Source organism: Tamandua tetradactyla, chromosome 24 (assembly GCF_023851605.1).
Source record: "Tamandua tetradactyla isolate mTamTet1 chromosome 24, mTamTet1.pri, whole genome shotgun sequence".
Lineage (NCBI taxonomy): Eukaryota > Metazoa > Chordata > Mammalia > Pilosa > Myrmecophagidae > Tamandua > Tamandua tetradactyla.
Genome location: NC_135350.1, coordinates 8,717,103 through 9,626,255, shown reverse-complemented (window position 1 = coordinate 9,626,255; position 909,153 = coordinate 8,717,103). Strand labels below are relative to the sequence as shown.

General features: G+C 36.7%; 2 protein-coding genes, 2 long non-coding RNA genes and 8 pseudogenes across 28 annotated transcripts; 6 read left to right on the top strand and 6 right to left on the bottom strand.

Moving 5' to 3' along the window:
- Window positions 1-22,309: 22,309 nt before the first annotated feature.
- On the bottom strand, window positions 22,310-22,596 carry LOC143668568 (DNA-directed RNA polymerase III subunit RPC10 pseudogene; annotated as a pseudogene).
- A 21,394-nt stretch (window positions 22,597-43,990) lies between these two features.
- On the top strand, window positions 43,991-45,496 carry LOC143668567 (structural maintenance of chromosomes protein 1B pseudogene; annotated as a pseudogene).
- Window positions 45,497-67,825: 22,329 nt separating this feature from the next.
- On the top strand, window positions 67,826-71,026 carry LOC143668442 (protein phosphatase Slingshot homolog 1-like; annotated as a pseudogene).
- Window positions 71,027-85,835: 14,809 nt separating this feature from the next.
- ANK2 (ankyrin 2) lies at window positions 85,836-853,156 on the top strand. 25 transcript variants are annotated; one of them, XM_077142502.1, is made up of 50 exons: window positions 631,485-631,835; window positions 662,788-662,889; window positions 689,839-689,937; window positions 693,527-693,625; window positions 720,750-720,848; window positions 725,825-726,010; window positions 729,532-729,630; window positions 730,944-731,042; window positions 738,509-738,607; window positions 740,549-740,746; window positions 742,894-742,992; window positions 743,157-743,255; window positions 748,008-748,106; window positions 753,876-754,073; window positions 756,906-757,004; window positions 757,531-757,629; window positions 762,030-762,227; window positions 765,864-765,962; window positions 766,680-766,778; window positions 770,269-770,367; window positions 771,294-771,392; window positions 778,990-779,062; window positions 780,251-780,304; window positions 786,928-787,072; window positions 793,248-793,350; window positions 793,952-794,055; window positions 800,242-800,277; window positions 806,743-806,967; window positions 808,487-808,585; window positions 809,557-809,711; window positions 811,949-812,160; window positions 812,476-812,680; window positions 814,793-814,889; window positions 816,875-817,103; window positions 817,860-817,985; window positions 819,172-819,294; window positions 821,173-821,205; window positions 822,704-822,725; window positions 825,415-831,660; window positions 833,232-833,306; window positions 835,115-835,246; window positions 835,697-835,840; window positions 838,186-838,471; window positions 840,145-840,436; window positions 842,743-842,835; window positions 843,323-843,406; window positions 843,517-843,681; window positions 845,093-845,275; window positions 847,008-847,099; window positions 850,855-853,156. In XM_077142502.1, exons 1-50 carry the CDS (start codon window positions 631,701-631,703, stop codon window positions 851,036-851,038), a joined length of 12,519 nt encoding a protein of 4,172 aa, XP_076998617.1. In that variant the 5' UTR covers window positions 631,485-631,700; the 3' UTR covers window positions 851,039-853,156. The 25 variants fall into 25 exon arrangements, with proteins under 25 accessions (XP_076998596.1, XP_076998600.1, XP_076998617.1 ...); XM_077142485.1 differs by lacking the exons at window positions 631,485-631,835; window positions 808,487-808,585; window positions 825,415-831,660 and adding exons at window positions 225,431-225,612; window positions 368,373-368,433; XM_077142481.1 differs by lacking the exons at window positions 631,485-631,835; window positions 808,487-808,585; window positions 825,415-831,660 and adding an exon at window positions 85,836-85,944.
- Window positions 239,538-249,562, bottom strand: LOC143668432 (large ribosomal subunit protein uL18-like; annotated as a pseudogene).
- On the bottom strand, window positions 276,734-277,218 carry LOC143668431 (large ribosomal subunit protein uL23 pseudogene; annotated as a pseudogene).
- Window positions 312,200-312,654, top strand: LOC143668493 (dnaJ homolog subfamily C member 24 pseudogene; annotated as a pseudogene).
- Window positions 502,515-505,251, bottom strand: LOC143668430 (epithelial splicing regulatory protein 1 pseudogene; annotated as a pseudogene).
- On the top strand, window positions 578,054-578,570 carry LOC143668429 (phosphatidylinositol N-acetylglucosaminyltransferase subunit Y). The gene has a single exon (XM_077143215.1). The coding sequence runs from the start codon at window positions 578,130-578,132 to the stop codon at window positions 578,343-578,345; it is 216 nt and encodes a 71-aa protein (XP_076999330.1). The 5' UTR covers window positions 578,054-578,129; the 3' UTR covers window positions 578,346-578,570.
- On the top strand, window positions 651,446-652,692 carry LOC143668428 (sentrin-specific protease 8-like; annotated as a pseudogene).
- On the bottom strand, window positions 703,426-707,184 carry LOC143668019 (uncharacterized). The gene is made up of 4 exons (XR_013168245.1): window positions 706,988-707,184; window positions 706,081-706,200; window positions 704,772-704,854; window positions 703,426-703,791 (listed from the first exon to the last, which is right to left on the bottom strand). It is a non-coding gene; the product is annotated as an uncharacterized LOC143668019 (long non-coding RNA).
- LOC143668020 (uncharacterized) lies at window positions 728,750-740,606 on the bottom strand. The gene is made up of 3 exons (XR_013168246.1): window positions 740,478-740,606; window positions 739,163-739,265; window positions 728,750-728,824 (listed from the first exon to the last, which is right to left on the bottom strand). It is a non-coding gene; the product is annotated as an uncharacterized LOC143668020 (long non-coding RNA).
- Window positions 853,157-909,153: the final 55,997 nt, after the last annotated feature.

The following is a 909,153-nucleotide window of genomic DNA, read 5'->3' as shown; positions in this document are numbered from 1 at the left end:
CCCATTGCTCTCTTTACCTACTGGATAAATGACAAGACTCTATTCCTTCTCCAACATTTTGTCTCCATAGACATTGATGTTTTACGGCACAGCTGGTGATTTTCCCATCAAGAGGCTGGATTCCAGATGGCACTATAAATTCTCAACTAAATTCACAGTGCTAACAGAATGCTCTAGCTCATCCCATGCACATCAACTTTAATGTAGGCCATCTTTAATTTTGTCCACTCTGATGTGGAATGACCTTGTTAGGTAGGGTTAAGTGGAGGAATAGAAAAGTTACACTGCAGGCTGGGACTCGAAGGGGAAATATACCCAAGGTTGGGAATGTGGAATTAACAGGCAACTACAAAAGGTATAACAGTTGAGAGCCAGAGTCCAAGCCAGGGTGTGAGCTGACAGAATCAAGTAAGAAACCAAGGGAAGAAAAGAAAGTGCAACTGGAATGAGTGTACAGCTGGTGGTGCACTTGTAAAAATCTTGTATTATTGCAAATTGCCAAAGTGAATTCAGTGTGATGCTGTATCTGGGACAGAAAAGAAACAGAAGAAACATTGGTCATTAAGCATTGTTGGATTAATGACAAAGAGTGGCAATAGGATTAACTTCCAGGTAAAAGGTCCCCCATTCTCAGGAGAGGCATAGTAGGTTATATTTTGGTTGTGAGGAACAAAATTAGGTCATGAAAAGGAAAAGAATTATATACAGAGATGCTATGGAAACCCTGGAAAAGCTACATAGTTAGGACCCAGGACAAGTAAGACTCCTCAGCAGCAGGTGTTCCTTACTCTGTATCTCATACAAATATTGTATGAGCTCACCAATATGAACTGATTATATACGTAAACTCAATTGGAATATAGATTACCAGGAGATAGAATGAGGTTAGAGAAGGGGCAGCAGTTGCTTAATATGTGCAGAATTTTTAACTAGATTGAATTTAGATGTTTGGAAATGAATAGAGGTGATGGTAGCACATTATTTTGAGTTGTTATTAACAGTGCTGATTTGTGTATAAATGTGGTTTGATAGGGGAAGTTTAGAGTCATGTGTTACCAGAAGAAAAGGTGGAAGTTAAAACATAGGAATGTAAAACAGCGAATTTGTGATTGGATGACAACTGTTACTAACAGTACAGATATAAAAATGTTTTCCATGAGCTCAAACAAATGCACAACTATTAAAAGGAGTAAATAATAAAGTTGTATATGGGAGAAATGTACCTATTGCAAACTAGACTTTTGGTTTTGGGGGTTTTTTTTTTTAATATTTTTTATTGAGAAGTCTTCACACACCAGACTATTTAACAGTAACAGTATCAAATATACCACACCAATGTTAGGGGTCAGTGATGGGGGGAATAGGAGTATGGGATGTTTTGTTTTGTTTTGTTTTGTTTTGAGTAATAAAAATGTTCTAAAATTGTGGTGATGAATTGCAACTGTGGTTCACTTTCTATTTTGGGTGGATTATATTCTGTGTGAATACATCTCAATGAAATTGCATTTTTTTAAAGACCCTAAAACTTTCTAGGAAAAGGAAGTTCAAATAGCCTTCTTGATGAGCATTATCACTTAATATAGAGGTAGCATGTGATTTATTGTATGCATCATTTAATTTTGAATTATGTGTTACAGCAGATGCTCACTCAGATAATATATTCTGTTGTTCACACTTTCTCTTCAGGGGACATTTGCAACATATTCATAAATAAACTAATACAGTACTGTTTCAGGGCACAGTTGCCAAGTGAGTTATATTTCAAGTTGAAAATGAATAGGTTTAATGCAAATAAAATTAATTACATATCTCTTTTTCCGCCTTCTTCATGTGATCCAAGCAATAGAATAAACAATTAAAATAAACTGAAGAGAAAAAAATCAATTTAAGCTTTTTCTATCTTATCCATAAGAAATATTCCTTGACATAAATAGAGCATTGTTGCATATAAATATGGATGTATGGCCTCTTGTGTTTTCCAGCCAAATTAGGGGTAAAAATACCAAATTACTTTATTTTTAAAGGGATTTAATTGTAAAGTTACATTAAATGTCTATTCAAAATCAATCCTTTATTTAGTCCAGTTTTGCCTGAAAGTATTAACAAATAGTGGAGACTCATGAAGGTGTGTGAAAATGGTAACTCACAACAATGTAGACTTAACTGTAAATTTTAATTTACAAATACAGTTAAGTACTTTGTGTATGACAACTGTACAAAAATAGTCTCAAAAATAAAAAAGACCATTGGAGACAGGAAGCAATTTAAAAAGGGCAAGGGAGAGAATTCTACAGATGGGTAATATGGAAACCCTAGAAAAGTTACATAGTTAGTTCCTAGGACAGCTCTGAGATCCTCAGCAGTAACCCTAACCCTAACCTATGTTCTAGAGTTCTTCCACTGAAAGTGTTTCATCTGTATAGCATAAGTCCACATTTTTTTCTATCCCAATGTTGGGATAATCTTATTTAAAAATCTCAAGAAAGTGTTCTGGGAAGCCATTGGGGTTCATTTGCCTTGGGCTCCATACCCAGTCCTGATTCTATAAACTTTGCCCTAATTTGGCTACCACTTGCATGAATTGTGGAGGGCCTACAATCAAGGATCTGTTTACTTCTATGGGCCAAAGATTTGAGATTAGCTGCCTCACCAGTTGGGGTGACAACAGCTTATTAAGACCAAAAATAAGAACATGGCAAGTCATCAACCAGTTCTTACTCGGTTTAGTCCCTTCAAAGCTTATATATACACACTCACGAGGGAAAGAAAGATCACTGAAGAGGTGCTAAGCCCTATTATAAAGCATTATATCTAAAGATGTTTGATTTTATCCAGAATTATCAGAAGAAGATGTATGTTTCAAAAATTCAGTTGATCTCAAAGAGGAACGTGTTAAGGAGACATTGAACATGTTGCCAAGTAAAATTGCAGAAATTCTTCCCTTGGCAGTCTTTAAAATAAGATACTCATTCAACAAATATTCTTTGTACATTTAGATCTGGGACACTGTAATAACACTTGGCAGATATTAGTGAACAAAATAGACAAAGATCCCTGCTCTCAAGAACCTGACAGACAAGCAATAGATAATAGACAATAAACAAAAGCAAATTACAGAGTTAGAAGATGAAAAGTGAACAGGGTAAACAAAAGAGAGAAGGGAGGAGAAACTCCATTCTTTCATCTATTTATTCTTTTTTCCCTTATTAGAGAAGTTATGGGTTTATAGAATAAGCATGCATAAAATACAGGATTTTCACATACCACCCTATTATTAACATCTTGCATTGGTGTGGAACTTTTGTTACAATTTATGAAAGCGCATTTTTATAATTATACTATTAAGTATAGTCCATGGTTTAACGGCATCTGTTGTGCTGTTCCATGGATCTTTTTTTTATACAAAAACCAGTTTTATTTCTTTACTATAGCAATAAATAATCAAAAACTGAAGTTACAACAACTCCACAACAGCATCAAAAATGTAAAATACTTAGGAATGAAATTAACAGAACTGTTCAAGAGTTGTGCACTGAAAACTACAGAACTTTAGTGAAATAAATTAAAGAAGATCTTAATAAAATGAAAGATATCCCATGTTCATGGATTAGAATGGCCAAAACAAAGTAAAAAAACAGCTGGATGACTCACACATCACAATTTCAAAACTTCCTACAAAGCTACAATAATCAAGATCATGTGGTGCCGGCATAAAGATAGGCATATAGATTAATAGAATACAATCAAGAGAGAAACATACATTTATCATCAACTGATTTTTTTATTTTTTATTTTTTTATGATCATTCTGTTCTACATATATAATCAGTAATTCACAATATCATCACATAGTTATATATTCATTATCATGATCATTTCTTAGAACATTTGCATCAATGTTTCTTAGAACATTTGCGTCAATGAAAAAGAAATAAAAAGACAACAGAAAAAATTCATACATACCATACCCCTTACCCCTCCCTTTCATTGATCACTAGCATTTCAATCTAAATTTATTTTAACATTTGTTCCCCTATTATTTATTTTTATTCCATATGTTCTACTCGTCTGTTGACAAGGTAGATAAAAGGAGCATCAGGCACAAGGTTTTCACAATCACACAGTCACATTGTGAAAGCTATATCATTATACAACCATCTTCAAGAAACATGGCTACTGGAACACAGCTCCACATTTTCAGGCAGTTCCCTCCAGCCTCTCTACTACATCTTGACTAACAAGGTGATATCTTTTTAATGTGTAAGAATAACCTCCAGGATAACCTCTCGTCTCTGTTTGGAATCTCTCAGCCATTGACACTGTATTTTGTCTCATTTCACTCTTCCCCCTTTTGGTGAAGGTTTTCTCAATCCCTTGATGCTGAGTCTCAGTTCGTTCTAGGATTTCTATCCCAAGTTACCAGGAAGGTCCACACCCCTGGGAGTCATGTCCCACATATACAAAGGGAGAGCAGTGAGCTTACTTATTGTGTTGGCTGGAGAGAGAGAGGTCACATCTGAGCAACAAAAGAGGGTCTCTTGGGGGTGACTCTTAGGCCTAATTTTAAGTAGGCTTGACCTATCCTTAGTGGGTGTCCTGGTTTGAAAGGATGTATATCCCCTAGAAAATCCATGTTTTAATCTAAATTCCATTTCATAAAGGCAGAATAATCCCTATTCAATACTGTATGTTTGAAACTGTGATCAGATCATCTCCCTGGAGATGTGATTTAATCAGGAATGGTTGTTAAACTGGATGAGGTGAAGACATGTCTCCACCCATTTGGGTAGATCTTGATAAGTTTGGGAGTCCTATAAAAGAGGAAACATTTTGGAGAACAAAGGAGATTTGGAGAGAGCAGAGAATGCTACAGCACCACGAGGCAGAGTCCACAGCCAGTGACCTTTGGAGATGAGGAAGGAAAATGCCTCCCGGGGAGCTTCATGAAACCAGAAGCCAGGAATGAAAGCTAGCAGATGACGCCATGTTCACCATGTACCCTTCCAGCCGAAAGAGAAACCCTGACCGTGTTCACCATGTGCCTTTCCACTTGAGAAAGAAACTCTGAACTTTATCGGCCTTCTTGAACCAAGGTATCTCTCCCTGGATGCCTTCGATTGAAAATTTCTATAGACTTGTTTTAACTGGGACATTTTCTCAGCCTTAGAACTGTAAACTAGCAACTTATTAAATTCCCCTTTTCTGTTTCTGGTATATTGCATTCTGGCAGCTAGCAAACTAGAACAGTGGGGTTAAGTTTCATATGAACAAACCCCAAGATTGGGGGCTCAGCCTATTGCTTTGGTTGTCCCCACTGCTTGTGAGAATATCAAGAATTCAACTTAGGTAAGTTGAATTTTCCTCCATTCTCACCATTCTCCAAAGGGACTTTGCAAATACTTTTTTATTCACTGTTCAAATCACTCTGGGATTTATCGGGGCATCACTCTGGACAAACCAACAAAATCTCATGTCCTATTCAAGGTTCCATGTATTTATGGTGTTCATTTAAGCTGTCTACATAGTTATATTAGGAAATGCACTAGTCAAAATATAATTTTTTTTACCAAATAAACAATTTTTGCTTTAGTCTCACACATATGTTAAAATTTGAAAATATTAATTGCTATCTATTTTCAACACCCTGCAGTAATGACATTCCTATGTTCTTCCTCATGCAAAAAGATTTTTTTAATTTGTATATTTAGTCACTATCATTATACACACTAGGCATTCCTAGATTATAACATCTCAGTCTTTATCATCTTTATTTCTGATTTCATTTGTGCCCCCAGCCCTCCTCCCTCTGTCATTCTCACATTCAGCTTCATTCAGTGTTTTAACATCATTGTATTACAGTTAGGTAGTACTGTGCTATCCATTTATGAGTTTTTGCACTCAGTCCTGTTGCACCATCTGTATCCCTTCAGCCCCTATTATCCAATATCTTACCCTATTTCTATCTCCTGATGGTCTCTGTTACCAACGAAATTCTCCAAGTTTATTCACTAATGTCAGTTCATATCAGTGAGTCCATACAGTATTTGTCCTTTTGTTTTTGACTAATCTCACTCAGAATAATGTCCTTAAGGTCCATCCATGTTGTTACATACTTCATAACTTTATTCTGTCTTACAGCTGCATAATATTCCATCATATGTATATACCACAGTTTGTTTAGCCACTCATCTGTTGATGGACATTTTGGCTGTTTCCATCTCTTTGCAATTGTAAATAATGCTGCTATAAACATTGGTGTGCAAATGTCTGTTTGTGTCCTTGCCCTCATGTCCTCTGAGTAGATACCTAACAATGATATTGCAGGGTCATATGGCAATTCTATATTTAGCTTCCTGAGTGTTCCAGTTTGCTAGCTGCTGGAATGTAATTTAACAGAAATGGAATGGCTTTTAAAAAGGGAAATTTAATAAGTTGCTAGTTTACAGCTCTAAGGCCGAGAAAATGTCCCAACTAAAACAAGTCTATAGAATGTCCAATTAAAGGCATCCAGAGAAATATACCTTGGTTCAAGAAGGCCAATGAAGTTCAAGGTTTCTCTCTCTCAAGTGAGAAGGCACATAGCAAACACAGTCAGAGTTTCTCATCTGGAAAGGCACATGGTGAACACAGTCACACGCTTCCTCTCACATCTGGAAGCGCACATGGCAAACATGGCATCATCTGCTAGGTTCTTCTCTTGACTTCCTGTTTCATGAAGCTCCCTGGGAGGCATTTTCCTTCTTCATCTCCAAAGATCAATGGCTGGTGGATTCTGCTTCTCGTGGCTATGTCATTCTGCTCTGCTCTCTCTGAATCTCTTTCATTCTCCAAAATGTTTCCTGTTTTATAGGACTCCAGAAACTTATCAAGATCCATCCAAATGGGTGGAGACATGTCATCACCTAATCCAGTTTAACAACCACTCTTGATTAAATCACATCTCCAGGGAGATGATCTGATTACAGTTTTGAACATACAATATTGAATAGGGATTATTTTGCCTTTATGAAATGGGATTTAGATTAAAACATGGATTTTCTAGGGGACATACATCCTTTCAAACCTGTACATTCCACCCTCTGGACCCTAAAAAAGACGTGTTTTTCTCATATGCAAAATACATTCATTCCATAACAATATCAGAGAACCTTAAACCATTTTACTAACATTACAAATATAATACAAGGTTAAAACTAGTACAAAATCTCAAAGTTAGTTACAAAGCATGGTCTGTTCTAAGGTAAAATTATCATCTGTCTCTGAACCTTTGAAAACTCATAACAAGTTATTTGCTGCCGACATACAAAGGAGGAACAGTCATGGGGTACATCTACACATCTCCATAGGAAGGAAGGAACACAGGGGTCACTGGACCCATACAATTTCGAAAACTTGCAGGGCAAAGTCCATCAGATTTCAAAGTTTGGGAATCATTTATTTTCAGGGCTTTAGAAGGATGCAGTCCCACTCTTTCCAAGGGCCTAATCAGAGGCTTGCCTCTCTCCAAACACAACTTTGGGGGACATTGAGGAGACCACCTTTTACTCAGCTCCACCCTCTCCAAGCATCAGGGCTGTACCCAGGCTCTCTGCCATCTCCAGGGCACGTGCTCAACCCCACCATGCAGTGGCAGCCAGGCTCTCCTCAAACCCCAAGAAATGTGCTTCACCCTCTCCAAGGCCTGAAGTGGCATGACTGTTCCACTGCAAGGAGGTGGAAGGCCCATCCTCTGCCTTCGGGGCAAACTCACCCTCTCCATGTGCTAGTATAGGTCCCTCTCTTGGCCTGAGGCTTCTTGACTTCAGACCCTGGCCTCCATGGTTTTGCCTCTGAAATTATTTTTCCTCCAATGTGTCTGGATTTTTAAAAAAATATTTTGTTATCATATATACAACCTAATATGCCCCCATTTAAACCACATTCAGTTATATATTTCAGTGTTGTTAATTATGTTCACAATGTGCTACGATCACCACCATCCATTGCCAAAACATTTCCATGGTTCATTTTAAGGATTAAATTCACATTTCCTATCCACATTGTGTCCTCTGGTAACCTACATTCTAGATTCTGACTTGATGAGTTTACTTATTCCACTTTATTATTCATATCAGTGAGATAATACAATATTTGTCCTTTTATGTCTAGCTGTTAAACCATTGTCAGATGTATAGTCTCCAAATATGTCCTCCCATTGTGTAACTTGTTTCATTTTCATGGAAAGGACCTTTGAGACACAGGAGTTTTACATTTTGATGAGGTTCATTTATCTATTTTTTCAGCTGCCTTTCTCAGTGAGTGATTTTGGGACCATCTACTTCAGAATCACCTGGGGAGTTAATTAAAATGCAAATCCTCTGTGATGTATGGAACTATTCTCAAATGTTTAGAAAGTATAAGTAGATGAGAGAGAGAGAGAGAGATGAGAGAATGATGTAGCAAAGGTGGCAAAATGTTAAAAGTTGATAAATCTGGGTATTTGTGTAGGAGGTATATTAGAGATCTATGTATTTTGGTACTTCCTCAGCTCTTTCCTGTCAGTTTTAGATTATTTGAAAGTCAAAGTTTGAATAAATGAAATTCTCTAGCCCTACCCTGACCTACTGACCACCTACCAGATCTCCAGACTTTCTACCCTAGTGATTCTATGGTGAAGCATGGAAACCTGCCATATTAATGCACACTCAGAAGATTTTTATGTATACCAAAGTTTCTGAACTAAGTAAAAAAAGGTGAATCATTGTTCTTAAAAAAAAAAGTGGGTAGAAGGAATAAAATGTTTTCTTTTTTGCCCTTAAGAAACTGTCAATATCGGTTGATTCTAGGGAGAAAAAAGTGTTGGGGAAGGCCTATATTCTATATATTGTTTGTGTACCATATGAATTTTGAATCAAGAATATTACTCATTTTAAAAATAACATCAAAATTAATTTTTTTCTAATAATCAGTTTTTCATTAAAAAAAATCATAAACCAAGAACTCATTTCCTAAGTATATACAGACCCTGGCTGAAAGGAAGACACCAGCAAAGATGAAAGATTGGCCTACTGAAGTGGTACAGCTCTGCAAGGAGGGCTCCTCTTCAATGTTGTTCTCTGAGTTGGCCGTGATGGATGTTGGAGAAAAGAAAACAATCTCAGGGGTCAGAGCCTGGGATAGTCAGGTGTGCTAACCCAGGGGGCTCTGCTAAGAGAGAAAACCAAAAAGCCTATGCACCTGAGAAAAGCTGGTTGATCACACGCCTAACCATCTGCAAGTAGGGGCTTTAGCATGTCTGGCAGATGAACAGGATGAAGTATGTTACACTGTTGGTTTCTTTCTTTTTCTTCTTGATTGAATTGGGACTTATACTGCTTTTTCTACATTTTTGTATTAAAGTAGTTTGGAGTTGTATATTTCATCTTCTGTTTTATAGGTTGTTGAAAATTTTAGAATAAGGCTTGGATAGGGTTCCCTTAGGAAATGGATATAGCTGGCCTCAAAAGAGACCTGAAATTATACTAGCTTAAAAAAGATAAGCCAAAATTTAAAAATTAAATTAAAAAAAAAAGATAAGCCAGTGAGATTGTAGGATGACAACCAAGAAAAAATGTCTTCAACATGTATAGTAAACAGAGGACAAGTTTCTTTATTTTGCAATGAGCTTACAAAAATCAATTTTTATAAAAAGTTAAACTCGTCTATAGACATGAAAATCAAAGATTATGTAAGCAACTCATAAATAAGAAATGCAAATGGCCAATAAACATGAAAAGATTAGCAACTTCATTCATAATTACAGAAAAATGACACAAAAAGCAAAATTTGGGGGGGAAATTAAAATTTTGGAAATGCTGAGTATTCACAAGCATATAAAGAAACAGATACTCCCATGCATTGTTGATTTAAATTAATGAACCTTTTTCTGAAAAGCAATTTGGCATATCTGTAAAACACACAAATTCCAAGGTTATATAAAATACACAAATACTAAGGTTACAGTTTTAAAAAACAACCTCAAAGTCATATGTTTCAGAGACACAAATTGAAATAATATTTATGGAAGAAAGGTCTGGAATTTGCTTTGATAACAATACATGCTAGGGACAAAATATGATAGTGTATATGTAACAGGATTGGCCATGAGTTTGTAAATGCTGAAGTTGAATGAAGGAGGCATGGGGTTAATTATACTAAAATTTATTATACCACTCTGCTTCCTTTTGTATATGTTTGATATTCTCTATAATAAAAAGATATTTATAAAATTATCTTTTGATCAAAACCGTAAAGAGATATCATCTCACACCCACCAGAATGGCCATTATCAATAAAACAGAAAATGACAAGTGCTGGAGAGGATGTGGAGAAAGAGACACACTTATCCACTGTTGGTGGGAATGTCAAGTGGTACAACCGCTCTGGAAGGCAGTTTGGCGGTTCCTTAGGAAACTAAATACAGAATTGCCATATAACCCGGCAATACCATTGTTAGGTATCTACTCAGAGGCATGAGGGCAAGGACACAAACGGACATTTTCACACCAGTATTTGTAGCAGCATTATTCACAATTGTGAAGAGATGGAAACAGCCAAAATGTCCATCAATAGACAAGTGGCTAAACAAACTGTGGTATATACATATGATGGAATATTATGCAGCTGTAAGACAGAATAAAGTTATGAAGTATGTAACAACGTGGATGGACCTTAAGGACATTATTCTGAGTGAGATTAGCCAAAAACAAAAGGACAAATACTGTACGGTCTTACTGATATGAACTGACATTAATGAATAAACTTGGAGAATTTTGTTGGTAATGGAGACCATCAGGAGATAGAAATAAGGTAAGATATTGGATAATTGGGGCTGAAGGGATACAGATTGTGCAACAGGACTGATTGTAAAAACTCAGAAATGGGTTACACAATACTACCTAACTGTAATACAATGATGTTAAAACACTGAATGAAGCTGAATGTGAGAACGATAGAGGGAGGAAGGCTGGGGGCACAAATGAAATCAGAAAGAAAGATAGATGATAAAGACCGAGATGGTATAATCTAGGAATGCCTAGAGTGTATAATGATAGTGGCTAAACGTACAAATTTAACAAATGTTTTTGCATGAGGAAGAACATAGGAATGTCATTACTGCAGAATATTGAAAATAGATGGTAATTAGTATTTTAAAATTTTAACTTATGTGTAAAACTAAAGCCAAAAATGTTTATTTGGTAGAATTACCAGGCATGAATTATAAAACAACTGTCTGTTTGAGTAAGAATAAAGAAATAAAAGTCAAGTTTAAAAAAAAAATTACCCTTTGACCTAACAATTTCCAATTCTATGCATTTACATTACCTATAAATTAGCAAAAGCCCCCAAAACACCTGCTGATTTATTTATTCCAGAATTGTTTCTAAAAGAAAAACCCTGAGTCATCATAAAGGAGACGTCATTTACATTATGTCCCCCTTATACAATGGAATGTTCTGCAGTGGGTAAAATAGAAATGGAAAAATGATATTATGGTCAGTATATAGTATGAGCCCACTTGGATAAACATGTATTATATGCTGGGGATTGACTCAGATCCCTAACTAAAGACATGAACAAATCCTCAAGTCTGCCCTATGGATGAACTCATTTGCAAAATAGGTCCCTTGGACATTATTAGTTAAAGTGAGGCCAAAGTGAGGATGGGCCTTAATCCAATATGACTGGAGTCCCCATAAGTGGAGGAAATTTAGATGACGTCAATTAATATAAACCAGAGAAGGAGAAACAAAGAGAATGATCACCATATGATGGAGACAGAGGTTGTGTGCCATCAAAATGCTACAGACTTTGGAGAAAACATGGCCTGCTGATGCCTTGATTTGGACTTCTAGCCCCAAACTGGGGATAAATTCCTATTGTTGAAGCCAACCAGTGTAAGATATTTGTCATAGTAGCCCTGGCAAACAAAGATATCACATATGTGCTGTTATATTCACACTCTAAAATAATATGCAGGAAATTGTTAACAGTGGTGCTTTAGGGAAGAGCTAAATTGAAGGAAAAGGCCTTTGTTTTTTAAAGATAAATAAAAAGTTTAAGAATTCTTCAAATACAGTCTTCACATTTACCATGAGGACCCATGTTGACTTTTGAGCAGCAAGACACTGGCCTTTGAACTTAAGCTGTAGTGTTGCAAAGTGAAAATTCTACAAGGAACTGGTGACCCACTAAGATTGTTGGTTTAAGCTCTGAAATAGGCTGCTTTCACGGTCATCATTTTCAAGCTCCTAGAATAAAATTGGAGTGATAATTAGTATGCCTATCTATTACTCAGGAAATCCAAACAGTTTTAAAAGAAAGGAATGGAAGAAACAAACAAAATAGAATGTTTGGGAGCTTTAACTGCTATTACTAAGGAAACCAGCTCTATTTGCCCTGTCTCTAGATTGAAAAAAAAAAAACAAAAACAGACAAAAAGTATGGTAACAGTTAAGGAAAAAAGACTAAATGCAGGTCTACTTCAAAATTATCTTAACTACTGAAAAACAACTTCATATTTGTTTTTAACTCCCTTTCTTGTACTTTTGTTACATAAATAACACAGATTTATTTACCACAAAGGTAAATATGTATGGAAAAAAATTAGAAAATACATAAGAGCAAAAAGGAAATCAGGTAGAATGCTTGCTTAAAGACTCAGGTTCAATTCCCAACCATGTACCCAAAAGAAAAAAAAAGAAATCACAAGAATACTGTGAAAATTTTTCTGTTAGTAAAATATCATTCTTATTCTCTCTAAATCAGGCACTTAATCTGTAAAATGGGGATAATAATAATATCTAAAGACATTAATCCAAGTAAACATCCAGCATGTGTTTGGCAAGTGACAATCATTCAACAACTGTTCATGCTCTGTCTCTGTGTCTCTTTTCTAAGAGCATCATTTTTAATAGCTATTTAGTGTGCCATTATAATCTTGTACTTTAATTTATTCATTAATTTGTTATTGCTTGGTATTAAGCTATTTTTTAATTACTATACTTTTTTTTTCATGTGCTTGACTGATTATTTCGCTACGGTAAATTCCTGGAAGTGTTCATGGTAAGTAAAAGGCAGAGTGTAAAGAAAATGGTACATGAATTTCTAAACAAGCGTCTGCTAAGTCTGCCTAAGGTGTTTTTTCTCCCTCCGTATAAAGTCAATATGGTTTGCGCCAAGCATTTCAAGAAGCTACCTTGCTAACCAGACTATAACAAAGGCAGGAGCCAAAGGTCAGGTGGGTGGGCTGGACCTGGAGGAGGCCAAGAATCTAGGGGGTAGGGTGTGGGGAAGCTGTCATTAGGTATGCAAATAGACCCTGCAGTTTCTCTCTTGGGTGGTAAATCTCTGGAGCAAACGAAGCTCCTGGTTTTCCCAGAGGACTACTTTCACTGCAGCCTTGACTAAAGGGCTGAGGAAATGACCACCTTTTTCATATGCTGTTGTAATCTGGGCATGTCTCTACCCATAACTTGTTTTTTGTTTGCTGTGTGGCAGGGTCACATTTCCTTATTTTTCCATGTGAGTATCCCGTTATTGCAGCACCATTTGTTGAATTTGTTGTTTGTTTGTTTTGCTTGTTTGTTTGTTTTGGGGAAGTGCATGGATCTGGAATCAAACCCACGTCTCCCTCATGGCAGGCTAGAATTCTACCCACTAAACTACACTTGCACCCCCCTCCTTCCCTATCATTTTAAGAAAACCAATCTTTCACCTTCAATAAAGAAATAGAAGATGTTGTTTGAAAGTAACTGTTCTCCCCACCTTATCAGACATTTCTAAGGCATTGAAACGTTTCCCTAACTCCAAACGTGCCTACCATGCTTCTAAGCACCAGCTGAAACTGCTGCTGTCTGCCCATGCCAGCGTGAACCCTCATGCATACTATTTCTCTCCTAGTTGTGTATTCAATGTTTAACGATCTAATTAAACAAACAAACACTGCCTTTCTAAAAATGAGCTGTCTGTGAGTTTCATAGATGCTATTCACTTGCATTCCCTGCTGACAGAACACAAGTCTTTTCTCTGCCTCTGTGGATGTATCCACATTTCAACGGAGCTGTCATTACAATCAGCCCCAATATTCCTTATATCAAATACTGTTATATAACTTTAAAGACGCAAATCTCGCCTCAATTATCAATTAATAAATAGGTTCACCATCTTAACAATGGGTCATATTCTCAGTTGCATATTTATCCTCTCTTACCAGAAACTATCCAATTTGGCTTTGCCTGAAAGTTATCCCCCTATTCATATTTGAAGATACGGTCAATATATGGGTGTTAATTTATATACAGTGTATTTAATCCTATATAATATATAGTGGATATTCATTTTTTTCTGATTATAATAAATATAGTTAAGTGAAAAGATAAGTTAAGGAACAGACTAATCCCTTTTAAGTAAAGCAATTATATATACACAAACATCTATCCATATAACATTTGTATATGCATATAAAATATTTAGACAAATATATACCAAACTACTGCATAACTGTTATGTCTACAGAGTGGAATGGGGATGGATTTTCACTTTTTATTTTATACACCTCTGGACTATTTAATAATAAAAGCTAATACTATAGCTTTTGCAGTGTGACTGTGTGATTGTTAAAACTTTGTGTCTGCTGCTCCTTTTATCTACAGTATGGACAGATGAGTAAAAAAATATGGATAAGAAATAAACAAATAATGGGGGAACAAAGGTTAAAATAAATTGAGAAGATTGAAATGCTAGTGGTCTATGAGAGGCAGGGAAGGGTAAAGGGTATGTATTAGTTTTCTCTCTTTTTTTCTTTTGCTGGAGAGAGGCAAATGTTCAAAAAATGATCATGATGATGAATACATAACTATTGATGATATTGTGAGCCATTGATTATAACCATTTAATTAATGTGTGTCAAGAATGATTGTATGTTTGTTTTTTGTTACAATAAAAAGAAATCTATATATAAACCTAGTACTAACAGGTGTTTACTATGCCAGATACTGCTATAAGCATTGTACATTTACTAACTCAGAGTTCTTCATAACAATCCTATGATGTAAGTGCATGTTACAGATAAGGAAGCTAAGGCTCAGAGAGATTAAGAAACTTGTCTAAGGTCATGTGGCCAGTAAATGGTAGAGCTGGAATTTCAAACCAGGCAGTCTGGCTCCAGACTTCCAGCATTCATAACTATACAATACTACTCTTGCTATTTATCTATTTTTACAATAAGCATGCTCCAATATTAATGAAAAATGAAAGAAATATTAAAACAGTAATATGTTTATTGTATAAAGTTCAGAAATTAATGAAAAATAAAATAAGAATTTCCCATAATGTCATTCTATTGATATCCAACATTTTTAATTTAGTGAATGCATTTTCCAGGTCACTACATAATAAAATGCTTTTTATAAGATATATAATTTCCACCCCTTACCTATCAATTCCTTATTGACAGACATTTTGGGTCTTCCAGTTTTTCTGGATTGCAGATATCTATATGCACATCCATTGCCACCTTGGGCTACAATTCATTACATATGTCTTTGAGGTGAGAGGTAAAAAGGTTTGGAATGCAATACACAGTCTTAATCTTCCATTTCCCTTCCAAATTACATTCTAGTAATAATAATAATGCATAGTGCAGCATAGTAATATAGTGTGTGTGTTTGTAAATTCTCCAATTAGAGTAAAACCTTCTCCAGAGCAAGATAATCTTGCTAAATATGTAGAATATCACATCATAGAGTGCAATATGTGCTCCAAGAACATTTATCAAAAGAATGATTAAATATCTATAGAAATAGAATAGTTATTTAGAGAAAATGGGTTTTTGATTTGAAACAAGAACACTAAAATAGGCTTACCAATTTCCTGATATAACTTATGTAGACAGCTTAATTGAACACCATAAGTACATAGAACCTTGAATAGGGCATGAGATTTTGCTGGTTTGGGGAATGGTGAGAAAGGGGAAAAATTCAACTTCCCCAAGTTGAATTCTTGAAATTCTCACAAGCAATGCGGACAACCAAAGCAATAGGCTGAGCGCCCAATCTTGGTGTTTGTTCATATGAAACTTAACCCCACAAAAGGTAGGTCAAGTCTGGTTGAGATTAGGCTTAAGAGTCACCCCCAAGAGAGCCTCTTTTGTCGCTCAGATGTGGCCCCTCTCTCCAGCCAACATGATGAACAGTCTCACCACCCTCCCCCTCTCTGCGTGGGACATGACTCCCAGGGGTGTGGACCTTCCTGGCAACATGGGACAGAAATCCTGGAATGAGCTGAGATTCAGCATCAAGGGATTGAGGAAAACCCTAGAATGAGCTGAGACTCAGCATCAAGGGATTGAAAAAACTTTCTCAACCAAAAGGGGAAAAAGTGAAATGACTTTCACTTTTAGTCATTGACTAAAGTGTCAATGACTGAGAGATTCCAAACAGAGTCGAGAGGTTATCCTGGAGGTTATTCTTACGCATTAAGTAGATATCACCTTGTTGTTCAAGATGTAGTGGAGAGGCTGGAGGGAACTGCCTGAAAATGTAGCGCTGTGTTCCAGTAGCCATGTTTCTTGATGATGATTGAACAATGATATAGCTTTCACAATGAGACTCTGTGAATGTGAAAACCTTGTGTCTGATGCTCCTTTTATCTACCATATCAACAAAAGAGTAGAACATATGGAATAAAAATAAATAATAGGGGGAACAAACATTAAAATAAATTTAGTTTGAAATGCTAGTGGAAAATGAAAGCGAGGGGTAAGGGGTATGATATGTATAACTTTTTTTTCTCTATTATCGTTTTATTTCTTTTTCTGTTGTCTTTTTATTTCTTTTTCTAAATCGATGCAAATGTTCTAAGAAATGATGAATATGCAACTATGTGATGATATTAAGAATTACTGATTATATATGTAGAATGGAATGATATCTTATTGTTTTGTTTGTTTGTTGTTAATTTTTTTAATTAATAAAATAAATAAATAAATAAATAAATAAATAATAGGGGGAACAAATGTTAAAATAAATTTAGATTGAAATGCTGGTGATCAATGAAAGGAAGGGGTAAAAGGTATGGTATGTATGAACTTTTTCTGTTGTCTTTTTATTCCTTTTTCTGAATTGATGCGAATGTTCTAAGAAATGATCATGATGATGAACATGCAACTATGTGATGATATTGTGAATTACTGATTATATATGTAGAACAGAATGATCATAAGTTAAGAATGTTTGCATTTGTTTTTTGCTATATTTTTTTTAAATTAAAAAATTAATTTAAAAAAATAAAATAGGCTTACCAGCTCTGGGGGCAGTCAGCTCTCATGGCCTAAGGACACTCAAGCAGCCTTAATGGAAGAGGCCCCGTGGCAAAGTTCTTAAGGCCTCAGCCCATGGACAGTGAGGAACTGCGGTTTCCTGCTAATGGCCACATAAGTGACCATATTGGATATGAATCCTCTAGTGACTTGACCTTTTGAGAAAAATAACATAGTGACCCATTTCTTCTACTCTACAGCAAATATCAGTTAAGTTAAAAGTAGAGTCCTGTATAAAATACAGCTATAAAATGGATTAGAATGAAAATAACATTAACCACATTGTATATCAGAACTACACTGGTTTTTAAAGGAAAATATGTTTCACAAGGAAAAAACATAAGAAAATAATTTAAACGAAATACAGTAAAATAAAGAATATACAAAGAACTAAATAAGAAGAAATTGAAGTCATTTAAATGAGCAAAGAACGATGAATAGTAAAAATAGAGCAAAGAAACGTGTAAAATGTGGCAAAGAAAGATTACTCGGATTTGCTATGGGTCCATCTATAAGCTTATATTGTTGTTCTTTTACTGTATACCTCAAAGTGATACATTTTACTTCTGGATCTGAAAAGTCTTTAAAAGCACTGAATAAATTTCACAAGTACTACACCAGAATACCTCATGTGAACCCATCCCTTCTCTCATGTCTCCTGTTAAAAGATTGTTGTATTATTTATATTGCTAGTTATATTACTAGTTACTAGTAACTATTAGTTACCACCAATTGAAATATAAAAATAATATTTTTAAAATAGATAAAATGTATTTTAAAAAAAAGTAGTATTTGATTTTGATTGTTATAGCAACACACATTTCAAAGCACTTGTTTTGTCAGGTATTGTACTAAGAACTTCATACCTATTGACTCATTTCATTCTCATAATCCAAATTTCCACTTTATAGCTGAGAGAACTAAGGACCAGAGAGGTAAAGTATCTTGCCCAAAAACATGTAGCTAGTGAGTGGCAGGGGCTGAGTTGTAACTCCAGGTTCATAAACATCATGTGATACTGGATGATTATTCTACCGAGATTGCTGTCTGTGATCAGAAATACTCAGTAGACAAACCTGGATCTATGCTTAATACACTTCTGTTACTTCGTATGTACCTAACATCACAAATTAATTTTCGTGGAGAAAACTGTCTGAATTAGTTAAAATTGACTTCAAAGAATAATTTAAACAAAAATACATTTTCTCTTTGACACACATTCATTAGCAGTAATTCAAGAAAGAATAGCAAAGCACAGGAAAAAAATCACTAAATTGGAATAATTTAATCACCTGTATGTAAGCAGATATTTCTTAAGTAATAAAAAGCAGTTTATTCTCAAATGGGCAAAAGATTTGAATAGAGATATTTCTTGAAAGAAGATATACATATGGCCAATAAGCACATGAAGATGTTCAAAATCATGGAAATGCAAATCAAAACTACAACGACATATCATTTCATATCCACTAGGATAGCTGTCTTCAAAAACCCGAAAGGAAGTATCGGTTAAGATGTGGAAAAATAGGAAACTGTATGCATTGCTGCTGGTGTGAATGTGAAATAGGTAAGCACTCTGGAAAACAGTTTGTCTGGTGGTTTCTCAGAAAGTTCCACTTAGAACTGCAATACCACCTGGCAAGCCCACTTCTAGGCGTGTACTCTGAAGAGTTGAAAACAGGAACTTGAACTAATATTTGCACACTAGTGTTCATAGTGACTTTACTCACAATAGCCAAATGGTAGAAGCAACCAAAGTGTCACCAACAGATGAATGGCTAAACACAGAATGCGGTATATACGTCACTTAGCTGTAAAAAGGAATGAAGTTCTGACACATGCGATAACATAGATGAAGCTTAAGACATCATATTGAGTAAAATAAGCCAGACACTAAAGGACAAATGTATAATTTCAGATACATGAAATAAGCAAAGTCATAGAGACAGAAAGAAGGTTAGAAATTACCAGGGGCTAGAGAGAGGAAGGAATGGGGCGGGGGGGATTGCTTAATGGATCAGAGTTTCTGTTTGGGGCCATGAAAACATCTTGGTAGTGCACAGGATGATGGCAGCACACCATTGTGGATGCAATTAATACACTGAGTTGTACACTTTAAAGTGTTTAAAATAGGAAATTCTATATTATAATTATGTTACCACAATAAAATTAGAAAATGAAATGAAAGAAACTCAGTTTCAAATCTATGCAGAGAATTAATTTATTTAGAAGACTTCTTTAATCCCTTTAATATGGATTTTCAATATTTTAAAATAATTGCCATCCTTTATATTTACTGTTGTGATCTAAACCAACTTTGAAAATCCTTCTCTCTCACAAACTTGGAGAACCTGGGAATGAACCAAATGAGTTCAGTGCTTCTATTCGTGGTTTCAAAGATAGAGATTCTTTCTGAGGCAGGAGCAGCAGGTCTGAGAAGAGAGGGATGAGTTCAGGGTAATCACAAAAACAAAGCTTTCATGTACAAGAAAGATACCTGAGCATCCTTTAATAAATGTTCCCTATTATTACAGCAGAGAAACAGACGCCTAGAGATATTGTAAAAATATTTTTATTGAGAAATAGCTGCACGTGTACAGTTCAACCATGTTATACAATCAGTGGCTCACAATATCGTCACATAGTTGTGTACTCTTTACCATGATTATTTTTAGAACACTTGCATCACTCCAGAAAAAGAAATAAAAAGAATTCATGTATCCCATACCCCTTAACCCTCCCTTTCATTAACCCACAGGATTTCAATCTACCCAGTTTTTACCCCTTATCTCTCCCTATTATTTATTTATTTATTTACTCATCTGTCCATACCCTGAATAAAAGGAACATCGAGCATCAGACACGAGGTTTTCACAATCACACAGTCACATTGTAAAAGCTACATAGTTATAAAGTCTTATTCAAGAATCAAGTCTATGGGAACACAGCTGAACAATTTCACACCATAAACTCAAAAGGGATATCTATATAATGCATAAGAATAACCTCCAGGATAACCTCCTGACTTGGTTTGAAATCTCTCAGCCAATGAGATGTTATTTTGTCTCATTCTCTTTTTCCCCTTTTGATCAAGAAAGCTTTCTCGTTCCCCTGATGCCAGGTCCCAACTCTTCCCAGGAATCAGGTCTTACATTTCTAGGGCAATGTATACCCCTAGGAGTCTAGTCTTACATAAGGGAGAGGGCAGTGAGTTCACCTATCAAGTTGTCGTAGAGAGAGAGCCACACCTGAGCAAAAAAAGAGGCATTCCAGGGCTGACTTTTAGACATAATTACCAGTAGGCTGAGGCTATCCTTTGCAAGAATGAGTTTCATAAGGGCAAGCCCCAAGATTGAGGGCTCAGCCTATTAAATTGGTAGTCACTATTGCTTGCAAGAATATCAGGAATTCCCCAGATGGCAAAGTTGAATATTTCTCCCTTTCTTGCCGGTTTCCCAAGGGAACTTTGGAAATATTTTTTTATTGTCTGCCCAAATTACTCTGGGATATATCAGGGTATCAGGCTAATTTGTATAAACCAACAAGATCTCATGCTCTATTCAAGATTCCATGTAATTATGGTGTTCAAGTAAACTGACCATACCAGTTAAATTAGATAATAGAGACTTTGCACCAAATAAACATCTGTCTCCTTGATCTCTCACAGACGTTGAAGTTTGAAAATATGGGGCATATCATCCTTTACCCTGTATTCTGATTTACCTTATCAGATCAGCTTCATTCATATCTCTAGACGATGTCTGGTCATGTTTTCAACTCTTTAAACAGTTACTTTATGGGATAATACTAACTTTCATAGCTTCCAAGCTCTAAATCTAGTCTCAGGTATCATGTAGATACCTGAAGTTTCAGAGAATAACCAGGTTATATACAAATAGCTCAGTATCTCAGAATTTAGAAATAACAGTTATAATTTCCAAATATGTGTGATTGCTGTAAGAGCTTACAATCTAGGACACTTTAAATAGGCCCGAACCTGATAACCCATGCTCTCGACTTCAATTCTCTGAGTTTGTGTATTATAGTTAATCCATGAGTGAGGCATGATAATATTTGACTTTTTGTTTCTGACATTTTAATCAACATACTGTCTTTAAGGTTCATAACCTAGTTGCATGCCTCACAACTTCATTCCTTCTTGCAGCTGCTCAGTAGTCCATTGTACGTATACACCACATTTCCCCTTCCTTAGCCACTGTACCCTTAGGCCACCTCCATCCACTGCAAATTATGAACACTGCCACCATAAACATCAGTGTGCAAGTGTCCATTCGTGTCCCACTCTCAGTTCCTTCAAGTACACACCTAGCAACGAGTTGCAGGATCACATGGCAACCCCATCCCTAGTCTCCCGTGGAACCACCACACTGCCCTCCAGAAGGGCTGCATCTCTCAGCTTCCATACCAACAGTGAATAGGTACGGCTCTTTCTCCACATTTTTTCTAGTGCTTGTTTCTCTCTGTACATTTTTATTTCAAAATTTTCATTTTAAATAAGTATTCAGAATAAATTGTGATTAAATAAGTTTGCAATCAACATTTAAATATTTAGGAATGTAGGAATGTCCTGCACTAAATTAACCAGCTTTACTTTATTGGTTGTATAAACAGCATTATACATTTGAGGGTGTTGGCTGATGGTAAGGGAATGTCAGGCCCTCGACGCAGGCAGCAATCCATGAACAGAACCACAAGTAGAGCACAGGGAGTTAGTTATGAGTGTCCCTCTCCACATGCAAAAACTCTCTGGACAGTAACGAATTTATCCCCATGACCTGCAGATGGGCTACATTTCCAGATATCCTGGCCTCCACTCCAACAGGGTTAGCTTCCACCACAATCAAGCACATAACCACTTATTTCCACAGCCCTTGTGATGCAGTTTGCACTCCCAGCTGGGAATCCATCAGCAGGGTGGGACAGGCGGCCCACACGCCAGGGCCTGGTCCCTTCAGCATTGTCCACACTGAGAATTGCAGCACTTGTGGAAGGTTGTCATTGGCTTATCCAAAGAGTAAGTCTGAAGTTGCATGAAGTAGGCATGAGGATGTTCACATTTGGGACATGGCTCTGCAGTAGAGTCAACATTCTCCCAAGCACATCATGTACTTCTTTCAGCTTTGGATACTTCTGGCTTGTGTTGTTGTGCCCATACGAGTAGGTGTTGCAGGCATAGTGATGGCAGCACTAACCCTCTACAATTAGCCCATTCCCATAGCCCAGACAGAAAAGAAACATGGTGGCAGCCTTTCTGTTCATTTTCAATCAATTTCATTCACACATCATACAATCCATCTTACGTAAATAGACATGACTTTGCCACCATAATTTATATGAAGACATCTCCTTTTCTTCCCCAAAGAATCCACACCCCTCCCTCCATGTCCCCTCATGTTGACACTTAGTTTTGGCATAATGCCTTTGTTACAGTAAGTGGAAGCATATTACAATGATACTATTGACTATAGACCCTAGTTTGCATTAATTTTACCTTTTCCTGTATACCATCCATTTTCAATGCCTTGCAATGTTGACATACATTTGCTCTCCCTCATACAGAGACCTAGAGATAGTAAGTTAACCCAAAGTCATAGGACAACAAGTGGAGACATCCTTTATGCTAGGATTAGGTTCTAGAGCCAACCACAAGGAAATGTTCATAGCAGTACTATTCACAATCACCAAAAGATGGAAACAATCCAAATTCCCATCAACAGACAAGTGGATTAACAAAATGTGGTATATACATATGATGGAATACTATGCAGATGAAATGATGTCCTGAAGTATATGACAAGATGGATGAGCCTTGAGAACAAAATGTGAGTGAAATAAGCCAGACATAAGAGGATAGATTCTGTATGACTCCACTTTTATGACCATGGTAAAGTTAAAATCAGAGGCTTATAATACAGAATATATGTTAGTGATACATAGAAGCTAGGGATGGGTGAATGATTAGCTAACGAGGTTGAACTCCAATGTAAGGGAATAGATGGAATTAAAGGCGGTTCTCTAGCGGGTCTATAAGCAATATCACCATACTGAAGATGAGCATGATTGAAAGGCATTGTATAGACCTATGTGTCCCATTGATTAACACTAGAAATACAATTAACAAAACAATTAGAAATCATTCCAATCTACATGTACAATCAGTAATTCTTAATAACATCACATAGTTGCATATTCATCATTTCTTAGTACATTTGCATCGATTTAGAAAAAGAAATAAAAAGACAACAGAATAAGAATTAAAACAATAATAGAAAGAAAAAAAACAAAAAAAAACAAAAACAAAAAACCTATACCTCACATGCAGCTTCATTCAGTGTTTTAACATAATTGCATTACAATTGGGTAGTATTGTGCTGTCCATTTCTGAGTTTTTATATCCAGTCCCGTTGTACAGTCTGTATCCCTTCAGCTCCAATTATCCCTTCTCTTTTTTTTTTTTTTTTAATTAACGGAAAAAAAGAAATTAACCCAACATTTAGAGATCATACCATTCTACACATGCAATCATTAATTCTTAACATCATCACATAGATGCATGATCATCATTTCTTAGTACATTTGCATTGGTTTAGAAGAACTAGCAACATAACCGAAAAAGATATAGAATGTTAATATAGAGAAAAAAATAAAAGTAATAATAGTAAAATCAAAACAAAACAACACAAAACAAAACAAAAACCTATAGCTCAGATGCAGCTTCATTCAGTGTTTTAACATGATTACTTTACAATTAGGTATTATTGTGCTGTCCATTTTTGAGTTTTTGTATCTAGTCCTGTTGCACAGTCTGTATCCCTTCAGCTTCAATTACCCATTGTCTTACCCTGTTTCTAACTCCTGCTGAACTCTGTTACCAATGACATATTTCAAGTTTATTCTCGAATGTCCGTTCACATCAGTGGGACCATACAGTATTTGTTCTTTAGTTTTTGGCTGGATTCACTCAGCATAATATTCTCCAGGTCCATCCATGTTATTACATGGTTCATAAGTTTATCTTGTCTTAAAGCTGCATAGTATTCCATCGTATGTATATACCACAGTTTGTTTAGCCACTCTTCTGTTGATGGAGATTTTGGCTGTTTCCATCTCTTTGCAATTGTAAATAATGCTGCTATAAACATTGGTGTGCAAATGTCCGTTTGTGTCTTTGCCCTTAAGTCCTTTGAGTAGATACCTAGCAATGGTATTGCTGGGTCGTATGGCAGTTCTATATTCAGCTTTTTGAGGAACCGCCAAACTGCCTTCCACAGTGGTTGCACCCTTTGACATTCCCACCAACAGTGGATAAGTGTGCCTCTTTCTGCGCATCCTCTCCAGCACTTGTCATTTTCTGTTTTGTTGATAATGGCCATTCTGGTGGGTGTGAGATGATATCTCATTGTGGTTTTGATTTGCATTTCTCTAATGGCCAGGGACATTGAGCATCTCTTCATGTGCCTCTTGGCCATCCGTATTTCCTCTTCTGAGAGGTGTCTGTTCAAGTCTTTTTCCCATTTTGTAATTGGGTTGGCTGTCTTTTTGTTGTTGAGATGAACAATCTCTTTATAAATTCTGGATACTAGACCTTTATCTGATATATCATTTCCAAATATTGTCTCCCATTGTGAAGGCTGTCTTTCTACTTTCTTGATGAAGTTCTTTGATGCACAAAAGTGTTTAATTTTGAGGAGTTCCCATTTATTTATTTCCTTCTTCAGTGCTCTTGCTTTAGGTTTAAGGTCCATAAAACCGCCTCCAGTTGTAAGATCCATAAGATATCTCCCAACATTTTCCTCTAACTGTTTTATGGTCTTAGACCTAATGTTTAGATCTTTGATCCATTTTGAGTTAACTTTTGTATAGGGTGTGAGAGATGGGTCTTCTTTCATTCTTTTGCATATGGATATCCAGTTCTCTAGGCACCATTTATTGAAGAGACTGCTCTGTCCCAGGTGAGTTGGCTTGACTGCCTTATCAAAGATCAAATGTCCATAGATGAGAGGGTCTATATCTGAGCACTCTATTCGATTCCATTGGTCGATATATCTATCTTTATGCCAATACCATGCTGTTTTGACCACTGTGGCTTCATAATATGCCTTAAAGTCAGGCAGCGCGAGACCTCCAGCTTCGTTTTTTTTCCTCAAGATGTTTTTAGCAATTCGGGGCACCCTGCCCTTCCAGATAAATTTGCTTATTGGTTTTTCTATTTCTGAAAAATAAGTTGTTGGGATTTTGATTGGTATTGCATTGAATCTGTAAATCAATTTAGGTAGGATTGACATCTTAACTATATTTAGTCTTCCAATCCATGAACACGGTATGCCCTTCCATCTATTTAGGTCTTCTGTGATTTCTTTTAGCAGTTTTTTGTAGTTTTCTTTATATAGGTTTTTTGTCTCTTTAGTTAAATTTATTCCTAGGTATTTTATTCTTTTAGTTGCAATTGTAAATGGGATTCGTTTCTTGATTTCCCCCTCAGCTTGTTCATTACTAGTGTATAGAAATGCTACAGATTTTTGAATGTTGATCTTGTAACCTGCTACTTTGCTGTACTCATTTATTAGCTCTAGTAGTTTTGTTGTGGATTTTTCTGGGTTTTCGACGTATAGTATCATATCGTCTGCAAACAGTGATAGTTTTACTTCTTCCTTTCCAATTTTGATGCCTTGTATTTCTTTTTCTTGTCTAATTGCTCTGGCTAGAACCTCCAACACAATGTTGAATAATAGTGGTGATAGTGGACATCCTTGTCTTGTTCCTGATCTTAGGGGGAAAGTTTTCAATTTTTCCCCATTGAGGATGATATTAGCTGTGGGTTTTTCATATATTCCCTCTATCATTTTAAGGAAGTTCCCTTGTATTCCTATCTTTTGAAGTGTTTTCAACAGGAAAGGATGTTGAATCTTGTCAAATGCCTTCTCTGCATCAATTGAGATGATCATGTGATTTTTCTGCTTTGATTTGTTGATATGGTGTATTACATTAATTGATTTTCTTATGTTGAACCATCCTTGCATACCTGGGATGAATCCTACTTGGTCATGATGTATAATTCTTTTAATGTGTTGTTGGATACGATTTGCTAGAATTTTATTGAGGATTTTTGCATCTGTATTCATTAGAGAGATTGGTCTGTAGTTTTCTTTTTTTGTAATATCTTTGCCTGGTTTTGGTATGAGGGTGATGTTGGCTTCATAGAACGAATTAGGTAGTTTTCCCTCCACTTCGATTTTTTTGAAGAGTTTGAAGAGAATTGGTACTAATTCTTTCTGGAACGTTTGGTAGAATTCACATGTGAAGCCATCTGGTCCTGGACTTTTCTTTTTAGGAAGCTTTTGAATGACTAATTCAATTTCTTTACTTGTGATTGGTTTGTTGAGGTCATCTATGTCTTCTTGAGTCAAAGTTGGTTGTTCATGTCTTTCCAGGAACCCGTCCATTTCCTCTAAATTGTTGTATTTATTAGCGTAAAGTTGTTCATAGTATCCTGTTATTACCTCCTTTATTTCTGTGAGGTCAGTAGTTATGTCTCCTCTTCCATTTCTGATCTTATTTATTTGCATCCTCTCTCTTCTTCTTTTTGTCAATCTTGCTAAGGGCCCATCAATCTTATTGATTTTCTCATAGAACCAACTTCTGGCCTTATTGATATTCTCTATTGTTTTCATGTTTTCAATTTCATTTATTTGTGCTCTAATCTTTGTTATTTCTTTCCTTTTGCTTGCTTTGGGGTTAGCTTGCTGTTCTTTCTCCAGTTCTTCCAAATGGATAGTTAATTCCTGAATTTTTGCCTTTTCTTCTTTTCTGATATAGGCATTTAGAGCAATAAATTTCCCTCTTAGCACTGCCTTTGCTGCGTCCCATAAGTTTTGATATGTTGTGTTTTCATTTTCATTCGCCTCGAGGTATTTGCTAATTTCCCTTGCAATTTCTTCTTTGACCCAGTCGTTGTTTAGGAGTGTGTTGTTGAGCCTCCACGTATTTGTGAATTTTCTGGCACTCTGCCTATTATTGATTTCCAACATCATTCCTTTATGGTCCGAGAAAGTGTTGTGTAAGATTTCAATCTTTTTAAATTTGTTAAGACTTGCTTTGTGACCCAGCATATGGTCTATCTTTGAGAATGATCCATGAGCACTTGAGAAAAAGGTGTATCCTGCTGTTGTGGGATGTAATGTCCTATAAATATCTATTAAGTCTAGTTCATTTATAGTAATATTCAGATTCTCTATTTCTTTGTTGATCCTCTGTCTAGATGTTCTGTCCCTTGATGAGAGTGGTGAGTTGAAGTCTCCAACTATTATGGTATATGAGTCTATTTCCCTTTTCAATGTTTGCAGTATATTCCTCACGTATTTTGGGGCATTCTGATTCGGTGCGTAAATATTTATGATTGTTATGTCTTCTTGTTTAATTGTTCCTTTTATTAGTATATAGTGTCCTTCTTTGTCTCTTTTAACTGTTTTACATTTGAAGTCTAATTTGTTGGATATTAGTATAGCCACTCCTGCTCTTTTCTGGTTGTTATTTGCATGAAATATCTTTTCCCAACCTTTCACTTTCAACCTATGTTTATCTTTGGGTCTAAGATGTGTTTCCTGTAGACAGCATATAGAAGGATCCTGTTTTTTAATCCATTCTGCCAATCTATGTCTTTTGATTGGGGAATTCAGTCCATTGACATTTAGTGTTATTACTGTTTGGATAATATTTTCCTCTAACATTTTGCCTTTTGTATTATATATATCATATCTGATTTTCCTTCTTTCTACACTCTTCTCCATATCTCTCTCTTCTGTCTTTTTGTATCTGACTCTAGTGCTCCCTTTAGTATTTCTTGCAGAGCTGGTCTTTTGGTCACAAATTCTTTCAGTGACTTTTTGTCTGAGAATGTTTTAATTTCTCCCTCATTTTTGAAGGATAATTTTGCTGGATATAGGAGTCTTGGTTGGCAGTTTTTCTCTTTTAGTATTTTAAATATATCATCCCACTGTCTTCTAGCTTCCATGGTTTCTGCTGAGAAACCTACACAAAATCTTATTGGGTTTCCCTTGTATGTAATGGATTGTTTTTCTCTTGCTGCTTTCAAGATCCTCTCTTTCTCTTTGACCTCTGACATTCTAACTAGTAAGTGTCTTGGAGAACGCCTATTTGGGTCTAATCTCTTTGGGGTGCGCTGCACTTCTTGGATCTGTAATTTTAGGTCTTTCATAAGAGTTGGGAAATTTTCAGTGATAATTTCTTCCATTAGTTTTTCTCCTCCTTTTCCCTTCTCTTCTCCTTCTGGGACACCCACAACACGTATATTTGTGCGCTTCATATTGTCGTTCAGTTCCCTGATCCCCTGCTCAAGTTTTTCCATTCTTTTCCCTATAGTTTCTGTTTCTTTTTGGAATTCAGATGTTCCATCCTCCAAATCACTAATTCTATCTTCTGTCTCTTTAAATCTATCATTGTAGCTATCCATTATTTTTTCTATGTTTGCTACTTTATCCTTCACTTCCATAAGCTCTGCGATTTGTTTTTTCAGTTTTTCTATTTCTTCTTTATGTTCAGCCCATGTCCTCTTCATGTCCTCCCTCAATTTATCGATTTCATTTTTGAAGAGGTTTTCCATTTCTGTTCGTATATTCAGCATTAGTTGTCTCAGCTCTTGTGTCTCATTTGAGCTATTGGTTTGTTCCTTTGACTGAGCCATATTCTCAATCTTTTGAGCGTGGACAGTTATCTTCTGCTGCTGGCGTCTGGGCATTTATTCAGATTTCTCTTGGTGTTGGACCCAGCAAGGTTGTAATATTTTTCTGTGAAATCTCTGGGTTCTGTTTTTCTTATCCTGCCCAGTAGGTGGCGCTCGTGGCACCCGTTTGTCTGCGGGTCCCACCAGTAAAAGGTGCTGTGGGACCTTAAACTTTGGAAAACTCTCGCCGTCCTGGGGGTTCGCTAGCCGAAACGGCTTGAGCTGGCCCGGGGTCCGAACGCAGGGAGGGTTGCTGGTCGCCGCAGCCAGGGAAAGAGCCCGTCCGAATTTCCTAGTCGGCCCTGGGCAACCAGCGTGGCGGGAGGGCGCCAGCGGCAGCGGCCCGCCCGAGAGAGTGCACGTTCCCCGGGAGTCACGGGGTCACAAGTTCTTGCAAGAACTACTTCAAAGGTATGATTCATATACAAATAGCGTTTAAGTTCAGGGTACGGGGCACAACTGCTATTGCATGCTATGGGCTATGTTTAACAGGAAAACATCAGCTCTACCACGGTAACAACAGGGGTAAATAACGGGGGGAGGGAGAAGAGTTAAGGGGAGGTTTAGATTTTGTATCTGGTAAGGGTGTACTTATTGTTTACCTTTCTCTTGGGAACAATGAAATTATCTAAAATTGAGAGTCTTGATGCACTGTGGACTTTGGGCACTATACATGATGCCTGATGAACGCAGGTGGCTGAAGAATGCAGGTACACTGACTGAGGAGTACATTGGGAAACGATGGTGTATACATATGATTGAATATTGTATACATGTGATTTTATATATGCATAACTTGGTACTTAGAGATAAGAGCAAAGCTGATCAGGGATCAGGTCAGGATTAAGATAATTCAGAACACAGGGGTAAGGAATGTGTTGTCTATATTTTAGAACCTCACCTACTCTTTGAGACCAAAGGAAGAAAGGTTTATTTTGTCCTGAACATAAATTTTCTGTAGCACATAATCTAACTCAACCTGTCTGGATAGATCATTTAAATATTACAAACACAGGGAGCCCAGAATAAGAATGAGGGCCTTTAATCCTGCATAGCTTAATATAATGCCTGGAATATATTAAGAATATATTAAGCAGATAATCAAAAAATATTGGCAAAGTCCCTTGAGGGATGGGAGGAAAAATATGAAACTATTAACTTTATCACCAGGGAAACCCCTGTACTGTGCCAAACATTTAGGGACACCCAAATCAATAGGCCAAGTCTTTGATCTTGAGGCTGACCCTTGCAAAGCTTATGTATGTAGCAGAAAAGCTTAGCTTACCTATTGGTATGCCTAAGCGTTACTTCTGGAGGACCTCTTTTGTTGCTCAGATGTGACTTCACTCTCTCTAAGACCAACCCTGCAAGTGAAATAACTGCCCTCCCCACTGTGTGGGGCATGACATCCAGGGATAAATGTATGGTGACATGGGAGATGACCGAGGGATGAGTCTGGCCCTGGTACCATGAGATCAACAATTTCATCCTGACTGAAAGGGAAAAAGAAGTGTAACAAATAAGGTATTAGTGGCCGAGAGATTTCAAACAGAGTCTAGAGGCTACCCTGGAGGTCCCTTTGATGCATGCTTCAGTTAGATATTCCTATCTATCATAACTTGCCAAACCCCAACCAAAACCATTCCAACCAATCCTAAAGAACACCTAGGGCAATATAGAAGATTCTACAAAGGTTCCATGTAGTAGGGTAACTTTCCAGAAACCTGCAACCTCCAGATGGGTCTCTGGTTCAGATAAGCCCTGAAACGTAGAGGGCCCAGCCTCTCCAGAACATCAGCTAGTTCCATTTCCCTAACCCATATTATTGAATAATTTCGTTATTCCAACATGAAAAAGTTAGAATGGGCATAACCCAAATAACCCCGGGCCCAGCCTCTCCAGAACATCAGCTAGTTCCATTTCTCTAACCCATATTATTGAATAATTTCGTTATTCCAACATGAAAAAGTTAGAATGGGCATAACCCAAATACCCCCTAAGAGTGGGAGAAAGATCAAAGGTGATGGTGGAATTATACAGAGACGTTAGGGTTTAACAAATGAGAGTACGATTGCTGAATCATTGTGTTGATATTTAAGTCTCCAGTATCTTAGAGCAGCTAGAAGTAAAAACCTAAAATTGTGGAATTGTAACCCATACCAAACTCTGAAATCTGTTCTACAACTGTTGCGTTGTGCTTTGAAATTTATTGCTTTTTTGTATATATGTTATTTTTCACAAAAAAGAAAAAAAGTCAATTGTGATGACAAAAAAATATTTATTCCTTCTAGTCTCCAGTGTTCTGGAGTAGCTAGAAGGAAAAATCTGAGATGATGGTATAGTAGTCCATGACAAACTCTGGGATCTGTCCTGTAACTACTTGTTGAAGAGTGCTTTGAAAATTATTGCTGTTTTCCTTCTTTGCTTTGTGTATAGGTTATATTATACAATAAAAAAAAATTAAAAAATAGAACTTGGCTAGCACATGACAGTTTAGCATCATATTTTTTCTTTTTGCTATATTTGGCATATTTAAAATATCAAGATTTTTTAAAGGTATATTCAGCTCTATCACTACTTCAGTTAAAGAAGATAAAATGTGAATATAGGTGCAATTGTCTTAAATGAAAATGAAACTGCATATGCAAAGAATATGGCAAACAGATATTTACTGGTTTTACTAGAGTTAGGAAGAACTGCCGTTAGCGCTGTGGCAAGGTGTGGGCAAAGATGCAGTTCAGGAATTCAGTGTGAGAATATATTCAAGAAAATCTGGACTGTCTTTTGTTGCTCAGATGTGGCCTCTCTCTCCAGCCAACACAACAAGCGATCCCACCACCCTTCCCCTGTCTACGTGGGACATGACTCCCAAAGGTGTGAACCTTCCTGGTAAGGTGGGACAGAAATCCTAGAATGAGCTGAGACTTAGCATCAAGGGATTGAGAAAACCTTCTCGACCAAAAGGGGGAAGAGTGAAATGAGACAAAGTGTCAATGGCTGAGAGATTCCAAACAGAGTCAAGAGGTTATCCTGGAGGTTATTCTTATGCATTAAGTAGACATCACCTTGTTATTCAAGATGTAATGGAGAGGCTGGAGTGACCTGCCTGAAAATGTGGAGCTGTGTTCCAGTAGCCATGCTTCTTGATGATGATTGAATAATGATATAGCTTTCACAATGTGACTGTGTGATTGTGAAAACCTTGTGTCTGATGCTCCTTTTATCTACCTTGTCAACAAATGAGTAGAACATATGGAATAAAAATGAAGAATAGGGGGAACAAATGTTAAAATAAATTTAGTTTGAAATGCTAGTGATCAATGAAAGCGAGCGGTAAGGGGTATGGTATGTATACTCTTTTTTTTTCTGTTTTCATTTTCTTTCTTTTTTTGTTGGCTTTTTATTTCTTTTTCTGAATTGATGCAAATGTTCTAAGAAATGATGAATATGCAACTATGTGATGATATTGTGAATTACTGATTATATATGTAGAATGGAATGATCATATGTTAATGTTTTTGTTTGTTGTTAATTTTTTTTAATTAATAAATAAATTAATTAAAAAAAGAAAACCTGGGCTATGAATGCTTGAGAGTCAGAACTTTGCATGTCAGTCAAAAGTTATGTTTTCCACCATAACTTTACCTTGGAATCATTTTACACTTTAATGCTGGGAAAATAGGACAGAGAGTTGTGAAATCACTTTAAGTACACAAACAACAGAAAAAAGACATACTGATGCAAATAATTATTAATTATACATATTATTCACAATAAATGTTGTTTTAAATTGCTAATATTGCCAACATTACAAGCCCATAAATTTTACTTCTATAAAAAATATTAATTTTGAATATCTACTTCTGTTTTTTTACAACACGATGCCTTGTTTGTGAATCTATCAAGATTCCCTGTTTACTGGTCACCATTTCTCTCAGTTTAGCTTCTGGCTCCCTGTCAACTCTCCAACTACATCTTTTGTTATTCCCTAACATGACCTTCGTCTTGAGCCAAGTTAATTGGCAGATTGCACCCAGCACATGACTTCCTAGTTCCTCCCTTTTGGCCCTTGGAAAGGCCAGTCCCTACACCTGGAATGGCTTTCCTTCTATCTTCAATCTGGATCTATCATTTTCTGTCACTGCTGATTCAAAATCTAATTTTCTTCAGAGAGCCCTCTCATTCTGATTACTTCTTTACTGCATAGTCCCTGATCACTTAAGCTCTCTCATTCTTCTTTATGTGGTCCTTTTAAATTTCCTTAAGTTTCTTCATGTCACTGTCCTCTCTGCAGAACTGGTATGGGACTGTTTTTTATAATAGTTGAGCTGAACGTAGCACATGGTGGCACTCAATGCTGTCTTCAGTAGATTTAAATGTTAATGCCATTGCTTGTCACAAAAAAATTCAGGTTTAGCTGTTTTATCTTTGCAAGTCATTGAAAAGGGAACGCATGAAGAGATTGCAAAGAATAAAGATGACAAGAATTCAGCTAAACTGATCCATGGAAGTATGCACATACGTTAAGTGGGGGGAAAAGCAGTCACCTCAAATTCTTTATAGATAAAAGCATAAATAAACAACAACAACAAAAAAATCACAACATAGTACCTAAACACTGATTTCAACCATGTAAATTATCTATTGTGTATATTTACTTCATACTGAGAAAATGGTATTAAACACTACTTGTTTCTGGTAATTTGTTTTGAGTATAATACAAATCCAAAATTTAGAGACGCATGATGGAGCCTTAGAAGTTCTGGGTTCTTTGATATATGTGAAGTTGGTTTTTTCCTTCCTCACCTCCACAAGTCCATGAGAACTGATGGAGCACTTATTCTGTGCACGGCACTGGTGAGTAGATCAGGGGATGTTTCTAATGCTATTGAATGATGCTCATTAATGCTGCCCTGGGCATAGAGGGATGCACTAGCTTAGTGGTTCTCAAACTTTAGTGTGCATTGGGATCACCTAGGGGGCCCTGTTGAAACACCCATTGCGGGGCTCCACCTCCAGAGTCTCTGATTCAGTAGGTCTAACAAGCCTAACAAGTTCCCAGGTGATACAGATGCTGCAGGTCCAGGAACTACACTTTGAGGAACACTGCTCTACTATTTCTCTGGCACTAACTATTGTATTGCTAGCTTATAATACTGCATATCATTTGGCTTCTTCTGCTTGCTTAAGCCTCACACTCCAATTACTTGTGAGCTAATGTATTATCTGCATCTGATATATCCGCTCCCTATTTGCACTTAATTTTCCTTCCCCCAAGGCCTCTGTGTAAAAATGATCTCTATCCTCCAAAATAGAATCTTCCCCCATCATTGCATCCTATCCAACTAAAAGAGAGAGCTATAATTAAAAGTTTTCCATAGCAAGTTTTTGGTGACTGTGCTTTACTTGGCATGCAAAGCTTATGTTTATGCCTAGAGCTGTGAGACCACCCTGCATAGACCTAAAGAAGTGTTTGGTTTCACCACCTAACTGGCCCTGAACTGCCAACCATTGCAATGTAATCTCTACTTATTATATACTTAGATTTGGGATGGTTTGAAAAAGTTGGAGGAACTTAAGCCCTTGCAATGTTCTGCTCTCAAAGGATTCTTAAGAATTTTCTTTATAGAGACACAGAAACTGTAGCAGGGGCCCTGGGTACTGGTTTGAGAGTGTGCATGGTATCAGAAGCGAGAATGCTGTCACCACATGACAAGTGTTCTTGCAGCAGCTGGGAAGGCATACATAGCCTCCAATATGATACAGTATATTTTTGTCTGGAGTCACGTAGTCCCTGCCTTTAAATATCCAGGGCTGCACTTTGAAAGGATGATCCACATACTAGATCATTTTAAACTTTTGAATATTATGTTTAAAATGGAGAATGGTGCATCTTAGTCTCGTAAGCTTTTGGCCTCCAGGTTGAAACCAGGAACAACATGATGTGTTCCTTGTTGATGTGATTTTATTTTGGCAGACTCACTTTATTTCTTACAGTATGATGTGACTATTTTTAGCTGGTCATGCCCTTCTGGGCCTTTGAAGTAAAATTTTTTGGCTCTAAGTGCCCTGAGAAGAAAAGGAACTACCTATTAACATGAATGAGAAATGGTCACAAAGGGTTTTAATAAAGCAGTGGAATTTCTGAGATTAAGTCTAGGTTTTTCTCAATTACTAGACTTAATGCACTATTGTTTCTGGCTCCCTGAAGAGAATTGACCTTCTCCAAAATGATCAGGTAGACAAGTTCATCTCCAGACCTTCAGCACTGCCCCATTCTGTGCCCTTTCCCGACTTGAGCAGTTACCCACTTGATCTTTTGCCCCACCTTACTGTTCATCTATTACCTCTATTAAAATATTTTCTTAGATTTCCCATTTACAAGATGAAGGTAAAATTTTATCAAATATTTATTGTGCACCTATTAAAGGCCAAGCATCAGTAACACAACAATTTACTGTCCCCAGTGATCTTATACTCTAGTGGAAGGTGACAGTGATCAATACATAATTACATAAAATATATACTTATGCTGTATCAGATTTTGATGCAGCCTATGGAGAAAAATAGGTCAGAAATGGAGGTCAAGGGGTGATGTGTGTACAGATACGGCAATTTTAAGTAAGGCTGTCAGAGTTGGTCTCTCTGAAAGGATGACATGTGAGCAAAGATGTAAAAGAAGTGAAGTAGGGAACAAAGCAGCTCTTTGGGGGTAAAAGCTTTTCAGGCCCAAGAGCAGCAAGAACAAACACCCTGAGGTGGTTTTGGGCCTTGGATGCTGAAGCACAAGGAGGCCACCGTGGCTGGGGTGCACTGAACGTGGGAAGAGTGGTAGGATCTGAGGCCAAGCAGAGAGCTAGAACACAGATGAGGCAGGGCTTTGGGGTCACTGTAAACATTTTTTATTTTGCTTCTGAGGGTAATAAGCCGCTGGAGGATTTTGAGCAGAATGACATGACCTAAAGCAGCTTAAGATACTCTCTCTTCTAGGGCTACATATTTGCAGAGATAAGATAATGATCTCGCAGTGTGGCTGTGTGATCATGAAAACCTTGTGTCTGATGCTCCTCTTATCTACCTTATGGGCAGATGAGTAAAACACAGGGATTAAAAATAAATAAATAATAGGGGGAACAAATGTTAAAATAAATTTAGTTGACTGAAATGTTAGTGATCAATGAAAGGGAGGGGTAAGGGGTACAGTCTGTATGAACTTTTTTCTTTTTTCTTTTTATTTCTTTTTCTGAATTGATGCAAATGTTCTAAGAAATGATCATGATGATGAATATATAACTATGTGATGATATTGTGAGTTATTGATTATATACCAAGAATGGAATGATCATATGGTTAAGAATATTCATGTTTGTATGTGGTTATGTTTAAAAATTTTTGAAAAAATAATGATACTGTGAAATATTATGGGTAACATATGGTAATGGAAATAGCCATCATAAATTGAACACAATATGTGCAGGCACTATGATAAGCATTTTACAAAGTGACTCTGAGATAGGATTTCAGGGACAGGAGGATATTTTTAGGCAGGGGTATATTCCTTGTGAAATCATGTCACTTTCTCTTTTTCCCTGTCTATGGACAATATCAGTAGGGCAATGATCTGCATTTTGCTGGCAATGTGAGAATGAGACATGTTTGTGACAAGAAGTAAAATAAGAAAGAGGTATGTTTCAGATTACATGGTTCCAGAAATATTATTACTCTAACCCATTATCAGAGGGGAGCCATCATTGCTAGCTCATAATAAAAAAATGCTGACCAACTCTTAGCACTTCATATTCAATGTTATGTGCATGCCTCTCTCTTTCTGGATCTGAAATTCTCTCTAGGATGATGTAGGGCAATTATTCTCTTCTCTTCCTTTTCTAAATTCCCTTTCCAAATTCTCTGTTTGAACCTGAAATTGATGTAACTTTGCTTTTGATTCAGGAGTGCTTGCGTTATGGCAGCATACTGGAAAATTCCTGAGTTTCTGTCCTATTGGCCATTCTCAAATTCTCCATGCCTTTCTTCTCTTTGGCATGCATCCAGGTAGACTCCACTGCCTGGGATATGCATAAGGGAATGACAGTGCTGGGCACTATTTTGTTCCATTGAAAGACCAAGGGGCTTTTTCTCTCCCTTGCAAAAATTCCCAGATATCTACTCTGGCTAAGAATTCAATTCTGTTTTTGTGTGCTCATCTCATTCACTCAGTTGTGACAATTACACCTGTAACATAATTCTGGATAGGAGAAGAGATAACAGTCAAAAAAAAAAGTTAATCATTTTTAAGCACATATTATCTGCCTGGCACTGTATTAGCCCTTTTGAATAATAGTTCATTTAACACTTAAAACAAATTTGTAGTTTATTTATTGTTAATCACATTTTGCCTAAGGAAGTTGCAGCTTAGAGAAGTAAAATGGTTTAAAGTTCCCACAACTAGAAAGTGGCAAAGTCAGGAATAAGAGAGTTCAAGCTTACCTGTCATTAAAGCCCATGTTTTACCAACATAAATGGCAATGTTTTTCCCTTAGTAAAATGTAAATATCAAGCATACAGTTCACATATAGCTTCATTATTCTGTGGAGCACTACACATATTTAAACTACTTAAATTGCACATTCTGGTGGCAAGAAGTTTCTTTGATCTTTTACTGAGGCAAGAATGGTGGCCAAACCCAGTGAAGTCCCCTAAGCATTGCTGATCACTAGAATCTCCTAAATCGAAATTGCTCAGTACCAGCTGCGGTGCTCAGCTTTTGCTTGTTGAGTTATTACAGAAGAGCTGGGGTTTAGGCTTATCACGTCTTAATGTGTCTCCTCAAGGGCAGGACAGAGTGCCGAGGTAAAGGGCAGGCTCTGGGTTTTCGGCAGGAGGCCAGGTGCAAGATGAGAAGGAATAGCAGCTGAGGACCCACGGAGAGGAGACACCGGGCCTTTGAAACCTGTCCTTCCTCTTTGACCTTGACATTTTTTTCACTTTCTTTTATACACACCATCAAACCTTCTCTTGCTTTGTGCTTTCTGTTTCCTGAACTGAATAGGTAAGGCTTCCTAACTCCCTTTGAGAAAAACATCCAAGGATATGAAACTTCAGTTTAAGGATGCACCTTTTATTTTCTCACAAGATCAAAAATGATTTTTTTTTCTCCATTTTTGACAACAAACAACACGGATAAACGCAGGTAAAGTTCAAGGGGCGGTTTAAATATATATACATGGAAAAAAGAAAACATATAGAATCATATACAGCAGGAGTTAGCTTTGTTGCTTGAATTATAGCTCTTTTGGATTTCTCTTTTTCTTCCCCTTGTCTATCGTCTAATGTTCTCAAGTAAACAGGTTTCACCTTTGTAATAAGCAAGATAAAGATTATTTTTAATTTAAAAGTATGTATCTAAGCATAATGATGACTTGCCAATATATTTACAAGGTGGAAGACCAACACATAAACTGGAAAGGCTACGTAAAGATAAGTGCAGCACAAAGATAGTATTAAAGAAACTCAAAACCATAGGTGAACCATTAAGGAACTCTGTAGAGGTCTAGCTTGATGGTTGTGCAAACCTACCTCCACTCTCAGGGAAACCCTGCTAAGGAGATCTCATGGGGTGCTGAGGAAGGACTAAGACAGCCACTTAACCTGCCAAATCAGCTTAACTGAGCTCTGTGATGGATGGGTTAACAATAGTGAAAACGGATCCTATTACCATACAAGTAAATTCCAAGATCATTACAGTCCTTAAACATATAAGTTTAATAAGTTTGTATTTAACTACGTGGGGAAATATTAAGCAAATAAGTCAGAACATAAAATTGTACTTGTAGTGTGAATACAAGTAAGTTTTTTAAAAATAAAAATAATCTAAACTGTTAAAAAAAAAAAAAGACGGAGAAATCCACCAAGAATTTAGCAGTGATTCTGACTGTGTGATGGAAACATGAGTGAACAGTTGTCTTCTTATTTCTATCTTTTTGTATTTCTAAATTTTTTTAATAAGCATGTTACATAGAAATAAACATAGCAATACAATGAAATTAAAAAAATGTATCATTTTCCCATATCCTATTTCAAATCAGATATTTTCTGATTGTTCTAATAGGATTTTTGACTGAAGAGGATTTAGAAGCCTAGACTTCCATAAAATGTTTATTTTGCCAAGTTTTCAGTTTTATTTATTTTTATTTTTATTGTTTTTGCATCGACAGGCACCACGAATCGAACGGGGGTCACTGGCATGACAGGCCAGAACTCTGCCTGCTGAGCCACCGTGGCGCCCCCTCAACTTTATTTTTATCTTCGTTTTCACAGATGTTGAAAAGGGAGCTATAATTAAAATGGATCTCAAGATATTAGACAAAACATTCATTCCAAATCTGAAATTTTGACCTAAAAATGTAACCCCAAAGATGAAACACCATAAGCATTATTTAAGCACTATTTACAATAAAGAAAAATAGGAAGAACCTGTCAGGGAATAATTATTTAAATTGTGATGTATATACTCTATATCATAGACACATTATAAACATTCATTTTGAATACTGTGTAGACAAAAGGCAAACCCAAATAAATATGCAATATGGTAAATATGTTACTCTCAATAATTTCATAATGTAAAAATATATATACATCTTGCAAAGTACCAGGAAAAGAATATAGAAAAAATGAATATTAGACTTAGAAATGTATGATTATGGATGACTTCCTCCCTATTTTTCAAACTTAAGAAAACTTTGTAATAAACGGGGCTTATTTTTTAATGGGAAAAAATTACCTACCTCTCTTTATATTTTGGGCTCTGAAGTCAGGATTCAGAGCCCAGCTCTGCCACTTGTTACTTGTGTGACTTTGGGTAAATCAGTTCACCTTTCACAGCTTCAGTTTCCTTACCTGTAAAACGGGAATGATGAAGATGATAATAGTGTCTATTTTATAAGGTTATTTGAGGATTATAAATGGAGTGCTGTTCTAGCTTGCAAGCTGCCAGAATGCAATATATCAGAAACGGAATGGCTTTGAAAAAGGGGAATTTAATAAGTTGCTAGTTTACAGTTGTAAGGTTGAGAAAATGTCCCAATTAAAACAAATCTATAGAAATGTCCAATCTATGGCATCCAGGGAAAGATACCTTGATTCAAGAAGATGGATGAAGTTCAGGGTTTCTCTCTCAAGTAGAAGGACATATGGTGAACACAGTCAGAGTTTCTCTCTCATCTGGAAAGGCACATGACAAACACAGTCAGGGTTCCTCTCTCATCTGGAAGGGCACATGGCGAACACAAGGTCATCTGCTAGCTTCTTCTCCTGGCTTCCTGTTTCATGAAGCTCCCTGAGAGGCATTTTCCTTCTTCGTCTCCAAAGGTCGCCGGCTAGTGGACTCTCTGTTTCATGGTGCTGTAGCATTCTCTGCTCTCTCTGAATCTTCTCCATTCTTCAAAATGTTTCCTCTTTTATAGGACCCCAGAAACTTATCAAGACCCACCCAAATGGGTGGAGACATATCGTCACCTAATCTATTTTAACAACCACTCTCAATTAAATCACGTCTCCAAGGAGATGATCTGATTACAGTTTCAAACATACAGTATTGAATAGGGATTATTCTGACTTCATGAAATGGGATATCGATTAAAACATGACTTTTCTAGGGGACATACATCCTTTCAAACCAGTACATTCCACCCTCTGGACCCTAAAAAAGACGTGTTTTCCCCATATACAAAATATATTCATCCCATAACAGTATCAGAGAACCTTAAACCATTTCAGTAACATTACAGATACAATACAAGGTTAAAACCAGTACAAAATCTCAAAGTTAGTTACAAGCATGGTCTGTTCTAAGGCAAAATTACCCTCTGGCTCTGGACCTGTGGAATTCAGAACAAGTTCTTTGCTGCCAACATACAAAGAAGGAACAGTCATAGGATACATATACCCATTTCCAGAAGGAGGAAGGAACACAGGGGTCACTGGACCCATACAATTTCGAAAACTTTCAGGGCAAAGTCCATTAGATTTCAAAGTCTGAGTCATTTATCTTTAGGGCTTTAGAAAGCGGCAGTCCCATCCCTTTCAAGGGTCTATGCAGTGGCCCACCTCTCTCCAAATACAACCTTGGGGGACACTGAGGAGACCACCTTTTTCTTGGCTCCACCCTTTCCAAGCTTTGGGGCTGCAACCAGGCTCTCTGCCATCTCCCTGGCTCACGCTCAACCCCTCCATGTGGTGGCAGCCAGGCGCTCCCCAAATCCCAAGGAATATGCTTGGCCTGAGGTGGCATGACTCTTCCACTGCAATGAAGTGGAAGGCCCATCCTCTGCCTTCGGGGCAAACTCACCCTCTTCACGGGTTTTGGGTGGGTCTCTCTCCTAGCCCAAGGCTTCTTGACTTCAGACCCCGACCTCCATGATTTTGCCTCTGAAGTTATTTTTCCTCCAATATATCCTTTCTCTGAACCCCCCAGTCCAGACTGGCAGCGGGTCTATTTATACAGGTCCCACAGCACTCTCATTGGTTTTCTATGCAGTAGCTTTGGATCACGCCCATCAGATATAAGGAGTTTCCACAAATCTTTCCTGGATAACTCCATGCCCAATCCTGGCTTTCTCTGAAATGCACACTGGTTTCACATTTGGCCAAGACTTCATGTGGGGCACTATTCTCTTGGGTCTCCCTTCCTGGAAGCCCAGAATTTTCCAGGTCATCAGTTTCTGGTTTCTTTGTACTCAGGAGTTCAGTTCTCAGCTTATCTCTTTCTGTCGTATTTCACTATAAGCTGTGAGGAGAAACCAGGCTGCACTTTCCACATTAATTTGGAGATCTATTCTGCTAAATATCCAAGCTCATGGCTTTTAAAATCTGCCTTCCAGCCAAAGCAGATACTTATGAACTTATGAACATAGTATACTTATGTTCATTTTTGAACAATTTTGCCAGGTTATCTGCCATTTTAAAACAAGGGTCGTCTTCCTTCCAGTCTATAATGGCACACGCCTCATTTCTGTCTAAGGCTGTATCAGAAGTGTCTTTAAAGTCCACATTTCTACCAACAGTCTCTCCAAAACATTCTAGGCCTTCTGTATCAGACTCTTCACAGCTCCTCCAGATTCTTCCCCTTATCCATTCAAAAAGCTGCTCCAACATGTTTGGTATTTGCAAACTGCAGCAGCACTCCAATTCTCTGATACCAAAATCTGTTCTAATTTGCTAGCTGCCAGAATGCAATATAACTCAACAAAATTAAAAACAAGTAGATAAGATAACACCCAGTGTCGGTAAGGGTTTGGGGAGTTAAAGCTCATAAAAACGGTGGGACTGTAAATTGATACACAGATTTTCTAGGGAGAAAGGAAAAAAAAAGACAATAGAAGATTTACAATATGCATACTTTTTACCCAGCAATTCCATTAACAGAGACTTTTCATAAGAAAGCAATAATATGCAGAAACATCTAATCACAAGGATGTGGCTATTGAAAGGGCTGCTTTGGAAGAGTATTGACATAACATGAAGACTTGTTCATAATGTATTAAGTGGAAAAGCAGGTTACAAAATACAGAAGTATTTAAAAATTTGTGTGTGTCAGTTTCCTGGCTGCTAAAACAAATAACCATACAATGGGTTGGTTTGACAACAGGAATATATTGGCTCATAATCTGGGGGCTAAGAGAAGTCCAAAACTGAGGCCTCAGCAAGGCTGTGCTTTCTCCCTGAATACTGTGGTGTTCTAGGACTGATTGCCTACGATTTTTTTTTTTTCACATGGGCAGGCACCGGGAATTGAACCCGGGTCCTCGGGCATGGCAGGTAAGCACTCTTACCTGCTGAGCCACCGTGGCCCATCCTGCCTAAGATTTTTGGTCCTTGGTTTTGCCATGGACCAAGTGTACATGAGGCATCTTCTCCCTTTTCTTCTGGGTTCCACTGACTTCCAGCTTCTGGCTTCTGGCTTCACCGTCTGTGGCCTTCTCTATGAGGCCTCCAGTAATAAGGTGAAGGTAGGCACATCCTCATTCAGTTAGGCACACCTAAATTGAAGTGACTACCAAAGGGCCCTATTTACCATGGGTACATACCCGCAGGAATGGATTAAAATTAAGAACATGTAGTTCTGGGGTACATTCCACAGTGTGTATATGGATAGCAAAGAGGATGAAAAAATACATACCCAAACGTCAGTACCATTATCTGTGAGTGCTGGCATTAAGGATATTTCATTGTTTTATTTCTTCTTTCTGCTAGTCTGAATTTTTCAAGTTTTCTATAATAAACATCTATTTGGTCATAATGAGGGGAAAAAAAACAGTTAAGTGTTTTTTTTTGTGCATGGGCAGGCACCAGGAAACGAACCTGGGTCCCTGGCATGGCAGGCAAGAACTAGTGCTTAGCATTGCATCTAATGCAGTATAACCCCACAAATGAGGGCCTTTCTTTTTTTTTTACACTCTCTTACCTAATTTCTTTCATTTGTTTATATATTCATCAATCTTTTTAAGTGCCCAGGCAGTCAGCGTTCTGACTAGGGAAAGGTCATTCTCTTGATTAAGACTGATGGGGGTGAGGGGAGGATAAAATCAATTGGGTAGATGAAAATACTAGTGGTCAATGAGAGGGAGGGGTTGGTATGTATAAATTTTTCTTTTTATTTCATTTTCTGGGGTGATGCAAATGTTCTAAAAAATGGTCACGGTGATGAACTCACAACTACGTGATGATATTGTGAGCTATTGATGGTAACCATGTATAAAATGAGTGTGAAGATTTCTTGATTAAAAAAAAAAAAAGACTGATGGGGATCTACACTTGCAGGTGGGGTTAGTTCTGTGTGAGGAAGTTCCCTGATTAGAAACCAGCTTTGTCTGAGGCTCTGTGAACGCCGCCATGGGTCGTCTGGAGTTGCTGCTTGTGGAGAATTTCAGATCATGGAGAGGCCACAGGTCATCAGCCCCTGCAGGATGCTCAGCGGCCCCAACAGCTCCAGAAAATCTAATGTAATGGGAGAAAAAATAGCTAATTTGAGAGTGAAAAATATTCAAGAACTCATTCATGGAGCACATATTGGAAGATCTGTTTCTTCTTCTGCAAGTGTAAAAATTGTATACGTGGAGGAGGGTGAAGAAGAGAAAACATTTACAAGAATTATTCGAGGGGAATGCTCAGAATTTCATTTCAATGATAACCCTGTGAGTCGTTCTGCTTATGAAGCAGAGTAGGCATAATAGTCAAAGCAAGAAACTATCTAGTTTTTCAGGGAACTGTAGAATTGATTTCAATGAGAAACCCATAGAAAGAACCCAGTTTTTTTGAGGAAATCTGCACTTCTGGAGAGCTTATAGGAGAATATGAGGAAAAGAAAAAAAAAGTTACAGAAGGCCGAAGAGGATGCACAGTTTAATTTTAATAAGAAAGAAAATGTAGCTGCAGATCGTAAACATGTAAAATTAGAGAAGGAAGAGGCAGAACGTTATCAGAGTCTCCTCAAAGAACTGAAAATGAACAATATACAGCTGCAGCTTTTCCAACTATATCACAATGACAAAAAAATTCATGTGTTGAGCACTGAGTTAGAGCATGTGGACAGGGCTCTGAGTGTCACAAAAGAGTCTCTTTCTCATCATGAAAACCTAATTAAATCCAAGAAGAAGGAACATGGACTGCTCACTAGACAACTACAACAAACAGAAAAAGAATTGAAATCTCTTGAAGCACTTTTAAATCAGAAGAGACCTCAGTACATTAAAGCCAAAGAAAATACTTCTCACCACCTCAAGAAATTAGATGTGGCTAAGAAATCAATAAAGGATAATGAGAAACAATGTTCTAAACAGGAAGAGGGATAAGAGCTCTGGAAATGGAACTGGCTGAGTTAGACAGCGCATGGAGAAGTTTTGAAAAGCAGATTGAGGCAGAAATCTTACATAAAGGGAGAGATACTGTACTGGAAGCAAGCCAGCTGGGTCGTTATAAGGAACTTAAGGAGCAAGTAAGAAAGAAAGTGGCTATAATGACCCAACAATTGGAAAAACTGCAGTGGGAGCAGAAGATTGATGAAGAAAGACTGGCATTTGAACAGAGGAGGCATGGAGAAGTTCAGGGAAATCTAAAACAAATAAAAGAACAAATAGAATAGAGAAGTTGGAGGAGTATACAAAGACATGTAGTGATTGTCTGAAAGAGAAAAAACAGCAAGAAGAAACCCTAGTGGATGGAATTGAAAAAACAAAATCAAGAATGTCTAAAGTTAATGAAGAAATGAATCTTATTAGAAATGAATTGCAGAATGCTGGAATTGATAATCATGAGGGAAGTCATCAGCAAAAGAGAGCAGAGGTTCTGGAGCACCTCAAAAGACTCTATCCAGATTCTGTGGTAAATAAAAATAGCTAAATAAGGAGAAAAAAAAAAAAAGAAACTGACTACTGATGAGATCAACGTGTCTGACTACAGGGTCAACTTCTCATTATGCATAGTGTAAAATGGGATGATAACTAGTAAACTTATTGTAGAAAATGAATCAGATACTATCTATAAAGCATTTAACTTTGCGCCTGTCACACTGTACATGCTCAGAAAATACCAGCTGTTATTATTATCACAAAGGCATATGTCAATGAGGAAAACAATCTTTTGGGTGCTGTCCTTGAGCTAAGGCCCCCAGGTCACAATCTTTCACCTATCAAACTGGCAAAGATAGAAGAAGATCAACGCACCAATTTATAAGAATATGGGGAAAAGAGCATTCATATACTCACTGCTTATTGGGGTAATAGTTTTTAAAGTCTTTCAATTTTTCTTATCATGTACTTAAAGTTTCAAAATGTATACAGCTTTTACAATGTTAGGAATGTATCCCAAGGCCATAGTGATGTGCTGAACATATAAGGATGTGTGTCACAATATAGCTTACAATAGGTCGTAATGAGATTAAAAATTAGAGACAACATGAAGGGCAAAAATAAAGAACTGAATAAATAATTGACTCAGATAATAGAATTTGATGCAGCCATAATAAGATGTAATAGAACGAGATTTATTGGCATTAAAAGGATAGTCATTAAATTAGAATGGGCACAGCCCAAATACCCCTAAAGATTAGGAGAAAGATCAAAGGAGAAGGTGGAGTTATAACAGAGAAGATAGGATATAACAAATGAGCATGACTGCTGAATCATTATATTGGTTTTCCTCTCCAATGTCGTGGAGCAGCTAGAAAGAAAAACCCAAAATTGTGGAATTGTAACCCATACAAAACTCTGAAATCTGTTCTACACCTAATTGTTGTGGTGCGCTTTGAAATTTATTGCTTTTTTGTATATATGTTTTTTTCACAATAAAATAAACAAAATGTAGAAAAGATATTCATAAAAAAGTTAAAATGGGCATAACCTAAATATCTCTAAAAATTGGAAGAAAGATCAAAGGAGAAGGAGAACTTACGACAGAAACGTTAGGATTTAACAAATGAGTATAACAGCTGAATCTCTATGCTGACATTTCATTTTAGTTTACAGTGTCTTGGAACAGCTAGAAGGAAAAACCCGAAATTATGGAACAGTAACCCATACCAAACTTTGAAATCCATTCTATAACCACTTGTTACAATGTACTTCTATATTTATTGCTTATTTTGTATATATGTTATATTTTACAATTTAAAAAGTTTAAAAAACTTTAAATGATATTCATAAGTTTTTATTTAAAGGCTAATAAATCAGATGATCCCATTTTTTAATGGTGAATATTGGTAGAAACACCTGTCTGGAAGAATTAACCAAGATGTTAGTAATAACAGTTGCTTAGAACTGTGGAGTATATATGTATATATATTTGCTTGTTGGTATTTAAAATTTTTTCTATTGATAATTCTACATTTCTTATAAGAAAGCACACAGAAAACATTTCTTGAACCAGAGAACAACAGTTAAGAGTTGTAGGCTCTGTGGGGTAAATGACAGTTTCAAACCGGTACAGGTTCCATGTACTATGGTTACTTTCCAGAAACCTACAACCTCCAGATTGATTCCTAGTCTGGATAAGTCCTGAAACATAGAGGGGCCAGCCTCTTCAGAACATCAGCTAGTTCATCCCCTATCTGATATTATTGACAGCTCCTTCCAACATGAAAAGTTAGAATGGGCAGAGTCCAAATATTCCCAAAGATTGGGATAAAGATCAAAGATGTTGATGAAAGTATATAGAGAAGGTAAGGTTTAACAAATGAGTATAATTGCTGAATCATTATATTGATATTCTTTTTAGTCTATAGTATTTTGGAGCAGCTAGAAGTAAAAGCCTAAAATTGTGGAATTGAAACCCATACCAAACTCTGAAATCTGTTCTACAACTAATTGTTGTGCTGTGCTTTGAAATTTATTGCTTTTTTGTTTATATGTCATTTTTCAAAAAAAAGTCAATGATGATGATAAAAAAAAAAATTAAGCCTTCTAGCCTTCTATATTGTGGAGCAGCTAGAAGGAAAAATCCTAGATGATGGTATGGTAACCCAGGACAAACTCTAGGATCTATCCTGTAACCACTGTTGAAGAGTGCTTTGAAAACTATTGTTTATTTTTTTTATTTCTTTACATTGTATATAGGTTATATTATACAATAAAAAACTAAAAAAAAAAAAAAAAGCGGATCACCTTAGTACTACATGGGCTCTCTATTTAGTTTTATTTTATTTTATTTTCCAGATTCATTTTATTTAATAGGTGCTTTAGGAGGAAGCAGAGACAGGAAAGGAACAAGTTATTACTGAACCACAGAATGGAAGACCAGAATCCAATTCACTGAATCTGTGGTCCTACTATGTGCCCAAAGGTCTTAGGCGCTTTATTTAGATTAATAATACAGTTGAAGTGCTCGGGATGTCTGACTTCCACCTTTATTCTGATACTAGTGGACTGAACTCGAGCAACTTGCTTAAACCACCATTGTCCCATAGAAGCACAGTGTGAGCTGTATCAGTAATTTTAAATGTCCTACTACTTGCAGAAACCAGTGAAGAAAGAAACAGGTGAAATTAAATTTTATAGAACCTAATGCCTATATCAAAAAAGAAGAAAGAACAAAAATCGAGGAATTAACTGTGCACTTGGAAGAACTAGAGAAAGAACAGCAAACTAACCCCAAAGCAAGCAAAAGGAAAGAAATAATGAAGATTAGAGCAGAAACAAATGAAATTGAGAGCATGAAAACAATTGAGAAAATCAACGAACCAGAAGTTGGTTCTATGAGAAAATCAATAAGATTGATGAACACTTAGCAAGGTTGGCAAAAAGAAGAAGAGAGAGGATACAAATAAATAAAATTGGAAATGGAAGAGGAGATATAGCCACTGACCCCACAGAAATAAACAAAGTAATGAGAGGATACTATGAACAACTTTATGCTAATAAACTTGACAATATAGATGAAATGGACAACTTCCTAGAAAGGCATGAACAACCAACATTGACTTGAGAAGAAATAGATAACCTCAACAAACCAATCACAAGTAAACAAATTGAATCAGTCATTAAGAAGCCCCACAAAAAGAAAAGCCCAGGACCAGAAAGCTTCACATGTGAATTCTACCAAACATTCAAGAAAGAATTAGTACCAATCCTACTAAAAAATCTTCAAAAAAACTGAAGAGGAGGGAAAGCTACCTAACTCATTCTATGAGGACAACATCACCCTCATACCAAAGCCAGACAAAGATATTACAAAAAAAGAAAACTACAGACCAATCTCTCTTATAAACATAGATGCAAAAATCCTCAACAAAATTCTAGCAAATTGAATCCAGCAGCACATTAAAAGAATTATACACCATGACCAAGTGGGATTCATCACAGGGATGCAAGGATGGTTCAACATAAGAAAATCATTTAATGTAATACATCATATCACCAAATCAAAGCAGAAAAACCATATGATCATCTTGATTGATGCAGAAAATGCATATGACAAAATTCAGCATCCTTTCCTGTTGAAAACACTTCAAAGGATAGGAATAGAAGGGAACTTACTCAACATAACAAAGGGAAAATATGAAAAACCCACAGCTAACATCATCCTCAGTGGGGAAAAACTGAAAACTTTCCCCTAAGATCAGGAACAAGACAGTGATGTTCACTATCACCACTGTTATTCAGCATTGTTTTGGAAGTTCAAGCAAGAGTAATTAGACAAGAAAAAGAAATACAAGTCATCAAAATTGGAAAGGAAGAAGTAAAACCCTCACTGCTTGCAGATGATATGATACTATATGTCAAAACCCCCCCAAAAATCCACAGCAAAACTGCTACAGCTATAAATGAGTACAGCAATGGGATAGGTTACAAGATCAACACTCAAAAATCTGTAGTGTTTCTATACACTAGTGATGAACAAGCTGAGGGAGAAATCATGAAAAAAATTCCATGTACAATTGCAACCAAAAGAATAAAGTATTTAGGAATAAATTTCACTAAAGAAACAAAAGACCTATACAGAGAAAACTGCAAGAAATTGTTAAAAGAAATCACAGAAGACCTAAATAAATGGAAAGGCATACCATGTTCATGGATGAAGACTAAATATAGTGAAGATGTCAATTCCACCTAAATTGATTTACAGATTCAATGCAATACCAATTAAAATCCTCAAACCTTACTTTTCAGAAATAGAAAAACCCTAACCAAATTTATCTGGAAAGGCAAGGGATCAAAATATCTAAAAGTATCCTGAGAAAGAAAAATGAAGTTGGAGGTCTCATGCTACCTGACTTTAAGGCATGTTAGGAAGCTGACACGTGTAGGCATGTAGCTACAGTGGTCAAAACAGCATGGTACTGCCATAAAGATAGGTACACTGACCAATGGAATCAAATAGAGTGCTCAGATATAGACCCTCTCACCTATGGACAATTGATCTTTGATAAGGCAGTCAAATCAACTCACCTGGGACAGAAGAGTCTCTTCAATAAATGATGCCTAGAGAACTGGATATCCACATGCAAAAGAATGAAAGAAGATCCATATCTCATACCCTACACAAAAATTAACTCAAAATGGATCAAAGACTTAAACATTAGACTAAGACAATGAAACTCTTAGAAGAAAATATAGGAAATATCTTATAAATCTTATAATAGGAGGTGGTTTCCTAGATCTTACACCCGAAGTAAGAGCATTGAATAAATAAATAAATAAATAAATGGGAATGCCTCAAAATTAAACACTTTTGTGCATCTAAGAACTTTGTCAACAAAGTAAAAAGATAGCCTACACAATGGGAGACTATATTTGGAAACAATATATCAGATAAAGGCCTAGTATCCAGAATATATGAAGAGATTGTTCAAATCAACAACAAAAGACAGACAGCCCAATTATAAAATGAGCAAAAGACTTGAACAGACACTTCTCAAAAGAGGAAGTACAAATGGCCAAAAGGCACATGCAAAGATGATCAACTTCCCTGGCTATTAGGGAAAAGCAAATCAAAACCACAATGAGATATCATCTCACACCCACCCAAATGACCATTATCAATAAAACAGAAAACAACAAGTGCTGGAGTGGATGTGGAGAAAGAGGCACACTTATCCACTGTTGATAGTATGTCAAATGGTACAACCGCTGTGGAAGGCAGTTTGATGGTTCCTCAAAAAGCTAAGTATAGAATTGCCATATGACCCGGAAATACCGTTGCTAGGTATCTACTCAGAGGACATGAGGGCAAAAACATGAACGACATTTGTATACCAATGCTCATAGCAGCATTATTTACAATTGCCAAGAGATGAAAACAACCCAAATGTTTATCAACAGAAGAGTGGCTAAACAAGCTGTGGTATATACATATGATGGAATATTATGCAGCTATAAGACAGAATAAAATTATGAAATTTGTACCAATTTTGTACCAAATTTGTACCAAATTTGTCCAATAAGGACATATGCTGAGTGAGATTAGCCAGAAACAAAAGGATGAATACTATGGTCCCACTGATATGAACTGATAATACTGAATGAACTTGGATAATTTCAGTTAAGAACAGAGGTCATCAGGAAATAGAAATAGGGTAAGATATTGGGTAATTGGACCTGAAGGGATACAGATTGTGCAACAAGACTGATTGTAAAAACTCAGAAATGAATAGCATAATACTACCTAACTGTAATACAATTATGTTAAAATACTGAACAAAGCTGAATGTGAGAATGATAGAGGGAGGAGGGATCGGGGCACAAATGAAATCAGAAAGAAAGGTAGACAATAAAGACTGAGATGGTATAATCTAGGAATGGTTAGAGTGTACAATGATAGTGACTACATGTACAAATTTTAAAAATGTTTTTGCATGAGGAATAACAAAGGAACGTCATAGGGTGTTGAAAATGAACAGTAATTAATATTTTAAAATTTCACCTTATGTGTGAGACTAAAAAACAAAAAAATGTTTATTTGGTACAAAATTTATATTTTGACCAGTGCATTTCCTAATATAACTTATGTGGACAGCTTAATTGAAAATCATAAGTACATGGAACCTTAAGTAAGGCATGAGATTTTGTTGATTTGTCCAGAGTGATGCCCCGATAAATCCCAGAGTGATTTGATCAGTGAATAAAAAAGTATTTGCAAAGTTCCCTCTGGAGAATGGTGAGAATGGGGGAAAATTCAACTTCTCCAAGTTAAATTCTTGATATTCTCACGAGCAATGCAGACATCCAAATCTATAGGCTGAGCTCCCAATCTTGGGGTTTGTTCATATGAAACTTAACCCCACAAAGGATAGGTCAAGCCTACTTAAAATTAGGCCTAAGAGTCACCCCCAAGAGAACTTCTTTTGTTGCTCAGATGTGGCCTCTCTCTCCAGGCAACACAACAAGCAAACTTACCACTCTCCCCCTGTCTATGTGGGACATGTCTCCCAGGAGTGTGGATCTTCCTGGCAACGTGGGACAGAAATCTTAGAATGAGTTGAGATTCAGCATCAAGGAATTGAGAAAAACCCTAGAATAAGCTGAGACTCAGCATCAGGGGATTGAAAAAACCTTCTCGACCAAATGGGGTAAGAATGAAATGAGACAAAATGCCAATGGCTGAGAGATTCCAAACAGAGTAGAGAGGTTATCCTGGAGCTTATTCTTACGCATTAAGTAGATATCACCTTGTTATTCAAGATGTAATGGAGAGGCTGGAGGGAACTGCCTGAAAATGTAGAGCTGTGTTCCAGTAGCCATGTTTCTTGAAGATCATTGTATAATGATATAGCATTCACAATGTGACTGTGTGATTGTGACAACCTTGTGTCTGATGCTCCTTTTACCTACCTTGTCAACAGACAATTAGAACATATGGAATAAAAATAAATAATAGGGGGAAAAAACGTTAAAATAAATTTAGTTTGAAATGCTAGTGATCAATGAAAGGGAAGGATAAGGGGTATGGTATGTATAAATTTTTTTTGTTTTCATTTTATTTCTTTGTCTGAATAGATGCAAATGTTCCAAGAAATGATCATGATGATGATAATGCAAGTATGTGATGATATTGTGAATTACTGATTATATATGTAGAACGGAATCATCAAAATAGGAATGTTTGCATTTGTTGGGTGTTTTTTTTGGTATTTAAAAAAATAAAATTAAAACAATTAAAAAAAAAAAAAGTAGTTACAAAGTCCCCTTCAGGGAATGGTGAGAAAGGGGGAAAATTCAACTTCTCCAAGTTGAATTCCTGGTATTCTCACAAACAGTGTGGACAACCAAAGCAATAGGCTGAGCCCCCAGTCTTGGGGGTTGTTCATATGAAACTTAACCCCACAAAGGATAGGTCAGGCCTACCTAAAATTAGTCCTAAGATTCACCCCCAAGAGAACCTCTTTTGTTGCTCAAATGTGGCCTCTCTCTCAACCAACATGACAAGCAAACTCACTGCCCTCCCCCTGTCTATGTGGGACATGACTCCCAGGGGTATGGACTTTTCTGGCAACGTGGGACAAAATTCCAGAATGAGCTGGGACTCAGCACCAAGGGATTGAGAAAACCTTCGCAACCAAAAGGGGGAAGAGAGAAATGAGACAGAATGAAGTATCAATGGCTGAGAGATTCCAAACAGAGTTGACAGGTTATCCTGGAGGGTATTCTTATGCACTAAATAGATATCCCCTTTTTAGTTAAGGCATAATTGAGAGGCTGGAGGGAAGTGCCTGAAACTGTAGAGCTGTGTTCCAATAGGCATGTTTCTTTTTTTTTTCTGTGCTTGCTCCATTAAAAAATTTTTTTTATTAATTAAAAAAAGTTTAATTCTTTATTAATTAAAGAAATAAATAAAAATTAAATGTTTTAAAATTTTTTATTAATTAAAAAATTACCCAAAAGAAACACAAACATTCTTAGTATATGATCATTCTGTTCTACATATATAATCAGTAATTCACAATATCATCACATAGTTGCATATTCATCATCATGATCATTTCTTAGAACATTTGCATCAATTCAGAAAAAGAAATACAAAGATAACAGAAAAATAAAATGAAACAGAAAAAAAAATTTTACATAGCATACCCCTTACCCCTCCCTTTCATTGCTCACTAGCATTTCAAACTAAATTTATTTCAACATTTGTTTCCCCTATTATTTATTTTTATTCCATATGTTCTACTCATCTGTTGACAAGGTAGATAAAAGGAGCATCAGACACAAGGTTGTCACGGTCACACAGTCACATTGCGAAAGCTATATCGTTATACAATCATCTTCAAGAAACATGGCTATGAAAACATAGAGCTGTGTTTCAGTAGCCATGTTTCTTGATGATTGTGTAACGATATAGCTTTCACAGTGTGACCGTGTGCTTGTGAAAACCTTGTGTCTGATGTTTCTTTAGTCTAACTTGTGGATAGACGAGTAAAACCCATGGATTAAAAATAAATAATAGTAGGGGGAACTAATGTTAAAATAAATTTATTAGATTGAAATGCTAGTGATTAATGAATGGGAGGGGTAGAGATTGTGGTACTTCCGAATTTTTTTTTTCTGTTTTCTTTTTCTGAATTAATGCAAATGTTCTAAGAAATGATCATGATGATGATGAAATGATCATGATGATGACTGATCTGTGTGATGAAAAAAAAGCATGTTCATATTGTACGTTGATTGGTTTTATTAATAAAATTTTAAAAATTAATAACATTTAAGCCAATCTATGCAAAATATTATAATTTTAACACACACTGATGGTAAGCCAATACGAACAAGATACTTTATATTCTTTTTCTGTGTATTAAATTGTTGAAATCTGTTGTGTGTTTTACGCTTTGCATCTCAATTCAGACAAGCCACATTCAAGTGTGTAATTGCCACATGCAGCTAGCAATTACCATATTGCACAGAGCAGGCTTACACTGCTGCCTCAGGTTTTCTTATCTGTAAAATGTGCAAAATAATAGTACCCACCTTATATGATTATATGAGTTGATTATATGATTATATGAGATAAAGTGGCCTCTATCTGTTTAGACAGATGCAGAATTTCAAAAGCAAAACTTCGTTACTTATAGTGATGACCTTGCAGGAAGTATGGAGGGGCATGCTCAGAGGTTGAGTTCACTACACAGCATTTCCGTAATAGTCATAGCTGCAGGGTTGCTTTATAGTAGAAGATAAGCTAAGACACATCCAAGAATGGTCTGATGGCTACAGGGGATAAGGACCTTCTTGTCATTCGAGTAGGATAGAGTAGGCAAAAATCTCCTAACAGGTGGCTGGCAATAGCTGCAATCAAGTTATCAAAGGTCACAAGGGTTACTTCAAAAGGGGAGCTGATAGCATACATTTGGAAGGGATCATAGGTTTGCCCCATAAACCATTTATGATCTATTATTTTCTGGATACTTTAGCTCTCTTTCTCTAATTATTGATACGTAGTCATATCTTATTTTGGAGGAGCTCCTTTCTGCCAAATAAGCAACTGCTTTCAAGTCATCATCTTAGTCAATTCTCAAACAACCCTGCAAGAAAAATGTTTATTTGTTGTTATTGCACAGACTAGTAATGGAACCCAGGTTTCCCGCATGGCAGGTGAACATTCTATCAATGAACCACCCTTATACCCCAAGAAGAGTGCTTTTAATCTCCATTTTTTGGTCTAGGGGTTTTATAGATGAAATTAAGACAAATAGCTAAGGTACCAAGGGCTACCCAAGTGGAAGAACAAGCCTTTGGATCTGGGTTCATATGAATCCAAAGCCCATGGTCTTGCATTTCAACATATTCTGAAGAGTACCACAGACTGTGGCAGATATCACAATCAAATAGATGTTAAATTTGGCTTTTTGCAACACCATATCTTACCACCATTTCCTAAAGAGGTAGACTATGTGTTTAAATGTCAACTGATACTTTTGTGGATTTTATCTTTTTTGAAAAGGTACTAAATTTATACATTCATACTACTCCTATCCAGTGCCCAAAGAACCATAAAGTAAGGAAAAAATTCTCAGTGGGCAAAATAGTGATCAGAATGTTCAGTGTTCTAGAATACAAGGCCATTCTCATAAGGAGATTTCAGGACCTCATTCCTCATCTATTTTCTTATATTTTGCATACAGTTACAGTGATTTTCATGATGTGACTTCTGAACCCATAACAGATCAGAAGAGTATTATAGAAAGAACAGCTCCCACAGGTGGCATATAGACAACAGCGATGAGACAAGTGATTTCCTGTCAGCAAGGAAGGAAAAAAGAAAAAATAAATAAATGAAAAAGAAACTTAAGTACTCAAAAGAATAACAACAAAGAGCTATTTTTAGTTGGGTCAAATAGCCCGATTTTTTAGAAGGCAGACAGGTTACAATATATCTTAGAAAATTTTCCAAAGCAAATTATTATTTTTGTGCTTAGAAAGAGCACTGTCAGTTTTCCTCAGAAGTTTCCATCCATTCATCCATCCATCCATCCATCCATCCATCCATCCATCCATCCATCCATCCATAAGACATTCTATCCTATTGAATCCTGTATCCAAGGAGTTTATGTTTTGGTGGGAAGGAGACATGTAATTCAATACAATATAGTGACAGTATAACACAATGCCAGGCACATGTTAGGTAGTCAAGAAATGTTTGCTGAATGAATGAATGAGTAACAGAGGTAAAATGGGAGCACTAAAGAAAGTCAGCATTACCCCCACACAGCTACTATTAAAAAAGTTGAAAAAGTAATGAAACGTTGACTAGAGATAGGTAGGAAGCTGATCTAGATAGGACTAAGATAAACCAGAATACAGAGTGCAGGATGATAAAGTCTATATTTTCAAACTTCAACTTCTATATGAGACCAAAGGAAGAGAGTTTAATTCAGGGCAAAAAAATATTTATTTTATTTTTTGTTTATTTTTCGTAATGCAATATCTAATTTAACTTGTATGGTCAGTTTACATGAATACCATAATTACATGAAATCTTGAATAGGGCATGATATCTTGGTGATTCGCTCAGGTTAGTGTGTTGCCCTGATATATTTGAGAAATGGGGCAGAGAATAAGAAAATATTTGCAAAGCCCCCTGGAAGGCTTGGGGAGAAATGAGGAAATATTTAACTTTCCCACCTGGAGAATTTCTGATATTCTTGCAAGCATTGTGGACAACCAATTTAATGCACTGAACGCTTGATATTGGGCCTCACCCCTTTGAAACTTATTCCTGTAAAGGGGAAGATAAGGTACTTTTAACTGTACCCTAAGTGTCACCCCCAGAGAACCACTTTTGCTGTTCAATGTGGCCTCTCTCTCCGAGCCAACTTGGCAGGTGTACTCACTGCCCTCCCTTGTATATGATGCATGACTCCCAGGGGTGTAATTTTTCCTGGCAAAATGTCATGGGACATGACTCCTGGGGATGAGCTGGGACCCGGTGTCATGGTATTGAGAAAGTCTTTTCGATTAAAAGAAGGAAGAGAGAAATGAGACAAAATAAAATTTCACTGGGGAGCACTGGCCACCCAATCTCCACAGTCTGGGCTGGCAGAATGCCGATCTTTTATAATTCTTTTACTCACCCAGTCCCTTCTTTTTGGTGAGATTTCTGTGAGGTCTGTTAGGTGTGCATCCGGCAGCTTACTGGCTTAAAATACACCCTCTTTTAGTGTGATCTCTTTTGGGGCGGATTGGGAGAAAAAGAAACCAACAATACAACTGTTTTGATATTGAAAATTGACAAAATTGGTTTTTGAGACAAAGAACCAGTCCCTCTAACCCTCAAAAAAAAATAAGTTTCAGTGGCTGAGAGATTTTAAATAGAGCAGATTTCAGAGTTTAGTATAGGTTACAATACCACAATTTTAGGGTTCCACTTCTAGCTGCTCTAAGATATGGTAGACTAACAGAAATACCAATATCAATTCAGCAATCATACTCATTTGTTAAACCCTACCTTCTCTGTATAACTCCACCATCACCTTTGATGTTTCTCCTACTCTTTAAGGGTATTTAGGCTATACCCATCCTAACGTTTTCATGTTGGAAGAGGCTGTCAATAATATGGGATGGGAGATGAAACTAGTTGATCTTCTGGAAAGGCTGGGCTGTCTGCATTTCAGGATGCACCTGGAGTCTGCTGGTTTCTGGAAAGTTACCCTGGTGCATGGAACCTTTGTAGAATCTTATATATTGCCTTAGGTGTCCTTTAGGATTGGCAGCAATGGTTTTGGTTGGGGGTTGGCAAGTTATGATAGGTTGCAGTGTCTAACTGAAGCTTGCATAAGAGTGACCTTCAGAGTAGGCACTTGACTATTTGAACTCTCTCAGCTACTGGCACATTATTTGTTACAGTTCTTTGCTCCCCCGTGGTCAGGATGGAATTGTTGATCCTACATTGCCAGGGCCGGAATGATCCCTGGAAGTCATCGCCTATGCCACCAGGGAGACTTTCACCTCTGGATGTCATGTCCCACGTAAGGGGAGGGCAATGATTTCACTTGCAGAGTTGGGCTTAGAGAGAGAGAGAGAAGCCACATCTGAGCATCAAAAGAGGTCATCTAGAAGTAACTCTTAGGCATACCTATAAATAGGGTAAGCTTCTCTGCTACATAAATAAGCTGCACAAGAGCAAGCGTCAAGATCAAGGGCTTAGCTTATTGATTTGGGTCTTCCTAATATTTGACACAGTATCAGGGGTTTCCCTGGTGTTAAAGTTTAATAGTTCCATTTTTTTTTTCTCACTCCTCAAGGGACTTTGCCAATACTTTTTGATTATCTGCTTAACATCCTCTGGAATGTATCCAGGCATTACATTATGCTCGTTCTCATTCCGGGCTCCCTAGGTTTGGGTTGTTTAAATGATCTGTCCAGACATACTGAGTTAGATTATGTGCTAAATAAAATTTAGGTTATTGACAAAATAAACTTTTCTTCCTTTGGTCTCATAGAGTAAATAAAATTCTAAAATACAGACAATGTCTTCCTTATTCCTGTATTCTGAATTACTTTAATCCCAACCTGTTTTACTTCATTCCTATCTCTAATTGAAGCCTGATCTCTTTTTCGATTTCCTCAACAGTTGTTGTATGTGGCAAAGCTGACTTTTACAACTGCAGCACTCTTACTCTGAGCCTTAGGTGTCACACAGGTACTCAAAGTTCCAGGGAAATACCAGATTATACATGTACAGCACAACCTCTCAAAATCTATAAATAACAATTACTGCCCTGGTCTAAATGTGACTGTTATAAGAGCTTACAGTCTAGGCCCCAATATTCTTATAAGTATTTTCTAAATGAGGCGATACAATATTTGCTCTAGACTTTCTTTTCAGAAAGATTATTCTAAGGTATATCACAAAGGGACACAATTAGAGTCCTAGAGCCCAGTCAGCTGGTCACTGCAGTAATACAGGAAAAAAATGGTTAGAATATGGCAATAGAAATATTGCCATAGAAATAGAAATAAGAATATGGCAATTACTAAGTCAGAGAAGGGGACTGATACAAAAGCAGTTAGAATTGATAGAATTCAATGACTGATAGGCCAAGATTAAAGGTAGAGAAGGGAACTAGGATAATTCCTATATTTCCGGTTGTCACTGGGAGAATGCAGAGAAGCAGCCGCTGAAGTAGTTTTGGCAGTGCTGGGTTTCAGATGATTAATGGGCCTGAATGGTTGTTCTATCCTCATCCTGGTCGCTTAGCATTACTATTCTCAGCTTCCTTATTTAAGTGAGAAAAAAAAAAAAAGAGTAGATCCTGAGAGGGGAAGAAACAATTTCAAGGTCACAAACTGAAACTTTGCCTAGATGTCAAATTAAAGATAATATTGAGGTAATTATCTTACAAGCTAATGAAAATATAGAGCACCTTTAGCAGAGAAAGCAAAATAATGGTTTAGTTTTCAGGTCTAGAACTTGTCTTTGTCATTGAAATAAACCACTCTCCATTTCTCTTCTGTTGTCTCTGATTTATTTTTGTAAACACACAGTGGTACACCATCTGCAAGCCAATGAAATTTGCTATTCAAATTTTCCTAGTTACCTATGATATTGTACTCCTATCTACAAGTCTTTGGATCACTTTTTTTTTTATGATCACAATCAACTTTTTTTGTTAAAAAATATATAAAAAAGCAATAAATTCCAAAGCACAGTGCAACAATTAGTTGTAGAACAGATTTCAGAGTTTGGTATGGGTTACAATTTCACAATTTTAAGCTTTTGCTTCTAGCTGCTCCAAGATACTGGAGACTTAAAGAAATATCAATATAATGATTCAGCAATCATATTCAATTGTTAAACTCTGCCTTCTCTGTATAACTCCACCATCACCTTTGGCTTTAGAAGACATTTTAACTGATAAAAACATAAAGGGTCAACCTTGAAGACATCATATTATGCGAAATAACCAGACAAATATTGCAAGAGTAACTAGAATATGCAAATTCATAGAGACAGGAAGTAGAGTAGGACTGGAAATGGGGTGGGGAGTAAAAAAAATTTTTTTAAGGTAATATATATATATATATATTACCTTAAATATATATATATATATATATAACCTTATATATTTGACATATATATATATATATATATGTCAAATGCACATTTCCCAACTATAAACCTATCTTTAACTTTATTTCTTCCTCTTACATTCCCACCAAGATTCCACCAAGAGCTAACATCTCAGTGGAAATAAATTTTATTATATTCTTAAGTATTTGTAAAGTTGTTCTATATTCTAGTTCCTCCTTTGACAAAATGTTCAAGATAAAGTCTTATTTCACATTTTCTGCAACACTATAAATAGCTGTTTCAGTAAGTATGAGGTTAATGTATCCTACATTTGCAATTTTCCTTTTTCTTTCACAGTTCCCTAAATGCTTTGAACGGGTAATATTATTTGAATATACTAAGATTCCCTCTGTCCTTCAACAGGAAGTGATTCCAAACACAATAAAAGAGTATTTTAGCCCTTTGACCTACTCAGATATCTGATTTTCATGTTGGCTCTTCGTGTACTAGGCATGCTGCCCTGGATGAAGTGGATAACATCCCAGTGGGGAAGGTCAAAGCTTCTTCTGGAGGTTTATTTCAACCCAAGATTACTGTTCTTGTCCTTTAAGGTCAAAGTAAATCATATTGACTAAATGATTAAAGGTGGTGGTATTTCTTTGCTTTATACATTTCCAATCGGAAAACTGTCCTAGGCCTCATCCAGGACCCAGATCTGGATGTAAACTACCCTTACACTCCTGATCACAGGGTAGGCCTATATTAATTTCATAATGCAATCCTTGGCTCTTAAAGTAATTTATATTTGGGTTCATACAATGTATTGTGGTAGAAGATGCAGTGGTGTCTGATAATGCCACATTATTTATGGTATTAAAATTTCAACTCATTGATTCGATCAGTGAGTGGAAAAGTATCTACAAAGCCCCCTTCGGGGAATGGTGAGAATGGGGAGAAATTCAACTTCCCCAAGTTGAATTCTTGATATTCTCACAAGCAGTGTGGACAACCAAAGCTATAGGCTGAGCCCCCAGTCTTGGGGTTTGTTCCTATGAAACTTAACCCCACAAAGGATAGGTCAAGTCTACTTAAAATTTAGGCCTAAGAGTCACCCCCAAGAGAGCCTCTTTTGTTGCTGAGATGTGGCCCGTCTCTCCAGCCAACACAATGAGCAGTCTCACCACCCTACCCCTCTCTATGTGGGACATGACTCCCAGGGGTGTGGACCTTCCTGGCAACGTGGGCCAACGATCTTGGAATGAACGGAGACTCAGCATCAAGAGATTGAGAAAAACCCTAGAATGAGCTGAGACTTAGCATCAAGGGATTGAGAAAACCTTCTCCACCAAAAGGGGGAAGAGGGAAATGAGACAAAGTGTCAATGGCTGAGGGATTCCAAACAGAATCGAGATGACCCGACCCGCGGGACAGACTAACCTGGACCTGAGGGAGGGAGTGAGAATGGGGGGACAAGAGACACAGAGAATGGAGACAAGACAGGATACTGATCAAGTCTCATTTATTGAGGGCGAATCCAGGGTATTTATGCAGTAAGAAAGGGGAGGTGACTTGTATCGGGTGCTAACAGAGGTTGGGCATTACTCTGCAGTTAAGCAACCAATCAGCAGAGACTAAGTTGGGAAAGGCAGATTAACCAAGACTGGTCAGCTGATTTCGGGCTAGGGCAGAGCAGAAGTGAGGAAATAGAAACTTAACTTGAGTTAGTATAAGATGGCGTCAGACCACAAGATGGCCGGCACACTGCCAGTGCCATAAGCAGTTTCCCACACTGAGAGGTTATCCTGGAGGTTATTCTTATGCATCAAGTAGATATCATCTTGTTATTCAAGATGTAATGGAGAGGCTGGAGGGAACTGCCTGAAATGTAGAGCTGTGTTCCAGTAGCCATATTTCTTGAGGATGATTGAATAATGATACAGCTGTCACAATGTGACCGTGTGATTGTGAAAACCTTGTGTCTGATGCTCCTTTTATCTACCTTGTCAACAGATGAGTAGAATATATGGAATAAAAATAAATAATAGGGGGAACAAATGCTAAAATAAATTTAGTTTGAAGTGTTAGTGATCAATGAAAGCAAGGGGTAAGGGGTATGGTAGGTATAATCTTTTCTTTTTTTTCTTTCTTGTGTTTGTTTTATTTCGTTTTCTATTGTCTTTTTATTTCTTTTTCTGAATTAATACAAATGTTCTAAAAATGATGAATATGCAGCTAAGTGATGATATTGTGAATTACTGATTATGTATGTTGTTTTATTTTGTTTCTTTTTTTAAATTAATAAATAAATTAAAAAAAAAATTTCAGCTCATGTGTTCCAGTAGCCATGCTTCTTGAAAATGACTATAATAATACAGCTTTCGCAATGTTACTGCGTGATTGTGAAAACCTTGTGTCTGATGCTCCTTTTATCTACGGTATGGACGGATGAGTAAAATATATGGATTAAAATAAATAAATAATAGGGGAACAAATGTTAAATAAATTTAGTAGATTGAAATATTAGTGATTAATGAAAGGGAGTAGTAAGGGGTTGTGCTGGTTTGAAGGGAAGTATGCCCCCTAAGAAAAGCCATGTTTTAATATGGATCCCATTTCTTAAAGGTAGAATAGTCTCTATTCAATGCTGAGTATTTGGGACTGTGATGGGATCATCTCCCTGGTTGATGAGATTTAGTTAAGAACGGTTGTTAAACTGGATTAGGGGATGACATGTCTCCACCCATCTGAGTGGGTCTTGATTAGTTTCTGAAGTCCTATAAAAGAGGAAACATTTTGGAGAATGAGAGACTCAGAGAGGGCAGAGAATGCTGCAACACTACAAAGCAGAGTTCACCAGCCAGCGACCTTTGGAGATGAAGAAGGGAAATGCCTCCCGGGGAGCTTCATGAAACCAGAAGCCAGGAGAGTAAGCTAGCAGATGACGCCGTGTCTGCCATGTGCCCTTCCAGCCGAGAGAGAAGCCCTGACTGCGTTCGCCATGTGTCTTTCCAGATGAGAGAGAAACTCTGAACTTCATCGGCCTTCTTGAACCAAGGTATCTTTCCCCGGATGCCTTTGATAGGACATTTCTATAGACTTGTTTTAATTGGGACATTTTCTTGGCCTTAGATCTGTAAACTAGCAACTCATTAAATTCCCCTTGTTAAAAGCCATTCCTTTTCTGGTATATTGCATTCTAGCAGCTAGCAAACTAGAACAGGGGTATAGAAAAAAAATAGGGGAAACAAAGACTAAAATATATTGGGAAGATGGAAATACTAGCAGTCAATGAGAGGGAGGAGTAAGGGTTATGGTATGTATGAGATTTTTTCTTTTTTCTTTTTATTTCTTTTTCTGAATTGATGCAAATGTTCTAAGAAATGATCATGGTAATGACAAATATACAACTATGTGATGATATCGTGAGTTACTGATTATATACCAAGAATGGAATGATCATATGGTAAGAATGCTCGTATTTGTATGTTGTTATATTTAAAAAAAATTTTTTAAAATTAAAAAAAGATTTCATTTTTGTAAAACTTTTTTTTATTGTATAATATAACATATATACAAAGCAAAGAAATAAAAAAGCAATAGTTTTCAAAGCACTCTTCAACAAGTAGTTACAGGACAGATCCTAGAGATTATCATGGACTGACATACAAGCCTCTCATATTTTTTCTTCTAGCTGCTCCAGAATATAGGACGCTAGTGGGCGTAAATATTTTTTTATCATCACAATCACAAATAACATATATACAAAAAAGCTATAAATTAAAAAGCACAGCAGCACAATTTGTTGTAGAACATATTTCAGTCTTTGACATGGGTTACAATTTCACAATTTTAGGTTTTTATTTTAGCTGCTCTAAACTACTGGAGACTAAAAGAGATATCAATTTAATGATTCAGCATTCATATTTATTTTTCAAATCCTATCTTTTCTGTATAACTCCAACATCACCTTTAATCTTTCCATCCCTCTCTTTAGGGGTGTTTGGGCTATGGCAATTCCAAATTTTTCCTATTGAAACGGTTTGTCACTAATATGGGTAGAGAGATGGAACTATCTGGAGAGGCTGGGCTAGGTTTCAGGACCTGTCTGGACCAGGGGCCCATCTGGAGGTTGTAGGTTTCTAGAAAGTTACTTTAGTGCATGGAACCTTTATGGAATCTTATATATTGCCCTAGGTGTTCTTTAGGATTGGCTGGAATGGTCCTGGTTGGGGGTTGGCAGGTTATGATCGGTAGTAAGGTCTAACTGAAGCTTGCTTAAGAGCAACCTCCAGAGTAGCCTAATGACTCTATTTGAACTCTCTCTGCCACTGAAACATTATTACACTTCTTTCCCCCTCTACATTATATCTTACAACTCTATCTAAATCAAAATTATCTCAATAAAAATTTCAATTAAAAATAGTATCAGATCACGGTGATGAACACACAACTATGTGATGATATTGTGAGCCGTTGATTGTATACCAAGTATGGAATGTTTGTATGTTAAGAATGTTCATGTTTTATGGAATAAAGATGAATAATAAGGGAAACAAATGTTAAAATAAATTTAGAGTGAAATGCTGGTGATTGGTGAGGGGGAGGGGTGGGGGCTATGGTATGTATGAATTTTTTTCTGTTTTCTTTTTATTTCTTTTTCTAAATAGAATCAAATGTTCCAAAAAATGATCATGATGATGAATATGCAACTATGTGATGATATTGTGAATTACTGATTATATATGTAGAATAGAATGATCAAAAGTTACGAATGTTTGCGTTTGTTTGGTGTTTTTTGCTATTTAAAAAAAAATTTTTAATTAAAAAAAAGAATGTTCGTGTTTGCATGTTGTTATGGTTTGTCAAAAAAAAAATAGTCTCAGAATCCAGTTTCATTATAGTTTCAATATAGTTCATCCTATTATGTTTTAATTTTTACAAATTTGTTATCTAAGTTTTTTGTAGGTTTCAGATATTATATTAAAATTAAAAATGAAATACATTTATATGTACTGATATGGAAAGACATCCATGTTATATTGTAAAGTGAAAAAAGCACTACATCAAGTAACATGTATAATATGATACCCCACATATACTTTTTATGTCTTTGCATATAAGTATGCCAGGAGTTCTGAAAGGATCAATAAGAAACTATTTGTATGGATATTTCTGGTGCATAGGTCTAGAAGACTAGAGAATGGAAGACTCATTTTTTCACTTTATATGCTCTGTACTGTTTACATGTTTTGTTTTGTTTTCAATATTATATATCCTTTTTTATTTTTTTTAAACATAACAACATATAAACACAAACATTCTTACCATATGATCATTCTGCTCTCGGTATATAATCAATAACTCACAATATCATCACATAGCTGTATATTCATCACTATGATCATTTCTTAGAACATTTGCATCAATTCAGAAAAAGAAATAAAAAGAAAAAAGAAAAAAACTCATAAATTCCATACCCCTTACCTCTCCCTCTCATTGACTGTTAGCATTTCCATCTACCCAATATATTTTAGCCTTTGTTTCCCCTATTGTTTCTATAGACCTTTCTATTCGCTTTCATTGATCACTAGCATTTCAATCTACTAAATTTATTTTAACATTTGTTGCCCCTATTATTTATTTTTCTTCCATATGTTTTACTCGTCTATTCATAAAGTAGATAAAAGGAGCATCAGACACAAGGTTTTCACAATCACACAGTCACATTGTGAAAGCTATATCATTATACAATCATCTTCAAGAAACATCGCTACTGGAACACAGCTCTACATTTTCAGGCACTTCCCTCCAGCCTCTCCAATATACCTTAATTAAAGAGCTGATATCTATATAATGCATATGAATAACCTCCAGGATAACCTCTCGATTCTGTCTGAAATCTCTCAGCCATTGACACTTTATTTTGTCTCATTTCTCTCTGCCCCCTTTTGGTTAAGAAGTTTTTATCAATCCTTTGATTGCTGAGTCTCAGATCATTCTAGGTTTTCTGTCCCATGTTGCCAAGAAGGTTTACACGCCTAGGAGTCATGTCCCATATAGAGAGGGGGCGGGCAGTGAGTTTGCTTGTCATGTTGGCTGAGAGAGAGAGGCCACATCTGAGCAACAAAAGAGGTTCTCTGGGGATGACTCAGGCATAATTTTAAGTAGGCTTAAGCTATCCTTTGTGGGGATAAGTTTCATATGAACAAACCCCAAGATTGAGGGCTTGGCCTATTGCTTTGGTTGTCCTCACTACTTCTGAGACTATCAGGCCTTATCCAAATAGGGAAGTTGAATTTTCCCCCTTTCTCACTATTCCCCCAAGGGGACTTTGCAAATACTTTTTTATTCAGTGTTCAAATCATTCTGGGATTTATCAGGGCATCACTCTGGACAAACTTACAAAATCTCATGCCCTATTCAAGGTTCCATGTTTTATACCATGAGCATGTATTACCTTTATAGTTAAAATATTTTTAAAGATTCCACCTTAATAACAACTTAGAATCTTAATAAAAGTTTGTGAAACATTGAAAAATACTTGTTAGAGGGTAAAATACCTGGGAAATAACTTCAAGCAATGAGGTACCAATAAGGCATTACCTTAAGACCACTGTCTTAAGGTAAGTTTGTCATCCTCCAAAACTTACCTCTCTCTACACTCTATTATTTTGAAGAAGCCAAAATGAGTAGAAAAGAGAAAAAAAGAATCCTTTTTCTTTAAAGTTCTTAGGTAGATATCATTCACTTGTGATTTTTCTGTTTCTAGTGGCTTCCTCAAATCATCAACAATTATCATTTATTTCATGACAGTAATGTGCAGAAACTGTGCTGGGTTTTGGTGATATAAACAAGTGTGTAACATAGACACTCCTGACGTCAAGAGGTTAATGACATAGCTACTGGGAATAAGGATGTAACATAAAAAAATAGCAATACAATATGCCGAATGAATAATATGATTGCTACAGACATTAACTGCTAATAAATGACCAGAGGATGAGGTAATTGCAGAATCTAGGAAAATCCAATAATGCTTTTGCTAGGAGACATAAATAAGTTTGGGGTTTCATTAAGAATGAATAGTCTGGTTCAGCCAAAGAGATAGGAAATAAAATTGGAGAGGAAGGAAGGAATCTTAATGTGAAGCATCTTGAAATTTCAGCCTCTTGACCTTCATTCATTCTATATTCAATATGAAATATTACTTGGATCAAGATCCATGTAGGCTAGAATATCTGGATTTTGGTTAATCCTTTGCCTTTTGTAGCTGAAATCCCTGTCTTTTTTGTTGATCAGTTCTTTGGGCCTTTTACATATGGGTTTATTATGTTTATTTGGGAATGTGTCCAATTCTCTTTAGAGAGTGATTATTCCTCTTAATTTCATCTGGATGCTGTAGACCCTTTTAATCTTAGTAAATTGTGTAGAAAGATAGGTTTAGAGCATTTAGACTACAAATCCCACCGAAGATGCCAATTGCACTGCGCTGAAACTATATTTCCCTCAACTTGTCTGGATGGGTCATTTAAACAACCCAAATACATGGAGCCCATAATGGGAATGAGGGCTTGTAGTTCTGAATAGCTTAATATAGTGTTCCGATGTGCCCAGAGTATGCTGAGCAGATGGTTAAGAAGTACTGAAGCGGGGGGAGGGAAAGGGGGTACAGTCAGGGGAGGGGCGTGGGCCCACCACGGTGGCTCTATGTCCCTGCTCTGCTGTCTGGCAGCCATGACCCTGGTGGCCCTAAAGCACCTGCCTACACCCAGTGCCACCCCTTCCTGGGCCAGCAACTGTGAGTTGCAGGCTGGCAGCGACGAAGATCTAAAGTTAAACCTCAGCTTAAGCAAGAATGTTTTCATGGGGAAAGCAGCAGCCATCTTCTTACAACAGGGAAACAGCACCCAAGTCCAGTGGCGTCTCTAGCATTCCCCAAAGCATGCAGGTGACTTGCCCCAACAGCTTCAAGTAATGATCAACCTTTTGTGTTGTGAAGATAGAATCAAGCTGGCGGTGTGCTTAGAAAGTACCTGGATGGACCAACTCTGGTACATGGTGTACAGAGTGTGCGCCAGGATACAGAAGAGAACATGTTGCTGGAAGTTGACTTTTCCAGTAAGCAAAGTAAGAGCTGTACCATTGGGATGGTACTTTAACTGTGGATGGCACAAAAATCCACTTTGATGGAGATGGTGGATTCAGCATGAGCACAGCAGGAAGGTTCACATCGGCAAGCCCTATCCATCCAGGCCACGTGCTTGTCTAAACAGGCTCATCCTAGAGCCTCCCTCTTCTGTGGATGGGTGCAGAGTACACATTTAATCAGCACAACACAGCAGTCTATTTTGAATCATCTGAAAAGGACTCAGGAGAGATCTGTTGACATCCGAAGAGAAGAGTTACATTTTCCTCTGGGACACTGAAAGTTACTCAGAACTCTCCTGCAGGCAGCAGGTCTGCACTGCAGGTCCTTTACAAAGCCTGTGAAGTGGCTCGAAGGCAAAACTACTTCCCCGGTGGCTCTGGTCTGAGCCACCCACTATGAGAACTACATCAGCTCCCAGCAGAGCTGCATCGACGAGTGCAGGACCTGGAGTCCACCCAGCCAGACTCCCTGCACTGTACGTCGACAAGCCAACTGAAGGGGAAAGAACTGAGTGCTTCATCAAAGCCAAACTCTGAAGCATCATGATGAGCCAGGATCTGGAAAATGTGACCTCCAAAGAAATATGTCATGAATTAGAGAAACAAATGAACTGTAACTTGAAAGAATCCAAGGAATTCACAGACAAGGAGATGCTCCTTATCTTGGGACAGATGGACAAGCCCTCCTTTCTCCATCTTTGATCATCTTTACTTCAGCTCTGAATGAAATGCATCCAATCTAGAAGAACTGGAGGGCTGAGGGGTTGACTACATTTTAAATTAACTACAGAAATAGATAATTTTTTTCCTGGCTTATTTGCATATCAGAATATCAGAGTCTATGGTGAAGAGACAACAGATTTGCTGGCCCACTGGAATGAAGCTTATCCCTTTATAAGCAAAGTGAAGAAGAATCACTCTAAGTGCCTGCTACATTGCAAAATGGGTGTCAGTCAATCCGCATCAATCATTATAGCTTATGCGATGAAGGAATCTGGCTGGCCTCTGCAAAAAGTAGATAATGACATGTAGCAAAAGTGTAGCATCACGTGCCCTAACGTGAATTTATGAGGCAGTTATCTGATAATGAAGACATCTTGGATGCAAGCAAACAACGGCACAACAAGTTGTGGCGCCAGCAGTCAGACTTCAGCTCCAGCAGGCTGTGGATGACCCTGCAGGGCCCAGAGACTTCTTGCCAGAGACCCTGGATGGTGCCCTGGAAGCCCAGCTGCCTGGCTCAGACAATGTTGTCCACCCTGGCTTCCCAGTCTACAGGGCCCTGTGCTGCTTCCAGTGACTCTACCACATCCCGCATTCCCCCATCCATGAAGCTGGTCGCTTGGTCCAGCTGGAGGATCTTAAAAGGTTGCCCTGCTGGTGGAAGCTGCTGAGTCAGCAGAGGCACACAAGCCAGCCAGCCAGCCAGCCTCAGGAAGGTCCTGGACTCTGTGAGAAGGAAGTGAAGAAGAAGCAAGTGTTTGGGGTCCCAAAAGCCCATAGCAGCCCCTTGCCCCAGGTGGAGGAGAGGGAAAGGGAGGGGAGTCCGCAGGCAGGGAGGTAGGGACTGCCCCAGCCCAGCTCAATGAAAACCTGCTCAACAGGGAAAAACCTAAACAATGACAGCAGCAACAGGAGCTGTGTGGAGGACTTTGAACATGATGCCATTTTGGGTATCCTTAAAGTGAAGCCTTCCTACAAGTCCTGTGCTAACTGTATGTACCCAATGACCAGCAGGGCTTCTGAGCCCTTTGGGGAGCAGTGTGAGATCCCACCACCTGCATTCCACCACCTTCCCCATGGCCCACATGTCCAGCAGGTCCCGAGCCTGGCGAAGCTGACCTCTGAACCTACCAAAGCTCTCCAGGAGGCCAGACATCAGTACCTCTGACTCTGGCTCTGAGACTGCCCCAGAGCCACCAGCTAGCCTTATGGAACCTTCCAGAGAGACCAAAAGAGTCCTGCCAAAGTCCTTCCTTTTGAAGAGTTCTCACTGTGATAAAAACCCTCCCAGCAAGGAGGTAGTGAAAAAAAGAAGAGCTTGCCAAGAAAGACCCGAAGCCAGCTAAGGACCTGCAGCTTCTGTTCAGTAAAGAATCTGATAAACCTACAGCCAACATCTATTTGATGCAGCACCAAGAATCTATCATTCAGCTGCAAAAGCTAAGCTTAGTCTGCAAGTACACCAAAGAGCTAGAAATATTAAAGAGTAGGCCAGCAGATATGGCATCACCCTTCAGAGAGGGCATCACCACCACGCTAGAGGCCAGCAACACCTACGAAAACCAGGATCTGGCCCCTTTCTATCAATTGGGCCCCCCAGTCTTACCTAGCCAAGTCAGGAGTGATGAGAAATCAGAGGCTGCCCTCCCACCCCCAGCCACCCCCTTGGAAGGAGCCCCTCTCAAGAGCTCCACTACCTTTCTTTGCAGCCTGGATCACACCAGCAATTTCTCAAAAGATTTCCAGAAGACCATCTGCTGCACTCCCACCTCATTTTCCATGAGCTCCAACTTGACCCACTGCTCCAGTGGTGACAGCATCCACAGCATCTGAGGGAAACCAGGCCTGGTGAAGCAGCAGATGCAAGAGATTGAGACCTGACTCCAGCTGGCCAGCCTTACTGTCTCCTCCCAGCTGAAGTGCTCACACTCTCTTGCCAAGCTTGGAAGTCTCAACTTCTTGACAGAAGACCTGTCCAGTGAGGCTGACCTGTCAACCATCGCTGACTCTTCTTCCCTCCTACATAAGTCCCACTCAACAGCAAGGAACCCCATTGCAACCTAAAACTGTTAGGTGAAGTCAGATGAAGGTACTGGATGCTGTTGTTGAACTGACTGCTGTGTGGCATCAGCGGTGGCAATGAGGTCTTCCTCCTGGTTTTATTGTTACAGCTGGGCCGTATGTGTTTGGCCAGTACCAGGGACAGGTTGGGGGAACGTATATGCAATGTTCTCAGTTGTTGCTAATGGTGAAGTTTAAATCGCCCTCAGTTTGGGGGAAGGAACCACAAAGCGTTATTGAGCCTCATCTGTTGCTGAACTGAGCGATGTTGGGTTTAGGTCCCAGAAGCACTGGGGTGTGGCAGGGCCCAGGGTTCTGAGACGGGTCGCCCTGCCAGGCACACAGGTGCGTTAGGTCTTCTGTTTGCATTTGGGGGAGGAAAAAGAGATTTCAGAAGTGAGAGACTATCAGTCCCTCTTCAAGAGCAACCTGGCCGGACCTTCTCTAAGAGATAGGAGACTGTTGAAAGCTTCACAGATGTTTACAGGCACCCCTTCCCAAAGTGGAAATGTCCCTTCCCATTTCTCTCCGATTCTTCCTAGAGGCCATGATAGGGTAAAGGAGGTTTCTGCAGTCGGTGCCTCAGCTCTACGGGCAGCCTCTGTGAGAATCCAGTGAGCTCAAAGAGTCGCTCTTGCACCCGGCTGGATGCAAGGGACGAATCTAGTGTCAGTCACTGAGGAGAGTGTCAAAATATTTTTGAGAGAGAGAGAAAGAACTCGGTAGATAGGCAGAAAGGTTTAATTTGGGGGCCATCGCATTATAGGATGCAGCTCTGTGAGCTAAGAGTGGTTTGTGAATTTTAAGATATTATAAAAAGAATTAATAAAATTAATATGCAGTAGAGGCCATATATAAACTGCAAAGCTAAAGATATTTACTATCTGGCCTTTACAAATAAAGTTTGCTGAACCCTAGGGGGAAAAAATAAGAAGAAGTTTTGGTGGGGTCCCTTGAGGGATGGGGAAAAAAATATGAAACTACTAAGCTTTACCACCAGGGAAACATCTGATACTGTCTTAGACATTTGCAACTCCCAAGTCAATGGGCCAAGCCCTTGATCTCAAGGCTTACTCTTGCGAAGCTTATTTCTGTAGCAGAGAACCTAAGTCTACCTATAGGTATGCCTAAGAGTTACTTCTGGAGGACCTCTTTTGTTGCTCAGATGAGTCCTCACTCTCTCTAAGCCCAACTCATTACCCTCCCCCACTATGTAGGATGTGATATCCAGGGGCAAAAGTCTCCCTGACAACATGGAACATGACTCAATAATGAGCCTGGCCCTGGTCCCATGGGATCAATAATGCTTGCCTGACCAAAAGGGGGAAAAGAAGTGTAACAGATAAGGTATCAGTGGCTAACAGAATTCAAACAGAGTCGAGAGGCTATTCTGGCAGTCACTCTTACACAGGCTACAGCTAGTTATTGCTGTTTACCACGGTTTGCCAAATCCCAACCCAAACCATTCCTGTCAACCCTTAAGAATGCCTTGGAGGTCTATCTGAGATTCTATAAAAGCTCCATGCTCTATGATTACTTTTTCTGCCCATCTCTACACTTGCTCTCAGCTGTTTCCATTCATACCAAACACTTTCCTATTCACATATTCTCCCCTTGGCATTGGATAGGCACCCACCCACCTCTAGTCTTAACGCCTACACATTCTTTGTTCTGCTAACCACTCCCTACTGGTAGGAGGAATTAATTTATGGAGTAAATGTGCTGTGAAATGTCTTTGCTACTTCAATGAAGTGCCTTAAAGAGTATTTTTTTTACAAGGCTTGGGGCATTTCCCCTGTCCCTAACATCTAGGTTCTCCCTTCCCACTCTTCCTATCGGAAAGTACTATGAGAAAGCATCCTCCATAAGTGAAGAGAGCTATGACAGCCCCATCCTTACCAAGACTGAGAGCACATTTTCTGTAGCCATGTGAACAACTTATCAGGCACGGGCGGGTATGCAGACCTGTACCTGTGCAAGGACTGAGTCCTGGATCCCAGGGACATAGTTAAGAGCCAACATTGGGCTGAGGACATCACCTGCCAAAACCTGATTGTAATCTCTCTTCTTTGGCTTAGCTGCCCCATGGAGGTGGGTGTTTTTATGGCTTTTTACAAATAAGAAGATGACTCTTAAGAGATTAATTTTCCCTCTCTTATGAACCATCAACTTTCCATTTCTCATGGATCTCCATACAAACATACTTGTGCTTAAAAAACACAAAGAAGGGGCGGGCCGCGGTGGCTCAGCGGGCAAGAGTGCTTGCCTGCCATGCCGGAGGACCCCGGTTCGATTCCCGGCCCCAGCCCATGTAAAAAACAAACAAACAAACAAAAACTAATAAAATAAAAATAACCTTTCTGCTCCCTCCCTTCTTTCTCACTTACTCCCTCTCTCTCTTAAAAAAAAAAAAAAACAAAAAAAAACACAAAGAACAAAAAACTTCCTAGGCCAGATAAGTCCTGAAACCCAAAGGGGCTGGCCTCTCCAGAACACCAACTAGTTCCAACCCCCTATTCCATATTAATCTACAGCCCTTCCCAACATGAAAAAGTTAGAATGGGTATAGCCAAATACACCTAAAACTTGGGAGAAAGATCAAGGAGAAGGTGGAGTTAGTGAAGATGGGACTTAACAAATGAGTATGACTACTGAATCATTATATCAATATTTCTTTAGTCTCCAGTGTCCTGGAGCAGCTAGAGGGAAAAACGTAAAATTGTGGAACTGTAACCCATACCAAACTCTGAAATCTGTTCTCTAACTATTGTTACAATATGCTTTGAAATCTTTGCTTTTTTGTATGTATATTTCACAATAAACAAGAAAAAGTGAAAAAAGAAAGAAAGAAATCTTTGAAAAAAGAAAAACAAAACATTATCTTTCCTTTATGAATAAGTGTAAATCCTTAACTCCATTCCCAGGTATAGGAAGAGGTAAAGGAGGAGAGAATGCCTATAAATTAAGCACAAACACTGCGGCCAGGTGGTATGCTGAGGGTAATGATGCCTGACGTTTGTGTTCCATTGATCATTTCAAATCACATATATTTGATCCTCTAGAAGGCCGTCCTTGATAAACATCAGAAGAAGTCTAGTAATGGCACATTAGTGGGAGACCCACAGTTTCTTAGGAAGTTGATTCAGCATTTTTCATGACTATAAATTGAATTTGAGCAAATAGGGAAAAGGCAGGCAGAGGGAAATCAAGCCTCAAAGTTAAAAAGAAAATGTTTTTCTATTCAGATTTAGAAAACACCTATAAGTTTTAATAAAGTGCTCTGGTAACCTGGAGCAGTTAATGTCTTCTGCCAAGGTTTCCACTATAGATGCATGGTAAAAAGATTCCTGTGCTTTCTGGATATCTGATTGTGGCAGCCAAGATTGAATAGAGGAATACAAAAATTTCTAAAAGCATGGGGAGGCAGAGATAATCTTTGTAATTGAAAAATAACCTCCTAAACAGCAAAGAGGCTTTTTACTTGACAAAAGGAATCTTAAAATTGAAGTGTTGGAGGATTATTTTTCCTAAACCCTTACCTTCTGGATGATTCCAATTTAAAAGTTTAAAGCTTTAACAACTTTAAGAGGTTATAAAAGAAAAAAAAAACTTGATTAGAAACAAGTCAGTGATTCTTAGAACATTGCATGAACACAAAGTAAATTTAGTGAATTGGACTTCTAAATCTTTTTAAAAAAGATTTACATCTTAGAAGGAGTGGAAAGTCATAGAAGTTTTCCAAAGATAAGACTAAGAAGCTCAGATGTATCAGAAAGGTTCCAGCAGTCGTGAGACACACTGGGATTGTAACGAGAAAGAAAAACAAGACCACTTTGAAGGCTCACAAGAAATTCAAGAGGGGAATTTTTTTTGTTTTATATTTTTACTTTTGAGCAGTTGTGGATTTACAGAAAATCATGCAGAAAGCACGGAACTCTCTTATACCCCCTCACACAGTTTTCCCTGTTAACATTTTGCCATTTTGCATTAGTGTGGGATATTTGTTACAATTGATGGACCAATATTAAGTAAAGTCCGTAGTTTACAAAACAAAACAAACAAATAAAAAACCAATCAAACAAAAAAACAGCAGAGAGAGTGTTAGGCAGGTAATGAGAAAACAGCACTTACTGGCTGTGCGGCTTGAGTAATAGTTATAAACTTCTTTGGATCTCATTTTCTTTATCTATAACATAAGCATCATACTGTCCTGCGACTTCACACAGTAGTTGTGAAGATCAAATGTGAGTGACAGATGTAAAAGCACTTTGTGAACCTATAAATGAAAGAGTAATTCTAAATATGGGCACTTCAGATTAAGGAAAAAATAACACAACATTTATTGGCACCTACTGAAAGCCCAGACAAAATATGTGCTTTCTATCCAATTTAGACGCTCCCCGCGAACACAGAAACCTAGAGGATTAGGCAGGTAACTAGCCCAACATCACAGATTATTAATAACAGGGTCCAAACTCAAAGTCAAATCAATGAAACCAAATGTGTGTCCTTAACTTTTTTTTTTGCATGGGCGGGCACTGGGAATTGAACCTGGGTCTCCAGTGTGGCAGGCGAGAGCTCTGCCTGCTGAGCCATCATTGCCTTGTCCTTAACTTTTTGACCTGCAAAAATAGCTACCTATTTTAGCAAAGATGATGATGAATTTCTGCTATGAGATAGGGATCAAGAGCTAATTGGAAGATAGATAATAAAGACTGAGATGGTATGAGCTAGGAATGCCTAGAGTGTATAATGATAGTGACTGAATGTACAAATTTAAAAATGTTTTTGCATGAAGAAGAACAAAGGAATGTCAATACTGCAGAGTGTTGAAAATAGATGGTAATTAATATTTTAAAACTTTAACTTATGTGTAAGGCTAAAGCAAAAAATGTTTATTTGGTACAAAATGTATATTTTGACTAGTGCATTTTCTAACACAACTTATATGGACAGCTTAATTGAACACCATAGTACATGGAAACTTGAGTAGGAGGGAAATTCAACTTCCCCAAGTGGAGAATTCTTGATATTCTCACAAGCAGTGGGGACAACCAAAGCAATAGGCTGAGCCCCCAATCTTGGGGGTTGTACATATGAAACTTAACCCTGCAAAGGACAGGGTAAGCCTACTTAAAATTAGGCCCAAGAATCACCTCCAAAAGAACATCCTTTGTTGCTCAGATGTGGCCTCTCTCAGCCAACATGACAAGCAAACTCACTGCCCTCCCCTTCTCTACATTGGACATAACTCCCAGGGGTGTGCACCTTCCTGGCAACAAGGGACTGAAATCCTGGAACGAGCTGGGACTCAGCACCAAGGGACTGAGAAAATCTTCTCGACCAAAAGGGGGAAGAGCGAAATGAGACAAAATAAAGTGTCAATGGCTGAGAGATTCTAAACAGAGTAGAGAGGTTATCCTGGAGGTTATTCTTACACATTAAATAGATATCACCTTGTTAGTGAAGATGTAATGGAGAGGCTGGAGGGAACTGCCTGAAAATGTGGAGCTGTGTTCCAATAGCCATGTTTCTTGAAGACGATTGTATAATGATATAGATTTTGCACTGCAGCTGTGTGGTTGTGAAAACCTTGTGTCTGATGCTCCTTTTACCTACCTTATCGACAGACGAGTAAAACATATGGATTAAAAATAAATAAATAATAGAGGGAACAAATGTTAAAATAAATTCAGTAGATTGAAATGCTAGTGATCAATGAAAGGGAGGGGTAAGGGGTATGGTATGTATGAATTTTTTTTCTGTTTTCTCTTTATTTCTTTTTCTGAATTGATGCAAATGTTCTAAGAAATCATCATGATGATGAATATACAACTATGTGATGATATTGTGTTATTGATTATATATCAAGAGTGGAATGATCATATGGTAAGAATGTTGGTGTTTGTATGTTGTTATGTTTAATAAATTGAAAAAAAAAGAGCTGATTGGAACCCATCTTAGCAACACTCTCTCACCCCAGCTCCTCCCAACCCCCCTCCACCCACCAATCCTCTCCCCCAACTCTAGCCCACGAAAACAAATCCCTTTCTGATTCCCTGGGTGAATCGATTCAACATCCTCAAGATCTCCTGAGATTTCATCCCAGAAAGAACCCGAAACCAGCTCCTGTGGAACGAGAATGTCGGGATTTGGACAACGACTACCTAGGAGCTGAAAGAGGAAAGTATGAGCAGAGAGGTCTATAAAAGGTTCTGAGGGCTTAAAGGAAGGACCCAGGTCCTGGAGTGCTGGTCCTTGGTGAGGGCAGAACAGACAGCAACCTGCCAGCGGGGCCTGGAGCAGGTGGCTTATTACGATACTTGGTATTCTTATATTAAAGCACTGTTACACATTCCTGGGACAAATCACCCTTGATCATGGTGGAAAAAACTGAATTTGTTGGTACCTGAAAAGAAATCAGCTCTAGCCCCATTACTGAAGAACTTAACAGTTGTGTCAGAAATGTTAAGGAGCAGCTGTCAGTGGCCTGGAATTGAATCAGGTTCTGAAGAAGAGAGTGACCACCAACTCCACAAGTCAAGTGATTGTCATGGGCCCAGGTTAGCCTGCTGGAGATGATACCTGTGGAGCAGATCACAGTCAGCCACCCTGGAGGCCTGAGAGATTCTATCCAAGATCAACAAACCATTACGCTGATCTGTTGCTCGCAGCAGACCCAAGGTGAGCCCCACCCTGCTGAGCTAGGTACTCATGAGCAAAAAATGAATGTCTGTTGTTGTAAGACACTGACTTTTGGTACATGCTTTTTATGCAGTAATGTGGTATTTGGTGACTGATACATTACTTATGAAGAGAATTAGCTTTTTTTTCTGAACTCCTTCTTTGGCTGCTAAATTGGAGTCTTTGTGTGGGCCGACACATCTGCTTTGGTCATTGGAGAATCCCTGTCACAGAGCACATAGTAGTCACTCAATAAACATTTGTTGAATAAATGTAAAGAAAAAGTTAATTGGAGACATTTGAGAGGTTAGGGTCCCGTGTTTTTGTAAGTTTGAAAACTTATTTATCTATATATTAAAAATATTTGTTAAATATGGTATGATGTATGTGGTAGTTAGATTCAGTTGTCAGCTTGGCCAGGTGAAGGCACCTAGTTCTGTTGCTGTGGACATGAGCCAATGGTATGTGAACCTCATCTGTTGCTGATTACATCTGCAGTCGGCTAGGAGGCGTGCCTGCTGCAATGAATGATGTTTGACTTAATTGGCTGGTGCTTAAATGAGAGAGTTCAATGTAGCACAGCCCAAGCAGCTCAGCATATCTCATCTCAGCACTCGCGGCTCAGCCCAGGCCTTTGGAGATGCAGAAAGAAATCACCCCGGGGACAGTTGTGGGAACACAGAGGCCTGGAGAGAAGGCCAGCAGAGACCATTCTGTGCCTTCCCATGTAAGAAAGAACCTCAGTTGAAAGTTAGCTGCCTTTCCTCTGAGGAACTCATGAAATAAATCCCCTTTTGTTAAAAGCCAATCCGTCTCTGGTGTGTTGCATTCTGGCAGTTAGCAAACTAGAACAATGTATATAATATTAATTTTTGCATATCTGAAAAAGATAAAAGATCATATGAAATATTCTTGAAGAAGTTATAATCTCCTTGAGGAAATAAGATATATATAGCTTGAGGGTGCACGGGTGGTTCAGAGATAGAATGCTCACCTTCCATAAAGGAGACCCAGGTTCAATTCCCAGACCATGCACACAGAACTCCCATCCCCCCAAAAGAAAAGGGAAAAAAAAAAAGAAAAGACATATATAATTTGAGAAGTGCTAAGTGTCTTCAAGGAATTATAACTTAGGAAGTACGCAGTTATTTTGCTTTGTATTTGATCCCATGCTTTCTCTAAATCATTTAGATACACACACACATATTTTGGCCAAACTTAAATTCAGTAAGCTAGCTGTATTTATAGCCTATAGTTCATTATTGTTTCCAGTTGTGATCGTCTTTTAAATCACAAGCTTTATTGAGCATTTATTAAAAGCCAGGATCTGTACTACGTACTGAGGATCCAGAAATAAAGAAAACCAAGTCTTAACTCTGAAGAGCTCTTGGTGTGGTTGGAGAGGAATTGTGTAAACAGACAAATCACCTAGATGCAAGTAACAATGTGCTGTGCGGGCACAGAGGACAGACACTAGTGTATCTGAGAGAGTAGGGAAAGGCTTTTTCATGATTGGGTCTTGTAGGATGAACGATGTGATGCTAAGTGAAGAAGAGAAGTGAGGGGATTCTGGACAGATGGAACTCAACATGTGTCAGACCAGAGTCACAGTCAAGGTGGTTTCTGGGCAGTTGAGAGTGGTGAAAACAGAGTAAATAGGAAGCAGAAGGAAACAGGCTCAGAAAGCCAGTTATGGAAAAGGTTGGGAAGGGGATGAGAAGGAAAAAAACGTCAAAGACTTGATTTTTTTATGATGGAGATTACTATATTTGAAATATTTACTTAAAATATTTGAATGGCTGAATAGCAATCAATTATACATTTCAGTACGTGGAAGTTCCATTAGGTATGTACTCAATTCCCTCTTCTAGAACATTTAGATGATTTCCAGGTTGTTGTTATTGTTTGTTGTGCTTTTACTATCAAAAACATTACTTTAATATATTTTATTAGGTTTTGCTATCGAGTGTATATAAAGAAATCCTACAGCTGAACAATAAAAGGGCAGACAACCCAATTATATATGGGCAAAGGATAAGAATAGGCATTTCTCCTAAAAGGAAATACAAATGGCTAAGAAGCATATGAAAAGATGTTCATCTTCATTAGCTATTAAGGAAATGAAAGTCAAAACCACAGTGAGATATCATCTTACATCTATAAGAATGGCTGCTATTAAACAGAGAGGAAACGGCAAATGTTGGAGAGGATGTGAAGAAATAGGAACAATTATTCACTGCTGGTGGGAACATAAATGGTACAGCCACTGTGGAAGACAGTTTGGTGTTTCCTCAGAAAATGAAATATTGAGTTGCCATATGACCTGGCATTTCTGCTACTTGTTATATACTCACAAAATCTGAAAGCAGGAACATGAATAGACATCTGCACACCAATAATCCAAGTAGCAATGTACACAAATGCCAAAAAATGGAAGCAATCCAAATATTCATCAACAGGTAAATGGATAAATAAAACATGGTATATACATATGATGGAATATTATGCAGCAATGACAAAATGAAGGGACAACATGGATAATCTTGAGGATATAATGCTGAGCAAAATAAGTCAGACAAAAGGACAGATATTGTATTATTTCACTAATATGAATTAACTAGAACATGTAATCTCAGAGTCTTAAAATGTAGAATATAGCATACTAGAAATAGACACTAGAGAAAAGGGAACGCTAACCTAATATGATCAGAATGTGTAGTGAGGTTGAACTTAAAATGTTTGAAAATAGATGTGTGTAATTGTGAATTACTGATTATATATGTAGAATGGAATGATCGTATGTTAAGAATGTTTGTGTTTGTTGTTATATTTTAAAAAATTAAAAAATTAGGATATAAAAATAAATAAATGAATAATAGGGGAAACAAATGTTAAAACAAATTTAGTAGATTGAAATGCTAGTGATCAATGAAAGGGAGTGGTAAGGGGTATAGAAAAAATATAGGGGAAACAAAGGCTAAAATATGTTGGGTAGATGGAAATACTAGCAATTAATGAAAAGGAGAGGTAAGGGGTATATGTATGAGTTTTTTCTTTTTATTTCTTTTTCTGAATTGATGCAAATGTTCTAAAAAATGGTCATGGTGATGAATATACAACTACATGATAATGTGAATTATTGATTATATATCAAGAACACATTATATACCAAGATTGAGAGGACCTTCTTGATGAAAAAGGGGAAGAGAGAAATGAGAAAAAAATAAAGTGTCAATGGCTGAGAGATTTCAGAGTTGAGAGTTTATCCTGGAGGTAATTCTTATGCATTACATAGATATCCCTTTTCAGTTAATAGTGTATTTGAGTGACTAAAGGGAAGTACCTGAAAGTGTAGAGCTGTGTTCCAGTAGCCTTGTTTCTTGAATATGATTGTATGAAGATATAATGTTTACAATATGACTGTGTGATTGTGAAAACCTTGTGTCTGAAGTTCCCTGTATCTAGGGTATGGACAGATGAGTAAAAATATGAATAAAAAATAAACAAACAATGAGGGAACAAAGGTTAAAATATTCAGTAGATGGAAATACTAGTGGTCAATGAGAGGGAAGGGTAAGGGGTACGGTATGTATGAGTTTTGTCTTTTTTCATTTTATCTCTTTTTCTGGAGTGATGCAAACATCCTAAAAAATTATCGTGGTGATGAACATACTACTATGTGATGATATTATGAGCCGTTGATTGTACACCATGCATGGAATGTTTGTATGTTAAGAATGCTCATGTTTGTATGTTGTTTTGATTTTATAATAAAATATTAATTTTAAAAATTTTATTCTAGTAACGTATATATAACCCCAGATTTCTCATTTTAAGTGCATTCTCATAAATAATTCAATGCTGTTAATTATATTTATAACATTGTGCTACCATTACCAAAACTTCATAATCAACCCAAATAGAAACTCTGTACAATTTAAGCATTAACTCCCCATTCCCTACCCCACCCTATTCCTGGTAAACTATATTCTGGATTCTGACTCCATGAGTTTGCTTATTTTAATTATTTCCTATTAGTGATGTCATACTGGCTTATTTCACTCAAACTGATGTCTTCAAGGCTCATTTATGTTGTCACATGTATCAGAACTTCATTCCTTTTTATGGCTGTATAATATTCCGTAGTATGGGTATAACCACATTTTGTTTATCCATTCATCAGTTGATGGACACTTGGGTTGCTTCCATCTTTGGTAATTGTGAATAATGCCTCTGTGAGCATTGCTATGCAAATATCTTTTTAAGTCCCTGCTTTCAAATAGCAAGAAGTAGAATAGCTGGATGTTCTAGTTTGCTAGCTGCCAGAATGCAACACACCAGAGACGGATTGGCTTTTAATAAAAGGGGATTTATTTTGTTGGTTCTTCAGAGGAAAGGCAGCTAACTTTCCACTGAGGTTCTTTCTTATGTGGAAGGCACAGGATAGTCTCTGCTGGTCTTCTCTCCAGGCTCCTGGGTTCCAACAACTTTCCCCGGGGTGACTTCTTTCTGCATCTCCAAGGGCCTGGGCTGAGCTGGTAGTGTTGAGATGAGGGATGCTGAGCTGCTTAGCAGTGCTACGTTGCAATCTCTCATTTAAGCACCAGCCAATTAAGTCAAACATCACTCATTGCAGCAGACATGCCTCCTAGCTGACTGCAGATGTAATTGGCAACAGGTGAGGTTCACGTACCGTTGGCTTATGTCCGCAGCAACAAGACTAGGTATGCTCACCTGGCCAAATTGACAACTGAATCTAACTAACACACTGGATTATATGGTAATTTGATACCTACCTTTTCAAGGAACTGTGAAACTATCTTCCACAGTGGTTGCACCATTTTACATTCCCAACAACAGTGAATGAGTGTTTCTATTTGTACAGTTCTGTCTTTTTAATAGTAGCCATTCTAGGGGGTGTGAAATGGTATCTCACGGTTTTTAATTTTTTTAAGCAGTTTTATTGAGATATCTTCATATACCATACAATCCACCCTAAGTGTATAATCAGTGGTTCACAGTTTCATCACATAGTTGTGCATTAATTACCATAATCAATTTTAGAACATTTTCATTACTTAAAAAAAGAAAGAAAAAAACCCAAAACATCACATACCACTTATATCCTTTTTAGTATGGAGCCTTAGCATTGGGGTGGTACATTTGTCATTGTTGAAAGAATACTAAAATATCACTGCTAAGTATAATTCATAGTTTTCAGCAGCTGCATTTTCCCATGTACCATTCAATTAACTACTTGTAATGGTTATGTACATTTGTTTTAGTTCATAAAATAATATTTTTATATTTATGTTGTTAGTCACCATTATCATCCACACAGAGTTCTCGGTGTACAGTCCCATGCTTCATCTTCTAGCTTTCCTTCTAGTGACATGCACAACTCCAAGTTTCCCTTCCAACCACAGTCACACTGTGATTCGGTTGTGTTTATTACAGTCACCATGATGTGCTACCGTCACCTCTATCCATTTCCAAAGATGTAAATTCAACCTAGATAAAAATTCTGCACATATTAAGCTTCTGTTTCCTATTTTCTACCCTCATTCCCATCTCCTGGTAACCTATATTCTAGATTTTAACTCTATGCACTTACTTATTACAATTAGCCCATATTAATGAAATAATATGATATTTGTCTTTTTGCATCTGACATTTCACTCAACATAATGTCCTCAAGTTTCATCCATGCTATTGCATACTTCATGCCTTCATTTCTTCTTTACTGCTGAATAATATTCCATTGACTGCATATACCACATTTTGTTTGTTCATTCATCAGCTAACAGATACTTGAGTTGCTTCCATCTTTTGGCAATTGTGACTAATGCCACTATGAATATCTGTGCAAATGTCTGTTTGTATCCATTCTTTCCGGTAGTCTGAGTATGTAACTTAAGGGGATATACCTTTGGAAGTTACCATTATATAGATTATATTGAAAGCTATAGAACTGTATGCTATCAATAATGGAATGAGTACACACAGAGAAGAAAAGGACCATTTGGCATTCCAAAATTTAGAGGTTTGGAAAATGGGAATGAGCTAGCAAAGGAGACTGAGAAGAAACAACCAGTGACAAAAGAAGAGAATTGAGAGATGTTTTAGTCATGGTTCTTCAGAGAAACAGAACCAAAGAGAGACTTATTACAAAGAATTGGTTCATGAGACCATCAAGCCCAACTTGGTAGTACAGGCTGCCTGCTGGAAATTCCTATAAAGTTGATATTAAAATCCTTAATTCAAATTTCCCAGGAAAAGCTGACTCTCTGGAAATCTTGGCAAGAGCCAATATTGCAATTGAGGAAGAAAATCTTCTTTTGACCTCTGCATCCCTCAGTTCTGGCTTTTAGGATCTTCAACTGATTGGATGAGATAACTCCAACTGCTTAGAAGGGATATCTCCTTTGTTGATTGTAGTTGCAATCAATTGATTATAGATGCAACTCCGACCTATGAAATACCTCATAGAAACAAGCAGGCTAGTACTTGGCCAAACAATCGGGGCACCATAACCTAAGCCAAACTGACGCACGAAATTTACCGTTGTAAGGGATAATGGTGTCCCAAGAAGCCAAGTGAAGATATTTTCAAGAAGAAGGGAGTGATTTTTGTTTTCCAAAAAATGCTTAGAGATCAGGCCAACTGAGGACTGAGATTAATCATTAGACCCCCACAATTTGGGGGTCATCATCACTGGGATCCTCATCAGAAGAAAATTTGGTGGAGAGTATGGAAGACAGCCTGTACGCAGTGGGTTCCACCCAAAATGTGAAGAGAGGAATTAGTTACTGAAACTTTTTAGAGGATCCTATTGAGAAGAGGTGTAGAGAAAGGGAATACTAGCTTGAGGTAAAGGGAAAAGGGGAAGTTTTTATTTTTTTTTATAGTGAAAGTATGTTTGTATGGAGAGCCATGAGAAAACGAAAACTGATGACTCATAAGAGAGGGAACAATTAATCTCTTAAGAGTCATCTTCTTACTTGTAAAAAGCTGTAAAAATACTCACGTTCATGGGGCAGATAAGTCAAAGAAGAGAGATTACGATTAGGTTTTGGCAGGTGATGTACTCAGCCCAATGGTGGCTCTTAACTATTTCCCTGGGATCCAGGACTCAGCCCTTGCACAGGTACAGGTGTGCATATCCGCTCCTGCCTGGTAAGTTGTTCACATGGCTACAGAAAATGTGCTCTCAGGCTTGGTAAAGATGGGGCTTTCACAAGCTCTCTTCACTTACGGAGGATGCTTTCTCATAGTACTTTCTGATAGGAAGAGTGGGAAGGGAGAACCCAGATGTTAGGGACAGGGGAAATGCCCCAAGCTTTGTAAAAAAACATACTATTTAAGGCACTTCATTGAAGTAGCAGAGGCATTTCACACCAAGTTTACTCCACAAATTAATTCCTCCATCAGTAGGGAGTGGTTGGCAGAACAAAGAATGTGCAGGCGTTGATACTCGAGGTGGGTGGGTGCCTATCCAATGCCGAGGGAAGAATGAGTGAATAGGAAACGCGTGTTTGGTATGAATGGAAACAGCTGAGAGCGAGTGTAGAGACGTGCAGAGAAGAACTGGACGGGCCCCCCGAGGGACTGTCTGCTGCCTGTGATGCGGGAGCGCCCGCCGAGGAGCGTCCTTATCCCCACCCACCTCCCTAACTCCAGCAGCCAGTGGTGCACATAGACATATTTCTGGGAGCTGTCCATGAGCTCATCGGTCTCCTGGCGATAGCTGCAATAGCGAGAAAAGCAGCCTCCTTTCTCCCGGCGCCGCTAGAATAAGCCCCGCCACTTGCACATTCAGTCACACGCGCCGCGCGCCGCGCTGAGGAGAGGTAGCCGGGCGCAGCCGCCGCCCGCCCAGCCCGACTGCCAAGGTCGCGCCCCGAGGCCGCCCGCCATGGCCCCGAGTCTCCCGGTCGGGAGGTAGGTGAGCGCGCGAAGGGGCGAGCCCAGCTGGCCAGGACTCCCCGCCGGCCAGCCCCGGTGGGCAGCCGCCTCTGGCACTCTGCGGCGGGGCACCCGGGCGGGTCCGCTGCGCCTTCCGACCGATTCCGGGACGCGCGGGACGCAGGCCCCGCGCCGAGGAGACGCAGGAGACACGGGAGGCGCGGGCGTGACAGGAGGAAGAAACCCGGAGCAGCAGGAAGATGGCTTCTCCTACCTCCCCGGCCCCGGAGGGCGGGGCCTCCACCCCGTCGAACCCGCCGCGTATTCGTCAGGTGGGTGCACCAAGTGCGGGGAGGGGCGCCCTCGCCCCATTGTCACAGCCTCCCCCAAGGACGGGGACCTCGGGCCCCCCTCCCCCCCAACACAGCTTGACCAAGAAGAGGGACCAACACTGGCATACTTGGCTCCATCGCCTGGTCCAGGACTATGCTCTCAATCTCTTTTTCTCACTCTCACTTCACCAACAGACAGAAATACACACACACACACACAACCCTAAAAAAGCACGTCTTCCAAGACTAGACGTGTAGCTTCTGCACCCCTAACCCCCCCCCCCCCATACACACATACACTCACACACCTCGAAAACTCATGTTCCCACCGCTCACGGAGGCACACACCCTGCAGTCACATGACTCACTGCAGAGCTGCAGTTCGGAGAAGCCCATGGTGCCCTCAGAAGGGGAAATGCACCCCAGATCCAAATCCTCTGAGGATCTTGAGAGCGATTGCTGGAAGCATGCACTTCCCACGCATAGGAGAAAAGGAACCTCGGCTAGAGGTTACTTAGCTGTTCTCAACTTTCAGGCAGAGCTACACCCAACAATTGCAGCCCTATTAGACATGCTGTGTTAGAAAACATGTGTGCCTTCTCTCCCCATGTCTACAGAGACACAGTTTCCCTGAACATTGCAAGGAGTAAATGCACATTTCTTTGGCGGTTTGAATAAGGATGTTTTCTGTTTGTGTGGTAGTATTAAAACAGGGGAGTATTCCATCTGGTTGTGATCTGTGATTAGGTGTCTAGAAGGGTTTTTTCACTACCATTGCCAGAAACTACAGCATTAGCACTTTCGATTGTCACAGTAGTATCGTTAAGTGTCAGCTTGTTCTGTTTCAGGGTAGTATATGAATGTGAGAGTATGATCCTCTGACTGCAAGAGTGGAACCTCTTTAGAATTGGCTTTCTGGTTAGAAATTAGGTAAAATTAATAGATGGAAAGAGACTATCTGGGGCTGAAGATAACGCTCAACAGAATGATCTTTCTCCAAGGCAGTGTAGATATTGTGAAGAATCCAGGGGCTCCAGAATATTAGGAAAACATTACAGTAAAATTTGTTTGACACTTACAAGGTCCTTGCCACAATTTGAATTTTAATATGCATAGATAGTGTTATTTTAGGGACAGCCTTTGTTTATGTGCAATGATTTTTATGCAATGACAAAAAAATTAAAATATACATTTTTGGGGGCAATATGCCCCAAAGGAATTGTTAGGATTTTAAACCTTTATAGAATCCAGGACACTAATTTTATGAAAGGGTGTTTTGAATTGCACCTGGAAGTATTTTTCCTCTAAGAAGTTCTGGTAACAGGTCTTATTAAATCTATATTTGTTATATTTATCTGTGTTTAAGAATGACAGTGAAATGATTGTGATTTGCAATATGATAAATCACATCCTATGCAAAAAAATATTTTATATCAGTTTGATTAAATAGACATGTATGTATGTGTGTATACATAGGTATGCATATGCATATATATAACTATATATAGGCATTGAGAAAATAAAATGTTAATTGAAATAGAATATATGTGTTCCTAAAAATCTCCATGAAATCTCATTCTATATTTAGAATATTTCTGTTGCTCTAAGAAATAGTACATATGAATATAGCTACTTGGAAAAATTTGCATGAAAGGTCATTATTTTGCAGAGAATTCTACTTAGGGGGCACTTTAATTAACAGTTGTTTAAAAAACATAATTCTGCAACATTCAAGTTAGTGACTGGTGTCCTCTGTTCAGGCTTTCCTTTGTATGACCTACAAAAGGAGCCTTTTAGTGATTGGTGCATTAATTTGCACAGGATGTAGAAAAAGGTTACTGGAAATTTTGGTCATTCCAGTCTACCTGATTCATTCAGTCAGGGGGAACAGAAGTGCTGACATCCTCTGGCTGCAGAATCACCATTTGCCTGCAAGTGATTTTAAGCAAATGAGAAATACAAAAACTGAAGGGATAAATAACATTATTGACCTGCTGAATCGTGAAATATTTTAGGTCCCAGTCATTGTGTTTTAACTGTGTGGCTGTCTCCTGTTTCTTCTGGTTCTTAAATAATTTTTCTTCAAGTCATTTCTCTATTAAATAAAAATTGAGTTAGAATCTGAATTATTTTCCTCTTTCTGATCTTTGGTTGGAAGAAAAATTATAATTGACAAAACACAGAAGAGTAATTCAAAGGAGTCAAAGATTTTAATTAAAGACATTATATGTATTTTAGCAATTCATAAATTCATCGGTCATCCTTTTAATTATGTAATGGAAATTTAGAAATAAAAATATTTTAGAAAGGCTTTTTGGGGAGTATAAAAATGACTGGTAAACGAGTACATTTAATTATTAATTTCACTGAAAATATTCTATATTAAGATTCATTTATTCAATGACTATTTATGCAACATAATGTTTCATGCCCTGAAAATAAAAAATAAAAAATAAAAAGGAGGGCAAAAACCTTGCTCAATAGCAGATATACTTATTTCTAAAGTAGACAAGCATTAAACTGTTGTAATTTGAATTCCTTATAGGGCCCTTTTCACATTATTTAAACAAAATAGTTCTCAGTTTTTTGTTTTGGTCATTCTTGAAATCACAAGCCTAAATAATACCTAAGTTGGCATATACCTAAAAAAATTCACTGTTTGACTGAATTTATGTTTGCATCTATTTGATGTATTTCTGTTCTCTTTTAACTATTTAGTGTATATATTATTAAAAATACTTATCAGAAACTGTTTTTACAACTTGATCTTTTGGACAAAGATTTTAAGCTTTTGGAAAATGCTGATATAGCAGGAAATATCTAATGTAGTTCTCACATAGTGTACTTAAAAATCTAGATTTCCCAAAATAAGGTAAAAAATAAATGACCTTCAACTTCATCCTATTGTGTCAGGGAAAGGAGGGAAAAGTGTATCAACTCTGCCGCCTCAGGCTCCTAAGATACCAGATATCTTACTTTTTATTTCCTGCTATGTAAAGGAGTATCTGTATTTTGTATGTAGAAAGAGGCACAAAAGTTTTGCCTATATTTCCAAATACATAAGTCAAATCAGTTACCAAACTAGAAAAACTGATTTTATGGATTTCAGCTTGTGTAAAAGAAATTTTGTAAAAGAAAAAGTTTTCCATCTTTGTAAAAGAAAAGATTAAGAAATGGCACTTTTGCAACTGAGCTTCAACAATGGTTGTTATGCGGGTGCGTGGGTGATTCAGTGGTAGAATGCTCCTCTTCCATGCTGGAGACCCGGGTTCGATTCCTGGACTATGCATCCCCCAACCCCTGCCCCCCCCCCAAAAAAAGAGAGAAAATGGTTGTTACATACATCATATACATTAATAGGCCCATGTGATTCCTTCGGCATTGCCAGAGAGTTTAAATCAATTAAATAAGTGGGATTTATGGAGATCTTGAAATGTAAGCTACTTTGCCAGCATCTTTCTTTTCTTACCAGCTCTCTAATGACCTCTGATGGGAACTTCTGTGGCATTTATGGCTATAAGACTTAGAGGAGCTCGAAGACATCCTCTGTCATTGGTGCCAGTAGAACTTAGTATCTTTCTCTTGTTTCATTACCAATACTTCTCCAAGAGTTTTGGGTCCTGGTATCATTTCATTTTTAGCAACAAACCACTGTTCCTTCTTTGTTTGTATAGAAACTTAGGCACCTTCCATATGACAATAAAATATTTACAGTGAGGAAGGCATGATGTTGATCTAGGCACAGTTCTCACAACAATCATATAAAAGAATATTGTTATTCCAATTTCCCATATGAGAAAGCATGGGGCTAGAGAAGTTAAGGTAACATACTCAAGGCCAGAGGTAGTAAGTGGTAACTCAGAGATTTACAACTTGGTCTTAATAATGTCTTACTTCTCAATCATTGTCATTTACTGTCTTCCTCGTCTCAATTTTGGGCATTATGGGCTATTGTGGGAACTCCTTTTAGCACTCTTGCTCCTCAAGGTTACTTATAACCATTCTCACAGAGTTCTCTTTTGGGTTACCTTGAATTAACTGTAGAATTTGGAGCAGAGTTGAAATAATTTGCCTTATTGTAATCCATCAAATGAGGATAACTTGAATTCCATTTTGACTTTTGTATTTTCTAAAGCAGCACTTCTCCAACATCCTGGTTCCTGAGAGGAGAGATGAAGTCCCTCACTTAGCTTTTGCTTCCACTGGGAACGCCTCAATTATTTCCTTCTGTTTCCATGATGGTTCTGAGAAAAATAACTCTGAGAGTTATTCCCAGTTGACTTAATGGAGAGTTTTCTTGAACTGGCAAAATACAAAAAAAAGAAGTAAGGCTTATATTATCAAGTTTTTCAGTTTCTTCTAATTTTAATTCCATTCTTTGTTTACTTTCTCAAGATAAGTTATGGTTGGAATTTTCATGTTATACAAAGTTTTTAAGTTACAAGAGAAGATAATTTAGGGAATGAAGGAGTGGGAGAAAGAGGCAATAAGTGACTATAACAGTGTTTTTTTATTATTCTTTTTTTATTAATTAAAGAAAAAAAAAGAAATTAACACAACGTTTAGAAATCATTCCGTTCTACATATGCAATCAGTAATTCTTAACATTATCACATAGATGCATGATCATCATTTCTTAGTACATTTGCATCGATTTAGGAAAAGAATTAGCAAAACAACAGAAAAAGATATAGAATGTTAATATAGAGAAAAAATAAAAATAATAATAATAATAAAAAAAGAAAAGGAAAAAGAAAAAAAACAAAAGACACAAACAAACAAACAGACAAACAAAAAAAACTATAGCTCAGATGCAGCTTCATTCAGTGTTTTAACATAATTACATTACAATTAGGTATTATTGTGCTGTCCATTTTTGAGTTTTTGTATCTAGACCTGTTGCACAGTCTGTATCCCTTCAGCTCCAATTACCCATTATCTTACCCTGTTTCTAACTCCTGCTGGTCTCTGTTACCAATAACATATTCCAAGTTTATTCTCGAATGTCGGTTCACATCAGTGGGACCATACAGTATTTGTCCTTTAGTTTTTGGCTAGACTCACTCAGTATAATGTTCTCTAGGTCCATCCATGTTATTACATGCTTCATAAGTTTATTCTGTCTTAAAGCTGCATAATATTCCATTGTATGCATATACCACAGTTTGTTTAGCCACTCGTCTGTTGATGGACATTTTGGCTGTTTCCATCTCTTTGCAATTGTAAATAACGCTGCTATAAACATTGGTGTGTAAATGTCCGTTTGTGTCTTTGCCCTTAAGTCCTTTGAGTAGATACCTAGCAATGGTATTGCTGGGTCGTATGGCAATTCTATATTCAGTTTTTTGAGGAACTGCCAAACTGCCTTCCACAGTGGTTGCACCATTTGACATTCCCCCCAGTAGTGGATAAGTGTGCCTCTTTCTCCGCATCCTCTCCAGCACTTGTCATTTTCTGTTTTGTTGATAATGGCCATTCTTGTGGGTGTGAGATGATATCTCCTTGTGGTTTTGATTTGCATTTCTCTAATGGCCAGGGATATAACAGTGTTTTGAAAATGACTCTATTGGTTTAGATTTTTAAAATTTGTTTTAAAATTTACATATGGTAACATTATATATAGTACCATTTATTCCAAAGATTATCCTTTACATATTTAATTTCCTTTGTATCTGGGTCAAAGGCGATATACTTTATCGACTTATATGAGCCTGTTCTTCTGGATTGACGTATTTTGAGTTTTACAGATTTTAGAAAAATTTTGTATCATATAGTTTTTAGAAAATTTTGAAACCATTAATATACTTTTGACCTTTTTTTATAGATTCAGAGTATCAGTTTATTAATTTGTAAAGGGAAAGCATATCTTCAAAGAACTACAATATTAGCATATAGTGGATTTTCTCACTATGTACAGACCTGGAGGAAATTAAAGTAAAAATAGAAGACCAAGTAATTAATTTAAATTGAAAGGTAATTTTATATATTAATTTAATGGTATAGGTTTTTATTATGAAGTTGGAATATATGATCACTCCTGAGCAATTGCTGTTCAGACTACCAGTCTGTAACAAAAAGGGGAATTTGTGCCAAAATTTAAATCTACAATCTCAAAGCATATATTATTTTTAATCAATTTTATTGAGATAGATTTGCACACCATATAATCCATCAAAAGTATACAACTAATGGCTCACAGTATCATCATATAGTTGTGCACTCATCCACACAATCAATTTTAGAACATTTTCATTACTCTGAAAATAATAATAATAAAAATAAGAAACAAGAATATTTAAAAAAAATCCAAACCATCCCATAGACCTTATCTCTCCTATTTTTGACCCTTAGTACTGGTATGGTACATTTGTTACTGTTGATGAAAGAATATTATTACTATTAACTATAGTCCATGGTTTGCAATAGGTACATTTTTTTCACATATACCACTCTATTATTAACTCCTTGTAACAGTGTAATACATTTGTTCTTGTTCATGAAAATTTTTTTTATATTTGTACTGTTAATAACAGTCATTGTCTGCCACAAGATTCATTGTTATACATTTCCATGATTTAACTTCTAGCTTGCATTCTGGTGACATACATGACTTTAAACTACCCCTTTCAACCACACTCACATACAATTAACACTATTAATTATATTCCCAATAAATGCTACCATCACTTGTATCCATTTTCAAACATTTAAGTGTGACCTAGTTAAAAATTTTGTACATATTAAGCAAAGGCTTCCCATTCTCCAGCCTTATTCTATCTTCTGGCAACCTTTATTCTAGATTTTATGTCTATGAGTTTACATATTATAATTAGTTCATATTAGTGAAATCATATAACATTTGCCCTTCTGTATCTGACTTATTTCACTTAACATAATGTCCTCAAAGTTCATCCATGTTGTTGCATGCTTCAAGATTTCATACCTTCCTACTGCTGAATAATAATCTATTCTTTGTATATACCACATTTTGTTTGTCCGTTCATTGATTGATAGACACTTGGGCTGTTTCCATCTTTTGGCAATTGTTAATAATGCCATTATGAGCGTTGGTGTGCAAGTGTCTGTTCGTGTCCCTGCCTTCAGGTCTTCTGCGTATATTCTATGTAGCAGGATTTCCAGGTGGTAAGGCAACTCTGTACTTAACTTCCTGAAATTGTCTTCTACAGGTGCTGCACCATTTTACGTTCCCACCAGCAGTGAATAAATGTTCCAATTTCTCCACATCCTCTCCAACACTTGTAGTTTCCTGTTTGTTTAATAGTGGCCATTCTAGTAGGTATGAAATGATATCTCAGTGTGGTTTTGATTTGCTTTTCCCAGTGAAGATGATCATCTTTTCGTGTGCTTTTTAGCCATTTGTATCTCTTCAGAAGAATATCTATTCATGTCCTTTGACCATTTTTAAATTGACTTGTAGGATTTCTTTATATATTCTGGATGGCAAACCCTTATCAGATATATCATATCACTGCTTTCTCACCTCCATATTGCCAGTTGAGTAGTCTGAACTGTCTTATGTGTTTTCCCCTGTAGTAGTAGATTGTTTTTCTCTTGCTGCTTTCAGGATTTTCTGCTTCTTTTCAACATTTGACAGACTGATTAGTATGTGTCTTAGGGAAGGCCTATTTGGGTTTATTCTAGTTGAAATTTTGTTAGGCTTCTTTGATTTTCATATTTATATCCTTTATAAGGATTTAGAAGTTTTCCCCATTATGTCCTCAACTAATCTTTCTATCCTTTATCCTTCTGTTCTCCTCCTGGGAAATGGATGATTCTGATATTTGTGTGCTTTGCTTTTTCTGTCATTTCCCTGAGATCCAATTCAAATTTTTCCATCTTTTTTGCTGTTTGCTCTTTTGTTTGTTCAAAATTAGTTGTCCTGTCCTCTAGCTCACTTATTCTTTCTTATGCCTCTTCAAATCTGCTGTTGTATGTCTCTAGTATATATTTTATTTGGTCTACAGCATCTTTAATCTCTGTGGTATCTGCTATTTTTCCATTTTTTCTTTCACATTCCTCCTTATGTTCTCCTAGTGTCTTCTTCTTTTTTTATCTTTTTGTATGCTGTATGGTGGGGGACATATTTCATTCTTTTTACCATGTGAGTATCCCCTTATTGCAGCACCATTTGCTGAATTTTATGTTTGGTTTTTTTGTTTGTTTGTTTGCTTGTTTTTTTTTTAATTTGGCAAGTGCATGGGCCAGGAAGTGAATGGGGTCTCCCATGTGACGTGAGGATTCTACCACTGAACTACCCTTGTGCCCCCTCCTAGTGTCTTCTTGATCTCCTTTATGTCATTAGCCATCCCACTGATTTTTTTTTAGTAGAATTATATGAACATCTTTGATTAGTTGCTCCAAAGTCTGTGTCTCCTCCGGTGTTTTAATTTGGTCATTAGGCCGGGCTATATCTGTCTGCATCTTGATATGCTTAGTGATCTTCTGTTGCCTTTGAGGCATGTAAATATCTTGATAGTGTTACTCTATCCATACCTTGGATAAAAGGAGCATCAGAGACAAGGTTCATAATCACACAGTCACATTAAAGCTATATACTTACACAATCTTCTTCAGGAATCGCGGCTACCGGAACACAGCTTTGCGGTTTCAGGTACTTCTCTCTAGCTGCTCCAATATGTTTCTGGCTATTTTGCATCACATAATGTCCCCCAGGTTCATTCACATGTTTGCATACCTCATGACTTTGTTCCTTTCTGTAGCAGCACGATATTCGATCATATGTGTACAACACAATTTGCCTTTCTACTTCTCAGTCAGTGCATCCTTTAGCCACTTCCATCCATTGGGCATCATGTATAATATCCAAAGGCAAAAGACCATATTGTGCGTTATCCTCACTCAACACTCTCAAATTTAGACAATTTTCACTTCTCCCGATAGAAAAAATAACAGATAAACACACCCTCACCAAACAGAAAATCCAAACCTCTCTTAACTGCTGTCTTCCCCCTCCCCCTGATTATATACCCTTGGCATTGCTGTGGTACTGTTGATGTCTTCCTGTTAAACATAGCCTATATATAGATGTAGAACGGAATGGTCAAAGAAAAAGAAAAAAAACATAGCCTATAGCAGGTATATTGGAGTGGCTGGAAGGAAGTACCTAAAACTGTTGAGCTGTGTTCCAGTAGCCTGGATTCTTAAAGATAATTATATAATGATATAGCTTTTACAATGTGGCTGTGTGATTGTGAAAACCTTGTATCTGATGTTCCTTTTATTCAGGGCATGGACAGATAAGTAAAAAAGAAAAAAGGTATAAAAAAAAATGAATAAATAATATATGGAGTTAAATGGTAAAAATTGGGTTGATTATAACCAGTCAGTGAGAGGGTGAGATAAAGGATATGGTATGTATAAATTTTTTCTTTTTTCTTTTTTTTTCTTTTTCTGATATGATGCAAATGTTCTCAAAATGATCATGGTAATGAATATACAACTGTGTAAAGCTATTGTGAGCCATTGATTGTACACCATGTATGGACTTTAAGTGTGTAAAGATTTCTCAATAAAAATATTTAAAAACAAACAAACAAAACATAATCCATTGGATGCAATAGCAGCTCACTCCCCATACCCTGGTATTATTTGCTCTTTGTACAAGATTCATACTTTTTGTATGTTTGTAGTAGTTCTTACAAGAACTTATTTATATTTGTAGTGTTAATCAGTGGGGTGTATGGCTCTATATAACCCCTTTCAATCCTGTTCACCTTCAGTATGGCAGAATTAATTATAGACCCACTAATGAGCTGCCTTCACTTGTGTCCATTTCTGTACATTTAAGTTCAACTCATTAGCTAATCATTCATCCATCGTTAGCTTCTGCGTATCTCTAGGTCCCCTATATTCTGTATTATAAGTCTCTGAGTTTACCTTTACCAAGGTCATAAAAGTGAAATCATACTGTACCTATCCTTTTGTGTCTGGCTTATTTCACTTAGCTTTATGTCATCAAGTTTTATGCATGTTGTCATATCATATGCTTCAAGAAATCTTTCCTCTTTTTGCTGCAAAATATTCCATTGTATGTCTGTACCACATTTTGTTTATCTACTTGTCTGTTGTTGGCCACTTGGATTGTTTGCGTCTTTTAGCAATTGTGAATAATGCTGCTATGAGCATTTGTGTGCAGATGTGTGTTTATATCACCATTTTCAGCTCCTCTGGTAGTAGTATTGAGTAGTAGTGTTACCGGGTGGCAGGGCAACTTGATATTTAGTTTTCTAAGGAACTGCCAAACTATTTTCCTTAGCGGCTGTACCAAAAGTACATAAGTATCCCAATTTCTCCACATCCTCTCCAACATTTGTAATATCCTGTTTGGTTAATGTCAGCCATTCTTATAGATGTGAGGTTGTGTGACCTTGTTTTTTAAAACAGTATTTCCATAATTTCCAATCTAAATGTCGTACTGTATTACAAGGCAAGTACTCATGTCTGGCAGGGAAGCTAGTTATGAAAGTAGTGAAAGTAAAATACACATGATTAAAGTATATCAAGAAAGTATATGGAAAAAAGACAAAATAAAATGTCACATTGCGTGCCCTACTTGATAAAAACAGTTTCCAGAGGCATTAAGAAAACACTATTTCTAAATCAGCTGTGTTGTATATTAGCAATAAGATGAGAAACAAATGGGAAATTTAAACTTTATTCATGATCTGTTTTGAAGATTAGCATTTGATATTTATAAAGAGTTATTATATGGGTAGATTGTGGTATATTAAGTAGCTAATTATTCCTAGTGGCATAAATTTTGAGTCCAATAGCCTGTAAACCTAGCTTTTCTTGCAAGGATATGTAGGGAGAGTTTAAGTTATCTGTTTCTATATAACATAGTGACCTTAAGCAACATAATTATGCATTTTGCTTATTGATCTGCATTTGGACAGTGTTTGGTGAGGAAAAATGCAGAATCATCTGGGGTAACTAGAAGTAGAGGCAATTTCCTGGCTGGGAAATGGAATCATTTAAGGTTTGCTCACATATAAGTCTGGTGACTGATGCTCACTCGGGCTAACAGCTGTTACCTTATGTGTGAGTCCTCTTGGCTTCTGCACAGCGTGGTGACTGAGATCCAAGAAAAAAGAGTCCCAGTAAAGCAAGGCAGAAGGAAATGTCATCTTTATGACTTAACCTTGACTGTCACACAGAATTATTTCTGACATAGGTCACTGTTTAAAATAGTCACAGGGGTTTACCCAGATTCAAGAAGATCCCACTTCTCAAAGATAGCTTAATCAACATCACATTATAAGGATAGCATGTGGGATGGAATTTTGGCCACCTTTGGAAATTTTACTATAAAGAGTGAGAACTAAGTTAATACAAAGTAAGTGGGTAGCAGATGCAACTTAGCACATTTTTGTCGTAGGAACAGGAGATAGCAACAATGAGAAACTACTACAGATGTGCCAATAACAAGTTAAAAAACGCATTTGATGTAGAACTGTGTTCCAGTAGCCATGTTTCTTTAAGATGATTGTATAATGATAAAGCTTTCGCAATGTGACTGTGTGATTGTGAAAACCTTGTGTCTGATGCTCCTTTTGTCTACCTTATTGAAAGATAAGTAAAACATATGGATTAAAAATAAATAAATAATAGGGGGAACAAATGTTAAAATAAATTTAGTAGATTTTTCAATCTAGTTTCTGCTAGTGATCAATGAAAGGAAGGGGTAAGGGGCATGGTCTGTGTGAATTTTTTTTCTGTTTTCTTTTTATTTCTTTTTCTGAATTGATGCAGATGTTCTAAGAAATGATTCATGATGATGAATATACAACTGTGTGATGATACTGTGAGTTATTGATTATATATCAAGAATGGAATGATCATATGGTAAGAATTTTGGGGTTTGTATATTATGTTGAATTAAAAAAAATGCTTTTTCACTTAGATCCTCATCAGTCACTACACAGGCACTATTTCTGCTTTTTGCCTGACCCTTAATTGTTCAGTACTCCTGGACTTGTGTGTAGAGACAGTTGTTGCCCAGTGCCATCCTTAGATGTAAGCGTAAGGGAACCTGGGTTCTAGAGGTTCCAACACTGAAGCTCTGCGACCACATCCTTCCCTATGGAGTGACGAGTGCATGGGGGCCAGGGACCTTGCTCATCTAGAATTCACACTCTCTCCTCAACTATGCTCAAGGGTCTGGAATTCCTGACCCAAGTGGCCTCAAGTTTGTTTCCAGAGTCAGAATAGCCTGTTTTCCAGGGGCCAAGCTGTGGAGTCGTGTGCACACCCAGGGCCCAAGATGGAGGCTTGTCTTAAAACTGACCTGTCTTTTTTTTTATTTTTTATTTTTTTAATTTTTATTAATAAAAGCAATCAACATACAATATGAACGTTCTTTTTGTTCATCACATAGTTGTATATTCATCATCATGATCATTTCTTAGAACATTTGCATCATTTCAGAAAAAGAAATAAAAGGAAAACTACCTTTACTGATAGTCTTCATTTCTACCCTCTTCTCCACACCTCTTTCTTCTGTCTTTTCGTATCTGTCTCTAGTGCTCCCTTTAGTATTTTTTGCAGAACTGGTCTCTTGGTCACAAATTCCCTCAGTGACTTTTTGTCTGAAAATGTTTTAATTTCTCTCTCATTTTTGAAGGACGATTTTACTTCCTTAATTAATTAATTAAGTGTTAATTAATTCCACAACTGGAGTTTGGTTGTGCTCAGCCCCTGCTGCTGGTAAACTCTCTTTCCTTTCCCTTCTGGGAAGCAGCCTTTTGGGGAGGGGCACCAGCCGCCGCAGCTTGGGGAACTCATGGTTCTGGGTGGGCTCACAGCCGGTCCAGCTGGTCCAGACTGGTATACACTGTATATCTGGTCACTGACGTGGCCCCAGCCTGACCTGTCTTTTTATACCATAAAACTATTAGAGTTCCTTGAGTTCTAGAAAATAGATTTTTAGGCTGATAGTTATCTGGTTTCCTGGTTAATGCCTAGCAATAAACTCTTTCTCTCTTTTGAAATCCCAGTGTCTCAGGAATTGGTCATTTGAACACGTTGCACAGAGAACCCACCACTTTGATCAGGTTCTTACCTACTGCATAAAGTTGGTTTAAGGATGAAATATTGTGATGCATGCGGTGCATTTTGCTCAATTCCTGTGTGGCTCTTAATAAATACAAAATTTTAGCTATTGTTATGTTATAAAGGTTCGATAAATATCAGCCTCCTCTCTTCCCTGAGGATGGCACTAGAAGGATTGGTAACCATTTTCCTAAGGAATAGATGTAGGAATCAGAAATGTGGCTTATTCAGCTCTTCCAGTTGCTATTTGAATAACTCTGGGTAAATATATCACTTGGTCTTGCTGAGCCTTAATTAAAGAAAAATAGTTTTTTATTGAGAAATCTTCACACACATACAGTCCATCCATAGCACACAATCAGTGGCTCACAATACAATCACATAGTTGTGTATTTATCACCATGATCATTTTTAGAACATTTGCAGTACTCCAGAAAAAGAAACATTCATATATCCTATACTCCTTACCCCTCCCTCTCTTTGACCACTAGTATTTCAATCTACCCAACTTTTTACCACTTATCTCCTCCTATTATTTATTTATCATCCTTATTTTTTTATTCATTTGTAAATAAAAGGAGCATCAGACACAAGGTTTTCACAATCACATGGTCACATTGTAAAAGTTGTATCTTTATATGATTGTTTTAAAAAGCAAAGGCTACTGGAACACAGCTCAACAGTTTTAGGTACTTCCCTCTAGCTACTCCAAGAAACCATGAACTAAAAAGGGATATCTATATAATATGTAAGAATAACCTCCAGGATTACCTCTTGACTCTGTCTAAAATCTCTCAACCACTGAAACTTTATTTTCTCTTATTTCTCTCTTCCCCCTTTTGGTCAAGAAGACTTTCTCAATCCCATGATGCCAGATCCCAGCTCATCCTGGGAGTCCTGTCTCAAATTGCCAGGGAGGTGTACACCCCTGAGAGTCATGTCCCATGTAGTGGGGAGGGCCGTGAGTTCACAGCTGAGTTGGCTTAGAGAGAGAGGCCATGTCTGAGCAACAAAAGAGGTTCTCTGGGCTGCTGCTACTGGGACTCAGTCTGTGGGCCAGCACCCCCCTGCTGACAGCTCTCCCACCATGGAGACATGAAGGAGTACAGCAACACAGAGGAATTTGAAGAGGGATCCAAGATTAATGTGAGCAAGAATCACCAGGATGACGGTAAAATGTTTATTATTGGCTTGATCTGGGATACATGCGAAAAAGATCTATTTGTCTAGATTTGGGGAGGGTGTAGGCTGCGCAATTAAAGTAGATCCAGTCACTGGAAGATCAAGAGGATTTGGATTTGTGCTTTTAGAAGATACTGCTAGTGTTGATAAAGTTTTGTAACTGAAACAACACGGCTGGATGGAAAATCGATAGGCCCCAAAAGGGAAAGAACCCCCCAAAAAGTTTTTTTGGGTGAATTGAGGCCTGATAGTTCTGAAGAGTAGATAAAAGAATATTTGGGGGCATTTGGAGAGATTGAACTTCCCATGAATACAAAAACAAGTGAAAGAAGAGGATTTTGTTTTATCACATATACAGATGAAGAGCCAGTAAAGAAATTATTAGAAAGCAGATATTAGATTGGTTTTGGGAATTGTGAGATCAAAGTTACTAAACCCTAGGAATTATATAGGCAGCAACAGCAACACCAGAAAGGAGGAGGAGGAGCTGCAGCTACTGGACGAGGTGGTAGTTGGGGTTATGGATGAAGTCAGAGCCAAAACTGGAGCTAAGGATTTAATAACCATTGTGATCAACGATATGGAAATTACAATAGTGCCTGTGGTGGTGATCAGAAATATAGTGGCTATGGCAGATATGGTTATACTGGGTATAACTTATGGGAACTATGGATGTGAACAGGGATATGCAGACTGCAGTGACCAACAGAGTACATAGGGCAACATATCTTGAGGGGGTGGCAATCACCAAAACAACTACCAGCCATACTAAAGAAGGACCTTTGAGAAAACAGAGGAAATGCTGAAGTAACCCATCTTGCAAGATGATGTTGAAGATTGGTTTTCTATTCATCTAAGGTGATTATATTGTAAAAGACTTTCTAGTGCACAAGACACAACTCTCCAACTGTATATAGCTGCCTGTTCTAGTTTGCTAGCTGCTGGAGTGCAATATACCAGAAACAGAATGGCTTTTAAAAGGGGAATTTAATAAGTTGCTAGTTTACAGTTCTAAGGCCGAGAAAATGTCCCAATTAAACAAGTCTATGTAAATGTCCAATCTTAGGCATCCAGGGAAAGATACCTTGGTTCAAGAAGGCCGATGAAGTTCAGGGTTTCTCTCTCAAGTGGAAGGGCACATGGCGAACACAGTCAGGGTTCCTCTCTCATCTGGAAGGGTACATGGTGAGATATGGCATCATCTGCTAGTTTCTTCTCCTGGCTTCCTGTTTTATGAAGCACCCCAGGAGACATTTTCCTTCTTCATCTCCAAAGGTCACTGGCTGGTGGACTCTGCTTCTCGTGGCTATGTGGTTCTGCTCTGCTCTCTCTGAATCGCTTTCATTCTCCAAAATGTTTCCTCTTTTAAAGGATTTCAGAAACTTATCAAGATCTACCCAAATGGGTAGAGACATATCGTCGTCACCTAGTTCAGCTTAACAACCACTCTTGATTAAATCACATCATCCAGGGAGATGATCTGATTATAGTTTCAAACATACAGTATTGAATAGGGATTATTCTGCCTTTATGAAATGGAATTTAGATTAAAACATAGCTTTTCTAGGGGACATACATCCTTTCAAACCATCACAGTGCCATTTAGTTTTCTTTGTTTTTACTTTGTCTTTTGCTATCTGTGTTATGCCTCGATGTGGATTTGTGTTTATACGAATTTTATTTGTATGATTTCATGTTAAACCTCAAATAAATGCTTCCTTGTGTGATTGTGAACAACAACAAAAAAAGATTCTCTGGGGGTAACTCTTAGGCATAATTAAAAGTAGGCTTAGCTTCTCCATTGCAGGAATAAGTTTCATAGGGGCAAGATTGAGGGCTCAGTGTATTGACTCACTTATCCCCATTGCTTGGAAGAATATCAGGAATTCCCCATATGGGGAAGTTTAATATTTCCTCCTTTCTCCACAGTCCCTTCAGGGGGCTTTGCAAATACTTTTTTATTCTCTGCCCAAATTACTCTGGAATGGATCAGACATCACAATAACCTGTAAAAACCAATAGGTCTCATGCCCTATTCAAGATTCCATGTAATTATGCTGTTTGAATAAACTGACCATACTAGTTAAATTAGATAGTGTGCTACCAAAAATATAAATTTTGTACCAAATAAACATCTCTTTTTTGGTCTCACATAGGAGTTGAGGTTTAAAGTATAGACCACTGATATGAAATTATATACCTCCTCACTAGGAAATTTCAGTGATATCTGGGTTCCAATTGTGGCCTGATCGTGTACTGAATCCCATATTATTCTTTCCTAATACTGTCTATGCTGTGGTTCCTAACTTGCTTGTTTTAGGGCCAATGTTATTATTTATACATTTATCTTATTCTCCACTAATGTGATTAAATTTTATTTAAAGTGCTAAATTTGTATTAACTGATTTTGATATTGTGTTGTTTCTATTAGTTTACTTAGCAAAATTCCACCATTATTGTCTTAGTTTGCTGGGGCCTCTGTAGCCAAGCACCACAGACTGGTTGGCTTAAACAACAGGAATTTATTGTCAGTCTTGGAGTCCTGAAGTCCGAAATCGAGGTAAGTTTGTAGCATTCTGGTGGTGGCTTGCCAACAATTCATAGCTCAATCTCTGCCTCTATCATGGCCATGTCTCCCCCTGTGATCAGATTTCCTCTGTTTATAAGGCTTTATTTGTACTGGATTAAGGCCCACCCTGATTCAATTCTGTCTTACCTTAAGTAATAGAGGGTCTTTGAAGATCCTGTTTACAGATGGGTTCAAATCCGTAGGACCAGGGGTTAGGTTTGAATATGTCTTTGTGGGGGATATGATTCAATCTGTAACAATATATGCATATTAACCAACAGTAAAATCTCTTTAACGAGTATCTTCTATGTTGAATATGCATATTTGGCCACGATAATCTGTGAGCTATGGATTATGGAACGGATATCTTAAATTACAGATTAATTGGTCATTTCTTGGTTAGACCTCAGGCTGAAAACAGAACCCTTTGGGCAGAATACAGAATCATTGCACTTCTTCAGTCACACTGAAATAGGACTTTTGAGAATGTACTCAGATTTAGAGTACAAGAGATGGAAAGAGTTGCCCAACAGGAAGCCAAGAGGATTCAGTCATGCTCAACTGAGAGGAAACATCAAGAACTGGGTTATTGGCAAGTGCTCTATCTGGAATTTATTTTTCCTTTTAATTAAACAAACATTATTTTGTTATACCTGAGCAGATTGGAAAGCTGATTTGTTCCTTTCAATACTTTATTGCTCATAGACTCATATAGTAACTAATCTCTTTGAATTTCCACTGTCTATTATATACAATTTCTTTATCTCAATAGTTTTCCTTTTGAATGGATGGTAACTTGCCAACCACTTGGCATTAAAAGCCAGACTCCTGGAAATGCAATTTTCCAAATCCATTAACATTTATTCATCTCTTATGGTAATGAATGTAGAAGGATCACATCATTTTTCTTCAGTGCATGATCTAATATAAATTGGGTTTGTTTGATCTTTTTTGACTGTCCTAAAGGATAGGCTTATAAAACTAAAAGAAATCTTATAAGACTTTTTGTCAATATTGAGTTTCCCTTTTGATGTCTATCTTTGCCTTAATATCAGAAGTGTTTTTCACCCTAATTCATTTTGGGTTCAAATAAGTCAAATAAACTGTTTCTGGAATGAGGTTTATCCTGGTTTAAACAATTTCCTGCCCCTTGTAATAGCGGATAAAACTGCACAAATATGAAGGAAAATGTTATATGGTTAGTGTTGTGATGTCACTTAGGCTGTGTGAGTTTAAATTTAAGTAGTGATAAATATATTTAATATAAATTATAAGGACTAATCACTTTTCTGATGGTAATTTATAAAGGAAGATGCTTATTTTATAAATATGTACCATCAAGCTAAAAATAAAGCCCAAGAAATCAACCTTTTAGTGCTATTACCTTTTCAAGATAGTCACCAAGTATTTGTATAGTTTTGTTAGGCATGCTCATACAGTTTACTTAGATACCAATGAATAAACATTTATTTAAAGCAAACATGCATTTTAAATATAAAAAGCAGATATATATAAATAGCAAGGCTATTGACTACATCAGGAGAGAAGGACCAGTAGAAACCAGCCATATGCCTTCCCACCTGACAGAGGTGTTCTGGATTCCAGCAGCCTGTCTTCAGAATCTAAGTATTACCCTGTTGCCGTGAGTTGGACATTTTCATGCCTAAGAACTGTAAATTGTAAATGAATAAATCCCCATTGTAAAAGCCAAAAAAATAAAATCTTATCCCTTTTTCTGATAAAAACTTAAATTGTGTAACTGAATTATTTCATTTAAGAGTATGCAATTGTTTTTCTTGAATGCCTCTTTTATAGCCATCTTCTTCAACTATAAAAGAAATTCAGAAGCACACACCTTAATCTCTCGTATTTTCACATATTCTTGCCATATTTCCTGTTGCAGAGAAATAATTATCATAATCATGATCAAATCTTTTCTTGCCTATTCTAGGACTTTGCTCTGTCCAGGAATTGCTCTCCTTTTCCTATTTTTTCATCCTTGATTCTAGAGATGGCCAAGGCTGAGCCTGCTAAGGTTAAAGTAGCCCAGTTGTTGGGGAGAGAAAGATGCTTTGGTTGAGAATTTAGCAACCTCACAACCCTAATCCTGCTAGACTTCTGAGCAGCTTTGATTCTGTTGCCCTTTCCCTCCTTCCTGAAACTCTTCACATTAGGATGTTCATACAGTCAATGATAATATTGAATTCCCTCTGAAGTAATGACGTCCACCTGCTGAACCTAAGTATGTACCAAGCTCTGTGGCAAGTTCTTTTCATGTATTATCTCATTTCATTCTTCCATCCATTCTATGAGATATAGGGTATAATAATTTACAGATACGGAAACTGAGACTTAGTAGTTTGCTCAAGCAAATGCCAGAGTAAGGGATTCATACTTACATGTATTAGACATCAAAGCCTGTGTCCTGAAATGGAATCTGTAATACCACCTCCTCATGCCAGATGCTGTGTTAGGACCTAGAAATAGAGGTGAAATACCTGAAACACTCAAGTGAAAATTCTCAGTCCTCATGGAACATAGGGTATAGTGGGAAAACAAACAGATAAATTGTGATAATTTTGATACTAGAGGTCTGATCCAGTTCCATGGTAGCCTTAATTTGCCTGGAGAAATCAGCAAAGGCCTCAAAGAGAAGCTGGTGCTTGAAGAAAGTGTAAGAGCTTGTGACATGATTAAAATAGGGGGGAAATTCTAAGCAGAGGAAGCAGCACATGCAAAGGCATGAAAGTAGGAAGCATAGTGCATACCGGGGAGTTATCAGAAGCTCTGGTGGCTGGAGCATAGCCTTTGAGGGGAGGTGTCAGGAGATGTAACTGATGAGTCCAAGAGGAGCTAGATTGTAAGGAGCCTCGTTCATGGTTCTCCTTTTCTGTTCTGTATCTTTTCCCCCTATTGCTTCCTCTTCCTTCATGTATTATTGTGATGAAATTACTAGTTTCTTCCAGGATTCCATCTTTCCATCTTTACTTATCTGAACTTACATATTTATACTTCCTCTCTGAACCAATCATCCATTACCATACCTTCCATTACCACCAGAAGCTGATGTCTGTTCAGGCAGCATCTTTAGTGCAAACCCTCCCTTGCTTTATTATTTTTCATCTGAATACTGTAAACCTCCTCCTTTTGATTTTTCCTGCAGTTCTTTCAAACTTAACATATTAAAAAGGATCTCATGATTTGTTCCCTACCCCACAAACCCTGTCCTCCTTTCCTGTCTTGGGTGATACCATAACCACTGGTCAGTCACCTGATTAGGAAATTTAGAACTGCTTTTGATTCCTGTCCTTTCTTGTTCTCTGTAGTTCCTGATGAGTTTCCTCTCTTGTTCTTTCCTCTTCTCCAATCTCTCTTTTACTGCCCTAGTTTAGGCTCACATTGTGTCTCACTGGACTATATTACAAAAGCTTCCAAATTGATCTCACTCTCTGTAGTATCTGCCTTTTACAAACTCTCTTTTATACAGCTAGCACATCTGATCATGACACTTCCTCCTGGAATCAGTTGTATATTACTTTGTTATATTATGAGGTGTTGAGATAAAAAAAAAACTATCTTTGTACTCGCAGTTCCTAATATTGTGCCTAATACATAAAAGGTACTCAATGACTAGATTAATTTAAAAAATTAGAATTAAAGCTTCACATGTGCAAGACCAGACAGAAGAAAAAATAATGGCGTTTGGTTTTTTGTTTTTGTTTTTTTTGCATGGGCAGGTGCTGGGAATCAAACCCAGGTCTCTGGCATGGCCGGCAAAAGCTCTGCCTGCTAAGCCACTGTGACCTGCCCTGGAGTTTGGTTTTATAATGTACTTTTAATAGTTAAAGTATTTCAAAGCCCTTTACTGTGTAATGGATAATTCAAATTTTGTTGTCTAAAGATTGTGTTACCAAATGGAAAAGCCATTATGTACTGAAAAATAACTTAAACATTTGGGTGTGACTATTATAGGAGAGAAGAGAATATAGTGGCTCATGATTCAGAAGTTTTGTTTTTCTGAAAGTGCTTTGGGATGCTAAATTTTTTTCAGAATATTTTCAGAAGAGAGGATGTGGAATCCATCATTGAGGTATAACACACAATTTAATGTATAAGGATTTTGTCTGTGGTTGTAGTGAGAATAATATATTATAGACAATATTATAGATAATGAGGCCATTAACAAATCCCATAAAGTGTATTATGAATTTCACCAGTTAACAAGAGCATTTAAACTTACAAACAAAAAATTTATGTAGGTACTTATCCTATCAGTTTTTATATCTAAGCATGAATAAGCTTATTTTAATCTGAAAAGTAAACCATCATGAGCACATATTTATCCTCAGTACCTAAATAAATTATCTCAATAATTTAGTTAATTAAAATTTAAAGAATATCAAATATTTTAGCATCCCTTCTTTTATAAGGTAAAAGAAGTTTTGTGTTACCTAGTAGCCATAAAAGAAACTTAAATATAGCTATAAAAGACATTTTGATAGTTTTATTATCCTGAATGTGGAATAGGCAAAATCAACAAGAGTTGTTAGAGGTGACAAAATATTAACGTAAGTTAAAGGAAGAAATATTTACCAGCAGAATTTGTTTAAACAGCATTAAAAAACCATGATTATTAGAGACTTTTGTTTAAAGTGATTTAAGGACAGGCCATAAAGAGAGTGTACAGAATATTTGGGTTGTAAAAAGATACCTTTGTTATCTGAGCACAAATTAAGTTGGTCTTTTTTAACGAAAAGAAAGCCCAAATTCTCCAATTAACAATTTGTAATAAAGGATCTATAGGCCTTTTTTCCTTATGAATAAACTCATCACAAGTAGCCAACTTCGTCCATAGTTTTAACATATATTATTCCTCCTTTAAATTCGTTATTATTAAATGAAGGAAAAACGAATAAATTATGGACTTTAACAGAAATTTAAAAATTCATTATTATTGTATTGTAGTTATAATTCCTAGGTACATAAATATCACTTTCCTTCCAAACCTTCTATACCTACTGTATAACTCCAAATTTATTTTTTATGTCCTTTCATATTCTGAACATAAGAAATGTATATCAGAATATATCATATCTGTATATCAGAATATACATATCTATATTCTGTACATATAGATAATTTTTACTTTAAGAAAAAATATATTGTCTTTTTTCCTAAAGACAAAACATACTTGCACATGTAAACTTCTACCTTCGTACACCTTTTTAACCTGTTAATAAGGGTTACTTTTTAATGTATTTTGTAAGAGCACTGGTATATAAGAAAATAAACCCAAGATTTGCATAAGTAGAATATTGTTCTAATATAATTTTCTTCCATGGTGATAAGTCAAGAAGAGAAAGGACAGTTTTTAAACCAAAATTATTAACTCAGTCTATTTGTCCAAAGAGTCATCTTAATAGAAATATTGTATGAAGTTTTTCTAATACAATTTATAAATGTTTATATATAAAAGCCAAATTCTTAAAGATTTTAAATTATGTTTGAAAGCTCAGAATGGTCCTCTTTCCTTCTTATATTGTAATCTTATAACCAAGACAATTAGTTAACTCTGTTAAAACCTTTTCCCAAAGCTGTGAATTAATAGTGCAGAGTTTCTATTTGAGGTGATGAAAAAGTTGGAGTACTGGATGTTGGTGATAGTAGTACAATATTTTGAATGTAATTAATATCACTATATTGTCCACTTGAAAGTACTTAAAATTGGAAATTTTGAGCTGTATATGTTACTACAATAAAACTTTTTAAAAGTATAAAAAAAATGCTATGGGATTATCTCAGTATTCAAGAACATCCTCCCACTCCATCCCCACCTGCATACATGGACTCCTTTTACTCTCATTACTGCAGAGAAATAGAATCTCTGAATCCCTAAAGTTCAGACAAAAGCCATGCTCCCAGGCACACTAAGGAAGGAGGAACGGTGCTGAGTAAAGAGTGAGATAGAGGAAGTAGAATGCCTTTACATTTTTTAGAGCTGAGTTTGCTGTTGAGATAAAGGTAATAGAGACTCCTTTATCACTGTGTTATTGACTAGGAATTTATCTACTCTGAAGAAGACAGTATCACTGTACACAATGAAAAAAGGCTATAAGCTTCCAAACAAGAGAAAGGAAAAAGGGCCAAGGAGGGAAAACGATTCTAAAGCTATTGCTGTTCTTCAAAGGGTAAAATAATGACATTGTGAATTCTGAAATGTCAGAATTTATTGTATCTAGCTAGCACCTCGAATTCAGGTGTGATGGAATTGAAATTGGGAGCATTGGAAAAGATAACAGAACCCTTGATCTTGGGTTTATGAGACTCATTCCTGCAAAGGATAGGCTAAGCCTACTTAACATTATGCCTAAGAGTCCCCCCAGAGAACCTCTTTTGTTGCGCGATATGGCTTCTCTCTCTAAGCCAACTTGGCAGGTGAACTCACTACCCTCTCCCCTACATGGGATATGACTTCTAGGAGTGTAAATGTCACAGGCAATGTGGGACAGAACTCCTGGTATGAGCAGGTACCCGGCATCAAGAAATGGGGGATAGCCTTCTTGACTAAAAGGGGGAAGAGAAAAATGAGAAAAAATAAAGTTTCACTGGCTGAGAGATTTCAGAATCGAGAGATTATCCTGGAGGTTATTCTTATGCATTATATAAATATCCCTTTTTAATTTATAGTGTATTGGAGTGGCTGGAGGGAAGTACCTGAAACTGTTGAGCTGTGTTCCAGTAGCCTTGATTCTTGAAGACAGTTGTATAACGATAGAGCTTTTACAACATGACCATGTGATTGTGAAAACCTTGTGGCTGATGCTCCTTTTATTCAGTCTGAGGATAAAGGGTAAAAAGAAATTGGGTAGATTGCAATACTTGTGGTCAATGAGAGAGGAGGGTAAGGGGTATGGGATGTATGGATTTTTTTCTTTTTATTTCTTTTTTTGGAGTGATAAAAATGTTCTAAAAATGATCATGGTGATGAATATACAGTTATATGATGATAAAAAAAATTGAATGTGGCGATGAACTGTGTGATGATACTGTGTGCCTTTGATTGCTTTGGATAGATTGTTTGGCATGTGACTATATCTCAATAAAATTGCATTAGAAAAAAAAAGCAAGTCATTGAGCAAGGGAACTACCAGGGATTATACTAATGTAAACTAATAGCATGTAGAGTGATGTCTAAAAGAGTTTCTCCTAGAAGTAAGAGCTTCACAGGAAGTTCACATGTCTTGTACACATTAAATTGGGCTTCATTTGTCATCCATGTAAAATTTAATAGAAAAAAAATGTAACCTCATAGTTTATTAACTTTTATTAAATGTCAGTAGGTTTCTGGCTCCACAATCACATTATTGAAGCCATTTCTAAATAGCTACCAGCATTTGGTATGCTCTGAATTGCTTTAAAGCAGCAGGGCAGCTCCAGCAAAGATTATAATATAGTTGCCATTTGTCTTGGTTCATGTCTTCAACTCTATTATCACTTTGGCCTCCAAAGCTTATGAGTTTGGAACACCTCTCTTCTTTCTTTAGTATCTCTCTCTCTTCTTTCTGTCTCCAAATGATGAGATTGTGAGTTGTGAACCAGAATCAGCTTTTTTAGTGGAAGATGCTGCCTAAGACATACCCAAGCACATGCACACAAGTGTTCATTTTCCTCCTGTCTCCCAAATCCTCACCTTTCCCCCATTTTTCATGTAGTTTGTTTCAAGTGACTGGGACTTAATCCATAGGGACATTTGCTGTTTACCTAACAAGGAGGCCAGAGGTCGTTACTCCCAGGACTATTGGTTCAGTGGCTCAATAATGTCATCGTGATTGAACCCTTCCTGGTATTTCTGCTTTGCCATCCTCAGTCATTAGTTATGTCATCCTTTGGTCACCAGATGGCTGCCACAGTTTCAATCATATCTTCACATAATAGTTTCCAGAACAGAAAGCAAGGATATTTGGAGGGTGGTGGTAGGTCTTTCTCTGGTCATACCTTTCTTATCAGGGAGGAAAATCTTCCTCAGAAATCTTCTTGCAAAGAGCCTCCTTTCATCTCATTGTCAAAACTTAGTATATGGTCTTTTTCTGAATTGATGCAAATGTGTGGGAAATGATCATGATGATGAATATGCAACTATGTGATGATATTGTGAATTGCTGAGTGTATGTGTTGGGAATGTTTGTGCTTCTTGTAATTTTTTTTTTAATTAATAAAAAATTAAAAAAAAACTTAGTATATGGTAAGAATGTTTGTGTTTGTATGTGGCTATGTTTCATAAATTTAAAAAACAAAACAAAACAAAAAACTTGTGCAGGCCACAGTGGCTCAGCAGGTAAGAGTGCTTGCCTGCCATGCCCGAGGACCTGGGTTCGATTCCCGGTGCCTGCCCATGTAAAACAAACAAACAAACAAAAAAAAAAAACAAAAAAACTTAACATTTAAAAAGAGAAAAAAAGAAGTAGTCATGTGCCCATCCCAAGAAAAATCCTAGCTATAGAGAACAGAATGCCCTGTTTTGAGTACATTGGGTACATTTGGGTACATTGCCATCCAACCAAAATCCATTATCATTTAAGAGCATTCTTTTAGAACCTAATGGCAAAGGGCATGGTTAGATGATGATCAAAGGAACAAACATATGTGGTCCTTGATGACTGCTTAGAACGTGTTTTGAAAGAATGTTTCTGTTGGTGAGATGTGTATATTACATTACTGAAATTATATCTGGGTTTAAATTTTAAAATATCAATACAAACGAGAGTGTAAATTTTAGAGTCTAAAAGTTCTAAGGAAATCTGTTTGGTTTTTATAATAATTCCTAGAATAACAATTTTCTTATCTTTTCGATTTGAATTATTGTGCTAAGATATACAAATCTTAAAGATGATCTTAAAAATCCTTAAGATTATTGGTTTGTTCAACAAATATTTATTGAATGCCTAAAATGTGTGAGTCAGAGTTCTAGGCTTGGGGAATATAATAGCCACAAAAGCAAAGTCCCTGCCATTATGGAGCTGATATTCTAGTAGGGAGAGGTAGAAAATAAACACATAAAAATAAATATATGTCGGGTAGTGATAAGAGCTATGAAGAAGATAAAGAAGGGTAGGAGTGAACGTAGGGAGAGAAATTTCCGTTTTATATTTGGTTGTCAGAAGTGTCCTCTCTGATGAAGTAACAGTTTAGCAGAGGCCAGAAGTATATAAAAGAGGAAGCATGCCTTTCATCTGAGGGAAGAGCACTTGGCAGATGTCAGAGCAAATGCAAATAGTTAAAGATGGGACCAGTTTGCTGAGTTCCAGGAATAAGGAGATAGTTGCAGGAATAGGTGTGGGCAAGGGAAAGAGTGGTAGGAAATGAGGTCTCAGGGAGGTGGGAGTTGGACAGATCATGTTTCAGATTATGACATTGAGTATCTAAGAGCATCCTGGTATGAATAAAATATAGGTATTGCATTTCTCTGTGATCATAGGCATAGTGTCTTTTTGAAAGCAGATGATTATATTGACTTATATAAAATTTCACTACCTTCTGTACTGCTACAAGTTAGATAGATGAATGTTTGTGGTGAACAAGCAGTCCCTATCCTATATGCAGTATGATTCTTCCCCCCTCCTTCCAACTGCCTTGTCATTTTTCTAAAGGGATTGTTTTCAAAAATTCCAAGTTATAGAGTGAATGCTCTACCTATATCTCCAGAGTTCGAAATTGAGCTTATTGTAAGAATTACTGTAAAAATAGATTAAAAATTGCATAAATCAGGGTAAGTCTCCTTGATTTCATACACATCACTAATTTACTAGACAATAAAAACTAAGATGAGTTTTCTCAGTATTCATAAATAGCTGCTGTAGCTTACTAGGGACTTTATATATGTAATTTAACAATACCTACGTGATATAGAGAGTAGCTGTAGTATGCAATATAGATATTGTTACAATACTATGTTATATGAATTGTTTAACCTGAGTTTTCACATGGAACTGTAAAAAACCCTCTTAATTATGGTGCAACTTGTGAGAGAAGTGAGAGTACAAGGTGTAGTTTCAAATGACCAGGTTCAAATATTTGTAATAATATTTACTACCAGTATAGCTTTGGAAAGTTGTAAATCCTCTCTGAGCCTCTCAGTTTATACAACTGAAAAAAATACCCACCTAACTTGGTGGGGATTAAAGGAGGTATTGTAAGTAGACCCTCACTGTTATGAAATTATAAATCAGATGTCATTAATAATATACCATTCAAATGGGAATCATTTGTGCATTTATAGTGGCTATGGTTCTATCTAGGAGGATTTTTTTTTAAACTTTTTTCTTGTATAACATATACAAAGCAAAGAAAGAAGAAAACAATAGTTTTCAAAACATCTTCAAAACAAGTTCTCTAAGAGGATATTAAGGGTAGAAACCTGTTTAGAATCAACAGAGGCATTGGAAGAGTTGTCTAGAAGCTGCATTTGTGCAATAAATCTATTGTTTTAATTAGGTTGTATGTTTATATTTGGGATCACTTGGGGAGGACAGCACTCTTGGCACTCATGCATACCAGAATGAATTTAGTTATTCTGAAAATTCCATTGTAGCTGAACATTTTCATAACAGAGAAAATGTTGTTATATATATTATATTTGTATATTTAGTAACTAATATCTATATATATCTCAAACTTAAATAGTATTCACCTTGTATCGGGCACTTTTTAAATGCTTTATGTGTAATGGCATGCTGTAGTTGGCTTGTACCACCAGCTCATGAGAGCTGCTTGTTAAAATGTCAGTAATTCTGTGAGTTGGTAGACCTCTTGTTATAGCTTGAAATCAACCTTGGTAGAAAACAATAAATGCTAAAGAGCACCCTTAACTCATAGGCTAGTAAAATATTTATCAGCACCTTATGTATACCAAATAATTTACTCTTGCAAGGACTCTAAAATGGATACTGTTAATATTCCCATTTTACAGATGAGAGAGCTGAGGCACAGGGTAGTTAAGGTCACTTACTCGTGGTCACATAGCTAGTAAGTGGCAGAATAGAGATTTTTTTTAATTTATTTATTTATTAATTAAAAAAATTTATTAACAAACGAACTAAAACATTAACGTGGTCATTCCATTTTACATATATAATCAGTAATTCACAATATCATCACTTAGTTGCATATTCATCATTTCTTAGAACATTTGCATCAATTCAGAAAAAGAGATAAAAAGACAACAGAAAAAGAAATAAAATGAAAACAGAAAAAAAAAAGATTATACATACCATATCCTTTACCCCTCGCTTTCATTGATCACTAGCATTTCAAACTAAATTTATTTTAACGTTTGTTCCCCCTATTATTCATCTTTATTCCATATGTTTTACTCATCTGTTAACAAAGTAGATAAAAGGAGCATCAGACACAAGGTTTTCACAATCACACAGTCACATTGTGAAAGCTATATCATTATTCAATCATCTTCAAGAAACATGGCTACTGGAACACAGCTCTACATTTTCAGGCAGTTCCCTCCAGTGTCTCCATTACATCTTAGATAACAAGGTGCTGTCTACTCAATGCATAAGAATAACCTCCAGGATACCCTCTCGACTCTGTTTGGAATCTCTCAGCCATTAACACTTTGTCTCATTTCCCTCTTCCCCCTTTTGGTGGAGAAGGTTCTCTCAACCCTTTGATGCTGAGTCTCGGCTCACAGAGTGGGGATTTTCATTGCTGCAGTCTGTATCTTGAGTTCATGGCCTTAACCTCTCTGCATTGTTGCTATTGATGCTCCCAAGGAGGCAGTCTCCTCTGTCTTAGGTTGTCAGGACTTCTATGACAGATGCCATAAACCGGTTTGTTTAAAAAAACAGGAATTTATTCTCTTTACAATTTTAGGGCTGGGAAAATCCAAAGTCAAGGAATTGCCAAGCCATGTGTTCTCCTGAAGTCTGTAGCCTATGGGTGCTGATTTGCCAATAATCCTTGGTGTTCCTTGGTTTATAGACACGTCTTTGCCTTTATCATATGGCGATCTCTCTCTCTTTCTCTGGCTTTTCCTAACTCAGCTTCTGTATCTCCTCTACTTATAAGGACTTCAGCCATATTGAATTATGGCTTTCTTAATTCAATTTGGCCTTATTCAAATAGGATCTTCAAATGTCCTGCTTACAAATGAGTTCACACTCACAAGACCAGGGATTAGGATTTGAAAATGTCTTTATGGGGCATGAGTCAATCAATAGCATTTTTTTTTAATGAAATTTTAAATTTAATTTTGCTATTTTTTTTTACTTATAGAAGTTGTGGGTTTATAGAAAATTCATGCATAAAATTCAGGATTCCCATATACTATCCGAAATTAACACCTTACATTGATGTGATAACATTTGTTACATTTGATGACAGCACATTTTAATAATGGTACTGCTAATTGTAATCCAGCCAATTTAACTTAAGGTTGATTCATTGTTTATATTGTACAGTTCCATGTATTTTAAAAAATTTATTCTAATACCACATGTGCTAGCTAACATTTCTCCTTTTAAGCACATTTAGATATATACATGACAATGCTGTTAATTATGTTCACAGTGTTGTGATATGATCACCACCAAAACTAAATCCATTACCAAAACTTTACGATCGACCCAGATAGAAACTCTGTAAATTTTAATCATTAACTCTTCATTCTCTACCCCAACTGCATCCCTGGTAACCTATATTCTCGATTCTGACTCTACAAGTTTGGTTGTTCTAATTGCTTCATATCAGTGAGATCATACAATATTTGTCCTTTTGTGTCTGGCTTATTTCATTCAACATGATGTCTTCAAGGTTCATCTATATTGTTGCATGTATCAGAACTTCATTTACTTTTCTGGATAAATAATATTCCATAGTATGGATATGCCACATTTTGCTTATCCATTCATTGGTTGAAAGACACTGGGTTGCTTCCACTTTTTGGCCATTGTGAAAAATGCTACCATGGATATGATGTCCTCAGAAGGAGAATTTTCTCAAGTTTTATTCTCACTAGAGTATAACCTGAATCTAATCATGTGAAAAAAGAAGTTCAAACCGAATTTTGGAACATTGTATGAAATATTTGGTCTTTGTTTCTCAAAAATATCAGTGGTGTAAAAGAAAAAAAAGGCTGAGAAAGTAACTATTCCAGAATAGGTAAAACTATATGAAGAGACGTGATAACTAAAGGTGTTGTACAGGATCTAGATCATGAACCTGTTCTAGAGCCTCTACAAGACCAAAAAATCATGTTATAAAGGACATTGGGATAATTGATGAAATTAGAATTTGAAATGCAGATTACATAAATATAATGATGTTAAATATCTTAATTTTGATAAGTAAAAAAAAACAATGCTACCATGAACAATGGTGTACAATATCTTTTCATGTCCCTGCTTTCAAATCTTACCTAGAAGGAGTATTGCCAGGTCATATGGTAATTGTATACTAAAGTTTCTGAGGAAGTGCTGAACTATTTTCCACAGTGGCTGCACCATTTTACAGTTCCACCAACAATGAATGAATGTTCCTATTTGTACACATCCTCTCCAACACTTGTAATTTTCTGTTTTTTAAAAAGTAGCCATTCTAACCTACAACCTCCAGATGGGTCCCTGGACCAGATAGGTCCTGAAACCTAGAGGGCCCAGCCTCTCCAGAACATCAGTTAGTTCCATCTCCCTACCCTATGTTAGTGACATGAAAAAGTTAGAATGGACATAGCCCAAAAACCTCTAAAGAGCGGGATAGAAAGATCAAAGGTGATGGTGAAGTTATATAGAGAAGGTAGATTTAACAAACGGAATATGATTGTTGAATCATTCAATTGATATTTCTTTCTGTCTCCAGTGTCTTGGAGTGGCTAGAGGTAAAAACCTAAAAATTGTGGAATTGTAGCCCATGCTGAGGTCTGTTCTACAACTAACTGTTGTGCTGTGCTTTGAAATTTATTGCTTTTATATCTATATATGTTATTTTTCATAAAAAAGAAGTTGATTATGATGATAAAAGAATATTTATTCTCTCTAGCCTCCTATATTCTGGACCAGCTAGAAGGAAAAATCTGAGAGGATTGTTTGGTAGTCCTTGACACACTCTGGGATCTGTCATGTGACTGCTCGTTGAAGACTACTTTGAAAACTATTGCTTTTTTTCTTTCTTTGCTTTGTATATATGTTATACAATAAAAATTTTTTTTAAAAAAGCAGGCATTCTAGTGGTGTGAAATGGTATCTCATTGTAATGATATCTCATTGTAATTTTGATTTACATTTCCCTAATGGCTAAAGATATTGAGCATCTTTTCATGTACTTTTTGGCCATTCATATATTCTCTTTGGAAAAATGTCTATTCGAATCTCTCATCATATATAAAAAGCAACTCAAATGGATCAAAAACCAAATAAAAGAGCCAGAACTGTAAAATTCCTAAAGGAAAATCTAGGGAAGCATCTTCAAGACATTGTGTTAGACAATGGTTTCTTAGAATTTATACCCAAAGCAGAAATAACAGAAGAAAAAAAAATAGATAAATGGGACCTCATCAAAATACAAAATCTGTAACATCTTACTACAAAACAGAATGCAGCATCACAATTGGGGGTTGTAATGTACTCTTAGAGATCACCTATGGGGGTCTTCGCAGCACCAGACAACATGGTTTAACCTGGAGTGGAAAGAGTCTGGGTCTTCAATGGCACTCATTATTCTACCTTGAGACTTACACCTTAAAGTAAGGAGCTTGGCTTTGATTATGTCTAAAACCTCTTTCAGGTACAAAATGCTGACTTAACCCAATCTTTTTTAAAATATATTTTTATTGAGAAATCTTCATGCACATACATTCCATACATGGTATACAACCAGTGGCTCACAATATCATCACATAGTTGTGTATTCATCACCGAGGTCATTTTTCAAACATTTACATCACTCCAGAAAAAGAAATAAAAAAGAAAAAACTCATACATATTGTACCCCTTACCCGCCCCTCATTGACCGCTAGTATTTCCTGCTAGTACCTGCTGTACCCCCTTTATTTATTTATTTATTTTTTATCTATATATTTTTTTATTTCTCTGCCTGTACCCTGGATAAAAGGGGCATCTGACACAAGGTTTTCACAATCACACAGTCATATTGTAAAAGTTATCTCTTTATACAATGGTCTTCAAGAATCAAGGCTACTGGAACATAGCTCAACAGTTTTAGGTACTTATATAGCCACTCCAATACACCATAAGTTAAAAAGTGATGACTATATAATGCCTAAGGATAGCCCCCAGGATAACATCTCGACACTTTGAAATCTCTCAGTCACCGACACTTTTTTTTTTTTTTCTCATTTCTCTCTTCCCTCTTTCGGTCAAGAAGACTTTTCAATCCCTTGATGCCAGGTCCTGGCTCATCCCTGGAGTTCTGATCCACATTGCTAGAGAGATTTACACCCCTGGAAGTCATGTCCCACATAGGGAGAAGGGCAGTAAGTTCACCTGCCGAGTTGGATTAGAGAGAGAGAGGCCACATCTGAGCAACAAAAGAGGTTCTCTGGGAGTGCTCTTAAGACTAATTTTTTTTGTGGGGGACCCAACACAACCTTTAATTCCAAGCAGAGTCCCCCTCCTCTAGCATTATCACACACAGAGTGGAAAGGGATGCCAGGGTCTGGGCAGGAACAAAACCCAAACCTGGGCAAAAAAAATATATATATATAGTTATATACACATATGTATTCATAGAGAAGAAAAACTGGGAATGTGAAAGGGTAGGGCAGAGTTAGGTCAGGAAAGCAGCTGGCAGCGGGAGGGTTGTGCCCCAATAAATTACATTCTTTAGCGAGTGTGTTATGGGATGCAAGGGTATAGGTGGGGCCTGGCAGCAAGGACACTCAGAAATGTCCCTGTAGCCTGGCCTCTGGGGTTCTATCTAGTGCCTGGGTTGGTGCTAGAAAATGGAATTCTAACTGACTTTGCCTGGATGCTGGTGGTGGGATGGGGATTTGATATAGGTGACATCTCCACTCTAAGCCAAGGCTTCTGGGGAAGCCATGGGGCTGGAGCAAGGGGCTTCAAAGCTTGGGGGTCGCACGTAGAGAACAGGGCAAGCTAGAGGGAAGGGCGACCTTCCTGCCGGAGGTCAGAACTCTAGCCTGCTCCTGCTCCAGCCAGAAAAGCAGAAGCCCTGGATACTGGGAAGCTGTGAAAAGTAAGGTGTGGAGGAGTGCTTGGGCATACACAGGGTTTTGGAGTTCTCCCTGCCTGGCCACTTCCCACCCCCATCCTCCTCCCACCAGGACAAAGAGTTCTACTCACTCATAGTTCAAGACAGCTGACAGGCATGACTACCAAGTCCCCACTTTCATTTCTCCTCTTCTGGGGACTTTATGTGGGGGTGAGCGGCAGGAAGAAGATGCAGACATTAACTCTTTGTGTGCTGGAATACAGCCTGGGTTTGCCCTTTACAGCAAGAACCAGGGACGAGAGATGGCTGTCCCCCTGGCTTGCTATGGGGAAGGCTGTCCAGCCCCAGGATGGCAGAGGACATAGCTTCCCCTCTACCTGGGGACTCACGCCAACCCCACCTCCCTTCTCCCTCAAGAGATGGGCACTCTGAGCCCATGAGGGAAAGGATTTGGAGCATCTTGGTACTCCAGCTCCAGAGACCAGAAGCAGCGGGGTGAGGGGTCAGTCACAAAGGGTGGGAGCGATCAGAAGAGAGAGGCCTTTTTCTTGAGTTCGTTCCGCTTCCTCAGAGCCATAGGCCTAATTTTAAGTAGGCTTAGCCTATCCTTTGTAGGAAAAAGTTTCTAGGGGCAAACCTCAAGATCAACGGCTGGGCCTATTGGTTTAGTTGTCCCTGCTGCTTGCGACGATATCAGAAATTCTCCAAGTGATAAAGTTGAATATTTCCTCCTTTTTCCCAGTCCCACAAGGGAACTTTGCCAATACTTCTATATTCACTGTCCAACTTACTCTAGGATATATCGGGGCACCACACTAACCTGGAAAAACCAACTAACTCTCACACATGATTCTATGTACTTATGGTCTTCAACTAAATTAACCATATAAGTTAAATTAAGAAATGTACTACCCCCTTTGGGGAATGGTGAGAATGGGGAGAAATTCAACTTCCCCAAGTTGAATTCTTGATATCCTCTACAAGCAGTGTGGACAACCAAAGCTATAGGCAGAGCCCCCAATCTTGGGGTTTGTTCATATGAAACTTAACCCCACAAAGGATAGGTCAAGCCTACTTAAAATTAGGCCTAAGAGTCACCCCCAAGAGAGCCTCTTTTGTTGCTCAGATGTGGCCTCTCTCTCCAGCCAACACAACAAGCAAACACACCACCCTCCCCCTGTCTACGTGGGACATGACTCCCAGGGGTGTGAACCTTCCTGGCAACATGGGACAGAAATCCTAGAATAAGCTGAGACTCAGCATCAAGGGATTGAGAAAACCTTCTCGACCAAAAGGGGGAAGAGTGAAATGAGACAAAATAGTGTCAATGACTGAGAGATTCCAAACAGAGTTGAGAGGTTATCCTGGAGGTTATTCTTATGCATTAAGTAGATATCACCTTGTTATCCAAGATGTAATGGAGAGGCTGGAGGGAACTGCTTGAAAATGTAGAGCTGTGTTCCAGTAGCCATGTTTCTTGGTGATGATTGTATAGTGATATAGCTTTCACAATGTGACTGTGTGATTGTGAAAGCCTTGTGTCTGATGCTCCTTTTATCTACCTTGTCAACAAATGAGTAGAACATATGGAATAAAAATGAATAATAGGGGGAACAAATGTTAAAATAAATTTAGTTTGAAATGCTAGTGATCAATGAAAGGGAGGGGTAAGGGGTATAGTATGTATAAAATTTTTTTTCTGTTTTCGTTTTATTTTTTTTTTCTGAGTTGATGCAAATGTTCCAAGAAATGAACAACCATGTTATGTACAAACAACTCGGTATCTCAGAATTTAGAAATAACAGTTACAACTCCTGAATCTATGTGACTGCTATAAGAGCTTACAATCTAGGACCCTTTACAGTAGGCCCCCACCTAATAACCCATGTTCTCAAGTTTTTATATTGTGTTTAGGTCATATGATTGAGGCATGATAATATTTGTCTTTTTGTTTCTGACATTTCATTCAACATATGATCCTTAAAGTTCATACACCTAGTTGCATGCCTCATAACTTATTCAAGTCTTGTCATCCCTTCTTTACCTATTGCCTTGGTGTTTGTAGACCTAGTATGTGCTCACACATAACCAATACCTCCATCAGTGATTGAACATTTGGGCCCATCAGTAGTTCTCCCCTGGTTGTCTCATTCATATCCAATTTTTTTTTCCCAGAAAATGGGTAGGTTCTAGACTAATAACCAATTAACGATTTTGCAAATGAGACCTTAAACTTCATGAAGTCATAGAGGAAACAAAGGCTAAAATATATGGGGTAGATGGAAATACTAGCAATCAATGAGAGGGAGGGGTAAGGGGTATGGTATGTATGAGTTCTGAATTGATGCAAATGTTCTAAGGAATTATATGATGGTGAATTTACAACTATGTGATGACATTGTGAGTTATTGGTTATATACCAAGAATGGAATGATCATATGGTAAGAATGTTCATTTTTATATGTTGTTATGTTTTAAAAAATTTTTTTTAATTTAAAAAACAAACAAAAAAAAAACAACTGGTTATCCTCTTATGTTCGGAACAGCTAGAAGGAAAAATCTGAAAGGATCATATGGTAGCCCAGGACAAACTCTGGGATCTGTCCTGTAGCTACTTGTTGAAGAGTGCTTTGAAAACTTTTGCTTTTTTCTTTCTTTGCTTTGTATATATGTTATGTTATACAATTAAAAAAAGTTAAAAGAAAAAAAAAAACTTCATGAAGTCAGAAACCCTGTCTGTTTTGTTCATTGGTATATGCCTAGTATCTATCTCAAATTAGACATTTGCTGATTGAGTTGAATCATTAAATAAAATTTCTTTGATTAAATTCAACAATTTTTTAGGCAACTTATTATGAACACAGAACTTTGTGATACATGGAACCGAACAAAAGGTCTAACAAAATTCATGCCGGAAGAGACATGAACTCCAGCTGGGACTCAAGGCTATATATGTATGTCTACTAATGCACAATGCAAATAGGGAGGGAAGAGAAGGGACAAGCACTGATGGTAATCTTTAGGAAGATAGGCTTGATCTAAGCATAAAGAAATGGGGGAGGTTATGCTAGATGAAGAGCATAATATGAGGAAAGCTATAAAGGTTGGAGTGAGCATCGTGTTTTGTTTCTTGGTATATATGCATATAATATGTACACAGAAATAAATTTTTAGTTTCATAAGTTTCTAAGTATTTTTAAGATATCTATATGTAACTATTTAATGATTTATATGGTTGTACTTATATATTTTATTTAAAAGACTGAAGTGGGATTATAACATTAATTCTGTGTTTGTGAATGGAGCTAAATTGTGAATAGCTTTAGATTCCAGAGTAATGAGCAGGAATTTGCAATGTGTGAGCACATTCCGAACGTTCAAGCTCACCGTTTACTCAAATACCTGTCCTGTCCCTTCTGAACCTCTCGCCTGCATCCATGTCTTCACTTTTCTGGCCACCAGTTGTGTCTACTGTTTTTTTGGCCTTTGGGACTTCTGTATCAGGTACATTCTTGCTTTTTCTTTTTCATTTGATTTCGTCTTAGAAAATCTTCAAGGTGTTACCTCTTCTGGCTCCATTTCACTTCTGGAACTTCCTCCTGGTCCTTATTTATCGCTCTCACCTGATAGCTTAATCAAGACTGTGTTTTAGGAGGATTAATACTTCAGATGTAGGTTGAATATATTCTGGAGAAAAGAAATAGGAAAATTGAAAACACAGACCATTTGTGTGGTTTGATGTGTGTCAGTGTATAACATGCATATTTGCGTGTATATGCACAGATTAGCCGTGGAAGGAAAGGAAGAAAGGTATAATGTTGCCTTCCCTTAGGAATAGAGAAAGTGAATTCAGTTTAAAGCCTCCTCACCGTTTCTCATTAAGAGGGGATGCCATATCTTCTACTCTTTTGGGAAAAGGACTAACCTCCATAGTTTGCTCACTGGATGGGACTCGACTTGTTTCTCCTTAGCTTAAAAGAGGTTGGAACATTCCTGTTATTCCCTCTTTCTAATTAAGTTAAAGGCCAAAGTGCATCCTGGGGCTTAGAGACTTAGAGCCTTTCTCTCTTCTGTGTTCAGAGTCAGTCATATTCAAGAAGTATTCCCTGAGAAGTGTGCTCGGAAGAGCCCTGTTTGAGATATGTAAATATCAATGGAAAACAAGGAGCTGGAATCCCCACTTCTCTTGATGATATCGAATTGTGGAGAATGACCTGAGGCAGTTGTTAGGAAATTTGACCAAGAAAATATGTCCCTTCACTTTCTGACAGAGGCTTCTCATCATTTTTTCTTTCAGGATCTCAAGGAATAATTTTGTTTTCCAGTGTGATTTATTATAATAGCAATTTATTTCACTAAATGCATTTTCCATTATAAAAGGTGCTCATGTTTATTTAAAAAATATAGAACTAGGAATGCAGAAAAGAAGGAAAATGTCACCCCAAAATAACCAACATTATTGTAAAACTTTTGTTTCCATTTTTACTTTTATAGTACATTGTTGGTGTGTGTAGGAAGCAATCTGGGCACTTTGCCCAGTTTGGTTTAATTTTTGTTTATTTGTTCAGTGTCTTAGATTTAATAATTACCCTTATTAAATCATTACTGTTATTAGCTGTTACTAATGATACATCATGGTGTGTTCTTATCATTCTAAAACTGATGCAATAAAAATTCATTACCTAAATATTTTATTCTTTTGGTTGCAATTACGGCAATCTCATGTGTTGTCTCAGTTATGGAAAAAATGGTTCACAGTGGAAATATGACTTTATAATGAATTTAAAATTTCCTGAATTCTGGTTCTTTAAGTGTTTCTTCTCTGTGGACATTGCTTCGTGTGAAATCAGATTGAGCCCCTTCCTATACCCCAATACGCTGTGGCCTATTGCATCTCCCCAGTTTTGTTCATCTTTTCTGTCTATAAAGGTCTATAAAGACCTTCATCACTGCCACCTAGGACAGTTTGCTGTGCCTCTTTGTTTTAATGTCTGTGACATTCCTGAGGTCTTGGAGCATGTCTCAGCCACCTTACTCCCCGTGTCTAAATGTCATAGAAGGCACAAGGTCTAGGCTTACCACATATAGGCTATCTGAATGGAGTAATAATTTTCTTGGGAAAATGCCTTTTTAATAATTAAAAATCTGGGTTGAACGTTGATTCTTTTGGCCTATTACATTTTCCAAATTCTCACCACCAACGTGTTCCTTTTAACTGTTAACTGTCGGCATTTGCAGACATCACTGTTCTGCTGACGGGTGGAAAAAAAAAAAAGAGGAAAAGCAAAGCAAATGGCTTTTACCAAAGAGGCAAGAACATAATTCTCTTAAGTGCATTATCACACACGCCGACCTCTCTCCCTAGCAACAACCATTTATCATACGCTTGTATATCCAGAGATCTGGTTTTGCCTTTTTCACCCAGGAAAAACACCCAGGAGAAACAGATTAGCTCATCTCTCTTCAGTTCAGTGATGTGACTATTCCCACTAGACTTTTCCCTAGCCAATAGGCTTTCATTCTTCCAACAGACCTTTCTTATAAGGTTTTCTTTTTCCAAGAAGCCCAGCATTTCTGTCCTTTGCCTTCCTAGAAATGGAGAACTTCCTTTTCTTCACAGGGTCATCTTGACAAAGCCAGCCCTGTCTGTTGGGAAATGTGGGTTAGAATGGGCAGGGCCCACCTTGGCCTTGAGTGAAGGGGAGTCAGGCTGTGATTCACAAAGCCAGCTCTCTCAGGGTGGTCTCTAAAGCTGCTTCGCATAACCATTCGTAATCAGATTTTGTAACTTCATAATTACAATTTGTTTTTGCTCTCCATTTCATTTGGGTTTCATTTCTATTCCTTTGACTTGGCTGGTTTATAAATCTTGAAGATTGGCATGGTATTTGAAACATTTCTCAAGTCTTTTTCCTAGTATACTGAAATAAACAATTGTGATGTAACTATGTTCCATATATTAGATGCTGAATACTTCAATTGGTTACTGTTTAGAGGAGAAAATGAGTATGTAAAAAAATTAGATACAATTTGATAAATGATATATAAACTTCAGGAAGACTTACAGAAGAGATGAAATAGACTCTGTAGTCAGTTTTTTCATCAGACTTTTCACTGAATTGTGTGTGTGTGTCTGTGTGTCTGTGTGTGTGTGTGTGTGTGTGTGTGTGTGGGTAGGGTGTGGAGTTCCTTGTTCTGAGGCTGTAGATAAAGCTGGTTAAGGTAGGTTGGGACCGCAGTGTTAGGGGTCTTGTTTGCCTTGATAAGGAGGAGTTTAGCATTATCCTATGTGCAATGGTTGCTCAATAGATGTGCAAGTTAGCAGAGTAATACGATCAGATTTACTTTGTTTCTTTTTGAAACAAAGCAAAACTAAAATGGAAGAAAACTCCCAACAAATGAAATGCCAGATGACCCCAAATTTCATTACATAATTTCATAAACCAGTCTTTGTGGGTTTTTAGTCCTCATCTTACATTGCCTTCCAAGATCTACAGGGCGGTTCCAAGTTAGGTCAAAACCCAAATGTAGACCCTGATCCTTTGCAGGTAGATTCAGGGACTTTAACCTTAGGCTGTTAAAAAAAGAAAAAGAAAAGAAAAAAAAACTGATCCCATATCATCTTCCTATATCGCTTGGCTAATAACGCTGCTATTAGCGAATTGGCTTCTTCCCCAAGGTCCCCGTTTTAATGAACTTCTAACCTATTATTTCTATTTTGCATGAAGAAATGAAAGTGGGAGCATTTCTCTCTGGCTGGTACTTGACAAGTCCAGTTTAGTAGAAACCCATATGAATAACTTTGTCATTAACTAATCACTACATTAACTAATTATTATTTACATGTTTTCTTTCATTTCTACATATTGATTTCTGAGTACACATAGCATATACTTGTAAAACTTCCAACTCTATACAAATGTGTTAACAGAAAGTACAAGTGTTTCATAGTCCTAGTCTCTAAAGGTAACTAGTATATAATATTTCAGCCTTTTTATTGTGTATTGCTTAAACTAACACATGCAGACATATATTCTGCATCTTATATCTCATTGAACATTATATCTTGGATAAAATAGTACAAATCTGTGTTTTCAAATATTTAATGGCTGCTAAGTTTTGGAAGCTTTTAGGTAAGGTTATGCAGACTGGGGATAAGAAGTAAGTTAGTTTGTAAGTTAGTTTAACTTTTAATGATCAGTAAAATGTATAGGAATTAAGAAAATTCAAAAATATATTAATTTAGAGTCATTTTCTAAATATATTTAAAGAATACACTGTTAATATTTAGCTTCAGTTAAAACTGTCTTTTTATATATTTTTAGCTCTTGCTTGTAATACAAAAAAAAGGAGACTCCAAATAGAATATTATTTGAATTACTGGTGTACCAGAGTTAACTTGGGCAAGGTGGGGGTGGGGTGGGGATGGGGGTGGGAGGCAGAAAATGTCTTTGCTTTTTGACCGCTTCCTAATATGCATATCTATCTGGATAAATAAAGACACAAAGTCTTTCTTAATTTAAAATGATGTACACATATGTGTACATGCTTTAATGTTAAATAATACTTAGTTTCATCTGAGGATTTGTAAAATAGGGACAAATATTTGACATATTAATCTAAAGGAATTTATCATTATTATAACTTTAAAATAGATTTTAAATGATTTATTAATTTAAATTTTAATCATATGCAATAGGAGAAGTCTGATGTTTATTAAAATTATTCCTTGGTGTATTCAGTGACAAAAAAGAAATGCTTTTATTATTTTTTCCCAATACTTCAAATATCAAATTTAAGCAGTTACTAGGCCTGTAACTTTTACATTTACATATCCCTAAAGCAAATTTTAATTTGTATTATATTATTTCAGGAATTGAGCACAGTTAACAGTGGTATCAGATTCACAGCAGCAGACATTACCTTTGTATTTGTTTAAAATAAGAGCGCAACAGTTACCAGATCTTTTAAGGCTGAGGAAATTCCTAACAGCATAAATTATAATGAAGGGTATCAACATCCCAAAGTGTTCCATTCTTCACCCAAAACTCTGTGGGGATTTTCTGAGTGAGAAATTCTTTTGTATCTTTGAAACAAAGGAAAAATCAAAGGAATTTCTTTTAATCTGGTTCACATCCAGGTCAGTGAGTGGCACTAATAAGGAACAAACACATTAGCACCAAAAGGAAATGATAATTAGAAAAGAAATCTTAATCCATAGCCCATAGGCTAGGATCTCTAAAGCCTGGTCTCTGGATTTTAAATGTAAAAATCACATTCCAATGTGCAAAACGGTAAAGTACAAGGAATTTGCATGTGAAAATGAGTAGTTTATGTGCATAATTGCTTAGTTGAATACCTTTTGTTGAGAGGGGAGGTTGTTGTTCTCTTAGGAACTGTTGCGGAAAAGAAGCAGCAAAGTTTTCTGCGAAAGCACCAAATTTAAGAGTAGATTTCTTTTTTTAATTAAAAATTAAATATTAAAAGCTATCAATTAAACAAATGGATTCTGCTGTAAAGTGATCTATGTCAATGCTGATTCTCTAATTTGTGATTCTACTTCTTGGAATCCAGCTGCTTTCCTAATAGTGAGAATTTAAAGAAGTTGGGGGAGGTGGGGAGGGTGATGGGATAGAAAGAACAATAGGTGTTAAAATCCTTTGAGTAGCTTAGAGTTGGAAAGAAGAAATAGAAATGTTTGGTAAAAGGTAGAAGTTGATAAGGCTTTCTGAAACACTTGATAATTGTTGATGTTATCAGGATAATCCTAGTGCGAGAGATTACATGGTGCTCTATTTTAGAGAGTTCTCTGAGATGTCTTCATATATATGAAATGATTTTTCATTGTCGAAAAGATCTGGCTATTATCCTGGAATATGAGTCTACATTAACTACTGAGATGTAGTAAAAGCTGTTTTCACACATACATTTTTTGTAAGGAATCCTCCAACTGCTTTCCTGATGCAGTGCATCAGGAAAATGAGGTATGAAATAGAATACTAAAAGGTCTTCTTGACCTTTTTATTTCTGAGTTTTGATACCAATTTACTTGGAGCTTGACCTGGACAAATTCCCAAGTGTTCAACCTGGAACAGAACACCCCGAAATTTATCTATTCAGACAAACATTTTTACCACATAATAGTGGTTAAGCAGCCACTTTAAATGGCCATCGTGAGTTTTATTAAGTGTGCACGATTCAGAAATCAATGTCAGGGGTTCCCAAGTGATGGTAGATCTAATTCAGACTTCTTAAACGTGAGCCTTCTATACAAATATAGAGGATATCCTCATAACAAGCCAGATGCAGCATACTTCTTTCAGGAATTTGAGTTACCTGGTGTTCTGAATTTCTGGAGAGGGCTTCTTCTCAATGATAAATTCTTATCTCTTTAAGTCTCCTTTTCTCTAATTATCTTTAACTGAAGGCTGACACTTAAAGGGTATGTTGATTTCATGCACAGGCAATACATTCCTGTTTGATTTTAATTACTTTTCCTCTAATTCCTGCTGCTGTTAGGCATGAAGTTTCTCCCAGTATAATATTGCTCAGGATGTACTTTGAAAATGGATGAATGCAAGATACTCAGATACTTGTTTGCGGGCTCCAGAAATGAGGCAATTAACAGCTGTTTGGATGAAGCATATTTGGAAACACCCCTAGGCTTTTCAAATACTTTGAATTATTGTAAACAAGAAAGACATCCTAATAAAAAGCAGTAAAATTAAGTACAGATCTTTAAAATAAAGGCATTGGACTGACCTTGATTCTAAGTCACTTTTCATCATGCATGGATTCTTTTATGACATCTGCAAGTGTATCACCATCTATAATGTCATTCCTAATGCATGTGTAGGGATTTCAAATTTTTGGCCAGAATGTGGTGGAGGGCTGGGTGATGTCTTAGGTGACTTGGTACTTAGGTATAAAATAGATCCATAGATATTAATGGGAAATACTTATTTTGCCCCAAATAAACTGTAAGCCAAACTAAACTTTGAAGTTTAGGTGAAAATATTAGATTCAGAGAGATGTATAGAAAAATCATGGATCATTTGCTGAAAATTTCTTCAAAAAATTGCAGAGTTTGTGAGCTAAATAGTCTGCTACTGAATTGGAATCACTGGATTGAACAAGAGCAATATTTTTCTGGCATAGCACCATGATGTTTGTGGAAGATGCTTGATAACAATGAAACAGCTTTTTGATACTGAGAACTGAATTATAAAATGTAAGAATTTGGTGTTCATTTCAAAATTATTGAACTGCATGTAACTTCTAATAACGCTTTTTTTATTTCCATAGTTTTTTCATAAATAAATACTTTTCCCCCCAAAATCATATCCTACATTTTTTCTGTTATAACAATTTTACATTTGTAGTTATTTGTTCACTTATCTGTTGGTCTCTCCCACTGACTCAAAGCTTCAGAAGGACAGAGCCCTTTTTTCTCTTTTTCACCACAATATATCTGGCATTATCCTAGTGTTCACCACATGGAATCCTGAAAATATATATTATGAACTTTTTTTTTATGTGAACAGATATATAGGAACTTGATTATTGTTTAAGGTTGTGTAGCATTCCATGCAGTGATTAACATAAATCGTTGAATTAATCTGTTATTGTATATTTAGATGAATTTTATTTCTTCCTTATATTTCTCAAGTGGTTCTCCTGCTCTCTTTATTGCATAGTTTTTTTTCAGCTTATCGTTTTTTTATTATATAACTTGTAGGGTTACAGAAAAACCGTGCATAATACATCCATAATTTTTTACATAGAAACTCAATAAGGATGCCTCCAAATAATTTTTTTTTTAAATCATAATAATCTTTTTATGGACAAAGAAATTTAAATGGAAAAAACAGATATATATGGTCAAGTAATATAGTTGTTAGAGTAATATTAGACCTGTTCATTAAGTATAAAGGGTTATAACAAGAACTATTAAAAAGACAAAGTTTTTGCTCTAATTTACTTACAAACAACTAATGAAGTTCATCTTCACTAGAAATATATAATGGGATGGGGGAGGAGGTAATAATTCCAGAATATGAAAACAATTTTTGTTTGATCTTTTGGAGGATTTCTTTTTCACATTTGAGAATAAATTTTGAATTATACATATATTTTTTTTGTTTGTTTGTGTTTGTTATTTTTTTAAAAAATTTAAAATTAATAAATTTATAAAATTAAAAATTATTTTTTTATTAAAAATTAATAAAAAAAGTGGTTACAGTAGATCCCAGAGATTGTCATAGTCACCATGCAATCCTCTCATAGTTTTCCTTTTAGCTACTCCAGAATATAGAAGGCTAGCGTGCTTTAATACTGTATCATCACAATCAACTTTTTTTCCTTCTTTTTTTGTGAGCAATAACATATATACAAAAAGGCTGTAGATTTAAAAATTAAAAAAAAATTTTGATTGTGGATGAGTAAAATCCAAACAGACCAACAGTAAACAGCAGATTGTTTGCATGAGGTATAAATACTATTATGTTTACTTTCTCTGTAAGCGTATTTTCTTTCTTTTGAAGGATGCAGATATTGAGAGGGTAAATCTCAGATTAATTCAAGAGTAATTATGGGAGGTGTCAGTGATTATAGAAAGATCCCAGGAAATAACTCTTCCTCCCTTCACTCCGATGTATTTGTGATTGAGCACATCAAGGAAAGTCAGAGAAATGGAAGCCCTTGGACAGAAACTTGCTAAGTAATGTCCACCTCTTTGCTTAGAAAAAACACCCTGAAGATAAGTCCTTAGAGCTGGATAAGTTACCATAGCTGTGGACAAGAATCTCACATACTGCTTTTTCATTGATTGTTTACTGTTATTTATATATATATCGCGGTTGTGATATCTATAGAAGGGCTTGGAAAATTCTCCAAAATTCTTGACGATTTGCCAGAGCTCTTCCTACTACCTGTCTACACAATCTTTCCAATCTCAGGAGAGTAAGCAGGACTTGACCTAACAGCCCAGGGGAAGCACCCATTTAACAGTGATAAGGAAAAGGGCCCTGGGCTAGAGGGAAAGAACAGGGGTAAGGTCTGAGGAGAGTGAAGGACTAGAGCTATTAGAAAGTTACAGAAAACAATGTTGATGTGAAGTGAAGAGTGGTAGTGGGGAAGAGATTGCCGTGGTGAGGCGGTGTTTAGTAGAGTGGGAGAGAAAGTTCGCCTATGTACTCCGGGACTGGTATGAAAATGAAGCAAGAGTTACCCATTGCATGAATTTTAACAATCCAGAGAGGAAGCACCTCTCTTGGCTTATCCTTTTCTGAACCTATGTCCTGGGTGAGAATGGAGCATTCATCTGTGTGTGTGCATCCATACGTACCGCTCAAGGAGGGCTGGGGGTGTGTGTGTCAAAGCAGATAGTAAAGAGCAGAGGGTGGTTTTAGTTGTCTAATAAGTACAAGGAACTCAAACTGAGGCTCCTGACACAGTGTCAGGCATAGAATAAGGGTCCAGTAGAGAAGTTATGAATGAATAGAGTTGACGTCCCCTTTCAATTTCTGTTTCCTAAAAACAAAAAGCACATAGTTCCTGGAAATGGGAATAGGGATTGTGTTATGTATTTACAAGTTCTGACTTCAGGGATCATTTACCTTCTCATAAAAGGTTCTGAGAATGGTAGCAAAAACCTGCCAGAGCATTCCCTGAACTACTTTCTTCATATTCTTTGCACTTTTAGTTCAAGTTAGCAACCTATGAAAAATCAACTCGCTAAAATTTCCGTCCACATCAAGCAGGTTTCCAGGCTCTGCTGAAGCACCCTGGTTGACAATCCAGCACGTCCTCTGCCCCTCACCCCTACCACCCCAGAAATGTTCCAAATTTCTTGAGTCCCTTACCACCTCCTGCTGGATTGTTTATGCAGATTTACCCATTTCCTACTTTATAGATAAGATCTCTGACATCTGGTGTGAACTCCCACCACACCTTAGCATATCGCTAGGTGCATTCCGGTCCCTACATTTTTACTAAAGCTGTTTCCTACTGCTTCTGACTACCCCGCCCCACCTCGCCCCACTTCTGACTCATCCCTGCCCCCCTGCTACTTAATCCTTTTCATCCTTTAGGACCTAATCTAAACCATAGCTAGTCCACAAAGTTTTCCCTGACCATTCCTGCCCAATGAAATTGATAATTTCATTCTTTGAACCTCACAGAAGTCTGCCATAAAAAGTCCTAGAATCACCGAACAGGAAGCACCTTAAGTTGTCCTGTAGTCTAACCTCATCTGTTGACATATTTGCCTGGCCTTCAGCTAGTTAAAGGCTAAACCAGGGCTAGACCTCTGCTTTCTGGTTTCCAGTGCTGTGCTTGGTATTCCACAGTATTTTAAAATTCAAAGGCTCAGCATCTAAGTTCTTCAGAGTTGTCTGATATTGGTATATGGCATCCTAAATACTGGTAGATATTCACTGCATTTGCATGTGTGGTGACATTTTTACATTTTGGCTTTTCCTTGGAGGAAAGGTTTGGTGTGGGTTTTGGTTTTTAACCAAGCGGAAGTAGGGGGTGTGTTAGGAAGAGCTTGGAGTTGGGGAGGCAGGAGCCCTAGTTTGTGGTGACTGGTATTAATTGGCTATCAGAGAGCTGACCACTTCTTTTTTTTTTGTCCTACTTTTGTTGCTTGTATGCATTTCTATTATTTGAATGAAAAATTCTCCCCAAGTATTCCCAGGTCCTTCCTTTTATAGACCATGGGTAACTGGACCCTGGCATCCATGTCCTCTGCCTGGAATAAGGGGTGGTGAATGGCCCCAGCCAACAATGTAGGTTGACTGTTACCCTGGAGCCACAGCCCTGCTCTGGTCGCCAGTTTCTTTTTCCCATAAAATGAAGTGTTTGCACCTGATGATTTCTGAATTCCTGGTCTGGTTCTAAATGCCTATGATCAGTCTAAAGTTTCTTGCAAATCAAAACCAGAGGTAGCTAAGACCTGCTGGCTGAATCAAGTTCACATTTTGTCTGTGTTCTTTTGTTTTCTGGTCTGCATTATATTAAGAACGTTTAATTAGTTTCCAATGGTTAAAATGCTTTATATAAAAGTATAGATTTCTAGATTCCATCAAAAAAAAACCCTGCACACTGAGTCTACTTTCCCTCGGGGCAGGAGTGCACTCTTCTCTTTTGGCTGCCACCACAGACTCTGTCACCTTCAGCAATATCCCTGTCACTCTTTCTTGTTATTTCTTAGCCATTTGTATGTACTGAGTCTGTAATCACTGCCCTAAAGTTGCCCAAGAAAATTTGCTAGAAAGGGAAGAGATAAAGAAAGAGTGAAAGGGTCATGTAAAGAACAGCAGGAGTGGGTAAAACACAGAAATGAGTGACAAAATTCTAACACAGTATAACAGGGGTTACACCTAGAAATAGAGACAGGGGAGGAGGGAGGAAGCCTTTCATTTTTTTACCTTAAATTCTTGTGTCCAGAAAACCACAAGGAGAAAAAAATCCAAGATGAAAATATAAAGAAAGGCATATCAACAACTTGAAAGTAACTAATATTTCCTTTGCCAGGATTTTACATCTGATGGTAGATTAACACATATGTATTGTGGCAGGAACAACATTCTGGTCACCTTTTTACTACCCTAGGACCCTGTAGAGAGTGCTAATTAGTACTGAATAAATGTTTATTGAATCAAAATAAAAGAAATATTCATATGAAGGGTATAGCTTTATGTAAGCAAGACTCATTCCTTGAATGAGTTCATGCCTACTTGGTTGACTGAGGTTTGTCTATGTGATTTGACTCTGGTATTTCTGATCATGAGTGTGTCAGCCCCTTATCTCCATCCTATGCTGGAGAGTGTTTACTTAAGGGGCCAATCATGTGGTAAGTTCCTCATAAATATTTGTTGAACAGACAACTGAAGTCTTTCTAGTATTACCTTATCGATACTATTATCTGTAGCTGTTTCTGTTACTGAGAACAGTGGAGGAAGTCAAGACCTTGACCTAAAAAATACATATACTTTAAATTTCAAGGAATCTAAATAATCTAACTATGCAAGCACCATTTCAGATTTATCTACATTCCCTGACCTTATTTAAAACGTAAAGCATTAACTCTTCAATCTCAGACAGATTCCATGTTATCATCAGGAAAGTCATCCAATTTGCTTCTGCGGCCCTGCATTATCTAATATTTAGAATAAATAATTCTTTTAATTTTGAGCTAAGGTGTTTTGAGCTAAGGTGTACTGTTACACTTGTAGGAAGTTTTGTTGGAAAAGTAGCGATGCAGCACTGGCCTTCATAAAGTCATAGACTATAAGAGTGAAAGGAGAAACTCATTTACAGTTTATAAAAAAATCAACTGAAATTCTGAGAGGTTCTCTTTGATACATCTTTGTCCATATCTGTATCCTGCAGCTCAAATGATGACAGTATGTTCCTGCTGTGTGTGAGAGGGTATAAGAAATGTAAAGACCATCCTTGCCCACGTAGATATGTGTAATTGAGCCGAGTTTGGAAAGGAGGAAAGGGACATGAAAAGAGAGTGGCAGTGAGGTATGGGATAATGGGTAGCCATATTTAAATAAGGCAGAAAGGGAAGATGTTGCAGTTGTAAAAGACTGGAACCAATGCAGCCAAAATGATTATTACTCAGGAGGTAGTTTGTATTATTTTTCTCCTCTCACTTGATTTACAATCTTTGCTAACCTTGCCAGTCTTTATGTGTAGGATAGCTGTTCTTTTATTATTTTCTAACAGTAATCTTCGTAAGTTTTCTACATTATTTATATCATATCATCTTTATTAGAAATGAGTTATTAAAATGAATCACTATGTTTCTGTATAGTTTTAAGCTAGGAAAAGGAAATGTGGTCCATTTCTTAATTACCCTCCTTGGCAAATAAAATCAAGGTAGAAAGACCTTTTAATCCTTTTATCAAAGGGCCTTCCTTCAGGGAAGGTGGGGGAGGGCAAAGGAGGAAGGAGGGCACTGCTGGCTACTGAGCCTGAGCTGATCCCTGAGCTAAGAGGGGATCCCTTTGGCAGGACAATATATGTAAAAAGGCTAGAAGAAAAGCACAGGTGTTTTTACTGTTTTTTCATTAAAACATTTCTTTTCCTTATTACAAAAGCAGTGCCTCTATTTTCTTGTAAATGCAGAGACTATTTCTTGTAAAATACCTAAGAAATTATTTTTTTTGCCTCTGGAGAGAGGAGATTGTATGGTGGGAGGTAGCTTTTGTGTGCTTTGAATTTGAACCATTTGAATTTGTTAACTAAGAAAAAAATTAAGTATTATGTTCTATTTGTAGAAAAATTGAAACTAAAAACAATGCATAAGCAAAAAGAAAAATAAATACTTGATTTTATAACCTGAGAATTATTGTTAACATTTAGACGAATGCCTTTCAGGCCTTTTTTCCCCCCATACATCTAATTTTTAAAATAAAAAACATTTTGTATATATTTGTGTGGCATTAGAAATATACTAAATGGTGAGAAAAATCAACCAATCTCCATCTCATTATGTCAAAAGACAGGGTAATTCTTGTTGTAAATACAGCCTTTATGTGCAAATTACTGGAAAATGAGCTAATTCTGCCACTTTTAAGAGTGAAGTTACAGAAAGCAAGTTCTAGTCAATCTATCAAGTACATGTGATAAACAGCTATCATATCAATGATTAAGGGAGTTTCACTCTTCCTGCAACTACAATTAAGAATATTTTGCAACTGAAAGGAATCTTAAAGATCCAGTTCACGTCTCTTGTTTTAGAAGTGAGTAAAGTGGGTCCTGAAAAGGACTTGGTGAGGGTGAATTCCACCACACCATGCTACCATCTCATTCTCCTAAAATGCTTGATTCCGAACATGTAGACAGACTGCACACAGGAGGACAGCATAGAAAAAAGCTGACTTCCTTGATATGGAAGAAACTCGATTTTAAGAGAGCTGTTTATTTAAGGAGGTTTGTTTAAGGAAAGTCCCAAATTATAATAGCAGTAGGACCAACAAAGAACAAAAGCAAAACTATGCTACTAAGGTGTTTACAAGTTTTTTAGCACTCAATAGATTCAACAGTAAGGAATAATCATTATATAGTTGTGTTTTTTTTATTTTTAAATTTAAAAAATTCTTATTAATAAAACTAATCAGCATACAATATGAACATCCTTTTTTCATCACAGAGTTGTAGATTCATCATCATGATCATTTCCTAGAATATTTGCTTCAATTCAGAAAAAGAAATAAAAGTAAAACAGAAAAAAAAATTCATACATACCATAGCCCTTGCCCCTCCCTTTCATTGATCCTAGCATTTCGATCTACTAAATTTATTTTAATATTTGTTCCCCCTATTACTTATTTATTTTTAAAAGAAGCATCAGACACAAGGTTTTCACAATCACACGGTCACATTGTGAAAGCTATGTCATCATACAATCATCTTCAAGAAACATGGCTACTGGAACACAGCTCTAGATTTTCAGGCAGTTCCCTCCAGCCTCTGTGTTATGCCTTAACTAAAAAGGTAGTATGCAGTTAATGTGTAAGAATAACCTCCAGGATAACCTCTCGACTCTGTTTGGAATCTCTCAGCCATTGACACTATATAGTTGTTAGAATGGTGTACCTCTTAATGCTTTAATGATTTTTTTTTTTTTTTACTTTACTACACAGAAGTAGAAAGAAGTTTAATAAACTTTAATATAACTATTAGAACCTTTTGACATACTTGCATTATCTATCCCCATTTTTTAATTGTTTTCTGCCCTTATTTTTGTGGCTCTAGGATTAAAAAAAATTCCTGACTTCATGTCATTTTACCTTTTCTGTATATATATTTGAAAATTAACACAGCATCATCAGTCTACTAAACAAAATTAACAATAGCAACGACCGGTCTATGTTGATTTCCTTGTTGGTCTCAACGATGTCTTTTAATAGTTTAACCATTTGAGTCAGTATCCAAGCAAGGTCTGCACATAGCATTTGAAAGCTGTGTTTTCTAAGTCTCTCTTAATCTAGAATAGTCCCTTGCCCTCCCTCCACTCTGTTGTGTAATCTTCTTGCCCTGTTGTGTAATCTTCTCCCCAACTCCCACCCACATATTACTGACTGATTAAAGAACCTGGGTGCATTGTCTTTTACAATGTTTCACATTCCTGAATATGTCTGTTTCTTTGTGGTATTGTTTACCCTCCCAAACCCACTTTTAAGATTGAATTATGAACTTTCCAATGAATTAGTTGTCCTGTAAGGGCTTCAGTGGACTGTTGTTGAGTTTGTACCATGCTGATAAAAATAGGATTGGTTCTCTAATATCAGAAGACTTGTGCTTTGGGTTGGTTTTCTAGAGGTGCAGCTGAATTTAGAACTGATCTATTCACTCCCCTTCTCTTATGCAACTCCTAGCACATTGAAGGAGGACAACTTGAATGTGTTATGCTTAGCTCACGGGGATAATGCAGCACAAAAATGATCTCAGTTGCCCCATCTTCTATCCTAGAATGTTATTGAATTTTTGTCTATAACACATTGGATACTTTGCAATCATTTGCTTGGTCTCTTGTCTTTGAAGAAAAGGTGAGCCAGTTTATTATAGTACCCACTCATTATTGAACATATTTAATTCTTATATTAATTTCACGTGTTTTAACTTTATTTGGAATTTAATTCAGTGAGCCTGGCTTGCTACATATAGGCTATGCACTATGGCTATCCATGAAATAGCATTAATGTCATTAAGCCATTTGACAAATATATTATTTAGAACTATTGTGTGCTGGGCGCTATGTAAATGCTGGAGTTGCATTTATCTTTCCTTTTTGCATCATCTCTAAGCTGTTGACTAAGGATAGGATAGATATGGTGAATTTTGAGAAGTCTTGGGAGCCTTTGGGGTCATCATCTGACTAGTTCATTCTAGAAATGGAGGAAGAGGATGCATTATGAAGAAAGAACAATATCTCATAATAATGGTGATCTTTACTATCACTAAGTATTGACTGTTCTTATGTGCCAGATGAATGCTCTGTGTTTAAAATAAATTTTCTGTCATCTTCATACAAATCTTGCAAGATAATGGTAAAAGAGCTAACATTATTGAATACTTAGTAAATATGAAGTACTATATTAGATACTCTGGGTAGATTTTCTCATTTATTTCTCACTGCAACTGCATGCAAGAGATAGATTTATTACTCTGCTTCCACAATCTGTCTCTCTGATCTCCTTCTGTGGCTTTCTGTGGCTGAGTCCGAATTTATTTCATTTATAAGGACTCCAGTCAGAAGGACTAAGGCCCACCCTGATTAAATTTGGCCTCATCTAAACAGGATCTTGGAAGTTACTAGTCACCAATGAGTCTTTATCTTATCTAATAACAACTTCTTCAATGTCCTGTTTACAAATGGATTCACACCCACAGGATTGAGGGTTAAGACTTGATTACGTCTATTGTGGGGTATGTGATTTAATTCCCGGCATTTAAGATTTAGTGATGGGAAGTGCTTTAGCTAAAGTCACCAATTAGTAATTAGCACTGTGGGAGTCAAGCTCAGAAGGTCTGATGGTAATGAAGTCCAAGCCCTTTTTTTTTCTACCTCTCCACTGGGTGCCATTGACAGACAATAAAAAGAGTGAGAATTACAAGTTCCTTCTCTTTTATTTAAGAATTGTAATGAAATATAAGTAACTTAAATTTTTGTTTCTTTTTACAATTGGAGAAGAGTAAGTGAAACCACGATATAAAAATCGAGGTCAAAACACCACGAAGAATTGTATCACAACATAACGTTTGGAGATTTATCCTTTCCTGCTTTCAACTTCACAGAATGTGTGGGTTGGATTCCTTAGCTTTTTCAGGTTGGAAACTATAGGTATCAAATCTTGTAGGATTCATGGTTTCACCAGATCGGTGTTGCTGGTTCAGAAGCTATTTGGTCATTAGTGCATGTAGAATTAATCAGACCGGGGGAATAGAGTCTCTAGAATTCCTAAGAAATTGATTTGTAAACCAAAATGCCAGCCTGTTTCTTCATGGTGGGACTGTGACTGACGTTCTAGACCAGGAATAACGATTTTGCTTACCAGGTATCAGACAAAATAAATAATCCACATGTTATTTGGAGGGGAATTGGTTTTGCGTGCAGGAAGTTGGCAGTGAGCAAATCTGAGGAACACTGAAATCTTCACCATAAAGAACACTTCACTACAGGTTCTTTGAGCTATGCTGGAAAAATACTGCAAAGTTAGATCTTGAGAAAATTTTCCGTATACATTCTGGCATTTGTGGTTACATCACCATGTAATTCCCACATTATATACTTGCATTGCTGACAGTCTAGTTCAGTACTTTCCTGAGGCCTCGTAGTTGCAGCAATGACATTTCTTAGCAGTCACTATCCAGTAGTATTAATATGAATTTATATTGATGAAGCCCCATGTGTCAGGTATGGGTCCAGGCCTTTTGAATGTTTTGATTTATGTAATCCTGACAACAACCCTGTGATGAGGGAACTTGCATCATTCCTGGTTTTATAAATGAGGAAATAGTAGGTCAGTGAGGTAGTTTCGAGTAGATTTACGTACGGGCAGTTAATTATTTATTTAATAAGCAATCCTCAATTATGAATTGTGAAACCTTAGAAACTGAAGTCATTAAGCTCCTCATTTGTGAATATCTTAATGCTTTTTTGCACTTTGCTAGATTTTAGGGTAGATTTTATTCTCACATCTTTAACCATCTCATTAAAACAGCAGTAAAGTTCCCTGCCCATGCATCAAACGAATATACAAACAAGACAAAACAAGGGAAAAAAAGCAGGAGTAAAGTCTGTAGATTGAGAAAGTGGTGTTTGTTAGTGAAAAAAACCAGAAGTATAAAAGGTGCCATAATGTTGGATTGTAACCCTCCAGAAGATGTGTTATTTTAGGTGTATGATTCTGAGTTACATATAAGTTTTAATATTAAGTTAGAAAAAAAATTTTTTTCTACATATAGTCTATTTTGGATTTGATATATAAGCCCCAATATATTTTCGTCTCTGATCAGTTTAAATTTCATATATCTATTTATTTTTCCGATAACAGTACCATGAATCTGATCTCCTATTAGGACAGCCCTTACAGGATAGCAAATCTTGGTATTTACCAAATTTGAATAGCTATTTTCTTTACTTTCCAAGCAAGTATTTTAAGACAATAAGAATAAAACCTAAGGTTGCATAAAAATAGAATTCCCTCTGGTTTGTTCCTTGGTGGTAAAAATCCATCTCAATACTCTAGAGAAGTCGGGGGTGAGTAAATTAGCATGTGAAAGGAAGCCCATTTTCTGTCTTCCCCTGAGCTTTTCTGTTTCTTTTTTTGCATGGGCAGACACCGGGAATCAAACCCTGGTCTCCCACAGGGCAGGTGAGAACTCTGTCGATGAGCCACCTGTTGCCTGTTACTTTTCTGATTTTGATTAGAGTTAGTAGTTTCTTTCCTTTATTTCAGCCCTTCATCCAGACTTGGAATCATTAGTAAAATTATTAAGGGTTATCATGCTCCTTACACTGTACAGGATTTTTGCTTTTCAAAGTGTTTCTACATGTGTGTTTATTTTGTTCCTCTCCTTCTTCCTTCCGATGTGCAGTAGGCCACTAAGTTCCTATTGATTCCTGGCTATAATGTCTTTCACAGTTGACTCTTCCATCCCAATAGCTGACAACCATAAAAGTAATAGCATAGTGATACTGGAAGGATCTTTGGCGATCAATTAATATGAACCCCTCATTTTTGAATGAAGAAACAGAAATTTGATGAGATCAAGAAACTTTGGCCAATTATAGGTCCCCTGACCCCTGTGTTTCAGGCCATAAGCCAACATCTGATTGCTTAATTCCCGCCACCCCACTTGTTCCACTGTAGTTCTTGTGCATTCTGCACAGAGCTGGAAGGAAAGTCTTTTCAAATTCTATTTTCTTAAAGTTGAGTTCCCTTCTCTAGACTTAATTGGATTTCTTATTTTCTGATCTGTGAACTCAAAAGTGCTTTAGTTAGGTTTATAATGTGTGTTTTTTTAAAATCCATTTCTTTTTTGTTTTTCTTGAATGCTTATGTATTTTCTTTATAGTTCATTAATTGCATTTGAATGTAATTTGCTTTTACAAGGTCCTGACTTTTTTTTTTTGATATATAACATACTTTAAATATCTTGAGCTGTATCATTTATTTCTTTTGTGTGCCTCTCCAAGGTATCTAATATACAGTGTTTGGAGTTGTTGCTCAAAAAATAAAAATAAAGTTTTCTTTCAAGGGGAGTGCACAGACAGTGTTTGGATATGTATTTTCAAAAATTGACGGATACTTAATTTTTACTGATCCTCCTCTGCTATAGTTCTTCAGGAACTATACACCTATTTTTACATGTAATTTTATTTTTTTTCTCATGTCAGTCACTCTTTTAACCTATAAATACCTTAAACTGAGCCTCTTGGACACTTGGCAAGTAATAGGTACTTAAAAAATATTGGCCTCATTTAATTGCATTGAGTACACCAAGTGTTGTAGGAGCACAGGAAGGAATTTTTAATTTTGCAGGTCATTGGTGTTTGATAAACCTGGACCAGCGTTGTAGTTGAGCCTTTAGTTTGCAGGGCTGGAAGGAAGTACATTCTAGCCAACAGGATTTTTATCACCACGGTAGGAAGAGTTCCAACATTTAGGTGTGACTTTCTCCAAGATGCCCCAGTTAATCCTTGCATTACAAGATTGAAACAGACCAAGGGCTAGTCTGTCTGTTCGAAATTCATTTTATTACTTAAATTTTCATTTAAAAAAATCTTGGAACATAAAAGGAGGCTGGAAAGATGTTAGTTAAGGAAAAATTACTAACTCAGATCTCTGCTCTCTTGGTAATTTAGTAATCTCTAAAATTACAACAAAGCTTAATAGTGTTATTCATTTGATTCTTTAAGAATTTAAAACATTTTGTGAAAAAGGACCAAACTGAGTCATGTGAGTGATTTTCGAATCATTTTGATGCTGTAATCAGTATTCTTTCATTTGTAATACTTCTAAATTGAATTGTGTTGCAACCCAGTTTTCTTATTCTTGCGGTTCTGAACATCTGGCGCCCCCTACTGACAGGAATGAACTGTTAAATCCTTAAAATTGTTTTGAACATGTTCTTTATTACTTGATATAGTTTAATTCTGTGCATATACATTATTTTATTAGGAGAAAATTAAACTTGCAACTAATGGGAAGAGATGATTAATTTGGTTTAATATAATGCACAACTCCTAGAAACCGTTTGAATATCTGATGAATGTTCATTTATGAAAAAAGTCATTCAGCGGGCTGCAATTCTGAAAAGGTATTAAGATACACAGTTTGGAGCTGTGCAGCCATGGAAACTTTAGGAAGCTAAGAGTATCAAATTAAGAGGACATCAAGCATGTACAAGCTGGAGTGATGATTTACATAATTTCATTTATAGATTTTAGATAATTAGGGATATTGTACTTAGGAGGGGATAGTCTGCTGCATTCAAAAGATAAGTAACTACACTCACATTATCTCATTTGATCTTACAACATCCTTTTAGAATAGATTATGCTGGTCCCAATTTATAGATGAATTTTGCAAACCTTTAATGGTGCTGGTGAGTGGCAGAACCAAGATTGGACTCCAGATCTCTGCGATTCTGGTTCAGGGTTCTTTCCACTGTCTCTTATCCTCTTTATCTCTTACATCTTCTATCTTTTCCCAAATGCCTGTGTACCCTCAGGCATTCTTCTAGGAAAAATGTTGAGCATTTTGTCTTTGAGTATTTTATATGCAATCACTTAATCTTCACAACCTTATGAGGAAGTTATTACTAAGACCCTTATATTCTCAATAAGGAACTGAGTGAAAGTAATGTGTAAAGAGTAAAGTAGTGTGTCCAAAATTATACAGTGTGAACCCAAGAAATCTGAGTCTACAGTTCTTGCTGGCCAACAGTGTTATTTGGGCTTATTTTCCTTAAAATCCTTCCTTAATCTTGTCCACATCTTGAGCTGTGATCCTTTTTCCTTTCATCTATTCCCTTATCACACTCACTCAACTCCTTGCATTCTGACTATCTCCTTTATCCCTATTATGCAGCTTTTTTTCTACCTCTCTTTTAAAATCAGCAACCACCAGTTGTCTAATGAAGTTTCTCTCTTTCTTTTTTAAGCCTCTTTAGTTCTTGACATTATTAAGCCTCCCCTCTTTTTTTAATTCTTTTACTTTATTTTTGTGTGTGTGACATATAAATCTCTTGTTTTAAAGCCATTGTTTTAGGGCATCTCAGGAGGAGTTTGCTTTTCCCTTCCAAGTTGCGGCTTATTAAACTGGAATGATTGCCTTTTTTTTTTTTTTATTGCTTTTGTCTTTAATCAAGAATTTGAATATGGTTTTATATGTGCCAGGTATTGTTTAAGTCCTTTAAAAATTAACTCACTTAATTTCACAACAGCATATGACATGTTATTCCTTATTTTACTGATGAAGAAATTGAGGAACAGAGATATTAAGTAATTAGTTCATGTTTTAGAATGAGGCAATTTGCCACTTACCATGTAGACCAGGCTATTTCTGTAGATTTTCAGACTTGACAGAGAACCACACTAACTGCATGTGTGAGAAGGGTTATGAGAACTCTGTATTTTTTAGATGATTTTTCTGTAAACCTACACCTTCTCTAATAAAATACCAAATAACAGAAACTAACACATGTCATTTCAGAAAACTGGGGGAAAAAGGAAATATATAAAATAATCGTACTTAATCCCATCTGGTCTTTTTTTCTAGGCATATGGTTTTAGTTTTTTAAGCTGTAGTATGTTTTTTAATGTTATTCATGCTCTGTGCCTTTAAATTGAACAAGCTATGTGATTATTTTCTTGTCATTAAACATTTTACTAACTTGAAAAAAAAAGGAGGCAAGCTGATAAAAAATATCATTGCACAGTCTATAATTTTTAGTATTTTTTAAAATGAAGTGAAGTTACTGATTTAAAAACAAATTAGTTGAATTAATTTTTAAATATAAACATCAGTTATATACTTTGTAGAGTAAGAAAAAAAAGCCATAAAATGGGTTTAAAATGGTTGAACTGTATTGTTTCTTCAATGAACTCTAATAGTGTTTTAGTTCTTTTTTTTAATTTTTATTAGATTGAGCTTTCATTATGAGAATTTCTTACATGAAGAAAAGAATAGTTCAGTGAAAGTCTCTATATCTCTTTGTCTATTTATCTCTATTTGCCTTTTATTTTCTGATATTAGATATCACTCTGTTCTGGCATCTGGTACAACTTTCCCTCCTCTGTTATTATTTTTTTTTTTCGTGGTATGGCTTTTCTACCGGATATGCTGAAAAGCTCTAAAGCCTTTGTTTTCTGATGTCATGGTCTCTTTCCCCCAATTCAGTGCATCTTAATTGGGTTAGTACTGCCCCCTAGGGGAGTTCTGGAAATGAGTGGCATTTTGGTTATCACAGCAACTGGGTTCTATTGGCATATAGTCCCAGGGGTCACGGATGCTAAATATTTTTCCCTACCTGAAATAGTTTTGAAAACTAAGAATTTGCAACAAATGCTAATAGTGCCTGCAGTGAAAAACATTATACAGATTATCTTTCTTTTTTTATTTTTAATTAAAAAAAATTTTTTTAAATACCAAAAAACACAAAGAAAATGCAAACATTCCTATTTTGATCATTCCGTTCTACATATATAATCAGTAATTCACATTATCATCACATCGTTGCATATTCATCATCATAATCATTTCTTGGAACATTGGCATCTATTCAGAAAAAGAAATAAAAAGAAAACAGGAAAAAAAAGATTATACATACCATATCCCCTACCCCTCCCTTTCCTTGATCACTAGCATTTCAAACTAAATTTATTTTAACATTTGTTCCACCTATTATTTATTTATTTATTTAACATTTTGAAAGGAATTTATTGAAATCAGATACCTAGAACATAGTAACTCAAAAAATAATATGAACTTTGTCTTGGCTTCCTCAAATTTTTTTTTGCACCAAGTTGGAGTGAAATTAATAAAAAAGAAGATGAAGCAAGAGGAAGGAGTGAATGAGTATTCTTCCCTGGTTTGGATTTTTAATGATTCATTTAACTTAATTGCCTTTTTAGGTAATAACCCATACATTTTACTTAAGGTGTTTCTGTTTAGTATGATAATACAATCTTACATGCCACAATTCAAACTGAACAGTGAACAAGTGGTTAATATGACTTCAGAAAGATTATTCAATTTTGGAAAAAAATGATTTAATATTTCTGTGTATTTTCGTGAACCCGGGCTTTTTAAAAATTGATTAAACAAAGCAATTAGTTAAAATATTATAGTATTTATAGAATGTGGAAGAAGTCACAAATCAATCCCAGGCAATACTTAACAGCATAGGTGCATAAGTCTTATATTTAGATAGATCTGAATTCAATGGATGCTTGTTCCTTTTGTTAATGTGGGCTATACATAATCTTCATTTTTTTTTTATTTTAACAATATCTTTTATTTGACCTATATATCCAAAATATTACCATTTTAAAATACAATCAATATAAAAATTATTAACGAGAAATTTTACATTCTTTCTTATGCTAAATCTTCAAAATCCAGTGTGCATTTTACATTTAAAGCACATCTCAATTTGAATGCTCAATTTTTCAGAAATACTTAGCTGACATTTAGCTTTCATAAAATTTATGGTAAAAAACACAGGTTCACATAACCAACCTCTTCCAAACATTCTTAAAAGTTTTCCAATAACTGAATAAAGTGTCAAATTCTTAAATTTGTATTTATATTAGTTTAAATTAATTCAGTTGGTGGCACAGGCTACATTTTAAATGTTCAGTAGCCAAATATGGCCAGTTCTTACTGTATTGGACAGTGCGGCTTTATAGGATCAACTTGCTTTCTTTGTTCCACCTATTATTTATTTTTATTCCATATGTTCTACTCATCTGTTGACAAGGTAGATAAAAGGAGCATCAGACACAGGTTTTCACAATCACACAGTCACATTGTGAAAGCTATATCATTATTCAATCATCATCAAGAAACATGGCTACTGGAACACAGCTCTACATTTTCAGGCAGTTCCCTCCAGCCTCTCCATTGCATCTTGAATAAGAAGGGGATATCTACTTAATGTGTAAGAACAACCTCCAGGATAACCTCTTGACTCTGTTTGGAATCTCTGAGCCATTGACACTTTATTTTGTCTCATTTCACTCTTCCCCCTTTTGGTTGAGAAGGTTTTCTCAATCCCTTGATGCTGAGTCTCAGCTTATTCCAGGATTTCTGTCCCATGTTGCCAGGAAGGTCCGCACCCCTGGGCGTCATGTCCCACGTAGACAGGGGGAGGGTGGTGCGTTTGCTTGTTGTGTTGGCTGGAGAGAGAGGCCACATCTGAGCAATAAAAGAGGCTCTCTTGGGGGTGACTCTTAGGACTAATTTTAAGTAGGCTTGACCTATCATTTGTGGGGTTAAATTTCGTATGAACAAACCCCAAGACTGGGGCTCAGCCTATAGCTTTGGTTGTCCACACTGCTTGTGAGAGTATCAAGAATTCAACTTGGGAAAGTTGAATTTCTCTCCGTTCTCACCATCCCCTGAAGGGGACTTTGCATATGCAGCTTATCTTAAGTAACTTATTTGGGGGTTGGCTGGCATGATGTGATGCACCAGCACACACAGTAGGTGTTCAGTAAATATTTGTGAATGAATGTTGAAATTTGACTGTTTAAAGCAGACTATTTTGCCACAAAAAGCAACATGTCATATGAAAGTAAAATATTTTGTTAGAACTCTTCATTGTAAGTGGGATAAACTGTTATTTAAAAAATTTTATTAGAGAATTTGTAGGTTTACAGAAAAATCATGCATAAAATACACAATTCTATATACCACCTGTGGTTGTTAGATTCCGTTGTCAACTTGGCCAGTGAAGGTACCTAGTTATATTGCTGTGGACATGAGCCAATGGTACATAAACCTCATCTGTTGCTGATTGCATCTGCAGTCGGCTAGGAGGCGTGCCTGCTGCAATGAATGATGTTTGATTTAATTGGCTGGTGCTTAAATGAGAGAGCTCAATGTAGCATAGCCCAAGCAGCTCAGCCCATGCTTTTGGAAGTGCAGAAAGAAATCACCCCAGGGAAAGTTGTTGGAACCCAGAGGCCTGGAGAGAAGGCCAGCAGAGATCGCCCTAAGCCTTCCCACGTAAGAAAGAACCTCAGATGAAAGTTAGCTGCCTTTCCGCTGAAGAAAATAATGAAATAAATCCCCTTTCATTAAAAGCCAGTTGGTCTCTGGTGTGTTGCCTTCCAGCAGCTAACAAATTAGAACACCACCCTATTATTAACACCTTGTATTGGTGTGGTACATTTGTTACAGTTTGTAGGACAGAACTTTTTTTGGGGGGTTGCATGGCTCAGGATTCGAACCCAAGTCTCTCACACAGCAGGTGAGAATTCTTCTGCTGAACCACCCATGCACCCCAAAAGCGCATATTTATAAATTTACTATTAACTACAGTCCATGGTTTAACTTAGGGTTCACTATTTGTATAGTGCAGTTTCATGGATTTTTAAAAATTTTTTATCCTATTACCATATATACAATGTAATAGTTCCCCTTTTTGCCACATTCAGATATTTATTTTAGTGCTGTTAATTATGTCCACAGTGTCATGCTACCATCACAATCATCTATTGCCAAAACATTTCCATCGTTCCAAATAAGAGCTCTGTATATATATTTTTAAGAAGATTAAAATAAAAGTAAAAGGAACACCTAAAACATCCCATAACAACCATCCCACAGATTGTTATTTATTTTTTGTGTTTCTTTTCTTATTCATCTCTCCTTACACTGGATAAAGGGAGTGTCAATCACAAGATTTTCCACAATCACATGGACTCACATTAAAAGCTCTATAGTTATTCAATAGTTTTCGATAATCAAGACTATTGCATTACAGTTCAATAGTTGTAGGTATTTCTCTCTAGCTACTCCAATACACCAAAAACTGAAAAAGGAAATCAATATACTGCGTAAGAATAACCCCCAGAATGGCCTCATGACTCTATTTGAAATCTCTCAGCCACTGAAACTTTATTTTGATTCATTTCTCTTCCCCCTTTTGGTCAAGAAGGCTTTCTCACTCCCATGTTGCCAGGGCTAAGCTCATCCTTGGGAGTCATGTCCCATGTTGTCAGGGAGATTTACACCCCTGGGAGTCAATGTCCTAGTAGGTTCATCTGCAGAGTTGGCTTAGAAGAGAGAGGCCACATCAGAGCAATAAAAGAGGTTCTCTGGGGGATACTCTTAGGCATAATCATAAGTAGGCTTAGCCTCGCCTCTGCAGGGATATGTTTCACAAGGGCAAGCCCCAGAATTGAGGGCTTGTGCTGGTCTGAATCTGTGGTGGACCCCAGAAAAGCCATGCCCTTTGATCTTCATTCAATATTGTGGGGTCAGAGCATTTTGATTATTTCCATGAAGATGTGACCCACCCAATTGTGGGTGGTAACTTTTGATTAGATGATTTCCATGGAGGTGTGTCTCTACCCACTGAAGGTGGAGTTGCTTGCTGGAATCCTTTAGAGAGGAAACATTTGGAGAGAGTCCCTTTTTGGTAGAGCCACGAGAAAGCCAGATTCAGACCAGCACAGGCCCTCAATCCTGGGGCTTGCCCTTGTGAAACAGATCCCTGCAGAGGCACTGCCATGTTCGCCATGTGCCCTTCCAGCTGAGAGAGAAATGTTGAATGTCATCAGCTTTCTTGAACCAAGGTATCTTCCCCTGGATGCCTTAAATCGGACATTTCTATTGACTTGTTTTAATTGGGATATTTTCTCAGCCTTAGAACTGTAAACTAGCAACTCCTTAAGTTACCCTTTTAAAAACCATTCCATTTCTGGTATATTGCATTCCGGCAGCTAGCAAACTAGAACAGGGCCTGGTGAATCAAATTGGCAGTCCCAAATGCTTGCAAGAATATTCGGTCTTCCCCAAGTCGGGAAGTTTAATATTTTCACCTTTTCCCCCTGTCCGTTAAGGGGACTTTGTTAATATTTTTAAGTCTTCTGCCTAGATTAGTATTGGGGCATCACACCACCAGGTACAAACCAACAAGATTTCACTCCTATTCAGTTTTCATTTAATTATGATTTTCAAATAAGTTGACCATAAAGTCAAATTATATAGTCACACTGGATTGTGTAATTGCAAAGTTCAGAAGAATCATCAGCCTTCAGTAATTGCTGCATCCTGAGGCTCAAATGATGTTGCCAGTATGATTTTCTTTTTATCTTTTGACTGCTCGCTGTTGGTATTGGTTTCACTTGCAGATGCACTCTCTCTGCAAGGTGGTGCCCAACAGCTCAAGGCTTACATCCTTTCACCTTCAAGTCCAGCAGAAAGGAGAATTATTTAGTTTCAACCCCAAATTTAATCTTATTGGAATCATATACATCATATGCTTGTACCTGGATCAATCACTGTGGTCAAAAGAGATAGGGTATGTTGACAGGCAGGCTGGATTGTATCTTTTCCCTCACCCAAGGCAGGATTTGAATCAGTTCTCATATTAGAATAAAAGGCAATGGATGTCGAACAGGAAGTAATAAAACAAATGAATAGACAACAATATACTTTCCATTATCCAGTACAAGATAACAGTCAAATATTCCTGTAGTTATTATCATTCAGCTGTGTCAAGCACTTTTTTAAAAAATTATTTTTATTAATTTTTAAATTAAAAAAATGTCAGGAAAGAAACACAAACATTCTTAACATATAATCATTCCGTTCTACATATATAATCAGTAATTCACAATATCATCACTTATTTGCATATTCATCATCATGATCATTTCTTAGAACATTTGCATCAATTCAGAAAAAGGAATAAAAAGACATCAGAAAAAGAAATAAAGCAAAAACAAAAAAAAATTATACATACCATACCCCTTACCCCTCCCTTTCATTGATCACTAGCATTTCAAACTAAATTTATTTTAACATTTGTTCCCCCTATTATTTATTTTTATTCTATATGTTCTACTCATCTGTTGATAAGGTAGCTAAAAGGAGCATCAGACACAAGGTTTTCACAATCACACAGTCACATTGTGAAACCTATATCATTATTCAATCATCTTCAAGAAACATAGCTACTGGAACACAGCTCTACATTTTCCAAGCACTGTATTTTTTTAAATGTAGTTATATAAAAGCAAATGTTAAGAGCTATATAAACATTAATATTTGCATTTTCTGAGTATCTTATAATATAAAGCATCATATCTTTCTTGCCAAAAAACTAGAACTTAAAGAGGAATATTCTGAATAGAACTGAATGCATCAATTGAATGCTACAAAGTATTTAATGAGGCCTACTTTGTGGTGTCAGATTTCTAAAAAAATAATTAAAGAGCAATATGTCAAAATGCTGAATTTAATAGAGGCTCTAAAATATAAGGTTCAGGTGGAAAGGGAATGGGCATAGATGCTGTTTAAAATTAAATGTGTGTTCATTTATATATTTGAGAATTTATAGTACTTTTGGCCATTATTATTATCTTAATTTAACAGATCCTAAGAGTAGCCTTTTTTTTTTTAAACTTAAAAAGGACTTACTGCTCAAAAAGAATGGGGTTTCTGACCCAGGCAATCAAATATTCCTATTACATAGGGATGCCTTTTCCCTTTCTTTCCAAACCTCCACCAAGGTCTGAAATACTTTTTTGCCTTTTATCTGAAAATAATCAGAAGAAGAAAGGGGTAGGGTGGGAAAAGCAGGTGGCAGAGAAGACAAAGGGGGAAGCAGACAGGGAGTGGAAAAGGGATGGCAGAGCTGGTGTACAAGGTTTGTTGAATGGCTCTCATTGAAAGAGAGAAGGGTTACATGGGTGTGAGGGATCTTTAAGTATTATCCTTTGTATATACATAGACAGTAGTCTGTAATTGATGGGAAGAGGTCAGTCCTTAGAAGCATTTGTTACTTTTGTTCAAAGTTTAGTAGTTTGTAAGCTCTGAAATGCGATATGCCAGAAACGGAATGGCTTTTAAAACGGGGAGCATATTAAGTTGCAAGTTTACAGTTCTAAGGCCATAAAAATGTCCAAATTAAGGCAAGTCTATAAAAATGTCCAAATTAAGGCATCCAGGGTAAGATACCTTGGTTCAAGAAGGCCAATGATGTTTGGGGTTTCTCTCTCAGCTGGAAAGGCACACGGCGAGGTTTGCTAGCTTTCTCTCCCGGCTTCTTCAGTGGTTTCCCCAGGAGTGTTTTCTGTTTTCATGCCCAGTGGTCTCTGGCTGGGTGGGCTCTGTTGGCTCTGGTGGCTCTGGTGGCTCTAAAGCTTTTTCCAAAATGGTTCCTTCTTTAAGGACTCCAGTAAGCAACCCCACCTTGAATGGGAGGAAACTCATCTCCATGGAAACCATCTAATCAAAAGTTACCACCCACAATTGGGTGGGTTACATCTCCACGGAATCAATAAAAAAGATCCCAACCAGCAATATTGAATGAGGATTAAAGGACGTGGCTTTTCTAGGTTACACAACTGGTATGCTTTCCTTCTTGAAATTCTTTTCCATTATTTTCTACAACATAATTTTTTCCTATATCACTACCTGTTCTTCTGCCACCCTTTAAATGGGTGTTTCCCAAGTTCCTTATTTTGCTCTTTTTAAAAAATCTCACTCTTCTGCTCTCCCAGATTAATTTTAACCATTTCATTGGTTATATGCTATGACCCAAATTTATGTTGCTTGTACACTATTTTGTGTTCTAGATTTGTGCTTCCACTGAATTTTTGGATGTCTTTACCCAGATACCCTGTAATTATCTTAAACTCAAGATGTCTAGACCTGAATTATCTTTCTCTTACCCACCTAATCTGCCTCTGTTCTAAAAGTCTATAAAAACAGGACAATTTGGGTTGATTAATATATTAGTTATCTGTTGCATGATAATGCCACATAACAAATCAACCCATAGCTCAGTGACTTTAAACAACTGTCATTGATTATGACTCACAAGTCTCAGCTGGTTTCATTTTGGTTAAGTGAGTTTATGGAGCCTTACTGGGTTCTTACATGTTGAGGGGTCAGCTGGGAAGACCCATCTCTTCTTTATTTGTCCCTCATAAGCACATGTTTCTCATAATCCTCTAGCAGGCTAGTCTGGACACGTTTCAAACTAGCATGGGAAATATGCTCATGGTGATCACAGAGAAGCAAGAGAAAGTGGAAATTCCTGCATGCTTTTGCAAACTTCTGCTTGTTTTATACTTGCTGTTGTCCCATTGGCCCAAATAAGTCACATCATCAAGACCAGAGTCAGAGTGGAAGAGGACCACATAAATTATAGGGTAAAGAGTGTGAATATGAGAGGATATTTAATTGGGACCATTAATGCAATCCATCTATTGTACTTGTACTTGATTTGGAGTCATCCTTGTTTCCTCTGTTTTCCTTACTTTTCATGCAGTTGATGGGCTGCCCTCCTCTTCATTCTTCCTCTGAAACAGGATCATCGTTTTTCTCCATCAGTGCCTATCAGAGCATGATTCAAGACCTAAACATCACTCTATGAATTACCACAATGGCCTCTGTACTGGTGTTTTAAATTTTCTTTTAATAAATTTTACACAAAATCACAACCAAACTGGTTCAGTTTCTCTTGAGCTCGCAGATCCCCATCTGTTGGTCTCTTCTTTCTCTGGCAGCCAAAACCTTCAGGATGTTTTGGCTTTCCCAGGCCTATCTCTCAGGAGTTCTGTAGAGTATGGAAACAGAGTTAGGGTGAAGCTGCTGCAAATTCCATTCTGTTTGTGCACTTAGCATTGGACAGGATATCAAAAGGCATCTCAAGGGTTCATGCTCATTTGCCATACCTCTAGTTAGGTTGGTTAGGTAGGAGGGAAGTGTTTATCATCAGAGTCACAAAAGCATTGGCAGTAGCCACTGTGGTCTTAGAAGGTAACTGACCTTGGTTGGATGGTATTGTCTCTTTGTGATATTTCCTCTTGAGGATGCCTGTGCTTTTCCCCCTTTTGGTTGGTACAGCATTATCAATTCCATGGTGCCAGGGCCAGGCTTATCCTTGAGAGTCACATCCCATGTGGCCAGGGAGACTTTCACCCCTGGATTTCATGTCCCACATAGTGAGGAGGGTAATGATTTTACTTGCAGAGTTGGGCTTAGAGAGAGAGAGTCCACATCTGAGCAACAAAAGACATTCTCAAAGCAACTCTTAGGCATACCTATATGTACGCTAAGCTTCTCTGCTTCATAAATAAGCTTTATAAGCCTCAAGAACAAAGGCTTGGTCTTTTGACTTGGCAATTCTTAATGTTGGCATTGGTATCAGGGGTTTCCCTGGTGGAAAGTTTAATAGTTCATTTTTTTTTCTCCCATCCCTCAAGGGACTTTGCCAATACTTTAAAATTATCTGCTTACCATACTCTGGTATGCAAGGATGGTTCAACATAAGAGAATCAATTAATGTGATACACCATATCAACGAATCAAAGCAGAAAAACCACATGATCATCTCAATTGATGCAGAGAAGGCATTTGACAAGATTCAACATCCTTTCCTGTTGAAAACACTTCTCAAAGGATAGGAATACAAGGGAACTTCCTTAAAATGATAAAGGGAATATATGAAAAACCCATAGCTAATATCATCCTCAATGGGGAAAAACTGAAAACTTTCCCCCTAAGATCAGGAATAAGACAAGGGTGTCCACTATCACCACTGTTATACAACATCGTGTTGGAAGTTCTAGCCAGAGCAATTAGACAAAAAAAAAGAAATACAAGGCATCAGAATTGGAAAGGAAGAAGTAAAACTATCACTGTTTGCAGATATATGTTACTATATGTTGAAAACCCTGAAAAATCCACAGCAAAACTACTAGAGCTAATAAATGAGTACAGCAAAGTGGCAGGTTACAAGATCAACATTCAAAAATCTGTAGTCCTTCTGTACACTAGTAATGAACAATCTGAGGGGGAAATCAAGAAACGAATTCCATTTGCAATTGCAACCAAAAGAATAAAATACTTAGGAATAAATTTAACTAAAGAGACAAAAGACCTATACAAAGAAAACTATAAGAAATTGTTAAAAGAAATCACAGAAGACCTAAATAGATGGAAGGGCATATTGTGTTCATGGATTGGAAGACTAAATATATTTAAGATGTCAATTCTACCTAAATTGATTTACAGATTCAATGCAATACCAATTAAAATCCCAAGAACTTACTTTTCAGAAATAGAAAAGCCAAAAAGCAAATTTATCTGGAAGGGCAGGGTGCCCCGAATTGCTAAAAGTATCATGAGGAAAAAAAGCGAAGCTAGAGGTCTCATGCTGCCTGACTTTAAGGCATATAATGAAGTCACAGTGGTCAAAACAGCATGGTACTGGCATAAAGATAGAAATATTGACCAATGGAATCGAATAGAGTGTTCAGATATAGACCCTCTCATCTATGGACATTTGATCTTTGATAAGGCAGTCAAGCCAACTCACCTGGGACAGAACAGAGTCTTCAATAAATGGTGCCTAGAGAACTGGATATCCATATGCAAAAGAATGAAAGAGGACCCGTACTCACACCCTATACAAAAGTTAACTCAAAATGGATCAAAGATCTAAGCATCAGGTCTAAGACCATAAAATGGTTAGAGGGAAATATCTTATAAATCTTATAATTGGAGGCGGTTTTATAACCTTACAACCAAAGCAAGAGCACTGAAGAAAGAAAGAAATAAATGGGAACTCCTCAAAGTTAAACACTTTTCTGCATCAAAGCTTTTTTTTTTATTAATTAACGGAAAAAAAAGAAATAAACCCAACATTTAGAAATCATACCATTCTACATATGCAATCAGTAATTCTTAACATCATCACATAGATGCATGATCATCGTTTCTTAGTACATTTGCATTGGTTTAGAAGAACTAGCAACACAACAGAAAAAGATATAGAATGTTAATATAAAGAAAAAAAATAAAAGTAATAATAATAGTAAAAACAAACAAACAAACAAACCAAAAAAAACCTATAGCTCAGATGCAGCTTCATTCAGTGTTTTAACATGATTACTTTACAATTAGGTATTATTGTGCTGTCCATTTTTGAGCTTTTGTATCTAGTCCTGTTGCATAGTCTGTATCCCTTCAGCTCCAGTTACCCATTATCTTACCCTGTCTCTAACTCCTGCTGGACTCTGTTACCAATGACATATTCCAAGTTTATTCTCGAATGTCCGTTCACATCAGTGGGACCATACAGTATTTGTCCTTTAGTTTTTGGCTAGACTCACTCAGCATAATGTTCTCTAGGTCCATCCATGTTATTACATGCTTCATAAGTTTATCCTGTCTTAAAGCTACATAATATTCCATCGTATGTATATACCACAGTTTGTTTAGCCACTCGTCTGTTGATGGACATTTTGGCTGTTTCCATCTCTTTGCAATTGTAAATGACGCTGCTATAAACATTGGTGTACAAATGTCCGTTTGTGTCTTTGCCCTTAAGTCCTTTGAGTAGATACCCAGCAATGGTATTGCTGGGTCGTATGGCAATTCTATATTCAGCTTTTTGAGGAACCGCCAAACTGCCTTCCCTAGTGGTTGCACCATTTGACATTCCCACCAACAGTGGATAAGTGTGCCTCTTTCTCCGCATCCTCTCCAGCACTTGTCATTTTCTGTTTTGTTGATAATGGCCATTCCGGTGGGTGTGAGATGATATCTCATTGTGGTTTTGATTTGCATTTCTCTAATGGCCAGGGGCATTGAGCATCTCTTCATGTGCCTTTTGGCCATTTGTATTTCCTCTTCTGATAGGTGTCTGTTCAAGTCTTTTTCCCATTTTGTAATTGGGTTGGTTGCCTTTTTGTTGTTGTTGAGTTGAACAATCTCTTTATAAATTCTGGATACTAGACCGTTATCTGATATGTCATTTCCAAATATTGTCTCCCATTGTGTAGGCTGTCTTTCTACTTTCTTGATGAAGTTCTTTGATGCACAAAAGTGTTTAATTTTGAGGAGCTCCCATTTATTTATTTCCTTCTTCAGTGCTCTTGCTTTAGGTTTAAGGTCCATAAAACCGCCTCCAATTGTAAGTTTCATAAGGTATCTCTTTACATTTTCCTCTAACTGTTTTATGGTCTTAGACCTAATGTTTAGATCTTTGATCCATTTTGAGTTAACTTTTGTATAGGGTGTGAGGTATGGGTCTTCTTTCATTCTTTTGTATATGAATATCCAGTTCTCCTGGCACCATTTATTGAAGAGACTGTTCTGTCCCAGGTGAGTTGGCTTGACTGCCTTATCAAAGATCAAATGTCCATAGATGAGAGGGTCTATATCTGAGCACTCTATTCGATTCCATTGGTCGATATATCTATCTTTATGCCAATACCATGCTGTTTTGACCACTGTGGCTTCATAATATGCCTTAAAGTCAGGCAGCGCGAGACCTCCAACTTCGTTTTTTTTTCCTCAAGATGTTTTTAGCAATTCGGGGCACCCTGCACTTCCAGATAAATTTGCTTATTGGTTTTTCTATTTCTGAAAAATACGTTGTTGGGATTTTGATTGGTATTGCATTGAATCTGTAAATCAATTTAGGTAGGATTGACATCTTAACTATATTTAGTCTTCCAATCCATGAACACGGTATGCCCTTCCATCTATTTAGGTCTTCTGTGATATCTTTTAAGAGTTTTTTGTAGTTTTCTTTATATAGGTTTTTTGTCTCTTTAGTTAAATTTATTCCTAGGTATTTTATTCTTTTAGTTGCAATTGTAAATGGGATTCGTTTCTTGATTTCCCCCTCAGCTTGTTCATTGCTAGTGTATAGAAATGCTACAGATTTTTGAATGTTGATCTTGTAACCTGCTACTTTGCTGTACTCATTTATTAGCTCTAGTAGTTTTGTTGTGGATTTTTCCGGGTTTTCGACGTATAGTATCATATCGTCTGCAAACAGTGATAGTTTTACTTCTTCCTTTCCAATTTTGATGCTTTGTATTTCTTTTTCTTGTCTAATTGCTCTGGCTAGAACCTCCAACACAATGTTGAATAATAGTGGTGATAGTGGACATCCTTGTCTTGTTCCTGATCTTAGGGGGAAAGTTTTCAATTTTTCCCCATTGAGGATGATATTAGCTGTGGGTTTTTCATATATTCCCTCTATCATTTTAAGGAAGTTCCCTTGTATTCCTATCCTTTGAAGTGTTTTCAACAGGAAAGGATGTTGAATCTTGTCAAATGCCTTCTCTGCATCAATTGAGATGATCATGTGATTTTTCTGCTTTGATTTGTTGATATGGTGTATTACATTAATTGATTTTCTTATGTTGAACCATCCTTGCATACCTGGGATGAATCCTACTTGGTCATGATGTATAATTCTTTTAATGTGTTGTTGGATACGATTTGCTAGAATTTTATTGAGGATTTTTACATCTATACTCATTAGAGAGATTGGTCTATAGTTTTCTTTTTTTTTAATATCTTTTCCTGGTTTTGGTATGAGGGTGATGTTGGCTTCATAGAATGAATTAGGTAGTTTTCCCTCCGCTTCGATTTTTTTGAAGAGTTTGAGGAGAGTTGGTACTAATTCTTTCTGGAATGTTTGATGGAATTCACATGTGAAGCCATCTGGTTCTGGACTTTTCTTTTTAGGAAGCTTTTGAATGAGTAATTCAATTTCTTTACTTGTGATTGGTTTGTTGAGGTCATCTATTTCTTCTTGAGTCAAAGTTGGTTGTTCATGTCTTTCCAGGAACCCATCCATTTCATCTAAATTGTTGTATTTATTAGCGTAAAATTGTTCATAGTATCCTGTTATTACCTCCTTTATTTCTGTGAGGTCAGTAGTTATGTCTCCCCTTCCATTTCTGATTTTATTTATTTGCATCCTCTCTCTTCTTCTTTTTGTCAATCTTGCTAAGGGCCCATCAATCTTATTGATTTTCCCATAGAACCAACTTCTTGTCTTATTGATTTTCTCTATTGCTTTCATGTTTTCAATTTCATTTATTTCTGCTCTAATCTTTGTTATTTCTTTCCTTTTGCTTGCTTTGGGATTCGTTTGCTGTTCTTTCTCCAGTTCTAAGTGGATAGTTAATTCCTGCATTTTTGCCTTTTCTTCTTTTCTGATATAGGCATTTAGGGCAATAAATTTCCCTCTTAGCACTGCCTTTGCTACGTCCCATACGTTTTGATATGTTGTGTTGTCATTTTCATTCGCCTCGAGGTATTTACTAATTTCTCTTGCAATTTCTTCTTTGACCCAGTCGTTGTTTAAGAGTGTGTTATTGAGCCTCCATGTATTTGTGAATTTTCTGGCACTCTGCCTATTATTGATTTCCAACTTCATTCCTTTATGATCCGAGAAAGTGTTGTGTATGATTTCAATCTTTTTAAATTTGTTAAGACTTGCTTTGTGACCCAGCATATGGTCTATCTTTGAGAATGATCCATGAGCACTTGAGAAAAAGGTGTATCCTGCTATTGTGGGATGTAATGTCCTATAAATGTCTGTTAAGTCTAGCTCATTTATAGTAATATTCAGATTCTCTATTTCTTTATTGATCCTCTGTCTAGATGTTCTGTCCATTGATGAGAGTGGTGAATTGAAGTCTCCAACTATTATGGTATATGTGTCTTTTTCCCTTTTCAGTGTTTGCAGTGTATTCCTCACGTATTTTGGGGCATTCTGGTTCGGTGCGTAAATATTTATGATTGCTATGTCTTCTTGTTTAATTGTTCCTTTTATTAGTATATAGTGTCCTTCTTTGTCTCTTTTAACTGTTTTACATTTGAAGTCTAACTTGTTGGATATTAGTATAGCCACTCCTGCTATTTTCTGGTTGTTATTTGCATGAAATATCTTTTCCCAACCTTTCACTTTCAACCTATGTTTATCTTTGGGTCTAAGATGTGTTTCCTGTAGACAGCATATGGAAGGATCCTGTTTTTAAATCCATTCTGCCAATCTATGTCTTTTGATTGGGGAATTCAGTCCATTAATATTTAGTGTTATTACTGTTTGGATAATATTTTCCTCTAACATTTTGCCTTTTGTATTATATATATCATATCTGACTTTCCTTCTTTCTGCACTCTTTTCCATACCTCTCTCTTCTGTCTTTTTGTATCTGACTCTAGTGCTCCCTTTAGTATTTCTTGTAGAGCTGGTCTCTTGGTCACAAATTCTCTCAGTGACTTTTTGTCTGAGAATGTTTTAATTTCTACCTCATTTTTGAAGGACAATTTTGCTGGATAAAGGAGTCTTGGTTGGCAGTTTTTCTCTTTTAGTAATTTATATATATCATCCCACTGTCTTCTAGCTTCCATGGTTTCTGCTGAGAAATCTACACATAGTCTTATTGGGTTTCCCTTGCATGTGATGGATTGTTTTTCTCTTGCTGCTTTCAAGATCCTCTCTTTCTCTTTGACCTCTGACATTCTAACTAGTAAGTGTCTTGGAGAACGCCTATTTGGGTCTAATCTCTTTGGGGTGCGCTGCACTTCTTGGATCTGTAATTTTAGGTCTTTCATAAGAGTTGGGAAATTTTCAGTGAAAATTTCTTCCCTTAGTTTTTCTCCTCCTTTTCCCTTCTGTTCTCCTTCTGGGACACCCACAACACGTATATTTGTGCGGTTCATATTGTCCTTGAGTTCCCTGATACCCTGTTCAAATTTTTCCATTCTTTTCTTGATAGTTTCTGTTTCTTTTTGGAATTCAGATGTTCCATCCTCCAAATCACTAATTCTATCTTCTGTCTCTTTAAATCTATCATTGTACGTATCCATTGTTTTTTCCATCTTTTCTACTTTATCCTTCACTTCCATAAGTTCTGTGATTTGTTTTTTCAGTTTTTCTATTTCTTCTTTTTGTTCAGCCCATGTCTTCTACATGTCCTCCCTCAATTTATCGATTTCATTTTTGAAGAGGTTTTCCATTTCTGTTCGTATATTCAGCATTAGTTGTCTCAGCTCCTGTATCTCATTTGAACTATTGGTTTGTTCCTTTGACTGGGCCATATTTTCAATTTTCTGAATGTGATCCGTTATCTTCTGCTGGTGTCTGGGCATTTAGTCAGATTTCCCTGGGTGTTGGACCCAACAGGTTGAAAGATTTTTCTGTGAAATCTCTGGGTTCTGCTTTTCTTATCCTGCATCAAAGCTTTTTAATGACTGATTAAATTTCTTTACTTGTGATTAGTTTGTTGAGGTCATCTATTTCTTCTTGAGTCAAAGTTGGTTGTTCATGCCTTTTTATGAAGTTGTCCATTTCATCTACACTGTTGTATTTATTAGCATAAAGTTGTTCATAGTATCCTTTTATTGCCTCCTTTATTTCTGTGAAGTCAGTGGTTATGTCTCCTCTTCCATTTCTATTCTTATTTATTTGCATCCTCTCTCTTCTTTTTGTCAATCTTGCTAAGGGCCCATCAATCTTATTGATTTTCTCATAGAACCAACTACTGGTTTTATTGATTTTCTCTATTGTTTTCATGGTCTCAATTTCATTTATTTCTGCTCTAATCCTTGTTATTTCTTTCCTTTTGTTTGCTTTGGGGTTAGTTTGCTCTTCTTTCTCCAGTTCTTCTAAGTGGACAGTTAATTCCCAAATTTTTGCCCTTTCTTTTTTATTGATTTAGGCATTTAAGGCAATAAATTTCCCTCTCAGCACTGCCTTTGTTGCATCCTATAAGTTTTGATATGTTGTGTTTTCATTTTCATTCGCCTCTAGATATTTACTGATTTCTCTTGTAATTTCTTCCTTGACCCACTGGTTGTTTAAGGGTGTGTTGTTGAGCTCCACGTATTTGTGAATTTTCTGGTGCTCTGCCTATTATTGATTTCCAACTTCACTCCTTTATGATCTGAGAAAGTGTTGTGTATGATTTCAATCTTTTTAAACTTGTTGAGACTTGCTCTGTGACCCAGCATATGATCTATCTTTGAGAACTGTCCATGAGCACTTGAGAAAAAAGGTGTATCCTGCTGTTTCGGGGTGTAATGTCCTATAAATATCTGTTAAGTCTATCTCATTTATTGTAATATTCAAATTATTTGTTTCTTTATCGATCCTCTGTCTAGATGTCTTGTCCATTGATGAGAGTATTGAATTGAAGTCTCCAGCTATTATGGTATATGTGTCTATTTCCCTTTTCAGTGTTTGCAGTGTATTCCTCATGTATTTCGGGGCATTCTGGTTCGGTGCGTAAATATTTATGATTGTTATGTCTTCTTGTTGAATTGTTCCTTTTATTAGTACATAGTATCCTTCTTTATCTCTTTTAACTGTTTTGCATTTGAAGTCTAATTTGTTGGATATTAGTATAGCTACTCCTGCTCTTTTCTGGTTGTTATTTACATGAAATATCTTTTCCCAACCTTTCACTTTCAAGGTTTGTTTATCTTTGGGTCTAAGATGTGCTTCCTGTAGACAACATATAGAACAATCCTGTTTTTAATCCATTCTGCCAGTCTATGTCTTTTGATTGGGGAATTCAATCCATTAACATTTAGTGTTATTACTTTTTGGGTAGTACTTTCCTCTACCATTTTGCCTTTCGTATTTTATGTCATATATAATTTTCCTTCTTTCTACACTCTTCTCCACACCTCCCTCTTCTGTCTTTTTGTATCTGTTTCTAGTGCTCCCTTTAGTATTTCTTGCAGAGCTGGTCTCTTCGTCACAAATTCTCTCAGTGACTTTTTGTCTGAAAATGTTTTAATTTCTCCCTCATTTTTGAAGGACCGTTTTGCTGAATATAGAATTCTTGGTTGGCAGTTTTGCTCTTTTAGTAATTTAAATATATCATCCCACTGTCTTCTCACCTCCATGGTTTCTGCTGAGAAATCTACACATAGTCTTATTGGGTTTCCCCTGTATGTGATGGGTTGCTTTTCTCTTGGTGCTTTCAAGATCCTCTCTTTCTCTTTGACCTCTGACATTCTGACTAGTAAGTGTCTTGGAGAATGTCTATTTGGATCAATTCTCTTTGTGGTGTGCTGCACTTCTTGGATCTGTAATTTTAGGTCTTTCATAAGAGTTGGGAAATATTCAGTGATAATTTCTTCCATTAGTTTTTCTCCTCCTTTTCCCTTCTCTTCTCCTTCTGGGACACCCACAGCACATATATTTGCACGCTTAATATTATCATCCAATTCCCTGAGTCCCTGCTCATATTTTTCCATTTTTTCCCCTATAGTTTCTATTTCTTTATCGGATTTCAGATGTTCTGTCCTCCAGTTTACTATTCCTATCCTTTGTCTCTCGAAGTCTACCATTGTAGGTTTCCATTGTTTTTTTAATCTCTTCTACTGTGCCTTTCATTCCCATAAATTCTCTAGTTTGTTTTTTCAGACTTTCAGTTTCTTCTTTTTATTCATTCCTTACCTTCTTCCTATCCTCCCTCAATTCATTGATTTGGTTTTTGATGAGGTTTTCTATGTTTCTTCATATATTCTGAATTAATTGTTTCAGCTCTTGTATCTCATTTGAGCTATTGGTTTGTTCCTTTGAGTGGGCCATATCTTCAATTTTCCTGGTGTGATTTGTTATTTTTTTGCTGGCATCTAGGCATTTAATTATCTTAATTAGTTTATTCTGGAGATTGCTTTCACTTCTCTTACCTAGGGTTTTCTTGCTCAAGGAATATGTTGTCTATCTGTTCTTTGACATTCAGTTCAGCTTTATATTGACCTCTATCTTAGGTTTTGTTTAACAGAGGATAAGTTTTCCATTCTTGTTTTCTTGTTTCTTTCCCTGCCTGTATGGTGCCTTTCCCCCCCCAACCCTCAGGAGGGTCTATGTAGGTATTCTATAGGCTCCAGCCATGTTTTCCCTAACCAAACTGGCCTCCTATCAGGGGGAAGGAGTCACCTGCATCAGTTTTCCCTGATGGTGTGACCCAGCAGATTAAAAGACTTTCCTGTGAAGTCTCTGGGCTCTGTTTTCTTATCCTTCCCGTATGTGGTGCTTATCTACCTGTGGGTCCCACCAGCATAAGATGATGTGGCACCTTTAACTTTGCAGACTCTGCATGTTAGGGGGGTGATGTAGACAGAGCAGAGGTTGTAGGCTGGTTTTAATTGCTTCAAATTACCAAGCCCTGGGGTCAAATTCCTTGAGCAAGGGCTTCCACCTGAGTTGGGTTTCACCTCTCCCCTGGGGAAGGCACAGGCGGGAGACAAGCCCTGAAAGCAGCTTGTTTCTGCCTGTGTCTGGGTCAGTTGCAGCCTGAGAAGTCCTGCAGCTGAATTCAGAGCCAGTTAAGCCTTTGTAGAAACACAGCCACAAAAACTTCTGTTTCTTTTCTTTTTTTCTTTTTCCCTTAGCCCAGTGAGTGACCTCTGCTTTGACCAGGTTCACCTGAGCTGGGGGCCTATTTTTAGTAGTCAGAATTTTTTAATTGATGCCACAATTGGTGTTTGGCTGGACTCAGCCCCTGCTGTTGTTAAAGCCTCTTTCCTCTTCCCCCTGGGAAGCAGCCTGTGGGGGAGGGGCGCTGGCCACCTCGACTTGGGGAACTCATGGTTCTTGGGGGGGCTCATAGCTGGTCCAGCTGGTTCAGACTGGGGTACGCTGTGTGTCCAGTCACTGACGTGGCTCTGGGAGCTGTTCTGTACTGTTTCTGGTTATTTAGTAGTTGTGTTGGAGGATGAACTAAAATGCGCACATTGCTAAGCCACCATCTTGGCCACTATTTGTTTTCTCCCTCATATTTGAAGGACAGTTTTGCTGGATATAGAATTCTTGGTTGGCAATTTTTCTCTTTTAGTAATTAAAATATATCATCCCATTGTCTTCTTGCCTCCATTGTTTCTGCTGAGAAATCTATGTGTTATCTTATTGGGCTTCCCTTGTATGTGATGGATTCCTATTCTCTTGCTGCTTTCAGGATTCTCTCTTTCTCTTTGACATCTGATATTGTGATTAGTAAGTGTCTTGGAGTGTGTCTATTTGGATCAATTATGTTTGAAATATGCTGCACTTCTTGAATCTATAATTTTAAGTCTTTCATAAGAGTTGGGAAATTTTCAGTGATAATTTCCTCCATTAGCTCTTCTCCTCCTTTTCCCTTCTCTTCTCCTTTTGTGACACCTACAACACGTATAAAAGTGGTGTGCTTCATGTTGTCATTCAGTTCCCTGAGTCCCTGCTCATACTTTTCCATTCTTTTCCCTATATTTTCTTTTGCTTGTCGGATTTCGGATGTACTGTCTTCCAGTTCATTAATCCTATCTTCTGCCTCTCAAAATCTGACATTGTAGGTTTCCATTGTTTTTTTTTCCATCTCTTCTACTGTGCCTTTCATTTCCATAAGTTCTGTGATTTGTGTTTTCAGACTTTCGATTTCTTCTTTTTGCTCATTTGTTGCCTTCTTTATATCCTCTCCAATTCACTGATTTGATTTTTGATGAGGTTCTCACATTCTGAATTAATTTTTTCAACTCCTGTATGTCATTTGGGTTGTTGGTTTGTTTCTTTGACTGGGCCATATCTTCAATTTTCCTAATATTATTCATTATCTTTTGCTGGTGTCTAGGCATTTAATTACCTTAATTAGTTTATTTTGGAGATTGTTTTCACTTATTTTTGCATGTGTGTGTGGAGGAAACTCCATTCATAAGAACTTCTGACTTCCCAATAGCATTATTTGCAAGCAGCATTAGTATTTTTCCCTGATATCTGATTTGCTACACTTACTTAAATTTTCTATTCTTTGCATCAAATTGCACCTGAAGGTTAATCTAATTTGTTCCAAATTGGTCAGAAATAAAAGCTTGCTCCTGTGCAAGTTTATTAGGTGTCATTTACATCCAGTTCGTGTGATCTTGCATCCCTTATTCACCAATGTAGGCTTCTAGGACCTGTGGATGCACCCTCTTGGTGAGGTTCTTTTATATTTCCTTTAACTACACATGTATTGTAATATAAATATGAAATAAATAGGCAATATTTTTTATTCCTCTGCTTTTTTTTCATTTGTTTACTTTTGCTGGTGAATTCTGTCTTTAACTTCTTTTTTTTGTTTTAAATTTTTATTAATAAAACCAATCAACATACAATATGAACATTCTTTTTTTGTCACATAGTTGTATATTCATCAGCTTGATCATTTCTTAGAACATTTGCATCAATTCAGAAAAAGAAATGAAAAGAAAACAGAAAAAAATTCATACATACCATACCCCTTACCCCTTCCTTTCAGTTATCACTAGCATTTCAATCTAGTAAATTTATTTTAACATTTTCCCCCCATTATATATTTATTTTTAATCCATATGTTTTACTCATCTGTCCATAAGGTAGATAAAGAAGCATCAGACACCAGGTTTTCACAGTCACACTGTGAAAGCTGTATCATTATACAATCATCTTCAAGAAACTTGGCTACGGAAACATGGCTCTTCATTTTTTTTTTTTTTTTTTTTTTAAAGGAAAGACAGAGAGAAGGAAGGAAGGAAGGAAGGAAGAAAGGGAAACATCTTCAAACACCTTCCTGTTCCATTGTATTCTGTTTCTCCGCCTTCGTTACATGGGTTGGGGCCGGGAATCGAACCGAGGTCCTCCGGCATAGCAGGCAAGCACTTTGCCCGCTGAGCCACCGCGGCCCGCCCGGCTCTTCATTTTTAAACAGTTCCCTCCAGCCTCTCTGTTAGGCTTTAACTAAAAAGGTGATATCTATTTAATGCATAAGAATAACCTCCTGGGTTACTTCTTGACTCTGTTTGGAATCTCTCAGCCATTGACACTTTTATTTTGTCTCATTTCACTCTTCCCCCTTTCGGTCAAGAAGTTTTTCTCAATCCCTTGATGCTGAGTCTGAGCTCTTTCTGGGATTTCTGTCAAATGTTGCCAGGAATGTCCACACCCCCTAGGAGTCACGTCCTACGTAGAGAGGGTGAGGAAAGTGAGTTTACTTGTCGTGTTGACCGAGAGAGAGAATTCCTCTGTTTTTAAAATCAGCTGTCTTATTCTTATTGATACTGCAGTATAACAGTGCATGAGTTTCTCATTTCTTCTCTTTCACTCCATTAAGCTCTCATTTGCACAAATGCATGAGAGCAAGCCTCAGATTTTACCACTGTAGTTAGCATTTTCCTCAAACTCCTGGAAAGTGGGGTACTCTATATGATTACTTTCCAAAGTTCACATAAATTTTAGTTTCATAAAATTTCACGATTATATTATCAATCTTTTTCTTGCCTTTACCTGAGCATAATTCTAAAGAGGGGAGAAATAAATTTATGATATAGGCTGACTTTCTGTTTTCCCAGAACAAGGAGTTTATTGCAATACATCATTCAAGGTTTCTTTTTTCCCAGGAACTCTGCCAAAAGATGGCATTGCACTCCCAGAGCAGTCTCTGCCCTGCGTGGAGTCATTAGCAGTCAGTGAACACACTGCAATTCGAAAGCCCATTAGCCTCCTCAAGGCTAACAGGAAATGAATTTGCTTTTGTATCTCCAGCCAAGGACAGTGCCATTAAGGAGGCAAAACTACAGTATCTCAGACTAAAAATTTTAAAATTCAATTGCTGGCTCACTGATAAAACACTTTCATTTCAATTTATAATGAAGGTTAGAAATCCAAGTAGTAAGAAGTGTACTCATACTCAGGCATATTATACTATAGTGAAGGTACATAAAGTGAAGATAAACTTAATTTTCATTTTCACTTGTTATTCCATGAAGCTTTTTTCCATAACAGAAATATTAATCTATCTCATTTTATTTAGGCCAGCTGCATGTTATCCATTCATTGTAAAGGTAAACTAAATTATTTAACCAATTCCCTACTGATGTACATTTAGGGTGTTTTCGTGTTTTTGTTGTGACAAACAATGCTCCTACAAATATATGTGGCATACTTGTATGTATTTGCTAAAAGGATAAATTCCTATCAACAGTGGCTATTTTTAAAAACATTTTTTATTAATTAAAAAAATATTACAAGAAAGATACACAACATTCCCAACACATACACTCAGCAGTTCATAATGTCATCGCATAGTTGCATATTCATCATCATGATCATTTCCCAGAACATTTGCATTAATAGTGGCTATTTTTAAAATTAGTGGATAAAAAGTTACATTAGTTATCTTTTCTTCTAGAAAAAATTTGATTGGATTTTATTTGGTCATCTTTGCAATATTCCAGATGGTTCTTACTGATTCGCATGACAGACTACATTTCATCTCTTTCTGCAGAAAAATACACCCTTAAGAGCAATTGGAAGTGTGCATAGATAGGCAAGGAGATAACGAGGCTGAGCTGGAAAATATTTTCTCAATTTGACACTGTGGCCGGTAAAATAAAATAAGAGGAAAAGAATAAAAAATATGGGAAGAAAGGGAGTCTTTAAAATAATAATGTATTATCTTGTAAGCAAATGTCCTTTATGAAGCTTTGGGGAAGTAGTTGCTCGCTCTAGAGTTAAGTCCATGTGGAAATTTCTGTGGACTGTGGATGCAAATGTTGGAAGAGTCTGTACATATGGCTGTTGGTGGAAGTATTTATCCTTTTGTACTCTCCATTTCCCTACACTTCTTTTGCTACCTTTCCTTGATTCCCTAACATGTTTTTGCCTCAGTCTGGATTATGAACAACCTCTCCAGGTACCCTCACTGATGGAGGCTCTTGGGAGCAGTGGCTCTTTCTCACGTGAAACCTGAAAAGGTGAAGGGAAGCTTTATAGTAAATAATAAGCATGGCACACTATGGTGAACAAAACCACAATCAACATATAAACATAAGTATTTGCTTCAGTACTGAACTGCTATTTACAGAACGATTACAGTAGTTGCTAGATTAACATTTGGTGTTGTTTTCTAATTGTTAGTTTAACTCTTATTCCAATATTAGCAATTTTCAGTGGTCAATGCTCCTGCATTGTGGGTGGATTATTAGTTGAGATCAACTTTTAACATTTTGACTAGTTATCCCTAAACACTTACTCACCACTTAGTAATTAATAGATCTTATATTATCCATGAATGAGTACTCCTTTTTTGTAGATGTCTTTTTTTAGTGCAATTTTATTGATATATATTATATATTCACATATCATATGTTTAGTTTGCTAATGCTGCTGGAACACAATGCACCAGAAATGGGTTGGTTGTTTCTTTTCTTTTTTTATTAATTTTTAAATTAAAAAAATATATAACAACAAACACAAAATTCTTAACTTATGATCATTCCATTCTATGTATACAATCAGTAATTCACAATATCATCACATAGTTGCATATTCATCATCATGATCATTTCTTAGAGCATTTGCATCATTTCAGAAAAAGAAATAAAAGACAACAGAAAAAAAATTCATACATACCATACCCCTTATCCCTCCCTTTCATTATCACTACCATTTCAATCTAAATTTATTTTAACATTTGTTCCCCCTATTATTTATTTTTCTTCTATATGTTTTACTCATCTGTTGATAAAGTAGATTAAATGAGTATCAAACACAAGGTTTTCGCAATCCCACAGTCACACTGTAAAAGCTATATCATTATACAATCATCATCAAGAAACATAGCTACTGGAACACAGCTCTAGATTTTCAGGCCTTTTCCTCCAGCCTCTCCATTTACATCTTTTAAAAAAATTTTTTATTAATTAAAAAAATTACAAGAAAGAAATGCAAACATCCTTAATATATGCTCATTCCATTCTACATATGTAATCAGTAATTCACAATAACATCACATAGTTGCATATTCATCATCATGATCATTTCTTAGAGCATTTGTATCAATTCAGAAAAAGAAACAAAAAGACAACAGAAAAATAAAACTAAAACAGAAAAAAAAATTATACATACCATACCCCTTACCCCTCCCCTTCATCAATCACTAGATTTCAAACTAAATTTATTTAGTTTATTTATTTATTTTTTTATTAATTAAAAAAATAAACAACAAACAAAATAATATGATATCATTCCATTCTACATATATAATCAGTAATTCTTAATATCATCACATAGTTGCATATTCATCATTTCTTAGAACATTTACATCAATTTTTTTTTACATGGGCAGGAATCGAACCTGGGTCCTCTGGCATGGCAGGCAAGCATTCTTGCCTGCTAAGCCACTGTGGCCCACCCTCAAACTAAATTTATTTTAACATTTGTTCCCCCATTACTTATTTTTATTCCATATGTTCTACTCATCTGTTGACAAGGCAGACAAAAGGAGCACCAGAAACAAGGCTTTCACAATCACACAGTCACACCGTGAAAGCCATATCATCATACAATCATCATCAAGAAACATGGCCACTGGAACACAACTCTACATTTTCAGGCAGTTCCCTCCAGCCTCTCCATTACATCTTGCATAACAAGGTGATATCTGCTTAATGTGTAAGAATAACCTCCAGGATAACCTCTCGACTCTGCTTGGAATCTCTCAGCCATTGACACTTTGTGTCATTTCACTCTTCCCCTTTTTGGTCGAGAAGGTTTTCTCAATCCCTTGATGCTGGGTCTCAGCTCATTCTAGGGTTTTTCTCAATCTCTTGATGCTGAGTCTCAGCTCATTCTAGAATTTCTGTCCCACATTGCCAGGAAGGTCCACACCCCTGAGAGTCATGTCACATGTAGACGGGAGAGGGTCGTGAGTTTGCTTGTTGTGTTGGCTCGAGAGAGAGGCCACATCTGAACAACAAAAGAGGTTCTCTTGGGGTGACTCTTAGGCCTAATTTTTTTTTTTAAACTTTTTTTTATTAATTAAAAAAAATGAGCAAACAAAACATTTAAATATCATTCCATTCTACATATACAACCAGTAATTCTTAATATCATCACATAGTTGCATATTCATCATTTCTTAGTACATTTGCATCGATTTAAAAAAAGAAATAAAAAGACAACAGAAAAAGAAATAAAATGATAATAGAGAAAAAAAAGACTATACATACCATACCCCTTACCCCTCGCTTTCATTTACCACTATTTCAAACTGAATTTATTTTAACATTTGTTCCCCCTATTATTTATTTTTATTTCATATGTTCTACTCTTCTGTTGATATAGTAGCTAAAGGGAGCATCAGACATAAGGTTTTCATATTCATAGAGTCTCACTGTGAAAGCTATATCATTGTTCAATCATCATCAAGAAACATGGCTACTGGAACACAGCACTACATTTTCAGGCAATTCCCTCCAGCCTCTCCACTACATCTTGAACAACAAGGTGACATCTACTTAATGCGTAAGAATAACCTCCAGGATAACCTCCAGGATTCTTAGGCCTAATTTTAAGTAGGCTTAGCCTGTCCTTTGTGGGGTTAAGTTTCATATGAATAAACCCCAAGATTGGGGGTGCAGCCTATTGCTTTGGTTATTCACACTGCTTATGAGAATGTCAAGAATTCAACTTGGAGAAGTTGAATTTTCCCTGTTTGTCACCATTCCCCGAAGGGAACTTTGCAAAGAGTTTTTTATTCACTGTTCAAATCACTCTGGGATTTATTGGGGCATCACTCTGGACAAACCAAGAAAATCTCATGCCCTACTCAAGGTTCCATGTACTTATGGTGTTCAATTAAGCTTTCTGCATAAGTTATATTAGGAAGTGCACTAGTCAAAATATAAATTTTTTACCAAATAAACATTTTTTGCTTTAGTCTCACACCTAAGTTGAAAGTGTAAAATATCAATTACCGTCCATTTTCAACACCTTCAGTAATGACATTCCTTTGTTCTTCCTTATGCAAAGACATTTTAAAAATTTGTACATTTAGTCACTATCAATATACACTCTAGGCATTCCTAGATTGTACCATCTCAGTCTTTATCATCTATCTTTCTTTCTGATTTCATTTGTGCCCCCAGCCCTCCTCCTTCTATCATTCTCACATTCAGCTTCATTTAGTGGTTTAACGTAATTGTATTACAGTTAGGTAGTATTGTGCTATCCATTTCTGAATTTTTACAATCATCAGTCCATTGCACAATCTGTATCCCTTCAGCTCCAATTAATGGGTTGGCTTTTATAAAGGTTATTTATTAAATTACAAGTTTACAGTTAAAAATGTCCAAACTAAGGCATCCAGAGAAAGAAACTTTGACTCAAGAAAGTCTGGTGGCATCTGGAGCATCTCTGTCAGCTGAGGAGGCATGTGGCTAGCATCTGCTGGTCCATTGGCTTCTGCTTTCAAACAGCTTCCCCAGGGGTGTTGTCTTTCTGCATTTCCAAATGTCTCTCTCTGTGTTGGCTCTGGTTCCTGTATAGCTTCTGTTAGCTCTCTCAGCTCCTGGCATTTGCCAGGGCTTCTGCATTTCCAAACATCTGGGTCTGCCTCTGCATCTCTATTGATACTGAAGCAACTGTGCTTTCTCCAAAATGTCTCTCCTCTAGGACTCCAGTAAACTAATCAAGACCCCTCTTGAATGGACAGAGTCACATCTCTATCTAATCAAATGTTTATATCCACAATTGGGTGCGTTAAATCTCTATGGAAACAACCTAATCAAAATGTTCCACACTACAATGTTGCATCATAGAACATGGCTCTCCCCACAAGATGTGATCAATATTGAAAGAACATAGCTCTTCTGGGGGAACATAACAGTTCCAAACTAGCACACCATGTAATCATCCAAATTGTACAATCACTGGTTCAGAGTATTATCATATGGCTGTGCATTTGTCATCACAATAGTTTTTTTTTTTAACTGTGTAAAACAACACTCACACATGAGCAATAAATGTCAAAGTACACTGAAACAATTAGTTATAGAACAGTCCCCAGAGTTTGGCATGGGCCTTAGTTTCACAACTCTAGGCCCTTCCTTCCAGCTGCTTCTAGACACCAGAGATCAAAGGAAACATTAATAGAATGATTCAGCAGTCACACTCATCTGTTAAATCCCATCTTCTCTGTTATAATTCCACCTTCTCCTTTGATCTTCTCCAGATCTTTAGGGGTATTTGGGCTACACCCATTCTAAATGTTTCATGTTGGAAAGGACTGTCAATAATATGGGATTAGGGGGATGGAACTAGTTGATGTTCTGGAGAGGCTGGCCACTCTGAGTTGCAGGACTTATCTGGCCTAGGAACCCATCTGGAGGTTGTAGTCTTCTTGAAAGTAATCTTCGTGTATGGAACCTTTCTAGAATCTCAGATGAAGACACGAGATTTTCACAATCACACGGTCATATTGTAAAAGTTATATCTTCATGCAATTGTCTTTAAGAATCAAGGCTCCAGTAGCCTTGTGTCTGATGCTCCTTTTGGACAGATGAGTAAAAATATATTGATAAAAAATAAATAAATAATAGGGGGGATAAGGGATGAAATAAATTGGGGAGATTGAAATACTAGGGGTCAATGAGAGGTGGGGGTAAGGGGTATGGGATGTATGAGTTTTTTCTTTTTGTTTATTTTTCTGGAGTGATGCAAATGTTCTAAAAATGATCATGGTGATGAATACAGAACAATGTGATGTTATTGTGAGCTATTGGTTGTACACCATGTATGGACTGCATGTGTGAGTATTTGTCAATAAAAATATAAAAAAAGAATCAAGGCAACAATATTTAATGTCTTCGGTTATATGTGACAAATAGATATAAAATCAAACATTTTTATTCATGTCATTCAAGTCACATATATATTTTGTAAATTAATTTAATCTATTTCAGTTTAGACTGTTCAGTGCCTTTATTTTTTTGAAGGTTTTGCCAAATGTGCAATGACGACATTAAAGCAAGGATATAGAAGGAAAAATATGTAGATTACCTCAATCTACTGTTCCAAACTCATTTTCTCTTTTCCTGGATCACCACTCTTCATTCAGGGTAGACTTTATGTATTGCTTGTTCTTAAAATACATTGCAGTAGGCCTTTTTGGTTTCACTCCTTGAAATTCCTCTCCTTCTCTAGGACCCCAGTAAACTAATCAAGACCCATCTTGAATGGACAGAGTCACATCTCTATCTGATCAAAACATTATACCCACAATTGGGTGTGTCACCTCTCTATTGGAAACAACTTAATCAAAATGTTCCACACTACAATATTGAATCATAGAACATGGCTGCCCCGAGAAGATTTGATCAGCATTGAAAGAACATGGCTTTTTCTGTCTCAAATCATCTTCAGACAAAGGGATTTATTGTAAATACTCAAGGCCTGGACTTGTCTTCTGGTGCCTTTCTTGGTATTCCTTCTTTTTGTTCTCCTGTTCAATTCTTTCTGCATTTCTTGTACAAATTCTGGAGGAAGATAGTCTGATAAGACTGATTTACATTGTCCCAGTAGGAAGAGTCCTTTAAGCCAGGGTACCGCATGGGTCAAGACTCCAGCTGCAGAGAATTGCCCACGTGCCAGGTGCCCACTGTGATCCAATTAGTGGGCATACCTGTCACAGAGGAGCAGTTTGAGTTGGAAGGAGGGAACTATCTGTGTGACCCTGGAACTGTCATGTCTAGGACATATCCAAAGTATTTCCACCTTCCAGTCTTTGCTTATATGTAATCTCTCATGTCTAGGACATATCCAAGGTATTTCCACCTTCTAGCTTTTGCTTATATGTAATCTCTCATCTATAGGATGCTCTTGACTAATATTCCAATATTGCTTAACTCAAATTTCAATGAATTAAATGAAGTTCACTCCACATACTGCAGTATACTGCCATTTTCCACCTATGATCTTTCATTGGATCATCACTGAGCACATACCATATGTTGCCTAATATTATTTGTTATTTATTAAAACTATATATTGTATCACCTCAAGAAGAGTAAAAACTTTGAGGTTGTGGCCATGTTTTATATATGTTTACTTTCCTCAACATGTTTAGGGCATACAGTCATCTATGTAGTAGATTCAGGTTTGGTGCTTTTTACCAATTTTTAAAAATTCACATTCATTTCTAAAAAAATGTATTATACATTTACTTGCAGTAAAATAATACTCTCACTAATCGGTTATTGTGTATGGAGGGTTCTCTGATATAAAAAGGCAGAAGATATACCACTTCATACCCACTAGGTTTTTTTTTTTTTATTTTAAAAGAACTAGAAGTATTGGCAAGTATGTGGAGAAATTGGAAACTTCAGACATTAGTGTTGGGAATGTAAAGTAGTATACCCATGATGGAAAACAGTTTGGAGGCTTTTTGAAAAGCTTAACACACCTTCCAGGTCAAGATGGCGGCTTGACAGTGTGCACATTTTAGTTCGTCCTCCAGAACAACTACTAAATAACCAGAAACAGTACAGAACGGTTCCTGCTAAGTGGGGCTGACAGAAGTCTTTCTTCCTGGATCGGTGACCTCGTTGTCTCTTTCCTTTTAGGGAAAAAGACAGGGTGGGCAGAAAGCAAAAGTAGCTTTTTCTCTAGTAAATGTTTTTACATTAGGATTAGTTAAGCAAGGTATATTATCCCTGTATTATTCAGACTTATGTAGAGATCTGAGGGATATTTCTGTATATCACATTTGATAAATCAGAGCCTGTTTGAGAAAGAAAGTTCTGAAGGATAGATATGGAAAGAATTGTGAGAATATTTGGGACTCTTTATTTTTGAAAAAAATATTTTATTGAGACAAAAGGTTTATATTTATTCCATGTAGTTCCAGAAGGCAGAAATTGGATGATTAGGTTGAGGTTGAAGGAAGCAGATTTTCGCATAAAGTAAGAACTTTCTTACACTTAGAGATGTTTGAGAGTGGAATTGGCCATTTGTGAAGCAGGGAGAACCCAGTGCTTGGAGTGTTTAAGCAGATGCTGTTTAGCCATTATCAGGAGTGTTGTAGAGGGGATTCCCACAATAGGAGATAGACTTGATCAGATGATCTCAAAGTGTCCTTGAAACTGAAGGAACCAGGTGAGCTATAGATTTTTGGGAATACACACATACAGGGAATATGTACTTGTAAAAAGGTTTGACTTATTCTGGGACCTTCTTAGGAACCAAGGTCTATAGGTATTGGAAAATATAGGTAAAAATAATTTCTTCTGACCTTTATATCTGCCTGTTCTTGATTAGTTATGAGAATTGAAAACATTAGACTTTACCCAGATAGAATTTCCAAATACCCTAATTTTCATAGATAATAGAAATAATGGTATACATATATATTTGTTACACAATTCTTTTTTTTTTTTTAACCTTTCCACTGTATAATATAAAGACACACAAAGCAAAGAAAGAAAAAATCAACAATCCACAGAGAAATCTTCAACAAGTAGTCACAGGTCAGATCCCAGCGTCTGCCATGGGCCACCACACCACCATCTCAGACCTCTCCCTCTAGCCACTCCTGAACACAGGAGGCCAGAAGGAACAAACATTTTCCTACCATCACAATGGACTCTTTCCCTCTCTTCTGTGAAAAATAACATATACACAAAAAAAGTAACCAGTTACAAAGCACAGCACAATGATCAGCTGCAAAACAGACCCCAGAGCCTGGCATGGGCCACAACTCCACAAACCCAGGCCTCCAGGTCCAGCTGCTCCAAGAAACTGGAGACCAAAAGTAAAACCAATCCAATGATTCAGTAATCATATTCGTCTGTTAAACCTCACCTTCTCTGTACGACTCCACCATCACCTTTGATCTTTCTACCCCACTCTTCAGAGGTATTTTGACTATGGCCATTTCAACTTTTCATGTTGGAAGGGGCTGTCAATTACATTGGGTAGGGAGATGGAATCAGCTGATGCTCTGGAGAGGCTGGGCTGTCCAGGACTCAGAACTTATCTGGTCCTGAGCCTGCAGGCCTCTGGAAAGTTACCCCAGTGCCATAGCTGTTTTTTAAAAGACAAATTAATTATAATATTATAGATCATATAATCAACAGATGGCCTCTGGAAAATTACCCCAGTGCCATAGCTGTTCTTTAAAAGACAGATTAATTGTAATATTATAGATAGTATAATCAGCAGATGATACTGGTAACAACTTTTAGGGGATATAAACTATTTTTATTTTCTTTCTTCAACACATTCTAACATAATTCCTTTTTCAATAGGCACCGAGGTGAATTTTGCTTTAGGCAGGATATTAGAATTGGACCTAGTAACTAAACAATTGAACTAAACATTTAAAGGATTTGAACACATTTAAAAAAAATTTTATTAATCAAACCAATCAACATACAATATGAACATTCTTTTTTGTCACATAGTTGTATATTCATCATTATGATCATTTCTTAGAACTTTTACATCAATTCAGAAAAAGAAATAAAAATAAAACAGAAAAAAATTCATACATACATACCCCTTAACCCTCCCTTTCATTGATCACTAGCATTTCAATCTACTAAATTTGAACACATTTTTCTATACAGGTATTATTGCTGTGAAATGGAAATCCTTTTAAAAATTGATAATAGTCTATATTGATCGGTGTTGTTAGGACTATAAAATGATTTCTAGTATAAGACGTCCTTATCTTTGGTGTTTGGTATTCACTGTGAGTCTCAAAAAAATTAATACTTTTTTGCTAGTTACAGCAGAAAAAATGTTTGGTCTGATATAAGGTATATAAGAGAGTAGTATGGTGTGTGTGTTAGTTTGTAAGCTGCTGGAATGTGATATACCAGAGATGAAATGACTTTTATAAAGAGAAATTTAGTAAGTTACAGGCTTACAGTTCTAAGGAAGTGAAAGTGTCCAAATTAAGGCACCAACAGCAGGTTACCTTCATTCAAGAAAGGCTGATGTGTCTGGAACAGCTCTGTCGGCTGGGAAGTCACACGGCTGGCATCTGCTGGCCCCTTGCTCCTGGGCTCCGTTGCTTTCAGCCTCTGTCCCTGTGGTGGTTCCTCACTTTGCTTCTGCAGGGCTGGCTTTCATCTCTCGGCTTCCCTGGGCTCTCTCCAGGTCTGGCTTGCTGAACATCTCATGGCGACGTCTGCTGGGCTCCAGGCATCTCCAAACACCCATGTCTCTGTTCTCTCTGTGTCTGCATTTATGTCAGCTCTACTCAGAGGTTTCTGTTTGTTCTGAGGCTTCTGTGTTTCTGTCATTTCTGACTCTCTCCAAAATGTTTCCTCTTTTAAAGAATTCCAGGAAACTAATCAAGATCCACCTAAATGAGTGGAGTCACATCTCCCTCTAATCAAAGGCTAACACCCACAATTGGGCACTCACATCTCTGCGGAGATAATCTAATCAGGTTCCCAATCTACTGTGCTGAATAATGATGAAAAGAAACACTTGCTCTTACAAGATGGACTCAGGATTCAAACATGGCTTTTCTGGGGTACATAATATTTTCAAACCAGCACAATCTGAAAAAAGATATATAAGAAAACGTATGGATCCTACACATTGTTTAATTTTGTATAGTTTCACCTCTTTCCACTTAGTTGATTTGTTCTCATTTTAGAAATCTGGAGAAATGAAAAGCCAAAAGGAAGGAGAGAAATAGACAAATTTTGTTCTGATAATGTGAATTTTATTTGTATGGTATTCTATTTCATTTGTTTTTGTCCTTTATAAAGCTGATACGTGTTTATTATAGAATGCTATGAAGAAGAGTGCGTTTTTTTTATTAATTAAAAAAATTAACTGACACAACATTTAGAAATCATTCCGTTCTACATATACAATCAGTAATTCTTGATATCATCACATAGATGCATATTCATCGTTTCTTAGTACATTTGCATCGATTTAGAAAAAGAAATAGAAAGACAACAGAAAAAGAAATAAAATGATAATAGAGAGAAAAAAATAAAACAATTAAAAAAATAAAAAAAAAAGGAAAAAAGAAGAAGAAAAAAAAAGAGTGCGTTTTTTTTAAACCAACCATCTGTTATCTCAAACCTACATTTTATTTTTAGGATAACGTGAACTAACCATTTCTTTTTTGGAGGGGGTACAATGGGCCGGGAATTGAACCCCGGTTTCCTGCATGGCAGGTGAGCATTCTACTACTGAACCACCCTTGCACCCTCACCATTCCTTTTGACACCCCCTATTTTTAAATTAAACCATAAGACTGTGGTTTACCTCAAGGAGAACTTCAGTTGATACTGATAACTTAAAAGTATTAAAAAAGTAAGAAAATCTTCAAATTAAATTTTATATTTTGTGATGTTTTGTCCAAGAAATTAAAACAAGTCATGAATGAGCCAAAAGTTAAGATGTTAAGGTGAGATGAAATTATTGATATGAAAGATTAGAATAATATTTATATTTTGTCCAAAGAAGGTCATTAAAGCATATTATTTATCAAATAATAATATAGCAAAGTACTTATAAGACAAATAGTTCTGAATGTGATTTTTTAACCTGCATACCTCTTATTAAGCATTTTATTGCATCATGCCATTACTTTCTAAAAATTGAATAAAAACTATTTTGTATTTTGGTTTATCACATTGCTGAATAACCAAACCATAAACAAAAGACTGAAATAACTTCAGAGACGATTTTGTTCAATTTCGTCTTTCATAGATTAGAAAAATAAAGCTCAATGGAAGTTTGAATTTTCTGTTTGGTGAGGGTGTGTTTTTTGGATATTTTTCTTTAGGGAGCAATGAAAATTGTCTAAAATTGAGAGTGTTGATGATTGTATAACTAAGTGAGAATAATGCGAGACATGGATTGTTGATTGTGGACATTATACATGGCGCCCAATAGAAGGAGGTGGCTGAAGGGTACACTGACTGAGAAGTAGAATGTCGAACTGTGGTGTATGCATATGATGGGATATTGTGCTTCTACAGAAAGGAATGAAGTCATGAGGCATGCAGGGAGATGAATGAGCTTTGGGGACTCACTATGGTACAAAGTAAGCCAGAATCAAAAGAATAAATACTGTATGGTCTCTTTTAGAAAATTAGGTCCTAGATTGTAAGCTTTTATATTAGTCACATTTAGTCCAAAGCTGTAAATGTTATTTTTCGATTTTGAGAGGCTGTACTATATATATGTATAACCTGGTAATCTCCCTGGAATTTTGGGTACATGTGTGACACCTAAGAGTCCAAGTAGGAATTCTGCAGCTCTGAAAGTCAGCATTGCTACCTACAGCAACTGTTAAAGAAACCGAAAAAGAGATCAGGCTTCTATTAAAGATAAGAACAAAGCTGATCGGGTAGGACTAAGGTGAATCAGAATACAGGGGTAAGGATGCCATTTTTGGTATTTTAGAACTTCACCTACTGAATGAGACCAAAAGAAGAGAGGTTTAAGTTGTCCAAAACCTAAATTTTCTGTAAAACATTGTGTTAGCCTGTTAAAGTTGCCAAAATGCAACACACCAGAGATGGATTGGCTTTTAATAAAAGGGGATTTATTTAATGAAAAACTTATAGTTTTTCAGAAGAAAGGCAGCTAACTTTCATCTGAGTTTCTCTGTTACATGGGAAGGCACGGGACCATGTCTGCTGGCCTTCTCTCGTGGCTTCTGGGTTCCAACGGTTTTCCCAGGGCTGACTCCTTTCTGCATTTCCAAACATCTGGGCTGAGCTGTGAGTGCTGAGATGTGGTATGTTGAGCTGCTTGGGCTGGGTTGCATTGAGCTCTCATCTGACCCCTCTCTTTTAAGCCTCCAGCTAATTAAGTTAAATATCACTTATTGTGGAAGGCATGCCCCTTAGCTGACTGCAGATGTAATCAGCCATAGATGAATTTCACATACTAAAAGTCCACAGCAACAGAACTAGGCACCATCACTTGGCCAAGTTGACACCTGAACCTAACTACCACAAACATAATTTAGCTCAACCTGTCTGGCTACTTCGTTTAAACAACCCAATCATATGGAACCCAGAATGGGAATGAGAGCTTATCGTTCTGTAGAGCTTAATGTAATGCCTGGATGCAACCCAGGTTATGTTGAGCAGATAACTAAAAAGTACTGGCAAAGTCCCTTGAGGGATGAGAGAAAAAATACGGAACTATTAAGCTTTACCATAGGGAAACCCCTGATACTGTCTCAAACATTAGGAACTCTCAAGTCAATAGGCCAAGCCCTTTATCTTGAGGCTTGCTCTTGTGAAGCCCGTTTCTGTAGTGGAGAAGCTAAGTCTACCTATTGTTATGCCTTAAAGTTACTGCTAGAGGACCTCTTTTGTTACTCTGATGTGGTTCTTCTCTCTCTAAGCCCAACTCTGCAAGTAAAATCATTACCGTCCCCACTTTGTGAGACATGACATACAAGGGTGAAATTCTCCCCTGCAATGTGGGACATGACTTCCAGGGATGAGCCTGTCCTTAGTACTGTGGAATTGACAATGTCTTCCTGACAAGGAGGAAAAGAAATGTAACAAAATAAGTTATCAGTGGTTGAGAGAGTTCAAATAAAGTCTAAAGACTGTTCTGGAGTGTACTGTTACTCAAGCTTCAGCTAGATATTGCAAATTGCCAGGGTTTATCAAACCCCAACCCAAACCATTTCTATCAACCCTAAAGAACACCAAGGGCCCTACCTGAGATTCTACAAAATTTTCTTGAACTGAATTTACTTTTCAGAAACCTATAACCTCCAGTTGGGTTCCTAGGCCAGATAAGTCCTGAAACCCAAAGGGGCCAACCTCTACAAGAACATCAACTAATTCCATCCCTTCTCCCATATTATGAACACCCCTTTCCAACATGAAAAAGCTAGAAAGGGTATAGCCCAAATACCCCTAAAGATTGGGAAAAGATCAAAGGAGAAGAGGGAATTATAAGAGAGAAGACAAGATTTAACAAATGAGTGTAACTGCTGTATTATTATGTTGATATTTCGTTCAGTCTCCAGTGTCTTGGAGCAGCTAGGAGGAAAAACCTAAACTTGTGGGACTGAAACTCATCCAAACTCTGAAATTTGTTCTATAACTACTGTTACAAAGAACTTTACCCCATTCAATGTGTTAGAAGATATATTTAATCATGGAAATAAAATCTCCGAAGGGTTTCATGATGAAAGTGAATTTCATTTTAAAATAATGTGTAAAAAGCCATGAAAACCCTTTGAGAAATTTTAGGCTTTCTAGTTTATTTGCACAGTTCTAACTTGGGTGTCTTAAATAATCAATTTCTATTTGTTAACATTTCATTTATAAGAATTTGATAGAGTTGATAGAGCATTATGGCAGACAAATCTCCTTGTTGTCTGGAAGAGGAATCCGGTCACTGGTTGGAAGATATTTAATTGATTAAATGATTAATAAAAGCAGAGTATGTGGTCATCTTATTTATATATTATTTTGATTATTCCTTGCCAATAAAGTAAAATTAATCCCATAACAAATTCTCTTGGAAAACCAATATAAGTATAATTAAATATAAGTCTATAAGGTCTCATGTGAGGAAATACAATATCTAAGCCTGAATGAATATATATAGTGATTTCTGGGCATCAGGTTTAATTTCCTTCATCAATGTTAGTTAGTAGCTGTTTTCCTCTTTCAGCCAAAGGAGGTGCTGAATGCAGAGGTAAAAAGCCCTTCCCCTAATTATTCTATTCTGTTTTAATTATTCTAGCTGGGAATATGTCTTAAGTGCCTTCAAGAAAGAATGAACTTAGTCAGCAGCCTCTTTTGCCTGCCAACATGAGACTCTGAGTATAAATTTTTGATTTCAAGCTAACGTAGCTCTTTCCAAAGGGGAGCCGATGGCATAAATTGGCTCTATAGGAAACTGTGAGTAGAATAGAACAATAGAATAAGCCTGGGCTATAGAGTCAGAAAAAAAGTCTTAATTTCATCTGTATCCCCAACAAATGTAAGTTGGATGTAAATGTAACTTTACATCATTTGAATTCCTTTGAAGACTAAATTACAGAATGTTTGAAGTGGTGATAGAAACTTGGGGTGCTCCAGAAGCCATCTTACCTTGGGACATTACTTTCCAATGTATGTATGAGAGGAACAGTATTACCACTTTCCACTGTGCCCTATTCTTAACACCTCCTCTCACTGCAAACAATGCATATCCAATTCCCAGAAGCCTCATCTTTGGATATATTTTTCAGAGACTTGACATGATGATAACGAGCTCAGCATTCCAGGATGAGGTAATCCAATACAGCCACTACTTGCTCACAGAATTCCAGGGCTCTGGTAAAGGGGTGGGGGGACTGTTCTTCTCTGTGAAATTTGAACAAGAGCTGCAGAATCTAAAGTTAGATAGAAAAAGGTGTAACTAGATTAATCTTAAAAGATTTGAATTGTGACTTAAAGAGCATAACTTGTCTCTATTCTGAACCTAGAATCCATTCACATAGTAGGTGCTTGTTGAATGAATGAGCAAGAATCCATAGATTATATATGAGATTAACTATTAAAAGAAAATAATCTAAGTGAGTACAGTGCAGTTTATTCATTCATCTATCCATCTGCCTATTCAGTCAACGAACTCGAATATGTACCATGTGTTATGTTAATGTTACAAGTTCAAATTTCAATAAAATGTGAAGCCATGACAAATACAAATCCTTTGCTCAAAGAGCTCTAGGGAGGAAGGCTCAATGCTAGGATATGATAGCTCAATGAAAGTATCCTTTAAAGCATTTAACCTATTTGACTCTAAAAGTCCATATTTTTCAAGCAACCTTATGATTGGTAATGATACCGCATTCTAGTTTTGTCTACAGAGATAGTTTCTTTTATTAATGGGTGGATCAACATATGCTGGGGCTTGAATCATGCTCCCCGCAAAAGACATACGTAAGTCCTAATCTGTGTTCCTGTGGGTGTGAACCCATTTGTAAATAGGACCTTTGAAGATATTATTATCATTTAAGTTGTGGAATCATTTGTGAATAGAATCTTTGAAGATCCTATTTAACCTATGTGGCCAAATTTAATAAGGGTGAGTCTTACTTTATATGGCTTGAATCCTTATGAAGAGAGGAAATCTAGACAAAGACAAAGATAACTGAGTAGGAGAGACACCAGAAGGAGAAGCCATGTAATAGAGGCAGAGATGCAAGTCAAGGAACCTCAGGGTTAAGGCAAATCAGTACCAGAATGCTACAGAGTCTAGAAGAAAGAATGGCCTGTCCAGACTTTGGTTTTTAACTCCTGACTCCAGAACTATTAAAAAGAAAGCCATACCTGAAAGAGAATAAATGCTCACCTGACTGTGGAGAAGAAAAGAATTTATTCATGATCTTGCAAGAATGGGTGACCAGCCGAAAAATAGTGGCTGGCCCGCCAACAAACAAAAGCAGTGATATTTTTCTCCTAAACCTAACCCACAGGTCCCTCCCCTGTTTATCTACTGATTGAATACTCCAGAGATTGCAGTTTATCTGGATAGTCTAGCTAATTCAAATTACACTTTACATCTCAATGACCCTGGCCGTTATTTATTTAAACTTGTTTCTAACTATTTGGCACCAATTCTAGTCTTGTGTTAGAGACTCTCTCCTTCCCCACCTGCAAGAATGGTTTGAGCTGTTCTGCAGCCCTTTCCTGCGCCATCTTGTGTGATAGCTAAACTTAATTTTCATACAGAACCATGAGACTATTAATAAATTCCCATTGTTTAAGCCAAGCCATTTTCTGATATTTGTCATAGCGTCCCTGGCATACTAAAACTTTGTATGTGCAATATGTATATCACAGGCGTGAACTTCATCTGATTCAAGTCCTCCAGAGCCCAGAGAGCAAAATAATCCTGAATGGCTCTAAAGCATTCATTTGTCTATAATGAATTAACTTCTCTTTATGCCCCTGGAATGGTACTAGTAATGCATCATCCTTGGGAGAATTGAGAAATAATTACTCAAGTAGTTTTCTGTATTCTGAGTTCAGATAAAGAACCCCTGTTGAGAAAGTTTGCCTCAGTGACTCCATTTCAGTCTCAAAACCTGCAAAGCTGAGGATTGTTTGCCGGACTATGGTAAAGATAGAAATATGCAGGATGCCAAAATAGACTTTTGGCTCTACCCTTTATATTACGGCTACTGCCTTCTGTGTAAATTTAGAAGGATGAGAAGGACATACGTTTGCAATTGAATCTCAGTCTGATATTTGTTCAATAGAGAGGAGAATGAGGCTTATTATGTGTGTGTGTGTGTGTGTGTGTGTGTGTGTGTGTGAGACTTGTTTGTCCTAAACTCAAGTTACTCCTTAATTGTCATGAAATGCTGTAGTCCATTATGCTACCATTAAAAAACATTTTAATTGTATAATTCAGTACAATCAGTGTACAATTCAGTGGCATTAATTGTATTCACAGTGTTGTGCTACCATCACCACTATCTCTTAGGAAAACTTTTCATCACCCTAAACAGAGACTCTGGATCTATTAAGCAATAATTCCTCACTGGCCTTCCTTCTAGTCCCTAGTAATCTGTAATTTAACTTTCTGTCTGTATGACTGTGCTTATTCTAGATATTTCATATAAATGAAATTAAATAATATGTGATCTTTTGAGTCTGTCTTATTTCAATAGGCATAATGTTTTTAAGGTTCATCTATGTTGTAGCATGTAGTAGAACTTCATTCCATTTTATGGCTGAAAAACATTCCATTTTATTTATACACCGCATTTCGTTTATCCATTCATCTGTGGATGGAAACTTGGGCTTGTTTCTGCTTTTTGGCTATTTATGAATAATGCTGCTTTGAACATTGGTGGACAAAAATCTGTTTGAGCTCCTTCTTTGAGTTCTTGTGGGTATGTTCCTAGGAGTGGAACTGCTGAGTCAAAGTTCAATGTTGAACTTGTTGAGGAACTGCCAACTGCTTTTTGCAGTGGCTGCACCATTTTACATTCCCTCCATAATGCACAAGAATGTCAATTTCTCCACATCCTCACTGACACTTTTTATTTTCTGTTTTAAATAATAACCATCCTTGTGGGTGTGAAATGGTATCTTATTGTGGCCTTGATTTGCATTTTCCTAATGGTTAATAATGTTGAACATTGTTTCAAAGTGCTTAGTGACCATTTGTATATCTTAGGAGAAATGTCTGGAGGAATGTCCTTTGCTTGTTTTTTAGTTGTCTTCTTTTTGTGGAATTATGGGAGTTCTTTATATATTCTGAATATTAAACCCTTATACAGATGATCTTCAGCTATTTTTTCTCCATTTTGTAGGTTGAGTTTTTCTTTTTTTGCTTTCCTGATCATTTTCTTTGATGCACAAAAGTTTTATATTTTGATGAAGTTTCATTTATCTATTTTTTTCTTTTATTTTGGTATCAGATTTTTGTTATTTTGTTCATGACACTCATGTCATGCATTGAGCTGCTTCCTGAGCTCAGTAGCTTGCTGCTGAGTATATGCATTACATTTTCTACCTATTTAATGCCATTTATTTAACAATTATTTACTCAGATCCTACCATGTGCCTAGAATTGGGCTAGGAATTGATAATATAAGGGTGAACTGATCCTATGGTTTAGGGGTGACAAAAGACAATGGAACAGACACTTATAATTGATAATGATGGAGAAAGCACAGGAAGCTGTGGTAGCTCAGAGAAGAGAGACTCCCAAATCAGAGTAAGAGGATTAGGGGGAGGCTTCCTAGAGAAACATATCTAAATTAAGACCTGTAGTTTGATTAGGAGTTAGCTAAGCAAAGAAGCAGAAAACTGTTTTTAGTCAGAGGAAATAGCATGTGCAAAGTCCTAGTATGAGTCAGCATGCATTTTTGGGAAATTGATAAAAGATGAGTTTGGTTTAAAAACAGATTGTGATGACAAGAGGGTTAGAGGTGAAGCCAGAGAGATAAGCAGGGCTCTCTCATGTAAAATACCACAATCCCTCTTCAGGACTCTAGTCCATCAAAGAGCTTGAAAAAAGGGCACGTCATAATGAGATTTATTCTTTGGAAAGATAACTGTGGTTGAAATGTGGAAAATGGGTAAGGATAGGGTAAGGTAGAAGTCTAGTAGACCCGTCGTGAATTTTTTGCAAGCAATCAAGAGATGGAGAGAAATGGATACAGTTGAGTATTCTTTTCCAGATTTAATGACTTTTGAAATAGATGGAGGTGGGTAAAGGGTGACTCCCTTGTTTCTGACTTTGGCCACTGGGTGAATCGGGAAACAGGAGAAGGATTATGTTTTCTGGGGGAAGAATATAGATTCAATTTTAGACCATTTAAATTTGAGGTACCTATAGGACTACCACAAGAAGACATTTTTGGGTAGACAGTTTAGGAAGAGATTAGGAAGAGTGCTTTTGATGTCTTAATTGTTATTCTCATCTCCAATTCCTCCTTTAGAATAATACCACTATGGATTTAACAATTTATGTATTAGAGCTATTTCCTCTGGGATTGCACCAAACTGTACAACAGGAAGGGCCATTGAATTTGCCGCTTCTTTGAAGCATAATGGACTGAGGTAGCACTGTTTTGATTTTCATTTTCTGCCAACAAATTATTGCTGTGTTCCAATTTATTTAAAAATATATTTATATATACATTGAGAGAGTCTTGTAAGATGCATACTTTAAAGCATCTGTTTTGCCTATTTTGGGGAAGTGGAATTAGGTGGAGGAGGGACAATATTACATTATATACTTTCATATTTTTTAGGAGTTTTATTTTTACTTAAAACATTTTATTTTTGTGGAAAATTAATTAAATAAAAATTGTTATTTGAGTAGGGGTTGATAAAAAATAAGCAAAGGGGTTGGAAGTTTTAAAAGGTATGTAGGAGGTATAGAAAGAAAAAACAATGACTAACAGTTGAGATGGGAAGTTTTGGGATACTCCCTGAACTATTCCCTGAACAAGTCTTCTTGCCTTCTTAACCTCCCTGTATCCTTGGGCAGTATAATAGGAATCATGTACAAAGAATTTTTGTCAGCCAGTTGCTATTTCTTATTTATTTGCCTTTAAAATTACTTCATATTAAGTGTTATTCTCATTTTTTTAAACAAAGCAAAAAATATGATGGAGCTTAAAGTCTTAGTCAAAGCTTAAAGAAGCAATTACAAATAAATTCCTGACATCTACTGTAATCTGCCAATAGCACATATATTCGCAGAACTTACATTCAACTGGTCTCACTGAGAGCCTAGTGATTATGTGGTGTCTGTTCTGATTAGTCTGACTACTGGTTGTAACTATCACTATTGCTTTAGTAATTTACACTCTCTGATGCCATTGCTTCAGGAAGACTTATTTTTTTCATCCATGTTGTCAAGTTTATTGGCATAAAGCTGTTCATAATATTCCATTTTGATAACTGCATGATCTGAAGTGATATACTTTTCTTTTATTTCTAATATTAAAAAAATGATTGCTCTTTTTTTTTTAGAAAAAATTTATTAAAGAGATTATGGGTTTACAGAAAAGTCATGCATAAAACACAGGATTCCCATGTACCACTTTGCATTGGTGTGGTACATTTATTACATTTGGTGAAAGCACATTTTAATAATTGTACTATTAGCTGTAGTCCAGTGTTTAACTTAGAGGACACTGTATGTGAAGTGCATTTTCATGGATTAAAAAAGTTTTTTTTAATTCAATTATCATATAAGCAATATAACATTTCCTCTTTTAACCACATTCAGATATGATTTCAGTGCTGTTAATTCTGTTCACAATGTTGTGTTACCACAACACCATTCATTACCAAAACATTTCCATCATTCCAAACAGGATCTCTGTACATTTTTTTAAGGAAAAAATGAAAGTTTTTTTTAAAAAACACCCCAAGCCTCCCATCCCCTCACTTCCCTATTGTTTATTTGTTTTTTGTCTTTTTTCCTTACTAATCTGTCCTTATGCTGGATAAAGGGAGTGTCAGTCAGAAATTCTTCACAGTCACACAAACAGACCTTAAATGATGCCAATTCTACCCAAATTGATTTACAGATTCAAAAAATATGAATCCAAAGTCCAGCAACCTACTCTGAAACCTGGAAAAGTTAGTTATTAAATTGCTACTTGGAAGGGAAATTTATATTTTGGGTAGGGCTTACCTAATTTAACATGTATGGTTAGTTCAGTTAACCCCATAAGTATATGAAATCTTGACTAGGGCATGAGATGTTTTGGTTTGTCCAGGTTAGGATCAAAGCCTCTGGGGAAGGGGACCAAGATGGCCCAAGTATGGAATGTTCATATGTTAAGAATGTTTGTATTTCTATCTTGTCATATTTAAAAAAAATTTTTTTTAGTTAATAAAGAAAATTAAAAAAAAGAAGATGTAATGGAGAGGTTGGAGGGAACTGCCTGAAAATGTAGCGCTGTGTTCCAGTAGCCATGTTTCTTTTTTTTTAAAATTAAATTTATTTATTTATTAATTAAAAAATTAAGAACAAACAAAAACATTAACGTATCATTCCATTCTACATATATAATCAATAATTCACAATATCATCACATAGTTGCATATTCATCATTTCTTAGAACATTTGCATCAATTCAGAAAAAGAAATAAAAAGACAACAGAAAAAGAAATAAAATGATAACAGAGAAAAACAAAGATTATACATACCATACCTCTTACCCCTCACTTTCATTTATCACTAGCATTTCAAACTAAATTTATTTTAACATTTGTACCCCCTATTATTTATTTTTATTCCATATAGTTCTGCTCGTCTGTTGACATGGTAGATAAAAGGAGCATCAGACACAAGGCTTTCACAATCACACAGTCACACTGTGAAAGCTGTATCATTATTTAATCATCATCAAGAAACATGGCTACTGGAACACAGCTCTACATTTTCAGGCAGTTCCCTCCAGCCTCTCCATTACATCTTGGATAACAAGGTGATGTCTACTCAATGTGTAAGAATAACTTCCAGGATAACCTTTCGACTCTGTTTGGAATCTCTCAGCCATTGATGCTGTCTCTCATTTCACTCTTCCCCCTTTTGGTCAAGAAGGTTTTCTCAATCCCTTGATGCTGAATCTCAGCTCATTCTAGGGTTTTTCTCAATCCGATGGGACTAAGGGAAGGGGACTTCGGAAATACTTTTCCACTCACTGATCGAATCACTCTGGGATTCAGCGGGGCATCACTCTGGACAAACCAACAAAATCACATGTCCTACCTGAGATTCCAAGTACTTATGGTGTTCAATCAAGCTATCTACATAAGTTATATTAGGAAATGCACTAGTCAAAATATAAATTTTGTAACAAACATTTTTTGCTTTAGTCTCGCACATAAGGTGAAATTTTTAAATATTAATTACCATCTATTTTCAGCACCCTGCAGTAATGACATTTCTTTGTTCTTCCTCATGCACAAACATTTTTAAAATCTGTGCATTTAGTCACTGTTATTATACACTCTAGGCATTCCTAGATTATACCATCTCAATCTTTATCATCTATCTTTCTTTGTGATTTCATTTATGCCCCCAGCCCTCCTCCCTCTATCATTCACACATGCAGCTTCATTCAGTGTTTTCAAATAATTGTATTACAGTTAGGTAGTATTGTGCTGTCCATTTCTGAGTTTATATATTCAGTTCTGTTGCACAATCTGTATCCCTTCAGCTCCAATTACCCACTATCTTACCCTATTTCTATCTAACAATGGTCTCTGTTCCAACAAAATTCTCCAAGTTTATTCACTAATGTCAGTTCATATCGGTGAGACCATACAGTTTTTTTCCTTTTGTTTCTAGCTAATCTCACTCAGCATAATGTGTTCAAGATCCATCCATGTTGTTACATACTTCGTAACTTTATTCTGTCTTACAGCTGCATAATATTCCATCGTATGTATATACCACAGTTTGTTTAGCCACTCGTCTGTTGATGGACATTTTGACTGTTTCTATCTCTTTGCAATTGTAAATAATGCTGCTGTAAACATTGGTGTGCAAATGTCCGTTTGTGTCCTTGCCCTCATGTCCTCTGAGTAGACACCTAGCAATGGTATTGCTGGGTCATATGGCAATTCTATATTCAGCTTTTTGAGGAACTGCCTTCCATAGCACTTGTACCATTTGACATTCCCACCAACAGTCAATAAGTGTGCTTCTTTCTCCACATCCTCTCCAGCACTTGTCATTTTCTGTTTTGTTGATAATGGCCATTCTGGTGGGATGATATCTCATTGTGGTTTTGATTTGCATTTCTCTAATGGCCAGGGAAGTTGAGCATCTCTTCATGTGCCTTTTGGCCATTTGTATTTCCTCTTCTGAGAAGTGTGTGTTCAAGTCTTTTGCCCATTTTGTAATTGGGTTGGCTGTCTTTTTTGTTGTTTAGTTGAACAATCTCTTCAAATAAACATTCTTAACATACAAACATTTCATTCACGGTGTACAGTCAAGACTCACAATATCATCACATAGTTGTATTTTCATCATGATGTTTTTTTTAACATTTATGTCGCTTCAAAAAAAGGAATCAAAAAGAAAAAACTCATACATATCATACTTACTGTCCTTCTCACTGATCACTAGTATTTCCATCTACCTTATTTATTTTAACCTTTGTTCCCCCTATTATTTGTTTATTTTTATCTTATATTTTTTACTCATCTTTCCATACCCTAGTTAAAGGTGCATCAGACACAAGATTTTCACAATAACATAGTCATAGTGTAAAAGCTATATCATTATATAATCATCTTCAAGAAATAGGGCTACTGCAACATAGCTCTACAGTTTTATCTACTTTCTTCTAGCCACTCCAATATACCATAAACTAAGAATGGGTATCTATATAATGCATCAGAATAACCTCCAGGGTATCCTCTTGACTCTGTTTGAAATCTCTCAGCCACTGACACTTTATTTTTTTCTCATTTCTCTCTTCAGTCTTTTGGTTAAGAAGTTTTTCTCAATCCCTTGATGCAGGATCCCAGCTCATCCCGGGATTTCTTTCCTGCATTGCCAGGAAGATTTACACCGCTTTGAGTCATATCCCATGTAGGCAGGAGGGCAGTGAGTTCGCTTGCTGAGTTGGCTTAGAGAGGCCACATATGAGCAACAAAAGAGGTTCTCAGGGGGTGACTCTTAGACCTAATTTTAAGTACGCTTAGCCTGTCCTTTGCAGGAATAAGTTACATACCTGCAAACTCCAAGATTGAGGGCTCAGCCTATTACTTTGGTTGTCCCCACTGCTTGTGAGAATATCAGAAATTCTCCAAATGAGAAAGTTCAATATTTCCTCTTTTCACCCCAGTCCCCCAAGAGGACTTTGTAAATACTTCTTTATTCACAGCCCAAATTATTCTGGGGTGAATATAGCTCAAATATTGTGGGGTGAATGTAGCCCAAATATTCTTGGGGCATCACACTAACCTAGACAAACCAAAAATTATCATGCCCTGTTCAAGATTCCATATACTAATGGGGTTAACTGAACTAACCATTCATGTTAAATTAGATAAATATTACCCAAAATATAAATTTCCCTTCCAAATAGCAATTTAATAGCTAGCTTTTCCACGTTTCAAAATAGATTGCTGGACTTTGGATTCATAGTATTTGAATTTGTAAATCAATTTGTGTAGAATTGGCATCTTAATGATATTTCACCTTCCTATCTATGAACATGAATGCCTTCCCACCTATTTAGATTTTCTTTGATTTCTTTTAGCAATGTTTTGTAATTTTCTATGTACAGGTTCTTTACATCCCTGATTAAGTTTTTCCTAGATATGTGATTCTTTTTTTTTTAATTGTTAAACATTTATTTAGTGCCAGGTACTGTAGGAGTTAAAAGGTTTACAAGTGTTGCTTCATTTCTCCTGCCCATACCCTATGAATGGGCATCATAATACACGGTCCAGTTTTCCTGATAATGTGAAAGTCGCTTAGAGAGTCAGAATAACTTGTGCACAATGGCACAGAGAGTGCATGCTGAAGGCAACCCAAAGTGGTCTGATTCTAGAGCCTGTGCTTTTATTTTTTATTAGTAAAATCTATCAACATACAACATGAACATTCTTAATGTATGAACATTCCATACTTGGTGTACAATCAATAAAGAGCCTGTTCTTTTTTTTTTTTTTTTTAACAGACAGCAGAAGTTAATGTTTATTTTAAAAGACATGGCTAGGAGTTTTTTTTTATTATTAAATTTTTAATTTTTTAAACATAACAACAAACAACACATTCTTACCATATGATCATTCCATTCTATATATATAATTAGTAACTCACAATACCATCACATAGTTGTATATTCATCATCATGATCATTTCTTAGAACATTTGTATCAATTCAGAAAAAGAAATAAAAAAGAAAACAGAAAAAAATTCATACATATCATACCTCTTACCCCTCCCTTTCATTAATCACTAGCATTTTAATCTACTAAACTTATTTTAACATTCATTCCCCCTATTATTTATTTTTAATCTATATGTTTTACTCGTTTGTCGAAAAGGTAGATAAAAGGAGCATCAGACACAAGGTTTTCATAGTCACACTGTGAAAACTATATCATTATACAATCATCTTCAAGAAACATGGCTACTGGAATACAGCTCTATATTTTCAGGCAGTTCCCTCTAGTCTTTCTGTTATGCCTTAACTAAAAAGGCGATATCTATTTAACATGTAAGAATAACCTCTCAACTCTGTTTGGAATCTCTCAGCCATTGATACTTTATTTTGTCTCATTTTGTTCTTCCCCTTTTGGTTGAGAAGTTTTTCTCAATCCCTTGATGCTGAGTCTCAGCTCATTCTAGAGTTTTTCTCAGTCCCTTGATGCTGAATCTCAGCTCATTCTGGGATTTCTGTCCCACGCTGCCAGGAAGATTCACACCCCTGGGAGTCATGTCCCACATAGACAGGGGGAGGGTGGTGAGTTTGCTTGCTGTGTTGGCTGGAGAGAGAGGCCACATCTGAACAATAAAAGAGGTTCTCTTGGGGTTGACTCTTAGGCCTAATTTTAAGTAAGCTTGACCTATCCCCTGTGGGGTTAAGTTTCATATGAACAAACCCCAAGACTGGGGGCTCAGCCTATCGCTTTGGTTGTCCACACTGCTTGTGAGAATATCAAGAATCCAACTTGGGGAAGTTGAATTTCTCCTCACTCTGACCATTTCCCGAAGGGGGCTTGTAAATACTTTTCCAGTCACTGATCAAATCACTCTGGGATTCATCGGGGCATCTCTCTGGACAAACCAACAAAATCTCCTGTCCTACCTGAGATTCCAAGTACTTATGATGTTCAATCAAACTATCTACATAAGTTATATTAGGAAATGCTCTAGTCAAAATATAAATTTTATAACAAATAAACATCTTTTGCTTTAGTCTCACACATAAGGTGACATTTTAAAATATTAATTACCATCTATTTTCGGCACCCTGCAATAATGACATTCCTTTGTTTTTCCTCATGCAAAAACATTTTTAAAATTTGTACATTGTACATTTCACAACACTACAGAGTTTTGAATGTTGATCTTGTATCCTGCCACTTTGCTGTACTCGTGTATTACCTCTAGTAGTTTTGCTGTGGATTTTTCTGGGTTTTTGACATATAGTATCATATCATCTGCAAACAGTGAGAGTTTTATTTCTTCCTTTCCAATTTTGATGCCTTGTATTTCTTTTTCTTATCTAATTGCTCTGGCTAGAACTTCCAACACAATGTTGAATAACAGTGATGATAGTGGACATCCTTGTCTTGTTCCTGATCTTAGGGGGAAAGTTTTCAGTTTTTCCCCATTGAGGATGATGCTAGCTGTGGGTTTTTCATATATTCCCTTTATCATTTTAAGGAGGATCCCTTGTGTTCCTATCCTTTGGAGTGTTTTCAACAGGAGAGGATGTTGAATCTTGTCAAATGCCTTCTCTGCATCAATCGAGATGATCATGTGATTTTTCAGCTTTAATTTGTTGATATGGTGTATTACATTAATTGATTTTCTTATGTTGAACCATCCTTGCATACCTGGGATGAATCCTACTTGGTCATGATGTGTAATTTTTTTAATGTGTTGCTGGATTCGATTTGCTAGAATTTTGTTGAGGATTTTTGCATCTATATTCATTAGAGAGGTTGGTCTGTAGTTTTCTTTTTTTAATATCTTTGTCTAGTTTTAGTATGAGGGTGATGTTGGCTTCATAGAATGAATTAGGCAGCTTTCCCTCCTCTTCAATTTTTTTGAGGAGTTTGAGATGGATTGGTACTAATTCTTTCTGGAATGTTTGGTAGAATCCACATGTGAAGCCATCTGGTCCTGGACTTTTATTTTTGGGGAGCTTTTTGATGACTGATTCAATTCCTTTACTTGTGATTGGCTTATTGAGGTCATCTATTTCTTCTTGAGTCAAAGTTGGTTGTTCATGCCTTTCTAGGAAGTTGTCCATTTCATGTACATTGTTGTATTATTAGTATCAAGTTGTTCATTGTATCCTGTTATTACCTACTTTATTTCTGTGGGGTCAGTGGTTAAGTCTCCTCTTCCATTTCTGATGTTATTTATTTGCCTCCTCTCTCTTCTTTTTGTCAATCTTACTAAGGGCCAATCAATCTTATTGATTTTCTCATAGAACCAACTTCTGGTTTTATTGATTTTCTCAATTGTTTTCATGTTCTCAATTTCATTTATTTCTGCTCTAATCCTTGTTATTTCTTTCCTTTTGCTTGCTTTGGGGTTAGTTTGCTGTTCTATCTCTGGTTCTTCCAAGTGGAAGTTAATTCCTGAATTTTTGCCCTTTCTTCCTTTTTAATATAGACATGTAGGGCAATGAATTTCCCTCTTAGCACTGCCTTTGCTGCATCCCATAAATTTTGATATGTTGTGTTTTCATTTTCATTTGCCTTGAGATATTTCCTGATTTCTCTTGTAATTTCTTCCTTGGCCCACTGGTTGTTTAAGAGTGTGTTGTTGAGTCTCCACATCTTTGTCGATTTTCTGTCACTCTGCCTATTATTGATTTCCAACTTCATTCCTTTATGATCTGAGAAAGTGTTATGTATGATTTCAATCTTTTTAAATTTATTGATACTTGCTTTGTGACTCAGCATATGGTCTATCTTTAAGAATGATCCATAAGCACTTGAGAAAAAGGTGTATCCTGCTGTTGTGGGGTGTAATGTCCTATAAATGTGTGTTAAGTCTAGCTTATTTATTGTAATATCCAAATTCTCTGTTTCTTTATTGATCCTCTGTCTAGATGTTCTGTCCATTGATGAGAGTGGTGAATTGAAGTCTCCAATTATTATGGTAGATGTGTCTATTTCCCTTTCCAGTGTTTTCCTCATGTATTTTGGGGCATTCTGGTTCAGTGCATAAATATTTATGATTGTTATGTCTTCAGGCTGAATTGTTCCTTTTATTAGTACATAGTGTCCTTCTTTGTCTCTTTTAACTCTTTTACATTTGAAGTCTAATTTGTTGGATATTAGTGTAGGTACTTCTGATCTTTTCTGGTTGTTATTTGCATGAAATATCTTTTCCCAACCTTTGACTTTCAACCTATGTTTCTTTGGGTAGAAGATGTGTTTCCTGTAGAAAGCATATAGAAATTTCCTGTTTTTTAATCCATTCTGCCAGTCTATGTCTTTTGATTGGAGAGTTCAGTCCATTAACATTTAGTGTTATTACTGTACAGGTAGTATTTTCTACTACCATTTTGCCTTTTGGATTTTATATGTCATATCTAATTTTCCTTCTTTCTACACTCTTCTCCACACCTCTTTCTTTTGAGTTTTCGTATCTGTCTCTAATGCTCCCTTTAGTATTTCTTGCAGCACTGGTCTCTTGGTCACAAATTCTCTCAGTGATTTTTTGTCTGAAAATGTTTTAATTTCTCCCTCATTTTTGAAGGACAATTTTTCTGGGTATAGAATTCTTGGTTGGCACTTTTTCTTTTTTAGTAATTTAAATATACCATCCCACTGTCTTCTCACCTCCATGGTTTCTGCTGAGAAATCTACACATAGTCTTATTGGGTTTCCCTTGTATGTGATGGTTTGCTTTTCTCTTGCTGCTTTCAAGATCCTCTCTTTCTCTTTGACCTCTGACATTCTGATTAGTAAGTGTCTTGGAGTACATCTATTTTTATCTATTATCTTAGGGGTATGCTGCACTTCTTGGATCTGTAATTTTAAGTCTTTCATAAGAGTGGGTAATTTTCAGTGTAATTCCCTCCATTAGTTTTTCTCCTCCTTTTCCCTTCCCTTCTCCTTCCAGGACACCCACAACATGTATATTTGTGCGCTTCATATTATCATTCAATTCCCTGAGTCCCTGCTCATATTTTTCCCTATAGCTTCTGTTTCTTGTCAGATTTCAGATGTTCCATCCTCTAGTTCACTAATCCTAACCTCTGTCTCTTGAAATCTACCATTGTAGGTTTCCATTGTTTTTTTCATTTCTTCTACTGTATCTTTCATCCCCATAAGTTCCGTGATTTGTTTTTTCAGACTTTCCATTTCTTCTTTTTGTTCATTCCTTGCCTTCTTCATATCCTCCCTCAATTCATTGATTTGGTTTTTGATGAGGTTTTCTATGTCTGTTCGTATATTCTGAATTAGTTGTTTCAGCTCTTCTATCTCATTTGAACTATTGGTTTGTTCCTTTGACTGGGCCATATCTTCAATTTTCCTGGTGTGATTTGTTATTTTTTGCTGGCATCTAGGCATTTAATTACCTTAATTAGTTTATTCTGGTGATTGCTTTCACTTCTCTTACCTAGGTTTTCTTGCCAAATGAGTTTGTTGTCTATCTGTTCTTTGATAGTCAGTTCAGCTTTTTCTGGACGTCTAGCTTAGGTTTGTTTAACAGAGGATAATTTTTCAGTTCTTGTTTTCTTGTTTCTTGTCCAGCTTGTATGGTGCCTTTTCCCTCCCCACCCTTAGGAGGGTCTACGTAGGTATTATAGACTTGAGCCGGGTTTTCCCGGACTAAACTGGCCTCCTATCAGGGGCAAGGAGTCACCTGCATCAGTTTTCCCTGAGGATGAGACCCAGTAGGTTAAAAGACTTTCTTGTGAAGTCTCTGGGCTCTGTTTTTCTTATCCTGCCCAGTATGTGGTGTGTCTGCCTGTGGGTCGCACCAGCAAAAGATGTTGCAGCACTTTTAACTTTGGAAGACTCTCTCTGCTGGGAGCATGGTGGAGACGGAGGATAGGTTATAGACTCTCCTGGGGAAGGCATATGTGGGAGACAGCCCTGAAAGCAGCCCATTTCTGCCTATGCCTGTGGCAGTTGCAGCCTGAGAAGTCCCGCCACTGAATCCAGAGGCTGCTAAGTCTCTGTAGAGACACAGCCACTAAAGCCTCCATTTCCTCCCCTTTCCTCTTTTTCCGTGAGCCCAATATTCGACCTCTGCCTTGACCAGGTTTAGAGTCTCTTTACTTTCCCTCTGGGAAGCACCTGTGGGGGAGGGCTGCTGGGCGCCGGCTGCCGCGGCTTGGGGAACTCACGGTTTTGGGGAGGCTTGCAGTCAGTCCAGCTGGTCCCGACTGGGGTACACTGTGTGTCCAGTTACTGACGTGGCTCCAGGAGCTGTTTCTGGTTATTTAGTAGTTGTTCTGGAGGACGAACTAAAACGCGCACATTGCTAAGCTGCCATCTTGGCCCCTCCTCCCTGGAATGATTTTCTTAATTGTGTCCAAAGTTAGGTCATTACTTGTGTGTAGAAACATTACTGATTTTGGTGCATTAATCTTGTATTCCGGCACTTTGCTGAATTTGTTTATAAACTCAAGTATTTTTGTCAGAGTTTTCCAAGTATAGGATCATGTCATTGGAAATAATGAAAGTTTTACTACTTCCTTTCTGATTTGGATATCTCTTATTTCTTGCCTGATTGCTCTAGCTAGAACTTTTAGCACAATATTGAATAATAGTGGTGACAGTGACAGTGGGTATCCTTGTCTTATTCCCAATTTCAGAGGAAGCGCTTACAGTCTCTCACTGTTGAGTATGATGCAGGCTGTAGGTTTTTCATATATGCCCATTATCATACTGAGGAAGTTTCCTTCAATTCCTACCTTTTGAAGTATTTTTATCAGAAAAGGATACTGAACCTCATATTTAGAGATAAGAATGAAGCCAATTGGGTTGGGATTAAGATAATTCAGAATACAAAGGTAGAGAATATTGCCTGTATTTTAGAACTTCACCTACTCTTTGAGACCAAAGGAAGAAAGTTTTATTATGTCCAGAACCTTAGTTTTCTGTAGTACATAATTTAACTCACCTTGTCTGGATAGATCATTTAAACAATCCAAACACAGGGAGCCCAGAATAAAAATGAGAGCCTTTAATCTTGTATAACTTAATGTAATGCCTGGATATATCCCAGAGTATATTAAGCAGATAATCCAAAAGTTTTGGCTGAGTCCTTTGAGGGATGAAAGAAAAAATTTGAACTATTAAACTTTACCACTGGGTAAACCCTGGATACTGTGTCAAACATTAGGGACACCCAAATCAATAGGCCAAGCCCTTGATTTTGAGACTTGTTCTTGTGAAGCTTATGTATGTAGCTGAGAAGCTTAGCCTACCTATAGGTATGCCTAAGAGTCACCTCCAGAGGCCTCTTTTGTTGCTCAGATATGGCCTCTCTCTCTAAGCCCATGTCTGCAAGTGAACTGTTGTCCTCCCCACTATGTGGGACATAATATCCACGGGTGAAAGTCTCCCTGGCAGTATGGGAGATGGTCCCCAGGGATGAGCCTGGCCCTGACACTATGGGATCAACAGTGCCATCCTGACTGAAAAAAAGAAAAGAGGAGTAACAAATAAGGTATCAGTGGCTGAGGGAGTTCAAATAGAGTTGAGAGGCTATACTGGAGGTCACTCTTATGCATGCTTCAGTTAGACATTGGCAACTTGCCCAACCCCAACCCAAACCATTCCTGCCAATCCTAAAGAATACCTAGGGCAATATGTAAGATTCTACAAAGGTTCCATGCACTAGGGTAACTCTCCAAAACCTACAATCTCCAGATGGGTCCCTGGACCAGATGAGTCCTGAAATGCAAAGGACAACCTTTCTAGAACATCAACTAGTTTCATTTCCCTACCCCATTTCATCAACGGCCCCTTCCAACATGAAAAACGTAGAATGGGAATAGCCCAAATACCCCTAAAGAGTGGGAGAAAGATCAAAGTTGATGGTGGAGTTATACAGAGTAGGTCAGTTTTAACAAATGGGTATGATTGCGGAATCATTGTACTATTATTTCTTTTAGCCTCCAGTACCTTAGAAGAGCTGGAAATAAAAACCTAAAATTGTGGACTTGTAACCCATACCAAACTCTGAAATCTGTTCTGCAACTAATTGTTGCGATGTAGTTTGAAGTGTATTACTTTTAATTATATATTTTATTTAAAGAGTAGTAGGAGTGTAACAGAGAAGATAGGATTTAGCAAACGGGTATGGCTGCTGAATCATTATATTGATATTTCTGTTGGTTTTCAGTGTCTTGACACATCTGGAAGTAAAAAATGAAAAATCTTGGAACTGTAACCCATACCAAACTTTAAAATCTGTTCTATAACTACTACTTGTCAAAATGTGCTTGGAAATTTTTGCTTTTTTTGTGTATATGTTATATTTCACAATAAAAAAGTTAAAAAGAAAAGATGCTGAACTTTGTGGAATGGTATTTCAATGTCAATAGAGATAATCTTTTGATTTTTCCCTTTTGACTTGTTAATATATTGCATTATCTTGATTGATACTCTTGTGTTGAACCACCCTTGCACGCCTAGATTTAACTCCACTTAGTTATGGTGTATAATTTTTAATGTGCCATTGTATTCAATATGTAGGTATTTTATTGAGAATTTTTGCATCTATATTCATTCGGAAAATAGGCCTGTAGTTTTCCTTTCTAGCAGTATTTTTATCCAGCTTTGGTATTAGAGTGATATTAGCTTCATTAAATGAGTTAGACAATGTTCCTTTTTCCTTAGTTTCTTAGAAGAGTTTGAGAAAGAATGGTGTTAGTACTTTTTGGAATGTTTGGTAAAATTCTGCTGCGAAGCCATCTGTCCCTAGGCTTTTCTTTGTAGGAAGATTTTTGGTGACTGATTGTATCTCTACCTATAATTAGTTTGTTGAGGTCTTCTGTTTGTCTGTAAGTCAGTGTAGGTTGTTTGTATGTTTCTAGGAATTTGTCCATTTTATCTAAATTGTCTTTTTTGTTGGTGTATCGTTATTCATAGTATCCTCTTACGATTCTTTTTTATTTCTTCAGGGCCTATGGTAATGACCCCTCTCTCATTTCTGTTTTTGTTAATTTCTATCCTGTCTTTTATTTTTACTCTCTGCCTAGCTAAGAGTCCATCAGTTTTATTGATTTTTCTGTAACGACCAATTTTTGGTTTTATTGATTCTTTCTATTGTTTTTCTTTTTTGTACTCCATTTCATTTATTTCTGATTTAATATTTGTTATTTCTCTTCTTCTATTTGCTTTGGGATTGGTTTGCTGTTCTTTCTGTAGTTCCTCCAGGTGAGCCATTAAGTCCTCGATTTTTGCTCTTCTTTTTAAATATAGGCATTTAGGGCAATAAATTTCTTCTCAGCACTGTTTTTGCTGCATCCCATAATTTCTGTAATGTTTGTAATCTCATTTTCATTTGTCTCCAGGTATTTACTGATTCTCTTGCATTTTATTCTTTGATCCACTGATTGTTTAAGAATGTGTTATTTAATCTCCGTATTGGTGAATGTTCTGTTCTTTGGTGGTTATTGATTTTGTTTTATTCCATTATGGTCACAGGAAGTGCTTTGAATAATTTCAATCTATTAAAAAATTTAAAGATCTGTTTTGTGCACCAGCATATGATCTATACAGGAGAATATTCCATGAGCACTAGAGAAGGATGTATATCCTGGTGTTTTGGAGTGCAGCAATCTATGTATGTCTTTTGGGTCTAGTTCATTTATCATATTGTTTAGTTTCTCTGTTATCCTATTGATTCTCTGTTTGGTTGTTCTGTCTATAGAAGACAGTGGTGTAATGAAGTCTCCCACTAGTATTGTTGAAACATCTATTGCTCCTTTTAGTTTTTTTTTTAATTTTTATTAATTAAAAAAAATTACAAGAAATAAACATTCCCAACACATACACTCAGCAATTCACAATATCATCACATAGTTGCATATTCATCATCATGATCATTTCCCAGAACATTAGCATCAATTCAGAAAAAGAAATAAGAAGACAACAGAAAAATATAACAAACAGAAAAAGAATTTTTACAGGCCATACATACCCCTTACTGATCCCTTTCATTGATCACTAGCATTTCAAACTAAATCTATTTTAACATTTGTTCCCCCTAATATTTATTTTTATTCCATATGTTCCTCTCATCTGTTGACAAGGTAGATAAAAGGAGCAGCAGACACAAGGTTTTCACAATCACACAGTCACATTGTGAAAGCTATATCATTATACAATCATCATTAAGAAACATGGCTACTGGAACACAGCTTTACATTTTCAGGCAGTTCCCTCCAGCCTCTTCATTACATCTTGGATACCAAGGTGATATCTACTTAATGCATAAGAATAACCTCCAGGATAACCTCTCGACTCTGTTTGGAATCTCTCAGCCATTGATGCTTTGTCTCATTTCACTCTTCCCCCTTTTGGTGGAGGTTTTCTCAATCCCTTGATGCTGGGTCTCAGCTTCATTCTATAGTTTTTCTCAGTCCCTTGATGCTGAATCTCAGCTCATTCTGGGATTTCTGTCCCACGCTGCCAGGAAGATCCACACCCCTGGTAGTCATGTCCCACGTAGACAGGGGGAGGGTGGTGAGTCTGCTTGCTGTGTTGGCTGGAGAGAGAGGCCACATCTGAGCAACAAAAGAGGTTCTCTTGGGGGTGACTCTTAGGCTTAATTTTAAGTAGGCTTGACCTATCTCCTGTGGGGTTAAGTTTCATATGAACAAACCCCAAGACTGGGGGCTCAGCCTATAGCTTTGGTTGTCCACACTGCTTGTGAGAATATCACGATTCAACTTGGGGAAGTTGAATTTCTCCCGTTCTCACCATTCGCCAAAGGGGACTTTGCAAATGCTTTTCCACTCGCTGATCAAATCACTCTGGGATTCATCAGGGCATCACCTGGATAGACCAACAAAATCTCATATCCTATACATAGTTCCATGTACTTAAGGTGTTTAATCAACTATCTACATAAGTTATATTAGGAGATGCACTAGTCAAAGTATAGATTTGTACCAAATAAACATTTTTTGCTTTAGTCTCACACATTAGTTGAAATTTTAAAATATTCAGTACCATCTGTTTTCAGCACACTGCAGTAATGACATTCTTTTGTTCTTCCTCATGCAAAAACATTTTTTAAAATTGTACATTTAGTCACTATCACTATACACTCTAGGCATTCCTAGATTACACCATCTCAATTTTTATCATCTATCTTTCTTTGTGATTTCATTTATGCCCCAGCCCTCCTCCCTCTATCATTCTCATATGCAGATTCATTCAGTGTTTTAACATGATTGTATTACAGTTAGGTAATATTGTGCTGTCCATTTCTGAGTTTTTATATTCAGTCCTGTTGCACAATCTGTATCCCTTCAGCTCCAGTTACCCAATATCTCACCCTATTTCTATCTCCTGATGGTCTCTGTTACCAAGGAAATATTCCAAGTTTATTCACTAATGTCAGTTCATATCAGTGAGACCATACAGTATTTGTCCTTTTGTTTCTGGCTAATCACACTCACCATAATGTCCTTAAGGTCCATTCATGTTGTTACTTTATTCTGTCTTACAGCTGCATAATATTCCATCTTATGTAAATGTCCTAGTTTGTTTAGCCAACTGTCTGTTGGTGGACATTTTGGCTATTTCCATCTCTTGGTAATTGTTAATAATGCTGGTATAAACATTGGTGTATAAATGTCCATTTGTGTCCTTGGCTTCGTGTCCTTTGAGTAGAGACAACATATATGGGTCCTGTTTTTTAATCCATTCTGCCAGACTATGTCTTTTGATTGGGGAGTTTAATCCATTAACATTCAGTGTTATTACTGCATGGGTAGTACTTTCTTCTACTATTTTGCCTCCTGGATTTTATGTGTCATATCTAATTTTCCTTCTTTTTTCCTTTACTCATAGTCTTCCTTTCTAGACTCTTCTCCACACCTCTCTCTTCTGTCTTCGTATCTGTCTCTAGTGTTCCCTTTAGTATTTCTTGCAGAGCTGGTCTCTTGGTCCCAATTCTCTCAGTGATTTTTTTCTCTGAAAATGTCTTAATTTCTCCCTCATTTTTGAAGGACAGTTTTGCTGGATATAGAATTCTTGGTTAGCAGTTTTTCTCTATTAATAATTTAAATATATTATCCCACTGTCTTCTCGCCTCCATGGTTTCTGCTGAGAGATCTGCACATAGTCTTATTGGGCTTCCCTTGTATTTGATGGATTGCTTTTCTCTGCTGCTTTCAAGATCCTCTCTTTCTCTTTGACCTGTGACATTCTGATTATTAAATGTCTTGGAGTATGTCTATTTGGATCTATTCTCTTTGGGGTACGCTGCACTTCTTGGATCGGTAATTTTAAGTCTTTCATAAGAGTTGGGAAATTTTCAGTGATAATTACCTCCATTAGTTTTTCTCCTCCTTTTCCCTTCTCTCCTCCTTCTGGGACACCCACAACACATATATTCATGCGCTTCATACTGTCTTTCAATTCCCTAAGTCCCTGCTCATATTTTTCCATTTTTTCCCTATAGTTTCTGTTTCTTGTCGGATTTCAGATGTTCTGTCCTCCAGTTCAGAAATCCTATGTTCTGTCTCTCGAAATCTACCATTGTAGGTTTCCATTGTTTTTTTCATCTCTTCCACTGTGTCTTTCATTCCCATAAGTTCTGTGATTTGTTTTTTCAGACTTTCAGTTTCTTCTTTTTGTTCTTTCCTTGCCTTCTTTAAATCCTCCCTCAATTCATTGATTTGATTTTTTTTTTTTTTTTTTTTTTTATGTGGGTAAGCACCGGGAAGTGAACCCAGGTCCTCTGGCATGGCAGGCAAGCATTCTTGCCTGCTGAGCCACTGTTGCCCTCATTTATTTGATTTTTGAGGAGGTTTTCCATGTCTGTTCTTACATTCTGAATTAATTGTTTCAGCTCCTGTATGTCATTTGATTTGTTGGTTTGTTCCTTTGACTGGGCCATATCTTCAATTTTCCTAGTGTGATTTGTTATTTTTTGCTAGTGTCTAGGCATTTAATTACCTTAATTAGTTTATTCTGGAGATTGCTTTCACTTCTTTTATGTAGGGTTTTCTTGCTGGATGAATTTGTTGTCTATCTGTTCTTTGACATTCTGTTCAGCTTTATCTGGACCTTTAGCTTAAGTTTTGTTTAACAGAGGATAATTTTTCAATTCTTGTTTTCTTGTTTCTTGCCCTGCTTGTGTGGTGCCTTTCCCCCGACACACTTAGAAGGGTCTACCCCAGCCAGATTTTCCCAGACCAAACTGGCCTCCTATCAGGAGGAAAGAGTCACCTGCATAGGTTTTCCCTGAGGGTGATACCCAGCAGGTTGAAAAACTTTCCTGTGAAGTCTCTGGACTCTGTTTTTCTTATCCTGCCCAGTATGTGGCGCATGTCTGACTGCAGGTCCCACCAGCATAAGATGATGTGTTACCTTTAACTTTGGCAGACTCTCCCTGCTGGGGGTGTGGTGGAGACAGAGGAGAGGTTGTAGGCTGGTTTTAATGACTTCAAATTACCAAGCCCTGGTGTCTGAATTCCTTGATGGAGGGATTCCACCTGGGTCGGGCTTCACCCCTCCCCTGGGGAAGGCACAAGCTCCAGATAAGCCCCCAAAAGAGCTCACTTCTGCCTATGCCTGGGGCATTTGCAGCCTGAAAAGTTCTGCCGCTGTATCCAGAGGCAGTCAAGCCTTTGTAGATACACAGCCACAAAAACCTCTGTTTCCTTCTTTTTTTTTTTCCCCCTTTTTCTGTCAGTCCTGCCCCCTTGGCACCAGGGCAAAAATGAGCAACCTCCGCTTTGATCAGGTTCACCTAAGCTGGGGGCCTATTTTTAGTAGTCAGAATTTGTTAATTAGTTCCACAATTGGTGTTTGATTGTGCCCAGTCCCTGCTGCTGGTAAAGTCCTTTCCTTTCCCCTCTGGGAAGCAGCCTGTGGGGGAGGGGTGGTGGCTGCTGCAGCTTTGGGATCTTATGGTTCTGGGGGGTGCTCGCATCCAGTCCAGCTGGTCCAGACTGGGGTACGCTGTGTGTCTGGCCACTATCATGGCTCCAGGAGCTGTTCTGTACTGTTTCTGGTTATTTAGTAGTTGTTCTAGAGGATGAACTAAAATGTGCACGTTGTTAAGCCGCCATCTTGACCTGGAAGTCCCCCTTTTAGTTTTTTTTTTTAATATTTTTATTGATAAAACAACATACAAACATACAATCATTCCATATATGGTGTACAATCAAGCTGCCTTTAGTTGAGTTTTTTTTCCTTTGTATGGTGTATATCAGGGGTCACATTTCATTCTTTTTCCATGTGAATATCCCCTTATTCCAGCACCATTTGTCAATTTTTTTTGTTTGTTTTGCTTGTTTGTTTGCTTAGGAAGTGCATGGGCTGGGAATCCAACCCTGGTCTCCTGCTTGGCAGGCGAGAATTCTGCCACTGAACTGTCCTTGCACCCCTCAAGCTCCCTTTAGTTTTGTCAATATTTGCCACATGTTCTTTGGATTTCCTGTATTGGGTGAATAAACACTTGTGACTATTTTTTTCTTGTTGAATTGTCCCTTTTATTAATATGTAGTGTCCCTCCTTGTCTCTTATGATGTATAAGTCTGTTTGTCTAATATTGGTATAGCTGTTCCTGCTTTCTTTTGGTTACAACTTGTGGGGAATGTCTTTTTGCATTCTTTTGCTTCAATCTATTTGTATCTCTGGGTCTAAGATGAGTCTCTTTGTAAGCAGCATATAGATGGGTCATATTTTAAAATCCATTCCTTTAATCTGTATATTTTAATTAGTGAGCTTAGTCCATTAACATCCGAAGTTATTACTGTAAAGGCAGTTCCTGAATCTACCATCTTACTCTTTGGTTTTCATATGTCAGTCCTATATATTTTTTCCATCTCTTTCTTTTTATCTTTCAAGTTGCTGTTACTAGTTGTTCTTGTTTACTAGCTGCCAGAATGCAGAAATTGAATGGCCTTTAAAAAGGGGAATTTAATAAGTTGCTAGTGTATAGTTCTAAGGCCGAGAAAATGTCCCAGTTAAAGCAAGTCTATAGAAATGTCCTATTTAAGGCATCCAGGGAAAGGTACCTTGGCTCAATGAGGCCAATGAAGTTCAGGGCCTTTCTCTCTCTCAAGTGAGAAGGCACATGGTGAACACAGTCAGGGCTTCTCTCTCAACTGGAAGGGCACATGGCGAACACAGCATCATCTGCTAGCTTTCTCTCCTGGCTTCCTGTTACATGAAGCTCCCCGGGAGGCGTTTTCCTTCTTCATCTCCAAAGGTCGCTGGCTGGTGGACTCTGCTTTGTGGTGCTACAGCATTCTCTGGTCTCTCCACATCTCTTTCATTCTCCAAAATGTTTCCTCTTTTATAGAACTCCAGAAACTTATCAAGACCCACCCAAATGGGTGGAGACATGTCATCACCTAATCTAGCTTAACAACCACTCATGATTAAATCACATCTCCAGGGAGAGGATCTGATTACAGTTTCAAACATACAGTATTGAATAGGGATTATTCTGCCTTTACAAAATGGGATTTAGATTAAAACATGGCTTCTCTAGGGGACATACATTCTTTCAAAGCAGCACACTAGTACTCTTCAATTCTCGGCTCTCCTCCAGACCACTCTTTCTTGTCTGCTTTTTTTTTTTCCAGTTGACACAACTCCCTTTAGTATTTCTTGCAGGGCCAATCTCTTGTTAAAAAATTCCATCAGCATTTGTTTTTCTGTGAAAATTTTAATCTCTCCATCACTTAAAAAAATTTTATTAGAGAAATTGTGGGTTAACATAAAAATCATGCAAAAGATATGGGATTCCCATATATTATCCTATTATTAACACCTTGCATTGGTGATGATGCACTTATTACAATTGTGAAAGCACCTTTTTATAATTGCCCTATTAACTAAAGTCCATGGTTTAACTTAGGGATCCTGTTTGTATAGTACAGTTTCACTGATTTTTATAAATTTTTTTATCTTATTACCATATATGCAATATAACATTTCCCCTTCAGCCACTTTTCGATATTCAGATATATATTTCAGTCCTGTTAATTAAATATCTTGCCATCCATTACCAAAGCCATCCATAACTGCCATCTATTGCCAAAACATTTACATCATTCCAAATAGGAGCTCTGTACATTTCTTATTTTAAAGAAGGAAAAATAAAAATAAAAGTAAAAAGAACACTGAAAAGATCCTATCTACCCCCAACCCCCCTTATTACTTATTTATTTTTTGTCTTTTTTGTCTTAATTATCTGTCTTACACTGGATAAAGGGAGTGTCAGTCACAAGATTTTCACAATCACACAGACAGACCTTTAAAGCTCTGTAGTTATTCAGTCATCAAGAATCAGAGCTACTGATAGATTGTGCACCATGTATGTTAAGAATGTGTGTGCCTGTAGGTTGTTGCATCAATAAAAATAAAAATAAAAATAAAAGTCAAGGCTACTGAATTATAGTTCAATAGTTTCAGGTATATCCCTCTAGCTACTCCAATATACCAAAAACTGAAAAGTGTTATCTATATATTACATAAGATTAAACTCCAGAATGACCTCTTGACTCTGTTTGAAATCTCTCAGCAACTGAAACTTTTTTCTGTTTCATTTCTCTTACCCCTTTTGATCAGGAAACCTTTCTCATATCCATGTTGCCAGGGTCAAGCTCATTCCCAGGAGTTATGTCCCATGGTGTCAGGGAGATTTACACCCCTGGGAGACATGTCCCATGTACAGTGAGGGCAGTGAGTTCACCTGTGGAGTTGGCTTGGAGAGAGAAACCACATCTGAGCAACAAAAGAGGTTCTTGGGCAGTGAATCTTAGGCATAACTATCAGTAGGCTTATCTTCTCCTTTGCAGGAATAAGTTGCAAAAGGGCAAGCCCCAAGATTGAGGGCCTGGCCAATCAAATTGGAAGTCCCCAGTGATTGCGAGAATATCAGGTTTTCCACAGATAGGGAAGTTTATTATTTCCAGCTTTTTCCCTAGTCCCTCAAGGGGTCTGTAAATACTTATAGTCTTCTGCCCAGGTTACTCTGGGATGTATTGGGGTATAACACCATCCTGTGCACACCAAACAAGATCTCAGTTCCTATTTAAATTTCCATGTAATTATGGTGTTTGAATAAACTGACCATACAAGTTAAATTTCTTTTTATTGTGAAAAATAACATATATACCAAAAAGCAATAAATTTCAAAGCACACCACAACAATTAGCTATAGAACAGATTTCAGAGTTTGGTATGGGTTACACTTCCACAATTTTATGTTTTTCCTTCTAGCTGCTCCAAGACACTGCTCAAAGAAGTGTGAATTTAATGATTCAGCAGTCATACTCATTTGTAAAATCCTATCTTTCTTTTATAACTCTAACTTCTCTTTTGATCTTTCTCCTAATCTTTACGGGTATTTAGGCTATACCCATTGTAACATTTTCATGTTGGATAGGGCTGTCATTAATGTGGGATGGGGGATGGATATTCTAGAGAGGCTGGCCTCTCTGGGTTTCGGGATTTATCAGGCCTAGGAACCCATATGGAGGTTTTAGGTTTCTGGAAAGTAATCATAGTGCATGGAACCTTCATACAAGTTAAATTATGTAGTGTGCTACCAAAAAACTGTATTTTGTACCAAGTAAACATTTCTTCCTTTAGTCTCCCACAGAAGATGAAGATTTAAAATACAGTCAATATCATCCTTTACCTTGTATTCTGTTTTATCTTAGTCCTATCCAGATCAGCTTCATTTTTATCTCTAGTTGAAGTCTGATCACTTCTTCAACTTTTTTTTAACAGTTGCTATACAGAGTTATGCTGACTTTCATAGCTGCAGAACGCTAGCTCTCAGCCTTAGGTGTCATACAAATACCTGAAGTTCCAGGAAATGACCAGGTTATATGCGAAGAGCTCAGCATCTCAGAATTTAGAAATAACGTTACCACTCTGGAATAATTGTGACTGCTATAAGAGCTTACAATGTAGGAACTCTTAGTATGCTTTCCCCTGATAACTTATGCTCTCAAATTCAGCTCTCGGAGTTTGCGCATTGTAATTATTCCATCTTAGTGAAACGTTACAATATTTGCCTTTTCGTTTCTTGTTTGTTTCATTAAACATACTGTCCTGAAGTTTCATTTGTGTAGGTGCATTTCTTAGACCTTCATTCCTTCTTGCAGCCACTCAGTAGTCCATTATATGTATACATCACAGTTCCCCCTTCCATTGCACAGTTGATATACCCTTCAGCCACTTCCACCCATTGCAAAATGCAAAGACTGCCAGCATAAGCACCAGTGTGCAGATGTCCATTTGGGCCCCTCATAAGTTCCTCCAGCTAACTACGGTGTTGTAGGATCATATGGCAACCCCACTGCTAACACAAAGTAATATTGACACTTCACTATCAAGAATGAATCTTGGGCAGTGGGTTTGTTTCATGGCTTCTGATGCTAGGTCATAATAGGTCATACAACTTCTATCTGGCTCTCTTTCTCAGGACACATACTTTTGGAGTAGTCCAGCCACCATGAAGTCACTATGTTGGAGAGAGCATATAGAAAGATAATTTAGAGATAGAGATAACTAAGGAGCACTAGTTCTCCATCCCTTAGCTGTTCAAATTCAGACCCCAGATATGTGACTGAGTGAGCCCTTGAATGATCCTGGCTTGTAGCTTTTGATGCTTAGTTCATGCTGAGTAGAATAGAAACAAGCTGACCCTCTGAGCGCTGCCCAGACTGCAAAACTGAGTAAAATCCAGGTTGTTGTTTAAGCAGCTAAATTTGACAGAGTTTTTTCTTGCATGGTAACTGGAGCAGATGCTCCAATGAAGTTGGCCCTCCTCAAGTTGACTGTCATGTCCTTTTTTGTTCTTGTTGGGTACATGGTCCGGGAATTGAACCTGGGTCTCCTGTGTGAAAGGCAAGCATTCTACCACTGAACTAACTACCCATGCATTCTGTCACGTCCTTTTGAAATAACCCTGATGCTTTCTGAAAGTTTCCCTGCTTTCTGGCATAAGAAAATGTCCTACACTCACTGTTCTAGTTTGCTAGCTGCCAGAATGCAATATACCAGAAAACAGAATGGCTTTTAAAAAGGGGAATTTAATAAGTTGCTAGTTTACAGTTCTAAGGCTGAGAAAATGTCCCAATTAAAACAAGTCTATAGACATGTCCAATCTAAGGCATCCAGGGAAAAATACCTTGGTTCAAGAAAGCTGATGAAGTTCAGGGTTTCTTTCTCAAGTGAGAAGGCACATGGTGAACATAGTCAGGGTTTCTCCCTCAGCTGGAAGGGCACATGGTGAGCACGGCGTCATCTGCTAGCTTTTTCTTCTGGCTTCCCATTTCATGAAGCTCCCCGGGAGGCGTTTTCCTTCTTCAACTCCAAAGCGCTGGCTAGTGGACTCTCTGCTTCACAGTGCTGCAGCATTCTCTGCTCTTTCTGAATCTCTTTCTTCTCCAGAATATTTCCTCTTTTACAGGACTTCAGAAACTAATCAAGACCCACCCAAATAGGTGGAGACATACCTCTACCTATCCAGTTTAACAACCAGTCTTGATTAAATCACATCTCCAGGGAGATGATCTAATTAGTTTCAAACATACAATACTGAATAGGGATTAGAAGAAATGGCTGCCTTTACAAAATGGGATTAGGATTAAAACATGGTTTTTCTAGGGGTCATACATAATTTCAAACCAGCACACTCACCTTATACATTCTCTGCCTTAGACCTGAAATCAGCCCTTTCCCAAAAGAGCCTGGTTTGTTTTAGGGAGTTACAGTATTTAGGGTCCAAAAAAGCTGGGCATTACAATGGAGACATTATAAATTTGATCATAACAAAACATTTCAACATGTTTCACAAAAACACTGTTGAAAGCAAACAATGAGGTTCAATAGAATATAATAAAAGTGCAAAAAAATCCAATAAATATGAAAAGCACATGAGCAAACAATTCTCAAAAGATATAATATCAATGAATAATACATAATACATATTGAATTATGTTCAACTTCTAATAGTAAAAAAGAGACTATATACTCTCTTTCCTTTATTGATTTAATATATTTTATTTAAAAGAAATAAGCCTCAGTGTTGAGAAAACTGTAATCATGTGCACCACTGGTCACTTGATTATAGACTTCCTGCCAAGTAATTGGGCAAAACAAATTGGGGGTCTTAAAAAAGTTCAGACATTTTTTATTAGTTAGGATGGAGTCTAAGATGCTGTAACAAAAAAGGACCAAAAGTTAAGTGTCTTAAAAATAAATTTGTTTTTCTCTCATAAATATTTCAGAGTGAGGGCTCAAGTTTAACAGGGCAGCTCTGCTTTCTGCAGTCATGTAGTCGTCCCATTTTCTTTCATTCTTATGCTCTGCCATCCCCTAGGTGTTAAAGCTGTGTGGTTGAAGCTAGGTTAAGGGTCTGTTTGTTCCAGCTTGCATGAAGAGGAAAGAAAGAACGTTAAGACAAGCAATTTTCTTTTAAGCAGGAGAGGTAGAAGTTGCTCACAAGGTGACTTGCAGTGTGGAAGGTTGGGAAGTCGGGAGCTGTGAGCTTTGGACAGGCAACCACATATCTAGCTTTAATGTTCTTCTTTTGGAAGAAGGCCACATCCTTTGGATCAATAATTCCATCCCTGATAATCTATCCTAATGAAATTAATTAAAGGAAATAAGTGCTAATTAAAGAACAGTAACTCAGTTTAGGAGAATAACTCTCAGCTTGTTACTACCAGAGAAGAAAATCACTTGAGAAACATCTATATGCTATAGGAAGGGTCCTCAAGGCCAAAGTAAGGAATTAAATGCCATGAGAAACCACCAGAGGCTTTGATTTTGCTTTATGAAGGTTTAAGCAAGAAGAGTAGAAGGAGAAGAGTGATTCAATTTGATTAAGAACATTCTGCTTGCTCTGTGGAAACAGTTGTCTCAGCCCAGGAGACAAATGGTGATGGCAGTTGAACTTAAGGTTTTAGCAATAATAGTGAAGGGTTTTTGAATATTAAACTATTCTTGGCTGTATAGATTTTTCTTTTTTCTTTTTGCATGGGCAGGCACCAGGAATCGAACCCGGGTCTCCAGCATGGCAGGTGAGAACTCTACCTGCTGAGCCACTGTGGCCCACCCGGCTGTATAGATTTTTTTTTTTTTTTTTTCATATTTTTTTTTTTATTAATTAAAAAAAGAATTAACAAAACAATTAGAAATCATTTCAATCTACATGTACAATCAGTAATTCTTAATAACATCACATAGTTGCATATTCATCATTTCTTAGTACATTTGCATCGATTTAGAAAAAGAAATAAAAAGACAACAGAATAAGAATTAAAACAATAATAGAAAGAAAAAAAAAACAAAAAAAACAAAAACAAAAAACCTATACCTCACATGCAGCTTCATTCAGTGTTTTAACATAATTGCATTACAATTGGGTAGTATTGTGCTGTCCATTTCTGAGTTTTTATATCCAGTCCCGTTGTACAGTCTGTATCCCTTCATCTCCAATTATCCCTTCTCTCTTTTTTTTTTTTTAATTAACGGAAAAAAAGAAATTAACCCAACATTTAGAGATCATACCATTCTACACATGCAATCATTAATTCTTAACATCATCACATAGCTGCATGATCATCATTTCTTAGTACATTTGCATTGGTTTAGAAGAACTAGCAACATAACCGAAAAAGATATAGAATGTTAATATAGAGAAAAAAATAAAAGTAATAATAGTAAAATCAAAACAAAACAACACAAAACAAAACAAAAACCTATAGCTCAGATGCAGCTTCATTCAGTGTTTTAACATGATTACTTTACAATTAGGTATTATTGTGCTGTCCATTTTTGAGTTTTTGTATCTAGTCCTGTTGCACAGTCTGTATCCCTTCAGCTTCAATTACCCATTGTCTTACCCTGTTTCTAACTCCTGCTGAACTCTGTTACCAATGACATATTTCAAGTTTATTCTCGAATGTCCGTTCACATCAGTGGGACCATACAGTATTTGTCCTTTAGTTTTTGGCTGGATTCACTCAGCATAATATTCTCTAGGTCCATCCATGTTATTACATGGTTCATAAGTTTATCTTGTCTTAAAGCTGCATAATATTCCATCGTATGTATATACCACAGTTTGTTTAGCCACTCTTCTGTTGATGGAGATTTTGGCTGTTTCCATCTCTTTGCAATTGTAAATAATGCTGCTATAAACATTGGTGTGCAAATGTCCGTTTGTGTCTTTGCCCTTAAGTCCTTTGAGTAGATACCTAGCAATGGTATTGCTGGGTCGTATGGCAATTCTATATTCAGCTTTTTGAGGAACCGCCAAACTGCCTTCCACAGTGGTTGCACCCTTTGACATTCCCACCAACAGTGGATAAGTGTGCCTCTTTCTCCGCATCCTCTCCAGCACTTGTCATTTTCTGTTTTGTTGATAATGGCCATTCTGGTGGGTGTGAGATGATATCTCATTGTGGTTTTGATTTGCATTTCTCTAATGGCCAGGGACATTGAGCATCTCTTCATGTGCCTCTTGGCCATCCGTATTTCCTCTTCTGAGAGGTGTCTGTTCAAGTCTTTTTCCCATTTTGTAATTGGGTTGGCTGTCTTTTTGTTGTTGAGATGAACAATCTCTTTATAAATTCTGGATACTAGACCTTTATCTGATATATCATTTCCAAATATTGTCTCCCATTGTGAAGGCTGTCTTTCTACTTTCTTGATGAAGTTCTTTGATGCACAAAAGTGTTTAATTTTGAGGAGTTCCCATTTATTTATTTCCTTCTTCAGTGCTCTTGCTTTAGGTTTAAGGTCCATAAAACTGCCTCCAGTTGTAAGATCCATAAGATATCTCCCTACATTTTCCTCTAACTGTTTTATGGTCTTAGACCTAATGTTTAGATCTTTGATCCATTTTGAGTTAACTTTTGTATAGGGTGTGAGAGATGGGTCTTCTTTCATTCTTTTGCATATGGATATCCAGTTCTCTAGGCACCATTTATTGAAGAGACTGCTCTGTCCCAGGTGAGTTGGCTTGACTGCCTTATCAAAGATCAAATGTCCATAGATGAGAGGGTCTATATCTGAGCACTCTATTCGATTCCATTGGTCGATATATCTATCTTTATGCCAATACCATGCTGTTTTGACCACTGTGGCTTCATAATATGCCTTAAAGTCAGGCAGCGCGAGACCTCCAGCTTCGTTTTTTTTCCTCAAGATGTTTTTAGCAATTCGGGGCACCCTGCCCTTCCAGATAAATTTGCTTATTGGTTTTTCTATTTCTGAAAAATAAGTTGTTGGGATTTTGATTGGTATTGCATTGAATCTGTAAATCAATTTAGGTAGGATTGACATCTTAACTATATTTAGTCTTCCAATCCATGAACACGGTATGCCCTTCCATCTATTTAGGTCTTCTGTGATTTCTTTTAGCAGTTTTTTGTAGTTTTCTTTATATAGGTTTTTTGTCTCTTTAGTTAAATTTATTCCTAGGTATTTTATTCTTTTAGTTGCAATTGTGAATGGGATTCGTTTCTTGATTTCCCCCTCAGCTTGTTCCTTACTAGTGTATAGAAATGCTACAGATTTTTGAATGTTGATCTTGTAACCTGCTACTTTGCTGTACTCATTTATTAGCTCTAGTAGTTTTGTTGTGGATTTTTCCGGGTTTTCGACGTATAGTATCATATCGTCTGCAAACAGTGATAGTTTTACTTCTTCCTTTCCAATTTTGATGCCTTGTATTTCTTTTTCTTGTCTAATTGCTCTGGCTAGAACCTCCAACACAATGTTGAATAATAGTGGTGATAGTGGACATCCTTGTCTTGTTCCTGATCTTAGGGGAAAAGTTTTCAATTTTTCCCCATTGAGGATGATATTAGCTGTGGGTTTTTCATATATTCCCTCTATCATTTTAAGGAAGTTCCCTTGTATTCCTATCTTTTGAAGTGTTTTCAACAGGAAAGGATGTTGAATCTTGTCGAATGCCTTCTCTGCATCAATTGAGATGATCATGTGATTTTTCTGCTTTGATTTGTTGATATGGTGTATTACATTAATTGATTTTCTTATGTTGAACCATCCTTGCATACCTGGGATGAATCCTACTTGGTCATGATGTATAATTCTTTTAATGTGTTGTTGGATACGATTTGCTAGAATTTTATTGAGGATTTTTGCATCTGTATTCATTAGAGAGATTGGTCTGTAGTTTTCTTTTTTTGTAATATCTTTGCCTGGTTTTGGTATGAGGGTGATGTTGGCTTCATAGAATGAATTAGGTAGTTTTCCCTCCACTTCGATTTTTTTGAAGAGTTTGAAGAGAATTGGTACTAATTCTTTCTGGAACGTTTGGTAGAATTCACATGTGAAGCCATCTGGTCCTGGACTTTTCTTTTTAGGAAGCTTTTGAATGACTAATTCAATTTCTTTAGTTGTGATTGGTTTGTTGAGGTCATCTATGTCTTCTTGAGTCAAAGTTGGTTGTTCATGTCTTTCCAGGAACCCGTCCATTTCCTCTAAATTGTTGTATTTATTAGCGTAAAGTTGTTCATAGTATCCTGTTATTACCTCCTTTATTTCTGTGAGGTCGGTAGTTATGTCTCCTCTTCCATTTCTGATCTTATTTATTTGCATCCTCTCTCTTCTTCTTTTTGTCAATCTTGCTAAGGGCCCATCAATCTTATTGATTTTCTCATAGAACCAACTTCTGGCCTTATTGATTTTCTCTATTGTTTTCATGTTTTCAATTTCATTTATTTGTGCTCTAATCTTTGTTATTTCTTTCCTTTTGCTTGCTTTGGGGTTAGCTTGCTGTTCTTTCTCCAGTTCTTCCAAATGGATAGTTAATTCCTGAATTTTTGCCTTTTCTTCTTTTCTGATATAGGCATTTAGAGCAATAAATTTCCCTCTTAGCACTGCCTTTGCTGCGTCCCATAAGTTTTGATATGTTGTGTTTTCATTTTCATTCGCCTCGAGGTATTTGCTAATTTCTCTTGCAATTTCTTCTTTGACCCAGTCGTTGTTTAGGAGTGTGTTGTTGAGCCTCCACGTATTTGTGAATTTTCTGGCACTCTGCCTATTATTGATTTCCAACATCATTCCTTTATGGTCCGAGAAAGTGTTGTGTAAGATTTCAATCTTTTTAAATTTGTTAAGACTTGCTTTGTGACCCAGCATATGGTCTATCTTTGAGAATGATCCATGAGCACTTGAGAAAAAGGTGTATCCTGCTGTTGTGGGATGTAATGTCCTATAAATGTCTATTAAGTCTAGTTCATTTATAGTAATATTCAGATTCTCTATTTCTTTGTTGATCCTCTGTCTAGATGTTCTGTCCCTTGATGAGAGTGGTGAGTTGAAGTCTCCAACTATTATGGTATATGAGTCTATTTCCCTTTTCAGTGTTTGCAGTATATTCCTCACGTATTTTGGGGCATTCTGATTCGGTGCGTAAATATTTATGATTGTTATGTCTTCTTGTTTAATTGTTCCTTTTATTAGTATATAGTGTCCTTCTTTGTCTCTTTTAACTGTTTTACATTTGAAGTCTAATTTGTTGGATATTAGTATAGCCACTCCTGCTCTTTTCTGGTTGTTATTTGCATGAAATATCTTTTCCCAACCTTTCACTTTCAACCTATGTTTATCTTTGGATCTAAGATGTGTTTCCTGTAGACAGCATATAGAAGGATCCTGTTTTTTAATCCATTCTGCCAATCTATGTCTTTTGATTGGGGAATTCAGTCCATTGACATTTAGTGTTATTACTGTTTGGATAATATTTTCCTCTAACATTTTGCCTTTTGTATTATATATATCATATCTGATTTTCCTTCTTTCTACACTCTTTTCCATATCTCTCTCTTCTGTCTTTTTGTATCTGACTCTAGTGCTCCCTTTAGTATTTCTTGCAGAGCTGGTCTCTTGGTCACAAATTCTTTCAGTGACTTTTTGTCTGAGAATGTTTTAATTTCTCCCTCATTTTTGAAGGATAATTTTGCTGGATATAGGAGTCTTGGTTGGCAGTTTTTCTCTTTTAGTATTTTAAATATATCATCCCACTGTCTTCTAGCTTCCATGGTTTCTGCTGAGAAATCTACACAAAGTCTTATTGGGTTTCCCTTGTATGTAATGGATTGTTTTTCTCTTGCTGCTTTCAAGATCTTCTCTTTCTCTTTGACCTCTGACATTCTAACTAGTAAGTGTCTTGGAGAACGCCTATTTGGGTCTAATCTCTTTGGGGTGCGCTGCACTTCTTGGATCTGTAATTTTAGGTCTTTCATAAGAGTTGGGAAATTTTCAGTGAAAATTTCTTCCATTAGTTTTTCTCCTCCTTTTCCCTTCTCTTCTCCTTCTGGGACACCCACAACACGTATATTTGTGCGGTTCATATTGTCCTTGAGTTCCCTGATACCCTGTTCAAATTTTTCCATTCTTTTCCCGATAGTTTCTGTTTCTTTTTGGAATTCAGATGTTCCATCCTCCAAATCACTAATTCTATCTTCTGTCTCTTTAAATCTATCATTGTAGCTATCCATTATTTTTTCTATGTTTGCTACTTTATCCTTCACTTCCATAAGTTCTGCGATTTGTTTTTTCAGTTTTTCTATTTCTTCTTTATGTTCTGCCCATGTACTCTTCATGTCCTCCCTCAATTTATCGATTTCATTTTTGAAGAGGTTTTCCATTTCTGTTCGTATATTCAGGATTAGTTGTCTCAGCTCTTGTGTCTCATTTGAGCTATTGGTTTGTTCCTTTGACTGAGCCATATTCTCAATCTTTTGAGCGTGGACAGTTATCTTCTGCTGCTGGCGTCTGGGCATTTATTCAGATTTCTCTTGGTGTTGGACCCAGCAAGGTTGTAATATTTTTCTGTGAAATCTCTGGGTTCTGTTTTTCTTATCCTGCCCAGTAGGTGGCGCTTGTGGCACACGTTTGTCTGCGGGTCCCACCAGTAAAAGGTGCTGTGGGACCTTAAACTTTGGAAAACTCTCGCCGTCCTGGGGGTTCGCTAGCCGAAGCGGCTTGAGCCGGCCCTCGGTCCGAATGCAGGGAGGGTTGCTGGTCGCCGCAGCCAGGGAAAGAGCCCGTCCGAATTTCCTAGTCGGCCCTGGACAACAAGCGTGGCGGGAGGGCGCCAGCGGCAGCGGCCCGCCCGAGAGAGTGCACGTTCCCCGGGAGTCACGGGTTTGGAAGGGGCCTCCCCCACCCGTCACCGTTCTCCGCGGCCTGGGGGTTTCCGATCCAATTCTCTCAGTTGGTCCGGGGGCTGCGCGTGGTGTGGGCGCCAGCCGTCTTTGTTTCAGGGGACCGCCTCTCCAATTCTCCCAGCCGGCCCGGGAAGGGGGAAGGGAGTAACTCCGGCCGCTTGCCACCCCGCCCGGTAAGGCCCGCGGGCCTCGGCGATCTCACCCGAGCTGCTTCTCTCAGCCAGCCAGCCGTTCCCGGATGGGGTACGCTGTCTTTTTTATCTCTGTTGTGGCTTTGGGCGCTTTCTGTATCGTTTCTACTCCCCTAGTAGGTGTCCTGGAGAAGAAACTAAGATCCGCGCGTCTTACTAAGCCGCCATCTTTCCCGGCTGTATAGATTTTTAAAAAATATTTTTATTTAAGAAAACGAACAATACGTTTAGAACCACAAAAAAAATGGATATCTTAGTTAGCTTATCCATAGGCATATTTAAATAAAGTATCTAAATTGTCATTGTAATACCTGTGTTTGCACAGTAAGTTTCATAAATCAATTTAAAATTAAGGCAACAAGGAAAAAATCTACAAATTCAGATATCAGAATTTCTTAAATTCTAAATATTAAACACTAACTTAAATACCATCTGATCAGCTGTCAAAACTGAATGTTCTCAAAATATCAAGTAGAAAGTTATAAATATCAATGTTGCTATAGCAATGACCAACATTTTCCTGATTTCAGGAAAATATAAAGATACAAATGTTTTTACAATTAACATAGGAAAATCTTAACCACCAAAAATGGATATCTTAGTCAGCTTATCCATAGGCATATTTAAATAAAATATCTAAATAATCATTGTAAAGCCTATTTTTGTGCAATATGTTTCATAAACCAATTTAAAATTAAAGCAAGCAGGGAAAAGAATCGATAGATACAGATATCAGAGTTTCTTAGATTCTAAATATCAAACGCTATCATAAATACCATTTAATTAACTATCAAAACTGTGTACATTCTCAAAATATCAAGTAGAAAGTCACAGTAACTATCAGTTTTGCTATATTATGACCTATGTTACTAAACAATTTCAAATTTTTTATTTCAGGAATCTATCTTATCTAATATTACTATAGCTATCTATAGTTTTTTTTCAATACATGGGCAGGCACTGGGCATCGAACCCGGGTATCCGGCATGGCAGGCAAGAACTCTACCAATGAACCACCATTGTCCGCCCTATATTTGTTTTTTAATGTTTTTTTTATTTGTAAAAAATAACATATATACAAAGCAAAGAAAGAAAAGAGCAATAATTTTCAAAGCTCACTTCTACAAGCAGAACAGGTCCTAGAGTTTGTTTGATTCCTAACAAACTTCAAAAGTTAGGAATCAAAGGAAACTTTCTCAATATCATAAAGGGCATATATGAAAAACCCATAGCCAGCATCATACTTAATGGTGAGAAATTGAAAACATTCCCCTTAAGATCGGGAACGAGACAAGGATGCCCATTGTCCACACTATTATTCAAAACTGTATTAGAAATCCTAGCTGGAGTGATTAGACAGAAGAAAGAAAGAAAAGGCATCCAAACAAGATTGGAAGAAGTAAAACTTTCATTATTTGCAGATAACATGATCATGTATCTAGAAAACCCTGAGAAATCTATAGCAAAGCTACTGGGGTTAATAAATTCAGCAAAGTGGTGGGGTACAAGATTAATGTACAAAAATCAGTAATGTTTCTAAACACAAGCACTATCTGAAGTGACAGTTAAGGAAAAAATTCCATTTAAAATAATGACCAGAAGAATCAGGTATCTAGGAATAAGCTTAACCAGGGATGCCAAGGACGTATACACAGAAAATTACAAAAAATTGCTAAAAGAAATAAAAAATGAACTAAATAGATGGACCGACATTCCATGCTCATGGACAGAAAGGTTGAATGTCATCAAGATGTCAATTTTATCCAAACTGATCTACAGATTCAATACAATACCAATAAAAATTCCAACAACCTACTTTGAAGACTTGGAAAAGTTGGTTATAAAATTTATATGGAAGGGAAAGAGACCCCGAATATCTAAAGATATCCTTAAAAAGTAGAGTGAAGTGGGAGGACTATCACTTCTGACTTCAACACTTACTATAAAGCTGCAGTGGTCAAAACAGTATGGAACTGGCACAAAGATAGAAGGATGGACCAATGGAATAGAATCGAGAGTGCAGAGATCTTCAAATTTGTAGACATTTGATCTTCAATATGGCTCCCAAATCTACTGAACTGGGACGGAATAGTCTTTTCAATAAATGTACATGGGAGAACTGGATTTCAATAGCCAAAAGAATGACGGGAGTACCCTCTATCTTATACCCTACACAAAAATTAATTCTAAATGGATTAAAGAACTAAATATAAGAGCTAGTACCATAAAACTTCTAGAAGAAAATGCAAGGATACATCTTCAAGATCTAGTAATAGGAGGCAGCTTTTTAAACTTTATACCTAAAGTACAATCAGTGAAAGAAAAAACAGACAAATGGGAACTCCTTGAGATCAAGAGCGTCTGTGCCTCAAAGAACTTCGGTAAAAAGGTGAACAGGCAGCCAATTTCACTCAGCATTATGTCCTCATGGTTCATCCACATTGTCATATGTTTCAGGACATCATCTCATCTTATTGCTACATAATATTCCATCATATGTATATACCAAATTTTGGAAGAAATGGAAGAAAGTATTTGGAAACTACATATCAGATAGAGGCTTGATATCCTGTGTACATTGATAAATTATATAGCTCAACAACAAAAGTACAAACAACCCCATTATAAAATGGGCAGAGGATATGAATAAATACTTTTCTGAAGAGCAAATACAGATGGCTAAAAAGCACATGAAGAGCTGCTCATCTTCATTGGCTATAAGAGAGATGCAAATTAAGACAACAGTGAGCTATCAACTCACACCTATAAGAATGGCTGCTATTAAACAAACAGGAAACTACAAATGTTGGAAAAGATGTGGAGAAATTGGAAGACTTATTCACTGCTGGTGGGAAAGTATAATAATGCAGCCACTGTGGATGTCAGTTTAGTGATTTCTCAGAAAACTAAATATTGAGTTGCCCTATGACCTGGCAATACCAACACTCAGTATATACCCAGAAGAGTTGATGGCAGTGACATGAACAAACATTCAGTGTTCATAGTGGCACTATTCACAATTGCCAAGAGATAGAACAATCCAAGTGCCCATCAACAGACACATAAACAAAATTTGGTATATATATATGATGGAATATTATGTAGCAATAAGATGAGATGATGTCCTGAAACATATGACAATGTGGATGAACCATGAGGACATAATGCTAAGTGAAATAAGTCAGATACAAAGGACAGATACTGTATGATCTTATTATTATGAATCCAGTAAAGGTAATCTCAGAGATTACACTGTAGAATACAGCAGACCTAGAGATACACAGAAGCTGGAAATGGGAGAAAGGCTTCCCAAAGAGGTTTAATCTAAATGCAAGGAAATGGATAGAAGTGATAACTAATTAACAGGTTTGTAAGTAACATTGCCATATTGAAGGTGAATATGACTGAAAGGGGATGTATAGTGCCATATTCCCAATGGTTAAATTTATGATTATAAATAAGTTCTCACAAGAACTATTTCAATGGTTCAATAGTGGATAAGGAGTCAGTGGTAGAGGGTTATAGGGGGAAAACGAAAAATGCATGCTATGGCCAATAGTTAACAGGCGGTTAGAGAGTGCTAACGGTCATAATTTGCTAAACCCCAATCAATAGCACTCCTGCTGTCTCTCTTTTATTTTTATTTTTTTTAGTCTTCAAGAAAGCTTTTAATGAAAAGATCATAAAATAACAGTTTCTCATCACTGTACATTAACTGCAAGCTTCTGAATGGAGAGGTCAGGCATCGGTGACTTGCTTTTCTGTGACACTTCTGCAGCTCTGCAGAAGTTATTTAAACTCTGAGTTAATAAACTCTGGAGGGAAAGGAACTCAAGCTCATGGTGATGCTGCCTGTGGCCAGTACAGGAGTGTGATCCTGGGTGTCCCGCCCCCTTCTGGGAGGACAGAAAATAGGATGTTATCCCTCCCCAGTTCTAGTCGAACACAATACTCTATCCTTTTCTCCCTTCCTCCTCCCGGCATTCCATATGGGTCAGTGCTCAACCTGGGCCCCCCAGGGAGCATGGGGAGAGCAAGTGATGGGCAGAGTACAGGGAGGGTCCCCTTGGCCCATGGTGACCCGCCAAGTGGACGGGGCGGGGGGGGGGGGCCTGGAGACCCTCCCTGCCCCAAATGAGGTCTATCATGCAGCAATAAATAGCAAGGCGAAGTGGGGGAGGGGCGCACGGTAGAAAATCAAGCTGGGTGACTGAAGCTTGCGGATCCTGGGGAGGGGTCCTGGGCAGCCTCAATCCTCACAGTTCATCCTCTCCCACCCTGTCCGTCCCAGACCCAGGCTCCGGTTGGGCCCTGCCCACCCCACCTCCTGGCATCAGATCCACAGGTTCCATTCAGGCTGAGTGGCACCTGCCCGGGACACGGTTCTGGACCACAGCAAGGAGCCTGGCCGCAGCGGGCGGCAGCGCGGAGACCCCTGCTCCTCTGCCGCGGCTCCCAGCCTGGATCCTCCTCCTTATCCTCCGAGTCTGCCCTCTTGCCTGCCCAGGCCTCCCCCATTGCAGGACGGCCCAGCGGCCCGTAGGCCCAAATCGCACTCCTGCAGAGGCCTGAGGTCCGGTAAATACTGACGGGGGGCCGTGGTGATGGGGGCAGACTGGGCCGCCCCGGTGGTGGCCTAATGGGAAACACACATACGTGCCCACACACTCACGCGCACGCTGACACGCACGCACATGGCTTATGAGGGCAGAACGTTCCTGTTGTCTCTTAGGAGCACCGAGGGCTTGAACTGAGACTCAATAAAGGTTTCCTGCGCTAGGTCTGCCTTCCTGGGACATATAATTCCCTGAGAGTTCCTAGGTCAGGTAAATCCTGAAACCCAGAAGGACCAGCCTCTCCAGTATTATCAATTGATTGTATCCTCCTGGCCTTCAGTGTGGACATGTCTTCTCAATATGGGAGCCAGAATGGGCTTTCCCCAGGGATCCTATAAAGTGGGAGAGGGATTAAAGGAGAGGGAGGACGTACAGCAAAATGTGATTTAACAAATGAAAATGGCTACAATCACCATATTATTATTCCTTCTAGCTGAATCACCATATTAATAGTCCTTCTAGCCTCCAGTCTTTTGGAGCAGCTGGAATAAAAAATCTGAGATGATGGAATTCCAGCTGCATAGATTTTAAAGAAGCATTTTGTCTGTGAGGCCAAATTTCCAACTTTGCCATGTAGTAAGAAATCATACAAAGGTTTGCTTATGTGGGGTGTTGGTGCAGATTTGAAAAAAATTGTTACTTAAAAATGTTTAGAGTTATAAAGTTATAGGTCAGAAAATGTCAGGAATCCCTAAGCAAAAAGACATCTTCAAGCAGAAGATTATTTCTTGTTTATTTCATATTCATTTTCTGGTATCTCAGTTTAAGAATAAGCTCTTTCCCACAGAATAATCACAAAATATGAAAGCTCTTGGTCTCCACTAGTATTTTGTCTATATTCCTTACATTTAAAGTGGATTATATTATTTTCCTTTAAGTTTAGGAATACTTTCAGATTAGCATTTAGAAAGTAAATACATGACCTCTTTGTTTGGAAATAATGCGTCTGTTTGTAATTTTATATATAATGTTTAAATCATCTATTTATTTTGTAACAAGCTTATGATATTTTCCCCCTGGGAGGGTTACCAGGTGCTGTGATTTGTGACTGCGAGGGTTCCATTGGGCAACAAATTTCCACTTGTGCTCTCTTGGGAATAAGTCAGAGAAGACTAAAACTGATTACGTCAGTTCATTTATTCTGAATGTTTACTAAACACTATGTTTAAATCACTGTAAATGATTCAAATGTATATAATATTCAGTGGATGTATTGGTTTGATAGGGGCATCCTCTTTTACACAAATATCTGAAATACAGTTGATAAAGGAAAAACACAGGAAGTAATATAAAGTAGGTAAAGAAAGTGGATTTTTCTATCCGCTGGGAAAAACTTATATTTCTGATCACTTGCTACCTAATGTGGCTATAATTTTGCTTCATAAAAGTTTGATGATTTTGGAAATAAAAAAGTAACCTAACTTTTATTTCCATCTATTATAATGAAATTGTAGTAAATAGGACATTTTAAAAAGAGCCTTGATAAGGATATTGCTTCCTTTTTTTCTCTTTTACCACAGAAGTAGAATTAGAAGCCACGTACCCCTCCTCTCCCTGAAAAAAGCTTATCTGAAACTGTGCATGCTGTTAAAATATAGAGTCCCCCATCCGATTCTGATATTGGATGAGTGCAAGCATGAACAGATCCTGGGTCTCCTGTCACCTGCCTGTCTGTCAGTCAGGGAGTGTGGGTCTGTTTCTGTCGGCTTGTATTTAGGTCCCCTCACAAGGGAATTATAGGGCACGGAGTCTAGTGGCTAATCTCCCAGAGATTTTCCCTAAACCAAAAGCTGTGGCAATCAGATTTAAAAATCCGCAGAAAACTCACCAAATTTTATGATTTACACTTGCTCTAAAAGATGATCTACGAAAGATGGGGTTGGTGGTAGTGATTTGCAGATGAAATCACTCCCACGGTGGTTGGCATCTTGGTTTATCCCATGGCTTCCCTGAAGTGAACGTGGAACTCCAGTTACCTCCCATATATCTGCTAAATTCTGGCTGCAAACAAATCCGTGTAATTTTCTTGCTAATTTTTCTTTTCCTTCTGTTTTTGTTACAATTTTTTTTGGGAGAAAACAATTCCTTACTCTTTACCACCTGCTTAAATGCAAGTCAAAGCCACACCAATGATGCAACCCGTGCGTGTGGAAGAGGCTGGCGGGTGGGCTGTCACGTCGGGCTGATCTGATGTCAGAGCGGATCATGTGGTACTCCGTGGGCAGCTGGGACTGGCCCGCCGAAAGCACACGGCTTCCAGTCTGAGGCTGTAATGGGAAAGTCGGCTCCCAGGCTGCTGTCTCGCAGACATCAGCCTGCGGAAAAGCGGAGGGTGCTCCGATTTGCCTTGCTCGGGGGCGGGAAGGGGACGCCCTCCTGCTGCGTGACTCACCCGCACTGTGCAGACAGAAGCCGGCGCTTCCCGTAAGTGCTTAAAGAAGGTCTTCTTTATGCAGAGCGTTTTGGAGGCTGGGAGGAAGTGGTGGTGTTGAAAGGGGCTTCTGGAAGTCCGTTGTAAAATACCCTCCCAGGACCTGGGCTGGGCAGCGTTGCTTTCCGTGCCATCCTGGAGTTCACAGGCAGAGCTGATGGGCAAATGTTGCCTAGCCCTGATTTCAAGTTTGTGCTCCATGTGATGTTATGTTCTGATTTGCGTTTTCTGTTTTTGTATTTGTAAGGCAGATGTTTAGATCAGGTTAAAGAGAATTGATTTCAGATCGCCAGATCGTGAATGGACTTGGTTTTCCCTGTGTGGTAAGCAGCGGTATCCGAGAGAGAGGGTGGTACCTCCCTTGGTTCGGCTGGCTACTCCTGCCTAGGATATTGGCAGTGTCTGGGCAGGAGAGGTATTTAGCTGGTTGCCACACCTTTCCTGCTTTGGGCAAGAAGGTGGTGGGCGAGAAAGCAGAGTGAACCAGCAATGCGGGGCACACAGATTTGGTTAGTTTCTAGTAAAGAGCAGTGCAATTATTGTCTTTTTTTTATGGTCAAAATTTCTATTAGGGAGTGTCAGCTGGCAGAACAGGTGTATACAATCAAAGGATGATGGAGTTCCCCCTTTTTTTTCCAGTAAGCAATTTGTCTTTCCTGTTTCAAAAACTCAAAGACTAGTGAGAAGAGAGAGGTACAGATTTCTAAGCACTGGGGTTTTTTTGTTGTTGTTAGTGCCGCTGTTTGTTTGCTGGTAAGAAGAAAAGAATTATCTTTGGGAAAAGGATGGGTGCCACAGGAAATTGAATCATTCCCACACTCCTGCATCAGGAGAGATCCTCATCTCAGCGATGTCTTAGGTGTGGCCTTTTTGGAAGGGTAGGGAATAAATCCAGTAACATCTTATGTTTCTTCCAAGCTATAAAACTAAATTTGTTTCGGCGACTGAAAGTGTGTGTGACTGAAAGGGACAGTAAAGGGGGAATTTAGTAGAACAGATTATTTGCCCTGGCATTTTTCAATGAACGTTTTAGGTCAAAGTGTAAGGTATCCCCTGAAAGACAATAGGTAAATAATTAGACTGCCTAAAAACATTAGAAATTCTTTATTTATTTTATTTTTACTTTTAGGAATACTGTCTAGTTTTCTGTGGGTCTCTCCATAAAGGTTTTGGGGTCAAAGACTGATTCTAGAAACATTTAGACATTGATGGAAACTTTTCAGTGGAAAGATGATGGGGTGGAAGGAAAGAAAGCATGCCTAGATGAGGTCTTTTTTTTTGTAGCCTTTTGCAATAAATGGATTAAAGCACAGAAGACCCAACAACAGCAAGAGCTTGCCCCACCCAGCATATTGTGAACATGAATTATTCACTTGTCGTTTTATTCCACTGAACTGCATGTGCACTAATGTAGAGGAGGTTCTGATTTGTCCTTTGAGCCCTGTGACAGAGTGCAAGCCGTATGTCTTCTAGGTCATTGAAAAATGAAGATTCCCACCCCATTCCACCTTGCCCTCCTTCCATTTTGTTGAGAGAAGCTAGCTTTATTCTGGAAAGGTTTCCTGTTGCTGCTTATCATTTTGTTAACCATTTCACAGAAGCTGACAAAGGAGCATGGGATATGCAGCTGATACTTGCTGGGGGAGAGAAAGTGAGAATATTGTGAGGAATGCTTTGACGTGACTTTAAAAAAAAAGATTTTTATTGAGATATCTTCAGGCACCATAAGTCTATCCAAAGTATACAATCAGTGGCTTACAATATCATCACATAGTTGTTTATTCATCTCCATGATCATTTTTAGAACATTTGCATCATTTCAGAAAAAGAAGTAGAAAGAAAAAAAAAACTCATACGTTCCATACCCCTTACCCCCCCGTCTCATTGACCACTGTTATTACAATCTACCCCAATTTTTCTGCATCTTACTCCCTCATAGTTTATTTAATTTTTGTCCTTATATATTTTTTAATCATCTGACCAGACCAGCCACAAGATTTTCACAATCACACAGGTTGAAGTGAATTTTTTGATCAGTCCTCTCTCCCTACCCTTTCCCAAACAGCTCTGGACCACATGTCAAGGACTCTCTACCTGGAGAGGAACCCCATAAAATAATGACCATGCTTGGGAACATTGATTCTTTGTTCACAAAGCTGAGGAGCCCTCCTTTCTCTGCAGATACACACCACCTGATTCTTAGGGTGGAGACGCCTATTTATTAAGAGGTCTAAAACTTCTTCTTTTTTTTTAAAATATGAAAAGAAACAGAAGGAAATTACCCATTTTCACCCCTCACTCACGTGAGCCCAGTTTTATGTCTTTGTGTTCCCTTCTTGTCTTCATAATTGTCACTTTAGGCAGTCTATGTTTAGAACAGAGGGACCATATGCACCACAGACTTTTACTTCTCAGGGAAATCTCTTGCATTTAGAGACGTTGAGCTGGAATAGACCTGAGGACTGAACTACTTTGTCCCCTTATTTTATAAAAGGGAAAACTGACCAGACTTATACATCTGATGAATCTCTTGACTCCCAGCCCAGTGCGTTATGCAATCATGCAACCTAATTCCATTTCCTATTAAATTAGATTTTTTTTCAGTTTCAGGTTATTTTTCATTTTATTTGCCTGTGGTATTACTCAAACAGTAAAATCACTGTGACTTCACCTCCATTCCCTAAAATGTCATGAAATAAATGGGGAAGTCTTTAAAAAGAAAATTAAATTTGCTTTGTTAAGGCCAGTGGTAGGTATATATTCTTTGTGGGCCCTGTGATAAGATCTCGAATACTTGAATGTAAGAAGAGTTTGTTCATGACAAATCATATACCATGAGAACATTTAGAAGCTTTTTCCCACTTGAGTGGTTTTTAGAGGCACATAGTGCTCTTTCTTTATGCAACCTCTATTTGTGGTGATATTTAAAACCATTTACTTGTTCAATTTAAAATAGTTTCAACTCAACTTTTCTGCCTTTAGATTAATGCTAGACCCACAAGTAATGTTCAAAATGTACTTATTGATTGGATCATAGAACAGATATACAGAACATTGTAATGCCTATTTATGAGTATAATGAAATTTAAAATATAATGCAATATTATTCTGTACCATAATGGTATTAGAATGTACATCTGCTAATTATTCAATCTAATTTTGGCCAAGGTGAGATTCACATATTTGTTTGAAATCAGTTTAAATATGAATAAACGTCACATGTAATTTATCTATGTTAATACTGTTTATAAAAGCAATAAACACAAAATTAGATTGGGTGTTGTTTAATTACATTTTTTTGGAAATCTTGACTATAATTCAGAGGCCCTCTGATTATACCCTTAATGTGCAATAATCAGTTTCTACTGGCCCAGGGAGGGCATCTTTTCATTCTAGACATTAAACTATAGTGATGTATTGGGAGAAATTAGTTCTGGTAGCTTTGAGTGGTTTCGAGAAGAATAATTGAAACACTGTTCTAAACAGCCTGCACTCTCTAGCTCAGAAACAAATGGCTGCATGTGTGACATTTCTAAATGGTGACATCTTCATGGAACCCTTTAAATGATTGCTTATTTCCACCTTCAGGTTATGAAGGGGATCAAAAAAAAAAAAGGCAGAAAACAGGAAAGGGAAATTAGGCGTTAAAGTTCCAAATATGCACAGACGGAGCCTCCAAATGAAGATATCTCTTATTTTAAAAACATGTAACAAAGAGGAAATGCAAAAAAGTTGTTCAGTGCAAGTTCAGTATAGTGAATTGCTGCTGTGCCCACTGTAAATTTCACTTTTTAGGTCTTGGGTCCTTTCACTGAATCCATTTAGGCAGAAAGCACAAGCAAATATCTCTTTTTGTAAACAAAGCAACAGATTTAAGTTAATGCTAATGTGTTCACAGCCCGAGCCAAAAGCTTTTCAGGGTTATTATAACACACTGGGCTCTTAGCCCATCCATCTAAATGTCTAAAGTAGGCTAAAGTTATGGATCAGCCCATTGTACACACCATCCCACATGAGAGCCAGATGCTACTGTTTACCATGCTTGTGACTTAGCCAAATTCAATGTGAAATGTGAGATTGCTGTTTTGGGGTCAATGGAAATTATAGATTGATTTTTCTGATCTTGGATTTAAACAACTTCCCTCCAATCTGTTTGGATTAATGCTGATTTTTTAAGAACAATCTTTTACACCTGATTTACACCCAACTGTCTAAACTGTTTAGATGGAAGGCTTCCTCATGAAAACTGTGTTTATTTATTGTCTCTTGGCCATTGGTTTGATGTAGATCTTGAGCGTATTTTTGGTCCTTTGTCTTGAGTATGGAAAAGACGCCATGAAAATCTATTGCACAACAACCACACTTTAAGATACAGCTATAACACAGTATTTGAGATGATTTGATAGAAAAACAGTTGTATGTGTATTGATTTAGAGAAGACTATCTACTGTCCTTTGTTGAAAAAAACATTCCATTGTTCAAATTTCAGTGTTGAGTTTTGTTGAAGTTCCTTTATCCCTTAACTTTTCCTTATTTGACTTGTTTGTGCCTTTTGCATCAGATTGAATTGTTTTTTGAGAAAGTATCACAAGTAAGAATAATAATAATAGTAGTATTTGTTACTATTGCAACTGCCATATACCTAGCACTTCCCACGTGCAAGACCCTATAGTTACTCTATTTTTGGACATTTCACAGTTGGAAAGGCAAATTTACCTCAGATTTCATAAATTGTAAGCTGAGATTCCAGCCTGGTCTTTCTCAGTCTACAGTGCTACCTTTTATACCCCATGGCTATTTATTTATTTTTGTGTGTGTGTGTGCTCTATGGTGGGGTCACATTTCATTCTTTTCCATGTAAGTATCTAGTTATTGCAGCACCATTTTGCTGAATTTTTTGTTTGTTTGGTTTTTGTTTGTTTTGCTTGCTTTTTTTTTTTTATAAGTTATAGCTTAATGCTATCCATTAAGCAATAACTTCCCATTATACCTTCTCTTGTCTCCTGGCAATCATTAATCTGTTTATTCTAGGTATTTTATATAAGTGGATTCATATGCTATGTAATCTTTTGAGTCTGGCTTCTTTCATATAGCATAATATTTTCAAGGTTTATTCACGTTGTAACGTGTATCAGAATTTCATTCATTTTATGACTGAATAATATTCCATTATGTGTATATACCACAATTTGTTTATCCATTCATCTGTTGCTGGACTTTTGAATTGTTTCCATTTTTTGACTACCACAAGGAATACTGCTATGAAAATTGGTATTCAACTATCCATCTGATTCCCCATTTTCAAGGTTATGATTAGGAGTGGAATTGCTATGTCTTGCCTTAAATTTTAGCAAAGAAATTTCACAAATCCTTGCAACCATCCATTCAGAATACTCATTGTCAGGGGTCTGGTTTGTGCCATTTAAGAGTATATTCTTGGATTGAGAAAGCCTTCTTGGCCAAACGGGGGAAAAGAGAAATGGGACAAAGTTTCAGTGGCTGAGAGATTTCAAACTGAGTTGAGAGGTTATCCTGGAGGTTTTTCGTATGCATTATATAGATATCCTTTTTAGTTTATGGTGTATTGGAGTGGCTGGAGGAAAGTACCTGAAACTATTGAGCTGTGTTCCTGTAGCCTTGATTCTCGAAGACGATTTTATAACTATATAGCTTTTACAGTGTGACTGTGTGATTGTGAAAACCTGGTCTGATGCTCCTTTTATCCTGGGTATGGACAGATGAGTGAAAAAACATGGATAAAAAATAAATGAAAGGGCAGTGCACCAGTGGCTCAGTGGCAGAATTCTCGCCTGCTATGCCGGAAACCCGGGTTTGATTCCCAGAGTCTGCCCATGCCAAATAAATAAATAAATGCAAAAATTAATTAATTAAAAATATATACCCTTAAATGTGATATTCAAAAGTGCTAATGAAAAAATAGAATCCTAGAATTTTTAGCTCTTTTAGATCTTTATCTCTTCTTGGTACTGTAATTCATAACATTTCCAGTGGCTTAATATTGTTGGGTTTTATAATTAAAAAAAAAAACCATAACACAGATTGAAGCTGAGATTTTGTATCATTTTATTGCACAAAAATTATTTTGCCCAGAAAGCACTGTTTTTCCATATTGTACACTACGCATGCACTTATTAAAACTTTGTTGATATGTATAAAAGCAGATTAATTTTAATTGTATAGTTACTTGTAGAATAGTACTTGAGAATTTTAAATACCCCATTCTGGTATTGTGTGGTATTCAATTTCAGAATAAACTAAGTTCTGTGAGAACATTTGGCCCAGATGTTGCTAAAAATAATTGTTGCTCTAAAATTTCACACAAAGAATAACATTCCATGTTCTTCTACTTGTTATGCACTCTAGCTTCATTTTCCAATTTACAACTGAAAAGAACAAATTCAGAAAAGATATTTTAAGCAGAGATGTATTGTTACTTTAGAAGGCCCCAATATGTTCCTTCAATTAAATCTAAATTGCTGCTGTAAACAGGCAACTATATCCTTGTGTTTAGGTATCAATTTGTCTAAATTATTTAAGTTGGAAAAAAAGTAAATCTTCTTTTAAGACCGCTAGCCTGGTTTTTATGATAATTAATCACTTCTTAGCTCGGACAAGTAAGTTGTGAAGGACAGAAAGCGATTTGCAGCAGCTGGATTCTAAGGCAAGTCTCATTTGGACATCCGACAGTTTTGAATGGTGGTCTTGATTTCAGCATGGACCACCAGATGAGGCTTTGGTGTTTTGACAGTGAAGGAAATTCACCAGTAACTCCACCAAAGAAAGTGTCAGAATAGAGAGAAGTTTTTTTTTTTACTCAGAATAGGCCCTGTTAAAGACTTTTCAGGGACTCAAACTTGAGGAGAAGATAGTAAGCTGAAGGGACAATCTCTTGACTCTAATACCCAGAACTAGAATATTGGATTGGACAGATGACTGGAGATCTCTGATTTTAGAGCTGTTGGTGCAATTTCACAATGGAAGTCTGAAAGATACCAGGGTTAGATTAGTTTTAGCAGTGACTGATAATTATTTGCATTAATGATTTTTTTAACTTTTTTTATTGTATAGTATAACATATATACAATGCAATAAAATAAAAAAGCAATAGTTTTCAAAACACTCTTCAAAAAGTGGTTACAGGATAGATCCCAGAGTTTGTTATGGGCTGCCATACGATCCTCTCATATTTTTCCTTCTAGCTGCTCCAGAATATAGGATGCTAGTGGGGTTAAATATTTTTTATCATCACAATCAACTTTTTTTCCTTCTTTTTTTGTGAGCAATAACATACATACAAAAAAGCTATAAATTTCCAAGCACAGCACCACAATTAGTTGTAGAACATATTTCTAGTCTTTGACATGGGCTACAATCTCACAATTTTAGGTTTTTACTCCTAGCTGCTCTAAAATACTGGAGACTAAAAGAAATATCACATTAATGATTCAGCATTCATATTCATTTGTTAAATTCTATCTTCACTGTATAACTCCACCATCACCTTTCATCCTTCATCACTCTTTTTAGGGGTGTTTGGGCTATGGCAGTTCTAAATTTTTGATATCAGAAGGGTCTGTCACTAATTTGGGGTAGGGAGATGGACCTATCTGATGTTCTGGAGAGGCTGGGCTAGGTTTCAGGACTGATCTGGACCAGGGACCCATCTGGAGATTGTAGGTTTCTGGAAACTTACTCTAGTGCCTGGAACCCTTGTAGAATCTTATTAATTGCCCTAGGTTTCTGTAGGATTGGCTGGAATGGTCCTGATTGGTGGTTGACAGGTTATGATTGGTAGCAAAGTCTACCTGAAGCTTGCATAAGAGCAACCTCCAGAGTAGCCTCTCAGCTCTATTTGAGCTCTCTCTGCCACTGATACTGTCTAATGACACTTCTTTTCCCCCATTTGGTCAGGATGGAATTGCTGATCCCAAGGTGCCAGGTCTGGATTCATCCCTGAGAGCCATCTCCCACATCGCCAGGGAGACTTCCACCCCTGAATGTCTTGTTCCATGTAGCGGGGAGGGCAATGATTTCACTTGCAGTGTTGGGCTTAGAAAGATTGAGGCCATATAAATGATTGGTTTTGATGATCTATAATGCACCCAAGTGGTTGTATATTTTGTTTTTTTCTTTTAATTTATAAATGATTTGTTTTTTTAATTCATAATATACTTTCCCTAATTCAACGGGTACAAAAGGGTAAATGAGCCTTTCTTTTCTCCTGGTGTTCCAGTTCTCTTTTTCAGAGGCGATCACTGTTTTTCAGTTCCATGTACATCTTCCAGTTATAGAGTATGACTATATATGTATTTTTTAAACAAAAATATTGTAGCACAGTACATACATTATTCTCTGTCATTTCCACTTAATATATCTTGTTCATATTAGTGCATGCAGTATTGGCCTATTTTTAAAAATTTATTGTGAAAAATTTCAAATATACAGAAAATTAGAATGTATGATGAACACCCAGCTTCAACACATCAATATCTTGACAATCTTACTGGATAATAGATGATATTAAGGGATTATTATTATTATTATTTAAGTTTCCACAAGCTTTTTATTGCTAAAATTCAAAATATAATAATTGTAATTTTTATAATTCACATATGCTAATAATTAGAATGAAATTATCTGGAGATAGGAACATTAACTTAATTGAGGCTTAAAGTTAGTATTCCCTACTGTCAAAACTAATTGCATATATTCATCTGCCAATGGTGATCTGTAATGAGATTTTATGTATTTCATCTCTGAAAATGTCTTTTTACACAGCTAGGTGCTACCAAATACTGATATCAGTCCACAAGCATAGTATTTAAATTGAGCGTATTCATTGTTTGGAAGGCAGCATTTCTAGAATTCTATTAGATTCTTCTTTTGATGTTAGTTGTTTAGCCTATAATGACATTGCAGAATAATTATTTTCAATTAAAGGTTAGGTAGAGACTCCTCAATTGTACAGTTACATGGATTTTGAAATATGAAAGTTCCTTTGCATTTGCATCAGGGTTTAAAAAAATTCTGCTGGAACTGTAGTTTGAGCTTGGAAAATATATCCACTGTAAATCTGTGTGGGAATAGAGATGCCACTTTTTTAAAACAGTTTTATTGAGGTTTATTCACATACCATACAATCCATCCAAAGTATACAATGAATGGTTTTCAGTATATTCACAGAATTCTGTATACATCACCACACTCAGTACAGAACATTTTCATTACTTCAAAAAGAAAAGCTCCATACCTGTTAGAAGTTATCTCTTGATCCCTTTATCCTTCTCCAGCTCTAATAACCACTAATCTATTTCTATCTATACAGATCTCTTTATATATATATTTTATATAAGTGGAATCATACAATATGCAGAACTCTGTGTCTGATTTAAAAAAATTATTAGTTTTTTAAATTAGAGAGGTTGTATGTTTACAGAAAAATCAGTAAAAAAATACTATGTCCCCATATATCCCTGTATTGTTGATACTTTGTTGGTGGTATTTTTGTTACGGTTGATGAAATAATATTAAAATATGACTAATAAATATATTCCATGGTTTACATTAGGTGTATTTGTTCCCCCTTTTATCACCCTATTATTAAACCTTTTATTAGTGCGGTACATTTGTTATAATCCGTGAAAGAGCATTCTTATACTCGTACTATTAACACTAGTCATTGTCCACAACACGGTTCACTGTGTTATACAGTCCCATGTTTTATCTTCTAAGCTTTCATTCTGGTAAGATACAGGGCTTCAAATTTCCCCTTTCAAAGTCAGTGCTGTTAATTACACTCACAGTATGCTACCATCACAACCATCCATTTCCAAACCTTTATAGTCAACCTAAATAGAAATTCTGCTCAAATTTAGTAATCCTCCAATCTATCCCCTCATAACCTATATTCTAGATTCTAACTCTATGAGTTTGCCTGTCATAATTAGTTCGTATCAGTGAGATCATACAATATATGTCTTTTGTGCCTGGATTATTTCAGGCAATAAAATGCCCTCAAGGATCACGCATGTTGTTGCATGCTTTGGGACTTCATTCCTTTTCCCAGCTGAATAATAGTCCATCATATGTATATACCACATTTTGTTTATGCATTCATCAGTTAACGGACACTTGGGTTCCTTTTATCTTTGGCAGTTGTGAAAAATGCTGCTGTGAACATCATTGTGCAAATATCTAATCGAGTCCCTGCTTTCAGATCTTCTGGCTATGTACCTGGTAGTGTGATTGCCGGGTTCTGTGGTAATTTTATGTTCAGCTTCCTGAGGAACTGCCACACTGCCTTCCACAGTGGCTGCACCATTTTATTTTGCCTCCAGCATGAATGAGTGTTCCTATTTCTTCACATCCTTTCCAACACTTGTAATTTTCTGTTGTCTTTTTTTTTTTTTTTAATATTAGCCATTCTAGTGGGTGTGAAATGATATCTCATTGTGGTTTTGATTTGCATTTGCTCTATGGCTAGTGATGTTGAACATCTTTTCGTGTACTTTTTAGCCATTTGTATATCCTCTTTGGAGATATGTCTATTTAAGTCTTTTGGCCAATTTTTAATTGAGTTGTCTTTTTTATTGGTGAGTTGTAGGACCTTTTTTTAAAAAATATATTCTGGATATTGAACTCTTATCAGATATGTACTTCTAAATATTTTCTCCCATTGAGTAGGTTATCTTTTCACTTTCATGACAAAGTTCTTTGTCATGAAATTAAAAGGTTTAAATTTTGAGGACATCCCATTTGTCTATTTATTCTCTTGTTGCTTGTGCTTTAGGTATTAAGTTTAAGAAACTATTGCCTAACACAACAGCCTGAAGATGCTTCACTGCATTTTCTTCTAGGAGATTTATAGTCCTGGCTCTTATATTTAGGTCTTTGACCCATTTAATTTATTTTGTATAAGAGCTATAAGATAGGACTTTTCTTTCATTCTTTTGCATATGGATATCCAGTTCTCCCAGCACTATTTGTTGAAGAGACTATTCTTTTCTATTTCAGCCTATCAAAAATCATTTGACCATAGGTGTGAGGGTCTATTTTTGAGCTCTAAATTCAATTCCATTATCTATATATCTATCCTTGTGTCAGTAACATACTGTTGTAACCACTGTAGCTTTGTAATATACTTTAAGCTCAGGAAATGTGAGTCCTCCAACATGTATTCTTTTTTTCATGATGTTTTCGGCTAGTTGGGGTCCCTTATAGTTCCAAATAAATTTGATGCTTGACTTTTCCATTTCTGCAAAGTAGGCTGTTGGAATTTTTTTTTTACATGGGCAGGCACTGGAAATCAAACCCGGGTCCGCTGGCATGGCAGGTGAGCATTCTTGCCTGCTGAGCCACCGTGGCCCGCCCGGCTGTTGGAATTTTGATTGGGATTTCATTGAAGGACTAGATACAAAAACTCAAAAATGGACAGCACAATAATACCTAATTGTAAAGTAATCATGTTAAAACACTGAATGAAGCTGCATCTGAGCTATAGGTTTTTTTTTTTTTTACTATTATTATTACTTTTATTTTTTTTCTCTATATTAACATTCTATATCTTTTTCTGTTGTGTTGCTAGTTCTTCTAAACCGATGCAAATGTACTAAGAAACAATGATCATGCATCTATGTGATGATGTTAAGAATTACTGATTGCATATGTAGAATGGTATGATTTCTAAATATTGGGTTAATTTCTTTTTTTCCGTTAATTAATAAAAAAAAAATCGTTTGGGGTAGAATTGACATCTTAACAATATTCAGTCTTCCAGTACATGAAACACTGAATGTCCTTCTGTTTATATAGGTCTTTGATTTCTTTTAGCAATGTTTTGTAGTATTCTGTACAAGTCCCTTACATGCTTGGTTAAATTCATTCCTAGATATTTGATTCTTTTAGTTACTATCGTAAATGAATTTTTTTTCTTGATTTCCTCCTCATATTGCTCATTACTAGTGTACAGAAACATACTTATTTTTGCCTATTGATCTTGTACCCTGCCACTTTGCTGAACTAATTAATTATCTCTAGTAGCTTTGCTGTAGATTTCTCAAGATATTCTATACAAAAGATCATGCCGTACTATATGATTTTGCTTTTATGACCTCAGTAAAGGTAAACTCAGAGGCTTATAATACAGAATATAAGGGACCTATAGATATGCAGAAGTTAGAGGTGGGTGAACTGTTGGCTAATGAGGTTGAACTTAAATATATGGGAATGGATAGAAGTGAAGATAGTTCATTAGTGGGCTTATAAGTAATATTGCCATATTGAAGGTGAACATGATTGAAAGGGGTTGTGTAGAGCTATGTATCTCACCAATTAACACTGCAAATATAAATAAGTTTTTTTTTTGGCTATTATAAAGGGAATTTATTGTTAAAAGTTTACAGTTCTAAGGCCATACAAATGTCCAAACTTGGGCATCCAAGGGGGAAAAGAATTATAACAAATAAGTATCAGTGGCTGGGAGAGTTCAAATAAAGTTGAGAGGCTATTCTGGAGGCTTCTGTTGCACAAGCTTCAGCTAGTATTGCTGTTTATCGTGGTTTGCCAAACCCCAACCCAAACCATTCCTGCCAACCTGAAAGAACACCTAGGGCTCTGTCTGGGATTCTACAAAGGTTACATACACTATGGTTACTTTCCATAAACCTACAGCTCTCCCAATGGGTTCCAAGGCCAGATAAGTCCTGGAACCCAGAGGGGACAGCCTCTCCAGAACATCAACTAGTTCCATACCAGTATCCTGTATTATCGACAGCCCTTTCCAACATGAACAAGTAGAATATCCAAAAAGATTGGGAGAAAGATTAAAGATCAAAGGAGATCATGGAGTTTTGACAGAGAAGATAGGATTTAACAAATGAGTATGACTGCTGAATCATTATATTGATATTTCTTTTAGTCTCCTGTGTCCTGGAGCAGCTGGAAGGATAAACCTAAATTGTGAAACCTTAACCCATACCAAACTCTGAAATCTGTTCTATAGCTAATTGTTTTGGTGTGCTTTGAAATTTATTGTTTTTTTTATCGATGTTATTTTTCACAATAAAAAAAGAATAATACATAGAAATAAAATGTTGCCCATCAGACAAATATAATTCTCATAGCAGAAATTTTTGCTTTAAATAACCAGGACTTCAAGCTGAAACATGTTTTTATGATCTGTTGCACTTAAGAAAAGTAAAATATCATGTCATTTGCAAATAGTGAACATTTTACGTCATCTTTTCCAATTTTCATGCCTTTCATTTCTGTTTCTTGCCTATTTGCTTTTGTTAGAACTTCCAGTACATGATGAATAACAGTGGTGACAGCGGCATCTTTGTCTTGTTCCTCGTTTTTTTTTTTTACATGGGCAGGCACAGGGAATCAAACCCAGGGCTCCAGCATGGCAGGCGGGAACTCTGCCTGCTGAGCCATCGTGGCCCACCCTTGTTCCTCATCTTAGCAGGAAAGCTTTCAGTCTTTGATCATTAAGTATGATATTGTGGGTTTTTCATATATGCCCTTTATCATATTGAGGAAGTTCCATTATATTCCTATTTTTCTAAGAGTTTTTATCAAGAAAGTATGATGAATTTTTTCAAATGCTTTTTCTGCATCAATTGAGTGATCATGTGATTTTTTCTTTTTGTTTTGTTGATGTGATGTATTACATGAATTGATTTTCTTATGTTGAGTCACACATACTTGGGATACAATCTACTTGATCATGGTGTATAATTCTTTTGATGTGCTGTTGGATTTGATTTTCAGGTATTTTTTGAGGCTTTTTGGATCTATATTCATAAGAGAAATTGGTCTGTGATTTTCTTTTTCCTTAGCAGGTTGGTAAATTTATTGTTTTATTTGAAAAAATCTTCCTAGAAAATTCTGGTTTGGTTTAGCTTTCAACAGCCCACTTCTGAGCTCTGAGGAAACTTGCCTTCTCCTCAGTTACCCAGTCTTTCTTTTGGGCAAGAGACATTTTGGGACAATTCCACTTCTTCTTTTTAACTTCTTTGTTAGGCTTTTTCGTGTAGAGTGAATTGTCTCGTCTGCATGGCTTTGTTGTATACCTCCACCATCATTACGTTGTTCATTGTATATTGAGAGAATTGTTTCTTGTAAGCATCTTCATTTTCCTCCGTTAGGTAACACATATACTCCACAACATTCTGACCTATGATGTGTTTTCTATGTACTTCTACATAAAATTTCTTGTTTTCTGAATCTTAATCAGGGAATTGTTTGGTATTGTGAGGAACAGACAAGCCTCCAAACTATAACTCCCTTCGGAGCCACCCAAACTTTACTTCCAGTGGTAGTTCTGCATCCAATTAGCAGGAAAGGTGCCAAGGTGACCACTGATACTTTCTACATTGTACTGATTTCCTGTTACCTCCACTTGGCCTTCATATATCTCATCCATGCCTAACCTACTGAGAAGCCTCTGGGCAAGCAGCAGGCCAGTAAAATAAGCTGTGGCATAATTTGTCTGGCCAGCTTTCACCCCATACTCTGGGAGCTAGTGAACATAAGCTGCACAGACTAGCATAGCCCCTTCTACATGGGCATAAGCAATGTGATACATGACGTCCCTGTTAGTTATATGAACTATCATCCTGTATTTGGGGTTGTTGTACTTATTTTTGTATTAGATTACTGAGCATTTCTGAGCAGAGTAATTGGTTTCACCCTCTTATCTTCATCCAGATTCCACTAGGTATCTCTTGAGATAAGCCTTCTTTTTTTTTTTTCTTTTGAGTTTTTGATTGATTGCATGTGAAAATAAGATTATTTTAGATTAGGCTAAAGTAGATAATTAAAATTAATCCCATTGGTTTCTTTTTACTTTTTTTTACATATGGCTACTAGGAAATTAAAAAATGCATATATAGCTTGCATTATATATATATATATTTGTTTTTCCTTTCTTTTTAATGATCATTACATTCTTTTTTAATTAATTAAAAAATTTTTAAACATAACAAATGCACACATTCTTACAATATGATCATTCCATTCTACATATATAATCAGTAATTCACAATATCATCACATAGTTGATTATTCATCATCACGATAATTTCTTAGAACATTTACATCAATTCAGAAAAAGAAATAAAAAGAAAATAGAAAAAAATTCATACATACCATACCCCTTACCCCTCCCTTTCATTGATCACTAGCATTTCTTTCTACTAAATTTATTTTAACATTTGTTGCCCCTATTATTTATTTTTAATCCATATGTTTTACTTGTCTGTCGATAAGATAGATAAAAGGAGCATCAGACACAAGGTTTTCACAACCACACTGTCACATTGCGACAGCTATATCATTATACAATCATCTTCAAGAAACATGGCTACTGGAACCCAGTTCTACATTTTCAAGCAGTTCCCTCCAGCCTCTCTGTTATGCCTTAACTAAAAAGGTGATATCTACTTAATGCATGCGAATAACCTCCAGAATAACCTCCTCAACTATGTTTGGAATCTCTCAGCCATTGACACTTTATTTTGTCTAATTACTCTCTTCCCCCTTTCAGTTGAGAAGGGTTTTCTCAATCCCTTGGTGCTGAGTCCCAGCTCGTTCTAGGATTTTTGTCCCACATTGCCAGGAATGTCCGCACCCCTGGGGGTTATGGCCCACGCAGAGAGGGGAAGGGCACTGAGTTTGCTTGTCGTGTTGGCTGAGAGAGAGAGGCCACATTTCAGCAAAAAAAAAGAGATTCTCTTGGGGGTGACTCTTAGGCCTAATTTTAAGTAGACTTAATCTATCCTTTGCGGGGTTAAGTCATATGAATAAATCCCAAGATTGGGGGCTCAACCTATTGCTTTGGTTGTCCCAGTGCTTGTGAGAATGAATTCTTCACTTGGGGAAGTTGAATTTTCTCCCTTTCTCACCATTTCCCAAAGGGGACTTTGCAAATACTTTTTTATTCAATGTTCAGATCACTCTGGGTTTATTGGGACACCACTCTGGACAAACCTACAAAATTTTATGCTCTCAAGGTGCCATGTATTTGTGATGTTCAATTAAGCTGTCCACAGAAATTATATTAGGAACTGTACTGTCAAAATATAAATTTTGTACCAAATAAACATTTTTTCTTTACTCTCACACATGTTAAAATTTTTAAAGATTATTTACCATCTCTTTTCAACATCCTGCAGTATTGACATTCTTTTCTTCTTCCTCATGCAAAAACATTTTTAAATTTGTACATTTAGTCACTATATTATACACTGTAGGCATTCGTAGATTATACCATCTCAGTCTTAATCATCTATCTTTCTTTCTGGTTTCATTTGTGCCCCCAGCCCTCCTCCCTCTATCATTCTCACATTCAGCTTCATTAAGGGTTCTAACATAATTGTATTACAATAGGTAGTATTGTGATATCCACATCTGAATTTTTGCAATCAGTCCTGTTGCACAATCTATATCCCTTCAGTTCCAATTACCCAATTTCTTACCATATTTCTATCTCACTAGGCCTTATTCTTTTTCTTAAAATTAATTTATTTTTTTTTATTTTTTAAAAAAATATTACAACAAATGAACGCAAACATTCTTAACTATGATCATTCTGTTCTAATATATAATCAGTAATTCACAATGTCATCACAGAGTTGCATATTCATCATCATGATCATTTCTTAGAACATATACATCAATTATACAAAAAGAAATACAAAGACAACAGAAAAAATTCGTACATACCATACCCCTTACCCCTCCCTTTCATTGATCAGTAGCATTTCAATCTAAATTTATTGTAGCATTTGTTCCCCCTATTATTCATTTTTATTCCATTTGATTTACTCGTCTGTTGATAAGGTAGGTAAAAGGAGCATCAGACACAAGGTTTTCATAATCACACAGTCACATTGTGAAAGCTATATCATTATACAATCATCTTCAAGAAACATGGCTACTGGAACACAGTTCCACATTATCAGGCAGTTCACTACAGCCTCTCCACTACATTTTGACTAACAAGGTGATATCTATTTAATGCATAAGTACAACCTCCAGGATAACCTCTTGACTCTGTTTGGAATCTCTCAGCCATTGACATTTTATTTTGTCTCATTTCTCTCTTCCCCCTTTCAGTCGAGAAGGTTTTCTCAATCCCTTGGTACTGAGTCCCAGCTCATTCTAGGATTTTGTCCCACGTTGCCAGGAAGGTCCACACCCCTGGGAGTCATGACCCATGTAGACAGGGGGAGGGTGGTAAGTTTGCTTGTTGTGTTGGCTGGAGAGAGAGGCCACATCTGAGCAACAAAAGAGGTTCTCTGGGGGTGACTCTTAGGCCTAATTTTAAGTAGGCTTAGCCTATCCTTTGTGGGGTTAAATTTCATATGAACAAACCCCAAGATTTGGGGCTCAGCCTATTGCTTTGGTTGTCTGCACTGTTTGTGAGAATATCAAGAATTCAACTTGGGGAAGTTGAATTTTCCCCTTTCCCACCATTCCCCAAAGGGGACTTTGCAAATACTTCTTTATTCACTATTCAAATCACTCTGGGATTTATCAGGGCATCACTCTGGACAAACCAACAAAATCTCATGCCCTACTCATATGGTGTTCAATAATGGCCATTCTGGTGGGTGTGAGATGATATCTCATTGTTTTGATTTGCATTTCCGTAATAGCGAGGGAAATTGAGCATCTTTTCTTGTGCCTTTTGGCCATTTGTATTTCCCCTTCTGAGAAGTGTCTGTTCAAGTCTTTAGCCCATTTTGTAATTGGGTTGCCTGTCTTTTTTTTTGTTGAGTTGAACAATGTCTTTATATATTGTGGATACTAGTCCTTTACCTGATATATTGTTTCCAAATATTGACTCCTATTGTGTAGGCTGTCTTTTTACTTTCTTGATGAAATTCTTTGATGCACAAAAGTGTTTAATTTTGAGGAGTTCCCATTTCTTTCTCTCTCTCTCTCTCTCTCTCTCTCTCTCTCTCTCTCTCTCTCTCTCTCTCTATCCCTCTCTCCCCCTAACCCCCCCTCCCTCCCTCTCTCTCTCTTTCTTTCTTTCTTTCTTTCTTCAGTGCTCCTGCTTTGGGTGTAAGCTCTAGGAAACTGCCTCCTACTATAAGATTTATAAGATATCTCCCTACGTTTCCTTCTAACAGTTTTATGGTCTTAGATCTAATGTTTAAGTCTTTGATCCATTTTGAGTTAATTTTTGTGAAGGGTGTGAGATATGGATCTCTTTCATTCTTTTGCATATGGATATCCAGTTCTCTAGGCACCATTTATTGAAGAGATGGTTCTGTCCCAGGTGAGCTGGCTTGACTGCCTTATCAAAGATCAATTGTCCATAGATGAGAGGGCCTACATCTGACCACTGTATTCTACTCCATTGGTCAGTATATCTATTTTTATGCCAGTACCATGCTGTTTTGACCACTGTAGCTTCATAATATACCTTAAAGTCAGGTAGCGTGAGACCTCTGACTTCACTTTTTTTTCTCAGGATACTTTTAGCTATTCTTGGCACCCTGCCCTTCCAGATAAATTTTGGTAATTGGTTTTTCTATTTCTGGAAAGTAAGTTTTTGGGATTTTAATTGGTTTTGCATCAATCTGCAAATCAATTTAGGTAGAATTGATATCAACTATATTTAGTGTTCCAATCCATGAACACAATATGGCCTTTCATTTTTTTTTTTTTATTAATTAAAAAAATTAACTAACACAACAATAGAAATCAATCCATTCTACATATGCAATCAGTAATTCTTAATATCACATAGGTGTATGGTCATCATTTCTCAGTACATATGCATCGATTTAGAGAAAGAAATAGCACTACAACAGAAAAAGAAATAAAGTGATAACACAGAGAGAAAACACAAATAAAAATAAAAAGTACAAAAATATATAAGAGAAAACAAACAAACAAACAAAAAAAAAACTATAGATCAGATGCAGCTTCATTCAGCGTTCCAAGATAATTACATTACAATTAGGCAGTATTGTGCTGACCATTTTTTTTTTTTTTAGACGTCATACCATTCTACATATGCAATCAGTAATTCTTAACATCATCACATAGATGCATGATCATCGTTTCTTAGTACATTTGCATCGGTTTAGAAGAACTAGCATTATAACAGAAAAAGATATAGAATGTTAATATAGAGAAAAAAAATAAAAGTAATAATAATAAGAACAAAACAAACAAAACAAAACAAAACAAAAACCTATAGCTCGGATGCAGCTTCGTTCAGTATTTTAACATGATTACTTTACAATTAGGTATTATTGTACTGTCCATTTTTGAGTTTTTGTATCTAGTCCTATTGCACCGTCTGTATTCCATCAGCTCCGATTACCCATTATCTTACCCTGTTTCTAACTCCTGCTGAACTCTGTTACCAATGACATATTCCAAGTTTATTCTCGAGTGTCGATTCACATCATTGGGACCATACAGTATTTGTCTTTTAGCTTTTGGCTAGACTCACTCAGCATAATGTTTTCTAGGTCCATCCATGTTATTACATGCTTCATAAGTTTATCCTGTCTTAACGCTGCATAATATTCCATCGTACGTATATACCACAGTTTGTTTAGCCACTCGTCTGTTGATGGACATTTTGGCTGTTTCCATCTCTTTGCAATTGTAAATAACGCTGCTATAAACATTGGTGTGCAAATGTCTGTTTGAGTTTTTGCCCTTAATTCCTTTGAGTAGATTCCCAGCAATGGTATTGCTGGATCGTATGGCAATTCTATATTCAGCTTTTTGAGGAACCGCCAAACTGCTTTCCACAGTGGTTGCACCATTTGACATTCCCACCAACAGTGGATAAGTGTGAATATGGCCTTTCATTTATTTAGGTTTTCTTTGATTCCTTTTAACAATTTCTCTTAGTTTTCTTTGTATAGGTCTTTTGTCTCTTTAGTTAAATTTATTCCTAAATATTTTATTCTTTTGATTGCAATTGTAAATGGAATTTTTTTCTTGATTTTCCCCTTAGATTGTTCATTACTGGTGTATAGAAACACTACAGATTTTTGAGTGTTGTTCTTGTAACCTGCCACTTTGCTGTACTCATTTATTAGCTCTAGTAGTTTTGCTGTGGATTTTTCGGGATTTTGACATATAGTATCATATCATCTGCAAACAGTGAGAGTTTTACTTCTTCCTTTCCAATTTTGATGTCTTGTATTTCTTTTTTTGTCTAATTGCTCTGGCTAGAACTTTCAACACAATATTGTAAAAGTGGTAATAGTGGACATCCTTGTGTTGTTCCTGATCTTAGGGGGAAAGTTTTCAGTTTTTCCCAATTGAGAATGATGCTAACTGTGGGTTTTTCATGCATTCCCTTTATCGTTTTGAGGAAATTCCCTTCTATCCCTATCCTTTGAAGTGTTTTCAACAGGAAAGGATGTTGCGTTTTGTCAAATGCCTTTTCTGTGTCAATCGAGATGATCATGTGATTTTTCTGCTTTGATTTGTTGATATGGCGTATTACATTAATTGATTTTCTTATGTTGAACCATCCTTGCATCCCTGGGGTGAATCCTACTTGTTCATGGTGTATAATTCTTTTAATATGCTGCTGGATTCGATTTGCTAGAATTTTGTTGAGGATTTTTGCATCTATATTCATTAGAAAAATTGGTCTGTAGTTTTCTTTTTTGTAATATCTTTGTCTGGCTTTGGTATGAGGGTGATGTTGGCTTCGTAGAATGAATTAGGTAGCTTTCCCTCCTTTTCAGTTTTTTTGAAGAGTTTGAGCAGGATTGGTACTAATTCTTGAATGTTTGGTAGAATTCACATGGGAAGCCATCTGGTCCTGGACTTTTCTTTTTGGGGTGCTTCTTAATGACTGATTCAGTTTCTTTACTTGTGATTGCTTTGTTGAGGTCGTCTGTTTCTATTTGATTCAATGTCGGTTGTTCATGCCTTTCTAGGAACTTGTCCATTTTATCTACAGTGTCGAACTTATTAGCATAAAGTTGTTCATAATATGCTGTCATTACTTCCTTTATTTTGGTGGGGTCAGTGGTTATGTCTCCTCTTCTGTTTCTGATATTATTTATTTGCATCCTCTCTCTTCTTCTTTTTGTCAACCTCACTAAGGGTCCATTGATCTTATTGATTTTCTCACAGAACCAACTTCTGGTTTTGTTGATTTTCTCAATTGTTTTCATGTTCTCAGTTTCATTTATTTCTGTTCTAATCCTTGTTATTTCTTTCCTTTTGCTTGCTTTGGGGTTAGTTTGCTGTTCTTTCTCCAGTTCTTCCAAGTGGACTGTTAATTCCTCAATTTTTGCTTGTTCTTCTTTTTTTATATAGGTATTTAGGGCAATAAATTTCCCTCTTAGCACTGCCTGTGCTACATCCTGTAAATTTTGATACGTTGTGTTTTCATTTTCATTTACCTCGAGATATTTATTGATTTCTCTTGTAATTTCTTCCTTGACCCACTGGTTGTTTAAGAGTGTGTTGTTGAGCCTTCACAAATTTGTGAATTTTCTGGCACTCTGCCTATTGTTGATTTCCAACTTCATTCCTTTATGATCTGAGAAAGTGTTTTGTATGATTTCAATCTTTTTAAATTTCTTGAAACTTGCTTTGTGACCCAGCATATGGTCCATCCTTGAGAATGATCCATGAGCACTTGAGCAAAAGGTGTATCCTGCTGTTGTGGGGTGTAATGTTCTATAAATGTCTGTTAAGTCTAGCTCATTTGTTGTATTATTCAAATTCTCTGTTTCTTTATTGATCCTCTGTCTCGATGTTCTGTCCATTGGTGAGAGTGTGGAATTGAAGTCTCCAACTATTATGGTAGATGTGTCTATTTCTCTTTTCAGTGTTTCCCTCGTGTATTTTGGAGCATTCTGGCTTGGTGCATAAATATTTATGAGTGTTATGTCTTCTTGTTGAATTGTTCCTTTTATTAATACATAGTGTCCTTCTTTTTCTCTTTTAACTGTTTTACATTGAAAGTGTAATTTGTTGGATATTAGTGTAACTACTCCAGCTCTTTTCCGATTGCTATTTGCATGAAGTATCTTTTCTCAACCTTTCACCTTCAACCTATGTTTATCCTTGAATCTAAGATGTGTTTCCTGTAGACAGCATGTAGATGGGTCCTGTTTTTTAATCCATTCTTCCAGTGTATGTCTTTTGATTGGGAAGTTTAGTCCATTAACATTTAGTGTTACTACTGTATGAGTAATACTTTCTTCTACCATTTTGCCTTTTGGATTTTATATGTCATATCTAATTTTTCTTCTTTTTACCTTTACTCATAGTCTTCCTTTCTACACTTTTCTCACACCTCTCTCTTCTGTCTTCGTATCTGTCTGTTTTGCTCCCTTTAGTATTTCTTGCAGAGCTGGTCTCTTGGTCACAAAATTTCTCATTGATTTTTTGTCTGAAAATGTTTTAATTTCTCCCTCATTTTTGAAGGACAATTTTGCTGGATATAGATCTTGGTTGGCAGTTTTCTCTTTTAATAATTTAGATATATCATCCCACTCTCTTCTTGCCTCCATGGTTTCTGCTGAGAGATCTACGCATAATCTTATTGGGCTTCTCTTATATGTGATGGATTCCTTTTCTCTTGCTGCTTTCAAGATTCTCTCTTTCTCTTTGATCTTTGACATTCTGATTAGTAAATGTCTTGGAGTATGTCTATTTGGATCTATTCTCTTTGGGGTACACTGCACTTCTTGGATCTGTAATTCTAAGTCTTTCATAAGAGTTGGGAAATTTTCAGTGATAATTGCCTCCATTAGTTTTTCTCCTCCTTTTCCCTTCTCTTCTCCTTCTGGGACACCCTCAACACGTATTTTCATATGCTTCTTGTTGTTATTCAATTCCCTGAGTCCCTGCTCATATTTTCCCATTCTTTTCACTATATTTTCTTTTGCTTATCAGATTTCAGATCTTCCATCCTCCAGTTCACTAATCCTCTCTTCTGCCTCTTGAGATCTGATATTGTAGTTTTCCATTGTTTTTTCATCTCTTCTACTGTGCCTTTCATTCGCATAAGTTCTGTGATTTTTTTCAGACTTTCAGTTTCTTCTTTTTTTCATTCCTTACCTTCTTTATATCCTCCCTGAATTCATTGATTTTATTTTTAATGCACTTTTCCATGTCCATTCAAATATTCTGAATTAATTGTTTCAACTCCTGTATGTCTTTTAAATTGTTGGTTTGTTCCTTTGACTGGGCCATATCTTCAATTTTCCTAGTGTGATTCTTTTTTTTTTTTGCTGGTGTCTAGGCGCTTAATTAGTTTATTCTTGAAATCATTTCCACTTCTTTTACCTAGGATTTTTTGCTGGAATAATTTGTTGTCTTTCTGTTCTTTGACCTTCAGTTCAGCTTATTCTGGACTAGTAGCTTAGTTTTGTTTAACAGAGCAGAATTTTTCAGTTCTTGTCTTGTTTCTTACCCTGCCTGTATGGTGCCTTTCCTCCCCACCCCCACCCTTAGGAGAGTCTACTTAGGTATTATAGACCCCAGCCAGATCTTCCCAGACCAAACTGGCCTCCTAGCTGGAGGAAAGAGTCACCTGTGTCAGTTTTCTTTGATGGTGAGACCCAGCTTGTTGAAAGACTTTCCTGTGAATTGTCTGTACTCTGTGTTTTTCCTATCCTGCCCAGTATGTGGCGCTTGTCTGCCTGCTGGTCCCCCCAGCATAAGGTGATGGTTTACTTTTAACTTCAACAGACTCTTCCTGCTAGGGGCGTGGTGGAGACAGAGGAGTGGTTGTCAGCTGGCTTTAATTGCTTCAAATTTCCAAACCCAGGGGTCTGAATCCCTTGAGGGAGGGAATCCACCTGAGTTGGGCCCCACCCCTCTCCTGGGGAAGGCACATGCTCCATACAAGCTCTCCAACAAGCTTGTTTCTTAGGCCTTATTCTTGACAACTGTAACAACCCCCATCCTGAGGGACAGAGGCCAGCATCTGCAGCTCACCACAGACCTGTGGCCCAGGTGCACTGTGTTGGGGTTTCGCTTGGGGATGGGGTGGAAGGAGAAGCTGTAATTTTCTTTCCTTGTTGTATCTTTATATGGCATTTGTATAAGGTCATGTTGGCTTCATAGGATGCATAAGGTAGTGTTTCCTCCTCTTCGAGTTTTTGAATGTATTTGAGTAAGATTGGTCTTATTTCTTCTTGGAATGACTGGTAGAATTCACCCATGAAGCCATCTGTCCTGGGCTTTTGTTTGTTGGGAAGTTTTGATGACTGGGTTGATCTCTTTACTTGTGATTGGTCTGTTGAGGTCTTCTAGTTCTTATTGAGTCATTGTAAATGTTTGTATCTTTCTAGGAATTTGTCCGTTTCATCTAGGTTGTCTAATTTGTTGGCATATAATTGTTCAGAGTATCCTTTTATGATCTTTTTTATTGTTTCAGAGTCAGTAGTAATGTCTCCTCTTCTCATTTAGTTATTTGCATCTTCTCTCTCTTTTCTTTGTCATTTAGTTAAGGGTTTACCAATTTTATTGATCCTCTCAAGAAACGAACTTTTGGTTTTTGAGTATTTTCTCTATTGCTTTTTTATTCTTAATTTCATTTATTTCTACTCTAAACTTTGTTATTTCTTTCTTTCTGCTTGCTTTGTGTTTAGTTTACCCTTCTTTTTCTAGTTCTTCAAGTGTCTTATTTGTTTTTTGATGTTAGCTCTTTCTTTTTAATGGAAGTGTTTAGGACTATAAATTTTACCCTCAGCACTTCCTTCACTGCATCCCATAAATTTTGAAATTTTATGATTTATCTCAAAATATTTACTGATTTCCCTTGAAATTTCTTCTTTGACCAACTAATTGTTTAGAAAATGGTACTTAAATTCCATGTATTTGTGCATTTTTCAGTTCTCCGCCTGTTATTGATTTCCAGCTTCATTCTGTTATGGTGAAAGGAGATACTTTATATGATTTCAATCTTTGAAATTTATTAAGACTTGTTTTGTGACCCAATCTGGCATCTGTCCTGGAGAATGAGCCATGCGCACTGGAGAAGAATGTATATACTGCTGTTTGGGGTAAAATGTCTGTATATGTCTGTTAAGTCTAGTTCATTATCTCATTATTCCAGTTTTCTGTTTCCTTACTGATCTTCCATCTCAACTTTATTTATTGATGATAGTAGAGTATTGAAGTCTCCAACTGTTATTTTAGAGATGTCTATTTCTCCCTTCAGTTTTACCTTATGTATTTTGGGGCATTGTGGTTAGGTGCATAAGTATTTATGATTGTTATTTCTTCTTGGTTGATAGAGCCTAACCCTTTTATAAATATGTTGTGTCGTTCTTTGTCTCTTATAACAGCTTTTGATGTAAAGTCTATTTTGTCTGATGTTATATAGCCACCCTAGTTCTTTTTCCATCTTTTTACTTTCAACCATTTTGTGTCTTTGCATCTAAGGTGAGTCTGTTGCAAACAACATATGGTTGGTTCATGATTTTTTATCCATTCTGCTGACTTGTTTCTTTTGATTTTGGGATGTTTAATCCATTGACATTCAGTGTTAATACTGGTTTGTAATTTTATGTGCTGTCTATGCATCTGATTATCTTGATGAGTTAACTCTGAAGGTTCATTTCTCCCTCTGTCTAGGGCTTTATTATTGATTGGCTTTGTGTTAAGGCCCTTATTTGATATTTTATCCAGCTTATTTAAACCTTTAGCATGGTCTGTGCTTAACTGTTCAGATTTTCTCAGCTCTTCTTCATCTGACTCTTGCCCTGTATATTCAGTACAATTTTTTCACCCTCAGGAGAGAGCTTCATTTCCTATATTCTTTTTCCAGGAATCAATCTATTCTGTGTATTTTTTTTCTTTGCAGACTGTTTCCCCCAGCTCCTATGATTTGTTTATATTGCCTCCCTCATTCAGTGCCCCATTTTCTTTACACTTTTTAGTTCTGAGACCTGTCCTATCTTACAGGAGTTCAGTTTAAACACATTCTCCCATTCTCCTTTTTTTTCCCTGTCAGGCTTTTCTGTCTCCGTTTCCCCCCCCCCCCCCCCCCCCCCCATTAAAGTATCTCACCCTGGAGAGCTAGATGGGGTCAATCTGGAAAAGTGGGTCATTTCAGAAAAGGCCAATTTACCTGTAGTTGTCCAGCTGAATGAAACTTGATTCAGGGTACAACAGTTCTTACCAGCCTTTCTACTATCATTGCTTTTTTTCTTTTTTAACTCCTGCCCCTGAGGGCCCTTTTATATGCAGCACTCCTCTAGCGTCTGTGTTGTTCCCTGGGTCTCTGCAGACTTAGGTGCTTGTGCCTGGATAAGTGTTGAGTTCTAGCCTGCTGTTGTGAGCTTCTCTACAGTCTCAGCCCACGGTGCTAGGGACCCGGTCTGTGCTGTCTCTGTGTGACTTGCAAGCTGCGCAGGACCGAGTAAGGGAGGAGAAATGTCTGGTATCCAGGACAGAATTCTCCTAGCTGAGATTGTTCTGTTTCTTTGATTCAGCATTTGTGGAGTCTTCTCCAATCTCTACTGCCCTCCAGAGTTCTAAGCAAGTGTGATTTGTCCTTCCTTTTATTAGCTAAATTTCTGGGGAGGCTTTTTCAGGGAATGTCTTAAGTTGCCACTTTGATGTCATTACTGAAGGGATTATAATAACTTTGTCAGGTGTGATAGTGGCATTGTGATTATGTTAAAAAAGTCCTCATCAATTAGAGATGCATAATGAAATTTCCGTGTGTGAAATGATAGGTTGTCCGATGCTTTAGATTTACTTTAAAATACAGCAGAAAAACAGTATGTGTGGGAGAAATAGCTTGAAACTAGACTGGTAAAATGTTGAAGGTGGGTGCATGTAGATTCATTATATCATTTTGCTGTTGGGTATGTTGGAAATTTTCTGTAATAACAAAAAAATACATTTGGTAATCTAGCTTCATCCATGGCTTCCCCTTTTTTAGAGTATTCAAAAATAAATCCCAAATATTGTATAATTTCACCCATGAAAACTTCAGTATGTATTTCTAAGTGATAAGGGTTTTAAAAAGTATGGCTACAGGATACATGTATTTTCCCACTTCCCTGATTTTCTTAAAAATATCTTTTTTTGTTTGTATTTAAGAGTTAGATTAGAGCCACATATGGCATCCATTAAATCTCTTTTGATCTTTAATAGTTTTCTTCCTTTAAAAAATAAAAGCCTTTTGTTGAAGAAACCGTGTTATTTGTCCTGTAGAGGACTCCACCTCCTGGATTTGGTGGATTGTTTATTCCAGGTGCTGTTCAATTTGTTCCTCTCTTTCCCTTTTATTTCCTGTAAACTGGCTGGCAGATCTAGAGGCTTGATTAAATTCACTTTTGATATTTTTGTCAAGACTCCTGCCTAGATGGTGCTGTGTTTTTCCTGATGTATCATCTCAGAAGGCCCGTAAGTCTCATTTTCACTTAGCGATTCTAAGACTGAGCAGGGGATTCAGGTGGTGTCAGCCTGATCAGCCCATTACAAAGCTCCCCATCAACATTTCTACTAATATTTTTGCATCCTGTGATTAGTATTGTTGAGTCCATTATACCATTAAGGGCTGCAAAATGATTTTCTAATTCTTCCATTCCTTTTGCATTTATTGTCTGGGATTCTTCTATAAAGAAGTTCCCCTTATTGACTATTTGATTAGCTTATGCGAAGTTGGCTTCTTCTTTTTTAAAGACCACATTGCATCATTACATTCTGTTGTACCATAATTTAACTTGTCACTTGTTAACTTGTAAATATATGGATACTTACAATGTTTCTTTTGCTATTTCTTTTTTAAATTTATTTATTAATTTAAAAAATTAACAAACCAAATAAAACATCAACGTATATAATCAGTAATTCACAACATCATCACTTAGTTGCATATTCATCATTTCTTGGAACATTTGCATTAATTCAGAAAAAAAATAAAAAGACAATAGAAAAAGAAATAAAACGAACACAGAAAAGGAAAAAAAAAGATTATACCTACCATATCCCTTACCCCTCGCTTTCATTGATCACTAGCATTTCAAACTAAATTTATTTTAACATTTGTTCCCCCTATTATTTATTTTTATTCCATATGTTCTACTTGTTTGTTGACAAGGTAGATAAAAGGAGCATCAGACACAGGTTTTCACAATCACACAGTCACATTGTGAAAGCTATATCATTATTCAATCATCCTCAAGAAACATGGTTACTGGAACACATTGTTACTGGAACACAGCTCTACATTTTCAGGCAGTTCCCTCCAGCCTCTCCATTACATCTTGAATAACAAGATGATATCTACTTAATGCATAAGAATAACCTTCAGGATAACCTCTCGACTCTGTTGGAATCTCTCAGCCATTGACACTTTGTCTCATTTCACTCTTCCCCCTTTTGGTGGAGAAGGTTTTCTCAATCCCTTGATGCTGAGTCTCAGCTCACTCTAGGATCTCTGTCCCATATTGCCAGGAAGGTCCACACCCCTGGGAGTCATGTCCCATGTAGACAGCGGGAGGGTGGTGAGATTGCTTGTTGTGTTGACTGGAGAGAGAGGCCACATCTGAGCAACAGAAGAGGCTGTCTTGGGGTGACTCTTAGGCTTAAATTTTAAGTAGACTTGACCTATCCTTTGTGGGGTTAAGTTTCATATGAACAAACCCCAAGACTGGGGGCTCAGCCTATAGCTTTGGTTGTCCACACTGCTTGTGAGAATATCAAGAATTCAACTTGGGTAAGTTGAATTTCTCCTGTTCTCACCATTCCCTGAAGGGGGCTTTGCAAATACTTTTCCACTCACTGATTGAATCACTCTGGGATTCATCGGGGCATCACTCTGGACAAACCAACAAAATCTCATGTCCTCTCTGAAATTCTTAGTACTTATGGTGTTCAGTCAAACTATCTGCATAAGTTATATTAGGAAATGCACTAATCAAAATATAAATTTTGTAACAAATAAACATTTTTTGCTTTAGTCTCACACATAAGGTGAAATTTTAAAATATTAATTACCATCTATTTTCAGCACCCTGCAATAATGACATTCATTTGTTCTTCCTCATTCTTTTGTTATTTCTTGAATTATCTAAATTATTTTTCTTATAGTTTTTTCATATAGTCATGTTTTTAGAATGAATAAAGTCTGAAATTTTATATTTTTATAGAAAAATACCTTTTTTTTTTACTCTATGCATGCTAATTTAATGCATTTATGAGAGTTAGAGTGAGATAGACTTATATTTTAACCCTGAATCAATTACTTATTAACCACATGACCTTGGGCAAATTATTTATCCTTTGTAAACCTCTTCATTCAAATACTGGAAATAATAATAAAAATATTGATTTCTAGATTGTTTTATGGATTAAATAAAATCATCTATAAAAATGTTTGGTACAGAGGCTAGCATAAGTGTTCATTAAAATGAACTTTTATTAATATTTAAGGATTAACTTAAGAAGCACTTGCAAAGTACATTGCACAGGGCTTGGCAAATAGATGCTCCAATAAATAGCATTACTGTTTTCCCTTTCTTCAATTTACTCCACTCTGAGAAGTAATGAAATTGCTCTTTTTACCTAGACTGTTTTAGGAATCAGGAAAGTAAGAATTCAGTGACCCTGAACTTTTTGCTGGGAGAAGTTATTCTGCTAGCTAGCTTCTAAGGAGACCTACGTGGAGTTGCTGAAGACACAGCTCTGTATCCCAGAGGCCTTATTGCATACTGGAAGATGCTTAGTTTTTAAGGATGTCTCAGACCAGATGGGACAAGGAAGCCTGTAACCATCATTGCATTTTAGCCTCATGCTGTGGAAATAGGGTGACCATTCCTTTGCTTCCTTGCCTTGTCCAACTTGTCTGGTATATTTTTAGATTAGAAAATCATCCTGATGAATTTTTGTTTTGCATGGGTAGGCACCAGGAATCAAACCCGGTCTCTGACATGGCAGGTGAAGACTCTGTCTGCTAAGCCACTGTGGCCCACCCCATTCTGATGAAATTTTAGCTCTGTATTACCTCCAATACTCTGTCTAAACCCAACGTGGGAATTCAAACTACATAGAGTGATGAAAAATTACTGTTCCGATCACACATTCATTTAGAATAAATGACATTTGCCTCAAAGTTGATATGCCAAATTATATTTTTCTAGCAACTCATGAGAATTACTATTTCTCCTGCCCTCCCATTTCTTTCCATTTTATCCTTCATTTTTGTAATTCCCCTGTCAAATAATGTCCATATTTTTTCTTCTTCCTCTATGGTCTTCAGGCTTCTAGCATATCCTTTACTTACTTCTTGCCCTCATTTTATAACTTCTCAATTCTCAGATGCGCCGTCTATTCATGATGTAAGGGAGACATTTTGCACCACTCCTTGGATAATGCTGTGTTCACTGGTTGGATAATTTAGCCTTCCTCCAGAATTGCCTCACGTCTCCTTCCTGTGTTCCTATGTAATAACTGACAACTTCTGTATTTTGATTTACCAATGACACATTTTCTAGGTATATAGAAGTTTATGTGAATGATTTTCTGAAAATAATATGGAATTAGCACCGCAGACTGGAAAAGAACAGTTAGCTCCCCAATGCTAAAGAGCAGACTCTTTTTCAATGAAATCTGCTGAAGGATCACACACATATTTTAGTAACAGTGAGGAAAACAAAAGATGCTTTTGGTTATTCTCGTGATGTTCTTTGGGTTTACTTTGATGTAAGGGTATCATAAAATCTCTGCCCAGAATGAGCAGAGCTTCCCAGGGTGTGGTTTGGTAGAGCACCGTCAGAGTCTCCTGGTGCCCTACTTCAGATCACTGAGTCAGAATCTGGGTCTGGTTTCAGAATCTATATTTTCATCAGGTGATTCTTATGCACTAGAGTGTGATAGGAGTGAGGTGGTTAGTGGAGAGAATAGCAGCCAGCAGGAGATGCTGTGGTCTCCTTAGAGCTTTCTATTAAGCACCAGTGGCTCTGGGAGTCTTTAAAGAGTAGGTGATGCCAAATATTTTAACACGTTTGTAAGGTTGTCCTAAAGTATTAAAGAGTGGTTTAGTTAAGATGTATACCACCAATTTAAGTACCAGTGTATCAAATGAGACGTGGAGCATCCCAAATCTTGCAGAATGACACTGCTGCTTTTTTGTTTTTCAAAGGCAATTTTATTGAGATATATTTTATGCCATATAATCATCCAAAGTGTACAATCTGTGGTTCACGGCATTATCACATAGTTGTGCATTCATCACCACAATCAATTTTTAAACATTTTCACTACTCCAAAAAATTAAAAATAAGAATAAAAATAAAAATTAAAAAAACACCCAAAACATCCCATACTTCTTTTCCTACACCCTATTATTTATTTATTTTTTTACCCTTCTGTCCATGTACTGGATAAAAGGAGTGTCAGCCACATGGTTTCCACAGTTACATGGTCACACTGTAAAAAGGCACTGCTTCTTTTTTTATTTTTAAATTTTTATTGACAAATCTTCACAAACATACAGTCCATACATGGTGTGTAATCAATGGCTCACAATATCAAGGGCACTGCTTCTTAAATAAAAAGTAAAGTACAAAGTAAATACCAAGGAGGTACTTATTTTTAAAATTACTGTGATGGTAATCTATGATTAGTCAGTTCAGAATTCACTGGTCAGCAATAAGGCAATAATGAACCATGTCTACCTGAATGTAGAGATTATTTTGAATGATAACCTTAAAAAGAATTATATGCAGCAGTCAAAATCCTAAGCTTTCACATTCTCTGTATCTGGGATGCCTTTAGGGATAACCTTTTAAGCATGCTTATTTGTGACCTTTTTCCTGCCATATTTATTCCTCTGTCTGTTGGGACTAGACTTTTGTTCCCATTTATGAAAGACAAATGTTTTTCCTGTCACTTTCACTTATTCATTCAAAAATAATCGATTAAACAACTACTGTATGTTAAGTTCTGTGCCATGTGCTGGGAGTATAAAGATGAGTAAGATGTGGTCCTGGTTCCTGTCTTTTCTTTAATCGGTGGAACGAGGTCAAATGTCTTTGCCTGGAATGAGCAGACCTTCCCAGGGTGTGGTTGGTGGAGCACCACCGGAGTTTCCTGGTGCCCTACTTCAGATTACTGAGTCAGATTCTGGGTCTGGTTTCAGAACCTGTTTTTCATCAGGTGATTCTTGTGCACTGGCCTAGCTCGTGATAGGAGTGAGGTGGTTAGTGGAGAGAGTGGCAGCCCGCAGGAGATGCCGTGGTCTCCTTAGAGCTTTCTATTTAGCTCCAGTGGCTCTGGGAGGCTTCATAGGAGGAGAATGTCTTGGCTGGCTTGATAGAGCTTTCTCTGGAGGGGGCTGGCTGAAAGCTAGTGTGAAGGTTTCTGAGAATGGGTAGGAGTTCTGTCCTTCCAGAAGGGCGTAGTCCTGGATGGAGAGAGAGCTTCGGGGTGAGGTCAGGTCAGGGCAAAGGGACTTTTGTCCCTAGAGAGTCCATAACATAGCCTGTTGGGTGTCCAGTGGGGAGAGTACATGTGGTAACAAGTCTAATATAGTTAGGATTCATTTAAGGACAGAAAAATGTAAACATAAAACAATAAGAGCTAACATATATGGTTTCTTATCATGTCTAGGTACTGTTTAAGCACTTTATATGCTCTAAGTCATTTTATCCTAACAACCATCCTGTGAGGTGGTTACTAGTACTGTCATCCTTGTTTTACAGATGAGGAAATGAGAACACAGAGAGATTAAGTAATTTGCTTGAAGTTACCCAACAGAGCTGGGATTCTCAGCCAGGCAGTGTGGTGCAGTGTAAGCTCATCACCAGGGCATTAAATTGCCTCTCAGAAGCAACATCATTTTACATGGTCAAAGCAGAACAGTCGTGTTTTAAATTCATAGTGTTCACACTGTTTTTACTTGAACACTGATTTCTTTCCAACTTTTTACCAGAATAACACTCCTGTCCCCAATGGGCCACATAAAGAATAACTCAGGAAGACTTGACAACCGCTGTCTTAAATGCCTTCAGTTCCGGTTTCTTCTGTTTTAGAGAATAAATTTACATTTCTTTTTGTTGTTACCTTAAAAGCTAGATGTATATGCACATCCCTTTTATTGCAGCTGTTGTTCCTCACTTTACTACATGAAGTAAAGATGGTGCACTATTTTTACAGATGAAGCCGCAACATTTTAGTCTTTAAACTGTGTGATACGAAAAAAGTCCAAGTGTATATTTAGAAGGCTGAACAATTTTTCAATTTCTTTTTATTTGCTTTTAATTTCAGATTTGGTATCTAAACTCTTTCATGCTGTGTGCTCAGTAAATGTGGATAATTATGAGCAAGTTTAAAAAATGTTAACAAGGAGAAATACATTTGAACTGTGCCTGAGCTTCCAACATGAAGAGAGTTTAATAGATTATTTGACTTGTGTCCTTTCTCAGGAGCTGTTTAACACTTGTACATATTGTATCAGATGACAGAGGCCAAGTTTACAAGCAGATCTGAAGGTGTCTTGTGTTAGAAGGAAATTGGTAGGCTTTGAGATTGCTCTTTTTTTCTGCAGAATGGGGAACAAGCGGCCTGCCATTTCTTGGAATGGCAAAATTGGAAGAATTACACCCAGAAAACATTATCTCTCTGACCAGATTCTTCTCAGATAGAGATTTGTTGCATAAATACTTATTCTTTGACTCAGCAAATATTTTGCCTAGCTAAATCAGCACTTGTAGTTTTACTGGTGGGTTATTTCTGGCTATGGAAAGATATATGATGCTGTCATAGGTCAGGCATTACTACAGACCCCATGGAAAATCCAAATTCAAATGTTTTTTATTAATTTAAACTAATTGTTTTTTTCTATTAAAATAATACTTGCTTCTTATTAAAAAAAATCAGTGAAAGCAGACATGTTTGAAGAAGTGAATTACCTTCACCCGTAAGTTATTTTCAATGTCAACAGATACCTGATACTTCTTTTAAAGTGATTTTCCCATTGGAGAAAGCAATAGTTGAAATCTCTGAAAGCTAGGTTAATGATTCATAAAAGTAATTCAATTACTTTTAACTATTAAGAGGTTTATTATTGTCCTATTGTTGTTGTGACAAATGACCACAGACAGTGGCTTAAAGCAACATTAATTTATTATCTTACGGTCTGGAGGTCAAAAGTACCAATTGGGGCTTCACTGGGTCAAAACTGAGATGTCTGCAGGGCTGTGCTCCCTCTAAAGGCTTTAGGGAAGGATCCTTTTCTATACCTTGCCTGTATTCCTTGGCTCTTTACCTCTTCCTTATCTTCAAAGTGTATATCACTCCACATTCTGGTTCTGTCAGTGCATCACCTTCTCCTCCTTTGACTCTTTTGCCTCTCTCTTATAAGGACCCTTGTGATTATATTGTGCCTGCCTGGATGATATAGGATGATCTCCCCATCTAAAGGTCCCTAATGTAATCATGTCTGTAAAGTCTCTTTTGCCATATAAGGTGACACTGTTGGGTTCCAGGGATAGAGACATAGATATCTTTGTAGGTCCATTATTCAGCCTAGCACAGAGATAGATAGCTCAGATTTGCTAAGAGATTTTGTGCTGGAGAAATTCATATTAAATTAGCACTTCCACCTCAACTATCTTTCTGTTTTCATTCAAATACCATAAATTCTTGAATGTCTCAAATATGATGTATCTGAGAACTCCCAACAGAAGTGTGAAGAAGGCCCTAAAGCAGTATTTTCCAAGCTGGGCCTCTAGTGGCCCATGAAAAATTAAGAGAGAAGGGTTACAAAGTCACCTGGGTCAAATTGGATTGAGAAACATTGTGCATGTCCATTCTACACTCCATCCCACCTTCACTCTTAACGCTCATTAGCATATGGGAGAGGTGCTGAGAATTTTCACTGTTACCCTTTGATTCTGGATGTATTTTACAATTAAATGTTTTTTTTTTTTTTAGAATGTTTATTAGCAATCTTCTCAAAGGATATCACTAAATTATGTTTGGGAAGTACTACCCTTAATGCCTTTTTCATTCTATATCTTAGCTTATTTGAAAAATAATGAGTAAAATAAAAAGTTGACTCTAAATATTTCCTAGTTATCCTTCTATCTCCTATTTATTCTTCTTTCTCTACTATCTATAATCCAGACTTTAAAACAACCAGCTTTCATAATTTAAATTGAAAACCTGATATTAGGAATAACATTTCTATAAACAAATATTCAGGATAATATTAATACACACACAATGATTTTGTGAATTTGGCAACACATTTTCAAGATGCATACCCAAATTTACAATTTTGAGTACTATCTGATAATCACAGGACCGGAATAAATCTTCAAAAGTTGTATTCTTCTTTTCCGTATTTTGAGAAGATATTGCCTTTAAAGTGATCCAGAATGGCTCATTGAATGAATGAACTAATTTAGGATAGAAGTTGTCATCTCAATCATTTATCAGTTGAAACATACGTTTATATCCATTCACACCTAAAATTTGAGGAAATTCACAAAAAATACAGATAGAGCAAGGAATAATTTAAATTTAAATTAAAAATAGAGAAGACAGAGTACACAGATGATTCAGTGGTAGTATGCTCACCTTCAATGCAGGAAATCTGGGTTTGATTTCTGAATCATGCAATCTCCCTTACTCACAAAATAGGTAAGATAACTAAGGCAAATAAAACATAAAGATCAAAAAATAACATGGATGTAGGAATGAACCTAGTTCTGAAAAATATATATCATCAAATCTTATGCATTTGTAGGAGAAGCCTATTAAATTTAATAGAAGCCAAAGAAGGAAGCAGTTGATTATTTGATTTTCAGTGTCCAGAAAATTATAATCAGTCAGGCTCTCTCAGATGAAGCACAGCTATTTCTGGAATTAGGACCAGAGAGAAATTCCTCTCATGGGATCTTGGAAGGAGTTTACTGTATAACGTAGGGAACAAAGTGTTCATCTCATCTTTACACTAAACATGGCAATGCATTTCAGAGGGAAATTTGTTATATTACCTTTGGTTTAAACTGATAGTATTCCCACTATCGTGAAATAACCTTGGTAAGGAGTGAAGCTTTAGAAAAGGTAAATGGTGATTCGTGAAATCCTGTAATGCTAACAGAATTATAGAACAGATTTCAAACATAGTTTTGGAAGATCTGTACTTAGCAATTAATGTGAGTATAAAATATCACTAGCAGGTAAAAGCAAAAAATATGGAGTAATGCAACATCTATTGCCTAATTGTTAGCATAAATAAATTGTGGCCAATTAACATAATCAATTTTCTGAAGATAGTGCTCAAATATTAATGAGCATCATATACGTAAGTACATGCCTTTTCTCTTTGTGTATATATATATGTATGTATTGCCTTTTCTCTTTGTGTGTGTGTATATATATATATATACACATACATATATAACTACAGAATGTAGCAAATAGGAGTAGTTATTGAACAACAGGGACAAAGTCAAAGTACATATTTCTTCCATAGGTTGCCATTTAAGGTCCTTTTCTATAAATGGAAAATCTACTCTAGTGGAAGTTCACAGATATCCCAGAAAATGATGACTTAAAAAGAAGATGTATGAAAAGAAACCAGTTAAAGAAGAGCATACACCTGGAGCCTCCTTTTGTGGAGGCGAAAATTGGATGTGAATATTATAATTGCCCGAAAGTAACAGATGGAAATAGTGTGTCTTCTGGGAAATTAACCACCACTTGCTTTTCCTTTTTGCCTATATGGCTTTTATACCACTATCATGTAACTGAGGTACTACCAATATCAGTTGGAAATACATGTCAGTACACAAAAATGTATTGAAAAGGGTTCACAAAATGGATTTTCAAAAGCTATTTTTAAATTGGGGGAATTTTCTTGAGGTGTTATTTTAATATTAGAGGTTCTGGGTGGGCCACAGTGGCTCAGCAGACAGAGTTCTCGCCTGCCATGCGGAGACCCGAGTTCAATCCCCAGTGCCTGCCCATGCAAATAAATAAATAAATAAAATAAAAATAAAAATACCACTCCTCCATTCACCTTTTAGAGGCTGTTGTTCACGGCTGTGCTCCTTGAAGTTTTCTTTCTCTCTGTTTCTGGATGATTTCATTTGTCTTCATGCTTCAACTATTGTGCTTGTGACCCTGCATTAGTCAGGGCAGGCCTACCGTGTTCACAGAGAGGTAGCGAGTAATTCTGCTCCATGAGTTTACCCAGGAACAAAGGTTTCCTTTCTCTTGTTGCTTCACCGTCTGCATGATCCAGAGTTGTTTAACAGTGCTATGTCTGTGTTTCAACCCCCAGGAAGGTGGTCAAGAATATCTTTTGAAGGGATAGAGAAAGGCGTTGTAGACAACAGTCCCTCTCAAATGGCATAGACAAGGATGTAGTCACATGGCCACAGGTAGCTTCAGGGGAGGGTGGAAAATACAGATACCAGGTGTATGGTGACATACTTTGTGAAACTGTTGGTTTAATAACTACAATGAAAAAAGGGAAGGGAAATATATAGGCAAACTTAGTGGGCTCTGCTAAAATATCTTCAGTTTCACTCTCCAATGCTCCAGATCTATAGGTCTGGCTACTCTGTAATGCCTTCTTTTGTGTGTATTGCAGGAATCTCAAACTCAACATATCAAAACAAAAACTGTTTTCTCATCAAAACAAACAAAACAAAACTGTTTTCTTCTATGCTTATTGCTCGTACTGCTTTCCCTACCTTAAGTTAGTGGCATCACTAGTCATTAGCTTGAACCAACAATCTCAGTCTTTTTTTTTTTTTAATATTTAAAAAAATATATTTTTATTGAGCTATCTTCATATACATAACAGTCCATCCAAACTACATATCCATCCAAAGTGTACATATCATCAAAAACTGTATTGATCACCATGATCGTTTTTAAAACATTTGCATCACCCCGGAGAAGGAAATTAAAGGAAAAAAGAATAAATTCATACACCCCATACCCCTTACAGTTCCCTCCCATTGACTACTAGTATTTCAATCTACCCAATTTTTTTTGCCCCTTATCCCTCCCTATTATTTATTTATTTTTGTCCTTATTTTTTTACTCATCTGTCCGTACCCTGGATAAAAGGAGCATTAGCCATAAGGTTTTCACAATCACACTCACAACATACAAGCCATATAGTTTTACAGTCATCTTCAGGAGTCAAGGCTACTGGAATACAGTTCAACTATTTCAGGTGCCTCCCTCTAGCCTCTCCAATAAACTGTAAACTAAACAGGATATTTATATAATGCATAAGAATAACTTCTAGGATAACCTCTTGAATTAAATCTCACAGCCACTGAAATTTTATTTTGTCTCATTTCTCTCTTCCCCCTTTTGGTCAAGAAGGAATTTTCCATCCCATGATGCAAGGGAGATTTACACCACTGGGAGTCGTGTCCCACATAGTGGGGAGGGTGAGTTCACCTGCTGAGTTGGCTTAGAGAGAGAGAGGCCACGTCTGAGCAACAAAAGAGGTTTACTGGGGTTGATTCTTTGCATAGCTTCTCTTTTGCAAGAGCAAGTTTCATAGGGGCGATCCCCAAGATTGAGGGCTCAGTATCCTGAATTGGTTTCCTCTCTGCTTGTGAGAATATCAGAATCTGCAGATAGGGGAGATGAATATTACTCCCTTCTCCCCAGTCCCAAAGGGGCTTCTATTTTTTCAGTCACATGGTCACATTGTAAAAGCTATATACTTATACAATTGTCTTCAACGATAGAGGCTACTGGAATACAATTCAACAGTTTCAGGTACTTCTCTCTAGCTACTCAATACACAATAAACTAAAAAGGAATAACTGTATCATCCATGAGAATAACCTCCAGGGTAACCTCTCAACACCATTTGAAATCTCTCAGCCACTGAAACTTTATTTTGGCTCATTTCTCTCTTCCACCTGTTGGTCAAGAAGGCTTCCTCAATCCTGAAATGTGAGGTCCCAGCTCATCCTGGTATTTCCTGTCCCTCATTGCCAGGGAGATTTACACCCTTGGGAGTCATGTCCCATCTAGGATGAGAGGGCAGTGACTTCACTTACTGGGTAGACTTAGAGAGAGAGAGGCCGCATTTGAGTAACAGAAGAGTTTTTCTGGGGGTGACTCTTAGGTATAATTATTAATAGGCTTAGCTTCTCCTTTGCAGGAATAAGTTTAATAGGGGTGATTTAGGGCTCAGCCTATTGAATTAGATGTCCCCACTGCTTGCAAGAATATCAGGAATTCCCCAGATGGGGAAGTTGAATATTTCCTCCTTTCTCCCCAGTCCCCTAAGGGGACTTTGCAGATAATTTTTTTATTCTCTGCCCAAATTACTCTGGAATGTATTGGGGCATCACATTAACCTTTGCCAAATAAACAAGATCTTATGCCCTGTATGAGTTTCCATGTAATTATAGTGTTCAGCAAAACTGACCATACAAGTTGAATTAGATAATGCACTACCCAAAATATATATTTTGCACCAAATAAATATCTCTCCCTTTGGTCTCACACAGAATTTGAAGTTTAAAAATATGGACCATATCATCCTTTACCCTGTATTCTGATTTATATTAGTCCTATCCAGATGAGCTTCATTCATCTCTCTAGTGTAAGTCTGATAATTTTTTAAAAAACAACAACAAACACACACGAACATTCTTGGCATTTGATCATTCCATTCTTGGTATATAATCAGTAACTCACAATATCATCACAAAGTTGTATGTTCATCACCATGATCATTCCTTAGATCATTTGCATCAATTCAGAAAAAGAAATAAAAAGAAAAAAGAAAAAAACTTATACATAACATATCCCTTACTCCTCCCTCTCATTGACTGCTAGTATTTCCATCTACCCAATATATTTTAGCCTTTGTTTCCCTTATTTTTTTCTATAACCTTTACCACTCCCTTTCATTGATCACTAGCATTTTGATCTACTAAATTTATTGCAACATTTATTCCCCCTATTATTTATTTATTTTTAATCCACATGTTTTACTCATCTGTCCATACTGTAGATCAATGGAGCATCAGACACAAGGTTTTCACAATCACACAGTCACATTGTGAAAGCTATACTAAGTCTGATCATTTTTTTAAATTTATGAAACATAACCACATATAAACACAAACATTCTTACCATATGATCATTCCATTCTTGTTATGTAATCAATAACTCACAATATCATCACATAGTTGTATATTCATCATCATGATAATTTCTTAGAACATTTGCATCAATTCAGGAAAAGAAATAAGAAGACAACAGAAAAATATTCATACATACCATACCCCTCACCCCTCCCATTCATTGATCACTAATTTCAATCTACTAATTTTATTTTAACAATTGTTCCCTAGTATTTATTTATTTATTTATTATTTATTTTTAATCCATATGTTTTACTTGCCTGTCAATAAGGTAGATAAAAGGAGCATCAGACGCAAGGTTTTCACAAGGTCTGATGATTTTTTCAGCTTTTTAAACAGTTGCTGTATGTGGTAATGCTGACTTTTCATAGCTTCAGAGCTATAACTGAGTTTCAGGTGTCACATAAATCCCCCAAATTTCAGGGAGTGACCAAGTTACAAATAGCTCAGTATCTCAGAATTTAGAAATAACAGTTACAACTCCAGTATAGATGTGACTGCTGTATGAGCATACAATCTAAGACCCTTTACAATAGGCCCCAACCTGATCCCCCATGTTCTCGACTTCAGTTCTCAGAGTTTGAATATTATAGTTAGTCCATATGAGTGAGGCATGATAATATTTGTCTTTTTGGTTCTAACATTTTGTTCAACATACTGTCCTCAAGGTTTGCTCACCTAGTGGCATCCTTCACAAGCTCCTTCCTTCCTGCAGCCCCTCAGTAGACTGTTGTATGTTTACACCATGGTTCTTGGCTCTTCCTTCTGTTCCTCATTTGTTGTACCCTTAGGTATCCATTGTGATTTGCTAATGCTACTACCATAAACACCAGCGTGCAAATGTCCATTCATCTCTCCACTCTCAGTTCTTCCAGGTATCTACCTAGCAACAGGGTTCCAGGGTCATATGGCAAACCACCCCCTCCTATCCTCCTGTGGAACCACCACACTGCCCTCCAAGTGGCTGCACTTCTCAGTTTCTCTATTGACAGTGAATAGGTACACCTCTTTCTTTGCATTTTGTCTAGTGTTTGTTTCTTTCTGTTCATTTTTGAACAGTTTTATTCACCCACCATACAATCAAATCTAAGTAAAAAAAACCAGTGGTTCCTGGTATAATAACATAGCCATGCCTTCATGATCAGAGTCTATATGAAGACATTTCCTTTACATTTGCAAATAATCCCATGGCTCTCTCCCATGTCCCTAGTTTGTTGACATTTAGTTTTGGCATAATGCCTTTGTTACATTTAGCGGAAGCATACTGAATTGTTACTGTTGACTGTAGACATTAGTTTACATTAAATGTCTTTTTTCCTGTATACTATCCTATTTTCAACACCTTGCAATATTGACATTTGTTCTCCCTCATGCAAAACTGTTAATCACCATTATTCTCCACTCTAGGCATTCCTAAGCTATACTGTCTTAGTCTTTATACTCTATCTTTCCGTCTGCTGTCATTTGTGCCCCCAGACCTTCCTCCACAACCATATTCACATTAGGCATTCAGTGTACTTATACTACTTTTCTGCTACCATCAGGTAGTATTGTGCTATTGATTTCTGAATTTTTACAGTCAATCCTGTTGCAGATTCTGTATTTCTTCAGCACCAAACGCCCAATCTCTACCCTCTTTCTATCTCCTGATAACCTGTGTTCTTAACTTTAACTCTCAAAGTTCACTCATTAATGTTAGTTCCTTTTAGTGAGAACATATAGTATTTGTCCTTTTGTTTCTGGATAATTTCACTCAGCATAATGTCCTCAGGTTTCATTCTCATTGTTACATATTTCATGACTTTATTCTGTTTTACAGCTGTGTAATATTCCATCATATGTATATGCTACAGCTTGTTTAGCCACTTGTCTGTTGATGGACATTTGTACTGTTTCTATTTGTTTTTTTCATTGCTTGTGCTTTGGGTGTAAGGTCTAGGAAACCACCTCTTATCACAAGATTTATAAGATTTTTCCCTACATTTTCTTCTAAAAGCTTCATGTCTTAGCTCTAATATTTGGGTCTTTGATCCATTTGATTAATTTTTGTATAGGGTGTGAGATATGGGTCTTCTTTCTTTCCTTCTCTTGCATATCGATTTCCATTTCTTCAAATCTATTTATTGAAGAGGATGTTCTGTTCAGTTGGCTTGGCTTGACTGCCTTATCAATGATCAGTTGTCCATAGATAATAGGGTCTACTTCTGAACACTCAGTTTGATTCCATTGGTCAGTGTATCTATTTTTATGCCAATACCATACTGTTTTCACCTGTGTAACTTTGTAATATGCTTCAAAGTCAGGCAGTTTGAGATATCCCACTTTATTTTTCTTTCTCAAAATATTTTTCGCTATTTGGGGCACTCTGCCCTTCCAAATAAATTTGGTTATTGATTTTTCTATTTCTGCAAAGTTGGTTGTTGGAATTTTAATTGGTATTGCATTGAATCTATAAATCAATTTGGGTAGAATTGGCATCTTAACTCTATATGTCTTCTAATCCATGAATATGGCGTGTCCTTCCATTTATTTAGGCCTTCCATGATTTATTTTAGCAATTTCTTATAGTTTCTGTGTATAGGTCTTTTCTGTCCTTGGTTAAATTTACTCCTAGATATTTGATTCTTTTGGCTGCAATTGTAAATGCAATTATTTTCTTGATTTCCTCCTCAGATTGCTCATTACTAATGTACAGAAACACCACTGATTTTGGAGCATTGATCTTGTATCCTGTTACTTTGCTGTACTCATTTATTAGCTCTACTAGCTTTGTTGTAGATTTTTCAGGATTTTTCACATATAGTATCCTGTCATCTGCAAGCAGTGAGAATTTTACTTTTTCATTTCCAATTGGGATCCCTTTATTTCTTTTTCTTGTCCAGTTGCTCTGGTTTGAACTTATAGCACAATGTTGAATAACAGTGGTGACAGTGGACATCCTTTTCATGTTCCCCATCTTAGGGGGAAAGCTTTCTGTCTATCCCCATCGAGGCTGAGGTTATATATTCCCTTTATCATGTTGAAGCAGTTCTGTTCTATTCCTATCCTTTGAAGTGTTTTCATCAAGAAAGGATGTTGAATTTTGTCAAATGCTTTTTCTGTATCAATTGAGATGACCATGTGTTTTTTTCCACTTTCACGTAATGATATGGTGTATTACATGAATTGATTTTCTTGTGTGGAACCAGCCTTGCATACCTGGAATAAATCCCTCTTGGTTATGTGTGTAATTCTTTTAATGTGCTGCTGGATTCGATTTGCAAGAATTTTGTTGAGGAATTTTGCATCTATATTCATTAAAAAAATTGGTCTGTAGTTTTCTTTTCTTGTAGTCTCTTTGTCTGGCTTTCGTATTAAGGTGATGCTAGCTTCATGGAATAAACTGGGTAGCTTTCCTTCCTCTTCAATTTTTTTGAAGCATTTGAGCAGGACTGGTACTAATTCTTTCTTGAGTGCTTGGTAGAATTCACATGTGAAGCCATCTGGTCCTGGACTTTCCTTTTTTGGGGGAACTTCTTGATGACTGATACAATCTCTTTACTTGTGATTGGTTTGTTGAGGTTGTCTCTTTCTTCTCGAGACAATGTTGTTTGTTCATGCCTTTCTAGGAAGTTGTCCATTTCATCTACCTTGTCTAGTTTGTTAGCATAAAGTTGCTCATAGTATCGTCACATTACTTCCTTTATTTCTGTGGGGTCAGTGGTTATGTCTCCTCCTCCATTTCTGATTTTATTTATTTGCATCATCTCTCTCTCTCTCTTTTTTTTTTGTCAGCCTAGCTAAGGGTCCATCAATTTTACTGATTTTCTCATAGAACCAACTTCTGATTTAGTTGATTTTCTAAGTTGTTTTCATGTCCTCAATTTCATTCACTTCTGCTCCAGTCTTCGTTATTTCTTTCTGTTTGCTTACTCTGGGGTTAGTTTGCTGTTCTTTCTCTAGTTCTTTGAAGTGAACAGTTAATTCCTCGATTTTTGCTTACTCTTCCTTTTTGATATAGGCATTTAAGGCAATAAATTTCCCTCTTAGCACTGCCTTTGCTGCATCTCATAAATTTTGATATGTTGTGTTTTAATTTTCATTTGCCTTGAAATATTTACTGATTTCTCTTGTAATTTCTTCCTTGACCCACTGTTTGTTTAAGAGTTTGTTGTTTAGCCTCCATATATTTGTGAATTTTCTGGCCCTCTGCCTGTTATTGAGTTCCAGCTTCATTCCTTTATGATCCAATAAAGTGTTTTCTATGATTTTAATATTTTTAAATTTATTGAAACTTGCTTTGTGACCCAGCATATGGTCTATCCTTGAGAATGATCCATGAGCACTTGAGACAAAGGTACATCCTGCTTTTGTGGGGTGTAATGTTCTATAAATGTCTGTTAAGTCCAGTTCATTTTTCATGTTATTAAAAATCTCTATTTCTGTATTGATCCTTTGTCAACATGTTCTATCCATTGATGACAATGGGGAATTGAGGTCTCCAACTATTATGGTAGAGGTGTCTACTCTCCCTACTGTGCTGTCAGCGTTTCCCTCATGTATTTTGGAGTGCTCTGGCTCAATGTGTAAATATTTGTGATTGTTATATCTTCTTGTTGAATTGTTCATTTTATTAATACATAGTGTCCTTCTTTGCTCTTTTAATTGTTTTACATTTGAAGTCTAATTTGTTGGATAATAGTATAGCTATCCCTCCTCTTTTCTGGTTGTTGTTTGCATGAAACCTCTTTTTCCAGTCTTTCACTTTCAATATTTTTTTGTCCTTTAGTCTAAAATGAGTCACCTGTAGACAGCACATACATGGATCCTGTTTTTTAATCGATTCTGCCAGTCTATGTCTTTGATTGGGGAGTTTAATTCAGTAACATTTAATGTTGTTACTGTAAAGGCAGTACTTTCTTCTATCCTTTTGTCTTTTAGATTTTATATATCATATCTAATATTTTTCTCTTTTTACCTTTACCAATAGTCATCATTTCTACAATCTTCTCCAGACATCTCTGTCCTCTTTTTTCTTATCTGCCCCTTTTTTTTGTAAAGCTGTTCTCTTGGTCACAAATTCTCTCAGAGACTGTCTGTCTGAAAATATTTTATTTTCCCCCTTGTGTTTTTTTAAGATACATTAATCATTTTTCTCCTTTTTTTGTTGAGAGATCTTCACAGATACATTCTATACATTGTGTACAATCAGTGGTTCAAAATATCTCCTTGTTTTTGAGAGACACTTTTACTGGGTAAAGAATTCTTGGTTGCAAGTTTTTCCCTTTAAGAATGTTAAATATATCATACCAGTGCCTTCTCACCTCCGTGGCTTCTGCTGAGAAATCCACAGATCTTACTGAGCTTCCCTTGTATGTGATGAATTGCTTTTATCCTGCTGCTTTCAAAATTCTCTCTTTGTCTTTGATATTTCCCAATCTGATAAGTAATTGTCTTGGAGTAGGCCTATTTGGCTGTGTTTTGTTCGGGGTGAAATGTACTGCTTGGATCTGTAATTTTTCAAAAACTTTTTATTGTATTAATATAATGTATACAAAGAAAGGAAAGAAAAAGCAATAGTTTTCAAAGCACTCTTCAACAAGTAGTTACAGGACTGATTCCAGAGTTTGTCATGGGCTACCATACCATCATCTTAGATTTTTCCTTCTAGCTGCTCAAGAACATTGGAGGCTAGAAGAAATAAATATTTTTTTATCATCACAATTGAATTTTTTTGTGAAAAATAACATATATACAAAAAAGCAATTTTTTTTTTACATTTCTTCTAGTATGCCTTTCATTCCCATAAATTTTGTGATTTGCTTTTTCAAACTTTCAAGTTCTTTTTCTTCATGCAATGTCTTCTTTATATCCTTCACCTCTTTTGCCATATCTTTCCTCATCTATTGATTTGATTTTTGATGAGATTTTGCATGTCTGTTCAATCATCCTGAATTAGTTGTTTCAACTCCTGTATCTCATTTGAAATGTTTGTTTGTTCTGTTGACTGGGCCATATCTTCGATTTTCCTAGTATGACTTGCTATTCTTTGCTGGCATCTAGGCAATGATTTCCTTAAGTAGTTTATTTTGGAGGTCCATTTCACTCTTTTACCTAGGGTTTTCTTGTTTTATGACTTTGTTCTCTATCTTTTCTTTGCTATTCAGTTCAGTTTATTCTAGACTTCTAGCATAGGTTCTGTTTAACTGATCAGAATTTTTCAGCTCTTGTTTTTCTGTTTCTTGCCCTTCCTATGTGGAACCTTTTTTTTTTGAGGGAGATCTCCTCATATATAATCTTAGTCAGATTTTCCTATACCAGACAGGCCCACTTCTCAGGAGGCTAGAGTAGCCAGTATCAAGTTTCCCTGAGGGTGAGACCCAACAAGTTGTCAAACTTTCCTATGAAGCCTCTAGAGTCTAGCTTGACCAGCATGTGGCACTTGCCTGCCTGACGGTTCCCACCAGTGTTGTGTTGTGTTTCCTTTAATTTCAGCAGCCTCTCCCTGCCAGTGGTATGGGTGAGACAGAGACTGAAGTAGAAGTGGCCTTAAGTTGTTCCATTTTCCAGTCCCTGATGCCTGAATTCCTCGAATGAGGGCTGCTCTTGAGGTGGGTCTTGCCCCCTTTGGGGGAAGCTATACCCTTTAGGGAATTAGCCCCATTCACTTGACTAGTTACTTTGTCTCTCAGACATACCTTAATTCTGCTCTTGCCCAGGGCAATGCTGGAGCCTGAGAGTGCTTGCAGTTTTATCTAATGAGCTGTTAAGAAAAAAAAGTCTTTTCAGAGCTGGACCCCTGTTCCCCCAGTTTCCTAATCAAGAACTGGAGTTAGCTGTGCCTCTATGTGTCCTAGGTTCTATGTGCTACCTTTCCTTGGGGTCCAGACCTTTTTCAGTATTTTGTACTGTTCAACTCAAAAAGCCTCTGTTTTTTTTTTCATCAACCTTGCCCTCTCTCTGCCAGGGTGAAAACTCCTGGTTCCTTTAATGCTTACTCCAGGTTTATCTGTGCTTGGTACCTGTATTCAACCATTAAAATTTGTGAATTAATTCTGAAATTGGACTTTGGTTGAGCCCCTGCTACTAGTAAAATCTCTTTATTTTCCCCTTGGGGGACCATGGGACCATCCTGCCATGACCGTGGGGAAGGGATGCCTGTCTCCATGACTTGGAAGACTTACACTTTTGTGTGGAATTTCAGCCATTCCACCCATTCCAGACTGATGTACAATTTGTGTATGATTCTGATATCCTCCCAGCAGTTGTTCCTTACAGTTCCTGGCTATTTGCCAGCTGCTCTGGAGGATGAACTAAATTCCACACCTTGGTTTGCTACCATCTTGCCCTTCCTCCTCAGTCATTCTTGATTTCTCTTTATATATCTTACTCCCTGTGCTGGTTTGAAGCTATTATCTACCCCAGGAAAGCTGTCCTTTAAATTTCATTCAGTATTACTGGGTAGGATCTTTTTTAGTATTTCCATGGAGATGTGTCTCCACCCATTCAAGGTGGGGTTGTTTACTAGACCCTTTTAAGAGGGAACCATTTTGGAAAAAGCTTGAGAGCCACCAGAGCCACCAGGGCCACCAGAACTGACAGAGCCAAGAGAATGGACAGAGCCTGGGGAAGCCATTGAAGAAGCCTGGAGAAATAGCTAGCAGATATCACCCTGTGCCTTTTCAGCTGATAGAAAAATCCTGAATATCATCAGCCTTCTTGAGCTAAGGTGTCTTTCCCTGGATGCCTTAATTTGGACATTTTTGTGGCCTTGGAATGGTAAACTTGCAATTCAATAAATTCCCCCTTTTAAAAAGCCATTCTCTTTCTTGTATATTGCATTCCAGTAGGTTTTTACAAGCAAATACATTCCCTCAGCAAATCTGACACCAAGTTCTATATACATTAATTCTTCAACCCTTCCTGTCACCGCTGATTCTGTCTTTCTAAAAATTTCTATCTTGTATCATTTGAGAAGCCCACTAACTATTCTTCTGCCATGAGTCTTTTCCTTAGACACTTGTCTTCTACCGAGCCACCATATTTATCTTTCTAAAATACATATGATGATATGTTTCCCATTCTTAACACTGTCTCTGCACTTCCTACCACAGGTTTTCTATAATATTCTTTGAAGATATGGAGCTCTTTTTTCCCCTAAAATAAATTGCACCAAAAAAAAAAAAATGCAACCCACTGTGAACCATAGTTTTTACTTAGGTTGGATTGTATGATGTGTGAATAAAATGCTTAAAAATGAACCGAGAATACAAGTGCTGGAGAAAGTGTGGAGAAAAAGATGTACCTATTCTGTTGGTAAGGAAGCAGAATGGTGCAGCCCCTCTGGAGGGTGGTGTGGTTGTCCCACAGGAGGCTGGGGTGGGGTTGCCATATGATCATGCAACCCTGTTGCTAGATATATACTTGGAGGAATTGAGAGTGGGGGCATGAGTGGACATTTTCACACTGGTGTTTATGGTGGCAGTGGTTGCAATTTTCAACTGATGGATGGAGGTGGCCTAAGGGTACATTGACTGAGGAATGCAAGAGGGAACTCTGGTGTAAATGTACAATGGTATACTGAGCAGCTGAAAAAAAGGAATGATGTTGTGAGGCAGGTCACTAGGTGAATGAACCTTGAGGGCAGTGTGTTGAATGTAATGTCTGAAACAAAAAGACAGATAATATGCCCCACTCATATGTATGAACTATATTATACAACTTGGAGAATTGAAGTTGAGAGCATGGGTTATTGGGTTGTGGCCTATCATAAAGTTTCCTAGATTGTAGCCTCTTGCAGCAGCCACATCTATTCTGGAATTCTGTTATTTCTAAATTCTGAAATGCTGAGCTATTTGTGTATAACCTGTTAATTCCCTGGAATTTTGGGTATTTGTGTGACACCTGAGACTCAGAATTAGAGCTCTGTCATTGTGAAAGTTAGCATTACCCCATACGGCAACTGCTAAAAATGTTGGAAAAGTGATCAGACTTCGACTGGAGATACGAATGAAGCTGATCTGTATAGAACTAAGATAAACCAGACTAAAATGTAAAGGATGACATGGTCCATATTTTAAAACTTCAGCTTCTGTGTGACACCAAAGGAAGAGATGTTGATTTGGTGCAAAGTTTATATTTTGGGTAGTACATTATCTAATTAACTTATATGGTCAGTTTATTTGAACACCATAATTACATGGAGTCTTAAATATGGACTGAGATCCTTTGGTTTGAAAGTTTAGTGTGATGCCCCAATATATCCCAGAGCAGTTTGGGCAGAAAATAAAAAAGTACTTGCAAAATCTCCTTGGGGAACTGGGGAGAAAGGAGGAAATATTAAAATTCTCTATCTGGGGAATTTCTAATATTCTCACAAGCAGTGGGGAAACCAATTCAGTACACTGAACTCTTGATCTTAGGGATCATCCCTATGAAACTTGTTCTTGCAAAGGAGAAGTTAAACATACTTGTAATTATGCCTAAGTGTCACCCACAGAGAACCTCTTTTGTTGCTCAGATATGGCCTCTCTCTATGTATCTATTCAGAAGGTGAACTCATTGCTCTCCCCCTACGAGGGACATGACTCCCAGTGGTGTATATTTCCTGGCAATATGGGACATGATTTACCAAGGATGAACCAGAACCCAGCATCATGTGTTTGAGAAAGACTTCTTGACCAAATGAGGGAAGAGAAAAATGAGACAAAGTAAATTTTCAGTGGCTGAGAGATTTCAAACAGAATTGAGAGGTTATCTTGGAGTCTATTCTTATGCATTATGTAGATATCCCTTTTTGGTTTATGGTATATTGGAGTGGCTAGAGGGAAGTACTTGAAACCGTTGAACTGTATTCCAGTAGTCTTGATTCTTGAAGATGATTGTGTAACCATATAGCTTTTATAATATGACCATGTGATTATGAAAAGCTTGTAGCTAATGCTTCCTTTATCCAGGCTATGGGTAGATGGGTCCTTATAAAAAATAAGGACAACATATAAATAAATAATGGGGGAGAGATGGGTTAAGAAAAAATGGGGTAGATTGCAATACTAGTGGTCATGAGAGGGAGGGGCAAGGAGTATGGCATGTATGAGTTTTTTTCTTTTTTCTTTATATTTCTTTTTCTAGAGTGGTGTAAATTTTCTAAAAATAATCTTGATGATATACAACTATGTGATGATACTGTGAGCTATTGTTTGCATATTTTGGATGGACTGTATAGAATATAATGATATCTCAATAAAATATAAAACAAAACAAAATAAAACTAAAATACTCCCCAATATAAAAAAAAGTATGTGAATACAAAATTTCTCATGGGCATTGCTTAATTGAAATTGCCATGGGCTTCTGGGACTCATTAAAGCATAGTTTGCTATAGGATTTTTTTTTTAAAAATTTATTGATAAAACAACATACAAACATTCTTAACATACAAATGGTATGCAATCGATGGCTCACAATTATAGGTTTTTTTATAAATGCAAAGAACCTCCTAAACTCTAAAGCTATTTAAATATATAAAACTACCTTTCTTTAAAAAAATATTTTTGTTGGGAAATAAAAAACATACAGTCCATAAATGGCTTACAATCAAGAGTTCACAATATCATCACATAGTTGTATATTCTTCACCATTTTTAGAACATTTGCATCACTCCAGAAAAAGAAAGAAAAAGAAACAGAAAAAAATTCATACATTCCGTACCCCTTACCTCTCCCTTTCATTGAGCATTAGTATTTCAATCTACCCAATTTTTTACCTTTCATCCCCCCATTATTTATTTTTTTATCCTTATTTGTTTTTCTTTATCTGTCCATACCTTGGATAAAAGGAGCATCATACACAAGGATTTTACAATCACATGATCATGTTGTAAAAGATATATAATTATAAAATCATCTTCAAGAAGAAAATTGCTATAGGATTTTTTTTTTTTTTATGTTCAAAAAGCTCATATTTAGAATTTGCCAGCTGGACTCAGTTTAGATGATCCCAATTTTGTTGGCAACATCCAAAGTGTCATAGTCAGGAGCCAGTTGAACATATGCCTTCTTCTCTCTGTGAGACCTGATCAGAGTGCTGACCTTGGCTGTGTCAGTGTCAGCAAACTTCTTCACAGCCTGTCTGATCTGATGTTTGTTGGCCTTGACATCCACAATGAATGCAAGTGTGTTGGTATCCTCAATCTTCTTCATGTCTAATTCAGTGGTCGGGGGACTTGATGATGGCATAGTGGTCAAGCTTTTTTCTCCTGGGGGTGCTGTTCCAAGGATATTTGAGTTGCCTTCTGAGACCCAGCATTTTGAGCTGGCAGAATGTGGGTGAAGTGCGGGTCTTCATTTTTTTTTTTTTTTTATGGCTGTGGATGCCTTTCGGTCCTGCCTTTCTTGACTTTCAAAGTTTTTGCTTTGGCTTAGATTTTGGGAAGGGCAGGGGCTTCCTTCTTTGCTTTCAGCACCTTCTTCATGAAAAGTGGTATAGAATTTTAATTCAGATTATGTATCAGGAATTAGAAGGCCCTTCACAAACTGGCCCCAGCTAACTTTCCCAAATATCTTTAGCCAATCCCATCATTGTCCTAGCTGTAGTTACGTTGCATTAATCACTTCTCTCAAACATGGTAGGCACTCGTTCTGCATTTGTTCCTGTTTCTCCAGTCACAAATGGTAACTCCTCATTGTTCATTGGGTACACCATTATGCAACTGAAAGAGCAGGCTTTGGAGATAGGCAGAACTATTTTAAGAGCTCAGCTCTCTGAGCCTTAATTTTCTCATCTGAAAAATGGGAATTTAATAAGAGAAACTACCCAAAGTGTCCAGGCCATAGTACACCAGTAAGGGTCCGTTCCTTTCCTCTCCTTTGTGAATATCACCTCTATTCTGTAATTTTGTGATTCCTCCAGGAAGAGGTAAAAGTCTCTTAACCTGTGTTCTAGTTTGCTAGCTGCCAGAATCCACCAGAGATAGATTGGCTTTCAATAAAAGGGAATGTGTTTAGTTAACATATAGTTCTTCAGAGGAAAGGCAGCTAACGTTTAACTGAGGTTCTTTCTTATGTGGGAAGGCACAGGATGGTCTCTGCTGGCCTTCTCTCCAGGCCTCTGGATTCCAACAACTGTCGCTGGAGTGATTCCTTTCTGTATCTCCAAAGGCGTGGGCTGAGCTGTGAGTGCTGAAATGAGGTATGCTGAGCTGCTTGGGCTGTGCTATGTTAAGCACTTTCATTTAAGCACCAGCCAATTAAATCAAACATCATTCATTGCAGCAGGCATGCCTCCTATATGGCTGCAGATGTAATCAGCAACAGATGAGGGTCACATACCATTGGCTCATGTCCACAGCAATGATCTAGGCAATTTCACCTGGCCAAGTTGACAACTGAATCTAACTACCACAACCTGTGTTTTTTTTCCAGCATATTATAATGATACTAATATAACTTATTTATTATTATTTTTATTTATATATATTGTTTCACTTGCTAGATTTTGAGCTCTTTAAAGGTAGGAGTCTAGACTCACTCATTTTTGTATACTTCATGCCTGGCAAACAATAGACATGAAATAAATGTCTGTTAGATTGAATTGAATTAAATTGAACTGAAATGGATTTAAAGTAGAGAAATAAAGGTCAACCAGTTTCCTTGGCTCTGACTCATCCTCTCCATAAGGAATTGAACAAGAGTTTGATGGATGTGCTTATGCCGTTTTATAATAGATAGGAGCAGTCTTCTGATTCTGAACATGAAATAGCAACTGCTGGACTGTGAAACAATCTGCAAAATTTCATTTCTCCTGGAGTGTTTTGTTTTGGCATCAATGGGGTAGAATGTTGTTGCACAGTCCGTGTTTACTGAGCCGTGTAAAGGATTTACAGGGGCATCTGTATGGAGGCCAAAGTTAAAGTGGGGCACTGTCCCAAAAAAGCGACATGTGAGATAAATTGCTAGATTTAGTCATTCAGAGTTGACAACATAATCTGCTATTTTTATAGAGGGCATTTGGCACTAGATGCAGGTTGTGTATGTAAGTGGCCAAATCAAGCTCAGTATTAACCTCATACCCCCAAGCAAATTCCTATTAATTCCCTATATCTTTTAATGACATTATTTGTCTTTGTGTTATCCAAGTTTGAAATCTTAAAATTATTCCTTTTTCTTTTCCTTGCACCCTATACTAAAAGTTGCATAAGCCCACTCAGTTCTGTAGTCATACTCATATTCAAGTTCTGTCTCTCTCCCTCTCTGTTTCACTTACTTTTCCAGCTTTATCATCTGTTCTTATTCCATTCCACTTATTCCATTCCAGAATAACCTCTCAACTCTATTTGAAATCTCTCATCAACTGAAGCTTTATTTCTCTTTCCTCTCTTGGGTCAGGCTTTCTCGCTCCCACATTGCCAGGGCCAGACTCATCCCCAGGAGTCATGTCATATATTTCCAGGGAGATTTACACTCCTGGGAATCATGTCCTCCAAAGTGGGGGAGTGTATAATATTTCACAACACTCTCCAGCATGAATATTGCATTTAGAAAAGATGATACTTTGGAACACACCATGCTCATTCCTACATGACGTATCTCTGTCTGAAAACCAGTCTATTTTTTACCCCAGTTGACATATCTCTGCCTGAAAATCAGTCTATTATATTCATATTCTTAGCTAGCCCATTCATATTCCTCGATTTCCAATTCAGCTTCCATTTTTCCCTTGTAGCACTGGTCTACATCTCTGTTACTGTAACTAAAATCATACAATGAAGATTTGGTTGTTCTCAAATTGTTAATGGCTTGGTTTTATCTCTCAACTAACTTTCTTAAGAGAGGGAGGATTTCTTATACTTACGTAGGCCCTGACATGTCTGGCCTAGACTAAATACGTGGTGAATCATCAATAAATTTGTCTATTGATCAATAGAGAAATTTAAAAGAGCATGAATTATCTAACAGATTTGAAGTTAAATTTCAGAGCCAAGATGTGAATCTTTTGAGGAGAAACAATACCAACAAAATTCCCCATGTTTCCTAATTTGGAATCTCTATAAATGAATAGATATTTGATATATCTTATGTAAAATGCTTCCCTGGTATATAATAAGATTCTTTTCTTTGGTGAGAGTATTGGAATGGAAAACTGACAGAAAAAATTACCTCAAGATAACACATGGCCTCAATCAGAAAGCACCGAAGAAATTAAGCAGACATTTGGAGAAAAGACAGATTGTTGTCTTGGTTCATTGATTTTAAAAGAAAACATTTGGGTGCATGTAATATTTAAAGGCATTCTGTGGATCTCTCTTCTTGGAAAATAAAATAAGTTAATTTATAATGACTCTGATTTGTCTCTGATGTGTGTAATGGGAAATTTGAATCAATTGCACACAACAACATTAAACATATGATGGGATGATGGAAAGTCCAACAAAACTCTATTAATATATACTGGAATTTGATTTCCCAAAAGAAGAAGATTTTGTCTTACCTACATCTACTCAGTTCTTTACTTTAATGAAGACAGAACAAATTTAGAGAGGTGGATTTCCTAACCCCTTTTTTTGAGCTGAATAATATTCCATTATAATTGAAATACTTTTATTTATTCATTCATCAGTTGATGGACACTTGAGTTGCTTCTACCCTTTGACACATGAATAATGGTGCTATGAACATCAATGAACAAATATCTGTTTGAGCACCTGCCTTCAGTTCTTTTGGTTATATACCTAGTAGTGGGATTGCCAGGTCATATAGTAATTCTATACTTAGCTTTTTTCTAAGGAACCGCCAAACTGTCTTTCACAGTGGCTGCCTCATTTTCCACTGTCACCCAGCAATGCATACATGTTCCTGTTTCTCTGCATTGTCTCCAACACTTATTTTCAATTTCTTAAATTGCAGTCGTTTTAATGGGTGTGAAATGGTTTCTCCTTGTGGCTTTGACTTGTATTTCTCTGATGGTCAATTGTGTTGAGAATCTTTTCATGTGCTTTCTAGCATTTCTATATATTCTTTTGAGAGCTGTCTGTTCAAGTCTTTTGCCCGTATTTAAATTGGGCTGTTTATCTTTTTGTGTTAAAGTATTTTTTATATATGTTAGATATTAATATTTTATTGGATATGTGGTTTCCAAATATTTTCTCCCATTGTGTTGGTTGTCTTTTTACTTTCATGATAAAGTCCTTGGAGGAACAAACGTTTTTTATTTTGATGAGGTCCCATTTATCTTTTTATTTCTTTTGTTGCTGTGCTTTAGGTATAAAATTTAATAAACCACTGCCTAACCAAAAGGTCCTGAAGATGCTTCCCCACATTTTCTGCTAGGAGTTTGATAGTTTTAGCTCTTATATTTAGGTCTTTGATTAATTTTTAAAAACTTTTAAAAATTGTATAATATAATATAGATACAAAGCAAAGAAAGAGAAAAGGAATAATTTTCAAAGCACTCTAACAAGTAGTTACAAGACTGATCCCAGTTTGACATGGGCTGCAATTCCATCATCTCAGGTTTTCCCTTCTAGCTGCTCAAGAACATTGGAGGCTAGAAGGAATATATATATATTTATCAGCACAATCAATTTCCTTTTTCCTTTTTTTAAAAAATAATGTATATACAAAAAAAAAAAGCAATAAATTTCAAAGCACAAGACAACCATTAGTTATAAGACAGATTTCAGAGTTTGGTATGGGTTACAATTACACAATTTTAGGTTTTTACTTCTAGCTGATCTAAGATACTGGACACTAAAAGAAATAATTTTATGATTCAGCAATCATATTTGTTAAACTCTACCTTCTCTGTATAACTCCATCATCACCTTTGATCTTTCTCCCACTGTTTAGGGGTATTTAGGCTATGGCCATTCTGACTTTTTCGTGTTGGAAGGGGCTGTCAATAATATGGGGTAGAGAGATGGAACTAGCTGATGTTCTGGAGAGGCTGGGCCCTCTAGGTTTCAGGACTTATCTGGTCCAGGGACCCATCTGCATGTTGTAGGTTCTGGAAAGTTACCCTAGTACATGGAACCTTTGTAGAATCTTATATTTTGCTCTAGGTGTTCTTTAGAATTGGCAGGAATGGTTTTGGTTGGGGTTTGGCAAGTTATGATAGGTAGTAATGTCTAACTGAAGCTTGCACAAAAGCGATCTCCAGAGTAGCCTCTTGACTCTATTTGAATGCTTTCAGCCACTAATACCTTATTAGTTACACTTATTTTCCCACTTTGGTCGGGATGGCATTGTTGATCCCATGGTGCCAGGGCCAGGCTCATCCCTGGGAGTCATCTCCCATGCTGCCGGGGGACTTTCACCCTGGATGGCATGTCCCACATAAGGGGAGGCAATGATTTCACTTGCAGAGTTGGGCTTAGAGAGAGTGAGGCCACATCTGAACAACAAAAGAGGTCCTCCAGAAGTAACTCTTTGGCATACCTATAGGTAGGCTATGCTTCTCTGCTATATACATCTTTGATTTATGTCAAATTTTTAATTGATTTTTTTTAGTCATGACCGTCTTATCTATATTTTTAAAAAATATTTTTATTGAGATATCTTCACACACATACAGTCCATTCAAAGTGTATGATCAATGGCTCATAATATCATCACATGGTTGTATATTCTTCACCACGACCATTTTTAGAACATTTGCAACACTCCAGAAAAAGAAATAAAAAATCAAAGAACAACCTCCCTCTCATTGACCACTAGTATTCAATCTACCCAATTTTTTGACCCCTTATCCCCCACCCTATTATTTATTTATTGTCCTTATTTTTTACTCATGTGTCCATACCCTGGATAAGGGAAGCATCAGCCACAAGGTTTTCACTCTCACACAATCACTTGTAAAAGCTATATAGCTATACAGTTGTCTTAAAAAATCAAGGCTACTGGAATACAGTTCAACGCTTTCAGGTACTTCCCTCTAGCCACTCCAAAACACCACAAATTAAAAAAGGATATCTATTTAATGCATAAGAATAACTTCCAGGGTAACCTCTTCACTGTATGAAATCTCTGAGCCACTGAAACTTATAAATTGATTTGATTTTTGTAGTAAGTGTGAGGTATGGATCCTCCTTAGTTTTTTTTTTTTTTTGCCAATGGAGATACAGCTTTCTTAGCACCATTTGTTGAAGAGACTATTCTTTCTCAGTTGAGTAGTCTTTGCACCTTGTCAAAAACCAGTTGGCCATAAATGTGATGGTTGGTTTCTGAGCTCTTGATTCTATTCCATTAATATATATCTCTGTCCTTGTGCCAGTATTATGCTGTTTTGATTAGTGTGGCTTTATAATAAGATTTTAGATTGGGAAGTATGAGTCTCCACTTTTTTTTTTCCTTCTTTTTTTTCAAGATAGATTTAGCTGTTCGGGGCTCCTCACCCTTCCATATAAATTTGATGATTGGCTTTTCCATTTCTCCAATGTAAGATGTTTGAATTTTTATTGGGATTGCATTAAATCTGTAAATGAATTTGGGTAGAATTGTCATTTTAACAATATTTAGTCTTCCCATCTATGAACACAGAATGTTCTTCCTTTTATTTAGGTCTTCTCTGATTTCCTTTAGAAATGTTTGTAGAATTCTGTGTTCACATCCTTTACAACTTTGCTTAGATTTATTCCTAGATATTTGATTCTTTTAGTTGCGCTTGTAAATAATTTTTTTTCTTGATTTCTTCCTGAATTGTTCATTACTAGTGTATCAAAACATTGCTGATTTTTTCATACTGATCTTGTGCCCTGAAGTTTGTTGAATTCAGTATTAGCTCTAGTAGTTTTATTACAGATTTTACAGGACTTTCTATATATAAGATCCTGTCATTTATAAATAGTGAAAGTTTTACTTCTTCCTTTCCAATTTGGATGACTTTTATTTATTTTTCTTGTCTAATTGCTCTAGCAACAACTTCTAGTACAGTGCTGAAGAACAGTGTGAAGTAGGCATCTTTTTCTTTTTCCAGATCATAGAGGGAAAGCTTTCAATTTTTCACTTTTGAGTACAATGTTAGCTATGGGTTTTTCATATATGCCTTTATCATGCTCATGAAGTTTCCTTCTATTCCTACTTTTCTCTGTTTTTATCAATAAATTATGCTGGATTTTTTCCAATGCCTTTTCTGCATCAGTGGAGTTGATCATATGGCTTTTCCCCTTTGATTTGTTGATGGGGTCATTACATTAATTGATTTTCTTATGTTGAACTACCTTTGCATACTTGGGATAAAACCCACTTGATCATGCTGCATAATTATTTTGGGGATTTTTGCATCTATATTCATTAGAAAGATAGGTCTGTAATTTTCTTTTCTTGTAGTATTTTTATGTGGCTTTGGTATTAGGGTGATGTTGGCTTCATAAATTGAGTTAAATCATGTTCCCTCCTCTTCAATTTTTTTTGAAGGATTTGAGCAGGATTGGTCTTCTTGGAATAATTGGTAGAATTCAACTGTGAAGCCATACTGTCCTGTGCTTTTCTTTTTGGGGCAGTTTCTGATGACTGATTCAATATCTTTACTTATAATTGGTTTGTTGAGGTCTTTTGTACGGCCAATGTAGGTTGTTCATGTGTTTCTAGGAATTTGTCCATTTCATATCTAGGTTGTCTAGTTTGTTGGCATAATGTTGTTCATAGTATCCTCTTATGATTCTTTTTATCTTTGTGGGGTGAGTAATAATATCCCTTATATCATTTCTGATTTTACTTATTTGTGGCTCCTCTCTTTTTTTCTTTGTCAGTCTAGCTAAGGGTTTGTCAATTGTATTGATCTTCTTAAAGAACCTATTTTTGGTTTTGTTAATGTCCTGTATTGTTTTTTAATTTACTTTTTTATTTTTGCATGGGCAGGCACTGGGACTCGAACCTGGGTCTCTGGCATGGCATGGCAGGCAAGAAGTCTTAAAAAACAATTTATTGTTTTTTAAATCTCAACTTCATTTATTTCTGTTCTAAACTTTTTATTTCTTTCCTTCTGCTTGCCTTGGGTTTAGTTTGCTGTTCTTTTTGTAGTTCCTCTCAGTATTTGATTAGGTCTTTTTTTTTTTTTTTTTTTTTTTTGCTGTTGTTGTTGTTTGTTTGTTTTTATGGGACCAGGAATTGAACCTGGGTCTCCTGCAAGGCAGGAGAACCTTCTACTACCAAACCACCTATACACCCAAAGGTCTTTGATTTTAGCTTTTTCTTTATTAATGTAAGTATTTAGGGCTATACATTCCTCTGTATATTACCTTCACTGCATCCCATAAATTTTGAAATGTTTTCTTGTTTTTGTTCATTGCAAGATATTTACTGATTTCCCTTGCAATTTCTTCTTTGGCCAACTAATTGTTTGAATGTTATTTAATTTTAATATATTTGTGGATTTTCCAGTTCTCTGGCTGTTATTGATTTCCAACTTCTTTCCATTATGGTCAAAGGCAATGCTTTGTTTAATTTCAATCCTTTAAAATTATTAACTTGTTTTGTGACCCAACCTGTGGTCTCTCCTGGAGAATAATCCATGTATACTTGAGATGATGCATATCCTGTTGTTTTGGGATGCAAGGTTTTGTGTGTGTGTGTGTGTATATATATATATATATTAGGTCTAGTTTATTTATCATATTAAGTTCTTTATTTCCTTTTTGATCTTCCATCTATTGATGAAAGTGGAATATTGAAGTCTCCAATTATTATTGTAGTGGTGTCTATTTCTGCCTTCAGTTTTGTTAGTGTTTGTCTTATGTATTTTGGGGCATCATGGTTAGGTGCATACATATTTATGATTGATATTTCTTTTTGATGGATAGACCCTTATATGAATATATTATGTCCTTCTTTGTCTCTTGCAACAGCTTTTTTTAAAAATTATTTTTATTGACAAATTTTCACACATATACTCCATACATGGTATAAAATCAGTGGATCACAATATCATCACATAGTTGTGTATTCTTCATCTTGATCAGTTTTAGAACATTTGCATCACTCCAGAAAAAGTAATAAAAAGGTAACAACTCATACATCCCATTTTCTTTCCCCTTCCCTCTCATTGACTACTGGTATTTCCACCTACCCAATTTATTTTACCCTTCTCCTGCTTCTATTATTTATTTATTTTGTATCCATATTTTTAAATTAATTTGTCCATACCCTGGATTAAAGGGGCATCAGACACAAGGTTTCAAAAATCATGCAATGTTCTAGTTCGCTTGCTGCAGGAATGCAACACACCAGAGACCAATTGGCTTTTAATAAAAGGGAATTGATTTCGTTCTTCAGAGGAAGGGCAGCTAACTTTCAACTGAGGTTCTTTCTTATGTGTGAAGGCACAGGGTGAACTCTGCTGGCCTTCTCTCCAGACCTCTGAGTTCCAACACCTTTCCCCAGGGTGATTCCTTTCTGCATCTCCAAAGGCCTGGGCTGAGCTGCGAGTGCTGAGATGAGGTATGCTGAGCTGCTTGGGCTGTGCTATGTTGTGGGCTCTCATTTAAGCACCAGCCAATTAAGTCAAACATCATTCATTGCAGCAGGCACACCTCCTAGCTGACTGAAGATGTAATCAGCAACAGATGAGATTCACGTACCATTGGCTCATGTCCACAGCAACAGAACTTAGGTGCCTTCACCTGGCCATGTTAACAACTGAATCTAACTACCACATGTCCACCCCTTGTCAACTTGGCAACTATATGCATCACCTTGAACAATATTGAAGCGCAAAAAATTCTCTTCTAGCTGTGGACCTGTGAATCTCAAACAAGTTGTCTAGTGCCAATATGCAAAGGAGGGACAGTTACAGGATCCATAGGGAGAAATTGGAAGGAAAATCTATAGGACAAACACCATTGGATTTCAGTCTGAAAGTCATTTATCCTTCAGCTTTAGAAAGTGGCAGTCCCACATTTTCCAAGGGCCTATGCAGTGGCACCTAGTTCTGTTGCATTGGCTCATGTTGCACATGAGCCAATGGTACGTGAACCTCATCTGTTGCTGATTACATCTGCAGTCGGCTAGGAGGCGTGCCTGCTGCAATGAATGATGTTTGACTTAATTGGCTGGTGCTTAAATGAGAGAGCGCAACGTAGCACAGCCCAAGCAGCTCAGCATTCCTCATCTCAGTACTCATAGCTCAGCCCAGGCTTTTGGAGATGCAGAAAGAAATCACCCCAGGGAAAGTAGTTGGGACCGAGAGGCCTGGAGAGAAGGCCAGCAGAGATCACCCTGTGCCTTCCCGTGTAAGAAAGAACCTCAGTTGAAAGTTAGCTTCCTTTCCTCTGAAGAACTAATGGAACCTCGGGGAACATTGAGGAGACCACCCTTTTCTTGGCTCCACTCTCTTCAGGCATTGCGGCCATACTTGGGCTCTGCCATTTCCTGGGCACATGCTCAACCCCTCCATATGGTGGCAGCCAGGCTCTCCCCAGTCCCCAAGGAGCATGCTGTACCTCCTCAAATGCCTGAGGCAGCACAACTTTTCCACTGCAATGAGATGGGAGACTCATCCTCTGCCCTCAGGGCAAACTCACCCTCTCCTGAGAGTGGGTGGATCCACTCTCCTGGGGCCGAGGTTTTTTGGCTTCAGACCCAAGCTTCCATGGTTCTCACTCTGCAAACTCCAATTTGTTCCTTTTGTGTCCCCCTTTGTCCAGATTGGCAGTGGTTCCATTTACACCAGCAGTCTCTTCAAGCACTCCAGGACTTCTCCATCATTCTCTTCACAGTTCCTCCAAATTCTTCCCCTCAGCTATCCAAAAAACCATTCCAGCATATCTGGTATTTGTAAACTGCAGCAGCACCTCAGTCTCCGGTATCAAAATCTGTTCTAGTTTGCTTGCTGCCAGAATGCAACACACCAGAGATGGATTAGCTTTTAATACAAGTGGATTTGTTCCATTAGTTCTTCAGAGGAAAGGAAGCTAACTTTCAACTGAGGTTCTTTCTTACACGGGAAGGCACAGGGTGATCTCTGCTGGCCTTCTCTCCAGGCCTCTGGGTCCTGACAACTTTCCCTGGGATGATTTCTTTCTGCATCTCCAAAGGCCTGGGCTGAGCTGCAAGTGCTGAGATGAGGTATGCTGAGCTGCTTGGGCTGTGCTACATTGTGCTCTCTCATTTAAGCACCAGCCAATTAAGTCAAACATCATTCATTACAGCAGGCATGCCTCTTAGCCGACTGCAGATGAGGTTCACGTACCATTGGCTCAGGTCCGCAGCAACAGAACTAGGTGCCTTCACCTGGCCAAGTTGACAACTGAATCTAATTGCCACAGTCACATTGTAAAAGCTATAGAGTTATACATTCTTTTTGAAGAATCAAAGCTAAAAATTCGACAGCTTGAGGTACTTCCCTCTAGTCACCCCAATACATCATAAACTGAAAAGGGATATCTATATAGTGCATAAGAATAACCTCCAGGATAACCTCTCAGCTCTGTTTGAAACTTCTCAGCCACTGACACTTTATTTTGTCTCATTTCTTTCTTTCCCCTTTTGATCAAGAAGGCTTTCTCATTCCCTTGATGCCAGGTCTTGACTCATCCCCAGGAGTCAGATCTTATATTGCCAGCGAGATTTTCTCCCCTGGGGACTCATGCCTTACATGGGAGGGAGGGGAGTGAGTTCACCTGCCAAGTTGGCTTAGCGAGAGAGACCGCATCTGAGCAAGAAGAGAGGATCTCTGGGGGTGACTTCTCCTTCTTCTTTTTTTTTTTTTTTGCATGGACAGGCAGCGGGCATTGAACCCAGGTCTCTGGCATGGCAGGCGAGAACTCTGCCACTGAGCCACCATGGCCCACCCTCTCCCTCATTTTTGAAGTAACGTTTTGCTGGATAAAGAATTCTTGGGTGGAAGATGGAAGCAACTTGTGTCCAGCAACCAACAAATGGATAAACAAAATGTGGTATACATATGATAGAATATTATTCTGTTGTGAGAAGGAATAAATTCCTGATTCATGTGAGGACATTATGTTGAGCAAATGAGTCAGACACTTAAGGACAAATATTGTACGGTCTCCCTAATATGGATTAATTATAATGGACAAGGTCATGGAGTTAAAATAGAGAGTATGAGTTACCAGGAGTGAGAGTGAGGGTAGAGAACGGGGAGCTGATGCTTAATTTGTGTAGTATTTATAAGGTTGATTGTAAATGTTTCTAAATGGATAGAGGTAATGGTAGAACATTATTGTGAGTGTAGTTAAATTCTGAATATGGTTGTGATTGTGGTTGAAAGTTAGGGTCATGTATTTCACTAGATGGAAAGCTATGAATAAAATATGCATAACATAGTGAATGTTGTTGATGACTATGGTTAATAGTACAAATACAAGAATGTTCTTCCATGAACTAGAACAAAAGTACATCGCTATTTTAAGGTGTTAATAATTGGGTGTTATATGGAAAAAAACAACTAATGCAAATTATGGATTATAGTTAACAGTAGTATTGTGATATTCTTTCATCAATTGTAACAAATGCACCACACCAATGTGAATTGACGATAACAGAGGGATGTTAGAGGTTTGGGATTTTTCTTTTTGTAGCAATGATAATGCCCTGGAATTGATTGTGGTGATGAATACACAACTCTGTGTTTATACCAAGAACCACTGAGCTACTTTGGATGCATTGTATGGTGTGTGAATAAAATTTTTTTTAAAAAAAGAATTCTTGGCTGGCAGTTTTTCTCTTTCAGTACTTTAAACACATCGTATCACTGCCTTTTCATCTCCATTGTTTCTGATGAGAGATGAGCACTTAATCTTATTGCAATTTCCCTGTATGTGATGAATTGATTTTCTCTTGCTCCTTTCAAGATTCTCAGTTTGTCTTTGGCACCTGACATTCTCTTTTTTTTTTTTATTGTGAAATATAACATTATACAGAAAAGCAGTACATTTCAAAATACATTGTAACCGGCAATTGTAGAACAGATTTCAGAGTATGGTATGGGTTACTGTTCCACGATTTTAGGTTTTTCTTTCTAGCTACTCCAAGACACTGGAGACTAAAAGAAATACTCAGCAGTCATAGACATTTGTTAAGTCCTAAATTCTCTGTTATAACTTCTTCTTCTATTTTGATCCTCCTTCCAATCTTTAGGGGTATTTGGGCTCTGTCCTTTTTAACTTTTTCATGTTGGAAAGGGGTGTCAATAAGATGGGATAGAGGGATGGAAGTGGTTGATATTCTTCGAGAAGTTATCCCCATTCACATTCTTATTTGTATGTGTCTCAGAGTAGACCTATTAGGATTTATTGTTTGCAGTAGGTTGCACTCTTGGACAAGTATATTTATGTCTTTTGTAAAAGTTGTGCAATTTTTACCCCTCATTTCCTCAAATGTTCTTTCTGCTCCTTTTCCCTTGTCTTATCCTCTGGGATATCCATGATGCATATGCTTGTGTGCTTTGTGCCATCATTCAATTCCCTGATATCCTGCTCATTTTTTTTCACATTCTTTTCTCTACCTGTTCTTCTGTCTGTGAGATTTTGATTGTCCTGCCTTATAGTTCACTGATTGTTTCTTCGGTTTGTACAGATCTGCTGTTGTATTCTCTAAGGTGCATTTAAACTCTACTATTGTGCATTTCATTCTTATGAATTCAGTTATATTTCTTTTCATTCTTAGAAATTTCTTTATGTTCACCCAGTGTCTTCTTAATATCCTTTATATTTTTAGCCATATTTTCCTTCATCTCCTTGAATTGATTTAGGAATTTGTTTGAACATCTTCGATTAGTTCTTCCAAATTCTGTATCTCCTCAGAAGTTATAATTTGTTCTTTCAACTGAACTATGTCTTCCTGTTTCTTGGTTTGGCTTGTAATTTTTTTCCTGATGTGTAGGCATCTGATTATCTTGAAGAGTTTATTCTGAAAGTTAATTTCTTTCTCTTGTCTAGGGTTTTAGTTTTGATTGGCTTTATGTTAAGTCTCTTCATTGACATTTGCTTCAACCTATTATAGTCCTTTAGACTTGCCTGGGCTTAGCTATCAGATTTTTTTGAGTTGTTCATAATCTGATTCTTGCCCTGGGTATGCGGTACAATTTTTTAAGATCACACTATTTTTGCATTTGTTTTACCCCCAGGAGAAGACTTGTTTCCTCTGTTCCTTCTATGGGAATCTTGATCTGTTCTGTTTATTTTTTCTTTGCCTCTATTATTTTTTACTCTTCTTTTGTTGCCCTAGCTTACCTGGAGTGTAATTTCTGGGAGTAGGGTCACTCTTGGAGAGGACTTTCCCAAGTCGATGATTTCCCAGCGAAAGTGGGGCCAGGGACTCATGTATGGGGCACAGACCAGTTCCAAAGAGCCCTGGGGAGAGGCCAAGAAAGATATAAAAAAACCTTTTAGACTCCCAAACCTATGCTTTCCTGGCCTACCCAGAAATTGGTTTGTTCTGTTTGGTTTTTTTGGGGGGGTGCATGGGCCAGGAATTGAACCCAAGTCTCCTGCATGGTGAGCAAGCATTCTACCACTGAGTCACCCATGCACCCTTGCCCAGAAGATGGTTCTCTTCAGCACACTTTTCCCAACAGCCCTAGGGAGGTCTTATGCTTTGAACCTCCACTGTCTTCACCTCTGTGGGGCTGGCGTTTAAACAGTGGCCATGGCGGTCCTCGTCAGGGGCATGCTAAAACAGCAGTTCAGAGCTGGGACCCAGCAATCTAAATTTGCCGAGCAACACCGTGATCCGTGCTAAGCCACACTCCCGTATTTCTTGGGAGGAGGGTTTCTACACCGCTGCCTATCTGCAGCAGCCAGTCGGGCACCAGATCTGAGGCCCCTCACCTCAGGAGTGTGGGATGAGTGCCAGCAGCTGCCAGGGAGTGAGCGTTCCGGTCTCTTTGTCCTGCTCTTCCTGGTTGCTGTACAATGCTCTCCTGGAGTCTGGAGCCCCAGAACAGTTGTTTCAGACAGTTTCTCCCAATCCACTCGCTGTTTTTGTAGAAGTGAGTCTTGTACCTCCCTACTCTGCATCTTCCATGGAAGTTTTCCTTCATTAGTGTTTTCTTTATTTTTATGGGTCGTCTTTTCTTGTTTCTTTTTTTTTTTTTGTCTTCTACTCTTTTGTGGCATAGTGTACATCTTAAAATTTAAAATGTTACCTCTGGTATTTACTCCCTGGGATGTCTGTTTTCCTGTTTGTAACCAGCTGGTGAGGGGACAGAGATTTTCTTGAGCTTCAGCCCTCCTTTCAGAAAGGTTTATCCAAGATAAATTCCCTATGCAGGGATTTACCTGTCTTACTGGACCTGTGTTGTCCTGGGCTGTTACTTGTTAGTTGCTTTGGAGTTCTGTTTACAGGTGTTTGGTTTTCCCTTCTATTTCCCAGGGTACAAACCTCTTTCTCCTGGGTATCAAGCCAGAATGCAGGCCTTTGTCTCAGACCATCCTCATCCTCCTTTATAGTTTTTTATACTCCTTTCATTGTCTCAGGCTGCTATTGCTTGGAGGGAAAATTTTGGGATTGGGGTCTCCCAACTCAGTCTATCACAGCTAAAACAGGGCCAGGGACCCAGGAAGAGGGCACCAGTTCCCACCAAGTGCCCTATGGAGGGACTCAGAAAGGGTTCCAGAAACTTCTTCAGTAGCTCTCCAAAGCTGATTTTTTGGCCTGCTAAGCAAATACAGCCACCCAGTTTAACTTTCTCCTGAAGCCCTGAGGGAGCCCTCCCTTTAAAAATCTCCTCCACTTCCACCCCTGTCCAAGCAGGGCTAAAACAATGGCTTCTCTCTCTTTTGTCCTGATTGGGGTTGAAACAGTGGCTGCTGCTGCCTTTGTCTTCAAAGGGTTGAAACAATAGCTACCCTCAGCTGGAACCCAGCCATCCAAATTTGCTAGTCAAGAGCTATAATAAGCGATTAGCTGTGCATGCCCCTCTTCTTGGGGAAGAGGATTTTTACATCCCTTACTCTCACCAGCAGTTAGTCAGGGACTGGAGCCGAAAGTGTAGGAGATGGAAGCAGCTGCATGATTTGCCATAATTCATCAGCCTCTTCTTTCTGCACTTCCCTGGTTGCTTCTGACGTCTGGAGTTTCAAAATCATTGTTTCAGACAGTTCCAGCCTATTTAATAGTTGTTTTGGTGGAAGGACTGAGTCCTGGAGCTCCTTACTCCACCATCGTCCTCAGAATTTCCCTCTCTAAGCTAGTCTTGTTCTTGATTTTCATTTCTTAAAAAATATTTGCCTCATAATGGTAGAAGAACAACTATTATAAGTTAGCGAATTTGTTGATCCTTCCTTCCTTATGAATATTTGGACAGTTGGGAAAGGGGGAAATAGAATTAGGAAATTGTTAGGTATAGAGTTGTAAGGATTTCACATGGGACAGTGAGTCAAAGCTTAACGGTTTATTGAGGAGAGAAAGCAGGGAGAAAGCAGGCAGGTGGGAGCCAGCAAAATGAAAAGAAAATGGCTCCAGCTCTCTTTCTGAGAGCTTGTGATTTTAAAGGAAAACCTGTGCTGGGAGGGAAGAGTTATCAAGCAGGGACAGGTTTTGACCACATGGCTGTTTATCATTTTCTGATCGGTGCAGTGCCTTCTCATGGATATGGCATGGGCATGCCTGGGGATCTTGCTGCCACATCTGGTTCTGTAAAAGAAACTAAGGGACTCCCTCCCTAAAAAGTCCCTTTTATATGTTAAGTTCTTTTTCTGAGACCTGACAGAATTGGGAATGTTTCTTCATTCAGAGGATTTGAGAATTCTGGAGAAGGTACCATTTCTAGGAACTGCTACAAGATGTTATACAAAATATAACTTAAATATACATAGGCATCATTTGTTCATTCATTTATTCAATAAACAAGCAATAAATAATCCCAACTACATGCCAGGAATAATGTTAGGCATAGGATAAAATGAAATGATGTCGATACAGTTCCAGAAATCACAGAACCTATAGTCCATGGAGAAAGATGTGCCTATAGACAAATAAGGACAATAGAGTATTAGAAGGATTATGCTAGAGCTGCATTTGACAGAGAGAGAAGAGATCCAAAGGAAGGAATGGGTGGGTGTGGATTTGTAAAGGCACAACAGAAGAAAAGATTCTTTTTTTATCTTTTTAAAATTTCTATTAATAAAACCAATCGACATACAATATGAACATTCTTTTTTCCCCACTTAGCTGTATATTCATCATCATGATCATTTCTTAGAACATTTGCATCAATTCAGAAAAAGAAATAAAAAGAAAACAGAAAAATATTCATACATACCATATTCCTTATCCTACCCTTTCATAGATCACTAGTATTTCAATCTAATAAATTTATTTTAACATTTGTTCCCCCTATGATTTATTTATTTTTAATCAATACATTTTACTAATCTATCCATAAGGTAGATAAAAGAAGCATCACACACAAGGTTTTCACAATCACACAATCACATTGTGAAAGCTATATCTCTATACAATCATTTTTAAGAAACTAGGCTACTGGAACACAACTCTACATTTTCAGGCAGTTCCCTCCAGCCTCTCTGTTAGGCCTTAACTAAAAAGGTGATATCTATTTAATGCATAAGAATAACCTACAGGATAACTTCCTGACTGTTTGGAATCTCTCAGCCATTGAAGCTTCATTTTGTCTCATTTCTCTCTTCCCCCTTTTGGTTGAGAAAATTTTCTGAAACCCTTGGTGCTGAGTCCCAGCTCATTCTAGGATTTCTGTTCCATGTTGCCAGGAAAGTCCACACCCCTAGGAGTCATGTCCCACAAGGAGAGGGGGAGGGCAGTGAGTTTGCTTGTCATGTTGGCTGAGAGAGAGAGGCCACATCTGAGCAGCAAAAGAGGTTCTCTTGGGAGTGACTCTTAGGCCTAATTTTAAGTAGGCTTAGCCTATCCTTTGTGGGGTTAAATTTCGTATGAACAAACCCCAAGATTGGGGGCTCAGTCAATTGCTTTGAGGATTTTTGCATCTATATTCATAAGGGAGATAGGTCTGTAGTTTTCTTTTCTTGTAATATCTTTGTCTGGCTTTGGTATGAGGGTGATGTTGGCTTTGTAAAATGAGTCAGGTAGCTTTTCCCTCCTCTTCAAATTTTTGAAGAGTTTAAGCAAGATTGGTACTAATTCTTTCTTGAATGTTTGGTAGAATTCACATGTGAAGCCATCTGGTCCTGGCCTTTTCTTTTTGGGGAGCTTCTTTATGATTGATTCAATTTCTTTCCTTGTGATTGGTTTGTTGAAGTTGTCTATTTCTTCTCGAGTCAATGTTGGTTGTTCATGCCTTTCTAGGAAGTTGTCCATTTCACCTACATTGTCGAGTTTATTAGTATAAAGTTGTTCATAGTATCCTCTCATTACTTCCTTTATTTCTGTGAGGTCAGTGGTTATGTCTCCTCTTCCATTTCTGATTTGATTTATTTGCATCCTCTCTCTTCTTTTTGTCAACCTCGCTAAGGGACCATCAATCTTATTGATTTTCTCATAGAACCAACTTCTAGTTTTGTTGATTTTCTTGATTGTTTTCATGTTCTCAATTTCATTTATTTCTGCTCTAATCTTCATTATTTCTTTCCTTGTGCTTGCTTTGGGGTTAATTTGCTGTTCTTTCTCTAGTTCTTCCAAGTGGACAGTCAATTGCTTGATTTTTGCTCTTTCTTCTTTTTTAATATAGGCATTCAGGGCAATAAATTTCCCTCTTAGCACTGCCTTTGCTGCATCCCAGAAATTTTGATATGTTGCGTTTTCATTTTCATTTGCCTTGAGATATTTATTGATTTCTCTTGTAATTTCTTCCTTGACCCACTGTTTGTTAGAGATTGTGTTGTTGAGCCTCTACATATTTGTGAATTTTCTGGCCCTCTGCCTTTTATTGATTTCCAGCTTCATTCCTTTATGATCTGAGAATGTGTTTTGTATGATTTCAATCATTTTAAATTTATTGAGACTTGTTTTGTGACCCAGCATATGGTCTATCCTTGAGAATGATCCATGAGCACTTGAGAAAAAGGTGTATCCTGCTGTTGTGAGGTGTAATGTTCTAATATGTCTGTTAAGTCTAGCTAATTTATTGTATTATTCAAATTCTCTGTTTCTTTATTGATCCTCTGTCTTGATGTTCTGTCCATTGATGAGAGTGGGGAATTGAAATCTCCAAGTATCCTGGTAGATGTGTCTATTTCTTTTTTCAGTATTTTCAGTGTTTGCCTCATGAATTTTGGAGCATTCTGGCTCAGTGCATAAATATTTATGATTGTTATGTCTTCTTGTTGAATTGTTCCTTTTATCCTACATAGAGTACTTCTCTGTCTCTTTTAACTGTTTTTTTTTTTTTTTTTTTTTTTTTTTAAGGAAAGACAGAGAGAAGGAAGGAAGGATAGAAGGAAGGAAGGAAGGAAGAAAGGGAAACATCTTTAAACATTTTCTTGTTTTATTGTATTTTGTTTTTTTGTTTTTGTTACATGGGCTGGGGCCGGGAATCGAACCGAGGTCCTCCGGCATAGCAGGCAAGCACTTTGCCCGCTGAGCCACCGCGGCCCGCCCACTTTTAACTGTTTTACATTTGAAATCTAATTTGTTGGATATTAGTATAGCTACTCCAGCTCTTTTCTGGTTGTTATTTGCATGAAATATCTTTTCCCAACCTTTCACTTTCAACCTATGTTTATCATTGGTTCTAAGATGCAGTTCCTGTAGACAGCAGATAGTTGGTCCTGTTTTTAAATCCATTCTGCCAGTCTATGTTTTTTGATTGGGGACTTTAATCCATAAACATTTAGTGTTATTAGTGTATGGCCAGTACTTTCTTCTACCATTTTGCCTTTTGTATTTTATATGTCATATCTCATTTTTCTTCTTTTTACCTTTACTGATAGTCTTCCTTTCTATACTCTTCTCCACACCTCTCTCTCCTGTCTTTCCTTATCTGTCTCTAGTGCTCCCTTTAGTATTTCTTGCAGAGCTGGTCTCTTGGTCACAAATTCTCTCAGTGAATTTTTGTCTGCAAATATTTTAACTTCCCCCTCATTTTTTGGAGGGCAGTTTTGCTGGATATAGAATTCTTGGTTGGCAGTCTTTCTCTTTTAGTATCTTAAATATATCATCCTATTGTCTTCTTGCCTCCATGGTTTCTGCTGAGAAATCTTCACATCATTTTATTAGGCTTCCCTTGTATGTGATGGATTGTTTTTCTCTTGCTGCTTTCAAGATTCTCTCTTTCTCTTTGATGTCTGACATTCTAATTAGTAAGTGTCTTGGAGTACATCTATTTGAATCTATTCTCTTTGGGGTATGCTGCACTTCTTGGATCTGTATTTTTAAGTCTTTTATAAGAGTTGGGAAATTTTCAGTGATAATTCCCTCCATTAGTTTTTCTCCTCCTTATCTCTTCTCTTCTCCTTCTGGGGCACCCACAACTTGTATATTTATGCGCTTCATATTGTAATTCAATTCCCTGAGTCCCTGCTCATATTTTTCCATTGTTTTCCCTATATTTTCTTTTGCTTGTCAGATTTCAGATGTCCCTGCCTCTTGAGATCTGACATTGTAGGTTTCCATTGCTTTTTTCATTTCTTTTACTGTGCCTTTCATTCCCTTAAGTTCTGTGATTTGTTTTTTCAGACTTTCAATTTCTTCTTTTTGTTCATTCCTTACCTTCTTTACATCCTCCCTCAATTCATTGATATGATTTTTTGATGAAGTTTTCCATGTCTGTTCTAACATTCTAAATTAATTATTTCAACTCTGTTATCTCATTTGAATCATTGGTTTGTTCTTTTGACAGGGCCATATCTTCAATTTTCCTAGTAGGATTTGTTATTTTTTGCAGGCATCTAGGAATTTAATTCCTTAATCAGTTTATTCTGGAGATTGTTTTCACTTTTTTTTTTCCCTAGGATTTTCTTGCTGGATGACTTCATTGTCTATCTGTTCTTTGAGATTCAGTTCAGCTTATTCTAGTCTTCTAGCTTAGATTTTGTTTAATAGATCAGAAGTTTTCAGTTCTTGCTTTTTTGTTTCTTGCCCTGCCTGTATGGTGTCTTTCCCCCACCCCTTAGGAGGGTCTACTTAGGTATTATAGACCCCAGTCAGATCTTTCCAGACCAAACTGGTCACTTCTCAGAAGGAAAGAGTCACCTGCATCAGTTTTCCCTGAGGGTGAGATCCAGTAGATTAAAAGGCTTTCCTATGAAATCTCTGGACTCTGCATTTTTCCTATCCTTCCCAGTATGTGGTGCTTATCTGCCTGCAGGTCCCACCAGCATAAGGTGATGCAGTACCTTTAACTTCAGCAGACTTTCCCAACTGGGGTCATGGTGAAGACAGAGGAGAGGTTGTAGGCTGGTTTTAATTGCTTCCCTTTTCCAGACCCTGGGGTCTGAATTTCTTGAGGGAGTGATTACAGCTGAGTTGGGCCCCACCCCTCTCCTATAGAAGACACAGGCTCCAGAGAAGCTCTTAAACAAGCCTGTTTCTGCCTATGCCTGGGGCAGTGGAGCCTGAGAAGCCTTGAAGCTGAATCCTAAAAGTAATCAATCATAGAAACACAGCCACAAAAGAGATAAAGAAAAATCCTTTTTAGAGCAGGGCCTGATTCCTTGTGTTTGCGAATCAAGAGCTTAAATTGTTACGTTGTTCTTTGTCTCTCCAGGTCCTATGTGCTCCCTCCTTTCCTTCAGGGCCCAGATCTTTTCAGATCCAAAAAAACCTGTTTTTTCTTTCTCTTTTTCCATCAGTCCTGTCCCCTCTGTGCTGCAGCAAAAACCAGCATCCTCCGCTTTTACTCAAGGTTCAGCTGAGATGGAGGCCTATTTTTAGTTGTTAGAATTTGTGAATTAATTCCACAATTGGAGTTTGGTTGTATTCAGCTCCTGCTGCTGGTGAAGTCGCCTTCATTTCCCCTCTGGGAAGCAGCCTGTGGGATGGGGTGCCAGCCGCCACGGCTGGGGGAACTCATGGTTGTGGGTGGCTCGCAGTCTGTACACCAGACTGGTGTACACTGTGTATCTGGTCACTGACGTGGCCCTGGCAGTTTTTCTGTACTGTTCCTGGCTATTTATTCGCTGCTCTGGAGGACAAACTAAATCCCACACCTCGCTAATCCACCCTCTTGGCCCCTCATTTATAAAAGTTTCTTAAACAGAATCTTATAATGTTGGTTAGTCTTTTCTAGGACATAGATTATATAGACTGACGACTGGAGGGTTGAGGCCTGAGGGTGTAGGAGAGGTCTTTCAGGCAGAGGCAAACACATAAGCGAGGGCACAAAAATGTAAGAACCAACCTGGCATGTTTAAGGAGTTTTATAATGTAGTATGATCAGAGCACAAGGTAGGAGAGGAGACTGAAAATACAGAACACAGTTAATGGATAGGTTTACATGCCATGGTGATGTGATAGCCTTGTGCTTTAGGAAAGTCACTTAGGGAAGTATGGATGGTGACACAGAGGCAGGGAGATACATTGGTAACTGTTGTAGCCGCCCCACAGAGAGAGCTAGGGCTAGAGCTATGGAAATGAGAGGTGGTCAGCAATTCAGGAAGAAGTGGTGCTCTAGGAAGACGCTGAGAGTTCCAGCCTAAGGAAACGTGATTGAAAATTGACCAAGACTGGAGTTACAGGAGGAAAAGTGGTTTCAGGAAGAAAATGTTAGAATGAGTTCATAATGGTTATTTGTCTTGAAAGTTTGACTTTCGATTGAGTAGTACAGAGGGTAGCTGACGCGAAGAGCGGGAACAAGAAGACCACGTGCCTGAGGTGGGGCTTATGAGGGAGAAGAACGAGGCTAGGTGGTATGATTTAATTTATTTTTAATTTTTTTTTTTGCATGGGCGGGCACTGGGAATCAACCCTGGTCTCCAGCATGGCAGGCAAGAACTCTGCCTGCGGAGCCACCATGGCCCACCCTGATGTGATTTAATTTTGCTGTTTAAATGTTTATATTTTTTTCTTTTTGATTGGATGCTGGAGAGTTAGGTGGTTTGTGTTTGTCAAACCACACAGAAGAGTTTAGTTTAATATTGCTAAGCAGTCAGCTCCCAATGATGCAACACAAGTATTGACTTTGTTCATCCGTTCCTTAATCCTATGGATGCATTAATTTAAACAGGCTGCCAACTCTCTGGCACAGACTGTGGGCTTGGTCTCTGCGTGGTGGTGCAATGCGGGTCAAGCTAATTTTTCTCTTCTCAGTTTCCTCATCTTAAAATGAATGATGGGTGGTAATATATCACACTTCCTTCACTCTCCCTAAGTTATAAATTAATTGATAAAGCTAAAGGGCTCAGGCAGATAGAGAGCAGAATATTAACAAAAGAAGCTGGAAGAGAGGATGTTGTCTAGATATATGGAAGACTCTTTTTTTCCGATGTAGACTTCAGGATACCTAAATCTCAGTGTTAGTGGAAACCCTTTCTGCTATATTTTAGGTAAATAAAAATTAAGTGGTTGGATCCTTGGCCACTTTTCCAGAGAGGCACACCCCTGGCCTTATGTCATTTATGGTTTGGGGCAGGTTGTGTTACCTGGGATCACTTCAAGGGCGCCAGCACTGGCCAAGGGCTGTCTCTCCATCTGTACTGCCTTAGCATCTACCAGCCTGCTCAGATTGAAGTGTTGCCAACATTTCTACTCTATTTTCTTTGTGCATTTAAACATCTGCTGGACAACTTTCACCTATGCTAACATTTTAGCTGGGCAGTTTAAGCAGTACTAATTTTACCAGTTTTGGTCGTGCTCTGACTGTAGGTTGCATACGTTTGAGAGGTCTACCTCTAATCCTCTTTTAAAAAATTGTTTTTAAAAATTTTTTTTCGAAATGTGTATGTCAAATTATAGCAGAGATGCCTATAAAAATAATAACTAATACTTGTATAGCATTTACCATGTGCCAGACACTATCCTAGGTATATTACAAATGAATTTTCACAACAAATGTATGACGTAAATACTATTATTGTTGAGAAAACCAGAGACACAGGAAGATCATGTGATTTATCCAACATCCCACACGTAGAGGAGAAGAGTCAGGGTTTGGACTGACAGTCTGGCTCCAGAGTCCAGCCAGGACCTCTCCATTTTCAGTTTTGCTTTCCCCAGTCTTCATCTCATTTTTCTAGTGCCTTCAGTGATTTGTGCTTTGTCATTCTGAACAAATGAGAATTATCTGTGAGCTGCTACAACCAGTCTGGGATTTCCTGGCCCTAGCAGGTATGGGTATGCTGAAATGCCTCTCATTTTCCATGTCTGCCCTAGCAGAGTTCTTTCTCTGGTGCTTCTCTAACTCCCCAACTCCACCGCCTGTAGGAGCTCTTTAGTTGGCTGCTGTCTGTCTTTGTGTTCTCTCTCCTTTTGAAAGCAAAAGTCCCACATTTTTTTTTTTTGAGTGATGACAGGGTGATGATGATGGTGTATGTGTGTTTTGTTTGTTCATAACATACCTTAATTCTTCCTTCATAAGCTTCAGTGATAAAATATTCTTCTCCTTCCCATCTCCTCCTTTTCCTTCCCAAGGCGATGAAATCCTCACCATAAATTCAGCAATTCTAAACATGTAATCGACAAAAGAAGATTAGAAAGAACTTGGTGGCAATTGTGTCTGGTAAAGCCCTAAATTAAACAAAATTATACAGGTTTCTTTACTTCAGAACTTCTCAGAAATATTCATAGGGCTAATGTAATTTAAAAATCTTTTATATGCTAATTTGCTCTGAATCTTCAAGTGGGGCATACATTGTTTTCCAAGTAGATTTGAGCAGGAATTATTTTTCTGGAGACATCTCATGTTCTGCAGAACGTGCTATTTGAAATGCTGGTGTGGATTATAAATATATAAGAAGATATATATAAATGTATAATTGTGCTGGTTTAAGAGGATGTATGTCCCCTAGAAAAGCCATGTTTTAATCAAGATCCCATTTCGTAAAGGCAGAATAATCCCTTTTCAATATTGTGATTAGATCGTCTCCCTGGTGATGTAAACCAATCAAGAGTAGTTGTTAAACTGGATTAGGTAGAGGCATGTCTCCACCCATTTGGATGGGTCTTGATTAGTTTCTGAAGTCCTATAAAAGAGGAAACATCTTGGAGAATGAGAGATTCAGGGAGAGGAGAGCAGAACGACATAGCCATGAGAAGCAGAGTCCACCAGCCAGTGACCTTTGGAAATGAAGAAGGAAAATGCCTCCCGGGGAACTTCATGAAACAGGAAGCCAGGAGAAGAAGCTAGCAGATGACGCTGTGTTAGCCATGTGCCCTTACGGATGAGAGAGGAACACTGACCATGTTCAGCATGTGCCTTTCCAGATGAGAGAGAAACTCTGACTGTGTTTACCATGTGCCCTTCCACTTGAGAGAGAAACCCTGAACTTCACTGGCCTTCTTGAACCAAGCTAGCAAACTAGAACAATAATATATAAGGAGATTTATGTAAAAAGCGGCCTGAAAATATCTATTCATGTTCTAGTGACTGCATCTACTTGACCAGTACTGTCTTGAAAATTGTTAGGTGTTTTTCAGACATGAAAATATTCAGAGGTTTTTTCAAAAACTTCCCCATTGGTTGTGATGGGCAACGTTACCCAGAGAACCCATCCTTTCGGATCTGGGCTGCTTACCTTTGGTCCTTACAATCATACTGTCATTTTGATGGCCTCAGAAGTAATACTACAAGAGTCTCGTCTTTCATTTCTGGCTATTTCATGAGCGTTTCATGAACAGTGCAAGCAAAACTTAGATGTTGGTACCTGACCAAAAAGTGCATTAATGCACAATACCCGGGTCAGTGTTCAGCTTGTTCATTTCTACTTGGACTTTGCAAAGGAATAGATGATTAATATTTTGGGAGTTCATAATTGTGGACTGTCATTTAGGTGTTTGTTTTTCTTTTAACTAGCCCTGTCTTGTATTTTGGGTGAAATTACAGCCCCACACAACTTGTTTTTGTTAAGCAAATTTGTCTCAACTATACTTTTAATAAAAAGTACATTTGTTCAGTACAGCTGTGTTCCAGTAGCCATGTTTCTTGATGATGATTGAATAATGATATAGCTTTCACAATGTGACTGTGTAGACTGTGAAAACCTTGTCTGATGCTCCTTTTATCTACCTTGCCAACAAATGAGTAGAACATATGGAATAAAAATAAGGAATAGGGGGAACAAATGTTGAAATAAATTTAGTTTGAAATGCTAGTGATCAATGAAAGCGAGGAGTAAGGGTTATGGTATGTATAATCTTTTTTTCTGTTATTGTTTTATTTCTTTTTCGGTTGTCTTTATTTCTTTTTCTGAGTTGATGCAAATGTTCTAAGAAATGATGAATATGCAACTACATGATGATATTGAGAATTACTGATTATATATGTAGAACAGAATGATACATTAATGTTTTTGTTTGTTCTTAATTTTTTTAATAAATAAATTTAAAAAAAAGTACATTTGTTCAAATGTACTATTCTCAGTGTTTTATAGCTCTCTATGGGTAAGTTATATCCCTTGCCAATGTATCTGTGCCCTGGCCGTTTCTTAACAATAATTTTTAAAAAGTATGTTTGAAGACAAAGAGGTAAAAAATATTAAAAGGACCGTGAACAATAGTCATGTGGATGAAATTTGTTTTCTAAGAAATGTAGGAAGCTATTTCTCAGGCTGATTGATCATATTTTAAAAAGTCAGGAACTATCATGTCAACAGTTTATGCAAGATGGTCTACCTTCTGAGTCACCATAAACAAAATTCTGTAAAACATATTCTCTCCTACAGTGCCCACGGCAAAAGGGAAAGGCACTTAAGATTTGAATTAGGCATTTTGAAAAGCTATTGGAAAAAATACATCTAATGTTCTAAGATACATCAGGTTTGAATTTAGTCTCATTTATAGGAATATATTTGTCCAGGAATTGGCACCACTGGTGTTATAAGCCTTTTATACACTGTATATGGCAGTGTTCCATGAGCACTAGTAAGATTTTAAAAAAAGAAATAACATGTTACTCTGCTGTAGTGGTCTATGTGTTCACCTCCTATTGCTTAGAAATGGGGTGCTACTACTCTAAGTAGGCTGGGTTTGTTACATTAAGTGTGTAGGTAGAGGGATCTGAATAGTAAGGGATCCAGTACTTCTCAAATTTTGGTGTGTTACAGTCACCTCCATGTACCTAATATAGACTATGTGCCGTATACTCTTCTAGGTGCTTTATATACCTTTTCTTTATAAGTCCTTACAACAACCATGCAAGGTAAATATTCAATATGTTTTGACTGATGGGTAAGAAAGCCATCTTTTTTTTTTTTTTAGAGGGAGGAAAGGAAGGAAAGACAGAGAAGGAAGGAAGGATGGAAGGAAGAAAGGGAAACATTTTTAAACATTTTCTTGTTTTTTATTATATTTTGTTTGTTTGTTTGTTTGTTTTTTTACATGGGCTGGGGCCGGGAATCGAACCGGGGTCCTCCGGCACGGCAGGCAAGCACTCTTGCCCGCTGAGCCACCGCGGCCCGCCCAAGAAAGCCATCTTTGAGAGGAGTTAAGGAAACTGCAGTGGCAAAGGGGAAATTTGATCTCACATTTGCCTGGCTCCAAAGATGTCATTCACCTGTGAGAGCAAATTTGGTAATAGCAGCAGGAATAATATTAAGGCCCCTTATTGGCCCAGCAGGATTCGGTTCTTCACAGCATGTCTTCGCTCCTGTATTGATTGCCAAGAAGGGAAAAGAAGAAGAGGAGACCCAGCTGGCTAAGATGATTGTGTCCATCACTATGGCTATAAATAACATTTATTTTAATTGACAAATCCACATATAAACACAAACATTCTTAACATACAAACATTCCATGCATGGTGTACAATCAGTGGCTCACGATATCATCTCATAGTTGTATATTCATCACCATGATCATTTTTTTATAACATTTGCATCAGTTCAGAAAAATAAAAAGAAAAAAGAAAAACTCATACATACTATATCCCTTACCCCTGCCTTTCATTGACCACTAGTATTTCCATCTACCCAATATATTTTAACCTTTGTTCCTCCTATCATTTATTTTATTTTTTATTCATATTTTTTACTCATCTGTCCATACCCTTCATAAAGGGAGCATTAGGCACAAGGGAGTCACAATCAGTCACACTGTAAACATTGTATCTTCATACAGTCATTTTCAAGAAATAAGACTACTGAAACACAGCTCTATGGTTTCAAGTACTTCCCTTTAGCCACTCAAATACACCATACGCTGAAAAGGGATATCTATGTAATGCTTAGAATAACCTTCAGGATATTTCTCGATCTGTTTGAAATCTCTCAGCCACTGACACTTTATTTTTTCTCATTTCTCTCTTACCCCATTGGTCAAGAAGATTTTCTCAATCCCTTGATGTTAGGTCTTGGCTTATTCTGGGATTTCTGTCCCATATAGCCAGGGAGATTCACATCCCTGAGAGTCATGTCCCACATAGTGGGGGGTGGGGGCAGTGGATTCCCTTGCCATGTTGGCTTAGAGAGAGAGGCTACATCTGAGTAACAAAGGAAGTTCTCTGGGGGTGACTCTTAGGCCTAATTTATGTAGACTTAGCCTATCCTTTACAGGAATAAATTTCATAGGGGCAAACTCCAAGATTGGGGGCTCAGCCTATTGATTTGGTTGTCCTCACTGCTTGTGAGAATATCAGAAAATCCAAATAGGAAAGTTGAATCTTTCCCCCTTTCTCCCTATTCCCCTAAGGGGATCCTGCAAATAATTCTTTATTCACTGTCCCCATCACTCTGGGATTTATCAGTTCACTGAATTTTTATATTATAGTTAGTCCATGTGATTGCGGCATGAGAATATTTGTCTTTTTGTTCTTGACATTTTATTTACCATACAGCTCTATAAGTAACAGTTCAAGGACAAAAATCATTTAGAGTATAATAACTCTCCTCCTTTGAAAGTTTCTCTCTTCTTGAACATCTTTCCATGTTGTAGGTAGATAATTTTTTCTCGTTCTGTGTTGCACATAAAGTTAATTTGGCCATTCAACAATCTAAATTGTTTGCAAAAGTACTTGCACAAGCCTTTGTTGGTTAAAGTGTGGGGTCCATGGATTCCCTCCTGTAAAATATCTGTTATAATGAAAGCTAGTCTCAGCCACACCTACAAACTTTTTTTTTTTGTATGCTGTATGGTGGGGGTCACATTGCATTCTTTCTCCATGTGATTATCCCATTATTGCAGCACCATTTGTTGAATATTTTTTTTTGGGTGGGGGGACAGGTGCATGGACCAGGAATTTGAACCCAGGTCTCCTGCATGCCAAGTGAATTCTACCACTGAACTACCCTTTTACACCCCACCCCCTACAAACTTTTAATAGCAAGAATGTCAAAAGAGTCAAACACTTTTTCCAAAGGTTTGTCCTAATTTCTGTCCTCAGGCACTCTGACCAGTGCTTCCCATGAAAACCTCACTCCTTCAGCAGACAAAGTAAATTCTAATGGCAGGACCAACCAAACCGAGTAGAGAGACACAGGACCAATGGAAGTCTAAGCCTCAAGTGCTGTTGTTCATGCAAGGACAGGGAGACCCAAGGAACTGTCCATTCATTTTGCAAGGAAAAATTATTTCAAATGTCTCCTGTGCTAATTAACACACCTTCTGGTGTAGATCTTAAAAAAATATATTCAAAGTGCTTAAGAAACCAGCTCTGGAGTATTGATTCATGATTATGTACGACAAATGCTAATTAATCACTTCTAAAGTGTAGATTAAAAATTAACTCACACTCATGATATGTTTAGTTTCAGTCAATTATGATCAGCCTGGCAGCATAATATTTGTATATATTTTTTTTCCTCACCAAAGTGGTTAATAGCAGTAGCAAAAGGCATTGATACATACATTAGGCATGAAAACGAAAGATAAAAACGAAGGGCTTGTAGGATTCTATTTTTGAAAATAGAAAGTTCCTAGGCTATTTCTGGTGCATAGAAGTAACCTCAATGGATATAGGAAGTGAGTGAGGGCTGTCTTCTCTTCCACTCACAATCTCACTATCATGTGATGTGGTACAAGAAAAGCAAGTCTCAGGCCAACTTGTGCCCCCATTATAAGCTTTATCTTAGAGTGAGAGAGCATGAAAGCAGTCCTACAACCTGTAATGCAAGTTCTGGTCTCCACTCTGTCCTTCCTTCATTCCTGTGATCAGCAATGTATGAAAGGTACACTGAGGCAAAGGTGACAGTTTTCTGGCAGCAGCATCACAAACCTTTGAATCAGATGGCAGAATCCCCTTCTGTGACAGACACAGAGCCAAACGAAGTTGCTCTGTTGCTGTGCGATTTGTTAAACTGACATGCAGTTTATACGCCGTGCATGGCAGTGCTACCCATCCGGTATTTCTAGCCAATCCCCATTGCATGAGCACCACTCATTTCACCTGTAATAGAGTCTTTCTAAGACCCCTTGCACTAATTAATGACCCCTCCAGCACAGATTCAGAGAGGGATGTGTGAAGTGTTTGATCAAGAGACTTTAGGAGTTTGAACTCTTGATGAGAGTTTGTCAAATGCTAACAACCCCATCTAGAGTGGTGAATGTATGGATTCTCCTCTAGGGTACTTCCAATGTGATTTAACTGTCCCCAAGTATGAATTAAAAGCCTCACAACATCAATCACAATATCACACTGCCACTGCTAAAGTATTTTAAAGTAAATTACTGGCAGTGTGGCCAAGGGTAGACATAAATAGTTACTGGGCAAAGCGTAAGAGAGAACTTAGTTCTTTTCCTTAGTTGCACTCTCTAATAACAAAGAATTGTAGCTTTATGTAAAATAATTATGACTATTAATTTCACTATTTATGTTAAAGTTCCATGTCCTTTTAGCTCCTGGTACTGTGTTTATGCCTTGTTCCAAAACCTCCTCTCTATTTGGGGAAGGATAAAGAGAGTAGGTTCAGTTGAGATACATGTCCTGCCCAGTTTAGCAGCCTTAGCAGACTCCTCCTAGCGTGCAGGAATACTCCAGAAATTTGAAACACTAAGGGAGGAGAGCTGTCTCCAGGCCTAAGCATTTACCCTTCCATTGTCTCTTATTTGCTGCCAGTTTACATGGCTGGACGCCAGAGAATTTTTTTCTGCCATCTGAAGTGTTTTAAATAAAAATCTCTGTTGAGGAGCAAGTATGTCTGTTGTAGGCATGTGTAGCCTCCATACCCTGGCTGTGACCCCTTTTCAGGACTCCTTTCACCTGGCCGGTTTCAAATAGAATTGCGAAGTGGACTCAGACATAAGGATTTCTTTTCCTGAATTGTGGACCTTTATTACTTGAAAAATAGTAATAGAAAGATGCAGTTTTAGTTGCTTGCTAAATTTTTGTTGTTATTTCCTTGATGCTTGCTTGCTGCCTAACAGACGTAATGACACTGGCTGATTGCTGCCCTACCAATAAAAGAGCAGTCATTCTCTACAAAATAAGTGGTGCTAGCCACTTGCCTTCCCAGTTGACGGAAGCGTTCCAGACCCATTGGCCTTTATTGAGTCAAGTTATCTTTCTCTGGATGCCTTAGTTTGGACATTTTTATGGCCGTAAAACTGTAAACTTGTAATTCAATAAATTCCCTTTTAAAAGCCAAAAAAAAAAAAAAATTAGTAGTAAAGGGGTGTTGTTTTATCAGTTGGGTGGTACATACCAGCAAATCTGAACCAGCCTGTGGGGAACATAGCTCTAGTGAATGGAGTTTCCATGTGAATGTTTCATTGCTACAATGTTCTATCAATCAGAGAATAAAATATTTATTTGATTAAGTGCCATTTACTGTACTTCCTTTCCCAATCAGTTTCTCATCAATAGCCTCTTAGAGTCAGATTTACCATTTCACATTACCCAAGTTTTAAATCATACATTTTTCCTGTGTTCTTTATTCCTCCCCTCCTTTCTTCTTTCTGTCTCTCTCTCTCCCTGTCTCTCTCACAAACACACACACACGCACATACAGAGTTTTTGTTTGAATACTAGAAAGTAACTGAAAGATCTGAGTTCTAGAACCACTCTGCCACTACTAAGTGGAAAAGACACTTGAAGCCTCTGGTCCTTAGTTGAAGGAAAATTCAACTCATCTGGAAAAATGAGGCAATTGGAAAAAATGATTACTAATATCTTCAGGTCTAAAATTGTATTACTATAATTTTACAAAATAAGGCAATATTTGCTAAATTAGGGGCTTGCTTAATTAGATTGGTTTAATAATACTGATAGACTATATAAAAAGTTAAAATTTTAAAATAAAGTATTTTACAGTTATTAGTTTTGGTATTTGTGTACTGGTTTCCAAGTTTGGGAGACTGGGGCTATTGTGATTTGCATCCCCCCCTCCTGTCTTAGGAATTGCCAAAGGGTACTTAAGAATTACTTCACTGTTAATTTTACTGAACTTTTCTAATGGTAAACAAACTTCCTTTGTCGTGCAGAAGTTTCCAAAGCCGTGCTTTTCTCAGGGAAGGTAGTTGATGTTAAAAGGAGCAAAGCTTTTAGATATAATTCAGTGGGTGAACATGAAAGCAATGCATGAGACTTATGCTCTGCTGGGAGGCGAAGGCTTGGCCCTATAGTCTAATATGGGGATATGCAGGACAAGCCCAGGAGGTCCCTGTGAGGATGCAAACCAGTTAAATAAAAGTCTTGAACTGAAATTGCTTTTTATCATCTGGATGAGAAGGCACAAATTTAAAGAAAAGAGCTATTGTTTGACAAAGACCTAATTAACTGGGCTACACTTAAGCTCTTGGATTTCTGTCTTACTAGGGAAAGGAAAGGAGTTTGAAATGGTGTATGCACTGCTTCTTAGGTTGGAACGCTTCGAAATTTGCAATTTGTAAATCCATTTCTGAGGAATACAGGACTTTTCTTAAAGCTGTTGTGTATCTGACTAACTAGGATTTAGATTGAGTCTCAAACTAAGCATGTGGCCACTCTGGTTTATTGAGGCTTGTCTTAATTTCTCCTTTATACAGGCCTGGTAGTGCTTTTTAGCTTTTAAAGAATATGGACTCTGAAATAAATAGGTTTCAACCTCAGCAGTACAAAATCTCAGTTGTACATTAAATAGCTATTTGCTCTGAGGCAAGTTACTTGAGTCACTAGAATTTTTGTATAATATATTGTACAGAGTTATTGAGAGGATTAAATGACATTGTTAGTACCCCACAGGATCTGATAGGGCTTCTAACCCTTACTTGTTATCAAGTTTTTAAATGTGACTGGTGATATTTTATCATAAGTATAAATTGAGTGTTCTTCTCTATGGAAAGCAAGTGAACAAACGAGCAAGTAAAAAAGGGACAAGAGAGAAAGAATGACTTACATTACCTGGAGCAACACTTCTAAGAAATGTTTCCTTATTCTTGTAAGGACTTCAAGAAATTGGCGCTGGGCTCAAATCTTGGCTCTTTGCTTCAAATCAGATGGTTCTACTTACTAACTGAGTGACTCGGGCAAGTTATTTAACTGCTGGGCCTCAGCTTCCTCATCTAAAACTGGTGACAATGGTACTCCTTAGGTTGGTTATGAAGATTTAAGGAAGTAAAGGAAATATCTGGCATGCACTAATGCTCAGTAAAAGTTGTCCATCATCATCATTTCCACCACAATCATTAAACAGCTGAGCACTTGATTTCAAAAATAGGAACAAAGAGTTGTTTTGACAGATTTAAGGAATATGTCTTTCTTTAAAGTAATTTATTTCATTATTTTTCAATATCTAATTGTTTCCCTTTTGATTTAATAAAGAAATATAGATGGTTTGTCTAATGGGAACAATTCTAAGCTACTCTTTTAAACATGCTAATCTTCCATGTGAAAGCTGGGTTTCATTATTTCTGGAGTGTGCCTGGCCAAGGCAGATCAGAGCCTTAATTTTTGGAATGCTAACAAGGGCAGCTGTATTCCAGAGTCCCAGTTGTTTTTATGGGATTTTAATACAAGCACAGAAACAAAACTAGTGGGAAAAAATGTTTTTAGACTCTGATTTGTGTCTAAATCCTTTGAGAAAGAGGATTTCTCTTCAAATTAGATAGTAATAAAATTAGTCAGTCAGTTACTTAAATGTGCAGGTCTTATGGTTTATAATTGTAATTCAATTTTTTTTTTTTTTACTTTGCAATTGTTTTATTCATTTGATTCAGAAAGCATTTTTAAGGCATGAGATAAATGTTTTTCCTATGAATAAAAAGTTAAATGAAAACCATTTACTCTGGAGGATTCAGAGAATTCCAGGGTTAGTATTTTCCTATAAAAACAGTCTTTACACATAAAATAACACATTGTGCACCCTTAGTGCTGAAAACAGTATTTGCAATCTATTTACTGTTTTGGTATTTCAAAATTTATACTAATCTATGTCATTACTCTTTCTAGAACAAAGGATTAGGAAGTTCTAACTTATCTTTTTCAACAAATACCCTGTACATCTTTGGAAAAATGATTTTAAGAGGCACTGATTTCTATAAGGTCAGAATGGAAAAATATAAAAGAATCTAGAAGGAACAAATAAATAAAAGTACATTTGTGTGGGTAGAGTGGATATTGGGAATTTATAATTTTTTCCTTTCAAATATATTTTATTTAAAAAATTTAATGTGCATGTATTGCACTTAAATTAAGAAGTTAATTTCTTTTTTAAAAAAAATATTTTTATTGAGATATCTTCATGTACCAGACAGTCCATCTAAATATACAGAGATATTTTTAAGGCCTCCACATGCCAGGTGGGATCAAGATATTCCTTAACCAGATACTCCACTAAGGAGACTCAGGGCCCAGGCCTTCGCTCTAAATTGAGATTAAGTCATTGCATGTAGCTGCCTACATGACCAGGACAGAAGTTAGAGGCCAACTGACCTCCTCAAGGATGAGTGAATGTACAAATGGTATCACAAACCACTTATCTTGTAAAGCATTGAAATTTCCCTTTCCTGATATGTTGATAAAGCTCCAATCCCCTGTGTCATGAGATCCTGCTGTTATTCTAATCTCATACCCTATGGAGTGTCCTTGTTCTAAATTCTTATAAGCTGTTCCTGGCACTCAGACCCCACCCCCACCCTCCCAGAGGAGTGCTGACTTCCATTTCTTGAATGGCCGCCACTGGGAAGACTCTTCTCCTCTTTGTAACTCCTACTATCATTCATGTGCAGCTCCATGCCTGAAGTTTTCTTTAGTCTTGAGGCTATGCTGACCCATGCTTTTCAAGATCTGGGTTAGAATAACCACTGACACCCAGTGCCAAATACTATCACTATGACATCATGACATTTTGGAAAAAGGCTCAGTAAAATTTTCATTGAATGGTAAGGATTTTTAAAGATTAAAAAAAATTTTTTTTGGTCAAAAGTGATTAACTCACACGTTTTGATATATAAAAGCAATGAAGAACCTGATTTAGAGTTCTAGCTGAAGGCAGACAGGTATGCACGGCAATAGGTATGCAAAGTTAGCTGATCTGAGAAGGCCCATTGCCTGCTCAGTAGATGATGGCATTTGAGCAGATATCAAGAAAGGATTGGTATGACATTCTGGGTGCAGACCCATCTGCAAGCATGTCAGACTTAGCACAAAAGTATCAAAAACTCTTACTAACATATCATCCAGACAAACAAAGTGCAGATGTGTCAGCGGGAGCAGTGGAGGAATACATACAGAAGTTCATCAAAATTGATCAGGCGTGGAAAATTCTGGGGAGTGAAGAGACAAAAAAAAGAGTATGACCTGCAATGGCATGAAGATGAGCTGAAAAATATGGGACCAGTAGATGCACGAGTGTATCTTGAAGAACTGTCCTGGAATGAAGATGATCACTTTTTTTCGTGAAGTTGCTGAAAATAATGGCAGAAAGTAAAGTGTTTCCAAGGAGGAAGCAGAAGAAGTTAACCTGATTTCTTGTGATACATGTTCACTAATTATAGAACTCCTTCATTATAGGTGAAATGGTTCATGACCTGAAATCCTTTAACCATTTATTCAGACATATTGAGAAGAATCCATTTGAGTAAACATATGAAGAAGTAGGATTCTTTTTTGTCAGCTTTATTATTTGTAGAGAAAGTACTAAATTGTCAAGCAGAGGCCACTAAATTTAACAGAAGATTTAGTTATTTGCATATGCTTCTAATTTACACCTATAGTTTGCTGAATAAAAACAAGGACTTGAAACAAATTATACTTAGTGAATTTCCACTTGAAAACTTTGTTACTGGTTCACCATATTTTTCCTCCTATAAGTCTGTCTCTTGTTTTAGTGGGTAACAGTATCATCATATTCCTTTGCAGTTCATTTCTGTTCTAACAGATGATGTGTCTAGGTAGATGCAGGCCTTTCCTATTTCTGTTTAAAATTATAAGATAATTAGAATTAAATTAGATTGTTTTGTGAGTAATGCGTGAGTGTGCCTCTCTATATTGAAAGCTGGATATGGATATTCATGAAGTTATTTTGAAGTTAAAGATGGCAAAGGGGCAACTGTAGAAAAATGGATAGCTTTCAAGTCAAAAGGCTTGACTCCAATCTCTGCATTTCCAGACCCATGCAGGGATACTAAAGGAAGTAAGTTCTTAAACACTGCCATTTTCAACTTCAGAATGCATTTTAGGAGATGGAAGCCTTTTAAAAAATAATAGTTTGAAGCAGGTAAAGTAGTTTCCTCTTCTATGTCAAGTTATTACAGCAGTTATGCCTATATGTATGAATAAGAAACATCCCATTGCTGGTATGATGAAGTGGACTTTCATAATGTATTATTCTTGATTACAGCAGACTGTAAATGTCATAACCCTTAAAGAGTTATTTTTCTACGTACAGTTGATTCTCTTTCATGGTAGCTAATGTTCTATAAGTTGCTGCAAACATTGAATTAGCAAGTACTGAACCATTTCTTCTAGTGGAAATATAAGGTTAGAGTCCTATAAGCCTCTGGTGTCTGATCAATACGTAACTTTATGTGTGTCTGTTTAAAAATGCTTTACATATTTCTTACAAAAATTAATTATATGCCATATTTCTTTATAATTAAACATTATCCAAATTACAGCAAAAAGCAAAACAGAACAATGAAGTACTGTGCTGATGGCACTTTGGTTTTTGACTGTGAGAAGTAGAAACCAGGGATTCATTATCCTTGGAAATGGCACTACCTAAGACATGTTCAGTGTGTGAATTATGATTACTGTATTCCATCTAATCGTGCTGGTACTTCATTTGCTGACTATGTAAGGGGGGAGAATTCTGGCTTGGCATTAAAATCTCAATCTCTCAAAAGCAGTATAATGAATCATGAAACAATGTATAGAGTAGAGTTTTTTTTTATTTAATTGCAGTAAAGAAATTAAACTTCTTGGTTTACATTTTCTCATGGAACTTGTTGAAAACTATGTTACTATGTTTACAGTGAATTTTGATTTCACTGTAAACCTCATAACTCCAGAAGTTCCCAATGATGATGCTTGTGGTTTTTGTTTTAGTTTGAAAGCTGCTGGATTGCAATATAACAGAAAAGGAAACGCTTTTTAAAAATGGAATTTAATAAGTTGCAAGTTTGCAATTCTAAGGCTATGAAAATGTCCAAACTAAAGCAGCCAAGGAAAGATACCTTAACTCAACAAAGACCGATGAGTCAGCAACACCTCTGTCAACTGGGAAGTCATGTGGCTGGCGTCTGCTGGTCCCTTACTCCTGGACTCCATTGCTTTCAGTCTCTGTCCCTGTGGGTTCCCCATTTTGTTTCTCCAGGGCTGGCTTTCATCTCTAGGGTTCACTTGGCTCTCTCAGATTCTGGCTTGTTTAACATCTTATGGTGATGTCTCCTAGGCTCCAAGCATCTCCAAATATCCATGTCTCTGTTCTCCAGGTGTTGGCCTCTGTGTTAGCTCTGCTCCAAAGTTTTTGTTGGCTCTGTTGTTTCTGAGATTTCTCCAAAATGTCTCCCTTCATAAAGACTCTAGTAAACTAATCAAGACCCACCTGGAATGGGTGGAATCACATCTCCCTGTAATCAAAAAGTTATAGCCATGATTCGGTGTGTCACATTTTGATGATCTAATCCAACGTTTCTGCCCTACAGTATTGGATTAGGATTAAAAGAAATAACTGTCTCCACAAGATTGAATCAGGATTAAAACATGGCTTTTCTGGGGTGCAGAATCTTCCAATGGAAAGTTTTCCTTTCTTTTTAAAAATTATATAGCCCCTTATATCTCTTTTTTGTGGTCCTTAACATATTGCCCTTTGTATTAAATTTTTTTAAAAGAAGTTTTATTGAGATAAATTCACATACCATAAATCCATCTAAAGTATGCAGTCAGTTTCTTCTAGTATATTTACAGGTTTGTGCATTCATCAGCACAGTCAATTCTAGAACATTTTCACCCTGAAGAGCATTCAATATGTCATACAGTCCCATGTTTCACCTTCTTTTCCTTTTAGTGACATATATAACCCTAAACTTTCCCATATACGACCCTAAACATGTCATTGCTGTTAATGACACTCACTATACTATGCTCCCATCATCCCCATCCATTTCCAAACATTTACAATCAACCTTATTACATATTCTGTATAAATTAAGCATCAGCTCCCCATTCCCTGTCTTCATTCTATCTTCTGGTGCCCTATGAGCTAAGTATTAGCAAAATGAACTTGTAGTTATATTTCATTCATATTAGTGAGGTCATACAATATTTGTTCTTTTGTGTTTGACGTATTTCACTTAATGTAATGTTCTCCAGGTTCATCTGTGTAGTCACATGCATCGTGACTTCATTTTTTTCTACCACTGCATAATATACCATTGTATGTATATACCACATTTTGTTTATCCTTTCTTTGGTTGATGGACCTCTGGATTGTTTCCATCTTTTGACGACTGTAAACAAGCTGCTATGAACATTGATGTGTGTTTCGGTTTGCTAAAGCAGCTGGAATGCAATATAATAAAAATGGATTGGCTTTTACAAAGGGGATTTATTAAGTTCAAGTTACAATTCTAAGGCCATGGCAATATCCAAGTTAAGGCATTAACAAGATGATTCTTTCACTGAAGAAAGGCCGATTGCATCTGGGTTCCTCTGTCACATGGTGGATTAGCTAGGGTTTTCTAGAGAAAGAGAATCAGCAGGAAATATCTGTAGATATAAAATTTATAAAAGTGTCTCACATAAGTGTGGGTGATGTAGAGCCCAAAATCTGTTGGGCAGGTTGTGAAACTGACAACTCCAATGAAGGGTCTGGATGAACTCCACAGGAGAGGCTCACTGGCCAAAGCAGGAAGAGAGACTGTCTCTCCTGAATCCTCCTTAAAAACCTCCCAGTTATTATATTAAACATCACTCATTGCAGAAGACACTCCCCTTGGCTGATTACAAATGCAATCAGCTGTGGATATAGCAGACGTGATCATGATTTAATTCTATGAAATGTCCTCATAGCAACAGACAGGCCAGTACTTGCCCAACCAGACAAATGGGCACCACCACCTAGCCAAGTTGACACATGAACCTGACCATGACAATTCACCCCTTGTCAACTTGGCAGCTATACACATCACCTTAAACCATACTTAATCTCAAAATAGAAAACAATAAAAGACACATTTTTCCTCACTAAACAATACTCAGCTGTCCTACGTACAACTGTAAATACATTAAATCTCCCCAGAATTGGGTGCAAGTCCTTGCATGTCATTCTTAAACTGAACTTGATATCTTACAACTTAAATACTATAACATGAACAAAATAGCATCACAGTCCTCATTTCTGTAACTGATCATATGGTCAAAGTTCATATGTATCACAACCTTCTTCCACTACCCATTCCATGTTCCCTTTACCCTCCAAAACTACTTAAGCTGGCCGTGGTTCTTTGCCTGGTGGGGTGCCCCAAATCTTCATTCCTGAAGTTTCAGAGCCATTGGTAGTCCTTCCTGGATTGGGTTGTTGCAGTTTTCCATTGATTTTAATCACAAGGTATGGTAGTACTAAAAGACACCCTAGGGGATCTCCTGTATTCCAGGAAAACTGTTCTTTACCTCCATTGTGTAGTTGCAGTTCTGTTTCCCCCTGATAGTCAAGGTCAATCACCACAGCTAGTAATGTAATCCCCTTCTTGGCTTGTTGATACAGGGGCATGAGTAGCCCAAAGTGACCAGGTGGCAGTCTTAGATTCCAGTTCAATGGAATCATTGTTGTTTTTCCTGGTGGGAGCATTCTCCCTTCTGTCACTAAAACCTGTAGACCAGCAGAGCTCAGGGTCACAGGGACAGGAAGCAAAAAGTTTCCTAGTGGATCAATAGGGGTAATAGTGAGTGGTACCACTCTCATTTCTACCCCCTTGGTTCCCGGATCCCTGGATCCTGGCTATAGGAGAAACAGCACCAGAATGGTGGACACTGATTCAGAGCATGCGCAGCTTCTTGGAGAACATTACCCCAGCCCTGCAAGGTATTGCCACCTATTTAGCAATGTAGTTGAGTTTTCAAAAGGCCATTCCATCATTCTATCATGATAATCCATTTGAAAGCTAAAAGCATCCATAGATGTCAAATAACTTTAGTTGATTGAAGTTCTTTTTCACTGAATTTTTTTCTTTTAAACCCAGATAATTAGTGAGTCCCCACTAATTTCCCCAGCTACACCCTAATTTTTATTTCCTTTAAAAATAGCATTTAATGCCTTTGCTGATTGTAAAAGATGTTTATTTTTAGAAATCAGGGAAAGCAGGATATACCTTCATTAAATGTATGAAAGTCAAATCCCTTTAAATTGCAAGAAAACTTTGTATTTGGAAGAATTATGTAAAGCTAGCAATTGCTATTAAATTCGTCTTTTGTTTCTATTCACATTTTCATAGCAAGCCTCAGATTTATCCACAGTCAGGCTGTATTTGTAGCTGAGCAAATAATCCTCTCCTGCGTGCCTTCACCATGTATGAATAAGAGAAATGGCAGTGGAAGAAGTTGAACTGATCAGTAGGAAAAATAACTAACAGCCAATTTGTAAACTGTATTACAAATGCTGTGGGAAAACTAGGTTAACTCATGTAGGCTTTAGGTTTAAAATTAAAAGCACAATGTGCTAAATTATGTGGTAGGTCAGCATAATTAGATGCTTGGTGTTTACAATGAGGAGTTAAAATAATAATTAGCTTTTGCTTTGGAAAATAAAGACAAAGTAATTTATACTTAGAATTAAAATAGGAAACTGGAAAGGCAGATGCCCACCCAATATGGTATAATGTCATTAAACAAACAAAGAAAACAAACAAAAAATGATTTAAGCAGAAAAGCCCAGTAGATAAGATGCATAAGAATGGAGTAGCTGGTCCTTTACCTCCTCTTTACCCAGCTACTCTTTCTCTGCACATGTGGTTTAGCCCATTGAGAAAAGCAGAGGTTTAAACCAATCTGAAATCTCATAGTACTGAAGTAATTGCAATATCTTCTAAGCTCTAAGACATGTATCATGCATTAACAGGTATCTGTGTGTCTAGTTCTAAATTGGGTGTCTCCAAGACATGCTCTTCTAGTCAGTAAATATTTATTGTGCTCTATTATATGGAGCTATATTCTAGGGAGGTGGGGGAGATTGACAATAAACAAAATAAGTAATAAAATTGTAGAATCTATTTGAAGGTGATAAGTTCTATAGAATAATAAAATGAGAGTAAGAGGGACAGGGAATGGCAGGAGTCAGATTTATAACTTTGAATAGAGAGGGTCAGGGAAACCCTCACTGAGAGGGTGACACATGATCAAAGAGCTGTTGAAGGTGAAGAGTGAGTCATTTTCATGGGAGAAGAATGCTGCAAGCCATGTAAGAGCCAATGCAAAATCCCTGATATGGGAATGTGCCTGGCATGGAGGCCTGTGTGGCCGGAGTTGAGTGAAGCAGGAGAATAGTAGTAGGAAATAGGAAAGCATGGTAATAGGGAGCAAAATCATGGAAGGATTTGTCTTAGCAGCCCTTGGAAGTAGCACAATGCTAGGCACATAGCAAGTACATGGTAATTGTTTGGCTGAATGAATGAACCTTAATAATGGTGGTGGGATTTGACTGCTTATTTGAATTTTCTTGGCTGTTTCTTTAGGATCATCTTTACTAAGACCAGTGGGCCTCCTACTACACACCACTTTCCAGAAATGGATGTGATAACATGATATTCAATCACTTAGGCTCACCATACTAGCCAGACTATTTTTAATTAAAACCAGCCCATGAAAAAGGTTTTACTTTAGCATCATTTCAAATGGTCTGACTTATGTATGGAAAAGTGGTAAAACATCAGTAGATGAACTTATCATGTGAATACAGTTAATAGTTACTAGTACAGTCTTTGTACACAGACTATTTTGGGTTTAAACAACCAGCTCTGCACTCGTTAGTTGTCATTTAATTGTTTTTTATCTGTAAAAGGAAGTGTTCTAGTTAGCTAGCTGCCAAAATGTGATATACCACAAACAGAATGGCTTTTAAAAAGGGAAATTCATTAAGTTACAAGTTTATAGTTCTTAAGGCCGTTAAAATGTCTGATTAAAGTAAAGATACAGAAATGTCAAATCTAAGGCATCCAGGGAAATATACCTTGGTTCAAGAAGACTGATGATGTTCCAGGTTTCTCTCTCATCTGGAAAGGCACGTGGAGAACATGCTAGGTTTCTCTCCAGCCTTCTTGGGAAGCTCCCCTGGGGCTGTTTTCCTTCTTCATCTCCAAAGGTCTTTGGGGGCGTGTGCTCTCATGGTTCTCATGGATCTCAAGCTTTCTCCAAAATGTTTCCTTTTTTAAAGGATTCTGGTACACTGGAATCAAGACCCACCTGGAGTAGGTGGGGTCACATCTCCCTCTAATTAAAGGTTAATACTCTCAATTGGGTGAGTCACATCTCTGTGGAGATAATCGAATCAAGTTTCCAACCTACAGTACTGAACAGGGATTCAAAGAAATAGTTGCCCCACAAGATGGATAAGGATTAAAACATGGCTTTTCTAGGGCACATAATCTTTTCAAATCCACACCAGGAAGTAACAGTAATTTTTTTATAGCTTTTTAATTGTATAGTATAACATATATATAAAGCAAAGAAATAAAAAGCAGTAGTTTCAAAGCACTCTTCAAAATGTGATTACAGGATAGACCCCAGAGTTTGTCATGGGCTCCCATACAGTCCTCTCATATTTTTCCTTCTAGCTGCTCCAGAATATAGGAGGCTAGAGGGCTTAAATACTTTTTTTATCATCACAATCGACTTTTTTCCTTCTTTTTTTGTGAATAACATATATATAAAAAAGCTATAAATTTCCAAGCACAGCACCACAATTAGTTGTAGAAGATATTTCAGACTTTGACATGGGTTACAATTTCACAATTTTAGGTTTTTACTTCTAGCTTCTCTAAAATACTGGAGACTAAAAGAGATATCAATTTAATGATTCAGCATTCATTTTCATCTGTTAAGTCCCATCTTCTATGTATAATCCCACCATTACCTTTGATCTTTCCATACCTCTCTTTGGGGTTGTCTGGGCTATAGCAATTCTAATTTTTTACTATTGGAAGAGTCTGTCACTAATATGGGGTAGGGAGATAGAACTATTTGATGTTCTGGAGAGTTGGGCTAGGTTTCAGGGCCTGTCTGGACCAGGGACCCATCTGGAGGTTGTAGGTTTCTGGCAAGTTACTCTAGTGCCTGGAACTCTTGTGGAATTTTATATATTGCCCTAGGTGTTCTTTAGGATTGGCTGGAATGGTCCTGGTTGGGGATTGGCAGGTTATGATAGGTAGCAAGGTCTACCTGAAGCTTGCATAACAGCAACCTCCAGAATAGCCTCTCGACTGTATTTGAACTCTGTCTGCTGCTGATACTTTATTAGTTACACTTCTTTCCCCCCTTTTGGTAAGGATGGAACTGTTGATTGCATGGTGCCAGGTCTGGATTCATCCCTGGGAGTCATCTCCCATGTCGCCAGGGAGACTTTCACCCCTGGATGTCATGTCCCACATGGGGGAAGGGCATTGATTTCACTTGTAGAGTTGAGTTTAGAGAGACTGAGGCCACATCTGAGCAATAACAGAGGTCTTCCAGAAGTAACTCTTAGGCATGCCGATAGGTAGTCTAAGCTTCTATGCTACCGACATAAGCTTCACAAGAGTAAGCCTCATGACTGAGGGCATGGCCTATTGATTTGGGTGTCCCTAATGTTTGGCACAGTATCAGGGGATTCTGTGATGGTAATGTTTAATAGTTCCATAGTCTTTCTCCCCTCCTTCAGGGGACTTTGCCAATACTTTTTGATTATCTGGGTAATATACTCTGGGATGTTTCCAGGTATTACAATAATCTATACAGGATTAAAAGACCTCTTTCTCATTCTGTGCTTTCTGTGTTCCAGTTTTTCAAATGAGCTGTATAAATAGGTTGAATTAGATTATGTTCTACAGAAAGTTTCAGTTCCAGTTCAAATAAAGCTTTCTTCCATTGGTCTCAAAGAGTATGTGTGGTTCAGAAATATAGACACTGTCTTCCTTACCCCTATGTTCTGAGTTACTTAAACCCCAACCTGTTCAACTTCATTCTTATCTCTAAATATCAGGTTGTATATATAAAACAGCCTCTCAAAATCCAGAAATAATCACTCCAAACTTAATGTGTCTGCTTTAAAAGCTTACAATATAGGCCCCTGTTTTCTTATTAGCATTTTCTAAAGGTGACCATACCATTGTTGTTCTTTTGTTTCTGGCTTATTTTGTCTCATCAAATGTCCCAAATGTTCATTCACATCGTTGTGTGCCTCACAACATTGTTCCTTTTTGTAGCAGCACAACATTCATTCATAAGTGTGCACCATTGTTCACCAACCTACTTCTCCATCAGTGTATCCTTCAGCCACCTGCATTCATCGGGCATTATGTGTAGTACCCAAATTCCACAGTCTATCAACATTCTCAATTTTAGATAATTTCATTGTTCCCAAGAGAGAGAAAACCAATAAACACATCCTCACCAAATAAGAAATCTAAACCTCCTCTTAACTCTTCTCCCTCACCCCATTATTTACCTCTGCTGTTCCTATAATAGTGCTGATGATTTCCTTTTGAACATAGCTCATAGCATGCAATTGCAGTTTCCCCGCGTACCCTGTACTTAACACTCTTTATACAAGAATCATATCTTTTCATTTACATTGTATTTATTAGCATAAAGTTGTTCATAGTATCCTCTCATTACTTCCTTTATTTCTGTGGGGTCAGTGGTTATGTCTCCTCTTCCATTTCTGATTTCTGATAATAATGGATAATTTCCAGGATAACATCTTGACTCTGTTTGGAATCTCACAGCCATTGACACTTTATTTTGTCTCATTTCTCTCTTCCCACTTTCGGCCAAGAAGATTTTCTAAATCCTTTGGTGCTGAGTTCCAGAACTTCTATGATTTCTGTCGCATGTTGCCAGGAAGGTCCACACCTCTTGGAGACATGTCCCATATAGAGAGGGGGAGGGCAGTGAGTTTGTTGGTCATGTTGGCTGAGAGAGAGAACCCACATCTGAGCAACAAAAGAGGTTCTCCTGGGGGTGGCTCTTAGGCCTAATGTTAAGTAAGCTTAGCCTATCCTTTGTGGGTTTAAGTTCATATGAACAAACCCCAAAATAGGGGCTCAGCCTATTGCTTTTGGTTGTCCCCACTGCTTGTGAGAATATCAAGAATTCTCCACTTGAGGAAGTTGAATTTTCCCCCTTTCTCACCATTCTCCCAAGGGGATTTTGCAACTACTTTTTAAATTCACTGTTCAAATCCTTCTGGGATTTATCAAGGCATCAGTCTGGACAAACCTACAAAATCTCATGCCCTACTCAAGGTTCCATCTACTTATGTTCAACTAAGCTGTCCAGATAAGTTATATTAGGAAATGCACTAGATGAAATATAAATTATGTACCAAACAAACATTTTTTGCTTTAGTCTGAAACATAAGTTAAAGTTTTAAAATATTAATTACTATCTATTATCAATACCCTGCATTATTTTAAAATTAATTTTTAATTTTTAAAAAATATATAACAAACACATTCTTAACATATGATCATTCTGTTCTACATATGTAATCAGTAATTCACATTATCATCACATAGTTGCATATTCATCATCACGATCATTTCTTAGAACATTTGCATCACTTCAGAAAAAGAAATAAAAAGACAACAGAAAAAAATTCATACATACCATACCTCTTACCCCTCCTTATCAATCTAAATTTATTTTGACACTTGTTCCCCCTATTATTTATTTTTATTCCATATGTTCTACACACTTGTTGACAAGGTAGATAAAAGGAGCATCAGACACAAGGTTTTCACAATCATACAGTCACATTGGGAAAGCTATATCATTATACAATCATCTTTAAGAAACATGGCTACTGGAACACAGCTCTACATTTTCAGGCAGTTCCCTCCAGCCTCTCCATAACATCTTGAATAACAAGGTGATATCTACTTAATGCGTAAGAATAACCTCCAGGATAACCTCTCAATTCTGTTTGGAATCTCTCAGCCATTGACACTTTGTCTCATTTCACTCTTCCCCCTTTTGGTCGAGAAGGTTTTCTCAATCCCTTCATGCTGAGTCTTAGCTCATTCTAGGGTTTTTCTCAATCCCTTGATGCTGAGTCTCAGTTCATTCCAAGATTTCTGTCCCATGTTGCCAGGAAGGTCCACACCCCTGGGAGCCATGTCCCATGTAGACAGGGGAAGGGTGGTGAATTTGCTTGTTGTGTTGGCTGGAGAGAGAGGCCACATCTGAGCAACAAAAGAGGTTCTCTTGGGAGTGACTCTTAGGCCTAATTTTAAGTAGGCTTGATCAATCTTTTATGGGGTTAACTTTCATATGAACAAACCCCAGGACTGGGGCCTCAGCCTATAGCTTTGGTTGTCCACACTGCTTGTGAGAATATCAAGAATTCAACTTGGGGAAGTTGAATTTTCCCCCATCCTCACCGTTCCCCGAAGGGGACTTTGCAAATACTTTTTTATTCACTGTTCAGATCACTCTAGGATTTATTGGGGCATCACTCTGGACAAACCTATAAAATCTCATGCCCTACTCAAGGTTCCAAGTACTTATCTTGTTCAATTAAGCTGTCTACATAAGTTATATTAGGAAATGCACTAGTCAAAATATAAATTTTGTACCAAATAAGCATCTGTTTTTTGCTTTAGTCCTACACATAAGTTGAAATTTTAAAGTATTATTTACCATCTATTTTCAGCACCCTGTAGTAATGACATTCCTTTGTTCTTCCTCATGCAAAAACATTTTTAAAATTTGTACATTTTGTCACTATCATTATACACTCTAGGCTTTCCTGGATTATACCATCTCAATCTTTATCATCTATCTTTCTTTCTGTATTCATTTGTGCCCACAGCCCTCCTCCTTCTATCACTGTCACGTTCAGCTTCATCCAGTGTTCTAGCATTATTGTATTACGTTTTGGTAATATTGTACTATCCATTTCTGAATTTTTACAATCGGTCCTGTTGCACAATCTGTATCCCTTCAGTTCCAATTACCCAATATCAACGCAATTTCTATCTCCTAATGACCTCTGTTCTTAACTGAAATTGTCCAAGTTCATTCATTAATGTTAGTTCATATCAGTGAGACCATACAGTATTTGTCCTTTTGTTTCTGGCTAATCTCACTCAGCATAATGTCCATAAAGTCCATCCATGTTGTTACATGCTTCATAACTTTATTCAGTTTTGCAGCTGTATAATATTCCATCGTATGTATATACCACAACTTGCTTAGGCACTCGTCTGTTGGTGTTCATTTTGGCTGTTTCCATCTCTTGGCAATTGTAAATAATGCTGCTATAAACATTGATGTGCAAATGTCTGTTCATGTCTTTGCCCTCATATCCTCTGAATCGATACCTAGCAATGGTATTGCCTGGTCATACGACAATTCTATACTTAGCTTCCTAAGGAACTGCCAAACTGCCTTCCACAGCGATTGTACTATTTGACATTCCCACTAACAGTGAATACATGTACCTCTTTCTCCACATCCTCTCCAGCACTTGTCATTTTCTGTTTCATTGATAATGGCCATTCTGGTGGGTGTGAGATGATATCTCATTGTGGTTTTGATTTGTATTTCCCTAATAGTGAGGGAACTTGAGCATCTTTTCATGTGTCTTTTGGCCATTTTTATTTCCTCTTCTGAGAAGTGTCTGTTCAAGTCATTTGCCTATTTTGAGATTGGGTTGTCTGTCTTTTTGTTGTTGAGTTGAACAATCTCTTTATATATTCTGGATACTCGACCTTTATCTGATATATTATTTCCAAATATTGTCTCCCATAGTGTAGGCTGTCTTTTTACTTTCTTGACAGAGTTCTTTGATGCACAAAAGTGTTTAATTTTGAGGAGTTCCCATTTATTCATTTATTTCTCCTATGCTCATGCTTTGGGTGTAAGGTCTAGGAAACCATCTCCTTTTATAAGAGTTATAAGATATTTCCCTACATTTTCTTTGAACAGTTTTATGATCTTAGATCTACTGTTTAGTTCTTTGATACATTTTGAGTTAATTTTTGTAAAGGTTGTGAGATATGGATCCTCTTTCATTCAATTGCATGTGAATATCCAGTTGTCTAGGCACCGTTTATTGAAGAGACTGTGCTGTCCCAGCTGAGTTGGCTTGACTGCCTTATCCAAGATCAATTGTCCATAATTAAAGGGTCTATATCTGAACACTCTGTTTCATTCTATTTGTCAATATATTTGTCTTTATGCCATTGCCATGCTGTTTTGACCATTGTAGCTTCATAATATGCCTTAAAATCAGGTAGCATGAAACCTCTGACTTCATTTTTTCCCCTCAGGATGCTTTTAGCTATTCGGGGCACCCTACCCTTCCGGATAAATTTAGTTGTTGGTTTTTCTAGTTCTGAAAAGTAAGTTTTTGGGATTTTAATTGGCATTGCATTGAATTTGTAAATTGATTTATGTAGAATTGACATTTTAACTACATTTAGTCTTCCAATCCATGAACATGGTATGCCCTTCCATTTATTTAGGTCTTCTGTGATTTCTTTCATGAATTTCTGTAGTTTTCTCTATATAGGTCTTTTGTCTTATTCCTTAATATTTTATTTTTTTGGTTGCAATTTTTTTTTCATGACCTCTCCCTCAGATTGTTCATTACTAGTGTATAGAAACACTACAGATTTTTGAGTGTTGATCTTCTAATCTGCCATTTTGTTGTACTCATTTATTAGCTCTAGTAGTTTTGCTGTGGATTTTTTGGGGTTTTTGATATAAACAATATCATATCATCTGCAAACAGTGAGAGTTTTACTATTTCTTTCAAATTTTGATGTCTTGTATTTCTTTTTCTTATCTAATTGCTCTGGCTTGAACTTCCAATACAATGTTGAATAACAATGGTGATAGTGGTCATCCTTGTATTGTTCCTGATCTTAAGGAGAAAGTTTTCAGTTTTTCCTCATTGAAGATGATGTTAGCTGTGGGTTTTTCATATATTCCCTTTATTCTTTTTAGGAAGTTCTCTTCTATTCCTATCCTTTGAAGTGTTTTCAATAAGAAAGGATGTTGAATTTTGTCAAATGCTTTTTCTGCATTTATCGAGATGCTCACATGATTTTTCTGCTTTGATTTGTTGATATGGTGTATTACATTAATTGATTTTCTTATGTTCAACCATCCTTGCATATCTGGGATGAGTCCTAGTTGGTCATGGTGTACAATTCTTTTAATGTGCTGCTGGATTCGATTTGTAAGAATTTTGTTGAGGATTTTTGCATGTATATTCATAAGAGAGATAGGTGCGTAGTTTTCTTTTTTTTTGTAATATCTTTGTCTTACTTTGGTTTATGAGGGTGATGTTGGCTTTGAAGAATGAGTTAGGTAGCTTTCCCTCTTCTTCACTTTTCTTGAAGAGTTTGAACAGGATTGGTACCAATTCTTTCTTGACTGTTTGGTAAAATTCACATGTGAAGCCATTTGGTCCTAGACTTTTCTTTTCAGGGATCTTCTTAATGACAGATTCAGTTTCTTTACTTGTGATTTGTTTATGGAAGTCATCTATTATTCTGGAGTCAATGTTGTTTGTTCATGCCTTTCTAGGAAGTAGTCCATTTCATCTATATTGTCATATTTATTAGCATAAAGTTGTTCATAGTATCCTCTCATTTATTAGTCCTTTATTTCTGTGGGGTCAGTGGTTATGTCTCCTCTTCCACATATGATTTTGTTTAATTGTATCCTCTCTCTTCTTTTTTTTCAACTTCACTGTCTCATATACTTTGGAGCCCTTTGATTAGGAGCATAAACATTTATGATTGTTATATATCCTTGGTGAATTGAGCCTTTAATTAGTATATAGTGTCTTTCTTTGTCTCTTATGATGTCTTTATGTTTAAAGTCTATTTTGTCTGATATTAGTAGAGCTACCTCTGCTTTCTTTTGGTTACAACTTGTGTGGTAAATGTTTTTCCATCCTTTCACTTTCAATCTATTTGTATCCTTGCATCTAAGATGAGTCTCTTGTAATCAGCAAAAAGCTGAATCATGTTTCTTAATTCTTTCTACCAATCTATCTTTTAACTGGTAAGTTTAATCCATTAACATTCAAATTTATTTCTGAAAATGCATTACTTGTTTCCACCATCTTATCTTTTTAATTTTATTTGTCAGATGTATATATTCTTTTCCCTCTTTCTCTTTGTATTCTTTAAATTACCCTTAGTGGTTCTCTTCAATTCTCTGCCCTCCTCCAGACCTCACTCTTCTGTCTTTTTTTTTTTTCAGCCGGCAGAACTCCTTTTAGTATTTCTTGTAGGTTTGGTCTCTTGTTGACAAATTCTTTCAGGACTTCTTTGTCTGTGAAAACTTTAATCTCTCTCTCAATTTTGAAGGACAATTTGGCTGCATACAGAATTCTTGGCTGGAAGTCCTTCTGTTTCAGAATCTTGAATATATCATACCACTGCCTTCTCACCTCCGGGGTGCTAGTTGAATAGTCTGAACTCAGTCTTATTTGATTTCCTTTGTATGTAGTACATTGTTTTTCTCTTCCCACTTTCAGGATTTTCTGCTTCTCTTCAACATTTGACAGTCTAGATTAGTATGTGCCTTGGGGTAGGCCTATTTGGATTTGTTCTGTTTGGAGTTCTTTGGGCTTCTTCAACTTGTATATTTATGTCCTTTATGAGGGTTGGGAAGTTTCCCCCCATTATATCCTCAACTATTCTTCCTAGCCCTCTACTACTCTCTTCTCCTTTTGGGACACCAGTGATTCTTACACTTGTGCACTTTGTTTTGTCTATCATTTCCCTGAGTTTCCTTTCAATTTTTTCCATCTTTTTTGCCATTTGCTGTTTTGAGTCTTTGAAGTCAATTATCCTGTCCTCTATATCACTTATAGATATATATGTCCTTTATTCTTTATTCTGTCTCTTCAAATATGGTGTTGTATGCCTCTAGTATGTTTTTTATTTGGTCAACAGTCTTTAATCTCTGTGGTATCTGCTGTTTTTCTATTTATTCTTTGAAATTTCTCTTTATGCCCTTTTACTGTCTTCTTGATCTCCTTTATGTCATTTGCTGTCCCACTTATTTTATTAAGTATAGTTGTATGAATATCTTTGATTAGTTGTTCCAATATCCATGTTTCCTGTGGTGTTTTAATTTGGTCGTTAGGCAGGGCTATGTCTGTCTGCATTGTGATATGTTTAGTGATCATCTTTTGTCTTTGTGGCATGTAAATATCTTGATTGACTTACTTTGAGAGTTGATTTCTTTCAGTAGTCTAAGGCCTTATGTTTTCAGGATGGTTGTACAGCAGGGAGCAGGGCACAGGGTGGGCACTCAGTGTGGTAATTTTTTCAGGGAAAGTATAGACGCAGGTTGGGGATGTTATGGTGATGCTTGTGAATGTGGGTGCCCAGTAACCAGGGAGGATGTAGCTGTGTGGGTACAGCAATCTGGGAGGCATAACTCTGGTGTGCACTGGCCTAAGGCATGGGGCCCTTTGTGTGCATGCATAGAGCTGTGGTGGCAGGTTGGTGTCGTGCCTTCATGGATTGGGGGCAGATGTGAGCCAGCTGGGCAGGTCGTCATTTTCTCAGAGCTCAGAAATGTGACTGAGGGCCGTGTTCATGTGTGCTTCCAGGACTGCTGTAAAGTGCTGTTCCCAGAGTTGCGTGTCATGACTGGGAGCCCGTGCACATGCAGAGGCCCAGGAGTGCCAGAAAAGAATGCACAGAGCTTAGGTGGGTGGAGTGAGGCTTTGCAACACTGTGGGTGTTGGGGCAGGGGTGGCCTAGGTATGGAGGTTAGTGTCTGCAGCCTTTATATGCTGGCAACAGCCTGCAGGGAATAGGGAGTGGGAGATAGTGCTTGGGAGGGGTGCAGGAGAGGTGGTTTGGTCTACACTTGGGGTGGGGGTGGAGGATAGTTATGTGCACTGGGGACAAGTGGGGTGGGGGTACCTGGAGTGTGGACAATGAGAGAAGATGATGGGGCTTGGGTGCATGGGGTGCGGGGTGAGTTGCCGGTTACTGGGCTACACTTTTCCATGGAGCAGGGTTATGCTCTAGCTAGTTTATTTGGTCATCTTCCCAGAAGTCTCAGTAATAGTATTTTTTAAAATGCAATTTTATTGAGATATATTCACACAGCATACAAACCATCTGAAGTACACAATCACTGGCTCACAGTAGTATTGCATAGTTATGTATTCATCTCCATGATCAATTTTAGAACATTTTCATTACTTCAGAAAAGAAAGAAAAATGAAAAATAAAACCCAACTCCTCCCATACCTTTTAACCCTGCCCCCATTGTTGACCCTAGTTATTGGTATGGTACACTTGTTACTGTTGATGAAAGAATGAAGGTAAGAGTATTTTGTTTTTATTATATTAGTTGTTACTAAAAGAAATCAACCTGAGCTAATTTAAGAAAGAAGAAGGAAAAATAGGGTCACAAAAATAGTGACTAAGCTCATTCTTTGACTCTGTCTTCATTCTTTGGAAATTCCATCCCTCCCCCACCCCCCTGCCTTTCAAAAACAGGTTCTGGAGTTTCCAAGTGGTGTCACAGTAAAAATTAGTCCTCTTGTATTTCATGTGGCATCCACATTTTTCCTCTGGCTTTCATCCTAGGTGTTGATGATTCTTCTAAAGATGTTGAACCTGGTTTTGTTGGAGTACTCTTTGTTTCTTTTCCAGTCCTCATAAAATCTAGCCTTATTGGCTGCTCTGCCCAGTGTGTCCACCTAGTTTCTAGCATGTACTTTCCCTTACGTTGTTTTGTAAGTTACACACCTTTGCTGCCATGCCCTCTCATGGATTTCAGTAGACTTTTTTGACTTTTTCTTTAAAACAATTTAGTCCCCTCTCCCTACAACTCTTCAAGGCAAAGCTGGATTGCAAATCTGAGTTACAAAAGTTGAGCTCTATGGAGAACTACTTATTTCCTTTGACACTGACCATTCTCCTTCAACCAGATTTGAGTTTTATCACTTTCTGTCTTTAGGAGTCTCCTTAGTGCCTCCTACAGGAGGCTCTTAGTGCGGTTCCCCTGGACTTCCATCAACATTTTGTTATGACATTTCTGAATTTCAGGATCAACAAAGATCAAGTTCTTAGACTGAAACTCTACTATCCTAAAGCAGCTCTTTGATAAAACGATATCATTACATTTATCCAGCACAATGGGACACACACACACACACACACACACACACATTTTATGAAGGTACAATTAAAGAAGTACAATAAACCATAAAAAGTGCACACTATGATAAATTTTAAATATTGACACCATCAGTATAGTCGAGGTTATGAACATGTCTATTATGCTTAAATGTTTTCTCCAAGGTCCTTTGTAATTCTTCTCTCCCTCTTACTTCTTCTCTCACCCCCCAAACTACTTAAGTGAACAGATTATATAGAACATTTCAATCATTGCAGAAAGTTCTACTGGAAGGCACTTGAGTAATTCTTGTAAAGAATATCCTATTTTGTCTTCTTGTAGTTAATATACCAGTTGTTTACAAAGCTCATGAGTATTGGATTCTAGTAGTGCATGAAAAAGAGTCTACCGATTGATAGTTGTTGATGAAAAAGCTTTTGGGCTTTAGATTTTTTGGATTTAGAGATCTCTCTGCTGGACTAGCTGAGATATATCAAGTTCACACTGTAGCATGCAGAGTGTGACATGCCAACAGCAAAACATCATTTTCCTCTGGGAAACTAGCTCCCTACTGTAATTAGAACAACTAGCTTTATAGATTAAAAGAGAGATTTGTAGTCTTTGATTGAGGTGGGTGGTTGGAGGAGCAAAATTTGTTCCTTGCAGTTATCAGATACAAATTTGACCCTAGTTCATCCGCTCTCTGTATCCTTCTGTCCTCGCTGTGTTTCCTCTTTTGTCTCCCCTATAAATGCCTCAGAAAGGTTAACAGAATTAAGGAGGGTTTTATTTGGTTACATTTCACCTTCACTTGGAGCTATAGAATGAGGGAAAAAATAGGGTAATAGTGTCTTTTCCTAGAGAATAACTTCAATTGCTTGTTTCTTATTACAGAAGTTTATTATTTGTTTTTGTTTCCTTGGCTTCTCAAGCAAATACCATGCAACGGGTTGGCTTATAGAATGGGAATCTATTGGCTCATGGTTTTGAGGCCAGAAAAAATCCAAAATCAAGGCCTCGTTAGGGCAATGCTTCTTTGAGAAGACTGTGAGATTTGGGGCTGGCTACTGGCGATCTTTGGTCGTTAGCTTCTCTGTCACATTGTTCCCCTTCTGGCCACTCTCTTCTCTCCCTCTGGGGCCTTCTCACTCTGTCTGAGTTTCATTCTGCTTGTAAAGGATGCCAGTAACTGGATTAAGAGCCATCTTGATTGAGTTGGGCCACACCTTAACCGAGTAGTCTCATCAAAATGTCCTACTATAGTGAGCTCACACCCACAGGAATGGATTAAGTTTAAGAACATGTGTTTCTGGGGTACATACAGCTTCACATCACCATATTGTTAAAAATTAGATGTACAGAAGAGCTAATAAAAGAAGAAAGGAAAAATCATGATTATGCTCATCACACAGAGATGACTATTTCTAATATTTTAGTATGAACAGAATTCTTGCTTTTTCTCCTTTATAAAGATGAAATAAACTGCTCATTTTAAGTCCTATGTCACTTATTATATTATGAACTTAGTATGTGATCAAATATTTTCTATAGCACAACTTTAAAGAACTACATAATGGAATTATATACTATTGTTTGAATGAATATTTAAATATGTCACCTGCTATGAATAAAGACATTTCCTCCAAACTTTTGATCTAACCTTGGGATTATTTTTGTAGTCCCATAAGTAAGGAAAACCATAGATGTAATTCTCAGCAATGTTAGGGTCAAGATTGCCAGCTTTCAAGAGAAGAAAAAAAAAGAATTCTTTTTTAGTTTCTGATATATTCAAAAGTAGTTTAAATGTATTTTTTCAGCTGAAATTCTAAATGATGTTTGTTAATTTGGAACTGTTGGAAACCCTATCTGGAGGTTGGAATGTGGAAACTGTTCAACGATTCAGAACAAGAATGTTGGTTTAGTATCAGAATCACAGGGTGCCATATCTAATTGAAAACGGAAGGTTTATATAGGCAAAATGAGATTCTCCAAATTAGAATTAAGCCAGAACACCACATCTACGGTAGTAATAATTGGAAGATTTAAAGCAAAACAAAACAGAACAAAAAACTCTAGGTTACATTGATTTTATCACTTAACATAGGAAGATACTATTTAATATACTTTCAGGGACACTGAGATTAGGAAAAGTATTTCTGGATTAATTCCATGAAAATAAAAGTGTCTCTTTCACAGGATGAAAATCTTTATTAGCTGGAATGAAGCATAGTGGAAGTGCTCACTAACCGCCAGGCTGGGTTAATCTGTACTCTCCTTCCCCTGAGAAGACTTGAAATAGGGTTGAGATCTGCTGAGTATATGTGGTTACTTCCTAGTTTGTTTGGTCACTTTTGCGCCCACCAGGGTAATTGTGTCGTTGTGTGCCAATTCAGAGTCACTGGTGTTTCTTCCCACTTGTATTTATTATAATTTTGCAACTTAATTAAGTATTATATAGCCAGATGAAATATGTTAGGAAAAATAAAAGGTGTTGTCTTTCTGCAAAAAATGGAATTCTTTGTAAAAATTTAATAATGGTTAATCAAAACAGTTCAGAAAACTATAAAAGACTAGGGAGAAATTCATTTAAAAACTTGAAGGCATCTATATTCCAATTGCTTCATAACTGGCTTGGCATTTTCACTCTACTTTAAGAAGGTGAAGTTTAGAATAATATACTGTCCACTGAGATTATGCAAGGAAGAGGAGTTGGAACTCCAAACTGCAAAAAGTAATCAAAGGAAGGGCCCTCATCCTATGCCAATAAAGTTGTGAATGAATGTACTTTTAACTAAGTTAAAATAAAATATTTAAGTTATTTATATATGGTTTTTATGAGTCTCAACTCTGACGTTTTCAATTACCAACCAACAACTGGGTCTTATTACTCTAGATGAGAAGATAAGAGGAGTGGCCTCATACCATGAGTGCTTTTGAATAGAGGATTAAAAAGAGTGATTCATTAAGAGTTCAATGAAGTTTTACGAATTTACGAATTGTCCTTAGTAACTATGAAAATGTAATGATTTTGGTAAGTTGTTGAGAATTTCAATCATGTCTCCTACAAGACATGTTTAAGTTCTAACCCCTGTAGGTCCTGTAGATGTGAACTCATTTGTAAATAGGATCTTTGAAGACCCTAAATTAAGATGAGGCCAAACTGAATCACGGTGGGCTTATTCCAATGTCACTGGAGTCCTTATAAGGAGAGGAAATTTAGATAGAGATCCAGATGTCCTAGTGGGGCGTGGAAGCCGGAGGAGGAGACAGAGAGAGAGAGAGATGGAGCACCACTGAAAGAGGTAGAGATTGAGCCACCCCAGAATGCTTACAGACTTTGGCTTGGCCTGCCAATACCTTGATTTTAGGCTAATAGCTTTCAAAATTGTGAGATAATAAATTTTGTTTAAACCAGCCAGTCTGTGGTATTTTGTTATAGCAGCCCTGGCACACTAAAACAGTAGTTATAAAGAATAGAATTCTGACAGGTAAAATCTTTCAAAAAAGTAATAGACAACAAAATGAATTTGCAGCTTTTTACATTCTTTTTAGTTTTCCTAACATCACAAAAGTGAAGTAAACTGGTCTATTTTGATTTAAATTATTAAACTTGTTGGTTTATGGGTATGAGATTAGATTAGGAGTTTGTTTATTTAGGGGGTCAGCAACATTTTCTGTAAAGGGCCAGCGTATAAATAGTTTTGGCTTTGTGTACCATCTGGGTACTAATGAATTCTGTCATGTAGCATGAAAACAGCCATACACATATGTAAATGGATGAGCATGACTGTGTTCCAATAAACTTTATTTGAGAATGGTGAAAATTGAATTTCTTATAATTTTCACATGCCATGAAATATCATTCTCCTTTTGATGTTTTCAAGTATTTAAAAATGTATTCTTTCTCAGCTCTTAAGTCTTTTACAGAAACAAGTGATGGGCTGGATTTGGCCAGTGGGCCCTAGTTTGTTGACCCCTAATCTAGATCTCATTCTAGCTATCTAATGTTGGTTTTCTCATGGCCCACACACCTGGTTGTGTTTAGTATCACAGATATATATATTGTATTCACATTTGTTCACACATTTTTGGCTTATGTTTTTGTTGCCTGGAATGTCTTCTGCTCTATTTTACAATCCACAGTCTACCTGAGAGCCAGCTCAAGTCCTTTATCCTTTCATCAGAACATTCCCAGTTTTACTAGCCTTCCATAACACTTTGCTCCAGATTCTAAGTACTTTCAATCTCATTCACACAATTGGTATTTATTTGTCCCTTATTTATCAAGTTTGTGAGCTTTGATTCTTTTTTTGATTATAGCTTCTATATTCCCCTTAGCATAGTATCTGACCCATAGAAGGATAAAATGCTTGCTAGATTGACATATTTGCAGCCAAATTACAATATTCATGTTCTTCAATTAAATTTTTAAGTATTTTTCTTTGATTCTTTTGTCTTAATAATACCCTACTTCCCTGTTTTCCTCTTGTGTCTTCACTCAATCCTTTTCCACTTTTATCCTTTCTCCCTCATAATCAAGCTTATTTCTTCTTTATAAAAGGCCAACAGCAGTAACAATAAAGTCATCCCTTGACATCAATACTCATCCATTCCTTATTGAGTTTATTTTCATTCTTTTCTAGGGACAATATTTTTTTTTAACTTTTTTTATTAATTAAAAAAATTAACATACAAAACATTAAGATATCATTCCATTCTACATATACAATCAGTAATTTTTAATATCATCACATAGTTGCATATTCATCATTTCTTAGAACATTTGCATCGATTTAGAAAAAGAAATAAAAGCAACAGAAAAAGAAATAAAATGATAACACAGAAAAAAAAAGATTATACATACCATATCCCTTACCCCTCACTTTCATTTACCACTAGCATTTCAAACTGAATTTATTTTAACATTTGTTCCCCCTATTATTTATTTTTATTCCATATGTTCTACTCCTCTGTTGATATACTAGCTAAAAGGAGCATCAGACACAAGGTTTTCACATTCACAGAGTCTCATTGTGAAAGCTATATCATTGTTCAATCATCATCAAGAAACATGGCTACTGGAACACAGCTCTACATTTTCAGGCAGTTCCCTCCAGCCTCTCTGCTACATCTTGAACAACAAGGTGATATCTACTTAATGCATAAGAATAACCTCCAGGATAACCTCTCGACTCTGTTTGGAATCTCTCAGCCATTGACACTTAGTCTCATTTTACTCTTCCCCCTTTTGGTCGAGAAGGTTCTCTCAATCCCCTGATGTTAATTCTCAGCTCATTCTAGGGTTTTTCTCAGTCCCTTGATGCTGAGTCTCAGCTCATTCCAGGATCTCTGTCCCACGTTGCCAGGATGGTCCACACCCCTGGGAGTCATGTCCCACGCAGAGAGGGGAAGGGTGGTGAGACTGCTCGTCATGTTGGCTGGAGAGAGAGGCCACATCTGAGAAACAAAAGAGGCTCTCTTGGGGGTGACTCTTAGGCCTAAATTTTAAGTAGACTTGACTTATCCTTTGTGGGGTTAAGTTTCATATGAACAAACCCCAAGACTGGGGGCTCAGCCTATAGCTTTGGTTGTCCACACTGCTTGTGAGAATATCAAGAATTCAACTTGGGGAAGTTGAATTTCTCCCCGCTCTCACCATTCCCTGAAGGGGACTTGCAAATACTTTTCCAGTCACTGATCAAATCACTCTGGGATTCATCGGGGCATCACTCTGGACAAACCAACAAAATCTCATGTGCTACCTGAGATTCCAAGTACTTATGACATTCAATCAAACTATCTACATGAGTTATATTAGGAAATGCACTAATCAAAATCTCAATTTTGTAACAAATAAACATTTTTTGCTTTAGTCTCACACATAAGGTGACATTTTAAAGTATTAATTATCATCTATTTTCAGCACCCTGCCATAATGACATTCCTTTGTTCTTCCTCATGCAAAAACATTTTTAAAATTTGTACATTGTACTTTCACTATTATTATACACTCTAGGCATTCCTAGATTATACCATCTCGATCTTTACCATCTATCTTTCTTTCTGATTTCATTTATGTCCCCCGCCCTCCTCCCTCTATCATTCTCACATGCAGCTTCATTCAGTGTTTTAACATAATTACATTACAGTTAGGTAGTATTGTGCTGTCCATTTCTGAGTTTTTATATTCAGTCTAGGGACAATATTTTTTGAACATTAACTATGAACCAGTCATTGTGATAGGCACATGAAATTTAGTGATGAGCAAGAAAGTCAAGATGCCTGCTTTCCTGGGGCTTATTTAAAAAACTAATAAAGAAATTATTCAAATTATAATAAGTAAGGACTTGCTGCTGGTCTTGACAGTGTAACTGGTATTAGACTTACCCTACCTCTGAAAATGGAGCAAAATATATAAATAGGCATGGAACAACAGGCAATGTAGTACTGTGATTCCTGAGAGAAGGGAAACACATAAGGGAGACCCAGCTCCTGTCTGTGGACATTTTCCTGTTTCACCACAGGAAGGTGGGGCCCAAATGGAGTTTAGTCTTTCTAGACTGGAGAGAGAACAGGAGCAGGGTCCTGGAGAAGAAGGGCAGAGGTATAGAAATCTACATGAGGATTCACTGTGAATACCTGGTCAAGTGCTGAGCTACACAGGTAGGCAGTGAAACTCACTCCTTCAGGACCGAGAGCTGAGCCATGATATGGAGATTGTACCATGATGGGAGGTTTTCAAGTTCCAGCCCAGCTGGAAGAAGGACATCCCATTGGACGTCTTAGGTGTTCAGTTGAAGCCCCAGAAGGGCACCCATCAGAGTAAGGGCCGCACCCCAAGTCTAAGTTCAAAACAGGAATAGACCTGCCCTAGTAAAGAGTGAAACCTATTCTGACAGGGCTGAAAGGAACAGCCAATAATTTAACTGCCTTCCAGAAAAAAAACTCAACAGACTTTAAAGAAAGATGACGTATGCACACTTCTATACTGTGTCATCCACAATAATAAAATCAGTCACATGAAGAAGCAGAACAGTGAGACCCATACGCAAGAAAAATTGCAGTCAATAGAAGCATTACCCGAGATGTCTTAGATGTTTCATCAAAAAAAATTCCTGCGGCGCCTTCTCCCTTTTATTTTGTCACTATTTGATGTGTCCTTCAAGATTTATTCAAATGGGAGGGTTCTCGTGAATGCCTCCAACCTTAGATAATCCATTTCTCCTTTGACTTCTCACAGGTTTATGCCTCTCCCCTGGTACCTAATTATGCTCTGTCTTTGAGTTGTCGGAATGTGTGTTTGATTTCTTTTGTGGAGGTCAGAGATTTGTATTTCATTCATCTTTTTAGTCATCAAAGATTTAGCCAGCAAAGTCAAATTTTAAACACTCTGTAATCAATTATTTTTGAATACACGAACAAAAATATGTGTCCTATATTTTTGTGGGGTTTTAAAAATATTTATTCTCTGAAGTGTTTGTATTTACTCAAGTAGTATTAGCGTGAATAGAAAATCTTCCTCAGCGTTATTTTGGATCACTGGTTTTCACAGAAGTTTTCAACATATCGACAGGATAATCAAATGCTCTTCTATCCCTTTGCACAAACAAAAAAAAGCAATTACTTCTCATTTTTTAACCACAGACCACTGCATATGAATTTATTTTTGCCTATTTCTTCTAGAATGTAAACTTTATGGAGATACAGACTTTGTTGTATCCCAGTGTTTTCAACAATTCCTGGCTCAATAAATATTTATTAAATGTCAGAAATTTCCTGGTATCTGACCAGAGCTCTTATAAATATGTCATACATTTTATCTTTTTATGATAATTTATTTAAACCATTTTGAGGATTCCCCCCCCCACTAGAAATTACAGTCATAATATAAGATCTGTAATCTAAATCGATATTTTAAGGAAAAACTAAGTAGCTTTTTTTTCTTATTAGTTTCTTTCAGAATGGTTTTAGCTTTAGATTTTATTGCTATTTATAGATACCAACTAGACATTATTTATATGTTCCTTTTGAGAACAACTTAGAAGTTTAAAAACGTAAGCTGGTGGTGCTTGATTCATTATATAGGCAGTGGAATTGGTCAAAAACGATGTTTAATTTTATTGCATTCTAATGCTAGAATGTACCCTAGAGATCACCTAATCATTAGAAAGGATGAAAAATGAGTCCCAGAAATTTAAACAGAGTGCTTCACAGAGTCAGAACTAGAGCTGATTTCAGTCTGCTAACTGCCAGTCCATTGCCACTTTTCTACTACATGGCAGTCACTTCTCCATTTATCCATTATTTATTGATTTATTTAGCACATTTGTTTAAAAATATATTTTGAATATCTCTTATTTCCAGACCCTGTGCTAGGTGCTTTGAAATCAGCAGACTAAGTCTTTGCCTTCATAAAATTTACTGTGTAGGTACATTGGTAAATGTGGAACTGGGTAAAACAATATACATTTTCTAAAAGCAACACAGAGCATATTTTCTCAAATTTAATTATGTTAGCATTTAGCATGATTAATAAAAGCTTTTGCAAACAAAAGATATATCAGGAAGTTTGTATGTGTGCATGTTTTCAACAATTTTGAAAGTAAACAAGGATTTGCATTTTAAAATATAAGATAAATAATAAAATAATATAAAAGAATCAGTGTGTTTTGCAAGTTTTAGCAGGGCAAACAGCTTAAAATGGCTCTAAATTATTTTAATTTTGATTTCTTTTGACTCTGTGGAGAGGGAGTCCTGTTGTTTTCTAACCTCCCCCTCTTTATCCCCAACCCCCTCAAAAAGCAACAGAGCAATGCTCAAAGAGATAAATCCAGCCTTTGTTCTACCAGATTCTTGCAATCTGGCACTGGCACCACCAGTGATTCGGTCTGATTATAGTTAATCCACTGCCTATAATGTGACAAATGTTTCAGTCCAGGTTGAATGGCAGAGTCTTTTCAAACAGGAAAAGCAGTTGTCAGCTGTCGTTGCTGTGGCCCCAACATGTATCATGTCAGAACTGCCAAACAAAGAAGAAGATGATTCAGAATGCTGACCCGAGTATCCTGAACCTTATTAACTCTGGTGGAATTTCTGGAAGACTTGTCAATAAGCGATGGAAAAAAGCAATCGGAGCATGAATCTGCATTGTATTTGGCCCCTTTGACTGATACACTATTGCAGACTAACACAAAATGGTATCGCAAAACCACAAATTAGAATTTCTAACTTCCTTATCAATGACATGTTTCTCTTCTCTTTAATATCTCAGTTCGTGAAAGTTTGCTTAAAATGAAAGTTTTGCCCCTCAACTTTTTCAGCGTGTTTGGTAGAAACTATTCCATTTAAAGTACTTGAATTCCAGGAAGTTATTCATTCAAAAATATAGACCTTAAATGCACTTGAATACTGTGCCTGCCACTCCTCATTTCTTTTGTGGGAGATATTGTTCTCTTTTTTCTCTTTGGTGTGAGTGACTCGTGATGTCATTTCTGTAATAGAATACTGTAGAATATTACACAGATTTAGGGATGTGCATTCTTCATGAGCTGTCTTGATTCTTTGGGGTAGACTGGAACCTATAATTCTGCAGAGCTACTAACTGAATAGACCAGAATAAACACTTATATCAACTGTATTTAGATGCCCCCCAACTTCAGATTTTTTTGCTGTCATATTGTAGCTTTTAGATCTTTCATCTTGTTCTTTTCCCAACCATATTTGTAAAAACAGTTACTGATTTTTTTCTGCTTTCTTTTAAAAAGTGACTTATGATTTATATTATATAAAATCATCATGACAAATGCAAGTACAACATGCTTTCTTTATCTATTAGATAATGCTTCCATTATTATCCATTTGTGGAAAATCAATATTGGATAGGTTTATTTTAAAATGTATTCTTGAAAGGAATCAGGTTTACGTTGTTACCCCATATCCCAGCTGGTAGGGAATTGCTAAATCCACAGGGAGTTGCATGAGTTATATAATTGGCATGAATTATTTGCACTGAAAGGCACACAATCACCTCAATATAATGCTAGTCAGTGCTAGATGACTCCAGATTCTTCAAAGATCCAGGGTTACAAAAGCCTGTAATTTTGTAATGTTTTTCTAATGAGTTCATTTTATAATTTATTTTTCTTTTTTATAGGTTGTTATGTGAAAATACATTATTATTTTTTTTATTATTTTACTTCATTACTATTGAGAAAACACTTGCTATGAGGAGAGATTGCTTAAACAAAACATGTCATAAACAATTAAGAAAGCTTAGGAAATAGTAAACTAATAGCATTTTTTGTAATGCATTCAGACCCCTTCCATTTCATTTTACCCCTCTTTCTTTCCTTCATCACAGTAAAGAGAAATACACAGTATTCCTTCCCAGGTGGCTTTGTTCTTTCACAGTGGGAGAGAGGGAAACTTGGTGCTCTAGGATTTCCTTTCTTGTTCCCTGAAAATGTGTCTGAAAACTTGACTTCTCAGTCTTTGAAGTTCCAGATCCTAGAGCAAAGGTAAGTGTATGAGAGTGGTGTACTTTGCCCTACGTGTTGAGACCACCTACGATGATTAGATAGTGGGCTATATATATATATATATATATATATAGAGAGAGAGAGAGAGAGAGAGAGAGAGAGAGAGAGAGAGGATAGCATGGCCTTCCAGGAATACAGAATGGAATGCATTTACTTTCAAATGTAATAACCAATGCTATAACTCTGAACAGTAAAGACTGTGGCAGGAATTAATGATATAAATTCTTATTGGCTTTTTAATTGTTTAATTAATCCCTTTTAAGACCTCACTGTCTTTTGCAGTTGAAAGGTAAAACTGTTCCAAAAAATAATTGAGCATCTATTTTTTTGGAATTTATGAGAGTCCAAGTATTTTCCTATATAATCTCATTTACTTTGCCCCACAGCCCTATGAGGTCGTGTTGCTAACTTTTTCTTGTAGGTGAGAGAAATTAATATTCAGAGAGGTCATGTGACTTGTGAGATTCCCGCATAACCAACCAAAAGTAGAACCTGGCCTTAATGCTGGTCTCTTGAATCCTAGTTTTTTGTTTTTCCTTCCCTCCCATGTTCCCTTTGTGTCAAAGTGAATACATTATAGGATTAGTTAATCAGGTTACAGTAAATCTACAACATTAATAATCTTCTTCTATTCTCTACTCCAGCCATGTCAAGTTAATAATTACTCTTTCATTTGAGACAGGGTGACACTATAATTTATTGTCCCAAGCAGGGGACTTTTTTTTGTTGTTGTGATTAATAAAACCAGTCAACATACAATATGAGCATTATTATTTGTTCTTTTTTTCATCACATAGTTGTATTTTCATCATCATGGTCATTTCTTAGAACGTTTGCATCTATTCAGAGGAAGAAATAAAAAGAAAACAGAAAAAAATCATACATACCATACCCCTTACCCCTCCCTTTCATTGATCACTAGCATTTCAATCTAATACATTTATTTTAACATTTGTTCCCCCTATATTTATTTATTTTTAATCCATATGTTTTACTCATCTGTCCCTAAGGTAGATACAGGAAGCATCAGACACAAGCTTTTCGCAATCACACAGTCACATTGTGAACACTATATCATTATACAATCATCTTCAAGAAACATGGCTACTGGAACACAGCTCTACATTTTCAGGCAGTTCCCTCCAGCCTCTTCATAACGTCTTGAATAACAAGGTGATATCTACTTAATGCGTAAGAATAACCTCCAGGATAATCTCTCAACTCTGTTTGGAATCCCTCAGCCACTGAGACTTTATTTTGTCTCATTTTTCTCTTCCCCCTTTTAGTCGAGAAGTTTTTCTCAATCCCTTGGTGCTGAATCCCAGCTCATTCTAGGATTTCTGTCCCATGTTGCCAGGAAGGTCCACACCCCTGGGAGTCATGTCCCACATAGAGAGGGGGAGGGCAGTGAGTTTGCTTGTTGTGTTGGCTGAGAGAGAGAGGCCACATTTGGGCAGCAAAAGAAGTTCTCTTGGGGGTGACTCTTAGGCCTAATTTTAAGTCGGCTTAGCCTGTCCTTTGTGGGATTAAGTTTAATATGAACAAACCCCAAGATTGGGGGCTCAACCTATTGCTTTGGTTGTCCCCACTGCTTGTGAGAATATCAAGAATTCTTCACTTGGGGAAGTTGAATTTTCCCCCTTTCTCACCATTCCCCCAAGGGGACTGTGCAAATACTTTTTTTATTCACTGTTCAAATTCTTCTGGGGTTTATCTGAGCAAACCTGCAAAATCTCATGCCCTTCTCCAGGTTTCTTGTACTTATGATGTTCAATTAAGCTGTCCACATAAGTTATATTAGGAAAAAAGCAGGAGACTTTTGAGATTGAAAAGAGGTATGATTAATCACACTGGTAAGTGGCTCATACCAGAATTATCCCAGACAAATTAGTATGTACATTCATCCTAACTATAAAGTTAGAGGTAGTATTATCTTAGTAGTTTGGAGTAGCAGCTCTGGAGAAAGAGTGGCTGAGTTAAAACCTTTATTTTACTATTTGCAAGTGGTATGACTGGTCAAAAGCTTTACCTCTGAGTGTCATTTTCCTTACCTATAAAATAACAGTAATATTAATGCCATTATTTTCAAGGGTCTTTGTGTGTTTTAAATTAGGTAACACATGAATAACATTGAATATTAAAACATACTTGATATGTATTAGTTATTATTATCATGCATATATATAAAGTGACTTCTGTAGCTATGCTTTGAATGTCATCCAAAGACTTGTCTTCATTTCTGTAGTTTGTCCTTTGAATTAAAGCATTAGTTTTCCAGAAGTATTTTTAGCATGTTTGTCAATAAATATATATTGAATGAATAAATAGATATCCTACCTTAGAGGGATAAAATGCGCTAGTATCCATTTGTGTTGTAAAGATAATTTGTATTTGAAAGAGACATAAAACAACAGAGATGAATTAAGTAAGTTTTCATGATGGCGGGGGGGTGGGTGGGAGTTTTCAGGTACAAGAAACGCTCAGAAAATGGAGTTCCTCGGAGGGCAGATGCAGATAGGATGCAGGAGCTCCAGACATCTCTGGACCAGGGAAACTTCCCTGGGTTCCAGATGTAAGGAAGGGTGGAAATGGGAGCGGACCTTAGACAAATGCTAGGTGCATATAGATGTATTGTCATTTTATGCTAGGAAAAGAGAATTAAGTACCTCTGGCATAGAAGGAAAATTTGGCCTTTGGAACTAGACAATCCTAGGTTCAAATTGCTCTTAATGATGCTTAACTATCTTTATTAATTTTGGGTAACTCCCTTACTTTTTCTGAGTCTCAGTTGCTTCATTGGAAAATTAGGGATCATAATATTTACCTTATAGGGTTGTTGTAAGAGTTAAAATGAGGTATGTGTGTATGTGTGTGCATGCATGTGTGTACATGTTATATTTTGGGCTGCTCATATTGGAAACTCAACAAACTATAGCTTTTGTAATTATTAAACATCATAACAAATATCTCACCTGACTCAGAGAACTTTATTTTAAACTTTTTATTTTGAAATAATTTCAAACTTACAAACTTTTGTATTATAAAAATAATATAAAACCCATACAGAAACTGCAACATACCTGCTTTCCCAGATATCCAGATCTACCAATTTTAACATTTTGCCACATTTGGTGTATCCTTCTTTCTATCCATTTATATATCTACCAATCTCTCTCTCTCTCTCTCCCTCTTTCTCTCTGTCTCTTTCTCTCATATATCATGTCTACCCATCAGTCTGTCTATTATTCCTCTATCTGTCCCCCAGGCCTGATGACATCTATGTCCTTTGTGTCTCCATGAGTTTGTATTTTCTAGCTATTTCTTATAAGTGGGATCAAATATTGCTGTCCCTTTGTGTCTGACATTTCATTCAACACGTTTTCAAAGTTATCCATGTAGTGGCACATATAGAAATTCGTTCTTTTTAAAGACTGAGTTATATTTCATTGAATGTATATGCTACATTTTGTTTATCTATTCATCTGCTGATGAACACTTGGTTTGTTTCACATTTTGATTATTGTGAATAATGCTGCTGTGAATGTTTGTGTACAAACATCTGTCTGAGTTGACTCATACGTATTTTGAAGAATTTTGAAGTGAATTATTTGAAAGCTCTTTCTGAGCATGAAGTGTTTTGCAAAGATATGGACTTGCTTTGAAAGCTGACTTTGTGCTGGTGATAAGCCCTTGTCCGGGTATGCTGTTGTTAGAAAATTAGCGTTCCATATTCATGTGGTCAGAGCAGCAAAGATTCAGTCAGGATTGTGACTGAAGTGCATGTTAAGAGGGTATTGAGGTTGAATTTTAAAACATTAAGTGTTCTTTTTGTTCTTGTTATTAATTTATCTCTTTTAAGTTCTGAGGTCCTAAGATTAGGAGTTTCAGTAATTTTGAGTTCAATAAAGATTTTTGAAAAACTAGTTTGACTCATCATATTTTGCTACTTGAGCTATAATTCAGTGGCCTTTTAGGGCAAAGAGAAAGTTAATCTTTAGGCTTTAAACATGTTTTTTTTTTAAATATCTTATTCATATTTCTATAAGTTTTTTATGAAATAGGTACTATATCCCGAAATGGTCACTTGAACTAAACTTTAGATAAATGCCTGTGCTTTAGAAATTGCTCTTATGTTCTCTTAAGAGCTCACTCTGATATTCTAACTCTAAACTTATGAAGAGGCTTGGAAATATTAACTCCAAATTTTCTTAGCTGTAAAATGGAGATAACATTTCTTAAGGTTATTGAATGGATAAATATGGTAAAGCTTGTAAAGTTCTTAGAAAAATACATTATACCTACAAGTGAGAGTTCTTATTATTGTGATTATGAATAATAATGCACCCTAAGTCTTAGCATGATGTAAAGAAACTCAGACACATTTATCATAATTATTTATCAAATTCCCTATTTTCAACATATTTTCTATTCTATAATAGTCATGTAGGATTCTTTTCCCCTTTTTGGAGGCGGATGAAACCTCCGCAGAGCTTGAATTACTTCCCTAAAGTCACATAGACGGGAAATGGCAAAATCAGAATGCAGACATAAGCTTGTTTGACTTCAAAGGATAGGCAATTTCTACCACACTATGCTGATTGCTAATCTGTAAGCCCTATGATGTCTCAAGTCAAGACTTACTGTAGTTAACTACCTATAAGGATATTCTATTTTTATGTAATTCTTTCATTTCTTGAGCACCTACTATGTGCCATACATGTAATAGGCCCCAGTGATACAGAAGTGAATACAACACCAGCTCTGTCCTTGAGAAATTCAGTCTAATAGAGAAGGAGAAATATATGCATTTATATAGATGGATGGTATCCATTAGTCTTTTCTTTTTGAAAAGGTTAAAAGAATTGACTCATATAAAACGTTTTTATTTGTTTTACAAATATAGGGACTTGGTACTTGCTATGAATGCTGACCCTGTTTTAGCAAAGAGTTTATAATTGGAAAGCTATAGAACTGGTAATGCATTGTTATGAGGAATTAAGCTTTTCTCTGAGTGTGCTGTAGAATGTTCCACAATTGTCTAAGAGTCAGATATAGAAAGCACAGTGAATTATAAACATTCAAAGATCCATGAGCTGTGTCATTCTTCATTGGAAGCATCATCTCTTGGAATAAGTTACCGTAGGACTTCCTGCCCCATTTTCTTTCACCATTCCTTTGCCATTCCAGGATGACTTCAAAAGAGTGGACACAAGAGAGGAGTCTGTTTTGCTCAAGTTTTAGTTATGCTTTATATGATTTCTTCCATGAAATGTACTTTTGAGTAGCAGAGCTCATAGATATGATGAGGCTGTAGGATCTGAAAACTAGATCTGACATATAATATATCTTTTTTTCCCCACTCTTTGACTGTGACTTACAGGTGATAAAAATTCCAGTAATTCACTAAATGCTTTGCAGGATTAATGAACAAATTATATCACCAGAGACATCAGGTCATTAGTATATTAGATGAATCTTTTGTGCAGTCATTTTGCAAAGCCACTCCCAATAGAGATGCTTAGAAATGAAGCATCAGGGTACTGGTAAATGACCTTTGGGTAATTTAGTTATTCTAAATAGCCTTAAACACATTTCCTTAATGGAAATTTTTACTGTGATAAGCATTGAACCACTTGGCATCCTTGCTATCATATTCCATTTGTGTGGGTAAAAATACAGACAGCACTAAACACAGGCGTATTAACCTAATGCCACGGTGGGATGACATCAATATGATACTTAAAGAGAACCTAATATACTCACCATAAAGCCTTTTAATTGTCCCTTTCACAGACTTGGATAGGCAAACTTACTTTCAACTTAACAGAAAAAATCATTCCAAACATGATTTGCAAAAATAAATTTGATTCATTATTGAAGATCAGGATTATTTTCTCCCCCAGTTCTGCAAGTTTTTAAGTGAAGAATGCCATGGATTTTTTTTTTTCCTCAGAGTGGCAGAGTCCGTTTTTCAGGGAATTAAGTATGTTTTTTTAATGTGCCACTGAGAACATAGCTTTACTATGATGCTCATATAGAACTAGAGCTTGCAGATGTTGGCACTTATGTGTTTTTCACACAAGTGGCGCAATCACCATAGGAACCCAAAGGAACACTTTTATTTCATAAGAAACTTCATTACATAGTTTGATTACTCTGAAACTGCTTAACAACCAAAAATATCTGTCCCAAAGTAAAAGCAAGACTCCTGTTAAAAAAAAAAAAAAGTCAGCAACAGGAGCAACAAGCCTTGTGTGACATCAAGTTTATTTTCCTGAGTATTTATAAATTTCAAAATCAAAATATGAACAAAAGCAGCTTATTTTTGTTTTCTGGTTGGCAGTAATTTAAAGAGCAAGCTAGGAAACTGGTCAACTCTGAGAGTATGTGTCAAAGTGAAAGCGGTCACACTGTCTGTGTTACATTGGTGCATTGTGTACTCTGCACTGCCCCTAAATGTGTTGTGTTTGGGAGTCAAACTCACATTTTGTCTCAGCAAGCTCTACAATAGAAGCATTTGTTCTTATTCTCTCCTCACTCTACTGCTTCAGTTCCAAGCCAGAGTGCCCAAACTTTCTAACAGAAAAAAAGGAACTAGCTTTAGAATGCTTTGAAGGGTCAGCAGGACTGCTGGATTTGGAGCAAAGCTTGGACTTAATTTATGTCTTTTGGTTATTTAGAGAACTTAGTTGTTTGTACATTGCTTTCCAGCCACAGGCAGAAGGACCTACAGTATACTTTGGTTGATATTTCTTTTGAATTATGTGTATAGACTGTGGACTGAAAAACTTCTGTTTAGAGCAATTTCATTTATCTACCATATTTTCAAGTGTCCTATGTACAGGCTGTTGCCAAACTCTTTGCCTTGTAAAAGCAAGTAACAGTTTTGAAAGGTAAAATTTATGCATTGGAAAAAAGTTTAAGCCATTTTAGCAGGACAATATAAAGAAGAGAGACAAAAAAAAAAAAGGATTGAGGAATATAGCATAAAACTTCCTCTCTTTCCTTGCAGAGAAGATAAATGAAAGCCTGTGTACTGGTAATGCTATCCTCGAGGTAGAGAAAGACAGCCTTTGAGTTCTCATTTATGATATTGCAGAGATTGAGAAAGGGGTTAAAGAGCTTTTGGTTAAATTTTTAGTGTTGCTATGAGGCTGGTTTGGATAAAAACAATAAATGCCAGTCTCACACTGCTTGCTTTTTCAGTTGTCATTTCTGCTATTACAACCCGAGATCTTATGGGCTTCTCCCTGTTTTCAACTTTGCATCATGAGCACTGCCACTTATCTGCTTCAAGGACAGCTCCTTTCAGTAAGTCATCAGTGACTTCATAGTCAAACTTTTCTTAAGAGAGAACAATTCACTTATCTCCAAATGTGAGGAGTCTCAGTTCCTTAGTATGTTAACAACATAAATATGTGCTGATTTTACAGTGCAGTCTCTTGTATTTTAGGGGAAAATTATTCCTAGTCATGAATTCCTATTTTCAATTTCTCTTGTCCAGCCCCCTTTCCCGCTCCTTCCCTGCAATTGGCTCTCCTCCAGCTGGTTATCTGAAAAGTCTTATTTCTCTTATAGTCAAAGGTAGAGTCCCTTTTCCTGAGCTTCTCTGATCACTTTTACTGAGAAACCGATTTCTCATTTGGGCAAAACCAAATGTAACTGCAACTTCTGGTCGACCTCTGCAATGGCGTTTGCTCCCTAAATTCATTGACCCAGTCTGTCAGTGCTCTCTTTCTTTGTTCAATGACTCTTTTTTTTTGTTCTTTGCCTTTGTTACCATTTTCATTTGCCCCTTCCTCTTATTAAGAGTGCAAGTAGAAAATATCACCTATCTCAAGAAAAATTATTTGCATACATGACATATAGAGAGGAGGTTAATTTTCTTTAATGTCTTAGGATCAGCAGCTTAATTTTTTTATTTTTCATGAAAGTGGAAAGAGTTTATCAGAAACAAGTTGGCTGTTAAAATTTCATCATCATGAAAATAAAGGGGTTAGAGCAGATGATCTCTTAAGGCCCTAAAAATTCCCGCACACTGATGATGTTCTGCCTTCTCGTGGAGGAGGCCAGATGGATGCTCATTTCTCCATATTGTGCATCTTCTTGGTCAATGGGTTGAACATCTGTTTCGGACACATAATATCATGGCATTGCAATCCCCATCGCTCACTCCTTTCAGCTAACAGCAGCATAATGCTCCTCCAGAAGGCGTAAGAACTCTTATCTCCAGAAGAGCTTTTTAGTCTCATTATTTCCAGGAATAACGAGAGCTAATTTATATTTCCTTTTGAGACTGGTATATCTATTTTGGGGTAATAGCAAAAATACGTATGTTCTCAAGTATCTTAAAAGAATAGGGATTTAATAGCTAATCATAGTATGACTTCACAAAGCACAAATAAAAAAGTAAGGATGTATTTTGATTTAATTCATCAAGGGAGAAGCCAACTTCTTTTGAAAAGAGTGCATATTACACACTCAACCACTCCTCAGTTTTCTGTATTAACAACTTACATTAGTATAGTAAATTTGTTACAATTAGTGAACATATTATTACTAAAATCCATAGTTTATGAGATTTCCTTAGTTTTTACCTAATGTTTGTTTTCTGACCCATGATCCCTTCTAGGATGTGACATTACTTTTAGTTATTATGTCTTTTTAGGCTCCTCTGGTAGTAACAGTTTTCAGATTTCCTTGTTTTTGATGACCTTGACAGTTCTCCGGAGTATTAGTCAGCTGCATTATAGGGAATCTCTCTAATGGGGTTTGCTGATGGTTTTCTCATGATTAGCCTGGAATTCTGGGCTCTTGGGAGGAAGATCCCCAGGGTAAAGTGTCATTTTCATCATATCACATCAAGGATAATTGTTGCTTAGAAGGACAGACACCTAAAATGATGTCAGCCACTCCAATATAGGTGTCAGGGTCACTGGGAAAAACATGGCTCATATAGGCTCTGATAGAAAGACATTTCACTCACATAGAGCAGAGACAGGGCAAGGTCAGCTGTCCTAGTGTGTGTTGGTTCTCCATGGGCAGTGGGTCACCATCCATGGCCGATACATGGAGTTGTTCTATGCGTAGCACCCCTTTGTTGTGTCCATGTGCTGCCGCATTGGAAGAGCCCCACCCTCTCCCTACCAGGGACATAGACATTATCAAGATGTGAGTTGGTTGTTGTAAAACATTCCACCAGAGTCAGACTATCTCCAGTGAATGTTTACATGTGCTTGGGACATTAGGTGCCCAAATATACTTGCAGTCTCCTTATCCGTTAGGAAATTGTGTTTTATCCCCCCAGGCTGACACACCTGGTCCTGAGCATAGGATCCTGCTGTGCTGGGACTGCCCCGACCACCGTGATACGATAAAAGCAGGACTTATCACTATTAATGTCAACCACGATCCCCGGGCTGATGTGGCATTTGTCATGTTTCTCCACTAAAGCCATCTATTTTTAAACCAGCATCAAATGCTTTTTCACATGAAAATCCTAGATTCTGGAATTGGAAGTTAATTTGGAAATTAACATGAGGAAATAGCCTTCAGAAGTAAGCTTGGAAACAATCCATTTGTTTTCCTTCTCCCTTCTAGAGCACATAGACCTAAATGTCTGAGCTCATGCTTACTGAGACCCTCTCCAAAGGAGATAATTTTAAAAAAAAAATTTATTTTGTAAATTTTGCAAGCCTCAGAATAAATCACTTAGTTTCCTACAAGACATTCACAGATATTTTGTCTTTCTGGTGTTTTACGGTTTTTTGACTGTTTTACCCAGCAGATACTATTTTTTAAAAAGTATTTATTTTTTATTGTTATACATTATACATTCATATACCACGTAGTCACTCATCCAAAGCATAAAATCAGTGGTTCACAATATCATTATGCGGCTGTGCAATTATCATCACAATTGACTTTCTTCTTTCTTTTTTTTGTGAAAAATAACATGTATACAAAAAAGCAATACGTTTCAAAGCACATCTCAACGATTAGTTGTAGAACAGATTTCAGAGTCTGGTATGTGTTACAATTCCACAAGTTAGGTTTTTACTTCTAGTTTCTCTAAGGTACTGGAGACTAAAAGAAATATCAATATGATGATTCAGAATCGTGCTCATTTGTTAAACCCTGCCTACTCTGTGTCACTCTACCATCACCTTTGATCTCTCTATCCCACTCTTTAGGGGTATTTGAACTATGCCCATTTTTAACTTTTTCATGTTATAAGGGACTGTTGATAAAATGAGATGGGGGATGGAACTAGTGGATGATCTGGAGAGGCTGGCCCCTCTGCATTTCAGGACTTATGCGGACCAGGGACCCATCTCGAGGTTGTAGGTTTATGGAAAGTTACCCTAGTTCATGGAACCTTTGTAGGATCTTATATCTTGCCCTAGATGTTCTTTAGAATTGGCTGGAATGGGTTTGATTGTGGTTTGGCAAGTTATGATAGGTAGCAATGTCTAACTGAAGTTTGTGAAAGAGTGACCTCCAGAGTAGCCTCTCCACTCTATTTGAACTCTCTGAGCCACTGATACCTTCTTTTCCCCCTTTTGGTCAAGATGGAATTGTTGATCCCATGGTTCCAGAGCCAGGCTTATTCCCTGGAGTTATCTCCCACACCGCTAGGGAGACTTTCACCCCTGGATGTCATGTTCCACCTAGGGGGAGGGCAATGATTTTACTTGCACAATTGGGCTTAGAGAGAGTGAGGCCACATCTGAGCAACAAAAGAGGTCTCCCAGAAGTAACTCTTAGGCACACCTATAAGTATGCTCAGCTTCTCTGCTACATATATAAGCTTCACAAGAGCAAGCCTCCAAAAGAGATAACTTTTTATGTGTATTTGACACACTGACAGAATACAGGGGAAGAAAACAGAAGATCTTTTTCTCTGGAAAGTGTCCAGGAATGAATTGCTGCCCAGTAGACCTTGATCCATGAGCATCAGCTCAGGTATTTATTTCCATTCTGGCCTGAGAAACATTTAAAGAAGTGTCCATCAGGATTTTAGCATTTCTGAGTCCATTGCTTAAGAAAGGAAGAGACATTTTCTAGTCCTTGTCTGCTTCTTTCTAGCCAGGTTTGGGATTGTGAAACCTTTCTCATGGATACAAGCTCACTATTTTTATTTAAAACTGAGTGAAAGAAATATTACAAGGGATAATTTAGACATCTAGTTACTTGAATATTCTGCCACACATTTTGGTATTAGTGAAAGTTAGGGAAGCAATTCCTTTAACAGATTCCAGATGTGGCCTTAGTAATTAGATACAATCTGTAGCATTTGGATTCCAAATACCACATATTTAAGTTCAAAGAAAGGAATTCCCTCTAAATTAAAGGCACTGAATAAATTGATGTGTATGTATTTATGTATTTGCTTAGTGACGTGCAAAATAATTTAAAATCTTTTATTTCTATATTTATCCATAAGAATTTATTTTTCTTCTCATTTTTAATTAATATTTGCATATTACTAATGTGTGCATGCATGTTTGTTCCTCTTTTTTCTCCTTCTGATCATGCAAAAACACCATTTTCTTAGCCATTAGCATAGATGACAGGATCAAAAACATGATTTTCTTTGTAGAATTAGATACAATGTAGGTGTCTGTACAGTTAGCTACTTTGTTATTATTAGGAATAAATTATATAATATATTGCATGAGAATAATATTATTTCTTTAACAATTTTTATATCTATCCTCTCTTCTTTAGTTTCAGTGCTTGCTCTTTAGTTCTGTTCCTTATTCTTGCTGCTTTTTTTCAATCATTAGCCACTCTTCTGCCAGAGTGAGTTTTCTAAATATCAAATTTAATCACCTCCCTTGTGTCTACTATAGCTTGTATATATCTGTGCAGCATGATGATTCTGGATTGCTATTATTAGCTTTCTGTCTTGCCTCCTTTAGACAAGAGATTTCTGAGGGCAGGGGTGGTGTCTCGTTAACCTTTATATAACCCCTGGCTCATTGGAGACCCAATTACCATGTGCTCAAGAATGAATGAATATAACCGTATTTTAGGGGTATCTTGTGAACATCTCCATGCACAGATTAAAATTTTGTTGTTTGTTTTTGTTGTACTGCCTGCATTTCATGAGGCCCTTAAATTTTTTTTTAATGGAAAATTTCGAACAGAGAGCAAAGTAAGAAAATACTCCAGTGAATCCCCATGTATTCATTTGGCTTCAGAAATTTCATTTTTCTTATTTTGTTTCATCCATCTCCCACCCTACATATTTTTGTTTGGTTTTACTGCAGTATTTATTTTAAAGCAATAGTATCCATCCTGTCATTTCACTTGTTAATATTTCATTGTATATCTAACTAATAAGCCCCTCCTCCATTAACATACACATCATGCCAATACCATACATTTTTAAATATAATCTAATACCAAATATCTAATATTCATGTTTTCTGATTGTCTCAATTAGTTCAACTGGTTTGTTCAAATTTGAATCTAAACAAGAACTGAACAGCATTTGGTTATGCTGAGGGATTGTTTGATCTTCAGATGTAGAAGAGAATGGTTTATGTCAAAGATGGGAAAGTGATGATTTTCATAAAGAGTATATTTCCTTATTCTTTCTCTTTCTTCTGCCTTCATATTTAGCAACATTAGGCCCAGAATTGTATAGTTATGTGATTGACCATTTTGGCTCATTCATTCAGTACATATTTATTGAATGCCTACTCTGTCCTAGGCACTATTCTAGGCACGAGAGAGTCAACCCCTAAAACAGCAATCCCCATCCATGGAGCTTACATTCAGTGTCTGGAGTCCCTGACAGTGGGCTGGGGTGGAGGAGCAGAAGAGGGAGGTGAACAAAAGAAAAAGTCATAGATTAGCCCAGAAAATGTAACTGATAATGGCTTGGTATTTAGGAGCTGGAATTTAATTTGTTAGCCTTTGGGTGTTTCACAACTGTCAGACCCTTATCAGACTATTATTTCCATCATTGCTATTGTTTTTTCTGTTTTATTCGACATAGCAACATACAAACACGAACATTCTTACCATAGGATCCTTCCATTCTTGTTATATAATCCATAACTCACAATATCATCACATAGTTGTATATTCATTATCATGGTCATTTCTTAGAACATTTGCATCAATTCAGAAAAAGAAATAAAAAGAAAACAGAAAAAAATCCATAGATACCATACCCCTTACCCCTCCCTTTCATTGATCAGTAGCATTTCAATCTAAATTATTTTAACATTTGTTCCCCCTATTATTCAGTTTTATTCCATTTGTTTTACTCGTCTGTTGATAAAGTAGATAAAAGGAGCATCAGACACAAGGTTTTCACAATCACACAGTCACATTGTGAAAGCTTTATCATTATACAATCATCTTCAAGAAACATGGCTACTGGAACACAGCTCTACATTTTCAGGCAGTTCCCTTCAGCCTCTCCATTACACCTTAATTAAAAAGGGGATATCTATATAATGCAAAAGAATAACCACTGGGATAACCTCTTGACTCTGTTTGGAATCTCTCAGCCATTAACACTTTATTTTGTCTCATTTCACTCTTCCCCCTTTTGATCAAGAGGTTTTCTCAATCCCTATGTGCTGAGTCCCAGTTCATTCTAGACTTTCTGTCCCACATTGCCAGGAAGGTCCACTCTCCTGAGAGTCATGTCCCACATAGAGAGGGGGAGGGCAGTGAGTTTGCTTGTCATGTTGGCTGAGAGAGAGAGAGACCACATTTGAGCAAGAAAAGGGGTTCTGCTGGGGGTGATTCTTAGGCCTAATTTTAAGTAGGCTTAGCCTATCCTTTGTAGGGTTAAGGTTCATATGAACAAACCCCAAGATTGGGGGCTCAGTCTCTATTGCTTTGGTTGTCCCCACTGCTTAGGAGAATATCAAGAATTCTCCATTTGGCAGAGTCGAGAAGTTGTCCTGGAGGTTATTCTTATGCATTAAGTAGATATCATCTTGTTATTCAAGATGTAATGGAGAGGCTGGGGGGAACTGCTTAAAAATGTAGAGCTGTGTTCCAGTAGCCATGTTTCTCGAGGATGATTGGATAATGATAGAGCTGTCACAATGTGACTGTGTGATTGTGAAAACCTTGTCTCTGATGCTCCTTTTATCTACCTTGTCAAGAAACGAGTAAAACATATGGAATAAAAATAAATAATAGGAGGAACAAATGTTAAAATAAATTTAGTTTGAAATGCTAGTGATAAATGAAAATGAGGGGTAAGGGATATGGTATGTATAATCTTTTTCTTCTGTTATTGTTTTATTTCTTTTTCTGTTGTCTTTTTATTTCTTTTTTTGAATTGATGTAAATATCCTAAGAAATGATAAATATGCAACTATGTGATGATATTGAGAATTACTGAATACATACGTAGAACAGAATTATATGTTAATGTTTAATGTTTTTGTTTGTTCTTCATCTTTTTTAATTAATAAATAAATTTAAAAAAAAAAGAATTCTCCATTTAGGGAAGATGAATTTTCCCCCTTTCTGACCATTCCCCCAAGGGGACTTTGCAAGTGCTTTTTTATTTACTGTTCAAATTCTTCTGGGATTTATCAAGTCATCTCTCTGGACAAACCTACAAAATCTCATGCCCTACTCAAGGTTCCATGTATTTATGGTGCTCAATTAAGCTGTCCACATAAGTCATATTCAGAAATGCATTAGTCGAAATATAAATTTTGTACCAAATAAACATGTTTTGTTTTACTCTCACACATAAGTTAGTTTTAAAATATTAATTACCATCTATTTTCAATACCCTGCATTATTGACATTCCTTTGTTCTTCCTCATGCAAAATATTTTTAAATTTGTACATTTAGTTACTATCATTATATACGCAAGGCATTCCTAGATTATACCATCTCAGTCTTTATTGTCTATCTTTCCTTCTGATTTCATTTGTGCCCCCAGGCCTCCTCCCTCTATCATTCTCACATTCAGCATCATTCAGTGTTTTAGCATTATTGTATTACGTTTCGGTATTATTGTACTATCCATTTCTGAATTTTTAAAATCAGTCCCATTGCACACTCTGTATCCCTTCAGTTCCAATTACCCAATATCTACTCAATTTCTATCTCCTGATGACCTCTGCTCTTAACTGAAATTCTCCAAGTTTATTCACTAATGTCGGTTGATATCAGTGAGACCATACAGTATTTGTCCTTTTGTTTCTGACTGATCTCACTCAGTATAATGTCCTTAGGTCCATCCGTGTTGTTACATACTTCATAACTTTGTTCTGTCTTACAGCTGCATAATATTCCATTGTATGTATATACCACAGCTTGTTTAGCCAGTCATCTGTTGATGGACATTTGGGCTGTTTCCATCTCTTGGCAATTGTAAATAATGCTGCTATAAACATTGGTGGGCAAATGTCTATTTGTGTCTTTGCCCTCATGTCCTCTGAGTAGATACCTAGCAACGGTATTGCCGGGTCATATGTCAATTCTATACTTAGCTCCCTGAGGAACTGCCAAACTGCCTTCCACAGAGATTGTACCATTTGACATTCCCACCAACAGTGGATAAGTGTGCCTCTTTCTTCACATCCTCTCCAGCAGTTGTCGTTTTCTGTTTTATTGATAATGGCCATTCTGGTGGGTGTGAGATATCTCATTGTGGTTTTGATTTGTATTTCCCTAATAGCCAGGAAAGTTGAGCATCTTTTCATGTGTCTTTTGGCCACTTGTATTTCCTCTTCTGAGAAGTGTCTGTTCAAGTCTTTTGCCCCTTTTGTAATTGGGCTGTCTTTTTGCTGTTGAGTTGAATAATCTCTTTGTATACTCTGGATACTAGACCTTTGTCTGATATATCATTTCCAAATATTGTCACCAATTGTGCAGGCTGTCATTTTACTTTCTTGATGAAGATCTTTGATGCACAAAAGTGTTTACTTTTGAGGAGTTCCCATTTCTTTCTTTCTTTCTTCAATGCTCGTGCTTTGGGTGTAAGGTCTAGGAAACCACCTCCTATTATTAGATTTATAAGATATTTCCCTACATTGTCTTCTAACAATTGTATGGTCTTAGATCTAATATTTAGATCTTTGATCTTTTTGAGTTAATTTTTGTATAGGATGTGAGATATGAATCCTCTTTCATTCTTTTGCATGTGGATATCCAATTTCTAGGCACCATTTATTGAAGAGACTGCTCTGTCTCAGGTGATCTTTGACTACCTCATCTCATCTATGGACAAAGATCAATTGTCCATAGATGAGAAGGGTCTATATCTGAACACTCTATTTGATTCCATTGGTCAGTATATCTATCTATATGCCAGTATCATGCTGTTTTGACCACTGTAGCTTCACAATATGCCTTAAAGTCAGGTAGCATGAAACCTTGACTTCATTTTTGTTTCTCAGGATACTTTTAGCTATTTGGGCACCCTACCCTTCCAGATAAATTTGGTTATTGGTTTTTCTATTTCTGGAAAGTAAGTTTTTGGGATTTTAATTGGCATTGCATTGACTCTGTAAATCAATATAGGTAGAATTGACATCTTAACAATATTTAGTCTTCCAATCCATGAACACTTTATGCCCTTCCATTTATTTAGGTCTGTGATTTCTTTTAACAATTTCTTATAGTTTTCTCTGGATAGGTTTTTTTGTCTCTTTAGCTAAATTTATTCCTAAATATTTTATTCTTTTGGTTGCAATTGTAAATGGAATTTGTTTCATGATCTCCCCCTCAGATTGTTTATTACTAGTGGATAGAAACACTACAGATTTTTGAGTGTTGATTTTGTAACCTGCCCCTTTACTGTATTCATTTATTAAATCTAATAGTTTTTCTGTGGATTTTGGCAGTTTTCAACATACAGTATCATATCATAGCAAACAGTGAGACTTTTACTTCTTTCTTTCCAATTTTGATGCTTTGTATTTCTTTTTTTTTTTTTTTTTTGGTCTAATTGCTCTGGCTAGAACTTCCAACACAATGTTGAATAACCATGGTGATAGTGGAAATCTTTGTCTTGTTCCTGATCTTAGGGGAAAGTTTTCAGTTTTTCCCCACTAAGGAAGATGTTAGCTGTGGGATTTTCATATATTCCCTTTATCATCTTGAAGTTCCCTTCTATCCCTATCCTAGGGATAACTGGAGGACGGAACATCTGATATCTGATAAGCAAAAGAAAATATAGGGAAAAGAATGGAAAAATATGATCAGGGAGTCAATGAATTGAATGACAACATGAAGCACATGAATGTACATGTTTTGGGTGTCCCAGCAGGAGAAGAGAAGGGAAAAGAAGGAGAAAAACTAATGGAGGAAATTGTCACCGAACATTTCCCAACTCTTATGAAAGACTTAAAATTACAGATCCAAGAAGTGTAACAAACCCCAAACAGGACTGATCCAAATAGATGTACTCTAAGACACTAATTAATCAGAATGTCAGATGTCAAAGAGAAAGAGAGAATTTTGAAAGCAGCAAGAGAAAAGCAATCCATCAAATGAAAAGGAAACCCAATAAGACTATGTGTAGATTTCTCAGCAGAAACCATGGAGGCGTTAAGACAGTGGGATAATATATTTATGATACTAAAAGAGAAAAATTGCCAACCAAGAATGCTATATCCAGTAAATTGTCCTTCAAAAATGAGGGAGAAATTAAAACATTTTCAGACAAAAAAAAAAAAGACTGAGAAAATTTGTGACCAAGAGACCAGCTCTGCAAGAAATACTAAAGGGAGCACTAGAGACAGATACATAAAGACAGGAAAGACAGGAGAGAGAGGTGTGGGGAAGAGTGTACAAAAGAAGACTATCAGTAAAGGTAAAAAGAAGGAAAATTAGATATGACATATAGAATCCAAAAGGCAAAATGGTAGAAGAAAGTACTTCCTGTACAGTAATAACACTAAATTTTAATGGATTAAACTCTCCAATCAAAAGACATAGACTGGAATAATGAATTAAAAAAACAGGACCCATCTATGTGCTGTCTACAGGAAACGCAACTTAGACCCAAGGATAAACACAGGTTGAATGCGAAAGGTAGGGAAAAGATATTTCATGCAAATAACAATCAGAAAAGGGTGGGAGTAGCTATACTAATATCCAAAAAATTAGACTTTGAATGTAAAACAGTTAAAAGAGGCAAAGAAGGACACTATGTATTAATAAAAGGAACAATTCAACAAGAAAACATAACAATCATAAATATTTATGCACTGAGCTGGAATGCTCCAAAAGACACGAGGCAAAAAACACACTGAAAAGAGAAATAGACACATCAATCATAATAGTCAGAGACTTCGATTCCCCACTCTCATCAATGGACAGAACATCTAGACAGAGGCTCAATAAAGAAACAGAGAAGTTGAATAATACAATAAATGAGCTAGACTTAACAGACATTTATAGAACATTACACCCCACAACAGCAGGATACACCTTTTTCTAAGTACTCATGGATCATTCTCAAGGATAGACCATATGCTGGGTCACTAAACAAGTCTCAATAAATTTAAAAGATTGAAATAATAACAAAACACTTTCTTAGATCATAAAGGAATGAAGTTTGGTTTACCAATCAAGAGCTTAAATTGGTATGTTGCTTTGTGTATCTCCAGGTCCTATGTGCCCCCTCCTTTCCTTCAGGACCCAGACCCTTTTAAGTATTATGTGCTATCCAATCTGAAAAACCTCTGCTTTTTTTTTCTTCCTTTTTTCTTTTTCCATCAGTCTGGACCCCTCTGTGCCAGCCAAAAACCCAGCAATTTCTGCTTTTACTCAAGGTTCAGCTGAGCTCTGGCCAATTTTTAGTAGTCAGAATTTGTGAATTAATTCCACAATTTTACCTTGGTTGTGCTAAGCCCCTGCTGCAGATAAAGTCTCTTTCCTTTCCCCTTGGGAAGCAGCCTGTGGGGGAGAGGTGCCGGCTGCTGCGGTTTGTGCAACTCACTGTTTTGGATGGGCTGGCAGCGGGTCCAGCTTGTCCAGACTGCTGTATACTGTGTGTCCAGTCACTGACGGGGCCCCAGCAGTTGTTCTGTACTGTTCCTGGCTATTTACTATCTGCTCTTGAAGACAAACTAAATCCCACACTTCACTAAGCCACCATCTTGGCCACCTTCTTTGCTCTTGGTTTTTATCCCCTGTCCAGTCCTGACTGACCACTTGGTACTGGAATTTTCTTAAAACTCCTTTTTGATCATGTCATTCTCTTCCTCAAAAGCTTGACATATGACTCATAATATTCTGTATATAAAAGGTCAAACAGTATAGTTTGATGTTTAAGAAATATAAAATCTGGCCCTAACCTGCTCTTTCATTGTTGCATTTCTGTTTTGTTAACTCTACTCCAGCAAGACCGATCTATTCACTGTCACTTGAACTTGATTTGAGAAGTCTTGCTCTATAGCTTTACTTATTAACCCACCTCATATTCTCTTTAGGGTCCTTCCCTTTCCTTCCTTCTCTTTCCTCCGATGTTCTTTTGTATTCTTTCCTCTTAAATATCTCAAGATTTTGCTTAAATACTATTACCTCTGTAAAGTGTACGCATTACCAAGCTAGCTATTGCCTGATTCACCTATTTGCTATTTAACTTATAATTGCCTTGGTTTGGCCCTTTACTTCTCTGAATAGGATGGTTTTCATGGAGTTGTTTTGAGTAGTGATTCACATAAGTTTTGTAAAATAGCTAACACAATCTTTGGTTCTTAGAAACACCTTCTAAACCATAGGTTTTCGTTATGAATTAATATTTTTGTTTAATTATGCCACTCTTTTTGGAAGGCACTTAAACAATGCCTTGTATGCTGCCAATAATAAAACCCTTTTATGTTTAGTGAGGAGTTTTGAGGTTTTGGAGCTACCATTTTTACCCTTGAGTTTCTCATACAGTCATCTAAATATGCATCTAGCTGTTCAGATATGGTTTTTATAAGTCATTTGTGAATCAACAGGTATAATGTATGAAATTCTGGCAAATGGGTAAACCACGAGGGAAAGCAATTCTGGTTATTATACTACTGTGTAAGTATTTGTTAAAATGAGATGAAAACAATAATAGACCAAAATTAGTAAGTTGCCAGGGGGAATTATTGGAAGTAACAGAGTAGGAAGCTCCAATATTCAGGCCTTCTTTAAGAACAACCATTAAACAGCAAGGAACTGTCTGATTCAACAATTTTGAAACTCCAGAGTCCAGTAGAACACTGAGCAGCATCCAGGGAAAAGTAGGAGCAAGAGGCTTATACATTATGATAAATATCAGTAAATTGCTCTCTCTGCATGCTGGTTACTCGCATCCATCCCTCATTCTCACAGTGGGCAGCAGTGGGGCTGGCCCCTGGCACATCTTGCTGGTGACAGAAAGGGACATAAAAATCTACTTCCCCAAGAATGCTTATGATAAGTTACTTTGGATCACTGGGAGCCTGGCTCTGAGTGTGCCCAGTGCTCCAACCTACCCTAGACAAATATGGCAGTGGAGGCTTAAAGATGATATGCTTCCTCAGAGTTGTTCAGGAGAGTTGAAGGACTGCATTTACTGGGCAGAGGCTGAGTCAAGAAAGTGCAACTTTGGGAGATATGGAAGAATTTCCTGGTGCCTTTCCTTGCCTCACTCTCTTTCCCTCCCTGGGCAGTTTGGAGTTACCTGGTGCTCCCTTTGTGCCCACTGGGAAAAACTGACTTTGGAAACTCTTCCCAGGCAAGCCCCCTTTTCAGATTTGTCCTCCAGGCAAAAGCAGCTTGAGACATTGAAAACAGTATAAGAAACAATTGAGGCAGATGGCCTGGAGCAAAATCTTACTTGTTTTAAGTCCTGCAATGGAAAATCAAGGAGAGGAGGAGACCTTTTTGTTGGGAGGAAGAGGGCATTCAAACTCCTGTTGACAAGAGAACTTCTAAGGCCATTACCAAGCTCAAGCTTATGACAAGACAGAGAGGATTCTGCAAGTTGCATTTGCCTAAGGCTGACCTTCCTGATAGGAGGGCTGAGTTGTGAAGGAGAACACCAGCCAATACGAAGCCAATTTGCGAAGAAAGTAAAAGATATCTTTTGCTTGGACTGGTTTGGTGTTATTAGCTCCTGACAATAAAGAAAATCTCTGTTATATCACCAACTGATTACAAACTTAGGAAACTGAACATCTCAGGGAATAAATCCCCAAAGTTAAAATGTAAAAATTCATGTGCGCAACAAAGAGCTCATAAGACAGAGAGGAATGGCAAGCGATGGACCATCCAAAGGAAGAGGATAAAAATTCTGAAAACATCACTGAAGAAGACTAAACTGTGCACACACTGGACAAAGATTTAAAAAAAAAAACTTCAATATTCTCAAGGAAATGAGTGAAAATACAGAGAAAAGGATTTTGAGGAAAACAATGAAAGAACAATATGAGAATCTTAATGAAGAGAAATTTTAAAAAGGAACCAAACAGAACTATGGGGTTGAAGACCACAGTAACTGAAATGAGAAATTCCCTAGAAGATATCAACCGCAGATTGGAAATGACAGAAGAAAGGATCAGCAAATTCAAAGACAATTGTAAAGAGTCAGGCTGAGGAGCATAAAGTAAAAAGATTATAAAAATAAAAAAATAATGGAGAGACCTCTGGGACACCATCAAGCATATATGCATGATGAAAGTCCCAGAAGGGGAAGAAAGAGAGAAAGGGACAGAAGGAATAGTCAAAGAAATAATGACAGAAAATTTCTCCAAAACTAGCAAAAGATGTGAATATGCACACGCAAGAATCTCAGACAGCATAGAACAGAAAAAACTTTTGGATCAAATTGGAAAAACAGTCACTACTGTTATTCAACATTGTACTGGAAGTTCTAGCTAGAGAAATTAGGCAAGAAGAAGAAATAAAATGTATCCGAATTGGAAAGGAAGAAGTAAAACTTTCTCTATTTGCAAATGACAGGATCATATATACAGAAAATTCTGAAAAATCCACAACAAAGCTAGAGCTAATGAGTGAATCCAGCTAAGTGGTGGAGTCCATCAACACCGAAAAATCAGTAGCATTTCTATGTACTTGTAGTGAACAATCAGAAGAAGAAATCAAGAGAAAAATTCCATTTATAATAGCATGTCAAATAAATCAGATATCTAGGAATAAATCTAACTAAAGATGTAACGGACTTTTATATGAGAAAACTACAAAACATTGCTAAACAAAATCAAAGAAGACCTAAATAAATGGAAGGATGTTTCTGTGTTCATGGATAGGAAGACTAAATAATGTTAAGATGTCAGTTCTACCCAAAGAGATTTACAGATTCAATACAATCTGAATAAAAATTCCAACAACCTTCTTTGAAGAAATGAAAAAGTTAATTGTCAAATTTATATGGAAGGATAAAGTACCCTAAATAGCCAATGCCTTCTTGAAAAAGAAGAATGAAGTTGGAGGACTCACACATCCCAACCTTAAAACTTATTACAAAGCCATAATAATCAAAACAGCATGGTAGTGCCACAAGCACTGACATATAGACCAATAGAATTGAATTGAGAGTTCAGAAATCAGCCCTCATTTTATAGGTAACTGATTTTTTACAATGGCCAAAGTCCACTCAATTGGGAAAGAATAGTCTGCTCAAGTAATGGGGCTGAGAAAACTTGATCTCCTTTTGCAAAATAAAATAAAAGAAGGAGGACCCCTACCTCATACCGTATACAAAAATCAACTCAGAATGAATCAAAGACATAAATATAAGAACCAGAACTATAAAACTGTGAAACTCCTAGAAGAAAACATAGGGAAGCATCTTAGAACCTTGTGTTAGGGAATAGTTTCTTAGACTTTGCAAGTGGAGCACGTACAACAAAAGAAAACATAGGTAAATGGGACTCATCAAAATTAAAAGCTGTTAAGCATCAAAGGACTTTATCACAAAAGTAAAATGACAGCTTGTACAATGGGGAAAATATTTGGAAACCACATATTTGATAAGAATTTAAAATCCAGAATACATAAAGAAATCCTTCAACTCAACAAGATAAAAAAAATGTGCAAAGACTTGAATGGACATTTCTCCAAAGAATATACAAATGGCCAAAAAAGCACATGAAAAGGTGCTCAGCATTGTTAGCTATTAGGGAAATGCAAATCAAAAGCACAGTGAGAGGCCATTTCACACTCACTAGAATTGCTACTATTAAGAAAACAGATAATTGCGAGTGCGGAGAGGATGTGGAGAAATAGGAACACTCATTCGTTGCTGGAGGGAATGTAAAATGATGCAACTGCTGTGGAAGACAGTTTGACAGTTCCTCAGAAAGTTAAATATAGAATTACCATATGACCCAACAATCCTACTTCCAGGTATATACTCAGAAGAATTGAAGGCAATGATTTAAATAGTAATGTTCATAATGGCATTATTCACAATTGTGAATGAATAAACAAAATGCTGTATACACACACAATGGAATATTGGTTAGCCATAAAACATAAATTAAATTCTGATACATGAGAACATGGATGAACTCTGAAAGCATTCTATAGCATGAAATAAGCCAGACACAAAAGGATAGATATTGTATGATCTTACTGATCTGAAATAATTAGAATAAGTAAGTTCATCAAGTAAGCATCTTAAATATAATTTACAAGAGATGGTGTGGGTGTAGGGAATAGAGACTGAAGGCTTAAAATGTATAGTTTCTATTTGGGATGATAGGAAAGTTTTGATAATGGATGGCAGTGATGGTAGCACAATTTTGTGAACATAATTAAAAGGACTGAATTAATATTCGAATGTAGTTAAAAGGAAAATTTTAAATTGTATGTATGTTACTAGAATAAAAATGTTTAAAAAAATCCATGGAACTGTATAACATAGTTAACCCTAAATTAAACCAGGGGCTACAGTTAATGGTACATTTACAGAAATGTGCTTTCCTGTATTGTAACAAATGTACCACACCAATGTAAGGGGTTAATAAAAGGGTGGTATATGGGAACCCTGTATTTTATGCATGATTTTTCTGTAAACCCACAACTTCCCTAATTAAACATTTAGTGACGCTTTGTCTTCATAGGAGTTCTCTACTGAATTTAAAGAGTAAAGAGATGTTGAGAAACTGATGCCAAAACTGTCTGTCTAGCTAATATTTTATTTGTTGCAAGTGTCTTTTTTCAATGTTGCTTCTGTGCCAACCTCAGAGCAAAGTACTCTGCCTCGAAAGAAGAAAAATAAAAAGGCATGATATATTTCACCCCAGAAAGCTATTCACAGTCAGAAGCCAGGAGAATCAAATAGAAATGTGGCTCTCAAGGAGTCCAAGAAAGTACATTTTAAACTGAGCTAAGCACAAGGTACTGCATCATTAATAGAGGAGAGTTAGAGGCTCACAGGGAAGAAGAGAGCACTTAAATTGCTCTCTGAGTCTCTTGGAGAAGAATAAACATGCATGCAAGAGCCCAGGGATTGGTTTACAGTTTCAAAGGGAAATAATACACATTCTGTCAGTGGGGTTCTATGTACTCAAACGCTCCATGGAATAGCCCAACGGGAGCTGGAAGCAAGGACTTCATGCAATAGTAGCTCTGTGTCTTTGGCACTTGAAACTGGGGTTCAAATAAAAAATGATTGAGTGCAATTTTAAACATCAGATGAAACACTTTGCTCAGCATGCTGTGTAAAATGTTGGTGTTCCTGTAATGCACTGCATTGTTGTGTGAGCTGTTGAATCAAGTTTCTGTTCCTGCAGTCACTAATACAGGAACTGGGAAGCAACTGGGTACATAGTTAATATTCTGTGATGTTATTATCTATTTGCCTTGGACTTTAATTGGGCAAGGTTTTTGTGAACTTTCTTTATTCTTTTGACACCTGGAGGCTAAGTACTTGTTCTTTCAATTTGTCTGATTGGTCTTTTCCATGGTGACTTCTTAAGAATGTTTAAATGTTGTTCCTCCTAAATTGGTACTAAAGCCAGAGACGGCTCCCCACATACAAGGGGAATTTCTTTAAAGCAATTATGCTAACCATCTAATCTCTATGGTTACAAACAGATTTCCAAGAGAATTTAAAATAATATTTGTGAGTTAGATGAATACCTGTTTATAATTTTGGTTTCTGCAGATAAAGCAAGTAACATATGATCAGGGGGAGAGAAATGGTGGATATTGAATATTGTATGTGCCAATAGCCTCCTGGAAACCAAAGGGTGACAATGCCTTGGCTCCATCATGACTTGAGACAGCCAAAAGGGAGAGGATGCAAACAGAACAAAGATTCTAGGAAATTGCTTTGCTTGGGGAAGTGGTTCTGAAGCATTTGCCTGTTTGAGAATCACCTTTTGGGCCCCATTCCTAGTGTTTCTGACTCAGAAGCTCTGGGTGGGGACTAAATATTGCATCTCTAATGTTCCTAGGTGATGCTGGTGGTACTGGGACCACTGAAACAGGACAACAATTCTTGTATTTTTTCTTAAACTTTAATGTGCAGAAGAATTATCTTGGTGAGATGGTACAAAGTGCAGAGTCTTAAAAAATTATACTGGGATGGGGCTCAAGACTTTGACTTTAACATGCTCTCTCAGTGATTCTGCTGTGGTTGGTCTAGGCACACTGGTCAGTGGGTTGTAAGCCATTAGAGCATCCCTAGCTGTTTAGTATAAATCATTTGTCTTCTCATAACCAGGCACAGGCTTGACTGTCAGTTAATGGCTGTTAGATTGTTAATGTACCTTGAAGAACAAAAGAAATAAAGTGGAACTTTATTACAATATTTCAGTGGCTTAATACCATAGACTAAATCACATTTTATGAAAATATATATTGTGATACAATATGATTAACAGTTAGAAAACCTTGATATATTATAACAAGCCTTTGGCATGAAAAAGTTGTCCAAATTTCTGACTAGAGTAAAATGTAAATAAACCAAACACTTTGAAAAAAGGCAGCAAGATATAATGAACTGCCATCAGCTCTGAATTGTTCTATATATCATAGTGTATCTACCTAATTATATTAACTTGCATAATGGGGATACTCCAGAAGAATGCAAATATTTTCCTTATTGTTTAAAAATTTGTTATGCAATCAGAGAAATGTCAAAGACCTTAAATAGAATATAAATTTTCTAAAGAAAATGAACCCCAAATAAAAGTGTAGGGATTAATAACACGCATTTATATTAGAGAGAAAAATACAACAGGAAAGAAGATCCTGTTGACAATTGCAAGATAGGAATTAAATACCTAATAGCAAGCATGGCAAAGGTGTGTGTGGACTCTATTAGAAGGCTGTTATGCCTTCGGAGGGCGTGCAAAGGAAAATTTGAATAGGGGCAAGACACTGTCTGTTTGTGGATGTGATGACAAACAGCTGTTGGAATGTCAATTTTTATCGAGTCTATTTATAGACGAAATGCAATTCTAATTAAGTATGATTGGATTTTAAATAATTGTACTTAGAAAACTGATTCTAAGCGTCTATTGGAAAATACTAAGGAATTAATATAAAAGTAAATCTATAGAAACAGCAATGAGGAAGAATGTACCCTACTAGGTAGCAGAACGTATAAATCAGCAAAAATTAGGAGCATGGATGTATATGAAATTGATAAGACACAAAAGGAAGATATGCACACAATGTAATTGAAATACTATTTATAGATATGTCGTTAACAAGGATAATGGTAAATTATGGAACAGCAATTCAGTGCAATTATGGAACAGCAGTTCAGTGCAGACATTAAAATTATATGCCTGAGCTTGGCAAAATAATTTAAATAAATGGAAAAAGGAATACAGTATGTTGTATTCATATATACATTCATGTTATATTCAGTGTATGCTATATATATATGCTGGGTTTAAATGAGTACAAAATTTAAATTCATGGATTTAAAATAGAAAAGAACATGAATACATAAAAGTAGTGTTGAATTCAGTGAATAAGCAATTTTTGTTCATTCCAAAATTATTTTACTGTTTTCATAATGTTTTAACATAAAAGTTTTAAAATAGATCATGTGAACTTTCCTGTAGAATATGACTGAAGTGTCAACCAGAGTGTATGGCTAAGTGTTTGGTATACTAAACTTGAAGCAGTAGAAAGAATTCTTAGGTGAATACAAGAACTTTGTCTCGTTCACAGTTATCTTTACGTTGCATAAGACTGGATGGCCATTTTCATAGTTTCTTAAATCTTTTCCTCTGACATACTTATATTTTATTTCCATTTTTTCACATATCCTTTTGAAATATTTACTCTTCTGAGCTCTTTAAATATGTAAATATTTTAAATTTCACTTTGGGTTTATAATAGAGCAACAACTTTATTATAATTTATCAGAAATGTAAAAGCTGTTCTTATGATAAATCAAAATATTTCAAACTTCTAATATTTCTTTTTTTTTCCTTTTAGGTAAGTAACTGAACAGGGACATGAAGAACTGATATTTCAAATGACAACCATGTTACAAAAGGTACTTGTGGTATTTTGTTATTACTGTAAAAGGAATCCTATGAAAAGATATGGAGATTGAATGTAACCAAGTGATATTGTGGCCTAAACAGATTTTTTTATAAATAGATTTAATGAAGTGATAGCATTAATAACATTTTAATTGTGAGGAATGTAACACATGATAGGGCTTTTATTTCTGTAGTATAGGCAATTATCAAAAGTATTTGGGAATGGAAAGGTAAATAAATTGATTATCTTTCAGTGAAATTGGTGGAAAGAGGGATATGGGGGAAAGAAATAAGAATGAAATAGACAAAATGAACACATTGAGGCGTGTGTATCAAAATCATGTTTTCACTTAGGGCTTATGGTTTGTCTTCTATGATCAAAATATTATCTTCAGAATTATTCATAGAATCAATTGCACTGAACTTGTCAATTATGTGATTTAATTCTGGATAATTCTAACATATTGCATTAGTGTGGAGAATTCTTCAGATTCTAAACATATAAAAACTCTTTTAAGCAAATGGAAGGGATATACGAAGCAAATATTAAACTTAGAAAAATAATAGAATACTAAAATTCTTTGTTCTAAGCATCTGTCATATGAAAGGATTATGGAAATCTGCTGTTGTTTTTTTTTTTTTAAGGTCATGAAGCTCATGTAGAAAAACTTCTTTCTTTTCTAGAAGAAATTTTAAAACACTAGGGAAACCATCATACTTGGTTACAGGGGGAAGCATTGCACTGTGAACTATTAGACAAGCTGTGTGGTGATATTAATACTGGTAATCATGCAAAAAACTAGTGATAATTTAGATGCGATGCATCATATATTTTTCCTTTATATTAGATTGATAATTCAATCCACTGTACAGAGGAAATATGCGAATACTAAAACAGGATACATCAACTCAACTTCTTTATAAAAAATCACAATTTTAAAAGAATTTCTAATTTTACCTAGAAATTTCCTAAGGGACCTTAGAAAATTCAGGGCAAGTGCCATGAAAGAGGTTTAATGTGAAGAGAGGAGTTTTAAAAAAAAGTTAGGGAAATAGCTTTCTATTCTTCTAATGATTATCATTTAATTGGCATTAATTTTCTCTGCTTTTTGGCTTTTCTTTTGAATGTTAAATGAGAATTAGATAATTTTATTAATGCTGATACTAAGGGAACATTAATAGTGTGAACTGTTTTCAGGAACGGAAGTTATTATTGCTGTATTAATATGTTATGATACAATTTGGTGACTTGAGACTTCCAAGTGTAAGTGCTAAGTCAACAGTTACATAGATGAGTCTAGGAGCTCAGACAAGAGATCTGGGATAGATTTGGGAATCATTGTCTCACAGTTGGTAACTGAGACTGAAGGTAAAAATGAGGCTGCTTCTGTTGAGATTATAGTGCAATAAAGGACAGAGGACCAATTCCAATATGGAAAGAAAGGAGGAACTAATGAGTTGGTGGGGACTAGTCAAATATTGCTGAGATGTCAAGGAACATGAGAAGTTCAGTAAACTCACTGCATTTTCCCACATAAATGCCATTACTAGCAATTTGGACAAGGGACTTTTTTGTGGAGAAGTAGGATAGAAGCTAGATCGGATTGGGTTGAAGAATGAATGAGAAGTGTCATGGTTGGGGACAGGTGTCAACTTGGCCAAGTGGTGGTACCTGTTCATCTGATTGGGCAAGCGCTGGCCTGTCTGTTGCAATGAGGACATTTCATAGGATTAGGTCATGATCACGTCAGCTACATCCACAGCTGATTCCATTTGTAATCAGCCAAAGGGGAGTGTCTTCTGCAATTAGTGATGCTAAATGCAATCATGGGAAGCCTTTTAAGGAGGACTCAGAGGAGACAGGTTCCGTTCCTGCTTTGGCTGGTGAGCCTCTCCTGTGGAGTTCATCCAGGCCATCCATCGGAGTCATTGGCTTCGCAGCCTGCCCTGTGGATTTTGGACTCTGTGTTCCTACGGTCACATGAGACACTTTCATAAATCTTATATTTGCAAGTGTTCCCTGTTGGTTCTGTTTCTCTAGAGAACCCTAACTAATACAAGAAGTAAAGAGATGGGGCAAAAAAGATAATTGTTTAAATAATTTTGTTTGTGATTAGAAGTGAATAGAAGCCGGTAGCTGGATAGGGATGTTGAGATGAGATGCAAGTGAGTCTTTAACGTGTTTAAATGTTAATGGTGACAGGGCCAATGAAGGGGAGAGATTGATTGATGGTATGGGTTTCTGAGGAGGTAAGAAGAAATGCTCAGATGAGTGATTATCTTCATGTGCTGGGAAGGACACCTGACCACATACTCAGATGATGACAGTTGTATGGCTACAGATACAAGTGGGCTTTTAGAGTGGGTGGGGGAAGTCAAAGGGATTCTCAAATAATGATTTCTATTTTTTCTATGAAGGGGATGTGGCCAGTGTACTTAGAAAGGATTTGAGGAAAGGAGAAAGATTTGAAATAATGTTTGTGGAAAATAGGAGCGTGGCAGCAGCATTGTAGGTAATTCAGCTGGGATTGATGGCTGGGGATTTGTGGTACCATTAAATTCTGAGTTTTGGAAGTGATCTTAAAATGCCAATTTGATGACAACCTTCAGTCACCCATTTAGATCATAATGAAACTTAAGTGGGTAAGGATTTATTTAATGTAATAAATAATTTCCTTTGTCCTTAGAATTAAAAGAGAACTGTATTTGAGGACATTTGCTTAAGTGTGGTTTTTACGCTAATTTGCATTAACATGTAGGTTTATGGGTATCTATATTATATCCATGAATATTGCCTTCTAAAATCAGGAATCAGGGATACTCTGCTTTGAGGAAAGGTGGAAGGAAGGTATGGCTTTTCCTTTCTCAGTACCTCAGTTTTGGAGTGTGTCTCTTAATGTCAGTACTTTCATGGCTAAATTTTAGAACACTATTTAACCTTGATGGAAAGATTTATTTATTTACTTATTTCTCATGGGCAGGCACCGGGAATCAAACTGGGGAATTCTGCCACTGAGCCAGCATTGGCCGCCCAGAAAACCTCCTTGCCTCTTTTTTTTTTCAGGATGAACAGGCTCTGGGAATCGAACCCAGATCTCCCGCATTGCGAGTAATTTTGTTTTTTAGAGACTAACTTTTAAAACCCAAACTCATATCTTGTTCTCATGGCCGAGCAGAGCCTGCTGTTCCTACCCAGGCGCCATCAGCTTGGCAGGCTCTTCCTGCTTTGGCGAGCATCCTTTGAGAGAGTCAGGCAGTGAATGCATTAAACAATCCCAGAAGATGAAAGGCTGCAGCTTGTTGACAATGAATTATAAGAATGTGAATATGCCTATTTAACTAGAAACTCTAAATTTCTACTTCCCGTTTAGACTTTTGAGAGTGTTTACTTGAGCGCCTAGCGCTCTGAATAGGACCAGGAGATCTTCTGGTTTAGGGACTTTCAGATATTTATTTTAGCTGCCAAAACCATCTTGGAAAAATAGAATCTGATGTAAATAAAAAAATGAAAGAGAACTGTTTGAAGGAATGGGGGTCTGGGATCCACCTTCTCTTGCCTACTCTTTCCCCATCACCCCTGCCCACCTTCAGGCAGTGAAATGTGATGCCACTGGGACCCCAATGACTGCTTGGAACAGTTTGAAAAGTACAGTTCTAGTTGATCACATTTATAGTGAATTTCGTCAGCATAAAAAGTTATGAAGATAAATTCTTTGTGGTTTAAAGATAATTTTTTCCCACTATAATAAAATTTGCAGCTTAGTATCTAATTTGACCCAAAATGTATAACTGTTACCTTACATTGCAAATTTTATTGATAGCAGATACTAATTTTGGCCAAAGAAGCTACATAAAAACCTTTATTAAATCCATTACGAATCTGGGGAATGAAAAAGCAGGCACTTCATTTAATTAATTTTTCTGGTCAGGGTGACCAAAGTTCATAAAAGGGAAGCCTTCTAGGCTCATGAGTGGAACTGTTGTTCTTTGTCCTCAAAGATGAATGTATGACTATGGCAGGGAGAATTTTACTGACTTGGTCTAGAGAAGACATGAGAATATGGAGTTTAAGTTATCCAAGATAATGCCTTTTCCATTAGGGTATGACTCTTCTTAGCCTGACAGTATCCATAAAATAAGAATGGAAAATTTTTAAGAAAGCAATAGGTTTCTGTTGGGAACCACAGCATGGGCAGGGTAGAAAAGCAGGTATAGGGAATGATCAAAAAAGTTAAATTGGAATATGTAAAACTTGCTTAGAGAGTTTTAAAGACAAACTAATACAGGATAGTAGTATTGAATACATGATATGTGGTACATATAATACAAAATATTTTACTTGAGTTATTTTTATGTTAATAGTTATAGAAACCCAATGAGGTAGATATTATGACTTGGTTTTATAGATGATATGAAGCCTCATAGAAATTAAATTACTTATCCATATTGCCCAATAAACTACTAGTCATGTAGCAGAGCCAAAATTCAGACCAAGGTCATTTTTTAAAAATGTACTTTTATTGAGAAATCTTTACAAACTTACCTTCCATACATGATGTGCAATCAGTGGCTCACAATATCGTCACGTAGTTGTGTATTCATCACCATGATCATTTTTCAGAACACTTGCGTCACTCCAGAAAAAGAAATAAAAAGAAAAAACTCATACATACCATACACCTTACCTCCCCGCTCATTGACTACTAGTATTTCCATCTGCCTTCCTTCTCCCCCCTACTATTTGTTTATTTTTATTCATATTTTTTTGCTCATCTGTCCACTCTGTGGAAAAAAAGACCATCAGACATAAGGTTTCATAACCACATAGTCACATTGTAAAAGTTATGTCTTTATACAATCATCTTCAAGAATCAAGGCTACCAGAACACAGCTCAACAGTTTCAGGTACTTCCCTCCAGCCACTCCAATACACCATAAACTAAAAAGATATATATATATAATGCATGAGACTAGCCTCCAGGATAATCTCTTGACTCTGAAATCTCTCAGCCACTGAAACTTTATTTTGTCTCATTTCTCTCTTCCTTCTTTTGGTCAAGAAGGCTTTCTCAATCCTAGTGATGCCAGGTCCTGGTGGATCACCCCGGAATTTCTGTCTCACGTTGCCAGGGAGATTTACACGTTGCCAGCAAGATTTATAAGAATTTCTGTCTTGTCCCATGTCAGAGGGAGGGCAGTGAGTTCACCTATCAAGTTGGCTCAGAGAGAGAGGCCACATCTGAGTAACAAAAGAGGTTCTCTGGGGATGACACTTAGGCCTAATTTATGTAGACTTAGCTTATCCTTTGCAGGAAACATTTCATAGGGGCAAACCCCAAGATCGAGGGCTTGCCCTATTGGTTTGGTTGTCCCCACTGCTTATGAGAATATCAGAAATTCTCCAAATGGGAAGTTGCATATTTCTTCCTTTCTCCTAAGTCTCCCAAAGGGACTTTGCAAAATCTTCTTCATTTACTGTCCAAATTACTCTGGAATACATTGGGGCATCACACTAACCTGGAGAGACCAACAAAATCTCAAAACCCTATTCAAGATTCCATGCACTTATGGTGTTCAACTAAACTGATCATACAAGTAAAGTTAGGAAAGGCACTACCCAAAGTATAAATCTTGCACCAAACACACATCTCTCCCTTTAGTCTCACACAGATGTCAAAGTTTTAAAATACAGACGATATCATCCTTTACCCTGTATTCTGATAAACCTTAGTCCTATTGAGATCAGCTGCATTCATATTTCTATTTGAAGTCAGATAGAAACTTTTTAAACAGTTCCTATATCAGACCCAGGTCATTTTATTTCAAGGCCAAAGTGGCATGATGAAGTCAGACCCAAGAGCCATCTGGGATTAGAGTAGTTGAAGTCATAAAGGCAAGATTCAAAACTGTTAGAGCTATAGCAAGAAAAGAGCAGGTCCTTCAAGCCAGAAAGTGCTACCCAGAAAATTCAATGCCTCCAGTGGCTCACTGAGAAGAGAAGTGGTTCTGAGAGTCTACTGAAGGCTTGCATCCCTAGGACTGCTGCCTGTTTAATTGCTTCCACACAATCCTTAGTCTGAATACCATGGCGATTAGAGGACTCTTTCTGCAAGTTGCAAGCTACTTGGTTTCAGACTAGTTATCACTAAATACTTTTGATACTGGGGTCATCTGTGACAGTCTCTGTCTGGATGAAGACTCCACTGAGGCATCCCTGACTTCAGAAATCTGGTCCATTGATTGTGGAAGCGTTGTTTGTTCTATTCCAAGATTCATGTCTGGGGAAGGAGAAGAAGCACAGTTTGGGTTATATCCTTGAAACATTCCATTTGGGTATAAATATCGATGAATGATACATTAAGACCAGTATCTACTGGTAAATGAAATCTTGTTTTAATTATTGGGAAGGAAATGAGAATAATTCAAAGGGCTAAATATGAAATCATGAGGACCACATATAAAGTTTACAGTCTTGATTTTCTTTTTTTTATTGTGATAACATATGCATTACATAAAATTTATCATTGCATTATTGTTATGCCTTTGGTTAAAGTCATTTGCAATCTGCATTTAAATCCCTTACTCTGTGTTCACTATGAAGAAAGGAGAAAATGAAAACTCAATAAATCAAAGTATTACTGATTATTTTCTGCAAGAAAATGACAGAATTATCAGGGAAAAAGTTCATTTCCATGATGAGAATTCCTGTGCTACACCTGAAACTAAACATTACTTTTTGGTCACTGTACAACAAAGCTTACACAGAAAGATTGATACCCAATAAGGTGCATAAAGTTCTAGTGAACTAATTGATTATTGCTTTTTCCAGATCAATCACTGCCTTCCTTTCCCCCAATTCCTCCATTTAATTCATAATTAATATTAAATCTAGAATGCTAGAAATTCCTTATTATAGTTATTGTATTGGCCATATAATTAACTGGGGGCATATAGAAAATGTGTTATTGTCATCCACATTCATCAGTGTTTAAAATTTTGCAGCACAGGGTGGGCCACGGTGGCTCAGCAGGCAAGAATGCTTGCCTGCCATGCCAGAGGACCTGAGTTCGATTTCCGGTGCCTGCCTATGTTTAAAAAAAAAAAAATTTTTTTTTGCAGCACATAAATTATAGAATAATCATGTTCTTCTTGGGCAAATTGTAGAGATGTTTTCACAAATTTATTTGAATCACACCTATGCCCAATATCTCTTTAGTTCATGCACGTAGAGGCAAAGCAGATGAGGAAAGCAGGACCTTACCCTATCAGTGGGCTAAAGCCGAAAGTACTGACCTCACAGAAGAGTTTGTGCCCTCCTCAGCATGCATCAGGCCCTCTACATTTTGCTTTCATCAGCTGGGGCTGTTCAGTGGTGCAATGAAAGCAATGTAAAATGCTTACCACTTTTTTTTTTCCCTGAGCTTTTCAAATAATGGTAAGAATTGCAAATTTTATAGGAAGGGCCTATCACAGAAAAGCTTTATTTAGCTCCATAGGGAATGGTGAACTCTGGTTACTGAGAGCTTCTTTGAAGTAAAATACTTATAAGAAGGAGCTACTGAAGTATTCATTGTTATATAGCTTAAAGGGAACAAATGTGTGGTTCATTGCACTTTTAATCCTAATATCTGTAAAGGGGATCTGTCACTGCCTGCAGACGGAGAGAGTGAAATTTTGCAGATGGATAAAAAGGAACTTTCAACAACCCATCTTAGCTTTTTGGAAAAAATCCAATGCACTGCAAATTCTCTGGGTGAACTTGGCAGATAAGCAAAGATGCATATTTCTGTTCAGTACAGTCAGGCAAACAGACTTCCAGAGGACCTAATTATCTTCCTTTTTTTTTTACCGTAGAAAAAAGGTGATATTTGGAAGATAATTAACTGTAAAGAAATTTTAGAGGCAAAGTTTGGAAAGTGTTGAAAGTAAAACCTATATATAGTCATTTTAAAAAAAGTTTTTAATGTCCATTTGTGCCAGAAGAATAATTTATCATAATTGATAGAAGCCTGAGTCAAATAGTTTATACCATATGATTTATTATTTGATATCTTGTGCTTCTTATTTGGTGGTATAGGAAACTGTAACCATTTCCTTTAAGTAAAAAAAAAAGATTTTATTTTATTATCTTTTGATTTTCTTGCTACAATTTATCATTAAAGAATTCATAAGTAATGCAATCAGGTTTCAAAGTATGTGTCTATATGAGACAGAACTTGTTTAATGACTCAGATTATTTATATTACAGAGAAACAAGCCACAAGGAACATAGATGAGTTTATCTCCAAGGACTAGATTCTGGAAAATATTGGCATATATGACAATGTGCTTCATGTATTGACATATATATGATTTGTCTATTTTTTATTATAATGATATGTTTATATGAATGGAGAGATGACATGGTCTTTCAGAACAAATTTTAATTACAGTTTCAAGTAATTTGACCGATGTGTTTTGAATTCAAATATACATATTCTAAGTGTTTTCTTACAAAATTAAAACATATGAAACAATTGAGAGAATAATAGAAAGAAGTGACTTGAAATGCAAATCCTTAATTTTCACATTTTGCAGAATTTTTCAGTTACAGTTGGGGCATCAAAATATCCAGTGAGCAGAAAATAGAGAAATTAAAAAGGGACATCCACTTTTAAGAGTGGATGTAAAAGAGAGCTTTTTACATAGAATGAATTCAGTTCTATGCTCTGAGGCAGAAAGATGTTCAAAGTAAAAAAAAAAAGAAAGAATGAATGAAAAAAGTGATGTGTCTTGCTAATGGTGGCTGTCTGTTAAATAGGATTTGGTGAGGGGAACAGAGAAGATTTTTCCTTTTATAAACATTCTATATTGTTTGGATTATTTTTCAAAGAATATTTATTAAATATATAGACACATACTTAAGAGCGTAACAGTTCTGACTTTGCTATTGACCAACTATATGATCACCAACAAGAGAATTAATTTTCTGCCTATTTTATAAGGTTATTATGGGACTAATTTGAAATTATAGATGAGAAAGTGAGGATGAATCGTTTTATCTGTTAAAATCGAACATTGGCAACTAGAAAATGTCGCAGTTCTATTGAGACGATTAGGCCAAGAACTTATCCTGTAGATCTGGTTGATGCAGAAAGAGCATAGTTAAGAGAGTGTTATGAGACGTGCTACTGACATAAAGTTATTTTTGTTTGTAAATGTTATTTCAAAGGGACGGAAATTTAGGGAACCGCAAAAACATACACATGATAGAAAGGATTGTATGTAAGAGTTGGAAACTGCATCATGAGTCATTGTTAGCGAGAGGAAAGAACTAAGATTATCTGGATTTTAGCTATTAAAAAAATTAGCGGTTAGGTTTTTTTTTTTAACTTTCTCATAACAGATAGATTTCTGGTTTATGCCCATCAGTGTCATTTTCTCATAAATCAACATTAAAATGTCACATGTTGTATAGTGTTCAGGAACATGGCTTATTTTAACTTTCTAATAGTGTCAAGTATGCCTGAACTCTTCAACACTATCTTTAGTTTTTACAGTACATATATTTGTAAATATATTCCTTTTCCTTAACCCTGAATAATAGTGTCTTCAACTGCACTATTGGTTCACATTTTTTTTTAATTGTCAATTATTGTGCATCTTAATGAAGTCTATCAGACATAAAAGGATTAAAGTTACAGGCCGTCAACTGGGTGAAAAATTAGATAAATAAAGCAGAAGACAAAAATGAAGAACAATAGACAATGATAAAATACTAGCAAACATAAGATTTTGTAGAAACACTATATTAAAATTTCCTTTATTCCTTGTTCATTTTGATGGAAATAGAGAATATATACCAGATGTGTGTGCAAAGTAAAGGAGAGGGAGGATTCTTATTTTAAATGAACCGCATACTAAATCACCTACAGATTAAGATTATGTAGATGATATGGGTTAAAGCACTCATGGCCTATTAGACCTATTAAATTTTGTATAATTCTAGATGCACTACCTTTTTTGGTTGATATTTGTATATTCATTTAGATTTGTGCGCTTGGCTAAAGCTGTGTATTCTGAGACCAAATCAACTGAGTGATTGATGGATCCTGTCAAAAATACTGTGAATCTTATGTTTGCTTTCAATATTCAGATGCAGATGTTTGCTATTTTGTCAATGACTCAGAAATGATCAGCATCTTTCCAACAATGTTTTTATTTCAGTTAATGCACTTTACAAAATATGCCATATTTTGGGGTTGTAAATGTCTCAGCATCCTTGGAGAAGAGCCATTGGTTTTATCAGATATTTTTATCATGTGAATCTTGGGTGGAAAATCGATGTATTTTTTGAAAATGTGTAACACTATTCTTTTCCTTACTATGTTATCAACAACACTGGCAGGAAGCGAATATTGTCCCTATATCATTTCATTTGGCCAAGCCCTTCAGATAAAAAAGGAAAAAATAATATGTAAATGAAATATTTGACTAATTATTTGGATTAGCTGGAAAAACAGTTCATGCTTCTGAAGTGAGTTAGTTAAAAGTACATCTGTTTGATTGGTTACTGTGCTAATAACTATGTCTCCTTTGTTGTTAAGAAATTTGGGTGTGGTACTTTAGAGACTGTAAATACACAATGCCTTTGGTTCAGAAAAGAAATTTTCCCTTTTTGATGAATGCTTTTTTTCCCCCCAGTAACATAAATATGGAAAAAAGGAGAAACCAGTCATGGGGGTCAAGTGTTTACAAGCATACTTCCTTTCTAACAACAGATGACCAAAAACTCTGAGCAAAGCATTGCTTTAAAAAGCATTCATTCTTACTCCAGAATTTCCAAGCATAATACCACTGGTGTAATATTGAATGCAAGGAAAAGCATTTAGTTGACAATTTTTTTTCAGGGGGGACATATGTTGTGATATATATGCTTTTTTCTTGTCTCTTCCATTTCCTCATATGAAAAGTTATTTTTCTTTGAACTGTGGAATCCCAAAGGACAAAATGTGTATTCCTAGAAAAGTAACATGGAAAATATCACACAATTAACAGAACTGAATAGTGAATACCCCATATTATGGCTTCTAGAAGATGAAATTTTTGAGCAGCTTAGTTTAAATTTTATTTCAAGTTTATTTTGTTTTAAGTTTATTTTAAGTTCATTTATTAGATTATCAAGAGCAAGTCAGCCACATGACCACTAAAAAGTGGGGTAGAGATATATATTTGTAAATTAAATATTTTCCAGATTCTAGAAAGGACTATGAGAAAACACGGTAAAATTGAATAAAAGCACTAGACTAGAACTTCTCTGAAGTTTATAAGGTTTCTTTGAGATCTATAATCCTCTGATGTAGTATGTCAATCAATGATTGAAACAAGATTGAAACACTAGAATAGCACTGTATTAAATATTTCTTGAGTATTGAATTTCCATATAATACTAAATGTTGAATATTAAATGTTTATATAAAAGGCCATAATTGCACTTAAATATTTTTTTGTGATATAGAATTTTATGGCAAAATGAAGTTTATTATGAAGGGTTTTGACTAGTATACTCCTTTTTCCTATTGGACAAAGTCAATATTATCATCTCTACTTTCTAAGCAAGGTGATTGGGACCCTGTGAGTTTAAAAGATTTGTTCAATGTAACATATACTCAACAAATACTTCTGGAAATAAATACAAGTCTGTACCATTCTACACACACACACACACACACACACAGAAAATAAAGAAAGAAAGGAGAGGTGGAGCGAGAAAAAAATGAGAGTGAGACTTTCCAGTATATTTTAAGAGCACTTTATTGCGTTAATATTAGCCACCTTTTAAATTGTTGTACCTTAATGTTGAAAAATTTGAGTTTACTTTCTATTTCTTCCCCATTTTTTCCCTAATACTGTGTTTTTTTTTTAACTGGGATTAGTTTTTGAATAATAATACATTTAAAAAAATATTTTTTTTTGAATTTTCCCCACTTGGGTTTTAGAGACTGTACATGAGATCAATACCTTGAATTATTTGAATGCTTTAAAACTCTCTGTACATCCTCTATCCTCTCTGACATATTGGCCTCATCTTTAAATTTGTTAGACCTGTACCATGCAGTTATACAGATGTACCTATTTTATCTTATTTGTTAGCTTGAAAGCCCTCTTTGGAAACCACTGAGAAATTGCGATGTACACCATGGAGTGGAGGTTGAAAAGAGATTCAAGTCTTATAACAATGGGTCAAAATTTAGATATAAGGTTTTCTATATTTATGTCTTCTTAAATTAGGGAATTTTTCACAGACATTTGTCCTGTCTTCTTTTCTGTGCATATGTCTCATTGTAGTCATAGCTAACATCTTGAGTACTTGCTTGCTGCCAAGGAACTCATGCATATCAAACTTTGAGGCAGATGTTTATTATGTCCATTTTATAGAAATACAAGATGAGGCTTAGCCTGGATATGCATTGTTGGGTCACATCCAGCTAGGCTTTGAATACATGTTTGTCTGACTCCCAAACTCATGTTTTTAATAATCAAATCCAACTGTAGCATATGTATCGCAATACACAGAGAATTGTTATACATAAAGATAATATTGAAATACCCATTTGTGTTAACTTTGTTGCATGTAGTCATTTACAAAAGAGACATTGGATAAAATTAGGTGTGATTGCATAGAGTATCTAAAGTGAACCACAATTTGATTTTTTCCTCACCTGCTTACTTTTCTTTGTATGATCGAGGGAAACAAGTTCCAAGCACAGCTGGAAGGGACCTTAAGACATTAGCCTTACTCCTGATTTTTCAGATTCAAATTCCTATATTACATTTAAATTGATAATCATTGATGAGAACAGTTTCTTTTTCTATTGGGGGAAAATCTGCTGGAGGTATATGAAAATTGTTAGGGATGTAGATTAATGGTAACTGTTTGCTGCTTCTGGCTGAGCCCCAGTGACTGCAGCTTTCTTCTGAATATTATTGTAAAATACATCCAGACTAAAACTTGTGGCTAAATTTAGGATCTATGCTTGCAGCTTTTCCCAAGATAGTAAGTTTGCAGCCTCTGCTGAATTGAATTGAATCATAGAAATTAGATTTTGGTTTCTTCTCTGGTTTTTATTTTTTCTTTATACTTCCTTATATATTTTCTGGAGAAAGAGCCTCAGGGGCAGGGCCCTTGTCTGTTACCTAAATCTCAGGGTTCTCAATGCCTAGAAGCTCATGATAAGATCTCAATAAATGTATTGGGATAAACAAATAAATAGTGAGTGTGTAAGTCAAACCTGATCTAAAGAAATCTTTACCAGGAACATGATACCTGACAGGAAAATAAGATTACAAAGAGATTTTTTTTTTTTTAAAGATAAGTTAAAATTGTTAAAGAAAAATAAAAAATGGAGTATATTTTGTATCGTATTTTGCATTTTAAAAACTGGTAGCAAGATAATATGAATTATTTTTCAATTTGTGTTGGGTTTGCAATAGTTGCAATTTGCTTTCCTTGTTTAAGCTTTGTAATTTTGTTTCTGGGGCATGATTTGCCTAGCATGATTATTTTTACCTGTTCTCACAGAAGTGTAGAGAATTTTAGACCTTGGAACATTAAAAATTAACAAAACATTTTTCTTTCCTGTATACTTTTCAGTGTTTTTAATAATCTGATATTTATTTAGATGCTGCTTTAAAAAAAGCTGATTTATGAGTTGAATTAAGGTGAGAATTTATTAATAAGACCCTGAAATCATTATGCTAAGTGAAATAAGACATTTATTGCATGATTCTACTTGCATGAAATATGCAGAATAAGCAAATTCATAGAGACAGAGTGTTATTAGGAGCTGGTGTCGGGGAGAGAGGAGAGTGAATGGGGAATTATTACTTAGTGGGCACTGAGCTTCTATTTTCCCAGACATTTCTAACTCCAGATACTAGTTTCCTATGATTGCCTTCGCCATGACTGATGTATTTGTGGTCCAAGTGAATATTATTTCTCCTGCTTGAAGAAGAAGGAGAAACAGATTAAAAATAGCTTTTTTGAGCAAAATTGATAGGGTTGTTTAATTGGTCAAGTCTCTTCCTCAATTATAAGGCAAAAGCTGACAATTCTTGCTTAATTACTCAGTAATGGTTGAGGAAAGGATAAGTGCATTCAAACTTTCAAATCTACCTGCATCTTTTTACTCTGATCACTACTTAGTATTATTTAAACCATTTAGTTAAGTGCTTTAATGCTTACCACCTCCTTTCTGTGTTCCCATCTAAAGAGTTACACTTTTGTTTATTGCTTTATTTCATTAGTACGGGGAATCAATTTAATAGAAGACTGTTGCTTAATTGATAAAGCAATTTTCATCAATCGTGCTGTGGGTGGGATCAAGTAAGTGTTTACTGTAGTGTGGGTTTGACATATACTACCCCAATGAGAGGGATGAGAGTCTTTCTTGGGAAGCAATTTTTTTCTGGAAACGAGAGACCATTTAATGACTAGAGTCTCGCTTGCCCATTAAAAATTATTATTTTAACAACGTTATATATAGCGTGCTGTGTTGGAAGGATACAACTTACTTATTTTAAGACAATTATTTTTCCAAATAACTCCAAACTAGTAAGGATTATAAGCCTTTTATGTGCCAGGTAATGTGCTAGATACTGTTAAGTTGAACCTCCACATCCAGTCTTTAAGGAAGCATTGCTAATACTCATCTTTGGAATGTACTTTATGAGAAATAGAAAATCTTAGACAGCTAAAAATGGTATTTAAATTTAAACCTAGGCTTGTTTGAACGACAAAACATACAGTCATTTGGCTATTCAGGAACACATTTGAGGGACTAGAATTTGCACAACGCAATAATTTCAAAACCTCTTAAACTGAAAATGTGCTACTCTCAAACAAATACTTGGCAGTAATAATAATGACATTATCTGCCATCTTCTTAGTGTGTGTGTGTGTTTTTTTGTTGTGAGCAGGCTCGGGGGAATTGTACCCAGGTCTCCAGCACTGCAGGTGAGAATTCTGCCACTGAGCCACTGTTGTCCCGCCCCATTCTCTTAGTGTTTTGAGTTTTATATTCAAGCTGTGAGGCATTTCAAAAGAATTACTGGTTTTTGAATTGCAGATGATATTTTAATCCCTTAGCTTTTTTATCCTTTAATTTTCATGCTGAGCACTTCTTGGTTTTAAAAATGTGTTAAATATTTCCATGGCAACTTGTTTTCCTGGGTTTGTTGACTTGTTTACTTGCCTATCTCTGTAACCAGAGTAGTGTTTGTCTATCATCATTTCTGCATAATTATGTGAGCCCATATAGTGCTCATCAGGGGTGGCAGTGTGCCCCACCTTAATCGAGCTACGATCACTTAATTTCCATTTTTTATACTTTTTATTTTATAAAAATATAGTTAATATTTTTCACATACAAATTTTTTACAATCTGGGCCTGATAAAAGTGGAAATCTTCCCAGTTTAGAAGAACTTTCTTAGTGTTCTGGGATGTGTACATTAAAATTGCCCACCAGCCTTAGTTCATAGCACCTTTTATATTAGATGACTTTATAGGTGACAGTAAGGACAGAACAGCTATTTGGAGTGGGAATGGCACCAATCTTTGTTTCAACAGCTTTAGTTAGGTTTTATCTTTTATCATAGATACCAGATATTTCTGTTAATTAGATTTATATGTATATGAAAACTAGTAATATTTTAAAATACGTTAAAAACTCAGCCTAAACTGATTGACTGATGGTCGGTATAATGTTGATTGACGTCCAACTTTTTAGGTAAGGAAATCGTTTATTTTATGAAGACCATTAAAGGGTAATTAACGTGTATACTAATGTTAATGTATATTGAATTATTTTTAGTGCACTAATTCTAACATCCTTTGGGATATCTGGATTTTCTAATATTTTCTTTAATTTTCATAAGACAAATGAAATAAATACATTACCAAATCGAATTCATTTAGCCAAAAAGGATGAATAGAAAAATCATAAACCAGCATTTTGTTGGTACTTCTATAATAGGGAATAATCATTTGTTTGCTTTAATTTCACCGTGTCTTGATAATGCTTACGAATGTAGCAAAATGTGGTCAAGCCAAAGTCCCAACAGGGAAATACAAGTTAAATTTTTGGGTGGGCAATGGTGGCTCAGTGGCAGAATTTTCGCCTGCCGTGCTGGAGACCCAGGTTCGATTCCTGGAGCCTGCCCATACCAAAAAAAAAAAAAAAGAAAAGAAAAAGAGAAAGTGGGGGGTGGGGTGGTTTAAGACATGATAACATCTGCCACTAATGAAGACTGAGCATCGTGATGAAAAAGATATTTATTTTATCTAGGCAAGTCATTAACCCTGATTAATGACCCTGTCAGTCTGCCTATATAGTTCTTTCCTCCTGCAGCTATTAATAAGATTTATTATATTTTAAGAGTAGAATAATAAAATTATGTAATTTTAAAGCTCCCCAAAGGGACTTACAGATCATTTGGTCCAGCTATCTTCTTTTAAGTGCTAGAGTGGTGAAGATTCTCCACCTGGATGGTTAGTAACAAAACTAGATCTAGAACTCAGATCTCGCACCTCTGAGCCTAGAATGTTTTTCATTACTCTTGCTGCCTTGGATTTATATGGTATATAAATCCAATAAATGTTTTAGAAGGCACAAAGTCAATTTGCATTTCTAATATTGAGGGGACTTAGCTCATTTTGCTTTTCATCAATAGTTATAAAATATATTAGGTGCTGGCAACAACTACTGAGATGGTGTCAGGTGAGCGGCATAATTTTGTAATATTACGTAAGAAATGTCGATATACACATACATCTTTCCAGTAGCCAAATAAAATGTGTACTGTACTGAAAAGCAATAAGTTTGGAGATGATAAATGTTTCCAAAATATTGCTCAAATACGTAGAGAAGTGTTTCAGTTTGCTAAAGCTGCCAGAATAAAAATATACCAGAAATGGGTTGTCTTTTACAATGGAGTGATATTAACTTATAATCTACAGTCCTTAGACCATGAAAATGTCCAACTCAAGGCATCAGTAGGACAATATCTGGACTCTGGAGACAGATTGCGGCATCCTGGATACCTCTGTCATGTGGGAAGGAACATGGCCAGCATCTGCTGATTGCTCCCTGGTTTCATTGCTTTCAGCTTTAGATTAAAGTGTCTTTCTTTCTGAGCTTCTGTGGCTCCTTTCTTAGCTTCTCCAGTGCTTTTCTCTGTGAACTTCTGTTAATCTCATTTCTTTACTTCTGTGTGTATTTTGTCCACTTATAAAGGACTCCAGCAAGTGGATTAAGGTCCATCTTGAATAGGATAGGTCACATCTCAATTGAAATAATCTAATCAAAAGGCCCCACTGCACCCACAGGAATGGATTAAAAGAACATGGCATTTTCTGGAATACATAACAGCTTCAAGCCACTACAATAATATAAAATGTAATACTAAAGAAACAAGATACATTTTATTTTTAAGTTCTATGCTTTCTAAAACTAAACCAAGTAAAACAATCTTTAAGGATTTTGGATTACTAAAATATATTTAGTTTCAGTTGTATATAATATCATTTGAACATTAATATTAATTATTGGACTTCCAAAGGATCTTCCCTATTAGTGTAAATAGTGTGCAGATTGGCAATAAATTGACAACATCACAGATAAATCATTTATTTGCTTACTTTCCTCATTGATATAATGCACATAGATTTTGATAATGCTGTCAAAAATGGTATATTTCTATTCTTATTTAATTGGCTTGTCATGTTCAGTAACTATATTTGCTTTACTTTGCATGCATCTTATTGCACATGCACACATACATGAGGATCAAAGATGTCCCCTCCTTATTTCACACGCGTACTTTCTGTTTAATATTGCCGTAAATGCTAAATATAAAAAGCAACTTTAAATTAAAGCTGTGAATGGTCCAGTTCTGTGATTTCTGGTTAAGAAATACTCAGGGACTCTTATTTATTTAAATACTTCATGATATCAGACTGTTTTTAATAGTGATTGGTGCATAGAAATAATTCAGTGGGTTTTTTTCCTTATGTGAAAAATTTCTGCATTAGGTTCCTTTAATATTTTTACAGTCACTGTTATATAATGTTACACAGTCATATAGAAGGTATTTTGAGAATTATGAGATATATCTCTGTAATTTTTATCAAATTTTTAGCAGTGATTTTTTTTTTTTTCCCATGGGCGGGCACCAGAAATCTAACCCGGGTCTCCAGTATGGCAGGCATGTAGCAGTGAATTTAAAACACAATTCCACTTTTCTGCATTACTTTCTATTTGTTCCTGTATTTAAATGTTTGTTACCATAGCAATTAAGAGGAATTTACTACTTGGTCTTTGCCAAATGTCAAACAGTATAAATCTTCTATGTATACACCTAGAACTCAGAGCAATTTAGCTCTAATTCATTTATCCTTGAACGTGTCTTCTTGGGAATTGCCATCCGACAGGTAGCAGAGGGAGTAGAACTCTGGTCTGGATGTTGGAAGACTGATGCTTTGTGGCCTGGAACAACTGACCTGTGTCTTTCGGTTCAGTTTCCTGAGCTGTTAAATGAAGGAGTAGAACTGGATGACTTCCAAGGTTCCTTTTAATGACAATATTCTGAGTAATGAAATTGTAGGGCTACTCTAATTGATTGTGAAAGTGCCCCATTTACACCAATGTCTAGCACCCTTAGGTTCCTTTAACTGTGGAGTTAGAGAGGGAAGACTGGTTCTTATCTTTGGGGGTTTTGAGAAAAGAAAGTGATTTTTGAGTAGATCTGAATTGGGCTGCCCTTGAGTTATTCACATACTAACCTCTGTAATTTCAATGAATGGTTGTCCAATCCTCTTTTTCAGCTAGCCCAGTGTTTTAGTTTGTTAATGCTGCCAGAAATGAAGTATACCAGAAATGGGTTGGCTTTTTTTTCTGTGTGTATCACCTTGGGTTGGCTTTTATAAAAGGAATTTATTTAGTTACATGTTTACAGTTCTAAGGCCATAAAAATGTCCAAACTAAGGCATCCTAAGAAAGATGCCTTGACTCAATAAAGGGCTGATGAAGTTCAGGTTTCTCTGTCAGCTGAAAAGGCAGATGGTGACATCTGCTAGGTTTCTCTCCTGGTTTCTCCTTTCAAGTAGCTTCCCTGGAGCACTTTCTTTTTGTAGCTCCAAAAGTCTCTGGTTGTGTGGGCTCTGAAGCTTATTCCAAAATGTTTCCTTCTTAAAGGACTCCTGTAAGTGACCCTCTTTGACTAGGTGGAGACACATCTCCATGGAAACTGATTAATCAAAAGTCTCACTCATAATTGGTGGGTCACATTCCATGAAAACAACTTAATCGAAAAGGTCCCACCCACAATATTGAATAAGGATTTAAGAATATGGCTTCTCTGGGACACAACAGTTTCAACCCTGCACACTCAGGGTCCTAGGTCTGCTCACAATGCCACCTTCAGTTCTTTGCCTGTTTCCTTAGTATATTCCTATGAGTCATTTTTAACATAAAATGATAAGCTAATTGACAAGGGATATTCACCAATAATGAAATCCTGTTCATCTAATTAGCCCAACTAAGTTGTTTGTTGACGAACTTTTCAATTGACACAGTAGTCAGGTGATAACAAAGAAGTAAAAGAAGATAGAGGGCTTAATTTAAAGGTTCACTCCAATACATATATAAATAATGTAGTTTTGTTGGTGAATGCCTGAGGATGTTTTGCAGTCTCTCCACCTGATGTGCCAGAGTATTTTGAGTAATGATTTCATAAATAGCTCACTTGGAATATCAAATAGGAAGGTCTTGAACTTAATGCTAGCAAACAATTAAGACAGCTCATTATCAGTGTTGTATTTTAGTGAAGTATGGTCAGAGCCTGAAAAGTTGCTATGATTAACAGTGACTTCCGATATTCACTATCACCAGTAGCAACCTGCTAAAATCCAAGATGCAGTAGCAGAGGGAACAGAGTTCTTATTTTAGGATGTCTTTTTTTCCCTAGTATTGTAAAGGGTATGTTGTTTTTAATGTTCCTTAAAAAAAATTATCTTCCAATTTTCAAAAGTTACATAATGTTTTATTCCCCTGACTACAAAGAAAATAATACATTGGATTTATTGTTAGGGAGACATAGGTGTAAATGTCACAAGGCATGTACTTCTAAAATGGAAGTGCAGTTTCATGAATCAACCTACTGCACTGGACGTATTATTCTTTTTTTAACACTTCTGTTTTTTGACATTTAATAACACTAGATTCAAAGCCAACTGCATTCACACATAATACTAAACTAGAAATAAGAGAAATTAAATGCATTTATAATACAAAACTTTAAAAAACTGCTGTCTAGGATGATGTTGCTTCATTGCCTTTCAAATAAAAATGGCAAAACAATTGTTCTAGTAGAGAGTGCTGTTGTGGGTACTTAAATTGCTAATTAAAAGGTTAAATTCTATAGTATGGTATTACTTTCTGGAATGAGGCTGATTGTAACAATACTTGCTAGTATATTCATTTAAATGAGCACCTGGCTAATAAAACTCCAATGAATAGCATGCTCAAGTTATACATGATGTTGAGGGAGAATAACATAAGCTAGATACATCTTTTTTCAATTTGTACACAGTCATTGTTTATTATAACTGACCAAATTTCAAAAATAATCATTGTAGACACCTTAGTTCATCCTTCTAATAAGCCTGTTGACCTAGTCTTCCCTGTTGTCAACATCTCTCCCTTCTACAAAATGGGTGGTCATTTTCTTTCTTCCACCTTTGGGAGAAGAAAGTGTGAAGGGCCACAGGCAGTTTTTTGCTTATTTGAAGCATTTCCCAACAGTATAGATCTCATGAATCAGGTCTCCATGCAGATAGAACCATAGCTTCCTCTGCCTTTCAGAGCATCTTTTGGGTAAACTTCTTTTTCAGTCACTTGATCTTCAGTTCAGCAAAGTTCCTTTGCTTTTTCTGAAGGGTTTCTGGCATAGCTGGGATCTTTTTTTCTTCTCTTTGACACCCTCCAGGTTCCAGCTGGAAAAGACAGCTATAAGCTAGGTATTTTTGAAAAGAAAGAAAACTGTCTTTTGCAAGTATGAATTGGATATTTAGCAAAAAAGTTCATGACTGCTATAAAATTAGAACATTCATTTAAAAAAATCCCAAAGGGCAAAGTGCTAAAATCTGAACAGGAAAGTAAACAAAATAGAAACCAAAGATTAGCATTAAGCAATCTCTTGAATAAAGTTGTAAGGAAAAATATTCGTTATTTTTGTTATGTTGTTAAAGCTTTAAATATTGGAATAGGGAAGAAGGAGAAATTTGGAAAGAAATATAATGAAACGCCCAAATTCTTGGAATTTGATTCAAACCAAAAGGAAATGATTTCTGAAATTCAGCACAGATTTTAAAATGATGATTCTTTCAGTTGTGAAACACTTTATTCACACCTCTTTTTTAATGACTCCAAAGATGATTTTTACAAGTTTTGGCTTAAGAAATGAAAGAGTGACATGTAGAAATGATTTTAAAATTCATTAAATAGGTAAGTGCATTTTGACATTTTAAAATCAAGGGCTTGCAACTAAAAGAATAAAATACTAGGAATAAATTTAACTAAAGAGACAAAAGATCTATACAAAGAAAACAAGAAGAAACTGTTAAAAGAAATCACAGAAGACCTAAATAGATGGAAGGGCATACCATGTTCATGGATTGGAAGACTAAATATAGTTAAGATGTCAATTCTACCTAAATTGATTTACAGATTCAACGCAATACCAATCAAAATCCCAACAACTTACTTTTCAGAAATAGAAAAACCAATAAGCAAATTTATCTGGAAGGGCAGGGGCTCCGAATTGCTGAAAATATCTTGAGGAAAAAAAACGAAGCTGGAGGTCTCACGCTGCCGGACTTTAAGGCATATTATGAAGCCACAGTGGTCAAAACAGCATGGTACTGGCATAAAGATAGATATATTGACCAATGGAATCAAATAGAGTGCTCAGATATAGACCCTCTCATCTATGAACATTTGATCTTTGATAAAGCAGTCAAGCCAACCCACCTGGGACAGAACAGTCTCTTCAATAAATGGTGCCTAGAGAACTGGATATCTATATGCAAAAGAATGAAAGAGGACCCGTACTCACACCCTATACAAAAGTTAACTCAAAATGGATCAAAGATCTAAACATTAGGTCTAAGACCATAAAACAGAGGAAAATGTAGGGAGATATCTTATGAATCTTATAATTGGAGGCGGGTTTATGGACCTTACACCTAAAGCAAGAGCACTGAAGAAAGAAAGAAATAAATGGAAACTCCTCAAAATTAAACACTTTTGTGCATGAAAGAACTTCATGAAGAAAGTAAAAAATCAAGGGCTTTTTTAGATTTCTTAAAACATGTCCAGAAGATTTGAATTGTTTATCCATAGATAACACTTCTTTGTAGACAACTAGTGTCATATTCTGACTGTTTTCTTGATAAGGAAACAGCTTTTTAAAACCTGAATTATTATAATGATTCCAAAAGGAAAACAACCAAATTATTCAATAATAATAAGCTTGTTAGATAAATTATGGTATGTTCATGAAATGGAACATTATACAGCCATTTAAAAGTAGAAAGTTTAGTGATATTGACAGTGCTCATGACTTATGTAATAAAAAAAATTCAGGATGCAAAAGCAGTGTATCCAACAAGCTCTCAACTGCATTATCCATATGTATAGAAAAATGAAAAAGAAATATAGGCATTAATAATGGTCTTATCTGAATACTTAAAATTTCTCCTCATACTTTAATTTCAAACATTTCTTATAGTGAATATTATTACCTTTTATAATTTGAAAACCCATTTAAAAAAAACTTACTGATTCCAGAGTGGGCCACGATGGCTCAGCAGGCAGAGTTCTTGTCTGCCATGCTGGAGACCCAGGTTTGAGTCCCAGTGCCTGCCCATGCACAAAAAAAAGAAGAAGCTTTCTGATTCCAAATGTTACTGCAGAGTACAGAGATGAAAAATCATTATTATCAATAGCATATGAAAAAATTTTTTTTTCTGAAATGTGTGAGAAAGAAAGGAACAAAGGATGCAAATATACTTAAATTACTCTGCAACTGGGGTCAATAGTTTCAGTTCTCTCTCAAGTGTATCAGTTACTGTCTTAGAAGATGGAGTGGCATCCTTCTATTTTCCATGTACTGTGGTATATGCTATGACATTTTCAGAACATGTATGCTTTCTTTTTATCATTAATATAAGAGGTATATCTGCCTGTTGCTGATACCACTGGCTATATGAGTTACACTCTGAAATAAAAATTTTACTTAGAAGAAAATGTATCTTCAGTCTGGAGATCCTGGCCAATACGAAACTTGGCATAGTCCTCCTTGTACCTAGGGATACTAAGTACACAGAATTTTTAATTAACCAAATCAAAAGGTTTAACGATAAACATTTTGTGTTTACTTAAGCGTAATAAACTTGGAAGAACTTTGAGAGATTATTCAGAAGATTTAGATGGTGTAAAATATAATGAGTATCTTAATTAATGTTAGAGAGCATGAAACAAATATCTGACCTGGACTTCTCTGGTAGTCAATCCATTCACCCACAGTTGAATGGAATTTTTGGTTAGCTGAGGGAGAATGGAGGTAGTGGCTGTGATAAAGAAGATAGAGTGATACTTTGCTCTTAGTAGAATATTGGCAAGTAAAGCCAGGCATTCATTTGTGTTCAGGACCACCACACAATTTAAGAAATAACTTCCTTGAGCTTTTTCTTTTTGGTCAACAAACTGGGTCTCCCCTCTGGCTACACGTCAGAATCATTTTGAAAGTTCATGGTCTTGGATTCTGTAGCTGGAGATCCTGATTCAGCAGGTCTTCAGTAGGGGCAGCGTGACTGTATTTATACAAAACACCATAGAAGACCCCTTCAGGTCATTTTGATATATAGCCCGGATTGAGAATAGCTAATTGGTACGTGCAAGCTATTAAGGACACAAAGAAATAAGATATCAGACTGGTCCTTACACTGTTAACCCTCTAAAAGAGCAACTCAGCAGAATTTACCTTAAAGGAAAAGATGGTTTCCTGTCGTGGGCTCTACTCCAGTGTGTTGACAGATTTTGTGTCACTTCTCTCAGGTTCTGTCATGCCAGGAATAGAAGGGCAAAGGACAGCTTATGGATTGATACACTTGTGACAGAATAAGTTGTCAGACATCTTAAGTTGGCAAAAGAGATGGTTGGATGCTCTTCTTTTGAATCACCACAGAGTTGTGTATTCAGCACCATGGTCATTTTTAGAACATTTGTATGTTCTAAAATAACAAAAACAAATAACAGAAAACAGAATAAAACAAATAAAAGGAAAGAGAAAAAAATCCATAAATCCCATGGATTACCCCTCCTCTCATTGACCACTAGTATTGCAATTTACTTAATTGTTTTTTTACCCATTATGCCACCTATTATTTATTTATTTCTTTGTTTGTCCTTATTTTTTTACTCATCTGTCAATACCCTGGATAAAGGGAGTATCAGCCACAAGGTTTACACAAGCAGAAAGTCACATTCCAAAAGCTATATAGTTATGCAATCATCTTCAATAATCAAGGCTACTAGATATTTGCAAAGTCCCCTTGGGAGAATGGTGAGAAAGGGGGAAAATTCAATTTCCCCAAGCGGAGAATTCTTGGTATTCTCACAAGCAGTGGGGACAACCAAGGCAATAGGCCAAGCCCTCAACCTTGAGGTTTGTTCATATGACATTTATCCCCACAAAGGATAGGCTAAGCCTACTTAAAATCACCCTCAGAGAACCTCTTTTGTTGTTCAGATGTGGCCTCTCTCTCTCAGCCAACACGACAAGGAAACTCACTGCTCTCCCCCTGCCTACATGGGATATGACTCCCAGGGATGTAAACCTTCCTGGCAGCCTGGGACAGAAATCCTAGAATGAGCTGGAACTCAGCATCAAGGAATTGAGAAAACCTTCTCGACCGAAACTGGGAAGAGAGAAATGAGACAAAATAAAGTGTCAGTGGCTGAGAGATTTCAAACAGAGTCAAGAGGTTATTCTGGAAGTTATTCTTACACATTATATAGATATCACCTTTTTAGTTAAGGTATATTGGAGAGGCTGGAGGGAAGTCCATGAAAATGTAGAGCTGTGTTCCAGTAGCCATGTTTCTTGAAGATGATTGTATAATGATATTGCTTTTGCAGTGTGACTGTGTGACTGTGAAAATCTTGTATCTGATACTCCTTTTATCTACAGTATGGACAGATGTGTGAAACATATGGATTAAAAATTGATAAATAATACGGGGAACAAATGTTAAAATAAATTTAGTTGATTGAAATGCTAGTGATCAATGAAAGGGAGTGGTAAGGGGTATAGAAAAAATAGGGGAAACAAAGGCTAAAATATATTGGATAGATGGAAATATTAGCAGTCCATGAGAGGGAGGGGTAAGGGTATGGTATGTATGAGTTTTTTCCTTTTTTCTTTTTATTTCTTTTTCTGAATTGATGGAAATGTTCTAAGAAATGTTCACAGTGATGAATATATAACTTTGTGATGATATTGTAAGTTATTGATTATATACTGAGAATGGAATGATCATATGGTAAGACTGTTCATGTTCGTATGTTATGTTTAAAAATAATAATAATTAAAAAAAATCAAGGCTACTGGAATGCAGTTCAATAGTTTCAGGTACTTCCTTCTAGCTACTCCAAAAGCACCATAAACCAAAAAGGGTTATCTATATATCCCTTTATATGCATAAGAATAACTTCCAGGAGAGTCTCATGACTTTATTTGGAATCTCTCAGCCACTGAAACTTAGCCTCATTTTTCTCTTCCCATCTTTTGATCAAGAAGGCTTTCTCAATCCCATGATGCCAGGTCCCGGCTCATCCCCAGGAGTCATGCCCCATGTTGCCAGGGTGATTTATAGCCCCTAGGAGTCATGTCCCATATAGTGAGGAAGGCAGCGAGTTCACCTGCTGAGTTGGCTTGGAGAGAAAGGCCACATCTGAGCAATAAAAGAGGTTCTTTGGGGGGTGACTCTTAGGCATAATTATTAGTAGGCTTAACTTTGCCTTTGCAGGAATAAGTTTCATAGGCATGAGCCCCTAGATTGAGAACTCAACTTATTGAATTGGTTGTCCCCATTGCTTGTAAGAATATCAGGAATTCACTAGATGGGGAAGTTAGATATTTCTTCCTTTCTCCTCAGTCCCCCTAAAGGGACTTCGCAAATACTTTTTTATTCTGTGCCCAAATTACTCTGGGAAGTATTGGAGCATCACATTAACTTGTACAAACTAACAGGATCTCTCTCCCTATTCAAGATTACATGCAATTATAGTGTTCAAATAAACTGACTATACAAGTTAAAAGAAATAATGTGTTACCCAAAATATAAATTTTGCTTCACTTCACTTGGTCTCACATAGAAGTTGAAGTTTTAAAATATAGACCATATCATCCTTTATATTGTGTTCTGATTCATATCTTTAGTCAAAGTCTGATCACTTTTTCAACTTTTTAAACAGTTACTGTATGGGATAATACTGATTTTAATAGCTTCAGAACTGTAATTCTGAGTCTCAGATGTCACAGAAATACCCGAAGGTACAGGGAATGACCAGGTTACACACAAATAGTTCAGCATCTCAAAATTTAGAAATAACAGTTACAACTCTAGAATAGATGTGACTGCTCTAAGAGTTTACAGTCTAGGAACCTTTACAATAGGCCCCAACCTGATAACCCATTCTCTTGACTCCAATTCTCCAAATTTGTATATTATAGTTAATCCATATAACTGAGACACAATAATAGTTGTCTTTTTGTTTCTGAGATTTTATTCAGCATACTGTCCTCAAGTTTCATTCACATAGTCGCATGCCCCATGGATGCCCTTTTAGTGGTGTGTCAAGTTTGGTCTAGGAACACTTCTATGAATTATCGTATTCTATAAGGTTTTCACTTTTGATTCCCTTTCTAGGCTGTTTTATAACTTTGTAGAGATGGAAGTTAATTTGTAGAAAACTGGTAGTGATGCAAATGATACTTTTCTGGGAAATGCTAATAAATTTCGTCCAGTAGAAATACAATTAAGCTCTGTCCTGTAATCCCAAACATTACGTTTTATTGACATAAAGAATATTAAACAATTTTGCATTTTAGCATTTAGAAAAATGGTCATGCATATATAAGTCTGTCTTCAGATTCTCGTTTGAACCAATTTTAACAACCTCATTAATTGATTAGCTAAATGAGATCTTTGAAATCATCATCTTATATTTGTATGATAGTCATGATTTTACATTTTTGAAAATGATGCTTTAGCAACTCTAAATTGCTCCATGACTTAGATTTGTCTTTGGAAAGGATTTATCATCAGGGATATTTCTGTCCTTGCTGCCCTTACAAGTAGTGGCTGTTTTCTCACTCATCCCAACATAGCCTAGACCTGGAGATAAGATATAAATGCTCCTAGCTTCTAGCTACCTTCAGACCAGTTATCTTTCTCTTTCCATCAAAAACCCCACCTCTTTTGAAAGACAGTGTCATCAGACAAAACCATTTGTTCCCTGCTCTTGCCACAGTCATGTCAACTTCCTAGTCTTCTATACATTCCTTGAGGATGTTAGATACTGGTTTGCCCTTCCCACAGCTGTTCCCGCTATCTTTCTTCGTGACCTTATTATCACTTGAACCAGTGTTAAAAAGCCGACAGGTTGTTAACGTTTCTACATTTGATTTTTGGGGTAAATGTGCTGAGGGACATAGGTGCTAGAAATAGTGACTCGGACATTAAATTTTTTAGATAACTTGAGATTTGTCATGATAGATTGATGATTTCTTCTTCATCACATCACTTTTAAAAAGAGTTGCAAAACCATCTACCCTGGATTTTTCTGAAAACTATTTTTTTCAGCTTTATTAACAAAAATGTACTCTTGGTCCCATCATAATAATTCTCATCACCTTTGTTAAACTGCAGTAATAAACTCCATTGCATTTGCTAGAGGAAACTTCCTTGCTACCATGGCAACAGGCAAAGTGTATCTAAGTTACATGGAATTACAGTTATTTCTTTGACCTGTTGTGTGGAGTCATGATTTTTCTCTTGAAGCTATTCAGACATCCTTTCTTGATTTCCACACCAAGCTTTCTCATATCAAATGATCAGAGCATTAGAGGATTGTCTCTAAATACTTCTACACACTTAGTCATGTAAGAAGCTCCCTGATGTGCCATTAGCATATAGGATTTGCAAGCATATTCTGATTTTCTAATAGTCCTGTAGATTCATTTTGATAAAAAAAATTGATATGTACATTTTTGGAATATGTCAGAAAGAAATATTTGCCAGAGTAGAGCCATTTAATAATGTTTATTGACTTTTACAATGCTGATTATAATTTTAATTTAACACTTTAAATAATGAAAATATAGAGAAAAGAAGAAAATATTGGGTTTAAGATTAAATCAGTTCTTTTTTTTTTTTTACATGGGCAGACACCAGGAATCGAACCTGGGTCTCCGGCATGGCAGATGAGAACTCTGCCTGCTGAGCCACCGTGGCCCTCCCAGTTGCTTTTTTTGAACTAGTGTCTTAAATATTATAATTATTGGAGGAAGTACCTTTCATTTTCTTAAGCTAATACAATTACAAAATGTTTTAAATATGAAAACAGTATGTTCTCATGTTGTTAGCACTTATGATATACAACACAAATGGCACTTTGAGACATTTTCCTTATCAACCATAAAATGTGCATTTTTCTTCAAAGATCTAAGATGGAACTTTTGGCAAAAATAATTACCCTGTTTTAAGTTTGGGAAAACAAAACAAAACAGTGTCACCTACCTAAAAGCAGACCAGATTCACTTGGATAGCATTCAGAACCCTTACAAATACAGGCCTTTAGCTCATCTTAATGCATGTCATCTGTCAATAGTCTTTCTAAGATGTAGTAAAGAAGACCATGGGCTTTGCTGGGAGACAGACAGGGTTTCAAATAATAGACTCTCCATGAACTAGATAGGTGAGCTATGACAAAATTATTCAGCCTCTTTGAGCCTGTTTACTCTTCTTTTAGATGTAGTTTATGCTACCTATCTCATAAAGCTATTGTGAAAATAAAATGAATAGAGTGTCTAAAGTCATTCAATGTCCAACACACAGCAAGTTCAGCAATTAGTAATTATTGCTTTCTCAAACCGATTAAGACTGGAATTTATCTACCTATAGGTTCCCTAATAGAAAAAGTTATATCGTTTTTTCTATGCTTATTATTGCGTCCAGTCCATTTCCCATAACTTAACTCCTCCAAGAAAGAAGATGAAATTCTGACACTGGACCTAAAATCCTTTCTAGGAGTTTCCAGGCTAATTTAGTGCTAATTTCTAGCTGTTCTCTGAAGGTATCCAATCCCAACGAAGACATTCCATTTTGTGCCATGTGTAATAAATGTTTCTTCACTGATTTTGAGGTCGAGTAGGGCAACCATGCAAATTAGATTAATTTATACTTACCAGTCAATTTTTTTTCTTTCTTTAGTAAAAATAACCATATTTTTGTAGTATGATTTACACTGCTACACATCTCCTATTAGCTTAAAATGATTGATATACTATTTATTCTTTACTAACTGTCTTTACTATATCTATACTAACAAGGGTTTACAATGATAATAACAAATTGCTTTCAGGATTATGAAAAAATGAAGGGTGCTTTGTGGGAGGGGGTTCCTGAATCAGGTGGTTTGCTTTGATAACTATTCATTCTATTTTGGAGATTCATTCCGCTACTATGTTCATATGCAGCCATTGTATTAATATTCCATTTTTTGTTTGTTTGTTTCTTTTATGGCCGGCATAGGCATTTGCCACTGGTCATGCTTATTTTCCACTAAGAAGGCTTACATTTCTTTGACCTCAAATGACTGGTCTCTGGAGGTGAACTGAAAGATAAGTGAGGTCTGGGGTTCTTTATTTTTAAAAAAATTTTTATTAATTTAAAAAAAGTGACAACAAAGAAACACAAACATTCTTAACATATGATCATTCCATTCTACATATATAATCAGTAATTCACAATATCATCTCATAGTTGCATATTCATCATCATGATCATTTCTTAGAACATTTGCATCAGTTCAGAAAAAGAAATAAAAAGACAACAGAAAAAAATTCATACATACCATACCCCTTACCGCCCCTTTCTTTTTAAATTAATTTTTAATTTATGATACATAACCACATACAAACACAAACATTCTTATCATATGATCATTCTGTTCTTGCTATATAATCAATAACTATGAATATAGTTGTAGATTCATCATGATCATTTCTTAGAACATCTGCATCAATTCAGAAAAAGCAATAAAAAGAAGACAGTAAAAAATTCATACATACTGTACCCCTTACCCATCCCCTTCACTGATCACCAGCATTTCAATCTACTAAATTTATTTTAACATTTGTTCCCCCTGTTATTTACTTATTTTTAATCCATATGTTTTACTTGTCTATCGATAAGGTAGACAAAAGGAGCATCAAACACAAGGCTCTCACAACACACAGTCACTGCGACAGCCATATCGTCACACAATCATCTTCAAGATACATGGCCACCGGAGCACAGCTCCACATTTTCAGGCAGTTCCCTCCAACCTCCCCATTACATCTCTACTAACAAGGTGATATGTATTTAATGCATAAGAATAACCTCCAGGATAACCTCTCGACTCGGTTTGGAATGTCTCAGCCACTGACACTTTATTCTGTCTCATTTCTCTCTTCCCTCTTTTGGAACCATCGTTCTTGCGTCCAGTGTTAGCCTCCTCCCCTTGGTTGTTCTCATCCTAACAGCCCGCAGTACAGACACAGCTTTAGTTCGCTTTGTGATGACCACAAGCCCAATGATATCCCTCCATGGAGTAAGACCTGGCATGATGGTTCCTTACTCCTTCTTCCCGGAAAGTGTGATGTAGGTACAGATATTGGAAGAAGAGCTTAGTCCCAATTTAGGATAAATAGAGTTGCCCACTTAAAGAGATGTGATAGGGTCTCTTGATTCATGACATGCAAACTCTTTGAAATATTGTCTCACTGCTAAAGGAATAATGAATCTTTTGCTTCCAGGTCCATACAATGGGGTTGGTGAATAGGATGGGGCAGAAAGGATAAACGAATAGAGTATTTTGCAGAGAAATATCTGATTAGAATGGGGGCTCACTTTTTTTTTTTAGCTTTTTAAATTATATGCTATAACATCTATACAAAGCAAAGAAAGAAAAAAGCAATAATTTTCAGAGGACTCTTCAACAAGTAGTTACTGAACAGATCCCAGAGTTTATCATGGGTTACCATACCGTCCTTAATGTGTCTGCTCTAAAAGCTTACAATTTAAGCGCCTGTTTTCTTATAAGCATTTTCTAAAGGAGATCATTCCATTGTTGTTCTTTTGTTTCTGGCTTATTTTGTCTCACCAAATGTCCCACATGCTCATTCACGTCGTTGTGTGCCTCCCTATTTCATTTTATTTATGATTTTGCTTATAATTTCCATGATAAATAAAATGAGAATGGATCAGGAGTTAAGGGATTTGATTCATGAAGAAATTAATTGTAAATTAATTTTGTTTTGGATGTGATCGGGGAAATTTGAATATGGAGTGAGAATTAAATGATATTGGGGTGGCAAAGGTAGTTTGGTAGAATTCTCACCTACCATATGGAAGACCGTGGTTCGATTCCTGGCCCACTTACTTCCCAAACAAAGAAACCGACCAACCAACCAACAAACGAACAATTCAACAAATGGTGCTGCAATAACGGGATATTCACATGGAAAAAGAATGAAATGTGACCCCGCCATACAGCATACAAAAATATAAATAATATAAATAAATAAAATAAAAATGATATTAAGATATTGCTAATTTTGTTGGATGTGGTAACAGCCTTTGACCATAGCAAATGTCTTTGTTTTTAAAGATGCTCACTCAAAGGCCTAGTTCTCAAATGCCAGGATACTTGAAATTCAGCGAAGGTTAAGAACAGAGGAAACAAATATCAATAGTTGTTAAATCGAGGTGATGGGAATATAGATGCTCATTTTGCTAGTCTCTCTCTACTTTTATGTATAACTGAAATTTTTCATAATAAAAAATTTGGCTTTTCCAACCTTAAAACTGAAGGAAAAACCTAACTGTGAGGATCAAGCAAAATAATTCATAAGAAGGACTTCTGAAAAGAAAGTGATTTCCTAATATAAGGCCCAATATTATGATTAATATAAACGTAATCATCTAACTCTAAAAGTTTGGCCTATCCTTGGGCAAATCATTTTTGAAGAAGGAAATTGAGAAGTGTAACAGATCTGAAGCATGTTGACTGAGAAGATGATGTCTGGAAACCGTCATGTGAGAATGGCCAAAGACACTGGAGAGATTTAGCCTGCGGAGAGAAGATTAGTGAAAGGGGTGGGGGAGTTGAGCTCGTTAGCTGTTTTCAAATATTTGAAGAGTTATGAAAATAGGATCTGCATAGTTCTGGGAGGCAGAACTGTGATCAATTTATGGGAGAATAGTTTGGAAGATTTGGGTTGACAATTTGGAAGAACTTCCTAACAGCAAGAATTTTTTCCAAATTGATTTATGTGTCTGGTAAAATAAGGCTGTTCTGTGACTGAAGTTTTCAGGAGGAGCTGGTGACCAACTAGAGAGTTGATGAGGGATTTCTATCTATGAGAGGGAGGTGAGATCTGGTTAAGCCCTGGGGACACTTCCAGCTGTCTGTGGTTTCATTGATCCCAGTTGTTCCATATCTTTCTATTTTTCATTTTCTCCAGGATATTGCGCCCTCTCAACATCTTTTCTTCTCCCTCTGGTCCCTTAATTCCCTTTTACTTAAATTTTTAGTCAACCTCCCCGTTTTTTTCAACATCCAAGTCAATTTGATGGCATTTATTAGACTCTTTATTACCATGCTTCTTTTTTCTGTCATGAAAAGTTTCTTTTAATCCACGTCTGTTTATTTCTTTCCACTTTGTCAAACATCTAATTGCAGATTAGGAAAATGATTTCAAGTTATTTTATTATAAATGTCTATTGAGTATTTTCTACATGGTAGGCAATATTTTTAGTGCTGGAGATACAGTACTGAAGAAAATAAGGAAAAGATCCTTGCTCTCCTATGCCTTATAGTCCAGTGGAAGGAAGCAGAAAACAAACAAGTAATAAGGAAAAATATATGAGAATAGGGGGACTAAGGAGTGCCAAAGAAGAGACGTAACTGTTTCATCCAGGGTGGACAGGGAAGGCTTTTCTGATCAGATGACATTTAAGCAGTGATGTGAAGAAGTGAGAGAACGAACTGTGTGGGTGGGAGGACAGCATCCCATCTATGGGAACAGTGAGGACAGAGTCTTTGAGTGGGCGCGTGCTTGGCACACTTCAGGACACCAAGGACCCGTGTGGCTGGAGGGCGGTGAGCAAGGCGGATAGTGTAAAACGGAAGTCAGAGAAATGTGTGCGTGCGTGTGTGCATGTGTGCGTGTGTGCATGTATGCGTGTGTGCATGTGTGCGTGTGTGTGCGTGTGTGTGCATGTGAAGGGCGCATGGCTGGTGTCCCGGATCAAGGGTCTTGTAGGCCACTGAAAGGTCTTTGGCTTCTATTCCTAGAGAGCTGGGGAGCCATTCTGAACTTAGAAGTGACATGATCCAAACCGCCTTTTACATATAATTTCTTTCAGAATTTGCTGCTTTTGGAAGTGACAATTAAAAATATCTGGGAGTAAAATCATGAAGGCAGACATGATGTCATCTTTGGTCCATCTGAGTAAATATTTTTTGAGCACTGACCATGGGACAGCCATAGAGCTGGTCTGGGACGTAAAGATGTGTAAGCCAAGGATCTGCCTTTCAGACCACAGGTTTGCTCTCTTGTCTTTTCAATTAGATTTGAGGAATTTCAAGAAATTAAAATTAAAGAGCCACAAATAATAAGTTCATCTGCCCTGGGACAGGTGGGTCTCAGAAAGACAGCTGCTGATTTCATCTGTCAGCAGTTCCACATGGCCATCTGTCAGTGACTGCTAGCACCGCCCATCAGATGCGGGCAGCATCGGCATGCTCTTCTCCTGCAGCGTTGCTCTGCCTGTCTCTGAAACTGTGCTAATTGAATGTTTGCAAATGAGGAGCTTCTGTATTGTGCACACACTGAGCATGAAGAGCTTGTATGGCCTAAGAAGTAGGAAGGATGAAAAACATTTGTGAGCACTTACACTATTCTAGGCATCACTCTCAGCATTTTCCATGCATTGACTCATTTTCAGGATATTAACTGTCACACCTCTTTGAAGTATCATTCGTGTCCCCGTTTCACTGATGAAATAGTCAAGGCTGTGAGGAGTCAATACCTTTCCCAGGGTCCTTTAATTTGTAAGTGGGGGAACCAGAATTCAAACCCAAACAGTTATGCTTTACAGAGATCATATTCTAGACTACTATACTGTACTAATAGTTTACTTAACCATATTTCAGCGACCTTCTTTTTGCCCAGTCAATAGATCTGAACTTGGTTTTGATCTGAGGATGGGTAAAATAGTGATAGGTGATGAAAACCTTGTCTTCTGTTACTTACCTCTTGGATTGCGGGCTCTACTGGGGGAGCAGCTGTGGAAAGTACACGAGGTTTGTAAGTCTAGTCTGCTCTGTATAAGCACAGTTCTTTTCTCCTTCAGTGTGGGCGTTGTTAGACCTGGTCAGAGCAGATTTTCCTGTGTGAAACTGGTATAGGTGCTGTTCTGCCAGGCTCGGAAGAAATTCTTATTCTTTATTTCTAGCATATCCCAAATGTTCTATTGACTGTGATGTTTTCAGTGGCACGGGAACTTCCCAAACAGCTCATGTAGTGATGCACTTTATACAAAGGCTGCAGTTCTTGGGAAAAGATTGGCATTTGCACTTAATAGCTGTGGGGTCTTGGACAAGTTATTCCATCTCTTTGCAACATAGTTCCTCAGCTATAAATAAATATAAAAACAGTATCTACGTCACAGTATTATGAGAATTAAATTAATACTATTTTCAAGCACTTCGGTCCTGTAACATGGATGACACCAAGTTTTAAGAATGAATTTTTAAAATATTATTTTCTATGTTCATTTTTTCCTAGCCAAAACGTCTTATTAGACTCACACAGCTAAATGTGGCCAAAATAACTCTTTCACAAACCTTAACTCATTTGATCTTTAAATATCCTTTTGGGTGGCAAAGACATGTTGATCGTTATGTTTTTCTAGTGAAATACCAGGGCTAATGGTGATTAGTTGAATTGCGTTTGGTCGCTCATCGAATGGTTGGTTAAAGTCTCTAGCTCCTTCTCCAGAGTTCTTTTCCATCATACTATGCTATCTCTTTTCAGGAGTCTATCCACCATCACCATCACCAGCTTTGGGGTATAATCATGCTTTTCCTTGCCGGTCGTAACAGAAGCTGGTGTGTTTCAGCAAATTTAGACCATTCTTTGATTTCATCTCTCTGTATATTTTATGTTTCCCCCATACTGGTTTATTTTAAGCTGTGTTTTGGTCACTTAAAAAAAAAATCAAGTTAAAAAACAAAACTAGAGCAAACAAAAGAATACATTCCCGTGTACAAGTTATCGTTTCTTCTGCTCAAGGAGACACTGCCACCTAGTGGATTTCCTTTAGATGGCAGAAGTAAGAGATGAATCAGAGGAGTGGTAAAGATACGTATGGAAAAGGATGCACTAAATGGAGAACAAAGAAAAATGGAGTTGTAAAACACAGGATCTATTTCGCACCTCAGACTCTCTAGTATACTTTAACAGCTCATCAGTGCATAATTACCCTGGAAAATAAGTTCCGTGAAGGCAGGGATTTTCCCGTTTTGTTCACTGCTCTATTGCTAGCACCTAGAAAGTTACTCTGCTACATTGTAGGAGCTCAAAAAGCATTTATTGAATGAATTTATTGTTATAGTTGATTTCTTGATTTAAAATTAAAATTATTATTCTTATTTTTTCCTTTTCCTGGAGAATTTTCTGTAGCTCATATATGAAAACAGTGTTGTCGGTTTTTATTTGCAGTTGTGTTTTTGTATCCTAACTCCTGTTGTAAAGTTTACTTTACTCTGTTTTGTGGAACTTTAAATAAATATACATTTTTAACTATAATAAATTTTGTGGGAATATTTTCATGGATATATTGTTAATTTGTTTATCTTAGAGATGGGAATGCTAGAAGAGACTATGTGTTGAAAAAAAATAGCAGGGAACAACTTATTTTTTTGTTTAAATTTTAGTTTTAAATTGGGAATTCATTAAAATGACTTGAAATTCAAAAAGTACAAAAAGGTGGAGTGTGAAAAGGCTCCTCCCCTATCTCTGTTCTCCAGCTTTTCAATTCCCTTTCCTGGAAGCCACTTTCTTTGCCATGCGTTCTTCCTGAGATGTCCTGCATGTATGCAAGCATATATGGTTTTAGTATTACAAAGAAAAATTATACAACATTTACTTGTATAATTATATTAAATGTAATAAATTTAATTTAAAAAATTTAATGCTATATTAAATATAATAAAATGTTATGGAAACATTTACTTGCATAATTATAACTAATTTTTAAAATTAATTGAAAAAATTTAATATTATATTAAATCTAACAAAATGTTGTGGGAAACTTAATGTCTAAGCTATCATTTTATTAAATTAGCAACAAAATTAATTTCTTCCAAATGAAAAAAAAATCTTTTTCTAATTCCCCTGATTTTGTTTAAATGGCAGTTCTTATTTTGGTTTTGTCAGTTTTAAAAGTTAGTTTTATAATAAATTTTCTATTTGTGTGTTATTTATTCATTCAGATTCAGTATGTAGGTTGACAGTTTTACCAGGTTTAGACTTGCACCAAGCCATCCCATGTTTGCAATGCCTTAGGAATTTACTGTAGTCATATCAGCAGGCAAGAGAAACACAATTAACGGGCATTTTACCTTCTTATCAAATGTTTACTTGCCTTTTACCCAGCCAAATTTTGTCTAATCCTTTATTTTCCTTGTAAGATTGAGAGAAGCAAGATATTTATTAATTTGATGTCATTCTTCGGTGTTCTTATGAAGAGAAAACCATACCAGGGACCGTGGGAATCTTGTAATTATTTAAACCATTTGTGGGGCAAATTCTGCCTAGGGACATACAAAAAAAGGAGCTAGCGCCATTAAAAAGTTTGGCTCTAACTAAACACACATAGGGAAAGTCTAATTACTTAAAAAAATCAACTGACATCAGATTGCTTTCAGTATTTGGTTATAATGGGAAGTGACATTATTAGCATTTTTAAGGCTCACCAAATGCCTGAGGCATTGTACAGAAAATTAGAATACCCATTATTATTATGTGCTGGAGTTTGCATTGTCTGACGTATACTCTGTTGAATTAACCATTGCAGGATTTCAATTAGCCTGAAAGCCTCTGAACTAGAACTACAATGCTGGCGCAGTATTTACACAAAATGTAGGAGTCTATTGCAAATCTGTGAACATTTTTTTTTTACATGGAAAAGCAGCATTTTTAGTTCAGACAGCTTAAAGCATATTGATTTGTCCCCAAGGCATCCATTCTGTCATGAAAGTACAGCCAAACAGAGATTTTCAAGTCAAAGCGTATGATTTATTCATGTTCTGAAGCATGGTCTCTAATATTCACATTTTCGTTAAGAACATAAGACCCATGAGAGAAAGGGACACATATGTCCAACCATTGCATGCCTAAGATTTTTGCCTTTTAAAGATTGGGAAAATATACACTGAAAAATTATCAGAAGAGTTTGACTACTTTGAACTACTTATTAAGTGGATCTTTAAGATATTATATTCTTTATTGTATGTAATGTTAAATCATATGACAGAATAGTTAATATGGGAAAAATTTCCTTTTGTTATTGTTGAGTCAAAATGCATATTAAAAAACAACATGAACTGTATGAACCTTAATTTCATTGAAAAAGAAATAATCTATTTTTAAAATAATTAATAAGTTAATATTTGTACTTTACTATATAAACAAATTGTGAATATTATGTTCGCAAAAGAAAAAATGGAAAGCAAAACATCAAAATTTTGATGCAAGTTTTTTTATGTGCCTCAGTTTCTTTTTTTATAATGACAGGACCTATCTTATAGAATTTTTATTAAGATTAAATAAAATAATGCTTATATTTTATTTAATAATGTGAATAGTGGTGGCATAAATGGTAGCTATTCCTATTGTTACCCTATTATCATTGTTTTTATCGCTCTTGGTATTATTTTGTAGATAACTTGATTTTTATATCCTTTATTTTTCCTAATTTTCTATGATAAACATATATTACTGTTGTGATGGAGTTTCTCGTAAAATATATTATCTACTTCTAGGATTCTTTCTTTTCCAAACGCTTGCAACTGCTGCTTTGTAATATATTTCAAAGTCAGGTAGTGTGAGACCTCCCACTTCATTTTTCTTTCTTCAGGATATTTTTAGCTCTTCGGGGCATCCTGCCCGTCCAAATAAATTTAAAAAATACATTTTTATTGAGAAGTCTTCACACACATATAGTCCATACATGGCATATAATCAGTGGCTCACAATATCATCACACAGTTGTGTATTCATCACCATGATCATGTTTAGAACATTTGCATCACTCCAAAGAAATAAAAACAAAAAAGAAAAAAGCCTCATACATCTCATACACCTTACTCCTCCCTCTCATTGAGCATGAGCATTTCAATCTACCCAATTTTTCACCCTAAATAACCCTCCTCCATTATTTATTTATTTTTTTACTCATCTGTCTATACCCTGGATAAAAGGAGCATCAGACACAAGGTTTTCACAATCACACAGTCATGTTGTAAAAGCTATATCGTTATACAATCATCTTCAAGAATCAAGGCTACCTGGAACACAGCTCAACAGTTTCAAGTGCTTTTGTTGAGCCACTCCAATACACCATAAACTAAAAAGGGATATTTATATTATACATAAGAATAACCTCCAGGATAACCTCTTGACTGTGTTTGAAATCTCTTAGCCACTGAAACTTCATTTTGTCTCAATTCTCTCTTCCCCCTTTTGGTCAAGAAGACTTTCTCAATTCCACGATGTCAGGTTCTGGCTCCTCCCAAGAATTCTGTTCCACATTGCCAGGGAGATTTACACCCCTGGGAGTCATGTCCCTTCCAAATAAATTTGATTACTGCTTTTCTCTATTTCTGCAAAGTAAGTTTTTGAGATTTTAATTGTTATTGCATTGAATTTAAAATCAATTTGAGTAGGATTGACATCTTATCTATATTTAGTTTTCTAATCCATGAACACAATATGCCCTTCCATTTATTTAGATCTTCCTTGAATTTTTCTTATTTTGTAGTTTTCTATGTATTGGTCTTTTATGTCCATGTTTAAATTTATTCTTAAATATTTGATTCTTTTGGTTGCTATTGTAATGAAATTTTTTCTTGGTTTCCTCCTCAGATTGTTAGTCTACACATTACTGGTGTGTAGAAACAACTGATTTTTTTTTCCCCCTAGTTTTTCTTTTTTCTTTCTTTTTTTTTTTTTTTACATGGGCAGGCGCTGGGAATCGAACCTGGGTCCTCGGGCTTGGCAGGCAAGCATTCTTACCTGCTGAGCCACCGTGGCCCGCCCTTTTTTCTTTTTTTTTAAAATTTATTTATTAATTAAAAAAAGAAACAAAATAAAACAACATGCATAATCAGTAATTCACAGTATCATCACTTAATTGCATATTCATCATTTCTTAGAACATTTGCATTAATTCAGAAAAAGAAATAAAAAGACAATAGAAAAAGAAATAAAACAAACACAAGAAAGAAAAAAAAAAGATTATACCTACCATACCCCTTACCCCTTGCTTTCATTGATCACTAGCATTTAAACTAAATTTATTTTAGCATTTGTTCCCCCTATTATTTATTTTTATTCCATATGTTCTACTTCTTTGTTGACAAGGTAGGTAAAAGGAGCATCAGATGCAAGGTTTTCACAATCACACGGTCACATTGAGACAGCTGTATCATTATTCAATCATTCTCAAGAAACATGGCTGCTGGAACACAGCTCTACATTTTCAGGCAGTTCCCTCCAGCCTCTTCATTACATCTTGAATAACAAGATGATATCTACTTGATGCATAAGAATAACCTCCAGGATAACCTCTGGACTCTGTTTGAAATCTCTCAGCCATTGACACTTTGTCTCATTTCCCTCTTCCCCCTTTTGGTTGAGAAGGTTTTCTCAATCCCTTGATGCTAAGTCTTAGCTCATTCTAGGGTTTTTCTCAATCCCTTGATGCTGAGTCTCCATTCATTCCAAGATCTCTGTCCCATGTTGCCAGGAAGGTCCACACCCCTGGGAGTCATGTCCCACATAGAGAGGGGGAGGGTGGTGAGACTACTTGTTGTGTTGGCTGGAGAGAGGGGCCACATCTGAGCGACAAAAGAGGCTCTCTTGGGGGTGACTCTTAGGCCTAAATTTTAAGTAGACTTGACCTATCCTTTGCAGGGTTAAGTTTCATATGAACAACCCCCAAAACTGGGGGCTCAGGCTATAGCTTTGGTTGTCCACCCTGCTTGTGAGAATATCAAGAATTCAACTTGGGGAAGTTGAATTTCTTCCCGTTCTCGCCATTCCCCAAAGGAGGCTTTGCAGATAGTTTTCCACTCACTGATCGAATCACTCTGGGATTCATCGGGGCATCACTCTGGACAAACCAGCAAAATCTCATGTCCTACCTGAGATTCCAAGTACTTATGGCGTTCAATCAAACTATCTACATAAATTATATTAGGAAATGCACTAGTCAAAATATAAATTTTGTAACTAATAAACATTTTTTGCTTTAGTCTCACACAGAAGGTGACATTTTAAAATATTAATTGCCATCTATTTTCAGTACCCGGCAATAATGACATTCCTTTGTTCTTCCTCATGCAAAAATATTTTTAAAATGAAACAACTGGTTTTTACATATTCATGTTATATCCTGCCAATAAGCTGTACTCTTTTATTAGCTCTATTTGTATCAATTTTCACCTTATATTTATTTGCTTGTCTGTCTACATTCTGTCCTCTTTATAAGCTAAAATTAAGGAAATAATTTTCTCCATTAATTCCTTGCATACTGTTTTTTTTTTTTTTTTTTGGTGGTGGAGGTGGGGCTTTTTCACTAACTGCAACCTGAAGTATTAGCAACAAGTCAAAATTGCTTAATTGAACGTAGTTTCATTTGCTCGACATATAAATAGTCAAACCTGGGAACCATCCATTACTTTCTTTTCGCTCCCCCTGTGAAAGTTGTGGGTAATAAGATCTTACATCACTCCTACTCCACTTTCACAGTCCCCTTTTATCTGGACTTCTGTGATCTAAGGGCATTAAGGATTTGACGTCACATAATGAAACCCTAACTCTGTGAACAGATTTAAGTACTGAGCTGGGGCTTCAGCAGGTGGCGAATTCTTATCCTAAACTATGGGTCTGAAGCCCCAAATGTAAAACTTGAAAGGAAAGTGTATGTTCTTTGAGAAACTCTTTCTTATAATAAATGGGATGTTATTTTCTTTTTTGATTACTTATAAATATAGCAGCCTCAATAGCCGTATACTTTAATGATTGAAGAGTTGCTGGAGAAACTTGCTGTGATTCTGTTCCTTTCTGTTTATTCTGACTCGTGACCCTTTTGTGGTAGAGGAGAAAGCCTGAACTAGGAGTCAGATGGGCTGGGTGCCAGTCCTGAGCTTTGCTTACCTCTGTCAAGTCATTTGATGTCTGTGGGAATCCGCCTCCTCATCTTCAGAATGATGGTGTTAGGATTCTAACGACCCTTTCAGCTCTTCTAAGTCCTTATCAATTTACTGCATTTTATGGGTTTTTGCATATGTGTGTGTGTCTGTGTATGTACAAGATGACACTGCGAGGATGAATAAAGTTTCAAACAAATAACGGTTATGGAACCTATAAGATTTTCTTCCTCCCCCTCTGCCTTGTTTTGCAGTAAACATTTGGGGGAATGCATGGGAGTGGTGGAAAAAATTACTATGAGCACACATCATTTAAATTATGTTCTGGCACTCTGGAGTAACAGTTTTTAATTAGAATAATGGTGTCAACATTCAGCATCAACCTATATGGATTTAAACCTAATTTGCATGTCAGATGTAATTTAGATGACTTCAGATCATTTATACAAAATGGGAACGAGTTTTGCTGGCCCTTTATTAGAGGTCGATTTCTCAGGATGTATCTGTCTGTCGAACTAATCCTAGGAAGGAGTACAGAGCAGATGTATAAGGGCTAACTGCATAGAAATCAGTAGTTAAATCCTCTTCCCTTTCCAGGAAAGGCTTCAACTTATGTTTTAATAGGGCCTGGCATGCATCTCTTTGTTATGCCCTTCCCTAATTGACGAGGAAATTTATATTGTATTAGCTCCCTTGCGCTATTCTCTTTCTGTTTGTTCACCGTGATCTCACCCCACAGATTACTATACAAGTATTTTCAGTTCCAGTTAATAAACTGAGGAAATTATTTTTGCAAATGAGAGACTTATCAAACGTGCTGAGCATCCTCAGTCATCCATTAATTAGGGATTTTAAAAAATGCAAACACTCTACTTTGTGATAAGAGTAAGGGTAAATTACAGTTGATAATGAATATAGTTAATGAATGTTACAGTAAATAAAGAGCAAAAGCTTAAGAATCTATAAACCTCATTTTTCTCTTTTATGTCCATATTTCCCCCATTAATTAGAACTTCCTCCATGAAATTTAATGAGCATGGTAGTTGTTTGCACGGAAGTTGGGAGGTGATTTCAAGTTAAGGTTTAGCATAGAAAAAAAGAAATAGACTGGCTTGTTTGCAATGAAGGGAGTGGAGTCAGATAACAGAGAAGCAAAATATGGCTTATCGAGGGCATCAGAGGGAAAGAGAGAGGTGACATGGCCGTCAGTGGACTGGTGAAGATGGCACCTTGACTTGGAAGAGGAATATGATACAGTGCAGCTGCTCTCCCTGTCATGGCTGATTGATTACCTTTTAGGAAATGGTACCTTACAGTAAAAGACAATGTTATAATGAAGGCTGACATTCTCAGACTAAGAGTACAGTGTCCAACTTTTTATACAATGAATCACACAATATTTAATCAACTGTGTACTATTTAAACTGAGCCAGCTATGCGACAGTAACAAATATCTCCTAAATCTTAATGAATTGAAACCACAAAGCTTTATCTTTTGCTCATATCACATGCACATCTGTGGTTGGTTGAGGCTCTTTTCCATTCAAGGCACTGGCGAGCAGAGCCTCCACCATCTGGAACTTAATTGCCTGTGCTGCTGCAATGCGAAGGAACATGGAGAATTGTGTTCTGAGAAGTAATAAGTGTTACTTCTACCCACATTCACTGGCTGCAGCAAGTGTGGAAAAGTGCAGCTCAGTTTGTGTCCAGATGGCGGAGAACAAGAACTGTTGGTGAACTATATGCCAAAAATAGCAAATGATATTTCTACTTACTGTTTAGTATCAATATTTTAAAGTAATAAGCAAGTTAAGTAAAAATGGGCCTAGTGACTATCACAAAAAAAATTAATAAATAACTGACTCGTGGCTACCATTTTGATCGGTATCCACATACCAGTCACTATGCGAAGTGTCCCTGAGAATGCATCCTCTGCATCAGTTTGAGGTACCCTGATTCAAGACACTGAAGTTTTATTACCTGAAAATATCTGCTAATTGCAAATTATCACTGAAAAGGGAAAAGTTAATTTTTTTTCCTAAGAGGTAAAAAAATTCAACATAAGTACACTAGCAGACATAGGACCTCTGCAAGAGTTCAATTCAGCAGACTCTGGTTTGAGAGATACTAGGTTATATTATATTATCCTTATAATAAGCAATGGCTATATTTAAATTTTTTTTACTTTTTATTTTGAAATAATTTCAAGCTTATAGGACAGTTGCAAAAATAATACAAACCCTATACAGAGAACTCCAACTTACACCCCCTGCCTAGATATGGATTCACCAATTTAACATTTTGCCACCTTGGCCATATCATTCTATCATGTATGTATGTATGTATGTATGTATCTGTCTGCCTATCTATCTATCATCTATCTATCTGTCTGTCTGTCTGTCTGTCTATCTATCTGCTTTAGTTTCTTGGCTGCTGAAACAAACAGCATACAATGCGTTGTCTTAACAACAGAAATGTATTGGCTCATGGTTTCAGAGTCTAGAAGTCTTGCTTCCTTCTAGGGCCTTTATATTCTGGCTGGCCAGCAATTTTGAGTATTTCTTAGCTTTTGCCTCAGTTTGCAACGCGCATGGCAGCGTCTTCTCCTTTCTCTTTGAGGTTCCATTGATTTCTAGCTTTTGGCTCTTCCCCGTGGTTTCTTTCTCTGTGGTCTTCTCGATAAGGTCTCCAGCAACAGGAAGCAGACCCATCCTGACTCAGCCACACCTTTCCTGAAGCCACATCTTGAAGAGATCTCATTTGCAGTGGATTCGCACCCACCAGAATGCAGACCAACCAAGAGCCTGTCAGAAGCGGGGTGCACATTCAGTCCACCCTCTTGTCATCCTCTCCCACCTTCTCTTTCTCTGTCATTTTCTGAACATTTGAGAGTAGGTTGTGCACATCATACTAACTGAAAACTACATTTTCATGTATATTTCCAATAAACAAGGAAATCCACTTGTGTAATGCCCCTAAGTGCAGTCATCAAATTCAAGAAACTTAACATTGATATAGAGCCTGCATTATAGATGCCTATTTTTCTTTGACCTGATATTGCCCTTTTGAGCCTTTTCTTCTCATTTTGAGATCTCATGCAGTATCATGTGCCAAATTTAATTATCATTTTCTTTTTAGCCTATTTTTCTTCCTTTAATTGTGGAAACATATATCCAACATAAATCTCCCCATTTCAACCCCTCCCAAGTATACCATTCACTGGAAGTGAGCACATTCACAATGCCACACCATCCATTACTAGAGCTTGCCCTTCACTGCAAACATGAACCCTGCATCCATTTTGAATGAACACTTGGTTTCCCTGCCCCCACCCCTGCACTCTGTACTCCACTCTCTATCTCTATGAGTTTGCATATCCTATGATATTTTCCTTGTGGGTCCCATGGGGTTTAAGTTTAATATCCTAAATATATAACAATCTCATTTGCTTTAATAGCAAATTAACATCTATAACATAAATAAATGACATTCCTGTACCATTCTGAAGCCCAACCACCATGTAGTTCTTGTGACAAATTATATATCTGTATATGATGAGTTCAGAACCATTGATTTATGGTCACATTTTATGCATTTACCTCTTAGTTCCTGTAGGGAGTACTAATGAAGTTACAAATAAAAAAATTATTAGTACTGATATTTATATTTATCCATGTCATTATCTTTATTGAGGACCTTTATTTCTCCATGTGGCTTCAGTCAGTTTTCTAGTGTTCTTTCCTCATCAACCTGCAGAACTTCCTTTAGCACTTCTTGTAGGACTGATTTAGTGGTGACAAAGTCCCTCAGCTTTTGTTGATCTGGGAAGGTTTTCAACTCTCCTTCATTTTTCAAAAACAGTTTTTCCACATACAGAATTCTTAGTTGGCAGTTTTTTTTTTCTTTCAGCACTTTAATTATGTCTTTCTTCTCCTATCTTACCTCCATGGTTTCCAATGAGGAATCAGCACTTAATCTTATTGAGGCTCCCTTGAATGTGTTGCATCTCTATTGCAGTTTTCGGGATTCCACCCCCCCCCCTTTTTTTCTTTTTATGTATTTTTACTGAGATATTTTCATGTGCCTTACAATCTATCCAACGTATACAATCGATGGTTCACAATATCAAGATTTTGTCTTTATCTTTGGCATTCAACAGTTTGATTATAACATGGAACAGTATGTGATTTGTTTTGTTTGGAACTTGTTGAGCATCTTGGATGTGTACAATCATGTACTTTTTAAATTTGGGAAGTTTTTCAGCCATTATTTCTTTGATATTCTCACTTCCCTTTTCTTCTTTATTCTTCTGGGAGCCCCACGATGCGCGTATTGGTATACTTGCAGGTGTCTCACAGGTTCCTCAGGCTCTGTTCACCTTTCTCTATTCTTTGTTTCTCCTTCTCTGAGACTCAATGATTTCAATGACCTTATCTTTAGGTTCACTAATTCTTTATTCCGCCACTTCCAATCTGCTGTTGAACCCCTCTAGGGAATTTAAAATTTCTGTTACTGTGGTCTTCAGCTTTGTTTGGTTCCTTTTCATAATTTCCATCTCGATCAATATTCTCTTTGTAGTCATCTGTCATTTTTCTGATTTCCTTTAGTTCTTTGTCCATGTTTTCTTTTCTTTCTTTTCTTGTCCATATTTTCTTTTAGCTCTTTGAGCATATGTCTGGAATGTCCCGGGTCTTGCTCCTTGTTGATGGTTTCTAATGCTTTCATTTTCTCTTTTGCTTGGGCCATCAATTCTTGTTTCTTGTATGTTTTGTAATCTTATGTTGAAGCCTGGATATTTTGATAGCTTAAAATGTGCTATCATTGGAATTTAGACTCTGAGGAAATCTATTCCTTCAACTTGTATCCAGCTAGTATTATGACAGAGCTTTCCTGGAATGCTGAGCTAACAAAAACAAAACAAAAAGAAGGAAAAAAAGAAAACACCTTTCCCATTCTTTGCAGATTCACCTTTGTGAGTGTTTCTCAGAATTTTTTTTTTTTTTTTGGGCACATTGTCCGGGAATCGAACCGGGGTCTCCCACATGAAAGGCGGGGAGTCTAACCACTAAACTACCTGTGCACCCTTGTTCCTCAGAATGTATCCACACAATAGAGAATAGCTCTAGGCCAAAGTGTGGGGGCCTCCAAGCATCTTTCTTTGCATTGCTCTTGTCCCGTCTTGGGCATGCACATTTGGCCCTGGAATTCCCCCATGTATACAGTGCAGTGTCCCCTCTTCTCTAGGAAATGGTTTCCTCTCATTCTCCAGCACTGCATTTTCTGCAGCCAGCAATCCCTTGCCCCAGGCACCCACCTGACTCTCTTCCACAGCATTCTGTAGAAATCCCTCAGCCACCACCAGAGTTTTCCTCTGTTCCCTCCAGAACCAGAACCAGAACCCAGCATCAATACAACCCAGCTTAGTGCCTGGCCGAGGAGGGATGGGGGATGGGCCAGCTAGGGAGCTGGGAGATCCTGTTGTTAAGTGACCTTTTCCTTGATTTAGCACCCATGTCTTACTGCAGTACTTAGCCGTTTCCTGGAGTTTTGAGAAAGATGTTCCTGCCAGTTCTTGTTAGTGCTTTGAAGCTTCTTTTGAGGGAAGGAGGGGACAGGTCCCTGAAAGTATCTCACTGTGCCATCTCTATTGGGGCAAAGCTGATGGTTGTATTTGTCTTTTCTTTTTTTACTGGTGGTTGTATTTTTTTAAAACTTTTTTTTATTATATAGTATAACATATATACAAAACAAAGAAATAAAAAATTAATAGTTTTCAAAGCACTCTTCAACACATACAGGACAGATCCCAGAGTTTGTCATGGGCTACCATACGATCCTCTCATATTTTTCCTTCTAGGTGTTCCAGAATGTAGGAGACTAGAGGGCTTAAATATTTTTTCACCATTACAATCGACTTTTTTTTCCTTCTTTATTTTGTGGAAAATAGCATATATACAAAAAAGCTATAAATTCCAAAGCACAGCACTACCATTAGCTGTAGAACATATTTCAGACTTTAACATGGGTTACAATTTCACAATTTTAGGTTTTTACTTCTAGCTGCTCTAAAATACTGGAGACTAAAAGATATCAATTTAATGATTCAGCATTCGTATTCATTTGTTAAATTCTATCTTCACTGTATAACTCCACTATCACCTTTCATCTTTCGGCAATTCTAAATTTCTCATATTGAAAGAGTCTGTCACTAATATGGGATAGGGAGATGGAACTATCTGATGTTCTGGGGAGGCTGAGCTAGGTTTCAGGATTTATCTGGACAAGGGACCTATCTGGAGGTTGTAGGTTTCTGGAAAGTTACTCTAGTGCATGGAACCCTTGTGAAATCTTATATATTGCCCTAGGTGTTCTTTAAGATTAGCTGGAATGGTCCTGATTGGGGGTTGGCAAGTCTACCTGAAACTTGTGTAAGAGCAACCTCCAGAGTAGCCTCTTGACTCTTTGAACTCTCTCTGCCAGTGATACTTTTTTATTACACTTCTTTTCCCCCTTTTGGTCAGGATGGAATTGTTGATCCCATGGTTCCAGGTCTGGATTCATCCCTGGAGTCATCTCCCACGTTGTCAGGGAGACTTTCACCCCTGGATGTCATGTCCCACATAGTGGGGCGAGCAATGGTTTCACTTGCAGAGCTGGGCTTAGAGAGACTGAGGCCACATCTGAGCAACAAAACTCTTAGGCGTGCCTATAGGGAGTATAAGCTTCTCCGCTACCTACATAAGCTTCACAAGAGTAAGCATCCTAATCGAGGGCCTGGCCTTTTGATTTGGGTGTCCCTAAAGTTTGACACAGTATCAGGGAATTCCCTGATGGTAAGGTTTTATAGTTCCATATTTTTCTCCCTTCCCTCAGGGGATTTTGCCAATACTTTTTGATTACCTGCATACTGTAGGATGTATCCTGGCATTATAATAATCCATGCGGGATTAAAGGACCTCTTTCTTATTCTGTGCTCCCTGTGTTCCAGTTGTTCAAATGAGCTATACAGATAGGTTGAATTAGATTATGCACTACAGAAATGATGGCTGTATTTTAATGCCCGTTTTGCAGATGATGAGCCAAGGCTCTAAGAGATTTCCTAAGAGTCACACAGATATAAAGGATAAAGGATGGAGCCTTGCCTAGAACCTGTGTCTATTTTACTGCTCAGCATATGCTCTCATTCATATTCTCTGCTACATTGCAGGAAGAGTTTTAAAATGATTGATTTTCTGGGCTTTTGATACAGATCCTAGTGATTGCTGTTGTTTTTCCTGGGCCTTGTGAGAGGAGTTTTGTCTGAGGCTAGAAGCCAAGAATATTTCAGAGGATGAAGACCAGAACCCTTCCTGGAAAGGAGCCCTTGCTGGGCAGGCTGGCCTCCTGATGTCTGGACACAGTGGGTAGAGGGTGGGGTCAGCTTCTATGATCCACAGCCCTGCGGGGAATGTGAACAGGCTGAATATTACTGTTAGTTTATGGCCTGTCTTAAGAGCTGCAAAAATTGGGACAGGGACAGAATGCCGTGAGAATCCTTGTAAATTGAAGATTGGCCTATAATTTGATTTGATGGACATTTAAAGCGGTGGTTAAACAAATCACCGAGTGAGGAATATGGCACTTGGGGACAACTAGATGGTGAATAGCATGAAATTCTCAGTCACTCGGATGTAGCTGCCCATTGTTCACTATTTCCAACTTGTAGATGATAACTTATAGCAAAGAACAATATCATTTTCTTTGACTTCATTCAAACCAGTAAAATCTAAATTTCTTTAAAATTGAATGCTAGCATTGTCATCTGTAGGCCAAGTGCTTACACGGATTGTTTAATTGAATCCTCACAACAATCCTAGTTTAGGTATTATTCCAGTTTATATGTAAGGAGACTGAGGACTAAAGTGATTAAGTTGTTTTCCTAAGTTACATGACTAGAAAGTGGAAATGCTGGGCTTCAAACACAAGCAGTCTAAAACTAAATCTAAGCTTTCCCCTGAAATGCAGTTGCCTTGAAAATTATATTTAGTGAATCAATTCTTCTTTCAAGTTGAAGAATAATAGATTTTCTTATATTAAAGAAAATCTTATTCTTATATCAAACAATGAGAAATAAGAAAATGATATCACTTAATTATATTTCCTAAATAACCTTTCCCAAGTAACACTAATATAAAACCAATAATAAACAGCAAAGCTGTATTTTCTCTTGCATGACTCACTCTGAATGGATCTGCAGGCCTATTAAGTCCTTATTATGTTCATATAATATTTTATACCCTTTGGGGGTAGGAACCATAACTAACAATAATTTAACCCCCATTATTCTTAGCATGGTGCCATTTAGTTAATGGTTGATTATGTGTAGCTATTTATTTTATGGTTATACATTTAATGTAGCTCATTAAGAGATAACCTATGTCCAAAATTTTAAAGGAAATCTTTGCTTTGGAATCAAAAACTAAACTATATACACAGTTTGTTCTTAGTTATGCCCCAAATTGACTAGAATTATTTGACTTTATTTTCTTAAACTTAAAATATGGAAAGGTAAGTATGAAGGTATCCACAGCAAAGTTGCACATGCAAGACAACTTGAATTTGCACAACTGAAGGTAATAATTTCGTTTCTAGACAATTAGGAGGTATATATTTAGCATAGGTATTATACTCATAAAACCCAAACTATTAATGCATGAAATGAAGCAAATTGGTACAATGTACAGTAATTAGCTAGAGAGCTTCTGGGAAGTAATGAAAAGTTCACAAGTCAAAGTCTGTCAAATTTGGGTTTGAAATTGAGTTCAAACCCAGGCTTTATCACTTGATAGCTATGCCACTTTCAGCAGTTTAAATCATCACTTTGACATCTATTTAAAAAAAAAATTACATGGAGTTTCTAATTCTTAACACAGGGTTGTTCTGAGGATTGAATGTGTGTAAAACATATGGTCCTAAGCAGGCATCACTGAAGCCCAACACTCGGGATTATTTTGAGAAGTCTGCAAGTTTAGTGAAGATGCTATTCTTTTCTGTATTTCTGGAGAATATATCATGGCATATAGGAGAACTTTATGATATCTGCTAACTTTATGACTAAAGTAGATCCTTGTCATTTTATTTCCTAATATCCATTTAGACCCCTCTCACTTTCCTTCTTACATTTTTCTGCCCCAATAAAAAAAAAAATCAGAGCAGGAAAGATTGGGGAAGGAGACAGAGAAGTCTTGGTAGGTTGGAAGTAATTATCAGAGATGATCAAGTTTGCATCAGCTGTTATGTGTAACTGGGCATTATCAGTATAGAAGGCTGTTCACAGGATTGGTGGGTGCCTTTGTCTACTTATTAAAAGGCAACACATTAGAGAATGTATACATAAATGAGTTTACTTGAAATGTCTATGTTTTATTTGTAAGAAGTGACATAAAATTTTAACTGTTTAAAGTTGAACATGTTTTGTTATTTGTGTTTGAACACTTTAAAAGTAAGAATAATTAGTGATTAAAGCATGTGGCCCTTGTGAAGGAAGAGATAGTTCAATGAGCCAGAAAAGAAACTAGAAAGAAAGTCAATTATATGATATTTGTGTAACTTACTTTATTTAGTAAAAGGGTGCACACCGGATACAGCTTAATTTTCTCTCAGCATTTCATTTGAGTTCTGTAATTTCTCTCTTTTCCAGCCCTGACTATCATTGCAAATCATCCTATAGCTTTTAAAAAAATTATTTTTAATTTGTTTTTTATTAGAGAAGTTAAGGGTTTACAGAAAATCATGCCTAAAATATGGGTTCCCATGTACCATCCTATTATTAACATCTTGCATTAGTGTGGCACATTTGTTACAATTGATGCAAGCACATTTTGATAGCTATACTATTAACTATAGCCCATGATTAACCATAGGGTTTACTGTTTGTGTTTGTATAGTTCCATATATATTTAAAAAATTTTATTCTACTGACATTTATATAACCTAAAATTTCTTCTTTTAATCACAATAAAAAATATAATCCATTGCTGTTAATTACCTTAACAATGTTATGCTACCTTTCATTCCTAAAACTTTTCCATTATCCCAAATAAAAACTATATAATTTAAGAATTAACTCCCTATTTCCTACCACTACCATACCTGATAACCTATATTCTAGATTGTGACCCTTTGAGTTTGCATACTCTAAATATTTCATATTAGTGAGAGCACACAATATGTATCCTTTCACTCAACATGATCTCTTCAAGTTTCATCCATGATATGAGATATTTCTTCCTTTTTAGGGCTGAATACTGTTCCATCACATGTATATACCACATTTTAGTTATCCAAAAACTTCCACATGGCATGCATCATTAACCAAGTTAAAAGACAAATTATACAGTCAGAACCACTTGCAACAAAGGGTGGTAAATAATCTAAATATATAGTGAGATATAATTCAGAAAGATATAAATATGATAGAAAAATGAAAAAAAGGATAGAATTTGACAGCTCAATGCAGAGCTAATGCAATTGGTTAATACATGTAAGTATGATTAGATGTTCTGTCTCACAAATCACTTGCTCTTCTGTCTGCATGGAATACTTGCTCTCTTTGTCCACAGGTTTTTTAACCTCATTCTTTTTCACTCAGGTCTTTACTATGCTTCTCAACTCAGAAACTCCCTGTGTCACTTGTTAATTACTCACCTCCCTCTATTTGAATATAAGCCTCTTCTTTTTTTTTTTTTTTTAAGAGGTTCTCTTGGGGGTAACTAATTTTAGGCCTAATTTTAAGTAGGCTTGACCTATCCTTTGTGGAGTTAAGTTTCATATGAACAAACCCCAAGACTGGGGGCTCAGCCTATAGCTTTGGTCCACATTGCTTGTGAGAATATCAAGAATTCAACTTGGGGACATTGACTTTTCCCCCTTTTTCACCATTCCCTGAAGGGGACTTTGCAAGTACTTTTCCACTCACTGATCAAATCACTCTGGGATTCATCAGGGCAACACTCTGGACAAACCAACAAAATCTCATGTCCTACTCAAGGTTCCATGTACTTATGGTGCTCAATTAAGCTGTCTACATAAGTTATATTAGGAAATGCACTAGTCAAAATATAAATTTTGTACCAAATAAACACTTTTTGCTTTAGTCTCACACATAAATTGAAAATTTTAAATATTAATTGCCATCTATTTTCAGCACCCTGCAGTAATGACATTCCTTTGTTCTTCCTCATGCAAAAACATTTTTAAAATTTGTACATTTAGTCACTATCATTATACACTCTAGGCATTCCTAGATTATACCATCTCAGTCTTTATCATCTATCTTTCTTTCTGATTTCATTTGTGCCTCCAGCCCTCCTCCCTCTATCATTCTCACATTCAGCTTCATTCAGTGTTTTAACATAATTGTATTACAGTTAGGTAGTACTGTGCTATCCATTTCTGAGTTTTTACATTCACTCCTGTTGCACAATCTGTATCCCTTCAGCTCCAATTACCCAATATCTTACCCTATTTCTATCTCCTGATGGTCTCTGTTACCAGCGAAATTCTCCGAGCCTCTTCTAGTCAAGGACACAATTTCTGCTTTATTCCAGCGTGTCTAGTGCTTGATCACAGAGGAGTCTCATATATTTGTTGAATAAATGTGTTAATGAATGAAGGAATTAATAGAAAATAATTGAAAAAATTGCATACATTATTTACCTGTTGAAATGAAAAGGATTGATATATGAAAAGAGGCAGCATTTGTGAAATCATGTATTCTTAATCCCAGAGGTATAAATTATCAGGAAAATTTAGCAGTTTGAATGAAAAATTTAAATGTGCCCAGTCTGCACAATAATTCTATATTTAGGAGTTTATCCTAAGAAAATTATTGGACAAGTGAACAAAGATATGTGTGTGTGTGTGTGTGTGTATATATATATATATATATATATGTATAATTGTTTATGATAAGGAAAATTATTAATAAATGAAATGTCTGTTAATAAATAGGAAATTGATTAAATATAATTGTCGTATATCAAATAACCAAGTATTATGCAGTGATTAAAGATGATATTATAGATCTGTTCTTATTGAGATAAAAAGATATCTGTTATATGTTAGATTAAAACATAAGATTATCAGGTAGTATATATAGTATAGTATTGTTTTTGCAAAACTGTCTAGAATGGTATTCACCAAAATATTGACAATGATTAACTTGGATCATTTTAAACTATATGCTGTTGTTCATATTCTGAGCATTGGTTATTTTAATTATCATTTAGAACAAGGCCACTTTAAAAAAAAAGGCAATAATTTCCTTTTATAAACTAGTGAGTCAAATGAAAAGAAAACAGATGAAGTCATTTCTTATCTTCTATTTGTTTCTGAGATTATTAATCATTACTGCCACCTAGTGGATGAAGATTACTTTACTTTTTACTTTTTATTTATTTATTTATTTTTACCATTTGAGTGTAGTTTTTTTTTTCTTTCCCTAAGATAGTGCTTTATATCTAAGACTCTGACAATAAATCAATGGTGGGCTCATGAGTATCTGACAACTACTTTCTGAAAAGCAATGTAAAAATCTGTTATGCATTTATAAATTTTAAAATAAAATTTACTTGTGTAAGTACATATTTATAAAAAACAATAAAATATACAATATCCTTTATTTAAATTCTATGTAGTTAATTGATTATCATAGAATGCTTTCCTTAATTTTTGCATAATTCTTTTATCTGTAGCCAACTTACAGTTGCAGTTTGACTGTAATTTGACACATGGAGTTGAATCCCAATCCACTAACTCTTTTCCCAATTATCATTAAACTTGATATGTGATATACTGTTTAACCATTCCTCACTCTAAAGAATACTAATTAATTATTCAGAAATTTTCAAATTTATATTAATTAAACTCAAATCTCTTTCGGCTTTAGCACAAATAAAAAGCCCTTATGTGTAGTACTTGTGAGACTGACGCATCCTGAATGAGGTGAGTCATACCTTAACTGAAGTAGCCTCTGCAAAGGGGATATGTGATATACGATTTAACCATTCCTCACCCCAAAGTCCTACTGAATATAGGTTCCTACCCACGGGAATGGGTTAGATTTAAGAACATGTTTTCTGGAGTACATACAAGTTCAAACTATCACACCTTCATATGCAGAGAGAACTAGAAATGCTGTTTAATATTCTGTCTATTGCTCAAGCAAATGTAATTTATACCTTGAATACTGCAAAATAGTTTCAGGAAAATATTATCAGCTACTACTTTTCTCCTTGACCAGGATTTTTTTTTCTTTTTCTTTTTGAAAATTTCTGTCATTTTAAGAGCCTGTAGGTGATTTTTAGTGACTTTCTTTTAACTAAGCAAAGAAATTACAATTAGTGGGCCCATTTAACTTTTTCCTCAATTTGTGGTAAGAATAATACTGACTAACTGTACTATTTCTAAAACATAGATGCTATTTTGATTTTAGTTTCTCTATTTTGCACTGTGCCCATGCTGTCTTTTCTCCCTTTCTTTTCTCTGGCAACTTCTACTTGCCCTGTTTACTCCTGACACCCCTGAGAGTCCTCTCATCTAAGAGAGTCCTCTCATCTAATGGAGAAAGATGCACCGTAGGTATTCTTTATCATAAAAAATTAAAACTCAGGTATCATAGCAAATGTACTTTATCATGTCACATTCTTGTGGGGTTTTGTTTGTTTGTTTCCTGCTTTGGAATGTGAATTCTTCTCTGCTAACTTGCTAAACTTAAAGTTCCATATTAATATATTTGATTCTATGTGAAATTTAAGGCCACAGTTCTCTTCTAACGTTCCAAAGAGAAAGATGCCAACAGAAAGGACAACCTTGCTTGCCATTTCCAAGCCTCCAGAGACTTGAGGGCTTTCCATTTCTCACATGTGGGGTTGTGGGGGAGAATTCTGTTATTTGTTGAGAGGATTACATATGTTTAGTTTGCAACAATTGCAGGACTTTGACATTAGCTGTATTAAAGTTCTCCAGGGAAACAGAACCAACAGGATATATATATATATATATATATAATACACATAAATATAATATATATGTATAAATTATATTATAATTAATATTATGAGATTTATTATGCTAATTGGCTCACATGAACGTGGGACTAGACAAGCCCTAATTCAATAGGCCAGGCCACAGCTTGGAATGCCAATGAAGATTTTTTCACTAATTCCAGGAGAAGCTGATTGGCTGAAGTAGAGATGGAAATTCTCCCTTCTGACTGCTGACATCATCAGTTCTTCCTATAAGGCCTCTACTGATTGGATGAGACTTCTCTCATTGTTGAAGGCAATCTCCTCAGTTGACTGTAGATGCAACCAGCCATGGATGCAATCACTTACTGATTATTTAAATTTATGAAATGTCCTCACAGTAACAATCAGACCAGTGCTTGTGTGACAAAAAACCTAGCTAAGGGGCGGGCCATGGTGGCTCAGCAGGTAAGACTGCTTGCCTGCCATGCCCAAGGACCCGAGTTCGATTCCCGGTGCCTGCCCATGTGTAAAAAAACCTAGCTAAGTTGACACATGAACTTAATCATCACATTAGCATTTTCATATAGGACTATTTCTGATTGATAATAGTTTTCTATTAAGTAAATTAACTTTTGGCATTCTCTAGCATATTATTTGAACTCTAGTTATGCTGTTTCCCTTCCATAGGAGGTCTAAATAAATGACTTTTTCCTTCTGCCAGAAGGTAGTTCTTTTGCTTGATGGTATTGAAGCTTGCATCTTAAATTTGGTAAGGAGAGTTATCAAGTGTTTGGTGACCCAATAAGCACCTCATATATTGTGAAGATAAATAGGAACCAACCACAGAGGTCTTATCTACTGTTCCAATTTCCAAATTTTTCTAGTCTCTTTCAGGAGCTGGAGTGACACAGGCAATGTATCTTCTTTTGGATAAGTGTAAAGGTGAAAAAAAGTGATTTGAATATAAATATTAGCATTTTATAGGCTTAGAACAATGCAATAACGTCTCCTGTACATATTTTTTTTTATTAGATAAGATATAGGTTTACCGAAAAATCATGCATAAAATACAGAATGCTTCTATACCACTCTAGTATTAATACCTTGCATTAGTGGGCATGTTTGCTACAGTTCACAAAAGAACATTTTTATAATTATCCTATTAACTACAGTCCATCATTTTCAGTGGTTCACTGTTTACGTGGTGTCCTGTCCATATTTTAACCCAAACAAACTTTCAGCTATGTGACTTGGTCCCTTTATATTAAATTAAATTTACCATGGGATATTTTTTTCTTTCTGTCTTCTTTCCTCCCTCCTTCCTTCTATATTTCTTTCCCCTCCCTCCTTTATTCCTTACCATAAGCCGATTTGGGAACATGTCAGTACTGAAAGTCATCAGTTCCCTCAATAGTTTTACAATGGCAAAAACATCTCCATTAAATTTATTTTCTGAACCAAGGCAGGATATTATTTGAACTCTAGTTATCATATTTACCTTCCATAGAAACAAGGAGATAAAGTAATTAAATGGAAGGGATTACGTTCTAGTAACCCATATGGCTCGCATTCATCACATGACTTAAATATAAACACACTACAAAGAACTGTAAAATTTTAAACAGGAGGTGTCTTATAGGCTTCATCTAGTAGGGAATAGCCCTAGCTCTTTAGTCCAATAATTCCTGTTTTTTACTAGTCATTGATTTCTTAAAAGATTTAGTTTTATTTGACTATTAGCCAACATTTATTTCTAAACAGATAAGAATAGCAAAATATAATAGAATTTTTGATAAGGTCTTTTTAAGGTAGAGTTAGAAATGGAAAAATTCAAAGGATTATCTGGCAGTCTTTGCTTTTTGTAATAATCAGAGTATAGCATTCTCTGTTGATAAGTAAGGATTATATGAGAGTAAAATGGAATGATATTTTTGGACAATAATAAATAAATTAAACATGTAAAAATATATATAGCCAAGAAGACAACTTCTACAAATCTGCCCCAGGGAGACAATCCTAAATTTGTAAAAAAACGACTTAGTCAAATTTGTATATTATTGAAAATGTAAATCTTTGGCAAGAAGGATGGAGTGACACTAACTATGCTCATGTTAAAATTATATGAATACACCATAATTATATAGAATCTTGAATAAGGTGTGAGACCTTGTTGGTTTGTACAGGTTAGTGTGATGCCCTGATATATCCCAGAGTAATTTGGGCAGAGAATAAAAATTTATTTGCAAAATCCCCTTGGGGGACTGGGGAGAAAAGAGAAAACATTTAATTCCCAATTCTAGGGAATTCCTGATATTCTTACAAGCAGTGAGGACAACCAATTCAATAGGTTAAGCGCTCATTCTTGGGGTTCGCCCCTATGAAACTTATTCATGCAAAGGAGAAGCTAAGCCTACTTGTAATTATGCCTAAGAGTCGCTTCCAGAGAACCTCTTTGTTGCTCAGATGTGGCCTCTCTCTCTAAGCCTACTTGGCACATGAACTCATTGCCTGTACCCCTACATGAGACATGACTTCCAGGGGAGTAAATCTCCCTGGCAATGTGGGACCTGAGTCCCGGGGATGAGCCGGGACCAAGCATCATGGAATGAAAAGGGGGAAGAGGGAAATGAGTCAAAATTAAGTCTCAGTGGCTGAGAGATTCAAACAGTGATCCTGGAGGTTATTCTTATGCATTATATAGATAGGCCTTTTTAGTTTATGGTGTATGTGAGTGGTTGGAGGGAAGTACCTGAAACTGTTAAGCTGTGTTCTAGTGGCCTTGATTCTTGCTGAGGACTTTATAACTGTATAGTTTTTACAATGTGACATGTAATTGTGAAAACCTTGTGTCTGATGCTCCTTTTATCTAGAGTATGGACAGATGAGTAAAAAAATAATAATAGTAAGGGGAGATAAAGGGTAAAAATTGAGTAGATTGAAATACTGTGGGTGAATTTGAGGGAGAGTAAGGTGTATGGGACATATAAGTTTTTTTTTTCTTTTTCTGTAGTGATGCAAATGTTCTAAAAATGATCATTGTGAAAAATACACAACTATATGATGATATTGTGAGCCATTGATTGTATAATATGGTTGGATTGTATGTATGTGGATATTTCTCAGTAAAATAAAAAATTATGTTAATAAAAACAAGGCAATAAATATGAAATTTATAATAACATAAGTGGAAAAAAGAGGATAGAAATCATTCTTTGATAGAAATCATATAGAGTTTAAATTCATTAAAACACACTCAAGCAATTTGTGGAAGAAAATTCCAATATGTTAATGTTGGAATATATTGTAGTATGAATATTTTTCATCTTTTTTAAAAAATTGAAAATATTGTATATTACAGTGTAATAGCAATATGAAAAATAAGGATCTACATTCTTGACTGAGAGTCAATCTTACCTAATAGGCCTAATGATTGCACAAACCGTCTTTTACTCTATGTAACAATTTAAGACTATGCTCAAGGTATGAGTTTTTAATAATAAAAGGACCAGAAACGTAGAGACTATATTTTAAATTTTCATTTGGCAAATAGATGTGAGAGCATTAGTAGCAAGGAAAATTAGAACTCTAGTCCTTGAATTCTCAGTCCAGAATCTTTTATTTTTAATTTCTATTGCTTTTTATCCTATGCTATTTTTTTTACAAGCGTTCCTTCTTCCCTCCTCCCATCCTCCACTCCTTCTAACACTCTAATCTGCTTTGTATCTGTCATCTTTTATAAGTGATATTGTACAATTTTTGTCCTTAATGTCTTGCTTGTCTCACTGAGCATAATGGTTTTTGAGGTTCTTCTAAATGTTTTGTTCCATTTTGTGTGTGTGCCACATTTTGATTATCCATTCGTTTGTTGATGGATGCTTGGGTTGCTTCCAGCTTTTGGTACTGGTGAGTAATGTTGCTAAACATATTGGTGTGAATGTATCTGTTTGTGACTCTGTTTTCACTCTTCATCTATGTTTTAAGTGGGTTGTTTTTATTCTTGTTGTAAGGGTTCATTATATATTCCTGGACATATATCAGATAAGATAACCCTTATCTGATAAAAGTTTCCAAATATCTTCTCCCATTCTGTAGGTTATCTTTTCATTTTCTTGGTACTTTCTTTGATACACAAAATTTTTTAATTTGATGAAATAAAATTTATCTATTTGTTTCATTGCTCATGCTTTTGGTGTCATATTTAAGAATCCATTGCTGAAACCCTGGTCATGAAGGTTTGCCCCTGTGTTATCTTTGAAGACTTTTATTGTTTAGCTCTTATGTTTAGATCCTTGATTCATTTTGAGTTGATTTTTGTATGCAATGTGAGCTGGCAGTCTGACTTCATTCTTTTGCATAAGGCTATCCGGTTTTCCCAGCACCATTTAAGAGATGATTCTTTCCCTTACTGAATGTACTTAGCATCCTTGTCAAAAATCAATGGCCAAAACTGGGTTCGATTCCTGGCCCATGCACCTCTCCTGGCCCCCTCCCCCCAAAAAAGCAGTTGACCATGGTTTTGTGGATCCATTTCTGAACTTTCAATTTTGTGTCCCACTGATCTATTTGTCTATTTTTGTGTCAGTACTGCTTTAATTATTGTCACTTTGTAATACAGTTTGAAATTGAGAAGTGTGAGTTCTCCAACCATGTTCTCTTTCAAGATTTTTTTTAGCTTTGGGGGCTCCTTGACATTCCATATAAAATTGAGAATTAGGTTTTTCATCTCTGCAAAGAAGACTGCTAGAATTTTAATAGGGATTGGATTGAATTTGTATATTGCTTTGGGTAATATTAAATATTAGCAATATTAATTCTTCCAATACATGAACATTTGATATCTTGCCATTCAGGTCTTTAATTTCTTTCAGTAGTGTTTTATAGTTTCCAGTATACAATTCTTTTGTATCCTTAGTTAAAATATTCCTAGATATTTTATTCTTTTAGATGCTATTATAAATGGAATTATTTTCTTAAATTCCTGTTTGGGTTCTTCATAGCTAGTATATAGGAACACAGTTCTTCTTTTGTGTGTTGATCTTATATCCTAACTCTTTGCTGAATTCATTTATTTGCTGAATTTATTTATTTGCTCTAGCAGTTTTCTTTGTGGCATCTTTTGGATTTTCTATATATAAGATCATGTGGTCTGCAAATAGACATTTTACTTTGTCCTTTCCTCATGTTTGTCAATTTTCCAGTTTTCTTTCTGTTTTTCATTTCTAGCTTCATTCCATCGTGGTCAGAGAGGTTGCTATTTATGATTTCAATATTTTAAAAAATTATTGAGGCTTCTCTCATGACTTTTAGAGACTCATTTGTGAAAAGAACGTGCATTCCAACATTGTTGAATGAAGTGTTCTGTGTATGTGGGTTGCATCTAATTGGTTTATAATGTTGTTCAGCTCCTCTATTTCCTTATTAATTTTATATTTAGATGTACGATCTAGTATTAAAAGTGGTGTATTGAAATCTTCAACTATTATTGTAGAAACGTCAATTTTTCCCTTCAATTTTGTCATTATTTGCTTTTAGGAGCATATATGTTTATAATTGTTAAATCTTCTTGTTGAATTGAGCCATTTATTGGTTTGTATGTCCTTCTTTATCTTTTGTAAGAGTTTTTGACTTAAAGATTATTTTGTCTGATATTATATAGTCACTGCTCTCTTTTTTAATGCAATTTTATTGATATATATTCACATACCATGTAATCATCAGAAGTATATAACCAGTGGCTCACAGTATCATCATATAGTTGTGCATTCATCCCCACAATCAATTTTAGAGCATTCTCATTATTCCTACACAAATAAAAATAAAAATAAACATAAAAAAGAACACCTAAAATATCCTGTATTAATTAGGGTTCTCTAGAGAAACAGAATCAACAGGGAACATTTGCAAATATAAAATTTATGAAAGTGTCTCACGTGACCGTAGGAATGCAGAGTCCAAAATCCACAGGGCAGGCTGCGAAGCTGATGACTCCAATGGATGGCCTGGATGAACTCCACAGGAGAGGCTCACCAGCCAAAGCAGGAATGGAACCTGTCTCCTCTGAGTCCTCCTTAAAAGGCTTCCCATGATTGCATTTAGCATCGCTAATTGCAGAAGACACTCCCCTTTGGCTGATTACAAATGGAATCAGCTGTGGATGTAACTGACGTGATCATGACCTAATCCTATGAAATGTCCTCATTGCAACAGACAGGCCAGCGCTTGCCCAATCAGATAAACAGGTACCACAACTTGGCCAAGTTGACACCTGTCCCTAACCATGACATATCCCATACTCCTTATCCCCACTCCCCCCATAATTTATTTATTTTTTTGTCTTTATTTTCTTACTCATCTATCCATACACTGGATAAAGGGAGTGTCAGTCACAAGGTTTTCATAATCACATGGTCACGCAAAAGCTGTGCCATTATACACTCTTCTTCAAGAATGAAGGCTCCTGGATTACAGTTTAACAGTTTCAGGAATTTCCTCCTAGCTACTCTAATACTCTAGAAACTAAAATGGAATATCTGTATAATGCATAAGAATAACCTTCAGATTGACCTCTTGACTCTATTTGAAATCTCTCAGCCACTGAAATTTTAGTTTGTTTCATTTATTTTCCCTCTTTTGATCAAGAAGGCTTTCTCAATCCCATGATGCCAGGGTCAGGCTCATCCCTGGGAGTCATGCCCTATGTTGCCAGGGAGATTTACACCCTTGGAGTTTAGGTGCCATGTAGAGGGAGGACAGGGAGTTTATTTGCAGAGTTGGCTTAGAGAGAGGCCACATCTGAGCAACAAAACAGATTCTCTGGTGACTCTTAGGCATAATTAGAAGTAGGCTTAGCTTCTCCTTTGCAGGAATAAGTTCATAAGGGCAGGTCTCAAGATCATGGGCTTGGCTTATTAAATAGGTAGTCCCATATGCTTGCAAGAATATCAGGAATTCCCCGGATAGTGACATTTAATATTTTCACCTTTCCCCCCAGTCTCTTAAGGAGATTTTGCAAATAGTTTTTTTTAATTTTCTACCCAGTTTATTCTGTGATGTATTGGGATATGACATTATATACCCTTAAGAGTAACAAGATCTTATTTCCTATTGAAGGTTTCATGTAATTATGTGGTTTGAATAAACTGACCATAGAGGTTAAATTAGATAGTGTGCTACAGAAAATATAAATTTTTACCAAGTAAGCATCTCTTCCTTTGGTCTCACATGGAAGTTCGAGTTTTAAAATGCAGTTAACATCTTCCTTTACTCTATATTCTGATTTACCTTAGTCCTTACCAGATTAGCTTCATTCATTCCTCTAATCGATATCTGGTCTCTTTTTCAGCAACAGTTGTGGTATAGTGTAGAACTGTAACTCTGAATGTCAAGTGTCACACAGATACTCGAAATTCCAGGGAATGACCAAGTTATATACAAATAGCTCAGCCTCTCAGAATTTAGAAATAACAGTTACAACTCAGGAATAGATGTGACTGTTCTAAGAGCTTACAGTCTAGGAACCTTTACAATAAGGCGTATTGAACATTCTGTACTCCTTAATCGTTGATTGTTCAATCTCTGCCCATGTTCTATCCCCTGAAAACCTATGCTCTCAAATCTGATACTCAGAATTTGCACATTATAGTTAGTCCATATTAGTGTGTTCTTACAATATTTGTCTTTTTGTTTCTGGCTTATTTTACTCAACATAATGTCCACAAGGTTCATTCACCTAGTTGCATGTCTCACAAACCACTCTGTTTTTTTTTTACTATTTGCATGAAATATCTTTTCATCTTTCATTTTCAATCTATTTGTATCAATTAATTTAAGATGGTCTCCTGTAAATAGCATTCAGTTGAGTTATGTTTCTTTATCCAATCTACCATCTCTGGCTTTTGACTGGAAAGTGTAATCAGAGTAAATATGAATAAGGCAAAATTTTCTTCTGCCATTTTGCTACTTGTTTTTTCTAAGTCTTATGCTTTTTTGGCCCTCCTTTCCTCCATTACCATCTTCCTGTTTGTTTAAATGATCTTCTATAAAAAGGGCCATTTTGAGTCACTTATCCTTTCCTATTGCATAGATTTTTAAGATTTTCTTTATGGTTACCATGGAGATTACATTTAGCAAATTAAATCGATTGCAATTTAGTCTGGTTGATTACAACTTGCCTTCAATAGCTGTCCGTACACATTACCTATATCCCTCCAGCCCTCCTTTTATGTTGCTCATTTACAAATGAAATCTTTTTGCATTGTCTGCCCAGTAACAAAGATTTACGCTTCTATTTTATGCTTCTGAATGTTCAGCTTTATAAGAAGTAGAAGACAGCATTACAAATGAAAAGGAAGTAATACTGGGCTGCATATTTACCCATATTGTTACTTACACCAGGGATCTTTATTTCTTCTCTAGCGTCCTTTCCTTTCAGCACAGAAGACTCCCTTTAGCATTTCATGTAAGGCAGATATAGTGGTAATAAACTGCCTTGATATTTATTTGTCCAGAAATGTCTTAATTCTACCTCATTGTTGATGGATAACTTTGCTGGGTATATTACCCCTGACTAACAGTTTTATTTTCTTTTGCTACTTTAATTATGTCCCCCCACTGCAATCTGGCCTCATGATTTTCATTGAGAAATTGGATATAAATGTTATTAATGGTGACTTACATGTGATGTGTCACTCCTTTCTTGCTGTTTTTAAGATTCTGTCGTTGTCCTTGGCCTTAGACAGTTAGGTCACAATCTCTCTTGGTGCAGATCTGTTTGTATTCATCCTGCTTGGCATCCACTGAGTGTCCTGGGTTTGCATATTCTTATCTTTGATCTGATTTGGGAAGTTTTCTGCCATTATTTCTTCATTTTTTTTTTCTGGTCCTTTATTTCTCTCTCCTCCTTCTGTGATTTCTCTGGTGCCTATGTTGGCATGCTTGATGGTGTCCCACAGGTTCCTCTTTTTTTTTATTTAAATTTATTTATTCATTAAAAAATAAAGAAACAAAGTAAAACAACATACATAATCAGTAATTCACAATATCATCACTTAGTTGCATATTCATCATTTCTTAGAACATTTGCATTAATTCAGAAAGAGAAATAAAAAGACCATAGAAAAAGAAATAAAATGAACACAGGAAAGAAAAAAGAAAGATTATACCTGCCATACCCCTTACCTCTCGCTTTCATTGATCACTAGCATTTCAAACTGCATTTATTTTAGCATTTGTTTCCCCTATTATTTATTTTTATTCCATATGTTCTACTCCTTTGTTGACAAGGCAGATAAAAGGAGCATCAGACACAAGGTTTTCACAATCACACAGTCACACTGTGATGGCTGTATCATTCAATCATCCTCAAGAAACATGGCTACTGGAACACAGCGCTACACAGGTTCCTCTTGACTCTTCATTTTTTTTAATTGTTTCTTTTTTGTCCTCAACCTGGCCAATTTTGTTTTGTTTTTCTTTCTTCTGCCTCCTCCAACCTGCTCTTGAACTCCTCTGTTGAATTTCTCACTTTAGTTATTATACTTTGAATTTCCATTTGGCTTTTTTATAATTTATATCTCAATGTTGAAATTCCCATATGTTGTTTTCCTCATTTACTTTAGTTATCTGTCCATGTTTTCTTCGTTCTTCAAGCCTATCTATGAAAGCTGTTGTAAGATCTTTGATTAGTAATCACGGAGATTTTGCTTCCCCTGGAATATTTTCTATCAAATTCCTTTGTTCCTGTGACTGGGCCATACTTTCCTGTTTCTTTGTATGTTTTGTAATTTTTTTGTTCAGTACTGGGCTTTTGAGTATTATGTTGTGCTCAGTCTGGAAATCTAGTTCCCCCATTCTTTAATCCCCCAGACAAGAAGAAAAAAGGAAGGAAAAAAGACAAAAAAGGAAAAAAAGAAAGAAAAAGAAAAAAATTGATCACTAGCAAACAGCTCAAAATCCACAGATAAACAAGTAAAAAAAAGAAAAGAAAAGAAGTGCACGACCTCTCCAAGTCTCTTGTTACCTGTTAGTGGGAAGCAGGAAGGTGCTGCTACTCAGGTCAGAACCCAGGCCAGGGTCCCTGCTTGTCCCTCAGAGATCTGCTATATCCCCAGATATAAAACCAAGGGAAAAAAAGTAACCAATCAAAAACAGGAGGGAGAGGGAGAGGGAGAGGGAGAGGGAGGGGGAGAGGGAGGGGGAGGGGGAGAGGGAGGGGGAGGGGAGGGGGAGGGGGAGGGGGAGAGGGAGAGGGAGAGAGGGGAAGGGGACAGGAGCCCTGGCTCTTTATGTCCCTGTAGATGCTTGTGTAAAGCTAGAAGATGCTGCTTTTTAGAGAAACCAAGGCTAGTGCAACCCATGGAAAACTGCAGGAGGTCTTTAAGCTCTGGTAAGTGCTTGTGTGAGGCTAGAAGCCTCTGCTGCAGAGAGGGCTGAAACCCAGGAATCAATGCTATGCCCTAAGGGATCTTCCATACCAAAAAATGGCTACACAGAGGAGAAAAACAAAACACAGCATCAAGGTGGATGCTGGTAGGTGGTTAGAAGTGTCCAGAGGGCTGAAACTGAGCTGGTTCCTCAGGGAATCTCCAACCCAAACTTGACCCCTCTACTCCGACTTTTAGAGGAGGTGATGTCCTCTGCCAGCTAGCAGCTCTTCATTTCCACAGCTTTTTCTGTAACCACTGCTAAAGGCCGAGTAATGGGGGCTGGTCACCGTTTTTTGCTTTCACTTTCAAATGTTGAACTCTTGGCAGCATCTCGCCTCCTCTGGCACTCCTCTAGTTGTTCTAAATGTTAATTGTAGTTCCAGGGTTACCACCAGTTAATCTCAGTCTTGTTTTCCAGTTCCTTAATTTTTCTAGTGGAGGGAATGGTTTGTAAACTTACTATTCTGCCATTTTGCACATATGTGCCTTCAAAATCTGTTAAACCATGAAATATTCTGTTGCAAAAATATATATTTTAAATGAAAGTGAACTTACTGTATACTTAATTACATAAGGAACCACAATTTACTGCATGATATGGACATAGACTGAAACAGTGGGAGTCTAGTCTATTGGTCATGAAATGTAACTTATTGGAAACAATTATGCAGTGTGCAGTGATATGCCAGCCATAATAAAATATTGAATAAAAAATGAGCAATATTTGTATACTAATCTTTGGTTGTAGGATCTGGAGGAAGAGATAAAATTAAGGAACTATATTCCTGTTTAGAGATGTTCTTGTGGATGCCATCTTGTTTTCTAAATAAATTTTCTTATGTCAAGTATAGGCATTCTCTCATTCATTTATTTATTCATTCATTTAATAGGTGCTTATTTATAACTTACTGGGCACTAATCATTGTATTTAATGCAGAGGAGATAATGGTTAGCAAAAAACACATAAAACCATTAAAAACAGTTCTTTTTCTACCCTTCCTCCCCAAAAGAACCCTGGCTTGTTATAAATATTGGATATTCCTAAGATATTCACTGTGAATGATCTTAAGTTACTAGTCTTTGGTGTCCTGATGCAGAAGCTGAAATTGAATGAAGACAGTGTAGTAGGAAAAGACATTGAATATTCTGGTTGTTACTTAAATTTAATAGTTAGGGAAAGAAAGGTAGGTGCTATCTATACTATGTATTATATATTAATATATGTACCACATATGGCCAATTTTTTGTTTTTTTCTTGAATCACCTCCACTTGAATAATATGTTATGATGCATTATTATTTTTTAATATATGTAGGACTATATTAAATATTATATATTTATAATTATATAATTTGGTAGGACTATAAAATATTTAGTCCTACCAAATAATAATGGTTTTCTCATTGGGGAAAAAAAAAGAGATTGAAAATGCCCAGTGGGACTCTAAACTGAACCCTCAAATGAAGCAGATTTTCTGGGGGGAAAATGTTCATTATGAGAAGTGTTATATTTCAGTAGAAACAATCTCACCCACTCCCCACTTTTAAATAAGAGGATGCTTCTTAGGGAGTTTTAAAATTGTTCTTGTGGGCGGGCCACGGTGGCTCAGCAGGCAAGACTGCTTGCCTGCCATGCCAGAGGACCCGGGTTCGATTCCTGGTGCCTGCCCATGTTAAAAAAAAAAAAAATGTTCTTGTTTCTCTAATGCTAAGTTTATTTAATTCAATTGATGCAAATGTGAAACGGTGAGAGTTTAGAAACTTGTTGAAGATATTATGGGGCACAAACACATATGGTTAGGTAGATGGATAATTATTTTCCTACTTGAGATAGTCTCTGTCTGTAGTATAATTGTCTTTTATTAATTAATTAATCCCTATCTAAAATGTGTTGATATGTAGGAATATGAATACTAGAAAGTTTTCCTGTGTGTGGTTGTGAACAGTGCTGCTGCTGCTGGAAGAGCAGGGTAGTAAGATTGAAGAGAAGGGTTAAAATGAATCCTGGCAAATAACTGACCCTAGGAAGGCTAGCAATGGACTTCTCAACTCCAGCTCAATTACTTGGCAGGTTCATGGGGACTGCCTTTACGTCAGCCCAATTTGAGAGGCTCCCTTATTTGAAGTCTGCCACAGACCTGTCAACAATCACAAAGGCTTCTGCAATCAGGAAGCCTGGGGTTCACCCTGATTTAATATCAAGCAGCTGAAACAGCATGAAACCAGGAAAACAAAGTGTCTAATGGAAATCGTGTTTCCTTTCACTGTGGTGTTCTGCTGTAGTGGCATTGGTAGCAATACTAATTAATTTAAAATAACCTAGGTGGAGGAAAAAAAGTCGTTGTGTTTCCAAGCAAAACCACTCAGAGGAATAGCATTATCTAAGAGAAGAACTCCTGAGAAAATCATAATATAATATAATATGGGGTGAGTACTATCAGTATTAGGCTCGAGGGTCTCTTTTGAGGGCAAAGTTGAGTCGATGGAGCGATGAGATGAAATGTGTGCAGAGTTCTAAACCAAAGCAGGAGCAGTGATAGTGTCTGCTGGGTTTTTGTATCTCAATTCTGAAACCACCAAAATCACAAAAAAATAAGTGAATTGATTACTACACCAGAAGCATAATAAGTTTCTCTTTTCTTATATAATTTTTCTGGCTCCCAAATAAAATTGCTTTGTTTTTTTTTCTGTTTATTTCCTTGTTTTTGAAGAACCAGAATCCCAAACATCCATTAAAAAAAAATCCATTAGCCCTCAAACCTGAATATGTCACAATACCCCAAATCAAATTGCATTTAGTTTGTGAGGCATACAACTAAGTAAATGAATCTTGTTGAGTGAAATAAGCCAGAAATGAAAAGACAAGTATTAAAATGCCTCATTAATATGGACTAACTGTAGTGCGCAAACTCTGAAAAGTGGATTTGAGAACGTAGTTTCATAGATCCCAGAGTTTGTCATGGGCTGCCATACTGTCCTCTCAGATTTTTCCTTCTAGCTGCTCAGAATATAGGAAGGCTTAAATATTTTTATCATCACAATCAACTGTTTTTCTTCCTTTTTTTTTGTGAAAAATAACATATACACAAAAAAGCAATAAATTTCAAAGCACAACACCACAATTATTTGTAGAACACGTTTCAAAGTTTGACATGGGTTACAATTCCACAATTTTAGGTTTTTACTTCTAGCTGCTCTAAGATGCTGGAGACTAAAAGAAATATCAATTTAATGATTCAGCAATCATACTCATTTGTTATAACCTACCTTCTCTGTATAACTCCATCATCATCACCTTTGATCTTTCTATCCCTTTCTTTAGGGTATTTGGGCTATGGCCATTCTAAATTTTTCATGTTGGAAGGAACTGTCAATATTATGGGGTAGGGAGATAGAACTAGCTGATGTTCTGGAGAGGCTGAGCCCTCTAGGTTTCAGGACTTATCTGGTCCAGAGACTCATCTGGAGGTTGTAGGTTTCTGGAAAGTTACTGTAATGCGTGGAACCCTTGTGGAATCTTATATATTGCCCTAGGTGTTCTTTATGATTGGTTATAATGGTCCTGGTTGGGGTTTGGCAGGTTGTAATAGGTAGCAAGGTCTAACTAGAGGTTGCATAAGAACAACCTCCAGAGTAGCCTCTCGACTCTTTTAAAATTCTCTCTGCCACTCATAATTTATTAGTTACACTACTTTTCCCCCTTATGGTCAGGATGGAATTGTTGATCCCATGGTGCCAGGGCCAGATTCATCCAGGGAGTCATCTCCCATGTCACCAGGGAGACTTTCACCTTTGGATTTGACTGTATTTTAAAACTTTACCTTCTGTGTGAGACCAAGGGAAGGGTTAATTATTTGGTGTGAAATTTATATTTTTGGTAGCACACTATCTAATCTAACTTGAATGGCCTGCTTATATGAACACCAAAATTACCAGGAACCATGAATAGCAAGTGAGATCTTGTTGGTTTCTACAGGTTGGCACGATACCCTGATACATTCCAGAATAAACTGGACAGAAGATTAAAAAGTATTTGCAAAGTCCCCTTGAGGGACTGGGGGAAAAGGTGGAAATATTAAATTTCCACACTTGGAGAAGATATGATATTCCACAAGCATTGGGGACTGCTAATTTGATAGGCCAGTCCCTCGATTTGGGAGCTGGCCCTTTTATGAAACTTATTTCTGCAAAGGAGAAGCTAAGCCTACCTAAAATTATTTAATTTTACTTACCTAAATTATACCTAAACTACCTAGGTGATTATGCCTAAAAATCACCACCAGAGAACCTCTTTTGTTGCTTAAGATGCTGTCTCTAAGGTAACTCTGCAGGTGAACTCACTACCCTCCCCACTACATGGGGCATAACTCCCAGGGTTTAAATCTCCTGGCAATGTGGGCCAGAAATCCCAGGATGAGCCAGGACTTGGCATCATGGGATTGAGAAAGCCTTCTTGACCAAAAGGGGGAAGAGAAAAGAAACAAAGTTTGTTAACTGAGAGTTTTAACAGAGTCGAAAGGTCTTTCTGGAGGTTATTCATATGCAGTATATAGATATCCCTTTTTAAATTTTTGATGTATTGGGGAAGCTAGAGGGAAGTAACTGAAGCTGTTGAACTGTAATCCAATAGCCTTGATTTTTGAAGATGATTAAAAAACTATAGAGCTTTTAAGATGTGAATGTGTGACTATTTTGTGACAGACACTCCTTTTCCTGGTGTACGGACCAATGAGTAAGAAACAAAAGACAAAAAAATTAATAAACAATGGGGAGGGGTACGAGAGTTATGGGATCCTTTTTTTTGGTTTTGTTTTTTGTAAACATGGGCTGGCACCAGAAAATGAACCTGGGTCTCCAGCATGGCAGGCAAGAATTCTACCCCTGAGCCACCATTGCACACCTAGGTGTTTTGTTTTTTTTCAAGTTTTATTTTTATTGTTTTTGGAGTAATGAAAATGTTCAAGAATTGATTATAATGATGAATGCACAGCTTTATGATGACACTGTGAACCACTGATTGTACGCTTTAGATGATTATATCACAATAAAAAAATCACTGAAGAAAAAAAAATTGTGTTTAGTGCAAGACCAGAATTAAATGAATTTAAAAATAAATAAAAATGATTTTCTATAGATTTACTATTTAAAATAATAAATTAGTCACAACTTTTAAACTTATTAAAGTTTAACTATCATTGCTTTCCTCATATACAGAATTTTCATAATAATAAGTGTAATTATTTTATATGTCAGGTTTGCCCAGTTTCCTCACTTGCATTTGCCCTTTTTGCCATCACAGCATCCCTTTGAGGAAATTGAAGTTGGTATCATTTCTTCAACTTTATAGATAAAGACAAGGTTCCGAAAGATTTTTTTCCCCCCCTTAGGACAGGATCTTCTCAGTTCACCATATTTCTTTACTATCAGAAACTTACACAAATAAAAAGATTTCCAGGGTATTTGTAATCAAAAACTCACACAAATAAGATTTCCAAGGCGTTTTGTAATACTCAATTTCCATATCAATCTTGTGTGGCACTGTTGTTACTTGTTTATTTAAATTATTTAAGTAACTGCTATTTTTAAAAGTATGCTTAACAAAGACAAATAGGCTACAGATAAATTTCCATTAAAAAATGTGACTACAGAGAAGAGTTCTGTACAAAACGCTGTTTCTTTCTGGGTAGCCAGCCCATGGAAAGTATTTGTCTAATCTGGTTGCAATGAATTCTGTGTGCAGAAAAGCAAATGCTTTTTCCAGATTCTAAATGTCAGTATAACAATAACAACAAAACTGATGACTGCTGCTCTCATCTTAGATAGGAAAAGGAGAATTGAAATAAACTGTCTTTTTTTTTTTTGAGGTCTATATAGTAGCAGTTAGTTTTTTCCACCTTAAAAATATTAACCAGCCAAAAGAAACCTTCTTTACTCCAAAATTACCAAAACAAATCTACAAAGATTCCGAAGGTAGGACAGAGAAAGGAAAATTGTGTGTCTAATAGGTTCCTCGTTTCTTTAATGGGCTCTAAATACTTTAAATAAAAATTCTTCAGTAAGTCTTTAGAGTTAAGGCTTTGCCTTATCTGTTGGTATAGTAGATTGAAAAATCCCATTTTCTTTTTGCAGAGTGTAAAACATATATAACCAGAATGGAACGGTGCAAAGGTAGCTGAGCGGTAGAATTCTTGCCTGCCATGCAGACCTGGGTTCGATTCCCAGACTATGTACCTCGCCCCAAAACAAAACAAAACAAACAAAAAACAGAACCATATATAACCAGAATGAAAGCAGGCTACATTTCTCTTTGTCATATTTAGACTATTGGACCATGTGTCTATGGTCAGCTTTTCAATAGTAGTTTTCTCTCCTTCTTAAATTCGTGTAAGGTATTGTGCGGATGGTCTTCAGATAAAAATTGCTAGCTTGATGGTAATGAGTGGCTTTAGCTGAAGAATTTGTGAGATGTCAAAATAATCATAGTGATTCTCAACTCTGTCTGCCCATTATAAAGCCTTAAGGATCTTTTGAAATATACTGAAACTTGAACCCCCCTGTAGAGATTCTGATTTCATTTGTCTGGGGTAAGGCCAGGGCCTAGGAATATTTTTATAGTTCTCAAGTGCCTACTGTGTGTAGCCAGAGTTGAGAAACATTTCTCTAGTCTGTGGTCTCCAAAGTTTGGTTCTGCTTAAATAATGGGAACTTATTAAGGAAATATATGTCTAACCTCTACCCTAAACTTACAGAACCAGAATCTATGGGGAGAGGACTCTGGCATCTATATTTTTAAAATCCTTGCAAGAGATCTGAGAATTACTGATTTATAGAAAAAGGAGAATGTTGTGACTTCACTGAAACTTAATTAGAGTTAAATTCTAGTATGGATAGAAAAGGAAATTATTTACTCGGAATTCTCCATAGATTTCTGCTAAACGTTTGCGTGTGAGTGTTATTTCTTTTTATACTCAGTTTTTTTTTTTTTTGGCTAATAGAGAAGCTTTTCCTGATTATCTACTTTGTTTCCTCTCATTAATTTCTTTATACTGCCTAACAACCAGATGAAATCAGATGAAATGTTTAAATAGCCAGTGGCATATTCCTTTAGATCTAGTTAGTTCTGGTGTTCTGGTGATGTGACTGAGCTTTCCAGTGATCTCAAAATGTTCTCTTCTCTGAAAGCAATATTAGAATGTATTCTGATTTAATCCTTTCTCTTTTAAAGCCATGGGTATTTCCAACGATTGCTTTGGTTGGCTATTTTAAAATTTAAAAATCCCGATGATACTAAAGCCCATTTCTAGCTTTATTGATCCTGTTGTGCAAGACAAATTATATTATTTTGTGGGAATTCAGTCTATTGCATGCATTTATTACTGCCTCCCAACCTTCAATAGTCAAAATATCACAGCACCCACGGTAAGTACAGCTCTTGATTTGAATGAATTTTCATAAAAAGATTATTGAGAATTTAGTCAATCTTAAAAGTACAGATATAATTTCTTAGTTTAAAAATTTGATAACTAAAAATAATCCATGGGCCACAGGAGAGAGTAGCACTTGGCTTATAGAAAATATCCAGAGATGGGGTGGGGTTGAATTTCCTTCCCAATTCAATTGCTTTTTCTCTCCATGACATTTTTCAGTCTCAATGGATGTCTCTATAATACTGAAATGATTAAGTATGTGTTCTTATATATTTCCTCCAATAAAAAAATGGTTTAAAATAACCTTCCATAAAATATAGAAACTGAACTATATCTCTGTAAAATATTAAATAATAATAATTTATTATTATTTATTAAATAAATTAAATAAATTAAATAAATTAAATTAAATAAATAATAATTCTGACACACTAACACAATTTCAAATTTCAATTTGTGTCCCTTTACAGTCTTTATCCATGTTTATATACTGTAGTCAACTACGTACACTGATCCATATCTTGTAACCACTGCCGTGATTGTCTTCAGACATTGTATACATATTCATTATCATATAATATTATTAATAAGCCATGTTGTATTGTTGGATTCCTGTGTTATATCCAACAAAACATGACATTTTCCAGTTTTGCTATCTTTTTATTTCTAGATGATATTTTGCACCACATTTTGATTCATTAGAATATCCCTGTTCTAGGAAGCAATATATAACGCTATATTTTAAAATAATATTTATTGCCTGATTTTATTAAAGCATCTGAATTTATAAAAGTAATGGTATTTTCAAATTTAGAGAGTCCTAATTCAGTATATTTAGATAGGATTGTATCTTTTGCATTAAGTACAAAACTTCAAAAATTTGAAATCTATGAACATATTCAGTCATAATTGCCTATATTAAGTTTCAAAATTCTTCAGTAAGAAATTATGACAATATGTTTCCATCTTCTTGTGAGCACACACTGCATCCAAATTATATAATAAATGTTTGATTAAATTTAGGATATCCTCTGCTTCTTCCTAGAATATTTTGTGGCTCATTAAAAAATTAAAATATATGGAAATAGTTTCTGTTAGTGAAATTTTAGTGTAAGTTTCATATGTGTTTTTCTAGCATGACTTTTAATATGTATTATAATGATAAAAGTAATCTATTTGTATTAGTCTTGACAAATAGTGCTAATGTTTTATCCTTTCAGTCCCTTAAAAATAGATATATGTATTCACACACATACACGCATACATAAACTTTTTATTTTTTTGCATGGGCAGGCACTGGGAATCAAAACCAGGTCTCCGGCACGGCAGGCGAGAATTTTGCCACTGAGCCACTGTTACACCACCCCATACACTTTTTAAAAGAAAATTTGTGATCATATTGTAAATTAGTTTTTTACTTAATTATACATTAAGAATTTTGTGTTCGTAAATATTCTCTCAGACAATATCCCTTTATCAGTGTTGTATATATTTTTTGCTATTGAAAGTAAATATTGCTATTGGTAGGAAACAGGTTTTTAGAGAATTAAAGATATCTGTATCTGAGCATCACTCAAGAGCCATAACGTATGTAAGCTCTAGAGACAGAAAACATTTTCTACTTTTGGCTTTTTTTAAACCTGTTATGAAGTTGTTTTGTAAACATTAAAAAAAATTCGATTCTAGTGATGTTTGATTGACAATGCATAAAGCGCAGTAATACATTTATTAAATAAAAGTGTTACTAGCAGAGTGGCCAAATCTCATTTTCAGCCTGATCGAGCACAGTCAATAAAGGTGAGAAAGCTTGATGAGAGCCTTGGGGATAGTATGTCAGGGCAAATTGCTGGATCTTTTAGCACAGTAGTCATTTTGGGGATGTTCTTAAAATACGTTATGTGGTTCTGAGTGGTAGGAGAAAAATATGTTCTCTGTAGAGAAGCTAGAAAATTTTTAAATTGAAGTCCTTGTGAAATAAATATTAATTTTTAATTTTTAATTTTTACATGGGCAGGCGCCAGGAATCGAACCCGTGTCTCTGGCATGGCAGGCGAGAACTCTGCCTGCTGAGCCACTGTGGCCCACCCAATATTTATTAATTTTAAGTGCTGAAATATGTTAGTATTGTAGTGAGTTCCAAATAAGGAATTAAAGGCAACGTTATTTCTATAGTGCAGGCAGATGCAACTTGCATGCTTCTGTATATGGCCTTGGCTCCCCCTTGTCAGGTATGAAGGTTGGATTAGCTCTTATGTCTTTCTGCCACTGGAAGCCAAAAGCCAAAATTAGACTAATCCAAATGTGTGCGTGTGTTTTGTACAAGCGAGCAAAGTGGTGCTGAAAAAAGATTAAACAACCTTTCCAAGTCTCACGATTCTGTGACAGAGCTGAAACTTACCTTTGCAGGTCCTAGTTTGATAACTTTTCCCTGCCCACCATTCAGTATAGGGACTCGGTAGTTTCTTTCTTTGGTTTTGTAATCAAAATAGTAGTTGAGATTAGAACATTTGTCCATTATTACAATGCCTGTTGCCTTTTTATCTGTGAAAAAGGTCACTAAAATGATGTATACATTTCCAAACATGTGAGAGAATAAAAAATAGCAGGTGTAACAGAAAAACTTGTAGTAAGTCAAAAGGGCTAAATGATTTAGTAATTTTCCTTTTTTTTTTTTTAAAAACCGTCAAGCCAGTATATTTTCAATGTTATATTTATTTTCATTTTCGTTAGATCCTTCATTTTTAGCTCTTTAATCACGCTCACTGCAATCTTAAATGCAAAGTGCTTAGTGTGGGCGGAAGAATCAGACAGATAGCAGCTTGCCTTATTTTAATATTTAATCATTTCCCCCCTCAGTCTGAGGCGAGGAGACAAAGAGGTTTGTGGGTATACCAAGGAAGATTGTGGAATCGGTTCTTCCTCATGAAGAAAAAAATCTTCTAAATGATCGATTTCATCTGCCATACATCTGGTAGTAGTTAGTAGATTACTTCTGCTAATAGGTAAAATTAGAAGATTGTTTTTGTAGTAATTTTTTTTTTGGCATCTTTCACCTTTTTTTTTGTTCCAGGGAGATTTGCCCAGTTTATAGAACATATAAATTTTAAAAGCATTGAACTGTCTTTCAGTTGGCTGGTTATTCATTTGAAGGACTTTCCTATGAATCATTCATTGACTTAACATTAATTATTAGTAGGTTAGCATCATCATTTTTGAACTGAAATCTGTATTGCTGCACAGAGTTCAAAGAGGTAAGAGTGCTGTTGAATAATTGTTAGATGCATTGATCCTTTCAACCAGACTTTTACTTCCAGATGTTAGGGCAAGCTGGTGTGACACCTGTCACCTTACTGTTGACATGGCTTGTCATATTGGCTGGATGGTGTGTTCCCTATTCCATCTCTCCCAAGCTATTCCTGGGCTGAAAAGGATGACCTCCCAGAGAAAAGAGCCTGTCTTTAGTTGAGGAATGGTTCATGAAACCACAGGCCAGATTTTTTTTCCCACTTGTCTCTGGTAATCTAATCTTGCCACCAGAATTAGGGATGTAGAGGTAGAAGTATCAATTTTCTGCAAAGACAGATTTCCTATAGACTCATTGTTTTTTGTTCTTTCTCTTTTCTGGTGGATTTTCTCCCTCAGTGTGACTGCTGATACCCATTGCAACAACTTTGATAATGTTCACAGCAATTTTTACTACAATGTGAGGGAATTCCAAGTTATAAATTATATGCCTTTTCCAAACAGGCATGCAATCCTTCGTTAATTAATTGGCTTAGGATAGGGTTTTGATGGTTTGAAGCTATGTAGTCCAGAAGAGATCATGTTCTTTTTTGGGGGGAGAGGGGGAGGGATGGAGGGTGGTGCATGATCTGGAAATCGAACCCAGATCTCCTGCATGGCAGGAGAACTTCCTACCACTAACTACCCTGATCATGTACTTTTAATTCATTCCTGCAGGTAAAGACTTATTGTGGGTGGGGCTTTCGATTAGATTATTTCAGTTGAGATGTCACCCACCTCATCCAAGAGGGTCTTAATCCTCTTTCTGGAGTCCTTTATACAAGGATAAACGACACACAAAAAACAGAGAGAAACATCCAGAGAAGATAACAGAAGCAAAGAAGCTGAGAGATAAGGACTCACCCAGAAACTGAAAGAGAAAGCCACTGAAGCCAGAAGCTGGACGGCACCTGGGAGAGAAAGACCAGTGGACATTGACATGTGGCGGAGGAGCTGGTCTTGTGACGGAGGAGCTGAGGATCGCTGGTAGCCATTCCTTAGGGAGAAGGTGTCATCCTGTTGATGCTGTGATTTTGGACATTTTTCGTGGCCTCAGAACTGTAAACTTGTGAGCTAATAAGTCCCTATTGTAAAAGCTAACCCATTTTTGGTACATTGCACTTTGTCATCTTTAGCAAACCAACACAAGGTTAAAGCATTAAGCAATCTTTTCCAAAGAGAAGGCTTTTACTTGTCCTGAAGTTGCTCATTTCTCTACCAGTACTGCCCTTTCCTGCTTCTTTGTACCATTTTAACCTGGTCCTCGTTCCCTGGAGAAATAGTCTTGTCTTTTTGTCCTGGCCTCAGATCCATACTCACAGTCTTATCAGAATGACCATCTTCCTTAGCTAGCACCTTTACAGTCTAGGAGGCTCTCTCTGTATTGTCTAAATTACCACATTAATCTTGCAAGGTAGCTGTGATCACCCATATTCTAAAGACGAGAAAATTGAGACTCTCAAAGTCATATTGTTAATCTAAGTCTTGCAGGCGCCCAGGCACTGGGCTCTTTTCACTAATTCATACTAACTCTCCTAGCAAAACCACTTGCAGCTCCATTTAGCTTTACAGCCCATAGAAATGCCTTGAATATTCTTTACTTTGGTCTCACATCTTTGCATTTCTTCGGAGACAGTCTAGCGTTTCCTGAGTACTCAGAATAGGCATCTGCCGAAGTTGGCCTATTCTCAGTTTTTCCTTTCTTATACCCAAATCTCTCTCATAAATCCTTATCCTTTAAGTCTTCCTTTCTGACTTCTCATTCCATTTCCTTTGTTCCAGGCTACAATGTTAAACACCTTATCCTAAGGTGCTTATTTCTACAAGAAGCCTGGGTTCTCCAAGGGGAAAACTTAAAGAAAAGAAAGAGTAGGGAGGAAAAGATAGGAAAGAAGACAGAAAGAGGTTGTGTTCTGAGCTTGAGGCCAGTACTCTGAGGAGGTGAAATAGAAACTGAATGGCGTGAACGAAAAAAAGTCATGCAAATCTCATCTTAGCCAGTATTTTAATTTATTTTAGGACATTTTGTTTATAAGCTACTTGTTCTTCCATCTAACCAAACTTTTGCTCTGTAGAGTGAGCCCATATTCTTTTGTTCTGTCCTTAGTAGATATGGATAGCAATTAGTTAGCAACACCCTTTTATATTTAATAATTAATATATATTTCCTCATAGTTGAGCCCTCATGTAGTATGTTAGTATTACATAGCCAGTGATAAGTATGGGAGGTCTAATATTTAATTCTAAATACTATTTTTTATGCAAGCCCCTGTCACACTGTTTTAACAACAATGCTAAATTATAGACATATTCTTTATCAGATTACATATTGGTGTGGTGCTTTCACATACTCTTTCTCATATATATATATATATATGAAAAAATATATATATGTATATATACACACACACATATATAGAACTTTATTTGAGCTTATTTATATCTGAATCCCATAAAGAATTCAGGACATCTTATGATGAAAAAATATAGCAAAATGTTCTAAGAAATGATCATGATGTTAAATATCCAACTATGTGATGATATTGTGAATTACTGATTATATATGTAGAATAGAATGATCACATGTTAAGAATGTTTGTGTTTCTTTGTTGTCATATTTTAAAAAAATTAAAAATTAGTAAAAAAATTTTAAAAATATAGCAGAATGAGAAAATATAAATAGGAAGTAAACATTCCTTGAGTATGTAAAATATATTAGATGGAATTTTAAAAAGGAAAAATTGAGACTCATTAAAATATAAAATGAACACAGGTAACAGATATAATTAATTTTAATATTTTATGAGAGAACCAGCAAAATGTTGAAAACTGGTCCAAAGAACATTTGGACTAATCTCTCTCTCTCTCTCTATATATATATATATGCAATCTATCAGATAGCTGGGTTAAATGCAAAACTGGTTAATATTCTACAAGATCATTAGCCATAACCTTTGGGTATCACTGGACCTATATTATTTGCATCTATACTGGACAAAATCTATGAGTTAACTTCTGGTTCTACAGAGCTGTAAATAGCCCAGTAGATAGAAAATAAAGCCCAGCATTGCTCTGAAAGCACTCCTAGTAATTTCATTTGCCTATTTCTGAGTTCCACATCGTTTTTTGCTGACCAATAATGTAAAATATTAGTGCAGCAGTCTAAAATTAAGGTGGATAATAGAATATAAGTATGCAGGCTATAAAAACCTGTATATTGCTATGTTGAAGTTTTCACTCAGTTGTAAGTTTCCTGGCAGGCTAAATGAACAGAAGGTATGAAAGTTTAGATGCCTTTATTGTTGAAGAGAAGAAAATACAGCTGTTCCTTCAGGAACAAGTTTATCCTGAGGAGCTTCATATTACACTTTGCTGGTAGGGGTAGAGGGCAGGACTCGAAATGACATGGCCCACTTGAAAATGCTCAAGATCGACCTCAGACAAATGCAGACCTCATAGGGTTATTTTCTTAAAGTACCTTGTGGTATCTCAGATATCACACTAAAATTCACTCAGCGAAAGCAATTCCAGTGGAGAAAGGATGAATGGAGAGAGTGGAAACAGGATAATTAAAGTCCAAATGCATGACTTTAAGACGGGTATATTTGATCCATCTCTAGTTATGGCTTTCTATCAGAGGGGTGTATAAGAATCATCTAGAATTCCTTTCAACACACATGTGCTTGTTTCCTATTCCAGACACACTAAGAATCCCCAGTCATAGTGGAGTGTTGTTATCCTCATTTTACAGTTGGCAAACTAAGGAATAGAGTAGCTAAGTGTTGTGTTCAAGATTGAAATACATATATATTTAAGTAAATGGCAGAGTTGAGATTTGTCCTCCCCTGGTATGTTTGCTGACACTCTCCAATTTTAGTGGTGTCGCTTTTGATAAAGGTCCGATTAGACATGGGCACTACAAGCTAATTAATATAATCTCAGATCCTAGCTGCCATCTTCCTTATCAGCTGGGCTTCCTATGTGGACTTAATGAGCATGTTCTCTTTGCCATCGTTTAGGATATTGACTGAAATATTAAATAATGCCAGCACTGGCCCTTGTTCTTTCAGTCTAAATGCTCATGCTTTGGGTGATGGGTTGTTTCATGTAGGTGGTTCTCATTAAGGGGCTAGATTAAAATCAGAGCCTTATTTAGTATGGGCCATTGCACTGTTGTTAGGAATTCATCACTCTCTATTTGATTGAATAGATAACTGAAAGTAAGAAATGTCTTATAATCCTTAGGAAAGTCTTAAAATATTTACACCCCCAGCTACTATACTCTAAAAAGAAAGTCAGTAAAAAGGTATCATAAATTAAAGCCGTGCTTCATACTATCCTTCTCCCTAGAGTCTTTGAAACATAAAAATTGTTTGCATCAGTCAGCTTTTGATATGTGGTGTCTTTGATAAACAATTCAAATTATGTATTGGAAACAGTCCAGGAAACCCATCTGCTGAGAGTTTGTCTTTCTAAATTGGGTGCAGTGGGTAGTGCTGAGGGAAAATGACACACCTCTCTTATGAATATTTTCATGAACCTTCTCAGTCCCTAGAGAATCCACCCATGCACTGTTAAATTGTGTCATTTGTGGGAACACAATGACAAGGGCCTAAACTGGAATCAGTGTGCTTTTATTTATTTAATTTTTAATTAAAAATTTTTTTTTAAACATAGCAACATACAAACACGAGCATTCTTACCATATGGTCATTCCATTCTTGGTATATAATCAATAACTCACAATATCATCACTGTGATTATTTCTTAGAACGTTTGCATCAATTCAGAAAAAAAAATAAAAAGAAAAAAACTCATACCAAGAACTCACATTCTCCATAGAAACTTCTTTTCTATTCCTTCTCTCTTATTCCCCAATTTAGCTCTTATTCTTGTCTTGGCAAAACTTGAAAAGAGCAAAAAGGAAGTAAACATAAGCATGGCCTATGTTTGTGTGAAAGTAGGGAAGCAAAATTATCAGAAGAAAAGCTAAAATGTCATGGGAAGGAGTTTTTCAGATTATCTCGTCGAATTTATTCATTCTTCAGATGGGTTAACTTTGGTTTCAATATACTGAAGTAAAACATTTAATTAGAAGCAAAACTGGATTAGAAGCTATTGTTACCCATTCCCAGCCCAGTACCTTTCATATATGACATTGCTCTTCATTTCAAGCCCAGAAAATGCCCTTTTAAAAAAACATTTATTTATTTATTAATTAAAAAAAAATTAACAAATGAACTAAAACATTAATAGGTGATCATTCCGTTCTACATATATAATCAATAATTCACAATATCATCACTTAGTTGCATATTCATCATTTCTTAGAACATTTGCATCAATTCAGAAAAAGAAATAAAAAGACAACAGAAAAAGAAATAAAACAAAAACAGAAAAAAAAAATTATCCATACCTTACCCCTTACCCCTCGCTTTCATTGATCACTAGCATTTCAAACTAAATTTATTTTAACATTTGTTCCCCCTATTATTTAAGAAAATGCCCTTTTTTGATGCTGAGAAAAAATCTGACATAAAGAACTTAACTGTCTGACATTATATTTTGTAAAGTAATATAATATTTGGGAACTTACACAGTTACACATGTAAAATGAATATACACTATTGATGTTTACGTTTGCTTAGCAGAAATCAGAATTTTCCTAAATACATGATTATTGTTTCTCATAATGTTTTTGTTACAGTGATTTTGAAGGGGCTATTGCTCCTTCGAATAAAAATGGTCCATTCATCGTTTTCAGATTGTCAAGTATGGTTTAGGTAAATATAAACTTGAAAGGGAAAATATTTGTTGTATCTTCAAAAACATTTTGAAAAACACTACACAAGCTTTAAATAAATTTTCATTATTTGGTCTATTCAATAATACAGAAAAATGGGTTTAATTAAACTGGAGGAAATAAATCAAAGGGAGAGAGATGACAAGTTTTATCCAATGTGACCTATGAATTGAAAGTAAACACCATCCACTACTCTAATTTTTATTCCTTCCATAAATAATATGCAACAGGGCTAGAAACAAATAAACTCCCTTCTACAGCAAGGCATTTACCACTTCTCTCCTTCCCTTTTTTTTTTTTTTTCTCAAATGTTTTAGTGTTGGTAATAATCAGTTGGCATGGTTCAGGGACATTTCCTTTGAAATTTAGTATCAGATATTTAATTTAAGGTATCAGACTATTAGATTAGAGCATCAATTAATTACTTTGTAGAGAATTCTGTGAAAATGGTAGATTTGGATATGACCAATCTAAGCCTGGGCTTTAGTTTAGATTTTTGTTATTCAGTAGCCTCAGCTGCCTAAGTAGTTGTGCCCTTCTTAAATTTAATTGACGTGTCTCAATTGGAAAATTTAATATGCCAACACATGCTCCTGACATTTCTGCATTTCATGTTTCTCTTTTCTGCAATCCATAGTGCTTTCCTTTTGTGAACATGCTGGTGTGAAGTTCAGTGACGGAACAGTTTAGGAATTAAATGAGTTTATTGTGAATAGCCCTTGTATTTATCAGCTTTATGATTTTGAGCAGACCACTTCTTTGAGACACTCTTTCCTCATTTGCAATATGAGGATAATCTTAGATGCCTCATGCATAGGGTTGTTACATTCAGTGCGGTACTGTATGATAAATTGCTTAATAAATTTTGAAATGAAATTTAAGTGATATTAATATGAATATTGGCTTATTTCTAAAGAGACCCATTCCAAACCAGAGAGTTATAATTTCTTTTCTTTTTTATAGAGTGCATACTTTATGTCTGCCTTAAGAATATGGGAGAGAGGGTCTTATTTATCTTTGTATTGCTAGCACTGGGGTTTGTCCAGTTTCTTGTTGAATTAGATTTAAATTGGAACATATGTATAGATGCCTCTCTACTATCTATCGATCTGTCTTTGATAAATGCCAGATGCAAAGTATGTACTCTGTAAATTTCAGCTATTAGTACTACTTACATTGGAAATTTGGGGTTTGATTGTGCTCCCAAGAAGTGATACCCAGTTCTGTTTGTGAGAAAACTCTTCCCAACTTTGCCTTTTCAATTTATTTTAACATGCATGTACTGAGTGTTCTAATCAAAGTATTGTATTAAGTGTTTGGGCATGTGCTAACCAGTGATGGGAGTATTTCCTCTTTGGGATTCTTAGGGATGGTGCAAGAGTGATGTTGTTAATTAGTAAATGCAACAGAGTAGGATTTAATTCATGTCATGAAAGATGACTGTGGAGTTTTTATTTTGGAGAGATCTTTACAGAATAAGGGGAAATTGGTACAGATTTCAATGCCATTACAGTTATGATTATGTACAAGAAACTTTATATATATGTACAGTAAACTGTACTATGGATATGTGTGTGCATATTCATATGTGTATACATATTTAATTTAATCTTTATGAAAACCTATGTAGTGAATATTATTATCCCCAATTTTACACATGAGGAACTAAGGATTAGAGAAGTTAAATAAGTTGTCAAAGAGGCTGGAGCCAATAACAGGTTGAGTTGAGTTATGAACTAAGGACTACCTAATTGCAAAGCTTGTACACTCTGTGCTCACTGTTTTCCTACATCATGCCTCAGCCTGAGAGTATAAATATTTGAGATGGAAGTGGAAGGAGAGATGGGGAAGAATGTGGAGAAAGGACATTCCAGATAAAAATGGCAGAAATGTGCTCAAGTGAGGTGAATGCTCAAGACTTTACTGATATGATTAAGGAAAGAGTGAACAAAGAGACTGGAAAAATACTTCAGGAATGAAACTGTTGAGAAGAAATCCTTGGCAGAATGTTAGTTTGACTTGGTGTAGGCAATGGCAAGATTTAGAAGAGTTATGTACAGAAAAGTCAGAGTTGCCTTCATGAAAATTAACCAGCAGAGATATAGGGATGAAGAAGGGGAGGTGAGAGGCAGATTGTGAACACTGAAGAAACTATTTGAAGGTATAAATGAGAATTTATAATGTGGGTTAAGATGATATCCTGAAATGAAAAGAGGCGATAAATCAAGATAAATTGCGGTGGTGGAAACCACAGCACTCGTGTCTTATTGGATGAGAAATAGAAGGGAGAATGACCAGCTAAAGATTCAGACTTGGTGGACTAGTAGAACGGTGGATCTATTAACAGAAATAATTAAACCAGAAGGAGGAAATTGCCTGGAGAGAAGGTAGTGAATTCTGTTCTGGGTAGTTTGAGTTTAAGGAATCTAATGATTAATCTTTTTGCTGGTACACCTAAGGAAGAAATATCAGGGAATACCAACTTTAATGGAAAACAAAAGTGGTGCTGTAAAATTTGAAAGTCACAGATAAGTCTGGGCTAGAGTTAAAACTTGGATCTCTTTCTTAAAAACAAATCCCTAAACACCAAGATAGGAAGGGGACCAGAATGTATGACCCATACTTTATTGATTAAAAAAAAAATAAGATTCATCTTCCTGGGAGTAGGAGCTTGGAAAGGTAGCCCTGCCTTTCAAAGGTTGTTCCATGGTGCTTTGGAAGCAGAACTTTAATTATGACCCAAGAGAACAGCAATAACCTTTCTAGGTCAGCTGAGACAAGTTTTAAAAGTCCAAACAAAGCTTCTTTTAATTCGGCACTTCGCAGTGTTCTGTGGAACAAAAAATGCTTGATCTTTGGGAAAGGTCTGGGGTCAAGAGAATTTGAAAATATTTGAGTTGAACAAAGGCAAATAGTTTTTTAAAATATAAATCTTATTTTACTTCATTTTATGTTTACTAGAGTTTCCAGGTTCAAATTTCTTAACTATCAATCATCAAGCAGAAGCAATAGAATGTCACATTTCTCAACCCCCCCCCCCTTTTTTTTCTTTTGCATTGGACATTTGAGGGATTTTGAACTGGATAATAATTTTTTAAAATACTAAACATGCCATAGATAATTTGGTTTGCAAAATCTTCCTAACTTCTCTTTTTGGGGGGCAGCTCTCCATCTCCTTCTATGTGAATATCCATCACCAAATTCTACCATTCAAAATCTCAATCCTAACATGTTTTTTTTTTAACGAAGATTTGATGAACACAGGTCAGTCCTGTTCTCCTGCCTACCTGAAGCACCCCTTGAATTTTGTCGATTGATCCACTTTTTCCTTGGGTGGTTGAAATGAAAGTTGATCTGACATGAAGTGTCACTTGGGTTATACTCTCCCCCCAAATTACAATTAGGTAGTCTTAACATTACCAGGTTTAACTGAATACTCATCTCAATATAAAATATAATCCTATACTATTCAAGAAACATATATGAATGAAAATGGGAGACGATGAAGGGGAAAATTGGGGACTATCATTTTCTTAGATTGAGGTGGACATCTTCATAGAGGTCATTTTTGGAGCTATGGTAAATGATGAGGACATTCAGGAAAAGATTATAGAAAGAGAAGAAAAATGAGCAAAGGAAGGCACTTTAAGAAATAAGTATTTTAAGGGGAAAGATAGAGAAAGAGGAAAATGGGAGACAGGAGAAGAAACATAGAGTTGGTAGACTATGGAGTCCAGGGAGGTAAAAAAGTTTTAGTAAGAAGTAAGAATCTGTAGTATTAAATTTTGAAACATGCTCATCTTTGACAAACACTTAAAAGTTAGGTTATTATCATATGCCGAACTACTAGTCCAAAGTAATCAGAAAGAGTTATCTAACGTGTATGAAGAATGTGAATTTTGCCAATTTTGAAAATCCACTAAATACCATAAGTAGAGAATTATTCTCAATAAATTAAAATGATTAATTCTCAAAAAAACAAAACAAAACAAAACACATATGTATCACCACACTCATGAAAAATAGAATTGAATTGATAGAAATCTTTTGTTTTTGTTTTGAAAAAATTATTTGGTAAAATATCTTAGGCCACAGGGGGATTTTTAGCAATTCTGTTCTAGGAAAACCCATGTTTGCTTCAACTTTTACCCTACAGAAAACTTTTACCCAACTTTTACCCTACTTGCCCTAGGGAACTATAGTCAATCGCTGTTGAACACTGTGTCCTATAGATGGGGAAAAATGACATAACAACTGGTTATATTGGAATCAAGGACATACTCTTTGCATCTTTCAGTTGAGGCAGTTCTAGAAAGTTCCATAATTGTGTACATGTTTTGTGGCTCCACCTGGTGGCTTAAGGAATAAGTAGAGGCAAAAAAGTTGGCAGTCTGCAGTAAAAGCCATTCAACCTTTGTTATCGACTGCAGAAATGTGTGATGCTCTGTTTGAAGATACAACAATGCGCACATGGCAACCAGTGCATCAGACCACATTTCAGCCACCCCAGCAAGACTAATAATAGTCATCATTTTCATTTTTCTCATTAAGTCAAAGCAGTATTTTTAGCCGTCTTTAAAGCAAAAATTCTCTTTTGTCTTAAAGTAAAACTGTCACATTGAATTTTAAAATAATCTGCATTTCTGAATACAATGGGTTTATTTCCTCACATCATTATGTGTTTAATTTCTTTCAACATATTAGATTCTTTCTTATTTTCTACTTCATATATATCAAAATAATTATTCAGGGAGTGGCAATAATGGTTATGTGGTTAACATTTTTTCTCTATTTATCTGAAATGTACTGGCTACTAAAATTACCGGGAAAAGCGTATGCTAAAGTAGAAAACAATTGAACTCCTTTTATAAATTTATCCTGTGACCTTTCTTTTTCTCACCTCCCGTATCTTAAGTGATAAAATAGGAGGCAGTAAGGAGAAGATGGAGCTGAGTTTTTGTAGCAGACTGAACTGCTGTCTACCCTTTTCTTCCCTTTCATTGCACTCACATGATTCAGTACTCTCTTTAGGAATTTTCAGTACCTCAGGGCCATTAGTCAACAACTCAGATATTTTGCTGTAGATATATGCAAGTTAATGAAGACAGTCTGGTTAACAGAATGTACTTTATATTTAGCATTCTCAACAACAACATGGAAATAACTTAGCATTCTTAAAAAGTATAATGCCTAAAGCCACTTTAAAAAATTGTAGACAGATTTTTGCCTGGAGAGGATCTCAGCCAAAATGGAATCATATCCAGAGGTTGCCTAAAATGGGCTCTTACTGTGCTTGGCGTTATTAAAATCTACTTATTTAATCTTTTTTTTTCTTTTTAAAAAGCAGTTTTATTGAGATATATTCATGTTATACTATCATGCAATCCAACCACAGTGTACAATCAATGGCTTTTAGTATATTCACAGAGTTATACTTTAATCACAACAGTCAATTTTAGAACATTTTTATTAACCCAAAATGAAAAACCCCATATACCTTAGTAGTCACCTCTCAATCCCTCTATCCTTCTCTGGCCCTAAATAACCTCTAATTTCTTTCTGTATTATCGATTTATTTATATTTATGTTTTATATAAATTGAATCATACAATATGTAGTACTTTGTGTCTGGTTTCTGTCACTTTGCATAATGGTGTTTTTATTTTAAATTATTATTATTTTTAATTTGAGAAGCTAGAGGTTTATAGAAAAATCCTGTAAAAAAATATGACATGCACATATACCCCCTATTGTTGACATTTTGCATTAGTGTCATTCCTTTGTTACAGCTGTTAAAAGAATATTTAAATAATACTATTAATTATAATCCATAGTTTTCATTAGGTGTATTTTTCCCATATACCACCCTATTATTAACACCTTGTATTGATGTTGTACATTTATTATAGTTCATGAAAGAATATTCTTACACTAGTACTATTAACCCCAATCCATTGTCCACAACAGGGTTCCCTGTGTTATACAGTCCCATGTTTTATCTTCTAAACTTTCATTCTAGTAACATACACGATCCAAAACTTCCTTTTTCAACCACATTCACACACATAACTCAATGCTGTTAATTATACTTACAATAATATGCTGCCATCACCACCATCCGTTTCCAAACCTTTACAATCAACCTAAATAGAAATTTTCAAATTAAGTATCAGCTTCCCATTCTCTACTCCCAATTTATCCCCTAGTAACCTGGATTCTAGATTTTAACTGTGTGAGTTTGCTTATTATAATGAGTTCATATCAGTGAGATCATACAATATTTTATCCTTTTGTGTCTGATCAGCATAATGACCTTGTTTCATCCATGTTGTCACATGCATCAGGACTTCATTTTTTTTTTTTCCTCTTTTTTGGCATGGGCAGGTACCGGGAATCAAACCCAGGTCTTCAGCATGGCAGGCGAGAACTCTGCCAGCTGAGAGTCACTGTGGTCCACCCAGGACATCATTCTTTTTACTGTTGAAGAATATTGCATTGTATGTGCACGCCACATTTTATTTATGCATTCATTGTTTGATGGACACTTGGGTTGCTTGCATCTTTTGGCAATTGTGAATTTATGCTGCTGTGAACACTGGTGTACAAATATCTATTCGAGTTTCTGCTTTCAGTTCTTCTGGGTGTATACCTAGTAGTGGGATTGCTAGGCCATAAGGCAATTCTATATTTAGCTTCCTGAGGAACCGTCAAATTGTCTTTCATAATGGCTGCAGCATTTGACATTCGGACTAGCAATGAATATTTCTATTTTTCCACATCCTCTCCAACACTTGTACTTTTCTTTTTTTTTTTTTTTAAGTAATAGCCATTCTAGTGGATGTGAAATGGTTTCTCATTATGGTTTTGATTTGCATTGCCATGTGGTAAAAAATTCTGATGAGAGAGAAAAAGGGCAAGTTCTCAAAACTGTCTGATAGGAGGATGTAGATTTTCTAGGGTTGCTAGGTCTCACAGGAAATGATTCTGTTCATTCTGTTTAGACAAATCTGTAATTTATGGGTAGGTATATTTTTAGATTGTGTTTTTCTTAAAGTAGATGTAACATCCAATGCTAGAAACAAAAGTAATACTAAAGATCTAGTTCTTGTCATATTTTAAATGAGAAAACTGAAGCACAAATAGTTATCAGTGTCCCAAGCTGAAATTTGTATTTAAGAGTAAATCAGAAGCTTTTTAAAATATAAATAATTTTACAGGACATTTTAGGTTACAATATTAGTGAAAATGAAGTTCGTAGACACAGAAATATTATAAATCATGTGGTTTGAGATGATTCATTAGTGCTTCTTAGCCATAATATTTACCTATGAAATTTCCTTTTGTTTGCAGTGATGTCTTATTGTCATTGTAGTTAATTGATTCTGGGGATAGAAATAAGTCTTAGTGCCTGTGAAAGACTCAACAGCTTTGTACAGTGTGTTCTCATTATACCTACATGAAGTAGGTCTCTGGATTATCAGATGTTAAGAAACAACATAGTGTGATGAATTATAAATTAATAGCTCTAAAATATATCCTGCCACCTTGTGGTGTAATCATGTCAGCTCTCCAAAATGGGGAAAATTCAGCAGAGGTCTTGGAAAGAATTTAGTAAAGAAGGATATGTTAGGTGGTGAGGGACCTTTAAGATTTACTGTTAGTATAAGGTGTGTTAATAGTCTGCCTAGTTTTGTATTGTGGGTATAATACATGCTTTTAAAGAAGTGTGTTATAAAGAAGTATCTACACATACTTTCACATGCACGTTTTTGGCTTTTTATGGTTCACGACTCTATAGCACCAAGAAGAAATGGAAAATTTATATTTAATTCGGTAACTCAATAGGAATTGTCACTTGGCCCTAACCTAAAGAAGATGGCAAAGTGCAATGCTTCAGGACTCCATACCCCCACGGAAGATTTGAACAACCAGCAAGAACTGACAGAAACATCTTTCTCAAAGCTTCAGAAAACAGTTAAAGGACTGCAGTTAACAGGGCAAATGCCATATCAAGAAAAAAGCTACTTAAGGTGGTAAGATCTTAGGGCCCTGGCTGGCCACTCCCCTAGCCCTTAACAGTGTGGTGTGGAATCAGCTGATGTTCCCACGCTGGACCTTTGGTCGCCATCCTCGAGCTAGCAGAGTGACCACTTTGCACATGCTGGCGGTATGTGTGCCTTGAACAATCTGTCTGGTGGTGACCCGAGGGATCTGCTGTCCCAGAACTTGCCCGACACATAGAAGGCAGCTCATTGAGCTCTCCTACAGGATGCAGTGGGAGAGCAGTCAAGTGACTGCTTTGGGCAAGAGATTGCTGGCTGTGGTATATTCAGTGCCTGAGACTGAGAGGAAACCATTTCCTAAGGAAGAGGGGCATTTCTAGTGTGTGAACAGGAGGATTCTCAGGGCTACATGTACATACCCAAGACAAGAAGCAGGTGCAGAAAGGATCAAGATGGCCCCTATGCTTTGTCCTCAAAATAGTCTGTAAACTCACTGTATGAATAAGCCTTGGAGTACAGCTCTTGTCCTGGCCAATCTGCAAAGACTAGGAAAGGTATTTTGTTTTTTTCCTTTTTGTGTTAGACTCTGGCATTCAAGGAAAGCTCTATCATAATACTAGCTGGATACAAGCTTAAGAAACAGATCCTTCAGAGTGTGAATTCCAGTGATAGCACATTAAAATACCAAAATGTTCAAGTTTCAAGAAAAGACTTCAAAATATAAAAAGAAACAGAAAGTCATGGGCCAGGCAAAGAGAAAGTGAAAGCATTAAAAATTGTAATAAGGAGTACCAGTCTTGGACATTCCAGTGAAGACTTTTAAAAGTGGTCCTAAATATGCTCAAAGAGCTAAAGGAAAAAAACGGAGAAAAAAACTAATGGAAATCAGGAAAACTATTGCTGAACACAAAGAGAGTATCAAGAGGGAGAGATGGAAATTATGAAAAGGAACCAATGGAGCTGCAGACCACAGTAACTTAAATTAAAAATTCCCTAGAGGGGTTCACCAGCACATTGGAGGTAGCAGTGGAAAGAATCAGTGAACTTCTTCTGAGATCATCTAGTCCGAAGAGCAGAAGGAAGAAATAATGAAAAAAGGTGATAGAGCCTGGGGAGCCTGTGAGACACCAAGTGTATCAATATGTTTATTTTGGGGTCCCAAGAGGAGGAGAAAAAGAGAAAGAGTAAGAGAATATTCAAAAAAAAATGGCTGAACACTTCTGAAATATAATGAAATATATGAATATGCACATCCAATACGCTCAATGAACTCCAAACAAGATAAACCCAAGTAAACCCATGCCATGGTGTATTATATTCAACCTGTCAAATGCCAAAGATAAAAAAAAGTCCAAAAGCCTCAAGAGAAAAACATGTCACGTAAGAAAGCCTTAATAAAATTAAATGCCAATTTCTCATTGGAAATCAAGATACAGGAAGGCAGTTAGAAGACATATTTAAAGTGCTAAAAGCAAAATCTGCCAACCAAGAATTCTTTATCTGGCAAAACTGCTTTCAGAAATGAGGGGTGGATTAAGACATTCCCAGATAAACAAAAGCTAAGGGAATTCATGCATTAGGCCAGGCATAGAAGAGATGCTAAAAAGAGTTCTTCAGGTCGAAAAGAAAGAACAATAGACAAATAGATGACAGCTACTTGAAGAAATAATGATCTCCAGGAGGGGTAATGACAGGAGTAAATATAAATACTGGTACTATTGTAACTCCACTTTTTGCTTCCTATACACATGCACAAAATGAAATGAGAAATCATTGATTTTGGACTCTTGATGTATAAACACATAATTGGTGACAAGAATGCATAAGGTGGGGGGAGATGGAAGGGTATCAGACCATAGTTTGTATATACTCCTGAGGTTAAAATAGTATTAAAAAATGAGATTGTTACAGATTTAGGATGTTAAATATAAGTCCTATGGTAAGACAGAAAATATCAGAATATACAAGCACATACAGACAGATATTAGAGTAAAGGGTATAGGTTGTCAGGGACAGGAGGACTAGGCAGTTAATGCAAAATGTGTATAGGGTTTCTGTTTGGGGAGATGGGAAAGTTTTCATAAAGGAAGGCTGTAGGGGTATCAGGACGTAGCGAATGTGATCATTCCCACTGAATGGTATATTAGAAGTGGTTGAAATGGGAAAGTTTGTGCTGTATATATGTTCTCACCATTAGAAAATAAAAGGGCAGCCAAAGAGACAATGCCAGTTAAAGGTAATACATGATTTTTGGTTGGGATCTAACAAAGGAGGAGAGAATGCTCAAAAGGACATTATCAGGACCCATGAAAAAACTGGAATGTAGACTGTAAGCTTTATAACAATGTTAAATTTCTTGAACTTGATAACTGCACTAAGGCAGATGCCTAAGTGAATATCGTTGTTGGGAAATGTGCATGGAAGAAGGAGGTGTTCAAGGAGCAGGATGCACATAGCATACACTCAATGTTCAGAAAACAGATTGGTGAATAGATAGACAGACAGACAGGTAGGTGGAAGGATAGATAGATACGACAAATGTGGCAAAATGTTAAAATTGGTATATCTAAGTATTCGGTAGGTAGGAATACGTTGGAGTGCTCAGTACTAGGTTTATATTATTTCTGTAACTATCCTGTAAGTTCGAAAGAACTTGGACATAAAAAATTTAAAATTAAATAAAAATGCCAATATCTTAGCAAACTAATTGCGTTAATAATTTTCTAAAATATTGCAGGTAGTGGGCCAGAGCAATAGTCTTAAGGTGTTCAACAGACTGGCAAAACCAGAATCTGTCACTAGTAGTAAAATGTGTAAAAATCCTTTCTGATGTTAGACTAAACTTCATTCTGAGTAACTGTGTCTGATTAATCAGAGACTTCTTTCTTCTCTTTTTATGTTTGTGAGAGGGACTTTTTTTGTACCTGCCTTGGTATACCTAAGAGTTCAATATCTATGTTTGGATCTGGCCCAGAGAGAGAATTTTCCATTTATTGTCTCTAGTGATCCCATGTTTAAATAATAGGCACCTCAGAAAAGAGAAATGATACCAATTTGGGGTGCATAGTAGATCAATAAGTTAGTGACCCACTGCTTATTTGTGTAATTCTACTGCTATCCTTAGAGCACCAGCATTTTCCTCTCCCTTTTCACCTCTCCCCCTAACCCCAACGTGCATGGCTGGTGTGGTGGTCATTTTGATATATCAACTTGACTAGACTACAGATGCCAGTTATTCAGTCAAACACTAATCGAGGTGCTATTGTGAAGGTATTTTGTAGATGCGATTAAAGTTCACAGTTTGACTTAAGTAAGGGAATTTATTCTAGATAACCTGGTGGGCCTGATTCAATCAGTTAAAAGACTTTAAAAACAGAACTATGGTTTCTCTGATGAAGAAGAAATTCATAGTGGCTGCAGCTTTGTCTGAAAGTTCCAGCCTGCCCTTCCTGATGACCCGATCTACAGATTTTGGACTTTTCTAGCTTGCCCTACAATCCTGTAAGCCAATTCCCTGCAGTAAATCTGTTAACATTTATTTCCTATTAGCTCTGCTTCTCCAGTCAAACCTGTACTCATACAGTTGCCAATGATTGCCATGTTTAAGGGTTCCCTAACTTAGGCCTAGTTTTTGTCTCAGTGGATCCCTGCTATGCTCCTGTCAGCAAAAATCAAAAGGGTTGAGTAGGCTCTCAGGATGTCAATGATATAGGAGAGAAGTGTGAAACTCAACAGCCTTACTAGAGATTCCTTTGGCATCCTTCCCACTCATACTTTTTAGGGTTTATTTTCTTTGGATAATCTAATCTAAAAATTGCTGAGAAAATCAGGAATTTCATGATTACTGACACCATTATTTTATATTGCCTAGGATTACAATGGTCAGCTAACACTAGGTATAAAACCATTTCCTTTTTTGCTGACCAGGTCCTATTGACCAATATAAAAATTTATCTCTAAGTTGTTTTTTTTTTTTACATTCAGCTGTTAAGCTAATGGTCAATAACTAACCATATTTGGTGTGACTCTTATTTTTCTGTTTCTCAAAGTAAGATAAATTCCTTCTAATTGGACAATTCCAAGTACAGTATACACACTTATACTGTTTTCCTTTCCTTATCTGGCAAAGTGAGAGAACAACCTAATATATCTTCATTCATGCTTTTTTAAGATTGACGTGCAATGATGAATAGAGGATGTTTGAATGAATACTTTCTATACTTTGGTTTTGACCATTTTCTTGGTTGAAAGCCACCAATTAATGGTCTCTGTCTCCTTAGCTAGGTGTTTCTCTGTATCGCAGTTAGTCATTCATCCTTCTTCCTTTCCATGACTGCCTCTTAAGAGCAGGAGAGACTTGGGGCCAAGAAGACACAGTATTGCCTGTAGGCTGAAGGAAGAAACTTTGCTACCTGGGATCCGTGGGGAAGGAAGCACATGAACTTCTCCCAGGAGAAGATTTAGGTGTGAAACTGCTTCTCCACTAGTGTAGTCCTCTCTCAAACTTCTTCACATTCTTTGGAATTAGGATTGAGTGGTGTCACTTGTTTCACACACCACTATTACTTGATTCATAGTGTTCTGCAGAATTTTAAGAGAATGCCGTTCATTCAATCATTCTTCCAATCATTTATTCTTTTAGTTCTTTGAACATTTCTTAAAGACTTATTATTCAGAGCCAGACATTGTGCTAGGTGCTGGGGAGAGAAAAAGGAATAAGGCATATTCCATACATTCTTGAAAATCAGAGTATTCCTATAGTATAATTGGAAATTGTACTGGAAATAAAGAGAATTGTCTTATTTATTGAGTCTTTTGAATATTGGCCTACATTTTCAAAACAAACTCCTTTAATGTGATTTTAAATAGTAACATATATTAAATATACCATATAAACAAAGCAATAGAAAATTTAAAATATAGCTTAAAATTTTGAATACCAGTTTTCATTTTACACATAAACATATATTTAAACATGCAATATTGATGTCAGAATTAAGTCTGCTTCGTTAACACAAACTTTTCTGACTTGGTTGTAAGGAAGAGGCAGTGCTTGTAGGCACCTTTCAAGGCCAAGCCTTTTGCTCTGCTTTGTTTTCATACGTAGATGTCTTAGAAATCCAGTTTAAAAAGTGTATGTTAATTAAAGATCCTACTGGCAAATGCTGTCTGCTTAGTGGATTTGAGTATAATGAAGAGCTATTTATCCCAAAGTTTTATATATAATTCATGTATGGTAGCTGAATTAAACATTCTCTCCAAACACTCTTTTCAAACTTCTGGCAAAGTTGGGATGTCAGGAAGACTGCATTGACAACCTTCCAAATTGGGTCTTCTTAAAGGATAACTGAATTCATCTTGAGTTTCTTCCTTTAAATCCTTTCAAGAACCTTGTCATGGAGACTTTCATCAAGTGAAGGACATAAAAAATGCTTACAACACCCAATTGCTGCATCCATAGCTGTTTTGGGATACAAAAGCTTGAGGTATATCATGAGCAGCAATGTTTGATACTTGCTCCCTAAATTAAAAATGTTGCATCTATAAATACCAAACCCATTAAAATATATCATTTGTGAAAGTTTGAATTGGTTGGCCCTTTTCCTTTATTAATTTATTTAGACATATTTATTGTGCCCCATATATTTTTCTAGAGGGCTAGAAGTAGAGGCAAACAAGACAGAGTTCCCAAGACATGCAGCTTACATTCTAGTGGCACTTGCATCCTTTAGCTCATCCATCCACACATCTATATTTCCATTTGATGGTCTGGAATATAAGGACTTTGGTTTCGGTCCTCTCATTCTTTGCTAGGTAGTATTGGATGCTGATGTTTGGACCTGAATGGAATACTGACTGCATTAAGAAAAATGACTATTTTCTCCTTTGGTTTTCAATAAAAATCCTATTTCCAGACCTAAATTGCTCAAGCACCAACATTGTGTATTCCTGATGTTTTCCCACTCTAACTGATTTTTGTGTAATGATTTTGACGCAATATCAGAGAGCAGCATTTTTAGTAGTGGTCTATAACTCTTGAGAAAGTAACATTTCTTTTGGGTTTTTTGGGGGGTGCACATAATTACAACAGACTCATAGATGGACATGATTCCCTTTATGGGTAGATTCATTGAAACGAATAGCAAAGAGAAAAATGCTTTGATCTTTTACAAAATTTGAAAATTTATACCCTGGCTAAGTCAATAATTCATAGGAGAATTAATTGAAGAACTACAGTGGAATTTTTTTCTACTGGCAAAGTTCTAACAGCATTCAGAGTGCAAGGTTTCCTGAACAAACTCTCAGTAGTTTTAAAAACTCTTTGTGATAAATATGTGTGTATGTATATATCACAAAGAATATAGCATAATTTTTTGATAGTATGATCCATTATTATAGAGTATTGGTGAGGATTCCACATCCTCTGGAACTTTCATATAATGCTGGTGGAAATGTAAAATGGTATAATCACTTTGGAAAACAATTTGGTAGTTTCTTAAAATGTTAGACATAAAGCTATCATATAACCCAGCTATTTTCACTCCTAGGTATTTAGCCAAGAAAAGTGAAATCATACTTCCATGTAAAGACTATATGCAAATCCTAATAGCAAATACAAATACTTTATTTGTAATAGCCCCAAACTGGAAATTAACAAAATGTCCATCATCAGGCGAATGGATAAATTAAAAGGGATGAACTATGGACTCATGCAATGGTATGGCTAAATCTTAAAATAATTATCTAACTGAAAAAATCTAGGCATAAAGAGAACACATACTGTAGGATTACATTTACATAAAATTCCAGAAATGCAAACTAATTCATCAACTAGAAATCAGATCAGTGAGTGCCTGGAGACAGGGGCAGGAGTAGTGACGGACAAATTACAGAGGCCATGTGGGAACCCTGGGGCTGATGGATGTGCTCATTATCTTAACTATGTGATGGTTTCATTGTTTTATATACATATGTATATAAACATATATATACATTAAAACCCATCCAATTGTGTACTAGAAATATGTACAGGTTATTGTATCAATTACACCTCAATAAAATGGCAAAAACCCCCAAGAAAAACATATGTATTCATTTTGCACATTAAATGTGTACTATGCTTATGAAGTATAATAGGAATAGCATCTTTTATTTCAATACATATTTAACTTGTGTCATAGTATTTCATTAATTTTAATTCACATAAATTTTAGGGTGCCTTCCAGATTCTTTGCATATTCTGTCTGGTATATTTTCATCAGCCAAAATTTTGATGAAGTTTATTTTCTGCAGTAAGAGTGTATGAAGTTTTTCAAACTGCCCACACATCCCTGCTTTGTGGGACTTCTGACTGACTACATGCAGACCACTCCCTCACCCTTCGCTGCACAGCCAGCTGGAAATCACTGGTATGCTTTATGTGTGACAACCACACTATCAACCGTAGCAGCAGCCTTTCCACCTTGAAAGTCTTCAGAGGTGGAGGTGCAGTTTCCACCAAATTTCATTTGGGTTTTTGACCCTTGGGAGCTCATGTCTAGTCAAAAGAAATTCAATAGATGTTTGGAAAATGTATCATTTGTTCTTTTCTAACAGAATATGTTAACACAAATATTGTGGCCTTTTTTTTTTTTTTTACTTTTGAAATTATATAATATAACATACATACAAAGTAAAGAAGGTAAAAAGCAATAGTTTTCAAAGCACTCTTCAACAAGTATTACAGGACAGATCCCAGAGTTTGTCCTGGGCCACCCATACCATCACCTCAGATTTTTCCTTCTAGTTGCTCCAGAACATTGGAGGAAATTTTTTCTTTTCTTTTCTTTTTTTCACATGGGCAGGCACCTGGGAATCGAGCCTGGGTCTCTGGCATGACAGGCGAGAACTCTGCCTGCTGAGCCACCATGGCCTGCCCTGAATATATTTTTCTTTGTGAAAAACTACATATACTGAAAAACAATAAATTTCAAAGCAGAGCACAATAATTAGTTGTAGAACAGATTTTGGCCATTGTTTTTTAGTTGTGGGATCAATTTTCACAAAATCTTGGTGCCATCGACTACTTTGCTAATTATTTAAGTACATGAGAAATTGTAACTGATACAAAAGTCAGCTTTTGAGCAAGTAGTCCCAAATTAGATGTTCTTAATGCCTCATTCTTATTCTCAAAAGCCACCGAAATTATAAGAAGTCCGTTAGTTGAGACTAATATTTTTATACAGAATCTGATACAATGTGAGTTCATAAATCTTAGATAATTCGGTAGTAATAAATAATTGTCATTTTGAAGGTACATCTGGCGATTTTGCCAAGGGCAAACTGACTCAAGCAGAAGCCAATTATGCCTGCCTCTTTGCAGGGGCAATTTTCTTCTCACCCACTGGGCCCTAGAGGACAATTCAGAAGAGATTTTATGCCCAAAATGAGTGATAGTCTTTAACAACTCTAAGATTTGTTCCATTTGCCAGAAGTGTCTTCTGCTTCTCGTTCAACCTCAGTCACATAGTGGCATGCATCACAAAGCATTTACTAGGGGTTTTCTAGAATGATTTTTAGGTAGAAATAAAAGCAAGCAAGAAAAATAGTGCTCAGAGAGCTTAGCTTAGACTTTAATGCCGGTATTTTTAATTTTATAATGACAGATGCATATTTGAAACAGAATTCTCTGTAGTCACTTTTTCCCAAATTGCATTTTGCTGAACATTGGAGGCTTAGGTGATAGCAATATGTAGATGCTTAAAAAAAAAGTTTCAAGGTTAAATAAGTTTGGTAACAGTGTGTTAAGGTTAATGGATTCTTCTTCTGTTGCAGGACTTGTTAGTGAATTTTGAATCTCTAAGATAAGTACATAGTACACAGTATTTCCTATACATATTGGATAAAAGCTCCTTTTTATTTATTTATTTATTGCTAGAGAATTGAGTTTTACAGAAAAAAGCATGAATAAAATACAGAGTTCCTATCCACCCTATTATTAATACTTTGCATTATTGTGGTACATCTGTTACAATTCAAGCAGGAACATTTTTATTATTATATTGTTAACTTAGTCCATCATTACAATGCGGATCACTGTTTGTGTTGTACGGTCCCATATTTTTTCTTACAATAATTTTCTAGTAATATATATCTAAACTAAAATTTCCACTTTTGCCACATTTAAATGTATGATTCAGTGCTGTCAATTACATTATAATGTTGTGCTACCGTCACCACCATCCATTGCCAAAACTTTACAATCAACCTAAATAGAAACTCTGCACAGATTAAATATTAACTCCCCATTCCTTCCTGCAGCTGTGGCCCCCAGTGACCTATTTTCTAGTTTCTGACTCTGAGCTTTTCATTACAAATATTCATAGCAGTGAGGTTGTATGATATTTGTCCTTTTGTGTTGGGTTTAATTGCTTCTCATACTGTCCCAGCTCTTTGTAAACTCTCAGGACAAACTCTGGGAAGACAAGTTTCCCAGTTCAGTCCCTTAGACCTTTACTGAATAGATCGGTACTGACAGACATGCAAAAGGACCCGGTGGCAGTGCAAGATGGTTTCATCCTGCCAGGGGGAAGGAGTGTGGGGGAGGGGGTGTGGAGGAGTGGGTGTGGGGGAGGGGATGTGGGGGAGAGGCCAGCAGGGGCACCAGGAGCTTGTATATGGCTTTTCAAGCTGTGCTTGATTTAGCACTTGCCATCTTAACCCCTTAACTGTTTTCGGTAGTTTTATTTCCACAATGAATAGTGGATATGTGCTCTTATTCTCTTTTTTCTTTTTGGAAGGAGTATGGGGGCTTAGACATTATTAGAAATCTCCAGGTTTGTTATCCAAATTTTTAGATAGTCTTTAATGAACCAAAAGAGCTTTAAAAAGCACTGAATATTTCAACAGTATACATATAGACTTTAGAAAATTTGTCCTTTCCCCTTCTCTGTCAGGTGAAAGGCAGAGAAGCAATACAGGCTGAGTGGTAACCCTGAAGTTGTTGAATCTTCAGAAAGTTATTAAACCTTTCTGAATCCCTATGTTTTCAGTGTAAAAGGAGGCCGTGCCATGCCCTCGATCAGGAGGCTTACTCTTGGAAGCTTATGTAGGTAGTGGAGAAGCTTAGACTACCTATAGGCATGCCTAAGAGTTACTTCCGGAGGACCTCTGTTGTTGCTCAAATGTGGCTTTAGTCTCTCTAAGCCCAACTCTGCAAGTGAAATCATTGCCCTCTCCTGTACGTGGACATGACATCCAGGGGTGAAAGTCTCTCTGATGATGTGGGAAATGACTCCCAGGGATAAATCCAGACCTGGCACCGTGGGAGCAACAATTCCATCCTGACCAAAAGGGGGAAAAGAAGTGTAATTAATAAAGTATCAGTGGCAGAGAGAGTTCAAATAGAGCCAAGAGGCTGCTCTGGAGGCTGCTTTTACACAAGCTTCAGGTAGACCTTGCTACCTATCATAACCTGCCAACCCCCAACCAGCACCATTCTAGCCAATCCTAAAGAACACTAAGAGCAATATATAAGATTCCACAAGGGTTCCAGGCACTAGAGTAACTTTCCAGAAACCTACAACCTCCAGATGGGTCCCTGGTCCAGATCAGTCCTGAAACCTAGCCCATCCTCTCCAGAACATCAGATAGTTCCGTCTCCCTACTCCATATTAGTGACAGACCCTTCCAATATGAAAAATTTAGAATTGCCATAGCCCAAACACCCCTAAAGAGAAGGTTGGAAAGCTCAAAGGCAATGGTGGAGTTATACAGAGAAGATAGGACTTAACAAATGAATATGGATGCTGAATCATTAAATTGATATCTTTTAGTCTCCAGTATTTTAGAGCACCTAGAAGTAGAAACCTAAAATTGTGAAATTGTAATCCATGTCAAACTCTGAAATATATTCTACAACTAATTGTGTGGTGCTGTGCTTTGAAATTTGTAGCTTTTTTGTGTATATGTTATTTTTCACAAAAAAAGAAGGAAAAAGAGTTGATTTAAGCCCTGTAGTCTCCTATATTCTGGAGCAGCTAGAAGGAAAACTATGAAAGGATCATATGGTAGCCCATGACAAACTCTGGGAACTGTCCTGTAACCAATGAAGAGTGTTTTGAAAACCATTGCTTTTTTTATTTCTTTGCTTTGTATATATGTTATACTATGTAGTAAACAAGTTTTTAAAAAAGGAGGTCATGCTGGACCTGTCTACATCACAATGTGATTGTGAGATTTCTAATAGCATACTAAGCCCCCAGACTCCTTCCAAAAAGAAAAAAGAGGATATGAGCACATATCCACTGTCCACCGTGAGAATGCCAATCATGAAGGGTTTGATTGTGTACTCTGATTTTATTTGGAGCCCCTGGAATTCTCTCTGGCTCTTCTAGGAAAGCATCATAGCAAAGTAAATTTCAGAATGTGTGGGTACCTGAAGGGGTTTTAGAGATGATTGAGCTCAGTGTTTTTGAGGTTCACGAGGATAAATGAGCTCATTCTACATCATGTCATAAAGTCTGGCTATTGGTAGTAAAATACCGATTGCCTAATTCGCTGTCCAGATGTTGTTGTTTTCCCCCCCATCATGCTACTCTGGCATACACTGTATGGAGGAAGAAAATCTGATTAGTGAGTTCTAGTTTTTTTCAGGGTTAAAGAGTAATATGAAGGAACCCATGGGAATAAAAGTTGCAAAAAGTTGAAGATACTAGATAAACAGAGTTTTGTGTTGTAAACAAGGAAAATTAGATAATTTCCCACAAAGCTCTTGGTGGAAGTGTAGGTGGATCAGGTCAGCTCTTCTGTCACTACCGGCGAAATTACTCAAAACTGCAGATCCCTTCGGGTGGCTCATTGGGGTAATCTTCATGACAGAACAGTGACCTCAGGATTGTAACATTAATATCATCATCCACATCCCAAAGTATCATTATTTGATTAAGGATGTTAACCAGATAATGTCTCTTTATTGCTCTCATTTTCTAATTGCTTACAAAAGACACAGGAATAATTTCTACAAAATTTAGAGCCCATGACTGAGATGATAAAGATGTCAGTTATAGGTTAAATGCTTTCTTCCTGTCCATTGCATTTCATTGCGTCTATCTCTTTTTTCTTAAATGTAATATGAATCTTTATATGGGACTACCAAGAAAATGCATTTATTGTAATGAGAAATGTGAATTATGAAGCAAAATTACTAAAAGAAAGACTGCAATCAAGTAGTGATATATTCTTGAAAATCCTGGGAATATGTCAGATTAGTAAATATTTCATTTTTTTCCCTCCCAATTCAAAGCATTTCAGGGTTCTGACATTTCTGATTAGGTGGCCATTATTAAAATATTACTTTGACTTTGACTCTAATGCTCACCGAATGTTTATGAATTCAATTGTTCTTTGGTTTCTGGGATACCCCTGGGTAATTTTGACTTACAGTTCTGGTCACTCCTCAGTCTGACTTACAGGATTCCTCTCTTCTACTTGATACTTTGATGTTTAATATTCTCTGGGTTATGGTCCCAGGGCTTTTCCCCTTTCCCTCCTCCTAATCCAGAGTGAATGGTCAGGAGATAAAGCACCACCAAATGAGGTCCTTGACACCACATGTCTCTCAGCTACTTCTGAATGTGCATCTCCATGCAGTTACCTCTCCAACTACTAGCCAGGCAGGCACATGCTGAAGCCAGGAAACTGGAATCCTCCCTCTCTACTTCCCACACTCAATCATTTAATAAGTCCTAAGAATTCTATCTCCTAAACATCTCTTTAATCCATTAATTGATCTCTAGAGTGTAGGCCTTTGTTATTTCCTATTTTGATAACCGAAACAGCCTATTTTCTTTATTTCTAGGCTAGCCAGTGTCTAGGGCACTTTGGACCTCCTTTAAACACTTCAGTACCTGTGGGGATTAGCCTTGTCAGGTCAATAAACCCCGTTGTTATCAGGCCCTTTTGGCTCCTTTTCAGCTTCACCTCCTGCTACTCCATGTAAGAATATTACAGATTTACTGTGGGAAACTATTTTCAGTTCACCAAATCGCCACTTTCTCCCCAGCGTCTGTGGACTTGTGGATGCTCTTTCCTCCACCGGGAATGACTTTGCCTGTCTGTCCATTGGAAAAACCCTATTCATCCTTCGGATGACAGTCTTCTGTGTGGTCCTCCTCCACTCCTGGAGCCTGTCTTTGCAGATTTTTCTTTTTAAAAGGCAAGGCATTCATTCCTGTTTTATTTCAAGCATATATATATATATATTTTAAACTTTTTTATTAATAAAAAAATTAACAAACACAACATTTAGATATCATTCCATTCTACATATACAATCAGTAATTCTTAATATCATCACATAGTTGCATAGTCATCACTTCTTAGTACATTTTCAAAAGAAGATTTTTTTTTTTTTTTAACATGGGCAGGCACCGGGAATCGAACCCAGGTCCTCCGGCATGGCAGTCAAGCACTCTTACCTGCTGAGCCACTATGGCCCACCCTGCAGGTGTTTTTTTAATGGCATATATCAAATTACATTGTAGTTGTTTTGATAAATTTTGTGCTTTATTATTATTAGCGTTTGAATTCTTTGAGGGTGGTAACCTTCTCTTGTAGGTCTTTGAATTTCCAATTTTAATAACAACAGAAAAGTAAAATACTTGGGAATAAACATAATGATAAATATGCAAGCTTTTTATACGGTTGTTTTAAACAATATTTCTGAGGTCTCACAAGAAGACATGAATAAATGAAAAGACATACTATCCTCTTGTGTAGGAATATTCAATATCATTTATGATTTTCTAGGTCAATTTCTAAATTTAACATGACACTAATAATAATATTGAAGATTTATTTCCTTTGCTCTTGTTATTTTTTTAAAACTAGACAACGGCTCTATTGTTCACATGAAAAAATAAAGAATCAAAAATTGCCTGAAAAATGCTGGAAAGAGAGAATAATTCGAGGTGGAGGGAAAGGGGCTACCCTGGATAGATATTTTTTTAATATTATAAAACAAACAAACAAAAAAGGAATGTAATACTTGCATATAAAAAGAGAAAAATCGATGGAACACAATAGAAAGTGAAGAAATAGACCTGACACTTATGAGGATGGAGTATGTGGTTATGGCAGCATCTCACATCTGTAGGGAGCAATAAATAAATGGTATAGAAACTACTCGCTACAATTAATGGCAAATGAATGAAAGATTTCTAAATAAAAATGAAAGCATTAAAGAAGTATCTCAATAAGGTACAGGAGAATTTAAAAAATAATCCTGCTATAAAGGAAAGCTTTCTACCTATGATACAAAAACTATGAGTCTAAAGAAGAAAACTGATAAATCCAGTGAGTGACAAATAAGTCAAAATTTCTGCATGCAAAAATCATCGTGAGTAAATTCAAGAAATAACCAATGAGGGCGGAGGGAATTTGTAACTCCATCAGAGGCACAGGTCTAATTTATCTTATATATATAAAGAATTGCCAGTGAACCAATGAAAATAGGTAAGAGAAATGAGTAGATAGCTTAGAGAAAAGGAAATATAAGTGTCTCATCAACATATAACAAGAGGAATGATTTCACTCAGAAGAGCAGGTTGAAACACACTGAGGAATCATTTCTGATTTTTTCATTTTCGTGAACATAAAAAAGTTGTGGTAATATTTTATGACAGAAGATGTGGGGAGACAATTCTTTCTTATGAGTTTTTTGTAGGGGTATAAGTGGCTACAACTTATAGGGGGCAATTTGAATAGCTATCAAAACTATAAATTAACCTATTTTCGATTCAGAAATTCTACATCTAGGGATTTAATCCACCAGTTTATTTTGAAGTTTATTAATTTATTTCCTATTTGAAAATATAAAAACATTTTTAAATTCAAAATTAAATTAATTTCTGTTTAAAAAAAAAAAATACTTATTTGCATCATCTTTTGCCCCAGTGTTATCCTTTCCCTGTGAATCTGACAAAAAAATTTTCCCAGAAACTTTATACCTTAAGAATTGCTAACAACTAGTAGATGATTTAGAAGGAAGAAAATGATTGCTCTTCTCATCACCCATGTTGAAACTGAAATTCTAGCATTTTGTTTAAATTCTTGCCTGAAAAAGTAAATGGTCTTTAAAAGTTATTGAGATTCCACCCTTTGCTTTTCCAACAAACTTATTTTTAAAAATCAATTATGAAGAGAATCATGCTGTTTAGTAAAAAAACCAAATTTATAAAACAATTAAAAAAATCAATTATGTCCTTTAGAGTAGATGCTTTGATAAAATTTTGCCTGTTTATTTTCACATCTAAGAAAAATAGAAAAAAATGTGTAACATGGGTAACCGCCTGACCTGAGTGTTTTTCAGAGCAGTTAGTATAACCACCATGACGGCCACCCTGGCCTCTGGGTGGCAGAGTAAGCTTTCAGCTTTCCACAGAATAGAGTATTCACACATTGGGCTACAAGCTATATTGTCCTAGAGAAGCAAGGTGGCTAACTCTGGCCCTGGCTGCAAAACCCCAAAGACTCACCACTTTTCGCCAACTAAACACAAGAAGCCATGGATCACCAATAGTTCAATTACAGGATACCCTAAGAAGCAAGTGCTTAAGGTCATAGGAGTATGTTTTCCCCTTTGTTCTCCACATCTCAGAAGACGATCATTATCTAAAGAGAGAAAGAACCTTTGGAAGACATGCACACCAAATTTATTGATGATGATGATGCTTGTGGCTTGAAGCACTGCGTTAAGATTTAGAAAAAGATGCAAACAAACTAAAGGTTAGTAAATAAGAAAATGTTATAAAAATCATCAATTAACTAAAATTAAGACCAGCGTAGGAGTAGATTGCAAACTAATTGTGAGGTAATACTATCATACTACATACGAATATGATAGCAAAAATGAAAATGCAGTGTGCAGGAATTGCAGATTTTTGCCTCTCTAAACTGCATAAATCCAGGCTTCTGGGCTCAAATATTCCAATTCACATCCTCTGAAATCCTCCAGTTTTAAGAACAGCCTACATTTTTCTCCTTGCAGCCACCATCCTGTACAAATTTGACTAGATTTTATATTAGGTTTATTCTGACAATGTTATACCTATGAAATCACATATTGAACTTTCCATTTGTTTTTCTGAATGGAATTGTTTTGTTTTTCCTTTTGAACCAAATTTCTGATGAAAGTAAACTCAGGCTGTAATTGAAGGATTTCCCGATTGCATGGAACTGTAAACACTGCATAAAGCCTTGTGGACCACACTCTTGCCTTTTAAAGGCAGTTGAGTGTGGCTTATTGTACTTAAGTCTTGTAATTGCGGCTAGAGAAAAGCCTCACTTGCTTACCATCTGCTTGCTTTTGCAAGGGAAGGCATAGAATTTAGTTTAGTTCTGATTTACCAATGGAAATGTTATTTTATTTTTAGCTGAGTCTGGAGTTTTTAGACAGGAATTTCAATTCTCATACTGGAAAGAATATCTGCGATCCCAGATTATAAGCCTCTTATAGGCTAAACTCTAAAAATTCACTTACATGAAATTAAAATAGAAGAAATGATATAAGAATTTCCATTCAATTCATGTTTTAGATAAAGTTGGAGTCCCTGGACTTTGGGATTTTTGTGATTTAATTAAAAAGGAATAAAGTGCTTCTGGTAAAACATAATGTATCCAAATATTACTTGAAGGACATAGAAGTAAAAAGTCATTGATTCAAATGGATAATTTTTATGTTGCATCATTAGTGGTATAAATTTATTTAATATATCAGGCACCCTATTACTTAAAATAAGTACAGCTTTTGCTGACTAGAGGCGCAAGTGGCTCTGTGATTCTGTATTACATGTCTGGGAGGTGAATAGGAGCAGACTAGTCCAGCTGCCCCACAGATTCTGCCTGTTCATTAGGGAAAAGGGCTCAGTGACCAGAGCTAACAAAGACAAGCTGGGAAATAAAACAAAAAACTTGCAGCTGCTGATATTCAGCTGCTGCATTTAAGAGTCCTTAGAGAAAGAATTCATTTTTTTCCTAAAGAGGGTGCTTTAAATGACAATACAACACACCTGCCCACAGAAGTATACATGGAGAGCTCTTAGGAATTGGTTTTATCACCGTCTCTGAACCAGAAATTTTTAATTGTAAACATGGAGACAAAGGAATACACTGTTATACTTTTTTTTTTAAAAAAGCTGCTTGTTTTTAGCATACCACTGAAATTAAAGCAAGAACTGAGACAGTTGCAGTATCACTTGGATTCCTCAAAATGATGGCAAATCCATCTATTCTCTGGTAAAAATGTGTTCTGGAAACCACACCATATCCAAAAAAGTCTGAAAACCTTAACAGCAGTATATTAGTTGTTATAATATTGAAAAAATCTAGATATGTTTCCCTTCATTCTCTAGATACCTTTTTATACGTATTTTAGTACCTCTAAATTTAAAGCAATGGACCCAGTTAAGAAGTATAATAAATACACAACAGAGTATACAAAAAGTCTGAAAACACCAGGAAATTTTGAGGTAGATCACCTGAAAACATATCTGGAGATTGAAGAAAAACGAATAGAGTATGTTTTGTGTAAAGGTTAACAAACAAGCTATAAAAAAACACGTTTATCCTGTTTCCAGACATTACATGTCCTGGGGTTCTAGAGACTGCAGTTGTGTGAGATGACACACAACTTTGCCCACTTAGTGTGGGCCTATTACTGAGGATAACTGGCTTGGAATGGATTTGGATCTTTCAGCATTTGATCATATGTAAACTAATCCACAGCAATTCAATGTTGTGATAAATCAACTTTGAAAATCCTTAATTGTATATTTAAAAAGATATTTTTAAGCATGAAATTAAATTAAATTAAAATTAAACAAAAAATTACCTTCATGAAGTAGATACGTGCTTGTGATTTTCATAAATGAACAAAAGTTTGCCTTTGATTCTATGTTTTCCAAGGCCACTTTGTTGGGAGAGATCACACACACACAAACACACACTCATACATTATGCTTGTAGTATAATGTGGCAGTGCTTTGGTTTGGGAATTAGGCACGTGTGGCCGACGATATAATACAGAAATGGTGAAAAGCAGAAGAATTGAAGAAAACAAAACCTGCTTCTGGGGCTCACTTTTATCTTTCATTTTTATTTTACCTGTTTTCTCATATTTGAGGGCACTCTAGTGTGTGATCCTGACCTGAAAAAATTCTTGATAAAAGGAAGATTGTGTACTTTTTGAAATAAGTGCTATAAGAGAAATGTTCAGTATATTGTAGATAGTTTAATAACTGGTATGCTGTCACTTAAAAATTGTTCCCTCCACTACAAAACTAATACATTTTCCTGATAGAATATTTCAAACATAGAGATTAGCCCAAAAGAAGGGCTTGTCCTAAAGAAGAGAAAAATCAAGTCTATTCCTACCAAAATATTACTGTTGGATCTTTTAAGTCTTTTAATGTGTATATATTTTCAAAAAAATCATTTGTTCACTGTTTCATTCATTCATTCAACAAATATACAATAAGCATGGTCTATGTAACTGGCATTATGCTATCTCCTGGGAACACTGCAATAAGTTCCCTGCCCTAATGGAGCTTAGATCCTATTTGGAGAGATGGTCAGTAAACATACAAATGAAGAAACAAATGCGATAATATGTGGGTGTGGTAAATGTAGTGAAAGAAATAAACAGCATGGTGTGATGGAGAATAACTGCTGGGGTCCTCTCAGCCATGGTGGAGGGAGACCAAGTCTGCGAGTTCCTTTTAAGTCTCAATGTGAAGGCTGAAAAGGAACAGACCATACAAAAAACAGGTGAGGATATTTCAGACACACAGGGAATGTCAAGTGTGCGCATAGTTTTTCATCTGCCTTTTTCACTAAACATAAATGTCCACAATTCTTTATGCAAAATTCTTGTGGTGATAGATGTTTTAGAATTCAGAATTTTTCAAATGTGTAAAACATAATATGGTTAAATACATATATTAGTAACATTTCCAACTGTGTCTGGAGCAGCATCATCAAACACATTAATATTTCTGTAGTAAAATGTAAAATTATTCACTCTACATGAGCTAAATAAAACTATGAATCACCCACTTCAGAAGAAGTTTTGAAATCAAATGGATTCTCTCTGGGTCAGGTTGTGCTTCTGAATAAGTTATGTATAATAAATGCTTTTGATTTCTGGAGCTTTTTGGATTTCAACATTACAGATAAGGGATTGTGTATCAGGTTTTGATTTTTATAAAACACCATAATTTATTTAGCTAATGCTACATTTTATATATGATTTCTATTTTAGTTGTTTGTTATTTTAGAGTGCTGGGATGGACATGCTTCTAGCCAACTGGATGTGCTCATTGATCATTTTCATAGGATATATTCAGTTATTATGTAAGGCATGCACAAAAATTTTGAGGCAGATTTTTTTGCTAGATTTGATACTTTAAAGTTAATTTATCAAACTTGGAGACTTCTCAAAAGAGATTCCTAATTCTGTAGCATGGCTGGGGGTAATTATTTTTATAATATATCTGTGGCACAAATTTTATAGCTTTTAGAGGCAACGATGAGAAGTACGCTCTTTTGTTCCTGGTTGTTTTTCACCTTAGTTACTTCCCCCCTCCTCCTTCATTTGTGATGGAAACTGCATACAAAATATAGAGAAATTGGGTTAATTTTTACTAAAATTTAACCATTAAGGGGAGAGAGAAAATATAAAACGTTTCCATATAAAAATAGAAGGATCTGGCCTTATAGAAAAGCATCCTTTGTTTAATTAGAGAACAATGGATCATGTTGGTAGACTTCTGCACTGTAATTATCTCTTTTGAGCCTTCATAGATCTGATCTTGCATCTGACCATCTGAATTGAGATCAGCCTGGTAATAATTCCAGAATCTGCAATCTTCAAAACTGATTCTATGCAGAATTTAATAGATCCTTTGAAACCAGGAACCCAATCAGTTCCTTGTTATCAGTTCTGGCTTATAAACACATGTGATATCAAGGCAACGTTTCTACTGTGCTCCTTCATAGTTAATCTCATTCTCACTCTCCGTAGTACCTGTGATTTTTCAAGTGTGATGCAAGTTCTGATGAGAACTTTAGAGTCAAAATGTCAACGTGTTGTTCTTTGTTGCAAACATGTAAATTTATGTTTCTTCCTGTTAATTCAGTACAAATGAATCGTCTTAGAATATATTCAATAGTTGTGTAAGGCAGGGACAAAAATTTAGAGGTAGATTTTTTACTAGATTTGATATTTTCAAGTTAATTGTTGCAGACTTCTCAAAAAAGCTTCCCAATTCTGTAGCAATTCTCAAAAATGATGTATTTGAGAAGTATATAAAACTTTAGCTACCACAGCGTGAAGTTCACAGATTCTGCCATAATTTCCTTTACATTATTGAATGCATATGTAATGTATTCAAAGCCAGGATGTATTGTTTATAAACTAGCTATTCCATTGGAGTTCACAGGCCTCTCATCTATGGATGTCTATCACGAGAACTGTATATTTTAGAAGTTGGAATGTCAACATTATTCTTCTTAGAATAAATGAAGGGACTCTGTGGGTGTGAGTTGTGGCTGATTGCTAAGAATATCTAATCAGGTTGCATTGCTATAGCAACAGTGTTGCCAGGACTTTAACGCTTTCCTGCAATCAGTTGGAATTCATATGTGAAAGACATTGTTTATTGCAGTGGTATTTTAAAGTGATCCTAGCTAGCAGAAGGTAGGAATCTCACACTTTGGAAAGGAGCTGGTATACTCATTGAACTGCGATCTAGTTTACAATTACTTCAGAGTATGTAATTTGTAGTACGTGGGTGATCTGTTTTGACTTCACAGACTCTACCTAGTTCAAGGTTGTTTCCATCAATGGGTTCACAAAGTAGCCAGACCATTGACCATCACACATAGATTATTTGAAGGGAAAGCTATCACTTTATATTTCTGTCATAGAGCAGAGTACTTGAGGACTCCAAAAAATTGTATTAGTGTTGGTGTTTCCCAGTTTTTCCAAAAGGAAATGTCTTTATTTTTCTAATTATAAGTAATATTGCATATTTATTATATGAAATTCAGACAGTTTAGAAGATATAAGGTAGGCAGTTAAAAAAATTTTCAGAGTTACCTGTGTTTGTTAAATAAAGAAATATAAAATATATATCTGTTTCCTTGACGTGTATGCTATTTTTTAAGATAATATTATATCTAATTTTTAAAATGCTTTAAAACTGTTTTGTTTGCTTTATGGTGATTTTGGACAATATTTTTCCTCAAACACACACTCAAAACATTGAAATGGTGAGAGGATTAGTCTTAAAGTTTAAAGCCTCTGTCTTTACTAGATATCTGCTCTGTCCTATTCCAAGAGCTTTTTAAAATCTTTGGTTTAAGAATTTCATAAATCATCATCTTAGCTGAAATTAAAGCTAGCATTTTTTTGTGTTTTGAGACCAAGCTTTTGAATGAGGGAAAGGGATTGTGCAATTGTTTCATTTCAATTTGTAATGTAGAATTTTGTTCAAATTGAGGAATTAAAATACCTACGAATGTTTAACCAGTTAAGTACTTAAGACTGGAGAGCCAGGTTTTAGATTGGTTGTATATGGTTTTAAATCAGCCATTAACTCAAGTAGCATTCTTGCCTTTTGGGAGATCATTTCACCTTGACCTAGAAATGAAAATAAAACAAAATTGTTGAAGATTCCATAGTATGGTTGGCTAATCAATAAAGACTGAGCTACTTGTGGACCTAGGAGATAATAATGCCAGTCACTTTGGAGAACTTAGTATGTTCTAGGCACTGTTGTAAAAATTTTATTATCGGGCAGGCCACAGTGGCTCAGCAGGCAGAGCCGGGTTCGATTCCTGGTGCCTGCCCTGCAAAAAAAAAAAAAAAAAAATTATTAATTAATTTGTTATACCTATTATACTTTTCATCCTTCATAAACTTTCTGAAAACCCTGAGGTTGATTCTATTATTATTCCCATCCTATTGGTAAGGACACAGAGGCAGAGTTGAGTAATTTGCCAAGGTTGCATGACTACTAAGTAGCAGAGCCAGTATTCAAACCCAGGAGTCTAGTTCCAGAGCCTTCTCTCAAAACCCTATGCTTTGTTATGAGGGATGCTGGGCGGTTCATTTTAGCCAAGCCGTACTTTGGTGATATTCATGACCCATTGTCTCTTCCACAGTTTGATGGTCCAGAACCTTGATTTCTGTCAGCTCACCTGATGGTAATCCATCTCTAGGGGTTTACTTACAATAAGTAAATGTACCTGACAAGGAATTATAAACCATTTACTAGAGGAGATGCAGTTTTCTCATGAATGTAGACTAATCTCCTTAGGACACACACCTTATTCTTTGTTTTCTGCTTTTTTTTTATGTGGGCAGGCACCGGAAATTGAACCCGGGTCCTCTGGCATGGCAGGCAGGCATTCTTGCCTGCTGAGCCACTGTGGCCCGCCCACACTCCTCATTCTTTTTGCATAAATTCACTTGGAAAGCCAAATTACTAAGCCGAATGTTGTGAAAATGGAAGTAGGATAAATATTTCTTAAGTAATGGTTTCATTTGTACTATATCTGATTTTCCTTAATTCTAGGAATATATTGCTGTTAAGAAAAAAAAACAAGCTCATCTAAGAGCAAAAGTACCTTAGTCTCACGACAGTACTAGATAAAAACTGCCCATTTAGGCAGACACTGGGAGGCCTTAGAGAGATATAAATCTCATCTGATGTGTGGGCCACAAAGTCTTTTATGGACACCTTTAGCATTCTGGGGGCAAAACTCTTGTAAGTTCTTCGCCCACCAAGCTTGTGCTCAACAATTTGGAGCACTCATGCCAAATGGTGATGCAAGACCATTTTGGTAGAATAGCAAAATTGTCAAGTTGGTTTTGGCAGCTATCCTTTTCTCTTTCGGGGCTCCTGCCATCTCTTCCCTACTTCTGAGATGCCCTTCTGTAAGTCTCACATGGTACACTGAGCTGCCGTCACAATGTTGCCAACGGCTGAACTGCAGATGAAGGTGTGCTCCCTCCCTCCCTCTCTCCTGGCAAGAGTCTTGACCAAGAGGTTTTATGCTTTCTAAGAGGACTGGCTTCAAGACCCAAAGGAATGACAGTATACAATAGCTAGTAGGAAATGGATTCAAGGTAGGGCTGGGGAAAGGAAGCTTGGTCTTGGTTTTAAGAGACCACCTACATATCTACTAGAGAGATTGTTCATGAAAAGACTATGGAGAGGTGCTGAGGACAAGAAGGTGAGAAGAGCCTGCTTCTCTGCTATTGTCCCCTGCTCTGCTTGAGTCTCAGGCTTAGAGCTGTGTGGGTGTTCCTTGACTGCCCTACTTCATGTCAGCTTGGATGCTTGGAGAGTGCCTAGGTCCATTTCTCTGCCCCCCTCAGCCTAAATCCTTTCTCTGACAGGGGAAAGAGAATTATCATCATTCTCATTCTCTAGCATCCCCTCACTTCATTTCTAAGCAAGTGTGTACCTGGAGACATGGCACAGCACTTCTAAACATTTTTGTGGGCACCTGTAGTACATAAACACCTCTTAATTTAAGTGCCTCAAAAGGCTTCCCAGCTAAACTTTGACCTCTGTGTATGCTGCCAGATTTTCTTTTGCAAAGGTTTTTCTGTGTGTTTTGTTTATTTAAATATTAAAATTATCTAATGCTACTTACACTGTATAGCTTAAATTTTACCAAACACTCATGTCACTTTCAAGAAATATCCTAGGTATGAAGAGATTCTGATTTAGTCACTTATTGATTTTGTGAACAATGTTGTGATTGACAACATAAACCGAAAAAAGAGGTTGAAGCTTAGTCTGTTGCATGTATAGTAAGCAGTCTTTGATATTTTTTCTTTAGAGAAAGATCTGCAAGGCTGAAGCCTCAGTTTAACCTATCATAAAAGGGAAAATCTAAACCAACATTGCAGAAATTAAAACATAATACATTTCCTGCAAACTCTATAATTTAGTTAACTAACTCTCTCTTCCTGAAGAATACTGCCACTATAAATCTTTTAGAAACCCATATTATTTGGGTTCCATCCAAACCCTGGATTTGCATCTTGCATTAAGTTGCGAGTTTTCATATGGACTTTAAATGCTCCAGTTGTTTCAAGTGCACTTGAAAATGGATTAGAAAAACTTGGCCAGTGAAGATTCAGTTTTAGTTGCAGAAGAGCAGTTTCTGTGGCATTTCCTAATAAATTGACATTCTGGGCTGATGGTATAGGATCCAGTGGGATCTATACCAATTGCTCTGTAAAGCTTTTTCTCCCCCCCCCCCTTTGTTTCAGTGTCAAATGACCCATAAAACCTAATCCTCTAATATTGAAAACATTGTTTCTAAATAATTGAATATGGTATGCATGAGAGCAAAGGGTTGTTGAGGCAATCCTTATGTGGACTTCAATAAGATATAAAGAAACAAAAAACTAATACAATTGAAAGTAATGGGAATTTGTCACAATTCTTGATTATATCTCCCTTGTAAATAACAAGGTGAGATGTTGAGTGCATTAGATTTTTTAAGAGTGCTTTAGTTGTCAGTCATTTTTGATATCTGTGTGTTTAAAGTGACAAGACCAGTGTGCTACAGCCTGAGGCAACTGGTTGAAAATTAATGATATAAAACATAGGCAAATTGACAGGAAGTCATTTTGCAAAGCAAGTGGTTGTGACTTGGAGAAGATTTGAAATGAACTCTGTCTTGGAATAAGGGCCATATTTTGAGAGAGCTTAACATTTGTCCTTCAATAAAAGTGCCATTGACAATTAAAATGCATCATTTTACTTTGGGAGTGAAATCTCTAAAGAATCCTTGTATTAAGAGTCGTCGTTTTGGGAGTTAGTCATGTTCTCTTATGAGGAAGGCCCCTATGAATGGAGAATAAATTAAATCATTTTTACTGTTCCACAGCATGTTGATTTAGAGATTTAACAGTTTAGACATTGGAATAGCATCCTTTTAGCATTTGGGTCGAGCATTCTATGTGAGATGATTTTGAGAGCCATAGTCTGGACCAAGCCAAAAGGAAAATTGTAAGGAATATACCAATTCTAGCATTTTCATTGTTTCTCTCCCATCATCCCATAGAGACACAGAAAATTGAGGCATGGGGGATGTACCTTTTGGGTGTTCTACCAGTAAGCAGCTGGATCCTATCAGAGCTTCCTTTGGGGTTAAACTATTAATCTTTTCCAATTCTTTGGAATGTGAATGAATAGAGTTGGTATGCTGCTTCTGAAGGTTGCTGATCTTTATCAGGAAATTCATTTCTGCTAATTCTGCAATTCTCTGTGATTTACCTACTATACTTTTCATCTAAATTGACACATAAATCCAAGGTGAAGCTGAATCTCTTAAGATATTGGACCCCTCCTCAAATTAACCAATTTAGAGGAACAACTATTCAACTGACTTATTCTCTGAACACCTATGATAGAATTCCAAAGCTTTCTGTTTAAGGTATTAGTTAAAGCTATATGTGTATTCTTATGTTCAAATACATACATATATTTAGATTCTGTATATATAAAAAAAGCTAGTTAATAATCTATTGCCAATACTTTTTATTTTAAAATGTTTCACTTTAAAATATTTTTATTTCTCAATAATATTTAATTAAAAATTCTCATCAACTCTCCGTCACTACACATACAGTGTGAAATAGATACACAGAGAATGTGTTACTTTAATCATACTTATAACTAAATTTGTGAGCACACCTTTAGTATTTAAAATCTTCACTAGGTATATAAAAATCAATTCTTCCAAGCAAGCTACTTTCAATTAACTATTATTATTTGCTTTTGTATGGCCTTTGATTATAGGAACAGAAAGAGATCAAGTAAAATAAAACACATGTAAAATATTCCAAAAAATTGTGCTTGTTTATGATGTTGAGTAAATTTGACTGTTCATTCATGATGTTTTTTATATCTTTTGAAGGAATAGATTCAATCTTTAAAGGAATCAAGAGGTAAATTTTTGTGAACACAGATTAATAATCATTAGGAGAATTAAAGGAATGAGATCTATATGAGAAAATTATAGTAATATTCAACAAAGTCTCAGTACTTCCTAGGAACTTGTTTTGAACTCTTATTATGTTTTAGGGAGAAAGGTCCTGTCTTTCAGTTTTCTGGAAGAGCTAGATCACTAATCTAAAATCTGAAGTAAATATCTTTTATGATTATAAAAACACAAAAAAAATAGTGACTATAATTCTAACTACACCTCAGTCTATTTTGTTGATGAGTTTTATTTCTAAACTGAACCTATGCTAAGAAACATGCTCTATTATCTAATAAATGAAGTGCAACTGTGTAGAGAAGGCACAAGTTTCAGTGATAGGATGTTGTTTATTGCATAAAAAAGTATAGGTCTTGTTACAACTCTTAAGTCCTGGGTAACTGAATAAGGTTTTCAGTGACTAGATTGGTACTAGCTGTGCAGGACTTTTTATTTTAAATGTTTATTGTTTTTTTTTACTCTATGTGTGAGACATTTTCCTTTTCAGTGTCTCGGATTTTCTGCTTATATGTTTTTGAGCCCTGAGCCAAAGAAGGTCCTGTGCTTTTGTTTACAAAGCAGTTTCAATAATAAAAATTTTCTGGTCCATAGTCTATCAAAAGATAAGAAAGGATCTTAATGAATTTATTTGAAAAATGGAGAAAATAATGTAGCAGTTTGTTTAGAGGATAAGGGTATAAAATCAGGGTATTGCTTTAGATTAGAGCAATAGAGACAGTAAGTGATTTTTCTTCTTTTTACTCTTTTTTGCCAGATATTCGTTTATTATAAGGCAAGAGCCATAGCATTAATTGATAAATACTGATGGCATGGTACATGTTCTTTGGAATGCAGTTCATGACTTCTTGCCTGGGACAGCGGAACAGCTGTTTCTGCTGAATTATTGGAATGTGAGAATCAGTGATGTAAACCCTTCAAAGCACAGTGAGCAAAGGAGAATTTTTTTTCCCTTAAAATCCCAATGAAAAGAAGCTTTTGTATGCAAAGAGAGAATTCAGATCACCCTTTAATGTTTGAGTGTAACATGTCTTCCTTTTTCCACATTCCCATTATTCAGCTATAATTCAGTGTGAGTCGTTTCAGAGGTTTCTGAACAGAAACAGAGCAGAGCAGATTATCCTGTTCTTCCAGGGGCTTCTGGTAGCACAAGATGATGAGTGACTTAGGACTAGAAGCCCCTTTATAGTCAACTCTAGGGATCTCTGTCTAAGATCAACTGCCTGAGAACTCTGCAGTGAGAGGGGTAGAGAGCCGTGACAAATAGAGTAAAGCTTGGGGGTAGCTGGCAAGAGGCGCAGTGGGCAGTTAAGGTTTTGGAGTCAGACAGACCTTAGTGCAAGTCACAGCTCTGCCTTTTTCTAGCTCTGGGACTTGGTCATGTTATTTAACATCTCCATGCTGCCGTTTTCAATCAGTATCACAAAGATAATGATAAAACCTATCTCATAAGGTTGTTAATGAGAATTAACAGAAAAAATTTGTGAAGCATGGTGCCTGGCCCACAGTAAGCACTGAATAAATGGTAGCTTTTTTTTTTTCCCCGGCATGGGCAGGCACTGGGAATCAAAGCCGGGTCTCCAGTATGGCAGGGAAGAACTCTGCCTGCTGAGCCACTGTGGCTCACCCGGTAGCTGTTTTTATGACATTGTTTTAGTCCAAAGCATTTTGCATTAAGTTCAGTATGCAGAGGTAATATTTATGGTATTAATCTCCATTTTAAAAAGTATACTAGAATGGTAGTCAAACCAGCATCTGGTCTGATACCCTAAATACTTACTGTGTGTTTTAGCAACTTTTCTAAATCTCAGTTTACTTATCTGCAAAGTGTAGGTGATACAGGTTTACATTTATTCTTTGCTTACAACATGCAAGCTGCTATGTTAAATTCTTTAAATGCCTCAGCTGATTTAATACTCCTAATAGACCTAGGAAATAGCATTTTATAGAGGGAAAAACAAGGACAGAGGAGAAGCTGATTCTGTTAGTTTAAGAAGTATTTGTCTGCACCAAGTAGGTGCCAGACACTTTTTTCTTTTTCTTTTCTTTTGTGTGTGTGTGTGTGTGTGTGTGTGTGTGTGTGTGTGTGCTGGGGATATAGCAATGACCCACACAGATAAAAACCCCTGCCCTTGTAGGCCCATGTTCTAATACGGGAGAAGGGGAATAAACAGACATTTTTAAAAAGGAAATATCTTGTTTATTAGATGGTGATAGGTGCTAAGAAGAAAAATAAAGCACTAAATCGTGTGGGATGATTTGTATTTTAGATGTTACCAGAGAAGATCTCAGAAAAACATGATAGTTTAAAATAGAAACCTGAAGGAATCAATGAGGTACACATGTGAGGGAGAGGAAATAATCAGATAGCATTTTCAAATGTTATTCTATGCTGCTAGAATAATGTACTCACTTTACTGGGTTTTTGAGGGAATCAAGTGAAACAATGTGAATAAACTTTGTAAACAGTAAAACATTAGGTAGATAATTGTTATTATTCAAAAGAGGAAGGGACATTGCAATATAACTTAATGGCAGACAGGAGTCTGTGAGGCTCTCTTTACTATTTTCCTGCCCTCTTGTTCCTTAAAACCAAATTTGCAAAAAAATATTTGACACAGAAGATGTGAATTCACTCTCTAAGGCAAATTTCAATAGCAGAGACACATCACTCTATTCCATCTGATGTAGATGCATCACTGAATTTCAGTGTGTTCTTAGAATGTTTCAGAATTGTTCTCTGCCTGTAATGGAGACCAAACTATTTTATAAAACCATTCTTGATTTCCTCATCAAATTCCTCATGAGAAATTTCCTCATCCCCTTGTTGATACTAATTTCAATTGATGCAGCCCTTTCAGAGTCAGAGACTTTTTTATAGTCCATTAATCATTGGGTCACCCATATAATTCAGTCCAACCTGACTCAAAAGTAGCACTGAAAACACTTGCAAGATGTCTTTGCTTCATAGTTCTCGAATGACCCAGCTGAGCCCAAGTTAACCAATGTGACTTTGACCACTTATTCCAGCGATTGAATCCAGTCTATTCTCTCACTTGCCATTCTTATTTCTTTTCTGGGCATTGTGGCTTTGAGTAAGAATTTTTCTAATATATTTCCTTTTATATATATATTTTAAAGTAAACTGTAAGTATATAATATTCATATCAACTTTGAGATGAACTATCTTCCCAGCTGTATGGGGGAAGATGTGGCAGAGAGAGTTGAGTGGTGGGTGCTGAGTTGTGAAATCGTATTAATGGCAGGGCCAGGGAAGAAATCCAGGCTCTAGATTCCTGACGAGCAGAAAAATAAACTCTTTGGACTGTTTTGATTTCCACTTATTGAATTAGATCCCATTTATCTATTCTGTATGATTAAAAAAAAATATGTTAAGCCATCTATTATCTTGGAGAATAACTTTGCCATCCTTATAAGGAGATGACTTGCTGAAATACATACACATATTTGTAATTCATTGAATGAGACGTTTTATTATGTATTTATGGAAGCCTCTGTACTTCTCTATGTATTTGTTTGTTAAATCTGTGTTAACATATACATATATATTAAGTAATCTGAGCCATAGCTTTTAAGGAGCTTGGAATCTAAAGGGAAAGAAGCAACACTTAGATAAAACTGTTTTAAAAGCTATGATGCTATAAATATTAAGAACAACAACTGAAGCAATGCTGAAACAACATAGCACCAAGCTTCCCACTTAGGAACTAGCAATAATTGGATACCTCCCTTATCTCCCCATCTCCCTCTTTTTTTTTTTTTAACCTCTACAGCTTCTAAGTGTTTCCTCCATTTGGGTAATTTTATGTTAATAGATGACCCTTGACATAAACAATTCGGTATTCTTTTGGCGGTTTTGCAGTCCAGCATAGTTCCTTCTGTGAAGGATGTGCGTGCATGTGTGTATGTACGTGTGTGTGTTTCCCTTTGTGGGAAGGAACAATTATCAATTTGTCTGTAAATTGTTGCAATTGTATATATTTGATATATACCAGATTACAAACTAAGGCTGAAAGGAAAAAAAGAAATTAGTTTTATTAAAATCTATATTAGTTCACTATCTTTAAGGTGGACATTTCTTAGCCATATTGTTTGACAGTCAATTCCAAAATAATAGCGTTTTCTAACTGGGAGGGGCTCTAGGCCAAATCCTCCATTTTTCAGATGAGGCTCCTGTGACTCAGAGAAGTTCAGAGATTTCCCAATGCCCAGTTATGGAATTTTCAGGCACACTGAATTCATTTAGAGCTGCCATGACAGAGAAATTTAAAAATTAAAAGAAAAAATGTTACATCTTCTATATATCTAATATTCAAATTCACCTAACCTTGAAGGATTTAAGAGTTTATGATACCCTTAATTAAGGATTAAGGATAAAGAATCATGGCCTATTTTTTGTAAAGTCTTCATGTTGTCTTTCATTGACCGGATGATGCAATGATAAGACCTGAAAAATTAGTCACATCCCCATGCTTATGCTTTTTCTTCATGACAGGAGAAGTGTTGCTGAATTTCAAGAGTTTTGCGTAATCAATAAAATGAAGCTGCAGCAAAAAAGGGAGGTTTCTTCTTGTGTTACATGAATTTTTATCAAGTAATAAGTGTTAAGATTGATTTTTTTAAGTGTGTAGATAGCTCTGGGGTTATTTAATATTGAAAAACAGGCTAGAATATGGGTGCAGAGGAAAAGTGAAATGTGCCACTTCATAAATGTGGACCAAAGAATGTAGAGAATTCAGATAACAGCTTAAATTTCGCATTGCTTTTTACTGTACTGCAACCTTATGTCTCCATCTCTTTGCACAACTCCCCATTGGTCATTTAAACACAGCAAAACCTGGTCCTGGACGGATGTCCCCAGCTACTTCAGATCCTGTTACTCTCAATCTCCCTGTCTCCACTCCATCCATAGTGGCCTCCTTGCCTGTCCTTAAACATCCCATGCATGCATGGCTCCCTGCTTGGGTCCCTCTCACAGAGAGGTTCCTCTGCTAGAAATGTACAGATATGCTCTTGGCTGACTCTCTTACCCCCTTTCGAGCTCCTGAGCAGATGTCACTTTCTCAGGACACTGTGCTTGAACAGCACATCCAAAAATGCAACTCCCTCCACCATCACTGTCTATCCCAGTACCTTGGTTTATTTGCCTTTATATCACCACCAGACTCATTCAGTCTTCATTTATTTGATTGTTGTCTTTTGTTTCCACTCATTACCATGGAAGCTCCACGAGAGCAATGTCTTTTATTTTTTTTCTTTGCCACAATTCTAATACCTAGAACAGTTCCTGGCGCTTAGTGGAAGTTCCATAAATAACTGGGGGAAAACCAATGAATTCCCTTCATGAAGCGATGGTTTTGAAAGAGCATCATCCTCCGCTGTAGACAGTGTTGAATAATGAAAGATACACGTGAACCCATTCTGCTGTCACTTAAAAAATACCAACATATTAGATATTGTTTCAGATAGACAGAGGTGAGGTGCCTGTTGTACTTTACGATAACAGATTCCCCCCCGCCACCATTTACAATGTTCTCTCCTTAGTTATTTAGCTAATGAATTTGCCTCATGAAGAAAACTTTTAAAGGGACACAAAATTATCTTGATTCATGAAAACAAATAAACAAAGCACCAAAAGGAGAAAAAAAAATCCAAGATGCCCAAGAGAATACTCCTTCTAACAAACTGTCCCTGTCATAAGTTTGGTAACTGCAGCAATAATCACGTGGTCTTTGGCCAGCATTGTAACTATGAAGTACTTGAAGACAAACCATTCTCTTATATCTCTGTAAAGACTGTATTGCTTGTAGCTTAGACTCCCATGACATTATACACGTTTAAATACACCATTATTTCTCATCCTTACAAAGAGCATATAATGACTGCCTTATGCAAAGAAATTATTGTTTGAGGCTAGAAGATAACACAGTTTACATTAGTGGTTCTACATATTTGTTAGTCACAAAAGCTCAGGCCCTATGATACTAGTGAAAAGTATGAAGAATGTGTTGTTAAAAATGGTGAGGATTTATCCTTTTCATCAAGCTTTCTCTTTTAGGTTTAAAGCTATATGAGAGCTATCTTTTAGGTTTTAAAAGTTATCTATTTCTGAGAACTTTCAGAAATCATAATGTTAATTTTGCACTTCTTATTTTGAATAACTTGCAATGGATTTATAAGTCTTGGAGTTTTCTTTCTTTTTAACATTTTTTGAATTGTGAAATATAACATATATACAAAAAAGCAATAAATTTCCAAGTACATTTTAACAAGTAGTTACAGAACAGATTTTAAAGTTTGGTATGGGTTGCAGTTCCACAATTTTAGATTTTTTCTCCAAGACACTGGAGACCAACAGAAATATCAATATAATGATTCAGCAGTCATACTCTTCTCTGTTATACTCCTCCTTTTCTTTAAACTATATATATATAGTTTAAAGACTATATGTGCTTTGGAAACTACTGCTATATATATATATATATATATATACACATACATACATAAAAGCAATAGTTTCCAAAGCACATCACAGCAATTAGTTGTAGAACAGATTTCAGAGTTTGGTATGGGTTACAATTCCACAGTTTTAGGTTTTCATTGGGATTTTCTTTTCTAATAGAAATATATCACTACTGTATAAGAGCTAAAATTCTGAAATTCATCATCCTTTATTTTCAATTTTTACATTCATAATCCTTGTACAAAATGCCCCTTAGTATTTCTCTGTCGAGCCATATTTAGACATATTTCTGTCCCCATGTCCCAATTTAGTCAGAACATAAAGGCCAGGAGAAATCTTAGATCTATAGCCACATCCCATGCTCTCTTTTAAGGCAGCATGAATAAAGCATCAACTACCTTGGTGAACTGCCCCGTCCTGCTGCTCATCCCACATGCACTGTGCTGGAAGGCTCATGATGGCAGAAGCGGGATTGGATATGTGTACTTTGAAATAATCTTCCTGGAATCCTTAGATACTGCTGCACTGTCTCTATCCCTCTCCACACACATTTCCTGCTAGGGCCATCTCCGCTTGTATTCTTCACTTTGCCTAAACAAATGTAAATATTTCTTTTCTTTTTGCCTTTCTTTCCAAACTTCTGGTATTCTAGCAAAAGTTTTCTCTTTTTTCTCCCTTGCTAAAAATTAATCTGTGTGACATTTTCTAAGGCTTTTCTTCAGTCATACCTACATTCTTTCAACATGAATGTAGTTATCTCTTTGTGCAGTTCTAATTCATTTTGTATGCTGTTTCTTGGGTTCTTGTGAATGGTTAATGAGTTCCTCTCTCTTTTTCCCCATGAAATATGTAAGAAAAAAGTGCTTAGGGAATTCGAGGGTTGCAAGGTTGAACTCTGATGAGGGATGTCAAGAATTAGTTTGTGGAAAAGGTAGCTTTTGAGAGATGTGGATGTATGGCTGGTATATAAAAACAAAGAGCAATGGATTTTAATATAGTGAAAAATGATGCACAGATGAACTTATGTGGATTGTTTCATCTTTATGTGTGTTAGTTTTCTATTTTACAAAATTAAGAGATCAAGGGTATAAATTAAAATAGGAACAGTCAAGTAAAGCAAATAAATGGAGCTAGATGAGCATAACAAGAATTGCTTGATTTCTTGGTCATTTTGTACTTTGATATTTGATAAGATCAGGGTACAATATATATTTGTTTTCCCCCTTCGCTACAAGGAAAAAATTCTGTGATAAATGATGACTGGTGTGTGGCACTTGATATATGGAAAGCAGATGCCCTGTGTAGAGGGAACCACTTCAGCTTAGGTCTGCCTATTGTTAACATGAGGGAATGTGAGCCCAGTGTTGTCAGATCTGTGTTTTCAAAAGAAGCAAGAAACCGAAATTTTGTTGTGAAGCCTCCTTATTTCTTTTTTTTTCTCTCCTGACCTATTCATGCAGGTTCTAAATTAAACAAAACCAAAAAAGAAAAAAAAGCTGCAAGGGCCAAACCAAACACAAGAGGCCACAAGGTATATACCTACATCCAGTCCAGGGGCCTCCATGATTTATATCCTAAGGACTGAACCATCTGTAAGATGACTTCCTGGGCCAGAGAGCTGTGATTCTAAGCTCCTTGAAAGTAGGGACTGTGACTACTCTTTCCTCTTTAACGATATCAACAAAGCATTGTTTACTATGGCTCAACAACTGATAGTCAGAAGTATCTATCTATCTATATTTTTTGGGGGGTGTCCATGGCCGGGAATTGAACCTGAGTCTCCTGTATGGAAGGCGAACATCCTACCACTGAACCACCCGTGCACTCAGAAATATTTTTATTGCTTCAAAATTTTCATTTGACTGAAATTTTTGTAGGGAAATTTGACTTCGCAAGGTATCTTCAGTGGATAGAGAGCACTTGTAATTCCTGAGGACAGTCACTTATCAGCAAAGGCCCAAATGCTAAACTGGGACACAAAGTTGGCTAGAAAAGTTTTAATAGCATGCAAAGAAAATGCACAGAAATAATTGGAGAAGAGAGACTTTTGTCTGGAAGTGAAGGTCAATGTGGCAACAAGGAGAAGGGAATTATTCATAATCCTGGGCTGTGCTGACTGGCTTTTTGGAGGAAAAAAAATAACGTGATTATTACAGGGAAGAAACAATTTAATTTGGCTGAGAGGAGGTTATTAGAAACCTTGGCGAGGGTGGTTCTTTGCAGAAGTTGGGATGGCAGCCAGATTGGAGAAGGTTAAAGAGGGAGTTAGAGGTGAGGAATTGGGAGCTCCAGAGAAATGACAGTTATCCCAAGAGCTTGGCTACAAAGGGAAAAGGGACTAGAGTGAGGGTGGAGGAATCCATTGGTTTCAGTGTACACGATGTGTTGGAAATGGGGAGCAGTTGTGTCTGCTTGAAGTTGGATGGTGAAACACTCTCTTCATTGCCACTGGTGCCTTGGAAAGTAAGTGACTTTGTCCTCTCAACTTGTGTATCTGGCATTATAGATGAACTGCTTCTGCTGTGAAGAACTGCAACATAAACTTTCTTGATCTCTTGTGGGTAGGATCATTAATAAAATTACCAATCACAATTTGAGTATATTCAGAAATTCCGTACCATCACTGTTTCACCAGTGGTAGGTAATATACCATCTCTCCTATATTTGAAAGTCACTTTGGTATGTAATAGTGTCTTCAAATTGCAGCTCCTTAAAGGTGTTATGCTTCAGATAACATTTTTGTGGAGTGAAGCTGAGCTAAGAGTATTCTGTGGTTATTTTTGCTGACTGAATAGAACCTAATCTCTACCTGTTTACATGCAGCCCTTCTAGTGAGCTCTGTGTCTGTGCTTCCTGGGGCCACCATTAACTGAGCTGAAACATGTGCTTCTGCTCCTGGGACTTCACATTATACAGGTTGCCAGGAACTAAACAAGAGCTCATGCAGTCGTAAGGTCATTTTCTTTCAGTGTATAGAGAGGAAGGAGACTAGTAGATTTATTTAGAAATGGGTATTTTGGGAGGAAATGGTTGATTTCTTTGTTGAAAATATGCTATTATACTGTTCTGTAATGTGGTGACATAGCTCTGTTCATGTTAAAAATAACAAAATATGATGGTGTAAAATGTGTATTTCCCTAGCTTGCCTATTTATTTATTTCAAATATTTGCCTATTCTATAAAGCTATTAAAATAAGTGACTGATTGTTTCAGTTTGCTAAAGCTGCTGGAATGCAATATAGCAGGGATGGGTTGGCTTTTACAGCAGGAATTTATTAACTTACAATTTACAGTTCCTAGGCCATGGAAATGTCCAAATTAAGGCACCAACAGGATGATACCTGGACTCTGAAGACAGGCTGCTGGCAGCTGGGACACCTCTGTCACATGGGAAGGTGCATGGCCGGTGTCTCTTGGGCCTTCTTTTCTGGATTTTGCCACTTTCAGCTCTGTTTCCAGTGGCTTCCTCTCTGTGTCCTGCAGGACTTTTCTCTCTGTGCTTTCTAGGCTTTTTCTGTCCTTTATGTTCTCATAAATGACTCCAGTAAAAGGATTAAGATCCACCTTGAATGGGAGGGTCTTACATCTCAATTGAAACACCCTAACCAAAAGTCCTTACCCATATAAGTCTGTACCTACAGAAATGGTTTAAAAGAACATGATCTTTTCTGGGGTATATAACAGCTTCAAACCAATCTCTGACGGTCAGCCATTCCACAACATATTTTATTTAGCATATACTATGGATTGTGCCATTCGTGGCACTGGTAAACAACTGGCACATGTTTACTTGCGTCTCACAGCAGAGCTGACCAATTAAGGAATTGGAATAGAGATAAATGCCATGGTAGGGGAATACAAAATACTATGAGAGCATAGACTGGGCAAGCCACTGATCTACTGGGTCAGAAGTTTCTCAGAGGAGGTGAACTTTGGGATAAGACCTAAAGGAGGGATAGGAGGTAGGTGTGTTTCTGAACTGAGTAACAATGTGTGAGATGACTCTGAGGTCAGAGAGGGCACAGCAAGTAAGGAAAAAGGAGAGAACATTTGTCAGTTCTTACTCATCTAGTGAACTTATATATATTAAGCACCTAGTATCTGCTAGGCAGTGTACTAGGCCCTGGGGGTTATAAAATGCAGAAGTGACTGTCTTCATAGTGTTTACTGTGTAGTCAGGAAGTTGACATATTAACAAATAATTGAAGGACAGTATATAAGTACTAGAGGCATGTACCAAAGGACTTAGTAGAACAAAGGAGGAAATAATCAGTTATGTTTGCATGTTTGAAGGAAAGCTGGAGATTTATTTTGCAGCAACTCAAGTGTAAATGGACCTTTTGCTAGGTTTTGGTTAGGGGCTTTATTCAGAATTCAGCTGTGTGCTGCCAAAAAAACATGTTTGCTTTGAAGCAGTTTTCAGGATAGAAAACCTAGAATAAAGGAGAAGAATGATGCTTGTAGAGTGTCTGTCCATCGTGTCTGGGGCAAAGGAAAATGTGCATTGTTTCTATAATGCAGAAAAGCAATTCACTAACTAACAGGTTGCAAGAGTTAAACCTCAAAGACCATTTGCTTCCATTATATTTTGTTCTATATGAATACTTGTTCTGACAAGTCATTAGGTGTTTCCCATATGTGTAGTCTCCTCAGGAGGGGATTGAAGTTCCGAGTCAACTCTTTCATTATACAGTGCCATAAATTAATATCTTAGAACGATATGTTGCTATGTATTTGGTTAGTGCAAAGCAGCTTCTGAAGCTTAGTCATATCTGGGTGTCAGTAACATTGAGTAGATTTGGAGGACGAAAATAAAAACCTGGTGCAGAGTAACTGGAAAAATTCCAGGTACTTTTAACGTATAAGAGTAGATTCTATATTATTTGTCATTGATTCATAGAAAAATAGTATTTTAAGAAAGCAAAATTATACTATAGCAAATAGTTTTGTGGCATATGGGAATTGGGGTACATATATTTAAAGATATCTCTGAATAAATGTGGCAGAAATTTCTCTAAAAATAATGGACTTTTAGAACTTGAATCAACCAGAGCGATTAGTGGGCATGAAGCCACTGAGACCCACTGAATTGGAGTGACTTGTCAAAGCTACACATCCATAGGCCAGGTTCGTACATACCTCACCTCATTCCCACCTGACCATCCACTGTACCTCCAATCCTCAGGATGACTTTTTCTCCAAAATGCCCTCGTAGATTAAGGTGGTAGAGTTATGGGGATGCTTGTTGGCTCTTTCCAAAATTATGTGAGAGAAATAATAAAATATACATGCCTTAATACTTGATTAACATACACACTATCCTACGTGGCTTTCTCATTGAAATGCATGATCTAGTTTATTCTTTAATTTGTCTGCTACTAAGGTACAGTTGTTCACATGAAAAGTAAATAAATGGGCAGGTCACCATGGCTCAGCAGGCAGAGTTCTCACCTGCCATGCCAGAGACCCGGGTTTGAATTCCTGGTGCCTGCCCATGCAAAAAAAAAAAGGTAAATAAATATGTTTCTTATCTAGAATATAAATGGCATAGTTTTTGAAATACTACCTCGTATACTGTGTGAAGTATAAATATCGACTATAAACATCAAAAGGCAACAAGATTATGTATAGAAAGCCATTATTAAAAATGCAGCACATATTTCATCCAGTGAGCAAAAACAGAATCAGAGGTGAGTACACTCTTTATACAATAACAAGAATAAAAAAGATAACATAGCAGGGAAGGGTCAACATCTGAAGACTGGATAATTTTATGTTTGACTCACTAGATATTTTCCTAAACAAAATAATTATCTCTAGTGTGACTGAACTGTTGTGAAGAGGTGAGACTTCAGCTTGAAGCAAGATTCTATACAGCTCTCTAAGACTCAGTCCCCTTCTTATAGGCTACAAGCAATGGCACTGGGTTTTGTATCTTTACAAAATTTAATATCTTTACAGATGACCTGGTAAAAGGAATTTAGAAAATGTTCATCACATTTGTACTTGATGTTCAAACTAGGCAAGACCCCAAAAGACAGAAAGAAAATTAAATTCACATAATTTTACAAAAAGAGAATAAAAATTCTATTTGGAGAAATAATATGCTGAATACAGTGTAAATGCAGGATTGAAATGAAAGAGAAAACCAGAAAATATCTGTTACAACCTGAATGTGAGTCAGCAATCCATGGCTATTGTTTAGGAAATGTCTGCACCGGGCTGACTGTGGTTTGTATTACCTTGTCTGTGAATGACCAATATGCTTTAAGTGCTAAGAGGTAAAACTGAAGAGTGTTCAAAAGAAATTCAAATGATAGAAAAGAAAGAAAATAGGTCATATGTGAGTATAGTTTAAGAAACTAGGATGGTTCAAGGTAGAAAATAAAAAAAGATAAGCTGAAATGATTTGTATAGGTAGATATTTTAAGTACAGGAATGGGTGAATATACATTTTTTAATAAGGGGAATATTGATCATTTCCTTTTTCTGCTGAGGTGGAGGAAAGATGGGCTCAGTGAAACAAAGAGACATTTTGGTGGATTATCAGGATGATAAAAATTAGAAGGAATTACCATAATGGAAAGCTTGACTAAGGTAGTAAATGGTCGATTTTTCCTTAAGATTTTGAGATATTTACTTACTCGAGAGATACTTAGCAGATGACTTGAATTGTCTGCCAGCTCTGTGACAGTAAATTGAAGTTTGCCAAAAACTTGTTAAAAATAAATTGTAAATTCCAATTGATAATCTATTAGAGGGAGCGCAATATACCATTACTATTCCATTATTATTTATCAGCATCCTACAGAGATGCAGTGGAAAAAAATTAATTTTACAATTATTTGGTTCAAATTTTTCTTCCTTTATTCTTTTTGGTGGTCCTTCTTTCTTTGACTTGCCCATTTGTCTTGCCTTGGGTTTATTTATTTAAGGGGAAAGAGGGTGCTCCTGGGACTGTTGTGGAGTAATGGGCAGATGGGCTGATTTCTTGCTTATTAGTAAGCTGGAATGGTTTGACGTTAAACTTCTTCCTAAGGGATAGAAGCCACTTAAAATGTGGCTTACTCAATCATGGGAATATAATTAAAAATCAAGATTATTTATTATTTGTTAATATGTAGTTTATTTCATCCTCTTTCCTCATACATACATCCTTAGTATATCTTTATGTTCTAGTTTGATTTGATGGTTTAGTGTTATCATGGATTAAGTAGACTAGTGGTTTGCTCTTTTGTTCTTTTGTTATCAGGGTGGAACAGCTGTAATTGCAGGTTTCAGCTGGAGGTAACTAGGAGAAGCCTCTCATTAAAGAAAAATTGGGAAGTCCCATCTGAACACCCCATCCCCCTGTTTTTTAGTAATGAAGAATACACGATGAATAAAACAGGGAAATTATTAATTTCAAATGCAAGGGTATGCAAAAACTGTAGTAGACTGTGTTTTTCTCCTTTCTTTCCTTTTTTCTTAAACAAAATATCTTTATTTACTCAAATAAAGCACTGTTTTTTGAGGTAATGACAATTACATATAATTACAGTGTGATCAAGTTGTAGCTTAACTCTTCTATGAGTCCAATAATATACTTTACAAATAAAGGAGCTTCTAAAACTAAAGAATCCCCCCAAATCAACTGCAGTTATGTTAACATTAACAAAGATGAAACAAAGCATTGTCTTAACTCTAATTAATAGTTCTAGTTACTGTACTACTCTTAGATTATGCATATCATTTGAAAATATATAACTTGAATAATGCCTGCCTTTTTGGAAGGAGAAGAGCACATAGGATGTTTTGAATCTTTTATTTCTCTACCTGTCTTCTAACTGGTTTTTACATATAGAAAACCCGTTGTTGGATCGATTTACCCCAGCTATGGAGTATGAACTCTGTGGAGAGACCAGGGCATGAGGAATGTGAGACACTAAGAAATTGGAGTGAGAGGATCTCACACCTCACTAGGGTTTGCCTTGTTTAGCTACTTAACCTCTCTGAGCCACAAGTCCCCTCCCAGGTGAATGGGAGAAGCAAGGAGAACTTCTTCATAGAGAGTTATGGTGTGGACTAAGGGTGGTTAATCTACATGAAGTCACCTTGTGAACCACAAGTGCTATAATACTGGTTTGGCCTCTCTTTGGGGACTTGAATTCCATTTTTCTAATGAGATAGTGAAAGAGTTTTCAGAATAATGAGGTATATCAGTTCTCCTTGCTTCTGAGTCCTTTTCCAATGGGTTGGCTATCCTTCATTCACACCTTTGTCATTTTGGTTGTTATTCCAAAGGATGCCAGGCTGAGAGGATGGATTTTTGAATTTCCTAATTTGGTACTGTTGGTTTGGGGGCTCCAGAAATAGAATCTCTAGGGACATTTGTGTGGTCTCCAAATTTTCCACTTAGCAATGAGTAAGGTTGTAACATAGCTATGAAATATTGTCCAAAGGCAGCTTCTGTTTTCCAAAGTCAGTGGTACGAATGAAAGATTTAAGGCTTAATTTAGAGAGAAGGTACACCTTTAAAATATAAATTCTTCATTTGTTTTATAGTATTCAAAAAAGACAGCCACCTTGTAGTGTTTCCCTCCTGAAAAGATAGTGTTTCTATGCTGAATTACAATACTCACTCAAATACTTGTAGATACATCTTTTTAAAAAAAAAATCTGCTATCACCTTTTAGATGAAATATTCTTCTCCTTCCCAGGAAAGCACAGAGTTGCTCCAGAGAAAGCAAATTTTAGAAGAAGGTCCCAGTTGAATTCAATAAACAGCTTCCAATATCAGAAAAAAGTCGTACACCCTTATGAAATCACAAGTTCTGCTCTATTTGACCGCATTGGATCCTTTAGTCATAATTAGATTATACTAGAGCAAAATGAAATAGAGTCTTCCTTGTGTTTGGAAAACCACTTATCATCTAATTCTAAGGAATTTGATAAATAGGGATTCAAGGACCACCATGTGGCCACCAGCGTAAAACAGGATGAGAAGCCAATCTTGTGGTATATGAGGTGAGAATGACTGGGTTGTACCAGGATTACAGGTGAATGGAATGACCTTAGAAATAATACCTAAAGTTTCATCCACTTATTTTAGAAATAAAGGCACAAGATTCAGATTAAGTGACTTGCCCATGGTTATAACCCAATTAGTGGTCAAACCAGGAATGGGATTTATGTCTCCTGATCACTTATCCTAAAGAGCAGATGAAAAAGTTAAGGTCTATAACTGCACGATTGAAAAAGCATGTGCTCTTGAGGAAATTAAATCCAAAAAACGTGGAGAAATACTTAAAAAAATCTTCTCACACCACCAAATGCCACTTTAATGTCATTATTACTGTCTTTTTATGTTTTTGGAGAATTGAGATTTATTTCTCTTATAATAGTTATCAACAATTTGACAAAAAAGTTCGTGGATTAGACTGAAGATTTGGTCAGATGGAAATCGTTATCTTCCTTACTATCCTCATTCAACATTAATAAGAAACCCACCCATGTATGTGGCTCTTCATAATGAAAGGCAAATTAAATGGACATTTTCTATTTGTTCTAGGACTGTAAGTTCCAAGACAGACAGTAGAATAAGGAGAAAGTAATTGCCTGTTCACAGGCCCTTCTCGCTACCAATACCTGATCTCATGTTTAAACCACTGGCAATCTGCCTTGATTCCCTCTCTTACATTGTCTCACTCCTGCGTCTTGAATGCCTTATTGTGTGAGTCCAAGGTAGAGATTATTAACCATCTTGAGCCATGAGCCTTAACTTTCTGCCTGAACTGCCACTCTTAGCCAGGTCTCCAGACCTACTGCGTAGATTTGGCATTGGGCACCTATCTCTGTTCCTGCTTGCTCCCTCTTTCTTTGAGTATATGCTGCCATACCAAATTAGCCAGCATAATGGTATACATGATTTTCTGGGAATTGAACCTAGAGAGTTCAAGAGTAGAGGGCTCCGACCCCAAGGAGAGTCCTGGGTTCATTGTCGGAAAGGGACAATCTTGAAGATGGGATGAGTGTGAGGATGAAGATTTTGCTAAAAGGAAATAAACATAAATTTTAAACTCTATCACAAATGTTCCTTCAGTGGGTCCAAGAGAGGAATCTCAGCTCTTTGCCTGTGTTTTTGCCTGACTTATCACCAAATGAAATTTTCCAGTTACACTGCTACCAACTGAGTAGTCTTGGTCTCAATTGATCACGAAATAGGTACTGTCTGCTGTGATCAGGTTTGCTGGAAAGAAAATATTAATGAGAAAAGACTGCAGCCAATATAAAAGAATCTCCTGGGGATAGTCTTAACCTTCCTAGGTTAAAGTAAAAGCAGGAACAGACAGTGTTCAATGAAAAGAGAGTATAACTTTGATGTAGTCTTTTTATGTATTTCCCTGAGGGCAAGAATCATGTCTTAATCATTTTTGTAAAGTGTGCAATAGTGTTTGCCAAAAAAGTACTGACAATCTTTCTGGTCAAACATGGAAAATTGGTAAATTATTTAATATTACTGGATTCTTTTTCACCCAATGACATCTCCCTCTTTTCTTCTTCCTCTTCCCCATTTTCCTGCTTAGGTTACTGTTGTAGTTTGCTAATGCTGCCAGATTGCAATTTAACAGGAAAAGTTGGCTTTTTTTTTTTTTTTTTTTTTGACTGGGGAAGTATTGAAGTTTTATTTCATTCGTTTGCTTGGGTTTGTGATTTAAGAATTCCAAGAACTTATTCTTAAATTACTTAGCAAAAGGACATGATTGTGTAGAAGACAAGGAGAGTTAGAGTGGGAATGCACAAAACCATTGTTTCCATAACAGAGTTCATGGTGGAGATGGTCAGTTCTAGTGGAATATTTTTTCCTCAAGACTTGATATTGCATCTATGGTGCCAGTTTAGATGGAAGTAATGAGGACATCTGTATATGCTTACTTGCAGTCAGCAAGCAAGGAGCCAGGTATATTTGCTGCATGCCACTTGCTGTAAGGATTTGGCTTCACTGGCTCACATTTTTCACTCCACCAAAGGATAGGGCAGAGTATTTGCTGAAAATACTGCATCCTGAGTAAAGACAAACTTCTCCTTAAGTTGCTTGAAGTTTTCTTATGTCTGATGATTTCAGGATCACCATAGTGATCTTTCAAATGCTTCTTTCCTGAGGATGGTCTAATTGTTGGGGCCCTTAAATACAAACCCATTCTTTCAGTAGAGCCCTGGCCTGGTCATTTGTACATACAAGTCCATCCTTGGTTGTGTACCAGGATTGGTACCCTTGGAAGAAGTTAGAAATTTCCTTAATTCCAGTACTGTAAGCCAGGCCCTGCATTCTGACCACTATGCCAAGGTTGTGGAGGGACACTGCTAAGATAAGCAGTTATAGGGAAGTAGCCAAGACTATTAGGCACACCTGGAGGGCTGGGATAGTATGCCGTAGAGGCTGCAGTGCTCCTGCATTCAAAAGTATAGAGGACTGATAAATGGCAGCTTCAGTGGGAATAACTGCTACCGGAGCTGGAAAGGCATAGGAGGGAGGAGACAAGCATGGTAATTTCCATGGTGGCTGGGATCATCCACTTCAATTTAAAGTGTCCCCCATTAACACAAAGTTCATCTCCTTAGCTGAACTCTGAAAGACTTCAACCTATCTGTCCTTCATGTTTTTTTTTTTTTCAATGACATTTCTGAGCAGCTGTAAATGCTCTGTCTGCAGACTTCATCTGGATAATGGCATCCCCTGATGGGCGGGCCCTGATGATTCAATGTGAACCCCATGAATTCAAATATCTGTGGAGAACTCTCCCAGGAAGTCCAGGGTGTCCTCCGTTGCAGCTGCATATGGAAGACCTCAAAGGCGTGTACAGTCTCTGACATTTGTAGGGGGCACAAATTGCTGAGGTAGTACTGGGATAATGGAGAGGTTGGAAGTGGAATAAGAGGGGCTCAGGAGAATGAAGTAAGCACATGCTGAAGTTCAGCTGTTGTGCTCCTGAAGTGTTCAATGTGTCTTTTACCCAACAAGTCGTTATGCTTCCTCAGTACATTCTGTGCATATTCCTCACAAGGAAATAAGACAGAAGTATCCCTGTTGGCCTACTATCTGGGTAGGTGGCAAAAAGGATGCCTTCCTTCTGCCCAGGATGGGACAGTGTTGTCCAAATAAGGCCATCCCTTCTTCAGCTATGGCTGTGAAAGAAAGCCCCGGCATGCAGACAGTGACTTAATTTTCCTTGGAGAGAAATTGGTCTATTTCATTGGATGTACCACTAGCAATTTTAGGAAAATCTTCACCTGTTGCTTCATAAAACCCCAATGTTTGGGGTCCCCATGTGATGTTTGTGCCTCTGTAGTGCTAGGTGCTCTTCATTTATAAACCTAACCAGAGTTCCTCCATTCCTTCGACCCTGAACATTCAGACAAAGTACAGCACCTTCCTTGGCAATATTGAATCCTTTGACGAATCTTGCAATATCTTGATCCGAAGACTCCCAAGGTAAACCCTGTGCCCTGACTACGGTATTAGCATCAATAAGTTCCATCTTGTTGCTGTAGATCAAATCAAGTGCCACTTTCAAATTTGTAATTTACTCTCTCTGGATCTGAAAACCTGTGGTTATAAGGCTCTGAAATCATTGCTAAGATTATATTTCCTATATCTTCAAGTTGAGAGGCTCCATATTGGGAGACTGAAATATCCTTCTCAAAATTCAAGTAGTCTGTCATTGCAGCAACATCCATTTTGTCACAATCATGTGAAGGAGGGCAACGTTTAAATTCTTTTTGAAGATCAAAAAAGGAATAGAAGCATTCAGGCAATAACGCATTCTTCTTGGAAGCCTCAGGGTGCAGGATTTGCCTGACAAGAAGCTGCCTGTCAGTATAAAGACAGAAGGAAGGTCCTACCCCAATATTCAGTTCATTGCTTACTGACTAGTTAAACTATTGGAGGGCTTGGTTCAGCTGCAGCACCAAGGACAGGCTTTTGGCATCTATCTTGGTTTCTTCTTTGCAATCTTCTGTCAGTTCCAACTCATCCTGTCTAACTAGTACTTCATGCAACTCAGATTGGTTTTTGTAAAGGGGATTCATTAAGTTACAAGTTTACAGTTCTAAGGCCATAAAAATGTCCAAACTAAAGGCATTCAGAGAATAATACCTTGACTCAAGAAAGGCCTATGTCTATCACATGCGAAGGCATGTGGCTGGCATCTGCTGGTCCTTGTTCCTGGTTCCATTGCTTCCAGCTTCTGATTCCAGTGGCTTTATCTCTAAGCATCTGTGGGCCTTCACTTAGCCTATCCAGGGCAAAATTCTGAGTTCTGGCTTGCTTAGTACCTCAGGAGAAGGTACGTGGTAAAGTCTGCTGGGCTCTACATCTCCAAAAGTCCATGTGTAGGTATCTACTCTCTCTGTTGCCAATCCAAGCATCTTCCAATGTCTGCATCTATGTCATCTCTGGGCTTTCTCCAAAATGTTTCCCCTTTTAAAGGACTTCAGAAAACTAATCAAGACCCACTTTGAAGGGTAGCGTCAATCTCCAGCTAATCAAAATGTCACACCCATCGCCACTGGTTGTGCCACATCTCCATGGAAACAATCCAAAGTTTCCACCCTAAACATTAAGTTTGCCTCCACAAGATTGGATTAGGGAAAGAAACATGGCTTTTCTGGGGCACATAGCAATTTCAAACCAGCACAGCTATCATAGAAGGGAAGTAGATTTTGGAATCTCTAGTAGAGTTTGAAATTCATTTTCTTATCGAAGAGTTGTTTAAAATGTCAGTATAGATATAATTGAAAGCTGTTTTGGAAGAGGGTACATTATAGGTTACAGAGGCTTATGTGTGCTATCCTCCAGCTCATCAAGTCATATATAACATAGTTTCTATGGGTAAATAAATTCAAACTTTGGGATCCTGATCCTTTTTCTAATTTGGGTTGACTCACTTTTTTTTTCTTAGTGGGCCTTTCTATTATTCTAACTGCAATGACTCTGTGAAATAACAAACGCCAACATTGGCAGTCAAATCCAGGTTAAAAATACGTTTATCAAAGGGTGACTTTTTTTTCTTGGACCCTGATTTTCTCCTGGTTATTTTATTTGGCATTGCAGGGTACCTAGCTGGGGAGAAAAGACCAGTGTATATTGAGCAGTTAACTAACTTGTCTGATTAACACAGACAAGAAGTGGCATAGTGTCTAGAGAGAAGGAAAATTTCATGTAGTTTGCAGTTGTTGGAAAAAGCTCTGTGATCAGTTTGGGGAAGATTTTATGAAGAAGGAATAAAATAAGAATAGATTTTTTAAAAAAATCAGAACTTTTCACAGACTCACCCAAATAACGATTGGATGCTCTTTCTAGAAACTCCTGATAACTTTTCCTTAACAGAAATCTAATCTACTGTATTTTGGTTTATCCATCACCCTGAATAAATACTTGAAAGCAGGGTGGGAAGATTTACAGATCAGTTTGAGCAGTAATTAAAGATGTTTGAATTTTATTCTTAGGATGCTGAAGACTTAAAAAATGTTTTATGAAGATTATAGTAAAACACTCTGGTGATCAGGTTAGAGGAGAACACCTGAAGGTGGAAAGAGCAATTCTTGTTGGTTAATTAGTTCCAATAGGAGAGAAAAAAGGGTAGAGGAGCAGTGATGGAATAGAATGAAAGGCATACATGAGATACAGTATTTCCAAAGTGGAAAGAAATGGTTTTATTTACTGGGTATGAGATGCTGGGAAGACAGAAGGGAAAAGTGACCAAAGTTTCAACTCTAATAGCCTTTTATCTCTGTCCATACTGGTGGATAAAACTCCATAGCATTTGTACAACTGCTAAAATTGTTTTCCAAGTCTAAATAGCTTGTACCATTACTGTCAGCATTTGTTTTCCTTTATTATTTTTCTAAGTTCATTTGTTGACCTTGAGAAAAATTAGATTCTGTAGTCTCATAGGTCTTCCAATATCGATGTTTTCTAGTGGAAAAAGAAAAGGAAATTGAAAATGAAGACATCTACTTAAATTTCCGTCTGACAGTAAGTCACTGGCCATTTAATCTGCTCATTCAATTCACTTTAAGTGACTTTAAAAATGTGAGTTCATAATCTAAAATTGAGAGTGTTGATGGGCTGTGGACTTTGGACATTATACATGATGCCTAATGAATGCAGGTGGCTGAAGGATGCACTAAGAAGTAGTTTGGCAAACAATGGTATGTACATGTGATTGAATATTGTGCTGCTACAAAAAGGAATGAAGGCATGAGGTATGCAAAGATGTGAATGAACTTGTGGGACATTTGGTTAGGCAAAATAAGCCAGAAACAAAAGAATAATTATTGTATGGTCTCCTTTAGAAAATGCTTATAAGAAAACAGAGGCCTCGATTGTAAACTCTTACAGTAGACACATTTAGTCCGGAGTGGTAATTATTATTTCTGGATTTTGAGAAGCTGTTTTATATATCTATAACCTGTTGTTTAGAGATAAGAATGAAGCCAATTAGGTCAGGATTAAAGTAATTCAGAACATAGGGGCAAGGAAGACATTGTCTATGTTTTAGAACTACACCTACTCTTTGAGACCAAAGGAAGAAAGGTTTATTTTGTCCAGAACCTAAATTTTCTGTAGCACATGATCTAACTCAACTGGTCTGGATAGATCATTTGAACAACTGAAACACAGGGAGCCCAGAATAAGAATGGAGTCCTTTAATCCTGATAGCTTAATGTAATGCCTGGATACATCCTGGAATATATTAAGCAGATAATCAAAAAATATTGGCAAAGTCCCTTGAGGGATGGGAGGAAAAATATGGAACTATTAAACTTTGCCATCAGGAAATCCCCTGATAAGATGTCAGAGATAGGGACACCCAAATCTACAGGCCAAGCCCTTGATCTTGAGGCTTATTTTTGTGAAGCTTATGTAGGTAGTAGAGATACCTATAGGTATGCCTAAGAGTTACTTCTGGAGGACCTCTTCAGTTGCTCAAATGTGGCCTCATTCTCTCTAAGCCCAACTCTGCAAGTGAAATCATTGCTCTCCCCGCTACGTGGGGCATGACATCCAGGGGTGAAAATCTCCCTGGTGGTGTGGGAGATGACTCCCAAGGATGAGTCTGGCCCTGGCACTGTGGGATCAACAATTCCATCCTGACCAAAAGGGGAAAAAGAAATGTAATAAATAAGGTATCAGTGGCTGGGAGAGTTCAAATAGAATCGAGAGGCTACTCTGGAGGTCACCCTTATGCAAGCTTCAGTTAGACATTGCTATCTATCATAACTTGCCAAACCCCAACCAAAACCATTCCAGTCAATCGTAAAGAACACCCAGGACAATATATAAGGTTCTACAAAGGTTCCATGCACTAGGGTAACTTTCCAGAAACCTACAACCCCCAGATGTGTCCCTGGATCCGATAAATCCTGAAACCTAGAGGGCCCAGCCTTTCCAGAATATTATCTAGTTCCATCTCCTTACCCCATATTATTGACAGTCCCTTCCAACATGAAAAAGTTAGGATGCCCATAGCCCAAAACCCCTAAAAAGAGGGCTAAAAAGATCAATGATAATGATGGTGGAGTCATTCAGAGAAGGTAGGTTTTAACAAATGAATATGAATGCTACATCATTAAACTGATATTTCTTTTAGTCTCCAGTATCTTAGAGCAGCTAGAAGTAAAACCTTAAAATTGTGGAATTGTAACCCATACCAAACTGTGAAATCTGTTCTACAGCTAATTGTTATGCTTTTGTGTTTTGAAATTTATTGCTTTTTTTGTATATATATTATTTTTCATAAAAAAGAGAAAAAAGTCAGTTATGGTGATAAAAAAATATTTATTCCTTTTGGCCTCCTACATTCTGGAGCAGCTAGAAGGAAAAATCTGGCAGGATGGTATGGAAGCCCATGACATACTCTGGGATCTGTCCTGTAACTACTTGTTACTAAATTTGGACTATCACAAAGGACAATTTGATTTTTAGCTCCTCAACTACAGTTAAACTTAAGACTTTCTGTTAAAGAGATAGTTCTCCATGGGTCTCTTGCATTTCTGCACATCTTTTTTTTTAAACTCTTACTTTTTTTTAATACATGGGCAGGCACCGGGGATCAAACCGGGGTCCTCCGCCATGACAGGCAAGCGTTCTTGCCTGCTGAGCCACTGTGGCCCACCCATTTCTGCACATCTTGGAAGCAGAGGCACTGGCTGCCTTTGTTTGGGAGAACTGGGGATAAAGGAAACTGCCACAAAGACTCTGCTACCCATGTTGGTTACATGCCATGAGTAATAAAGTCCTTTAACTCAGGAGTCTCATATTTTTGACGAGTATCCATGAAACCATGGCAGGCTAACCTGAAAGCTTGCAAAGTAGGTAAAATATCAACCATTTGCAGGGTCTGGGGTACTCACAAGTGAAGAGGTCTATGGGCCCAGGAAAGATCCAAGAGTTGGCATGTAACAAAGGACATTTTCTCTTAGAGTCTTACAGGTTCAGATAGAGTTGCTCATGATCAAAGAGTGGCATTAGCACCCTGGGGCTCTCTGACTGCATTTGTGATATAATGCTTAATTGCTCTCACCCATTTCAATCTTTGTAGCATTGAACATATTAATGGTCATAATATTCTATATATTTTTGCAAATTGACAAAATGTTACATAATAGGAGAGAATGAGTATAAGAGTGGTTGAGAGGCCAGGGCATGTGCCAAAAAGCCTAAGAGTGAAGAAAGAAAGTATAAAAGAAGCTGCACTTCAAATATGAAAGAGTAACTGATTTCTGTGGATTTATTAGATCCAGTGGCTCATATTCAGGAAGTATGGTAACATGGAACTCATCTTCTGAGGTTAATGAAGATTTTACATTTAAAGGAAGTGGTAGACTTTGATCTGGTAATTATCTAGTTATTTCAGAAACTAGCACTGATAACCTTCTTTTTGTTAAGAAAAAGAATGCTGAACAGTACATTTCTAGCTAACAGTTGCTGTTCCATTTAGGAAAAGATCCTGAGCTTATAGTATGCAAAGAAGTACCTTATACTTTCTTTCCCTTGTGGCCTACTTTACTTGCTAACCATCTGTGACCAATTACATTTACTGAGATGGCTACAGTAATATCTCCTGTCCCACATGCCCTCCTGAAATGTGACTTCTCCATTCTCCCATCAAGAGGTAAAGTCAGTTTCTCCACCCCTTAAATCTGGATGATTCCTGTGACTGCTTTGATCAATAAAAAATGGCAGAGCCTTTAATTGGCCTGGCACCTTCCACTTTCTGTTCCTTGGAAGTTAGCTGATACAGAAGAATGCAAGTGAGAAACCCAAGCCATTTGGAGAGCCCCTGGAGAATGAAATGCCATGTGCACAGAGGAAGAAGCCAATGAATCCCAAGGAGCCAGCAATATGAGTGATGAATGAATCACAAACAAATCAGCCGGCAAAACTGTCCCCAAATCTCCGAGCTCCCCAAATTTGTGAGCAACCAAAATGATTAAGCCAGTAGGTGGTAAAACAACAAAAGATAATTGGAATATCATCAGTCTGGACTGGATTCTAGTCAGAAGTTAAAGAACACTAATAATTAATAAATTCCCCATGTTGATTTTTTTTTCTAATTTGGAGCAGTAGTAGTGGCTTGTCATTGAGGATTCATTCACAGGGATGATAAGACAGTAAACGGACTTCATTTGCCATCTATTCTATCTTTTGACTATATATTTAAAGGCTCTTTGAAGGTTTAATACCCATATTAGCAGTGCTTTTCTATCCTTCTTGAGATTCTTTGGTAAAGGTAATTGTGGAAAAACTAGCCCATCTTCCCTTTTCTCCTCTCCTATTTGGATTCTCACTTTATAGCAATCCCTAATCAAAATTTGGGGCATTAAAAAAAAAAAGATTACTTTGTCTTATTTAGCCCTCTGTTCCTAATGCCTGAAACATTTCTGCCTGGAGTTTAATGACATATATATATTATGTTTCATAATATATACATACATTATGTATCAAATATATATACGATAACAATGAGGAATTGAGGAGGGAAGCTTCTAGAAATTCATTTTAGTAGGAAAAAACTCACTAGAGGACAATGATGCTGTGATGTTGGATTAGGAACGAGAAAACTTGAAATTTAATCCAAACGGCCACTTATCATGTATGTGACATTTTGTAGATTATACAACTGGGCTCCAATATTCTTACTTTTTAGAAGTGAAGGGCTAGGTATGATGCTTTCTATCGTCCCGTCTAATACTGTGATTCTCCTATTACCACCACGATTATGAGTCTTTTAAAATATGCTTTACATTTATATAAGACTTAAATATAGAACCTCTGGGTTATTTCTGTATTGGCCATTTATCAATGAATATGTATTTTCTCTTCATAGCTAAAATAAAAGTAAAAAAAGTCATAACATTTTTTAATTGGTTTAAGATTTAAATTGGACTGGAAAAAAATATCTTGTCAAGGACACAGCCTGCCCCAATGTGCCATTCATTTGCATCTACAGGGAAACCCAATTATAACAGCTATTTTCAAGAACTGATGTCACTAGGGACTGAGCAGAGCAACCTTACAGTAGAACAAGCAGATAACAACGCGTCCTAAAAAACTGACCTAGCCAGAAACATGTACCTGGTGCGCTCACCCACATTTTGTTATTCTCCTGTAAAATTTTACATTTGCTGTAAAATAATGTTCCTGATATTTATGTGAACGAGATTCATAATCACTGTACTAATTTAAAAAATTATGTGCCTCAGGTGAAGTGCTAAAATTTTATATGTGGGTTGTAAAAGTTTTTCTTTTAGTTTGGACAGAAACCAAATTTCTTTTTTGGAAAGCTTATGCAAAGCTGGGTTACCTGCATAAAAGCAGGCTCCTAACCAATTTTTTCTGCTGCTTCTTTTAAGCTCCATATCAATAACACATTAAATTGGCAGACTCCTGCCTTGGGCAGGACACATACCATATTTACGTCTGAAACCCGAGTCTTTCTTCGTTCTGTCATTACCTTTGAGGGACTGATTGTTCAGTGGACTGGTTTCTCTGGTCTGTTACACCTTGAGCAAGCACTGATGGCGTCTGAATTTCACATCATGGTAGATAAGATTAGACACAGACACCGATGTGGAAAGTATCATGGCCAGGACCTACTGGACGCCACGTAGGCCTTTTCTCAGCTCTGCCAGTGCAATGTTCTTTCCCGCCTGAGAGCATTCACACAGACCGTTTCTTCTGCTTGGACCACTCTTCTCCATCCTTACCTTACACCTTCATTTTCACTAAGACAATTCCTCTTCATAAATGAAATGTCCTCACTTCCCAAGTCACTTCATCTCAAAACGTGCCCTGTTCCTTCAGACTGTTAGGTTCTAAATGATGCACCCATAATACCTTTAATATCCCCTACAGATGTAGTCATTCCACTCCTGGTTCGGTGACTGTTCCCACCTTTAGTTGGTAAAGTCTTTGAGGGCAAAGATGATTTAATTCATGCCATAGCCCCGACATCCAGCACAGAGCTTATCATATAGTAGTTAGTCACTTAATGAATGAATAAAGGAATAAATGAATGAGGGAAGGAGAAATTGAGAGGAAGATGAAGATTGAAGGAGGGAAAGAAAGTACTTTCTGTTGCTTGTGATAGTGGGCTGCAAATAACTGGGAGGGAAAAAATGGAAAGGGTTTGCCACCTGGAAACAGCTCCCAAGTGGTTGTAAATTTATTAAGATAGAATTCTGTATTTCCTATGGAGAGGAGCAATGTAGGATGAGACTAGGGCAGAATAACTGGCAATTCAGGAAAGGTACTGGAGGAGAGCTGTTCCGACCCCTGAAAGTAGGGCTGAGCCCAGCTCTAGCCCAGCTCTATGTACGTTCCAGAAACATCAGGGCCTTTTCTATTGTAAACTTTGAGAAACGTTTTCCCTTTGCTTACTATCTTTCCTTGATATATTTTCCCTAGTGATAGCAAAAGTATAAAAAACATAAGAAAAAGAAGAATCCTTGGAGAAACTTAAAAAGACTGTGTTTACTTATAAGATAGGCAAACATTCTGTGCTCATTTTTTTCAGTTGGACAGAAAATAGAGCTCACCATGCTCAGATATATTGACTTCTGGAATAGAAAGGGAAACAAAGGATTTATCCAGAAAGAGATATAGGAAGAAAAGGAGAGTGGAAGGAAGCTTCTCGGGGATTGTGACCCCAGAGCTCTACCAGGCATCCTTTTCTTCTGCTCACCCCTAATCACCCAGGCATGTTTCCTCATCCTTTTTCATCCCCATCTGATTCCTATTAGGCTACAGCCTGTGCTCTGGGACACTGGACCCATCCCTGATGGCTAAAAGCTTTGATGCATGGAGATAGTCATTTTTATAACCAGCATTCCAAGGTGAAATTGTGGCTGCATCTTCCCTTGAAAACACGAGTCCGTATGGTGATGAGATTAGTCACCGTAAACTAACTGTTGTAACAAACAATGCCATAATCTCAGTGACAAAACATGTGTGAGAAAAAGCTACTCATGTCCAATGAGGGTCAGTGGAGGGGAGAAGGGGGAGAAGATAGATTCGTTCCACACAGATAATAAGGCTTTCTCCCAGCCTGTTTCTCTGCCACATTCTTGGTTATGTCTTCCGCTGTATTCATCCAGCATGCAGGTAAAGAGAAGATATTACACATAGAAGGATTTTATCAGCTAGCTGAGCAGTCTAGACTGGAAAGGTACAACACTGTCACTGGTATGCCACAGCTAGACCTGTCACCTGGTTGCATCTAAATGCAAGGGAAGCTAGGAAACGTGGACCAGCTGTGTGCCCAAGAGGAAAAACAGAAATGGTTTGGTGAACCACTGCCCAGAAACCATCTAGATGTTAAGAGTCTCTAACACAAATAACAAGTGCTCTTGAGGGCTTAAGAAAACTGAGCCTTTAGTTATAATATTGCTTTTGTGAGAAATGCATTTGTAACGCTAGACAACTCTGACTCACAAATGAGCTTTGGAAAATAACCCATCTCTAAGACATAATTGCTTATAATTTAAGGAGCTTTACCCCACTCAAATAGTGTTACAATTAAAAAAATGTGGTGTGTGTCAGATTTTGTAATACTGTATTAACTCTAATTGTTTAATAAAAGAGTAAGCATATTAAAATTAATGTAATCATCTTTGAAACTCCATGCCTATAAAAGATGCTTAATGTGAAACCAATAGAGAGTTCTCCCTTTTTCTATTGGGTCACTGGCATAGGACTGTGGTTCATTTCTTCTCTTGGCATTTGCTACCTTAGTCTTTTCCCATCTGACATACTTGTTGAAGTGGTGCTTTTTATTGAAGCCAGCCATGACACAATAAAAGAACACTGGCCATGAAATCAGAAAAGTCTTAGCTTAGACATTAATCTTAGATAGACATTAATTCTGGCCTCAAGGAACTTACAGTCTTGTCAGGGGCATTCCCGCTAGGAATTGCAGTATGAGAATGGAAAGTAAAAAGCATCCGGCATAGAGGCACAGAGAAAGTGACTGAAAGTTTCAGAAGAGGAAAAAATGACTACCCAAACACTGATAAATCATAATATCTTGTTGATGTTCCCTGTTATGGTGGAGATAACAATATTTGCACCTGTTTAATTTATCTACTTGCTAAGATTTCCATTTTAAGCTTGGAAAATAGTTGTTTACAAGATATGGCTCTTGAGTGTTTGTGCAGTACTGTCACTCTGTAAATGAATTATGCTGTGTACTAGTGTAAATACTATTACAGAACAATGCCAAACAGCCTGGAGCTTATAACACATTGTTAAAGGAAGCCTGAATATGAGTTTGGGTAGTTAGAGCCATGCCCTATTAATTTGTAGGTTGAAAGAAACGGTCATAATGTATCAGAGGCTACCTGACCATAGTAAGCAGTTCCAATCTATGAAATATTGAAATATATTTGAAAATACATTTGCTTGCAATTTACATTACAGAGGCCATGTAAAAACAACGGTTAGGTGCCTAACTGGGCTATGGAAGCAAATTTAACCCATTGGTTGGAAAACACATTCTGACTTCATCTGAGAACAAAGGGTGTGTTAGTCACATCTTTGTTTTATATATTCAGTTACTAGAAAAGTCTTTCACTTTGCCACTTCTCCTCTTTTGGTGGTATCATGACAGTTTGCCAAGCAGGTCCTACCTCAGGACCTTTGGACTGTTGTTCCTTTTGCTAGAACCATTTCCCCCCAGATATTTGCTTGGCTTGGCACCTCATTTTATTCAGGTCTTTAGAGGGCTATTTCCTTGCCCCTACCTAAATTACCATTTGTATCTTATCACTCTTTATGCAACATTTTTAAGTTTTTATAGAACTTATCACTATTATTTTGGTTTACCGTTTAATTGACCTCTTAGTTCTGCCTCTTAAAGAGATATCCCCCATGTTTAGAGCATTGTACCTCGTACTTAGGGGCACGTGGAAAGAATTCAGTAAATATTAATGAGTAACTGAACTCATATGGCCAAAGCTGCTTCCAAGAGGTCCAGGCAGAGGAGGACCATGGGGACAGGTGAAGGACAGATGAAGGGATGGGTGAGGGAATAGACGGGGAGTGGGGGATATCCCGGGTATTGGGCAAAGACTCTTACAACACTGGGAGAAGTCTTCTAGAGGTTTCTGGATTTTATTATTATTTTTTGCAGTGGGGGGAGCTTTGCCTGTTAGGCCTGCCTGTGAAATGTGAGGCATCACTGAGGCAGTGGCTGGGAGGACAGCGTTGGTAGGTTGGGTCTGCTCAAGCAACAGGAGGGCAGAGCAGCAAGGGGTAGCAATGGGGGATGGACTCGAGACGAGGGTGTGACAAGGGCTGAGGGGCATAGCGGTCGCAAGAACAATGAGGAGAGAACGAGAATACTTCTCTGGAAAGGTCAGTTTCCAACCTTAGCAATCATGTCCACAGGAAAATCATTTTAAGGTAGCTCTTTCTGAGTTAACAAAACACCTGCATTTGTAATAATAATGATAGGGTCCATAACAACACATTTTCATAGGTATCGTTTTTCAAAGTACATTTATGTCCACCCCATTGAGTTCATCCTTGTCCTATTTTTACATCTAAGTCTACATTGTGCTTTGAGTTTCTTATCTAGAGATTGGGTTGAGTGTTCGGTTTGTACATGTATATCTGTAAAAACCTACTGACCCGTGGTGGCATCCATGATTTAATATGTTGAAATAAACAAGTATGGTCATCTCAGTCCAGTAGGTAAGATTGGGAGGTTCTCATAAAAACAAGCCCTGGTTTCTTTTCTTGTGAAGAATAATTCTGGAATTATTATATTATAAGGTCTTTGAGAGGAAATTGTACTTTATTCACCAGTTAATAGTGAGCATTAGGTTGAGAAGATTTCTAAGAGAGGTTATAAAATGTTTGAACTCTAAGAATTTCTGGTGCTTGTATCTTAACCCATAGTGCCAGCACATAGTCAACAAACCTTGACCAGTTACCTTGAATGCCACACATTGTGCTTGGTTCTGGGAAAGTCAGTGATCTCTCCTGCCCAAATACAAACACACACACGCACACATGATTCCTGCCCTTAAGAAGCTCATAGTCCACAAGAAAAGACAGTTGGGTAAACAGTGCAGTTGTGCAATAGTATTGCAGGCACTTTGTCAGAAGCCACGGTGGAACAGGAGAAACAGAGGAGGGAGTAGTTCTTGTTACCTGGTTCCTGGAGAAGCTGGTTTCAAGGCTTTGTAACAGAAGTCATCCTTACATCCTTATAGTATTGAAAGATTATAATTTGAAATCAAGTAAATAACATCTTGGAATGTAACTTCCTTATATTTGGTGCAGGAAATAAATTGCTAATCCTTTTCCTTGAGTAGCCTTTTCACCGGCCAAAATGTACCTCTTCAGGGTCAGAGATGCATTCGAGAATGTTACCGTTTTCTCATTATGCATTGTGTTTGTTCTGTGTTGAAGTACCTGTCGGAAGAAAATTAAGTGCAGGTTTTATTTGTGGGTTTGGAGCTGGTAGAATTGAGGGTGTGTCAGAAGCCAACCAGCAGAGTCCCCAAATCATTCTAGTCCCTGGCATTCTTTCTTCCTTGTAACCAGTCCCTGATGGCAATTGGTTGAATCTGATTTAACAATGCAGTCAGATAAACAGTTGTGGCAGCGGCTGCCATGGCAACGTCACCGTCCTACCCTCCCAGTGCGCGCCCCCTCCCCACCCCGCCTTCTCCTCCTCCTCCCCCTTTCCTCCAGGAAGGGCATACTCGCTAGTGGTCTGTACCGGCGGCAGGGTTTAATGGCACAGCTATTTTCTTTCCGAACTGTTCAAAATGATGAACGAAGATGCAGCTCAGAAAAGCGACAGTGGAGAGAAGTTCAATGGCAGTAGTCAGAGAAGAAAAAGACCTAAAAAGGTAAATTGCCGGAATTAAGAATGTCTGTCTATATGTGTGTGTATGTCATATTAGTGAGACTGTAGAAACTGTGGAACATTATGAGTAACTATAGATTCGATAGCAGTGCAGAGCATTGCTTTTTAAAGAGGCAGGTGCAAACTGCTGCTTTTTGAGAATATTCAAGGCACCCCGGTTCATAATGGATACATTGACTAAGAGCATCGTGAAGTGAGCAGATGAAGGTGTGCTCAGCGTGTGGATTATTGTGGCCACTGATGGGTGCTTCTGGTGTGAACCGAGTACAGAGAGATTCATTTTATTTTTAGAAAGAATGAGTTCAAAGGAAGCGTGTTAAGCGAGGGGGTGAAATAAACGGAGATTTTTGACCAGATACGTTTGCTCTGTGACAGTCTTCAGATGGCTAGACAGTAAATGCCTCTTGGGGTCTGTGCTAAGTGTGTTCTTCCTAAGGAGAAAAGACTGTTGTGACAGGAGAAATATGAGCCCCAGCATGATATTTCTTTGGTTTGCTTAGCTCCTCTGCAGTTTTCCCAGACACTGGTATGATAGCTCTTACAATGATCAGATAAACAGCCCTAGTTATTATGGGCGGGGGGTGATGGCCACACAACACAGTCTGTACAATTTCGTACCCTGGCATACATTCACACACCCTTGATTTTCATGGAAGTGGTACTGGTGAGAGACAGTGGGAAAAGATGCAAACTATTCGGCCCCACCCAGTGTCAGCACTTCTTTCTTTATGGCCTGACTCCTTCTGGTAAACTGTTGCAGCTTCACAGAGCTCCCTGAGCCCCACCTCTAGAGAAGATGTTTTATGAATAAATGGTTCTAAAGCTTATTTATTTCTTGGGTCAATAATAGGAGTGGGATCCAAAAATATGATTCTAATAATGTAAATGGCTTTCAATGTTAGATGGTTTTGGTTTGGTACAGATAAAAAAATAACAATAACAGACGAATGAATATTTTTCATTTTAATAATGTTGAAATTGCATTGGGCTTTAAAATTATTGATCTCTGGTGCACTAAATGTCTCATAATCTAAATAATTCTAAATAATCAGAAACCTCTGATATTTGTATCAACAAACAACAGAGTGGTGTATTTGTATAGTGTCATGTAATTCGATAAAAATAAGCATGCCCACATATGACAATTATTTAATAGTAACATGAAGATAGTGATGCAATCTGATAAAGGTGGAAGATAATTTAGGGTAGCCAGGAACATTGATAGAATGTCCTTTTGTACCTAAGAATTCTCAATCCCCCAACCCTCAAGGGTGTTTTTGTGCAAAACTAGCTAATTGATCAACATTAAAAAAAAAGCAAAAGGAAAAAAAGAAAGAGGGAGAGGGATTAAGAAAGTGAGAAAAAGAAAGGGAGAAACAGGATTTTTGCTTTAATTCACATTATCATTTCAAAATCCTCTTAATTTCTGTCTGAAGTCCCTGGGCTGCATTAGAAACATATACTGAGAACTACTAAAGGGGTGGGAAATATATCTCAAAGAGATTTTAAGCTCTGGTGACGATATTAAATTCACATTACTAAAGACATCTTTAAAATATTTGGGCGAGTGGAGAAGATGAAATCATCATATGTAATAACTTTAATTATAATCTCCATTTTCTCAAACATTTATTTTAGGAGTAAGTCTTTTTCCAAACTTACAACCAAAATGATAGCAATTAATAGTAAATTATGAATGTGTGCATTTGAGCATACATTCAGAGCTATGCATTAAAAGAGAGTGAATATTAAGTATTAAGAGTAATTTTACCTGAGAGGAATTGCTCTTGGAAAAAAAACACCAGTTCCATGATAAGTAGAGTATGTGCACAACAAATACACATGAACATGTGAACATATGTGCTCCTAGCTTTTCAGATTAGGTGCTCCTAGCTTTTCAAAGTGCATTTGAATAGCAGCCCTATCCTTGAATGTCTTGTGACTAGGGCAGATTATTTAACATCTCTGATCCAGGTCTTCTGTGTAAAATAGGAATAATTTTATGAAGATTAGCAATAATGTATATAAAATCATTTGAGCAGTGTTTAATATATAGTTCATGGCAGTAACTTTTGGTATTATTGTTTCCTTAAATGAAGTTGCTTGATAATATATCACAGGATGTAACTCACTTTTTGTTTATTCTACACCTCAGAAAATTGGTTCTTCTGAGGGACAGAACTAAAGGGTCCTTTCCCACAAAATCCGCAATATGAGAAAACAAGGAGTTTATTTTATGTCAGAATTTTTAGTGAGAACCTTGAGGATAGAATTTTTTTTAGCTTTTCTTAAGAATATCTCTTCTGGTTCCAGAAGTTGAACTTGTCAGTATCCTCCAATCAAACACCACCAGGAACACAGCTCTAGTCGCACAAGTTGGTTTGAAACTTGTTCCATTGAGAGATGTACCTCATGGCAAACAATGGGGCATCTCAATAAGAGGGTGCTAGTGTGGACTCACAGGTCTAGACTTTAGTTGAATAATTTTGGGGAGGATCCATGACTGTGGGGGTTAATTCTGGATTGGGTACTGAAAGTGAGGGCAATTCTATGATTGGATATCATAATAAATCTTATCTATAGAGGAGGACAGACTGGAATGGGGCTTATGTTGTAATTGGTAAAGAAGCAGCAATCTCTCATTGAGTAAGAGAGCAGGATGTTTGGTATTTTGTGGCTTGGAAAATGCCCATGTTATTTTATTATTTTAAAAAAATAATATATTTTTATTATTATATGGGAGTGGTCCTGTTTTTGTCTTGATCTATCCTAGTCATAGAATAGCCTGGCCTGATGTTGACATTTGTAAAATTGTTGATGTTCAACAGCAGAACATCAAGATTTAGCTGTGAGTGCCAGGCCAGCTCTAGAAGACCAAGCCTTGGTTGATGGTACCTGGCCAACTCCTAGATGTCAGGAGGTGCTTTTCTCTTTCTCAGGTTTACACACAAAGACGCTTTTGGAGAGCAAGGTTTATTTATTACTGAATGGTCTTTAGGATCCAAGAAAAATCATAGTAACATTGCTAACGTATTCATAGAAACGCTTATCATCTAATAGTTCATCCAAATGTATTTTTTAAGGCCCATTTATTTTACACAAACAAATATTGCCCAAGGTGCAGATTTAGGGTTGATGTTCTAGGATGATTTAGTGGAGAAGAAGAAATGAGGGCTACCCTAATTCTCAACTGGAATCCTGGACTGAAAGGAAGCATTGGGACTTATGTGAAATGTATCACTTTAAGAGAGTTTGTTGCACACCCTAAATTTCAGACAACTCTACAAATATTTCTTATCCCACGCAATATTTTGGCAGATTGGATTTAAAAAATCCAAGATCGTTATAGTGTGCAGCACCATACGCTTTCCTATTTTGTACTAATAACATGGCTGTGGATTTGTACTAGAAAAGAATAGAAAGAGACTGAAAATGGAAATACTCAGGCATCAATTACACTTGACAGCACTTTCTAAAACAACTAGATTGTATGGGTTCTTATAAATAAGTAAACAAACAGTTTAATAAAAATTTCCCCATTTGGTTCAATAACTATTAAACATAAAAAAAAATCAGCACTATCATTTTCAAAAAGAGTTGTAGGATAAAATGACTTTTTAGGATACTCTATATTCCTTTTAGGCTCTGTGATCTGGACCATTATTTAAAAATATTTGTCAGCATTGTAAAATATTTTTTTGTTATGAAAATTTTTATTGCTGTTTACTTGCCACTGCCTAAGTAAGGAGATTAAAGCAACACCAGCTGTGTGACTGAATCTTGAACGATTCAAATGTTTATGAGAGACGTATTAAATGGAAAGTATGCTTTTGTGTAGTGGAATTAGGTAGCAGATACAAAATTTAGATGCTCAGATGGTCTTACAGTCAAATTCATTTGAATTTGAAAGTTGTGCCTTATCTAGTTCAATCCAGTCTACCAAGGCTGCCATTTAGAATTCATTTTTAATATCCTCATTTCTTCAGTTGTCTAAATAACTTGCAGTTTGCCTTATTTATATCAATTTATAACCCCAAAATAGCATGTGTTGCCTGAAGACAGCAATTCCCCATCACTGAAGGTATTTGAAATGACCATCTGTCAGGGATGGGGGATTTTTTTATAGAATAGAAAAATCCCTTACAGTCTGGTATTCTGTGATTTTCTTTGTAGGTCTGTCTCTTTGATTTTATCTCTATCTGTGCACCTTTATGATATTGATTTTTTCACTGCTAATTTCATTTGTAAGTAATAGTTGACTAATCCTAGAATATCCTTTGTAGAGCAGTGTTTTGCAAAGTGCAATCTATTGACCATAACTACCAGATTTACCTGGCTTGCTTGTAAAACAATTCAGATTCTTACGATGTACTTCTGTTTTATGGAATCAGAACCTCTGGGGATTTTTAAGAGGCTCCCAATTCTTTCTTATGTATGTGAGAGTTTAGAATCTGGTAGATGTGACATTGAGTTATCTTAGCAAGAAGCATTTCTAATTTCAGTTGTGTGCTTTAGATTATTACCTGACTCTTGACAGTAGCATATTTCTTTCTTTCCAGATGGCAACAACAAGAAAAGATAATCAAAAGCATTTTTTCTTTTCCATCTTGCTCTTTTTCTTATGTCTAGAACCTAGTTGTAGGTTACATGACATACGCCATCTCATTTAATCTTAAAACAACTCTCATTAAGGACTATTATCTCATTAAATACTATTCTGCAGATGAGGAACTTGAGGCTGAAAGACTTTATTCGGGATGTTGGTGTGGGGACGATAAGCATTTTTCCTCTTATTCAACTAGTGACATCTTCTGAGCCATTTCTCCCTCGGTAGTCAGCTGTTCCATGTGTCTTGCAAAGCTTCCCTGGTATTTCCAGCTTTATCATCTGGTAAGATAGCCTCCTGACTCTGATTCTTCCCTCCAGTGTTGCTTCCCATCTTTCATCAGTTCATCACGTTCTCCCAAATGCATACTCTGGTCATTGGGAATAACATGTAAAGGTGATTCATTCTTGGCTGTCTATCATATTCCTCCAGTTATCAACCTTCTTTTCTCTCGTTTTATTTTCTTTTATTTTGTGATATGTTTGTGTAGATGTTTCTGTCCGTCTATAAAGGCAATGTATTGGGTTGGAGAACCAACAAATGGATAGAATCACAAAATAAATTAATTGTTATGTCCATGTGGCAAAGTTGATCCTCGTTTCACAACCTTAGCTCTACTTATTCTCTTGAGAAACTTTGCTAGTATGATAGTCTCAATAATTGTTCTATTAAAGGTTCTTTTTTCATACACTTTTCTGAAGTAGTTAAAGTTTCTTTCTCCTTCTCAATAAAGTTTCTAAACACATGTGATTGCATGTTGAAATAGATTTAAACTGTTAAATATGTGTTTGCTTATGTCTTATCCTAATTCAGAGCATACTAACTTATAAACATGCTTACAGCTTCATTTCTTTCCTATTTGTATTCTGTTTTAATTCCTGTTGGTAGCAGAAACAAAAACCTTTTGTCTCTTTCTATCTCAGTGGGCACAACAGGACTCATTACAGCAGATACCATATTAGACAATCTTTTCCTAGCAATTTTTTTGCTATTTTTACTGTTTTTAAGCGTGCAATTCAGTGGCATTAATTACTTTTACAATGTTATGATATCATCTCCACCTTCCAAATTTTTCATCACCCAAAACAGAAATGTTTTACCTATTAAGCAATAATTCCATTTCCCCTCCCCACAAGGCCCTGGGAACCTCAAGTCTAGTTTCTGTCTCCATAAACTTACATATTCTAGATATTTCATATAAGTGAAATAATGCAGTATTTTCCTTTTGTGTGATAGAAAAATTTTAACTGTTCTCACATATTAGGGACTGAGTAAATATGACAAGCTATTTCTTTTTCTTTGAAATCTTTTAATGTCGCCCATTCCTTTAGGGAGGGTAAATTTAAAAAAGATGACATGGGATGATAAAGTATGCCCACGATAAAGATATACCCAAATCTAGATACACCCAAGTCATCAGACCTGGTTTCTATTCATGTTTATCTGTCAGCTCACAAACAACTCTCATCTTCTTCTATGCACTAATTTGTGTTTGTACTCATTAAGATAAAGACCTTAATTTGTAGCATTTGCTTAATGAGCTTCAGTTTCTAAGAATCAGATTGTTTTACACAATTTAATTTAAGCGTTTCCTCCTATCACATAGGAAATCTCCTTCAATTCAACACTCTCTATTGGTGTGCTAAGGGCATAGCATGGTGTTAGATGTTATGGCATTGCTGCACTAAAAGTCAATGATTGGTATCCTCATGGAATTTGTAATTTGACTGAACAGACATCAATACGAGAAAAATGTAGCGAGTGATCTAGAGTGATATACAACTAAGTATTATGTTGTGTGTTGCCAAAAATAAATTCTACAGGAGACTGAAGAAGGGCAAGGGATCAGTGTGATTGTGTTAAGAGATTAAGCTCCATGAGTGGGCGAGCAATAGCACTGAGCCCTGAATTACAGCCAGTTCTTGAGTACAAAAGAAGGGATCATTGCAGGCAATTCAGATGGAGCAACCTCAGCCATATAATTCCGAGTCACACAAAGATTAGTAAACCGCTGAGGTATTTCTTGTCGTTCACAGTAATAAACTTTGTGGGTGATCTCTCCCTGACCGTATTGTCCTTATACTCTGCTCTTCAGTTGTTCTAGGTTTACATTTTGGAAATATTCTTGTTTAGGGGACACATTCTGTTTCCTAGACTTATAACACATATCTTTTTGATCAGACATTTTATCTATGAAACTTTGCCCCATGTATTCATGTTATAAATGGTTTCTGTAATTAATGGTGAATTAAAAAAAAACTTTCCAAATTAACAAGGCACCCCACTAGTAAGAACGCATTTTGAAATTATCCAAATAATCAGCTTGCTACTTCTATCTTAAGTGATATTTTATGGATAATCCGGGATTGTAATTATCTAGAACATTTACTCAAAGAATTCCTACGATTTTGCATATTAGCTGAAAAATGTTTTCTGTTTTTATTATATCATATATGCTGCGTTAGCCCACTTTGTGTGTTGGCATAATTTTGAGTTTTCTCTGGGTCTTCTGTTGGATTTCCAAATTCTTGATCATGAGATTCCATTTTCCTTTCCATTTGCCCCTATCTGGCCACAGGTTTCTAGTGCACAGAGGCTTCTCAGTCCATCTTCAGTGACAGAGTGACTCTTGGGCAATCCTTTTACCTCTGACTGCCTTTGACTTTTTACCAATAAAATAAGGACAATTATAGATACTGCCATTTCAGAGAATATGCAAGGTTAAAAAGGAAATGGGGGGCGGTGTTGTAGGAGTAAAGTATGGAAGCAGAAATAAGTGTTAGGATCTGTGTTGATTTTGAAAGTTTGTACAAGTTTAAAAAAAAAAAAAGAGCGGACCGTGGACCGTGGACCGTCCTGGAATGTTTTACCAAGTACCAGTTAGAAATACAATTTTATATTATAAATATTTTAACATACAATAATGCTGATCTACAGCCACATTTTTTATATACGAATACCTTTTGTTTTAAACAAAAGACAAGGAAAAAATATTTGCATATAGCAGTACCTTATAAATGTAAGTATTTTTAGTGTGGCATCTAGTCATCATTCAGGACTTTTATTTTTTTTCTCTTCTTTTTTTAAAAATTTCTTTTACTGTTTTGAGTACTAATATTGGGGGAAAAAACAAGCACATTTGACATAAAGTGTGAACCAGTGTCTCAAAACACTGGAAGAACTTAGAAAGCAAACATGATTTTTCTATTTCTCTAAGAAATCTTTAGTAAAACAAAAGGTGATCTTTGGCATAGATTCATACTTTAAAGGCATTAATACTGCCTTTATATCAGGTAAGCAACTATGTAAATATGCTGAAGACCTTGAAAATAATCTTCATTGAAAAAGAAAGAGAGGAAGCCTGAGTGTACAGGACCAACTTAAGACAAGTTTTAGATATTCAATGTTGAAATCTAATACAGACTGAGGGTTGGAGGAAAAGACTTGCAGGCAATGGTGCTTATTCCTTTACTCATCTGGTTCTGGCCATGAGAAGAAGTATGTCCTTTCATGTTCTGGGGAATTCAGCAACATTTTTAGTAATAAGTATTTCTTTATTGTGGCAAAGTGAACCAGTTCAGGTGGGGATGTTGTAACTTTTTATAAAAAATATCAGAAAAACTTTCAAAAATTAATAGATAATGAAAATTATATATAGGATATCTTATATTTTCTTTGTCAAGATATCAGTCCTCTTTTCATAAAATTTTTATCCCTGAAGATTCCCTTTCTGAGGTTTCTAAATGTTTCAGAGGATGTGGTGGCACAGTGCTCTCTTCTCTTATTTTACAGCATTACCTACCTCATTGCAATGATTTCATAGGATGTCAGTAGAGCCAACAGCCCTTATCTTAAAATGAAAAGTAGGTGGGGAAAAACGAGGATAAGTACAGACATTTTGCATTCTTTTTGCAGTTTAGAGATGCCAATAGATATATTAGAACTGTTCATTCTTTGAGCTTATTCAAATTAATATGAATATCTGCTTTAATTTTTTTCATTTCTAATAAACCCCCTTTAAGGCCAATCCTGGTTTCTTTTTTTATTTTGCATGTGTAGACACTGATGCTGTTTTAATACAAGTGTACAACCTGGCATAATCATATAGTATTTTCTACGTAGTTAATACAGTAAACCATTTCAGTGTTCTCTTGAATCAGTCAATCAAAATCAAAAGACTGTGTACATATGAATTTCGTCTATGTGTATGTTATTGGCATGAACCATGGTAAATGTATTTAGTAATTCTCCATGTCACAGGTTTCACATGGTCTACCACATATTACCATTTGTATGATAAAGTTGTTCAAAAGCTCATATTTAAGTGACCAATACATGTATTTTATGAATAGCCTACTCTGTCCCAGTACTCTGATGTGGCTGTATGCTACATCCTATGCATTGCTGGTCACACAGCAGGCAATGGAGAGGTGTGGCTGTGCCAGAGTTAAAAATTTGTGACACTCAGGGTTGTGATTATTTCGCTTAGTCTCTTGAAGTAAAGCTGGTGTGCCCTTCAATAGAGTTGTGAGTTTCCCATTTTCCACAGAAAGTAAAGGCACTGCAAATATCCTCATGATAACGTTTTGACCTGTGTGGTACAGGTAAGGAGGAAGATTGAGGAATGTCACATAGGTAGCTCCTCTTCCACCTATTCCAGAAGGCATGCATGAAAGTTTATGGATTTAGCAGGATGAAATAGAGACGTGTCTGAGGTCTCTTTGCAGAGCACTTTGTGTGTGTGTGTCTCAAAGTACTATAGTCATGTGATAATTTGGACCACATAAATTGGATATTAGAATAGACTGTACATTGCAGGGCTCACTCCACTATTCATGTACAGAATGAAATGAAATAAGTAACAGAAATAAAATGCAGCACGTGTAAAATTCTCTTTTGAAGGACTGTACTTTGAAAATTCGGAAAGTGACAACATTTTCCATGAAATCTATGATTTATAGTAGTCAATATGAAAGGACTTAATGTTTATAACTTATTTTTTTCATAGTTTTAAGCTATTTTGAAAAACACTTTTGAATGACATTAATAAAATGTTCATAAGTAACATATTATAATCTGGGAATAAATCCAGGCACTGAGTTTTTGGGATATGTGGTGATTTGGTTTTGGTTTGAATTGCTCAGCTGTTTAGGGCATGGTGCTAATTTAACCACTACTACTTTGTATAAACCAATTATCTTCTTTTTGTCTCAAAGGCATGGACTTCATTCTTAACTGAAGAGAGTAGTTGATCAAAGTGAGACAGCACAGGAGAATACCGCCAGATGTCTGCAAACCCAAATGCGTTACCCAAACAAACACACTTTTAAAAAATGCATATTCTGTTGGTACATATTCATGTGTCATGATGATCCCATAATTATTATCTCCTCATGTGAAAAGGAATTCTGGCCCTTTTGAATAGGTTATTGTGAGTAGTAATAGTACCACTACAATGAAAGTAAAACGGAGGTCCTCTGTGGCTTTGTGATGAAATCACAGTTGTATGAATACATCATTTTTTAATCAAGTAAACTGAACCATTTAATTATGGAAAAGTCTTCATTAGGAAAAATAGTTCGTCCCATTGGAATAACATTTTCAAAATTGAGGATAAAAAGCAATTGTAAATATTTATTAAAAACTTACAGTGGCTTAGCAGGCAGAGTTCTTGCTTGCCATACTGGAGACCTGGGTTCGATTCCGGGTGCCTCCCCATATAAACAAACAAACAAACAAACAAACAACTTACAGTAGGTATGTATGCTAGTCATTGTGCTAAGATTCTACATGGCTTATCAAATTTTATCTTCATAACATTCCAATGCAGAGGTACTATATTATTCCCTTATTAAAATAAAGATGAGGAGACTAGTGTTTGGAGAGGTTAAAAAGATTTACCTCCTCAAATATGGAATTGCCATATGACCTGGCAATTCCACTCCTAGTTATGTACCCACATGTACTGAAAGCAAGGACTCAGATAGATACTTGTACACTCATGTTCGGGGCTACATTATTCGTAATGACCAACAGGTGGAAAGAACCCAAGAATCTATTAACAAATGAATGGAGAAATAAGATGTGGAATATATGTACAATGGAGTACTATTCAGTCACTAAAAGGAATGAAGTGCTGATATATGTTACAGTATGGATAAACTTTGAAAACATTATGCTAAGTGAAATAAGCCAGACAAAAAAAGGGCAAGTATGGTATGGTGCCACTTAAGTGAAATATCCAGAATAAACAAATTCATAGAGACAGAAGGTAGAATAGAACTCACCAGAGGCTGGGTGACAGGGGGAATGGGTTGTTATTGCTTAATGGTAGAGTTTCTGTTTGGAGTGATGGAAAAATTTTTGGTAATGGATGGTGGTTATAGGACAATATTGTAGATTTAATTAATGCTACTGAACTGAATACTTAAAGATGGTAAAAATGGCAAATTTCATGTATATATAATTCCAAAAATTTTTTTTAAAAAGGGAGAGGTTAAAAATCAAACAAAACTTCCCTGATTGAATTCATGTAGCTACCAAATGGAGGAACCAAGAGGCTTTCCAAGGTCAAATTGACTGCTCTGCCCATCACCACACTGCTATGCTATGCTGATATAACAATTTTTTTTTAACATTTAAAGTAGAATCAAGAATTAACGAAATAGGGGTTTTCTTTATGTCCAAAATGGATTTCACTATTATGCCATCCCTAATTTGTTAATGAACTAACAAGCTAGCTTGACTGATTTTTCAAATATTTCCAAACAGAAGTATAAAACCAAATATGAACATACTTTTTATGTAGTTGTTAACTAAAATTATTAGATTTTTTCAGAATATTCAAACCAGATGTGATTTCTAAATCTTAGCCCCGGAACACTGAAGAATGATGTTTTATACATTAGTATTTCCATCTTCATTTCAACTATTTTTATCAACTGGATGATACTCTTACCATAGCTTCTCTGATATAAGGGGGAATTTGTTAGTGAGTTCATGTTGCTTGTCCTAATTCAAAAGGTCACTAGTCTATCATGTGCTCTGTAATCTTATTACATGGCAGGGACCTATTTCCAGTTGTTAAAGAACCAGTAGGAGTGGCAGGACTATTGCATAGGGCAATCAGACATTTGTCTACTGACCCATGTGGAAACCTGCACTTGAAACTATTTTTTGAGTGGGTAGGGGATATATTCCAAATGGAAACTCTTTGGATAGCTGGCCCCAAGTGACATTCATGCCTGATTTATGAAGGTAGTTCTTGAGCACTAGCAATAGATTATTTATAGTATGGTCATATAAAGAACTCTTGTTGGAACAATCTCTGAATTATTGGCTTGTGTCCGATGGAAAAGTGAAGTTCCTCTCCTTATTTCCAGTAATAATTTTAAGGATGATATTTTCTAAAGGTTATAATTTATCCACATGTGAAGGCAAGTAGCTGAATGGAAATTATTTTTTCCTTTGCTGAGTAATTATATTTCTTTACAAATAGGTTATCAAGAGATAAATTTTTAGTAAGCTGCTTATATAACAATGTCAAGAGTTTCCAAAAACTGTATAATACACACTCCTGGATTATTCTGATTTGATTAGTTTGTACTAGACATTGGAAATGACATAAACTTTTTATCTTTTTAAATAAATCATTGTAATTATCCCCAGTTTATATTTGCCTGGATATTTGAGGTTTCTTCATTATTGTTGTTACCATAGAAAGTTTCTTTACTGAGTGCTCTTCATTATAAAACCCTAATGTCATGCCCTGTACAGATTCTGGAGTCTTGTTTAACACAAGATCATTCATTTAGAAGTAGAAGTTGTATTTATAGTTAAACAGGTTTCCCTACCCCAGGTGGGTACGGCTGTTTTCACCTGTGTATTTCAGGATCAGTGATGGCAGCCTCATGTTCCAAACCCACGAGCCAAGAGTTATGTGGAGACAGTCATGGTATGGCTTAATCTGTAATTCAAATATAATGCACATTTTAGTTTAATACTTTAAAATAAAAATAATAGTAGTCTGCATTTTGGTTTTTACTATTTACGGTGGTTTCTCAAATTTATTTCAAGGTATGACTAATGCCTTTATATTTCAATACCTTTTTATATTTGCTGACTATGCAGCTCTTTGTTTATTTCTCTATGGTGGAATACATCTCACTCTTTTATGTTTATGTATTTATGTAAGAAATCTTCTCTGTCCTTTTTTAAACACCCAGAAGAGTCTCTTTAGGTACAGATTATTAAAAAGTATATGAATCACAAGTGAACAGTTATGAATAAAAAGTAAACAGCGTATGTGATCCAGTGGAACCCTTATAATGTTTTGATACAAGTAATTACAGCAATGTACTTAAGAACGAAGTGACTCTCTATGTCTTTCAATATGTTGCATGTTCATTGGATGTGAGAATGATCCCTTGCACAGATTCGGGGGCAGATATACAGTAAACATTCAGTTTCTATTTGTCCAGTAATTTCAAGACTATGAAACTCAGGTATTTAATAACAGGATTTATATTTTGCCTTTTCAACCTGTGTCACAAATTTGATTATTTTCCCCAGGCCTGAAATGACAAGTAACTATGCCTGATGACTCTAAAGTGACCTTGAGGAAATCAGGTTCTTATACCAATTAATTGGCAGAGGATAAATGTCTGTGTTATAGCTGACCAAAAATTCAAGTTCTACAATGTAATATCTACATGGGTGTATAAAATTCTGAAATTGAATATGAAGTTTACTAAAAATATATCCAGCAGTATATGTATAAACATATGCAAATAGACATATACACTTATATATTCATACACATACAAATAAATATTTGTGGATGTTGCCTAAAGGATAGCAAAAGATATCACAAAATTTGCCATGTTATTTTGCTAAATGATAGTATAAAGGCTCTTGAATCAATAGCTGTAGCCAATATTACAGGTAAGCTGATAATTGACAATAGTCATTATTAAAATAAGAAATTCTGGGAAAGGTGGATTTCAGCATTAATTTCTCAGAAAACACATAACTTAAGAGTTCACTGTCTTCCATGTGCCTAGTCAAGGCTTATATTTATTAGTCATATGGAAATGTCCTTTTCCATTATAAAAAAGACTGTTTTTTGTTATAATCAGAAAACATCTGGTCTATTTATGTACGGCCACTTTTTCAAGTGGGAGAAGATAAAAATTTAAATAACTGTTAAATAGTAATGTATATTCATGATATTAATTATAGATTATTTTTTCTGCTGGCAGCTATAAATAGGCATTTTTAAACTGTTATTTTCTTTTTTTTTTTTTTTTTTGCCTGGGCAGGCATTGGGAACTGAACCCAGGTCTCCAGCATGGCAGACAAGAACTCTGCCTGCTGAGCCACCATGACCCGCCCTTAAACTGTTATTTAAGCCTGCTTGAAAATTAGCAGTAAATGTGAAATTCAAAGAGCTAAATTAAAGAAAATGACAATGTGAATCGTATAAAAATATCTAATTTTTAAAATAATAAAACTGAACTCTGTATGAATACAGAAGTGAGGCCGCAAAGTAAATTTCAGAACTATCGTTAGTAGACTTTATATTTGTTCTGCTAATTTTCAACTAAAAACACTCAAATTTGTTTAGGTTGCAATGGGAAAAATGACATTTCTGTTCCTTTGGCTCATTTCATGGCTCAAATACCGTTTTATTTATAAAAAGCTCACCATCAAGTTGATTTCAAAACACTATTGTTTTCTTTCTTTGACTGACCTAAACCATCACTCTGAAACTTTTCCAAAAACACTTGCATAAAACAAAGTTTTTTTAAAAGTAGATATATGTAAATGGCTTTCCTCTCATGGAAAGTTATTTTTGGAAATTTAATGACGCAGTCCAGTTTAAAGTGAAGTGCTTATAAGATGTTAAGGATCTATATTACTTATTTAATGTCGCCATATTCGTTCTTTAGGAATTTGTTGTACATTTTGCTGCGAGTATAATAGGAGAAAAAGGTCGCTTCCACCTGTCTCAGCATCTCTGTGCAGATTAAGCTTCCTTCAGAATACTCTGTATGGCTCATCATGATGATGGGTTTCGTGCCTGTTTTAATTGTGCTTCCCATAATGCAGGTGCCATTTGTTCCGTGAGCACACACAGAACAGCAGGTGGTGCCGGTCGGGACTCAGCCGGGATTAATGGAAAGGGGCCGCACATTCCACGGCGGCGCACAGCCGCGTTTTGTTTTTCCTGTGACAGAAACCCCTCCCTTCCCACCTGTCAGCCCAGTTTATCCATTTGGCTTTCGGAGCTCAAATTGTGGTGGTGTCACTTGTTGCAAAGTGCTAAGCTTCCCTCGCTTGTTGCAAAGTATTAAGCGTCCCTCATTTTGAAAAAAAAAAATCCAAATACTATGCAAATTCTGGCCTTATAGGGTTCTTTAAGAAGTAAACTTCAGCTTGTATTTAAAATCTTCGTCATGGATTGACAGTTAATTTTCTCATGCCTCAACTGAAACATTTGAGTTGAAATTTAAACAAATACAGCAACTCTCAAATTTTATGGGAACATATCAATATCATCTTTCTGTGTCTATAATAAAGGTAATGATATTTTTGTTACTGCAAAATCAATATACATAAAATGACCTCTGTCAAATGTGTGTGTCTGTAGATTTTAGGTGTGATTCATGCTAATTTTCTTTGTGCACAAACTCAAAGAATTTTTAGAGCTGGAAGAAATTTAAAATTCCCTAATCCATCTGTTTTATTGTTATGAAGAAACTGAGACCCAGAAGAGTCAAGTGCCAAGTAATGGCAAACACAGGCCTAGAACTCACATGTCCTGAGCTATGATCTTTCTATTTCTTAGAGGTCATCTCAACAAGAAATCAGAGCCTAATAATTAGAGAGAGCAGGTAAGAGTTGATTCTGAGAGGTACAGCTTTAGAAATAGCCCTAATCTGCTCTAGGAAGGAGACTCAGAGTCAGCTTGACAGTGAGGACAAGTCATATTTCTAACACCAAGTAATGTACTAAGCCTTATCTTGGTTTATCTGCAAGGTTATGACACAAAAGCAAATATCTCATATTTACTGATCAACTGCTACATGAGAACATGACATACTGGGGCTCCCAAATCAAAGCTGTCGTTTGTGAAAAGGGGACTATTTTGCTGCAATCATGACTCTCATATCCAATACGTAATTTGATGGCTTCACACGGGCTTGGATATATATTTTTATGAGAGCTCAAGGCCTTCTTTAATTGAGATTTTAACACAAACTAAAAAGGTAGTTGAAATAAAAGCATTATGAGAAAGCTGTATGTGGGTTTGTTGAACAGTTGACATACATACATCTTATAAAGATACTTAGTTTTGTTTAACAGTCTGTGTATAGCTTTCTTTTTTAGTCATTTCCTACCTTGATGTATGTTGCCACCCATTTAGTATTCCTAGAGTTTTCTAAGATGCCTGCAAGATCGACTGGACTCATTCCACAAGCACCGGAAGTTCAGTTACTGTGGTGCTTCTTATTACGAATGGGTTCTTGGTTAGTGGTGTGGTGCCTTTTATTCATCCATTAATTCTTTGCTCAGCACACTACGGCTGGGCATTGAGAATATGAAAATGAGGGTGAGACGTTCCTTGGCCTCAAGAAGTTCATAGCTTGGAGGGGAAAACAAAGATATAAATAAATGATTATAGTATTAGGTGATAAATACAATGATAGAAACATCCACAGCCTCTATCATGGGAGCACAGAAGAGGGTCCTGAGGGGAAGGAGAACAGACCAGGCAAGATCTCCTGCAAGACAGGATGACCGAGTCGAGCTTTAAAGGAATAAGTAGAAGTGAGGTAAACCCAGGTGCAACAGAAGGTAGTGTGAGTGATGTGAAGGGGGCATGAAAACAGCCAGGCACACCCAGGAAAGGAGGTTATAGCCAGGGAGAGCACAGACTCTGGAACTAAACCACCTGCCCTGTCACATACGTGGTGTATAACTTGTGCAAGTAACTTAGTTTCTGTATGCCTAGTTTCCTCAGCTGTAAATACTGGGATAATTAAATACCTGCCTAATAGTTTTCCTGTGAGAATTATGTGAGTGAATATATGTGAAGTGCATAAAAGGCTTAGAAATATTAAGCACATGGAAGTTTTCTGTCATCGCTTTCTATGGCATTTTTATTTCTTTCTCTTCAAATAGTTTTTGCTGAGTGTGGGAAAAAATGTAAGGTATATTGTCACATCTTTATAACAAAATACTTTTGCTTAAGATTATCGATAAAAGTCTTTAAGACTTTCTTGCCTTTATATGTGAATTTCTGTTGCACAGTGAAAGCATTGTAAAGGTATGCAAAAATTGAGGCAATTAAGTATAACTATACTGGATATGTGGTGTATAGGTGATGAAAATTATTGTAAGAATATTGACTTTGTTGTTTTTAAATAATTTGCATACTTGAGGCCATTGGAGGTCCTTTCAGTGTATGCTGCCCTCATTACCTTCTACCTCTCAATATATTGTGAATATTATACAAACAGGAATCTCATAAAAACTTGGAATAATTTCAACTTTATATCATATGAAAAAAGCAAGTAAATTATATAACATCAGCGTTTTAGTAACAGAATAGAAAAATACCTAATGGAGCACTTACATACATTTTCAAATATGGATTTCAAATATGTAGTTTGATATAACATGAGGATAAAGAGAATGATCAGAAATAACTCATATGATAGTATATTTGTATTGCAGAGAAAGTAGTAGTGACATGGCTAAGAGTTGAAAAAATGCGGACAATAATAAAAATAAACTCACTTTAGGTTTTTTTGTGTGTGTGGGCAGGCACCAAACCCGAGTCTCTGGCATGGCAGGCGTGAACTCTGCCTGCTGAGCCACTGTGGCCTGCCTTACTTTAGGTTTTAAGGCAACACTGGAAAGGTATAAAACCAAGTAAAGAATGTCAGACTCAACAGATTAAGAATGTTGGAAATGAGGATTAAAGTGCTGGAAGTAATAAAGGGTTTAAGCAAATCACAACAGAGACTGCTTAGGCAAGGAGTGAGAGACAACTGCTGGGGCTTGTAATCAGTGAGGTGAGGAGAAGGAGCAAGGTCAGGGAAAAATAAAGAAAAGAACATTTATGCCCTAATTAGCCAGCAATTTGTTACAAAACAGCCTCGCCACCTGGAGAGCAGAATTTAAAAATTTATTGGCACAGACCATCAAATTAGCCAAATTAGAGCAGGCTGTCTTCCAGAGTTCTCTAGCACAGGAAACTGAAAAATCAGAAATAGCCACACATCTTATGAAAACAGAGAGGGAAATGGACTTTAGTAATATAAGGGACTATACTCATACTTGAATAAGATCAGTATATATTCTTGAGAGTTACATATTGCAATCAGTTTTTTTAAAGTCAAATAAGGTATTTTATGTTTGGTACAAGTATATGGTATCTTCAGCTGAGTACTTTGTTACCAAGTAAACTAAATATTACAAGAAAAGAGCTGCTTTGTCTCTATTGCACCATTGTTGATGCTAAACTTTTCCATTAAAAGGCAGTGTTTCTCTTTAATCTTGGGAACATATGGGACTCATTTCTCATTCTTATCCGCATATTCACTGTGCGTCTTGAACTCAACACTTTTACCTTTCCCGCAGTTCCTATTCTTTCGTTCTCTTCTCCACCTTCTTCCAAGGACCACAAAACTCGCTTCAACCTGTAGGGCTGTTGCCAAAGATCCCTATTCTTGCTTGACTTTGGTCATCTCACCCTGTTTTCTAAGACTGGGGGCTTTTCAGCTTTGCATCACTCTGTGAATTGATGTCATCATTCTCTGTGCTGACACTTGACCAAAGCAATCTAACTCATCCCAACCCAATCCCTGCTGACATTCTGTTCAATCTGTCAGTCCACCCATGTGTAGATGAGTCTGTGTTTCAGTTCTTACGTCATTTTGTGTATTTTCTTCCTGATCCTGCGTGGACGTTGCAGAGAACAATGCTGTCCATGCCTTTGTGATCACAGAGATGACATTTTATATTCTCCAAATACTATGTAACTTCTTTAATTCATTTCTCTTGTTTCCTGGTAGGCTTCTTCTTCTAAACAAAGCTGATAAGTTTTCTTTTATATTCTACCTAGCTCTGTTCTGTTGACAATGTCAACACTGTCACTTTAACATTTAAAAAGAAAATCTCTGCCTTGCTAAAGTTCATGAAATTATGAGTCTTATTTGGAAGAGTGGTTGTGATTCTCCAACCACACGATTACTTGGCACCTTGTATTCTGGAATTAAATCAGTAGACATGGCATTGTCTTATATTTGAATATTTTTCCCTGGTTCCAACTAAATTTAGTGACTCAGAGTTTGAGTCCAGACAAAATTGGACTTACTTTAATTTCCTGGTTTTGGCACATTGGGAAATCAATAGGTTTGCCTGGGAGACAGAACATCATTTTGTCCTATAAATCTATGACTACAATTTTAGAACCAAGCAGTCAAATACTATCTTTTGTTGGGTAGCAACCATTTCTGCTCAGACTATGCAACATTTTCTCCCAATGGCAATCCAACTCCATTTCCTTGTGTAATTTTCCTAACTTCACTTGCTACTGCCATTGAATACATGGAGTCTTTTGAAAACCCTTAAACACTAATCAAATTAATTTGTGGCATATTTCATTAACATCCCATTCTGTCTTTTCTGTCTAGGACAATAAGCCCCTGAAACATTTAAAACGCTCATATTTAGTTGCTTAGTAATTCTTCAGCACCCATCATAACATCAAGCTTTGATGACAGCAATGGTGATGAATAAAGGAGGCTGTCACACCCTAGAGAAGTTTTGAGCCATGAATGCTTAGCGGAGTTATTTAGAAAGAAGTAACAGAGAGGGAAAAACCCTAAGGATAAGACTGAGTTCATTTTAAATTGAGATGACAACCTTCCCATAGTCCTAAAATAATGATTATTTCTAATATATACTCTATATGTGTTAATTGCTGTACATTAATTTTTTTTAAAGGCTTAAATAGGGAGCTGACAGAAGTTTAGGCCTGATGCCTTTTTAGTAAAAAGAGGTGCCAGGACTGAGAATATGACAGCATGGTTCCTAAACTAAGTAAGCTGACAGAAAGTAGGTTATAATATAGAACAATTATAAATTACTGTGATGAAGACCATGGTACATTTTGCTAAAGAATTGCACCATAGCCATTCCTTACCCAGACCAAGAGGCCAAGAGAACATATTTATGGAAACATCTTTGCAAATCATCTTCAGGTATTTCATGCCTATCTCAGCTGCCGAGATATTTCTTGGATCACCTCCCAGCCTCAACTCTATCTACCTTCTCCTTAAGGCAGGCTTCTGCTTTCCTTGATCAACTAACATGCTCAGTATTCCCTACTCACTATTCTCAACCCCAGCAGGATTCACTGCTTCCTTTTAGGTACCCAAATACCTTTATAATCCAGGCTTAGATAGTGGTGTACCCTGTTCCTCCCCCATTTTGAATAAAATCAGCACTGTTAGACTGGAGGGTGCAGACAGAGGGGCAAGAACCTTCAGTAGGCATTTAAAAAGTCAACCCTGCTCCTGTCTGTGTTTATCTGCCCAGCGCTTCTACCATTCCCCTACTGATATAACAAAAGGGGGCTCTGTCTTTGTGACAATCTGAAGTGACCTGATGTGGGAAAGAGAACCAATACAAAGTCACTTTTATAATCAAGTTGACATGCTCAAGCTAGATTCCTTTTCCAGGCATCTCCAGCACAGAGGGGTGAATCAGATGCTTATTCATGGAGAGTCACATAATAAGCAACTCAAGAAACATGTATGGTTGGTTTTCTGGAGGAAAATTATTTTTTTTGATTGCTACAGAGTTCAGGTACCAACCTGTTGTCTTCTTGCCAGGTTGGTCTTTGTGAAGTCCAAGTAAAGTGAGCTTGAGATATTCTCAAAATTAAAAGGCTTCTTTGACTGTTTTCCCAGAGATATGGGTAGGGGTTAGAGGGTGAGAGTATTTCAGCTGAATTATGTAGATAGGTTGTGGGAGTTATTTAGGCAATAGCAGCATTTCAGGCAGTACTCAAGTATAAGGAATTTTCATGATGATTACTTTGATGCTCTTTTTTTTTTTCCTTAAAATAAACAGCTATTTCCAAGAATTTTGCTGTCCTGCGTTTCCAGTTCCCAAAGCATATCTTTAGATTACTTATTGGGTGCTTTAATTGTAGATATTAGGGTGTTCCTAATCAAACCATTTCCATTATAAAATTTATGACAACTCTATTGTGCAAGTTAGTAGCTCTGCCTTCATAACTGTGTCATAGGAACTGTTTTTAAATCTTGTAGCTTTGTACAATGCTGGGCACATAGATATTGCTCAGTTAATTTATTTTAAAAATGAATGGATGAACTCTTATAACGGTTTGAATCCAAATTGTATAATTTGGATCTCTATTTAAATAGCACTAAAGAATAATAAAGCAAATATATCTGGATAATATAGCCAAGAGAACCCAGTTTACCTGGCTCTTCCTTGAAATTTAGGTAAAACTAGGACTTCAGCTTGAATTATCTAAATAATTCACACAGCACTCTGCAGAAAACTCTGCCACTACAGGGAAGACAGAACAAAGTACAGGAGAAATGGCATTCTTTTCTACAATCAGCTTTTAAAACGCCCCACTTTCTTGTTTCCATGGCAAGAAAATCTCCTGGGTGCATTGTCAGGAGGTTCTCCCTCAGAAATTGAAAAGAAGAAAGAAAAGGAGGAAGAGAACCAATCCCATAACTGTGTTTTCTGAAAACAGCTTGGCTCTCCTGCTGATCATCAACTGCTGCCACATCCCCGAAACACCTCATCCAACGGTACCCAGGCCGCCTGTACTCAGCATGCAGAAAGCGTGTGATTAATTTTGTTTGACAGCAGCAAAAAGTGCGCCAGTCGATTATTTCCAGAATATTTGCTGCTGAAAATGCCATTAATGATTTATATTAGCTTTTCAATGTGAAGAGAGGAGACCCAGTCTCATGGAAAATCCTAATCTGTGGAGTGAGCATTTGAGGGCGAAGAGTTGAGGAAAATGTCAGCAATTTCAGAAATGTTTTACACAATGGATTTGGCCTATTATAATTATTATTATTTTTTATTTCAGGAATTTATTTTATCTAATATTACTATAACTGCCTATAGTGTTTTTTTTAAACCTTTTTTTTTTGGTTGTAAAATATAACATATATATACAAAAAAAGAAAGAAAAAAGCAACAATTTTCAAAATGTATCATTAGAGAAAGTATTGTGAAGAATACACATTTTTTTAAATTGTGTGCTTCCCCTTTTTTCTTGGCGTTCAAATATGGAGAAGTTTTATGTTCAGTTGATGATTATGTATTGTGTATGTACCAAGTTCAAACTCCTCAGTAAATAGTTATTGAATTGAACTGAATGCACCATGATAAAAGTTTATGAATAAGAACGAGTGCTAACCCTTGGGGAGTCTCACATGTAAACAGTAATTCTCAGCTGTAGCTGCACTTTCAAATCCTCAGGGGAACTTTAAAGACATTCTAATGCCTGCTTCTCACCCCTCCTAGATTCTGATTTAGTTGGTCTAAGGTGACACCTGTGCTCCAGTAGTTTTCGTATGTCTCCAGGTGATTTTAATGTTCAACTAAATTGGAGAATGTTTCACTGATCTAAAATGAAGTGAAAAGGCAGTAATAGCCAGGTCCTAGTAGAGCTATACAAGGCACTGTTTAAAAGGAGGGGAAATTACATTTTATTGAGGCTATCAGTAAAAACCCATGAAGAAATTAATATTTCAATGGATTTCAAGTTGTAAAATTCTTATTGGCAGAGATAGGCATCCAGGAAGAGGAAACTGTATAACATCAAAGACAGGGAAATAGGAGTGAATTGGGCCAGTTCTGTGAACACTGGGTAACTAATGCCTGATTATGACTAAAGGAGTATAGGGTTGATTGCTATTATGAAAGCATGACCACAGATTGGCAATTTTAGCTAGTTCTGACAAAGTCAAATACATTATCGAGTGGTAGATAGTTAAATATTTTTTTCTCATGCTACATTACTCGTAAAGCATAAATGTTGAAACTGACTAATATACAGTGATGGGACATATATTAACAAATGCAGTTTAGTACCTTGTTATTCACAGTGTAAGTTTATGGTCCTTAGATCAGCAGCATGGCAGCACTTAGAAGGCTATTAAAAATGTAGATTCTTGGGCCCATCTCAGACCTTCTGAATCAGTTTTATTTTAACGAGATCTCTGCATGAACCACTGCTTTACTATCTAAATTCACTGTTAAGTAATCAGCTGTAGTCATATCAGGGAAGTAGACATGTATTTCAATACATTAAATTTCTATTTGACTATGTATGTGAACAATGCCTAATACCAACAGGCAATAATCTTCTCTTTGAATCAAATATCTTTTTCATATTCATCACACTACATATCTCCACATAATAATTGACTTAAGTGTGGTTAATACATTTTAGACTCATGTGACACTTGACTAGGTATTCCTCTCCAGTTCCAATCTTTAGGTCCTGAATAATCTTTAGGTCCTTTGCTCTTTGGATGGATCTCAGTACTGTTTCTTATGCTTTTCAAATGGTTGTCCTCAAAATCACCTCTGAAACCCCACAATGATCCATTCTGCCGTGCCCCTTACACACGGTTTGTTTGGCATATGGCAGATGGGAAAGTAAGACATGGGGCTGGGAAACTCCTGGCTGCCAGAGTAATGCTGAGGCACACAGGCAGAATCTACCTTGGGGTGCTTAGATACCATATCCTTTTAAAATCCAAATTAAATAAATAACAGTAAATAATGATTCAGAACAGTTTTGCTAAGTGGCAGAATATTTTATGGGTGGCTATTTTAACTGTGCCCCTGACGAGAGGAAAGGAAGCATTTTAATAAAATAATTATTGAAATATTCCTTTCCAAAATAGTATTGAATTTGATTAACTTGTTAAACACCCTTAGGGTTGATACTTAGCAAGTGCTAATATGCTTTAATTACAAAAATAATATGCCTTTCTTAAACTAGTGTGGAAACCATACCTGAGGATGTTGTTCAAATGGGTGTTTACAGACCACACTGAGGTTGTATATTAGTATGGTTGGGAAGGCCTAGAAATCTGCATTGAAATAAGCATCCCAGGAAAACCTGTTGTTGGTGGTAAGAATACCACATTTTGAAAAAAAAAAAACATTGTTGTAAGGCAATATATTCTTAGGGATTATAACTTTCTTCCAGTATCAGTAATATCTAAAACCCAATTGTTAGGCTGTTACTTAAGCTTAGGAAACAATGGACTGACCCATCTAATCAGATGACTTTTTTTTTTTTAACTTTTTAAAATTGTTTAATATAGCACATATACAAAGCAGCAGTTTTCAAAGCACTTTTCAACAAGTAATTACAGGATAGATTCCAGAGTTTGTCATGGGCTACCATATCATCATTTCAGATTTTTCCTTCTAGCTGATCCAGAATATAGGAGGCTATTTTTTGATCATCACAATGGGCTTTTTTTTTCTTTTTGTGCAAAATACCATATATAAAAAAAAGCAATAAATTTCAAAGCACAGCACAACAATTAGTTGTAGAACAGATTTCAGAGTTTGGTCTGGGTTACAGTTCCACAATTTTAGGTTTTTACTTCTAGCTGCTCTACGATATTAGAAACTAAAAGAAATACCGATTTAATGATTCAGCAATCATATTCATTTGTTAAACCCTACCTTCTCTGTATAACTCCACTTACCTTTGATCTTTCTATCTCAATCTTTAGGGATATTTGGACTATGCCCATTCTAATTTTTCATGTTGGAAGGGACTGTCAATAATATGGGATAGGGAGAGGGAACTAGCTGATGTTCTAGAGAGGCTGGGCCCTCTAGGTTTCAGGGCTTACCTGGTCCAGGGACTGACCTATCTGGATGTTGTAGGTCTCTGGAAAGTTACCCTAGTGCATGGAATCTTTATAGAGATTGTGAAGGTGTTCTTTAGCATTGGCTGGAATGGTTTTGGCTGGGATTTGGCAAGTTATGATAGGTAGCAATGTCTAACTGAAGCTTGTGTAAGAGTGACCTCCAGAGTAGCCTCTCGACTCTATTTGAACTCTCTCATCCACTGATACTTTATTAGTTACACTTCTTTTCCCCTTTTTGGTCAGGATGAAATTGTTGATCCCGCAGTGCCAGGAGTCATCTCCCATACTGCCAGGGAGACTTTCACCCCTGGATTTCATGTCCCAGGTAGGGGGGAGGGCAACGATGTCACTTAGAGCTGGGCTTAGAGAGACTGAGGCCACATGTGAGCAACCAAAGAGGTCCTCCAGAAGTAACCCTTAGGCATACCTATAGGTAGGCTAAGATTCTCCCCTACCTACATAAACTTCTCAAGAGTAAGCCTCAAGATCAAGGGCTTGGCCTATTGGTTTAGATGTCTCCAATGTTTGACACAGTATCAGGGGATTCCCTGATGGTAAAGTTTAATAGTTCCATATTTTTTCTCCCCTCCCTCAAGAGATTTTACCAATACTTCCTGATTATCTGCTTAATATACTATAAGATGTATCCAGGCCTCACATCAAGCCACATAGGATTAAAGCCCCTCATTCTTATTCTGGGCTTCCATGCTTCAACAGTTCAAATAAACTATCCAGACAGGCTGAGCCAGACCATGTGCCACAGAAAATCTAGATTCTGAACAAAACAAACCCCTCTTTCCTTGGTCTCAAAGAGTAGATGTGGCTCTAAAATATAGACAATGTCTTCCTTACCCTGTGTTCTGAATTACCTTAATCCTGACCTGATCTACTTCATTCTTATCTCTAAATGCCAGGTTATGCATATGTAAAACAGCCTCTCAAAATCCAGAAATAACAATTACCGCTTTGGACTAAGTGTGTCTGCTATAAAGGGCTTACAATCTACACCCCTGTTTTCTTAACAGATGACCTTTTTGAAGGAGCTGATATTATAAAATAATTTTATATTAGTGGTAGAATTTCATAATCTAAACATCAAAATATACTATTGATTTTATTATGAATCAGGTTCAATTTTTATAGGAAATAATTCACTAACTGTATTTTATTACAAGAAACATATAATTAAATCTGGCTATATTGGTAAGGGGATTTTTTACTCTTAGCTGCTTCTCATTAAAGAAAAGAAGGCAAGAGGAGGGAATGAAGGAAGGAAGGAAAAAGGGAAAGGAAAAGGGAAAAGGAAATGGAAAAAAATTGATGAAAAGGAAAAAGAGATGCAAATAAGCGATGATCTTAACTATTGTGAGGTGATTCAGTGGGCTGAGAAACAATAGACAGCAAACATCCTGTTGTAGTTCTGTTTCAGGGGTCAATATCAAAAACTTTTATCTTGGAGAGTGTGGGTTTATATCATTTCTTGCATTTAATTTATCACTCACTCTTTGCACTGGTGACTGGTCCATGACTTCATTGTATTCCTATGAAAAATGGAGCTCAGAGAATTTGTATTATTTAAAGATATACAAGAAGTTTAAATATGGCAGGTTGGCAAGTTTGAAATATCTTTTTTGGAAAATACACTTGATTTATGTTGCTTGATTACATCAAATCTTCCATTTGGAGATTTGCTGTATGACCAGAAGATGATTAAATTACCTTATCCTCCATATCGCTTTATGTTTCTGTTTTTTTGTTTGTTTGTTTGTTTTTATTTTGCAGTAAACAGTAACAGCAAGTACAAGGATTTGCAACATTTTAGACATTGGCAGTATTCCAAGTCAGTCACTCTCCAGTCAATCATGCAGGGCTTTACGAAGGGAAGATATCAAATCTCCTCTGAATTCATCTTTAAATGATATATATTTCAGAAATATTTAGATATTTTGGGATTATCAATTAAAACAAAAATATAAAACGTGTTACCCAATGTCGATCAGAGAGAGTAAAAGGCTCCCTCTCATAACTGTTAGTGCCTTTTGGAAAACGATTTGGCAATATTGTAGTAAAAGTCATAAAATCTTAGTGCTCCCTGACCCAGTAATTCCCTTCCTAGGATACCTTCTAAGGAAATAAACAGAGACATGAATAATGGCTTAGTAAAAAGATGGCCCTGCAGCATTCTTTATTAAATGTGAAAGGAACTTGTTGAACCATAGAAACGTGTAAACATATCTTCGTGTCCATATGAGAGGAAAATTTAGCCATTTAAATGAATCTTTTTCAAAAATATCTAAGAAAAATTCTTACCACATAATGTTAAGAGAAAAAGAGTAGGATATAAAAAGTCAGTTTTGGTAGTGATTAAAAATCATACATGTGAAGATTGGATGGGATCACTTCAAAATATTGTAACAATGGCCTTATTGGGTTACTGGACTATAGGTGATTTTAATTTTTCGTTCATAACTTTCTGTGTAGTCCCAAATCTTTCCAATGAACTTCTGTTTCTTTTATAACTTTTATGCTTTTTTAAGGAAAAAATTTAAGGAAATACAATCTTTAAAAATCTGGGTTGTTTTAACTGTAATTCTGCTTAGGATAGGTGGTTGGAGTAAATTAACCTTTAATTCCCCTTCGGTTCTAATGACCATCTGCCCAGTCTTATTAACTAGTAACCACTGAAAAGAGTTAGTTCCAATTAGTAAAGGCAGAAAGAAAGCAGCGCCTTTGTGAGTTCTGTCTGTATCCCTGTGCATATCTGCTACCTTAAAGTAATGGAGCTCTTTATTCAGTTCAAGCTGTCCCCAAGGAAGGCTGCTTTCTTCTTTGTTTCTGTGCAAGTGTTGTTCAGTTTTTATGACTGGTTACTGAATTAAAGCCAGCAGCTGGCCATCCATGCTATTTCACAGAACAATAGCCTGAGTCCAGGCTTCTCCAGAGTGGGCCTCCTCTGATACCCTGACTACGCCTGCACATGAAGGGGACACCACTGAGGATGGCTCTGTTTCTGATTCTGCCCCCAAGTGATGAATACTAAAATACGAAGGCAGAACACTCTGAGGGCTGTACCTTATTGGGTGACCTTGGGAAACTCAATTCAACTTCAGTTTCTTCCTCCATAAAACAGGAATTAGAACGCCTTTCTCCTATATCCTGTACTTCATATAAGTAAGTGTTTTACAAACTAAAGTTTTAAAATCTTAGTTTTTGATTATCATGTTCACATTTTTCCCTTGATTGGTTTTTCTTTTCAATTACGGAGTGATACTAGAGACGGTAAAATAGCAGCAGTCCTCCCCACTTACCCAGGATTTCATGCCACTTTGTAATGTGATCTCAAAATGGAGTGTAACTGGATTGCCTGATGCTATTTATTATCACCACTTAAAGTGAACCCATATGCCAGTGGCATATTGAGCTGACAAGCTGTGATGTCATTGGCAGGAGCAGTACTTCCAGAAGGCAGAGTTGCTGAGGGTTGTTTATGACATTATTCTATCAGCATATTGGATGCTGCTGGTCAATAGTAGCAGCAGTGTCTGCGGAAAGAAGGTCAAGTGAAGAGTGATACTCATGATTTAGGGGTGACAGTTTGTCAGGCTGGGAACAGGCTATGAATTTTTCCAAAATTAATTTTAAATATAGTGTCAACAGCACTATTTCTTTGTCTTCAAAAAGTTTATTCATTTTGTAGTAAACTTTTGTCCCTTTTCCTAGTCAGAATAGAGAACTATCCAGGTGTGAGCCCATCTTGCTGTGTTTTCTTTATTTTTTTTATCACTGATTTATAAAGCAGTACTTTTACTTTTTTGAGATAGGAGAGATAATTTCAGTGGACAATTCACTGTACCGGTTCTCTTTTTACCTTACTGAATTAAATCTTCCCTGAGCCCCACACGAAGGAATCTCAGTTTTTGTTTTTGTTTTTCTGGAGCCTGGTAAGCAGAGAGAGATGGGTAGGGGCCTTGCTATTTGAGAGCCTTAAAAGTCAAGCTACACTGTCTTGTAGGTAGTAGAATTCTGAGTGAGGGAGGGGATCATAATTTTGCATTATGGAAAAATCACTTTGGCAGCTGCATGTAGCATAGGCTGCGAGACGTGAGGAAGCTGTTATTGCCCAGATGACATATGGAGATTTCTTCAACCTGGGAATTTGCACTCAGGAATAACTACCTCCCAGGGATGAGAGGAAGTATTCAAGAAACCTTTAAGAGGCAAAAGCAACATAGATTGGATGTGAAGATGACAACCAGTCTTTTAGATTGGGTGCCTGGGGAAGCACACCAAGAAGTATCTACTGATGCTCTGTCCAGTTAAGTCTAGTAAAGAAAAGCCAATATAAAGACATGCAAGTGCAATTGACTAAACAAGTCTCCTGTGACCGGCACAGTGCTAGACATTCTACATGCTTCATTGATTATATATGTGTCGTTCTACCTATCACCTTGATTCTTCCCCTCAGCCTTGTGAGGTGCCATTCTTGTTGCCATTTTAAAGATGAGTAGCCCGAGGCTTAGAAAGATTAAGTAATGCATCCAATGTCACGTCGCTGTTGAGTAGTGGACTCAAATTCAGGGCCTACCAGATAGGCTGATTGCAAAGCCTCTGTTGTTCCACATTTTGCAATGTTTACCCATAAATCTTCTGCACAAAGTTTAAAGGGAACATGTAACTACTTGGAGAAGCAACTACCAGAGTAGTGGGGGCTAGCCATTCACAGAAAAATAATGCAAATAGTAGGTTTGCTTTCTTGTTAAATTTTTCTTAAATCTAATAAGATTTATAACGACCAAGTTAAAGATTCCTAGAGGATAGTTCCAAGGATGGAAAGTTGAAAACTACTTCATATAACACATTTATTTTAAAAAAGGGGAAATTGAAAGTTAAAGAAGAAGCTGACTTGCTTCCAAAATTCTCATAATAAACTATGCAGAACCTGCACAAGCAGCCGAGGGTCCTGCCTCGTATCTTTCAGTCCTATGTCCTTCACATTTCCTGGTCCAGACAGATACTCAAGTAGGGGCAGGAGATTAGATTTAAAATCTGTATCTTTTCTGTGTAACTGGCTCTCATTAGAATCAATTAAATCATTACTTCTGTTACAGATGTACTCTGATAGGCGTGATTGTAATTTGGATGCATGTTGGTTCATTTTGTACTTGCTCCTTCCTCAGCCTTTATTCAACATAGAGGCTACACATAATGTCTGGAGACATGGGTGGTGGGGAGTGCTACCAGCATCTAGGGGGTAGAGTCCAGGGATACTACTGAACATCCTAGAGTGCACAGGACAACTCCCCACAATAAGGAATTATCCAGCCCAAAATGTCAATAGTGTCAAGAATGAGAAACCCGGGTCTTTGCTTACCTCTTAATAGCTATATTAATTCTAAATAGTTCGTTTAAGTTACCAGCTTTAGATTCCTCACCTACTAAATGCTGATGAGAATGTCTGCCCTATTTCTAAGTGCCAATGAGATGATTTACAAACCACGTGCCTTGGATGGGCAAACTGGTACTGTGGCTAGAGGAATAAGGTCTGGAAACAGGCAGATCTGCATTCAAGTCTGGGCTGTTCAGATCTCTGACTCGGTGCTTCTGGCTGTAGCCTGTAAGCCTTCTTTTCCTCATTTGGAAAATAGAAGGAGGTGGTTAATAATAGCATTGACTTTATTAAATACGTTAAATATGGTATGTAGAACACAACCTGATGAAATGGGACATGCCTAAAATGTAATGTTAATTTTTAAAGTTTTTCATAAACAAGAATAATATAAATATAACTATAGAAAACATGTGTGCATTTGTAAAAAGAAAATGCATCAAAAGATAACTGGGCAAAGCCAAATTCAGAAAGGATATTGAAGGAAGTAAAAAAATATGTGGGAAAATATTTGTAGAAAATAGCTAATAAATTATTAAAGTTAAAACATTAGGGCATCACTTTTCACTTACTTGAATCGCAACTTTTCAAAAATCTTAATATATAGAACTGATCAGGACTCCATACCATCTACAATACTGTGACATTGGGAGGGTAAGTTGGTAAAACATCCTGGAATTAAATTTATATCAAGAATCATATAAATATTACCATTATCTTATAATTCCCACTTCTGGAAATCTATACTGAGGGAAAAAAATCTCAGTTATGAAAAACAAGACAGGTTCATCAAAGAATTATTAAAATAACAAAAAAATAAAATAATTAATGACAGGGAAATAGCTAACTGAATTATGAAAGAAGAAAAGGATTTTTAAATATTATTAAGAATTAAAAGTTTGAGGAAGACTTCACAGAAAAAAAATCCCCTTAACTAATGTAAAATAAACATGATACAAAACAACAAGTTATAAATCATTTGTATGATTAAAATACTGAGAATACACAAAAAATATCAGTTGACTAAGGGTGGTAGAACTGTGGGTAAGTTTTTTTTTCCCAAACTTTTGAAATTGTTTATGACTTAAATGAATGGTACTATACATACCATTATATGTATGTACGTAGACAAAACATTTTTTGGGAAAAAAAACAATTTGTAGAATAGGCAACTTTTTCATTTCCTTCTTTGTAGCTATAACACTTTTAAAATAAATAAAATTGCAATTAGGGTAAAGGAGAAGAAAAATATGTGTTGTTAAGCATAACAACTGTGGAACAGCAAAATTATTTAAACAAATTATGAATCAAAAATATTTGCTAAGGGCAGTCCACAGTGGCTCAGCAGGCAAGAATGCGCTCCTGCCATGCCAGAGGACCTGGGTTCGATTCCCGGTGCCTGCCCGTGTTAAAAAAAAAAAAAAATTGCTAAAAATGTAAATTACAATTTGAATATGGGGGAAATATTTTTAGAAAAGTAAAGATTGAATACTTGATTCATGAAAAATCAAAATAAATATGGAAGCAAATAGAGATATTAGCTAATAAAAGTTAGGTTGATAAGGTTAAAAAAAAAAGAACATATAAGCCACACAAATTGTGAGCGGTTTTCAAAGTTCTTTGTGTTTTCTTTCTCCTCTGCTCAGGTGCTACCATCTGTGAGGCTGTCATTACAGTGATTTGGTCAGACAGAACGGTGTCCCCATTGTCCCTTGAACTTTTAATTTCATCACATTCAAGTTGTACTTACTTGGTTGTATGTTTGATTTTCTCTACTGGATTTTAAGTCCTCTGATGTCAGGAGCGTGCTTTATTTGTCTTAGTTTTTTTACGGCTCTGCACACTACTTGGCACCTTCAATCATTGTTTTCTAAGTAAACAACCTTGAAAATAATTATAACTGTTTTTTTTTTTATAACTCTTTTATTTACCCTGGCTTTCCTTCTCATTTATCTGAATTATTGAAAGTGAGCTAGTCAGAGGAAATAAACATATGAATTGCTCTTGCTTTACCATCTTAATATAGTTTTCCCTCAGCATGCCACAGATACCCAAATTCAATACAACAAAAAATAGTCAAACATTATTGAAGATGGCAGCATGAAGCAGTTTTTACATCTAATTTAAATGAAGGGAGCCAGCTACCACCCTGACATTCTTAACGTCTTGGCTTTGAGTGATGGAGCTCTAACTGGCTAGTCTGTGGTCCTTTGACGTGACTTTAGAGTGTGATTAACACACCACGTTGTTCAGCTGGGTTCTGAGGTGATCCCGAGAGCGAAACAATCTACATTGATCTTCTCAGGAAGAGATCTGTATGTGATTTATCGAAGTGGAATCGGTTTAGTTTCTTAGAACACTTTATCATTTTACAGTCAACCTCTGAATGTGGCATTTTCTACTGTTATTCTTTATCAGTAAAAGACTTTAAAAATCAGGGATAATAAAATAGAGTTTTAAAGCTCTGGAAAGCCTTTTAAATTGATTGTTGGCAAAACAGTTTTGTTTGTCAAGTGTGACCTGCATCCCATACGGTTTTGGGATATATAATGGATATAGACTCTATATGCTCTATAAACTTAGATTCTAAACTAAGTGATAAGTCCCGTTCAAATTGAACTTTTATGGAATTATATCTGATTATGAATCATGAGTGACTAAGCTACATTGGAAAACCAGTTTCATGACTTTATAGTCTTATATGTGACAGTGTCCAAGCCTGAAATTATAAAAGTACATGCAAGGCCATTAGAATCCCTTCATATGAAAGGCAAGAAATCCTATTACTCAGAAATATGTTACATCCATCTCTGGTTTAGCCTCTTCCTAGTTTTCCTAAATCTGGGCCCTGTCACCTGTCTATTGATAGGACAATTTTGTTTTCTTTTCTAGACCTTTGTTCCTTAGGACCATATTTGGAATCGAGCTGTGTAGGACTGAGAAGAAGTGAAACCTGGGGTGTTAGGGAGATAATAGCTGGGATGCGGAGGGGCAGTGGGTGGGCTTAGGAAAAGAACATAGCGAAGCCCATTGGGTACGTGTGGTAATCAGTATATGAATCCAGTTCTCCCAAATACACTGGCAGTATTAACAAAAATTTAAAGGGACAGTTTGAAAATGAACAAATGGTTTTCACATTCTTTGAAGGCATTGATACAGAATATATATTATTCTTATTGCACTATTTGAAATTTGTTATTTTTGAACTTTAAGTTATATTTCCTTTCTTAAAAACTATAATGTAGACTTATTATTAACTAGACTGTCTTTTAATTAGTCTCTTCATAATATTTTACTGTGTATATCACTTTCACGTTAGATTTTTAAACTCAGTATTATCTGAAATCAGTGGGAAACTCTCAATGTACATTGATGGCTTTTAATTTTGAGAGGAGAATACCTGTAAGTGACCATTAGTTCCTTCAAATAACCTGATTCCATTCCATGGTGACTGTTTCAATAGCTAGAATTACTGGGCATTTTCTTCCAATTAAGAAAGTTGATTTCCATTACTTTTAACTAACTACTAATTCAACTGTGTTGATCGTACCAGCATGATTTTAGGAGTCATTCAGTAATAATATAATAAGGGTCTTAACATTTAATAGAAGGAATGATCCATTTTTTAGTGTGAAAATTTCATTATCATTGATAATTCCTGGGGAAATTTTTGCAGTCTTAGCAACTCTTCTTAGCATAATTTTGCTTTGCTCTTGTGCCTTGAAATCAAGGTGGCTTGATGGTGTACCTTTAGATAAGAATCAGCTTCCCAGAAGACACACTATTAAACCATATGCGGAGAACACATAATAGTGATTGGCATAGGCATCAAATGATTTTTCATGATACATGGTAAGTGTTGCTTTCAATTATGATGAAAATATACTTATCACTAACAAACAAAATTGGCCACTCATCTGCCAAGTCTCAACTCAGATGTTATGCCTTCAGTGAAATCCTTTCTACTTATAATTATGTAGACTCAGCCATAACATTCCGTAATTTCCTATTTTGTTCTTTGTAAAATATGTTGTTCTTGCTTATATTCCAAGCACTAAGTACACTGGCTGCAATACTGAGTGCTCAATGAAAATTTATTGAATAAATGATACCTGAAGACTTGTAATATGCCAAAAGTTGATTTTTGTGTATTTTCTTGGACTTGGACTTGCATGGTCCATATTTTTCATCTAACTAAAGCAGTAAATGTGTATCATAATTTAGCATCATTTGATACAAGAATTAACTACTTATTTCTGTAGGATCACTTTTTTTTTCAGATTTTCATGACAGCTATAAATTTGATTTATTTAGTGATAAATTTTGTACTATTAATGATGAAATGCCATAAGCATTAAAATTTATTGAAATATTTTTTCTGGTTTTCACATTTTTATTAGGGGCCTCAGGGGAGGGAATTTCCTCTCTGTCAACAGAGGTGCTCACAGATTCTTCAGTCACTCCAAGCTTGAACCCTGGGGGTCCTGGGGGTGGCTAGGCATGGCAGGCATTTTGCCATCACCTTGGAGGGGCCCTGGGTAGTTGTAGGGTATGGCCTGGTTGATCATACTGGCATACTTGGTGTAGGGACTGGGTGAGGGCACAATTAAAGCGAGGCCTCCGATGGTAAAGGACACAACCAGCACCAGTCCCTTGACCCAGGCATTCTTGAGAAGGCCACAACTCTCATGGCTATCTTGGTCTTGGAAGCAGGGGCAGACTGTGTTTCATTTTCTTTCTATTTTATCCTTTGGGCTTTTTACAAAACCAATTCAGCTTCAATATTTGAAACATAAATGAGTGTTCCTCTTTTGTGGGTAATTACTCCAGTTGAGAATATGACACAAGTGAGGAGAAAAAACATGGTTCTAATATTCTGACATAACGTACTTGGCGTCTTTTAAATGTTGCAAGTTACAATGCCCTAGCAATTCATTCCTGCTTCCCTCTTTGCCTTTTATATATTTAGCATTCATTGTTAACTTTCTTGGACTATCATGTAGATTCTCCTATAAGTGATGAGCCATCTTTGTAAAAGTGGTCCTGCTTAAAACTACAAAATCTGTCTCAGAGTCACTTATGAAAGTATGAATGTGTCTGGGCAGCCTGATTACAGGCAGTCTAAGTTACTGTCGGCTACATACCCTTAGCCCCATCTGGAGAACTAAGGGTAAATTTATAATTTCTTGATTCCTTCTGCAGTCAGATAGCACCATCGACTTGCATTTGGTACTCAACTGCATCCTTTTCCAAATGAACAAATCATATCTATCCCTGATGAGTATAAGGAGTGGGAAAGGGGGATTGGTATTTATTTCTCCCACTGGGTTTTTTAAAAAGCCCTTGACACCAACCAAAATCACATATGCCTTGAAGTTCAAAACCACCACACAAGTGTGTTGATTTATAGTGCTAGGAATACATAAGCAACAAGAAATCTCAATCTCCCACTAAAGAAAAGAGCAAGCATTTTTCTTATTTATACATCTGTTGTTTTGAATATATTAGTCCAGGCTGTTTTTATCTCTGAGAACCTTTCTTTAATGGATATTAGAGGACCCTCTTATACTAAGTTTAAGTGGCATAAACTTGATAGCTGCTATAATCAATAAGTTTGGGATTTCATGGTTTAAAAACAAAAGTAGCTTAATTTTTGTTCATACAAAGTTAACTGGGGTGGTGGTGGTATGGGAGTGAGGTTCCTGTCTCTTTTCAATGACTGGGGTCCCTATAGATTTGTTTAGAAACCCAGGCTGATAGACTCTGCCTCTTCTAACATTTGGCTTCTGAGATCTCCCTAAGGATTGACAATCAGATAGTTAATTGAGGAATGAAGAGTGTGGAGGATTGTGTAGGAAAGACATGTGCATCTCTTTTGCTTACATTCCATAGTCAGTCATATGGTCTAGCCAAATGCAGCTAGGTGGGAAAATGTGGTCTACAGCTGTCCAGCGAAAATGCTTCTCTCTAAGAGCATGAAATGTTGGTAGCTGTATAGCTGCCTCTGTCTGCGGTGGTTAGAGAATGGCTTTGATTGCTCTATCCCAACAGCTACTGAAAATTATCCTCTGAGAAATGGTATTGAAATTAAGGTTATTTTTTTAAAAATGGAAGCTAAATGTTATTAAATCCATGATTGAATAAGTTTAGGAACCATTGCTTTAGAAATAGAGAAGATGTTATATCAAGTATAGTTCCATTTAGGTGATTAAGGAGATGTTCATGAATTTCTGAAATTCAAAACAGTTCTTTTTTCCTTTGGTGTTTCTTTTTAAGGAAAGGGAAGAATATCTCTCCTTCCATTGTTGTTCAAATAAAATTGCTAAGTGAGATGATCTTTTTATTTAGGACATTATATATATATATATATATATATTTGGCATTTTGAATTGCAATGATTTTGACATGTAACATTCTGTCATGTTAAAGTGAATTTCTGTGATTAAGAATAACCATGTCTTCTTAGTCCTTTTCAAAGTACTTTCAAGTCTTTCTGACATTTGAGCTCCTCAATGATCCTTTGAAAAGGAAAACCTCTGACTATGTCCCATTAAATCAGTTCCCACAGCATTTTGTAATGTACTTATGCTTATTTGTTTCCACATTTATTATCTCCTTGGGCCAGTCCTCAACCTTCATAGATTTCTGTGGTACTTCCATTTCTGCAGATCCTTTTCTACAAAAATAACCGTTACTCCCAGTGGCAATATTTATTACCTAGGTGGAAATTCATTATGACTTTGTATATGAAGATCCTTTGGTAGGTCAAGTCACATTCATCATGGAGAAAACAGAACTGAGACAAGTTTGTAAAAGGGTTCCACTTTATGAAGGTTCTGTGAGGAACCCTTTCTGGGAACACACATGAGCTCAGCCTTATCTGGCGGCCTAGGGAGGGAAGAACGCTCTGTCAGGGTTATTAAACACTGGAATCAGTCACCATGTTTTTAGTTTTCTTTTAAAAGAAACAGATTCTTATATTCTGGAACCATTTATTGGGAGTTCTGCAGGGAAAGAGAAGGGAGGAAAGAACAGACGCCCCTGTTCTTTCAAATGCCCGCTCATTTAGCTATGAGCCCCTGTGTATTATATATGAATATTCTAACTGTCTTTTCCTTTTATAGAACCAAAAAACTGCTCCAGTATTATATATTTATTGATCACTGAGCAGAAGATTATAACAGAACTAGCATAATACATTTAAGATCAACATAAAATTTACCTCAAACACATTTAAGCACCACTGCTCTCTATTGATACTTTGCCTGCCTTTGAAAGCTGCCCCAGAAGTCAGTAAAAGGCACCTCTTTTTTCTAAAGAAAACTTCTTTATTGTAAAGTCAATGTAGCAAAATTAAAGAAAAAATTGAAAAAAATGTTTGATCCTTGATTATTTTAACAAAATCACATGTATGTTCTAATCTTTGTTTATAGTCATAGATATTTTTATGGAGTTGTAAAAATATAACTCAAACAGTCATCATTCATATTCAGTAATGCTGATTAAGGGCCTATTTATGTGGCAGGCATTTTTCAAGGCTCAGGGGACACTGCTGGGAATAAGACAAAGTTCCTGTCCTTGTGGCAATTATATTCCAGTGGGGAAGGGGCTAGACAACCAACAGATAGATGATGGCCTAGCATAGGAAAGAGCACGTACACAGTGTCTAAGAAGGGAATGTGCTTGGTGTGTTTTATGTGGTTTAGAGTGAGCAGGAAGGAGAACGGTTAGAGGTGAGGTCAGAAGTTACCAGGGGCCACATCATAAGTGACACGGTAGTGGCAGGTATTATGTTGATTGGTAAGAGCACAGAGATGGGGCGGGCCACGGCGGCTCAGTGGCAGAGTTCTCGCCTGCCATGCCAGAGACCCGGGTTTGATTCCAGGTTCCTGTCCATGCAAAAAAAAAAAAAAAAAGAGTACAGAGATGACTAAGAGCCCTGAACTCTAATACATTTATATTCAAATAGGGGAATAGCCATATAAGCAAATAAATTGCAATAAAATGAGTTAGGTGCTATTATAAAAAAAAAGGAACAAAGTGCAGTGTGCCGCATAATTGATGGCATAGGGAAGACAATGGTTTTAAATAGGTTTTGAAGGATGAGGAGGAATTTTCCAGGCCAAGGAAGGACGGAAAGACATCCCAGTAAAAGAGAATAGTGCATGCCAAAGGCAAGGAGTTGTGAAACATCCTGGCCTATTTAAGGTTTAACAAAATGTTTTGTGAGATTTTTGAAAAATGTATGTTGGAAAGGCATGGAATATAAGACTAGAAAATGTATTAGAATCACATCTTAAATAGCCTAAGTTTAAAATTTTTTCAAAGATTGCAATAAAGTATCCCAGATTTTCTCCACTCCTATAAGCAGGGAAAATTGTTAATCATATCAGATCAGTTAATGATATCAAAGAGAGAGAGGTTATCCATTTCCTCAGTGGGAATAAACAAGGAATTTCTTGTTCAGATACTGTCACATATTTTGGTGACTGTTATTATTTAAATTGTTCTCAGTTCATTATCTTGCATCCTGATTTGAAAGCTTTATTAAAAACTCTTAGATTCTGACTATAAATGTCCCCTATTGTATCATTTTAACCTCTGAACCATGAAAGATTACATTTCAAATAGATTTCATTGGTACTCTTGGAAGATTGAAATGCTTCTAGAATCTCTAAAACTGTACTAGAGATGCTATTAAAAAACCAGAATCAACTTAGGAATATTATTTGTTGTATAGATTTTAGGCTGATACATTGCTGTGTAAGCTACCTCTTGATGGTTTTCAGTAGAATTAAAAGTACTGGGTGAAATAATGTCATGGAAACCTCAGGCTGTGTAGAATCTGAGCTCAGGGACTTCGGGTTCTCCAGGGGCGAAGACAGCACCCTGGGAGGCACTCACTGGGAGTTGCTCACAGCCTCTTTGGCTGTGCTGGACGGCCTCTCATTAGTAGCTGGCAATTATCAGTCTGTTTAGAAAGGGGCAAGGGAACGAGCTGGGCAGATAGTAATAGTGTTTTAGAACATGTCCGTGTAAAGAAAACATTAAGATCATCTGTTATTTCCAGACATAATTCTAAAGGAGGAATGTGTTCCTACAGACAGTGGAGATTGGGGGGGCATACCATTACCAGCAACTGGCCTCACATGTCTAAAAGCTGATTGTAGTTTCTTTTAAATGGGCTTTCCTTAAGGAAGCTTGACCATTCAGAATAGTCATCTTGCACAAATGTTATTTAAGAAATAAGAACATTTTTTATCTCCAAAAGACAAGAAGATGACCTGAGCTGGGAAGGAAACTAACCTTTATCTATATATGTTCCCTTAAACATTATTAGGTCATTTAACTGCCACAACTGTGACATAGACAGATTTAATGCCACATTTTACAGTTGAATAAATAGAGACTCAGAGAAGTTGGAGTGCTAGAACCTGAATAGATACCCAGGCCTTTCTGACTCCATCGTTCTTACTCTCACTGCTTCTCCTGCTCATGAGTCCCAGCTCTACTGAAACACATTATTTGATCTTTCCGAGCCATAGTTCTGCTTTCGTGCATAGTTCTGAACAGCTTAGTAGACTGTCTCAACACATAATGATTTAGAACAGAAACAATTCAATTTTCTGCTTACTTCACCTGAACGCGCTTGTGTGGCTGCATTCAGCTGGAGGGTCAGTTGGCTGAAAGGTCCAGGCAGGCCTTACTCATGTGAATATAAGTTGGTGCTGGCCATTGTCTGGAGCTTCTCGGTTCTCCTCCAAGAAATGTCTCACACTCTAGTAGGTTCGATAAGTTTTCTTATATGGTGGTTTCAGCTTACTATTCCAAGAAGGTAAAAATGGACCCTGCAAGATGTCTTAAGACCTAAGCCTTGAAAGTCCCACTGTTTCATTTCACCACATTTTAGTACTCAAAGGAAGTCACATGGCCAGCCGAGAGTCAAGGGGTGGAGAATATACTCCACCTCATGATGTGAGGAGTTCAAAACATTTTATGACCACATTTAAGTCACCACATATTCTTTTTTTTTCAATATTTCAAAAGTAGAATGGAATGATTTCTAAATGTTGGGTTAATTTCTTTTTTTTTCTTTAATTAATTAAAAAAAAAAAGTTGAATGATAACCGAAGCGCTGTATATGCACAGGAGAATGAACTTTAGATCCTTAGTTTATAAAATGTGTCTTCTAGTTTTGTGTGTCTTTATCTTTATGAAGAAGATGTTTGAAAGGAAATAAATGGCATTCAGTTGCTTTGAAAATTATAAATAAAGCCCTCTTTAATCTGGAAGTTATTGTGAATTATAGAAAATACTTGGAATTCCCATTGAAAGTAGCTTTTCATAGATTAAAAAATAAATGAAAAAAGAGAAAAAACATAATGTGCGGTTCATATGGCAAAGAAATTTCCTTCTAGATGTAAAGAAGCCCTAAAGGTTTTCTGAAGTGCAATAAAAATGGTATTAAGGACACTTTAAAATCTGGGGATTATAAAATTACATAGACCAGGCCACAGGTATATTCTGTTTAGTTCACATACTGTTTTGAAAATTGAGTTAGTTATCATTATTTTAAAGTCAGAAGATGTATAGGTCTGGGATTCTAAATTCTCTATAAAAATCAGAATATTGGGTGATATTCTTGAACATAATGATATAAAAGATGGCCTCTTGAGATGGACACTTACAACCTCATCACCACCACCCCCGTTTTCCATGGTTATGTTACCTGCTTGGCCCTGCTAGGGTTTGAGTTTGAGACAATAACTGAATTATGGTTGAAAGGACACTAAAGATCATCTGATACAAGCACTCATAATAAAAAACCACTTAAAATGTGCCGAGCTTCTGTTTGTGACAATGGAAAAGTTTTGATAACAGATAGTGGTGATAGTAGCACAATATTATAAACATAATTAACAACACTAAATTGCATATTTGAATGTGGTTAAAAGGAGAAATGTTAGAATGTAATATGGTACTAGAATAAAATAAAAAGAAATCCATTAAACTGCATAACACAATGAACCCTTTGTTAAACCATGAATGATAGCTAATAGTATAATTATTAAAATGTGCCTTCATCAGTTGAACAAATGTACCACACCTATGTAAAGTGTTAATAATAGGGTGGTATATGGGAAGCTTGTATTTTATGTGTGATTGTTCTATATCTGTAAATCCACAACTTCTCTAATAATAAAAAAGGAATCACTGTTTGATAGTGCTAATTGTTTACACTGGTGCACAGACTCATGAAAACCTAGTTATCTGGCACAAATAAAGAACTCAGCTCTAGAATTGGGAACTTAATAAAATGTTTCCTTCTCATCCTTTGGAACCATGCTATCTGGTAGAAGTAATGACATCTACACAACAAAAGATTAGAAATCTAAATTTAGATTTGACAGGTTGGCTTGTAATGTAATGTAATATAATGTCATGCAAAAAACAGTTCTTACCTAAAGATTCAACTCTAGGTGTTGAGACACATAACCTTCAATTCTAACAGAACAAGGTGCTATTTCAAAATAAAAACATATACATAACTGCCTACATAAAAAAAAATAATCTGATTAAAAACACAGAAAAATTTGTTTTTCCCATGTTAATAATGAAAACTGAAAGTCTATTCATGCTTATTATATCCTTGACTCCAATCCATTACTTCTCTAGAATAATCAAATGAAGTCATTATATGAAATGACTATTTTTTTTTCTTGTGGCCTTGATGAATTTTTTTCTTTCCAATTAGTGTGCTGCTTCTCTCGAAGATGCTTACCACCTATTCCAGTAACAACCAAACAAATAATAATAACAACAAAAACAATTTGGAGGCTGCTTCTGGGCAACAGTGGTGCCTCAGTGACAAAGGGTAGAGACTCTCAGGATAGGTGCAAAGAGAAATGATGAATTTTCCCCTCCAGATCAAATTTCTAATTTTGTCTTTGAGCCATATCATAAAACCTGGCTTTAGCAGGGTAACTTCAGCACGGATTGCACCTGCTGCTTTTAATAATACTGCTTATCAAAGAAAGAAAGAAAAAAAAAGGGTGGGCCGTAGTGGCTCAGTGGCAGAGTTCTTGCCTGCCATGCTGGAGATCCAGGTTTGATTCCCAGTGCCTGTCCATGCAAAAAAAAAGCAAAACAAAATAAAAAGCTTATCAGTCATCTTTCATATGATGTTGATATCTAGCCCAACACAGTCTGACATTTTGTGTAAAGCTACAAAGAATTGTAATCCAAAATCACCTTGAATTCTGAACTGAGGACACAGGCAGACTGAAAAGTGGTCAAATCTTTGATCAAGGATGAGATGCTTAATATGTATTTTTGTTGAGTACATTGAAGTTCTGTATATTTGCCTTTATTAAATATTTTTCTTAGGATATAGATTGGGTTTTTATACCAATCGCCAATTTTAAGATTGATTAAAAAGAAAAACTACTCTAATGACTGTTGTTTTACTTAATAGATCAACATAACAAAATTAACAAAAGTGTTTTTAATTAATAATAGCTAACATTATTGAGTGTTTATTATGAGCCAATATTTTAAGTATTCTACTTAACTAATTCATCTCCTTGAGACAGATATCCTCATTTTATAGATCAGAATATTGAGGCATAGAGAGGGAATAATTTGTCTAAATTCCCAGAAAACAGGGATATGTCCCTGTGGTAGTTAGATTCAGTTGTCAACTTGGCCAGGTGTAGGTGCCTAGCTCTATTGCTGTGGATATGAGTCAATGACATGTGAACCTCATCTATTGCTGATTACATCTGCAGTCGGCTAGGAGGTGTGTGTGCCTGCTGCAATGAATGATGTTTGATTTAATTGGCTGGTGCTTAAATGAGAGCGATTAATGTAGCACAGCCCAAGCAGCTCAGCATACCTCATCTCAGCACTTGCAGCTCAGCCCAGGCCTTTGGAGATGCAGAAAGAAATCACCCCAGGGAAAGTTGTTGGAACCCAGAGGCCTGGAGAGAAGGCCAGCAGAGATCACCCTGTGCCTTCCCATATAAGAAAGACCTCAGTGGAAAGTTAGCTGCCTTTTCTCTGAAGAATTATATGTTAACTAAATAAATCCCCCTTTATTGAAAGCCAATCCATGTCTAGTGTGTTGCATTCCGGCTGCTAGCAAACTACAGCAGTCCCCATGACAATTCTGTTTCTCAGTCTGCTTTGAATCACTCTGCTTTAGTGCCTCTTGGTTTGTGTTCTCTCAAATGAACATCACAACCTCCCCTGAATTTCATGAAGTTCTGTTTTTAGACATTGTAGTAAAGTGCAGTAATCTAAAATGTGCTTGTCTTTTTGGATATTCTGGATGAAATTTAAGGATTTATAATGATAGGTACTATATTGGCAGTATGAAGATCGGAGGAAATTAGATTTTCCTTTGTGCTAGTTTGAGATGATGTATGTACCCTAGAAAAGCCATGTTTTAATCCTAATCCCATTTTGTAAAGGCAGCGTTTCTTCTGATCCCTATTCAGCACTGTATGTTTGAAACTGTAATTAGATCATCTCCCTGAAGAAGTGATTCAATCAAGAGTGGTTGTTAAACTGAATTAGGTGATGACATGTCCCCACTCATTTGGGCGGGTCTTGATTGGTTTACTGGAGTCCTATAAAAGAGAGATTTTGGAGAATGAGAGATTCTGAGAGAGCAGAGCAGAATGACATAGCCATGAGTAGCAGAATCCACGAGCCAGCGACCTTTGGAGATAAAGAAGAAAAATGCCTCCCAGGGAGCTTCATGAAACTGGAAGCCAGGAGAGAAAGCTAGTGGATGATGCCATGTTCACCATGTGCCCTTCCAGATGAGAGAGGAACCCTGACTGTGTTCACCATGTGCCTTTCCAGATGAGAGAGAAACTCTGACTCTGTTCGACTGTTCCCTTCCACTTGAGAGAGAAACCCTGAACTTCACTGGCTTGAACCAAGGTATCTCCCTGGATACCTTTGATTGGCCATTTCTATTGACTTGTTCTAACTGGGACATTTTCTTGGCTTTAGAACTGTAAACTAGCAACTTACTAAATTCCCCTTTTTAAAAGTCATTCTGTTTTTGGTATATTGCATTCCAGCAGCTAGCAAACTAGAACACCCTTTGTGCTGGTTTGAAAGGATATATGTCCCCTAGAAAAGCCATGTTTTAATCTAAATCCCATTTCATAAAGGCAGAATAATCTCTATTCAATACTGTATGTTTGATTCTGTAATTAGATCGTCTCCCTGGAGATGCAACCTAATCAAGAGTGGTTGTTAAACTGGATTGGGGAAAAGGTGTCTCCACCCATTTGGGTGGGTCTTGATTAGTTTCCGAAGTCCTATAAAAGAGGAAACATTTTGGAGAATGAGAGATTCAGAAGAGCAGAGAAGAACAACATAGCCACGAGAAGCAGAGAGCCCACAAGCCAGTGACCTTTGGAGATGAAGAAGGAAAACTCCTCCCAGGGAGCTTCATGACACAGGAAGCCAGGAGAGAAAGCTAGCAGATGACACCGTGCTTGCCATGTGCCCTTCCCACTGAGAAACTGTGACTGTGTTCACCATGTGCCCTCTCACTTGAGAGAGAAACCCTGAACTTTAGTGGCCTTCTTGAACCAAGATGTCTTTCTATGGAGCCCTTAGATTGGACATTTCTATAGACTTGCTAACTGGGACATTATCTCAGCCTTAGAACTGTAAAATAGCAACTTATTAAATTCCCCTTTTTAAAAGCCATTCCATTTCTGGTATATTACATTCCAGTAGCTGGCAAACTAGAACACACTTCTAGCATATTCTAAGTTATAAAGAAATGTGGCAATGTGCAAAAACGAAGCTTAAGTTGAAGATATTTGGATTTATTTAGAATTGGATCTGGATTTATTTAGAATTACAATTCATGCGTGCGAGGAATACATGATACAAAATAGCAAAAGAATATTATAGCACTAATTATAATGCTGGACTCACTAGTAATTCACTCTTGACTGTGAGCAATTTAATATATATAAGGGAAATGAAAAGTGAGATGTAACTTGATATACTGGAAGGAATATTAGTACAAGTCCTTGCTAATTAAAGTGTGTTGATGGACCAGAAATGTGCACATTTTCTGGGAGCTCATTCCTACTCCAGACTCGTGAATCAGAATCTGCATTTACAAGATCAATAGGTGACTCAAATGCACATTAAAATTTGAAAAGCACTGGGTTAAGATTTGAGTTCTGCCAATATTTAGCTGTGCATAAGTGACTTTCTATGTTCTGTATTTTAGTTTCCTCAAGGCCTCACCATTTACCACATTTTGATCTTAGGCGTGTAATTCCAAGATCAACATATAGTAAATGTTTACAACACTGCCTGTAAAACAGAGAAAGTAATACTACTTGTCTCATATTATTGTAAGGATTAAATAGAGTAATAAATATTAAGTATACAGAGTATTGTTTGCGTATAGTATTTGGTTAAGTACTAAGCAATGATTATCTTAATAATTATTTCCTCTGATGTACTATATTATTTCATCAAATATTAAGAATAAGAAATTTCTTCTCGAAGTTCCTATATAGCTATATAGATATGTTTTGGGAAGTTGAAAACTTGAAAGGAATTAAATTTTCCTTGAGTTAAAGAGTCCAGTAGAAAAAATTCTTTTATGTTTGAACCAAAATTATAAAGAGATTTTGGGAATACTATATGAGAACATAGAGTGTTTTAAAAAGCTTGTAGTACTTTTTAATGGATTTTATGGAACTGCTAATAACCAATTATTTGGCATTTGTTCTTAATCTATGAGATTTTGTGATATAGGGTGTTCAGTGACTGCTTTTCTTGTGGCTACATATTGGGTCATTTTAGAAGCTTCAGAAAATCTTTCATATTAGTAGTTTTAACTGCACACACATGTCCTGCTTGTCTATATTTAATGCCAAGTCCATTATTTCTATAGCAATTTGTTATTTGAAAATCTCATTATGTAGTAGTGTCGATACACTTTTAAAACTTTATATACAAATCTGTTCTCCTCACTTCTTGAGCCACCCTTTGGTCAAGGTGCTATGTGAGGCATTGCCTGAATTATCCCAGGCACGCAATAAATCTTGGTTAAATGAGTGACTTCACCTTTGCATTGTCTTCCGTGCATTTGAAAACTCACTGAAATACGTTACTCTTCTTTCTTTTGGTAGCAGAGTTCGTAGCAAAATCACTCAGTGGCAACTGAGGGCTTTGTGTTTCCTGCTTTCTACATTCTTCTTTGCCTGACAATTTGTCCCAAATTCATTATTAATTCAGCCAGTGTTTATGTTGGACCAGAGTGTATTATGACATTTTTGTAAGGGAATAGAATTTCTTGGGCAATCCTTAGTTTGCTTCTTTTGTTTCTCTTTCTCAGTTAGTGATGATCAATTTTCCTAGTGAACATGCGGCCAACACAATGAATCCGCATTAAATTGAATTGGATGTTGAAGTAAATGCACATGAAGTTAGCCCACTTTTTTTCTGCTTCTTTTAATATTTCCACAAGTCATATTCCATTGAGTTGTTCTCTGATTAAAGAATGAGTTGTTTCTTCAAAATCATGGAGAGCTGTTTTGCTTAAGCCTCAGGTTCATAAAGGCTTCTTATCACTATATCTCTGAGACAGAGATTTTAATTCATTAAAAAAAAAACAGTCTCGGGTGGGCCACAGTGGCTTAGCAGGCAGAGTGCTCTCCTGCCATGCCGGAGACCAGGGTTCGATTCCCGGTGTCTGCCCATACCAAAAAAAAAAAGCCGGTCTCAAGGGAATCATGTTTATATGAAGGTTTAAAACTTTGGGCATTTATCTGAAGGGGCAATTGTCTTTGGTCATGGATTCAATTGCTTCAACCACTAAGAGGCCAGAGGAATTTCTTGCATTGGAGAACAGTGTAAATCTCTTGTAAGTTAAAGTTGCAGTTATCTACTCTTTATTAACAGCTTTTTGAGATATAAGTGTTACATCTTTTTTGTGGACATATTTAGTGTATAATTTGATGAGTTTTGACATATGTATACACCTATGGAGCTATCACCGCAATCAAAATAGTGAGCATGTTATCAGAACCAAATTCCATCTCTTCTCCGGCAATGATTTGACTATCATACTGCGTTTTTAAAAATAAAATTAGATTTGTGAATAGTTATTCACAAATAACTATTATTAATTCACAAATAACTATTGTTAATTCACAAATCACTATTTTTGTAGCTGCTGGGTGTTTTTTTTGGTTGTTTTTTCTAATTTAGGGTGTGGCTGGAATTCATTCTGTAGCATGACTGGCCTCCAGTGGTGTCTTTGAAGAATAGCATCACTGCTAGATTCGAAACAACAGGTGAAATTTAGAGGAAGGCCAGATTCTAATTGGCAGGGGCTGGTCAAAGGGAACATCAGGCCTCCTCAGCTCATTCCATAATGGGAGGTGGGACTTGCCTCCCTCCAATCTCAGTATTCACTAGAATAAAAACATAATTCTGATGCTGGATGATATTTTTAATGGTTATTGCTTAGGATTTTTTCACATAAGAAACACCTAGGTTTTCATTTGTGAAAGAAATGAAAGAGAAGAGACTTACCGTACTCTATGAGCTTCTATGTGCTATGCTGATACTTCTTCAAACTTCATCTTTTCTATACTATTTTTATTCCTTTTGTGACTTTTTTCGTACAGCTTTTAATTTTGGTTAAATACTCTAAGAACTCTGAAATTTTTCTTCTATAAAACTAAGATTTCATAACAACAGCTCTTTTAATATTAAGCCGTTTTAATAATGAATGTAGGTTACCAAGATGTTAGGCTGTTGATTAGTATCAAGATGAAGCGAAGAACTGTTCCGATCTTGAGATGCTATGTTTTGGCATGTCCTTCCTTTTTTAGCATGTCTATTATTTTCTTATTGTCCACTGTAGTATGTAGAGGAATCATATAATAAAGTGGTATGCAAAGGGTTAGGTCAGAGTAAGTGAGGCAAATGTTACCACTTTATATTTATATGTGTATTGATCATTCTTTTACATAAAATTAAATTCTTCAACATATGAAAAAGAGAACCTCAATTATTTGGATTGGTCAAGACTGTTATGAGTTAAATATGAAAATCTGGGTCACTACTTGCTTTTCTCAGATTTTTCTGCTCTTTTCCCTGGCCTTGACACTTTTTTTTTTCTCTTGTTTTCTAGCCTTGGCCAGGACCTCTGGGAGCTTTATCCCTTGCCTTAATTCTTTATTTAAGTACATTTATACTTTACATCTCACTGTACATGCATACTCATATGTATGCTCTCCTATAGTTTTGTGTATTTGGGTTTACATTGGTTAGCTGTAGTTCAGACATGGAAGATGAGACCATGTGCACAAGCTCAGATCTTCCTAAGGTTTCACTAGCCATGGATGCAAATGAAGTAATTTTAATAGACACAATCTTGCTTTTATGACCCATATTACCTGCTTACCCTCCGAAAAGCCTGCTTGCCCTGTTCCCTTCACTTGTAGTTTTGGGGATCTCCAAGAGGGGTTCGATATGTACTCACGAGCAAGTCTGGAAAGCCATCTCATTGGCCATCATATGGTGTTTGAGCAAACTTTTTTTTATTGTGAAAAGAAACATATACAAAAAGCAATACATTTCAAAGCACACCACAGCAATTAATTACAGAACAGATTTTAAAGTTTGGTATAGGTTACAGTTCTACAATTTTAGGTTTTTCCTTCTCATTGCTCCAAGATACTGTAGACCAAAAGAAATATCAATATGATCCAGAAGTCATACTTATTTACTAAATCCTATCTTCTCTGTTATGACTCTACCTTTTCCTTTGATCTTTCTCCCAATCTTTAGGGGTATTTGGGTTATGCCTAGTTTAATTTTTTCATGTTGCAAAAGACTCTCAATAATATGGGATGGGGGATGGAACTGGTTGATATTCAGGAGAGGCTGGCCCCTCTGGGTTTCAGGACTTGTCTGGCCTAGGTACCCATCTGGAGGTTGTAGGTTTCTGGAAAGAAATCATACTGCATGGAACCTTTGTAGAATCTCAGATAGAGGCCAAGTTGTTCTTTACAGCTGGCAGAAATGGCTTGGTTGGGGTTTGGCAAACCATGATAAATAGCTATATCTAGCTGAAAGAGTAGCCACCAGAGAAGTCTCTCAACTCTATCTGAACTCTCTCAGCCACTGATACTGTATTTGTTACACTTCTTTTCCCTCTTTTGGTCAGGAAGGCATTGTCGATCCCATAGTGCCAGGGCCAGGCTCATCCCTGGGAGTCAGATTCCACATTGTCAGGGAGACTTTCACCCCTGCATGTCATGTCCCATGATTTTACTTACAGAGTTGGGCTTAGAGAGAGAGAAAGGCCACATCTATGCAACAAAAGAGATCCTTTGGCAGTAACTCTTAGACATAAATAAGCTTCACAAGAGCAAGCCTCAAGATCAAGGGTTAGGCCAATTGACTTTGTAGTGCCTAATGTTTGAATAGTACCAGGGGTTTCCCCAGTGGTAAAGTTTAATAGTTCCAGATATTTTTCTCCCATCCCTCAAGGTATTTACTAATACTTTTACTTTTATTAGTAAAAAGTATTTACTAATGCTTTTTAGTTATCTGCTCAACATACGCTTGGATGTATCCGGACATTACATCATGTTATACTTGATGTATAACATCAAGTTATACAGAATTATAAGCCCTCAGTCACATTCTGTGCTCCATGTGTTAGGGTTGTTTAAATGATCTATCCAGACAGGTTGAGTTAGTTTATGTGCTACAGAAAATTTTAAATTTTGGACAAAATAAACCTCTCTTCCTTTGGTCTCATAGAGTAGGTGAAGTTCTGAAATACAGACAATACAGCTCCTCCTTACCCCTGTATTCTGATTTATCTTGGTCCTAACCTGATTGGATTTTTTCTTATATCTAATTGAAGCATGATCACTTTTTATGTTTCTTTAACAGCTATTGTATGTGGCAATACTGCCTTTCCAAACTTCAGAGCTCCTACTTTGCATATTAGGTGTCACACAGGTACCCAAAGTTCCAGGAAAATATGAGGTATTATACATATACAGCACAGCCTTTCAAAATCTGGAAATAACAATTACAGCTCCAGACTAAATGTGACTGCTGTAAGAGCTTACAATCTAGGTCCCAATTTTCTTATAAGTATTTTCTAAACGAGATCATACAATGTTTGTGTTTTTGTTTCTGGCTTATTTTGCATCATATAATGTCCTTCAGGTTCATTCACATCATTGCATGCCTCACGACTTCATTCCTTTCTGTAGTAGCACAATATTCGATCATAATTATACACCATGGTTCACCATTCTACCTCTCAGTCAGTGTGTCCTTCAGCCACCTCCACCCATTGAGTATTATGGGTAAAGTCCAAAGCCAACAGTCCATGTCTCACATTTTCCTCACTCAGTGGTATAAACATCAAACACTCTCAATTTTAGACAATTTTCTTTGCTCCCAAGAGAAAAATAACGATAAACACATCCTCACCAAATAGAAAATCCAAAGCTCCTCTTAAGGCTTTTCCTTCCCCTACTCCCCCTCCCCCAGTTATTTACCCCTGGTATTTCTGTGGTACTATTGATGTCTTCCCATAAAATATAGCCCATAACATATTTTCCTCCTATACACTGATATTATTTACTCTTTGTACAAGATCCATATCTTTGAAGTAGTTCAGGCAAGAATTTAGTTATATGCGTAATGTTAATCAGGCAGATACATGACTCTATACCACTCCTTTCAATCATGTTCACCTTCATTATGGCAATAGTGCTTATAGACCCACTAATAAACTGCTTTCACTTCTATCCATTCCCTTACATCTAAGTTCAACCCCATTAGCTAACCATTCACCCATTTCTAGCATCCATGTATCTCTAGGTCCCCTACATTCTGTATTATAAGCCTCTGACTTTACCTTTACCAAGGTCATAAAAGTGAAATCGTACAGTATCTGTCCTTTTGTGTCTGGTTTATTTCACTCAGCATTATGTCTTCAAGCTCATCCATCTTGTCATGTGCTTCAGGACGTCATTTTGTCTTACTGTATATAATATTCCATTGTATGTATATGTCACATTTTGTTTATCCACTCTTCTGTGGATGGGCACTTGAATTGTTTCCATCTTTTGGCAATTGTGAATAATGCTCCTAGGAACATAGGTGGGAGCACATCTTTCTTTTCCTTCCATTGCGCATTGCTCTGTGGCTTCATTCTGCTGAGATACTAGTGCCAATGAGATGCCGAAGAGCCGTGTTGTCTGACTAGCACTCCCCTTCTCCATTGTGCTGTAGTGAAGGCCTGCTGAAGTAGTGTTGCTTGTGCTCTAGTGTCTTACAAAGTTCATCCTGATTCTTTCTATAAGGTTCAAATATGAGGGCCACTAAGGAGCTTAGTTAAATCCTTATGAAAGAAGCCATCTGTTCCTTTTTTAATGAAGACTTTGTTACTGGATGAATTTCTTTACGTCTCTCTTCTTTTTCTCTTTGGATGAGCTCTTTGCCAAAAGACTCACTGATCTCTTCATTAATTAGGCTTAATTTATTATTCACTGGAAGTGATGAAAACCCACAGTCACAGTGGTTGGAATTAGATAGAAATTCATTTCATATAAATATAAATATAGACATATGTAGCCTGGGGTTACGGAACTTTGCATCTGGTCAGGAACTTTGGGTCCTTCTTTCTTGTTGCTTTGCTATCTTCAATATGAGCATCCCAACTCACAGCCTGAGCTGATGGCTTGGGCTCTAACCATCCTGTCCTGTAGATTTGAGAAAGGTGGTATGGTGGTTTGGAGTTGAGTGTACTTCAGAAAAACATGTTCTTAAACTTAATCCCTTCTGTGAGTGTGAAACCATTGTAGGTAGAATCTTTTGATGAGATTACTTTAGTTAAGGTGTGACCCACCCCAGGCCTTAATCCTATCACTGGAGTTATTTATAAGCAGAATGAAATTCAGACAGATAGAGAGAAAGTCATGGGAAGCAAGAAGTTGAAATTCAATAGAACCCAGAAAAGAACTGAGAAGCCAGGAGAGACTGCCATGTGCATTGCCATGTGACAAAGGAGCCAAGGACCAAGCAGTCAGCCCCAGAATACCAATCTTTGGAAAGAAAGCATTACCTTGATGACACCTTGATTTGGACTTTCTCTTAACCTCAAAACTATGAGCTAATCAATTCCCATTGTTTACGCCAACCCCCTGCATAATATTTGCTTGAACAGCCAAGGAAACTAAAATAGGTGGGGTGGAAAATTCTTGTCCTGTTTTTAAGGACACTTCCAAAAGTTGGAAATGATCTTTTTTTCCCTCTCTCTCTATTGGACAGCACTCAGTCATGTAACCACACTTGGATGCAGAGGAGGCTGAGAAATTTAGCCTTTACTCTGGCAGCTATGTACCCAAATAATTTTTTAAAAATCAGAACAAGGAGGGAGAACAGCTTTTTAAAGGTTAAGCCAACTTAGCCACATTACCTCATGCAAGTAAGTGTCTAGAAGGCCCACCCTACTGGTTCACCACTTGCCTAAGTCTGGTTTTAATTTCAAGCTAGTATTTCAGTAAGTCTATGTATTAAATTTTACTTCCTTTTACAATAGCATGTACCTTGGGCCAAACCAATATCAAATTGCTTTTAAAGCCATCAAGGGCTATTTTATTTGACCTTTCTGTGGTATAATATGACCACTCATTCAGTTACGGTTCTGGCTAATATTGTCTGTTATTTACAGAATTGTCCAGTGCCACTTTTTATCTCATTTGATTGCTCAAAGCAACTCAGTATCCTCCTGCTGTGTTAGAATTGTCTATATGAAGTGATTAATTTCTCAACTATGATCTTTGTAGCAAATTGTGCCACATGCATTGATGATAAGTATTCACTCCCCTAAATTTTGCCCATAGAATGTTATATCCTACTTGTTTTTCTCCACTTTGCCAGAATTAAGTTATTAGTACTTATGTGAAATGGGTTATGAATAACTTTAGGACATGCAGTGATATAATTTCTATTTTCTGGGTGACTTCTAGACAGTATTCCATCCAGTGGATCTGGCTGCTACTAGCTGTTATGTAGCTAGGGAGTGCATTGTGTTAAGTTCAATCTTTTTCCTAATCCAAAGGTAAAATAAATTAGGACTAATTAGTGTTACATCACTTTCAGAGCTACCTGCTTTTTTTGCACATTCATTCCAAGAGGCACTGCGTGGACAAACACTTTATAATTTTTGCCTAAGGTTGACCATATTTGAAAATGTATGAATTTTCAGACTCAATCAAGAAACTCTGTAGACACAGATTCAGAGAAATGAGAACCCTCCAGACATTGGAGCAATGTTAATTATTTTAGCTTTTACAAAGATAACTCTGAAATTTGGTTTAGTCATTAGCTAAGGGAAGAAACCAAAATGGCAATAGTTATTTTTCTATTGTATGTACGCATAAATACATGCACACTTATGATCTGACTAGAAGTGATTAATAAAGCTGTCATGGTCAGGTTCATGTGTCAACTTGACCAAGTGGTGGTGCCCATTTGTCTGGTTGGGCAAGTGCTGGCCTGTCTGTTGCTATAAGGACATTTCTGCAAATGAGTGACATTTAATCTAATCACTGGAAGGCTTTTAAGGAGGATTCCGAAGAGACAGGTTCTTCCTACTTCGGCCAGCAAGCCTTTCCTGTGGAGTTTGTCCAGACCCTTCATTGGAGTCGTCAGCTTCACGGCCTGCCCTACAGTTTTTGGACTCTACGTTCCCATGGTTACGTGAGACAGTTTCATAAATTTTATATCTACAAATATTTTCTGCTGATTCTGTTTCTCTAGAGAACCCTAGGTAATACGAAAGCCCAACATCTTAGTGATCAATAAAAACGAGCCATATGATCTTCAGCAAGCCATGTTTAAGAGTTTCCATTTCCTTTCTATATTTCCCTATGAAATGTGTTAAACCTATTTTGAAAAATTAAAAAATACAGACGAGCAAAATTAAAGAGTAAAAGCAGTGGTTAGTGGGGAATTTATAGAATTGAATACAAATATTAGAAAAGAAAAATGATCCAAAATCCAATAATCTAAGCTATCACCTTAGAAAAATTAAGAAAAGGAATATAAACCTAAAGCAAGCAGAAAAAGTAAATAATAACAATTAGAACAAAATTCAGTGAAATAAAAAACAGTAAAGTAACAGAATAAATCAATAAAGCCAAAAGCAAGTTCTTTGAAAGGATCAATAAAACTGATAAACCTCTAGTCAGGGTAAACAAGGAAAAAAGAGAAGATACCAATTACTAATACCATAAATGAAAGAGGGGCCATCACTTCTGATCCTGTAGACATTAAAAGGATATAAAGAATATTATGTCCACAAATTTGATGCTAGATGAAAGTAGACTAATTCCTTGAAAAACTTAAGCTACCAAAGCTCACACAGGAGAAATTGATGATCTTAATAAACATAGCTGTATTAAAGAAATCAAATCAATAATTACCTTCAAAAAATTAAAGCTTCAGGCCCAGATGGTTTTACTGGTGAAGTCTACCAAATATTTAAGGAAAAATGATACCAATTCTCTATAATCATTTCCAGAAAACAGAAGCAGAGAGAACACATTTTAACTCATTCTATGAGGACAGAATTACCCTACTACCAACAACAGATAAAGAAATTATAAGAAAAAAAAACCTACAGACTGATATTTCTCAGGAACATAGATCTGTGATTTCTTAACAAAATATTAGCAAGTAGGATCCAACAATATACAAAAATAATTAAACACCATGAACAAATAGGATTTATTCCAGGTATGCAAGACTAAACTAATATTCAAAAATCAATTAATAGAGGTTTATTTTGCCCAGAAACTAAATTAAAAAAAAAACAACTATTAATCTGATCCATCACATAAACAGATTATAGGAGATAAATAATATGATCATACTAATAGATTTAGAAAAAGCTTTTGATAGAATCCAATACCCATTTTTTAAATTATTTTTTATTGATATATATTATATATTCACATATCATGTAATCATACAAAGTATACAATCAGTGGTTCATGATATCTTATATAGCTGTGCATTTATCACAATTGACTTTTTTCCTTTTTTTTGTGAAAAATAACATATATACAAAAAAGTAATAAAATTCAATGCACATCACAACAATTCGTTGTAGAACAGATCCAATACCCCTTCTTAATAAAAACTCTCAGCAAACTAGGAATACAAGGGAGCTTCCTCAGTTTGATAAAGAACATTAAAAAATCTAGCTGGTAGAGAGCCAAGATGGTGGCTTAGCGAGGTGTGGGACTTAGTTCATCCTCCAGAGCAGCTAGTAAAATGACCTGAAACAGAAACAGTACAGAACAGCTGCTGAGGCCGCATCAGTGACTGAACACACAGCATACCCCAGTCTGGACCAGCTGAACCAGGTGTGACCCCCCTCCCCAGAACCGTGAGTTCTCCATGCCCGGAGGCTAGCACCCCTCCCCGACAGGCTGCTTCCCAGAGGGGAAAGGAAAGGAACTTTACTAGCAGCAAGGGCTGAGTCCAACAAAACTCCAATTGTGGAATTAGCAAATTCTGACTACTAAAAGTAGGTCCCCAGCTCAGCTGTACCTCGTGTAAAAGTGGAGGTCCCTAGTTTTTGCCCCAGTGCAGAGGGGGCAGGGCTGACAGAAAAAAGAAAAAAAACAAGAGGTTTTTTTTGGATCTGGAAAGGTCCCTCCAGGAAAGGAGGGAGCACAGAGGACCTGGAGATACACAGAGCAAAGTACCAAGTTAAGCTCCTGATTGGCAAACTGAGGAGTGGGGTCCTGCTCTGAAAAGGATTTTTCTTTTTCTCTTTTCTTGCTGTGTGTCTACAGATTGATTCCTCTTTGCATACAGCTGCAAGGCTGCTTGGGCTCCGCTGCCCAGGCATAGGCAGAATTGAGCTTGTTTGAGAGCTTGTCTGGAGCCTGTGACTTCCCCAGGAGAGGGGTGGGGCCCAGCTCAGGTGGAATCTCTGAGGATTTAAGGATTAAGGAATTCAGACCCCAGGGTCTGGAAAAGTGAAGGGATAAAAGCCAGCCTACAATCTTTCCTCTGTCTCCACCTCACCCCAGCAGGGAGAGTCTGCTGAAGTTAAAAGTACCACATCACCTTATGCTAGTGGGACCTGCAGGCAGAACAGTGCCACATACTGGGCACGATAGGAAAAACAGAGAGCCCAGAGGCTTCATAGGAAAGTCTTTCAATCTTCTGGGTCTCACCCTCAGGGAAAACTGATGCAGGTGACTCTTTCCTCCTGAGAGGAGACCTGTTTGGTCTGGGAAAATCTGACTGAGGCCTATAAAACCTAAGTAGGCCCTCCTAAATGGGGGTGAAAGGCACCATATAGGTAGGGCAAGAAAAAAAAAAAAAGAAGAAGTGAAAAATTCTGATATATTAAACAAAACCTAAGCTAGAGGACTAGAATAAGCTGAACTGAATGTCAAAGAACAGATAGACAACAAAGTCATCCAGCAAGAAAATCCTAGAAAAAAAAAAGTGAAAACAATCTCCAGAATAACTAATTAAGGTAATTAAATGCCTAGATGCCAGCAAAAAATAATGAATCTTACTAGGAAAATTGAAGAAATGACCCAGTCAAAGGAACAAACTGACAATGCAAAGAAGATAAAGGAGTTGAAACAATTAATTCAGAATGTTTGAACAGACCTGGAAAACCTCATCAAAAATCAAATCAGTGAATTGAGGGAGGGTATAAAGAAGTCAAGGAATGAACAAAAGGAAGAAATTGAAAGTCTGAAAAACCAAATCACAGAACTTATGGGAATGAAAGACACAGTAGAAGAGATGAAAAAAAAAAAACAATGGAAACCTACAATATCAGATTTCAAGAGGCAGAAGATAGGATTAGCGAACTGGAGGATGGGACATCTGAAATCTGACAAGCAAAAGAAAATATAGAGAAAAGAATGAAAAAAAAAATGAGCAGGGACTCCGGGAATTGAATGACAACACGAAGTGCATGAATATATATGTTGTGGGTGTCCCAGAAGGAGAAGAAAAGGGAAAAGGAGGAGAAAAACTAATGGAGGAAATTATCACTGAAAATTTCCCAACTCTTATGAAAGACTTAAAAATATAGATCCAAGAAGTGCATCATACCCCAAACAGAATAATCCAAATAGATGTACTCCAAGATATTTACTAATTAGAATGTCAGATGTCAAAGAGAAAGAGAGAATCTTGAAAGCAGAAAGAGAAAACTAATCCATTACATACAAGAGAAGCCCAATAAGACTATGCACAGATTTCTCAGCAGAAACTATGGAGGCAAGAAGACAGTGGGATGATATATTTAAGATACTAAAAGAGGAAAACTGCCAAACAAGAATTCTATGTCCAGCAAAACTGTCCTTCAAAAATGAGGGGAAATTAAAACATTTGCAGACAAAAATTCACTGAGAGAATTTGTGACCAAGAGACTGGCTCTTCAAGAAATACTAAAGGGAGCACTAGAGACAGATAAGAAAAGACAGGAAAGAGAGGTGTGGAGAAGAGTATAGAAATGAAGACTATCAGTAAAGGTAAAAAGAAGAAACATGAGATATGACATATAAAATCTAAAAGGCAAAATGGTAGAAGAAAGTACTGCCTGTACAGTAATAACACTAAATGTTAGTAGATTAAACTCCCCAATCAAAAGACATAGACTGGCAGAACAGATTTAAAAAACAGGACCCATCTATCTGCTGTCTACAGGAAACACAGTTTAGACCCAAGGATAAACATAGGTTGAAAGTGAAAGGTTGGGAAAAGATATTCCATGCAAATAACAATCAGAAAAGAGCAGGAGTAGCTATACTAATATCCAACAAATTAAACTTCAAATGAAAAACAGTTAAAAGAAACAAAAAAGGACACTATGTATTAATAAAAGGAATGTGCTGGTTTGAAAGGATGTATGTCCCCCAGAAAAGCCATGTTTTAATCTAAATCCCATTTCATAATGGCAGAATAATCCCTATTCAATACTATATGTTTGAAACTGTAATCAGATCATCTCCCTTGAGATGTGATTTGATCAAGAGTGGTTATTAAGCTGGATTACGTGACAACATATCTCCAACCATTTGGGTGGGTCTTGATTAGTTTCTGAAGTCCTATAAAAGAGGAAACATTTTGGAGAAAAATAAATTCAGAGAGAACAGAGCAGAATGATATAGCCATGAAACACAGAGTCCACCAGCCAGCGACCTTTGGAGATGAAGAAGGAAAATGTCCACTGGGGCACTTCATGAAACAGGAAGCCAGGAGAGAAGCTAGCAAATGACACCATGTTCTCCATGTGGCTTTCCAGAAGAGAGAGGAACCCTGACCGCGTTCACCATGTGCCTTTCCAGATGAGAGAGAAACCCTGAACTTCATCAGCCTTCTTGAACCAAGGTATCTTTCCCTGGATGCCTTAGATTGGACATGTCTATAGACTTGTTTTAATTGGACATTTTCTCGGTCTTGGAACTGTAAACTAGCAACTTATTAAATTCCCCTTTTTAAAAGCCATTCCATTTCTGGTATATTGCATTCTGGCAGCTAGCAAACTAGAACAAGGAACAATTCAATTAGAAGACATAATAATCATAAATATTTATGCACTGAGCTAGAATGCTCCAAAATACATGAGGCAAATACTGAAAACAGTGAAAAAAAAATAGACACATCTACTATAATAGTTGGAGACTTCAATTCCCCACTTTCATCAATGGACAGAACATCTAGACAGGCTCAATAAAGAAACAGAATTTGAATAATACAATAAATGAGCTAGACTTAACAGACATATATAGAACATTGCACCCTGCAATGGCAGGATACACCTTTTTCTCAAGTGCTCATGGATCATTCTCAAGGATAGACCATATGCTGGGTCACAAAACAAGTCTCAGTAAATTTAAAAAGATTGAAATCATACAAAACACTTTCCCAGATCATAGAGGAATGAAGCTGAAAATCAATAATAGGCAGAGTGCCAGAAAATTCCAAATACATGGAGGCTCAACTTAAACAACCAATGGGTGAAGGAAGAAATTACAAGAGAAATCAGTAAATATCTTGAGGCAAATGAAAATGAAAACACAACATATCAAAACTTATGAGATGAAGCAAAGGCAGTGCTAAGAAGGAAATGTATGCCCTAAATGCCTATATCAAAAAAGAAGAAAGGGCAAAAATCGAGGAATTAACTGTCCACTTGAAAGAACCAGAGAAAGAACAGCAAACTAAACCCAAGGCAAGCAAAAAGAAAGAAATCATGAAGATTAGAGCAGAAATAAATGAAACTGAGAACATGAAAACAATCAAGAAAATCAACAAAACCAGAAGTTGGTTCTATGAGAAAATCAATAAGATTGATGGACCCTTAGCGAGGTTGACAAAAAGAAGAAGAGGGAGGATGTAAATAAATAAATTCAGAAATGGAAGAGAAGACATACCCACTGACACCGCATAAATAAAGGAAGTAATGAGAGGATACTATGAACAACTTTATGCTAATAAATTTGACAATGTAGATGAAATGGACAACTTCCTAGAAAGGCATAAAAAACCAACATTGATTTGAGAAGAAATAGACGACCTCAACAAACCAATCACAAGTAAAGAAATTGAATTAGTCATTAAGAAGCTCCCCCAAAAAGAAAGCCCAAGACCAGATGGCTTCACATGTGAATTCTACCAAACATTGAAGAAAGAATTAGTACCAATCCTGCTCAAATTCTTCAAAAAAATTGAAGAGGAGGGAAAGCTACCTAACTCATTCTACAAAGCCAACATCACCCTCATACCAAAGCCAGACAAAGATATTACAAGAAAAGAAAACTACAGACCAATCTCTCTAATGAATATAGATGCAAAAATTCTCAACAAAATTCTTGCAAATCGAATCTAGCAGCACATTAGAAATATTATACACCATGACCAAGTAGAATTCATCCCAGGTATGCAAGGATGGTTCAACATAAGAAAATCAATTAATGTAGTACACCATATCAACAAATCAAAGCAGAAAAACCACATGATCATCTCCATTAATGCAGAAAAGGAATTTGACAGATTTCAACATCCTTTCTTCTTGAAAATACTTCAAAGGATAGGAATAGAAGGGAACTTCCTCAACATAATAAAGGGAATATATGAAAAACCCACAGCTAACATCATCCTCAATGGGGAAAAACTGAAAACTTTCCCCTAAGATCAGGATCAAGACAAGGATGTCCACTGTCACCACTGTTATTCAACATTGTGTTGGAATTTCTAGCCAGAGCAATTAGACAAGAAAAAGAAATACAAGGCATCAAAATTGGAAAAGAAGAAGTAAAACTCTCACTGTTTGCAGATGATATGATACTATATGTCAAAAACCCTGAAAAATCCACAGCAAAAGTACTAGAGCTAATAAATGAGTACAGCAAAGTGGTAGGTTACAAGATCAACACTCAAAAATCTGTAGTGGGGTGGGGGAGAGGGGCGGGATCTGGCCGGATGGAGCTGACTGACGGTGGCTGCACACGTCTGGACTAGGGCAGTCGGCGGATAGGAACAGGAGGGCAGAGGAGCCGCCCTGCACCTTCGACCCAGTGCTGCTGGAGTTCTTGGTGTGCCCGCTCTCCAAGAAGCTGCTCAGATATGAAGCATCAACACATGAATTGATTAATGAAGAGTTGGGAATAGCGTATCCGATCATTGATGGCATTCCTAATATGATACCACAGGCAGCTAGGATGATACATCAAAATAAGAAGCAATAAGAAATGGAGCAGCAGTAGATCATAATTTAAAGAAAACACACAACAAAGAAATTCTACTAATCCTGTATACTTTTGAAAAAGTCAGGGTGGCAGGCAATAAGTGGGGAAGGAGAATGTTTCTGTCTCTTCCTACATTGACTGTCCTTATTCCACTGGTCTCTTTAGCAGGACTGTTCTATTCAGCCTCTGTTGAAGAAAACTTCCCACATGGCTGCACTAGTACAACCAGCCTGTGCTTTTACAGCCTGCTCTTGCCAATTACCATACCAGTTTATGTGTTCTTCCACCTTTGGACTTGGATGGGTATTAAACTCTTCAGACATAATTAATGGAACCACAGCCAACATGGTGTATATGTAATGATGATATTATCTTGGGCCTTTATCTCTGAAAGCTCAACTAGATGGAAACACTGGAGGGCATTTAGTTTGCAGGAAAATGCTTTGCCTTGTGTCTGCCAGGCTTAGGCCTATGGAATGCTTAAGTTGCAAAAGCTTCTGTTATTGTACTCTTGTTCTGCCTTGTTTTTTGAAGCTCCTAGCTTCAAAAACCTCTCAGAAGACACATTTTGACAAGGTATTTTGTTGGGGATTAATGGCCACAATTAGTTGATTACTGTTTTTTGTTTCACTTTTCTAAAAGTTAGTCATTTGAAATTTTTGTTTAAATTCAAGCTCTTTGGTGAAGTTAGGGATGACTAAAATAATTCAAAAGGAGCAGTGGTAGAGTAGTTTTAGAGAAATGCTTTTGAACTAGTGTTACATAAACCTTCCAGTAAAATGGAAATTTCATGTAGTTGCAAAAGTTTTGAGTTTGGAAAATTAACTTAATTTCTTTGACATCAAATGTATGCCATTGATAATAAAAGAAGATATAATAGTTTCCCATTTAAAAAGTTAAAAAAAAATCTGTAGTGTTTCTATACACTAGTAATGAACAGTCTGAGGGGGAAATCAAGAAAAAAATTCCATTTACAATTGCAACCAAAAGAATAAAATATTTAGGAATAAATTTAATTAAAGACGCAAAAGACCTATACAAAGAAAACTACAAGAAATTGTCAAAAGAAATCACAGAAGACCTAAATAAATGTAAGGGCATACCGTGTTCATGGATTGGAAAACTAAATATAGTAAAGATGTCCATTCTACCTAAATTGATTTACAGATTCAATACAATACCAATTAAAATCCCCAAAACCTACTTTTCAGAAATAGAAAAGCCAATAACCAATTTTACCTGGAGGGACAGTTTCCTTAAATAGCTAAAAATATCCTGAGGAAGAAAAATGAAGTTGGAGGCCTCACACTACCTGACTTTTAGGCATATTATGAAGCTACAGGGGACAAAACAGCACAGTACTGGCATAAAGATAGATATACTGACCAAGGAATCGAATAGAGTGCTCAGATATAGACCCTCTCATCTATGGACATTTGATAAGGCAGTCAAGCCAACTCACCTGGCACAGAAAAGTCTCTTCAATAAGTGGTGCCTAAAGAACTGGATATCCACATGCAAAAGAATGAAAGAAGATCCATATCTTATACCCTATACAAAAATTAACTCAAAATGGAACAAAGACCCAAACATTAGACCATAAACTTTTTATTTTATTTTTTTTTATTAACAGAAAGAAAGAAAGAAAAAAAAAAGAAATTAACACAACATTTAGAAATCATACCGTTCTACATATGCACTCAGTAATTCTTAACATCATCACATAGATGCATGATCATCGTTTCTTAGTACATTTGCATCGGTTTAGAGGAACTAGCATCACAACAGAAAAAGATATAAAATGTTAATATAGAGAAAAGAAATAAAAGTAGTAATAATAGTAAAAAACAACAACAACAAAAAAACCCTATAGCTCAGATGCAGATTCATTCAGTGTTTTAACATGATTACTTTACAATTAGGTATTATTGTGCTGTCCATTTTTGAGTTTTTGTATCTAGTCCATTTGCTCTTTGATAAGGCAGTCAAGCCAACTCACCTGGGACAGAACAGTCTCTTCAATAAATGGTGCCTAGAGAACTGGATATCCATATGTAAAAGAATGAAAGAAGACCCGCATCTCACACCTTATACAAAAGTTAACTCAAAATGGATCAAAGATCTAAAACATTAGGTCTAAGACCATAAAACAGTTAGAGGAAAATGTAGGGAGATATCTTATGAATCTTACAACTGGAGGTGGTTTTATGGACCTTAAACCTAAAGCAAGAGCACTGAAGAAAGAAATAAATAAATGGGAGCTCCTCAAAATTAAACACTTGTGCATCAAAGAACTTCATCAAGAAAGTAGAAAGACAGCCTACACAATGGGAGATAATATTTGGAAATGACATATCAGATAAAGGTCTAGTATCCAGAATATATAAAGAGATTGTTCAACTCAACAACAAAAAGACAGCCAACCCAATTACAAAATGGGAAAAAGACTTGAACAGACACCTACCAGAAGAGGAAATACAGATGGCCAAGAGGCACATGAAGAGATGCTCAATGTCCCTGGTCATTAGAGAAATGCAAATCAAAACCACAATGAGATATCATCTCACACCCACCAGAATGGCCATTATCAACAAAACAGAAAATGACAAGTGCTGGAGAGGATGCGGAGAAAGAGGCACACTTATCCACTGTTGGTGGGAATGTCAAATGGTGCAACCACTGTGGAAGGCAGTTTGGCGGTTCCTCAAAAAGCTGAATATAGAATTGCCATACAACCCAGCAATACCATTGCTAGGTATTTACTCAAAGGACTTAAGGGCAAAGACACAAATGGACATTTGCACACCAATGTTTATAGCAGTGTTATTTACAATTGCAAAGAGATGGAAACAGCCAAAATGTCCATCAACAGAAGAATGGCTAAATAAACTGTGATATATACATACGATGGAATATTATGCAGCTTTAAGACAAGATAAACTTATGAACCATGCAATAACATGGATGGACCTAGAGAATATTATGCTGAGTGAGTCCAGCCAAAAACTAAAGGACAAATACTGTATGGTCCCACTGATGTGAATGGACATTAGAGAATAAACTTGGAATATGTCATTGGTAACAGAGTCCAGCAGGAGTTAGAAACAGGGTAAGATAATGGGTAATTGGAGCGGAAGGGATACAGACCATAAACTTTTTACAAGTAAATGCAGGGAAACATCTTGCCAATCTTATAATAGGAGGCGATTTCCTAGACTTTACACCCAAAGCACGAGCATTGAATAAATAAATTAAGAACTCCTCAAAATTAAACACTTTTGTGCATCAAAGATCATCAAGAAAGTAAAAAAGACAGCCTACACAATGGGAGACAATATTTGGAAATGATATATCAGATAAAGATCTAGTATCCGGAATATATAAAGAGATTGTTTAACTCAACAACGAAAAGGCAGACAACCCAATTACAAAATGGGCTAAAGACATGAAGAGACACTTCTGAGAAGTGGAAATGCAAGTGGCCAAAAGGCACATGAAAAGATGCTCAACTTCCCTGACTATTAGGGAAATGCAAATCAAAACCACAATGAGATATCATCTCACAACCACCAGAATGGCCATTATCAATAAAACAGAAAGCGATAAGTGCTGCAGAGGATGTGGAGAAAGAGGCACACTTATCCACTGTTGGTGGGAATATCAAATGGTACAACCGCTGTGGAAGGCAGTGTGGCAGTTCCTCAAAAAGCTAAGTATAGAATTGCCAATTGATCTGGCAATACCATTGCTAAGTATCTACTCAGAGGACATAAGGGCAAGGACACAAATGGATATTTGCACACCAATGTTTATAGCAGCATTATTTACAATTGCCAAGGGATGGAAACAGCTAAAATGTCCATCAACAGATGAGTGACTAAACAAGCTGTGGTATTTACATACGATGGAATATTATGCAGCTGCAAGACAGAATAAAGTCATGAAGCACGTAACAACATGGATGCACCTTAAGGACATTATTCTGAGTGAGATTAGCCAGAAACAAAAGGACAAATACTGTATGGTTTCCCTGATATGAACTGACATTAGCAATTAACTTGGAGAATTTCAGTTGGTAACAGAGACCATCAGGAGGTAGAAATAGGGTAGATGTTGGGTAACTGGAGCTGAAGGGATTCAGATTGTGCAACAGGACTGATTGTAAAAATTCAGAAGTGGATAGCACAATGCTACCTAACTATAATACAATAATGTTAGAACACTGAATGAAGCTGAATGGGAGAATGATAGAGGGAGGAGGCTTGGGGACACAAATGAAATCAGAAGGAAAGATAGACAATAAAGATTGAGATGATATAATCTAGGATGGTATAATATAGGGTGCATAATGATAGTGACTAAATGTGCAAATTTCAAAATGTTTCTGCATGAGGAAGAACAAAGGAATGTCAATAATGCAGGGTGTTGAAAATAGATGGTAATTAATATTTTAAAACTTTAATGTATGTGTGAGACAAGCAAAAAAAGTTTATTTGGTACAAAATTTATATTTTGACTTGAAGCACGTAACAACATGGATGCACCTTAAGGATGCAAAATATAAAGGATGCACCTTTATATTTTGACTTGTGCATTTCCTAAGTTTATGTGGACAGCTTAACCGAACACCATAAACTTGGAACCTTGTGTAGGGCATGAGATTTTGTAGGTTTCTTCAGAGTGATGCCCAGGTAAATCCCAGAATGATTTGAACAGTGAATAGGGACTATCTGCAGAGTCCCCTAGGGGGAATGGTGAGAAAGGGGGAAAATTCAACTTCCCCAAGTGGAGAATTCTTGATATTCTCACAGGCAGTGGGGACAGTCAAAGCTGAGCCTCCAATCTTGGGGTTTGTTCACATGAAACTTAATCCTGCAGAGGATAGTCTAAGCCTGCTTAAAATTAGGCCTAAGAGTCATCCCCAAGAGAACCTTGCTCAGATATTGCTCAGATGTGGCCTCTCTCCTGGCTGACACAGCAAGCAAACTCACTGCCCTCCCCCTCTCTATGTGGGACATGGCTCCCAGGGGTGTGGACCTTCCTGGCAATGTGGGACAGAAATCCTAGAATGAGCTGGAACTGAGCATCAAGGGATTGAGAAAATCTTCTCTACCAAAAGGGGGAAGAGCAAAATGAGACAAAATAAAGTGTCAATGGCTGAGAGATTCCAAGCAGAGTCAAGAGGTTACCCTGGAGGTTAGTTTTACCCATTAAATAGATATCACCTTTTTAGCTAAGGTGTCATGGAGAGGCTGGAGGAAACTGCCTGAAAATGTGGCATTGTGCTCTGGTGGCCGTGCTTCTTGAAGATAATTGTATGATGATATGGCTGTCGCAGTGTGACTCTGTGGTTGTGAGAGCCCTGTGTCTGATGCTTCTTTTGTCTCCCTCATCAACAGACAAGTTAAACATATGGATTAATAATAAATAAGGGGAAACAAATGTCAAAAAAATTTAGTAGATTGAAATGCTGGTGATCAGTGAAGGGGAGGGGTAAGGGGTGTGGTATGCATGATTTTTTTTCTGTTTTCTTTCTATTGCTTTATCTGAATTGATGCAGATGTTCTAAGAAATGATCATGTTGATGAATATACAACTATGTGATGATAGTGTGAGTTAGCACCCAAAAATATGAAATACTTAGGCATAAATCTAATAAAATATGCACCAGATACATGCTGCAAATCTCTCATGTAGGAAATCAAAGATCTAAATAAATGGAGAGATATTCCATGTTCATTGGTAGGAAGGTGCAATATTTTTAAGATGTCAGTTCTTCCCAACTTGATCTATAAGTTCAATATGAAAATCAGTAAAAATCTCAGCAAATTATTTTGTGGACATTGAAAACCTGATTCTAAAGTTCGTATGGAAAGGAAAAGGCAGGAGTAGCCAACACATTACTTAAGAACAACAAAGTTGGAAGATTAACATTAGTTGACTTCTTGACTCAGTATAAAGTGACTGATCAAGATAATATGCTATTGGTGACAACATAGTATTCTAGTTTGCTAGCTGGAATGCAGTATACCAGAAATGGAATGACTTTTAAAAATAGGAATTTAATAAGTTGCTAGTTTACAGTTCCAAGGCTGAGAAAATGTCCCAATCAAATGTCCAATCTAAGGCATCCAGGGAAAGATACCTTAGTTCAAGAAGTCCAATGAAGTTCAGGGTTTTTCTCTCAAGTGAGAAGGCACGTGGTAAACACAGTCAGGGTTCTCTCTCATCTGAAAAGGCACATGCAAACACGCTGTCATCTGCTAGCCTTCTCTCCTTGCTTCCTGTTTCATGAAGCTCCCCGGGAGGCATTTTCCTTCTTCATCTCCAAAGGTTGGCTGGTGGACCCTGCTTCTCGTGGCTATGTCGTTCTGCTCTGCTCTCTCTGAATCTCTCTCCAAAATGTTTCCTCTTTTATAGGACTCTAGAAACTAATCAAGACCCACTCAAATGGGTAGAGACATCCATCTTAACAATCATCTTGATTAAATCACATCTCCAGGGAGATGATCTAATTACAGTTTCAAACATATAGTATTGAATAGGGATTATAAGAAATGGCTGCCTTTACTAAATGGGATTAGGATTAAAACATAGCTTTTGTAGGGTACATACATCCTTTCAAACCAGCACACATAGGTAAGTGGATCAATGGGACAGAAAAGAGAGCCCAGAAACAGACCCATACAGTATAGTCAATTGATCTTTGACAAAAGAGCAAAAGAAATTCATTGGAGAAAAGATGGTTTGTCAACAAGTTTGCTAGAACAACTGGACATACGCCTGCAAAAAATAAAAGTATCTATACACAGACCTTACACCTTTCACAAGATGGATCTTCAATCTAAATGTAATATGCAAAACTATAAAACTTCTAGAAGATAACATAGAAGAAAATCTGTGTCCTTGGGTTTGATAATGAGATTTTTTTAAAAACTTAAAAAAATTGTATAATATAACATATATACAAAGCAAAGAAAGTAAAAACAGTAGTTTTTAAAGCATTCTTCAACATATAGTTACAGGAAAGATCCCAGAATTTGTCATGGGCTACCATACCATCCTGTAAGATTTTCCCTTCTAGCTGTCCGGAATATAGGAGGCTAGAAGGAATAAATATTTTTTAATCATCACAATTGACTTTTTTTTGTTTTTGTTGTGAACTCTCTCAGCCACTGATACTTTGTTACACTTCTTTTGGTGATGAGTTTTTAGATACAACTATTAAAAGCATGATTTAAGAAAGAAAAAAATTGATAAATTGGATTTCATTAAAATTAAAAACTTTTGCTTTTTTGAGGACACTGATAAGAACATGAAAAAACAAGCCAAAGACTGAGAGATAATACTTGAAAAACACATATCTAATGAAGCACTTTGTTTGTTTCCCAGGTGCTAAAACAAATATCATAAAATTGGTTGGCCTGAACCACGGGAATTTATTGGCTCACAGTTTTGAGGCTAGGGGAAGTCCAAAATTGAAACATCAGTAAGGTGATGCTTTCTCCCTGAAGTTTGTGGCATTGTGGAGCTTATTGCCAACAGTCCTTGGTCCTTAGCTTTTATATTATATGATAATGCAAATAATGGTGTCTTCTCCTTTCTCTTATGGGTTCAGTTGACTTACAGATTCTGGGTACTCCCTGTGGCTTCTTTGCTGCGATGAATTTCCTTTGCATTTAAAAACTTCAGCCGTATTGGATTAGGGGCCACACTCCTTTAATTTGGGTACACCTTGACCAACAACATCTTCAAAGGTCCTCTTTACAAATGGGTTCACACACACAGGACCAGGGCTTGGAATCTGAACATGCCTTTTGTGGGAAACATGATCCAATCCCCAAAAGACTTGTATCCAAAATATATAAAGAACTCTTAAAGTTCAACAGTAAAATGACAGGCATCTCAATTAAAACATGAGTACAAGGTCTGAATAGACACCTCACCTCACCAAATCAGCTATACAGATTGCAAAAAGCATACAAAATAATGGTCAATATCATATATCATCAGGGGATTGCAAATTAAAACAATGAGGTATGCTACACATCTATCAGAAAGGCTTAAATCCAAAAAACTGCCAATATCAAATGCTAGTGAGGATGTGAAGTACACAGGAACTTTCATTCACTTTTATTGGGAATACAAAATGATTGTCACTTTGGAAGACAGTTTGGCAGTTTCTTACAATGATCCAAGTATTACTCTCGTAGATATTTACCAAAGTGAGATGAAGGCTTATGTCCACGCAAAAAGTGAGATGAAAGCTTACATGAATGTGTAGGGAATGATAGAAGGTCAATGTCAGTGGAGGATAATCAGAATAGAGGAGCAAAGAAAGGGGTCAGATCTTGAAGGCTTGTAATAATATTAAGGATTTGGACTTAGTTTACTAAATTCATTGGGAATCCATCAAAATTGTTTAAGCAATTGCTAAGCAGGATACAAATTATAACTTGCAACTTTGTACTGAGAGGAATGTAGGACAAAGGGAGTAGAATTGGGTAGCTAATAAGAGGTTATTGTAATAGAACTGGTGAGAGATCATGATACATTTTGGTGGAAAAAGCTATAAGACTCAAGGTAAGAATGAATGTGGCTAATTCCCAGGTTTTTGGCTGGGTGCTATCTCGGTTATGGGGAAGACTAAAAAAGGAACACAATCGTGGGGAAAGATCCAGAGATTCCTCTAAGACACCCAAATGGCTATGTCAAGTTAGTAGCTCAGAGAAAAGGTCAGAGTCATTGATAGAAACTTGGATTTGCCCCATAAGCGAGATTTAAAACTGTGGGAGTAGATGCCGTGTATAGGGTGTGTGTATAGGGTGAAGAAAGAGGAGTCTGTAGGACAGTTCTGAGTAGCTCCAACATTTGAATTTTGATGGCAAAGGAAGATGCTCCAAAGAAGACTGAGGCATAGCTGAAAAGATAGGGGGAAAAACAGGAGAGTCTAGAGTCCCAGAACTGAGAAAAGAGCAGAGAAAACAAAAGAAGGAAAGTTCGACTGTATAAAATATTGTGAAAAGGTCACATAATACGAAGAATGGTAAATCTCTATTACATTTGGAAACATGGAAGGCATTAGTAACTTAGTGAAATATTTCCAGGTGTCTTGTAACCACATAAGTAGGTTGACCTGAATGTCTAGGGCGCTCTTTTCTTAGTTCTTCTGTCCTTTGTCTTGCTCTCAGTACTGACTCCATTCTCTGTTCCTTTCCATTCTTCCAGGTTATTTTCCTCTAACTGTCTATTTTTTCTCCTTTTGAGTCAAAAGGAAAGCATGGCCCAGGGTGGGGGAAAAGGGTTGAGGAAACAGGCAAAAATAAAAAGTTAAAACATCATGCTATTTTATTTTGTACTGTTCATTACAGAATTGCTTTTCCCCCCTTGTTTTGTTTAATTTACTTATCTTCACCTACTTAGAAAAATCAATATATTTTTAATTTAAAATCTGATGTCTTATCAAGCCTATGTAAATACAATTCTGATTTGTCTACCCCAATGTAATTATTTCACAAATAGAGTTTCTTTGCAACTTCATGTGCTGCAGTCCAAAGCATGAAATTAAAATGGCCTTAAAGTAGAATGCAAATACTTTGATATGCCTTACATCAACATTACTTGAAACTTTCATGTGCTTGCCTTTACTTTACTTTTCATAACATCCATATAAGAAAATATGGCATTTATTACTAAGAAATAAACTTTTAGATGGACAGGAAGCGACTTCAGGGTATGAAAAGATCAGCTGCTTTAAAACTAGTATTAATGGAGACTGAATATTTCTTTTAGGTGGAAAATGTCTTTTGAAATGAAGGAGAGAAATGTTAGTAATGTTTTAATGGCAATTTTTGAAAGTAGTCAAATGTCCCTCTGGTATAGATCACCATGAATTTATTCTAAGTGACTAGAATAATTTGGAACACTGCTAGCACTAAGCAAAATGCATATTGCTTTCATGCTTTTGAAGCACACAGGATTTCTGAAAATGCATTACTGAATATTACTTGTGCCTCTAATGATTCATCAACATTTTAAAGTATAAGCTTTTATTGTCAGTGTTTTAAAAGTCAGCTATATAAAGTTGATAGAGAGTACATAATAGATAGAGCCATTAGTCATTTTCCAAGAAATGGAATATGTGTGCACATTTGAATGCTTGCTTAAATATAAAACAAGAGAAAAATAATTAAACCTAGATTTGTAATTAAACACAGATCTTTGGGTTTTAGCAAGTTAAAAAATATTAGTTGTAATTTTCATCTCTTTCCTCATCCCACCCTCTAATTCTTTCTTCCAGAAAATGTTGACTCAAGCAGTATTTAAAAAAATATCTCAGGGTTCAGAAACCCGGGATTTGATCTAACCATGTGGTTGCATTTGAAAAAAAGCTGAATGTTAAACGTCCTTTGCCCACATTATTATTCCTGAGCTTGTCGTTCCTTTCAATAATAAGCTAAGGGTCGAACCCCAACTTATGAGCATCCCCATTCCTTAGGTGACATGCTAAGGTTGCTTTTTTGTTTTTTAAGTTAGATGCTATGGCTTTGTGATTTTGGTGGTGACATGGTAGGAATCCTAGGTTAGGAAATGAGGAGAAAAAGTAAAGCAAGTTTTTTTCTTTTGTAAAAATTTTAAAAACCTTTATCACAAAGAGAGCATTACAAATCAAGAGTGTTATTTTGAGGAAGAGAAAGGAGTTGTGAAAAACAGATGAAATCCTAAGAAAAAGCAAGAGAAGCAGGTCTGGGATTTAAAATTGGTGGAATAGAAAATAACTGGCAGTGTCTAGTTAAGGACAGTGAACAGCAGAAATAGCTAGATTTAATACACTCAGTGGGTGGGGTAACGCCAGAAAATGGCCCCAGGAAATAATTGGTTCTCCAATGGGATTGAGAAAGTCTAATATAATGACAGGGGTATCCCAGTAGGCAGGCAAAATTGGAGATGAGAACTCAGAGCAAGAATGTTCAATATTTAGTGGAATGATGAGTAATTGGTAACAGGAAATCTTGTCAGCAGGTTGCATTTATGGAGTCCTAAGCAGTTCCAGATGAGGCCAGGATTATATTTTGACATTAAGCTTAAACCAAGTTACCTGAATTGGGACACCAAAGTGAATTGATCCAGGATTTTGGAGAACTGAAAAATAACTCCTTAAACCCTTCCTGCCTCAGGGCAAGATCCATAGAACTGGGAAGTAAATATCAAGTGGCTCCTGCTGCGAGGAGAGGAGCCTTGAATAGACTGCATAGCAGGCACGGTTTCATCAGTTGCTTTAGGAAAGCAGTAGTGCCAGAGGGTGGGCATTTGGAGAAAGGTAAGAGAGGGTTGGAAGCAAGGGGACAGTTTTAACCAATACAAAAGGAAGATGGGATTTTGAAATTATGTATGTGAAATAAAATAGACTAAAAATTGATTCAAACTCGTAAGAGAATATTTCTGGACTCACTCAAAGCCTTAATTTTTTTTCCAAAATTCACAAACACTCTCTACCCATCAAGACACAACTCTCCCTTCTCCCCTCTTTCCATCCACTCTTAACCTACTTTCTGTTTCTATGCATTTTAAAACCTTACTATTTAAACTTTCAAGCACACATCAAATAATTTTCTAATGGTTCATTTGTGAAACATTTTCTGTAAAGACAGCATTGTTGTTCTAGTACTTGACATAACTGTGTTTGCACATCCAGAGAGTTGAATATTCTAGAATAGTTCTACCAACCTATTTAGAAACTTTCTTACTCCATACAAAGAGTCTAATGAATTGCATGACCCACATATGTACAAGACTAGACATGACTTACTACATATTAGTGTACAGTTTGAGACTGTATAAATACATAATGTGTTTTTACAAATTAGTTATAAATATTTTGAGCTAACATAGAGTGAGGTTAAGAATAATCATAGGTAGTGATTTGATAACAGAGAAGCTACAAATATCTTCCTTGTGCTCTAATATTACTTTCTCTGTCAAATTTCTATTTTTCTCAGGACAAAAATTGTAGTATTTAATTTACAATTTGCATTAGTTTCTTCTAGCTTGATGGTATACTGTATGGCTTGGCACATAGGATACTTCCTGACTCTCTCCTGCAAAACAGAAAAATAATCAGTAAACAAGAAAATAAATGTAGCAAGCATTCAAAGAAGTTGTCTAAGTCTTATGAACACATTTAGTTCCTCAAATAATACTTAAGAGCGAATGGATTTAATCTCTCTCATCCAGCAGAGGGCTACCTACCTCCATTAATTTCTGTGAACGCTCATGACAACTAATTTATATAGTTTATGTCTGTGGTTTTCAGATTCGTTTTTAGAAGTAGATCCTTTTCTTAAAATAGAGCTTTCCGATATGTAAACAAGACACAGTTGGTTCAGTTCTGATTGGAGAAGGGGCCTACACTGCCTCTGCAGAACCCTCAGCATCGTGCCAGGCATAATCAAAATCCTCCGTTCTGATTTATCTAAAAATACTCTTCCAAATTCAAAGTCAGCTTTTCTTGGACAGAATCGTAAATATTTTCCCCCCTGTAAAAATCCTATTGCTGATACTGCAGGGAAAATACGTAAGCAGAAGATGTCCAAATGATAAAAATCCCTCTTATTGGATTTTGTCTTCAATTGTAATAATTGTGCTTACTGCGTGGTTATACTTGTTTGTTTTAGTTTTGTCTGGCAAAAGGTGAGATTTTATCTCTGGGTTAAGGACTGAAAAAAGATATCTCTTTTTGCCAAATCTTCTTCACAGCATTGCACAGGTAAGACAAACTGACAGGCTGGTTACCAGTGCACACCTGTGTTTACCCCTGACATGGAGCTGGTTTCTGCCCTTTGCTGAAACTGGATTTCAGGGTCAGTTATGGACTGGGAAAGGCAGTTCTGTCTCCTGTCTAGTTATTACTTTGCCTGGGTAATAAATCTATTTGTAAACGAACTTATTACAGAACCACTTGGAACTGTGCCTGTTTGGTAGTCAAATGGTGATCTTTGCTGTTTATTCAAAACAAGCTCCTATGGGGCTTCCCTTCTTTCTGATTGAGACCAGGTTTAAATTTTTGGCAATGAGCCATTTAAGTAATGCAAATTTAAAGAGCTATAGTTCCATGAAGGCTAATAAATATTTTCTCAGGCACCCGTGCTCAGTGATTTTAAAGCCTATTCCACATTATTTTAAATTTGTGTTCAATTTAATCATTACAAATGTTCTTTTGTAAGTGTGAACTTATTAATGATGTTGTTCATACAAAATGATCAGTAATCACTTTTCACACAGTATTCTGGGGTATATATTAATATTCTAGGGTTGTTGTAATAAATTATCACAAGCTTGGTGGCTCAAAACTGCAGAAATTTATTTCCTCCCAGCTGTGGAGGCAAGAAGTCTGAAATTAAGATGTTGTCAGAGCCATGCCCTCTCTGATGGCTCTAGGAAGAATTCTTCCTTGCTTCTTCCTAGCGTCTAGTGATGGCTGGTAATTCTTGGCATTATGGTTTATAGCTGCAGAACTCCAGTCTCTGCCTCCATTGTCACATGTCACTGTGTCTCTTTTCTTTACATGGGAATTCCGCTCATATTACATTAAGGGCCCATCCTACCCAGTATGACCTCATCTAAACCAATTACATCTGCAACAACCCAACTTCCAGATACGTTGACATTCTGAGGTACTGGGGGTTAGCACTTCAACATATTTTTTTAGAGGACACAATTCAACCCAAAACACAGGGGATCCTCTTATTCCCAGTCCAGCCATCTTGTTTCCGCCTTGCTAGTCTACTTTTCTTTGCCTTCATGTTTTTACATCCATGTTTTGTTTCTTCTTTAGAACAGTATTCATAGTAGTTACTACTTATTGAGGACCTACTAGATGCTTTACATTTTGCTTGGTTCTATTAGGCAGGCATTTGTTCTAGTTTGCTAGTTGCTGGAATGCAGCATACCGGAAACAGAATGGCTTTTAAAAGGGGGAATTTATCAAGTTGCAAGTTTACAGTTCTAAGACCACGAAAATGTCCCAATTAAAACAAGTCTATAAAAATGTCCCAATCAAGGCACCATCAAGAGGTTACCTTCACTTGAGAAGTGCTGATGAAGTCCAGAATTTCTCTTTCAGCTGGAAAGGCACATGGCAAACATGGTGACATCTGCTAGCTTTCTCTCCAGGCTTCTTGTTTCATGAAGCTCCTCCAGGGGCGTTTTCCTTCTTTATCTCCAAAGGTCTCTGGCTGCGTGGACTCTCCTGGTTCTTGTGACTCTCTCACGGGTCTGTTTCTCTCTCCAGAATGTTTCCTCTTTTTAAGGATTCCACTAAGCTAATCAAGACCTACCTGGAATGGGCGGAGTCACATCTCCGTGGAGATAATGTAATCAAGTCCCCAACCTAAAGTGCTGAGTAGGGATTAAAAGAAATGGCTACCTCTGTGAGATGGGTCAGGACTAAAACATGGCTTCTCTAGGGTACATAATCCTTTCAAACCAGCACAGCATTATCCCCATTTACAGAGAATGAGATTGAAGTCTACATGGTTAAACAAGGTACCTAAAGTTATAGAGTCTGAGGTTGGGAGTGAAATTCAAGACCCTATTCCAGACAATAGAGTCCTATTTCATAACAATATGAAAACTCATTTATTTTGTTATTTTGTTATTTTTTATTTTTTTGCATGGGCAGGCATCGGGAATTGAACCTGGGTCTCTGGCACATTTTGTTAATTTTAAAAGATGGTTAAAATGGAGACTTGTAAAATGTGATACATGCACATACGCATAAGACATTTGCAAAGGAATCTGATTATAGAATTTTTAAATGTTTCCAACCCTCCTCTGATTTTTAACATTTGCTTCAGCCATACCCATAATTCAACAGCAATATTTCTTAGGCACCCATCTTTATCAAGTCCTTCCAAAGCATTCATAATTTTTGTCATGATTTGTTTGCATTCACATTTAAACAACAAATGATATAATTGTAGTAAAAAGCACAAGTGGGATAAAAAGTTGGAAATAAATTTACTTGGCTTCTGGTAAGCAGACAACTTTATTGGTGGGAGAAAGATGCACATATACTATCAAGTAGCTAGTGCTGAAGAATCAGTATTCAGAGAGGCAACAGAGATAACTTCCTAAGTAAAGGTTTGTTAAGAGAGTGTCTATGTTTTTAAGAAAATTAGGGGAGAAAGAGACCTAACTCATTTAATGTGATGACATTATTGGATCGAAAGCTAAGTATATCATAGGACTTGAGACAGTAAAGAACTTAACAGATGTTTTTATTATACACAGTTTAGTTGGATTGAATGTTGCCTGAAATTCCTATGTAAACCATAGTTCATTTTCATTAAAAACATTTAATATGTGAAAAAATTTCTGTTGTATTATTTCAATTATATCTTATTTATTTGGTGAAGTTTTTGAATTCTCAAATGTTTTAAGATGCAGTTCTCCAATATTCATTATCAAAACATGTCATTAGGGAAAAAGTCTAACTTTCTGAAGTTCTATGGTACATATTGTTTTTACTATTCATTTGTTGCCTATATTGCTTTTTTTTAAAATACTTTTTATATGTTCCTGTGCAAAGTAGTGTGGCTTAATTGTGAGGTAAAGAAAAGAAAGAAACAAATATGAATTTAGTTTACCTTCAAAGAGCACAGAATGTTTAACTTCCCGAATGGGGTGAAACAATTTTCGAGAACCAGAACTGTTTCTTTTAACTCATTCCTTTTGTGTCGCAGTGCCTTGTTTGTAATTTCATTATTGGAAGTTTTTGTATGTCTGTTTCTGTGGTCTGTTGTTTCCGCCATTTATCTGGTTTCTTTTGAGTGTGTGCTAGTCACTGTAATTGGAAAATGATTTAGGCAGACAACTTGAGACCAAGGATGAAGATACCGTCCTTCAGGAAAGATATATATTTACTTCTGGCAGACCCTATGGCCACAAATGATTTCAGATCACCCTAAACCAAGTTCAAGACTTACGTTTCCTTAAACCCCAGGCAATGAAACCCAGATTGTAAATCTGCTGGAGAGCTCTGATTATTTATCACTCTATGTTTATCCTAAGAGTATAGATATTTTGAAGTCTGAAATAATAGTGGAAGGGCCCCCTATTAGACTCTTCACCTTGTATAGACATTGGCCTTTGGTTTCTGCCCTCTTACCCACGAAGTCTTCAAAATGAAAGTTTAAATTTGCCAGGGAAAGACACTCTGGAAACAAAAGCAATTTCCGTACTTGCTTATATCCCAGTGATTTCATTTTCCTTCAGTATTTTCAAGTAATTCCTTATTGTGATGTCAGCTATCTGTTCCTTTTAGAAGGAGTTATTTATATTTTATTGAGCTTTTCTAATTATTTTCAGTGGAAGAATTGGTCTGAATGACTTGGCTCCTATTAACTGGGAATACGTTGCATATGCAGGTGCTTATTATTTTGGTATTGATTTGATTTATAAGTGATAGAAAGACCATGTACCCAGAAAAAAGCTTGAACACACCTGACCTCTGAAAATGTGGTTTCCAAACCTCCAAAATGAGGTTCTATTTAATTTTGTACATTGGTTTCCATAGTTATGCTTTGCATGAGTGTGTATAAAATGAAAAGTGCTGGTCACACGTAAAGCAAGAAACATTGGATGCCCAGCAACAGATTTTAATTTATAGGTAATTAAACAAAAATTGCAAGAAAAAGAATATCACATGTTTGTGAAAAAATAAAAATGGGTCATGGAACCTCTTTCTATATCAATGGAGGAAAAAAAAGATGGTTAACTAATCTGGCAACATACAGAAGCAGTTATTGTCCAGATATTTATACCGTTATAAAAAGCAACAATGGTCTTTTCTACTGGGTGAGAAATGACCAGAGGATAGCACTTAAATTTTTTAGAACAAAACATGCAGCCACAAAGGGATTATTGGTTGAGTGGTGTTTTATTGAAATAGCATGTTTTCTATGTCTTTCTTTTTTTGTATTTATTGCAGTATCCACTGTGCAGAAACTCTACTGAACAAAGAATTGGTTGTTGGAATTGCTGGAAGTATTTATGTCCATGTTTTAATGATAAGGGCATTGGATAGGAACACTGAACTTGAAACGTTTATCACTGCTTTCATGTGTGATCTTTGGCAGATTTGATATACTCCAAGATTACATTTTTGCTGTCTTTCTACTGTTGATTTTGAAATTAATGGAATGTTTTTGCTAATTATTTACTGGCCAGGAATACTGAGTTAGGGAGGGGGCTGTAAGTCACAGTTCATAAAACAATATAGACCAATTGTCCAGTCATTTAAATCCACATTTCCTGACTTTGAAACATTACTGATTCATATGCAAATGCAAATTATTTTACAAAAATTTGTTGCACATGGCTTAAATTGGAGTCACATGAAGAATAACAATTAAAAATAGTTTTGTTCCCCCCCCAAATGGTTTTGTCCCAATGAGATAGAAAACCTACTCTTTTCCTTTCTTAAATAGTCTACTTAAAATATGTTCTTATGGAACTATTTATGCAAGTAGTACTTCTTGATATTAGGCAAGTGTAAAACTTTCAAATAGTGATCAAACTCCCCTCTCCCTCTCCTTCTAATAGATGCCAAAATTTTTAACCTAAAATTCTTGAGTAAAAATAAAATTCCTAAATAAAAAAGTAAATTTCTTTTTGTATAGGAGTCAGCACATAAATAAAAATGCAAAAACATCTTCAGGAATCTTTAGGATGTACGGGCTTGAGATTGCGTTTTCATATTTTAACCACAGTGCAGTACTTTTTACTTGCTCAAACTGAAAAGGCTATGAAATATACCCAAACTTTTATGAAAGCTATTAGAAACCAAGAGAAAGTTATATGTGTTTTTAAAAAAACAGCAGTAAATTGTCAGCTTGAGTTAGAAGTTAATCCCAATGCTTCAATCCCTAATAGACTATGTGCCTTTCTTTACCCAAAATCACTGTGTATTTCAGAATAAAATATCCATGAGATATTTTAAAATATCTATGTTTCAGAATGAAATATTCTATGTATCACAGAATACAACAGCATTTATAAGAGGAGAGCGGCACTGAGAAGACACTTGAAGATAACTAGAAATACTTCAAAACCTGAAACCAGGCATTTAAAATCTGTGAATCTGAAAGTGATTCACTTATACTGATGGATTATCGCCTCCATGAGGTTAGAGGCTTTGTGTTTTTCACTACTGGATTCCCAGTGCATCATACCTGCCTCATAGAAGACCCTTAGAACTGCATTTAAAAAAAAATTTATTGCTACGGCAACATACAAGCGCATATACTCTTAACATACAAACATTCCATCCATGGTTACAATCAGTGGCTCACAATATCATCACATAGTCGTGAATTCATCACCATGATCATTTTTTAGAATATTTGCATCACTCCAGAAAACTGAAATAAAAAGAAAAAAGAAAAAACTCATACATACCATACCCCTTACTTACCTTCCCTCTCCTTGTAACCACATTTGATAAAAAGTTGGCACTATACATAGAAGCTATGCAGTAATGAAACAAGAACAAGGAGAAAAATTGTATTTCATAAACAAGGATCATTTAAAAAGGGACATTTTAAGGGTAATTTCCAGACTTTCAATCTGAGAGACTATTTGGTAAATTAAGAAGATTTTAGCATTGTAGGGCCCTTCTGATTTTTTTGAATAACATTTATTTCTTGTTAAAATGAACACAGGAAACTATCTTTGATTAAGAAGCGGCAGTAGAGGGATTTTCTGTTAGAAAACGTACTTTTTTGCAAAAAGTAAATCCCAACCTGTTTTACACAGGCAGACTCCCATTCACGCAAACTAGGCTGATGCACATTCATCTTTGGCTGCCTGGGTTGGTGCTTTGGGAGTGAGTGGATGGAGCTGAAACTGGAAGGGGAGGCAGGGAGACACAGGTTCTGTATAGAAGCTCCTTTATCTGAGAACTCGGGCTCTTTCAGATGTCCTTTCTCTGCTCCTTTCCTATCCCTCTGCCCATTGCAGGCTTGGCCGAGCCTTGGCAGTCCCAGGCCACCCTCATAGCTATCACAGCGTGAGGTCCGTGGAGGCAGATGGGTAACTGTTTATGACCTACACTTGATATAGCTTTTCCCTCTTCATGTAAAAGGGCCTCCAGAGGAAAACTTTTCACTCCTTGTCTGTTTACCATTTTACGAGCTAGAATTTTTCTTTGAAACTTAGAAAGGGTTATGGACTTGTTTCAGAGGCAGAAAGGTGGGGCTTTTGAGGCTGTTTCTGTTTCTCCATCCTAAATGTGGAAACCACCTCTTTTGACTTGGAGCTGAGGTGTCCCTGCTTCCACTCCCTGAAGCATAAGTGAAAAGAAGACACTAATTCTAATTTTAACCAAAACACCTGTAAACATTGTTATCTATGGAAAGTAGGGTATATTATATTATTAGCAGACTCTGCTTTAGTAATTTTGTGTTATCAAATTGGCTTTTGGTTTTGGCTTCAGGTATAACAAATTGGGGCCATATCTGCAATACAGTTACTTGTCCAGTTTGCTCTGTCTTATCGTGACCATTTATCAGTCTCAAAGCACACACAAGCCTCAGCCATGGATAAACACCATTGAACTTGGATAAAATGAACTCTTGCCTCATAGCTCAAGAGAGCACATTAGTTTTTTCTGATTAGGTGATGTTTTAACTGTCTTTGTAGTGCATCTGCTTCTTTTCTCACTTACCACCCACACTCCATTTGTGGTGAAGTGACAATATATGCTGTTTAATTTCATAGCTGCTTCTCCTGGCTGGGGTTAGGGAGAGAGAAGGGGGATTAAGTTGCATATGGCTAGCTCAGTTGTTATTGAACGGTGCCCTGACAGATGCCTGATGTCTGCAGAGGATTTTCTTTGGGTTCTGATCAATGGAGTACTGGACACTGAGGACAGCAAATGGCCATTTTTGCTTCTGTCTTTAAAATGAGGTACGTCCTCTCTGAAGGGCAATCTATCTATTTGGCTCTCAAGTTTAAATGTAAACGACAGTGTGTTCCTGCCTTTGAAGGCAGACACAAGCTTATCTCATTGATGGCCAAGATACTTTGTGGAAGGAAGCAGCTTTTGTTACAAGTTCAAAATTCAGCCAGTATTACATCTGCTGGAGGCTTGATGGGAAGACCCTTTTAATGTGGTGTGTGCATCATTTAAATGGCTGTGAGCTCCTGGGACTGGAAGCTGGTGCCCTGTCTGTGCAGAGGTCAATTGGTGAGTGTGCCCTGCTCTCTTTGCTCAGAAAATTGACACTGCTGTTTTTCCTTTCAAATAGAATGTACAGAAAAGCTTGAGTAACACAAATATACAAGCAGGAATGATTTTAAATAGTCTTTTTCTCCAAAGCTCACTATTTGAATGAATCAGTTTTAGAGAGTCAAAGTCATCATTGCATAGGAACAACTGAGCTGCAGAATGTTCCAAATGAATGGATTATGTGCTGCTAATACATGAAAAACTCACACTGAAAAAAAGACCTGTGTGATTTACTTTATTTAAAAATCTCCTTACTAGTTGTCTGAAGTTTCCTGTTTTGTGATTTGAGTAGTAGAGCCTATGGTTACTTCTCCGGAGGTGGTATGATTTCTCAGACAGAGTAGGGACCGTCAGCTCCCCGCCATTGCTCTGTGGAAGCCAGCTGGAACAAGCCATTTGACTCCTAGTGTCTTTACCTGTAAAGCAGGGGACTTTGTTTCTCTGTCACAGCCAAAGATATTATAAGCAAGTGAAGGCAAAGCAGTAAAATCATTGTGTTTGAAGACTTGGTAATCCCAGTGCTTTGTGAAATAATTGTGTCAGTCAAGTTGACAAACTAACATCTGATTCATCACCGATTTCCTTATGAGACAAAACGGGAGAAAGAGCTTTTGTCCTCGTTCGTAGTAAAGTGCAAGGAGTCTTGGAGACTGTTAATTGTGCTGGAGTATGTTTTCTAAAAGTTAAGCTGAAATTTAAAAAATGTGTAATTTTCCCAGAGTTAGAATACAACATAATTAAACTGACACTATCATAACATATGGGTGGGCCTGTCTGTTGAGCTCATTAAAGGCTAATGAAATAAATGTAAGTTTTTTTTTTTTTTTTTTTTTAACAGCAGGGACTCCCCAATTTCTTTTATAGTTGCACTTGTGATTTCTCACTTTCCTGATAACAAATCTATACTGGGAGAAAAAAAATGGACATAGGATAAGCAGACTCCAAAGGGGCAGTGGGAGAGAGATTGTCCCAGAGGAAGCCTATAAAACACACCCTCACTGGCAGGGAAATCACTGTAGGAGACGGCCAGCTACATTTTGTTATTAAGCTAAAAGGATATTCACATATCAAATGAGACTTGCTTGGTTGTAAACACTTTTTGGAAAGTATTTAGAAGAAGAAAGGAGAATGCCAGATGGCATTCAGAACACCCTGTGCTCCAATCTTGCAGCTTCCCTTGAACCATCCTTACGCCTAATGACTGTTTTGATACCAGATGATTGTCTTCAGAAGACATTGAGGAGAAAACATTTGAAATATGTTATAGCAAGTGGCAGGTAGCACACCTGATTAACTCACCTGGATAAGGTGATAAAGGAGCCCTCCTGAAATCCACAGGTTATCTTCTTGGTCAGCCTACACACCTGCATGTGTTTCCGTGTAAACAGGTAAAAGATGCTCCAGAGGAGGGAGTTGGGAGGCCGTGGATGATGACAGAGGCTGATGCCCACTCCCGTTTTGGGAGATGAATTCTCAGCTGTTCAGAGCAGAGAGGGATGTCCCCACACATATGAAACTAATTGTGCCACTGACTGACCCACGGACCATTGTTTCACAAATACAGTAATTTTTGGCATGCTGATTATTCTCTCCCTTAAGTGCTTTCGGAGTCAGATTAGGGGCTGAGTTCTTTATTCTATCATGGAATGCATTTTGCTTGCTTGGCAGATATTTTGTTAGTCTTACTAGATACTGCTTTCAGCTTAGTTTAGATAAAAAAGAAAAATTGCAAATGATGTCACTATTAAGCTAAAATGTGTACTGCTCACTCACAGTATAGAAAAATCAGCATTTTCCCTCCTAGAAGAGTTACTATCTTCATGTAGTATAAAAAATGAGCCTTTATATCCTTTACTCATCCTAAACGCAAGGATACAAAAACATATCTTCTAAGGGGGACACTTTTGAACATTATTTTCCTTAATAATAGGGAATATGTAGAATCAGATTATATTGTTTAACTGTCAGTGATTATAATTCTCTTCTTCTAAAATGGGACAGTGTGTTTGGGAGGGCTTCTATAACCACTATGTACAATGCAGTGTTATAACTCTATCTTCAGCTAGGGGTGAAGGATTGTGGAGTGAGATATGCTATTGGCTCTTGATGAAATTAAAATGGAAGAAATCTGGAAATTTAGCAGTATGTGCAGTTGGAGTGCTATAGAGTTTTACCTTTTTGAGTTAAATACATTGCATCCTTTCTCCTCTTTCATCCTGCCTCTCTATTGAATGTATATACAGAAATATCCAGAAATATTAATCCTACTTTACTTCATCATATTTTTTACTTCTCAAGGCAATTTGCTGTTCAACAAAAGTCATTAATGATGAGTACCTGTGTGCCCTTTTAAGAGTAATGGACAGTGGTTTTTCTCGCCACACCAATCCTCCTCCCTCTTTTGCACCCCCCTTGTTCTCCCAGGATAACCTCATTGAGCCCAGATTATGCTGTAGGTTCACTGACAGCTCCTCTCTATTCCCTGCTTAATACAGTTCCCTAATGCAGCCTCACGTGGGTGTGTGAATGACAGTGAGGATGGGGCTCCACCTAGCCCTTCCCAGACCTGCTCACCCCAGTATCAGTCCAGCAGTGGCAGGTAATTCCAACTGTGCTCATCTTCTCCAAAAACGCAGCATTGATTCTGTTCTTTAAAGGAACTTTGAAGAAGGGCTGAGAGACTTAAAAGGCAGGAATTCATGTCATGTGCTACAGCCGAGCAGCCGTAGCAACGGCCGTAGCAGCAGTACCTCGGCAGCAGCAGCGGCAGCAGCAAGTCATTTAGCGAGACTGCACCATTTTCTCCTCACCCTGCATAGAGGTGTGGTTGGCAGCGGCAATAAACTACTCCGTCCCTCCCCCCAGCAGTTGCACCGAGGTGGCCTCTCCCTGGTTCCAGTCAAAAGACACAGACTGTCTGGAGGAGTCTCCAAAGACTGTTCCAATTGGTGCTGTGCGCCTAAGGAAGGCTTTTTCAACTAGTAGGATGCTCGCCGGCGCTTGCGGCCACCCAACTGCTGAAGAACTTGAAGTCTAGTGCTCCGCCCTCCTTTGGGACCAAGTCTGAGTGTGGATGCACACCTCTGCCCGCTTGTGTGCAGGTGTGTGCTGCTGGGGGGACGCGGCTCAGGACGTTCGGGTGTTGTGGTGAATGATGGGTGCCGCAGAGGCTGGAGCAGGATTGTGACCTAGCTCGGGGGCGGAGTGGATTATTTTGTGAGTGTTCTGGCTGCCAGTCATTGCCCTGGTGGAGAAAATCGCATCTCCACAGAGCTCTAGAATCACCTGGACTGCTGGTTAGTGGAAACTGATCTTCAGCAACTGCTTTGGCTGATTTCTTCTGCAAAATGGCTCATGCTGCTGCTTCTATTAAAAAAGTTCGAGAAGCCGAACTGGATGAAAAGGAAAAAAACCTTGAGAGAGAGAGGAAAAAACAACGGAAAATCCCCAGGGAACGTATGGAACGGAAAAGAAAGGTATGAGGAGAATCCCTTTAGCCCTTTCCCTTTTTCCGTCTGTGCGGAACCATTCCAAGGAAGTGTCAGCCTCAGAACTGGCAACTTCATCCCCCCCACCCCCCATCCCCCTGCACCATTTCCAAGCTCAGTTTGCAGTCTATGGCTCATGCCTAAATCTGCTGCATTGGGAATAGATACCTGAGCAGGGCAATTTTCCTTGGCTTTGAGCAAGCAAAGGAAAACAAAACAAAACAAAACTGCCCCCCCCACACACCTTTTCATTTTTCTCAATTATCTTTATTCAATCTTAGAGCCAGGTGCTTTATTCCTCCAAGAGATTGTGAGCACTTGTCTTAGAAGAAGGAAGGGGTTGAGTTACAGCTGGAGGGTTAAGGTATTCTCCTTTATCTCTAGGGCTAAACCTTTAGCATTGCACCTTCTCACCAACTCTCTCTATTTGATATAGACCTCTGGTTAAGGATAAACCATAGGTTTTATGTAATTTACCCCTTCCCCTCTGGAAAGCTGACACTGTCCTATGTGAAACTGCATTAAGATTGGTGCAGTGAGCTGTGTCTCTGCATTTTTTATTTTAATTTATTTCTATTTTTGGTTTCTATGATTAATCCTATAATTTTCTTTCTTGATTATGGCAATTAAATGAAGGACCAAGGTTCAATAAAGGGAGCAAATGTTGATTCCTTTTACATTAAGCTACAGAGTTTTTGTCCTTTTCTGTCTCTTAAAAAATATATTTTTTTCTCTTTAAAATAGAAATAATCATACAACTCAAAGGAGCTGAAACATCCATTTAGCCAGTGATTTGGGTCTAGAAAGGGAGAAGATCTTTGTAAATGCTTCAGTTAACAAAGTAGGTCACTGAATAATTACAGAAGCTGATAAATGGCATATTATATTCACCAAACACAAAAATAGTGGTTTGTACATAAACTGTTGTTAAACATAGCTCTGGGATTAAGATGCACTGGAGATCCATATGCTCAATAATCCACTATGCTCAGTGGATTTTTTTCCATAATAGATATGTTTACATTTCCATTTTGAGATATTGGCTTTGCCTCATTTTGGAAAGACACTTGAGGACCCGCACTGAGTTGAGATCTTCCTTCGGAGGGATTCATCACATTTCAGTTTTGCTACTTTTCTACCACTAGTTAGATCAAATGACTATTAGAAAGCACAAATAAAATTAGCAGCATATTGTACTTTCTGTTCAGGGGAAAACTTTATTACTGCCCTTTAAAAGGTGTTTTAAGGGTGTATTGGTTATTTTTTTTTAATATAAAATCAGAAGTATTATTGGCCATTCTGGGGGAGGTTGCTTTCTACTTGACAGCTACTATCGTTCTGTTTCTAATCCTGGAAGTGGAACATCAGTGCATAAAGCAATTTCCTATGATTATATCTTTTTTCTCTGTCTTTCAGAGCACTGTGTATTATATCTTGGCCAGGAGTGCTTGTTCAGCATCCAGTTGTGACCTTGCAACTTTGCTTAGTTAGGATACCATGCATAACCTGGAAAATCTGTGATCTCACTTTGGTTTGTTTCTGATTTAGTTAAATGTTTTTACTTTTCCATACATTATTAAACCTGAAAATTTTTATCATTAAAATGGAAAAGCTCCAATAATTTTTTAGAACCTTAGTTGCTTGGATGCTGCATTGCTTTCACTGGAATCTAATATGCCAATCGTGATATGATTAGTAATAGGTTAATAATATGAGCATTTGACAGGGTCATCAGGTCTTCACATTTAGATAATGTCATTAAGCTAGACCCAGAGGAAATCTGGGGAATAATAACCCAGCAACAAATTGTTCTGTTTCCTTTTTTTTTTTTTTTCATATGCCCCGATTGGTCCTCCACCCTTTTCTACTGCAGATGCATGGATATTTACACAGCATAACAAAATGCTTGCTGAAAGAGTAGGTGTGGCTTTTAGCTGGATCGGATTTATTTTCTTAGATAAACACCCCCCACACACACCCACCTGAGCCAGTTTTCAACTTTGGTTAGAGAGAGGGAAAATTTATCTCATCCTTATTCCTTAAAGTATATAGAATGATAGTTCATGACAAATGAAAAAGGATGATTGCCTGGCTATCAGCGGCATTCTGAAACACCATCTCCAGAAAGTAATTTAAAAATCATTGTCCTTTATTTATTGGTGCCGTTTAATAATCCTAAGGGAATATATCTCTAATAGAGATGATTGAATGGATAGTTTTCATATCCATTTGTAAAGCAGTGGCCATCTCGCAAATGAACGTGTTTATTTGCAAAATTTGGATGAGATCTGCCTCAATGCAGATAAAAGCCAACTTTGGAGTTTGAAAAAAAATTAACAGATGATTAATTCAGAGTCCTGAAACAATTCAATTAAATGGACTTATAGTTGGACTTGAGTATTTTTTTGTTAAATTTGCTTTTAATTAAAAGAACTTTATATTATTAAACATTTAACATCAATTTTAATTATGTGTAAACTTGAAACACATTGCATGCTTGACTCTAACCATTATACCAAGTTATTAGTGGTGTTTTTTTAAAATGACGATGTACATAAACTAGAGACTCTAGTTTCAAAGCAGAGTTTGAAGAGAGAGTATGTTATACTGAATAACATATTCAGCCTTTTCTGTGCAATATTCTGGATAGCTGTTATTTAAATACAGTATATATGAAGTGTATACTGTATCCATATCATACTGTAGAAAGCTAGAATAAAACTAAGCTTTAAGCAAATAGGCCTTAATTGAGATTAGTTGAAACAAACTAATTTGCTTAACTAAGTATACTGATATTCTAGTTTCTTTGCAGATAAAGGAGGATATTCCTGTTCTAATTACTAGCTTATATTAACTTAACTAATTTCTTCGTGTATCCCAGATTTCTTGTCTCTTTATTAGTGGTTAAGAATTTTAGAATTGGGCGGGCCACGGTGGCTTAGCACACAAGAGTGCTTGCCTGCCATGCCAGAGGACCCGGGTTCGATTCCTGGTGCCTGCCCATGTTAAAAAAAAAAAAGAAAGAATTTTAGAATTGAGAAGGGTGCCAAAAGGGAAGGGTAAGTGATTTGAAGGAGTTCTCTCAAATCTGTGTAAGGCTTAGTTCTAGAAAGTTATTTACGGTATAGCGTTCCTTTCCATACTCACATACTATATCCCAACTGTAATTTTTTAATTTGGAAAAATAAAATAATTTTCACAGAATGAGTAAAAAAAAGTCATCCTTAAAAATAAAGTATATAGTTAAATGATCTTCCTCATTTAAACTTATGATTACCAGGCATTTTCAGATAAATAAATGCCCCCCATTTCTCAACACAGACTAACCATTCTCCAGTCCATCAGAATGTCTACAATATACCTTGGGATAATATGATATAAAAGGCAATTTTTATGCCTAATGCTTACTGTTGTAATGCTTTGTTATTTTATCCTTTTGTTTTATACTATCTTGATTAAAAAAATGCCAGTGTTCATATTTCCTGAAAAATATTTAGATAACAGTATTTATTGAGTACCATCATGGCTCTGTACCAGGCACTTTACAAATATTATACCTTAAATCCCCCCAGAATTCTGTATATTAGGCATTATGCTCTCCATTTCACTGTATGGAAACTGAGACTGGGAAAGTTATGGAACTTGCTTAATCATACAAAACTATTAACTGGCGGAGTTAGGATTTGAACCCAGGTCTGTCTGTCTCCAGAGTTCATTGGGCAAAAATATAATATGGTTTCTTGGACTTGTTTCTACACCGAATGTAGAGCATAGGTAAATCATTTAATCTCTACCTCCAAAATAATACCTTTCCACAGCTGGAAGAAATAGAAATACTTTGAGAATAAATTACATGAAATATTTGAGAAGGAAACTTTATAAATTAAGGTTGTGATTCTACTGTCATGATTACAATGTATTTCATCAACTACTAGAAATGAACATTTGTTCCTTTATATTGGCTCATTTACATTTATTAAGCTGACATTTTGCATAGGCTTAATTAGAAAATAATAGCAAGTAAAATTTCTGAATTTTAAGAAAATTCTGATCAGGCTATTGCCTTTTTTAAAAATATGCATAATTGTGGTTCAATGATAGCCTTCCATGCGCAAGACCCGGGTTCGATTCCCAGACCATGCATTTCCCCCCCCCCACCCAAATGTGCATACTTAACTGTCTTGGAAGGAACAAGATTCCTCATTTCTACAGCAACCTTTGGAGTACTCCCCCCACCACCCTCTCCTTGTCCATTTGGCTGTTTCATTGATGACATTGAGAGTACTTTTGAGTATGTATAATGGACTTCTCACCAAGGTTTAGAAAACATGGAGAGCTCAAGTCTTCTAAACCTTATTAATTAATACATTTAAAAAAATGTGTTCTTTTAGCAAGTGGATCTGTAGCTTTTGAATTGTGTTATAAGAATGAGTTTTAAACATAAAATATACTTGCATGCTGTGCTTACTTTCCCTAGTAGTCTATGGGGGAACCCTGCTGTGAGAAGAGAGTGGACTGGCCAGTCATCCCCTTGGTCCCTTGTGCCTTCTACTTGGGCACTGACCAGCCTGATTCCAAAGGAAAGCCCAAGTCTTGGAGTAGCAATACTTAGCCAAGAACCATATATGCACAAAGGTTTTGGGGCTCCAAACCAAATAAAAAGTGATTAAAAATACAAATCACAGCAGAATAAAGTGTCCCAATTTAATGTGTAACAATGAAGAACTTTCCACACATGGAAAATTCCAATCAACATATTTTAGGATCAACATTAAATTGTTTTTATGTAATTTTCCATAACCCCTTCATCAATATGTCAATATTTCCAGAAACCACACCAACATAAGGTAGGTTGGTGAGGTCTCAGGTTTTATCTGGACAGATGCCCTTCTTAGGTCCTAATGTCCAGTTTTAAGTGAAAATTAAAAACTCTTATTGATTTGCTTTCCCATTTGAGTCTGAAGAAATATTCTTGAATATACCCACTTAGGTTTGGAGGCTTCCATAGAATCATGTTTTGTTTTATTTTTAAACCCATTTTCTTCTTTTTTAACACTCCTCCATTCCCTTTTCTAAGTTCAATCCACAAACCCTTTCTTGGTTAGAATAATTTTCTTTATGTAAGTGACTTACACTATTAATGACACCTTTCAGCTCGCATTGTTAGTGTTTAATTATAAAGAACCTCTTTCAACTGTTAAGTGGGTGACTAACTACCAGTTGAGGACTACAGCTAGCAAATCTTTGTGATTGTGGCAAAAATAGTCCCAATTATGTGGCTTGAGATAAGTTTTTAGGAAGACTGTTAAAGAGAAAGAAAATCTTAATTTAAAAAAGATTGCCATGTGTGAATTTAATTTATTTTTGAAATCTAAAATCTATATAAACATATGTTTTTCCTTTTTTATTGTATCAGTCTGATGTACATAAAGGCTTTGATACTCAAAGAATAAGAATTTATTCATTGATGACATCTATTATTGAACTTTGAATTTTATTAATCACCTTACCCATTGCTTGGGTAAAAATAATATTTACTGCACATTTTTAAATCATAGAGATATTGAAATATTTTATAGAAGAATTGTAGTAGTCCAGTGCAAAGACAAGGGAATTAAGAATTCTTCTCACATCATAGTTAATGATCTTTTTAAATATATATTTCTACGTTGTGCCACACTTTTTAAAAAATTTCCTTCATTTTAGTACTAAGCAGATTGCATTATATCTATACAATGGAGTACGAGGCCACTGTATTAAAAATGAAGAAACATTTTAGCTATCAATATGGAAACAGCTCCAGATTATGTTTTAATTATATCCTCGAAGCAACACATAACTGGACTTTGCTTTTTAGAAAAATCATATCTGAGTTTATTTTTGTATGCTGTGTACCGGGGTCACATTTCATTATTTTTCCATGTGAGCATCCCGTTATTGCAGCACCATTTGTTTAATTATTGTTTGTTTGGTTTTTGTTTGTTTTGCTTGTTTGTATTTTGGGACGTACATGGACCAGGAATCGAACCCGGGTCTCCCACATGGCAGGTGAGAATTTTACCACTGAACCACCCATGCATCCCCCATAAGTGATTTTTAAAAACTAATTTAGAGTTAAATTCGTATATCTTTATCCTCTGATTATTGTTATATTGTTTGGACTTAATCCTGTCTCATTTTGACTTCTCAATATTTTCAGTTTTCTAGATTTTTCATGATTTACTTTTTAAATTATTTATATTTTATTGATGTATATTATAAATTCACATACCATGTAATCATCCAAAGTGTACGATCAATGGTTCACAATATCTTCATATAGCTGGGCATCTTAGCATCACAATTGACTTTTTTTTTCTTTTTTGTGAAAAATAACATATACAAAAAAGCAATAAATTTCAAAGGACATTGCAACAATTAGTTGTAGAACAGATTTCGGAGTTTGGTATGGGTTGCAGTTCCCCAATTTTAGGTTTTTGCTTCTAGCTGCTCTAAGGTACTAGAGACTAAAAGAGATATCAATGTAATGATTCAGCAATCATAGTCATTTGTTAAACCCAACCTTCTTTGTCTAACTCCACAATCACCTTTAATCTTTCCCGCACTCTTTAGGGATATTTGGGCTGTGCCAATTCTGACTTTTTCATGTTGGAAGAGGCTGTTGATAAAATGGGATAAGGGGATGAAACTACTTGATGTTCTGGAGAGGTTGTCCCTTCTGCATTTGAGGGCTTATCCGGTCCAGGGACCCATGTGGAGGTTGTAACTTTCTGGAAAGTTATCTTAGTGCATGGAACCTTTGTAGACTCTTATATGAGGCACTAGGTGTTCCTTAGGATTAGCAGGAATGGTTTTGGTAGCGGTTTGCCAAGCTATGATAGGTAGCAATGTCTAACTGAAGCTTGCGTAAGAGTGACCTCCAGAGTAGCCTCTCGACTCTATTTGAACTCTTTCTGCCAGTGATGCTTTATTAAGTACACTTCTTTTCTCCGTTTTGGTCAGAATGGCATTATTAATCACATGATACCAGGGCCAGAATCATCCCTGGGAATCATCTCTCACGCCGCCAGAGAGACTTTCACTCCTGGATGTCATGTCCACGTAGGCGGGAGGTGTGCCACACTTTTTTTTTGCATGATTAGACAATGGGAATCAAACCTGGGTCTCTGGCATGACAGGCGAGAGCTCTGCCAGTGAGCCACCGTGGCCCACCCCATACTTTTTGTATTTGTATTTCTCAAAATAATTTCTTCTCCATAAAGAATATTTATTTTTATTTTCAGTGACAGATACACTATATAGTAAAGTAGAGACTAGTACAAAGAAAGCATCTCCTATATCTAGAAATTCTGCATAAATTGCTAGTTGAATCATCTGAAATTTGAGTGTGATCTTTCTACTCCGAAGAGGAATTATAATTTAGAATGTATATGGTTGAAAGTCTCATCAGAATCACCTGGCTCCAGCCCATTCATAATAATTTAAAATCTTGGAGTGGTATGAGAGGGAAAGGAGACCATAATTTATATATTTTTAATGTCCCCCTTATGATTCCAACCAGGATTGGAAGCCACTGGAATAAACATTTCCATCCCCCTCCGCCTTATTTTGGAATTTGGAGCAATAGCATCTAGTTCTATAATCATTATGAGTCCACATTGCCACTGAGAAAACTTTTTCCGTGTGTAAATAGGAGACACCCTGCAACCTTTGAAAGTTTAATAAGACTGAATTGGCCTATCTAATAAGCAATTAATTCTGAGGGTAGAGAAGAGGAAACAAATGTTAAGAGATAAGTTGTAAGACTTCAAAATCTGCAACTTGACCATCTCTAGGCTGATGGGCTAACCTTCAGAAATGAAGCTTTTATGTTTCTGAGTTCCACATAATAATTTGAGTGGATCAAGTTGTTATCAGAACTAAGTTTTTAAAGGAAACTCACTAAATTGTGAGTTAAAAGTTGTTTTAAACAGATTGTATTGTTTTTGAATGAACTCAGGTTACTATCCTAGGGATTTGATTGGTAATTTAGCAGCACTGGGTGCCTCAAATCTCTAGAGATATCAGCACTACCGGAACCCTTAACACAAGTCAACAACTGCTTTTTGTCCTTGTACTTGATTTTGGCAGATTTTCTATATCTTTGCAAACTCATATAAATTGGTATGAACGTAGATGAGGAAAAAGAAATGAGCAACCTGTCAATGAATTATCTTCCCTAATTCTTCAGATACTTCTCTTTTTTCCAGTTTACATGTCCTTTTTTTAATTAAAAAATTAAGCATATTTTATTGTTAAGTATAACATATATACAAAGAAAAGAAAGAAAGGACAATGATTTTCAAAGGACACGTCAACAATTAGTTACCTAACAGATTTCAGAGTTTCTTATAGGTTACTCTTTCAGGTACTTCTGAAAGAGTACCCTATACTATTCCACTATTAGAACCGGTATTCCGCTATTTCCACTATTTCAGGTGCTTCTTTTAAAAAAATATATTTCTAAGTCATTGACTCCATACAGTTCCAGGGTTTTTTGTTTTGTTTTTAACATGAATATCTTATCACCAACTCTCTCACCTTCTTCCTGGGTCAATGATTTAAAGATATGTAAAATGTGAAGATGGTAAAATGCCCACTAGAATTGTCAGGGCTGGCAGAAAAGGATTCCTCACTAGGTTAGACTGTTAGGGAATGAACATTTTAACATGTATGACTTGACTTACTTATTCCACTTTCCTTGCCTTGTTATCCATTCTGCCAGGGAAGCTCCCTCCTCAACTTTTTCCTCATTAGAGCTTTATTTTAATCCAAATTAGTCTTTTCCCAGAGATACTGCTTTATTGTATAACATCACTGTGGTGCTTATATCATGGGGAGCGCTTCAATAGATAACAATATAGGTAGTATTAAGGAAAAGAAATACCACGGATTAAATAATTATGAACAGGAGCGGGCCACGGTGGCTCAGCAGGCAGAGTTCTCACCTGCTGTGCCAGAAACCTGGGTTCGATTCCCGCTTCCTGCCCATGCAAAAAAAAAAAAGAAATAGTAATAATAACTATGAACATATTAAGCTAGTCTTAGTGTACTCGGTGAGACATACTAGTGTTATTTCACATTAATATATATTTCTTGACTTTATATTTTTTTTGCATAGATACCTGTTAATTACCAATTTTAACTCAGTTGTTTACAGTTTGTCTATAAATTAAAGGTTGAAATTGAGACTGACAATGGCCTCTGTGTATTTGTATGTGAGTAATGATGATTTTTCATAAGGTCTCTTTTCCAGGGGAGCAGTTTAATCTCTATGTTAAATAATATTTCTCAGACACAAATGAATATTCACATTAGAAGCATGAACTCTAAGACTCTACTTTAGTTTTATTATTAATGTAGAGATTAAATATTACTCTCACAGTAAAATACAATGAACTCTGCTCTTTAACCATTGGGCTTAAATGAGATGTCATCAAGAAGATTTTTCCAATTATATTTGAGGTTATTTGTTTTGTAGGCTGGAATTAAGTGACATTTTCCTTTTCTTTCCTGTTGACATAATGAAATAGGAATAGAAACAATTCCTTATTTCCATACAGTGCCACTAGTTTGCAAAGTGGTTTTACAGTGCCTGTATAATTTCATTTACAACCTACTTCTTTCTGAAAATATTTGAAGTAATTCATGATCCAGTTTTCCTTCCTAACAATCCTCCCAAGAGGAGGTAGGCAAGTACTACCGCTAATTTTCAGTTAAGGGAAAAATTAAGCAATTTCTCAAGGTCACAGAGTGCAGTGATGTAGTAAAATACTTTATTTCTCCTTAAAACTGGTTCTCAGATGAAGAAGTTGTATTATTCAAAAACATTGAAGTCATTTTCTCTTGTCCATGATAGGTTTCAAAGTGACCTATCACCTCTGACAGGTCAATGATCATCAAGCTGTGAGGGGGGGAAAGGACCAGATGGGACATAAGGGTCACTTTCTGGATAATTTTGAGTTGGAAAGATATAGTTATGCCTAAGTTTGGTATTTGAAACCAAGAAACTGGCAGCCCTTGCAAGGCATTTACCAATATTGGATGTGGGGGTGGGATCTAAGAAACAGGCAACATACTGGAAAGCTGTTTTCTAAGTAAATAAGAGATATTTACCCAAATTACCAGATACTTCTAAATCCATATATGTGAATTCCGGAGACCTGTGTTTATCTCTGTCTACTAATTGTGACCTTGGGTAAATAATTTCCCTGAACTCAATGTTCTCACCTATAAACAATGAGGACCTGAGATCTGTTAGAATCCTTTCTGTTCTTATATAAATATGATCCTGGATTCGATTCCCCATGCAAAAAAAAAAAAAAAAGATCCTGCACCATTTACTTGTTCATGCCTTTGTTTTCCCTCATTGCTATAAATGATTGAGAGAGTTCAGTGGAATTTCCAAGTTTTCTTCATTTAATGTGATTTTTTTTTTTTTGAGCTGTCCCTATGTTCCAGGCAAAATCCCTTTATCCTAGGATCTCATAGACCTGGAGTGATACATACTTTTGCAATTGTCAAGAACAAAATGTTATTTGGATCATTCAGTTGGATTTGAGATTGTCTATTTTTAATATATGACACAAGTCTTCTTTAATAGATCTCATATTTGTAACCTCTTACCTGGCAGAAGAAATAATGGAAGAAAATAGTTCCTGTTGTGGTACTTAAAATTTTCTGGAAGTTGTTAAGTCAGGATATGTATATATATAAAATGAAGTCATCATACCAGGCTGTGTGGTTGTTGTTATTCTGTATTTCAGATGCTGATTTTGAGTTATTTTGAGTTATTTTGCAGGAAGATGTTTATTGTGGTTCCCTTATTTTTTGTTAAGTCCTCTGTATGCTGGTAATACCAGGGCTTAGGAACCCACAGAGAAATGTCACCATGGTGTTGTTAATCATTTCACAAAGATCCGATGGCAGTAATGGTAGCTGCCTTTTAACCACACAGTCGTGTGGTGAGCAAGAACCCACAGTAAATGCTTAAAGAAACTTCAGCAGTTAGCAAACCATCCAACTATACAACTCTTTAAGTGAAAACAAGAAATCTCTAGTATTCTTCAAGAAGTGGTAGTATCCACTTCTTCCTTTTTTATGGCTCCTGCCTCAAAGTGGGCCAGAATGCTTAATTAAACCATGTCACAGCCTACAACGACTGAAGCCAATAGAGTGTAAGTGGAACAGGTTACTTGGAAACAATAACTCCCTTTGCTAAGAGATCACTTAGGACATGAGGAGCTTTCGTTCAGGGTGGTCACCTACAAACCTCGGCTTCAGTGTGGGCTGTGAGGAGCAGCAATCAAAGACTGGGTGTGGGTGGAGGAGATAAAAGACATCTGTGAAACACAAGTTGTGGTTAGTGGGGAGGAGGCAGATGAGAGAGGACCAAGTAGCAGATGCCAGCTGTGATCAGAAATGCTTTACACAATCATATAAGGGGCTTTGTATGTAACACAAAGCTCTCACAACCAGCCATTTAGCACACGAAGCTATATTTCAGAGCTTCTGTCTTTTTTTTTTTCTTTCGCATGAGCAGGCACCGGGAAACAAACCCCGGTCTCCAGCATGGGAGGCGAGAACTCTGCCTGCTGAGCCACCCTGTTTTTTATACTGGGAAGATGAGAGAAAAATTTGTAGTAAGCTAACATGAGAGGAGTTTTGCCTTCTGAAGGAAGCTGGGTATTTAAATGCACGGCTCTTTTTAATCACTGTTACCAGCTATCATACTTGAACCTTCTGGGCTGTGAATTCTATTGTAAATAGAACAAAAGCTTATGAGACAATTCAGTTATACCAAAGATCTTTATAGTTCTATAAAACTTGGTTAATCAGGAAATTCAGTATGCTTTTTAGTTTTAATAACATTTTTTACTTGGAATCAACCAAAAGCTCTTTCAAATTGTACATGTTTTTTTCTTCCTTGTTTTAGATAAAAAATCCTCCCTCATTTCCCATCGGTCATCCTTCCTATTTACAAAGTGAGTCCAAGGGCTTATAATACCTATAATATAAGTCGGGATATTGCGGTTCCTTATATCAAAGAAGCATTAACTGAATAACTAGTGTGAAGTAAATTTTAAATAAAGTGGTGGTAAAGAGTATTGATTGAATAAAAACTGCTTTCTCTCAAGCAACTTTTCTTTTCAATACTTAGTATTTGAGGTTAATGTCAATGCAAAAAATTAGAGGATTATACTGGATTCAGTGTAATAGCCTTTTATTTTTTATAGAGATGGTGGGTCTTGAGCTGGGCTTTGGAAGACAGTTAAGGTTGGGTTTGCTGGCGAGCCTGTCTCAGAGGAGGGTCGAGGAGGTTGCACAGCCGGCCCCGACCAGAGAAGGAGGGGCGGAGGGGCTACCGGGTCGTTGGGAATGAGGGTGACTTCCGAGGGCCTCCGATGAGGAACTGGTTGCTGAACTCATTGAAGACAAAAATAAGAAATTGGAAGGTTCTGCTAAAATGCGAGATTATAGAGAGTAAGAGAAGCTAGCAGGAAACTGTTGCGGTAATCCAGGAGAGGTGAGCAGGGTTTGGGCTAGAATGGTAGCAGAGGGAAAGAAGGTGGATCTTAGCACTCAACAAGAAATACGAAAAAAAGAGAAAGATAATAAAGATGAATTTAAGATTATGCATTTCAAAGATATTAAAAATGACAGAAACAGGAAAATTTCAAGTGTAAAATTAAATAATGTATATGTTGTGACTTAAAATGTTGACTTCTAGAAATTTGTCCTACAGAATGTTTGTTTAAATGCTATGGATGTCTTTTATTAAAATATTACAATTACATAACTTTTAATTAATAAAATAAAATATTTTAAATTATCAAATCAAATGTTAAACGAATAGAAGTCTTAAAATTATTAAAGAATATTATGATTAAAACTGATTATTACTTAAATAAAATAATAATAAAGTGAACGTTAAAATAAATAAAAATAATTGAAATATAAAAATAAAATGCCTTGCAATTAAATATTTTAAATAATCTACTGTCTTAGAATTATTTGCCTATAGTAGATTACAAAGGGGAAAGCCATGAGTAAATGAGATGTACAACTGTAAATTTATATGGAGAAGGAAAGACAGCAAGGTAAAAAGGGTAAGAAGAGAAAATTTAGAGCATATATATATATTTTGGTGTATATATATCCCAAAGAGGAGGCCTAGATTAAAAAGTAACGCAAAGTTAAGGAGAAGGGGTAAAAGTTATTTAGGAAAGGCAGAATGACTGTCCACTGAAAACAAACTTTTTCTTTACCATTTTGCCTGAGGAACCTAGAAATGTAGGAAAAAAGAGACACAAATTCGTAATGATTCTGTCAAGGGATTAAGATCAGGACTTTACTACTAAATTGTGATGACAGAATTAGAGTTGTGCCACATAGATTAAGGAACCCTGTTACCAGCCATAGGTAATCTCATGCTGGCATCAAGACACAGAGATCAAAATGTGGCATAAAGAAGGCAGAGAAAGTGGAAAACCTGATGAGGATGCCCAGGAAGGTGAGTCTTGTTGCCTTCCTAAGTCAGACACCCCAAAGCTAAAAATCAAGGTAGCCAGAGAAGGCACAATGAGAAAGGGTAGGCCTCACATGAGTGGTCTCCAAACTTTTATGATTACTTACCCTCATCAGTAAACATTCTTTTGCTTGCATCTCCAATATATGTATATTAATTCATTTCTAAATTGCCTGTATATATAACTGTACTGATAGAGTACAGTGTAAAACACAGCCATGAACAGAAATTGAAAAAGGCATAATATAAGGAAGAAATATGTTAAAATTTTTTCACTTTTATTATATTGATTAATGGTAAAAAGCCTTTTCTTTTTCTGAAAATGTTATTTGATTTTTTACGACTTGTTATTTTTTTCTGTTTTTTTTACATGGGCAGGCACCAGTAATCAAACCCGGGTCCTCTGGCATGGCCGGCGAGCATTCTTGCCTGCTGAGCCATCATGGCCCGCCCTATGACTTGTTATTTTTGAAATAGAGGTTTAATATTTTCTAATTAAAAGGTCCAGTTTAAAGTTTAGGCTCATTTTGTTACTTGACTTTAATAGCTGTTTGAATCTAGAAGGCTGCCTTATAAAGACATAAACGCAAAGGGAAGTGTGTTGCTGCCTGTGCTTTATAAGTCAAGACACTGGTTTTAGACCTATGTTCTGATTACGCAAAGGTTTTTGAATTATCGTAGTGAATTTTTATTTTCCATAACATTTATCTGTTGTTTTTGCAAATGAATTGTAGAATATAGAATATTTTTTAGCAAATTGATCCAAAATCCAATCAAGCTCATTGCTTAGAAAGACTTTAAAGAGATTAAGGAATTCTGTTTCCAAGTTTGTAGTGAAGTCGTTTTTTTTTTTTTTAAATTTTAGTAAACCCATGCCTATTATTTGCAATATAAAGTTGTTTTATAAAAAAAAGGATTTACAGCAAAAAAAAAAGTTTATTTGTGTCATCCCCTCATTTCCTGCTCCCCAAAGACCATTATCAGTTTATGCCCAAACTGATCACATAATCTGTTGTTTTTTAGTTCAACAAGCATTTTTTTATAATTTTTTTGAGAACATGCTAAATGCCAATCTCTGATCTGGGCACTGGCAATAGGGGATGGTTCATATTTGGTCCCTACATTTATGGAACTCACATATATATATAACTCTATGAGTTACTCCAGTGAAAGCCAAATTGATTTAATGAAAGGTTTGAGTTACAGATATTTTATAGAAAATGCATTTTTCTTATTTTAAGTACATATTCTCACTTTGAAACCAGGATTAATAATAATGGATGACGGGAGGTTTACTTTAAAGACCAGCTAATAATGAATTAATCTGGATATAAAAGCTTGAAAAATGATGACCTGATAACAGAGCTACAATATTTGTATTGAACCAATCTTTCTAATGTACTTCAACAGTATTGCCTATTAAATGTAAAGAGCAGGTTTTAGACTTTTCTTGTTCAAGTTGCTTAGGAAATATTTTTATTATAACAAGTAAAAAGATAAATTGCAATTTAGCCTGTGTTTAAACTATCGAAAGTTGAAACTACTGGATTCTTTTCAACTACAGAATTCTGTGAAAATTAACCTTTTGTGTTATGTGGGAAAAACATAAAAGACACAAATACTGTGTATAATTTGGAATACCTTTCTCTTGAACTCTCAGACATATTCAGAGAAAGAGATTGTGTTATGATTCTGCCATTTTAAAGATTTATTTTAAAAATATAATGGAATTATAAATGCATAACCATTTTTTGTATATGTATTCTTGTAAGTTTTTACATGAATTGGTATTTGAAAAAATGGCATATATAAATAACTTCTGGATAGTATATCAAATGATATAATCAAAATTGCCAGAACAGTATTTTGTTCATAATAGTAATATTTGTGAATCTTGCTGAAGTTGATCTTTTTCTTAACTATGAATTATGATTCTCATTGATACTAAATATTGCACTGTTGATACTGGCACTGATAGAATGCATTTCTTACTTTCCAATTTTATTCCTGAATCCTTTTTGAACAAAATGGAATTTTAAAAGATCCTCTTTCACTCTTTTTTTCTAATGGGTAGAAGCATTTATTTTTATTTTCTGGTTGATATGAGTACTGGAGACCATGGCAGTACTTATGTTAATGTTACAAGTTCTTTACATTACTGACTACATCGTGTAGTAACTACAACTGAATGCGTTCACTTCAGAGGGCTTTTGTGTTTTCCCTGAGCCTACAGGCTTTGAAGTTTTAATGTATGAGACACCCACAGTGTCCTGTCTGGAACAGCCTACTGCTCCACTGTCGTGAGATTTGACCAGCTACCGTAAGGAATAGCTCACCTCTGTACATAATGACTACAGAGCTTCTTTATCGCATCAACATTTCCAAAGATTCAGTAGATACCTACTAATTCTAAACATCTAATTTTTTTGTTTATTTGTTTGTTTTTTGTTTTTTATACATGGGCAGGCACCAGGAAACGAACCTGGGTCTCCGGGATGGCAGGTGAGGACTCTGCCACCGAGCCACTGTGGCCCGCCCCTAATTGTTATTTTTATGTATTAAACTCGAAGTTGTCATAGTAACCTGGTCTTCAGAATCAAATCAGCCATAAGCAGGTATTTTAAGATGAAACAGAACCACACAGCTTTCTTAACATTTTGGGACTAGCTATTCTCAATGTTATATATGAACAACAACAAAAAATAAAGGTGTAAAGGAAGCTGAAAGGACAATTTTGCTGAAGAAATATATTGTCTTTCTTTGTACGTCTAATATTTAAATGTTAAGGTCCTGTGTTCGCATCTTAAAGTTGCATTTATGTTTAAAAACTATAAACTTTTCATTTAAAGTTTTATACACTATCCATTCTATTACAAATTTCCCAGTCTTTATAGGACTTGAAACTTTTCTCTAGGTTTCATGATGTCTACTGTTGGGATGGCAGCACACTCCCGTCATTCCTATTTGCACTGTTTTCCTTTCCCCTTAACCTTGATCCCTGTGCACTACCTCACTACCTATTCATGTGTTTAGTGGCCTTAACACATGACCAAACTCAGTAACTTTCCTTGGGTTTTTCCCATTCTATTTTTGACGAATAGCACTCAAGCTCCTCTGATGAGATAGCTGCATACGCCAATGCCCCAGGCATATAGATAATCTGGGAAATTTAGGACCTATTCCTTGTGATACATATTAGTGTTCCAATGATTTATGAAGCTTTTGATAGATCCTCTGATATTTTTCTCTTACTTGAAAGCATGCTAAAAGGCATGCACATCAACGGAATGCAAAAGTAAGACAAGGAATAGATGTGTGAAATTCAATTAGACTTTGAAGACTGGTTAGAGATTGTGACATGTCAGCATATTTTATAGGCTCTTAAGTGGAAACAAACCTGTAGGACAGAACACTAAGGGTACACTTCTTTTGCAACAAGCAGTATATTGTAAATGAGTTTAAACCCCCCTAACTGTTCTGCACACTAAAGCACAGTGGATTTAAATAGGATCTTTGTGATTTCATATATCCTCAAGGGGAAGTTTTTCTCTGTGTGGAACCACATGTATTTTCATGGAAGATTCAGGGATAAAAACACATGCGGGCGAGATGTAAGAGTGAGATGTAAGAGTGAAGCACATGGACAAAAGGCTTACGGATTCAAAAGCTTTTTCTTCTTCCCTATTCTCTTTGAGTACAATTATCATTTAATTCCATGAAGTGGATAGGTCAAGAATTTGACCTAATAGAGTAGTAAAGTTGACTAGGAAAGTGTCTCAACTATATAAAAGGAAAATTAGAATACTTCTCTAAAATGTCAAGAATATCAGACCCTTTACTCTAAGGCAACTTGATTTTATTTTAATTCTACTTTTGAAGGAAATTCTTCTTTCAGAAAACCCATTCTTTGACTTCTGTTCTTATGGTCTGAGTTGTATGTGTGTGTATGTGTCCATATATATATAAATATATGTTTCGTAAAATTTTTGTTTCCATCTTCAAGTTCCTTTTAGGAAGGATCTGTCTTCAAGATCCTTTTAGGATCTGTCTTCACTTTTTTCGCCCCATGGTCTTCAAAATATTTGAGTTACCGTGTTGCAGTTTTACTACAGCATGTGCTTCCAATGTCCTTAAGGGGAGAGATTGTTTTAATAAGATTTACCTAAGGAATGGATACTTTTCATAACTATGTGAAACTGAAAGCAAAATTTGGAAGTTGAAAAGCATTAAAATATAGAAATTCCAAGTACAGGGTCATGCTATGGAAATCTTTTGTGCCTTGGGACTCTAGCCTGAGGCTTGATGGCCCTCGGTCAGCCAGACAGCAGCTGAGAGAGGTGTCCCTATCACTGGCATCTCCAACAACAAAATACCATCAAAGCACCCATCGAAGTTCTAGATGTCTTCAACAGGAATCACTCGTAACAGAGGAGGAGAAGTAAGGCAGATCCCACAGGCCAAAGTGTCTAATGGTTGGGGATTCTGGAGCCAGTTTATCAAACTGCAGATGGAGGTAGCTCTAAAATGTACCAAAAGTGTATTTTTTTCACTGCAACTGCAGAGAGCACTTGAAGACGTAAATACAAAGCGAACCGTACAAGGAAGGTTACTGAGATATTATCGATTGCAAATACAAAAAGTTGGGTAGCACATAAAGGTCTTTGAATGCCATTTCTGCTATGCTGAACTCTTAATGTCAAGAATCTGTATGATCCCTTCACATCGTAGAAAAAAAATCAATCTTCCGGCATCTTAATGTGGGATTACAATAAACTGAACTTTATCAGGTTCCAGAACAAAGATAAGGAAATACCTTATCAGAGATGGCTTTTAACATTTGATTCTCAGGTCAGTTAAAGTCAAGTGTTATTAAAATAGAAAGAATATATTTTGGTAAACCGACCTTTTAAAATGTCAGTGGTTAATGGAAGCTTCGTTCACTCTTATAAATCTTTCTCTTATTGGAAGAAGCTAGGATAAAATTAAATTGTCATGATATACTTTTTAGATCACTAAATAGAGCATGACCTACGTGTTTAGTAAGATTTTCCAACAAAGACCTATTAGAATTTTGACGAACAGTCTAAAAAAGTTAGCAAAATATGAAGTCAGAAATAGATGTTAAAGCTATAGGGATTAGAAGTTTGCAATTGGAAATTATAGTTTCAAATATTAGAAGGGCTAAAAATGAAAAGGCATGTCTTTGAATTCACATAGTACTCATTTCTTCAGGATGCAAATTTACTGAAGTTAGCCTCCATCTGAATTATGTTATCTAATAATGGACGAGACTGGAGAGTTTCACCTGAGGACTTTTAATTTGCTGTTTATCATGCACAAAAATAGGAAATGAAAAATCTCATCAGTGAGTACTTACTTGAGGCTGATGACTAAGGGAGGCATTTCTACCAAGATGAATTGTGCTGTATTATTTAGTGGTTGTTGTTGTCTTTAAAAGGATAACATTTGCATCATGGGTAAGTGTTAGGAGTGAAAAGATACACATAAAGAGCGCAGTGGAGAGGAGAAGGAATAGAGTGTCATAGATAGAGGCAATGTCAGTGAAGGTGGTGGCAGTGCAGAGGTGATGACGGTTAAGGTTAGCTGTGATGGAAGGGCAAGAATCTACTGGCAAATTATTGGTGGGAATAAAGGGAACCAATAATGGGAGGATAGAGAACAGCTCTGCAAATGGAAAGAATGGAATAGAAAGAGGTTTCCAAGGCACATAGTACTTGCAAGGTCTGCGCCAAGCCACAGAGTATTGCCTGTATGTGTGTGTGTGTGTGTGTGTGTGTAGATATTTGTTGCAAGAATAATCTGTTTGTGCCTCCAGACAACAATCACTTCTTTCCTCTGGCATTGGATGAGATTTTCACTGTATGTTTAGTTATGACTGAAATATCCGTGATGTGATTAATAGCCTTATCCTTACCTAATAAACCATCTTCTGGTTTGTGGTTAGTGTTACTCTTGTGGCCATTTGAATTTTGTTCTCTTCATTATGCCTCATTTTCAGATGATTATCAATAGATCCAGTGCCTAGATCACTCCATGACAAAATCAAACATCTGACAAAATAATCCCATAAGAATTTAAAAAAGAGGAATATGAACTGTAGAAAGGAACATTGAGTAGTAATTCAACAAATCACTGGAGGTCAATGTTTTCAGAGCTTTATTGAAGCGTCTCTGTATGCCAGTAAGATAAGAGAACATTTCCTTTTTTATTTTTCAGTTTGGGTCTAGCATGTAATGCTGAATTAAATATTTATGGGACAAATGAAATAAATGTTTAAAAGAACCAATCGTGGTTTAAATGTGTTAAGGAAGATTTTTATTGTTTATTCAGAAATCGATTATGAAGGCCTGCTATATTAGAGGCACCCTCGTAAGTACTAGGGGCAAACACAAATTGTGATGTCTGTCCATCAGGAGCTCATGGTCTATGAAGAAGGTAAGCACGGAAAAAGACAACAGCTATACAGGGCCACAGTTGCTACAATGACTGTCCCAGCAGCTCTGAATCCTGTTGGCCCAACAGGGTTTCTTAACAAAGAGGATGGAGGAGATGCAGTTAATAAAGGTTGAAATGAGAGACTTGGCATTATAGAGAAATTACCGTAGTTTAATTTGGTTGGAGAACAAATTGCAAGTGAGAAAGGCAAAGATGAAATTATGGAGCTTGGAATGAGTGAGATTATATGGACACAGATCTGTATTTTCTTTTATTTGCCTCCCTGCCAGCCTTTCTTCCTTTTTTCTTTCCAGCATTCTTCCCTCCTTTTTTTCTTACTTATCTTCTTACAGAGAAAAGTTATACACTGACTCCACAGCGTGATTTATAAAGCTTCTGATTTTAAATATTAGACACATGCCAACATTAGTATAATGGGCTATTTAATATAGCTCACTATTGTACAGATGGGAATACTAAAGTTCAAAATGGCTATTGAGCTGGCTCAGTGGCAGAATTCTTGCCTGCTGTGCCAGAGACCCGGATTCGATTCCTGGAGCCTGCCCATGCCAAAAAAAAAAAGAAAAAAGAAAAAAAAGAAAACTGGCTGCTGACCAAGCTCTGTGCGGTGTTCATTCCATAACAACATAGGCCCAATAACTTTGTCATTTAGGGGCTGTAAGACCACACTGACATAATCATAAAAAATTGAAAGTATTGATTTTATAATATTTTAGTAATTGTGTTCACATTTCCTGATTGCCTGTAAAATAATTCTAACTCAAAAGAATATATAGAACATAACTGAAAACTTAAAAAAAAATCTTATTTTCTAGAGAGAATAAATGATATATAATCTGGTTATTTATTCCAGTATGAATAATAGATGAAGGATTAAACAATTCTTTATACTTTAAGAGCGTAGGATGAATATGCTTTAAAGAGATCTTGCAGTAGAACCAAAATATTATGTGTTGGAAAAGAAGATTCTGATTCTTTTCATAATACTATGGTTTCACAGTCTTTAAAATAAATTAATTAAATATATTATCTATTATTCTATAAATGTAGAGCAAATTTTCTTAATTAAATAAATGTACACACAACATGTAGAATAAGAAACTAATGATACCACATTCAGTCACTGAATTACATGTAGCATGGCTAGAGGAAACTACTTCCTCATTCAAATTTTTAAGGCATTATAGGTAACCAGTTACCATCCTCATAATAAATATAAACCAGGTTTAATTGGTAAATTTGAAATGATACTCTTCTGTCCCAGTTTTAACCAGTATTAGATAATCTAATTTGAAATTTAAAAAAATGTTATCAATAAAACCAATCAGCATACGAACATGAATGTTCTTAATGTATGAACATTCTATACTTGGTGTGCCATCAGTGGCTCACGATATCATCACATAGTTGTATATTCATTACCATGATCATTTCTCAGAGCATTTACATCACTCTAGAAAAAGAAGTAAAAAGATAAAAAGAAAAAACTCATACACACCATCCCCCCCCTCATCGACCACTAGTATTTCCCTTTCCCAAATTTGACATTTGTTCCCCTTATTATTTATTTATTTCTAATCCATACTTTTTACTCATCTGTTCATATCATAGATAAAAGGAGCATCAGAGCAAGGTTTTCACAATCACACGGTCACTTTGCGAAAGCTATATCATTATATGATCATCTTCAAGAAACATGGTTACTGGAACACAGTTTCAGGCACTTCCCTCTTTCCTCTAGCCTCTCTAAAACACCTTAAACTAAAAAGGGGATATATATATAACACATAAGAATAACCTCCAGGATAACCTCTTGACTCTATTTGAAATCTCTCAACCACTGACACTTTATTTTGTCTCATTTCTCTCTTCCCCCTTTCAGTTGAGAAGGCTTTCTCAATCCCTTGATGCTGAGTCTCAGCTCTTTCTAGGATTTCTGTCCCACATTGCCAGGGAGGTCCACACCCCTGGGAGTCATGTCCCACCTAGACAGGGGGAGGGCAGTGAGTTTGCTTATCCTGTTGGCTGAGAGACAGAGGCCACATCTGAGCCACAAAAGAGGTTCTCTGGGGGTGACTCTTAGGCCTAATTTTAAGTAGGCTTAGCCTATCCTTTGCGGGATTAAGTTTCATATGAACAAGCCCTGAGATTGAGGGCTTGGCCTATTGATTTTGTTGTCTTCACTACTGGTGAGAATATCAGGCCTTCTCCATATGGGGAAGTTGAAATTTCCCCCTTTCTAATTTGAATTTGAATTTGTTCTTGATTGACCAATGCCTATGCCTGGCTACAAGCCTGGCAATGTATGCTAATGTTTATGTCTTCTGCTTAATTTCAAATGTCGTATGTGTACATTTTGTTAGGAAATTATTATTTAAAAATTTGAGACCAATACATTAAAATATTTGATTACATAGACGTGGGCTCTGTTGTACAATTCAAGAAATTCTTTCAGTAATGGCAAAAGTATCAAAATACTTAAATCCCCATGTTTTCTATCATAACCCAAAATGTTTATGATGGGCTGTCATTTCTCTAGAACCTCTAGGAGGAACGTACAAACTGAGTATGTAAATGCATGTGGCTTAGTGACTGCGAACCATCAAAGGAAAACATTGGTCAAATACTAATTAAACTGAGAGTTGAGAGGCATGGAAAGGATAAATGGATGTTTGCTTGCTAGTCTCAATCATGGATAATTCATTTGAGCTTAGTGTTGGGGTTTCCTATATTCTTTTGAAAGGTTGATTATAAATCCCCATGAATACAGCACTCTTATTTATTTTGTCTAGAGGCTCCAGCAATATGTCTAACTATTGTACAGCATGAAGAGTCTCTTTGATAGATCAGGCTAGACAACAGTAGCTTGCTATATGTGGAGTGATGCTGGTCAGCTTTCTTCCCAGTGCTCCATCAACAGTCAGTTGTCTTCTCTAAGAATGTCCTTTTCCTGTAGCTGCCACTTGTAATCTCCACTGGAGCAAGGCTGGACACCAGACATTCCCCCACTAACTATCAATAATTTTGCTTTAAAACTGTTCATTCAAAGATCGTTCTACCTGAGTACTTTTCAGATTATCTCTATTAGCTGTCTCCCTTTTTTACAAATGAAAGTTTATAAGAAATGTTAATAGATTGTAATGGAGCTCAACTCTGCTATTTTTTTCCTTTAATTTAAATCACTTGATTCCTTCTTCAAATAAAGCTTGTGGGAGCCCCTGTTTAGCTGTTAACTATTTTATGAGTATTATGCACACGAATACTTTTCTTCAGAGAATGTAGGAGTGCACAATGCCTAAATTGTTTTATACATGTTGCTTTTCAAAATCCTGTTCAAAATGACAGAACATAGGTTATTTAAAATGGCCCTTTCGGCCTGCTTTGGGCACCCTACACTTATTGCCTCACACTCTCGTTACTGTCAATCAGTGGCATTTATTGGGTGCCCACTTAGTTCTGGGCATTGTGTGGAATAGCCTTTAGAAAACTTCACAAGTTGTTGGCACTGTTTACTAAAGAATGCCCTCCTTTTTATGCCCGAAGTCAAGAGGCAACAGTCTGGAATGAAAATAATAGCTGGAAGGAATGTAAAATTCAATTGGCTAATTGATGTTTGTGGGCTTATGAATAGGTTGGCAATATTCATTTTGATTAATTTATTTAAAGCATAAACAGTAAAACTCATTAACACTGACCTCAATTAGAAGAGCTATGCCTCCTGTTGTTAAGGGGAGTCTAGTGTAGGTCTATAAATTATGCAATAGTTTTTTTGATTGAAATCATTATGCATTTAACTTTTAGCCAAAAACATTGTATTGAATGCACCCCAAAAGGGAGAAATATATTATGCTGCCTAAGTTGTTGCAAAAATGTTCTGCAGTTATTTCCACAGGTTGGTGATTCCCAAGGTCAGAACTTGTCCCTGCTTTCATGTGCTTATGTGGGTAGGATAATTTTCACACATTTGGAGTAACCAATTATTAGTTTAATCAGATAAACACGATCAGTTTTGTAATATGACTACCATGGTATAAAGAGGGGCAAGGAGGGGATTGTAATCCAAGCAGATTACTAAATTCAGCAAAGGCAACATAAATCTTACATGTTAACTATGTTCTGCAATAGAAAGTATTAACTAAATGTCCTGTGAGGACATTGCATTTTGTACATGATAATTTAGATTGAGAGACTACTTTTTTTTTCATCTGTATGGGAAATAATCTTGAAGAACTCTTACAATTTGGAGGGGAGAGAAAATTAAATCCCATGATTTTGAGTGAAAATTTCTTACCAATTTGCCACTTTAGAAACTTGTGGTAAAATTTTATTCATCCTTTTGATTTATTCATCATCAGGCCAGCACCTGGCTTTAGGAACAAATTAATCAACATTTACGGGGAGGGAATAAAGCCTTTACTATTTTATGCAGTCTATTTGGAAAAGTTTGTCTTACAAAGTCTACAGATACAAAGTCAATTTTGGAAGAGTGAGGCTATTTCAGGTGAAAGTATTTTACACTTGTGAGATGGAGAAAATTGTGACAGGATGCCGTTTCCAAAATGTTTTAAATTTATCAGTCAAGCTAATACTCAGGAAAGGTGGAGCAAGAGACAAAGGACCGTCCCTTTGGAAAAGAACCCCTGTATACCATAAAAGTCCCAAATTTCACATATTTTCCTTCATCTTCCCAGCTTGAGGCTATGGGATATTGAACATTGCCAGCCTGTAGAACTAAAGATCCATGATGCAAGACACTTGAATTTAGTGCATAATTTAGAAAGTGGAATTCACTTACCCTTTTTGTTATGTCTGTGTGTGTGTGTGTGTGTGTGTGTGTGTGTGTGTGTGTGTGTGAATGCATTAAATAGATGATCAACTTTAGAACTATGTGTCAGGTATATGTTCAAATGGTGGTAAGTCCTTTTTCATAGAAGCAAAGAACTTCAGAGCTGGAAGGGATCTAGCAATCATGTAGTCTAACCCCCTTATTACAAAAAAGAGAATATTGGAGCTCAGATTTGATAAAGGTAATACAAGCCCACACAGGTAAATTAGTGGTAAAACCAGAATTTAAACCTGAAATTTGTAACTCCTAGCAAAGAGATCTTTTCACTTGACTATATGAGCTGTCATCTAAATTTCAGTTAAATTAAAGAAGTGAAACAATTATTTCTACTCCAAGGTGTTTATTTTATGTATGACTATTACTTCTTAATTAAAAGGTGAAATTTAAAGCTGCATTGGATGGTTTTCTGATGTGCTGTCACAGCAATTTGAACAAGCTACTTTCGGATTGTAGATGAGAAGCTGGTCTTATTTTCAGTACTTTAATCCCTATTTTAAGAATGATAGATTTGAAGCATAGCAATATAGATGAAATAATAACAGCAGGAATGCCTGGGAATCAAAGAAGACAATGCAAACATATCACATCATAGGGTCTTTGCATTTCAGTTTCTAAGACATGTACTAAGTTCAAGTATCTTGCTCCAAGTGTGGCCAAACATGCAAAGATTTGTTTTCTGAATAATTTGCCCTAGTGACCCTGAAGCATTTTTGAGAAACAGTGGTGACATTGTTCTGCCCTGGAAGAAAGCATGTCCCTTGTCAGATGTTCCCAAAGATCCCAGCCACCTACCAGCGTATTTTTAGACACTGATGCTGCACAGTATTTGCTAACCTTGCTGGCTGGCGAACAAAATGCTATGTATATAGGTTGTCACATCACCAAGTGTTTGTGACCAACCTGTCTAGGTGACCACTACTAGTTAACATGAGAGATGGAAATAGAAATGTTTTAACTTATTAAATAATGCTCTCTTTTGTGGGTCCTTCACATCCTTCCTTTCAGTGAGGTAGAAAGAATCTGGTGGCTGGCAAAGTTTGAAGTGATCAGGAATACGAAGCTGTATATTGGAAATCCTATTTTCACAACTATGATAGCTTCCAGGTTGATAATTTAATTCTGTTCTGGTAGGAAATAAAAGATTTCAACCGTCCCAAGAGCACCAGGGGGGTTCATATCTGTCTTTCCCCAGCCCAGTCTTGTTTGTGCATCAAGCATCAACAGTGGGGTTCCAGTATCAGCATGTGATATTTCTCTTTTTGGGAAAGAATGAAAAAATTTCCCTTGGACGAAGAAAAGATACAGGGGCAAAAGAAGACTAATTACTCGTCATTTAGAAAAAGGGTTTTCTGAGACTTAACATGTTACTTTCTTGGTTCATCATCGCAGTGCACTTCCTGTTCTTATCAAAACACTACAAACTCTTTTCCAAGAAAAGTGAACCTAAATGGTGTTACTATTTTCCCAAGGCTAGAAAGGGAGTTTATTGCAAATATAGATATGAAATAAAGATTTTTTCATGACTGAAAAATTTTTAAATCATTAAATGTGTACTGTTATGTAAGAATGAGAAGTTTAGGTCAGTGCAGTCAGTTAAATATTGACTTTATGAGTTGTGCTTCTATCCATGACCACCTTTTATTCATTTACTTAACAAATATCTAATGTTACTATGTGTATTTAAGCCTGTGAGGAGGTCACCAAGAGAGACAAGCCATATTATGTGAAAAGAGCAAGAGCTGATACTACCGCAGTCCCAACTTTATTTCACAAGATATTAGAACAAATAAGGGACTGACAGGTGTAATCAACAATTCAAGGGGGAAGTGAGTTTTGAGGTGGGCTTTGAAGGAGGCATTGAACCTGAACTGGTGGAGGAGAGGGGATGCATTCTTATGATAGATCAAAGGCACAGTGGTAGAAATGGGTAACGTATTAATGAGATAGAGATATTCTGGGAAGCAGTTCATGCTGTTAAAGCCTAGCAAAAGTTTTCACCTTGTGCTTAGGGATCACTTCCCTGATTCAGGGTGGAAGTGGTTAACTATTCCTTTTACATGTAGAAATCCAGGGTTTCAGGCCTCAGCTCTAGAATGAAGGAGGGAGGCTAAGCGATACTTTTTAGGATTTACTTCTAATTTTTATATTGCATAACTCTTTATCAAAGAGTCTGTTGAATGTTGAACTTTTGTGTTTTAAAAATAGTCAACTGACCGATCCCCAAAGTTGGGGATGTGAGCGGGGGAGAGTGTACCTCTCTCAACAGCTGGCACAATCTGGCTTATAGTCTAAACAAAGTGCTTAATATATTCAAGAAGAAGCTGCATTTTAAGATGTTGTGGATTGCTGAAGTTCTCCAGCATGTAGGAAACCAGAAGAAGAAGACAGAGAAGTTAAAACTGTATGCTTTTGGAACTCAGTATCAAGGGATTGAGAAAACCTTCTCGACCAAAAGGGGGAAGAGTGAGATGAGACAAAATGAAGTGTCAGTGGCTGAGAGATTCCAAACAGAGATGTTATCCTGGAGGTTATTCTTATGCACTAAATAAATACCACCTTGTTAGTCAAGATGTAATGGAGAGGCTGGAGGGAACTGCCTGAAAATGTAGAGCTGTGTTCCAGTAGCCATGTTTCTTGAAGATGATTGTATAAGGATGTAGCTTTCACAATGTGACTGTGTGATTGTGAAAACCTTGTGTCTGATGCTCCTTTTATCTACCTTATCAACAGACAAGTAAAACATACGGAATAAAAATAAATAATAGGGGGAACAAATGTTAAAATAAAAAAAACCTGTATGCTTTAATTGGAGTTTTAAAACTCATCATTAAACTTCATAGTTTGCTTAAATCCTACTGTATGTCATTCGAGTATACAGATCATTTGATGAGAAATTACTGCAAGTATGATGAATCTATTAGTCTATATCATAATTATTCAGGTAACATGAAAGGCTCGGCCTGATATATCTTAGCCAACACTCTAATCTTATAACTGATATGAGGCATTGTCTTTATAAATACTTTGACCTAAGGCTTTAGCATTTAAATTGTTTAGATTATGGTTATATTCTTTAACATGAATTAATTTTTTTCCTATCATCGTCCTAATATTGTCAGTAAATTAAGAAAAATTAACAGCTTTAAAAAATGACTTCACCTGTATTTAAGAGGTAAAAATCATTCGCTGAATAATGAATATTGCTATCCAAGAAATATGCATGTGGAGATAGGATCTTTGTAGTAGGTTACACACTCTAGGATCATTAGCTCTTCAATAAAGGGTTGTTCAAAACAGGATTGATGTACTAGCACTATGGGGCTCTTATGGAAATCAGAATTGCAAACTGCCATTCTCAGATTTCAGATCTTAGGGCTTTGGGCAGCAATTCAGAGTGATAGACTATTTCAGAAATGCTGTTTTTAATTTAAAAAAAATAATGAAAACCTGCTTATGTATTTTTAAAATAGTGACAAATTGGGCGGGCCGCGGTGGCTCAGCGGGCAAAGTGCTTGCCTGCTATGCCGGAGGACCTCGGTTCGATTCCCGGCCCCAGCCCATGTAACAAAAACGGAGAAACAGAATACAATAAAACAAGAAAATGTTTAAAAATGTTTCCCTTTCCTCCTTCCTTCCTTCCTTCTATCCTTCCTTCCTTCTCTCTGTCTTTCCTTTAAAAAAAAAAAAAAAAAAAAAAAAATAGTGACAAATTGGAAAAATGGGTTCTAGTAAATATCTTAATTAATTTCTGAATATCTTCCACATCCTGTTTACCCTAAGTGATTGTGCTCAATTCGATACAACTTTTAAACATTTAACATATAACATGATACAAAGATCTAAGATCTGGACCCTACTTTTCAATAGTTTAAAACCTATCTGGAAGAGAAGATGAAGATGTATGCACACAAAACAAATGAGGAAGGATAGAACTAATATTAAAATGCCTATATATACATATATATGTACATATATATATATACATACACAGCTCATGTATATTTAGGGGAAACCTTGATGGGGGAAATGAAATTTAATCTATAGGAGGCTGTAATAAAGCCTTAATTTTTCTCATGATTGGCTTCATGTATCTATTTGTATTTGCTGTACTCATTTTAGCAGGAAACAATTTCCTTAAAAAATATATAATGATCTCAAAGAGAGTACATATGGTTTTGAAAGCCATCTTTGTTTTTTGTAAAACTGAAGGAAACATTTATGAAATATTAAAAATTAAAAAGTTATAAATGAATAAAAATGCTTCCTGTTATGTTGTACAATCATGAAGAATAAAAAATTGCACATAACTTATTACATTTAAAACATCTATAGCCATTTTGATTCATATTTTTCCAATGAATTGTAAATGCTAAATGGATGACTGATTGTTTTCTAACAGTGATCAGGAGAGATATAATGCATATAATCCAAGTGGCATCCGAGCCACATTTTTGTAGAAGCAAGTACAAAAACAAATTTTATCTGTTATGCTGGTAAAGCACAGTTATTACCAGACTGAACATTCTGCATGGATAGAGAGACGGAGAGGGGGAAATCAAAGCATTCCAAGGCATTCATTGAGCAATTCAAAAATTCTCATACGTAGAGGCATTTTACACAGCAGGAACCTAAGTCCATGTGTAAAGCAGACTGCTCAGATGGTGAAAAGCAAAACAACACCGCCCCCTCCTCTGCTCTCCCTTCGCCTCGCCCCCCACCCCGCCCCACTCCATTGACATGCATAGCTGGCCTGGTAGGTGTAAAAATAGACTGGCAGTGCCTGAATTGGAAATGGTCACTGAGTGTAGCCTGCAGTTGCTAGGGTTTTGAGTTCTCTCTGACACCAGCAAGGCAGCCAGCAGATGGGGAGAACTGGTGAGGGGCGTGGAGGGGAACGGAGCAGAGGTGCCAAGGATCGTCTTGATGAATTGTCCATGTTAGTGTACCCCTGGGAGCCCTGGACAGAGTGCAGAGGGCAAGGAAGGGCCCACTGACGGCAGGAACTGTGGAACTGAGATGGGCAATGCAGCTTTCTGCCCATCTTGCCACGCGGTGAAGAGCACAAGAGCACAAGGGAACATGCAGGAATGGGATAAAACCCCAGACTACTATGGCTGTAACAGTGAGGATGTCAAAGGACCTAGGGTACGGGTAAGTTTTAAGCCACAAACGAGGAGGAAGGGAGAATGGTAGCGTGTAAAGCAACAGAGGACCTCATTGGTCAAACTTAAAGTTCCTGGAAGAAAGCTGACAGACTAAAACCAATGTGATCAAACCACCTGACTGCCTCTGATTCAGTGGCACGCTGTGGTGTCCTTTCAATGCTGAGCGATGCCACATGTTTTGTTTCTTCTGAAGTGTCTTTATGAGTTAGAAGTTGGGAATGAGCAATGATACTCTCTTTATTTGAAACTTGTTCAAGATTGAGCATACGTAATATTTTAAAGTGAATTCCAGCAATATTGTAAAGATTCGTTTACATTCAGTCTGTCAAATCCCTCTGCCCCTTTTAATGTTGATGTATAGTTCACTTATCACTAGGTCATGGAACATTTTTAAAGCATGTGGTCATGTGGAATCCCAGCTTCAGCTTACGAAGGGATCTTACTTCTACCATTTAACTAACCTCAGTGAAAAGGTCTTTGAATACTGTTCTGATTATGGTAATGTTTTGTGAAAAAGCTTAAAAGTTGAGCAACCAAATATATAAGTTGACTTTCAAATTTTAATAATTCATGGGCATCATGTTTTCCTTTAAATGGACAAAAAGGCTTATTGTGCTTTTTTTTTTTTTTTTGCCAAGAATCTCTGGAATATTTTTATTTTACTACTTACTGGAAAATAATCTTTGATCTGTCAGTTCCAGGAATTTGACCTTATTGCAAGTTATTTAGTTCTGAGTGAAGCCCTAAAACTGAGATGTGTAGGATTACTGAATAGGAAAAATAGAGAGTTTTACAGTATAACATTTGCCTGATATTTCCAGGAGTAAGAATAGAAAGTATGTGAGGAGTTCGTGGTGGTGCCACAGTCTCTTTGGCTTTTACTCTGACCTGGATTCGTGTCATAATTTCTTAGCACTGAAATTATGTCAGTCCATAGTGAAACTGAAACAGAATCTAAGAATTTGTCATTAAAAAAACAGCAGATAGAACAAATGTTTGCCTTTGGCAGAAGTGAAAAGAAAGGCTATCAGCACTTCAGTGAAAAAGAGGACAGAACTTCCGGAATAGAAGTAACTACAGGCAAAAGGGTAACCAGAAATGTGAGGAGCGAGGCTGTCCCTCAGGGGAAAAATCATCTGCCTTAACAAGCATACAGCTGAGATTTGTAACCAGGAGAAGTCACCGCTGTCCTTCTGGATTATAGTTTAAATTACCCACATCCACCAGCAGAACCATTCCAGACGTCTCAGAGCAGTCATTTCCAGTGCTGCTTCCTATACTGAGCTGGCAAAGTAGGAGAACTCTCCATGCTTAATTAGTTGCACTAAATAAACATATTCTCTCAAGAAGGAATTACCTCATTTTAAAGGTAGTTTCTAGTTTAATGAATGCTTTTATTAATTTAGACTTTAGATCGGTCCTTAAAATGTTATTTAATAGCTCCTTTAGTATTTTTAAGTCACACAAGGACATCCCATTTTTTTCACCTTTTAAAAATCATTAGGAAAAATGAAAAAAATCATTAAGAAAAATGTAGCTTGTGGAAATAAATTTCAGGCACTTCAAAGAGTTACAAAAGATATATTTTTTAAAAGTAGAGAACGGAAATGTGTCTTGGTGAGTTGATGGGTTCTTTTTGGTAAAGAAGATCAAATGGTAACATGATTTTGAGGTCTAAGAATCGGAATGAGAAATTTATTCAAGGCTAAGAGTACAGAAAACTATTTGAAAACTTGTTACAAGAAATATTCATCGGCAGCATCAATTCCTTGTAAAATCCTTCTATCCTTATTAAGCTCGATATTGACCCTGAAAAAAAGGGAGTTGTATTTTGAAAAAGTTTACAATCTGATTTCTCTATATTAAAGTACGTATAGCATGTTGATCATTGAAATTAACTCTTCTGCCAAAGACTTTACAGACTGGGGCAGAGAATGATTGCTGTGACATAGGAAGGGTGTGGTAGAGGTGAGAATGTGCCTGCTGTCTAATTTCTAGAAGTGATATTCTGTGCAAAATTTCTATTCTTTTAGCCATCAGGCATGGAAAGTCGTGACTTGCTAAATGCATAATTTAATACCAAAGATGATATGTGTACACACAAAAAAGTGGTTCTATGTAGTTTAAGATTAGCTTAAGATCCCTAAGCTTAAGAATTCCATCATTTTATTTATTTAAAAATGGGGTACTATAAGGCTGAAGTCACTCTTTAAGTCATCTTAAATACTCCCTTAATTATTATTCCTTAATTATTCTAGCTTTCTTGTGTATCATAATTAATGATAAATAATTATTAAGAGCTTTGGAACTTTTAATGATAACTTTTCCTCTTTTTTGAGGGGAAAAACAAAAACAGAGATATTTGGCCCTTTTTTTTCTGGAAATAAACTTAAATATGTGTATAAAGTTTATTGTATTGTTGGGCCAAGAGTTTCAATCAAATACATTTTCTAGTTTTATTCATAATCAAAACAAACTCATGAAGAAATACACATTTAAAATACTAAAATGGTTAGATTTTATGTATGTTAATACTTTACTACATACGTTTTGAATATATGACATTTTTTCTGTAGATATGTGAGGTAGAAATCATTTACCAGGAATATGCCTTAAATGGGTTGGGCTGGACACTGGTCTGTCCACTGTGAGTACCCCAAGCCCATCTCTCCCTTAAGGGTGTTAGAAGATGCCTACGCCCAGGGACCCGATTCCAAATCAACTGAGGAAATGTCTGCAATCCTTAGGAGACTGGAAGACTCTTAAGATATATCATATAGCTTTTCTCTGAAATGTGGTTCACTCACTAATCCTGAAAGGACTCAAAGATCTGATATTATCACAACTGGCTTGGCAGCTTCAAAAAAACAAGGTGTGTGGCAGGGAAGGATGTTTACATTTTTATTTAGCAGAAGCTCTGGAAATGGTTCTAAATTTTTCTATGAATGAAAACTGCATCATCTTTCAGATGCCTTTCCATTTTCATGTATGCAGGTGACTGGCATGTATATTCCGAATTCACTTGTGAAAGAAGTCTTACAGACTTTTCCCAGGATCCCAGGGTAGCGCTTTGTGGGACACTAGTCAGCAAATCCATGCGGGGACCAAACAGACTCTGAAGAGAGGAGTCATTAAGGATACCTTGGAAAAGTGCAACTTAGAGCAACTAATCAGGGATGTATCTTTATTACATTTTCTTCTTTTGGCATTGTATTTAAGGCATTATTTATAAATTTGCATATTGTTCTAAGTACACTCGAATTTTCTTACACTGAGTTCATACATTTTTTTCTTTTTTTTAAGCATGGGCAGGCACTGGGAATCGAACCCAGGTCTCTGGCATGGCAGGCGAGAACTCTGCCACTGAGCCCCTGTGGCCTGCCCAAGTTCATACATTTTAAATTGTTAATTTGCTTTGTGCCAAGAGCTGGATCATAGATGTGATGCTTCACCATAAACATTACTTACATCATCTATCCTAGATGATTTTCAAATTAAGTACCCAAACCTTTCCTTTTTTTTACCAGTTTGCTCTCAGAGTTTTATTTTCTTACTTCATTTATTTTAACAAGTCTCCCAAATTGTGGTAGAGAATTTTCATTTCTTTATATCAGCCTTTTCATAACTTTATAAATTTTCTTATGACTTTAGATCAACAACCCTGGTGTTGTTATGAAATTGATTCAGTTCTTTTCTGCTAGGCTGATTCAATCAGAAAATATTTATGGAGCCTCTCTATGTGCCAGGAATTGTTCTAGATGCTGGGGAAATAATGATAATGAGAGAATTCCTGTGGTAAGAGAGGACAAAGATCAAAGATATAGATTTATAAGTATGATAACGGGAGGGGGAGGTGTGCTGCCTAATTGAGCTAGGAATGTGCCAGGCATGTTGGCGGACAGAAAGACAGCCTGTGTGGCTGAAGCACAGTGAACAAAGAGAAGAGTGGAAAGCAATGAGGTCTGAGAGTTTGGCAGGAGTTTGGACTTCTTTCTCAATGTAATGGGTTTTGGTAAAGGAGTTTGGATTTCATTCGAACTATAGCAGGAAGCCTCTGAAGAGGTTTAGTCCAGGGAAGAGTAGAACCTGATTAATAGTTTTAAAAAATGTCCCTCTACCTGCTGAAAGTGCAACAAGAAAAGGAGATCAATGTATGTGAATCTGGTGACCCCTGAGGCGAAATATGGTGGAGGATTGGATTAGGCTGTTAACATTAGAAGAAGGTGAGAAGTGTTAGGATTTAGAATATATTTTCATTTTTATTCCAAGACTGTTTGGGGTTTATTAGGGGTCAAAAAAGAAAGAGAAGAGTTTTTTGATTTAGGCAACTAGTGGCAAGTTAGTGCAATTTACTAAGACGGAGGTGTGTGTGTGTGTGAGAGAGAGAGACAGGGAAAGGGATTCCTTCTCTACTAAGCATACCAATATGTCAATACACTGAGCATTACCTGCTGTAGCAATTTTATAAAAAGATAGGAATTTTTTCTTCCTATAATTAGTTTTGATATTTAACCTCAGTAAAAGCCAGGAGTATAATGAAAATCATCCTTGGAAAGCACTTCAAAAAATATGAAATGCATCAAGCTTATATAACTTTTAGATGAGTCATTTAAAGATAAAGATTGAGAAAGTATAAGGCATGGCTTCTGTCCTCCAGGGTCTCACAATATAGCCTCAGAAATAAATTATCCACATGAAAGGGAAGACCTCTGCAGGCCTCAGCCGTCTGGAAATGCCTCATGGACAGGGCTGGTATTCAGTACAGAACAACTGTACCAGTGTTTACAATTTGAAATGCTTCTATATGGGTAGATTAAATATCTGCTGGTATGAGCCCATCAAGCTGCCTCTTTTACTGAGGCTAGCTGGACCCCTTCTCCAGGATTCTCCAGCCTATGCCCATAACTCAGTTGAGCAAACAAAGGGATAATGCCTGGACCAGCAAGGGCTCTCATGAACCCACTCCAGTGCTCCAGCCATTGACTGGTTGGTGCCTGAGGAGTATATGAGTTAAATATTTTTAACATCCTTCTTGCTAAAGCAGAAGGTGGAGTTTGAAGCGGACTTGAGAAGCAGACTACAGTCTGGGTTCTTGCTGGGAAGTAAGAACATGTGTGCATTCATTAAGCATTTATTGAACATCTAATAAGTGCTGGACACTGAGCCTACAAAGATGAATAACATGTGCAACTTTGGCTTGAAGAGGAGTGTAAGTCCAGGGATGGACAAAGTAGCAGTCCCAATATCAAATTATACTGTGGTGAGGAAGTACCGTTTGGAGGGTTGCAGAAAAGTCACATTTTAAGGCTACATAGGCAGTCCACAAAGTCAATTTTGGAGTCATGATGACATTAGAGTAATTGAGAAGCAGTATGTTAATTCTGATAGTTGTTACACTAATTTCTGTTGGACAGGTGTGGAACCCATGACATTTGGATAAAAAGCATGAGATCAGATTATCAAGAGCTTTGTATGCCCAGCTTTAGAATTTGAATTGCATGCCAGTGAAAAACCACCAATCAAAGGCTGTTTTAGTAGAGTAAATTAGATAGTGGTCTGCATATTAAATTCCATGGCCTTTCCAGTGCCTGATATAGTATCTAGCACTTAATAGGTGCTCAATAAACCTTTTTTAAAAATATGAATGAATTAATGACTAGAAATAGACCCAAGGTAGCAAATGTTTGTCCTTTTTAGCTGCAGGTCCCTAAATGAAGCCAGAGGCTGTGGAAATTGAAAAGATACAAAAGAATTTTCTAAAAAGCACTCACCTTGGTGATTGAGCAGATTGAACTGTAACCTTCTGCTAAAAAAATAATGTACCCTTATTACAAGTGCACACATTACTGATGTAAAATATTAATTGTGCAAAATATATTTACTAAATAAAAGAACAGATATTTTGTTATGCAGTCTCTGTATCAAGTTAAATTAAATGCAATAAATAGTTGACTTTTAAGGAAATATATTGAAAGATTGCATTGTGATACGAGGAAATTTTAATGTGAATGATGAGTATCCAATATATCTCTGTTTATTTTTTTCTTACAGTGAGGCACACCCCAGCCAAAAATAATATTTTTATTTATTTCAATTATTTACTAATTTTAAATAATCTTTCTTCTGCTGTATTCATTAAGGTTAATATAATATAGAGGCTCATTCAAGGCCACATGCGTGATAGAACTAAGGAGACTCTGGAGAGCATTCTCTCCCAGCCGTGTTTTCTCCCTTCCACACAGATATTGTCAGGCCACTCACCAGTAGCCAGCTGTTTTGGATTTAATGCCCTAAGAGGTGAAATTTAAATTTAATAAGCCACAAGAAACATCCACTTGTTTCTGATTATTTTCATTTGGGTTTTTTTCTTTGAAATTCTGAGCGCATTTTATCACATTTGATTGTCGAACTTGTAAGCATTTGATTTTCATATTTGTGCAGGCTTATGCGACTATAGTAAAACCTGCATATCTTCTATAAAATTTGCTTTAAAAGGTAGGAATATTACGATGATTATCTGTAGTATCATTATTTAGATGGTGTCTTTGAGCTAATAAAATGTAGCTAAAAGTTATGTGAAAGCTAGGTGTTTAACGATGGAGGTTGGGGGATGAAATTACTTTTTATTTACTTATTTTGGGATATATGTTTTATTAAAGAAATTGTAAATTTACAGAAAAAACATGCAGGAAATACAGACTTTCAAGATTGCCTCCACCTCATATTGTTAACACTTTGTATTACTGTGGTACATGTGTTGCAAATGATGAATATTATTATAAATATACTATTAACTATAATCCATGGTTTACATTAGAGTTCACTGTTTATGTTGCACAGGCCTATGCTTTTGTAAAAATTTTTATTCTAGTAACATATACACAACCTAAAATTTCCCCTTTTAATCACATTCAAATATGTAATGCAGCACTTGTTAGATACGGTCATGCTGTTGAGCTGCCATCTCCACCATCCCTTACCAAACTTTTCCATCATCCCAAATAAAACTTTGTACAATTTAAGTAATAATCCCCCATTCTCTATATTGACCCTGGCCTCTGGTAACCTATATTCTAGTTTGTAACTCTATGAATTTGCTTATTCTAATTATTTCATATTAGAAACTGTGCTTCTGGTGAATTATGAATGTTGTCACATAGACTTTAAATTGTATTCTTCTTTACCTACTTCCATCCTCAATGAATTACAGAAGGGGGCTTTGCAGTATAAAGTTAGATTCCTGATACAATCTTCTTTATTAAGTACACATTTCATTTCATTTAATAAAATTAAATCTCACACATTGAGAATTTGTCTTGTGAAGAATTCTTACTTTATCCAGTAATCCAATAAGAAGTTGGATTTCTCACAAAACATAAATAATGTGTTATAAGTAGCTTGTTGGCCTTGTGAAGGAAATTAGCATTTACTAAACATCTTGTAAGGTAAGAAGCACATAGAAAAATTTGTGACACCTTTTCCTTTTTGGGAAAAAAAAAAACCCAATAGATTATCATTTACAGAAGGAAAAGGGTATTTTACAGATACCCAACAATTTTTCTGTTAAGAAGGTGTGTGTTTCACACACTTGACCACGTTTCTATGATATATATTTCCTTTAAAAACGGCTCATGTTATTTGGCTCCTTCTTCTGTCCTACATCCTATATGCCACCCGACTGACCAGATGATTGATGATGACATAAGGGATAAAGCGTATTGGAGATTGTGTAGCGAATACCTAAAATGAGACGTCTGGTTAATCCTTTATGTCAGCACCTCCCAGAGTGTGCTCCATGAACCTCGCACAGCAAAAGAACCACCTGGAGAGTTTCAAATGCTGTCGATTGCTGAGCCCCAATCCTGACCTACCAAGTTAGAATCGCAGGGGTGGGATCCGAGAATATTTATTTAACAAGATTAAACATGATCTCTAAGTAACTCTTAAGTGCACTTCAGTATGATAACCACTACTTTATGTTAGAAGAGGAGGTTGACTTTATTGACAGCACTGGACTGAAAATGTAACATCAGAGCATTCAAGCAAAAGAGCACAGAAATCCTTCACATTTTATTAAGTTATTTCTAATCTAGGTTAATTCAACTGATTGCCAACATCTATTTAGTGACAATTTTTTAAAAATCCGAGAAAAAATTTTAAAGACTCCAAGAAAAAAAAAAAAGCGAACAGTGCAGGCTTTGCCAGCCTGCAGGGCCCTGCTGGAGCTCTTATGTATTGCCATTAAAGTAAGAAAGTGTCTACTGTGCTGTATCACAATGGAAAAAGAATAAACTTGTTCCGCTTCCAAAACTGATGATTACTGTACACCTATGTAGAGTCCTTTCATTCATTGTTTAACCTTGTAAACTCCCATCAGAAATGGCACTGAGTTACTATAATGTGTTGTCATGAAAATGTGCCCCAAAGTAAAATATCAGAATTTCATTTCACTGTTGAGCATCCGACTTGAGCAGCAAGGTGTTCTGAATGATCTAGTCTCCCTCAGAATTGAAATACAGTACAGCGTCCTGGCTGAAGTCCATATTTCAGTCCAAAATGTCATGCGAGATGGTTAATTCAATTCCTCTGACCTCATTAGCACTTCTTAGTACATCAACTAATGGAAACTGTCAAATATTCACCCCATATGTTTTCAATTTTTAAAATTATATTTGCATTTTTAGAAGATCTGTAAAATTATGTATTGAGGCAGTTTATTTCAAGAAAATAAATCATCTATATGCTTTTTCTTTTTTTAATTATATAATATATAAATGCAGAGTGAAGAATCAATCTTTTCCTTGCCACGTTGTATACATTTTGTGTATGTTGTACAAATCAACATATACATTATACATTATATACATTATATACATTACCTTCAGGTAATTCTAAGCAGCAATACAGATGTTCATGCCAACTGCCATTCCTAATTTAATGGTGACCCATGCATGCAGTTGCAGCTGCATGCCAAACCGGGGACACTGTCAACTGTTATTGATGCTCGGCTGCTTTCTCGCTCAGTTTCTTACAGAGAAACTGCAAAGTGGGTTGTAAGATTTTCAACAATTGGAAAACGTTGCCCACATGGAATACTTCAAATAAGATAGCCATTCACACCTCACACCAAAATGAATTTCAGGTAATTAAAAGGGTTAAATGGGGAAAAAAGAAACAGTTTTTTAAAAACTAGAAGCAAATAAAGAGGAGTAATTCAGGGTTGGAAAGCATAAAAAGTAGTGGAATAAAAATCTAAAAGTAGAAGTTTAAAACTATATTTTAAAAATTGTAACATTTCTCAAAGTAAAAATATCATTAACAAGCAAACATCAAACAAAAATTTGCAATAAATAAGGCAAATATAATATCCTGTCTATATGAGTTTTTTAAAAATAAAAAGAAAGGCATTTGAAACTCTAAAAGGACCAAAAAATCTGGACAACTCAAAGAAGAAAAAAATGCAATAAACATAAATATGACTAAAGTTTCATCCTCCTCAAAAATGAGAAAGGCAAATCAAAGCCACGATGAGATCAGTTGAGCAAAGCAGGCTCTTTTGCAAACTCTTAGGTTATTTTCTTATTCAGCCTCTCAAGGAGAGTTTAACAATGTGTACACAATGTAACAAGAATCTACACCTTTTGGGCGGGCCGCGGTGGCTCAGCGGGCAAGAGTGCTTGCCTGCCATGCCGGAGGACCCCGGTTCGATTCCCGGCCCCAGCCCATGTAAAAAAAAAAATAATAAAATAAAGCATGCCAAAAAAAAAAAAGAATCTACACCTTTTGACACAATTTTCGCACCTCTAAGAATGTAAACAATGTAGATAATCAAGACAGGGACAAAACTTATGTACAAAATTTTTTTATCATAATATTATTTACAGTAATGAAAACTGAAGACATGAATTACTTATATAATGGGAAAAAGCTAAAACAATGCTGATCTATCCATAGGATAGTCTGTTATATGATGTTTAAAATATCTTTCAAAACTTCGGATACAGTCATAGAAAAGTTTTAGAAGAAAATATATAAAAACATGCAGTGTTAATTTGGATAATGTGATTATGGTTGTTAGTTGATAATTTTTCTATTCTATTCATTTTGAAAATGTTCTACTATGAGAATATATATATATTTTATAGGCATTTTCCTTCTCTTTTCAGAAGGGAGTTTGTAAGAACAAAAGGTATTTAAAAACATAAAAAATTGTCTAGTTTTAGACAAATATTCTTATGGAATTTTATTTGTCTATTCCTTTAGTTATTATAACAGATTATTAGCTTACATTTTTACTAAAGTTTTACTGAGAAAAGTTTTACTGTTATGGTTTCTTAAAGGTGTAATCAACATTTAAACAGCAGGTGTGGCTATTAATTAAGAACAGCTGAGAGAAGTTTCATTCATCTTGGAAGCAGTCCAGGTTTAAATCCCACTCAGGGAAATATGTCTGCATGAGCTAGTAAAAGTCTGCATGTTACTTTAGTAACAGAGGAACAAATGTTGTCTTTGAAGCTTCCATTGCTGTACTTGAAAAAAAAGTCTTTGCATGGTAATAGAAATAGTTGTAAGAAAGAGACATTGATTTAGATTCACTTGTAGAGGGTAATATGCAGCAATATTTTAAAATAATATAACTGTGTCCTTAAGTGTCGAAACTCGTGAGTTAACAACATGAGAGAAGAGAAATATTAGTATTCCAGAGGTGTCAGTTCCATGTGATTCAAATTTCAGGCCTTGACCCTGCAGGAATTACTAAGGTATTCATACATATTACTGTATGTTATTAGACGTTCCAAGATCTTGAATAGTCAGTAATTCCCCTCTTCCTTAGATAAACTGAACAAAAACAAAAGTTTAAATTATTACTTTATATAAGATCTTTTTCCCCCTCAAGAAAAGCAAAATTATAGTTTCTTCTCATTTTTTAATTGTATTTTTTGCATGGGCAGGCTCTGGGAATTGAACCCAGGTCTCCAGCATTGGCAGGTGAGAACTCTACCACTAAGCCACTGTTATCCACCCTAGTTTCTTATTTTTAAGAAACAAAATACCAAGGTCCTATGTTGATGGTATCAGAAAGACACAGGTTTTTCTCTGTATTTCGTTTCTTTACTAATGTTGTAGAGTGAGTTGCTACCTAGTGCGTCCTGGGAACACAGGGTCAGGGCACAAAAGAAATTTTCAGCAAATTTCTGCTTTATTATTTAAACAGCATAAAGGGTTAAAAGAGCAGGGGAAGAGAGCCCGTTGTGGCCAGTCTCCTGAGTGGCCAGAATTGCTTATATCGGGGTTGACAGATGGCAGCTCCACATCGCCCACAGAAGAGAGACCGATGGGTGCCGTTTGAGTACGAGCTTTATGCACTTTGAGTGGGGGTGGGGAGACCCTGCCACTGAGAATGCCTGCCTTGATTACATCTGAGGCTGCGAGTTCCCAGTTTCTGGGTTTAAAGTCTGGCTGGATTTTTTATTCGACTTACCATTTCCCCCAGGTTGTGGAATAGAAGCAGACTGAAACAGTCGCACAGTATAAGGGATGGAAGGAGGCGGTGGGGGAAGGTGTGGGCGAGAGCTGGGCTATGGCCGCTGAGCTGTGTTCCATGAGTTCCCCAGAAAATGTCATAGTTGCCAATCATACCTTAACCTAACTAATTAAAGTCAGAGATTGCTGAGCTCAGAGCATGTCTAGTCAAATCCACGGCTAAGTACAGTAATTATTCCATGACTATCTGAAAGGTAATGATACAGAGCGAGGGAGCCCATCTTTACCCATTAATTTTTAGTCATTAACCCTTAGGAACAGAGTCAAGCAGTACTTGATTTTATTGTGGTTATCCAACAGTATTGTAAAGGAAGCATTTTAAAAACCAATTTTCATTTTTGGCAAAATGGTTCAGGTAAATTAATGTAATAGCAGATGTGTAAATTTTGTTAATCAAGATTTGAAACCAGGTGTTAAGATTTAGCAAGTCTGTAAGCATTTACTTGATATACCCCAAGCTTTCCCTAATTTAATTCATATTGACCAATGTTGTTTCATGCCTTATTTGCCCAACTTCACTCTCTTGAACTTCTTCCCTTATTTGTTTCATTTCCACAAGTATTTCTTGATCTACTCTGCATCAGGCACTTTGCTGGGTAGTGGGGACACAGACCAGTTGAGGAGCAAAATATGTAAACGGATAAACTGGGACACTTCTAGAGCCAAGCATAACGTTGAGCACACACACACACACACACACACACACACACTGAAAGATGCTGTGCTTACAACTAAGAGTCAACAAATATTTATGAATGATTGAATACTTAGGTCATTTATGGGATGACAGGTCAAGCTCAAGGGAAATTGTCAAACTCACAGGGAGAGGGTGGGTGCAGCGGGGTGTCCTGAAGGAGCCAATTCCTAAACCTCTGGGAAACAGACCCACAGGATCCACTTAATACAAACGCCCGTAGAAGTTATACACTAAAAGGCATTTCTCTATAAGCCTAGCTTCAGCTTGATTTTTTTTAAAGAGGTGCTTGGGCATCTGACCCAAATCTTAGTTCCATGAAATGAATTAACCCTGATTTTGTTTTGAGTGGTGTTTAAATTAGAAGTTTCTTTACTTTTCAAAATTCTCTTTAGAGTTGATGCCAATGCTCTTACCTCAATAAATCAAGAATTTGTTTTGAAAGCTACTGCTGAAAAAGCTCAGCTATTCTCTGGAATGCAACAATAATTAGAGGGGTTTTTATTGACTGAGTTCCAATAGAGGGAATTTGTAGGATCAGCTAAAATGTTAAGAAAAAAAAGTAGTACAAGTTACAGTCAAGCTACAAATACTTAATTTGTTAATCTTTTCCCCATTATCGTGTGTTATGTACTGTAATTAAATACTTTTTCCTTTGGGGTGCCTGGTCCGGGAATCGAACCTGGGTCTCCCACATGGAAGACAAGCATTTTACCACTGAACCACCCGTGTACCCTTGGTAAAATTTTTTTTAAACCAGTTTTTCATCCTATCTTTTATGTTTCAATATAAAATTACATAAACCCTATAACTTGCATGGAAATAGAATTGACTGGCTGAAACATTTCCTGACAATTACAGTTCATAGCACAAGGGTAAATTTAAAGAGCTACAACAGGTCATATCCACTGGGGATAAAGAAGTATCTCAGTTGTCCTCTAGTCATATGGGAGAGAAGCCAGCAACATGATGTCAGTATTCTGAGTTAATGAGAAACCTCCTGTACAGAATTGTTTTAATGTTACTGTTCATACACACACACACACACACACACACACTGCAATTTCTATTTTTTATCAGCATTTCCTGGCATTTCTTGAAAGATGCTGATATGATGCTTGAAAGTATGCCCTTCCAGAGATCTTGCAGGATCTCTCCAGTCTTAGGAGTTATAAGGTCCGAAAAATGGTAAAAAGTAAAGCAAAATCCAGCACCAAACAACAACAACAGTAACAACCGAAAGTACCTGGGGCAGCTTACAGGGGTCATTCTGTGGCTTATTGTTCATGTAAGGACTGTGGGGAAGAACGTGAAAGAGGAAAAAATTCCATGACAATCCTCAGTGTTCCCATAACACTCATTGCCAATGTAAAAGGCCAGGGAGTCTTTTACCCTGATTTGGGGCAAAAACGAAGTATATCATGCAAAATACTTTTTTCTGTAAAAGGCTTAAGTCAAATAAACATAATATTACATAAGTAAGTAGCCCTATGTAATCACACGTGTGAAAAGATAAGTCCATTATCATCAGTGAGCTGGCCAACCTATCAAATCCTAGAAAGATTTGAATATTTCAAGAGTCTCTATCTGCAGGCAGAGAATTGAAATACCCAGCAGGATTTGTTTATTACAGTTGTCTCATGTGGCAGAGTTTTTACCTATGGAGTACTCATCACCTCCATACTACAAAATGAATTGTTAGTATCTTCATAGCAGCTTGTTCATAATTTCATCTGCATCCCTGATCCAATTCCTACACCCACTCCTGTATTATTGATCTGCAGCAGATTAGGTTGTCTCTTAAGTCACAGAAGACTCAATACCATAAAGAAAAAATGCAAAATCCTTACCATGACCTACAAGTCTTTTGCCTCCTCTCCAAACTCATGTACTGTCATTCCTCCTTGCTTCATTGCAGTTAAGCCTTACTGACCTTTCTCCTTTTGCTTGGCACTTTGATTTATTCCTGCCTTGAGACTTCGTACTTGGTGTTCTTTCTATGGAGACACATCATCTCCGCTCAAATATCACCTCCTCAAAACTGCCTTCTCCAATCGTTCCTACTGAAAGAAGCTCTTCCCACAGCACTTTGGAACATATCTACCTCAGTTGCACCATCTGAAAGAAAATGGGCATTGTGTAAGCTGCTGGGGATACAGCAATAAATATGAGGAAAAAATGCCTGTCCTCGCATTCTAAAATTTAATTTTCCCAAGTTCAATAACTTTCTATTTCTTTATATATATATGTGTAAATATATATATATATATATGACATATAGACAGAAAATAATCCCATAAAGAGAGATGCCCAGTGTGCTGTGAAGTAAAATAAAGCAGAGTGAGATCATAGAGAGAGACTGGAGATGCTATTTTAGATAAAGGGGATTAGGGAGAGTCCCAGGGAGGAGGAAATCTTTCGAGCAGAGGCCTGAATAAATGAAAGACAAGCCATGCAAATATTTAGAAGAGCATTCCCAGCTGAGGAAACATCAAATGTGAAGGCTCTGGGTTTTTGAAGAGCAAGGAGCTCACTGGGCCACAGCACAGAGAGTAATAGGAGCTGAGATCCAGGACAGAGCTGCGGAACAGATGATGTCAATTAGTGCATTACAGACCATTGTTAATAATTTTTAAAAAAATGCTCTGAAGGAGATGTGGAGCCATTGAAGGGCTTGAGGACGTGAGTGATGACAGGATCGGCAATGTTGATTGAGTTTAGCAGGTTTTTGCAATAATGGGATGAGAGTTGTCTTGGAAAAGAATGGCATTTTTGCCAAGGGTGGAGATATATTTTAAAGATAGATTTAATAGAAATTGCTGATAGATTAGGTGCATAATGTGACAAAAATGTGGAGCCACAGATAATATTATCTGTATCTGATACACAGTAAGAGTAAAATAAATGTATTCCCTCCCCCCCTTTTTTTCTTAGCCTCCTATTCACCAGTGCTACCTAAATCTATTTTTTTTAATTCATGCCTTTTTCCTGGATTTAGTCTTAACATTTTCCAACTCCCTTCTATGCAGCTCTATCATCTCAAATTTAATCTCTTAAAAACACTATTGTGTCCCCCTCCCCAATTTTAGAGGCATTTTGTTCCTCAACCTAAGCTTGGTGAAAACACTATTCATTATATGCTAAAGCTAGAAGTCTGAGTTTTTTAGTTGCTTCTTTCCCCTAAACCCTAAAATTTAATTTTCCCAAGTTCAATAACTTTCTATTTGTTTATATATATATGTGTAAATATATATATATATGACATATATGGCAAAACCCTTCTTTTTTTCACATTTTTGTCCTTGCTGATATTGTTCACCAAGACTATTGCAAGGGTCTCCTAAATTGTCTCACAAATTCCATTCTTTCCCCCTCTAACTCCTCCTCTATATATTATTAGAATGATTATTTTAAAATAACAATCTAACTTTGGCTCTTCCTGCTTAAAAATCATTCAGTGGCTCTGCCTCCCCATTAACCTATAGGGTAATAGTCAATATCTTATTGTGTCTTAAAAGAACGCTCATGGGCTGCCCACTGCCTAATGTTAAGAATTTCACTTCTTGCCTGTTTCCAACATGAGCTTTAGAATTCACACATGCTTAATTACTTACAGTTTTCTGCATACCGTGTTCTTTCATGCCACTGTGACTTTGCACTTGCTGTCCCTTTGGCCTCCTATGATTGCCACCTGACTTATCACCAGCAACCTTTGTCAACCAGTGCATTATTATCTCTACTCTATATCTAAATCTAAATATTCAGATATGCCTGTAAAACAAAACAAGCATCTCTTGCCAGGACTCAGCCTCCAGATGGATGTCCCTGAATCTGCTTTTGTCCACTTCTAATTCATGGGCCACATTGCAGCTCAAGTTTGCAATTAAAAAGAAGTTCATTTAACATGTATTTATTGTGCCTCCAAGTTAAAAAGGCACTTTAATTAAAATGAGGGTAAAGCAAGGGTTCCTTTAAAGAGATTCAAATTTAAATATGCCTTCATAGAACATTTTTTTAATAAGGGTATTTTCTATTATTAAAGCAATGCTGGTTTGCTGTGGAGCATTTGGAAAACGAAATATAAAGAATACTAAAACCACTGTAACCCCATCACCCAGTTAGTTAGTTTGAGAGGTTTCCTTCTGGTCTTTTTTATTTATTTAAATATGTGATAAACCAGAATATGCATACCTACTGAACCATGTAAGACATTCATAAGCCAACTAATCTTCACATGGGAATAGTGTTGGAAGACAGAAGATGCATTGGTTGTTTTGGGGAGAGGGAGCCTTAAAGTTGTTTTGTTTTTTTAATGCAGATCTTATTATTCATACCCTGCCTTAAAATCTTTCAAGGGCATGGACCGTCCTAATTTCTTCAACACTCAATCTCTAGCATCTAACATGTGCATCTAGCACATACTAGGTGCTTCATAAGTATTTGACTCTTGACTGAATAACATGCTAGCTTAAAGACTCATTAAATTACTTTTATTACCTATTGTCAAAATAACCTTTCATTTGATGAATTTATTTCTGCTCTTCCCAAACTGAAAACTATAATTTTTTTTGATATGTACATGTTTAGTTAAATTAAAGACCCTTTCAGTAATTTATAACAAATTAATTCGGTGAGCCAAACTTCAGAGTGGTTTCCATCTTTTACTCTATTCTGCAATCCTTTAAAAATAATAATACACGATTTCACAAATTGTAGACACATTGCATATTCTTTAGCTTTTATTTTTTGAAATTTAATTTAATAAAGGTTTGTTGGCACTCTGTTATGAGTAATTGGTCAGCCATGGTGGGGTCAGGGAATGGATAAGAGGCTGAAAGCTGTGCATACCTCTTTGACACTCACATGTTTGGAGAACATAACGTCTCAAATAATTATGCACTCATTAGAAAGATGGGCTCTTGGCATCTCGCAAATGACAATGAATTTAGCAGTTCAATGAAAGGGACTAGAGGCACTCAAATGATTTCTGATAAACAACATAATTATCATGTTGAAATTTGTGATACCCAGTAATTAGAAAGATTTTTCCAAAAAAATTAGGAACTCCAAGGATGGCACAAACAGAGTTCTTAGGTCTATTATTCCCAGAAAATTAGAGTGTTGCCTTGAGACTATAAATGATATTAGACAGTAATGAATTCAAATTCCTATCTTATTCTGGAGAAGATATTAATATTGCTGAACCTGTGTATTCAAGAAAGTGAAAATTAAAATATGGATTGAGTGATGAATTCTAAATTGGTCTTCTTTGAAAACAGCATACGTAACTACATAATTACATTTAAACAAGCAGAATCAGAAGATTGATACAGGGTGCAATTGTTAAGCTATAATTAAGTGATACTCTGTAGAAAAATCAGTCCTATTGACAATTACAGATGTGCACTAGACTGTTGAAAGCAAAAAACTTTTCCTTATTTCCATGTGTATCTCAAAAGGAGCACATTGAAATCAGCAGTGTAAGGAAATGTATCATGATAGAAAAAGATATGTGAACTATTTTAAAATAGTGGTTATATAATAAAGACAAGCCATTGTAAACCTTTCATTTCAAGAATGTATTTTTTTGTTTGTTTTCAGTTCTGACTAATTCAAATGCTAAAGAAACCATCCAGTTTTTGGTGCGTGTAGTCCATGGGGTGAAGTCAGCACCTCATTTGTGCTATACCACGAAGGTGTTTTTGATTGAGTCATCTCTCTCTAGAGCAGATGGTCCCTGAAGCCAGAGAGTAATCAGACTAATGAGGATAAAAATGTAGTGTCTACCTCAAGAGGACAATATTAAATTAATACTGTAGGCTATCTGGTATAAAATATTGATGAAAGATATTTTCACTTGGTTAGGTTTGTTTCTTTCACATCTTGACAGTTCTGAAAGCATTCAAGAGAGACTAAAACCTAATTAAGTCCATTAATCCTGATCCTTAATTATAGCATGAGTGAACTTTAATGCATACCCCACCCCAAATATTCTGTAATATTTTAACACATTGAGTATTTATGTGGAGCTGTCTAACCTGGTTGAAAATTAGAAGAGAGATTTGGTCTTGGATACAGATTGTTTTAACAATAATCTTTTCACTGTTTTACATGCAATTAATACCAGTTGGAGATTCCAAAGCAATAACAGAGAACAGTTTAGGACTGCAGCATACAGATGTTGTACGTATTATTAAATTTCAAATGTAGAGCTCTAAGTTTTCATTACTTTTATTGTTGTAGTGTTAAATATGGGTTTCCATATTACTTTAGCTATTGAAAATGTTAGGGAATATTATGGAGGAACCATAATATTCAGCATAGGACTTGTAAAGTGCTTTCTGGCATTTTAATATAAATTAAGCAGAAACTTCCAAATATACCAGTTCAAGCAATATAACATTTAACCATGGTGTTTCAAGTTATCTCTAATTCACAAAAATGGCAACATCATATTCATCAACTATGGAAACATAAAAGGCTCTTTGGAAAGGAACATTAACTCTTGTTAATCTTGATGGCTGAAGCAGCTATCAGGATGCTTACCTAGCTGAAGCAGTAGTGTCTTAAATCTGTCCATAATTGAGACCTCCCAGAGAGCATCTCATCCCTTGAAAATATTTGATGTATTAAACTGCGTGTTCTTCAATTTGCATTTACAATATAATTTTAAGCTTTAAAGACATGAACTACAAATTATTATTTAATTGACTTTTGACATAGTTACAGCAAAATGTTTTGATTATTGCTCTGAGATTTGTAGAAATTTATAAATGTTGTGAAGCTTACAGTTTTTCCCTTTAAATTCAGAAAGATTGACATATTGTATGTAGTGATGGAACTTATGAGTTTTATTGGTATTTCAGAGTCACAAGCAAAGCACAAGGCCTACAGTTCAACAGATAATAAAAACAGGTTCATTTCCTCCCTAATTGAAATTTCTAAAATTGTACATTCACCATCAAGTTCAATAAGAAACTGATAGAATTATAAGCACCCAAGAAAGTTTCTGCCTATTTTCATAAAAGTCCCCATTTTAGTAAAAGTTCCTGCATATCTCATTGTCACATCATCTTAATAGTGAACATAGTTATAGAAACATTTTATGAAGCCAAACTAAAGTCAGCAAATGTTACTTTTCAAGTCAGACTTATACTGTATCATGAAATACCAAATGGATAATTCATATTCCTTCTTTTCATTATCTAATTGTTCTTTTAAAAATGAATTAATAAAATAAAAGAGAAAACAAAAAAATAAGGAATGAATTTGTGTATGTGTGTGCATGCACATGTGTTTTTTAAATTTTCAAAATCAAATAGGCAATACAGAGGCTCCTGAAATCTGGTTGGGGGTGGTGAGGCCCGAGGCAGGTTGCCTTGAAAAGCACCTTTCATCTTGGATGTGATTCTTTCTGTGAAGTTGCAAATAGAAGCCTACATAGAAGTTGGACATGATCTTCAAATTTTACTTCTGGAATTTTGGAGCAGCCCTGATCAGTAAAGGATGGATCCTGTAGTCTTGAGTTACATGGACAGTCTACTGTGGCAATCAGATGTCTCATTATTGGATCCTCCAAGCTGGCTCAATGACCATATTATTGGATTTGCCTTTGAGTACTTTGCCAACAGCCAATTTCATGACTGCTCTGACCAAGTCTGCTTCATCAGCCCTGAAGTCACTCAGTTCATCAAGTGTACTAACAGCCCAGCAGAGATCGCCATGTTCCTTGAACCCCTGGACCTCCCCCACAAGAGAGTTGCATTCTTAGCTATCAATGATAACTCCAACCAGGCAGCTGGAGGAACCCACTGGAGTTTGTTGGTTTATCTCCAAGATAAAAATAGCTTTTCTCATTATGATTCACATAGCAGAAGCAATTCAATCCATGCAAAGCAGGTAGCAGAGAAACTAGAGGCTTTCTTAGGCAGAAAAGAAGACAAACTAGCCTTTGTGGAAGAGAAAGCCCCTGCTCAACTATGTATGTGATATGTAACACTGAGGCCTTGTGTCAGAACTTCTTTAGGCAACAGCCAGAAACACTACTGCAGCTACTCACACCTACATACATCACAAAAAAGAGGAGAGAATGGAAAAATCTCATTGCAAGACTTGCTAAAAACTAGTTATTGAAGAATATTTGTGACTTTTTAAGTCTCCTCTTTCTGCCAGTCCCCATTTATTGGATGGCTGCAATCTCAGTGCCTGAGGGAAGTTGTCTGGTGGAAGAAAGATTAGTATCTTACTTTTTCCTGAAAGAATGTCATTTTCTGCACTATCCCAGTGGAAAGTTTCACTGTAACTCTTACTTGAGAGCAGTTTATTCTGTGAAAGTATCTTGAAGTTATGCACCAAAAATGTAAAGCCAGCTTAACGTTCATTATACATGAATTTCAAGAAAGACTTTTCTTTTTCCTATTTGTATAAAATTAGTTTCCTTGGAGTCTCCCCTATCAAATTGGACTGTTCCAAAGTAAAAGCAATGGTCTGTAAAACAAATCAAGAATATGTAAAATCCAGGGAATAATCTTAGTGAAAAGAGAGAATGACAACTAAAATGGAAGAAGAAAACTATAGAAGAACTAACGCATTATTACATAACCCACGTGTTATGTAATACAGATCAAGTGCCTGAAGCAGATAAAGACCTAACTTCATTCAAGACCTAATTATTATAGAATCAGTTATTTTATTCTGTGATATCTCTTCCTTTCATCATACAAAGCCTTTCCCATCTGTTTGTTTAATCTTTGCAAATATTTGATAAAGATGATGTTAGCCCATCTCCCATCTGATTGTGAAATGCTTTAAGAAACGGGAGTCTTGAGTAACTTCATTAAAATAAATGGCCCGATAGACCTCTTAAAAAAAAAATCAAATAGGGAACTTGAAATATAAAATACTTATCAAATGTACAGCACAAATGTCTTGGAATTTTATCTCTACTGTTTTAGGTCTTTTGTGTTCTGTGGCAATAATTCTAATTCATTGAGGAAAGATATGACCACTTTTCCAATATTTTGATTCAGTTTTCAGAATGCCCAACATAGTATCACAGAATGTCCAGGAATGTTTTAATGTATAAAATTGTCTTTAACAATTTATTTCTCTTTTGTTTATCCCAGAAGACTTGGCAACTGAGATCTTATCTTTTTGAATTTTCAGTAAACATTTTGGTAGAGCACTATTTGTGCAATATGTACAATGGACAAGAAAAGTGGAATAACTTTTATTAATGCCAAATGAAGTAGATAACTAATATATGATCAAATAGAATCATATAGTTTTTATAATTGCAAAGCCTCAATAGATGCTAGAGCAACTAATGAAAAGATGCATTAGAACAAAATTGCATGTATTTAATGGCTTTATTGTTTCTTAGTCTCTGTAATGTCTTAAATAAATGGCAAATACAATGTTCATTAAAATTCTTGCATAATGTTAATAATCTGCATTAAAAATTGCTTCCACTGTGGGAAAATATACTGTTTTTCAATACTAATTATTTAACATCATTCAAATCTTCTATTACATTGAGTGATTTTCTGTCTAGAGGTTCTGTCCATTACTGAGAGTGGTATATTGAAATCTACTACCAATGAAGAACCATCTGTGTCTCTCTTCAAATCTGTCAATATTTGTTTCATATATTTTGGGGTTTTGCCATTAGATACATATTTATTTATAATTGGTATGTCCTCTTGTCCACTAATGTCTACTAATCAATAGATAGTGACCTTCTTTGTCCATCAAAACAGTTTTTGACTAATGTTTATTTTTACTGATTTAAGTGTAGCTACCCCAGCTCTCTTTTGGTTACTATTTGCATGGTATATTTTTCCATCTATTCACTTTCAACTTATTTGTGTCTTTGAATTTAAAGTGAGTCTCATGTAAATAGCATATGGTTGGATCAGGCTGTTTTACCCATTCTTACAATCTCTGCCTTTTGACTGGAGAGTTTAATTCATTTACATTTAAAGTAAAGACTGATAATACAGAACTTTCTTCTGCCATTTTGCTATCTGCCCTTTCTTTTTTGTCCCTCAATTCTTCTGTTAGTGCCTATATTCAAGATGTATTTGGATTTTTGTGTTGTGACATCTTGAGGCCCTTCTTTCTTTCTGTATATATTTTTCATACTTGAATTTAACAACCTAAATCTAAAATATCATGTTTGATTTGTTATCAATTTAACTTCAATACCATACACATGCACTATTCCTAGAACCCCTTGTCCCCCAACCTTTTTGTTGTACTCATTGTATATTGTATCTTTATACATTGTATATGTCCAAAACCATGCCTTTGTATTTTAGAACATGTAAGAAGTAGTGCAGTTATCTACCAAAATATATTATACAATAGCACTGGCATTTGTAATTACCCAAATTGCTACCTTACTGGAGGTCTTTATTTCTTTATTCCATTCAATCTTCTGCCTAGTATTGTTTCCTTTTAGTCTGAAGAACTCCCTTTAGTATTGCTTATAGGGTAGCCTAGTAGTAAAACTCCCTCAGTTTTGGTTTACCTGGGGATGTCCTAGTCTCACCCTAATTTGTGAAACACAGTCTTACCAAGACAAAACAAAAAATTCTTGTTTTGTAATTGTTATCTTCGACATTGTAAATATTTCATCCTAGTGCTTTCTTGCCTCCATGGTTTCTGATGGGAAATTGACATTTAATCTTTTGGAGGCTCCCTTGTACATAATACAATGCTCATTTCTTGCAACTTTCAGAGCTCTCTCCATGTCCTGGGCATTTGACAGTTTGACTTCTATGTCCTGGTTGTGGTACTCCATGAGTTTATCCTGTTTGGGGTTCATTAGGATTCTTGAATGTGCATTTTCATGTCTTTTGTTAAATTTGGGAAGTTTTCTGATGTTATTTCTTTAAATATTCCTTTTGCCACGTTCTCTCTTTCTTCTCCTCTGGGACTCCCATGATCTGTGTATTGGTATGCTCGATGGTGCTCCACAGGTCTCTTAGCCTCTGTTCACTTTTTTCATTTTTTTTTTAATGCTCCTCAATTGTTTCATTTCAATTGCCTTGTCTTTGAGTTCACTGTTTCTTTCTTATGCCAGCTCCAATATCCTGTTGAAACACTCTAGGGAAATTTTCTTTTCAGTGGTTGTGAGTGTTGACATTATGAGGTAGAGGGATGCAAATGGTTGATGGTCTTGGAGAGACTTTGAACTCTGGGGTTCAGGACTTATCTGGCCTAGTAACCATCTGGAGGTTATAGGTTTTTGAAAATAAATTTAGTGAGTTAAATTTTTATAGCGTCTCAGATAAAGCTGAAGCTTGCATAAGAGTAACCTCCAGAATAGCCTCTCGATTCTATTTGAACTCTCTTAGCCACAGATACCTTATTTTGTTACATTTCTTTTCCCCCTTTTGGTCAGATAAGCATTGTGGCTTTCATGGTGCCAGCCCAGGCTCATACCTTGGAGTCAGGTCCCACATTGCCAGGGAGAGTTATACCTCTGTACATCATGTCCCATGAGGGTGGGGGACAGAGGTAATGGTTTCACTTGCAGAGTTGGGCAGAGAGAAAGAGGCCACATCTGAGCAACAAAAGAGGTCCCCAAGAAGTAACTCTTACGCATTATTATAGGTAAGTTTAGCTTGTCCATTACATTGATAAGTTTCATAAGAACAAGCCTTAAGATCAGGGGCTTGGCCTATTAAGTTGGGAGTCCCTAATGTTTGAGAGAGTATCAGAGATTTCCCAGGTGGGAAAGTTTAATAGTTCCATGTTTTTTTCTCCACTCCTTCAAGACACTTTGCCAATACTTTTTAATTATCTGCCCAACATACACTGGCATATATCCAGGTATTACATTAAGCTATACAGAATTGCAAGACTTTGTTCCCAATTCTAGGTTCCATGTGTTTACATTTTTTAACTTAACTGGCCAGATAGGTTAGGTTAGATTGTATGCTATAGAAAGTTTAGGTTTTGGACAAAATAAACCTTTCTTCTTTTGGTCTCATATAAATGTACTTCTAAAATACAGGCAATGTCATCTTTCACCTGATATTCTAATTCACCTTAGTCCCAACCAGATTTCTTTTTTGGCTTCTTTAACTGATGCTGTGTGTAGGAATGCTGACTTTCAGAGCTACAGAACTCCAGCTCTGAGTCTTACGTGTCACCCAGGTGCCCAAAGTTCCAGGAGAATACCAGGTTACATGCATATAGCACAGCAAATATCAGAATTTAGAAATAACACTTCAAGCTCAGGAATAAATTTGACTGATGTAAGAGCTTACAATCTAGGCCCCAATTTTCTAAAAAGTATTTTATAAAAGAGACCATACAATATCTGTCCTTTTATTTCTGCTTATTTTGCTCAACGTAATGTCCTCATGGCTTGTTCATCTCATTGCATGCCCCATGACTTTGTTCCTTTCTGTAGCCGCACGCTATTCCATCCTATGAACGTACCACACTGCACTCTTCTGCTCCTCAGTCACTCTACCCTTCCACCACCTCAATCCATTGGGTATCATGAATAATGTCTCCATAGACATCAGTTTGCAAATGTCTATTCTAGTCTCTGCTTTTAGTTCTTGCAAGTATATTCCCTGTAACAGGATTGTCTAATCATATGGCGACCCTATGTTTAGCCTCCTGTGGATCCACTACATTATCCACAGAAGTCCTACTATTCTTTAAACCTGAGCGTTTGTGATTCAGCGCTCACCCAGTTACTGCAACCCTTAACTGTTTTCTGGAACTCTTAGGAAGATGTTTCTGCCAGTTTTTGCTAGTTGTTCAAAGTTGTGTAGGGAAATGGCATCCTGGAACATCCTGTGCCACTATCTTAGTCAACCAGAAGCCGTTAAGTAACATTCTTAAACTAAAAATATAAACACCTAAATTTACAATGCCTTCTCCATTTCACTGTTTATAAAGTTCACTTTTATGTTTGGATCAATTTCCTCTGCACGTACAACACATAGTAGAACACTCTTTGGAAAGTTGCATTCATTCTGGTCACTAGAGCACATTTCAGAATTTTTTGTTTAGTAGCAATTTAAAGATGTGTTGAAATGACCTTGGAAATATAGGTCGATCAGTGTGTTTGAGCTAGATTGTACACATTTATGGTTTATAGAAGGGTTTTTTTTTTTTTTTTTTTTTTTTTTGGTGTGTGTGTGGCTTTTGAAGAGAAAATGTCCAGTGGTGTAAAGTGTTTTAACTTCATCTTATGTGCTCTGAGTGAAGGAAAGCAACTCATGGAATTCTTTTTAAAAAATTCCAATACTTTAATTATTCAGTTACTAATTGCCCCCCAATTTTGGTTTCTGGAGAGGTAGCAATAGCAACCTAAGCTATTAAGAGCTGAATTAAACAATCTAGCAGTCCCCATACAAAAAGTATGATTATGTAAGTAAATATACTCAGGTATTACAGAAAAGGTGCTCTGTAGAATAATCATTATTAGAGACAGACCATACCCAGTTCTTATTACTTTTTTGTCCCGCAGTACCTGAACACCTTAGAGTATTCACATTGGGGTGTAGCTCAGACCTACTGCCAACAGCCACCTTCATATTTAAAGATCACTTATATGTAAATAGATTTACCTTTGTTGTTTTGCCTTTTTTATTTACAAGAAAAATCACGCTTACAAAATGAACTCGCTAAGTATCCTCTGTGCCCACTGGATTAAGCATTTTCAAGGCATCATATATAATCCTTCTAACAAGTCTATAAGCTAGATTACTTTTTCATAAGGAAACTGAGACCCACAAAGACCGACATCAGACAACTCATGCCTATGCGGAGACCTAAGGAATTGTAGAAGTATCCCTTATTTCCATGGTATTCATAATAAAGGTTTATCCCCTCATGTTATTTTATTTATTTTGTATTGCTATAAAAACGTGGACCTCAAGGTAAGCAGGTAAATTACCCTGTTTTTTACAAAAGAATAATTGCATCCAAAAGAAAAAGTGAATTCCTCAAAGTCCATAGGAAATATATGCTTTACTTAAGGTTAACCAGTCTTCAAATATACCCTATGCCAGAAACCAAAGGGAGGCACTCTGTGTCACTCTTTTAAGGCTAGTAGAGACTGCTGGCTGAGTCTCACTATTAGGTAAGTGCTTCTCAAAACTGAATAATGTTTTGATTTATTTTAAAGTGGAAAAAAAAGTTTTCAGGACTTGCAGTGTTATTCTTATTATACTGTTAATTTATTTATACAAGCATAAAGTTTTTAAAATTCTTGTATGATTACCAAAAAGAAAGTTTTACAAATTAAGTAAAAAAAAAAGCAAAACTGTAAAACCAGTATTATTCATATCAAAGTCATTAATTTAATAGAATGAACAGAATTAGCTAAAACTAAATCGCAGAATATTAGGTTTAATAGTAAAAATATAACCTTAGCATCTGATATTTAAATGGGCATGTTTCTGAATTTGACTTCATTCAAAGCAATACTTCTTTTTGTAAGCATGCTTTAGAAACCATTATTAATAAGTTTGAGGTTTTGTTTTCCACTTCAGAAAAACAAAACTTAAAACTGTCAGAATTTGCTAATATTGATTTTAATGATATGTCACTTATAATATTTTAAAGAGCTTTCTTGATTTACTTGGAGATAAAATTAGCATTGTGGTAGAGATGTGTGGTTAATCCAACAGACGATGGCATTGGAAACTGAAATGTTTGGGATTTTCTATTACCCTCACCAGTGATGGGCTATACAAAGATGACATCTGACCGCTATGCTTATTTGTAAATTTAACATGCTCCAGACTGCTTTCACTCAGGTTTTTTGTTTATTGGGTCTGTACCATCCCACCATGTATGATGACCAAATTTCCTGACCATTCTTTTCTATCGCTATCATGGCAAAGCTTTTGCGTGTCATGCATCTGTGTGACTTCACTTGTTGTGCACTGAATTTTAAATCCAAAGGCATGAACAAAAATTATACGGTGGTACTAACTTCTGGGGTTGTCATCTAGATGACCTGGAATATGCTTACAGCATATATTTTCCTCATTAGGGTATGATTAAAATGAAACCACATCATTGGAAAGAATCATATAGAAGCTAATGGACCCCCCATGGCTCTAGGCCCTATTTGAGAAGCACTTTGTAGGATTTAATGCTCTTTGAAGGCACATTCCTCCTTGCCTTTCATGTCCATCCCGCTGGGTGCTGAGAAAGATGTTCTGTTTTTCTAACATCCAGATACAAAAAATGTACAGAACTGTGTCAAGAAGAATTTAAGCGGTAACCTTTCTTTCTTGGCTTGAGATGCAACACTAAGGTTGTAAAGAGGGCACATTTTAATGATATCCATCTGTGGCAGATTAAAATAGGTGGGACTCAGCATTTGGATTCCTTTTCCAGAGTCCGGGTTTTATCGGCATAAATTTAATTGGTTTTAGGATTTGAGAATTCTAGGGACATAACACAGCAAAGCAGGAGAGAGGTTAGTTTTACATTTGTCTGAGATTCTCCTCCAAAGACACTGTTATTGCCTTATTTTCTCTTTATTATGCTTTTATGTGTGAAATATCCTAGTTGAGCAGAGAAAACAGTCTACTTTGAAAGTATGTTTCCTCCTTACTTATACTTGATTAAAACTCTTACTCTCACCAGCACTGGAAGGAAACACAGCAGAGTAAATATTGCTGCCTCTCTCTCCATGGGTCTTTGAATCCTTTATCTCTGTATTGATTGAGGCAATCAGATTTACTGGTGTTTATTCCGAGCTGATGTTAAGCGCTTTAATCGCAGATTGACCTCGTTATGGGGTAGGGTGTATGGCACATGTCTGTATGGAAGGGGGAGAAAAACGTGTATTTCTATGCAGGTATAAACACTTGACCTTCAATAATGTCAGTATATTCATATATGTGCATTTCGAAACTTCATTTTAATTATGCCCTTGAAACTCATGTCCTTGGACCATTTTATAATAACACTTTTCATTTAATTCATTTTCTCGCTTTGGAGCAACTAAATCCCTGAACACAGTTTCAGAAGAATCCAATTTATGCCCAAGTCTGCTATGCTTCTGCTGTTCAAGTGATCCCTGGCAGGACAGCTGAGGTGCTAGACTTCCATTGGGCTCAGCCCTCCCAGTACACTGAGGGTATTTTTTGTGTGAAAATTCTAGGGATTAGCTCTAATTCTTTGACTTGTGTCACTTTCTAGCAGTTTGATTCCAAAAAAAAGTGAAAACCAGTTATGAATACATTTTGTTATGTATTTATGACAGCAAAAGCAATCCTCAGTGTCATTTCTGACCGATGTCTCACCCACTAAGCACTTGCAATGGTTTCTCTAGGTGTCTCTTCATCCCTGTGGAGTCAGCTGTCTCTTCTGACTCTACCTGTTCACAGTATTCTCCTTGTTTTGAAACAACAGAGCAGCCTGGTTTTTTTCTGGGTTTAATCACATTAGGTATGTCGAAAGACCATCATCTGGCTTTCTAATGCAGGCATGCCCTTTACGACCTCCTTTCTCATTCAGCAGTTTGTCTCAGGCCTGCTCTTAATTTTTCTGTGTGCATATGGGTTTTAGAAGTGAGGAGTGGGATGTCAGCCCAGAAGCACCTCTCCAGCTAATACGCTCTAATTAGCAACTACATAATTTATTGAGTGAATATGCTGACCAACGATATAATCGTGGTTCTGTAGCTTATCTATAGGTCATAGGCTAACAGTCTGCAGTCACGTCAGCTCGATGCTTTGGAGGACAGTGCAAAATAGTGGATGAGATGTCTAGCTCAAATAATTGAGTGCCTTTGGGAACAGTCTAAACTTGTTTCCTCACCTAGAATTGGCATAATAATAGTTCCTTCCTTATAGCAGCATTGTGAATTTAATAAGATAATGCCTGAGCTCTCTTAGCTTTGTATCTCAATAAATGTTACCTATAATTATTTGCCTCTTGCAAATTGGGAGCTATATCAAGACACAACCTTCAATATAATAAATAGGCGGTAGATTTTTTTTTAAAGTATTATATACAAGGGAAATAATGTTTTCTATTTTCTATCTGTGACCTAATATTATTTTATTTTTGTTATTCTATGGAAAGCGACATTTCTTGTGATATATTGACATGATATAATGCATAATATGTTTCACTTCTTACTGCTGTGGCAAGAAGCAAGAAGGTGAAATTTAGAATTTGCTGCTAACGGCAAAATAAGTTCATAGAAAAAGCATCACTGCAGCATTGCAGATATACTTTGGGCACTTTTCCATGGGCATAGCTTTCAAGAAGGATGATGAGTGAGGTCTTGTAAAGATGCTGGGAGGAGGAAAAGCAGTTTGGCATTAATCGTGCTATGATGCAATTTTAAAGAATCCAAGCATGTATTTCGGATACATATACTTCAGTTCCACCTTTCAACTCTTAAAAAATTATCTCTCACATTTAGCTTAAATGTGAGAAGTAATTTAGTCCTAGGGTTTTCTGTCTTCCCAAGGGTAACTCTTTTTAACAGTATGAAAATAATTCTACACTTGAGACTCCCCCCAAAAATAACTTCCATATCTACCTCTGTACATCATCACAAGTCATAATAAATAGCTCCAACAGAGTGTGCCAAGAGTCCCTCCCAGCTGAGTGCATTTTTGGAGGAGAGAGGCAGGGTAGCCTAGTAAATGGAATTCTTGGTTAAGAGCCATCAAACTTGAATCACACTTCCTATTAGGTAAATTAATGTCCCTTTTCATGTTACGATTTTCTCTTTAGAGAAAATTTATATCACAAATATCCTCCAAGAAAAACTATGATAGTTACTCAAATGGCTTGGAATCTTAAAAAATTTATCATTATTATGTTAAAATTCAAAGTCAGACTTTTTAACCAATTCAGAAGAGTAGGATTCCTGCAGCTAGATCTCTGGAACAACTCTCCTCAGCATTTTTCATGGGAAGAGTTCCACTGATTCTCCTGGCATCAGATTTTTAGAGAAGTAAGCAGGGAAAAGTGATCTCCATCAAGAGGGATCATCTTTACTAAGAGATTTTAGTCTGGTATGCTGTCAGCTGGTTTAACTTTAATCTTGTTTTTCCAAAATCACTCAGCTCATAAAATTTACATTGGCCGAGTCCACACCTGGCAAAGAATGCTATGCCTTTCCCCAAAGCATCCTCAGTGCTTTCTGTTATTCCTTTATAATGAGGAACAAATAGCTGCCAAGTGACGCATATTCAATGTCCTCCCTCAGACTCATCTGATAACCAAATAGTAAATAAAGAGAAAAAAGAAACCCAGGGCCTTCAATTTCATTTATTTATTTTTTTATTCTTTTTTTTGGCTTGACATTGGGCTTGGTATAAAGTCACTAGATTCTGATGCTAAAATGAATGGGTCACAGTGGTATTTAGGGGTGGTGTAAATTCAAATTCATAAGTATCCAAAAATTTGGAGTCAAGTCTTAACAATGATTTTCATTTCAATGGGTCTTTTATTCTCTTTAATATAGCAGAGCATATTCCTATTGATTGTAAGACCTTAAACAGCTCTTAAGGAATATTATGAGGTTGCTACCTTATACTGTGAGTAAGTATTCAATGTTTTACACTCAGTGTTGAAATAATTGAAGCTACAGCTTTTATGATGTGCAATGTAAATATTCTTGTATTTCGGTATCGATAAATTTTTTTTTTCATCGATGATTCACTAAGGATCTTCTCTTCTCTTACAGTCTGACAGCAATGCAAGTTTCCTCCGAGCTGCCAGAGCAGGCAATCTGGACAAAGTAGTGGAATACCTGAAAGGGGGCATCGACATCAACACCTGCAACCAGGTAAAAGCATGGCAGCTGGCTCTATATTATGAAATAAAGAAAAACATATTGCTTAAATATACTCCCAGAACCCAACGTTATCTGTTGTCATTATTGAACTGTTAACAGATAACTGTTATCGTTATCTCTTGTCAGCGATTGACTTTTGAAGTTCTTTCTTCCCCCTTACCGACTTTTAAGTGTCAGTGGTTGTATTTAGATCTGATATTGCTGGAAAAGTAAATAGAACAAAATTAGCAGTTGAATGCCAAATTTGTCTATGAAATGATTGGAACCATTACAGAGAATGGTAGCCAAGGATAATGTTTTGCTTACCATCTATCATAAACTAGTTATCCGGAATCTGACATCTTCACTTCTCTGCTGTATACTTTTTACTCATAGATAACTGATTATTACAATTTGAGGTAGAGAATTAAGAAGATCAAATTAAAAATATTTCCCTTTTGCTCCCCCAATTAGTGTTCAAACATGGCTTAGGATGAGAAGAGGTTGAAACTATTAGTTTAAATGAAGTTATTTGGATTATTCATTTATCACATGGCTTAGTATCTAGTGAAACCCAGCATTCACTGAAGAGTGCTTTCTGCTTTTTGTTTGTTTTCTTGTGTATTATGTATTTATTTTGACCAGAAATCTGACTTGGAAATGAATAATCCTGGCTAATTTTTAAGTTATCAAGAGTTAAATTTCTTTAGTGGATTCTAAATTGTTAAAAAAAAAAAATGCCTGTTTTTACATCCTTGTATATATTAAGCCTGGTTATGTTCAGTCTGAAGTCCAGTGAAATCAGGGAATCTCTCAAATGCATCTCAAAAACTGAACCTAATATTTTCTCATCTGAACCTTACCCTCCTTCCAAATCCTTTGCTGCTTATTTCCTTACCTATGCGTCAATTCCATCCATCTCCTGTTCTTAGTCTCTCCTCATCCCACTGCAGTCCAGGTCTCCCATCTTGGTCCTTCTGCATTCCAATTCTGTTAACTCAGATCACCTCATGGTCATTTACCTGCGTTATCGTTACAACATTCTTAATCTGCCACGGTCCCCAATCTTCTCACTCTGGTCCACTGTCCACACTATGACTTGAGTGATTTTTCTATTATGCCCCCACCCCCACCATGCCACCCATCCCATAAACTTCCCATGGATACCAGTGCCTAAATCAGTAAGCTGATTATAGCAAAGTCATCTGGAAGTTTTTACAAAGGATACAGGATTTCCCTTGCTCCTCTGGAGACTTGCTGGCATAGAAAACCTTGTTACTGTTGACAATATTTCTTAGCCCTTAGTGTTTAGGTCTCTTGGTAGTTCACTTAGTGTCAAAAAGTATTGAGAGCTACATGCTGTTCATTTAGGCCCTAAGCATCCCTGGATGTTCTTAATGGATAAGAATGCACAATCTTGTTCACTCCTTACCTGGGCTATTTCTCAGGGTGATGCTTGTAGCGAACATCCTTAAGAAATGAGGTAACACCTCCCCCCAGTTTAAAAGCAAGTTTGTCTCTGCTTACTATAAAAATTGGATCTCCAAGGTCAATATTCTCCTCTAACATAACCCACTGCTCGTACAGGCATCCTTCATGTATTCTTTGTGTCACCTGTGGGACTTCAGGGGTATAGAGAAACAGCACACGTGTCTTGCTGATACTCTGGCTACTGCTTTTGCTAGGAGTTATAAAGTCTCTAGTCTCTGGCCTGGGAAGCCCAGCCTTCTTGAAACGGTAATAGTCTAGCTTTTTAGCTTGTAGGTAGAGTAAGATCCCATACCCTACACAGTCTTGATGCTGGTCTGTGGAATAAGGCCAAGTTCCTTTATCCTAATAAAGCTATACTAAACGTATTTCCCCAATTTTAATATACATTAGTTAACTTTCTAAACTTGCAAAATGCTGGAGAATAGGCAATGAAAGTGTTACTTCATTTAGGTACATATGCTTACATAATGAAAAAAAGAATGAAACCCAAGAAAAATGAAATTAACCTAAGTTTAGACCAAGTCCATTTCACCCTGAAAGAGAACCAAGGCACCAATTGCAGGAAAGATCACAGCTTTACTTTAGAAAGAATAATTTTTCAGCAGGAATTACTTATTCCTTATTAAGTTTCTAGACCAATTTGCTTTTGAGTTACCTCAAGAAGTTTTTATCAGCCTAATATTTTTCTTTTCGAGACTAGACATCCACTAACATGTCACTATAGAAGGAGAGAACAGTGGTTTCTATGAGGGGGCGACATGATGTCTCAAGATCCACACAGAATTTAGAACCCAAAGACCTGATTTCAGGTTCCAGCTCCACTTTCGATAAGTCACTTCAATTCACAGTGGCATTTTTCTAACCTTTATAACAGAATAATAAAAATAATACCTTTAATGCTTACGTCTCTGGGTTGCAATGTAAATTAAATTGTGAAATGTGAAAAGACATTCTAAAATGAACATATCCTAAATGCCAATATTGTATATAATTCACCAAGAATCAGAAGAATTAAAATGGATTTCCATTCAAAATATTAACTTGAATTTGCTAATGCTGCTGGAATGCAATATACCGGAAATGGATTGGCTTTTACAAAGGGAATTTATTTAAGTTCCAAGTTACAATTCTAAGGCCATGAAATGTCCAGATTAAGGCATAAACAAAAGGATGCCTTCATTGAAGAAAGGCCGATTGTGGCCGGTCCCTCTGTCACATGGGAGGGCACAAGGCAACATGTACTGGCCCTTCTCTTCTGGGTTGGTTTCAAAATGACTGTCTTAGCTCCTGTGGGCCCTTCTGTTCTCTGCTGGGGTGTTTTCTTTCTAAACTTTCTCGGCTCCCTTAAAGGACTCCAGCAAGTGGATTAAGCCCCACCTTGAATGGCTGAGGTCATCGCCAAGGAAACAACCTAATCAAAAGCTCCCACCCAGCAATAGGTGTGTCCCCACAAGATTAGATTAGAAGAGCATGGCTTTTCTGGGGTGCATTACTGTTTTAAACCAGCACAATTTACGAGGTATAAAGTAAATGTTCTTGTGTTGTGTTGGTTTCTCGTTATTACTAATCAAAAATGTATAATAATTACATAGAGATTTAAGGAAATAGGTAACTAATGTTGCTAATTAGTCACTAACTAATTTACGCCTGTGCCGTGATCTTTCTGCTGGAAGCCTTAAATGTGATGTTTCATCAATCAGCAGAGACAAAATATTGTGAGGTTGGTGTTAGCCCTGATTTACAAATGTAGACACTGAGCCTATGAACAGTTAAACAAGGTTCTTATCTGTCTCTCATACCTGAGTTTCATCTACTGCAGTGCATGGCCTCCCTGAGTAAATGTGGGAGCTGCCCTTCAAAGTATATGGTGATGGGGTCCTTATTTTTGAAGTTCAGATTTTATTATTTATTTATTTATTTTTATTATTCAACATAACAACATGCAAACACAAACATTCTTACCATATGATTATTCCATTCTTGAGATATAATCAGTAACTCACAATATCATCACATAGTTGTATATTCATCATCATGATAATTTCTTAGAACATTTGCATCAATTCAGAAAAAGAAGTAAAAAGACAACAGAAAAAGATTCATACATACCATACCCCTTACCCCTTCCTTTCATTGATCACTAGCATTTCAAACTACTAAATTTGTTTTAACATTTGTTCCCCCTATTATTTATTTATTTTTAATCCATATGTTTTACTTGTCTGTCGATAAGGTAGATAAAAGGAGCATCAGACACAAGGTTTTCACAATCACACAGTCACATTGTGAAAGCTATATCATTATACAATCATCTTCAAGAAACATGGCTACTGGAACACAGCTCCACATTTTCAGGCAGTTCCCTCCAGCCTCTCCATTACACCTTAACTAAAAAGGTGATATCTATTTAATGCGTAACAATAACCTCCAGGATAACCTCTCGACTCTGTTTGGAATCTCTCAGCCACTGACACTTTATTTTGTCTCATTTCAGATCTTATTTTTAACCTGCCATTGTTAAAACAAAAAAGATACTCTCTCATGCTTAGAGTAACATAATCCGTAGTTTAATGAATTTTTTATTCAAAGAGCATCTACACCAGGGATATTACTAAAAATCAAATTAAGTATAGAACAGGAAATAACCTCATAACACACAAGCATTAGAAGAGGCAACTGCTCAGCTAAACTACAGTTATTTAGAAACAAATTTTTTGAACTCAGAGTTAATGTGGCAGCTGAAAGAATAGAAAAAGAATTATCTTCTCTTTTGCCTGTAAGCCGGGGTTTCTAGGGAGCATTATGACATGTAATATAAAAACTAAGACTTTCTATACCTATATTTCTCAATGAAAGGCAATTCAGACTGCACCAGCTCTCCCAAAATGTCTCATGTGTTGGCGTGCTGAGATTTCTATAACTGAAATTTGGATCAAAATTTTTGTCTTTATAAAGCGGATCTCGTAACTACCATGAGAACGTTAACATTTAATCTAAAAGTACTAATTGGCTTTTAATCTACTTCAAGGAAATGGGAAAAGTCATAAATTTGGCACGAGATAATATTCTAAAAGCTTATTTAGATTTTCATGTTTCTTTTAAAAAAATGATTGCTAGTCTGGCTGTTGACTTTTATTTTCTTTAAAATATTAAACTAGTGATTTATTTTACCTTGTCATTTCTTGTACATTCAGAAAAGAGAATCATTTTTGTAGTCATCTCCTGCTTTTGAAGTTTACAAATAATAACGGTCCTCTTACCTATTTAATAATATTAAATTCTAATCGACAAGATTAACATTTATACATTAAAAAATAGACTCTATAACCATTTCATAAACATTTATAGCCAGTTAAAAGTCAGTAAGAGCCCCAGAAGGTTCAGATAACTCTACCATATAAAAAACTGATTCTATTGCAGTGACTTCAAAATGAAGTGCTATCATTTATTGTATATACTCCTCTGAGTGATACCAAAGATTAATAACTCTAATAATGCTCTGAATTTTGGTCTTGACTTTTCACCACTAAAGTGTCCATTGCAAAATTATGAGTTAGATTCTATGTTTTCTTTCTCAGAAACAAAAGGCAGGGCGGACTACGGTGGCTCAGCAGGTAAGAGTGCTTGCCTGCCATGCCCGAGGACCCGGGTTCGATTCCCGGTGCCTGCCCATGTGAAAAAAAAAAAAAGATGGAGTGGAGAGGGTGGGCCACGGTGGCTCAGCAGGCAGAGTTCTTGCCTACCATGCTGGAGACCCGGGTTCGATTCCCAGTGCCTGCCCATGTTTAAAAAAAAAAAAATGCAAGAGCAAAGCACCATTTTCAAAATAGTATTGATATTCCTAAAATACCAGGCCTTCAATAACAAGCAGGCACACCCAACAGTGACTTACCCATGTTCTCACATACTGTGATTCAGACTACAAAATTACAGTGAATTTTTGGAAGTCTTTTTAAAGATGTGAGTGCTGGAATACAAATTCTCACTCTGTGCATTTTTCAGCTGAGTGATCCTGGGCAATTAACTTTCTATGAACCCCTGTTTCCTAAATTATAAAATAGTGCTCATAACAATACTGATGTCAATAGGGCTGTTGTGATGATTAAATAGGATGTTTACAAAATTCTAAGCAGAACCTATCATAACTTGGCAGACCCCAGCCAATCCTAAAGAACACCTAGAGCTATTGCCCTATATAAGAATATATAAGATTCTGCAAAGTTTCTGGGCACTAGGGTACCATTCTACAAATCTACAACCTCCAGATGGGTTGCTGCACCAGATGAGTCCTGAAACCTAGAGCGGCTAGCCTCTCCAGAAAAGAACATCAACTATTTCCACCCCCGTCCCATATTATCAACAGCCCCTTCCAACATGAAAATGTTAGAATAGGCATAGCCCAAATACCCTTAAAGTCTGGGCGAAAGATCAAAGATGATGGTGGGGTTACACAAAGAAGGTAGGATTTTATAAATGAGTATGATTGCTGAATCATTATATTGATATTTCTGTTTGTCTCCAGTATCTTAGAGCAGCTAGAAGTCAAAACCTGAAATTGTAGAATTGTTACCATACCAAACTCTGAAATCTGTTCTATAAGTAATTGTGCTGTGCTTTGAAATTTATTACTTTTTTGTCAATATGTTATTTGTCACACACACAAAAAAAGTTTATTGTGATGATTAAGATATATATTATCCTCCAATGTTCGCCTCCAATATTCTGGAACAGCTAGAAGGAAAAATCGGAGATGATGAAGTGATAGCCCACGACAGAGTCTGGGATCTATCCTGTAACTAATTGTTGAAGAGTGCTGTGAAAATTATTGCTTTTTTCTTATGTATGTTATATTATACAATAAAAAAAGTTAAAAAATTTCTAAGCAGAGCAAGCACTAAATAAATCTCACTAAATAAATATTAGCTGAAATGATAATCCTTATAATGATGTCATCTTTTGGTACTTGATTCTCAATCTAAACTTTATCAAAAACGGTGCTGTTCTTACAGGCAGGACATAAAGATAATATCATAGCTTGTATTGTCAAATAGGAAAGGCCACATTTAGCAGTGATTTAGTAACAGTAACTGTTTATCTGGGCTGCACTAACAGCATTTTTTTTTCTGTAGCTAAAATCTATTTTACAAATGCCATTTGGATCCATTTGGTGTGGGCCTCTCTTTTTAAATCCCCAAACAATTCCATTAGCCTGGGCTTTATAAGGAGAATAAAATGGATATCAGAGAATTGAATTCATGGAGTTGATGTAATATGTCATGAACGGATACAATTCTCTTACCAGTTAAATTAAGCACAAATATATGTATAAATAATAAAGCGATATATCGGTAATGCTTTTAAGAAGCACAGGGTAATGCTTTTGTCTGGTTCTGGTAATATATGCCGTTTTGTTTTCAGGTTGTGTGTCAACCTCTAGTCTTTGTTGTATTAATGCTGGTCCTTGCTCTATACTAGCTAATGCTGGTCCTCGTTGGATTTGAATAAGGTCTGTCTAATGCTGTGAATACATAGAATTTTCAGTTTCAGTGTTGATTATAGTGCAGCACGCAGTTTATTAATGTAGTGACTTTCCATCAACTACTTGTCCATAACTCTAAATACTTTTGTCTCTGTTTATAACCAGATAGATATACGAAGATGTTTGAAGTGTGACTACTATTTAATTAAAAAAAAAAACTCTAGGTTCAGCTTAATAAAAGTTATTTCTGTGACTGTCTTCTTAAACCACGCTGCTACAGTGGTTTAGATGGGAAAAGAACAACTTATATCCTGGAAATTCTGTTGAGTGTTCTCTTCCTGTTCCTAAAAGACCTGGTGGAGTTTAAAACAACACTCCCAGGCAATCATTCAGCTCTCCCTAACTCATCTCAGACATCGTGAACACAGCATTCTTTTCTGCCAAATGTGAACTCAGGCTCACCATTCATTCATTCACTTTTTCACACATTTACTGCATACTGTGTGACAGGTATTGTTCTAAGTGCCAGGGATCAGCAGTCGACAGAGCTGACAAAAAACCGTGTTATTATGGGGTTTATGCTTTGAAACCTGAGAGGAGAGAGACAGTCACCAAAGAAAAAAGTAAAATTTTATGGACTGTAAGATGGCAGTAAATGACTGGGAGAAAAATGCAGCAGGAAACAAAGAGAGCTAGTGGAAGCGGAGAGGGTGTCATTTTAGGTAGGGTGGTCAGAGCAAGATCTGGGGGAGGTGAGCAAGGAGGCCATGGAAGAAGTGTATTTTAAAAGTCTTGAAAAGTAAGAAAACTTGCAAGAGGAATCATGCCTACCATGTTGAAGAACCTGCAGGAAGGCTAGCATGGAAAGAATAAAATGAGAGAGGGGAAGGATAGAAGGAGGTCAGGTGAGAGCACAGCCAGGGAAAGTCACATTTAGGCCTTGTAGGCAATTTTAGGAACTTTGCCTTTAATTCTGAGTGAGATAAGAAGTGACTACAGAATTTTTAGGAAAGAAATGACATAAACTGGCAGGCTTTCATAGTAGCACTTAAGGACAGAGGCAGAGGATGCTTTGCCATATTCTAGGTGTAAGATGAGGTGTAAGATGAGGCTAACAGCAGAAAAGATGGTAAGAAGTGGTTATATTCTGGATATATTTTGAACTTGAAGCTGATAGATTTTGCTGATGTAATTCATGTAGAATGAAAGCAAAAAAGAGGAGTCAGGGATAAATGTTGGGAGTACAATGTGACGAATAAGGGTTGAAGTTTCTTTAACTGAGATTGGGATGATTGTGTGAGAAGCAGCTTTTGGGAAATAATTAAAGGGTCAGTTTTGAGTGCATTAAGCTTAATTTGTCTCTTTCACATTCTAGATGTTGAATAGGCAGTTGGATATATGAGCCCAGTATTCAGGGGAGAGATTTTGGTCAGAGATATACATGTTGGAGCCATCATTGTACACATAGTATTTAAAACCATGGAACTAGATGAGTTTACCTGAAGAGGGAACTTGATGGAAAATAGAAAAGGTCCAAGGTGCACTACAACATTTAGAGGTCAAGGAAATGAAAGGGAGCCAATGAGGAGAATGGGGAAGAGTATCTAGAGAAATAGATGGAACATCCGGAGAATACGGTACCTTGGAAGCCAAGTGAAAAAATTATTTTCATGTGGAAGACATGATCAACTCTCTAAAAAGCTGTTGACAGATCAAGTAAGCTGGTAGGTTTGCTAATATGGTGGTAATAGTAATCCAGTGGTGTATGGGGTGAAAGCCTAATTTGAGTTCTAGCGATAGATACTGGAAGGACTGACTTCCTTCATGGACTTTTTCTATCACGACAATAACAAAAAGAGAACAGGAGAGGTAGCTGGAAGAGGAAGTGGGATAAAGAGAGGTTTGTTTTGTTTTGTGTTTTTGAAGATGAAAGAAATGTCATTTTTGTTTCATTGATGAGAAACGTTAACAGAGAAGGGGAAATCGATGATTCAAGAGAGAAAGAAGGGATAATTTCCTGATGATGTCTTTGAGCAGACAAGAGTGGGTAGGGCTGGTGCACAAGTGGAGGGTTGGCAGTTGCTAGGAGCAAAGATAGTTCAAGAAATGGAGGGGTGGCAGGGCTGCTGGTGAAGGTGCAGGAAGTTGTGTGGGTGTGGTACGTGGAGCTGGCTGAGGGATGCGTGTTCCCTTTTGGTTGCTTCTAGTTTTTCAGTGAAATATGAGTTAAGATCATCAGCTGGGAGTAAGGATGGGGGAAGAGGTGTTGGAGGTTTGAGGAGACAGAGGAAGGTATGAAATCGTCTTGCAGGGGAGTGGGAGAAAGGGAATTAAGGGCAACAGAGTATAATTGCCAGGCTGCATTGAGGAATTATTTAAGGATCATGATTAGGAATTTAAAGTGGCACCAGGTAGCATGGCTATACATGTGCTTCTGCAACCCATCGAGGCATGGGATCAAGTTGCACAAGTAGATTGGCAAGAGAATAAATAGCAGTTGCAGAGTTAGATGTTTGAAATTGAGGACCCTGAAGGGGGCTATAATTATTGGAAATGATAAGATCTGGAGTGTGAAGTGAAAAACCTGAGTTCAGATTTTTGGAATAATCACATTTATGTGGTAGAATGTGACAGTAAATTAGAAGCCAAAATCATCATGGAATGAGGTATAGGTATGATGAGGTATGATGATATCTGGAGGTTTATAAAGAAGGAAAAAAAAAAGTTTGGGAGATCAATGAGGGGCAAGGAACACAAGTAAAGACCCACCATTCCACCAAATCTAGTGTTAGTAGGGTCTAAGGGAATAAATATCCATCACCTGAGTAGAATGTGGGGCGGCAGCGTCTTAAGTTTTCAATTAGAACAAGAAGGTCAAGAGAAGTGTTCAGAAGAGATTTAGAACAGAGATATTACTAATGACTTCATCTGTGTGTTCTAGGGGACTTTAGTGTAAGGGTTTTGAGAAATGGGGTGTGATAGGAGACCGAGTGCAGGAGAAGGGATATACAGAGTCACACAGGGGTTACATTTGGAAGGGTGAGGTTTCACCTGTTGCCTGGCATAAACAGTGTTCACGATGATGTGGAATGTAGTGTAAATGGCCTAAGTAGATCGTGATGGTGAGGTTGTGGTTATTGGCTGGAGGAAGAGGAAGATGGGAGTCTGTCAAGAACCTTTAGAGCTTTAAAGTCCCCTCTTGAGTTCTACTGTTGGAGGGTGACAGAAGTTCTTAATTCAGGTGTGTACGCAACACAGCTCTTCAGGTAGGTACTGCAACCAAGCACAGGTGGAATGTGAGATGAGAATAGCGGTGATTCCTGCTTAATCATTTTTTTCTTTTGGTTATTTTCCTTGTCCTGTTAAAAATCATCCAGCCCTTCTGCAGTAGCTGAGATTTTATTCTGACATCTTATTTCCTTTGCTAACCCCCTATTCGAAACAGTCTTTTTCTTCCCTTCTATAGAAGTTTTCCAGTTCTGTCCCATCCTTCTCTGCCCCCCAGGGATTTCTCTGTTCTCCTTTCTTTCCCCCACATGTGTGTGCACACACGTGAGAGAGAGAGAGAGAGAGAGAGAGAGAGAGAGAGAGAGAGAGAGAGAGAGAGAGAGAGAGAGAGAGAGAGAGAGAGATGATTGTAGGAGTGACCCAAATCCTATGATCTCTACTCTTTTCAAGAGTCTTTTCATGTTCTCTTCCCTGGAGTAAGGAGTAGAAAAGAAAAAGGAAACCTTGCTGTTAGATGGTGACCTCTTCAAATTGAGCCTTCCCATTTTTAGAAATGAAGAAAATGCATGTGGAGAAGAGAATGTGACAGTTCAATATTAATAAGTGGTGACCCATCTGATGTGAGCATGAGTAGAGGTTACCTGCCTATTTATGAACCTGTGTATGTTCATGTGTATAACTTGATGAAGATGATTGTTTTTAGTCCTGCACTTATTTCCATTTCAGTCTCTTTTCTCAGAATGAAAGGTCTTTAGGGTAGGATGAAAGAGTATAAAATGCAGATGAGAAAGAAGTCATAAGAATAGAACCTTGGAGCAGATAATCCCTGGCAAAAACAAACAAACAAAATAAACCAAGGAAACGAAGCTGTCATCACTAAAAAGAATACAGTTCTTTGTGCCAGTCGGGAATCCCTATACTTTTGTGGGTGTGCGAAGTCTGAAGGGAAGGATGCTCCTGTCTTGGGAAAGAGATTTTCTGGTGAAACCGTGGCACTATCTTTCCTTTGAAGGATGAGGGAATGGTGCCCTCGGGAAGCAGAGGAAGGAGATATGGAGAGAAAGAGGCAACCTATGAGGAGTTGAGAATGTATTTTCTTATCCAAAGCAACCACCAGAGTTTTCTCAAGAGATTTGTTATCCAAGTTCCCTTGGGGATATCAATTTGCCCACCAAATTAGGGGTGGTCTCCACAGCTGCCTTAAAAACTCCATTTAGTGAGGTTTTGTGTGTCTCTAAAGATGATTCAAGATTCTTTTCAGCAATTGCATCCTCAGCTAATACTTCATTAATTTGTAGAAAGAAATGCAAGTCCCACACAATGTGGAACATTAACAACATGGGAAACTAAGGGGTTAAAAAAAAGCTGTATGAGTATACCAATAGGAATATGGTTAAAATTAGACTTGAGTGGGAGAGAGACTAGCATTGGCTTACCCAAACCAATTCACAAAAAATTAATCATAAACTAGAATTTAAGCCTCATTTGCTATATAGTGAAAAGAACACTTTGTCGGGAGAAGTAAGACCCAGGAATGGCATGTATTAGGTATCTTCTAATTTGGTAAATGAATGATTGCCTGAACACTGGACATTGGGCCAATCACTTAAACCATTCTGAGTCTTGAGTTATACATTTGTGAGGTGAGAAATATTAATAGCCATGTTATCAAGTAATAGTTACCTTTTATTATATGCCTACTGCATGTTCATCACTATAGTATACCCTTTACATACATATGTATCTAATATTATTGTGGGAGAGAACAGTCTGAACATGGCATGCCACCTTTCCTTATAACCCATGAAAAAACCATGTGCTTGGGACCAGCCTGGACTCTTGGACGGGATGTGAGTATGGGCTGACCTCCTTCTGGGAGAATCTTTTTTTTTTTTTTTTTTTTTTTTTTTTTTTAAAGAGAGAGGGAGGAAGGGAAGGAAAGACAGAGAAGGAAGGAAGGATGGAAGGAAGAAAGGGAAACATCTTTAAACATTTTCTTGTTTTATTATATTTTGTTTGTTTGTTTGTTTTTTACATGGGCTGGGGCCGGGAATCGAACCGAGGTCCTCCGGCACGGCAGGCAAGCACTCTTGCCCGCTGAGCCACCACGGCCCGCCCTTCTGGGAGAATCTTGACCCAGATTACATTCCAAGGCAGATAGTGGTTTGTCAGCACACTCTCCACACGCCTTTTTTTTTAATTAGAGAAGTTGTAGACTTACAGAATATCATGCATAAAAATGCAGAGTTCCCATGTACCACCCCATCGTTAACTTCCATTAGTGTATACATTTGTTGCAATTCATGAAAGAGCAGTTTTATAATTGTACTATTAATTCTAGCCCATCATTTGCAATATGTTCACTGTTTGTGTTGTATACTTTAAATTTTTATCCTGGCAACATATATATGACCTAAAGTTACCCATTTTAGCCACATGTAAATATATAATCCACTGCTGATAATTATTTTCATGATGTCGTGCTACTGTTACCACCATCCATTACCAGAACTTTACAGTCAGCCCAATAGAAACTGTGCAAATTAAGCATTAACTCCCCATTCCCTATCCCCACCCTAATCCTGGTAACCTGTATTCTGGATATATGATGCGAATCTATGTGTTTTTTGCTTATTCTAATCATTTCCTATCAGTAAGGTCATACAGTATTTGTTTCTTTGTGTCTGACTTATTTCACTCAACATGACATCTTCAAGGTTCATCTATGTGGTCACATATATAAGAACATTCTTTTTTATGGCTGAATAATATTCCATTTATGCATATACCACATTTTGTTTATCTGTTCATTGGTGGGTAGACATTTGGGTTGCTTCCATCTTTTGACAATTGTGAATAATGCTGCCATGAACATTGGTGTGCACATGATTGTTTAAGTGCCTGCTTTCAAATCTTTGGGGTATATTCCTACAAGTAGGATGGCTGGGTCATATGGAAATTCTTTACTTAACTTTCTGAGGAGCTGTCAAACTGTCTTCAGCAGCTGCACCATTTTACATTCCCACCAACAATGAATGAGTGTTCTTTTTTCTCCACATTGTTCCCAGCACTTGTAATTTTCTGTTTTTTAAAATAGTAGCCATTCTAGTGAGTATAATATACATCTCATTATGGTTTTGATTTGCATTTTCCTGATGGCCAATGATGTTGAGCATCTTTTCACTTGCTTTTGGCTTCTTGTATATCTTCTTTGGAAAAATGTCTTTTTCCTATTTTTTAAATGGGTTGTCATTTTATTGTTGAGTTGTAGGATTTATATATATATATATATTCTGATATTAAACCTGTATTGTATCTATGGTTCCCAATATTTTTCCTCTTTGAGTAAATTGTCTTTTCACTTTCATGATAAAGCCCTTTGATGGAAAAAATTTTTTTATTTTAATGAGGTCCCATTTATCTGTTTTTTCTTGCATTTCTTGTGCTTTGGATATAAAGTCTAAGAAACTATTGCCTAATACAAGGCCTGGAAGATGTTTCTTTTAGAGGTTTTATAGTTCTGGTTCTAATATTTAGGTGTATGCTCCATTTTGAGTTGATTTTTATATATGATGTGAGGTAGTGATCCACCTATATTATTTTGCATATGACTCGTTTTCCAAACACCGTTTGTTGAAGAGACTTTTCCTTCCCAATGGAGTAGTTTTTGTTCCAGTTTCTTTCAAAAATCAATTGACTATAAATGTGATGGTTGATTTCTTTACTCCCCTTTCAATTTCGTAGGTCTATATGTCTGCCCCTGTGTCAGTACAATGCTGTTTTGAGCAAGTGGCTTTGCAATAAGTTTTAAGAATGGCAAGTATGAATGTTCTGACTTCATCCTTTTTTGAGATGGCTTTGGGTATTTGAAACCCCTTACACTTCCATATAATTTGGATGATTGGCTTTTCAATTTTTGCAAAGAAAGTTTTTGGAATTTTGATTGGGATTGCACTGAATCTGTAAATCACTTTGGAGAGAATTGACATCTTAGCGGTATTTGGTTTTCCGACTGATGAACACAGAATCTCTCCATTTATTTAGGTCTTCAATTTACTTTAGCAATGTCTTCTAGTTTTCTGTTTATAAATTCTTTACATCCTGATCTTAGAAGGAAAGCTATCAGTCTTTCACCATGAGTTTGATGTTAGCTATGTGTTTACGTAGATGCCCTTTGTCATGTTGAGGAAATTTCCTTCTATTCTTAGTATTCTAAGTGTTTTTATCATCAAGGGTACTGGATTTTGTAAAATGCCTGTTCTGTGCCAAATGAAATGATTATGTATTTTCCCCTTTGTTTTGTTAATGTGGTGTGTTACATTATTGATTTTCTTATGTTGAACCACCCTTGCAAACCTGGGATGAAGCCCACTTTATGATAATATATAATTCTTTTTATGTGCTCTGGGATTTGGTTTGCTAGTATTGTGTTGCAGATTTTTACATTCATATTCATAAGGGATATTGGCCTGCAGTTTTCTTTTCTTGTGATATCGTTACCTGGTCTTGATATGAGGGTGATGCTGGCCTCATAGAGTGAGTTATGGAGTGTTACCTTCTCTTCAAATTTTGGAAGACTGTGAACAGAATAGATGTAAATTCCTTCTGGAATATTTGGTCAAATTCCTCTGTAAAGCCATATGGTCTGGGGCTTTCCTTTGTTGGGAGGTTTTTATTCTGATTCAGTCTCTTTACTAATTATTGTTTTGTTGAGACCTTCTAGTTCTTCCTGTGTCAGTTTAGGTGATTTGTGTGTTTCTAGGAATTTCTCCATTTCATTTAGGTTACCTTATTTGTTGTTGTTCAGGTCTTCAGTTTTTCTGTGAGATCAGCCATAATGTTCCCCTTTTTATTTTTGATTTCAGTTATTTGTGTTCTTTCTGTTCTTTTCCTTGTCAGTCTGACTAAATATTTGTTAATTTAATTGATCTTTTCAAAGAAGTAACTTTTGGTTTTGTTGATTCTTTATTAAAAAAATATTTGTTTTATTATATCATTTTAATTGTTGTTATTTCTGTCCTTCTGCTTGCTTTGGGTTTGGTTTGCTCTTTTCCTAGTTCCTCCAGTTTTGAAGTTAGGTCTCTAATTTGAGATCTTTCTTCGTTTTTGTTGTAAGCATTTAAAGTTATAAATTTTACTGTCAACTTTGCCATTCCTGCATCCTGTAAGTTTTAGTTTGTTGCATTTTCATTTTCATTCACCTCAAGATATTTCACGGTTTCCCTTATGATTTCTTCTTTGGCCCATTGGTTTTTCAAAGTGCATTGCTTAATTTCCACATAATGGTGAATTTTCCATTCCTCCTTCTGTTATTGATTTCTAGTTTCCTTAAATTGTGGTCATAGATAATAAATTATGTTATTTCAGTATATTTGAATGTATTAAGACTTGTTTGTGACCTAATATATGGTCTAACCTGGAGAATGAATCATGTGTATTCTGCTGCTGCTGGGTGAAATGTTCTTTATTGTTAATCTACTTGGTTAGAGTTATTATTCAAGCCTTCTATTTCCTTCTTGATCTCCTGTCTAGAAGTTTTATCCATTTTTAAAAGTGGTGTATTGAAATCTACTATTAATGTAATTAATAGTCTATGTAATATATGTATTTGATATATATAATAGAAATTAATGTCTATTTAACTCTTCAAGTCTGTCAATATTTGCTTCATATATTTGGGGGCTCTGCCGTTAGGTGCATATATATTTATAATTGTATGTTCTCTTTTTGAATTGACCCCTTTATCAAGTGACCCTCTTGACCCTCATAGCAGTATTTGACACAAAGTCTATTTTGTCTGGTAGTAAGTATAACTAACTACCCCACCTCTCTTTTGGTTACTATTGCATGATACATTTTTTCCATCCTTTCACCTTCAGCTTACTTGTGTCTATGAATTTAAGGTGAGTCTTTTCCAGAGAGCATATAGTTGGATCATGTTTTTTAAAATCTATTCTGATAATCTCTGCCTTTTGACTGAGGAGTTTAATCCATTTACAATTAAAGTAAACACTGATAGTACAGAACTTTCTTCTGCTGCATTGCTATGTTGTATTTATAAGTTTTATACTTTTTTGACTCTCAATTCTCCTGTTAGTTCTTATTTCTATATTTATGTGGCTTTTTGTATTGTACCATTTTGAGTCCTCTCTCATTTCTTTCTGACTGTATTTCCCATATATGTTATTTGTGGTTACCATGGGGTGAAAATTTAACTTTCTAAATCTATAACAATCATATATTACTTGATACCAACTTAGCTCTAGTAACACACACCTACACTGTTCCTACAGTCCTCTGCCCACTCCACCTCCACCTTTTATTCTTGGACTTGGTACAAATTATATCTTTGTACATTATATGTCTAATACCTTCAGTTTATCATGTTTTTGTGCACATTTGCATTTTAGCACCTTTGTGAACCAAAAAGTGGAGTTACATTGCAAAACAATATGAGAGTAGTAGCATACTATCCATATGGTTATCTTTACTAGAGGTGTTGGCTTCTTTATGATGTGTTTATCCACTGCTGGTATCCTTTCCTTTTAGTCTGAAGAATTTCCTTTAATCTTGCTAGTGGTGACAAATTCCCTCACCTTTTGTTTTAATCTCTTAATCTTTTTTTGGGAGGGGCAGGGTGCATGGTCTGGGAGACTCTCCATCTTTTAATGTCTTATTCTCTCCCTCATTTTTTTTTTTCTTTATTTGCTTGGGCAGGCACTGGAAATCAAACCTGGGTCTCTGGTATGGCAGGAAAGAACTCTGCCTGCTGAACTGCTGTGACCTGCCCTCTCCCTCATTTTTGAAAGAAAGCCTTGCCAGATACAAAATTCTTGGTTAACAATTGTTTTCTTTCAGCATTTTAAGTATCTTCTCACAGAACTCTAAAAATCCCTCAGAGTATACATTTAAGAACCTCATATTGAGAAAAGCTATTTTAGAATAGCTTTTAGAGTAGAATGGATTCTCCTAGTATCTAATTTCCTCTTACAATGCATTAATGTTAACTAGCTTCAGTTTCAGGGTAAACTTTTCCTGATTGTGTTTCCAAAGGCTAAAATTGAACATGGTTTTACCTGACTTGTCTATGCAATGATTATACTTACTGACTAGATGTAGAGTAGCTTGATAAATTAAACAAACTCATGTTTACATTTATATGGTACATATTGTTCATTAGCTCATCTGTTGTACAAACATTGTTAAAGTACACTTTTTCCTGTTACAAGGATTACATTAGTATAGAATTTACCAAGATCAATAAGATTGTGTTCTTGCCCATGAGAAGCCAATGGAGAAGGATTTTGGTTCTTTTCACCTATTTGTATGCTTCCTGTGATCTTCCTTATTTTTACTTTTTAATGAAAACTAGCTAGCTTGGCGTGTATGTGATAGCCAAAAATTCTACAATTAGCCAAAAATTCTACAATTCCTCATAATGTTCCTTGGATGTTGACACATTTGGATGTTATGAGCCTAGAGCCCTCAAGGATATAACTTATCCTTAATTGCTGACTTAATACAAGAAAGACAGATATTTCCTATTCCTCAGAATAGCAAATAGAGCCAATGAGAAATTGAGTTCTAAAGAAGCTTAAAAGAGGTTATAATTCAGGATCTATAGATTGTTTTTTAATTGTAGGGTTAAGAGTATAATTTCTAAGCAAGAATCATCAAGTATTTCATAACTTTTAATGTTCACTTGAGCCTTGAATCAGTTAATGCAATTAAGAACTTACAAGAGGGCCTGACATGTAAGAAAAACTTGAATAAGTTTTAGCTATTATTGGAATAATTTGCTGCTAACTTTTAGATGTAATGTGGAAATGCCTTTAAACCTTGACATAAAAAGCAAAAGTAATTTTCTCTTCTTTGAACTTTATGTAAGTGTTTTGCTTTAACATGTATTAAACCAAATAGTAAAGAAATTATCTATGCTTTCTCATAAAAATTAATCTGAACAAAGAAATGAGATCATGTGAAAATGGCATTGAAATTAAGGGAGTTAAAATGTTCGGTAGTAAAATAGCAACTCTTTGAATTATTGGTGGCAACTCATGGACCAGGATTCCATTGTCCATCTGCTTCTAGAATTTCATTAGAATTCAAAGTTGTGTTTTTTTTTTTCTTTTTTGCATGGGCAGGCCCCGGGAAATGAACCCAGGTCTCTGGCACGGCAGGCAAGAACTCTGCCTGCTGAGCCACCATGGCCCACCCCAAAGTATTTTTTTTAAAGTAAATTATTTCTGCATCAATCATTAATTTCCTTATTCCAGGTAAATATCATTATGTTGGACTCAAAGATGCTAAATTCACCCTTTCATATTTGACCATATCTTAGTGATAGAAAGCACTAGCAGACAGAAGGGTGGAAGACAAGAATTAGGAATGTATCATTAATACCTTACATTTGTATATCACTTTATAGATTCCAAATAATATTTACATACAGTTTTTATTATTCTTTAAAATAATTATCTGGAGTAGGCAGCATGGGAAATTTCCCCTTTATACTAATGAAGCAACCTTAAATCATCTTAATAGCAAATGGGGAGGTTTTCTGTTGCCTGACGCGCATTCTCTACTATACCGCACTCTCTTGGAACTCCAAATGTATTTTTTTAATGTTAAAAAATATCAACCCGTATGCTAAACATTTATTTCAGTAACATTGTAAAGCAACAATTAATCCTCAAGTAGTCAACAATCAGTGAAAAGAAATAGCCGAATGTACTTCTTCCTACACAGCTAAGGCTTCCTGAGTTGGCAACTCTCAGTGGTAGCGTCTTAAGGAATCTTGTGCTTATTTACATCGGCTAAACTGTGGGCATGGAAGTGCTTCACGCAGCAATCATTCTGAGTTCAGGCACATTGTAACTTTTAACAAGTAATTACTTTGAAATCATAATTCTTCACTCTTTTTCTGAATTTGCAGTGTTGTGCTGCTTACAGTTGAATTTGGTATAAAATAATACATTTGTTAGTGAGTCAGCCAGTTTCTTCAAAACAAAGAATTCTTGTATATCCTATTGTCACTCCTCCTATTTGAATCACAGCACTGGTATAAAATGGGAATTATTAACTTTGGGAAATTCAAATAAATAGACTGTAGAACTATTCTTAAACAACCACCTTCCTCTCTAAATAGGATCTTTGTGAGTGCCAGCTTTTTACTTATTTCATCTGAAAGAACTTCTGGTTTTCCCCACTTGTCCTTATGTCCTGGGTCTTGCTTAAATTTCCTTGTTTTCTAGGCACCTTTGACTGTCATTCACAGGGAGAAATACATTTTATTTCATATTCCAGAACATACATACACAGAGAAGCATAAATCCGACACTTGCCATCCGCAGTACACTCTATCTTGAAAGAAATTCTATTTCATGTTTTGAAATGTACTTATTGGCAACCCATTAAATTAATTTTATGACTCACTTATGCATCATGATCTGCAGTTTGAAACACTGGGTCAAAGTTTAATTATTTTGTTTAAAAAAGCATGAGTTCAGGAATTTGATGGATCTGAGTTTGAATTTTTCCTTCTTCTTCTTAGTGATAGGGATCTTTGAGATGAATCATTTAACTTTTGCTAATTTTAGTGTCCCCATCTGCAAAATGTAATGACAAATATGGAATGTAACAGGATAGAATGGAATAAATCTTAATATAATATGATAACATAGAATGCCTATACAACAATATAATAATATCGGCCATTGCATTTCTGGTTCTTTCATTCATCAATTATTTATTTCTTAACACCCACACAAGATCTTTACCCACTCTTGATCTTACTAAGGTTTTGGAGATCAGTTTTCATAACTCTTTCTTCTCTCAGACTAGCACTCTGTCGTATTTAAGACCAGAGGTTATGTGATCAATTTTATTTTACCATTTTTGCCTCTATTCAAAGTATCAAATAGCCTACTATTTTCTATATTTTGGGATTATACGATAATCTTTAATCTGTGGGAAGAAAGACCACTGGATAAAAAAAGGGAACTGCCCTTTTTGCCAGCAAAGAGCACTGGGTGGGACTCCACTATGGGTGAAAAGGAAACCCAGGAATGGACTATGTAATGGGCATCCTCAAAGCATTGTTAGTCTAAATCTTTTCTCTATGGAATGATCAATGATCTGCCAAATTCCATGTCTCACTGTAGATATTTAAGGATTGATGAAGGCTTAGAGAAAACATTTTAAAAAATTCATCATTTGGAAATTATAAAGGAAATCTTGAAGTGTTAAGAATAGCTAGCTCACTAATAAAACAAATTTCCTCTCGGGCCAGCCATAGTTTGTTTTAGTTTATTAGATCAGAAATGTCTGGAGATCAGCCAAGGATGCAATCCAATCAGTTAAACTGTGTCTGGCAAGAATGGCACTTTGTTTGCTCTTCCTGGTCTTCATAAAACTAAATAAAGCCTCAATTCCTTACACAGTGAGTACTTATGGGTTGGAGCGGCCATCGGGGAAGAGGTGGTAAAAGTGCAGATGGATGATGGATGGGTTCAAAGAGTGGAAATAGATGGGGAAGATGTAAATGAGTGATTTTTGTTTTGGTTTTTTTTTTCTTTCTCTCCATTGTACAGAGCAGTCCTTTTACCAATGTTAATTTGCTAATGGCAGAGTGAAATTATAAATAATACTTCGTAACTATCTGTACCTCTCTACATAGGCATTTAGTTCCTCTTGAGGAGTTCCTGGTTTAGGAGTTTAGTCCCATTCAAAGTTGTAGAAAAGGGGGCTATCACTTTCCCTTCTCTATTGCTGCCTTTTGATGTGCCTTTACTCTTCTTCTCTTCCTTCTAATCTTATTCAAGAAGAGAAAGAGATTCAATCACTTCATTCAAAATATTTCAATTTTACTATAATTAATGAGGCTATATAAGTCAGTCGTACTTTTCTGAAATGCTTAGAACTTAGACTGGGAGACCCTTAAATTCAATGTGTAAAATTTGTTTTGCATGGTGGCCAGAGATTTGAAAATAAAATCATAGGCAAAGATGCTAGTACATTATTGATTTGTGATTGTTTAATGATAAATAGAACAGAAACTATGTCATGTGTCCTTTGCTTCTCCCTTGGAACCTAGCACAGATATGAGCATTTGGTGGGTGCCTCACAAATGCTTGTTGACTAAGGTGTATAGATTATAAATTAACACTAAGAAGCAAAACAGTTCGGTGGATTGTAAGGCAAGCATTTAACCTTTATGTAAGTTTAGCCGTATCTTCTTGAATGTATTCTTCAGCTTTTCCAGATGGACTAGCCAGTATGGGCTCCCTGTTTGTATCAGAAGTGTAACATTGGAAAGGCTCTAGAAAAATTTTATTGGCTATTTGTTCTACCTGAGGTGTCAACCATTAGTTTTATTTGATCATAAAAAAAAAGCAGTGGATGGGCAAAAAAATCTCATAAAATTAGCAAGAGAAATAACCTAATAGAGCTTAATGAAAAATCCAATTGTATACAAAATTTTACTTTATAAAAATTTTTAAAAATTTATAAAAATTTGATAGTGGTGCTAAACAGAAAAGAAAATTCTGTCCTTTAGGTTTGACTGAATGTGCACATGATTGTTTCAAAGTAGCATTAAGTCTTTCTTCTTTTTTCATAATTTACCTGATCTATTTAGTAGTTTTAATGAAATTATATAGATAATGGATTATTCCAGAATTTTAGCATCAAAGGTGATATCTTGCCTAAGACTCACATAGCTATAAAAGCTTCTTTATATCTAAGCCCAATATCTTTCTCACATGAGATCCCAATGAATATTTGTTTGTTCTAAAAGACTCAAGTTCATACTATTTTGTCAAAAACATTAATTTATTCTTAGCCACTATCAAGGACTTATCAACAGTAGCCGGTTGGTTTGTTTTATTCAGTATGCAATATACATGAAATTGACAGATATTTAAACCATTGCTAGAAATGAGTCTATGCCTTGATGTAGTTTCCTTCTTTCATAATGTTAAAATTCTTCCTTCATATATTTACATTTCAATAGATGTCCATTAGATAGCATATCTTTGTACTACAACTCTGATCATACTATATACATCAATGCCGTATCTTTTGTTTCTAAATTTGGAGGCCTTATCAGGAATGTTAGGATTATCCTGGTTTTCTCACTCCAGCATCATAATGAAACTCATTTTAATCCCACAGCCAGGACCAGCTGGAATTTAAGTATGGGTTGTTGTTATTGTTATTGTTATGTCATTATTATATTTTAATGCCACAATATATCAAAGAAAGACAACCTCTACAACCTTCACTTTAATAGTATCTTTTTCTTTTTCTATATCTGATACAATATCCAGAAGCAATTTTGATTAATCTCTAGGATTATTTATAAAATAACATTTTATTGAGTGGCTTGGGTCCATATTATATGTTTAAAATAATGTATCTCAGTTTTCATGTTGAAATTTTTCAGTACTAATACTAGAATATTATATGTATAAGGCAAATGGAACATGGAAACGAGTAATCAGCAGGGTGTACTAGCTGCTCGGGTGGTACATTAAACTCATTCTTTTGTTTAAGCCTCACTGCTGTGTCAGATGCAGAATATAATCTTCACTTTGTAGGTGAAGAACTAATGTTTATTTAGGTAGCCGTGAACAGGGTTTGAATTAATATGTAATACTAGTGACCATAAAATCTATGTTTTTTCCATCTCATCTTTCTGTTTTCCAAGAATATTACCTTGAGGACATTTTAAGTTTGAGGACTTATGACATATTTTTTATTATAATGAAATAGGGAAACCTGGCCTTAGATTCCATGCTGATCTTAGCCAGTCACTAACCTCTTTGAGTTCAGTTTTCTCATCTATACTAGACTAGCAGATATTTCAGATCCCTTTCAGTTTTAAAATCTTAAACAGCCATAAATCAATAATTTCTTAAGTAGTATTAATTTGTCTACTCATTTCCATTAGATTTTTCTAGAGAGTTGTTGTGAGTATAAAAGATAATATATGTAAAGCAGCTAAAGCAATCTCTAGCTCATAATTGATGTTTATCTGTCTGTCTGTTTTCATCATCATCAGTTTTCATTGTTATCATTATCATGTATAGATGAGAGCAGTAGAGTCCAGAGAGGTTAAGTGATTTGCCCAAGACCACACAGCTAATTAGTAGCAGAAGAAGGTCCAAGTTCCAGTTTTCATTTCTCCCTGCAGTTGACCACACCATGCGAGAGAGGAGAGAGAGAGAAGAAAGGAAGGGAGGAAAGCAGGAAGGCAGGCAGGCAGGAAGGAAGGAAGGAAGGAAGGAAGAGAATGAGAAAGGCATATTCAGTCAGTTGAATATAAAATGAGAGACTGCTATCTTAATAATAACCTTAAAGGTTAACATTTCCCTACTTCTCTAACCAACTCAATGATAAAGATGTTCTTTCTGTGTCTAATCTAAATTTTCTTTGTTGTGTGTTTATCTTTTTCCTCTAGATGTGCTTCTATAGAGATAGAACAATAATGGTTTTTATTCTCCAGTATCCTGGAGCAAATTCATTCACTGTCTAGCATTCTATTTTTCAATCAATTAATTCTTAGATTTTCCTCTTAGAATTGTGTTTTTGATTTTTTATCATTTCATATTTTCTTCTAAGCGTTTTCCAAGCTGTTGGTCAGTATTTAGAGTCCCTGAGTAGCTTATTAGAGTAAGTAATGCTATTAATCAAAGTCTAACTGCTGTCTATATGTCCCAGGAAGTAGGGAATACAGTGAACTAAGTGTGGCGAGCACCCCACATACTAGCGTTTTGAAATAAAAAAGGGCTGACTTTTTTTACAATAAATTATTGGTGGTATAACCCATACATATACGTAATGTAATATGATTACACACATACTCACATATACACACTCATATATACTCCGATTCTTCCATCATTAAAAATGAAACTAAACAAGACAAAAGCAAAACTAAGTAACAGAAAGAGAGGAATAAAGCTGCTTAATTCAGATGGGTAGTGAATTTTTCCTAGGTTTCCTGGAAGCTAACAAAAAAGGCAAACATTATAAATTATGAAATTTTCCTGAGTTAAAGATTTGTAAAAGAAGGCATAGGGCTTTTTCCTGTTAACTAAACATTTTCTTATTTACAGTTTATCAGAAGAATCCATGTAAAATAGACACAATGACATAAATATTGCTCAGTGGGCATTTCTTATATCTACCTTATTTAAAAACCAAGTATGTAATAATATCTCATACTCCAACAAAGCTATTTCTATAAGGAAGAGAGAGAATGTGCTGGAAGCACATTCCTTTCTTGTGATCTAGCCGAGTAGCTATCTGGATGTTAATCTAGGGGATTGAATAGTCGATAGCTCCCATTGGATTGTCTCTGTTAAATATGAATTATCTCAGGATACTCTAGGGTCGGAACCCAGTAAAGTTCATACTGAATGTTCTACGTTCTGTATTGCAACTGCCAGTATGTTATGCCTTGACAAAAAGGACCTATGTGTCTTAGAACACAACATGCAGAAGGCACCACTGGGAAATTGCTAGAACCTGCCCCTTATTTACACCCAGGTGAGGGCATATGTCTAATTACTTCCTCTTCTCCCACCTAACAAAGCCAAAACTATCCAACAATAACAAACACAAAAAAATTGCTTTGAAATGTGAGCCAATATTACCAACTGACAATAGTAAGTTAAAAATTGTTAGTGTGGTTCCTGTGGTAAATTGATTCTTGGAAGTACAGCCCAGTAGCTCACCGGTATGGATTAACTGCAAATATATTCTCCAGGAGTTAGCTGCATTGCACTGTTGAATGGGATTATTTTTCATTGCCCACTTTAAATATGATTAATTGATATGTTAGTTCGTGCTAAGATAAAACGTTTTGTTTTTTAAATCAGTTGACACGAAATTGTGTTTTTTCTAATAACACTTACTCAACATAATGAATTGCTAATTAAATCTGTTTGTGGTCAGAGATTCTGAAGTCTAGTCATCAGCATAAAGAAAGCTCCTTATCTTCTACTTCATATCACTAAATGACATGTATTCGATATTATAATAATAGTCTCAGTGGATTGTATTTTTAAAGAAAGCACAATAGCATTTATAACTGGAATTTCATCCATCATGTGCATCTTCATAACCATTCTAATTTCAGAAGTACTGGTATTACAGAAACCTTTAAGATCCATGCAGCCCTGGCTTTGATTTATATATCACGTACAGTTTAGTTTCTGGACTTTTCTTCATACAGAACATTTTTATCATGCTCTTTTTGATTTTTCAAATAATACAAAAGTGTTGCAGTGGTTTGTAATAGAATATTTGTATTCGAAAAAAAGAGTACTTTTTTCCTTATTGAAAAACATTTAACCTAGAAGATCATCCTTGTAATTTTTTGAGAAAAAAAGTTGGCCAGTTATTGAGCAAATGTTTTATCTTGTTTTGTAGATTTAAAGGATTTTCTTTGGGGGAAATTATGTTAGGCTTTCTTTTAAATTCATGAAGGGAAGTCTAATGGTGTAAATTAAGAAATAATTTGGGCAATTGGGGTCCTTCTGAGGATATCTTCTGAAACAGATGAATTTATAATACATTTGAACTTCATAAGTTTTTGTCTTGTTGCCGATCTAGTCTTCGTGAGATCATGCCTTGTTACCTTTGTTGATGTTTTAAAAACTTTTTGTCAATATTTATTGAAGCACAAAGCAGGAAGTTTAGTGGCTCTTAGCTAGCTGATGCTGTAGAGTGGGAGGAGAAATAGCTCCCAGAGAGGAGATAGAGGTGAGGTGTTATTAAATCCTTTAGATTTCAGAGAGTCAATCACTCATAAAATTCTAGCTGTTTTGCATACCTTTTAAAATATCTTTATCCTCAAACCTCTCCATTTTGAATCTGTAGAAAGTGGCGTTCATGGTAACACTGTTGAGGAGATAATCTTCAAGCCAGTTTAGAGCACCTATTTTAAGCAGTAAATAATTGGTTATTAGTCTATAATGCTTGACTCTCTATTTAAAATGTAAACGAAGTTCCCTATAGGCTTATTCCACACGCTGCCTGTATTGCAGAATTAAACTGAATATAGAATTGTAGAGATAAACCAAGACTAGATTCATGCTACCGTACCCTGGAGAAAGGGCCCATGGGGGAGCATTTTTCTAGGTCAGCACTTTTAGTGATGAAACTATTGTCACACGTCTCAGACCTCAATGTCCAGGTAGTGATATTTTGGTAAATGTTTTAGAATTGGCTCATGGGAATAGAGGAAAGGGAAACCCTGATTTTTGTAGTATGAATATTTCTACCATGGCATGAAGGGAAGACATGATATTGAGGAATATTAAAATCAAGGAACTTGAATAGGAAACACTGACAAATATTGAGAAGATGCTTTCTTCTTCTCTTTCTTCTCCTCCCCTCTTCTTTCATCTACTGATTATAGTTCCGAAGCTGTAAGTAATAAAAAAAATTGTTTTTTTTTTCTCAGTGTAAAGTAAGTCGATATTTCTTGCTTAAAAAAAAAGTTTGGTGAAAAAGAATTGCGAAGTCCATATTTCTGCTGAGCAACTATTTACCTTTATTTGCCTCTCTGAACCAAAATTTCTCTGGATACTAGTCTCTCTGAATTTACTGATTTTTCAAGCTCACATAAAGATAAAAAAAAAGTAAAAGATGAGAGTGCTGCATGTTCTCTGGCTTCTATGCTTGCATAAGATCAGGGACTGTCTTTCTTCATCATTACTCCACTTCTGAGACCCGCTTGCTTCTCTTCTCAGAATGGACTCAACGCTCTCCACCTGGCTGCCAAGGAAGGCCATGTTGGCCTGGTTCAGGAGCTGTTGGGAAGAGGGTCTTCTGTGGATTCTGCGACTAAGGTATTGCTCACGATGGTAGAATTTATTCTCCTTAGGAAAGGTGAACTGATTTAAAGCTTGATTGTCCCAGTTTGTTCATTTCAGAGGTTCCCTGGAGCACCAAAATTCTTAACCATGCAGAGCTAAAATGAAAAACCCTTTCTGGTCAACTTTGCAGGGTTTGAGCTGTTTCTGTTAGGGACTTATCAAACATGAGATTAAGAAAGTACTTCTGACACTTTAAAACCTGCACACCACTTAAGGGCAAAGACACAAACGGACATTTGCACACCAATTTTTTTTTTTTTTTTTACATGGGCAGGCACCAGGAATTGAACCCGGGTCCTCGGGCATGGCAGGCAAGCATTCTTACCTGCTGAGCCACCGTGGCCCACCCTGCACACCAATTTTTATAGCAGCATTATTTACAATTGCAAAGAGATGGAAACAGCCAAAATGTCCATCAACAGACGAGTGGCTAAACAAACTGTGGTATATACATACGATGGAATATTACACAGCTCTAAGACAGAATAAACTTATGAAGCATGTAATAACATGGATGGACCTAGAGAACATTATGCTGAGTGAGACTAGCCAAAAACTAAAGGACAAATACTGTATGGTCTCACTGATATGAACCAACATTAGTGAATAAACTTGGAATATGTCATTGGTAACAGAGACCATCAGGAGATAGAAATAGGGTAAGATAATGGGTAATTGGAGCTGAAGGGATACAGACTGTGCAACAGGTCTGGATACAAAAACTCAGAAATGGACAGCACAATACTACCTAATTGTAATGTAATTATGTTACAACATTGAATGAAGCTGCATGTGAGGTATAGTTTTTTTTATTTTTATTTTTTCTCTCTATTATCGTTTTATTTCTTTTTCTAAATTGATGCGAATGTACTAAGAAATGATAAATATGCAACTATGTGATGATATTAAGAATTACTGATTGTATATGTAGAATGGAATGATTTCTAAATGTTTTGTTAGTTAATTTTTTTTAATTAATAAAAAAAAAAACAGCACACCCACCTTCCATATTTTCTCTTTCCTCCCTTTTTTTATGTAGAGAAGTAGATTAACATAATGTAATCCACTGTAGACAATACCACCTATTTTCCTAAGGTTAACTTATTTGTGACGTAAGTTGCTGTGATATACTTCTCAATAGAAATGAACAGGTCATTTTGATGCTTTAATTAAATTGTCCTGTATTTTAATGTATTCATTTGACTCAATAGGAGACTCTACAAAACCCCTTGCACTCTAATGGTAGAGAGATTAAATCATAGCTTGAATGATAAGGATAAAATTAGATTTTTTTCATGATAATGAGTGTTTGTAAAGGAATTGGACTGATTTTTAAATAAATGTACAAAATGCTCAAGATATTAGAAACTGTTGCTCCTTTGTTTATGCTGCCCTTACTAAAATATATGTGAATCTTGTCATCAGGGATTTATTTCAGAAACAACAGGCATTAAAAAAATATATCATCAGTGGAGAAAAAGTCTTTGGTTTTGAAAGTGAAGTTTTTATTTGGGCAAAAAGCAGTCACCAATCAGAGTCCTCTGACTGGGCTTGTGCAGACCACACACGGTGTGGTCGGGTTCTCGAGCCTCTGCCTGTTTTTCAGTAGGTCTATGGGATGCAAAAAAAGTAGAGGAAAAAGTTAGGAATATGTTCAGTTAACCTGGATTCCCAACACTTCGTGCATAACCACCAGCGCACAGAGTCCTGCTCACCGTACAGTAAACAGCAGTACTAGTGGACATTAAAAAACAAAAATGAACAATAAATACACAAAACACTCCCTGGCAACTCCAAAGAAATAAAAAAGTGTGAGTTCACTGCATGTAATAAATGCCTAACTTTGAATATAGAGAGTACACATTTTTATTAAAGATTCCCTGGACCATATCAACTAAATGTTAAATATTTTAGGAATTTCAGTTTGAAGGTGTATCAAATCATTTGCCTCCCTGATTTCCCATGTATATATTCATTGAAACTGCCAGTTTTTCAGCTACTTACATGTTTATTTCATTGTTGCTTTATTTTTTTTCTTTCTTGTAAAGTGTATTTATTTGTCAAATACAGTTTTACTTTTTTGGTGTGGTAACATATACATATAACCTAAAGTTTGTCATTGTAACCATTTTGAAGTGTATAATTCAGTGTCATTCATTACTTTTACAATGTTGTGCTACCATCACCACTTCCACTACTAAAACTTTCATCCCTCAAAATAGAACCTCTTTACTCTTTAAGCATTAACTCCCCATTTCCTTTCCCCCCAAGCCCAAGGTGACCTCTAATTTCTGTTGCTCTGAATTTGCTTATTCTAGATATTTCATTTGTGTGGAATCATACAACTTTGTCCTTTTGTGTCTGTGTCTGATTCATTTAACTTAGCATAATATTATCAATGTTCATCCATGTTTTAGCATGTATCAGAACGTTAATCTCTTTTTATGGCTCCGTAGTATCCCATTATATGGCTATACCACATTTTGTTTATTTATCTGTTGATGGATGTTTGGGTTGCTTCTACCTTTGAACATTGGTTTACAGTATTTGTTGAAGACAGTTTGTCTTTAATCATAAACTAGAAATGTAGAATGTTGGATCCCAAAAAATCTAATCTAAAACTCTTCATTTAAAAATGCTGTTTATGAAAAAAAATGCTGCTTATGGGCGCATCGTGGTGGTTCAGTAGGCAGAGTTCTCTCCTGCCGTGCCGGAGACCTGGATTTGATTCCTGGTTCCTACCCATGCGAAAAAAAAAGCAGTTTTTAAACAACTGAGACCTCAAAATAGAAAGTCAGTGATTGAAGGACCCACAGTGACGTGGTGGCAGAGGGAGAACTAGATGGAATTTGAACTTTACGGTTTCAAATCTACAAAATTTCTGTTTATTTTTTATTTTTTCCCTTTTTAGTCTTTATTTTAATCACCTCATAATTACCTTTTACTCTCTTAACCTGTATTTTCTTTTCACAAAACGTTTGAATTATTTTTCATTTGTGATTGGTTTTGTAGATACCTAAATTTCAATGTAACAAATGGTAGAAATCACTGGTAACGTGATTCACGTGAAATCTATTTTTTTCATTCAAAATATTTTGAACAGCATTCTGTGAACTATGGATTGGGAACACAACTAAAAGCCAAGTCAGTGTCACTACCATTTAGAATTCCCGTGTTTCTCTTCAAGGTGAAATAAACTTAATGGTTCAGTAAACTTTTTTTTTTAAGTCAAAGTCAACCTTTCCTCGTGGTAAGACTCTTTAGTCGTTGATTGCATCCCTTAGAGGGTAATGCACACATATACACAGACATCCCAAATTATTTGATTCAATAAGAATTCAGTGTTTCTATGTCCTCAGCACTCTACAGGATATGGTGAAGGATATAAATGGTCTGTTTCTTTGATGGTAAAAAGTGCCCCTACCCAAGGTGGGCAGCTATCTTGACAGAGTGGCAAGTTTTAACTACTTGAAGCAATCAGCAAAGGGGAAAATATCTGCACATTTTGATTTCTACAAATTTGAAAGCCTCTAACATTTCCTATTTTGTTTCTCCAACACAGAAAGGAAATACGGCTCTTCACATTGCATCTCTAGCTGGACAAGCAGAAGTTGTCAAAGTTCTTGTTAAAGAAGGAGCCAATATTAATGCACAGTCTCAGGTATTACTTTCAGATTTTATCTAATGTAAATGAATTTAAATTAGAACATTTTTGTGGTGTTGATTTATGAGGATTAGCCTGCTATCGGACGGACGCATTTGCTATAAATGCTTCCATTATTATTTTAACCCATGTTATAACATTTCTTCTTGCTTTTTTTCCTATTTTAATGTATTATGATCGCCCTCTTGATGTAACTGAAAGTTTGACAAGGGCATGGTCTATCAGTATCTTTAAGTACATTTTATAAAAGAATATAAAGGGTGAATTTTTTTTTTCAGAATGACAGTAACATCTGTGTTATGAATTATTCATGCAAGTTCTGTGTTGCTCTATAAAAATATTTTCTCTCCCTAAATTTAAAAAATTTGAAAAGATTAACATTCCAGTCATAAATCTGCTATAAAGTGGGAATCACACTGCTTTGGTTACCTCACACCCCAAATATGGGCTTTACAAAACTGCCAAGAGAGACAGGCAAATTAGAACTTCACCCTCAGCCTTATGTTACACATAGTAACAAATGGGAAATGCATAATCTAGAAATAAAATTAAGAAAAAGGTTAAAGGATAATTATCTAATCACGATATCTCAGACTATAAGCTTGACCCCAGTTTTTTTGTTTGTTTTTTTCTGGTGGAAGAGAGGGGAGAAAAATTGTTTTGTCCAAAGGTTTGCTCTTAATACTACCTACTTGGCATTTCTGTAGGAATTGAGCTGTATATCTTTGTACTCAAACTCACTCATTCTCTCTATTTTTTAGGACTTTTTTTTTTAGCCTTTCTAATAGCACAGGCAATACCAAGGAGAGGTATTGGCAAAATTAGCCAGCTGTTTTCTGTCTATTCTTTGGGATCTCCTCACCAGCTCACCTTTGAAGGCTGTTGTATAGGAATATCTAACTTATATTGTTTACTCATGCATTATATAGACATGACCAGTTGTATAGATGCTACAAGTTCTGGACCCAGAAAATGCTAAAGGCAAATGTTAGCAACAGCCCTATTAATTTTTCTTTAATTATAGGGAGGAATCTATTGAAATAAAAACAGAGAAGACATTATCCATTTTTACCTCTGTAACGTAGTTTTAATTAATTACCTTCTTTTTCCTTGCAACTTAAACTTCTAGTTATATGCACCATTAATGTTTTAGCACTTATTGAGACTATGCATTATTCTAAAGTAGTTAATAAATGAAATTTAAAAAATTGATACCCTCTGTATGTTCTGGAAATTATAATATAACTTTAGGCTTGGCAACACAGAACTCTCCAAAATCAACTGCTCCAAAGTAAGGGATAAAAACTTTGATTTATAGCAAGAGAACATCTTTTTTCTTTAGAAAAACATTTGAGGTTCTCAAATGTTAGCATGTATCATAATTACAAGCAGGGCTTGTAGAAATAGTTTCAGGGCTCCACCCTAGAGTTTCTGATTCAGCTCTAGGGTAGAGCCTGGAATTTTCATCTCTTCCTAGTTTCCAGTGGATAACGATGCAGCTGGTCCACAGACCTCATTTTGAGAACCACTAATTTAAAGAATGAGAGAAAACTGAGGGTAAGAAAGTTGCAACTAGATTCACTAAGTATAGCTCCAACTACATGCCTGAATCAATAGTTTATGTGGTTAAAAAGCATGAAAATGAAAGTATAGTGAAGTTCAAGTGCTCTAGGAGTCTCCCCCCACTTTGACAAGAAATTCACATGTACGTTGGTGCTGTTAATATTTGTGAAAAATCTTGATTACTTTTCTCTATTGACTAGCTGAACATTTTAAAACCATAAAAGTTGACAGATGGCAAATGCTTCAAGGTAAATGTTTGTTAAAAGCTATGATATCAGATATTACACCACGATTATTGGAAATTTATATACGTTGGAGACTTTTCAAGGAGATAAAGCCATTTAATCAGTGATTTTCTTTCAGTGCTAATGGGCATTTTCTATATAGTCATACTCCAGGTTATAAAAGAGTTTAGGAGAAGGTTTATATCATCACTAAGAGATTAAAATAATCTTTATTTGTACTGTATGCAATTAACTAATATAAGATTTATATTGCAGGGAATTCTGATGAACAGCTTCAAACTGATTTTATATATTGTGAGAAAATTTTAGTGAGATAAATAAATAAACTTTAGGACTTTTTCCTAAGTCTAAGTCATTTGGTAAGGCCTATGACATTACCTAGGTAGGCATCATTACCAAGTAACAAAAATATTATTACTTATATTGTTGTAATTTAATGATTGGATTTTAAATAAAATAACAATATGAATTTACATAAAACAGGTTGATTATTTGCCTCTTGTGTGTGATCAAATTCCGCAAAGTATGGTTTTAGGGCTACAGCGGCCTGACATAGAGTCCTTTATAACACATGACTTTCAATCCTGTCTTATTTAAGATACAGATTTTTTTTATTGTAGTAACACTGAGTGTCAGGTTAGATGGGCAGGAGCTGTGCTCATAGTAATTATTGAGAATCAGAAAAGCATTATAGGCATTCCGAATGCACAAGATATGTTCTGAATTTTGTTCTCAAATGGTTCCTTTTACCGGGGGGTGGGGTGGTGCATGGTCTAGGAATTGAACCCGGGTCTCTCCCATGACAGGCGGGTATTCTAACCATTAAACTCTCCATGCACCCATCAAATTATTCCTTTTTCTAAGTACTTAATTCAGAAATACAGAATTAACCTATCTTTATCGGAACTTTGTTGGCTGCGTAGTACTTTGCTTTTAACAAACTTATGAATTATTGGGAAATGGACCACCCAAATTATTGCTGAAGTTAAGAAATTATCTGGAAAGTTCCAAGGAATAGATAAATGTTCAGTAAAGTACTCCAATTCTCGTAGGTGGTAGAGTATACATTTTATGGATTTTTTCTCCCATCTCCCTATAGATACTGTGAGATCTACATGGGTCTCCACCCAATATGATGCCAATTTTGGTAGGCAATGTCCTTCATTCACGAAGTGTTCCTCAACTCCAACGTAATCAATCTAAGCACTTTCAAAGGAGCTACTTGATTGATATAGTAGCAATTAACAAATGTTTGTTTAAGGTTCTGAGCTCAGCAACGACAGCAGTGTGGTTGCTATTGAACAAGTTCTTAGTGTGTTTTAAGTATTGACCCTTACCATGTCGTTCCTTGGTTTGGTTCTGTGGCTGTCCTGGAATCAGTGTTGTAGAGGCCTGATCATAACCTTAGTGAAAGCTGTTTCAGTAGAGTGATGGGGCTGGATGTCAGATTAGAATGAGTTGAGAAATGTTATGTGTCTTGAAGATGGTTGTTTGCCTTCTGAAATCAGCCACTTTCAGAAAATATTACCACCCTTTAAATGGTCTCGCATAAATACTGCCAGAATGCTTTCCATCTATATGTGTGGGACATTTGTTCAGTTACTTCTCTAACCTATAAAACTATTAGACTCAGAGATAAGACTTTTTAAAAATTGTCCTAATGATTTCTATATTGCTATCAAATAATTTATGCATTGAAAATTATGTTTTTTAATATTCTCAGAGTTATAAGTTCCTTTCAAGTCTTATAACACTTTTTGTTTATTCATTTTTGCCTGTTGATATTTGCTTATCTTGGGTTTATTTTTAATGTTTTTGTGTAATTTCTGTAAGATAGTAAACCTAGGAACGATATTTTCATACTTCTTTGAGGTTTTAGGATTTGGCATAATGACTTGCGCATACATGATTGGAGGCTGAAAATATCCTTGTAAAATCTTCATGGTTAAGAAATGGCATGGCCATAGACTCCAATAAATTCTAACAATAGAAGTTTCTATTAAGAATAATACAAATATTAATGTTGACTGCACTCTCTAGGTCAAGACTGCCCCAGGTGCATTGGATACATTATCTCTTTTGATCTTCACTTTCTCTGTCATTATCAATGGCAAACTGAGTCTCAGAGGGTCGATTGACATTCCTAACTCTTCTTCCTTAGGCAACACCGCTTCTCTTGGTCACCATAACAGTTTAACTTCATTATAGACCTCAAAGCATAATTTTTTAAATTTCTTTTTCTTCTGGCTCAAAATTTCTTTATATCCAACTAAGCTGCCTCTCCTGAAGGAGAAGCCACACAAAAGGTTTAAGGTGGAAAATTTTCATTTAGCATTAACTATAAATGTTTCAGGTCTGCAAAAATACAAAACATGAACGAAATTTTGCTCTTGCTTTCAGAGAAACCTGACCTTAGAAATTTCTCCTCTTTAATTTTCTCCACAAAAAGTGACATTTTGATTCATATGAGAATGTTTTTTTACTTTACATCTTTGTTATACCCCCTGTATTAAAATCAGCACGACCACTTTAATAAAACAAAGTGATCTTTAAAAATAGCTATTTTTTTGCCGTGCCAGACACCCAGGTTCGATTCCTGGTGCCTGCCATGTTAAAAAAAAAAAAAAAAAAAGCTATTTGTTAAAAAAAGAAAAAGCAAACTGGATCTTAGAATGGGTCATATCTCTGGACAGCAGAAACCAAGCAAAATGTGAAGGGCAGGCTCGGTGACATTCATGGCTAGCCACAGTTTTCTTATTATCCTTCACAGCCAGCCGGTGAGGTCTGGCTTCCCTGATAGTTACAGAGAGGAAGGAAAATGTGATTTTTATTGGAGGAAAGGAAGGACCAGGAGCTCCCACATGGCTTCTCAAGAAGTATGTTTTCAAAGAGTATAGTGTTAGAACAGATTCCAGGTGCCACAAAACTATGGCCCAAATAACACTATCTTGTAGTTAAACTCTTAATTATAAAGTGCATCTTCAAATGTTATTTCATCTCATTTTGTTGTTACAACTCGTGAATCACCAGAGATTATTCATATTTTAGATATAGAGAAAATTGAGGCATGAGAACAGAAATGAGGTCTCCATTAGGAGTAATAGAGCCACAGGCTCTGGATCATTTGGTTTGGACACTTTCATTCCAAATCAACCTTAGCATAGTTCACTATTTACCAATTAAACTGTTTCTGCAAATTGCATCTCCTCCAGGGAGGTCCAAGGCCTTGCTGATTTACTTACTAAAACATTCAGTTCCTGATTTTGAAGATACTTGTTTTTTTGCTGTTCTGTGTTCTCAGATGCATGGGATAACTAAAAGCATTACAAAAAAGTTAGGCAACTAGTAAGCAAAGTGATTTATGTGTGCTGTGATGCCTTTTCCATAGTCTAGAATTTTTCATTCAGCCATCCATTCCTTTAGAGCGATCTTTTAGCAAACACAATTTTTAACACCATCTCAGACTTAAATATAATTTCTGAAATACAGTTTGCCGCTATGTTGTTTATTTTTATTTTTTATCATCTAGCTCTACATTCGTCGTCTTTTTCTTGGACTTTCTTGTGTTTCAACCTTTCCCCAGGATTCTGGATAGAGTTCATTTATTTGTTTTCTCTTTTCATTTTATTTTAATGCTGAGTGATTTCAGATCAGATTCTCTCGTTTAGTAAGTTTAATATCATATTTTACTAAAAGCTTCTTGAATTTGCTTTCATATTTTCTCCTTACCACTCTGATCTTTCAATACCAGAAATGCTATTTTAACATAATCTTTTCCTATCTGTAACACAAACGTGATTAATATATTATTTCATTAACTTATAAATTTTCTATAGACCATGACCATGAAAGCCAGTTGCAAAATTATGCCACTATAACCCAGAATTTTGGAGGCACATACACCCGCTATATGCAGTGATTAATATCTTCTTTAGTGCGGTTTCCAATCATTCTTTCTTTGACCCTAACTGTTATCACTAATAATTTGAATTGGGCTGTGAAAAGGAAGGAAGCCTTCAGTTTTCCAGCATGCCCATTTCACTGAACTACTTCCATATGGCCATAGAGCCAACCTTGGCTCTTGAAGCAAAAACTCATAATGGAACATTCTGTTCTGTCACACATGCACACACACACACATACTCTCTCTCTTTCACACACACACACACACACACTGTACAAAATGGGATCCATGGTCATAGATTAAAAAAAATGTTTTGTCCTTAGGTTTTTCCCCAAATATATATACTAGTTCTTTCTTAAAAAGATCTTTGTTTTTTTTTAATTGGGGTCATTACTATTGTAATACAAATTGTTTTTTTAATTAGGGTCATTACTATTGTAATACAAATGCTCTAATATTATGATGAAGGTAGGTCTTGCATTTGGCAGGAATAAAAAAGAAGTCAGGTCACTTGTTTTGTCCTTTTGACTCTGTAAATCAGCCTATTGGATGACTGCAAGTTTGTAAGACTAGGTTCCTCAGTACTCCAAGTTAAACAAAAGAAATAGATATGCTTGGAGAAATGATGAGAATTGATGCCTAACATTGTGCATAAGATGACATTCCCATTCCCTATTCCAGGAGAACTCCAACATTAATGTTACTAGTCCACTAGTATATATCTGAAAAGATATGTTATTTTCATTTGCAATAAAATAAAGCTATTTTTCAACTCATGCAATTCTATTTTGCCCTTATGCTCATTTATCTAAGGACAGATGGTGGAGGATGGCTGAATCCTAGCTGTCATTTTGTTCTGTAATTTGAGTGAATTGTGGCATAGATGTCATCAAATCTATAATCTTTGGTAGATTTCCCATTTACTTATCACTCCATGAGCCTATCCAAGTACAGCACTCATACAGCATTTCCAAGGAACTAAATTTGTAGTCGGGTGTGAAGATTTAAGTGACAAAGATCACCTTAAAATCTTCTTAATAGAGAAAGAGTTCAAATTTTACATGAAATTCTTTTTCTCTCCTGAGTTAAAATAGAGAATACGTTTCTCTGGCAATAAATGATTAAATTAGGACTTTAGCAAATTTACATCTTATCTCAGATTTCACAACACCTGTGCCTACATTCAGCAACTAAGATGCTAGGCAAAATCATAAGGAAGATCCCAAAACAATGATCCTTTGAGGCAAAGACTATGAAATAGAGCAAAAAAAAAAGATACTAAATAAAAAACGTGCAAATAGAAAATTATTGAAAGTAATCATTTACTCACTTGTTTTTTTCAGTAAGTATTGGATATACACTGTGTGTGCTCTCTAATATTTTCCAGGGAAAATAAGGGGGAAAAAAGAGCTTAGGAGGGGATAACTGAACTGCTCTATTTAAAAAATGAGTTCATATGTAAATCAGAGGTAAGAGGGGATGCAATGCGCAACAGAGAAATGAAGTCATATGTAGAAAAGCATAAAAGAAATGGAGTATCTGGGGACTGAAACATCAAGAGGGGAGCTTGACATTTAAACCCAATGTCAGGGAAGTGGGACAAATTCAGATTTGGATTATGGAAATATCACCCTAGTGCAGCTTGGAGAACAACTCGGAGGGAAGCTAAGGTGTGTACAAAGCAAACCATTTGGAAACATTGCAGTGATCTACTCTAGATAACAGGTGACGTTAGCTTGGAATAGAGTGGTGGTGGTTTGCATGATGGGGAAAGGCAACTACTTTTAGAGAGATCTATGACTTTTTTTCTAAGTACTTGGTGATGATTGCATATGGGAGGTCAGGAAAGGAGTGTTGTCAATGATGACTTCAGGATTTTCTCTTACCTGATTGTATAGATGGTGGTGCAGCCCCTGACACAAGAACATTGGAAGAAAACAAGTTTTTTTGTGGAGGAGGTGGGCAGTATGGGGGGTGGGAGATTGTAAGTTGCATCTGAAGTGTCTGTTAGACATCCAAGAGGAGATTTTAATGGGCAGTTGATCTAATCTGGAGCTCAGGGAAGAATTCTGGAATGAAGATTTTTATGGGTAATCAGATATAAACGGTTAATAAAACAGTGGACCTCAATGAGACTTTCAAAGCATTGAATTCAAGGAGATGTAGAAGAAGGTCTAGGTTTTAGAGATAATTTCTGTTTTGAAAAAAATAAGGCAATAAAGGAAATTTGGGACATATATTTAAAAAAATTACAGTAATTATACAAAGGATCTTTTTCTTTAATATGAAATAAAAAATATAGCACACTTGGAAGAATCAGGATGAGTGCTAGTAAGGTCCAGTGAAATAGCACTGTATTTTATCCTGGAATAACTTCAGTTTAGCAGTGGTTAAGAGCAAACTCTGGAATCAGACAACCTGTATTTGAATACTGCCTTCTTCACCCACTAGCCCTGTGATATAAAACAAGTTACTTACATTTTGTGCCTCAATTTACTTCTCTGTGAAATGGAAATAATGTTGTAGGGTTATTGTGAGGATTGTAAAAAATAATGTATGTAAAGCACTTAGCACAATCATTGGATAAGTGCTAGTTGCTGCTATTTTTATTATGTTAGCTTCATGAGCATAGGAAGGCTATTATACAATTTTTGTGGGAAGCATGGATCAGATGTTATTGATTCTTTTGGTCCTGAATGACTTTCTCTCCCTGGTTTTAAGATTTATTGATTCTTAGGAATTAGAGGACAAGGAAATTTAAGTTTGCCGTTACAAGTCAAGAATGTCATAAAGAAGTGGAGAACAGCGGAGAGTATTATTGTTCAGTAAAACCTATGAGGACACCTAAAAGAAACTGGGAAACTGATCTGATGTAAAAGAAAGGCCAAGAAAGAAACAAAATATTAGTCAGCAACATCAAAACCTTTTAAACAGATCATAGATTTACCGCTTCTATTCATGTGCTATTTCAATCTGTCTGACTAGGAAGGGATTCTTGCATCAGTGTGAACACGATGTATTAGAACTAATGACAAACATTCTAAAGGTCATAGATTTGTTCATTGTTCTTGTTCATAACTCACATTTGAAAATTGGACCAGCTGCATAGATTTTAGAGGTAACTTTTCTCTCCCTTCTTTCATCTTTTGTATCATTGCCTAATAATAATCAAACAGCTTGCATTTTGGAGCAGGGTTCCACATACGGCATCTTCCTTGAGAGATAATGTGATACTCTTCTATTTTCTGAAGTTGCTTGAGAAACTTTCAACCTTCTAAATTAGCATTGTGCTTTAACAAAAATTATAGAGGTAATAACATGTGGAAAATATTTTAACTGTTTTGAAGAGAAGTCCCTTCTGAATGAACTGTTAAATTTTTTGCTTGTTTGTTTTGGGTGCGAATCCCTTACTAAGTTACTGTAATTTGCAACCAGAAGTGGGTACTAGAGAATTTCAGGTCCACGGCACTTTTATAGGCATCTGCAGTCCAGAGTGGTCAGATGTCTTGACCAAAGTCACGTTGGTGACCCTTGTCTTCTGATATCTGTTTAAATACTCCGTATGTTTTGATGATCTGCCTATCTTTCTTCTCTCTGTCTCTTTTTATTCTCTCTATCAGTCTATCTAATCTATCATCTTACTATCAAAAATAATAGATACATATATTCTTATGCTAAACAACTGAAATAATGGACAAGTATGTAGACAAAAGTTATAGCGCTCCTTCCCAACTCCCTACTCCCATGCCCTTCTCCAGAAGTAATCACTTTTGTAGTTCCTTTCTATTAAGTTAAATTTTCTTTGTACTGCATTATGGTGTTTCATGAGTGATTACATTTTGTTGTTCAATTAATATAATTTTCCAGGTTTGTTTATTTAAAATACCCAAAAGGACAAGGGGAATTACTGACTATATTTAATTACTCCTCTCTACACAATTTGCATATAGATCAGGCATAATTACTGTTTTATAGAGAGGACATCGAGAATTTAGATACCTCCCCACCCGTGGGCCCACAGTGATTTTGTTTCTAGTCCAAACATCAATTAATTACATAATTAAAAGATGAAAATTAGCATCCATATTAAAGTCTTAATTCTTTTTCAAGTGTTATTCTTGCCAATATCTTTAGTATGCAATTTCCTTTTCTTAATTGGGAAGAGTGCAGAGCCCAATAATTGAGGGAACCTGATAAATATAAATGTATAAGCAAATCCATTATGCTCTTAACTATAGCACTTATTCCATATTACAGTTGGAGCCTTCTGGTTATTTCTCCACTTTAAGTTATTTCTTCTCTTAAAACAATGACATAGAATAAAGGCTTTTAAGAGATTAAAATTGCCTGTGATTCCCTTTGACCTGATTAAGAGCACATCCTGAAGTCAAGTTGTCAAATCCCAGAGTTCGAAGCCCATCTCTTCTACTACTGCCCCTCATTTTCCTTACCTGTAAAAAAAGAATCATAATAATAGTGCCCTCTTCATAGGGTTATTGGCAGAGTTAATTTTGCTGATCTACGTAGAGCACTTTGAAGGATGCCTGGCAATTGTCAGAGCTCAATGACGCTTTGGTATTATTATTACCAAATTCAGTGCTAGTGCGTCAGTGGTGGCCAGCCTTTAAAGGTGCATGCCCATTGCTGGCTATTCTTAGCGGAGTGAAGAACATAACAAAGTCATTTCATTGATGTAATATAAGGGAATGTCATTTAGAGTGAAATCTCAAGGACCTGTGTCTGTTTGTTTATCACCTCCTTCTTGGAACAGGGTCACTTTGGGTGCATAAAATTGCATTATTTTACGCAGAAGTGCTTATAGAACTTTAAGCAATTTAGTAGTAAGGATATTTCGAGTGTACACACTGATCCCTAGAGACACTGACAGATTCAATGGAAAAAGGAATGAGAATTTTCAGAGGGTAATTCCAAATGTGAAAAAATTCTAAAACAAATATAATAATCATAAAAAATATTGTGTTTACGGCATAAGAATGAAAAAGAGTCTTAAGTGGAATATTCATACACCTTACTTAAAACGAGGCATTCATGATGCTGATGTCACACATTTGAAGGTTTGGAGAAACAATTTTAAATTGCTATTTAAAAAATATCCATACTTTTGATCTAAATGGGTTGATATTCTTTAAATATAGAGAAAGTTCAATGCTGTATCTAATATTTAGGCAGATCCTGACTGTCTACGGAGCTGCCTCACAAATAAGTCATGAGAAGGACTAATTGGTGGTATTTTTATGAGTCATATAGTCCTTCATTATAAAGCATATTTTTGTATCTAATATTTTAAATGCTGCATTTAAATATGTGTTTAAATAATAGATGATTTAAATTTTAATAATCTTTAACAATTTCAGCCAATTAGGAATTTAGGAACCTACTGCAACAGAAACTACTGAAATATCAGGCTTACCTGTAAAATATTAGAAACACTCTTCTTAAAGCCAGTAACAAGAAAAAGGATTCTTGTTGATAGTGATAATATTCGACATGGCACTCAAGTCAAATCCAATGCAATCAAAAGAGAAAAATAAATAAGAATATAAATGGGCAAGCAAAAGACAAACATGTTTTTGTACATGGAAGATATGGTTACTCTTATAACCAGTCCAATAGAATCTACACAACAATTATCAACATATTTATTTATTTAAATATTGTTAAAATATTTTTACATTCACCAATTTATTAACAATTCACTGCCTGCATAATTCTGTACAGTGCATCATAGAGTTGTCCCTTCAAGTGGTTGGCTCAGATTTTCTTTAGCCTAAGGTTTGAAATGAATTATTCTCTTAAGAAGTTAACAGTAGAATAGTTATTAAGTCATAAGTTTCATGTCCAAGAAAGATATATTGGGATTTTAAATATCCTATGTGAAATTAGATTTGTGAAGCACAGATTATAATTTCATTGAGAATGTTTACATAACCAACTTCACCTACACATTCTGTTCTTTCCAAATCATTGGGAGATATTTTCTTTTTAACAATTTTTAAAGGTTACAAAATCATGTTGTGAAAGTATATGGTTTTTCACTTGCAAACAGCAGCTTATTAAAATGAATTGTGGGGCAGTGCAACAGTGGCTCAGTGGCAGAGTTCTCACCTGCCATGCCGGAGACCCGGGTTTGATTCCCGGTGCCTGCCCATGTTTTTAAAAAAAAAATGTGCATTTTTAAGGATTTGAAACACATTCAAACCAATGATGGCACCTCAAATTCATTAGCTATCTGATTGTGCAAGAGGCTCTACTGCATGCTATCTGAGCATAACTTGGTACAGGCCTCTGCCCTTACAAATGAAAAACACATTTTGAAGGCTGGAAATAAAAGATTGCTTTTGCTCTTGTTCAACTATAAAACCAGGTTACTCTCCCCACATTCATCTTGCTATAATTCAGATCTCACTATTATCTCACATGAGGAGAAAGCAGTTTATGGCAAAAGTATCTCATTACTCATAATTGTCATAATCTCTCAAATTACTGAGAAGAGGACTAAAACAGTTAAAATCTGTGCAAACCATTCACCAATTTGTTGTCTGGTTTTGTAACTAGGAGGAGTTTGAGGCCAAGCTAGGCAATCCATCAGCCTGAGAATCAATCTCAGGCAGTAAAAGCTTTCTCAAAGCCTGGGCATAATGTACTTTATAACATCAGGAAGGGGAAGCACTATCGATTGACATATAGAAATCTAATTTTAGATGTTTAAAGGTACTTACATCTAAACACCTGACTCTGGCCTTAGATGAACTGATAAATTTTCACTTGCTACAGCCAAAGGAAAGACAAGAATTCTCTTCAATGCGGATGGTAATGCCTTATACCACCAGCAATTCCTCCTGTTAAGGCAATATCGTTTGAGCATAATAATAACTATTACCTCAACAGCTATGGCAATTGTCATTTTGGGCAGACCTGCTTCGGAAAATAGATAAGCTCAGGTTTTTTGTTTCTTGATCCATTTTGAAGCCAATACATCCAGGCAGGATAATCAAAATATATTTTGCTTAAAATCTGACTTTTAATGGGAGGCAAGGGAGTGGGTGAGGCACACTTAAGTCCTTTTCCAGATGAGGTTTCTGTCCTGGGTGGAACAGCATTCCCCATAAAGTCATGACCAACTGGAACCTCATAAAATTTTGGAAATAGGGTCTGTGCAGATGTAATTAGTTAAGCTGAGGCCATGCAGGATTAAGGTGAGCCCTGAACCCAATATAGTCCTTACAAGAGGAGAGAAATTTGGACATAGACAGACACAGAAGAGATGGCCCTGTAGATACAGAGAGAGTGAACGGAGTTCTGCTGCCACAAGCTGAGGGACCTCTGGGGCTACCAGAAGCTGGATGAAGCAAGGACGGATCTGCCCCGAAAGGCTTCACACACAGTGTGATCCTGCCAGCACCTTGATTTCAGAATTGTCTCCTCCAGAATCTGGGGAGAATAAACCTCTGTTGTTTTAAGCCACACAGTGGCTTTAAGCCCGAGTAGTCTAGTACAAGGGGTAACACATTCTCTCAGAATTATTTAGGTCCAAATGGTTGTTTTTATGCTTGGGGATCCAGAACTCCATGCCTCCAGCTCTTTTAAAGCAGCTCAAACACACTGTTTGAAGGACAGGTTTGTTACCGGTTCCTCTCCGTGGGTGTGAGGGCAGCCTCTATCTCAGTAAGAATATATCGCACCCTACAGTTTTCTTCAGTGCTGTGGATCATCTTTGCTACCTCATGTGTTAGTCAGAGTTCATTAACCGTGTATGGGAGATCAGCCTTCGTTTGATGGTAAGTATCTCTGAGAGAACTCTTCCAAGGAACAGTCTAGGCACATTTAGATAACCAATTCCTGTGCATTCTGTGTTCCTTGTATGACATCAGCATTGTCTACATACAGACAAATGCCAAGTTCTTTTTTTTGCGGAAATATGAGAACTCTCACCATCGATTACTTTTTCCTTCCTTCTATGGCTGCCAAAATCCGAGTGTTCAATTAGTCTAGCTAACTCATTCTGTGTTCTGCTTATTACAGCCAGGTCTCTGCAATGAAAGGTTACTCAGATCTACCTTTATAGCCCTATCTTGACTTAACTATATGTACATGTACAATATTTTAAGTGGCCTTAAATGCTTTGTGGATGTATTTCAATGTATAAAACATAAATAAATACTCTAAAGGGTGTTAAGCCTAAGAATATGACTGAATGGTTCCATATGTTGTGTACGAGAGGTTTTGGATCTTTACATTGACAATAGTCATTCTTTGAGGTGAAGTTTTTGGCAAGTTGTAGACTATAATGTGTTAAAGAAGCTGCTGAATATTGAATATGTAACTTGGGTCTACTTAGTTTAATGGGTCTGTTTCCCTTCTTGGTCTGAGCAAGTCCGCAGAGACAAAAACCCCATCCTTGTTAAGAGAAGAGTTCCATATTTAGGTTTTCATTGTCCTTAATTGCTCTTGCGCTCAGACATTAGTGAACCTGTTTATAACCTCAGGTCTTGTTCTAATGTCCCAATTTTTATTGGTAGGATATGTGTAATGTGATTTTACATGAGACCTTGGTTATATAAAAACTTGTCAATATCATAAAAGGGGTAAGAATAGCCTTGTAATTCTGGCCACTATTGAGTGACTAGGAAAACTTACAGCAAATATTTTAGAATCAAAAGAAATGAAACTTTCATTTTAGAAAATTAAAAAATGCTTGTGTCCCAAAGAGTGTCTCTGTGTGTGTCTGTGTGCCCTCATATTGCATGTTTTAGTTTTTGAATTGGCATACAAAGTACTCTATTTGTTCAACAGTAATCATTCAAGGGCCAAAATGACTGGCATTTCTGAATGAAACAATAATTTTATTTCATTAAAGATTTTGCCATTCTGGATATGCATTTTGGGTAATTAACAATGCTTTACTATTGCCCTATATATTTATTAGTAAAGTCAGTTTGTTAATAGGGCTATAAGAAAAGTGAATTTCTTTGAGGTGGTCTGAAAGAATCATATTTTGTTTTGATGTTAGATGTGTTTTTAAAGCAACATTTTGTTTTCTGGAGCAACATTTTTTTTTTTCTGAAAGACCATTGGATAGAAATAAGAAAATTATTAGGCAATCACTCACTAAAAATATATATTTGGAGGTATAAAGTACAAAAAAAAGACAAAGAATTGCTGCTTATTCTGAATATTTTAATCTAGAGAGCCAAAATCTTTTATCCTTATTATATTTAATCAATTTCAGAATAATAAAATAATAGCCAGTTAAACTGGTATTCTGGCTTATTTTGAAATAAGCATTTCATTTTCATGGATTTTGTTCTACTGGCAAAAAATAAAAGAACCCTACAGTGATATTGACTCAGTTTTCTTAGTGTCCTGGGGCCTAGATATAGCACTTGATATTTTTGTCTTGGAGGTGACACATTTCCTCCTGATTCTAAGACACTGGGTCCTTTATGAAGTTACTCAGTAACACATAATTTAAGCACCTGCTTCATGCCAAGAAAATTGTATTACATATTAAAGATCTGAATTTAGTAATCTATGTTGTTCAGCAATCTTAAAGGTATAGAAAAAGTTATGTAGGAGAATATAACAGGATATTAATCTCTGCCCAATTTTAATGTTCAAATATTTATTAATTTTAAATTAAAGATTCATTTCAGGTATTCAGACATTTTAATTATCTTTTATATTGAATCTGCAAAGTTTTGGTTTTAGCTCTTATCATTAAAAATTACCTGTTACTACATAAAGACATTTACATAATTTTATATAATATTGTGTTATATTGAGAAAAGATTTAATCCAGGAATAAACTTACATTTCTTGTTGACAAATAAAAGGTAGCAGAAAAGTGTGGGCAAAAATAGTAGCAGCAGAAAATATACCACCTTATTTGTATTTGCCACTCACGCACACAAAAAATTATTCTAGAATCTCTTCACTCGCAGATCAAGTTTACTTTCCTACTGAAAATTATACACCTGACTTTTTGTAATTAAACCTCATTTTTGAAAATCTATCTTGTATTTTTTCTGTAGATGTCCTTTAAGTCACGGAATAATATATTTTAACCACAATAATATTAAATTATGATTTTCATAGCTTGATTTCTGTGATACTCCTTGACACTCTTCAGATTTCCTAGAAGTTACTTTGTTTTAAACTGATATAACTAATACAAGGTATATTGTGGGATAGATGTTTATAACAATTAGGATTAGTTCAATGGAAAATAAGGGGAAAAACCTCACTTCATGTTTGGTTAAATTAAAAAATAAAAAGGACTTTATTAGCTTTCAAAAATAGAAAGTTCAAAGGGTAGAGTGATCTCCTCGTCTGCCCCCTTTCCCACCACCAGTTACTCATTCGTAACCAGAGACTCAGACTCGTTCTTACTCTTTGCTATTATTTCTGTATTGCCGACTTTTTCCTAAAGCTGGCTTCTCTTGTGGGCCTACAATGGGTGCCTGCAGGAATTGGAGCCACACTCTTTCTTCTTCAGATTCAGAAAAAAGGGAGCATGTTTGTCTCAAGTATTTCCTAAAGAGAAGCTTGAATTTGATTGGGCCCACTTAACTCTCTTGCCCAAATCTGTCAGTCATTGTATTCAAGGGAATGAATGCATTGATTGGCTAGGTCTTCTGGTGTCAGGCCTGGAACTAGAAGATGAGTTCTACTTTATTGGAATTACAAGAATTTAGTGGGGAAGCACAGATATCCTAATGAAAAACTAGGGTACTTTCAAGAAAGGGAACGAAAACTGGCTGGCTATCAATACATAAGCACTAACATATCCTCTGTATTCCATTTTAGAAATTCATTTCTCCATTTTAAAAATTTCATTTGCTTTCTTTTTATGTTTGTTTTCTTTCTCTTTTTTTTTCAAATCCAAAGAAAAGACAAAATAATTGTTCACTCTTAGGTTATCAGTTACTTTAATCAGGTATGTATTTTTGTGAATTTGAAACATGGAGATAAATGTTTACAGCATTATGGAATTATGTGAGACTAAATATAGCAACATGAGCCACCTTAAGTCCTTTGTAGAAATGAGGTGATGGTAACCCACCTGTTAAATTTAAATTTTAAATTTGGATAAAAGAGAAAAGTACAAATTTAAATTATCTGCAATTGCCAAGAACAAGAAAATCAGCAGCTATTTATTGGGTGCTTACCATATATGAAGCGCAATGCTGGTTGTTGTGGAGGATAAACAGAAACCTGTTTTTAAGACATACAGGCTACATGCAAGTCAAGACGAACACACAGGAAATAAAGACAAACAGCAAAAGACTATATAAAATTCTGAACTAAATCATATGGAACCGACTGTAGTAGAGGAAAAGATCGGAATTGGCTAGACTCAGTTAATGAAAAGCTTCATGGAGGATCCAAGCCAGACCTTGTAAGTGGAGAAGGACTGCAGAGGGGAAAATGAAAGGGAAGGCTTTCCAGATGGAAAGATCAGTAACAACAATGTTAGGAGATGGAATTGAACTTGACGAGTATAAACACTATTGGTGAGACAGGTTCAGTTCATGGTGTCTGCCTGTGCAAAAAGAAAAGAAAAGGAAGAAAACCATTGATGAGACAAACTGGTCTGGAACAACCTAAGAATATGAATTAAGTGGTTGTTCTTAATAGGATTTACTGGATGAGTTGAGACCATGGTATAAAAATTACTTAAAATATGTAGAATAACCTTAATGATTTCTTGATAACATACACATGAGGGCCTGAAGGTGGGATCCCCTGGGAATACAGCCTTTTCAGTGGTGTTTCTGACTGTTAGCAATACCCGGACATGATTGAATACAGCCTGTCAAATTTGTTGCTGAAGCACATGGAAGTTAATGTAATAGAAGAAGCATGGGCTTCAGAATTCATTCTATGTGGGTTCAAATCCCAGCTCCAAGTTTTAAGTAGAATGAAACTTTAGACATGTTTCTTAATCCTTGTGAATGTTAATCTCCTTGAGTCAAATAGGGATACTATTATTTTAATGGACTGTTAGGGTTAAACAACATATATGAAGTGTATAGCCTTCTCTCTCCTCATTATCACCACCCTTTGGAAATTTCTTACCCACTGGAAATAAAAACTGGAAGAATTGTTAACCCTGCAAGTACACTTGGGTCATCTTCATCAAATAGGTCATGAAAATCCCCGATGCTGCTTGGCAGAACTTCCCTGATTATCTCTAATGAATGACTTACGAGAAACTACTGAATAAAATTGTTTTGGGCGGTGAGATGGTGGCTCAGTGGCACAGTCGTCACCTGCCATGCCGGAGACCCAGGGTTCAATTCCTGATGCCTGCTCATGCAAAAAAAAAAAAAAAAAAAGTTTTTTTCTCTGAGGCCGATTGATCCTGGTTGATGGGCAGAGCTGAGACAAGGAGGAAGAGCATGAATTTAGGGGCTCTTTAGGGTTCAGATGCTGGCCCTACCACCCATCGGTGTGTTCTTGGGTGAGTGACAATAACCACCATCTCATTCACAAAAGGGTAGCTGTGGACATGAGATGAGATGGCACAGTAAACACTCAATAAAGTTTAACTCCCCTAGAAAGATTTAGAACATTAATTATTTTAATGTCATTTGATAGTTTAGCTATAATCTTTTAAAGAGAATCTTCAGAGAGAGGAAGGTGGTTAGAATAACTCCATGTACATTAACCCCGGTAATAACTTGTCAAATTCAGATTACCTGATAAAATGTGTATGGGATTTTAATTAAGAAAATGCCTTTTTAAACACTAAGCATGCATATAATTGTATCTTTTGTTCTTTAGCCCTAAGTAAACCCCCAGAGAACACAAAATAGTCTTTATTTTTGTGACTACAATTAGTACCCATGGGTTTTTACATCCTTTGCAGCTGTGCATTCATGATATATTTAGGGAAATAATTTGAATCATCCTGACCTTAAAGCTGTTGGATAATTTTGGGATGCTTCCCAACCTTGTATCTCTTAATACTATTTCAGAGGAAGAAGACAATAGGTAGTATCTGGGTTGGTAACTAAAGCAGCAATTCCCAGCCTGTACTAACCCATGTGTAATGAAGAATCTCCTGGCATGTCATTGTTAAAGCTGAAGAATTTTGCTCTATGAGAAAGGCTAAATCTTCTTCAAAAAGGGAATTCTACTTTTACTGAATTCAAACCCAGAGCTATATGTAACTATTCCTCCCATTTTCTTCTGTGAGTATTGGTTGTTTAATTTTTTTGGCTGTATTTTCTGGTAGAAAAGGAGATTATGCATAGTACACTTCGATAATTTGCAAATGACCCATAGAATTATAGTATCGTGAATATTTAGAGCTGTAGTTTTCGAACGTTCATGTTATAGGTTGCCTCATCTAGGCAAAAATAGACATTACCTATCCCATCTATTCCTTCTTATTAATGCAAAGCTCTAATATCTTCCAATTGGAAAACACTATAAAGAAGGGTAACATGACCACAGCTGCTTTATCAGGGTGTTTTCAAGTGGTGATAGCTCTTAATAGTCATCATTCTGTGCAAAGATCCCTGATGTACCCACTTAGAACACAATACAGTTCAAACACGGTATACAAACTAGCATCCTGTTCATTTGGGAATGGAGAAGGTGTTGCTGAACTGTTAAAACTCAGCCAACTTCAAACCCAGCATCCATGTTAAATCTCTTATTTTAGGAGTTTCTGGGTTCGATAGCATTTGAAGAGAGGTACACGTTTAAAAGATTTGAAAATAACTGTCTAGGATATGAGCTCCTTTGCCTAAAGAGAAAGGAAACAGGATAGGCTAAGAGTGGTAAGAGATATGGTTGGTCAAGTAGGCTAGAGCCATAAGTAGGACATTTTTGGACATCATGTTAATTAGCTCTTGTACAACAAATCTCCCCCAAATTTGTGGCTTAAAAGAACAATAAACATTCATTATCAAGACATTCCAGGATTAGGAATTGGGTGTGATTTAGTTGTGCAATTCTAGCTAAGAATCTCTCGTGAGGTTATACTGACAGTGATGCCCAGCACTAAAGCTGTCTGAAGGTGGGAGAAAGAGCCTTTCCCAGGGTGTTTTTTTTTTTTTTTCTTATGGTTGGCAAGTTGGAACTTGTCAGTAGGTCTCAGTTCCTTCACACGTGGGCCTCTCCACAGGCTGCCTCAGTGCCATCATGTTATGGCATTTATTTCCTCCAGAGAAGGTTGGTGATCCAAGAAAAAGCAAAAAGCAAAAGAGCTTTGACTTTTAAACCCTGACCTTGGAAGTCAAACACCACCAATTCCTCCATACTCTGTTCAGTAGCTGTGAGTTACCAAGTTGGCTCATTTTCAAAGGGAGGGAAATTGGTCCATCTTTTGTAGGAAGGAGTGCCAAAGAATTTGCAGACATATTTTAATACCACCACAGGCATAAAAGGGAGGTTGGATTGTGTTTTACTCCATTTATTCACCCGTTTAATGAATGTTTATTGAACACCTACTCTTTGCTAAGGGTACTGCTTAAGGTTTCTCGTTGGTACTTGTGCCTGGAAGATGAGAAACTTGGGGTTAAGATTTTCCAGGCATCACTGCATTTGCTGTCTCCATTACCCCATTTTGCTGCTAAGCCCCTTGGCTAGAGGAATTTGGGCAACCCACTCAATTTCTGGTTTAAAATGTACTCAGCTGTAGAATGATGAATTCCCTTTCAGCTATAACATTTTCATGTAGAAATAGGGCAGTATGTTTTAATTACTGAAATATACTTAGTAAGTTTAACAATATAGGCCTAAAAGTAAGAACAAATAAAATAACTAGGAGTTTACAAGGAATTAATTTATATACCATTTGAAGTTTCCGTAACCATTTTCCACTCTTGTGATATGTTTTGAGAATGTGATTTGGCTTATGCATGAACAGGGAAATTACCTATTGTAAATTTTTAACTGGTGGTAGCATATACATTTATTGCAGTTTTCTATGTTATCAATCTGGCTAAGAGCACTTTGATTTTTTTTTTTTCCCCTTAAGTTTTGGGACCTGTAAGAATCCTTTTCAAGATGCATTCTTGTTTTGGCTTTTATCGATGTTTAGCAATTTTATTCACCATTCTTTTACCAGTCACTGGTAAAAGCTTAAGAAACTTAAGCTTAAGAAAGAAAATGCTCCAAGTGAAATATGTGCCTGCAGCAAATATGCTCAGGCTTCCTCTACAAACACTGTGTCCCTTGAAGGACAAGGAGAATGGAACAAGAAGGAGAAAAAACAACATAGAACATTTCATTTTCTCTAGATGTGCCATCTTGATTTCCATTTAAAATTCCATTTAAAATCTGTGTACTTGAGCCAACACATACCTTTCTCCATGGCATTAATAGCTCAGTCTTCAATGCTGTGTTGGCATTTTATTCATGTTTCTTTGGGCAGTGATGGTATGTCTTGCTCTATAGCTTCCTTTATTTAGCTGTATTTGGTGAATTCTGCTATATGTTCTGCTCTTGAGCACAGGAACAATATCATATCCATATTTTGTTACTCTAAAACCCCTAGTCCTGTGCCTGGGTGAACATTTTTAGCACAAATTTGGTGCTAAAACAAAAGACCCTTTGTTGGTCAGGAGACACCTGAAAAAGGTGTCAACCTACTGCAGTACAGCTATCAGCATCTCCAGCAAAAGAACAATGGAAAGACATTTACTCCCTTAGAGAAGAGAAAGGCAAGATCAGCGTCACTGGGTGAGCTGTTCACATAGCCAGTGGGGCTCAGTCCACAGCTTCCATCTCTCGTTCTGTGCATCATGGTGGAGAGACGCCATTCCCTCCCAGCCAGAGACAGATACACAACCAGGACTTGAACTCAGTGTCGTAAAACATGCCCACCAGAGTCAGACTGTCTTCAGTGAATATTTATCTATGCTCAAGAAAATAGGGAAAGGAACTTACCAGCAGCCCCCTTATCTGCTAGGGGATTGTGTTTTATCCCTTGAGGCTGACTCACCTGGTCTTGAGCATAGGATGTATTTGTAGATCCCACCCTGGGACCCAGATTGGATAGTGACAATAACTTTTATAATGAATTGGATAGTGGCAATAACTCATATTAAGATAAAAATAATCCAATATGATTAATCCTTTCAAATCATCCAATTGATGAATCTTCATTTGTTTAACAAAAGAATAAGTTTATACGTGCTAGCATAATTAGGGGTGAAAAGTGAAAGGATTCTTTTAAAAATTAGCAGTTATGATGGCTTTTAGGGATTTTGTCCATGTCCAAGACACTGATGCTGAACTAGTCATTACTTTGCATGCTGATATTATTTATCTCTGTATAATTTCTTTGAAATGACATACAAATATTATGTCATTTTAATATTAGGTTTATTTTGCTTCAAAATTTTCCCTGAAGCTTCAACGATTCCTCATTGGACAGGTACATATATTAGTTCATGTTCATTTGATTTGCTCAGATAATCAAATCACCAAAAGAATGGCTCAACCTTTGTTACAGGTACATATCACTGATGTAAGTAGGAAAAATTTTTGTAAAATTATAAATACTCAAGTTCTCTAATATACAGCATAATTACTAGATTTTGAAAAAAGAGTGCTAGTTATATAATAAATCTGAAAAGTATTATCAATAGTTAATAAGTCATACAGATTGAAGCCATTTCCAGTCTTTGAGGGCGTGAAGTAGGATATAAATACATGAATACTAATTTTCATTTTTAAATATTCAGATAACATTAATATTTCTAATTCTCAATTTTCAGGAGGATTATTATAAAAGCCTTCTCCATTTTTCCAGATTGTAGTCTGGTTCTTTTCCAATTCATCCTCCCCCCTCCCTGGCGAAATAATCTCTTTAAAATGCAAATGCAGGCTTTTCACTCCCTGCATAAAATCCTTCAATGACCTCCCACTTCCCTCAAAACCTTCAGAATAAAATTTAGACTCCTTAACCTGGCATATAGGGCCTGAACTCTGCCTATCTCAGAATTCTCTCCCCCCACCCCATTCCTCCAAGTCTTTTCCTTAGTCTCATTGATTTATTCTTTAGGCCCCATATGCTGCATGTTTTCTGGTTTCACGATGTTTCCTCTCTTTGAAATGTCATTCCTGCTTCTTTGCCTAACTGCAGGGTTTGCATGACTCATTTCAAACATCACTACATCACTTCCTTCTGATATAATTTCGTTACCTACTTGAGTTCTATGTCTTTCCTGTATGTTCTCTTTATTTCCAACACATAACTTTAAAAAAGTACTAGAAAAATGTGTTCACTGAACCATAATACCATAGTTTGCTTATCTATACAAGTTGGCTTTTTTCTTTTTTGGGGGGTTCTTGAAAATGACAGACATTTGTAGAATAGGAAGACATTTGTAGAAAAGCAATTCCTAGGAGTTGCTTTACTCAGTAACTTAAGTCAATGGAATTCACTAATTTGTTTCCAGAGAGAATAGTTAATTGAGTAATTTCTATTGTAAATAACGCGATATTGTATATTGATGCTTAAAATGTTATGTAGTCTTGATGTAAGGAGCATAAATAACTGACTTTTCTCCTCTGATGAGCCTTACTCACCCACCCCTACCTCAGAACATCATTAAATGATGAGGCTGAACAGCTGAGCATCTGTGTTCAAATAAGGTGTGTCCTAAGCCACTGGAAAAGAACCTGTACCCAAGGGGCCGCTGAACTTTTTTTTTCTTTTTTTTCCTGTCCCCTGCCTCTTGACACTTTTAATGGTGTTCCTTACTATAGCCACTGTGTGGAGTTCAATTAGATCATTGGCATACCAAGAGTTATATTAAAGGAACTGTGAGTTCCTTATAAGCAGGGACCTTGTTTTCATCACTGACCCACTAAAACTGAACACATTCTCTAGCACTGAGGAGTCACTAAACATGTGTTTGTTGAAATAGTATAAATGAATGGCAAATAATAATTTTTTACTGACAGGGATAACATTCAAAATATTTAATAACCATTTGGTAAAAGCAACTGTAGGTCATACCAGAATTACTGTAACAGTATACCAACAAGGAGAAAAACCTGTTTCATATCTACCTGCGAACAGACCATTTTAGAAAAAAATAGAGGCATAATATATTGAAAAGTACCTGGATGTGGATACATAGAGGACAGTAATCCTGTGTTAACCTTTTTATGTGTGAAGATAAATGCATCCCTATAAAATTTACAGTGGTGGTAAAGTGTTGCTGTGTCCTGTCCAGATTACCCAGAGGCATGATTCATGTTCTCTGATGGGCTCTCTTGTTAAACAACATCAGTAAGTAAAGAAAGGATAATTTCCCACATCTTTAAGTCCTTTAGTAAATCTTTATCGCCTTCTTTCCTTTGCACACTTTGTAACAATAAATAGCTACCTTCCTCTCCTAGCCAAAATGCTGTCTTGGCTCATACTTCCTTCATCTTTTACGTACATTGTTGTACATATTGCAAAAGCCAGTTAACCCCCTGCTTCCATGCTTGTCAGCTACACCTGACCAAGCAATCCATGCTCACCTGAGTGAGCTTTCTGAAATGCAAACATTTTTAAAAATCCATGTGCTTGGACTTCACGCATGAAGACTCCAGTTCAGTAGAGTAGGATGGTCCCTAGGTATATATTCTTAAAAGTTTCACATACCCAGGCTGTGAACCACTGATCAGCAGGGTAAAGTCCCAACTCCTTTAAATGGAGAACAGGTTATTCATGAACTGATATCTTGCTTATCACTCCCACTGCACTGTTTGAGCCTCAGCTCGAATGGGCATAATAATTCCAATGTTGCAGAACTATTGCAAATATTAGACCATTCAATTTATCCTCCAAAGTGGGATGCTGTTACTCCAGGAGACTGTTTCAGACAAATGTGGACATCAGAACATGTGGACATCCTAATTTGACTCAATATATTCAAAGTGTCTCTCACAGTGGATAGTGGATAGCATAAACTGAATAAATCATCTGAGTGTTGTATAGTACTTCATATCTGTGGACATCAGAACATGTGGACACCCTAATTTGACTCAATATATTCAAAGTCTCTCGCAATGGATAGTGGATAGCATAAACTGAATAAATCATCTGAGTGTTGTATAGTGCTTCATATCTGCCTACCCTACTCCACTAGAGAGGTGGTGGAACATGACACACAAATGGTATTCGTGCTGCACCAATACCAAGATCCTGAATGTTTGTCTACCATTGCCCTTTTCCCCCTTATAAGTTATATGTTCTCAGCCTTCATTTTTCCCTTTCTTTTCTCTGTCACTCTAGTCCACCTCCAGCACTTCCAGGGCTCAGGACAAGAGTGCAAAAGAGGCCTGCTTACAGTATAGTTTTCAAAATTAAAAAGCAGTATATCAAGCTAACAAATTATTAAGTATGTCCTATTTTCCTGCCTCGACAAACTTTTATAGGAATATGACAGGTCCAAATTTAGACTTAGAACCCTTGGAGTTCCATGCAAGAAGTATTGCCCCTGGGACCTTGGCTAAAGGCAGCCCCTCTTCTCTTTCTGTCCCCAATTCTATCCTGCACCTCAAGGGCATCACGTGCACCTCCTCTGTTCATCTACTCCCACCATGCCTGACAAACAAGTCTAGGGATGCACGTGAGTCTCCTATTGCTGCTGTAAAAAGTTATCATAATCTCAGTGGCTTAAGCAATACCAATGGACATGAATGCTTGACCTTCTGGATTCCCTGCTAGAGGAGGTCCCTCTAAAGCCCAGCACCCAGGGCAGGGGCCTCTTTCAAGCAGGGGTACTTCTCCTTTCCCCTATGATCTGGCAACCAGTGTCTACTTCCCTTTGTCCTGATGTGTTTAACGATTCCTTTGGAAGAAAGCATGATAGCATACTCTAGTAAGAATTCTTTCTTACTGTATCCTTGCCTTTTGCTTGTCATGAAACAGCCCTATTTCACACCCACACATTGTTTTTAACCATCCTCACTGGCTTTCCCTTCCTTTGAATCTCTAATTCCATCCGTCCGCCACCTCTTCAGTGTTCTTAAAATAACCAGATTTCACCTGTTTGCTATGTTTTAAAAATATGCTATCCAGCCAACAAGTTATTCCTGAATCCTACAATATTGTTAATTCATTCTTTTCCTAATATTTCTATTTTAGCTTTAAATTTTCTCCCATCATTTGAAGCTTTCAGATTTTTTATGCCAAATTAAAAAATATTTGTCCTATGTGTATACTCTGCATTTACATTTTGCTAGATTATGTTCCTTGTGAGTGCTCTTTCCACATTTATACAACCTATACAGAAGCATTTTTATTTAATAAACTATTTCAAAGAAATTATCTTCCCCTTATTCATTTTTTTTAAATGTTGCTGAGCTCTCATCTCTGCTTTTGTTTATTCTCATGATTGCGTGGAGATTTTAAGGGAATCATCAATGCTCAAGACTGTGATATGGTTTTGAGAAAAATTGTTAGATTTCTGGAATGTTTATGAATTATTTCACAGGTTTTCTTTTTTACAAGGTTTTGTGTGTTTTTTTTTTTTTTGCATCATAAGGCATTACATATTCCAAGAGTCCTAATGAAAAGAAAATTTGCAAATTTAAACTGTTTTAAAATCACTTCAGTGAATTTTTATGTATGACTACATAAAAAAGTGCTCCTGCTTTTATGTATGACTACATAAAAATGTTTTAATATTGCCATAGTGTGGCTCAGTGGGGACAGATGTGTCTGTTTGGTTTATCACTGTATCCCCAGCATCTAACAGTGGCAGAATTTAGTAAGTATCTGAGCAAATGAATTAACAAATGATAGGATTTGAGAGTGGCTTTAAAAGAAACCCATTTAAAAGATAGAGATGCTCTGTACAAACCATGCTACCTAAATCAGAACATTGAAATACTCATTTTTTATTTCAGATTTTCAATATCTCCCAGCCTATTCTGATATAAGCAATAATTTATACTTTTAAGCTTACTAATTAAACTTTGAATATTCAAGATAATAGTAGCCTTTAAATTGTTTATGCATTGTTAATTCAGAAGATAGGTTTGTATTTTATAGATATTATATGTATACAGAATTGTGCTTATTTAATTTTATAAACATTCAAATAATACATAGCTTTACTTTAAATGCAGTGTTAGATGATAAGTGTTAATCTCTGATACTGAAATGAAGACAAGAAAGGAGGGATATATTAGTTCCAATCCTTTTTCCCCTCACTCTAAGAATTGTATGTGGGAATTAGTTCACTTCAGTTATCTAGTATTTTAATAGTAAACATATGTGTGATTTATTCAGTGTGAAGGTATGTCACATAATTCGTCTATTTCAAAGGTATGGGATAGTGTTATCACCTTCCCTCTCTTGTTTTCTTTCCTGGTTTAAACATTACAGATGATTAAAGATATATTTTTCATTTTCTGTCCTCAGAATGGCTTCACGCCTTTGTATATGGCTGCCCAAGAGAACCACATTGATGTTGTAAAATATTTGCTGGAAAATGGAGCTAATCAGAGCACTGCTACTGAGGTAAGGCTGTCAGCCATAAAGGCTTGAGTTCTTTGATCTTAAAGACCATATTCTTTCAGCTGCCACAAAGGATACCCATGACCTTATCAAAAATATGCTAGCCTTGCTCATGTTATTGTTAAAATTTACAATAGTGGTCATGGATGAATGACCCCAGCTGGCATCTTCATTTTGGAATCATGTAAGTTTATTCTTATGTGAGGATTTGACATACGCTAACTTTTGGGAGCTTTATACTATTTTAAAAGTAAATAAAAGTAAATTCCACTCATCTCTTTTTACCAATATTTTATTCTTGGTAGGAACCAAGACAATTCCTTAAACGAACAATTTTTAATGCTCAGAAATTGTTCATGGATATCTGTGTCAGCACAATTTCACGAGGGATATGTCACTAAAAAAAAACCTGTCTGTGTTTTCTGAAGCCCACATTATGACGTGGTTGTGTGGCCATGATTATGGCAACAGTTAATAGAATGTTCCAGATCAGTCCTGTTTCAGATAGTTCAGACATCTAGACATAAGAAGGGGTTGGAGTGGTAGGGACTCTTAGGTCGTCACTTTTCTGTTTCAAAGCATGTCTACCAATCAGCAGAATGTGCTTTGTATTTGCTTTTTATTTTTGCTGAGACAGATTAAGGAGCAAGTTCAATGATTGTCTGGAACCGTGATTTTGAAGTGATTCTCCAAAAGACTAGTGACCTCATGGGTCACTGGAAGGCTGAGGAGGGTGACTTGTGAGAGGAGGGGGAGAGAGCTCGGTGGGCATGTGAGCCTCCTCGCCCCTTTCAACCAGAGCATACAGGCTTTGTTTTTCCTATTTCATATTCTGTGGCTCCACTGATAAAATTTAGAAACTCCTGGCTTGGAATGAAAGATTATTGGTACATGCTTGCCATCCAGACTATACTGAAACATTTGGGGTGGGGGTGGGGAGTGCACATGGTTCAGGAATTGAACCTGGGTCTCCTGCATGGAAGGTGGGCTTACTAACCACTGAACTACCCGAGCACCCCCAGAAACATTTTAATGTCTAAATGCCTTCCTTTCTGAAAAGTTAAGTCTTTAGGTGAAATAAATATGAACTCTACCTGCATTTAAATGATGGGAGAGTGGGTTGGGGGAGGCGGGGAGCGTTCATTAAAATCTATTAAGCCTTTTTCTAGTGCCTTTGGGGAGATATGTATTATGGAGCCAGTAGCAATAACATTCTGAGAGCTTATTATCATTAGTTAAAAAAAAATTCCAAAGAAATCCTTGTGAATGAGACCACATTTCCTGTTTATGTCCAGAAGACAAAACTTGCCATCTACATGAACTGCCCAGTATGAAATGATTTCAAGTTGTCTGTCCAATACAGATATTACACTCCTGCCGCATGGGTACAGTGTGATTTTTATGAGTTGCAACCATTTTTTCTCTGAGACACTAGTTCTGTCGATGAGTAGCATGTGAATATCTTCAGGCAAAACGTGGGTGACAGTATGAGACCCTATCTCTGGGCCACTGAGAAATGTACTAATTCAGGAAATGCATATTTGCTTCAATTTATTTATTTGAAGGCAGAATCATTAACAGAAGAAATTACGGAGTTTTACCAGTTAGGTTCAGTATTTTTGATGTATATTTTAGGGAAACTCATCTCCCAGGCATTCTCAGCTGTTTCCCAGCTCCATAGATGGGCAAAGATCCCTGCTGCCTTTTACCCTGGATCCAGAAATACCCCTTTATGTATGTGTTGCATCAGTAGAGTTCATGTTACGCTGTGATTCCTCAGCTATTTAAAACCCCCTCTAATTTCCATGCAGATGTGACTTTTGCAAATGAATCATATGAGCATTGAATCCTAGCTAAAATACACATGCCTGTTGTTTTTAATCATTTAAATAATCTATCTTGATTATGTGTAAATTTAGCTAATTAAATTCCCACCCCCAGGCCTAATGAGATTAAGAAATGCACAGATGGAAAAGTCTTTGCGTGTTCCCTTTCAGTCTAACATTCTGTAAAAATTTATCCCTTTTCAGGGATTTATGGTTGATTGCTATTTGATATTTTATCTCTAAGGATCCTAGTCTCATGTGCACATGGGTGAATATTGATAAGGAAGGCACTTACTATGAACCTGTTGGTAGCTCTAAATTGCTAAAAAAGTAACTACTAATCAAGGCAGACATCTTGACCACTTAAAAATGTCAGATAATTATGAGATCATCCAATATAGCAATGAAATCATGTTTGAAAAGAAGTACTTAAAGTTTTGAAATTTCATGTAATTATAGCAATTAGGACTGATGAATCCATGATGAAAATAAAGCTACTGAATCTTAATTGTAGTTTTCTTTTTCACGGATACAGAGTTAAGGTATTTGAACAAAATCATTCCAAATATTTAGCCTCTTTGCATGAATTACAGATTAGATGAAATCTATGTAGTCAGGGTCCAAACTTAAATTCTTTGAAAGGAGTTCTCTGTCCTTCTAGTGCCATATTTAGATTTCCTACTCTCTTCCTTTTTTCCTGAGTGTTACAAAAATTGAAGGCTACAAACGTTTTAATGAGTTTCTATTGTATAAGCAAAATCCTCACCACTAAGAAAAAAATAAAGTCCACGCTCTTTTAGTATAAACTATCACAAGGTTGTAAAGGGGTAATAAAATTAAATTACCCCGAACACTGCACAAGAAAGCACTGGAGCCTCTGAGAAGTGGGGACAAGCTTTTTATTGCCATCAGAGAACTGCTGTCCAAAGTCTGAGGGCCGAATATCCTTTGTCTCCAGATTATATAGGAAAGCAAGCAGGGCAGGAGTTACCATGGGAATGGATAGGGACAGGGCTATGAGCTCTGGCTCATAGCTGATTTCTTCTGTCTGGAATGCAGGCAGGCCTGAGCATGCCTGGCAGATGCAGCAGACGTTTTGTTTCACTACTGTTTAGTTTGCTGGCTGCCAGAATGCAACACACAAGAGATAGATTGGCTTTTAATAAAAGGGGATTTAATTTGTTAGTTCTTCAGAGGAAAGGTGGCTAATTTTCCACTGATCTTCTTTCTTACGTGGGGAGGCACAGGACAATCTCTGCTGTCCTTCTCTTCAGGCCTCTGGGTTCCAACAACTTTCCTTGGGGTGATTGCTTTCTAAATCTCCAAAGGCCTGGGTTGAACTGCAAGTGCTGAGATGAGGCATGCTGAGCTGCTTGGGCTGTGCTACCTTGAGCTCTCTCATTTAAGCACCAGCCAATTAAATCAAACATCATTTATTGCAGCAGGCAGCCTCCTAGCCGACTGCAGACATAATCAGCAACAGATAATGTTCACGCGCCATTGGCTCAAATTCACAGCAATAGATCTAGGCACCTTCACCTGGCCAAGTTGACAATTGAATCTATCTACTCAACTACTTCTTTCAGAAAGCATGGTTTTACGCATTCTGGAGAGTACAGAAATTCATAAAACCATTTTAGTAAGGAAATACAGCAATAATACGAGGGCCACTCTTATGAACTGCCTCAAAATACGTATATGATAATAAGTCTATGCTTTCCTCCTTCACAGAGTAATGAATTTGTGCCAAACAAAGGCCTAAATTAGGCTATTTTTTTTCTTCGAACACTACAGGCTTTACTCTCCCATTTGGTTAAATAATGGTTAAATGTTTGTCTAAAATTCCAGTCTTTACTGTGGTAGTGTACATGGTAAAATGTATACCATACCCTTAAAGAAAGTGATTTTTTTCCCTCAGAAGTCTGCAGTTTACATTTTTAAACTTTAATATTGAAAATAAATTGAGCAGTTAAGATTTTGGTAAACAGCTGTTGTCTCTAGAATGCAATCTTTAAATGTATCATCTTGTTGCTCTCATCTCTTCTCTGTAAAATGCAAACTAACACTGAGACTTGTTTTCAAACTTTTTTGGGTTAAGGGAGGATTAAATATAAATAGGGTCTAGAATATACCTTTTTTCTATTTATGTGTCACTTTTCCAGAAACAGAATACATGTTTCTGGAGAGAAAACATGGCTTTCCAGGTTTTTTACCATGGTTATTTATGTACCACGGAGAATTTTCTACATTTGCATGATCTGTGCAATAGAGTTGTTTTAACTGTCTCTCTTTTAAGCTTAGAATTGAAAATTGGACTTTTTTTAATATATATAACACCAGTAATTTTATGTCTAAATAGTTTGAAAAATATAAAATTAATAAGTTCAAAATTAATACATTAACCTAGTTTGCCGAGTTTTAGATCTAATATATTGTGTACCAAGCTTGAAAAATTAAAATGGTAATGGACCATTCCATCCACAATTATCCTTTTCCCTAACCAGCACAATTACGTTTAGCAACTTGGATAGTTAATCATTGCCTAGGTTACCCTTATCTTTGATTCCCAATCAGACTTGTCACTGTTTTTTTTAATTTTCCCACTTTTTTCCTTTACATAAGCAGGGCATTACTTAGGGTTGGGTCTACTTTTTATTGTATTGTAAACATACACTTATTGAGAACATTTATAAGAATGAAGATGTTTTGCAAAATGCATAGAATACAAATTGGGAAAACAATCTGATTAAACTAGTCCATACATGGCAGTCCATAGTATGACAAATACTAGGATCCACTTTTAGTATTCACAAAAATATTTAATCCTTTCGCTTATTAGTCTTACTCACTACTTTAAAAATTAGGGGTAGAGTGGGCCACGGTGGCTTAGCAGGCAGAGTTCTCGCCTGCCACGCTGGAGACCTGGGTTCGATTCCTGGTGTCTGCCCATGCAATAAAACAAAACAAAAAATTAGGGGTAACATTGCTTTCAGTTGAATCTCAAGCATCCAAAAGTTGGGCAGGCCACGGTGGCTCAGTGGCAAGAACACTTGCCTGCCATGCCAGAGGACCCAGGTTCGATTCCTGGTGCTTGCCCATGTAAAAAAAAAAAGAAGTTAATGGAAACATTTTTTTCTTCTTTCATTTTACCAGGATGGTTTTACTCCCCTCGCTGTGGCACTCCAGCAAGGACATAACCAGGCAGTGGCCATCCTCTTGGAAAATGACACCAAGGGGAAGGTGAGGCTGCCAGCTCTGCATATTGCAGCTAGGAAAGATGACACCAAATCTGCCGCACTCCTGCTTCAGAATGATCACAATGCTGACGTACAATCCAAGGTAAAAGCTGAAAACATTTGTGGAAAGGAACTCTCCGGCTGCCAGATTCTTCCTGGGGGCTGATAAAGAAGTAGGCCATGGTGATAATGCAAAATTACTTCTGGCCATGAAAAGAGATAAATTACTTTCAGAGGTATTTCAGAAAGAAGGGTATGTCTATTGGTACAATATCAGTAAAAATATTAAAAGCAAGGCAATTTTCTTTAAAAGATGAGGTTTAACTTTTTAGAAGTCTTGTTGTTTATTCTGTTTTTTAGTCATAATAGAAACAGAATCAGAAAGATAAAACTGTATTGCATAGTAGTATGGGGTCTATTTTTCAGTAGAATGCAATTTGGCTTGTTGAAACTGTATAACCAATTGCAGTGAGCAGCTTGACTGTTTCCTTAATTTTGCATTGTGTAATATCTTCCCTCTTTTTCCCACACAACACTGCTTCAGATGATGGTGAATAGGACAACTGAGGTACAGTATTGTGGTTATACCAAGATATATATTGTTTTTATTTATTTTTATTTTTTTGTCCAATTACAGTAAATGCTCACTAATTCATACTAATGATTGGAAGTTCCATTATTTGGAAATTAAAATTTGAAAACTTTTCCCACAATTAAGGAAAATTGCAATTTATAAATATCAAAAGTAACATATTTAGCATGACTTAATCAATCAAGCTGGTTGATCAGAGCAGCATATGCTATGAAACTCTTGGTTAATATGTAATTTTTGCAAAAGCAACACCATTACCAATTTAACATTAATATTTTGCAAATAAGGAGTGTGATCTTATTTTCTTAATGAGAATTCTTATGTTAGAGTTTAGTGAAGGGAAAATTAAAGAGGTTCCTCTTTCGCCGTTTTACCCTTTTATCTAATAGTGGTTCCCTGTTTTATGCTGTATGCATTTTTTCTTTACCACGTCATATATAATCAATAATGATTTGAGTATTTCATGAGCAAAGCATTTGCTGAGTCTTAAAATACTTGTCACTAAGTCATCTATTTTCCATATACCAAAATAAACCGCAGCAACCAGCAAGAATATTAAGTTCAGAAGCTTTTCAGCATTGTATGCGTGTGTGTGTATGCATGCATGCATGTTTAAAAGTCTCTCCTTAGCCATTGCTACACAGAGGCACTAATGTAAACATTGTTGAAAATGTTATAAAAATTAACTCATACTCAAAGGCAAATGGCTATTTATGTAGGGTGACTTCGGCTTTGCTGAGAAGGTTCTTTAGACTAAAACCTCTTTTGGTCACGCAGCTGTGGACCTAAGGAGTTTGAACATTCACCCGTAGTATGTACTGAGAGTAATTTGTTTCTAAAACGACTATCTTGTTTATTAATAAATTTACCTATTGAGATCTGAAAATATTTGAATTATCATGATCATTTCTTCTATTCCATATCCTTGCATGGAATATAGGATGGAAACTTTAAAAAAAAAAGTCCCATCCCTGGTTGGTGAAATTGTTCAAGATTGGAACCATACAAACTGATATCTTAATTACTGAATTTAATACTTTTAATTTCTCAGGTGCTTTTGATAATTGTTTAAGATACACTCCTGAAAGCAATGTTGGGTATAAGCATTGTGTTGAAGGCAGGAGTTTCGGCTGATATTTCCTGGGTTATAAAAAATGTCTTTAAGGACAGTAGAGTAACAAATAGAGGAAACGCCTCTGTAATCCTATTAAAAGGTTTACGCTGCTGCCCATCTCCATGTAAATGAGGAAACGCTCCCTTGAGGGGCCTTATCCCACCAGCCCAGTGCTGAGTCAGGATTCTTAGCCTGAATCACAATCCATATCACTGAGGTTTTGTCAGATGATTAATCAGTTTATTTTTGCAAATGTGAAAAAATATTATATTTGAGTAATTTGATAATGACTCACTGGCAGTCAATTTGTTTTTCTGAAATTAAATTATAACTTGAATAATAAACACATTCAAGATGTATCTGTGTGACAGGAAATACCAAGAAATGAAAAAAGTCAGTCAATTATTTCCTGAAATATAAAATTTTGACATTTTATAAAATAAAAGCCAGGTTGTAAACTGATTTTGTCCTTATTTTCACAGGAGTATTTGGCATCATAAAGATACAATAAAAATATCTAAATTACAGTTATTGTATTTAATTTGATAGTTACTATTCTTTTTTTGTGTCCTTGCTTCTATACAGTCAGAAATTGTTTGCAGCTAATTTTGTTGATAACACAGAGGAATTTCAATTACTCAGCTCATCTAAATTCATATTTAGGGCATTTAAATAAAAATCACCAAAGCCTGTGTGTCAATGGAGTCGAAAAATAATGGTTGTGATTTAGAAGAAACTTCTTAGAAACAATACTTGTACATATCAAAGTTCATTTCAAATAAAAAAGAACGCAAAATAACCTCAAAACTGCAGCATTTGATACTCAGTTAAGTCACTGTTAGTGAGAACTATTGTTCTAATAATAGTAGTTATTAAATAATGAAAATTTTGGAGGGCAAGGAAAATAATCAGATAATATACCTTTGTACATTTTACTGACAAAAGAGTTAATATGTTTTTGTTTTAAAAACTGAAAAATTTTCTAGTTTTCATCAGAAAGGAAATAAACTTTTTTCCATTTAAGATTTTCATTCATATTTTTAAACAGGCTAAGTATAAACAATTTTTTAATGCCCATATAATTGATTTAACCTGGTTGATTCAATCACATTTTATTTTACTGATAAAATTTGATTTGGGGCAGGCCATGGTGGCTCACCCAGCAGAGTTCTTGCCTGCCATGCTGGAGACCCGGGTTCGATTCCTGGTGCCTGCCCATGTGAAACAAACAAAAAATTGATTTAACTCCATACATTCAAAATTAGATTCAGCTAATCTTTTTTGCTTATTTTAATATTCATCTTAATACCAAGTATACTGTCTAATTTTTCTTTATTTTTAACCTCTTTTTCACTAGAAAAGCATAGTCTGACTAAACATAGTTTGTGGAAGAGGATAGAAATATCACAATAGTGTAAATGATGTGGAATGAATTGTACATTCCTTTTAAGAATTTTCATAATATTTTCATGTTCCAAAATATAATCAAGGTTGTATTTTTTTTGTTTTAAATAAACCTGGTTTTGACTCTTTTTCTGAAGAAAACATATTTTTATTCATAATATGTTAATCTTTTGACTGAAATCTTACGTTGTTTAATCATATTCTATTTTCTGCGATATGCTAAACCAACTCAAGATATATGTTTTTGTATAAACAACAAATCTCATAAATAGTTAAGGTAATTAGCAATTACACTGCCAAGAAATGTAGATGTTTTATTATTTCTTTACATAATTTTTTACCACCTTATTGCACTAATGTTTAAAGTTTTATTAAAGCATTTATTATCTGAATAGTATTACTCATATGTTGGGTATATGAGTAATACAAAATATGTGATTTTCTTCCCTAATGCAGTGACTGCAACATACAGAGTCAAATTGCTTTACTAACTATGATTTTATTTGCATTATAGAGTGGTTTCACCCCTTTGCACATAGCTGCACACTATGGAAATGTCAACGTGGCAACCCTTCTTCTCAACCGAGGAGCTGCTGTGGACTTCACAGCCAGGGTATGGCATCTAAGAGTTCTCATTTAAAATAGCAATAAATGGGTATTTTATTCGAGTGAAAATGAACACTATTGGCTCTCTTAAAGGTTTTGTTTCTTTTTCCTTGCCTATGTCTATGCTAGAGACATTAAATTCCCAATTTTTTTAATACATTAGAAAAAAAAACAGGATAGCATCACGACCCCAATAAGTGAAAAATAAGAATGCTTTACATTCACATGAACACAAGTCATATGCGATAGTTAAAGAAAACTATTAATTCTGACATCTGTATGAACAGTTATATTTAAAGATCATGCCAGAGCTATCATTTATAGGAATCCTGAAAATAAAAAATCCTAATATTCTGTCATCTATTGAATTATGTATAATTATACCTTTCTTTATAAAATAGCCTCTTGGATGAACCAGAATTTTTGAATGAGCGATTTTAAGACAATAAATAAACTGTTAATATGTTAGGGATAAAATCTGCAAGTATTATGTATTACAATGATTATAAGGCACACAATTTAACAAGGACTATTATTTTATGAATCTAGAATTTGCTCATATGAAAAGTCTTTCCAAAATACATAAGAAGATATCACATTGAGTTATATACTTAATGTATATTTTTATTCGAAAGAGTTCAATTACATGTGAAGAATTACAAAACTAAGTATACATCATCCGTTAATGCAATGTTTGAATATTTTAAAAATTGTAACATACATAAAAATCAAGTACATACACTTGCCATTCTACTGTCAGATGATAGCCAATACAATCAATACATAAAATTGGTAGGTATGGTGGTTTTGTCCTTAGAAGTCATCTACACTGAAGCTATCTTGCTTTGTTTTTGAGTTGTTTTTCTTACACAGTTATTCAGAAGATGTTTTAAAGAATCATTTTTTCCCAGTGGTTTTGGAGGTATATTTGTATCTTTTAAGCAAAGGAAACTTGGAGATCCCAGAATCTTTAAGCGCACAGGTGTTCGGGCTAGGGCTCTATCCTAGCCAGAATTTGGTGTTTGTTTCTATTATGCACAAGTGCTCCCTTTGTCTCTTGATTGCAACGTGTATATTCAGTGCATATATCATAGATATTGACTAACTTAGCTATGCAGTTTCATTCCATTTTCATCCTCTAACTGTAGTGTGTTGTGGTTTGTGTGCTTCTTTGTTCCTTAAAAATGAAAGGCATTGAAACGCTAGAAACCTGGTTCCAGTTGCCACCTAGGTTACAACCTCCCCTGTGCCCTTTTACTGTCACCTCCGTCCTGCCCTGTGGTACCCAATCTGCTCTCGTTTGGTCTTTCCATGGTGTAGAATGGAATCACACCTCTGCATGTGGCTTCCAAAAGGGGAAACACAAACATGGTGAAGCTCTTACTGGATCGTGGTGGTCAGATCGATGCCAAAACTAGGGTGAGTGTTTCTGTTCTTTCAATTTCCTACCATTACTATTTCTTTGTATCTTCTTTGCAGTCACCTTACAACACCAGTTCATAAAAATAAGCAAAGCGTTTTCAAGGAAATGGCTTTTTCTAATTTAATTTAAATCTCATACAATATTTAAGGATTGCACATCATAAAGTGAAATTAATTTTGCTCGTCTAAGTGCCTGGAGCAACAGAATGCTAGCCCCTCTGTGAGATAGTTTGTCAAGCCTTGCTTATTGATTTTCTGGGAATAAAGCTCAAAGATCAGACTTACCACGTCTCTGATTTGGGCAGTTATAGTTGTAGATATCAAGGACCCAAACTCATTAGCATGCATTAAGCTATGCAAGTGTGTAGTTTTTATATAAAAGATTTGAAGACGTTGAAAAATTTGTGTTTCTAACGATTCAATTCCCAAATCATTTGCAAATGTTTTTACTATCCTGACCTGAGCAGTTCAACCGCAGTTATGCTTATGGAAAAAAAAAAAGTTCACAGTTATGATGTACCTCATCCATGTCATCTTGGTAATAGGTGGAGCCTTACTCATGAAATTTTTAAAATAATTTTATTAATAAAACAACATACAAACACACAAACATTCTAAACATACAAACATTCCATACATGGTATACAGTCAGTGGCTCACAATATCATCACATAGTTGTGTATTCATTGCCGTGATCATTTTTTTGAAGAAGTAAAAAGAAACAAGAGAAAGTTCATACATACCATACACCTTACTTCTCCATCTCATTGACCACTAGTATTTCCATCTACCCAATTTATTTTAACCTTTATTCCCCTATCATTTATTTTTATCTATATTTTTTACCCATCTGTCCATACCCTAGTTAGAAGGAGCATCAGACACAAGGTTTTCACAATCACACAGTCACGTTGTAAAAGCTACATCATTATACAATTATCTTCAAGAAACATGGCTATTAGACCACAGCTTTACAGTTCAGGTACCTTATTCCAGCCTCTCTATGTAATAAACTAAAAAGGGGATAGCTATATAATGTATAAGAATAACTTCCAGGATAACCTCTCGACTCTGTTTGAAATCTCTCAGCCACTGACACTTTATTTTGCCTCATTTCTCTCTTCCCCATTTTGGTCAAGAAGGTTTTCTCAATCCCTTGATGCCGGGTCCTGTCTCATCCCGGGATTTCTGTTCCACGTTGCCAGGGATATTTACACCCCTGGGAGTCATGCCCCAGAGGGGGAGGGTAGTGAGTTCATTTGTTGTGTCGGCTTAGAGAGAGAGGCCACATTTGAGCAACAAAAGAACTTCTCTGGGGGTGACTGTTAGACCTAATTTTAAGTAGGCTTAGCCTGTCTTTTGCAGGAATGAGTTTCATAGGGGCGAATCCCAAGATCGAGGGCTCGGCCGTTTGATTTGGTTGTCCCCACTGTCTGCGAGAATATTTGAAATTTTCCAAGTGGGGAGGTTGTCATTCATTTAAATTTGCCAAGTAAAATATCATTTTTGTGAATTTTTATTCGCTATCAATAAATAGATAATAAGATAAGCAGTGGGGACGATTGTTAAAAGTACAGACTCAAGCCCAACTGCCTGATTCCAAATCCTGCTTCTTGCACTTACTAGGTATGTAATATTGGCAGCCTCCTGACCTTTTCTGATCTCAGGCTAATAACACCTGTCTCACGGATTATTGTATGAAAATTAAATCTTAGCTATTGTTATTTATCTTTTTCAAAAAGTAGGGTTGGGATGTGCAAGGGTAGTTCAGCGGTAGAATTCTCACCTGTCATGCAGGAGACCCAGGTTCAAATCCCAGTCCATGCACGTCCCAAAAAACAAACAAGCAAAACAAGCAAAAATGAACAAACAAAAATTCAACAAATGGTGCTGCAATAACAGGGTACTCATATGGAAAAGTAATGAAGTGTGACCCCGCCATATAGCATACAAAAAAGAAAAAAAAGAAAGAAAGAGAAACAATTAAAAGTAGGGATGGTAAATTACTTCCTTACTCATAATTTTAGCTGATGTTACTAAAATTACGTGCAGGTATTTGCTTAAATGTATAACTTGTACTTCATTATCAGTTGTCTGGTACAGATTTGGTTAATCACAGACTTCAATAAAGCTTTAAACATTCCTATAAGGTGAAAATTTGAAATAAGAGGTATAAAAATGTTATGCCAGATGGTAGAGAAAATACACTCCTTATAGTATTTTTATCTTCACTTTGTTGAATTCTGGGACTTTATGTTCTCATAGTCAAAGAATGAGGATCAAATCTAGTTCCCCTGCGAATCCTGAGGCTAACAGATGTGTTCACTTAATAAATGTCTTAACTCTGAGCATAAAGAATCTATACTAGTCACAGATTATAAATTCTGAGTTTTAGTACTTTAGGAAACACTGCTTTCTTAATTTCATTTCTCTAAGACATTTGGTCCAGAGTGCATTGTCACATCATTACCTGGAGTGGTTGCTTTGCCTGCCAGTATTTGTTGTGCCGTGTCTCTGCATCAGAATTTATATGGCTTCTACCCTTTGTTTTGTTGGCATGCCTTTTCCTTTGCTGTGATATGAATATGCAGAATTCAGAGCTATTATGCAAAAAATGGTGCATGCTGTGCCTACTTGTTCTTTACATTTAAAGGAAAGCATGTCTGCGCTTCATCCTTTAAGTAATTACTAACATAATCTTTTCCTTTACATTTACCTTTCTGTTTCTTTAGAGAATTTCTAATTGAGAGTACCAATGGAAAGGCAGCATTTTGTAAATGAAAAATAATTTTATCTTTGGTTTCTGTTTTAAGGGTGCACATTGCTTTTATTCCAGTTTTTTTTTTTTGGAGTATTCATTCATTATTGAGGCAGTCAATTTTTTCTTATTAATCTTCACAGTATTTGCTTATTTCCTTGATATGCATGGCCCACATACATTTGCATCTACAATTAAAAAGTCCAGCTCCCAAAAAAGAAAAAGTATTTTCATGAAAAGAGCCCTAAGACCTAAATGAAGAGAAATGGATTTTTGTGCTACTTCTGTCAGTAGCTAATTGTCCTTGAGCAAGTTACCAGTAAAATGTAAGCCATGCTTTCTTCCTTTATGAAGGAAATATGGACCACAGTTCATCTGGTGTAGCCTTCAGATACACAGATAAATTTAATTTAGTGCAAGGAATTGTAAAAAAAAAATTTTTTTTTCTAATTGTGTACATTGTGTGGACATTCTGTTCCTTCATTCAAAAATTCATTCTTTGAACAGACTGTTATTGAGTGGTAGGTCCGGGACTCACAGACATGCAGGTCACCAGCACTCCAGGGCGTATGTCAATAGCATGCTGGTAAATGTTTACTAGGACTATGAAAAAAACAACAACTCTGCTTTGTAGCTTTTGCCTTTGCCTATTACCATGGTATAAATACTTTCTCCAGTCTAATTTCAAGCTATGAACAGAATATCAGTGACTGCAGAACTGGGAAGAATTGTGCACAAATTGGCTCTCATTAGCACATACAGGCAGGCTCGAGCACACTTCAGGATCAGGTGTACTACTGAAAGGTGACACTAAACTGTTCTCTCCCCGTGAGTTAAGGTACTGCCTCGTTCTAAGGAGTAGGATTTTAAAAGCATTGTTAGATTCCTTCACTTCTGACTATAGTAAAAGAGCTATTGCCTTCTCACCAAAGGCACAATCATCTAGGAGGTAAATGCTGATATCAAGGACCGTGGTCTAAAATTGGGAGGCCAACTCTGGAACTATAGTGTGTGATTACTAACAAAGCAAGGTCTTTTCTTTTGTTCTTTAGAAAAATATTTTAAAATAGGAACATGTTATATTTATGTTTGGCTATTCCTTCAGGTAATAATACAAAGCATCTATATAGGAAAATTTTAAAAATAAGGGAGGTCCCAAATTTTCCTAACAATCCAATTAGCCACAACCATTTCATATTTAGTGTGAAATATTTAAATGTCAAGAATCTTCCCATGATCTTCCCATTATTTTTTGCATTGATAAGATTTTCATTATTTAGCAAAAGCAAGATATGCAGAGGCTTTACGATAATTTTTAAAAGTCAAATCTATAGCTTCTTCCCTACTTTCTCCACCATTTTGACAATGGTGTTCTCCTCATTGAGTAGGATCTAGTATGAAAGTTAGAAAGTTAGACAGTTTCACCAGGGCCCTGATTTCTTGGTACCTAAAAAAAAAATTTAGTGTTAAAACATAAATCTCTTAGCTAGTCAAAAGTGATATTATTCTTTCTAATAAATGACTTTATTAAAGTCATTATTATTTTTTATTTTTAAGCTTGTTTATTATTTACATAGGGAGACACCCCATGTAAGGATTGTTGTTATAATATTGAAATACATATTACAGTGCAGGCCATATAAGCGTACAAAAAAAATTAAAGGATGATGAGTAAAGAACAGCTCATCAAAAAAAAAAAAAAAGAATCAACCCTTGCTACTTGGTATTAGATGCACTAATTAAAGAAATAATAATAATGATTGCCAATTATCATATACAGATGATGTTCTAGGCACTCTGCTAAGTGCTCTACAAATATCTTGTTACATCTTCTTAACAACCTCTGAAGTTTCTACTATTTTCTTGATGAGAAAACATGAAGGCCTTCATTTGAGAAATGAGACTATCAAAGGAAAAAATGAGTTTCAGAGAAGTTTTGTAACTTCACCTTAGTAATTAGCAGAGCCTACATTCAAATACAGACAGAATAAATTCCTAAAAGAATGAACTAAACAGAGAGGGTGGAAGGAAAAATAGGGAAAGAAACAATTGCAAGATAACTATCTAGATATCTAGATAACTAGATAAATGGTACCCCTCTCATGTTGACTGATTTTCCCTTTTAGAAATTAAAAGTTTGATCTGAACTGATGGCAGTGGGAAAGGGACTCTGGAGAGGGGAAGAACCAAAACCTTCAAACACAACGTTAAATAAAGCGTGTGTAGGAAGGTCCTCAAATACCAAAACCTTGACTAGAGTGTTTCTGTAAATAACTTGATACTGGACTTTGCAGAAAATATTTAAAATCTCACCAGATTTAGAATTTGGGAAAAATTTTAAATTTGATATCCTAATTCACAAGTCTTTGAAAAAGGCAAATATATTGTATCAATAAATTTAAGATTTAGATGCAATTTAATCGTTATTGTTCCTTGAAGTTCTCTTTGAGCTTTTGAAGTATTTTCTAAAATGATCATTTTATTATTCTGAATGTGTTCAGAGAGCCTTGGTGATTTCAACATGATTGATTACTCAAAGAATGTTTCATGTAGTCCGCAGAAAAAGATACCCTTTCAAAAAATGATTGAAGGCAACATCACTAATCATCTTTCAAACAGGCTGTGAGTTAAATAGGATAAGACAAACCATCTCCATTTTATTTATCATGGAGTAGAGTCAAAGAGAAATTCACCTATGGTGGCTGGTCTGAAATTCACACCCAGGTCTTTATGTCTCCAGAGTCCACACGACCAACAATTGCGAGTGATGCCTCCACTTCTCAAATTCTATGCTGAGGATGCCCCACCCCCAAGTATATGTATGAGAAATCGTGCTATAACTAATTGTCATATAGCATATGCAGTAACTACATGCTTTGTAATGCCACAGATACCACAGGGGAAGGGTTTCAAGATAAAGTGTAATCGTTTTAATTACTTAGCGCATACAGTTTCCTTTTAGCCCCCTCTCTGACAAATTTTAAACATAATTTCCTGGAAAGGCAGTCTTTTCGTCTTGATTCCCAGATATCCCAAACTGCAAGTTCTATTTTGGTTATTTGGTATTTTAATACCAGCTTAGTAGGTTTAGCAAAGCAAGGAGTCATTTTCATCTGAGTCTTGGCAGAGAATATATGGCACATTGAGATTTGCTATTTTGAATAGAGATTGATAAAGGATCTATTTAGAATATTGTGGAAAGACTGTAGGGAAAGTACAGGAGATGGTTCAGTACTCCAGGGGCTCGCTGCCAGTCCTGGCCCTGAAAGGTCAGGAGTAGAAGTTGCCAGAACCTCAAAGCAGAGAACTGTGTGGAGGCTGTTCCAGCAGGAGCCATAACCTTCGATGCAGAGGCACAGCCAGATTTAGCAGACCCTCCAAGAAGTCCCTACCAGTTCTTCCTGATTTCCCAATGGCCAAACCCAACAAGAGCCAGAGGAAAGTGGCCCAGTGATGCAGTCTGTGGAGGACAGTCTGTTGGGACACAGAGCTGAGTAGAGAAGGGTAAGAGTGTGGATTTGGAACGGCAAATGGAAGATAGAAATCTCAGAATGTTAGATCAGGAAGAGATTTTATAATCCAGATAAATGCTTTCTATAATGAGGAAAGCATAACCCAGAGAGATGGTCCTGGAAGCAGAGACACAGAGTACAGACCATTATAATTCTGGATAAATCAGAAGCTTCTGAAATCCTCTCAATTGTTCACCATCCCTTGTTTCCTCTGTTACCCACTTTTTCCACCTCCTTCTCTATGATATTTTGTTTTATCTTTAAGCCTCTAATCACCGGCTAATTTATCTACTCAGGATTTCATTTACTTCTTGTCCATTTTTCCTTACATTTTGCCTTATATTTCCTACCCCCTCTACTTTTTGTCCGTAGTACCCTAAAGAAAAATGAAATACAAAAGACAGACGGCATTTGGGGATTGCTATTGAATCAGAAACTACCCAAAAGTATGAAGGTCAGAAGTTTGATAAATAACATACAATGGGCTGTACTTTTGACACATTTTAAATGCTATTTATTATAAGAAATTTGAGCTATTGAAAATGATGTATTCCTAATGTTAAGAATATGTGCAGAAACCTTTCAAAGATTCTGAGTGAATGTCTCTTCTCTTTTGTGGGCATCAGGAAGAATTTTAACAGAATTTATTGTAGTAGTGACAATTCAGGATAGAACATTTATGGACAAATTCGGTTCATGGAAGAATTTTTAGGTGAAATTGTATTGGGACAGCCACAGTGAAAACAGTATAGTTCAATATCATCTCTGGTAAGGTTCCAAGCAAGTAGGGCTTTAAAGTTCAACAAATCAAAGTTCTCTGCTTTTTCTATCTTCCTGAATATGCAAACAACATATGAGCAGCAGCAAAGTTTCATTCCACTGAGTGAACTTCTTATGTGGGATCTTTCTTGCTCATTCCCTATCTCCCTTTTGTCTTGGCCTTTCTCTATCTCTCTAAGCTCCCCATCTAGGTCTCTATCTGTCCTGTATTTCCTTTTACTCTTCTCCCTCTCTATCACGTTTTAGATAAAACATTTAACTAATTGCGATTGTACTACTCATCTATTGAGTCATCAGGATTGGGTTAAAAAAAAAACCCTCTCTTTGAGGTGGCAGCAGATGCAATTTTGGTAGTTTTTTTTCTTTCTTTTTTTTTTTTAAGCTTGGACCTAATTCTTTAATTCTTTTGGCAGGACGGGTTGACACCACTTCACTGTGCTGCACGAAGTGGGCATGATCAAGTGGTGGAGCTTCTGCTGGAGCGGGGTGCTCCTTTGCTGGCAAGGACTAAAGTGAGTCACTATCAGCAAGGCAGGATCCTAAGCACTCTTTACACGTTGTAATCATCTCTATTCTTCTTGAAATCAGAGCTTCAGTCTAACATTTTCTAGTTACTCAATATTTGTGTAGTAGGGATGTAGAATATAGCATCGTATCCAAATAAACATTCACACTGTTTTAAAATCATTTAAAATTAGCAAATACATATGTATTAATTTGAATAACTACCTGCAAAAATCTTTATTTTAGTAACCTGCCATTCTTGCTGCAGATAGAAATTTGAATTTATCTGTGCTGTAGGTAAATGAGAACAGGAAGTCTAAGGATTACCCTAATACTTACATCTATAAATCTAGATTTTAATGATTCTCTAAAATAGCTATAAAGTACATGTAAAATTATCTTTTTAGAACAATGCTATTAGCAATACAGAATGAAACTTTTAGCTCATTCAATATTTCTTAAGAAATACAAGTGAAAAGAATTGTTTAACAGTGGTACTGGTTGTTTACATTTGGGATTAGTAGAGGTGATATGGAAAGCATGAACTGGGATAAGCCACCTACCAGAAAACCATTATTAATCAAGTATGTTGTTTTCCATGGGACAGTGTGTCCAGCACTTTTTGTCTCATTTCATCAGCAGACTCAACTACGGGGAAACACTTTTCTGTATAAATAAAAGCCATGAGATGAGTTGATTTATTGGTGGCTTTCCATTGCAAAATGTATTACTATCTTGTTCTCCAATATCTAACTTACATTGAATTGTTAATGCAAATGTCTTTATTCAGCATTTCAGATAAGTGCTACTTCTTTCTGTCTCTTTGGATATTACTAGATGATATTATGAAATTAATTGAGAGTAATCACACAGATCTATTTAATGGGATATGCAATCATCCTTGGATCCTTTTTACATTTTCTCCCTGTCCTCCCAGCAGGGCTGGTATTGACTTATGCGATCACTAGGGTAGGCCTAGGAAAGTAAGGCAGCCAACACAAGCAAATATGTTTCAATTTATATTGTATTGTAATTAAATGTTTAACTGAAATCATCATCAGTCTATCTATTTAAAGTATGTGTAGAATGAACTCAGTTTTTAAAGATATGCTCCATAGACCATGAAAGGGTGGCTACAAATTAGAAACACACAAGGTAGAGAGATAAATCATCTGTATTTATAGACATAAATAGATATTTATATCATGCATAAGTGAACTTGCATCTCTAAGCTCCCCTGGCCATCCTGAGTTTGGTTTCTTCTTAGTGCTTATGGTAACACAGGGGATCAAGGAAGTTTGGGTATGTGAGGACAATCTTGGATAGGGTGGCCAGAAATGGCCACTCTGAGAAAGTGAGTTTGAATAATGGCATAAATAAGGTGAGGAAGCTGGTCACATAGATTTGGGGCAAGTGCATTTGAGGCAGAGGGAAAACATGTCTCACAAAATGATAGGAAAAAGGAATCACAGGATTTCAGAGTAAATGGACATAAGATACTCAAAATATCCTTCCCTTCCTGACCCACTCACTTTCTCCTCCTTCATCCCCCACCCCCTCAAATGCAGGCAGTGAGATTCACAGACCTTAGATTTCTATGCATGAACCTGGGATACAAATAATCTAAGCATCAACTATCACTTGTTTGTATAACTAATACTGCCTGAAATGGTGGAATTAGGCTGACTCGACACACATACTATGTATTCAATCATGAAAGACACATTAACTTGTGTTTTCGCCTAAGAATCGCATAATTCTGAAACGAAACGTTCTCTTAGAATCCATCTCCACCAAATATACATTGCTATATCTTAAGATGTCAAATAGAAATTATTTAGTCCCCTGCCGCCCAAAATATAAGAAATCGTAACTGACTTTATCGTGGCTTAGCACTTGAAAGTAATGAACAGAACACCGACTTGGCTTGGCTTTGTTTTGTTGCACAGAACGGGCTGTCGCCACTGCACATGGCGGCGCAGGGGGACCACGTGGAGTGCGTGAAGCACCTGCTGCAGCACAAAGCTCCTGTCGATGACGTCACCCTGGACTACCTGACGGCCCTCCACGTTGCCGCACACTGTGGCCACTATCGTGTAACCAAACTCCTTCTGGACAAGAGAGCCAATCCCAACGCCCGAGCCCTGGTAATTCCGGCCCAGACCACTTTAACTGGCTACAGATCAAGACCGTATAACCCACAATAATGGGCCTATGGTGCAGACAGCTGCCATGCGTGGTTACATGCAGTCAGTCTGGTTAAGTTTGTCACCCCCCTCACGCTGCCTGCCTAATTCCTGTCTTCAGATAGTGCTATTACGTCATGGTGAGTGAGGACAGAGTTCAGAGAACACAGAAGGCGCTTTAGAAGCTAGTGCGTTGCAAACAGATTTGAAACCTCTAGAGTGATAGTAATTTTGAAGGGAAAATAGAAGCTGAAAAAAGTAGGAGTAATTTTGAATGGAAAATAGAAGCTGAAAAAGTAGGAAATTATTTTTAAAATGTATGTAAATCCAGAGAGAGTAAGGTTAAAGGTGTGGAAAGTTGACCATTGTTCATTTCTTTTTGGAAAAAAAAAAGATTTTAAAATGGTGAGTATAGTTGACTTGTGTAAATTCCAAGCTTGTGAAAAGTTTTCTTGGAGATTTTCCTTTTTGACCTGATTGCCCAAACTACAGGAGTAGAAAAGTGATACTTAGCTTCTCACTGCTTCAGTAAGCATTTTATATAAACCACTACAATAATTGCTGAAGACAAAACTGCAAAAGGTGCCCATAGAGCATATTCTGTGTCTCTTAAGGCCTAATACTGAATAATTCTTCCTTGCTTCACTCATATTCTAATGATAATCATTGGAAGTATTAGGCATGTACTAATTTATGCCTTTTATTTCCTAATTCTCAATAAAAGCAAACCCATTTTTTCTATGTGTTTACATGGTTTCTAGCAGTTAAAATTAGTCTTCAGGCACTTAAGGCAAGGCTGGGTCATGATAATAAAAAATAATTTTTATTAGAAATTTTCCACTGTATATAATTTCTGCATAATTATCAGGAGACAAATATAATTTTAGATTATGTACAATTATAGGAGGATATTTATTTTCTCATAAGGAGGAAAATACTCATTTCAATTGGATAATGATCAGTATGGTGATATAGCAATCTAATAACTGGAAATCATTCAAGTGCTGCAGGTACATGTAGCTCTTTATATAATCAGAGAAAATGGCAAATTAATTAATTAGGTTTATAACCACACTGTGAAGAGTAAGAAGTCATTTCCTTAGGTAAGACATCTGCTTTCCTGAGAGCCGCTGTTGTTTAGAAGTATTGACTGATAATCAATCCCTGTTGGGTCAAGCAAAACCATTAACTGGCAAAGTAGATGTAACACAACAAAGGGGTCATTGTTCAAATAAAAAGGGAACTTAAATATAATATATAAGAACTAAACATGGGGCTATTTAACAAAGTTTTAGGTAGTTTTCCTTAATACCTGGACAGTACCCCAGTTTGGAAAGTTAGAAAGTACCTTGAAAACTTTTCCCTCACATTGTTTTGCCTTTAAGATGTATCTCTTCCCAGTAATCCCAGAAATTCTCTATACTTTTCCTGAATATATTCATTAACCTAATAATTTCTGCATAGAGCAAACTGTATCTGATTTGCACATGTTTTGCTCTTTTTTTACACACATATGTTATACAGACTTTTTAATATCTGAAATATAACTTCCAAATATAAAATATTGCCAATTATAAATGATGGGTACTGCTACTCTGCAACATCTCCACCCTAAAGAAAATGGTAGCAAAGCTTTATTAGAGGCAGTTATATTCTTAGATCTTTGAAGTAAGACAGACAGTTCTGATGGTCTGAAGAAATGGCCCTTTGTCAGAAAAACAAACATATGCTCATTTTCTATGTATCTTTCAAGCCATTTCACAACGCAACCAATCAGTATACCTTGGAACTTCTTAGAGCTCCTAAAATATAATTATCGCCTATTTGTTTTTCTTTGAAGAGTAGGTCCATGTTTTTAAATTCCTATCTGTTTTCTTTGTAGCCACTCACACAGAATTATATGCATAGATCCACCACTTACCTGCAAAGTTCAGCACCTACAGGAACACGTCACCACTTCCTTTCTTTCCAGGCCCAACAGGGACAGGGTTGGAGGAATTGGGAGCATTATGCAACCACGTAACATTGTCGCCTGCAATGTGCCAGCATGGAGTTGTGTGAAAATCGTTTCTGCATGTTTTCAACTAACTTGATTGTCTTTTGCACAGAATGGTTTTACTCCACTGCACATTGCCTGCAAGAAAAACCGCATCAAAGTCATGGAACTGCTGGTGAAATATGGGGCTTCAATCCAAGCTATAACAGAGGTAGAAAAATGTTTCAGCTTGTCACGAAGCATTCCTTCTCTTACTCCTTCCTCCCCTTCCTTCCACCCATCTTCTGTCCTCTTCACTCAAGTTGATTTATCGGAAAAAGCCCCAAAGCCCCCACTGGTGCCGAGGAGTAAAGCTGCTGTCGCTTTGTTTCGCAGTCTGGCCTCACACCAATCCACGTGGCTGCCTTCATGGGCCACTTGAACATTGTCCTCCTCCTGCTGCAGAACGGAGCTTCTCCAGATGTCACTAACATTGTGAGTACGGCGTGGTGCAGAATAACCCCAGGAGAACGAGTGCGAGGCAGAGAGTGTGGGTGCGTGCAGGTAGGTGTGTGTGGATGTGATCAGAGTGAGCAGCTGAGCTTTCAGAAGTGCGCCTACGAGAACATACAACTGAAGTAATTTCTAGGCCCTGGATGAGAAGGAATCCGTAGGATAAGCAGTGTGCAAGGAAACAAAAGGGAAGCTATGGAGTAGGAAGGTGGAGGCTTTCTGGGGCACGCATCTCAAATGCATTTGGTAAAATAAGGCACATTTTTAAAGCTTCCCTGAAAGTGAATGGATGACGGGTTCTGATAAACTTTTTTATTTTCAGGGCTCATCCTAGTTGCTCAAATGGATTATATTCCAGATAATTTCAATTAAAACACCAAAACAATTTAGTTAATACCGTAATCAATTCTATCAAAAGATTACACAGAGACAGGTCAAAATCAAGAATTTTTTACTTGATAGCACATTCCCTCTCCTTAATTACATGGATTTTACATTTTTTCTAACCTCACTTTGATTTCTAATTTGGATTTGATTTTGTTTCCTAGAATGGAGACCTCTCAAACAAATTGTTACTCCACTGCAACGTTTTTTTATGTATTCTGGATGAATATTGGTTTCTAGATAACTTTCTGCCAAAATACTAGATATTCCAGAAATCTTCTACCTAATCAAAATGAGCATTTGTACTTCGAATTTCTTTATATTTCTTGAATTCCACCCTTTTAAACTTTGTCTGGCAAATCATCTAGTATAAATCTTCTCCTGGGCAAATTTGTCTTTCGCAAGATGCAGTCATTTATTTGAAGCTTGAAAAGGGCCGCTGCAAGTTATGATTTTTTTAAAAGTATGGAATACAAATAACTCACCCAAAATAAATGTTAGTGCTTGTTATTAAAATTGATCAAAATTTCAAGAACGGTTGATTGATTACTGTTGCTAACTCTTGGCATCTCCTTCCATCCAAACCGTGAAACAATGTCCAATTTCGCTTCTGACTTGCATTCTTTTTCATGCTCTCCTTTCTCTGTACTTTGGACACTGTTTCTGTTGACATTTTTGATGCCTGGGTAGAATCCATTGAGTGAGTAAACTTTTTTATTTCAAATATTATTAAATACATTGGCTTTATATTATTTGACAATTAGAGCTAAAACTATTAAACATTTTAAATATAAAGTCTATGTTTGTAAATTTCCTTGATTTTAGCTTATTGGTCCTAAGATAATAATATTACACCCCATTAAGCATAAGGGTAATTTCACAAACTGCCCACTTGTATTTACTTTCTAGTAACTTCTTAGAACTTTAAAATCAATAAACCTCATCTTTTTTTTTTTTTTTTTAACCCCCTAGGTTAATCTTTTTGGGAAAATTTTTTGCAAAATCACCAGAGTGATCCATATGAAAAAGTTGTGCGATTCTGTGGTCACTCATTTTGCTTCTTAACTGACCAAATCCAAACTTTAGAGGTTTATGACTTTACAACACTCCCCCTCTGCAAAATATGTTGTGTAGGCTCTATGTAGATGTTCATATAAAATCGATAAAAGTTAGTTAAAACAAACAAAATTTGGCATCCTTTCATGTTCTTAAAGCCTCCCAATTGTGACAGTTACTATATGAAATTTTAGTTTCCCACTGCTGGTCATTCTAAAGTTCTTCATTTTGTTTTAGCTTTTCATTTGTCCATGACATACATGCTCTTTCCCCTCAAGCCCCTTAAAAACAAATACTTGAGAGACATTTGATCATATAATCCTCCTTCCAACATTTTCTAATTATTTTTACTTGTTTGTTTTTGTTTTTGTAAGATGTGCCCTTCAGGTAGCAGAGACCACATAGATAGGTGGCCAGATAAAATACCGAACTCCCAGTTAAAGATGAATTTCTGAATAAATAATGTTTTTAATATAAGTATGTCCCAAACAGTATTTGAACATACTTACAGGAAAATCATTATTAGTGTTTTCCTTGAATTCTAGTTTAACTGGTTGTCTTGTATTTTAAGTTGCTGCGTCTGGCAATCCTGCATTTAGAGGAATTTAACTTTCTGTAGTGGTGGAATGCCTGTGAACTTGTGTGTTCTCAGAATATGACACTACAGCTACAGGTCCGAAACTCCTTGCAGGTTGATTAAGAAACCGTGTGGACACTGCTGCTTGCTTGCTGTGTCCGTTGGTCATATCCTGACCCTGTATTACCCCACCTTTGGAGCCTTTGTGTGTTGCCTGAAATCATGTTGCATTTTTGAATGCAATGCTTTCTGTTGTGCTTTGATGCTTTTCGACTTGATGCGGCCAAAGTGGAAGTCGATGTAGCTGTTCAGCAGAACCAGATTCAACAATTGGGAAGAGCGGCATGAAACTTAGTACTGCTTTGAACATGAGCATACCCGTTCTCTTGCCAGTCTTGTTTTTGTCTGAAAAATTCACTCCAAGCGTGAGGTGTACCAATAACTCACTCATGAACAGATATTATTAATGCCAAGCTCCTTTTCCAGAAAGTTTAGAATGCACTTTGAAACCTATGAAGCTGAACTGCTAGTTACCATTCATAATCAAAAGTGTTCATTGACGAAACCATGGGAGTAGAAAGCTGCCATTTGTACACTTATATGAATAAGTATAAATATATAGACTGTCATTTGTTTTCTTATTTATACCTATGCAAAAATAATATAAAAGGTAATATAAAATAGGTAATATAAAAGGATAAAAGCAATTTACAATTAAAATAAGTTATCCAAGAATCATTAAATAAGGATTAAATAAGAGCATTGTTACAAAGTGACACACCCTTGTGTATCTATGTACATATATTTATACACATGACTTTTCTTAGCATTAAAGTCTAATACTTTAGTTAGGTTTTATATCTGACTAATCAATTTCAAATGTTGTGTAAACCATAAAATAAGTTATTTTAGTTATAAAATAAGGGCTTTAGAAATTTGAAGACTAATATTGGAAACATTTTGAGACTTTCAGAACCTCTTATGAATGAAGCATGGGTTATGAAATGCATAGGTTAAGATCATCATTGTGTAGGAACCCCTCATTCCTCCTTGATTTAACACTTTGTAAGGAAATTTATTCTTACCTTAATTTCTACCAAGATGAGTAAAATTACCTTATTTCTCTGAGACCTAGAAATAAGGTAAAGATTCAAATTTTATTTATTTATTATTAAAAAAAAATATTTGGAAGCTCTAAGCCTCATCTGTTTAGAGACAAGTGATATAGAAAACAAGTTAGAAGTCATGGCAGTCCAAAGAGGAAAAATCTAACCATACTTGAGAATATCCTGAGTCTGAAGATAAAAATTGTTATTCTTATCAAATGTCATTTTTCAAATCAATGTACTGGTACTCTAGATTCATTTACTTCTTAGAAGTCAAAATATGCCATCAGAAATTAAGGCCATTAGAGGATAAATGAGTCATCAACAAAGAAGAGAAAATTAGGGTAGCTATCCAACTGAATGCTTTCAAAATCAAATCATTTGAAATGAATTTCTCATAATTTTATGAGGAATGGCTCTGTGAATACAGGGAAAAAATAACTGTGAGGTGTGTACCAAATTAAAGTTCACCTTAAACCTAAATTTAAGGGTTTTTGTTTTGCAAGGACCCCGGAGAAATTCACAGGAATTTGTCAGAAATATTTAAATCACTACAACCAACTTGAAAATCAATTTGGGTTGTTTGGAATGGTTTGCTTTACTTGGTTGAGATCTGCCTTATTTTCTAGAATAGCTGCGGTAAATAATTCTGCAATAATTGTATGCCGATAGCCTATTCTTTTATAACTGTCAAATTATTTGAATGAAAGAAATTCTGGCTTCTTCAGAACTTGACATGGTGTTAAAATTTGCTGATTAAAAAAACAACTCTCTTTGTGGCAGTTATTAACAGTCCTCCTAATGAGAAAATTCTCTTACATCTAATCCTTGTTCTTCCTGCTGCAGCTTAAGCTACTGTTTCCTGAAAAGTGTGTCATACCTTGATGCAGCGCGAAGACACCTGCAGAGTGCTGTGATGCCCAGTGCTGCTGCCTTAGTGGGTGTGGCTGTTAACTGTCGCGTCACTCATCTCCCAATCTCCCAGATCCCTGACTATAATTAAGCATGCTCGTTAATATCAATAGGGAACTTCCTGGGCATATCAAATTTCTTGTATGAATAGTTGTACTCTAGTCTCATAACAGAAAGAAAAAGCAGATTGAGAATAGCAGTTTATTTCAGAAATAAATTTTAATTTGGAAAAACAATGGCGCATATGGTACAACTGATGTGAATTTTTGCAATGTGTTGACTTGGCATTCAGCCTGTAGAGTTTTTTCATGAAAATGGGATCAAGGTGTGACGCACAGTTAAGTATGACAATGACAGACTTTAGGCCTATGGGATAAAAGATAACTTCAATACCAAAAACAATATAAATTCTGCTAGGTTGCTTGTAAAGTTAAACCTCAGAGCATCTTGGGTGTTTGGGTAAGTTTCACTGGTTTGTCATGGATTGAAAGAAATAAGATCAGTAAACATTTGTTTTATCCTTGATGATATGTCAACGGTCCAAAGCTATATTTTTCTAGACTAAATAATTATGCTTTTTCATATAGATTTCTTAATTCCTTGGATATATGGCTGAAGTTCACAAAAAGGACAACTTTGATCTTTACCACCCAGAGCAGTTCATTGATTTATAATTCAACAATCTTTGTTTCCCGGCAGCGTGGGGAGACTGCGCTGCACATGGCGGCCCGGGCGGGGCAGGTGGAAGTTGTCCGATGCCTTCTGAGAAACGGTGCCCTTGTCGATGCCAGAGCCAGGGTAGGTGCTGGCGCTCCCAGTTCTCTTCCACTCTACCGCTTGATTCCCGTCTTTAAGAGAGGGTGTTATCCGTCATTTCCTTGATTTGGAGATGCTGAGGATTAATGAGTGAAAGTATGAATTCAGTGAAAGATTTCCAGGTAGAAAAAGAAACATTACAGTAAATGCACACAATGAAAAATGCACCCAATTTCAGAAATATTGGCATTTGAAAAAATGTGCAATTTATCATCCAGGAAACAAAGCGTTGACTTACATTTTAATATTTTTAATGTATGAAAGCCCTGTTACATATACCACTTAATCTTTGTGAGTTTTAAAATTTCACCAATACTATATAAATGCTATACCTATTAAAATTAACTTTTTTCCACCAAAGCTAATCAGATTGTCACAAACATTCCTTACTAGTTACTTAAAAGCAAAATATATTCAAAATGTCAATCTTTTCCCTCATCTATTTCACTTTACTTCTTTGTTATTCTGATTTAACTTATTTGGGCATTTCTGCATTTCTACTATTCAAAAATAGAAAGGTTTTGGCACTAGAAATTTGATCAGACTCATCCTGTTTCTTATCACTTCTAACTTCCACCAGACTTAAGTTTCCTTCTTGATGTTTTTTAAAATTTCACTTCTGAATTTCATTTCTCACCTTTTCCTTTGCACTGAATATCCCAGATATATATATATCTGTATCTATAGATATCTGTAGATATAGATATATATATATATGTATTGTATCTTCAATTTCCTTTTCCACATTGTTCCTTTGACTTTTATACTAGTATCTTTGGAATTCCCATGGCATGTTTAAATAATTTTCGTCTTCAATATTTGATATACCAAAGGTATAATTCACTTCAGTATGAGTCATATAATCACAATTCCATTTTAGAAATAATGTTGCACTGAATTGGAAACATCTGGTTGAAATCCTACTAATTGTTAGTGATTTGAGCAAGTCATTTCACTTCATAGGGTACAGAGACCTCAAAACTTCTCTAGACTTCCTTAACATTCTCTGACTTTGTGAAATATATAAGCATTTTCTTATAGCAAGTCCCACAGACCTTCCTGCAAAATCCATGATGCATGGGCAGCCTTACATTATTCATCATTTTAGGTTTTATCTTTCATCCATTATACAAGTAGTGGCTTATCAATAATAATTTATGCTCCTTTTCATTTAGAGTTTTCCTTATTCAAACCGCTTCACTAACCTCCCCTGCCTTGGCATGTTTCTTCTTTTCTTTTAAGGCTGCCTGGCACTCAGCTGCTTTTTAAACATTAATATGGTCAACCAATAGTCTCTGAGCATCATGAGCATCACTGTTTTTACCAGAATAGTGATTATGTCCCTGCACATATATTTTTGTCATCCATATTTAATAATAAAGGGATTTCCTCTTACTCTCTCTTAAAATATAACCTCTTAATGTTTTATTTCTGTTCAAATTTTAATTGGTTCTCTTACTAATAGAAATTTGCTAATCTTTCATGAATCTCTGACATTTTTTCTAAATTTATTTAACATATTATTATAACCTAATATCTTTTTTTGGATACCTTTTGAAACCCCTACCTCAAAAATGCCACTAGCTACAGATTCTTTCCTTTGAAATACTACATCTATTTAGTTATTTGTTCATTTACTTATTTTATACCCAGATTCTATCAATTCTTTTGTTTTAGTTCTCTTTTATAACTACGTTTAGTCTCGTGGTCTACATGTATAAATAAACATCTATTAATTTTTTATTCTTCCTCATTTAGATATTGAATTTGATCTGCAATTCTTTTAGTTTTTTCCAGCTCTACTAGTTATTCTTGATCTTGTCCAAATCTCTTTCCTACAGTATCCTTCCAGTTGTGGATAGAGAAAATACTTTATAAATGAACAGTGCTCCCCGAAAGTCCATATACATAAAAAATCCCCTGAGAATCCTGTTCAAATGCTCATTGTGATACTGGGGTGGGGCCTGATTTCCATTTCTAACAAAGCTCCCAGGAAATACTGATACCCCTGGAATTGTGCTTGGAGCTATAAGGAGCAGGGGTATTTCCTTTTCATCTGTTCTACTTTAAATTATACCATCAGCTTGAGTTTGTGGTTTTTATTTAACCCTTTAATATTTCCCTAAAACTCGGAATTGTTTAACATTTGTACAGTGCTTTTTCACATATGTTGTCTAATTCCACACTCAGAACAATCCTGTGTTGTAGGTTGGACATTACGGCATTGTGGTTTAGGGTTCTAAAATTCAGCATTATGCTGATCTGCTTGAGCTCACAGGGTTAGAAAGGATAAGAGAAAAGATTCCAAATCTGATACTCTTTCTACCGCTCAATACTCTCAAATTGAATATTATGTTCCTTCTCTTGTATATCTGCTGCTTAAGAGATGTGTGCTGGCTTCTTCAACAGTAGATCTCTGCATAAGAATAGTTTCAGTTGCTAAAACAGAAACCCATTTAAACTAGCTTAGGCCAAAAAAAGTTGAGGAGGGGAAATTACTGCCTTACAGTACTGAAAAGTCCAAAGATGAAACTTCTGACTTCAGGCAAGACTGAATCTAAGGAAACAAATACTTTTGTAGGTTTCTCCTCATTTTTCTTCTCCTTTTCCTCTTTCTCCACCTCTCCTTTTTCTCCTCCTCCTATAATTCTTTCTGTCTCTACTTGCTCTTCTCTGCTAACATCATCTTCCATTTTGGATACGAAGAGAATCCTTCTCTCCATTCATACAAAACACTGTGGAAAGGGATTCCAATTGGGCATATTCCCTCCCTAAGTTGATCCCTAGTCTGGGGATATGGATCAGGTCTTTCTCCCAAGACAGTTAATGTGGCCATGGGAGGTGAGATAAGATAATTGAAACCCTTCTAGAACCACATGGAGTTGTTCTCCCAAAGAAGGAGCATGCTATTCCCAGAAGAAAACTGTAGCGGGCACTGGGCAGAAAAATCAACACATACCTTCTCTGTTTTGCCTCTTGGTTTCCAGTACACATACCTACATACATGCAATCCAGAACATCCTCTCTCTTAGCAGTCCTGTTGCTCTCTAATTCACACTCTCCTAAATGGAAGATAGTTTAAAATGGCATCAGTTACTACCTTGATCTCCGAGATCCAGATCTTTGGGTAGTCTGTAGTCTTCTCAATCGGGTTTAGAAATAACAATTTACGGTCATAAAAACATGAGGCAAAACCATATTTTTGTCTACTCTTAATATACAATGAAAGAAAAATCATTTAATCTTAACATTACCTCTCACTTGAAAAGTAGAAGCCACATACTCTAGTCTCCATTCAAGAATCTGAAATATATCCTGCAGGGCTGCAGTGCCCTGATGTCAGGAAGGTCCTTCCTTGCCTAGTGTCTTCCATGGACGTAACCGAAAGGGAGCCAGGAATTGCTCTTCTGGGAGCTCTCTTGCTTAAGTGCCACATTGTGTGACACAATGATGGGGACCTGCTCTTGATTCTACAGACTGAACAATCACAGAGCCCCTGACCTTAAACTTACTTAAAACTTTAGTTAAATGCCAGTAGATTCATTCCTGGGAACTCTGTTAGCTAATTATTGATAGCAGACATTTTGTCAAGTCTTCAATCCTTGTGCCAGCCATTAATATTTGTCTCTTGCTAAAAGATGTAGCTCAACAAGTCTGCACAATTTGCTTGTCTTGGAGCAAAATAAAGCATTAGGCCAGAGTAATAAAGCAGAGCTCACCTACTTCCTGGGCCAGGCTGTATCGCAGTCAATGAGGCTTTATGATAACGGAATTGTTGCTTTTGAAATTTGGAAGAAGTCTGGGGAATCAAGCCTCTCTCTTTCTCTAACTCTCCCTATGAGTCTTGTTTTTGCACTTTCCCAATTCTTTGCCTTGGCTTTAATTACCTCTTGGGGCAACAAAGTCAACTTTTGCAATTCAACCTGGAACTGATTGCTCGAAACTCAAAGGGTCTATGGTCCTGGTTACAGGTTGAAAGGACTTTCTTAGCAAAATGTATATGTTCTCACTCTTCTGTTTGCAAAAACTACTTTACCAAAAGTTTAGGGAAGTGGGCAAGACATATCATTGCTTAACTTTAATTTTTCAACAAGTACCTTGTATTCTCTGATCTGAGAGCCAAGATGTAATAATAGACAGTTTACTCGGGTACTTAGCTAATACCTGGACCATCCTGGAGAAATCATTTAGTTCTTCTTACTCTCTTTAACTGGAAAATGGGGTAAAAACACATTTTATGCTTTCCTTTCAGGCCTATTATAAGGATCTTTTTTTTTTTTTACATGGGCAGGCATCAGGAATCGAACCTGGGTCCTTGGGCATAACAGGCAAGCACTCTTACCTGCTGAGCCACCGTGGCCCGCCCTATTATAAAGATCTTGTATGTATGTTCATACATACAAGAATTTTGTAAATTGTACATTTCATCAAACTCTAATAGTATTGATAAATTAATTATATTAGTGGTAGTATTTATAATTTACTTCTAATCACCCTGGAATTCATACAATGTTATCCCATTACTACTTAGAACTCACTCTTAATACTGTTTCTTCTCATAACTTTGGGACACTGCATTTATTTGAACAAATCCTCTGTGCTCTATTATATCTTTTCTCCATTCTTTTAGCCTTGGAAACTGTCCCAGATTTTCTTCCTCACTTTTATTTTGACATGCCCTTTGGCAAATTGAAAAGATATACCTCTTTTCATCACTAGGTTAGCCACAATTTCTTTTTCTAACAAGACACAGTGTTTGGCCTGGTTTTCTAACACTGAAGACGTTTCTCCTGACTACATGTTAGTAGAATATCATCTACCACATATTTTTCTTGAGCCTCATCAAACATGCCTGTCCTGTCACTTTTATCTGCTGTATCTTTCCTCTGTTTTTACATGAAAAGCACATTGCAAATAGCTAACCCAATTTGTTTCTTGCCAGAATTCTATTTCACTCTTAAAGTCATTGATGCAAGTCTCAGACTCATCTGCAACATTTACTGGAATGTCATTTTAAATCAGATTATGTATCTTCTTTATCTATAATTCTCTCCTTGAAGAAAATGACCTGCATTTCTACTCTTATCTTGCTGAAGCTGGGAGTAAGGACTGAGTTTTTCTCTTGGTACACTTTCCCAGAACAAATCCTGTTTCTTAGTGAAAGCTTTTGGACAAAAATCTAGGTTTTAGGCCTTCTGGGCCAGATTTATTTTTTATTCAAAACCATGAATTGGTTTATATTTAAACATAAATGAGAGCTGAAGCCTTAGTGAGTGGCAACCTTATTTGGGTACCCAGAAAACAAGAACCAAGCTCACAGAAGTACATTTTTTTGTATGCCATATGGTGGGGGTCACATTTCTTTATTTTTCCATGTGACTATCCCCTTATTTCAGTATCATTTGTCGAATTTTCTGGTTTGGTTGGTTTCTCGTTTATATGTTTGCTTGTTTGTTTGGGAAGTGCATGGACCGGGAATTGAACCCGTGTCTCCTCTATGGCAGGCGAGAATTCTACCCATGCACCCCCAGAAGTATGTATATTTAAAATATCTAAAGGAGATTTTATGACCAATCATGCTACCTCTATACTAAAATGTCAAATAAGCCATGGTCAGAGTAATGATAATTTCCTTTTGGGTAGAGATTCTTAGAGGTTCCTAGGAGATGTCATGAAATGTTCAAGTGAAGTATCTTATCAGTGAAGTTTGGTCTGTCCCAGAACTAACTTTTCACTTGACTTGAGTTGTAGGAGGAACAGACACCTTTGCATATTGCCTCCCGCCTGGGTAAGACAGAAATTGTCCAGCTGCTTCTACAACATATGGCTCATCCCGATGCAGCCACTACAAATGGGTACACACCACTGCACATCTCTGCCAGGGAAGGCCAGGTCGATGTGGCTTCAGTCCTCTTGGAAGCAGGAGCAGCCCACTCCTTAGCTACTAAGGTAAGTGGAATGGTTTCACGGCAGTGCAGACTAATGCCGAGCCAGCTCCCTGCTGCTCCACCACACGTAGTCTCAGGGAGGTAGGTGTCCAGTAGGCCTCTGACTAAATGATCAGAGGCGACTGTGGGATGCCATATAGCATCTTCAATAAGAGTACTAAATTCCATTCTACTAATTAATAAATACCTCTGTTGTTTCTAGTCCAATTTTCTAGTACTTTAAGTAAAACAAATTTCCATAAAACAAAGGCTACTTTCTCATCCTTTCCCATTATATAATCTATAATGCATCCCATGAGGAAAAAAAATAAGGTTCTCAAATACACTGAATTGATTTTGCTGGCAAGGAAGACAATGTTGTGCTGTATCATCAAAACTATTTTTACTGAAAGTCCTACCTAGAAGTTCACTTTAGTTAAACTTGCATTTTCTCAACCCTAGCATCAGTCAGCACCTATTTGGCATTCTCATTCCTGTCTTGAGTTCTAATTTTGACTCTACCAGCTGCACTTTTTACAGTGTCTAAGCAGAGCTAGTCTGGACAATAACACTATATTAGTTATTGCTGTCACGTAACAAAGAATATACAACAACCTGAAGTTTACTTATGTGCAAAATTTCAAGATAAGGCAGAGTAATTCTTTTCTATTTAGAAATCATTAACTCAAGGGTACTCAGAATGAAAAATGAACACTGAGCCAACTGGAGCAGAAGAATTTGGGCTTATTCAGAAGAAAAGGAAAATGAGCCACGTTCAAGCCTGTAAGAAGTTAATTTGTTGCAGGGCTTTCGGTATATCTTCATTCCCAAAAATACAACAGTGATTTGGAATAATAATAACGTGATTCTACACATAATAATAATAACACAAAATAACACATTACAAATAGGCATAAATACTGCATCTAGGGGAGAAGGAAGTTTGAAAGTATTAACTAAGCTAATGTTTCAAATTCACTGCTATGGCTTATCTGGTTCCCTACAGCTGTGAAAAAAAGTTTCAGTAAGAAAATGGATGAGTATTCAAATTCTGAGAATCTGAAGTTTAAGAGATTTTTTCTGGACGTGGAAACTAAACAACAAAAATATAATAAGAGCAACCTAACAGAGACCAGGTCTGCCTCATCAAATTGAGGTGATAAATAAATGAAATTCATATGAAAACACAAAAACAGAATAAAACATGGTGCTTCGTCTTCCAAAGATTTTTAGGATTTAAAATGTACCTAAAACCTTAGTATATTAGTGCAGCAAAATACAAGAAACAATAAAAAGGGCAGTTTAACAGTGGGACTATGGTTCTGAATAGTTGTTGACTCATCATCATTAAAGCTATTTTAGTGTTTATAAATGTCAGAGGGTAACTGAAACCCTGATGAGATTAACATAGGGATAGAAGGGAGATGTCTGACTCAAGAGATGCTTTCCAACCTCTATTTTGTGATTCTGCAGTGGAGAACCTATTTAGTTTTGTCTAATAAGAGTTCCTGTATTTGTAAAGGGGTTAGATCAGTATTTCAGCAGGACTTTAAGGAAAAGTTTTTGTTGTTTTTCACCCCTCAGCATATCATTTGTCTCAAAGAACTATGCTTCCTCCAGAGTGTCACCCCAATCTGTGTGTGTATTGAATGAAAGGAGGACAATTATACCAACAAATACTGGTTTATATGGACTAATGCAAGAAAGAAGAAATACTTCCTATATTTGTCCCACACTTGGGAAAAAATGGAATATTCAGTCTCCTCCAAGGGCTTATTAATACCAAATGTTCAAAACGAAAACAACATGTTAGTTAAAAAAAAATGTGTCTGGTAATGCTGTGATATGGGCAATATTGCTTCTTGAGGGATAATCTGTGTTTACAATGAGGGCATAATAGTCACAAGGGTAAGCCATTAGAGTACCTCTCAGACTCATTTGTTTTACAGGCCTTGGTCAGATTTAGAATTCTTCCACGTAGTACCAAAATACCAAGAGGTTAAACTGTCTGGCCAAGAGGATAGTTTTGAGATTGTAGAGTGGGAAATATGCCAGGCTCTCGACCTAAGCCCACAGATTTGTATTTGCAACATACTGCTCATGTGGCTATTAGTTAGACACACAAGGCATTGGATCTGTACATAAAAACATATGTAGGAGAGCAATTGGTCAAAAAGCTTTAAAACTTTGGTGTATTTAAGAATCTGGCATTAATCAGCCCAACATCATGCTAGAAGTAGAATGTTTTTACAAAAGGAATTGCTCTTTTATGCAGTGTGGGTCTTCTGGGAAAGGGAGACAGCAGCCAGGATGGGAGGTGCTTTCTAGTGGTGAGCACTTTTTTTTTTTTCTATTTCTGCAGAAAACACAAAGGAATTGAATAAAAAATAATTAAATTATATCTGTTATTATGGCTACCAAAATACCTAAAATTTAAATGAAGAAATTCTGAATTCAGGTTTTATAAAAGGACAGAAAGAGAGAAGAGGAGGAAGGAGAGAAAGCAACTGTGTCTCTGTTCTAGTAATTTAAGAGGCAAGAAAAAGACTTTTTTAAAAAATCAACTCACCAATCAGAGCCAGTTTTCTGACACTAGTGGCTTTTATAAATGCCAGACATAAAACTCCAATAAAATGAAATTTCTTTTGTTCCGTCTTTCAAACCAAGCTTTTGTATGTTAAAGTTCATTCTTTACCCTAATCCTTGTCTATGGCAAACAGATTTATCGCTATCAGTATTTTTCACAGATGGAGAATCAACATAGCTAGCTTAATATGCTAACAAATAAAAACGATTTTCTTGGGAAATCATGAAAAGAAATGCTAAGCTTCACTTCTGTTGTTCACATTTTCAGAAAGGTTTTACTCCACTACATGTGGCAGCCAAGTATGGAAGCCTGGATGTAGCAAAGCTTCTCTTGCAACGCCGTGCTGCTGCGGATTCCGCAGGGAAGGTAAAAGTTTCAGTAACGTCTTTCAGTCGTGTAACTCAGTTGATCTGGAAGATCTGGAGATCTCTATTTAATGATATTTTTCTCACTCTTCTGAAAAGAATGAGTGCAACCGATGACACTATGCGAAACAGACGTGATGGAGAAGGCATTTTGGGCTGTGCCCTGTGCTTTGATCTTGTCACAACAGGACCTAGAACTTCTCTATATGAAGAAGCTTCCCTGCAATGTTAATGTAATAATTCTTATGTTGCATTTTAGTGCTTTATGATGACCATCCCTTGTTATACTTGACTAGTCCTAAGCAAGATGCACTTTGCTAACTAATTGTAAGCCCAACCTGTCGTTTCCTAGTTAAGGTTTTAATCTGAAACTTATTGCATATTTGTTTATTTCCATTCTTTTTATTGACTATATTAATTAATTTATTAACATGGACTTAACCGATATTAGTGTCCATTCCTCCTGGTAGCTTCAGGGCAGCTAACACTGATGTATTAATGCTGGAACTTGAACACACCCTTTACAGAATGGCCTTACCCCACTGCATGTTGCTGCTCATTATGACAACCAGAAGGTGGCGCTGCTGCTACTGGAGAAGGGTGCTTCCCCTCACGCCACTGCCAAGGTGAGGACCGCAGAAAGGAAGGACGGAGGGCGGAACTGTAAAGTGAGAGCTCCTGGGATTGTTTTTGAAGCACGTCGTAGGGTGTGCTGGTCATAGTAGCTTTTGGTGCCTTTGTGTGTGTGTGTGTTTGTGGTTCCATTTAGCTTTTTAGGACTTTTAAAGCGTTCACAGATATTTATAGGATAGGTCCATGAACTTTATTCTCACATTCAGAGTTTCAGAGGCTGAAGTCTGAGTTTTGAGGAATGAAACATAATTAAGGCAGTACACGTTTTTCCTTCTCCCCTACATGTTAGGATGTAATGTACCGCTTTGGATTCTCATTCCCTCAGGGACCTCAGATTTTTCATTTTGGTCTATGAACTATTCTGTTGCTTTGTTTTTTAAATGTTTCACTTGTATTAACTGTAGTATGGATCCTTATAAGACCCTGGACTAAGGATACCTTTTTCTTGTATATCTAGCACCAGTGTCCAAAATAGTTCCAACCAAGAGCAGGACCTATGGGCAGGGCACATCCCATCATTTAAGTTGCTCCTTTATTACACTGAAAACATAAATGAATGCCGTAAATACATAAAGTCATCAGTTACATTTTCAATTATTTATTCAGCAAACGTATTGAGAACGTATCATGTTCTCCAGTATAGGCAGTGGTGCTATAAAACAGAGGTAAGACACTCTCATTTGCACATGTGCAAACGGGTGATGTATTTAAAAATTCCTGAACTTAAGAAATCACCATGAATGTATTTATATCCTCTGGGCAATTAATAGCCAGAATAAGCACTTTCCCATGTTTGAAGTTCACCTAATAAAAGTCCTTTCTGAGGGCCTAGTCAGAGGAAGTCCGTAATTTGATGGGCAGGCACATTCTGACATGCTCACAAAATGTGGGTGTTTCACGGAGCCAGTGATGCCATTTAGAGACCTAGTCTGAGCACATTAATGTGCATTTCTTTGGAGCAGTGGTCAATAGCTTTCATCAGTTTCTCGAAGTGGGAGAGGTGGAGCATTTCTCCTGCTATCGAATATGCATTTGGGTCGGTATTATTTTTCTTCACTGTCTGTTATATACCATGTAGGGAGTAATTAGATTACAATAATTGTGATGTTAATTTTTAGGGTTATTTTAAAGAGAAAAATGTTTTATTGTGTTGGCAAATATTCATGCTCTATTAGATGCCATTCTAAGGACCACAGCGGCAACTGCCATTTAGGGACCGAACACTGTGCCAAGCACTTTACATGCACTATTTCACTTACTCTCACAGTAATCCCTTAAGCATGATGTATGAGATTTATAGTATGATCCACATTTTACAGAGGAGAAACTGAGCTTGAAATGTGTTAATTTGTTGGTCCAAAGCTGCATGACTAATGAGAGGTAAAGCCTCTACCTTAACCAGGATGCTTCCTTGTATCCTGAAGCAGTGGAGAATTATTCAACTTTTATTATGTAAATATGTACATATATGTATACTCACATGTCTATCTTAAATATCCATATAATAATAAAATGGGATATTATGTAAAAGTATATTATGTATAATACCATATATTTTATATATACACATGCTATATGTAATGTAATATAAATAAATTTAATTTTGTACATATAAATATATACATATAGAGAAAAGCCTAAAAGGGTATACCTCAGAATGTTAATGCTAGTTATTATATATATATTAACTATAAGTAGACTATGGATAATTTCATTTCTTTATCTTTTTTTTTGCTATCTGGATTTTATTCCTTCACAAACTTGAATTACCTGTATTAATAAAAACAACAAAATGCTAACACCTTAAAATTATTCCTAGGTAATAACTCAGTTTATTGATACCAATAGCTAGCTTATGATAAAATACTTTAAATGCCAAAGTATGGGAAATTTTTTTATAATTACATTTATCATTATTATGCCTTTATACATTTTCCTCTGGAATTTTATCAATTCTGCATTTATTTTATGTCTCTTCTGACTAGATTATAAGCTCTTTGAGGACGGGGATTGAGTTGTATCATGTCATATTTATTTGCATATCTTTGGGGTGTCTAGTACAGTATTGTGTAGGTTCTCTGATTACTCTCAAACGAATATTCGCCATATTTTTATTGAACTCTCACCATGTGCAAACTCTTAGTACACACTGTAGACACTTGGTAGAAGATAAAACAATAAAACACATGGTTTCCTCTCAGAAGACCCTCTCTACTTAAGAGAGAGAGGATTTTATATATAGATTACATATATGTGATATTTAAGATCTTGTATATATAGATGTTAAGTTTTCTGACAAAATTAACAGAAGATAAGTACAAAGTGAATAATTAAAAAGACCCATGAGAAAAGTTCAAAATAGAGAGACAAATGTAGACTTCACCTCTGTCCTCTATTGTTAAGGTTAGTAAGTGTTACTGTTAGCCACACACACTAAGTCCCGAGGGCAAGTGTCCACAACTCTGGAGTCTACAGCAGTCCCATGTTCTGCAAAAGCTCCTCCAGTGTCCCCCACTCATCTGCCCCAGCCTGTCAATGAGCATGGGCTTTTGGCTCTGGAGTGACTCCAAGAGAGTCCTGGATGGTAGGCGCTCCACTCCTCCCATCTCCACTTTCAATTCTCTCTTCTGTACCCTTTATTTTTTCCCCACCCTCCCCTCCACACACATACCCAGTCCCTTGGCCCCTGGAACCAGTTTTGCTTCTTGTTGCCAGAACCTCTCTTGGTCTTCCTTGAAAGGTTGTTCATTATTTGGTTCCAAACAATTCAACTCTAAATGGTGTGGTGGACTCAAGATCTCGACAGTTAAACCTCTTACACTGCCAAAACTGACACTCTCTTTGATGGTCTCCTGTGTAATTTTGCTAAAATCTCTCTGTCTTATTCCTCTTGTCTCATTAACAAATACCTGATTTTTACCTGATCTTGGTAAGAATGGGGGAAGTTTGGGTCTGAAGAAGACACGTTGTACTACAAAAGAAGATGCCAAAATGTACAGAAGCCACCAAAATCTATGTGCCTTTGTACTTGATGGGGCCCATTAAAACTGAGTGGGATGTTACTTAGAGGAATTGAAGTACCTGGAGCCTGTCCTTCCAAGGAGACCTTCTGAGTTTTCTTCATTACGAGTAATAAAGAGAAATATTGTTTGTCTGAGATAGATGTTTATTTTTGCTTGGAGATATGTAGACAGAGTAGAAAGAGAATGCAGGGTCATCTGAAGATCAAGATTTGATGAGAGCACATACAGACATTGAAAATCTCAAAACTGCTTCCTATTTTTTGGTTCACTTTGCAGTTAGATTTCATGAAATAGTGTGATGTAAAAATACCTCTTAGGGTAGTTTTACCAGAAGCACTGATCATTATGCTGTCTTTCTCTTAGAAAGTTCTAGTTATTGGAAAAAACATTGTTTTTTGTTTTAATCACAGGAAAAATTCTACCAGATTTGATAAATAAAGGGAACTATAATAATATAAGTTCCAGACTTACACTTGTTCCAGAGATTTTTTTTCCTTTTCTTTTTTGCTTCTAACTAATATGGGATTTTTAAGGTTTGACTCTTATAAGCAAAATAAGAATTTCTCTGGTCTTTTCCACAAGCTCCACCATAAAACTAGTAGCCTCATATTTCTACTTTCAAGGTAGCAGGTTGTGGAATAGAGGGGAAAATCCAGGACTTGAGTTGATCACAAGATTAACATCAGCCATAGCACGTGGACAGTAGTTAAAAGACAGGGATCACGTCTGCCTAGTTCACCTTCGTAATCCCATATCTATCACACTACCTTGTATTTCTGTTAAGTATTCAGAAAATAGTTGTTGAAATGAGCATAAACCACTGATCCAACAAAAAGCGTATTAGTATGAGTGTTGTAATAAGATCATAAAAAATTCCATTTTGTTTTGTACAATTAAAACTATTTTCAAAGTATGGCATTCAGTTCCGAGGAGCACAATTGAACAATAATGACAACAAACTGGAATCAGTTCTGCAGAGGTCACACTTAATGGTGAGCAGTATGAAAATGGTGCATCTATCAGGTAGAGTTGACAAAAGAGGAGAAATATAGCCTGGAAAGGGCAAGACACGTGGGAGATCAGAAAACCATCTTCAGGTTTTTAAAGGATGGTCATGTAGAAGAGAAATCTGGCTTGTTTTATGATGCTTTTCAAAGCAGAACCAATATTAAAATGAGGGGATTTTTCAATGCGGGACCACCTTGTGTCTTTATCTTTCTTAGAATAGAAGGGTATGCCTTGCAACATTGCATTAACTATAAGCTCACTTTAAATTTTTCTTTTAATTAAAGATTACGTCCTTCAGGGATAACGTACTGGGGCAATTGCTAAGCTTATGTGTATCTAATTTTTTTTGTTTTGTTTTTCAGAATGGCTATACTCCTTTACATATTGCTGCCAAAAAGAATCAAATGCAGATTGCTTCCACACTCCTGAACTATGGAGCAGAGACTAACATTGTGACTAAGCAAGGAGTAACTCCACTTCACCTGGCCTCTCAGGAGGGCCACACAGATATGGTCACCTTGCTTCTGGATAAGGGAGCCAACATCCACATGTCAACCAAGGTACTCTGTTTTTGCTTTAGTCAAGAGTCCTTTGGAAGAATGTAAACAGAAACCAATAAAAAATAACTTGGAACAAAAGGAAACAATATATTAGAAGCTAACATGGATATGTTATCTTGGTTTAATCACCCTACTAAACTATAATAAAATGACAGTCAGGAATATATATCTGTCTGTCTTCTGTCCTTCTGTCTCTCTGTATATCCATTTTACATTTAGATATACCCTCACTTGGAACCAGCTGCAGAAAAACTAAAAGTTGGAGCCTCTATTTATAAATTAGTTCATAATTTAGATCTTTTGATGCTCCTGTAACACATGGCATGGATTTAGCACAAATTAAGTTTCTTAGGATTTTCCACAAGTATATGGATACTGTGTTTTCTATAGCTCACTGTTGGCTAATTGGTACTTTTGGAGAATAAATTGCAAATTGGTCTTACTAACATTTGTAAATAGGTTGGGTTAGCATGTATGCTTCAGAAAAATCTGATAGGCATACTGTCTTGATTGTCTCCAGAATCCTGTTCTGTATCTTTATCACTCAGAAGTGCTCCAGTCCACCCCTTACAGTTAAGCACTTCTCATTCTTCTATCAAAAGTCCTCACAGACCCTAAAGTATGGTGAGAACTGATAATAGCTTTTTCCCTATTTGGGGATCATGCCCGCCTCCTGTTGCAGTCCTAACCCCTGGCCCTGTGGACATAAATCCACTTGCAAATTGGATTTCGGAAGATGCTAAGGTGAGGCCAAACTGAATGAGGGTGGGCCTTAATCCATTACGGCTGAGTCCTTATAAGCAGAGGAGATCTGAACACAGTCAGGTAGGAGGAGCCAAAAAAGGAAGCCAGAGAAGCAGACAGAGATCGCCATGTGACAGAGGCAGAGCTCAAGCCTTCACCAGAATGCTGCGGACTTCGGGAGAAAGCATGGCCTGGCCAGACCTTGATGTTGGACTTCCAGCCTCCAAAACTGTGAGACCATAAATTCCTGTTGTTTAAGCCAACCGGTTTGTGGTATTTGTCACAGCAGCCCTGGCACACTAAGACACCCTCCCAAAGATACTTGCATTTGAACAGGAATGAGTATGATGAAGTCTGATGGTGGGATTCACCGTGTCAGCCAGACAGGAAAGCTTAGGATGTGGGCATCCTTGTGGCCATTGAAATCATGCCATTCAGATGGTCTTAAACCCTCCTGGGGATGTGTGGGCCTTCTATCAGCGGTAGAATAGTTCACTTAATATAATATTAGGTGAAGAGGCATGCAGGGTTTATGCAAAGTGAATCTGCATTTGAAAATAAGCAGAAGAAATCTATAAGCAAATCAAGCAAAACTTTGAATAGAATGAAAATCCTAGCTATTTCATGAAGTTTTTTATGCAATGTTTCTTATGGTAGTATTTTAGTTCCTAAAAATTATATGTACATAGCTGAAATTACTTTGTTATATCCTCCCTGTCTCTAAATATATTACTTCCTTTGAGAGAGTTATCAAAGTTTGTGTCAGTTCACAAATAATGAATGAGAATTTTTGAGTTGCATGCTCACCAGTGGAGGAAAATATTCAAGTCTGTATCACAAAGTAATTATGAATTATGTTACCTATATAACAATGATTTCAGTATTAGATTTGGGTGGTGCCTTAAAGACAAAGGCATGATGTATTTGTCATTAGAGTAAAACTTTAAGAGAGTGTGTTCAGGCATATCTGAACAATAGCACATTGTATTAAATCTATATATCTATATGCCTATCATACTGTATTTTGGTTGGTATTATAATAAGGTTATTCAACTATAAAAGTATCTCAGGTAAGAAGCAAGACGTGATAAAACTTATTGCTTTTAAAAAAGAAGATATGTTCTTTTCCTATTGAAGACCAACTGAAATCAGTGATTTCATACTCTCTAAACTATTTTTACATCCCTTGTCAAATCTCCATGTAATAATAAAATAAAACCAATTGTAGAGTCTACCAGAAAATAAACTGTGTTTCTGAAAAGTCCTTCAATATGTTCTATTATCTGATTTATTAGAAGTTTTGCATAATTTGATTTGGGTATGCAAAGTTTACCAAAAGAAACTGTAGAGGATTTTCATACCAATTGAGAGTTTGCAATCTTATATTCTAGAAAGTCCATTCTGCAAAGGGAGTAGAAAACAGCACATATATTTAAAATGCCATTAAAAAATTTCCCTGAGATAATTGATGATCGTTTCATTTTATGATCACTTCAATAATATTTTAAATAAACTTGCTGTGTTTTCAGAGAGTAATATTTTTATATTTGCTATGTTAATATGGAGTAAACCAAGATGAGGCAGGCAGAGTCTTCTGTTTTGTCCTGATAGTCATACTATTTACAAGAGTATGTAATATTTGTTTAGAGGTGATGAAATATTAATGCAAAAGGATATGTCTTACATCTCACCCAGATAGCTCGTGAAGTTCAAAGCTGAACTCAACCAGAGTGCCAAAAATCACAAAGCCCCCAGTTTTCTAATGTAAAACTTCCTCTCTAATTGTAGAAAGTTTTTATTTATGTAGGTGAGTAGCACTGACTTTTTAAAGGGCAAAACACTCCTGATTTCTTGATATATCGCCATGGTAAAAGAACATGAATTCTAAAGAACATAACTTAGGTTGCTCACCTAACTGATAATGCAGGCAAGCTGGGCTACAAAGCAAGCTTCAGGGCTGGTAGATTTCAATGAATATGAATTGGTGGGAAGGGGGCAGGCTCAGCATTTCAGGATGTACAGGAAGGGGATAAATACACTAGGTATTTGAGTGAAAGTACCAGAGGAAAACATATGGTATGAACAAACTGTAGGGTAAAATATAAACTTTATGAGGACAGAAACTTTTGTTCACTGCTATATTCCAAATTCCTAAAACACTTCCTAGTATATGAAAGGTAATAGAAAAGATAGCATTTAAACAAACAAATGATTAAGGTTTTAAAGATATTCTGAAAATCTCAACTTTATTGGATGAAAGCTACCTGCACATGTAGCAATATGGATTGTAATATGGATTGAATAAATCACTTTATTTCTCTATTTTTCCCTTCCCTTCATTCATCTTTTATTAATTCTTAACTGTACTTTGATTGCATATTCAATTCAACAAAATATTTCCTTGAGGTATATATGCCAAACAGTTTAGATAAAACTGGCCAGTTTAGGATGCTATATAAATGATACTGTCTTTGCGTACTGGAAAAAATTTTTTCTGAACTCATTTGCTGTATTTTATTGATGAAAATATAGATTAATTCCGTGGTTATAAAGTAATCAATTATTTAAGTGAACAAAAAGATTCAGAAAGAGACCAGATGGGTTTGTAATAAATGTTGTTTAGAAGCCTATTAGCTGAGTTATTTTAAAATCTCACATCATTATATAAGCACTCAAAATAGAAAATTACTTGAAGTGTTGATTAACAGAAAGTATATCTTAGATGAAAAGTCATTTTAACTTGGAGAGGGTGTCTTAGATTAAAAAAAAACAAAACACAGCTTGTGGGGAGGGGCCACGACTTTTCTAGTATTTTTTCAAGACAAGATATTGTAGATGATGGAATCCATTTTCTTCTTCAACTGTACTCCTTTACTTCCATTCTTTCTGTAGAGTGGACTCACATCCTTACACCTTGCAGCCCAGGAAGACAAAGTCAGTGTTGCTGATACTCTCACTAAGCATGGGGCTGACCAGGATGCTCACACAAAGGTAAAGCAAATCGCTGCCAATACTGTTACACGTGCTGGCTTGGGAGATTATACCTAGTAGCTCACACTCTGGACACTCTGAGTCCAGCCTTCCCCTCTTGTTGAGTCCATTTTGAAACACAACCTAATCATGACTCTGTCCTCCTCACAAATCTGCAGTGGCTCAGCATCTCTGCGTGGACAACATGGTGCCAGGACTGTTTATTGAAGGACTTCAATTTTGTAGACTTAGGTCTACCCTCCCCCTTAATACTTCAGCTAGTTCTGATGACTTGCTGTTTCTTTTCTGTACTTGTCTGCTTCCATGTCCTTGGCCGTGAAATGTCCTTTCCTTCCCTGTCATCAAATTCCTACCTGTTCTTCAAGTTCAGCTTCTGTTACATGCTTCATGCATGTCTTGATGGTCCTAGCAGAGTCAGTCTCTGTCTTCTGTTTCAGTTCATATTATTTGTTCTGCTCTCTTAGTTCATCATCAGATTAAGTCACCCACAGTTTGAGCTATCTTGCTGCTAAGTTCCTGTAGTTAGGGATCTTCTTTTATTTGTATCTATATCTCCAGGATGCATGTAAATTCTGTTAAATAATGTTAGTACAGTCAAATTCAATTTCAACCCATCCTGCCATATCTGAAATTCTACCTAATCCTCTTTCCTTTGAGGACTAACCAGTCGAATGATAAAGTTTCCTCTTTGTTTTTGTTTTGTTTTCTTTTTTACAGCTTGGTTACACTCCTTTGATAGTGGCTTGTCACTATGGAAATGTGAAAATGGTCAACTTTCTTCTAAAGCAGGGAGCAAATGTCAACGCCAAAACCAAGGTAAACTTCTTGTTCTCATTTTCATTTTTCTATAAGTAAAAGGATTCATCCATCTGACTTCTTCACTAGCTCACCATAGCTACAAGTATATTTTTTGTTATTATTTTTGTTGCTCTAAGGTGAATTCTAAGAAATGATTATGGTTTTATAATTGTTTGAGATTTTTTTGTTCTAATAACCTTTGCCAGCCAGCTACCTTAGCTTAAGAATTGTTTATACTATGAAGTTCAAGTAGCTGGCACAGACTTAATTTACTACAGGATACAGTACAAGCCTGGTCGACATTTTTGATGTCCTGGCAGAATTGTTTCAGGGCTGTGGCTCCCCGCTTCACTCTACCCATTCCCAATGAGGAAATACAAACAGGCAGCGTAGACTGCATGCCTTTCGTTTTACTGAACTCTTGTCACATGGGAACATCACATGGTCGTGCTCAGCAAGGCAGTGGTCTGTAAGGTCTGGGTGGAAATTCTCTCGTGTAATGCAGAGCTGACTTGATCCCAGATGGCATCTGAAGGGTCCTGTGCTGAAAAGCAAGGTCAGAACATAACACTGCACTTCTGTGGTCTCAAATCCATTCAAGGGGACGGGAAATGCATAATATAACCACTGGTGCTTGAGTGATATAACTTGAAACTCTAGGTTACTTTATCTAAGAAAATATATTTATTTGCATGTTATATTCATAAGTTTATTTATCAGAAACCTACAGCTACGTGAGTGGGCTCAAGTGAACTAGTGCAAACACGTTTAGTTTTCACAGCCAACATTCAAGATGGTACTAATTAGAAATATATAAAAGTTTTGTAAATCAGTCTCGCTTTTTATACCCTCTTAGGAGAAACAGAAACAAAATCATTCCCATACATAAGCATATTTTTAAGCTAATTTAAAATATGAAGTTATTTTAAAATTATAAACACTGTTGACATTTGAGATGCAAGCTCCTAATTTGATTCTAGCAACAATATCTGCTGCCTAGTTTCCAATCACTTAAGTTCTCCTGAAACTATACTTTGAGACTTAATTAAGAGCTCAAATATGAATTGTCAGGCATTAGTTCCTTTTTTGCTGAGTCAGCCAGCTCACATATTAGCACTCTAAGAAAGACATTCTTGTTGGAATACAAATATTTTTCTGAAATACATAAATGTAACATTGCAATGATGACTTGTTTTTTTGGGTTGTTTGTTTGCACAGCTGGCAGGGCTTTAAAAATGCTTACCATATTTTTTTCTTGTGCTTGGGTATTAAAATGTTTAAAATATTTAAGAAGCCAGACAAATGATATATTTTTAGATAACATCAATGGTCTCCCCTAGGTTTGGCCTGCATTTATGAGCTTGAGAGAAAAATCTCATTTTAACATTTCAGATTTTTTTTTCTTAGCACGAATTGTGTAGTTTTACTATTACATTTGGAACCCTATACCTTCAGGATAGATACATACCTCAAAGGACATTCTTTTCAGATTTCTCCACATGGAATGAACTCTGTGAAGAGGAAATTGCTTTTACCTCTTGCTGTAACCATAGTTATAGAATTGTTTATTTGCTTTGAAAATGTAAACATATATATTGCCTTTGCTCCTCAAACACTCATGACTTGATATAAAGATTTGGAAAAGTGGCTTTTTAATGGAAATACTAGTTGGTTAAAATTGGAATAAGAGCCTGTTGCATCAGCAAACCAGATTTTGTTAATAATGTTTAACTTGTGCAGAGGATTCGGAACTATAGCATGTGCTGCTGTAGTTGAAATTTTCTTTTCACCTTTATAAGATAAACTACAGAGATTACAGAGCTTTCAACAAGGCAAAAAACACACTAATGTTCACTAGCATTCTCATAAAACTTTATCGTTAAACAGAATTTTATGGACAACTTATTTGATCCTTCACCATACATGAAATCTTGTCCATTTCCATTTTACAAATAAGAAAATTGGGGTGTAGAGGGGTTCAGGGATTTTCTAGTGGTTGGTGGAAGAACTGGGTCAAGATGAGACGATAGTTAAGATTCAACCAAAATTTTCATGCAAAAGCTTTTGAGTTGCTCCAGATTTTCCTGGCAAATATTTTCCTGCACCAGAGAGGCTGCAAGTAAAAGTTAGCATAAATCAGACCTGGGGGTCATTTTCCTGACTCTGATGTCCATTGAAGGCTAGTATACTGTGAGCTATTGAGGGCAAGAATGTTCCCTAGACATCATTAGTTTACATAAACACAGTGCTTGCAATTTAGCCCAAAGCATGTGGTTAGTAAATGCTTGTTTAATGAATGAAATTGGCTGATACTGAAGATATAAACTACATTTTGTTGAGAGAACATTATAATCCAAATGGAAAGGAAGAATAATTAGGAAAAGAAGTATCACTTTATTCTCCTCAAATGTCCATGGACAAGGGGCTTACCTGATTTGAGAGCAGAGTCCCTTCAACAGCTATCTTCAGTTTTATCATCTCCGAATGAGGATAAAAGTACTGATTTATGCCATCAATTAATTGTTCACTCATTTGTCAACATTTATGAAACACCATGTACCAACACCTTAATTTTCAGAGTGATAGTGCAGATTCAAAGAGACAATACATATAAGGCAATATCTGCCACAAAATGAATACTCAATAAATGGTAGTTAATAATGTTTTGTTGTGCCTTCAAGAATTCCAGTACAGTTGTTCAAATTAATGAGAATATGGGACCACACCTACCACTGGCTATAGTTTTTAGCAAGCCTGGCTTCGCACTAACTTTAACAATAAACATCTCACACATCATGGATTACAGAGCTTACCTCTGGTGAAAGGATAAAGGTACCTGATTTTTCTAAAATATTTCTATCAGGTGGGAAGGGGCACTCAGCTTCCAGGGAAATCTTTTGCTCTTTAAGTGTACATCTGCTCTTCTTAACTAAAGCTGTCCTTTGAAAGGACTAAAAAATTTAGATTTACTTTCATTGACTTAGAATCCTTAAAGCTAGGTAAATTATTAGGAAGATCATGAGAAACAAGCAATAGTTTGTGCAATTTTCTGAATTATTTTATTAAAAGCGATTTTACTCTTCCTCGTTTGCCAGAGATATCACTGCCATTCCTATCCTCATTAAAAATCTCCTCTCAACACACCCACTTTTAATGCTAATGGTTAAAATATAACCATTAGCTGTTATATTTTATAGAAATGTAAATATATTATATATATTTAAATATATGTATACGTATACAGACATATAACTTTAAAATATTTATTTATACATAGAAGTCTGTTAATCTTGCTGTTTCCTAAACCAATCTCTTTTGGTTGACCAGACCATAAGACGTGAGGCAGTGTTTGGTGCTGAGAAATGGGTTGGGGGGTTTATTTGGGCTCCGATATGGACGTTTTCGTGACAAAACTAAGAAATCCCCAAACATGTAAGACGGAGAAAAATCTAACGGCGTTTTCCTCTCCCTGCGCACCCCCTGCGCGGCGCCCGCCGCCTGCCCACAGAATGGCTACACGCCCCTGCACCAGGCGGCTCAGCAGGGCCACACGCACATCATCAACGTCCTGCTCCAGAGCGGGGCCAGGCCCAACGCCACCACCGCGGTAAGGCAGTCGCCCCCTGCCCCCTCGCCGCGTGCCGCCCCTCCTCTTCCCCTGCCCCGGTGGCCTCTCGTCCAGCGCATCCTCCTTAGATAAGCGGCCGCCCGCTGGTCAAGTCCAGCTGCAATGCTTCTCCTGAAGTCGGAGGGGCTGCCCGGGAGCGAGAAGGGGGGGGGGGGGAGGGGGCTGCCCCAGCAGTGTCCCCTCTGGAGACCAGGCGCTCCCCACTGGGGCTGCTGGGACGTGCTGGGTCTACAGCTGGCTCTCAGATGAGAGCCCGAGTCGACCCGCCCACCCCGCCTTCTTAAAGTAGCCGTTTCCGAGGCGAGGCGGGCGGCTGGTTTCGACAAAGCTCATTGGGATGTGCAATCACTGCAATGTAAACTGAGCGGCGCAATTAAACAAACCGGGATCCCGAGCCGCCTGGGTTGGAGCCCGGATCGCTTGCTTGTGTTACTTTTCTGCTGGTGAGCTTCTCGCACAGCTGTAGCGAAATATGTTACTGTGCTCCCCAAGGTAACATCTCACTTGCAGCAGATGGCCCCTTGACTTCGATTGAGGAATCAGTGTAGCCTCGCACTTGCTAATAGTTTCTGGAGGCATCAGCCTCGATTCAGGAGGCACTTGCATAAGCACAATACAGTATCTGTAGAGATATTTGACAACCTTAGGGTTAAAGCATCAAGTGCTTTTCATTAGGAAGAGCAGGCAGATGTAAGCTTGTTGTGTTTCCATGGTGACCTGGGCTACAGTTGAAGAAGTTACAAAGACAGATTTAGATGTAATGGTAAAAACTAGTGATTTTCCTAAGCTGTGCCTTGTTTTGGAAGGAAATGCTGGCTCATGCAGAGCAGCTGGTGATCTCATTGGCTCGCATCACAGTTCTCCCTCACTTTTCTCCCTCTTTCTCTCTTTCACTCTGTCTTCAGAATGGTAACACGGCCCTGGCGATTGCTAAGCGTCTGGGCTACATCTCTGTGGTGGACACCCTGAAGGTTGTCACCGAGGAGGTCACCACCACCACCACGGTGAGTAAAAGCTGCTGCCCTCCTGCTCTGTCGCCTTAGATTTCATTTCCCAAACTTTGTCACTCACAAAATGTTTTAGCTTTGAGTTTTGGACTTCTTTTGGTGACTGTATGGTGGCCCATAGAGAGAAGTATGCACATGTAAATGCAATTTCACACAACTAGGGCAGGAATTTTAGCTTCTTTTAATCAATCCATATCCATTTGCAATGTGTGAGTGTAATGTAGTATTCCGTTCCTGTTTCTGTGACTGAGTTCATTTTTCTCTGACTCCCTCTGCCCATTTACTTTAGTTGTGTGTGACACCTACCGCTGGCAAGGGTGTAGAACACTCCACAGCAAACTTCCTACCTTTCCAGATCACACCAGCCTCTGGAAAGACGGGGTCCCCCAACGCTGTGCACATGGAGTCCAAATGTGCTCCCATGAGGACAATTTATCCTTATTTTTCTAATTATTTTGTATTCATAACAGGAATCCATGGCTTTGTATGTGAAACTGTGCCTGTATTGGGAATGAGTATATATTTAAAAATCTTTACTTTCACTGTTTTGGCTACCACTGCTGATTCTTTAGGAGAGAAGAGTGACTATCATTGGCCTTTGCCAGAGAAACTCTTAGAGAAAATGAGTCCTAATGTGCTTACACAGTTCAGTTGGAGCCAATCTTGCAAGAGGCCTCCTAAAAGGGGAGCTCAGAGCTGAAAGTGAAATGCTCTTATATTTGCATTTATTTATTAACTTTTTACCTTAAAGCATGAACTCTGAGAGCAGCAACTTTTTATCTTTGTAAAGTAGAAAAATAAAACTGTACAATCTTAGATGCTCCTTAGAGAAAATAAGACTATAAATCAACAAATAAAAAATTCTTAATGAGGATTTAGTAAATGCCACAAGCTAGGGCGGATGCATACAGAGTTTGGGAATGCTTAGTTCTTTTGTAAGATGTGAGAAAAAAGAAAGGAATTGTGTTCTTCAAGTCCCTGTTGACATACGTTGAGGTAGATGGAATGCAACTGGTTTGATGTGAAATGTTAAACAGAGTGGAGTATGATTTATTGATGAACTGCAGGACACGGACTGAATTTAGATGGGAGGGAACAACACCATTTGTTTTCTCAGGCAGAATCATAAAACCCTTGGCCAGTACACCACAATATTTTTAAAGATTTAAAGCAGAGCTTTCATAAATTATATATGTGAAAAATGGATCATGTCACTGTTTCACATCATACTGATGGGTCACTACACATTTCTGAATCTTAATGCCTTTTTTTGCTATATGATTTCTTATACCATGAAAATCTTCATATTAAGGGCATATACACATATGTCGCTTTATCTGGTGTTCTTGAAACGATGTGAACATCACAGAAAAATGAAGCTTTCAGCAGCAAGATTGACCAAGCGCATGTCTGTCCTTAGAAGTCAATCATGGTTTTTCTTTTTCATTTTTTTACTTTTCAACTTTATTGCCTTTTCTGTGCTCTGGCAATCATTGTATGCCCATTCTTATCAAGTTACCACTAGATGGCAAACTTTTCATCTTTTTGCTGTCTTGGACCTGCTTTTCCATTCATTTCATTAACCGATTCCTTTGATATTTATTTATTTATTTATTTATTTATTTATTTATTTATTTATTTATTTATTTATTTATTTTGCGTGGGCAGGCATCAGAAGTCAAACCTGGGTCTCCAGGATGGCAGGCAAGATTTCTGCCTGCTGAGCCACTGTCACCCGCCCCGATTCCTTCAATATTTATTTTATGTAAAATATATGCTGGGTTCTGTGCTGCATGCTGAAGTCATCAGTGGCTAAAACATTAACCATCCCACAAATAACTTACAGTGTAGTGGGAGTTGCGTATGAGATCTCTGTTTTCATTTGTTTTTTAAGGAAATAAATTCTTCTATAATAACAATATAGCTTTGCATCTTACATATTCAGTTTCAGAGAGATCTTGGGATCATAAATATTGCTCAGAACAAATGACTTTAAATATAAAGCTCTATATTTAAAACAGTAGCAATTACTTTCTAAATACAATCTCTAAACAAGTTCCCAGATCTCGCTACCACATCTTGCTCCAAGAGGATACAAAAAACCCTTAGAAGCCTCTGTAAGCTTTTATTCTTTCCTGGTAACTTATTCTCTACACTGCCCAGTTGAGCTTTGGGCCGACAAAGACCACTGAACTTAGCATTCCAGGTGAAAAGCCAATAAACAAATATGAAACTTAGCATCTCTGTTTTTGATTGCGATAATAAGGAATCATTGTCCACATTAACTAAGCAATTGATATGTTTATCTAAATGGATAGTTTTAGTGAGCACATGTTTTCATGCACGTCTTCTGCTTCTCTTAGAATTGGGTTCTCTTAGAATTGTGGGTTTTATTGTTTCATGAAGTAGAATTTGGGATAAGGATTGGAAATATGTACATATTCTTAGCTATCGTGTGAGCCTTCTTATTTTACACTTCCTCTCTTTAATAAGAGATTATCAATCATTCCTGTTCCACAGAGTGATTATACTTATTACTGATATTAAAAATAATAGTTAATATTTAGTAGTTACAAATATTCCAGTAAATATGGACAGATCTAGGATTCTCATTTAGATTTTCTATTCCCAAGCTCATGTTTTTACCACTCTGCCAAAACTGATCTTGGCTTTGCTTCATACTAAATTGCCAAAAATAGTTGAACAAAATTATTGGAAAATAAATATTTTCATCTTTTTAAGAAAAAAACATTTAAATAGTGCTCTTTATTGGTTGTTGTGAAAGCTTCAAATTCAGCATTATTTTCTAAAATCTGAAAGTCCACTAAAAGTAATTTGGAACTACAATTAATGAGAGCAAATAGTAAGAGGCAATTTAATAACATGTAAAATTAATAAAATTAAGTTTAGTGTAATTACCATTTAAATTTAATAATTGAAGTACAGCCGCACAACAAACATACTAATTTGATATCAATTGGATTCATCTGCTGTGCTATTTGAGCAGTCATGTGGTTCTCCTTAATAAGAAAAGTTTCCTTTGCTATTCCTTCTTCCAGAGTTCTTTATCCCAAAGTATGAATAAACTCATTGTGTAAGAAAGAAGAGTAAGGCAGCAGTTTGTAAAGGAAAGGTCACTGATGCAGAAATTTCTGAGACATTTTGGAATTGTGGTTTGTTTCCTTAACCTTTGCTTTCTAACTTTACTTTGCACAACCCAGCAGGGAATATGAGACAGTTTAGCATTCTCTGGGGTATGACAATCACTGTGTATTTGCTGGAATGGACATCAGAGTGGTAAGGACACATTTCTGGCAGCAGAAACCAACACATTCAATCTCCTGTTTACTTTGAAAAAACTGTGAGATATGACTCATCCCTCTACTTATTGATCAGCTATCATCAATTATTTTTATTGTTTGCATAATTTTCAAGTACCCATATTTCATGTTGCATACAGTGATGATATATAGACCATGTTTCTGAATAAATTACTAAATTAAAAAGAGAAGTATATCTATATTATTTAAGCATAGGTGAATTATATTACTAAAATTTAAGGAAATGTTAATGTTCAAAGCCCTAAAATTTATCTGATGCTGTAAGTCAGTTAGAATGGGGAAGCATAAAAATGGCAATGCAGTAAACACATGTAAAGTAATTTGCCGTCTTTGAAGTGGAGCCTAGATCTTTCCTTTGAATGTAGGTCCATTGACTACATGTTGGGATAAATATTAACTATAAATATGTTGCACATCAATAATACATACTATATTGCATGTGTGCATATATCCTATAAAATCTATATGTTTATAAAATTTATATTGCCTATACAGTATCTTAAAAACACTTTACTGGAACAGAACCCTTTTAATACTTTGACATATATTTTCCAATCTGTTATAGTTGTCTCAACAAAACCTAATTAAGCAGTCGTTATTTTTGGTGGCTCACTTTGTTAGGACTTTCCAAAGCATTTCACTTCACTTTTATAGAAAAAAATATTACTTATACATCTATTTTAATAACAAGAATTGCATTAATTTGTACATTGGAATAAACAGTTTGGGGAACAAAAACATGTTTAGCTAATAACTCAGCCAGTGGTAGCCGAAGTGTGTAGGCGTTAGAAGCTGGCATACTAGCCAAGATGATCCATCATGATGTGGGGCTTGTTGAGTATATGGTACTAAAGAAATGGGTGGCCTGGGGGTTGGCTAAGTAGAGGTAGTTAAGCACACTGCTTCTTATGCACAGAACAAACCAGGTATTAGTCACCATTTATAAAGCAACATGCTGAGGACTCATGTTTTACTTTTTGTGTCTTTCCCTTATAAATAAATGAATAAATATTAAAAACTCATTATTCAGTCTTCCTTCCATCGATCATACTCTATTTGTTTTTGCCATATTATCTGATATATTTATGTACTCTTAAGCTTCTGCACAGGATACTACTCATTTTAGCTTTTTATGTTGTAGCTCCTAGAATTTTAGATTCTAGGGCAGAAAGGATACCCATACTTAATTAATTATATTCTTGTTTTCTATTACTGTTAAATGCACTTGCATAACACTATTGTGTTACTTTTGCTGCTGTCACGTATATTTATTGATAACATTTCTGATAGTATCCAATTTAAAAAGTAAAATTATTTCCACTCTCAGAAGGTTAAAGAAAATAAACATCTATTATCAACATCTAAAATAGAAACCGTGTAAATCTTAATCATTTCAAAATCATTTGTATCAATTATTTTCAAACAGAGAAGCATACTCTTGTGGGAATGTTTTAGATGAAGGGTAAGTAACTTTAGAACGTTTTTGCAAAACTGGACTTTCTGGTATAGCGTAATACACTAGACATGACTGCACATTACTAAATCACTTTATTGTACTTAGATATATATATTTTTTTAATTTTCAAAAAAGTTGAATAAAATTAGTAGGGGTTTCTGCTAGGCCATATTTTAAATTTTATTATTTTTCTACAATTTATGCACTTTCCCTAATATGGAAAAATTTGTTGCAAATCAACTGTCACAATAGACCCACCTGAGGAACTTTTTTAAAAAACATACCTATAGCTGGGCTTCATCCCCAGGGATTTGGATGTAATTGGAATTAAGTCATTTATAATTTAGAGATGTTTTAGGTTTACGAAAAAATCACACAGAAACTCAAACAGTATATCTTTAAATCCCTGTAATGATTCTAAAATGCGGTCACAGTTAAAAATAACTGATTATAAGATATAGGTTATAATTTATCTGCATGAAATTTGTAAATTAAAATCTATAGTACAAATATAACCAAATGGCCTATTTTAATAGTCTATTTAAGTTCATCCATTCCACAAATATTTATTGACTACCTACTATTCACCAAATCCTTATTAGATGGATGCCTTTGTCTTGCTTACAGGGTTTTACTTATTTTCAGTGAATAAGACCCTGTGGGATTATTTAAACATCCCATGTAACGTGCATGCAGGCTTAATTAATTACCTTAGTCTTTGGCTGTCCTTTCATCTGGATCACACAATGCTTTCTTGATTTCTTCCTGTTCTTTTTACTGTGATTCTGTACATAGGAAAATCTATTTAGTCATTATATAGTGTAAAATATATGTTTTGCATAATTTTATATCAGCTTATTCAATATACATCAAGAAGCACCCAGTATGTTTCAGGTTCTGCAGACACGGTCTTACCCTTACATGACTCACGCTCCAGTGGGAGGCAGAGAAGTAGATACTGTTGTGTATGACGTGATGCATGAGAGGCTGGAGGAACACAGAGCAGCAGATAAATGCAGCTAAACAAATAAACTCTTTGGGGACAATCGGGAGGGTTTTTCCAAGGAAATTATACTTAGTATGAGCCAAGAAAAGAAGAGAAAGAAGTTTTCTGGCATAGAAAAGAATATGTGGAAAAACTCAGAGGAATGAAAGAAAATGGCGTGTCAAGTAAACAAAGGTAGTTCAACGAGTGTTGAGAGGAGGGCCTTACTTCTCCTTCCGAGGCCACTAGGAGTCTCTGAGCCAGTTTCTTTAGTTCTGTTCTGAAGAAATTGGGAGCTACCAAAAGGCTTACATAACGTCACATAATGATTTCATCTGTCCGTCTTAACACACAGGCATGTTTACATATATAACCATATAAATTTCCTTGAAATATATATATATTTAAATTTTTAATTTTTAAATTAAAAAAATATGTATGACAAGAAAGAAACACAAACATTCTTAACATATGATCATTCCATTCTACATATATAATCAATAATTCACAATATCATCACATAGTTGCATATTTATTCATCATGATCATCCTTGAAATATATTTGAAGTTTTTTATTGTTTTTGGAAAGAAACAAATTCTATCAATTCAAGTAAATCTGTAATACATATGTAACAAAGTTTCAAAACCAGGACAACCTATTATTGGTAGAAGATTTTATTCTTGTCTCAGAGGATTAAGTTTTTTAATGCTCCACAGTGTTCCCGTAATCATGCCAGTGGATGCAATTAATAAGCTCTCAGTGCAAACGCTGGAGATGTGAATTTGAGAGTCCACAGTTTTTAGGTGCTATTTAAAGTCATTAGACTTGGATTTTTATCTTTTTTATCACTGTGGTATCCCCAGTGTCTGGCGTGTGGTAGACACTCAGAAAACTTCTTGAGTACATGAATGTCTAAAACATTGAAAAGTTCTTCATTTTTAAGATGAGCATAACATGGAATTATAATAATAATACATTATGTTAACTAATATTTTGGGTTACTAAAATATGCCAAACACTGTTCTAAGAGCTCTAACAGATATAATTTCATTTAATCTTCGTAACAATCTGACAACATTCAGTTATTATCCCTGTTTTATAGAGGCACAGAGTTAGGGAACTTGTCTAAAGGTCTCACAGCAAATAGCAATGAAGTTAGAGTTTGAACCCAGGCAGCTGAATTCCGGAGCCTCATCTCTTAACCTTCACCTGTATATCAGGAATGGAAGTCCGTGAACTTGACAACTCTATGGTGCTATTGTGGGAGACAAATAATCAACAAGCCAGAATTGTAGGCCAGTGCAATATGGTAAAGATTGACTCCGCACTGGTAATCCTTCTAATCTCAGAAGAATGGAATCACATATTCTGCCCAAATGCTTTGTCTTTCACATCGCTTACAGTGTCTTTTCCAAGAAAAGAAACTTTTAATAAATTACGTATGTTCATTGCTTCTCTTTAAAAAAGCTTTTGGGAGATATTACTTAATTCGTGTTAGGGAGGCCCTCAACCATTGTTCTGCATTCTCAATTTGACTTCCTATAAATGTCATTGCTACGGAATATGGCTTGCCAATGGGAATTCAAAATCATGAACTTTCTCCTGTGTAATTTCGCTGGAGTAAGTGCTCATTTGTCTTCGGAAAGAGCGCAGTTGACGGGAAGGGCGAGAATAGGCTTCCACGCACAAAAGACGGACTGTTGGGTGCCCAGAGCTTGCTGCTGGTGTTGAGTGTGGCCTCCTCGGAAAGTCTTTTGAGCTCTTGTTCTGTTTTGTTCTTCACTTGAGCATTAATGATTTTGTGTTTCTAGACCATCACTGAAAAACACAAGCTAAATGTTCCTGAGACGATGACCGAGGTGCTTGATGTGTCTGATGAAGAGGGTAAGAGTTTTACGTAAATTTCCGCTGGCATCTGTCACGTTCTTACACAAGACAAACTGTCCCTTGTCCAGGGGCCAAGCTGGTGAGGTGACGTGGGGGACAGCATCTTCACCTTACAGTCACTCTCCTTCACCTTTGTTTCAGTACGTTTACTTTTGCCATTTTGGGGGGTGATCCCGGGAATTCCAATTAGTATATTTTTCTCCTGATATTATCTTGAATGTCTCAGTTGCTGGAAAAGCAGGGGGACAAAAAGGCAACTGGAAATTGGCCATCTGTTAGAATATCTAGCTGTAATACAATTGTTATTAATTTGTGTTTTAGCTTTGTTGAAGTATGTTTTTATTAAAATGCCATAAAGAGACTTTGAAGTTTATTCTATTAAAGGCGTATCAAGAAATCTCTGCAGAGGAAAAGGATTTTAGAAAAGGTTAAAAGACAACATAGTGGTACAAATTCATTAAAATAATTTGATTCTCTAAGTCAGAAAATCTGGTCTATATAATTTTAGTCTGATAGAAATTATTTAAAGCAATAGATTCAAACAAAGTTCTGAGAAGCTGTTTGTCTAGAAGGAGCACAAGGGACTCCACCCAGCAGGATTTCTGGCTCCCTACCTCTACTTCAAGTAGAGTCATTGAATTTTCTTTGTTTATTTTGAATTTCTATGCACTATTCCATTTGAACAAAAAAATAATGAAAGCAACATTAAAATATACAGTCAAGATTCAATAGTGCAGCAAAATTAGTGCCATAAAGATATATTTTGCAAATGTATGTGTTTGAAAAGTTATTGCCATAAAATATGGTACTAGACCCAATTCTGGTTGCCTTTATGAGAGATATTAAAAGGTATTTCTTTAGGTGCTTCAAGATATAATCATAAGTAAAACTTTACATTGAGATGTCCTTACTTGTAACCAAGTTTTTAAAATTACCTATTGGTAATAGGCATTGTGTTAGCTCAGCTTGTATGAGAACTTATGTCAGGAATAAGCGAAGATCAGATCAGAGTATTATTATGAATAAATTAAAGGGTATTTCTAAAGCCAGCAGCTCATGTTTTTCTGTTATATTAATTTTTCATTCTGTCCCAGTATTTGCCAATTAATTTTCAGTATTTCTATGTGCACATCATATTTTGTCTTTTGGGATCATCCTTCTTATCCTCACTTGTATGTTGAACAGCTTTTAAACAGTGTGGTCACCAGTTTATTGATGGAGACGCCCTTAGTGATTCAGGTACTATAAGAGGAAATTGTTGGAAGAGAGCTTTTCTTTGCTTCCTATTTTTCTTTACCTGATAGAGGCAGCGTGCTTAATATTTAAATCGGTGTGCCTAATACTAATCTGTTTCTTTTGAAATAGCATGTGTAATTTGCTGAAATTGTGTATGTGTGCATTTGAGTGTGTGGATTTTATTAACTGGGAAACAAAGCCATTCATTGTTTATACTGTTAATGATTTTAGAAAAATTATTAGAGATTTTTTTGATATAATTATCTAGTGAACATTATAAAAGTATTTTGCCAAAAGCTGGCATCTCTTATTTGTTTAAATTCAGAGAAAAATAATTCTTTGCATAGTTGTTTCTTAACTAGCATGAACAAGCTAATGACTTAGACTACCTGAAATGAATGCAATTTACATTATCATTCTTGAATGAAGATATAGTTTAGGTGTGGTAAAAAAATTTAATAGTGAAAAAGTGACTTTCAAATGTGGTTAAGAATAGAGAAAAATTAATCTTTAAAAATTATTTGAGTGACCTTTGACTTAAAGGGGAGAGAAATGAATAATATACAACCTTCTGTCTAGTGCGAAGGTTCCAACGTGTACTTTAAGCAAGTCCAATGCATGAAAATATAACTTTATAAATAAGATAAATTAGATAGTAATTTTGCTTACAAAATAGTTGTTAAGGAATTTCATTAGCTAATATATTTAAAATATTTTTGGGGTGTATAGAAATTCCACTTTTACTCAGCAGCTTCTCTGACCTGCCCATTACATAAAATAAGATCTGACTGTAACAATCTGTGAATATTTATTAAATAACTTACCAAAAGTTATTAGTGAAAGGAAATTTTGATTTGAGAAGAATTGGGCTAATGATCATGACAGTCTCTTGTGGTGAAAAAAGATGTTTTCTATTTTTAGAAAAACATTTGAATATTTTTATTCCCAGAAGGAAATTCAAGTTGAATAGTTTTTATATATGACATAATTTAAGTATTGTGAAGTAGCTTTTTTTATGCAAAGAATTTGCCTAAGGAGATTTAGCTGATCAACATTTCCAAGCCATTAGTAGTTTGTGAGGTTAAAATGTTTCATGCAACCTGCCATCATCTCTGTGGGCACAAAGCATCCACAGGTGTTTGGAACGTATTCCCCAATCCCTGCTTCTGTATAGTATCTACTATTTTAAGAATCATGTCACTACTTGGAAGAGTATTCAAGCCAAGTATGGATATCCTTTCAGGCTAACTTGCTACAGTAAAACAGTCAGAATTACTCACTCATAAATCCAATCATCAGATAGTGAATGTGATATTATTGTGTATAGTAAACTATAACTGCTAGCACGGGGGAAACAAAGGTAAACATGCCTTCAAGAAACATACATTTAGGAGAGAGAATATATAAATTAAAAGAACCCTAAAGGCACTATGACGTTAGCTTCCTATATCTGCTGGGGAGATCAAGGGGAGAGAGAGAGATCATAGATTTGCTGAGAGATTAATAGAAGGGTGGTGCAAGTTCCAGAGAGTGGAGAAAGAACACTAGGGAAAGTTCCTGAGATAGGAAAATGCGAGATAAATACACAGAGTGGCAAAGTAATCCAGTCATTCAGTTAAACTGATGCATGGAAATAGACAGGCTCTTTGTAGTGGGTGGAATAATGGCCCCCCAAAAGATATGTCCTCTGGAGTCTGTAACTGTGACCTTATTTGGAAAAAGTGTCTTTGCATATGTAATTAAGCTAAGGATCTCAAGATGAGATCACTTTGAATTAGGGTGGGACCTAAATCCAATCACAATCACAGATGTCCTTATAATAGAAGAAGGCAAAGAGACAGAGGGGAGAAGGCCATTGAAGATAGATAGATATTGTCATTATACTGCCTCAAAGCAAGGAATGTCTGGAGCCACAAGAAGCTGAAAGAGGCAAGGAATAGAATCTTCCCTTAGAGCGTCTGGAGACAGTGCAGTTTGGGTACAGATTTATACATACTCAGTATATAGACTGCCTTTGAAGTTGTAACAACACATAATGTGTCAAGAAGCGAAGTCAGATGAAAGGTCAACGTGTAGACAGCATGGAGACTGAAAAGAAGGACTCAGCGACATAGGAGGAAGACCAGGATAGATTAACATCAGAGAACCTAAGTAGGGTAGATTTTCAAAGAGAAAAACCACATCTTGGCCACTGATTGATTGCCCAAATTAGGAAGTATTTGCTTAATAGGTTTGACTGTGAAAGGAAGAGGAGTTCAAAGATAGCGGGGACGTGGATACTTTATCTGTGCGTGGGAAAGAGCTGATAAATGAGGGGAAGTTGAAGGTGGAGGGCCTAGCAAGCAAGAAAGATGAGAGGGGATGAGCATCCAAAGACAAGGTGATGGGCTGGCCATGGATGTGACATAAGAAATGGTTGTCCTATCGTCTTATTATTTGGACACATTCAAAATGTTTAAAGCTTTGAGTTGCATGCAGAATTTTCCTAAATTAGGGAACTTGGGCAATTTTGTTTTGTTATTTTTTCCCCCCAACCTGGCTTTTCATTTTCCACTTATTTCTGCAGGCATTTATACTTTCCATCTTACACTGTAGATGTGCACTACTTAGTATACAAGTTTCCTGGGAGAGAAGTTTTAGGATAGCACACTTATTTCTGCAGGCATTTATACTTTCCAACTTACACTGTAGATGTGCACTACTTACTATACAAGTTTCCTGGGAGAGATAGCACCAGCAAAATTAGTCTCCACATAGGCATCTTCTCAGCTGATTTCTGTGTTGTGTTAGGATCTGACCATTTCTCTCTGAGACATTGAGACAGTCAGGATTTGTACCTAAGGCAACCATCAGTGGCTCTGAAACTCACTTTGAATAACACTGAACCTAGGAGGGGATGTTTTATGCAGCAGCTGCTTAGACAGTGGTTTAGTTTCCTAGACTACTTTGGCCTTCATCATACACAATGGGAATTTGTTTGCTCAGTTTTGAGGCCAAGAAATACCCAAATCAAGGCATCATCAAGGTGATACTGTTATCCCAAAGACCAGCTACCAGTGATCCTTCGCTCCTCTGTCACATGGCAAGGCATATGGTGGTGTCTGCTGGTCTCTCCCTTCTCTTCTGGGTGTCACTGATTTCAGTTTCTTACCTGTCCTGGCTTTTTCACCCACTCTGTCTGAATTTCATTCTCTTACAAAGGACTCCAGTAAGAGGGTTAAGACCCACCCTGACTGAGGTGGGACTCTAACTGCAGCAGCCTCTTCAAAAGGTCCTACTTTCAATGAGTCCACACCAATAAAAATGGGCTAGATTTAACAACTTATTTTTCTGGGTACACGTAGCTTCAACCACCAAGGGCAGGCAGTGTTGATGGGGAATGTAAAGGACATCCACTATTTCATGGGCTCAGTGCAATCAGAGATTTTTAAGTTGTGCCTTCACTTGTCACTAGAGTCATAAGAAAAATGATGTATTTGAGTAAAAATGTATGGTTCAGATTACTTTCTATCTTCTAAGAAAATTCTATACACATGAGAGAGGCAGGCTAAGTCCACGTAGTTTAGTTGCATGGTCTACAAAATAAACTTAAAATCTACCTGCTTCTGCAGACTTTGAGCCATTCCGCCTAGACTTTCTTCTTTTTTATTTTGTTCTCTCTCTCTCTCTCTTTTTTTTTTTTCCTTCACCATTCTAAACCTTCTTTTCCATACCAAGGGAAGACTAAAAGGGAAGAAGTGGGGAGTAAGAAAGAAAGCTTGAAGTGTAAGCACTGTTTTATTAAGGAGTTTTAAGAACTTTCAAGAGCCAAGAAATTTGTTGCATTTATTCCTTTTGACTATTTTTGCTGCTAAGAGACTCTGGTGAGAACTGACAAACTGGGAGCATCAATATGAAATGCAAAAGCAAATTGACTTTGAGAAGGGACAGGATACCCTATCTGTGTAATAAGGAAGTTGGTGCTAGAAAACAAAGCTCAATTATATTGGCTTCTTTGGGATTAGACAGGGGGAAGTCTGTTAGAGTGAAGGAAAGAGAGAGAGCATGTGAGTGTCTTCAAGCAGTCCTTTTTTGTGTTAACTCAGCTTTTTGGCCTCTTGCTCAAGGGATCCATAAAGTACAGCTTGTATTGTGTTTGTGTTATGTTACGGATCCTGCATTCAACTATTTCCTTCACGTTATCATAAAATAAGGGTAGACTCAGTCTTCCCAAATGTTAACAGAACTCTTACATTTTTTTTCTGATAACAATTTAGACTTATACCCAAACCAGACCACATCTGTGATTTGTAAACCTTTTCTTACACTTGATCTTAAAAAATTATGTATTTTTCTAAGGAATAAACAAAGGTTGTGGCGGAGGGGGACTTACTTGATTCATAAAAGTATGCCTATGTAAAGGTTTATAAACAGGGGAGGAAATAGTGGAACATAAAAATGTAAAAATAAGTCCTCCAAAGCATATAATTAAAACGTTTAAGCCTTTTGATCTTGTCCCTATGTTCAGGCACTAACCTTCTTCCTATGTTTTTTATCATTTGTCATCGAACATGACCATTTACCATTGACAGGTTATTCTTAGTGTTCTGTAAATAAGCAATGCATATTACTCTTCCATTGATACCAGCTAGTGCTGGTCTCCATGACCCTGTATATACTCTAGCCTCTTGCCTGAAATACCATCATTTCTGCCTACAAAATCAAGCCCAAACAAAGGACCAGTTCCAATTTCTTCTTCAAGGTAACCTTTTCCAGCCCTCCCCTACCATAGACTTTGTTTCCTCCTCTGAATCTTTTAGTTCTTAAAGTTGACCAATATCACACATTTTGTATTTTACTATATTGTCATTTTATTGTTAGATTTTTTTATTACCATTGCATCTTGCTTTGTGTGGGAACACTTAAGAATATCCACAAGGGCAGAGGGGAGCAAAACCATTTTAAGACCCGAATTTAAAAAAAAAATCTTTACCCTAAGTTTCATTAGAGCTCTTAGGTATATGAAATATTTAAACTAAGTACATTATATTTCTTTCTTTAAAGTGTATACGGTTTTTCAAGAAGTGTTTTTGCAGTATTCAGAAAATGAAATTCAGCTCATATGACATCAGTGTGTCAACGCCTTGATCATTTTGTATTAATAAAAACAATAGCTTGCTATTATGTTAGCACTGTTAAATATGTATATGTTATTTTATTTAATTCATATAGCTACCCTATGAGGAGGATTATTGATATCATCTTCATTTTCTTGTTTAGGGAGGATACTTGGCTAATTACTGGTAGATCTGGAATTTGATCCCAGGTCTCTCTGATTCTAAAGAATCAACTTTTAATTACTACTCAATGTAGCCTAACTCAAAATAAATAAAAATCTAATGGTGACTGAATTACATCGCTATTTATTGGAACTTCTTTAATTTACACAATATTTAGCTTCAAGAAATTTATACTAGATTTAGCTTAAAGTAATCTGGAGAGCTAGTAATTCTTTGATATATTCCTAGGTTCATATATACAAAGAAGGAATGAAATGTTGAGGACAGAGCCCTGTTCTGTAGGTTTAATGCTGAATCTGTATAAATTACTGTTGATTTTGAAAATTTTTAAATAAATGAGGTTTAAATCATAACTCTCATTTAAATGAATGAGATTTGAACAGTAACTTAACTGTAGGAATGAAGTACATTCCTTTGTTTTCCCTTACTTTGGTTATCGAGCTTAAAGTGTGTGCTCAGTTCTCCAAAACCCTCTTCAAAAGCACTTTCTCTCAGATACATTTTTTCCTCCATCACAGCACATTGGTGTATAGAGCATTTCTATGAATCAGGTACCATTTACTGAATTACTTAAAACTGTATTTTGAGAGAGTTCTAGTCCATTTCACATGCAAGAAATGCATCGTTCTCATTTTTGCTTTTAAATGTGAGATTCAACACTTGTACGTCATTTTCTGCCAATGCTTAATTGTCGAATTCACTTTTTGCCTCTCTGCTTTCACTTTGGGAAGTTACCTAGTTTCCAACAAAACATCTTTTTTATGCTCTAATGTTTTAAAAATTAAATTCCAGGTCGTTGATGAAAATATCACAGTCTTCTGACTTCGTTCTAGTCTTCTTTCCTTAATGTACATATTTGGGTAACTGCAAATTATTATTCCATTTAAACTATTTCATATTTGCTTTAGAGCAATAGATATTTCTTAGTAGTTGCCAATTATATGAGAGACTATTAATGCTGGACATAATGTACAACATTATTGAAGCTACATATAAAAGATAATTAATCTACATATTTTGGTAATTTTTTTAACTTTAATAACATAAGCTATAAAACACTTATCACAATAAAGAAATGAGTAAAGGAAACTGATGAGTAGTAAAAATAATTAAAATTCAGATAATTTTTTTCTTGGTAAGTAATGGGAAAATGGATCAATTCTACTTCTCTGACTGCGTTTTAGCATCTTTTAATGGTCTGCATGTGTTTTGTTTGTTCTAGTGTGCAGTGTTTCAACGATGTCAGTGCTATATGTGTGATGCATTTCATAATCATTATTACATGTTGTAATTGATATGAAATTCCACAAGTGAATTTTTTCTCCATCCTCCTCTGATTGTTTCAAGGTGATGACACAATGACAGGTGATGGCGGGGAATACCTCAGGCCCGAGGACCTGAAGGAACTGGGTGATGACTCTCTGCCCAGCAGCCAGTTCCTGGATGGCATGAATTACCTGCGCTACAGTTTGGAGGGAGGACGATCTGACAGGTATTTACATAGAGTTTACACTTGGTATCAGCCAGAAATGTGTGCAGCACCGTTTTGGGCTGTTAATAAAAATATAGACACAATTATTGAGCACTTAGTAGGTACCTCGCCAGTCTCAGCAGTTAGCATGCTGTCCTACTCCATTCTCAAACAACTCTGAGTCCCCAGTTCAAAGAAACAGGAAACTGAGATCTAGAGAGACCAGTAGTCAGAGTCAGACAATAAGTAAGAAGCAGAGCCATGACTAATAAAGAGCCTGCTGCCTTTAAATCAGATGTTTGTAATCATCTTTTTCTCTAGGTAAATAAAAGGGACCCTTGAACCTTATATACCCTCTTAGTTTTTGGCATCTTATAGACACTTCCAATCCCTTGGTTTTTAATTGGTGTTGTAATTTATTTGAATAGATGTGCATTGTGAGGAAGAATTAGAAAGAGACAACTTCAGAAGGATAATATGCCACAAACTGTCTTTTTCATGAAAAAAATCAGAATAGAATCTCATAGGAGCCTGAATATAAAAAACAATCTGAGCAAAATCCATGGGAGCCCAGATTTTATAGATAAATCTGAGGCAGTTTACATAATGTTCTAAACTATAGTATCAATGTTAATTTTTTGCTGATGACCAACTAGCATAGTTGGTTTTGTTATTTTTTGAGACAAGCTGAATAAGCGCACTCCATACTACCTCATCAAAAGTATGACTGTGGGTTTTCCTTGCAGTAAAATGTCTCTTGCTAACCAATGATATCTGGTTTATAGTTTTGAACTTGTGCCCAGTCTAAACTGTTTTATGAATATCCAGCAAGTATAGTCTAATAAGTAAAGACTTGCAAAGAGTAATCCATTCAAAATGGATAATTAGCAAAAATGGGCATTTCTTGGACTTTTTCCTTGAGTGTCAATGACCCCTCCCTTTTTTTTTTAACAATTCATTGTGCGTTTGATGAATGACTTTTGGCCAGGATCTGTAGCAGGTGTTGGGAACACAAACATGACTGAGATATGATTGCTGCAGTCACAATCCAAAGGGGTAAGAGAGACTAGGCTAGGGGTGCATAGCAAGTGTTACTGGAACCCTGAGGCTCAGGCTTCCTGCCGATGATGAGCTCTGATACCAAATGATGCATAAGAGGTGGTAGAAAAGGTGGGGAGGATGTTGGAAGATACAATAAGATCATTAACAAAGGCTCATGGTATGTGTGAGACACAGAAGTAGTGCAGTGCTTTTGGAGTGTCAGTGCATGGAAGGGGAAATCGTATTGGTATTTGGATCCCACTGATAATGAGATTGAGGATGAATTTGAGAAGAGCGTTATAAAAGGGCAAAGTCTGGAGGTTTTGAGGTGACCTGGAGGCTGCCGTGGTCCTTTGTACTGCAGTGGCTGACAGAGGGCTTGAGCTCTAACCTTGGTGGGAATCAAGGAGAGAGTTTGAGAAATAGAAAAAATTTGAGAGATCCAGATGTGCCAGTGGATTTCCTGGGACAGTTTAAGAAAAGGAAGGGAATTAAATAGACTCCTTGGCTTGATGGCATAGCTGGCAGTCCTGGGGGTGAAGATACAGAGGGAACAGATGCTTTGGGGGTGGGAGTAGAGGGAACTGGTGTTGAGGTTTGACTGATTCATGTATTTGGACTTTATCATCTGAGATTCTTGGGAGACTTTAAAATTCAACAAATCGAAATATTTGTGGCTTTGAATACATGATAATCTGTAAGTAATCCTGTTACTGTCAGCCAAAAAGACCTTTATTTTCAGCATGGTCTCTTTCTTTTTTTTTTTTAAGCACAAGTGCTTGACTTGATTCTTTTGGCTTCTTTCAAAGTTCTTAGGGTAAGGAAGAAACTAACTAGAATAACAACTGTTATAAAACAAGACCAACTGGTTTGATGGTTCCATTTAACGTTCATTGTTTAAACTGAATATTTATCAGCCCGTAAGGAACGGTGCATGAAACAAACAAGAGGTGATCTGCTTTCCAGGTCCACACTTTTGTTTCTACTGCACCAGATATACCAGTGAGCTCCAAAATGGAATCATAGCAGCATCTCATTTTCATGTTTTTATTTACTTCTTTATTTTGCTTAGGCAATTCAGTATGTTAGCTTCTTTTCAGTAACCATTTTCCCTTTTCATTATTTCTTTATTCGGTATGCTTTCAATAGTACCATGCCCAGGTAGGTATTGCATAGCATGATGCGTAACCTTCCTGGATACATCCACATTTCCCTGCTCACTGCTCAACGTGTGTGTGTGTGTGTGTGTGTGTGTGTGTATGTGTATGCGCATGTGCACACATGTGTGTGTTGAGGGCGATGGTGCCTACATCCTAGAATTATGGATTTATTTTATAATTAGGATTTTTATGTATTAAATTTAATAACTATTTGAGCTAGACAAAATGAATATATTAGCAAAACCAAAGACGCCATCCAGACATTGTTTTGTTTTATCTGTCACAGCTCCACCTTGTGGTTGATAAAACACTAGCATGAGCTTCCCCATAACTAGCCTAATTAGCCCATGCGTAGTTGGGAGATGACAGGTAAAGTTTCTTATGCCTAAAATGTACCCTGATGTGGGAGAATAAACATACATGCAATTTAAGGTATGGTGACTGAAAATACAACCAAGTTCTGATGAGTTAGAGTTTGTGTCCATTTTATGTTATTATTGTTTACAAATTTAAAATGCTAGCCAAACAAAATAGCAAAGGAACCACAATGAAATGCTAGAGAAGTTTCCCTAAGTATTAAAGCAAACACATTCAAATGTTTGCATATTCTCTGTTTAATTGGGTTTGACAACTCGATTAATTAAATATGTAATGAAATATTGCAGTTTTCTGTGACAGTAATTATCACAATTTTCAATAAAATTGCAGACTTTTATATTATCTGATATATATGAATTTATAAAGCAATTGTACTATATAGTTTAAGAAATATCAATGTCCTTAAGAAACTCTTAGCACATCTTCTAGTGGAAGGACAAGTAAAAATGTATGCTTATTTAGGTATTATTATTATAAATGTATTAGTTGAACAAAAGGACCTCAGACTTAATGGAAAAAAATGGCATCCCTATTGTAAAATATTTAAACTTGTTTGTAATGTTTTAAATTAGGGTGGACAAGTCCTGATCCAAGGACTTGATCTGTTCCAGATCACTGCACTGCTCATTTCCTTCAGAGAGAAAACTTTCTCCACTGACAGAATATTCTAATGATACTTATTTCATTTAAAGAGACTCTGTGACAGGTCACAGGGGGTGGGTGGGAGAGCAATTAGAAAATATAAACACTGATAAATAATCAGTTAGTGTTTCAGATAGGAATAAACAGAATGGGCTAAGATAAAATCCATGGAAAAATTTAGACATATGGCTCCTTTTTATTCATTCTTCCTCCTTTCTCTGTCTTTCCAACTCTTCCTACCCTGTTTACAAATCCTAATATTTACCTTTTTCTCTTTATCCTAATTACTACTTATTGTTTGCATGTCACTTTGTCTTTTACTTTCCTCTTTCTTTTTTCTCTGTTTCTTTCTTCTTGGGTTTTTAAAAAGGACAAAAACTACTACTTGTCTGTCCCTCCCAGTTCAAAACCAATTAAAAGATAGACCTGGTATCAGGTAGATGAATCTCAAAACCCACCTTTATTATTGACATACTGATCGCAGGATGTGGCTCACAGCCAAACGGGCTTGCTAAGGTGGCCTTCCTGAAATAGCGTGTCCACCCGATTCTAGCCAGTCCCTCCGAGTGGCCTTTGGGACACAGACACCATCTTTCAAGGTTTAGACTGCAATGCTGGCAATTGTGTGCTAAATCTTAGTTGAGGTACCTTTATTTACTATTGAGTAAATTCTCTTCCTACCTCCGTTTCATTTGTCCTTGGAGGCCTGTGTTTCTACTGTTTTAGTGGTTCATTTGAGGTCAGTCCTATCTAGTGTTGTAGCCTCCACTCGCCCTTATAAGCAGGCATTCTTAGTCCTGTACCGCGATGCTCCTTGCCCCTTTTGTACTGCTTATTCATTAAAAAAAAAAAAAAAGCCCAGCCCCTTTAAATATGTAAAGTCACAGTCTTGATCTATAGATTCTAAGGCATGATTAGACAGTATGTCATTAACGAATCTGGGCCCTGTAGAAAATGAGAAAGATGAATGAGCCCATAGACAAGCCGTGTAATTTCAAGAAGTTGGCCCCTATACTGTTTTCCTTCCCATGACCAAATTCAGGTCAAAATAAAAGAGAAGAGCTTTTAAAAGCTGCTGATTTAGTGTTGCCTACCTCTACCTGGTACAAAACATAAACAAAACTTAGCTATCTTTGTGGTTGAAAGCAGGAAAGAAAAATTGTTCCACCTACAATTTGAGACCTTCTTTCACTGAGTCTAAAGCCTCCTATCCCAATAATATGATCCCTATCCCAGCATCAAATTCAAGGTCAGGTTGAGGTTAATCAGAGCAGCCTGCAGTCTATTTATGAACTGCACAATGATAAAAACCAGCAATAAACTGTCTTCAACTGTAGTAAATTCTTGTGGATGCATTTATTAAGGCATCTACGCTCTTTCCTGACCTGGCTGTATCAGGGGCCTCAGTCTTTTCCAAGAGGCTATATATATAAAATAGCTAATTTTCAAATTGTATTTATATTTCATTTTATTAAAAACATGCATTTATTTATATAGGTGTAAACACTGAAAATCAGACAATCAACTCCTTGACTTATGACGCTTACCTTCTACATATCTGGGATTCATTTCCTTTGGCATAAACCTACCTGTAAAATAAAAGAAAGTAGGCCCTGGATTACTATAAACTCTCTACAAAGTGACGATATCATTAGGAATAACTGAAGGTGGTTATATTGATATTTCATAAATATGACAGTATATGTCACATAAAACTAAGTATATTTGCAAATTTAAAATAGCTTTTACTGAGATGTATGCTAACTTCACATTTAGTCCATAATTCTACATTGCTTCAGTGGCTAAATACCTGTTAGCTAAAAGTCAATGGAAATTTGTTTCTATAAATATTGTGGAAGCTTGCATAGTTCTTTTGTTTTTTCCTATGGGCTTTGGGCTAATATTTCAAATAGAAATCTTTTATTCTTGGGCTAATGTGCATAAACTATAGCTTGCTTCAGATAGCAATCTAGTTGTCATTTGATTGTACAAATTGAATACAAAGGAGTAAAATTATACCTATGAGAATGTCAAGTTTTACTCATCACATTTGAGTATACAATTGAGAACTTTGAAATTCAGCACCGATTATAAAGGCCTAAATCCCATTTTGAAGCCAAAACTCATTTTGGTCAGTGTCCATTGGTGATTTGTTGTTTTTGGCTGGCAAGCGTGTCTGTGTTTTGGGTTCATGCTTAGAAACACTCTTTTGTGCTCTTGCATCTCATCACCGCAGCAACCGTTAGTGCTTCACTCACCACACACACACAGGACTTGCAAAGGGGACAGTGTTCTCCTTTGAAGTGATAGCATTATTGGAAACTGCAGAGACAAACAAGAGGAACTCCTACTTCCACAGGAAGCATGCATTTGGCCACAGTTCCTCTCACTCTGTACCTTCCAGGGGAATGCACCACTGTTCAGTCATTCAGTTTGGAGAGGAGGAGAAAGAGGCGTGGAGAGAGAATGGAAAATAATGAGCTAAAAGGAAACCTGCACTTTCATTTTCTTCTCTCTGAGGACTCTCTACTTTCCCCCTAATTATTATTATTATTTTTTGTAGTTGCAGAGAGATTAACATTTCACATAGATTTAAGCAGTCCATCCCGGATTTATTTCCTAGGTGAATTTCTTGCACTGGCAATAAGAAACTACAGTTGCTGCCTTGCAACATGTCTGGGAAGAAAATGAATCAGATTAGAAGTATCAAATTTTAACTTCTGGATTCCCTTGTGCCCTTGCCATTGAGTGGTAGGGACCAGTCAAAGGATGTGTTAGTTTAGCTGTTGGGCAGAGGTAGGGCAGCACAGAGGCTTGTGTTTCCTTCTCCCTCAGTTGCGACTTATGTCCCCCTGGAAGTTGCACGGTTAGCTAATAGCACGCTTTTTTCACTCTCCTGCCCGGCTCATCCTTTCATCCTCCCAACAAAACTACTGCTGTTGCTATATGACCATGGCCTCCTGCCAACCTACCAGCCTTCGATCCTTCAGTTCCGACAGGTCTCACACCCTGAGCCATGCCTCCTACCTGAGGGACAGTGCCCTGATAGACGACACGGTTGTGATCCCCAGTCACCAGGTACGTGATCTTTTGCCTTCATGTCTCTGCTTTCTGGAAAGCCTTTCACAGGACCTGAGGCTGGAAATGTCTGGAGAAAGTTTTTAATGTCAAAACAATCCCAAAACTTCTCAGATTAGTTAACAAGCTAGAGTATACTGAATTTTGGGGTGGAGATTATGTATAAAAATCAGTTCCTTTTAAAAATCTTTATTGAAGGAGAAAGTGAGGTAGGATGGACTTAAGGTATAGGATGAATGCTACAGGTTAAAATACGTGTCCCAATATTTAAAATTGCTAGCTGTTAGAAAAGTCTTGGAGTCATTTTAGAATGTTTTTTTAAGTATAATTTTTATGAGTTTTGGTTAATTGGATATAGGGAATAGGTGAACAGCTACTCTCTTTAAAGATAATTACACTTCTATGACCCTATATCAGTAATATAATTTGAATGAAAGTATGTTACAAAAGAGTCATCTTAAATCCTTCAGTCTTATGTCAGATTTTTAAATGAAAGGTTTTCCAGGTAATATCCGCCTTTCTATGATACAACCTTTTAGATGTCATAATGCTTTACCCTAACAGAAAAATTTTTATGAAATTCGGTGTTCCTTGTGTTTAGGTGTCAACTCTAGCCAAGGAGGCAGAAAGGAATTCTTATCGTCTAAGCTGGGGCACCGAGAATTTAGACAACGTGGCTCTTTCTTCCAGCCCTATTCATTCGGGGTGAGTAAATCAATATTATGTTTCCAGACCAAGGGGTAAAGAGAGATGTCAATGAATATAACAGCTTTGCCAACAGCTTTAGCTGACAGCTAGCTTGCAGTGGAGATGATCTTTGTCTAAATTTGTAAATAGCATTGCTTTATCCAAAATGGACTGTATCTACACAAACAAATCAGCAAAAAAGGTTGAACTGACTATTGTTTAAAAATAACTAGTAGAATTGTGTCAAACAGCTTGCTACTAACCGGAATATACCAGTGGCCTCCTTATTCATGCTTCCTTTAAGGAATCTTAAAGAGATGAGCAAGATCATTTGCTTTCTACAATTTCCATTTACTAAAATTAACTCTCAAATATTTGAGATAAACACCTTTCCTTGCATGTTAATGCCTTTAATATTGAAATGATTTCACAGATTATTTCATATAAATTTATGAAGGGGTTCATATACTGTTTTAAGTAAGAATATAAATAAAAAGGGAAATTTGAATGCAAATAGGACTCATAGTTAAATAATTGAATTCCTACTTGAAGTTGTTTGTAAGGTACAAGCATTCAATTGTATAGAATATAAATTCCTAAAGGAATTTTAAGTCACAATTTGTTTTTACTTATATTTAGTATTCAAGTAAAGCAGTAATATAATTATATATGAAATCACCATAATTTTTCATTTAATTACCATTTAAAAACTCTACCCATATTTTATCTGAGTAAATCCAATACTTCAGTTTACATAATTATCCCCAACTCTTTTTCTGCAGTCCCCGGAAATACTGAGTAGTAGAACTTTCTTGCTTTTATTATTTCAAAAATTTTCCCTTTCAGTAAAGAACCATAAGATTTATAGTTTAAAAATGTTCACTTCTTACTCTAATTTTATACTAAATAAAACCTCATGGAATAAAATATTAGTTCCACAGGTATTGAAAAACAACCATAATACTCTTTTCCTCATTAAATAAGAAAAATTAATTCCTGGTGCAAGAGCTTTTCATGAGACTGAGAAACCAATTTAAACATCATCCAAATTAACTCACATATTTTTAAGTGTAAAATGATATAATTATAAAATCTCACAGTCATAAATTGTTCTGCTACTAAATTTCTCAGTAATGATGACTGAGAATCAAAGGGACCCGGACCTAGAGGACTGAAGTGAAATGATAGAAAACAATTTATAAATCATAATTGAAATATTTAAAGTCGATATGCAGACTACAAAGTGACCAGATTATTTTAAGCAAAATGTGATTAATTTTAATAACCAAATCTGCAGAATAGTTTAAGTATTGTGATATTCCATCAATTTTCAAGGTAAATTATTTGCTTTAGAAAAGGAATTTCTTAAAGGAGTCCTTTAAATTACTGAAAGTCATTAAAATACTCAGTTTAAGGGCATTAACATATACAGCAATTTTATAAAACTATATAAATATATATATATACTTAAAGTAATTTATGGTTGATTGCTTATGATAACCCAAGCATATCAGGTGGTTAAAGATTAATCATTGTTAGTATAGTGATCTTTTAAACCCTGTTTTTCTTTTTCTTAGTGCAATTTTATTGATATATATTCACATACCATATAATCATCAAAACTGCACAACCAGTGGTTCACAATAACATCATATAGCTGAGCATTCATCCTCACAATCGATTTTTGAACATTTTCACTAATTAAAAAAAAATAAAAATAAAAGTGAAAAAGAACATCCAAAACGTCCTATTCCTCCCCCCATTATTTATTTATTTTTGTCATTTTTTTTTTCTTACTTATCTGTCCATACACTGGATAAACCATTTTGAGAACTTCAAGCATTATCAGTGTCTCAAAAACTAATTCTCAGATCACAGTTTTTCACAATCACACCTTAAAACCTCTCTAATTATTTAGTTGTCTTCAAAACGCAAGGCAATTGGATTACAGTTGAACTGTTTCTGGCATTTTCCCCTAGCTACTCCAATACACCAAAAACTGAAAAGGGATATCTATATACTGCATAAGAATAGCTTCCAGAATGACCTCTAGGCTCTATTTGAAATCTCTCAGCCACTGAAACTTTATTTTGTTTCATTTCTATTCTCTATTTTAGCCAAGAAGGCTTTCTCACTCCCATGATGTGAGTGACATCCCTGGGAGTCATGACCCACGTTGCCAGGGAGATTTACGCCCCTGGGAGTCATATCCCACGTAGTGGGTGGGGAGGGCAGTGAGCTCATCTGTGGAGTTGCCTTGGAGAGGCCACATCTGAGCAACAAAAGAGGTTCTCTGGGGGTGACTCTTAAGCGTAATCATAAGTAGGCTTAGCTTCGGCTTTGCAGGAATAAGTTTCATAAGGACAAGCCCGGAGATGAGGGCTTGGCCCATCAAACTGGAAGTCCCCAATGACTGTGAGAACATCAGGTTCTCCCCAAGTGGGGAAGTTAATATTTCCACCAGGCCCTCAAGGGGACTTTGCAAACACTTTTTAATCTTCTCTCCAGAATACTCTGGGATGTGTTGAGGCATCCCACCAACCTATACAAACCAACAAGATCTTACTCCCTATTTATAGTTCCCTGTAATTACAGAGTTCAAATAAGTTGACCATACAAGTTAGATTAGATAGCGTGCTACTGAGGATATGAATTTTGCACCAAATAAACAGCTCTTCCTTTGGTCTCATGCAGAAGTTGAAGTTTTAAAATACAGTCAATATCATTCTTTATCCTTTATTCTGTTTATCTTGTTCCTACCCAGATCAGCTTCATTCATATCTCTAATTGAAGTCTGATCATTTTTTTTCTTTTAATGGTAAAATTATCTTGCATTTATGGGGTAAAGTCAATTTATAAACCATGTGTATAAACCATATAAAACAACAGAAATTCTACAAGAACTCTTCCAGATAATTGAAGAGAATAGTTATAAACTAATCTAGGAGACCATCCTTATGATGATACCAAAGATATTGCAAAATGAAACTACAAATCAATGACCCTCATGAACAGAGATGAAAAAATATAGTATATTGAATCCCACTTGACATAGAATGAATAACACATGGTTGATCATGTTTTTAATGCTTTTAGCAGTTGTTGTATGGATTACTGCTGACTTAGCTGCAGAACTCTATCTCTGAGTCTCAGGTGTCACACAAATAAGCAGTTATACACAAAAAACTCAGCATCTCAGAATTTAGAAATAACAGTACAGCTCAAGAATAGATATGACTGCTGTAAGAGTTTACAATCTAGGAAACTTTACTGTAGACCTTCACCTGATAATCTGTGCTCTCGTATTCACTTCTGAGAGTTTGCATATTATATCGACCTTGGTTTCTAATAAACCATTTTGAGAACTTCAAGCATTATCAGTGTCTCAAAAAATAATTCTCAACTTTGGCTCTACATTAGAATCACCTGGGAGCTTTAAAAAAAATGCTGATTAAAAAAATCCCAATCTAAACCACTTACATCAGAATCGCTGTTGGTGGGGTCTGGGCATTGGTATTTACTACGAGCACCAATGGTCTAAATGTGTTGTTGCTTTTTAAAATAAATAGTTAAAAAGGATCAACTTTGCTTAATAAAGCTTTGATTATTGGGGAGAGCTGAGTAATTAATGTATACCCAGTTCTCTCAAATATTTTTTATATCTTCCATTCATGTACATATTTATTCTTCACATACTTATAAAATTCTAACAACTGCCAGACATTGTGGCAGGCTTTAAAGAAGAAAACTAAGTCAGACTTAGTTCCTCTCTTTAGGAAGTGTTCCTATATGTTGTTTGAATTTGAAAGATTCTTAATCTGTGGAAGACATGATGGTAAAAAGCATACTTTGGAGTCATCTCAATCAGAATTCAGATCCTGGCCCTAATACTAAACTGTGACATTGTGCAAGTTATATAAAATCTCTAAAGTTTCAGTTGACTTATCTGTAAGATGAGTTTTAAATTATCTATCCCACTGGGGAGGTATAAGAATTAAATGTGGCTTAAGTAATTCATATTTTTCCTGGGAAAAAGAAGTACTCAGTAGATTATAGCCATTGGTATTTATGAATCCCCTAATGCATATTCCAGGTCTCCCACAAATTCCAAATCATTAAGCAAAATATGTGCTGAATCCTCTAAACAATAACACCCTCTGTGGTACAATTTACAATGGCAACGCTTGACTTGTTATTTTCCCCAGATAATTTCTCATCAGTCAGTAACTCTACTACTAGAGTATTTGAACCATACAATAAAACAGATGATTCTAATAGGGTGTATAGTTACTACTGAAAACTCCTTGTTTCATGATATTTAAAAGCTACCAAGATCTCAATGTGTATAAGTAACACTCATCAATTCATATCATGTAAAAATGATTACTTGTAATTTTATTCACTGTACACCAGCTTCCTGACTAGTAATTTCATGCTTTTCAATGAACTGAATTTCCCCTTAAGCAAAATGGATGAATTATTTTTTCAAAAAAATATTATTCTAGGAACATATATACAATCAAGTGGGTAAATTCTTAACTCATTTTAGAATCTACCTAAAACTTAAGGAAAAAAAATTTTTGGTAGAGGGGATAATAAAGTTAGATTTTATATGAAATGCTGTGAGTTTGCATGGAAGAAGTTCTATAAGTTGCCATTAATAGGAGACACAATTTCTACCAATAAGCAGTATTGGTGATTTTATTTTAACTCTAATCTGTTTCCAATGACTAATGTCCATGCCTGCAGGAGAATAGGTGTTGGTAATTACAAAACTCGATTCTGTTCTGCAGCCAGTATTTGGCAAGAAAAAAAAAAAGAGGCAGAACTAATATGTTTTTCTTTTCCTTAAGAAATTGTGTTACTGATTCACAATGAATCTAGCTAACAATTCTTTGTATCGTACACAATCTTGGTCATATCAACATCAGTTTGGGCAAGAATTTGAATGTTACTCTTCTTTATTTCATAAGTACATAATGAATTGGCAGGTGTAGGGCAGTATCCTAACAGCTAGTTTTGTGATTCAATTCAAGTATTATTATTTCAAGGGTTTTGTACTTTTACAATTTTATGGTGTTGGATAGGTGTTTTAGTGACAACTGGGTGACAACTTAATTGTTTAATTATGGCAATTTATGAGACTGTGGTTCAAGATACTATATAATTTAACAAGTCCATAAGAGGGTAATCTATTAAAGTTATTCTTTTTCATTAAAATGTGTTGAAAATATTAGCTCAAATAATGGACATTGATATTTGAAATGCAAGAAAGCCAAGGCTGTTTCTCATTGGACAAGCTATATGTTTATCTAAGGACCTTATTAATTAATTTAGTTGTTTCAGACACCCTAGCCTGTGCTAAGTACATGAAAGTAAATTCCTTTGGATGGAGAAAAATATTTCTATACCAAGTTGCAGAACAACTGTTTTGGATGATTAGAGTTTTGGTTCATTAAACATATGTACCTTTGTGTGCCATCAGGCATTGAAAGCACAAGTAAACCATGTAAAACCTTATGGCGAGTTTTAAAGAGCAGACTTGTAGGTAGAAGAGACTTAAAAGGGAGCACTGTAAAGTGGGATTAGAGAAATGACCAATGCAGAGTATAGCAGTCCTCCAAGCAGGGAAAGAATGTCTTGGATAAAAGCATTAAGACTTTATTTTCAGAGTTTTAAATTTAAGTGTTATCTTACTTGCTTTATAGCTTATGCTATTGTTTGTCATAAGAGCTATTCTTAAAATTTTGCCTTTTCTGTTCTCGTTTTTTCTGTGGTAGCTCCAAAGAGCATTATCATTATTTTGAAAGTATTAAAAGGATGAATAAAAAGCTTTGAGTCAAAATTATGTCCATTAAATCAAATCAGTTGGTAATATTTTAATAATGTCCTTTGATATTTTATAGCTTCTTAGACACCTAAACTTTGAGTGTCCCATAAGCCAGTGTTGAATAAGGCTACAAATCTTTATCTAATGATTTCCCCAGTTCCCTAAACTGAGAGTTGCCATAAAGCATCCTGCATCATGCTCTTCTCTCAGCTTTTGCATAGAGCTGTATCTCATTTGTACTTCCATCTTTTTTTCAGTAAATACTGTATTGATATATAAAAAATATGTTTCAGTTGAAAGTCATTTCTGATTTCTTTCTTTATATTTTACATTATCCATTCCTTCTCTGTGCTAAAGTATCTATTCTGTTGCAGCCACGCCTCTCCATGTCTTGATCGTGACAACAGCAGGTGAACTTCTGCCTAATTCCTTTTCTGAACTTAATGCCTATTCCTGACTCCCTTTTACCATGTCCTTCTGCATTTACCATGCCTCAGGATGCTTTAGTGCAAAGATGCTAGAGGCTAAGATATATCTCTTTAGCCAAAAAAAAAAAAAAAAAAAAAAGATTTACGTTCTTCAAAGTCATGGTCATCACCAAACCTCCCTTCCTTTACAATGAAGGCAAAGTGAATGTTTATTTCACTTGAATTAGGTAGAATTGTGCCATAATTAAGATGGACCTACCATGAAAGCTTGCTTGGGCATGGGTCTCTATATCTCAGCTTCTTTTAGAGTAAGAAAAAGTGCTACCTAAAACTGAAAGTTTTACACCCAGCAATTATGTAAATCGGTGGAGCTATTTTAAAATTTCATTAAAGGCTGTGATTTTAAGTGGCACTTAGCAGGCATTTATGTTTTTACCATATTCTAGCTGAGCCAAAGACTGAATGTTTATTAATAGCGTGTTACCTTGCTAGGCCTGGTTTAATACAACCTTTTGATATTTTGAAAATTGTTCTACAGAGTGACTCTCTAGTCAGGGTTCTAAAAATATCCACTATCCAAAGTGAATTGGATAAGTTCATTTTTAACAGTTGCTGTTGGACTACTGATTAGTGTTTTTATTATATGACCACCAATCATGATATTATCAATTATTAATCGATCTATAAGTAAGACATTTTGATATTCCCATTTTTGAAAACCTTTATAATCATCCTTTTACTTTTTCTCAAACATACCAAATTTTATGTTTCTGTACATAAAAATAGTGATGAATACATGATTGCTTGGTGACTTTAACAATTTGAGCCCCTTTTTTCAAAGCCATTTCCATCAATTTACCAGTTCATCAGTAGGGACTGGGGGATTGTAGAGGAGAAAGACCTCATGTTGTGGCTTTCTCGGAGTATCTCAGAAACCAGATTTAATTTTGAGACCTTTTAGTTATAGATATGTGGATCACTGAAGCACCCTGAAAAAAATTTTTTTCCTGTTCTTTTGCCCTATAACTAACTCTGAATGTTGCTCCCATCCCCACCCCATGATCCTGGATGAATTAAAAGTAAACCTAAGAATTAGCAACTTTTTGGGTGGAGGATGTTGTCCTCAAAAGACTGGTTGTTGTTCTCTGTTGTCTTGTCTGAAGCATGTACCTGTTGAGCTAACCGAATTGCGTATTTGTAGGCAAGTCATCTGCATAATAATGGTGGATTGCTTTTGCTTTTGTTCCTTTTTAAATTGTGATAGCATTGTATTTCACAATTTAGAAAACCTCAGTAAGAGTTTCTACTTTGCATGATTGCTGGATTTCCTTTGGAGAGTAAGATATGTAATTAAAGCCAGGTGCTATTAATATTTTTTGTCTACATAAGTAAAGGTTTAGTGCAGTATGTATACACATTTTATGCAAGACAGCTTATCAACCGCTTTGACCATAGAGCAAAAATAATATATATTTCTTGAAATAATAGCAGTGTATGTTCCAATTAGGAATTTTTCTAGAGCATCTGAAATGAAACATTTGAATAGGTTTCCTAACCTAATTAATAGTAAACTGCATATAGAATTTTCTCACTGGAAACATAGAGATTATTTAAGCAAAGTCTCTCATTTTATGGATGAGAAAACTAAACCTAAAGAGGATAAGTGGCTTGCACAAGGTATAGCAATAATTCAAGACAGAGATAGATCTAGACCTAAGAAAGAGCTTAGTGCTTGTCACATTGCTCTTGGTTTTATTTTTATATCTGATTTCAATAGACGATTTCACAAACTGATAAAAACTCTCTAATTCTATGAAATTGCTTAGGACAGTTCCTGATCATAGTAGGTGCTCGATGAATGTTAGTGTCTCCATTTTTTTTTTAATGTGGTGCAGCATATTGTGCTGTGCTCTAATTTTGTAAACCATTCAGAATATATGAAATCATGTGAATGTAGGGGAAAGAAAATGATGGGGACAAACATTTATCGAGTACTCTGTGATGTATCTACACATTACTTAATTTTCCTATCATCGTAAGTGGTGATATGATTATCCTAGGCAGGGCTAGCCGCAAAGCTCACAAATGGCAAAACTGAATTGCAATCCATATACCATCACCTCTGTACATACTTAGTTACATCTTTTGACTTTAGTTCTTTTCATCACTAAATGATTACAGGCATTATATTGCCTTGATATCTGTCAAGCTCCGTCTTATTTTTAATCTTCTGACAACATGAAAAATTTATTTTTATTCAAGGAGCTATATCATACTAGATACATTTTTTTCATCTAATAACTCACATCTTCAAACCTTTCACTTATTCCTATGGTACATAAGGGCAGATGATTTCTTCTAATTTGTTCCTTGCTTTTTGAAAATCTTTGTAACTATCCACTAATTTCTATTATCTAGACTTAGTGGTAATTTTTGGTATTCTGAGATTTTTAATGAAAAAACACAAATGCATACTCAATTTTACATTATGAGCTGCTGGAATTAACTGATTAGCATGTCTCCTTTTACCTAATAGACTTTTCATTAGCACCCAAATATGAACTTGAGTAATTTTTTCTTATTCCCTTTTATTTTATGAAAAGACTTCTTGTAGTATGCAGTTCTTTAAATCTGACTTTTTAATTACTCTATTCTGTAATTACATTATTTGAGTTTAATTTGTTTAGATAATGTTGTTACAAGATTTATAAATATGTTTTATTCATTTTGACTATTAATGTTTAACTCTTTCATGTCTTCCTACTTTTCTTTTTCTTTCTCAATGTCTTTTTGTTTTACCTCCTTCTTTCCTTTGCCCTCCCCTCAGTCTCTCTCTCTGTCTTTTTCTCTACCCACCCCAACTTCTTTTCTTTCTTTCTGTTTCTTGCCTCTGTTTGTGTTTTGAGGTTGTAAGCATAACCTTGCTAGGTAAGATGACATTTTTCCCAACTGCATTGTCTCTTTCAATAATTTGGAGTAATTAACACACACTTTCTGAAGAAAATTCTCTCACCAGCACTTGTCATTTTTGATAGTCTGTGCCATTTACTTTAGTTGCTTGAGAGGAGTACAAAGATTTATTTTGTTCAGAAATATAATTTTCATTTTCTCTGAATTATGCGTACTGGAGCCTTAATTTTCTAGTTTGCCTTGAATTTTAGTGTAGTACATAAGCATTATTCTCCAGGTCTCTAGGGTCACAGGAACACTTTTAACTAAATGTATTTACTTACAATTTTAGTCTTAAAATATTTTTATTTTTGTTTTCTCTTCTTTGGTCTTTCTTCTTTAATTTTCACTCCTAATAAAATTGTTTTATTAGATTCAAACTCTTGATTTTTCTCATTCTCATTTTCTACTAATCTTCTATCCAGGGATATAAATATACCTGGGTCTCTCTCATTTTGGAACAGGAATAGGCCTATGGATAATATTTAATATTAATTAGGTAGTCCTTCCCAAGTGCTTTGCTATTTTATGAGTTTAGAGATTTGAATGGGTTCTGACTGAACTGGTTATCCAGAGATAAAAGAATTAAATTACCTCCTATTTCTTTGTTAGACATGAATATATGCACCTTTTCACAAGTTGACCTATTCACTCTTCCATTCATTCATTTGTTCAACATATACCTACGATATGCTCCACAATGTGCTAGGCAATGGGTGACAGGGAAAGAAATATGGAGAACATGGCCATTGCCGTTTATTGGCCTTAAATGGCATCTTAAGGTGGTTGTAATTCATTTCTCATTAACCAGGAAGTTAAGTGATTCCAAGCAATAAAGAAACCATCATATGACATCTGGGAATTAGTCGATGAGCTTCTTGACAGCAGCAACTATGTTTTTACTTTTGTAACCTCAGTTCTTAGCAGAGCACCTAGCATTTAATAGTACATAAAAGAAAAAAAAAAAAGCATGGAAATTGAAATAATGGAGCAAGTGAGAACAAAATGAACGTTTGGAAAGAAATAGTCTGTGACACAAAATCATAGAAAGTAATCAAATATATGGTTGATTAAAAACCGTTACAACCAAGAATGTAGTGCCTTCGATTCACTCTTTAGAGAATGCTAAACTAGAAGATACTCTACATGTTTTCATCTAGATGGAGATTTGATATTATATAGACCATAAGCCATCCACGGGATAAATTAGTGGCAAGTAATAGCACATAACATGAGTGTGGAAAGGCTTTAAATACATCCAAAAAGTATAAATAATATTGAGGATTAATAAGATCAAGCAGAAATATTACAATATCCCTTACAAATTGATGAGCTCCTGTTCTGTCCAACATTGGAGATAGTAATCAAAAGATGAAAAATTGGAGAAAGTATTTATCTTAGTCATATTGCAGTGAGTTTGCAAGCAGCATTGGTTGGAATTTAAGTAGATTTTTTCTATTTTTAACAAAAAAAATCAACCGAGACATCATAGTCAAATAAAGATAAAGTGAGAAAGAAAACCTTGATATCTGTCAAGCTGTTTCATTCATTTTACTAGCTCTTCCATTCTTTTGAGTAATAGTATATTTTTAAAAATCAAGTGGAAATGAAAATTTTAAAGGAATTATACTTACGGATTGGTGCTAAGAAAAGCAAGCAACAGTTTCTCATTGTATTTCATTAAGGACCAAAACATCAATACTTCAGGACTGAACTGTTGGTTGTAATTCCCAGTTTTCACACCATCCTAAACACTTAGAGGGCTAGTGTGAATGGTACGTTTAGGCTGGCTCTTGCACGAGGGAAGGACTGTGAGTGTGATGCCTCTTCTTATGGGTTTATTCTGCATGGTTTGCTTCAGACGGGCACATGGACTTTGTCACACCTATTTTTATTAGTAGCAACACGGTTTTGGTTAATAGCATGCTGAATGAGTTCTGTATTCTGCTATGAAGAGGAGGCTGGGTTTTTTTTTTGTGTGTGCGTGTGTGTGTGTGTGTGGTTTTTTTTTTGCTTAATCTGAAAAATAACACAAACGTATTGTGTTTCTATTCCATAACTTACTTTGATGAAACACTTTTCACATGTTGTAAATGTCATGATGGATGCAATATCTAGGTGTGGTAAATCTGGTATAGTTCTGTCATGATTAAGCTATCGGCTCCATAATACACCTACGTCTCACTTTCTTTTCACTGCTTTGTTTTAAAGATCTTGCAAATGCAATAAAAATTGGGGAAAAGAATATTGTCATTTGTGTAAGAGTGTTCACATTGTGTGCTTGTGTCTGTGTGTATGTGTGCACAACAATTAGATGGCCAAGTTTAATTTTTGCTCCTTGACCAAGTCAGTGTCCAAGAGACTTGGAGTGTTCTGCCTAACACAATGACTAGGACTCAAGCTAAACTGGATCATAGTCAGTTAAGACCAGTCCAAGGGAGACATCAAAGTTGAGACAATCCCTTTTTGAAATAAACAAAGGGAGTCACCTTGGATTATAGTTTTCTTTTTTGTGAACAATTAGCCTGGAAGAAAAAAAAAAAGCAATAGTAATAGAAATGCCTTTCCATTTCTAAATTGTCAGCTATATTTTCCATATTTACTTGCTATAATTTAGGAGAAATCACAATGCACAGATATTCTCCATCAGCAAGAGACCAGGGCTTATCATTCCTGGAATTTTACTTCAAAAGGCAGAGTAGAGAAGATTTATGGTCTTGTTTCCTGTCCACCCCATCTTTGTTTGAATTTGAAGAGTATGGCAGAAAGAATCCCACTTAAAAAGTGAGAAAGTACATTTCCACAAACAAATTGATTCTATCCAAATCATTTAATTATATTGCTTTTCCTCCTCCTTTAGGATGCAATCAGTTAAAAACCTGCATCCTGTGGTGTGGTGGTGTTGGAGCAGGATGCATATGCGTGGATTTGATCTTGGGAGAAGGCTTGCGAAACATCTATTTTTAGAGGCATAGTATTATATTATAGTGAGTTGGACAGGATGTTATTTTGTAGACTTAACTTGAATTAACATAGAAAAACTGCACTTTTGTTGTTCTTTTCTGTTCTATTCTTATCCTTATATTAATTTAATATGTGGATGTTATGATATATACATATGTAGAAGCAGAAGCTTTTGCATTTTTATCAAAAGGGGACTCACCACTGCTCCTTCTGTGATTTCATTGCACTTTCACTGTCAGTTGGGCATATTTAAAAATTTGCAGTTTGTATCTTATATCACCATTGTCCATAAGAATCAGTAGAATTCTTCTTCCATAACAGAACCAAAGAATTCAAATCTTAAAACAACTTAAAACAATGACCAACAATAACACAGGCATTGATGTTAAGTAAAATAACTTTTCAACACAAAAATTCTTTCCCACCACACGTAGAGATTAAATGGAGATCTTTTGGGAAAAAATGCACTTGAAAACACTTATCTAGCCCTTGGTATATTTGGAAACACATCTAATTTTCTATTTTAATTTTTAGTTTCCTGGTTAGTTTTATGGTGGATGCCCGAGGGGGTGCTATGCGAGGATGCAGACACAATGGGCTCCGCATCATTATTCCACCTCGGAAATGTACTGCTCCAACCCGAGTCACCTGTCGGCTGGTTAAACGCCATAGATTGGCGACAATGCCTCCAATGGTGGAAGGAGAAGGCCTGGCCAGTCGCCTGATTGAAGTTGGACCTTCTGGTGCTCAGTTCCTTGGGTAAGGGTTTCTGATAAGCCTCCCACTTAGTCCCGGATGAGCTTGTGTCCTCTACATGACATCACTAGGATGGAGTGAATCAAGGTACGTCAAACCGTTTTGAAAGAAGATTGGCTCCTATGAAATTTTTTTGAAAATTGGAAGTAGCACCTCAGTGCTTGACGCCACTTCCATGCCTGCCTGTACTTTTAAGGCATTAGTGAGTTGAACATTCAAGTTGATTATTATTATTTGTCTTTAGATGTGATAATAGCTGTTAGACTCCCAATGTGAATAATCATGTTTTAGCTGGTGGTAGGTATTTTTTTTCCATCTGAGACTTCATTGGTTAAGTCATAAAGAAAAAATACTGTGCTGCTACAAATATAAATATAACGTCTCATGTAGTTATGAAACAGGAACCTTATGTTCACTGTGGAAACCAGTGTTGCTTTTATAGAATATTCAAAAATCTAGTCTATGTAATTTTTTCTGTTATCAAAATTACTACCTTGAGCCTTAAAATTACTCTGACAGTTTATTTAGTAACAGTTTGCATTAAGATGGTAAAATCAAGACTTCTGCCATGCTCCTCTTAGCAATTTTGAGCAGAAATCAGCACTTCTTTCTTCTGTTTGTTTGCACGGCTGCTATTATATTGAGTGGCATCTCAGTGTGCCAGGAAATGAATAGCGACTGCTAAAAACGAACAAAAGTATGAATTTGAGGAGGGGTACAAGTTTCAAAACATTTTGAAACAAATCGATTGTATTTAAGTCTTGTTGTAACGAGTCTTGATGTTTGAAAAATGGGGAGAAATGCCTATTAATCATGAATGCTTTTTCTTTGCCAATGTCATACTGGGGAGAGGATTTCTTTCTTTAGAACTCAAAGAAAGTTCTAAAGCCTTGTAATTTGGAGCAAACTACCAACAGCTTGCTCCAAATTATTTTCCCACCAGGAAAGGGGCGTGTCTGTATTTCCCATTTATAGAAGCCACTTCCCATGTCCTCCCAAGTTAGGCCAGAGCTTTAGAAGGAGCCTGTGAAGTTCTGGGTTGCATCAGACAATACCATGATGGTTCAAGTAATTCCCCACTGATTCTTTTCATAGCCTTTATCAGGCCCTTTTCCTTCCCTGATGGTCAGATGGTTTTAGACTTTTTAATCGTCTTCAAATCTGTCAAGGAATATCCATGAAAACATCTGGCCTCTCTACAGAGTCAGAGTTTTTATTATATTCCCCAACAGTTTTGTCTTTCCTGTGGAGCATATTTTTTTTTTCCTTTTTTGTTAGTGCCCTGGCGGTGAAATAGGGACAGATCTGACAGCTAAGTGCTATTCTTCCACAGATGCGCCTCCATTGTACACTCTGGGTCTCCGTTCCTTGCTCTTTGTGACCAATGGAGGGGGCAGAACCAACTGCAGTGTAAAACCAAAGTTCACTTTGTTGATCAGCTGGTGACACTGGGGTTCTGTGGAAAACAATACCTGAAGCTTACTTATCTTCTTTCTTTCACTGCTGCTTTGGATGTACTCAGTAAACTTCACCTGCCAACGGCTCCTCCCCCACTTAATGAGGGAGAAAGTTTGGTCAGCCGCATCCTTCAGCTGGGGCCTCCTGGAACCAAATTCCTTGGGTAGGAGTGACTTAAAACAAATTGATGGCTGCTGGCCCCCCATTCTCCTTCTTCTGCAATATGATTTCTCTCTTTGTCATTGTGCCCATGACATGTCCCTCTCTATGATTTAAATTCTGTAAAACTTATCTTTAGTGGACCATTTCTGACCCCTGTGGTATGTGACTTTTATTTTTGAGTGATGTTTTTATATCTTTTCCCTTAAAGTGCTGTGACCTTCATTTTCGTTTAAGCATGAGATCTGCCTAGTTGTACTATGTGCTAGTTATGATGTTGTTATGATGAATTTGGAGTCTGTATCAAAGCAACCTGGACTCAAACATCGAAAGCCTCTATAAATTTGTAGGGTGAATGCAAACTAAAAAAATAGGACAGTGCATGTGCTGGATCCTGAATATAATAGGCATTGCACGCAATTGGGCTGTCATTCAAGGTGATAATTAGGGCCACACTGTGTACACATGCCTATTGCTTCCTTGAATGAAAAACATATAAGCAAAAACCATGAGTGCATGACTCTTTAGTCCACAGTAGTTAACTTTTTCGGGATCTTGTCATTTACGATGCATCAAATTATTCAACATTTTCCCTCTTAAGCCATTTTGTCATTTTGTACCTTGTAGATAATGTTTTAGAAGATTGGCTTACATCGTAGAGATGCATGTACATTTCTTTTGGTTAAATGTGTTATACTTACATTTATCAAAGGAGAAGTTCCAGAATGCCACATGCACTCACAGGGAAACATCGTCTGGCTTAAGGCAGCAGCATGACCTAAGGAGTGGGGGCCCTGAGGTGGAGTGCTGCTGTGAGACCGTCTGCTAGCTAATGGGCCCCAGAGGGCAGCCCACTAAGCCCCTGTCCCCAGAAGCATAGAATTCCAGGTCACTTTGCAACAGACAGAGTTAAGGTGCTTGACTCGCTCTTGGTTTGCTCCTGTCCACACTAAAGATTCTGCATTGCTGTGTTAGGCCTGTGATTGTGGAGATCCCTCATTTTGCGGCTCTTCGAGGAAAGGAGAGGGAACTGGTGGTCCTGCGCAGCGAGAATGGAGACAGCTGGAAAGAGCATTACTGCGAGTACACCGAAGATGAATTAAATGAAATCCTTAATGGCATGGATGAAGGTACTTTAAAATGAAGGGTTTCAAAGAACTCTAAAATGGAAACGCAAAAATTATTTTGATGGTGTTTTTTTCTTTGACTTAAATATTGGCGGGGGGGGGGGGTGCATGTGCATCCCTTGTGTTCTTTTACCACAGCAAATATTTTGTTCTGTTCTGATAGGGATGAGTTGGAATGCACAATGCATTCGCCTAGTCTTCTGTTACATCCAAGAAAATAAAACCCTTTAAGATAATGAAAATCTCATTTTAATGAGAAGTTACAGCATATCTCCAATTTTAGTGTACATTTTTTCAACCTGAAATGCTAAGAATAAATATGGTTGTTCCATAGTAAAATGAACTGATACTGGATAATGATCCACGATTTATTTAAACTGCCTAACTTGAAAACTTAGCTATTTAAGACATGGATGTGGAGTCCTAAACTTTTCTATTAGAATATTTACCCATTACCCGTAACTGGTACATTAAGGGATAATAAAATTTCTTCTTGAATTTCTATTATTAAAGGATATAGAAAAATTAAGTTCACTCAAATTTCTATTTGTAGAAGCTGGCCAGGGTTGAACTTCACAAACACGCATACATGTATATGGTTGAGGGACTCAGTTTCCCACTAGCACTCTGATCTCCCTGTATACCTCAACCCTAGCTTGGGCCTTTAAGCCACATTATAGGTTGAAATTTCTGAACTGACTACAGAGAAGCACCTCATTGTCAGGTCTCCATAAGTTGCCCAGAGGAAAGTTCCCTGTCCTAATACCAGGAGCCGTGCTTCAGTTATTAAGTAGCCACAGAAATAAGGCAAATCTGTGCCTATTTGCCAAGAGCACACCAGATTTCATACAGAGCTGCTGGGTACTCACGGGCAAGGATAGCTGTTTTTCAGTCTTCCAGGACTCCTCCCACTGATTGTTATTCGGATGTGGCTAATACACAAGTAAAAGGCATCCTAACAACAGCTTCTGTAATAGGTCTTTCTGTATCCTGCCAAGCATAAGAACCGAGGCCAAACTTAGTTTACCCAAGGGTTGACCTCTGGATATGTAGGTCAGTATCTCCCAAGCAAGTTAAAACGACCATTATTCTTACTGATAAAGTTTTCTCCATGCAATATTTAATTGCTTCTGCTTCTCAGAACCTTTTTTATTTTTTTTGCCTGCATTTAGGTTTAAGATATTTTCCTGTGAAATGTTTATCTGTCATTGACATAGCCACGGATGTTGGCATCTTATCCTTGGATGGGGAACCATTCTTTTCCTTATACATATGGAAAGAGTTCACTGGAAAAGAATCAAATTTCCATATATGCTATTATTTGCCAGTTAACAATAGGTAATAAAATGATAAGAGCCTGGTCCTTCTGGCTTCTGCTGTCTAGTTAAGCGCAGCAGTCAAGGAAGATAGTAGCTGTTCTGCCTTTATAATGAATTGTAAATGAGTTCTAAAAAGGAACAACTTTCCATAATCCTTTGAAATTGAGCACCCCACTTGGTTCAAATTCCCTACATTTTAAACCAGTCTAATTTTTAATATTGCCCTACATATCTTTATTTGCAATTTATAAAGAACCTATGATCCCATCCTCCTGATATTAGATGACAGGTTTGGTAAATGAATGATTTCAGGGATATGCTGAAACCTGGAATTCATAATCACTGATCTTTTTATATATCCACAGTCTCAGACAACCATCTCCCTGGAGCAAACACAAACTTTATCCTTCCAAGACAGATTTACTCCCACACTATTTTCCTGAGAACCAAAAGGATTGTATTATTTCTTAAAACCATAATAACTGGCCTTTGAGCTATCTTTGAACTTTATGAAGAAAAGGAGTCATATACAACTTTCCATTCATTGCATGACCAAGAAGAGAGCAGTTTGATTTGCGTTCCAAGTTTGCCCTTAAATCTCCTTTACAAAGACATCCCTGCAATACTGCAACTGAAACTAGATCCTTTTTCTTCACAGTGCCCTAGAAAGTCCTAGTTTTCACTAAGAAAGAAAAAGTGCAAGCTAAATGCTGACAGGTAGTGAAAGATTGCAGTCTGGGTGGGGGGAGAGAAAAGAGGGTGCTGGGGTTAGGATAGCTTTGCTTTTTAAATGTTCCTATTGTTACAGAAAAAAAAAGAATATGCTGTCACATTTTCACTATTAACTATGCCAATAAGTCTGCTAGAATGCTTTCAGAATGGAATCCTTGCTGTATGAAGATGAGTCTTTTCTTGTCTCAGTGCTGGATAGCCCGGAAGATCTGGAAAAGAAACGCATCTGCCGCATCATCACTCGTGACTTCCCGCAGTACTTTGCAGTGGTGTCCCGCATCAAACAGGACAGCAACCTGATCGGCCCAGAGGGAGGCGTCCTGAGCAGCACAATCGTGCCCCAGGTGCAGGCTGTCTTCCCAGAGGGGGCGCTGACCAAGCGGATCCGCGTAGGCTTACAGGTACGCCAGTGCTGCACGCCAACCATCCCAACATGGATTTCATTCGCGTGATTAGAAAAGTCAGCTTTTCAGATGGAAAATAAATAGGTGAGGGATCCAATTTCCTTGGTGATGGCAGAAGCTGCCATCAGAGATCCGACTTCTTGCAAGTTTCATATGAGTGGTTGGTAATAGCGCTGATTGATGACTGCCATTTTTGAAATTCAACAAATAGCTCTGTGAGACTGGAAGAAATATTTTGGGCAAGAGATTTGGCATGACACATAATGATATATATTTTTTACTTTAATATTTGTCTTTTTTTTCTTTGGAAAGGCTCAGCCTATGCACACTGAACTGGTGAGGAAGATCCTAGGCAACAAAGCTACCTTCAGCCCTATAGTCACTTTGGAACCTAGAAGAAGAAAATTCCACAAGCCAATTACCATGACCCTTCCTGTTCCTAAAGCTTCAAGTGACGCCATGTTGAATGGTTTCGGGGGTGATGCGCCAACCTTAAGGCTGTTGTGCAGCATAACAGGCGAGTCACGTATGAGTGCATTAGTAAAAGTTCTCAAAGAAAAACTTAAAGAATTGCAAATATTAAGTTAACAGTCATCAGAGGATGCCTGCAGAGCTGTATGCATAATTCAGGAAGAGCATTCTTATTAATTAGGAACGTCAAAGTTCTTCATAGTATTAATCTTCTCAATAACTCAGTGAGGAAACTTTAAGCCCTTTTTAGGATAGAGAAATCAAGGTTGAGAGAAGTTTTATAACTGGCCCAAGGTTATACCATATCAATGTAATAGAGTTGAAATTCAAACCCAAGCCCAGGTATCTCCAACGCCTAGGCTTCAAGCCCTCAAAAACTGCCTATCTATGTGAGAAAAAAATTTAAAACAAATGATCTTGAATAGTGATATCTATCCCCGTTCAAACCAAACATTTCTGGGTAGTACTTGGCTGTTTTTATCATTGATCTTTTGAACTGACTTTGGGAAATCAAAATAAAGATCTGTCATCTTTATTTTATAGTGGCTACTATAACCACTAGATTCAACTAGTGGTTATAGTAGCTTCCAGGCAACTACCAAACTTTAGGAAGACATTCTTAGAATATTGATTGTCTCTGCTCAACAATATCAGCACAAATGGTGGTAGGTAGAAAATACATACAAATAACCTTGAACTGTTTTAGGGCTACCTAATTTGATTAATAATTGCCCTATTTAGTGATAACTATATGTTTCTGGCACTCATTAAATAGTCATACTGCTGTTGATAGGAAAAATAACTATGCCTGGTTGTTTTGGTATCATTGGAATTGTTTTTTCCTATCTCCTTCATACTGGCAGACATATTCCTCAGTTTTTTTGTCCTCTCTCTTTAATTCTCCCCTCTTATTAATGAATGTTTTTCTCTATTTATGATAGAGAGCCATTGAGATTTTATATCCCATAAGTTTAATAATATGACAAACTTTAGTATCTATGGGCTGAAATGAGTATGGGGGAAATCACATGCTTAATTATGGTCTCTTTCCCATTTGTTTATTTCTGATTATCACCTGGCATTCCTTTCTGGACTTTTCGCTTCATGGGTGTACAATCATCTGTAATATAATGGCATAGAAGTGAACCAGGCAAGATCGAAAAATGTTGTGGCACATTGTTCCCTTGTAGGTGATCAAGTGAAAATACATTATAGGCCTACATACCATCTAATCTATATACCTACCCTCATGAATTCTGCTGATATGATACTTAAAAATTTCTTAAATTTGTCTTTTACTTTTGTTGAAAATACTATACCTAAATGTTTGTGTGCGTTTGGCTATGCTATGTTATGTAACTTTGCTAAGCAATACATACATTAAAGGCATAGGTAGAGTAAGTTTCCATGACCTTTATTACATAACTCATTCCCTTTAAGAAATTTTAGAGTGAATATTTTTCATCTCAATTATAGATTCCTCTAGTAGCACTTAAAAACCCTTTTCTTCCTTATCTATGTCAATTTCATTTCTAAGCAGAAATGAATGATAGGTAGTCATCATCAGCCCATTGGTGATTTTTCTCTGTACAGAAGCCATCCTTTGGGATTTATTTATGTATTCATTCACCTTGTGATATTTATGGAGCCCCTAATAGTTTCCAAATATCTTTTTTGCCACATTTCAATTGTTAATTGAGAAGAAAATACAATTTTATGAAAATAATTGCATAAAATAGAAAGTATAGGAACAAAAGAATATTTGTATTATTCATTATGTTAACAGAGTATTCTGCTACTTGGTTGTTCAAAGGATCTTTTAAAATGATCAACTGTATACAATTTAAAATTATCTTTAGAGTCCAGCAATTATAATAAAAGCTCCAGAATGTCAAGCAGGGAATAGAAATGCCTAGTAATTTGAAGGAGTTATTTAAATAACCTCCCTTAGATGCAGTGCCTTCAGAGGAGGTGTCTGCTGTTTGTTTTCAATGTGTCATTTTTATCATGTAATTTTTGGTCATTTTGTTTTCAGTGTGTCATTTTGAGTCATGGGTGGGGATAATGCTGGTGAATACAATAACACCAAAAAAGATCTTATATTGCAATCCAGATTCTGGAGTTTTGCCTAATTTTTTCAACAATCATATTATTTCAGGTGGAACTACCCCTGCTCAGTGGGAAGATATTACAGGAACTACGCCATTAACATTTGTCAATGAATGTGTTTCCTTTACAACCAATGTATCTGCCAGGTATGGTTATGAAACACAGAAAAAACTCACTATGATATTGCTCCCCAATTCCCCCTCCCCCCAAAAATTAAAAAGAAAAAAATTGTTCACTTTGTTTAGTTCTGTTTTGTTTCTTACATTCTTTAAAAATGGATTTTTTGGTTTGATTTTAAATATGGTCTGCATTTACCTTCATATTTTAAACCAGCCATGCCAACAAATGTGGTACTAATGATACAATGACAAATTACAACCAGTCAGATTGAAATCTAAGGAAAATGAGTGATGGTTGTCTGCTCTGACTTTTGATTCTGATTCTGGCTTTAGCAGCAACCCTTTGCTTTTTCCACTCCCAAAGGTTTTAGGCATGATGAATTTCCTGCTGTCAACAAAATAGCCTGAGCTACTTTTTCCAACAGTATGATAACAAAATTCACCGTGAATTTTTTATATAACATGGAGATTTCAGGGTCTCTTCTGCATTCCAACTCATTTCCATAATACCCATTTTTATATCACACATCTTTAAAAAGCTGAACTAATTTAATTTATTAATATTAGTTCCCATTTGCATGGTCTTTAATGGATACCTAAGATTTTTCACATTTACTTAATTTGATTATTAGAGCAACTTTGTGACTTAAATGAAGCAAGAAGGATTATATCCATTTTACAGATGAGAACACTGAAATTTGGGATGGTTAAAGCTTAAATTCCTACCCTGAGAGTTTTAAGCCATTGAAAGGATCATGGTGCTATGTACCTTAATAAGAAAAACAAAGTGGATCAGGTTTGGGAGGAAAATCAGATTTGGGGTTATTGAATGTGGGTTAAGTTCCTATGGACCAACACTGGGGGACTGAGAAGAGGCCATTTGGTTTGGCAAGTGGGAAGTCTTTGATAAACTCTGGGAAAGGAGCTGCAGTAGAATGGAAGGGATAAGCACCAGACTTTAATAGATTGAGAAATAAATACGAGAGGAAGAATTAGAAGTAGTGACTGTTGACTTTTTTTCTGAGAATCTCAGTAGTGAAAAAAAGAGATGAATCAGGAACTTGAAGAGGATTGGGAAATCTCGGACATGTTTAAAGACTGTAGGAAGAGAGTCAAGGGAAGGAGAAAACTCGAAGGTGAAAAAAGATTAAAAGCAAGAACAGGTAGAATAACCTTTTGGAAATGTGTAAGTAGCAAGTTGAAGAAATTTCCATCTGTTGGCTTCCACTTCGTTTCTCAGTGAATTTATCTTCTTTAGAGCCTGAGGTGAGGGTAGAAGCCTGAGGAGTCCTAAAGCTGTAGCAATTTTACTTGTGGCTGTACTGAGTAAACTGATATCAAAGTTACAGTTCCCAAGCTATGTCACAGACTTAGTTGAGGCTAGAAGTAATTCATTAGTCATAGAGCCAATAATTTCTTCTGCGAATTATATTTAGCAATTCTTATAAGCTCTGGAGCAGAAGTAGAATTTTTTTTAACGATTGGGTTGATCTGACCTTGTTGACCAGAAAGTTCCTTGGAAAAGAATGGTGAGAGGAGGAAAAGCTGGGTAGATTGTGCTGAAAAGAGTTTCAGGGAAAGAAATGAAGAATAAGAAGGGGAAAACAAAGGAAATAGAAATTTATCATATTGCCGTAGTGTGCAATAATGGGCTTACACCACGAAAGGACTCTAAAACCCAAAGATACATATATATTTCAGAAGTTTGCATACTCACAGAAGAGTTTCAAGGAAGAAAACTATAAATATAATCTGTAATAGTTGAGCTAAAAGACCTGATAAGTCTTGCTCTCTGTCTCACTCCCTTCTCTCTTCCCTTCTAACGTCCTGCCTATACTCTTCCCTATTTTTCCTTCCCTTTCCTTCTACTTTCTCTCATTCCTCCCACTTTCCCTTCCTTCTTTTTTCAAGAAGGATTTAATGCCTGCTTCGATTATAGTGAGGGAACTGATTTTTTAAATATTAATGAAACTATTAAACTTAAGACAATTGACTTTTATTTCGTTTTACAGATTCTGGTTGATAGATTGTCGACAGATCCAAGAATCAGTTACCTTTGCATCACAAGTGTATAGAGAGATTATCTGTGTACCTTATATGGCCAAATTTGTAGTGTTTGCCAAATCACATGACCCCATTGAAGCCAGGTTGAGATGTTTCTGCATGACTGATGATAAAGTGGATAAGACCCTTGAACAACAAGAAAACTTTGCTGAGGTGGCCAGAAGCAGAGATGTGGAGGTACTGTATTTTAAAAGAAAACTTTATTAACAGATTATATTAAAAAATAGAACTTAATTTTTAAAAGCCATAAAAAAAGACCAATTCACGTCTTGATCTGTTAGAAAGTCAACCTCCAAAATTCACAGTTTGGACTGTCCTACAGGGAGGGTCTCAGTGTGTGCGAAGAGATAGAAGAATTCCTTTAAAGAGTATTCTAGGACAAAGTATGATATTGATAAGTGGCTATAGCAGTTTGAGTTTTATTCAGATTTCCTTGTTGTTATACTTTTTTGAAAGTTATATATATATAAAAAAAAAAAAACAGCCTGGGGAATATATCCTTCCCTTAAATGTATAGTATCCAGGGCTTTTCTACATTATGTTGTCTTTTTTCAGAATTTTCCCTCAGAGTAGACCCTTGACTATTGAAGTCTAGTATTCTGACTCATCATAATGTCAAGTGACCTGCTGAGAAATTCAGATTTGGGGATTTAAATATATATGTGTTTTATGAGATAATATCCAAAATGCTAACAGTGTTAGATTGAGAATATCAAATGCCGCCATGCACTTGAAGATTCCCGTTACTAGAGGGAGTGCTCATAAATGCTTTGCCATACATACAACAGAAGGGTAGTTAACAATTTAAGATGATTGTAGGTATATTTCAAGAATTTTAAAGTGCCAATGATATCACTATTTCTTATTTATGTAACTAGCAAGTTATGATTGCAGCTATTAAATTCCGTGCTATTTTTCTCTGATTTCACCCAGGTATTAGAAGGAAAACCCATCTACGTTGATTGTTTTGGCAACCTGGTGCCATTAACAAAGAGTGGCCAGCATCATATATTCAGTTTTTTTGCCTTCAAAGAAAACAGACTTCCTCTCTTTGTCAAGGTAAAGTATACTGGGATTTTGTATGCATTTTATTAAAGATCAAGTAAGTATTTGATTCTCCTATTGGAGAGAAAATTTGCTTCTCAGTATTTCCATAAATTAATTAAGAAATAAATCTGTAAAAAGTATATAGCCCTGCAAAATCAACCATTTTGTTTTTAAAGTTCAAAATCGATCTTGGTTTTTAATTATAGACTATGTTTAAGGCTGGGAGGACAGCAAATAATAACAAATTCATTAGCTGCAAACACTGACCACTCTTTTCCAAATTTGAGGGGCAGTGTATTTTTTTATTTACCATTACTTTTAAATGTTTTTGCTTAAATTTCAAAACTATATGTGAGTTTTATAAGTGTGAAGATCACATGACTTCTAAGGGATAAATTTCTGTAATAAAATTTGTCGAAAACACATAGAATCTCATTTGCGCCTATAAGAAGTTATCTCCGATAAAGCAATAGACTTGATATACTTTTGTAAATTCAGTCAACGATGGATGACACTTGAATGCACCTTAACTTTGTTGTCTCTGCTTACTTTAATTCAACTTAGGGGGTTGGCAGTGATTCACACACATTTGAGTCTAAATTCTATTACTGAAAATAAGCAGAAATTTATGAATGTGAGGTTCTTGAAATAAAAAGGAGGAATTATAGTTCTGTTCTTCTGTGTTTTTTCCAGCCTCTCATTTTCTTTCCTGTTATAATGTATTTCACTAAATAGAGGTCCTAACTCTTATTCCTCACCCAGAAGAGGCTGCTGGCCAACACGATTTTGCTAATAGTACTTCAAACTATTATTTTCCAAACTGTTCATCAACAATGGCTTCTTTTATTATTTTAACCACTTATGATTTTTCAAAACATATGCAAACCTTTTTTGTTATGTTTTCCCAAGATCTCTACTGAGTTCAGCTCTTTTGCCTAATTAGTGATTGGTTCTTACAAGTCACACTATAAGCTGCTGAGGAGAAATGAATCCATTTAGCACAGACAGCTGTATAATTAAGCTACTATTTGGTATTGTTGATGTGCAAAGGTTATTCTAGATTGGATGAGGAAAAGGAAAAAAAGGATTGCTTATGAATCTGTAATTTTATTTTCCCCTCACTATTTTGAGATCACCTAACTAAAATAAATAGTGTATGTCAAATTTGAATGAAGCACGTATGTCTTTCTTGTTCAAGGTGCGTGATACAACTCAGGAACCTTGCGGACGACTATCATTTATGAAAGAGCCAAAATCCACAAGAGGCCTAGTGCATCAAGCTATTTGCAACTTAAACATCACCCTGCCAATTTATACAAAGGTATTGTAAAATCTGCCGTACTAAAATTCAGGCAATAGAGAAATTGAGTTACTTGAGTTTCTTTAAAATAAAGTGAAAACAGTGAATGCTACCACATAAAATGTTCATTTTCTTCTCTATTATATATATATGATTTGCCATGTAAGTAAGGATAAAGTAGCGTCCATCTTTACTTGCATTAAGTGAACTTTGAAGGAAAAATTTCTATAAATACATACTAGATACAGAGGAGGGAAATTTAGGAAAAAAGTTTTCCTTCAGGAATAATTTTTTTAAATGAGGAAATTGGCTTTCTCTTTGTCATTGTTTTTGTGTGCCTTTCTGCAACCATATTAGTGCATTTGGCCCAACCAAAATATTGTGAATCCATTAGCTCTTGCTTACTACCAAGTCAGAGGTGGATTATATATTATTACATTCTGAGAATCCTCCTAATATTTGATCATTTTGCCTAAATAATTACCATTCATCCTAATAACCTATAATATTTTAGGAGTATCAAGTTAATTTTCATTGATCTTAACAGGACGAATATATAAAACACCCCCAAGGTACAAGGAGTAGATTTCAAATATTGTTGAAAAAGCAAAGTGTTTTGAATCCTGACCCAGAGTTAACTTACAGCTATCAATTTCTGTCCAAACCTCTTCCCATTACAGAATTCTTTGATTACAAGGATCAAATCAAAGAAAACTGAATGAAATAAATGTTGTTGATAGCTTTATTATTATTATTATTTTACAAATAACCCTTTTTAATAGAATGACCGATAACAGAGAAACAGTTTGCCTCATGGAAATTTGTCATGTGTGTGTGCACTGAAGGCAGGGGGAGGGATGAGTGGTGGTAGATAAGAACTAGCAGGGAAGTAGGATATTTAAAAAATCCTAAATCTTGATTCCACACAAAAAAAGAATGTTTTTTTTGTCCTATGGAGGAGAACATTCCTTTTTCTCCTCCACAGTTTTCAAATTGTGTATTATTCTAACAGAGCCCAGCCACATAGAGGACATCAGTTAACATGACTACCATAGTAAATTCTTGTCATATGATGAAAATGAAATAAAAAATTATGCATATAAAGAGCTCGAATACAACAATGGGTGTATCAGCTCAACTGAGCAAGATTTAACTGTGCTCCGATGGCGCAGAACGTACTGTGGGGTTTGTACAAGTGACTTGCCAGAGGCAGAATTCAGAAACAAAAACGGAACAGGCATCCTGCTGTGGGCTAGGCACCTGGGTGATATACAGAGAGGAACGAGATTCGTCTCTGATCTCAGTGAGCTTTCAATGAGCTAGAAAATAAAGCATTTAGTGTGTTATTACATATTATTACTGTCAAGCAAATGTTAGGTACAGTTATTAATGCCTTGGTGGTCCAGGACAGTTTTCCATTTAGTAAGTCAAACAAAAAAGGAAAAATGTCAAACATTTTACATTTCAGATATATTTTTGAATTTAGAACCATTGCTTGTACATTGAAACTGTTTTTACCAAATGCTTATTTGTAGCTTTAACGTTTTCAATCAATATCTCTAATGAGTGGAGTATCATTAAACCACTTCTTTGGCATATATGCCATAGCATCCATTAAATGTCAGACTTTCAGCTGGTGACCTTGCAACTGAAATTAGTGTATTTATAATCTTGATTCTTTGTCTCTTAAATCTACAGACTGTTGCATTTAAATCAATCCACTTTATTTTTCCTTCCTCTCTTCTGTAACCTGTTAGTAGTAAGAAAAAAAATAAGACTCCACTGATTATATGTTTGTTTATTGACGTTTGTGGGTAGGATATTGCTCCTTTTCTTCTAAATACTCTCTACTATTCCTGCTCTCTTTTCCCCATCTTGCATGGCACCTTGGGCGGCCAGGAATCAGAGTCAGATCAAGAACAGGAGGAAGAGGTAATTTTATGTCAGTGTTATTTGTTAATGGCTGTTTTTGCTATAACCACTAATTAAAATGTAGGATTAACCTGTAGTCTTAGATGTCCTAATTTAGTTGTTTTTAGTGATTAAAGGGTCAAAATTTTACTTAGTATCTCTGAGCCTCTGTTTCCTCATCTAGTGGCATGTCCTCAGAGAATAGTAAAGTTTCCCTGTAAATTGTTGCGCTTGCCTCTATGTGATGACGTTTATTTCTCTACCAACAACTGAAGGGCAAACCATTCTCTTAGTGATTCTCAAAGTTTGTTCTGGGGCATCTGGTGGTCAAAATTATTTTTTTAATAGTACTAAGGCATCGTTTGCCTTTTTAACTCGCATTTCCTCACAAGCCACAGTGGAGTTTTCCAGAGGCTGTATTATATAATTGCATCATTGCTATGATGTTTAATGAAATGTGCGTTTGTGTATTCTTGGCTTCTAGAATTTTCTCAGATTAACTTATGTATTGAAAAGGTCTGGAACCACCTAAATATTATAATAGAGATGAATAGAAATGCTTATCTACTGATATATCAGTCTCTATTTCTAAAATAGACAAATGTAATTATCATTTGTTTTAAAATATATCTATATATCTTTTAAAAATGTTATTTTGATTTATTGCAATGCAAAAAAAATAAAGAAAAATAGATGTGCTTGTACCCACCACTCATATTTAAAATGAAGGCATTATGAGTTCAGAAAATCCCTACGAATTCACTTTTTCCTGATATCTTGGCAATGATGCAGGATGAGAGGGTGATAATATACCCATTTTCCTGCTGTAGGGCCATATACACAGTAAACTTATGACAAAAATGAAGTCCTTCTATCTCTCGTATACAGTCACTCTTGTTTGCCTCAAGTATTCATTTTCCTTTCTGTATTTGCTAACACTATCACAAAAGCTCTCCTGGAAAGAGCAATAAAATTATGAGACCAACTTTGTTCACAAATGAATTTTTTCCATTGGATGTATGCTTTTTCTATGGAATATTTTCAGAACTATTCTGGGCAATAAATCCAGTTCATGTTGTTTTCAAGATTTGGAATGCTGGCTCATTACTGATAATGAAGCTGCATCTGTAGAATGGGTCAACCTGACCTGCTCATTGTCCCACCCCTTGTTTTTCTCAGTTGACAATATGCTTAATACCTCGTTCACTAGTTTTCTGACCTTTTCCCTAATAAATGCATTTCTAACCTCAAACATGCCCTGGTTCATCTTCCCAGGAATAACATGCTAGAAAGGACTTGCCACCTAGAATGACTAGAATTGTGATTTTTTTCAAAGTTAGGATAAAAATGAAGAAGGCTCTCCAGAAGAACTGGAGCAAATTATTCTGACCTTTCCCTAGCTCATGGTATCACCTCCATGTGTATAATTTTGAAGAGGAACTTAGTGTGCACATCAGGGGCTCTGAGACAAGGTGGTATCTGTAACCATTTCAATTTATGTATGTTCTTTTTTTTTCAGATCGATATGACATCAGAAAAAAGTAAGATTTTAAACAAAATTGAGTTTGTTTGAAAGCTGGCTATATTAAACAGAAGCATGAATTAAGATGCAACCTAGTTGCTGTAACTAACAACTATAATAATTATGTTTTTATATTATCTTCATTAATCATTAATAGATGCTTATAAAAGCAGCTTGGCCAGTTAAATTGCAAATATATCTATTTGTGAGCTAATTAGCAATAAAATGCAATGATTATTCATCTAAGCATTCACTTTCTTTTGACATCCCTGTTAACCCTGCTATTGCTGTACTGCTTGTTTAAAAACCCACCCTACCGTTTTTGTCCATTTGTTGGCATAACGTTGTCATCTCATTTTATTTAAGCACTAACGTGACAGTATCACTTTTTACCTAAAACACTGAACTACGTAGAGTGCATTGTTTATGTAGGGCAAACCTGCAAAAGTGATACTGTCTAATAGTCCTCAGCAGAAACTAATCCCCCAGCTGTCCCTCCCTTGCACCTCTTACTGTGGTGACGTGTAACTGACTTCCCTACGACTGAGGTCTAACGGCCTTTGCTAAGATAAATCAGGAGTCGAGAATGCACAAAATGAAAGTCCCCTCAAAGAAATGACTAATCACAACAGTGTGCTATTATAGGGCTAGTTTCAGATGATAGTGCAAACCCCAAGTGCAGGCTGGTACAGAGAGAACTGAGTTTTACAGCTTTTAAGAGAACAATCTTTGAACTCATTTCAGATTTTAATATTCCATTAATATTTTAGTTCATTGGCCTAGTTTCCACTGATTCTCTGGCATCTTGTTTGGAGACTCAAATTGAATTTTACGTATCTTGCTTTTATGTCTAAAATGCTTTAGGAAAAAAATTCTAATTTTTAATGTTTTTCCATTTTAAGATTTATGTTAGTTCACTGTCTTATCACGGAAGAAGGAGAAAACTTAGAGTAATATTTACTATGGTCAACTAACCCCACACAATATATTTGAGCTGGGGTTTATTTTAAATCCTAGCACAATGTAATTTATTCCTAAGTTATTGGAATACTTTTTTTTTTAATTGAGGATCTCCTTACCCTCATGTTATATCATTATTCAGAATTTCTTTGGTATATACAATTGGACAAAGCCATTTGGTATAAATTACCTTAATATATTTTGTTATCTATGTTCATATACAATGTCTCCTTAACAAATACTGATTTTCTCAAGAGAAGGCATTTTTGTTTATTTGACATATTATTTTTGCCTTCATTTCCTCATTTCCTCTGTTGAACTTTTTCTTACTTTCTTCTTTATGATCACTGTGTTTAAATGGTTCTTTCCTTTGTTCCTTGGATATGAACTAGTAGGAATTAAAAGTTAATTTTCCATCTGCCTTAGCCACTAAAAAGAACAAAAGTAATCGTGTTTCTGTAATGCCAGGGATTCTCCTATATGACTCCTATATGTGAATGTCCAGAAAGTCTCAAGTATAGACTCACATTTGCCATTATTTTAGTTTAAAGACAGCATGCGATAATTCTCCCGTAGGTGTAAAATGATCTCCAAAGAAGGACTCTGTTGAAGGGACTCTTGCTAGTGAGCAAATCCTAAAAGAGTTTAACTGATGTTTCCTTGTCTTTAATAGGTTCATGTTCCACTCCTAAGCCTCAATGATTAGATTCTGAATCCCGTGTATGGGCTTGTAGGGAAATAAATATACTTCACCACAGTAATGTTTTATATATTCTTTCTATTTTCTTACCATCCTCCTGCCAGTGCTTTTAAGCCAGGCCACATTCCCAGCAACCTTATTCCACCTTTGCTTTGCATGGAAATAACTTGGCTTACATAAACTGTGCGTGTGTCCCGTGTGACTGTCTCTGATCTGGGTTGCCATGCATTACATTTTAACTTTGGACTCACATATAAGTTGAATCACAATTGTTGGTTTTGTTGGTTTTCTTTCCTTTCCTTTATTTCCCTCCTTGATCTGTCCTTTATGTGTCTAAACAAGGAGGTTGTTCCAAGGAAAGGACCATGCCTCTGAGCACAGATCCATTTGTTTCATTGTTGGGTGTGAATTTCCCTTAGATGAAATGCCGGTCTGCAGCTGATTCAGATTTATTCATAATCGCTGTATCTTTTGGCAGAGCTAAACATACTGGATTCCAGATTTTTATGTGACTAAAAAATGTGCACACATTATTATAAGAGACTGTTCTGACAGTTTGCTACTACTGGCTTTCTCCTAGAGGAAATCAATTTTCTGCAATTTCTAATGCTTTTTTTCCTTTTGTTTCCCATGTTCTTCTCTCTCTCTCTTTTTTTACTTTTTTGGGAACATTGATCTGTAACATCTGAACAATCTTGAGATATCTCTGTGTAATTTCACTGCGTTCTTTCTTTGTTTTTATTTGTGGTTATTTTTTGTATGTGTATGTCTTGATTATTTGTTATAACTTTGTTGTATGTATGGATGTGCTACAGTGAGAAAATTAAGCAAGTTATTTCCTGCTCATTTTTCCTTTTCAGTTTTTATTTCCGTTAGCTTTGCTTTGCTCTTGTCCCCTGAATCCTTGTGGATCCACCATTCCCAGCCCGTTTTGTTGTCCCTCCTACCACAACAGGAAAAGACGCTGTGTCGTTTGAGTCCTGATGACATTTGCCAATATCTTTTTTGATTTCCATTTTACTTTCAATGTTTTTCATTCACATCAAAGATGATGAGACAGAATCTACAGAAACATCTGTCCTGAAAAGTCACCTGGTTAATGAAGTTCCTGTCCTAGCAAGTCCGGACTTGCTCTCTGAAGTTTCTGAGATGAAACAAGATTTGATCAAAATGACCGCCATCTTGACCACAGATGTGTCTGATAAGGCAGGCTCTATTAAAGTGAAGGAGCTGGTGAAGGCTGCTGAGGAAGAGCCAGGAGAACCTTTTGAAATTGTTGAAAGAGTTAAAGAGGACTTAGAGAAAGTGAATGAAATTCTGAGAAGTGGAACCTGCACAAGCAATGAAGGCAGAGTGCAGAGGTCTCAGTCTGAGAGAGAATTAGTGGAAGAGGAATGGGTTATTGTCAGTGACGAGGAAATAGAAGAGGCTAAGCAAAAAGCACCCTTAGAAATCACTGAATATCCATGTATAGAAGTTAGACTAGATAAAGAGACCAAAGTAAAGGTAGATAAAGACTCAGCTGGGTTAGTGAACTACCTTACTAATGACCTAAATTCATATACGACTCTTGATGAAGGGCAACCAGAGACAGTTCAAGACTCAGCAGGGGAGAAATGTGAGGCTCTGACTATTGGCAAGAGTTCTGAAAATAAAGGGAAAGCTATAGCCCCAGGTGATACACACGGTACACAGGAACGACACAAACCAAGCCTGGGAATAAAAAAACCGGTGAGGAGGAAACTGAAAGAAAAACAGAAGCAAAAGGAGGAAACTTTACAAGCTGGTCCAGAAAAAACTGAACTTAAAAAGGGTAGTTCGGATGAGTCTTTAGATGAAGACTCAGGTTTAGCCCCTGAATCACTTCCCACTGTAAAGGCCACGTCTCCTTTGGTAGAAGAAACGCCCATTGGTTCCATAAAGGACAAAGTAAAGGCTCTTCAGAAGAGAGTGGAAGATGAACAGAAAGGTCGAAGCAAGTTGCCTGTCAGAGTCAAAGGCAAAGAGGATGTGCCAAAAAAGACAATGCACAGGCCACATCCAGCCATATCACCCTCTCTGAGGTCAGAGAAGCATGCACTGGTGACATCCTCCTCTAAAACTGAAAGACACTCTTCTCTTTCCTCCTCTGCAAAAACTGAAAGGCACTCTCCTGTATCACCATCAGGTAAAACCGAAAAACACTCACCTGTATCACCTTCTGCAAAAACTGAAAGACACTCAGCTTTGACATCATCAAGTAAAACTGAAAAACACTCACCTGGGTCGCCCTCTACAAAATCTGAAAGACACTCCCCTGTGTCATCTGCGAAAATAGAAAGACACCTACCTGTATCACCTTCAGGTAAAACAGACAAACGCCCACCTGTATCACCCTCTGGGAGAACAGAGAAACACCCACCCGTGTCACCTGGAAGAACAGAAAAACGCTTGCCTGTATCACCTTCTGGAAGAACAGAGAGGCATCCACCTCTGTCAACCTCTGGGAAAACTGAAAAGCACCTGCCTGTGTCACCTTCTGGGAAAACAGAAAAGCAGCCAACTGTATCTCCCACCTCAAAAACAGAAAGAATTGAGGAGACAATGTCTGTTCGGGAGTTGATGAAAGCCTTCCAGTCAGGTCAGGACCCATCCAAACATAAGACTGGGCTCTTTGAGCACAAATCAGCAAAACAAAAGCAGACACAAGAAAAAGGCAAAGCTCGGGCAGACAAAGAAAAGGTAATAACCCACAGAGAAACACAGAAAACAGAGAGTCAGACAATTAAACGAGTCCAGAGAGTTCTGGTAACAGGAGCTTCAGAATCCAAAAGAGGAGCCCGTGCTTCCTCCATAGGGCTTAAGAGAGAAGATACAGTTGGAGAAAAGGAGAAAGCTTTCATCTCCAAAACACCTGAACCTGTTCAGTTAGCATCTGAAGAAAAAAACCATAAAGAGAGTGAGGACTCCAAAGAAAAGGTGGATGATGAACAAGGGGATATGGATCTTCAGATCAGCCCAGACAGGAAAACCTCCACTGACTTTTCTGATGTCATTCAGCAAGAGTTGGAAGACAATGACAAATACCAACAATTCCGTCTGAGTGAAGAGACTGAAAAGGCACAGCTTCACTTAGATCAAGTACTCACTAGTCCTTTCAACACAGCCTTTCCACTAGATTATATGAAGGATGAGTTCCTTCCAGCTCTGTCTTTACAGAGCAGTGCTTTAGATGGCAGTTGTGAAAGCCTAAAACATGAAGGGATAGCAGATTCTCCATGTGGCAGCCTGATGGAAGGGACTCCTCAGATCAGCTCAGAAGAAAGCTATAAGCATGAGGGACTAGCAGAGACTCCCGAGACAAGCCCAGAAAGCCTTTCCTTCTCAACAAAGAAAAGTGATGAGCAAATCGGAGAAACAAAGGAAACTACCAAGTTAGAGACACCAGTGGAAACTCATTCAGAAAAAGAACATCCCACAGCCAAAGACATTAGTGATGGTGCTGGAGAGCAAGCTGCTGCAGTTGCTGAAGCAATGGACCACTCTACTGAGTGTTTTCTAAAGGAGGCCACCATAGAACCTTCTGAGGACGTATGCTCCAAACGAGAAAGTGATTGCCCTGACAGCTGTAGTGATTTATTAGCAAAGGAGACACCCAAAGGACAGACTGAGGAGGTGTCTGGTAATGAAGGTCAATTTATATGTGATAGTTCACCCCATAAGACACAAGCTGATACTGAAGTACAGGAATCCATAACAACAGAACCCTCAGATGAGACAAAGACCTCACCAGTGTCTGATGCTTCTGTAAAGACAGGCTTAGGGACTGAATCAAAGCCTCAGGGAGCCATTAGAAGTCCCCAAGGGTTGGAACTTTCACTTCCTAGCCGTGATAGTGAAGTTCTTAGCCCTCTGGCTGATGAATCATTAGCAGTAAGCCACAAAGACTCTCTAGAAGCAAGCCCTGTGCTAGAAGACAACTCTTCACACAAAACTCCTGATTCTCTGGAGCCAAGTCCCCTGAAAGAATCTCCTTGCCGAGACTCTCTTGAAAGCAGTCCAGTGGAACCAAAGATGAAAGCCAGAATCCTCCCAAGTCACTTCCCTCTTCCTGCAGCTATTGCCAAAGCAGAACTGTTAACAGAAGTGGCCTCCATGCGTTCCCGACTTCTACGAGACCCTGATGGCAGCGCTGAAGATGACAGTCTGGAGCAGACATCGCTTATGGAGAGTTCTGGAAAGAGCCCCCTTTCTCCTGACACACCGAGCTCTGAAGAAATTAGCTATGAGGTTACACCCAAAACCACAGATGTAAGCACACCCAAATCAGCTGTGATTCACGAATGTGCAGAGGAGGATGACTCAGAAAATGGGGAGAAAAAGAGGTTCACACCTGAAGAAGAAATGTTTAAAATGGTCACTAAAATTAAAACGTTTGATGAACTTGAACAAGAAGCAAAGCAGAAAAGGGACTACAAGAAAGAACCCAAGCAAGAAGAATTGTCCACATCCTGTGACCCAGATGCTGACCATTCAGCAGACTTGGATGAATCAAAGCCTGTGGAGAATGTGGAAGATGAACATGAGGTCCCCGTGGTAGTGACATTAGAGAGCAGAAAGGCTTCTTCCTCCTCCGAAAGTGAACCTGAGTTGACACAACTGAAGAAAGGTGCTGACTCAGGCCTCTTACCAGAACCAGTTATTCGAGTGCAGCCTCCTTCACCACTTCCATCCAGCATGGACTCCAATTCTAGTCCTGAAGAAATACAATTCCAGCCTATAGTTTCGAAACAATACACTTTCAAGATGAATGAAGAGAATCATGAAGACCCACCAGGTCAATCAGCAGAAGAAAAAGATTGTGAATCTCATTTGCCTGAAGACAGCAATAATATTTCTACAGATGGCCCAGATATGCCTTTTTATGACCTAAACAGAGAAACTGACAAGCCAGAAATCTGTGGTGGCCAGGGATGTGAGGCAACGAGTCCTAGAAGCTCAGCCATCCCTGTCGATTCAAGTGTACAGAGTTCAGCTGGTGAGGACATCGATGAGCAGCTGGTCACCCATAAAGAACTATTGACTCTCCAAGATACTCATAAAAAAGACAAAGAAGGGGAAGAGCTTGATGTTTCTATGGTGGAATCTCCACAAGTAGATTGCTCCAGTGAAAGCACTCCATCTTTGTCCTCTTTGTCTCATTGTCCAGTAACTGAAGGAAAAGAATTAGATGAAGACATATCCTCCACATATTCTGCTACAAAAATGGAGGCCACAAAAACTGACCAAGCTTTTGAGAGCTTACCAAAGGACTGCTCCACTGAAGTTTCATCAATTATTACTCAAATAGATGGATTATCAATGGATGGTCCAGTGTCTGAATCAGCTGAGAGTGATGAAATCAGTCCTCAAATCACAAGCCCTTATGAAAATGTTCCTTCCCAATCTTTTTTCTCTAGTGAAGAAAACAAAACCCAAACAGATGTGAAACACACAAGTTTTCACTCTTCTGAAGGATATTCTGTTAGCATCATGCCCTCTGTTGAAAACATAGAAGTGGCGAGCTCCTCTAATGGAACTCTTTCAAACAAACAATCTAATTGTGAGGACCAGAACATGCAAATGGAATCAAAACAAGAAAGCACCTTGTGGGAAATGCAGTCAGATAGAGCTACCTCATCTTTAGAGCATACTGTACCTAATACAGCAACAGTCATTGGTGAACAAATAAGCAAAGTCATCATCACAAAAACTGATGTGGATTCTGATTCCTGGAGTGAAATCCGTGAGGATGATGAAGCCTTTGAGGCTCGAGTAAAAGAGGAAGAACAGAAAATATTTGGTTTGATGGTAGACAAACAATCACAGGGTACCACACCTGACACCACTCCTGCTAGGACCCCAACAGAAGAAGGGACTCCAACAAGTGAGCAAAATCCATTTCTCTTTCAGGAAGGAAAATTGTTTGAGATGACCCGAAGTGGTGCTATTGATATGACCAAAAGATCCTATGCAGATGAAAGTTTCCACTTTTTCCAAATTGGGCAAGAACTCAGGGAAGAGACTTTATCTGAAGACATGAAAGAAGGGGGTGGGACTGAGCCTCCACAGCTGGAGACATCAGCTGAGTCACTAGCACATTCAGAATCAAAAGAAACAGTGGATGACGAAGCTGACCTGCTTCCAGATGATCTGAATGAGGAAGCAGATGAAATACCTGCCTCAGATGCTCAACTTAATTCCCAAATGGTGATTTCAGCCTCCATTGAAATATCAACAAAAGAGGCTACTTCTGTTGGAGCCGAGGACCTCTCTACCATGCAGAAGGATGGCATATCTCTTCCGTCCAGTGTGAAGCAGACGTCCTTCCCTGACTCCCCTGAACCGGTTGTACAAGTTCAGTTAGATTTTTCCACAGTCACCAGGTCAGTATATTCAGATCGAGATGATGATTCTCCTGATTCTTCCCCAGAGGAACAGAAGTCTGTGATTGAAATCCCTACTGCACCCATGGAGAACGTGCCTTCTGAAAGCAAATCCAAAATTCCTGTAAGGACTACGCCCACTTCAACCCTAGCACATCCTTCTGTGGAATATGAGAGTACACTTTCTGAAGAGTCTGTACCCAGCCTGGATGATGAAAGTAAGGATGATGAAACAAAACCAAAGTCCAAAATCCCCATCAAAGCACCCATCCAAAGAGTTGAACATCAGCTTTCACATCTAGAGTCATCTCTCCAGAATACTGCAGCTCCTCAGGGACTGGACATGGCAAGTGGAGCACCAGATACTAGAAGCGAATCTGAATCTGATGCTAGTCCCTTGGACTCAAATAACAAATGTCCTGTAAAAACAAAAAGTTACACTGAGACAGAAATAGAGAGCAAAGAGAGGGCAGGGGATCAGGAGTTAGAATCAGAAGAAGGGGGCTCAAGACCAAAGATATTTGCATCCAGACTGCCAGTTAAGAGCAAAAGCACCACATCTCCCTGCAAGGGGGTCACAAGCCCCCCAAAAGAAAGCAAGGAGCATTTCTTTGACCTTTATAGAAATTCCATAGAATTCTTTGAGGAGATTAGTGATGAGGCCTCCAAATTAGTAGATAGACTTACACAGTCTGAGAGGGAGCAGGAGTTAGTTTCAGATGATGAAAGTAGTAGTGCCCTGGAAGTTTCGGTAATTGAAAATCTACCACCTGTTGACACCGAGCACTCGGTTCCTGAGGACATCTTTGACACAAGGCCCATTTGGGATGAGTCTATTGAGACTCTGATTGAACGCATTCCTGATGAAAATGGCTATGACCCTGCTGAAGGTATTTGCCAGCCACTGGGATTCCCTGTGCTACGCATGTCATATATTTGATATAGTTTTTCTTTTTCTGTTTCTTTGTTTTATTCAGTGATTTGTGTCTCATTTTCTTTAAGCTTTCTGTGGTGGTTAATGTGTTTGTGTAAGCCCTTTGTGTTTTGTGCTTTCTCTGTTTACACTTGTCTATGAAAACAATCTCAAGATTGAGTAATGAGAATGCTTATGGAAAACATAAACATGATAAACAGACAACGGTGCTCTTGCCTTTTCCTTGCCACTGCACGTAAGACTGTGCAAGCTTTGAGTTTTGTTGTTCTGAAGTCCCAGGGTTAGCCTCAAATCAAGCACTTTTGCTTATGCGCATAAGTATATTGATTTCTTCAAAGTGTGAGTAGTCACTGCTTTTAGTTTCTATTTTTATGTTCTTTAAACTAATTTGTACTTACAATTTTGTAGGCATTAGAAAGCCATTTTCTTGAGAAGATGTCACAAATCCAATTATTGCGGATGTTTTTTATTTAAAAAGGTTGGATTTCAGATACTGGTAAATACTTTAAGTAAACGAACAAAAGGTAAAAATATGCTTTTCATTATATGGTAAACAAAGGAAGAACATACTCCAATTAGATACTGCAGACAACAAAAACTCAAACTTCGCATGATTTAAGTTGACTGTGAAGGAGTGATTGCTCTTTGGATTATAAAAAAGAAAACCATACATGGCTTTGAGATGTAGCCTCTGGTCTTCCAATATCTCTACAATAAAGACTATTATTCTTAAATTTGGGTTTATAAAATTTTCACAATAACATGATCTAAATGCTGCCCATCAATCAATGGAGGTTCAAAATGAACTGGAAAAGTAGTTTATGGAAGTGATATATGAGCTTATTTAGCAACAAGCAGGGGAGAAAATTTACCCAAGACACATTTATAATTAATGCAACACACACAAATACACACAATTTTATCTTCCCTTCTCCCAAGACAATCTGGACCAGAAATGTTGTTTCTGGTCATGCTGGATAATAAGCCCAGCATGGTCTGATCAGTCCATAATCCAGGTCTCTGGTGAATACCAGATGTGATTTCTTTGAGAAATGCCCTGGAAGTGATCTGTACCTCCACAGGCAATAATGAGAGGTCCTAACAAATTACTCCTGCATCTGACCTGTGAGTTCTTTAGTGTTTGACCATCAAGATGATAGTCTTCTGGTGGGCAGTATTCTCACAGATCATTTAAAAGAAAAGTCTTATCATTACTAGAAGTCAGCAATATATATATATATATATATATATATATATATATATATATATATATATATGTTCAGTAACTAGTCTTGATTAAAGAGATATGGAAGCAGATGGTTTTCATGATTCATATCAGGTTTATTTCCCATCCCATCCCAGAAGCCTAGACAAAATCAAAACTTAATATGGTCTGAAGTGTTATAGCTAATCTGTGCTACTATCAAACATTTGGACATGTGAGCTCCTTTCTTTGGATGAATCAGTACTGTGGTTCCTCTGCTGTCACAGACAACCTTTGGCCACTCTGTTTCTGACCTTCTGTAGATCCACAGGCTGAACAGGAACGGATCGAGGAAAGGCTGGCTTATATTGCTGACCACCTTGGCTTCAGTTGGACAGGTAAGATGACTGTGACCTGATTTTTGCAACAAAACCTGTTCGGTTTAGATGATACAGTTGCATCAGCCCAGTGTCATAATGATGAAAAGCCCACTTTTTCCCCCTTTCCTTGGGAAAGACTGCACAGAATATTGAAAAGAACAATATACTACAAACTAGAAAATCCTGGCTCTGCTTTAACTACTCATATGGCTTAGAAAAGGCCTTTCAATAACTTGGAATTAAGAATAATAGAAACTTAGATTTGGAGTTTTGAGAATACACCAACCATTACCATCTTCCACTGACAGTTACGCATATCTGAACTTTGGGGAAGTTACTGTGTTTCAAAAGCATAGCTATATAATTTCCATTAAATGTGATACATTTCATTTGAGAGTTAACAAGGGCTACTTATTTCAGATCCCTTGTATCAGATTATCTTCCTTGGGTGAATGCTGAAACACATATGAATGAGATGTTTTACTGATTTTTTGAGAAATGAGACTAAGTATAGAAATGATTATTAAAATCAATTAAAAGAAAATGAATTAAAAATTAATATGGTTTATATACAAATCATGATTTGTAGATTTTAAAAGCTATACACTATCATGTTACCTGTAATTTACCATATTAAAAGGAAGAGAGCCAGTCTGACTTTCTTTTTTATCACCTGTGACTAGTGCACTGATATAAACCATATTAAAATTGTTCTTTAAATATGTGTCTATGCATATTAAATGTAATATCTACCACACCTTATAACCAAACAGAATAGGGAATGAAGAGTAAATATATGCTGCACACCTACCTACATCTAGTCTTCTCAGACCCATGCCTTTACAGTAACTGCTAACACTTTCTCATATATTCAGAGATATATGAGAAATGCCCATATTTATGCCAATTATCTAAAATATAAATTTACTTGATAATATTCCTTGAAAATATCCTATCAACATAAACATATCTATCTGATTATTTTAAATGGCTATTTGACTCTACCATGTGGGTATACTATAGTTTTATCAGTGGCCTTTATTGTTGGATACTTAGAATGTTTACTCTTAGTTGCAATAAATGTATCCATGTGCCTCTTTCTTCTATCTTATGAGTATATTTATGGGGCATGTTCTTAGAAATAGAATTGGTGCTGAAAAAATATATATATATAAATATATTTTTTTAATTTTGAAAGATTTTGGCAAATTGCCCTCCAAAGATGTCACCCCATATATATATATATATACACATGCCCGTGTACTACCGTGTACAAATATCCATGTAGAAGTTTACTGGCAAAATTTAAAAGAGAACTTTATGACTGCTTCCCCAGGTCAGGTTATGCTTCCCAGTCTTTTATTCACATGACATCAAATCAAAGAAAGAAGGACTTTCTCCAACTATCATAAAATAACCATATCCAATAAATATCCAAATATGCAGAAATAGGATTTATAGTACTTAAAACCTCACTTGACAATAATGAAAAGTGAGAAATTGTCTGTTCCTCTTGCTTCCAGTCATTTATTCCCCGTTCTCTTGGTTAAGAGCATAGCCCAACATTAATGATGCGTTCTGCATTTTGGAATTTAGTGGACCTGAATTATACATGTTTCACTTTATTGCCTCAAACTTATTATTTCCATTATGGGAATGTACAAGTCAACAGCAAGTTTTAAGGAAAAATCTACATAATATGTAGAAATAAAAATGAACCCTCTTACAGCAATACTAGGAACGCATCATTTACAAAGTCACAAAGCAGGGTTAGAGACTCAACCCTTGAAGTTAACAGGTTTACAGAGTAGTGTTTTATATTCTAGAATTAGCGAGAGAACTGGATTTTACTGAGGAACAAATTCATCAAATTCGAATTGAGAATCCGAACTCCCTCCAAGATCAGAGTCATGCACTATTGAAGTATTGGCTAGAAAGGGATGGAAAACACGCTACAGGTAGGTGGGAAACTATATATAAAAAAATATAGGGCTAAATATGGAAATAGTCTTGCTTACCAACCTCATTCTTGCAAATTCACTAAAATGATAAAATAAATGTCTTTAACTTGAAACAAATGAGAATAACTGTTGCCATTTCTGATATACATGTTGCATGGAAAATTTTGTACTCTATTCCCATGAATAACATTAATTAGTGGGAAGTCATATCAACACTGCTTGCTAACAAGAATGCTATTAGAGCCCTAAAGATGTCTAATTACAGATAATGGACACAATTGCTTTTCTTATGATTAGTTTATTGGTAGTGAATTGTCTTCATTTCGTACTTCCTTCATTGGATTCTGGTTGTTCCCTGTGCAAAAATAAAAAATTTAGCAGGCCATTTAATGAAGGAGAATGTAAATGGGTTCTCAGATGTAATCAAAGCTTTTTCTCTAATCTAAGATACCAGTCTCATTGACTGTCTCACCAAGATTAACCGAATGGACATTGTTCATCTCATGGAGACCAGCACGGAACCTCTCCAGGAGCGTATCTGTCATAGCTATGCCGAAATTGAACAGACCATTACGCTGGATCATAGTGAAGGTCAGACAGTGTGAATGTGTGTGTGTGTGTTTAATACAGGCAAATGGACTTACTGTCTCCCTTTTTATACAGGTTAGACCATAGCCTTCGGTGACTGTACATTCTACTCCTCTCTCTACCCGTACTTCCCAGCCCATTCCATAGTACCCCCACTATTCATTCTTTGAGATTTCACCATCAATATGGATGACTCAGCCATTGCCTTGTGCTTTCAGTTCCTTGACTGCACTTCTGATGCTTGCACATTTTACTCTACTTTAGCATTCATTTTTATGCTCACAGCCAAGTTTCTGTCATTGCCAGTGACTGTGCTAGATTGCAGCATGATACTAACTCTGTTTTTTATTTTTACACCAAAAATCTTCAAGTCCACGGGAACATCCATCCATGGCCTTTTTACCATTAGGATTTTTCTGATCAATTCGCATTCATTTGCTCACTGTGTGCTCACTCATGCTCTCTGTCTCCCTGCGTCTTTCTCCTTTCTGTCTCTCCCTTTCATCCGCCCTCCCTCCACCCATCTCTACTTTATATCTTCTCTTCTTCTTTCACACATCCAACGTTTCTCTCCTACTTATTTATTCTTAGCTGATGAGCAAACTTCATGTTTCTTAGAAGAAATAGAAACAAGCAGAAGCAAATGTTCATATTCTTCCACCACAAAATTTACCAACCTAAGAGCACCTTGACACCTGTGCTTTACTGCCCCTCCTAATACAGTGAATGAGGTTTTCTTGCTTTTCTAAAGCCTGAATCTTTTCTTATGTACTACACTTCACCCCTTTTACCCAATCAAGGACTTCACTCTGGTTCCACACAACTGCACCATTAAAACACACTTTACCTGGTCCCATCTTTTAAAACAAAACAAAGAAGATAACTCTTTTGCCCTATATGTCCACCACCCTGCATAACTGCTTTGTTTCTCCATATGTTTTATATTCATTCAGCAGACTAGTCTGAGCTTACTGTCTCTACTTCCTCTCTTCCCATTCTCTCTAGAACTCTTTCTAAAATCCCTCCAGTCCAGCTTTTGTCATCACCACTCCTCTGAAACCAACCTTGTACTATTCGCCAGTTGTTTCCTCACTACCACACCCAGGGGGTGATTCTCAGTCTTCATCTTACTTCACCTCATATTAGGATTTGACTCCCATGATTAATTCCATTTTCTTAAAACATTTTCTTCATTTATTCCACATGACGCTATCTTCTTTGCTTTCTTTCTACTTTACTGGCTACTCCTCTTGTTCCTTTTTCTGTAATTTCTTCCTTTTCATATCTAAAAATGGTAACATGCTTAGTACTCAGCAAGAACCTCATAACTTGTTCCCATCTCCCTGCTGTCTCCCTCTCTCTCACTAGCCCCACACACCTAAACTCCCTACTGTTCGCTGAGTGCCCCAGCACTCTCCTGCTTTAATAACTTGGTACTATCTGTTCCTTACACCCTGTAGTACTCTTCTCTCAGATCATCCAGTGCCTTTTCCTCTCACATCATTCAGATCTTTGCTCAAGTATTACCTCCTAAGAAGAGTCTTTCCTAATAAACCTACCTAAAGTCCCAGCCCATTTACTCTATAGTTTTGCTGTAGTTTATTTTTCTCTTAATATTTATTATAAACATGTACCTGCAGAAATACAAGTTCAGGAAAAAGAAGCTGTTTCTATCTAGTTCACTGCTATATATCCATGACCTCTTGCATAGTTGATGCTCCATCTACATCTTTTAAATGAATAAATAAGTAGATGAATAGCAACTACTCCTTTGCTTAAAATTTTTTTTCAGTGGCTCCTCACCGCCCTAAGATATACTGGAAATTCCTTAACCTGCCATTAAGAGACCTCCATAAAAGATTAACTTCAGGATGTTGTTGTAAGGATGAAACAAGTTAATAGCTGCAAACAACTTAGAAAAGTGCCTGCCATGAAGTAAATATTCAGAATTTATTACCTATTATTATTATTATTAGCTCTCACTCCTCTTGCCACTTAGATTCTATGCCTCAGCTATCACAGTTGATGTGTAATGATCATTATGTCTCTTTTAGACATCATACCCTCTGTGATTTGATTCCTATTTCTTTAACCCTATGAATTATTTACTTCAGAGGCTGGTACTTATGACCCAATCAATCTGTACTTTAATCCCCTCTTACTTGCCAGGGTCCCCCTAGATGATAAGCAGCTTGAAGGCACAGGCACTGTTGTGTTCACCTCTGTAACTCATGGGCCTGTCATAGGATGTACACATAGTAATAACTTAATACGTGTCAGTTTACCATAAGGTAAACTTCAATTAAATTTTAAATTAAATACTCAATTTAAAGTTTTCTCCCCTTCAGGGTTCTCTGTGCTTCAAGAGGAGCTCTGCACTGCACAACATACACAGGAAAAGGAACAGCCCATTTCTAAAGAAAACGAGTCCTGTGATCAACCTCCCATCGTCTCAGAGGAAGATATTTCTGTTGGTTATACCACTTTTCAGGATTGCATCCCCAAAACAGAGGGGGACAGTTCAGAAGCAGAGCTCTTTCCCCATACTCATAAGGAACAAGTTCAACAGAATTTCTCAGGGAAAATGCAAGACCTGACTGAAGAGTCATCTCTTGGACATCGGCAGGAATACTTGTGAGTTTCATAGGAAAGTCTCAAACGCAATGCCAGAGAAACAAGCTGATAGGACTAGGGTGCCAGGCATGGACATGCATAGTTTTAAAAATATTTTTAAATGACCCAACCAATGACAAATGACAGCACTACAGAGATGAAAGCAAATACTTAAGAGGAATAATTGTGACAGTGTTGTGTGGCATAAACCTGCTTGGAGCAACTTCCATTTCTCTGGCCTCAATTGGGCAAGTCCCTAAACCCTTTGAGTCTCCATTTCCACATCTATAAATTATGATAATGTTCCCCATACTAATCTCACAGAGTTGAAAGTCAAAAGATAGAGAGTATGTGAATGCATTGTTTAAATTGTAAAATTTCATGGAGAGTTGTTATTGGTAAGATTGCCACAATTCACTTGGTCTGTGACACTTCAGATAATTATTGTGCCAAAGCCGGTTTAGAGTATGAACACTACGAATAAAGTTACACTATAAGTAAAGCAGCTCACTGTGCACTCCAACAAAAATAACAAGTGGCTAATGTAAATATAAATACAATACAAATCTGTAAACAGAGTGTTAAGATAAGATGGGATGGCATTGGGATGGAAATGAAAAGAAGTCTTCTGGAGAACTTCTGATGAAGGAAGCTGCAGAATATCACCAAACTCAGAACTTCAGTTCTGGTCTTTATGTAAGTAAAGGAAAAAGGGAGTTGTTTAAATGACATTGCCTAGAAAAAACAGACAGAACCTCAGAAAGAAAACGTGCCCATGGCCCTGACATCTGAGAACAGTGAGTCATGAGATTACATCACAGCATTTCATTGAGTGAGTTTCGTTCTGGGGCCACTGGAACTCGAGAAGAAGAGGGAGAAATGGGTACTGAAATGATCTCTTTTTCCTTAACTGGGCCTCCCTCTCTTCATCTGCCCTTAGATTTTAGGAGAGAGCACAAAAGAGAGGTGAGAAAAAGCCAAAAGGAAGAAAATGGAAGGAAATCTGTGGGGCACTTTGGGCATTTATTTTCTATGAAGTGACAGGAAATTGTACCAAGCACAAAAAAGGAGCAGAAATAGCAGAGAATTCTCTTACATAGAAATGAGATTGTAAAAAGTTGCATTGGAGTTATTACAACCTGTGTCAGTAGAAAAGGTTTCAATGTCAACAGATCCCTCTACAAAGTTGAAAATCTCTATATTTACTATTATGATAACTATATTAACATGAGGATTTATATATTAGCTTTCCTTAATTCTGTCAAGATTTTTTCTTGTTTCAAAAGCATTATTATCTACAAATCTTTCTAATAAAAAGCTCTTCAAAGCTTTACTATTATTTATCACCTTGAGCTGTCAAAGAAAAGAGGAATTATATTTTATATACTTTGTCAAGGTCAGGAAACTACATAACACATCTTAGGATAACTTTTATCTTCAGAATACACCATGCTCTGTCAATGCTAAAGCAATAAAGTGTAGCTCTATTCTGTACCCTGCAGTATGATTTTTCTCCAAATTTTATTTCTTGGCCAAATTTCATTCTTCAGATTTCACTCATTGCATCTCCAAATGTATGAAACCTACTTTGAATGTCATAGAGTATGAAGGTCCATCTCCCTTCCAGTTCTCTTGCTTTGGCAGTGGGACAATTGTATATGCCTCAGTGGTATTATTTGGTTTTTCTATTTCAGTGTGACAACTCCTGGAACAGAAGTACCAGAGACTCAAAAGGCTACCGTGATATCTGGCTCTCCCAGCAAGACACCTGAGGAAATTAGTACCCCTCCTGAGGAGGATAGGCTGTACCCCCAGACCCCAACATTGAGTGAGCGTGCAGACTCGCCCATTGTACAAGAACCTGAAGAGCCCCCGGTGCATGGAGAGGAGAGTTCTCCACGGAGAACAAGCCTCCTGATTATGGAGTCAGCTGATGGCCAGCCTCAGACCTTTGAAAGGCTTGATGACAGTGCAGCTTTTGAAAAGGTGAGAATTCCTCCTTCTCCATCCCCTTGCCCACCTCTAGCGACACTACAGACATGTTTTCATTTTTCTGTTGATTTATGATGTCACTTCAAAAAGCTTTGCCAAATTAATTTCCAACCAAATCCATCTGAAACTATCAATTCTAATGAGAACCAAGATATCTAAAAGAAATGATGACCATAAGCCCTCATTTATAATTGGAAACCATTTGGCTAAGAAAAATGAACACTGTGGTGAAACAATGTATCTGAATGCAGCTTTCCAAGGTTTTGAAGGTCTTCACTAGTCATGAAGAAAGGTGAAGGGCACTAACAGAGTCTCAGCTGGGTCTGCCAACCATAGGGAAGGGCAGAGACTTCCTTCTGCATTTATCACTGGGGAGGTTGTTGAAGGTAGACACATGAACTCTGAATTCTGAGTGGCATTTATCTCCCAAAACAGCTTTTTCCCTTAGAGGATGGGCAATTTCCAAAGTAAATTTCCTTAGATTTATTTCTTAAATGACTTAAAAAAAATAATAACAGTGCACCTAAACTTACTGCTGTTTTTAAATGTCAAGATGCCTGGTAGTTTGGTAGTGAAAAGGGGTGGCACTATCTCAAGACATTTGTTTGAACCGTTAGGTCTCAAAATGTGATCTATATGATAGAGATATCTCAGAATTAACTTGGGCTCTTGATCCCTCTTCAGACCTCCTGGATCAGAATAAATCTCTTGTAGATGAGGAGAGGACAATAAAAGACTGCATTTTAAATAAACTCTTAGTTGATTTTTTATGTATGGAAAAGTATGAAAATCTGTGTTAATTAAACTTAATTTAACTTCTTTTATTCATTACAAAGGGTGACATCTGCTACCAGGTTTTGTGTAAAATCAAAACTAAAATTGGGAAAGATCCAAGCAGATGAGAACTGCTTTTGGCAGTTATCTTAAATAGTGAATCCATCCCATGAATGAATTTTTATTCCAAAATTGCCTTTGAATAGAATTATTCATCTCACAAGTTCTTGACTTAAATGAATGCTAGTAAAAATGTTGCATAGATACTGACCTAAAATTTACCAAATTTAGCCTAAGAGCCCATAAGTAAACTAAAGAATAAACTTGACCCAATTATCTGAATAATTCATATGTTTAATCTATTCCATGCGTATAAATAAATTCTGGTAACCTATTCTGCATCTCATATAGTTCATACACATCTGCTTCATTTAATCTGTATGAGTGTCCAATTATCTTAAGAGATTATCCTAAGATAAATGATTGGATATCCATAAAGAGCAAGTGGAGCCAGCCTGTATAAACCGTTTTGATACTTTTAACTTCTCATGACCCTAACTTGCACGTCTGATTTCATTCACTTTTCTGTGGACCTAATTTCTAGGCAACAGATTCCAGATTGTATTTAAAGTATAATTTAGTTTAGAATTTACCTATTTTCATTTAATAGAGAAGGATACATACATTTTAACTTGGGTATTTTTAAATATGTTGAGCAAATTTTACTGTTTCTGTTTTTTTTTGTTTTTTTTTTTTGTTTTTAATAACATTCCATCAGAAAAGAGAATGATTCAATATATGGCTCTTGAGGAATAGGTTCCAATCTAAAATTATGGTCTTAGTCCCATCTTTAGGTTTTTACCAGACCCATAAATTTGATTGGCTTTTTCATCTCAACTTCTCTGCTGAATAAGTCTAACATTATTTATATTCTGTCTTTTTTTGAGTGCCAGGGACATGTGCACCTTTTTTATTCTTTACACAAACTGCTTAACAGGATTCTGCATCTCAGCAAAGCTTCTCAACAACTCCTTTAATAACAGCTACAGGAAATTTTGACATCCACTAGAAAGTTCTACTACAACATAAGACGTCGTTATACCTTGGGGTTAATAATTCCAAGCCTAAGCAGGCATGTCAATGACTAAGAAGTGTTTATTGTGCTGGCTTAGTTCTGTGCTTACAATCAGTTATTTATTGGTAGTATAAGTATGAGGGAACTAACACGGGCAAGTTGCTTATTTCTTCCAACAGATTTTGATTGATGGGTATTCAGATAGCTCTTAGAGCAAATAACTTGACTCCAGAATTTTTTTTCATTCACTGACCAAAAAAAAACTGTATTCTTGCCAAAGTTTGAGTCCAACACACTAATAATATCTTAAATTGTTTGCACCACTGTTGACTTTTCCACCAAAGCCTCCATGAATAAAATTTTCAGAACACAGTGTGAGCTAAAGCAGATACCAATAAGGAAGACATTCCTTAGCATGCTAAAGCAAACAATGCTTCCATGCTTCCACCAGGAGCTAACCGAGGAATTAGGTGAGCTGGAGGCCAGCTCAGATGAGGAGGTGATGGTAACTACCAGGGTTGTCCACCGGCGAGTGATAATTCAGGTACCAGCTACTAAATTACTGCACGTCTGGGACTGGTCCGTCCTGCAGCCCTTAGGGAGTGATCAGCCTGGAGCAGTGAGGGCTTGGCATGCTCCTTGGTAGTGCATGACGATTGGAAAGCTGATCCCTTAACGCTCCTAAGTTTTGTTTATGCTGGAATAGAGTGGTAATGACATTTGCGGCCTACTTCCTGGAGAGAGAGTGAGCAAGATTTGGGTTCTTCAGTTCCACCCATTTCACCTCTCTTTTCTGCTTTGGTCTGTTTGTTTTAAATTTTACCTAACTTTTGGTCAGATGTTCCTAAGCATGTTGCTCCTCACCTTTTTTATTCTTTTACACAAACTACTTAACAGGATTTTGCATCTCGGCAAATCTTCTCAACAACTCCTTTAAGTTTCTAACATTCCTCACGTAGGAGCGCTTGGGAGTTAGTTCCCCAGAGTTGGCGCCCAGATGCTGAAGTGATCTTTTTCTCGCAACCGTTTAGGGAGATGACATGCCTGACATACCAGCAGAGACAGTCACGGAAAAAGAATACATAGATGAGCACGGACACACCGTGGTGAAGAAGGTATGGCCTGTCGTCTCCTAATTCGGTTGATTTCAAATCTCCTGTTTAAAATTTATCAATACCCTTTTATAGAACTTGAAAACGAGGTACATGAATAAAATATATTTCAGGTCACTAGGAAAGTCATTAGGCGGTATGTATCCTCTGACGGCACAGAAAAAGAAGAGATTACAATGCAGGGGATGCCGCAGGACCCCGTCGACATTGAGGAAGGGGATGGCTATTCCAAAGTGATAAAGCGCGTTGTGCTGAAGAGTGACACCGAGCAGTCTGAGGTGAGATCTTCTCAGATTGCCTGAAATTTATCCTATGGAGAAGTGTAAAATGGAGCTCAAAGGAAGTGGGCAGGGTGGTTTATTCGTACTGGTCTCACATCTGCCCTTTTAATGGCAGTCTTTTTATTTAATTATTAGAACAGTTGTGGATTTTTAGAAAAATCACTCAGAAAGTTCCCATTTACTGGCCCTTTCCCACGGTTTTCCCTGTTATTAACATTTTGCATCACTGTGGTCTCTTCATTACAACTGATGAAACAGTATTATTATAATTATACTACTAACCGTAGTCCATAGTTGATATAGATTTTATTCTTTTTTGATTGTACAGTTCTGTGGTTGTTTTTCTTTTTTTAAAAAAAATTTATTCTGGTGAAATATATACCCCCTAAAATTTTACATTTTATCCACTTCAAATATGCAGATCAGTGGTATTAATTACACTCACCATGTTGTGCCATCATTACCACCATCCATTATCAAACTTTTCCGTCACTTCAGATGGAAATTCCATGCCAATTAAACATTGCCTTTGGTTGCACATTCATTTTCTTTATGATTTTGTGTAATTTTTAAATAGCCATCAGGGAGATTAGTAGCCATTTTATTCATTGTCTTTCTGTGGTACTTTTATTTCCATTTGCTGTTTACTTCCCTGTAGAAATCCAACTCAAAAGTTAAATGAATAAAATTCCATTTATTGGACAAGCCTTATGTTATAAAGGAACCAAGCACAAACTTACTATCAGTTTGTGATCAGCACACTAGTCTTCTGTTGGTCACTTTAGATAATTATATGATAATTCAAAACTTCTGCATTTCAGAGTCACCAAGATCAGGTTCCAGAAATTCTATGACTCATGGTTTTATTTATTTCTATTTTACTTCCCTCTTTTGGGATCATGTTTACTCTCTTGAACATATAATTTGTGAAAGTCACACAGTACTATATTCATTCCTTCCTCAAAATCTCATTAGTAAAGATACAAGGTTCTCTGAGAAATCTGCTTCTTCAGTTTCTCATAGCTTTCAGAGTTCCTCCTTTGGCAGCCAATTGTGTCTTAACCATTTAACTGTAGGAAAAGACAGTTGATCAATAGGTTGTTATGTCTATATTCCACTAAGTAAGCCTTTTCTTATTCATGAAATTTACTGATAAATGTCATCCAAAGTGCCTAAATTAATGGTTGATTTTGGCGCTGTGAGGTATAGTCATTACATTGACAGTGCCAACTGATTATAGTTTAATTTTTTTCTAACTCTGCCTCTCCTTTCCAAAATACAGTTTTCTAAAAGGCCAGTATATGATTGGGTGTGTGTCTGTGTGTGTGTTTTAACGTTAAAAAATTCACTACTGTTACACCTCGCATACAGTATTGTATATTGTGTGTCTTTGTCCTTCACTCATTAGGTAACTCTGTCTGAGCCGAGCATTTTGTCCAGCACCTCACAATTTCAGGCTGAACCGGTGGAAGGCCGTAGAGTCAGCAAAGTTGTTAAAACAACCATGGTGCATGGAGAGAGGATGGAGAAATATCTGGGGGATTCTAGTTTAGCCACTGATCTTCCTTCAGCCAAAGATGACTTTGAAGAGGTATAGAAGCATCATCACTTTGTCTTTTTATGTACTTCATGTTTGCTTTATGTTTGAAAAGAAATGATACAATGTTTAAGGTTGTATCATCCCATACATGAATTCATGGAAGAGTGCAGGATATTCAGGAGAATAGATTTCCTGTTTGAATAACATGTGTTACAATGAAATAGTCTTTCCTTACAGTGTCACATTAAGAGATTTAAAAGACCCAGATTACCAGGACTGTTTCCTGTTGAATCAGAATCAAAATCCCTGGGGTTGTAGCATCTTCTTTAAAAAGTCCCAGAAGTGACACATACTTCCAGTTAATAAGGGAAGAAAATAAAAGATATTTCAAAGAATGTTTTCCAGCTAATATTCTCAAATATTACCAATGATAGGCATTAAAGAAAATACATATGTACTCTTGTACCTATACATTCAATAAGTATTTATAATTCTTTAAATTCTGGTTTCCAAAAGTTAGTAAATTGTTTCATAGCGACAAAATCCAGAGTTTCCAAAATCCAAAGCTCTGAAAACCAAAACAAATTTTGTAAGTTAGTAGTAAAGCTACTTGGTCAGTAAAACCTGACCTGAACAGACAAGGAACTTTTAAATTTCTGGTCTTTTATCTTTTAAACTCTAAGTTATGGGTCAATATGTCCATATGTTTTGTTGGCAATGGGTCTATAATATACAGTACCATATTACCTTACTAAAATCCAGAAAAAGAAATCAAATCCTGAAATACATCTGGCCTTGAGTTTCAATAGGAATAGTAGGCAAGTGAAAACATCAACAAATCATCTATTACTATTCAGACATTTTGAAGTTAAATGCTATACGTGTGTCTTTTTCGATGCTCACAATATGTATTGAGATAATATATGAATGCATTGGAGTTTTAAAAGCATACATTCCTTAAAGACTTTTAGTTCTCCCCATTTTGACAGCTGGTAACCTTGGACTGTCAAAAGATGAGTTATCTGAGTTATAGACTCAGATTTTTGTTTTTTCCTCTGGTCATTGTATTTACCATTAGAGTTTCTACTGTAAAATGGAGGGGAGAGAAGCAAGCAGGAAATTCAGAGTCAATCAATATGGATGCTAGTCAGTGCTTTTGATACAAATGTGAGAGATTTAAGGGACTTGTTAAGTAAAACTCTATGCTTTGTTCTGCTACTGTCTCAATATTCTAGTGCTGCATAACAAAGTATCACAGATTAGATGGCTTAAAACAACTGAAATGTATTGCCTCACAGTTCTGGAGGCTAGAAGTACGAAATCACAGTGTCAGCAGAGCCATGCTTTCTTCAGAGAGTGCAAGGTTCCGGCAGTGACTTGCCAGCATTCCATGGCATTCTTTGTCTTAGGGTGTGACTCAGTCTCTGCCTCTATCATGTGGCCACCTGCCTCTGTCTCTCTGTGTTCAATTTTCTCTTCCTCTAAGGACACCAGTCCTACTGGATTAAGTTTCACCCTAATCTGATCTGGCCTCGTCTTAATGAATAATGGCTTCAAAATTCCAGTTTCCAGATAGAATCACAATTCACAGATTCCGGGGTTAGGACCTGGACATGTCATTTTAGGAGACATACTTCAATCCATAAGAGTTCTGAGAATTCATTTTATTCATCCTTTCAGGTATATTTTTATGTTGAATATTGACTAGGGAAAGCAATAGATTTTATTAAAGTCTGTGATTTATGATGGGGTTTTATCTTGTGTTTTTTTTGTCTTACTTCAGGCTTTGAGTTATACAGGTAGCCACATGAAAGTTCACTTCCCCAGTTTAGTGGAGAATGAAATCCTGAAAGAGGATGGATCAATAATTAAGAGGTTTGAGTTAGCATGGGATGATGCTTTGCCAACTAACAGCATTAAAAAGTTTTTCAGTTTTGAGAAAAGTAAAAGCAGAGACCCCAAAGATACCAGATATCTCTCGGGAACTGCTGACTCTTCCTGTATTTTTAGGGTCAAATGGAATAATCTGTCAATGCGTTATACTTGGAATTTCCTTTTATTTTCTAACTTTTTATTTTGAAATTATTTTAAACTTACTGGACAGTTACAAAAATAATGTAGAATCCATGGGGTGTGCCTTCTTGTTGCTTTAAATGTAATATTAATAAGGAAATACCATTATTATTATCCTGATTCATTTGAAATAACCAAAACAAAGCCAGTGTCCAGTGCCACATGGCACAACAATGGTAGAGCTGGGATTTTTTTTACAGAGCCTATATTGTAAACCACTCTGCTGTATTTATATTTATACTTACATGTATATAGATTTTTTCTTGATTGTGTTATAAATATTTCCAATATGCAAAAAAAAAAAAAATATTTCTAAGGCATGGTGAGAGTGATGGCATATTGACACAAGCTGAATTCCTGAGTTTTAGCAAACAATTCATTTGGTTGTGGCCAAGCAACTCAGATATTCAATTGTGGTGATAGATTTGAGAGCATAGGAAGAGGGATCTGTTGTTCACAAAATAATCTTTGTACCAGCTCCTTCAGCTCAGTCTTAGTAAATCATTATTGTGCATGGTATATGCTTTTTTTAACAAAGTATTTCATGATTCTGCATGTGAGTGATGAATAACATGAGCATGATTTTGATATCCATGAACTTAAATATACCTAGCAATGCTAAAATTAGGTCAAGAAAGTGTTGCAAAAGCAGTAAGCAGCACATTTTTGTTTGTTTGTTTTTGCATGTAAAATATAGAAGTGAGCTGGTTGTGAGGCCATCTGGCCTATCTCCATCACTGATCTGATGTGTAACCTTCGACATCATTTGCTTGGTCTGTCCTCACTTCTTTCTGGTCCTCTAGTAGCACTGTAAAGATGGAAATGAACAAAGTGCTCTTTTCTCAGGGAAAAGGCACAGTGGAAATCCAAGTTACTGTTGTGCTTTTCATTTCATTGAAAGAAGAGAACAATTGTCATTTGTAGTACTCTACAAAGCTATTATAAGCCTCTGGAACACAATAATTAGAAGCAAAATTAAAGGTTCTATCACAATTCTGCCCTCCAATCAAATGCAAAAAATAGGAGCAGCTAGGCATTTAAAGGAGCATAATTGCTCCCCCTAGAACTTAAAAATGCAACAAAAATTGCAGATAAAGTGCTTTTTTATACTTTGAACTTTAAAATTTTTTATACATGTATTCAGAGTAATCCAGATAAACTTTGCATGCCCTAGCATCATAGGATCTTCAAATTGAAATGCACTTAGAGAATAGGAATTCTCATGTACAGCTATGGAGATCGAAGCCTGGAATGCAGACAACTCAATCAAGTGCCCATAGTAGTTAGCGTCAGAACCCTATTTGTGGTGTAAAACATTTTATCTTATGCATTGCTGAAAGCATTGTATCATACCTTCTGCTCCTTAAATATATATATAGATATATATATACACACACACACAGAGACATTTCTGTATATACTTATGTGTGTGTAAAGTTCTTTTGCTTGAATCATATAATATGCATATTCATAAATTCACTTGTCTGCATATGCCTGAAAAAAATGCTGGGAAATATCCTATGATAGAGGCTTTTCCCCCAACATCAATGCTGTAAGAACCTCTACCAGGTCTTAGCAGAAATAGTCAGGTACTTATCTTTTTGGAGGAAAAAAAATGAATGCTGAATGATTAGAAAAACTTAATCTGATTTTGTTTATTAGAATAAAATTTGACCTTTTAATAAAAAAGAATAAAGCTTGATTTCAGATATACAATAATTCACATAGTATCACAAGCAAGGGTTCTCCCTTTAAGAGAATTTAAGAGAAGAAGAGAAAGAAGGAGGTAAAAGTTGTCCAAATGAAAGCTGAAAGCATTTTAACTAAAGTCTTTTTTTTTTCTCCTTAATCATGATGATCTTAACAAATGAACGTGTTGGAATGTCAAGTAATGATAGGGGCAGTACACAGAGCTTTTGGCTTCTGAGCACTATGAGTCCCTAAGGAAAATACTGGCTAAATCTATGAAAACTGATCATTTCCTATGGTGATTTTAAGTGAAGATGCATGGCATAGTGGCGACAGACTCAGGTTCTAGAATCTTGACTCTTGGCCCCACAACACACTGAATGTGTTAGTTTTATTTAAGGGCATTGTTTAAATTCTCTAAGATTCAGTTCCCTGAATCAGTGTTTGTTATTTGGAGATAATATTGGTACCTTGTGTAGTGCCTGGCCCACGAACACATTCACCAAATGTCTGTGGAATTGTATTTACAAGCAGAGAGCGAGAAGACCCGATGCTGAGCAAAGGAAAATGTAATCATTTTCAAGTACGCATAGAGGAAAATGATAGTATGAAATGTAATCAAAATATGGTAGAAAGCTTTTATAGCTCCTTTTCTTGAGTAATCACCTGTCTGATGAAGGAGACAAGTAAGCAACAAACTGCTAAATCACAGAATGACAAGACATACAGGGCTCAGAGGAGGGATCAGTCTCTCCTGGGTTTTTTCCCTCTCTCCCTGTATTTCAGTTTGCTAAGTTTCTCAAAACAGTTACCATGAAATGGGTTGGCTTGTAACAATGGGAATTTATTAGCTTACAATTTGAAGCTGTGACAATGTCCAAATCAAGCCATCATCAAGGCCATGCTTTCTTCCTGAGACCAGCTGCCTGTGATCCTTGGCTCCTCTGCCACGTGGCAAGGCTGGTGGCCTCTGCTAGGTGTCTGCCCACTCTCCTGGGTTTTGTGCCTTCAACTTTTTGCTTCCATGGTGCACACATGCAAGCGGGCTTGTTCTCCCTCAGTCTGTCTGTCTCCGCTTCTCTTTCTCTTTCTCTCTCTCTCCTGTTTATAAATGTCTCCAGTGAGAGAATTCAGACCCATCCTGAATGAGATGGGTCACACCAAAACTGAGGTTGCTTCATGAAAAGATCTTACTTGCAATGGATCCACACCCCCAGGCATGAATTAACTTTAAGAACATGTTTTTCTTGGGTACAAACAGTATCAAACCACCACCTCCTCCTCTCCCCATCCACTCCAGATGCTGCCTTGAGGCTGTTATGACCTTATTGCATGTGGACAGGATAATTTTTCAAGATTTATGTCCCATGGAAAAGTTCTCATAAAACATGATTGGGAAGTCTGAGTTGAGATGTGACTCTGAGGATTAAGCTGGTAGCTAAGCAGTTTGAAATAAATTGAGATAAACCCTATTTTTCTTAGGCTGGCAAAAAGCACTCATGGAATCACTATTTCAGAATGAACTAAGTTATTGTAAATCAGTGCAACTTATTCAAATCATGGGTGATTCTGTGGTAACTTTTGAGAGGTTCATTTTAAAGCATGGTTTCGTTGAATTGAAATAATCCTTAGAGTTTTTCCTTGCTCCGAAAACACATTTTTAATAATTCCATGAGTCACTTTAGATGGGAAGAAGTGTTGAAACCAACGACATGAAAATTTGTTATACCAATATGCTGCTGCAAGACTTTCTAGAAGCAGGAGAGTAAGCCTTGGGATTGCATCAAGGGTGAGCAGTACCAATGCAATGGTGACCCCCCACTTGGCAGTGCAGAAAACATAATTCTCTCTTGTCTGCTTTACTCCAGGACAACCATGAATAAAGCTCGGACACAGAAGAGGGCTGTGGTGAAGGACCAGCGTGGAAAACACATTCACTTGGAGCACCTGGAGGACGTCCCAGAAGCACTAGACCAGGACGACCTCCAGCACGACCTCCAGCAACTCCTTCGGCATTTTTGCAAGGAGGACTTGAAACAAGAGGCCAAATGAGGGGCTGCCCAATTCTCACTCCAGAAACCGCACATTCACTCAATATGCAACCTCCCATTTCATTAGAGTGACCGGAATGGGCCTAATTAATGGAATACCCTGATATTTCCACTTTTAGCAAAATATCCTGCATTTTGTTTTAGTTTCCTTCCATCCTCTTTAACTGTAAGCTAATTTGTGACCAAAGATAGCATCCTTCATTCTGGATGCTGTATCCAATACTCAAGTTCATGCTAACCTGGGAATTGGCACCTCCATTTTTCTTTGCTTCTGCACAAGCTCCATGAAAATCCATTAATCAGAGGAACTTCACCTGCAGACCTCTTCAAGTGACGATGTATGGGAAATCCCCAAAGGGTTATCCAGTGTACAATGTATATAGCTGAAATACTCAGATGAACAACATATTAAAATTAGAACCACTGCCTATCATAACCACACTGGGCATCATGGAATAAAAGGCCTCTAAAAATTGCTGAACAGTGGCTAGTTAAGATATTGCTAACACAATCAAATGATAATACAGTTCTATTGCAAAGGAAGCACTTAAGACCTACCATGTCCTTAGAACTTCCAGAGTAGCCATTGCTCCTAGTTAAAGATGGGTTAATAACCTTGAAGAACTATCCTTACTAAGAAATTATTGTTGGTACTGACCAGCCACGATTTATGACTCTCCAACAGCCACTCTGAGGGAGGGGAGCCAGGGAGCAGAAGGCAAAGAGGATGAAACAGTGAGGTATTCAGTTGCTAGTAGCCATATCCTGTGGCATTCTAGCATCTTCAGGTCTTTTAAATTTGGACATGTTGGCAGGGTATTTTAAAAAGCTATAACTACTGTAGTTTTCCAGTTTTCATTGCTGCTTTAGCAAACCATGCTGTCTTACTGGTGGTACTTTCTTCTGGCCACTGCACTGTAGATAATTCATTGGAAATAAGATTTACCCACCACACAAAAGGTTAAACTCCTTCACCCTGTTGGAGTGTTCCTTTCTTTTTCTTTTTTTTTTTTTTTTTTTAACCTTTCCGGGTTTATATCTTCTCTAATCCTGCATGCAACATTTAAAAATCAAAACCACAGTCAAAATCCCTCTTCTAATAACATTAATGGTTTTCATTCTTTTTACCCTGGGTAAGCACTTTTCACTTTTTAGCTAGGTCTGCTTTTTGGCTTGCAGACGAGGTTTAGAATTCCTTACAAATTTGGTTTGGGTTAAGAAAATTTGGTTTATTTATTTGAAATCCAAACTCCCTTGGAAATCCTTACGTGCATTTGTGCACTTTTCTGTTTGTTTCAGAGAAGGAAATAGAACAATCTGAGTGATTTCCGTGTCCCATTCCTCATTCCTCTAGTGGTTGAAGCTGTGTAGCATTTTAACATATATATATATATTCACGAATATATTCATATAAACAGTATACATTTTGAATCAGTTATTTGTTAAAGAAAAGTATATTCAATGAAGATGAAATTAAAAAAAAATAGAGTCTATCCTCCAGGGATTGAAGATTTTCCAATCTATCTGGTCTTTTCCTGTTGTGCAAACATGACTCAGTGCTCCGAATGTCAAAAACAAATGCAACAAACAATGGCACTTCATCATTTAAAGGAACATTGCCAAGAGAGAAATTTCCTGGGAGGGAGCTTTCCCATAAGCCGAACCCCCTAAACCTCTAATGCTAGCACTTATTTGGCATTCGGATAGGAAACAAAGCATTCTTTGGCAGCCAAAATGAAAGGCCCACGGTCAAACTTTTTGAGACATGCCGTGGCCTTCTTGTCAAAACCTTCACTGGAGCTCACGAAAAACATTTCTGTTGTGTTATTTGCAGTGCAGATGATGTCTGTGTAACAACATAATGGTTACTCACCGTTTTTTGGTTTGTTTGTTTTTTTTAAATTTTAACTTTGGCTGTGTTATCAAAAAACTTGAATACTGTGAGAAGAAGTGAATTTTCAGTTGATGAATCAGCATCTTGTTCCCATGGTGATAACACTAATTGAATATATCTATGAGGGCATGTATTAGTTAATGGAAAAAAAAGTACAACACTAACAATACATAGCTGCAATGTGTACAATGGCTGATTTAATTAAATAAAAATATACAAGTGTTAAATGTGGCAACTGTGATTTGTTCTTCTTCATCATCAGTTTGTGATTTCAGGAGAATAAGAGATTAAAGAGAAGAGCTAGACAGGAAGTCAACAGAAAGACACAAATTGCTCTTTTTTAAATTGTTTCTATTTAGCAAATTAATATGGCATAACCCAGCATGGGGTCAAGTGCTAGATAGAAAGACTATGTCCCTGCCCCAAGGAACTTTCATTGTTAATTGTTATTAAATGAGGACAAACAAGGATTTTACCTTTAGTTTTGGAATTCTTAGTAAATGGGGAATAGGAACCGTGGAGATGAGAAAGGGTCACCGGCCGAGGACAGGCAGGCTTCCTTTTAGTTCTCTCTTCGAAGGTGAGGACCCTTAGCAGTATTTAGCTCCAGAGTTCAGTTTATCTTTTATGGCTAGAAAATTAGAAATTAAACGGATATGTCAATGTGAATTAAGACATGGAAGGAAAACCCCCCAAGCTAAGGAACTGAAATCAGTTGTCTTGGGAGGATTTTTGCTTGTTCCTTTGCTTCTTTGGAAATACTCCTTTAGTGCTGCTGTCATACTTTTACAGTAGAAACAAAAGAAGAAGACACAGTTGAGAAATTGAATGGGTTTTATTTGAATCTTGCCTAAAATGAGATAAGGAGCCCCCTGGGTCTGGTTAATCTGCCTGGTTGTTTTGCAGGATCTTCAGCAATTAAAATGCCAGTTGCGCTTGAAACTTGACAAAGAAAACAGTCAAAGTTAAACAAAAAACCTTTCAAAGTAGCAGTGTTTGCGCAACCATTGCTCTTCCTCTCATTTGTTTAATGTGCTGTGCTTTCTGTTTACAGGAGCTTTGGGCATCCTTCCCTTTGATTTGATTAATGGGATCAAAGCATCAGCGAATACTCAGTGTCTTCTCGTGTTTAATAATTTGGTGCACAAACCCATTTTTTTTTCTTTTAATGTACTTCAGTGACCAACATGCCCTTTTACAAAAATATGATTAAAATGGAAGAAAACCCTCCTCCCATCCCAGACTAAGTAATTAGGTTTCTTCTCGAGTCATTCAGTTTTATGTCAGCATGGAGGGTCTGGGCAAGCAGACAGATACATGACTAAAACTGATAGAGGGGAAATACATATTTAAGAAGAACAAAAAATCACTATAAGCTTCTCTTGAATAATGGAACTAAAAGTACATTGCTTGCTTTCATTATTCTATAAGGAAAAATAAATTGTTTGAATGTCTTTGTCTTCAGTTGCCACCCGCTGCTTAAATACTACACTCTCCTTCCTCCAGTAAAGGTTTAATTTCTATTTTTGATTTCCTCGAAGCTGGAATGAATCATTCAAGTGACTATGAATTATGACTTAATTTCACTCTAATAATAAAACATCTAAGAAATGTATTTTAAATATCTTAAGAAGCAACTTCATTTCTCAACTGATGCTCACAAATAAAAATATTATTTGATTGGACTCAGACTTCCTGGGAAAGACAGTACTCCCTTGCTTTTAATTAGCTCCATGGTATAGAGTACATGATTGGCAGTTATCCCTTCCTCATCGTGGGGACTAGGGTCACCCCCCCCCCCACACACACACACACGCTACTGGAAAATCCATGTAAAATATTTTTGGGCCTCCCTTTGTACCAGAAAAGAAGTCTGAATTTTTTTTTTCTTTTATGGGGTGTTTAAAGTGCCTTATTGTAAAATGGAAGTTAAGTACTCAGCCATGGGCTCTTCACATTGTCTGCTGGCCTTCGTGTCTGTTCCAACCCATCTCTTGAAGGGCTTGGGTTACCACAGCTCCAAGACCAAAGAAAACATCTGTCACAGAGTTAGACATGAGCTTTATCAGGACTTAGGAACAGGAGAAGATCTTGTCCCAGTGGCAGCTGTTCAGGAAGTCAGCACTCTGCAAAGTGGGGAGAGGAGGTGCAAGGGACAACTTTTAAGGGTTGAGAAGAAGGACATTCCATAGGGTATGAGAACATGGTTCAGCACGGTCTCATGACACAGTGGTTTGGAGATTTATTATCAGCATACCAGGGGAGAGGAGTTTAATTCTCTACAAGATAAGTGGTTTGTCAACCTCCCTGGGTCATCCTTGGTCAGGACATAACAAATAGTAACATCACGAATCTGTGTTTCTCTATCAGTCAAAACCCACCAAATACCAATTTTCCCTCCATCCCAACCTTTACCATAGGGATTCTCTAGACCTAAAGATCCCGACCTTTCAGGAGTCATAGAGACTTGAATTTATCTAATTTAGGAAGTGGGGCTCTGAGCTGCCCTCCTTACACAACCCATTGTCAGCAACCTTGACGTGAAACTCCCTGCAATATTAAAAAACAAAAAGTAAAAATTGAAGAAAAAAAAAAAGGTAAGTGGTTTGTGATACCATCTGTACATTCTCTCCTCCTTGAGGAGGTCGGTTGACCTTTAACTTCTGTCCAGGTCACGTAAGTGGCCACAGGCAGTAACTTACTCTCCCTATAGAGGGGAGCCTGGGCCTGGGTCTCCACAGGGTGCCATCTGCATCTTCTACAAAACTCCCCATAAATTCCCGTTTAATTTCTTATGTTGACCTGTGATATATTGAACCGTGATGGGAAAAGTCACAATGTGGAAGAGATACCTATATATGAATATAATCTGTACAGAGCTGTTAGTTATGGTAGGTAGAGACATTTGGCAGTGGGAGTGTAGTAATTAAGTAGATATCTTCAATCATTGGACACATTTAATTGATAAGTCCTTGCAATGTTTCAGTGCCCAAATAATGTGATCTTGGACCAAGACCTGGATTGGAAGCCTAGCTATATCGATACTTATTGTGGGACTTTGTGAAATAAAATGCCCTTGTCGGTAAGATAGGAAATAATAATTCTTGCCCCAGATCCAGCTCACCAGAATGACACAAGGAAGGACAACAAGTCCAGCCTTGTCATCCTGTTACCCTAGAGGGGCCATGGTGGCCCATGTGTCCTTGGCGTTCACCGGTTATGGACCCATAATTGAAATTCTCCACCTCTTTGGGAAAAACCAATTCTGAGACTAGGTGTTGAAGAGCTTAACTTACCCCACAAGATTAGAAAAATAGTCAACCAAATCCTGTGAGGGAATCACAGGGAATTCTTGTTTTTTAAGCCCTTTGGTTTACTTCCGTTCTGACGGTGGATTCCTCAGGATCCCTTTTGTTTTCTCAGTGGGGCCACATATCTCAGTTTTGGGTCCCTTCAATTCTCAAACTTCCCACAAATACTGTATTTTGGGGTTTTCTTTTCTTTTGCTTCAAAACTGATGGTGGAATTGGATAAAGCCACCCAAATCTCTCCAGGTGTTTTCCAATAGCAATAGGTCTAGTCCAGCTGCTATAAGTACGCAGCGCTCAGCTGCAGGGGATTGAGCCTAACAGCTGTCTTTGTAGATGAGGAAGCAACTGAACCATGATGCCAAATTGAAATACATATTACACCAGTTTTTTATGGGTCTTGTTCATAACTTAGCCCCTCCTCTAGACCATAATTTACCATGTACCTGACTCTAGTTTAGCAGCGGTGATAACAGCAACCTACAGAGGATTTGGACCTGTATGAATTTTCCAAGTGATTCGTGAAAATGTGATGCCATAGAACACCAGCCCCCAACCATACCCTCCTACCCCAAAGAGTCAAAGGGACAGTTTGGAGAGTCTATTGTTCTAATAATCCAGTTAGTGCTAAAATTGGATTTAGTCCCTCAAAGAAAACTCTCTGGTATTTCAAGTAGGAATGGATTTAATGGATTAATGGAACTTACACAAATGTTGGAAGAGCTAGGAGGATGAAGGCAGAGAAGTAGGAATGGATTTAATGGATTAATGGAACTTACACAAATGTTGGAAGAGCTAGGAGGATGAAGGCAGAGATGCTTAGCTGTTGCTTTGAAGAAATCCATAAGTGCAGAAATCAGAAGTCCTAGGAGAGCTGCCACTGATGGATTAAGCTTCATGTAGCACCGAAGTGTGTGATTCTTAGTAGAATGCCTGGAAATGGTTGCAAGAACACTTTCATCTATCTTCTGCTAAAGTCCACGCACCTCCTTAAGTTGCCCCTGAAGAAATTATTTTCTTTCATTTTTGCCTTTCAAAACTTAGGTAAATGCTTTTCGTTGGCAGAACCTAACACAAAAGAAGACTGGAAAGGGATTCTGAGAAATACAGTTCTTTCTCTGACATTCAGGGAAGAATGTAAAATAGAGAAGAAATATGCTGAATTGGCAACAATTGACTGTAGAGGCTGAGCCACAGAGTAACCATCTTTGTTTATCCACTAACTTGGGCATTCAAGGTAGACTAAATTCCAGGCATTTTGCTAAGTGCGTGGGGTAGAGGATCACCATGGCTCACGTTTATTGGGTTCTTACTATTGCCAATCACCATTCAACGTACACTTGAAATGCCTTTAGTCTCTACCAGAAACCTATAAGGTAGATACAGTCGAGGGCCAAAGAGGTTGAGTAACTTGACCAAGGTCATGCTGCCTGGGGATGGCAGAGCTGGGATAACAACACAATTAACTGGCTCCACCAGCAAAACATTTTTCATCTCCACGACACAATCCCTATGCCTTGAGTTTAAAATTGTGCAAGGGCAGACAGATGTTTAACCAATAATTCCACCAACAATTAAATACTTTTTATTTTCTTCTGGAGAAGCACCTTTTGTACAAGGAAACAGACTGTTGTTCTGTATCCTTCCATTTCTGTTCTGATGCTGAATCCATCCCCTGCTTCTTGGACCACTTTTTCTCCCTCACCTTCGTCAAGCCCCACACAAGACTGAGACTCTGTTTTACTAAAAAAGTTGATGTGGATAGTTGCAAAATGCTTCAAGCTCTTTTGATCCCACCTCCAAGATGATCTCTGTCCACATGCACCTGTAATACTCATTGTTTTCCCAGACAGGACCTTCTTGCTTCCTGGATATGTGGCTTGGGTCTGCTCTCACCCTCCCAAGTCTGCTGGGGCATTTCTGAGGAGTGTTTTCTCTGATGACAACCCACCAGCTCGCTCCTTCAGCTACAAACGCACTCGGGTTTCTCCTAGCTTAGGAAGAAAAATCAAAGCAAATAAAAAACCAACTCTCGTTCAATCCTAGCTTTGCATATAACCAATTTTCTCTCTTTTTTATTATTTTTTTCCTACATACACATCCCCAGTTTCTCATTTCTTAATTTTCTAGTAGTCTGGCTTCTGTCTGCTACCACCAATTAACAGGAAATATAAGAACTTACCTTCTAAAAATTATTTTATTTTACATATTTTTATTAATAAAACAACATACAAACACACAAACATTCTTAACTTACAAACATTCCATACATGGTGTACAATCAATGGCTCACAATATCATCACATAGTTGTGTGTAAATAGCCATGATCATTTTTTTTGAACATTTGCATCACTTCAGAAAAAGAAGTAAAAACAAAAAAAGAAAAAAACTTATACATACCATACCCCTTGCCTCTCCCTCTCACTGACCACTAGTATTTCCATTTACCCAATGTATTTTAACCTTTGCTCCCCCTATTGTTTGTTCATTTTTTAATCCATATTTTTTTACTCATCTATCCATACCCTGGTTAAAAGGAGCATCAGACACAAGGTTTTCACAATCACACAGCCACATTGTAAAAGCTATATCATTATACAATCATCTTCAAGAAACATGGCTACTGGAACACAACTCTACATTTTCAAGTACTTCCTTCCAACCTCTTCAATATATCATAAACTAAAAAGGGGATATCTATATAATGCATAAGAATAGACTCCAGGATAACCTCTCAACTCTGTTTGAAATCTCTCAGCCGCTGACACTTTATTTTGCTTCATTTTTCTCTTACCCCTTTTGGTCAAGAAGATTTTCTCAATCTCTTGATGCCAGGTCTCGTCGCATCCTAGGATTTCTGTCCCATGTTGCCTGGTAAGTTTACACACCTGGGGGTCAATGTCTAATGTAGAGGGGAAGGGCAGTGAGTTCACTTGCCATGTTGACTTAGAGAGAGAGGCCACATCTGAGCAACAAAAAGAGGTTCTCTGGGGGTGACTCAGGTCTAATTTTAAGTAGGCTTAGCCTATCTTTTGCAGGAATAAGTTTCATAGGGGTGATCCCCAAGATCGAGGGCTTGGCCTATTGATTTGGTTGTCCCCACTGCTTGCTAGTATATCAGAAATTCTCCAAATGGGGAAGTTGAATATTGCCCCCTTTCTCCCTGTTCCCCTAAGGGAATTTTTCAAATACTTCTTTATTCACTGTCCAAATCTCTCTGGGATTTACGGGGCATCACACTAACCTGGATAAACCAATAAAATCCCATACCTCATTCAAGATTCCATGTACTTATGGTGATGTTAACTAAACTGACCATACAAGTTAAATTAGGAAAAGCACTACCTAAAACATAAATTTTGCACCAAATAAACATCTCTCCTTTTAGTCTCACACAGAAGCTGAAGTTTTAAAATATGGATGATACCATCCTTTACCCAGTCTTCTGATTTACCTTAGTCCTATCCAGCTCAGCTTCATTCATGTCGCTCCTCGATGTCTGATCAGTTGTTTAACTTTTTAAACAGTTCTTGTATGGAGTAGTGCTGGCTTCCATAGCTTCAGAGCTCTAACTCTGAGTCTCAGGTGTCACATAAATACCCAAAGTTTCTGTGGGAAAACCTTGTTAAATACAAACTGCTCAGTATCTCAGAATTTAGAATTAACAGCCACACCTACTGAATATATGTGACTGCTATAAGACCTTACAATCTAGAACCTTTTACAATAAGCCCCAACCTGACAACGCATGCTCTCGACTTTAGTTCACTGAATTCTTATATTATAGTTAGTCCATATGATTGAGGCACAATAATATTTGTCTTTTTTTCCTGACATTTCATTTAACATACAGCTCTTAAATTTCATTCACCTAGTTGCATGCCTCACAACTCCATTCCTTCTCGTGACTGCTTAGTAGTCTGTTGTATTTATGCACCATAGTTCCTGCTTCCATTCCTCAGTCATTTTATCCTTAGGCCACCTCCATTCATTGTGGATCACGAACACTGCCACCATAAACACCCGTGTGCAAATGTCCATTCGTGTCCCCACACTCAGTTCCTCCAGGTGTATCCTGACTCTGGGTTTCAGGATCATATGGCAACCCCAACCCTAGCCTCCTGTGGAACCACCACTCTACCCTCTGAGGGGCTGCACCTCTCATTTCCTTACTGACAGTGAATAGGTACATCTCTCTCTCCACATTCTAACACTTATTTCTCTCTGATCACTTTTAAACAGTTTTATTCATACATCATACAATCCAGCCTAATCGTATAGACATGCCTTTGCCACCACACTGTATCTGAAGACATTTCCTTTTCTTCCACACAGACCCATACCCCTTTCCCAATCCCCCCGCTTGTTGACGTTCAGTTTTGGCATAATGCTTTTGTTACAGTCAGTGCAAGCACATCACAGTGTTACTGTTGACTACAGACCCGCGCTTACATTGATTGTACTTTTTTCCCATGTACTATTTTTAACACCCTGCAATACTGACATTCATTTGTCCTCCCTCATTTTTCTATCTGTATATTTAATTACCATCATTGTACACTCCAGGTGTTCTTACATTATATGATGTCAGTCTTTACCCTTTAGCTTTCCTTATGGTTTCATGTGAGCCTCTAGCCCTTTTCCCTGTATCATACATTCAGCTTTATTCAGTGTCCTTATGTTATTGTGCTATAAACCTTCTAAAAATTCTTAAGGCAAATAAGAAAGAAAAAGATATTGCAAAAAGTATCAAAAATATCAAAATCTACGTATGGAATTTGGCTAAAGCAGTGGTCAGAGGTCAAAATTCATATGCCTAGGGCAGCTGGCAGAGTTCTCGCCTATCATTCCAGAGACCTGGGTTAGATTCCCGGTGCCTGCCCATGCAAAAAAAAAAAAAAAAAAATTCATGTGCCTAGATTGGCCCAACAGGGAAATAATATGTGAATTGTCTGGACATAGAAAATAAGAAACAGTAAGGCTTGTGACACACTGGACAGAGCATACCACATATATATTTAGATAAATATGAATTTATTAATTAGAATAGAAAAATAGTAAAAGTACTGAATGTACCTAAGTTGTTTTTTAAATAACAGTTAACATTATCATACACAGAATACATATAAACAATTCTATATCTATAGGTTTATATAGATAATCACTACTAACATTCTTAAGAGGTGAAAGAGAAAGAAGTACACAATTTTTAAAAAAGAGAATGAGCAGATAATCAGAGAGGAAACAGAAAGTTATGAGAAAATATGTTAGCTAATTTTATATAAGTAAATATAGAAACCTGAATAAAAGAGAGAATTTTTTTAAAGAAAATGGAAGTTGCTAAAATAAACCACAGAAGATTGGTTACTGGTTTCTTGCAGTAACTATGGAAGAAACTGAGAAAGTCACCAAAAGTTTATCCTCGCAAAAAAGCAATAGATGTGGGTATTGTCACAGACAGATTCTATTAAACTTTCAATAAACAGATAACTACCATTTAAACGGTACATACACCAAGGAAAAAAAAAAGAAAAGTGCCCATTTTTCTTTTTTTACAAAGCAGTGCATCATCAGTACCCAAACTGGATGAAATGCACCCAAAACCTCTCCAAAATAAAATAAAAAACACATACACCCAGGTGGTACAATGGTGGCTCAGTGGCAGGATTCTCGTCTGCCATGCCAGAGAGCTGGGTTCGATTCCAGGAATCTGCCCATGCAAAAAAAACCAAAATGCATGCACCCATTTCACTGAGGAACAGCTACACAAAAATCGTAAGTGCAATATTAACAAATACAATCCAGCACACATTTTTTAAAAATAATAAATTATGACCAAGTGGCTTCCTTTGAAGAGATTAAAATGGTTCATAACTAATAGCTATTGACATAATTACCTGATTAAGAGGTCAAAAGAGAAAAACAATGCATGGTTACTCTTTTATAGATGGCTAAGAAGCATTTTGTAAAATTTAGCATCCATTCTTGACTTTTGAATCCTTTTAAGAAAATAGGAAAAATGTGGTTTTCTTAAAATGATCATATTATGTATGTGTGTGTGTGTATAAATAGCACTTTGTTAACAACTGCTCACATCCATTTATGTGAAGAGTGCCTAAGTTACTTCCACTTTAGCACAGCTTTTGCAATAAATTGCAATAATAAAGAAAACTTTTTCATTGACTCCATTACACAAGCTTTTCTCTTGCCTCACATCAGTATCATAAATTAGAGCATTGCTTTTCCATTTGAATCTAGGCTTGTTGGCTCTTCTCTTCGAAGGTGGCATCGACTACAGAATATTTATGAATCATTTCAAGAAAAAGGATCAAAATTAAGATGTTTACTAAATAAATTATTCAAAAAAAGCATGTGCAAAGTGAGGGAGAATGCACACACAATAACAGACATATGTCTCTCCGAATGATACTCAACTGTCCTCCTGCATACAATCAGAAACATGCTACATCTCACCCGAATAGGGTGCAGGTCCTTAGGTAACATTCACTCTTAAACTTCATATCCTGTAACTTAAATATTATAACATGAACAATTCAACTTACGTCATATGATAAGAGGAAAATGAGATACTTGCTTATGTACAAATCCAAACATACCCATAACAAGACAGGGAGGAAATGTTCATACAATCACCGTCCTCATTTCTGTAAATGGTCATATAGTCATAGTTCATATTTATCACTACCGTCTTCTACTACCCATTCGATGTTCCCTTTACCCTCAGCAAGCACTTCAGCTGGCCGTGGTTCTTTGCCAGGTGGGTGACCAAGACCTTCATTCTCGAAGTTTCTGGGGAATTTGTAGTCCTACCTGGATTGTGTTGCTCAGGTTTCCATCGACTTTAATCACAGAGTATGGTACTATTAAGCGGTACCCTAGGGTACCTCCTGTATTCCAGGAAAACTCTTCTTTACCTCCATTGAGTAGTTGCAATCATTTCCCTTTGACAATCATAATCCATTACCCCAGACAGAACTGTGATCCCTTTTCGTGCCTGCTGATTCAAAGGCCTGAGAATCACTGTTGTGTTTCCTGGTAGGAAGACTCCTACTTTTGGAAGTAAGATCTACAGACCAGCAGAGCTTAAGGTCTCAAGGACAGGAAGCAAAAATTTTCCCAAGGGGATCACTAGGGGTGATAGTGGGTGGTGCCACCCCCATTTTCACCCCTTGATTCCTAGACCCATGAATTCTGGCTATGGGAGAAGCAGTGTGATGCTGATTCAGAGCATACTCAGCCTCCTAGAGAACACTGCCCCAGTCCTGTAGGGTATTGCCACCTAGTTGTTGCTGTAGTTGGATCTTCAAAAGGCCATTCCACTGTTCTATCAACTCAGATGCCTCTGGATGATGGGGAACATGGTAAGACCAGAGAATTCCATGAGCATGTCCATTCCTGCATGCCATTTGCTGTGAAGTGGGTTCCATGATCAGAAGCAATGCTGTGTGGAATACCATAATGGTATTCTGTAAGTCCAAAGATGGTAGTCTTTGCAGAAGCATTGTGTGCAGGGAAGGCAAGCCCATATCCAGGATATATGTCTATTCTGGTTAGAACAAATTGCTGCCCCTTCCATGACTGAAGTGATCTAATGTAATCAACCTGCCACCAGGTAGCAAGCTGATCACCTCGGGGAATGGTGCCATATCAGGGATTGAGTGTGGTTCTCTGCTGCCGGCAGATTGGATACTCCACAGTGGCCATAGCCAGGTTAGCCTTTGTGAGTGGAAGTCCATGTTGCTGAGCCCATGCATACCCTCCATCCCTATCACCATGCCCACTTTGTTCGTGAGCCTGTTGGGCAATGGCAGAAGTGGCTGAGGGAAGAGAATGACTTGTATCTACAGGATGGGTCACCTTATCCACTTGATAATTAAAACCTTTCTCTGCTGAAGTCACTTTCTAATGAGCATTCACATGAGACAAAAATATTTTTTATGTTCTTTGCCTACTCAGAAAGGTCTATCCACATGCCTTCTCCCCAGACCTCTTGTCACCAATTTTCCAACCATGCTCCTTCCAAGTCTCTGATCATCCAGCCAAACCATTAGCAAGAACCCATGAGTCAGTATTCAAATGCACCTCTGGCCAGTTCTCCTTCCAAGCAAAATGAACAACCAGGTGCACTGCTTAAAGTTCTGCCTAGGGGAGGATTTCCCTTCACCACTGTCCTTCAAGGACATCTTGTGTTGTAGTGCTGCAGTTGTTTACTTCTGGGTGGTATCAGCATATCATACAGAACCATCTGTAAGCCAAACCCGAGTTTTCTCTTCCTTAGTCAACTGACTGTAAGGAACTCCCTAAGAGGCCCTAGCTCTGGTCTGGGAAAGAGAAGGTAATGTGGCAGGAGTGGGGGCCATAAGCATTTGGGCCACTTCCTAATGTAACTTACTGGTGCCTTCAAGACCTGCTCTGGCCCTAACTTGTATATACCATTTCCGTTTTATGATGAAGTGCTGCTGTGCATACCCAACTTTATGGCTTGGTGAGTCAGACAACACCCAGCACATGATAGGCAGCTCAGGTCTCATGGTAACTTGGTGGCACATAGTCAAGTATTCAGTCTCCACTAAGGCCAAGTAGCAGGTTAAAAACTGCTTCTCAAGAGAAGAGTAGTTATCTGCAGCAGATGGTAAGGCTTTGCTCCAAAATTCTAAGGGTCTGTGTTGTGATTGTCCCATAGAGGCCTGTCAAAGGCTCCAGACAGCATTCCTATTTGCCACTCACTCTTACAGTACTATTGGATCTGCTGAAACATATGGCCCAATTGGCAGAGCAGATTGCACATCAGCCTGGACCTGTCACAGAACCACCTCTTGTGGTCCCCACTCGAAACTAGCAGCTTTTCTGGTTACTCGGTAAATGGCCTGGAGTAGCACACCTAAATAAGAAATATGTTGTCTCCAAAATGCAAAGAGGCCAACTAGGCATTGTGTTTCTTTTTTGGTCATAGGAAGGGTCAGATGCAACAGTTTATCCTTTGCCTTAGAAAGGATATCTCAACACGTCCCACACCACTGGACACCTAGAAATTTCACTGAGTTGGAAGGCCCCTGTATTTTTGTTGGTTTTATCTCCCATCCTCTCACATGCAATGCCTTACCTATAAATCTAGAGTAGTGCTCACCAGGTCCAATCAGCACAATATTATCAATATAATGGACCCATGTGATGTCTTACAAGAAGGAGAGTCTATCAAGGTTCCTGTGGGCAAGATTGTGACATAGGGCTGGAGAGCTGATATATCCCTGAGGTAGAACAGTGAAGGTGTATTGCTGGCCTTGCCAGCTAAATGCAAATTGTTTCTCATGGTTCTTACTGACAGATATTGAGAAAAAAGCATTTGCCAGATCAATAGCTGCATACCAGGTACCAGGCAATGTGTTGATTTGTTCAAACAATGATACTACATCTGAAACAAGAACTGCAATTGGAGTCACCACCTGGTTAAGTTTATGATAATCCATTGTCATTGTCCAAGATCCACCTGTTTTTTTGCACAGGCCAAACAGGAAAGTTGAATGGGGATGTGGTGGGAATCAACATCCCTGCATTCTTCAAGTCCTTAAGAGTGGCACTAATCTCTGCAATCCCTCTAGGAATACAGTATTGCTTCTGATTCATTATTTTTTTTAGGTAGGGGCAGTTCTAGTGGGTTCTACTTGGCCTTTCCTACTGTAATATCCCTCACTCCATGGGTCAGAGAACCAATGTGGGAATTTTGTCAATTTCTGAGTATATCAATTCCAATTATGCATTCTGGAAGTAAGGAAATGACCATAGAATGGGTCCAGGGACCCAGTGGACCCATTGTGAGATGGACCTGAGCTAAAATTCCATCAATCACCTATCCTCCATAAGCCCCTATTCTGGCCAGTGGACCAGCGTGATGTCTTGGGTCTCTTGGAATTAGTGTCTTTTCTGAGCTAGTATCCAATAATCCCCAAATATCTGATCATTTCCTTTTCCTCAGTGCACAGTCACCCTGGTAAAAGACTGTAGGTCTCCTTAAGGAAGGCTGGGAGGAAGGTTAACAGTGTAAGTAAAAACAGTGTAAAAGTGTCCTTCTCAAGAGTATCTGGCCCTCCACTCATTTGAGGAGCTCCGAGTCTGTAAACTGTCTCAAGTCTGGGAATTGATTAAGTAGCCAATGACAATTTGCATTCAGCTGCTTTTGTAACTCATGTTAGACTTCTGTTTACTTACCTAGAATTCTTCTGCTTATACAACTCAAGCAAGAATTTAGTAGACTGCCCATCTATTTTACTTCTAGGTACCCCATGATTGACTAGCCAATGTCGCAAGTCTTTGCGAGTCAGATTATTTTGACTGCTGCTTTGAGTCTGCTGTCCATTATGGTGACTATGCCTACCTTTTCTATGGTGATTAACTATCACCACATAGGCTTCTGCCAACTCAGGATTTGCTCATCCTCATTGTGTTTAGGGATTCCAGCTTAGTGACAGCTGTTCCCACTATAATGTCTGACCTACAGAGAAGGGCAACTACAGAGCTCTTCAGGGATGATGGAGCTAGTCTCATGAATTTATTTCACAAGGTTCTGGTGAAGGATGTGTCCTCTGGACACTCTATAATAAATCCACTCAAACATTCCAATCTCTCTAAGCCATTGGATTCCCTCATCTACATTATATCAGGGCAGTTCTGGTAACGTTAGTCACCTTTTGATCCATCTTTCAGCCAACCATGCAGACAAACTGTTACTGCCTTTTCTAACCCTTCAAGCTATAACATTGAATGCAGAATCTCTACCTAGTAAGCCCATGTCAATAAATTCAGCTTGATCCAACTTTATATTCCTTCCATTATCCCACACCCTTAATATCCATTTTCACACATATTCCCCTGATTTCTGTCTATATAGATTGGAAAAATTATGCAGTTCTTTTAGAGTATAGCATACCTCTTCATGGGTCATGCTTTGTACCTCACCTGTTAGGGCCTGTTGGGATGTTAGTCTAATTATAGGTCTTAAAGAAAAGAGGGATATGTGGGGGTGGGTCATGAAAAGAAATAGAAGTGTCTTTCAAGCCAATTATCTCAGGGCTTTCTGTTGTAGTTTCATCTGCAGTTTCATTAACAGGATTAGTTGCTCCAGAAAGAGGAGCAAGGGCTGTTTCCCCATGGCAGGTGGTTCCAGGGTTAGCAGGCTCCGGAGGGTTCGTCTCATTAAGTGGAGGTTGGATGGTAGACTCCTCTGGGCAGACTGGAGTTCAGAAAGCTCTTTCCTTAGGACAATTTATTACAGGTGTATCTAGCAAAAAATCAGCAGATGCCAGGGACCCTGTCTCTCCATTGCCATCATTATCAAGCCATATATCTCCATCCCCACATTTCAGGATCCCATCCTTTTCTAATCAAAGCCCTTACTTTAACAGCAGACACCATGCAAGGTTGAGATTTTAGTTTATGTTGTAAATCTGTTACTTGCACAATGAGGCTCTGTGTCTGGTTTTCAGAGATCTCAAGTCTGCGACCACAGGAAATAAGATTTTCTTTCAGGGCAGACATCGTTCATATGGCACTTAAGTTGCAAAGCTTCAGCTCATCCCTTTCCATCGTCACTGTATCCAGAATGTCTAACAACAATGAGCCAATATCATTATACCTCTTAATTTCACAAAACTGTTTAAAGATATTAAAAACACTCTCCCCCAGAACGTTGCCTTGTATAAGTGTACAATTAGCAGAATCTAATGTGATCTTTTGCATGTCTCTCTTGCCAACTCATCCCATGGACCATTAGTGCCATCTTGATTTTTGGAAACAGAGTCTTTAGTGCCTCTGAGTCTAATCAGAGTAGAAAACCAATTGTAAAAACCCATTTTTAAGATTCTGTTTCTCAAGTACCACTCCCGGTACCAAGCTGTGTTAGTCAGGGTTTCTCTAGAGAAATAGAACGAACAGGAGATATCTGTAAATATAAGATTTATAAACATGTCTCACACAACCGTGGGAATGGAAGAATCCAAAATTCACAAGGCAGGCTGTGAAGCTCGCAGCTCCAATGAAGGGTCTGGATGAACTCTATAGCAGAGGCTTACAGGCTGAAGAGGCCGTGAAAAAGTCTCCTTTCTTCCTCAAAAGTCTTCAGTTGTTGAGATCCTCTCATTGGTGGGAGATATGTCTTAGTTGATGTGATCAGCCACAGATGTAATCAATTGACTGATGATTTAATACACCAGCCTTCTAGTTCATCACTTGGACAAGTTAACACCAGAACTTAACCATCAAATGCATTAACTACAGAATTCTTTTGTTTCTCACATAAAATAGAATCCAGAAAGAAATTACAGTTTCACAAATAATGTTAAGATTTTGTTTCTTAATGTTAAGATTTTTAACCAAAATTTGTGCTTCACAGGAAATGACTTTTGCTTCATGCTTTATTATTATTATTATTTGGCCTTGTATTGAGTTTTTTAAATGAGTTGAGGGCACTAAGGAGGAAACATGTCTCTCATGTCAAAATTCATCTTGCTTAATGATGAGCACTGGGAGAATTCCTATTTTCAATCCATGGACGATGAAGTCCACTCTTTCCACTATTACCTAGCATTGACCTGGAAGCACTAATCAATGGGGAAACAATTAAATACAAAGAAATGAAAGTATCAAGATTAGAAAAGAATAAGCAAATAGACAAAAATTATCTGTGTATGCAGGTATGCTTTTGTACCTGGAAATTCCCCCAAGAAATCAACTGAAAAAAAATTACTGTCAACAAATTTGGTCACTCTTGAAAGTTAACATAAAAATCTGTATCTCTTTAATACAGAAAACCCTCCAAATTAGAAATAAAAGGAATAAATTATCCATACCATTTACAATAGCAACAAAAGGGATTAAATGCCTACGTAGAAATTTAGCAATAAATATGACAGGCCTATTAAAATGTGTCTAAAGGTTTTACTTAAATAAATGCATGTCTAGTCATATAATATTGCAAAGATGTCAGTTTTCCCTTAATTTATGTCTTAATTTAATGTGAACACAATGAAAATGCTGATAAGATTTTATTTTAACTTAAGAGTTTGCTTTTTAAAAGCATGTGAAATTAATCAAGGAGATGTGAGGAGCAATTTTAAAAAATAATATTTTAGCATGGCAACCTTATCAGATATTGAAATTTTAAGCCACTATTTGTAAAACAATTTAGTACTAGTATAGCAATCTACAGCAAGAACAATGGAATAGAATGGAAAATCTAGAAAGAGAAAATGATCCAAAAATAAATGAAATGTGGCACGTGATAAAAGTCACATTTTAATCCACCAGAATGAGTAGATTACTCTATGTAACATTTGGGTAAATGTTAAGACATTTTGGGGAGGAAATAAAGCTAAATTCTTATTTGTTCCCCTCACCAAAAAAATGATAAATAGCTCAATTATTTTAATGTACTTTTTTTTAAAAAATGAAACTGTAAAAATAATAATAGTAAAAAAATCAGGGACAATTTTTTCATGATCTACAGAGAGAAAATTCTTTGTAGGCAACAAAAAACCCAGAAGCCTTGGTAGGAAAAAAATCATGGGTATAGCTGTATAAATAATTTAAATTTCCGTGTGGAAAAATATCATAAACAAAATGAAAACATAAGTGGAAAAGCATGGATTTGTTGACTGTGTAAATAGATGGCCTACATCAACAATCTAACATAAAGAGTGGCAAAGGATCTGAACAGGCTGTTGACACAGGCACACAAGAAAATTCACAAGACTTATTTACTAGGGAATATCTCAGTTCTTACCTACAATTTAAGAAATCGTAAGTCAAAACAATAAGAAGTTATTTTTCCATTCCTCAATTTGGAAAAATTACAATTTTCATAAGACGATGTGTTGCCATGGGAAAATGAGGCAAGCTTAGGTATTCTTTGTGGGAATGACAAATAATCTATAAAGGCAATGCCTTTCAAAATTAAGTATGTACAGATCATTTGATTTGATAGTTTTATCTTCAGGAATTTATCGATAGTCTCCATGTGAAAGGAAAATACTGCAACTTTTTTTGAATAATAGTCGAAAAACTTGAGACAAAACTGGAGATGCATGTAAAATGAAATAGTATAGCTATTTCAAGATATGCTTCATATGAATATGTTTCGTATGAATACGTAAGGTACAGAGGAGGGGATATGCCCACATCTGTATAAAACTTCAAATATATGTGTCAGAATGTTGTGGGAATCTATTGACAGTTATTTTCTGGGTCTGGTTTTAAAGAAGTCTCGCTGGGCCCTTTGTAGCCTCTGGCTGTATTTAATTTCTTTCTTTCTTTCTTTTTTTATTTTTCTAAATCACATGCTATTTCCATGAGAGAGAAAGAGAGAGTGGATCTAGTTATTATGTAGATGATTAAGTTCAAGTAGAAGATAACTGGTAATAAGGGCATGTTAAGTGCCTAACCAACATCTTAATTCATTTTATACAAATGAAAAGGCAAGTTAAACATACGAAAACTTTCAGATAATTAAAAAAAAAGACAATTTCTTAAATGATGTGTATGAGAAGAATTTTAGCTAATTCAAAGTATCATTATTTAAAACATCTAGCTGGTTTAATATTCCCTTCACTTCATTACAGAGACAATATATACAGCAACTTGCAACTTGCCTGATGGGCCCTCAACAAGTAAATGGTTCTGTGATACGATCACTTCTACATAAGAAACAAATTCCTCAACGTGGCACTAGACGGCAGTAGATGATCAGTAATTTGTCTGCTGTGGCAATAGAGGAGAAATCTCCTTCCAGCTCAAGAACTTTGTGGCTGGAAAAGTTACTGTCCTCAGTTTTACCTGCAAAATGGAGCAGATGGGGTGGACTGGATGGCTCTAAGACCGTAGTCAGCTGTTAAATTCAAATGATACAATGTTGTTAAATTGGTTTAACCATTAAACAAATCAACAAAAACATAGTGGTTTCATTGTTTTAAAACCAGCTAACAATGATTGAGAGCTTCTTATGAGCCAGGTACTGTTTTATGCGCTTTGCTTGTATTGTTAGCTACACAACGCTGGCTTTGAGATAGTTATCACTCCTATTTTGCAGATGAGTGCCAGAATATGGGAACTGTGAATCCAAAGCCACGTTCACAATTGCTCCATTATGTGAGAAATTATTAGTGCATGACACTGGGAACTATTATTCTAATTTTCTAATAAAATGTTAATAATTGCATCTAATTTTTTCATCCTTCTCAGAGAAAATGGTTTTCATGGGAGCTTTTTGGGGGATATAGTTACATAATTTAATCCTATACCTGGTTACTTAAGTAATATTTTGTTATCATAAAAGCATTATAATTACATCCATTGGGATGGCTGTCAATTTCTGCACTCATCTCCCACCTCCCCTCTCCTTACCCTCCACATCCAGGCTTATTTGACTATTGGCAGATTATTGGCAGGTTATTGGCAGGTGCCACCCCTTCCATGCTCCTAGCCGGCCACTACATTTCAAAAAAGCTGCTGCCTGCAATGGCCCCTCCCCAGGCCAGTGGGAAACTCTACCTTCTCTAAGAGACACCTCTGATCTGGTCTCCCTATATAGTTTTTCTTACCATTATGGAGAATTTTAAGGTGCTCTTTCTTGCATATCTCTTCTTGAATAAGAATATTAACTTTGTCATTTCCTGAAAACAGATTTAGAGCCTTTTGAATCAGGTACTCTTTTTATTTTCACCTTTATACCCTAATGTCTAGCATAATGCTTGGGATATAGTAGATTATAATTATTCTTTGAAGGAATAATTGAAAGAATGAATGCAAGTTTTTCAACTTTGAGGGTTTTTAGCCAAATTTTACGTAAATTTTTTTTTCCTGCCGGTGACTTCAATTGTTTTGAATGGTTTCAGGTAATCCTCTGAACTTGGGTTATTTAGTCATTCCATAAATTTTGCAAGGATCATTCTTCATTTTACTTTTTTTTTTTTTTAATAATTGTTCACAGGCTTTGTCAGATGCCAAAAACTTTATTAACACTCTAGGTTGACTCTTGCATGCTCAGTGATTCTGAGAACCAGACTTGCTCTTAATAGCTGAAAGGCAGGATTGCAAATACCTAGTTTTTCCTCACATGTGCTCAGGATTCAGGTCTAAGGAAGCATTTTAGGTCTCTCCTGGGTCAGCTCTGTTAGCTTTGTTTCATTTTAAACCCAGTCTTTACATCCAGCTCCAACTTTTGGAGCTCTTCTGTAAAATGCAATTCTGAAATGCATGCCTTCTCTTTACAAAGTGCTCAAAATCCTTCTACCTCCCCAAAGTTTCTACATTTAGATTGACCTTTCCATTCTTCTGTCCTTTTCTCTCTCTGAAACACAAATTTTTCTCTCCTTGACTATAAAGATACTTAAAATTTTTCTATCCTAAATAAAACAATCTTCATTAATGTTTGTTATTATCATGAGATTCATTGCATCTCTCTCTTTCCTTCATGTCAAAACAATCAGCCAACAAAGGTGGAGAAGGGCTTGGAGGAATGTAAAAGGGTCCGAGCAAAACCACAGATGAGGGAATGTATAAGGCATATTCAGGGAATAGGAACAGACCAGTTTTCCAGATGGAGGAAGTTAATTTGGGGGAATAACGAGTCTGAAAATACTTTTTTATTTTTATTATTATTCTTTTTAACATGGGCAGGCTCTGGGAATCAAACCCAGGTCTCCAGCATGGCAGGCAAGAACTCTGCCACTGAGCCACCATGGCCAGTCCTAAAAATATTTTTTAAATCAAGCTGTGGAAGGTATTAAAGGGCACGTAAGGAGCTTGGACTTTATGCGGTTGGTCATGCAAACCACGAAAGATATTTGATCAGTAAAGCTCTGGGTAGAATGGATTTAAGAGGTACAGGCAGGAGACCTAGAAAACTGTAGTTTGGTATAGGAATGAGGTTCTAACAAACAAGTGGAAGATAAAAAGTCTGATGATGTCATCAAGATCAAACTTCTTGAAAATAAGATTACAGTAAAACAAAATGCAATTTACCAGGGACAGGGTTTATTAAAAGTAAGTAAGAACTATATATTTGAAAATATGTTTACACATGGAATTTACATATAGTTGAAAATGCTAAATTGTGGTACTGGTATGTGGAAACAATGTTATTTTTGCAAAGGAGAAACACATGCATACACACATTGTTCTAGTTTGCTAGCTGCCGGAATGCAACACACCAGAGACGACTGGCTTTTAATAAAAGGGGATTTATATTTGTTAGTTCTTCAGAGGAAAGACAGCTAACTTTCAACTGAGATTCTTTCTTACATGGGAAGGCACAGGGTGATCTCTGCTGGCCTTCTCTCCAGGCCTCTGGGTTCCAACAACTTTCCCCGGGGTGATTTCTTTCTGCATCTCCAAAGGCCTGGGTTGAGCTGTGAGTGCTGAGATGAGGTATGCTGAGTTGCTTGGACTGTGCTACATTGAGCTCTCTCATTTAAGCACCAGCCAATTAAGTCAAACATCATTCATTGCAGCAGGCACGCCTCCTAGCCGACTGCAGACATAATCAGCAACAGATAAGGTTCACGCGCCATTGGCTCCTGTCCACAGCAACAGAACTAGGCATGTTCACCTGGCCAGGTTGATGCCTGAACCTAACTACCACACACATACATCACCAATGTTTTGGAAAAAATGAAGGAAGCGGGAGTAGGAGGGACAGAATTATTTTCCATGGCTGGTGTGTGTGAGTGTGTGTGTGCCTGGGGTCCTTTGCACATATACCTGTTCCCATCCTCCTCTCCCGCTGACTGCAGTTGCCCTTCTCTGAAGCCCTTCAGATAGCTACTTGTTAATCCCATTAGTCCCAGCTACAGATAAGATCTCCATGTTGGGGGCCGCCTCACACTGCCAGGCCCTCAAACTGAGGGCCGCCTAATTTGCCCTGCTAATTTCTGAAAGTTCTGGTCATACCAAAGCAGACCTGTCCCTTGCCTTTTCTCTGCCACCACAGATCACTCTGGACTCTTCAGATCTGAGTCACGCCATCTCAATCTAAATGCCATAAGGACACACAGAGGTCTTTGCAAGTGGCTCCTGTGAACTCCACACACTTAGCTAGGGGAATGAAAGGGAAAAGCAGCAGGACCTCAGCAGTCTCTGCAAAGTACTCCACACTGCTAGGCCTGGCCCTCCCCCTTGCTGCTAGAGGCTTCCAAAGTAGGTATAGGTTTTGCCGAACTAGTTTCACAAACTCTTAGTCCATCCTGCATGGAGGGATGGTCAAGCACTAAAAGTTTTTGGCCGCTGTGGATCTGCAAATGTTCCAAGCTCTGAGTCACCAGGAAGGGTATCATTTAGCGTCTGATGCACCCACACATGCACAAGCATGAGTACCGTGCACGCTCACACGCAAACACACACAGAGAAAGAGCTGGATGGACACAGTTCAAATGTTAATAGTAACCATCTTCAGGGAAAGAGATTAACTGATGGTCTCTTTATTTTTCTGTCTACCAAATTTTCTGCCTTACTATTACTACTTTTACAATTAACAAACAATAAATAGTGCAAAGTTAAAGAGAAAAAAAATAAGATAACTTTTATATAATATAATGTGTTCCAATTTAATCAAACTTTGCAAAGCAAAATTTTTTTCCCTCTCAGTGATCCATTAGACTTATTCTTCTTTGTGAAACTTTAGTTTTCGGTTCTTCATCTTGCAGAAATACTTGCTAATTTATAGCTTAAAATTAGTGAAATGTTTATGTAAAATATGTATAAATTTTAAATTAAAATATCTGAAAAAGAAGACCCTAGAATTGAGTTGTTTTGATATTGGATTGAAAGTTCAGCTTAGAACTCGATACTGCACTAGAATTATTTTAGATCCATTAATATTTATTTAGAAAATCTCATTAATGCATGAGTGGTCTTCTTTTCATCCAGATTATCACAAAGTAAGTCCTGAGTGACACACAGAAAATCAACAAAACTTCCTGCCCACCCTCCTTCTCTCACCACAAGACCGGGGGAGCTGCATTTAGTCACTGCTTTGGTCTCTTTATCACCGTCACCCATATTGTCATCACTAGCAAGGTCCACAGGTGACATAATTTGACCAACAATAAAGAGAATAAATCATTCCAAAGGGTGATCAGAAATTCTACCTTCAAAATAAATTTTTTAAAATAACTTTTATACTCCAAACCGGAACCAGGGCTTATGTATATAGGAAGAGACTGTATCACCTTCACTACCCATCCCTGTGGGATGGTGTCTGAGGGTGTTGGTGACACCAAATGACTGGAAGTTATAGGAGTCAATATCAGCTTTACTTTAGTAAATAACGATAAAATGGGAATAGGCTCGAATGCAAAACCCCAATTGGGCTTCCTACTCATTCCTCACTTTCATGTGCTGACTTCGCCCTCCAGTTGCAGGGTGGGCAGAGAGCTTCGCCCTGATGAACTTACAATCAATGGTAGCAAGATATGTGCCCTGCAAGAAGTTAAGCACCCTGCAAACTGGCTGGGTCTACCAATGCATGTGAGAAACCAAAAATGGTTTTCTTCTCAAACTGCTTAATTCATGGGGAATGGAATACCTTCCTTGGCAATATAAGGAGTGAGGTGAAAATTATTATGCTTACTACTAAATATTACTGATTTCTTTCTTCCTATTGCTAAAGTTTGCTAAACGCTGTAGATGAAATGAGGCAACTGGGAGGCATGCCTCTAGCAAGGTCCAGAGTCGTATTAATGGTGTTTTCCTTACCGTGTAACATATTGCCATATTTTGGGTTGAATGGGAGGGACTGATTGGCCATCAAATGAGGACAGTAGGTCACGAGTACTTTTATGATGACAGCACAGTTTTAAGAAGACCGCACAGTGGTGATGGGTCTTCCTGTTTGGCTGACGAGTGAATGGACAGATCACGATGGCGTCACACCCTGACCGTGGAAGACCTCGAAACAACTGGGGAAACAACTTGTGAGCCCTGCCACAAACAGACCCCACTAAAGAGAGGTTTTATTTGATTCTGGCCTGGATTCTTCAATATAGGTCAAGATTTTGGGCAGAGAATTAAATTTGGTGTTGATCCAGGGTTTTGTTTTAGGAGCCAATTTGAGTCAAGAACAAACTGCTGAATACGGACAGATGAGTAAAAAAAAAAAATAATAAGGATAAAAATCAATAAATAATAGGGAGAGATACAGAGTAAACATTGGGTAGATTGAAATATTGTGGGTCAATTTTATCTCTTTTTCTGGAGTGATGCAAATCTTCTAAAAATGATCATGGTGAAGAAAACACAACTGTGTGATGATATTGTGAGCCACTGATGGCACAACAGGGTTGGACTGTGTGTGCGTGGATATTTATCAATAAAAATATTAAAAGTTTAAAAATGCAACAGTTTGAAAGTGAATTCCAATTTTCAAAACTAGAATAAAGGGTGGACCACAGTGGCTCAGCAGGTAGAGTTCTCGCCTACTGTGCAGGAGACCCGGGTTCGATTCCCGGTGCCTGCCCATGCAAAAAAAAACACCTAAAATAAATAATAAATGCTTAAAAAAAAAAAGAACAAATTGCCGAGGACAGAGCAATGGCCTTTCGTTTATGGAAGGAGGCCTCCTACTTCTCTGCTCTGGCTTGTATCCTCCTTCACCCTCGGCCCTTCCATTAACGGAGACTGCGTTCTCCTTCTGAACTTAAATCCCTCAGAATATAGGTGATGCCAGATACGGATTTGTGGGTAAAGTTCTTCATCTTAAAGGAATTATAGTAAAGTTTATACCCCAGCAAATACCTAGCATCAGAAGATAGTAGAGACTCAATAAATGCTCTTGTCCCAAAGTGAAGTAGTTTGAATACGACTGTTTGACTCAGAGAAAGAAATCACATCACATCAGAGAGAGCAGCAAAACCCATCTGAGTCCAATAAAGCAAGGTTTCCTTGGAAGATTCAGGTGCAACTATGAAGAAGATCAGCTTTCACTTTGTGCACTGAACGCCTCCAATTTTTATAATCTGAACCTGGAACTGGGTATATGTATAATGAAATGGGTGTTTTCCCTTCACTACCTGTTCCTATGGTTTGGGTAATTCCTGTGACCCTGGACTTGACTACACCTTACCCTGTGGGAGCCAGACTGAGGCATGGGAGCTCTGGTTTCCCCTGGAAGGGAAAGGTAGCTCCTTTGGACTTTGTGTACATTACCCAGCACATGATGGACGCTCAATAAATAAAATGGAACTCCTTTAAACATTGTTTCAGAGAATAGTGAAACAGCTGTGTGAGCAGTTTCCTGCATTTGAGAATATATTATGTCCACAGCAACAGAGAGAGGAGAAGATACTGTGTTATTAATCCATCATGTTGGCTATAGCAAGTTCCAAACAATGTCACAAAGGACATACAAGCCACTCTCGCCTACACTTTCAGTGAGGGACCTTGTCTCTTTTTCTGTTTTTTTGTTCTCTCTTTTGATATTTCCTCTCCTTCATGAACCATGACAATCAGCTTGCAGGAAATCTCTCATTGAGTCATCTCACCAAGGAGAAAAATTACTAATAAGTCATAATGTTTTCTAAATCCCAGACCTATTTGTCTTTTATTGGGTTGGAGAAAGAGAAAGAAAAGGCTGTGATCCAAAAGAGTGCATTTCCAACAGTGGAATTTAAGGCCATGTGTCAGTTCAGATGGACTAAACCACTCACAACAATGGTTAAAACACAACAGGATTCCATTTCCCACTCACAGCTCAGTGTGGATGTTCAGGTGACTGGTAAGATGTCATAGCATGTTGACTCAGAGACCCAAGAGCTCTATCCATATGCCAGGCCTTACAGGTGGCCAGCAGTAGAAGGGGACAAAGATGTGGAGGCCCACCAGTGTTTTTAAAAGCTCCAGCCTGGGAGTGATATAATCTCGTCTGCTAATATTTCAGTGGAGGGAACTTAGTCACATGGCCAGTTACAGATCAATTTATTATCCTGGAAGAAAAGGAGGATGGGCCTTTGGCAGACAACCAACAGTCTCAGCCAAAGACCTCAACCAGGGCCTGGAGATTTGTGGCTCTGAGGGTACAAATGATGAAGGAAGTTGATCATCATCCCAGTACCTATGAAAACACCTCCAGCAGCCGGCTGTCACCTCAACCTGAACTGTGCCCTGAACTGATAATGAAACTAATTTCCAGAATTGTTCAAACAGATGCACTGACATCATTTTAACTATTTGCAATTCTACCTAGGTTTTTTTTTTTTTCGCATGGGCAGGCATTGGGAATTGAACCCAGGTCTCCAGCATGGCAGGTGAGAACTCTGCCACTGTACCACCATGGCTCCCCTCTGCCTAGGTTTTCAATAATAAATAAGTACAACGTTGGTGTGTGTCTCAGCAGCCAGTAGATCCAGGACCATTCCCAGCTCCCTCAAGTGCTCCAAGCAAACACTGAGCTTAAGGAGTAAATTCCAAACGCCACAGGCTGGCTGTACACCCTGGCTCCTTTTCTCATTAACTCAGCCTTTGCTTTGCTTGGGATCAGCTTCTCCTCCTTTCTTCTCTTTTCTCTTGTCCGCTTCATTGCTGATTAGCACCTGTGCTAAGTGGTCTAGAGGATACAGAGATCGTGAAATAAACTTAAGCATATTAATTACTTCTTAAATTGGTGAAAATAGAGTTCCAGATGCAGCTGAAATGAGGTTAGGATTGTGGATAACCATCCTTCATCTCATCCTGTTCTCATAAGCACAGATACTCGAGAGGTGCCTGTGATATTACATAGCACTCTAAATTTATCACAAATTCATGTTAAGAGAGGTTTAATGCATTTTTTTCTCAGCATAATATGCAGCAAGAAATAATAAGAACAGTGAATGTTTTTGGAAAGATTATTTGTCAGGCATTGCCGTATGCATCGTCTTTTTTGCGTGTGGTTCCATTTAATTCTCAATCACCCCTGAACAGTAGAGACTGTAGATACCTTTATTATACCTATTTCGTAAGTCAAGAAAAAGGAGACATGGAGGGATATGAAAACTTGTCCCAGCACACATATCTAATAAGTGGCAGAGGAAATCAGGGTTCAAATGCAGAGCTATCTGATTCCAGAGTCCAGCAGTAGAAACATTATATTATTCACTCTCTCTACTGCAGCAGCAAACTATGGCATGCTCATTTTTAAAGAAAATATGGTAAATGTGTTCTTCTTTCAAGAAAGTGACTTAAACTGTGAAATCCTTCTTTTAGTTACAATAGAATGAAATATTTAACTGAGAGTCTAAAACCCTAACTCTATTTCGAGAATGCAGTCCTTAAAGCCACACTCCCTGAAAGTTCTTCATCAAGCTACTGGGCTGTAAAATGACATGGAATTTAGACCATTTCAAGAGCTAACAGATGGAAGAAGAAGGAGAAAGCTGCGCTGGGTGCATTGTCCCCCACACAGAGTGCAGAATAGGTGCTGCTGGTCCCAGTTCCTGGTGACTTGTCTGCCTAGTTTATAAAGAAGTTTGAGGTCAAGTAGAAACTTGGGGCTGACATCACACATGGTCCCAAATTCTTTTCGGCCCTTTCTGTTCTACAACTCAACAATTTGTAAACATTTCTCTGGCAAGTGCCAAAGAAAGCATACCAAGCAGGCAGCTCAGGCCACCAGGGGACACGCAGAGAGCTGTGCCTAATGACAATATCGGAAAGCCCAATTAAGCTCCAGAAAGTTCCCTTGAGCAATCTCTGATAGGATGTTGACTTTTGTGTGGTCTCAGCAATGCAGAGCACCTGCAAAAGGGCTCATTAGCTACAGGAAGTATCTTTAGCTGTTCAACTGTACCTCCAGCTCAGAAACATGAAACTCTTGGCAAGCAGAGCCTGTCAGCAGTTCAGGGAAACTTTTCTTCAGTTTCAGTTCATAAGATCTGGCAACCTTTTCAGTCACCTGTAAAGGAACCAGAAAATTCACAAAAAAGATGCAGCCAACTCACCCATTTATAATAGCTGTGGGCATGCACACTTTTTATTGTTGTAGAGTTCCAAGCAATGTAAACTCTTTTGATAATTAGTTTCTCCACTCAAATGCAGAAGTCTTTATTTCATTTTACAAATCTGAAATGATCCAAAACTCGGAATTCTCTGTTAAGAACTGAGAACCTCCCTAGACATTTATGTGTGAAAACAAAAATCCTGGGCCATCCCCTTCATATCTCCATTTGGGAAATCCTTCAGTGTCTATTCAATTTAATCATAGTCTTAAGTATGAGACGCTGTAAGTGAGAGAAATGGTAAGAAAGCTAGAGGGTTTACAGCATCCTGTCACTGTCATAGGCCCGGGAAGGGAAGGCAGATCTGTCACACGTATTCAGGAAACTTTAAAGTGTGGCCACAATGATTACTTTAGTCTTAGAGTTCAAAAGCTGGTCCTGTTATTTTGAGTAAGTGACAGTGCAAGGAAGGCTGAATAAGGAAACCAAAGGAACGGACTCTCGTCACTCCAGCAATGCAAGATGTTTCCATCTGACTCTGAACTTACAGCAGGACTAACCTGGAACTTACAGCAGGACTGACCTTGAATTTACAGCGGGACTGACCTTGGAGGCTGTTGCTCTTGGTGCATCAGTGCATTTAAGGTCACAAAGGTTAAGAGCCACCAGGCATTTTAGTACTCTCTTTTAAATATTGCCAAGTCACAGCTCAGTACTCAAGTCTTCAGTCTTTTGTTTCCCTAGCTCCTCTCAAACATATTTAGCGTTTGATATTCATTCCTGACAATGCCACTGAAATTGCCGTTCTCTTTTTTGGAGATGTTAGAAATCTACCATGATTTTTATGGACTTCCTGCTCTCTAGCAGCAGGTTTAAATTTTTTCTTTGATTTTGCGTTTCTATCTGCTTTTAATCCAAACTGAATTGGGTGGCTTGTCAGCTAAACGGGTTATCTCTATCTGGTGTGTTGTTTTTAATGATTCTCTGTGGCATACTTTCCATTTCTCACTCCCTGATCAACAGAAGTTAATAACAGTAGAACTCTAAACAAATGAGCCACTATTGCCAAGGGAGTGTTTTTGCCAGCATTAGATTATTTTTGAATTGTATGAAGTTGTTGCCCAGGAGGCTTTTATTTTCTGTAACCATAGTTTTTGTGGTTTGTTGATTTCATGGACAGTAAAAAAGAAAGCAGTTTTGGATTACACGTAGAAAAATCATCTTTAAAATCCCCAGTTACACAGCGTATAATTTCCTCTAGAACTTTTAATGTGAAATGCAGAAGAAGAGTCTTTCATTAGAAGTAATCATAGATGTTTTAATGTGAACTTTATAGTTAAGAGGTTATTATTATTTTTTTAAATTTTAATCCTATAGCCTGGGACCCAGTTAGGTAAAGTGGGTGAACCAACCATAATGATATGATTTCAGCCTCCTGAAAATAATTTTCCTGACCTGTTTATTCACTTGAAAAATTCTCTAACAATGGACAAAGGCTTTTAACCCACGATGAGTTTTTGCTTAAACCCTACGAAATAGTGATCTTTGCAGGTGGAATATAAGCAATTTCATTGGGGTCCACTTAAGAGAAGATTTAAGATGATGGAAGAAGTGAAAAAAATACAACGAGTAGGCGCACACAAAGAGCAGGAGAAATGGGAGAGAAAGGGTTGATCCTGAGAAAACAAAGCAATTGGGCAACGAGGGGTCAATTCTGTACACTGGTCCTTTTTTTGCAGTTGTTCAGAATTTAATGATGGTTGCCACTGTGCATTTTGCTGTACAGTGAGAGAGGCACTATCTAAGTGGCTTCTCTACATCTGATCAATACATGCTGTCTAGAGATCCATTATTTATCCTGTCAATAATTTGTGAGGTCAGGTATTTTTATCTTCATTTTATGGCCGAGGGAATTGAGGTTCCCAGAACTGAAGTAACTTCCCCCAGGCCAGACAACACTACAAACTAGTTTTTGCCTGATTCTGAGAATTCTGCTGTGAATCATTATGCTGTTTTATGTTGCAAATAGAAAGCAAAGGCCCAGATCTGGGGAGTTTGGGGGTGCTTTGCTCTTTGTATTAATATCAGGAGAGAATCTATAACCAAAGAGAATATTACATGTTTCTCTCTTTACAATCTACTCCAAGGCTTTGCCTCCTCTTTTCTTTGTTTATCAGAGCTTTAAACCACCAGGCGTCAGTCATGTAGATTTTAAAAGAAATCATCCCATTTCCTGCTATACCTCAAAGATTGAACTCCATTTCATTTAAAATTGAAGTCTAAATTATAAATGCCATCCTTTATTTCTCTACTAAGGATGCATCAAAAGTGGAAAATAACCCACCTGTGAGAGTTAAGAGTGGATAAGAATGGGTGACAAGATGTTTTTATTTTCCCCCTTTCTCGGTGGGGGTGGGTAGCTATCTGAATGTTTCATTTCAGTGTCCCATGAGCTAAGCACATTTTAGATGTTGAATGATAAACTCTCCCAAACGGCCAGATTTCCTTTCCCAACTTTTATCTGAGTCATATTTTTAAAATGAAGTAAAAATAGAGATGTCTCAGAAGAAGGAACAGTATGAAAACAAGGGAGAAAAAAAGGGCTCTCAAACACTTGTTAAGGTCTTGAACAAATCTATGTATATAAGCTCACAAATAACACTTCAGTTGTAAAGAATTAGATTCAGAATCGCTATGAGTCGGGAGAATGTCTTTAACTCCCTGCTGTTTCTTACCTTGCCCTCTACCTAGGACATTTTGCCTTTGGGAGTTCAAGTCGGTCTCTTGTCATTTAGTTTTTATATTTTCCCAAGTAATCTTCTAGAACAAACCTGGTGAATTGCATGCAACGCAGACACGGGGAACCGGCTGGGCCCTGCCGTGGTGACTCCAGTGTGGATCTGACACATTGGAGAAGTTTGGACTTTCACCAGAAGCTTATGGGAGAAACCAGACCTACTTTTGCAGGAGGATAGTTTTTTCATTGTCTACTTTGCATCAGGCACTGTGCCAAGAGCTGTGGAACCGCAGGTGGTTACAGAGTAATTCCTGCCCACAAGCAGAAACTAGAATGGGATTCAGACAGTAAAATGTCATTGATCCAGTATAGTATAAGGCCTGTGGGGCCTGAGGAAGTAGACGGTGCTGGCATACACCAGGGGGTCTGCCAGAGCATCAAAGCTAGGGGTCCGTTCCTACTGAATCTTTGGTCCTAGCGGGCTGGTAGTTCTCCATTTTCCTTGCCTTCTGGATGAAAGGTTATTTAGCTGGGGCACAATGCTTCTGGCCCTAATGAAGTATTTCCCTTCATGTGCAACATTTTTGTATTATAACTGACTAAAGTCTCATACTTTATTCAGATGTACTTAGTTTTTAATCTCATGTATTTTTTTCTGTTCCGGAATCCTTTTTTTTTTTTTATCATCACAATAGACATTTTTTTTTCCATTTTGTCAAAATAACGTATATACAAAAAAGCAATAAATTTCGAAGCACAGCACCACAACTGAGATCCCTTTTTGGATACCCATGTTACATTTAGTTGTCATGCCTCCTTAGACCCTTCTTATGTATGACAATTTCTGACACATTTTTGGTTTTGATGACCTTAACAGTTTGGAGGAGTACTGTTCAGGTATTTGTAGAATGTACCTCGATTGGGATTTGTCAGAGGTCTTCTCATGATGAGATGGGGTTAATCAGGGGTTAGGGGAGGAAGACAGCAAGTGGTAAGGTGTCATTTTTATCAGATCATGTCGAGGGTACATACCATCAACATGATATCACTGTTGTGTTTAATCTTGGTGAACTGGCTGACCTGTTGGTCAGTTTTCTCCACTAAAATTGTATTCTTTCTCCCCCCTTTTCATACTCGACTCTTTGGAGTGGCACAAGCCACTTCCTTCAGTGCAGACTATCTACATAAATTATTTGGAAGTCTTCTGCAATTTGTCTATTCTCTGCATTTATTTATTTATTTATTCAATAATTTGTTTATGTATGGATGACTCAGGGATATTTGTTTCTATTTGGGTTGTAATCCAATATGACTTTATTAATCAATCACATTTTTCCAGCTTTGGCCATCGGGAGCTCGTACAGTTGATGCCTTCTATCCCTTAGCTGTATCCCAACATTGTGGGATTAAGCCACCATGGCCCACCCTCTTATTGTTGAGTTTTAAGAATTCATTGCTTGTTTTGGATAAAGTCCTTTATCAGATATGTGTTTTGTAAATATTTTCTTCTAGTCTATTTCTGGTTCTTTCATTCTCTTAACAGTGTCTTTTGCAAAATGAAAGTCCAACTTAACCATTTCATCTTTCATGAATTGTGCTTTTGGTGATGTATCTAAAAACTCATCACCAAACCCAAGGTCACATAGAATTTTCTTTTATATTGTTTTCTAGAAGTTTTGTAGTTTTTCATTTAGGTTTGTGATACATTTTGAGTTAATTTTTGTGAAAAGTGTAAGGTTTATGTCTGTGCCATATTTTTCACACTTAGATGTCCAATTGTTCTAGAACAGTTTGCTGAAAAGACTATCCAATCTTCATTGAATAGTCTTTGCTCCTTTGTCAAAGAATAGTTGACTAGATTTGTGTGGGTCAATTTCTTGGATCTTTATTCAGTTCCACTCATCTGTGTACCTATTGTCTCACCGATACCATGCTGGTTTTGACAACCTGATTACCTATAGCTTTATAGTAAGTATTGAATTTGGGTAGTATAAGTCATCCAACTTTGTTCTCCATCTTCACCATTGTATTGGCTACTCAAGGTTTTTTGCCTTTCCATATAAACTTTAGAATCAGTTTTTCTTTTTAATGTGCAGAAAATAACTTCCAGAGATTTTGAATGGGATTGTGTTGAATCTATAGGACAAGTCAGGAAGGATTGTCACCTTACCAGTGTTGAGCCTTCAAATTCATAAGCACAAAACATCTCCCCATTTATTAGTTATTTGCTTTTTTCTTCAGATTTTGTGGTTTTCCTCATAAAGATCCTATATATATTTAGTTAGATTTATACCCACTTCATTTTGGGGTACTATTTTAAAATTTCAAATTCAATTAACTGTGTCTAGTATATAGAAAAGCAGTTGAATTTTTTAATATTTTAATATTAACCTCCTATCTCACAAACTTACTATACTTGCTTATTAGTTCCAGGAGTATTCTTGTTAATTATTTGTGAATATCTATATATGCAAATATGTCATCTGTAAATAAAGACAGTTTATTTTTCCATCCTAGTTTGTTTACCTTTTATTTTCTCATTTATCTTATTGTGTCTGTTAGGGCTTCCCAGTATGAGTTGAATAGTAGTCATAAGAAAGGACATATTGTTTTGTTCCTGATCTCAAGGTAAAAGCATCTAGTTTCTCACCATTAAGTATGATGCTGGCTGTAGATATCTTGTATATGTTTGTTTATAAGTTAGGAAACTTACTTTTAATCCTAGTTTGCTATGTATTTATGTGAATGGGAGCGGGGTTTTGTCCATTTTTTTGTCTGCATCTATTACTGTGATTATGATTTTTCTTCTTAGTCTGTTGATGTGGTGGATTATATTGATTTATTTTCAAATGTTGAACAAGCTATGCACGCCTGGGTTAAATTCAACTTGTTCATGAGATATAATTCTTTTTATACATTGTTGGATTCAATTTGCTAATATTTTGTTGAGGATTTTGCATCTATGTTCATGAGAGATATGTTCTGTAATTTTCTTTTCTTTTAATAACTTTCTCTGGTTTTGGTATTAGGATAATGATGGCCTCATAAATGAGTTAGGAAGTGTTCCTCTGTTTCTATTTTCTGGAAGAAGTTGTGGACAATTGGTACCATTTCTTCCTTAAATATTTTGTAGAAATCACCACTGAAATCATGTAGGCCTGGCTATTTTGGAGGGGGAAGGTTATTAACTGTTGATTCAATTTCCTTAATACATTTTTGGCCTATTCAGATGATCTATTTCTCCATGTGTGATTTTTGGTAGTTTGTGTTTTTTAAGGAATTGCATACCATCTAAGTTATTAAATTTGTGGGAATAGAGTTTTTCATGATATCTCTTTATTATCCATTTAATGTTCATGGGGTCAATATAATGACTCCTTTCATTTCTGATATTGGTAATTTTCTGATTGCCTTCTCTTTTTTTCTACTGGTAGCATTAACTTTTTAAATTTCTGAAATATTTTAATTTGCTTCCATCCAAGAAATTATTAGATCTTCATTTCATCATCAAAAAAGTTCTTTTATTTTTAAAGTAAGTTTCTTTGAGATACATATTAGAATGTCTTCTCCTGATGAGAGGTACAGTTCTTCAGATGCCAGTTCGCTCCAGGATGAGACACATCCACCAGAGATAGATTCTGGACTCACATCTTCAAGTTTATAACAAGCTAAAAATCTGCTTAACAGAAAAAGCAACAAAGATAAATGACCCCATGACTTTAATAAAGTGGCCAGTGCACATTTTTTGAGGCTGTAGCTCATTAAGTCATTTGTTTTCAGTCCTACTTTCTGCTGTATAAAATCATAGTGTAAAGAAGTTCCCACACCACATCTCAAGAAGTTTATAACTGTCTATAAAAAGAAAAAAACCCACAAAATCTACTAGTCTGCAAGTTTGGACAAATTCAAGATACCCCACGTACTTTACTGTCACCCAATTCTCGGTGTACTTCTCTCTTTGTACAATTCATCAGATCTATATACAAAGAGAATTTAATGTAGAAAATATTCTGTATCATGGTCTGATTCTCTTCAGATTTCTCTACATGCCAGTTAATAATGATTTTATTATTGCAAAGAAGGGTTTATCCAATCCTAGAAATAGAGAAATGGATTAATGACTTAATTGTCTAAAAAGGACAACGAGCAATTAGAATATATTATTAAAATTCTCTCTTAAATATCATAGAGGGCAGTGCCTACAGAAAGTAAAATCATCATACAGGGTTAAGTTTAGGACAGGGCCACTGTATCAACAGAGGTGTTATTTGATCTATTTCTAAAACAAAAGCAATATAGTTGTTGAGCAAGTCTGGAGTAGGAAAGACTGAGACTGAATCATAGTTCTGAGCTCGCTAACCCTGTCTTCTTCGGCAAGTTACTTAATCTCTCTAAACTCCAATCTTATCATTTATAAAAATGGGAGTAATCATGATTGTCATAGAAATGATACAATAGGTGCAGAGCACCCTAGCAGACCGCCTGGCACAAGAGCCTAATAAATATTAATGATGACGATAATGATGCTGACAGTGATGACGATAATGATGATTAGTCAAGCATGTTTTTAGGAAGTAGGAAGGACATTTGCCTGCCTTACTTGATTAGTCTCCTTGTTTAAAACCATCTTTGTTGGGATATACTATACATACCATAAAATTAGCCCATTTAAGGGGTATAAGTCAATGGTTTTCAGTATATTTACAGCATAGTGCTTCACACCTGTGTAAGTTTAGAACATTTTCATCACTCTAATGAGAAATCCCATATCACGCCCTAGCCACCGCCACCCCCACTCCTAGGCAACCATGAATCTACACTCTGTCTCTAGGGCTTGGATACCTCCCTAATAAATACATTGAATAATACCTTATGTGCTCTTTTGTGACTGGCTTCTTTCACTTAGCATAATATTTTCAAAGTTCATCCATGTTATAGCATGTATCATTATTTCATTAATGTGTATTGCCATAATATTCCATTACATGGATATATCCCATTTTATTTTTCCATCCACCAATGATGGACACTTGGGTTGTTCCCATTTTTTGGCGATTATGAATAGCGTTGCTATGAAAATTCATGTACATGTTTTTCTCATTTGTTTGACATATGAGTCTTGATCATTTTTAAATTTTTATTTTTGAGTCTTGAGGATTTTTAAGAAGAAACTTTAAAAGCACCTTCTGATAGACATAGAAGAACTGTTCAGATTCCCTTCGAATAAAAATTTGCTGCCCAGCAGGTAGTTAATGCAATTATAAGACAACCTCCAGCTATCAACACCTTCACAATCTCACTCAACTGTAGAAAATCACATGCTCAATGTCATGCTCTTTCCAGGGAAGCCCACATGGAATGACTGACCAAAGAAGGGTGTAAAGGCTGCACATCCTAATTTGATGTGCTACTCAGGTGGAATAAACTCATTTGAGAGTTTCCCATCAAGATCCTTAGGGCAGCACAGCTGTTCAAATTTTTCCTGTGTCTAGAACTGCTTCTTCCTATTTTCTTCAAGGGGCTTGATCCCTAATGAGTATCTTGTATCTTGTAGTGGATTGAATTGCGTACCCCAGTTTGGACATGGTTTTGGCTTGGTTTGCATCCTGGGGTGTGAATGTCTTTTAAATCTTCAAGAGGTTACTTAACTTAAGGTGTGTCCCAACTGAATCAGGCTGGCTTTAATCTGGATTAATGGAGTCCACAATAAGCAGAATGAATCAGATGGAGAGAGAAGGCACTGGGAGAAGTCAGAAGTTGGAAGTCTGTGGAAACAAGACGGAAAAGAGAATGCCACCATGTGCATTGCCACGTGACAGAAAAGCCAAGGACTGAGGATCTCCAGCAGCCAGCCCCAAATGCCACAGTCTTCAGGAAGAAAGCACTGCCTTGCTGCTGCCTTCATTTTAGACTTCTCTTAGTCTCAAAATTGGGTGAATAAATTCCCATTGTTAAGACAACCCAGGCATGGTATTTGTTTTAGTAACTGTGAAACTAAAACATACCCCTAGGTCTACCTCAGCATTACATTCCTGCTATTCCAAGCTGAGCCACTCCCCGATGGGGGTGATGTTGGTGAATAATTAGAGATGTCGATCAATTGACAATAATGGCATTTTCTTCCTATCTCTACTCCATTGATTCCAGGATTTCTCTGGAATCATAGAACTGAGATATCCAAAAGAATGGCAGTTTCCGGGCCTTTGGTGAAAATAGATATGAGAGATTTCAAAGAAACAGGTCCTCATATATGTAATGTCAGTGCAGCAAATGTGCTCTGGGATTGGTAAAAGAACATGGAAAATACAAAGGATAAATCGGAGAATCGGTTGACTTTTACTTAAACATTTGTTATCTTGTGAAATAGACAATTACGTGACAAAGTAGGAATTCAATGCTACTTGACTCCCCAATCTCCTACACTTGGTCACATCGATGTAGGCTGTCCTAACTTGACATTTACCAAGATGGAAAAATACAGAGATTTCTGAACTTGTGTCAGATCCTCTGTACTGCTTCACTTGGGGCTTACGATTCAATTTATGAAGAAGCAAAATGAAGATTTGAGACAATTAGCTATTTATTAATTTGATATCTAAATGTATCTCCTGGATGAAAAAAAATTTCTTTCCTTCATCTTCAAACACTTTTATCTAAGGTGGGATATGGAGCAAATGCAAAGTCTATGATATAATCAGAACATTGTTCTCCACTGGAGTACTTATTTAAGGTAATCTTAAGAGACAGAGAGAGAGAGAGAGAGAGAGAGAGAGAGAGAGAGAGAGAGAGAGAGAGAGAGAGAGAGAGAGAGCCAGAGTGAGAGAGAGAGTGTGAGAGAGCACGTGTCAGAGAGAGAGCACTGCCGAGCCATGACCTGTCTAATTTCTAGGTAAAATGTATGCTGCAGAGAAATCCGGAGTTTGACCCATAAACTAAGCATGGACAATGCACTACTAGCAGATTTTAAGTACACAAACTTGTTTGTTTATTAAAGAAGTTGTAGGTTTACAGAAAAAAATCTTGCAGGAAGAACAGAATTCCCACATACCAACCTCACACACACAGTTTTCCCTATTACTAACACTTTGCATAATGGGAAGTACCACAGATTTTTAAAGGCAGTCTTATAACTTTTGCAAGTGTTTTATCATCAATCTTGCCTTATTATTGTACTATATTATTACAACTGCCATGCTGTTGTCTGTGGAAAACCATGTATCTATCCAATCCAGGCAAATTTGGACTGCTTTAGGAAATGGGCAGTCAGACTAAATATGGTCACTGGCTCTTTATTTCCTGCATTTGTTTGGTTTACAACTTATGTGTGAGTATTTTTTTCCACAATAACTCCATTTTGTTAGAGGCGTCTGGAGCCTGAACTTATTTTGTTTATTGGATTTCTTCCAATGTGTTATTCAGAGAAATCATGATGGATTTTGCTCAGAAAAACTAAGGACTGTTTTGTTGTACCCCATCTACAGTAGCTTTCCACCTTAGGAGACCCCCTGAGTTGCTCTCCAATTGCACATGAAGCTGTGTATTTCAGCTCTCAGCGTTGTTTTAAAAGGAATCTCTTTCCCTCAGTTTTGCTGTCTCAATACCAAACACCTTTGGTATGTATTGTAATGCTTTTAACAATGTAGTTGCGTCCACCCAGGCTCTTTAAGGATACTCCTAGCACTTTCTAACTCTCTCTGACAAATTATTAACCTTCCCTTACATCCCACTGAAAAGCCCACTAGGCATTCTCTTTGGATCCAGAGCCTCTGTGGTGGGTTGATGCTGTATGTACTCCAGGAAACCATGTTCTTAAATTTAATCCATCCCTGGGGAGTGTGAACCCCTTGTAAGTAGGACTTCTGATGAGGTTACTTCAGATAAGGCCTGGCCCACCTCAATCAGAATGGGTCTTAGTCCCATTATTGGAGTCTCTTGTAAGCAGAGTGTAATTCAGACAGACAGAAAGCCACAGGAAGCACGGCGCTTAACATCAGTGGAATCAGAAGATAAGGCAGAGACCAGGAGAAACCAGCACGTGTCTTGCCATGTGAAAAGCTAAGGACCAAGAATCACCAGCAACCATTGCAGAATGCCACAATCTTTGGGAAGAAAGCATGGCCTTAAAGATTCCTTGATTTGGTCTTTTCCCAGCCTCAAACCAAGAGCAAATAAGTTGCCGTGGTTTAACCAGACTCATTTCATGGTATTTGCTTGAGCAGCCTAGGAAACTAAAACAGTCTCCAGCAAGAGCTTCCACAGAATATTGACACAGTTGCTGTATTAAAGATTATAAAATATTAGTGTTATTGTTGCAAAGAAAAAACCTAAAAGAGTGCTTCTTTTAATTACTTGTTTTGAAGTTTGCCTATACCCTAGGGGAAGGGGGACAGAATTGGAGGAGAGAAAAAAATAAGGCTAGTTTTTTCCCTCTGTGAGGATGTATTTTCTAAACAATGTGTGTGTGGTTAATCTTGGGAAAATTTGAACGTGAATCTTTACTTAGTCAAAATGGAGTTGAGCAGTTGTATTTTCTTCTCATCGTCCAGCTCAATTGCTTTCCTGTTCCTTCTCTTAGCAAAACATGTCAACAATTCCAAAAACCACATGGTTGAGTCAGAATGTTCCCAACCGCCTGACTGGCTCTTCTCCAGACAAAGTTGTTCACTGGGGTTTCTATTTCCTGTCCATTCAACCCTTCCTTTCAGTAGCAGGAAGACAAATCCTCTCCTCCAGCTCAAATGCCCTTCTGAAGGGGTTACATTCAACCAGGAACTCTTTATCATAACAATGCTGTTTGTTTTCAGGACTACATGGGGCACTATTTTAGTTTTCACTGCATTTCCAAGTACTTTACTTGTTTTCTTCTAACAACCAGGTAGTTCTGGCTGTTTGGAGAACACACGCATTTAAAAGGTTAATGTTTCTGTGATGCTGTTTTTTTGTAAATTTACCATCTCTCCCTTAGCGGAGTTGGGATTCAGAATCTCTTGATGGAATTCACACTGCTTGGCTGCACCATCTTGTTTGATTAATCTTTTTTTTTTTTTTTAAGAAAGCAAACAAGCACAAAACCCAACAATCCGGTTGTTAGCATACAGGAGGGCTACATCATGTGAATGAGGCCAAAAAACAATGACTCATCCTGGGTCTGCAAGTGTTGATTTTACCCTCACGGGATTGAGAACAGAAACCTCTGCAATCAAGATGAGGTGATCAGCCTTGCTGCCATGGTGATAGAAAGCATGTTTTCACAGGTTTTCAGAACTGGATGGAACTTCAACGTTCCTCTGGGGATAAAGACACTGCTGCCAGGAACCCCATTCCGGTCCTGGGTGATCTCAGGAACCAGTTTCTTACTCTAATGACAGTTCTTAACTGAGTCATAGAATTAGCTCAATCACATCCGGAGAGGGCTTGTTGTAGCCTTACCCTTCTCAAACATTGCCTTAGTCAATTTTGTAATGATAATATTTTCTGGACAGTCTTGTTCAAAAAATGCCTTATTAGTAAAATTGCTTTTTTGCTGAGAAACGAGCATCTGTGTGTTATTCCCCAGAAAAGCCTTAGATCCTAATGCACTCTAGTGGGGGAAAACGCATTGTTTAGGGTGGGAGCTTTTGATTAGATTGTTTCCATGGAGATGTGACATACCCAATTGAGGGTGTGACCTTTAGATGAGAGTATTTCTGTGGAGTTGTGGCCCTGCCCATTCAAGGTAGTCTTAACTGGTTTACTGGAGCGCTCAGAAGAGCTCAAGGAGAGAGAAAGCTCAGATCTGAAACAAAGAGCAGACGCCTAGACACAGACATTTGGAGATGCTTAGAGAGCCAACGCAGAGAGCAGAGAGATGAAACCAGACGCAGACATTTGGAAATGCTAAACTAAGAGGTGAGAGCCAGAATTTGCCCCAGAGAAGCTAAGTGAGGACCCACAGATGTGTAGAGAGGAGGCCACTGGAACCAGGAGCAGAAAGCAACGAAACCTGGGAGCCAAGGACCAGCAGACATCGCCACGTGTCTTCCCTTGTGACAGAACGAATCCGGGACATGATAGGCCTTTCTTGAGTGAAGGTATCCTCTTGCTGATACCTTAATTTGGACATTTTCATGGCCTTAGAACTGTAAACTTAAAGCTTAGTATATGCCCTTTCTAAAAGCTGATCCATTTCCGGTATATTGCATTCCAGCAGCATAAGCAAATCTGAACAGTATTTTCAAAGTCAAACCTGAAAAAGCACTGCCATAACCTCCCACCTTTGTTCTATCAACCACCCCTGGGAAAGCAAAGGCTATTGCATATTAGAGTTCTTTTGTAAAAATTATTTAATGAATATTTGTTGAGCACCTACTATGTGCCAGGCATTATGTAAGGAATCAGTAATAATTTTTTCTGCCTTTGAGACACTCATAATCTGGTTATTAATAACCACATATTTAAAAAATTCTTATTTTTCATTAAAAAGTAATTTATGTTAATTATAGATCATTTGGAAAATTCAAAATAGCTATAAAGAATGAGATAGGAATTATTAGTAAATCAAACACGTTTATTATTAAAAATGTAATGGAAATTCTTCCTTGTTTCTTCTGTTTAATTAAGTGCTTTTTTGTTATTACAAAAAAATGGTATGATTCTGTACATATATGTTTGTATTGCTCTTTCAATTAATATAGCAAATGTGACTATTTGAGCACACATTACATGTTCTGCTTTATATGATAAGTTCTGCATATTAGAATAGTGCTACCCAGTAGTATAAATAATGTGTCAAATCTCAGGGACATAACCCCTTAGAAATTTATTTCTGAAGCACCTAACAAACCAGTGTGATTGTTCCAGCATTCCACATGTAGATTGGGAGAACGAGGATACGTCCATTTGTGGTTTTGCTACCCCCTAGAGTTTTATAACCCTCTACTTTCAGTCCGAGAGGGGGAAAGAGGAGATGAAGAATGCACAGCTATTTTACAGATCTTACTTTGGGAGTGACTCACATTATCTCCACTCACACCCTATTCACATTGTTGGGAACTAATCACACAGCTGTACCTTGCTGCACAGGAAGCTGGGAAATGTGGCCTCAAGATGGGTGGCTACTTCCCAGTGACAATTCTATACAATGGAGGGGGAAGCATACCCTTTTATTGATCACTTACATGCCTCTTCCACGGCCCACCCATCTGGCCAGGTAGAATCCATGTACAAGCTTCTTTCCAAACACAGAGCACAACTATTTCCTCCCCCCAAGGAACCAGAGTCCCTTCAATCACTGCATCCTGGAAAATCCCAGCTCTCTGGATGAGGAACAGTCCTCTCTCTCAGGTTTGGATCTATATGCTTTGGTAACTGTGCTGGTTGGAAGCTCTTACGTGCCCCAGAAGAGCCATGTCCTTGAATCCTCATTCAGTGTTGCTGGGTGGGATCTTACTGTTTCCATGGAGATGGACCCACCTAATTTGATTAGATGGTTTCCATGGAGACGTGTCTCCAGCCATTCAAGGTGGGGTTGCTTACTGGAGCCTTTTAAGAGGGAATCGTTTTGGAAAAAGCTTTAGAACCAACAGAGCCAACAGAAATAACAGCTTACACAACCAAAGCCCTTTGGAGATGAAGGAAAAGAACATTCTCTAGGAAGCCATTGAAGAAACCTGGAGAGAAAGCTAGCAGACGTCACCATGTGCCCTTCCAGCTGAGAGAGAAACCCCAAACATCATCAGCCTCCTTGAACCAGGGTGTTTTTTTCTGGATGTCTTAATTTGGACATTTTTATAGACTTGCCTTATTTTGCACATTTTCACAGCCTTAGAACTATAAACTTCCAACTTCATAAATCTCCCTTTTTAGAAGCCATTCTGTTCCTGGTATATTGCATTCTGGCAGCTTTTACAAGCTAAAACAGTAACATCCTAATTCAAAGACACCCCCTTGACACCCATTCCATGGTAGAACAGGGAGAGGATAGCCATAATGTAAGAATTAAGACCTCATGGGCCAACATGACATAAAGATTCCTGTCCACAACTTTGCTGATTGTTCCAGGAAAATTTTGCCCAGGAAAAATGTGGCTGTAAATCAAGAAAAAAACTTTGCTATTTGTTTTAAAAAAATTCTCAATGATCTTTTTTTTCTGAGATGGTAGTCTGCTCATATCAGTAAATAGCTAACTTTACAACAGCAGCTTACTCATCAAAGCTTTGTGTCAAGACCTTTGTTTCACTTGTGTCCACCAATCCTAAAATATTATGTCACAGACTTTGCCCAGTCTCAAACAGTTCTCTACTTTGAATGACTTGCTTTAACGCAATTGACCCCAGACTTGAAAACCCTATAAATATCCCACTTCTGACTTCCACTTTTTGAGACACTGCTAAGATTCCATCAAAGTAGTATTTTCTCTTATTGCAGTATATACTAGAAAATTTAGTTTAGTTTTATTAACAGATTATCAGCTGACATTTGGGGGAATTCAACAGATAATGGGGGGAATAGGAATCACATGGCAGTCACTGTTTCCCAGCCATGTTGAAATCACGCTGAACTTGTAGCATTCTGAGGTCACTGTCCTGGCAGCAGGGGAAGGGCTGAGTTCCTTAATTAAATTCTGAATCAGTTTTCTGGTAGAAATTTCACTAGACATTGTTCCCTATGGCCTCTGGCTCTATGCCAAAGAGGTTCTTATTTGCCAATTATCCTCAATGGCCACAGCTGGAGTGGAGGAGTGAGTTTTGCTGAATGTCATGTGGTTCTATTAAGAGCACGCATTCTTCTGTGAATTTGAGAGTAAGGCTTAAATATTCAACAGCATTTTCGTTCAGGATTGTGAATTATTTTGCAACACACCTCCCTCAATAACTTAGTAGGCCCCTGTTCTATTTGCTTCTAGCAGGCAATTCCATATGCCAGGACTTACAACTAGAATTTATTCCTTTGCCTTCTTACCCCATGCCTTTCTCTTAACTTCAGAGTGACTAACTTAAGGCTCTTTGAAGCAATGGGTTTGGGTGGGCAGGAAACACCCTTAATCTGATCTTTGCCTCAAGGTTGAGCCACTCTAACTGAGAAAAGTAATGGGCCTTTGTTGTACAAAACCTGTCAGTCGTATCTTCTCATGTTTGAATTCTAGAATCATTTGGATTTTCCAATTGTGAGAAACTTTAAATATCTGGATTTTTTCCCTATTTTCTTTCACTTTTACTTGCAAACTGGTCAATTTTCACCTGAGCTCATCTTTCTTCTAATAGTTTGCTAAACACTGCCAGTAATACCTAACACCTAACACACGCTCCCAACCTTCTAATCTATAGCTACAAGCTTGGCAGGTACTTCTGCTATCTACACGTCATGACATATATTTTTAGGATTCTTTCAGCATAGCACCTTGATTGCAATACCAATTTTTAGTATGAAAATATATTAATCACCAAATCAGTGAATTAAAAAAAATAGAAGCTCATTCCTTTCTCTTCAAACCCTGTTTGTGGGCATTGCTGGTCAGCAGGTGGTGTTTCACGTGGAGATTCAGGGACCTTCTCTCAGGTTATGTTTCTGTCCTACTCATCCTCCCACAGCCTGTTCGCACGAGCTTTGGAATCCTCTACATTCAGCCAATGGGGAAGAGGGGATATAGTATATACACCTGTTTTTCAAAATCTTCGCAAATCTTTGAAGTGACACACAGTACTTCTTCCATTGACAAGAACTCGGCACATGGGTGGCTCTATAAACAAGTGGACTGAAAAATGTAGTCTCTTCTGGGCAGTAATTTTTTTAGTAACATCATTGTAGTTTGGAAGGAAGCATGTTAGGAAGTGGTGAATTAGTCATCTGCCACCTTTCTTCTTCTAGAGCAACTTGCCTTTTGATCCAGATATCAGGACACTAATTTTCTATGTTCACAACCCTTAAAAATACCCAGTGAATGAATCTTCTCCTCTGTATGTGCACTGTTATCATTTGCTCATGCATCTCCATCATTTGCCTAGACTACTGCAATACATTTCTAGTTGAAACCTGCATTAGTTTCTGGGTGATAAGGAATTTAACCTTGGCCAGAGAGGTCTGGCCTTTTCTCTCAGCTCCCAAATCCTTAACTTAGTCATTTCTGCAAAGTCTCTTTGCCCCATAAAGTAAGTTTCCAGGGATTAAGATATGGACAACTTGGGGTCCCTTATTCTGCTTACCTCATAATCCATGCTTCTAATCTTGACCCCCTCTGTGCTGGTTTGAAAGGATATATGCCCCCTAAGAAAAGCCATGTTTTAATATAAATCCCATTTCATAAAGGTAGAATAATCCCTATTCAATACTGTATATTTGAAACTGTAATGAGATCATCTCCCTGGTTGATGTGATTTAGTCAAGAATGGTTGTTTAACTGGATTAGGGGATGACATGTCTCCACCCATTTGAGTGGGTCTTGATTGGTTTATTGGAGTCCTATAAAAGAGGAAACATTTTGGAGAGAGAGACTCAGAGAGAGCAGAGAATGCTACAGCACCACGAAGCAGAGAGTCCACCAGCCAGCGACCTTTGGAGATGAAGAAGGAAAACGCCTCCCGGGGAGCTTCATGAAACAGGAAGCCAGGAGACAAAGCTAGCAGATGATACCGTATTCGCCATGTGCCTGTCCAGCCGAGAGAGGAGCCCTGACTGTGTTCACCATGTGCCTTTCCAGATGAGAGAGAAACCCTGAACTTCATCGGCCTTGTTGAACCAAGGTATCTTTCCCCGGATGCCTTTGATTGGACATTTCTATAGACTTGTTTTAATTGGGACATTTTCTAGGCCTTAGAAGTGTAAACTTGCAACTTATTAAATTCCCCTTGTTAAAAGCCATTCCGTTTCTGGTATATTGCATTCCGGCAGCTAGCAAACCAGAACACCCTCCAACATATTTTCTACAATGCTCCCAGAGAAATCTTTCTAAAATACAGAATTTCCTAATCATTCCTCTGATTAAAACTTTTCAGTGGAATTCGATCAGTGGGAGTGGAGAGTGGATCTCCAGAGAGCCCTGAGCAGCCCTGTATTAGTTTGCTAAATGCTAATGGGAATGAAATATATACCAAAATGGGTTGGTTTTTATAAAGGGAATTTATGGAGTTACAGGTTTACAGTCCTAAGGCCATATAAATGTCCAAACTGAGGCATCCTGGGAAAGATAACTCGACTCAAGGAAGGCCAATGGGTCTGGAACACCTCTGTCAGCTGAGAAGGCATGTTGGTCCTTTGGCTTCTGATTTCAAACAGCATCCCCAAGGACATTTTTTTCTGCATCTCCGAACATCTCTGCCTGTTTTAGCTCTGAAGTAACTGTGTGGTCTCCCAAACATCTCCCCTTCTAAAGGACTCCAATAAACTAATCAAGACCCACCCTGAATGGGTGGAGTCACATCACCATCTAATCAAAAGGCCCACAATTGAGTGGGTCCATCTCCATGGAATTAATCTAGCCAAAGGTTTCCACCCTACAATATTGAATCACCGTTAAAAGATATGGTTTTTCTGGGGCACTCATCACTTTTAAACCAGTGCAAACCCTACTGCTGCTGCTGGCCTAGTTACTGTCACACCCAGGAGTCATTATCTCTGTCACCGAGAGCAGCCAGGCAGAGACCCAGCCGCTGCCTGCTGCCACCCCATGCTCAGTGCTGCCACTCCATGCTCAGCGCTCAGTGCTGCCGACAGCAAGCCCCACACCACCTGCAGTGGCCAGGGAATGGTGTCCTGGGCACCTGCTGTGGGGAAAAGAACATCATCTCAAAGGTTTGGGGAACAGTAAAACAGTTTAATATAAGAAACATATATGGTTTACCAAGAGGACTGACACCAAGGAAGTTGTGTTTATTCACCAGACAGCCATAAAGAATAACTCTAGGAAGCACCTTTGTCTTGTAGGAGGAGACTGCAGAGTTTGACATTGTTGCAGGATAAAGGGGCAGAGGCAGGAAACGTCAAAGGCCTTGGTGGAGTTCTAGTGCAGGTAGTATGTAGCAGACCATCGTGGAGGCGATCTCACCTTACTATATGGAGAAGTCCAATGGATATCTGCTCTACCACAGTGCTCCAACCCTCCCACGCAAGGAGAAGGGAGGGAGGCTGCTGACAACCAGGGTCCAGGGGGACAAGGTGGAACAGTGGAGAAGAATGGGTATAGACCATGATTTCACAGGGAGCCTACTCACCAGGAGAGGATGGCAATGAAGCTAAGTAAGAAACATAAAAAAATGTTCATGGATGCCTTTGAGCTCTCATCATCATTTTCCCTAGTGTATAGCTCTTAAATGGATAATCCTGACCAAGTAATTCCATCTGGATTTCCATAACATTCCTTGCTTCCCCTTCAAGACTGAAGGCTTGTCTAGGGAACTATCCAACACACGTAACAATTTAGTGCAACCTAATGATATGTAGGAAAATGAGCATGTTAATTTTAAAAGGCAAGTTGAGGTAGAGAAACAACAAAATACAAAAACAGGAGGCTGGGTTGCAAGGTCCATGTACAGGACGATTTTGGAGAAGGATGCCATCAAGTGAAAAGAACAAGTCTAGAACAGCATTTCAAAACTAAAGCTGTGAATAACAACAGTGTTGTGGAATTTTCCTCCTGTGGGGTACCTGGTACTTGTTGCCAGAGTCAAGAATGGTGGCTTAAAGGAGCTGCATATGATTGACAATAGAAAGAATGCTGGATATGAACGCAAGAAACCTGGATTTAGGATACAATTATGTCCCTGAGTGAATTTGAGTATCTAATTTAATCTCTGATTATTTCTGCCTTATAAATCATAAATGTTTTTTTATGAGATTAAAATTGAATGGATGACTCAGTATTTTCTCCTCTGAGAATTTTCCAAAGGAATTCAAGAGTGTGTACAAAAAAATTAGCTAAAATGATGTTCACTGGTTATTGTTGGTAGCCTAAAAATAAGAAACAACATTATGGGATTGATTCAACAGTGCATGGTTTGGACAAATCGATTTTATGTGGCCATTAAAGGTAACATTGTAGAGGCCTAATTTTTCAATTAAATTTATTATAAGCTAATAAAAGTTTTTAAAAAGCAAGTTACATGAGAGAATGTATAGCATGATTTCATTTTTTGTTAGAGCTGTTAATTGTGGAGACAGAGCATTCTTTTTTCCACATGAAGGTATGAGAAGAGAAAGAATGATTAGACCAGAAGATCCTAAGCATTTCAAAGCCTCTTTTGTGAAATAACCATTAATTTTAATAATGTTCCATAATTTTTCTGGTATGGGTGAAGAGGAAGTAAGAAAGAAATGAAATATGCTAAGAGTGAGAATGTACATTGATAATTATAGGACAGCTGGCAAAGTATTTTCTTTCTATGTCCTGGAAGAACTATTATTTGTTCGTGGGAGGCTCCTGTTCCTGTTTTTTTTTTTTTTTTTTGTCTCTTTAAATATTTTAACACATATTTAACAGATATGTATTAAAAATAACAGTTGTGAATGAGGAACACGATAAGGGGATTAACACAGTTGATAAACAAACTTGAGGCTTCATGTTCCTGAGACCTGGAGCCTCCAAACTCCCTCTTCCTCGTTCCATTGTTCCTATTGCTGGGGCTTGAATCACGGTCCCCTGTGCTCAGTTCCCACCCCTGGTCCTGTGGATGTGAACCCATTGGTAAATAGGATCTTTGAAGATGTTATTATGGCGTGCCCTTAAATGGAATGAGGGTGGGTCTTAACCCAATATGGCAGAAGTCCTTGTAAGAAATGGAAATCAGACACAAAATGAAGCCACTAGGAGCTGCCAGAAGCTGGAAGGCATTGAACTTGGAGAGAAAGAAGACACCACCCTTGTGTGTTACCAAGGAACCCCAGGATTGCCAGCCAGCCAAAAGATACCTAACCTGGGAGAAAGCAAGCTTGCTAACTTCTGAAATCTTGAGCCAATAAATTCCTGTTGTTTAAGCCAACCCATTGTGTGATAAAATATATATATATATATATATTATCAGTCAGGAAACTAAACTTCTTGTTGGGCTGCATCATAACATCAGCCAGCATAGAAATCAACTGACCAAAGGCCAGGATGCTTCTCCAGTGTCATTACCTAAAATTCTGAGAACAACTCTTAGGGAATAAGTAATGGATCAGGGAGCGATCCATTACTCTCCATGGGTAAGTGTAACTTCTCCCAAAAGTAGGGCATATTTAGTGGGGTAGATTTTAAGGAGATTGGTGGTCTAAGCATGAATCAGAAAGCAGTGGAATCTGATTAGGAACGAGGTATAAATCCACAAGGGAAATCTCCTGGGAAGGGGCTTGCTTCTTCTGGAAAAATTCTCATCACAGAGCCTATCCTATCGTTGGCACTTGGTTTCCATATCTCCACATATGCATGTATATTTACATGTATGCATAATGACTCTTTCACCTCTTAGTAGAGTGCCCTCAAGGTGGACTTGATAATTTTCTTATGTACTGAAAGAATGTGAGACTGTCAGTTTAAAATCTATCCTCTTCCTGGAGCCTGCTCATGCCAAAAAAAAAAAAAAAAAAAAAAAATTCAGTCCTCTTAGCCCTGTGCCCAAGAGCATTCCTTGCTCATTAGTGTGAACAATAGAGAATCTGGTTCTTTTTCTGGGAAGTGAAAAGGTGCTCATGACAAGATTAAAAGAGCAAATATTAGAGAAATGTAAATTCTGAGAATTAAGACTTTTCTAAGGCTGGGCATATTAGGAAGACCCAGTAAGAGAGGATGCAGCAATGGGTGGGATTTAGAGTTTGGAGAAAATAATTTATTTCCTCAGATTTTATTTTTTCACAACTCCAGTCATATGCATAGACTAGCAGTCTTAAAGGGAATGATAAAAACCATGAATTTCCAGCGATTAACCAATCCCAGCTTCAGTGGAAGATGTCTCTGAGTCACCTATATCTGCAACATGAATACTGACAAAAGGAGCATTGTACACACAAGAGGACCAGATCACAGATCAGATCTTAGTTAAATACTCTTCCCACACAGAAGCAGATTGTTGCTTTAGATCCTGGCGGGAGCAGTTTCTGTAGATGAACTGCTTGTTATTTGATTCTTGTTGCTGGGCACAGTCAAGTGGGTAGACTGAATAAGATAATTGATGTGCTTGGTTACTAATTTTTTTCTATTTCCCTACTGTATTTAAATGAATAATAAAGAAAAGGAGAAGTAAACCGAATTGATCACTAAATGTGGTTTCCGTTATCACGTGGTCATTATTTTGTCTTCAACATTTTTTGCTGAAGTCAGGGCATGGCAAAGAGGTTATTTGGAGGGGGCAGGAAATGATTCTGGCTTAACTGGCCCTACTTGGGAGTTCCTAAGAGAACTTCAAGCTGATTGAAATGTCTAAGCTTTCCTAGTCCCAAAGAGTTAGGTGACAAAAGACTTTTCCAGCACTGACTGGGTACCTCAGGAAGACACAGTAAAAGAAGATGCATCAACGGATGGGATTTCGAGTTTAGAGAAAATTTATTTCTTCAGATTTTATTTTGTCACAACTCCAGTCACATGCATAGTGTAGCAATCTTAAAGGGAACCATAAAAACAATGATTTCCCTGACCTTCCTTATATATCTATTATATCAGTGTTGGTTCCCTGCCCAACAGCCACACACAGGTTCTTTCTTGAAACAAAATCAACGCAGGCACACCTGAGAGGTATTGTGGATTCAGTTTCAGACCACCACAATAAAGCAAATAACACAATAGAGTGAGTCACATGAATTTTTGGGTTTCCCGTGCATATGAAAGGCATGTTTAAACTATATCATAGTCTATAAGTGTGCACTAACATTATGTCTTAAAAGACAGTGTATATACCTCAATTGAAATGTAACACAGAGACATGAGGTGAGTCCACACTGTTGGAAAAATGGTGCCTATAGACTTGTCCAATGCATGGTTGCCACATTCAATTTGTTAAACAAGCAATGTCTGTGAAGCACAAAGTGAAGTGCAATAATGAGACATGTCCGTACACTATGGTTCCTATCCAGGCATCGACTGTCCCTGAACACCCACGGTCTCAGGAAAGTGACCGCCCCTAGCTTAGGGTTAGGTCTTCATTAATTTAAACCAAACGTGGTGATCCCATCCTCTTCTTGGTACAATTTCCACGACAGGCATGTGCTCCAGTTTGGCCAGTGAATCATGATGTGTCACTGGGTGTGTGTGCATGTGTGTGTATGTTGGGGAGGGTGGGAGTTAGGTGAAAAGAGAGAGAGGAAACAGAGAAACAACTCTTCCTCTGTTGGATGTTATCTGGATGTGACACAGCATCAAGTCACATTTTGGAACCAAGTTCTCTTGCCTTTCATTTTTCCTTTCTTGCCAAAGTGCCTACATGTCTTCTCACATGTGTGTTCAATAAACTTTCTACCTGCTTATTCTTAAAAAAAAAAAAAGAAAAAAAAGAAAAAAGAAAAAGAAGAAAAGAGTTTTGGGACCATGGGGTATGTTTATCTAGAGGATAAATCTAACACCCTTGGAAGGGGAAAGATGAAAAATGGAAAGAACCTGAGTCTTTTTTAATATTGTTGAGTCACTAAAATAAATAGCCCTGGAACTTACTCATCTATCTCTTGTTCTGTGAAATAATATGTTTTCCTTTGTAAAGATATTTGGATTTTTCTTTTTCGTTTCTTGTAGACTAAAAAAGTCCTTTATGCATTACACTGCAAGTTTGATCTTCAGTCAGAGTAGGGTTTTTTTTTTTAAAGTAATTATGATGTAAGCAATTTATAACCTCTGTAATTGCTCTGAGGCAACTCAGATACTTGCTAAAAGCCTCAACTTTTCCAATTTGTAAAAGTGGAAAGCAATTCATTCAATCAACAAACATTTGTCAAGTACTTGCTATATGACAGGGACTGGTCTAAGAATGGGGAATACAACAGATAATAAAACAGAAAATATCCTTGCATTCATGACGTGTACATTTTTGCTGGAGGAGCCAATCAATAAATACGATAAATAAAATGAGCAAAGCAATGTTAAATAGTGAGTACTAAAGAGGAAAAATCAAGCAAGGATAAAATGAAGTACCCAGATGATGAGGGAGCTTGAAAATCTTGGATAAGATGGTCAGTGAAAGGTTTACCCAGAAGATCACTTTATTTCCAAGAGAGCTATAAAAGTGAAGGAACCAGCCACTTTGATTTCGGAGGAAGAACATCTCACATACAGCGAACAGCAAGTACAAACAGAGGTCCTGAGACAGAAGCATGCCTGGTATGTTCAAGGGAGAGTGAGGTATGAATGGTAATGGGGAGCCATATCAGGTAGGGCCCTGTAGGACGCACTAAGGCTTTGGCTTTTACTTTGAGTGAAAGTACTAAATGGCTTTGAGCACAGAAATTGTAGCAAGCAGGCCCCTTGCAGCAGGTGGGTCCCCCTGCCCGCCTTGCACACTAAACTCCCTCCTCTCTAAAAATTCCCCGAATTCCTCTGAGCTGTAGAACTACACATTAACAGGATGCTTGCGCCAAGAACGGGTGAAACTGCACGTAGACAAGATAAGTCAAATTCCTGTGAAGAAACCCCTCCCCTAACCGCTTCTGTAACTCCAGCTTTGTGCCCTTCCCGATTTAAACCAGCCAATCATTTACCTGCCTTGAACCTGTCATCCTGTCTATAAAAACTGATGTTAACCTTTTGTTCGGGGCTCAGACTTTCCAAGGCTACTCGGCTGAGCCCTAGGGCCATGAATGAATAAAACCTACTTCCTGAAACTTCAGAGCTTCAGGTTTGTAGCCTGGTTTTGCGCAACAAAATGACCTTATCTGACTTCGATTTTAACAAACGCATTCTGGCTACTGATGTGACAATAGAGAGAAAAAAGACAAGAGCACAGGCTTAAAGACCAGTCAGGAGGATATTACAGTAACCCAGACAAAATGATGGTGGTTTGGTCCAGGGAGCTGGCAAAGGGCATTAAAAGACATGGTCAACTTCTGGTTATATTTTGAAGGTAAAGCTGACAGGATTTTAATAGAAGGAAAGAAGTTAAGGATGGCACCAAGATTTCTGGTGTGATCGATGAAAAAATTAGGTTGCCAATTCTTGAGATATGTAAGGTCTCAAAAACTGTACTAGGAGCAGAATTTTTTTTGTTTGTTGGTTTGGATGTTTTAAGATGCCTGCTAGACCTACAATTTCAAGTAGGCAACTGGATATATATTTTTGGAATTTAGGGAGACATGTAGGCTGGAGATAAATGTTTGTGGCACTGTTGCAATTTAAAGGCATTGGTAGTGGAGGCAATTGTCCAAGGAATGTGTGAAGATAGAAAAAGTAAAAAGGGTTACAAAATTTATATGAGGTGATGAAAGGGAGATTGGGAAGGGGCATCCGGAAAGACAGGGGGAGTATCAGACAAGCATATTGTCTGAAAGACAAGAGGAGAATGTGTTTCAAGATTGAGATGGCGAATGACAGTGTCAAATGCTGCTGAGAGATCAGGTCAACAGACTGAAAAGTGATTCTTGGATTTGACAACATGGTGGTCATGGTGAGTTTGAGAAAAACCATATTGTGGAGTGCTAAGGCCAATTGGAGTGGGTTTAAGAGAGAATGGAGGAGAAAAATTGCAGACAGCAGGTACAGCACTAACTCTTTCAAAGAGTCTAGCTATAAAGGGAAGGAATGAGGCACTGATGGGGACATCCGGTATAAAGGAAATAATTTACAATGACAGGATAGTGGAGGGGCGAATTGCTAGAACACCCTTGAATAGGTGTGAGGGGATGGGATCTGGTGCATAGATAGAGGTGAGGCTTTTTCCAGGTACATGACGTATTTATCCATTGTAATGGGTGAAAAGACAAGGTGTGTCGAGATGCAGCGAAGCAGAAAGCAATGCTCTCAGCTGAGCGAGGATGGCAGAAGATGTTGGAGGTAGAGGAAAGTAAAGAAAGCATGAAATCATTGGTAGGAGAATGGAAAAGAGAACGGAATAGGGAAATAAGATTTTCAGGCAGCCTTAAGGTCCACAGGAGGCCGTGAATGTGCAGTGAAATCTGTCAGCAAAACTGTGTGCTTTTCTCCAGCTACACTGAGCTGCAGATGTACAGGCAGGGCCCAGGCAGACACGTGACCATGGTTTTGGGTTTCTGAGTAAGAAGGAAGGAAGAAGCAAAGGAGTTCATCTGAGCTAGCTCTGTGAAGACCTATATATGTTGTATATACATATATTGTATATATCTATATAGTATATATTGTACACTCACCAAAAGCAGTTTCTCAACATCTTATCATAGATAGAAAGTTGGTAGAATTTGTATAAAAAGTTCCCAATTTGTTCTGGCACTGTCTACATAAATCTATTCATAAAAATGATTTGACAGGTCATGGCCATTCAAGACTTCATTATAACTGTTTTCCTGAAAATGACCATTGTTTTTTTAAAACCAGATGTGCTTAAACAATAATTTTTTTATTCCAAGTTTTAGTTTTCCACATGAGTATCATTTCTTATGTTGAGCGAATATTACCATACCTTTTGAACTGAACAGAAGGGCTAGCAAATGGGGCAAAATAAAATCATTTTACATTAAAACAGTAACATCTTTTTTTAAAAAAATCAAAGTGTACCTCAGAAACGTTTTGCATTTATTTTGGAGGACGTCAAATTTCTTGTCAAAAGCAGTCAAAATAATTCTGGAAATTATAGCTCCAAAGGCCTAACAGGAAGACAGCTGCCTACGTATGGTTTTAGGGAGGCAGGAACCCTTCCATTGCAAACCGAAATGCCCACACCTGTCCCAGGAAGTCTGAAGAGCCAATGGTGGGGTTCCTGGACTTTAAGAAATGGCTCAAAACCTCCAGTGTCCACAGTAAGAGCCAGGCAACAGACTCAAGGGAGGCAAACATTTGTGGATGGGGGGTGGGGAATGACAGGGTACCCGCACCCCTCTAAAAGGGGTGTTGGCTTTTCTGACTGCTGTCACAGTGAACACAGGGCTAGCGCGATGGGATCTCATGACTTTTCAAATTAAGTCAGAACGCATGACTTTTTTTTTTTTTTTTTTGTCATGGGCAGGCTCCAGGAACAGAACACATGACTTTTATATGAAATATCCAATTTTAAAATGTTGGCGGGTGGCGGCCTGCCATGTTGGACTCCTGGGTTCAATTTCTGGTGCCTGCCCATGCAAAAAAAAAAGAAAAAGATTAAAAAAAAATTTTGGCCGACTCTTTAAAAATAAAAAGCTTAAAACACTTTTTTTTTCTGGACAAACCAGATATTTTCGATAGTAAAACACTAAAAGTCTTTAAAATACAGACATGTTATCAGTTTTTCCTATTAAAGTCTATAGGAGAGCATTTCAGCCTACTTTTGAGAACTGGTTTGGTTTGATTGAAAAGCAGGAGGAGTGTAAATACTTTATGTTGCTCTCCCAGGCCAAGGCATTTCTAACTGCCAGGTGTGGACACATGATCTAGTTGGACTGTGGTGCATGAATTGTGGACCCCAGTTGGGACAGGTTCTTGATCTTGGGCCACATCCTGGTGAGTAAGGACTCGCTTTATAGAAGGTCTCTGCAAGATGCTAAGATGTGGCCTAACTGAATCAAGTTGTGCTTTAATCCAGATGACTGAAATCCTTTATAAGCAGAGTGACAGTCAGACAGAGAGAGAAGCCATGGGGAGCAGCCAAAAGAGAAAGAAGACATTGCCATGTGATGCAAAAGCCAAGGAGCCCCAAAGACTGTTGGCCAGCCAGCAGGGAGGAAGCAAACCTCTGAAATTCCTGTTGTACCAACCCATCGAATGGTACTTGTTTTAGCAGCTAGGAGACTAAAACACTGATCTCCATGATAATATTTTTAGACTTTCTCACATTTTAAAACCTGACAAAGGAGACCATGAAAATAGTGAAATGTTCTTAGAACTCAGTAGGATTTTATTTAAAGAAATCAAAGGTGTGGCCTTCTATATTTACCATTTGCTATGTATAATTCTTTTTATTTATAGAGATGCAAACTTTCAGTTGCTTAAGATAAATATTCCGTGAAAAATGTTCTAGAATGCACTCGTTATTCTATTTCATTTCCCTATTTTTGGCTGGGCAAACTTAGTATGTCTCATCTTCCTGCCAAGACATCTGCATGAGTATATCCTTAGTGATATCAGTAAATCTAAATATAGAGAGCAGCAAAACACGAGTTATACACTCACCTGAGTAAGGGATAACAATAAGAGTAGTAGTATCGGTAATCATAAAAGCTATAGCCGTTACCTTTTAGTAATATCTACCAAACATTTTTCTAGATATGCTATAGCATTTTTCTCTAATCCTCACAATATCCTTATTAAATGGGTATATTTATTCTCATTTTACAAACATGGAAACTGAGGTTCAGAGGAAAGAGGCAACTTGCTCAGAATTTCAAAGCCAGTGTATCACAGAGTCAAACATTAAACCCAAGACCATCCGATTACACCACGCGTTCTCATTTCCGGTTTAGTCTCAGCTCAACAACTTCTTTCTTCCTGGCCCCAGTCTGGATTTAGGGCTACAAAGATGAGGACACTGTTCTTGCCCGTGGAGATATTATAGTTCAGTAGTGGAGACACACATAATGACATTTTCAAAACACTTGGAGTTGGCAAGAGAGGTAAATGCAAACTACAACGTAGGTACTAAAGAAGGAGAGCAAGTCAGCGTCCGGCTGAGGAAGGTTTGCTGGAGAGGTGAAACTCGACACTGAATCTTAAGGAACGTGTAAGAATTAGGTTGAAGAAGTAGGGGAAGAATATTTTATGTAAGAAACACAAACAGCATTAACAGATATATGAGAAAGTACAGTGCATTTAACAAATCAAACACAGTTGAGCATTTCTGTACAATCAAGTTCAAGTTGGGAAATAGCAGCAGATGAGGTGCTTGCCTATATACTGGAGATAATAATGCTGGAATGTTAAACGGTCATATTTGGGTTAAAAATGGAACCTCCTAGCAGCCTAATGAAGGATGGTTGGGAAGGCACCTATTTGGGACCTCTTAACTGTTTTAAATTACTATATTCTAAGCCACATCTTCCCAGGAGAGACTGATGCTTTGTGCATTTAGAATGTTAACTTGTTATTATCACCAAGTGTATTCTTAAAAAGAAAGAACAGTTCAACATCTTCATCTTTACGCCAAAGACAAATTGTTAAATACTAAATTCACAATTTATCA

Bases quoted from the DNA above. Each gene is read 5' to 3' on its own strand.
- ANK2 (XM_077142502.1), top strand. From the start codon at position 631,701: ATGGGCAATGCAGCTTTCTGCCCATCTTGCCACGCGGTGAAGAGCACA. The intron at 631,836-662,787 runs GTAAGTTTTAAG...CTTCTCTTACAG, and splicing joins TCAAAGGACCTAGGGTACGG to TCTGACAGCAATGCAAGTTT. The intron at 740,747-742,893 runs GTAATTCCGGCC...TCTTTTGCACAG, and splicing joins ATCCCAACGCCCGAGCCCTG to AATGGTTTTACTCCACTGCA.
- LOC143668429 (XM_077143215.1), top strand. From the start codon at position 578,130: ATGTTTCTGTCTCTTCCTACATTGACTGTCCTTATTCCACTGGTCTCT.